General features: G+C 45.0%; 1 protein-coding gene across 2 annotated transcripts; it reads right to left on the bottom strand.

Annotated features, from left to right (window-relative positions):
- Window positions 1–212133: 212133 nt before the first annotated feature.
- LOC147689418 (vomeronasal type-2 receptor 26-like) lies at window positions 212134–763329 on the bottom strand. 2 transcript variants are annotated; one of them, XM_086940097.1, is made up of 4 exons: window positions 763054–763329; window positions 345539–345766; window positions 260655–260778; window positions 212134–213041 (listed from the first exon to the last, which is right to left on the bottom strand). In XM_086940097.1, exons 1-4 carry the CDS (start codon window positions 763201–763203, stop codon window positions 212134–212136), a joined length of 1410 nt encoding a protein of 469 aa, XP_086796223.1. In that variant the 5' UTR covers window positions 763204–763329. The 2 variants fall into 2 exon arrangements, with proteins under 2 accessions (XP_086796223.1, XP_086796222.1); XM_086940096.1 differs by lacking the exon at window positions 763054–763329 and having other exon boundaries at window positions 345527–345754.
- Window positions 763330–1153433: the final 390104 nt, after the last annotated feature.

Here is a 1153433-nt window from a genome sequence, read left to right as displayed (position 1 = left end):
TCAACGACACAGTCGGTCTGGAAATAACAGATGTCAACTCTCTCTTGATGTAACGCATCTTTTGCTTGGGCAAGAGGAGTTGACAGGCCACCGAATCGATCTGGAAACCCAGGAAGTCTATAGACTGGGCTGGAACCAAGACCGACTTCTGAACATTGATCAGAAAACCTAGAGACTGTAATAGATCGATGGACCAATCCAGATGACATAGAAGTTGAAGAGGACAATTCACCATAAGGAGGATATCGTCCAGATAAATAATCAACCGCACACCCCGAGATCGAAGATGTTCCACAACTGGTCTCAACAGTTTCGTGAAGCACCATGGTGCCGACGACAGACCGAACGGGAGAACCTGATACTCGTACCAAACTTCCTGCCAGAGAAACTGGAGAAAACGGCGATGAGGTTTGTAAATTGGAATCAAAATGGTATGCATCTTTGAGATCCAAACGGACCATCCAGTCCCCCTCTCGCAAGAGATCCCTCAAAAGATGGATGCCCTCCATCTTGAAATGCCGGTAGACTACCCCCCCGTTGAAGTCTTTCAGGTTGAGAACTAGGCGGGAGCCGCCCCCTTTCTTCTCGACCAGAAAGACTGAACTGGCAAACCCCATGGGATGACGGGTCGTGGGAACAATCGCCCCTTTCATGAGGAGGGTGTCTATTTCCCCGTAGAGACAAACCTGGTCCTTTAGAGGAAAATGTAAACAAGGGGGAGGAAGGGTCTGATGCACTGGGTGATAAAATTCTATTCTGAACACTTGAACAGTTTGTCGCACCCATGCATCGCTGGAGATCATGCGCCAATTTTGCAGGAAAAATTGAATGCGACCCCCCAACATCACATCGCATGCATGAATCAGGCTCACCTGTAGAGGAGGCATCATGGTATTGTCCTTGCTGACCGCCAGAACGGCCCTTGCCGTATTGGCCTTTTCCTTTCCTTGAGGGGTAAAAGTTGGCTCGGGTGGAATAGCCAGTGTCATAGGAACCTCTCTGCTGAGAGGAATTGCCCCTCTGGGACTGGGTAGCGGATCCTCGGCCGAACGAGCGTCCCCTACCTCGTCCGGCCTTTGCAAATACCGGGCGCATTGCCCGTCTCAAGGATGCCTGCGCCTTATCTATCCCGCTGAAAGTGGAGACAAAACGAGTGAGTTCCTTAAGGAACGGCTGACCAAACAACAGTCCCTGAGCCTCAGGACCAGACTCAGAAGTGGCTAATTCCGAAAGTTTCGGATCCAGTTTTAAAAGGATGGACCTGCGACGTTCTGCAGACATCGCGCAGTTGGCATTGCCCAGATAACAAATCGCCCGTTGGGCCCATTGGATCAATTCCTTCGGGTTCACCAAAGCAGAAGCCTCCTCAGCCTTGTAGCCGAGATCCAAGATCTTGGTGAGCGGAGCCAGCAAGTCGAGCATCTTGTCCTGACAGGAACGCCAAGATCTATCCAGGCCCTTCTTAGGATCTTTCGCATATTTCTTTAGGTACGTCACCATCATGGGGTCAACCTCAGGAGTGTCGGCCAAATGGTCTGCCAACTCTGGCCTCGGACACTCTGAGTGCAACCGCGCTCTAACCGAGGCCTCAAAGGGCTGACGAATGTGAGTCTCTATATAGGAAGCCACAGCAGGAGAAGGCATCCAGGTGGAAGAATTCGGATGGACAATATCCGCTGGCTCGAAATTAAGCACTGGAGGACGCTCAGGGGCGTCCACAAAATGTTCCTTACAGACCCTCTTCCGGGGTGGCGGCGAAGCATGATCCGAAGATGCGGAAGAATGGGCATTATCCGATTCGGACTCAGGCAGTGCAGAAGAAGCTGAAGGAGCCGCTGCTAAAGTCTTTGCTAGACGTTGAAAGTCCGCCTTATGAGGATTAATCGGCGACTTAGCCGATTTCTTGGCAGCAGGCAGCCAACCCTGCTGTTGAGCGTAAAGATTCAGGTGACGCTTCAAGGGGTTGATAGCACGCACCAGTGACTTGTTAACAGATTGTTGGACCCCTCTATCCAACTGCTCCACCAAATTCTGTTCCAAGGAGCCCTCCTCCTCAACATCATAGCAGTAGTCGTCGTCAGCGTCATAATATTCAGCCATTCTACCAGGTAGAAAAGTAAATGCCCACAAGACGACTTAATCCGGAGTGTCAAAACACCAGTGAAGGGGGAGTGTGAAGACCCCAAAGCAGGCTTCGAACGAAGTAGGACTGGGTCCAACTTCAAGAAAAAGATTCAAGCGTGGAGGGAGCCAAAGCCTGCACAGAACCAAACACTCTAGGCAGAGCCTATGCCACAATGTTGCAACCCAAGCCTTCAGGAGACCTCGGTGTCTGACGGGGTTAAAGTGAGGAGACAGGCTGTGGGCAGGACGCCAAGAACGTCGTCACTCAACCAGTTCTGAGGAGAAACCCCGAAACCAGAAATAGGACAGTGCGCATGCGCGACTGTCGCCTGTCCCCAAACACCTTCTCGAGAGCGCTCGCGCTCCCCTAAGGGAAACGGAAACCCCTGCTCCCGCTCCACCAAAGTACACGAGCGCGAGACAGCGCTCGGAACCAACGGAGGTGAACCACACGCTCCAAACGGAAGGAGAAATACTCGTATGAAGAACGGAGACAAAGCCCCAAACACGAGAACCAAAATGCGCAAAGCACAATAGGTAAGCCAAGCAACAAAGTCAAACCAAGTAACAATATGCTTAGAAGAGAAAATAATGCACTTAACTGGCTGCGGAGCAGCAAAGAAAGAGGAAGACAGACTAATGTCGGGACCTTTTATACGCTACTCTCTGTGGTTATTCCCTGGTGTTCATGGGAAATGTAATTTTTTGGTTGTTTTTTATTGGCTGCTGAGCATTTCATTAAAGAAATGAGAAAGCATAATCGGAGCCTCCTGTCCTGACATAGAATTATTTTCCTCCAGTTGGATTTTTGCAATATTAACAAAGCCCCAATCCTCTGCCCCATAAATCACTTTAGAGCAGCATATGGAGCTATACAGGTTCATTACCTGCTCGGGGCTCCATCTACCTAAGCTCCTACCATAGCTTGCTATTGCCCCATTAGTGGTGATCATTTTACTGCAGCGCTCCTCGACCAGGGAGTTAAATTGTAAACCACCGTCAAAGGTTACACCTAGATAGGGAAATGTTTTTACCTCTTCTATTATGTAGTTTCCTATTGTGTACGTAAATTTAGTACAGGGTTTATTATCAGCCAGGAGCACATATGATTTGCCCAAGTTAACAAAAAGATCTAGGGAGCCCATGAATTTGACAAATCCGTCAATCAGAGTCTGTAAGCTCCTAGGTGTGCGTGCGAGCAGGATCGTGTCATCTGCGTAAAGCAGAACGGGGATATGACGCGACCCCACCTTTGGGCAATCTGTATTTAAATTTAGCAAAAACTGCTCCAAATTATTTATATAAAGGGAGAACGAAAAAGGGGCAAGAATACAGCCTTGCCGAACTCCACTCTTACAGGAAAAAGAGTCGGTCAGCCCCCCCTCCCTGTTAAAACGAACCTTAGCCGAAGTGTCACTATGGAGTTCCCTGAGGATGTTAATCAGGCCGCCCTCTATCCCCATGAGAGACATCATGACCCAGAGTTTCTCCCTATTAACATGATCGAATGCCGCTGCCAAGTCCATGAACCCCATGTAGATGGATGCATCGCTGGCCAAGGTGTATTTGGCTGTCAGCATATAGAGGTTCAGGCATTGATCACTGGTGGTTCTCCCCGTCCTGAATCCGTATTGAGTGTCCGAGAAGGTGTTATTTTCTTCGGTCCACTCGGTCAGTCTATTGAGGATCGCCCGTCCCAGGAGTTTGGCAGATACATCGATCAGGGAAATAGGACGATAACACTTAGGGTCGTCCCTGTTGCCCTTCTTGAAATTAGGGACGATTATGGCCTTGGACCAGGACGGTGGCAGGCCGCAGGAGATGGCAGTATTTATGACCCTGGTCATTATGGGAGCCCAAAGTTCTACGCAGCTCAGGAACAGATCAGGGGGGATTCCATCAGGGCCGGGCGCATTGTTTTTGGTCAATCCCTCTATTCCAGCCGTGATCTCTTTGATGGAAAATGCTACTGTAGAGACCTGATGTGAGATCTCAGGGTGCACTTCAGTAGTTCCGGGCTCATAATTATACAGGCCCCTATAATGAGAGACCCACTGTTCTGGGAGGATGTTGGACCCTATCTCCGGGGTGTTGCTTTCCTGGAAAGTAGGTTGATTAATGATTCTCCAGAACCCGGACATATCCCTTTTTTCCCCTGCTTCTCTTAAGTCTGCCCACGCTTCACCCTGTAGAGCAAATTTCCTCCTCTTGATCTCCCTCTTGTAATTCTTCCTACACATTGTAATTTGTAGGTTGTCCCTGTGTTTATTTTTAAGGCTGCTTTTGAGCTCCCGCAAAGCCTTTGAACAGTCTCTATCAAACCATCGTGGGTTAGAGTGGTTCCTTATGGGCGCACTAATTTTTAATGGGCCATCTATGAGGTCAGCAATCTGACCGAATGCTTCAAGTAACCTCGGGCCTTGAACATCCATATCTAAGCAGTCATTAATGGCGGGTTTGCCAGAGTCCATCAGAGACTTATAAAAAATATGCCAGTTTATTTTGGACCACTTTAATCTCCTACCCTGGTCTGTTACCTTCTCCGTGATTATACCTTGGTGTGTGCTTTTGAGCCCACCCGATAAATCAACCCCAGAACAAGGGGGTTGTGATCGCTAAAACTGCTCCATTCAATCCCTACACTAATGATTCTATTTAATAGGAATCTAGAGACCAAGATATAATCAATAATAGATGAGCATCCTCTGCCCTTGAATGTGGGTTGGAGGGTGCCATCCCCCTGCACACCCATCATATTGATGGTGTGCTCTAGGTCGTAATTATGCCGAAGCTTACTAAAAGCTAACCCTTCCGGCGTGTGGGAGAAATGCGGCCCGTTCTCTGCAGGACAGTGAGACCATTCTGCATCTATTGGGGCCAATGCCGGGCATAGATGGCAGTTAAAGTCTCCCATGACCAGCAGAGCGTGTACCTGCCCCTTTTTGTGAGCTGTAATTTCCTGTCCCAATCTGTCTTCCAACTCTCCTACAAATGAGGTATGGTCTCCCCCAGCCCCATTGTTGTAAATATTGAAAACAGTGAGTCTTAGCCCTTTCCCAATAAGCCGTGCTGCTTGTATGGCATGGGAGTCTCAGTCTGGGGTAGACCAGCTGCCCGGGAGATCTAAATCTACATAAATGGATAGTCCTCCCATGGCTCTCCCTGATCTAGTTTTTTGCGCCGGGACAAAAAAACATTTATACCCCTGCATATGGAAGTTACTGTTGTCAAGGGCCCATGTCTCCTGAAGACTGATTACATGGAATTTGCTAATATAATCACGCCACTCTTTGTTATTAAATTTGGCTGCCAAACCTGCTATATTCCAGGAGATAATTCTCAGTGCCTCATTGACCTGCTCTATTCCCCCTTGGTGCTCAGTATGCGCCACAGTCTCCACCTGTCCCGTTTCCAGCCCGTTTCTTCCCCCTGTGAGTTCAATGTCTGTAATCATAGGCTCGTCTGCCACGGACCTCCTAACCCTGCTGGGTGAGATTTGTTGCACATAGGGGCTTTGCTGCTCCACCTCCCGTGTTGAGTCTCCAGTTTTTCCATCTCCTAGAGATACTGTTCCCATTGTGTTAGTAAATCTGCCCGTGTGTCAATCAACTCCCTCAAGTCCGTTCAGGCAGCTAAATCGGTTAAAGTTGTGAAAGGGTAACTCCGGGCGATGAAATAGTGGCCGAGTGTTAAAATCGTGATGTCTTCCCCTTCGTCCAACCCTCGTCCAGTTGTCATAGGTTTGAGTAGGGTGCATTGGGATAGGGGGGAAAAAGAAAGACACATGGAGGGTTTGAATTGTTGATTCTAACGATCTATTCTTCCCTCGACATATATGCATAACAGTCCCAGCATCTCTAAAACTCACCAGTATGCAATCCCCTATGATAGATTTGTTTGTTTTGCCCACCCAGGGTACCCTTCTCACCATTATGATTTCGTTATTGAGGTGTACCGGGAGGGGTCTGTTCATATTCAACCACTTGATTACCTTACTTTTCAATGAACAAAAGTTCTCAACTTCTCCATCTTCAAGTGGAGGGACGCCAGCCATGACTACCATATAATCGTTTGCCTCTGGGGAAGATTGGGCCTCCGTGGCCTAGGGGGGGGGCTTCATTAGAGGTGGGGGAGCAGTGCTATCACTGGTTTGTGTGGAGGGAACTGGACCTACAGTTGAAGGTAACCTATTAGAATTAGATGGGTGGGCCGGGACAGAGTTAGTTTTGGGGGGTTGGGGAGGGGCAGCAACAATGGCGTCCTGGGGGGGGGGGCTAAACTAACTACCCTGTTGGGGGGCTTCTGAGGGGCCGAGGAAGTAGGAATAGTCTCTGAGGTTCTACCCTGGAGGCCAGCCGAGGTTTTCAAGCTATTTAGTGTGGCTTCCAGAATGGTGAGTCTGATCTCCACCTTTTTGATATTTTCGCTAATTGGCAATAGTAGGGACCTCAGCAAAAATTCCAAATTTCCGAGCGGGACAACAGAGAGGGGGACGTTGGTAACATTATTTTCCATGTCATTTGTCAAGACGGTGGCTGTGGCAGCCTGTTCAGTGGGTGTTAAGTGTATCCCTTCCACTAACCTATGAGTGGGTGGAGGGGGTTTTGTTATCCTACCAAACTCAGAGTGGCGGATTTTTGCTTTGCTTTTGCCCTGACCACCCCTCGACTTCCTCCTACGTTTATTTGGTGGAGGCCCGTATACCCCTTGCACAGTGGTCAGCTTGGGTTTGTATTCCTGGCTTTAGTAGCCGGCGGGGGCTGGGAGATTAGGTCAATGGTCACACTGCTTGGGCTGCTAGCGGGGATTAAACTAGTAGGTGGGTCCGATGGGTTATTGATACAGTCCCTCAGCAGAAGAGGAACGTCATCCATTGAGGTTGGCTCCTCACTAAGTGAGGTCGAATTTCCACCAAGGGGCCTATGTTTCAAATTTTCTATTGAGCGTCTGCGCTCCGCCCTGAGCTTCATGAGGGTGCTTTCCTTATCCCCTTCTCCCGCAGCCCGGGGGAAGTAATTATCTAAGGTCCTGTTTTTTGCCCCCCCCCCAGCTTCATAGGAGTACCCTCCCTGGCCAGAGAAGGCATAACTAAACGTGGTAGGTGCAGTACTAGGAAGCAATTTAACAGAAAATGACACCAAAGGGTGATAAACGAACTAAAGAGGGTAGGCCCAGCCCAGCCTAATCCGGCCTCTGACGGCCTTAGACGGTTTCGCCCTTGTCCCGGGCTTCTCTCGGCGCGCTCCCGCGAAGCGGTGGCACTGGTCACCTTTAAACACTGAAACAACGGGCTCATAGGCTGATAGGCGGGTGGGCGTGGCCAGCGGGGAGAGCAGCCCAGGTGTCTGCAATCGGGTGCGCAGGGACTCCTGGACACTGGAGTCCCGGCCTTTAAGTCACCTGCCCCGCGCTCCTCTACACTGGTTCCAAGCCACTCAGCAGTTCCACAGGCAAGACGCTGCGGGACCCGCGAAGCGGGTCCGGCGAGGCGCTGTGAAGGTCCCCTGATACAGAACTCGCAGGGTCACAGGAGAGCGATCCTAGTCCAGGTAGGGCGTGCACACAGCTTCCAGCTTCCACGAGGGTCCCAAAGAACAGGAGGCAAGGTCTGGTTTTTACTCCGTTGGCGGGGGGGGCATGGCCAGCGGGGAGAGCAGCCCAGGTGTCTGCAATCGGGCGCGCAGGGACTCCTGGACACTGGCGTCCCGGCCTTTAAGCTAGCAGCCCCGCTGACGCTGTCACCTGCCCCGCGCTCCTCTACACTGGTTCCAAGCCAGTCAGCAGTTCCACAGGCAAGACGCTGCGGGACCCACGAAGCGGGTCCGGCGAGGAGCTGTGAAGGTCCCCTGATACAGAACTCGCAGGGTCACAGGAGAGCGATCCTAGTCCAGGTAGGGCGTGCACCCAGCTTCCAGCTTCCATGAGGGTCAACCAAATCAAACATTTCAAAAGAACAATAACAAAATATTTTGGCGAAATAGCAAATAGACAACTATTCCACGGGATATATTGACAGATCCGTTATTAGTATTGCTTGATTTGCGGACCGTCGACTTGGAAAGTTCTTATGTAACTCACTAAACAAACTACTAAAAAGGTTCGCCTAGGACTGGCAGACAGCAGGCTGCAGCACGCGAAGTGACAGACAGAGTCCATTGTGATTGTAGATCAGCGACAACACTAAAAAGTTTCCTACTACATTAACCAGTCATTAAAATACTCAAACTATCAATCCACCACCACTATTTCTTCTTATTGCCAGGTGTACAAAGGAAGGACTGGACTTGAGTCTGTAGGGACAGATTTACAAGCACCTTGTGGCTCTTTTGCTCCATTGTTGCGTGACTTTTGGGATGCAGCGGCAGAACAAAAGAGACGCCATGGTGCAGCGCATATTAACAACGTGACGCATATGGGAGATGCATCACGTTGTAAAGCCCTGCGCCAGCAGGGGGCGGTCCGGCGCAAGGGAGGGCGTTCCTGCGCAGGAACGCATCCTAAAAGTGGCTGAGGGAAATGTACAAGATTTCAATCAGTCACTTTTAGGACAATGATGCGTGACTCAAACCCTGCGCCTGCTTGAAGCAGACGTATGGCTTGGCACAGCATTGGGGAGATAGGGCACCCCAAAGAATTGCTGGAGCTGCGCCATCGTTGCGACGCAACTCCAGCAATGCGTCGCCTTTACGGCACAGATGCGTAACGCTTCGGTGACGTTTTGGGCCCATGGTGCGCCGCATTGTAATTACGGCGCACCATGGGTGGTGGTGGCGTGGCGCACAATTACTAGCACATTCCTACTAAAAATCTGACCCTTATTGTCTAGCATTACGCAGTTCTTTAAACTACATTCATACATAATTTCTCAGGCCAATGAAATGAACACAAAATCAAAAACAAATAAGCATAGTAGCAATGCTACTGAGAAGGAGAGCAGTGCACCTGAAATGCACAGAAGATTTTGAAATATAATTTACCTACAATGTAATCAGCAGCATTATTGCTCTTGGTAAAAAACAAAAAATTGCAATATAATAACACACAGAGCAGGAGAAAACAGAGTAGTGAAGAAATAGCTACTACTACTCACCAAGCCCGGGGATCTCAAGGCCGAGCAGGTCGATCAAGTCGCGTTCCCGGTCCAGGAGATCCGTCCAACGGTGGGTGGCCTGGTTTTAGGTGCGCCGGACCCGAGAGTGTTGGTACATGGCCCGGCACACCTTCTCCCACCGCTTCCGGCGCTCCCGGATCCCGTACCCGCTAGCGATCTTGCCGCCTGCCATGATGGTCCTTGGGAGGTGGCGCTGAACATAAAAAACTAGTGCGGCCACCTCCTCTGCGCTGAAGATCTCCCGGGCTGTGACCTGCTCCCCCTTCAAACGCCCGCACGGGAGCCGGGCACGGGGTGCGGGACTCTTCCCCTACTCAGGATGCTTCCCGGCTCCCTTTACCCTGGTCTGGGCAGAAAGGAAGGTAAATAATGAAGAAGAAATAGAATAGGGAAGAAGAAAAGAGAAGAGTTTAAAAAAGTAGTTTAAAATTAACCAAAAGTAGCAGAAAACACAAAAATATAGAGCTAGAAAAATAGAAGGATAGATAATAAGTAAAATAGATAAAAAAAACTTCAAACAAGCAAAGGATGGCAGAGATTCAGAGAGGATACAGTAAGCATGCCCAACACCATAGCAATGAATGAGTAACAAGATGGCCGCGCCCGTTCACAACAGCATGGGTAGGTTCACGCAAGATTTTCCCCGCGATCACACGCGAACTTGTACTAGCGAGCCACACACTTTGCGAGATTACACATCGTGCCCGGAAACGGAAATACGTCATGCAAACAAGATGGCCGCGCCCGTGAACGACCGTGAGGGTAACTTTGCGCTGTTAAGCTGCAAGCGGCTCGCTAAAACGCACAAAACATTGCGAACTAACACGCCGCAAAAAAACAAATCGCATATTCGCACAAATTTGCGGCTTCCGAATTCGATCTCAAGCAAATTCGCGCCCCACGAATCCCGCGAAATTGCAGAAAAACGAGTTTTGCAAAACTGAAAGCACTCAGCAGGTGCAAAAGTTCAAACTCATCATTAGTAACCATTCACTGTAGTGTTCCTGAGGGGCCCCTCCAGAGTTCAATTGCCTACTTGCAACTATTCTATGTCCCTGCTCTGACCCTCATAGCAGGCTCATAGAATAGCTACAAGTAGGCCACAAAGGTCCTGTGAAAAAAATTTGCACTGCAACAGAAAGCAAATTACAGATAAGGAAGCAGGTGCCAGACTGGAAGATTAAATTCAGTGACGCATTAATCAACCCCAAATTAATTCATGTCAGTTGAAGCAGGGCAGGTGTGCTTGCTTTTGACTTCCATAATCTACAGTGATGAACCAGAGGGTGGCAGTGATGTACCAAAGGGTGGCATGGGTGAACCAGAGGGTGGCAGTGGTGAAACAGAGGGTGCTGTGAACCTGTGATGATGAACCAGACGTAGAAACAACATAGTCGTGGCCGTTGTGAGCCGACAAGTAAGTTCGCAATTGCGAACTGGTACAAAACCCTTGCGAACTGACAGAAACCCTTGCGAACACAAAAAAAATAAAAAATCCGCAAATTCGCGAGAGTTTGCGGATTTTGCGGATTGCGACTTCGTAAATACGCAAATTCGCGAACCGTGAATTCGCAAAATTCGCCCATGCTTAAGGCATGGGCAGGTAGTAGCCAATGGGCTATTTACCTTTTAGGGTGACTACACCCTTTATATGACCCCTCCCTTTGGGGAGGGGGGCAAAATAACCTGATTGGCTAAAAGCTTTCAATTCAAAGATTGAGGATTTTCTAAGGAGGAGGTCACCTCGGTCCGGGCACCTTAGGTGTTCCTGGCTGAGGGGACACACATCTCTACTGACTACTATATTTCCCTCTGACCTTGCTACAAATAGGCGGTTGTGTAGATCCTATATCCCTATATAGGTTCTGTGCATTTGGATCTCATAGGTTATAGCATATGGCGGAAGACTAAGTCTGTCGGCTACTATCGCAAATGTGAACCTTGTTGTAGCGTTTATTTACCTTGCTAGCTCAGAGGCTACTCTAAAAGCATCTCTCGGTAATGAGAAGGGAATAGTTTCTTGGCAACCATTCAACATGAAAAACCATGATTCCTCAGACTCGTGGAAAAACAGTAGATAACCAAACTTAATCATGCATACATTATCTTTCTCCATAGTACACACAAATAACAGACGGGTGTTTCAATAAAAAGGATTCATTGAACAGTCTTGAATTTTGTGTAAAGATATGAGCTATTACAATCGTGAGACAATATGAGATATACAAAATGCATACGAGGTTGAGCAAGTGCAAATAATATTGCTCTGACAAAGAGGCCTATTAGGATGGCGGACGGACCTGCGTCTATCTGACACCCCCGAGGTGGAGGGACCGTCCGCAGGGGCAGCGGCGGTCCCTTCGTTGGAATTATGATGTGACCGCCACCCTGGCGGTCACATCCCATATATATAACATTGCGGCGGGTGCTGCTTTAAGCAGCACCCGCCGCAAAGTCAAATATGCATGTTGTGCATTTGCATGCACAAAGGGGCAGCCACCACGCAGTGCTTGCCGCATTGTGCATGCAAATGCAGGGGGGTACCATAGGTACCCCCCATGTGCACCCCCCATCCCCCAACACCCTGGGGGCTCGCAATGGGCCCCAGAAAAACAAAAGACTACATGCTTTTCCACGGCGGAAAAGCCGCTGTGGAAAAGCATGTTTCCGTCTGCATCGTAATATGGCTTGCAGTGTCTTGCAGACACCGCCACCATATTTGCATACACCCATCGCGGATCAGCAGAGGATGGACTTGCCGTCCGCCGCTGATCCCAACGCCATCGTAATGTGGTGGTTGGTGTTTTCCCTCACCAAGGCGGTGAATCCACATCCTCCAGCCCGGCGGTAGCTTCCGCCGGCCCGGAGGATGAGGATTCACCGCAATCCTAATCTGCCCCATAGTTCAAGGTTCAATAGTACATTGCTATTGATAACAAACATTTTGGTTAAAAGTACAGATAGCAAAGCAAGTGGAACGTTCAGTTTTAAAAAACACAGTTTAAAGTTCAGCACTTTTGGAAGTCTGTCTTGTTCCCGAATGCCTTCCTACCCACCCCCACCTTTGAATCCAAACCAGGACATCGATAACGATGGCGGACGGAAACTGGTCCGACCGTCATGGTCGCGGCAAATATACTCCCGACCGCACCGCGGATAAACCGCGGGTGCGATTAGGATATTTCTGTCATCACAAACCGACCGCGCCTGAAAGATCACATGAAAGACCGCCGCACGTGGACGGAACCACAGAAACACCGTCTGCCGCGGACGCAATGACCGCGGAAACAGGCCCAACCGCCGCCAGACCTGTGGAGGGTCCGGGCGCACGATTAGGATAACCCCGCCATCTCAACGGAACTCACCACCGCGGAAAAAAGCATTGACAAACGGAGCATGACTGCGGAAGGACCAAACGAATATCACCCCTGCAGTCAAACCGAAACAAAAATGGCGGACGGAAGGAAATAGAAAACACAAAAAACAGGACACACACCCACCCCCAACAACTACATGCCCCAATGACACCCCCCAGCACAAACAAGAGCACCCAAGTCTCCACATCCACAGAACATCTGACTGCAAAAAACCATTGTGACACAACCACCACACAGAGTATAAAGGGAATCCCTCCCATTCCCACAATCCTTTGCATCACAGCACAGCTGGAAGAAAGAGGCAGAACATCACACACAAGAGACACACACAAACACACATACAACCTGCACACCAACACACCCACCACACAAAACCCCACAACACCACCCCTACATACCACACACCTGCACACCCCACACCACCAACACCTTGCACATCACACACCATGGCCCCCAAGAAAAAACCCAAGTTCACACAGAGTGAGTTGAAGGTCATGGTGGATGAAATCATCCGTGTTGAACCACATCTGTTCGGTACCCTAGTGCAGCAGACCACCTTAGCAACTAAAACCAACTATGTGGGGCAGGAAAGTGACCGAGTCATTGCTTCAGGGACTGTGCCACGCACCAAACACGACATCCAGAGGCGGTGGCACGACCTCAAGGCAAGGGTGAAAGGCATCAGGTCCAAGAACCACCTGCGGGCACACGACACTGGCGGTGGCGGTCCCGCTGAGCAAATACCTTACGCCGAATGGGAGGAGAAGGTGCTAGGCATACTGTACCCTGAAAGTCTAGAAGGAATGGAAGAGGGAGTTGAGGCTGGTAAGTACAAACCAATGACCACTATCACACTGTCATGTTCTTCCTTGCACAACTGCTAAGACACATCTCCCAGGCTCCAATCCATGCATGTGGACCACTCAGTCACCCAAATGTGAAGCCCAGGGCTCAAATGCACCCACCATGATCAACCACAAATCTAGCCTCCTACGTTCCCAGGCTTGCATGTGGTCAAGCAGCTAACACCACAACTACCAACAGGGCCCCATGTCTACAGGGAGGGTGGGTGTGGGTCCAGCACAAGAACTCCCAATAGGCCCCCATGTCTACAGGGAGGGTGGGTGTGGGTCCAGCACTACAACTCCCAAGTGGCCCCCATGTCTACAGGGAGGGTGGGTGTGGGTCCAGCACTACAGCTCACAACAGGCCCCCATGTCTACAGGGAGGGTGGGTGTGGGTGTGGGTCCAGCACTACAACTCCCAACAGGCCCACATGTCTACAGGGAGGCTGGGGGTGGGTCCAGCACTACAACCCCCAACAGGCCCCCTTGTCCCATCCCAGAGCAAGATGGAGTCTGCCCACCATGTGCTGACCACTGCATCGCCCTCTTCAAACTTACATGTAGGTAGCCATCTTCACAGGGGCACCATCCAATAGCAGGACAGGACCACACATACCCAAGTGTTGTCTCCCCACCTCCACACCACCATAATTCCCTGTACTGTGTGCCACACCAATTTGATGACACCAACAACCATGTCCTGATTCCATAGAAAATTGAAATTTAACAGCAACAAACCTGTTATGTCCACAGCATTGATTCTTAATTTCTTGTCCCTCAGGTGACTGAGACTTGACAGGAGAAACCAGCAATGGCCAGCACCACAGCCTGGACTCTCCGGTGATGATCCCCTAGACACCTCTGGTGCGGAGGACGATGCCGGTCCAACCACACTCCCAGGCCATCAGGCTCCCAGGATATCTCTGCCTCCACCACCTTGGACAGTGGAACAACAGCAACTACTGCCATTGTGACCTGTGCAGCTACCACCACCACCACCACCACCACCACCACCACTACTGCCAGTGCCATCCTGCCAGACTCATCGGACGATGATGGACCATCTACATCACACGCTAGCAGGGAGAGTGGATGGGAGGACACAGGTGAGGCAACAGCTCACGAACACGAGGGCAGGTGCAAGGCGAGGTCGGGGACGAGACCCACACAATCATGGGACCGAGACCCTGGATCCCATTGCAAGAGTGCAAGCGTCGTACGAGCGGTCGCAGGCACAGGCGGATCGGGCACGCCAAGACTCCCTTGACACCTGCCAGCTGTTGCGGTCCATGGACCGTATGGGCCAAATGGTGGACCTCATGGGGCAGCAAATACCTGTTTGGAGGGAGTGGCTATCCCGCGCTACACCACCTCCCCCTCCCCCAAGTGGCCAGCGGGACAGGACACCACCACCACCGCCAACATCACCTGAGGCCACTGACAGGGAGGTGTCCCCCGAACATCCTGCCCCCACAGCTGGGTCCACTCAGGCTCAAAGATGGAGGGGCCGTCCGAGGCTGGATCTAGGACAGAGCAGTGGCAAAGCACCACCAACCCGCACGAAGAGGGGCCAGCACTGACTACACCCTTCCTTGAGCCTGGCATTGACTCTGTGAACTATCTTGCCCCACATTGCCAAGCATTGGCACACATCTGTTGGACTAGGTGTACATCGCACAATGTGGTGTCCCCACGGTGGTGTCATCTGACATGACCTTCAACTCACACTTCCCCTCCACCACCTATTTGTAAATATGTACTAACACTAATCCACACCCTGTAAATAAAACTCACGGAAACACTCAAGGCTGTGTGATCTCCATGTATAATCACAGGTTTTTCTCAGTTGTTGTCATCAGCAGGTGCAGGGATCAATGTTGTTTGGAATCATGGCTCTGTGTGAGTGACCTAGGGACAATCAGAGAACAACAAGCACAGGCCATGAAACTGAATCACACCCATCACAACAATGTACTGCAACATCCCACAAATCACAATCATCACAAAGTAAGCGGATCACAGGACACACATCAGGGAGCATTGCTCATACACCATGTCCCACACCCATGTGCAAACAGAACATAACAGAACAGGCAGCATACACACACCACATCTACCCATCACCAGCAGACATGCATCACACATTGAACAGCAGCACAAGAGGTAGTAACTCACAATCAAGGAAAGTACCGATCAATGAGCTGACGCCTCTGGTCCACACCTTCTTCCTCCCTACTATCCTCATCACTGAACATGGGTGGGATGGGAGGCGGAGCAACCTGTTGGTCAGCAGGGTCCATGATCAGCTCTACATCCTTGCGCAAGGCCAGGTTGTGGAGCATGCAGCAGGCAACTACGATGTTGCATACTTTGCCGGGTGAGTATGGCAGGGCCCCTCCGGTTTTATCCAGGCAGCGAAACCTAGACTTCAGCAGTCCAAATGTACGTTCCACCACCCTACGTGTCTTCCTATGGGCCTCATTATGGCGCATTTCACCTGGGGTAGTAGGACTCCGTAGGGGGCTTAGCAGCCACAGGCGGTTTGGGTACGCAGAGTCACCTAGGTGGGATATGACAGACACATACATCATTACCAGGACTAGTGTGAAAAGCATGGCACACATACAACACAGTAGTCATCACAGCACACTCACCTACAAGCCACGCACGTTTTTGACGCAGATTGGCCATCAGTTGGGGACAATGCTGCTCCACAGGATGTGTGAGTCATGTGCGGAACCGGGAAATCTGGCACACACATGTGAGATGATGTTGTCAGCCAGGCACACCACTTGCACATTGATTAAATGGTAGTGCTTCCGATTGCGATAGATGGGTTCACGTGCATGGGGTGGAACCAGACCAATATGTGTGCCATTGATGAAACCCACTACGTGTGGATTCGGGCCCAGGGCATAGAAGTCCCCTGTCACTGCAGCCAGCTCTGCCGGACTTGGGAAATGGATGTAATCATCCTTGTAACGCATCATGGGTTCCAGCATATCCCGCAGTACCATGCTGAACATGGATTGGGACATCCCTACGGCATGACCAACTGTGTACTGGAATGTGCCTGTCACGAAGAAGTGAAGTGCCGCCATCACCTTTGCTGTGGCTGTAATTGCTCCAGGATATGGCCTGCATGGCTGCAGATGAGGTGCCAATTGTGCTACAAGGTCCTGCAATGTCGGTCAGTCAAGCCGTAATTTGCGGATCACCTCCTCTTCAACCATGTTCTCCAGCACAGTGTATGGTCGATGTACATTTGGAGCCCTCCTGTGTGGGAGTTGATGGTAACAGATGTCAATTGTCCAAAACCGCACAGCTGTGCCACACTATCACATCTTGACCAACACAATGCAAATAATACATGTTGCAGACACGGATTGTATGTGTGACGTGACAGAAATATAAGGCACTACAGATAACTACACACACACTATTCACCCACAAACAACATCCAGTGTGCAAACATGTCCAATGGTACGTGCACACATGTTGAAAGAACAGCCAACATCACATGACTGAGGGCCCATGTGTGGACAAGCATCCCCACAGGCACACATCGATGTGCACTCACAACACGAACATGGAACACACCCTCCTTGTCTTCATGCACCCTTGACCCCACCATCAATGCTGTGCATCCTCTCATGACAGGCATGGACATACAACGGACGAAACACAGACGCATACACAGAAAGCCTGTATACCCCCATCATTGCTACTTGCACACACAAAACACACACTAACGACTGCTTCAAAATATTGGTACACAGCCTTAATGGTCTGTGTAGATGTGTACAATTACAAACGTGTGACCTCAAAACCATTATGTCACCACATTGCCATGCACATCTGACGCAACTTGGGATCACATCACTGCCAAGGTCATTAGTATGATCACACATGCAACAAATGGACATTAATGTGACACGTGGATAGGGGCCATTTACATGACATAACACGTATTGTCGTATTCGGGACATGGCCTGACACACATGTACACCTACAATCATTACATGTGTGCGGAGAAATGCAGTGTGTATACACACGGCATCCGGGTACGCCTTCCGCCATCACAGAACATTATACTTGATACTGCAATTCTGCGTACCATTGGCTGCATGGTCAAGGCCCATCACGGTCACAAACCGCCAACCACATGTGTGCGCTACCTCGTTGGTGCATCATTTGAAATTCATCACTCACTGGCATCCCAATGACGGAGCATGCATTCTGCTGGGGCGGGGTAGGCTAACACATACATTTGAATTTGAAAGTGGAAATGGCAGTTGGTACCCCCCCTTTCAGTCACATTGCAGCACCCACCGCAAACCGCCTGGTGCGGTCAGTCACCCACCGGTGCAATCTTGGCGGTGTGCTGTGGGACCTTCACATATGTTGTACTGTGCATGGCTGCTGAAAGATACCTGTACCTCCTATCTGTGTGAATGGCCAACTGTTCACTGACTTGCCCCCTCTTGTCTCCCATCATGGTAGGTCAAGCTGCACCTTGGCAAGGCCGTGTGGAGGACCATAGCACGTGATGTACGGGCAGTGGGAGCATGCAATAGGCGACACACACACTGCCACAAGCGGTGGGATGACATCTCCAGGCTCAGCAAGAATGTGGCAGAGATGACACTGGGGCTGATTCCAAGATCAGGCCGGCTTGCACGACGTACCATGACCCCTCTAATGCTCTGTATCATAGCTGTGACACATCCTGACCTGTCTGCCCGGTTGAGAGGGGAGCAGCAGCAAACTAGCGGTAAGCACTCTGAATGGGTTTGTGACTTGTGAGTGCTTGCATGTATTGCTGCTCGGACACAGTAGTGACATCCGTGGTGTATATGTTGTGCTGCAATTGCATGTTGGTTCCATTAGCGGAGTGAGCGTTGGCACCCATGTTAGCCAGGTGGACATACCAGTTGCATTGGAGTGCAGGGTCCACGGACATGCCATTGAGGTCTGTGGCTCCATGGCATCACATGTGTGGTGGTCTGCATGCACTTGCCCTGTTTGTTTGATGTACATGTTTCACCAGCACCCCCGGTTCTTTGACATGAGGATGTCTGGTAGGGGTGATTCGTGCGCAGGATGGGTGCTACATGTTGGTCAGCAGTCAAGGAGGTTTTGATTTTGTAATTTTCAGTACGTGAGTGTGGCACTCAGGTATACCTCTTTTCCCTTTTTTTCAGCTTTGGACAAGGGCACTGACCCACAAACGACGGAGTTTGGTGGTGGCAATGCATCAGGATCACAGATCACACTCACGCAGACTGAGACTGAAGAGAGCAGCCCCGGAGAGGGCGACAGAACTGTCTCTGAGGACTCACATGTGGAGAACCCATCGTCCTCATCTTCAGACATTGGTGGTGAGTCTGCACTGTTTGTAGAGACAGGGAGTGTACAATCTACACCTTCAGTCGGTACACAGCACACTGGGCCCACACTGCCACCAACTGCAACAAGTACTGCCCGTGCTCTCCAGAGTAGGGGGAGCAGAGTGGCCTTCGGTGCAGGCACCGCTGCTCCTGCCCCTGCCCTTAGTGCTGAGGCGGTTCATCTGCTGCGACAGCTGTGTGTAGGGCAGACACACATGATTAATGCATTCCTGGACCACGATAGGAAGTTGGGGCAGGTGGTAGCATTCAAGGAGGGGATGCATGGCGATGTTGCTGGTCTGCACAGAACAGTACAGCCCTTATCCAAAACAGTGTCTCCAGCCATTTAACAGTCACATGGACAAGTTCCAACTTTAGTTCCCCCATCCACACCACTTACTGTCTTAGGGGAGAGTGACATTTCAGAACAGGCCTAATTTTCTGGATATTGCACTAGCAACAGGCACAGGCAGCAAGGCAGGGCACGGAGGCCACAGACACCATCCCCTCGGACAGGGAAATCTTTCACAGAACACGACACCAGCTACCCTGGAGTTGACACACAGGATCCTCAAGGGGTGTTGGCGGACAGGGATTCACATGGCACACAGGCATCCACCTCAAAAAGTACTCCCAAGGCAAGGGCACCTCCCAAGGACAAGGCACCTCCCAAGGACAGGGACACTACAAAGGACAGGGCACCTCCCAAGGACAGGGCACCTCCCAAGGACAGGGACACTTCCAAGGACAGGGCACCTCCCAAGGACAGGGACACTACAAAGGACAGGGACACTACAAAGGACAGGGCACCTCCCAAGGACAGGGACACTACAAAGGACAGGGTACCTCCCCAGAATAAGGCACCTCCCAAGGACACGGACACTCCCAAGGACAGGGCACCTCCCAAGGACCGGGACACTACAAAGGACAGGAACACTACAAAGGACAGGGCACCTCCCAAGGACAGGGCACCTCCCAAGGACAGGGACACTACAAAGGAATGGACACCTCCCAAGGACAGGGCACCTCCCAAGGACAGGGACACTACGAAGGACAAGCCAACTCCCAGGGACAGAGCACCACCCATGGATAAGGCACATTCCAAAGACAGGACAACTCCTAAGGCCAAGGCATCTCCAATGGCCAAAGCACCTCCCAGGGAGCATGCACCTCCCAGGGCCAAGGGTTCTCCCATGGACAGGACATCCACCAAGCTCAGGCATACATCACCCCTGCATCCCCTGAAGCTGGTGTTGGTGAAGGAACGTAAACCACATGTGTCAGAGGTGGAGTCCCCCCATACCTCTACTCCCATCCACACCCCGGTGAAGCAGAGGAAGGAGTACACTGTTGTTGCATCCCCCATTACACATGAGGCAGAGGGCAGAAGGCAGGGCCAGAGCAAACGTCACGCAGGGTCCAGCACGTCCCCAGAGAGCAGACCCCCACCAGCACATGACCCACCATTGATGGGTGATGTTTCTGATGAGCCCACATCACTTAACAGTCCAGTCATGTCCAGGGTGTCCTTAAATATCCCAAAAAAACGGAAACACACACCGGTGACACCTGACCACCCCAATCTTGCTTCAGTTCAGCTGTCTCCAGCTCCCAGAGCCACCTTGCCTCCTGGCCCATACAGCCCTGTGGCTCATCATTTCAGTGGTCCTAGTGTGTCATCTGCAGTTCACTCTCATGTGTCAGATAGTGGCACTGTGTTAGTTGTGCCCTCTCCTGTTTCAGGTACTGCCACTGTGTGTGTTGGCATGGTATTTGTTGGTCACTGTACAGGGACATGTCCTGGCAGTGTGTCTGGCTCTATGGCTCATGTGTCAGTCACTAGATCTGTGGCTGTGTCTCACACTCCTGTTTCCGGTCCTGGCAGTGTGTATGGGTCTATGGCTCATTAGTCAGTCACTACAGCTGTGGCTGTGTCTCACACTCCTGTATCTGGTGCTGCCAGTGTGTCTGGGTTTATGGCTCATGTGTCAGTCACGAGATCTATGGCTGTGTCTCACACTCCTGTATCTGGTGCTGCCAGTATGTCTGGATCTATGGCCCATGTGTCATTCACTAGATCTGTGGTTGTGTCTCACTCTCCTGTATCTGGTGCTGCCAGTGTGTCTGGATCTATGGCTCATGTGTCAGTCACTAGATCTGTGGCTGTGTCTCACACTCCTGTTTCTGGGCCTGGCAGTGTGTCTGGGTCTATGGCTCATGTGTCAGTCACTAGTACTGGGCCTGTATCTCCCATTCCTGTATCAGATCCTGCGACTGTGTCCGAATCTACAAGCTCACACAGTCCACCTGATTCTGTGCTGTGAGGTGCAGTTCCCATCACTGAAATGTGATTGTAACTGATGTCAGGAATGTCCATTGTAACCAGCCTTGCATTATTATTGTCCATAGGACGGTGTGCATGACACACGTCCTTGTGCTGCCTCAGATGTACCTGCTCTGTTCTGTGCCATGGGCTGTTGATGCACTTAGCCCCTCTCATGTGCTGCATCCGATGTACCTGTTCTGTGCCATGGACTGTTGATGCACTTAGCCCCTCTCATGTGCTGCATGAGATGTACCTGTTCTGTGCCATGGACTGCTGATGCTCGTTGCCCCTCTCATGTGCTGCCTCAGATGTACCTGCTCTGTGCCATTGACTGCTGATGCACTTAGCCACTCTCATGTGCTACATCAGATTTACCTGTTCTGTGCCATGGACTGTTGATGCTTGTTGCCCCTCATCTGTACTGCCTCAGATGTACCTGCTCTGTTCTATCCAGTGGCCATGCTCCTGGCTACTCTAGGAGTCGACCTCTATTATGTGCAATAAAGCAAGTTACTCCAGTGTAGTAATTTCTCTGTGTCATTCCTGGTTGTCTCCTTGCATTGTTGATATATTGGTGCTATCGTAAATGCTGTGTCTGCCACTTTCACATTAAAGTTGCCTAGTACTGTTTCCTTCCGTTTGGCTGGGGGGATAGTCATTACGATGTGGCTGTGGACTGTGTAAGGGTGGAGGAGGCACTCTGAGGCTTATTTTGGGACAACAGTGGCTTCCCATGCAATCCAGGTTATGTGGATGTTTTTCATTTGATGGATGTGTCAGACTCATGATTTGTGGGTACACAGTAGGTTGTTCAGTGTTGACTTTGTTAGTGTACATGTCAGGGCTCATTGTGTGTGTGTTGGTTGTTTATGTGTGGGCAGCAGTGCTGTTTTTAGTGGTGTTTGGTGTATGGGCCCCTGTCTGTTAGTGGGGTAGGTGTGGGCTTGGCCTGAGGGTGGGTCAGCATGTCTCCTTATGTGTGGTATGCCTTGTGTGTTGGTGTGTGTATGTGGGCCTGTGAGCTGTGTGGCCTAGCCATTCCTGCCTGCCTGCCTAGTTGATTGTGGGCATGGTTTCCGTTGTCTGCTCTGCTCAGTTGCGTTGTCCGTGGTGTGGCTGTTTGTTGGTGGTGCGTGTGTGTTCTGGGTGGGTGGGGTCAGATTTGTTCGATTTATTTATATGTTGAATTACCTGCATACATCCGTTTACCATACATTGTTGACCCCCAACATGCCCCTCCCCCTCCCCACGTCACAGCCCTGGCAGGTGCTCCCCTTCCGACAGCGGTTGTTGTGTTTGCGTACCTGTGCCGTCGTCGGCGACAGTCCATTACTTGCTGGTGGTGGAGCACGAATAGTAGCGGAAATGCGTGTAGAGCTGGGTCCATGACGGCGGTCTGCCTGTGGTGGGTATCTCTGCAATGTTTTGCTTCTCCAATGTTGTGAATCCGCCGTGTTCAAGCTGGTAGTTTCTCCACAGCGATTTGCTGTGTCATTTCCGCCATCGTGATTTCGAGGATGGTCGGATACGTCATTCCGTACAGCGGTGTCTCTGGATTGGTTACGTGCGCCGTGGGGTCGGTTGTATTTATGCGGCGGTGCATGTTCTTCCACGGCGTACGGAAATTTGACAGTGCTTCCCATCCTAATATGGCGGAAGGACTAGCCCCGGCTGGCGGACTGTAAATGGCAATTTCCGCATACTCCAGGCCGGTGGTCGTCCTTCCGTCCGCCATCATAATCGACCCCCTAGTTATAGATGTAGGTGCAAGGGGAGTTGTCGGCACTGAAGGCTATAGGATTGTTTCTTATAGTCAGGAGGGAAGAGCTATTTTAGTTCTGAAATAGGTCTTGTTTACAGAAGTGTTATGTGCTAAGAGTTCTGAGTTAAAGAAGATTTTAAAAAAAAAGTCTTGCGTAAAGCTCTGAGTTTAAGTGAAAGTAGTCCCTAGCCTTACGTCTAGAGCAGGGTTCTCCAAAGTAGGTCCTGGAGGGCCGGATCCATGTCAGATTTTGAGGTAACTACATTTATCTGAATGGGGATATACTAAAAATCTGGCATGGATCCGGCCCTCCAGGATTGACTTTGGAGAACCCCGGTCTAGAGTCTATCCTATCAGTCTTATGCTTAAGCTAATTTATGATAGTTTAAATAAGTTTAGTTTTAGCCAAGCTTTCTCTAAGAGTCAGAATCAAGTCCATACCTAAGAGTGTAGAGAGTCGGGTTGCAGGTCGGTTCTCAAATCCTAAGTTCCCGCAAGGGAAAGTAGGACACTGCACGTCATCCTCGTGGAGTGCTGGCAGACAGAGTCTCGTCTTCAGTTCATCTGTAGGTGCGTCAGGCCGGGAATGACAGGCACCTCAGAATGTGAGGTCTCCTCTGCCTTGCTGTCGCAAAGGTGGGTTATGTATGCTAATTTATGGGCAGGTTTGACATGGTATCGTGCTGAGAAATACGTCAGTAAAATACCTACAGTGGAGGAAGATGGCTGAAATTCCTAGAAGTCTACAAGAACTGGCAATGTTATGACAGGTAAGGTGTACAGATGTAGGTAGGTAGATGTACTAACCCGGTACTGTATGTCAGTAATAAGTTCCTGTCTGAAGGAAGTGTATTTGATGTCAAAGTGCATGCCCTGATGACCTGGTAGTACACATTGTCTATGTCTATAGTCAATTTGTAGGTTGGTAACGGAAGTAATGACCATATAAGGATAATGTAAACCCCTATCAATATAAGCTAGTTGTACAGTACTTGCGAAAGCTACATTCATACAGTAGTAACCTTAATAAGTTATATAACAAGTGGGGCTTAGTCATGGGGGGGCGGCGATCTTCACTAACTGAAGTGGCCATGGCTAGCATAACAAAGAGCGGAGGCCTTTGAGGCTCACCACCCTGAATGATGTTCCTTTTTTGGGGTAGGTGTGAAGCACCTCCACCACAAGGTCTCCCACCTCAAGGAGTCAGAAACATGTCTGAGTGTGGCTGGCTGGTGTAGACCAATCAGCTGCACACTAGAGTATTGATCATTTTTCAGGATGGCTCTGAGTGCATTTGGTAATAAATCCAGCACTGACATCAGTGTGGGTTTATTATGCTGAGCAGTTTTGTACCAAACTTCTTAGTATTCAGTAAAGCCATCATGGAGATGTAGAGTTCATAATGACAAACTCCCAGCCCATGTACTCAACATTGCTTCACTGCCCTTGCAATGTCTGAGAATGGACACAGACACTGCAGGGGTATATTGCTCATGCAGCTACGCCCTCACCTCTGGTGTAGTGCACCCTGCCTTAGGGCTGTAATGCCTGCTAGTGACTTACCTGTGCCAGAGGCAGTTGTTTGTTGGCATGTCACACAGGGATGTGTTTATCAAAAAAGATTATTGTCACACACATTAATACAATACTTATTCTGATCACCTTCAATAATCATGTCTAGCTGTTATATTTGATTTGACATTGAATCATATTGTAAAGATAACTATGCACTATTGTTTAAGAACCCCATTCATATTCTGTGTTTGTTTAACAATATCTGATCATAATCGAATATTGGCCTATTTAACAAAAATAAATGGCATATTCAGTCTTATGTTTGATTTCCGATGCATTTTGGGAACACTCCCTTCTTCACGGGCCTCTGTTGAAAACTTAAACAGGATGAGGGGAAAAAATTACTAATTCATGTTCAGAAATACAACGCCATATCTTTTAGGTTATTTAACTAGTGAGTTGAGTTTATGAGAAAAATGTGGTGCCTTGAGTGAAAGAAATTAGCACTCTTGTGATTTGAATCATACAATTAGTGCTTGAACTAAGAACCAAGCGTGAAACAGCATGCATTTCATGTAGAAAGTGAACCGTGAGAGTAGGAAAATGCCCTATTGCCAACCATGCCTGTCCAATATTTCCCGTACTCAACCATAAAGTGACCAAAATATGGTTCCAAAACTTCACTTTAATTAAACACTAGAATCAAGAATTTGTAATCACAACAGTAATATGGATTCGATTTACAAGTTTTCATCTCCGACGTCAAACGAAATAAAAATTCCCTCCAAGTTACAAGCATCAAGAGACACTTGCCATATAGTTCAGTTTCACACATGTTGGGCAGTGACATGTTCCTGATCTGCATGCTAAATATTTGAATCAACCATGTATAGTAATAATTGAAGGCTTTCTAGCAAGGGCACATACATAGGTGTGCACAACACATAAATTACATTACACTGGGATGTGTGCCATGTTGACACTTTAGTTTTAGCTGCACCAGAACACACAGTCTGCAATGACAGTGTGTATGTGTTTGGTGAGGCATCTCTGAGGGTGGTATAATACATGCTGTAGCCCTAAGAGACCCTCTCTGGTCAAAAGGGCCCTTAGACAACTTGCATATCAAAATGGATACTGTTGTGATATATAGAGACTATTCTATGGTCACTAAGAAATGTAGAAACTGTTTTTGGACATATACAAGACGGTTTACACATTAGAGAGTGTGCGCTAATAGATTTGAATAATAGATATAGGTCACTCTGAGAAAATTTGTTTGTATAAGGACTGAGTTCCTTGCTAAACTGTTTAACGCTCAGGTATCACTCTGTTCAGAGGTGTTTTTCAAGAGTGCATACTGACATTAAACTGAAGCATTAATGCTATATGAAAGTGCTTAAGATACACTCAAAGGCTTTATGAAAATGCACCTTATCTATTCTCCAACCTGCAAAAATGAACTGTGTTCAGTGTTCTAATTACAGAGGGGTCTGTTGATTATAGTAATGATACCTGCTGTTCATTCACAGAAAAGGGCTTTTTTACAGAGGGATGGGTTTCTAACAAAAGCCTTTTACACCCAGCATTTAACATGTGGAAACATCTCAGCATAGAGGCTGTGCTGTTAGTAAAGCTTTTCATAGCTACTGTTTAGCTTGTGGAGGAGTGTCCGGAGAGATGGTGTGCTCTTATGAAACTGAAGCATTCACTCTCTATGGACTTGTATAGGAAGCAGTTACTCCTTCATAAAAAACTACCAGAACCAAACTGTACCGTGTTTAAATATGGTAGGAGAAGGCCTAATGTTTGTCTAAAACCTTGTATAATAATCATTTACTCTCTTTAGAGGTATCAGTGGAGAACTTGCTATCTGTAAAGTCATTCATTCACCATGTTCTCTCAGAGAAGACACCTTTGTACAGGGCTGAAATACTCACTAAAGCCTTTTGCACCCAACATTTAACCTCTTTTGACCTATTAGTAGAGAGAGAATGCTCTGATAAAAGTGAGCCATTCACTCTGTATAGAATTGTATTACAAACTTCAACTTTTACATGGAACCTTACTATCCCCATCTCCCCTCAGATAAGATGTAGTAGCACAGGGGTAGTGTTTGTTTAAGGCTTTCCATAAACACTGTTTTCTCGGTTCAGAGATATATTAGTAGAGAGCATGCTCTTTATAAAGCCATGTAACACAGGAGGTACTAGTTCTCTGATGTCTTCTCCACAAAGTATTAGCTCCCTGTTGAGCTCTCACTTAGAGGCACTGTTGGTACAGGATAGTATGAGATAGGATCACTGTTTGATTAAACTCTACCATACACAATTTGATACAGCCTAGTTTGTCTCTTATTCCTTCTTCATAGACTGTCTGTTCTGTTCAGAGAAATCACTAGAGAGAGTGGTCTTACTGTAGTTATCTAAACACCCTATTCACTCAGAGAAAACATCTTTAGAGGGGGATAGCTTTTTCAGTGAAGCCTTTCACACCATGTTGCACTGTTAAGAGATATCTTAACAGAAAGGCTAGTTTTTACATAAAAAATAAGCATGTACCCTGCATACACTTATAAGAAAAGTAGCCCCTCTCTCATTATACTTCACCATACAGAATCTGGGCCATGTTAAACTGTGATAATACATGTCCTAGTGTTTTCATGGATCCTTCTATGCACATTCTTTATCCTATTTGGAATTGTCAGTAGGCAAATCAATCAATCAATCAATCAAGGCATTTATATAGCGCGCTACTCACCCGGGAGGGTCTCAAGGCGCTGGGGGAGGGGGGGTATGTCACTGCTCGAATAGCCAGGTCTTGAGCTGCTTTCTAAAGGAGAGATGGTCCTGGGTTCGCCGAAGGTGGGTGGGGAGGGAGTTCCAATTCTTGGCTGCCAGGTAGGAGAAGGATCTTCCTCCGGCGGTGGCTCTGCAGATTCGTGGTACGGTGGCGAGGGCTTGGCTGGTCGATCGTAGCTGGCGGGTGGGCGTGTAGAAGGTCATGCGGTCGTTGAGGTACTTGGGGCCCAGGTCGTGGAGAGCCTTGTGTGCGTGGGTGAGGAGTCTGAACGTGATTCTCTTGTTGACGGGGAGCCAGTGCAGGTCTCTCAGGTGTCCGGTGATGTGGCTGTGTCGGCGGATGTTCAGGATGAGTCGTGCGGAGGCGTTCTGAATGCGCTGGAGTCTTTTTTGGAGTTTGGCTGTGGTTCCGCCGTAGAGAGTGTTCCCGTAGTCCAGTCAGCTGGTGACGAGTGCCTGGGTAACGGACTTCCTGGTTTCTCTGGGGATCCATCTGAAGATCTTGCAGAGCATGCGCAGGGTGTTGAAGCACGAAGATGAGACGGCATTGACTTGTCTGGTCATTGATAGGGAGGCGTCCAGGATGAAACCCAGGTTGCGTGCGTGGTCCGTTGGCTTGGGAGCGGTGCCCAGGGCCGGGGGCCACCAGGAGTCGTCCCAGGCGGAGGGTGATGATCCCAGGATGAGGACTTCCATCTTGTCTGAGTTCAGTTTAAGGCAGCTGCTCCTCATCCAGTTGGCGACGTATTTCATCCCTTCGTGCAGATTGGCTCTGGTGGAGGTGGGGTCGTTGGTGAGGGAGAGGATCAGCTGGGTGTCGTCGGCGTAGGAGATGATGTTGAGGTTGTGTTGGCGTGCAATGGCTGCGAGGGGGCTCATGTAGACGTTGAAGAGGGTTGGGCTCAGTGAAGATCCTTGTGGTACGCCGCAGATGACTTCGGTGGCCTTGGATATGAACGGGGGGAGACAGACTCTCTGAGTTCTTCCGGTGAGGAACGAGATGATCCACTCCAGAGCTTTCTCTCGGATTCCGATGTTGCTGAGGTGCTTCACTAGGGTGCGGAGGCAGACGGTGTTGAACGCCACGGAGAGGTCCAAGAGGATGAGGGACGCTGTTTCACCGTTGTCGATCAGGGTTCTGATGTCGTTGGTGGCAGCGATTAGGGCGGTCTTGGTGCTGTGGTTGGCCCGAAACCCGGACTGCGAGGGGTTGAGGGATCCGTTGGTCTCGAGGAAAGGCGGCAAGCTGTCTGTTGACGGTCTTCTCGATGACTTTGGAAGGAAAAGGGAGGAGCGAGATGGGACGGTAGTTCTTGAGGTCGGTGGGGTCCGCCGTTGGTTTCTTCAGGAGGGCGGTAAGCTCAGCGTGCTTCCAGCTCTCCGGGAAGGTGGCGGTGTGGAAGGAGGAGTTGATGATGTCCCGGAGATGGGGTGCGATGATGGCGTCGGCTTTGTTGAAAACGTGGTGTGGGCAGGGGTCGGTTGGTGATCCGGAGTGGATGGAGTTCATCGTGCGGGCGGTGTCTTCGGTGCTGATCGGGGTCCAGTTGCAGAGGGTGGTGGTGGCGGGCGTTGGTTCGATGATGGGGTGCGTGTACCAAATAGCTGTTTGTAAACTGAATAATCGCCCTCTTCACCCTGTTAACACTCTAACTCTATTAGAAATGTTAATTATTATTATATGTATTTTTTTTTGCTCTATAGGAATTGAAGTTGATTAAAAAACTCAATGAAGGAGCAGAGAAACAAGCAGAGAAAACAGAGCTACTACAAATAAGACTCCAAACGTGGAACATATGCATAGCAAGGAAACAAGGGTAATAAAAGATTGAAGTCAAATAAGCGCTTCCGGTCTTTTATGAAAAGATTAATTGCAACATATAAACTTTCTTCTGCTGGTGTAACTAGTATTAAAGCTATGTCACCATGTAACAACAACTCATATTCTTAAACAAAAAAAAACATAATGTCAGACAAAGAAAAGACCTAATGGATAGGTCTAAGAAGAAGCAATTTAAAGACCTTCACCAAAAAGTGTAGTCTCAAATATAATGGGAAGCATAATGACAGTGAAAAGCAGAAGAGCATTGCAAAAGCAGAAAGAGACTATTGAGTGCCTAGTAGGTCTTTATGTTAAAGCGCGGGGAGGGAAGGGCAGGAATATGGCATCAGAGGCTTTTCTATTCTCTGAATGGTGATGTTTATTAATTTTACAGGTGACAAACAAAGCATGAATACGAATCTTGTCAATGTCAGACTCAATGTTCATATATCGAGTATTCTGCATCCAGATTTTTAAATGATGAAAAGCGGTGTGGAATGCTGTGATCTGGATTTGATCATCTCCTTTTTCTGTTCCTTGAATCTTGGGAGGGTCTTGAAAAACTTGAAAAGCCACAGGTATGGATGAGTAAAGTTATACCAATAGGGTAGGGAACCTGTCACCAGTCACCCATGGTAGAACTGAGGTTGTGTGTTCCCTCCATAGAGGGAGATTCAGTTTGGCTCAGACTTTTGTAGAAAAAAAGTCTTCCCCTTTAAATTTCAACAAGCTTGTGGAAATGGAGTTGTCAACCTTGCATTGTTCCTAGATATACTTTAGCTATAATCATAACACAATATCAGCCCCCTTGTGATGCCAATGTACTTAGTAAGGCAAAGAAAAATAAAATGCCACAATTTTGCTCTAAAATAATACATCGCTGGGACACAAAGATGAGAACTCAAAATTAATTAGGGTTCTGGGTATAAAGATTCCTTTAAGAGGCTTCACTCGAGTCACTCACCGAAGTAGCCATTACTCTCCTGAGTTGTGGCGGCTAGTAGAAAAAGGATGGTAACATCCATCAGTCCTCACTCCACTCCTACATGTCCTTCCTGGTCTCCTCAATGTTCAATCACGGGTTCTCCAGGGCTTGCGGATGTTCAGTCTGGTGCGGTCCTCTCCAAGACTGTTGTGTCGGTTTCCTTTCTTCAGCGCTCCACGATGCTGTCAGCGACTTCCTGGTAGAAAGGGAATACCCTTCCAAGTCTATATTTACTTTTATCGGCACCCTCTCCTCTGTCTGTCCCTAAAAATAGCCTGTTTTACTGTCACTGGTGGGAGGGATGAGGTTAGTACCACCTCCCTGTTGACACCTTGCTCTTTTCTTTTTTTCGGTGGCATTGGTGCGGATCAGTGGTATTGAACGGCTCCAGTAAACAGGTAAGTATTGAAAGCCGATAGACCCCTTCTGCAAAGAAAAAGCCATTTATTCTCATTTTGAAGAGAATGAGATGTTTAGATGAACTAGATAATTCCCTTTAAAAAGTTGTTCACAGAAGGTTTGAGTTAGTAAAACAAACTTTTGCAGTGTTTTCCAGAAATGGGGGAAGCACACTTCCATTATTGAACCATTTTTAATGAGGAAATTCACTAGTAGGAAAAGGACTTGGGGCCTAATCTAGACTTTGGTGGATGAGTTACTCCATCACAACTGTGATGGATATCCCGTTTGCCGAAATATAAATCCCAAAGAATATAATGGGATTTATATTTTGATGGACGGGATATCCGTCACCTCTGTGATGGAGTAACCTATCCGTCGCGATCTAAATCAGGCCCTTAGTAATTGCAATTGACAAAGATGGTCATGCATGAAATCATGATCATGGTGAAATCAATGAAGGTACACCAATAGAAAAATAGTGCCCAGAAATTTAGAAGAAGTAACTAATGAAGTATTATGTCAATGTCCTTGATCACCAGTTTTTCAGTGGGAATATAGAAACATATATTCAACATAAGACAACAGCCCTTTATGAAATTGCACCTCATCTTAAACAAACACAGCAATAAACCTACTCCAAAGCCTTGTTCTCTGTCGAGTTAGGACTTACAAACCTTCAAGGGCATTCATTAGTTAGCTTATCACAGCAGATTTGTGACACTAAAAAGTGTAATCTTATAAAGAGTTTGTATTTTGTCAAAAGTATAGCTCTTCAGCTTTACAAACAAAATATGCTATTTAGACATAGTCCTTCTAAATTCAGTTCTGTTATAGATTAAATTCAGATGCAATACTTTGGGCCTCAAGAGTGTTCGATGTTTGTGGAGAACGAATTTCTAATACGAGCACAGTGTTTGAGAATTTTGAAAAGGAAACTGATGAATTTGCAACACCAAATAAAGAAATTGTAGACAAGGTGTGCGTTTTTTGCAGGCAAACACACTACAAGTCACAAGTAGATATTTGTAAAAAAACATGAAGAGACTGCTCTAGAACAGTGGCTTAAACTTGCTTTTTATTTGACCACTGAAGAACAGTTTGACTTGCACATAAACCAGATTGTCTCTGCGAGATGTTCTCAACATGGGTATTCACAACAGTTCGGGATAGTTTGTGGATAGAAAGCTGCTCCTCGAGTAGAAAATCTACTGTAGCGTCAGCAAAGAAGCAACACCTTCTAGCAAGAGCAGCGTTGCATGGTGATTTCTGCCTTTTCTCAGAAGTCTGCGAAATCTTGCAGAGTTTTCATGTAACTCTGCGGAACTGAAACTTTGTGAGTTCTGCCTGCCCCTGGTATAAATAGATATTAATTACATTTGATCACATTGAGGAGGAAAATAAATTGGAAGGTGCACTGGCAGATTTCTCCTGGTCAAATAGCTGTATGTGAAAAATTAACAGTTTTCTCTGAGTTTGACCAATGTTGTCACCATTCCCAAATCTCAAGGATCAAGTTTGACTGCAGCAATTATAAATGTTGGTCACATAGTCTTTCAAGAAAGAATGTCTTGGGGCGGAGCTTAGCCATATAGCAAGGTAGAGGGGCTTTGCCGGCTGAAATCATATTTTTGCATGATCCTTTCCCCTTCGGCAGTCTAACTAGCGACATCCTACAACCTAACAACCTCTAACACTCTCTCAGTGGTGTCGATCCCACCTTGGTGCGTGGCAGACGTCTGGGGTGTTTCTGGAGCCTGCTGCTATGGGCGGATGTCGGACCTGGTCGGGCCCAGGCTAGAGTGACGACCCGGGCCGTGTCGCTTGTGGCCAAACCAAAAACCACTGAAGAGGGAAGCGGTCCGGATGCGGTTGTGCCCAAGGGCAGACCAGATATGTGCCTGGATGCCGCCCAGTTCCCTCCTCCCGGTAGACCCATGAGTGCTGACTGGTGCGTCAGGCCGTGCCAGAGCTGAGGTGGGATGCCACATGTGCTTGATACTGGTAAGAGAGGAACGTGTATCAGTATCTTGATATCTATCAGGTTTTCTCAAATTATGCCTATTCCTGAGGTTATACCTCCTTTCAGAGGGCTCCTTTCGAGGAGACCTACCTCTGGATTGAGAACGCTTATCTTTAGAAGTTTGTTTGGTATTCTCCCACTTCTTTTTAGGAGGAGTAGGAGTGTTTTTAAGAAAAACCTTTAACTATGTAATTCTATTACATTTTGTTTATTACTAAGTAATATTTCATCCTACATTTCTTCAATGTCAGGGTCAGGTCTGTAGTTGGCTAAAGCTAGCCATGTTGCTCCTGGTCTACCTAGTGGACCGAGCCTGATCATGTGATTTATATGTTTTAGGGCGCCTTTAAACCACAGCTCATGCTCTTGGTATGTTAGTGGAATTTCAATATCCTCGAAAGGAATGTATTCCATTGGAGGTTCATCTTCTTGTGTTACAGTATTTGTTTCAGGGAAGACTATCCATGAATAGAACACCTTTCAGAGGACTTCTTTTGAGGAGACCTACCTCAGGATTGAGAACGCTTCTCTTTAGAAGTTTGTTTACTGTTTTCCCACTTCTTTTTAGAAGGAGGAGTGTTTTTAATAAAGACCTTTAACTATGTAATTCAATTCAATTTTATATATTACTAAGTAATTGTTCATCCTACATTGCTTCAATGTCAGGGTCAGGTCTGTAGTTGGCTAAAGCTAGCCATGTTGCTCCTGGTCTACCTAGTGGACCAAGCCTGGTAATGTGATTTATATGTTTTAGGGCGCCTTTAAACCAGAGCTCATGCTCTCCGTATGTTAGTGGAATTTCAATATCCTCGAAAGGAATGTATTCCGTTGGAGGTTCATCTTCTTTGTAGAAGTGAAACACTTTTGTTACCATATTTGCTTCTGGGAAGACTATCCATGAATAGAATACCTCTGTCTGATGATATTCGTGTGCCCCTATCACAAAAACTATCCTACCACCATTTCTTATAAGTTTTATAGTGATGGCTTTCCTTAAAATTTCTGGAACGCTTATAGCATCCTCGTCGGCTTCATTAAAGGCTGTTGTGTCAAACCCTGCCGTGGCTTGTACAGCCGCGGTTCCACTGGCCCCGGGATTATCTTCGTCGGCCGTTTTGTTGACTGAAAGTTTGCAAAGCACGTTTAAAGGAAACAAAGATAAGGTGCACAATATTTTGGAACACTGTATCCTGCAACGTTGAATAAACCAAAAAACGAATACATAGGATTTTTCGTCCTACTCAGTTATGGTGGATATTTTATCCTTTTACCCACTCCAGACGTCTATTGGAGTATTACGGAAAAAGGGGTCGCTGAGAAAAGCACGACTGAGTGTCTTTAGTATCTAGCGTTAAATTAGTGCCTTACCAAAGGTTGGGTGCCATGTAGTGTAGTTCCTATATTCCCAATAGGCTCTGCGCATTGGAATAATATATCCTATAGATTTGACGTAGGACTAAGGTCGACTAGGTCTCTATCAAATATACTAAATTTAATAGTGAGTGCCAGCTAGCTCAGAGGTCACTAGAAACTTTCTCGAATTCACAAGAAGGGATTAGTTCCTGACAACTGCATAAACATGACAACTTTGTTTCCCAAGAATAAGAATATATCTCTCAGAGTCGCAGAAACAATAGATAAGTATTTCACTCAGTCAATCGTGCATGCTTCGTTTCTACAGAGTTGCAGAGAAATAGAGACGGGCGTTTTCAATAAAAAGGTTTATTGAACAGTCTTCTTTCTCATGCAAGAGAAGTGAACTGCTACATTTGTCAGACAGACTGTAAGTATAATGTGTACAGTGTAAACAGAAATATGAAATAATACTGTAAGAGCATTGTATGGTTTCTAAGCCATATAAAACTACATACATAAATACACAGGCTAAAATACCCAACTGGTGCTTCTAAAATACGCCCACCCCAATGAACCTAACCTAAGTCTAGTACGCGGGAAGAAGTAAGTATTGTGTAGCATAGGTTTTAGTTTTTTGCCAAGAATCTACCAAAGGTTTCTCTAAGTTCTAATCAGCTCCATACCTTGGTTTAGAATGAAGGAGGTCTGGTATCTCTGTCTCGGGACTTGATTTCCCAACACCCTGCAAGGGGAGCCAGAAACACTGAGCTGGATTTCTCAGCAGATCAGGGCAGCTTCCTGATCAGTGCGTCAGCTGGAGAGTCGGGTTCCTTCGGCACCTGCTGTAGCGAGCTGCGTCGGGCAAGTAGATAGACAAACTGGTCCGAACCACCGTAGTTTGCTATAGCACGTGAAGGTGTTAGTTTGACGTAAAGTTGGGCATATGAATGTCATGAATAAACCCCTGGGGAATAGTTGTTCATTGTAAAGTAACTGAGTTCTTGGAGAAATCAATATTCAAGCAAGGGGAAGTCTCTAACAGCTAAAGCTGGTTGTCCAAGAAATCGTTGTGACATTTGATACGGGTGGAAGGAGCCATGCCTGTATTTGGGTAGCATGGGCTATGCCTAAATAAGGGTTTGATTTCTATGACTATATAATGGCAATGTGGATTGTACCTATATAAGGGCATGAATCTGGAAAATTCACTCAGTGCCTAAAACGCCACACAAATGAACAAAGGCATTCCCTTCCTCAAGTCTTCCCTTACACTTAACAATGAAGGGACAGGAATTAAGTTCCTGCCGCCTCACTATCTGTCCTTCCTGGGATGGGATGAGTCAAGTTTCTCACCCCAGGTCATCCTGTCAACAAGGTCTAAGCCTTTGTTCTTACTCTGTGAGTAGTTGTCACACCAAAAAGGGGAGGCACTGGCAGGCCATCTGTTGGTAGGTTAATGCTAATTACCCTTCTGAAGTCTCAGGTAGTTAAACGATAACCTTTTAGAAGATAATTTTTCTAAATATTTACAAAAAACCTAACTTTACTAATGAATTGGATTTTATTAAATACTAGCCTACCCGTCGCGCGTTGCAGCGATCTCAAGTAAACTCATTATGATAACATTCAATTTACATTGTGTCATTTTTATTGAAATGTATTCATTTTAATAAGGAAAACATTTCAAAGTGTCATTTTAATTCTATTTATTTATTCGAGTGTTTGTGGATACACGATCTTTTTGTTTTTCCGTCTGGTGCGTACTCAAATAAATCAGAAGGTTTTCCGACGCGTGAGCTGGCCACATACAGTTGCCCATGTGAGAAACACGGATTCTCCAAATCTAGTCCACACACTTGCAGCGATTGTCCTTGTGCTTTGTTGATGGTCATTGCAAAAGCGAGTCGCACCGGAAACTGTAAATGTTTGAATTCGAATGGCATATCTGTTGGGATCATTGGAATAAGTGGCAACAGTACATCTTCCCCCTTGCATTTCCGATTCAAAATTGTAGCTTTGATGACATTGTTCATCATCTTTTTCACCAAAAGCCTTTTACCGTTGCAAAGTTGTGGTTGCAAATTCAGTATTCGAAAGATTATGTGGGCCCTGGGGGGCGATCTTTAAAAAAATGTTATGCCAAAAACCTTCGCAGGAGTGTACTCAACAACTTTCCAAAGTTTCATGGCAATCGGATGAATGGTGTAGTAATGCATAAAGGACAAACAGACAGACAGACATACATTCGTTTTTATACATATAGATTACAAATAGTGGGTTAATTTGCTTTGTAGCTTGTGGCAAACAAAGAACAGCAAATCAGATTTTATCTGAACTTTCGTACTTTTGTATATGACAGCTGCAGCCCTAATAGTAACAATAGATCTTTGGGGGCAAGTCAGTGTAGTAGCATACAAATAATAAATCCTTAAATGTTTCGCTTTTAAATAGCAGGTACCCTCCTGTGTTGCTACAAGGACTAATTAGGGGTGATGTATTTAATATTTAAAAAGGGTTATTTTGGCCTTGACTGCTGCATGTTTAATGGCTGCAGGAGTCTGGCTACAGTGGTAAGCCTAAAGCCATGTTTTCTTTTTCAGTCCGGTGTATTGGACACCCTGTGCTGCAGTCCACATATGGCTTTTAACTCTCTATGCTCTTAGTGGAGTTCCTGCTCCATATACTTTGGTCTTCCTGAGGAGTTAAATTGTCTGATTAGGAGTTAGCCAATGAATCATTTTTTAGGGTTCAGAGTAAATATACTGGAGAAGTGGTCCAGTGTGCAGAGTTGAAAAAACAAACACAGCATCAGTTTTCAATAAAATCGGGGTGGCACACACCAAAAGGCAACTTTCTTACAGTATGTGAATGCTTTAGAAGGGGGAGGGGAAGTTGCGAAACTATGAATGCCAACATGGGTTCAGATCATGCAGCAACATGGACATTACTGACTTACTTAGCATAGGTGATGCCCTCAAGACTCCAGCTGAGGATGACCCTGCCTCCTGATATTATCAGACTGCACAGCTGCCTTGGAAGTATTCTATCATTCTACAGCCTTCAGTGGTTCTCCTCCTACCTTCCCAACTGGCTCAATTTTGTTCCCATGGGCATGTCCAGATCCCAAAAGATCCCAATACCTGGTGAGTACCTAGTGTTTGATATAGTCCAATGCCATCTTCAGAAACTACATGAAACTACTTAGTACTCTACTCATAGACCACAGCATCAGGATTTACCAATATGCCGATGAAACACAACTCCACTTCAAAGCATCCTTTGTTTCAGACATCCAATGCCTCAAACACTGCCTGCACATCATCCATACCTGAAGTTCAATTCAGCCGAGACATGGTTCTTTTTATTTGCCAAGAACAGCCAGAAATAACCAGTGCAAACCTGCCTCACTGACATGAGCATTGAGATTGTTTTAAGACCCAAAATTCACCAAATGGCAAGTTGCTTGTATTCACTCTGAACACAAGCCAAACACTCAGCTCTCTCCACTAACAAAAAAGTGAAACTCTTTCTTCCAGAAACAGCTTCAGAACTGCTGTCCAAGCCTCATACTCTCACATTAGGATGAGGCGACCCCCTGCTCAATGACCTCTCAGATGCCCCACTGGCACCACTTTAGAGCATCCTACATGCTGCAGCATGTTGCATTCAGGGCCTGATGAAATATGATCACATCGTCCCTATCCTGGTGTAACTCCATTAGTTCCCCTTGATGGCTTGAACAATTCTCATATATTTATTCTCTATATGTGGAACAACATTCATATATCCATCAGGAATGCCCAGGTTGCTCCAATTTAGGAAAGAGTTGAAAACTGAAAACATATCTTTAATTAACATCACATCATAATGCAAAAACAGCCTACAAGCCAGCTGCCTCTCCTATAGCTCATGGATTTCATGATGGTCTATGACCTTGTACAGAGCTTTACTGATTGTTGGTTATGTTTAGAAAATAGAACTACCACATGCATGCAAACATACATACATAGATACATACATGAGTGCCTGTCAAAAGGAGTATTTTGGATACAAATGTAGCTCTGGATGACTGTATATGAGAAGTATTGCTTGGCTAGCTTGTACAGAGCTTCCACATACGTTAACATTGCCAAGCTACAATCTTTGTATTTTCTTCGTGAAAGGAATGTCATAACTGCTGAAGAGTTTTACAAGTCACTACTCCCCAATGAGCTGTTTCTATCAATAACATCATATTGAAAGAACCTTTTAGGCTATTGATAATAGGCCATGTAGGAATAAACAGAAACATATGACAAGTTTCTAAAACTATGTTACATATTATGCAGAGACCATATATAAAAACATGTATGTACCTTTACTATGAATACGATTGTATGTCACATTGTTTCTTTATGGATGTATTATTTATGAAAATATCCTTTTTTCTATCTTATCTTTAAATATTTATAACTTGATTAAAATAAAAATATAATTTTTAAAATATTCTCTTATGGTCTTATTTATTTCTAGGTCCACTAGATATCCATTTCCTAAATATTCTATTTCACATCTTCTTACACTAGGGAGTTACAGTCTCAATAGGTCCACATCAGAAATCCTCAGTGACATTAACCCACTTCCTCTTGTCTATGGGCTAGTCTGTAAAGTTTCTCTGAAGACTGTATTGACCTCACCATGAATTAATTCTCCCAGCCAGAACATTGAGAGTTTTGGCAGTCATTGTGTCCACGTGGTCTTAGTGTGAGCAGGGCTTCACTGAAGACACTGGAAGCATGCTTTTTACTTAACCTCTTGGCTGCTAGGCGTTTTCCCCCTCCTGTGCTGGGAATTACCATTTTGCTGTTTTCATGACGAGCTCAGCTCGTCATCAGCACATGACACCCGTGGGTGATGACGAGCTGAGCTCGTCATCAGCATTGAAAGGGTTAAACACATTGACTATGCAGGATTGTGAGATCCCTTCATGGCCCTGGATAGAAGTGAACTCTTTGTAGCCTCATCACTGGACCCTGTCCTTTCTCCAAAACTGAGATTGTTTGATCCCACTGAAGGGCTCATGTCTAGACATCTTGAGGGTAATAAATCAAGTGTGAAAGTGAGTGAGTGGAAAGTGAGTGAGTGAGATGAAAATGAGTCAGTGAATGAGTGTCCAAATCAATGAGCATATACGAGGATTAGCAAAGCAGTAAGGGAGGGTGGAAGATAGTATTGGAGATGCCAGGTAAGTGAGTTAACAAGCTGATAAGTATATCTGTGACTAGGGGGTAATTTAGGGCTTGGCAAAGTAGCTGGAATGCCATAAATTGGCAATTCACCCATCACTGTTCTGCCACCATATATAGAGGTGAGTGAACCTCTGCATTTCCATTAGTGGAGTTTCAGCTGGTTTCTATATCCCTAGATTAGGGTGAGGCAACAATCATTAGATTTCCCTTCCTCTGACCTCCATGGGAAGCATGATGGATCTGGTATGGAAAGCCATCAATGCCCCGAAGATGCTGGGATAAATCTCATTATGCATCAGGGCTGTTGATTGTTTCACACAAACACCAACTTTGGGATTTTGTTTATCTAAAGCAGCCAAAAATGCTGAGCGCGGTCAGAAACAAGATGGTGCCTGATCAACATTTCACTGAGCTTATAGAGGAGCTGCTGATGGGGCCGTAGCTTGAAGGTAGGGCTCTCCAAATGAGGCAGATGCTACTCTGCCAGGAATGTGGAGGCCAAATCCCACTAACCTGGTGACCCACAGGGTCTCAAGCTCACATATAGATGTGCCCTGCAGTGATGAGATGTGGACATTCCACATGTGACTCCATAGAAGGAAAGGAGCCAAGGAATGACTTTCAAAGCAACAGAGACGAACTGGAAACCCAAAGCAGCCCTGTCAATTTTGCCCAAAGAGGGAGCGGGAAAGTGTGAAGCATTGCTGCTTTTGTTACTGGGAGCCAATATTGCAGCACTGCTGCAAAACCGGCCCCCAGTTACAAAACCGGCCCCCAACAGAGCAAAATTGCCGCCCACTTTTCCAGCCTCCCGGTCAAACACCCGATGCCCGCTACAGCCAGTCCGGCCCCGGACAACATGCAAAGACCCATTGCTTTAGAAAAACTTTGCATTCCTGAGTCTATTTATTAAGCTCATTGACCAAGTTCAGAAATGTATAAATCAAGCTCCTAGAGTGCCTGAACCTTCAGGACCTAGCTGGCAATAAAAAAGCATTAAAAGACCATCACTGGCAGAATCAAATATCTATTTTTTAATACAGTGCATTATAGGCTAGATTGACTGTAACAAAGGCCTGGAATACCTGTTAAGGTCAGCATCTTATTCTTTCTTGCAACAGAGTACAACTTCAGATCCCATCCAGCTACCCCCTGCAAACGGCTGAAGCAAGCAACAGTATATTGCGAGTCAAGAACCTCTATGCCCTTTTCCTGCAGTGCATTATTAAATGCGCCAAAAGTCAGAGTTGGCCACAGCTGCCTATGTGTTATGTCTAAGACGTGCGCTGATCAGACCGAACAACAACCGCTGTGTTGAAATAACCTTGAAGGCCTCACACTCACTGTTCAGACATAGCTTAACAAGCAAAGCAGATGCTATATGAAAATATATTATGTGTAGAGATGACTCATATGGAATTGTAAATGTGTTGCTTAGCAGCTTAGAATGTTATGTTTTGAGTAGATGGTATTGAGCTGTGAAGCAAGCTGTGGATGAGCTGGAGGTTCCTGTACCTACTCTCCAATAAAGGTTTTAATCTACTTTATCTGCCTGGACTCATCTTTACATTGGCGACGAGGATGTACCTCCACCCTTGGACTTTAAAACATTTCATATTTCAACATCCACTAATTCTGTGAGTAAACTGATTACATTCTGTACTCATTCTTAAAGACTTTTCTCTGAGCAACTTTAACTTTTATAGAATTCAGAGCTTTAAATATTTGGAAAAAGAAGAAACCTAACATTGAATTTGGAAAAAGAAGAAACTTAACATTGAATTTAACATTTGAAGTAAAGCCTGGATTTTATCTGGATGTAACTCAACAACAAAATAACAAGAACTTTTACTAACGTTGGATTTGAGGTTACAAGCAAGACCTGGATTTTATTTGAACTATACCCAATATTTTTGAAACGCTATCCTTGCTTTTATTTATTGCCATTTACAAGCACTGTTTGTCTCTCAAAAGGATTACTTCGCTGCAGATAATTCATGCGTTTATTTCATATGACTTGTATGGAAGCTTATGAGGATAACTTAAAACACGATCACTCTTTGGTCATTTTATCGTTTGCCTTATCTCAAACGTAAATAGACGTCTCACCGGTCATTTCATCCTTGCGTTGCCTGGAAACATCTCCGTGCGCTGTTTCCTCGCGCGCATTGCTGGTCTTCTCTGCGACTCTGAACGTCATGTGTAATGACCCACAACGTGACCTCGACGTCTGTCGGCCATTTTAGCTTCTTGGGATAATCCTCATTCACTTCTGCTCTATACGCGCTGAACTTGGGTAATCCTTATCAAACTACTGAATAAAGATACGCTGAACTACAAAATAAAGACACGCTGAACGACAGAATATAGACTTTTCAGACATCGGGATAAAGAGTCTTCAACATCGATCTTCCTAAGATATTGATTGACTATTTTTGCAAGGTTTTTGTTTTAATTTATTGTGTTAGTTTCATTATTTTGAATTAATGAATTTTATTTACAGGTGCAGTTTTTAATATGACAATCATCAATTGACTAGAGCATGTTTTAATTTTGTTTATTTAACATGTCTGATCAAGCTCTATCGACTACTCCTGCCTTCCTACCAACTCCGGGTTAACCAGTTATTCCCTGGAAGGAGTGGAAAAAGTTGTTTCTAACCTACATTCTTGCTACAGGTGCTGATAAGTTTGGTCCTGTGCGTAGGCAAGCTATTTTACTACACAACTTAGGTGTAGAGGGTCGTAGGTTATATGAAAATCTCCCAGAAGTCCCCCTTGGTAGTGGTGATGGGCAAGCTTCAAATGTTTATGAGATGAGCTTGCAGATGCTTGAAATAAGATTTACCACAAAAGTAAATTTAGTTCTTGAAAGACATAAATTCTTCTGTAGAATACAAAAAATGGATGAAGATATTGCGTCGTATGTTGCTGCTTTAAGAGGATTGTCATTAACTTGTAAATTTGGATCTTTAACAGATTCACTTATTCGTGATCAGATTGTCAGATGTACAAATAATAAAAGAGTACGTGAAAAGTTGCTTATAAGAGATTCAGAATTGGAAGAGGCCATACAAATAGCAAAGGGTTTAGAGCATACAGATATTTGGATCAAAGAAATGGATAAGTGTAGTAATGCTATTGTGAATAAAGATGTTGCCGGGAAAGTTATAAATTCTAAAGATTCGGAGATTCATGCTATAATTGATGAAACTAAAGTAAGTAAGTCATCCAATAAGGTGCTAGGAAAACCTTTTACTAAATCTTTTGAAAAAAGTAGGGAATCTCTTCAAAATAATAGCTTTATGAATTCACGACCTGTTAAATGTTTCCATTGTGGTGCCCCCGGCCATATTGCTTCCAGTATGAAGTGTGTTGCCAGAAATGCTATTTGTAGGACATGTGGTATGAGAGGTCATCTTGCTAAAGTCTGTAGGACTAAAATGCCTTCTGTTCATGAAATTGATGATTCATGTGAGGATGTTCAAGAGTTTATTCCTTCAATTGATAATATCACAGCTTATCAAATTGATGTAGATAAAGCTGTAATTGCAAATATTGATGTATCTGCTATTCCCAGGGACAGTACTGATAAACTTGATAAGCCTCATTATGTTATCAAGCTTGATACTGTAGGCATAAAAATGTTGATTGATTCTGGAAGTCTTCATACTTTAATATCAAAAGATATGTACATCAGATGTTGGGGTGCATCCGCCAATGTAAATGATTGGAATCCTTCAGATATTAGAGCTGTAGGTTATGGGGGAAAAACATTGACATTTTGGGTTTGAAATGGATGGTAATTGAATTTGAAAACAAGAAAGTCTATGGCCGAGTGTATTTGACTGAGCAGGGCTCAGATTTGTTAGGCTGGCGTCACCAGAGGGATTTAGGTATAGTTCTGAATCCCAATGCTACTATGCCAGTGCAATCCATATGTTTAGTGAATGGTGACGGTTATGATTCATTAATTATGGCAAAGTACTCTGATGTCTTTTGTGATGAGTTGGGGAAACTAAAATTTTTTTATCACAAGATTATTCTCAAAAGTAATGCCATTCCCGTAGTTCATAAAGTTAGATCTGTTCCTCATCTTATGAAAGGTGTTTTTCAAGAGGAACTCGATAAGTTATTAAAATTGGGCATAATTGAGCCTATTGAAGCTTCTGAGTGGCTTGCGCCCATTGTCGTCACACCTAAAGATGAGGGAAAGAAGATTCGTTCATGTATTGACCTTCGAGATCCAAACAAAAACATATGGGTCGATCGTCAACCCTTACCGAATATTTCAGAAATGTTGACGGGAATGGGTGGGGGAAGTGTTTTTTGTGTTATTGATATGTCGTCAGCATATCACCAAATTGACCTCAGTGAGGAATCAAGACATTTAACGTCATTTGTAACACCGATGGGTGATTTTCGTTACCGGAGAATGCCTTTTGGTTTGGCTTCTGCTTCAGCAGTGTTCCAAAGAATTATGGTAAAAGTTATTTATGGCATTAGTGACGTACTTTGTTTCCAAGATGATGTGTTAATTGTAGGAAGAGATCATGACCATCACGATCAAGTGATGGAAAATGTGTTGTGTCGTATGCGTGAACATGGCTTAACAATAAAAAAAGAGAAATGTCAGTTGAGAAAGGACGTAGTTAGTTACCTTGGTCATGAGATTTCCAAGGAGGGTATCAGACCGAAGAAAAGTATTGTCTCTGCCATTAAAGATGCTCCTGTTTCTTCTTGTAAGGATCAACTTAGAAGTTTTCTTGGTTTAGCGGAGTATTGCTCCAAGTTTGTGAAGGATTTTACTAATATTGTGGAACCTTTGCGGGTCTTGATGAAAAATGGAATAGAGTTCCTATGGTGCAATGCATGTGAAAAGGCATTTCAGAAGGTTAAGGATGGAATATCGTCAGCACCTAGTCTTGGACATTTTGATGTGAGAGCAAAAACTTTTATTACTACTGATGTGACCGCTATTGGTATTGGGGCTGTTTTAACTCAAGTGTCTAGTGGAGAAGAAAGAATTATTGTGTTTGCGTCTATAAGGTTGCAGGGTGCTGAGAGATCGTATTCTTTAATAGAAAAGGAAGCCCTAGCGTGTTGTTGGGGTATTAGACACTTCAAATACTTTGTGTGGGGTTTACCATTTAAACTTCGCACTGATCACAAGCCCTTAGTCCATTTGTTTAAGGGTGGTAAAGGATTGGAAGGGAGTGTTACGCCGAGGATATCAAGGTGGATTTTATCCGTGTTGGAATATAATTTTGAGGTGGAGTACATGAAGGGTTTGAAGAATATAATTGTGGACTGTTTATCAAGAATACCTGTTTTGGTCAGTGAAGTGGAGTTGGATGTTGATGTTGAGGTAGTAAGTTATACTGAAGGGTTGGAGGAATGGAATGCTGCAATGTTGGAAGATGGTGTGTTGAAAAAGGTAATGCATTTTGTTTCTAATGGTTGGGATACGCAATCAAGCAATGATGTGCAGCTCAAAGGTTTCATCAATGTTGCTGAGGAGTTAAGTGTAAGAGAAGGAAAATTGTGTAGGAGAGATACGTTGGTACCATCGGAGACTCTTAAATCTAAGATTGTCATTATGGCCCACGAAGGTCATTTGAGAAGAAACATGACTAAGCGACGTGTGCGTCAGTCGTTCTGGTGGCCTGGTTTAGATAATGATGTTGAAGCTGTTGTCAAAGACTGTTATGCTTGTGCTGCTAGTGATAAGACAAAAGTTTTACGTCAACCTCCTCTTGCTCCTGTGAAGTTTCCAGAGCGTCCTTGGGAAAGGTTAGCTATTGATTTCATTGGTCCTGTTTCCAGATTAGGGTCAAGCTGCAAGTTTTTAATGGTCTTGGTAGATTATCACTCCAAGTGGTTTGTGGTTGAGACATCTAAGTGCATCACAACTGAGAAGGTAATTACATTTCTTGAGAAAGTTTTTCTGAATGAAGGTATTCCCAAAGTTTTGGTGTCAGATAATGGTCCTCAGTTCATTTCTAGAAAAATTGAGGATTTCCTTTGTGGAACGGGGATTAAACATGAAAAAGTTGCTTTATTCGGACCACAAGCCAATGGCTTAGTTGAAAGAATTAACCATTTAATTTTGGACAAAATGCAACTTTCGTTGTGCAATGGTTTGTCCTGGTATGAAGAGTTGAAAAAACTAATGTGGTCTTATAGAGTGACACCGCCCCCCATGACAGGAATATCACCTTTTATTCCTCTCAAAGGAAGGGAACCAGGTTTGAAGGAGATACCAGGGTGGTTGAAAAATAGGAAGTGTGTATGGGTGAATTGTGATGTTATTTTGGAAACATGTTGTCAACAAACAAGATCTTGCTGCCAAACATTATGATCAATCTAAAGGGTTTCGTTTCCTAACATTAAATCAGGAGATTGGGTGGTAGTAAAACGTGGAGGTTTTGTTGTTAAAGGTGATAGCAAATTTTCTAAACCTATTCAAGTGAAAGAAGTAAAAAGGAGTGTTGTGATTTTGTGTGATGGGTCAACTTGGAGTTTAGGAAATGTTACTAAATGTTTTTCTCCTCGTATCTAGGTCTGTTTATTTTTTCTTTTTCTGTATTATGATTTCTTTCTGTTTTTAGTTGCGGGAAATGTAAGGGGGGAGGTGTGTAGAGATGACTCATATGGAATTGTAAATGTGTTGCTTAGCAGCTTAGAATGTTATGTTTTGAGTAGATTGTATTGAGCTGTGAAGCAAGCTGTGGATGAGCTGGAGGTTCCTGTACCTACTCTCCAATAAAGGTTTTAATCTACTTTATCTGCTGGACTCATCTTTACAATATTCTCATGTGAAGCAAAATAGTCTACTATTCTCAAAGCATTAATAACAATATGTGCCGTGCGCAAAAGCAGCAGAGAGGTAAAATGGCGTTTAAACTCCTAACAAGCTCATGCTAACTTAACACAGTGTAAAGGCAAAGCCGTTCTACATGACACCCTCCCTTGATCCGAGCATGGATAAGATAAGATAAGATAAGATAAGATAAGATAAGATAAGGGGCAAATTTTAGGAACGCAGAGTTCAAGAACAATAGTCCGAACACAAGTCTCCAATTTGTTCTTAGAACAAAAAAGAAAAAATCTTTGAAGAAAAAACTTTATAGTTTGGGAAATGTAAAAAAAATGTAGGCTTTGGACACAGTATAAACAATAGGTCTGGGCAAAATTTAATGAAAAAGTAAAAAAAAAAAATTTGGGATGTCCAATAAGTGGCGTCGGTCATAGAGGAGAGAGAGAAGACATAACTCATCCCAATAATGAATATGCAAAACATGCAGCAACAGCCTCCAACAGGAAGTCACTGTTCTCATCCGAAAATAACTCGGCCATCCAATTTATCAAAGGGAAAGAACATTCATGTTCCTCAATTACCAGAGCCTCTAGCACCATCAGAGGACAACTCGGTGGGTTTTCAACGAAGCTGCGTGCCAAGAAATCTTGCGCCGCTGCGAAAACATTCCAACAACCCAGTACTCCATACATCGCTGCAAAAGCCATAATCCCATCATCAGAACAAAGCAATTCATGAGCAACTAAGGGGCTCATAAGTTGATTATAATCCTCACCGGGAGACACCGTATTGCAGAGACACAAATCCAGGGCCCATTCGAAGTTGCAACTCAGGCAATGAAAGACAGGCTGGACGCATGTAAAGTAGGAATATCAAAACGATAATCCATAAGCTGCACTCAAAGTAGCAAGAGGCAGCGCTCCATAGTACTCAAGCATTCGGGCGCCAAGCAGCCCCAGCCGAGACAGCTCTCCTTGTAACACAGGATGTGCATCCATTTTGAAACAAGCAAAACAGTAAAAGCACTCCAGCAGCCAGAGTCAGCAGTAAGGGAAATCCACCAAACAGCCTGGAAAAAATAGAATGAAAAAATGCTGGAAAGACACCAAATATAGTTTGAAAAGAAGTGACCAGGCCACTGCTTACAACTTTAAAAAAATGAGCCAGCCTAGTTGTGGGGGATGCATTGAAGATAGTGTGAATTAAGTCACCGAAATGCAAGGGCAAATCAGTATTCAATAAAGCATGCACCTCTGTGCGGCTGTTAGCCACGTGAAGGACAAATGTTTCATGAGCAGAAGTAAGGGCGACTTCCTTCTGGGACAATAGTGCTCTTATGCGACTCATCTTGTTGAAATCTGCTTTCAAGTTCAGAATCTTAGGTCAGATGGAAACATCAAGCTTCCCATGCGGGGGAGGATACATTACATTTTTACAGCAAACCACCCGCCCACTGATGGTAACAACATAAGCAATTCCCTTTATTAACGCACAACAATCTTCGTTGTTTAAAAGCAAATAACTCCCATTTGCCAGTAATGTGAATGTGGGAACGATAGCAGGCACAGGTGTACCTTTCAAAATAAAGGCTAAATTAGGCTGATTCTGATTCTGGTATGTCTACAAATCAATGAGGTGTTTCAGTGCATTCTTCACCATTCAAATAAACCTCTTCACCCTCTCTAAGGTATCTATAGGTAAACAGAAGCGACCAAGCTTCATGGAGATAAGAACTTCCAAGAGGCTTGTATCTACCAATTGCAAAGTACTTCATACATCCCTCGAACTTGAAAAGAGGGAACGGGAGTGTCATTAAACCGTGGATAAGCCACGTTGCAGTATTGGCTTCTGCCACAGAAAAAGGTAAAGGCTCCAACCCTTCAATGTGTAACATAGAAAAAGATGCATCCTTCTTCGACAGTAAATGCTGCTTGTCAGTCAAATTTAAAGGGGCAAACAATGATGACGTATTCATGTAATGCCATGGCACCTTGCCAGCCTTAAGGGTCTGCAAGGTCCATGCAAACTGCATAATGGAACGCAATTGATTTTGAACATGATGCAGAACAGACACTTCATCTTGCACAATGTCAACAACAGACGATACAATATTGTCTAATGTGTAAATGCGGGAAGAGAGCGTGTTTGTGCTATTATCAACGACTGCCAGCCCTTTTTCTAAATTGGCTTGATATATGGCTCTAAGGCGGGTGGCCGCCTCAATCTGGGCTGTTTTCCAGAATTCGTTATAAACAGCATATATCCATATTTTTGATCTGCCATTAGCCGGGCCCTTTATAAAATCATTCAGATCAACATCGTCAGTCAGTTTAGAAAAATGTAGCTTATCCGATGCCAGGGTAGAATATCTGAGCCAATTCTGACATAATTTACCTACAGAATAGGTAGTCACAGAATGGCCACTTTCAAAACTGGGATCTACTCTGACATTTGTAAATCCTTCTGCCAAACCCAGAAAACGATGCTGGCAAGAGTCAGCACTTCTGTGCCAGAGCAACCAGCCTTTGCGATCCAAACTGGATATGTTAAAGGAAGAATTTAACAACAGAGTTTGTAAATCTATTACTGAAAATGTAGTTGTCTGTGAAACTGTAGAATTCAAAAACAACATATGGGTCGGGATGAGGCATGCACGGTGCAAACCCTCAGTGCCTTGCACTTGCCAGCTTTTAGAACTCCTAACTAATTTGATGTCAATGGTATCCTTCCACAACTCGAAGCCTCCAACAGCCAACTGGTCTAGAAAGGACTTTGAATACAATAACTTAGTATCAGTAAGTCTAACTTTGGATGTAGACTTTTCAGTCATTTTGAAATAAAATGCATTGGGATTCGACTGATTAAAATTGGTAAAGTACCCCTGGGACGGAGATTCCCCAGTCCTTGCCGCTGGAGGACCGTATCCTTGACGGCCATGTGCCGGATAGTACCATATCATTGATTTACAAAAAGCTTATCAATAATAGGGATGATTTGCTTGAGCACCTCAGGGCTTCGTGGATCGCGGACGGTCTGGAACTAGATGACGAGGATTGGCAAACGGCCGTCTCCTCCCCTAAGGAAGTGGACATACCCGCCCGCCTCCGTTTCGTACAGTTGAAGATCCTCCATCGTGTATATGTAACTGGTACGCGTCTGCTGCGAATGGGTTACTCTCTTGATGGGCTATGTAAGCACGGCTGTGGTATGAGTGGTACCTTCCTGCATATCATTTGGGAGTGTCCTGAGGTGGCTGCTCTCTGGTCTAGGGTGCATGCGATTATGGAAAGAGTCACCGGGGTCTCTCTATTGCCTGAGGCCAGACGATGCCTTCTTAATGTTTGGGAACCTACGGACTACAACACGGCCAAGACTTTTTGGGCGACTCTTGGTAACATGGTGGTCAAAAGGGATACTGCGCAACTCTGGGGTTCCCACAGACCACCTACCATAGTGGCTTGGAAGGAGAACATGGACTGGTGTATGTTCAGAGAAAAGACGGTCTATGTGGCCCGGGGCCGACCTAAGAAATGGGGTAGAATTTGGTCCCAATGGAATGCTTACCGTGGGAATGTCTGCACTCCCCCACAAGATTACACCATCAATATCTCGCTGTCCCCTTAGTTGGCGTTCCAGGCTTAAATTTGTAATAGTATGTACTGACCGGTCTCCTCGCTGCCCTTCATCTCGAAACATATGCTCCATCATAGTATGCTATTCGGATTCTTCCGCTCTCTCCCTCTGATTCCCTGTGATTGTTTATTGCCATGTGTCAGTGTTTTATGTTGTTAGTTCAGTTCATCAAAATTTCAAAACTAAACCTTCAATACTTGTCATTTGATTCTACGTCATGCACAGGACTGTATGGCGGGTTGCTTAATCCCCAAACAAGATTTCGAGGGGCCTAATTGTGAGACGTTATAATGTTTAAATGTCATAGCGGCCGGCCCGCTGGGTTGTAGGCAGACAGCTGTGTATTGTGCATAACTAAAATAAAGGTTTAAAAAAAAAAAAAAAAATTGGTAAAGTAAGTGAACCTTTTCAAAAAGGAAGCAGAACTGCCTTCTATAGTAGCAATGTTCCCATTGCGTATAATTAACAGTGTTCCTCCTGGTGTTAGTTTTTGCAGGTAGTGATTGCCAAAATGTTGGTAACAATATAAATCACCATAATTAGCAGACTCCAAATACAAATCTTCAGCATCAAAGGCAGCATAATATTTCAAATCAGAAAACAATGATTCTACGGCCTGAACATCCCAATCATCAGAACGTATATTTTGTTTAACTATATCCCCCATAGAAACTCTAAGCACATTAGGGATATTTACAACCTCAGTGGGCCCATGGATTTGAAATCGAACAGCATCCCATAAATCCCATCTATGACAGGCCAAGCAGTGATGTTAACAAAAGCCAAGTCTCTCTTCAATCTATGTGATGAGGAATGGGGAGCCAGTGTTCCATTGATATGTCGAATGCATGCTCTCTCCTCGACATAGTGTCCATCGACGAGACGGAAAAAATAAAACACAAAACAATTTGACATAAAAAGGTAAATCGAAAAAAGCACCAGCCAAATGTAAGTCCAAGGGGGAATCAAAAAATGTTTCTTAAACAAAGTTATATAAACTGAAATTCTTGAAGGCTTCCCAGATGTGTGAGAATCAGTGTCAAATGAAAATCTGGATTCTGTAGCCAAGCAAGTTTGCAAATCAGGCATCGATAAGTCAGTTGAGTAAGAGTAGTCAGTTTCATCAAGTTGAACACCAGGCAGTGTACTCAATAAAGGACTCGAAATTGCAGGCATCTCAAGGGCAACATCAGGCAATGGATTAAAAACCAGGGCCAAAACAGAATTTCTCAAAATCGAAGGACATGAGACTCTGTGTATCTTGACATTGTCAATGGAGATATACCTTTTCTCCTTACGACCTGGAAGTGGTGGCAAAATGACTGTTCTAGTGCCATTCACACCAAGCACTGGGACCGGAGCTCGATAAGAGGGCCCAAATTCTTTATTGTTTTCGATCTGCTCTCGAACCAGTTCTCGAACTTGGGGTAGCCAGCCAACTACAGGGATCTGCAACGCATCATCCGAGGTGGAGGGCAAATGTTCCTTTGCAAGACTGTCTCTGGTTTCTTGTAGATTCTGTAAAACATTGCAATGTTCATCTACGTCAAAGGAGGCAGCAACAGCTCCCTGGTCTAGACCGTCAAGGTCCGGTACAAACATCTTGATACTTAAGAGCATTTCGTACGGGGTCCGCCCTTCCAGAGACCTTCTAGGGAGATTATTAAGAGCACGCTGCACGGTATTGAGGTGGGCCAGCCAGTTCCTGCCAGTGCCTATAACTCTAGCTGTCAAATACTGCTTTAAATCTTGGTTAATTTGTTCCACAACACTAGTACCCTCAGGTCTGTATGGAGAGGAAAACTTGACTTGTACCCCCAACAAAGTCATGGCATCCTTATACGCCTTAGAGGCGAAAGCCGGACCCTGAATGGAAGGTACCACAGGCAAAAATCTCTACAAAGACACGCAAGTCTCTTATGACAGTTCGTGAAACAGCGCTGTGGTGTGGCCACACCCACACAAAGCGTGTGCATGAGTCAACTGCTACTAAGATTTACTTATACGCAGTATCAGAAGAAAAAGAACCACAGTGATCTAAATAAACACATCCAAGTGGTTTATTAGAAATTAACAACTGTGTCTGGGGCGGATGCGTAGCAGTAGAAGGCTTAATTTGCTGGCCAATGTCACATTGAAGGACATAATCATGCGTCTGTTTGTACAGTCCCCGCCACCAGAAACGTTGTTGCAACTGAGCTACAGTAGCCGAAACGCCCGCATGCGCAGACGCAACACCTTCATGGGCTGCTGTAATCACTGTGGCCCTGCGGGCTGCGTTGGGAATCAACCTCTCATCAACGTCAGGTATTTTCACATAAGGAACTTTATCAGGACTTAAGTGGTATAAATACTTCGAAGGGAACCCCATAGGATATTTACTTCCCTTCTCAGTTGCAGCAACAGCTGCTAAGATATCGTCATTGATCTTTTTTTTGGAACGTGTAACTGCTGCAACCAAATATGTCGATACTGCTGATTTCGCGGCCTCATCAGCCAACGAATTGCCAACAGCGTGGACCCCTACAGGATGATGACCGAGAGTGTGAATTACAAAGATGAGTGGCAACTGCTCTTTAAGTTCAACTACTCAGACCCAGATCATTTTATGTTTTATTGTGCTAACCCTGGAATCACGAAAATCATTCTGAATCCAAAATAACAGGTTTTCATTGTAAGACTGGACACAGTAGTAAGAATCACTCACAATAAGAGTTGTCACACTAGGATCAGCGTACTACAATGCAAGCATCAGAGCACGGAGCTCTGCCAATTGTGCGGTGCAGTCCCCAAAAGTCTGCGTGTGCACGACTCTGATCTTGAACTCATCATTCACCATGGCACCTACCACAATGGCGCAAGCGGAAATGTATGCATGCTTAGACCCTTGCGCAACTTGCGCTGAACCATCAGTGTATATGATGCAATTGAAATCCTCCAAAGGCCGCATAGCTATAGGCGCAGGATGAACAAATTCATACTGCAAAAACTCCTGCGACTGTAGGAAGGCATCAAAAATAAACGTGACATCCGGAGATGTCAATGATGCTGCCCATTGTATCCACCGGGGGTGCAAAGCTTTAGAACTAGGTACACTGGCCTTCATCACTGCCTCTAGCAGGATACGGGGTAACAACTAACATGTGTTTTCCCTGCGACAGTGCATGTTCCTTAAGAATCGCCATTTGCACTGCTGTCAACACTTTTTCCACTGAGGAAAACCGCATTTCAGCCGAAGTGTACAAGTGTGACTTGTAAGCAATAGGTTCTGTGTCTCCCTCATTGTGAAACCCACCGCCCCAGGGATTATTCTTATCACCAGGTTGGTGTGGTTATCATGAGCCAGTAAGAATTTAGATTCTAAAAGATCAGCCTGCAAAGATTGCAAAATAGCTGAATGTTCTGGCAGCCAGCAAGATTTGGTAAATGTAGGTTATATCAACGCATACAAAGGCTTGATATGCTGGGCATATTTGGGAATATAAGTACGCCCAAAATTAAAAAATCCCAGCAAGGACTGTAATTTTTTCAGAGATGTAGGAGCGCGCAACTGTGCACATTTCTCCAAAAAGTGAGGAGCCAATCCTCGACCTTCATTGTTGAGCTCATAGCCCAGGAATAACACGGCGTATTCTGCAAGGTGAGACTTCACAAAGTTGAACTTGTAACCAAAGTCCGCAAAGTTACAAATTATGCGATCAACGCAACACAGATGTGCCCAAAGCTCGTCGTCTGTGAGATATATGTCATCCACATACGAACATGCAACTGTGTCCACCCTCTCTAAGAGAGAGACTATACGGGCAGCAAACACGCCTGGACTATTTTATAGCCCATAGGCAAACGTTTATACTGGCCATGTTTGCCGCCACAGGGAAAACTGGTCCACTGGGAACTCAGTCCATCCAAATTGTGGGCAAACAAAACAATTCGAAATGTCAAGCGTGGTTTTAAACTGCTTTCGCACAAGACCATCCGCAAGAGCAGAGCCGTGGGTATTCTGTACTGCACAGGTACAGCAATGCAAGTTAAAATGCCAATAATCCAATACCAAACGGTACGAGCCGTCTGGCTTGGTCACAGTAAAAAGAGGGTTATTCATCAGTGACACACAAGTTTCAATTACACCTTGATATTCCTATTGTTCAAGGATTTCCGCGACGGAAACCTTAGCTTCACGTCGGATGCGATATTGAGGTTGAGGCTGTGGCATAGACCACAGAGAAATCTCATGGTGTGGGGAAAACGTATCTGACCCACAGTGTGTACGGTACAAAGCTGGCGCAAGAGCCTTAGCCCACTCTTCTGTAAAATTCAGCGCATGCTCTTTCGAGACTGTGTATGCAAAACTAGGGAGGATTACCTCCTCCCCTCTCGGAGCCACGAGCACAAAAGTTGGGGGCCAGTCAGCCTCCGCTAACAAAATGTCAGAGGTAGTCGTAAGATTTTGCCAAAATACCCCTTTGATGGTACCTTCAATTAAAAGGATTTCATGGCCATATGCAAATCAGTCTGACCCTGTGCCTCATGGGAACAGTCCAGCCGGAACTGCCAAGCCATGTCTTCCCTGGACCGGAAACAAGCATCCTGGGACCGGTTTCGGATTCATAATCCTCATCAGCCAGGCCATGTCTGAACTGGGGTGGCTGAGTGAGCTAAAGAATGGTGATGGATTAAACCCAGATCAGTTGACTGGGGGTGAGTGTTTGATTTGCTCAAACGCTCCGTCCATCATCCCCTTTTGTATTGCTTTATTGTCTTTCGGGGGGGCTGGTCGCATCCCTGCTGGCCACCCCGACCTCTGCCGCCTCCTCCACCACCGGTTGATGAGGCCGATGAGTCCTGAAAAGAACAAGGAGAGCGTTGTTCAGAAACCTGAAAACGATCAGGTGATTTTATCGTAGCGCGGTTGCACAAGTCATAAACATGTTCTGTAGGTGCAGGCACTGGAGATGCAGGACGTGACTCCTGTTTCAGCGGTTGTTGTTTACCCTGCTTCTGTTTTTTCGATCAATTTTGCTTTTTAGCCTTGGGCTGATCGTCCGTTTCAGACTTCTGCCCTTGTGATTGTTTTTTCTCTTTTGTAGAGAAAGGTTTGACACCTAAACTATTGCGGCCCACGGTTTTATAAGCAGCCACAATAATTCTTGGTAACTGTCGGGGTTTATCGGCATCGAGAACCGCCAGCAAAGCATTAGACACCTGAAAGCTTACCGCATCTCCCTTGACATTAGCAAATACGAGATCTGAAACTACGTCAAAACTGCCGCATAGGCGCATACCCAATTCAACCGCTGCCTCAGGTCCGTGCTCATCTTGAACACGCTTACTGACCGTTGGAAGGACAGTCATTGACGGAGTGCCGAAGCACCTCGTATACACTGCCGGAAAGATCTTATCCCAACACTCACAGTCATTAGCTTCTGAGATCAAGTCTTTAGGCATACTAATTGTCAGGATCCTGTGTTTTTCACAAGGAGTCTTGTTAGGAAATACTGCTCCTAGCTGGTCAAACTTCTTGGCAAGCCAGAAGGGAAAGTCATCCTTATTCTGGGGGCGCTTGCCCATCACTGCGTTTACCATTACAGGGCTAAGCCTCATCCGCCCTGTCCAGCTGGAAGCGCCGCAACACCTGGGGCCCCTCCCGGGAGATTGCGGGTAATGTATTGCGTTAAAAAGACCTAAAAATGCTAATAGCGACTGTATTTAGTCATCTTATATCTGCAAGGGAGCACACTTCTGCTTGAGGATGCGGTGTAAATCCAGCCAAAACAGGCCAAGTAGCGCCCGGAATAGACAAAGGACCAAATCTCAGAGTTAACAAAGAGTGAGGTAGGGCGCCTTAAAACCAAACTCGGTGCTGCCTAGCATTAATAGGAACTTCCTGTGTCCTATACAGAACATAGTCCTGTGGCATTGCAGTGGGAGTGTACATGTCGAACACAATAGAATTTGCGTTCACAGCTGGGAAGGTCACCCACGAGTAAAAAATCTCAAAAGGGTAAGCTACTTCTGCACTCACTACCATAATAACCGCCCTCCCATCCACGGGGTCGGTATAAGTCTGCAAATAATTGCGCACTGCAACGTGACTATGCAGCGGTATGTCAACGCCAGCCATAACGACACAGAAAGAAAGCGGTACAATAAGAACCCACGTAGCAGAACTGAGTAGTAATTCAAAAGGAAATTGTTTGAATAGACTCAATCTTGAAAAGACCTATGTAATTATAGGTAGGTTTGTCCAACACCACTCTCTTCCGGAAACAATAGCGAAGGGGGTTAAGGACTGACAGAACCACTAATCAATTGTCATGCAATAAGACCACCAACGATTGGGCGCCATGTCGCAGGGATTGTGCTCCTACACAGAACTGTGCATAGAGACTTGGAACCTCAGTGAATTAGGGTGTGCCAAAACTCACCTTAGTATCCAAAATCCCCAACCAGACTAGCAATCAGTGTCTCATTGGTTCTTACACCCCCCTAAAATTAGACAACCCAGAACATGAACTTAGAACACCTCCGGTCACGTGGAACACATGAACACTCTTTCGTTATACAAACATATCAGTCCAGAACGAGGAGTAAATGAGGACACGTGCAGATTTGAAATATTTATTTCTAATGCCCTGTTCTCAGGTGCAGTATCTTGGCTAATACAAGCAAACATAGTATAAGCAACAAGGTTATCAGCATAGTTACTAGTCTATAAAATACAAAGGGTGAAAGAATGTTAAAATGCTAAAGGGAAAAGGTCTAAATAGAAGGTCTCTTTGGGTTTTAGAAGGGCGGCCCCATACCTCTGGTCTAAGTACAAAGGGATCACATCATCTTCTACACCAACTCTCTGCATGCGGATATTCATCAAGTGTGTGCATGCTCTGTGCAGTGCATTATTAAACGCGCCAAAAGCCAGAGTTGGCCACAGCTGCCTATGTGTTATGTCTAAGACGTGCGCTGATCAGACCGAACAACAACCGCTGTGTTGAAATAACCTTGAAGGCCTCAGCACTCACTGTTCAGACATAGCTTACCAAGCAAAGCTGATACTATAGGAAAACATATTATTCTTGTGTGAACCAAAATAGTCTACTAGGCTCAAAGCATTTATAACAATACGTACCGGGCGCAACAGCAGCAGAGAGGTAAAATGGCATTTAAACTCCTAATAAGCTCATGCTAACTTTACACAGGGTAAAGGCAAAGCCGTTCTACATGACAGGGTAATGCAAAGTAGCGCAAATCAAGGATTTGCCTTACTCTGCCCAGGGAAGCTTTCCATAGGGATTGCATGGGTTATCTCACACAACTCCCATGTTTTTGACACATTTCCAGATTTACTGTAACTGGAAACCCTGGGAATGCGGCCAAAAAATACCCCTCCCCAGGAGAGGCATAACAAGGAGAAATATCTTTATTTCTCCTCATTACTTCCTCTTTCTGCAGTCTGCAGCACACCTAGATAGAGGAAGATAGAGGAAGATAGAAGAATGTCTGTCTCAGAAGGTGTTCCTTCCTGTGCAAAATCAATCATACATACAACAGAGGCACCCATGCACCAAGGTGCAAGAGTGGCTGAATTTGCGGCACTAGCATAGAGGAAAAGGCAGTAATGTGCCGTACTATCTTAAATTCGGCAAATGTCTGCCATTTCCCTGTCAGGCAGCGCAGCAAGGTGACTTGCTTTGCTGCGCTGCGCGACATTTTCATAAATTGTCCCCTAAATTACCAACATTTAAAAAAGCACATTTCTAAATATAAATGTTCGCAAAAAAATGTCAGGAATAGAATGTCATAGGAGTAGAGACAAGCAACTTTCTGGACCTGAAGGAGTAGATTAACTATGTTTTCATGCATCCAGTCCAGCATCCAAATTTGCTGTATTTCATTGTGTTGAAGATAGGGGGCAGAACTGCCCCAAATGTACTAAGGCGTGGTGCTGCTCCTCTCTGTGGTACTTTAATTTAGGAAGCCTTGTGCCAATTTGCACACTCTTGCACTCTTGAGGGTGTGTCCACACTCTCACTCTTGATGGTGTGTGCACACTCGCACACTCTTGAGGGTGTGTGCTTAATGTCAAGCATAGTTTTTACTGGCAGGAGACTCTTCCTGTACAAAATACTGTGCTTTTGCCAAGTTTCACACTTCTTGTAATTTGTATGCATGTTGTACACTTCAGCATACATGCAAAGTTGAACAAGGTTTGAGAAATGAAACCTTTTCTTAAACTGTATGCCTGCCTATAGGAGGCTTACATTTTTGGAGCAAAGTTATGTTTGTGTCCAAATCCATGGGTTGTTTTATGGGAATGCCCATATACCACCTTGCAATGCCACCTTCATGCAAATTGCTACTCTCACTTGCTTTAAGACAACTTTCCAACTCATATCCAGGTTTGCACTAGACAGTAATCCCTTCTCAAGACTCTGCTCCAGTTTGCATCACTTGTTGTGGCACATCACTGTCGCAAAGGCTTCATGTACTTTCTTTGAATCATGAACCTGTGAATACTAGGTAGGATGGGGGCTCATATGTCAAATACTCAATCAGTCAGCATTTGTATAGTGGAGCATTACCCTCCAGAGGGATATCTGGGCGCTGTGGATGCAAGGTCTCTGAGCAGAAAGACAGAAAATAAAGGTCAAACATGAGCAGAAAGAGACACTAAAAAGGTCAGAAATGAGCATGAGACAGAATAAAGGTCAGAAACAAGCAGAAAGAGGGAAAATCACAGGCAGAACGAGCACACAGAGGTAAAAATAGAGGACAGAAAAAGGCAGAGGAGGCACAAACCTAAGGCAGCAGAGGATAACAGACTATGGGCTAACTGGACAGGAGAACCATTGCAGGGGGAGATGGCACGAGGACCTGAAGAAGTGACTTCAACGTGACAGGCAGCAGTGTACCAAATGCTGCTTACTTCAATTAGTTCATCTTTCGGGGAATTACATCAAATGTGCACTATGTGAGTCTAACTATATGCGGTTTATATATATTTAGAAATGAAAAAGTGCCTACCCTACCTGCCAAGTCAAGGAGATTTATTACTGATACTGGCCCTTTTAGGAAAGAAAAGAACTCACGACCGAGCCTTCTCTGGAGCAGCAACAAGAATTAGGAACACACTCCCCCGGAAAATAAGAAAAATATCGTCCATTTCTGCTTTAAAAAATGAAGCCAAATCATTTTTTATGAGCAAATTCCTCTCATAATTTCAGCCGACCTTTTATTATCAGAGGATCTTTTTGCTCACACATATGCTTACTCGCAGTGTCCCCAAACCGTTATCTTTGGACTTGTATATATGAGTGAAAAAGCACAAATGTTTTTCTTACAAAGCAATGTATAGATACTCAGGACCTGGTAGCACAACTGTTTCTAGCAACTCGCTGTGCACTGATTATTTTTACTAAATTCACATGTCGTGAGTGTTGTTCTAAGTTTAAAGATATGTAAATGTAAAGTTCTCCCATACCCTTTTATAGGGTCATGTTCAAGCTATATACAACACCAAATAAATAAATACATGAGGAAGGAGGCTCAGTGTTACCTTCGTCACCAACAACTGGACCTGCTCGGGTGGGTAGGGTTGGTGGGAGGGGCGTGTGGATCCATACCATCGAGCAGCTGGTGCTGGCGAGGAACCCCCAAACCTCTCACAGGTTACCAGGGATGAATGGGCAAGGTAATAGGGTCCTCCGGAACATCGAGCAGCTGCAGGCAGGCCAAAACCAATGGCTGGACACTTTCAACCAAACACTAGACAACATTACTAGGGTGCTGCAGGATATTACTACCAGCCTCCACTAGATTGCAGCTCACTTGGCCACACCTCACTGTGTGCCCACAACATCTGGTGCATCAACATCTACACAGAACACAGGAGCCTGCAGCTGTGGGTCCCCCACCCAAATGTGGGAAGGGGGATCTGAGGAAAAATCATTAAGAGTCAGATGGCAAAGCACCCTCACAATGTGCCCTTGATATCATCAAATGTGTGCCAAGAGTTCACTTGTTGACTGTCATCAACAACTGTTCCACATTGGATAGAGGTTCAAAATTGGTCTTTGGACTCAAATAACTGTGGCTTTACCTTGAATAATTTCATCTACAAACTATCAACTCCTATCTGCACAATATTTTTTTCTGAGTGCACACCAACATTGTGTGGCTTTATTTGATCAATTTAGGTGCAAAAATAAAACATTTTACACCATAGTATTTACTCATGTTGTGACTTTGAATTCCAAATGTACATATTGTATTCACCCTCTAATTACATTAAAGAAAATGTCAACATCATTGGTAACAAATTACTTCCAAGTAGTAAACTAATGGCTTGTGAGTAAATGAACCTTGCACAATATGATAGATGTACACAACCAGGTTATCACACAACTCATAGTACATGGTACATATTCACAGGAAGTCAATTGTCTACACAACTATCACTATTTGCCAGCAGAATCAACAATCAAAGTTTGCAAACCAGTTCGTCATAGTCAAACTATGGTTAGAAATCTCTTTGGATGTGTGATATTTAGACAAGGCGCAAGTCAATGGCGGAATGACTGCGCAAAGCCGGAACCGGCTGCAATACCCCGGTGTCAGCAATCCATCATGCACAGCCTGTCGAGGTCTGGGCGCACCCCTTCCTAGTGCTTTGTTTTCCATAGCGTGAAGCAGGTGTGCGCGGTGCTGGAAGTAGAAACCTTGCCTGTTTTGTCTTGTGGCTACTACGTGGGAACTGCTTGCATCTTCCAAGGACCGGCGGACTTTTGACCATCTCTCCAGCCTTGCACTCTGCCACTACTTGCCCCCATGTTGGATGTGGACCGCCGGCTGCCGTACTACATCTCCCGTATGGCTGCGCATCACCGCGGCACGGGAAGCCCTCTACCTGTTTTGTCTTGTGGCCACTACGCGGGAATTGCTTGCATCTTCCAAGGACCGGCGGACTTTTGACCATCTCTCCAGCCTTGCACTCTGCCACTACTTGCCTCCGTGTTCGACGCGGACCGCTGGCTGCCGTACTACATCTCCCATAAGGCAGCGCAGCGAGGTCTGGCGTGAGGAGGGGGGCCAGGCAGATAAATTCACCGGCGGGCTCCCGCGGTGCAGGATGTGGGCGGCCTCGCCCGGGCCAAGGGCGGGCCCATCCTTGCCCGTCTGTGGCCGACTGAGGCCGGGCCGGGCTAAACCTCTTGGTTTTCCACAGTTACCACGAACAATCTTTTAGTAAGCCCGCCATTATTATTGTTGAACATTTCCCACCAAATTTATAAGACCTTACCCCCTGTAAAGTGTACGTAAGAGCTGTGCTTTTCACTATAATCTAGGGGGTGAAAGGAAATCTGTACTAACATAAAATACCTATCAGAGCAGGACTACATTGATAGAGGTAAAAATGGGCAAAAGGAAGCTCGCTAGCCCTAAATCCAACGCCGGACGGAGGGTCATTACAGATTTGCAACAAACGTTGCTGAGTTACTTAACGGGCGCGATGGGAGCTTTAGACAATCAGATAAGCTCAGCAGAGGAACTAATTAAGGCCAACTCCTCACGCTCCATTCCGGAGCTAAATCACTCAGCACTCCCACCGAGCCCTAGACAAATTTTACCCAAAGCAAGCACTGTAAATGGCTGTGTTCAGCATATTTCTGATAGAATTACCTTAAGTGACTCAGAAACTCCCCAACAACCGCCCCAAAAAAAACATAAAATCCCGACCCCTGCTGGAAATAAGGTCCCAAAGAATAGCCCATTTCACGCTCCTACAAATAGTAATTCAAACAACGAGGAGGACGTGGTAACCCAAAAAAAGGAAATATACTAAACAAGGCAAGAGAATAGTGGGAGCAAGAAATACCTCCACAAAGGTTCAAGCTGTTGATGGCAGGATCTCGGAGACCAACAACAACAATATTAAGTCCCTTATCACAGTGGTGGAAAGGCTAGACATGTACTTAAGGTTAAGGATGGATCAAATGGAAACTAGACTGACCCAAATAGAACAATCCATAACTATGAATACAGGGCGATCTAGAGAGGACATACATTTTTCCTCCAACAAACAAGAATTACAAATGGGGGGTATAATCGGACCGATGGGCATCTTAAAATATACCAGAAAAATATCAAGAGGTCTGACATTGCGACACTCAATCCTGTTTTAACTACAGATCCAGGAGAAGGAAATAATCCCATAAAGACAACGCTAGATATTGCAGAAACAGATACCTTTTCCCATCCCCCTCAGGTATATCCATACCCTCTCCATAACCCCGCTACTCAGCCCGGGACTAGATTGAGACCAGGCGAATACCTTCACCTGCCACCTGCGGCTACCCCTCACATCATCGTGTTGGCAAACGTTCCACGAAATTCTCCACTAGAATCAGAGGGGTGGGAAACACTCAGAAATAAGTTGCTACATTGGCTAGGGCTTAAAACTGGTTTAGATGACTGCCTATTTAAAGAATTTTAAATGGCCAGAAGGGTCCAGTGGGTGGGAACTGGCGGAAAATTATTTCAAGGAGATTGCATTGTACTTACTTTAGATCATCATTGCTAGTTAAAAAAATCCTCTATGACATGGGTAGTAAGTACATTGCTAGGGGTGAGATAAATATACTCCCATTAGGTTTTTCTACCCCCCCCCCTGAATTTCACACAACAGACTCCCAACTTTGATTCTACAAAGAGTCAAGAAGACCCATATCACGCGATTCCCACAGCAAATAGATTCGACATGCTTTCGAACTGAAAGACCAAGGCTGACTGCCTAAGACAAGATCCTATGTTCCGGCCCCACAGGGACGAGATATAGAGCCAGCCTAAGATATGGTTATAGAAATTTCAACCTTACATCCCTTTGACTTAATCATTGGGCCCATCTCTCAAGGCTCGCGAAAAATGGACCACCCAGACAAACCCACACTTAGTTTACTTTTCTGGAATGTTGCAGGCTTAAGTGCCAAATTAAACAACAAAATCTGGACCAATTTTATTCATAAATTCAACATCTTATGTCTATAGGAGACCTGGTCCACATCTCCTATTCACATAGAGGGCTATAAAAGCTATTACTCCATGGCACTCCCCTCGACTTCCGGAAGAGCTAAGGTTGGCTTGGCAATTCTAGTTTCTAACATCATTAAACTAGAGAAAATTGTCCAAATCAAAATAGAGGTAAATTATCAAATTATAACCTTGAGGGCGGATAAAAGTAATCTCTTCGCGCTGGTAAATTTTTATAATAATCTTAAACAGGATGAAACTATTAGTGTGATAAGCGAGATTTACTCCTCCTTGCAGGAATTAAAGAGAAAAACAAGATAGGGTCTGGTCATAATATGGGGGAGGATTTCAATCAACACATCTGTGGGCACAGCTCTAGTTCAACCTGTGGCCTTGAGGACAAAAATCAAATCCCGCTTACCCACTTCCTCCACACCCCAACAGAGAATCTTCTAAACAAGACATTATTTGGCCTGGAGATGGGTATGGCAAATGAGCTTGTGAATTCCCCAATTGCCCTTACAAGTACATTTAATGGGAGAGGTCTATCTAGTATCATCGAATTCATCTTAATTACTAGTGTCTCTTTGTCCCGATTACACAATTTCTCAACACACAATATCGCATTAAGCGATCATTATCCCAATAGTGGTACGCTCTTTTTGACATACAAAGTAGACAAAGGGAATTCTCTAAACATTCTGGGGCAGGCAGCTCTGTCCCTTGATAGAGCAAATGGATTGGCACTGAAATGGGAAAAAATAGACCCAGTGAAAATTACAACGAAGATAGTAAAGAATTCTTTAAGGGCTATTGATAAATGTCTTGATCTCTTTAGCGAGTATAAGGAGGTCTTGAAAAACTTTCAGATAATAACCCAATCAGTGAAAGAAGCTCTTAGTGCTAATATTAGAACCAAAACTGCGAAAACAAAAGGATGGTTCAATAAAACCTGCACTAAAGCTTATTCAAAACCAAAAATAGCCCTCCACAGAGCTAACAGGGATAAAAATGAAATTATAAAACTTAAAAGAGAATACAACAACGCACTAAAATCAAGGAAAAAGGAATTGAAAGATGAATTATGGGCCCAACTTCATAAAAGTTGCACCGCTAAGGATAACATCACCTTTTGGGCTACAATCAAATCTCCCTTCCTAGTGAATAATCTCAACAACCCGAAAATAGATGTAGCCATCGATGAGCAAACATGGGTAAATCACTCTCCTCCGATTTTTTGCCTACCTTCTGAAGATTGTCCTGTGTTGGAGGAAAATGGGGGAACCATCGTGGAAACTAGCATATCCTCCTTCCCTATTCATCTCGGCATAACACCAGTGGAAGTAGAGCTAGCGCTACTAGCCAGTAAGAGCACCAGGCTCCAGGCCCCGGCGGGGTCCCAGTCGACTTCTATAAGCAAAATTTGGAATAGTGGTCCCCTATTTTAACCCGAGTCCTGGAAGTGTCCTGTATGGTGGGATTATTAAACTCATGGTCCGATAGCATCTTGGTCCCAATTTTTAAAAAGGGAGATAGGCAATCTCCCTCTTGCTACCGGCCGATATCACTGCTGGACTCCTTGGGCAAGGTGGCCGGCCGCATCATCTTAGAGCGCCTCCAGCTTTGGGCTGCTGAGAGCAAGATTCTATTGGACCTCTAATTTAGGTTTCACGAGTGGCTAGGTACCACACAACAGGTATTAAACCTAACTCTTCTGGGAGGCAAATACGTATCGGCCAAGGGTGGGTCATTGCACTTGGCATATGTCGACTTATCAGCAGCTTTTGACTGTGTTAGTCATAGCAAGGTATGGTCCATTTTGAAGGAAATGGAGGTAGAATTACCCCTATTAAACTTCATACGGGAACTATATTCCGGTGCAACTACACAAGTGAGGTACGCACGGGAGGACAACTAACGGCTCCATTCGCTGTACAGCGGGGAGTAAGGCAGGGCTGTGTCCTGGCACCTTTTCTTTTTACACTCTACACCAATGGTCTTGAGCGTGCCATGGTGAAAGGGTACCGGGACCTACCCCAAATCAAGAAACGCCCTATACCTGCCCTGCTCTACGCGGATGACGCAGTGATATTAGCCCGTACCCCACTGCAACTGCAGCATGCTTTAGCAAGATACCATTCATACATGGCTGACTTAGATTTGAAAATCAATATTAAAAAAACCTATGTCATGATGCTAGGCACTAACCCACAGAGATCCAAGGCAATCTTTATTGATAACACCAAGCTTGATAGCGCAAATACCTACCCCTATTTAGGAATTATGATAGACAACAAGCAATCATGGAAACAAGCAAACTGCTGTTTACCAGGGCAACAGCGGCACCAACTATTTCTTCACGCAGACTAGGGAAACGGCCTCCAACGGAATTAATATACACCTATAAGGCAAAATGCATAGCCACTGCAAGATACGGGGCCAGGGTATGGAGTTACAGGAATGTGGATTCTATCAAAACTGTGGAAAATTCTTTTCTAAGATACCTTCTTGCATTACCGCAGGGCTCTGCAACCTATTCCTGTCATATAGAGCTTGGCTTGCCATTCCTTACGGACATAGTAAGAATCCAGCCACTCTTGCTGTGGCATCGAATATGGACATCCACTCAAACAACATTCTGTCAAAATCTCATTCAGGATTGTCTTTCATTGGAAAATGCACACAAGATAGGCTGGATTAGTTACATTAAGAACTTCCTATACAATCTGGGAAAGGCAAACTATTTCCACACACCTATAGCAATTGCAGAGATGTCAAGAAAAGCTCTTAAAACAACCTGTATGACACACTTAGAGCAGCTCCAACTGAGCAATGAGGTGACAAAAGAAAGCGTAAAACATTCGCTAATGGTACAAACAACCTTGTCCATCCAGCCATATCTTACTTTTAATCTAACCACCTACAAAAGGCTAATTTTAACAAGGTTCAGGATGAATACCTTCCATTGTTTTGTCACCTTCCCCCAAACCGATGATTGGGAAACAAGCTTATCCCTCTGCCCCTGTGATGAACTTTCGGCCCAAACAACTATCCATGTTATCTTGTTTTGTAAGTTTTATACAGTTCAAAGAAAGCGTTGGATAATCCCCATTCTAAAAACAATGAGTCTACGATGATGCCGCCCAGCATTTCTCCGATTACAATTTTTAGGGCAAGAGTATACCGTGAATCAGGTAGCCAGATTCTTGAAATCAAAGCTAAGATGTAGAGCAAACTTAGACCACACTATGAATTTGATACCCTGATCATGCATCTCTACTTGTTTAATTTATGCTCCATATTCTTATTTTTAAATCAGCAGACAGCTTGCCGTATTTTAACATTTGTAAAGATTGTACTTATTTAACGTTGTATATAGAATTATTTTAAATATTTTTATGAAAAAATTACTGTTTTTTATATGTACTTTTATGTTTTTTCTAGCACATGAAAACCGAATAAAGTAATTGAATTGAATTTAATTGATTAGAAATCTCTTTGGATGTGTGATATCAGACAAGGCGCAAGTCGATGTGGAGCACATGTTTATTCTCCGGCTACAAACTGGTGCCTGAACACAAAGTCAATTCATATCACACAGAACTGAAAGGCACTATAAACAAAATCACCAGACTATCAGGTCTGAAGGAAGTGGGTGCCAGGGAGTCCAGCGACTTTTCCATGTTGGTGTCTATCACAGCAACATGTGTCTGGTGAGGTCACAACTTTCAATTCCACTCTGTAGATGCCATGTCAAGGTACCCTGGTAAGAATAAACATAGAACACAGTCAGGAAATCAGGAATAACATAGCACATGCAAAGTACGTCATCTAAAGCATAAAAATGTCAGTGTGAACACAAGATAGGCTTCACAGTAAGACTATACATATTAACCTGCTCATTTCAATGACCCATCTTAGAAAAATCCTCAGGACAATTATAATACTCTCACGAGCATATATTTATATTGTCCACCAGCAACACAACAACAAACAAAGGTAGTCAGTCACCTCTTTTCATTGAATACTTACACTCATGTGAAAAAGTTGTGGATAAGCTGTTGTCTCAAATCCATGCCATCATTATTACCACTGTCATCATGGGCCAAGTCCTGGATCCTCCCTCTGTGGCACCTGCTGGTCTCTATTGTCCACTATCAGAGGTATGCCCTAAAGTGTTGCCACATTGTGTAGCAAGCAGAAAGCCGGAATTATCTGGCACACCTTCCCTGGGGCATATTGGAGGGCTCCTCCAATATCCAGGTGGCAGAATCTTGACTTCAGGAGGCCAAAGGTTCGCTCCACTACTTGCCTGTTCCAGTCATGGGCCTCATTAAAGCGCACTTCTGCTGGGGTGACTGAGTTGCACAGTGGTATCAGAAGTCATGACTGGTTCGGGTATCTGGAGTCTCCTACAGTGAACACAGACAATACTTCAGTTGTCAAACAACATATCACTATCTGACATGCAATCCAACACACTCTACAACATTCACATACAACATCACATGCCAACAAGCCAGGCCCAGGTTGCATTTCAGTCATCAAATGGGGGATGACACTGTTCCTCATGATATATGCGTCATGTGCATAGCCAGGGAAATGGGCACAGATGCATGAGATGCAAATGTCAGCCAAACACACCACCTGGACATGGATGTAGTTATAATGCTTGCAGTTGCAATACACCTGTTCATCGGCCTGTGGTTGTATTGATGCAACATGGGTGGCACCAATAGATCCAATTACATGGGGTATCTGTCCCATGGCATAGAAGTCAACCTTGATGTCAGACAACTCTCCTGGCTTAAGAAACTTGATGTAGTGGTCCAGGTAACGGATCAATGCCTGCAACACATCCCGAAGGACATTGCTGAACATTGAAAGGACATTCCACCCGATGTTGCCACTGTCTACTGGAATGTTCCTGTGGCCAAGAAATGCAATGCTGTCATCACCTTCACATTGGGTGGTAGTGCCGTTGGATTAGTGTGACCCGGCTGCAAATGAGGTGACAACTGCTGCCACAATACCTCAATTGTTGCCCGTGTGAAACGGTACTTCTAGATGATGTCTCGTTCTTTCAATGTTTGTAAGTCTGGAAAGGGCCTGTACACAGGAGGCTGTCTTCCTCCTCCTCTGCGGTGCATATGTGTAGAGTGCATACACAGTTAGTTCACAATGTACCAAGCTACATGCACCTAGACCAACAGCCCAGGATAGAAAAACACACCTAAAATGAAATTTCTAATGTACATAAACTTTTTTTTAACACCAATGTTGATCATATATATATTTATATATATATACATATATATATTTGATGATGAATTCCACAAGTAGGAGCAATAAATACCATACAGTATTACATATTGATGATAAAAAACACATTTTCAAAGCAGCATTTTGTTCCCAATTAAACCATTAAGCCATATTATCAATTGATTGCACACTAAATATTTGGCTGCAGTCTGTTGCACCTTTCTTCCTTCCACCTAGAGAGCGGTGCCCAGATGTGCTTGCCTAGTTTTCTCACTCTCCATCCCTTTTTCTCATACACCCCTTTTCTAGATTAAAGATGGCCAGAAGCCTCCCTAACCATTGCTGAAATGTAGAGGCCAGTGGATCCAGCCATGCAGAGGTTATGCAGATTCTGGCAACTGCCATGGCCACAAATAAAAAGTATTGATATACCTCGGGTATTTCATTGTTACCGACACCTAATATCATTCATTCTTATGGTACAATTAATTTTATATTCAGTGAATGATCTAAACAGATTCCTATTTAATTTTTTTAAGTATATGAACGGGGGCATGTTGTAGACATGTGTAGCTGGTTCACTTCTGTGCTGCAAACAGAGAGGACAGCTAATCCCTTCTTGCCCCCCCTTGTGCTATTTTAGCCGGTGTATGATACAGAGAAAAAATAGTTATATAGTGCTGTGTTTGTAATCAATCTGAGCTCAGTATAGTCATCCCTAGTTCAAAGGAGTTTAAAAAACTAACACAGCTTATGTTCCCATTTTGCCCCTTGTCTTTAAAGATCATCCGGTTTTAGCTGGGACAGCTCTGCATGTACGTGCCTGATGACGCAGCCTTCGTTATCCCTGACCAGCTCCATAATACGATTCTTGCTAAAACACGTTGAGCCCTCTTTTTTTTGCAAATAAACTCTGAATTTGTAAATACTAAAAAAATTCCCTCCTATCAATTCCAAAGTTGTCTTGAACATCATTAAATTATTGAATTCCATGTGTGTCCATAAGATCCCCAATCATTCGGAATCCCGAACCTTCCCATCTTGCCATGATGTTATCTTGAAAAATTCCTGGGAGCATCAGATTTCCGTACAGTTGAGTATAAAAATTCATTCTGCCCAACCCCATTTTCCTTTAAAAAGCTGCCCAGATCCGGTATGCCGCTGATAGAGTTTTAAATGTAACTCTTTTAAAGTAGCTGGGTTCGCAGTATTTCAGCAAGAAATTCTAGGACGTATCACCAAGTAGTAATTCGAAAACATCAGGTGACCCTAGTTTACTCCAGCGGTCTGCTGCATTCCCTCCAATTAAACCCTGCATATATTGCAGGGCTGCTGCCCAATGATACAATTTCAGGTCGGGCACTGCCAACCTTCCTCTCTCTTGTGAGTGTCATGTATCTCAGTGCTCTCCTGGTCTTCCCACGGGCCCAAATAAACCTAATAAACATATTTTCCAGACCCGTAAACTATTGTTTTTCAAATTCAAGGGGTATAGCCCTGAAAAGATAAAGTTCTTTGGGCAGAAAAATCATCTTAATTATACTGCACTGGCTAACAATAGAAATATGGAGATTATGCATCATGTCAAAGTTCCTTTTTCATTTCTTAATAACTGGAGCCATATTCAACTCGACCAGTTGCCCCAACTCTGAAGTAATATTTATCTAGAGGGAGGTGGCTGTTTGTGTCACTCAGGGATCCTCTATGTCAGTAGCTCAATTTATGACCATCTCTGTTTTCTGCTGATTAAGTAAATACCCCGATATCCTACTGAATGCCAGGGTTTCCACCTCTATTACCTTGAGTACTGATTGGGGATTAGATGTTACTATTGCCAAGTCATCGGCATAAGCCAGAATTTTTGTTTCCCGTCCTTCAAATCTCATTGGTCCGATGTTTCTATTTTTATCAATCTTTCTGATCAAGGAATCTATATATAATGCAAAAAGAAGGGGGGCACACGGGCACCCATGCTTTGTCCCCAGTGTGGACAATGAAGTGTGGCTCAACGGTTAGAGGCGGCAGACCCGGAGGCAGAGGTCGGCCCGGGACCAGGGTTCGATTCCCGACGAGGCCGGGTGCAGGACCAATGTCAGCGGGCCCGATAAATCTCGCCTCTGTGCCACTCTAACCATGGGGTCCCACGCTGCAACTCTGGGCAATAGCTTGCTTAATCTCCCCTCCGGCCCCATCACCACCGGGGATGCCTGGCTGCACCTTGGGGATGCCCAGTAAAGTGACCATCTGGCAGGAAAAGCCAGGACGGGTTCCCCAGTGGTACAGCGCTGGGACTCCTCCGGGTAGCCACGCGCTCTATAAATCCAACATTCATTCATTCATTCATTCATTCATTCATTTGTATTGGATCCGTATACCCCCATTCAATCTTAATCTAACAACTGGAGTCCTATGTAGTCCCTGTATAACATTAATAAAACATTTTCCTATACAGAAACGCTTGAGGACAACCCACAAATACTCCCAGGAGACCCTATTGAATGCCTTCTTAGCATGCAGTAAGATCAGTGGCATAGGGTCCCCAGAGACAGCTGCCACATCAACAAAGTTTTACTACCCTGTGGATGTGATCAGTGGTGCCTCTACCAGGCATAAAACCGTGCTGGCAGGGGAGAATCACCCTCCCAATAATGCAGCTTAATCATGATGCCAATGCTTTTGAAAATATTTTGGCGTTGCTGTTCATGAGGGCGATAGGTCTGTAGGAGCCTGCTTCCTTGGGGGGGCTTCTCCTTTTTCAGAAAGATTATAAATGAGGCCCCAGCCCATGAGTCTGGTACAGAATTTCCCTTCTGCACCTGACAGTGTTTCTAACAGATCCAGCCCTAGGGTGTCAAGGAGGGTTTTGTAAAACTCGAGGGGTATGTGGTCAGGTCCAACTGCCTTACCGGAGGGAAGACAGCTAAGAGCTCTCTATAATTCTTCATTAATGTATCCAGTCTCCAGTAATTCTGAATCTTCGGGGATGAATTGTTCTAATTGAGTACCATTGAGATACTCCCTGATAAAATTCTCTACTGGGTTCTGCTCTTCAAATTATAATATACATTAATATTTGTGGAATTCCTTCCGTATACCCAAAGAACCTATTACTGAGTTCCCCCTTCATCTTAAATCTCCAGTATCTCTCCCATCTCATTCTTTTGTCTTGTGTATACTGCCAATAGGTTCCCTACCCATTCATTAAACTTATGGCCGTCATGCAATACATTTCTCTGCAGCCTTTGCTGCCGATATTTCTCCGACTTCAGCTATTGCAGGGGAAAGTTTGTGCAGTATCTGCTCTATAGGTATCCCTGAAGTTCTAGTGCTAGGAAGCTCCTCTACAGCATCTACTAATGCTTTGTATAATATTTTGGAGCGCTGAGCTTCTTTCTTTTGTTGGTGCAGGCTATAGCTAAATGTTTCCCCAATACCCTTGCCTTAAATGCATCCCAGACCACCCCGCTACTTGTACTATTCTTGTTTATTTACATGAATTCCTTAATTCATTCATAAGTGTAATGTATCTCTTGTCTTTCAATAAGCCTCTTTCAAAAGTCCAGGTTGACTCTGTTCTTACTACCCCCACTAAATGTAACTGCTAAAACTAGGGGGTTATGATCTGACATAACATGTGGGTGTTTTTCTATGCTGCTCCTCGGGAGGAGTTGATTTGAAACAACAAAATAATCTAACGATGCTACTGACTTGTGTAGGGCAGAGAAATAAGTGCTTCGGAGGGCTTCAGGTGTGACCATGTATCTACTAACTTATTATCTTGAGTAAGAAATGTGAGAGCTCTATAAACCCTATTCGTTTGGCCTGTGTATTTACCTGAGCTGCCCCCCAAAGCCCACCTAAATCAATAACATTCAAGTCCCCACAAAGAATGACAGAGATTGGCTGCAGCGCTAGCTCGGCATTAAGAAATTCCAATACTTCTGGACTATCCCCGGTAGACCATCATACTGAGCATATCGGAAAGACATGATTGTGATTACAACATTTTGCTAGCACCCAGCGTCCCAGGTTATCTCACTGGCACCTATTGAATGTTATATCTCTCTTCCGAGATAGGATAGCGACCCCTCTCGTTGTTGTTCCCTGTGTGATATTAACAATAACATTATACCCGAGCAATTCGATTAGCTTCACTCTTGTGCCCTCCATGTGTGTCTCCTGTATGCATACAATATCGTCAGGGAGCATTTTGAAATCAATTGCTGCTTTCTGTCTCTTAATTGGATCACTTAGGCCGCATATATTTATTGTTGCAATGTGGATAATCATAATCTATTATAAAAAATTGTTCTTTATAAATATAAATAAATCTTATAAGTTTGTACATTAGTATATTTTCTGATTACATCAGCCATATTGGTAATATTCCTCATGTACTGTGTTTCCCCCTCTACCCTTCTTGCCCTGGGAACCCCCCTGTCCAACCCCTCCTTCTCCCCTCTCGACCCCATCTTTCCCACCCTCCCCACCCTCCCTCCTCCCTACCCACAAATAAGCAGGCCAGAATGACCTCTATGATTCAGCCGCTAACACCAGCCATGAGGTGCCCTAGTGCCCCAGCGCCCTAGCCCTCATTTCAAATAAAGAGAAGATTAAAGGTAGATGACCAACAGAAAGTCTAAGCCTCATGAGACACAGTGAACCTTAATCTTGTAACCCCAACCACACCATTGCCCTACTACAGTGAGGGCCTCACTGACCTATTGTCATAATCCACTGTCCCCTTTTGGTCCTTTAAGTTCTGTCAAAAATTCTTGAGCCTTGATTTCTGATGTAAACATCTGCAGCTTTCGTTTGCAATAACCTTAAGTCGGGCTGGGTTAAGAAGATACTCCTCGCTGCAGGCTGCCTGAAACGGTGTATTCATCATCATCATCAAAATGCTTTATTCGATTTTGTTTTAAAATCATAAAAGCGTACATATAAAGACAGTGTTAAAATGAATACATATATACAATGACAGTGTGGCTACAAATTAAAAGGACATATGCCCATCCTCCGCGTTGCAAAATAAGACATGTTAATGGTACAGTTTATCATTATTGGCTGTGGTAATGCATAGTGCATTCAAAAGTTGCGACAATTGTGTAATGGTTCGAATCTGTTGGGAGCAGAGAAACTAATGCCACGGGATACACAGACCCCCCTTCCCAGCGGATGGAAATGCTCTTATGTTGGTCTAAGCAAAGGGATGTTTGGCTTACAAGGGTAAAAGTCAAGTATGTCTCAGGTGCATATAGGGCCATCTCCTTCTTGGGGCGGGCAAGATCTTAATGGGACGATGTTCCTGTTTCTGAATTTGACCAGTACCAAGTCCCCGGGAATGTTTTTAGGTAGTGTGCCTAGCCAGTTCACCCTTCTAACGCTCAGGATTCCGCCATCTTGGTCCGGTGATAGGGGTCTATTTTTCCCTAACCAGAATATGACCTTATTTAGTAGCTCTTGATGACTTTCGGCTTGTTGTTCCATGGGTCTGGAGGTACAGTCCGCCTTCGAACTCAAAGAAGTTTTCAATTAGGGCTATCTCTGCCAGGTGTAAAATGAAGGCCTGAGGTGTTACGTAAGGCCAATCGCCTTCAAACAATACATTTTCTAGGACCCTGAGAGTTTCCAGCTGCGGAATGTTCGTATATAGGGCCTCTATGCCGAGCCCTATCAGAAACTCTTCTTCCGAGTTGAAAGGCATGTCCTTTATCAAGTTCAAAACATCCAGGGTGTCTCTCAAATAAGTGGGTAATTTCTGAACCATAGGCTTCAGATAGAAGTCGCAAAACTTCGAGAGGGGTTCCAGCAGGGACCCCATCCCAGAGACAATAGGTCTACCGGGAGGGGGTTGCACTGCTTTGTGGATCTTTGGTAGGGCATAGAAATACGGAGTCCTTGGTTGGTTGTTAACAAGGAACTCCGCTTCCTGTTGCGTGATCCAATCGTTGGTCCGTGCCTATTCCACCATAGTAGTGATTTCTTAGGTGATCTGCTCCGTCGGGTCTTCCCTCAATCTCAGGTAGGTTCTGTAGTCGGCTAGTAGGCGGAGACATTCCCCACGATTGGTCTCAACGTCCATAATAACTGTCGCCCGCCCTTGTCCACGGGCTTCAGGGTGATTGCTGGATTAGACCCCAGTTCCTTCAGGGCTTCTTTCTCCCGATTGGAGAGATTGGAAAAGTGTCCTGATTTGATTGAATTCAACGTCTCCAAATCATGGATCACGGCCTCCTCGAATTCCGTGATCTGGAGGGGAAGGACAGCCAACTGAGGTGTAAAAGTCGACATTGGGCGAAATGGCGTGTCGCCTTTACTTCCTTCCTGAGTGTCCCGGTTCTCAAAAAACACCCTCAGTCTCAGATTGTGAAAAAAGACAGCTAGATCCTGCCATGATTTGAACAGGTCTGGGTGATTGGTTGGAACGAGTCCCAGGCCCTTGTTGAGAACTTGTTCCTGCAGATCAGATAGGGAATAGGAGGACAAATTGACTACTATTGATTGTCTCGGCTCGTGCTCGGCGTAGTTCCTGCGCCATGCTCCTGGTTATCCGCTGGGTGATGTCCTGATCTTGATCTGACCAGTTGACTCTCGTTGGTGTTTTCTCGTTGCCGCGTCCCCTTCCCCGGCCTGCCGCTAAAAAAGGACCCTGATAATTTTGGAATTGAGCATTCTGGTATTCAGGATTCTGAAATCTTTGGTTCCCAAAAGTTTGATTCTGGTAAGGTGGTATGGGAGGAAAACCCATCATCGGCCAATTGTACCCTTGGTTAGGGTAATGTTGAAAGGGTTGTTGAGCAAATTGTGGTCTCGGGCCCCGCCAGTTGCCGCGCCCTCGTCCTCTCCTTCTCGGTGGGAGCTCATTGTCACTGCCCTCACTCGAACTACTGGTGGTGTATTGGCGAGGACGGCCTTGCTGGTTGCTCTTATTTCCCTCTGCCATTTTTTGTTGTGCATATTCTGTTGAGGTGTATGGATATGCCTTCTCCCTCGTGAAATTCTTCAGGTCTTTTTAGCAGCACCAACTAGAAAAAGTGTTTGACAGAACAGGCAGAGAAATTTAGTTTCTAACGATTGCTTCTGTAGTGGGTTCTAGTTACGGATCTACCAGAGGACCTGTCGCTCCTGCAGAACTGGGGATGCAGATGTTCATCTCTGTCGCTTGCACCCGATTCTCTGTTTGGGGATGGTCCATTCCGTGTATTCCAGCTCCAAGGCTGTGCAACAGCTCTGCATCCTCGAGCAGAGCGATTGAATTAGCTCCACCTGCTTTTCCCCACTGCTCTGCGGCTGTAGAGGCACTCTCAGCCATAGCTTTGCTCCCAGGGTTCACCACAGTGGTCGAGACAAAGCCTCTGTAATTGTTGGCTGCTTCAGACTGCCCAGGTCAGCGGCCGCTCCATACCGGCAGCGAACCTCTGAACTGTCTTCCTTAGACATGTGCAAACCAGACACCTCCATATTTTTTGTGGTGGCACAGCAGAACGCTCGGTCCTCCCCCCACCACCGCCGTGGGTGCGGCAGCCTCTTTCATCACCTTGCTCACCTTGGGGGCCATTGCAGAGTGCAGTCTCTCCCACAGGATAACGAGGATAACTCTGGCCTCTCGGGAAGCAGTCTTTGCCAGAACGCACCACTCCTGTCACCTAACGCCTCTCTCGACCAAGGGTTCAGCTGACGCAAAAGGTAAGATTCAATTAACATATTATTTTGTCAGCTTCTTCTTTTGTTGAGGGGCCGGGCCCGGAAGCTCCTCTCAGTGCAGTCAGTCGGCCGCCATCTTGTTCTCGGTCCCATACATACACATTTCAGTGAAATCAGGTTGACCTCAGATCCATTCATAGCATTGAGAACATTGCTAGACCTGTGTCAGAGGTTTGGTGACACAGCAATTTGAGTGCAGTTGTGTAGACTTCACCAGTGTCTGTGATTGTTCCTGTAAAACAAGTAGTACATACTCCCCAACTCACTACCAAAAAAATCATAGAATTCAGTTTGAGAGAACTATAGGAACATGTAGTACATGTTTTGTGGGACACCACTTACACACAGCATATTACAATGTAAAGTATGCACACTGCTTTCACCGGGTGGACACTGGCATGTCGTAATGTCTGTATTGCACAAACAATTTCATACAGAAACGATTTACCTTGTAGAAGTTCCATCAAATGCAGTCGTCCACTTAAGTTTAGATCAGAAAGATACCCTGAATTAGAACATATCTGAACTAAGCGTATGTATCTGCCTAACGTCACAGTGTAGTCATTCATTGGAAAATGCAGATACCAGGACTTGGAACACACACCACCTTTCAAGCCCACATCACAAAGATTGAACATTGGGTCACACTGTCATGTAATGTTGTGACTAGGCCAAGAGTGTCCTTGAAATGACCCAAAATCATATTCTGACTGTGATCAAGTCTAAGAGACAAAATGGAATAGTTTCCTTCCTGTTGGAATTAGCCTCCAAATCAGTGTGTCATGTACCCCTCAAGGTTAGGTCATCATGGGAGTGTGAGCGTTTCAGTTAGATGTCCCTTTCACCAGCAAAATGTTGCATCCAGCAATGGTTTATCAAAAACTCACAACATTTACAAAAGTGTTTGTACAGTCTGACGATTTTTCAAAGGACACGGTAGGGGCATCATAACCTATTTGGACACGGCCATTGGCTGTTTGTTGTTATGGTGACAGACGTGGGTTTCAGATGTTTTCCACATTGCCTGCAAACTGACTCTGTAACCTCCAATTGGTAAAGCATCAAAGTCACTCGAGGTCCGATAATATTTTTTGAACGGCGCGGTAGGCTATGGAATGCATTGTATAGATTAGTAAAAATCCGACAGACGCAGACCTATTTGTTTGGCTGCATGGACTGAAGACCGCCTCTACGGTTCAGATATAATTCTGTTGGTCCCCCAGATACTACACTTGCCTGCACTGCCTGTTTCCTGGATGTCCCTATCTCTCTGCTGTTGTCCACATCCTCTAGGAGCAACAATGGCATCCTGTACAGAGCGCAGTGCCCCAGGATTCACCCATGAAGAAAAAGAGATGCTGCTGGACACACTCCTGCCTATGTACAGGCAGCTCTATGGCAAACCAGAGGAGCAGGTGAGTATTAAACAGACTGCATTGTAAGTTGACCTGTGCACTAGGCAGGCAATACTGGAATTAGGCATCTTGTACACAAGCAGGTAAACTGTTGTTTGCAAAGTTTCAAAGTGTGTATATGACTGTTCTTGGCAAGTACACTACTATAGAAGAGTATGTTCTGGTGTAAACATTAGGGGTGGGCGTATTTTGCATAGTCGCGTTACGCAAAATTCTGCAAAACCACAGAAAATCTCCGCAGTTTCTGCGGAAATCCGCAAGCGTGCGGAATTTCTTTTTGCTCCCATTCGTGATGTTTTTTCGAGATTGGGAACGCTGTTTACATGATCGCGGGGAAATATGTTGCGAACTTGCCCATGTGGTCGTCAATGGGAGTGGCCATCTTGTTTTTCACTTGTCCCGCCTGTTCGGATGCTATTTCCTGTTCCGGGTCACGTACAGCGTGCTCCCTCCCATTTGCGATGAGTATTTCATGTTCAGGAATGCGTATTACATGTTTGCAACACTTTTTGCATGTTTGGGGGTAAAATCTCCTGTGAATATGCCCATTATGTCGGAATGAGCGTGGCCGTCTTGTTTCCCACTTTATTCCTCTGGTTCTGGGGCTAGTTTTCTATCCTCCCTTAATCTTTGTAATCCTTTGTTTTTGTACACTTTTTTCTATCCTTTTTATTAATTATCTATCTCTCGATTTTCCTTACTCTATATTTTGAGTTTTTTTTACTTTTTCTGACTTTTTGGACTACTTTTTTACTCTTTTTCTAAAACGTACTTTTTCCATTTCTTTTCCTTTTCTAATTCCTCCCTTTTTTTTCCGCACCCCGAGTCCCAGAACCATGCCCAAGGGAGTGGGAAAGAGAAAGGGGAAGGCTGCCTGTAGCCGCAGCCGCAACCGCCTTCCCTGCGGAAGGTGGAGCCCACATGGGGTGCAGGCTAGGGAATTGTTTGTGGAGGTGGAGTTGGCTGCACTGTTTTTTTTGTGCAGTGCCACCTCAAATTAACCCTAGCAGCAGGCGACAAGCCTGCGTCTGTTACAGGCTCCTGGAGCGTCACAAGAGGTGGGGAAAAGTGCGCCAGGCAGTGTTTCAACACTCCGGTGTCCAGCGCACTGATAACCAGCTGACACACCGGTGGCCTGTTAATTTATTTATTTATTTATTTGTGGGTTTTATAAAGCGCAACAGCTACCTGCAAGGGTTTACCGGCGCTAGAGAGGCAAAAAGCATCTAAACACAGGTAAAGATAGTTCATTGGTTAAAGAGCCAGGTTTTGACGGCTCGACGGACACAAGCATGAATTTCTCTACACGGATGTCCAAAGGGAGCGAGTTCCAGAGTCTAGGCCCTAAATTGGCAAAAGAGCTCCCACCAACTCTGGTAAGTCTGTACTTAGGAACAGAAAATACATTTTGCGTGGAAGAGCGGAGAGAGCGCAAAGGAGTATAGGTCTTAACAAGAACCTGTAAGTATGAAGAGGCAACCCCAGCCTTGATCTTGTGCATGTAGCTCAATACCTTGAACTTCATGTGGCTCTCGACTCTGAGCCAGTGGAGCTCGCGAAGGCGTTCAGAGATACTGTTGGTTTTCCGGCAACCGCAAAGAAGACGTGCGGTGGCATTTTAGACCAATTGAAGATGTCGTGTTACTGCCTTGGTAGACCCCAGGTACAGTATGTTACCGTAATCCAACCTGGAGCTCCCCACAAGACAGAGTAGTGTACTGCGCTGCTAGGAAGGAGTTCCAAAAAATCTTGCACCAACATAAAACTAACTACTTTTCTCAGAAAATTTTAACCTCATCCAATAAAACGAAATATATATTTAACATAGTTAAGGGGCTTTGTGACGATGATAGGACAGCCCCTTCAATAGTTCCCACTCAGAAGTTGTGTGACTCTCTGAATGAATATTTCAGAGAGAAAATTGTCATGATAAAACGCAACATTGCGAGCTCCCCTACATCATCTCCTTTGGATGATATTTTTAACAACCCTGTCACGTTAGATGCCTTCCCGGCTATAGACTCTAAAACCTTTTCCGCACTCCTGGCATGTGTCAAGTCTGGTTCACCCGACGACATTTGTCCACCCCATATCTTTACAGAAATAGGGCAAACTATACCTCAAGGGATCCTTCCACTGCTAAATGATTCACTGGATCAGGGAAAGGTACCTGTAGGTTTTAAACATGTCCTACTTATTCCCTTGATCAAAAAACCTGGCCTGGACCCCCAAGATCCATCAAATTATCGTCCAATATCCTTGTTACAATTTCTTTCAAAAATTCTGGAGGCACATGCTTCTAGCTGTCTCTCTAGCTTTGTTGAATCCACAGGATATTTGGAACCTAATCAAGCCGGGTTTCGACCGGGCCACTCTACCGAGATGGTGACACTGGCGGTCCAGGATGTACTTAGATGCAATGCGGACAAGGATATTCATCAAGCACTAGTACAGCAGGCGGGCCTCAGAGGCTCGGCCTTGGGATGGCTGAAATCATTTATTTCAGACCGCACCCAGGCAGTGAGACTGGGAACCTTTACAGCCCCTAAAATTAAAAATGAATGCGGAGTCCCTCAGGGATCGTCCTTGTCCCCCACTTTTATTTAATTTGTATCTACGGCCCCTGTTGTATTCGGTGAGAAAGTTTAAAGTTTTAATTTTTAACTACGCTGATGACCTGCAATTGATTTTCCGCCTGGACTCCCCTGGCGCTGCCACTGAATTTCGGGAGGCCATGGTTCACATCCAGAGATGGATGAGTCTTAATCATCTAAAACTAAACCCAGGCAAAACTGAATTGATTTTGCCTGGGAAGAGTGAACTTCACTGGGAGCCACATTTTTGGCCTCCAGAAATGGGAAATCCCCCGGCCAAGTCTCATACAGTGAAAAGCCTAGGGGTTACTTTTAATGAAGATCTCTCTCTTAAAAGTCAGGTAGGGACGGTGGTATCCTCAAGCTTTTTCCAACTCCGTAAGATCAGGAAAATTGCCCACCTGTTAACTTACTCGGCTCTGATCCAAGTTGTGATCGCTCTCGTGCTGTCCCGACTGGACTACTCCAATAGCTTGTATTTGGGTCTCCCAGTCGGGCAGCTCAAGAGACTACAGCTGGTTCAGAACCAAGCGGCTAGGCTGATTTGCAAGCTACCCAAGTGGCAGTCTATCAGGCCGGGTCTTGCTAGTCTCCACTGGTTGCCATTAGCGCAGAGAGCAACCTTTAAAGCTGGATGCATTATCTTTAGGGCTCTACAAGGTAAGGGCCCCGGATTTATTAGCAGCCTGCTTGTTAGGTATACCCCCTCACGTGCTCTTCGCTCGGGTCATAACAGCTTGTTAGTTGTGCCTCGCATTAGGAAACAACGTCAGGGAGGCAGCTCTTTTCACTTTCTAGCTGCCTCCCTGTGGAACTCTCTGCCACTGACACTGAGACTCCATGAAGACATCCTGGCTTTTAGACAAGCCTTTAAAACTTGGCTTTTTAGGCAAGCTTATCCATAGTTAATTCTGTCTTTTCTTTTGTTGTGTTATGTCTCTGCAAATCTTCCAATAGCGCCATGAAGCCTACGGGCGTACGTGCGCTCAATAAATTTTATTTAACATAACATAACATAACCAAGGCGTTCACAACGGATTTCCGGGTATCTAGTGGCAGCATCCAAAAGATTTTTCTCAGCCAACGCAGGATGGTAAAACAGGTAGCTGCTACCTTATTAGCTTGACTTTTCATGGATAAGCCATTATCGATGATCACACCTAAATTGCGCACATGCTCTGACGGCGAAGGAAGTGATCCCATCCCAGCTGGCCGATGCCTGGAGCTCCAGAGATCAGGTTTGTTCCCAAGGACCAAAACCTCGGTCTTGCCACCATTGAGCTTAAGTATATTGAGGTTCATCCATTCAGATATTTCACTGAGGCCGGCCTGCAAAGGGGAGATCAAAGCTAGGTCCACTTGGGAAAGGGAGAAGACGATTTGAGAATCATCAGCATAGGTGTACAGTGTCAGTCAGGAAAGTTGCTCAATAAATGCCAGAGGGGTGACATAAAGATTAAAAAGAAGGGGACTAAGGATCAAACCCTGGGGCACACCATAAGGTGAAGAATACGTTTTAGATGTGGAAGAGAGTGAGAAAATTTGAACAGTCCGGTTCGTCAGGAAAGATGTAAGCCAATCCAGGGCCTTTCCACCGATACCAATGGTCGCAAGAGATCTAAGAAGTATATCATGGGACACAGTGTCGAATGCTACACTGAGATCGAGTAATATCAGTGCAACTGAGTCACCACGATCCAACAGAAAGCAAAGGTTTTCTGTGACCCCAAGGAAAGTTGTCATGGTGGAAAATCCAGGTCGAAAACCGGACTGCGAGGAGTGTAACAAATTATTAGAAGCCACAAACTGGGAAAAAGTGCTGGTGAATGTGCGTTCTAAAATTTTGGAGAAAGCTGGCAACAGAGAAATAGTGCGGAAATTGGAAAGAACCTTAGGATCTGCAGTAGGCTTTTTCAGCAGAGGGGTAACCATGGCATGCTTCCAACAGCCAGGGACCACAGCAGTGCTGAGTGACTGGTTAAGTATAGTGCAAATCATAGAGACCTGCGGAGTATATAATAAGCGCAGAATAGGGACAGGCAGAGGATCACTAGGAGAGCCCGATTTGACTTTACACAAAATTGCACGAAGAGTAGATGGGTGAAGATCAGTCCAGGACATAAGTGAGGCAGAAGAGGATGTCAAAGAAAGGGTAGAATCCTCAAGGGTGCGGGATGCGGTGACAATGACTCTCTCTTTGCCAGCGCCAAGACGCCGTGGCATTCGTGCACTTGACAAATATTTCAGTCAGTCAGTCAGTCAGTCAGTAATATCCTGATATATGTTATCAATTTTAGAGATGAAAAACTGAGCAAGTTCATCACACTTGCTATTCGACAAAGGGGGAAGCTTGGCTGTGGTCTCAGAGCCAGCAAGATTTTTAACCGCGTTAAAAAGTACTTTAGATTTGTTAACTGCTTCAGATATTACTTGAGACGCAAAGTTAGCTCTAGTCAAGGCGCAGGCTTTGTGATAGCGTTTCAGCTCATTTTTGTACATTAGTCCTGCCGAAATGGAGTAATCCCTTCTCCAGATGCGTTCCAGTTTTTTACATCGAGATTTATCTCTTTTTAAGATCTCATTATACCAGGGGGCAGGTGTTTTGTGAAGTTTCACCTTCTTAGAGACAGAGGGCAGGCAAGTATCAATAGCTTCAAGGAGCCAGGAATTAACAGTACAGGCTGCTATATCCATGTCAACTGGATTAAGCAAACTGGTGGGTAGATGGGTGGTCAGGGCTTTATTAAAAGAGACAGTATCAAGCTTTTTCCAGTCTCTTGTGTTAATACTTACTGAGGCTCTACATTGAAGCATTGCTTCGGTGGCAGAAAAGGAGAATTTAATTAAATAATGGTCAGACCAGTGAAAGGACAAAGCCGTCGAGCTATGTAAGTTAGAAATGTTAGAAAAAATGGGGTCAAGGTAGTGACCACCGCAATGGGTGGGGCCTTGATTATGCAAAGTAATGTTCATGGATGCTAGGTCAGCAATAAGATTGCTGCTGACACTATTCTTGAGGTCCTCCAGATGAACATTAAAATCCCCAACAATCAGATAATTGCTAGAGGCAGTAAGAACTGAAGCAATGTAGTCGGAAAGATGTGTTGACCAAGCATTCACAGGGCCAGGAGGGGGGTATATCAATAGGCCCGTAAGGGTGATCTTGGGATGAAGAGCTAGCTTAAAACATGCTGCCTCAGAGTTGCCTATTATTAGTTGCTCTGTCCTGACCAGACGGTGGGGGTAGGTGTTAGCTGCGCTGACCGCACGCTTTCCGGGTTCCTGACCTTTACATGCAGGTCCCACTGGAGCAGACTGCGGGGCACCTTAGGATCTCCCCTAGGGTCACCCCAACTCGGCAGGACTTCTTTGCCTGCCCTTTTACGACCTCAAGGCATAAGGTTGTATGAACACCCTATTTTTCACTGTGTAGTACGTCCCACTAAGGTCCTGACGAATTGCCATTCTTGCATGAAACATGTTGACCTGATCAGGGGGTTGTAGGTATATTGCTCAATACTACCCGAAGCATTTATCTCCCCTCCCACCATTTTAACCAAGGGCGCCAGCCACGCTAATAAAATTCATTATGGACTGACCCACCTTTTTTAATTTCACCACTCTTCTCATGACTACACCCTTTTCCTCCCCGCACACCCGCATGCACCATTTGGCTGGGACAAAAGATCTCTGATAAAGAGCCCCTTTACGGGTGCCCGTCAGACATTGCAGCGCCAGTCTGATGAGGAGCAAAACCCATATGATGAAGCATGACATCTAGCTTGCTAGGTGTGTGAGGGTTTTAGTCCCAACAAGTGTATTCACCTTCTTTGGCTTTTCTCTCCCTCTCTTTTCACGCTCCACTTGACATACTCTAGCTCTCCACCACCCCATCTGGGGAACTTTGTACATTGTTTTGTGACTAGCCTATTATTAGTTGCCTGTTATCCTGGACTGTGATCATGACCTTCTGGACCTGCTAGGACTGGAGTTCCCGGATCTTGGTGAGTAGCTATTTAACATTACTACTAAGGGGCCGATTCTGATCTCAGTCAGAAAGGCACCGAATCGGGTTTGGCATTAGGGGATCGGATTCGGAGGCTGACTTTCCATCCGGTTTGTACAAGGGTCCGGACATCGAAGTATGATGCGAACAAGCGCAAAATCCCTGTCCAAATCATTTCCGGGTCCGACCCGTTCAGTACGTCTCGGCCGTAACCTAAACGTGCCGCGCAATGGAGGCGAATTCCGACCAAGCCAGCACGATGCTCGATTCGGACATCCGGATCGAGTAGGAGCTTCTGGCTCGCAATAGCTTATCGGACCCTCTGTTACCTGCAGCCTTACGACTCAGACACAGGGGGATTCCCATGGGTCTCCCCAACACAGGCAGGTACGGTACTGATGGCACCAACGCGTACCCACTGTAGGGGGTGCACTTGTCCGCAACATACCCATTTAGTCAATGGGAGCCCAAGTATGCATCGTACGAACGGCTGCCTTTGACTTCTTTGGGAGTCCGACCGAACCGAGTCCGACAGCATACAGCTGCATCGTACTCGCTCGGGCAGACTGCCGGAGTCCGGATTTGTTGGAAAACACCCCAGATCTGGCCTGGTCGGAGTGCTTTCCAACCGAGATCGGAATCGGCCCCTTTGTGTTGTTCTGCTCTGTTATATATTGTGAATATATATTTTTTCCTAACAGCAAGAATGATGCTTCTTACATTGTAGGTAAATTACATTAAACAATCTTCTTTGATTGTATGACACATGTGCTGCTCGACGCTACTAATCTTACTTGTTTTGAACTTTGCGCTTGCTTTGTCTGATTATGTAAGAGTTTACTTTACAGAACATATGTTAGGTAATGCTAGAGAGACACTACTCCTTCCTTGGTCCTTGTGGTGTGCCTGATGCATCCTCTGTCACGTCACGAGCTGCAGAGTGCCGCGTACCCCAGTCCTTCGTAGAATCTTTTGTAGTTTGTTTAGTGAGTGGTGGTAATAATATGCTTATTAGCACTAGCAGAACATCTGCAGCAACCAACCAACAATTTGGTGTATGCAAAAATGTACGCATGAGTCCTCCATCTAAACCTTTTTGAGGACTAAAATGAATGGAAATGCAGACTTAGTAAACAATCGGCTCTTCTGTAATAGATGGGCTAGGTCAGGTGTTACTTAGACTTAGTTAGTATTCTGGAATCAGAATGGAACACTGGATTAGTGTTCATAAATAATAAGTAGACGGTCCGTGAATACCGCAATACTACAATCTATCATATTAGAGAGGTCAATTTTATTGCAATTTTTGTTTCCTCAAATGTTTTTAGAGCATTTTTTTAAATATTTTATTTGTTTCAGACCAATCATTATTGTTTGTCATTATACATGATCAGCACCCAGGGGCAACAAGACAGGGTCACAGTCGGTGAGCCAAGAAGAACACCAACACCTAGGGATCTGCTTCTGACCCCAGTAAGTCCTCCATGGGTTAATATTAATAATTATATTTCCCTAACTTTTAATCAGCTTTAATTTTCCTGAAATATTATTTTCGATTCCTAAATCATTTATTTACAATACCTTCATTGATCTCCACTATCTGTTTTTAAATTCTTGTTATCCCTGCCTCTAACTGCCTCTGCTCTGACTCTCTGTACTACTACTAATATTCTGTCAGTAGCTAAGCTTGCCCAGTTGGCCACTCTTTATTTAAAAGGTTTTAAATAAAACTGAGATTCGCCATCGGTTGTAGCCACTGACTCCACTCCTTTGGGTTGTCCTATTCTAGTCTTCCTAATCTTGAGGCTTTTCGACATTTCCCACCAACAAAATGGTCAACCCGATATTTTACTATTTTGAGAGAATAAGGATAGTACATACTACTACTATTGTAGAGATTGTAAACCCACAGAACAATGCACAAGACTGGACGTCATTTGTGATGGGAGGTTTGACCTTCCTCACCCTCTCAGTCAGAACACAGAACCCACAATCCCCTGACCGAGTAGCTCTAGTGTCTCATTAGCTCCCTGAACACCCCGTAAGATACTCGATTAGACAACACAGAACATAACACTTCCTACCTCTTGTAGTCGCGGAATCAATGCTGCACACCCTTTCGCTCACTTACTCGTGTAAGTCGACACTAAATTGTCCGATCAGGTAATGGGGTTGGATCGCTTTTTGGGGGGATTCTAGGCTCTACACCCATACACACTCTAGGTATACTCAGAGTAGGGTCCGCAGAATAGGAGTATGATATATTACCAAATTGCATATATGCCTGCATATATTCATTGCTTCGGCACCATGGTAGAACTGTATCTACTGTTTACCCTTTTGGTGCGTGACATCTCTTTTATTTGCTTCTGTCTCCTAACCATTGCAGCACACATATTTTATAGAAGAATAATGTTGGGTCAATAAATATTATTGAAAACCTCTCACTGTGTATTCTCTTTATATTTCTCTGAGAATAAATGAGCTCGAGTGACTGGGTGAAAAGTTCTGTACTGTTTCGACGATCCCTCAGTGATCAGGGTTGTCATGTTCAGTGGTTGTCAAAAACTGTTCTCTCCCTTGTAGGTTAGGGGGGCTTACAGTGGCACTGTGAGCTAGCTGATCTATATGCCAACATACCCAGCAGGGGTGTTCGTAATCAGTCTTGACACCAAGCACTTAGTTTGTGTTGTCCAAACAATGAGCAGATAGTATGGATTAGTATGAACTACAAAACACCTCACTGCATGCATGTCCCATCACTGAGCTCACATGTTCTGTTACTCGGTACAAACATTCCCCCCATTATTTAGTGCCCCCTCTTGAAATTGCATACACAGCTCAAAATACGATTGTGTCTACAAGCACAGCCATCATGTCAAGTGTGTTTACTACACAAAGACCAGTAGGCCTGACCCCTTGACCCAGAGCTGAGGTCATGACGACGTACCAGCTTGATAAACCCATTGTACACAGCCAGGCTTTGAATATTTTAAGATACACTTTAATTCCAGCTTTTGACACATCTTACCAGGCCCTGCCTCCAGGGATCACACACTGAGGACCACTGAACAGGTGACAGTGTTGTTATTCAAGACACCTGTTTGCACTGTGCTCCCGAGGTGCAGCAGGGGTTATTCCTGGAGGCAGCAGCTGCCAAGAGCAGGGATTCGTAGAAGGTACCAGTGGGAATGAGTGTCGTGAGGGGGAGAGCAGAGCGGAGAGCAGTGGAAACCTTCCAAAGACAACAGATTGTTCTGTATGTCCTGCACCTCTCATTTCCCTGTTGTGCTGTGAGCTTTCGACCACCCCTCCCACCAAATTGAGGCCTGTCTGTCCGAGTGCACCATCACCAATATTACCCTGTACCCACAAACTTCACTTTACAGCTCATCATACATCCACCATCACCCCACTCATTACGCATCATTCATCCCTCCACTGAGCACCATCATACCACTTACAACATATTACTCTTGCCTCCACTGAATGCCATATCCCCTGCTCACAGCACATGATACATCAGTTTATACTGTATCAGCACAAGCCACAGCATTTCACCATCACTCCTCAGGGCCCCATCACCACCACTCACAATACTTCATTCATCCCCTCCACAGCAAATCAGCCACGCTTTCACATTGCACTATATCCCCCACTCACAACATTTTAGACATCACCACTAGAATGCACTATCATCATCCAGAAGCACCACATTTATCACTCCATATTGCAGCATCAGTCCCCAGCACTTCATTCATCCCTCAGCAGTGCACCATCAACCACACAGCACCTCGGCCATCCTACCACAGTGTACCATCACCAGCCACAGCACCTCAGCCATCCTTCCGCAGTGCACCATTAACCCCACAGCACCTCAGTCACCCCTCTGTAGTGCAAAATTATAAGAATTTGAGAGTGTTAATTAAGTGGTGTAACAATCCACCTCAAGCAATAATCATAATGCTTGCCACGGTTAACTACTAAAGCTACTGAATAAACCTGAGATCAACCCCCTGGTAGCTATGGCATAAAGCATATAGGCTTAGTTTAGAGGCAAAGTGTAAAATATTTATGCAGTACCAAAATAGTAATAAAGTCAAAACACAACACAACATGATCACAAACAATGTAGAGCAAAGTTAATAAATATAGAGACAAAGAAACAACAAATATCGAATAAGGTGGAACCAGAGACATGAATTAATGGAGACCAGGTTGGGTAGAGAAACCAGGTTTGTCCCAGTCAGAGGTTTAACCATAGGACTAAGGGCTTCATTTATATATTGGTGGATGGCTTGTGTTTCGCCAAGGTGACAGAGGAAATTACCTTGTCTGCCTGGTAGGGTGACTGCATGCCCGATTTATAAACTTATCGCCAAGCAGGCGATCATTCATAAAGCATTGAAAAGAGCCACTGTCACAGTGGTTCCTTTCAATGCATTTTTCTTTTTGCTACAGGGCTTTTTTTTCAACAAGAAAATCCTGAAACTGGATTTCCTGTTTTGGAAAAGAAATTTCAATACCTCCTCAACATGGAATTCCCCTCTCATGGCGAAGGGATTTTTTATCAGTTTTCACTGCTCCTTACTGCCAGGGTTTTCTTGGCAGTGACGAGCAGTGAAAAATGGCCAGTCATTTCACCCTTTTAAATTACGTGAATAAAATTACAGGTCAGCCTCTGACTCTCATACTTTCCAGTGCCATGAGTGGGAAATAATTATGGCAGAGACTGAGCAGTCTATGTTGTGATTAACCCTAAGGTCCGACCACATTTAAATTAGTGCACCAACTGCATTTTAGGCCTTATGGATACTCCATAATGACTGAAGCATGTCTGGCTGTAGGAACAAAGTAGGGAGCTGTCCGGGAGTCAGTTAACATTGCTTTTTCAATTATTCAAGTTCCTAGGACGAGCACACTGCAGTGTTCCCACCTCATTAGGGATCAAACACTCACAGGGCTACTGCTAGAGTTTATTATAAAGTAGTCTCCAAAGACTTTAGGCCGAATCTTACCTTTCTAGAGTACCTTTTATCAATAGCCATTAAAAATTCAAAGTTACCATCACATTGGATTTTTAATATTTATTAAAAACAGTCTTTTAATTATTTGTCTTGCTGTTTCCTATCCAAGGATAGCATTATTAAATGTAACAATGTATCCCTGTGTTTTCAATAAAACAGGCAGCCTTACTACAGTGTAAAAATCTTTTGGGGGCTAGTCATTGTAAGGACATTCTTAACATTTCATTTCTATATCTCTTGCTTTTAAATACCATTCCCACTATCTTATAAACTACTAAGTCCTACACATGGGTGACTTATAAATAGTTTTAAAAGGAACGTTTTGACCTTCAAAGGTCAAATTACAGTGTTTAAACTGCCCCAGTCATGCTTCAATGGTATGCTGAATCCATGTTTACACTAGCACTGTAGTGATTGACAATAGATGCTGTAATCCACTACTGAAATTTACCTTACAGGCTCTGGATACACTTTGACCCATATCATAGGGACTTAAAAGTAAGTTAAAAATGCCAATTAGACAACAGAGGATAGGGAGGAGGTGGATAGGGCAGCAAGCTAACTTTTCAGAGAAGGCGGGAATGCCAGGGCTGTAATAAGAGAGCAGGGACATGGACTTGGGTAATGGATGTCTAGGAGGAGGGAAGGCAGGAGCAGCAAGCTTGGGTGGGGGCAGCACAATGCCAGGCCATGCTTCCAACCCCCCACCATCCATTGTGATATGCATCTTACTTAGCGTTAAAAAAAACCTAGAAATGTTCTGAAAAAAACAAAGATTACAGGGACGCTATACTTAGACTCAGATTTCATTGATACACAACCAGTGAAATTTAGCAGTTATAGTTACCTGAGCTAACTATAACTTACGCCCCCACAATGTACTGCTAATGACCTTAGACATTACATAATTCATGACATGGTCAGTTACATCACTAATGACATCACTCATGACATATCAAATGAGCTGTGATAGGAATGGAACTATAATCGCTAGAACTTTATTTAGGGATAGTGTGTGTATATTACCACCCCTTTTTTTCTTTTCTTTCGTGTAGGAACCATTATAATACGCAATGTGCCCAGATTAATATGGCCGATAGCCTTTCACTTTAAAGTAATGAGTAGTCCATTGTTTATGTTGATGTTTGCAATCCTAAATATGTTTCTCATGAATAAGTCAAGTTGATAAACAGACAGGTATGGGGGTCACGGGCCAAGATATGCTGAAATGACATTGTGCAAAAACAACAGTTGATGGACAGAATGCGAAACAATGTCATACATTCACCCCAGTACAGAGATCTGGGCCTAAATCCATTGTTTTTTTTGCTCACCATGCCATTCCAGTATGAACCCAGCCATATGCAAATCAGTCTTGACCCTGTGCCCCATGGGAACAGTCCAGCCCGAACTGCCAAGCCAGGTCTTCCAGAGACTGGAAACAAGCATCCTAGGACCAGTTTTGGGCTTTCAGCCCTCATCAACAAGGATAGCTTGATTCTAGTGGCATGGAGAGCACTGGACTCACGTCTGAGCATAGCCGTCCCACTCGGGGTGACAAATGCAAAAACAAGAGTTGATGGACAGATGCAGAACAATGTCATACATTTACCCCAGTACAGAGATCTGGGCCTAAATCCATCGTTTATTTGCTCACCATGCCAATCCAGTTTCAACCCAGCCATATGCAAATCAGTCTTGACCCTGTGCCCCATGGGAACAGTCCAGTCCAAACTGCCAAGCCAGGTCCTCCCTGGACTGGAAACAAGCATCCTAGGACCGGTTTCGAGTTTTCAGCCCTCATCAGCCAGGATAGCTTGATTCTAGTGGCATGGAGAGCAGAGGACTCACGTCTGAGCATACTCGTCCCACTCGGGGTGACAAATGCAAAAACAACAGTTGATGGACAGAATGCAGAACAATGTCATACATTCGCCCCAGTACAGAGATCTGGGCCTAAATCTATTGTTTATTTGCTCACCATGCAATTCCATTTTGAACTCAGCCATATGCAAATCAATCTGGACCCTGTGCCCAATGGGAACAGCCCAGCCCAAACTTTTAAGCCAGGTCCTCCCTGGACTGGAAACAAGCATCCTAGGACCGTTTTCGGGCTTTCATCCCTCATTAGCCAGGATAGCTTGAGTCCCGTGGCATGGAGAGCACAGGGCTCACGTCTGAGAATACCCGTCCCACTCAGGGTGACAAATGCAAAAACAACAATGGATGGCCAGATTGCAATACAATGTCATACATTCACCCCAGTACAGAGATCTGGACCTAAATCCATCTTTCTTTGCTCGCCATTCCAGTTTGAACCCAGCCATATGCAAATCAGTCTTGACCCTGTGCCCCATGGGAACAGTCCAACCCGATCTGCCAAGCCAGGTCCTTCCTGGACTGGAAACAAGCTTCCTAGGACCGGTTTCGGGCTTTCAGCCGTCATTAGCCAGGATAGCTTGATTCCAGTGACATGTGGAGGACAGGACTCATATCTGAGCATACCCGTCCCACTAGGGGTGGTGAAAAATGCAAAAACAACAGTTGATGGACAGAATGCAGAACAATGTCATACATTCACCCCAGTACAGAGATCTGGGCCTCAATCCATCGTTTTTTTTGCTCACCATGCCATTCCAGTTTGAATCCAGCCATATGCATTATGTTTATATTAACACTTGTTTTCTTTTCTTTATTGTATCAATTCCTGAATTTTCACATCGTGACCAGGCCAATATGGCCACCAACTTTTTGGATTAAAGTAATATGTAGTCCTTTGTTAATGTTGGCAGCTGGAGCCATTTGTACATTTAAATAAGGATGCTACAGTGACATTTTTTATCGGTATCAAAGTTCGGACGTGCCGAAACTCGTTGCTCACGTCCTTTGCAGATTAAATACTTCCAAACTACAGCCTGAGTGCTGATTCCTTCCTTGTAAGAGTGTGAGGAGATTAAAGTCATATAAGACAACTCGGAAGACCAGGAGTAAATCACTAACTGTTAGTCCAAACGAAAGGCCACAAGAGGCAGACCAAAGAGGGACGATCACAAACTTTTTTAAGAAAAGGGATCCCCCCAACAGCAATCACGGCTCCGGCCCCAACCTAACAACTTCCCCTGGTGCTCCAGACCCTGCTCAAGAACCTGTTCAAGGCAACAGCACACCTACTCACAGTGGATGACTGTTGAACTTGGATTGCACTCCTAAAGTAGTGTTGCCCTTTTGTGAGGAACACAGTGCCGCCCAGGATCAGGCCAGTAGACAGGTCATTACAGTTCATGGTCAATCACACCCAAAGCCATCCACAGGACCACTCTGTGTCAGCTCTTCTCCCCGGTCCTAAACCGAGAAACAGGTCATTACAATTGACAAGATCACAGCCACAGCCCAGACCGGAAGCGGCTCCTCCGCAACAACAATAGCGCAAATCCATCAGCCAAAAACATTGGGCTTATCTCCTCAGAATCCAGGTTCTAGTATCTCACAGCACGACCATGAACACGTGTACAAGAATCTTAATCTAACGTTCCCTCAATCGGATTCCCCTGTTCCATTGCTGTCACCCGCCGAGGAGTTCTCAGGCTCCTTTCTTCACAATCTTGAGCAAAAGATTGAAAGAACCTTCGAACTAACCCCCATTCCATCTTGGCCCCAAGAATCCCTTTGGGCCACCAAAAAGAAAACGCAGAATCCAGACTGCGACATCGGCATAGATATGACCTCGGATAATCCATCCCAGTTGAAGTCAAACAGTGCCACCAACAAAGCCCTCCTGTGGCAATCCACTAAGATGGAACTACAGATTGACCTTCTGCAGGCAATAGCTGGGCGATTAGCCGACATAGGCTTCAAGGTGGAGGCCCTGGCTAATAGGATCTCCCAGCATGAGCGCTCCAACTGGGGGGCCGGCGCCTGCTGTTGCTCAGACATCATCGAGAAGTGGGCCTCTCTGCCTGAGGTACTAGCCGAAATAATGGAAATAGCGAAAGGAAGAACTGTGGCACCTACATTGAACGATAAAGAGAAGGGGGCAAAGCACAACAGCCACACCCCGAAGGTGAGACAAACACCATGGGCAAAAGTAACCCAGCTGTATCCAATATTTACAGACAAAAAATGGGGCATAAGGATCCTTCAGGCCACCCCACCAAAGGGAGAGCATTACAATCAACCCACATCAGCAAGTCCCCCCAGCTTAAAGGGAGAAAAGCCACCAGAAATGCAAACTACCTCCACAGCAAATCAGCCTATGGCCGGAAAAAACCTACCAGCCCCAAAATGGCCTCTACAGCCAACTCCGTCAACATTCGAGCCTCAAGGTGCCACTTTGCATCAACCCCAAACAAGTCCCCAGCTCTCAACCAGAATAAATGACTACCAAAACAAGAGGTCGCAAGGAGGTACGCCCTCAACCCTCCAAGGCAGTCACAGGTCAGTGCCCCCTCTTGTCGAACCAACCATAAAAAAGGGCGGTGGGGCTCGAAACTTGAATGCACTCACAGTAGTCTACGAGGTGGTTTTTACTCCAAGATTCTCCAGAGCAGGACACCATGACATCCTGAACTGGAGTAACCTCCTACGTCTTTTCAAACATCTGGACACCCTGGATAAGACACAATCAGGGGACATAGATTGGGTGAAATTCGTGAGTTTGAAAGGGGACTCACATGGTGATTCTACTGTGGTGGGACTGAAGAACAAAGAAACACAGCAAGCCATCAAACAAAACTCCGCCCTACTCGCGGAGTGGGGCATTGAAGTTCAGGTATTATCACTTCCAAAATATCCACTCGTCCTGGTCCCAGACAGCGGGAGAAAGCCCACCCGATCAGTCCTAAAATGGACAACCAGCTTGGGGTCCCCAAACAGCAGCCAGACGGGCCCAAGAGTACACACAGGAATCAGAATGCTCTATGAAAGCAATCAACAAATCATACATAACATCTCCCCCTCCAGGAAGGAAGATGACACAGCACTCCTAGCCGCCACAATAGTCTGCAATCCAGCAGGGACGCCAGGTTCAGCACCACTGCAAAACCAAAATTAACTGTAATCTCCGGGACGTTAGCAGGGGTTAGTAAAATCTGCAACAATGAGGATTTGAAGCAGTTCCTGGAATGCGGGGACCTAATCTGTCTCCAAGAAACCTGGGCCTTGACCTCCACCCCCCTGGTAGGGTATTACGAGTTCCAAGCACCAGCAACGAAAAGGAACCTTTTCGGCCGTCCAGCTGGCGGACTATCAATATTCATAAAACACGAGTGCGCACTTGATGTCTCAACCATCAACGTGAACATGGTCGGTCTACAAGCGCTACAGATAAGGGGTCCGAGCCTCACTAGTCACCCAATTCATCTGCTTGTATTAAACTGCTACATTAACCACGCACAGACCCTTATGAAAGACCACCTGGAGGCACTGGCATCAAATTTAGAGGACTTGTTAAACAAATACAATACACATCAGGTTGTCTTAGCAGGGGACTTCAACTTAAAAGACCTAGATAATCTGGAAACCCTTCCCCGAGGCTCAGGAAGGGCGGCTCCCCTGCGCGACCTCTTCCTCAGCTACAAACTGACATCAACTCATGCACAGAAAACATTATGTTCAAGCACCTGGCAGGCACAACCCACTTTTCGGAACCTGTCCAGAATTGACTACATCTTGATAAGTGGAATACTGGAGGATAGAATGATTGACTTTGAAGTCGTGAACCGACAAGACAGCGACCACAGGCCATTAAAAGCATCATTCCAGCTGGTCATACCGGCCGCCACCTTCTACCATACCATTGGGGAGTCAAGCGGGGGGGAGACACACACTGCCCTGCGGTGAATCAAGTGGACAGACAAGACAGAGGGAAAACTTCAATCATGGCTGTGTCAGATACAGCAAGGGAGTCTGCTCGCACTTGGTCCCCCCACAACAGGATGGGCGCAAATCATTGAGGACCTACAAAATAAACCAGGATATTCGGGAACTCAAACGACTTCTGCGCAAGGCCCGCACAGCAAAGAAAAGAGGTGGCCGCCAAGCAGAAGGGCCCTCAATATCGGAACTGAGGACCTCCTTAAGGAAGAAGTTATGGGAACTAAAAAAAATGGATACTGAAAGTAAATGGCAAAAGTCTTCCTTATTCTCAAACAAAAGAACCCTGCTCGACTCTGGTGTTTCATCAATCAGCTTAGTATAATAGGGCCAACGAGAGAAAACAGGGTAGCTGAAAAAGTCTGGATCCAATATGTGAAACAGCTATACGAAACAGCCCCCAGTCACGAACCCCAGACAACGGACAAGGTGGATAACCGAGAAAGTCAAACAGCCTTGCCTCCAGCTAGAAACAGCCACCTCCACCCCAAGAAACAACATAAGGGGTAGTAGCTCCCCAGTCGCCGCCTTCACTACCACACCAACTTGGACAAACACCAGACAGGTCATCAATACCAGCAAGCGGATGAGGGATGACGGTGCGCCGGGGCCCAATGGGATTCCAGCGCCGGTCTTTAAACAGGCATCAAAGTTCTGGGCAACACTTTTAACTCCACTCTTTAATTACACCTACCAGACCACAATAATCCCTGACTCTTGGAGGGGCTCCATAGTTTCCCATCTTCAAAAAGGTGACTGCTCCGAGCCTTTGAATTACAGGCTCATCGCCCTGCTCGACTTGGAGGCCAAGGCACATGCACACCTATTACTCAGTGATCTGGAAAAATGGGCCCAAGAGGAAAAAATAATACCAGCATGTCAGACTGGTTTCAGGGCCAAGGCCAAGGCCTCTACAATGGACAATGTCCTGGCGCTAGCACATCTTTCAGCCAAGGCAACCCAGAAGAACCATCCCCCACTATTCTGCTGCTTTGTGGACAACAGTACAGCATTTGACAAAGTGGACAGAAAACGCCTTTGGTGGAAATTAGAAAAATGGGGGATAACACCGAAACTTTTGAAAGCTATAATGGCACTTTACGAGGCCACCTGGGTGCGGGTTAAAACAAGCACACACACTGTCACTCGCAAAATATCTACAGCAAATGGGCTGAAGCAAGGGTGCATGCTGGCCCTCTCCTATTTAATCTATATACTGCGGATTTGGGAGAGGCCCTAAAAGGTTCCAATTTAGTAGCACCCAGACTAGGAAGCATAAGGCTACCACTTTTACAGTATGCCGACGACACAGCCATAATGGATCATACGAAGATAGGCCTACAAAGAGCTCTAACAGCCCTAAACAGTTTTAACATTGCCAATAGCCTGACGGTCAACAAAGGGAAAACCAACGTCATCATCTTCGGATCGTTCTGTCAGAAACGGCACGCACAGTGGCAGTTGGGGAACGCTCAAATACACTCTGTGGCCTCTTACAACTACCAAGGGGTTTGGTTCTTGGAACAGGCCAAAGCAAATGTCCACCTCAATCATCTGGCTTCAAAAGCCAACAAGGTAATACACCTGCTAAGACAACTAAACCGGAACATGATCAGCCCCTCCGCTAGCCCAATTTTGATAGCTTTAAGAGCAAAACCTCTGCCCGCAATTTCTTATGGGCACTTGGCATTTCCAGGGAAGTTGAACGCACCTCTCACCTCTGCCCAAGTTAAGGCGTATAAGTCGGTGTTAAATATGCCAAGGTCTGCAAGGAGAAGCAGGCTGAGACTGGAGCTTGGCCTAGCAAGGCCAGACATGATCGGCCAGGGGGAGCTCATCAAACTGTACCTAAGGACATTAAAGGCCCGGCTAACTCCCTAAATTACCATCTGAGTCCCATCTTTGAAGACCCAGCATTGACATGGCACATTAGGCTGGGAAATGCAACTAAAGCTCTTAAGTTAGTAGAAGAAAATCTATTGCAGCAGGACATCCCGCTGAATGTTTGAAAGAGAGAGATCAACAAACAAGTGAATGAAATCTCCTTTGAACTTGATTAAAGATCGCTTCGTCGAAGGTCTAATTTGGAACCCCTAAACAACTCCTATACGGTGGGCAAAGCACAACCATATCTAAGCGAGGCCATCACAACACATGCCCGAAGTATAATTCTATCCATGAGGCTGATCACGCTCGGGATAGCTGAGTTCAACCCCGCTTGGGCCCAAAAAGGGGTCTCCATATCTTGTAGGCTTTGCACGTACAAAAGGGAATCCTGGCTGCACCTTCTTTGCTGCAGTCCTCATTTCGAGAGTGCACGTCGGTGACTGCTGCTCCCGATCTGCCTCAATCAGAGCATAACAACATGCTCAGAAGCATCAGCCCTGTGCTTGTCAACCACTAACACCATGTTCCTAGCGGGATCAGCGAAATTCGTTAACCAAATTAGTTTAGCACTAAAAACTCATAATGAGAGTATCTCTTCATCCAGGATACTCACCACAACAAGAACCGACATGAGCTGAACTGAACCAGACACGTTGTTTCACTGAAAAAGCCACTGTCTCGCCCTTGTAACCAAGAAAGTAAAGACTTATCCGAACCAATACAAATGCTGGGAAAGCCTAATCAATGGGACTAAGGCTATGGGAGTTGTATTCTTCTCTCCCCATATTGTTTTCTCCTTATATACCATTATCCTAACCAGCATAGGTACACACCTCTATTTATTTATTTTTAAACATGAAAGAAAGTTTTTTAGCATTATCGATCTTTGTATTTTCTCTTTTACTGTAAAGATTTTAATTGATTGTATAGTTAATAAAAAAACATATATAGTCATGTACCTAAGTAATGGCCTAGCTAGAAAAACTAGTACAGCTACAATATTCTGTGCACTATGCATGCCGACCTCTAACCAGCTACATAGCATTGATACAGTCTTTTAAATACTCAGTTAGTACCTATACAGTCTAAGAATCCTTCTGCCCTGTCCCATGCAGTTCTCCATTCATCCATCCAGTCCTATCTACGTATCCTGTCAATTCACTAATACCTAAGCACTTATAAATTGAGCATGCACTCTCTTTGCAGCAGAGAAATTACTCCAGGTATTAGTCATATACTTAAAGAATGGCCTAGTCACTAATACAAGTGCAGGTACAATATTTTGTACACTATGGGGTTGATTCCGATTCAGGATACAAATCCGTATGACGATTCGTATTTGTAGCTGTTTCCGTCCGAATCGTACAAATCCGTCCGAATCGCGTACTACGATCCTTAGGAAAAGAATACGTACGAATGTTTGCGAACCGTTCGAAAAGCAAGGGAAAAAAAGAAAATCCATACGATACAGGACCCTCACGGTGAACCGTACGACTCGTAAACATGCTGTACGACCATACAAGTACGATCCGGACCGGGGAACGAGAACGCGATTCGTACGGCAAATGCCGAATCAGCAATTCGTACAGAGAACCACACATACACATACGCACTGTACCCCTGCAATCATGCGGGTACGCACCGCACCCCTATGCTCTGTACCCCTACGTACCGTACACCTATGCACCTTATACCTACACACCGAACACCTACACACTGTACACCCATGCACCGTACCCCGATGCACCATTCCCTATGTACCGTACCCCTGCGCACCGTACCCCTGCAATAATGGGGTGTACTCGCATACCCAGGGGGGTCCGTTCCGCACGCGGTTTGAGTCAAAATATCCTTTTACGGCTCCCATAGAAAAAGGGTCGTACGGAGGGTTGTCGTAACGGATCGTACTTGCTGGTTCGTAAAAAGCTGCTTTGATCCACACGGACGTCGCGTCCTGCATGTACCGAATGCGATTCGTACGTATTTTTAAGACGTATGGTCTTCCGTACGATTCGTACGGAGATCTGCTTTGGGTTCGGATCGTACTGCATCGTATGCACAGGGGCGTTAAAGGTGTACGATTCGTACAGGAAAAATGCTCCGTACTGCGATTTGGGGGATTTTACCGAATCAGAATCGACCCCTATGTTTGCAGACCTTTAACCAGCTACATACTATTGATACGCTCTTCTAAATATCCAATTAGTACCTATGCAGTGTAAGAATTCTCCTGTCTGTCCCATGCATTTCTCCAATCACCGATCCAGCACTAGCTACTTATCCTATGACTACACCAATACCTACTCCACACCACTGGAGTCAAGCTAGCCGGGCTGATGAGAGGTGTTACCTCGAAACCGGTCCGGTCCTCGGATGCTTGATTCCGTTCTGGGAAGGACATGGCTTTTGTAGTTCGGACTGGACTGTTCCCATGGGGCACAGGGTCAGAGCTGATTTGCATATCGCCATTGTCTAACCCAGGGTGGTGTGGAGTGCAAAAAAACGATGGATTAGGACCCAGATCTTTTGACTGGGTTGAATGTGTGACATTGATCCTCATTCGGTCCATCACCTGTTGTTTTTGCAAACTCGCTATAAGTGTACTGGGGATGCCCAGACGTGGGTCCCAGGCACTCCACACCACTGGAGTCAAGCTAGCCGGGCTGATGAGAGGTGTTACCTCGAAACCGGTCCGGTCCTCGGATGCTTGATTCCGTTCTGGGAAGGACATGGCTTTTGTAGTTCGGACTGGACTGTTCCCATGGGGCACAGGGTCAGAGCTGATTTGCATATCGCCATTGTCTAACCCAGGGTGGTGTGGAGTGCAAAAAAACGATGGATTAGGACCCAGATCTTTTGACTGGGTTGAATGTGTGACATTGATCCTCATTCGGTCCATCACCTGTTGTTTTTGCAAACTCGCTATAAGTGTACTGGGGATGCCCAGACGTGGGTCCCAGGCACTCCACACCACTGGAGTCAAGCTAGCCGGGCTGATGAGAGGTGTTACCTCGAAACCGGTCCGGTCCTCGGATGCTTGATTCCGTTCTGGGAAGGACATGGCTTTTGTAGTTCGGACTGGACTGTTCCCATGGGGCACAGGGTCAGAGCTGATTTGCATATCGCCATTGTCTAACCCAGGGTGGTGTGGAGTGCAAAAAAACGATGGATTAGGACCCAGATCTTTTGACTGGGTTGAATGTGTGACATTGATCCTCATTCGGTCCATCACCTGTTGTTTTTGCAAACTCGCTATAAGTGTACTGGGGATGCCCAGACGTGGGTCCCAGGCACTCCACACCACTGGAGTCAAGCTAGCCGGGCTGATGAGAGGTGTTACCTCGAAACCGGTCCGGTCCTCGGATGCTTGATTCCGTTCTGGGAAGGACATGGCTTTTGTAGTTCGGACTGGACTGTTCCCATGGGGCACAGGGTCAGAGCTGATTTGCATATCGCCATTGTCTAACCCAGGGTGGTGTGGAGTGCAAAAAAACGATGGATTAGGACCCAGATCTTTTGACTGGGTTGAATGTGTGACATTGATCCTCATTCGGTCCATCACCTGTTGTTTTTGCAAACTCGCTATAAGTGTACTGGGGATGCCCAGACGTGGGTCCCAGGCACTCCACACCACTGGAGTCAAGCTAGCCGGGCTGATGAGAGGTGTTACCTCGAAACCGGTCCGGTCCTCGGATGCTTGATTCCGTTCTGGGAAGGACATGGCTTTTGTAGTTCGGACTGGACTGTTCCCATGGGGCACAGGGTCAGAGCTGATTTGCATATCGCCATTGTCTAACCCAGGGTGGTGTGGAGTGCAAAAAAACGATGGATTAGGACCCAGATCTTTTGACTGGGTTGAATGTGTGACATTGATCCTCATTCGGTCCATCACCTGTTGTTTTTGCAAACTCGCTATAAGTGTACTGGGGATGCCCAGACGTGGGTCCCAGGCACTCCACACCACTGGAGTCAAGCTAGCCGGGCTGATGAGAGGTGTTACCTCGAAACCGGTCCGGTCCTCGGATGCTTGATTCCGTTCTGGGAAGGACATGGCTTTTGTAGTTCGGACTGGACTGTTCCCATGGGGCACAGGGTCAGAGCTGATTTGCATATCGCCATTGTCTAACCCAGGGTGGTGTGGAGTGCAAAAAAACGATGGATTAGGACCCAGATCTTTTGACTGGGTTGAATGTGTGACATTGATCCTCATTCGGTCCATCACCTGTTGTTTTTGCATACACCAATACCTAAGCACATATAATAACTGAAAAAAATGTTTAGCATTTTTTGATATGTACTACTGTCAAGGTAAGATTAAGTAATCCAAACACTATTATTGCACAACTATATTCAGCTGTGCACTATATATATATATATACCTCTAACCAGCTACTTAGTAAAGTACTACCCATGAAACCTAGGAATCCTACTGTCTGTCCCATGCACTTCTCCAATCACCCATCCAGCACCATCTACGTATCCTATCACTCCGCAATACCTAAGCACTTATACATTTTTGCAGCACTGAAATGATTCTAGTTAGTAGTCATATACTTAAGGAATGGCCTAGCCACTAACACAAGTGCAGGTACAATATTGTGTACACTATGCATGCAGACTTCTAACCAGCTATATACTATTGCTATGCTCTTCTAAATACCCAGTTAGTACCTATGCAGTCTAGGAATCCTTCTGTTTGTCACATGCACTTCTCCATTCACCATCCAGCACTATCTACATAGCCTATCACTCCACCAATAAGCACTTATAAATTCAACATGCACTTTCTTTGCCCAACTGAAATTACTCCAGTTATTAGTTGTATACTTAAGAAATGGCATAGTCACTAACACAAGTGAAGGTACAATATTTTGTACACTATGCATGCACACCTCTAACCAGCTACAAACTATTTATATGCTCTTCTAATACTCAGTTAGTACCTATGGAGTGTAGGAATCCTCCTGTCTGTCCCATGTATTTCTCCAATCACCCATCCAGCACTATCTACTTATCATTTTACTCTACCATACCTAAGCAATTATAAATTCCCTATACACTCTGTTTGAAGTCCAGGATGAAGCCAAGGTTGCGTGCGTGGTCAGTGGGTGTCGGTGCGGTGCCCAGCATCGTGGGCCACCAGGAGTCATCCCAGGTGGATGGGGATTGTCCGAGGATGAGGACCTCCGTCTTGTCCGAGTTGAGCTTCAGACAGCTGTGCTTCATCCATTCTGCGACATCTTTCATTCCGTCCTGGAAGTTGGCTTTGGCGGTGAGAGGGTCTTTGGTGAGGGAGAGTATCAGTTGGGTGTCGTCGGCGTAGGAGATGATGTTGATGTTGTCAGACTCCACGCTGCCGACTCCGTTTGATGCACATATGACTCCACCTCCCGATCCCACCAACACGCCAGTAATAATAACACAGCGTGTTCGAGCGATAGGGCGAGGGAAAAAACAGGAAACAGAACAAGGAAGGGACGGAAGGGGACTGCAGGGAAGGGACAGCTGGAAGACAAGAAAACAGTCACACAGGTTATTCAGATTCACCTTGAAACCCTATACTCAGTATAGTCTTTACTAAATACGAGCAAAGTTTCACCTTATATAAAGAAGACTGCTCCTCCTCCTCCCTGTGTAGTTTTTCTAGTCTGAATGTTGATGCACTTCTCCCTAGTCCCTGGGGAACACAAACACAGTTAATGACAAGCTCTATTTCTAGAACTATTTCTATATGATACTGTAATCCTAGTAGACCTACCCTGCCTTGTAGTGAAAAGAATTTAAATCATAATCCAATACGTGACCCCACAACACCTCAGTGTATTCCGCACAATACTCTTCTCAGAAAGGTCTATTCACAACTATATACAGTTCCAACAAAGATCCAGGAAGGACACGGCGAGACGTAGCCTCCAACTACTGTCTCCCGCTCTCTAGTCACACTCAGTGTATTTTACTAGTCCCACTCCAAACACGGTAAGGTGTAGGATCTCCCCCCACTACCTTCCGCTTTGGCACTTGCAGCGGTAACCACTAGTGATTATTTTCGTAACGGCAGTACGCTGATTTGAATAATCCGCTGTACTCCGTTCTCACCAAACAAAGGTTCAATGTCCTTCCCTCTCCACAAATAACAAACCAGGCTTCTTGATTCTTTTAGCCTGTATCCAGACAGCTTGAGCGCAAATTAATTCTCAGCACACGCGTTAAACCTCACGCGTTATTCGGGGAGAATTACTCACGACTCTGGAGCTGCGTAACTCTTCAGCGCTTCCTCGTTGTCCCGGCTTCTCGCTCTCTAGCAACCTCGGCACTCCGGCGAGGGATATGAAAGTTCAGGCGGCGCTGACCTCGCGCTGCCGTGGGGAAATTGTCATGAAGCGCCGTCCTCGCGCTCGAAGGATGTTTAAAGTTGACAGTTCACCAGCGCTTAGCTAATCCTAGCTAACGCGCACAAAACGAGTCCAGAACCAAATTCTTCCTTTCAAGGAAGCCAAGCTCGCGCTCCTCACAGTCTCTCCCAACACTGTTGAAAGACAAAATCACGAACACCTTGCAGAGGGGCCGCCCTGCTTATATAAGGCCCCGCCTCCACACTAGAATTCTGGGATATGTAGTTCCCAATTTGGGTGGCGCAGCTTGACTATCCTGACAGAATGCCCCCCTTTCTAGCGCCTTCTAGGGCCAGGCTTATTCGGAAACCTCCTGTGGAACGAACGCACCGCAGCAGGAGCGTGCACATCCGAGCTCAGTTCCCAGGAATCATCCTCAGCACTATATCCCTTCCAGGACACCAGATATTTCAGCCCTCTTCCACACCACTTGGCATCTTTGATACTCCTCACTTCATATTCCAAACCACCATCACATGCCACCGGAGGAGGGGCTACTCTGCGGGAAGTAAGGGCAGGTTTCAACAGTTGCACATGGAACACTGGGTGTATGCGCATGGACCCCGGCAACTTCAACTTATAGGTCACGGGGTTCACCTGTCGCACAATGGTGTACGGGCCAATGTATCGAGGATGGAACACACTGCGCAACTTAAACCTGATGTTCCTCGTAGACAGCCACACCTTATCCCCCACCACATACTGGCGGCTCTCTATCCTGTGACGGTCTTCCCACTTCTTATACATCGCCTTCGCTTTGGTCAAATGCACCTGTACCCCCTTATGGACCCTTCTCAGCATCCTTATCCTGTCTTTCACCGCTGGCTGATCACTAAGATCTGCGGGGATGTCCACGGGCAAGGTATTAGCATCAAATCCGTAATTGGCCTTGAAAGGGGACATTCCCGTTGAGCTATGCCAAGCGTTATTATTGGCCAGCTCCGCCATCCAAAGCAGGTCCACCCAAGACTCATGAGCTTTTTTGGAATAACATCTGAGATATTTCTTTAATGTTTGATTCAAACGTTCTGTTTGCCCATCAGTTTGGGGGTGGAAACTGGTAGATAAATGGGACTCTATTTTCAGGGCCTTACACCACATGCGCCAAAAACGTGCAATGAACTGTGGCCCTCTATCGGACACGATCACTCTAGGTATTCCGTGTAACCTGACCACATGACTAGCTAGCAACTGGGCCGTTTGACTGGCATTAGGGAGGGTCTTACAAGGGATAAAGTGACCCATCTTGGTGAGGCTATCTATCACTACCAACACGGCTGATGAGCCCTTATCTATTGGTAACCCTGACACAAAATCCAGACTGATATGCTGCCATGGTTGACGGGGGGTAGGCATGGGCATCAGTTTCCCTACTCTTTTGGTCGTCGTACCCTTGGCTCTAGCACACACCTCACAACGGGCCACCCACTCCGTAACATCCTTGCTCAGGTTTGCCCACCAGAAGTGCCTTTTGACTGTATCGAGAGTTTTCCTTATACCAGGGTGTCCTAACAGTTCCCCTTCATGACACCACCCTATGGCTCTCTGTTGCAATGGGATAGTGGGTAAATACAGCTTGCCCTGAAAGAACGGCAACCCATCTCTCAATTTGCAATCCAGTCTGTCATGGGCCCAAGACCCCCATCCCCCCGGATACTGATGTTTCCTCACCTCGTCCAGAAAGGATTCTGCCCTCACCACACACAACACCTTGCATGATGGAATGATTGCCTGCTTCTCGTCCACACACACCCCAGGCATTGTCTGTCTAGATAGGGCATCTGCCTTCCTATTCTCGGACCCTGGGCGGAAAGTGACCACGAAATTAAACTCAGCAAAAAATAGCGTCCATCTCATCTGTCTTGCTGTCAGATGTCTAGCCGATGACATAAACTGTAAATTTCTGTGGTCTGTGTACACCGTAATGGTGTGCAGGGCCCCCCATAGATAGTGCCTCCATTCCTGAAAAGCTCTCTTAATAGAAAGCAATTCCTTTTCAGCTATGGTGTAATTGAGTTCAGCCGAACTCAATTTCTTTGACAGGAAGGCCACCGGGTGCAACTGACCTGTTTGACTGTCCCTCTGAGATAATACCGCCCCTATTGCTTCATCTGACGCGTCCGCCTCGACCACAAAAGGATGTTCTAAGTTGGGATGTGACAGCACCGGGGCAGTAATAAAGGAAGTTTTCAGTGTTTGGAATGACTCCCCTGCAGCTGTTGTCCACTCGAAAGGAACTCCTTTCTTCAACAGGTTTGTAATGGGCACGGCCAGCAAGGAAAAATGTAAAATGAAGCGCCGATAATAATTAGCGAAGCCCAGGAAACTCTGGACTTCCTTCACATTTTTTGGTACCGGCCAATCTCTCACTGCTTCCACCTTACGCTCAGACATTTGCAACCCTGAGGGGCTGATCATCACCCCCAGAAACTCCACACTGTACACCCCAAACTCACATTTACTGAGTTTAACGAAGAGACAATGTTCTCTCAGTTTCCTCAGTACCTTACAGACATGTTCTACATGGTCACCCTCATCCATGGAGTACACCAATATATCGTCGATGTAAACCACAACGAACATGTCAATAAATTCCTTCAATACATCGTTGATCAGAAATTGAAAAGCCGCGGGGGCATTACACAGCCCAAAGGGCATGACCAGATATTCGTAAAGGCCATACCGCGTCTTGAAAGCCGTTTTCCACTCATCCCCCTCACGCACCCGGACCAAGTGGTAGGCTCCTCGCAGATCCAAGCGAGTATAGATCACTGCCTCCCTCACTTGGTCAATCAGTACCGTAATGAGGGGGAGAGGGTAACGGTTCCGTATGGTATTTTTATTCAAGACGCGGTAGTCCACACATGCCCTCAGATCCCCATTCGCTTTAGCAATAAAGAAAAGTGGAGAAGCCGCAGGGGAACGGGACGGTCTTATGAAACCTATGCTTTCGTAATGATCGATATATTCCTTTAAGTGCACCGTTTCCGGAACAGATAAGGCATAAACCCGGCACGTAGGAATCACTGCCCCATCTATCAGATCTATCCGGCAATCATAAGGTCTATGCGGCGGCAGCTCCTCCGCTCGCCTTTCACTGAACACGTCCTGGAAATCTTCGTATTGTTTTGGAAGGGTCACCTCCTTCTCAGCGGCTGTAGCCACCATAAACTTCAAAGCCAATGCCTCAACCGGGGAAGATACGTAAGGTACCAGATGCTCTTTACAATACCCCGAAGTAAAATGCACCGTGCGAGATTTCCAGTCAATGGTAGGGTTGTGGAATGTAAACCATGGCATCCCTAGAATTATTTCATATTGAGGAGCCTCGATGATGTTCAGCTCCACTTTTTCCACATGCCTCCCCTCAGACACCTCAATAGACAACTCTACCTCAGCCGTTTTTTCCGTGATCAACCCTGATTTAATTGGTTGACCATCCACAGCTAAGACCTCCTCTGGGTTTCCTCTTGGTACTCTAGGAATCATTAAACGAGACACCAACCCATTGTCAACAAAATTTCCGGTAGCCCCGGAGTCCAGCATGACCATGACTTGATGTGCTTTGTTTTCACACTCCAAAGTCATAACCAATACTAGATGGGATTCAGTTTCCCCTATGCCCGAAGAGGACAAAGACGTAAGTTTCCAATCAGGGTTCTCCTCTGTGGTTGACAAAGGCACCAAACTTTCCTCGCCCTCCCTGGCAGTATTGGATACGGCTACTCTCTGATTCTTACTCCAAGTATTCGAAGCTTTTGGTTTGGAAGGGCACTCTCTTACGTAGTGACCCTTCTTCCCACAATACATGCAGAGGCCTTTTACCCTCCTACTCTCTCTTTCTGTTTTGGACAGGGGAGGTCGAATAGCTCCTATCTCCATCGGCTCTATTCCTGCTTCTGCTGACCCCAAAGCTCTAGTAGGGAAACTCGCATTCCGGTTATATCCCCTGTCCCATTTCCTTCTATCCCCGCTTCTCTCAGTCAACCTACCATCCAACCTCATGACCAGATTCACCATATCTATACATGTCGTGGGCTGAGGATCTACATGGGCCACTGCGTCTTTCAATTCCTCCCTCAACCCCTGGTAAAACAGAGTCATTCTTTTGCCCTCCGGCCATTCAGTCTCGGCAATCAAACGATTAAACGTAGTTAAGTAAGTTATCAAATCACTCCTTCCCTGCCGCAGGGACAATAACTCCTTATCCGCACTGAAATTGGTGGCCCTCCTGTCAAAAACCTTCTCAAACTCTTCTCTGAAAGCTGTCCAATTGGACAGCATAGCATCATCACGTTTTATTAGAGGTACAGCCCAATTTGCCGCATCTCCCACTAAGTATGATATGGCAAACGCCACTCTGGAATGGTTATTGGGAAACGATGCAGGTTTACAAGAAAAATGGAGCATTATTTGCGTCATAAAGGCCTGCGTTTTGCTGGGATCCCCCCCATATCTCTCAGGGGTGGCTAACGGGATAGGCGGGGGAACCGTAACCTGTATCTGCGCAGGACCCGTAGAAAAAGGGTTCTTGGACAATTGCTCTACCCTGTCCTTAAGCAGAACAGCCTCTGCCTTTGAAGCCGCCAATTCTTGCTGAACCACCACCAAGGCCCTCAACACATCATCCAAGGTGGCCATATGTACTCCAAACAGACCCGGCAGAATGCAATTCGTGGGTTCGTGATTCTGTCAGACTCCACGCTGCCGACTCCGTTTGATGCACATATGACTCCACCTCCCGATCCCACCAACACGCCAGTAATAATAACACAGCGTGTTCGAGCGATAGGGCGAGGGAAAAAACAGGAAACAGAACAAGGAAGGGACGGAAGGGGACTGCAGGGAAGGGACAGCTGGAAGACAAGAAAACAGTCACACAGGTTATTCAGATTCACCTTGAAACCCTATACTCAGTATAGTCTTTACTAAATACGAGCAAAGTTTCACCTTATATAAAGAAGACTGCTCCTCCTCCTCCCTGTGTAGTTTTTCTAGTCTGAATGTTGATGCACTTCTCCCTAGTCCCTGGGGAACACAAACACAGTTAATGACAAGCTCTATTTCTAGAACTATTTCTATATGATACTGTAATCCTAGTAGACCTACCCTGCCTTGTAGTGAAAAGAATTTAAATCATAATCCAATACGTGACCCCACAACACCTCAGTGTATTCCGCACAATACTCTTCTCAGAAAGGTCTATTCACAACTATATACAGTTCCAACAAAGATCCAGGAAGGACACGGCGAGACGTAGCCTCCAACTACTGTCTCCCGCTCTCTAGTCACACTCAGTGTATTTTACTAGTCCCACTCCAAACACGGTAAGGTGTAGGATCTCCCCCCACTACCTTCCGCTTTGGCACTTGCAGCGGTAACCACTAGTGATTATTTTCGTAACGGCAGTACGCTGATTTGAATAATCCGCTGTACTCCGTTCTCACCAAACAAAGGTTCAATGTCCTTCCCTCTCCACAAATAACAAACCAGGCTTCTTGATTCTTTTAGCCTGTATCCAGACAGCTTGAGCGCAAATTAATTCTCAGCACACGCGTTAAACCTCACGCGTTATTCGGGGAGAATTACTCACGACTCTGGAGCTGCGTAACTCTTCAGCGCTTCCTCGTTGTCCCGGCTTCTCGCTCTCTAGCAACCTCGGCACTCCGGCGAGGGATATGAAAGTTCAGGCGGCGCTGACCTCGCGCTGCCGTGGGGAAATTGTCATGAAGCGCCGTCCTCGCGCTCGAAGGATGTTTAAAGTTGACAGTTCACCAGCGCTTAGCTAATCCTAGCTAACGCGCACAAAACGAGTCCAGAACCAAATTCTTCCTTTCAAGGAAGCCAAGCTCGCGCTCCTCACAGTCTCTCCCAACACTGTTGAAAGACAAAATCACGAACACCTTGCAGAGGGGCCGCCCTGCTTATATAAGGCCCCGCCTCCACACTAGAATTCTGGGATATGTAGTTCCCAATTTGGGTGGCGCAGCTTGACTATCCTGACAGATGTTGTGTTTGCGTGCGATGGTGGCGAGGGGGCTCATGTAGATATTGAAGAGGGTTGGGCTGAGTGAGGAGCCCTGGGGTACGCCGCAGATGATCTTGGTGGTTCGGGAGCAGAAGGGAGGGAGGATTCTCTGGGTTCTGTTGTAGAGGAACAATGTGATCCAGTCCAGGGCCTTTCCTTAGATCCCAGTGTTGTAGAGGCGGGTTATTAGGGTGCGGTGGCAGACGGTATCAAAGTCTGCTGAGAGGTTCAGGAGGATGAGAGCGGCTGTCTCTTCGTTGTCCATCAGGGTCCTGATGTCATCGGTGGCTGCAATGAGGGCGGTCTCGGTGCTGTCATTGGCTCGAAAATCAGATTGGGATGGGTTGAGCAAGATGTTTTCTTCGAGGAATGCGGTCAGCTGTTTATTGAGGGTCTTCTCAATGACTTTAGCCGGGAAGGGGAGGAGAGAGATGGGGCGGAAGTTCTTGAGGTCTTTGGGGTCCGCTGTTTTTTTCTTTAGAAGGGCTTTGATTTCTGCGTAATTCCAGCTTCTGGGGAAGGTGGCTGACGTGAAGGAGCTGTTAATGACTTTCCGGAGGTGGGGTGCGATGATGGTGTCAACTTTGTTGAAGATATGATGAGGGCATGGGTCAGAGTGGATGGTGTTCATGACGCGGTGGTGTCTTCAGTGCTGATGGGCTGAGGCTGGTGGTGGGGGTATTTGGTTTGGTGGCTGGAGGCGGAGTCTTGGGTCCGAAGCTGTCGTGTATATATGCGATCTTGCGGTAGAAGAATGTGGTGAGGGAGTTGCAGAGGTCTTGTGACGGTGTGATGTCGTTGTTGCTGGCGCTGGTGTTGGAGAGCTCTTTGATGATGCTGAAGATATCCTTGCTGTTGTGGGTGTTGTTGTCCAGCCGCTCTTTCAACAATGTCCTTTTGGTGGTGCGGATCATCTGGTGGTATTTTCGCGGGTGGCGTTCTTGAGGGCTGTCATGTTTTCTGATGTCTGTGTGTGGCGCCAGGCTTTTTCGAGGTTTCGGCATGATTTCTTTGCGATTTTGAGGGTGTCTGTGAACCATGAGGTTTTTCTGTTGCTAGTCTTGCCTGGGGGTTTCTTCAGTGGCGCGAGGTCGTCGGCGCAGTTCGTGATCCACTGTGCGAGATTGTGTGCTGTGTCGGTGGTGTCTGGGGTGTCGACAGGTGGGTTCTGGCTCAGCGATGTTTTCAGCTGGTCTGTGGTGACTTTGCTCCAGCATCTGCAGGGGATCTGAGGCGTGTGGTGGTGGGATGTGGTCTTCTTGAAGGTGAAGTGGATGCAGCTGTGGTCGGTGCAGTGTAGTCTAGTGGAATGGCTGAAGGAGACGTGGTTGCTGGCGGAGAAGATGGGGTCAAGCGTGTGGCCAGCGAGGTGAGTGGGCATGTCCACCAGTTGCTTGAGTCCGAGGTTGCCGAGGTTGTCGAGCAGGGTGGTGGTGTTGTTGTCGTTGTTTTTTTCCAGGTGGAAGTTAAGGTCCCCTTGGAGGATGTACTCTGGTGAGGCTAGGGCGTGCGGGCTGATGAAGTCGGCGATGGTTTAGCTGAATTGTATCCTTGGTCTCGGGGGTCTGTAGATGAGCGTTCCTCTGAGGGTGGTCTGGGGATCGGTGTGCATCTGGAAATGTAGGTGTTCAGCGACGGTGAGTGTGTCTTCGGTAAGCATGGGCTGAAAATTCGTTCAGCTCGCGGAATTTGCAGATTTTCCGCGATTTCGTGAACCGCGAATCTCGCAAAATCGCGGTAAAATCCGCGAATCAGCGGGGACGAATTTTCAGCCAAGCACTTACAGGGTTACAGCAGCAGGTGCAAAAGTTGAAGCAAATTTTTTGTAACCTTTTACAAAAGGGTTACAAAGAAATTAAATCCAACTTGGGCACCTGCTGCTGTAAGCCTGTAAGTGCTTCCTGGCGTCTCGTTGCATACTTGCAACATTTCTCTGACCCTGCTCTGACCCTTGAAGCAGGGTCAGAGAATAGTTACAAGTAGGCAATGAGGCGCCTGTCATGAAAATTTAACCTCAACAGGAAGCACTGACAGATATAAAAATAAGCATTTGCAATACAATAGGTCTCGCATTAGGAAAGTTTGAGCTATTGGTCTTGTAAATGACAATTTTTTTTTATTTATGTGTTGGTTTTGAAAATAGCTAAATTAATAGCTTTGTCATTTACAATGCCAATAGTTATAATTTTTGCAAATGTGACACCTATAGCATTTGTGATGCAACATGTGTTGCATTTACGTGACTTAGCTGTATTGATATTACAAATTACAATGGCTTTTATTTTTTTTTAAATAATTAATACTTAAATTAAAGTGATTTTAATTTATAATGGCAACAGCTTAAACTTTTGTAAATAACTTTTGTGAAGATTATGTGCAGTGCAGGGGGGACAACAGCACAGTTAGCAGGGGCGAACCGGCGGAGCAGTGGGGCAGCGACTCGGGCAGATCAGGGGAGCCATGCGGCATCGGGAGCGGCCTGGGGTCAGGTCACTCCGTTTGCAGCACTGTCATCATTCCAGTTACTTGTGGTATTCTTATAAAATGTAGTAGGCACCAACACAAGTACACATCAAATATTCTGTGCATAATTCCTACAAATCACTAAGCAGAAACATACTATTGGTCCACTCCATTAAATACTGAAGTAGTAGCCATGTAGCGTAGGATACCTTCTGTCAGTCTCATGCAATTTTTCAATCACCCATCCAGCACTATGTTCTTATTGTATTAATCTACCAATACCTAAGCACTTATGGGTTAGATTTACAAGCACCCTGCGCCACCAGTACATAACTTTTTGTAACGTAGTGACGGCGCCAGGCACTCCTTCATATTTACAAGGAGAGGAAAAGCCCCCCAGCATGGTTTTTCCTCTCCTTGTAAATGCGACCCCTTCATACACATAACTTTGCATTGAAGGGGCGTTCCATAGGTGTTACTGTAGGTGTTGCCACACAACACCTATTGAACAAGACACATCTCCAGATTTTAGGAGAAATTGTAAATCTGGAGATGTGTGTGAATGCTGTGCCATCCTAGATTTGGTGTAGCAAGGAGCAACAAGGATAATTCTTTTCATTTCTCCTCATTTTTTCCCTTTTTGATGCATGCTGCATTCCACAGCATACATTGAAAGAAGAAATGCCTTTACTGATTGTTTTTGGGTGGAAGGTGTCCCTTCCTGCACAAAAACAATCTACGCATGACACAGACATCCTTGCACCAAGGGGCAAGGGTGCCTGTATCACCACATGGCTGCAGTTTATGCAGGTGGGCAGAGGAAAGCAAAGAGTTGCAACATATTCATGTACATATGTCACATCCCTGTGCTTCGCAAATGCCACAGTGCCGTGCAGCTAAAGAGCTTGTAGTGTCACGCTGCAGTACTTCCTCATAAATCTTCACCTATAAATCATCATACACTACTAATGCATTCTTTCAGTCAATCATGCTGTATGCATATATTCAGCCAAACTTTCACACATTACCTTGCAATTATAGTTCTTTCTTTAACCAGATAAGGTAGTTCTGATAAAAACCTTTTTTTCTTCTTCTTTTTTCTTTTGTATTTTTTTATCTTTTTGAACAATTTTGTCTTTTTTTTGGTGTTTTTTCAAAAAATTAACAAAAAAAAGAACAAATAAAACAGGAAACTTTTGGAATTACTTATCATTCCAAAAACAAAAACAAAAAAAATTAACAATGATGGTTGTGTTGATCAGCACAAACTACATCCACTGACTTCTCACCGAAGCATTTACTTTTCTTACACATCACGCAGTGTTGCTTGAGAAAGGTGAATTCTGATCTAATGTCCATTGCAGGTGTTTCTGAGGATGCTCCAGATGTACTTGCCACAGCAGGTGAGGGGTTCAAAGCATCTCGCCTCATTTCCCCCCGAGCAAAGTTGGGAGGATGTGTTCTCCGGAGATCCTTGTACATAGAAGCAGTGCCACAAGAGTATTTTTTTTTGCTGCCTCTTGACAGGACTCGGCCACAAATTTTGAACGTCACCTTTCTCGCATTTACTTTTTTCTCTCCAGGTAAAAATTAAAAAATTTCTACACGACAGATTCTGGCCTCTGTGGACGTGGTGCCTCCTGCAAGAATTCTTCTTCAGAAGATACTTCCTCCTGCTGCTGTTGCTGTCCAGATGCCAGTTTGTTTTATATTTTTTGTAAAACAAAAAAAACCAAGCAAAAAGGGTTCTTGTAGGATAAGAGATGTCTCTCTAAAGATGCTCCAACAAGAATGATTAAAATGGGTGGGGTCCTTCAATAGTTATAGTGGGAAATGTTATGAACCAATGAAAACTTTTTTTTTTTTTTTAGGTCACATGGGATCCGCGCACTCTGCGCTCACAAAGCACGCACCCGACACGACTTCCCGAAAATATATTTATAAATAACATATGTTTATTATAAGTACAAATATATTAATTTTATGAATATCTTAGATAATCTCTTGCCCTAATATGTATATTAAATCCACATACATATAATTTTAGAACATAAAAAACATTTGCAGAGTTGCACATCCAGCTCTCCCCAGCACGTATATGACGTCATGCGGGATCCACTGCAGCGCAAGCGTTGCGTACCCTAATGCGCATGTGTTGCGAATGCACGGGAGCAGGAGTTGCGGACTGGTTGCATACCAATTGCACACATCATGTAATATTAAATGTATATGATGTAACTGAAAAACATGCAGCCGTCACACACCGTATGTGGATCCTTCACAACTTTTCTAAAATGGTGGCTAGACTCCGCGCACCCACCGTTATGTGTACGCTTTGGGGGTGCAACTCCAATTTTTTTTTTTTTTTAAAGAAAATAATATAAATATATTAAAAGAAAAAAATAAAACAAAAAAGTTAAACAATATTTCAGTTTGATTTTTGAAATTTGTTTTTTTTGCAATTTTCATAAAATATATAATGTTATTTAATGAATAAAATATAAGTAAACAGTTAAAAAACTGTAAAGAATCAGTACAAAAAAATAGGTATAGCTAGTATTACACTTAAAAATTAGCATTTAAAACACCTTTGAAAAAAACTATAGGTTTCAGAGACGTTACAGTTAGAAATTAGCATTTAAAAAATCTTTGAAAGTAACTGAAAAAACCATAGGTTTCAGAGACGTTATAGTTAGAAATTAGCATTTAAAAAAACCTTAGAAATTCACAGGAAAAAAAATAAGTTTCAGTGGTGTTATAGTTAGCTGGACATTTCACTCGTACAAAACCATAGAGATTCCTCCATTATAGTTCTGCTAACCATAACTCGAGTGCACGCAATGCACTGCTGTTGATTTTTGATGTCACATATAACATCATTCATGACATGGACAGTGACATCACTGATGACATCTCAAATGACATCACTGATGACATCATCCACGTGACAATCTGATACACCTCATCATACACTAGTATAACATTTCATTACTCGCTGTAAAATACAGAGTATCATATTTTAAACCATTGACACTCCAATACAAGTTACTACATACCCACTCACTGAGTCCTAAGTCTACACACACAACTACTCATTCAACAAAAGAATCACTTATAGATGCAGTCACTAATTAATAGAACACTACAAATGCACTTATACTCATATATAGACATTGACACATCAGCAGTCATCTTTAAGTATTGGCGAAATTTGCAAATTCGTGTTCCGTGAATTCGCGCAAAATCGAATGCACAATCCGCAAAATCCGTGAATTTGTGCGAATTTGTGGATTTTGTTTTTTTTACGTGTTCGCAGGGTTTTTTGCGTGTTCGCGGGGCTTTTTGCGTGTTCGCGAGCTGCTTGCATGACGAAGTTACCCATGCGGTTGTGTATGGGCACAGCACCCTCTGGTTCACCATTTCCACCCTCTGGTTCATCACTGCCACCCTCTGGTTCACCACTGCCACCCTCTGGTTCAATCCTGCCACACTCTGGTTCACCCCTGCCACCCTCTGGTTCACCACTGCCACCCTCTGTTTCAGCACTACGACTCTCTGGTTAACCCCTGCAACCGTCTGGTTCAGCACTGTCACCCTTTGGTTCACCACAGCCACCCTCTGTTTCACGACTGCCACCCTCTGGTTCATCACAGCACCTCTGGTAATAAAGTTTGAAACATTGAGAGAACATATTTGAACCAGTTGTTGTTGAATGGTTGCGCAGATTGATGCTGGAGTGGCACTCAGTTGTGCGGTGGTGGTGCTGAGTGGTGCTGTGGTGATGCTGAGTGGTGCTGTGGTTGTGCTGAGTGACACAGGGATGGTGCTGAGTGATGCTGGGGTGGTGCCGTGTGGTGCTGTAGTGGTGCTGAGTGATGCTGTGGTGGTGCTTAATGATGCTGTGGTGGTGCTGAGTGATGCTGTGGTGGTGCTGAGTGATGCTGTAGTGGCGCTGAGTGGTGCTGTGATGGTGCTGATTGGTGCTGTGGTGGTGCTGAGTGATGCAGTGGTGGTGCTGAGTGATGCTGTGGTGGTGCTGAGTGGTGCGGTGCTGGTGCTGAGTGATAATGTGGTGGCACTGAGTGATGCTTTGGTGGCGCTGAGTGAGGCTGTGGTGGTGCTGAGTGTTGCTGTGGTTGTGCTGAGTGATAATGTGGTGGTGCTGAGTGATAATGTGGTGGTGCTGAGTGATGCTGGAGTAGCGCTGACTGATGATGTGGTGATGCAGAGGGCAGAAAGGCTCAAAAAGCAGACTAACAAAGGGCAGAAGGGCAGAAAAACAAGGGAAAAACGAGTCTAACAGAGGGCCGAGAGGGCACAAAAAAAGCAGTCCAATAGAGGACAAAAGGGCACAAAAAACAAGTCTAAGAGGGGCAGAAGGGCAGAAAAACAAGGGAAAAAAAGAGTCAAACAGAGGGCAGAAGGGCAGAAAAACAAGGGAAAAACGAGTCTAACAGAGGGCAGAAGGGCACAAAAAAACAGTCTAACAGAGGACAGAAGGGCAGAAAAACAAGGGAAAAATGAGTCAAACATAGGGCAGAAGGGCACAAAAAACTAGTCTAACGGGCAGAAAGGCACAAAAACGAATCTAACAGAGGGCAGAAGGGCACCAAAAAATGAGTGGCACAAAAAACGAGTCTAACAGAGGGCAGAAGGGCAGAAAAACAAGGGAAAAATTATTCTAACAGAGGGCAGAAGGGCACAAAAAATGAGTCTCACAGGGGGCAAAAGGGCAGAAAAACAAGGGAAAAACGAGTCTAACAGAGGGCAAAAACAAGCAAAAACGAGTCTAACAGGGGGCAGAATGAATCCCGCCTTGCTTGTTTGTCCACAAAGATGCCACCTTTTTGTGCAATACCTCTATTCAACTGGAGTACTTTCTACTGTCTAATCAGTAAGTGCTCCCTCGTTGGCTAAATGTATTGGGGCAGATTTACAATAACTGGCGCATTCCCTGGAATACGCCAGTTATTGTGCGCCGTAGCTCCGCCTCCCATGGTGCGCCACATTTACAATGCGGCGCACCATGTGGCAAAAACGAAAAGCAGCGCATTGCTGGAGCTGGGTCGAGCTTGCGATGCAGCTCCAGCAATGCCCTGGGGGGCCCGATCTCCCCAATGCTCCATCAAGCCTTGCGCCTGCTTCAAGCAGGCACAGGGTTTTGAGGCAGCATTGGCCTAAAAGTGACTGAGTAAATTCTTGTAGATTTGACTCAGCCACTTTTAGGAGGCGTTCCTTCGCAGGAACGCCCTCCCCTGTGCCAGAACGCATCCTGATGTTACAGGGCTTTACAACTTGACGCATCTCTCAGATGCGTCATGTTGTTAATACCCAGATCCATGCCGCATCTTTTGTGCTGCCGCTGTATCACAAAAGGTCTCCGTAGAGGGTGGGAGTCGTGAACCAGAGGGTGGCAGTGGTGAACCAGAGGGTGAAAGTGCTGTACCTGGGGGTGGCAGGGGTGAATACAAATACAAATGATGAAAAAGCAATTTACAATGACGAAAATACAATTACAAACACCAGGGAGAAAAAGGATGGCAGTGCAGGGGGGACAGGAACACAGTTACCAGGGGCGAACCGGCAGAGCAGTGGGGCAGCGACTCGGGCAGATCAAGGGAGCCGTGCAACCTGGGGAGCGGCCTGGGGTCAGGTCACACTCACCTTCGCTGCAGTACTTCCTCATAAAACTTCACCTTAAATCACCATACACTACTAATGCAGTCTTTCAGTCAATCATGCTGTATGCATATATTCAGCCAAACTTTCACACATTACCTTGCAATTATAGTTCTTTCTTTAACCAGATAAGGTAGTTCTGATAAAAACTTTTTTCTTCTTCTTTTTTCTTTTGTATTTCTTTTTATCTTTTTGAACAATTTTGTCTTTTTTTTGGTGTTTTTTAAAAAAATGAACAAAAAAAAGAACAAATAAAACAGGAAACTTTTAGAATTACTTATCATTCCAAAAACAAAAACAAAAAAATTAACAATGATGGTTGCGTTGATTAGCACAAACTGCATCCACTGACTGCTCACCAAAGCATTTACTTTTCTTACACTTCACGCAGTGTTGCTTGAGAAAGGTGAATTCTGACCTAATGTCCATTGCAGGTGTTTCTGAGGATGCTCCAGATGTACTTGCCACAGCAGGTGAGGGGTTCAAAGCATCTCGCCTCATTTCCCCCCGAGCAAGGTTGAGAGGATGTATTCTCCCGAGATCCTTGTACATAGAAGCAGTGCCAAAAGAGTATTTTTTTTGCTGCCTCTTGACAGGACTCGGCCACAAATTTTGCACGTCACCTTTCTCGCATTTACTTTTTTCTCTCCAGGTAGAAATTAAAAAAATTCTACAAGACAGATTCTGGCCTCTGTGGACGTGGTGCCTCCTGCAAGAATTCTTCTTCAGAAAATACTTCCTCCTGCTGCTCCTGCTGTCCAGATGCCAGTTTGTTTTTATATTTTTTGTAAAACACCAAAAAAAACAAGCAAAAAGGGTTCTTGTAGGATAAGAGATGTTTCTCTAAAGATGCTCCAACAAGAATGATTAAAATGGGTGGGGTCCTTCAATAGTTATAATTAACCCTGGGCGAAGAACTACGCTCCGTTCGCGGAGTTTGAGGAGTTTCGTCAACTCCGCGTTCCGCGGAGTACGCGTAGCTGTCGATTACTCCGCGATCCAGTGCGTAGCGTAGTTGTCGCGCGCTGAATAACATTATCGCGTGCGCGGCAATGGCTTACCTTGGTTCTGCGTTCGCTTTTTCCCGGTCGCGTGTGCCACCATGTTTGTAAACCCTCCTGTGCGACTGTGCGAACGCGATAACGTCATTTGGATGCGCGATAGCGCCATAAGGACGCGCGAGGATGCTTGTTGGTAAGATCGAGTTGCCGAACACGCAGAACCTGCAATCTTGCACAGAATAACTCGCGAGCATGTTAAAAGGTAAACCATAATAATAAATTACCATTTTGGTTAGCAAAAAAGTGAGAAACCCCTTAAAGTTGTACCTTTGGCTGTATTTTTGGGGGGAAGGAGTCCTCTTTCTGTTTCTACTCTATTTTTGAAGATTAAGGAGGAAGGGCTCTTGAGTTTACAACTTCCTGTTCCTGTCCACCAGGCTCCTCCCAGTGCTTTGTCCATGAGGTGCTCACTTTCATTTGGATTTTGAGCTGGCAGGATCACTTTCTGTGTGTGTTGGCTGCATTACTGATTTTTTTTGGATTTTATTGAGGACTTTTGGATTTTGAATTCTCTTTTTCAAGTAAGTTTCAGTAATGTATGAGCGAGTATGATGTTGTAGACTTGTGTTTGTTTGATTTTAGGTTTTTTTAACTACAGTATTCATTCCTGGATTTAAATTATTGATGGGTGCCTGTACTTTTATGAGGTCCCAACTTGTATTTCTTTTTAAATTTCATCCAGGCTACATAGAGAGGTACCCATGGGTAAAATCATAATTCTGTGGTCTGTGTTTAAATTTTTATTCAAGTTTGTAAACAAACATCGTGGCTGGCATTGGATTATGGTCATCATTATGCAATAACAATGTCTGTTGTGGAATTTCTGTTTGTGTAATTTAAATGTTTTTTATTTTTTTTAAGCCAATAGCTGACCCTAGTACTCCATGTAGTTAGTGTGTAGGCATGCTTGAGTTCATTGTATTAACTTTCTGTGGTTGGCCCGGCCATGTATTGGCGACCATTTTATGTTTCCCGGCCACTTTGCTCTTGCCATAGGCCTCCAAACTTGTGGCCTACTCTGCCAGTAGGCCAGAGGTACTAGTCATAGGGTCATGAAAGTTAATCAACTGTTTTTGAGGTGTACCCTTAATTAGAAAATCATGGATGGCTTGGTTTGATTTAGAAAATCTTATTTTTATGTGTGGGGTATGTCAGGTTTTGGGTGTGTTTAAGTAATCTGTCAATTTCTGCCATTAGGTAACCCTAGGAATACAGCTTGGGTAGTTTTGGTAACTTCGCACAGTGTGAGAACGTGACCTTACATTTTTTGTCTTGTTCGCGCGCTCAATGTACTGGCTCGGGAACGCGATAACGACGTTTCATTCGATTCGTGCTGCCGAACACGCCGATTTTGCAATCTCGCGAACAATATGTCCCGAGTTGCATAAAAGTTCCTCGAAAATGTTTAATGTGTTTCTTGTGCTACAAAAAGTCCTCATTTATGTGTCATTTGGTTGTAGTTTTGTCTTATTGGAGCATGGACCACTTCCAGTTTCTTTCTGTCCTCTATGTAATGATTTCTTGTTTATGGTTGGGGTGACCAATTTGGGCGGTGGTGTGTCCATTTTGTGAAGCTAAGCATTGTCCCTTTGCCATAGGCATTTATTGTCTGTCTTCTCTTTCTTTTCATGTTGTTGTGGGTGGCCAGGCCATGTGGTGGGGGCCATTTTGTGTGTACTTCCTTTGTGATGATTCTGCCATGTTGTTGTTGGTGGACAGACCATGTGGTGGCGGCCATTTTATGTAGCTTCCTTTGTGACTGATTTTGCCATGTTGTTGGTGGCCATGCCATGGGGTGGAGGCCATTTTGGGTACATCCTTTTTCCATGTTGTTGTTGGAGGCCAGGCCCTATGGTGGCGGCCATTTTGTGTGTCCTTCCTTTGTGCTTTTGCCATAGGCATCCAAGGTTTTAGACTATTCTGACAGTTGGGCAGAGGTACTACTACTCACAGCCATAGGTGCATTCAAGTTAATCAACTCTTTTTGTGGTGTATCTTTAATTACATCGTGTATGGCTTTGGATTGCTTCACATTTTTTTTATGTTGGTACTTTCAGCTTTTAGTTGCTTGTGTGTAACTAATATGGCACTCCCTGCCAGTAGGTAACCTTAGGAATACTGCTCGTGTACTTTTGGTAACGTCGCACAGTATGGACACGCGACATTACATTTTTTGTCTTGTTCGCGCGCTCAATGTACTGGCTCGGGAACGCGATAACGACGTTTCATTCGATTCGCGCTGCCGAACACGCCGATTTTGCAATCTCGCAAACAATATGTCCCGAGTTGCATAAAAGTTCCTCGAAAATGTTTAATGTGTTTCTTGTGCTACAATAAGTCCTCATTTATGTGTCATTTGGTTGTAGTTTTCTCTTAATTGAGCATGGACCACTTTTTCTTTCTGTCCTCTATGTAATGATTTCTTGTTTATGGTTGGGCTGACCAATTTGGGCAGTGGTGTGTCCATTTTGTGAAGCTAAGCATTGTCCCTTTGCCATAGGCATTTATTGTCCGTCTTCTCTTTCTTTTCATGTTGTTGTGGGTGGCCAGGCCATGTGGTGGGGGCCATTTTGTGTGTACTTCCTTTGTGATGATTTTGCCATGTTGTTGTTGGTAGACAGGCCATGTGGTGGCGGCCATTTTGTAGGTACTTCCTTTGTGCATTTATCATTGGCCTCCCTGCTTTTGGTCTGATCTGACAGTAGGCCAGAGTCCCAGAGGTAGTTCGTAGTTAGCAGGGCTGCTTTATGTAGCTGTTTCTATTCGGTCTATTCAATTACCATCATTAGGGCATGTGTGTATGCCATTGCATTCCCAAATTTGTTGTCTGGGCAGGGGTGTAGGTAACTTTTTGTGTGTGTAATAATTTTATGCCTTGTATGTGTTTTTGCGGTGTAGGTTTCCAACCTCTTAGCCATGGGGTATTTTCCTTGCATTAACCTGTCATGTGTAGCAGGCATCCTCCCTTTTCTGTCCATATTGGTATATAGGCCTGCTTGACTTTATTATTGGCTCTTTCTGGACTTCATGTGGCTGGGAGCTGTGGTGCTGGTAGTATTAGTCTTCTGTTTTGTGTTTATACATTGGCCTGTGTGTCTTTCAATTGTTCATGTTGGCTTACTGCATGTTTGACTGATGTTGTTCTGTCTTCTTTGCTTGTAGGTGCACAAAAAAAGACTGAGGAGGTGTTGGTTGTTTTCATCCATCGCCCGTTCTACTGCCAGACGGACGTCCTTCAGTTGTACGCCACGTGTGGTGTGTGACTCATCTGACCACACATCTCTGCAATTTGTGCTACTGAGTGCTACTGTGTGCTGACATCAGAAGAAGATGGGCTCTAAGAAAGCAGGTACCAGGTCCTCCACCACCAAGAAAGTTGCTGAGAAGAAGGTACAGAAGAAGGAAGTGTCACTTAAGTCTGGTATGGACCCCAAAACCTTTTTTGGGCCCCCAAAAGGTACACCTGCAGCAGCGGTGTCCGGGGTGCAAGCTGGGGCCAGCACATCCGCATTAGCGGGGGCAAGCCACCAACCCAGGGCCAAGCACACGAGGGTCGAAGAGGTAGCCAGCCTAGTGTTACAAAGCAGTGATACTGAGCCTGAACTAAACTTATCGCTGTCTCAAAGTAGTACACAATCCACGCAAGATGAAAGTGCTCAACAACCACCGCCAGCAGTAGATGTTCAACAACCACAACCACTTCCCGCAATAGTTGTTGAACAACCACAACCACCGCCCGCAATAGTTGTTCAACAACAACAACCAAATCCCACAATAGTAGTTGTTGAAGAACCACAGCCCGCTATAGTACTTCCTCAAGAACAACAACCACCATCTCCGCACGCAATAGTAGTAGTTGTTCCTCCCGATGTCGGGGCAGTTCAGGAAGTAGAGCCTCATTCCGAGCAATAAGAAGAGGAAGCCACTTCTGGAGGTGATCTATTGTCTTTCAATTTACCAAGGGAAAGGAGGGTTAGTGGCAGTGCATCGAGTTTTCGCCAAGCATCCCTTCAGATGACCTTGATAAGGAATGGCATCCACCACGACTATCTGAGCATTCAAAGGAGAGACATCCCAAGACCAGGCTAGGAAAAAGGAAGGATCCTTCAAGGCTTGAACTTATGGAGGTCGATGTAGGTGAGCAGGATACTGCTGGTGATAAAGACGGGTCTGACACTGTCATCATCACCAGCGTTATTCCTGGTGCAGAGGATGTAGAGACCAACATTTTCACCCTATCCAGAAGGGCTGCGATTAGTGATGAGCAGGTAGCACGTATAACTCCTATACACTCAGCACCCAAAGTAACACCAGCTCCCATTTTTTCATCAGCGAAGGCCCGGCAGCGTGCGACATCCAGCACAAGCGCCACCTCAACAGAAGGAGGTAGTGGCAGAACTAGTACTGAGCTGTCACATAGGGAAATTCAACAAAAATCCTCCAGTTCATCCGGCATTGGAAGTGGGTCCTCTTCCTATGGCAGGAGACAAAAGTTTAGCTCCCCAGTGTGGGATTTTTTTACGGTTCACCCACATCAGGAGAACATTGCTATATGCACCATTTGTCATACAAATGTTAGTCGTGGTAAGATTGGTACAAACTATGGAACTGGAGGCCAAACGACCCATTTGAAAAAAACACACTTAATTCAGTGGGAGAACCACCTTGCAAGCTTAAAAAATGTAAGCACTGGTGTTGGTGGGGATACAGTACTACAAGGTCCACTCATGGAAGAAGAGGGAGACGATGACCTTCTATCTGGGAGTGGTATACAAATGAGCCCTGTCGCCAGCACTGGAGTGGTGCAGTCCAAATCCTCCGCATCAGCAACTTCTCAGTGGCACCAAAGTCAGCCAGAGACACCAAGGAGTGCAAAGTCTGCATTGAAAGGTGGTCCGTCTAGCAGAACAGAAAGAATTACCAAGCAGCTTACCATTACTGGCATGTTTAGGCAGGAGGGAAAGTACGAGCGGAACCACCCAATAGCACGTTTGTACAATGCGAAACTTGCAAAAATGTTGGCACTCGACCTTCTCCCATTTTCATTTGTTGAGGCAGTGGGATTTCGGGAATTAGTGGCAACACTCTCCCCAAAATGGGACGTTCCCAGTCGCTACTATTTTGCAAGAGTTGCTATTCCAGCACTATACCACGACATGCTGGAATTGATTGGGAAAGCCTTACAACAGAGTGTTGTCCATTGTATCCACCTGACAACAGACATGTGGAGCAGTCGCGAAGCCACAGCAGATTACATGTGCATCACTGCACACTGAATCTCTTTTGCAGGTGTTAAATACAAGTTAACTTCAGGCCTTCTTGACGTTGCTGGGATTTTTAATGATACTCGCAGACATGCAACTGTAGCCATGTTTGGTATGGAGAAAAATCATACTGCTGAAAACATTTTGTCTGAGTTTAACAGCAAGGTCTTTGAATGGCTGAAGCCAAGAGGCCTTAAGATTGGTTTTGTTGCCACCAACAATGGCAGTAATGTAGTGAAGGCAATGAGAGAAGGACAGTATTTCAGGAAACCCTGTTTGGCACACTGCATTAACTTAGTCGTGCAAGACTTTCTGAAAACTGAAGCCAAAGTCAGCAACATACTGACCATCTGCAGAAGAATATGCACGCATTTTAACCATTCTTTTAAAGCACGGAAGCTGCTATGCGTCATTCAGTGGGAGCATAAATTGCCAGTCAAAGCACTGATCCAGGAGGTGCCAACACGTTGGAACTCTACTTATTTCAAGCCTGAGCGTCTCTTTGAGCAGTACATACCACTGAATGCTATGTAATGTTAGTGGATCCTACTGTTAAGCTTAAAACCCTGACCGTTGAGATGTGGCAGTGGGACATCATTAAATGCTTGACAGAGATGCTACAACCTTTTGAGGTCTTCACACGTGCAGTTAGCAGGGAGGACTGTACTATGGGCCAAGCCATCCCATTGTTGTACATGCTCGAGCAACAGCTGAAGGAGGTCTGTAAAACATACGAAGGTGATGAAGAAAAAGTTGATGCATATACCTTGGCCAAGGCCTTAGCCAACCGCTTATCTGTAAATGCAAGGCTTCAAATGATTGTGTCAGATCAACATTACATAACTGCAACAATGTTGGATCCACGGTACAAATTGTTTGTCAGCAGTAGCGCAGTAATTCCTTTTTCAGATGGGGATGTTGCCAATTACAAAACTTCCATAGCTGTGGAAGCTAATGATTTAGAAACTGAACGGCTGTTACTTAAAGGCCTGCCAGTGCCATCCCAGGACAGTCAAAGTACTCCAGGCCATCCTCCTGAGGCAAGTTCATCAGAGCATGAGAGCAGTGCGTCCGCTTCCCAGCAGGCACCAACAGTACCAAAAGCAGCACCTACACGATCTGATTCAGCAGACACAACCAAAATCATAACTGCTTTTTTTCTACAAAAGGGATGGGTAAGTCCGTTGCTGTTGCAAAGGGGAAAGAGGACCAGCAAAGCCGAGCACCAATGAACACTGAGCGGATGGTTCAGGCCTATCTGGATGACACAACAGAGGTGTTCATGGAGCAAAGCCCATTGGTCTATTGGTATGAAAGAAGGAGACAGTGGCCAGTGCTGAGCAGGCTGGCGATAAAGTATCTGGCTTGTCCTGTAGCCAGTGTCCCCTCTGAGTGGGTTTTCAGTGCTGCTGGTGCCATTGTGACATCGAAAAGGACCAGTCTCTCCCCCAAAAGCGTGAAGAGGCTGACAATGATAAAAATGAATCAACACTTCATACCACCAGACTATACTGTACGTGAATCAGAGCAGGATGAAGAAAGCGAGCCCGAAGATATCATCACTACTGTGTTACATGACCTACTTCTGTCCGAACCCCCAGAGTTTGAGGACGAGCTCCTCTTCCCTGACCAATAGGCTTTTAAATTGTTACTTTCTCCCTTCTTTTATTTGTGTTATTTATTTTCTTATTAAAAATGGCTTTCTGGTGCAAAACTGCTAATATTAAAAACCACAACCAAATCCATCCCCACCACTCATTCTTTTTATGTACCTACTGGAGTTGCACGCCTGTGCATTTATTTTCACTGTATTTTTTTATTTACCTCCTGGAGTTGCACACCTGTGCATTTATGTTCCATGTTGACTGCTCTCCTCAGAGTCTTGCTCCATCTTCTTGACTCCCACTCAAGTCAATACAATTCCATCTTGCCAGCCATACATTGGATGTTGTAGATAGAGTATAGTACAATAACAATAATGTAGCCTCTAACAGTCCCTCCATAACAAGTGAACCGTACATGACTACAGCCATCCTCTATTTCATTTGAAATCTGCAACTCATCACTGCCTTACTGAGTCTTAAGGCTACCACCTCTGTCTGCAGGCATTCATAGACGAATGTGTCAAAAGAAACTTGAGCAGGCATCCACAACTGAAGTCAACTTGTTGTGACTCGCATTACAAAGGCTCGGCAGCATCTGTGATCAATCATCTGACAGTGAAAGAGAAGAGCAAGACAGGTATATTAAATGAATGATGCCATGCATTGCATTGGATGTATTGTTTTGCTGACTCTGAGCAAATGTGCATGGAGTTGAAGTATACTAGTAACTTCAGACTCACGTGATAGCCAATTTTTCCATGTTATTTAATAATATAAATTATTTACGCACTTGTGTTCCTACTACTACAGATGCAGTCAGGACTTAATTTATCGTAGTCACTCACTACAGACTGAGTTGCTGTTGCTCATAATGATGGTGACCACCATATCTTTGCTGTCAGGCAGTTGGATCTGAGCTGATTGATGTACGATGTTTCTTGGAGTGGAATACAAGGTAATAAATACAAATAAGAGGCACAGCACAGTAGACCCAGGCTACTACATGTGTGTGCACTGTGCAGTGGTAGAGTACAATAGTGGTATGATTGATGACTGAGAATGACGCATTGATTTTGTTGATTAATTTTGTAAATGCTAGGTTGCTTTTTCATTCACCTTTCTGTGGCTCTGTGAAATTTTTAGGGAAATGCAGTTTCTATTACGGGCAACCCTGTGTCGTCGTGGGCCTGTTCTGTGCTGGCTCCTGTCTTTTTTTGTACTTCTAGATTAATAATGATGTGCAACTAGTAGACTTATACATATTGTATCCAAGCCGCCTCAGTCTGAAAGTCCTCTCATACGACTACTCCTCTTGTAATATTTTTTTTATCTTCACTGTATTACAATTTGTTTAGGTCATTCACATTCTTTTGTATTTGCCGTTTCTTTTTCAGGCTGGACGTTTTTCACCCACTGCTATTATACTATGAGCATCAACTCACCCTTACCACTAATCCTCATCATCAAGCAATTGGATGGCGGGAAACCAAGAATGATATTCAGCGTGTCCTTTTCTTACATTTATGCCTTACATTCATTGGCTAGTGGATCAACATCATAAATCATCGTCTTCATTGTTTTGCTTTTGTTGTCTCCAATCTCCATGCGTACTGTTTTTCTTTCTCAAACCTTTCCCAAAACCCCCGTACCCATCCATTCAACAAACCCTAACCCTCTTCCCCCGGGCTGCATGGTTTCATTGAGGTGTGATGTTTCTTACATTAAATATACACCAACAATTTGATCACGCGCTTGCTGGGGCAGATGTGGTGAAAGCAACAATAGTGAAATGTCAACAAGGCATGGCCAGGATCTTCTTCGGCTTCCCAACTCAAGCTTTGTGTATAATGCCAAATAATTTACCATTACCATCAAACAACGAATACATCTAATGAATTGGCGTAATTGTTTGGGTTTAAGTTTAAAGCATTATGATTTAGAAAAGTTTGACGTTGCCGTGAGTACTACAACTACGGTATGTTATTGTTACATCGCAACTTTTACATCGGAATGCTGTTACAACGCAACTTTTACAACGCTGGTTCCATTACATCGTATGCCATTACAACGCAGTACATTACATAGCAGATGCTATTACAACGCATGCCATTACATCGTAAGTATTGGTAAGTATATAATTTGTATTTTATTTTATTTAATATTATTTAATTTATTAAATTAATTTTAATTATAAATAAATATATTTATTTATGTTTTTTAATATTATAAATTAAATATATTAATTTAAGTAATTTTTAAAATAAGTATGAGTATAGGAGTATATGTTTTGGGGTACTGAGGTATATGTTTTGGGGTGTTTGGGTATATTTAGGTTTTAGGGATGGGTTTGGGTTTTGGGGAACAAGGGTATTTTTAGGTTTTAGGGTTGGGTTTGGGTTTTGGGGTACAGGGGTATTTTAGGTTTTAGGGCTGGGTTTGGGTTTTGAGGTACAGGGGTATTTTTAGGTTTTAGGGCTGGGTTTGAGTTTTGGGGTACAGGGGTATTTTTAGGTTTCAGGGCAGGGTTTGGGTTTTGGGGTACAGGGGTGTTTTTAGGTTTCAGGGCAGGGTTTGGGTTTTGGGGTACAGGGGTGTTTTCAGGTTTCAGGGCAGGGTTTGGGTTTAGGGGTACAGGGGTGTTTTTAGGTTTCAGGGCAGGGTTTGGGTTTTGGGGTACAGGGGTGTTTTTAGGTTTCAGGGCAGGGTTTGGGTTTTGGGGTACAGGGGTGTTTTTAGGTTTCAGGGCAGGGTTTGGGTTTTGGTGTACAGGGGTGTTTTTAGGTTTTAGGGCAGGGTTTGGGTTTTGGGGTACAGGGGTGTTTTTAGGTTTCAGGGCAGGGTTTGGGTTTTGGGGTACAGGGGTGTTTTTAGGTTTTAGGGCTGGGTTTGGGTTTTGGGGTAAAGGGGTATTTTAGGGTTCAGGGCAGGGTTTGGGTTTAGGGCTAATTAAATTATATTTACCATTTATAAATTAATTAAAATATATTTATTAAATTAAATTAATTATATTATATTAATTTCCATTTTTAATTAAATTAATTAAATTAAATAAATTATTTTAATTAATTTAATTTAATTACAATTTTAAAAATATTTAAATTAAATTAATTTCATTATATTGATTAAATAAAATTAATTACAATTTTTATTAAAATTAAAATAAATAAATAGATTTTGATTTATTAAATTAAATTAATTACTATTTTAAAATGTATTTTAATTAAATTAATTAAATTAAATTAATTAAATTAACTTAATTACATTTTTTTTTAAAAAGGTATACTTACCTATACTTACGATGTAATGCCATGCGTTGTAATAGCATCTGCTATGTAATGCCATGCGTTGTAATGGCATCCGATGTAATGGATCCTGCGTCGTAAAAATTCCGATGTAACGGAATGCGTTGTAAAAAACCGCGTTGTAGTGACACCAATCCACAACTACAGTTGAACTTCTTATCTTCTCTTGCACTTAGTTTCCAGTCCCCAAAACCATTGTTTTGTTTCAGTTTAGCAGTTGCAATATTGGGTCAGCCGTGTAATGTACTGTACTTACTTATACTACCCCCACATTGTCTGTCACGCAAATGACTGCCTCTTTCTTTTTGTCTCAAAATGCTACTGGCAGGGTCTGTCTACTACTACTATCACAGAAGTTCAGAACCACAGATTCTTCTCCATTGTCTTGGGAAACAAATGCAGCCCGTGCAGTGCCACACTTCATCATAAATCATCATCAGCAATCACAGGTAAGATAAGTTTGCAGTGAGGTATAACGCAAGACAGACTGGTAGTTCTTCTAATACTACAAATATAACTCGGTGAGGGTTTACCGCATCTATCTGTCTGCATGTTAAAGATGTGGGCAATATATTTGTTTATTAGAAAGCACTGTCCGCCGACCTGCATGGCCAATTAAACCTTGCGATGTTGCACAACGTAAATTATTTGGTGAAACAGTCCCCCCTCCAACCCCCCAAGAAACGCAAATGAACTTCAAATGTTTTCTTTTGAACATAACTTTGTGTCTCGTTTATTTTTAACATAATATAAATAAAGATGATACAAAAATAAAATATATATAAATCTTACCCCATAGCTGTCCCTACCCGCCTCCCCTAACCCCAACCAAATTCCCACGTTCAATGTAATGTAAAAAACCCCAACACCCAATTCCCACCCACCAACAAAAGGATTGAAAAAGGGGCAAACAACAAACAGGGTCCATCTCAAAGCCGGCGGGCTTTTAAGTGTTTATCAACCATGATCTTCACACGCTCCTCTATTTGAGTATTTGTCTGACTCTGAGCCTCCAGCCTGGCTACCTGGAGGAGAATCTTTCTTTGGAACTGGCGGCACCTACATTGGCATGCATGTTGTTGTGGGGGGGTGGCCGATGCTGGAAAAATCTGGCGGCGGGCGGCTGCCTGACCACGCCGACGTACTCCTGCAGGCTTGGGGGCCAGGGCATATCAAGAGGCAGCAGCTGCTGCCGCCGCCTCCTCCTCCTCGGCCTGAGCCACCAGCCGGCGGTAGGCCTCAACGATGGCCTGCAGTTTCCGCTGCCGGGCCCGGACTGCCAACTCCTTTCTCGTTGGTTTTGAAGGAGTAACTATAAAGAAAGAGACAGAATTGTTGTAATCCAAAATCCCAGCAAATCAAGAACACAAAATGTATTCAACACATAGTGGCACAGTACAGTAGCACTAGCAAGCAAGCTGAGTACAAAAAATGGTGTTTTATCTATCTTGAACATTCTACGGCTTATATACTTAATTTGTTTGACTTTTTGGCACGGCATTATGCCTGCCCTAGTAGCATAGCATGGGTGTACTTCAACGGTCACACACATACGAACACCTGTCTTTTTCATATCTCGTTTTTTTATATCATATACTCTGTGCTTCCGGGAACAGTGACAGTCTCAAACTAACATTAATTAACAGGGCCAGCTAGTACTAGTAAATGTCTAGTAGAGACTATCATTCTTTATATCGCGCAACAAACCTTAGGTGGTTTGTGTTTCGCCAGCAACGACCTGGAATGCATCCAGTCGTCCCCTCCTTCCCTTGCCTTTGGGTTTAACCAAAACACCGCTGCTGACACTAGTATCCACTACCCACCGATATTGGATGTGTCTCCCACCCACGCAGGCAGCTGTGTTTTCCCCTTTCTATGCTTCCACACCAACCCATGCATCCGACTGCTATCAGCCACCTGCATTGCTGATTCCAAAGTATCCTTCTATATTAGATGATTGGTGCTTTTTCCTTGCTCCTTTCATCATACTTAAAATCAATCTCCTTAGTGTTAATCCATCGCTGTCATGTAATGTTGTGGATAAGACTTTTTTAGTCTGCCACCAACCTTTCACAGCTGAGTTGTAGTCACATAGAAGAGGCCTGTTATTTTATCAATTCTCGCCGGTGGTAATGCTATTGCTAAGCTTGGTAATGACAAAGGTGGCATCATATATTGTCCAGTAGAACTTCAAGTTCATTATAAATATCAGAGTACAGTGAGGAAGTTTTCCCCACCCACCAAGTAATGCGGATCACTATTGAATGTAACTTACCATCGCCCACCGTTGTTGGCTCCTCCCCCACTGCTGCCGGTGCTGCTGTAGGTGCCTCTGGTCCTCCATTCCCCTCCGGGATCGCCTCTGCTGACGCCGTCGCAGCGCCGCTGTCCCCGTTGACACTGGTGGATGGTACCGGTTCTGCACAAATAAAAATAAGTACACCTTTTTAGATGGATGCACAGCCCCCATTTTACTTGTTCACCAAGAACGGAGTTCTGCAAAACAGTTAAGTACAACGTAATCAGTAGTAGTCCACATTGCCTAGTACAGCAGAGTAACTAACTCACTACACATATTAGCATTCATTTGTTATGGTATGGTACCCAAGCTCATCTCATCTCTACTGCTACTCTAGTCCTTGGATAGTTAGACTGAACCATGTAACCTAACCAGTTTGTACATCAATGTCTACAGTTTTGCGCATGCTACCTCGCAGCTTGTTGTGCAGTACGAGAAGACGCCTTTGAGGCTACATGATTGTTCAAAGCATACACCTGAAGAGTTTGGAAAATAAAAAGGCCCGTATTTTCTTTTTGAATGTGGATTGTGGAATCGAGTTTGCTTACAGCCTCACGTTACACCTTTTTTTTAGCATGACAGCTAAAAACTTGCATAAATGTATTTAATTTTTTCATACTGTCTAACGTGCACCACTTTTGTCATTATTTTTCGGCAGATGAGAAGATTTCCTTCTACGAAGCAAAGATTTCCAGAGCTTACAAAAAAGAGGCATATGTAACCAGTATACGTTCAATGGTGAGGGGTCTCCGACATTTCCCACATTTCCCTATCGTGCACTGGTAGCTGTACAAATGTAGATTACTTTATTCAGCCTTTTTTAACTCTGGATTTTTTCTGGTGGCCCTTGACGTATTTTACGGAACAACTTAAAAACATTGATGTTACTTACTTAGTTACTTCTAACAAAATAAAGGTTTTGAAGTACCACATTGACTCGGAAGTATATTTTCTGTGTCTGTTGTCTTGTAGACTTACACGAGAGAGTGCGCAAAAGGGGGTTACTTAGGTTATGGATTGTGTAATAAAAGCATTTGACATCTTGGTATTGGGGTTCAGGAAAGGGGTAATTGAATAATTGACCAATGACTGAGCCCATATAGGTTGTCGTTCATTGAATTGTGGGTTCCTCAGAGTTCTGTGACTGAGGTGTAAGACTGTAAGTAAGTAAGGTCCAACCTGCCTATCACCAACATCCAATTTTGTGGTGCATACATACTTATGTATGTGACTGCATAGAAGAATACCCACAAGAGTAGTAGTGGTATACTAACGCTTACAAAATACTAGACCAACATCTGGATGCATACTTGGTTGGTGTCAATTGGCAAATAAGAGACATTACAGAGGAAAAAGCATAAGACAGGAGTGGACCCTGTGCCTTCCGCTATTCTATCACAGATTTTTTGAAAAGATTAATACCTTAACTAAAGAGTGGGCAACAGGGCAAACTTACCTACAGACAGTCTAGTAGTAGCACAGAGAGTCATAGCAGAGGCTCTTTGAAGGAACAGAAAGGCAGGGACAGATAGTAATACCCATAATTTTGAAAACATAATCAAAATCAAAAAAGCATTTGTCAAAATTTAGTTAGGTGAAATGTCATTAATCGGTTGGAAAAAAAAGCTCAGTTAGAAAGTTAGGGAAATATCATTGTTCCAAAAGAAAGCACTGTTGGACTTACTGGGGACAGCAGCAGGATCCTCAGTAGAGGAGCTCTGTGCCTGTGGTTCACGTTCACCCGCCGACTCGGTCCCAGCCTTCTGCTTGCCCCTGGGTTCTGTGGTTCATGTAAGAAATAATAAAGAAAGAGAAAAACATTGAGTGCTGTGAAACATAGACAGCATTTCAAAAACCACTGCTACAACATTAAAAGAAACAAACATTGATCTACCAAATGACTACTGCCTTGCATGATTCAATGACGAGTGTATATATACTTGGAGAAAACAAATCAGATGTTCCATAAACATTCTGATTGCAGATTACTAAGTAACACAGAGGCAGTAACACCTGAACAACACCACCGATTCAAGAATGGGGTAATCAATTATCTGTAAGTAGGCATTTCTTTTTAATTTTTTGCCAGCAAAATGCATAGATCACAAGGAGGAGACATGCTTAACTTTGTGCATACTAACACGAAATTGTACGTTCATTGCATCATATTTTGTTCTGCTACTGATTGAATGCTACTGCTGCCCTACCCACTCACTAAACAAACTACATCAGTTCTATGGAGGGCTGAGGCAGGGGCGGCTCTAGGCTCATGGTGGTCCTGGACTCCTGGCCAGAGAGCGTAGGTAGGGGGCCCGGAAGAGGAGGTGGGGGCAAAGCACGGAGGCCAGTGAAGAGGGGAGAGTCAGGGTGTTTGGAAGTGGAACAGAGCCGGAGGCACCAAATCCCTGCCAGGGGCCACCACGCAAATATGTATCCATCCGCTGAGGATTATTAAATTAAGGATATATATTGGTGGGGTGGCCCCTGGCGTTTGGTGGCCCTGTGCAGTTGCACAGCTTGCACATGCCTAAAGCCGGCCCTGGCTGAGGTAAGAAGAACAAAGTAAATTTAGCATTCATTGCCAGAGGAGGATTCATGCAGAAGAGAAGGCCGTGAAAAAAAATTATACAATATGCAAACACGTACAATTATCCATCAACGGCTATTTCACTGATGGACAAAGGAAGGACAAGACTCTATTAACAGCATTAACTAACTTCAGTTCTCTACAATAAAGAAAATCTCACATCAATAAACAGCAAAAGCTAGCGCCAAATTGAACACGCAAGAGTCAGTGAAGATGAAGAAGCGCAGCACAGACCAGTGTCATACAATTACAGTAGATATAATAACGGAATACATCGGAAATGTAACTAGGAGCACCAGTCATCGCGTTACTTATTCAGCCAAGATTTACAAAGATACAATAACAATACTTATACTACTATAGAGATATATATTATACACACACTTTTTTTTTTTTAGGGTAGCCACTCACCAAGACCCATGACCTCGACGCCAAGCAGGTCCAACAGGTCCTGCTCCCGGTCCAAAATGTCTGCCCAACGGTGGGTCAGCTGATGGTGGGTACGCCGGATACCGGAGCAGCGGAAGACTGCCCGGCGCACCTTCACCCACCGCCGGAGACGCTCTTCAATATGATGGTAGCCGGAGCCGGGCCTGCCGCCTGCTGCCAACATCAAGGGGAGGTGGCGCTGGATAAAAAACACCAGGGCAGCCACCTCCTCCTCCCCAAAAAGTTGGCGGGGCCTCACCCCTAGGGAGCGCATTCTGCCGCAAGGCAGCCTGGTTTTTTGGGGCACAGGCGCCTTGCCCTTTGAGCCGCCACTACTGCTGGCGCCCTTGACCATGGTTCTGGGTGGAGGGGAGAAGAAAAGTTCAAGACAAAAAGGTAGGGGAAAGAAGAAGCAAGGTAAAAGAAGGAAGTAAAATAAAACAATAAAAAAGTTGTAAAAGTAGAAATAAAATGAAAAATATAAACCTAGGCACAGAGAGAGATAGGTAATAACTAAAGAAAGTTTGAAAAAGTGGGTAAAAAGACCAGGATTGAAGAGATTTCAGCAAGATGCAAAAGTAGGCCCAAAACCATAGCCAGAGTGTGTGATCCAAGATGGCTGCGCCCATCGCGACCGCGTGGGTAGGTTCGCGCGATATTTAGCGCGATCACGCACTTTTGTAGTGCGAACGAGAAGATGAGTTCCCGAACATGTCTTGCACAACGCGACCACGTTACTTGTGACCCGGAACAGGAAATAAGGGAACGCAAGCGGGCGGGACAAACCTCTTGGGTAATTTAGCACGCTAGCCATCCCGAGCATGCAGGCAACGCCCCGAACACGCGCACCGCGCTCCCGAAGATGAAAAACGGCGCGCGAACGGGCCTAGCAAGCAACTACGCATTTCTGCGGAGCTACGCGTAGTTCGCGGAGTGCAACTGTGTCTTCGCGTAGCACCGCGGAGTCCGACTCCGCGAACTACACCCAGGGTTAGTTATAATGGGAAATGTTATGAACCAATGAAATCTTTTTTTTTAGGTCACATGGGATCCGAGCACTCTGCGCTCAGAAAGCACGCACCGACACGACTTCCCGAAAATATATTTATAAATAACATATGTTTATTATAAGTACAAATATAATATTTGTATGAATCTCTTAGATAATCTCTTGCCCTAATATGTATATTAAATCCACATACATATAATTTTAGAACATAAAAAACATTTGCAGAGTTGCGCATCCAGCGCTCCCCAGCACGTATATGATGTCATGCGGGATCCACCACAGCGCAAGCGTCGCGTACCGTAATGCGCATGTGTTGCGAATGCGCGGGAGTAGGAGTCGCGGACTGGTTGCATACCAATTGCACACATCATGTAATATTAAATGTATATGATGTAACTGAAAAACACGCAGCCATCACACACTGTATGTGGATCCTTCACGACTTTTCTAAAATGGTGGCTAGAATCCGCGCACCCACCATTATGTGTACGCTTTGGGTGTGCAACTCCGAATTTTTTTTTTTAAGGAAAATAATATAAATATATCAAAAGAAAAAAATAAAACAAAAAAGTTAAACAATATTTCAGTTTGATTTATGAAATTTCTTTTTTTGCAATTATCATAAAAATATATAATGTTATTTAATGAATAAAATATAAGTAAACAGTTAAAAAATGTAAAGAATCAGTACAAAAAAATAGGTATAGCTAATATTACACTCAAAAATTTGCATTTAAAAAACTTTGAAATTCACTGAAAAAAAACGATAGGTTTCAGAGACGTTACAGTTAGAAATTAGCATTTAAAAATCTTTGAAATTCACTGAAAAAACCATAGGTTTCAGAGACGTTATAGTTAGAAATTAACATTTAAAAAAGCCTTAGAAATTCACAGGGAAAAACATAAGTTTCAGGGGTGTTATAGTTAGCTGGACATTTCACTTGTACAAAACCATAGAAATTCCTCCATTATAGTTAGTTCTGCTAACCATAACTTGCGCGCCCGCAATGCACTGCTGTTGATTGTTGATGTCACATATTACATCATTCATGACATGGTCAGGGACATCACTGATGACATCACTGATGACATCTCAAATGACATCACTGATGACATCACTGATGACATCATCCACGTGACAATCTGATACACCTCATCTTACACTAGTATAACATTTCATTACTCACTGTAAAATACAGAGTATCATATTTGAAACCATTGACACACCAATACAAGTTACTACATTCCCACTCACTGATTCCTAAGTCTACACACACACAACTACCCATTCAACAACAGAATCACTTATAGATGCAGTCACTAATTATTAGAACACTATCAAATGCACTTATACTCATATATAGACATTGACACATCAGCAGTCATCTTTAAGTATAGGTGAAATTTCCAAATTCGCGTTACGCGAATTCGTGCGAAATCGAATTCGCATTCTGCAAATTCCGCAAATTTGTGCGAATTTGCGGATTTTGTTTTTTTTGCGTGTTCGCAGGGTTTTTTGCTTGTTCGCGGGGCTTTTTGCGTGTTCGCGGCCGCTTGCATGACGAAGTTACCCATGCGGTTGTGTATGGGCACAGCACCCTCTGGTTCACCACTTCCACCCTCTGGTTCATCACTGCCATCCTCTGGTTCACCACTGCCACCCTCTGGTTCACCACTGCCACCCTCTGGTTCACCCCTGCCACCCTCTGGTTCACCACTGCCACCCTCTGGTTCAGAACTGCCACTCTCTGGTTCACCCCTGCCACCTTCTCGTTCAGCACTGTCACCCTCTGGTTCACCACTGCCACCCTCCGGTTCAGGACTGCCACCCTCTGGTTCATAACAGCACCTCTGGTTCACCACTGCCACCCTCTGGTTAACCACTGTCACCCTCTGGTTCAGCACTGCCACCCTCTGGTTCACCACTGCCACCCTCTGGTTCACCCCTGCCACCCTCTGGTTCCCCACTGCAACCCTCTGGTTCATCACAGCACCCTCTGGTTCACCCCTGCCACCCTCTGGTACTGCACTGTCACCCTCTGGTTCATCAGTGCCACCCTGTGGTTCACGACTGCCACCCTCTGGTTCATCACAGCACCTCTGGTTCACCCCTGCCACCTTCTGGTACAGCACCGTCACCCTCTGGTTCACCACTGCCACCCTCTTGTTCATGACTGCAACCCTCTGGTTCATCACAGCACCTCTGGTTCACCACTTTCACCCTCTGGTTAACCACTGTCACCCTCTGGTTAAGCACTGCCACCCTCTGGTTCACCACTGCAGCTCTCTGGTTCACCACTGCCACCCTCTGGTTCCCCCATTCCACCCTCTTGTTCACCACTGCCACCCTCTGGTTCACCCCTGCCACCATCTGGTTCATCACTGCCACCCTCTTGTTCACCCCTGCCACCCTCTGGTTCAGCACTGCCACCCTCTGGTTCAGCACTGTCACATCTGGTTCACCCCTGCCAACCTCTGGTACAATACTGTCACCCTCTGGTTCACCACTGCCACCCTCTGGTTCACGACTGCCACCCTCTGGTTCATCACAGCACCTCTGGTTCATCACTGCCACCCTCAGTTTAACCACTGTCACCCTCTGGTTAAGCACTGCCACCCTCTGGTTCACCACTGCGACTCTCTGGTTCACCACTGCCACCCTCTGGTTCCCCCATGCCACCCTCTGGTTCACCACTGCCACCCTCTGGTTAACCCCTGCCACCATCTGGTTCATCACAGCCACCCTCTGGTTCACCCCTGCCACCCTCTGTTTCAGCACTGCCACCCTCTGGTTCAGCACTGTCACCCTCTGGTTCACCTCTGCCACCCTCTGGTCATCACTGTCACCCTCTGCTTCATCACTGCCAACCTCTGGTTCACCACTCCCACCCTCTACCGAGACTTTTTGTGACGCAGTGGCAGCACAAAAGATTTGCCATGGTGCTGGGTATTAACAACGTGACGCATCTGAGAGATGAGTCACGTTGTAAAGCCCTGCGCCATCAGGAGGCGTTCCGGCGCAGGGGAGGGTGTTCCTGCGCAGGAACGCCTCCTAAAAGTGGGTGAGTGAAATCTACAATAATTCACTCAGTCACTTTTAGGCCAATGCTGCGTCAAAACCCTGCGCCTGCTTGAAGCAGGCGCAAGGCTTGATGCAGCATTGGGTAGATAGGGCCCCCCAGAGCATTTCTGGAGCTGCGTCGCAAGCTCGACGCATCTCCAGCAATGCGCTGCTTTTACGGCATAGATGCCTGACGCATCTGAGCCGTTTTTGCCACATGGTGCGCCGCATACTAAATGCGGCGCACCATGGAAGGCGGAGCTGCGGCACACAATAACTGACGCATCCCTGGGGATGCGCCAGTTATTGTAAATCTGCCCTATACATTTAGCCAACAAGGGAGCACTTACTGATTAGACAGTAGAAAGAACTCCAGTTGAGTAGAGGTATTGCACAAAAAAGTGGCATCTTCGTGGACAAACACGCAGGGCGGGATTCATTATGCCCCCTGTTAGACTCGTTTATGTGCTCTTCTGCCCTCTGTTAGACTTGTTTTTCCCTTGTTTTTCTGCCCTTCTGCCCTCTGTTAGACTCTATTTTTCCCTTGTTTTTCTGCCCTTGTGCCCCCTGTTAGACTCATTTTTTGTGCCCTTCTGCCCTCTGTTAGATTCGTTTTTTGTGCCATTCTGCCCTCTGTCAGACTCGTTTTTGTGCCTTTCTGCCCCGTTAGACTAGTTTTTTGTGCCCTTCTGCCCTCTGTTAGACTCCTTTTTCCCTTGTTTTTCTGCCCTTCTGTCCTCTGTTGGACTGGTTTTTTGTGCCCTTCTGCCCTCTGTTAGACTCGTTTTTCCCCCCTTCTGCCCTTTGTTAGACTGCTTTTTGTGCCTTTCTGCCCTCTGCATCACCACATCATCACTCAGCGCTACCCCAGCATCACTCAGCACCACCACACTATCACTCAGCACCACCACATTATCACTCAACACCACCACAGAACCACTCAGCGCCACCACAGCATCACTCAGCGCAACCACAGCATCTCTCAGTGCCACCACATTAACACTCAGCACCTTCACAGCACCACTCAGCACCACCACAGCATCACTCAGCACCACCATAGCATCAATCAGCACCATCACAGCACCACTCAGCACCACCACAGCATCACTTAGCACCACCACAGCATCACTCAGCACCACCACATTATCTCTCAGCACCACCACAGCAACACTCAGCACCACCACAGCATCACTCAGCACCAACATAGCATCACTCAGCATCCCCACAGCACCACTCAGCACCACCCCAGCATCACTCAGCACCATCCCAGTATCACTCAGCACCACTACAGCACCACTCAGCATCACCACAGCACCACTCAGCACCACCACAGCACCACCCAGCGCCACCCCAGCATCAATCTGCGCAACCATTCAACAACAACTGGTTCAAATATGTTCTCTCAATGTTTCAAACTTTATTACAAATGTCACAAAAAGATGTTAATATTTCACTTCTGTTCTTGGATTTTCGTCACAATAAAATACACTGAACATAACCTTCACAAAAGTTATTTACAAAAGTTTAAGATATTGCCATTATAAATTAAAATCACTTTTATTTAAGTATTAATTATTTAAAAAAATTAAAAGCAATTGTAATTTGTAATATCAATACAGCTAAGTCACGTAAATACCAAACATGTTGCATTACAAATGCTATAGGTGTCACATTTGCGAAATTTATAACTATTGGTATTGTAAATGAAAAAGCTATTAATTTAGCTATTTTCAAAACCAACACATAAATAAAAAAAATTGTCATTTACAAGACCAATAGCTCAAACTTTCCTAATGCGAGACCTATTGCATTGCAAATGCTTGTTTTTATATCTGTCAGTGCTTCCTGTTGAGGTTTAATTCTCGTGACAGGCACCTCATTGCCTACTTGTAACTATTCTCTGACTCTGCTTCAAGGGTCAGAGCAGGGTCAGATAATAGTTGCAAGTAGGCAACGAGGCGCCAGGAAGCACTGACAGGCTTACAGCAGCAGGTGCCCAAGTTGAAGTTAATTTCTTTGTAACTCTTTTGTAAAAGGTTACAAAAAAATAGCTTCAACTTTTGCACCTGCTGCTGTAACCCTGTAAATGCCTGGCTGAAAATTCGTCTCCGCTGATTCGCGGATTTTACCGCGATTTCGCAAGATTCGCGGATCACAAAATCATGGAAAATCCACAAATTCCGCGAGCTGAACGAATTTTCAGCCCAATCTTAGTCATCTAAGTCGGTTATGCAGTCATCCCATTCACTCATGAAAAAAATTAATCACACTTACATTTACTCACTTAGACAATTATACATACAACACCTCATTTATTCAAACACATAGTAACTCATAGATAATATGTTAAAAAATCACCATTACAATTATACACTTATTCACATAGTTACTCTCACAATCACTGACTCTTACATATACTTATTTATATACACCAACTCTCACATACAATGCCTTTTATTTTTTAACTTTGTTGAAGATGTACAACTAAAACATATATTCACTCACCAACACACAAATATATACACTCAGTCACCCAAACAACTGTTTCCACATGCACTCTTAAACCTATACACCTAGTCAATCAACCGTTCACACATCTATGCATAAAGTTACACACACCCCATCCAAACACACACATACTCAGTGTCCCATACAAATACTCACCCAACTAATCAATAACTAATATACACACTCATGTAGTTAGTGACCAATTGATGCAGCAGGTTATATAACAACAGAGACAGTGATCCACATATTCACATAGTTTAGTTACTAATCCATGTATTAAGTGAGACACTTTTAATTACTCACTTAAATAGACAGTTAGACAGCTAATACATCCTCCATCCAGACAGTTATATATCCACTCAATCTTAAATACAGATTGATATATATATATAATACATATTTACATTTCAAACTAAACCACATTCACTGGATGATGTCATCAGTTATGTCATCAGTGATGTCATTTGAAATGTCATCAGAGATGTCATCCGTGATGTCACTGACCATGTCATGAATGATGTAATATGTCACATCATCAGCAGTGCATTGCGGGAGCGTGAGTTATAGTTAGCAGAACTAACTATAACGGAGGAATTTCTATGGTTTTGTACGAGTGAAATGTCCAGCTAACTATAACACCCCAGAAACCTATGGTGTTTTCTATGAATTTCTAAGGTTTTTTAAATGCTAATTTCTAACTATAACGTCTCTGAAACCTATTTTTTTTTCAGTGAATATATATATATATATATATATATATATATATATATATATAGTGAGTATATTAAGTTATTAAGTACACAGTGGCTGTGTAGTTATTGTTGACACCGGGTTTCCACAAGAAACAGATTTTTTTGGTTTGCTAAAACTTTTTGTGCCATTTGAAGAATCGTCTTCACAAATCTTTCCACAAAAAAGGTTGAACATTTTCAGAGTGGTCAATCAAGAGAGACACAAGAAAAAGAGGGGGTCCCAAAACATGTTTTCCCCATGCAATTTGCCATAGGGAAACTGCACAGAGCAACAGGCAAAATAACTGAAAGAATTTGCACAGAAATTCACAGAAAGCTAGATCTTTACACAGAAAACATGCCTTTTGTGAATTGGTGTAATTCTGTTTAGTAGTTTTTCAATAAGAAGATTCAAGATTTATGTATATATAGAGATGCGGTACCACTGCGGAGTGCTGCGGTGCTACAAACTCGAAACACACAATCTGACTCCCTGACCACAACATGAAGAAAAATGTACAGCTTCTATTTCATGACTCTGGGACTTGGTCTCGGTGTCACAGAAAACTAATAAGAATAAGGAATAAAGGGAAAGAATAGGGGTATCCAGACCGTGGGGGTCTCAGAAGGACATCCACTGAGGTCAAACTGAAAAAAACAGGTGACTATAATTTGTATTCTCACCATGCACAATGATGTCATGAATAATATTTTAGTAGTCATCAGTAAGGTTGTCAAGGATGGCACAGTGTTGCTATATGAGAGGTCATAAGCAATGATTGGTGAGGAAGCAAGTTATAGTGTCTTCAGTTAACTATAACTCATGAATTTCAGTTTTTTTTGTTAAAAGTCTTATGTTTTAACTGACATATTCATCTAACTATATTATCACATTAACGTTTAATTTTTTTCATTGGATTTCTATTTTTTTAACTTAAAGTATGAATGTATTACTATACATAACAATGCCAAATCAACTGCCACGTATAGCATTCTGTCGTCCAAGATGAAGGGTTGGCCATTCTGTGTCCAAGGCAGCTAAACGTTATTGTGCACAGCCGGTCGGTTTGAAACGTAGAGCCTGGCCATTACAACGTGAGGGGGTTTCATTTTAACCTAATCGGGCCTACTGGTATTGTCAAAGGTTCAAAACATCAGTATATCAAAAACAGGCCTATTGGCTTTGTCAGGGGATCCCCTCTTTAATAAATTAGTCACATGTCTTAATTTAGCATTAACCAATAGAATAAATAGCCATAATCCAATATATTTGTAATTAAAATGCACATTGTAATGTTCATTAAAAGTTATCGTCAATAAGATACTATATATAAAGCACGCTTAAGGAATACAACAATAAACTTGTATTGGAGAGTTTTTTGATACTCTCCAGGCCACAGAATGCAACCATCGGACCAACCACCACCACACCATCTGAACATGCAGCTTCAGCTCGGACAGCTTGGAAAAGAATGGAAGGCTCTCCTGGGGCCGAGCATTCAGTGTCCAAGGAAACTTGAGATTTTTCCCCAAAAATTTCTGAGGAGGCTGCTATGCTCCCTGCAGCCCCCACAACAATAAATTAATAATTGGTGGTGCCCCTGTACATCCTTGGAGTACCACAAGAACTCAAATATTTAAAAATGAAACCCACGCAGGGCATTATGGGGTGCTCCAGACATGTGAAGTGAATATTGCATGAATGGCCTCACAGCTTTCAATCCTGGAGCGACTAGGAGGTTGCAACTATTTTTCTTGGCTTTTTTAAATTGTGGGTGTACCTACAGCTGGCTTTTTTGTTTGTTATGACAGCACATGGGTCATACTCCCTCACTGCCTAGTCAATTGTCTGCCTTAACCCATTTCCTTTTGTGTGCCTGGTTGTATCCCAGGCACACACAGCCTTCCGTTTTTCTTTAATGGCAGCATAGGAGCCAACTCCTGTGCTGCATAGTAAGCTCCTCGCCTGCCAGAGAACTGTAATTGTCTGGCATAGAAGCGTCATTTTTCTTGCCCACTCAAAGCAAGGAGGGTGTGTAACTTCAGTGTGCTCCCCAGTCACCGGTCACGGGGAGCAGGGGCAGCACACCAATATATGGAAGTGTGTAGCGGTGTCCCTGTTATTTTTGTTTTGGGGTCCCTATCAACATGTGCCATCCCCTGGGGAGATGATAGCCCCCAAGGGCATGAATCACTTCGAGGAAAGAGCCCACACATGCCCCCCCGAAATGTATTGAACGAAATACAAAAAGGTTCCAATCAATGGGGCCCAGTCCTCCCCATCTATTTTTCCGCAAAACCAAGAAATAAAATGTTATCCTCTCTGAGACATGTCCCACAAGGACCCAGGAATCATGGTATTCCTATCTTGTCCCATTACATGTTTTTATGTTTTTGTTTTGACAACACACAACCAAGTCCTAGATCCTAAAAAGGTTGCCCAATATATTTTAATGATGCTGAGGGCAGCCAATCAGATCTTATCTTTTGATCTGTCTGTCCGACTTGAGTCCCACAGAACTATATCTCTGTACATTTTGAATAGTTATATATCTAAAGCTGCTGAACTAATTTACACCAAGGAATAAAAAGCATGCTTCCTGGGTCAAGATATAGCTGTCTGCCAAATTTGGAGTAATTTCATTCAGCCGATTTGTAGCATTTCCTAAACTTCTTATGGGAAATTGCATGGGGGAAAGTCTTTTTGGGCCCCCCTTTTTCTCAGCTCCCACTTCCCGTCAAAACAGTCCAAGAAGGAGCTGATGGTTTTGTGTTTTAGAAAATCTTATAAATATTCATTAAAATGCACAAAACACATTATTTTTAACAAAGTCTGACCTAACTATTACTACGCTATAACCACACAGTATGCATATATGTATATATGTTTGCACAATATTGACCTCACGTACAGTGCGCTGTTTCTGCTGGTGCTAGCTTGGGGATCAGACAGTAATAAATCAATGGACGCCGTTAAGTCATAAAGAGCATAAAATGAGTGCCAAGAAGTATAGAAAACTGGAACAAAGCAGAATAAAGGAGGCTATATGTTTATCCACAACAATAAGCATATTATATGGACTAGACAATTACCTTATAATTAGGTCTGCTATTCTATAGAAAGAGCATTTTGTTTGGTTTGCTCATAACTTTGGCTCTGTTTGACCAATCTTCACAAAACGTTACACAAAAAAATATTCACCCACCACAGCTCCTTTCTGGAAAGTTGCAGGGAGATTTGTCAAGCAGGGTGCGAGACAAAAGGGGGTACCAAATCAAAAAGTCCCATTGCATTTTCTATAGACTTCTTTAGACAAGCCTACAGCAAAAATTGCTGAATGGAATTACACAAAATCTGATGGGAATTGTAGGAAACTGGTTCTCTGTATGCTATCCCAAAAGGAGGTATGCGCAGAGAGTCTAATGCTCTCTTTTGTTGAGTTGTGGTCGAGCAGTTCGGCTTATCAGAGGGCAGTGTTAAGCATTTGATGTACACACCGTGGCAATACAGGAAACACACACTCAATGAATAAATCTGAGACCAATTTCTAAAAATAATACTTGGTTTTATTTATTTCATAGAGCCACAGGACTTCATCTTAGAAATATACGATTTGCAATAGAAATACTTTTCAATCTCAGAAGTGAAATTTTTAAACTTTACAATGCTAACCTATAGGAGGAAATAACATTCATCATACTTAGAGGTAACATCGACTTACAAGGCAAGTCTTCTGGAGTTACGGTTAGTATTGGGCAAAGTTCAGTTACGCTCCAACAGTGCACCACCAACAGCACAGGGTGCCCGGGTGCAGGATGCAAATACAGTGTTGGGCACCCAATACAACTCAATGAAGAATGGGGCAATCGAACGGAGGCTGCTTACAGGTGAGTAGCATTAGCTTCAGGAGCTAATCTCTAGGAGTTGAAGCAAGCACTGGGCAAGGCCAAAGCAGCTCCAACACTACAGCACCAGCAGCACAGGGGCAGTCATGTACCAACACAGTATCGGGTGCCCAATGTAAAGCAATGAAGAATGGCAAACTCGAAAGAGGGCTGCAGGCTCAGGCCATCCGGCCAGTCGAAGGAAACCAACAGCTGGAGAGGTAAGTGTGATGCCCGGGGACATAGGGACACCTTTGGTCCACTTCACCAAAGCCCAGGGCCGGCAGGGGTGTCTTCTCAAGTCAGAAATGGCTTATCATAGCAGGACAAGGTTGGCAGAGTCACTGTGCAGAGGCTGCAGGTGACGTTTAGGAGTCAAGGGGGAGCCAGCCCATGAAGGATTCAGGCTCTGGAGCACTGAGGAACCTCACTGGGACCAGTTGGCCACTTGCACTTGGGATGGAGGTGTGGTGTGCAGAGGTTGAAAGGGGAGCTGAGTTATATGGTTCTTCAGGTCATAGAGGCCTTACTTGAATAATGTTGCTGAGGACCAAATGCAATGTTCTGGGAGATATTGATCATTGTCGAAGACAGGCAGTCCTCCCAAGGCTTTGGAGGTTGGTGAGGTGCAGGACAAGTCGTGTTTTGGCACTGGATCATTGAGAGCTGCAGACAAGGCAGTAGGGTTGGGTACAAGTCAGTAGTTCTCTGTAGTCTTCTCTGTAAGTGCAATTCTCTGGTATCCAGCTCTTCTTGAAGTTCTGGGTCGGGGGATGCCACCTCAATTCTAGATTTAGGGGCATTGTAATGGAGTGACAGATAGTGGCCAATGGGCCCCTTACGAGGACTACAACCTCTATTATGAACACTTCCGGTGGGAGGGGGGTATAGTCCTAGCCCTGATTGGATAAGACCCACCATCTTCAAGATGGTAGCACTTGAATATGTTATTCACCTAGCCTCTAGCGGGGCAGGGTTGGCAAAGGGGCGCACACCTCCTATTCTTTCTGAGTTTGCCCACCTGCCTCCTGCTAAAAAGGAGGTGAAAAAGGGCATGGGTCTGTTCACTCGAGCAGGAGAAGCTGGGCTTGCATTACAAAGGCACAAAGGCCTTTAAAGCTCCCCACCACAGATGGCTCTTACTGACCAGGGAGAGGGGTGAAAACCTCCACCTAGGAAAGGCATTGTTCCCGGCCTCTGAGCATGCAGACACTCACCCCATGAGGTCAGAACCACCACTCTCCTCGAGAACCTTGCCAACCTAGGACTGAAGCAGCTTGTCAGCACACCTACTCACAGAGCAGGTCCCACCCTCGACCCCATCTTCGCGGGAGGATCCAAAATCCATTTCAACCACGCCACCCAGCCCATCTGGATGGACCACCACTCGGTACACTTCACCTTCAACACCACCAACTCACCTAAGCACGCCCCGTGCCTGCCGTGATGGAACTGGGGCAAGGTCACTGAGGAACTCCTCAACACCGCCCTCCTCCAAGACCCCCCAGCGCCATGACCAACACAAACTCTGCAGCCAGTGAATTTCACCGCTGGGTCTCCTGCTGCGCTGACAAACTGGCTCCTCTCCTTGACCTCTGGGTCCAAGGTTGCACTCTCCCTAGCAGCTCAGCCTAACAGCCGACTGCCCGAGTCAGAGCTCTCTCCTAGTAGAGTTCAAGCCAGCACCGTTACGTTCTGTGGTATTTTTTCCTCTGTTGATCCTTAATTGATCCTGACTGTTGCTAATTGTTTTTTATTGTTTTCCTCACTGTTACTGCATATTCTGTGCTCTATTCAACCGCATCACTTGTGCATACTTTTCCCGCTGCTGCTGCCCCTGCATCCCGCCTCCTGATTCAGCCCCACTCTCGCCTCCCCACATCTGCTCCCGCCCCCTCCCCTACTAAATTGCAACCGCTGCACGGTCATACACAGCTGGCGTGCCTAAGGCAGGCCCATCTGCACCCGTCTATGACCCGACCAGCGCCAGGAACCCTGGTTCTCCTGGACCCCACCACTATGACACAGCCACCCTCCATGCTCTCAACCCCGGAGGCCAAGCCGACTGCTTAAGATCCTCTCCAACCACGACCCATGGGCACTTCTCGTTCAGACACTGTTGAAGATCCTCTCTGTCGAATATGCTCTCGCAGCCAATGAATGGCTGCCTGCTGCACGCACCACTGAAACCCTGATGTGCATCTTTTTCAACGTTCTCTCCCTGCACTGACACGCCATTGAAATCTGGGACCTAATCGACACCCTCTCACCAATTACGCCTTCTTCATGTAAACTTGGACCAACACCACCTGCGGACCCTACATCGTCACGGCCATCTCGGAACGCTACAAGATCCAGAGAAAGGACTGCCCTCACTGCCCGGGAGGAGGACTCGCCATTGCACAAAAGACTCCCCTCAGACTCTCAACATCCAGCACGAGTGACCCCCACTTCAACACAGAACACTCCACTTCCAGATCCAGACCACCCCACGACCACTCTATGTGACGCCCTCATATACAGACCGCCAGGACCTCACACCCAGGCCACAACCACCATTGCCGAGCTCTTGACAACATCAGCGACCCTGACTCCACCACTCTCCTCGAGAACCTCGCCAACCTAGGACTGAGGCAGCTCATCAGCACACACACCCACAGAGTGGGTCACAACCTCAACCTCATCTTTGTGGGAGGATCCAACATCAGCCACGCCACTCAGCCCATCTGGACAGACCACCACTACGCACACTTAACCTTCAATACCACCACGCACCCATGCCCGCCCCACACCCGCCACAACAGACCTGGGGCAAGGTCACTGAGGAACTCCTCAACACCGCCCTCCTCCAAGACCCCCCCCCCAGTACCACACTGACCCCAACTCCCCAGCCAGGGAATTTCACCAATGGGTCTCCTGCTATGCCGGCAAGCTGGCTCCTCTCTGCCATCCTGCCAAACAATGCCCTCCGAAGGCCGCCTGTCTCAGCACAGGACTCCAAGAAGCCAGATGCTCCTGCCGATGCCTAGAGAAAACCTGGCAGAACCGGAAAACCATGGAAGCACGGAACTACCACAAGAGCGCCCTCAAGGAATACCACCAGAGTATTAGAGATACAAACGGACCTTCATAAGAGACAAAGTCAAGACCAACCCGACCAACGTCAAGCAATTGTTCAACGTCATTCAGCAGTTCACAAAACCCACCTGCAAAACTATGGATGTCACATCCTCCCAGGACCTCTACAACAAGCTCAGTTCCTACTTCCACCTGAAGATCAAGGCCCTCTACAACAACTTCAGTAAGCCAGTTTCCAGATAACACCCCCTCTACCCACCACCACCGAGAAGATGGCTATTACGTCCTGGGCCCCCCTGACTGTCGAGCGGATCACCGCACCCATGAAGGAAACTCACCTAGGTGCCCCGACAGACCCCTGCCCCCCACACATCTTTCACAGGTCCGCCGCGGTCATGGCACCCAAACTAGGACGGGCGATCAACACCTCCCTCAGATCCGGCCTCTGCCCAGATGACTGGAAACGTGTGGAGGTGAAACCCCTTCTCAAGAAACCAACGGCCGACCCAACAGACCTGAAAAACTACAGGCCCATCACTCTTCTCCCCTTTGCAGCCAAAGTCACTTAGAGAATTGTGAACTCCAAGCTGACCACCTTCATCGAAGAGAACCTCATCCTGGATGCCTCCCAGTCTGTTTTCCACAGCAATCACAGCACCAAGACTGCCCTCCTCACCGCCACTAGACCAGAGACATATGGCAGCCCTCATCCTTCTAGACCTCTCCACAGCCTTAGACACCGTCTCATATTGCATGCCAGCAGACTCAAGGACGCAGGGATACAAGGAGCCTCCCTCGACTGAAAGCAATCCTTCCTCTCAGACAGAACCAAGAGGATCAGACTTCCCCCCTTCCTCTCCGAACCCACTGACATCAACTGCGGAGTACCCCAAGGATCATCACTCAGCCCGACGCTCTTCAACATTTACATACCCCCCATCGCCGCCATCATCAGACAGCATGGGCTCAGCATCGGATCCTATGCCAACGACATGCAGCTCATCCTCTCACTCACGAAGAATCCCGAAGACACCAGACTCTGTTTCCAGTAAGAAATGAAGGACGTGGCAGCCTGGATGAACGACAGCTGCCTGAAACTCAACTCAGAGAAGACCAAGGTCCTCATCCTTTGACAATGCACTTCTACCTGGGACAACACCTGGTGGCCCTCCACCCTAGGGACCCCACATACCCCGACAGACCACGCCCAGAACCTCAGCATCAACCTTGACTCCTCCCTCCATGAACCGAATGATCAATACAGTCGTGTCCACCAGCTTTAAGTGCCTCTGCATCCTCCGCAAGACATTAAAATGGATCACCCCTGACTGCAGAAAGACTATCACCCACACACTCATAAGCAGCAGACTTGACTACGGCAACGCCTTTTACACCGTACTCAACAGAACCCTTCTACACAAACTCTAAACCATCCAGAACGCCGCAGCCAGACTCGTCCTCGGGACACCGCGTCACAAGCACATGACCCAACACCTACAAGGACTCCACTGCCTCCCCCTCAAGAACAGGATAACCTACAAGCACACGTTCAGGAAGGAGCTCAAGACCTGGCTCTTCGAATGATCCTGAACTGCTCCCCGCCACCTGACCCCCAGCGCCTTGAGACCCTCACGAGTGAGTAAACATAAGGTTACTGTTTTTATGGGAGAGAGTTTTCATTGAACACTGGTGAAAAGCGCAGAATACTACTTTGATCACCTTTAGACAGTGTGGGCAAGCTGATCATGACCTATGTGTACCAGTATCTGTCTATGTACATGTTGCATGTGAACTCAGAGCCTGTCATGATGTCATCTCACATCAGAAGGGCAAGCTGTGGAGGACCATTGCCTGGAAGGTGCGCTCCGTGGGTGTCGCCTCTCGGCGTAGTCACCATTGCAGGACACGGTGGCAGGATTTTAGAGGCTGGCCAAAGATCACATAAGTCCTGCTGGACCTGTCACCTCCAGGCAAGAAGGGTGCGTGCCGCACCTTGACCCAAACATGCTCGGCATCCTTACGGTGGTCTTCCCTGACCTGGATGGGATGTTGACAGCCAGACAGCAGCAAGGAGAGTGTGAGTATTTGCCATTATGCCCAAGATTTTAGCCCATGCATTTTTGAGTGTCTAAGCCTGCTGGCCAATTTTCAGGTTGTGAGACACACAAAATAACTGTTCAGAGTTAATAAATGCATATGCACAAGGATATGTAGAATGCATGGTATTCCCCCTTCTCCTGTGTCATGTGAGGATATCATATCTAGGGTATTGACAGTAGTGCCATGCTCATGTGACCCGAAAGCATTACAACAACATGTGCATGGAGATAACCTGAAGACATATTGTGATAGCTCAAAATCTGTCTGCACAATCTCTAATGTTTGACCTGTTCTCTGAATGGTCACACATATGAAGTATGGTGTTGTTGGAGCACTTAGGTGCAAAAGCTAATGGTATACATCCAGGTAGCAGGTGATATCTATGTTGAGGCCTAGATGAGTATTGATTGGTCAGTGTGCCAACGTTAGGTCCCAGAACTGGTGACCAGTGTATACCAAACTGATGGCCAATTTGCAGGTTTGCTAACTCATATCACCTGTCACACTGGCCTTTTCAAACGATTGGGTGTAAAATTCCATCCTATCTATTCCAAAGAGTGAGCCCAAGTGTCTGATACTGTAACAGTGACAACACATGCCATTCTGTGGCCAACAAACTTGCTCACTGGTGGAAACAGGGATTGGATTGTAAGGTCCCATGTGTGTAAATGCTTTACACTGGTTATACTTGATTACTTTTTAAACCATGCGCACGATGCATCGCTGTGAGATTCAGAGATGTCACATGAGCATAATTTGGAAATAAGTTTACAAAATGAGATTGTAAGCAAAAACATTTTAGCTATACAAATTGTGCACAATGGCAAAAAGGAGCGGCATTCAGACTTGGTCTTTACACATGTGTACTTCTAAAGTCTTGACAAAATGCTACAAAGTGTTGACTATGAATTTTAAACCAAGATGCTCAGGAATAATGGTCTGTACAGATGATGCATCCAGACAGCCCAGTGGCCTTGGGATCCACAGGAAGCATTGTGAAGATGCAGTCATTGGACTTAGCAGTGTGCTGAGCATTGTTCACATGTGAAACTGGTGAACTGTTTCCAATTTGATCAACATGTGTATTCATCTTCCTAACACTGTGCATAAATGACTTAAAACTGTGGCCACAAACCTCCCACTCTAGCTATGCCTACTACCTTGGTGTCTCCTCGCTAACAGTTAAATGTGTGACCTGACCGACAACAACTTAAGCTACGGGACAGATAAGCATGATAAATGTAATTTGGTTGACATGGCCTATGAAATGACTACAACAGCTAGATGTGTGACAAGAAACATATATGACCTGTACCAGTAGGCCCAAGGGTCCCCAAATGGATGGATGAGGATAGTAGAATGTATATCATGTCTGCATTTAAATCTGTGACTCATCTCCCCGTTTAGAGTTCTAGACTCCCTTCCATCATTCCAGACAGGTATGTCATGACACAAGGTCATCAGTACTGAAAGACAATAGATAAGCTGGTACATAGTGAAGTAGTTGACATTTTGGTTGTGTAAAGGGCTTTTGCTAACCACAATGTTGCTGATATCACAAGGTGTGACGGTACATAGGTTCACTTGCGTACTTACATGTGGTATTTGCAGAACAGTTAAAAAAGTTTATCACACAAGTCAGATTTATGTAGTCAGTTCATCTTGGAAGAGTTGTTATAAAACCTATGTGTCAAGTACATATGGACGACTCATGTGATTAATTGAACTCCTTGTTCACAGCATCAGCACTGGCCAGTGGAGGAGGCAGCACCATGGAACCTGGGAAATCAGCTCCCCAGACTGGTTCTAGTGCTAGGTTTGAGCAAGAGGGAACCAGTGGCATGGAGGGTGAGAGGGGCCTCACTGAGGGCACGCCGGACTTATTATCAGTGACATCGAGATCAAGCTTGAACTCCAGTGAGGACTGCCATGTGGTGGTGGATGACCCAGGGACTGATTCCTCAAAATCAGAGTCCACCACCACCCCGACCATCTCCACCCTCCTAGCTGCTTTCCAGCCCATGGTCCTTGGCCACTCACCATCCACATGCACCGCACAAACACATAGACAGAAGGACAAACACACACACACGCACACTAACAAGTCAGAAAATCACACTCACCACCACAGACATGCCAACAGAAACCACACCAGCATCAACAGACATACCCACTCATCACAACCCTCTGACTTCATAACCCCTAGCCTTGCTCATAAACTCTACCTCTTTGCCCTTGACCTCTTCCCTACCCAAGCCTAGCAACACCTCAGTCCAACAAATCATGACCCCCTCCAGAAACCCATACATCACCATCCCAGCTCAGCACCTCCACACCCAAGAATTCACCTACCCTCCCTATTCCCTTGCTAACCCTTACCCATTACCGGATGCTCAAACTTGTGAAGCCCAGCCCATCCCGCAGTCCATCTGACCCATCCACTGCAGTTGATGTACCCCCTTCCATCTGACCTTCCCACTGCTGTTGAACGAACCCCCTCCATCTGACACTACCACTGCAGTTGTACCAACCCTTTCCTGAATAAATCCCTCACAAAACCCAACTCAGTCCTCCTTAGCCTTGTCCCCTTGGTGCCTGGCCTGCCCCTTAGATGTCCCTCATGTGGGAGATGTCCCTTTGCAGGTGAAGTGCAGTCAAGCAATGATGGCCAAGAACTTTGCGGGCCTTGTGCAATATTCATTTGGGCTGGCCATTGGCCTTTTTGCTTCAGTCACAAAAAGACTTGTTTGCTGAATAAAGCTTTTTTTATTTTTCAATTTCATATTTCTGTGTCATCAAAATGGATTTGTGATTAACTGTCATTGTTGTGTCATTTGTGATACAAGGCTACAATGATGTTAGTATGGCATGGATTGAAAATGATCCATGGAGTACAAATACTTAGTTAGTATGTATCCTAGCTTTGTTGTACCCCTTTGGCTAGATGTCAATGTCACCATTGGCTTTGTCTGTGAGTGTGACATGAAGTTACAAACCTTTGTTTAGGGAAATACACTTCCCCATGGTTCATGCTCTCATATGTCAATGTAGTGAAAGTGTCGCAAATTGCAACAGTTTAGGAGACAATGCTGTATATGAATGTAATATGCAGAAAGACAACTGTCTCATCAATGCACCTGGATGCGTTTGGACTTTGACTACTTGGTAGTCACTTAGGACACACCAATGTACACAAGTTAATGGTACAATTGTTATATTTCACTTGTTAGTGGTGGACCTATGTCTGTGTCTTTAATAGATCTCGTAGACTAGTGGCAATGACACTTTTGTCACTGGTGGCATACCACTGTAGTTCAATACCCTTCAAGGCTGTGTACCCATCTGATACATTTCCGGTGCCCACGGTGACTGTGAGGTAGGCATTATTCTGACAGTGTCCTGACCCTGTTGCCTCCCAGGACTCTACTTTCTGCAGATAATTCTGTTCTTCAAGCTGTCTTTGGTCAGTATTGTCTGGTCCTGTAAAATGAGATGGCAGTCATTCCATCCTGACTTTGTTTGGGGACATCACGTGGATGCTGTGTGTCTAGCACATGTCTCAGTAAGCTACTGTGTTTTTCTGTTCTTACAAAGACACCATTGTGGTAGGTAGTAGTTGCATGTGTACACAGCGTATGGTGCAGGAATGTTTGTCACATAATTTGAATGCAAGTGATTTCATGCAGAGATTGTAGATTTGTACAGTCCCTAGCATTGAAATGTGTATCTCATTGTGGCCTTATTCAACAGGTAGAGTGCAAGAGTTCTGCCATCTCAAAATTCTTGCAAATGTACTTTGGCCACAACATGCTCATGTGCAGTTCCTTTGGATTTTGTTTTGGTGGAGAAGTGTGGCTCACTGGTATGGAGAAGTGTGGCTCACTGGTTAGAGGAGGCATACCCTGAAGCTGAGGTCAGACCCGGGACCAGGGTTCTATTCCCGACGCGGCAGGGTCCTGAACCCAATTGTCCACGGACTCGATAATTCTCGCTTCGGTGCCCACTCTAAGCATGAGTTCACACTATGCAGCTCTGGGCAACAAGCTTGCTTAATCTCCACAACGGCCCCCGCGGCGGAATGCCTGGCTTTCACCTTGGGGATGAGACTATGTTTTACTTTCCACATGTTGTTCATCCTTCTTAAAGTGGAGAGGACCAGTTCTTGTCAGTGAAATCTGCTCACTCTATTCCGAAGTCATAACAGACGCCTGGTCAGCCGAAGCTGTGGCCTTGGTACGGAGTGGTACAGAATCTAATGGGAAAAAGAGGCAAAGCTTGCTAGAAGCTTCGACTGACGTTTCCACTTGTACTAAAGTAGGTGTCTGAGTTCTGAGCAGAGTTAGATCGATCTCTGGTAGTCCATCATGGGTGGTGATGCATCACATTGCAGATGTGCAGCTGTGACCGTGGAGCAGGAGATCCTGATTAGGCTGGAGAGACGGGCCCGGTGAAGTGGAAGCGAGATGTTTAGAAACTTAGGGCCAGATGTAGGTAGTCCCAAGTTACCTATTCTTACATACCAAATTTTAACGATTCGGTATTTAGGAATAGGTAAATGGAATGTAGATACATTTTTGGTAAAAATTACCGAATCAGTAAGATTCGGTAAATACTGATTCAGTATTTACTGAATCGGTATTCCCCATTCATTCCTATGGGTCTGGAGGCCCATAGGAATGAATGAGAATTACTGATTCAGTAAATACCGTATCTGTAATAGGGGGTAGACCTACAAGAGTGGCAGGGTGTCACATTGACACCCTGTTACACCCCTGTATAGGGCATGGGTGCACGTGTGGCAGACATACATGCCATAAGGGCATGTATGTTTGCCACATGGCACTGAATAAAAAGCACTAATTAGTTTTTTAAAAGGTATTCAGAATTTACCACCAACTAATAGTTGGTGGTAAATAACGAATCCTTAAATGTAAAAAGCACTCACTTGAGTGCTCTCTACATTAAGGATTCAGTAATTTACTGAATCGGTATGTTAAGATTTCGGTACGATTCTTTATGTTACCCAATCGGTAAATTACCGAATCCTACAATTTGGCCACCTACATCTGAAAAGCCTAATTATGGTCGGTAACGGCCAAAATTTAGTAATTTTGGCCATTACTGACTGGAATTTGGCTTCCTACATCTGGCCTTTTGTGAGGTGTTCCACTAATTCTTATATTCTTACTATCTTTATCTAACTATACCTTTCCGTTTTCAGATTCCATACGTTTATATACATGTACGTTTTATATGTTTTACTGATTGAGTTTACCAATTGCTTAGGTGCTTTTGTGAAGAAGGCCTATCGTGATATATTAGTTATTTCTTTCTTTTGCCATTCTATCATTGTGTAATAAAGAAACCCCAGAGCATATAATTATTTGTCTGTGTTCCTTGGGATGGGAGGTCAGGACCTTTCTGATCCAAGTAGGGTCGCTTCGGAAGGATGGTAAGTATACCTTCCTGCAGGTAATTGCAGAAGGAGAGTTGTTCCTCTCTCATCCAGGGAAGTATAAATTCAAAGTATTCTACCCCAGGCATTGTTAGAAGGAGTGTGCATTGCTGCTATTCTGAATCCTCTCAGATGTGGGGAGGTGTGCGTTGTTGTAGTTTTCGAATCCTCTCAGATGTGGGGAGGTGTGCGTTGTTGTAATTTCCGAATCCTCTCGGATTTGGGGAGGTCTGCGTTGTTGTAATTTCCGAATCATCTCGGATGTGGGGAGGTGTGCGTTGTTGTAATTTTCGAATCCTCTCGGATGTGGGGAGGTGTGCGTTGTTGTAATTTCCGAATCCTCTCGGCTGGGGGGAAATGTGCATTGTTGTAATTTCCGAATCCTCTCGGATGTGGGAAGTTGTGTGTTGTGATTTTATTTGCAAGCTCCTCTGCAATGGCTATATATATTTAGTTTGTTGTTCGTGTTTATTCCTTTCTTAGGTAAGTATTGTGAAGTGTGGTGTCTTTCTGGGTCTTGGGAAAGGATGTGGTAAGTAATGCCATGGTGATTGGCAGAAATTACCGAATTATCAGGTCATTACATCTTGGCGTTGTGACAAAGGTTGACTCTAAATTGTCAATGGAAATTCCCGGATGGCAATCAACTCCGTATGGAGTGCTTGCTCATGAATGGCTAATGCTGCTGGTTTGAGTAAAAACTGGAATGCGTGTTTGTTAAAAGCCGAACCGGCTCAGGTGGTTTCATGTTTGCAAAAAGTGCCATTAATAAGAGGAGAAGAGTTTCCTATATTAGGACGAAGAGGATTGAATGTGTTAAATGCTTACAGAATAATACATGAGAAATATGTGAAAATACAGCGTGAGTGTAAGGAGTTGGAAGAGCAGCATGTTGAAGTAAAGAATGCCACTACGCTGTTAAGATGTCAAAATAAATTACTTCTGGACAAGATAGAGACTTATCAGACTGTAGCGGAAAGGTCTGCAGTGCGCATTGAGAAGTACAAATACAGACGAGGGAGAATTATTAAAAGGAAGGTACATGTAGTCATTGCAAAGGCAGGACTTGACTGGGACCCCGAGAAGTGGGATAGAAATATTTGGGATTCTTCAGAGTTTTCAGGTTCGGGTGAGGAGGATGACAGGAAAGCAGAGCCTGTTAAGACTGAGAACGAAAATAAATCAGAAGAGCGTAGAGAGGTGCATGCGCAGCTGATACATTGGAGAAAGTTGCAGGGTGGTCTACAGCATCGCTCAACAATGTGGGTTGCTGAACTGTTCCTTAGATAGGACAGTGTGTGTATCTGGCGTGACCGGAGGTGTAGTTGTAACACCCTTGGGCATCCATTATGTTGGAAGTATTTGCCTCACACACCCATACAGGTGTCATGCTTCATCATAGGCGTTTGCTCCTCGTCGGGGAGGCGGTGCAATCCCCGACGGGCTCACCTCAAAGAGGGGCTCTTTGGCGGAGATCTTTTGAATCCAACTGCCTTTTGGTGAAGTGCTGGTGTGCGGGGGGTGCAGTATGTAGCCTAGGTGGTGATTTAAAATGAAGTAGAGGGTACCGGAAACAATTTTATTCTGGGGGTCCCCTACTAAGTCAAAGTCAAAGTCAAAGAATTTATATAGCGCACTACATACCCAGAGGGTCTCAAGGCACTTAGGGAGGGGAGGAAGATTACTTACTGCAACTTAAAAACGTGAGACTAAGTGCCAGCAGGTTAGGTATAGTGGCCCTAGATTAGATTTGTCATGAAAGGAAAGAGCAGTCAATTCGCATAACTTTATGCTGTTTATCAGGCTTTGAAACAGGAATTACCGGGAGTTTGTCATATTTATACCGATTCCTGGTCGACTATTAATGGATGGGCTTCATGGCTTCCCACACGGCACGCACATAATTGGTTAATTAACAAAAAGAAATTATTGGGAAAAGAATTGTTGAAAGAGGTGTGGGACATGTTCTCCCAAAGTGTTGTGTCTGTATTTCATGTTGATTCTCACTCTTCAATTTATTCACTCGATAGGTGGTTTAACCTCATTACAGATGACCATGCTAAGATCTCTGAGGCAGAGGTGGAGACGCAGAATACTGATGTGGTTGGATTGACGAGGTGGGAGCACCATAAGTGTGGGCTTTTTGGACAGAAGATTGCTAGCAGGTGGGGAGTGGATAGAGGGATATACCTTCCCTATGATATAATTAAAAAAGTAATTTGACATTGCCCCATTTGTCAGCATTCCCGACAAGGAGAGGTACTGCAGATAGTAAGAGGTCAGTTGCATCGAGGTAAGTCACCAGCACAAATTTGGCAGATAGATTACATAGGTCCCATACCAATGTGCAAAGGTTGCAAATATGTATACACAGTCGTAGACACCTTTTCTGGGTATTTGATTGCATCCACTTGTAGACATGGTACTCAGATGAATACACTTAAAACCCTAGATTTGCTTACGCTTTACTATGACAGCCCATTACAAATTCAATCGGACAATGGCTCACATTTTAAAGGGAGAATGGTACAAGAATATTGCGTTCGACACAATATTGAGTGGATTTTTCAGACTCCTTATTACCCACAGGCTGTAAGTTTAATTGAGCGAATGAATGCCCTTTTTAAGATCAGTTAAGAAAATTGTCAGATGGTTCATTACGCAATTGGGAAGATCATTTGGTTGATGCCTTAAAAAATTTTGAATAATCATCCTTTGAATAATTCCGAAACACCTATTATGCGAATGCTGTCCTCTTCTGTAAGTGTGCAACCGCATACGGCAGTGGCTACCATTGTCTATTGGGAAATAACTTCCGGAGCCTTGGCTCCACAAAGAGCAACCCCTGAAGCTGCCGGTTTGGATTTACATACCTTGAAACAGAATGTGTTAAAACAAAGAGATATTGTCCTAATTGAAACTGGAATTTGTGTCGAAATACCAGCTGTACAATTTGGTCTCATTGCCCCATGCTCTGGACTAGTGCTAAAAGGCATACATGTGCTGGGTGGCGTAATTGATTCTGATTATCAAGGAGAAATCAAAATTATTCTGTTGAACAGTGGTGATCTGGATTTAATAGTCCAGCCTGGAGATCGAGTTGCCCAGTTGGTTATAATGCCAGTCTTTGGAGGTGTGGTGAGAAAGGGGACTGCCCCAACCCTCCTCACTGTATGTGGAGAAGGAGGTTTTGGCTCAACTGATAAAAATCCACAAGCCTAGGTGTGGGTTCAGTCACCCAATCAACCCCCTGAACCGGCTGCAACAATAGCTACGGGCAATGACAATACAATCTTGATCATGAAACCTGGACAGGAAAAGTGGGAGTGTGTCCCGGCTGATAAATGTTATCTTGGAGAATGAGTAATACCTGTTTTTGACTGCTTTTCTTTAGGTCATTGTATGGATTGTCGCTGCGGGATGTCTCGTCGCTGGACTCCCTTCGGCATGGTGCGCATGGGGCCAGGATGCTCCTGGGAGATTCCGGAACGAGGCGATTACCCAAGAACGCAGAACGAACTCGATCCTGATGGATAAACCAAAAGTCTTGGTGAATCTCGCAAGCAAAGTGGTGAACCTTTCATATTTTTGTATGTCAAACATGAGGAGTGTTCCGACATTCTGTCGTGTTTGGTTTCAATTCCAACCCCAACTGCAGTTCTGATTAATGCATTCAATGTTACAGGTTTCGACAAAAGTATCAATGTTGGGACTGTGCAGAATGGATTATCGGTGTATGACTTTTGTGCATCGTTCACAGTGTTAACTTATTTAAACACGCCTCAGACTTTCTTTATCACTACTTATAACATCACGGAAGGCGACATTTGTTATAATTTTACATGTGACCCATGATTAATTGGCAAATGTATACAAGTGAAACTGGAAAACGTTTCTGCACTTCCCCTGCATGTACAGATGCTATCCCATAATCGTACCCCCAAACATGTGCTCTTCAGTTCGTAACTCTATGACTTGTAGACAGGTTACCCTTTCCGTTAGCCATTATAATATTGTTTTGTTGCCGACTGGATGGCTCTTTTCAAGTGGTAATATTTCCTGGTCCTTTATTCCAGCCAACATTTCTGATGGACCGTGCGCTATGACAAGACTTAGCCTAATGATGTTTTCTTTGTTTCCCTCTACGCATATTCGAACTGTGCGTGAAGCACCCTCATTGAATGAACATTGTAAATCTAATTTGCATTTACTTTCCAAGATAGAATATGTCAGTCTTGCTGCTTTAATTGTAGGTATTCCTGGATTATCTATTTACAATTCCGGAGCCCTTAGGAAACTAGATTGTCTTATGGTCAAATCTATCAATCATTCTTCAACTGGTTTATCAGAATTTTTGTTGAATGCACAAGGTGAACGCCGAGCTATTTTACAGAATAGAGCTGCTATTGACTATTTGCTGCTGAAACATGATCATGGATGTTCAGACTTTGAGGGTCTCTGTTGTTTTAACCTATCTGGCCACTCTAAATCTATTCAATCTCATATTACTGCCTTCCAAAATCTGTCTTTAGAAATCTGGCAAAATTTGGATCAAGGTTGGTTTAATTGGCTTTTCGGGTGGTTGCCTGATTTACATTTGCTTCGTTCTATTTTGGGTGGTGCATTCTTAGTCATTTGTTTTTTGATCACCATTTGCTGTTGTATTCAATGTATTCCCAATCTTTTGAATATGTTTCGACCAAATACTATGACCAGATCTGTTAGTTATGTTTCCTATTATTCTGCTAATGATTTACGTTCTGTTTGAAGCTTATATACGTTCGATAGTGTTGGACAATGGTCATGGGTGGAATGTAGTGACCGATATATTTTTATCAGTGATCGGTTCGATTATGCCCACTACCATCTCAGTATATTTTGCTATAATATAGTGCTGTGTAGGCCCATATAACATAAATTAGTTATAAAGTAGGGCTTGCTTATGTTCTTTCTGTTTCCAACTTCATCTTGCTTAATGGCAGGGCTTGCAAATTGGCTTTGGCATGATCTTATACCTTCTTGCATACTAATTTAGCTCTTTTGTGGGAACTGAGGCCTATGCTCGAGTAACTCAATTTTCTGAGCTGTCACCATCTTCTGAGCATCTTTAGGTGACAGCCTATGTTTTACTTTCCACTTGTTGTTCACCCTTCTTAAACTGGAGAGGACTGGTTCTTGTCAGAGGAATGTGCTTACTCTATCCCAAAATCATAACAGATGCCTGGCCAGCCGAAGCTGTGGCCTTGGCATGGAGTGGTACAGAATCTGATGGGAAAAGGAGTCGAGGCTTGCTAGAAGCTTCAACCAAAGTTTCCACTTGTACTAAAGGAGGTGTTTATATGTTTTACAGATTGCGGTTATCAATTGCTTAGGTGCTGTTATGAAGAAGGCCTATTGTGACATATTAGTAATTTCGTTCTTTTGGTAGGAACAAGGCTGGGAAACTTCTTGCTAACTATTTGAAGATTAAGCATAATAAGCTAAACACTGAAGCCATTTATGACAATAACTCTGATCTCAAGCACACTGATACTGACATCTTAACTGAGTACTCCCTCTTCTACAAGACTTTATACTCCTCTGAAACCCAACCCACTCCCCACTTGCTCACACATTTCTTCTCTAACATTCACATCTCGATCTATCCACTTTGGAATCTGACATCTCCCAATGGGAACTAATGGACGCACTTCAGCACCTTAAATTAAACAAAGCCCCTGGACCTGATGGTTTTACTGTTGAGTTTTACCTCCACTTCTCAAAGCTGCTCATTCCGAAAAGTCACTCTCTCCTAAGTTCGGTGATCGCCTTGGGAGGTTCCTCAGGGACCTTTTCTGATGCCCACATCTGTCTGATACCCAAGGAGGGGAAAGATACCAAGTACTGTAAGAATTATCGGCCTATTTCCCTAGTAAATATTGATTACAAAATTTTTGCTAAATCACTGCGGCACAGTTAGATCTACTGCTTCCCGACCTTTTGGGTGAGAAACAGTCTGGCTTTGTGAAGGGCTGATTGAATGGTTGAATGGTCCTACGTTTTTCACACCCCCAATTAGTTTGGCTTTGGCCCCAATTTTATTTCCTTGGTTTCCCTATTGTACTCACACCCACGTGCAGCAGTCTGTGTGAATGGCCAGTTTTCTCCCTTTTTTGATCTTGGCAGAGGCGTTCGTCTAGGTTGTCCCCTCTCCCCCTTTCTCTTCAACTTGGCCTTAGAGCCCTTTCTGTCTAAACTCCGTCAGAACCCTAATATCCACGGTTTTCAGACCGCTGATTCTCACATTAAACTTGCTGCTTACACAGATGACATCCTGCTTTTCATTTCTAACCCTGAAGACTCCATTCCTGGGTTTCTGGGGGAAGTGGGGGATTACTCCTTGATCTCGGGTTATAAACTCAACAATGATAAATGCAAAATATTACCCTTGACGAAGTTTACTTTCAAGCCAGACTTTGATGCTTCTAACTTCACTTGGAGCTCATCGCACATCAAATACTTAGGCTTAAATATTACTCCCTCCGTCCCTGATACCGTTTCCCTCTGCTTGAAGAAATGTATCCAGAAAATTTCGGATCTTACCACTAGGTGGCATCCCCTCTACTTATCTTGGTGGGGGCGCCTCGACACTATTAAGATGATGTTGACCCCCATTATCCTCTACAAAATCTCCAATATCCCTGTGCCCATTCCCGTCAAATTCTTTAAGAAAATTAACTCGATTTTGTCTGCCTTCCTTAGGAACAACAAGAAACCTAGGATGTCCATTGCTAGACTGATTCGTCCAGCATCAGATGGGGGGGTCAACTTCCCAGATTTTCCAGCCTATCAGAAGGCTTTCTTGCTGCGGCAGGCATCCTTCTGGTTGCAGGATCCAATTTCTCCATGTCCTTTGTGGGCCAAGGTTGAGCGCCTTTTCCTTTCCCCCTTTTCTTTTGCTGAGTATATCTCTTTTTCCCGCAAGCCCTCTTCCGTTTCCACGCCCATTCACAGATTTACCACCAAACTTCTCTTGTCTTCCTCGCCTGCTCCCCCCACTACTATTGCGGACTTCCTCTCTTCCACCATTTGGCACAATGCTTATCTTTTAATCCACAACAAGCCCTTTTACTGGAAATCTTGGAGGCAGAGGGGATTGATCTGGATATCGCAGCTATTTTCACACTCTACTTTCTTGCCCTTCTTTCATCTCCGATTGATCTATGCTCTGCCTCCGTCCTTTGCTTCCAAATACTCTCTGCTCAAGACAACGGTGATGGCTACATACACTTGACTAATACAGACACAGACAAATTACATCTCCCTTACTCCTGCTGCACGATTGCATTCCCTTCTCTGTACTACCTCTAAGGCTTCTATCTTCTACAAACACCTTCATGCCAATGAGTCTCTTAGGCCTAAATCTAAGGTGGAGTAGCAATGGGAACATGACTTTGCCACAACATGGCCTTTATCCTTGTGGGACAAGCTATGGATTAAGGTTCATAAGTCATCTAGAGCAGCGACTCTGACGCAATCCAGGTTCTTTATTTACAATAGGCTGCTCCACACACCTTCGACTCTCCATAAGAGATTTCCTGCTATTCCAGACATTTGTTGGTGTTGTTCCTCCCCAAATGCTACGTTATTTCATATGCTGTTTTGCTGCCAGTCTGTTCACGACTTTTGGTTACAGGTGTGGGCTCAAGTTAATGTAATTTTCCTGACTTGCATTCCTTTTTCTCATGTTAATGTATTTTTGGGAAGCCTTTTGCCTTGCTGGAAGGATTCTCATCTTGATGTACGTGTTGTTGACCTACTGTTAGCTGTTGCTTTTCAGCAGATCACCATTAATTGGAAGACTTCCTCCAAAATCTCCTTTAAAGCATGGTTTTATAATGTTTGTCACAACCATAGACTGGATACTACTTTTGTCTTCCCTGTCCAGCTGGCCCTGAAAAGAGCAGAGTTATGGCTTCCTATTGTATTATATCTGGATAGATGTGCTACTCGTTCATTCTGTCCACGGCCTATCCAACAAGAGGTTCCCAAACCCCCTTGAGTACCCTTTTATTCCTTTTTCTTTGTTGTTACTTGACATGCATGTACTTTATCTTGCTCATATGTATAATCAGTATATTACCCATGCTCTGCTTTTTTACTCATAATGTACTTATGTAATTGATACCATTGCTTTATTTTTATGATTGCTTTAGTTTCTTTTTTCCCTTCCATTTTTCGTTTATTACCCTTTGATACATGTTTTTTTTTTTTGCTCAATAATCTTTTCTTCTCAACTTAAAAAGTAATTTCTTTCTTTTGCCACTCTATCATTGTGTAATAAAGAAACCCCAGAGCATAAAATGATTTGTCTGTGTTCCTTGGGATGGGAGGTTAGGACCTTTCTGATCCAAGTGCTGTCGCATTGGAAGGATGGTAAGTTTCCCTTCTTGCAGATATTTGTAGAAGGAGAGTTGTTCCGCTTTCATCCAGGGAAGTATAAATTCTACGTATTCTACCCCAGGCATTGTTAGCAGAAGTGTGCATATCTGCTATTCCGAATCCTCTCTGATGTGGGGAGGTGTGTGTTGTAGTAGTTTCCGAATCAAAATATCTTAAGTTTGTTGTTAGTGTTTATTTCTTTCTTAGGTAAGTATTGTGAAGTGTGGTGTCTTTCCGGGTCCTGAGAAAGGATGTGGTAAGTAATGCCCGGGTGATTGGCAGAAATAACCGAATTATCAAGTCATTACACCTCCTCATGTGACGCTGCCACAGGTGTAGCTTTTCAGCAGTACCAGGCAATGCAGCAATCTCCTTCTCTATTTGCTTAATGCAAGCAGTCTGAACCCTAGTTATTGGTGACTGGAGTGGTGTGGAGTGGATTTATTTCAGGAAGGATGCAATGTGCCAGTCTTGTTCTGACCCTGCTCATGGTCTGCTACCCAGGTGCGAATGTCTGCAGAGAGCACTGCATTTAGTGTCCTGTCTCCGTTACTTGATACAGTATGGACAGACCCCTCCCTTGTGTTTGCATCCATAGTGCATCAGGATGACACACAATCAACATACAACACCCCTCACATTGGACTCTTAGGAATGGCTGAGATGACAATGTGTTTTGCACAGACGGCATTTATGTTTACAGACTGGAATGAGAATGTTTATTTTCATGCCACACTTGACTTGCTCTCACCCCTCACTAAGCATACACAATGCTTCATCATAATTACGGCATTTGGTCACATCACTTGAAGGTGCTATGGATGTGACCGCATCTGTCCCTGCCTAGATGAACCTCAGAGAATCCTATGAAACTGCCCACAACTGAAGTCTGACAGCCATAATGGCATTATAGCACAATGGACAACGCTCAACACGGATGAGGGCCGAGTGAGAAGAGTAGAGAATGGATGAGATTTTAGAAGTTTGCACACTTACCACTCATGATTGTTTTGTCTGTACAAGCTAGGACTATCCAATTTTACCCACACATCATTTTTAGTTGAGCATTTGATATGTGTGTCTGTTGTCATTTCTATATAGATGACAATGGAGTACTTTTGAGCTAAGCTTGATGCTGGCCAAGATCACACAGAAAGATGAACTTGGAGTGCTGTTATGGCTAGTGGATGGCCCTGTGCAAAAAGTGGTAGCCTAGGCTGAATGGGCTGCGAGTGCACCGAAGTGTTGTGGGTCCATCTGCTCAGGCAGGTGCTACATGAGGCTGTGTTACATCCATGCACTAAATTAACAGACAGCAGGGAAAGAGATGTATATTGGAATATGAAGCATGGCTTTAGATGTCTTGGGTAGAGATGAGAAATACTAGTGTTTCCATGTTGTGAATGGAATGGAGACTCAGACCTCAAGGGGGACAGAACAAGTTAGGAATTTTATGAGAGTGGAGGGATGAGTTAATGTCAAAGGCAGTTCTTTGATAGAAAAAATTAAGTATTATCAATGTTACAATGTGAATTATTTACAATGCTGGGGTGTAGGAATCAGAGTGTGGGCCTTGTGAGTCTGGTTAAAGCCTGGGTAAAGTATGCTAGAAAGGTAGATGTGATTGAAATAGAACTGGCTAGACATGGTTTGAGGCTGGCAGGAGATGAGAGCTGTGGTCTGTGGAACTACATTGAGGGATGACTGTGACAGGGCAGTGACATTGATGAAGGTAGTTTACAATGTGGATACGTCAATGGAGCAATGGAGCACGGAATAGAGATGTAGATGTAACAGGACCACAGTGAGACAATGTTAAACTTGTTATATGTAAAAAATTGGATAAATGTATGTCAAGGATATATATAAGTTGTTTAAATTAGGGTGCTGGATGGTAAGGTGCAGGTGTTGTCCAGTTGATATATTTTGTTTGAATTTGTGGATGCACTAGTTTGTCAAATGACGTTTAACTGCTGCTGAGAAGGTGATTTGTACAGTACATTGTGTACATAGCATGAATGGGAGAGGTATTATTTACAAAGTCATGATGAGTGGTGCTGTGAATGTAGGTGTGGATGTTGAGAGGGGCAGCACCAGGATGAGCTTGAGAGAGTTGCGATGGAAGAGTTGGGGTACAAGGTTGGAGCTAGGAAGGCAGAAATAATTTAAGTATGCCTGCTCCAGAGGGTGATTTTGAAGAGCTTGTGTTTGATAGATAGATCGAGAGATGAGCATGTACTCTGAGGTTGATGTGAGAAGGGTCAGACCAGCACAAGTAGAGATTATGCATGCCATGAGGTAATGTAGAAATGTACACACGCAGGGATTAGATCAAGTCAAGTCCTGTTAGTATATTTTGCGTGAACAACATTTGATTGTGCTTAGTCATCCAATACACTTTCTAGACCCCTGTAGTGACCGATATATTTTTATAAGTGATCGGGCCGATTAAGGCCGTTGCCCACTACCATCTGAGTATATTTTGCTATAATATAGTGCTGTGTAGGCCCATATACCATGAATTTGTTATAAAGTAGGGCTTGATTATGTTCTTTATGTTTCCGACTTTATCTTGCGTAATGGCAGGGATTGCCTATCGGCTTTGGCATGATCTTATGCCTTCTTGCATACTAATTTTGCTCTTTTGTGGGAACTGAGGCCTATGCTCGAGTAACTCCATTTTTGGAGTTGTCGCCATCTTCTGAGCCTCTTTAGGTGAGAGACTATGTTTTACTTTCCACCTATTGTTCATCCTTCTTAAAGTGGAGGGGACCGGTTCTTGTCAGAGGAATCTGCTCACTCTATTCCGAAGTCATAACAGATGCCTGGTCAGCCGAAGCTGTAGCCTTGGTACGGAGTGGTACAAAATCTAATGGGAAAAGGAGGCGAGGCTTGCTAGAAGCTTCGACCGACGTTTCCACTTGTACTAAAAGAGGTGTCTGAGCTCTGAGCAGATGTGAGAAAAATTACCCAGGCAAATTTCCTAAACCAACTAACACATGAAGAAATAAATCAGTACATATTTAAAGAAAGATACTACACCATTGCATGTACATATAAAGATACAAATTTAATAACATGATATTTGATCAAATTGATGCATAATTATACAAAAAAAGATAAAAGGATTAGTGGCATATAACAATATGCATATCTTCAATCAAATGACTAGTTCATTGGATATAAAAGACAGATGGTTTCCTGTTTTTCGTCGACGCGTTTCGACACTTGTGTGCCTTCCTCAGGACTGTACAATCACACTGTAAAAAGATTTTAAAATTGATTTTACAATATTGTATCACTATGTACATAACAATTAGTGCCAAGATTTTTCTAACATGTGCTTATAGTTGGTTATTTTCATCGTTGATAATACCGACTTTTAACATATCCTAAACAATTTGATACATCTGCCCAAAAGCTGAGTACAGTACATCATAAGAGACTCATTTTAAAGAATGTTATCTTACTAAAGACAATATACTGTTCATTTCTATCTATTCACAGTATCGTACATATAACTAATGTCTCACTCCAAACAATAAGAACAGATAAAGAAAGAAAAAAGAAAAAGATGCACAGATAGCAGAGATATATGGCTTAATAAAGTAGAGAGAACATGGAAGGTCTGGATATATGACCCCTTCCAGATATGAGAATAGGGATCTAACTTTAGATGTTGCACACTATTCTATGTAGAGAATGTTGTTTCTGACAGGTTAATATGTGGCATAGCAATATAAGGCATCGCTATGAGGGTGAGGTTACACTGTGTTTCAACTATTTTTCTATTGCTATTCTACTTTGGCCATAGTTGTAACATTTATAGTTTAGGAGAAAAGCTTACCTATTATAAGCAAACGAACATATTTGATGCGAAGAAGATAATAATCAATTTGCCATCTAGGTCAGTTTGCGGATTGATAGAGAACCTGCATAGTGAAAACATTATTTCTTTAATATGCGTTTTTACTTAAGCCAATTAAGGTAGGGTACCTTCTAGTTGTGAGAGCATTTACCTGATTATTGACCGGTGCTCAGAATTGATAGAATATTCAGATAAATAGCTCGGATAATTTCATTCATATACTGGGCTGCTTCTTATCGCCTAAGATAAGAAGCAGCCCAGTATATGAATGAAATACTGAAAACAGGAAACCATCTGTCTTTTATATCCAATGAACTATTCATTTGATTGAAGATATGCATATTGTTATATGCCACTAATCCTGACCTAGATGGCAAATTGATTATTATCTTCTTCGCATCAAATATGTTCGTTTGCTTATAATAGGTAAGCTTTTCTCCTAAACTATAAATGTTACAACTATGGCCAAAGTAGAATACCAATAGAAAAATAGGTGAAACACAGTGTAACCTCACCCTCATAGCGATGCCTTATATTGCTATGCCACATATTAACCTGTCATAAACAACATTCTGTACATAGAATAGTGTGCAACATCTAAAGTTAGATCCCTATTCTCATATCTGGAAGGGGTCATATATCCAGACCTTCCATGTTCTCTCTACTTTAGTAAGCCATATATCTATGCTATCTGTGCATCTTTTTCTTTTTTCTTTCTTTATCTGTTCTTATTGTTTGGAGTGAGACATTAGTTATATGTACGATACTGTGAATAGATAGAAATGAACAGTATATTGTCTTTAGTAAGATAACATTCTTTAAAATGAGTCTCTTATGATGTACTGTACTCAGCTTTTGGGCAGATGTATCAAATTGTTTAGGATATGTTAAAAGTCGGTATTATCAACGATGAAAATAACCAACTATGAGCACATGTTAGAAAAATCTTGGCACTAATTGTTATGTACATAGTAATACAATATTGTAAAATTAATTTTAAAATCTTTTTACAGTGTGATGGTACAGTCCTGAGGAAGGCAAAAAGTGTAGAAACGCGTCAACAAAAAACAGGAAACCATCTGTCTTTTATATCCAATGAACTATTCATTTGATTGAAGATATGCATATTGTTTTATGCCACTAATCCTTTTATCTTTTTTTGTATAATTATGCATCAATTTTATCAAATATCATGTTATTAAATTTGTATCTTTATATGTACATGCAATGGTGTAGTATCTTTCTTTAAATATGTACTGATTTATTTCTTCATGTGTTAGTTGGTTTAGGAAATTTGCCTGGGTAATTTTTCTCACATTTGTTCTATGCCCTGACCCAGGAATTCAATCTGTATCAGGGGGTCCTTTGTTACTTCACACTACTGAGCTCTGAGCAGAGTTAGATTGATCTCTGGTAGTCCATCACGGGTGGTGAGCCATCATGTTGCAGATGTGCAGCTGTGACCGTGGAGCAGGAGATCCTGATTATGCTGGAGAGACGGCCCCCTCCGGTGAAGTGGAAGCGAGATGTTTAGAAACTTAGGGCCAGATGCAGGTAATCCCAATTTACCTATTCTTAAATACCAAATTTTAACGATTCGGTATTAAGGAATAGGTAAATGGAATGTAGATACATTTTTGGTAAAAATTACCGAATCAGTAAGATTCGGTAAATACCGATTTAGTATTTACTGAATCGGTATTCCCCATTCATTCCTATGGGCCTGGAGGCCCATAGGAATGAATGAGAATTACCGATTCGGTAAATACCGTATCTGTAATAGGGGGTAGACCTACAAGGGTGGCAGGGTGTCACATCGACACCCTGTTGCACCCCTGTATAGTGCATGGGTGCACATGTGACAGACATACATGCCCTAAGGGCATGTATGTTTGCCACATGGCACTGAATAAAAAACACAAATTTATTTTTTAAAAGGTATTCGGAATTTACCACCAACTAATAGTTGGTGGTAAATAACGAATCCTTAAATGTAAAGAGCACTCACTTGAGTGCTCTCTACATTAAGGATTCTGTAATTTACCGAATCGGTATGTTAAGATTTCGGTACGATTCTTTAAGTTACCGATTCGGTAAATTACCGAATTATACAATTTGGGCACCTCCATCTGAAAAGCCTAATTCCGGTCGGTAACGGCCGAAATTCAGTAATTTCAGCCGTTACTGACTGGAATTTGGGTTCCTACATCTGGCCCTTGGTGAGGTGTTCCACTAATTCTTATATTCTAACTATCTTTACCTAACTATATCTTTCTGTTTTCAGATTCCATACGTTTATATACATATAAGTTTTATATGTTTTACTGATTGCGTTTAGCACTTGCTTGCTTTTGTGAAGAAGGCCTATCGTGATATATTAGTTATTTCTTTCTTTTGCCTTTCTATCTTTGTGTAATAAAGAAACCCCAGAGCATATAATTATTTGTCTGTGTTTCTTAGGATGGGAGGTCAGGACCTTTCTGATCCAAGTGAGGTCGCTATAGAAGGATGGTAAGTTTCCCTTCCTGCAGGTAATTGTAGAAGGAGAGTTGTTCCGCTCTCATCCAGGGAAGTATAAATTCAAAGTATTCTACCCCAGGCATTGTTAGAAGGAGTGTGCATTGCTCCTATTCCAAATCCTCTCAGATGTGTGAAGGTGTGCGTTGTTGTAGTTTTCGAATCCTCTCGGATGTGGGGAGATGTGCGTTGTTGTAATTTTCTAATCCTCTCGGATGTGGGGAGGCGTGCGTTGTTGTAATTTCCGAACTATACCTTTCTGTTTTCAGATTCCATACGTTTAAATACATAAGTTTTATATGTTTTACTGATTGACATATTAGTAATTTCTTTCTTTTGGTAGGAACAAGGCTGGGAAATTTCTTGCTAACTATTTGAAGATTAAGCATAATAAGCTAAACATTGAAGCCATTTATGACAATAACTCTGATCTCAAGCACACTGACACTGACATCTTAACTGAGTACTCCCTCTTCTACAAGACTTTATACTCCTCTGAAACTCAACCCACTCCCCACTTGCTCACACTTTTCTTCTCTAACATTCAGAAACCTGCACATTTTCCTCTCGATCTATCCACTTTGGAATCTGATACCTCCCAAAGGGAACTAATGGACGCGCTTCAGCACCTTAAATTAAACAAAGCCCCTGGACCTGATGGTTTTACCGTTGAGTTTTACCTCCACTTCTCAAAGCTGCTCATTCCAAAAATTCACTCTCTCCTAAGTTCGTTTATCGCCTTCGGAGGTTTCTCAGGGACCTTTTCTGATGCCCACATCTGTCTGATACCCAAGGAGGGGAAAGATACCAAGTATTGTAATAATTATCAGCCTATTTCCATAGTAAATATCGATTACAAAATGTTTGCTAAATCACTGGAGGCACGGTTAGATCTACTGCTTCCTGACCTTTTGGGTGAGGAACAGTCTGGCTTTGTGAAGGGCCGATTTATTACTGATAATACTAGATTATTGTTTAATATTTTGACAAAACCCTGCGTTTGCCACATTCTCTCATTGCGATCGCCTTAGATGCCGAGAAGGCGTTCGACACGGTTGAATGGTCCTACCTTTTTCACACCCTCAATTGGTTTGGCTTTGGCCCCAATTTTATTTCCTTGGTTTCCATATTGTACTCACACCTGCGTGCAGCAGTCTGTGCGAATGGCCAGGTTTCTCACTTTTTTGATCTTGGCAGAGGTGTTTGTCAAAGTTGTCCCCTCTCCCCCTTTCTCTTCAACTTGGCCTTCGAGCCCTTTCTGTCTAAACTCCGTCAGAACCCTAATATCCATGGTTTACAGACCGCTGATTCTCAAATTAAACGTGCTGCGTATGCGGTTGAAATCCTGCTTTTCATTTCTAACCCTGAAGACTTCATTCCTGCATTTCTGGGGGAAGTGCGGGATTACTCCTTGATCTCGGGTTATAAACTCAACAATGATAAATGCGAAATATTACCCTTGACGAAGTTTACTTTCAAGCCAGACTTTGATGCTTCTAACTTCACTTGGAGCTCATCGCACATCAAATACTTAGGCTTAAATATTACTCCCTCCGTCCCCGATACCGTTTCCCTCTGCTTGAAGAAATGTATCCAGAAAATTTTGGATCTTACCACTAGGTGGCATCCCCTCTACTTATCTTGGTGGGGGCGCCTCGACACTATTAAGATGATGTTGACCCCCATTATCCTCTACACAATCTCCAATATCCCTGTGCCCATTCCCGTCAAATTCTATTAGAAAATTAACTCGATTTTGTCTGCCATCCTTTGGAACAACAAGAAACCTAGGATGTCCATTGCTAGACTGATTTGTCCAGCATCAGAGAGTGGGGTCAACTTCCCAGATTTTCCAGCCTATCAGAAGTCTTTCTTGCTGCGGCAGGCATCCTTCCAGTTGCAGGATCCCATTTCTCCATGTCCTTTGTGGGCAAAGGTTGAGCGCCTTTTCCTTTCCCCCTTTTCTTTTGCTGAGTATATCTCTTTTTCCCACAAGCCCTCTTCCATTTCCACGCCCATTCACAGATTTACCACCAAACTTCTCTTGTCCTCCTCTCCTGCTCCCACCACTACTATTACGGACTTCCTCTCTTCCACCATCTGGCACAATGCTTATCTTTTAATCCACAACAAGCCCTTTTACTGGAAATTTTGGAGGCAGAGGGGATTGATCTGGATATCGCAGCTATTTTCACACTCTACTTTCTTGTCCTTCTTGCATCTCCGATTGATGTATGCTCTGCCTCCGTCCTTTGCTTACAAATACTCTCTGCTCAAGACAACGGTGATGGCTATATACACTTGACTTATACAGACACAGACAAATTCCATCTCCCTTACTCCTGCTGCACGATTTCATTCCCTTCTCTGTACTTCCTCTAAGGCTTCTATCATCTACCAACACCTTCATGCCAATGAGTCTTTTAGGCCTAAATCTAAGGTGGAGGAGCAATGGGAACATGACTTCGCCATAACATGGCCTTTATCTTTGTGGGACAAGCTATGGATTAAGGTTCGTAAGTCATCTAGAGCGGCGTCTCTGACGCAATCCAAGTTCTTTATTTACAATAGGCTGCTCCACACACCTTCGACTCTCCATAAGAGATTTCCTGCTATTCCAGACATTTGTTGGTCTTGTTCCCCCCCAAACGCTTTGCTATTTCATATGCTGTTTTGCTGCCAGTCTGTTCACGACTTTTGGTTACAGGTGTGGGCTCATGTTAATGTAATTTTCCAGACTTGCATTCCTTTTTCTCATGTTAATGTATTTTTGGGAAGACTTTCGCCTTGCTGGAAGGATTCTCATCTTGATGTACGTGTTGTTGACCTTCTGTTAGCTGTTGCTTTTCAGCAGATCATCATTAATTGGAAGACTTCTTCCAACATCCCTTTTAAAGCATGGTGGTATAATGTTTGTCAAAACCATAGACTGGATACTACTTTTGTCTTCCCTGTCCAGCTGGCCCTGAAAAGAGCAGAGTTATGGCTTCCTATTGTATTATATCTGGATAGATGTGCTACTCGTTCATTCTGTCCATGGCCTATCCAACAAGAGGTTCCCAAACCCCCTTGAGTACCCTTTTATTCCTTTTTCTTTGTTGTTACTTGACATGCATGTACTTTATCTTGCTCATATGTATAATCAGTATATTACCCATGCTCTGCTTTTTTACTCATAATGTACTTATGTAATTGATACCATTGCTTTATTTTTATGATTGCTTTAGTTTCTTTTTCCCATTCTTCTGTTACCCTTCCATTTTTCGTTTATTACCCTTTGATACCTGTTTTTTTTTTTTTGCTCAATAAACTTTTCTTCTGAACTTAAAAAGTTATTTCTTTCTTTTGCCATTCTATCATTGTGTAATAAAGAAGCCCCAGAGCATAAAATTATTTGTCTGTGTTCCTTTGGATGGGAGGTCAGGACCTTTCTGATCCAAGTGCTGTTGCATTGGAAGGTTGGTAAGTTTCCCTTCTTGCAGGTATTTGTAGAAGGAGAGTTGTTCCGCTCTCATCCAGGGAAGTATAAATTCTAAGTATTCTACTCCAGGCATTGTTAGGAGAAGTGTGTGTTGCTCACAATTCGGAATCCTCTCTGATGTGGGGAGGTGTGTGTTGTAGTAGTTTCCGAATCCTCTCGGATGTGGGGGGGTGTGCGTTGTTGTAATTTCCAAATCCTCTCGGATGTGGGGCGGTGAGCGTTGTTGTAATTTCCGAAGTCTCTCGAATGAGGGGAGGTGTGCGTTGTTGTAATTTCTAAATCCACTCAGATGTGGGGAGTTGTGCATTGTGACTTTATTTGCGAGCTCCTCTGCAATGGTCATATATCTTAGGTTTGTTGTTAGTGTTTATTCCTTTCTTATGTAAGTATTGTGAAGTGTGGTGTCTTTCCGGATCCTGAGAAAGGATGTGGTAAGTGATGCCCTGGTGATTGGCAGAAATAACCAAATTATCAAGTCAATACACCCCCTCATGTGACGCAGCCACAGGTGTAGCTTTTCAGCAGTACCAGGCAACGCAGCAATCTCCTTCTTTATTTAGTTAATGCAAGCAGTCTGAACAGTTGCGCAGGTTTCCAAGAGACAGCGAAGAAGGGGACGCCGCAGCCAAGGTAAGTGGTTTTAATTTATTTTAAAGTATTTGTATTCAATTTTTAAACAATTGTTAATAGGGTTGGGGGAGGCAGGGGCTGGTAAACTCCGCTCCGTCATGGATTGTGCAGAGATTTGCCTACTCCGCATTCTCCATGGAACGCTTAGTAGTCAAATCGCTGCACACTCCACAGGCGGAGCAGAGTTCTCCACCCACGGTTAATTGTGAGGATCCCTCTGGATGTGCAGGGAAAATACAGTGCACTGTTGCAAGAGATACATGTGACACCGGAACATTATAATGAACAGTTAAATGAGTACTGAATATAGTTTTCAGACATCTACTTGTGTTGAAAGAGACAAACCTACAATGGCAAAAAAGGAACAAAGGGGAAAAACACAAAAGAAACAATACTTCCTGCAAAATACTGAGAACATAAAAATGTAGATGAAGGAATTGTGGAGAAAAAAGAATGCTGTTGAGAGAACTAATGAGTTTCTTAAAACAATATTTGGAAAAATGAAAAATGTGGAAAATGATGTCAATAGGAAGGCTTTAACAACTGAGAAACAAAAATGAGTAAGTCAAGTTTAAAGTGGAAAACTTCTTGCAAGCATCTCATCTGACAGCAAGGCAGAAAAAAAATCCAAAAAAATAAGAAGAAGAATGTGCAGAAGTAGGGTAATGCATAACTTGTTAAGAAATATTAAGCAGTGTAAGAGAAGAGGGGCAGCATTAAACCAAATTTAGTATGTTTTTATGGTTCACATGTATTTTATTTGTTTTAAGAACACAATCGTACACATAACAGAGGGGCTTGCTTAGCTCTCCTCTGTCATGCAGTAGTAACGAATAACAATAAACACAAACAAACATACCCCACTTTCCTCCCTTGCCTCCGTTTGTTGTCACTCCATTATATTGTAACTCCCCTGCGTGTTATATCTGTTTCTTCTTTCTGGGTGTCCCTCTCTGCTGTCGGGATGTGTCAACCTGTTTAGGCAAGTGCAGTATACATAGGTATCTTGGACACGTTAAGTTATATATTTAGTTAAAAAGCAGTTTAATATACAGCTTCCAGAGATCCCGATAGGTGTCTGAGTGGCAGGTTAGTGCTAGGGTCCATGTAATGTATGACTCTGGTAGACTTGAGTAGTATCCAAGTAGATTTATTGGCAACTCTGCATAGCACACATCATCATGCACAACTTAACATGGCAACATTCAAAAGCAACTGTCTACTCCAAGAACTCCCGCTACCCTTTAGTCCACTACTCTATGCCTAATATGCCTCACATCCAATGTAAGAGGAAGCTTGCAGGTGCACTCATTTTTTGATCGCATATAAATGTAATGTTTATTAAGTGTGTGTATAAGGGTGCTGCAGTACTGTATCCACTGCCAAAACCGGATAACAGAAGGATAAAGAATAAAGGCAATAGCAGGAGAACCCTCCTAAGTACAGCGCACTATTCACAGGTTGAGTATCCAGCAAACCACTAGTAATGAATCAATAAATCATCACGGTTCACCATATACTTTCGCTGTCAGTATATTTTGAGATAGATATATAAAGTTCACATATACATAAATCAAAGCAAACATAAAGTTCAAATAGTAAACAATGCAAAATGTATAGACATTTTTCAGATCAGATCAGATCAGATCAAGAAGGCTTTATTTCGATAAAAATTATCATAAAAGCTTTTAAAATACACAATTTCATGTTTAAAATGGCAAAATAATCAAAACACAAGAATTATAATATACAGTTAATTTGAGAATTTCCGGAGTTCATTAGGAAAGAGAGATATTTCATAAAATAATTAAAAAAAACAGATTAAACAATTGATTTGAGCCTCTTGGATCTGATGGACCAAGCCCTTGATAAAAAATGTGCAAGAATGCAAGCATATAAGGTACGACAGTCAGACCTAAGAATGTGTATTGCCTCCGCATGACGCCTAGTGCTTAGCTGGCGACATAGATGTTTGAGCCATTTCTTCCGTGGCAAGGTATACTCTCCGCATTCAAACAAGAAATGCGCCACTGTCTCTGGTCTGCCTATGCACATTGGGCAGTACTCTGTGGTTTGCACAGGTGGTTTCCAACGTGATGAAAAGGCATACAAAGGAAGAGTACCTGCTCTGAATCTAAAATAGAGAGCCCTGTCAAAAGGTTTCTCGATTATGTCTAAGTACAGTTCTCGCGCTGGCAAGTCCTTAAAATTCAGGAAATCTTCTGTTAATCTGCCCAAGCAGTCATTAGTGTCCCTTTTTGACGCAATCCAGTTCCAGTACAGAATTTTTAAAGTTTCTTTAGGTGGAGAGGATCTTTTTAGCCATGCTTCTTTTAGTCCCACATTGGATAACAAGATTTTCATATCTCTCAACCATTTGACTTTCTGCCATCCTGGAAGTGACATAATTTCTGAAAGGCCTTGTGCATATTTGGCAAGTTCCTGTACACGCCATAGGCGGGCCCATAGCAGCAATGGCCGAAGTTTTGCTTTGTCGTCAATTGGGCGACAACCTAAATCCAACATTAGTGGGACCATAGGCGTACTTTGCGGGAGGGACATAATTGCTCTGCAAAATTTCCTCTCAGATCTTGGCAGTTTGTTTGTAATAGATGAACCCCATAACTCAGCCCCATAAAGAGCAGAGCTAACCCATTTGGCTGTATAAATTTCAAGAACAGTAGATATAGGTCTAAAAACACAAGAACGTTGTTCTTTCAATAGGGCTCCGGTTATACGTTTGTGGGTTAACAACATTTTATCCAAATGAGGGGCCCATTGCATTTTATGGGACCACAGTATGCCCAGATAATCAAAAACTTCTACTTTCCCCAAAGCTTCTCAAATCAAATTTATTTATTTATGATAACGGAACTCAATTGAGGTCCACATAAAAATTCAAGAAAACAGACAACAATTTTTATAAGAATAGAAAAGGAAATTTACATAATATCAAGTAATCAATATAATGTTAAAAAACATTTAAAGAAGTAAAACTATTTAAAACAAAACATTTCGTCTGGAGGAGTAAGCATTGCTTCAATAAAATCAAAAGCAGTAAAAATACCCAGTTGAAGGCACATAGGTCTTAACCATTTGCGTCTAAAATGCCATGAGGGCCGGACAAACAAAAACAACATGGTACATATCCTGGGAATTAAGATTACAAAAATTACAGATATCTGAACCACCATACCATTTGGACAAAAGGCAGTTCAGCGGAAGTAATTTGTACCTTAACAAAAGCATAAATCGCCTAACTCCATGCGGGAGATTCCAGTATATGTAAGGTTGAAATTTACCAATGGGGAACATTCCGCTCACAGCTTTACTTGTCCCACTATCAACTCTAAAACTCAGCTCCCAAGAGGCAGATTTTAAGGATAACTTTAATTGGGCAGCAGATAGTGAAAAAAGGCTTTGTTCGTCTAGCTGTAGTAGAGTAACAGCCTGTCGGAAATTCCTTACAATAGAGGAATAAGCATTAAAGGAACCCAACAGCTCACTTTTTATTAGATATCTCAATGTGCCAGGCCTTCCTCTTGCAATGTTAAAAACCCAACGCACCACACTCGCAGCTGCCTGAGCCCGAGAGCTACGCAGGCCGAATTCTCGTCTTAACGAAGACGTAGAATTTGCAGTATTGACAGAAGCTAAATTATGTAATATTTCTCCTTCGGTAGAATCCAAAAAATTCCAACATTCCATATCTACTATTTCTAATCCGTAGATTAGGGATGCAGGGATTTTTGCTCGGAAAACCTCGAGCAATATGGAAAAATGCCTTCTGCCTGTCGCTTTATAAAGGGAAATAAGACTCTTCCCTTGAGCAAGGGCTTTTCTGCTATTGTTCTCAGTGTGGGTTTTTTCACTTGAATTGCTCATGACAATCTTTCCCAGGAAGGGATAAGATTTCACTACTTCTAGTCTTTCACCCCCAATGGACCAGTAATAATTTTCATATTTGGATTTTCTTCTTCTCTGGAAGCACATTATTTTACTCTTTGAGATATTCATTTTTAAAAAGTGAGCCTCAGCATAGGAGGACAAAGCTTGTAAGCGGTCATTCAGACCTTTTGGGGTGAGGTCCAAAATTAAAATATCATCTGCGTACATTAAGCACGCTATTGGAGCTCTCCCCAAAAGTGGTGCAATACCATTACTAGATGATAATATAGCCTTAGGGAGGTCGGCGATATATAGGGAGAACAACAGGGGAGCCAGTAGACAGCCCTGTTTAAGTCCATTATTTGTGGGTATAACCCTGGATAGTCCTCGCTCACCACCCATTAAAACTCTGCACCAAGTGTCTGTATGTAGTGCGATAACTAGTTTTAGTAAACTAGGGGGCATCTCTAGTTTAATTAACTTACTCCACAGCAAGGATCTGTCCACCTTATCAAAAGCCGTAGAGAAGTCAATGAAGGCCCCATATACACCCCCTCTACGAACTGTAACATATTTTTCCACCAGGATTTGAAGAGCAGTAAGGTTGTCCAAAGTACCATGTTGTTTCCTAAAGCCAGTCTGTTCTAGCGGAAGTATTGCAGACACTGTTACCCAGTCATTTAAACAGTTCAATAAACATTTAGCAAAAACCTTGCCGATGGCATCTAAGAGGGCTATTTGTCTATAATTTTGAGGTAAATCTCTAGCCCCCTTTTTGTAGAGAGGGATTAGTAAACTCCCCTTCCAGGAATGTGGGACGGTGCCATTAATAAAGCAAGTTTTAAAGACTGGGTATAAAATTTTCCCCCATAACATGCTATATGATTTTAACACTGAAATCGGAATTTCGTCTGGGCCTAATGCACCAGAAGAGCGTAAAACTTTAATTGCCACAACTATTTCCAATTCAGAGGGAGGATCGTATGGGAATGAATCCTCCTGCAGCTTATCAGAACAAAACTTCTCACCATTACTGTTATATAGTTGCTGAATAAAATCAACCCATGTCTGCTCACTAATAGATATCGGAGAGGGTCTAGATCTCACCCCACATCCTTCTCCAATTAATGACCAAAAGGTCTTTACCTGCCCACTCTTAGATGCCTCGCGAAGTTTAATCCAAAGGGCATCTTCTTTCTCCCGTTTTAATCTAGCCTTTATCCTTTTTCTCCTTCTTCTCAAAAGAGATATTCTTTGTCTACGTTCAGGAATAAAGGAAAGGTACTGGGCCCTGACTAATTTATTTATATCTGTGTTTAGTTGACGCAGATCAGAAGGGATTTTAGGTAATATCTTTCTTGATGGTGGCTTTTGAACTTTAGATTTTAAAGTTTGTAAAAAGGACACAAAACAGAGTAGCTCTCTACCTTCCCATAGAATTAAGTTCTCAGCTGTGTGTTCTAATATATTAGACAAACTTCTAATGGTCCTTGAATTCCAATAACATTTCCCTTTTTTATTATTAAGGTTCAGTAAATCATCTCCAATTTTCCATAGGTCTCTTTGAGGTGATGTTGTATTTAATTTTACAAGTAAAACATTATGATCACTAAGATCAGTAACAAGTACAGAGAAATCCTTTAAAGAACCAAAGAAGGTACTATCAACTATCATATAGTCTAGGATCGAACCACCATTCCCTAACTTATGTGTAAAATGAGCGGGACTATCCAAAGGGAACCTTCCATTAATTATAATGCAATCTACATTGGCTAAACTCTCTAAGATTAGTTTCCCTCTTTTATTTGTTTTAATGTTCTCCGGAAATATAGCTTTAGGTATCATAAATGTTTCCTCTTTTATCTTATTCCTGAACAACTCCAGGGCACTATTAGATATTTTACCATTTAGATCACCTAATGATAAAATATAAGGGGGGAAAGTGGATTCCTGAAGATTTAATATAAAAGAACAAATCATCTTAATACTGGAGTTATAGTTTATATCTGGAGGCAAGTAAGCGTTTATTATTACGAGTGATTTCTGAGAGGCATCCTTGGCAAAATGTATTATGGTTATTGCCTGAAATAATCTATTCGAATCTAAATAAAGGGTATAATTCCACTTAACCTTATTTGACAAAAGACAGGCTAGCCCTCCCATCGCTCGGCCTCTCGTAGAGGGAGTAGCATTACTCTCCAATACGTAATAATCTTTTACAGCCGGAAAATTCCTTACCAACCACGTTTCCTGCAAACAGATAATATCTGCTTTTAGAGAATGCAAAAATGACAGCTTTTCTGAGCTCTGGATTAATCCGGCAGTGTTCCATGATATTATTTTTAAATTATCGTTAAAACTCTGAATTCATTCTAGATGCAAAACCAGATTTATCTGATAAAACAGCGGGCAACCAACTCCACTCCTGGTCGGCATCCTTTACCCTAGTTTGTTTAATGGGTAGCGGATTATTTACTATCACCTGTCGCTCATTTTTTGATATCCGTATTTTTAACTCTTCAGTCACTGTAGACAGGCCATCTGAAGGACCGGATTTTATGCCCTGATAGGTTAACATTTTTTGGTATTTATGACTTTCTATTTTAACCGGTATAAAAGGATCAACATCGATTCCTCTTATTTGAAATTCTTCTGCCCATTGTAAGACATGATTTGTTACCAATTTCGAATAAACTTTTACCCGTGTTATCTTTCCGTTCTCTGAATTTATTAATGTTATTATATCTAGATCTACAGATTGGATCAATTTTAAGATTTCTATTTCGTGAAAGCATTTAACTAAAGCAGATCTATTTAAAACAAGATCTGGGTCAAAAATAGGTATAAAATCAAGAAAGAGGGTATCCACATTTTTTCTAATCTTAGGCACTATCTTAGATATATGTTCAGTTGCAACAACATCTGAAAAAGTTATAGCCAAAGGGTTAAGAATTGATTTTGGTTTAGGATCTATAATTGGAATTGAGTTTTGGTCCTTCACCAATTTGACCTGCTCATCAGGGTGTTGTTGGTTTATGTGAGGTAAGAAATCTTGTTGTGTCTCTGTGGGGATCAACTTTACAGTTCCTGATGGATCATGTAACGGGTTAGAGTCAAAATCCACAGGATTAGAAATATCCAACGAAGGCTCTTGTTCACAATCAAAAATTATTTTCCTTTGCCTTTTTTTATAAAATCTGCGATTTGGTTTTCTTTTTTTGCATCGTTGTTTTTTAGATACTGTTATTTCCGTTTTTTTCTCCTTTAATGGAGAAATTTTATCCGAAGGAATAGGAGGGATTGGAGTTTCTTTATTTGATTGCGGAATAAAAATAGGGAAGATAGGGGGTAAAACATTAGTCAGATTATCCTCCGTAGGTGGTAAGGTCTCGATCTCCTGGCTAATGAAAGCTACGCAATTACCATTAGTTGGATTCTCATTCCTGTATACAGAAGGTTCAGAAGTAACTGCAGTATAAGTGTTAGCTTTAACCAGGGGATCTAACGGTAAGGGTACCTCAAGGGTTGTTTTTGTATTTTTTTCCTCCCCATTTGCTTCCATACTTAAGGTATTTGATGAAGTAATTATTTTTTGATGGATGACACCTTCCAATCCTGTGTTATTACTCAACAGTGCCTTTAAAATCAGAGTTACTGTATCTAATACGTTATCTGATCCATTAACTAATTTTTCCAATAACTGTAAGATAGATGAGATAAGCCACTCTAAAGAAGATAAAGAATTAGAAATTACATTATCTTCTCTTATATAAGAATTTTGGGGATCTTTGTTTTGAATATGAGTGGGACTGAGAAATAAGTTCATTTCAGGGGTGGAGAACTCAGAGTTTTTTGACGGGGTACTGCTATACAGATGTAACCTAGGAGTAGTTACAATATCCTGTGGATAAGTGGAGTTCTGCGCTTTAATTGATCCTTTCTGGGACTCTAAATTTATATCAGGGAGAGTAAAATCCTCTGGGAGAATATGTAGGGGGGAGGAAATACCAGGAGGGATTTTTTGATCTACTTTAGAAGGAGAGGGAAAGTTATGTACTAAAGCCACCACAGGAAAAACAGAAGTGCTACCTAAATCAGTAACATCTACTGCTTTTTCTTGGGTTTCAAAGAGATAGGCAGAGTCTCCCTCTTGGTTTTTATTAGATATATCGTCTAGAGAGGGCAGAACAATGATACCTGATAAGGTACTATCATTTTTGGTAATAGGGGGGTCTCGTACATATTCTTTACAAATGATGTTAATAGTATCAGTGTCAGTGAGGGCCCCCTCCCGGTCTACTTTCTCCTTACCTTTATCCCATAATGAATATAGTTGACATTCACTTTTTAATTGTAAAGCTGAACCATCTTTGTTTTGCAAAGGCTTAGATTTGGTTTTGGAACAAGCTCTACCAACTAAGACTCTTCCTGATCTCAATTTCTTAGTAGTCATGCTATCTAGGGAAACAATATACGATATCACTCTATTGGTTCGAAGAATAAACAAACTAAAGGGGGGTGGCCCAGCCCGGCCTCAATCGGTCTCTGTCGGTCGCAGTCGGTCCCACCCTTGTCCCGGGCTTCTCCCCGCGCGCTCCCGCGTTGCAGAGAAACACTCGGTATTTTATGGCTGAGAGGTAAGAAGGGGGCGTGGCCAACAGGGAGAGCGTCACCAGGTGGTTCCAGTTAGGTGAGTAGCAGGGACTCTTGGGAAGTGGAGTCCTGCTATAGGCACGCTCGCAGCCCTGTTTTTAAAGTGCCCTCCAAGTGTTTTGTCCAGTTCTGCACAACTTTTTTCCAGCAGCACTACACCGCGCAGCGGGACCCGCGAAGCGGGTCCGGCAAGGGGCAGCAGCTTAAAGTGCAGGCAGCGGCAAGACAGTACAGGAGACGCCAACCAAGTCCACCAGCGTCAGAGTTCCAAGGTCAGCAGCAGCAAAAGAGAATCAATCCAACGATGGTTTGAATCCAGAGGCTTTGAACGGGAGATAGGAGGTGTGGCCAACAGGGAGAGCGTCACCAGGTGGTTCCAGTTAGGTGAGTAGCAGGGACTCTTGGAAAGTGGAGTCCTGCTATAGGCGCGCTCGCAGCCCTGTTTTTAAAGTGCCCTCCAAGTGTTTTGTCCAGTTCTGCACAACTTTTTTCCAGCAGCACTACACCGCGCAGCGGGACCCGCGAAGCGGGTCCGGCAAGGGGCAGCGGCTTAAAGTGCAGGCAGCGGCAAGACAGTACAGGAGACGCCAACCAAGTCCACCAGCGTCAGAGTTCCAAGGTCAGCAGCAGCAAAAGAGAAGCAATCCCAAAGCTTCTCCATTCAGGGTAGGAGGGCAGATTGTTTCAGCACAAGATACTTCGTCTTTTCGGTATTGATGATCAAACCCCGTTCAGAGCAAATGGACTGAAAATTGTTCAAAAGTCTTTGGAGGCCAATCGGGGTTTTCGATATCAAAAGCGTATCATCCGTGAAGAGAAGGGTGGGTATATGCTCTCCAGCCAGGATGGTTCGTCTGAAGGATGTCTCCGGAGGTGCTCATGCTACTAGTTTTTTCACCCTCTGGGCCCCACCTTATCTGGGCAAAACTATTTTCATGAAGCCTAATAAGCAATGAAAGGATATAGTGCGGCAACCCCATGTCTGCCAGAACACCCCAAAGGGTCGCCCTCGGTACAAGGTCAAAGGCAGTCTTTAAATCGATAAAAGCGAGATAAAGACTGCCCTTGCCTATAACCACTACCTTCCAATATATCATCATTAGCCTAAAGGCTTGCTCGATTGTACCCGTGCCCACTCGGAACCCTGCCTGATAGTCGGAGAGAATGTTATTTTGATCTATCCAATCCAATATTCTGACCAAAAGGACCTTGCCAACTACTTTTTGGCTAATATCCAACAGACTAATTGGCCTATAATTGGATGGATCATCTCTGGCGCCTTTTTATAAATAGGGACAACCTCAGCTCCTTTCCATGATGTGGGAAGCGGTGCACCCCTACAGATGGCAACAAGAAGGCAGTAGATACATTTCCCCCACTTCTGGATATCTGATCTCAACAAGTCCCCCGGTATGCCATCCGGTCCAGCAGCTTTTTGTGGCCTGATGGAGCTTATGGCATACTCCACTTCTTTTATTGTAAAGTCAGAGCTTTCCTGAAGGGTAGCCCAATCTAAATCAATCTCAGGTAAATTCCCTGCCCTTACTTCAGCAGCAGTGTATAACTTTGAAAAATGGTTGACCCACGCCTGACTGGGGATATTGCATGTCATCAGATCGGAGTCGGGTCTATTTCTGGCTCTTATTGTGTCCCAGAAGCATTTTGAGTCCCTCTTAGAGCTAGCCTCTTTAAGAGTACCCCAGTACTCCTCTTCCCACTCTCTTTTTGCATGTACCAGTGCGAACCTATACTCTTTCCTGGCTATCTGTATCAAGGGATGGGATTTCCCTTTAACAGCCTCTATTAAAAGTGACTTTGCCCGCCTGCATGCTGGGGTGTACCAGTCGTGCTTCCCCTTGGGTTTACAATGAGATGGATTCCCCCCTACGAACCCCTTACTCTGGAATACATCCCCTATGGACTTAACAGCTGTCTCAAAAATAGACATCACCATTCTAGCTGAGTGGGCCAGATTGGTAGCATCTAATTCTGAGAAGCCTGGAGTAATTCCTTAATGATAGAAAGTTTGGCAGCGTCAGTGGCGATTTTATTCCACTTAAGACGTCGTCCAAAGGATGCTACAGTGATTTTATGAGTACGTTTGGGGGGGGGGGGGGTGCGATTACTTTACTAGGCCAGGGATTGTATAAAGATAAGGAAAGGGAGTTCTGATCGCTCTCCACGGTGGGTTGGACAACCATATCCTTAACCAGACCCCAAAGCTTTAAATCCAACAGGATATAGTCAATCCTCGAGGTTTGATCAACACTGTTGAAGGTGGGAGCACCTAGGCGATCAGAAATTGTATGGCCGTTCGCGGCTCTTAAGCCGAACTCCAGTGTTAGAGCATTTAGTTGAACTGCAGTTCGTGACCATCTTTTTATCGGGCAATAGATAGCACTGGAATACCCCATCTGCTATCGTCCTCGCTTAGGTCTGAGCTATCCTCCATAGGGAGTGGTTCATATGTACAATTGAAATCGCCCGCTATTAGGGTATAATCACCTTCTGCGTGGTCTCTTAATTCTGTTTTAAGGGTGGATATTACTAGGGACGTCAACCCATTTTTAGTTCCTCTGGCATAAACATTGTACAAGGCAAGGGATAAGCCCCTGCAGTGATTTCTCAGTACAATTGCTAGTATATCTGGGCTGTTGACATGCTTAGAAGTAATAAGGCAGTTAAGAGAAGTGCTTACCCAGATAAGAAGCCCCCCAGAGGGACGGCCCTTTCCTTGTGCAGCTTTCACAGCGGGCACAAAGTACATTACAAAACCAACTTGATGGAGTGGTTCAACACTCCAAGTCTCTTGGAACAGGCAGATTTTATGCGCCTCAATCAAGTTGTTCCATTCTGGCGAGCCCAGTTTCCTATGGATACCTGCAAGGTTCCAGCTAAGTATTTTTATTAAACCCTTATCAGGATTACTATCACTCCCACTGTTGTTGTGCAGTCCCAGACACTCTATCGGTTGAGAAGATGGAACTAGTTGGATTTTAGTTGGAACTATCTGGGATGGAAGCTTAGGGCTCTTAATGTGCCAACCAGTCAGTGTATGCTCCTCCTCCCCTCATTTCAAATGTAAAGATGGGGTACTGATTGGCTCAGAGATGAGTCAATCTACCTCATCGAGAGCACAAAACCGGTTCCAATGAGTAAATTGAGAAAGAAAAGGATCAGCTACAGGTGGGCCAGGCCAAGGGGATTGCCACTGATGAAAGGGATGTTGGGGAACTTGAGGATAGGCCCTGTTTAAAGTAAAGTTAGTTTTCGGAATATATTGTCTATGTGCCATCAGGTAGAAGTAAGAGAGAGGTAGTGGATGAATTTGAGTATTTACTCCGCTAGAGGGTGCGCTGCATATGTGGTTCACTACCGCTGTATTTCTAAAATTAACGGTTATGACATCCCCTGCTATAGTTTTAGTGTTCCTACCCACCCACTCTCCTCTTCTAACCGCAAGTATTTCCCCAGACATGTGTGGGGGTAGGGGTCTGTTGATCTGTAACCATTGGGCACATTTATTTCTTAGTTCAACATTTGTCTCCCTTCTACCTTCCTTCAGTGGTGGCACACCCGTTAGTACGACTACAAAAGGAGCAGCTTCCACTGGCAAGTTGATTGTCCTAAAACGAGCTGGTCTTGGCTTTGACTCTTGGGTTTTAGTAGGAGAGGAAGTTATTGATATTGATAATGGTTGGATTTCAGATCAAATCAGATCTTATTTGAAAACTACCAATCAGAGAAGACCAAGACTGTATATGCTCTCCAAAATACACAAAGATCTTGTAGACCCACCATTTCGTCTGATTGTTTCAGGATATGGTTCGATTTTTGGCCCAATGGGGAAGTTTCTTGATCACTACATGCAACTGTTTGTGCAACGCTGGTGCTCATACATAAAAGATACTACACATTTTCTCCATAAATTGGAATCTTTTGATGGTACAGATATTTCAGATATCATATTATGTACCATAGACGTCACTGCATTATACAAGTCAATTCCTCACCAAGCTGGTCTCTAAGCCGTTGAGTGGGCCCTACTACGCACAGAAGATATCAAGATGGAAAAATAGTTTATCCTGAAATTGCTGAGTTTTTGTCTCAACCACAGCTACTTCGAGTGGCAGGGATGTTTTTATGCCCAATTAACTGGAACATCTATGGGCTTTTCTGGAGCCCCAGCATACGCCAACACATTTATGGCTCTGTTCGAACTGGAAAACATCATGAATAACCAGAACGGGTGGCAGAATATCAAAATGTACTGCAGGTACATAGACAATATCTTTATCCTATGGACAGGGACCAGGACTGATATAAGATCCATGATTGATGAGCTGAACACCGTTGATCCTACAATACAATTTACATGCAACATTCAATAACAAAGTATTCAATTTCTTGACATTTTGATTTCTAAATCATCTGACCAACAGATATTCGAAACTGCAGTCTACCAAAAACCCACTGATCGGAATAGCACTCTTGCCTACTCCAGTTTTCACCCAAAAAGTTTATTGAATTGAATTGCCATACTCTCAATTGATTAGTGTGCGCTGTATTTGTTCCATCCCAATACCAAGAACAAGAATAAATAGAACATTTTAAAGCACGTGGTTACCCTGAATACGTGCTTGATGAATGCCTAAAAAGAGCACAAAAAATCAATCGTCGAAATCTTCTTTAACCAACAATCAAACCACGTCAAGACAGAATGGTGTTCATTTCTAAATACACTACAGTATCCACAACAGTTAGAAAAATCATTAACTCAAGATGGGAGATGCTTATACTTGAACCAGATTTCAATGGTATATTTGAGAAAAAGCCCATTTTTGCATATACACATGGCAACAATCTACGATCACTATTGGCTGCCCCGGTAAGAACCTCACCAGAAACAGAATACAAAGGGACCATGAAATACAATAATTGCATCCACTGCAATAATGTGATAACTGGCAACATGCTGACTCATCCACTCGCTGGCAAAAGGATCAGTTTAAGACACACGAGCGACTGCAATTCTAGAAACGTGATACATTGCATCAAATGCCCATGCGGTAAGGCCTACATAGGGAATACTGAGAGAAAAATAAAGATCAGATTCATGGAACACAAGAGCAAAATTAGAAGCCACAGTTCCACGTCCCCCCTAGCTATACATTGGGATGAATCTAGACATACTATGTCTCAGCAGAGATTCCAAATTATTAAATCAGTTACACCACACCCAGATATTGACCATGCAAGAAAACTTCTTCAAAGAGAAGTGTTCTGGATTCAATATTTGAATTCCATGATGCCCTTTGGGCTCAATATTCATTTAGACATGCATTGTTTCTTATGTACAATTGAGTACTCTCTATGTATAAATATAGTTGCCTTATGCTTGATGTTTTAACTGTGATTACGACATATATCTTATCAATGTTGATTGTTGTACACATGTGATTGAACAGGTTCTTTTTCACTATGGGCCCGATTCACAGAACTAACTTAAGATAAAAACCTAAACTTACTACTTTTGGTATTCACAGGAGTTAGGATTTTGTCTTAAATTTGTCTTAAGACAAACTTAAGACAGACTTAAGAAAGACTTAAGACAAAATCCTAACTTGAGTCTGTCTTAAGTCTGTCTTAAGACAAATTTAAGACAAAATCCTAACTTCTGTGAATACCAAAAGTAGTAAGTTTAGGACTTTGTCTTAAGTTAGTTCTGTGAATCGGGCCCTAAGACACCAATGGTGAGGGTGGCTGTTTCTTTTGTATGCAGTTTTTTTGATTACCCATATTGTCTCTCTCCTTGTCAGGTTTCTGATCCTGCGGTTGTACATCATGTCACTGATCTTCGTTTTAGGATATTTGATATTCATTAGCTCGCGAGCATCACACGTTTGCAGTCTAGTAGTTTTCTGCGATTACAGTGAACTACAAATAGCGTTTTTTCTAAAGTAGAGTTACGTCTATATTAGTAATACGGTACATTATGGCTTCGTTTTTTATCTCTGCAGAAGTCCGAGATTTACACTAATCAGACGAAGTTTTTCAAGCCTTTTTCCTGCAACGATCTTCATTTCTTAGTTAGGTGAATTAACAGGATTCCTGGATATGAGCAGTTGGATATAGCATTTATGTTGAGGCTTTCTTCGTTATCTTAGAATTTAGTTTAATTGTTTTTTGTTTTGTTTTTCTTTAGCGTGCTTTGTTAAACTTCGTTTCACCATATTGATGATTCTCGCTTTATGTTTCATGGTGAGTTTCACACCTAATATTACAGGCTTATGGTGGTTGTTGAAGATTTCCTTGGTTTACATACCCCATTTTGAATATACTGACTTAGGGATTCTTGTACCATTACCCCCCTACACTCCAAGGGTGGTCTATTTTCCTCTCACATTATTCACATGAGCATCATGTATGTGTCATTCACTATGTCTAAACATTGGTATGCAATCACCTATCAGGCGTTGTGCTAATATGTTTCTTCGTAATTTCCTGAAATTATGTTGCCTTCATTCTGAATGATTTAAATGTTTTCATTTTAGGACCCCTGATGAAGGGACCATATAGTCCGGAAACGCATGGGGCCACACACAAAAAACAGATGAAGATTTGAATTATATGTTTACTTATTATTCCATTGTGCTAATGACATACTGTTTAAACTAAAAATGTCTATATGTTTTGTATTGTTTACTATTTGAACTTTATTTATGCTTTGATTCATGTATATGTGAATTTTATGTATCTATCTCAAAATATACTGACAGCGAAAGTATATGGTGAATCGTGATGATTTATTGATTAATTGATACTAGTGGTTTGCTGGATACGCAACCTGTGAACAGTGCACATTTCTCCTGCTATTGCCTTTATTATTCACATCCAATGTAGCCAAGCTGTGTGTATAGAAAGCTTTTCTTTACCCCCCTGGCATAGAATGGCCCAAACAGATGCCCCAGCACAAGCCCAATATGTCACCCCTTTAAGTTGGAATGTCAGCGGGCTAGGGAGACCCAGGTTATGGAAGTCAGTCATCTGTGTATCAAGGTGTTTATCTTTGTCATCTAAAACTGCACCCAGCAGTGCTTGAGCTTAAGACATTCCCATAGAATTGAATTACTTTATTGTACAGTTAGGTAAAACTCACAGTATAAAAATCATTATAAACTTAAATACACATATGTTGTTAAAAGGAAAAAGGTATTTAAAACGATATCAAGTCATCATTCTCGATTGCAATGTCTGTAATCCACCTATAGAGTTAAAAGTGTGACTCAATGTGCTGGTGCGTGCATTGACTTGGCGGGACCTTGGCAGACTGTTTCTTGGTTAGCATATTGTTGCATGCTGTTAGTCGCTGTGCCATGTGGTTGGTTCATAAGTCTTGTGGACACAATGTCAAAGAATTTCGTCAGTCTACAATTTAGCTGGACCCCTTCAGGTTTAAAGCATAGCATCACAGCTTGCCTGCAGCTTGTTATCCCTTTTTGATTCCAAAGTGATCTAAATAGGGCGCGCCTAATGTCTATCAGGTTAGGGCAGATGCAGATTATATGTATTAAATCCTCATTCTCTGATCTGCAAAGACGGCAAAGATAATCTTCTGGCCTCCTTTTCCATGGTGCCAATTGAGGTAGAATTGGTAGAATTCCGAAAAGCAGGTTTAGAAATATATCTTTTGTCTTCCGCGTGAGACCCATTTTCAGGTATTCCTGCAGTTTCAGGGCATTGTAATGTTTCAGCACGGCCCATCATGCACCCTCTTGGCCAAGGTTTCTTTATCTTTAATAGATGATATCAGTTTAGTAACTTCTGTTACCACCTTTTTAAAACTATTATTGTCAGTTGATGACTCTCAAAGGCTAGTTACTAGCCTTTGGGCTAAACAATGAGTTTAGAAGGTATTTCTTAGCGGGTGAGTTTGATCGTATTGACAGTTCAGTCCATAGATGAGCGTTTAGGGTTCCTTGCTCCGCGCCTTTTATTTTGCACCAGCATTTTATGTAGGCACCTCTCCTCTCCATCATTTCTTTTTGGATGCCTAATTAGAAGCGGATTTGAGCAGGAGACACATAGTTTGGCAGACAGAAAATTGCCCTGTATGCTCTTCTGATAATTTTGTCTAGAGCATTAGCGTCTTTCCCTTGCGTGGGTTCACTTCCGTATGTAAGCATAGGCTGTGGGAGTGCTCTAATCACCTCTAGGAGGGGGTCAAATGATCGATCGGGGAGATCTTTCTTTTATGGCTTCATTGAGAAATGGAATGCAGTACCCTTCCGTGTTATAGCCACTAGCTGGGCTTTGAAGGAGCCTCTGCTGTCTAATATTACGCCAAGGTATTTGTAGTTGGTGACTCAGTCCAACCTCTGTCCGTCCAGAGACCTTGCCAGTTTCTTTGATTTGTTGTAATTCACTGACATAACTTTGGTTTTATTTAGGTTAAATCTTCAAAGCGTTGTTTATTGAAAATGTGTTAGTAGTGTCCAAGAGATGTTGCAGTCCAATTGGGGACCGACTTATAAAGACCAAGTCATCAGCGTAAATGAGGTTTGATAACGAGATGTCTCGAGAGTTGGTTTTGTCCAATTCTCCGGGCAAGTCTGCGAGGAAAAGGGTAAACAACATGGGGGCATGGACGCACCCTTATTTTAGACCTTTGGTGGTGTTAACTTGCCTGGAAAGGTGCTTCCCGCCACCAAGTTTGATCTTGACCCAGGTGTTGATTTGGAGTAGTATCAACTGCTTCAGGAGTGGCCCCGGTATCCCCCACTTGTCCAGTTTCTGCCATAGTTTGCTTTGGTCAACATGATCGAACGCTGCACTGTTATCTATAAAGCATAGAAATAGTGAGCTCTTAGTTATCTTGGCAGCGTCTGTCAGTAGGGTAACGCCATGATGTTTGTAATTGTGCCCTGTTCTCTGCAGAATCCGGTTTGGTTTATGGGGATGATATGTTTTAGGGTTGCCCAAGATGTTACTTCCTCCAGAAGGAGACCCACATAGTACTTTGCCTCTGTTTCAATTAGGGCGATGAGGCAATATTTACTTGGGTTGCTCCTATCGCCCTGTTTGTGGATCGGACTAAGTATTGATCCTCTCCAGGTTAAAGGGCATGTCGCCATTTCCCTGACTTCCAGAAAGAGTGGCACCAGTAACTTGCTCCAGTTAGTTGGCTTCATGCTTGTACATTATTGGCGGGACTCCATTGAGTCCAGGAGCTCCTTCCAGTTTCCCTTTGGATATTTGTTGCTTAATACTGGCTGCTGTTACTGTATGTTTTTTATCCTCACTGCCTGAAGGTGGTCTAAAGCTTGCTGTTCCATCTTTCTCCAGCGTTGTGGGGTTTCACGAGGTCTCCAACAGAAAAGTGTATTTTTTTACGTTTGCATTTGCTCCATGATTGATTGTCATTTTCCTATTACTCTTTGTGTCCTCGTAGATTGGTATTTCCTCTAAGTAAGCCACCCTCGGAATTTTTGTCATTGAAGTGTGTCGATAAATAGTGAGCCCATTCGGGTTCAGCTATATGAGAGTTTATTTCAATGTGGTTTGGACGTTGGAGACTTTGAATAGTTTTCCAGAACCTGGCGCTGTTCTTCTGTTTTGAATCGTATACGATTTTCGCCTAGAGGTCCTCATTGATTTGCCTTTTGTTTTCCCAGATCGACTTGTTATGCCGAGTCTTTAGGGATCGCAGCTCCTCGTGCAAGGCATTGTTGTTTGGTTGTTTGCGGAGCTTCCTAAGGGTCTGGTTTATTTCCCGTTTTGGGTTTTTATATCTCCAATGAGGTTACTTTCGCTGTTGTGTAGGATGGTGAGCTCTTAGTATTGATTTTTTGCTCTGTGGCGAATTTTGTTTCAAGTTCTGTTACAAATTCTACCCAAGCCACTAATGGGTTCATTGACGAGCTTATGATCCGGTGCAGAATCGTTTTTGCGTTGATTGTTAACTCTTCTACTTTGTTAGTCTTGCACCTTATCCGTCTGAAATTGGTGGTGTGCTCTGTGCCGGCAGTTTTTCTTACTTCCAGGTCCATAGAAGGTAAAGCAGCCTCCCAGAGGGCCTGCATCACCTCTAACACTTTGCACTATGAATGTTATTGCCCCCAGCAGGCGGCCCGGGGCTAGATACCAATAGGTCACGCTCTTGAAAGCAGTCTCTACGCCTGCAGTGTTGCAAGCTCTGTCCCCCTCCCTATAATATATCTCTTCACACTCCTTGTGTTAGTAAAATGACATATATAAATATTTAATAAAATATTCATCAATATACAAAAATTTGTCATATCAAACAAATGATAACAAACATATGAACAGAATTACAAGAAGACGTGTATGCACATACAAAACTCATAACGTCAGTGAGACAATATTTGTTGTTTTAGGCACACAATAAAAAACATAGAAACAGAAGAAACAAGATACAACACTTGACATGATCATATTCCATGCCAACAGTTGGCAAGTTCATTTATATATAATTGGCAGACATTAAACATATGACCGAGAACACAAAGCAACACGCCACAACAGTGCAACGGTAGGGTAATCTGACACATTAAAAATTCAGAAAAGGAAGGCAGGGAAGAAAAACATCCCAATAGTGTGCTGCGCTAAATCCATTACCTATAGTTGTCATTATAAGCAGAGGGAGAACTAGTACTACCAGAACCAATAAAATCCTGACAGGAGAAAATATAAGTAAGTAAAAAATGAAAAGAAGGCATTGAAGAAAAAAACGACCAGAAGTATATGAATTATCAGAATTGTCTGTTTGTTAAACTAAATCCATGACTTGTAGTCCTTTTTATAGGCAGAGAGACAATTAGTGCCACCAGAGAGAAAGAAATTGAAATAAATCCCGATAGGAAAAATATAAGTTAAGTGACAAAATTAAAGGAGGAAAAAATGAAAAAATGAAAAGAAAATGAAAAAAGTGTGACCTATAGTCCAATGTGATGGAACGCCCGAGAGACACCCCTAAGGCAAAAACAAAATCATGTAAGTTTTATACCCACCAAACTAGAGTATAAGGTGTTTCATAATGGTCCAAAAAAAACCGCCAATCCAATATCAACTCCAATCCAAAAACGAGCACTATGCGCTATCTCAATGCTTGATGGCAACCATGTTTCTAATGCCATACACAGTCAAGGTGCATCAAGTAGATCATGATTAAGTAACTAGAAAAATATATATGAGAGATTAAATAAATCAAGACCTACAAATAAAAATGCATGTTGGTCATAGGACCATGAGTAGGACACTTACATTCCGAGTGGACCCATAGTATAAAGTATAGACAAGACTGGGTATTTCAGGATAAGTCCACGTCTAGGTCCTATAGACGAGGTGAGCGCAGGGTAAATAAACCCAATTCACTGGCACCTAACACAAAAACACACAAGAATTGTGTTATAGTTATGAATTAGCAGGTATATCTAGATGACCAGTAACAAAGACCGATCGGGCTGGTCTCAAGTAGCCAAATTCAAGTAACCATTGGCCTTCCATCACTAAACCGCTTGCATAAGACAAGCGAAAAAATAATAACCCAAATGGGAACACTTATTAATAAGATGAAGGTACAACTGTCAAGGTAAAATGTGTCTGCCTCAATGTTTTGGCCTTGGCAGGTGTATACTGTAAGAAATAGTATATTTCGGTGATGAGGCATTGGTCCTTGTCTTTAGCAAGCAGCCTCCTTTCAGAGGGAGTGAGCGTGTGCTAAAGGCTGTGTTGCATGTCTGGGTGTGCAACCCAGTGCCTGATTTGCATATATCACAGCCATTCTGTTCCTTCTAACCCATAATCTGTCCTGAGCTGCTCAAAAGAGAGGGGCCCATCCGCCTCAAACATGTGCCCCACTGACCAGAAGATGGGCACCTGCCAAGCTGGAAACTTAGATCGGTGGAGCCACTGGGTAAAGTCTGAGTTGCCAGCATGGTCATTTTGAGTATGATGTAGAACTGTTCATCCATCAAAATGGGAACCTGGTAGTTAGTTGGGTCAGCACCTCAGTCTGAATTAAAAGATTCATGCATAAGCCCTAGGCTTTCTCCAAACGTCCCCAGTTCTTCTAGGAAGGCCGGTAGTGCTTTTAGCATGTCTTCCAATGACACTATCACATTATCAGTGTAAAGGCTGATGATATGCTCCTCATTCCTGAAACACATCCAAGTGATGTGTAATAATTGTGTACTCTCTGCGCAAGCGGCTCCATTTACAACACAAACAACAGGGGCGACAGTGGACACCCCGGTCTCATCCACTTGTTGACAAAAAAGGAAGTGGAGGCTATGTGTTGTACCCTGCGCATTGAGACACTGGTAGCCTTGTAGAGTAGTTTCAAATCTTCTTTATTAGTTCCACGTCAGGGTGTTAACAATCATAGTCCAGCCATGCACCAGCTCCTACATCTCCTATACCAGCCGCACTCGGAGCAGCCTGCCTACCTGCTCAGCCCGTCTCCAACTGTCCCCACTCATCCACACAGGCACCCAGGAATTCCATTCATCACAGTCACACCAACATTCAATTACCATCTCTCACTCTGGATCAGCAGCTAGGAGGACCTAGGCTATTTACAATTAAATGTAATACCCAGGATAGAACATTATCCCTTTCCTTTTAAAATGAAAACAAAGTTTACAATACTAAAGCAGATAACTGTACACAAGAGCAGCAGTAATGTTCGCAACTCAGGGATGCAACTAAAGGCAAAACATCACAAAATAGAGAACAATGCAAATCAAGAAAAGATGGGCAAAATCCGACATTTAGAAACATGCATCAAAATCCCCCATCCTCCCTCATGAGGATTAAATCATATGAAAGCATGAAATAAATGATCAAATCACAAACGATGTTAAGACGCAGAGAAGAAGACTAAAACTGCGTACTTTAGGGAAGGAATAAAAATTGTCAAGCAATTTAAATTCAAACTAGCAAAAACTCCATCCTTCCCCATGAACATTTGAAAATAATGTAGTGAAGGGTGAACACACCCCACGACAAACACCCAAGGCCAGAAACAGACAACAAGGATGAACCAACACTACAAATACACGTGTACCACAATATGGACCACATAGAGGGTACACACAGTGAGGCGGAGGGTGACTTGCACACAACAACATCTGAAGCACGGGGCGACTTACACAGGACAACATGTGACGCACGGGGCGATTACACACAATAACATCTGAAGAGCAGGGCGACTTACACAGGACAACACATGAGACGCAGGGCGACTTACACACAACAGCATCTGAAGCACAGGGTGACTTACACAGGACAACATGTGACGCACGGGGCGATTACACACAACAACATCTGAAGAGCAGGGCGACTTACACAGGACAACACATGAGACGCAGGGCGACTTACACACAACAGCATCTGAAGCACAGGGTGACTTACACAGGACAACATGTGAGGCGCAGGGCGACTTGCACACATAAAAACAGACAAGACATGCAGAGCAAGGCGACTTACCAACACAACACAGAGAAGTGGAAAACCACCCACCAAGACCAGAACCACCATCATGTAAGACAGAAATTGTGTCATACCAACACAATGTACCATTGTGCATATATTGAGGATGACACCCACAGGAATAAAGGAGCTAGCCTATACACCTGTCCCCTTGTAGGGGTCTCTAACTGGGACTAATACCCAACCTCACCCCTCACCAAAGGGATGAACTGTGATGTCCACCCACAAGGAGACTAAGACGTCCCATACGTAAATAATCCTAGACTGTGGCATCACTTCATACAAATATACTGTAACAGTAAAATCTCCAAATTGAGCTCTAAACCATGCAAACTACATTGAAATTACTGTGAGAAATAGGCTCTGCCAAAAGGCAGTACATTTTGAATAGTACAGAGTATACAGAGTAGAAATTAGAGAAACCTGAAAAATCACGGCGGTGAGCGATCTCTCACCTAAGTTGTGCTAGGTAAGAACTTCCCTGCGTAAGGGAACCAAGAAAAAGAAACACAACAACACCTCCCAAATTGTTTGACCTCACACAAAATATTTGGAGACAACAATCATTTGAAAAGCATAAAATGACCAATAGAGTTGTCGTACTACCCATGATAAACAAAACACAAAATAAATTGGTCACTCCCAATACACAAGTCAGAGAAGACATCAGCAAGAAGGTCTAAAAGTAGATCTGCACTAAATATGAGCGCTTAAATAAGCTCCTCATGCAGCATGAGCCCCTACAGGACACTCTGCACACTGGATTCTGGCATTCAGAGAAGAGAAAATCTATAAAACCACATTGTGAAATACTTCGGAAATCCACCAGATGGCACTCATGTAAAATAATCAAAAGCCTTCACTTTGACTCGTTTGTGCTTGTTTCTTCTTCCGCGTCTGGATTCCATACGTTTTGACAAGTCCTGGGCTCAAGCGTAGCTCTGGTGAATTGGTGAAAAAAAAATTCTGGCAACACGAGTAAGACCTTTGCGATGTGTGCATCTTAGTTACTGCAGTTAAGCAGGACAATGTTGCTTGACAAACTTCGATGATAAACAATATCATCGAAGAGATAGTAGTTTGAAGCAACTTAAACGTAGGACGCAAATAATAATGTGGTTGACAATGGACAAATAGTATCCAACAAAATAAGAATGAGCCGCCAGCCACATGTTGGCGGCCTGCAACGTGAGTCGCGCCGGTGGCTTCAAGCATGTTGGAGCTCCACAGCGTCCCAAAGCAGCAAGAGCTCCATGGAGATCCTCGTGAAAGGTAAGAGCGCTCGAGCAGCTCATGACTCGTGCCTCGGTTTTAAAAACAAAAACGCTGGTTAAACAGTCCTAGTTGGAAGGAGGCTGTGGTATCTGCTCCAGCTTGCTGCTCAGCCTGGGGATATGTGTGTGTAGCATTCTCTTTCAAGAATTCAACCAGAAGAAGAGTTAAGTTGTAGCTTTAATCCATGAAGAAAAGCACATCCAAGTACTTCAGTGACAGATGGTAGAATGACCAGTGGTACATCACAGAATTCTAACAGTGCTCAGTAGAACACAGAACACCAGCATTCAAAAGGATACACAAGAGATGTAAGCATGACATTTAAAGGGAAACACAGGATACTGCATATCCTCCCTTTTTCTAAAATAACAAATACCTACTATCCTCCTTTTTCTAAAACAATAAAAGCAATAAAAAATAGTATAACTAGTATAAATACATATAAATAACAAATTCCTAAATTATGTTCCATAAAAACATAACAATTTTTTTATATCCCCACAGTACAGATGGATGTATCATTCAATAAGCCCATAACAATTTCGTCATTCACTTTCCCACGAAAATTTGATATTATTTTATCAGCTTGAACAATTTATGGAACATTGCAAACTCTATAAAATCTGAGGCTCACACATCTTTGACTCACTTTTGTATCTTCACCCACACAAGTAAAAAAACTAGTTCAAGAGAAAAAGAATTTCACTATCTATGACAATGCACCGTATTTCACAGTAGCTTTTAACACTCTCGTCAGTAGATATCACCATATTGCATTGAAACTTTTCAGATGTAGAAGGTGAAGGAGAATCGATGTCAGAATTATAATCAGAAGAATCAGTATCATTAACATGGAAAACTTTAGATGGCTGTGAAGAACTTCTATTGCAGACTTTAGCATAATGCCCTACAACCCCACAATTAGAACATTTAACGGATCTAGCGGGACATTTCTCAAAACCTGCATTGTGGTTCTTATCTCCACAATGATAACAAGCAAAGGAAAAAGAAGCATTGTTATTATACGTTTTCCTGGTGAAAGATTTTGAGTTAGAAGACTTTCTCTGAGAATTCCTATCGGATTGAAACTTCTTATCACCCTTCTTGTCCGACAACTCCTCATTAGTTTTTACCGAAATTTTGTTAACCGTAGAAGTAGTAGCTCCATACTGATCAGCTAAAGCTTTAGAGCTCCTATCAGATTATTCAGCTTTATTCAATAAAGTTATCACATCCTTCAGACTAGACTCTCCCTCAATCCATAGTCTATCTTGAATACTCTTATTCCGAGAACATACAACAACTTGATCACAAATAAATTTGTTGTGCAGTACTCCAAATTTGCAATGCATGGCTAGCAATTTTAATTGTGAAACATACTCCTCAACTGACTCATTTTCCAGTTGTTTTCTTTTAAAGAATGCTCGTCTGGTAACACCAATACAAACAGTAGGTGAGTAATGTTAAGTCAAGTCAGAGATTGCATTTTTGAAGATGTCAGTATCGCCAGCTCTTTCCGGTTTCTGCATCTGATTATAAACTCTCAAGCCTTCGGGGTCCAAGCTATGTAAAAGCATATGCATTTTGCATTCAGGAGATAAGAATCCAACATTATCCTCCAAAGTAGCAATGTAATTGAGAAAGTATTCTTTTCACTCAGACCATTTTATAATTGGTTCACCAAGTGATGTCAAAAAGTCTCTAGGTGTGCTAATGTTAATATTGATACATGAAGCAGATGTAGGCGTAGAACTGTTAGAAGCATTACTAGTAGAAGCAGGAGTAGTGTTGCTCATAATGCCAGTGAAGAAAATAAATAATTGAATGAACAAAAAAAAAAACAGAGCAATATAAATAAAATAGAATAACTTACAAAGTTGCTTCACTTTCTTAAGAACGCTTCAAAAACAATGACGATGAAGAAGGAAACTTGAAGAAGAACGAAGTACTGATGTGCTCGTATGAAGGTACGTGGGGTCCCGCAGCGTGACCTTTCCATAATTATCCTTCAATGTGTCTGCATCGCGCATTGAGACGCTGATGCTCGCATTAAACATGCGAAATAGCCCGGAGAAGAAATGAAGCCAGAAGCGCTTGGTTGAAGAAATTCAATATGGCGGCACATACACGTTGCGTAGGGTCACGTTGATTGACCTCTGACGTGACAAATGCGCGTGGAGAACGTACTCCTGAAGCGTTGCTATGCACTAGCGCAATGGAGCGCCAAAGCACGAGGCAGCATGCACAGACAGCAACGAAGGAAACGTTTGAAGGTAAACAGCGTAACGCACAAAGTGCGAGAAAAAATCCAGTAAATGAATAATTACTACAGTTCTCGAGAAATCTTGCATAGTTACGTACAGTTCATGAGAAGTTTTGCACAGATCCGCCACTTTTTTTTCTTTCCTTTTTTTTTTAATATTCGTCGTATATACCAGAAATACCTCGATGGTTTGCTGAAGTAGAAGTACAACGATGAAAAAAAAAATGTTTGCAGCAATGTAGTTTAACCCAAAGATATTTTCATGAAGAAGAAAACGGGTATTATAAATGAAGAGTTGGTATGAATCCAAAATTATAAGTTTCAAGGGTTGGTTCTTTTTATCCCGATCGTCGCCAATTTATTGTAGCATTCTCTTTCAAGAATTCAACTAGAAGAAGAGTTACGTTGTAGCTTTAATCCATGAAGAAAAGCACATCCAAGTACTTCAGTGACAGATGGTAGAATGACCAGTGGTACATCACAGAATTCTTACAGTGCTCAGTAGAACACAGAACACCAACATTCAAAAGGATGCACAAGAGATGTAAGCATGACATTTAAAGGGAAACAAAGGATACTACAGTGTGGAATGCTGTTATGGGTGTATGATGTCATAGAGTGTTGTATGCGTGGGTGAATGTCAGTTGAGAGTAGGGCTGAGCAACAAGGAGGCTGCCCCTGTTGGGGTTCGTTTTTTGTACCTTACCTTACTTCTTACCAAATAAACTACATTAAGATACCACATGGATCCAGTCTTTCTTCCGTTACAACACTGTCGACGATCTGAAGAAACTACATCGGTATTCTCAGGACTTCTGAACTTTGAAAAACTAAGCAAATACAAGGTATGATCTTGTAACTAATAATGAACTTTTACAGCATTCTGTCACTGTTCAGACATGGCTATATCCCTTGCTCACTTTGCCACTGGATTCAGGCAAGCCAGGCTGAAGACGGCTGGAATGCAAGAAACCGGTCCTCGGAAGATTGTTTCCGATCCAGGGAAGACATGGCTTGGCAGTTCGGGCTGGACTGTTCCCATGAGGCACAGGGTCAGACTGATTTGCATATAGCCATGTCTGAACTGGGGTGGCAGAGTGGGCTAAAGAACGGTGATGGATTCAACCCAGATCTTTTGACTGGGTGTGAGTGTTTGATTGATTCAGATGCTCCGTCCATCACCACCCCCTTTTGTACCGCTTTTGGCCGCCATAAGTGTGGCAGGGTATGCTCAGACGTGAGTCCCTTGCTCACTTTGCCACTGGATTCAGGCAAGCCGGGCTGAAGACGGCTGGAATGCCAGAGACGGGTCCTTGGAAGCTTGTTTCCGGTCCAGGGAAGACATGGCTTGGCAGTTCGGGCTGGACTGTTCCCATGAGGCACAGGGTCAGACTGATTTGCATATAGCCATGTATGAACTGGGGTGGCAGAGTGGGCTAAAGAATGGTGATGGATTAAACCCAGATCCTTTGACTCCGTCCATCACCACCCCCTTTTGTACTGCATCATTATATCTAGAGACAGACATTGGTTTGCTATTCACTAACAACATATGTGCCCTACTGTCATGCGACAGCTCCGCATTAAAATTGCTTCACCAATTCCTCCTGTTCCCCCTAAACAATGCAAGAAAGCCTCTCAAAGTAGAGTGGCCAGCTGGTGAGATAAGAAGATGGAGACTTTGGCAGGTGAACCTACCTTTTCATGGCCAGTCTTTCGAAGAAAAAAGTGCTTCATACAATTTTGGTGGAGATCCGGGGCTAAAGGTCCAGCAAGCTCTGGATACTGAGTTAATAAATCACAGGCTTACTAAAATGGAGGAGACCTGATCGGCACAGCCACAACAGTTACAGGCAGCAGAGCAAAGAATCTCAGACATTGAGGACAAACTGGCACTCCTGCAATCCCATCCGGCACCTGAATCTGTAAAATGTGCAGAGTTGGAGCTGAAATTAGAGTCAATGGTGAATCATGCAAGACGCTCCAATCTTTGATTTATGGGAAGTCCAGAAGGCAGTGAATCCCAGGGTCAAATACAATCAGTTCTGCAGCTTATTAATATGCTGATTAAAGTCACATCTTACCATCTGCTCCCGAAGATTTGACAATTATGCGTGCTCATAGAGTTCCTTTTCATCAGCCACTTGGGGCCAAATACCCACAAACTATTTTGGTGAACTTTTTCAACTTCCAGATTAAGGAACAGGTCCTTACAAGAGCGATCCAGCAGTAAACATTTACAGTCTTGCAAAATGCCTCTTTGAAGAATTTTTCCTATCTTGCTGTGAATTCGGCTATGCGGAGAAAAGCTTTTCAACAGCTTGTCTTTGACTTTAGATCAATTAGGGCACAAGCCTCCCAGGTCGAATCTACAAAACTTAAGGTTCTTTGGAAAGGACAATTCCATATCTTTAATCTTCTTTCAGAAGCACAGGACTTTTTTTTAAATAAATTAGAAACTAAAGATGTATGTAGGGTGGCATTACCCCTTTTTGTTTTTTCTTTCTTATCTTCTCATTTTGTTTTTTTTCTCTTTTCTTTGGTGGGGGGCAGCCTGGAGGTGGTGGTTGGGGACCCAATTCAGACAGGTCAGGATGAAATTTTATGGTATACTTCTGATAGGGACTATGCATGGTGCGTTGCTAGGGGGACTTTCGCCATGTGGGTGGGTAGAATGGGGAGGGTGGAGAGGGTGGGAAGGGTGGGGGTTGGGTTGGGATAGCAGGAAGAAAAATGAGTGGATCAAAGTTTTTTATTGTATACGCAAGTGTGTTTCTTTATATCTCTTTAGATATTTAGGGGCAGACTTACGAGCCCCGTGCAACACATTTGCACAGCCACTGAGTCACTTTTGTGACACAGCGGCATCGTAAAGCAAGCGCCACGCTGTGAAGGATTTACAACAAGACGCATCTAGGGAGATGTGTTACGCTGTAAACCCTTACGCCACATTATACCTGCATCAGGTAATTTATTAAATTGATCAACATGATGAAGCAAGATTTTGCTCTGCTGGATCCCTGGCGTCAAAGTCATTCAGGGCAGTTAGATTATACATGCTATTCCTCAACTCAACTCAGCCTAAGCTAAAACATATAAATCAGAGCTCCTCATCCCTAGGTCGGTGAGGAATTTAAGGCTAAGACTGGAGCTAGGTTTGGCAAGGCTTGATTTTACATGCCAGGGCTTTGGTTTGGAGTGAAGTGAAAAATGAGAAAAAAATAAAACAAGAAACACATAAAAGGCTGTCTTAAGAGGACCTCAGACCCCACTTTTAACATACACACATCTGGGAGAAATTAAGTGCACAGAAGAAGCAACACATGAGGTAAACAGCAACAGACACGTTTCTTCCTAAGCATCTCACTATTTCCCCCACACCCCTACTAAAAAGATATTATAATTAGATTTATATAGCGCTTACTAACCCTGACAAGGTGTTGAAGCAATGTATGGCAAGTAGTAGCAATGTATGGCAAGTAGTATGTGACTCCGGAACCCAAATAAGATTCTACCTGCTTTTAACAGGCCCTCGTGTTCACATATAACTATAGAAGTACACATTTAGTGCATTGCATTTGTGCCTTTGGTGCAGCAAAGTGCGTTGTGTCTATTAATAACATTCTCAGGCCATGGTTCCATGTATTTAGCAGAATGTTGGTCTGGGAAGAATAAAAATTGGGGCGTTAAATTCGCATAGGACGTTTGAAGAGTTTATACGAACCCAAATGATCAGTGTTCGGAGCACCCACTGGGGAGATCTGTCTGGTAATGATCAGTGCTGTAAACACACTTACTTTTGGGATTTTCATTTAGTACATGAAATCACTAGTACCAACAAAAGATGAAGTTGTGCAGTCCCAGACAGTAAAGGTGATCTCCTAACTAAAACCTCCAAGTTTTGCCCACCACACAAAACTGTTCTAATGCCCGCTTCTGGTTATGTAATGTTAGAGGACGTTGCAACACTGTCCCTCTCAGACACCCCCCACCCCCAAATTAAAGAGGAGCTCGATACTCCAGAAACTCACAGATATTGCTAGTCCTGCTTACCTTATCAGGTAGTTTTTAGGGACTTAGAAACAGGTGGGCACCAGTAAATCGATAGGTGAAACTAGGAAGTGACATTTCAGGTCAAAAAACAATGATTTGACAATGTGGTACATTAGTCATAAAAATTACATGTACAATGTGTAAAGCATCCTATGCAGGTGGGAAGTTGGCAGGGTCTGCCTGCGTTTAGAACAGGATATTTTGATCAAAGTGTGCAGACCAGGGCAATTATGTAGAAAATGAAACACGTTTTATAATGTGGTGCTTCATGAAACGCTTTCAGTTAAGTGGTAACATCCCTCATGTGTTTATAATTTAGGCTCTCTGTTTTTGGTTTTTACTGATTTTTAGAGGTGAATACAGAGAAAAAAAACAATTCATTTCATGTCTGGATTTATTTTTAAATGTGGACAAAAATAGAAATTATGTTCTTTTTTAAGTTCTTTTAAATACTGCCAGTCATGACTGTCAGGCCAATAGATGTGTGGATTGACAGGTATAGGCAGTTCAAAAAAGTAAGACATTTTAGTAATGAGTCTTAAACATTAGTAGATATGCATTAAGTTAATATTGAAAACTTTAATATTTTCGTATCTGTATATTGCTTTACCATCTGTGGGTCTATATATCATTGAAATCTGTCAGACATTCAAATAAGAGCATACATTTATTGGTTAAATAAATGCAAAAATATACTTGTTTCAGCAAAATGATGGCCGATTGTGGCAGAATGATTTATGATACCCCAATGATTTATGTCCCAGGGGTTATGATGTCCCAATGAGAACGGTGTGATACCCTATGTGCAATAGTGTATGAGGATGATTTATGACCCCGCCCACAAGAAGGTGTCCAGGGGAGTTGCACAAGGATGACGTATTTAACAAGTAATAAAACTGCAGCCAACAGTGACCCCCAAATACAATGACTGTTGGCTTTGTTTAGTAATACAAATACAGAAGTAGGGTCCCTTCCTGGAATGGGCACAGTGCAGACATTCGCTCTTCAGTTTGACATTAAGGATTTCCCAAGGATTAAACTCCCAGAGTTGCAGCAACTAATTGGGGGGCTCCAGGCTAACAAACATTTATTAATTCATAACTGCATGTCAATTGGGGTGTTCAACACTTGCTTACAATAAGTAGTCCGATTTGACATCAGTCAAATGCAGACTACCATCCCCATAGAAGCGACAGAGAGGCAACAGTAACAACTTGGTCCTTTCCAGATTTAGTTAACCAAATGTTGGCAAATCAAGTCATCCTCAATTTATGGGGGATAGAGCGACAAAAGTTCAAATCCCACCCCCGCTACCCAGGACCACTGCTCCTAATAAAGCAAGAGGGAGTTCAGTCCTAAGGGGAGTGGCAGGGAAGGAATGAATCTGAGAACTTTAGAAATCCTAACAATTGTGAAGGTTTCAAGCAATGACCACCAGGGCCAGGTCCAGCAGGTGTATTATGACTCCGCAGCCCTTAAAACCCAGGCCCTGGCTTCACAACAGTCAAGTCCTCACCCAGTCCTGACAAGAAGAACAAAAGCTCTGAAACTTAGTCAGATAGCATAAACAACTGCTCGTGGAGTACACACGGACTGAAGAATCTGTTACAAGGAGAGGACGCAAGGTAATTTCTCCAGAACACTTACATTATCCTGATTCTGCGAACGCTGTGTTCAGAACCAACATAAATAGTAAGCTATGTGGAGTATCATGTACCGATGACAACATTTTCAAAATTTCAAGGGGAGCCTCCCGCGTTCTGTGCCACAAAATTCAACTGGGTCATAGAACAAATGGATATTGGGGTAACCAGGATATCAGCAATCAAGCTGTAACCCAAGAAGGCATGTCTCATGCCTATGGCAGTGCTCTTTATAAATGTATACATTCACCCCAGCAAAGCAAAAAAAACAGAAAAACATGCAAGTTTTGCTCAAAATATTAAAAACTAGGCTAAGTATGAAATATTAGGCTTATGTGTTTTCCTGGGTATGGTTGGGTATTTCTTCTTTTCTTTTTCTTCCTTTTTTCTTACGTATTCATGGGTGGAATGCTTCACTATATATGTAAGCATTCGTATATCGTAGAACTTGGCTTCACAGAGGTGCTCACAGGGAAAATCCGTCCCTTGTTACAAAATTGTACCGATTCTATAGATAACCTCCGCATGAATTTTGCTCCCCTGAAAAATGAGTGAACGTACTATGGTCTTTGCAAAATGTTTGTAACCTGTGAATACATTTCAATAAAGAGATTTTGACAAAACAATAAATATATTAAAATCATTACAGATAAAATACAAGCAAGCAATCTTCATTATCTCCGGTGATTTCAATACAGACCTAAGTAATCTAACTACGAAAAGGGGCACTCTCCAAGGTATAAGCAAATTCAGAAGGCAGCTGGAAAAACTAGGGGTATATTATTAAGGGACGGCGATAAATAACGCAAAGCTTCCTTAGAGCTTGTTTATTTATTGCCGTCTATCTCTGGAATTTATCGCCCCGGTAGCGCGGTATTAACAACGCATTTCTCCAGGGTGATAAACATTCTAAAGATAGCGGGGAAATCGCAGTTTTGCAGGAACATCGCTGGTATTCCAGTGATGTTTCCTGCTAAACGGCGATAACCTTGCCGATACGACCCTGTGGTCGTATCAGCATAATCCCCCCCCCCCATGTTAGGGATAGGTAAGTCTGCATTTTAGCGGACGTTAGTTTTTGGCGAAAATAGCGGTTTTCTCACAAAACTAAGCTCTGCTTAAATGCTGGGGCAGCCTTGTAAATTTTGCGATGTGCATATCAGCGAAATGTGCAAGGTTGTACTGCCCAGTGACGCCCACTTTGCATCTCATTAAAGATACAAAGCAAGGCGTTAATAACAAGGCTGCTAACATGCGCTAATGCATGTTAGCACTGCCTTGTTAATAGGGTGAAAACTTTAGCTCCGCTTTTTTGATTTTTAAAGCCACAAAAGCTTAGATTATGGCCTTGATAATATGCCCCCAGGTCTAAGGCTTCAGAGTGGAAATACAAAAGAGGATTCACCAGCATCAATCACCTTCTTAAGTGGTAGGAAAAAGCTCAACAATTGATCATATGTCGATAAGGGAAACCCCCTTGCCACAGGTGTGTCAGTTTCAAATTCTCCCTCACACAGAAAGAGACCAAATTCCCCAATCTATCCAAAAAGTGTGTGAGATCAAACAGCTGTGTCCAAGACAAGTTTTAATCACCTCCCCCCTAAACGTATAATATAAAAAGTTTAAAATGCTTGGCCCGGCCTCTTGAGAAGCAGATGGCAGAGGTTTATCACTGTGCCTGAACTCTCGAGGTCATAAAAAGAGGATCTAAAAGTCAGGAAAAAGCAAAAACAGAAGGAGGTGAGCGAGAAAAGGCCTTGGCAATTCTAAGTGATACACTATTGACAAAATTTGCAGCCAAAAAACAACCCCATAAAAGCAGAAAAAAAGCCAACAAAAAAGGAGGTCCAGGAAGACAAGTCTGGTATATCAGGGAGCTATATAATCAAAAATCGCAAATTATAAGAGAAACAAATGAAGTGACAAAGTATTTAAACCAAGGGAAGAGATGAGACAAAAGCACAGTATGAAATTTGGGAATGCAATTTACTCTTGGCGAGAAACAATAAGATAATATGAGGATCAGTGGAACAAGCTTCTCCTGTCCATTAAACAGCCCAGCGGTAAAACATTCAGGTGGCAGGGCTGGCTTTAGCGCTTGTGGCGCCCGGTGCGACTATCATTTTTGGCGCCAGCACACACCATGACGACCGCCTCGGGTCATCTCATTACCACCAGGCAAAAGTGCCCCTCATCTCCCAAATCATAAGTTATTGCTAAGCACAGTGTCCCCACCCCTGAATTCAGCGCTCCCTCCACATGTCAGCGCCCAGTGCGGCTGCTCCAGTCGCAATGTCCTAAAGCCGGCTCTGAGATGAATGGGTCGTCAACTGGAAAGGCCAGACAGCACAATGTAGGGATTGATACAGTCTCATGGGAAGCCCATGTGTGCGCCATGTATGCAGCATTCAGAGATAAACAGCGTAGGGGAGAGTCTGCACGCAAAACCAAAAGAAAGTTATGTCCAGTCACCGCAAGATACGTCGGCCTAGTGAGTGATGACAAGCAGAAGGGTTACACAGATTACCATCACGAAACCGAGAATTCAGTAGTGGATACAAAAAGACTGATGGAAATTCGAAAGAAATTAAAACCAGAAGATAGCAGGCCCAAACAGAATCCCTAATGCACTATACAATGGTGACTTAACTTCTAGGGACTATTATTTTGCACAGTTGTTATTAAGCTGCATTGTACCAGCTGAAATCTAGATTCTTGGAAACGCAACAACTTCAAATCTTTCTACAAGAGTAGAAACCCAACCTTACAAATAATCCATATTGTATCTAACACAAATTACAGGTTTATTGCCTTAATCTGTGTTTCTTTTTAGTTCCTCAAGGACGCTTATGGTCAAAATTGAAAGAAGAGGGCATTCTGAGAAGCCTAAAGTGGACAATCATAGAACTACATACAGGAACATGGGCGTAAGACAAAATTGGAAACTGCAGCTGAGTTACAAACACATGGGGCATATTATCAAGAAACGGCGTTAACATTAGCTAAAGCGTCAATACGGGGCTTAATATTATGCCCTTGTAAATTCCCATGGAAGACCATGTTCTGGTGTTAACATGGGCTTCCATTGAAATTTTCTATGGCATATTATCGAGCCCATTATCGCCATTTTAGCTGCAGTTTCCTGCCACTAAATCGGCGATAATTTTAACGCCGATCCTTGATAATATGCCCCAAAATTGATAAGAAGAACGTCCTTAAGCAGGGATGCTTCTTGGCTCCAAGTCTGTTTCACCTATATCTTCCAGGTCTTATAGGCACCTTTCCACAGGACAACATCCACCCGCCAATTTTGGCTCAAGAGAAACTAGAATGTCTCCAATATGCGGACGATATTGTCCTATTGAGTCAAACTCCAATAGGTCTGCAACACAGTATGAATGCCCTAAACAGGTAAACGGATGAGCAAGGGCTTGAGCTTAACTTGAATAAAACTAAAGTGGTTTGTCTGGTTCATTCCAAATTTAATTCATACTCTTGGTTTTTGGAGGGGAAAAAGGTCGAGGTAGCGACCACATATAAATACTCAAATTACTTTTAAACATCATCCAGCTGCTATTCAGGCCAAAGCACAGTCGTGAATGTGCGGGTTAAAATTATTAAAGAAGAAACTGAGCTATCCGTTATTCAGGCATTTGCTCACAGTAATGCTCTCTCAGTTAACGCCAACGGTGACCTGTGGCACGGAATCAATGAGATCTAAACAAAAGTATAGAAAACCTTGTTTCACATCCCAAAATCAGCATCACCTTGCCAGGTACGCCTAGAGTTTGGCTTGAAAAACCAAGCATTTCATTGAAGGAGAATTTATATCAATCGATGCTTATGGCTGCAGGTCTCAGAGAGCGGCTCCACCAACAACTTATGCTGGCTAGAAATTGAGGAGCAACAGCACAGCAACTGAAAAGGCTCCTGGGGATACCACCTAAACCAGGTCATTAAGGCTTTATATATGCAAGAAGCTTAGTACCCATGGGAACATTGCATTTTATTGAGCAATAAATGCTTCAACTCGAATCTTGTCTCATTTAACAGATAAAAATGCTCTTGCGCAAAGATGGCACGCCTGGGCGGTGATCCACTCACACAACAGCTTGCGGCCTAAGAAGTACCTCTCAGAGCACTTTGCTCATGCCCTAAAGCATCAGTTCATGTTATTTCATTTTGGCTTCATAGAGAAAAAATATCCCATCTCCGCTTGGAAAGATCAGTCGCAAAATTGAAAATATCAACTCTGCGTATACAAGCAAGAGTCGCTGGTACATATCTTTTGTGTGTGCCCGGTGCCCCTGGCTCAAAGGAAAAAACACCTGAAACTAATATTCATCAACTTGAAAATTCGTTCTTGCTAGCAAGCGGTAATCACTTGGTTAAGTGGCACTTCAATTCCCCCAGCCTGCAAAAGGGGAAACATTCTGAAGCCAATCTTCAGAGAAGTGGACCAAGTGAACAAGCAATCTGCTGATAGGGGGCGAATAAGACAGTAAGGTTGGTTCACTTTTAAGACCATTGAACTCTAGAAGACACTTGCACTTTATTTGAGATTTGATCAGCTCACTTACTCAATATTGGATTGCTAGACTCTAGGGGGCAGATTTACAAGCCCCTTGCGCCACGTTTGCATCATTTTTAGCATGGGAAAAGTGACGCAAAAGTGGCGCAAGGGACTTGTAAATCTGCCCTTAGGTTTGCGCAAGGCATCTGCACTTTAACTCATGAAGAGAGCAAGGACAGGCACAAAATATCTGCTGCTGAGGGGGGGGGATTAGCAAGGTAAGACGACTGGTTAGTCCGCTGGTTCACTTAATGCCACTGCTTTACAGGTGCAATACCAATGGACCCGCACCTACATTCACATGTCTTTATTCACAACTGTATTTTACTTGCAGGATAAATGGCATATCACTGTGTTTCACTGTATATAGCAGAAATGCTTAGTAGAGGTCTGAGTAAAAGGTTTTTAGAGTAGTTATTTTTGTATTTTAAACAAATGTATTAGACATGGTTTTTATTGATATGCAATGTTTTTAACTAACTATGCAAACAAACTTCACTTTGACATACATCATGGCTGCTTTAGAATTCAAGATAGTGTTTATGTCTAATTTGCACCTAGTTTTGACAAGCTCAGGAAAATACAGTTTTGCAAACTGCAGTGTTTTTGTTTTAGCACACAAATATAACGGTAGGCACAGACTTAAATAATTTGAAATCATCTCTCCCAGCAGTAAAGCTTTGATTGCTAGGATACTAGGCTGATAAGGTATTCCCTAAGGGATCACATATTTAAGTCAGTAATAGTTGATGTTTACAATATAAAACTGTGTGTAAATGATGAACTGTGAACATATCCCAGTACAACATGACCTCTACTTGCTTGTTCTTCGTTGGGCTCTTGTGCACTTTTTAGCACATGGTTGAGTGCAGAACATTGGCTGCAAAAATATCAAGTCAGGATGGGGTCTGAAGCTGTAATGTCAAGGCAGGTACATTGGTAGATTTAGGATCATATTTACTAAGATCTCACACAGCTCAGCGCGTCACCTTTCTGTGCTGCACTGCGTAATATGGAAAGGGCAAAAATGGACCGCACTTAACACTATACGGCGTTGTGTCACTTCCCAGTGCTGGTGCACGATGTGCTGCCTGGCGCCAAAGCAGGCCCCCTTGCACCATGGTGCAAGGGTGCCTGTGTTGTAAGCAGGATTATATTTGTGCAGGAAGGGACACCTTCCTACACAAAAACAATCCCCAAGATAATTTCCCCTTTCTATGTGTGCTGCAGAATGGAACACAGATATAAAGAGGAAGTAAAAGTAGAAATACAGACATTTCGCCTCAATATGCCTCCTATGGGAGAGCGTAGCCTTCTGACGCATTCCAGGTATACCAGTATTGGTAAATTTGGGAATACTTCAGAATCAATAGGTGGATGCGTGGGAACACCCACGCTCCACCCATGGAATGCCTTCCCAGGGCAGACTAACACAAAGTAGCAATTTGCACACCGTTGTGTTTTTCTAGATTTATCAAGCCACCCAAGGCTGCGCAAGGTGGTCTTGCGTGACTTGATTAATCAGAGGTTTTACATCGCTGTTGAGCCCCCTTGCATGGTGCAAGAGCAATGCACAACCTACTTGAATAGGCCCCTTTATAGTTTTTTGCCTCCATACCGATGTGCCTTGATGGTATGCATGTTGTCAAGGAATGTATCTATTTACAATGAATGCACATCAACGCATTCCATTACAACACGGTTGTAACAACGACTGTGTTGTTACAATGCAAACCATTACATCAATTGTTGTTACAGCGACTTGCTGTAGGGGGCGCACTGCACTTAGGTATAGTATAATTTACTATTCCTACTCCAGTTTGTGCAACAGCAGGGAAGGTGTTGGATTGTGAATCCAACATCAGCGCGCCACCTACAGCAAGTCATTGAAACAACTTGTGATGCAATGGTTTGCATTGTAATGGAATGCGTTGTAGCACATTTGATGTAAACAATGTTTTCCATTGTCAAGATACATAGATGTGAAGTTAAAAAAAGTAAGTGTAAACACACAGTTACATATACCTACCTTGAAGATACAGTGCTATCCCATTTTCTGTACTTGGTAATGTTGCAGGTCAATAATTTGCCACTCATTATTGTGCTATAAATCTCAGGTGTTTACTAGTTTACCCATTAGATTGTCCTTGGTGTTCAGCTCAGGCCTACGGAGGATGATGTAGACTTTAGGGATGAAGATACAGCCTAACAGTCCAGAGCTTGAAGTAAGGATGGCGAAGATCTCCACGGCCACCATGTACCTGCCCTTGGTGCTCAGGTACGCTGGGATGAAGGAGACCCAGACGCTGCAGAACACCAGCATGCTGAAGGTGATAAACTGGGCCTCGTTGAAAGTAGCCGGTAACTTTCTAGCTATTGAAGCAACAACAAAGCTAAGAAGAGCCAAGAATCCCACATAACCAACCACAGCAAAGAACGCAGCGACAGAACCTTCGTTACACTGTAGGATCATCTTCCCGGTTTCTGCTTTGGTGTCAATGTCTGGAAATGGAGCAGAGAGAAGGAGCCACACAGTGCATATCACAACCTCGCCAAGTGAGCATCCAAGAATCAAAAAGATGGACAATCGAGGGCCCACCCACTTTCTGAGCTTGCTGCCCGGCTTTGTGGCATTGAAGGCAATGATAACTGTGAGAGTTTTTGCTAAAACTGTAGTAACAGCAATAGTGAAAATTATCCCAAAGGCAGTTTGACGGAGGAGACAGGAAGTCTTGGACGGGCGTCCGATAAACAAAAAACAGCAGAGGAAGCACAGCATGAGGGAGAGGAGGAGGATGTAGCTGAGATCTCGGTTATTGGCTCTAACCAGAGGTGTGTTGCTGTATTTAATAAAGATTCCTAGCACTCCAGCAGTGAGGAGGGAGAACAAACTTGTAATTAAGGTTAAGGCAGATCCCAGCAGATCCTCATGGGACAGGAACTCTACCACCCGTGGAATGCAGGAATCTCTCTTCTGATTGGACCACTGGTCTTCAGGGCATCTTAGGCAGTTTGGCATATCTGCAATGAAAGAACATTGTTCAGTATTACAGAAGATGCTTTCAAGTAGGGAAAGATGAGACAGATAAATGGAATGTGACACAGTGAATTTATTATGACCTATGTGGCTAATAATACACCTGTATGCGGGTGTACTGTCTGCGGAATATACACACTGGGCATTGCAACTCATTAACAAAAACACATTGACCAAGAATCTCCATAGAGGCTGCCAGGAGGATAGACAGAGGAACATCTAGCAGCTGTCGTCACTCTCCAACCCTTGAGCGTGTTATAAAACCCTTCACAAACCTAGGAGTAGTACCAGAATATTTTTGAAGTTACTGGCTGTAGGATGTGCGTACACTATTCCTGACTACATAAAAGTATTCATGAATGTAGAATGGTCTGTAATGGGGGCATGCACACAGGCAACAAGAAGGTTCTCCTTTTCACGGAGGAATGTCTTCAAGCAATAAAAGAATACCCAGATTTGAATGTTTATAATAGGAGTTTACATCTGTCATTAGAGGAGGGATCATGTAGCTGCACCTGTAATGTCAATCCTGCCCCTGCTTGGGTATAGTCTCCATATTTTATTTTCACTGGTGCTACTGGTTTGGAAATTCTGCCCCTTCTACTACATTATGTGACTATCACAATTCAATCTAATCTTCTGATCTTACATAAGCCTCATAACCATTAAGGCCCCTCCTCTACAGCATACAGACAATCTTGAACAGACTCCTCTCCCTGTTCTTCAACCCCAATACCTCAATGCACAGCTCTCTTTATTTCTCTAAATAACGTTTCCGCTATAAACAGTCATACCCTTAAATAGATAAATATCTTCTTATAAACCATAAAAGTCTAATATGTTTGGACACTGCAGAAATGAGCACAGGCAAACTTTGTATTTATGCCAATGTGTTACATTTTCTCAAACACAAGTAAACTTTATAAACCTTAGCAGCAGTGTCATTTCATTAGGCCTCTATTGATAAGTAGTAGGCCCAACACACATAACTGGGCACACATTGGATTTCATATTCACAAACCCTCCTAACCTATAGGTCGAATCCCCCATGCCTAAGTTCTGGACAGAACATTTCTCTATCAATTTTCATCTCCATGTTGGAAAATCCCTGGACCTCACCACTCTGTCACCTAGAAAGGTCGGACCCTGGAGAGAGGTGTCTCTTCAGTCCTTTACTTCACATTTTACTCCTTCCCTCCCTACCACTCATGGAGATATTAATCATGCTTTGAAGGATTTTGAGGAAGCGTTTACCCAGGCATAAGATATCATCACACCTCGAAAATCAGAAATCCATCTCTCCCTGGTTCCCATAGTCTCTAAAGGCAGAAAAAGCAGTCTGGATCTAAACATATTAATGAATAATACTACGTGGTACTCCCCTAGTAGAGTGCTTCACTCTAGTATCGCTAGAAATCTGATAGGTCCCTTCCACAAGCTTGTTTCTTGTGATGCGGAAGCTTCATTGGTGGCACAACCTTACATTGGAACACTCTTCCCTTTAATATCAAATCCGCATTGACTCATGAATTTCAGGAAATCCTTAAAGACATGGCTTTACAGCAACTAATCAGGGCCCCTCAGTGTTAGAAGCTAGCACCAAAAATCCTCCGATATACATGAGCGCTTTATAAAACTTCAATTCTAGCACTGCACCACACATGTTTTCCCCCATTTTGCATGCGATAAGTATCACAGCTGTTGAATGTCATTCCCAGTGGTATTAGATTTTTGCACCACCAGCATCAACTACTGATCCAAAGTGCTGTCTTGGATGACACATGGGCTCTCATCATGAGTGGTATGGTAATTACTTTATGGCTAATCTCTGCTACCGTTTTATTGCAATAATTCTCACTGTAGGAAAGTGAGGACTTATGTAGTGAGGCGGGTTAAGCTGGACTATGTAACACCTTCACGTTGCCCCAAATAGATTCTTTGGATTCACACTAATAAATCCCTATCTCAGTCCTGGTAGTGTGGCACAGAGCAGTCAGGCTTTAGCAGAGAAACATGTGTTAATCAATTCATAGTACCAATCTGGACGATAAGTAACTGACTTGACTCAAAAGAAGACTGACAACAATTTTTAAAAATAGAACATATTTTATATGTTTGTAGACACCAAAATGAAGACAGTCAGATGAGTATAAACAGAGTTATAAATTTTTAAAAGAGAAATCAATCAGTGCATTTAACTGCAGAAAAACAATAATGTTGCAGTCTATGGGGAAACACACTAGTGACACTCGGTCACTTGCAGGTCGAGTCCAGCTGTGACGACTGGGGAGCAGGGTGATGGGGGTCCCAGGACCAGGCTTGGATAGTCAGACTGTTGTGATAAACAAAATGCTCCATGCCCAGTCTCCATTTTAGTTTTACTGTTTCTCCAGTTCTTCTTGAGACGTCTGCAGGTGTGTCTGGATTCTTGGAATTTAGTGGTGAACCAGCGGGCTTCCTTGGTTGCTGTCTGTCGTGATTGTGGAGGGGGCCAGCATGTCGGCGCAGTTAGTGATCCATCTGTGAAGTTCTTTGGCTGAGGAGTTGTTGTCGGTCGAGGTCGGGGGGCATTGCAGTTGAGCGTGGAGTTGAGGTGCTCCTCGATGACGTTGCTCCAGTTCCTTTGTGGTGGCGGGTGGTGCTTTGGGTGTGGTGGGATTTTCAACGTGGAAGTGAAAGCAGTATTGGTCTGTCCAGATGGGTTGTGTGGTGTAGCTGAATTGGACATTGTTACCTCCTGCGAAGACGAGGTTGAGGTTGTGTCCTGCCTTGAGGGTAGGGGCGGTGAAAGCAAAGTTGCTGCACTGCATTGCTGAACTGCACCATATTTTCGAAGACATATTTTATTAACATTTTATTATATGGAGTGCAATCACATTCAAGGGCAATATCTTGCAACACATGCTCTTATTTCAATAAGACCAGCCGAGATCACTGATAGCAATATGGTGTACATAAAGGAGTGACTTAAGATAGGATAAAAGGTCGGCTCACATTCAGGAAAATTTAATCATAGTGCTAACCCACACAGGCAAGCTACGAATATGAGTCCTCGAGTATAACAAGCACTAACCTGGGGGAAGCAGGGGGGAATTAAGAACAAATAAACCTAAAAGAAATTGGGAAATATTCAGAACCATGGGGTTTATTTACAAACCCCCTGTGCCGGCGGAGTGTAACTTTTGGTGATGCTCCAGTGGCGTAGATGACAAGCTCATATCTATGAGGCCATGCAAAGCCACTATGTGTGACTTTGAATGACCTCATAAATATGTAGCAAGGCAAGATAACACAAATTGCTGCGTTTATTTACTCTGCGCTCGGGAGACGTTCCATTGGCTTTATGGTTTGTTTTCCTACGCAACAGCGATGGATTTTGATGCTTCCCTAGATCTAAAAAAACATGAAACCTGAGAAAAAGCCAAATCCTTACGCCTTCCTAGGTGATGCATAACGAGGAGAAATGTTTTTATTTCTACAAGTTATTTCCACATTCTGCAGCACACATAGAAAGAGGAAAATGCCTCTTAGGTTGTTTCTGTACCCTTTCCTGCACAAAAAGAATACTGCTGACAACACTGGCACCCTTGCACCATGGAGCAAGGGCGACTGCATGCGCCATACTGAATAAATATGGTGTAATCCTGCCTTTTCACTTTAACATGAGGCAGCGCAGCAAGGTGACTTGCTTCAGTCCTCTACACCAAATCCCCTTAAATGAGGGCCCAATTGTCCACTGGGGGGTTCATACTACACTAATATATATGATGGATCATTGCAGTATGGGGGGGGGTAGAGTGCAGAGGGTGGCAGGCGTTAAGTGCGGCGAGTTTTCTTCATGGTCATCAAAAGTGGCACAAGTGGCTAAAGACCCAATTGGCAGAGATTGGTGCCTCAACTCCCATAAGAGGATTCTTCTACTGGAGCAGAGAGTAGGTGGCCATCATTAGCTACAAAAGGGTAGTCATTCTGTATCATATCCCAAGCCCGTGTGTGGTCTGTATTACACCAAACGTTCTGTACTTCCAGCTTCATTAAAATTCTCTCACATTCAGACCATTTGGGCAATTCTTGTCTCCACTCCTGTTCAGAGGGACTGTTAGGGGATTCACAGAACATCGATATGCGTCAGCGAGAAGGACGTGAAATAAGATTGCAAATTTAAGGTGATGATTTGGAATGGGGTGTGGGGAGCAATCTCAGTAAAGAGACAGTCTTAGTCCTATTGAGATTCTGGCTTGTGGCAACATTGATGAGGCATATCACTGCTTCCCAATAAGGTGTGAGGGTCGAGCAGTGCCGCACATACAATAAAAGTCTTCACCACCTTGCTGGCATCTAAGGCTAACCGCTTGGGCCCCTGGGAAAATCCCGTTGATGCACGTTGGGGTTAAGTACACCCTATGGAGATAGCAACATTGAATCAGTTTAAAGTATGCATTGCAGGGCGTGTAATGAGTGTTACCCAGAACATTAGACCAGTCCTTGTCTGCCCATGTCCATGGCTCATTGGTCTTGAAGGTGAACATGGTCACTCTTAGTTTGGGAGAGTCATGACCAATAAAGGAGCATAATAGCTCATACCCATCCAGATATGGTGAAAATAGTTTTGGGTCAATTGGGGGGGTTCAAGTCTATCCCCAACCCCATGGCCAACAAATAGTGGCCACCACTGCACATAGAGAAAAAAAAGTAATGTCAGGCAAAGGAAAACATGTCCATGTCTGCAATTGCTTGTTCGAAAACCAGTGCTCCATAATCATCATGCCCCTCTGCAACTAATCATCTAGTCTAGTCCAGCCTCCTGTATGAGGGAGATGAAGTAGGGCTGTTAGTGGAAAGTAGAGGATCTTTGTCCCAGTGCATTGTAGAGCCCAGATCCATGCAAACTAGAGAGTATATATTAAGAGACCCTCTGACCCCATGCTGTGCTTGCAGTGTGAGTAACAGGGCCACAATGGTGTATCGAGTGTGTACAAATGGCGATCCTCCGCTGTTTCATCACAACATCCATACCGCCAGTGAGCCGCCCATTTGAGTTGCCCTGCAGAGTTATAGAGCTCCATATCCCGTACTGCGAGTCCTCCTTCATCTGTGGAGAAAATCAGTTTGTTCAGGACTGTATGATGGTACTCTGTTCCTCAAATGAGTAGGACTGGCAGACTATCCATCTCATTAAAGAGGGGCATTGGAAGGCAAATCGGAAGGGCAGCAAAGTAATAAAGGAAAAATGTAACCTTTTAGTTAAACAAGCATGACAAGAAAAAATTTCCAAATCACTGCAGACCGACTTAGAGCCCCTCCGGACCCAACTACCACGCCAATAATTACTTTATTTGAGGGAGTGTCATAACCCAATCACCCTCCCTTCCCCCGAAGCTATGCACCTGCAAATTGGTTATCTGTGCTCTGAGCATGCATGGTTCTGTACTGTGCCGCAGAAATGGAGATTTGTGCTCTGAATATGCAAGGTGCTGTCCTGTGCTGCAGAAACTGAAATCTGAGTGTGCACAATACTCTACAGTGGCAGGAAAATGGGGATTATGTACAGGTAAACAGGAGTAGTTTAGGGAGGGACAATGAGGGATTTAGGTACAGGTAAGGAAGTGTTTATGAAGGGACTATCTAATATATTCATGGTCCGGTCAGGTGAGCCCTTCCCCGATGAATGTGTACACTTTTTCCATGGAAACCTCCGGGGTTCCTTATCAATATTTGTGATGCCAAATTTTCAATAAACAAAATTGCAAGCCATTTCTTTTCAATGCGACATCTTTATTTTGAGAAATAAAAGATTTTCACTTCAATTTGTTCAATCTAACGGACATTATTTGAACTTCCAGTTATATGTAATCCATAGATTTTACAACCGAATGCATTTCAGGTCACTCCATGGACCCTTCTTCAGGGGTCAAAAAATAAAATAATGCAAGATGCTAATCAGTCTATCTTTCTTAATAAACAAAAGTTATACATGTATTCAATGTAATACTGACAAACGATAATGGATATTATAATTACTAGCATAAAACTAAGTGTGGGCGAATTTTGCGGATCGTTGCGCAAAATCTGCAAATAAATCAGCGAGTTTGCGAAAACATTTACGAACTTGCAGATTTGCCCAAAAAAGACTGTTTCCTGGTGTGCGGGGCCAAACGGGCGAGGCTTCTATGCATGTTTACATGCCTCTTGTGTATAAAGGGTCAGAGAGCGAGCAGGGCATCATATGAGGAGAAAGCAGCCTCCTGGTCACAGGAATTACACAGGGATCGCTCTCGAGAAACTCATGGATGCAAAGACCTCCCTGAAGTATTACAGCTAATTTTCGAAGGCAGGGATGGGGATAAAGCACACTTGCCCAGCCTCGACCGTGCTCACTAATGTTTTGGGCTGATTAAAACGTTACAGAATTTGGCTTCAACTCGGGCACCTGCTTATCTGTAAGTGCTTCCTGTTGAGGTTTAATTGTTGTGACAGGAGCCTCGTGCCAGAATGAATCCTGCCCTGCATATTTATCCACGAAGATGCCACCGTTTTGTGCAATACCTCTACTCAACTGGAGTACTTCTAGTGGCTAATCAGTAAGTGCTACCTTGTTGGGTAAATGTATAGTGCTTTTCCTACACTGCAGCTGCGTAAAGGGCCAGAAGGTTTGCCTCCAGTGACCGTGTGTGCCTGTAACTTTGGTCCCTTGAGTTAGCTGGCCCGAAAAAAAATAACAATCCTCCTGCGAGCGAACGTGCACATTTTTCAGCAATTTTGCAAGATTCGCGGATCGCAAAATTGCAGAAAATCCGTGAATTTCGCGAGCGGAACCGATTTTTGGCCCATACTTACATATAACATGTAATAGTACAAAAAGGTACTCAATGTACATAAAGTGACAATAGAGAAATGAATGTGCGGTGCTGCATCTCATGTATTTCAGGATGTAAAACTTGATCACATACTTAATGCCCACGTTCTTGGAAAGTGCTCATGTCCCAAAATTATTAAAAACCAATACCTTATGCTATGTTTGACTGATAAACCCTATAACTCGCATTTCAACCAAAGTTACACGTCAACGCAGTCCTATCTAATCTAAAAAAGTGCCCCAAAAGCATTCATGGTTCCAAACAACGCTCATTTAGTTTAAAAGCTTTGATGGATACCCGTCTTTTAAGAATAGCAAAAAGATGCATATAGCCATGTTCATTTACGTGAACCGGTTCCAACCGGATATGCACTCGCGTTCAACTCGAGGTTAAGAGTGAACACAGTCAGACAGAATCGCCAAACGTCCAAATGTTCGCTTACGCGCAAACTTACTTTCTGCATCAGAGTGCTTAACCCAGGGTCTGGTACGGAATCAAACCGCTAGAGAGTTCTCCATGACTAAACTACGCACTACGTGATATGCGGAAGTCACGTGTTAGTTTACTGTGATTTATTTAAAGGGACTACTCACTTTGTTGAATGCTTAACACAATAAAGAAATAGAAAAACAAAAAGAGAACAATAATCCCCTTCATACAGAGTTCTGAGGCATGACATATGATCACATACATAGAGCTTCATTTGTTATGTGAGCCAGAAACGATAACATGATATATAACGGACATCTCACCACCATTGATTCTGTAATACTACAGTCTTTCAGTTCTGTGTATACATGATTAAATGTTCATCGATGAATGCTCATACCACAATTTAAAACCTGATGGAAGGAAAACACAATATTAAAGAAAACATGCTAATTCAATACGGTTGTTTAACCCAAATGGATGTGTAGAATTAAGTCTCTTGATCCAATAAAATTCAGATCTTAACAGCTGTTTGTGTGGATCAATATATGGACACTTTTTTAAGGATTCTAATATGGTGAATCTCAACTGCGACACATTGTGTCCTCTTTCCAGCCAGTACATGGCTACTGATGATTTTTCATTTTTCACCCGGTGGAGGTGGGAGGGAGGAGCAGCTGGGAGGCGGGTGCAGCGAGTGGGCAGGCGGGCGGGGAAACAGTGGGACAGAAGCAGAACGGGGCACGAAGAGGGGGAAAACAGTGGCATAGAGGTCAAAACGGGGCACAACAGAGGGGAAAAAACGAGTGGCACAGAAGCAAAAATAGGGCACACAGAGGGGGAACAACAGTGGCACAGAAAGTGAAAAAGGGGCACACAGAGGGGGGAGACAGTGGCACAGAAAGTGAAAAAGGGGCACACAGAGGGGCAAAACAGTGGCACAGAGGTCAAAAACGGGGCACAACAGAAGGGAAAAACAAGTGGCACAAAAGCAAAAGCAGGGCACACAGAGGGGGGAAAACAGTGGCACAGAGGTCAAAAACGGAGCACAACAGAGGGGAAAAACAAGTGGCACAGAAGCAAAAGTGGGGCACACAGAGGGGGGAAAAACAGTGGCACAGAGGGCACAAACGGGGCACAGAAACAGGGGTAGAACACACTTACCAGCGGGTACTCGGCAGCGGCAGCAGGGGCACACAGGTGGAGCTGCGTGGAAGGGGTGCAACCTACCAGGAGGGTCAGGGGTCGCTCCCCTTTATTGTATAAATCGTAGGGATACTATTGATTATAAACTCAAAGAAGTTTATACATGGGCGTAGGTTTACGGCCAAATGAAGTGGCAACAAAAAACATAAATGAGTTAATCTCAAGAAAGTATGGCTTCAGATTCACATGTTGCACAAAACAGGCCACCAATGAATTGGGGAGCAAGTACATTCACACAAGTCTCAAATATTCAAGCATCTAAAGGGACCAAGGTGTCTTTTTTATCCACAAGTCCAGCAGCCAACAATGCTCCAAATATAGAAGAACCTGCAGGGGCATAAGAGACAGACCCCGACACAATCAAGAGATCCCTAAGGAGCACTACAAAAATTACTTAGTAATCAACATATCAAATGTTAATCTGACAAAAGATCAAATACAAGTACTAAATAAAGGGACATTGTGTGTTCCCACATATACGAGCAACATAGCTGAGACAGAAGTTTCCATCTTCAAATTTTTACGCACCTTGAAGTTAAAATATTTTTTTTGTATTTTGCCTGCTTCAACTGACCATCATACAACACAAGAGTACATTGAGTTTAAAAAAAAGAGTTCATTGTGTGCACCGACTTCAAACAAAACTATTGATATCTTTGAACGTCTTGTGAAAATTAATTGCAACAAGATTAAATTTGGCAAACCTAAAATGACAAATTTCACAAAAAAGCAATGGAATATTCTTCAGGACCTGGCAGAAAACACTTAACTGACATTCCAGAAGGCAGAAAAAGGTGGTGCTTTGGTCGTTATGAATATAGAATTTTACCAGAGCAATGTGGCTACTCATGTACAAGACAAAGGAGTATACATGCAATTAGAGAAAGACCCAACTATGGTATTAGCCAAAATTTTGGGACAAATTCTAGATAAAGCCCACGAGATGGGCTGGATAAGTGAAAAGACATATAAGTTTCTTGATAGTGAATTTCCATGAAGTCCTCAATTCTATATGCTACCAAAATTCACAAAAGTCTATTGAAACCTCCTTTCAGATCCATAGTATCAGCCTGTGGATCTATCTCGGAACCGATTGTCAATATCAGGATCAATTTTTTCAGCCAGTGGTACAGAACTGGATAACTTACATTAAGGACACTACCGTTTTTTATACCTACTGGAGTCATTACATGTCTAATTGGTGGTTATGTACAGTGGATGTAACCTCTTTAAACACCTCGATTCCACATGAGGGGCTTGAAGCTATTGAATGGTTTTTACTGAACAATGAATGTGAAGGAGCCAATAAAAGTTTTCGTTTGGAATTAAAGCATTTTGCATTGTATCACAGCTACTTCCAATGGAAAAAAATGTTTTGCTCAATGTAATGGCACTTCAATGGGCTTTGCTGAGGTGCTGGCCTATGCAAATATGTTCATGCCCAAATTTGAGTATGACCATATCTTACAGGAAACAACATGGAGTAACAACTTTGTGATGTTCAAAAGATATATTGACGATATTTTCATAATTTGGAAAGGTGAGGAGAATGCATTAGATGACAATATCCAACGTTTAAATGAATGTCATCAACATATCAAATTTACCTACACTATCGATAAAAGAAGCATTTCGTTTTTAGATGTCCTAGTACAAATTGGAAGTAGCGACATCAAAATCAACGTGTATATGAAACCTACTGATCATTAATTGTCTCCACTTTAAAAGTTTTCATCAGCAGGCATTGAAGAAACATTTGCCGTTCTCACAGTTCTTATGACTTAAAAGGATCACAAGCCCACAAGAAGAAGCCATGAAAGCAATAAAAACCCACTCTGACAGATTCATGGATAGAGGATATCCAGAAGCTCTGATCAGTGAATTAATTAATAAAGTAAGACGTTTAGAAAGATCAACTTTAATTGAACATGAAATCAAGATCTAATAAAAATCTAATATATGCATCTTGAAACATTCCACTGAAGACAGCCAAATTAAGAACATCATCAAAAAGCATTGGCATTTGATAGAGTCTGAACCTGATTTAAGTTGTATATCTAAGAACAAAATGATATTTGCCTTTCAACATTCACAGAATGTAAAGGCATTACTATCTAAAACAAACGCTAAATGTGGAACAACTAAATTTAAAGGCATGCAAACTTGTGGTAATTGTTCGCATTGCAACAATGTCATTAAATGCAATGAATGTACTCACCCTTCAAAGGGCTATAAGATTAGTTTGAAACATATGAGTACATGCAATACTACAAATGTTGTATATGCTATAGACTGCCCGTGCGGAAAAATCTATGTAGGAATCACAGAAAGAAAGATGGGAACATAAAAGCAGCATAAGATTGAAAAATGAAAAATGATCAATATCCATGCACTGGCTGGGAATGTGTCGCAGTTGAGATTCACCATATTAAAATCCTTAAAAATGTGTCCAGATGTTGATCCACACAAACAGCTGTTAAGATCTGAATTTTATTGGATCAAGAGACTTAATTCTACACATCCGTTTGGGTTAAACGACCGTATTGAATTAGCATGTTATCTTTAATATTGTGTTTTCCTTTAATCAGGTTTTAAATTGTGGTTTGCGCATTCATCGATGAACATTTAATCATGTATTCACAGAACTGAAAGACTGTAGTATGACAGAATCAATGGTGGTGAGATATCTGTTTTATATCATGTTATCGTTTCTGGCTCACATAACAAATGAGGGTCTCTGTATGTGATCATATGTCATGCCGCAGAACTCTGTACGAAGGGGATTAGTTGTTCTCTTTTTTGTTTTTGTTTTTCTTTATTGCATTAAGCATTCAACAAAGTGAGTAGTCCCTTTAAATACATCACACTAAACTAACACGTGACTCCTGTCACGCTGCATATCATATAGCGCATAGTGCAGTCATGGAGAACTCTCGAGCGGTTTGATTCCGTATCAGACCCTGGGTTAAGCACTCCGATGCAGGAAGTAGGTTTGCGAGTGGTGAGATATCTGTTTTATATCATGTTATTGTTTCTGGCTCACATAACAAATGAGGGTCTCTGTATGTGATCATATGTCATGCCGGAGAACTCTGTACGAAGGGGATTAGTTGTTCTCTTTTTGTTTTTGTTTTTCTTTATTGCATTAAGCATTCAACAAAGTGAGTAGTCCCTTTAAATACATCACAGTAAACTAACACGTGACTCATGTCACACTGCATATCATATAGCGCATAGTTCAGTCATGGAGAACTCTCGAGCGGTTTGGTTCCGTATCAGACCCTGGGTTAAGCACTCTGATGCAGGAAGTAAGCTTGCGAGTAAGCAAAAATTTTGAAAGTTCGGCGATTCTGTCTGAGTGTGTTCACTCTTAACATCGAGTTGAACGCAAATGCATATCCGGTTGGTAAATGAACATGGCTATGTGTATCTTTTCGCTATTCTTAGAAGACAGGTATCCATCAAAGCTGATGAACCAAATGAGAGTTGTTTGGAACCATGAATACTGTTGGGGCACTTTTTTGGGTCTTGCCGACCCAGCACATGCGTTGGATAGGCAAAAATACCTTTTTTTATCGGTACGGCTTTTCGGCCAAAAACGTGTATGCGTTCTATTGCCTTCAATGGCAACGCATACACGTGTTGCTATTCACTTGCAGGAGCGAGCACCGCCATATGGCAGCAATTATTGCTCCCGCAATGGAATCACGGAGCCACCCTCCTCCCCCCTGCTGCCGCCTACGCACCTCCCCCTGCTGCCGCGCGAGCTTGTTTTTTTTAGCCACACTGCTGTATAATGCATGCACTATGCCTTCAAGCCTAGAATGGCTCACACAGTTGGTTATCAGAGCATACAGTCAGCAAATTTGTTTCGTTTTTTTGTTTGTACTGTATAATTACTATTAACATATTGTCCATTACATTGATTTATGAATGTTTACCAATCATTGTTCCTGCACGGTTCTGAACAATCGCAGCAGCCCGAATTCTCAGCTCACAGCGTGCCCAGACGTTGGCTTTACTCCAGGGTGCGCTTCTCTTCAAAGGCCGGGGCACGCTTCGGGCTATTTTTACATAAATATCCTGGAATACCCAGGGTGCCTCGATGTTGCACAGCTGCAAGGAGACGGAAGGCTGCGGAGAATGTGCATATGTACTAGAGCAGAGTAAATGGGGGGATGCACTGCCTTATGATCACTTTAATCCTTCTAGTATTGTACTCAATATTTCTGACAAAGGGTGCGTACCCACTGCCTGTTAGGGCCCCGCAGGCTGTAGTCAATTAGTGTTTGTACAGGAATGAAATCCCTGAGTGGGTAGCACTGTTCCTGTGGGAATAAAGCCCAAAAATATTCAAACAGTTGTACTATTGTGTAAAAAACAGTTTTTAAATAAAAAATGACCAACACTCATTATTTGCTGTTATGTGTATTTACCTCACAGCTTTTAGAAAGAACGATTGTACATGAACTTATGATTACATAAACAAACATTTAAGTGGATCTAAGCTCCACCTAGTTTTTCAAAATGTTTAAAATTTCCATAAAAATTATACAACATCAGTTGTGTATTTGCAGATTATAGCAGACATGTAGAAAGTCAGCCCAATGCATTTCGGGACATGGGGGTCCCTTCATCAGCGGCGCATCTGTAAATGAGCAAATGAATTCAATGCATTACAAGGTATAAATGGAGGAAACTGCCTCAACAACAACATAATTAAGAAATAAGGACTGGTGATACCACATGATTCCGGTGATATGATCATGTAGTGTGTTCATGCAAGGTTAAAAATCATGAATTAAATCCTCAATCCCATCAAAGAAAACCATGTGCACGGGACACATATATAGCCGTGATTCAGTGCTCAATAATTGACAAGTGTGAGGTAATGTGCGTGAAGAGGGCAACAACAATACTAAACAAGCGGTGTGGTGGTTCACCTGCTGTAGAATACAACAAAACTCTCCGTCTTAGTCAGGTCCACAGCACACTTTCGAATAAAAAATATCTGTGATTCCCAAAAATATTGGATGTTATTGGATATCTCTGCGCATGCCTAAAAATTACCCATAGTGTAAGGCGGAACAATTCTTACCGAAGAAGTGTATCTCTCCTAATCAACGACCGTACTCAGATGTGAGCTCCTGAAAGAGGAACAGAGAATCCTCATGTAACATATATTACGTGCTGCTAGAAAAAGAGCAGCCTTTCAGTGGCCAAACCGACACTTACCTAATATGTTAATCTATGAAGGTAACAAAAGAAAGTTCTGGATCAGCAAACTGTAAAAACAGTAATACACAGAAATATGTATTCAATCCCCGCATGCTGTAAGCATGGTGTGTTATCCGTGGTAAAGGTTAAACGCTTACCGATAATGCTGCGACGATGTTAGTTCACACGACACGAAACACTTCAATCTGGAAGAACGCGCATGACCCAAATGCGTGAGTGAAATAGGACTAGTAATGTTAGATATCAAAAAAGGACTGAATGGAACCGACGCTCAAAAGTGGATGTGCAAAACAATAGAAGTGAAAACCGGACTATTCTTATGTTTACGAATGCAACAAAAGTGATCCCAGTAATCAGTGTGCCCAGTGTACTTTAGAATCCTGAACGCGTATATCTACAGGATGTTGAAAATATAGTGATGAAAATCGTGTAGTGATGATACAGATCATTGAATTATGAACCGAAATAATAGTGTGTGGGGAACATGAAAGTTACTATTCCCTCGTAAGACACAGTATGTAAAACTTATTCCATGGACCAGTGACAATGTATGTTAGAAGTAGACAACGGCTCATGAATCCGTTACTGAAATTTCAGTTCCTAAAGTTTTACATTGATGACTGCCTTACATGTATATTAATTTTAAACCATCTGAGAAACAAATGACAATAACTATGACATTGCACTTGCCATGAACGACAATGTATGTTACAACACATTCCTCTGACCCGAGACAATGCATGATAGAGGTGGACAATGAACCATACAACCGTTACAGGTATCTCTGTTCCTGGAAATGTAAATTGATGACGACCTTGCCTGTACAAACATATTACAACCTCTGTGAAACACAGTTAAAGACATCTTAGTTGCTAGAAATCAGCATTGATGGCAATCTTAAGCTACATCTGTAAAACACATGTCAATAACTGTGACATTGCACTTAATGCATATCAAAACATTATGAAACCCACGTAATGTAAATGTAATGTTCAAAATGATCCAGAAAAGTGGTATCTGCACCCCTTACAGGAAACAACTATAATCAACTCGATCATTTAACCCTTTAGGGAATGTGGTACCCAGAGATTCTATCCAGTAAACTTCCCTCTGTAGTAATCTCCTGTGATTGTCAACTCCATCTAGAGGTTTTACTATCTCAATTATCTGGCCACGTATTTAGGAAATACTGTGCTTAGCCTCTTGCCAGTGTGTGTCTACACTAGAAGTTGATTTAATTCCTGTCCAAATACTTATGTACTAGAGCAGCCCACAGACCCTGAAGACACTAATAGTGAGTCTATGCGCTTATTACGTATAGTGCCAACAGCCTGACATACTTCACTCTGGCTGCAGATAAGCGCTTCAAACGGTTCCGAAATCAGAATGCCTCTTGTAAAAGTCACCCACAGCTTTTACGTTACATAGGCATGCCTTCTGCCGATCAAATCCGGAGTTGGCACTCAGCTAAAGAGCTTCTGCTTTACCTGCCTAGTGCCCCAGCCCAGGGCTTCATTGCGCTAGGCACTCTAGCACAGAGCTCTTATTTGGTATTACCGGTAGACCCCTGGCCGGCCTTGACCTCCTTTCCGCGCTGTTTCATTCCTTTTTTTTTTTAAGTAGTTTTTATTTGCATCAAATGGGCACACAAGAAAAATCAAACATAAAACATTTCGATTTACAAGAGATATAAAACAATTTTCAATACCTACAGTAAGCAATTATAAAACATTGCATAGGCCATAGCAAATAAAAAGATAATACAAACATAAGTTTTAAGAAGAAAATTATTAAGACATAAATAAACCCCAAATTCTATCAATTTTTCGTTTGGCCTGTAGACCCCTTGAATTCGCAATAGCAGTCTTCATATTATATGTTTCCTTAACTAGGCTCCACCATTCCAGAACTATTGGTGGGTTTTTTTTAATCCAGGCTCTAGCAATAGTTTTTTTTTTTTTAAATATATTTTTATTGCAGAGTTATAAACCACAGGATACAATGAATCAGCCAGTTCACTCGTGACATCCCCCCCGTTCAATAAGAAGTCCAGATCGTACACAGCCATTCAGCCCGCATCCCGGAGGCCGGGCGGCATATTACTTCATTCAATAGGAAAACATCACGGTGCACGTCCCATAGGGACCATGGTTGAAATGTCGTTTTGCGTATCTGCTTTTACCCCCCCACCCACAACATCACTCCCGTCAGCCATCCCAGTTATAATCAGTGGTACCGCCCTTTTCGGGACCTGCCCTAGGCGCTATGGGACTGTCACGCCCGGCCGCTCCCCCCAGCCATTCCACACTCCACACAGTACCCACCATCCTAGTAGATCCAAGGTGCCCTAGCGGGCCCCCATCTAATGGCTTCCGGCCCACCCCAAACTCCCATTAACCAGACCCCCCAAATCCCCCCCTCCCCTGGCAACTGCTAAGGTGTATGCCTCGTCCTGTCGAGCTAAATGGGTCCACTACAGTGCGGGGTACAATACTCTTGTGTGCGCCCCGCGGTGTCCACCGGCTTAGTTCTCACCATCCTCATCCTCTACCAATGAGTCACGCAAAGCCTGTATCACTAACTCCCATGCACGCGCCGCATCCAATGCCTTCTCATTCCCCATCTTGACAGCCTGCTTCATCCGGAGCACACTCTCGCAGTCAGACCACCGCAGCAATTCATTCTTCCATCTACGCAGTGAGGGTCCCCCCCTGGACTTCCAATGCCACATTATTTCCCTCTGCGCCAATATCAGACCCAGGTTGATGAATTTGCTCGTCACCTTGGTGTGTTTGGTATGCGGGAACCAGAGCAGCAGGCATGCCGCCATATCGAATTCCACCTCTCTGTCAGTCACTTCGTTCAGGAGTTCCCCTACCTCCGCCCAATAGGTCCCCAAGTGTGAGCACCCCCAAAACAAATGGTCCATGTCCGCTCCCAGAGACGAACACCGTGGGCATCGGGCATCCGGTACCTGGAAGTACCGCTGTAATTTCTCAGGAGTTAAATAAGCCCTATGAAGCACATAGAAATGTACTTGCTGAAAGCGCGCATTTCTCGTGCCCTTCCACGTGCGCCGCAGGATGTGGCCCCATGCCGTATCTGGTATAGGCCGGCCCACGCTCTCCTCCCATTTAGCCTTGAGCCCTCGGAGCGGTTCCAGTCCCTCGTTCAGCATCCTATTATGGAGGCACGTCACAGCTTTGAACGTACCTGCTGCCATCACCACATATTGGCACGCCATAGTCGTTGTTGGTTCTATGAGCCCCCCTTTCCAGTGCTTCTGCATGGCATCCACCACTGCCGCGTGTAGGAGGAACCCCCCATCGGGCAGCCCGAACTGGTCCCGGAGCACTTCGAACGGCGCCAAAGCCCCGTCTATATATAAGTCGCCTACTACCTGCAGTCCCGCCTCTTCCCAATCCAGCAACGGGGACCAATCACCCCCATGCGGCAAGGCCGTCAGCATTCCAAACGGGATCTCCGGTGCATAAGGCCGCGACGCCTTCGCTCTCCGAAGGCTCCTCTGCCAGCACAGCCGGAGCGTCCGCTCCTCCATGGTGAGGGCCCGCAACTCGAGCCACTGTTGCATGATGATATAGGACAGCACGTGGCGTTGAATCCCACGGTCCCGATCCTCCTCTGGACCCCGAAACACCCTAGCTACGTTCTGTGTAAGGACCTGCAACTGCGCCGCTAGATAATACAGCTCGAAGTCGGGCACAGCCATGCCCCCTTCTAGCTTGGGGCAAAGTAGCGTACTCAGGGCCACTCTACGGCGGCCATGCCCCCATAGGAAGCCAATAATCATGGACCTCAGGTCTCTAAAGATCCCCTGGGGAATCCAGACAGGCAGCGTTCGGAAATAATAGAGGAAGCGGGGGAGCGCCACCATTTTCAAAAGTGCAATCCTACCCAGAACCGTCAGCGGGAGGGTCGACCAGAAAGACAAGCTGCCCCTCAGTGCCCGGACACAGCGACCGATGTTGCCCTCCAATAAGTCCGCAGTCGCGTGGTAGATGCGAACACCCAGACAGGTTAAGCAAGAGGGCTCCCACACCACGCCCAAGTCGCCGCCAGGGTCCGGCGATCCCGCTCGCAGCGGGAACACACAAGTCTTCGCCCAATTGACCTTAAGGCCCGACAGCCGGCCGAATTCATACAGTAGATCCATCGCTCCGACCAATGCCCGCGAGGTGTCAGCGAGGTACAGGAGCAAGTCGTCCGCATATAGCGATATGTAATGCCACTGCCCGCCGCTGGCTATCCCCGCGTACCTGTCACCTGACCTCGCATGGACCGCCAAGGGTTCCATCGCCAGAGCAAACAATAAGGGGGACAGAGAACAACCCTGTTGTGTGCCCCTGCCCACCGGGTACGCCGCAGACACCAGGCCGCCCAAACACACTCTCGCCGTCGCCGAGGTATACAATACCCTCAACCACCTACGGAACCCCTCGCCCATGCCAAACCTCTCTAACACTCCATCCAGGAAAGACCATTCCAAACTATCGAAGGCCTTCTCGATGTCTACGGACAGGACCGCCGGAGCTCCCTCCCCGTCCAAGATGGCGTCCATTATTCCCACTAGGCGGCGGATATTCAGCGCCGTGCTCCTCGTGGGTATAAACCCGGCCTGGTCCCTATGTACCAGGCTCGTCATATGTGGGGCCAGCCTGGTGGCTAGGATTCGGCTCAGAATCTTATAATCTACCGTCAGCATGGATAGCGGGCGATAAGACCTCACATCCGCGGCATCCCTGCCAGGTTTTAGGAGCGGTACAATCAAGGCCTCCCGCATAGACCCAGCCAGTACCCCAGCCTCGAAAGCTTCCGTATACACCACCAGCAGCCTGGGAGCCAAGCTATCCACATACTGTTGATAAAATTCAATCGGCAGTCCGTCCACCCCGGGCGTTTTGTTGCGGGCCATATGTTTGATGGCCACTCGTATTTCTGTGAGCGTGATCGGGCTACCCAGCTCCTTCGCGTCCTCCTCGTCCAGGACCGGAAGCTGCCTCTCCCCCAAGTATTCCGCAATGTCCTGAACCTCCACTCCCAACTGACTCTGGTACAATTCCTCATAATACCCCCTAAAACATTCCAATACCGCTGCCTGGGAGTACACCATGTCTCCCTGCGCACTACTAATGCTGAGAATCGGGCAGCCCCTAAGTTCCGGGTTAGCTAGTCTGGCCAAGAGGGTACCCACCTTGTCCCTTTCTGCATGTGCCCTGATGATATACTGCCTGTAGTCATAGCACCTCAAACGTTCCGTCACGGTGGCAACCACTTCCTTCGCTTCCAATAACTGGGTCTGTAAATCTGGCCTAGCCGGCCTGCAGCGCTCCAAGTCCCTCAAAGTTTCTTCCGCTTTCGTGAGTTCGTTCAACACAGTCGTGCGAGCATTCGAGAACCTACCCAAACACACCCCTCTCACCACCACTTTCATCGCATCCCATTCAGTGGACCTACTCGTGGCCGTGCCCTCATTCACTCCGAAATAGCTATCAATGCCTTGCCGAACCGCGTCACTGAACACAGAATCCTCAAGCGTCTCCGGCCGAAGCCGCCATGTTGGTATCACTGAGCGCTCTCTCTGCCACTGAATGTGTACCAATAGGGGGTTATGATCAGAAATAGTCCTAGCCAGGTACTCCGCATGGGAAATCAATGGGGCTAGGGATCCACCGCAGAGCACCGAATCAATCCTGACATGCAGATCATGGAGAGCAGAATAAAAGGAATAATCCCTGGCTCCCCTGTGGTGCTCCCTCCAGACATCTAGCAACCCCCATCTATCCTGCCAGTCCTTCCTGTGCGCAGCCAACCTGCGCACCGGGGAGTCCACCAGGGGGGGATGGGACCTATCCAGAGCCACATCCGTGATCGAATTGAAGTCCCCCCCTAACACTATCGGGCCCGCCAGGAAAGAGGCCAAGGACCCCGAGAGGCAATCAAAGTATCGAGCTTGATCAGTATTCGGTGCATATACACAGCAGAAAACCACAACCCGTCCATACAACCTCCCCTCCACCGCCACAAACCGGCCATCCGGATCCACTACTTGATTCAGCACTTGAAAGGGTATCCCCGCCCTCACCCAGATCAACACCCCCCTGGCATACGCTGAGTAAGTGGTGCCGAACACCTGGCCCCGCCATCTTTTCTGCAGGGCAGCGCACTCTTTTTTAGTGAGATGAGTCTCCTGGAGCATAGCAATCTGAACCCCCCTGCGTACTAGATAGGCATGGACTTTGTGACGTTTCACCATAGTTCGCAGTCCCTGGACATTCCACGTCAGGCATTTCAAATTAGGTAATGTCCCCATTCCAGCTTCGTACAGTCCGATTCAAATGACGATGGTTCATTCATAGCCCCCCCAATGCAGTTGCCCCCCGAACATACCCAAAACAGAAAAACTTCCCAAACCCCTCTCCCCAGGACAGAGCACACGAACCCAATGTCCGCCCCCATCCAAACCTTGAACCAACGCCTCGCACACTTACCCTGTGGTCTCCACCACAGTCGGCCTTAAGGGCCCAAGGGGGGTGAGTCACCGCCGACCCCAGCAAGCGGAGCCCGCGCCCCGCGCCTTCATCCCCTCCGAAGCTCCCCCACCCGGCATCCCGCCCTCCATCAACAGGATACCACCCTACCATGAAGTCTCGATCTAGTCCCAATTCAATCACAGCCGCAGAAGATACTATCCGATGTCTGTGGGGTCACTATCAGCCCCTTCGAACTTTCCACCTCTGAGAGTTCCTCTCCTGTCCTGCTTCCTTCCCCTCCCGAGTCCGTTTCTGCCCGTTCACTGTTCTGTTGCGACCCTGTAATGGCCGCCGTTGCTGCGAGCGCATCCCTCTTCTCCGCCGCCATTTGAGCCTCCCGTTTCTCCCGCTGGCGCCTGTTGCGGGATCTTATGCGTTGTGATTGCCTCACCCGGGGCTGCTTGGGTTGGTCTCGCCTACTTTTATGCGATCTGTCCGTCCCCGCTCTATACGACTCCAGCCATTGCCAAACTTCATCCGGAGTCTGAAAAAAGTGCGTAGAGCCATCCATAATGATCCGAAGCTTAGCCGGGTAGAGCAAGGAGTACTGGATGCCTTCCTCCCTGAGCTCCTTCTTCACCGCTAGGAACGATGCCCTGTTCTTCTGGACCGCTTGAGTATAGTCCGGGAAGATTGTAACCTTACTGTTCTCCACCTCATACGGGCCCGACATCCTGGCCCGCTGGATGAGGAGATCCCGGTCCTTGTAATGGAGGAGCCTCACCACCATCGGTCGGGGGGGGCGGCCAAGCCCCAGCGGGCGAGCAGGTACCCGGTGAGCTCGCTCCAGAGTGAAAAAAGGAGTAAGCCCCTCCGGCGCTACCACAGTGCGGAACCAGTTCTCCATATAGGCCACCGCATCCTCCCCCTCAATCCGTTCCAGCAGGCCTACGACCCGCACGTTGTTCCGTCTATTGCGGCTTTCGGCATCCTCCGCCCTCGCTCCAGCGAGTCCAGCCGGGCCAATATGTCCGTGATCCTATGCTCTGCCGTCACCACCGAGGGCTTCAGGTCCAGCAACAGTTGGTCATGGTCCTTGACCCTGTCCGCTAGCTTCGCATGATCCGCACGTAGCAGCCCCAGGCCCGTGGCCACTTGGGCAATGTCTTGATGCAACGCTTCCTTAGTTGAGGTGATCGCATCAAGTATGGCATCCAAACGCCGGTTCAGCCGCTGTTCTTGGTCGAGCTCCGGGGAGGGACTCTCGCCCAGCCGAGTTGATATCGCCGAGTCCCCCTCAGCTCGTCTCTCGGCCACCGGCCTTCCGATCGCCGCCATCCTAGGGTGCTGCGTCACAGCTCCAGGAGCCCGTTTTGCGCTGGCGCCCGTAGTTCCGTGCCAGTCTCCAGGCACCGGGCCGTGCGATGTCCCCACCGACGCTCTCAGGAGCAATGACCAGTTAGACGAGCTCCGTTCCGCCGCCCCCCTCGGAAGCCTGAGGGGGGAAGGATGAGTCTTAGGGCGGTGGCCAACGAGGGTCCCCAAGCTCCGGGCGAATCAAGTCAGCGTCCCCTGGTCCCAGGACACAGCACCGCCGATACTAGTGCCTCAATCAGCCGATTCGGGGCCGTCCGACCTCCTCGCCGCCATTTTCTTCGCACCCTCGGCAACACCTCGGCCGCCTCCTCAACACGATCTTCTCGGGGCCAGCAGTCCCCCAGCGACTCTCCGATTGTACCCAGCTGTCCCCTTACACTTCAGAGGACAGGAGCGTCGTCTCCGGGTCGCCTAGGGTTCCGAAAACAGGAGAATTAGCGGGATTCCGCGCGGAGCTGCGAGCTCACGCCGCCATCCCGATCGGCGTCCAAGCCACGCCCCCGCTCTAGCAATAGTTAATCTTGCACATGTAATTAGAATATTCAACAGATCTCTGAACGCACTATTACCCCCATCGCTTTGGAATAAAACCGTGTTGTTGGGGAGAAACAAGTTGGGACATGAATGGCGCTAACCTAGTAGCCAATATTTTGGCAAAGATTTCTGCATCACTATTGATAAGTGAGATTGGCCTGTATGATCCTCTCTCTTGGGGTACCTTACCTTTTTTTTTAAAAGAAAATAATTTGTGTTAAATTCCAAGATCTGGGTGCTTGTTGCCTTTTACCTATAGCACAAATCACATCAGTAAATAATGGTATCAGTTCCTCAATACAGTGTTTATAAAGTTCCAAAGGAATAAGATCTTCCCCTACAGCTTTGCCCATCGCTAAAGATTTGATAGCATCCCTAATTTCAATTGCTGTAATGTCGGCCGCTAATTGAGCAGATTGTTCTGGCTTTAAGTTTTTGACTTTGTTTAGGTTTATATAATTGTTAATGCTATCATCTGAGATAGCAGCTTCTGGTGTATATAAAACTTGATAGAAGGAAGCAAATTGTTGTAATATCGATTTTGAGTCACAAAATAAGTGATTATTATCCCCTTTAATTTCTTTAACCATATTTTGAGATCGATCTTCAGCCACTTTGTAAGCCAGTAGTTTACCACTCTTATCACCATTTTCATACTGATCTAGTTGATATTTTTTTAATTTGTTAATACTTTTACCCCTAAGAAGGTCTTTTAATGCAGCTTTAAGCTCAATTAGTTTGAAATTTAGTTCATCTAAGTTTAAAGCGCCATTACAGATAGCGTCAGATATTTGAAGTTCAATATCACGGATTTCAGTAAGCCTTCCCTCATTTAAATTTCGAAGTTCTTTATTTTGTCGCCAGATGTATTGTTGGGTGAATCCACGTATGCTTGCTTTGCAAGAATCCCATACTATCCAGGGTAAGCTGGATTGTATGTTTATATCAATGAACTCTTTTATATGCTCTTTAAGTTGAGTTACAAACACCATGTCAGAAAACAAATATCGAGGAAATGAGAAGAAACGAGGGGCAAACTCTTCAGTTGCTAGTGCAAATGTTAAAGAAATCGGGTTATGGTCCGAGGTTACCCTTGGGTGTATAGCCATTGAACAATTACCAAGAATCAAGTCTGAAGCCCATATCATATCTATGCGTGAGCATACCTTATGCGCGGCAGAGTAAAATGTGTAGCCAGCTATTTCAGGATTTAGACATCTCCATACATCTTTTAGGAGGTGTATAGCTGCTAAATCCAAAATTGCAGCTCTGGTTTTCTCATTCTCTGAAAAGAGTTTTTCCTAGTAATGTCCAAGTTGTAGTTCATTATACAATTAAAATCACCCAACACAATATATTCCCCCTCCCAACCAAGTAATTCCATATTGATCTGATCAAAAGTTATAGGCTCATCTTGATTTGATGCATAAACTCCGCATATTGTATATTTACATTTTTCTAGCTTTATCTGTGCTATCGCCCATCTGCCAGCTTTATCAGTTAATGTCTTGATTATCTCACATTTTAAGATCCAAGATGGCGGATTGACACCGCCGGAGTGGAGAACGCTGAACGGGTCCAGGCATATGCTAGGCTAATGGACTGACACAGCTACACAATACAGGAGCTGTATTGCTGTGAGGCCACATTGCTTTCAGAATCATTTGCTCTGTAAGGGGAAAAAAAAGAAAACGGAACGGAAGAGCTCAGAGACCTACTTGACCGCAAGGATCGAATCCTGAATGTGGCAGCTACGGCTGATTGGGAGCCGTATCCGGAGCCTGCTATGCTCTGCTAGCACAGAGAAACTTGCGAACACATCGCGTCTTACTCAGGAACCCTCGAAAGGCTGGCCAAGCTGGGCGAGTTTGACGAACTGGGCGAGATCGAGACCGACGGCAGTCAACTGGTTTGGTCTGCGTTCCCCCGCGGCACCGGCAGCAGCACAGCCAGAGAAAGCGAGCGATAGCGGGATGGCGCCGAAACCTCCTACACGGACAACCCGCACAACAGCAGCTAGCGGGAGAGCGACGGCCACACCGGTATCCTTGTCAGTGGCTGTTGCAAACGAACTAACAGCAAGTAAAAAGTCTTTACCCTTCAACAACGCTATGGAGGCAGCTTTGGATGTGGAACAACTGCACTCTGGTAAACTCGGAGAAAAAAACCCAGCTCGTGCGAAAGGTAATGCAGCAGGTAACACAATAGATAACACAGCAAAAAACCTTTTTTTAACCGAAGGGGTTCAAATAAGAACAAAAGAACCTGAGAATATATGTCAAAGTGGCACTGCAGTAACACAGAACGATGCTACTTTAAACAGTGTAAATATCTTATCTGCGTTAGACACTACGGAGATGGTTGGTGCAGAGGAAGGGGTAACAGATCTAACTAATGTGTCTACTACTCTTGCTAAAGGAGATACCGAACCCTTAGAGCCCTTAGAGCCTCAGACTCTGACTCTGAAAAAGGTGATCAATACCGATACTAACGTGAAAGCCCCTCACATTGAATTGACTAGCTCGACTAGCATGCCTTCAGACAAGGGGAATGCTGAGGGCGTGGAAGAAGGTGAGGGAGGTGAAAATACTGACAACACAGACATTGCTGAGACAGACGAAGAATATGTGGATCTTAATGATCAAGGGAGTAATACGCCTTTAAAAGCGATCAAAGACAAAAATAAAGCTTTCAACACCAAAAAATCGAAGGGTAAAAATAAGAACAAGGTTGCTAAAATCACAAGCAAATCTAAAACAAGTGTTTTGAAGGTGATTGCTGAGAACAGTCCAATCAGACAATGGTTACAGGCTAAGGGTGGCGTAAAATCAATGGCGCTGAGACTGTCTGGTAATAGCCCCAATGATCAAAACATTATTTCCAAAGACTTAAAACAGATCAATGTACCACTCAGCCCCACTCAGTCTACTATTTCTAATATGACAAAGGCAAAGGCGAAGACCGATAGTCTTGATAAATCTGGCCTGATTAAGGAACCTACAAAGTCTTTTGGGGAAAGTTTATTGGGCCATCCACACCCTTCTGTACCTACTCCGATACTTATGGTAGATAACTCCGCTTCTTTGTCAATTAGCTGCTGCAGTAGCAGTAGCAGTAATAACAGCAGTGGCAGTATAACCCAGGATTTGCCTAATACTCCAATGGCGTCTATAGGCGATGTAGCAACGACTCCGATAGAAGAGACTATACAAGAAATACATCCGGAAAATATTGTTTCTTCTTTATCTAACGGGCCAACAGAATGGATTCCGCAAGGGGAGGTGTCTGCTTCTTTTCAGACAATTTTAGATCTCCTAAATGAACAGAAACAAGAAGCTAAAAATCATTACCAGCAAATGAGGGAAGACAATAATAGAACTCAAACCTCTTTGCAAGAGATGGCGTGCAAACTGGGGGCGGTGTCTCAAGACATAGAGGAACTGCAGCAAAGAGTGGTGGTAACAGAGGAGAAATCACAACGCTCTGAAATAGCAGTGAATAAACATGCCTCTCAACTACTTCAGATGCAAGCTAAGCTGGAATATTTAGAAAATAGACAAAGGAGACAGAATCTCTGCGTTTTTGGTATTGCTGAAGGAGCGGAGGGGGCAGACCCGAGAGCATATATCACTCAATTATTCCAAAAGGCCTTTCCCGACCTCTCAGATTGGGATTGGGACTCTCAGATTCAGCGAGCTCATCGATTACCCCTAGTCCAAAAGGATAAGAGTGGTAAATTCCCACGACCAATTTTGATTTACATAGGTAACTACTTGCTCTGACAAGCTATCTCTTTAAAAGCACGGCCTAACACTCCAGTCACCATTGATTCTATTACTTTTTTTGTGAGATCGGATCTAAGCAAACTCTCGCTAGAAAGACGATGGAGATTGAAGCAATTCATAGATCCGATTAAAGAACTTGGATATCAAGTTTATTTGCAGGAACCTGCAAAACTGAAAGTGATTAAAAACGGCCGATCCTATTTCTTTTTGGAAGTAAATGAGGTTGAAAATGCTATTGCCTCCTGGCGACTGGGGAAATGATTAAGTTAATGACTAATGCTCAGCATATATGGCTTTGTGGTTTCTTCTGGTTTTTCTGGTTATACTCTTGTTAGCTTTAAATTTTGTGCGGTATTTAGGTGATTGCTCCTATCGCTAGGTTATAGTCGAGATAAAGAGCATTGTGTAGCACGGGTTTTCTCTTTTTATTGTGTTGCAATGATTAGTATTGAATACCTGGACCCTACTAGCGCTCTTTCCGCTCACCGACTGCCAGGGGAACGGCAGTCAACAGAACGGGGGGACCTGCAGGTAATTCTGGGGTGGGGGGAGGGTGGAGCAGAGTGTGGGGTGGGCAAGGGGGAGAAATGGTTTGGGGTAAAAAATGCATCAAAGGACACAACAATGATAAAAAAACTAAGAGGAAGTATAAGGCTGCTATGATTTATTATAGAGGTCATATAGATAGCGATATACATAATTTGAAATGCATCTAATAAAATGCTTAACCTGGAACGTGTCAGGTTTAAATAATAAAATAAAGTGGCGTCTTGTATATGAGGAGCTTAGGATGTATAACCCTCAAATAGTGGTTCTTACTGAAACTCATATTGCTTATAAAGATAAACACTTGCTTAAACAGCTAGGATATGATACTTTAGTTTGCACTGAATTTAATGCTTCAATTCGGGGGGTAGCAATTTTAAAACATAAAGGGCTGTTTTATTCCTGAACCTCCACCTCAGCACTTCCATCAGTCTCGGCTCTTATCTGTTCCAGTCCTAAGGATTATCTGAACCACAGTCCTGAAAAGTGTTTTTTTATTGAATACACATTAGTATTAACACAATAAATAGCATGAAGTTGAGACTAATGTGAAAACTGCGCTTGTTCTAACATTGGTGAAGGTAGGTCTCGATATCATGGCTGCCTCCACATCTTCTGAGCAAGTAAGCCTCTGCCTCACCTGTGCGTAGAAGATTCATGCACAAGCAACTTTGTAAACACTATTTGAATGGTAATACTCCTCACATCTACAGAACGATGTTTCTGTTTTTTAAAGCTCCCAAACACAATGTTCCACTGACAGTGAAGCTTCTCGAGGCCTCACCTCTTGGCACTACAGCGCTATTCTGCGTGAGATCTTGTCAGTGTATACTAAGTGACAACATTTGTACCAACCATCGCAGTGGCTGACAGACTCCAGGGATGGGAACCGCTTCATGTGAATCTCTGGGACAATATTGACAACGTGATCTCAGAAGCATATCACTCGCCCTCTAATGTGATTGGCTCAAACCGTGCAACTCTTGCACAACTGTAACAGCTGTATAACTTCCATTGTGGAAGGCGTTATAAACATAGCCCCTTCTTGGGGTGTTGGGGTCGTTCTTTCCCCTGACTTTCGGGTGCGCCACCACCCTGATCGAACCTCTGCTTTATGACTGATTTATTCACTAATCCTGAACAATATCTGGTTCTGTTTGATTATTTCCTGAATTTTATTCCCAGCTTCATACCATTTTTTTATATAGATCACTAATTGATGGACTTATAACCGCTCGCTTTGCAGTCTGTGATGGCCGTAGCCCTAATAAACCTTCACAGTTTTAGAACTCTATTTGTCACATTTTTATTCAAAAGCCCAATGTGCTTTACAGCTCATATTATAATTTTGGTGACTAGATCTTCGTGATGAGCAACAAAATTATTTGGGTATTAACACTGCTCCCAGTCCGTCAAAAGCGCTTTAAATTCACATAATAAAACAAGCATTGGCAAATCCAATAGGTCTCGCCTTTGGGACCTTATAAGTGTTTAGCCATGCAACAGTTGATGCTGTTGCACCAAGGATATTGTGCTGGATAACTAAATACTTATAAGGTCCTAAAGGTAAGACCTATTGGCTATGCCAATGCTTGTTTAGCTGAGATAGGACCGTGTTCCCTGGTAACTTTGGTTGAAATGCGAGTTATATCGTTTATCAGTCAAACATGGCATGAGGTATTGGTTTTGAATCATTTTGGGACGTGAGCACTTTCCATGAATGCGTGCATTAAGCATGTGATCAAGTTTTACATCATGAAATACATGAGATGCAGCATCTCGCATTGATTTCTCTATTGTCACTTTATTTACATTGGGCACCTTTTTTTGTACTATTATATGTTGTATGCTAGTAATTATAATCTCCATTATCGTTTGTCAGTATTACATTGAATATATGATATCTTTTGTTTATTACGAAAGATGGACTAATTAGCATCTTGCGTTATTTATTTTTTTAGACCCCTGAAGAAGGGTCAATGGAGTGACCCGAAATGTATTGGGCTGTAAAATCTATGGATAAGATAGAACTGGAAGTTCAAATAATGTCCGTTGGATTGAACAAATTGAAGTAAAAATCGATTTCTTTCTGAAAATAAGGAAGTGATGAAGCATTGAAAAGTAATGGCTTGCAATTTTGTTTATTGAAAATTTATCATCACAAATATTGATAAGGAACCCTGGAGGTTTCCATGGAAAAAGTGCACACATTCATCAGGGAAGGGCTCACCTGACCGGACAATGATTGTAATACTTTTGGCACCTTGACATAGTGTAACAAATGGAGCAGCACCATATGAACATGGTATAGAAAATGATTTTTTTTATTACTTTAATGTGCACAGAGAACCATTAACACTATAATAAAAAATACATCCACAAAAGAATAAGACCATTTTTATTCACAAATGGCATTTCTAAAGTTGACATGGCATTAAGGGTGACAAATATTCACCAGCCAAGCCTTGGAGGAAGTTTAGCATCACACAGGGCCATTTTCAGGTTCTGAAACACACTCCCATAGAAAATAGTGGGTGTAGGAATTTAATTTAATACCCCATAGGAAACTATGTTAAAATAATTACATTATTTTGACTTTTAAACTATTATAATTAAAAATTGGGAAGAGGAGTTGACCTTGTGGAGAGGAGTTGGCCTAACATCTAGGGCAGTTGATCTCAAATCTGGGGTTTGAGTCTTGGCAAGGACGCACAACATCCTGTGATTCTGGGCAAATCACTTAATCTCCCTGTGCCTAACAAAAATGAATGTGTCCTCATGTTATGCAATTTGTGCTTGTGTAAAGCGCATTGATACGCGATACCTTTGGGTCAAGTTCATGCTATATGAAACGCTGTAAAAAAATGCATTTATATGGCGCTCATCAACCCTGCCAAGACATTAAAGCACTTTACGCTAGGGAGCATTCTGTTCTGGTGCCCAAAGTTAGTAGTTAGTCCAGTGATATCACTTGCTGTCAGTTAATTATGTGCATATGTGTATGTGTTTGTGTGTCTTAAAAAGTGCACACAATCATTTCTACATATATTATTAGTTTAGCTAATAATATTAACTATAGTAAAAAATATATTTAAAATTAAAATGTAATTTACAATAATTAAACTCAAGTTTAATTGAATGTGGTTAGTACTAATTGGAAATAAAATTGCTAGGTTGTGTTTTTTTATTTCATTTTATTTTAAAAAATCTATATTTATTACACTTGAAAATTGTGAATACCCAAAAGTATGAAATTCACACAAAAGTATAAGAGTGAATTTATGCTCACTATTTACAAGACAAATATACAAATCTACATATTTAAATTTAGACTTGTAATGTGCGGTAAATTTACTAGCTTTGGCTATTCACCATTTCTGAGTGTAAATATACTACATAGGGGCCGATTACGATGTAGGTCGTAAAGCTTCCAAACCTAGGTCATCGTCGGTTTCAATTCCGGCTGGCTGATTACTATACAGCCAGTCAGAATTGAAACCGGACGGTCATTCCAGCTGGCTTCCGAGAGGAGCCCGCCAGCCAGTCGGAACTGGCCCGTAAACAATAAGGATGGCGGTTTGCGCCGCCCGGATTACGATAATAATAATAAATAATAATAATAAGGTAGTTTGTAAACCGCTTGGTTACGCCATCCCGGCATGTCCCCGCACTGTGGAGAACAGAACAAAACCCACCAGAAGCTTTAGCAAACCACCCATCCGCACCTACGCTCCTATATAATATACAGGTGAGTTTTAAGAAGACTCCTGAACTTGGCCTCCTCCAACCTTTCCAGTCTGAGACCCACCAGGAGTTTATTCCAACTTTGAGACACTATGACTCTGAAAGAGCGTCCTCCCATTCTGGCTTTCTTGATAAGGGGGAAAGCAAGCCGCCCGGTCCCACCTGAGCGTAAGGCTCTACTTGGCTCATACCTGGAGACCAAGTCTCCCAGATATGGTGGAGCCTTATGCCAGAGAATGCGATGGCATATAAGGAGGGATTTGAACAGGACTCTCTTTTTGACCGGTAGCCAATGTAGTGCTACAAGTGCCGGCCTAGAAGCTGATCTTCTTGGAAGTATTAATACCAGCCGAGCGGCCACATTTTGTAGGACTTGCAGGCGCCCCAAACTTTTTTCCGTTTTAGAAAAGGGGGTGGTGATGAACAGAGTGTCTGAGTTAAACAGACCACTCTTACCCAGTCCAAAGATCAGGGCTTGATCCTTCACCGTTATTTATCTCACTGCCCCATCCCAGCTCAGAACCTGGCTATATGCAAATCAGTCTGTCCCTGGCCCAGTGCATCATGGGAACAGGGCAGACTAAACTACCAAGCCAATTCTTCACCAGAAAGGAGACAAGCTACCGGGGACTGGTTTCTGGCATTTCAGCCTTCTTCGGCCCGGCTTGCTCGAATCCTGATGGAGCAGTGAGAAAGGGACTCATGTCTGAGTATACCCTGCCACACCTATAGTGGCCAAAAACGATTTAGAAAAGGGGGTGGTGATGAACAGAGTGTCTGAGTTAAACAGACCACTCTTACCCAGTCCAAAGATCAGGGCTTGATCCATCACTGTTATTTATCTCACTGCCCCATCCCAGATCAGAACCTGGCTATATGCAAATCAGTCTGTCCTTGGCCCAGTGCATCATGGGAACAGGGCAGACTAAACTACCAAGCCAATTCTTCACCAGAAAGGAGACAAGCTACCGGGGACCGGTTTCTGGCATTTCAGCCTTCTTCGGCCCGGCTTGCTCGAATCCTGATGGAGCAGTGAGAAAGGGACTCATGTCTGAGTATACCCTGCCACACCTATAGTGGCCAAAAACGATTTAGAAAAGGGGGTGGTGATGAACAGAGTGTCTGAGTTAAACAGACCACTCTTACCCAGTCCAAAGATCAGGGCTTGATCCATCATCGTTATTTATCTCACTGCCCCATCCCAGCTCAGAACCTGGCTATATGCAAATCAGTCTGTCCCTGGCCCAGTGCATCATGGGAACAGGGCAGACTAAACTACCAAGCCAAATCTTCACCAGAAAGGAGACAAGCTACCGGGGACCGGTTTCTGGCATTTCAGCCTTCTTCGGCCCGGCTTGCTCGAATCCTGATGGAGCAGTGAGAAAGGGACTCATGTCTGAGTATACCCTGCCACACCTATAGTGGCCAAAACCGATTTAGAAAAGGGGGTGGTAATGAACAGAGTGTCTGAGTTAAACAGACCACTCTTACCCAGTCCAAAGATCAGGGCTTGATCCATCACCATTATTTATCTCACTGCCCCATCCCAGCTCAGAACCTGGCTATATGCAAATCAGTCTGTCCCTGGCCCAGTGCATCATGGGAACAGGGCAGACTAAACTACCAAGCCAATTCTTCACCAGAAAGGAGACAAGCTACCGGGGACCGGTTTCTGGCATTTCAGCCTTCTTCGGCCCGGCTTGCTCGAATCCTGATGGAGCAGTGAGAAAGGGACTCATGTCTGAGTATACCCTGCCACACCTATAGTGGCCAAAAACGATTTAGAAAAGGGGGTGGTGATGAACAGAGTGTCTGAGTTAAACAGACCACTCTTACCCAGTCCAAAGATCAGGGCTTGATCCATCACCGTTATTTATCTCACTGCCCCATCCCAGCTCAGAACCTGGCTATATGCAAATCAGTCTGTCCCTGGCCCAGTGCATCATGGGAACAGGGCAGACTAAACTACCAAGCCAATTCTTCACCAGAAAGGAGACAAGCTACCGGGGACCGGTTTCTGGCATTTCAGCCTTCTTCGGCCCGGCTTGCTCGAATCCTGATGGAGCAGTGAGAAAGGGACTCATGTCTGAGTATACCCTGCCACACCTATAGTGGCCAAAAACGATTTAGAAAAGGGGGTGGTGATGAACAGAGTGTCTGAGTTAAACAGACCACTCTTACCCAGTCCAAAGATCAGGGCTTGATCCTTCACCGTTATTTATCTCACTGCCCCATCCCAGCTCAGAACCTGGCTATATGCAAATCAGTCTGTCCCTGGCCCAGTGCATCATGGGAACAGGGCAGACTAAACTACCAAGCCAATTCTTCACCAGAAAGGAGACAAGCTACCGGGGACTGGTTTCTGGCATTTCAGCCTTCTTCGGCCCGGCTTGCTCGAATCCTGATGGAGCAGTGAGAAAGGGACTCATGTCTGAGTATACCCTGCCGCACCTATAGTGGCCAAAAACGATTTAGAAAAGGGGGTGGTGATGAACAGAGTGTCTGAGTTAAACAGACCACTCTTACCCAGTCCAAAGATCAGGGCTTGATCCATCACTGTTATTTATCTCACTGCCCCATCCCAGATCAGAACCTGGCTATATGCAAATCAGTCTGTCCTTGGCCCAGTGCATCATGGGAACAGGGCAGACTAAACTACCAAGCCAATTCTTCACCAGAAAGGAGACAAGCTACCGGGGACCGGTTTCTGGCATTTCAGCCTTCTTCGGCCCGGCTTGCTCGAATCCTGATGGAGCAGTGAGAAAGGGACTCATGTCTGAGTATACCCTGCCACACCTATAGTGGCCAAAAACGATTTAGAAAAGGGGGTGGTGATGAACAGAGTGTCTGAGTTAAACAGACCACTCTTACCCAGTCCAAAGATCAGGGCTTGATCCATCATCGTTATTTATCTCACTGCCCCATCCCAGCTCAGAACCTGGCTATATGCAAATCAGTCTGTCCCTGGCCCAGTGCATCATGGGAACAGGGCAGACTAAACTACCAAGCCAAATCTTCACCAGAAAGGAGACAAGCTACCGGGGACCGGTTTCTGGCATTTCAGCCTTCTTCGGCCCGGCTTGCTCGAATCCTGATGGAGCAGTGAGAAAGGGACTCATGTCTGAGTATACCCTGCCACACCTATAGTGGCCAAAACCGATTTAGAAAAGGGGGTGGTAATGAACAGAGTGTCTGAGTTAAACAGACCACTCTTACCCAGTCCAAAGATCAGGGCTTGATCCATCACCATTATTTATCTCACTGCCCCATCCCAGCTCAGAACCTGGCTATATGCAAATCAGTCTGTCCCTGGCCCAGTGCATCATGGGAACAGGGCAGACTAAACTACCAAGCCAATTCTTCACCAGAAAGGAGACAAGCTACCGGGGACCGGTTTCTGGCATTTCAGCCTTCTTCGGCCCGGCTTGCTCGAATCCTGATGGAGCAGTGAGAAAGGGACTCATGTCTGAGTATACCCTGCCACACCTATAGTGGCCAAAAACGATTTAGAAAAGGGGGTGGTGATGAACAGAGTGTCTGAGTTAAACAGACCACTCTTACCCAGTCCAAAGATCAGGGCTTGATCCATCACCGTTATTTATCTCACTGCCCCATCCCAGCTCAGAACCTGGCTATATGCAAATCAGTCTGTCCCTGGCCCAGTGCATCATGGGAACAGGGCAGACTAAACTACCAAGCCAATTCTTCACCAGAAAGGAGACAAGCTACCGGGGACCGGTTTCTGGCATTTCAGCCTTCTTCGGCCCGGCTTGCTCGAATCCTGATGGAGCAGTGAGAAAGGGACTCATGTCTGAGTATACCCTGCCACACCTATAGTGGCCAAAAACGATTTAGAAAAGGGGGTGGTGATGAACAGAGTGTCTGAGTTAAACAGACCACTCTTACCCAGTCCAAAGATCAGGGCTTGATCCATCACCGTTATTTACCTCACTGCCCCATCCCAGCTCAGAACCTGGCTATATGCAAATCAGTCTGTCCCTGGCCCAGTGCATCATGGGAACAGGGCAGACTAAACTACCAAGCCAATTCTTCACCAGAAAGGAGACAAGCTACCGGGGACCGGTTTCTGGCATTTCAGCCTTCTTCGGCCCGGCTTGCTCGAATCCTGATGGAGCAGTGAGAAAGGGACTCATGTCTGAGTATACCCTGCCACACCTATAGTGGCCAAAAACGATTTAGAAAAGGGGGTGGTGATGAACAGAGTGTCTGAGTTAAACAGACCACTCTTACCCAGTCCAAAGATCAGGGCTTGATCCATCACCGTTATTTATCTCACTGCCCCATCCCAGCTCAGAACCTGGCTATATGCAAATCAGTCTGTCCCTGGCCCAGTGCATCATGGGAACAGGGCAGACTAAACTACCAAGCCAATTCTTCACCAGAAAGGAGACAAGCTACCGGGGACCGGTTTCTGGCATTTCAGCCTTCTTCGGCCCGGCTTGCTCGAATCCTGATGGAGCAGTGAGAAAGGGACTCATGTCTGAGTATACCCTGCCACACCTATAGTGGCCAAAAACGATTTAGAAAAGGGGGTGGTGATGAACAGAGTGTCTGAGTTAAACAGACCACTCTTACCCAGTCCAAAGATCAGGGCTTGATCCATCACCGTTATTTATCTCACTGCCCCATCCCAGCTCAGAACCTGGCTATATGCAAATCAGTCTGTCCCTGGCCCAGTGCATCATGGGAACAGGGCAGACTAAACTACCAAGCCAATTCTTCACCAGAAAGGAGACAAGCTACCGGGGACCGGTTTCTGGCATTTCAGCCTTCTTCGGCCCGGCTTGCTCGAATCCTGATGGAGCAGTGAGAAAGGGACTCATGTCTGAGTATACCCTGCCACACGTATAGCGGCCAAAAACGATTTAGAAAAGGGGGTGGTGATGAACAGAGTGTCTGAGTTAAACAGACCACTCTTGCCCAGTCCAAAGATCAGGGCTTGATCCATCATCGTTATTTATCTCACTGCCCCATCCAAGCTCAGAACCTGGCTATATGCAAATCAGTCTGTCCCTGGCCCAGTGCATCATGGGAACAGGGCAGACTAAACTACCAAGCCAAATCTTCACCAGAAAGGAGACAAGCTACCGGGGACCGGTTTCTGGCATTTCAGCCTTCTTCGGCCCGGCTTGCTCGAATCCTGATGGAGCAGTGAGAAAGGGACTCATGTCTGAGTATACCCTGCCACACCTATAGTGGCCAAAACCGATTTAGAAAAGGGGGTGGTAATGAACAGAGTGTCTGAGTTAAACAGACCACTCTTACCCAGTCCAAAGATCAGGGCTTGATCCATCACCATTATTTATCTCACTGCCCCATCCCAGCTCAGAACCTGGCTATATGCAAATCAGTCTGTCCCTGGCCCAGTGCATCATGGAAACAGGGCAGACTAAACTACCAAGCCAATTCTTCACCAGAAAGGAGACAAGCTACCGGGGACCGGTTTCTGGCATTTCAGCCTTCTTCGGCCCGGCTTGCTCGAATCCTGATGGAGCAGTGAGAAAGGGACTCATGTCTGAGTATACCCTGCCACACCTATAGTGGCCAAAAACGATTTAGAAAAGGGGGTGGTGATGAACAGAGTGTCTGAGTTAAACAGACCACTCTTACCCAGTCCAAAGATCAGGGCTTGATCCATCACCGTTATTTATCTCACTGCCCCATCCCAGCTCAGAACCTGGCTATATGCAAATCAGTCTGTCCCTGGCCCAGTGCATCATGGGAACAGGGCAGACTAAACTACCAAGCCAATTCTTCACCAGAAAGGAGACAAGCTACCGGGGACCGGTTTCTGGCATTTCAGCCTTCTTCGGCCCGGCTTGCTCGAATCCTGATGGAGCAGTGAGAAAGGGACTCATGTCTGAGTATACCCTGCCACACCTATAGTGGCCAAAAACGATTTTGAAAAGGGGGTGGTGATGAACAGAGTGTCTGAGTTAAACAGACCACTCTTACCCAGTCCAAAGATCAGGGCTTGATCCATCACCGTTATTTATCTCACTGCCCCATCCCAGCTCAGAACCTGGCTATATGCAAATCAGTCTGTCCCTGGCCCAGTGCATCATGGGAACAGGGCAGACTAAACTACCAAGCCAATTCTTCACCAGAAAGGAGACAAGCTACCGGGGACCGGTTTCTGGCATTTCAGCCTTCTTCGGCCCGGCTTGCTCGAATCCTGATGGAGCAGTGAGAAAGGGACTCATGTCTGAGTATACCCTGCCACACCTATAGTGGCCAAAAACGATTTAGAAAAGAGGGTGATGATGAACAGAGTGTCTGAGTTAAACAGACCACTCTTACCTAGTCCAAAGATCAGGGCTTGATCCATCACCGTTATTTATCTCACTGCCCCATCCCAGCTCAGAACCTGGCTATATGCAAATCAGTCTGTCCCTGGCCCAGTGCATCATGGGAACAGGGCAGACTAAACTACCAAGCCAATTCTTCACCAGAAAGGAGACAAGCTACCGGGGACCGGTTTCTGGCATTTCAGCCTTCTTCGGCCCGGCTTGCTCGAATCCTGATGGAGCAGTGAGAAAGGGACTCATGTCTGAGTATACCCTGCCACACCTATAGTGGCCAAAAACGATTTAGAAAAGGGGGTGGAGATGAACAGAGTGTCTGAGTTAAACAGACCACTCTTACCCAGTCCAAAGATCAGGGCTTGATCCATCACCGTTATTTATCTCACTGCCCCATCCCAGCTCAGAACCTGGCTATATGCAAATCAGTCTGTCCCTGGCCCAGTGCATCATGGGAACAGGGCAGACTAAACTACCAAGCCAATTCTTCACCAGAAAGGAGACAAGCTACCGGGGACCGGTTTCTGGCATTTCAGCCTTCTTCGGCCCGGCTTGCTCGAATCCTGATGGAGCAGTGAGAAAGGGACTCATGTCTGAGTATACCCTGCCACACCTATAGTGGCCAAAAACGATTTAGAAAAGGGGGTGGTGATGAACAGAGTGTCTGAGTTAAACAGACCACTCTTACCCAGTCCAAAGATCAGGGCTTGATCCTTCACCGTTATTTATCTCACTGCCCCATCCCAGCTCAGAACCTGGCTATATGCAAATCAGTCTGTCCCTGGCCCAGTGCATCATGGGAACAGGGCAGACTAAACTACCAAGCCAATTCTTCACCAGAAAGGAGACAAGCTACCGGGGACTGGTTTCTGGCATTTCAGCCTTCTTCGGCCCGGCTTGCTCGAATCCTGATGGAGCAGTGAGAAAGGGACTCATGTCTGAGTATACCCTGCCACACCTATAGTGGCCAAAAACGATTTAGAAAAGGGGGTGGTGATGAACAGAGTGTCTGAGTTAAACAGACCACTCTTACCCAGTCCAAAGATCAGGGCTTGATCCATCACTGTTATTTATCTCACTGCCCCATCCCAGATCAGAACCTGGCTATATGCAAATCAGTCTGTCCTTGGCCCAGTGCATCATGGGAACAGGGCAGACTAAACTACCAAGCCAATTCTTCACCAGAAAGGAGACAAGCTACCGGGGACCGGTTTCTGGCATTTCAGCCTTCTTCGGCCCGGCTTGCTCGAATCCTGATGGAGCAGTGAGAAAGGGACTCATGTCTGAGTATACCCTGCCACACCTATAGTGGCCAAAAACGATTTAGAAAAGGGGGTGGTGATGAACAGAGTGTCTGAGTTAAACAGACCACTCTTACCCAGTCCAAAGATCAGGGCTTGATCCATCATCGTTATTTATCTCACTGCCCCATCCCAGCTCAGAACCTGGCTATATGCAAATCAGTCTGTCCCTGGCCCAGTGCATCATGGGAACAGGGCAGACTAAACTACCAAGCCAAATCTTCACCAGAAAGGAGACAAGCTACCGGGGACCGGTTTCTGGCATTTCAGCCTTCTTCGGCCCGGCTTGCTCGAATCCTGATGGAGCAGTGAGAAAGGGACTCATGTCTGAGTATACCCTGCCACACCTATAGTGGCCAAAACCGATTTAGAAAAGGGGGTGGTAATGAACAGAGTGTCTGAGTTACGCAGACCACTCTTACCCAGTCCAAAGATCAGGGCTTGATCCATCACCATTATTTATCTCACTGCCCCATCCCAGCTCAGAACCTGGCTATATGCAAATCAGTCTGTCCCTGGCCCAGTGCATCATGGGAACAGGGCAGACTAAACTACCAAGCCAATTCTTCACCAGAAAGGAGACAAGCTACCGGGGACCGGTTTCTGGCATTTCAGCCTTCTTCGGCCCGGCTTGCTCGAATCCTGATGGAGCAGTGAGAAAGGGACTCATGTCTGAGTATACCCTGCCACACCTATAGTGGCCAAAAACGATTTAGAAAAGGGGGTGGTGATGAACAGAGTGTCTGAGTTAAACAGACCACTCTTACCCAGTCCAAAGATCAGGGCTTGATCCATCACCGTTATTTATCTCACTGCCCCATCCCAGCTCAGAACCTGGCTATATGCAAATCAGTCTGTCCTTGGCCCAGTGCATCATGGGAACAGGGCAGACTAAACTACCAAGCCAATTCTTCACCAGAAAGGAGACAAGCTACCGGGGACCGGTTTCTGGCATTTCAGCCTTCTTCGGCCCGGCTTGCTCGAATCCTGATGGAGCAGTGAGAAAGAGACTCATGTCTGAGTATACCCTGCCACACCTATAGTGGCCAAAAACGATTTAGAAAAGGGGGTGGTGATGAACAGAGTGTCTGAGTTAAACAGACCACTCTTACCCAGTCCAAAGATCAGGGCTTGATCCATCACCGTTATTTATCTCACTGCCCCATCCCAGCTCAGAACCTGGCTATATGCAAATCAGTCTGTCCCTGGCCCAGTGCATCATGGGAACAGGGCAGACTAAACTACCAAGCCAATTCTTCACCAGAAAGGAGACAAGCTACCGGGGACCGGTTTCTGGCATTTCAGCCTTCTTCGGCCCGGCTTGCTCGAATCCTGATGGAGCAGTGAGAAAGGGACTCATGTCTGAGTATACCCTGCCACACCTATAGTGGCCAAAAACGATTTAGAAAAGGGGGTGGTGATGAACAGAGTGTCTGAGTTAAACAGACCACTCTTACCCAGTCCAAAGATCAGGGCTTGATCCATCACCGTTATTTATCTCACTGCCCCATCCCAGCTCAGAACCTGGCTATATGCAAATCAGTCTGTCCCTGGCCCAGTGCATCATGGGAACAGGGCAGACTAAACTACCAAGCCAATTCTTCACCAGAAAGGAGACAAGCTACCGGGGACCGGTTTCTGGCATTTCAGCCGTCTTCGGCCCGGCTTGCTCGAATCCTGATGGAGCAGTGAGAAAGGGACTCATGTCTGAGTATACCCTGCCACACCTATAGTGGCCAAAAACGATTTAGAAAAGGGGGTGGTGATGAACAGAGTGTCTGAGTTAAACAGACCACTCTTACCCAGTCCAAAGATCAGGGCTTGATCCATCACCGTTATTTATCTCACTGCCCCATCCCAGCTCAGAACCTGGCTATATGCAAATCAGTCTGTCCCTGGCCCAGTGCATCATGGGAACAGGGCAGACTAAACTACCAAGCCAATTCTTCACCAGAAAGGAGACAAGCTACCGGGGACCGGTTTCTGGCATTTCAGCCTTCTTCGGCCCGGCTTGCTCGAATCCTGATGGAGCAGTGAGAAAGGGACTCATGTCTGAGTATACCCTGCCACACCTATAGCGGCCAAAAACGATTTAGAAAAGGGGGTGGTGATGAACAGAGTGTCTGAGTTAAACAGACCACTCTTACCCAGTCCAAAGATCAGGGCTTGATCCATCATCGTTATTTATCTCACTGCCCCATCCCAGCTCAGAACCTGGCTATATGCAAATCCGTCTGTCCCTGGCCCAGTGCATCATGGGAACAGGGCAGACTAAACTACCAAGCCAATTCTTCACCAGAAAGGAGACAAGCTACCGGGGACCGGTTTCTGGCATTTCAGCCTTCTTCGGCCCGGCTTGCTCGAATCCTGATGGAGCAGTGAGAAAGGGACTCATGTCTGAGTATACCCTGCCACACCTATAGTGGCCAAAAACGATTTTGAAAAGGGGGTGGTGATGAACAGAGTGTCTGAGTTAAACAGACCACTCTTACCCAGTCCAAAGATCAGGGCTTGATCCATCACCGTTATTTATCTCACTGCCCCATCCCAGCTCAGAACCTGGCTATATGCAAATCAGTCTGTCCCTGGCCCAGTGCATCATGGGAACAGGGCAGACTAAACTACCAAGCCAATTCTTCACCAGAAAGGAGACAAGCTACCGGGGACCGGTTTCTGGCATTTCAGCCTTCTTCGGCCCGGCTTGCTCGAATCCTGATGGAGCAGTGAGAAAGGGACTCATGTCTGAGTATACCCTGCCACACCTATAGTGGCCAAAAACGATTTAGAAAAGAGGGTGATGATGAACAGAGTGTCTGAGTTAAACAGACCACTCTTACCTAGTCCAAAGATCAGGGCTTGATCCATCACCGTTATTTATCTCACTGCCCCATCCCAGCTCAGAACCTGGCTATATGCAAATCAGTCTGTCCCTGGCCCAGTGCATCATGGGAACAGGGCAGACTAAACTACCAAGCCAATTCTTCACCAGAAAGGAGACAAGCTACCGGGGACCGGTTTCTGGCATTTCAGCCTTCTTCGGCCCGGCTTGCTCGAATCCTGATGGAGCAGTGAGAAAGGGACTCATGTCTGAGTATACCCTGCCACACCTATAGTGGCCAAAAACGATTTAGAAAAGGGGGTGGTGATGAACAGAGTGTCTGAGTTAAACAGACCACTCTTACCCAGTCCAAAGATCAGGGCTTGATCCATCTCCGTTATTAATCTCACTGCCCCATCCCAGCTCAGAACCTGGCTATATGCAAATCAGTCTGTCCCTGGCCCAGTGCATCATGGGAACAGGGCAGACTAAACTACCAAGCCAATTCTTCACCAGAAAGGAGACAAGCTACCGGGGACCGGTTTCTGGCATTTCAGCCTTCTTCGGCCCGGCTTGCTCGAATCCTGATGGAGCAGTGTGAAAGGGACTCATGTCTGAGTATACCCTGCCACACCTATAGTGGCCAAAAACGATTTAGAAAAGGGGGTGGTGATGAACAGAGTGTCTGAGTTAAACAGACCACTGTTACCCAGTCCAAAGATCAGGGCTTGATCCATCACCGTTATTTATCTCACTGCCCCATCCCAGCTCAGTACCTGGCTATATGCAAATCAGTCTGTCCCTGGCCCAGTGCATCATGGGAACAGGGCAGACTAAACTACCAAGCCAATTCTTCACCAGAAAGGAGACAAGCTACCGGGGACCGGTTTCTTGCATTTCAGCCTTCTTCGGCCCGGCTTGCTCGAATCCTGATGGAGCAGTGAGAAAGGGACTCATGTCTGAGTATACCCTGCCACACCTATAGTGGCCAAAAACGATTTAGAAAAGGGGGTGGTGATGAACAGAGTGTCTGAGTTAAACAGACCACTCTTACCCAGTCCAAAGATCAGGGCTTGATCCATCACCGTTATTTATCTCACTGCCCCATCCCAGCTCAGAACCTGGCTATATGCAAATCAGTCTGTCCCTGGCCCAGTGCATCATGGGAACAGGGCAGACTAAACTACCAAGCCAATTCTTCACCAGAAAGGAGACAAGCTACCGGGGACCGGTTTCTGGCATTTCAGCCTTCTTCGGCCCGGCTTGCTCGAATCCTGATGGAGCAGTGAGAAAGGGACTCATGTCTGAGTATACCCTGCCACACCTATAGTGGCCAAAAACGATTTAGAAAAGGGGGTGGTGATGAACAGAGTGCCTGAGTTAAACAGACCACTCTTACCCAGTCCAAAGATCAGGGCTTGATCCATCACCGTTATTTATCTCACTGCCCCATCCCAGCTCAGAACCTGGCTATATGCAAATCAGTCTGTCCCTGGCCCAGTGCATCATGGGAACAGGGCAGACTAAACTACCAAGCCAATTCTTCACCAGAAAGGAGACAAGCTACCGGGGACCGGTTTCTGGCATTTCAGCCTTCTTCGGCCCGGCTTGCTCGATCCTGGGTAGCTGCTAGAAATAGGACATTCCCGTAATCCATGTGGGACGTCACGAGGGCCTGCGTCAAAGTGCGTCTGGCTTCAAGAGGGAGCAGATCCAAAGATTTGTTTAGTGTTTTTAGCACACCGAAACACTTTCCCACTAGACGGCGAATGTGCCCCTTGTAGGATAGGGGAGGGTCCACCCATATCCCCAGATTCTTAGCCTCCTTACAGGGGGTGGGAGAAGGGCCCAATCATTGTGGCCACCAATCCACTGTCCAGCTAAGATTATCTCCACCGACCACCAACACCTCGGTCTTGGCTCCATTTAGCTTCAAGCAGTGCGTGTTCATCCAAGAGGCCAGAGCCTGCATACAGGCCTTAAAATTGGATGCCGCGACCGAGGGTGTTTGGGAGAGGGAGATCAGCAGTTGGGTGTCATCAGCGTAGGAGACTAACTCTACTCCAAACGCTTGCACCACCTCAGCCAGGGGGGCCATATATAAATTAAATAAAGTCAGACTCATGGCCGAGCTCTGAGGCACCCCCTGTTCCAGCGCCACCTCCGTGGATTGAAAAGAGCCCCGTTGAACCTGAAAGCTGCGGCCCGTAAGGAAGGATTTCAGCCACCCTAGTGCGGATCCTGTGACACCACCTCTGATCAGACACTGCAGCAAGATGAAATGAGCTACAGTGTCAAACGTTGCACTGAGGTCTAATATCACCAATGCCATGGTGTGTCCAGCATCCGCAACTTGTCTTATGATCTCCGTAGCTCTCAGTAGGGCGGTTTTTTTGTCGAATACCCTGACTGGAAAACCGATTGGGAGGGATGTAGGAGATTGGCATTCTCTAAATGTGCCATCAGCTGAGTATTTGCCACCTTCTCGGCCACCTTAGCTATGTAAGGTAGCAGAGAAATTGGCCTAAGGTTCTCCAGGACTTCATGACTCACATTGGATTTCTTCCTAATGGGTAGAACTACTGCCTTCTTCCAATCTACCGGATGTGTCTGGAAGGCAAAGGAGATCTGCAGCACATGTCTGATGTAAGGCTCCAGGACCAGCAGGCTGTCTACCAACACCTTGGGGGGTGCTGGGTCCCGAGGGGAGCCGGACTTAACACTCAGACAAATACTCCGTAGAACATCCGGGAGCCTTTCCACATTACACTTCCTCAAAGGTCAGCCCGCTATCGGGATTAATAGAAAAGGAGGCATATATGTCCCTGACCTTACTGGCAAAATACTCTGCTACTCGGTTACACTCGGTCACTGAGTCATTGTCTGGGGCATTCGAACTGGCCACTAATGAGATCTCTTTAAAGATCTTAAAGAGTTCTTTTGAGGAGTTCTCTGCATCTCCAATTCTAATATTGTAATGGGTGGCCTTTTCTCTTCGTAACATAACTTGATATTTTCTCTGCGCCACCATATCATTTCTTTTCTTCTGCGAGCAAAAATCTGTGTGCCAGCTTCTCTCTATTCTCTTGCAGTCAGATCTAGCCATCTGCAGAGCTGGCGTATACCAAGGAGCGGATTTTCTGGCTCTGCTACCCGATTTAGTCAGACATAGCGGAGCCACTATATAAAGGGCACTAAGAAGGCGTTCGTCTAACTTTTTATTAGTGCTGTCGCTGTCTCCGCCCCCCGGCGGAACCCCTTCCTGCAACAGTTTACTAAAGGTGTCCTGAGAGAAGTGTTTCCATTTGCGATGGGGATAGTTTTGGTTTCCTCCCCTTTGTGTGTCTTCCGCTAAGATGTTTATACTGAAGGGAACCAAGAAGTGATCCGACCAGGGGACTGGTAAAGGAGTGTCCGTCTCCACCCCGTCCCAGCTGGCAAACACCGGATCTAATAAATGGCCATGCTTATGGGTAGGGCTAGTGTTTTTCAGCTCCAGTTGCATAGCCTGCAGCTCATGCCTTAAATCTACTGCCTCTTTTAGCAGGCCATCCTCGAGGTGTATGTTGAGGTCCCCTAGCACAAGAAGCCTGCTCTTCCTAATAGCCTAATGAACAATACCCTCCATCAGACTTGTCCTGAACTCACCGAGCCCTCCTGGGGGACGATAGAGAAGGATCCTCGCAATAGAATATTGAGGGCCTAATTTTAGGCTGAAATATCCTGCCTCACAGCTATCCATTTTTAGGGGCTCTAAGGTGCATTCATACGGTGCTTTGATGACCATTGCAATCCCCCAACCCCTTCCCGTATCTCTATCAATTCTGGCTATAGTATAGCCTGGGGGGAGAGCTTCTATAATATCAGGATCAGAGTTGTCCCCCAACCAAGTCTCCGTTAGGAAGAGAACATCCAGTTTCTCATCCAAAAGGAGGCCCCAAATCTGATTACTGTGCTTTCTCAAAGATCTGCAGTTCAGCAGGCCTCCCTGGAGTTTCCTGGTAGCTGTCCCGCTAGCCGGCTCTCTCCTGCCCTTAAATGAGCAATGCATGCAGTCCCTGAGTAATGCCTCCATGGAGTGCCAGCATAGCTCCGTAATGGGTGGACATAGATGTAACAGTTCCTCTTTCCCATAATGTATGGGATGCCATTTCAATTGGACAGGGGTCGTGGCTCCTGCCCCTAGTCGGCAGCGGACGGGCGCAGACGGGATTGCCTTTGGCGCGCCCGCTGCGCACTTCCTCACCCTCCGCATCAATCGCCCACAATGGGCACGGCGGACCAGGGCGGGAGTGCAGCAGGTGAGTGACCCCCCCGGGCTTTTAATCAGCCCCAAATAGAGTGCATGTTATTTTTAAAAATGTCAGCTCAATACAGTGCAAATCATTAAAACCTGCTAGCAGTACTCGCTAACACTATGTAAAAAACAGCAATACTATTGCTTTTACATCAAAATGCTCTAAATCAGCGCCCAGAGTAAAATGCTTGCAGTGCACAAGCGGATAGAGCCTGCCTCTGCCACCGGCTTGCTCGTCTCCACAGCGTGGCCGCGTTCCTCCCCACTCTTTATAGAGGTCGTGTACAGCGCAACTAGAGTGCTAACCTGTCTGCAATGTGCCCGGAAGTGCTGGGCTCCTCCTCACCCTCCGCATCAATCGCCCTCAATGGGCGCGGCGGACCGGGGCGGGAGTGCAGCAGGTGAGTGACCCCACTGGACTCTTAATCAGCCCCAAATAGAGTGCACGTTATTTTAAAAAATGTCAGCTCAATACAGTGCAAATCATTAAAACCTGCTAGCAGTACTCGCTAACACTATGTAAAAAACAGCAATACTATCGCTTTTACATCAAAACGCTCTAAATCAGCACCCACAGTAAAATGCTTGCAGCGCACAAGCGGATAGAGCCTGCCTCTGCCACCGGCTTGCTCGTCTCCACGATGCACGGGTTTATGGCAGGGTTTTCATGTAGGCCTTTCTGGCATGGAAAACCTGTCGAAAATCGTGTTTGGGGACTCCTAGCAGGGCTCCCTTTCCTTTGCTGCCTCTGTGCCCCCCTGTTAATCCCTGCACCATGTGGCAGGCGCATTGATTTGTCTGCCACGAGGTGCAGGGATTAACACAACCTCACATTTCCCTATGGGAGCATGTACTAAGGCCAGTTTACCGCTGTGATACATGCTCCCATCGGGAAATGAGGGTATGCAACTTCACCATGCACGGTCCCATCATAATTAGGCGTTCAGGATCGCTGACCAGAGGTCAGTCGGTCCAGTTTCCGCCACTGTGTCATTCAGAGGAAACTCCGACCGACATCATAATAGGCCCCTTAGTGTGGACTTGCCCCATCTCAAAGAAATCAGGAAGTAGAGCCTAAGAGTGTAATGATACTACTAGTAACTTTTGACACAAAGTCATAGCCACTGGGTGGAGATCTCCTAATTGTAAAGTATTAGACAATTTTCTTAAGTTTATTACATTTTAAAATAAATTATACAAATATTTCTGTTACATATTAATGAAAATTAATTTTATATATGTACTTTAACAGTAGAAAAAAAATAAAAACCTATTACAGCACAACAAACTTAGTTTTGAATTAAAAATAGTTGACGATTTGAATATATTAAATTTAAATTACATTTATTTTTTTAATTAATTTTAGAAAAATCCTACCTAAATAACATGTCCATATTTATTAATTATATAGCAATGTTACCAATAATATTCTATAGAAATATTTTAAATTAAATTATCTTTAAATAAATATAGTTACGTTTATTCTTAAGCTTAAAGGTGTGTTAAACTATTTAATAATAAAGAAATGTTTATTTTAAAATAATACATTATTTCTTTAACATTAAATTACAGTTATACATATGTTTTAAAATTCTAAATACATTCTTTTATTTTACATTACTTGTTATCTGGTGTTATTATAAGAGCCTGTCTGTGTTACTATGGATAGTGGTTTTTTGAAGTACCAGTGCTTGGCCATATGTGGTGCTGGGCTTACTCCAGGTCGAGCTGGAAAGCATTTGCACCTGCTTTGCTGAAATATTTGGATATGCTAACTACAGAAGTGCAGTTTGTGAATACCAATGGGCTCACTCTTTTGAGGGTGAAAGTTTGATCCTTCATAAACCTCTCCTTAATCAATTTGCTAAAAACCTTTTTTTTACGATGAGCAGCAACCAAAGTTATCTATTAAGATATGGTGATGTTTCTCTGTCCTCTAGTGCGGCCGTACCTTAGGCTGCTTTGTGCCAATTACACCCTTACACCACAGGGTGAGGGTGATTGAGTTATGTCAAGTTAAAGATTTATACTGAAAGTGTACTCTTCCAGAACAGAATTCAATGTTTCATAAAATTACCACTTTGTATGTGTAACGTATGGTGCAGCACACATGCACATTTGGAAATACTTTCTCCAACTTCACACCTGCCTTGAGGATGCAAAATTGTTTCATGCCAATCCTTTCCTATTAAAGTTAGTAGATAGGGATTAGTGTCAACATCCATGGGTGAGTACGTGCGAACATCCATGTACCACGCATGTTACGCCTCCATGGCGTAAACTAGCTCATAGTGCTACGTTGTATTAATTAGGGCTACTGTCCAACTCAATTAAGAATCTGCACTGGAAACTAAGTCTCAAAACAATACTTTGCACCAGGTTTGCACCACTTTTCCGATGCAAACCAGGAACAAACTCCTTAGAATGACAAAAGATTGAGGGGAATAAACAATAAGGTTCTGAGTCTATGCCTTTCTATTTGCATGGAGCATTTTGATGCCACTTCATTGCATAATTTTCTATATTAGAAGAAATGTTACTTATGAACTCCAGATAAGAACTTACACTTGAGAGTAATTTACATGTGCAAGTCTTCTCCTTTGGGTCTTTGGAAAGGATCATTGGTTGGCATGCAGTGTTTTATCACCTACCAATCTTGTTGGTAATCTCTCCTTCTGAGCAGGGGGCACAGGCATAGCAGCAGATGGGTTTCCCCTCCAGAGGGACCTTCCTGTACCCAGGAAGACAGCTCTCACTGCACATAGAGCGAGGGACCTGGAGAGTAGGCGAAGAAGAACATGTGTGAGAAATAAACAGGGGAAGAGGCAAACGTCAGATGTGACATTATCACACAACCAGCAGATTGAGAGACAAATTGTATCTATGATATAAAAGAGGAGGATGAGATAAACGGCAGATGTCAGCATCAGTGGGAGCGATACTTGAAGGAAGAGATGTGGGGCACATGTGATTGCTTCAGTGTGAGGGATCCAGGGAGTTAGAGATGCGTGGGCAAATGTGAATGCATCAGTGCGAGTGATACTTGTAATGATGCTTGGAGGAAGAGATACAGGGCACATGTGATTGCATCAATGTGAGGGACGCAAAAAATGAGAGATGTGGGGCACATGTGATAGCAGCAGTGCGATGATCCAGGGAGTGAGAGATGCGGGCATATGTGATAGCATCATTGTGAGGGATCCAGGGAGTAAAAGATGAGGAGCACATGTGAGTGCATCAATGTAAGCGATACTTGGAGGAAGAGATGCAGGGCACATGTGATAGCATCAGAGCGAGAGATCCAGGGAGTGAGAGATGTGGGGCACATGTGATAGCATCAGAGCGAGAGATCCAGGAAGTGAGAGATGTGGGGCACGTCAGAGCATCAGTGCGAGGGATACATGGAGTGAGAGATGTGGGGCACATTTAATGGCATCAGTGCGATGGATCCAGACAGAGATGCAGGCACATGTGAGTGCATCAGTGTGAAGGATACTTGGAGGAGGAGATGCGGGCACATGTGATTGTTTCAGTGTGATGGGTCCAAGAAGAAAAGATCAAGGGCACATGTCATAGCAACAGTGCGAGGAATACATGGAGGAAGAGTGCAGGGCGCATGTAATTGCATCAGTGCGAGGGATCCAGGGAGTGAGAGATGCGGGCACATGTCAAAGCATTAGTACGAGGGATCCTTGTATGAAGGGGTGCAAGTAACATGTCATAGTATCAGTGTGAGGAATCCTGTGAGTGAGAGAATTGGGGCACATGTTATAGCACCAGTGTGAGGGACCCAGGGAGTGAAAGATGAAGAGCACATCATAGCATCAGTGCAAGGGATCCAGCGAGTGAGAGATGCAGGTGATTTTGGAGTGCATCAGTGTGAGGGATACTTAAAAGAAGCGATGCTGTGCTCATGTGATTGCATCAGTGCGAGGGATATAGGAAGTGAGAGATGCGGAGCACAAGTCATGGTATCAATGCGAGGCATCCAGGGAGTTAGAGATGCAGAGCACTTGCTATAGCATCAGTGTGTGGGATTCATGGTGGAAGAGATGCGGGGCACATGTCATAGCATCAGTGAGAGTGATCCAGGAATGAGATGCGGGCAGATGTGATTGAATCAGTGTGAGGGTTCCATGATGAAGACATGTGGTGTAGTTGTGATCGCATCAGTTCTAGGGATCCAGGAAGGAACAGATGCGGGCAGATGCATTGCATCAGTCTAATGGGTCCAGGGAGTGAATGATGCTGGGCACATGTGATTGCATCAGTGCAAGGGATCCATGGAGGAACAGATGCGGGCTAATTTGTGACAACATCAGTTCACAGGATCTATGGTTGACGATATGTGAGGCAAAAGTGATAACATCAGTATGAAAGATCCAGGGAGGAAATACCAAAGGGCACATGATATTACAGAGCGAGGGGCTTATGGAGGAGGAGACACAAGGTACAAGCCCTATTAATACAGAGCCAGGAGTTCTGAGGACACTGAGCTAAAGAGACTGGGTGCACTTAGCAGGCTACACAGGGTGTCCAATCCACAGACCAATTTGACCACTTTAAAAATAAGATTTTCTTCAGAGTAAACAAACTTGTTTGTGGACATTGACAAGAGTTTGCTGACTGATTCCCACCTATTAAATAGTGGAGATTTACATCAGTCATGAGCAGGAGTTAATCCATGTCCAGAATGCAAGTGTGGAGTAAACATCTCCAGTATTGGTGAAAATGCTGAGGAAAGGGTTCTCAGCAGTAGTGCACCATTCGCTTTCTAGGAGTACTTCTGAAAATGTTTACGAATTTGTTGAATTATATTTATATTTTATTTTGTGTATGTGACAGTCAAAGAACAAGTCCTTGCAGGGAGACGCGACAAAGATGATCTGCCAAAATATTAATGATAGGTATTTTTAATTCAATTCAATTCTTATTTGTTGAACTATGGAACTCAACAGAGATCCACATAAAGAATACAGCAATTCATCCTCATCTTCAATGCAAGAAAATTAAAGCAAAAAACAAACACATACCAATACAGTTGAAAGATAAAGTGTTTGTCTGTACAAAGTTAACACACAGGGATCCATAGTGTATCCCTCAGATGACACAAAACTTTAATTGATGAATCTAATACAAAACCTCATTGGCTGAGAATATATACAACCTTATTGGGGCATATTACCAAGAGCTTCATCTCCACTTTTTTTGGCTTTAAAAGCCAAAAAAGCAGAGATAAAATTATTGCCCTACTAACAAGAGGGTGCTAACATGCATAATCGCATGTTAGCACCCTTTTACCCGACGCCTCCCTTTGCATCTCAAATGAGATGCAAAGTGGGCGTCACTGGGCAGTACAACCTTGGAAATATATATTTACAAGGCTGTCCTAGCATTTTAGCAGATGTTAGTTTTTGGAGAAAACCGCTGTTAAAATGCAGACTTAGCTATCCCTAACATTGGGGTGGATTGTGCTGATATGACCACAGGGTCGTATCAGCAAGGTTATCGCCGTTTTGCAGGGAACAGCGATGTTCCCTGCAAAACGCCGATTCCCCGTCGCTCTCTAGAATTTGTATCGCCCTGGAGAAGCGAGTTGTTAATAACGCGCTACCAGGGCGATAAATTCCAGAGATAGTAGGCGATAAATAAACAAGCGCTAAGCGCGCTGGGCATTTATTTATCGCCGTCCTTGCAAATATGCCCCAAAAAGTGCAAATTCAAAATAACAGTACTGAATATAATGCTCTACTGTAAAGTGCCAACATCTGTCATAGTGCAAATACTCAACTAAATCAATGTAGGCAAAATAATACAACGCTCTCTGCAGTAAAGAATGCGGTACGCTTTCATAAAAGGCATGGAGTAAAAAGTGCAAATGAGCAAATAAAGTGCTAGAGGGGCAAAGGATTGGCAGAAAATAGAGTGCCTAAGCCTCATTACATCTGTCGAGCATCCAGCTTAACACAGCTTGTAAAGTTATAATTAAGTTTATGATGAGCATAATACCATTTACTGTCCTTAGCAATTCAAAGAAAAGGCAGAGAGTAAGACAAAATGTAAAACACACCATTTCAGGAGGGGGAGGGTGTGCCAATAGACACTGGTGAGCCTCAACTGACGTAGTTATGTTATGCTGCCATAAAATGTATCTATATATATTTTTTTTACAGATGCTCCTCTCTATTATAATTTCATTCCTTACATGCTGTTAACAGAACATAATATCCCTTTTTCGACTCCCTGCATAGAACGATTTTTTAACCACATTGTTTAATAAAAGATTTTGGAAGAGGACAACCCCATCTGGCTAATCTCAAACATTTACAGAGATGTTATATAATTAGAATACACTGTACTTCTTCCTTTCAAGCTATGAAAGATTTCAAGCTTTAGTGCAGCTTGGATAGAACCCATTTCACTGCCCAGTAGACTCTTCCCCCGTCTCAGGACGGCTGCCATAGCAAGCAGGATTGTAGAAGACAGTCTAAATTCGAGCCCTGGGCAGATGGAGACTTGTAATAATTCAGGTGACCTGTGCGCCCTTCTACCTACTCAAAGAAGCATCAGTGCCGCGCGCCCATCACTGCACAGGGATAACTCAGGGATGGCGGTATTTTTGTCTCATAAACTGAGAGGACTTGTGTGAAGTGCCTTTGCCCACAGCACTTGTACAATTTGTGCATAGCAGAAGCCTGGACAATGCCTTATTTTTGCAGTGTCTTATATGATCTTTCTTTAACCATTTACTTGAGAAAATGTTGCTAATGTCAGGGTAAAACTGCACAACTCCCAACTTGGCATTCCCCAGGGACCAATTGAAGTTTTTACTGATTCTGCACCCCTTAGTTCTAAAAATCATGACTTTGCTCTTAGATATATTTATTTTTAGACAGTGTTCTTGTAGATATTTCTCCAACACAGAGAGGCGTTTATGCAGGCCTATTGGGGTTAAGTCCAGCAAAATAACATTGTCAGCATAAAGAAGACGATCAACAGTCATTAACCATGATTTAGATGGATCCCCCTTTGGCCAACTCCACATGTCAAATCATGAGTGTAGAGTGAGGAAAGAAGAAGCACAAGCAGGCACCTCTGCTTTAAACCATTATGCATCCCCACTTCACGGGACAAACCCTGGTTCCCTCCCATCAGGACCTGGGTCCAAGTAGAAGAGTTCAAGGCAATTATTAACCATCCGAAGATGATCAGGAATCCCAAGCGCAGACAGGGCCGGACTGACTACCGGGCAGTTTGGAATGCTGCCGAGCTGCAGGCTGATTTCATCGTTGTGGGGGCCGATTTAGTTAATGGAGACCTGCGTGTGCTTCGAAATAATGAAAGCAAAACGAATTTCGTTCAGTACACGCAGGTCCCCATCAACGAAATCAGCCCCCAGCTCAGCAGCATTCCAAACTGCCCGGTATCCAGTCCGTCCCTGAGTGCAGACAGTTGTGTCCACAGCATCCCTCGGTCAACCCTGTTGAACGCTGTGGAGAAATCAATAAAGACAGCCCCAGCCAAGGGATACTTTTTGACCAGGGTTTGGAGGACCGTGATATTATCAAGGGTAACACAATTCTTACCAAAGCCAGCCTGCTCAGCCGGTATGCGCTTATTGCAGAATGCCAATTGGTGAAGGCGACATACTTTACTTTTGACACATAACTTGCCAGTCTCATCCAGAAGGGCGATTTGTCTTTAGCTGACAGGAGAGGCTTTTGAATCCCTTCTATATAAGAGTACCACAATACTTCCTTTGCAATGAGATGCAATATCACCAGATCAATAGCAGTTCTGGAACAGAGGAAATAAAAAGATAGCCCATTGGGAGGCATCCAGTTTAATGATTGCTACCGGGAGTTCACCAGGGCCCACAGCACCTGAAGTTTTTGCACCCTTAACGAATCCTTCAATCTCCTCACAGGAAGGCGGGCCGTATAGTTCCAGTGAACCTGCTTCAACACTAAGCACAAACTGGCCACTGTGGCCTAAATATTTACGAGAATTAAATGAAGTAGAAGCTTCCTTCCTTCGTTCAGACACCTTCAGTCTAGTTCTTATACGCTTAAGGCACTTGGTTTCCCTCTGCTTCGGAATTAGGGAACATTCAAATTGTTTCCTTACTAGGGAGTTTATTTCACAATTCACCTTTATTAAAGCTGAAGGGATCTTAATAGGTGACTTGACACTTTTATCTCTATCTTTACTCCCAAATGTTTAATGAAAGGTCAGCTGCTTTTCGAACCAGGAGATAGGGTCATCTAAGGAAAAGCCAGAGGGAACCAGGCTTTCTGTGTAAATAATATGGCCCAGGTTCCTTATGGTGTCCCAAGACCAGAAAGTGCACCCATTAGATCTGTTGTAGGCTACACTGTCTTTCACAGAGTTACAGGAATCCAAATCAATAGACACTGAAAGAATGCTATGGCCACCTAAATCAGTCCCCAAAACCTCCAACTGTGTACACACTCCAAACATTTGATGGGATACCACCATATAATTGATTCGGGATTGCCCTCATGGGGGGTGAAAAGTGTTTGAAGAGTCTTCAGGAAATCTGCCATTTAAACAAATTAATTTGTGTAATTCAGGCTTTCCAGGAAATGTAAATTCTGCCTGTCTGATCTAACCTTTTCAGGTAAAACACCGTCAGAATGCACCACTCCTCATCAATTTGGTGGTACTAAAGGTCATGCTGGCAGAATTTAAAAGTTTAGCATTGAAGTTCCCTACAATAATAACCAAAGAGCATGGCTCCAGAACACTAATGCTATGAATGAATGAAAGCATGGAATCGACGAAAATATCATGGTATTTTCCTGGGGGATAAATATATTTACAACCAAACGAGATGATGACAGCCCTCCATTCTCGTTAGACAAAGCCAACTTTAAGCACAGGCAAAGATTAGTGGGGTGAGCAAATACCTTTGGATTCTAATTTGTATCATTGCTAATAGGTATAAAGCAGCATTTATTTATTTTATTTATCTATTTATTTAGTTTTTTCTATAGCTCGAGCATGACCCAAAGTAGGGTATCAGAGCGCTTTACATAAGCGTTTCAACAAACCGAGACATTAAACAAAAAACGGTCATTACTGTTTTACGACATTACACTTCATGATAGCATATAAACAAATATACAGTCAAAAGTTAAATTACCATAACGCAGCTTAAGAACAAGGATAACCTTATGTACAATCCCCAAGGTTTGCGGTACCTTGAACACAAATGAACAGTTTATAGACACAAGTTCTGCTATTTGGCCTTATGGGAGAAATGTACTCATAATACGATTTTGCTTCCTTTTTGAATGTTGCAATGGATGTAATTCTTCTAATGTTTGGGGGGAGTGTGTTCCAAATTCTCGGTGCTGCCCCTGAGAATGGTCAATCATAAGTCTTTTTCTTGCAGAAGCGAGCCGGTTTCAGTAGTAAGTCTGTTTTGCTCCTGGAGGATCGGTTACCTCCCGAAAGCGTGAGTTTCTGTGCAAGGTAAACTGGAGTTTAGTGTTGTATTGCTTTATGAGTGATGCATGCCAACTTGAATTGAATTCTTGCTTCGAAAGGCAGCCAGTTCAGTATTTTCAGGCAAGGGGAGATATGGCAGAATTTCTGGATCCCGCTATGAGTCTTGTGACTGCATTAAGACAGGCTTTCAATGGGGCTGTTGAGATCTTGGGAAGCCCAGCCAAGGTAGTGCACCCATATTCGATCCTTGAGATGACCAGGGCCTGAACTGCTGTTTTAAGATCTGGTTTATTTAGGAATGTAATAAAACGAGGAAAACACGTTAAATCCTTTAAGTCGAGTTTATTCTGACACCCACCGTTAACTTGCGGCTGAAACTGCAGCAACTGACACTCTGTGTGACTCAGCTCGAGCAACACGCTCTCACTGACGTCACATCATTCTAAAAGTGGAACATCAACATTAAAGAGAAATTACAACACATCTCCCTTTATAATAATAATAATTAAAATAAATAAAAATAAAAAATAAAAAGGAACAGCAACACAGAATTATACACAAAGCAATAAAAGTAATTATTTAAGGCAATAATCCTGAAGGTACAAATGTGACTTCTTGACTCTGGTACTATGAGAAGAAAGACCAGAACCATCTTTATGATTACCACTCTGCGGCACTTCAACATGTGGCAGACATCTCTGAGATTTTAGTTTATCACAAATCTGATCCCTTTAAAAATTGTCTTGACAATGACCATCGTTGGACGGGAAAAAACAAGATTTAGACTTGACATATTCATCCCCCTTTGTACACTTTGCCAAACGAGACATGCTCCAAACATCCCCCCCAGCAAGCATGAAAACATTCTTCATAACTATAACAATACGCTTTGGCCCAAACTATTTAGACTCACCTTTAGGTGACCAGACTGCTTTCTTCACATAAACAAAATCACCCACTTTCCTCAAAAATTTCTTAACCCCCATCTTAACATCAAATCTTTGCTTATACTTGTTTTGATAACTTCTAATTCTCCAGTTATCTACAACACAACTCCTGTCTTTTATACTCAACCATAAGGGATTAAGCTTAGAACCAGCAGTTCTACCTTTGAGTTTCTTAAAAGGCGAATAACCAGTCACACTGTTTGGAGTATTTCTATGTGTCCACATTTTCTCTCTAAGTATTGGTCTAAGCGGAACTCTCATCTCCAAAGCAGACTGGGCGAAAGCTCTGATTAACCTGTTCATGCTCTCGACCAAACCATTGGCCTGAGTGGCATAGAGAGCAGTCTTATGATGTTTTATGGACAGATCTTTAAGAAAATCAGACATTTCTTGAGAGATAAACTTAACCCTGTTGTCAGAAACAAGGATATCAGGAACACCCTCACATGTAAAAGAATCTTTCAAAAATTCTATGATGTTTTTTGTCACAACTGAACTCATACAAGCAACAGACATCCACTTTGACGTATAATCTGCTAAGACCACAACAAATCTTTCAGAAGGAGCTAAATTCTCAAATGGACCAACAATATCCACCGCAAGTTTGGACCAAGGACATTCAGGTATAGCAACAGGAGACAGAGGAGTAGACCTTACTTTCCTGGATTTATCATTCCCGGCACAGATAGTGCAATCCTTAACCACTTCATCAACATGACGGTCAACCTCAGGCCACCAATAAGACTCCCTGATCCTAGCCTTGGTAAGACTACGGGCAAGATGCCCTTCATGTGCAAGATTGATAACCTTCTCACACATCTGAAATGGTGGTATCAACCTATCACCCCACAAAAGCTCACCTTGCACAATATTCAACTCTTCACGAACATTCCAATAACCTTTGACACTTTCAGTAACCTCTTTCAAACAAGGCCAACCACTGAAAGTAAAATCCATAGCTATTTTTCTTGCCTCATCACTAACTGAACCATTCTGCCATTCTTCCTGGTTAATGGCTGATTCCTTTACCCAAGAAACCTTTACACAGTCAGCACTGGATACTGAGTATTTTTCCAAAGTTGTGTTAGCTTGTTATTTTTCCTTCTTTATGTTGAATTGTCATTTTAGATAATTTTTTAGTCTATTTTATTAGCTTGTTAAGTTAATTTGCCTTACAGGACGACTATGGCTACTGGAATGAGCCAACCTCCTCAATTTTTGAGCGAGCAAGGTGAACATATCCTTCTGTGAAAGAAGTGGAAACCAATTTTTGATTCCTATTTAATTGCCATTGGTGGGGTAAAAATTTTCTGCGGCTAGGAAGCAAGGTTTATTGTTGCACAATCTTGGCACTGAGGGGAGAAATATATATGACAGTCTCGATCCGATACCTATTGGCAGAGGGGCTGGTGAGCCTACTGATGTTGAAATGAGTATTCTTTTACTTGAAAAACATTTTGGAGCACGTTTGAATGTGGTTATGGAAAGACATATATTTTTTATGCGTGTTCAAGGTAAAGGAGAAAGAGTTGGTAATTACGTTGCAGTTCTCAAGTCATTAGCACAAACATGTGAGTTTCAACAATTGACAGACTCTCTTATTCAGGATCAACTTGTTCGCTGCACTAATGATCCAAAGATTCAGGAAAAGTTGCTATCCAAAAATCCTAACTTGAAAGAGGCCATAACCATTTTTGAAAGTGTTGAACACACTGCTCATTGGGTGAAAGAAATACGTAAGAGTCCGGGGCATGTGTGGTAAATTTAAATTACCTATACTTAATTTATGCGGTAAAGTTCAATAAGAATAACTCAGTCAAAAATAAGAGGCAGAGTCCGTGGCATCTGGGTTTTGGAAGGGTTTTATTCCTTAAAAAGGAATTGGTTCGAACCAGGTATCATGTTCCATCACCACAAGGGTTCAGGAAGGGAATCATGGACATGTACAATGCTTTATTAACAGAACATCATATATATAGTCAATGCATTACAGTAGTGATAGATGCAGAAGGCGTAACAGCTGAGAGAAACGAGATAAGAACACATGTACGTAACAGAAGGCGTACATGAGGGCGTACACAGAGGCGTGTGCTAGACAACGTCACTTGAAACGTATCACAGGTGGGTGGATCCATAGAAGAATCCTGCAGAGTCAGCAGAAATATGTGGCAGAGATGCGCGCGCAGCAGCATGACGTGTGAGTGACGTGGAACTGGAGGGTGAAGGGGACTTGACATTTAGCCCTACATGGGGAGACAGAAGTCTGGGGTGTCAGAACAACCTAATCCCAAATCATATCCAATATCTTGTGTTTGAGGAACTGTATTATCTAGAAGGAAAGGTCTCTCGGGCAGAGGCTATTCTATACTGACTGCTAGTGCGTGCATATGTGACTACGTGTCTACGTGTAAAGCAAGGGGGCCATGGGCCTACCATGGTAACAGGAGCAGGGAATTACTTGCACGGAGACAGAGAGGCCGGGCCCTTTGCTCTGCAGCTGGGAAGGATGTTTTCCTAAACTACTAGACAGGAATGTATTTTCGAGGAGCGGAGCAGATAACTTGAAGGTTGAATACAGTCTTGGCAGGCAAGCAGGCCGAGCCGGGCACCGCTCGCCGCGCAGGGAGTAAGTCAAGGGTCAGGAAGCAGCAGACTGCAGCTTTCAGAGACAGGAGGCAGAAAGGGCTCGATGGCAGGAATCAGGGCCTAACTCGCCAGAGCCAGGGAGACGTGAAAAGTGCACCATGTAAAGACGGTGGCAAGGCATACTTAGGAACGGAATATTCGACCCATTCATGGTGGATCTGAAAGAGGACATGTTAACGTTGGACGCAAATGTATTTGCGTCTTCATAGCTGGAAGTGGAGGGAACATACATGTACTTGAAGCACGTACATGGAGCCGTTGGGGTCTACGATAGGGGACACAATTGACCATAAAAATTCATATTACCTCATTCCCTCCTTGTCCCCTACGGACCCTTCATGAGATATCAATTCTCATTAATCTATCAATTTGTTCATGTAACATCATTTGCTCTTCTTTCTTCTTACGGTGTTTTGAATGTATACTTGAATGAGGAATACATGATGTGGCGCACAAGCCGCAAATCGCTGGCCCACATTATAGACATAGACAGCAACTGAATACTATGAGAAGGGCAATACCTAGGAAGGATAGGACCTTCCATCCCCAGGCTGACAACACGCTCCAGAACCAACCGGACCAAGTCCAGGTGCCTGGATTCTGGTGTATCTGACTTGCAATTTTGTGAAGACGGGTTATGGCTCTGTATACTGATGGCACGTTTTCTGGAATGAAAACACAGCAGCTCGATCCGATGACCCTACAGGCTCCGCCCCTATCGGCCAGGATGACGTCAAGGACAAGACGATTTTGAAGAACAACAATCCGCATAGCAGACTGCTCCTCTGTTAAGTTACCTAGGGCGGAAGTAGTTTCATTCACTACTGCTTCGAGGGTTCTGGTTAATTTTCGTATCAGTTTACTATTAAAGACAGCACCTAAGTAGGGAAAGAAACCTTTATTGAAGTCTGTATATTGTTCCCATGCCGTTTCAGTGTAGTCGACAATCGGGAGCTCTCTTTTGGGTCTGACGTGTACTAGATGGGAGTCCCTATGATAATCAGGAGGGGCTAGGAAAACAGGTGGCAGAAGGAATGCAATGTAACAGGTGCCATCCCAATCTAAAGGTAAGCGTATATATGCGGTATGACCACAAATGAAGTAGGAATGACGGGAAGCTTTGAATGTAGACTTGCCTTTATCACTGAATTCGATCACAGTAGCACATTTACTATGACCCAGGTGTACTAAACCATTCTTTCTGACACATAATCCACCTTTGACTGGTAGTACGGACATAGCGGGCAAGACTGGTTCGGTTTCGGATTCAACATTCAGAATCATGAGGTTAAGTGTAAAGTTACCTAATCCATATACTTCATTTTCTAGATCAGTCCCTGTCCTTTTTGGAAGACCCTCCTTGTCAGGGAAACATACTCTATGCAAAACGGTGTTCAGATTTCCCCATACCCAGTTGCCCTGGTAAACTATGGAATCAGAATCTAAGGAATTAATCAAACTAAAACATGCACCACAGGAACCATTGTGTGTGAACGGGTACGGAAAGAGGGGCAGAACTCCCTTGTATTTCTGATAGGGAGGGAGTCGGCCACATAACCAACAATTGGTAGCATTGCTGGTCTGATGGGAATGATGTAACATACTAATGAATGTGTTGTTGCGCCGCGCAAGTCGGTAAGATAACTCATGCGGGGGCAGTTCACTGAAAGAGTGCTCGGCAGTGACATTGAAGGAAGAATGTGCACGCTTGAAAATAGGATAATATACATGTAACAGTATACTTGCAGCAATAATCAAAAGACTCAGAAAAAACATAATCAATAGTGTCACGATACAGTGACTATGAAGTGATTTACAATAGTCACGTTTCTTGAGCTGTTTCTGTCTATCTCTCTCTGTTGGGGTCTAGGGGATACATGTCAGAAACACGTCTAACCGATTCACCTAGGGGAGGACTTAAACAATTAAACTGTCTGACTTGCTAGACCTCAATTTTAATTTATATTCTTGAGAAGAAGTTTTCTCGACCAGGGGGAGTTTTGAGTCAGTCTGTGGAGGAGGGCAAGGCTGGGAGTCTAGATCTGGCGGCAGTCCATGGTATTTTTTTATATGACTCGAGTGAAGCCAGCCCTTGCGGCCCTCTACTTTTATCGCGGTCCTTGTGGTCAAAAGTACTAGCTTCGGCGCTTGCCAACGGGGCTCCAGCGGACTTCTCCTGTCGAAGTTCCTCACGAAGACGAGATCCCCCGGAACAACTTCATGTGGCTTCACCTCGGTGTTATCGGGAAAGGCTGCAGCAACCTGTGAACGACATGATTGTAGTGCAGACATCAAGGAAGCAAGGTAATCTGTCAGCATGTTACAATCAACATCGGTAATTTTGCGAGGCAGAGGCGTCCCCCACATATTCGGTGGCCTACCAAAAACCACCTCGTACGGGGATAGCCCTGTTCGTGAGTGTGCGACCATTCTCATAAAAAAGAGTGCAACTGGCAAAGCTACTATCCAGTCGACACCTTTCTCTCTACAGATCTTGGCAAGACGAATTTTCAGAGTCTGATTATGACGTTCCACGAGACCTGCTGCCTCGGGATGTCGGACACAGTGGAATTTCCATTGATAGCCGAGCAGGAGAGATACCTGCTTCATAAGCTCGGACGAAAATGGCTGACCGTTATCTGAGTATACGATGCGGGGCAAACCATATCTGGGGAAGAATTCACGTACCAACTGCTTGGCAGTGGTCGGAGCAGTGTAATCTGGGACTGGATATGCTTCTGTCCAACGGGAGAGTGCACATACAACTACGAGGACATATTTGAATCCTCGACAGCGTTCCATCTGGATATAATCCATCTGGAGGACTTCAAAAGGGTGATCGGGAGGATGAAATCCACCTTGCTCTACGGGAATGCTTTTACCTGGGTTGAACTGACAACAAATCATGCAAGTACGCACTTTCTGTTTAGCTGCTGCTCGTAAATGTTTATTAAACCAAAGGTTTTGAATACTGTCTAACATGGCTTTCTCTCCTAAATGTGCAGGACTGTGTACTGTGTTAATGATAACTTGGACCATAGAGTCAGGGAGAAACCATGTAGATTTTCCCTTCGTCATCCATCCCTGTTCTGTCTGGATCCCTCCTAGTTCAATCCATTTCTTGATTTCGTCTGGTGTAGCATGTGTCTGTATGTCAATTACATCTAGGGCGGGATCCTTAACTGTCATGCAATGTGTCGATGTCGGGACTATTGACTTTGTCAGATCAGTTGCGTGAGTCCGAGTCTGAGCTGTATGCTTGGCTGTTCGGTCCGCCAGGTCGTTACCCTGGGAAATTATATCTGTGACTTTCGTATGTGCCTTGCACTTCATGATGGATATCGCTGTAGGCAGATGTATTGCATCTAACAGAGCTTGAATGAGGGGACCGTGCTGAATTTTGGCACCGTGAGAAGTCAAAAAACCTCTCTCTCTCCAAAGCACACCGAATTCGCGTACAACTCCGAATGCATAACGTGAATCTGTGTATATATTAACTCTCTTGTTCTTTGCTTGAATACAGGCTTGAGTCAGAGCGATGAGCTCTGCTGCTTGGGCTGACAGGGTGTCAATACAATTCGTTTCTATGACTTCAGATTCTGTCGTGACTGCATAGGCGGCCACTAATTCTCCTGTACTTGTTCTCATGCATGAACCATCCACATAAAGTGTCAGGTCTGGATCTGGTAATGCGGTGTCTGTCAAGTCTTGTCTGGGTTTCGTCGTGATGGTAATGACTTCAATACAATCATGTGCCAATGGGTCTGTCTCACTTAATGGCAAAAGTGTAGCAGGGTTCAATGTGTTGCAACGTCTGATTTCTATGTGTGGCTGAAACAAGGTCAATTCATAACCTGTCAGTCGTGCTATCGTCAAGTGCTGGGTCTGTGTTCGGTTTAAAAGAACTTCCACGGAGTGTGGAACTCGTACTGTCAATTGATGTCCTAACACTATGGAATCGCTTTGTCTGATTGCTAGGGCTGTTGCTGCTACTGATTTCAAGCACGCAGGCAGAGCCTGGGCAACTGGATCCAATGTACTAGAAAACTAAGCGCACGGTTTGTGTGAACCTGCTTGATCCTGAGTGAGTACTGACAATGCAGTACCTTCACGTTCTGTGACAAAAAGTGTAAAAGGCTTGCTGTAACATGGTGTCGCTAAAACTGGTGCTTGACATAAGGCTTTCTTTAAGTCGTCAAAAGCTTGTGTGTGTTCCTGAGTCCATGGGAGGACAGTCGAAGTCGCTGCCTCCTGGGTTGTCAACTGTATGAGTGGTTTCGCTAGAAATGCATACTGAGGGATCCATTGTCTACAGTAAGAAGTGAGGCCTATAAAAGCTCGTACCTCCTTTTGTGTCTTGGGTTGTGACATGTTTACAATTAACTGGATGCGGTCAGGTGTTAGCTGTCTCCCCCCTTTGGACAGCAAGTGCCCAAGGTAAACCACTTGCTGAACACAGAATTGAAGCTTCGAAGGGGACACCTTGTGTCCCTTGTCGGCCAGGAAATGCAAAACCGTTAGTGATGCTTGTTCACATTTGGGTTCACTTCGGGCGGTGATCAATAGATCATCGACATACTGAAGTAGGGCAGTGTTATCAGGCATGTGAATACTGTCAAGTTGTCTTTTCAGTGCTTGGCTATAGATGCTGGGGCTTTCTGTGAATCCTTGAGGTGCGCGTGCAAATTTGAAGCTTCGACCATTTAAACAGAATCCGAAAAGGTATTGGCTTTCCGGATCAATTGGGACGCTAAATAAGGCGTTCTTCAGATCAATTACAGTAAAGAACGTTGCTTCGGAATCAATGGCAGTCAATAGAGATGAAATATCTGGAACCACAGGATATTGTGGTACAATGCATTTATTCAATTCGCGCAAATCGATAACTAATCGATAAACTGGGGGTGCATTTGGATCAGTACGTTTAAGAATTGGAATGACAGGGGAATTACATAGATTCGAGTCGGTTTCTACAACCACTCCTTGTGCAATGAGCTCGTCAATGATTTTCAGTAAAGCCGCTACAGCATCTGGAGGTAACTTGTATTGTCGGATTCGTGGTAATACTACTCCTGGCCTGAGTGTGACTCGATATGGTGTAATGTGCATACAACCTACATCAGTGGGGCCTTGTGCCCATAAATGTGCAGGAACATTCTGTAATCTGGGATCAATATCTCTCAACACATAGTGACCCTTAAAGTCACGTAAGAACAATCTTACTCCTTTCGGAGAACAGCAAATAACAGCTCCTAGAGCTTTCAGTGTCTTGATACCTAACAAGTTTTCTGGACATGATTTTGTTAATAACAAATCTGTAATGCGAGACTACGGACCAACTAAAAGAGGTACTGGTTTCGATACTTCATTAACAATAGGCTTTCCTGAAATTCCAAGGGAAACATTCTGTGAGCCTGAGAGGGGTGCCCCTGGAACCTCGTCATGACTTATCGTTGTTCTGCTTGCCCCTGTATCAATCAAAAACTTTCTATCTTTTCCTAATACTTGGCTATGTACGTAAGGACCCTCTTGATCTACAGGAACCTCAATAAGAGGCAAGCCAACTTCCCTCTCTAGGCTGTTTCATGTGTATCGCTGATAATCGGGATAATCTGTTTGTGCATAATGGTACATCTGTTGCGTTGCATGTTGTGTTGCGGCAATGGGCTGTGGCTGTGGTACCGCTACGGTCTGTACTGTCTGTTGTGAAGCTTGCATAGGCTGGATATTCTGTGATACTTGTTGTTGGGCCTGGTCCTGTCTAAGAGGATGCGGTCTTTCTTTAGTTTTACCTGTAGCTATATTATGTTTCAAAACTGCACAATCGATTATATAGTGACCTGGCTGTTTACAATAGTTGCATGTCCCTTTAACAGGAGCTGCTGAATTGTTGGACTGTGTCATGCCCTTTTTCTGACCGTCAGCTGGAACTGACTGAGCAACTAACATTTTCATTTTAGTGTCTTTCATACGTCTTTGTTCGTGATCATGTTCTTCTCTAATTCTGTTCTGGTGGTACTGTAACATCTGTAACATTTGTGAAGGGGTATTAGCTTGCCATGTGCTCTCGACTTTCAGTACTCGGTTCTTAACCTGGGGCAGGGAATTTTCGACCAATTGGGATACAAAAAGATGTGGATATGACTCACTATTTGCTTTCAGGCCACTATTAATAATAAAACATTTCTCAAATCGGGAATAAAAATCACTAGTGTCTTCATCGGGTTTCTGTTTGCAGGCTGAGATTGCATCCCAGTCCTCCTTTTTCGTTGCTAACAAACGTGGCAAAACCTGTACTAACAATCCTGGTAATGCTTTAGTTTTGTCCCAAGCCCTAGGCCTGGGGTTCAAGTATTTTCTTCGTTCTTTAAGGCAGCCCAATCAATCTTTTGCTCTCCCACCTCCCATTCTTTTTCTTTCAGTTTCTCGTAAATACCAGCAGGCAATAATACTTTTAATATTTTCATGATGTCGGGATAGGTATAATCGACCATGAGTAACATGTCTTTTATTTCACGGTGAAAACCTGCTGGGTCTTTGTCATGGCTAGGCACTAGTTTCTTCATTTCTAACAGTTCCATTTTTGTTATGGGCGTGTACACAAACACACGTCTAAAGGTATTATCATCATTCCTAACTGGATGCACTTCTCGCAAGGGATTCTGTCTGTCTATGTAATACATTTTTCTTTGTACGGGTGGAGCTGGAACAAACTGTGTATTCAGAAAAGCACTATACCTGTGTCGATGTTCTAGAATTACTTTAATTAAGTCGGTACCTAGAACTCTCCATCTATTCGAGAGTAGCTCTATCAAAATATCAGGTAGGGGACCTGGATCAGAATGTTGGCCTTTGAACAACGTAATGAGATGCTGAATCATGTATATTCCAGCTAATTACTGTTCATCAGGGAAAAGGTTCAAAAAGGTCTGCGCTAAAGCGTCATCACTATATTTATCAGAATTGTCAGCCCATTGTACTGCTGACCTGGCCAATTCTTGTTCATCCATGGAATCGAGTACATGGTACCCCATTCGTTCTTGAAGTATTTTATCGGTAGCCTGAAACATATGTTCAGGAGATTTCGGATTCGATATAGCAGAGAAAAAAAGTCTTTTGCTTTCTGGACGTATTCTTTTCTTAAGGTATTTTCCCTTACCTACATATGCTATTGTCCCTTTGTCTGACTGTTGCGAAGTTTCTGCTAGATCCTCTGTTTCCTCCTCCTCTTGTGAGGAAGTTGGATCGTCTAATTCAAGATCTTCGTCAGGTGCTCGCTGGGCATGTATTTCTATTATTTCTTTACGGAGCTTTCTAACCATATGATGTACTTGGCTTTCCTTATCATGTTTACCCTCCGACATATTCTGGCTCCATCTAATCAGTCTATCCATCTCACTTTGCGGAAAACCTGCCTGATCGTGTTCTCCTATTAAGCAATTAACCAAAAATCGCATTATCAAGCCTTTAGTCTCAACTTTCTGACATGACATGACTTCAGCAACAGACTCCGGCCCTTCTCCTGTTCTAATAAAATCGTACAATTTGTCTAGATGTTCTGGCATTCCTGGTAGTAACATTAAATAGTCTGTAACGCGTCTCAAACGTAGGGACGCTAGTAACATGGGGCCTGACGTACCAGGCACTGGGTCATATCTGCAGTCTGTAAGCTCTCTTCTAAGTAGTTCGGCCGGAACGCCTTTCGGTGTCCGTGCCTTTGCTAAATCTCTCATCGTAATTCGGTGTATCTGTGGGGGTGTTTGATAACCTCCCGTAGCACCTCCTGAACCGGAGGCTTGAGCATAACCTGACTGTACTTGCTGTAGCTGGGTTGGGTCCTGGGCCACGCCAGTCCCAAAAGGATTTGATGGATGCAGTTGTTGAATACCGGGGGGAATAACGGGAGCAGGTGCGGGCAGCGGACCTGGAGGAATCTGCAGTTGCGGACCTGGGAGCTGATGCTGTAGGGGTAGGGAGATGTCAGCAGGAGCAGGTGGTACGGGTACATGAGCAGGTGCAGAAGTATATGAGCGAGCTACATCGTCTAGATAGGAAGAAAGGAAAATATCTGCTGAGGTCTTGTGACGTAATTTAGTCGGAACCATTGGAGGGGGCAGATCCTTCGGTATTTCCGGAGTGGCCTTAGGTAAACCCTCGGCCAGAAGAGGATACATACCATTCACAAGAGTGTTTCGTTGTCGGTCTACTTGTTCTGCTTTAACTCGTATCCCCTCTTCAACCAATACGTTTTCTCGGGCTCTGTCTGAATCTTCTCTATGTTTTTCTGCTTTTCTGAATTCTTTCTCTGTACGTCTGTGTGATTCTTTACGCCATAATTCAATGGCATCTTTCTGTGACTGTCTGGCTTTCTTTTTCCATAATGCTTCTTCTACTCTTATGATGCACTCGGCATCCCATGTCCCAGTAGCAGGCCATCTCTGATTCTCTGCTAGATCTTTGGTATAATCCACCCATAAGTCGAGATATAATACAGCATCTAAGCCGTGTTTGTGGTACATAAAATACCCTGGAGTGTCCCTGGGTGGAATGGGAACAGCTTCCTCTAGTATCCCTTTTCTAGTTCCTATCTGTTTCAGTTTGGAAAACAGCGGCATGGTTCAGCCGTGCTACTTGGTACTTGATACTTACTCGGACTTGGACACAGTTAATACAATAAACACAGTAATGAAGATCAAACAATCACTCATACCACGATATTAAAACACATTTAAACATTTTGAAAACGAACAACAATAACTAGAATAAAACTAGCTACCTGCATACTGGATATACTGCTAAACAGTACAGATACACCGCTAAACAGTGCAGACCGGGTCTGTGTACCCAAACCCGTCTTGACCGGGCACAAATTAATGCACCCGTCTAGATGCGTCCCCAGCAACGGTACTCACCGGGAAGCACGGAAACGGAAGGCCTCGGAAACTCGACACTGGACTGGACCTCGACTGGACTTGACTAGACTCGTGACGTAGGTACTTCGGAACTTCGGAACTGGTGGGCCTCTGGATACCTCGGACCTTGTTCTCTCAGCTAGGCTCTGGTCGGGATCCTCCGCACTCCTCACCGCCTCGTCTGGGTGTCGATCGCAGCCTCAGTCACCTCCGTTGGCCTGAGGGAGATACAGGAAATCCTGCGGGTACGCGTAGTTGTCCGTCCGGCTGTGGCAGGGGACCGGGCCTGCAACGCACCGCCGGCGCGTAAGGTGGGGGAGGGGTCCCTATTCGGGCGCCAATTATGTGGTAAATTTAAATTACCTATACTTAATTTATGCGGTAAAGTTCAATAAGAATAACTCAGTCAAAAATAAGAGGCAGAGTCCGTGGCATCTGAGTTTTGGAAGGGTTTTATTCCTTAAAAAGGAATTGGTTCGAACCAGGTATCATGTTCCATCACCACAAGGCTTCAGGAAGGGAATCATGGACATGTACAATGCTTTATTAACAGAACATCATATATATAGTCAATGCATTACAGTAGTGATAGATGCAGAAGGCGTAACAGCTGAGAGAAACGAGATAAGAACACATGTACGTAACAGAAGGCGTACATGAGGGCGTACACAGAGGCGTGTGCTAGACAACGTCACTTGAAACGTATCACAGGTGGGTGGATCCATAGAAGAATCCTGCAGAGTCAGCAGAAATATGTGGCAGAGATGCGCGCGCAGCAGCATGACGTGTGAGTGACGTGGAACTGGAGGGTGAAGGGGACTTGACATTTAGCCCTACATGGGGAGACAGAAGTCTGGGGTGTCAGAACAACCTAATCCCAAATCATATCCAATATCTTGTGTTTGAGGAACTGTATTATCTAGAAGGAAATGTCTCTCGGGCAGAGGCTATTCTATACTGAATGCTAGTGCGTGCATATGTGACTACGTGTCTACGTGTAAAGCAAGGGGGCCATGGGCCTACCATGGTAACAGGAGCAGGGAATTACTTGCACGGAGACAGAGAGGCCGGGCCCTTTGCTCTGCAGCTGGGAATGATGTTTTCCTAAACTACTAGACAGGAATGTATTTTCGAGGAGCGGAGCAGATAACTTGAAGGTTGAATACAGTCTTGGCAGGCAAGCAGGCCGAGCCAGGCACCGCTCGCCGCGCAGGGAGTAAGTCAAGGGTCAGGAAGCAGCAGACTGCAGCTTTCAGAGACAGGAGGCAAAAAGGGCTCGATGGCAGGAATCAGGGCCTAACTCGCCAGAGCCAGGGAGACGTGAAAAGTGCACCATGTAAAGACGGTGGCAAGGCATACTTAGGAACGGAATATTCGACCCATTCATGGTGGATCTGAAAGAGGACATGTTAACGTTGGACGCAAATGTATTTGCGTCTTCATAGCTGGAAGTGGAGGGAACATACATGTACTTGAAGCACGTACATGGAGCCGTTGGGGTCTACGATAGGGGACACAATTGACCATAAAAATTCATATTACCTTACATGTTGAACCTTTTACCAATTTGAGGAAAGACAACCAAGACAGTGTATCCTCTGAAAATCATGTTGCAGCTATCAATAAAGCAACCAGTAAGCAAGAGAAAAGTTTGATTAAAACTGACAGAAGTTCAATTTCGATTTGAACAAAGATGGGAAGTTCAAATGCCCAAGGTGTGGAACCCAGAATCATGGGCCGAATTGCCCAAATTATTATGCCAGGAGTACTAATTGCAGAAATTGTGGCAAAAAAGGTCACTATGTTCGTATGTGTAGAAACACAAGAGTAAATTTGATTGAAGACGATGAGGAATTCACGCAACAGGGTATTCATTATATTACTAATTGTACATCTGAGGACTCTGACACTGTGACTATGCCAGAATGTGATGTGTGCATTGGGGATGAAATTGTTCCAGTCTTAGCGGATTCTGGTTCCCCATATACTTTGATAAGTGATACATTTTGGTTTCGCACTTTTGGGAACAAGAAATTTGAACTTTTGGCACCTGATATTAATCCTGTGAGTTATGGAGGACAAAAATGCGATTTAATTGGTTATTCCATCCAAACTATTGTGTTCAAAGATAGAGAAACAGTAGGTAAGGTTTATGTTGCAAAGTGTGGGGATAATCTCTTAGGTTGGCATCACCAAAGAGATATTGGCATTATTTTGAACCCAAATGCACCAGAACAAGTTATGTTAATTTCTTTGCAGAATGGTGTCCAAGACATCATTAAGAGGTTTCCTGGAGTTTTCAGTGGAAAACTTTGTCTTTTGAAGGGTTTCAAACACAAAATTATATTAAAGGAGAGTGCAAAACCATCTGTGCATAAAGTAAGGAAAGTGCCTAATCTTATGATGGAATCACTTCGAGAGGAGATTGAGAAACTGCTCAACTTAGGTGTTATTGAAGAAATTGAGTTCTCAGAATGGCTTGCCCCAATTGTTTTGGCCTCTAAGGATAAAGGAACTAAGATTAGAATGTGTGTGGACTTAAGAAGCCTTAATAACTCAATTTGGGTTGACAGACAACCTATTCCCAACATTAATGAGACATTGTCAAAACTTGGGGGTGCTACTGTGTTTAGTGTTATGGATTTATCATCATCTTACATTCAGATTTTACTTCATGAGGATTCGAGACCTTTAACATTTTTGTACCTCCTCTAGGTGCTTACAGATTCATAAGGATGCCTTTTGGTCTGGCAAGTGCGGCAGCTTGTTTCCAAAGGATGATGAAAAATGTTTTGTCTGGAATTGATTCTGTCATTATTTTTCAAGATGACATTCTTGTCCATGGGCAAGATACAGCTAAGCATGATGAAATCCTTTTTAAAGTTTTGTCCAGGTTGGAAGAATATGGTCTCACTTTCAAAAGTGAGAAGTGTAAATTCAGGGTCAACTCAGTGTTTTATCTTGGGCACTCTATATCGGGTGAGGGCATCAGTCCTAAAGTTGATCTTGTGGAGGCTATACTACAGGCACCACCTCCTACCAACAAGGAGCAGTTTAAGTCTTTTCTTGGTTTAGCCTAGTATTACTCAAAGCTTGTATGTAATTTTGCAAGTGTAATGCAACCTATTAGGACCCTTCTAAAAAAGGGTACTGTTTTCTGTTGGAATGACAATTGTGTAAATGCTTTTGACAAAGTAAAAAGTGAAATTGGGAGGATGCCAACCCTGGGTCATTTTGATGTACACAAAAAGACTATTTTGACCACTGATGCAAGTGTGCATGGATTAGGGGCTGTCTTATTCCAGGTTATTGATGGAAAAGAAAAAGTCATTGGTTTTGCTTCACGGGCACTTAAAGGAGCAGAGGAGCCTTATTCAGTGATAGAATGTGAGGCTCTTGCTTGCTCATGGGCCATTAATCATTTCAGGTTCTATTTGTGGGGTATACCATTTTTGGTTAGATCAGACCACAAGCCATTGGTACACATGTTTTCCTGCAGGAATGTGGAGAGCACCACCCCAAGAATTAAAAGGTGGATTGATGGGCTTTGGGAATTTAATTTCCGTGTGGAATATTTGCCTGGACTTAAAAATTTTCCGGCAGATTTTTTGTCAAGAATGATCCATTGGCAATTTGATCAGTAACACCTTTCAAAAAGATGATAAATTATTTTCTTGCACTTGTCATGTTTCTCAAATAATTGTTCTTATATTTAAAAATAAATAAGATAATAAATAACAAAATAAAATAAGTATATAATATTCTTCTTTCCTTTTGAGTAGTTGTCTTCTAAACCATTTCGCGCATGCTCACCTCTTTTTTAACTGAGCATAACCTGGAAATACTTTTTTGCTGTGAGATCATACTGTTTATGCTTAACAAACATAAACCATTTCGCGCATTCTCATAACTAAGTCTTTGCGCATGACGTCAGCTTGTGTGTGCCCTTTGTCTCATCTCGCGTTCACTTCAAAGAACGCCACTCACAGGGAACACAATTCCAGGCTCTCATAGAAGTGCGGTAAGAATCTCGAATAATTAATTCACGCGCATGCTTCAAAAGATGCTGCTTTCACGCGCATGCTGCCAACTGTAAATCGTAAACCACATGCTAGCGCTTTAATTTATAGCTACCTTTTCAGCCACAAGCAAATGCAGTTAACGCTTGGCTAACTCAGTCTATCCCACAGGTCTTCTGTTAAATAAACAATCAACACGACTTGAAATGTGAAACTCTCACTGACTTTAATCCTTTTCACATAAACCTTCCCTTCTTGTCACGATGAGTTCTTTGGTGGGCGTCTAAATCCCGTCGCCAGTAATAAAACGAGGAAAACACGTTAAATCCTTCAAGGGGAGCTTAATCTGACACCCACCGATAACTTGCGGCTGAAACTGCAGCAACTGACACTGTGTGACTCAGCTCGAGCAACACGCTATCACTGATGTCACATCATTCTAAAAGTGGAACATCAACATTAAAGAGAAATGACAACAGAATGGTTTTAGTTTTTGCAAGTAGCTTAAGTGGAACCGGGCGTTTTTTGCCATTGTATTGATATGTGCCAACATGTTCAGGTTTTTATCTAGAGTAATTCCCAGTGATTTGGTGGAGTCGACAATCTTTGGAGTACATTTTAGAGCAGTGATAAGGTTGTCCCATTCAGCTGTCTTTAGTTTGCTTTTCTGGGGTGTAATAAATAGGAATTCGGTTTTCTGAGGGTTTATCTTCAAGTGATTCTTGGTTAGCCATTGGAGGGTTCTCGATAGTGCATGGTTCATGGTCTTTATCTCTTCTGCTGATGCAACCTTGATGTACAGCTGAGTGTCATCCGCATACATATGGAAAGTGCCGTTTGCTTTTTGTAAACCTTTTTTGAGTTCCCTCTCCAAAGAGTTAACTTTTTCTGGAAAGGAGACCGAGAAATCTTAACCATTTAGGCTATTTTTGGTGATGACTGGTGCTAATTTAGCTGATTTATTAGACTGTTCTTTAAGTAGATCCAATAGTTTCCTGGGTCTTTTTACTGCATTATCCGATTCTTTCCGGAATAAGTCTTTTTTTAGATGTAATAATGCTTTTATTGTAAGCTTTCCTAGATTGTCTCAATAGGATTAGTTGGGGCGAGGAAGAATGTGGTGGCCATTTGTGTTCTTATAGTCTCATAGATCTCCTTTCTTCATTGAGGGCATCATTGAACCACAGGTTTTTGACTTTGTCAGAGAACCTTTTCAGTTTTAAAGGCACTATGTCCTCGATAATGCTTGACATTGTCTTGTTATAGTACAACGTGAGGTCATTGACGTCAACCATGCTCTTGGGTGGTTGCAAATCTAATTCACAGCGTGCGGCTTTGCTTTCCATATTGATTCATTGAGTGTCCCGGGTCCATTCTTTGGGTTTAATAGTTTGTGCAGACGATTTGTTTTTTTTTAAGGGAATTTCGAATGTGAAAATGTGGTGATTGGACCAGTCACAGGGTGTGATTACAATATTCTCTATCGCTTTCTCTTTAGCTATGATCCAATCTAAGGTGGAGCCTTTGGAGTGGGTGGGGAGATGACATCCTTGGACTAATGCTTGCTCTGCCAGGACAGTTTTAAGGATGGTGATTTAACTGTCAACCTGATCCTCCCAATGAATATTAAAATCTCCTTAGAAGATATTGTTGGACTGCGGGTTAGAGTTGGTGGTAATGATTTCTATCATCTGTTCTATGAACTTGGTCTTTGTACCGGGGGGGGGGTGGTAGAGTGCATGGAGTTTACAGTTTTGGTTATCTGCTGAACTTAAGGACATGCCCATATATTCACAAGACTCTACTGGGTCAGCATGTATTTTTGTGATGAAAATGTATGATCTGTGAATACAGGTGATGACTCCATCCAGTCGGTCATTTCTGTCCTGTCTCATGATCTGGTAGTTTGGGGGGACTAACAGGTATAAGCATGGTGAAGACGAGTCAGAAAGCCATGTTTCAGTTAAGATGGTAAGTCTATTTCATGGCTTAGTATGAGGTTGGCTATGTCAGCCGAGTGTTTATTTTCTGAACAACAGTTCAGTAGTATACACTGCATGTGTTCCTGATCATTATTCCTAGGCTGAACAGACTCTTCAGGCACTAATGGCACATTCTTTAGGTTGTTGGCATTAAGCCTTCTATCTTTGGACTAAGAAGTTCGGTCCACATTCGTTATGATAGTTTGGATGTGATTTTCTCCTGTCTTGTTATGAGAATTAGGAGTAGGTTCATATGAAGACAGAATGGATAACGGCTCACTATTTGTCAGATAGTTGAGTTAAGAATGTGGACGGTAAATTCTGTTTGAAGCCGCCATAGGGGTGGACCAGTGTTTAACTTGTGTTTCCAGTGAGGTAAACTGAAGGACCTCCATTTTAGCACGCCATTTCTCTGATAGGCACAGCAGGTTTTTCATATCTCTAATAGCGGATCGCATAGCTTTGTAAGTGTTGCTAGATTGTGAACTGAGATTTATAAAATCCCCATTTGTATGTGGGGTTCTGTTTTTTCCCGCGTCAGATCTGTGAAGTATACTAGTGGGTTGTTGTGTAGGTGCTCCTATTGGATGGCAAGTTTTGACTATCTCTGCAGTATCTGTGCGTGTTCTTTTATGCCTAGAACCGGATCCGCAGCTCCCTGTGGTGTAACCATGCGTGTCCCTCCCGCTATCATGTTCAACTAGTGATTTTTCCTACCTACTGACTACTCTCATTAGAGGGTCAAGATCAGAGTTAGGTGTAGGATGAGAGCTAGAGGTGAAGGGTGAATCGGAGGGTGAGGGGACTACTGAGCAATTTTTGTTGATGCCCCTAACTTTAGACTTGCTAGCTTCCTGATATAATTGTTGGGATTCATCGTTGGATGAAGTGCCTTTTAATGACAAGGCAGGATCCGACTGTTGTGGTTCTAAAGTCCTGGTGGTTCCAGTTTTGCTATCACTCGAAAAATTGACTTCCTGGGGTACTATTTGAGGCTCGACACTGGGGTTTATGCTAGCTAGCTTACATGCGCTATCAATTGCAATAGTCTGCGAAATATTGATTTCCTGGTACAATGGTTGGGTTTCTTCCTTGGTGTTAGTGTAACCAAATGATACACCTTGAATAGACTGTTGTAAGACACTCTCCCTGCCTATTTCAACCATAGCTGGTAGGTTCCCATGTGGGACTATGGCTTGAGGGTTCATATGTGGATTACGTCGTCTTGAGGTGGAACTGCTGATGACCTCTTTTTTTAATATTGAGAAGAATTCTTTAAGCGTTCCAGATCTTTGTTGGCAGCTTGAATGAGACATGTGCCATTTTTATAAAACGTAATATTTAATGTTGCTTGCAGATTTCTAGACGGAGTAATGAGCAACCTAGTTCCATAGGGAATATTTTTTGATTCCTGAATTTTCAGTGAGTTACTTAATGTGTTTCTCCATCTGGCCATTCTAGTAGTAAAGAAAATACAGTCATTAATAATCGCACCTTTTTTTAAGTTGACAGATGGATCCAGAATTAATGTTTCTGGGTTAGCTCTGAGAATGTTTTGTTTAAATGATTTGGAAGAATTTTTTGTCATAATGGTAGGGTAAATTATTGAGTATGAGTTCAAGCCTTCTGGTTTTAGATGGTGCCCTGACATGTTTTAGATTAGAGAGTTTGGGCCTTATTTTTACTGATATGCTTCAGAAGGTAAAAAACACATTCCCTAGATTCTTTGGCGGAAATCCGGGCCAGTGAAAAAAAAAAAGAACAGTTTTCAGTTATAAACAGAGCTCTCTCTCAACCAAAATGGCTGCCAAGGTAGCATCAGGCTGGAGTGGAGTGAAGTCCTATGTCTCTGTTAGTGGATTATCTCCCCTGAGAACAGTAGTCCTTTGTTAATATCTACTCTACTAAAATAGCAGTCCTTTGTTTATTTCTACTCATTCCTCTCTGAGCTGTAGTCCTCTGTTAACTTCTATTCAAAAGACCCACTTGCTGCAGTCCTCAGGTGCTTACTTAGCTCATAAGTCCTATCTCAGTTTTCTTTCTACGCCATTTTGCACAGAGCCTGACTACTTTCCATCAGTTCGAACAGAAAGCTCCTCAAAATGGTGGCTGCACCACTTATATTCTAGATACACCACATTCTTGATGTCTTAGTATTTGTCTGCTGCATATTCAGCATTAAATGCTTCTAACTCAAAAGGACAATTCTGCGGATCAATGTGGATTCTGACAGTATTTAAATGCCAGCCTCCTTGGCACCCTGGATGTTATTGTAGTCTGATGTTCAAGAAGTTGGAGTCCTCTCTGTAGATGCTGTCATAAACCTCATGTAGCTGCTGTGGTGAAAGTGACTGCACTATGGCCCAGATTTACTATAACGTTGTGTTGTGGTTGCACAACTTTTTTGATGGAGCTGCGACACAAAATGTTAGTTGGTATTTCCTAAGCCACTCAATGGCTGATCTCCTTGCAAGGCTTGGTAAACAAAATGTAAAACAATAACGCCCTTGTGCTGCGTTGCATTACACTGCACCTGGGTGGCATTCCATAGGTGGAGTATAGGTGTTCCCAAGCACCCACCTATGGATTTTGGCGCATTCCCAGATTTACTCCAGTTAAAAATACTACACCTTCTTCAGTGAGGCGTAATAACTGGAAATATGCTCATTTCTCCTTTTTACTTTCTCTTTCTATGCCTGATGCAGTCTCCATCACAAATAGGAAGTTGAAATTGCATTACAAGATTGTATTGTGCAGGAACGTATACCTTTCTGCACAAAAAACAACTTTGCCCTTAACGCAGGCTTTCTTACAGCATGGTACAAGGATGCCTGAGTTGGTGCTTTGAAGCACTTTGAGGGAGCTGAAGAGCACCATATATTAGTAGATATGGCGATATATGGAGGCATATAGATTTGTCTGCACTGGCACAAGTGGACTGATGGTTTCTTCATTTTACAGCTGTCTAATGTCAGCTTGGCTCTGGTGTAGTATGTGTGTACAAGCAATAGCAGTTTAGGAAATAGCAAAGTGCCCTCCGCACAAAAAAGAGAGCGTCATGTTGATGGGAGTAAACCCACTCATGGTCTTAATGTTCTTTTATCTTTTAACCATTATGTGATTAATTAATCGTGAGAGTGTATGTCCTATCTGGGATGTTGATATAGCACTATATTGAAAATGTGCACATCTCGCAACATGGGGGGGGGAGTAACCTATAGACACAAGTCAGCCCATGTTCTAGATTGCCATATGGCAGTTTCAGGATTGTCAATTTTGGCACTTGTGATCCTAAATTTTAACCCGATGTTGTGTAACCCTCTGTAGAACGCTGCTCAGCACCAATACCCTCAACCAATTATTTTGAATATTCCTTTATATTATAGTGTATTTAATGAGCAGTTGCACTCTCTGTGGTCCAAAATTTATCTTGAAACTTGTATCAAGCACGCAGTCAACATGTTTATAATCTCATAGTGTTATGTATATTTAGATTTTAGCTTCTATGATAATGAGCTTTTTATCAATGTATTAACGTTTCTGATTTCTGATGATATTCATTATGATTTTGTTTTTATTTTTTTTTTATGTATGTTGTACTGTTATGATCCTGGAGATTGAAATAAAGTTATGATGAGGATGATGATGATGGTGGTGATTTTTTCTTGAGAAACAAAAAGTCAATGGTCCTGGAATTTAAAGATTTTTTCTGTTGGACATGGCCCTTCTTAGGGGATATTAACCCAAAGCTTTTTGCTTTTTCCTGCTAGCTTTTGTTGTATCTTTCTGCCAGACCTTAGGACTCTGGGCACCTTCCCGCTGTACTGCAGAGGGAAGGTGTGCGCGCATGCAATAAGGATGGTTTGTGTATGGCATGGTGCTGTACCTACACATACCCCATAAACAGGTACTTCACATACCCACAGCAGGTATGACACTGGCTAGTATTGGGACTTAGTACTGAGTGTGCCACCCACTGGATAGCCTGTCAACCATGTATTGGACCTGCCATCACAGGCCTGTGGGCACCATTGCACTCCTGCTTAGATTGGATGATTCATGCCTCAGACAATTCTGAGTGGACCACGAGGACACCCACCAGGGAATCCCTGAGGAATGAGAGGGTGGTCGGCTGAAGGCAGGGTGGGAACAGATGGCTGTCCTCTATCCAGGTAGTGAGGAGCACCCGTGTGGGTTTTCCTCTGTCTTGGAGTTTGAATCCACACGGGGTACTCCTGAGGCAAATGCTCTTTTGTGGCCATAGGGCCAGAGGCAATTTCTCACCATACAGACCATGTGAAAGTGTGAGCGCCTTCCTACATATGGAAGGAAGTGACGCTGACACAATGTTCTGAGACTTGGGCCAGTCTGCCATACCAGACCTGTGTGTGTATGCTTGCCATTGTGGGCGGGGGGGGTGCGCACTGGCCCTTGTGCTGGTTTTAATACATGTCAAGACAAGACAAGACTGCAGGCTTATGGGTGCACACTTACATAGGTATCTGTCCTGCTATCGCAGGCCGATGTGTGCATACCAATGACGATGATGTTTCAAGAACCGGGTCAGGACTGCAGTTGCCAGCCTAAGTGTGTGTGCTTGCACTCATATTGTTAGTGGCTACGTATCCGGCCGGCCATCACAGGCCTTTGTTAGCACACTTGCCCCGTAGTGGGTACACAGCGGTCTGGCCTGCCATTGCATACTTGTGCATGTGCACCTGCACCTACGGTATTAAGGGCTATGTGTCCCAAATGCCCTTACAGGCTTGGGTGTCGGACTCGCACCGGTGGCACTAGGGACAACATGTCCCGCCTGCTTGGTGGCATGTGTATGTGCACTTGCAATGATGGTGCAAGGGACTACATGTGCTGTCTGTCTTGCAGACTTATGTGTGCACGCTTGCACCTATGGTGCTCATGACTATTTGTCCAGACAGCTCTCGCAGGCTTGTGCATGCGCAGTTGCACCCATGGTGTCCTTGTCTACATGTCCAGCCTAGCATTGCAGGCCTATGGCTGAGCACTTGCATCCAGAATGGCTAAACCCATATCCAGTCTGCCATTGTAGGCTTCTGTGAGCGCACTGGCACCTATGTGTCCATCCTGCTATTGCATGTCTGTTTCCTATCAATGGATTCTCCATGCCAAAGCTGGTTTAGGCATAGCTTGCTTAAAAATCCCACTTATAGAATATGAGCATTTCTATGTTCTAAAAATCTTTGTTTGCCTTGGGGCAAGGTTCCAATCATTACCGGAGGACAGGGGAGCACTTCTTCACATTCCCCAAAGGCAGCTATAAACCATGGACATGCCCTGGAATAACAGACCTCTGCCATTTCAGGGCGAAGTGGAATAGATTGGTATGGTAAGTTGTGACACTTAGCCTCTAGGGGCCATGTTTGACTTGGCACCATTGGCGTGGGTCTCCCTTCCATTGTTTGCTTCCATCTCCTCTGTTCTTGCTGGTATTAGAAGTTCTGGGCGCTGAGCCACTGCCATTCAGTGCCACAGGGCAAATGCTCCTTATTATCAACTGACCGTATGAATTGGTATTCCCCTAATTGGTTCATAGGAGTTGCCTGTCAGTCCCTAGTACAGTGCACCATGCGAGCTAGGGCTGGTAACCCAAGTGCTGCTGGTGGGCCTGCAGCGCTGATTGCGCCACCCTTCGAAGCAGCTTGCCAAATACGCCTCAGACCTGGCATCTCATAGTCTGTGCGCAGTGCAGAACTGCCCTGCTGTCTGGGAAGGGCACCCTCTCCCCAGTCGCTAAACCTTCCCTTGGTATCATGTCAGTCACCCCTATGGCAGGGTACATTGTGTGCGCAAGGTAGGACATGCTTTGGTCCATGTAGCAGGTCCTGATAGTGAAATACACTCTATTTCGTTTTCACTATGGCAAGGCTATCTGTTCCCTTAGGCCAGAAAGGGCGGTACTATTATTACATCCTATAACCCGAAACCGACTCCAGGAACACAATAGGAAAACCACATTTAGTATGCCTTAGCACAGGATATTAAAATACACCTTTTAGTAAAGAGTATTTTCTTATCTCGTGTTTGAAAATATCACTTTTAGAAAGTGGGTATTTTCTTGCCTAAGCCTTCCAGTGTTCTCTGCCGTTATGTGTTTTGGCTGCCTGGTTTTGGAGGGACAGGGCAGGCTGATCCAGACCTGGGGTTGAATAGAGAGATCTGCATTTGGTAGTATGGGGAGGGGTGACCCCTTGACCTGAAGCGGGCCTGGCCTGGCAATGTACTGCCGGCTCAACCTCCCACTGTGCGTCTGATGGTAGACCACCTCATTCCAAAGGGCAGGATGCAGCCTTGTAAAACACAGTTCTCCGTGACCACACAGAACTGGTTCTGGCTTGGTTCAGTGACCTGTGACACTTGAGAACAAAGACTTTTAGGGTATAAATGTGCGCGCTGAAAGACTGCCAATTTGTATTACTTTTGGATGTCAAGACGAACCTCTGTCCGTCGAGGTAAAGAACTGTCTGCACTTTCCTCCATCCTGCTAAGCAATCACCCAAGAGCTTGAACCGAGCTTGACTCCTGTCGAAGTCTCAGGGACATAAGACTTCACCCGGCCAGCCGTCCGAATTCCTGGAACAGGGATTCTTCCTGCAGGTGAAGCCCCTGTCGAGAACTCCAAGGCCTCTGTGTTATTGCGGAGGCGCGAGCTAGGAATAATCGTGACACCTACATGTGGGCCGCTGCAGCCGAGAGCTGTTGCCGCTGAGTGCCCGCACCTTGCATCGCATCACGAAGATAAGTGTCCTCCTTAATTGTGGGCCGCTGAAGCTGAGAGCTGTTGCCGCTGAGTGCCCGCACTTTGCATTGCATCACAAGAATATTTGTCACCGCTATTTGTGGGCCGCTGCAGCTGAGAACTGTCGCCGCTGAGTGCTCGCACTTTGGCTTTGCATCAGGAGAATAATCGCCAGCTTTCTTTGTGGGCTGCTACAGTCGAGAGCTGTTGCTGCTGAGGACCCGCACTTTGCATCGCAACTGGGGAATTGTCATTGTTACTACTTGTGGGCCGCTGCAGCCGAGAGCTGTTGCCACGGAAGTGACCGCACTTTTACCGCACTGAGGAAATAATCACCATTACCATCTGTGGGCTGCTGCAGCCGCAGAGCTGTGGCGGCTGAGTGCCCGCACTGTCCTTGTCTCGAGGGAAGCATTTCCATCGTCATCTGGGGGCCGCTGCAGCTGGGAGTCACGTTCCAATGCCCTGAGCTGCGGCCGCTGAAGGATCCGGATTCCACCCTCTCAACTCCACCACGGAGTGGCATTGCTGGGCCTCCTCCCCTTAAGTTACTTGGCATGTCCACAGGCTGCATAGGCCTCTGCCTTGAATCAAACTTGAGTGACCAGCTGCTCAGTCATTTCCCAGCACACTGAGAGAATTCCCCTCTGCATGTATTGTCGAGTGTAAGTCATTTTGAGTCTTGTGATAAGCCTATAAAAAGATGCTTATGTTTTTATAACTACCTGTGAGGTGTCCCTTTTGTAGTGTCTTGACTGCGTTATTGTGCATTGTCGTAAATTCTTCACAAACTGCCTCTGAGATAGGCCTGTAGGCCGCGCTATGTTACCACACGGTTGAGCAGGGGTTGTCCAGGAGTGCCGCCACCTTGCCCTGCCTTAGGAAGAAGGATCCTTATTTTGACATTGGCGCCAGGCAGTGCCAACTCGAAATCCCCATTTCTAACATTGATGGTCAGCGGTGAGGATCAGGACATAAAATAACTGGTGCACACAACTAGTGAGTGTAGACCTGAACGCAACTGCATACATATTTTGATTTTGTTCGATTTTTGATCGTAATTTTCAGTATTGTTACAATGGGTAAGCCAACATCCAATGCTTCGGAGGATCTCACCTTTGAGGAAGAGAACATAGAAACTTACACTGCTAAACAGCTAAAGTCGTTTTGCAAGCAATTCACAGTCCTGACCGCAGTTCTCTCTAGGAAGGAGGAATTTCAGAAGGAGCTAACAGCCTGGCTAAAGGGGAAAAAATGCCCCAGGAATGAGGGAGAGACTGTGGAGGGGGAGGAGAATGATGGAGGCCAGCAGGGTGACGAAGGGGACTTGGAGGGACGTAAAGCCCTCTCCAATTGCTGTACTAGAGTTTCTTCAAAAGGCCTGTTTGCTAGAAGAGATGGAGGACAGAAAGAGAGGCATCATATAGAGATGGGTAAAATAGAAGGTTAATGGGACCTAGGCAGTAAGAAGTTAGAATTTGAGGTGATGAAAATGAAATTGGAGCATGAGAGAGCATTGAGGGAGTTGAAGATCAGGGCTAAGAGTTTAGAGGACTCCCCCTCTGGTGGCAGCATACCTGTAGTACCTACTGAGGGTCGAGTTTACATACCCAAGGATGTCATCAAGGATTTCCATAAGAGTGAAGATATTGGGCAATGGTTTGCCGCCTATGAGATAGCCATAGTCCCCGAGCAGGATTGGGGAGCGGGGTTGTGGGGATGCTTTGTGAGTGATGGGAGAGATACCCTGTTAGATCTGCCTGAAGAGAGCAAGATGGTGTATGCCCACATGAGAGAGGCCTTGATGAAAAGATATGGGTTAACCCCTGAAATGTATAGGCATAGATTTAGAACCTGCAAGAAGTTAGAGGGTACCACTTGGGTTAAAAATGTGTCTTTTTTTTGAAGAGCAATGGAACGCTGGTTAAAGGGTAGCAAAGTGGCAACTTTTGAGCAGATTTATGATTTGTTCCCATGGGAGCATTTATCTAGAAATTGTTTTCCACATATACGCCAGCTCCTTATTGATAGCAAGTTGACTAACCCTAGGAAACTTGCTAAGGAGGCGGACCGCTAGGTGTGCACCCGGGTTCGCAAGGGTCCTATGAGAGACGTAGCCAAAGGTGGGCTGGGTCCCCAGCAGAGGAGTGGGGGTACCGGGGTAAACCGGTGGATTTCCAAAGAGGGCCCCAAAGTAATTCCCAAGGGAACCAGGAGTGGGTTCCGAGGCTCCCCAGAAAAGAAATCAGGGCCCCCGACAGGTAGGCCTGTTCAGAGGCGGCCCCCTACTTGTGTTAAGTGTGGTCAAGTGGGCCACTGTTATTATGATCCCCAGTGTCCACAATAGGATCCCAATTCCCCTTGTGCACCACCCATCAGATTGCCAGTGCATCCTTGGAAGGGGAGGCGATGGGGGCCCAAGATGGATGGGAGCCCGTAGAATTGACCCTTGTCTCATTAGGAGACTTTGAGATGGTCCCTAATCCCACATTGCCTGCTAACACTAAAAAATACTGGCAGTGTGAGGAAATATAAATTTTATGGTCAGGAAATGTTCCCTAACGTGTACCCCACCGTCTCCATGTACGAGCTTAAAGTGCATGTAACTTCCCTCCTGTGCCAGCTATGAAGACGCAAATACATTTGCGTCCAACGTTAACATGTCCTCTTTCAGATCCGCCATGAACGGGTTGAATATTCCGTTTCTAAATATGCCATGCCAACGTCTTTTTGTGGTGTACTTTACACTTTTTTTCAGCTCTGGCGAAGTAGGCCTCTGAATTCTGCCATCGAGCCTTTTCCTGCCTTCTGACTCTGAACGCCTCAGCTCGGGCTGCCTCTGTACCCGTGACCTCTGCCTTACTCCCTACGCGGCTAACGGCGCTTAGCTCAGCCTGCTGCCTGCCAAGACTGTATTCAACCTTCGAATTATCTGCTCCGCTCCTCAAACATACATTCCTGCCTACTAGTCCAAGTAAACATCCTTCCAGCTGCAGAGCAAAGGGCCCGGCCTCACTGTCTCCGTGCAAGTAATTCATAGTTTCTGTTACCATGGTAGGCCCATGCCCCCTTGCATCTCATGCAGACACGTAGACGCTTATACACGCACTCACAGTCAGTATAGAATAGCCTCTGCCCAAGAGACCTTTCCCTCTAGATAATATGGTTCCTAAACATCAGATATCAGATATGATAGAGGTATGAGTTGATCTGACATGCCAGACTTCTGTCTCTTTCCGCTAGAGTAAATGTCAAGTCCCCTGCACCCTCCAGCTCCACGTCATGCAGCTGCGTGCGCATCCAGGCCTCAGATTTTTGCTGACATTGCAAGATTCTGCTTTGTACCCACCTACTTGTGACACTTACATGTGACGTTTCTAGCACACACCTCTATGTTCACGCCTAGTTCACGCCTTTTGATTACGTATTGCTAACACGTGTGTGTTTTTATCTTGTTTCTCTCAGCTGTTACGCCTACTGTATTGGTATTCATTATATGGTTTAAGTATAAAAGTTATGTCTTGTCAATAAAGTATGCTCTATCCCTTCCTGCACCCCAGTGGTGTCAGGAACCCGATATCCGGTACCAGAACCATTCCTTTTTAAGGAATAAAACCCCTAAGAACTCTAACACCACGGACTCTGCGTCTTTCTTTCCGATTGAGTTATTTTTGTTTAAGTACTTACCTGCATAGAAATTAGGACGGTAAATCAAATATTTACCACATTATTTTGGCGCCCGAACAGGGACCCCTCCCCCACCTTACGCGCCGGTTGGTGCGTTGCAACCTTTGCCCCCTGCCATAAGTCAAGACGGACAACTACGCGTACCCGCAGGATTTCCTGTATCTCCCTCTGGCCCACGGAGGTGACGGAGACTGCGATCAGCACCCAGACGAGGCAGTGAGGAGTGCGGAGGATCCCGACCAGAGCCTAGCCGAAAGAAGCAAGGTCCGAGGTGTCAAGAGGCCCACCAGTTTCCGAAGTATCCACGTGTCGAGTCGAGTCCAGTCCGGTCCAGTCCAGTCGAGTTTTCCGAGGCCTTCCGTTCCGTGCTTCCCGGTGAGTACCATTGCTGGGACGTATCTAGACGGGTGCATTATTATGTATCCGGTAAAGACGGGTTTGGGTACACAAACGCGGTCTGCACTGTTTTAGACAGTGTATCTGTACTGTTTAGCAGTATATCAGTTATTCAAGTTCTTGCACTGTTCTCGACAGTGTATCTGTGATGTTTAGCAGTACATCTAGTATCAAGGGTAGTGATATATGTTCAAAATGTTTTCATGTGATTAATGTCGTGGTATGAGTGACTGTTTGATGTACATTATTGTGTTTTTGTGTAACTAGCTGTGTTCAGAGTAAAAAAAACAAGTATCGAGTAATCCAGTACTAAGTAACGAGATGCCGTTTTTCAATAAACTAAGACAGATAAGAACTAGGAAAGGGATGCTAGAGGAAGAAATTCCTATCCCCTCTAGGGACACTCCTGGAAATTGTATGTACCATAAGCATGGCTTGGATGCCATACTGTATCTAGATTTATGGGCCGATTATACTAAGCACCTAGACGAGAGACACAGATGGCCCGTTACAGGAACATGGGATGCCGAGTGCATCATGAAGGTAGAAGAAGCGCTATGGAAAAAGAAAGCCAGACAATCTCAGAAAGACGCCATAGAATTTTGGCGTAAAGAATCACATAAACGTGCTGAAAGAGCACTCTGTAGAGAAGACAGACTTAGAGAAGCGCCGGATAAAGTCCGAGAAAACGAATTAGTTAATGAAGGGATCCGAGTAAAATCAGAACAAGTAGACCGCGCGCGAAACAATCTTGTAAATGGCATGTACCTAGTGGCCGAGGGTTCGCCTGAAGCCACTTCAGAAATACCGAAAAATCTGCCGCCACCATTGGTTCCGACTAAAGTAAATCACAGGACCACCAAAGACATATTCCTTGCCCCCTATCTAGATGATGTAGCACCCGCTTACACCAATCCACGTGCTCGCGTCCCGCCTACTGACGGTGACGGAGGTGGCATTCCGCCTCAAGACAATATTCCGCCATTGCCGCAACAAGGTTCCCCCGTCCGACAGCCTGCTCCACTTGTTCCTCCTCCTCCACCACTTCCCCCACCTAAGATTAACATACTGAATCCGACTGCGCCTGATCCCAGTAAGAGACAAGTTCAGATACACATACAGACTCCACAGAGAAATAATGCTCAAGCCTCTGCCTCAGGAGGTGCGACAGGAGGTCTCCAGACCCCGCCAGCAACACACAGATTCAACCTAAGGGACCTGCTGAAGCAACATACACCCCAATCACCCCGTCTCGACATACTCAAAGAACCCCTTCCAATTTGCAGATACGATCCAGTACCCGGTAAAGACGATAGGATGTTGATAGCATCACTACGCTTGCGACAAGCTACAGATTACCTAGTATTATTCTCAGGGATGGCTGATCACCTAGATAGAATATATCATTTTGTCCAGACTGGGGAAAACCCCGAAAGTATTAAGGAGGCCCTGGCACACCAGAAAGTTGACACTCAAGCATATGTATTACGTTTTTTCATAAATTGCTTAATAAGAGACCGAGATAGGCCTGGGGTAGACCAGGAAGAGATGGAAGCACTAAACAAGTGGGGTCAAAATATAGCCGACGGCAAGCACGATAGACAGAATTGCATAGCAAGTATGTACAAGAAAATCAGAAAAGCAGTAATAGAAATACACGAAAAAGAAAAAGAAAATGACATCTCCTCCGAGGAGGACGAACTTGAAGAACCAGAAACGACTAAAGAAATGATAGCGTATGTAGGTAAGGGAAATTACCTTAGGAAAGGCATTCGTCCGGAAAGCAAGAGAGTTTTTCTCTCTGGCATATCAAAGCCAAGTTCCCCTGAACTTCTGTTTCAAGTTACCGATAAAATGCTTCAAGAACAAATGGGGTACCATATACTCAATTCTATGGATGAACAAGAACTAGCCCGGTCAGCAGTACTATGGGCTGACAATACTAACACGTACAATGATGACACAGTAGCACAGACATTTCTGAACCTTTCCCCAGACGAGCAGAAATTAGCTGGTATATACATGATTCAGCATCTCATCACGTTATACAGACAACAACATTCTGATCCAGGTCCCTTACCGGATACATTAGAAGCACTACTTATGAATAGATGGAGAGGCCTAAGTACCAGATTAATTCAAATAATTCTAGAACAACGACATAAATATAACGCTTTCTTAGGCCCACAATATGTTTCAGCTCAGCCACCAGAAAGAAAAATGTGCCATTTTGAGCATTTTGACAGACAGAATCCCTTACGAGAAGTACACCCAGTTATGGGTACTAATAACACCTTGGAACGTGTGTTTGTGTACACACCTTTAACAAAGTTAGAATTGTTAGAAATGAAGAAACTAGTACCCTGTCATGATAAAGACCCTGCAGGTTTTCACCGAGAACTTAAAGACATGTTACTCATGGGAGATTACACATATACAGACATTATGAAATTGTTAAAGGTACTGCTGCCCACCGGCATCTACGAGAAACTAAAGGAAAAGGAATGGGAGGTGGGAGATAAAAAGATTATATGGACTGAAATAGAAGACGAGGAAAAAGGTCGTACCCCAGGGGTAGGCCTTGGGGACAAAGCAAAAGCATTACCAGGTTTAATAGTACAGGTCTTGCCAAGATTATTGACAACTAAAAAGGAAGACTGGGACGCAATCTCAGCCTGTAAACAGAAACACAATGAAGATACCAGTGACTTCTATTCTAGATTCGAGAAATGTTTCATTATTAATAGTGGCCTAAAACCAGGTAGCGAGTCATACCCGCATCTTTTTGTAACAAAGTTAGTCGAGAATTCCCTGACATCAGTTAAGAACTGTGTATATAAAGTTGAAAGTACATGGCAAGCAAATACGCCATCCCAGATGTTACAAATGTTACAATACCACCAGAATAGAATTAGAGAAGAACAGGAACACGAACAGAGACGTATGAAAGACACGAAAATGAAAATGTTAGTGGCCCAGTCGGTTCCAGCTGACGGCCAGAGAAAGGGTACGACCCAGACAGGTAATGCAGCCGCTCCCGTTAAAGGGACATGCAACTATTGCAAACAGCCAGGTCACTACGTACATGAATGTCCAGTCTTAAAACACAATATATCGACAGGTAAAACTAAAGAAATACCGCGTCAGCCTAGACAAGACCAGGTTCAGCCACAGACTTCACAGAATCCACAGCCTAAGCATGCTCCACCACATACAGCACAGACCGCAGCCGTATCACAGCCACAGCCACAGCCCATTGCCGCGACGCAGCAAGTTTCACGACAGATGAACCAGTATGCCCAACCTGATTATCCCGATTATCAGCGATACACATGAAACAGCCTAGAGAGGGAGGTTGGCTTGCCTCTTTTTGAGATTCCTGTAGATCAAGAGGGTCCTTATGTACACAGTCAAGTATTGGGAAAAGACAGAAAGTTTTTAATTGACACAGGGGCAAGCCGCACAACAATCAGCCATAATGAAGTCCCAGGGGCACCCCTCTCAGGCTCACAGAATGTTTCCCTTGGTTTTTCAGGACAGCCTATTGTAAATGAAGTATCGAAGCCAGTCCCCCTAGCTGTAGGTCCATTATCACGTGTTACAGACTTGTTACTCACGAAATCGTGTCCAGAAAACTTGTTAGGTATCAAAACATTGAAGGCTCTAGGAGCTGTGATATGTTGTTCTCCGGAAGGAGTTAGACTTTTCCTGCGTGACTTTAAGGGTCACTATGTATTACGAGAGTTTGATGTCAGATTGAAAAATGTACCGAAACACCTGTGGGCACAAGGCCCAACCGATGTAGGTTGCATGCACATTACACCATACCGTGTTACACTCAAACCAGGAGTTGTTTTGCCGCGAATCAGACAATACAAGTTACCACCCGATGCTGTAGTGGCTTTACTGGAAATCATTGAAGAGCTCATTGCCCAAGGAGTGGTCGTAGAAACCGACTCCAATATCTGTAATTCCCCTATCATTCCGATTCTTAAACGTACTGATCCCAATGCACCGCCAGTATATCGGCTGGTGATTGATTTACGAGAACTGAATAAATGTATCGTTCCACAGTACCCTGTAGTTCCCGACATCTCATCCCTATTGACTGCTATTGATTCAGAAGCGACGTTCTTTACTGTAATTGACCTCAAGAACGCCTTCTTCAGTGTGCCCATTGATCCAGAGAGCCAATACCTCTTCGGATTCAGTTTAAATGGACAAAGTTTCAAATTTTCACGCGCACCTCAAGGATTCACAGAAAGCCCCAGCATCTATAGTCAAGCCCTGAAAAGACAACTTGATTGTATCCAAATGCCAGTTAACACCGCCTTACTGCAATACGTCGATGATCTGCTGATCACCGCACGAAGTGAACCCGAATGTGAACAAGCATCACTGACAGTTTTGCATTTTCTGGCCGACAAGGGACACAAGGTGTCTCCTTCGAAGCTACAATTATGTGTTCAGCAAGTTGTGTACTTGGGTCACTTGCTGTCCAAAGTGGGGAGACAGCTCACTCCTGACCGCATCCAGCTAATTGTAAATATGCCACAACCCCAGACACAAAAGGAAGTGCGGGCCTTCATAGGCCTCACCTCGTACTGCAGACAATGGATTCCTCAGTATGCATTTCTAGCTAAACCACTCATTCAGTTGACAACACAGGAGGCAGCGACTTCGACTGCCCTTCCTTGGACTCAGGAACATACACAGGCCTTTGAGGAATTAAAGAAAGCTTTATGTCAAGCACCAGTTTTAGCGACACCATGTTACAGTAAACCTTTTACACTTTTTGTTACAGAACGTGATGGTACAGCGTTGTCTGTCCTCACTCAAGATCAAGCAGGTTCACATAAGCCTTGTGCTTATTTTTCAAGTACATTGGATTCAGTAGCCCAGGCACTCCCTGCGTGCTTAAAGTCAGTTGCAGCGACAGCCCTAGCAATCAGACAGAGCGACTCAATTGTCTTAGGACATCCATTAACAGTACAAGTTCCACATTCTGTAGAGGTTCTTCTAAACCGAACCCAGACTCAACACTTGACTATAGCACGACTGACAGGTTATGAATTGACGCTATTCCAGCCACACATAGAAATCAGACGCTGCAGCATTCTAAATCCTGCAACATTGTTACCTTCGAGTATGACAAATTCAGCCCCGCATGATTGTATAGAGATCATTAATGCAGTAACAAAGCCCCGACGAGACTTAACAGATGTTCCACTGACAAATCCAGACCTGACACTTTACGTGGATGGTTCATGTATGAGAACAAACACAGGAGAATTAGTGGCCGCGTATGCAGTGACCACTGAAACTGAAGTTAAAGAAACACATCGTATAGACACACTGTCCGCTCAAGCAGCAGAGCTTATTGCTCTGACCCGAGCCTGTATACTAGCAAAGAACAGAAATGTTAACATATACACTGATTCACGTTATGCTTTCGGAGTCGTACACGACTTCGGAGTGTTATGGCAAGAACGAGGTTTCTTGACCTCTCACGGTGCCAAGATCCAACACGGTCCCCTCATTCAAGCACTATTAGAAGCAATACATCTGCCTTCAGGCATATCCATCATGAAGTGTAAAGCACATACTAAAGTTACAGATTCCATTTCCCAGGGTAACGACCTGGCAGACCAAACAGCAAAACATACAGCATTGACTCACACCCAGACAACTGATGTAACAGAGATCATAGTGCCGACACATTGTATGACAGTTAGGGATCCCACACTAGATGTAATCGATATTCAGACACATGCTACTCCAGATGAAATCAAGAAATGGACTGAACTAGGAGGGATCCAGGCAGATCAGGGATGGATGACGAAGGGAAAATCTACATGGTTTCTCCCCGACTCTATGGTTCAAGTCATAATAAATACAGCACATAGTCCAGCACACCTAGGAGAAAAAGCTATGTTAGACAGTTTACAGAATCTCTGGTACAACAAACATTTACGAGCAGCAGCAAAACAGAAAGTGCGTACCTGCATGATCTGTTGTCAGTTCAATCCAGGTAAAAGCGTCCCTGTAGAGCAAGGTGGATTTCATCCTCCCGATCACCCTTTTGAAGTCCTCCAGATGGATTATATCCAGATGGACCGTTGTCGAGGATTCAAGTATGTCCTCGTAGTTGTTTGTGCACTTTCCCGTTGGACCGAAGCATATCCAGTCCCAGATTACACTGCCCCGACCACTGCCAAGCAGCTGGTTCGTGAATTCTTCCCACGGTACGGCTTGCCTCGTATTGTGTACTCAGATAACGGACAGCCATTCTCATCCGAGCTCATGAAGCAGGTTTCACTCCTGCTAGGATATCAGTGGAAATTCCATTGCGTCCGACATCCCGAGGCAGCTGGCCTTGTAGAAAGACACAACCAGACACTGAAAACACGTCTCGCTAAAATATGTAAAGAGAAAGGGGTCGACTGGATAGTCGCCCTGCCAGTTGCACTATTCTACATGAGAATGGTTCCGCATTCGAGATCAGGACTATCCCCGTATGAGGTGGTCTTTGGCCGACCACCAAATATGTGGGGGACGCCCATGCCTAAGAAAATAACCGATGTTGATTGTAATATGCTGACAGATTACCTTGCCTCTTTGATGTCTGCACTCCAATCATGTCGTTCACAGGTTGCCGCAGCCTTTCCTGACAACACTGATGTAAAGCCACACGATGTCCGTCCAGGAGACACTGTGTTGATTCGCAACTTCGATAGGAAAAGCCCGCTGGAGCCCCGCTGGAAGGAGCCGAAGATCGTCCTTCTGACCACGAGGACCGCAATTAAAGTGGAAGGCCGAAAAGGATGGATCCATACAAGTCACATTAAGAAGTTTAATGAACTGTTGCCAAAGACTTACTCTTCCACCCCCTCAAAGGACTGCCCCGATTCTAGAGACTTTAAAATTCCCATGATAGAGAAAACTCCGCAAGAGGAGTATAAACTGAAGCTACGGTCTAGCAAGTCAGACAGTTTAATTGTTTAAGTCCTCCCCTAGGTGAATCGGTTAAATAGTTTCTGACATGTATCCCCTAGACCGAGATAGAGAGAGAGAGAGACAACTCAAGAAACGTGCATATTGTAAATCACTCCGTAGTCACTGTATAGTGACATTATTGGTTATGTTTTTTCTAAGTCTTTTGATTATTGTTACCAGTATATTGCTGCCTATATATTACCCTATCTTCAAGTGTGAACAATCTGCTTACAATGTCACTGCCGAACATTCCTTTAGCGAATTACCGCCTCATGAATTATCTTACAGACTTGCGCTGCGCAACAACACATTCATTAGTATGTTACATCACTCCCATCAGACTAATAATGCTACAAACTGTTGGATATGTGGCCGACTCCCTCCCTATCAGAAATACAAGGGAGTTCTGCCCCTTTTTCCATACCCGTTCACTCACAATGGCTCATGTGGAGCATGGTTTAGAATAATTAATTCCTTAGATCCTGATATTGCTGTTTTCGAAGGAAATTGGGTTTGGGGAAACCTGAACTTAGTTCTGCTTAACGCCTGTTATCCCGACAAAAAGGGACTTCCCACTAGAATAGGAACTGATCTAGAAAATGAAGTATATGGATTAGGTAATTATACAATTAACCTCATGATTCTTACTGTTGAATCCGAAGCTGCACCAGTTCTCCCTGCTATGTCAGTATTACCAGTCACAGGTGACTTATGTGTCAGAAAGAAGGGTTCAGTACACTTAGGTCATAGTAAATGTACTACTGTGGTCGAATTCAGTGACCAAGGCAAGTCTTCCTTTAGAGCAACTCGTCATTCCTACTTTGTTTGTGGCCATACCGCATACATTCGTTTACCTCCAGATTGGGATGGTACTTGTTACATTGCATTCCTTCTACCACCTGTTTTTCTAGCCCCTCCTGATTATCACAGAAATACAAATCTAGTAAAGAATAGACTCCGAAGAGATCTCCCGATTGTCGACTATACTGAAACGGCATGGGAGCAATACACAGACTTCAATAAAGGTTTCTTCCCCTACTTACCTAAATCAATGATGAGAGTTTGACCGTCTAGTGCCGTTTTTAATAGTAAACTGATACGAAGATTAACTAGAACCCTCGAAGCAGTAGTGAATGAAACTACCTCAGCTCTAGGCAACTTAACAGAGGAGCAATCTGCCATGCGGGTTGTTGTTCTCCAAAACCGTCTTGTTATTGACGTCATCCTAGCAGATAGGGGCGGAGCTTGTAAGGTCATCGGGTCAAGTTGCTGTGTTTTCATTCCAGAAAACGCGCCAACGGTATATAAAGCTATCACACGTCTTCATAAAATTGCAAGTTTGATACATCAGAATCCAGGCACCTGGACTTGGTCCGGTTGGTTCTGGACAACGTTGACCGCTTGGGGATGGAAGATCCTATCCTTCCTAGGCATCGCCCTTGTTATAGTATTCAGTTGCTGCCTGTGCCTCCAGTGTGGGCCAGCGATTTGTGGTCTGTGCGCCACATCTTGTATTCCACATTCCAGTTTTCACTCAAAACGCGAAAAGAAGAAAGAAGAGCAAATGATGTTACAAGAACAGACTGATCGGTTCATGAGGATCGATATATCATGAAGGGTCCGTAGGGAACAAGGAGGGAATGAGGAATATAAATTTTATGGTCAGGAAATGTTCCCTAACGTGTACCCCACCGTCTCCATGTACGAGCTTAAAGTGCATGTAACTTCCCTCCTGTGCCAGCTATGAAGACGCAAATACATTTGCCTCCAACGTTAACATGTCCTCTTTCAGATCCGCCATGAACGGGTTGAATATTCCGTTTCTAAATATGCCATGCCAACGTCTTTTTGTGGTGTACTTTACACGTTTTTTCAGCTCTGGCGAAGTAGGCCTCTGAATTCTGCCATCAAGCCTTTTCCTGCCTTCTGACTCTGAACGCCTCAGCTCGGGCTGCCTCTGTACCCGTGACCTCTGCCTTACTCCCTACGGGGCTAACGGCGCTTAGCTCAGCCTGCTGCCTGCCAAGACTGTATTCAACCTTCGAATTATCTGCTCCGCTCCTCAAACATACATTCCTGCCTACTAGTCCAAGTAAACATCCTTCCAGCTGCAGAGCAAAGGGCCCGGCCTCACTGTCTCCGTGCAAGTAATTCATAGTTTCTGTTACCATGGTAGGCCCATGCCCCCTCGCATCTCATGCAGACACGTAGACGCTTATACACGCACTCACAGTCAGTATAGAATAGCCTCTGCCCAAGAGACCTTTCCCTCTAGATAATATGGTTCCTAAACATCAGATATCAGATATGATAGAGGTACGAGTTGATCTGACATGCCAGACTTCTGTCTCTTTCCGCTAGAGTAAATGTCAAGTCCCCTGCACCCTCCAGCTCCACGTCATGCAGCTGCGTGCGCATCCAGGCCTCAGATTTCTGCTGACATTGCAAGATTCTGCTTTGTACCCACCTACTTGTGACACTTACATGTGACGTTTCTAGCACACACCTCTATGTTCACGCCTAGTTCACGCCTTTTGATTACGTATTGCTAACACGTGTGTGTTTTTATCTTGTTTCTCTCAGCTGTTACGCCTACTGTATTGGTATTCATTATATGGTTTAAGTATAAAAGTTATGTCTTGTCAATAAAGTATGCTCTATCCCTTCCTGCACCCCAGTGGTGTCAGGAACCCGATATCCGGTACCAGAACCATTCCTTTTTAAGGAATAAAACCCCTAAGAACTCTAACACCACGGACTCTGCGGCTTTCTTTCCGATTGAGTTATTTTTGTTTAAGTACTTACCTGCATAGAAATTAGGACGGTAAATCAAATATTTACCACAAGTGGGTGACCATCAATGGCCAGAGGGTGGAGGCTCTTAGGGACACAGGAGTTAGTGTGACTGCTGTCAGCTCCCGGTTTGTGTCTAAAGAGCAGTTTTTCCCTCATGCCTTTTGCCCAGTAGTGTCAGCAGACAACTCTGAGAGCCAGCCTTTGACTGGGGGGGCGTCTCAGGAACTCTTCAAGTAGCTGTGAGGCCCACCACGCCTGTGGACTGTCTGTTAGGCAATGATTTAGAGAACTCTCCGTGGGTTACAGTGGGGAGGATGTCTCACTTGGAAATGTTGGGGCTGCCTGAGCGGGCGTGTGCCATGACTCGGTCCATGACAGCAGGTTAGAGTGATCAGAAGGACCTGGAGTGTGAGAGTATGGCCCAGGCCCCTGCCTTAGAGAGAGGGGAATGGGGGTGCGGGAAACCGGCCCCTGTGGTTCCCATGATCCAGGAGGGAGCAGACCTTGAGAGGGATGCCCTGGAGCCTACAGGGGAACAGGTAGCTGAACTGGAGGACGTCCCTGAGCTGACCCATTGGCAGCAGGAGGGAGGGCCCACAATGGAGGAATTTTGTGAGCAACATAGAAAATGCCCTTCACTTGAGGGCCCGCGGCAACAGGCTGTAGCCCAGCCACCCTGTGAAAAGACGGGGTCCCATTTGATGTATTGGTAGAATGACCTCCTCTACAGTGAGCCTAAGGTGGCGGAGCCTGGGTCAGCCCATGTGCTGGTGGTGCCCCAGCACTTCAGAGCCTTCCTACTGGGGTTGGCTCATGACCTTCCATTGGTAGGACATCTGGGGCAGACTAAGACCTTGTACAGGTGGGTGACCCATTTATATTGGCCCCAGATGCACAGGAGCTTAGATGCTCACTGCAGGACATGTAAAACTTGCCAGGCAAGTGGGAAAAGTGAGGCGAAGATCAAGGCCCCACTCCAGCCCTTCCCAGTTGTCAGTACCCCCTTCGAGCGAGTGGGCATTAACATTGTGGGGCCTCTGGAACCCAAGACAGCCATGAGCAACAGGTTTATCCTGGTCTTGGTGGACCATGCTACCCGGTACCCGGAAGCCACCCCGCTCAGGACAGTGATGGCCCCCGTGGTGGGACGTGCGCTGATGGGGATTTTCTACAGCATGGGGTTCCAAGGAGAGGTAGTTTCCGACCGGGGCACTAACTTCATTTCCAAGTATATGAAGTATCTGTTGGAGGAGTGTGGAGTAACTTATAAATTTACCACTCCTTACCACCCCCAAGGCAATGGGCTGGTTGAGAGGTTCAACTGGACCCTTAAAGGTATGATTATGGGCCTAGAAGAGCCCATGAGGCATAAGTGGGACGTTCTCTTGCCCTGCCTGTTTGTTGCATGCCTTGAGGTGCCACAGAAGGCCCTAGGGTTAAGTCCCTTCGAACTGCTCTATGGTCACCCGGTCAGAGGACCTCTGAGTCTGGTCAAGGAAGGCTGGCATAAAACTCCCCAGAAACCTCCACAGGATGTGTTTAGTTACATGCTGGTCATCAGGAACCAGACTCTGCGTCTCAGGAAGCTTGCTGAAGCAAATATGGAAGCCAGCTAGGAAGAGATGAAGTGCTGGCACAATCAGAATGCCACTCTGAGTTTCAGGCTGGTCAAAAGGTTTGGGTCATATCCCCAGTGGAGTCCCGTGCTCTCCAGGATAAGTAGACTGGGCCATTTGAGGTGGGGGAGCGCAAGAGTTCTGTTACCTACTTGGTGGACTTGCAGTCTCCCAGGAACCTCGTACGGTTCCTGCATATCCAACCGCCTAAATCCCCACTTTGAGAAGTCCGATGCGTGTATGCTCCTGGCCACAGATGCTGGGATGGAGTAGGAGAGCGAGCCTCTTCCGGAACTCCTGTGTGTTAAGGAGCAAGATGGGTCAGTAGAGGGTGTTGTCCTCTCCACCATCCTGACCCTTGAGCAACAGAATTATTGTCGCCAGCTGTTTGGGCAATTTTCAGATTTATTTCCTCTGGTACCTAGTGCCAATGATTGGTGTGTCCATGAAGTAGACACTGCGGACAGTCCTCCTGTCGAGCACAAGGCTTACCGAGTGAATGTCTGGGTCAGAGCCTGCATTGAGGAGGTCTCCAAAATGTTTGCCGTAGGGGTGAATGAGTCCTCTAGTATCCCTTGGTCCAGCCCAGTGGTTTTGGTACCAAAAGCTGCAGCCCCAGGTGCCACCCCAGAACTTCGGTTCTGCGTGGATTACCAAGGTCTCAATTTGGTCACTAGGACTGACGCGCACCCATACCCAGAGTGGGTGAGCTCATAAATTGGTTAGGGGCTGCCCGGTGCCTCAGCACGTTTGATTTGACGTCTGGGTACTGACAGATCACCTTGACTGATTGGGCCAAGGATAGGTCAGCATTCTCCACCCCAGAGATGCTCTACCAACTCCAGGTGATGCCCGTTGGGATGAAGAATGCCCCTACCACCTTTCAGAGGTTGGTCAACAGGGTGTTGGTTGGGCTGGAAGACTTCAGGGCCGCCTACCTGGATGACATAGCAGTGTTTAGTTCCTCTTGGGAGGACCACTCGCGCCACCTCTGGGAAGTGTTGTTGGCGCTGCGCAGGGAAGGCATCACAATCAAAGCCAGTAAGTGCCAGATTGGGCAGGGTTTGGTGGTGTTCTTGGGACAACAGGTGGGGAGCGGCCAGGTGCCACCCCTACAGCCCCAGATTGAAATCATCTGTGCCTGGGAGCCCCCCCCCCCCGGGCCCCAGACCCAGGTGAGAACCTTTATTGGACTCAGGGGTTATTAGAAGAGATTTGTCAAGGGGTATGGCAACATTGTTGCCCCCTTGACTGAACTGACTTCTAAAAAGAAGCCAAAGATGGTGAACTGGACTGACACCTGTCAGGAAGCGTTTGACGACCTGAAGACGGCCATGTTTACCGCACCTGTACTTCAGGTGCCCAACTTCTCCAAAGAATTTGTTGTCCAGACAGATGCTTCAGAGCATGGTGTGGGGGCTGTTCTGTCACAGATCAATGAAGAGGGCTTAGACTATCAAAACACGAAGAAGTGGCCTTGTCAGGAAACTGTAAGTGTGCCGCAACTGAACTATATCCCCAAGGCCATTAGTAACACTAGAAGTGATGACCCAGGTCTGATAAAGAAATTCCCATCAGCCCACCCATTTGGTGGAATGTCGTCATGTGGGAGATGTCACCAATCCAGATCTCAGACAGTGCACCTAGTCATGGTGCAGAGATGGATTATCATGGTGTGAATACAGACCACTGGGCTTCACTGGTGATGCTAATGGGGTGCAGTGCAAGTGAAAAAAATTAAAGTGAAAAACGTGAAGATAAAATTGACTCCAAGGACCAAAATTAATTTTAATCAGTATGGCGCTCGGGTCAAGATTAAAAATTGCCAAAGTAGTTTGAAATAATAACTATATATGGGCATCGTGAGTGAAGGTCGACATGTTTCAGCTGTATTGACTGTTGGTCTTAGCTTTCTTCAGGACCATTGGGAAACTGCGACTGCAAATCAAAATAATTATTCACGCTATATACATTGGATAAGTCCTACCAGTTCCTCTGAGCCCAGATGAATACTGTAGGAAGTCCAGAACTTTATGTATCTCCCAGCATTATGTGGGAGTACGCCTCACCTCAACCGGTACCCACTCGGGAAAAAGGGAGGCCCCGCTCTGTCCGTCGGTACCTCGACACCAGCGTCCGAGCAGTTTCCCAATGGTCCTGAAGAAAGCTAAGACCAACAGTCAATACAGCTGAAACATGTCGACCTTCACTCACGTTGCCCATATATAGTTATTATTTCAAACTACTTTGGCAATTTTTAATCTTGACCCGAGCGCCATACTGATTAAAATTAATTTTGGTCCTTGGAGTCAATTTTATCTTCACGTTTTTCACTTTAATTTTTTTCACTTGCACTGCACCCCATTAGCATCACCAGTGCAGCCCAGTGGTCTGTATTCACACCATGATAATCCATCTCTGCACCATGACTAGGTGCACTGTCTGAGATCTGGATTGGTGACATCTCCCACATGACGACATTCCACCAAATGGGTGGGCTGATGGGAATTTCTTTATCAGACCTGGGTCATCACTTCTAGTGTTACTAATGGCCTTGGGGATATAGTTCAGTTGCGGCACACTTACAGTTTCCTGACCAGGCCACTTCTTCGTGTTTTGATAGTTATTATTAGGGCGTGAGTGGTCTTGGTCGTTAAATATAGCCCTTTTTGACCCTCTCCACATTTATCTTTTGAGGGCTTAGACTAACCTGTAGCCTTCATTTGTAGGAGGTTACTCATCGAGAACAGAGGTGGAGCACCACTGAGCGTGAGGCCTTTGCTGTGGTGTGGGCACTGAAGAAGCTCAGACCATACCTGTTTGGGACTCACTTCCGGGTTCAGACAGACCACAGACCCCTCATATGGTTGATGCAGATGAGAGGTGAGAATCCTAGGTTATTGAGGTGGTCTATGTCCCTACAGGGCAAGCATGGACTTTATGGTGGGACCGAACACACCAATGCTGATGGTCTGTTTAGATTTTTCCACCCTAGTGACAAGAACCCCCAAGAGGGTGGGTAGTTCTCCCCACATCTCAGCTGGAAGGGACGCGTGTTTGACCTGGCACCATTGGTGTGGGTCTCGCTTCCAGTTTTTGCTTCCATCTCCTCTGTTCTTGCTGGTATTAGATGTTATGGGCACTGAGCCACTGCTATTGAGGGCCACAGCGCAAATGCAGCTTATTATCAGCTGAGCGTATGAATTGGTATTCCCCAAATTAGGTCATTTGAGTTGCCTGTCAGTCCCAAGTATAGTGCACCATGCGTGCCAGCCTGCCAGGGCTGGTAACACAAATACTGCCACTGGACCTGCAGCCCTGATTGGGCCACCCACCAAAGCAGCTTGCCAAATACGCCTCGGACCTGCCATCGCAGAGTCTGTGCACAGTTCCGAACTGCCCTGCTGACTGGGAAGGGCACCCCCTCCCCAGTCCCTAAACCTTCCCTTGGCATCATGTCAGTCACCCCTATGGCAGGGTGCATTGTGTGCGCAAGGTAGGACATGCTTTGGTCAATGTAGCATGTCCTGATAGTGAATTATACTCTATTTCGTTTTCACTATGGCAAGGCTATCTGTTCCCTTAGGCCAGAATGGGTGGTTTGATTATTACATCCTATAATCCGAAAACTACCCCAGGAACACAATAGGAAAAACTAATTTAGTATGCCTGAGCTGAGGATATTAAAATACACATTTTAGTAAAGAGTATTTTCTTATCACGTGTTTGCAAATACCACTTTTAGAAAGTGGGTATTTTCTTGCCTAAGCCTTCCAATGTGTTCTGCCGTTATGTGTATTGTCTGCTGCTTTTGGAGGGACATGGCAGGCTAATCCAGACCTGGGGTTGAATAGAGAGATCTGCATTTGGTAGTAATGGTAACCCCTTGACCTGAAGCGAGCTGGGCCTGGCAAGGTACATGCCTGCTCCGGATCACTGACATAATATCTACTGACAGAATATCGACTAGCAAAAATATCGAGGAAAAAATATCTACAGACAAAATATCAAGTTTGTATCTACAAACAGGTAAGTACAAAAATATTGAGTACAAAATATCGTTTACAAAAATATAGTTTTAAAAAATATCGACTTTATTAAAAACAGTGTTAAATTAAATAAAAATTAATAATAATTACTAAAATACACTTTAAAACACTTAAATTAACTTATAATAATTAAATAATTAATGAAAGTTATAAAAAAAGGTTTACAATCATATTTATAAAAACATATATATATATTAACATAATATAATTAAATAATATCCAATATTATTACCGTACGATAGCAGAAGTGTAAAAAAAAACTATTCCCACTCCACAGAGTGCAACTGTAGGGAAAGCGTTGGATAGCGTAGGGGTTAAAATTACTATTCCCACTCCAGTGAGTGCAACAGTAGGGAAAGCGTTGGATAGCGTAGTGGTTTAAATTACTATTCCCACTCCAAAGTGTGCAACAGTAGGGAAAGCGTTGAATAGCGTAGGGGTTTAAATTACTATTCCCACTCCAAATAATTCAACAATAGGGAAAGCGTTGGATAGCGTAGGGGTTTACATTACTATTCCCACTCCAAAGAGTGCAACAGTAGGGAAAGCGTTGGATAGCGTAGGGGTTTAAATTACTATTCCCACTCCAAAGAGTACAACACTAGGGAAAGCGTTGGATAGCGTAGGGTTTAAAATTACTATTCCCACTCCAGTGAGTGCAACAGTAGGGAGAGTGTTGGATAGCGTAGGGGTAAAAATTACTATTCCCACTCCAGTGGGTGCAACAGTAGAGAAAGCGTTGGATAGCGTAGGGGTAAAAATTACTATTCCCACTCCAGTGGGTGCAACAGTAGGGAAAGCGTTGGATAGCGTAGGGGTTTAAATTACTATTCCCACTCCAAAGAGTGCAACAGTAGAGAAAGCGTTGGATAGCGTAGGGGTAAAAATTACTATTCCCACTCCAGTGGGTGCAACAGTAGGGAAAGCGTTGGATAGCGTAGGGGTTTAAATTACTATTCCCACTCCAAAGAGTGCAACAGTAGGGAAAGTGTTGGATAGCGTAGGGGTTAAAATTACTATTCCCACTCCAAATAGTGCAACAGTAGAGAAAGTGTTGGATAGCGTAGGGGTTAAAATTACTATTCCCACTCCAAAGAGTGCAACAGTACTGTCGTCCAAAGACACACTTCAAGGTAGTACAAAAACTTTCGGGCGCACTATGTCAGCCCAAAGCTCCCTGTCTTAACACGGCACAATGCAATTCATTGGCCGAATTCTTCATCGCCAAAATTGACACCACCTACTCCAATTTTGGGAACTCATCTCCCCTCCCCTCTCTGTCCAACCTACCCGCCCTAATCTCATCGTTCGATCAAAGAACACCAGAGGATAACAGCCCTACCCACTCTCTGTTCACCCCCTCCTCTCCACCCACGTCTTCCAGTGATCATAGGCTCACACCTGACATCTGTCCACCTATCGCTCAATGGATCGACACACGGGACCCACTCAATATTGAAACCCTCTCTGACATCATAAGTAAAATCAAATCCGGCTCCCCAAGGGATCCCATTCCCCCCCAAATTCTAAAAAAGCTGGACAACTCCTCCCTAGAACTCATCAAGGATCTTCTAAATTCCTCTCTAAGAGAAGCTACAGTACCTTCCGCATGGAAACATGCAATGATAATGCCTTTATTAAAAAAGGCCAATGCCGATCCCAGCACTCTAGCCAATTTCCATCCTATCTCGCTCATCCCGATATTTTCTAAAATCCTAGAAAAACACATTAACTCTCAACTCTCTACCCATGTGGAGCAAAGAGGAATTTTACATCCGTCACAATCCGGCTTTAGATCCGGTTTTTCAATGGAATCTACCTTGCTGGGAGTCTCTGAAAACATCCTCTTCCGAGTTTACAGGGGGGAACCCGTGGCACTCATTTTGCTTGATCTGAGTGCCGCATTTGATACGGTTTCCCACCCCATTCTTGTCAATGCCATCCGATCATCTGGTATTATCGGCTCAGCCCTCAATTGGCTTATCAGCTTCTTATCCGATCGTACCTTCCAAGTCTTCTCTTCCTCCTCTGCTTCCCAAACTTTTACATCTGCGTATGGAGTTCCACAGGGTTCCATCCTGAGCCCCTTGCTCTTCAATTTATACGTCAGACCTCTGGCGTCTATTGCGGAGCAAGCTGGGCTCACCATTTACTCCTACGCAGATGATACCCAGATCATTTACTCTCTTTCCTCAGACTCTCATGCCCCCTCATCGCCCTCCGTTCAGTATTGAGTAACATCGCAGCTTGGATGTTGGACAACAAACTGCAACTGAACGGTGGGAAAACTGAACTTCTATTGTTCGGTCATAATACCACTTTATGGGGACCCCGACACTGGCCCGTTCAAATGGGCACTCCACCCACCCCTTCTAAATCAGCACGCAACTTAGGCGTGACCTTCGACAAACAGCTAACTATGAAAAGTCATGTGGTCAAAACTTCCTCTACCTGCATCACTATCATCAAGTGGTTGCGCAAGATCATCTGGATGCTGCCAGTTGATACCCAGAAAACTGTGGTCCAGGCTCTAATCACTTCCAGACTGGACTACAGTAACATTCTTCTCCTGGGTGCCAGCAAAGAGGTGACTCGCAAACTTCAAATAGTCCAGAATATGGCAGCACGATTGCTTTGCAAACTACCCAATACTTCCCCTATCTCTAACTCCCTCCGCTCACTACACTGGCTTTGCATTGAAAATCACACGAAATTTAAAGCCCTCTGTATAATGCAAAAAATAAACACTGGTCTGCCTCCACCATATCTTACATCCCTGGTTCACCATCATTGCCCCCCCCCTGAACTCTGCGTTCATCTAACCAACACCTTTTCTCAGTGCCTAGAATTAGAAAAGCCAGAATGGGAGGACGTTCTTTTGCCTGGCTAGCCCCTTCACTTTGGAACTCTCTTCCCCTTCAGTTACGAAAAGAACCCAACTATCTCACATTTCGTAAACAGGTAAAAAATTGGCTATTTAAAATTTAGCTTCCTCCCCTCTGACCTGCCTCTCCTTTGTTGGTTTTTAGCGCCGGGAAACCTACGGGTAGCTGAGCGCTTTATACATTTAAATATTAAATAATAATAATAACAGTAGGGAAAGCGTTGGATAGCGTAGGGGTAAAAATTACTATTCCCACTCCAGAGAGTGCAACAGTAAGGGAATTAAATACTTCATATATTATTTCAATAAATATAAATTAATATGTATCAAAAATTAATTAAAAGTAATTACGAATTTAATATAATATAATAAATAATCATTTAAATTACAAATTTAATTTAAATATTACAATTATTTAACTATTAATAATAATTAATTACAAATTAACAATTAATACTTTTACATTTAAAAATTAATTTACAATACATTCTAATTAAATACAATTAAATAAATTGATGTATTTAATTAATTATAAATTAATCACTTGCCATCCTATTACCCTATAAACCCACAACACACTACAAAAAATAAATTATTAAATTAACATAATTTTCAATTAATCAATTAAATAAAATTAATTAGCAATTCTAATTTAATTAATTACCCATAAAAAATTAATTAACAATTAATTCTAAAACAATACCAATAAATATGTTAGCATATTTAATTAATTATTAATAAATTATTTCCCACCCAATTCCCCTATAAACCCACAACCTGCTACAGAAAATAAATTAGTAAAATTTACATAATTAGCAAATAATTAATTTAAATTAATTGCCAATTAAAAGTTGATTAATTACCAATTATAAATTAATTGAAAAATAATTAAAAATGAATAACAATAAATAAATGTACATATTTATTAATTATAATTAAATTACTTCCCACCGTATTCCCCTATAAACCCACAACCCGCTACAGAATTAAATTACGCAAAAATTAAAAAATAAACATTTCATTATTTAAAATTATTTATAACATAAATACACACTTTTCACACATATAATAACAAATAAAACACTATAAATAATTCAATATTATTAAAAATTCGATAATTTTAATAACCTATATTATATACTTCGATATTTTAACTGTCTATATTTTTAACATTCAATATTACATTACTTACCTTAAAAACGATATTTTTTATGTCTATATTCTGTCCAGTTGATATTTTGTCCATTCGATATTCAAAACTCGATATTATGTCCAGTAGATATTTTGTAGTCGATATTTTGACTGTTTCCGCCTGCTACACCTCCCACTTTGCATCTGATGGCAGACCCCCTCGTTCCAAGGGCCGGATACAGCCTTGTAAAACGCAGTGCTCCGTGACCACACTGAACTGCTTCTGGCTGGGTCAGTGACCTGTGACACTTGAGTACAAAGACTTTTAGGGTATAAATGTGCGCGTTGAAAGCCTGTTAATTTATATTACTTTTGGATGTCAAGGCGAACCTCTGTCCGTCGAGGTAAACAACTGTCTGCACTTTCCTCCATCCTGCTAAGCAATCACCAAAGGGCTTGAACCGAGCTTTCCTCCTGCCGAAGGCTCAAGGACAAAAGACTTCACCCCGCCAGCCATCCGAATTCCTGCGACAGTGATTCTACCTGCAGGTAAGGCTCCTGTCGAGAACTCCAGGGCCTCTCTGTTACTGCGGGGGCGCCGGCTGGGAATAATCGTCACTCCTATGTGTGGGCCACTGCAGCCAAGAGCTGTTGCCGCTGAGTGCCCGCACCTTGCATCGCATAACGAAGATAAGTTTCATTCCTATGAGCTATTCCTATTCCGTTCATTCCTATGGGCCTCCAGGCCCATAGGAATGAACGGGGAATACCGATTCGGTAAATACCGAATCGGTATTTACTGAATTTTGCAGATTCTGTAAAATTTACCGAATCATTACCTACATATCGTTTACAGAGTCTAAAATACCGAATTGGTAAAATTCGGTATTTTAGAATCGGTAAATGATATTTACCTACATCAGGCCCTAAGTGTCATCACCACCTGTGGGCCGCTGCAGCCGAGAGCTGTGGCCGCAGAGTGCCCGCACTTTGGCTTCGTATACAAAGAAAAATTGTCAGCTTTCTTTGTGGGCCGCTACAGTGGAGAGCTGTTACCGCTGACGGCCCACACTTTGCATCGCAACCGGGCAATCGTCATTGTTACTACTTGTGGGCCACTGCAGCTGAGAGCTGTTGCCACGGAATTGCCCGCACTTTTACTGCACCGAGGGAATAATTGCCAGTATCATCTGTTGGCCGCTGCAGCCACGGAGCTGTGGACGCTGAGTGCCCGCATTGTCCTCGTCTCGAGGGAAGCATCGCCATTGCCATCTGAGGCCACTGCAGCCGAGAGTCACGTTCCAACGCCCCGAGCTGCGGCCGCTGAAGGGTCCGTATTCCACCCCCGCAACTACCTTGCGGAGTTGCGTTGCTGGGTCTCCTCCCAGCCAGGCAATTTGGTATGTCGACAGGACGCATAGGCCTCTGCCTTGAATCGAACTTGAGTGACCAGCTGCACAGTCATTGCCCAGCACACTAAGAAAATTCCCCTCTACATATATTGTCGAGTGTAAATCGTTTTGAGTCTTGTGACAAGCCTATATAAAGATGCTTATGTTTTTATAACTACCTGTGTGGTTTCCCTTTTTTAGTGTCTTCACTGCGTTATTGCGCATTGTCGTAAATGCTTCACACACTGCCTCTGAGATAGACCTGTCTGCTTGAGCTACGTTACCACACGGTTGAGCAGGGGTTGACCAGGAGTTCCGCCACCTTGCCCTGACTTAGGAAAGATCCTTATTTGGACATTGGCGCCAGCCAGTGCCAACTAGAGATCCCCATTTCTAACAGCTGGTCAGGGGTGAGGATGAGGACTTGCATTTGCAATCCACATACAATAACTGGTGCACACTACTAGTGAGTGCAGACCTAAACGCAACCGCATAAATATTTTGATTTTGTTCGATTTTTTATCGTAATTTTCAGTATTGTAACTATGGGTAAGCCAACATCCAATGCTTCAGAGGATCACACCTTTGTGGAAAAGAACATAGAAACGTATACTGCAAAACAGCTAAAGACGTTTTGCAGGCAATTCACAGTCCCTACCGCAGGTCTCTCTAGGAAGGAGGAATATCAGAAGGAGCTAACGACCTGGCTACAGGCGATAAAGTCCCCCAGGAATGAGGGAGAGACTGTGGAGGGGGAGGAGAATGATGGATGCCAGCAGGATGAAGATGGGGACTTGGAGGGACGTAAAGCCCTCTCCAATCCCTGTACTAGTGTTTCTTCAAAGGGTCTGTTTGCTAGAAGAGATGGAGGACAGAAAGAGAGATAGGAGGCATCATATGGAGATGGGTAAAATAGAAGGTCAAAGGGACCTAGGCAGTAAGAAGTTAGAATTTGAGGTGATAAAAATGAAATTGGAGCATGAGAGAGCATTGAGGGAGTTGAAGATCAGGGCTAAGAGTTTAGAGGACTCCCCCTCTGTTGGCAGCATACCTGTAGTACCTACTAAGGGTTGAATTTACATACCCAAGGATGTCATCAAGGATTTCCATAAGAGTGAGGATATTGGGCAATGGTTTGCCGCCTACGTGATAGCCATAGTCCCTGAGCAGGATTGGGAAGCGGGGTTGTGGGGACGCTTTGTGAGTGATGGGAGAGTTACCTTGTTAGATCTGCCTGAAGAGAGCAGGATGGTGTATGCCCACATGAAAGAGGCCTTGATGAAAAGATATGGGTTAACCCCTGAAATCTATAGGCAGAGATTTAGAACCTGCAAGAAGTTAGCGGGTACCACTTGGGTTGAAAATGTGTCTTTTTTTTGCAGAACAATGAAACGCTGGGTAAAGGGTAGTAAAGTGGCAACTTTTGAGCAGCTTTACGGTTTGTTCGCATGGGAGCATTTATCTAGAAATTGTTTCCCAGATCTACGCCAGCACCCTATAGATAGCAAGTTGACTAACCGTAGGAAACTTGCTAAGGAGGCGGACCGCTGGTTGAGCACCCGGGTTCGCAAGGGTCCTATGGGAGACTTCACCAAAGGTGGGCTGGGTCCCCAGCAGAGGAGTGGGGGGACCAGGGTAAACTAAGGGAGTTCCAAAGAGGGCCCCAAAGTAATTCCCAAGGGAACCAAGGAGTGGGTTCTCAGCCTTCCCTAGAAAAGAAATCAAGGCCCCCGAGAGGTAGGCCTGTTCAGAGGGGGCCCCCTACTTGTGTTAAGTGTGGTCAAGTGGGCCACTGTTATTATGATCCCCAGTGTCCCCAAAATGATCCCAATTCCCCCCCCCCCCCGTGCACCACCCCGCCAAATTGCCAGTGCAGCCCTGGAAGGGGAGGCGATGGGGGCCCAAGATGGGTGGGAGACCGTAGAGTTGACCCTTGTCTCATTAGGAGACTTTGAGATGGTCCCTAATCCCACATTGCCTGCTAACACTAAAAAATACAGGCAGTGGGTGACCATCAATGGCCAGAGGGTGGAGGCGCTTAGGGACACAGGAGTTAGTGTGACTGCTGTCAGCTCCCGGTTGGTGTCTGAAGAGCAGTTTGTCCCTCATGCCTTTTGCCCAGTAGTGTCAGCAGACAACTCTGAGAGCCAGCCTTTGACTGGGGGGGTCTCAGGAACTCTTCAAGTAGCTGTGAGGCCCGCCACGCCTGTGGACTGTCTGTTAGGCAATGATTTAGAGAACTCCCCGTGGGTTACAGTGGAGAGGATGTCTCACTTGGAAATGTTGGGGCTGCCTGAGCGGGCGTGTGCCATGACTCGGTCCATGACAGCAGGTTAGAGTGATCAGAAGGACCTGGAGTCTGAGAGTATGGCCCAGGCCCCTGCCTTAGAGAGAGGGGAATGGGGGTGCTGGAAACCGGCCCCTGTGGTTCCCATGATCCAGGAGGGAGCAGACCTTGAGAGGGATGCCCTGGAGCCTACAGGGGAACAGGAAGCCAAACTGGAGGACCTCCCTGAGCTGACCCTTTGGCAGCAGGAGGGAGGGCCCACCATGGAGGAGTTTTATGAGCAACAAAGAACGTGCCCTTCTCTTGAGGGCCCGCGGCAACAGGCCGCAGCAAAGCCAGCCTGTGAAAAGACGGGGTCCTATTTGATGTATTGGGAGTATTACCTCCTCTACAGTGAGCCTAAGGTGGCCGAGCCTGGGTCAGCCCGTGTGCTGGTGGTACCCCAGCACTTCAGAGCCTTCCTACTGTGGTTAGCTCATGACGTGGCATTGGCAGGACATCTGTGGCAGACCAAGACCTTGGACAGGCTGTTGACCCATTTTTAGTGGCCCCAGATGCGCAGGAGCTCAGATGCTCACTGCAGGACATGTAAAACTTGCCAGGCAAGCGGAAATAGTGGGGCGAAGATCAAGGCCCCACTCCAGCCTTTCCCAGTTGTAAGTACCCCCTTCGAGCGAGTGGGTATTAACATTTTGGGGCCTCTGGAACCCAAGACAGCCATGGGCAACAGGTGTATACTGGTCTTGGTGGACCATGCTACCCGGTACGTGGAAGCCACCCCGCTCAGGATAGTAACGGCCCCGTGGTGGGACGTGCGCTGATGGGGATTTTCTCCCGCATGGGGTTCCAAGGAGAGGTAGTTACCGACTGGGGCACTAGCTTCATTTCCAAGTATATGAAGTATCTGTGGGAGGAGTGCGGAGTAACTTATAAGTTTACCACTCCTTATCACCCCCAAGGCAATAGGCTGGTTGAGAGGTTCAACTGGACCTTAAAGGCATGATTATGGGCCTAGAAGAGCCTATTAGGCATAAGTGGGACGTCCTCTTGCTCTGCCTTGAGGTGCCACAGAAGGCCCTAGGGTTCAGTCCCTTCGAACTGCTCAATGGTCACCCGGTCAGAGGACCTCTGAGTCTGGTCAAGGAAGGCTAGCAGAAATCTCCCCGGAAACCTCAGCAGGATGTGTTTAGTTACATGTTGGTCTTCAGGAACCAGACTCGGCGTTTCAGGAAGGTTGCTGAAGCAAATCTGGAAGCCAGCCAGGAAGAGATGAAGTGCTGGCACAATCAGAATGCCACTCTGAGTTTCAGCCTGGTCAAAAGTTTTGGGTCATGTTCCCAGTGGAGTACCGTGCTCTCCAGAATAAGTGGACCGGGGCATTTGGAATGGCGGAGCGCAACAGTTCTGTTACCTACTTGGTGGACTTGCAGTCTCCCAGGAACCCCTTACGGGTCCTGCATGCCAACCGCCTAAAGCTTCACTTTGAGAAGTTCGAAGTGTGTATGCTCCTGGCCACAGATGCTGGGATGGAGGAGGAGAGCGAGCCTCTTCCGGGACTCCTGTGTGCAAAGGAGCAAGATGGGTCAGTAGAGGGTGTGGTCCTCTCCATCACTCTGACCCCGGCTCAACAGAATGATTGTTGCCAGCTGTTTGGACAATTTTCAGATTTGTTTTCCCTGGTGCCTAGTGTCAAGGATTGGTGTGTCCATGAAGTAGACACTGCGGACAGTCCTCCTGTCGAGCACAAGGCTGACCGAGTGACTGACCGGGTCAGGGTCTGCATTGAAGAGGTCTCCAAAATGTTTGCCTTCGGTGTGATTGAGTTCTCTAGCAGCTCTTGGTCTAGAACAGTGGTTTTGGTACCAAAAGCTGCAGCCCCTGGTGCCACCCCAGAACTTCAGTTCCGCGTGGCCTCAAGGCCCAAGGTCTCAATTCGGTCACTAGGACTGACGTGCACCCATCCCCAGAGCAGGTGAGCTCATAGATCGGTTAGGGGCTGCACGGTACCTCAGCACGTTTGATTTGACGTTTGGGTAATGGCAGATCGCCTTGACTGATTGGGCCAAGGATAGGTCAGCATTTTCCGCCCCAGAGATGCTCTACCAATTCCAGGTGATGCCTTTTGTGGTGAAGAATGCCGCTACCACCTTTCAGAGGTTGGTCAACAGGGTGTTGTTTGGGCTGGAAGACTTCAGTGTCGCCTACCTGGATGACATGGCAGTGTTTAGTTCCTCTTGGGAGGACCACTTGCGCCACCTCTGGGAAGTGTTGTTGGCGCTGCGGTTGGCAGGCATCACAATCAAAGCCAGTAAGTGCCAGATTGGGCAGGGTCCGGTGGTGTTCTTGGGAAAACAGGTGGGGAGCGGCCAGGTGCCACCCCTACAGCCCCAGATTGAAACCATCCGTGCTTGGAAGCCCCCAAGGACCCCGACCCAGGTGAGAGCATTTATAGGACTCAGGGGTTATTACAGGAGGTTTGTCAAGGGGTATGGCAACATTGTTGCCCCCTTGACTGAACTGACTTCTAAAGAGAAGTCATAGATGGTGAACTGTACTGACACCTGTCAGGAAGGGTTTGACGCCCTGAAGACGGCCCTGTGTACCGCACCTGTACTTCAGGTGCCAAACTTCTCCAAAGAATTTGTTGTCCAGACAGAAGCTTCAGAACATGGTGTGGGCGCTGTTCTGTCACAGATCAATGAATAGGGCCTAGACCAACCTGTAGCCTTCATTTGTAGGAGGTTACTCCCCGGGAACAGAGGTGGAGCACCATTGAGCATGAGGACTTTGCTGTGGCCTGGGCACTGAAGAAGCTGAGACCATACCTGTTTGGGGCTCACTTCCGGGTTCAGACAGACCACAGACCCCTCAGATGGTTGATGCAGATAGGAGGTGAGAATCCCAGGTTGTTGAGGTGGACTATGTTCCTACAGGGCATGGACTTTATGGTGGAACACCGCCCTGGGACAGAACACGCCAATGCTGATGGTCTGTTCAGATTTTTCTGCCTTAGTGATGAGAACCCCAAAGAGGGTGAGTAGTTCTCCCCACATTTCAGCTAGAGGGGATGTGTGTAAGACCTGGCACCATTGGCATGGGTCTCCCTTCCATTTTTCGCTTCCATCTGTTCTGTTCTTGCTGGTATTAGATGTTGTGGGCACTGCGCCACTGCTATTGAGGGCCACAGCGCAAATGCTCCTTATTATCAACTGAGCGTATGAATTGGTATTTCCCTAATTGGTTCATTTGAGTTGCCTGTCAGTCCCAAATATAGTGCACCATGAGTGCCAGGGCTGGTAACACAAATGCTGCTGGTTGACCTGCAGCCCTGATTGGGCCACCCACCGAAGCAGCTTGCCAAATACACCTTGGACCTGCCATCGCAGAGTCTATGCACAGTCCCGAACTGCCCTGCTGACTCTAAAGGGCAACCCCTCCCCAGTCCCTAAACCTTCCCTTGGCATCATGTCAGTCACCCCTATGGCAGGGTGCATTGTGTGTCCAAGGTAGGACATGCTTTGGTCCATGTAGCTTGTCCTGATAGTGTCAAAGTCAAAAAGTAACTTTATTTCGATTGAATTTACAATCATAAAAAGTACATTTAAAAACGTATATTTACAACAATATAAAAATTCCATTTGCTCATTGATTACTAAAGAAGGCGGGGCATTATTGCTTCAAAACAGTAAGAAATCATTCAAGTTCAAGTAAACACTGACACTCTATGCACAAGTATAATAACACAGTGGACAATTGCGCAAAAATAAAATCTTAGGGGGCGGTGGCCAATAATTGGGAATGAATTTTCAAGCAGGCTTTGAGGTAGCAGGCTACAGTTTTGCCAACATACTGGGTGTCTAAGTATTGGAGTGCCAAAAGAGCCGGTCTGCATCTTCTCAGTCCTAGGTACCGGAGAAGTGGGACCAGCCAGTGTTTTCGCGGGGTCTCGTAAAGACTGCAGAAGAAAGTTACATGCAGGGTTGACTGGCGGGTATGGCCATCACATGGGCAGTTTGTTATTACACGTGACCAATCTGAGGGCACAGGCAGTGAGACAAGGCGATAAAATGCATCAAACCGAAATCTGGTTAAAACATATCTCTCATAATTAGACAGAAAAAAAGACAGATAAGGTTGGATGCCATAGGAGAATTGAATCATCGTTAAATGTACATTTGACTTTTTACCGAGTTCAGAGCACAAACGTAAATCGCTTAAGTGGGCGGTACATAGCTTTTTCAAAGTTTTTCTAGATATATCCAGTAGAGATTCGGGGTCAGTGAAATATGCAGGGCAATTCAAATCGGTCAAAAATCTAGAAACATATAACAGCCAAGGAATCTTTTTCCAATGGGTCAAGGTGAGACAATCAGATATTAATGACCTAGTAAGATGACATTGCTCCTGGGTCCATATACGATGCCAGAGTAGAATCGGCTGGTATCTAATGATGTCAGTTAGATACTCCCAACCGAGCTCCATATGGGTGCCGTAAGTAGGAGCACTACGGGGGAGGGCTAATATATATTTCAAAAAATCATTCTCTATAACTTGAAGCTCATCTGCAGACGCATAACCCCAAACGCCAGCCCCGTATGTAGCCACGCTCGTACATTTAGCTTGGTAGATCTTCAAAATCACAGTAGGGGCGGGCTTGCCCAATTTCCTTGAGAATGAAGTCAACGCTGATGTTGTGCGTTGAAACTGCAATTTCTTGCTGGAAATGGCAGGTTTCCAGGACAGATGTTTATCAATAAGAATACCTAGATAAGGGTAGGTGTTGGCAGTTTCTAACCTGGTCTTCTCAATAAAAAGAGATTTACATTTTTGGGCTTTCTTGCTAATATTCATAACAAAAGTCTTGGACTTATTAACTTTAAGTCCAAGAGAAAGCATGAATTGGCAGTATTTATCTAGTTGAGTCTGGAGTTGGTTAGGTGTCCTTGCTAGGATGACAGAATCGTCTGCATATAATAATGCAGGGATTGGGCGGGAGTTTATGCAGGGGAGATCTTTACTACCAACTAGCATCGCTTGCTTCAGTCCATTGGTATAGATGTTGAATAGGAATGGAGTAAGGACGCATCCCTGCCTTACGCCTTTTGCAATGTTAAAGGATTCAGTAAGCTCCCCTTTGATGCCGTATCTCACACAAGCTTTTGCGTCTGAGTATAGCTCTCGGAGGAAATTCAGCAGTGCAAGATCTATGCCCAGATTACTCAAGATCGCCCATAACTTGGAATGAATTACGCAATCAAATGCGGAACTCAAGTCCACATAGACTAGGTAAAGATTACCGCCTTTGGCCCCGACGTATTTGCCCATGAGCAGAGTCAGGTTTAGGGCCTGTTCCACAGTGCCCAGACCCACCTGGAACCCAAACTGTAAGTCGGTTAAGATCTTATTCTCTGTGGCCCAGTCCCGTAGTCGCTCCAGAATTAGTATGCCGGCGACCTTGCCCAGAGAATCCAAGAGGGAGATGGGCCTGTAGCAGGCTGGGTTGTCCCGTTCTCCCTTTTTAAATATGGGTAGGAGCACAGAGGTGGACCAAGAATGAATAAGGCCGATCTGAGTCACTGCAGACATGACCTGCGTAACAATTGGGGACCATAGGTCTATGTTGCTCACAAATATGTCTAAGGGGACCCCATCAGGACCGGGCGCTTTACCGGTCTTTGAGGAGGTCAGCGCTGCGGTCACCTCCACTAGATCGAAGTGGAGGTGGATAGGGTAGATATTGTTACTAGTGGCAGCTGCCGCCTCTAGTCTAGGAGCCTCAGTCATCAAGGTGTGGTCCCCGAAGATCTGCGAGTAGTGTGCTACCAATTTATCAGCGGGTACTGCCACGTCAAGATGCTGTATAGCAGTTGCATCAGCTAGGAAAGGGGCCTTAACTGTTCTCCAAAACAGGGTGCAGTCCTTGCTTAGTGTGCTCTGGTGTAGTTGGGCCCAGAGGTTATTTTTTATTTCCCGTTTACGGGATTGTTGTGCCATCTTATAGTTTTTTCTTAAGGAGGCGACTAGGGGGTGGTCCCTGGCCTGATTGTGTAGAGCGTTTTTTAGTGCACGCTGAGCTTTACGGCAACGGGAATCAAACCACCCTCTGGAGTCCTTATCGTTATTATGAGTCTTATGTTGGCGAGTAAGCTCTTGTCTAATGACTTCTAAGATTTTAACAAAGCTGGAGAGGATCAACTGAGGGGATGATGACGTCTCCAAACAGTGATGGATTAAGGGAAGGGTTTTTTGGATGATCTTACTGGTGGTCTCTAAGGGATTGATCATCGACCATTTAACAGTATAGCCATTAATTTTACTCATCTCCAGGGAGTGCTGCGCTAAAAGACTTGTTTTTGAGGAGGCTGAGGATGGGGTATTTAGTACTATAGTGATGCTATTGGAATAGTGATCGCTTGAGGGATCGGTACCAGTTATAAAGTGCTTCAGTCGGTTGGGAACATAAGATAAAATCAATAATTGTGGTAAATCCTCCACCGTGAAAAGTCGTCTTGAACTCTACAGCAGGACTCACTAAAATGTTCGCAAATTCGAGTTCTAGAGCAAAAATACAATTGTTTAATGCGTGACCAACAGTACTATGGGCAAAGTGGGCCAGAGGGGCATCGTGCTCGTCTGGAAGCCCACAAATACCTTTGTTATAATTGTTACACAAATAAACATTGAAATCCCCACCCCACACAACATGGCATTGTAACTGTTGGTTCATGGCTTTTTGATCTTGTAAATATAAAGTGATTTCCGACAGAGATTTTAAACAGTCGCCGGGCGAAGAATTATTGTACATATTGATGAAATAGTAACAAGAGCTATTATATGTTATGTTAACACATGATTTGTATAGCGCGCGGTTACTCAGACAGAGTGTCCCGGCGCTGTGTAGATCTGCAGAGAGACATTGAGCGGAGAACAGGCACACTAGATGCTGAAAAGCCAGGTCTTTAGGCCTTTCCTGAAAGACAGGAGGTTGTCAGCTTTCCTCAGCGAGAGGGGGAGCTTGTTCCAAAGCTGCGGGGCACAAGCTCTGTAAGAGAGGCCTCCAATGCGTGAATGCTTTACAGGTGGAATGACAGCAAGGGCTTGAGTGGCTGACCGGAGCGATCTTGTGGGATGGTAGAACTGAACATGTTTCCTGAGGTAAACTGCACCAGTACCATGTAAGGACTTGAAAGTCAAGGTCAGAGTCTTGAAGATGATACGTTTCCTTACCGGAAGCCAGTGGAGTGCCTCAAGGAGGGACGAGGTATGAGATCTGCGGGTTAAACCGAAGATGGCCCTTGCAGCGGAGTTTTGGACGGACTGTAAGCGAGATAAGAGGTATTCTGGAAGCCCTAAGTAGAGCACATTGGCATAGTCAAGCCTGGATCCAATCATTGCTTGAACCGTGATTCTCCTGTGAGCCAGAGACAATAGAGGAAGAAATTTCCTAAGTATTCGTAGCTGGCCAAAACATTGGCCGACTAAAGCAAGGATCTGTGGTTTGAAGGTAAGACCATTGTCAAATTTGACACCCAGGTTCTTAGCGACCGCAGTAGGAGAGGAAGGAGGATGCATATCTGCCGGCCACCAAGATTTCCATTGAGTGTCAGGAGAGCAGCCGAAAAATATAATTTCAGACTTGTCTGAATTACATTTAAGCTGGTTCAACTGAAACCAGGAAAAAACTGCCTCTAAGCAACTTTTAATAGAGTCACCCGCGAAATCAGTGTTCTTGTCACAGGTAAATAGCAGCTGCGTGTCGTCCGCATAGGACACGATACGCGCGCCAAAGGTCTCTGCTAGTTCGGCCAAAGGGGAGAGATAAATGTTAAATAAAGTGGGGCTAAGGACAGATCCCTGTGGCACTCCCACATCAAGAGATGGAACTGTTGCTGAGAAAGGGGGTGACCAGATCAATTGTTGACGTTCGGCGAGAAAAGACTTAAACCAATTGAACACCGTCCCTCTAATCCCGATCTCCTGAAGTCTAGAAAGGAGCCGGTTGTGAGGGACGGTGTCAAAGGCCGCTGAGAGGTCTAATAGTACCAGCATAGCCTTCCCACCGCGGTCAGTCACTCCCTTTATGGTCTCCGTTACCTCAAGTAGAGCTGTTTCTGTACTGAGGTTAGAGCGGAAACCTGACTGCGTCTGATGGAGAATGTCTGGAACTATTTTGAGAATTTGGAAGATTGACGAAACTAACGGAACTTCCATGGTCGTAAAAGGAATTAAGTTGGAAACATAGAAGGCTAAGCCGCCCTTGGGTCTTCCATGAGCGGACGATATGGCCGGAAGATGGAATGTTTTGAAGCCCTGGATGTGAATAGGGTCAATTGCCCAAGTTTCTTGAAGGCAAATTAGCTTATATTTATTGGTCACTTCTAGCCAGGACTAGAGGGGAATTTTAGATCTTAGGCCAGCTATGTTCCAGTATATGATTGGAAGGTCCTGGGTTGATGAAAAAATAAGGTTTGGAGGCTGAGGTTCAACAGAGGAGTATGGGGGTTGGGGCAAGGATTGGGTGGTTGAGGCAGAAAAAGAGAGGGTAAGTTTTGGATCACTGAGTTGGGGAATAGTAGGTTGTTGGCTCAAAGATGTGAGGAAATATAAATTTTTGGTCATGTTATGTTCCCTATCGTGTACCCCACCGACTCCATGTATCAAGCTTAAAGTACATGTAACTTCCCTCCTGTGCCAGCTATGAAGACGCAAATACATTTGCGTCCAACGTTAATATGTCCTCTTTCAGACCCACCCTGAATGGGTTGAATAGTCCGTTCCTAAGTATGCCATGCCAACGTCTTTTTGTGGTGTACTTCTACGTTTTTCTGCTCTAGCTGAGTAGGCCCTGAATTTCTGCCACCGAGCCTCTTTTCTGGTTTCTGACTCCGAGGGCCTCAGCCCAGGCTGCCTCTGTACCCGTGAACTCTGACTTACTTCCAGCGCGGCCCCTCGCGCTCAGCTCAGCCTGTTTTCTGCCAAGACTGATTTCAACCTTCGAATTATCTGATCTGCTCCTCGAAAATGCATTCCTGCCTACTAGTTTAAGTAAACATCCTCCCAGCTGCAGAGCCAAAGGGCCGGCCTGTCTCTGTGCAATTAATTCAAGTAATTCATAGCCTCTGTTACCATGCTCCCATGGAAGGCCCATGCCCCCACGCTTCTCCTACAGACACTCAGGCGCTTATGCACGCACTCTCAGTCAGTATAGAATAACTTCTGCCCCAGAAACCTTTCCGCCCAGATAGCTTAGTTCCTGCAACATCAGATATCAGATATGATAAAAGTACAAGTTGATCTGACATGCCAGACTTCTGTCTCTTTCCGTCAGTTTGAATGTCAAATCCCCTGCACCCTCCAGCTTCACGTCATTCACACGTCATGCAGCTGCGCGCGCATCCAAGTTTCCAATTTCTGCTGACATTGCAACATTTCTGTTAGTGCCACCCCTTTGTGACACCTACCTGTGACGTTTCTAGCACACACCTCCAGTTCACGCCTCTTGATTACGCACTTGTACCACGTGTATACTGTTATCTTGTCTTCTCTCAGCTGTTACGCCTCCTGCATTGTTGCTTATGACATGAATTAAGTATATAAGCTATGTACTGTTAATAAAATGTAGCGCTCTATCCCTTCTGACACCCCTGTGGTGGTCAGAATCCGATATCCTGGTCATGACCATTCCTTTTTAAGGAATAAAACCCCTAAGAACTCTAACACCACGGACTCTGTCTTTTTTCTTCCGATCTGAGTTATTATTGATTAAGTACTTACCTGCATAGAAATTAAGAGAGTAAATTAATTATTTACGTCAGATGGGTCAACAGGAGTAGCTGACAAAGTGTGACACGAATCCTGATGGGTAGAAAGTGACGGCTGTTGGGTCAAGGGTTGCTGGGGAGGACTAGACTCGGGCTGAGTACCATACAGGGATGGCGAAATAGAGCCAACCGTCCGGGTGCTCTTACAGGAGTGTTTGGGGTTGGGCGGAACACTGTTGGGGCTACTGTAAATGTAAATGTAGTTGAGCTTATATAGCGCACAGCTACCCGCAGTGGGTGTCCCGGCCCTTGCTTAGGGAACCCGTCCTGATATTCCCCTGTGTGATAGCCCCAGCGGGTATCCACAAGGTGAAAGTCAGGCATCCCGCCGCGAAGGGCTGTTGTGGAGATTAAGCAAGCTATTGCCCAGAGTCACAGAGTGTGAACCCGTGAGTCGAGAAGGCACCGGAGCGAGAATTATCGAGTCCGTGGAATTTTTAGCCCAAGACCCGCCGAGGCGGGGAATTGAACCCTGGTCCAGGACCGATCTCAGCTTCCGGGTCTGCCGCCTCTAACCCCTGAGCCACACTTCTCCACCAATTACTGTCTCTAATGGGTAGAGTTGGTGGTCAGTCCACCATATCCAGACAGTCATATCTATTGGATAATGGTGGGCCTCTCCAGTTGTTAAAGTGGCCTGGTGGTGGATTGCTAAAACCGTACCCGGACCACTGGTCTCGATCTCTGATCCCACCATAATTGCCTACCCTCGTCCAGGACCACGGAGGACCAGCGTTACGTCGTGTATTCGGGGGATAGAAATATGACAGATTGTGAGTGGCTATCCCTTCAGTAGAGGTATGATCACCCCAGGAGCAGATGTGCTCGACTGTGTTGGGATCTTCAAAGTTTACTATAACGCAGTTGCCCTGGATGTTTTTTGGTTCGTTGCCTAGCCAAGGCACTCTGCGCACTGTAGTAACTCTGTTGTCCATAAAGATTGGAAGCGGTCTGTTGTTGGACAACCAGTATATTACTTTATTTTTTAAGGACCAAACCGGTTAGTCTTGGTTTGGGGAGAGTTCCGGGACCCCAGTCATTATTACTACATATGGAGAGGCCTCGGGTGGGAGGTGGATAGGAGGAGTCCTTCTCTTACGGTTTTTCGGAATGGTATTGAATCCAGTAGAGTTTTTGGGTTGGGTGGGGGCGGGAGTGGGGACTACGGAGGTAGGAAGGGAAGAAGGAGGGTTTGGTTGGGTGGGTACTGTTGGATTGAGATTGGTTGCAGTATGGGACGGTAAGGGATTAGAGGATTTAGGAGGTGGTTGCGGCTTGTTTGTAGGTGCTGAGGAATGTTTTTGTATAGGCTTCTCAGGGACTTTTTGTTTGTTGGAGTTGGGGTTCTGCGCAGAGGTTACAGGCTTTGGCGTTTTTGCATTTGAAGTAGTGGGCCTGCCTTGTGCCAAGTTGGAATCCTTCTTGGTACCTTTACTTTGATTTAGTTCTAGAGACAGTTGAGTTACTTGGGACTGAACCAAGTGTAGAGCCTTTTCTATGGGTTTCAAGTGGGATTTAAATAAGTCTCCAATTCTGGTAAGCAGTAGGCTATCGTTACTATATGTATTAGTTGTAAGGTTACCATTTTCCATGTCTCCTCCACTGTCATAGCTACTAGAGCTAGTACAGCTGATATTCGGGTTAGCAGGGATAGAATCCACTGTTAGTACATTTGACAGTGAAGGCGAATGGTGGAGGGTTGAAGGGTTAGGGATTTGCGGGGGAGGATTAGGGGCAGGAGGAGTTGCAAGGATAGTTGTAAAAGAAGGAATGGTGGAATGGTGGGACTTAGTAATTGTCTTCTTCTTCAGTTTTTTGGGGATTGCTCCTTCTCGTATACCCCTAGCCATTGAGGAAGAAGGGGTGTTATCTGGTTGAGTAACAAAAATAACTGGAGATTTTTCAAGACAGAGAGATGGGATTCAGAAAGATCTAAAGATGCAGAAAGGTCCACTGTGCAGGGAACGGTGTGCGTTTCTGCATGTACTGTCACTGGAGGGGGTAGATCAACAGGACGTAGGGGGGTTTTTGCAGTGGCCAGTAAGCCCATTGAGGAGCGTCTGGCAATCATCAGGTCCTGTGAGATCCTCCGGTCTAGTAGGATGATACCCTGCTCAATGGCATCATTAGCTTTGGTTATGAATTGGTCAATTGGCCCAATGACCTCACCTGCAGATTGAGCCTGCTTCTTAACAGTATTCCTGGTGGTTCTCGGGGACATTGTACCAAATGAATTGTAGCAATAGTAAAGTACTATGAGTGTACTAAGTCTGATAGCAAAGTCTAGCGGGACCTAAATAGATGTAATGTCCGTGACAGAATGTCAAAACAAGCTGATAATAGGGTGGCCCAGTCCAGTCCTGCCCGGTCTTGAACGGGCTTAAACGGGCCCGCCCTTGGCCCGGGCTTCGCCCGCGCTTCACCCCGCGCGCGTCCTGCGTTGCGTTTGGGAGTGTTAAATTTATGGTGAGCCGGTTGGGGGGCGTGGCCTCCGGGGGAAGAGGCACCAGCTGTTAGGTGTGGAGGCTGCTGGTCCTCGCAGTCCCCCGGTGGAGCCAACAGGTAGCCTTAAGGTCTAGTGCACGCTGGGAGCGTGCAGGCTGTCCGCCGATTGCGGAGAAGCTCCCATCAGCGGCGCGACCTTTCCTGTGCAGAGTGGATGATCAAAGCGCCCTCCGGGAACAGCGTTCAGGTATCCTTCCTTATCGGCAAATGGAGTTTTTGCAAGTGAGCGGCACCCGCGAAGCGGGTGTCGCGAAAGGTAAGTAGGCAGCTGGGGGGGGCGTGGCCTCCGGGAGAAGAGGCACCAGCTGTTAGGTGTGGAGGCTGCTGGTCCTCGCAGTCCCCCGGTGGAGCCAACAGGTAGCCTTAAGGTCTAGTGCACGCTGGGAGCGTGCAGGCTGTCCGCCGATTGCGGAGAAGCTCCCACCAGCGGCGCGACCTTTCCTGTGCAGAGTGGATGATTAAAGCGCCCTCCGGGAACAGCGTTCAGGTATCCTTTCTTATCGGCAAATGGAGTTTTTGCAAGTGAGCGGCACCTGATAGTGAATTATACTCTATTTCCTTTTCACTATGGCAAGGCTATCAGTTCGCTTAGGCCAGAATGGGCGGTTTGATTATTACATCCTATAATCCAAAGCCGACTCCAGGAAAACGATAGGAAAAATGAATTTAGTATGCCTGAGCTCAGAAAACCAAAATACACCTTTTAGTAAAGAGTATTTTCTTATCCTGTGTTTGAAAATACCACTTTTAGAAAGTGGGTATTTTCTTGCCTAAGCCTTCCAATGTGCTCTGCCCTTATGTGTATTGTCTGCTGCTTTTGGAGGGACATGGCAGGCTAATCCAGGCCTGGGGTTGAATAGAGAGATCTGCATTTGGTAATAAGGGTGACCCCTTGACCTGAAGTGAGCTGGGCCTGGCAAGGTACGTGCTGGCTCCACCTCCCATTCTGCGTCTGATGGCAGACCCCCTCGTTCCAAAGGGCCGGATGCAGCCTTGCAAAACGCAGCGCTCCGTGACCACACTGAACTGCTTCTGGCTGGGTCAGTGACCTGTGAAACTAGAGAACAAAGACCTGTTAATTTGTATTACTTTTGGATGTGAAGACGAACCTCTGTACGTCGAGGTAAATGACTGTCCACCAAAGGGCTTGAACCCAGCTTGCCTCCTGCCTAAGTCTCAGGGACATGAGACTTCACCCCACCAGCCATCGGAATTCCTGCAACAGGGATTCTACTTGCAGGAGAGGATCCTGTCAAGAACTCCAGGGCCTCTGTGTTACTGCGGGGGCGCCGGCTGGGAATATTCATCACCCCTACGTGTGGGCCGCTGCAGCCAAGAGCTGTTGCCGCTGAGTGCCCGCACCTTGCATCGCATATCGAAGATAAGTTTCATCCCTACTTGTGGGCCGCTGCAGCCAAGAGCTGTTGCCGCTGAGTGCCCGCACCTTGCATCGCATAACGAAGATAAGTTTAGTCCCTACTTGTGGGCAGCTGCAGCCAAGAGCTGTTGCCGCTGAGTGCCCGCACCTTGCATCGCATCACGAAGATAAGTGTCCTCCTTACTTGTGGGTCGCTGCAGATGAGAGCTGTTGCCGCTGAGTGTCTGCACATTTACATCGCTTCAAGAAACACAGGGCCAGATGTAGGTCGCCCAATACCGGTCGGTAACGGCCAAAATTACCGAATTGTTACTACTTGTGGGCCGCTGCAGTCGAGAGCTGTTGCCACGGAAGTGCCCGCACTTTTACCACACCGAGGGAATAATCGCCATTACCATCTGTGGCCGCTGAGTGCCCGCACTGTCCTCGTCTCGAGGGAAGCATCGCCATCACCATCTGAGGCTACTGAAGCCAGGAGTCACGTTCCAACTCCCGGAGTTGCGGCCGCTGAAGGGTCCGGATTCCACCGCCACAACTCCCCCGCTGAGTCGCGTTGCTGAGCCTCCTCCCCACCAGGCACTTTGGTATGTCGACAGGACACATAGGCCTCTGCCTTAAATTGAACTTGAGTGACCAGCTGCTCAGTCATTGCTCAGCACACTAAAAGAATTCCGCTCTACATATATTATTGAGTATAAGTCGTTTTGAGTCTTGTGACAAGCCTATATAAAGATGCTTATGTTTTTATAACTACCTGTGTGGTGTGCCTTTTGTAGTGCTGTCGCTGCGTTATTGTGCATGGTCATAAATGCTTCACACACTGCCTCCGAGATAGGTCTGTCTGCTCGTGCTACGTTACCACAGGTTTGAGTAGGGGTTATCCAGGAGTGCCGCCCCCTTGCTCTGACTTAGGAAGAAGGATCCCTATTTGGACATTGGCGACAGCCAGTGCCAACTAGCGATCCCCATTTCTAACAGGCCAGATCAAGGCCCCACTGAAGATTAGAACATCTGCATTCCACTGCCCCATTACAGACAGGCCTAAAATCTAGGGAGACATCTGTGGTTCAAAGGGAAACCCCATGAACCACCCCCAACTGCAAAGGCCACTTCAATATAGCTACTGGTGCCATGCTTCAGCAAAGCAGAGATACACTTGTTGGGACGTAGGACTGAAGAACCCAGACTGTGTGGTGCACACTGTCAGAGGAATCTGTTGTGCGCATGGAGGATAACTGTCTGAATAGTGGCCGGCCTTTGCTGAAGACCTGTTGAAGTGTAGCACCCTGAAGTGTGCTCTCCAAGGGTCTGTTGGTTGGCCTCCTGTTCTTCTGTAGATATCAAAGATCTCCTACCAGGGCCTACACCATCTACCTGTGACATCTGAAATTAAATAAATGAAAGTAGGATTTCTAAAGCACACTACTACCCGTAGGTGTCTAGGCACTGAAAAACACCTGCAAAGCGTTGCCCTTGCAAATGCTTACTTCGTCTGCTGAATCCCAAAAGGCAGCGAGGCACGGGTGCCGTACTAAGAAGTATGACTGGAGACCACATTGCTTAGGGTGGAGCCCCAGAAACTTTGTCAGCATCTAAGGTGTGTGATTCCTGTACTGCAGGGACCTCAACATTCCTAAGCGTCTGGTTGGTGGTGAGGGGATCCACCGGCTGCAGAACTGTATGTGGCCCAATTTATTTCGTGCGGCCCTATCTCTCTCATGCGTCACTGCGACTGCATGCTCATTGCGGCCGGTGTCCTGATGGAGCAAGGTACCAAGTGAAACTTGCTTGAAAGCAACTCTCCTGATAGATAGAAATATTAACTGAAATTGTGGTGTGAAGACTAATATGTATTTTTATAAATATTACATGGGGAAAAGACGCTTGCAAATGATTAACTGCATCTAATAGACGATTAATACGAACACTGTCGCTTTAAACTGGAAATTCTGCCTGTGCATGCGTCAGTCTGACTGACGTGTGTCTGACGTAGTATAGATGATGGGAAAACTCGTGCATGAGCAGTGATGCTTAAAATGTCGTCTTGCCGACTCGCATGCATGGCACCTGCTTTGCTATATTTTCAAGCCTTGTTTGCTACATGAAATGCCTCTCTTTAACAAATTAATTATGATTAATATGAGGTAGAGGCGGGTGGTCAACATTGATACACTAAGTTTTAAATTCTAACGTTTTTCTTTTCTGCTGTTTATTATTAGTATTCATTCGGGCCTCTCAAGCCAAATAACGTGAGCTTGAGCGCCATCTTGCGCACATGCACAGAAGGAGAACAAACCGACCCGGTGAATTCATTGCGGAGCTCCTGCCAGGAAGTCAAGAACAAGGTAGCCTGGGAAAGGTGCTCTATGAACTCTATTTTGGAATGACACCTTTATATGAATTGAATAAAATGCATTATAAGGATATTGAATAATAAATTAAGGGGCAGATTCAAGTAACAATAAAGTCTTATAAATTTACCAATTCAGCAGTGGAGTGAGCCTGACACCCCATAATTGGTCCAATCAGAGCCCAAATTTAGAAGTAAAAGTTACTTTAGAGGGTGGGACATGAATAAAGTAAGGTATAACTAGAGTAATTAGCCAATTACTTAGAACCAGATGCCGAGATCGAGAGACTCCAGAATCAAGATTCCAGAGACGCAGATGCAGACACTGACGCTCCAGAGAGGTGCAACACAGACTCTTGTGAAAAATGACTGCAGATCCAAAGCTGATTGCTGATTGGGAGATTTGCGGAAGAACACTCGAGGAGGGAGAGAGCTAGAGAAAGGGTGTGGCGCAGCGAGTCGGAAGCACAGAAGAGGTCCAAATGTTCTATCCTGTCCTGATCCTGTCCTGAGTCCTTTGCCCCCTGAAGTCTCATGTTGGGAGGCCCCGCCGGTCCCTAGACCTGGGGATTGGTTTTCCAGCATCTCATTTGGGTAATATATATTTTCAGAGATTAAGTTAATGAGCTTATCTATATGTATTTTTGTCCTCTTCTCTATCCACTCCATATTTTTCAGGTGGCAGTAGTGACGGATTTTTTTTTAAATTCTGCTAACAAATATTTTCTCCTTCAAGTATTTCACTGTATTATTAAGTGTTTACATTTCATTACAAAATTTTAGAAAAGATTTAAACGACAACCAGAGTCCGTGGTTATTGGCGTCTGTAGTTATTGTGCATAAGAGAGTGAAAATTGTTACAATAGCCATGGTCATCAGGCCAACTAATTAGGATTCATCGAGTGAAAGGATTGGTCTATTTATGTAGGGATCAGGTAAGTAAAGTAACAGATCCTGAATCGGTAAAAGAAAAATAGATCAATCCAAGCAGGAAGTCAGGGATGAAGGGTGTAAGTCGGGAAAACATCAGAGGTAAAACTTATGGTTTCAGGTGCAGAGTGAGAAGTACAAGAGGAAAGGGCCCAGGTGAGTACCTGCTAAGGCATGGGTACTCACAAACTTTCTTTCGGGGACCAAATTTACAGTGTGGTTTGTGTCCGAGGGCCACACCGCACCGGTGGTGATGGGGTCAATGGGGGAGGGGGTGGCCTTGAGCAACAAAAAAACTGTTTCCATGAGGTTAAACACAGCGGACGCCTTCGTCCACTGAGCTACCACACCCGGCATACACAAAAATCTCTCTCTCTTTCTCTTTCTCTCTCTCTCTCCCTCCCTCCATCCCCTCTCTCTCTCTCTCTCTCTCTCTCTCTCTCTGTCTCCCTCTATCTGTCTCCCTCCCTCCGTCCCTCTCTCTTCCTCCCTGTCTCCCTCTGTCTCACTCACTCTGACTGACTCACTCCCTCTCCCTCTCTGTCCCTCACTCTGACTGTCTCACTCCCTCTCTCTCTGTCTCCCTCTCTCTCCTTCCCTCTCCCTCTGCCTCTCTCCTTCCCTCTCTCCTTCCCTCTCCATCCCTCTCCTTTCCTCTCCCTCCCTCTCCCTTCTCTCCCTCACCCTCCTTCTTGCCTTCCCCCTCCCTCACTCCCCTTCCCTCTCCCTCACTCCCCTTCCCTCACCCACTACCCTTCCCTTCCCTTTATTTACTCCCCTTCCTTCACCCTCTTTACCCCTCTCTCCCCTTCCCTCTCTCCCTCCCTCACTCCCCTTCCCTCTCTCCCTCACTCCCTCCCTCACTCCCCTTACCTCACTCCCTCCCCTTCCCTCACTCCTTCACTCCCCTTACCGAACTCCCCTTCCCTCACGCCTTCCCTCACTCCCCTTTCCTCACTCCCCTTCCCTCACTCCCCTTCCCTCACTCCCCTTCCCTCACTCCCTCCCTTTCCCTCACTCCCCTTCCCTCACTCCCTCCCTCACTCCCCTTCCCTCACTCCCCTTCCCTCACTCCCCTTCCCTCACTCCCCTTCCCTCACCCCTTCCCTCACTCCCCTCACTCCCCTTCCCTCACTTGGCTTCCCTCACTCCCTCCCTCACTCCCCTTCCCTCCCTCCCCTTCCCTCCCTCCCTCACTCCCCTTCCCTCACTCCCTCCCTTACTCCTTCCCTCACTCCCTCCTCTTCCCTCACTCTCCTCATTTCACTCCCTCCCTCACTCCCCTTCCCTCACTCCCTCCCCTTCCCTCGCTCCCTCCCTCACTCCCTTTCCCTCACTTCCCTTCCCTCACTCCCTCCCTCACTTCCCTTCCCTCACTCCCTCCCTCACTCCCCTTCCCTCACTCCCTCCCCTCCCCTTCCCTCGCTCCCTCCCTCCCTTTCCCTCGCTCCCCTTCCCTCCCTCCCTCCCTTTCTCCCTCCCTCCCCTTCCCTCACTCCCCTTCCCTCAATCCCCCTCCCTCCCTCACTCCCTCCTTCACTCTCCTTCCCTCACTCCCTCCCTCCCCTTCCCTCACTCCCTCCCTCCCTCACTCTCCTCCCTCCCTCACTCTCCTTCCCTCACCCCCCCTCCCTCTCTCCCTCTCTCACTCCCTTCCCTCACTCCGTCTCCCTTACTCCATCTCCCTCACTCCGAATCCTTCCCTCTGTCTCCCTCTGTCACCCTCCTCCCTTTGTCGCCTTCCTCCCTCTGTCACCCTCCTCACTCTGTTGCCCTCCTTCCTCTGTCTATCTCCCTCCCTCTATCTGTCTTCCTCCCGCTGTCTGTCTCCCTTTCTCTGTCTCCATTTCTCTGTCTCCCTTTCCCTCCGTCTCCCTCTGTTTTTCTCACCTTCTCTCCCTCTTCCTCTGTATCCCTCCCTTTCCCTCCCTCCCACCCTCCCTCCCTCCCACCCTCCCTCTCCCTCTGTTTTGCCTCCTTTCCCTCCCTCCCTCTCCCTCTGTCACCCTCGTCATCTCACCCTGCCTGTGTGTCAGCTTCCCGCGCACACACTCCGCCGCACCCGAGCACTTCACAGGTCTTTAAAAGACCATTTGAATGTTAATGGGGCTGTGTTGTATTTCACACCTCTTAGCGCCCCTGCAGCTCCACTCTGACTATCGCTGGAATTAATCGCCCAGCCCCCACAGAGCAGCAGTGTCTCTCAGAGTGTCGCTGCTGCAATCAGCAGTGTTTGCAGACACTCTTTAAAAATGTTTTTTTAAAACATGGGCACGATGTCTGCAAGGTCCGCGAACTGCCAAGGGAGGCTTGCTGGGCCGATGGCGGCCCGCGGGCCGTACTATGAGTACCTGTGTGCTAAGGTAACTATTTGCCTTTGGTGATGAAGAGATAGGTCTTTCCCAGTTACTGCCCAATACACCTGATTTCTGCTCCATCATTCCAATTCATAGGTGCGACCCTCGGAGATCGGGGTGTACCCATAGTAGTGCCTCATTATACTTCATGCTGCTCTGCTGAACTTGCTCCTCTGTGTTTGACCAGGCTGGTCTGGCGTAACCCAAATCAATGTGCACCGGAACGTTATGCCTCATTTGCAGGAAAGTACAGAATTTGCGACTCTTCGTTTTGTGTGATCCGAATTTCCTAGTGCAACCCATATCAACGTGAACCGGCCATTGTGCCTCATTTCAAGGGACATACGGAATATACAACTCTTTGTTTGTGTGACCTGAAGTGGTTGGTATGACTCATCCCAATGTGCACCAGACCTTGTGCCCGGACTGCTTGGGTATGACACAGATCCACATGTGGCTGAGGGGGTGCCTTCTGCATTTGAGAGGCTCCCCTGCATTATTCCCCATTCATTTTTGCTTTCTTCCAGACCCTCATCTCGGCAGACCAACTGACCTCTTCTCACCTGGCCTCTTCCAAAGACATCATGGCACCAGATAGTAGCAAACGAATTAACTGGGCTGGAGCAATGCTTTTGAGTCAGTTTATGTTATGTTATGTTATGTTATTTTATTTTTGTATAGTGCACGGATGCCGCAGCCAAGAGACGTCCCGGCGCTTTTGGACAATTGGATAACACAACACATCAGAGAAGGCAGGAGAGACAAAATCTAAACTGTAGAGAAGAGGAAGGTCTTCAATGCCTTCCTAAAAGGAAGCAAGTCAGGGATTGAACGGAGAGGAGCCGGCAGAGAGTTCCAGAGGGCAGCCGCCAGCACTGAGAACGAGCGTCCACCCATTCTAGCTCTTTTAAAACGCAGCACAATGGCGAGATTCAATCCAGCAGAGCGGAGAGTTCTAGCAGGGACATAGTGCAGGATAGTCTGTGAAAGAATAGGAGGGGAGGCTAATTTAAGAATTTTAAAAGTTAAGCAAAGGGCTTTAAACTTTATTCTTTGCTCTATCGGTAGCCAATGGAGATCCTGGATGGTTCGACGAACTGAGACAAACTTCGGGAGGCCGACAAGCATCCTGGCCGCCGCATTTTGGACCCTCTGAAGGCGGGAGAGTTGGCGTAGTCCAATCTGGTAAGAACCAGAGCTTGGACTATAATCTGTCTGGTCTCCGCGTCAAAAAACTTAAAAATAGGTCGCAGACACTGCAGAGTACCTAGACATGCGCCAGCCACACGCTTAGTATGGGAGGTGAAAGAAAGCTTATCATCAAACCACACCCCGAGGTTTCTGACTTCAATCACGGGGGTGGGAACAGGGCCTAGATCGGAAGGCCACCATTGATCTCCCCATAACCCACTTTCCCTACCAAAAATAATGACCTCGGTCTTAGAGGCATTAAGTTGAAGTCGATTGTTCGCCATCCAGCCAGCAACTGCTTTTAACGCTGACTGGAAGGTGGGGGCGTCCATGTTGGAGTCACCATTAAGTGCCACCGCCAGCTGCGTGTCATCGGCGTATGACACTAAGGAGAGACCGAAACTATGGGCTACCTCCGCCAAAGGCTGAACATATAAATTAAATAAGGTAGGGCTAAGAGCCGAACCTTGGGGAACACCCTGAAGTATAGGGCGAGAAGCAGAGACAAAAGGAGGTGTAGACACTTTGAAGCCTCGATCCTTAAGAAAGGAACGAAACCACTCAAGTGCCACCTCTCCAACTCCTGCCTCCATCAGACGATGTAAGAGAATCTGATGGGACACCGTATCGAAGGCGGCACTGAGATCCAAAAGGATCAGTGCCACCATCTGACCCTGATCCAACAGCTTCCTGATGTGCTCAACCACAGCCAGAAGAGCAGTTTCGGTGCTATGACCCGCGCGGAATCCGTTCTGGGAATTATCCAGTATATTCACTTCTTGCAGGTGAGATGATAGAATACGATTAGCATGCGCTTCTGCTAGTTTGGCTGGCCAAGGAAGAAGGGAAATGGGTCGATAGTGTTCTTGTTTAGTCGGGTCAAGGGCGGGTTTTTTAAGGATAGGAATGACCGTCGCCTGTTTCCAAGCCTTGGGAACACTGCCCGTACTAAAGGACAGATTGATAAGACCTTGCAAGGCAGGATAACAGCATTCAGCAGATTCCCGAAATTGAGCGGGTCTCATGGGGTCATCCGGAGAGCCGGATTTGACTTTAGTCGTCAAGGCTAAAAACTCATCCAGAGTCGGACTAGGAATGATCAACAGTGGTTTGAAAACCAATGATGTAGACATATTCTCCCTGATGGGAAGCTGAGAAAATGATCTGTAAATGGCCTCCACCTTTTCTACAAAAAACGAGGCTAAATCCTCGCAGTGTGCCATGGAGGGTTCAATAGTAGCAATGTCAGTCCTCTTGCTTGTAAGGTCCTTACACACCCTGAAGATGACCTTAGTGGGGTTTGTACTGTTCTTAATCTCCTGAGAGTAAAAAGCAGCCCTAGTTGCGCATATGGCCCGATGATACACTCTAGTGCAGGCCCTATAGGCCGCCTTGAGGTCAGTATCATAAGTTTTACGCCACGCGCGTTCTGCTTTTTTACAGGAGACTTTAAGTATTTTAAGAGATTCATCATACCAAGGGCTAGAAGGACTAGATCTAGTCTTACTCCACTTGGCCGGAATGAGCATATCTAGTGAGTGATTTAGCCATTTGCAGAAACTATCATAGCCACGGGAGACTTCAGTAGGGGGTAGAGGATGGTATTTCATCAAAAGCTGGTGAAAATGCTCTAAATTCAAGTTTCTCCAGGGGCGTCTGAAACTGGCTGGGGTGTTATTTCTCGGGGAAGGAATAGTAGTGGTGATACGAATTTCAATTAAATGGTGATCAGTCCAGGCCATAGGTCTGGGATGCAGCACTGAGATATTAGTCGCAAGATTCGTCAGAACGGGATCTAGTAAGTGGCCACCTGTATGGGTCGGTAATTGTACCATTTGAATCAATTGAAGCGCTTCAAGATCTGCTAACAAGCTATGGACTGAGTTCGAAAGTGGAGCATCCATATGCAAGTTAAGGTCGCCAATAATCGTAAAATTAGCTGTTTTTAACACTAGGGAGGAAATCACCTCCGGGAGGCTTTGGCGAAAAGCGCCACCAGGACCGGGGGGCCTATAAATTAATAGTCCCGTGAAAGTAAAGTGGGGGTTCACTGAGATGTTAAAGAGGGCACTCTCACATCCTGCTATGGTGATAGATTTCCAGATGCAGGGGTAGCATGATTTTACCGCAACTGCTATACCTCCACCTCTAGCATTGCGAGGGAGGGAGTGCATGGTGTATCCCACGGGGAGGGCTAGATTCATGACCGCCATAAACTGATCATGCAGCCAGGTTTCCGTGAAAAAAAAGATATCCGGATCATCATCAGTTATCAAAGAAAAAACTTCTTGGGAGTGACAGGACAATGATCTGACATTCAGATGTAAAACTTTAAGGGTAGATTGAGTGGGTAAGCCTGCAACAGTGTCTTGTTTGCTGTCGACTTGGGGCCTAGACTGAAAACCCTTAATAGGCAGAGGCAAAGGTAGTTTAAAGGAACAGGTGGGGCACTGAAACGGCCCACTAAGGGGATCCAAAGAGCCATGATAACAATCTCGTACCTGGTGTCGCAGTAAACACAGGTGCTCAGCAGATATCATCCTGAGTGAGCCAGAGTCCCCTGCCCTAGTTTAGAAGCGGGTCAAGAGACTGCGTGACTCCTTTCTGTTTTGAGACCTGTGGGTGACATCCTGAGTGGCGGCCAAACCCCTGAAATGTATGTCTAACTCTTAATTAAACTTGTTACTTTCTTCACCTGTTCCCGAGACCCCATTCTAACCGCTATCTGGGGATCTTCCATCCGGGGTTGTGGAACAGTCAGGGTGAACTGGAGGGTGGAGGAAGGGTTGGGCCACGGGGTTTGCAGAGTGTTATTAGTTGACCTGCTGAGTATCAGTGCACTGCATTTGGGTGCCAAGTGTGAATGAGTGTAAGAACATTCCATACAGACTGGCTGGTACCAGTGACACCGCGTAGCGGTGTGGAGTGAATCTGTGTGGAAGTGACAGTGTTCGTACAGCCAGTGTTTCACAACATTGGCCTGCAGTGCAGTTTTATGTGTTCATTTCATACCAAAAGCATGTTTACATGTAACACTGGTTGTACCTGCATGGCCCTGGCCCGAGGTGCTGCTGAAAAGTGGTCTAATTTCCTAAATGTACATTTTTCTGATTTTGCTGTGACCTAGGGTGCCCCCTATAACTGTGTGGGATTAAATTATGAGGATTGTTGGGATGGTTCTAGGGTGTATAGCGTTTTGCACAGCTTAAACGTGCTGTGTACTGTGTGGGTGCTGGGGGGTTAGATTAGGAATTGTCGCCAGTGTGCATATTCGTGATATTTTTACAACACAAGTGAGCCTAGGATGCCTAGTAATAATTCCAAGTGTGATTTATGCCCAAAAGTACATGACGTTGATTTTGCATTGATTATATACATGTGCTGAATGCAAACAATTTTTACATATGTCTTGTGTGAAATCTCTTTTGTTCCACGTGGGGTATTTATCATTAGTGAGTGCTCTACCAATCCTTTACACATTGCCTCTGTGATAAGCCTGACTGCTCAGTGCCAAGCTACCCCAGGGTGAGCACAGGTTATACAGTAAGTGTAATTACCGGCCCTTTGACAGGGGTGGTGGATTCTGGCTGGCTGGATCTTTGACTCAGCCAACCAGAAAACACTGCTTCCAACATTTTCCTTGAGTGTCGGAGTCCTTAAATAATTCCCCTGCCATGGGTCGCCAAGTCTGACATTGTAGCCAGAAATATGTGTTGACCTTCATTCTGCCTAGTACAACACTTGCATCTGTTACTATACGCTGGTGGTCAAGTGGAAGACAAGCCGTCAGGTAAAGGTTTCTGGTATCTGAGCTAATTTAGGCTCTGTGATGGAACCCCACATTATTCCACCTCTAAATTGGCCTGGGACACTTTTTTTTGGCGCACCAGCTATGCAGAGTGCTGACCCATATCTACGAGGCCACGCAAAGCCACTTTACGTGGCTTTTCATGTCCTTGTAGATATGAGTTAGGCAAAGCAGCACAGGTCTCTGTGTTGCCTTACTCTGTGTCAAAGAGGCATTCCTGGGGTGGCTCGGTGAGTTTAATCCTGGGAATGCACGAGGAGAAATAACTTTATTTCGGCTTGTTTTTTTCCTCTTTCTTTGGGTGCTACATTCTGCAGCACATATAGGAGAAAAGTTCCTCCAATTATTATTTTTTGTGTCGGAAGGTGTCCCTTCCTGCACAAAAACAATAGTTACTACAATTCAGGCACCCGCCCTGGGAAACATTGTTGACAACGCGGGGATGACATCGCAATGCTATTACATCGCGGTTTTCACAACGCAAGTCGTTACAACGACTTGCGCTGGATGGTGCTCTAGGACAAGGAATAGTATAATTTACTATCCAACACCTTCCCTACTGTATGTAGGCTGGAGTTGGAATAGTAAATTATACTTCTCCTAAGTCCAGGGCCCTCCAACGCAAGTCGTTGTAATGACTTGCGTTGTAAAAATCTTAATGTAATGTACTGCGATGCAAATGTATGCGTTGTAACGTCATGCATTCCCTTGCACCATGGTGCAAGGGTGCCTGCATTGACTCTAGTCAGCCAATTATGCGCCAGCGCAGTGAGAAAGCACAGTAATGCACCATGTCTCAGCGATATGACCCATTCCTGCTGTTTTCTTTTGATGCAGAGTAGCGCTGCAAAGTGACTTGTTGCTTTGCCATGCTTTAACCCCTTCTGTGCTGCGCGAATTTTGCTGCGGTGCTGAACGTTCCATTGGGCCTATGGAACCATGACGGAACGGTTCCGTCATAAGCACAGGCCAACCGACGCTCATGACCGAACCGTTCCGTCATGAGCATGGAAGGGGTTAAAAACTAGTACATAAGCCCCTTAGAGTTTAGAAGGGCAGCCGAACTTCGATTTATTGTGTTTACCCTCTGATACAGACTGTGAATGAGGCAACAATTACTTTTCCATTTGATTATTATTGTCCTTTCACATTAACATGTTTCTCACCTTTTTCCACGTTTGTTCCCAAATCAGACAGGAGCCATTACCTCTTTAAAGTCAGGGTGCCAACGAATGGCTCGGTCATCAATGATGAACTGTTCTTCCCCGGAAGGGTTTGTTTGGAAGCTTCCCACTTTGATCCTTGTGGCATTATTTTTGTTATAGTAAATCCAACTGGAAATGTCAAAGCGCGTGGGAGGATCCCCTCGATCATCAAAGTAGATTTCATCACCAGAGGAAGTTTTAAAATGAAGATTCTGCATGTAATGATGTAACTGGAAGAAGACAGAGAGATTGAAAGAGGACACAGCAAATAACCATTAGCCCCAATAATACCTACAGCAGTGGGCTGCTACTTATCGACATACTATTTTTGCAGAAGAAGCTTTGAATAAAGCACATTTGGTGGGTCAGAGGTCAAAAAGGGTCTACCTCAATGCAGCTCAGGACAACTGCAGTTGTCCAGGTGTATTTCTGCAGCAGACGATGCAGTGCAGAGCTGCAGCCATGCCAGACTGAGGCAGTGAATGTGCTCTAGTAATAACAAGATGGCTGCAGTGGTGGAGACCACACTGCGCCTGTTGAAGGGGCGTTGGATGCGGGTACTCAGCAGACGCGTGCAATTGAAGTGAGAGTTGTTGCAGGAGTTGGTCATGCCATCATGGCAATAACTGAAGTCATTCAGTGGACAGTGCCAGGATAGTGGTGGCAGGACTTGGTACAAAGGGGCAGATTTAAATTGGGTTTACGTTCTCCTTGTGTCATGCAGGGTGACGCAAGGCAAGGCAAGACCTGGAATGGCATTTACTAAGTCACGCAAAGCCACCTTGCATGGTTTTGCGTGGCTTAGTAAATCCAGAGTAACAAACATCATCCCAAATCACTGCCTTGCAGTACCCTGCGTTGTGAAAATATTTCAGAGGTGGAGCATGGGTTTTCCAAAGCCTCCACACATGGATAATGATGCAAACCCCCATGTAAAGCTCTCTGATACCCGATGTCTCAGGTCTAGTTCATGCTACATAAAACTCACAAAACAACAAACAAACAGAGTTAAAAAAAATAGTGAACTGGGGTTGCATCAAAAGGACACACCTTTCCAAGTAAGTGAGATGTAATGAGGCAAAATAACTTTATTTCTCATCCTTATTTCCTTGTTCAATGTGTACTGCATTCTGTGGCACACATAGAAAGAGGAAAATTCCTTATAAGATTGAATTAATCCTCTTAACACAGGCCCCCTTGCAGTATGGTGCGAGGGAGCCTAGTTTGGTGCTAGGCAGCACAGAGTGCAGCAGCGCAGGGGGTGAGCAGAAATGCAGCATATCTTAATAGATATGGCTCAGTCCCTGACATGCATCGCATCACAGCAAGTTGTCCTGCTGCGTTGCGTTGCATGACTTCTTAGTAAATCGGCCCCAAAGTGCCTATGTCTGTGGTTGTGTACTATTCATTGATGAGGAAGGTGAAGCGTGGGTGGGTAGAATCTGTTGTGTTCATGCAGAGGTCATCACAGAGATACTCATGGCCACGCTAGATCACGGAGTGAAGTCTGAAAAATTACCTGGGCAGATCTGTCTCTAACCGCCCGGCTATTTCGATATTGGCTTCTTTATTCATATATTTTTTGTATTTATTTAGAGGTTTGTGAGGAAATACTAAGTCCCATTTGTATACAGTTAAAGCACTGACATAAAGGAGAAAAAATACAATTTAAGGAGGAAAGTGGAAGTTAGAGTCTACTCAGCAGGATAAGCCCAAAAGCAGTCTTCATAAAATGTGGAGCTGGTTTAGCATGTTCAGTCTTTTAGAGGACCTATACATGTATAATGCATTGTATCGAATATTGACTGAATCTGACATTCAGAGCAGGTTTACTTACAATTCACGCCGTGTGGCAACTTCCTGTGCATTGCTCTGTGAATGGGGAGGAGTTGAAAACCACCATAACTATATGAAGCTCTTGAGCTTTCTCCCAACAGTGGCGCACTTGTGGCTTTCTAGCTCAAATGCATTCATCCTGAAATCTAGAAGCATTTGCACCAGCAATTGCAATGCTGCGGCAGAGTTCGGGGAAGCTGAAGAAGAAGAAACAGTGGGACCGTAATTAAGTAGGTGGAGCGGAGAGCGGAAAATGTCTCTATGTGAATCTCTGAGCTCAAGCGGTGGTGGAGGCGCAGTAGCACCACAGCTTGAGGGAGCAGCGTGTGCCAGGCTGGGCATGAAGTGGTGGCGCATAGAGGGCAGACCAGAACTGTCCAGTGCTGGAGGAAACCAAAGGTGGTAGGCAAGGCTCACAGGTGGTGGGCTGGGGGGGCTTGTTGTGCAAAAAATAAACCTTACCTTGCCGCCGAGTCCCGCGTCTCTAGTCCTGATCTCCTCATTGAACTCGAGAAACATGAAGCACAGCCATGAGCCACTGACCAATCACATTTGGTCTGAGCGTCCTGGGTCGACGCTCATCCAGGGTATGGGGGCCTGGGCATGTTCTCCACGTAAACTGTAATGCAGCCTGCATGGAGAACAGGGAAAGTGTGCATGACTGTTATAGCTTGCCCAAGAGGGTTGGCCAAACAGTCATGTGCAATTAGAAGTGGGCAAACCACGCCTCCCCTGCCCTGCTCCGAGAGCTCCGAGAGCAGAGCAGCCCACCCACCCGCCCACCCATAGGGCAGCACAAAGCATAAAATGATAACTCACAGTTATTATAATTTTATGTTTCTACTTTGCACTGCTTAAAAGCAGTGGGGCAACGCTCCTCTGCCATAGGGGAGGAGCCGCCATTGGAGGAAACACATCGTAGAGCCCGCTGCTCACTGGTCTCAAGATGCTCTGCTGACAACAGGATCCGGATGTCAAACCATCTGTGGCAGCCTGTATAATTATCTGGCCCGCCAATATGCCCCTGACAAATTTGGTGAGTGGACCATGACAAGACTGACATGGCCCACTAGGAAATAAATGCCAGACGTGGAAGCTACACTCCCAGCCACACCAGAACTGGGCAATGTGAGCTAGGAGCCACAGGGTAGGCTGGAAGGCAGCGGGGGTGCAATATAAATACTGCCAGTGCTACTGGCAGGCAACAGTGAGTCCCACCCCTGAGCTTCTTAGGTGGGGGCATTCTGGGGTGTTGCAGAAGCACACAGGGGGTTGCAGAAGCAGACAGGACCTTATTAGAGAGTCCTCCCCAGGGACTACAATATCTGGCAGAAGGGGCGGAAAGGGGAACCAACAAAACAAAATGGATAAATATGTGTTGTCTAAGACATTCTCAGCACTGCCTTCACATCTGGGGGATCAAAGCAAAAACAACAGTTGATGGACAGAATGCAGAACAATGTCATACATTTACCCCAGTTCAGAGATCTGGGCCTAAATCCATCGTTTTTTTGCTCACCTAGTCATTCCAGTTTGAACTTAGCCATATGCAAATCAGTCTTGACCCTGTCCCCCTGGGATCAGTCCAGCCTGAACTGCCAAACCAGGTCCTCCCTTGACTGGAAACAAGCATTCTAGGATCGGTTTAGGGCGTTCAGCCCTCATCAGCCAGGATAGCTTGATTCCGGTGGCATGGAGAGCACAGGACTCACGTCTGAGCATAACCGTCCCACTCGGGGTGACAAATGCAAAAACAACAGTTGATGGACAGAATACAGAACAATGTCATACATTATCCCCAGTACAGAGATCTGGGCCTAAATCCATCGTTTTTTTGCTCACCATGCCATTCCAGTTTGAACTTAGCCATATGCAAATTAGTCTTGACCCTGTGCCCCATGGGATCAGTCCAGCCTGAACTGCCAAGCCAGGTCCTCCCTGGACTGGAAACAAGCATCCTAGGGCTGGTTTCGGGATTTCAGCCATTGAAAAGTAATGTCTGAACTGGGGTGGCAGAGTGAGCTAAAGAATGATGATGGATTAAACCCAGATCAGTTGACTGGGGGTGAGTGCTTGCATTTTTCAATACTCCGCCCATCATCCCCTTTGGTTTTGCTTCACATCTGGGGGAGCAGGCACCCCGTCTCTAAACAGCAGAACCATGGCAAGAAATAAAGCCCTCCTTAAAAGATACATTAGTGCTTATCCAAGGAGTGCAGGGGTTGCTGAATTCACAAATGGATTCCATGACATGGAGAAATGGACTCTCTGCTTCAGACTGACATCATGAGAAAGGGTGAAAGGGTCACAGAGCTCGAGACCTCACTGGCCACACTAAAGGATGTTGAAAAGGCCCTTTGGAGTCAAGGGGACCACTTAATGAAAGACAATGTGATGATAATGGCCAAGCTATTAGACTACGAGGGCTCCTCCAGAAGGAACAATATTTGAGTGGTGGGGTCCTTGAGTGGGCAAAAGGGCCAAGTGTTGAACACTTCCTGGAGGACTTTATAATGCACACTTTGAAGCCCAAAGCCCTCTCCAAGTTTTTGTCAGTGGAACATGACTATAAAGCCCCAACATTACCACCCAGCCCCGTAGCCCCACACCAAACCATTATTGCACATATTTTTATCAATGAGATAGGGATGCAATCCTAAGTCCCCAAGAAACTTACAATGTTAAAATGCCATCATACATTTTTTCGCAGACTTTAAGCTAAAAGTACATCACTTTTGATGGAGCTTCAATGTTATGTAAAAGGTGCTGAGAGTGAAAGACCCTTAATATATGATGTTTTTTCCCTGAAGATATGAGACCTGACACGTTGTGACTCCGGAGAAGAGAAAGCCCATGTGAAGCATTTGATGAAGTGATAGCAACACTGGGATTGGAGACTATGGACTTTTCTAGTACTGTTGATTTCAGTAAGACCTTGGAGACTACTGAACAGAGAGATGCCTTCCTACATCATAGTAGCCTTGGCATAGGTAGGCACATTGCCTGGATTCTTCTGCACCTCACTCCTTCTGTGGGAAGTCCCAGAAATGACTTGGAATCATAATGGTATTCTTGGGGGTGAGAAAGGATGAAAAATTATTAGGAACCTCACACAGCAACCTGTTCGCTCTACACTTTCTTTGGAGTAACAGGTGCTCTGAATTGTTGGGAAGGCAGGTAGTTTCAAGTCCGCCACACAGGGTTGCAAGGAGGGGGGAATTTACCAGAGGGAAAGTTTGATTATGTTTTAATCTTATTTTTCACATCCACTGAGAAGAAACCCTAAAGTAACTATAACTTGTGCTCCCACCATGCACAGTATTATCTACAATGATGTCATTTCAGATGTGATAAAGGGTAATATAAATGTAGTCAATGAATATGTCATGAGAGATTTAATATGCAAGGGTAAAAGCAGTGCATGGTGAGGGTGCAAATTATAGTTACTTTAGGGTAGGAGTTATAGTTACTTGAGATAACTATAACTGGTGAATTTCTGTGGTTGTCGTACTTTCAAATGGTATGTTTTACATGACATGTTCATCTAGCTATAGCATATCTTTAACCTTTGGTTTTTCAGCAAATTTCTAAGGTTTTTGTAATGTAAAGTTAATGATATTCTTATAACTTCTAACAATAATGTCACTTTAACCTTTTATTTTTTTTTCAGTGAATTGTTTGTTTAAAAAAAATTAAAATAAGATGTCCATCATTAAGCATGGCAGGGGGGTCTGGAATGGCATTGCCTGTTGTGCTGCCCCATCAATGTTTTCTGCCCCTGCCCCATTCATCCTTGCCCTCCATAGCCCAAGACCTCTTCCCACTCGTTTAGCTATGTGTGGCTGATGTTCTGCAATTGCCCTTCCCACCTGCCCTGCACAGTTAACTTTCTGCCAGTACCCACTTCCTCCCTGCCTCCTGTTGTCCCAGTCCATGCATCTGCCTCCTCCCTCCTGTCCTGCACAATCCGATGTGCTGCCACTGCCTTCTAGTCAGCTTGATATTCCTGCCCACTCCTCCTACCCTCCACTGCCTGAGGCTATGCTCTTATCATGACGTGAGGCTCCTTGGATGACTAGAGGTAAGGAGAGCCCTGACTGGATCCAATCGTTCCTCACCGGAAGACGCCAGAGAATCACACTACAACACTTCCTCTCCGATCCTACGAAAATCACCTGCGGAGTCCCACAGGGATCATCACTGAGCCCGACCCTCTTCAATATCTACATGGTCCCACTCACAGCCATCGTCCGAAAATATGGCCTCAGCATCGTATCCTACGCCGACGACACCCAGCTCATCCTCTCCCTCACCGAGACCACACCACTGTCAAACTCAACTTACAGAAAGGAATGCAATACGTCACATACTGGATGACCTACAGCTGTCTGAAACTCAACGTCGAGAAAACAGAAGTCCTTATCCTTGGAACCACCCCTTCAGCATGGGACAACATCTGGTGGCCGACAGCTCTCGGGAACCCACCCAGAAGTGACAGAATCAATTTCCACATACCTAAATAAAACCTCCAATCCTCCAACCTCGCACTGGCCAAACCCTGCACATCCACAGAGCCAGAGCAGGCGGAACATCCTTCTCTCACATTGTAGCCAAGACACGGAACGAGTTACCGGCAGACATCAGATGCACACCCTCCCTGAACACCTTCAGAAAGACTCTCAAGACCTGGATCTTCGGCTAAACAGACCAGCGGATATCCCAGCGCCTTGAGACCCACACGAGTGAGTAGCGCGCTTACGATTCCCCTGATTGATTGCTTGATGGATCATTGCACTCCTGCTTAGCCTCTGTGCCTTGCTTGCTGCCCCTACCTTCCTTCCCCCTGCCCTTCCCCCTGCCCTCTGAAGTCTATGTGCATGCCCCTGCTCCCGCCAATTTGCCCACTGAGATCTATGGATCTGCCACTGCAACTCCTGTCTACTCTGAGTGCTCTGTTCAGCTGCCACTGCCCCTCCTGTCTGCCGAGCATGGGCGGACGGCTGTCACCTATCCCTGACCCCTCCACCCTCCCTTCCATTGACCGAGTTGCATGACCCTATCCGCTCCCTTCTGTCTTCCATGGTCCATTTTGCTGCCACTCTGTTTTGCCCTCCATGGTCATTTGTGCTACAACTGCACCTCCTGCCTGCCCAGCTTGGTGTTTTGTAAAGCTCCTGCTCCATTCTCCTGCCCTCACTTGTCTGTTTCCAGCCCGTACCTCTCCCTTCTGCCCTCCATGCTCCTTTGTGCTTGTTCTTGCCCCCTCCCTCTTGCCCTCTGTGACCGTTGTGCTGCCATTAACTCTCCTGCTTGCAATGGATGGTTTTTTGTGCTGTTACTGCCCCTCCCACCTGCCTTGTGTGGCCATCTTGCTGTCCTTGACCCCTCCCACCTTCCTTATGTTGTCTGTGTGCATGCCATTAACCCCTTCGCTGCTAGGCCTCCCCCGCCCGTGCTAAGCCTTTTGGTGGCTAATTGGGGTAGTTTGCGCTTGGGCCCTTGTAACTTTTTGACCACATAAGGTATCATTACCAAATGTGCGTCCCTTTCTTCCAACATCATGCAGATTTTAAATGTCCCCATGTTTGTTGATTTCCCTGGAGTGGACCCAGAAAGTCGCCAAAATACAGCTAAATGTTTTTGATTTTTTTAGAAAAATGGGAAAACAGTGCTGCAGATGAAAGCGTCTGTCTTTTTTCCCTGCAAATTGTATCAACAAAGCATTTGTGGTGCTGAAATCACAATCTTACCAGGTTTAGGTGATTGACAGACTTTAGTCAGAAAACGCACATTTTCTACACAGTTTTGGCATTTTACTGGGACATAGCCTATTTTTGCTATTTTTTGTGCTTTCAACCACCTTCCAGTTAATGGTAGAAATGGGTATGAAGGCAATAATGGATCCTGGACAGCTACACATTTCTGGAAAGTAGGCTAAATTTTGAATGCAGTAAGGGGTCATTTGTGTGGATCCTTCAAGGTTTTCTTATAGAAACTAACAGTTAAAAATAGGATAAATTGAAAATAAATTGAAAAAAACAGCCATTTGTGCCAACGTTTTCACCTGTAACTTCTAAGTATGACAGATTTTTGAAAGCACCATAGCGTTACATCCACAGGACCCTTCTGGGTGTGGGAATATATATGACTTGTAGGTTCACCTAGAATCCGAGGAACAAAGAGCCAAAACTGAGCAGCATCTTGCAATGGTTTTTTATTGTGCACTGGGTATGTAGCAATTCATTGGGGAACATATAAATAGTGAAAAATCGGTATGAAAGACACCTATGTATTTCTGAAATGGAAAGAAAAAATAGAGTTTAGAAATAGTAGCTATTTGCACATCTCCAAAATTGTGGGTACCCAAACAAGAGTGTGAATTATAGGACATTTTTCAAAGTGACATCTTTTTTACTTGTTTGTTTGTATAAGCTTTATTCGAGACAATTCTCATAAAAGCACATAAAATCAGAGCAGTTTCACAAAATACATAATACAGAGTAAAAAATTCATTAAACACAGTGCAGCTCATACAACATTACTGATAAAACAATATATGCCAATACATAAAAATTTATTAATGTATAAAAGGAATCCCTGATTACCTACAACCCCCCAAGGACCGTCGTCTTATCGCCCAAGCCCAACCCATGTATTTGGCGACACCCATGACTATCGAATCCTGCTGTGTTGTACGTAGGATTCTTAGGGCCACTGAACTATCGCGTGTCCCCAAGTTTTTGCATACCGGCGAGAGCCATTTCCTCCTTGGATTCACATAGGCTTCACATGAAAAGAGAAAATGGCCTAGGCTCTCCTCGGCATTTTCACAGGCAGGACATAGGCTGTTAGTGGGTCTGTGCCAGCCAGATGTCAATTTCTTAAGAGGGATAGATCCTGACCTCAACTGGAAGACAAGTTTCCTGTCCATTTGTACCGTAACATTGTCCCAATAGTTTTCCAAGACAGGTAAAATTTTAGTCTCCAGGAAACGACCAGACATAGAATCTGCCCTGTTGTCGTTCAGCATCTTGCCGCCCACCCAATCCCAATATTGCTCTTTAAGAGCTTCTTTGCTTGGGAAGGTTTCTCCCTCGGGGTTGTTCCAAAGATTTGAAAACCCTAGATTTTCCAACATGGTCTTCAGATGTTTTAACCATTTTATCTTATGGAAGATATCTTCCTTGATAATCCACAGAAAGCCCTCAGCGTACTGTCTTATTTCCGGAGTCGTCCAAAGGCGTCTCCAGTAAAGAACTGGTCGCAATCGAGCTCTGTCGATGATCGTGCGTCTGCCAAGCTCCATGAACAATGGGATTAGGGGGGTGCTCTGTGGGAGTCCAGTAATCCCACGCATGAACTTGTTCTCGGAGGTCTGAAGAGCCATCAGACCATTCCAAGCCCATAGTTCAGCGCCGTATAAGGTAGCACCCAAAACCTTCGCATCATACACTGTCAGTGCGGGTTTTATAGGTTTTGTTTTTGATTTACGGTGTTCCCCCCTTAGGGCACCTGATAGCTGCTGGTGCTTTAGGACTACTTTGTTCACGTGATGCGTCCAGCCAGTCCCCCCCGCAATCTGCACTCCCAAGTATGTAAATTCATTGACTATATCAAGCCTGCTGTTATTTAGGGTAATTTTAGGATTGCTTCTGCGTCCAGCAGAGAAGGCCATTAGTTTAGTTTTTCCTACAATTACCTCTAGCCCATGCTCCAAGCAAAAAGCATCAAAAATGCTTAATGCACGTTGCAGCCCCATGGGAGTCTTAGACAAAACAAGAGTGTCGTCAGCGAACATCAGGATCGGAACCCTGGTGTCCGCTAACGATGGGGCGTCAACACTAGCCCTCAACATTCTCTCGACTATCCCGTTAATGAATAACGAGAAAAGTAGAGGGGCCATGGAACAACCTTGCCTAACGCCCCTTTCTACAGGAAAGTCCACTGTTGTCTCGCTACTTCCTCCCCATTGGACTCTGGCATAGTTGGATTCGTGCAGTCGCATGATTAAAGTTAGCAGTTCTGCAGGAATCCCCAACTTTTGGAGCACCGACCATAGCTTGTACCTGGGGACTAGATCGAACGCAGCCCGCAGATCGACAAACGCGACGTACAGGCTGCCCCTTCCCAGCTCAACGGTCTTCCACCGCAATATAGTGAAGCGAAAGACCTGGTCAATGGTACTAGTTGCACGCCTGAATCCCGCTTGGTATGGCGAGAGGGCGCTGTTATCTTCTACCCAGTCCATTAGCTGGTTGGTTACCATTCTCCCGACTATTTTCTGCACGGTGGCTATTAAGCTTATGGGCCTGTAATTAGCAGGCAATGAGCGATCGCCCTTCTTGTGGATGGGGATAATGGTTGCACCTTTCCAAATGTCTGGAACCACTGCCCCCATCTTTTTTACACATTGTCTTACATTCGGAAAGCAGAAATGCATCGAAAGTCGATAAATAGTAATAGTTGCTCTACAATTCTGTGTTCCCCTAAGTCTCCCGATGAAAATGTTACCTCACTTGTGTGGGTAGGCCTAGTGCCCGTGACAGGAAACGGCCCAAAACGCAACATGGACGCACCACATTTTTACAATGAAAACAGACCCTTTTTTCGCAAAGTGCCTAGCTGTAGATTTTGAACCCTAGCTCTGCGGGCACCTAGGGAAATCTAGCAAACCCATAAATTTTTTAAAACTAGACACCCAGGGAAATCCAGGATTGAGTGACTTGTCTGGCTCTCACCAGGTTCTTTTACCCAGAATCCCTGGCAAACCTGAAACTTTGTAAAAAAAAAAACATTTTGGTACCTCACTTGTGTGGGTAGGTCTAGTGCACAAAACACAACGTGGACACCACATTTTTAAAGTGAAAACTGACCTTTTTTTTGCAAACTGCCTAGCTGTAGATTTTGAACCCTAGCTCTGCCGACACCTAGGGAAACCTAGCAGCCCTATACTAGACACCCAGGGGAATCCAGGATGAGGTGATTTGTCTGGCTCTCACCAGGTTCTGTTCCCAGAATCCCTTGCAAACCTCAAACTTTGTAAAACAAACACATTTTCCTCACATTTCTATGATTTAAAGTTCTGGCATCTGCATGGATCCACAAAATTCCACCCACCTCACATTCCCAAAAGTCTTCTGATAAAAATGGTACCTCACTTGTGTGAGTAGGTCTAGTGCCCGCAACAGGAAATGGCCAAAACGCAACGTGGACACCACACATTTTTACAGTGAAAACTGACCCTTTCTTGGCAAAGGGCCTAGATGTAGATTTTGAACCCTTGCTCTGCCCTCACCTAGGGAAACCTAGCAAAACTATACATTTTTTAAAACTATACACCCAGGGGAATCCAGGATAGAGTGACTTGTCTGGCTCTCACCAGGTTTTTTTTACTCAGAATCCTTTGCAAACCTCAAACTTTGTAAAAAAAACAAAAACATTTTCCTCACATTTCTGTGATGGACTGTTCTTGAATCTGTGTGGATTCACAAACTTCCACCCACCCTGCATTTGCCAAAGTCTTCGGATAAAAATGATACCACCCTTGTGTGGGTAAGTCTAGTGCCCACAACAGGAAATGGCCCAAAACACAACGTGGACACACCACTTTTTTACAGTGAAAACTGACCTTTTTTTGCAAAGTGTCTAGCTGTAGATTTTGAACTTTAGGTCTGCCGGCACCTCGGGAAACCTAGAAAACCTATACATTTATTAAAACTAGACACCCAGAAGAATCCAGGATGGGGTGACTTGTCTGACTCTCACCAGCTTCTATTACCCAGAATCCCTTCCAAAGAGCAAACTTTGTAAAAAAAAACTAAAACAAATTTTCCTCAAATTTCTGTGATGGAAAGTTCTGAAATCTGCGTAGATCCACAAAATTCCATGCACCCCACATTCCCCAAGGTCTTCTGATAAAAATTGTACCTAAATTATATGGGTAGGCCTTGTGCCAGAGACAGGAAATGGCCAAAATCTCAACGTAGGCACACCACGTTTTTACAGTGAAAACTGACCGTTTTTTTATAAAGTGCCTAGCTGTAGGTTTTGAACCCTAGCTCTTCCGGCACCTAGGGAAACCTAGCAAACCTATAAGTTTTTTAGAACTAGACACGCAGGGGAAATCCAGTATGGGGTATCTTGTCTGGCCCTCACCAGGTTCTGTTACCCAGAATCCCTTGCAAACCTCAAACTTTGTGAAAAAAACACAGTCTCCTCACATTTCTGTGATGGAAAGTTCTCGAATCTGTGTGGATTCACAGAATTCCACCCACTCAGCATTCTCCAAAGTCTCCCGATAAAAATGGTATCTCACTCGTGTGGGTGGGCCAAGTGCCGGCGCCAGGGAAGGGCCAAAAACATATTGTGAAGACATCACAATTTCCTATCACAAAACAACCTGGTTTTGCAAGGGGGGTCACCTGGGTTTATGGCCCCGGTCTCAGCAGCCATCTAGGGGAACCTACTAAAGCCACACATTTCTGAAAACTAGACACCCGGGGGGAGTCCAGGGAGGTATGACTTGTGTGAACCGACTAACATTTTCCTACCCAGAAACCCCTGCAATCCTCAAATCTACCTGTGAAAAATCACTTATTTCTCATATTTCTGTGTGAGAAAGTTGTGGGATCACTGGGCTAACACAAATTTCCTACAACCCAGCATTCCCCCAGGCCTCCCAATAAAAATGGAACCTAACTTGTGTGGGTGACCCAAGTACCTGCGACAGGCAGGGGTCCAAAACATATTGAGGAGACATCAAAATGACCTATCACAAACCAACCTAGTTTTTTAATGGGGGTCACCTGAGTTTTTGACCCTGGGCTCGGCGGCCATCTAGGGAAATCTACTAAACCCACACATTTCTGAAAACTAGACACCTAGGGGGAATCCACAGAGGTATGGCTTGCGTGGATCCCCCAACGTTTTTCTCCCAGAATCCAGTTGCAAACCTCAAAGTTGCAAAATCAGGTCATTTTGTGATTGGTAATTTTGAAGTCTACTCAATAAGTTTTGGGCCCTTGCCTGTCGCGGGTACTTGGGCCACCCACACAAGTGAGGTACCATTTCTGTCGGGAGACCTAGGGGAACGCTGGGTGGTAGGAAATTTGTGTCAACCCAGTGATCCCATAACTTTCCCAAACAGAAATTTGAGAACAAAGTGATTTTTTCAGCTAAATTCAGGTTTGCAGGGGATTCTGGGTTGGGAAACATTTGGGGGTCCACACAAGCCATACCTCCCTTGACTCCGCCAGGTGTCTAGTTTTCAGAAATATGTGGGTTTGGTAGGGTTCCTTAGATGGCCACCGAGCCCAGGGCAAAAAACCCTGGTGACATCCCCTTGCAAAACAAGGTTGTTTTGTGATAGGTAATTTTGATGTCTCCTCAATACGTTATGGGCCCTTGCCTGTCATTGGTACTTGGGCCACCCACACGAGTGAGGTACTATTTCTTAAATATATAGTGCTTAGAGTTTTCGGTGGTATACCCCCACTCCCTATGTTTTTGGGCTTTCCCAGTCGCAGGCACTTGGCCCACCTACACAAGTGAGGTATTATTTTACTCGGTAGACTGAGGGGAACGCTGAGTGGTAGGACATTTTTGCCTGCACAGTGATTCCAGCCAGAAATGTGAGGAAAATGTGATTGTTTAGCTAGATTTATGGTTTGCGAGGGATTCTGGGTAGGAAAAAATGTGGGATCCACGCAAGCTTCCCCCGGGTGTCTAGTTTTCAGAAATATCTGGGTTTGGTAGGTTTCCCTCCATGGCCGCTGAGCACGGGACCAAAAACGCAGATGTCTCCCTTGCAAAACCAGGACGTTTTCTGATAGATAGGGATCATATGCATTTTCGGTCCCAGGGTGCCTGGTGAGATTTCTGCCCCCCCCCCCCCCCCTGGGGTGGCAGATAAGGAGCTATTGCCCCATCTGCCTACCAGGGGTGGGACATAAATACTGTAGCCTTTTTTTGGGGGGGTGGGGGCATTGACATGTCCATTCTGGGTAGCCCCCACCCCTACATATATATATATATAACAAATCCCTGGTGCTTGGTAAACTTTCTGCCCCCCCCGGGGGTCAGAAAGACAGTCTGTACCACAATTTTATGGGGAAAGCAAAGGCCCATGCCCAAGGTAATGCTCCCCTCTTCCTGGTGGCTAGTGGGTGGATCCCTGCTTGGGGATCGCCCACCTGGGGTGCTCCCCAAACAGGGATCCACTAGGGGGAATTCTCCAAAGAGTTTTGGTGCTCAGGGGACTGAGATAGCCCCATGAGCACCGAAACAACGAAACTGAAATAAGTTTCAGTTTCATTTTCAATGCAATGACGTCAGTGCGCCATGTGTGTGATTGTCATTGCAATGAAAATGCAATCACTCTGCAGTCTGCAGCATAGGGATTTAGTGCCCCTGTTCTTATGATAGAATGGTTCCATCATGAGCACAGGAGCATTGGTGCTCATGACGGAACCATTCCGTCATGAGCACTGATAGGGTTAAAGTCTACCTGTTGCTCACCATGGTGTGTTGTGATTTCAGTGCCTATCCTGCCTACCCTGCATTGTCAGGTTGGTTCACCTGCCCTGCCATCTTTCCCCCTGCCCTCCTTTTACCATGTGCTGGCCCCTTTCCCATCCATGGTTCATTGTACTGCACAACGAACTGTTGTACTGCACTGCCCTCCTGCTTGCTCTGTGTGGTGTATTGTGCTGCTGCAACCTCTGGTGGATGCCCTGTAATGTCAGTGTGGTGCCCCTGCCCACTTCCCTCCTGCCCTTTATTGTCTGAGTCCATGAACTTGGTAAGAGGAAAATTGTGAAACAAATAAATCTGGGAATTGATTTTCTCCTTTGACTTAGATTGAAAAAGAGGAGATTTTAGGCAGGATACAGCGAAAATAAAGTCTATTTGGGCTTAAAAACATTGTGAGTCTCCTACCCGAATCGGGTCCATTGGCATGTATGGTTGTACTGACACTGCCTCTCAATTCTACGCTCAATGCTATGCTGTAATACCGGAGCCTCTCTTATTTGCCCTACAAGGTTGATTTGTTGACCTTGTCCTCCATGGTCTATTGTGCTGCCACAGCCGCTCCTGCCCATCCCAGCGTGGTCAACTTGCTGCCTCCATCTCCTTCCTGCCCTCAATTGTCCGAGTGCATGCCCCTTACCTCTGCCTCCCTACCGTGTTCTAATGAACAACTAGATCACTAACATGCTATGTTTATTGATGGAATCAAAACTGTAATACCTAAAGCATTCCTTTACAAATTATAAGCATTAGGCGGTCTTTTCCCATAGAAATTATGGTTAGTCCTCTAAAGAACTAATATGAGCAAACATTTCTGAGTTCTTAAATAGCGGGAAAGCGCTTTTAAATTATTTGCTATATCAATGTTTTTGTATCCAGTTGATCACTTGATTACTTGTTGCACCTAGAATCAAGGTTATGGCATTACGGTCAGAGCTGCAGACTTTGCAACTGGGGAGCCAGGTTTGAGTTTTAACGTCGGCTCAACATCTGGTGATTTTGGGCAAAACACTTAATCTCCCCATGCCTTAAACCAAAATGAATGCTTCCTTGTGTAATGTAACCGATACTCATGTAAAGCAAGCCAATATCTGTGGGTCAAGTCTCTGCTATATAAAACTGCAAAAAAAAGTAAGCCTTTTTCACACTTCTGTCATTTGGTATACTTGGGCTACATTTAGATGATATTTGTGCTACATTTGGGCTCTTTTTCTCTGGGGCCCATCTTGGAAGACCTTTTGTTATGAATTTCCCTAATTTCCTCAATTACTGCAGTATCCTCAGTAGAAAATGCTTTCAGTTTTCCACTTTGAATCCATCAAGATAGTGGTCAGATTTGCCACACTCAGCTAAATTCAGAATGATTGTAATCTAGTTCCTCATTAGAACACTATGATGAAGCTGCTGATCACCATGGAGTTACCTGCCAGTCTGATGCTGGTGTTGAAAGTGCATGTTTCATTCTGTATGTTTTAATTAAATATAAGAGTAAGATATTTGAGAACTCATTTAAAATGTGTCTTAATTCTACTTTTTACAGCACAAACCATAGTTTCTATGACAAAATGAACTACCTTGTTGTGTTTCTTTCCAAATGAAATGTTTTAAGTTTTAACATTTTGATTAACCCAAGATAGCTTCAGGTGTGCCACACTTTTGTCATAAGTAAGACTGCTCTAGTTGCTCTTTTAACCATTCTGAAAGGCTGATATAGAACACCGGGTATCAACTGACAGGAGCTTCTGATGGAAAAACATATTGACTGAGAAGGTCCGACTTCATTTTCACATGGCCAAGAAATGAGGTTCCGTGACGGTTCCGTGACGACTTGAACCCGTGTTTTCAAGTTTGTCGGAAATACATAATATTGGTATCAGTGAACCGCAAATGATCCATTTAGTATATCCTAGTGTTTTCGCTACGCTACGAGCAAGAGCACTCCTTCCATTGACATATTTCTGATATACCCACGGCATCCATCTTAGACCATGTCCGCCATTTTGTGTTTCCTTGCCCTCACATATGCAATGGCCTCGGATCACTTCATTCACTCCACTTTGATTAAGGACACGTAGCCTTAGCCGGAGATTCACCTCTTACATGACACGTGCACCTTAAACCAGATCACGCTGTAGCTGCATGACTCGACAAAGGCTGCCTCCTCTGCCCGAGGCCAGCCCTGCCAAACTGGTCTTCGTGTCCATTGTACCTGATCATGATTAGGCGGCCAAAGCCGGTAGCCTTGCCCATTTACAACCCTCAAACATCCCTTATCCCACTTTTCTATCTTCCACACCTGGCTCTGTTTCTTTCTTTCTGAATCTTTATTAGGGGGAGGTAACAAACTTTACGATGAGGCGGTCCGGGTCCTGAATACAATATTGACAGGGAATTGTGACAAACTAGTGGGAACCCCTCTCTTCGCAATGTTTGGCCTCAGATATTATCGACGGTTCCTGTGTAACACCAAATATTTATTGTTTTAGACACAAAGGTTTTGGGAATGTATTACATGTAAAGAATTTGCCCCTAGCATAAAAAACCGTATATAAGGAGCAACCCACTTTGTACAAATCGAACAGGCTCCTAGTTTCTGCCCGTGTGTAGATTCTGTGACTTCTGTGTCCCTGCAGTAATAAACCTTTGGTCTTTGACGCCACCATCGAGAAGCCCGTGTTTCTGTTCATTTGTGCACCAAGGCAGGTGGAACTCCGGGGTCTTCGGGTGTTGTACCCTGACACCTCTGGACGGAACCAAAAAGTCCAGAACTCCAATTGGCGCCCAACGTGGGGCGACGTCATTCGGTACCGGTCCAAAAGCCTGAAGAGTTCGAGAAGCTTCGTGTGAAGATTCCTGAGGGAGGCGCCCCACTTCATCGATCCCGGCATATCGCAAAAGTGGCCCGAAGTTCTCTTCCACGAGGGTTTCCCGTTCAGGACGGCTGCAGTGGGCCGTTGCCTTGACCGTCGCCCTGTCTTGGACCCGAAGTGGTGCAGTCCTTAGTACGGCGAAACGTGACGGGTTTCTCCTTGGTGACGTCTTCAGTGACTCAGTTAAGTATTTAGTGATAGCTAGCTGGTTACTTTTTGTGAGGATTGTTAAAAAATCCTTGATCGGTTCTTGGTTTGGTTTGGTTTTGTCAGATTATCATTGGTTGTTCTAGTTACGATAATCTATTTGGTTTAGTTTTGAGTATCGATACATCAGTTCGTTTTGGTAGGCCTAAGTTCTTGGTTCGAGTGCACATATTTGTTCCGTGTTTGTTTGTTTTTGTGTTCCGGACTGAAAATGGTAAGTCGGAAAATGTTGTCTTGTTTTAGTTGCAACAGTGACTCACGATTGGAGGACTCTTGTCTGGTTCCTCCGATTGGGACTCCCCTATATGATTTATATTGTAAGTATGGCGTGGGTCCTATAGCTTATAATGAGATATGGGTCCGCTATTGTAAGAAGGATGGTGTCCTTAGTTGGCCACTGCATGGTAGTTTTGAGCAAGAGATTCTCGACAATTTGGAAGCGAAATTGTTCAAGAAGAAAGCCCGGCCGGCAATGTTTGATTCCTTCCGTTATTGGCGGAAAGAATCCAAACAGAGAGAAATGAGAAGGTTGAAGAAAGAGCAGAAAGAACAAGAAGAGTTAACTCTAGAGCAAGCGACTAAACAGTTGCAAGCTAACGAGTGTGAGAAGGTCATAGATGTAGCCATTAGAGAGCATAACTTAGCGATTGACAAGTGCTATCCTGCCTTGCCATCGAAAATGGCTAAGATACTGGAGGACTCCGAAAACGATCCTCTGCTATCTTATCTGTTACGGTCACCTCCACCGTATGCACAAGGTGCTACGACTCCACTCGTCCCGAATGTTCAATTGCCGGTTGCTGGACAACCTGGTGCTCCTGCTCCTATCCCTCAGAATCAAGTTCCTGTACTTCCTGTGATGAATGTGAATGTTCCTACAGCTCCTCCTCTTCCTACACTGCCAGCCACTATACCTACCTCTGTACCTACTGCTCCAGAAACTATTTTCCTCGATACTCCTACTGCTTCCTCATCTATTCCTACCTCCACTGCATTCTCTATGTCTGCGAGTGTACTAACTCCACTTTCTGTTCGTCGGAGAATCACTGATTCGGTTACTAATATGCTGTCTCCTATATATAAAACTTTGATTAAGACTCCTACTCCTGACTCTGTACAGAGACGGAGTCAGCTTCCGAGTACTGAGGAACGGGGAGTTTTAGACTCCACGGCTCTCAGATGGATTTCGAAGGGTAGAAGATATAGTACGAGAGATGTGCTAGACACATTTATGCAGTGGGGAGAACCAACGCAGCGATACGTCTTTGATGAGATGTGCTCGTTGTTACGTGAAGAGATAGAAGAAGACGATGTCGAATCAGATTTGGAAGATTTAATTAGGGTTCAAAAGGAGTTTGCTGCTGGAATGATAGTGGGTGAGAAGATAAAACAAGCGATGGAACTCATTTTAAGTTTTAGGAATGATCCATCTCTTCGTTCACCAAGAGATTTAGAGAAAGGTAAAATGAAGCTAAGTCGCCAATATCCTATGAGGGAAGTTCCTCCAATCTGGCGCGAAGCAGTGCCACGTGATGATAATGCTGGTATTGCAGGTGCTCCAGCGCAGTTCCAACGAGTGTGGATACACATTCCATGGAAGCGAGCAGAAGTATTAGCAGTGAAACAGGCCTTGCCAGATCCGCGTAAGAATCCAGCCGGATATTACAAGGAATTAACACAGACAGTTGAGGCTTGTATAATGAACTTAGCCGACATTGATATGTTATTTGGTAATGTAGTTCCGCAACCAGTGTGGGCTAAAATTCGTAGGGAAGATCATCAAGTTGCTTTAGGTGGTGATTGGGCAGCTATCACTGCAGCAGATAATCAACAAATAGGTGGTGCGAAACCTGAACCTTTGATCGCTAATCTGCCAGGTAGAATAATTGATCTAATGAAGACTCTGATGCCAGCATTGCGTGTTAATTGGGACAAGTTGTCAGCATGTAGGCAAAAGAAAGACGAAAGTGTCTCGGACTTCTTCACGAGGTTCGAAGAGACTTTTGTGGATCATAGTGGTCAGGACATGAGTACAGAAGGAGGACAAAGATTGTTTGTCGATAAATTTGTGCATAATTTGTTACCTGAATTATGCAATAAATTAAAAGACTCAGAAAGTGCGTGGGCTGTATCTACGACAGCGCAAATACTTGCGACTGCGCAGTACTACGAAAATAGAGATAAAGAGGAGAAGGAAAAATCAGAAAAGAAAACGAAAGATTTAAAAACTAAAGTTCTTCTGCAGCAGGCGTATCCGCCTCGCACGAATCAGACTAATACGCAGCAAAACTCATACCAAAGGGCAGATTATAGTACATCAAGACCTCAATATCAATGGAATCAATGCGCGTACTGCAAGAAAGAGGGTCACTATAAAAATGAATGTCCGATCTTAGCGCAAAATAATGCAGCAGCAGCTCAAAGAGGTCGTGGTGGTTTTGTGCAGAATTCTAGAGGACGAGGACGAGGTGCTATGCCTCCACAAACGAATGATCGTCCCTCCAATCACTTTGATCAACGAAATGGACAATCTGTTCAGCAAAATAGATCTCAGCAATATCTTGTTGAAGATTATTGTGAAGTAGAAGAGGGTTTTCAACAAAATGGGTACTAGGACAGCCATGGACAGAGAGAGGGAGTAGTATCAGTTCCAGTGGATCAGAGTGGGCCTTATGTCGCAGTAGCAACATCAGGTGTAGTCGAACCGTTTCTGTTGGATACTGGTGCCGCAAAAAGTTCTATCATGCATGCGAAACTCCCTGGCGCACCTTTGTCTGGCTCAACAAATGTTTCCGTAGGTTTTTCAGGCGCCCCTGTGTACAACCCGATATCTGGTCCTTTGTCTATTTCTGTTGGACCGTGCCAATTGAAAGCACCCCTGATTTTGACGACAGGTTGTAATGAAAATCTGCTTGGTCTAGATTTGTTAAAACGACTATATGCGACATTGTACTGTTCTCCGGAAGGGGTACAGCTTACACTGGGCAAAAATATCACCTCTCCGATGTACTTGTCAATGGACGCACTCCCGCGGGAGCTACGTTCACTCCCTGATTCTCTTTGGGCGACTGGTCCTAATGATGTAGGTCTCCTAGAAATTCCACCGTATGTAGTAACTTTGAAAGCAAATGTGAAATTTCCAAGAATTCCCCAGTATAAAATATCGAGTGAAGGTGAGCGTGCACTTTTATTGATTGTGCAAGACTTGATTAAGAAAGATGTAGTTGAAGAAACTAGAGGGAATGTCTGTAACAGTCCTGTATTACCGATTCTGAAGCGAACTGACCCTACAAAACCTCCAGTTTATAGGTTTGTCATAGACCTTAGAGAAGTTAATAAGATTGTAATTCCGCAGTTTCCTGTAGTGCCAGATATTACTGCCTTGTTAACATTGATACCTGCTACAGCTACATGGTTCTCAGTTATAGACCTAAAGAATGCTTTCTTTAGCATTCCGATAGCCGAAGAAAGTAGGGATATTTTCGGCTTCTGTCTAGGAGGTCGCAGTTTCAGATTTAAACGCGCTCCACAAGGTTATTGTGAAAGTCCATCCATTTATAGTCAAGCTTTAAAAAGTCAGCTAGATTCTTTTGTCCTTCCTCCAGGTTCGGCTCTAGTGCAGTATGTAGACGATCTTCTAGTGGCTGCCGATGACAAGGAAACTTGCAAAGCAGCTACGATTTCGTTATTGCATCATTTGTCTAATTTGAATCATAAGGTGTCTCCTTCCAAAATGCAATACTGCTGTCAAGAAGTGACCTACCTAGGTCATCTCTTGTCAAAGGAGGGAAGGAAGTTGACCCCAGAAAGAATAAAAGCAATTACGCAGATGAGTCGTGCCTTCCTAGGTATTACCTCTTACTGTAGGCAGTGGATCCCAAATTTTTCTCTTTTAGCAAAACCATTGGTAGCTTTGACTGGGAAAAATGTTCCGAGTCCGGTGCCATGGTCTGATGAATGTCAAGAGAGTTTTACTGAATTACGAAAAGCATTGTGTTCAGCTCCTGTATTGGGTACACCTGATTACAGCAAGCCATTCACGCTCTACGTTCACGAGAGAGAAGGTTGCGCGTTGAGTGTTCTGACACAGAAATTTGGTGACAAACAACGCCCTTGTGCGTATTTTTCATCAACATTAGATCCGGTAGCCAGAGCGTTACCTAGTTGTTTGAGGGCTACAGCGGCAGCTGCAGCTTCCATTCGACAATCTGCTGGTTTGGTGATGAACAATATGCTAGTGGTCATGGTTCCTCATGCAGTGGATACACTCATGAACCGAACGAAGACACAACACCTTACTAGTGCGAGATTATCTGGTTACGAGCTGACATTATTAGCGAGTCATATTCAGATCAAAAGATGCAATGTATTGAATCCAGCAACATTGTTGCCGACTGATCAAGAGTTGAGTGATTCTGAGCCACATGACTGTTATTTCCAAAACGGAGGAAGAGACAAAAGGACGTATCGATTTAAAAGATACTCCTCTATCCAACCCAGATGGCACGCTATATGTGGACGGGTCATGTTTTAAATTGGAGAATGGTGATGTGACTGCTGCTTATGCGGTAACGACTTTGAAGACGATTGTGGAGACTGCAAGAGTGAGTCAGAATTCTGCCCAAGCTGCAGAATTAATAGCTCTAACGAGAGCGTGTGTTTTAGCTAAGGGAAAGAGAGTGAATGTGTTTACAGACAGTCAGTACGCATTTGGCGTGGCCCATAGTTTTGGCCGGTTGTGGAGAGAAAGAGGTTTCATTACGTCCCATGGGACTAAGATCCAACATGGTCAGCTAGTTAACGACTTGTTGGAATCTCTAACCTTGCCGACTGAAGTTGCGATTGTGAAGTGCAGTGCTCATAAAGCAATCACGGATGATGTTGGTCGTGGGAATGCCTTTGCTGATGAAACTGCTAAGCAGACAGCTAGAGACACGATGAGTAGAATGTACGTTGCTACGTCTGCAAGATGGATTGCTGAGTCTGGAATGTGTGAGGACACTATGGAAAGTGTGAAAGAGATTCAGAAAGAAGCGACTGAGGAAGAGAAACGTGTATGGAGAGAAAGTACGGGCAAATTGGACTCGAATGGATGTTGGATTGATTTGACAGAACAACAGCGTTGGATGTTGCCTGATGCATATGTGCTTGCAGTAGTGACGATGGCACATGGAGTTGCGCATATAAGTTCTAAAGGGATATGTAAGATGTTAGCTCCGGTCTGGAAGAATGAGGGAATCAGTAAGTGTGCAGAGAGAGTGGTGAAAAACTGCATGGTGTGCTTGATGCATAATCCTGGCAAGGGAACTCCAACTCCAGCTGGTCATTTCGCTCCTCCTTCCTGCCCCTTTGAAGTGATTCAGTTAGACTTCATTCACATGGAACGCTGCAACAATTTAAAGTACGTCCTGGTGGTAGTTTGTGCTTTTTCCAGGTGGATAGAAGCATACCCACTAAAAGACAACACTGCCCTATCAACTGCCAAAATTCTTCTCAAGGAATTTTTCCCTAGGTTTGGAATGCCACGGATTGTATGGTCAGATAACGGAAGTGAGTTTATAGGGAAAGTTATGCAGAGTGTGTGTGCTGGTCTAGGAGTGAAACAAAAATTCCACAGTGCAAACCATCCCCAGTCTGCTGGTTTAGTCGAGGGTTATAATGGCACTCTGAAGCTTAAGATAGCCAAAATACAAGCATCCACAGGTTTAGCCTGGCCAGACGCACTTCCTTTGGCCTTGTTATCAACGAGAGCAACAGTGCATTCTAGAATAGGGCTTTCTCCATATGAGATTGTGTTTGGCCGCCCGGCAAATATCTGGGGTGTGCCAAGGCCTAAACAATTGTGCTCCATTGAATATCCTATGTTGATAGACTACCTTTACGACTTGACTGCTAAATTGAGTCTTATTCATCAACAGGTCTTCGATGCTTTGCCAAAACCTCCGGAGAGTCCAGGGCATCAGCTGAAACCCGGCGACCACGTGGTGGTCAGAAATTTTGCGAGGACAAAGAATCTTCAACCTCGCTACATCGGCCCCTTCCAGGTCCTACTGGCAACGAGGACAGCCGTACGTGTCGCTGGCCGTAAGCATTGGATTCACGCCTCTCACGTAAAGCGTGTTCCTTTGCCGCTGCCTTACGACGACTGGGTGAAGAAGGGAATTGGTGCCTCCGAATCTGATATCACTCCGAAATTTATCCCTTTCAGCGATGCCGATTTGATTACTGACACTTTGAAACTTGACTCTCCCCCTGAAAAGACTCCTTTGAACACTGAACATTTGACTCCGGCATCAGAAGAAACTTTGCTATCTGTGAACTTAAACTCTGCAACAGCTGCTAGTAACACACTATTTTCCGATCAGACAGTACCAGCGAAGAAGAGATACAACCTTAGAAGCCATAAAAAGGACAAATAAAGCAGGCAACTGCATACTGTGATTTTGATATATATATATATATATTGAACTTTTGCCTTCAGCCAGGAAGTTTGCTATTGTTTATTGTTTTTAAAATTGCCTTGCCGTCTGGGTAGCCGTAGGGTCGTGGCTGTGTGCCTAGTTTGAATTTGCAGGGGTCTGACACAAGGTCGATCTTTCTGTTAGTTCTGGGAACTCCCAGGGCTGATAGAGGCATTTTCATCTACGTACACATCATCAGTGGTCGCGAGCGGATTGTAGAAGATGGAGCTTCCTGCGCTGCAACGAAAGAATGTGATTTACGTTCGCAGAAACAGACTTAATAGAATTCTTCACAGCAAATGTTTCTTGATGCAATGTGCCGTTACATTTTTGATTGTTTTAGCAACATTGGTGGGTGGAATCGTCTTTAGCATAAATTTGATTTTTGTTCCAGTTTCTACAGTACCTCCCCTTGATCCTGCTATTTCTACTGTTTCCTCTATACACTCTTTTCACCCGTTTCCGGAACATGAGCAAGCCAGACGCTCAGAATTCACCAACAACACTTTTGTACAGCTCTTGCACCAACACCAACTGGTAGTTAACACGACAGACTGCTGGGTGTGTGGCTTGATACCTCACACTATGGATAAAGGTATTCCATATCTGGTTTTGCCTTACAGCTATAATGGATCATTTCAGGCCTTCCAAACCATCTTCGCTTATGCCCTTGAAACCTATCCTCCACGTCCACCACGTTCCACTAAATATAACTCTGCTAACAAAGCTTTAGTCCAGGGAATTATTGACATGGTCAAGGACGTCAATAATACTCCATCATACCCTAGAGACGAATTGCGAGTATATTTAAGCTGGAATACTTCAGAGTATCGCCTTAGTTTAGGAGAAAGCAAGCGTAAAAGCTCAACTCCAATCTGGGTCGTACCTCACCGAGGTCAGGTCTGTTTGCAAGGTAATGGGAGAAATCCGAGAGCTCAGCTAGGGAGGAGTGAGTGCGTAGAGACTTATGTGTTTCCGGCTAACTCTTCCCCTGCCTTTCTTACTGCTAGGGGTACCTATTTCATTTGTCGAGACAGAGCTTATACATGGTTGCCTGCCGACTTCTCAGGATCATGTTATATTGCTCGATTATTGCCTCCGACATACACTGCTTCACCCGATTACCACAGAACAAGAGTAGCGAGAGGTGTCTTCAGCAAGGAAGATACCGCTGGTCAGGAAGCCGGAGACTTCTTCAAAGGCTTCCTTCCGTTCTGGGGACCTATGGCCAATAGTAGAAACATACGTCAGCTAACACGGGTAGTTGAATCTACTATTACTGAAACTGCTGGTGCCCTTAGCAATCTGACAGCTGAGCTTCAGGCGGATAGGCTCATGACGTTGCAGAACCGTATGGTTCTAGACGTTATACTTGCAGATCGAGGTGGGGTATGCAGAATGATCCAATCGAGCTGCTGTGTCTTTATTCCTAATAATGCTCCAACAGTCTATGAGGCGATCTCTAAGTTGCACAAGATTTCAAACTCCATACATGTAGACAAGGGAAACTGGTCCTTCATGGAGTGGTTTTGGACTCTGATCTCAGCGTGGGGATGGAAGGTTCTAATGGTCATTGGTGTCATCCTAGTATTCCTATTCTCATGTTGTCTGATTATCCAGTGTGGACCTGCTCTGTGTAGTCTTTGTGCTGCGACTTGTCTCAGAAAACCACCTGCGTTTGGAGAAAAGACACGAGAAAGGATGATGATACAACAACATGTCACTGACCTGATGAGCATAGAACTAGATTCTGACATAGACTGAGTAATTGCCTATGTAAGGGCAAAAGGAGGGTCTGAGGTTCCGTGACGGTTCCGTGACGACTTGAACCCGTGTTTTCAAGTTTGTCGGAAATACATAATATTGGTATCAGTGAACCGCAAATGATCCATTTAGTATATCCTAGTGTTTTCGCTACGCTACGAGCAAGAGCACTCCTTCCATTGACATATTTCTGATATACCCACGGCATCCATCTTAGACCATGTCCGCCATTTTGTGTTTCCTTGCCCTCACATATGCAATGGCCTCGGATCACTTCATTCACTCCACTTTGATTAAGGACACGTAGCCTTAGCCGGAGATTCACCTCTTACATGACACGTGCACCTTAAACCAGATCACGCTGTAGCTGCATGACTCGACAAAGGCTGCCTCCTCTGCCCGAGGCCAGCCCTGCCAAACTGGTCTTCGTGTCCATTGTACCTGATCATGATTAGGCGGCCAAAGCCGGTAGCCTTGCCCATTTACAACCCTCAAACATCCCTTATCCCACTTTTCTATCTTCCACACCTGGCTCTGTTTCTTTCTTTCTGAATCTTTATTAGGGGGAGGTAACAAACTTTACGATGAGGCGGTCCGGGTCCTGAATACAATATTGACAGGGAATTGTGACAAACTAGTGGGAACCCCTCTCTTCGCAATGTTTGGCCTCAGATATTATCGACGGTTCCTGTGTAACACCAAATATTTATTGTTTTAGACACAAAGGTTTTGGGAATGTATTACATGTAAAGAATTTGCCCCTAGCATAAAAAACCGTATATAAGGAGCAACCCACTTTGTACAAATCGAACAGGCTCCTAGTTTCTGCCCGTGTGTAGATTCTGTGACTTCTGTGTCCCTGCAGTAATAAACCTTTGGTCTTTGACGCCACCATCGAGAAGCCCGTGTTTCTGTTCATTTGTGCACCAAGGCAGGTGGAACTCCGGGGTCTTCGGGTGTTGTACCCTGACACCTCTGGACGGAACCAAAAAGTCCAGAACTCCAGAAAGATACTGTTATTTTAGGCAAAATGTGATCTCATTTTAGCTTCTCGAGTACCTTCCATAACCTCTGATAGAGCAGATGGTTTCCTATCAGTAATTTATGACAATTAACACAAAAATGCTCATAAATCTACTTTACATGGAAAAAACTAAACATGTGTTAAGCTCCACATTTAAAGAAAATTACAAAACTTAATTTTGATTTAGATACTGCATTGTAAAGACATGCAGAATGTTAGAATGAGTTTATGATTATATTTATATTTAATAAGTAGATGTGAATTGTAAGACTTTAATGATGTGATTTTGTGATTTGATAATGAGATTATAATAGTAACTGAGAAAATCATGTGTGAGAATTTAACAGTTCACGTATTAGAGATAAATAGCTCATTAAAATTAAATACAGCTCATTGTGCTAAAATATAAATCTCGCATTGCATAGCATAATGAATTAACCTTTAAATGAAAAGTATTAATGTCACTTTAATAATATCACAATTAAATAATGTAAGTATAGGGTACACATAAAAACGTGAAAATGTTACTCACATATATTTTTATGTCTCTTTTGCACATCATACGTTATTAAAGCACGCATGCTTAATGGCACATCAAAGGAGCGATTTTACAAGATGCTAACCCTGTGTGGCACCTACTTTTCTTTTGTCATTTTCAGTGCATACGTTACTCATTTTAATGCACTATTTATCTCTAATACGTGAAACGTTAATTCTTACACATGATGTTCTCAGTTACTGTTATTATCTCATTATCAATTCACAAAATCACATTGTTAAAGTGTTAAAATTCACATCTATTTATTAAATATAAATGTCATTATAAACTCATTCTAACAAGACTGTTAGCGCTTTAGTTGTTCTTTAGAACACTCTGGGAGGCTGAAGTAGAACACTTAGTATCAACTGACAGGAGCTGCTGATGGAAATGAGAAATTTCCTAGCTATAGTGAAGGAAACATTTAATTATATTAAGGACGCAGAGGCGAGGATTATGCATAACTTTCTTCACTTTTTATTAATAGCAGAATTAAAGTTAAATGAAGGAAAAACACTGTCCACACTACAACTTCCATCAGACCTTGGGAAGAGTCTGTGGCAGCCACAAGCCAATAGCAGTGCAGTACGTCCCAACATATTAATTCTCGTGGTCTTCAGTCCTTCCTTTTTCTTGCTGAAAGGAAGTTAAGTCATGTGGCGTCACTCCATTTTGGAATCAGAGCCTACGAATACAATAACTCATTATGTTCATTCATTCAGAGGATCATTATTCACATATCCATGAATACCATCTACGCATGATAAGCAGATTAGAAGAAATTTTCCTCAAAAAGCTTGATAACAACAAACATTATCTGTCGTGAACGCCATGTAACACATCTTAAATATAGTGAAACCAGTACAAAACATACCAAGGAAACATCATCATCAGATTGATACTTACTGTTAGCCACCAGACTTGGAGTTTCATCAGTATTACCCAGGAAACAAAGAGATACCTATTGTAATACAGACCATCGGGTGGGCAGCATATCCTCAATATGTACCAGGTGGGATAATCCTCACCTCTGCATCCTTAATAGAATTAAAAGTTTTCTTTACTATAGCTAGGAACTGTCTTATTCTATGTCTGGACCGGAGGCGAGGATTCTGCATGTATAGAGCTTGCTTACCACCAAAGATGCGCCCTCATGGATTGGTTTGCAATAAAACCTCTTAAGGGTGGATTCTGAAGGCCGATATCCCACATTCAAAATGTCTTCCAACCTACCACCCAATTGAACAATTTGGAGGACATTGCCCCCTTAGCAGAGTGAGCCCTAAAGTGGTGAATGTCGATCCCGGCTTCTGCCACTATCCATCGTACCCACCTGGCCATGGAAGGAGAAGAGACTGCCCTGAATTGCTTCCCAAGAGCGATCAGTAATTGTTTCCCACCCGGAGTTCTAACCTCTACTGTCATATCATCGTAGGCCTTAAGACACTGTACTACACAAAGCTTAGGACCCACTTCAAAAGCAGGATAATTTACAGACCTGGTATTAGTCTTGATCCTCCTAGAGAATATGAATGTCACCCCTCTGGGGTAAATACTCATGCTGTGCTGTCTAGGGCTCTGACTTCAGATAGTCTCTTGCAAGAGATAAGACTGAGAAGCATGGCCAACTTTGCGGAAATCTCTAGATAGATATTGGTTGTCTTGCCAGCCCAACAAAAGGTACAACACCTGGTTCACTCCCCACAAGCCCCTGTATCTAGGCTCTGGGGAACGAGACATTCGGATATCTTTCAACAATTTGTCCACCCATGGGTGATCCCTGACTGGGGTGTTGTTAATGGGCAGGTGCCCTGTAGAAATGGCTGAGCGGAAGGAATTGACAGTTCAATAAGCTAGCCCGGAGCCAGCCAGTTTCGTGAGAAAATTCAGGACATCAGTAATTTACACGCCCCCACAGGATCCAGGTGTCTCTCCACACACCAACGAATCCATTGCCTCCAAGCCGGTCTGTATTGCTTGGTGGTCCCTGGGGCTTATGCCTGCTACATGAGTCTTTCAGCATCATCTGAAAGCCTGCCATCTTGCCAGCATAACCTGAAATCCTCCACACCATGAGCTGCTGGTGGCTCTGTCGTACCATAGGATGAGGACGGCCCTGGGGATCCTGCAGGATCTCGGGGAATGATGGAAGTTGAAACAGTTCCATCCATGAGAGTTCCAGAAGGCTGGGGACCATGCCTGAGATCTCCAGATCAGTGTCACCAGAATTAAAGACGCTTTCCGACGTCGGACTCGAGCCGCTACTCTGGGTATTAGGAGAAAAGGTGGGAATGCGATAGCCTGCCCAATCCACTAGTCCTACAGGAAAGCGTCCACTGCCTGAGCTCCTAGGTCCGGGTCCAACTGACATACTGAGGAATCTGTGTGTTCAGTCTGGATGCAAACAGGTCCATGGAGCAGGGACCCCACCGTCCCATCAGGGACCGAAAGATAGCTGGGTCCAGTTGCCTTTCGCTGGTATCCTTGAAATGTCTGGAGTTCCAGTCTGCCACTGTATTCAGGGACCAGGCAGGAATTCCCCCGTTACAGAGATCTGTTTTTCTTGGCAGTAGTGTCAGAAGTCCTTGGCCATCTCCTATAGTGTCCTCGATCTGGTACCCCCGAGTCGGTTGATATGCTGGACCATGTGTTGTATATCACCAATAGCACATAGCAGGATACTTTTTCCCTCATTAAAGAGTGAATCGCAAAGGAACCTGCTAGGAGTTCGTCCGTCCATTGTCTCCCGATGGAGACATCCCCACATGTGGCTCCCCAGGTCAGACGGGTGGCATTCGATTCTATCACCAAGTCTGGGAGGGAATCAAAGGTCACCCTCCCATTCAATGCTTCTATGTGGTCTGTCCACCATTGCAATTCTGTCCTGGCCTCGTTTGTCAGTGAGATCAACTCTGAGTCCAGAGATGAGCTGTCTTAAGCTGCTGTAATGCTTGGTAGTGTGGCGGGCCTGGGAAGATGGCTTGGATTGAAGACGATAATAAGTCAACAATCTTGGCTAACTCAGAGAGGCATCCTTGAGGTCCAGACAACCCATCCAGTCATTCTGTAATAACAGATCTAATAGGAGGTGGATACCCTCCATTTTGAAGTGGTGATATACCAGCAACTCGTTGAAGCTTCTTAGGTTTATCACCGGTCGAAAACCTTTGTCTTTCTTTACTACCAGAAAGAGATTGCACAGGAAACCCAGAGGCTGCAGGATCAACCTCCAAATTGCTCTCTTCGAAGGAAAATTCTGTACCTCAGAGTCGATCAGCGCCATTTCTGCCTCTGGATGACTATATCGGAGTTCTGTAGAACTCTATGATAGCCTCTTACTGTTTCCATGACCAAGTGGTCCAACTTGATCTCTTTCCACTTGTGAGCGAATAACTTTAGTCTCCCTCCTAACACTTGAGGGAATAAAAGGGTATTTCTTACCAGTAAAACATCCTGGGGCATTAGTCCACCTCTGGCTCGGTTGGCTCTGCCTCTTCCAGTTCGTCGGTTAGGGTAGAAGGTGCCCTGTCTGCCATCATTCCAACCGTTGTTTCGGCTAGTCTGGCCTCTTTAGGAGTCTGTCTGGGAACCTTAGCTGGTGGAGCGACCCCTGCCTCTTCTGACCCCGGTGAAAACCTTCCCCGGGACAAATGTTTGTGATGGAGAACTGTGCCTTATCAAGGGCTAAAAAGGTAGCTACAAATGTACCCAGCTCCTTCACGAACAAGTTACCCTTGGCTATGGCCCCCGCTTCAGATGAGGAGTGCTCTCCTAGCTTTGGGTCTATTTTTAAAAGAAGGGAATGTGTCCTCTCAGCCAACAAGGCACAGTTGCCATTGCCCAAAAGGCACATTGCCTGTTGTGCCCAACCAGCTATGATATCTGCAGAAAAGGGTTTTCCTGATTGCTTAGATTGTTCAGATAGTTCTATATTTTGGTATGGAGGCCCACCATGTCATGTAGTTTGTCTTGACACGCCCTCCAGGAGCGGTCAGTACCCTTCTTTGGGTCCTTCATGTACTTAGAAAAAAATGTACACAACTTGGGGTCAAGGTCGGAGGTGGCACCACCTTTCCTTCTAAGGATGATCTAGGGCAGTACCCCTGAAGGATGGACCAGACTTCTTTGTCCATAGGTTGGCATATTTTTCGGGCTACATATTCTGCCATTTTTTGGTCTTGGAGCCATTCGGAGGATCTCAGATGATATATCACCTCTGGCTCAAACATGTCGGACGAGGTGGTATACTCTCCAGAGGAATCTCCTTCATCCGAGGACCCCTCATCATCCACATCACCCTCCCCGGATCAGGGAGCCCCTCATCAGGGTCTGCAATAGGAGCAACAGCGTCGCCAGTATCTCTGGGGAAGTCTTCCTCCCAGTTGGGTGAATTCCGTAACATATGTGCACTCTTACGGAAGTCGAACCGTATTCGGTAGAGCCCTTCCAGGTGCCCTGTGCTACCTTTATGGGACTTTGAAGAGGGGAAAGTCGATACACTGCAAGGCCCTGCTTCTATATCCCCAAGGATCCCTGGACCCCCATAGACGTGGGATGAGAGCTTGTCCACACTTTCCTGCAGGGCTGCCCAAGCACTAGAAATTGCTCAAGGTAGAAGCTTGTCCACCCCTGCAGGGAGGTGACGCTGTGGGGGCCATTCCTCCATAATGCCAGATCTGGAGAGTAGTTGTGATCCCTGTATGGATCCATGTTAAGCATGGGCGAATTTTGCATATCTGGCGTTTGCGAATTTGTGTATTTGCGAGCTCGCAATCCGCAAAATCCACAAATTCTCGCGAATTTGCAGATTTTTTTGCTTTTATAGTGTTCGCAAGGGTTTCTGCCAGTTCGTGAGGATTTTGTACCAGTTCGCAATTGCAAACTTACTTGTCAGCACGCAACGGTCGCGACTATGTTGTTTCTACGTCTGGTTCATCATCACAGGTTCACAGCACCCTCTGTTTCAACACTGCCACCCTCTGTTTCACCCATGCCACCCTCTGGTACATCAATGCCACCCTCTGGTTCATCATCATCACTGTAGATTATGGGGGGAAAAAGCAAGCACACCTGCCCTGCTTCAACTGACATGAATTAATTTGGGAATGATTTATTAATGTGTCACTGTTTTAAAATTCCAGTCTGGAACCTGCTTCCTTATCTGTAATGTGCTTTCTGTTGCAGTGCAATTATTTTTTCCAGGACCTTTGTGGCCTACTTGTAGCTATTCTATGATCCGGCTGTGAGGGTCAGAGCAGGGTCATACAATTGTTGCAACTAGCAACTGAACTCTGGAGGGGCCCCAGTCAGGAAGCACTACAGGGAATGGTTACTAATGATGAATTTGAACTTTTGCACTTGCTGAGTGCTTTAAGTTTAGCAAAACTCGTTTTTCTGCAGAACAGCAAATGTAATGCCCCAAACAAACTTACTTGTGAAAGTTGATTTCTAATCCAAAAGTGATCCAAAGAAAGTCAAAAGGCCTCAAATCCAAAAAAGGGCAGGCAAATGTCAACCTGAGGAGTTATTCTGATAAAAATCATCATTTTCAGAAGGTCTATGCTGCTTGCTAGTGGATTTCTTGTGCAGAATTGCAAATCTTGTAATTTCGCGAGTGCGAGATTGTTGCTGTCCGCCGCACCTACATGTTCGCAATTGCGAACTTACGCCGCACGCCGCAAAATTGTATCACCAAGAAAAAAAAATCCGCTGCGTGCGAATTTGCGGATTTTCGGTAAATTCGCGAGCGTTCGCGGATCGCAAATTTACCGAAAATCCGCAAAATCCGCGAGCGGAACGGATTTTACGCCCATGCTTAATCCACGTGTACTGTGGGTGTGAGCACCAGGAAACTGCCAAAAAAAGCCCTATCAATGCAGAGGGAGCCCCCTCGCAGGTGCTCTAAAAAAAGATAAGGAATTCTAGTTCAGAATATGTAAAAATATATATATGGCCCAAGGTCTTAGTTCCTAACGCGAATGCGGTGTCATGTGAGGGTTGGTAGAGGGGAAGAGGTCTCTACGTAGTCTGCATTGTCCTTTATTGTGGGTAACTGCCTCAATACAACTTTCTAACGTGCTCACAAGCCTGAGGAGTGGATTCAAATTTCCTTGTGCACTACCTCACAGGCTGTGATGCGCTTGACAGGTGGCGGATGATGCCAAACAGTGTCCCGAGCGGGCCATCGCAGTAGCAAAATGTAATCACTTGGGCCTAAAACAGTACAATGTACCAAGTGCCTATCACTACCGGTAAAAGGTACAAGCAAAGCTTTTACCAGTCTGTAATCCCCCAAACACAAAGACAACCCAGAGAGGCATGATTGAAAAGAGGGTCTTAACTGGCACAGCAGTGAAGAAAGAGAAAGGACTGCTGACAACAAGGATTTATATGTTGGGGTAGACTTTACTGCTATTGGCTTGTGGTTGCCATGGACTCCTCCAAAAGACTCATGGGAGTTGTACTGTTGACTGTATCTTTTTTTTGTTTAACTTTGAATCTGCTGTTATTAAAAAGTGACTACAGTTATGCATAATCCTCGCCTCCGATCATGAGATGGAATACATATTTACTGAGAATGTCAGACTTTATTTTCACATGGCCAAGAAAGATAGTTTTAATGTACAGAAAATATGTTCTCATTTTAGCTTCATGAGCACCTTCCATAAGCTCTATGAGAAAACTATCTTCTCTCAAACAAGATTCATGAAATTCCAGTGCATGGTGAGCCTTTCTCACGGGGTAAAATCACTTTAGAGCACACCACAATTCCTAAAATTAGTATTGTACCACCAGCAAATGATTTATAATATGACTAAAATCTGTTATTAACTTTTATACGTGCTCCTTTTTGTGACCCTATAAACCTGCCCTTAACTGCAATGCATTTTAATAGGGGTCCACGTGCCATAGTCCTGTAATGGCAATCACAGCATGTTGCCCATTTTGTTTTCAGTCAATAGGTGGGGGGTCACATTGGGACCAACCTGAGTTTGGTATGGCTGCCAAAGCATATTGTTCAGGTTGAAACCAACTAATCAGGATTGACTAGTTATGTTTAAATTGGCCAATTAGAGCATATGTGGACAACTGTCCATATATATTTTTTTAACCTCAATTCCTCAAAAACTACTGAATGGATTTACACCAAATGACAAAAAGCAGTCTGTGGACAAAGATCTAGCTTCCTGCCAAATTTGGTGTAATTCTGTTCAGCACTTTTTGCTGTAGTCCTGTAAACTCTGGCAGAAGTTGTCCAGACTTAACATCCCAGAGTCCCTCCTAAGAGCCATACAACTCCTACACCAGGACACATGGGTTAGAATTAAGATCGGGGAGGGCTCAAGACTGTCTCGCCCGATTCCGTCGGAAAAAGGCCTCAAACAGGGTTGTGTCTTGGCCCCGACACTCTTTAACCTATTCTCAGCTGACCTCCATTAAGTTCTCAATAAGGTCAACTCCCACGCTCCCAAATCATCTAGCTTGCTGCTGACAAATCTATTATACGCTGATGACGTTGTACTGTTAAGTAAAACAAAGATCAGAATGCAAAGACTTCTGGACGCTACTTCCGATTATTCAAACGACAATGACAGCTACCCTCAATGGGTTTCCTGGCGCCAGGGATAGATAAACTAGCAAAGGCCCAAACCAGAACAAACAGTGCAGAGGGATCAATTAAACAGAAGAGTCTTCAGTTTTTTTCGAAAAGGAAGGAGATCAGTCTCGGCTTTCAGAGCCGGCGGAAGAGCATTCCACATCTTTGGGCCAAGATAGGAAAATGAGCGGCCGCCCATTTTGGCCAATTTAATTCTGGTGACCAGGAAATTGCCACCAGTGGAAGATCTTAGAGTGCGACCAGGCTTATAGACTTGAACCAGGTTCTGCAGATATTTAGGAGCAGAACCTTGCCGGATTTTGAAAAGAAGGCATAAGGTTTTAAATTTTATGCGGTTCGGGACCTTGAGCCAATGAAGGTCACGCAGAGCCTGAGCTGAAGAAGATCTCCGGGGTACATTACACAGTAAACAAGCTGACGAGTTTTGCACCACCTGAAGCTTATTTATTGTGGCCTTATCGGCCCCAAGATAAAGCACATTCCCATAGCCAATGCGGGAGATCACAAGATCCTGGACGACAGTTCTCCGAGTGGAGCAAGGGAGCATCCAAAGGATCTTCTGCAACCATCTTAAGGTGGAGAAACAGATTGCAGCGACCTTTGTTACCTGCTGTCTCATAGAGAGCCTATCGTCGATGAGGAAACCGAGGTTGGGGGCTACGGGGGCTGGATTCGGCAGAGGACCCATATCACAGGGCCAATGCCGAGGGCCCCACAGATCTTTATTCTTGCCCAAGATAACAACCTCGGTCTTGTCACCGTTGAGCTTGAGCAGATGGTCGTGCATCCAAGCAGCAACGCGTGACAGGCCAGATTTCAAGGCAGAGACCTCATGGCCATCACTGCTGGAGAGAGAGAACACAATCTGCGTGTCGTCGGCATACGAATAGATTGTCAAACCGGCGTCCTCCATGATGGCAGCAAGGGGTCTGATATAGATGTTTAATTGCGGGTTTATAAAATTTAATTGCGGGTTTATATAGCGCTAGGAATCAACTCCCGGAGGAGTATCTCCGCGCTTCGACCGCTGGGGAACCCGTCCCGGCTCACCCTGAGAGATGGTCCCTAATGGGTATCTCTAAGGTGCGACCAAGCATCCCCGGCGGTCTGGGGTGGCCGTTGTGAAGATGAGGCAAGCTAATGCCCAGAGTTGCCGAGTGTGGTCCCTGACTGGAGTAGGCACCGAGGCGAGAATTATTGAGCCCGCTGGCCATGGTCCACGACCCTGCCGCGTCGGGAATCGAACCCTGGTCCCGGGCCGTCCTCTGCTTACTGGTCTGCCGCCTCTAACCAGTGAGCCACACCACTCCACTTATTAAACAGCAAAGGGCTGAGAATCGACCCCTGGGGGACGCCATGTGCCGATGAATAGACAGCAGATTCAGCTTCTGTCGAAAACACCTGAAAGGTGCGCCCACCTAAAAAGGAGGCAATCCAGGCCTGAGCAGATCCAGCAACACCAAGGGAGCGGAGAGAGTCAAGAAGAATGGAATGAGACACGGTATCAAACGCTGCACTCAAATCCAAAAGGATGCAAATTCTGCTTAGTACGGTGCAAAAGGGTGGGGGAGACACCCTAAGACCCCCACATGTATGAAGGAAAATTCCTGCACATAAACTGTAAACCAAAGATCCTAATCACACGTTTGTGATCAGCCTATGAAAGTTTAAGTGTTTCCAATATGAGCATCAATAAAGTTCCATGAATATATTTATTTTCGTTCTGTTTATTCAAGAAAAACACCAAGAGCATCCAGCCAACACGTGTTTCGTCAACGGGAATGATCCCTCGACTTCTTCAGGGCTGTGAATCATACAATAATTCATGTATAAATGCATTGTATCACATAAAAGTGTAATAAAGTAGGAGGTGTACATGCCTTTCCAACATTTATTAAAGGTGAACAGAAAATCTTCACCTTTGTGTGGAAACCCTAAACATATTATGAAAAACGACTTGTGACTGATTACTTGCGCTTTTGAACATGTCTGAGTGAAACAGTATTATCACAATGTGTCAAAGTGATATCTTTTGTGCCAAATATCTATTGAGAGTTTAACCATATAATAATAATAATAATACAGATTTTTATATAGCGCGAAAAGCTACCTCCACAAGGAGGTGTCCCGGCGCTGTGAGAACAAAACGGGTCAGGAGCCCTAGTGAAGATGTCTAACGTTCCTGTAAGAAGAGCCAGGTTTTCAGCTGTTTTCTGAAATCAGCTTCCGAGGGGGCGCTCTGAAGGCCTGGTGGTAAAGTGTTCCAATGCGGCGCCGTATTTGCCGAAAAGGACCGCCCCCCCATGCGAGCCCTTCTCACTCGTGGCTCGAGCAGCAGGACCCGACTGTTCGAGCGGAGAGAGCGGGCTTGACAATACCTGGGCAGCCTGGATCTTAGGTAATATGGACAATATAGCCTGTAACAGCTGGATTTAAAAAATTCCAAAACACAAGGTGATGGGGAGATGTTCTTTCTATACATAGTATCAATACATAGACACATTCCATTAAAATATATGCAAGTGCTACCTGTCCTTCGTATGTGAGTTATTTCAGTAATCTAAAAGAAAGGTGTTGCTAAGGTCAGGAAAAACCAGGAATTAGAGAAACAGAAAGGATCTAAAATGCTTGAGGTAATGAGTATTGACAGAATTTATTGGTGTGCCCTCACCTTACCGCCGGTTATAAGTCCGGCCATGCTGGCCAATATTTAAGCGTCTTTTGTCCGTTCCAAAAGACTATGTATTGAATCTTCAAAACTCAACCTATTAAGTAATGATGTTGATTTTAGTGATCACCATAAAATTAAATGAAAGACAATGAGATGAAAACCATCTCCTTGCATTTGAAAATCATGGGCATGTGTTCCTTACATAAATTGTGGTGGACTGTACCAGACCCGTGCCGTATCGTGTGGGAAACTCTGTGCTACACAATGGGATCATCTACCTGTGAAAGCATCGGGCCTCATTAGAAAACAATGCGCAGGGATCCTGACATGACATAAATCTGCGCCATTCTAACTGATAATCAGAGTTTTCAGACAGCGCTGTGTCTTACTGTAAGCAAGTAAGCTGAAGTCGGTGTGGCATCGGGCGTGTACCTTGTTCCGTATACAGACAAGAACACGACCCGGAAGTGACTATTGATAGCGGAGTTGCCTAAGGGACAACTAAAGCGTTAACTCCCTAATGTGAAAAGTTTCAAAGGGTGGAAACTTGATTGAACATAGTTGATGTCTAACACGACAAATGTCCCTATTTTTTAAAATACTGTTTCTACAAAATAAAATTAAAGGTAGATGAAACGGAGCCGGGCGGAGGCTCGTGTCTGTTTTCAATATGTACCAGCAAATTTAAGAAAAACAGCGATTATATAATAGCTACTTCATCACTTTTCAGCCTGTGATTATATTGCGAGCATTATTGAGTGTGTGATTAGAACCAGAAATTCACTTGAGGTAAGAGACTAGAGTATGGCTGTGGGTTGGCATAAAACTACGGCAGTGTCAATTGTCCATAGCGTAAACAGATACATGACAATATACATACTTGGGGCGGAAAAGGGGTTTCCTCTTCAACCTACCTTTCTATTCTTCCATATCCTTACTCTTATTTATACATTTCAAAACACAGCCTGGAGACACCTTAGACGTATAGAGTGTGGCTGTCAGAGTACGACAATAAACAATATTAACTAGAATTCGGGCACATAATAGTACGTGTAGTCCGATGACGGAAAAGTGTTTTTTTTGCTAGACCCTTTCTTTCTTTGTCTTTACATCGTTACCCTGATATTCACATATACTCTGACCTGGAGACACAGGTCCCAGATCTTCCCCACGTATGACGATCTTGACGAGGACTTGCTAAAAAAATGAGAACACTCTGATGGAAATACTCATAGAAAATGCAGAACCCAAAGTGACTAAACTACAGATTGAAATTTCTGCATTTGAAAGAGAAATTAGGGATCTGGACATGAAGGAGGCAACTGAAAAGAATTATGTCATTCTAAATGATATTTTACAAAAAACATCAAAACGATATTAAACACCGGAAAGCAAGAAAGCTCAGAAGGGATGAGATTGATTATAAGGAGGGGAGAATCTAAACCAAAGAGGCCAACAGGGAGACAGAACTATGAGACTGGAAACTATTTCAATCTCCTCCAGGTTATCAATCTCTACCTCCCTCAATGCCCCCCTGACTAGTGACAGTGAGACTGACGACAACACAGGCTCCACAAATGATGTTAGACAGACCAACCTGTCTTTTTTGAGGGAGGTACAGAGAATACGGAGGGGGAACAGATCACAACCTAAAAGGGTTGATCAGGGCATAAGACCCGCAGAGGCAGAAGGGCAGGACAAAGAAGATCACAAGATGAAGCTGAGATCAGGGGACAGGAAGTACAAGTAGAACACACAAAGGGGGAGGTGGGGGTTATCAATCTCTCCTCCAAAACACTCACCAAGGACATGATTTCTCTACTCAGCAAGGGCTTAAGTTTCAATCCACGGGAATGAGATGCCATTTGTATACTCAAAGTTTACCTGTTCAAGTTTGTAACGGGTCTCAAACTTAAGAAATATTTTAGCTGTAACCCAACTACAAATAAAAGCATTAAAAACATTCTGAGTGTTAAATTCTCTGGTGTACTAAGTATGCAAGATGTATATGACACACAACTGCTCCTGTCATTAACTGACGTAATAGAATCACCACAAAGAATGGAAAGACTTCTAGAACAACTCAATGTAGATACAGATTATATCATAACAAGTGGCCTTAGAAACAAATCCAGGTGGACACCCACCCTCCCAGGTGGTAATTTCATAGACACATTTTATAGACTGATACTTGAGAACATTGACAAATATGACAGGAAGAGGGCCACCAAGAGGAACATACACAGGGACGATTTGGTCACAGGGGAATGCCTCGCATTAAAATCACTAAGCATGGATGAAGACATTCAAATCAGGGAGGTGGACAAAGCAGGAAATGTGATCATGAACCGAGATGACTATAACCTAGAAATGTTGGCACAGCTTAGTGATGAAGCATGTTATGAGAAACTTTCACACAACCTTATGGGACCATTCACCATCAAAATCAATAAACACTTGGATGAGTGGCATATGACGGGCTTGCTAGATAATGAGGAACATTTATACATGAAGGTTTTCAGACCTACCTTTCCATGTTTCTATACCTTACCCAAAGTACACAAATATCTGCAGTTCCCACCAGGGAGAACCATCGTATCAGGCATGGTGGGCCCTACTGAAAAACTTTCAGAGTATGTGGATTTATTTCCTGGACCCCTGGTACAGAACTTACCTTCTTTTATATGGGATACGAAACATATTCTCAGTATCCTGGCAGACGTACAATGGCAATCGGACATGATTCTAGCAACTCTTGATGTAGTGTCCTTGTACACCAGTATTAGTCCTGATCTAGGCCTTCGAGCAATACAACGAAATTTACACAATAGACCTGCAACACAATGGCAGCATACTAATATGCTGATCAACTTGATGGACCTGATATTACAAAATATTTTTTCATTTTTGAAAGACATTGGTACAGACAAAAGAGAGGTGTAGCAATGGGCTGGAAATTATCGCCCTCCTTTCCGAATTAATTTATGGGCAACCGGGAGGATGAGTGGACCTGGGGACAGAAAAGGGCACCATGGATTGATTCGATTATTTTTGGGTGTCGCTACATAGACAACTGCCTCCCACTCGGGTCAAGAACTGAAGAGAAACTAGAGCAGTTCTGTACTTATCTAAATACCAATAATTTTGAGATTAAATTTACAAAAGAATATTGGAGGTCCAGCATTACATTTTTGGACATTGAGCTTTATGTTAGAGATGACAAACTAAACAGCCGACTATACCCGAAAGAGTCTTCCTGCAACTCGACTCTACATGCAGGCAGTGCTCACACAGGACACCAAATACTGGCTATTCCTTATGGTGAGTTTATGAGGGCAAGGAGGAACTGCAGCGAAGACATACGGTTCAACAAATGTCTTTCTGACATGACATCTAAATTCACAAAGAGAGGTTACCCACCTCACACAATAAATAAGGCAGAGAACAGAATCAGAACAACACAACAGAATGACACACTGAGGGACAAGGTCCAGACTACACATCACAACCAACCAGTAAGACTGGTAACTGATTTCAACGATACCAGCGACACATTAAGGAAAAGCCTGACCAAACATTGGGGGATTTTGAGATCTGACCAATCCCTGGTAGAACACATTGGATCATTGCCTCAAATTACTTACAGAAGAGGCAGGACATGGAAAAACAGACTTAGCCCCATAGGTCCACGGGTTGGTGGAGACTCCATATGGCCACACCCAGTCTATTGGTTTTTACGAATGTGGCTCCTGCGGTACATGCAGATGGGCTAAACACAACACTAAGGAATGTATGGGACATGACAATAGGAAATATGAAATAAGGTCTAAAATTGCCACACAAAGTACGTAGTGTACGTTATTAAATGCGCATGCCGGAAACATATATAGGCAGCACAATTAGGCCCCTCAAGGAACAAAATGGGGAACATGTAAGGACCCTACACCAAGAGGATGTGAGATACCCTATGGCAGTACACACTGCCCATGTCCTTCTCAAGGACAACAAAAACGTTTTGCATATTTGGGAATTGATGTTGTGGGACTGAGTCCATGTGGTGGCAATAGACAACTCAGGCTCAGCCGCACAGAAGCAGCATGGATCATGCTTCTAAAACACTGCACAGACTTAATAGCGATCCCGAGATGTAATACTTCTTGGGGGAATAAAAAGAAATCTCTGGTTCTTCCAAAACATGCGATTTGCACTCAGATCACAGGTCTGACTGAGAAACATTTGTAGTAACATATGTGACTGAACTGTAATCAACACTTTAGAGATGTCTTTACTAAACTCATATTATAGCAGTGATACTGTAAATTGACTCAGGCTTCGTTTAATGGTGTCTCACTAGAAATTAATTTCGATGTTAGGATATTGTTTACTCATCCATTGTTATTAATTTGTATCCAGGTCCTTGTATATGTTTACATCTGAACAACGATATAAAGACAAATCAAGAAAGGGTTTTACTTACCATTTGCAAATAATGTGTATCCAGGTCCGAGTATATCTGAATATCAGAGTAACGATGTAAAGACAAAGAAAGAAAGGGTCGAGCAAAAAAACAAACACTTTTACGTCATCGGACTACACGTTCTATTATGTGCCCGAATTTTAGTTATTATTGTTTATTGTCATACTCTGTCTTAGGCGTCTGAAGGCTATATTTTGCAATCTATAAATAAGAGAAGGATATGGAAGAATATAAAGGTAAATTGAAGAGGGAACCCCTTTTCCGCCCCTTATATATATTGTCATGTATCAGATTTCGATATGGACAATTGACCCTGCCGTAGTTTTATGCCAACCAACAGCCATAATCTAGTCTCTTATCTCAAGTGAATTTCTGGTTCTAAACACACACTCAATAATGTTTGCATATAATCACAGGCTAAAAGTGATGAAGTAGCTATTAGCCAAGACAGTTTTATTTGATTTAGTTCTCCTCTGAGAATCACAAATATTCAGTACATAACATAACATTTTTAAACAGTTTTGTTAAAAAGGAAAGTTTTTCATTCTAATACAAAGTTAAAATAGGTTTTAAAAATGTGTATGGATGGTAGCAGACAAACTCATTTGGCGGAGCCTTACATAGTATGATCAATTCCTGTACAGGGTTAAGTCTGCATTTTGTATAAATTGGTTGTCAAAACCTTTTCCTTGCCTTTACCACTTTTGCATTTGGGCACGCGAACAACAAATGTTCCAAGTCCTGCTCCCCACCATTACACAAGTTATAGACAGTACTTGATTTTTTTTTGGTAGCCACCTATACGTATAAGATTTTAAAGGAAGTATTCCAAATCAAACCAGCACAATCGATCTCCTGAGCCCATGCTTTAAATTAAAGTTAATATACTGTTGTGTTTTCTTAAAAACTATAGTTTCTAAAAAATTTTTACATACAGACAATTTAACGCAGTGTTCAGAGTCAAGATCGAAGCTGAGTTTTGGGGTAAAATGTTTTAAAAAGAGCTTCAGCTGAGCAGGTGTCCACGATTGTAACAAATTAATATTGACATTAGATAACTTAAAAGCAGTTATAACATTCCTCGAGAATACAAGATTCGAAGATTCTTTTTCAAATGTTTCTGTTTTAAGAAGAGATCAAAGTGTTCCTTCTTCTGCATGGAGGAGATTATATGCCCATCTAATGATAATGGTAATTCCTCTGGCATAGAAGCTGGTTAATGAGAACTCGAGGCGGAGAGCATGTACCGGTACAGCTTGACACAGCTTTGCTAGCTTCCGTAAGATATTCCCTTCTTTTAGGTCTAGATAGTTCCACTGGCTTATTGGGATGTATTCAAGAGCATATGACAGCATTGGTGGAATCTTGGCGCTGTATACCTGAAGCAGAGAAGAAAAGTGTCTTTTTCCAGTTGAAGCGTATAAACGTGAAAGTGCCCCCACATGAACGTCAGATTTGTGAATCAGATTCTGAGTATGGGGCATGTTTTGTAGAGATTTTGTGAAGATTCGACCTAAGTAGGTATATTCATTTGCCACTTCCAATGATTTTCCCCCTAGAGTCCAGTTGAATTTGGCTCTACGTTTCTTTCCTGAAAACAGAACTATTTTTGTTTTTGCGATGTTCGGTAATAAATAGTTTTCCTCTGTGTAGTTGTAGAGTGCTTGGAGGCTTCTTTGCAGACCAAATGGTGTTAGATCTAAAATAATTACATCGTCTGCATACATCATGGTGTGAATTTAGTGGAGGGCAATTTTAGGTGGAAAATTGCATATCTGTTTAAAACATTCAGGCAGGTCGCTGAGATAAAGGGAGAACAATAGGGTAGCAAGAAGGCATCCTTGCCTAAGGCCGTTTGGAGTCGGGATAGGGCTTGTGAGACCCTTTTCCCTCCTCATTTGAACCTGATACCAAGTCCCGGAATGTAATGATGTTATTATATGGAGTAATTTATCCGGGATACCCATTTTGCTGAGTTTTCTCCAGAGTGCTCCTCTATCGACTCTATCAAATGCGGTGGTAAAGTCAATAAAAGCAGCATAGACGACCTGGGATTTTATTGCCACATATTTGTCTAAGATGGTTTGGAGCACTGCAATATCATCAATGACCGAGTGCATTGATCTCAATCCGGCTTGATATAGGGGGATTTGTCCTGATGAAAAAGCACAGTCCTTAAGATGGTCTAATACTGCTGCTGTGAAAACCTTTCCTGGTGCTTCTAGAAGGGCTATCTGCCTGTAGTTGCCAGGATGCAGCCTTGAACCCTTTTTGTGTATGGGTATTACAATGCTCCCCGTCCAAGATTTGGGGATTTCCCCGGTAGTAAAGATATTATTAAAAAGGGGATATAACATCTAGCTTCATGCTTTGGGATTGCATTGGAGGACCTTTATCGGGATTTGGTCAGGCCCTGTTGCTCCTGTCGTTCTTGCCTTTTTTATATATAGCTCAATTGAGAAGGGACTTGGTGCTCCGATATTTAAGGATTTCACTTCTGGATTTCTAGCCAAATTATTAGTTATTTCTGAATTAGTATTTAGTTTATATAGGTTGGCCAGGTATAATTCCCATTTCGTGCCTGATTCTTTAGCAATTATGGTCCAATAGACATGTTGGTTACTTTGTTTTGCTGCTATCTGCATATTAACCCAGATTTTATCCTGGGTTATTCTGTTGTTATTTGCCTTTTCTCTCCTACGCTGATTTTTCAATGTATTCACTTCAAGCTGTTTGGATACTGAGTATTCTAGAAACTGTGATCTTATCAGTTTGTTTAATTGTTTTATATTAGTAGCTAATTTTGGTTTTTCATATTGATTCTTCATTGTACCCCATTGCTTTAATTTTTCCTGTAATTTTTTAATAACTTTTTGATAGCCATTTCGAAATTTATTATCGGATTTATAGAATTAGTTATTTGCAATAGTTGTGTTGTATCGATTATGGTAATAATTTTATTGAGTGCTGCTGAATTCCATTGAATCCGTCTTTGGGCCTGATTTACCCGAACTGTGCTATGAATGTACATAATATGGCGTTACGGGGAAAGTTGTATATTCCACTCTGTGTCTGCTTGCAGGATGGCATGGTCACTGCCAAGAACCAAATTATTTTAAGTTGTGAAACTGTTCCAAACATGTCAGCGCTACAAATCATGTAGTCCAGGAGTGAGGGACTGCAGTTCCCTTGTCTTGTATTTAATGCAGGAATATCTCCTTCTACATTACCATTTAGTATTAATCCACTTAATAATGGGAGTGAAGCTACTAGAATTTTCCCTCTTTTATCTGCTTTATTTTGTTTAGGAAATAGTGGAATGGAGATTCCTAGAGCCTCTTCTTTGTGCCAGTTTGCCCATTTTTGAAGCACCTCATTTGAGAATTTCCCATTGAAGTCGCTCATATTGAAAAACGATGGATAACTTTGTCCTTCTACTGTTTTTTCGATATCCTCGAGGATTTCTATAGCAAGTACATCCATTTTTGCTCCAGAGGGGATATAAATATTACAAATTAGTAGATCTTTTAGGTCTTCTAGTATGTTTATCCCAAACTTAATCTTAAAACATTGAAAATTCTTTGTGTTAGTTGGGATAATTTATTGAGCCCACTTGTAATCTTCATTAAGTAAAATTGCTAACCCACCTTTCGCATGACACCGATCAACCTGCTCTGCTGGAATATCATATTCTTGATCGAAATTTGATGTAGACCAGGTTTCTTGTAGGGCCACTATTGCTGGAGAGTTTTTTTATTATTTCAGCCATCTTATCTTGAGTTCTCCCAGGAATGTTCCAAGATGAGATAGTCAAACCTATTTTAAACTGAAGTTTTATTATCCTTAAGTTGTTTGTTGCTGTTCAGGGTATACGAGATCCAGGCCCATGAGTAATCCCTCGTTGTTATTTCCCTCTTAGGGGAATTTTTACTCCAAATTCCTCTTTCACAATTCTTTATGGAGACAAATATATTTTCTGTTTAGGGGTCTGGGAGGTTGATCATAGGCATAAGGCTTTGATTCAGTTGCTGCAGTTTAAGAGATTCTTTTGGTATTTCTATCTTTTGGGCTTCTCGATATAATACTGGAGTCAAACAATAGCCATATTTGTGGAGGATCTCACTCTCCTTTATTATAATTCCTGGTATTACTGGAGACCAGAATTCTACAATCGCAATTGTTGTTTTAGTTTTTCCCTCGAACATAACTAGTTTAATTTCATTTCTCGCAAATGAGTGTGACAGCTGTATCTTTTGAAGCAGACTGATAATTCAGTTGCGGTTAAGAGGAGCATTACCTGAAGGTAATAGATCTTAAATTTCCAGATGGTTTGGCTAAATCTCATCTATTTGTGGGTTCTTTTTCTCTATGGTAAACGTTCTTTTTGGGATATCTCTTGATGCCAGGGTCATAGGACCGTGATCTACTAATGAGAAACCTGTTGCCTTTGGATTAAGTTTGTTAAGTTGGTTAGAATTTACTCTTTTTTTTCACTGGTGAATTCTGCTCTTTTACCTTCGGGTTGCAAGGCATTTCTTCCCTTTCCTCTGTATCTAGTGATCTGATTGGTGTAGGGGAAATGCTCTGGAACCTTGTTTTATGGGCTTTCTTTTTCTCGAACCTTCTTATCGCCTTTCTCCTTTTCGATTTGATTGTCTTTTGTTTTCTTTTGCTATTTGAAATTTCTGGGCCCTGTGTGGCATTGTTAGGAAGCTCAGTATCAGCCATTAATTTAGAATGTGGTATTGCCGGACTGCTCAAAGTCAGTTGTGGTTTAGTTTTTGTTTTTGTAAAAATTGGATAATATGGTATTTGCTGCTGGTGAGTCTCTGATTTGCTTTCCTCCTTGTAAAGTTTTCTGAGTGAATATATCTGGTTATGATCCTGTTTGTCCTTAGATTCCTTATGCAGTTTCCTTCCAGTTTGAGTTTCAATTTCTTTCTTCATTGGGGAAAGAGCTTTTATATTATCAGCTTTTGGCTTAGAGGTATTTTCCACATTGCCTTTACCACAATCTCCTGCTATTAATGTTGATTTTAATAGAACTTTCTTCCTTTTTTTCTCTAGTAGACATTTTAGCATTCCTAGTTGGGTATCGAGCATTTGATCCGAATTTCCCAATACGTTCCCTAATTGAATAAGATCTGATTCCAGGATGCTTTGCAAAGTGAACAGAGATTTGGATACTGGGGTATAGTTATTAGAGAGACCTGTGGTTTTAAAAAGATAAGGATCTGGTGATTTTTTCAAGGAATCACTCTTGTTTAGATGGTTTTTGTGGAGTGCTATTCTGAATGTTCTGTGTCTCCTTTTAGGATCCCATGTGCAATATTAGATCTTTGATATTAATATCTGGACAAGTGATGTCATACTCTTGAGATTGCTGTATTTGGAATTAACCCGGTATTATTGATTCCAATACAGTAAGGTTAGGGACTGACTCCTCCAAGTCTATTAGGGTACTTTTTGTGGAGACCTCTGGTGTTCTTTGATTTTGAATTTGGGATTGATTGTAGGTTGGTATTCCATTCTTTCCAGCCTCATTATTCCCTTTTTTATGATGGTCTATCTTATGAGTTTTTTTGTAATTGCTCCTGTTCATCTGAGCTTAGTTGTGCGAAGTATTTTTGAATTCCAGGGGTCGATACAGTCTTTCCGGCTCTTATCGTTTTCCCAGCGCTCTTTCTAGATTCCTCTTCTGTTCCCATCCTCTTCATAAAGATAGTTCTCAATCTTAAGTTTTTTATATGCCACTAGCTTACACGTCGCGCGTTGCTGCGATCTCAGAAGAAAGGAAATTTAAGGAAACTTGTTATGATAACATTCAATTTACATTGTGTCATTTTTATTGAAACTTAGTCATTTTAATATGGAAAACATTTTAAAGAGTTGTTTTAATTCTTTAAAGTGTGCTTGTGGATACACATTTATTTTTGTATTTCCGTCTGGTGCGTACACAAATAAATCAGAAGGTTTTCCGACGCGTGAGCTGGCCACATACAGTTGTCCATGTGAGAAGCACTGATTCTCCAAATCTAGTCCACACACTTGCAGCGATTGTCCTTGTGCTTTGTTGATGGTCATTGCAAAAGCGAGTCGCACCGTAAACTGTAAACGTTCAGTATTGGAAAGATTATGAGGCCCTGTATATTTAACCATTTTTTTTCTTTTTTTTTGGTCAGAAACCTTTGCGGGAGTGTAGTCAACAACTTTTAAGACAATTTTTTTTTTTGCCAGAAACCTTCGCGGGAGTGTACTCAACAACAAGCAAGTTTCATGGCGATCGGATGAATGGTGTATTAATTCATAAAGGACAAACAGACTTTCGTTTTTATATATAGATATAGATTAGAGTGCAGAAAATAACAGCATGATTTCAGTCGTGATTTCGGTCGTCCTGGTTATGCCAAGTGGGCACTATCTGGTGGATTGTGGTTAGCCGTGCAATTGATCCTACTGTTTCCTGCTGCCCCCTACTTTTTATTTTGATCCAGCGTGGTCGTAGCGCTAGACAGTAGTGCACTCCTTGCTGAACCAACAGAAACCAATGTTAAAAAAGCCCTTGGCCAATACCAGCCAACCCAGCCAGAGAGGTTAAGTTCCAAAGCACCAATATACCAGTGCACCGCTCATGCAACACCAAACCTAACACCAACCTTCCACTCCCTAACTCTCAGCTTCGTATGTGATTATACCGTTTTCACAGACATTAGTCATTAATCATTTGACATTAGTTTGTTGGGTACTGAACTGCTATTAACGATATCCGTTGGTTATTCCTGCTGCTCAATCAACCTGGTAATTAAAGCCTGTGTCCAGATTAGGCTTAAACCACAACCAGGGCCTTGAAAGGCACTATAATAAATACAGATGGCCAATTAGATGTAATAAGAGGCGGATGCCAGTGGTTGGCTGAATTTACCGCCACCCCTTTGTTCACCTAGACCACTGTCTCTTGTACTCACAATCTCTCCTCCCCTCCCTCACTTTGCGCAGCTACTCACAGTGTCTTCTCGGTGTCCTTGCTCTGCTCTGCTGCTCTGCTACTATCAAAATTAGTTAAATTGCAGCTCCTGCCAAATAAAGAGACAGCTCGTGGCTTTCTGCCAAACTTGGCAATATTTATGTGGCTACTGCCACGATGAAAAGGCCACACGGCCCACACTGTCTCTGCTGTGCCACGCAAGGAGTTCATGGCTAACAGGAAGGTAACATTCTGCTTCTGCCGCACTGTGAGGCACTCAACAATGCCCTGTGAGTCCTGCCAAGTGAGTGAGTGAGTGACAGCACGCAGCTCCCGTCCACGTTGAAGCAATTAGCGGCTCCCGCCGCACTGGGAGGCGACTCGCAGCACCTGCCACACCAGAAGGAGATATGCTGCTCCTGCCGCACGAGAAAGTAATTTGCGGCTCCTGCCGCTCCAGAAGGCGGCTCGCGGGTACTGCCGATCTGGGGCGAAATTTGCGGCAAAATCGTGGCACTCAGTAATGCCCGGGGGGTGTTGCCGTGCAGAAAAGTAATTTTTGGCTGAGCACTCCACCACCAACAGCAGCACCTCTAGCTAGAACACTAGCATCTGTCGTCCCTTCTGATCTCCAACTATACTCTCCCTATTATATAATCGCTGTTTTTCTTAAATTTGCTGTTACATAATGAAAACAGACATGAGCCTCCGCCCGGCTCAGTTTCATCTACCTTTAATTTTATTTTGTCCAAACAGTATTTTAAAAATAGGGAAATTTGTCGTGTTAGACATCAACTATGTTCAATAAAGTTTCCGCCCTTTGAAACTATTCACATTGGGGAGTTAACGCTTCAGTTGTCCCCTAGGGGACTCCGCTATAAATAGTCACTTCCGGGTCATGTTTTTGTCCGTATACAGAACAAGGTACACGTCCGATGCCACACCGACTTCAGCGTACTTGCTTACGGAAAGACACAGCACTGTCTGAAAACTCTGATTAGCAGTTAGAATGGCGCAGATTTATGTCATGTCAGGATCCCTGCGCATTGTAATCTAATTAGGCCCGATGCTTTCACAGGTAGATGATCCCATTGTGTAGCACAGAAAGAGTTTCCCACACGATACGTCACGGGTCTGGTACAGTCCACCACAATTTATGTAAGGAACACATGTCCATGATTTTCAAATGCAAGGTGACGGTTTTCATCTCATTGTGTTTCATTTAATTTTACAGTGATCACTAAAATCAACCTCATTACTTAATAGGTTGAGGTTTGAAGATTCAATACGTAGTCTTTTGGAACAGACAAAAGACGCTTAAATATTGGCCAGCCTGGCCAGAATTATAACCGGCGGTGTGGTGCGGGCACACCAATACATTCTGTCAATACTCATTACCTCAAGCATTTCAGATCCTTTCTGTTTCTCTAATTCCTGGTTTTTCCTGACCTTAGCAACACCTTTCTTTTATATTACTGAAAGAACACACACTCGAAGGACTGGAAGCACTTGCATATATTGTAATGGAACGTGTCTATGTATTGATACTATGTATAGAATGAACATCTCCCCATCACCTTGTGTTATGGAATTTTACAAATTCAGCTGTTACAGGCTATATGGTTAAACTCTCAATAGATATTAGGCACAAAATATATCACTTTGACACATTGTGATTTTACTGTTTCACTCACTCTTGTTCAAAAGCGCAAGCAATCAGTCACAAATTCATGATATTTTTAGGGTTTCCACGCCAAGTTGAAGATTTTCGGATCACCTTTAATAAATGGTGGAGATGCATGTACACCTCCTACTTTATTACACATCATGTGATACAATGTATTTATACATGAATTATTGTATTTTTTCCAGCCCTGAAGAAGTTGAGGGATAATTCCCATTAATGAAACACGTTTTGTCTGGATGCTCTTGGTGTTTTTCCTGAATAAACAGGTCGAAAACAAATATATTCATGGAACTTTATTGACACTCATATTGGAAACACTTGATGAATTTTCATAGACTGATCACAAATGTGTGCATAGGATCTTTGGTTTACCTTTGCTGTGAAGTCCCACTGACTCCCAAAGTTCTTGGAAGTCAAAAAGTACAGAATTTCTGGGGCATCTTCTCTTGGTAAATTATAAAGTCCTCAAGACCTCAGAGACACCACTTAGGCACATGACTCACTTCATCAGAGTCCAAGAGCAGGTTCCAGTCCAGTTCCAGTCACTATTAGTCAGCTGAGCACTTCAGGAAATGGGCCTCTTGCAGCTTCTTATATCCCTGTAGCCACACAGGGGATCAGCCAACTGAACATTGGAGTCCACTTCTTAGACCTGGGCAAAAGTGGGAGCAGGACCAGCACTTCATGTTACTAAACATTATGTGCTAAGGAGTGTGGACATTATCAAAATTACTTGCCGTTTGGGAGAGCTTTGTGGTCTGCTGCTAGCCGCACCCGCTTCGCGGGTCCGCGTCGCTGCTTGGACTGAGAGGAGATTCTTGTCTTGAGCTCGGTTGCTGCCTGCCAAATCTCGGGCGGAGTAGAAGCGGAGCGCGCTGTGGATGCTAGCAGGGACTCATTGTTCCAGAAGTCCCTGCGTTGATTGCTAACACCTGCTCCAGCGCTCTGCACCCAGCTCCGCCCACCGGCACCTACACGCATCAAAAGCTCAGCCATGTCCCTTTGCACTTGGGCGTTATGTGTTAAGGAGTATGGACATTATCGACATTACTTGCCGTTTGGGAGAGGTTTGTGGTCTGCTGCTAGCCGCACCCACTTCGCGGGTGCTGCGCCGCTTCTTGGGCTGAGAGGAAATTCTTGTCTTGGGCTCGGTTGCTGCCTGCCACCTTGGGCGGAGAGGAAGTGGAGCGCGCTGTGGATGCTAGCAGGGACTCGTTGTTCCAGGAGTCCCTGCGTTGATTTCTAACACCTGCTCCAGCGCTCTGCACCCAGCCCCGCCCACCGGCACCTACACGAGGTATATAGTAACCAGAACCAACCGCTGCGCGGGAGCGTCCCGGGAGAAGCCCGGGACAAAGGCGGGACCGTTGGTGGCCGTTAGTGGCCGGGTGAGGCCGGACTGGGCCACCCCTCTTGGTTCACCGGCTTCCTGCCACAGCACTTTTCCAGGTTGTCCTATGATTTTGTACATTGTCCTTTGAATAACTTTGAGTTGGTGTCAACCAAGTATTACTGATACGTGGAAACACTTGCTAGAGGAGCCCCATTTTACTGGGGCATTATTTCGTGCTGGACTTAGTGTGGTTTTTGTAAGAATTAGCAGTGTAATTAGTACCTGATTTTGTGTTATCAATCTTCCACTAAGAGTGTTTAAGAATGGTAAGGCGTAACCCCCCGAGATCTCCCCCTGCATCCAAGCAAAACGCAGCCGCAAATCTTCAGCTCCCTAGCCTTACAGCGAGAGATCGCATGCTGCAACAAACCATCGGGGTGGTGGCAAACGCCAAAGAAAGTACTGAACGCCGCCTCTCGCTTCCTGTGGGTTCATTCCTCCCTTTGCCCACCTCTAATATATCAATATTTACTACCAACTCTCAAGATTCAATCTTGGCACCTTCTTTTGTTTTTCTCCCTGGTCCTCGCCACGTCTCACCAACTCAGGCTGTAGCCCCCGAAAGGAGCAATATATCCCTTGAGATACTACCCCTATTGCTTCCTGATAGGCTATCCCAGGCCCCGACTACTCTCTCTTCTCAGGCATATGTTTCCAAAGATAACGAGAATTGTACAAGGCCACCAAGCTCGACTTTGATTTCTGATGCAGATCATAGTACATGTAGTGACAGTCCGCGTGTGATTACTAGAGGGCAGCTGGCTAGGCGCGGGTCGGAACTGGCTACCAGAGACGCCTTTACTGCCCAAAAAACTAAGGGGAAGGTAGGTGGCAATAGGAAAAAGTTAGTGGCTGCTAAATATAAAGTATCTCAGGAGAGGAATGAGAGCAGCTATGTATCTGATGTAGCAACCACCTTAGCTGAAAGCAGTGGTCCACCAACTAGTGAATGTTTCTGGCAAAGAATGGAGGCTTTGCTGGAGAAATCCTCTGCTCCAGCACACCATGGACTTACTGACATTAATAATATCGCCCCGCCACCTAGTGATAGCCTTAACTAGGTTAGTCCATTAAGTCCCCCAAAATATATCCCTCTTATCGTCCATATTGAGCAGATCGTGAAGTCCCTTATATTGCCGGTTCTCGAGAGGGTAAAAACCTTATCAAAGAGGCTCGATAGTTTTGAACAAGGGACTCTCGATAATTTTTTCTCCTTGAAGGCACTAATCAAGCTACACTCCAAAAATAGCCTCATCTCTGCTGAACAGCAGCTGACAGATTCTCTGCAGATAGGCAATATTGTACCCCCAAATCAAAAAGATGTTTGTGGACCAACAAATAGGAATAATTTCCCAGTAATAGCTCCTAAAAAGGCTAGTAAACTAAGTAAACACCAAGCGACCAAAGGGGACAGGGGACATGGTATTAGCGTATCAACACATAACCAGCTAGACAAAAATGTCCCCAGCAATGTTGCAATTGAAGGAGACAAGATAATTACTGCTAGCACACTCACGCAGACCCAGAAAGATAAAACTACTTACAGTAATGCAGCAAAACAGAGCAAAGATTTGGCCCAAAAATCTGATGCTACTAATAGCACATGTATTAACTCTCCCCACATTGACTTGCCTCCTGCAAGTATGCCTTATGTAGTTGTTTTAACGGGTGTTCCCAGGCTATTGCCGGGTAAAGTAGAATCCTACACTGAACTTAAAAATAAAACTACATTTTGGCTAAATAATAACAGACCTTTGCCGAGGCAACTCGATGGAAAGGTTCTGTTTGCTAGAATAGTTGGATGGGTGGATAGTAGGGCAAAGGATATCCCAGGCGACTGCATCCTAGATAATTTTCGGGATGCGCGCGCGGTAAGATCTATTTGTAACCATCAAAATGAGTATGGCAACAGTGGAATAAGAACTTTTCGCCTGGGGCATTTTTATCCACAGCAAGCACCCCAGACCCAATGGCAGACCTATGGAAATCAACCCTGGGGAGGGCCCCCTGATGATGATTATTGCATTTATGTTATGTTATGTTATGTTATATTATGTTATTTAATCTCTTCTATAGCGCACGGCTACTCCAAAAAGCATCCCGGTGCTTTAGCGAAGAGTGCTAAAGACAGAGTGAAAACACAACAGCTAAAAACAAAAGGAACCAGAAGAACTCTATTGAGTAAAGAGCCAGGTTTTTAGCTCTTTCCTAAAGACAAGCAGACTGTTGGCTTTTCTTAAGGAGAGAGTCAGCTCATCCCAACCCCGAGAAGCCAGGTATCGAAACGAACGGCCTCCTGTTCTAGTACGCTTGATAGAGGGGACAACAGCTTTGGCCAAGGAAGCTGACCGAAGAGTCCTGCTGGGTAGATAGAAAGACAGACGTTTCCCAATGTACTTAGGACCCACGCGATGAAGGGCTTTAAAAGCTAGGGTCAAAATTTTAAATAAAATCCTTTTGGAGATAGGCAGCCAATGCAGCATTTTGAGCAACTCTTCGGCTTTAGCCCTTCTCGGAAGCCCAAAAATAGCTCTAGCCGCAGAATTCTGCACAACTTGCAGACGGGCCAGAAGATATTTGGGCAGACCCAGATTGAGGGCGTTCGCGTAATCCAAATGCGAACCTATCAGGGCGTGCACAATAGTTTTTTTGTGATGAAGTGACAGCAAAGGAAGAAACTTCCTAAGCATCCTCAGGATGCCAAAACATTTCCCTGATAACCCTATAATCTGGGGTCTGAATGATAGATCACAATCAATCAAAACTCCAAGGTTTTTCGCCTTGAGAGAGACGTCGTCCGGGGGAAACATATCCTGCGGCCACCAAGCCTTCCAGCTGGGATCTGGCATACAACCAAAAAAAAGCAACTCCGATTTATCGGAGTTGCATTTTAGACCGTGCTGCTGAAACCATTCGAAGACTGCACCCAGGCAATCCCTGATCCGCATGCCGTCGAACGCCTCACCCCTGCCACAAGTGAACAGAAGCTGGGTATCGTCAGCATAGGATATGATCTGGGCACCAAAGGATTCCGCCACCGCCGCCAGAGGGGCCATATAGATGTTAAAAAGGGTGCGGCTAAGGATAGAACCCTGAGGAACCCCAACCTCTAGCGGCAACATTTTGACGGAATGTGGTGGTGCCCAGATCATTTACCGGCGGCCGGTAAGACAAGATTTAAACCAGTTCAACACCGTCCCACGAAAGCCGATCTCCCAGAGTCTTGAAAGGAGACCCTCATGGGGGACGGTGTCAAAAGCCGCCGAAAAATCCAACATAACCAACATGGCCTTACCTCCAGAGTCTAAAGCATCCCTGATGGCATCGGTGACCTCGAGAAGGGCTGTCTCAGTGCTAAAATTAGCACGGAAGCCTGATTGATACATGTGCAAAAGGTCGTGCTCCTCGATGAAATTGGAGATCGACAGATGCACATGCTTCTCCGTCACTTTTGCCAGCGCAGGGAGGAGAGAGATATCGGCCTATAGTTGGCATGGATAAGGGGATCCAGGGTGGGCTTTTTAATCAAAGGCAAAATCAAGGCACGTTTCCATGCCTGAGGAACCACACCGGTAGAAAGGGAGGAGTTAAGAAGTGGGTTCAGCAAGATGTTAAGAGCCGACGCCACTCTTCCCAGACATTTCGCCGGACAAGGATCCAGCGGTGAGCCAGACTTTAACCGGGAAAGGAGATCCAGAGAGATGGCAAGAGACATAGGGGGAAATTCAGAGAGAAAGGGGCCTACCCCCTCCAAGGAGGGGGACAAAAAGGGCACATGACCGTCTGCCGACAAGGGGCAGGTGGGAGGAAAAGAGCCCTGATTATTCTAACCTAGACCTTGGTAGTAGGTCAAAATGTTATCGTCCCGGCTTAGGGTATTGACATAGCGATTCTTTTTCCTTTGATTCATCATACAATCCCACAGGAACTTGCCTGACCATAGCAGAGCAATTAGTTGACCAGAGAGATGCCCCGGCTTTGTGTGTTCCATCTTTGCTGCCTCGGGTTACTGAGACGGCTGGAGCAGAGCCGAACCCACCCAGTACTGAACTGGGTTCCCTACAAAATCAAGTATTGGCCGATACCGAGCTAATCAAGATTATCAGCTGGAATATAGCAGGTGTCCATAGGAAACTAGGCTTACCCGATTGGAACACCTTGGTGGAGGCGTATACGATCTGTATCTTTCAGGAGACCTGGATCCTGGAACCCATTCACAGAGTTGGTTACACTACCTATTTTTTATCTGCAGTACCACCAGTTGCCGGGAGAGGTCGCCCTTCAGGATGGCTTCTTATTTGGGTAAGCCTTTCCCTAGGCTGTCACATCACGCAGAAGGAATGCAACTCGCCAGATGTTCTTAGAATCTCATTGAGAGGTCCTAACCGGGGGAGAACCCTTGAGTTATTTAATATATACGCTAGGGGCACTAAAAATGGCTCTTTATCTCCAACAGTAGCCCTTCTAGAAAGCGAGCTTAGAGATTGTAATGATGGTATGCAAGTCCTGGTCGCAGAGGATTTTAATTGTACATATGAGCCCCTCGCGACAGAGGATATTTTGGGCCAGGGTGAAGATGACGCTAGGAGGGGCATACCCATGTTGATGATCCAACCAATAAAAAGATGGTCACAAAGGGTGAAACAGCTGAATGCATTGACCATGGAGTTTGGGCTAAGGGCAGCCAATGGTAGAACTACCTCGGACCCCATGGGTGCTGATACATTTAATAGGGTGAACCATATGTCAAGGATTGATTACATCCTCCTGGATTTAGGCTCTGGAGGTCCGTCCTGGATATGGTTGTTATACCCACTGTAGATAGTGACCACAATCTGTTGTCCATAACCCTTAAACACTTATGGCACAGAAAAGACGATGTAGCAACACTAAGCAAATCGGAGCCAGCCCCTAAAGTTTTCCCATCTAACTGTGGGAGGCGCCTTAAGTGGTGCAAAGTTGCTTTAGATGAAGCTAAGGTAGAGGCTATAAACATAGCACTATAGAGCAGGCTTTTAGGCTAATGTTAATTTACTGCAAGGTGGTTGTTATAGGCAAAGGCAGTCTTTATCTTGCGTTCATGCCGCTCGTGTACTGTGAAAGACTTTGGGCCTTGCTTGTGGCCGTACCAGGGGCATTTTCTACAGCGGAGCCCTTTGTCAACCCTTCTTCGTGACCTGGGAGCATACCAGCTCGGTTACCTTGGCCGGGGGAGAGCTACAAACGCCACCTGCATAGGGAGCGGGACTGCGAGGTCCAGAAGTGCTTGCGCTGTCCACAGCGCGCACCTGGTTCCTCTTCCCGCCCCCTCCTCCCTCTGACCTTCCTGCAAGCTTTAAATACTCCTCGCGGCCCCCGCTGGCGCGGGGGCCGCTCGTGTACTGTGAAAGACTTTGGACCTTGCTTGTGGCTGTACCAGGGGCATTTTCGACAGCGGAGCCCTTTGTCAACCCTTCTTCGTGACCTGGGAGCATACCAGCTCGGTTACCTTGGCCGGGGGAGAGCTACAAACGCCACCTGCATAGGGAGCGGGACTGCGAGGTCCAGAAGTGCTTGCGCCATCCACCGCTCGCACCTGGTTCCTCTTCCCGCCCCCTCCTCCCTCTGACCTTCCTGCAAGCTTTAAATACTCCTCGCGGCCCCCGCTGGCACGGGTGCCGCTCGTGTACTGTGAAAGACTTTGGACCTTGCTTGTGGCTGTACCAGGGGCATTTTCTACAGCGGAGCCCTTTGTCAACCCTTCTTCGTGACCTGGGAGCATACCAGCTCGGTTACCTTGGCCGGGGGAGAGCTACAAACGCCACCTGCATAGGGAGCGGGACTGCGAGGTCCAGAAGTGCTTGCGCCGTCCACCGCGTGCACCTGGTTCCTCTTCCCGCCCCCTCCTCCCTCTGACCTTCCTGCAAGCTTTAAATACTCCTCGCGGCCCCCGCTGGCGCGGGGGCCGCTCGTGTACTGTGAAAGACTTTGGACCTTGCTTGTGGCCGTACCAGGGGCATTTTCTACAGCGGAGCCCTTTGTCAACACTACTTCTTCGTGACCTGGGAGCATACCAGCTCGGTTACCTTGGCCGGGGGAGAGCTACAAACGCCACCTGCATAGGGAGCCGGGCTTGCCAGGTCCAGAAGTGCTTGCGCCATCCACCGCGCGCACCTGGCTCCTCTTCCCGCCCCCTCCTCCCTCTGACCTTCCTGCAAGCTTTAAATACTCCTCGCGGCCCCCGCTGGCGCGGGAGCCGCTCGTGTAATGTGAAAGACTTTGGACCTTGCTTGTGGCCGTACCAGGGGCATTTTCTACAGCGGAGCCCTTTGTCAACCCTTCTTAGTGACCTGGGAGCATACCAGCTCGGTTACCTTGGCCGTGGGAGAGCTACAAACGCCACCTGCATAGGGAGCGGGACTGCGAGGTCCAGAAGTGCTTGCGCCGTCCACCGCGCGCACCTGGTTCCTCTTCCCGCCCCCTCCTCCTCCTCTACTTAACTCCGCCCTGAACGCGAACGCGGGACGCGCGCGGACGAAGAAGCGGGCGAAGACCGGGCAAAGAGCGGGCCGTTTGAGGCCGTTCGAGGTCTTAGAGGTCTGGTCTGGGCCATATCCCTTGGCTGAACTCTTTGTGTACATGTGAGTTAACTATTCTCTACCTGTGTCATAGCTCCCATTTGCTTATCATGTGTACATGAGCCACACGCAGCAAAACTGCCAAGGGTCTAAATAGACCTAGTGGGACCCTGGATGATTTCCTAACTAAGACAAATTTGGCCATCGATGCCGAAATTAACAAAATGCAGCATAGGGTTTCCCTTGAACTTGAAGCCGCTCATAAACTGTCTTTAAATATAGCTTCCTCCAAGAAATCATCATTAGGGAACCTTGCTTTAGCACTTACCCATGAGCGTACATTTGGCCCTCGATCTTTGCTTACAATGGCTGACATACACTACCGCCCATCCTTGTCTCCATCTGAGCAAGCCAAGGAACCCTTATTAAATCCTCCGGAGGAATCTACACCACCCACTCCTGTGGCTGGTGTAAGCTCCCAAGAAAAAAGTATACCGCCCAAGGCTGCTGCACATGCTAAAAAAATTGCCCTTCAGCAGAAGAAAAGTTTGGCTAGGTCCGCATTTGCCCGCAAAAAGGCCAAAATTGCGAGAGCTCAGTTTTTTAATTGTCGACGGCAATTAGGTACCTCTGGGCTTGGGGAAGTAAATGATAAAACCAACATAGTTTTGCCTGCTAGTGTCACTTCCTATGTCTCAGATGGTGTTGTGAATGTTTCCTTGGTGGAATCTCTTCCTGACATGAGTAAAGATGGGTCAAGGGAGGGTAGACTGAGTGGGGTAGAGGGGGACAAGAGGGGGGACGAGGAATTTGTACAAACTGTTTGGGACACACTTAAAAAGCTACTTACCCCCTTGGAACTTAGACTTTCCAGAATGGAAAACCATTTGCTAGAAATGGACAGGACAATAGTCACATTAGCTAGTCTCAGTCTTAAGCAAATGGAAGCTAGATTTCCACAGGGGGAGAGTCTAACTCCACAGCCATTAGAGGCAGATGCACTGGCTGCTCTTTCTCTAAGACCCAAACCTGTACCTAAACCTCGCACGAAAATTGGGAACAACGCTATTACCATTTCAAATCATAGCGTTTGTCTCCCGTCCGAGGACCCAGTACCACCTAAACCCAAACATAACGCCTGTCACGCTAAGGACATAGCACATCCTGCTGGGGCTCAATCACATCCCCAACAGAATGTGGTACGTTCAAAACCCAGGCCTCAAGCTGCCGTACAGCAGCCTAACCAGTCAACCCATGATACCCTGCCACCTCTTGAATCAAGCCGACTAACTTTCGTGGTGGTTATATTGACTTACCGCCGGAAGCCAGTCCATATGTTATTGTATTAGCTGGTGTACCCACTCTTGATCCACAAACAAAAGAGGACCATTGGTCTCTTAAAAATAAGGTAATATACTGGCTCAATACAAACAGACAGCTTCCTAGTCATCAAAGAAGCCGGGTACTAATGGTGCGAAGAGTACCATGGGTTGGACCCACCCATAAAACCATCATGGGTGACTGCATAGTGGTGACCTTTGCTGACTCCCATACTGCACAACATCTTTGTTCATGGGCCCCTTGTGAAGAAGACCACACAGTCGTTGTCAGACCCCTCACTTTTTTCTATCCGCCTAGAAACCAGCATAGAATGGGTGGGTCTTGGACGACAATTCAAAAGCCCAGGCATAGGGGTTTTGGGAATGGCGGACCAAACCAGAGTACCTGGTGGCAGGGGGCCCCTACATCAAATATGTTTGGCTGTCTAGAGGAGGTTGACTGACTCGGGGGGACGGATGCTACAAAATACCCAGCAGACCCTATTCCGTCCACCCCAACAGTTTCCAGTATGGCTTGTCCTATGTCGCCATCAGGCCAACGAGTAACACTTGTCAATGCCCATAATCTCATCCCGGCTGAGTTAGGAATTTTGGAACAGTCTGACACTCCTTGCCCTAGTATCCCAGCTAATGAAATTAAAATAGCCTCCTGGAATATAGCAGGTTTACGGGGTCGCCTGGATATTGATGATTGGGTAGTCTACATTACTACACATGATATCATCACTTTCCAGGAAACCTGGTCAGTTGCCCCTCTGTTTAGATTAGGCTTTCTAAACTTTTATAAACCAGCAATACAGGGTATGAAGGGTTGGGCTTCGGGTGGTCTCACCATATGGATAAAAAACACACTTCAGCGTTAAGGAAATTCTGGTGACAAACCCTGATCTCCTTTGTATATCCCTAAGCAAGGAGAATTGTAAGGATATCATCCTTATTAATATCTATGCCAGAGGATGTCAGGGTGGTAAGAAGCAACCAATCCTTAATGATTTGGAAGTTTTCCTAAATGAGTATAAAAGTGACCAGCTCATTATAGTGGCTGGTGACTTGAACTGCTCATTTGAACCCATCCAGAACCTTGCTGAAGATGTAGGTTTAGATGAAGATTCTGTCTGGAATATTCCCCCGCTATCAATTACCAAGGGTGTCAGGGGTACTGAGGCTGCCCTCCACTGGCTTGGGCTCTGCCTAGAATGGGGGCTCCGAGCGGTGAATGGCCGTAGTTTATCTGATAAGGAGGGAAAACCAACCTTTGATAATGGGTCTAGCGCAAGTCGCATTGACTACATATTAATTAACATTGAATCCTGGGCTTCTGTAACTGACATGTCAATAGAAACCAGGCCAGAGAGTGATCACAATCCTCTCTCACTTGTACTTAAGGTTCATGGACTAGGGCTTCCCCAGGCAGAATCAGCTTTTATTACATCTGACCTTGTCTTGTGTGATAACAGAAGACGGGTCAAATGGTCAAGGGTTATAGCCGACCAAGAGCTTGTCTGGCAAATAGAAGAATTGGTCCTAGATACCAGAGATGGGATGATTGCACCAACCCCAAACGACATGCCTAAGCCCAACATTGTTGATCTCCATGAGGCATGTTTCGCGGCTATTAAGGAACTTCTTACTAGGCCATGCCGTAAACAGAAAGCGAAGCAACCCAAAGGTTGGTATAATAAAAATTGCAGGGAAGCCCACAGCATTCTCATTGCTGCGGTTAAATCTAGAAATACCCCCGATATCAGGGCAGCGAGACAGGATTATAAACGCATTATCTGGGAAGCTAAAAGGGAATGGGACGATTCCTATTGGCTTGATCTTCTTCAAGCCTGTGAGTCGTCCAACCAAACCAAGTTTTGGGAGATAGTCAGATGGGGCAGGGGCTCAGACTCACTATCCCCTGAAAACCATGTTTCCGCTGCAGATTGGGTGAAATTTTTTTCCGCTCAATTCATAAACCCCAATGTCGCCCAGTTGGCTGATGAGCCCTTAGCAGGGACCACATTAGCTTCCCACGGGGATAGGCTTACTTTTAGTATCTCAGACACTGAACATGCACTAGGCTCTATTCAGTCCGGGAAAGCACCAGGCATTGATGCAGTACTAGCTGACCTTTTTAAATTGAATTTAGATCTGTGGGTCCCTTATATAACAACTTTAGCGAATTCCATCGCAGCAGGGGAAAGGATACCGCAATCCTGGAAAGGGGCTGAGATACTTCCAGTCTATAAGAAAGGGGATCGATCTTCACCGAAAAATTATCACCCCATTAGCCTGATCGATACTATTCAAAAAGTGGTATCACGAATGGCCCTAGCTAGAATACAGGGGTGGATTGAGCAAAATAACATACTCTCCCCCATGCAGGCAGGGTTCAGATCAGGCACCAGCACTCTAGACCAGGTGTTTCGTCTTACCATGCTGTACTGGAAGGTGGTTCTTTTGGGCGGTGGTGTCATCTACGCTGCCTTTGTCGATCTCAGGTCGGCATTGACCTGGTTCCCAGGGCAAAACTCTGGGAAGCCCTTAGACTCATGGGCCTTCCACCTGAACTACTAGAGCTGGTTAGGCGCCTAAGATGGGGTAAACAGGGTCAGGTGACCGCTAGCTTCCCTGTCGAACGTGGGGTCCGGCAGGGTTGCGTGCTGGCCCCTACCTTGTTTCTCCTGTTTATTAACCGGGTGGTTGCATTTTTTAATGAAGTACATACTGATGCTTTAACCCTGGGGGGATCAAAGTATCCCATGTTAATATTCGCCGATGACACCCTGCTCCTTTCCAGGACTAGGAGCGGCCTACAGGCTGCCCTAAACAGATTTGCTGAATTTTGCACAATTAATGACCTTCAGATTAATGCTGACAAAACTAAATTTATGATTTTTAATAAAAACAAACCTATTACAAGTTCATTTTTATTAGAGGGTGTCCCAATAGAACAGGTTACAGTCATGTCATACTTGGGCGTGACTCTTGACCATCAACTTACATGGAAACCCCAGTTGGAGGTGTTAACTCTTAAATTTGTTCGCCTTTGTTGAAGGAACAGAAAAAAACCTTGACCAAACGCATTACACCTGCGTTAAAAATTTATGAGGCCAAGGTGAATGCAGCTACCCTGTATGGTGCAGATATATGGGGTTATAAAGGCTTGTTGGCTCTAACCACTGCACAGAATAGGTTTCTTCGGAACCTAGTGGGACTTCCTCAATCTTCCCCCGTTAAACCATTGCTTCTAGACTTAGGTTGTAGACCGCTGAATGAGATGGCACAGTATCGTCTTGTAGCTCTTTGGCGTCGCCCCTGGATGACCCAAGAGCTTAGTCTATTTGCTCATGAATTGGGTGAGATTAGAGCATTGTGGGGTGCCCAGAAAATCCCATGGCTACGGGAGGTCAAACAAATACTGTATTCTATGGGCCTCCCCGAACTATGGTTACATCCCGAATGTTCTAGCTTCCCATCTAAAGTGGAATTCAAAGAGCTATTTTGGGCTGCAAAGAAATCTGTACTGGTCACCCTTTCTTCAGAAAATAGCCTAACGGGACAGTTTCTAACGCATAAGATAACTCCGTTCCTTGAACCCTATTTGGGACCTGATATGCAAAACACTTGACCGCAAGCTGTATCATCAGTTTCGGGTGGGAACCTTGCCGATCAAGTCCTTTACTGCGAAGTGGACAATGAATACAAGTAACAAATGCCCCTTCTGTCCTGACCAGGTGGAAAGTATAGGTCATATATTCTTTGCATGCCCTGCTTATCGATTGCCTAGAATAAAATGGTTGAAACCAATCTGCAAAACACTTAACTGTGGGGGTAGCCACGCAGCCTTGCTTAAATTGCGCGACTTACGCACTGCAAAATCAGTGATTTGTGTTGCCAAATTCTTGGGTTGGCTGTGGTTAATTCGCGTAAAGAAATTGCAAACCCTTTTTTAACAGTAATCAGTTTTTAATGTTTGTATACGGTTGTAGTTAATCTTTTTATGTACCTGGGGATCCATTGTATAATGCTGAAATGTTGATAATGTTTTTTTTTAAATTTGCTGTCTTTTATGAATTTTTTTATTTGAAATAAAGACTAAATGAACTGAACTGAACTGATCTTGCGTTTATCGACTTAAAGACTGCCTTTGACCTTGTGCCTAGGGGAGTGTTATCTGATATGGGGTTTCCTTGTAACATTTTGTCCATATTAGTGAGGCTCCACGAAGGGAACTTTGCACAAGTAAGATGGGGCACAGAGGGTCAGAATACCAACAGAATCCCAGTAGAGAGAGGGGTCCGCCAGGGATGTGTTCTTGCTCCTACACTTTTCTCACTATATGTGAATGGCGTGGTTGAGCATCTGCTAAAAGAACCTTCAGATGCACCATCCCTGGCGGGCGAGCGAATTCCAACCCTCTTATTTGCGCATGATACGCTCCTAATATCTAAGACCCAATGGGCCTCCAAAACCTCCTAGATAACTTCCAGATTTTCTGCTCACAGCGAGGTTTGGTAATAAATACTGATAAAACAAAGTATTTGGTGATGAACCCGCCGAAAAAACTTGGGCGCCCCCCAGCATTGAATCATGTCTTTTTGGAAAGGGTCACTGTGTTCGACTATTTAGGTATACGTATATCGGATACCATTTTGTAATTTGTAATTTTGTAATTTGTAGGGGTATTTATAGAGCGCAATGGTTGCTCCGGAAGGAGCATCTAGGCTCTGATTTCTTGGTAGGAGATCAAATGACTTCCTAGAGGCTAAGAATTACATGGCTGCCATGGTGTAGTCATCAGGAAGATTAAAGATCCAGGTCTTTAGTAATTTCCTGAAATGTTTTTCTTGGGTTTGGGACCTCAGGTTTTTGGGCATGAAGTTCCAGGCTTTGGTGGCCAGATAATTTAAGGTTTTGCCACCTTTGGTTTTCAGATTATACCTAGCTGGAAGGATTTGATTGTCATCGGAGGAGCGCAGGGTTCTGCTAGGGTTGTAGTGAGGGAAACGCCTGATGAGATATTTCGGGCCGGAGTTTTTAAATGCCCGGAATGCAACAATAAGAATATTGAAGAATATTCTTTTATGAAGTGGGAGCCAGTGTAAAGTTTTTAAAGCTGCGGATATTGAAGATTTTCTGGGTAGCTTCAAAACTAATCTGGCTGCAGAGTTTAGTACACTTTGGAGTTTTTTAAGTGTAGATTTCTTTGCGCCAGCCAGAGGACCGTTGCAGTAGTCTAGGCGTGCGAGAATTAGGGCCACTGCTACGGTTTTTCTAGAGTGTATCTGTAAGAAGTCAAAGAATTTTTTAAGAGACTTTATGATTCCGAAACAACGGCCAGCCACAGTCCTAACGTGTTGGTCGAAAGACAAATCGGTGTCAAACAGGACTCCAAGATTCCTTGCAGTTCTTACGGTCTGGGGGGGAGCAGCTGAATCTTCAGGCCACCATAGGCCTGGACAGAAGTTGGTATTTTTTCCCATTGGGAGAATCTCTGTCTTGCTGCAATTGCATTTTAGATGGTTTATATCCATCCAATGAAAAACAGCCTTCAGACAGCTTTTGAGGTTTTGTTCAGCCTTAGTGGAGTGTTCCTCTAGGGGCACGATGAGTTGTGTATCATCGGCATACGATGTTACAAGTATGCCGAATGACTCAATCAGAGATATGAGTGGAATTAGGTAAATATTGAAGAGTAGAGGGCTCAAAATGGAGCCCCTGAGGAACTCCTGATGGGACCCTCTTCTCTTTGGAGAGGAAAGGACCTAGGGCAATCGTTTGAGATCTGTTGGTTAAAAAGGACGTTATCCACGCTAGAACCACCTCTGAGATACCGATATCTTTCAGTCTGCTAAGCAGAATGGAATGCAAGATGGTATCAAACGCCGCTGTGAGGTCTAGAAGAACGAGGACGGCGTTCTTCTTCTGATCCTGTAGCAGCTTTATAGAGTCTGTTAATTCAATCAGTGCCGTTTCTGTAGAGTGATGTGGGCGAAAGCCTGATTGTTGGGGGTGGAGTACGTTGTGTACTTCAAGATGCCTTTTAAATTCTCTATAAACCATTTGTTCGGTAATCTTTCCTAGAGCAGGGAGGAGCGATATTGGGCGGAGATTAGTAAGCTCAGAAGGGGATTTATTGGATTTTTTCATCAGGGGTTTTACTATTCCCTGTTTCCATAGGCGAGGCACTGTTCCCGTGCTAAGGGAGGAGTTAACAATCTTGTTAATGATTGGGTTCACCACGTCAATGAGTTGATGGAGAATTCTGGGGGGGCAGGGGTCAGAGGGTGATCCAGATTTGCATGCCAGAATAACTTCTCTAGTTTGATCTAGATTGACCGGTGTGAAGTTTTTAAGACTTCTGGCTGGAATTACTTTCTGAGCAGTTATGCTTGAAATCTGGGTTGCTTGAGGTGGAGGGAATTTTTTTTGGATGGCGTCGATTTTCTCCTCAAAGAAGTCGTCAATTTGGTAACAAAACTCTTGAGATTGTAATTGTAATTGTAATTGTAAAAATATTTGTTAAGCGCGGTTGTTGCCCGTAGGCGTCCAAGCGCTGAGTTGAAGCAGAGAGGTGACGGGAAGAGGAGTTAGGGCACATAGGATTTGGCAAACAGCAGTGTCTTTAAGCTTTTCCGGAATGAGAGCAGGTTTGAGTTGGACCGGAGTGAGAGGGGGAGAGCATTCCAGAGCCTGGCGGTATTCAAAGAGAACAGCCTGCCCCCAGACCTGGCTCGCTTCACTCTGGGAACAACGGCAAGGAAGGCCTCCGTCGACCGAAGGTTCCTGTTAGGATGGTAGGGGATGACAAGGTCGTTGTTAATGGCTGGGCCCGTTTTCCAGAAGGCGCGGTGCGCCATGCACAGCGCCTTGAAAGCCACTCTCTGCCTCACTGGTAACCAGTGGAGACTTTTTAGAGCAGGTCTGGCTGACTGGGTGCGCGGGATTTGTAGCATGGTACGTGCTGCACAGTTTTGTACAACCTGCAGTTTCCGGAGGGTCATCTCAGGTGCCCCCACGTATAGGGCATTGTTCGAGTCCAGGCGAGACTGGATGAGACCTTGTACCGCCACCTTTTTGGCCTCTAGAGGAAGTAGCGGGAGAACCTTCCTCAGGATTCTAAGTAGGCCAAAGCATGTGGCGGACAGTTTAGTGGCCCGGATGGAGAAGGAGAGTTTGTTGTCCAGCCACACTCCCAGGCTCTTAACACTCTCCTTAGGGGTGGGGGGAGGGCCCAGTGCACAGGGCCACAAGGAGGTGAAAGGCACAGGAGAGGTTGGGCCTAGGAGCATGAGCTCCGTCTTTTCTCCGTTTAGTTTTAGGGAGGAGTTGGTCATCCATCCCTTGACGTCCTCTAGGCATTTTAGCAGATCAGCTGGGGATTGCCTGTTGTTGTCAGTGGCCAGCGAGACCACAAGCTGGGTGTCGTAGGCGTACGACATGATTTTAATGCCGTACGGTTCGACAACACCCGCCAGCAGCCTCATGTACACGTTGAACAATACAGGGCTCAGGGAGGAGCCCTGTGGTACTCCTCAGCTCAAAGGTTTGCTAGAGGACACTGTCTCTCCGTCGAAGATCTGAAAAGATTCCACAGACAGAAAGGAGTCAAACAACCTTAATGCGTCACCTGAAACTCCGATGTCGTAGAGACGGTCCAGCAAGGTGGTATAGCTGACCGTATCGAAGGCGGCACTTAGATCAAGGAGGAACACTGCCACTGATCCTCCCTGGTCCAGTACCCTTCGAGTTTCTTCGATGACCGCTAATAAGGCGGTTTCCGTGCCATGCTCCGGTCTGAAGCCTGTCTGGGATGTGTGTAATAGAGAGTGGTCCTTTAGGAACTGGACCAGCTGCGTGTTTATATACTTCTCTAACACCTTGCTAGCCCAGGGGAGAAGTGAGATGGGGTGGTAGCTGGAGTGGTCATCTGGGTCTAGGCTGGGTTTCTTCAACAGCGCCCGCACCATGGCTTGCTTCCAAGCTGTGGGAACAGAGCAAGCGGATATGGACGTGTTTAGAAGATCCAGGATTACAGACAGGGTGGCTTTGCTTGCCTGCATCAGGACTTCTGGAGGAGCAGGATCACAAGGAGAGCCCGACTTGACTTGTCGTGACACTTTGCCTAAGGTGTCGAGGTCCAGAGGGGGGAAGTGCTCGAGGGAAGGCTGGTCTGGGTGAAGAGGCGGTCTAGGGGGGAGTGGATTAATCGCATCCGGGATTGTGGCTGCTGTTGGGAAGGTAGAGTACATTTTTAAAACTTTGTTGTGAAAGAAATCCGCAAGCTCATTGCATTGGTCCTGGGTTTTGTTAGGAGGGGGTGCCGTGTTGGCACTGGTACATTGCTTTATTATATGGAAAATTTCCTTAGGCTTTGATTTAGCTTCCAGTATTTTCTCAGAGTAGTGGGTTGCCTGGGCCGTTCTGATCCCTTCTCTTTAGGCTTTGATCGCCTCTTTGTAGGAAGCCTTTTTATCTGAGAGAAAGTCTAAACGCCAGGCTCACTCTCGTTGCCTGCAAAGGCGTTTTAGCTCTCTTAGAGAGTCGGAGAACCAGGGGGCTGATTTCTGTAATCTCTCCGAGGAGGATCTGCGAAGCGGGCGGATCGAATCTAGCGAGTGAGTGATCCAACTTACATAATTGCCGTTTGTCACATTGGGGTCTAGTTAGGGTGGCCGGCGGGTGGAGTCCAGGTTATGCAGCCAGGGTTCCAATGGAAGCTTTGTCCAATTCCTCCTAGTGGTGACTTGGGGAGGTAACTGGGGGGTTTTGTGTGTAACCCAGGTGAGCGGGACCAAAAAATGGTCTGACCATGTGTAGGAAGGTGGATATCTGACTATGGTTACCCCCAAACTTTTTGCCTGGTGTTTAGCTGGTTTTTGACTTAGTTGGCCTGGGATCCTGCTATTCAGGGCCCCAGGCTGATTGCTCTCTCCTTAAAATGGACTCCATGTACCTTAGGTGCATAACACAATTGGAACTGGTTCACCTTATGAGCCCCTGTATAAGTGCACCCTAGGTGCCCAGGGCATAGGTGTATCCAAGGCCTACCAGGGGCTGCAGCATGTATTATGCCACCCCTGGCCTGGCCTCCATATTTGACACAACTGGCTGATCACTCAGCTGGGGTAAGTCGGTGTAACCACCTCTTACTTAGGTACAGTATGTCTGTGCCTAACCCTAAACTGGACACATATGTTCCTATCAGCCACTCCTATGGAAGGCCTCATCAATCCTGGAGGCAGAGTGCTTGGAAATATGTGAGATGGTGCTCTAGCATGAGCTGAGCCTGTCTGCAGCTGTCGGGAACAACTCCCTAAGCTGTTCCGGGATATTGCCATACCATATACTCTTAAGTGCATTATAATCCTCGCGGTTAAATGCTATCTTTGGTTTGGCTTTATCAAAACATGTCGAGTAAGGTGTCATACGAATTGGAATACTATCCCCTCGCCAATTCTGGCGACGGGGATAGCATTCCACCCTTCTAGAGGGACACGACATGTGTGTAGCCTTAACCCCGGTTAAAGTTAAACAGAGCCTCAGCTTCACAAAATGGACGCTGCCACCACAGACACAAGTCTGGCCTCCTGCTGCTGACCGAAACTCGGCAGATGGTGGCCTGGACAAAGGGTTTCCTGCCTTGGGAGGTGCGAGCACCACCCCAGACAGGATTTTGTGTATTAGGTAGGACAGGGCTGAATAGAATCAGACATGCCCGGGGCACACAAGGTGTCCCCGTGCATAGGCCAGTCCAAACCGGTCCTGGGGCCTTCCAGCCCCAGTCCTGGCGCGGAGCTGGACAAAGGAAAGGGGGTGTAACCGCCCCCCTTCCTGGTTCCTCCCAGAGGAGGGACCTAGTAGGTGATCCACCCCCTAGATTGGAATAAGAGGGGGAGCAGTGCCATTGCACAGCAGATCATCCCGAAATCAACTTAAACTAAGAAGAAGACTGGACTTCGACATTCTGCTGCACAGAAGACTGAAGAAGAATCTCCCTTGTGGCCAAGGAGTGACCACCCTGTGAACACAGGTACCAACCAGCAACTCGACGTCTGCTTTGCCGCCGCCTCCCGCCGGAGCCCGAGCCCAGAGCCCGACAAGAACCAGATTCCCAGACCTCTCAGAGCCCGATCCACAGTCCCTGCAAAGAAGGGACCCGTGGAGGCACCGAGTGACGTGGGACCGGACCTCTTGAAAGACACCCGAAAAGCTGACTGCGCAGCTTCTGAGGCATCCTCGACGTTGTGCTTTGGGGATTGAGAACCCCCACCACCGAGCAGCCCTTGCACCGAAGATCAGCCCTCCAGCATCTCCACGATCTGCGTGGGGCCCTTTTGCATTGTGCCACTCGACGCGCCATCCCGGCCACTAGCCACGCGGCCAGCGGCCATCTTGGCGACGAACCCGAAGATTTAAACAGCAGGTCTGGTTGCTCCAGACCTACCCAAGCTCCTGTGAAAAGGAGCACCCGCTCTGACCTTGCTGGTCCGAGTGAACAGCATCTTTCAACTTCTGCGTGGCTTGCATTTGCCAAGGCCTGTTTGCTCCGATCAGGTCGCCGACACCGCCAACAGCGAGAAGCCTACGTGGGACAGCTCGTGACCGACTCCTGGACGTCCTCGACCCCGGGTATCCACGTGGCTGCTGAAAGAAGCTACCCGACAACGCCTGTTTGCACCCGACATCACCTGGTTCCACTCTGGTTCCACGACAGTCACTGGCTAGTGACTTTGAACACTGTCCCCTCTGCTTTCAGGTCTTCACATCTACAGATCCACCCTTGGATCCACCGGAACTCTTCTCATCGAGCCGCCTGCAGCATCTCCTGCTCCAAGCACCATCGACCAGCGTGACGAAACCCGACACATCTTCGACCCTGTGCACCCGCTTCCTGTGGGTGAGGTAACTCAGCTCCGCCGGTGCTCCTGCACTGGTACACATCCCAAGGGCCTGTGTTTTAAGTTTCAGCTCCGTAGGTCACTCGGAAGGTTCCTAACTTTCTAACTTTGTGCTTTTTACGCACCATAGACTTTGTATTGAGAAGTGCGTGCACTTTGAACACTGCACCCGAGTCCCGTGGGCCTTTCCCGACTTAGCTAACTCCAGTCTCGAATAGCTCCAGCGATTCCCAAGGCCCTAGGCCTCTTCACTTTCCTCCTGGTATCCCTTATACCACTTATTTAGTATATGGTTTAGGTGGCCCCTAGGGCTCATCCATATTGTGCAACTTTTGTGTATTTTAAACTGTCTTGTGATTTAACGCTTGTGCTTCTGTGCTCATAAAGAGTCCAGGGGATTTTTATAGTTAATAAATCAATATATATTTTCAATATATATCTGTGTGGTGTCCCTTTCATTTGGTATTCAAGGGGGTTGTGTATGGTATAACAGCTGGCTTCACATGCCTTTCAGAGTTTAGCCTAAGACTGCTTTGTCCACGTTACCACTAGGATAACTGGTCTACAAGGTTGAATTACAACCATCATCATAAGGGTTGCTTGGCATGGTACAAAGTGATCACTAGAACTAGTGAGCATTATATACCAGGCCAACTTCTCACATTGGTGAGCAGCGGATTGGGATCTGAGCTTGCTGTTGTTTTACCATTACAATCTTTGAGATTATCATTTGAAAGATCATACAGGTACCTGCTAGGTACATATAAAACAAGACTAGTATACTTAAGTTCTACTGAACTTAGTTGTTGTAGAGCAAAGGGAGTAGCACACCCTAGCTACAACTACTAGATAGGTTTAGTAGGTAAACACCAGTGTAGGTAGATTGCAACACATCCACCCACACTAGAGCAATGTCTGGAACAGAGGGGTCCAGTGGACTTACTCCTGTTGAGAGTGACCCTCCAAGGGCACCATCCCAGTTTGCTATTTTTCCCTTTAAGGAATTAAGACAGCTTTGTGTCTTAAGGGGTCTGAAGACAGGGCCTACCCCTACTACAGACCACCTAAGAGAGCTCTTGGATCAGTCTGAGGCTCTAAAGACCTCTAAAGCAAACCCCACAGGGAATGCTGAAGGAGGCCATCCTTCAGAGGATGACACTGTAGACACCCCTACCCCTATCATCCTAGTAGATGAGGAAGCCTCCACCACTGGAGCTCCTCAGGTAGATGAAGAGGAAGAAGAAGAAGAGGAGGAGGAGGTGGAAAGCAGTGAGTCAGATGATGACAGAGATAGTCAGGTGCTGGTCAGTAGACTGAACCAGGCTAACCTAAGTCAACTTGGGAATGAATCAGGTAACAACCCATTCAGACCCCCAGGTGGACTTAACCAGGGCCATAGGAGGAGAAGGCATCACTCAGGTGAATCCAACACCTCCCATGTCTCTAGAGGCTCTCATGGTCACTCCAGAAAGGAGATGACTAGCCCTCAGAGAAGGGAGCATGAGGCCAAGATGAGAGAGGCTGAGCTTAGGATCCAGAGGCAAGAGTTAGAGGTTGCCCTGGCTAAGGAGAAACTTGCTAGAGCAAGACAGCCTAGAGAGAGTGGGGTAATAGAACCCACTGGTGGCAGCAATATCCACAAGGATAAAGACAGGTCTTTTGATAATAGAAACCTGAGTAAGATTGTGCCCCCCTACAAAGCTGGGGATGACATCCATAAATGGATTACTGCAATGGAGAGAGCCTGCAGAGTACAGCAGATCCCTCAGGAGCAGTGGGCAGCAATCTTGTGGCTCTCCTTTGAAGGTAGAGGCCGAGACAGACTCCTCACAGTTAGTGATGGGGATTCTAGAAACTACCTGGTCCTGAAGAGTGCTCTGATTGATGGGTTAGGCTTAACCACTGAACAGTACAGGTTAATGTTCAGAGATACCCAGAAGACACAGACTCAGGACTGGTCTGAATTTGTTGAATGTGCCACTAAGGCTCTGGAGGGCTGGTTGCTGGGAAGTAAGGTTACTGACTATACAGGATTGTATAATTTAATTATGAGAGAGCAAATCTTAAGTAATTGTCAAAATCAGCTTCTACATCAGCACCTGGTTGACTCTGATCTGACCTCCCCACAAGAATTGGGTAGGAGGGCAGACAAATGGGTCAGAACCAGGATCAGGCCTAAGAACCAGGGTGGTGACCAAAAGAAAGAGACTACCAAGCCTCAAGAGAAGGGTGGGGATAAAAGTAAGGAAAAGACTTCCCCAGGGCCCCAAAACTCCAAGAATGGGGGTGGGTCCCAAGACACTTCTACCTCCCAGAAAAAGCCTTATTGTCATACCTGTAAACAGGTGGGGCATTACAAAACAGATAGCTGTTGTCCCAAGAATGGCAATAAGGAGAATATACCTCCAGGTAAGGCTCCAACACCTCCTGTCACTGTTAGCAGTGGTCCCCCAGGTGGTGGGAGCACCCCCAAGAATTTGGGTGGGTTTACTTTTGGAGGACAGGTGGACTCTGGCCTATCCAGGTCCCCTAACTCAGATACTCTTGTCTATGAGACTGGCATGGGGTTTGCCAATTTCACTGCTTGCCCAAACACTTTGAGCAAGTATAGACAGGAGCCCCTCATCAATGGCTTGAAAGTTGAGGCCTTCAGAGACACAGGGGCTAGCATCACCATGGTGGCTGAATGTCTAGTCCCCTCAAGGCAACTTTTACCTGATGCCAAATATCAGGTGACAAACATTGATGGCATAGAATCCAATCATCCCATGGCAGTAGTCAATCTTAGCTGGGGAGGTGTCACTGGCCCAAAGAGAGTGGCAGTGTCAGCAAACTTGCCTGTAGATTGCCTACTGGGTAATGATTTGGAAATCTCAGCCTGGGCTGAGGTTGAACAGCAAACCCATTCTAGAATGGTAAATCTCCATGGAAAGGTTAGTGGGGCTGTAATAGCTACAGCCCCAATTCAAGATGTCCTTCCTGAAAAGGTTGGGAGGGCTGAGCAAACCTCAGCCCCATCTTTAGATAACTTCCCTCCTGAAAAGAGTAGCAGGGCTGTACTAGTAACAGCCCATACCCAAACTGAGTCTCCTCCTGAAAAGGTTGGTGGGGCTGTGATGGCCACAGCCCAAACTCAAACTGATACATGGGTAGTGAAGCCTGAAATGATGGATCACTCCACCCAAACAGAGAGCATTGAGGAGGAAGAGAAATCTCCCTCCCACCAGACTTTAGGAAAGGATCAGCCTCCTCAGGGAACTGACCTTACCCCTGATGAAGGAACTGTCCCAGAGGTTGTTAGGCCTGGCCTAACAGAGCCTCTGATGGCAGTGGACCCTTCTCAGGTGGGACCCAGTCTGGAGCAGGTAACCTGCCCCTCTCTACCTTGCCTTACTCAGCCCAGGGCTGCAGAGGACAAGAAGGACAGTGAGACCCAAAGGCCCCCCTGTCAAATAAAGCACCCCCATCCACAGATTAGGGGCACCGAAACTAGTAGCCCTAGTGAGGTGCAAGCTTTAAAAACTCCTGAGGGATCCCCCTTAAAAGTAGTTAGGGACCTCCCCCAGATGGATATTGTTGGGCACAGCCAAACCTGGGACCAAAAGGCCCCAAACCTGACCTGTCCCTCCAGTAAGCCAAACAGAGGGACCCAACCTCCAGCTTTAGGTAGCCAGAGGTTGACCCTGAGAGCACAGTGCAACTCAGTCAGAGAAAGAAAGGCACACATGGTGGAGAGTGATTGGAGGAAGCTGAGCCCTACAGAGGAAACTCACTTCAGTACTCCATCCCAACACCAGCCTTTGACTTTGCAAAGACACACCACAGGTAGAGATTCCCTATGGTGGAGACCCTCAGATGCCCTTAGGGTGAGGGATTGCTTAGTGGACCATGAGACAGGGGGTTACCAAGCCAGAGCTGGTACTTCCTTATATGGCCACTTAGGCAATATAGGCTTACCTGGTCAAGGATAGCCTTATCTCCTTTCGTTTGGGGGGGGGTTATGTAGGAAGGTGGATATCTGACTATGGTTACCCCCAAACTTTTTGCCTGGTGTTTAGCTGGTTTTTGACTTAGTTGGCCTGGGATCCTGCTATTCAGGGCCCCAGGCTGATTGCTCTCTCCTTAAAATGGACTCCATGTACCTTAGGTGCATAACACAATTGGAACTGGTTCACCTTATGAGCCCCTGTATAAGTGCACCCTAGGTGCCCAGGGCATAGGTGTATCCAAGGCCTACCAGGGGCTGCAGCATGTATTATGCCACCCCTGGCCTGGCCTCCATATTTGACACAACTGGCTGATCACTCAGCTGGGGTAAGTCGGTGTAACCACCTCTTACTTAGGTACAGTATGTCTGTGCCTAACCCTAAACTGGACACATATGTTCCTATCAGCCACTCCTATGGAAGGCCTCATCAATCCTGGAGGCAGAGTGCTTGGAAATATGTGAGATGGTGCTCTAGCATGAGCTGAGCCTGTCTGCAGCTGTCGGGAACAACTCCCTAAGCTGTTCCGGGATATTGCCATACCATATACTCTTAAGTGCATTATAATCCTCGCGGTTAAATGCTATCTTTGGTTTGGCTTTATCAAAACATGTCGAGTAAGGTGTCATACGAATTGGAATACTATCCCCTCGCCAATTCTGGCGACGGGGATAGCATTCCACCCTTCTAGAGGGACACGACATGTGTGTAGCCTTAACCCCGGTTAAAGTTAAACAGAGCCTCAGCTTCACAAAATGGACGCTGCCACCACAGACACAAGTCTGGCCTCCTGCTGCTGACCGAAACTCGGCAGATGGTGGCCTGGACAAAGGGTTTCCTGCCTTGGGAGGTGCGAGCACCACCCCAGACAGGATTTTGTGTATTAGGTAGGACAGGGCTGAATAGAATCAGACATGCCCGGGGCACACAAGGTGTCCCCGTGCATAGGCCAGTCCAAACCGGTCCTGGGGCCTTCCAGCCCCAGTCCTGGCGCGGAGCTGGACAAAGGAAAGGGGGTGTAACCGCCCCCCTTCCTGGTTCCTCCCAGAGGAGGGACCTAGTAGGTGATCCACCCCCTAGATTGGAATAAGAGGGGGAGCAGTGCCATTGCACAGCAGATCATCCCGAAATCAACTTAAACTAAGAAGAAGACTGGACTTCGACATTCTGCTGCACAGAAGACTGAAGAAGAATCTCCCTTGTGGCCAAGGAGTGACCACCCTGTGAACACAGGTACCAACCAGCAACTCGACGTCTGCTTTGCCGCCGCCTCCCGCCGGAGCCCGAGCCCAGAGCCCGACAAGAACCAGATTCCCAGACCTCTCAGAGCCCGATCCACAGTCCCTGCAAAGAAGGGACCCGTGGAGGCACCGAGTGACGTGGGACCGGACCTCTTGAAAGACACCCGAAAAGCTGACTGCGCAGCTTCTGAGGCATCCTCGACGTTGTGCTTTGGGGATTGAGAACCCCCACCACCGAGCAGCCCTTGCACCGAAGATCAGCCCTCCAGCATCTCCACGATCTGCGTGGGGCCCTTTTGCATTGTGCCACTCGACGCGCCATCCCGGCCACTAGCCACGCGGCCAGCGGCCATCTTGGCGACGAACCCGAAGATTTAAACAGCAGGTCTGGTTGCTCCAGACCTACCCAAGCTCCTGTGAAAAGGAGCACCCGCTCTGACCTTGCTGGTCCGAGTGAACAGCATCTTTCAACTTCTGCGTGGCTTGCATTTGCCAAGGCCTGTTTGCTCCGATCAGGTCGCCGACACCGCCAACAGCGAGAAGCCTACGTGGGACAGCTCGTGACCGACTCCTGGACGTCCTCGACCCCGGGTATCCACGTGGCTGCTGAAAGAAGCTACCCGACAACGCCTGTTTGCACCCGACATCACCTGGTTCCACTCTGGTTCCACGACAGTCACTGGCTAGTGACTTTGAACACTGTCCCCTCTGCTTTCAGGTCTTCACATCTACAGATCCACCCTTGGATCCACCGGAACTCTTCTCATCGAGCCGCCTGCAGCATCTCCTGCTCCAAGCACCATCGACCAGCGTGACGAAACCCGACACATCTTCGACCCTGTGCACCCGCTTCCTGTGGGTGAGGTAACTCAGCTCCGCCGGTGCTCCTGCACTGGTACACATCCCAAGGGCCTGTGTTTTAAGTTTCAGCTCCGTAGGTCACTCGGAAGGTTCCTAACTTTCTAACTTTGTGCTTTTTACGCACCATAGACTTTGTATTGAGAAGTGCGTGCACTTTGAACACTGCACCCGAGTCCCGTGGGCCTTTCCCGACTTAGCTAACTCCAGTCTCGAATAGCTCCAGCGATTCCCAAGGCCCTAGGCCTCTTCACTTTCCTCCTGGTATCCCTTATACCACTTATTTAGTATATGGTTTAGGTGGCCCCTAGGGCTCATCCATATTGTGCAACTTTTGTGTATTTTAAACTGTCTTGTGATTTAACGCTTGTGCTTCTGTGCTCATAAAGAGTCCAGGGGATTTTTATAGTTAATAAATCAATATATATTTTCAATATATATCTGTGTGGTGTCCCTTTCATTTGGTATTCAAGGGGGTTGTGTATGGTATAACAGCTGGCTTCACATGCCTTTCAGAGTTTAGCCTAAGACTGCTTTGTCCACGTTACCACTAGGATAACTGGTCTACAAGGTTGAATTACAACCATCATCATAAGGGTTGCTTGGCATGGTACAAAGTGATCACTAGAACTAGTGAGCATTATATACCAGGCCAACTTCTCACACCATGGAAGGGGGATGGGTTGATCAACAGTTAGATCCAGGCAGTTACTAAATATAGGGTCAAGTAAATTGCCTTTTTCATGGGTCGGGGCTGAGACCAGTTGGGACAGTTGAAGAGCTTCCAGATCATCTAGTAGTTCCTGAGCAATGTGGTCTGAGCGGGAATTAAAATGGAGATTAAGGTCCCTTAGGATCATGTGGTTGGCGGAAGATAGAATCCTTTCCGCTATGATTTCTGGAAGAGATCTATGGAACACTTTTACAGGCTCAGGGGGGCGGTAGATCAGGGTGCCGGAAAAAGAGCTATTTGCGTTGAACTCTATGCAGAATGCTACACTCTCGCACTCAGGGATAGTTTCTGCTGGTTGTAACGCTCTGGGCTGGGTGAACGTCTTCACTATCGAAAACAATGTTTTTTGTTTCTGTTTGGACTCCTTAATAGCGTTCGTATAAAAGACTTTTTTAGCTGTTTTAATGTTGGAATGATATATTTTCCTCAGCTGAATATATGAAAGTCTGTCTGCCATGTCGTACGTTCTACGCCACTTGCGTTCGGCTTTTCTGCAAGATAGATGGGCTTTTGCTAGATCTAAGGTGAACCAGGGGGCATTGGTCTTAAGTTTTTTATCTGTTCTTCGGGGACGATTGGGAGGTTCACGTGCACTGATCTCCTGAATAATCCAGCTGTGGAAGAGATTAGCATCATGTTCGGCGTCACCAGAGAGATTAGGGGTCTGAGATTGGGTAATAGGATTTAGCTCGAAATTTTCCTTATCTTTTTCCAGTTGACGAGGTTATCCAAGTGTGAGCTGGGTTTACTAGAGGTCTGCGGGCGTGAGGTTTTAATATGGAATGGGATCAGAATATGATCAGTCCAAATTTGTGGGACAGGAGGTAGGGTTGTTAGAAGGGGAAGGTTTGTGCATACCCCATCGAGTATATGCCCTAGTAGGTGAGTGGGCTGAGTAACTCTTTGTTGAAGGTTGAAAATTTCTAGGGTCTGTAGAAAGTTGTTGGCCTGTAAGTCAGTTTTGGACTCGAGGTGTAAATTAAAATCCCCAACAAGAGTGAAGTGTGGGTATCTAAGGAGAAGGTGTCCCAAAGAGTCACTAAGCGTGTCCAGGAATCTGGTGGCATTACCAGGGGGGCGGTATATCAATCCTCCTGGGAAGGACGAGGATTCGTTAAGTTTGATTGAGAAGCCAAGACCTTCAATGTCTTTTAGGGGGTCTAAGTTGAATGTGTGGCAGTTGAAGCTGTTTCTGAGTACTACGGTAACTCCTCCGCCTCTCCCCTTCAGTCTGTCTTGCCTAAAGATGGAAAAGCCCTGGGGGAGGGCTATGGCTAGATCAGCGTTGCTATCGTCTGTTAGCCAGGTTTCCGTTATAAGGAGGCAATCGAGGTCTAAGTTTAGGATAAGGTCTCTTATATCTTGGCTGTGCCGACACATGGAGCAAGCGTTGATCAGCCCTCCTTTAAATATATATCTTTAAGGTAAATAGATGCCTGTGTTTCATGAGTTATCTTGAGACAGTGTACAATGGACGTACTGATTTTGTTTTAATTAATTCTAGGCATCACCTATCATGTCCATATAACGAAATAACGACTCCATATGGACCCAGATATCGCTTCAAGGTAATTAGATGCTCTTGAATCACCAACCAGGTGAGGTGGGAATAATCACCACGGAGTTTGGGGTTAGACTCTACCCACTCTTTTTTGTTGTCTCTCCAGGATTCCTGTGTGAGACGCGGTGAATTCTTTTTGGATCACCAAAATCAACGGTTCCTCTACTACTAAGGGTAAGAGGGACTGTCATACCCCTCCCAATTTTGGGATAGGCTGTACCTCTACACCACGGTCAATAATTCGTAAATTCTCCCCCTTCTGTTTTAGGGTTATTCATTAATCCCTGGTTGCCTCGTATTTTGCCTCTTGTCCTGATGAAGACTCGCCATCCCCAGGTCCAAATCACCGTTTGGGAATAAGTCGAGTCGAGTCGAAACGTCGACATTTTCAACACACACACCCTAGACCAGTGTATTTCCAACATTGTAGACTGTGCAAAACTATGGACATTGATACATGAACACTACAGTGTTGTGTTTTATGACTTTATGAATTTATATCTGCTGGTTAGGTGCTCATTGCTGCAATTTTGTTGAATTATGTATATGCAGCATTGATTGTTTGAATTATATTCAATTTTCTTTCCTATTACTGTTCAATTTCCTTTCTGTTTTCACTTGCTCACCCCCTTGAATCACACTTTTATCACTGCACTTTCCTGTCGTGGGGCAACCCGTTTGTTTTTATTGAAAAATATGCCAAAAATTTGAATATATAAAAATAAAATAAGAATATATATTTCTCAAAAACCGTGGTGTTAGGTTTCTTCTCCCAAAGATTTAGTCTTTGCTGTATAGTTAGCAGACTTATCAAAGGTGCTACTGGTTTGGGAATAATAATTTAATTTCTGATCAGATCTGTATACCTCAATCTATAGGTTGCGGACCATTGTTTGTTCATATTGCTAAGTTACCCAGGTCCATACCTTTAGGGTTGTAATGGTCTCCTTTAAAGTGCGGTATGTTATCCAGGGGGTTGGTTACGGGAGTAAGTGACTTAGCTGGATCTCTGTAGGAAGACCAGCGGCAGAGTTTTCAGCTGAAAGGACCGTTTAGGTTCTTCATATCGAGCTTGCAATTGCAGTTGTTTATCCCGCGTAGACGGTGCAGGTCGTTTGGTTGGTACCTTACTAAGGGGGGGGGGTTAGGCCAGAGTTTCCTGCGCCTGTCGCGGACTTGGCGCGGATAGGCGTAGACGGGCTTGCCTTAGGCGCGCAAACGGCGCTCCCGCTGCGCTCGTCCGCTGCGCTTCCTGTGCATGCACATATCTACCTAAGGGGGGTGTGGCCTCAAGGGGGCGTGGTCAGCGAGCACGCCTGTGATGATGGCGGCCGCTCAAGTAAACAGTAAGCGCAACAGCGTTCAGATCGGCTGTGCGCTGATAGAAGCGTTGGGCTGCTGCCCCAAAAGAGCAATGAGGGCGATAAGCTTTTTTGTTTATGAGTCGATTTAAAAACACAGCAGTATAAGGGACACCAAACAATTTTAAAACAAATAGTAGGCAAAAGAAATCGTACCGCCAGCTCCCGGCTTCCGCCTTAGGAGTGGGTTTAGAAATCAAAGCGGACGCTAGTTATCAGCGTCTTTATAGGCTGGGCGGGGGCGTGGCCTCAAGGGGGCGTGGTCAGCGAGCACGCCTGTGATGATGGCGGCCGCTCAAGTAAACAGTAAGCGCAACAGCGTTCAGATCGGCTGTGCGCTGATAGTGCAGTGGACCCCGCATCTATGCAAAATGCTGTTAACACACAAGAGGGTTGCTGGGGTGCTGGTTAAGGAACAGCGCTCCTCTTCGGTAAGGCCGATTGCCCCTGGTATTGACATTTATAAAGCGTAGGGAGTTAGCTCTGCTCTGTACAGGGCAGAGCTATGGGGCACTGCCAATATAGATCATCTGACTAGGTCCGAAAACAAGTTCTATAGGGACCTTATGTCACTCCCACAGAGCACCCCAAAGATACCTTTATTGCTTGATTTAGGCTGTCGTTCTTTCAATGACTTGGCTAAACTCCGGCCGTTGCTCTTATGGGCCCAACTGTGGCGAGTGCCTGAACTGGCCAAATCTGCTAAAGGGTTATCAGAAGTAATGTCTTTGCCAGGATGGCATAAAGTAAAGTGGTTGAAAGATGTAAAAGCCTTACTTGGTGACTTGGGCCTTAGTGAAGCGTGGGCTAGCAGGTCCTCTCCCCCCAAGGCAACCTTAAATATCCTTTACTGGAACTGGGCTGCGTCCAGAAGGAGCACTGATCATACTCTGGGTAGACTTACGGATGAGTTCTTAAACTTTAAGGACTCTCCGTCTCAGGAACTTTATCTTGATATTGTCTGTAAGTCAGTTAATAGGGCTCTTTATTTTAGATTTAGGGTCGGGCCTCTTCCAGTGCGCGTCCTAACTGCCCGATGGAAACCCCCGGCTCAAACAACAGCATTTTGCCCTATCTGTTTAACTAGTATTGAAACTGTGGCGCATCTTTTGTTTGTATGACCGGCGTATGTGCAGCCAAGGAAAAGGTGGCTGAAACCACTATGTCGGTTGTTGGGCACAAGGTGTCATAACGAGGCACTGCGCATTTTGATGGCAGACTCGCGGCCATCGTATGCTTGGGGCCTCTCCAAATTTTTATCTTGGGCATGGTCTGTTAGAAATAAAAGGCTTAACAAAAAAATTTTAATCTGGACTTTTATAAACTTTTTATATATTGTTTCTTAAACTCTTAGTATTGGTTGTAAAAATTGGTGTAAATAGATTAATACTTGTTTTTAACTTCAAATGTGTTTTATAAAAATATGTGATGTTTTTATGATATGTTTTTTATCGAAATAAAGCCTTTCTGACTGACTGACTGTTTCAAGTCTCAAATAGTAGGTCCAGTCCACTCTAATGCTCTGTGGGTGAGATATAACTTTTGTAGATTGATTCGTTAGTGAGTGGGGGTGACTTCTAGACACTCTTCAGCCAATTAGAAAGAAGTCTCTAGGAACAACCCTTATCACTTTTGCAGCACATCCTGTTTGTCTTACTGTAAACTATTGCACGCTGCACATCTCTAAGAGAAATTCAAGATAGCACCGGCCTTCTGCACCTGAAGAGAGCCTGAGCAGTCCAACCCTCACCAGGTACCCCAATCTGGTCTGCCACAGCCCCTCTTCCACTAGGCTGGTGACCAACTGGCTATAGAAGGCATAAACAAAAAAGGCATTCCCTTCCTCAAGTCTTCCCTTAACAGTGAATGGACAGGCCTTATCCTAGTGTCTTTCAAAGTAATGAAGTTCCTGCTGCCTCCTCATCTGTCTTTCCTGTCATGAGATGAGTTCCTTTTCTCACCCCAGGTCATCCTGTCAACAAGTCTAAGCCTTTGATCTTACTCTCACACAAAAAAGGGGCACTGGCAGGCCATCTGTTATTAGGTTATTGATAATTAGCCAACTGAATCCTCTGTTGCCCCAATGAACTGCGTAGTTGAAGAGGGAGCCTGGGAAGATTATTTACAGGAACTATATTCCCCGGGGAGGGTAATTGAAGAGGAGAGATCAAGGGATTGGAGCGGCCTAGTAGAGAACTTAAAATGAGACTGCTCAGTAGTTAATGTGCTTAGTACAATAAGGACTTTGAACTTAACAAGAGCTGCAGGTCCAGACAACCTACGAGCCCTGATAATAAACTCAAACCGGACCAAGTTGGCAGAATTCTTTGCTAAGATGTTTTTAGCAATTTTAGAACTAGGGAAGATCCCTACAAATTGGAAGGGCGCAATAATTAGGGCGATTCACAAGAAAGGGGATGTACATGCCCCTAAGAATTACAGACTTATTAACCTGTTAGATATAGGAGAAAAGATCTTTGCAAAAATAATATTAAGTAAACTAAAAGATTGGGTAGAGCAGTGATCTATTGTGCCAGTTGAACAAGGGGGGTTTAAAGAAGGACACTCCGCTATAGATCACTGCTTTGCACTGTGGGCACAGGCCAGGAAGTCGATAGAGAAAAATGGTAAACTGTTCTGTTGCTTTGTCGACTTCCGGCCGGCTTTTGACTCTGTGGATCGTAATAGCCTCTGGGAAGTCCTGAGAAATTATGGAATACCTGAAGGCATTTTGAATATTATAATTGACTTACACAGTGACAACTGGCCTCAGGTCAGTAGAGACACAAAGGGGTCACTAACTCACAAAATATCTGTAAAGAATGGCCTTTAGACAGGGGTGCGTGTTGGCACCCCTGCTATTTTAACTTTTTTTTAGCAGATCTCCCCGTAGTGCTAGAAATAGAAAGAAGTGCAAGCCCGCGTATGAATAGAAACAAAGTGCCTTGTCTTTTATACGCTGACGACCTTGTGATTCTCGACCAAACTGAAATGGGACTCCAAAGGAAATTAAATGTGTTTAAGAATTTCTAACCGTTAATATGGAAAAAACAAAGGTCTTACGATTTGGGAAGAGAGTTAAAAATAAAAATTTTAATTGGTCTTTAGGACAAGATAAACTAGAAATTGTAAGTGAATATAAATAACTAGGCCTTTGGTTTGAGAGTGCATTGATGTGGGGCACTCATTTGGAGGAACAAGCTGCAAAGGCCTACTCGTCAGTCTGTGGCCTTAGAAAATTTAACAAAGAATACGGTGATATGTCACATAGACCCATGTTAAATGCATTTGAACCTATGATCCCCGCAAGTTCTGTACGGCACAGAAGTACCTCTATTTGAGTGGTAAAAGGGGGTGGGATCGAGAAGAAGGAAAGATGTTAAAAATGCTGCTGTCATTACCAAATAGGACCATGATTCAAGCAATCAGAATGGAGGTAGGGCTAATACCTTGGAATGTAAAGACCCAAATATCCTTATTAAGATTTTGGAAACGCCAGGAGCCAGGGGGCGTGAAAAAGGTCTCAACGTGGTGCAGAGAGGAAATTCAAATCAGTAGCCTTGGTTGGGCACGGGAGGTAAGAAAAACCCTGCAGACCGTAGCAGCGCACCTAAAATTGAGCCTTTCGCAGCCATCCCTGGACATAGTCTTTACCAAGAGATTGCTTAGGGACCAAGGGTTCCAGTACTCCAGATCCCAAGACCTAGATTATCTGAAGGTGAAAAAATCGGTTAACTGGGTAAGGAGCTCATGGGAAAGGAAGGATCGGTTTCCCTATTTAGATTTTTTGCCCAATAATTGGATAAGACACGAAATACTACGGGTCCGAGTGGGTATTAACCCTTGGAAGTCAGAAGAAAAAAAAAAGCAGCAATGATTCAAACGGATGGTATTTGTAAATGTGGCCTAGGAGTAAGAAGTGATATTTTGCATTCATTGCTTGATTGCACACTGATTTTAGCATTACGGAAAGTATTTTCATGCCCAATATTTTTAAAATACAAGGTGAATTCACGTGCTCAAGCAGCTTGTCTTCTTATGGATATGTCATCTTTAGACATTACAATTGCTCTGTTGAAGTTCTTGAAAGCGACACAGGGCTTTGCAAAGGAGAAATTAAAAGAGGGATGCTGATTTTAAAACTTTTTAGAATGTTCTCCCAATACAGAGAATGTTATTGATTTATGTTTTGTAAATTGTGGTAAATGAAATGTGTTGTAATTACGATATTACTATGAGGATCCAAAGTTTGTGTATCGTTTAGAGACTATGGTCTAAATAGACATTGTTTTATCTCTCTCTCAACTGAAGTCTTAATCAATTACATGATAACATTTTAAAAGTTAATTTTTCTAAATATTTAAAAAACATCAAACTCTACTAATGAATTGGATCTTATTAAAAATTAAAAATAGTGGTTTAATTAGCTCTGTAGCTTGTGGCAGACAAAAGATAGCAAATCGGTTTCTATCTGAACTATGGTAACCCCCTACTACACCCCCATCTACCTTGCTTTTATTTGCTTCTTATTTTGTATTTCACTGTACAGAATATTGTGATATATATATATAATTTGTGTATGTATTTTATTGATTAGGTGCCTCTTATGTTGTATTTACCCTGCAGTACGCTATTTATGCAGACCGCACCTTATTTTGTTTGATGTTTACTCTTTTTAGTCATCTCTCTCACTCCTAACCTTATTCACATCTTTCTCACGCTTAATCGTAATCTCTGAATGTTCCTTTTGATGTGTTTTATCTTTGTTGTGTAATTTGTCTGATGTTGTTGTCCCCCTTTATGATGTTCCTTTGTATGGTTTACCACCATTTCCTATTTTTGTTATTTGCTCTTGGCCAAACGTAACCTTAGTGCGATATCTATATAGCTTACACCTTATTTTGCTGGTGTTTACTCTCTATAGCTGATTCTCATCCTTCCCATTGTTAGTTTACTTCACATCTTTCTCATTCTTAATATTAATCCTTGATTGTACATTTTGACGTGTTCTATCATTGTTGTTTATTTTATATAACTATGCTGTCTATTATTGTTTATTTGATTTGATTATGTTGTCCCCCCATAGCATGTTCTTTTATTTTGTTCTCCCCCTTTTCTTTATTATAATTTTGCTTTGACTAAATGTATCTCTTCCATAGTTCTGCGTTTCTATACTCCTGTTCTGATTAAGCTTATGGTTTAATCAGCGTGCTTTTTCTCTCTCACCATTCTCTCCTAATCACGCCTCCCCTCTCTCTTTCCCCCTCTACCTCAGTATCACCTATCTCGAAACTTGGCCCCAACTCATGGTCTATCCTCTACCCCTCCCATCTCTCCAAGCATGGTAAGAAAAACTTCAAACACAAGCTCCTCATTCTCCACCCTGAAACCTTATTTGCCAATTACCATAATAGCCTTTAACTCCTCCTTAATCACCAACTACATCTTCTTTTCCAAACGCCCTTCAAAATGGAAAAGCCTATTTATTCAACACCTCCCTATCACTAACTCTCACAATATTCCACACGGTCTGAAACTCCCCACCACTCCCTCCTCTTCCTTTCCTGGTGAAATTGATATTTCCATCCTAAAATCTGAAAACATTCTCATCCAAGCGTCTCAAAATCACCTTTACATCTTTGAACTTCACTTTAGTTCCTTATCCCAATCCCTCCCTCAGTCCCTGAACCCCCCTCTCGCACCCCCTCATCTCCTAGTTCGATCACGTCCCCCCTCTTCTCCTACCCCCTAACTCTTCTCTCTGATCTACCTATATTCTCCCCCAACTTTGACATCTACACCCGACCTCCACTGACTACTCGAACTCTCAATACCGTTACTAGCACTGACACCCTACATCCCCCAGCCCCACTTTCCCTCCTCACTGATTCACCCACTCTTTCACTCAGCCCTGATGCACACACTCAACCGCAGCTGTCCTCCCTAGCGGACTGCTATATTACCAGTGCTGACTCCGTTCACCCACGTTCCCCCTTATCTCCTCTCACTGTCTCCCCCACCTCTTCTCCTAACCATCATGTTCTCTCTCAATCACTACAAACTACCCCTTCTCTTAACATTAGAACCTGTAACGACACCCTTATCTCCCAATCACCTAGTTTTTCTGCCTCTCTCCCATCCACCTCCACCAATGATTCTCACACCCCCTTCTTTCACTCCCAGCCCCACTGTCCCTTCCCCACCCTCTTCCATCCTTGCGTTCCACCCCTTTGTCCTCGATCCCTCACTCCTTTATCCCCCAACACCACCCTCTTTCCGCCTGTCCCCTCACCCTGTCTTCTTCTTCTTCCCCTGCCTCCCCTATAACCCAGCAGTCTCTAAGCTCTGCCGAACACGGGGAACATCGTTTACAATGGAACTTTTACCACGCACTACCATTACAACGCAGGAATTACAACGAAAATCGTTACAACGACTTTCGCTGGAGGACGTTGTTGGATAGGGAATAGTTTAATTTTCTATCCAACACCTTCCCTACTATCCACGGGGACTGGAGTTGGAATAGAAAATTAAACTATTCCACTACCCAGCGTCCCCCAACTCAAGTCGTTGTAACGACTTGCGTTGTAATACCTGCGTTGTAAAGGCATGCGTGGTAAAAGCATGCGTTGAAGCGTCATATAACCGCCGAACACTCCACTTCTTGTGATCTCCCCCTGAACAAACCCCCTCCATCCCCCACTTCTTACAACTCTTCCTCGTCTCCTCCAGCCTCTCTCAGGGACCCCCCTATACCCCTTCTTCTCAATAATACACTTTCGCCTATTCACCTCTCTCCTTCTGACTCCCGTATTACCCCACACTTTGATGCACTTTATCCTCTCCCCCCTCATTTAACCACCCCCAATACCCCCCCAAACACCTTCACATCTCCTCCGCTGACAATTCCCTCTCACACTCCCTTGATTGCTACTGCAACCCTCAATATACCTCCCACACCACCCTATACTGTCCCTCCTCCTCATTTACCAAACTATCTTCCTAAACCTAATGCCTCAACCACTCCTACCGCCTCTGTCCTCCCCTCCCCAATACAAAACCTCCCACCCATCATAACTCCCTTCTCCTCCCCCCCAGGTTACCCCCATTCCTCTCCCCAATCCCCCCTCTTCGATAACTCCTACTCTTCACACCTCCCAAAAACTTTTGATCCACTCCACTCCTCACTTCTTACACTATCACTCCTTAATGTTGAATTTCTCCTTTTGTCCCTTGTTTTAGAACTCTCCTCCCTCAGATCTGATGCCTCACTCCTTGCTAAGGCCCACTCTTCTGTTCACGCACACACATCGGTCCCTTCACTAAATAGATTATCATCGCACATCAGCACCCCTCTCACCTCCCCCATCAACAGCTCCCCTAGTACTGGTAAGTAAGTAAATTTATTTAGCATGGGTAATTAAAACCATTGTAATACAAAATCAGAATAATTTTTTTTTTTTTAAACTACATACTTGATAAAACCAGCAAAGTACAATCACAGTTTCTCGATTCATTTTAAACACAAAATTTCACCCTATTAAATTAATCTTTTAAAATTTGTTTCAGTTTTGTTTTGTAATGTATTGTAGAGTCAGATTCAAGTTGTAACTGTTTCTTTCCCAGTGCCTTCATTTTTCTCTTTAAGTCAGCCATGACGATGGATGCAGTTTTGTTTTATCAAACTGTATGGAGACCTTTAGGGATCAGTTTTTGGCATCTTCTTTTCCACTGCCTTCATAAATTTCACAAAACTGCAGTTCAACTGTGGGTCCTGAGATGCAAAACAGGCAAGAACTGCATTCCTTCGTGTGCGTATCCCTCGTCAATTAAAGTGGTGTTTCAGCAGGTATTTCCGTTCATCCAGCAGTTTCTCACAGGAGCATAGCAAGTGCAGCATGTCCTCTTGCACTAGGCCGCATAACCGACAGAGGGAGCCTGCTTTGTCTTTTAGCCAATGTGGGAAGTGTCGAATGCAGGGTAGAAGGCCCAACCTGTACTTTAAGAAACACATTTGAACGTTTTTGGCATAACCCAAACCAAAGTAGCTCTGTGGTGCTTTTGTTGAGTAAGAGTTCAGGATCATCCAGCCATGTGTTCTTTTTGAAAGGCCTGCTTTATCTTGAACCCACGATAGTTGTTTGATCGATTTCTTGACCAGATTTTTAAATGTTGTGTGATTTGTTGAGGTATCCCAAAGCTGCTTCAAGCCCGTATTGACCATGCTACTCGTAAGGTACTTGGCTGCTAGTGAGGAAGGGTGTTGCTCTAGCTCCGTCCATAGATGCTCGTTTAGAGTTCCTTCTTTGGATTTCCTCACTTTGTCCCAGGCAGAAATATAGGCCCCCTGTCTTGCCAGGAGCTGTTGTTGGATACCGAACTCTAGCCGATTTGTGCTGGTGAGGTTCGCTTGGGCAGGCGAAAAATGATTCTGTGTGCAGCTGTAATTGTATTGTCAAGGATCTTAGCGTCTCTGCCTCTATGTACCTCGCTCCCATAGGTAATTGTTGGCAGAAGTTTGGCACAAATTACTTGTACCAGAGGTAAAAGAGAGGGCCCAGAGAGTTTACTGTTTAATGTTTTTAAAGAGATTGCCAAAGCAAGGCCTTTTCCTCTGATGCTCGTTCTCAGACGCGTAAACTGCCCGCTGTTATCAATCTTTACTCCTAGGTATTTGTACATCGACGTATATTCAATTCGTGTGTTGTTCCAGAACCACGATATAGATTTTCTTTTGTTCTTGCTGATGGTCATCGACTGAGTTTTCTCCAAATGTATTGTCAGTTTGTTTGCATTTGAGTACCTGTATGTTATATTCACAAGATGTTGAAGCCCTACCTTTGTGTGACTTATTAAAACTATATTGTCTGCATATAGAAAACACGGTAGTAGGAGCCCTCCTAATTTGGGAGCGTGGGAATTGCAGCTGTTTAGGATCGGTACAAGGTCACCTAAACACAGGTTGAAGAGAGTGGGGGCCAAGACCCAGCCCTGTTTGAGGCCCTTATTGGTCTGTATGCGCCTTGACAGAAGTGAACCTTCCCCCACCTTTATCTGTACCCAGGTCTCTGTATGAATATTGATCAGCAGATCCAACAGAGGCCTCGGAGTCCCCCAGCCATTCAGTTTAGACCATAAAATATTCCGATTTATGTGATCAAAGGCAGCCTTATAGTCTATGAAACAAAAGTAGATGGGCATTTTGTTTGATTCTGCCTTATCTATGAGCATACCCATAGTTAAAATATTTGTCATTGTGCCTTCTGATTTGGCAAAGCCTGTCTGGTTGACCGGAATTAGGGATTTCTCTGTGGCCCATGCCAACAATTCCTCCAGGAGTATGCCTGCAAAATACTTTGCCTCATGATCAATTAGGGCGACCAGTCGATAGCCTGTTCCCCTGTCTTAAAAATTGGAGAGATGATAGAGCCCTTCCAAGAGCCTGGCAGGATGTTATAATGTCTTATCTCCAAAAAAAGGAGTTCAAGAGCTGCTGCCCAGCCCTAGTACTGGTAACATTGATTACTCTCCACATGGTGCACCCCTCCCTACAAACTTCCTGATCCCACCCAAACCCGTTGAACTTTCCAATGCCCCCCACTTACACGGCAACAACGATCTCCACTCCTCAACATGCTGCATGCCCAATATCCTTGGGGGTTAACTTATCTCCGAACTCCCCTGCCTTTCCCCCTCCCTCTCCGTCCTCCTGTCCTCCTTACCCGCAGTCTACTATCCCAGTTCTCTTGGGAATGAGCAGACTCCCCCTTTATCCGACATCACCTAGACCTCCTCAACAACTAACATCTATCCTCCCTGGTCCCTCCACCCAATCCCCTGATTCTTCACCCCTCTACTGCATGTTGATTAACTGCCAATCCGCATCTTGCCATGCAACTGATATTGCGGACACCATTCTCAATGAAACCGTCCACATTGCATTCCTAACTGAAACCTGGCTCAACCCGCACTCCACTCCTATCCTCGACTTGCTCAATCCTCCTGGATATTCCATCACTAGGAAAGATAGAATCAAACAAATAAGAGGTGGCCTTGCCCTAATCTTTAAAGATGAACTTAATCTTACGCTAGTCCATCTCCAGTACCCTTCCACCTTCGAATACCTTTGCGCTAATCTTACTATTCCTGGCTCCCCCACCATTCGTTTACATATCATCAACCCCCCCCCCCCCTTTGAGGGCATTGTTCACCAATGGTTCATCTCATATCTTCAAAATAGATCCCAACAAATTAAACTCAGTCACTGCCTCTCCAAACCCCAACCTGTCTCACTTGGTGTCCCACAAAGTTCTATCCTTTCCTCAACCCTATTCAATCTATTCATGGAACCACTGACCATCATTCTCAAACAAGCTAATTGAAAATTACACTAGGGTCCTAAAATGCTATACAACACCCATTCCATGTATTATGTCCGATATTACTAAATCTGTAAGCATCTAAAACATAACTAAAGCATGTGTTCATAATCCCACACAAAAATACATAAAATGCATTCGAAAATGGTTGTACACATCAATGAGCATTTGTACTGTACGCATTTTAAAAGCAAAAGCTGTAATTCAAAGCATATTTAACGACATTGGAAATGCTATCTGAATAAATCATGAAATAACATTTATGAAATTGCTCTAAGTTTACAGAAGAAAAAGGTTGAGACCATTCCATAGCAGAATATATAAACTGTTATCGTTTTAGAGGACAAGGCCAAATATTGTATCTAGGAAGTGTTTAAAAAAGAATTTTTTGTTCTCTAATAATAGTTCTACTTTAAGCAGATTACTTAGTGCCCCAAAAAAAAAAATCAATTTTGGAAAAAGTCAAATCAAAATAGTAGAAAAAATAGAGTTCCAAAGTTCGAAGTTTTGTTTTTAAAAGCGAAGGTCGAATTCAAAGTTCATGGAACGCTGTGTGCTAATTTCAAAAGTTATTCTCGGTGTCAGGAAAAAACATCAAATTGTCTAAGCTGGCAAAGAAATCGTCTACCACAGTAGGTGAGAGTTGAACCACTTCATTAAGTAGATCAATTGTACACAGATGAGAAGTATCACCGTCAGCGTCAACCGCATTAGCAACATTCTCAGTAGATGGTACCTGTGTGCCTGTTGGTCCATGAGTCTCACAAGCAGGAACTTGCGTCTGTGAGACTGCAACAAATGCCGTCATCAGGATTGGTAGCCGTTGGGGACAACAAAATGCATGAGCCGTTACCGGATCTAGCAAAATGTCATCATCCGTTGGCAGTGCTGATGGAAGTGTCAAACAAACGTCTAACATGCATTCCTCTCCACAAAGTAGGCATCGTAGAACAGGTAAGATGCAATTTTGTCAGATTGGTCTGAACAAAAGGAACCATGTGGTATTCAGATCTCTTAAACGAGCCAAGCCAAGAACCTGTGTTATTCGGTCACAGTACTGCATCGCCAAAAGAGCATTTTCCATGGTAATCTGACTGTCGCTGGTGACTGGTTTTGCCATATCGGATTAGAAGAAATAAAAACAGTATCCCTGCTACGAGTCCCAAAATTAGAGGCAGACCGCCGAACACAGAGTGCACGAAATTTGGAAAAATGCCTAGGACTGCTTCAAAGGGTGTTAACAGTCTCGAAAATATTGTCTTAAATACACGTGCCATACCACTGGTATCAGACATGTTTAAGATACAACCTAACATTTCTGTAAAATGTATTGGGCAGTTTGTTGATAATAGGGCATGTATCTCCGCAGAGGACCTTGTGACTTGTAGATCATACGTCTCTTTGGACTAGGTCAGTGGCACAGTTTTTTGTAAAAGAATGGCTTTCATTCTGCTTAAAGTATCAATTCGAATAGAAGAGATGTTCAGTGAAGGCCAGAGTGGGGACTCCCCTTCTGTCTTCGTTTTTGGAAACAATACTTGCATACAACAAGTGACCCTGGCTGACACACTACCTAAAAAGGCTATACCTGGCATCATTCCACAACAGCTGTGATCGTTCAACATTATGTAGTTACCATTGGATAGATGCTTAAAAACTGGATTTATCACTGCTGCCGGGGAACCGTGCATGTGGCAAGAAAGGGTATTTGAAGAACCCTCACAGGCTCCATGTAAATTAATACCCTGACACAAAAGTGTACCGCTTAGTGAATGTTTGCAATTGTTCCCACTAAGAAATATTTCCTTTCCCCCACTCAAACATGTGTGAGTGTATGGTAAACCCCAGGTTGACTTAATGTATTCTTTACCCAACCTTTCACCAAGGCCTGCTGGTGTGTGTTTCAAGCAAATCGTCACTGGCATCGTGATGGTGCCGTGGAGAAGTGTGGCTCAGGGGTTAGAGGCAGCAGACCTGGAAGCTGAGATCGGCCCCGGACCAGGGTTCAATTCCCCGCCCCGACGGTAGTTGGGCTCAATAATTCCACGGACTTGATAATTCTCGCTCCGGTGCCTACTCGACTCACGGGTTCACACTCTGCGACTCTGGGCATTAGCTTGCTTAATCTCCACAACGGCCCCTCGCGGCGGGATGCCTGGCTTTCACCTTGTGGATACCCTGATGGGGTATCTCACAGGGGAATACCAGGACGGGTTCCCTAAGCAAGCGCATAGATGCCTGCGATGTGGGCGATTTGCGCTATATAAATACATGTACATTTACATTTACATGTATTATCCATTCTATGGCTGGTTTCTCAGAAACTGTTTATGCTAATCTTTCCAGTTTTTCAATGCTCAGCACCGTATAGTCTGCTCCCCTCTGTGCCAAAGAGATTTGTTTATCTGTAAGGTTAAATGCAGAAAAAAATGACGTGGTGTTGATTAAACGCCATGGCACGTAGACTGAATGCCTAGCAGCATTATAGAACGTATTTGAGACTGACCGTGTTGTAACATTAGCAAGTCCTGTTCCATTATATCTATGGCAGAGGATACTATGCTGTCCAAAGAATACATTCTGGAGGACAGAGTTCTTAACCAATTGTCCACTACAGAGAGAGCTTTCTCTAAATTAATAAGATCAATTTCTCGTATTCTTTCTGCAGTTTCTATTTGCGAGATTTTCCAAGCTTCATTATAAGCAGCATATATACCGGCGTATATGAAACGTTTATGACGCTGTTTACAAGGTCCGAAAAGGAATTCTCTTAAATCAACGCCATCTTTAAGTGAAGATAAGTGTTGTTTAATTTCTGGAAGTGTGGATTTCTGTAGCCAGTTCCAGTTCAAAAACTTTATTGCGGCTAGGTATAGCCATAAAAGCACAATCTTTCTGTAGCAATTCTAGGCATAGTTTTCCTACACTGTATGTTGTTACTATCCGTGGATGTTGTCTCTGGATATATCTTGGGTCTGGCCTGGTTACTGTAAATCCTTGTGTTTTGTTCAGGAATCTATCTTGACATTTATTTGTGTCTGTTTGGCCAGATTAACCATTTTTTCCTATCAGGATATGTTCTGTTCTGTTGTAAAATGTAGTTTACGTCTACCTCCTTATCTGTAGTCCTATTACCATCAGTTGTGGGTTTTGGTATGGACGGTTTGTTTAAATCTTTTATCTTAGCTATACCAAGACAAGATGCCTGTTGAATAGTGTCATTTAAAAACATTATTTGTTCTGGGATGATGCAGGCTCTGAACAAGGCTTCTAAACCTTGCACCTGCCAGACTTTTTGTCTCAACGTTGACTTTCTAAAAGTCAAAGCTTAATGTAGACAGCTGAGCATAATAGGCAGCAGATTAAATTTGGTTAGTATTGGTCAACATACTTTTCGATCCTGTCCGATTAACATTTTGAAAATAAAAGGTTTCTGTTTTTGTGACATTGAAGCCTGAAAAGTATGGAAAGTTTGCATAAAATGTTTTTGAGCTTCCTTTTGGAGGCGTTGGACAATGTTCCCATTGATTAAAAGTAAAAACATTTCTAGGATTAGCAGATCTATGCAAATAATGATGATCATAATTACAATACATTTGTTCATAAATTGATGAACCTTCTAAGTATCCGTGTTTTGTGAATTTTGCTGACATTTCTAAACGTGCCATCATGTTATTAACAGTCTCAAAGTCCCAATCATCAGAAAAAGTGCTGGGTGAAACAAAGTCACTTAAAGAAACCTTAAATTGATGTGGAATCTTCAACAGCTCTACAGGGCCATAGATGTCATAATCAGTTCTGTCCCATGCTATACCACCTGGTATAGGAACGGCTGTGATGTTCACTGATGTCAAGTCTCTTCTTTCATGATGAGATGATTTGTGTGGCTTCAGGAGCAAGTTGATATTCTTACTGTGTCCATTGTATTGTATTTTCCATCAATCAAGTGTCCCAAACTTAAAACGAGAATGAGCCATAGTAGGAGAAAAAGTACACCTAACACAATCCAAAATTCAACCCTTGGTAAAACCAGGTATGTTTCGTCAAGTTGAAGAAAGAGTACTTTTATTTTTTCTTTGTAAGTTTTGCTTGCCGGCATTGTTTCCGGTTCACTGGGATCCTCAGAAAATGTATCAAAGTTAAGGAAATACCCAGAGGCATTTCTGTCAATTGTTGGGATTGCATCCAGATTTTTTGAAATGGCTGGGGCTGTTTCATCCTTTGTCATGTTAGTATAGTCTGAAGCTATATAATTGTAGATAGGTGTTTCTTGACAAACTGATATTTGGGTTTCAAGAGGCACCAGTTCCATGGCTTTGTTGCCTAGTCCTTCTTTTCTTACTACAGGTTTATCAAAGGTGATAAGTCTTTCAGTTTGAACCTCTTGGATTGTAGCCAGATTTGGTCTTCTGCTACATCTTGGGAGTCCACTGGGCCTACTACTTATTATCGGGCATATGATGTAGATTGACCAGGTCGATGGACATGACTCTGTTCTCCTTTCTTCCAGCAAGGGGTGGTAGTAACACTGATCCTGTTCTTTGGATTGCTAAGACAGGTACTGGTTTTCTGTAAGAAGGACCAAATGCCTTCTTCACCGTGATCTTTTCTCTTACTAGATCCCCAATCTTATGAATACAGACAGGTCTTGCTGGGATAGGTGGTTTTTCATTAGTGGTCGTTGGCTTTTGTGTTGTGTTGCTTAGACTTCTTCTTGTTTCATTTAAGTCCTGTAAAACAGCCAAACGGTCTTTGATATCAAAGGGTTTTTGTTCCACCACTGAAGTATGATGATCAAGATCCTGGATGATCATTCTAGTACCAAAAAGTATTTCATATGGAGTGATTCCACCCAGAGAATTTCTTGGCAGATTATTAAGACTACGTTGGACACTTATTAGATGTTTGACCCACTCATCATCCGAGCCTAATACCCTAGCTGTTATAGATTGCTTTATGTCACGTTTTTTTCTTTCCACTACTGCATTTCTCTCAGGATGGAATGGACTTGAGTACCGCAATGCAACGCCCAAACTAGTCATGGCCTTCTTGTAAGCTCGAGAGCTAAACGCAGGACCCTGGTCGGAATGTAGCATGTCGATTGCTTATGTGCCGATAAAGACTCACAAATCTTTTATAACATTTGGGGCATCAGCCGAGCGCTGAGGCCACATCCAAATTAATCTTGTCCTAATAGTTGTGGGAACGCATCTGTCCATAGGGACGTCTGCATGTAGATAGTCTAATGCTGTTTAACAATAGTGTCTGTACTGGGCTGGCTACACTTTAGTCAGATATCTGGTGGCTTTCTCTAATGCAATCTCAGTTGCAGTCAGGGCAATTAATTGCAAATGTGTGAATGTGGGCATTCATCACTGGCCACCAGTACTTCTCCATTAAATCAGTTATAGATTCAGAGATCCCTCAACGTATCAGACCCTCTCCCATATGTGCTTCTTGTATCAAAGCCCCTGTCAACCTCCTGCTTGGAATTACTCTTTCCCGCACTCCAGGGATTCGAGAAAAAGGAACAGAGTTTGCATCTATTATGTATCTGTGTTTGAGTGGATAATTTTGAGGTAACGCTGCACCGTTGTGTTTGCTTGTGACATTGACAACTAGCATTGTTTCCCCATCTATTTTCGTTTTTGAACAGGTGATTACAGCTATGGAAGCCGTTTGCACAGCTGCCTTTGCGGCTTCCTCAGCCAATGAATTCCCTGCAACGTGAACGCCATCACGCTGATGACTCAGTGTATGTATCACGTGAGTCTTTTGTAGTTCTTTCTGTAATAGAACTACTTGTCCCCAAAGCAATTTATGCTTGATTGTGCTGCCTTTTGTGTTTTTGAAACCATTTTGAATCCAGCTCTGCAAGTGTTCGTTGTAAGATTGAACGCAGAAATACGAATCGCACACTATGAGTGTGGGGAATTCGCGATCGGCATTTTCAAGCGCCATCTTGAAAGCCTGTAGTTCAGCTCGCTGAGCTGTACAGTCTCCTAGTGATTGAATTTTTGTGACCATTGGTCAAAATTTACAATTATACCAGCGACCTTTATCAATCGTGCACGCAGCACTATAAGCTTGCTTACCCCAATCGCGGGCTGTGCTGATCTGTCTGTATAAATTATACCGCCGTATTGTTCTAGAGGCAGAATTTCAATGGGTAGAGGACATTCTTGTTTGTATTGTAGAAATTCTTGTGTTTTCAAGTAGGGGTCAAAAACGTATTCAACAACTGTTGCAGCTAGAGAATTAACCCATTGTATCCATCTCTGATGTAAAGCTTTAGCATTTGGAATGCTCGCTTTTGTCACTGCCTCTAAGGCAGGTACAGGTATAACGACCATTATGCATTTTCCATGCGCCAGGACTCTTTCTTTTGCTATTTCAGTTTGAACCGCTGTCAGAATTTTTTCTTTTTAAGTGAATTTCATTTCAGCTTGTGTCTACAAGTGTGATTTGTAAGCTATTGGTACCTTTTCATCTTCATTAAAGGTTAGGTATGTAAACCCGCATCTTCCTGGGATGATTCGGATTAAAAGATTGCGTATGTTGTCCAGTGTTTGTAGTTGTGTTTTTGCTAACATGTCTGTTTGTATTGAACGCAAAATTTCTTTGTGTTTTTGATTCCAATCAGTTACTTTGAAATCAGGTTTGATTAGTTCGTAGAGAGGTTTAACCCTTTCTACGTAGTTTAGAATGTAAGTTCTTCCAAAATTCAGGAAACCTAGAATTGACTGTAAGTTTATCAGCGTCTTTGAAGGTTGGAGCAGCGCACATTTTTCTAAAAAAGTTTGCTGCCAGGCTTTTATCTTCACTTGAAAGTTCATATCCTTAGAATAGGACGTTGAGGTGGGGAATTTGTGATTTCTTAAAATTTAATTTGTACCCTTCAGTAGCGAACCCAAGTATTTTGGTGTTCGCTCTTTTCAAGTGTACTTCCACATCATCGTCTGTAAGATAGATATCATCGACATAGGATAATGCCTCATTATCATACGTTTGTAGTAACTCTGATACACTGGCTGAAAATAATCCCGGACTATTCTTGAATCCCTGGAGGAGACAGCAAAATTGTTGCTGTGCCCCGATTATTGAGAAAGCGGTCAAATACCTGCTTTCTGGTGCATTGTTTTGACAGAAGAAACAGTTTGAGATATCTAATGTAGTTTTATATTTTTTGCGAACGATGTTATTCATCAGTGCTGCACTGTGTGCATTTTGTACTGCAAAAGTTTTGCAACAGGAGTTTAAGTGTCTGTAGTCCGAAACTAGAGGATATGTATTGTCCGGTTTGGAGACAGGAAACAAAGCATTATTCATAGACGAGGTGAATTTTTCAATCACCCCTTGGTATTCAAGTTGATCTGAGATCTGCCTGACCTATTTTTTAGCTTCTTGCTTAACTGGATACTACCTTTGCATAGTTGGTTGAGTTTTCAACTGAATTTTATGGTGAGGAGAGTCCTCATCCCATCCTACATAATTTTTATATAATGCTGGAGCCAGTGCTGCAGCCCATTTTCTGGCATAGGTGTATTTTTTATGAATAGGAATATGATTAGAGAAGGCTGGCCTAATGATCTCTTCGCCATGTGGGCACTCCTTGACAAATTCAGGTGGCCAGTCTTTTTCAGCTAGTAGGATGTCATAATCTTTACATAGCTTCTCCCAAAAGAGTGCTTTTATTTTCCTAGGTATGTCCCCCTCCATCCGGAGCGTTACTTCATATAAGTTATGGGGTAGGCTAACCCTGGTGTTGGCAGTTTCAAATTGAATGCATTCATTCAAGTCCACTGTCTCCAGATGATCCTTCAGGATCTTGCGAGCTATGGTAACTTCTGCTGCGCTGTCCAGCATTGTCTGCGCCCACTCCCCGTTCTTGAGTTGTGTCCTCAAGATCCTCGGCATGTCTGATTTTTAGACTTGCTACCTTCTTTTTGGTGAATTGGCTTTCTTATTTTTCTGGACGTGCTGATCATCTTTGGACTTCACGAGTTCTTCCTTTTGTTCTGACCATCCTCTTCTTTCTGATTTCTGCGAGGAAGTCTGTGAAAGGTACGAGAGGAACGTGTATCAGTATCTTGCTATCTATCTGGTTTTCTCAAATTATCCCTATTCCTGAGGTTATACCTCTTTTCAGAGACCTACCTCTGGACTGAGAACGCTTCTCTTTAGGACGTGTCTGTTTAGTGTTTTCCCACTTCTTTTTAGGAGTAGTGAGATTATTTTTAATAAAAGTTTTATCAGGACTTTCTGTTAGTTGGGGTTTTACTGCTTTCCCACCCAAGGTATCTCTACCTTGTTCTTCATAGGATTTTACAATAATTCTCGCAAGTTCATATGGTCGCTCAATTACATCTACTTCTTTTAGCTTTTGGAGGATTGCCACAGATGCTGCCTCACCTTTAATGTTAGCTAATAGTATAGCTGAGACCTGTTTGAAGTCTTTCAGTAATTTCATACCCAGATTCAATGCAGGTTATGGTCCGTATTCATTTTGAATCTGTCTTAGGACGTCTGGTATCGCTGCCATAGACGGAACACCATGTGTTTTTGTATAGGATGAAGCAAAGACTGTACCCCAAGTGTTGCAGTTCTCCACAAGTGGTGCAATCCCCATTGGGAAACAGATTGTTAAAATCCTGTGTTTCTCATGAGGTGTACTCTCCGGAAATACTGCCTCTATTTGAGTAATTTTTTGAGCTAACCAGAACGGAATTTGTTCCTGTTTGAGGCCAATTTACCAATGACTGATTGTATAGTCTGTGGTGTAATTTTGTTTGTGTTCCCCTGGTGAGGGATGTGCTGTGGCATTCTAACAGCAGGTTGGACTGTTAAAGTCCACATGACATATTGAACCAACTGTCTATGTATTTTAAGTAACTGTTTCAGCTGAGCTAACAGTTCTGGACCTGTCATTCTTTCAATGCAAGGATGTGGTGTATAGCTGGCTAGTACCGGCCATGTTGCTCCTGGTCTACCTAGTGGATCGAGCCTGTTATTGTGATTTTGATGTTGTAGGGCGCCTTTAAACCAGAGCTGATGCTCTTGGAATGTTAATGGAATTTCAACATCCTCGAAAGGAATGTATTCCACTGGAGGTTCCTCCACTTTGTAGTAGTGGAACTCATGTGTTACTGGATTTGCTGTAGGAAACAGAATCCATGAATAGAATACCTCTGTCTGTCGATATTCAAGTGCCTCTATAACAAAGATTACTTTACCACCTCTCAATGATACTCCATTATTTATGAGTTTGTAAGTTATAATTTTTCTTACATTTGCCGGGATGTGTATAACATCCGGGTCATCTTCATAAAACCTGTATTATCTAGGTTTTGTGCAAGTGCTGCTGCCGCAGCTCTTCCTAATTCTTTGTCACTATCCATCATTTTTTATGAAGGTTTGCAGAGCAAGTTTCAAGGAAACAAAGATAAGTTGACCAATATTTTGGAACACTGTATCCTTCAACGTTGAACAAACCAAAAACGAATACATAGGATTTTTGTCCTACTCAGTTATGGCGTATATTATATCCTTTTTACCCACTCCAGTTTTTACTGAAAAAAGGGGTCTGTGTGAAAAGAACGACTGAGTCACTCTAGTATCTAGCGGTAAATTAGTGCCTTACCAAACTTTGGCCTCCATGTAGTGTAGTTCCTATATTCCCAATAGGCTCTGCGCATTGGAATAATATATCCTATAGATGTGACGTAGGACTTAGGTCTACTGGGTCTTTATCGAATATATTAGACTTAATTGTGAGTGCCAGCGAGCTCAGAGATCACTAGGAACTTTCTCGAATAAACAAGAAGGGATTAGTTTCTGACAACCACATAAACATGACAACTTTGTTTCCCAAGAATAAGAAATATATCTCTAGAGTCGTGGAAATAATAGATAGTTATTTAACTCAGTCAATCGTGCATGCTTCGTTTCACCAGAAGTGTAGAGAAATAGAAAGACTGGTGTTTTCAATAAAAGGTATTTATTGAAGAGTCTTCTTTCTCATACAGAAGAAATGAACTGCTACAATTGTAATACTGGTGGCAAAGTACAATGCGTACAGTATGAAGGGTATTATAAAATAATACTGTAAAAGCATGATATGATTTCTAAGCCATGCGATACATTAAATACATACATAAATAATAAATACTAAAAGTACTCAACTGGTGCTTCTAAAATACGCCTACCCCGGTGTACCTAACCTAGGTCTAGTAAGAGGGAAGAAGTAAGTGTGGTATAGTTTAAGGTTTAGTATTCTTATGCCAAGAATCTATCCAAGATTTCTCTTAGGGTCTAATCAGCTCCGTACCTTGGTTTAGAATGAAGGAGGTCTGGTATCGCTCTCTAAGGACTCGATTTCCCAACAACCCGCAAGTGTAGCTTGGAAAACCTGGAGCTGGATTTCGCGGCAGGAGAAAAGACAGCGTCTCTCTCAGTGCATCTGCTGGAGGGTCGGCTTCCTTCAGCACTTGCTGTAGCGAGTTGGGTCGGGCAAGTAGATAGTCGAACAGCTCCAAACCACTGTGTGTTTGCTTGGGCAGGTGTGGGCATATTTATACCTTGAAGGTGCCAAGTTTGACGTAAGGTTGGACATAAAACGTCATCAAAGAGTCTCAGTTCTTTGAAAACTCCATGAGTTATTGGATAAATCAATATTCAAACAGGGGGAATTCCCTGTCTGCTGAAGGCGGGTTTTTTCAAGAAACTGTTGTAGATTTTCAGAACTAGTGGTAGTAGCCATGCCGTATTAGGACTTCATGAGCTATGTCTTACCAGCACGCAGGCAGTCCAGCCAAGCCTGTCACACCAGCGGGACGCCACATCGCTCCTGGGGCCCTGACGCTGTGGTCTTGCCGCCCAAACTCCATCGCGGTGGCTGGAGACTACAGCTCCCAGAGGGCTGAGCGAAAACTTCCGCCCACTTCCTCCTGCAGCGCGCCCGGAGGCGCTATTAAAATGGGGCTCTTCCTCCGCGTCGCGGACGCGCGCGGACGGCGCCGGGCGGAGCCCGGGCAGAGGGCGGGCCGTCTGTGGCCGTCCGGGGACGCCGAGGGACGGGACGGGCCACCCCCCTTGGTCCGCACGTCTCCGACACCACACCTAGGAACTGCACCCTGGCCATAGGGACATTGCATAGGGCAGTGGAGCCCCTGAAACTTACACGCTAAACCCCTACGGCAGCACGCAAGAGGAATGGCTGAACCCAAAGCCGCACCTTGTTGTGACGATAAGGAAAGAGACCATAGGGGAACGATGTCCACTCACCCTAACACACGCTCGAATGGGACCAAGTCAACCAAGAGAAGAACCCCTAAGTTAACACGGGGGGAAATAAAGGAGGCTGCCCACGCAAAGGGGAACAAACCTACAGCAATTGACCTAATGCTAAAAAAAGTCACAGGGGAAATTGAACAAATGGAAAGGAGTTTATCCTCCTCGCCAAATCTCAATGCCATCACTCAAACACCCCCTAGAGACGCACTACTAATTGATAGTTTAAATACCCAGGGCAGTGTGTCACAAACAAACTATGACACAGTGGATGTCCCTTGTGCGCAAACCTCAGGGCTAGAATCCCCTGAACTTATTGACACGGCCCCTTGAAAAGTAAGGAAGCAAGTGGGGAGGAATAAGGGTCAGCAGAGGCAGAGGAAAGAACCCCCAAGAACCAACTCCCCAATAAGCCTTCAAGAATATATTTCACAAGAAAATAATCCCCGAGTAGACACTATTCCCCCAGGGTGGATCGAGATAGTAGTAACAGACATTAAAAAACAGCTAGAATCCTTCATTGCGGCACAATTAAAACCCATCATAAGCAAGGTGGATAAAATAATGTGTGAGTTCTCCAAACAATCTAAGGCATTAGAACACGCACTCGCAAAGTCTTCCGCTGACCAACCACAACCGACAGTGGAAACCATAAATGATAAGGTAAACACAAAGAGGGCCCAAAATAACAACTGTGTTAGCCATGTCCAACAGGCTATAGTTCAGATTCATGAAGCCCCCAACACTGTCCAAAACCCCAAAGGGGACATAAACGATAACTCTAGAGGGAGACATCAACAAGGTGCGAATAACACACAGAGGGAAAAACCTCCCATACAACCACTAATGCAATGGAGACAAGACGAGCGCCTGCAGAGAGAAAGGAATTACAATCACTGTTACACAGACCCCGATCCCTTTCATAACACCAATACTCAGGCACCACACTTAGATTTACCCCTCGAGGCGAATCCCTTTGTAATAATTTTTGCAGGGGTTCCAGAAAATAGGCCTAATGAGAGAGAAACACATCCACAATTCCTCTCAAAAATTTCCAGATGGTGGAACATCCACAGACCCTTAGATACTGGGGAAAGAGGAGAGATTCTAAGTGTAAGAAGGGTAAACTGGGTTGGGAGGAGAAAGAAAGATATCAGAGGAGACTGTATAGTCGCAAACTTCACGGACACAAGTCTGGTAGAGTACATCCTAAAGAACTCCAACAGGAACCAAACCAGCACGATTTGTGCTCTCCCACTTGGGTATTTCTACCCAAGGACACAAAACAACAATTGTGGGGAGGATGAGGGAGGATGGACGCTGGTTAGATCACAGCGTCCACACAGACCTAGACTAGCAAGCCACCTCGAACAGCCCTATCCCCAGTGTGACTACCCTCAATGGAGAAACAGATATGCCCCATTTCAATCTCTAGAGGACATAGATTGACTCAAATTCACTCCCCCCACTCAAAAGAACATTACAGGAAGCCCGGCCACGAGTAGCTATCTTGGCCCACAAGTAGGGAATACAGGGGGGAGCGTGGAGAGTATATTAACTAGGGGACTAGACTCACCCCGGCCCCAGAGGGAAAAGGAACAAACAACTAAACTAGATTTCCCATCAGATGGGATGGAGAGAGCAACTGAAACCCATATGGCAAGAGGCAAAGAAAAGCGGGAGGGCCTGACCATCCTATCTTGGAATGTCGCAGGGCTGGAAGCCAAATTAAAAAACAAGGAATGGCTAGAATTTATCAAATGTTTTCATTTGATAGCGCTCCAGGAAACATGGGCAAGAGACTCGGGCCCATGTCAATTGGAGGGCTACAAATGCTTCTTTACACCCGCACAGGGCACAAACTCGGGAAGAGCAAAGGGAGGCTTAGTTCTATATGCAGACTTAGATCTGAAAGGTTCCTGGTCATTTACCGATGGTCCCTCAGATACTATACAAGCAGTTAGACTTACTCATCAGGGGGAGTGTCTACTGTTTGTGAATTTCTACAATTCCGGACCGGTGGAAGGAAATTTCCCAATCTTAGAGCAGTTGGAGACCTGTTTAACCAAGGAATTAGATCAAAGGGCGACGGGGTTTGAACCAACTGTCCTGTTGATGGGGGATTTTAATTGCCATCTATGCCCCAAATTACTCCCCTTAACTCCCGATTGGTCAGCTTGTCATTTAGAAAAGGGCCCCCACTTTACACATACCAAAGAGGGTACATTACTGATGAAGTTATTAGACAGCTTTGCCCTTACAAAGGTCATGGATTTATCCGCTCATAAGGCAGGTGAATCCCCAATACCAACATTTAAGGGTAAAGGCGGGGGTTCTATAATAGATTACGTTATGATATCCGCCTGGGCTAGGGAAAGGATCATAAATACCAGGACAGAGTGGAGTCCCTTTAGCGACCACAACCCCATTATAACAGAAATTAAAGAGAATGATTTCATTAAAAAAATACCAGGGGTGATCCAACAAGCAGAAATCCAACCAACAGATCAAGGGAGACGCCTAAGGTGGTCACTGATTAACCCCCAAGATTTTTATGTTACATTAGTTAATGAAGGGAAATATTACATTGAGACCTGTCTAGATGCTACAATAGAGGGCAGAGGAGTAGTAGAGGCGTTTGAATCCTTAACTAAAATCGTAGAGAAACTCCTGACAACCAAGAAGCCCATAAACCTGCAATCCATGCCCAGATGGTTTGATGCTAACTGTTCTAAAGCGTTAAGAGATTTAAAACAGAGCCTGAAAATGATACCAAGGGACAAAAATGAAATCACTCGCTGTAGACAAAACTATAAAACCCAGATCAAGATCAGAAAAAGCACCCTTCAAAAAGAAATCTGGGCAGACTTAAGGGAGGCCGGCGAAAACAAGGACTACACCCAGTTCTGGAAAATTATAAACAAACCATGTTTTCACGATTCAAGCTCCCCAGTCATTAGCTCAAACATTCTGCCGGAACAATGGATTGCCCATTTTAAATCGCTTTACAATCAGCAGGATGTAGACATTGGTGACGGAATATAGAGGGGGCCAAGGGCGGAAAAACTCGAATTATCCTTGGATGAAGTTCTTAAGGCAATACTAGGGTTAACACGAAATAAAGCCCCGGGCCCAGATGGAACCCCCCCGGATCTATTCCTGAGTAACACTGTCCTTTGGGCCCCAATGGTAATGAGAGTATTGAATGCAGCCATCAAAACGGGCCTGCCGAGATCATGGTCCACTGCGGTGATTGTCCCGATTTACAAGAAAGGCTGTAGGGACAGCCCGCAGTGTTATAGACCAATCTCGCTCATCGACATCTCTGCCAAGGTACTGGGGAGGGCACTCCTTAACCGCCTACTGGATTGGACTGACACCCATAACATTCTGGTGGATACCCAGTAGGGGTTCAGAACGGGGAGATCAACCACCGATCAGTGCCTCAACCTGTACCTGCTCACTGCCAAGTACACTAAAGCGTCTGAAGGTACCATGTATATGGGGTTCATGGACTTAGCAGCGGCGTTTGACAATGTTAATAGAGCCAAACTATGGTCGATCATGTTCAACTTGGGACCCAAACAGAATTGAGAAGCTTTTGGCAGCACTCCTATAGGCCAGTAATTATAACAATTAGGGCATAAGTACACGGCCCCTAATGAATCAGACTCTAATAGTTATAGAGTTAGCAAAAAAACACTTGACAACGTAACATTCAATGGCAGTTATTCAGATATAGAGTTCCAAGATATAGTCCACTTGTTATTTGTTTTCTTCAATCTTTATTCTTATAATTCCAAAACACAGGTATTCCAAGCAAAATTAGACATCACCAACACGTGTTTCGTCCTGCACAAGGACTTTTTCAAGGCTGGAAAAGATTACAAACAATGTACAATATAATAACACATTTAAAATACTTATATATACAGTATAACGACAGCTTAAAAGAGACATGTATATATGGGTGTTATTTACAAGCTGATCTTACATCAGCTATAAGCGACTTAATACTACATGAGATGTAAACCTAAGTCTGATAAAACATGATCTCAAATAATGGTAGGTCACAAAGTGTCGACAACAATTACAAAAGTGACATAAAACATTCCCAGTACCACACACAGGATATCTTTTATGATGAAAGGAATCCCTATGGGGCTGAGCAAATAACATATATGATCCATTCTTTGAACTTTAAAATATATATAGATGCACCCACCATAAAGAAGGCAAACTGGAATGTATGGTGGGCATCAAATGTAGGCAAAGTAGACTGATATTGTAGAAAGGACTAATTTGTCTGAGGAGATAAAGCACAATAGAAAATCTAAATTAGGGAACTCAAATGACTGATGCATGTGTCCAAAACACATATCCTGTATAATGTATCCCACAATAGGGCAGTCACCAAAAAGTATAGGTTGGGAATAGCATGATAACTAGATAGGAAATGCAGATGTGGGATAAGTTTCTGAAAAACACAGTCGTATCAAGTCTGAAACAGAGTAGCTGGATTGTCCGGGGCTAACGCAAAAAACCGTAATGGAGGGTGTGCAATGGCACCATAACATAAACTGATATCAAAGAAACCTGTTATAGAAATGTGGAGCACCCATATATCAAAAGGTGGCACTATCAATTAACTCACCCGATTTGTGAGTAACACGGTGAGAAGTAAGGGTACTAATGTAACATGTGAGAATCTTCCGGTCCAAAGTATCAATCACAATGGTCAAATATGACCCAGCTCGTACGCTGTTGACAAAAAAAAAGAAGGATGAATATATAACACATTGTCCCGCAATCATTAAGGGCAACTAAGTGCTAGTACACGAACTGTGTGGATGAAGACCCAAGCTGTTAATGGAACTTTACAATAAATAGTAGCAAGCACAGGTATTCCTTAAGGAGACAATAATCAATACCACTCCGAGACAGGAAGGGGATGCAAAATTTCAAATATGACACACAGCATCAGATTAAGACCAGCCTCGGTAGATATAAGGTCAATAGAGACATATATACTCTAATTTTAAACGACACACAGATATAATGGTGACACAACCTTATAGAGAAAAAGAACTATAATCTTAATGTAAGCAAAACTCACCTAGCTACACAATTAAGTCATCATTGGCAGCATATTATGTGAATGTCAGGTTCTAGTAAACGAATACTCGAGGGCAGACCGGAATTGTAGCAAAAGTGAAATTAACAACCATGATAAGTTGAAATGCTACAAAAGATAAATAACAAAAATATATAATTAGGTAACCAGACTATCCAGTGTTCACCAACCGGTATTGCGTTAACTAACCACTCGTGTACACTTACCATAAGTAGGACTATCACATGTCCTCAACCGAACGGTCTCTGCAGCGCGAAACGCAAAGGCTCTGCAAGCCGCATTTTATGCAGTCGCCGCTAAAGTGAAACCGCCGCCGCACACGTGGACCAGAGTCAGAGGAATGAAAGAAGGACTGCTAAGTACTGGAGCCAACTGGCTGAGTAAAAGTGGCATCCATGTTGAAATATCTGCCCGGGGAGGAACATAAACAAAGTATTAACCAAAGATTGTAGGATTTAGTCATCAATAATTTACTTGGACACAGGCATCAGCCATGATAGGCTCCCAGAATGTCTATAAGGACGTAAAAAGACTGTATGATGTATAATAGAGTCAAATCATGATATATAGGTAAAATCAAATTCAGTGAGAGAAAGTATGAATAGGGCTCTTAGAGTAGTACTGCACATCGCCTGGAAAAGGAGACATAAAGATGTTTAAATCTCGAAGTATAACATCATATGTAATACAACAAGATGAATGTGAATACATAGTTATACAGAAGGAAGAGTATGTTCAGTCTATTCCTTGAGGAAAACGTGAAGCTCACGGTCAGTGTTAAGTCCCATGTCAACCGCTCGTAGTTTGATTAGCCATTGGGATTCACATTTCCTCAAGGTACTCGTTCTGTCCCCTCCTCTTGGATTGGCTTTTACCTCCGTAATGCCATGAAATTTGATCGCAATAATTTCAGAACCAGCATGGACTGTATTGTAATGAACTGCCAGGGGATAACTTCTGTTATGATTGCGAATGGCTCGTATGTGTTCTTGTATTCTTTCTTTAAGGGGTCTTGTGGAACTCCCAACATAGATTAAGCCACACTGGCACACTATGCAGTATACAGTGAATTTAGTATTACAATTTATGAAGTGATTGATCTGGTAAGTATGAGGGGAGTTATATTTAAAGCTTTTCTTTTTGTCCTCAGCAAATTGACACACACAGCATTGGGTGCATTTGTAAAAACCTTTAGGTTTAATAGGAAACCATATGTTGGTGTTGTCTGTTGATACAGGTTCTTTAATTATAGAAGGACTGAGTCGATTCCTAAGAGTTTGTCCTCGTTTGTACACAATTCTGGGTTTATTTGTCAGATAGAAATCCAAATCTGGATTCATTCTGAGAATGTTCCAATGTTTGTTAATTTTCTTGATGAAAGCTACCTTCTCTTTGTTTGTTTTTTTATTTTTGTTCCTTTTCTTGGGTTTTCGTTTCAAGGTCTCAGATCTAGCCACCTTGTTGATACGATCATGAGCCTTATCCAATATTGCCCTGTCATATCCTCTCACTGCAAAACGTTCTTTTAGGTTACTTATCTCATATTGAAAATCCGTTTCACAGCTGCAGTTACGACGCAATCTGGTCATTTCACCAAATGGAATTGCCATGATTTGCGACAATGGGTGAGCACTACTTGCATGCAACACAGCATTGCAAGCGGTACTTTTGCGAAACAATTTGCTTTCCAATTTATCATTATCATCATCAATATAACTCCCCTCATACTTACCAGATCAATCACTTCATAAATTGTAATACTAAATTTACTGTATACTGCATAGTGTGCCAGTGTGGCTTAATCTATGTTGGGAGTTCCACAAGACCCCTTAAAGAAAGAATACAAGAACACATACGAGCCATTCGCAATCATAACAGAAGTTATCCCCTGGCAGTTCATTACAATACAGTCCATGCTGGTTCTGAAATCATTGCGATCAAATTTCATGGCATTATGGAGGTAAAAGCCAATCCAAGAGGAGGGGACAGAACGAGTACCTTGAGGAAATGTGAATCCCAATTGCTAATCAAACTGCGAGCGGTTGACATGGGACTTAACACTGACCGTGAGCTTCACGTTTTCCTCAAGGAATAGACTGAACATACTCTTCCTTCTGTATAACTATGTATTCACATTCATCTTGTTGTATTACATATGATGTTAAACTTCGAGATTTAAACATCTTTATGTCTCCTTTTCCTGGCGATGTGCAGTACTACTCTAAGAGCCCTATTCATACTTTCTCTCACTGAATTTGATTTTACCTATATATCATGATTTGACTCTATTATACATCATACAGTCTTTTTACGTCCTTATAGACATTCTGGGAGCTTATCATGGCTGATGCCTGTGTACAAGTAAATTATTGATGACTAAATCCTACAATCTTTGGTTAATACTTTGTTTATGTTCCTCCCCGGGCAGATATTTCAACATGGATGCCACTTTTACTCAGCCAGTTGGCTCCAGTACTTAGCAGTCCTTCTTTCATTCCTCTGACTCTGGTCCACGTGTGCGGCGGCGGTTTCACTTTAGCGGCGACTGCATAAAATGCGGCTTGCAGAGCCTTTGCGTTTCGCGCTGCAGAGATCGTTCGGTTGAGGACATGTGATAGCCCTACTTATGGTAAGTGTACACGAGTGGTTAGTTAACGCAATACCGGTTGGTGAACACTGGATAGTCTGGTTACCTAATTATAAATTTTTGTTATTTATCTTTTGTAGCGTTTCAACTTATCATGGTTGTTAATTTCACTTTTGCTACAATTCCGGTCTGCCCTCGAGTGTTCGTTTACTAGAACCTGACATTCACATAATATGCTGCCAATGATGACTTAATTGTGTAGCTAGGTGAGTTTTGCTTACATTAAGAATATAGTTCTTTTTCTCTATAAGGTTGTGTCACCATTATATCTGTGTGTCGTTTACAATTAGAGTATATATGTCTATATTGACCTTTTATCTACCGAGGCTGGTCTTAATCTGATGCTGTGTGTCATATTTGAAATTTTGCATCCCCTTCCTGTCTCGGAGTGGTATTGATTATTGTCTCCTTAAGGAATACCTGTGCTTGCTACTATTTATTGTAAAGTTCCATTAACAGCTTGGGTCTTCATCCACACAGTTCGTGTACTAGCACTTAGTTGCCCTTAATGATTGCGGAACAATGTGTGATATATTCGTCCTTCTTTCTTTTTTGTCAACAGCGTACGAGCTGGGTCATATTTGACCATTGTGATTGATACTTTGGACCGGAAGATTCTCACATGTTACATTAGTACCCTTACTTCTCACCGTGTTACTCACAAATCGGGTGAGTTAATTGATAGTGCCACCTTTTGATATATGGGTGCTCCACATTTCTATAACAGGTTTCTTTGAAATCAGTTTATGTTATGGTGCCATTGCACACCCTCCATTACGGTTTTTTGCGTTAGCCCCGGACAATCCAGCTACTCTGTTTCAGACTTGATATGACTGTGTTTTTCAGAAACTTATCCCACATCTGCAGTTCCTATCTAGTTATCATGCTATTCCCAACCTATACTTTTTGGTGACTGCCCTATTGTGGGATATATTATACAGGATATGTGTTTTGGACACATGCATCAGTCATTTGAGTTCCCTAATTTAGATTTTCTATTGTGCTTTATCTCCTCAGACAAATTAGTCCTTTCTACAATATCGGTCTACTTTGCCTACATTTGATGCCCATCATACATTCCAGTTTGCCTTCTTTATGGTGGGTGCATCTATATATATTTTAAAGTTCAAAGAATGGATCATATATGTTATTTGCTCAGCCCCATAGGGATTCCTTTCATCATAAAAGATATCCTGTGTGTGGTACTGGGAATGTTTTATGTCACTTTTGTAATTGTTGTCTACACTTTATGACCTACCATTATTTGAGACCATGTTTTATCAGACTTAGGTTTACATCTCATATAGTATTAAGTCGCTTATAGCTGATGTAAGATCAGCTTGTAAATAACACCCATATATACATGTCTCTTTTAAGCTGTCGTTATATTGTATATATATGTATTTTAAATGTGTTATTATATTGTACATTGTTTGTAATCTTTTCCAGCCTTGAAAAAGTCCTTGTGCAGGACGAAACACGTGTTGGTGATGTCTAATTTTGCTGGGAATACCCGTGTTTTGGAATTATAAGAATAAAGATTGAAGAAAACAAATAACAAGTGGACTATATCTTGGAACTCTATATCTGAATAACTGCCATTGAATGTTACGTTGTCAAGTGTTTTTTTGCTTACTCTATAACTATTAGAGTCTGATTCATTAGGGGTCGTGTACTTATGCCCTAACTGTTATAATTACTGGCCTATAGGAGTGCTGCCAAAAGCTTCTCAATTCTTTTTGGATTCATGTGACACACTTTCAGTGTGTGCAAACGGCATCTTTAGGTGGTAGGTGCCTTGAGTTTCTATAGCACCCTATTGATTACTTTATTTTCCTTATGATGTGTACTTAACTTAGAAAAAATAATTGTGTTGCGTAGAGTGTGTGCGCACGTTTCCCTTTTGGAACACTACCACCCTTCTTCTTTTTATGTTCAACTTGGGAATCGATCCGGATCTTATCAACATCCTGAGGGAACTTCATTGGAACACCACTGCCAAGGTCCGCTACAGATCGGGGGGGTGAGTGCCGATCCCTTCCTGTGCTCGGGTGGGGTTAGGCAGGGGTGTATCCTGGCACCTTTTTTGTTTTCCCTCTATATAAACGGCCTGGAGAACGACCTAATAGCACTAGGAACTGATTGCCCAAAGGTGGGCTCACGCCACCTGCCAGTACTTTTGTATGCTGATGACGCCGTCCTCCTAGCCCGGACGGCGGTCGGACTGCAACTCCTAATCAAGGGTTTCGCAGATTTTATGCTGAAATTGGACCTATCTGTAAACATGACAAAATCCTTTATCATGATAGTGGGGAAGAAACCTCAGAAGAAATTTGTCTTTAAACTAGGGGATCATGTTTTGGACAGTGTTAAAACATTCCCATATCTGGGTCTCTTATTCGATGAGAAGCTGAAGTTCGCCCCGTTGGTAGAGGAGAGGGCGAGGAGACTTGTCTCAGCAAATGGAGCCATTTCAAATTTTGCTCGTCGAATGGGAAGGTGGTCCCCGGAGCAGGTGTTGACTTTGTATAGCTCAGTCAGCATCTCAAAAACCATTTACGGATCTGAAGTCTGGGGTTTCAGAGATGCTCAACTAATCCAAAGTGAGGAGGAGAATTTTTTTTAAAAACTGCTAAAACTTCCGCTGAGCACCTCCGCTGCAGTAACACACAATGAGCTGGGAATATCATATATAGCAGACTTGATTAGACTGAGACCCATACTGGCCTGGATCAAAATTTGGCTAAACCCCAATGCAGAACTATCCAGACAGATTATCCAGGATTGTTTGACGAAAGAAAAATGCCTCCAAATCCCCTGGCTGAAATATCTTAAAGATACCCTGGGGGAAATAGATGAACAAAGATTATTTTTGGACCCATCCTTGGTGGACATATATACCAGTCACTCGGTACAAGGGCAATTGCTGGATAAATTTGGTGGCAGGAGGAGGGAGCTTGACTCTATTAAATCCTCCGTAGTTGCTCACTCGCTAGTCTCGAATCAAATTGGCATGGAACCTTACCTCTTTTTATTGCATAGTCAGCATGAGAGGTTTTTAATGACTCGTTTTAGGCTCAATTTGTTGCACCATAATTTAGCTTATCCATCAGGGTTTACTCCAACAATTGAGCAGAAGGGTGCCTGCGGCTGCGACAATAGGTCTCCGCAGGACACCCTTCATTTTGTATTATTGTGTCCTTTTTTTAAAACACCTCGTCAAAGATTTTTAGTAGGGGTTTTAAAAGACTCAAAAATCATCCATGCCAAATCTGCTTTACTGTTTCTGCAAAGAGCCACTGAAATGCAAACCCTATGTGCTATTATAACCTTTCTTAAAATTGCTTTTAAACTGAGAAACACTATGGGCTGTTGAAATTGGTAGGTAAGGGAGATATCTATTATGTGATGCGGGGCTTTTGTATCTCATCTGCACTTTGGTCCTATTACTCACAAAAACCCTTCTTTTCAAAAGTGATGCCCCTTTTCCTTCCTTTTGTTAATGATATGTTGTTGAGAAAGTTTGTGATCATGTTTTTTACTGTGATGTATTTTCATGATGGTTTTTAACCTTCGAAATAAATAAACAAACTGAAACTGATGTCTTAATATGGTTATGATTTCTTTACCTATATAAGGATACGGTACTTTATACCTATATAAGGGCATGAATGGGGAAAATTACACTAGGGTCCTAAAATACTATACAACAATACGGGACCTGCGCGTTTGGATAACATAAATTGTGGGATTGGTGGCAGACTGGGTCTGTACGCCCCTACCGGGCATGTTAGCCTTTCTGTATTAGCTAGCTCACAGTGTCACTAGAAACTCTTCTTACCAAGGAGAGAATAGTTCTTGGCAACCTCAGAACATGACAACCCTGATCCCTCAGAATCGTGGAAACAATGTACTATCTTTCAATCAGTCACTCGTGCTTACTTAGTTTGTCTCAGAGTGATACACAGAATAAACAGTTGGGTGTGTTACAATAAGGATTTATTGCACATTTGTTATTCTAGTGTAGAATAGATGTGCTGCATCAACTGTTAGACAGTAGCAGAGATATTTGATCAGCAATACAATAAAAGTGAACTGATGGTATAGTTCTACCATCTTGCAGTAGTCATGAATACATGCAAGTATCTAAAATACATGACAGTAATAGGTGCGTACTCCTATGATGCATCCTAACTAGATGTTCCTATGTGTACCTAGAATGTGTGTAGGTGTTAAGCCAAGAATCCCTCTAGGATTTAGTCTAACCCCATTATCTGAAGTGAGAGACTGTGGGGTCCCGTCCTGGTCTCGAGTTGGACACTGCGCAAGGGATGTTATACCATTGCGGGTTGGAGTATCTGCATGCAGGAACTGTCTCTGGTCAGTGTGTCAGCCGGGAAGTCTCGGTCTTCTCTGTATTATGTATACCTTGCTGTGTTACTGTGTCGGCCTGCTGAAGGGTGACGTCGGACCTGAACTTTGTACAGAGATATTATACAGGAGATGGTAGTCCTGATGTGCTTCCATGAAACCTCATGCATAATGTATGAGATTGGAACATAAGGAAAACCTGCGTTCTGAATGCAGTGCCATATCTGGGTAAAAGGTCAGTCCCTGTAAACCCTTATGTGTGTAATGTAGGGAAGGATATAGGTAAAAGGTTGCAATGTTACCTGTGCCTATATTAGGATACCTATATGGAATATAACACCCACTCCTCTTAGTTGGATTATCAGCATACTACTAGGCCTACTATATAATGGTACGCACAAAGTTTGTATAAAAACATTTGTTTTAGCGAAAAACATTTCAAACTTCTAAAAATTTCTAAAAAGTCTTTTTAAAATGTTTTTTGAAAGAAAAAGTGTCTTTTAAGTCATAGCTCTAAAGTGTTTGTAGGTTTAGTTTGAACCACTATAAGCTTAGGAAAGCCATGTATGCCCCAAAAAATTTAAGGAATGTCAATTTTGTTTTGAGATTCAAATTCTTGCTTTTTAAAAAAAGGAGGATTTTCTTCCAGCACACGATGAGCTGAATGTTAATGTTTCCTGGCTGGTAGACGCAACATTTTTGTTGCTTGCTTTCTCAGTCAACGGTCCCTGTAGCACCTCGCAGATTATGTCAGTCGAGCACAGATGGTCTTCTGTACTGGCCACAGCTGTTGCTGGGATGGCCTGTGCGTCGTCCAAGGCCTGGGTGTCAGAGGAGGAGCTGGTGTCCATCCCAACAGGTGCTGTTACTACCTCAGGTGGCTCTAAGAAATCCGCCATCAACATAGGAATACGTTGAGGACACTGCAGAACATGGGCCGTTATAGGCTCCAGTGAAGCATCTACGTCCAATTGCGCGCATGATGGAAGTGTCAAACAGAGGTCTAACACACATTCTTCTCCGCAGAACAGGCATTGGAGGACAGGTAAGATACAGTCTATTCAGACTGGTTGAAATGACAAGATCCAAGACACACTTAGTTCTCTTAGGCGAGGAGTGCCAAGATGTTGTGCCATGCGGTCACTGTATTTTTGCTCCAGGAGTGCTTTTTCCATCTCCTTGGTGATGGCGCCATCCATTGCGTAGCAGGAAAATAGAAATCAGTATACCTGCTATTAGAAACAGGATCAGCGGAAGCCCGCCAAAGATGCTTTCGAACACGGAATGAATGAAGTTCGGTATAACTCCAAGTACAGTCTGAAAGGTGTTTAGAAGTCCGGAACCTATGTCTTAAATAGGTGGACAATGCCTGTAGTATCATACATGTTAAAGATACAATTAACCATTTCTGTAAAATGGAAGGACCAGTGCCTACGTATAAGCGCCTGTATTTCTGCCTAAGACCTTGCTATTTGCAGATCAAAAGTCTCTCGAGCAGAGGTTAAGAGCACAGACTTCTATAGAAGCATGGCTTTCATTCTGCTTAGAATATCAAACGATATTAAAGAAACATTCAGTGAAGGCCATAACGGCACCACCCTGACTGTAGTTGTCGGGGAAACAATACTTGCAAATAGCAAGTAACCCTGGAACTCATGGTTACTAGATATGCAATGCCCGGGAGCATACCACAGCAGCCTTGATCTTTCAGCATCAAGTAACTCCCATTTGAAACTAGTCTGAATACTGGAGTGATCACTGCAGCTGGGGTACCCCTCATGTGAGAGAACAAGTTTGCCACTGAACTGTCACAAGCTCTATGTGGCATTATATCCTGACACATGAGTAGGGGTGGGCGGAAAATCCGTTCCGCTCGCGGATTTTGCGGATTTTCGGGAAATCCGCAATCCGCGAGATTTGCGAATCTCCCGCAAAATCCGCAAATCCGCGAGCAGCGGATTTTGCTCGCACTGCTCGCACTGTTCGCGTGAGTTCGCGTGAGTTCGCGCCCCGCGAATAAGTGCAAAATTGCAGAAATACGATCTTAGCAAAACTGAAAGTAACTACTTACCAGGTTCAAAAGTTCAGGCTCATCATTAGTAGCCATTTCCTGTAGTGCTTCCTGAGGGGCGCCTCCAGAGTTCAGTTGCCAGTTGAAACTATTATGTGACCCTGCTCTGAACCTCAGAATAGTTACACATATGCCACAAAGGTCCTGAATTACAGCTAAGGGAGACAAGCAGGAGCCAGGCTGGAAGTTAAAATCCATTAATCAGCCCCTAATTCATTATTGTCAGTTGGGGCAGGGCAGGTGTTGTAACTAATTTTGCAACAATGAAAGCACTTAGCAAGTGCAAAAGATCACTAATCAGGGCGCACTAAGGAAGCAGGTGCCAGCTAAAAAAATATTCTGTGACACATTAATCAGCCCCAAATTAATTCAGGTCACTTGAGGCAGGGAAGGTGTGCTTTGCTTTGCCGAAAATAATGTACACTGGACAACCGGAGGGTGTGGTGATGAAACAGAGGGTGGCATGGGTGGGCCAGAGGGTGGCATGAGTAGTCAGAGAGTGGCAGTGGTGACAGAGAGTGGCAGTGATGAAGAAGAGTGTCCCAAACAGGCTGGACACGTAGAAACAACAAGTTCGCGAAACTTGCGACCCGACAGGTAAGTTCGCAATTTGCGAAAGTGTACAAAACCCTCGCAAACTGGCAGAAACACGGGCGAACACAAAAAAAAAAAAGCCGCAAATTCGCGGGAATTCGCAGATTTTGCGGATTGCGAATCCGCAAATCCGCAAAATTCGCGAACGCGAGATACGCAAAATTCGCTCATGCCTACACATGAGCGATCCACTCAAAGTGTTTTCACATTTTGTTTCAATTAGGAATACCTCATTATCCCCACTCCGGCATAGAAAGCTGTAGGGTGGTCCCTTGATGTACTCCCTACCCATTTCTTCATATCTGCCTGCCTGCTTTTGTTCAAGGCAATACTGAAACTGAAAAGTAGTGACCGGTAGAGTTATGTGGCCATGGATTAGCCATTCTATGGACGGTGATTCTGCCACTGTAAATGGTAATCTATCCAGTTTTTCAATACGCAACATGGTACATTTTGCTCCCCTTTGTGCCATCTCTATTTGTTTATCCATTAGATTATAGGCGGAAAACAGAGATGTACTGTTGATAAAACATCAAGGCATATAGCATGCACGCAAAGATTGCAGCGTCCAGCTTAATACCATAATAGAATGCAATTGCTATTGCCCTTGTTGTAATATGGACAGATCTTGTTCTAGTATGTCTGTCGCAGAAGATACAATTTTGCCTAAGGAATTTATCCTGCAGGTCAATGTAGTTAACCCATTGCCTACCACTGCTATAGACTTTGCTGGATTTATACAGTCTATTTCACGTAATCTCTCTGTGGCTTCTTGTTGGGATATTTTCCAGATTTCATTGTAGACAGCATAGTAGAAACATTTTTGAAGTGGCTTTCTGGGACCAATTTCCCAACACTATAGGATGTTACTTCCACTGGATGTTCTCTTTGTACATAACGTGGATCTGGCCTATGTGCATTAAACCCTTCAGGCTTTCTCAGGAATCTTTCCTGACATCTGTTTGTGTCTGTGGGCCAAATCAACTATTTCTGCCAATCGGGGTCTGATCTGTTGAAATGTGTAATGTCATCAACTGTAATATCTTCCTGTGATGATATATTACCCTCGAGATGTGATGATGTTGGTGTCCGAGGTGTGTTCATGTCTTTGCTTTTGGCTAGTCCAAAGCAGGATGTCTGTTGCACTGTCTCATTCAAAAACTTGATTTGCTGAGCAATGAGGCATGCTCTAAATAGTGCTTCTGTTCCCTGCATGTGCCATCCTCTAGTACCCCAGAATGATTTTAAATCTATAGTGTCTTTCCATAAGTCAAACCTTGTTCAGACAACTGGGCAATAAAAGAAGCAGAGTAAATCTGTTTGGTGTTAGTTAAAATATTTTTCTGTGCTGGTGTTGGTGCAACCTTATAATAGTATGAGGCTGGGTCAGATAAGTTAAACCGCGGAAAATATGGAAACTTCTGTGTAAATGTTTTTTAACTGCTTTTTGGTGGTGTTGGGAAATGTTCCCACTGGTGGAAAGTGAACACATTTCTAGGATTAGCAGATTTATGCAGGAAAGGATGACCGTAATGTTGATAACAATACTTAGGGTCAAAATCTGATATGTTTTCCAATGTTTCACTATTAGAAAATGCAGCAGATTTCTCCAAATCAGTTAGCATGTTATTTACAGTTTCAAAATCCCAATCATAAGAAAATGTACTTGAGGTAATGATATCACTCAATGATATTTTAAATAAATGAGGAAATTTCAAAAGTTCAGTTGCACCAAATATATCGAAATCAATCTTGTTCCAAACTATACCATCACAAACTGCTGTAATGTTCACTGATGACAAGTCTCCTTGTTCTCGATGAGATGACTGGTGTGGTTTTAAAACTAAATTCACTTATTGGGCAGCAGAGCTTTGCCGGAGGTATTTTCCATTAGCAAGCATAGTAAAAGTTATAACTAAGCCTAGCCAGAAAAGAAAGAAAAGTATTCCGGTAATTGCCCAGAGTTCTACCCAAGACGATACCAGGAAAGTCTTTTTGAGAAAGTTCAGAAAGTCTTTAACTTGCTGCTTGCATGATTGTAGGGCTGGCCTTGTTTCAGGTTCACTTGGATCCAAAGAAAACATAGCAAAGTCTATGAAGTAGCCAGATGCAGTTCGATCAATTTTTGGTATTTATGCAGGCTTTGTGGAAACCCTGGCTTACTCCTGTTGAGGCATGGTAATGTAGATATCAGTGCTTGGTCGAATTGAAACATGTCTTTCATTTTGATTTAGAATTATTATTTCTGGTTCAAGAGGAACTAGTACCATGACATTGTTGTTTAGTCCTTTATTCCTTGCAGAGAACTCTTCAAACGTGGAGTGTTTCTGTTTGAGCTTCTTGTATTGTTGCTCGAAGAGGGCATCTGCTCCAGCAGAGTCCACAAGGCCTACTATTCAGATCGATTGAGACAAATCTTTTCTCCCTTTTTCCGGCAGGAAGCGGCAGAAGTACAGTTCTTGCTCCTTGAATTGCTAGGACTGGTACAGGTTTTGTGCATGGTGGTCCAAATTATTTCTTGTCCGCTATTTTCTCTCTGACCAGATCCCCGACTTTTGGGATCCAGAAATGTCTTGCTGTGACTGACTTGACTTCCCCAGTGGCGGTTTTCTTCTCCTGCACGTTGCTTTGTAGCACCTGTGCTTCGTTCAGGTCCTGTAAGATAGCCAAATGATTATGAATGTCAAATGGTTTTTCATCTGCCACTGTGCCTTCAAAATCAAGATCAGGTACCCACATTCTTGTCCCAAATAGGACCTCATAAGGAGTGACACACCCTAGAGAACTTCTTAGCTGATTGTTTAAGGCCCTTTGTACCCCATATAGATGATTGATCCAACTGCCGCCCTTGCCTAATACTCTAGCTGATAAAGATTGCTTTATGTCCCGTTTTTTCCTTTCCACAACCGAATTACCACCAGGATGGTACAGAGAGGAGTACCGCAATGCTACGCCTAAAATTTCCATTGCCTCTTTGTAAGCCTGAGAGCTAAACGCCGGGCCACGGTCAGAATGCAAAGTGCCAATTGCGTATGTCCCTATAAAGACTTGCAAATCTTTTATAACAGTACGAGCATCAGCTGAGCACTGAGGCCATACCCAAAGGAGTCTTGAGCAGGAATCCACTGCAACCAAGAAATACTTGTAGGCCTTAGGGGGCTGCAGTGGTCCAAGTAAACACAAGCGAGAGGTTTGTCTGAAATTAATATTGGTGTCTGCGCAGTACGTGTTACAGTGGAGCCTTTCATCTGCTGGCAGATGTTGCATTTCAAAACATAGGGGCCAGATGTAGGTGGCCCAATACCGGTCGGTAATGGACGAAATTACCGATTTTCGGCCGTTACCGACTGGTGTTAGGCATTTGGGATGTAGGTGGCTACATTTCAGATTTGGTAATTTACTGAATCGGTAATTTAAGGAATCAGTAAATTACTGATTCCTTAAAATACTGAATCGGTAAATTGCAGAATCTGAAATGTAGAGAGCACTCAAATGAATGCATTGCACAGTTAAGGATTTGGTATTTACCACCAAATAAAGGTTGGTGGTAAATTTCGAAAACCTTAAAAAAAAAAATGTTGTGCTTTTTTTACTGTGCCATGTGGCAGACATTCATGCCCTTAGGGCATGTATGTGTGCCACATGTGCATGCATGCACTATTCAGGGGTGCAACAGGGTGTCAATGTGACACCCTGCCTTACTTGCATGAGTTCCCCCTATTACTGATTCGGTATTTACCGAATCGGTAATATTGAATGGCTTGGACTGTTTTAAAGCGGCAATAAGGGGAGAAACTATCTCATTTGTCGCCAATAAAAAGAAGCGGGAAGACAATATTAATACACAGCTCATGGAGGAACTTTCTGATCTTGAGACACTCCATGCCACTCAGATAGGCCAGGGGGTCCCAACATCTGAAACCTCTAAAAAAATATTGATATTAAAAAATGAAATTAATAACACCTTGATCCAAAAAGCAGCCGAAACCTATCAAGCTAACAAAAATAAGCTATATGAATCAGGGGAGAATGTAGGCAAACACCTAGCATTACGAACACGCCAAAAACAATCACAAGGCAATATAAAGATGATTGAATATGAAGCCAAGGAATATACATCCAAGCAGGATATCCTAAACATATTTCAAAAATATTATAAGAAATTGTATCATAGCGATCTGACAAATTCGGACTCGGACATCACGTCATTTTTGAACAACTGGCTCCCAGACCAAGACATAAATACTAGGATAGATGACAGGATTAAAATAATACTCGAGAGAGAAATTACCTATTCTGAGGTAGAGATTGCCTTATCCGAACTTTCCAATGGTAAGGCGGCAGGCCCCGACAAAATCCCCCTAGAATTGTATAAAATCCTAGGTAAACAAATAATTCCGTTATTGTTAGATCTCTTTCTCGGAGTGCAGTATCACTCCGCCCCACCAGACTCCTGGAAACTAACGAATATTATAATTTTTCACAAAAAAGGTAAACCATCTCAGCTTCCATCATCTTACAGACCGATATCCCTGATAAACTCTGACTCAAAGCTCTACTCAAAAATACTAGCCAACCGACTGAACGGGGTTATCAAACATCTCGTATCCCCCTGGCAGCACGGATTTATACCCGGAAAGGGCACTACAGATCATACCCGGAGAGCCACTACCCTTTTTGATATCATGGGAACCACGGGGGCGAGATGGCGATGATTTTCCTCGATGCCGAAAAGGCTTTTGATCGAGTAGCATGGCAGTTTCTCTGGAACATATTAGAACGAAAGAATTTTGGATACAAATTCATCAGAGCCATCAAAGCCTTATATATCGATCCTAGTGCAAAAATCTCTATATGTGGCAATGAGTCAGAGCTTATCAAGGTACATAGAGGTACAAGACAGGGATGCCCTATACATAGACCCCCTTATTCAGAAACTACTTTTGACCCCTTTTAATACAGCCTATTAAAATAGGGCCATATTCCACCAAAGTCATGGCATATGCGGATGACATTGCCGTTGTAACTAACAACCCCACGGTGGCAATCCTGGAAATCGAATCAATTACCCAGGCATTTGGCACATATTCAGGATATTCGTTAAATAGGGACAAAACCATGGTGTTAGCTACTGATAATATCCATTATGAAAGTGCTCTCAAAGTTGAAGAAGCTACATACTTAGGCATACGCCTTACTACTAAAGTGGAGAGAATTATCCATTTGAACTACACTCCCCTCACTGATAAAATTAAAATAGACCTCAAAAGAATAGACAACTTACATCTATCTATAATTGGGAGGGCTAACTATATTAAAATGAATATCTTCCCGAGGGTCCTCTACCTTTTTAGAGCGATCCCGTTGCTAGCTGGAGATAACTTCATTAAGACTATTGAGTCTGCTATATCTAAATTTATATGGAGCTACGGAAAGATAAGAAGATCCCTCCGCTTAATGTCGCTTCCACAGGATAGAGGGGGACTAGCTATCCCCAATCTAAAATTATACCTCTGGGCAACACTGATGCAATCTATGGATCCCCTGCTTACGGATAAAAAAACTAATACCTATACGCCCCCAGACCTATATATTCCATCGATCTATGAACTTAGTCTCGGTGATAAGTGCAAAGGGCTCTTTTTAAGACAGGTAGAGCCTTCATACTATAAAAAAATCAAATTGAAGACAGTCTTAGACGCATGGGTGGGTTGGAAAGCAATCTCTAAATACCTATCAATTCCCAATTTTACAAGATATACTCCTCTTTGGCATAGTAAGATCATCCCCCCATCCCTTAATGATGCTACCTCGCAGAGGTGGGAACATCTAGGTATCAATACAGTTGGCGACATATTAGGACATAATATCCCTATATCTTTTGAATATTTTCAAGAAAAATATCGTGTCCCTACGCAAGATTTTCTTAAATATTTTCAAATACTGTCATGTATCCGCAATGCTTTTCCAATAATAATACGAGACAGACTCCCACTTCGTGAAGCTATTGGTAAGAAAACGACAAGAATAGGGACTCTGTATCAGATTCTTATGGGTAATCTCCCTGATGATATCGAAAAAACAGAACAATCTTGGGCTGTAAAACTGGCAAATCCTAATGTTGATATCGATCTTTCACTAGCGCTATCTACAAAATACTTTATAGCCTCAAATTTAAGAGCACAATATTATAAAACAGTATACAACCTATACTATACACCCGCAAAATTATTTGGTTGGGGTCTTCGGGCCGACGACAACTGCCCAAGATGCAAACAGCCACTGGCCAATCTACTTCACATGTTCTCAGAATGTTCGGAGTTGAGGCGGTTAAAGACCATGATGTTGGAGTTCTGGGCTCAGGTCTTTGGACGTCAGATAAGGGACTCACTAACTCTCTGTATACTAGGCCACGATGACTCACTGGGTCATAATAAAGAGGAGCAAGCGGTAGTTTTTCTGGGGTATGCTGTACTTCGTATCATTTTGGCAGCTCGCTGGAAAGACGTAGACCCCCCTACTTTTCATATGTGGCTTAGTCGCTTTCTTGCAATCTATAAACAAGAAATCGCAATATATGCTACTAGGGGGAGAAAAATGAAAGCAATAGGAGCACAGATTTGGGACCCGATTACAAGATGGTACACAAATGAGGTTCGCCAATTAGGTTCTGCCGATGATTAATGGACATCTCTTTTGTTTCTCAGATTCCTGATCGTTTAATCTGCTTATATTTTTCTGTTGTCATTTTTTATTTTTATTTTTCATTTTTTTTTCTCTTTCCTCTCTGGTGTTATCATCCCACTATTAAGCCTTGCTTACGATCCATATTTGGTATTACTCTATCCCCCACTCCAGGAATCTGAGCACATGGAATGGTGTTTACATCTCTCTTGTAGGAGTACTTGAGTGGAAATTTCTTTGGTACTGCTGAGTTGCCTTTGCGTGAAGCAATGATAGCAATCAATAAATCAGAGTACTTGTAAAGCGTGCTACTTACCCGTGAGGGTCCCAAGGCGCTAAGGGGGGGGGGGGGCTGCTACTGCTCAAAGAGCCAGGTCTTGAGGAGTCTGCTGAAGGCGAGTAGGTCTTGGGTCTGCCGAATGTGGGTAGGGAGGGTGTGCCAGGTCTTGGCGGTGAGGTAGGAGAAGGATCTGCCGCCGGAGGTCGTTTGTTGGATGCGGGGGACAGCAGCAAGGGCGAGGCTGGCGGAGCGGAACTGGCGGGTGGGGGTGTGGAAACTGAGTTTGCTGTTCAGGGTGGCTGGTCTGGCGTTGTGAAGTGCTTTGTGTGCATGGGTGAGGAGCTTGAAGGTGATCTTCTTGTCTACGGGAAGCCAGTGTAGGTCTCTCAGGTGGGGGGTGATGCGGCTGCGGCAGGGGACGTTGACGATCAGTCAGGCGGAGGCGTTTTGGATGCATTGTAGTCATCGTAGGTGTTTGGCTGGGATTCCTGTGTAGAGTGCATTGCCATAGTCCAGTCTGATGCTGACAAGGGCCTGTGTCACCGTTCTTCTTGTTTCGGTCGGGATCCACTTGTAGATCCTGCGGAGCATGCGGAGGGTGTTGTAGCAGGAGGAGGAGACAGCATTGACCTGCTTATACATGGAGAGGTAGGAGTTGAGGACAAATCCTAGATTTTGTGCATGGTCGGTGGGTGTTGGTGCTGTTCCCAGTGTGGTCAGCCACCAGGAGTCGTCCTAGGCTGAGGGGGTGGGTCCGAGGATGAGGACCTCTGTCTTGTCCGAGTTCAGCTTCAGACGGCTGCTCCTCATCCAATCGCTGACGGCCTTCATTCCCTCGTGGAGGTTGGTTTTGGCGGTGTGTGGGTCCTTGGTGAGGGAGAGGATGAGCTGGGTGTCATCAGCTTAGGAGATGATGTTGAGGTCATGATGGCGGGCCACTTGTGCAAGGGGGGTCATGTAGATAATGAACAGCATTGGGATAAGGGATGAGCCCTAGGGGACGCCGCAGATGATGTTGGTGTCTTCGGATCGGAAGGGTGGGAGGCGGATGCTCTGGGTTCTGCCGGAGAGGAAGGAGGTGAGCCTTCTCTTGGATTCCGGCTTCTAGGAGGCGTGTCTTTAGAGTGCATTGGCAGACTGTGTTGAAGGAGGCTAACAGGTTCAGGAGGATGAGGGCTGATGTTTCGTTGTTGTCTAGTTGGCGTCTGATGTCGTCTGTGGCAGTGATGAGGGCTTTCTCGGTGCTGTGGTTTCGTCTGAATCTGGACTGGGACGGGTCCAAGATGTTGTCTTTGAGGTGGCAGGCCAGTTGCATGTTGATGATTTTCTCGATGACCTTTGCCGGGAACAGAAGCAGGGAGATGGCCCGGAAGTTCTTGAGGTCCTTGGGGTCCGCTTTGGGCTTCTTGAGGAGGGTGTTGATTTCGGCGTGCTTCCAGCTTTCCGGGAAGGAGATGTTGATTACCTTCCGTAGTTGGGGTGCGATGGCTGCGTCTGCTTTGTTGAATACGTGGTGTGGGCATTGGTCAGACGGAGATCCTGAGTGGATGGAGTTCATGATCTTGCATGTCTTGTCGTTATTGACGTTGGACCAGGAGGTCAGGCAGTTGATGCTGGTGATGTTCACAGGGGAGGTGGAGTCTGGCGTATTTCAGGCGGTCGTGGTGTTGAAGCTGTCATGGATGTCACTGATCTTGCGGTGGAAGAAGATGGCTAGTGAGTTGCACAGTTCTTGTGAGGGCGGGATGTCGTTGGCGTTGGCGCTGGGGTTGGAGAGTTCCTTTACGATGCTGAAGAGCTCTTTGCTGTCGTGTGCATTGTTATCCAAGCGGTCTTTGAAGGACGATCTCTTGGCTAATCTGATGAGGTGGTGGTGTTTGCGGGTGGCGTCTTTGTGGGCGGTGTCTTTGTGGGCGGTGTGGTTGTCTGGTGTGAGTTCATGGAGCCATGTCTTCTCCAGTTTCCGGCATACGCATTTAGAGGTCTGAAGCTTGTCGGTGAAGCAGGTGGCTCTCTTGTTGGCGTGGCTGTTGGAGGGTTTCTTGAGCGGGGCGAGGGTGTTGGCGCAGTCATCGATCCACTGTCTGAGGTTTCGGGCTGGGGTGTCTGGGTTGGTGGGGTCGGTGGGTGGGTTCTTAGAGAGGAGGTGATCAGCTGGTCTTCAGTGACTTTGCTTCAGCAGCGGCGAGGGAGTGGTGGTGCATGTTTGGTTTCTTGAAGGTGAAATGGATGCAGCGGTGGTCGGTCCAGTTCTGTGGTGTGGTGGAAGGTGACGTGGGAGCCTGTGGAGAAGACGGGATCCAGCGTGTGGCCAGTGGCATGGGTGGGTGCGGTGATGAGTTATCTGAGACCCAGGTTGGCAAGGTTGGCGATCAGGGTGGCAGAGTTGGCGTTGTTGTTGTTCTCGAGGTGGAAGTTCAGGTCCCCGAGGAGGATGTAGTCCGTGGAGGCGAGTGCGTGGGTGCTGGCAAGGTCGGCGATGGAGTCGCTGAACTGAGCCCGGGGTCCAGGGGGTCTGTAGATGAGTGTTCCTCTGAGGGTAGTGTTGGGGTCAGTGTGGATCCGGAAGTTCAGGTGTTTGGCGGTGTTGAGAGTGTCATCTGCGTGGGTGGCGACCTTGTGTGTGGACTTGTGGATGATGGCTATTCCTCCTCCGATTCCGTTGGCGCGATCCCTGCGGGTGATCTTGTAGCCATCCAGGATGGCTATGGCGATGTCGGGCACCGAGGAGCCGTTCCACCAGGTCTTGGTCAGGAAGGCCACGTCTGGGGCGGAGGTGTCAAGCAGATCCCCGAGCTCGATGGCATGTTTGTGTGCGGAGCGGGTTTTGAGGAGTATGCAGTGGAAGTGGTTGGGTCCAGTCCTTGGAGGTTTGGTGGTTCTGTCGCAGTTGAAGCAGCAGGTGTGGCAGGAAAAGGGTCCGTGGGTCTGTTTTGGGACAGCCTGGAAGCAGGTGTGACCTCACCCGGAAGGACTGCACCAACCAAACCGGAGGAGGAATAGCCATCATCTACAGGAACACCATCAGCGTCATGACCAACGCCGAAGACACACTCTCCTATGCCGAACACCTACACTTCCAGATCCAAACTGACCCCAAGACCACACTGAGAGGTACTCTCATCTACAGACCCCTGGGTCCGCGCACACAATTCAGAGAAACCATTGCCGACTTCATCAGCCCACACGCTCTAGCCTCACCCAAATACATCCTCCTAGGGGACCTGAACTTCCACCTCGAGAACAACAACAACAGCAACACCACCACCCTGCTCTACAACCTCACCAACCTCGGACTCAAGCAACTGGTAAACACCCCCAACCACTACGCCGGCCACACACTCGACCCCATCTTCTCCTCTAGCAACCACGTCTCCTTCAGCCACTCCACCGGACTACAATGTGTCATGAATCCACACTCACAGCCTCCTCAATTCTCATTGAAGTAAAAAACAGCTACACGCACATTTAAAAGTAGAACTTATTCTGTGTTTATGAAACCCACCCCTGTCCCGTGCATCCAGCACTCCTTGTGTTTATCAATATGTAAATACGCTTATTATGGTGTTAAACGTGATTTGGAAAGTGCATGCATTATTTTCTTGTTTTACACTTATTTTCTCTTGTGACTCTTGGCGGTGTAACTTGTTAATAATTTGTTGATTTGGAAGTGACTCTTGGCGGTGTGCTTCGTCATGTTTGAAATATGCAAAGTAATGCTTCGATTTTGAGACTCTGAGACTTGTGCTCCTGCTTCAGCTGAAAGTTGGAAAGACGCGTTTGTTTATCTTTCTCTCTACACGTAGAGAGAAACCAAGCGGCAGACTGCACGCATGCGTCTTGACGTTCGGGTGTGGTTCAGGTATAAAAACCACACCCGACCTTCTGGAAAGCGCTTAGCCTTCCAGCCTTCTTCGGGAAGACATCGCGCATCCTCTGAAGACTTTCAGGATCCCTTCAAAGGTCACAGCTTTGGTGAAACTCGCTTGAAAGAGCAATTCAGGACTATGCAGCATCGGAATAAAGAAAGCTAAGTACAAATTCTTTAATTCAAAGGCGCCCAACGCTAGCAACTCATTTTGGGACAAGAACAATTTTTGGAACATTCCTTCTGAATTTACAAGAGGGAAAATTAACGGAAAGAAAGACTTTTGGAATAATGTGTTTGTTGTGAAACAGTTTATAGTTGTTGCTATATGTTTATCTCCATATTTCTTGAAGCAGTAATTCAAAGAAAACTGAAAACCTGGAAGTGGTGGAACACATTACAGTTAGCAATAAGTAAGTGAAAGTAGAGAGGAAGTCGGTTTAAGATCTTCTTTGATAGAATTGTTTATAATTGTGCAATTGTATCTTTGTAGTGAAACGGAATGTTATGCTGAATTAACATCAAGGACGTCATCTTCCCATCATCTCTGCTAACCCGATCAGACTCCACACCACTTCCTGGACGCGAAGCCTCTCTTAGTAGATCGCAGGTAGGACACCTAAATCTAGAATAAAGTTTAAGAGTATCATAGAGTCAAAGTAGGAGAGTGTTAAGTCTGTTGTAGACAAGATTCTAAAGGAGAGCTTGTTGCTTTGCAGGTCGACTACAAGAACTCACATTAGCGTCAGATCCGGCCACTCTCCCTATTAGCTATCTAGCATCTTGGCGTAATACTGAAAACCACAAAAGGTAGGATAGGTTTCTGGGAGTTTGGCTCATAGCGTCTCTGCAAAACCCATAAAGCACCTTACAGGTAAGAGCACAGTGCCATACAGGTAAGAGTGACTTGATTCACCTGACAGAAGGCTAAGCCCACGGATACAGTTTTGCCCAGACGCTATGGACCAAACAGCACATGTGTCTCTACAAGATATAGCCGCTATGTTAGCTGAGTTAAGACACGAAAACGCAGAACTACGTAGGGATGTTTCAGAAATACAAAGTAACTTACAAACTACTAAAACTTCTTGGACTTCTCCTATTAAGCCAGCAACCTTTCAACCTGCGATGCAGACTTTGTATAGTGGTAACGCATCGAGTTCCCCTTCCACAAATACCCAAATCCAGGTGGTTACTCCTGTTCCTGTACCCCTTGCGCCTCCAGAAAGATTTTATGGCGACAGTAACAAGTTTGCTATATTCTTAAATCAATGCCACCTACATTTCGTAGCCAAACCCACAGCATTTCCAGATGATTCTGTAAAAGTAGCTTTTATTCTTTCATATTTGGGTGGTGAAGCAGCTCTTTGGTCTGTATCTTATGTAGAGAGAAATGATGCAATCCTCTATGATTTAGGGCGTTTTAAAAACACCATGAAAAAATTATTCGCCAAACATGTCTTTGTGCAGTCGGCTGATTACGAACTGCTAAGCTTGAAACAAGGGTCCTTAGATCTTTTACATTATATCTCTTCCTTTAACAGATTAGTTATTGAGGCAGAATGGCCAGAAGATAAACGAGTATCCTTGTTCTATAGAGGGTTGAGAGACGAATTGAAAGATATGGTAACACAAATTCTTGACCCGCCCACAGACTGTGAGGAATTTATCGATCTGGTAGTTAAACTCAATCATCGCATCATAGAAAGGAAGGGAGAAAAGGGAAAGACAGATTTCAAAATATTTCTATCAAAAGACAAGACAAATCTTAAACATGAATCCACAGCAAGATTAGATCCGGTTGAGCCAATGCAAATAGGGACAGTTAGAGGGCCTTTGTCTAAAGATGAAAGAGAGAAGAGAAGAAAATTGAATCAATGTATGTATTGTGGAAAAACTGGACACTTTGTTAAGGAGTGCCCAACTCGACCCTCAAGACCAAAATCAAAGTCAGCTGATGTCAACACAATATTACAGTCGGAAAACTAATAAACTCGGTAGATCAGGAGGTCAGTTTATCGGGTAAGCAACTTAGTTTGGCCTCTAATGCTCCAACCATCTCACATAGCCATCTCAGTATTAGAGTTCTACTTCAATCACAGTTGGACGAGAATCGCTCATGGTCTGTAGATGCCTTAATAGATTCAGGAGCCACAGGCAATTTTATTGACACACAATTGTTTGTGAAATTAGGGTTACAAAGAACTGAGAAAAAGTCTCCAGAAAAAGTCAGGGCCGTGGATGGAAAAGAATTGACTTCTGGTCCAATACAATACAACACTGAGATTTTGACTATGACATGTGCAACAAAACACAGTGAAGATATAACCTTTGATATTATTGATGCCCCTCAGTTTGGTCTAATCTTAGGTATTCCTTGGTTAGTACTCCACAACCCTTACATTGACTGGATGAATAGAACTATTCTATTTAAATCTGACTACTGTCATGCAAGGTGTTTTCGGCAATATCCGGGTACAGAACTCATAGTTCAGGGCTATAATTTCCCTAAAAAGATTCAGAGTGTATTAACGATTACAGGGGTTCCAGAAGAATATCATGATCTCTTGGATGTATTTGACAAAACAAAGGCCAATACCTTACCACCTCATAGAGACTATGATTGTCAAATTGATCCAATTCCTGGAGCTACATTACCATGTAGTAGAATTTATGCCCTTACAGAGAAAGAAAATGAACATTTACGTGCATTCTTAGATGAATATCTTGCAAACGGTTTTATCAGACATTCTAAGTCTCCGGTCTCTTCCCCTTTATTTTTCATACCGAAGAAAGGGGGAGAATTGCGCGCTTGCATCGATTATCACGCAATTAACAACATGACTGTCAAGAATAGGTATCCATTGCCCTTGATTCCCACTTTACTTGACCAAATCAAAGATGCAGCAGTTTACACAAAGTTAGATTTACGTGGAGTATATCATCTAGTAAGAGTCCGAGAGGGTGATGAATGGAAAACAGCTTTCCGTACACAATTTGGACTTTATGAGTATCAAGTCATGCCCTTCGGACTCTGTAATGCTCCAGCAGCATTTCAATTCTTCATAAATGAGGTTTTAAGGGAATTTCTTGACGTATGTTGCATCGTCTATATAGATGATATCCTCATTTATTCTAAAAATACATCTGAGCATGTGAAGCAAGTACGAGCCATCTTAAAACAACTTTTACAGAATTCTTTATTTGTTAAATTAGAGAAAAGCTTGTTTCATGTTACCACCGTGGATTTCTTGGAGTATATCCTCAGTCCTTCTGGCATAGAAATGGATCAAAAGAAAGTGCAAGCCATAATTGATTGGCCAATTCCAAATAGTGTTAAACAAGTCCAAAGCTTTTTGGGATTCGCTAATTTTTATAGGCGATTCATTAAGGATTTCTCAAAAATCATCACCCCAATTACTAAATTACTGAGAAAAAACACAAAATTTGAATGGGATGCAGAAGCTGAAACAGCTTTTCAGAAGTTAAAATCTCAATTTACAACCGCTCCTATTCTAAAACACCCAGATCCTACTCAACCGTTCATTGTTGAGGCTGACGCTTCTCAATTTGCTATAGGAGGTATTCTTTCCCAAAGAAGTACAAGTATCGGTCAAATGCATCCCATTGCATATTATTCTAGGAAATTAAATCCCACGGAACAAAATTATGCCATAGCAGATAGGGAATTATTAGCCATAAAAGCTGTTTTCAAAGAATGGCAACACTACTTGCTAGGGGCCCGACATCCTGTGACAATTTATACTGACCATAGAAACCTGCAGTCACTTAAGTCTATAAAGGCTTTATCAGCTCGACAGTTAAGATGGACTTTATTCTTTAATGATTTCGACTTTATCATCACCTTTCGTCCTGGAAAAGAAAATAATAAAGCGGACGCTTTATCAAGAATTGGAGTTAGTGATGATATGAATGTAAAACAAGAACCTGTAATTCGGATCATTCCTGCTGAACGTTTTCTTGTATTTACAACAAGGGGTGGTGAGGGACAGAGTCTCTGAATTAAGCAGAAAGCTCTCACCCAGTCAAGAGATCTGGGCTAGATCCAACACCGTTTTTTAGCTCACTGCACCATCCCAGTTTCAGAACCTGGCTGTATGCAAATTAGTCTGTTCCTGTCCCAGTGCATGATGGGAACAGGGCAAACCAAACTACAAAAGCCAATTCTTACACTGGGAAGGAAACAAGCTCCCGGGGACCGGTTTCTGGCATTACAGCCATCTTCGGCCCGGTTTGCTTGAATCCTGATGGTGCAATGAGCAAGGGTCTCACATCTGAGAATACCCTTCCACGCTTAGGGTGGGCAAAAATATTTACAACAAGGGGTGGTGAGGGACAGAGTCTCTGAATTAAGCAGAAAGCTCTCACCCAGTCAAGAGATCTGGGCTAGATCCAACACCGTTTTTTAGCTCACTGCACCATCCCAGTTTCAGAACCTGGCTGTATGCAAATTAGTCTGTTCCTGTCCCAGTGCATGATGGGAACAGGGCAAACCAAACTACAAAAGCCAATTCTTACACTGGGAAGGAAACAAGCTCCCGGGGACCGGTTTCTGGCATTACAGCCGTCTTCGGCCCGGTTTGCTTGAATCCTGATGGTGCAATGAGCAAGGGTCTCACATCTGAGAATACCCTTCCACGCTTAGGGTGGACAAAAATATTTACAACAAGGGGTGGTGAGGGACAGAGTCTCTGAATTAAGCAGAAAGCTCTCACCCAGTCAAGAGATCTGGGCTAGATCCAACACCGTTTTTTAGCTCACTGCACCATCCCAGTTTCAGAACCTGGCTGTATGCAAATTAGTCTGTTCCTGTCCCAGTGCATGATGGGAACAGGGCAAACCAAACTACAAAAGCCAATTCTTACACTGGGAAGGAAACAAGCTCCCGGGGACCGGTTTCTGGCATTACAGCCGTCTTCGGCCCGGTTTGCTTGAATCCTGATGGTGCAATGAGCAAGGGTCTCACATCTGAGAATACCCTTCCACGCTTAGGGTGGACAAAAATATTTACAACAAGGGGTGGTGAGGGACAGAGTCTCTGAATTAAGCAGAAAGCTCTCACCCAGTCAAGAGATCTGGGCTAGATCCAACACCGTTTTTTAGCTCACTGCACCATCCCAGTTTCAGAACCTGGCTGTATGCAAATTAGTCTGTTCCTGTCCCAGTGCATGATGGGAACAGGGCAAACCAAACTACAAAAGCCAATTCTTACACTGGGAAGGAAACAAGCTCCCGGGGACCGGTTTCTGGCATTACAGCCGTCTTCGGCCCGGTTTGCTTGAATCCTGATGGTGCAATGAGCAAGGGTCTCACATCTGAGAATACCCTTCCACGCTTAGGGTGGACAAAAATATTTACAACAAGGGGTGGTGAGGGACAGAGTCTCTGAATTAAGCAGAAAGCTCTCACCCAGTCAAGAGATCTGGGCTAGATCCAACACCGTTTTTTAGCTCACTGCACCATCCCAGTTTCAGAACCTGGCTGTATGCAAATTAGTCTGTTCCTGTCCCAGTGCATGATGGGAACAGGGCAAACCAAACTACAAAAGCCAATTCTTACACTGGGAAGGAAACAAGCTCCCGGGGACCGGTTTCTGGCATTACAGCCGTCTTCGGCCCGGTTTGCTTGAATCCTGATGGTGCAATGAGCAAGGGTCTCACATCTGAGAATACCCTTCCACGCTTAGGGTGGACAAAAATATTTACAACAAGGGGTGGTGAGGGACAGAGTCTCTGAATTAAGCAGAAAGCTCTCACCCAGTCAAGAGATCTGGGCTAGATCCAACACCGTTTTTTAGCTCACTGCACCATCCCAGTTTCAGAACCTGGCTGTATGCAAATTAGTCTGTTCCTGTCCCAGTGCATGATGGGAACAGGGCAAACCAAACTACAAAAGCCAATTCTTACACTGGGAAGGAAACAAGCTCCCGGGGACCGGTTTCTGGCATTACAGCCGTCTTCGGCCCGGTTTGCTTGAATCCTGATGGTGCAATGAGCAAGGGTCTCACATCTGAGAATACCCTTCCACGCTTAGGGTGGACAAAAATATTTACAACAGGGGGTGGTGAGGGACAGAGTCTCTGAATTAAGCAGAAAGCTCTCACCCAGTCAAGAGATCTGGGCTAGATCCAACACCGTTTTTTAGCTCACTGCACCATCCCAGTTTCAGAACCTGGCTGTATGCAAATTAGTCTGTTCCTGTCCCAGTGCATGATGGGAACAGGGCAAACCAAACTACAAAAGCCAATTCTTACACTGGGAAGGAAACAAGCTCCCGGGGACCGGTTTCTGGCATTACAGCCGTCTTCGGCCCGGTTTGCTTGAATCCTGATGGTGCAATGAGCAAGGGTCTCACATCTGAGAATACCCTTCCACGCTTAGGGTGGACAAAAATATTTACAACAGGGGGTGGTGAGGGACAGAGTCTCTGAATTAAGCAGAAAGCTCTCACCCAGTCAAGAGATCTGGGCTAGATCCAACACCGTTTTTTAGCTCACTGCACCATCCCAGTTTCAGAACCTGGCTGTATGCAAATTAGTCTGTTCCTGTCCCAGTGCATGATGGGAACAGGGCAAACCAAACTACAAAAGCCAATTCTTACACTGGGAAGGAAACAAGCTCCCGGGGACCGGTTTCTGGCATTACAGCCGTCTTCGGCCCGGTTTGCTTGAATCCTGATGGTGCAATGAGCAAGGGTCTCACATCTGAGAATACCCTTCCACGCTTAGGGTGGACAAAAATATTTACAACAAGGGGTGGTGAGGGACAGAGTCTCTGAATTAAGCAGAAAGCTCTCACCCAGTCAAGAGATCTGGGCTAGATCCAACACCGTTTTTTAGCTCACTGCACCATCCCAGTTTCAGAACCTGGCTGTATGCAAATTAGTCTGTTCCTGTCCCAGTGCATGATGGGAACAGGGCAAACCAAACTACAAAAGCCAATTCTTACACTGGGAAGGAAACAAGCTCCCGGGGACCGTTTTTTGGCATTACAGCCGTCTTCGGCCCGGTTTGCTTGAATCCTGATGGTGCAATGAGCAAGGGTCTCACATCTGAGAATACCCTTCCACGCTTAGGGTGGACAAAAATATTTACAACAAGGGGTGGTGAGGGACAGAGTCTCTGAATTAAGCAGAAAGCTCTCACCCAGTCAAGAGATCTGGGCTAGATCCAACACCGTTTTTTAGCTCACTGCACCATCCCAGTTTCAGAACCTGGCTGTATGCAAATTAGTCTGTTCCTGTCCCAGTGCATGATGGGAACAGGGCAAACCAAACTACAAAAGCCAATTCTTACACTGGGAAGGAAACAAGCTCCCGGGGACCGGTTTCTGGCATTACAGCCGTCTTCGGCCCGGTTTGCTTGAATCCTGATGGTGCAATGAGCAAGGGTCCCTTTCTCACTGCTCCATCAGGATTCAAGCAAGCCGGGCCGAAGAGGCTGAAATGCCAGAAACCGGTCCCCGGTAGCTTGTCTCCTTTCTGGTAAAGAATTGGCTTGGTAGTTTAGTCTGCCCTGTTCCCATGATGCACTGGGCCAGGGACAGACTGATTTGCATATAGCCAGGTTCTGAGCTGGGATGGGGCAGTGAGATAAATAACGGTGATGGATCAAGCCCTGATCTTTGGACTGGGTAAGAGTGGTCTGCTCAATTCAGACACTCTGTTCATCACCACCCCCTTTTGTAAATCGATTGTGGCCACTATAGGTGTGGCAGGGTATACTCAGACATGAGTCCCTTTCTCACTGCTCCATCAGGATTCAAGCAAGCCGGGCCGAAGAGGCTGAAATGCCAGAAACCGGTCCCCGGTAGCTTGTCTCCTTTCTGGTAAAGAATTGGCTTGGTAGTTTAGTCTGCCCTGTTCCCATGATGCACTGGGCCAGGGACAGACTGATTTGCATATAGCCAGGTTCTAAGCTGGGATGGGGCAGTGAGATAAATAACGGTGATGGATCAAGCCCTGATCTTTGGACTGGGTAAGAGTGGTCTGCTCAATTCAGACACTCTGTTCATCACCACCCCCTTTTGTAAATCGATTTTGGCCACTATAGGTGTGGCAGGGTATACTCAGACATGAGTCCCTTTCTCACTGCTCCATCAGGATTCAAGCAAGCCGGGCCGAAGAGGCTGAAATGCCAGAAACCGGTCCCCGGTAGCTTGTCTCCTTTCTGGTAAAGAATTGGCTTGGTAGTTTAGTCTGCCCTGTTCCCATGATGCACTGGGCCAGGGACAGACTGATTTGCATATAGCCAGGTTCTGAGCTGGGATGGGGCAGTGAGATAAATAACGGTGATGGATCAAGCCCTGATCTTTGGACTGGGTAAGAGTGGTCTGCTCAATTCAGACACTCTGTTCATCACCACCCCCTTTTGTAAATCGAACGTTTTCTTGTAGGCCTTGTAGACTCTGATGTAGTTTTTGATCTTAAGGAAGCTTTTCAGTCACAATCAAAAGAAGAATGGAACAAAGTCTATCCATTGTTACAGTGGAAAGAAAATTTGTTATACATGAATAATCAAGTTTTTGTACCTACTGAATCTCTTCAGAAACGTGTTTTACAATGGTATCATGATACTTCTCTGTCTATACATCCTGGAGTAACAAAAATGTATAGGTTGATCAAGAGAAAGTTTTGGTGGCCTTCAATGTACAAAGACATACAATATTACGTGGATACTTGTACTGTTTGTAGTCAGAACAATAAAGTTAAAGGAGGCCCCCTTAACTGTCAACTTTGGGACAGGGGAGAAAGATTAGGAAACCAAAAAACGTCCCACAGGTTTACCCCAAGTTGTGTAAGAAAATGGAGTAGTAATACGCTTTTGCAATGTTTAGCAATACCCGTGCTGTATTCCTACTAGTTATCAAAAGTCTGAAATGCACATCATGAACACCATGTTATACTCAAAGGACCACCAACAGTTATGGATATAGCACCAATAAAGCACACAGTACGTCAAATGTAAAAAACAATCAGAAAATAGTGTTTTAGGAAAATATATATATTTTTGTCTATTTATTCAAACAAACATTTAATCAACACAATTACAAATCATTAAAAAGCATACAATGGTATAGCATTTCATAAAAATTTTTTTAAAAAAACATCACATAAGCATCAGGTTAAAAAGTTCAAAGGAACAGGGGTCGACGCGGCGTTTCGGTTACAGGTAAATAGAAAACCTTCTTCAGGACCAAGTTCTAGAAAGAAACATATAATTACTTTTCTTTGCAAACCCGAATCTTCATACAAAGTTATTTTCCAAAACAACATTTTTATTTAAACTATGGCATTTGACAATCGGTGCAGTTTTTACACTTAGAGAGTTTAAAAAAGTGGTCAGTTGTTTAGGTATTGCTAAAGTGCGTCGCGCATTTCTACTGGAACCATTTTGTGGGTCACTATGTTAGCTGTCATAGTGATGAAGGAAATCACTTATGTGGGTAGGTTTTACTCATATTCACCACTATAAGGTTACCTGGCATAATTGAAATTACTGAGAGTGCCTCAATTTCTTATATATGGCACTTGTTCGTAAGGTGCAATTTATATATTTGCGAAAGTGGATAGCTTTTGTTACTGTTAGATCCACTTGAGGAATTACCTTATTAGTTTTAGTCTCCTCCAAATAAATCCAGGAGGGCACTGGGCCGGTTCTGTAATCCGGTAATGAACTAGGATAAGTTCTCGCTGTTATGATATAGTTCATCAAGGTATCTGTAAATGACAATTAGGATTATGTTCTATGTTTATGCTATAAACGTGAAATGGTGATGGGACAAAGTTATGAATTGAAAGATACTACCTTGAGATTAAAAAAGATAAAACTTGTTCTGGTAGTAGGAGCCACCGATATATATCTTCTGTGTTGCTGTAAATAAATGCCCCTATTAGTTTATTGCAAGTAAGGAGTAATATCCAATAGTCTACTGGTCTTTTTTGCATAAATTAGACATTTGTACTCACCCAGATTTAAATGACTGGCAGAAGTATATGATGCACGTGCATATTCAATATGCTTGTATATCAGCTTTTAGCGTCCGTTACGTGGTGGGGATTGTCCTGCCACTGGGTCTTTAGGGATTGAATGAGAGAAAAGTGTTTTGTTAGGATTCTAGTCTCACATCCTGTGTGTTGAATCTTTATCTCAAACTGCCTTATCCAATGGATCTTAATAGTTGGACAAGGGATATCAGGTTATACTAATGATGCATTTTCTATAGTGTAGTTTCACTGTTTTTCTTAGCCTTAGCCCTATGCATAATATATTATACACATGAACCATCTGGTGCAGGAGCACCTCTTTAGTGAGTATTGTCTCCTTATTTTTCTTGGCTATGGCATTATGCATATCTAGCACATGGAGCAGGCTGCCTAAGTTCCAGGCTACTTGAGTAATAATTAAACCTATGTTAGTCATTATTAGTATTTATCTGCTGATTAAAAAAGACTTTTCTCAAGTTCATCAATAAATGCGCATTTTAATAAGCGTGCGTTCAACCCACTCTCTCTAATTGTAGTTATTCCTGGTTAGACATATTGAACCTTGTACAAAATAAAGAAACCGGGATAAATTAGGATAATGGCTTCACTGGAATCTGGAATTGCCCAGCGTCTGGTTGGTAAATCTGCCACACCGAAAACCGGCATTTATCTATTAATTAAGCAAACGTTTGCCGAGTTTGCAAATAAATGGTGTATTTTAAAAAAAGCGTGCATTAGGGATCTAGGTATACCCAGCGTCTAATTAGCAGGTCCGCCAGATCGGAAACCGGTTCCGGCGGTTCTGGCTTCATCTCCTTACCTTTGGCTTATGATTCGGCCTCCCTGCTCCCACTACCGTCTCCGAGGTTCTTCTCTCATCGTCTGTGCGAAGGTATCGGCGGGGGCATAGGGGAATCCCTTTTTATGCTACGTGGACGCTGATTGGGCGGTAAGAGCCCCGCGTCCCGATTGGTTGGCGTAATGTCACGTGGTGTGACTACGTCATTTATTTACTTTTCTTCATTTTGGAGCGCGGTGCAAATGTCATTGTAAATGGACTATTATATTATGAGCGTCCCGACCGGGGAGGCTCAGATCTTTAGTATTATTTTATTAATGAGCATGTCAGATGTTAATCGCGCCGTGAATATTATAAAACAGATTGGGCTCAAATCGAATGGTATTGTTGCACAAATGTGTATCTGGAGCATTAACACTCTGGGCAAAAAAAGAAGCATATCAATGTTATTGTGGTATTTAAATGCCAACTCTATTTTGCTACATACGTTGTTTACCAATCTATAGAGGGCATGTTAAGGATAAGCATGCAGAGAGTAAGCATACAAGATTACACCTCTTAGGGTGTCCACTTGGGGTGGGGTATGATGGCCTCCTAAAGGCATTTAGAAAAGACGGATGTGAATAGGTCCAATATTCACTATGTGTCCGGGGCTTGAATAACAAATGAGGGAATCTCATGACATTAATTGTTATTATATTATTCTCTCCCAGTCTTCTCTGCTGTTGAGGCCAGCGCGGACACTGTTGCATCTTGACATAAAAAATTGCTCTCGTCTTTTCCTCTTTTGCGTTAGATTACCCCCTCTGGTACCCAGAGTGACATGTTCAAGGCAGCACCAGCGCAAATCTTTTATATCATGCTTCGCTGATTTCCAATGCTCTGTTAGAGGGGCACCTATCTTGTGTGTTCGTAGGGCAGATCTATGTTTGTTTAGCCTAGTTCGAACTTCTCTTGAGGTTTCGCCTATATAGATTAAATTGCAGGGGCAACTTATTAAGTAGATAACGCTAGTCGTTCTGCAGTTCATGAAACTCGTTGGTTTAAGTATAGTGTCATTAATTGTGATGATGTTACCACGAATAATATTTTTACAATTGATGCAGCCCGAACAAGGAAAAGTGCCTGTCGGCATCGGGGCATTATCAATACATGGTTGCTTGGTTATGTTAGGTTCCCTATAGGTGTGAACCAAGCTGTTTCTAATGGTTCTGTTCCTTCTATAGGAAAACATGGGTTTGGGCAATTTATTATTTTGTTTATCTCTCACTAGGTGCCAATTCCTATTAACAATATTTTTAAGTTTATTGCTAATGGGGTTGTAGTTTGTTACAAAAATAATAGGTTGGTTGGATTGCTCACTCTTTTCTTTTGGTTGAAAAAAGTTCTCCCTATTATAGTATTTGGCGCGTTTGTATGAGTGTCTAATTAAGCGTTTTGGGTAACCGCGTTCCAGAAACTTTGCTTTGAGGATACTGGCATGTTTCTCAAAATCTTGAGATGTTGTGCAGTTTCTCTTGAGTCTCAAGAATTGCCCAAACGGTATGTTATTTACCTGGCTGGGTGGGTGGTTACTTTTATGGTGGAGCATAGTATTTTTGTCGGTAGGTTTGGTGAAAAGTTCTACGCTTAATGATCCATTGGTATTCTTAATGATCAGGTCAAGAAATTCGCACCTGTCATTGTCTATATGGGAAGTTGAGCCCTACTTTGTTCAATGCATATATGACTCCACTTGAAAGAGTGGTAGCCCCTTCGGGACTGAAGATCATCAGCTATGCTGATGATACTCAGCTGGTGGTAGGCCTCACGCAGCTGGCGGAACAACCCAACTTGTTGCATGACTGCCTGGCTAATGTCTATCAATGGATGTCCAACTCAGCTCTAAAGCTCAATGGAGGAAAAACTGAGCTGATGCTTTTGGGCAACTCCAGTCCCTCCATCATTGCCAGCTGTTGGCCCCGGTCTCTTGGCGACCCTCCATCTCCCAAGAAGGAGATCAAGTCCTTGGGAGTATGGTTAGAGGAAGATCTGTCCTTTAGGACCCACGCCAGAAAGACCGCGGGGGTTTGCTTCGGTCTACTGAAGTCAGCCCGAAAGGTACTCCCACTGCTTCCGGACCCAGCTAAGAAGCTTTTGATGCGGGGTTTAATCCTTTCAAGGCTTGACTTTGGTAATGCCCTGTTTCTTGGTGCCCCTGAAGCCACTTTTAAAACCCTCCAACAGGTGCAAAATGCAGCTGCCAGAGTTTTGATGGAGATCCCTAGAAGGCAGTCTGCTGCCCCGGCCCTGAAAGCACTTCACTGGCTCCCTGTTAAGGAGCGGGTGAAATTCAAGGCGTTGTGCACGGCCCATAAAATTCTTCATGGCAAAGGCCCCCCCATCCTTTTTAATATGGCCCGTCCTTATAAACCTCCCCGCCTTTTGCGCTCAGACCAGCAACATCTTTTGCAATCTGCGAGAGTCAGGAGAGCTCGGACTGGGGGCAGGCGCTTCTCGGTACAGGTGGCATCTCTGTGGAATTCTCTGCCCCTTAAGATTCGCTCAGAGCACAAGATCCTAGTATTTAGGAAACTTCTGAAAACCTACTTGTTTCCACAGTAGTGAGCTATCGAGTTCCTCCCTCTTTGGTCTGTTGCGCCGGGATGCCCCCGGGTAAGCTAAGCGCATTACAAATTTCATATAATAATAATAATAATAATAATAATAAGTAAACCTCAAGTTGTTGTCTCCTAAGTTGAGCCATGTGATGAACTCTCTCAGTGTCTCAATGGGCCCCGTCCAGATGAAGAAGACATCATCTATGTAACGGGACCACATTGAGACATTTTCATAAAATGGGGATACCATATTAAAAATGTGATGTTCCTCAAAATTAGAAACATACAGACATGCCAGACTAGGGGCACATGTGGCCCCCATGCTCGTCCCCTTGGTCTGTCTGTATAGTTGTCGATTGAATAGAAAAAGGTTATTCTTTAGTACTATAGAGATACAGTCGATAATGAACTGTTCGTGGGTGTTGAGGTCCCTATCTTCTTGGTTGAGCATAGCGGTGATAACTTCTATTGTGGCATTTTGAGGGATGTTCGTGTATAGTGATTCAATATCTAGTGTAACTAGAAATTGAGAATGAGGGTCAAAATCAATGCCTTCTATTTTTTGAATGATATCTGTGGTATCCTTTGTGTACGCCTTTTGAGCTGTGACTAATGGTTGTAGGAAAACATCTGCGTACTTACTGAGAGGCTCAGTTAAGGACCCAATACTGGAGACGATCGGTCTCATGGGCGGATTCTGAATTTCCTTATGGACTTTCGGTAGTCCATAGAGGGCAGGGATGATAGGATCCTGATTGAGAAGGAAAGAATATTCCTCATCACAGATAACATTGTCATCCCTTGCGTGTTTAAGTAAATCCGAAATGGATAGCTTTAGGGATGTCCATTCATCCATATGCGCTAGTTTATAGTGTTCGTTATTGGCTAATAGGGTCAACATTTTGGTGTTATAATCGGGGGTGTCCATTATAACGATGCCACCCCCTTTGTCTGCCGGTTTGATGGTCAGATCAATGTTGTTCTGTAGTTCATATAGTGCTAGATTCTCATCCTTGCTAAGATTATGGGACATCCAATGTTTCTGTTTGAGTAGATCGTCAACGCTCTTATCTATACTACGCTCAAACGCTTCAATGTCTTTCGGAATCATGGTAATGTTAGGGGTCCATACAGATTTATTTTTAAGGCCTGATTTGTTGTTGCTGGGATATTTCTCTTTGCCTTCGAAGTACGTTGCTAGCCTAACTTTCCTGAAGAAGCTTTGCAGGTCTCTCTCTAGTGAATACCTATCGATGTTTGCAGAGGATGCGAAACCTAATCCCTTTTCTAGTAGGGTGATTTGGTGGGTGGTTAGTGTATATTTAGAAAGATTTATTATTGGTGCCTTATTAGGGGTAGTTAGTCCCAATCCTTCTGACTCCGCGTATTGGGACGTCGTTGGAACTGGGGTTTCGCACTGTAGTTCCCTAGCCCTCGGCCTCTCCCCTTCGGCTGACCGAAGTTCTGTTGGCGCTGATCCAAAAAAGGAAGGCTGCTAGTGCTAGTTGTATTAGGCGCTTCCCTCTCTTTGGTGTTACTATTGTCGTTTTGTTGTTCGCTTTCCGAGTCTGAGCTCGTATATGAGGTATCGAAAAACCTTACTCTCTTTTGGGAATTACGTGGTTGATTCTGCCACGGTCTCCGTTGTGGCTGATTTTCCCTACTTCTCTCGTAAAAATCTTTCTGTAAATACGGATAGACATGCTCTGGGTTATAGTTAGAGATGTCCTTCCGGAGTTTGTTACTCTTTTTATTAGATAGATAGTCACTATAGCTGGACACATCTTTTTCTATTTCATCTAATTTTTGTTTAGCTTCTTGTAGTGCTGTGGTGTTTAGTTTAGTTTCCATTTCCTCTATTTCTTTGCGTTCTACTATTAACACTTCCTGAGCCATCTCTATGATAAGGATGATCCAATCGCGGCTGCAACGATTCGCTATCAATGTCCAGTTCTCTATGAACTTTCTATTGTTAATAAAAATCCCTGGTTCGTTAACTACCTGTAGACCTTTTGGAATCACTCCTTTCTTACAATACTCAACTAAAAATTCTGCGTGTAATTCGGCCCTAACCACCTTCTTTTTTAGATTCCAAAGGGCACGCCACTGTTCTTCGTCTGATTTGTCCAGCCGGACAGTTGAGACATTTTTTATAGACGGACCATTAAGAATTTTATTAAAGTGATCCTCTGTATAGCTAAGTACTTTAATACCTTCCATAGATGTTTGTGTTAGAGGTGCGAAAGATACTAGAATGTATATATAGGTGTATGTATCCTGAGTGAGTACCTCCTCAGCTGACTAGCTGGGTAGAAATCAATAAAGTTAAAGGAGGCCCCCTTAACTGTCAACTTTGGGACAGGGGAGAAAGATTAGGAAACCAAAAAACGTCCCACAGGTTTACCCCAAGTTGGGTAAGAAAATGGAGTAGTAATACGCTTTTGCAATGTTTAGCAATACCCGTGCTGTATTCCTACTAGTTATCAAAAGTCTGAAATGCACATCATGAACACCATGTTATACTCAAAGGACCACCAACAGTTATGGATATAGCACCAATAAAGCACACAGTACGTCAAATGTAAAAAACAATCAGAAAATAGTGTTTTAGGAAAATATATATATTTTTGTCTATTTATTCAAACAAACATTTAATCAACACAATTACAAATCATTAAAAAGCATACAATGGTATAGCATTTCATAAATTTTTTTTTAAAAAAACATCACATAAGCATCCGGTTAAAAAGTTCAAAGGAACAGGGGTCGACGCGGCGTTTCGGTTACAGGTAAATAGAAAACCTTCTTCAGGACAAAGTTCTAGAAAGAAACATATAATTACTTTTCTTTGCAAACCGGAATCTTCATACAAAGTTATTTTCCAAAACAACATTTTTATTTAAACTATGGCATTTGACAATCGGTGCAGTTTTTACACTTAGAGAGTTTAAAAAAGTGGTCGGTTGTTTAGGTATTGCTAAAGTGCGTCGCGCATTTCTACTGGAACCATTTTGTGGGTCACTATGTTAGCTGTCATAGTGATGAAGGAAATCACTTATGTGGGTAGGTTTTACTCATATTCACCACTATAAGGTTACCTGGCATAATTGAAATTACTGAGAGTGCCTCAATTTCTTATATATGGCACTTGTTCGTAAGGCGCAATTTATATATTTGCGAAAGTGGATAGCTTTTGTTACTGTTAGATCCACTTGAGGAATTACCTTATTAGTTTTAGTCTCCTCCAAATAAATCCAGGAGGGCACTGGGCCGGTTCTGTAATCCGGTAATGAACTAGGATAAGTTCTCGCTGTTATGATATAGTTCATCAAGGTATCTGTAAATGACAATTAGGATTATGTTCTATGTTTATGCTATAAACGTGAAATGGGGATGGGACAAAGTTATGAATTGAAAGATACTACCTTGAGATTAAAAAAGATAAAACTTGTTCTGGTAGTAGGAGCCACCGATATATATCTTCTGTGTTGCTGTAAATAAATGCCCCTATTAGTTTATTGCAAGTAAGGAGTAATATCCAATAGTCTACTGGTCTTTTTTGCATAAATTAGACATTTGTACTCACCCAGATTTAAATGACTGGCAGAAGTATATGATGCACGTGCATATTCAATATGCTTGTATATCAGCTTTTAGCGTCCGTTACGTGGTGGGGATTGTCCTGCCACTGGGTCTTTAGGGATTGAATGAGAGAAAAGTGTTTTGTTAGGATTCTAGTCTCACATCCTGTGTGTTGAATCTTTATCTCAAACTGCCTTATCCAATGGATCTTAATAGTTGGACAAGGGATATCAGGTTATACTAATGATGCGTTTTCTATAGTGTAGTTTCACTGTTTTTCTTAGCCTTAGCCCTGTGCATAATATATTATACACATGAACCATCTGGTGCAGGAGCACCTCTTTAGTGAGTATTGTCTCCTTATTTTTCTTGGCTATGGCATTATGCATATCTAGCACATGGAGCAGGCTGCCTAAGTTCCAGGCTACTTGAGTAATAATTAAACCTATGTTAGTCATTATTAGTATTTATCTGCTGATTAAAAAAGACTTTTCTCAAGTTCATCAATAAATGCGCATTTTAATAAGCGTGCGTTCAACCCACTCTCTCTAATTGGAGTTATTCCTGGTTAGACATATTGAACCTTGTACAAAATAAAGAAACCGGGATAAATTAGGATAATGGCTTCACTGGAATCTGGAATTGCCCAGCGTCTGGTTGGTAAATCTGCCACACCGAAAACCGGCATTTATCTATTAATTAAGCACACGTTTGCCGAGTTTGCAAATAAATGGTGTATTTTAAAAAAAGCGTGCATTAGGGATCTAGGTATACCCAGCGTCTAATTAGCAGGTCCGCCAGATCGGAAACCGGTTCCGGCGGTTCTGGCTTCATCTCCTTACCTTTGGCTTATGATTCGGCCTCCCTGCTCCCACTACCGTCTCCGAGGTTCTTCTCTCATCGTCTGGGCGAAGGTATCGGCGGGGGCATAGGGGAATCCCTTTTTATGCTACGTGGACGCTGATTGGGCGGTAAGAGCCCCGCGTCCCGATTGGTTGGCGTAATGTCACGTGGTGTGACTACGTCATTTATTTACTTTTCTTCATTTTCGAGCGCGGTGCAAATGTCATTGTAAATGGACTATTATATTATGAGCGTCCCGACCGGGGAGGCTCAGATCTTTAGTATTATTTTATTAATGAGCATGTCAGATATTAATCGCGCCGTGAATATTATAAAACAGATTGGGCTCAAATCGAATGGTATTGTTGCACAAATGTGTATCTGGAGCATTAACACTCTGGGCAAAAAAAGAAGCATATCAATGTTATTGTGGTATTTAAATGCCAACTCTATTTTGCTACATACGTTGTTTACCAATCTATAGAGGGCATGTTAAGGATAAGCATGCAGAGAATAAGCATACAAGATTACACCTTTTAGGGTGTCCACTTGGGGTGGGGTATGATGGCCTCCTAAAGGCATTTAGAAAAGACGGATGTGAATAGGTCCAATATTCACTATGTGTCCGGGGCTTGAATAACAAATGAGGGAATCTCATGACATTAATTGTTATTATATTATTCTCTCCCAGTCTTCTCTGCTGTTGAGGCCAGCGCGGACACTGTTGCATCTTGACATAAAAAATTGCTCTCGTCTTTTCCTCTTTTGCGTTAGGTTACCCCCTCTGGTACCCAGAGTGACATGTTCAAGGCAGCACCAGCGCAAATCTTTTATATCATGCTTCGCTGATTTCCAATGCTCTGTTAGAGGGGCACCTATCTTGTGTGTTCGTAGGGCAGATCTATGTTCGTTTAGCCTAGTTCGAACTTCTCTTGAGGTTTCGCCTATATAGATTAAATTGCAGGGGCAACTTATTAAGTAGATAACGCTAGTCGTTCTGCAGTTCATGAAACTCGTTGGTTTAAGTATAGTGTCATTAATTGTGATGATGTTACCACGAATAATATTTTTACAATTGATGCAGCCCGAACAAGGAAAAGTGCCTGTCGGCATCGGGGCATTATCAATACATGGTTGCTTGGTTATGTTAGGTTCCCTATAGGTGTGAACCAAGCTGTTTCTAATGGTTCTGTTCCTTCTATAGGAAAACATGGGTTTGGGCAATTTATTATTTTGTTTATCTCTCACTAGGTGCCAATTCCTATTAACAATATTTTTAAGTTTATTGCTAATGGGGTTGTAGTTTGTTACAAAAATAATAGGTTGGTTGGATTGCTCACTCTTTTCTTTTGGTTGAAAAAAGTTCTCCCTATTATAGTATTTGGCGCGTTTGTATGAGTGTCTAATTAAGCGTTTTGGGTAACCGCGTTCCAGAAACTTTGCTTTGAGGATACTGGCATGTTTCTCAAAATCTTGAGATGTTGTGCAGTTTCTCTTGAGTCTCAAGAATTGCCCAAACGGTATGTTATTTACCTGGCTGGGTGGGTGGTTACTTTTATGGTGGAGCATGGTATTTTTGTCGGTAGGTTTGACAAATGGATGACAATGTTATCTGTGATGAGGAATATTCTTTCCTTCTCAATCAGGATCCTATCATCCCTGCCCTCTATGGACTACCGAAAGTCCATAAGGACATTCCGAATCCGCCCATGAGACCGATCGTCTCCAGTATTGGGTCCTTAACTGAGCCTCTCAGTAAGTACGCAGATGTTTTCCTACAACCATTAGTCACAGCTCAAAAGGCGAACACAAAGGATACCACAGATATCATTCAAAAAATAGAAGGCATTGATTTTGACCCTCATTCTCAATTTCTAGTTACACTAGATATTGAATCACTATACACGAACATCCCTCAAAATGCCACAATAGAAGTTATCACCGCTATGCTCAACCAAGAAGATATGGACCTCAACACCCACGAACAGTTCATTATCGACTGTATCTCTATAGTACTAAAGAATAACCTTTTTCTATTCAATCGACAACTATACAGACAGACCAAGGGGACGAGCATGGGGGCCACATGTGCCCCTAGTCTGGCATGTCTGTATGTTTCTAATTTTGAGGAACATCACATTTTTAATATGGTATCCCCATTTTATGAAAATGTCTCAATGTGGTCCCGTTACATAGATGATGTCTTCTTCATCTGGACGGGGCCCATTGAGACACTGAGAGAGTTCATCACATGGCTCAACTTAGGAGACAACAACTTGAGGTTTACTTCCCATATAGACAATGACAGGTGCGAATTTCTTGACCTGATCATTAAGAATACCAATGGATCATTAAGCGTAGAACTTTTCATCAAACCTACCGACAAAAATACTATGCTCCACCATAAAAGTAACCACCCACCCAGCCAGGTAAATAACATACCGTTTGGGCAATTCTTGAGACTCAAGAGAAACTGCACAACATCTCAAGATTTTGAGAAACATGCCAGTATCCTCAAAGCGAAGTTTCTGGAACGCGGTTACCCAAAATGCTTAATTAGACCCTCATACAAACGCGCCAAATACTATAATAGGGAGAACTTTTTTCAACCAAAAGAAAAGAGTGAGCAATCCAACCAACCTATTATTTTTGTAACAAACTACAACCCCATTAGCAATAAACTTAAAAATATTGTTAATAGGAATTGGCACCTAGTGAGAGATAAACAAAATAATAAATTGCCCAAACCCATGTTTTCCTATAGAAGGAACAGAACCATTAGAAACAGCTTGGTTCACACCTATAGGGAACCTAACATAACCAAGCAACCATGTATTGATAATGCCCCGATGCCGACAGGCACTTTTCCTTGTTCGGGCTGCATCAATTGTAAAAATATTATTCGTGGTAACATCATCACAATTAATGACACTATACTTAAACCAACGAGTTTCATGAACTGCAGAACGACTAGCGTTATCTACTTAATAAGTTGCCCCTGCAATTTAATCTATATAGGCGAAACCTCAAGAGAAGTTCGAACTAGGCTAAACGAACATAGATCTGCCCTACGAACACACAAGATAGGTGCCCCTCTAACAGAGCATTGGAAATCAGCGAAGCATGATATAAAAGATTTGCGCTGGTGCTGCCTTGAACATGTCACTCTGGGTACCAGAGGGGGTAATCTAACGCAAAAGAGGAAAAGACGAGAGCAATTTTTTATGTCAAGATGCAACAGTGTCCGCGCTGGCCTCAACAGCAGAGAAGACTGGGAGAGAATAATATAATAACAATTAATGTCATGAGATTCCCTCATTTGTTATTCAAGCCCCGGACACATAGTGAATATTGGACCTATTCACATCCGTCTTTTCTAAATGCCTTTAGGAGGCCATCATACCCCACCCCAAGTGGACACCCTAAGAGGTGTAATCTTGTATGCTTATTCTCTGCATGCTTATCCTTAACATGCCCTCTATAGATTGGTAAACAACGTATGTAGCAAAATAGAGTTGGCATTTAAATACCACAATAACATTGATATGCTTCTTTTTTTGCCCAGAGTGTTAATGCTCCAGATACACATTTGTGCAACAATACCATTCGATTTGAGCCCAATCTGTTTTATAATATTCACGGCGCGATTAATATCTGACATGCTCATTAATAAAATAATACTAAAGATCTGAGCCTCCCCGGTCGGGACGCTCATAATTTAATAGTCCATTTACAATGACATTTGCACCGCGCTCGAAAATGAAGAAAAGTAAATAAATGACGTAGTCACACCACGTGACATTACGCCAACCAATCGGGACGCGGGGCTCTTACTGCCCAATCAGCGTCCACGTAGCATAAAAAGGGATTCCCCTATGCCCCCGCCGATACCTTCGCCCAGACGATGAGAGAAGAACCTCGGAGACGGTAGTGGGAGCAGGGAGGCCGAATCATAAGCCAAAGGTAAGGAGATGAAGCCAGAACCGCCGGAACCGGTTTCCGATCTGGCGGACCTGCTAATTAGACGCTGGGTATACCTAGATCCCTAATGCACGCTTTTTTTAAAATACACCATTTATTTGCAAACTCGGCAAACGTTTGCTTAATTAATAGATAAATGCCGGTTTTCGGTGTGGCAGATTTACCAACCAGACGCTGGGCAATTCCAGATTCCAGTGAAGCCATTATCCTAATTTATCCCGGTTTCTTTATTTTGTACAAGGTTCAATATGTCTAACCAGGAATAACTCCAATTAGAGAGAGTGGGTTGAACGCATGCTTATTAAAATGCGCATTTATTGATGAACTTGAGAAAAGTCTTTTTTAATCAGCAGATAAATACTAATAATGACTAACATAGGTTTAATTATTACTCAAGTAGCCTGGAACTTAGGCAGCCTGCTCCATGTGCTAGATATGCATAATGCCATAGCCAAGAAAAATAAGGAGACAAAACTCACTAAAGAGGTGCTCCTGCACCAGATGGTTCATGTGTATAATATATTATGCATAGGGCTAAGGCTAAGAAAAACAGTGAAACTACACTATAGAAAACGCATCATTAGTATTACCTGATATCCCTTGTCCAACTATTAGGATCCATTGGATAAGGCAGTTTGAGATAAAGATTCAACACACAGGATGTGAGACTAGAATCCTAACAAAACACTTTTCTCTCATTCAATCCCTAAAGACCCAGTGGCAGGACAATCCCCACCACGTAACGGACGCTAAAAGCTGATATACAAGCATATTGAATATGCACGTGCATCATATACTTCTGCCAGTCATTTAAATCTGGGTGAGTACAAATGTCTAATTTATGCAAAAAAGACCAGTAGACTATTGGATATTACTCCTTACTTGCAATAAACTAATAGGGGCATTTATTTACAGCAACACAGAAGATATATATCGGTGGCTCCTACTACCAGAACAAGTTTTATCTTTTTTAATCTCAAGGTAGTATCTTTCAATTCATAACTTTGTCCCATCACCATTTCACGTTTATAGCATAAACATAGAACATAATCCTAATTGTCATTTACAGATACCTTGATGAACTATATCATAACAGCGAGAACTTATCCTAGTTCATTACCGGATTACAGAACCGGCCCAGTGCCCTCCTGGATTTATTTGGAGGAGACTAAAACTAATAAGGTAATTCCTCAAGTGGATCTAACAGTAACAAAAGCTATCCACTTTCGCAAATATATAAATTGCGCCTTACGAACAAGTGCCATATATAAGAAATTGAGGCACTCTCAGTAATTTCAATTATGCCAGGTAACCTTATAGTGGTGAATATGAGTAAAACCTACCCACATAAGTGATTTCCTTCATCACTATGACAGCTAACATAGTGACCCACAAAATGGTTCCAGTAGAAATGCGCGACGCACGTTAGCAATACCTAAACAACCGACCACTTTTTTAAACTCTCTAAGTGTAAAAACTGCACCGATTGTCAAATGCCATAGTTTAAATAAAAATTTTGTTTTGGAAAATAACTTTGTATGAAGATTCGGGTTTGCAAAGAAAAGTAATTATATGTTTCTTTCTAGAACTTGGTCCTGAAGAAGGTTTTCTATTTACCTGTAACCGAAACGCCGCGTCGACCCCTGTTCCTTTGAACTTTTTAACCTGATGCTTATGTGATGTTTTTTTTAAAAAAAAATTATGAAATGCTATACCATTGTATGCTTTTTAATGATTTGTAATTGTGTTGATTAAATGTTTGTTTGAATAAATAGACAAAAATATATATATTTTCCTAAAACACTATTTTCTGATTGTTTTTTACATTTGACGTACTGTGTGCTTTATTGGTGCTATATCCATAACTGTTGGTGGTCCTTTGAGTATAACATGGTGTTCATGATGTGCATTTCAGACTTTTGATAACTAGTAGGAATACAGCACGGGTATTGCTAAACATTGCAAAAGCGTATTACTACTCCATTTTCTTACCCAACTTGGGGTAAACCTGTGGGACGTTTTTTGGTTTCCTAATCTTTCTCCCCTGTCCCAAAGTTGACAGTTAAGGGGGCCTCCTTTAACTTTATTGATTTCTACCCAGCTAGTCAGCTGAGGAGGTACTCACTCAGGATACATACACCTATATATACATTCTAGTATCTTTCGCACCTCTAACACAAACATCTATGGAAGGTATTAAAGTACTTAGCTATACAGAGGATCAGTTTAATAAAATTCTTAATGGTCCGTCTATAAAAAATGTCTCAACTGTCCGGCTGGACAAATCAGACGAAGAACAGTGGCGTGCCCTTTGGAATCTAAAAAAGAAGGTGGTTAGGGCCGAATTACATGCAGAATTTTTAGTTGAGTATTGTAAGAAAGGAGTGATTCCAAAAGGTCTACAGGTAGTTAACGAACCTGGGATTTTTATAAACAATAGAAAGTTCATAGAGAACTGGACATTGATAGCGAATCGCTGCAGCCGCGATTGGATCATCCTTATCATAGAGACGGCTCAGGAAGTGTTAATAGTAGAACGCAAAGAAATAGAGGAAATGGAAACTAAACTAAACACCACAGCACTACAAGAAGCTAAACAAAAATTAGATGAAATAGAAAAAGATGTGTCCAGCTATAGTGACTATCTATCTAATAAAAAGAGTAACAAACTCCGGAAGGACATCTCTAACTATAACCCAGAGCATGTCTATCCGTATTTACAGAAAGATTTTTACGAGAGAAGTAGGGAAAATCAGCCACAACGGAGACCGTGGCAGAATCAACCACGTAATTCCCAAAAGAGAGTAAGGTTTTTCGATACCTCATATACGAGCTCAGACTCGGAAAGCGAACAACAAAACGACAATAGTAACACCAAAGAGAGGGAAGCGCCTAATACAACTAGCACTAGCAGCCTTCCTTTTTTGGATCAGCGCCTACAGAACTTCGGTCAGCCGAAGGGGAGAGGCCGAGGCCGAGGGAACTACAGTGCGAAACCCCAGTTCCAACGACGTCCCAATACGCGGAGTCAGAAGCATTGGGACTAACTACCCCTAATAAGGCACCAATAATAAATCTTTCTAAATATACACTAACCACCCACCAAATCACCCTACTAGAAAAGGGATTAGGTTTCGCATCCTCTGCAAACATCGGTAGGTTTTCACTAGAGAGAGACCTGCAAAGCTTCTTCAGGAAAGTTAGGCTAGCAACGTACTTCGAAGGCAAAGAGAAATATCCCAGCAACAACAAATCAGGCCTTAAAAATAAATCTGTATGGACCCCTAACATTACCATGATTCCGAAAGACATTGAAGCGTTTGAGCGTAGTATAGATAAGAGCATTGACGATCTACTCAAACAGAAACATTGGATGTCCCATAATCTTAGCAAGGATGAGAATCTAGCACTATATGAACTACAGAACAACATTGATCTGACCATCAAACCGGCAGACAAAGGGGGTGGCATCGTTATAATGGACACCCCCGATTATAACACCAAAATGTTGACCCTATTAGCCAATAACGAACACTATAAACTAGCGCATATGGATGAATGGACATCCCTAAAGCTATCCATTTCGGATTTACTTAAACACGCAAGGGATGACAATGTTATCTGTGATGAGGAATATTCTTTCCTTCTCAATCAGGATCCTATCATCCCTGCCCTCTATGGACTACCGAAAGTCCATAAGGACATTCAGAATCCGCCCATGAGACCGATCGTCTCCAGTATTGGGTCCTTAACTGAGCCTCTCAGTAAGTACGCAGATGTTTTCCTACAACCATTAGTCACAGCTCAAAAGGCGTACACAAAGGATACCACAGATATCATTCAAAAAATAGAAGGCATTGATTTTGACCCTCATTCTCAATTTCTAGTTACACTAGATATTGAATCACTATACACGAACATCCCTCAAAATGCCACAATAGAAGTTATCACCGCTATGCTCAACCAAGAAGATAGGGACCTCAACACCCACGAACAGTTCATTATCGACTGTATGTCTATAGTACTAAAGAATAACCTTTTTCTATTCAATCGACAACTATACAGACAGACCAAGGGGACGAGCATGGGGGCCACATGTGCCCCTAGTCTGGCATGTCTGTATGTTTCTAATTTTGAGGAACATCACATTTTTAATATGGTATCCCCATTTTATGAAAATGTCTCAATGTGGTCCCGTTACATAGATGATGTCTTCTTCATCTGGACGGGGCCCATTGAGACACTGAGAGAGTTCATCACATGGCTCAACTTAGGAGACAACAACTTGAGGTTTACTTCCCATATAGACAATGACAGGTGCAAATTTCTTGACCTGATCATTAAGAATACCAATGGATCATTAAGCGTAGAACTTTTCACCAAACCTACCGACAAAAATACTATGCTCCACCATAAAAGTAACCACCCACCCAGCCAGGTAAATAACATACCGTTTGGGCAATTCTTGAGACTCAAGAGAAACTGCACAACATCTCAAGATTTTGAGAAACATGCCAGTATCCTCAAAGCAAAGTTTCTGGAACGCGGTTACCCAAAACGCTTAATTAGACACTCATACAAACGCGCCAAATACTATAATAGGGAGAACTTTTTTCAACCAAAAGAAAAGAGTGAGCAATCCAACCAACCTATTATTTTTGTAACAAACTACAACCCCATTAGCAATAAACTTAAAAATATTGTTAATAGGAATTGGCACCTAGTGAGAGATAAACAAAATAATAAATTGCCCAAACCCATGTTTTCCTATAGAAGGAACAGAACCATTAGAAACAGCTTGGTTCACACCAATAGGGAACCTAACATAACCAAGCAACCATGTATTGATAATGCCCCGATGCCGACAGGCACTTTTCCTTGTTCGGGCTGCATCAATTGTAAAAATATTATTCGTGGTAACATCATCACAATTAATGACACTATACTTAAACCAACGAGTTTCATGAACTGCAGAACGACTAGCGTTATCTACTTAATAAGTTGCCCCTGCAATTTAATCTATATAGGCGAAACCTCAAGAGAAGTTCGAACTAGGCTAAACGAACATAGATCTGCCCTACGAACACACAAGATAGGTGCCCCTCTAACAGAGCATTGGAAATCAGCGAAGCATGATATAAAAGATTTGCGCTGGTGCTGCCTTGAACATGTCACTCTGGGTACCAGAGGGGGTAATCTAACGCAAAAGAGGAAAAGACGAGAGCAATTTTTTATGTCAAGATGCAACAGTGTCCGCGCTGGCCTCAACAGCAGAGAAGACTGGGAGAGAATAATATAATAACAATTAATGTCATGAGATTCCCTCATTTGTTATTCAAGCCCCGGACACATAGTGAATATTGGACCTATTCACATCCGTCTTTTCTAAATGCCTTTAGGAGGCCATCATACCCCACCCCAAGTGGACACCCTAAGAGGTGTAATCTTGTATGCTTATTCTCTGCATGCTTATCCTTAACATGCCCTCTATAGATTGGTAAACAACGTATGTAGCAAAATAGAGTTGGCATTTAAATACCACAATAACATTGATATGCTTCTTTTTTTGCCCAGAGTGTTAATGCTCCAGATACACATTTGTGCAACAATACCATTCGATTTGAGCCCAATCTGTTTTATAATATTCACGGCGCGATTAATATCTGACATGCTCAATAATAAAATAATACTAAAGATCTGAGCCTCCCCGGTCGGGACGCTCATAATATAATAGTCCATTTACAATGACATTTGCACCGCGCTCGAAAATGAAGAAAAGTAAATAAATGACGTAGTCACACCACGTGACATTACGCCAACCAATCGGGACGCGGGGCTCTTACTGCCCAATCAGCGTCCACGTAGCATAAAAAGGGATTCCCCTATGCCCCCGCCGATACCTTCGCCCAGACGATGAGAGAAGAACCTCGGAGACGGTAGTGGGAGCAGGGAGGCCGAATCATAAGCCAAAGGTAAGGAGATGAAGCCAGAACCGCCGGAACCGGTTTCCGATCTGGCGGACCTGCTAATTAGACGCTGGGTATACCTAGATCCCTAATGCACGCTTTTTTTAAAATACACCATTTATTTGCAAACTCGGCAAACGTTTGCTTAATTAATAGATAAATGCCGGTTTTCGGTGTGGCAGATTTACCAACCAGACGCTGGGCAATTCCAGATTCCAGTGAAGCCATTATCCTAATTTATCCCGGTTTCTTTATTTTGTACAAGGTTCAATATGTCTAACTAGGAATAACTCCAATTAGAGAGAGTGGGTTGAACGCACGCTTATTAAAATGCGCATTTATTGATGAACTTGAGAAAAGTCTTTTTTAATCAGCAGATAAATACTAATAATGACTAACATAGGTTTAATTATTACTCAAGTAGCCTGGAACTTAGGCAGCCTGCTCCATGTGCTAGATATGCATAATGCCATAGCCAAGAAAAATAAGGAGACAATACTCACTAAAGAGGTGCTCCTGCACCAGATGGTTCATGTGTATAATATATTATGCATAGGGCTAAGGCTAAGAAAAACAGTGAAACTACACTATAGAAAACGCATCATTAGTATAACCTGATATCCCTTGTCCAACTATTAAGATCCATTGGATAAGGCAGTTTGAGATAAAGATTCAACACACAGGATGTGAGACTAGAATCCTAACAAAACACTTTTCTCTCATTCAATCCCTAAAGACCCAGTGGCAGGACAATCCCCACCACGTAACGGACGCTAAAAGCTGATATACAAGCATATTGAATATGCACGTGCATCATATACTTCTGCCAGTCATTTAAATCTGGGTGAGTACAAATGTCTAATTTATGCAAAAAAGACCAGTAGACTATTGGATATTACTCCTTACTTGCAATAAACTAATAGGGGCATTTATTTACAGCAACACAGAAGATATATATCGGTGGCTCCTACTACCAGAACAAGTTTTATCTTTTTTAATCTCAAGGTAGTATCTTTCAATTCATAACTTTGTCCCATCACCATTTCACGTTTATAGCATAAACATAGAACATAATCCTAATTGTCATTTACAGATACCTTGATGAACTATATCATAACAGCGAGAACTTATCCTAGTTCATTACCGGATTACAGAACCGGCCCAGTGCCCTCCTGGATTTATTTGGAGGAGACTAAAACTAATAAGGTAATTCCTCAAGTGGATCTAACAGTAACAAAAGCTATCCACTTTCTCAAATATATAAATTGCGCCTTACGAACAAGTGCCATATATAAGAAATTGAGGCACTCTCAGTAATTTCAATTATGCCAGGTAACCTTATAGTGGTGAATATGAGTAAAACCTACCCACATAAGTGATTTCCTTCATCACTATGACAGCTAACATAGTGACCCACAAAATGGTTCCAGTAGAAATGCGCGACGCACTTTAGCAATACCTAAACAACCGACCACTTTTTTAAACTCTCTAAATGTAAAAACTGCACCGATTGTCAAATGCCATAGTTTAAATAAAAATGTTGTTTTGGAAAATAACTTTGTATGAAGATTCGGGTTTGCAAAGAAAAGTAATTATATGTTTCTTTCTAGAACTTGGTCCTGAAGAAGGTTTTCTATTTACCTGTAACCGAAACACCGCGTCGACCCCTGTTCCTTTGAACTTTTTAACCTGATGCTTATGTGATGTTTTTAAAAAAAAAAATTTATGAAATGCTATACCATTGTATGCTTTTTAATGATTTGTAATCGTGTTGATTAAATGTTTGTTTGAATAAATAGACAAAAATATATATATTTTCCTAAAACACTATTTTCTGATTGTTTTTTACATTTGACGTACTGTGTGCTTTATTGGTGCTATATCCATAACTGTTGGTGGTCCTTTGAGTATAACATGGTGTTCATGATGTGCATTTCAGACTTTTGATAACTAGTAGGAATACAGCACGGGTAATGCTAAACATTGCAAAAGCGTATTACTATTCCATTTTCTTACCCAACTTGGGGTAAACCTGTGGGACGTTTTTTGGTTTCCTAATGTAGTCAGAACAAGCCTGCACATCATGCTCCTAGTGGTTTCCTTTTAACTTTAACCTTGCCACCTCAACCCTGGCACACAGTGTCGTTAGATTTTATTGTTGAGTTACCTCGCTCTAAGTCAGGCTACACTACAATTCTCACAGTGGTAGATCATTTCACCTGCTATGCTCATTTTATACCTCTTACTAAGCTTCCTTCAGCTTCTGAATTAACCCAAGTATTCATGAAAGAGGTTGTAAAATTACATGGAATACCATCAGTTTTAATTTCCGATAGAGGTCCACAGTTTATTTCCCATTTTTGGCGTAATTTGGGGAAGGCTCTAAATATGGAAGTTCGTACCTCTACTAGCTATCATCCACAAACTGATGGATTAACAGAGCGCACAAATCAAACTGTCGAACAGCTGTTACGATGCATGTTAGTCACTCATGACCAGGATTGGTCAGAGATTCTCTGGGCCCCAGAATTCGCATACAATAATTCTGACCATTCTTCTATTGGTATGTCCCCATTCTTTTGCACATTTGGTTATCACCCTAAGGAAATACTAGGATCAGATTTGGGTTCAACTCTAGTTCCGGCAGTTTTTGCTTAAGTAAAAGATCTAGTTGGTATTCAACAAGAAGCACAACAACATCTGGCACAAGCAAAGGAAACCCAAAAATTGTATGCTGACAAACATCGTTCTAAGTCACCACAGTATTCAGTAAGAGACAAGGTTTGGTTGGCAACTAAAAACCTTAGGTTGAAATGTCACAAAACTTTTTGCCCTAGATTCATTGGCCCCTTTCCTATAGAAAGAATGGTCAACCCAGTTTGTGTAAAATTAAAATTACCTGCCAGGTTTCGCATTCATCCTGTATTTCACATCTCTTTGATTAAACCTTGTAATCCAGGAACCAGAAGTCTTAGTCATCCTCCAGCTATTGATATTGACGGAGTTCCAGAATTTGAAGTAAAAGCTGTCCTAGATTCTAAAAGGGTGAAAGGTAAATTACATTACCTAGTTGATTGGAAAGGTTACGGTCCCGAGGAAAGAACTTGGGAACCATTGGTAAATCTGCAAAATGCTCCTAAGATTCTGAAAGTATTCCATGCTAAATACCCTGACAAGCCCAAACCGGTTCCTACAGTGTTAGGAGGGATTCTACGAGGGGGGTACTGTCATGAATCCACACTCACAGCCTCCTCAATTCCCATTGAAGTAAAAAACAGCTACACGCACATTTAAAAGTAGAACTTATTCTGTGTTTATGAAACCCACCCCTGTCCCGTGCATCCAGCACTCCTTGTGTTTATCAATATGTAAATACGCTTATTATGGTGTTAAACGTGATTTGGAAAGTGCATGCATTATTTTCTTGTTTTACACTTATTTTCTCTTGTGACTCTTGGCGGTGTAACTTGTTAATAATTTGTTGATTTGAAAGTGACTCTTGGCGGTGTGCTTCGTCATGTTTGAAATATGCAAAGTAATGCTTCGATTTTGAGACTCTGAGACTTGTGCTCCCGCTTCAGCTGAAAGTTGGAAAGACGCGTTTGTTTATCTTTCTCTCTACGCGTAGAGAGAAACCAAGCGGCAGACTGCACGCATGCGTCTTGACGTTCGGGTGTGGTTCAGGTATAAAAACCACACCCAACCTTCTGGAAAGCGCTTAGCCTTCCAGCCTTCTTCGGGAAGACATCGCGCATCCTCTGAAGACTTTCAGGATCCCTTCAAAGGTCACAGCTTTGGTGAAACTCGCTTGAAAGAGCAATTCAGGACTATGCAGCAACGGAATAAAGAAAGCTAAGTACAAATTCTTTAATTCAAAGGCACCCAATGCTAGCAACTCGTTTTGGGACAAGAACAATTTTTGGAACACTCCTTCTGAATTTACAAGAGGGAAAATTAACGGAAAGAAAGACTTTTGGAATAATGTGTTTGTTGTGAAACAGTTTATAGTTGTTGCTATATGTTTATCTCCATATTTCTTGAAGCAGTAATTCAAAGAAAACTGAAAACGTGGAAGTGGTGGAATACATTACAGTTAGCAATAAGTAAGTGAAAGTAGAGAGGAAGTCGGTTTAAGATCTTCTTTGATAGAATTGTTTATAATTGTGCAATTGTATCTTTGTAGTGAAACGGAATGTTATGCTGAATTAACATCAAGGACGTCATCTTTCCATCATCTCTGCTAACCCGATCAGACTCCACACCACTTCCAGGACGCGAAGCCTCTCTTATTAGATCGCAGGTAGGACACCTAAATCTAGAATAAAGTTTAAGAGTATCATAGAGTCAAAGTAGGAGAGTGTTAAGTCTGTTGTAGACAAGATTCTAAAGGTGAGCTTGTTGCTTTGCAGGTCGACTACAAGAACTCACATTAGCGTCAGATCCGGCCACTCTCCCTATTAGCTATCTAGCATCTTGGCGTTATACTAAAAACCACAAGAGGTAGGATAGGTTTCCGGGAGTTTGGCTCATAGCGTCTCTGCAAAACCCATCAAGCACCTTACAGGTAAGAGCACAGTGCCATACAGGTAAGAGTGACTTGATTCACCTGACACAATGGACAGACCACAGCTGCATCCATTTCACCTGCAAGAAGACTTCATCCCATCCACCACACACAACATATCCCCCGCAGATGCTGGAGCAAAATTACCACCGACCAGCTAACCACATCACTGAGCCAGAAACCACCAGTCGACACCCCTGACACTAACAACGCAGCCCAGAACCTTGCACAGTGGATCACCAACTGCACCGATGACCTCGCTCCTCTCAAGAACCCCCCAGGCAAGACCAGCAACAGGAAAACCACATGGTTCAACAACGCCCTCAAAGACTCTAAGAAATTCTGCAGAACCCTCGAAGAAACCTGGTGCCACGAACGGACGACAGAAAACATGACAGCCCTCAAGAACGCCACTCAAAAACAACACCAGCTGATCCGCACCACCAAAAGGACATCATTCAAAGAGAGGCTTAACAACAACACCCACAACAGCAAGGAACTCTTCAACATCGTAAAAGAGCTCTCCAACCCCAGCGCCAGCAGCAACGACATTGCGCCGCCGCAAGATCTCTGCAAATCCCTCGCCACATTCTTCTACCGCAAGATCACAGACATAAACAACAGCTTCAGCACCCAGACCCCGCCTACAGCCACCGAATCAACAATCACACCCACCACCCTCATCGCCTGGACCCCCTTCAGCACTGAAGACACCACCCACGTCATGAACACCATCCACTCTGGCTCTCCCTCGGACCCATGCCCCCACTACATCTTCAACAAAGCCGTCGCCATCATCGCACCCCACCTCCGGAACATCATAAACAACTCCTTCACGTCAGCCACCTTCCCAGAAAGCTAGAAGCACGCAGAGATCAACGCCCTTCTGAAGAAACCCACACCAGACCCAAAAGACCTCAAGAACTTTCGCCCCATCTCTCTCCTTCCCTTCCCGGCTACAGTCATTGTGAAGACCGTCAACAAACAACTGGCTGTATTCCTCGAAGCAAACAACTCGCTCGACCCATCGCAGTCCGGATTTCGAGCTAACCACAGCACCGAGACCGTCCTCATCGCAGCCACCGACGACATCAGGACCCTGATGGACAACGGTGAAACAACCGCTCTCATCCTCCTGGACCTCTCGGCCGCCTTCGATACCATCTGCCACCGCACCCTAATAACCCGCCTCCACAACACTGGGATCCAAGGAAAAGCCCAGGACTGGATCACCTTGTTTCTCTCCAACAGAACCCAGAGAGTCTGCCTCCCTCCCTTCTGCTCCGCGGCCACCAGGATCATCTGCGGCGTACCCCAAGGCTCCTCACTCAGCCCAACCATCTTCAATATCTACATGAGCCCCTTCGCCATCATCGCACGCAAACACAACCTCAACATCATCTCCTACGCCGAGGACACCCAGCTGATACTCTACCTCACCAAAGACCCAGCTGTTAAAATCTAGTTTGCGACATCAACATTATCGGCGCCATCTTGTCCCTTTTCAGGCTCATATGTGCGCGTAAGTAGCAGCCATTTTGAATGTCATGGCCTCCCTGCCCACTGCCGATAGCCAGCGCGTCTTTCTCTCTCTCCCTCTGACCTCGCAAGCATCCCCCGCACACTGGCAGCCCCCGCTCTCACATGCTTGGGCCATAAACCTCCCCTTCAGCACGACCCTGCCTCAGAGCCACATCCCGTCCCCAGCTAACACCTCTCTCCATCCCTTTCATGATCACGCATCCTTTGATGAACCCCCTTCCTCTATGCCCGATTGTCCGGCCAAATCCCAGACCACCCCCTGGCCCTGCAGACGCAGTTTATTGCCTCCTACAGTAGGAAGCTGCCCTCTTCAAAGGATCTACAACTGATCAAAGCCCCCACCCCATGAGATCGAATCAGCCGCACACATTCCGGGAACCGGCAGAATGTTCAGCTGCGCGACAGTCATCACCTACTGAGATCGGGTGGGGACTTCTACTGTAAATGTGTGTGGGAACGGGCTTGAAGCGGGGATTCCGAGGATGTCTTTCCGTCCATCAAAGTGTTGGCAAAGATGTGTTTCATGTAATAAAGCCATAAACCTGTGTATAAGAGGCAAGGCCTCAGAGATGCGGTTAGAGCACCTCGAGAAGATACCCTGTTGTCTGATATGATGTGTTCTGCTCCGTCGGAATAAACTCCTGTTTCCTGCCTTCCAGTCTCCAGCACCTGCCTCTTTGTTTGGTAATTTCAAGTGATATGAAAGGTGACTAACGCCGGGCAATACTTCAAGGTTATCGGTCGAAATCGGTCCTACCTTTCACAATTGGCGTCCCAAACGTGGGGCCCATCAGCGACACGTGGATCCAGTGGGAGAGGTCCTGACGACAGAGTGAATGACTGCAACGATCGGGAGTGCACCTGCCCGATAGACCCTCGTCTGGCAGCCGATCATCCGAACTTCACCCGTTCCGAGCAGACCTCTCTCGAGTGATCTACGGTCCTGAGTTGGAATCATCAGGAGTGCTGCAGCAATTGCGGAGAATAGAGGATGATCGGGCGCTGGAAGCGGAAGACGAGAAACTGTCCATGCGGTCCGGGTAAGGTCGTGTAGCACGACAAATTGCGAAACGATTGTTTGATTGTTTGAAAAATACCAGTATTGCTCATTGATTGTTTTTGAGATATTCTCTGCCTGCAAACGGGGAAGAATAGAAATATTCTCTCTCCTTTGCAGATAGTGAAGGGTAGGTAACGCAAACTTTTGTCCCCCGTTGTAATCTGTTGTGCCTATTTGTCTCCCCACTGATTGATTGATAGTCCGAACATTGATTGTTCGAAGTTGGTTCTTTTAAGATATTCTCTGTTTGCAAATAACGTAGGATAGAAATATTCTGTCTGCAAGTAGTGAAGGATAGGTAGTATGGACCTTTGTCCCCCTTTGTAATCTGTCATGCCTATCTTCTCCCCACTGATTGGTAGTTGGTTCAGCCCGGACCGCTTATTAGAGATGAACCATCCAGCTCCACTGGAAGGCACCCCTAATAAGGATATGTTCACTAAATATGGATTAGTCGCTGTGGCTTACAGTAAGCTATGGCATGAATAAACCAGAAAGGATCAGGAAAGTCAGTGGCCACTGATAGGATCCTTTGATGACGATAAAATAAACGTGCTGGAAACAGCCCTTCGAAACAGTAAGACAACGCCCACTATGCTTGATAGTCTCGGCATGTGGCGTAAAGAAGCAGAACAACGGAAAAAGAGAAACAAAGTCAGATTAGAGAAAGAGCTACAAAAAGCAGCTCACCTAGCTGCCAAAAAGTTAGAGGAAGAGATAAAGGAGAGAGAGGAAGCCAAGCAGAAGCAAGAGCCCGAAACATCGGGCCAGTGTCCCGTTAGAAGACCCTCTACGCTCTACCCTGAGTTACCCTTGAAACAACGAGCGAACGATGATTTATTGCTAGGTCCCCCAATCATCTACATGCCCCCTCCATATGCCCCTTCCCAACCCTTAGTACAGCACCCGCAGCCCCCAAGCACAGGTGAGAATAGTGCCAGGGCCTCGGTCCTCACGGCCTCCGCACCGGCCGAGCCCCTTGTACTCAACGCAGCGCAGGCAGCAACATTAGATAACCCTGAGACCCGAAAGAAAGATTCCACTAGAATGAACCGGTTGAGCAAGGATGAGCAAGCAGGGATCGATAAGATAGTAAGGACACTGGTGGAACGGAAGGAGAGCGAGAAATACGTAAAGGATATGTACAATTCATAATGCCGATAGCCACAGACGACACTTTGTTGTGCGACTTTGTTATCACACCCTCAACGCCTATGAGGAACAATACCAAGACAAAGGTCCTGAGAGCCTAACGACCCTGTATAGGAAAGTTGACATTGGGGATGAAAGCGAGTGTGAAGTGACGGACCTCTTTAGCGTACGCTTGAAGTTTTCTGCCACCTCACTGAACAGAGGTTAGAAGCTAAAACTACAACTCCTGTAGCGACCGAACCTCGAACAGAAAAAACAAACACAATGATGCCTATAAAGGAGGCCGCTCCCTACTGGGTTCCCCCACGAGGACAGGGAACGCATGATGACATTAACCACCAAGATGCGAGAGGGAGGGTAGTTTATAACTGGGTCTACCAACCATGGGATCGACAAGATATCCTGACTTTCCGAAAATCCCTACCCAATTTACGAAAGAACCCCACTGCCTTTTATACTGAATTAGGTACAGCCTTGGGTTCGGCGATTATGACCCTAGCTGACATTGATTTGTTTTTCGGGTTATGTCTGCCAGCTGATGTGTGGAAGCAAATCGGGAAAGTCGTCCACCTTGAGCTGTTCGGACATACCTGGTCACATAGACAGACAAAGAGAGCCTGGACAGAAACCTTTGAAATCCATTTTAGAACTTCCAGACAAGATTGTCCAGAAATTGAAAACCCTGGTCCCAGAAAAGAAGGTGGACTGGTCGATAGTAACGGCCTGTCGCCAGAAACCCCAGGAAGACGTATCAGAATACTTCTCCCGGTTTGAGACAGTGTTTTCCGATTACAGCGGCCAGGACATGACCACTGCAACCGGACATCATCTGTTTGTCCAGAATTATGTCAAAGGTCTGTCGCAGGAAGTCTCACAGAAACTACAGACTAGTGAGAGTAGTTGGGCGGCCTCCAAACCTGCGGCTATCCTTCAGATGGCCCAGTATTATGAACATCAGAAGAACGAGAATGATAGGGCGACTGAGAAAAAGCAAAAGGACCTGAAGGAAAGGGTGATGATCGCACATTTGCAGGGGGCTAGGAAGAGAGCAGTACAAGGGAAATTACCAGTCGAATGCTCCTAGAAATCCACCCCCTAAAGACCGTACACCCGCATCCTACGCTGGACATAACCAGTGTGCATTTTGCAAAGGATTTGGTCATTGGAAGTCCCAGTGTCCGGTCCTGTTAGAAATGAACAAAAATAGGGACACAAGAGATGTAGCGGGTGGACCAAGAAATAGAGGACAGGGACAAGGGGCCACGAACGACACCAACAACGACAGGCCAGGCAGACCGAACACGTTTGACCGTCCCCGACAGAACCAGTACCAACAGTCTGTCTGTGACGACACCCACGAGTTCGCATAGGACTGCCAAGGGCAAGGGAGGAATCCAGTTGAGCTCTATGTTGACCAGCAAGGTCCTTATGTCACCACTAAGGTCCTGGGTACAAAGTCTCCATTTTTGGTAGACACTGGCGCAACACGTAGTGCGTTATCTAAACGACTGATTCCAAGGGCACCCTTGTCTGGCTCACATGTAACATCAATAGATTTTGATGGAACGCCCTCCACTAATCCCTTGTCCACACCGATCTCATTTGACTTGGAAAAAAACACCACTGACACAATGTTTTTGCTCTCATACAACACCCCGATGCCATTATGGGACTTGACTTACTGAAGCATTTCCGAGCTACTATTAGGTTTTTGCAAGACGGAGTTCTAGTCTTTTTGTACGACAACCCGACTCTGCTCAGACTTTGTCCCACCCGACGCATGCTTACCATCACTGATGCTGACTTGTCCCTGCTTGACACCCTACCTCTATATCAGTGGGCCAAAACTGACTCGGACGTAGGTCGCATGATGATCGACCCAGTGCACATAACTGTTCGACAGGACGCAATACTCCCAAAACTTCCACAATATCGGATATCGCTCGAGGGCGAGAAGGCATTGGTAAAGATTATCCAGTCCCTGATAGATGCAGGAGTGGTAGAGGAAGTAGTTAGCAATGTTTGCAACAGCCCTATCCTACCGATTGTAAAGAAGCAGGGTGAGGGAGATGAGAAAGCCTACCCCTTCATCATCGACCTACGAGAGGTCAACAAAGCAGTTGTACCTCAGTACCCCGTAGTCTCAGACATCACCACCATTCTGACTCTGATTCCTTCCACTGCAACCACCTTCACTGTATTCAACCTCAAGAACGCATTCTTCTCTATCCCCATCCACCCAGACAGCCGATACCTCTTCGGCTTCACCTTGAAAGCCCGCTCATATAGATTCTGTTGAGCACCCCAAGGCTATACTGAAAGTCCCAGCATCTATAGCCAGGCCCTCAAGAGACAGCTGAATGCCGTCCAGTTACCGGATGGAGTGGTGTTGATACAATACGTCGATGATATCCTTTTGGTGGCCGACACCACTCCACTTGCAGTCACAGCCACCACCCAACTCCTGCACTTCCTCGCGGAAAATGGCCACAAGGTCTCCAAGAAGAGGTTGCAATTCTGCCTACCCCAGGTCACTTACCTAGGCCACCTCTTGTCCAAAGACGGGAGAAAGCTTACACGCGATCGAATTCAGACCATTCTAGAAACCCCTGTCCCTAAGACCCAGAAACAAGTCCGCTCCCTGGTAGGCCTCACCTCCTTCTGTCGACAGTGGTTGCCAAATTTTAGCCTCATAGTAAAACCACTACTTTCCCTGCTGGCTAAAGATGTCCCCTTCCCGCTCCCTTGGACCCCTGAATGCCAATCCTCCTTCAAAGAACTACGAGATGCCCTCTGTTCAGCCCCCGTCCTAGGAATGCCCGATTACACAAAACCCTTCTCCCTCTACACTCACGAAAGGGAGGGGTGCGCTTTGTCTGTCCTGACTCAGTCCATTGGCCCCAAACAACGCCCATGTGCCTACTTCTCTGCCACTCTTGACGCCGTACTCTCGAACTCCCTCGCGGTGTTAGTGCCCCATGCGGTTGACACCCTCCTGAACCAGACTAAGATGCAACATCTGACTAGTGCACGACTGACTGGGTACGAACTGACTCTACTTGCACCCCACATCACACTGAAAAGATGCACCAAGCTGAATCCAGCTACTCTGTTGCCCCTACCTGAGAACGACCCCAATGTGTCCCCTATACATGACTGTGTGACCCTCACGGACGAACAGACTAGGAGTAGGGTTGACCTCCGAGACACTGCCTTCCCAGATCCTGACGGAGAGCTATGGGTGGATGGCTCTTGCATCAAACTCCCCGACGGCACCACCTCAGCTGCTTATGCAGTTACCACAGCCCGAACTGAAGTAGAGACCGCCCGCATCATACAACAATCTGCACAGGCAGCAGAACTGATTGCCCTCACACGAGCGCGTATCCTAGCAGCAGGAACAACAGCAAACATTTACACCGACAGCCAGTACGCCTTCGGGGTGGTTCATCATGTTGGGCTCCTGTGGAAGGAGAGGGGATTCCTGACTTCACATGGCACACCCATCCTGCACGGAGATCTTATCTCCGCTCTGACTGAAGTGATCCTCCTTCCCAAACAACTTGCAGTAATCAAATGCCAGGCACACAAAAAGGTGACAGACATCATTGGGCAGGGGAATGCACTGGCCGACATCACTGCCAGGACCACAGCCGAGAATAGCACAACAACACGCATGTATGTGACCAGGTCACAAGCAGAAAATTGGATGGACGCTAGGGAAACTATTAGGGACATCCAGATGGCCAGCTCACCACACGAATTGACTGAATGGGCACAGGTGGGATTGAAAGACGATAAAGGCTGCTGGCAGACAAAAGACACTAACAAATGGTTGCTACCCGATTCGTGCCTGATTCCCATACTGACCATGGCACACTCCCCTGCATACATAGGATCTGCCCCTATGGCCGAACTTGTCTCCAAAGTTTGGCACAATGACAAGATTACAGACTCAGCTAAACGTCTGGTCTAACAATGTCTGACATGCCTGCAACACAACCCTGGGAAAGGAACTGTAGTGCCCCGGGGAGGGTTTGGGGTCCCCAATCATCCATTTGAAGTCCTACAGATGGACTACATCCAACTAGAAAGATGCCAAGGCCTAAAGTATGTACTTGTTGTCGAGTGCGCATTTAGCAAGTTGGTAGAAGCCTATCCAACCTGCGACAACACTGCCATAGCCACTGCAAAGGTATTACTGAAAGAATTCTTCCCTCGCTACGGCCTTTGTCAAATTTTGTGGAGTGACAATGGCCCTCACTTCGTAGCTGAGGTTATCCAACTCATCTTGAAGCGGTTGGGTGTAAAACAGAAATTTCATGCAGTCTTCCACCCCCAATCTGCTGGACTAGTTGAGCGACATAATGCCACGCTGAAGCTCAAACTAGCTAAGATAGTGGCTACCACAGGACTGAAATGGCCAGACGCTCTCCCATTGGCATTGCTATCAATGCGTTCCACCCCCACCAAACACCATTTGACCCCTTACGAGGTCATTTTCGGCCGACCTATGGGCATTTGGTCCGCACCAAACCGACATCCATTCACGACGTCCCGGACGTCCTAATGTCTGACTATTTGTACAATCTGACTAAGACACTGGCTGTTATCCATAAACAGGTGCTGCAGGCCATCCCTGATGCTTCCAGGGGTCCCGGACACGACATCCAACCCGGGGACTATATACTGATCCGGAACTTTCAGCGTGCGAAGAGTCTGGAACCCCGGTGGACGGGCCCCTGGCAAGTCTTGATCACCACCCGAACAACTCTTCGAGTGGAAGGGAAGAAATATTGGCTGCATGCACACCACTGCTAGAAGATCTCCTCAACCCTGGCGAAGACCGAAGACGTGGCCACCCAAGAAGAGCTCCTGAACAAAGATCGACCATCCCTGAGCTGTTACCCTGATAAAGAGACACTTGAACTGGCAGAATTCCCCGATCCCACTGTGCCATCCAGAGAAGGGTATAACCTGCGATGAAAGGAGGGAGCTTCGGCTAAGCAGACCACTGACTACGTTACATTTCTCAGAGCGGTGGCCTAACACTACTAAGGCTGCCAGGAGGGAAACCAAACAAAGTTTGTGGTTCTGCCCGCTACCGAGCCCCTTGAAGATGATGGAAGCGCCCGATATGAAGATGATGGAAGCACCCGACATGAAGATGATGGAAGCAAGCGGACATCCAAAGATCCAATACAGAAACCCAAAGACTGACAGAATTCACAGCTCAAAGACTATTGCCCTCTTTATCGCCCTTCTCTTTTGCCTCCTCCTCATGACCACCCTCTGGATCGTGGAAGAGAGCGCACCAGCTCATAAGACATTTCTAACTACTGCACAGCCTACTACCATGAAAGAACACTACCTGGTCTCTCTTTCACCTCAACTCCGAGAAAGACGTAAGGAGTTCTGGAACAACTCCTTCGTGCAGTTGCTGCACCAACACAACCTTGCCCCCAATGCCACAAATTGCTGGATCTGTGGGTTGTTACCCCATGCCACTGGACATTCCATCCCCTTCATCCCTTCACCTTTCTCCGTTCATGGTTCCTGCCTTGCTTGGCTGATCCTCCTGCAAGAGAGTTACAGGGATAATGCCACTTCCAGCAGAATTATGGCACACTTTTATCATGGGGTCTGGCAGAACAAAATAGGAAGAACTGCTGCCCCCTTTTGCCCACTGACATCCAACGCCTCTATTCATATGGACATCCCTGCCAAAGAACGGATTGAAATGCAGGTGTTCAACAACCCAGCCAGACCCACCTTCTCCTACCTCCGGAAACGAACAGCTGCCACCCTGACTGTGGCCCTATCTGTCGTCAATGTCTCGGGCCTTGTATGCATCGAAGGCCTTGGGATACAGCTGGTAGGCCACAGCGCTTGCCGCATCACCAGAACTTTGGACTCAACTGATCCACCCTCTTTTGTCACCTCTCCGAACATGTACTTTATTTGTGGTACAAAAGCCTACACCTGGCTCCCCAAAGGCTGGGGAGGTTACTGTTACATTGCCTTCATCCTTCCTCCGACCTATGTGGCTCCAGCAAACCATCACCGACAAAAGCAAGCAAAAGACATTGAGCAAGCCGACTCCACCGGAGCACAGTTCCTGGACGCATTGAAGGGGCTTATTCCACTCTGGGGCCCGATGGCGAACAGCCGTGCCATCCGACATTTGACCCAGGCAGTTGAAACGACAATGAACATTACAGCTGGCACCCTCACAAACAATACAGCCGAGCTTCAGGCGGTCCGCCTGGTGGCTCTTCAGAACCGACTTGTTCTAGAAGTTGTTCTAGCGGATCGTGGAGGAGCATGCCGTATCATTGGGTCCAGCTGTTGCACCTACATACCGGACAATTCACCCTCAGTTTATAACGCCATTGAACACCTCCACAGACTTTTCTCAGAAGTTCATCAGGAACAAGAAGAATGGTCGCTTGGGAGTTGGTTCTGGAGTACTGTAAAGAACTGGGGGTGGAGGTTGTTTATGATCATATTGATACTGATAGTCGTAATATGTGGATTCTGCCTGGGTGTTCAAGGCTTGCCACCCCTGTGCTCACTCTTTGCAAACTGTATCTGCCCTAAGACTCTGGACTTTGAAGCTGAACGCATGAAAGCTCTGTATGAAGTGGAAATTCGAAATATAATGGGGATAGATATAGATTGACAAGCTGGCTAGATATGTTGAAAAGGGAGGACTGTTAAAATCTAGTTTATCCCCACCGAAAGCAGAAAAACGGTCACCCAGGCCCTCTTCACCAACCGACTGGACTACGGGAACGCCCTATATGCAGGAATGATGGCCAAACTTCAGAAACGACTTCACGGCATACAGAACGCCTCCACACGACTCATCTTTGACATCCCTCGCCACATACACATAACTCCCCACCTGAGAAACCTGCGCTGACTCCCCATCAGCAAGAGGATAACGTTCAGGCTCCTCACCCACGCACACAAAGCTCTCCAAGACCTCAACAACCGCCTTTCATTCTACACTCCCACCCGCCAGCTCTGCTCCGCCAGCCTCGCCCTCGCCATCGTCCAACGGATCGGCAGATCCACAACCGGAGGGAGATCGTTCTCCTACCTGGCCACCAAGACATGGAACTCCCTACCCGCACATCTATGACTGACCATGGACCCTCTCACCTTCAGGAAGAACCTCAAGACCTGGCTATTCGAGCAGTAACAACACCCCCCTCCCGTCATTGCCTTGAGACCCTCATGGGTGAGTAATGCGCTCTATAAATGTTCTGATTGATTGATTTTTTTTTTGTTTACTTTATTCGCAACTTCACCATATTATTTCCATTACATCCTATGTACTTATTATGCCGTACAGTTCTTTTCTCATTTTCTCCCCATCCAAACATGTTGTTCCGTTGCACTTACATCATGCTGTGTATAACATTTAAATCATGAGTATTTGAAGCCATACTTTCCCAACATGCTATTCTGTATGGGCATTTGTCTGTACATCAATACGTTGTGTATCATATTATTCTCAAGCCTAGCAACCAACCACATAAAGTATCACAACTCCCGATCCTCCCTCCCTTGCTTCAACTCCCACCCTAACCCCGCACGTCTCCTACTCACAATAAGTCCTAAACTAGACACTCTGTCCCAGTGCTATCAAATTATCTCAGTGTAGAATAAATCTACAGCAGCCACACCTGTAGATCTGCGAGCTTCAGTACTCTTGTGCCACACCTACCTACATGCTGCAAATTTTTCTTCCACTTACACCCCATCTGCCTGTGATATTGTCATCTCCTTCCCCTCCAATTCTAACAGCATTATCTCCCAGTCTTGCGCTATGTGATACTTTCTTTGTCCCCTCTCCTCCTCCCGTCTCAACGCTATACCCTCCGTTCTGCCCCACTTCACCATCTTGGACTGCCACGTCGATATCCTGGGTGCTCTGGGTGACTTCCACCGCACCGTTATAGCCCTAGTTGCTAAAAACAGGGCCAGGTCTAGGAACTTCAGTTTAGCTTTCTGTTTCCTAGATCGTTTACGGGACCCTACCAGACAATATAGAGCATCTACCGGCACCGGCAATGAGGTCACTGTACGTAGCGTCTAGCAAACTTCTCCCCAGTAACTACGTAGCTGCGGACATGTCCACACCATATGAATAAAGCCCGCTTTGTCCACTTTGCAGCGAGGACAACAGTGGGGAGAGTCGGGGAACATTCTATTCAATCTCTGTGGGGTAAGGTACGCCCTATGGAGCACCATGACCTGGATAAATTAAAATTGTGTGTTCCTCGATACTCTCTTGGGATGTTCAAGTACCAGCTGCCAAGCCTTATCCGATAGTACCTCTCCCGTGTCCTGTAAGCATGTGTCTTTGAGTGTGGTGATAGGAATCGCTGTGTGTTCCCTAATCCCTGTGTATAGCCAGCGCACTAAGTGACCACCCGTTCCCATATAATAAAGCATGTGAACCAGTTCATGTTTTGTAGGTTTAAGTCGCTGAGGAGCCCATTTGTTTTTAATGTAGTGGGACACCACAGCGTGTAATAGATAGAGTCTCTGTGGAGCCCCCGTAACCTGCAGGAATATGTCATGATCCAGTAGAAGAAGGCGCCCACTTCTTCCAACCCCGCCTCTGCCCAAGGTCACAATCTGCCCTGTGTAAGCCTGCCCTGGGGTGTTGGAATACCTAACAGGGGGACGTTCTCCGCAAAGGGTATTGTGTCAGATGTATACGCCAATGCCTTCCTCCAACAGATCAGAGCCGTATTCAAAAGAGGGTGGCAACCCTGGGGGATCCTACTCCCGGGCAACATCTAGGAGTGCAATTCACCTTGTGCTAGTCGGTCTGCTGTAAAGTCGATTTCATGCAAATTCCTGCCTGCCACCCATCTTGCCAACCACTGAAGTTGACTGGCGTAGTAATACCCTCTAAGGTCAAGTACCCCCAGACCACCCAGCTTAGGCCTTAATTGGAGCTTTCGGAGACTGATACGTCTGCGTCCTGGATCTCAGACAAGATTTATCAGGATCGTGTTTAATGTATTGAATATTGGTTATGGAAGCATAATCGGCATATTAACAAAATAATATAGCATACGCGGAAGCAGGACCATCTTGGAAATGGCAATTCTGCCCATGACTGATAGGGGCAGGGACGTCCAAAATCCCACACAACTACGTAGACCGGTGATTGCTCTTTTGATATTACCCTCAATCTGGTCCTCTGGTCGGCTACATACTTGTATGCCTAGATATCGGAAAGTTGTTTGGAACACCAGGGTCTCATATCTCCCGAATCGGAGAAAGGGAGGATGTGGTAGGTCTCTGAAATAGAATCCAATGGACTTTTCTGGTTTAATTGCTAAGCCGGACACCTCCTCAAATTGGCTAAAAATTCCATCTATATTCGAAAGGTTGGCCTCCAGGTCCTGAAAGTATATTAAAATGTCATCTGAGTATATGGAAATCAGATGATGCACGCCCCCTATCGAGATACCCATCCGTTCTGTTCGGGCCCGAAGGATCAAGGCCAGAGACTCCATAGTCAGCACAAACAAGATCGGAGATAGAGGGCAACCCTGCCGGGTGTCTCTGTATATTGGGTAGCTATCTGAGGTGTACCGATCTGTACATGCACGGGCTGATGGGTCCGTATATAGTAATCTCACCGATTTCAGCAAGGAGTCCGGGAAGCCAAAACGTCGCAAGGTCTCAAACATATACATCCAAGACAGGGAGTCGAACGCCTGTTTCATGTCTAGAGTGACGCAACCTGCCAGGGGGCTGTCCTGCGGAGTGGCAGCCATTAGGGCATGAAGTCGCCGCATATTCTGGGATGTACTTCTTCCCGGGAGAAACCCACACTGGTCTGGGTGGACCAAAGCAGAGAGGTGGGGCTATATTCACAGGGCAATGGCCTTACTCAGAATCTTGTACTCCGTAGAGAGCATTGATAGGGGCATGTAGTTGGACAACTCCAGTGTATCCCTCCCCGGTTTGGGTATGGATATGACCAGGGCCTGCATCGTTGATGTAGGCAGTCGTCCTTCCTCATACGCCTCCTTGTATACCTTCTCCAGATCAGGGACTAGGGTTTCAGAATAGGTCTGATAAAATTCGACCGGTAGCCCATCCATCCCCGGTGTCTTATTTCGGTTGAGGAACCAAATGGCAACCCGGATTTCCGGTTGTGTTATAGGGCTGTCAACTTCTCTCTGGGCTCCCGCGGACAGATCCGGAAATGTTAGATCACGGAGGAAGTCCTCTGTTCGATCCGGGTCTTCCAAGGGGAAAGGGGCATACAAGTCCTGTAAATGGGCACAGAATGATCTATTAATCTGGGACTGTGTATGGACTATCCCCCCGATCTGCTACGTATCTAAGTAATTACCGGGGGTCCAGACGGTCTCGTATCAATCGGGCCAGTAAGGCACCCTACCTGTCAGCCTCAGCATGGTGCCGGTGTTGATATTCTTTATAATCAATGACCCTCAGGGTTTCCAGTACTTCTGCATGGGCTATGTTCTCTGCCTGTAGATCGCCCTGTTTCTGTGGGACTAAACTTGCCTCCCTCTCCAATATTTTTAATCAGTTTGCCACATCACAGAGTCGCTTGTGTATTTCTTGACGGGCTCCCACTAGCTGCCCAATGGCCGCGCCCCTTACCACCACCTTCATGGCGTCCCACTCCACCAGGTTGGACATTGCGGAGTCCCAGTTTTCAAGGAAGTAATTTGTCAGAGCATCAGACAGGGATGCACGAAAGGGGCCATCTTCCAGGAGTAGTGGGTTAAGTCTCCAGGTGGGCCCATAGGAGGTCAAGTTTCAGTGGTCTATGGTCAGAGAAAGTTTTGGCTAAATATTCCATACTGCCATTCTTCGTCTTTAAGGAACTGAAGCACAGAAACCTATCTATCCGTGTATGCAAGTTATGTACAGGGGAATAATAAGAGTACTCCTTATGAGTCGGGTGTAACTCACGCCATGCATCCACTAGTCCCCAGCCCGCAGCCCAGGTCCTAAACGCCTCAGTCAATTTTGTGACCCCAGTCGATTGTAGGAGGGGTGCGACCTATCCAGGTCTATGTCTAAGATCATGTTCCAGTCCCCCCCTAGTATCCAGGGATAACACTCTACTCACCTTACCCAGATATACCTATTGGTCGAAGTTCGGGGCGTATATACTGCCTATAACTAACAACGTGCCATCTAGCGTACCTTTCACCATAATGTATCTCCCTTGGTCATCCACTCTCCTCTCAATCTCAACAAAGGGCGTCCCATGTCGGACCCAGATGGTCACCCCCCTGGAAAAGGCAGAATAGGTTGTGGAATATATATTACCCCTCCATCGTTTCCTTAGTGTCTGCGCCTCTGCTGTCGTTAGGTGTGATTCCTGCAGAAATGTGATGTGTGCGTGTTGTCTCAGTAAAAATGCATGGATCCGGTGCCTTTTCTGAATCGCACCAAGCCCACGCACATTCCAGGTGGCAAATCTATAGGACCCTGATCTTTCATCCATTATCCCCTTCTATCTGATCACGGAGTGTCAGTAGGACTTTCCTATCACATACCGTAAGTGTCAACCTGGAGAAACTAACTTGGCGCAGCATTGTAACAGTGCTGAGCCGACTGAGAGAATTAAACACGTAACGAACAAAACGCAATTGCATTCGCCAGTGGGGGGGGTGGCCTAGCGCTGCTCTATTCATCTTAACTGCCCAATTGGGTGCCGCGGGCTCTAAAGTGAACCAGCGCAGGGGCAGTCATTCCAGGAGTCTGTTCTTCATTACCATCTGGAGGTCCTTGTAGAGGGGGTATATGAGCCTATTGTGGTGTAACTAACCAGGAAGGCCCCGCCTTCGGCCCCCACGCCACTAAGAGGGGAGTCCTCCCCGCAGTCCCACCCCCCAGATACAGATAAATACAGTTCCCCAGCCCCCCTGGATTCCCTCTGCATATTAAGGTTACAAGTAGAAATTATTTATCATCAAAAGGATACCAAATGTCATCAAGCGATTCACCCGGTACAGACCGGTCTCCGCATTTCTTTAATTGTCCAACAAGTCATCCGCCACCCTTGGTGTGACTGTGGGGAACAGGACCATGCTATGCTCCGAGTCAGAGTAAATCGTGCTGTTCTCCGTGTCTGTGCTGATTTTCTCCTGCTCCTCATGAAAGCTGCCCACCAGTTCAACCAAGTCCAGCTGTTCTTCCCGCTGTTTCTCCTTCGACGGGCCGCGATTCCCGGGTCTCCTTCCCAGGGCATGGGTGCCCCCCCAGTCGGACCCAAAACACTTCCCGAGCTGTCGGTGATTGTATCCCGGGTGGCCTCTTGGCCGCCATCAATATCCATTACGTCCAGCCACTGCTCTACGTCTGCGGGGCTCTCAAATAAATGCGTCTTTTTGTCATATTCAATCTTCAACCGGGCTGGGAACAATAGCACATATGTCAGCTTGGCTTTTTTAAGTCTCTTTTTCACCTCCTGGTATGAAGAACGTTGCTTTTGTACTAGGTTGGTGTAATCTGGATAAAGAGACACGCTGCAGTTCTCTTATTGCATTAGAGATTTCTCTCTCGCTTTTTTGAGGAGGGCATCCCTGTCCCGGTAGTTTAGTAGTCCTACTATCAGGGGGCGAGGTGGGCGTCCAGGTTTAGGCCTCCCAGTGGGGATGCGGTGTGGTCTTTCCACACAGAAATGTGATGATAGACCCTCCGCAGCAATATGGTCCGAGAACCATTGCTCCATGAAGTCCGCTGCATGGATCCCCTCACAGCGCTCCGGAAGGCCAATGACGCAAATGTTGTTGCGTCGGTTGCGGCCTTACGCGTCCTCCGCGCGGTCCAGTAGTGATGTTACTTGCTGCTGCAGCCGCTGAATAGATGTTGTGTGGTTCGTCACCGTCGGAGTGAGGTCAGCGAGCGCAAGTCCATGATCTTTGACCTTGTCAGCCAGTTTACTATGGTCAGCCCTCAACAGTGACAGGTTGGTAGTGAGAGTCCCAAGTTGCCACTCCATTGCTGTCCTAGAATCTCTGATCTCTTTCAATATCAGGTCCAGTTTGTCCGATTGTTGGCCCTCAGCAGTGTTCGACCCACCAATTTCAGATGAGGCCCGCCACTCCCTGTGGCCGGGGCATGTTGTACCCCAGTCAGCTCATCCCGGCTGTCCTGTGCCTTCACCCCTTTGCGGACCATGGCAAGGGTGGCCAGCTGCTGGCCAACCTCCTTGAGTCTCAGATAGCGTTTCACTATAGAGGTCCCTACGCCTCCCCTCAGGCGATCCCAGTTCTCTTGAGCCCTGCAGACGCAGTTCTCTGTCCTGGACTCACCCACCGGTGCTCTCGTTATCTGCCGTTATCCGATCAGGGGAAGGCCTCCTCTCAGGGCGTGATCCGTGCCGACCACAGCACCAGACTCTCTGCCCCGATGTCCCCTGGGATTTCACCACACATCTTCCTTTCCGGCATCCAGGGCCATCCAGGGGCAAAGGGAGAAGGAAATCAGGTGAGATGCGGGCAAGCGGGGGGAGGTGGATTAGGCATCCCCCTCATTCAGTGGATTCGGCCTCCACACCGTCTATCTTCAAGTGCAGGGACCGCGTTCAGCAAGGCGCCAGCTGTAATAGCCTCGCACTCCCCAGGACGCTCTCGAATCTCTCAGAAACACTGTCGGTCCCGATCTCCAGCCGGCCCGTTACAGTCAGCAGTTCGAGGCCTCTCTCAGTCATCCAGGGCTAACCATAGAGTATCGGTTCTCTCCTACGTCCCCACCACCACTACCAGTGTCCCGAATCGCCGCCTCTTGCGACAGCAGTTGTCCGGCAGTCAGGGCTCGCTCCGGCGTCCGCAAGGCCCGAGACTGGGCGCCTTGATTTTCCTTTGCCTGACCAATCCGGATTCTGCCTGCACTGTAGTCCCCCGCTTCAATTGTGGAGAAGGGCTACAGCAGGCCCGGGCGTCCGCGGGGAGCTCCGCCGTCCGCGATTTCTTCCGGCGTCACACAGAGGTCTCCGGGGGGGTCTCTGCTGTACCCAGAGCAGGTAGTGCTGTCCCTCCAGATGGTGGAAATCAGGAGATTACCCCCGGGCAGCACCGGAGCTCAGGCTTCAATCAAACACCATCTTGGCTGACTAGCCACGCCCCCCCCCTGATTGATTGATTGATTGATTGGTTTCAGCCGGCGTTATGTGCATGGAGGGTGCTGGCGTCATAGTGGATTCTGGTGTCATGGCGTTCGCGGGGTCCATGGGTTCTGGCGCTGGGTGCTGTCCAGGCACCGATGGGCACGGCGCGCCAGCGGGCTGCCCGCTGCATACGTCTGCTGCATGGCTGCTTCTTGGCCTGCAAATCAGGTGGCTTGGGAGGGAGGAGCAGCTGGGAGGCGGGATATGGGGAGGTGAAAGGGTGTGGAGGGTGGGCAGGGCTGCAGGGAGGGAGCAGCGGGAAAGGGTCGGATCGGGAGCGGCGGGGGGCGGGGGAACTGATGCACAGGGCAGAAGGGAGGGAAAAACCCAGGAAACAAGGAGGCAGCAAGGAGGCAGGAACCAGGCAGTCAGGTGACGAGCAGCAGCGTGGGGCGACCTGCCTGCAAGCAGGTTCAAAGGTCATAAAAAAAGACAGAAAGCTCACAAAAAACGCGGGGAAACGAGTGGCCCAGAGGCAAAAAGGTCACAAGAAAGGGCAGAAAAGGTCACACAAAACGGGGGAAAACGAGTGGCACCGAGACCGAAAGGTCACAAGAAAGGGCAGAAAAGGTCACAGAAAACGTGGGAAACGAGTGGCACAGAGGCATAAAGGGCAGAAAGGTCACAAAAAACGGGGGTAATGAGTGGCACAGAGGCAGAAAGGTCACAAGAAGGGGCAGAAAAGGTCACAAAAAACGGGGGAAAACGAGTGACACAGAGGCACAAAGGTCCCAAGAAAGGGCAGAAAGGTGACAAAAAACGTGGGTAAACTAGTGGCACAGAGGCAGAAAGGGGAGTATAGGCAGGAAAAATGAGTACAATCAGGGGAGCAGAACGCAAGAAAAACAAGTGCAATCAGGGGAGCAGAAGGCACGAAAAATGGGTACAATCAGGGGAGCAGAGGCAAGAAAAACAAGTGCAATCAGGGGAGCAGAAGGCAAGAAAAATGAGTGCAATCATGGTAGCCTGCGGGTGGAGGGGGGCCTCAACTTCTACAGCAGCGGCAGCTGAGACAGGGTCAGGACACACAGGCGGAGCTGTGTGGTGGGGGAGCAACCTACCAGCAAGGTCAAGGGTAGCAACCATAATCTCACCGTCTATTTGCATTTTTGAACGTCTGATTGCAGCTACGGAAGCCGTGCGTATAGCCCTCTTTGCTGGTTTGTCAATCAATTAATTCCCTTTAATGTGAACACCATCACGCTAATGACTCAATGTATGCATCACGTGAGCCCGCTGTAGTTCGTTTCTCAACCCAAATACCTGTTCCCATAGCATTTTGTGCTTAATCGTGCCACCTTTCGCATCTTTGAACCCATTTTGTTCCCAGTTATGTAAATATTCATTATGACTGCACACAGTAAAAGGAATCGCACACAATTGGTGTGGGGAATTCGTGATCCGTATTCAATAGTGCCTGTATTAGTGCTTTTAATTTTGCCAGCTGCACCATGCAATCTCCTAGAGACTGAGTTTTTGTACAACTTGGATGGAACTTTCCATCCTGCATGAGACCTTTAACACATGCAGCACTGTATTGCTGCTTACTCCCTATGGCCGACTTAGCAGATCCGTCAGTGTAAATTGGGAAACATCCTTTAAAACGCAACTTTTACCACGCAGTGCTTTTACATCGCAACTTTTACAATGCAAACCATTACAATGCATTGCGCTGGGGGGCACTCTAGGATAGGGAATAGATTTAATTTATATAAATCCCATAATTATGTTGCTCACCTTGGTCAAGTGCCTTTTTAGCTCATTGTCCATCAGATAAATATCATCAACATAGGACAATGCTTCTTCATCAACATTTTAGAGTAACTCTGGTACTCTTGCTGAAAATAACCCGAGGCTGTTCTTCTACCCCTGGCGGAGAAAACAAAATTGCTGCTGGGACCCCAACGCTGAGAATGCTGTTAAATACCTGCTTTCAGGTGCTATATTTTGGCAGAAAAATCCATTTGAGATATCTAGTGTTGTTTTGTATTTTTCTGCACAATGTTAATCATTAATGTTGCACTGTGTGCATTTTGAACTGCAAATGTCTTTGTGCAAGTGTTTAAATGTCTGTAATCTAAAACTAGGTGATCTGAGTTGTCCAGTAATGTTACGGGAACAAAGGATTGTTCATTGGTGAGGGCATGTTTCAATGACCCCTTAGTATTCAAGTTGATCTAAGATCTCCCTGACCTGTTTTTAAGCTTCTTGCTTTATTGGATATTGCCTCTGTGCATTTGGATAAACTTTTAACGGAATCACCTGGTGGGTTGAATCCTTATCCAATCCAGCATGATTTTTGTATAATGCCGGAGCTAGGACTACTGCCCACTCCTGTGCATATGTGTGTTTAAAATTAATAGGAACGAGGCCAGAGAAGGCTGGTAAAATTACAGTTTCACCCCAAGGTGGCCAATTTTGTTCAGCTAATAGGATGTCATAACCAAACGTCAGGTTCTCCGAAAAGAGACCTCTAACTTTCCTCCTAAATCTGGAGTGTTATTTTATACACTCACCATAGTATCAGGTGTTTCCACCATGATATAATCACTCAAGTCCGCTGTCACCAGAAATTTCATCAGGTTCTGGTGAGCTATTGTTACTTCTGCCGCACTGTCTATCATCGTCAGAGCCCATTCCCCTTTCAGAAGTTGTGTCCTCAGAATTCTGGGTATGTCTGATTTTTAGACCTGCAACCTTCTTCTTTTTGAACTGTGGCTTTGATTTTGGCTTTTCTTCTTTTTTGGAAGTATAGTCTTGAGCGTGCTGCTTGTCTCTGGACTTTGTACGCTCTTCTTGTCTGTCTGACCGGCCTTCCTTCTCTGAGTTTTTCGATGAACTCTGAAATGAATGAGTGGAATGCAAATCAGTATCCTGATACCTATCAGATGTCCATATTTCTAAGGTTGTACCTCCTTTCGGATGGTATAGCATGAGTTCTGGTGTAGATTGCAGCGAAGACCGTGACCCAAGTGGTACAATCCTCTATTTGTGGTGTAATCCCCATGGGTAAGCAGATTGTCAGCACTCTGTGTTTTTTATAAGGGCTGGTATTTGGAAATACTGCTTCTAACTGTGTTATTTTTAGAGCTACCTAGAATGGCATTTGTTCACATTTCGTGGCATTTTTCACATTACTGCGTGTAATGTTTGAGGTGTAATTTTAGTTGCTGTACTCTGGGTAGGAGCTGTATATGTTGTAACCTTTGCTGGTTGGACTGTTAGTGTCCTCATGAAGAATTGCATCATGTTTCTGTAAAGTTTTATCAACTCATTGTGTTGTATGAGTAATTCATCTTGTGGCATTGTGACAATGTGTGTAGGACATGTTGCTCCTTCTCGTCCGAGTGGACCGAGCCTTACTCTACTTCTTGTATGGAGGAGGGCGCCATTAAACCAGTATAGGTGTTCCTGGTACGTGGGCGGAACTTCAATGTCCTCATACGGACCATATTCCTGTGGTATTCCTCCTTCTAGGTAATAATGAGAATGTTTTGTTCTTGCATTTGCTGATGAGAATGTAACCCTCAAATAGAATACCTCTGTTTGAAATGCTTTGTGAACCTCAATCACGAAAACTACTACACCACCCCTACCTGCTAAACCATGCACAAATAGTTTTAGGGTGACTGCATGTCTGATATCTGGTGCAAATTGTATTGCATTTTCATCTTCCTCTTCTTCTGAGAGGTTCCGTAAATTGACTACTGGATCAATATTTTCTTCCTGTTAATTTTTTTTTGTAGAAAGGAAGACTTTCTCAAGGGAACTAAGATAAGGTGTTTTGCACAATTTTAGGAACAAAGAGCCAGATGTAGGTAGCCCAATACCGGTCGGTAACGGCTGAAAATACCGAATTTCGGCCGTTACCGACCGGTATTGGGCAATTGCAATGTAGGATACCAAAAAAGACCGAATCAGTAAATACAAATCGGTAATTTACCGATTCGGTATTTACCGATTCGGAATTTACCGAATTGGAATTTACCAAATCGGTATTTACCAAATCAGAATTTACTAATTCAGTAAATAGGAAATGGCAAAAAATGACAATCGAGATGTAGGTAACTTCTAAAATACCGAATTTCATGAAATTCGGTATTTAAGAGTCGGTATTTACCATGAATTGAAAGCAGGTGGTAACCAGGTGCAGGCTTTAAAAAAGGCCCCAAAATGCAACAGTCTGACCAGAATGGCGGCATTCTACGTGATAGCAAGCCAGCTACGGCTACAGGCAGCAGGAGAGAGGGTCTGGAGACGGGAGGAGCAAGTCTACAGGCAGCGGATAATGCTCTTCCAACTCACTGAGGCAGAGATCTTGCAAAGGTACAGGCTACACCCCCAAACCATCCTGGACTTGATTAGGGGCTTGCACCCATTCCTGGAGCACCCAACACCAAGGGCCCACACCATCCCACCCCAGGTACAGGTGCTCTGTAGCCTAGACCTGCTTGCATCTGGGAATTACCAGGGGGTGATTGCTTTGGTAGGTGGGGTGTCCCAGAGCTGTCTATCCCGTTTCTTCCGGAAGTTCCTAGAGGCCATGATGCAGAGAATGCATCATTACATCAGCTTCCCTGACACACATGCAGAACTGCTAAAGACCAAGACTGACTTCTATCAACTGGCACAGTTCCCACACGTCATCGGCTATATTGATGGCACCCACATCCCAGTCGCCCAACCTGCTACCACAGAGTACATTTACAGAAACAGGAAGTCAACCCACTCTATCAATGTGCAGGTAATCTGTGATGCCAACAACATCATCACAGACATTGTGGCCAAATTCCCAGGAAGCACCCACGACTCCTACATCTTTCAGAACAGTGGGATCTACACACGCCTGACAGCTGGGGAATTCGGAGAAGGATACCTGCTAGGTAAAACACTGTGACACAACCTGATAGATATTGTAGATGTATGTGTTGTTGTGCATTTGATGAATGGCTCTATCATTTTTAAACAGGTGAAAGCGCATATGCCGTCTGCTCGTTCATTCTGACACCCTACCAGAACCCATTAACGCCAAGCCAGAGACAATACAACGTGGCACACAAATCCACTAGGAACGTTGTGGAGCGCACCTTTGGGCTGTTAAAAAGCAGGTTCCGCTGCCTCTATAAAAGCGGAGGCGCACAGCAGTACTCACCACTCATCTGCTGTAAGATCATTGCAACATGCACAATGTTGCACAACCTTGCTACAAAGAAGGACACAGAGGTGGAATTGTGCGATTATTAGGACCATGATGATGAACATGAACTGCCTGACCCCAACACAGCAGGAGTTGCGCCAGCAGCAGATGGCAGACAGAGACGGGCAGAGATCACACGCAACTATTTTTGAGTAAGTAAAGTAAAGAGACACAGACAGGTGGAGTATGTACCCAACGTAGTTTGATTATTGGCACTACACAGGTACTCAACGGCACAAATGTGCAACACAAATGGTATCCATTAATAATGGAAGTCCTGGCGCACTTCCCCATTAAAGGTCATGTAGTGTGGGCAGCATTAGTCATTTTTGGCCACGCCTACCGGTGCCAGATGAAATTGGCTGGCTGTCCTCACTAGGTGTGTGGGCAGTTGGAGCACCATGGAGCCTGCTGCTCCTCCATGTCTCAGCAAAAGGGGGGCTTGTCATGCTGCTCCTACTGGTGCTTTCCTCACTCTCAGGTACATCCAGAGCAGCAGTATGTGCTGACTGAGCATTAAGCATCACCTCTACAGCACTCGTCACCCTTGCAAGGCCCCTGGACACCTCATTGCTGCTGTGTGCTAGTCCTTCTTGCATGTTGATGCATCGCCTGTAAAGAAGGAAAGTTGCTGTGGCCAGGCGGTTAACAGCCTTGGTGTGTCGCTTTGCTTCCTGCCTGTCCTTCCTCCTTGTTGTTCTGTCCTGATCCAGTTTTGTGCACAAGAGAAGCACGGATTGAGACATGTCTCGCATCCCTGCAGCCATCTCCCTCATACCTGATGTCATCTCTTTGTTCTCATCCACCAGTGCATTGATGCCCTTCCCTATGTTTTCCATGTTTGCATTCAGGTGCCTCATCTGGCATTGTACCGACTGGATGGCCTTCCCCTGCACACATTGTATCTTCACCATGCTACCCTCCAGCCCACGGAAGACACTGGGGCCCTCTGCATGTTGTGCAGCACTGCTGTCTTGGTCCCTGCAGGGTCTGGTACCTGTTGGGCACCCTCAGAGCTGGACTGCTGTATGGCAGTGCTTTCTTCCCCAGCCAAGGTTGGTGTCTCATGCCCCTCCATGTCACCTGCTGATGTCTCCCTTTGGACTAGTGGGGCAACTACATGCCTCTTGCTCTTTTGAGCTGCAGGTCTTGCTAGAGGCAGTGACACATGCAGTTCAGGTGAGGACAGTAGCAGAGGGGAGCCAGAACGCTCTGGGGAGGCCTGCAGCTGTGGAGACATTTCAAGGTCTTGGGAGGCTGGCTGTGTTGTTGGTGCACCAGTGTCCTCTGTGTCATTCCCTGCACTTGTGCCTGCTCCTGGGTGTCATCCCTCTGTGGTGCACTGCCTTTCTTCTACCTAGTACGCCTGCGAGATGTCTCGCCTGTGGACATAAAAGCGTACAATAGCTCTGTGCTCCTGCAGCACTGCTTATACAATTAAATTCTTATCACTGAAACACTGTAGCTATTGCCTCAGCTTGCTTACAAAGGGAAAACCCCAGGTTCTGAATGCAGTGTCGTAATTGGGTAAAAGGTCAGTCCCTGTAAACCTGTAAAATTGTTGGATTTTCTTGGTGAAAGCAATGTCATAGCTGCTGCCCTGTTTTGTATAATGTTGCCTGTACTTTAATCAGAGGATGGTGTGTGAGAGGCTGGCCTGGTATATGATGTCCACTAATGTAAGTGTGCACCTTGCACCAGTTCAGACAACCCTTATGGTGATTTAGGATGTCTCAGACAACCTTACAAAGCTATCCAAGTGGTAGCTGTGGAGAGCAGCCTTCAGGCCTAGTCTTGAGGGAGTGTAAAGCAGCGTGTTTCACCAGAATGCAATCTTATAGTATAGATTAAATGAAAAGAACCACACCAAGTATTTATAAAAATATGTATTCATTATATAATACTCTCTAGTGTGTTCCAATATCTCCAATGCAGAGATAAACACAATGCACATAATACTTTAGCAAAGTAACACAGTAAATAGCATGAAATAGACAGTGGGCCCCAGGGGGGAACTAAACCATATACTAAGAAAGTGGTATAAGAACCACAACTCTATTCAGGACAATGTCGAAAGGACGTAGAATTACTGTGGACCCACAGAACCACCCAAGGTAAGTAGATAGTGACCCCATGGAGAGAGTGTGCAGTGTGTGAACATAACCTCATGCTCCGTACAAGTCTAAGTGCCAGTTACTGTTGGATTTTTAAAGATTAGGGAACCTTCCCCGTGAACCCGGAAGAACCCAGTGGACGACAGAAGGTTGGAGAGCCAGCCCAACCGTGGATACTGTGGTACCCAAGTTACCTATCCCAGGGAAGCTGGATGCATAGGTGTAAATTGGATCTCAAAAGAAACAAGTGTGATTGTCAAGTGGACCCACAGGCCTGAGGCACTGGTGTCGCGACAGGACCTCAAGCAGCTCACCAAAAGATGCAGGCCACGATGCACACAATTGGTGCGGCTGAAGAGTCTGGTCACTGGAGGTGCTCGAAGTTGGGGCTACTTGGAGCCCGAAGTTCTTTTTGCAAAGATGACAACAAGCCTTTGCAACTGCAAAATTGACGGGGTGCTCAGGAGTTTGGTTATTGCAACCACTACAAGGACTACTGCCCTTAAACTTGGTCAGAGGATAGAGCAGACGTTGGGAGCTGTGGAAAACCACCACCTGTCTTGCAGAGCCCCCAGAGTCTGGAGGAGCTCAGGATCTGCAGACCAGTCAACTTAGTTGCTGTGCCTGCGAATGCAGGATAGTGAAACTTTCACTCCAAGGGAAATTACTTTGGTTGTCCTAATGATTCAGGGTGATTCAGGGGCCTTTGAAGGTTCCTGTATGATGCACAGGCACAGGCACTGCAGGAGACTGAAAGGGAGGCAAAGTCAGGCCCAAACGAAGTCCAGCAAAGTCCAGAGTGCCCAGAGAGTTGCAATGGTGTCTGATCTGAGTCTTATCCCACGGTTAATCTAAAGACCTACAACCAGGTAAGCCCTTAAGTACCCTGGGGAAAGGGTTGGGAAGATCCAGGGGACCGTCCCAGGGGGATTCTGGACAGAGGGGATGTTACTCCCATGTCCTTTGTCCAGTTTCGCACCAGAGCAGGAGACAACGGCTCTCAACTCTGGTTTGAACTGTACTATACACAGGGACACAAAATGTGCTCCTCATGCACAGTTTCTGGTGCTGGCAAGCCCTAATACAGCCCTAATACACTAATTCCTGTCTGGGAGGTGGTCACACCTCCGTGTGACAGGATGCCTGTTGTTCCTCCTTCCTTTGCTTGGTCTTGATTCAGCAGCAGGAGTGGTAAAATGTGTCTGTGGTCGGCAGCAAGCATTTTGTGCTATCTGGGTCAAGAAGGCTGGTACAGGGAATACTGAGAGCCTAACAGAGGGCTTTTCCAGTGCTTGGAATCATACCCCCCACACCGTTTACGGTGTGGGGGGTATGATTCTAACATGTTTGATACGAAATGGTCATTGCGGGATTACACAGTGCCTCTCTATATAGTATATGGCTGCTTCACTGACAACCCGGGAGAATGGACTCCGTAGGCTGCAAGGGTGTTATGCTCATGCAGGGGCACTGTAGGACTTTTTTGCTAAAGTTCCCTAAACGTTTCACTTTTCCCCTAGACCGTTTTCCTGACCTAGATATGCCAATTTGAATGCTTAGGGTACTTTGCCACTGCTGATCAGTGTCAAAGTACAGGAGTTCCCTATATAAAATGTAATGATGATTGGTTGGCCATGATTGGTATGTTGCCTTACTAGTAAAGGTCCCTAGTGTTGTGCACTGTGTGTGCAAGGGCTAGTAATGCAAGGGCACACAGAGAAGGGAATTCAGACCTTCAGTGTAGGGCCTGCTCGCAGAATGCTAAATTAGCATGTAGTCCTGACAAGTGCAACCACTTGTCAGGCTTGACTTTTCCTTTTACATACACATGGGGCACCCCTGTGGTAGGTACCAGGTAACCCCTGGGCAGGGTGCAGTGTAGGTAAAAGGCAGAACATAAGCTGACGTGTGTGTTATGTTCTGACACTGAAAAACTCTCTTTTCACTGCTAAAAGGCCATTCTGCCCATAGGACAGAATGGGGGAGGCTGGGTGTGTGTTTGTTAGCCTAGTTTCCTGTCAGTTTATAATGGAGAGGTGAGGTGTAGTATGTATGGATTCACAGTGTCATAATGCATCTTTCTGTGAAGGTGGTTGTGTCACTGTGTGTTTATAAACCACTCTTTTAGTGGCTGAGTTCTGTGCTCTGAGCATGTCTGTGTGTCTCTGGAATGTGGATTGTCTATCTAGAACTGAAAGGTGAGAGGAGCTGGGAGAGGTATTAACCCAGGGAGGGATTGAGATGGGACCAGCCTGCCCTTCATCTGGAGATTAGGGGGAGGAGAAGCCCGGGAGGTGAAAAGGCCTGGGCTGTTGCTATGAGCCAATTGACCCATCTCCTGCTGAGTGATTAAGGATCCAGACCCCCAGTATCAAAGGGAGAGAGGTGACACTGGAAGGGAGACACCCATGACTGAAGTAGGGAGGGGTCATGGACCCCTGAGCATATACAAACTTCAAAGACAAAAAGGGGTATAACTATGAGAGCTGAAACCCCTGGACATTGGAATGAAACAGATATAGATTGAGACTAAAAATGCTTGGACCAATTCTGTGGTCAAGAGGAACCTCTGCTAAAGGAGAAACTGAAGAGGCTGCTGTGGGTAGACCAATCTTTGCTTCGTGATCTGGGGCTGGTCTGCACTTTGCTGTTCTAACTAATGAAGAGGCTGTCGGGACTGTGCTTGGAAGTGCTGGGTCCCCCTGCTTGAAGAAGGCTGTGCTTTGTGCTGTGTCTTGTAACCCCAAGGGGCTGAGGTGAGCTGGTTCCCTCTTTTGAAAACACATGAATATAAAAGTTTCCAGAGAAGACTCTCAGATACGCCGTGGGTGCTTGTGCTCTGTCTAGCCTGAGACCATCGCTTGTTGTGCCCTGTGATCTTGGGCACCTGGAGCTTCAAGTGAAACTCAGACGCACTGGGAACGTGTTGTGGTGCAGCCCGGGTGTTGGTGAAGAGCGCCTGGGCCTTGTGTGCACCAAAGGAAGAAGAGAGACTCCGCCACGCAAGTGTGCATGTCGTGGTGCAGCCTGGGCATTGGTGAGGAGTGCCTGGACATCTTGTGCACCAACGGAGGAAGTGAGTCTCGATGCACTGGGTGTAGGGGGTGGTGCAGCCCTTGTGTTGGTGAAGAGCGCAGGGGCCTCGTAAGCACCAAAAGAAGAAGTGAGTCTCCAACATGCAAGAGGGCGTGTCGCGGTGCAGCCAGGGCATTAGGGAAGAGCGCCTGGACGTCGTGTGCACCGGGAGAAGAGTTTAGACTCGGATGTGCAAGAGTGCGTGTCGTGGTGCAGCCAGGGCGTTGGTGAAGAGCGCCTGGACATCGTGTGCACCGGGAGAAGAGGAGAGGCTTGAACGCGCAGGATGAGTGTTGAGGTGCAAGTGGATGATTGGTGAAAAGCCCCGGAGCATCGTGAGCACCAGAGAAGAGGCGAGTCTAGGACACCCGGTGTATGTGTCGAAGTACATCCTGAGGTGCTGGTGAGGAATGCCGGGTTAGGGTGTGCACCCAATTGAAGTCGTCTCCACAGTGCTGAGGGCGGGTCTTGGTGTGGACTGAGACCACGTTAGTGAGGGCCAAGTCGTTGGGGGCCTCGGAGTGAGTCGGGCTGCACTGTTCCCATGAGGCACAGGTTCAGACTGATTTGTATATAGCCATGTCTGAACTGGGGTGGCAGAGTGGGCTAAAGAACGGTGATGGATTAAACCCAGATCTTTTGACTGGGTGTGAGTGTTTGATTGATTCAGGTGCTCCGTCCATCACCACCCCCTTTTGTACCGCTTTTGGCCGCCATAAGTGTGGCAGGGTATGCTCAGACGTGAGTCCCTTGCTCACTTTGCCACTGGATTCAAGCAAGCCGGGCTGAAGACGGCTGGAATGCCAGAAACCGGTCCTCGGAAGCTTGTTTCCGGTCCAGGGAAGACATGGCTTGGCAGTTCGGGCTGCACTGTTCCCATGAGGCACAGGTTCAGACTGATTTGCATATAGCCATGTCTGAACTGGGGTGGCAGAGTGGGCTAAAGAACAGTGATGGATTAAACCCAGATCCTTTGACTGGGTGTGAGTGTTTGATTGATTCAGACGCTCTGTCCATCACCACCTTCTTTTGTACCGCTTTTGGCCGCCATAAGTGTGGCAGGGTATGCTCAGACGTGAGTCCCTTGCTCACTTTGCCACTGGATTCAAGCAAGCCGGGCTGAAGACGGCTGGAATGCCGGAAACCCGTCCTCGGAAGCTTGTTTCCGGTCCAGGGAAGACATGGCTTTGCAGTTCGGGCTGCACTGTTCCCATGAGGCACAGGTTCAGACTGATTTGCATATAGCCATGTCTGAAGTGGGGTGGCAGAGTGGGCCCAAGAACAGTGATGCATTAAACCCAGATCTTTTGACTGGGTGTGAGTGTTTGATTGATTCAGGCGCTCCGTCCATCACCACCCACTTTTGTACCGCTTTTGGCCGCCATAAGTGTGGCAGGGTATGCTCAGACGTGAGTCCCTTGCTCACTTTGCCACTGGATTCAAGCAAGCTGGGCTGAAGACGGCTGGAATGCCAGAAACCGGTCCTCGGAAGCTTGTTTCCGGTCCAGGGAAGACATGGCTTGGCAGTTCGGGCTCCACTGTTCCCATGAGGCACAGGTTCAGACTGATTTGAATATAGCCATGCCTGAACTGGGGTGGCAGAGTGGGATAAAGAACGGTGATGGATTAAACCCAGATCTTTTGACTGGGTGTGAGTGTTTAATTGATTCAGATGCTCTGTCCATCACCACTGTGGCGATTTTGAAATCCCGAGGGCGGAATTCCAGGTATGCAGAGAAAACAGGAAGAGTTATGTTGACTACAAGTCCCAGACTGCCCTGGGATTTCCTAGTGGGATATAAGCACTTCCTTTCTAAGGGGAAAGTGCTTGTCAATTAACCTGTTGAATTCTAGGAGGGGCGGATGGTGTTCCCCGCCGGATCCCAGCGTGAAGAAAAGCCTTTTAAAGAAGCCTGCTTGTCGTGGGTTACGAGTGTTTGCAGACCGGCTGGTATTGTAAACCCATTCTGTTTGTTTCTGTCGGGAAAGCGCGGGCGCGCCTTTCCCTTCCCAGCATTGTGAACCGCGGACCTTGGATACATTGTATCCTCTCTTTAGATATTGTAGCCGCGGTGGTAGAGTGAGGCGCGAGACGCTTCTATTCTACCCGCGAGACAAAATAAAGCGTGTTTATTTTCATAACGCGACCGGATTTCGGACGCGTTCATGAATAAACGCTTTCCCTGATTAGAGAGGTTCTTTTTGTGGACAGGAGCCAGTATTTGATCTAGAAAGGATACCGCCAGTTCTTTGGATTCCGAGACATTTTGCTTTTTCTCTGTAACCCTTCATTTACTCTTTGTGCCAGAGACATTGAATCTGGTTGTGGATTAATCAGTTCCAGTGTTGTGGGAATAACAACACTAGGAAGCAAGAAGTGCCTTTTGTGAAAGAGACTATTTCTGTGGAGAGACTCGTGTTTTGGATATTAGTCTCCGGTACCTGCATGTTTTTGGAGTATATGACTTTGGCTTCGCAGAAAAGAAGACTGGGTTTATTCAGATGTTCTAAAGGAAGGGAATAGAGGAATTCTGGTGAGTGAAGGAAAGGCACGGTCATATATAAGAAAGGAGGGGTCATTGAGTATATTAGTAATTGTGTGTTTTGTCATCCCACCTACAGCCTTGAAGGTATACTAGACCCAGCCCAGAGAGTAAAGCAAGTCCCTGCGAGAAAAGGAGGGAACACACCTTCATCCTCTTTCCCTTTTTTCCTCTGTGGCGCGGAGTCTGACAGAGTAGTTTATATTCTCTGTTGGGTTTTTGTGTTGTGAGGAAATAAGGGGCTTAGCGTCAGATATCGTCTCTGCTTGGCCACAGGATAAGGTTAGTGGTGTTCTTGGTTCTTACACTACTGCTAATCACGACAGATTGACAAGCCCAAGTGTATGAGCCCGGCCTAGACGATGAATATAGAAAGTGTGTTGAAGTCTGTGGTAGAGAGCCTTGCTGCTCTGCAACAGGAGGTCACTACTTCTAGAACGGAGAATCAGGTGTTATATAAGGAAGTGGGGGTGCTTCGGACAGAAGTGGCAGGGTTAGCACGTAAACACACAGGAGGGGCGTCTTACATCAAGCCAGCCACATTACAACCCCCTGCATCTACAGTCTCTCAGGGAGCTGAAGGGGGGGGGGTTTCTCTGTCCTCCTCAGACACTTCCTCAACTCCTGACACTGTACCCACCTTGCGCCCCCTGAAAGGTTCTATGGGGATCCCCGTAAGTTTGAGACCTTCCTGAACCAGTGTAGGTTACACTTTTTGTGTAAACCAGGGGTGTTCCAGGAAGATGGTGCAAAAACGGCGTTCATGATGTCGTATATGGGAGGCAATACATCTAGTTGGTCGATTCCCTTGGTGGAGAGAAATGATCCTGTGCTGCACAATTTCGAGGGCTTTTGTTTAGAACTACGAAGACTTTTTGATAGGAAGCTACACATGTTGTCCTTGGATAGAGAGCTATTAACATTGCGCCAAGGGTCTCAAGACTTGCTTTCTTACATCACTTTGTTTAATCGACTAGTGGTTGAAACAGAGTGGCCCACGGCGAAAAGAATATCTATCTTCTATCAAGGACTAAGAGGGGAGCTTAAAGACGTGTTGGCACAAGTAATGCAGCTCCCTTCTACCTGTGAAGAGCTGATTGACCTGACAGTCCAATTGGACCACCGACTTCTGGAAAGAAGGGGTGATAGGAACAGAGGAGAAGGACGTTTCTTCTATCCCCGGTTCAAGAATACCACAGAGGAGCATCCGAAATCGCCTGATGGGGTAGAGCCTATGCAGATCGTAGGTATAAGGGGACCCCTCTCAAAGGAAGAGAAGGAGAAGAGAAGAAGACTGAAGCAATGCCTGTATTGTGGCAAGGGAGGCCATTTCATTAAGGATTGTAGGGCGAGAAATGCCTTGCCGGGAAGATTCCAAGGGCCAAATACCCAAGCGATGATTCAATCAGGACGACCAGCGGAAAACTAGAACGCCCAAATCAGGAAGAGGTCTCTGCCTTGGGTTGTAAATTACAAACGATCTCACCAATACTTGCGAACACCTTGCATCCCGCAGTAGCTCATATGAACCTGAAGGTCACCCTGTGGGTAAATTCTCGTGAAGCTATGGAAATCGATGCATTATTGGATTCAGGTGCTACAGGCAACTACATCGATCAAGAATATGCGATGAAGATAGGAATCGTCTGTGAGAAGAAGGACAAACCGGAGTTAGTGAAAGCAGTCGATGGGACTGTCTTGTCCACGGGCCCTGTGTCCTATCATACACGTGCGTTATTGATGCAGACGAACCAGAATCACCAGGAACATATACAATTCGATTTGATCGATGCACCGCAGTTCCGGCTTATCCTTGGAATGCCGTGGTTGACCCTTCACGATCCCAAGGTTAGTTGGGCGGCGCGTACCATCACTCTGTCATCGGAATATTGTAAAGTGAATTGTAGGCAAGCTTTGCCTGACCTGGAAAAGAATAATATCACGCCTTCTGTGTGTATGGCAACAGAGTGTACCCGAGGACATTTTTGTTGCGCCACGGTTCTTCCTGAAGAATACAAGTCTTATCGATCATTGTTTGACAAACAGAAGGCAACGGAATTACCTCCACACCGAGTGTATGATTGCCGTATTGAACTTATTCCGGGAGCAGACATACCGTGTAGTCGAGTATATGCCTTGACTGAAAAGGAGACACTGTATCTGAGGAACTACCTCGATGAGAATTTGGCTACAGGTTTTATTCGGCATTCAACATCTCCTGCCTCATCCCCCATGTTTTTCATCCCGAAGAAGGACTGCGATGAGTTACGGCCATGCATCGATTACAGATCCATCAATAGAATGACCATTAAGAATCGATATCCGCTCCCTCTTATTCCGGTGCTTTTGGATCAATTGAAGGGTGCCCGTTTCTTTACCAAGCTCGATCTAAGAGGGGCGTATCACCTGGTCAGAGTCAAGAAGGGAGACTAGTGGAAGACGGCGTTTCGAACAAAGTTTGGGTTGTTCGAATATAGAGTGATGCCCTTCGGGCTCTGTAACGCCCCTGCCGCCTTCCAATATTTCATGGATGAAGTGTTAAGAGGCTGTCTGGAAACCTTTTGTATCGTGTATATCGATGACATTTTAATCTATTCATCGACACTTCATGAACATGTGGAGCATGTGAAGATCGTTCTCAGGAAATTGCAACAGCATTCCTTGTATGCCAAACTTGAAAAATGCCTGTTTCATGTCACGGAGGTTGCCTTCCTTGGATATGTCATCAATGCCAATGGATTTCAAATGGATACAAGTAAGATCGAGGCAATCATCGGATGGAGTACACCTACAAAAGTTAAGTCCGTTCAGAGTTTCCTTGGCTTTGCCAATTACTATAGACGGTTCATCAAGGATTTTTGTGTCATCATTTGATCCATAACAGGGGCACTGTTAGCAGAGCACGTACAACTGTCGTATTACATTTTGCATCATTGCCGCTAATGAACGATCGAACTGTCGTATGACGCCTTACCTCATTTGTGCCTGACAAAATTTATGTTTGATGTGTTACGCACTGCGTTATTTCTCCCTTGCCTATTACCTGATTGTAACGTGGCGCATTACATTATTTCTTCAGTGCACAGTATCTGAGTACAGGTCCGTAGGACAGTGTCCACTTGCTGTAATGCCCTGAGGGTTTTAAGGAAGATCTCTCACTACCTTTCCCCTGAGGCACGCAAACAGGTAGCAATAGCGGTCATTGCCTCGAGACTGGATTATTGCAATGCCCTATACTTTGGCATCAGCAGTGGTCTCATTCAGCGCCTCCAGACCGTACAGAATGCGGCTGCCCGGTTTGCTGTAGGTGCTCCTAAACGTTCCTCGGGCACTACCATCAGAAAAGACCTGCATTGGCTCCCCATGCAGGCAAGGATCAACTTTAAGGCTCTATGCCTTACTCATCGTGCCCTTAATAAATCTGGACCGGAGGCTATTCGTGCCCTGGTGGCCCACTATGTCCCTGGGAGAGCACTTCGCTCTTCCAATAAAAACCTGCTTGTGGTTCCTCGTATATCCAAGGTCCGGTGGGGAGGAAGGTCTTTTCGCTTCCTTGCGCCTAGACTTTGGAATACGCTCCCTAGTGATCTCAAGCTGATCTCCTCTCACCTTCAGTTCCGCAGGGCACTTAAGACTTGGCTATTTCTAGCAGCTTACTTCTAAGTTCCCCCCCTGGTTGATATCTGAGCTCTCTGGTTACCATCTTCAGCGCCTTGATGCCTATGGGTTTAGTTGCGCTTTCTGTATACAAAGTGCCATTAATAATAATAATAATAATATTAACTACTCACCCGTAAGGGTCTCAAGGAGCTAGGGGTGGGGGGGGGGGTTGCAGGTTCCATTCCATCAAAGAGGGGGTCTGTCGAAGAGCCAGGTTTTGAGGTTTCTTGCGAAGATGGGGAGCGATGTTGTCTGTCTGAGGTGGAGCGGAAGGGCGTTCCATGCTTTGGCCGCGAGGAAGGAGAAGGAGCGGCCTCCCGATCTGGTCTTTCTGGTGCGGGGGACCTCGGCCTAGGAGAGCTGGGCTGATCGTAGGGTCCTTTGGGCTGCGTGGAATTTGAGCCGGCTGTTCAGGTATGCTGGTCCGGTGCCGTGGAGGGCCTTGTGTGCGTGGGTGAGCATCTTAAAGGTCATTCTCGCCTCCATGGGGAGCAAGTGGAGTGTGCGCAGGTGCTGGGAGATGTGGCAGTGTTTTGGCAGGTTAAGGACCAGTCTTGCGGCGGCGTTGTGGATGTTCTGTAGCTTGCGGATGAGGTTTTTGGTTTTTCCGGCGTAGAGTGCGTTGCCGTAGTCGAGTCTGCTGGTGACCGGGGCGTGAGTGACCGTCTTTCGGTGTTCGAGGGGGATCCATTTGAAGGTCTTATGAAGGAAACAGAGGGTGTGGAAGCAGGAAGATGAGACAGAGTTGATCTGGCGGTCCATTTTGAGCTCGGAGTCCAGGATGATTCCCAGGTTGCGTGCAAGGTCTGTGGGGGTTGGCGGGTTTCCGAGGGCGGTGGGCCACCAGGTGTCCCTCCAGGCGTCGGGGTTTGGGCCCATGATGAGCACTTCTGTTTTGTTGGTGTTTAGTTGTAGGCAGCTGTTTTTCATCCATTTGGCGACGGCTTCCATGCCTTCTCGAAAGTTGCGTCTGGCGGTGTTGGGCTCGTTGGATAGGGAGAGGATGAGCTGGGTGTCGTCTGCGTATGACACGATGTTGAGTCCGTAGGTTCTGACGATGGAGGCAAGTGGAGCCATGCAGACGAGGAAGAGCGTCGGGCTGAGGGAGGAGCCCTGGGGGACTCCGCAGGTGGTAGGTGTGGGGTCTGAGAGGAAAGGGGGCAGTCTGACCCATTGCGTCCTGCCGGAGAGGAAGGAGCAGATCCAGTCGAGGGCCTTGTCCTGGATTCCTGCATCGTAGAGTCTGCGTATTGTTGGCTGGTGGGTTGGGCGAACTCCTTGATGATGCTGAAGAGTTCCTTGCTGTTGTGTGCGTGGGTGGAGATTCTGTCTTCAATCGCTTTTTTCCTCGTATCTCTGATGAGTTGATGGTGAGCGTTGGTGGCGGCTCTGAAGTGGTTGTGGGCTTCTGTGGACTTGGTGTTTCTCCAGGCCTTTTCGAGGCGGTGGCATGTGCGCTTGGACTCTCGAAGTTCGGTGGTAAACTATCTGGCTTTCTTGGCACGGGTATTGTTGTTTTTCTTGAGGGGGGCTATGGTGTTGGTGCTGTCCGAGATCCATCTATGCAGGGTTCGGGCTGCGGTGTTGGGGTCGTCGTTTTCCGCGATGATTGGGGTGGAGTTGTTGAGTGAGGAGATGAGCGGGTCATTGGTGATTTTGGTCCAGTTTCTTTGTGGAAGCAGGTGCTGGTGTCTGTGGATGGTGGGTGTTCTGAAGGTGAAGTGGATGCAACGATGGTCGGTCCATGGGAGTTCGGTGGTGTGGCTGAAGGTGATGGAGTTTCCTGTAGTGAAGAGGGGGTCGAGGGTGTGTCCTGCTGAAGGGTGAAAGATAGAAAGGGTAGAAAAATGAGTGAAGGAGCAGAGTGAGAGAAAGGAGACAGAGGTCCACTGGACCACCAGGGATGAGGCGCAGGGAAACCTGCGGGTGGAGGAGGGCCTCGATCACTAACAATCAAGAGTGCAGGGGAAGGGGCACCTCACTTAATGGTGGAGCTGCGAGGGTGGGAGAGCAATTTCACTGACAATGAGTCAGTGGTCTTGCTCCATACAGGATTGTAGCATGACGCATTGCTTTGTTTGTTTCTGGTACAGGGCATGCTGGTGGTGATACACATTGCATTATTACTTCAATTGCAGGTACATGACTGTGGCACTACGTATGGCATTGTTTCTCTGTTGCACAGTATAAAAGAATTTCGTTACGCATTGCAGTATTTGTTTCCTTTTGCAATGTGTGTTTTTCTAGCAATACGACTGGCCTAACTTTTTGGAAATGGTTAGAAGTGAGCATAACTGTTGGTTATTAGCAGTGGTTGGGATTAGAACCTACCAACCCACCAGAAAGAATACTACCCATTCTTATATGTTGATTTTGTATTGTGTGATCAGATCCCACAATTGCTTATATAAAAATTGTACTCATTTTATCAATACTTGTGTGGAGTCTATTTGTGATGACATCATGGGGTTACTGTGAGAGTGGTTGCACATACTGAACACTTGTGCCTTGGAGACTAGCCTGTCTGCTCGTGCCAAGTTACTAAGGGGTTGAGCAGGGCTATCTCAGACGGTGTCCTTACTTAGCCTAACGTTGAAGCAAGGAGTCGGGGACGCACACCTCCAGCATTTGGTGGTGGTGGTAAGCAACAGGGACCTCCACCTCCAACAGGCACCCTCTCACTTAGAATTACACACCCTACCTTCAGGATTGCTTAGGCCTGCTACAGGGGTGACTTATAGGTTTTAAGTGCAGTTACCCTTAGATATAGTATACCTATATCTTTAGTAAGTGGTGCATGCACCAACTTACACAGACTGCAAGGGCCAGCCTGTAGTTCATTTTGCATGGTCTCCCATGAGTGGCATAATGCATGCTTCAGAACATGGGAGACCTCTGGTGTACCTATGCCCTGGGTATCTTAGTACCATATACTACGGACTGATAAGGGTACAGTAACCAATGTGGATTTTACCTAAGTACTCACCACAACAATATATGGAGAAAGCAGAGAGTCTTGGGTCCTGATTAGCAGGATCCCAGTCAGATATGTCAAAATACAGCTTAGCCAGAGGCAAAAAGTGGGGACCACCATGGAAGTAGATCCTACTTTCCTATAGTATGAAAGAATTACAACTTCAACTGAATCAAACATTACCTTTCTCTTTCCCTTTCTCTTGCTCTCTCTGTTTTAGACTAAGCCAGACATCTTGATGCTGGTCTTACACAAGGGAGTTACAGTCTAAGTGGGGTCCACATCAGGAATCTGCATTGACGTTAACCTGTTTCCTCTCTTCTCTGGGCTAGTCTGTAAAGGTTCTATGAAGACAGTGTTGATCTCAGCATGGATTAATTCTCCTAGCCAGAACATTGACAGTTTTTCCAGGCATTGTATCCACATTGTCTTAGTGTGAGCAGGACTCACTGAAGGGACTGGGAACATGCCTCTTACTTGAATGCACTGCCCATGCAGGTTTGTGAGATCCCTTCATGGCTCGGATAGAAGTGAACTACTTTGAGCCACGATTTTAGGAAAGTGACCTTTTTTGCATGGTTAACCCCCAGGTTTTGCCTGACATCTGTTGCAACTTGACTTGATGTGCCCTGGGTCTCTGCCAAACAGGTTCCCAGGGCCTGTGGTCTTTCCTCAAACTGTACCTGTGTACCCACAATTGGCACATCCCTGGCCATAGATAAGCCCCTTGTAAAAGGAGCCATGGGTACCAAGAGTGCTGTAAACAGGGAAGGCCTCTAAGAGCTGCAGTACCTATTGTGCCACCCTCAGAGGCCCTGCACCTTAACACAGACACACTGCCATTGCAGGCTGCGTGTTTTGGTGCAGAAACAATTGAAGAGTCGACATGGAACACATCCCTGTCTGCCATGCCTACAACCTACTGCCTGATGCCTAGGTAAGTCACCCCTCTAGCATGGTGCACTAGCCCTCAGGTGAGGGTACAGAGGTATTAGCTCTGTACCCCTACAATGTCTAAGTCCATTATTAGACTTTGTAAGTGTAGTAAAGCCATAATGATTATTTGGTCTGGGAGTTGGTCATTACAAACTCCACAGCTCCATAATGGCGTTACTAAAACCTTGAAAGTTTGGTAGCAAAAGACTCAGCACATTAAATCCACACTGATGCCAGTGTGGGAGTTAATATAACATGCACTCAGAAGGCATCTTAAAAATGACCCCTGAAAAATGACCAGCACTGGTTTGGTTCCTGAATTGCTGCCCGCCATTTTCCACCACCAGACAGGTTTCTGGGCCCCTGGGTAGAGAGCCTCCGCTCTCTGGATCCAGAAACAAAGCCCATCTGCAGCACAGGTGTCATGCCTCCTTCCCCAGTCTTGCATGGCTTGAATCTTTTCTCAGTAATAGATTCTTCAAAGTCTTCTCAGATACCAACTGCTCCCTCCCAATACCATTACAGTGTGGGGTGCCACAGGGTTCTTCCCTTAGCCCCACACTGTTTAATGTGTATATGGCCCCCTTGGCAGAGGTAGTAGCCCCCTTCGGAATCCAATTGGTGAGCTACGCTGACGACACCCAGCTAGTAGTCTCCCTCACCCAGACAGACTCCCCTCAGAACAATCTCTGTAGCTGCCTGGGTGAAGTCGCAGGATGGATGGATGCCTCCCATCTAAAACTGAATGGAGGAAAAACCGAGCTGATGTTGCTCGGAAGAAAGGCCTCCTTTAACACCCCCTCCATGTGGCCTTCCTGCATGGGACCCGGGCCCACCCCCAAAACGGAGATAAAAAGCCTAGGGTTCTGGCTAGACACGGAGCTCTCTTTTAAAACCCAGGCAAAAAAGACAGTGGCTACGTGCTTCGGTTTAATAAAAACCATCTGGAAAATTCTTCCCCAGCTGCCGGAAACTGCGAAGAAAACCATAGTCCAGTCCCTCATTCTATCCAGGCTGGACTATGGGAATGCTCTCTATTTAGGAGCCCCCACCTCAGTCATCCGTCAACTGCAGATAGCTCAAAACTCTGCTGCAAGGCTACTTACCGGAACCAGCCGTCGTACCACCGCAGCCCCTGCATTAAGGGCCTTACACTGGCTCCCAATAAAGGAGCGAATCCATTTTAAGATTCTTTGTCTGGTCCATAAAACTCTCCATGGGAACGGCCCCCCCATTCTGAAGGATATGATCAGACCATACATTCCATCTAGGCACCTTCGCTCTAACCATCAAAACCTCCTTATAACGCCCAGGACCAACAAAGTCCGGTCTGGGGACCGCCTCTTCTCCCGAAATGCAGCAAAACTGTGGAACGCCCTACCACTATCACTTCGTTTAGAACCCAGCCTTCTGGTGTTCCGAAAACAACTAAAATCAGCATTGTTTCCTAGGCCATAAACCAGTCTTCTCTATTTTCTAGTCTCTGCATCAACTTCTATCTATCTTCAAGCGCTGGGATGCTTCCGAGTAGCCATGCGCTATATAAGATCCTTCCAATTCCAATTCCAATTCCAATTCCCAGGATGATTAAACAACAAAGGGTGGTGATGGACAGAGTTTCTGAATTAAGCAGAATACTCTCACCCAGTCAAGAGATCAGGGCTAGATCCAACACCGTTTTTTTAGCTCACTGCACCATCCCAGCTCAGAACCTGGCTATATGCAAATTAGTCTGTTCCTGTCCCAGTGCATGATGGGAACAGGGCAAACCAAACTACAAAGCCAATTCTTTCAATGGGAAGGAAACAAGCTTCCGGGGACCGGTTTCTGGCATTACAGCCGTCTTCGGCCCGGCTTGCTTGAATCCTGATGGTGCAATGAGAAAGGGATGGGCTGGGTCAGTTAAAGGGAAGCTTCTGAGGCCTACCACATTTGTAAGCTGTCCCTGCCTTTTTCTGCCCCCAGCAACTGACTCCCACTGGTTCTGCCTGCGACTTTGGGTAGGAGAATCAGCAGGGAAACCAAGCTAGAAGAGGCGTGCCCACCTTTGCCAACCCCACCCCTCAGGTGGGGGAGGCAAGGTGAAACACACATCTCAGTCCCCTCCATCTTGAAGATGAAGGGACCCATCCAATTAGGAAGAGGCTCATGCCCCTCTCCCATTGGGGGGTGGCATAATAGGGGGTGTACCCACCCCAAGGAAGAGACCCATTGGTCTCAACCAGCAAATCCCTTGAACACCCCTCAATTTAGTATTGAGGGGCGACCCTGAACCTTGCCTCCTCAGATTTGAGGAAGAAAGAGGAAGGATTGAAGAGCCATTCTGACCCTCACTTCTCCGACTTCCCTCAAGCTTCAATCCGATGCTTACAGCCTGAACCTGAGGGGTTCCTCCCGACCGCAATTAGAGCTGGTAAAAAGAACCTGATGCCAAAATACACCCCTGCACCCAAGGCCCCTCGGCCTTGTGTGGCCAACCAATGGTGTCCAGGCATCCCCCTGAGGTAATATGAATTTTTATGGTCAATTGTGTCCCCTATCGTAGACCCCAACGGCTCCATGTACATGCTTCTAGTACATGTAAGTTCCCTCCACAACCAGCTATGAAGACGCAAATACATTTGCGTCCAACGTTAACATGTCCTCTTTCAGATCCACCATGAATGGGTCCGATATTCAGTTCCTAAGTGTGCCTTGCCAACGTCTTTACATGGTGCACTTTCACGTTTCTCTGGCCCTGGCGAGTTGGGCCTTGTTTTCTGCCATTCAAGCTTTCTTTTTCCCTCTGCCTCTGGAAGCTGCAGCCTGGACCTGCATCTGTATCCATGACCTTTCACTCACTCCCTGCGTGGCTAGCGGTGCCTGGCTCAGCCTGCCGGCCTGCCAAGACTGTATTCAGCCTTCAAGTTATCTGCTCCGCTCCTCGAAAAATACATTCCTGTCTAGTAGTTGAGGTAAACATCCTTCCCAGCTGCAGAGCAAAGGGCCCGGCCTCACTGTCTCCATGCAAGGAATTCATAGCTTCCGTTACCATGGTAGGCCCATGGCCCCTCACATCTCATGTAGACACGTAGTCGCATATGCACGCATTAGCAGTCAGTATAGAATAGCCTCTGCCCGAGAGACCTTTCCTTCTAGATAATTCAGTTCCTCAAACACAAGATATTAGATATGATTTGGGATTAGGTTGTTCTGACACTCCAGACTTCTGTCTCCACGTTTAGGGCTCAATGTCAAGTCCCCTTCACCCTCCAGTTACACGTCAATCATACGTCATGCTGCTGCGCGTGCGCATCTCTGCCACATGTTCTTGCTGACTCTGCAGGATCCTTCTAGGGATCCACCCACTTATGACACCTTTATGTGACGTTTCTTGCACACACCTCCGTGTACGCCCTAGTGCACGCCTTCTGTTACGTATTACTGTTCTTATCTCGTTTCACTCAGCTGTTACGCCTTCTGCATTCAATGTTACTGTATGAAATGACTATATATATGATTTCCTGTTAATAAATCATTGTACATGTCCATTGCAATTCCCACTCTGAACCCTCGTGGCGATGAGTCATGCTACCTGGTTCGAACCAATTCCTTTTTAAGGAATAAAACCCCTTTTAAACCTCAGATACCACGGATTCTGCCTCTTCATTTTGACTGAGTTATTCTTATTGAACTTTACCGCATAAATTCCGTATAGGTAATTAAAATTTACCACATAATTTGGCGCCCGAACAGGGACCCCTCCCCCACCCCACGCGCCGGCGGTGCGTTGCAGGCCCGGTCCCCTGCCACAGCGCTGACGGACAACTACGCGTACCCGCAGGATTTCCTGTATCTCCCTCAGGCCAACGGAGGTGACTGAGGCTGCGATCGACACCCAGACGAGGCGGTGAGGAGTGCGGAGGATCCCGACCAGAGCCTAGCTGAGAGAGCAAAGTCCGAGGTATCCGGAGGTCCACCAGTTCCGAAGTTCCGAAGTGCTTACGTCACGAGTCGAGTCCAGTCGAGTCCAGTCCAGTGTCGAGTTTCCGAGGCCTTCTGTTCCGTGCTTCCCGGTGAGTACCGTTGCTGGGGACGCATCTAGACGAGCGCATTAATTTGTGCCGGTCAAGACGGGTTTGGGTACGCAGACCCGGTCTGCACTGTTTAGCGGTGTATCTGTACTGTTTAGCAGTATATCCAGTATGGAATTAACTAGTTTCATTCTAATCATTAATGTTTTAGTATGTTTTAATGCCGTGGTATGAGTGATTGTTCGATCTGCATTATTGTGTTTACTGTATTAGTTGTGTCCAAGTTCGAGTAAGTATCAAGCCCAGAGTAACACGACTGAAACATGCCGCTGTTCTCCAAACTAAGACAGATAGGAACCAGAAAAGGGATTCTAGAAGAAGCAGTGCCTGTTCCACCTAGGGACACTCCAGGGCACTTTATGTACCACAAACACGGCCTAGATGCTGTATTATATCTCGATTTATGGGTAGACTATACTAAAGATTTAGCAGAGAATCAAAGATGGCCCGCCACAGGGACATGGGATGCCGAGTGCATCATGAGAGTAGAGGAAGCGTTATGGAAAAAGAAAGCCAGACAGTCACAGAAAGACGCCATTGAACTATGGCGTAAAGAATCGCACAGACGCACAGAGAAAGCACTCAGAAAAGCAGAGAAACATAAAGAGGATTCAGACAAAGCCCAAGAAAACGTATTAGTTGAGGAGGGGATACGAGTAAAAGCAGAACAAGTAGACCGACAACGGAACACTCTTATGAATGGTATGTATCCTTTGCTGGCCGAGGGTTTACCTAAGGCCACTCCGGAAATACCGAAGGATCTGCCCCCTCCCTTGCTCCCGACTAAGGTGCATCACAAGACCACAAAAGACATTTTCCTTTCTTCCTATCTAGACGACGTAGCTCCTGCATATACGAATCCACATGCTCAACCACTACCCGCTGATGGTACTCCACCCCAAAATCATCTACTCCCACCTCCGCAACGAACTCCTTCTCCCGTTCCACACCCTGCACCTATTCCCCCAACCCTTCCTGCACCTATTCTTCCGATCATTCACCTATCAAATCCTTTTGGTCCTGGCACCTCGGGAGGTGCAACAGTTTTTCAAACACCGCCACCAGCACACCGATTGACTTATAGGGATTTAGCGCAACAACGTACACCTCAAGCAGCCGATTATGACATATTTAAAGAACGTCTCTCAGACTGTAGATATGATCCAGTACCCGGTAAGGACGACAGAATGATGCTCGCATCAGTACGATTACGACGAGTTACAAACTTTTTATTGTTACTACCAGGAATGGTTGATCATCTAGACAGAATATATCATTTTGTTCAAACGGGGGAAGGCCCTGAAAGTATCGGCGAGGCGATGGCTTACCAGAAAGTTGACACTCAAGGCAAGATATTACGGTTTTTCATAAACTGCCTAATAAGAGAACAAGATAGGCCTGGTTTAGACCAGGAAGAAATGAAAGCACTCAATAAATGGGGTCAGAATATAGCCGATGGAAAACATGATAAACAGAGTAGCATAGAAAATATGTATCGAAGGATTCGGAAGACAGTAGAACAGATACACGAAAAAAGACAGTCAGCACCAGAAATAGATTCAGATAAGAATGAATTTTCAGAGGAGGAGGAACAGCCAGAAACGGCAACAGGACAATCACAATTACCAGTTAGAGAAATGATAGCATATGTAGGTAAGGGAAGACCTTATAATAATTCAATGCGTCCGGTACGTCCGGAAAGTAAAAGAATTTTTCAAGCTGCCATGTCAAATCCAAAGACCCCTGAACATCTATTCCAGGCTACCGATAGGATATTTCAAGAACGCATGGGGTACCATGTACTCAATTCCATGGATGAACAAGAATTGGCCAGGTCAGCCGTACAATGGACTGACGATCCTGACAAATATAGTGATGATGGTTTAGTGCAGACCTTTTTAAACCTTTCCCCTGATGAACAGAAATTAGCTGGTATATATATGGTTCAGCATCTCATTACATTATTCAAAGGCCATCATTCTGATCCAGGTCCCTTACCTGATATTTTAATAGAACTACTCTCGCCACAATGGAGAGGTCTAGGTACCGACTTGATTAAAGTAATTCTAGAACATCGACACAGGTATAATACTTTTCTGAATACACGGTTTGTTCCAGCTCCATCTGTAGAAAGAAAAATGTATTACATAGACAGACAGAACCCCTTGCGAGAAGTGCATCCAGTCCAGAATGCTGATAATACCCTTAGACGCGTGTTTGTGTACACGCCCATAACGAAAATGGAACTGTTAGAAATGAAGAAAATAGTGCCCAGTCACGATAAAGACCCAGTAGGTTTCCACCGCGAAATCAAAGACATGTTACTCATGGGGGATTATACCTACCCCGACATTATGAAAATATTAAAAGTGTTAATGCCTGCCGGTATTTACGAGAAACTCAAAGAAAAAGATTGGGAGGTAGGAGACCAAAAGATTGATTGGGCTGCATTAGAAGACGAAGAAAAGACTCGTACCCCAGGAACAGGGCTTGGGGACAAATCTAAAGCATTACCAGGATTGTTAGTGCAAGTATTGCCACGTTTATTAGCAACTAAAAAGGAGGACTGGGATGCAATCTCAGCCTGTAAACAGAAACCCGATGAAGACACTAGCGATATTTATTCCCGATTTGAGAAATGTTTTGGTATTAATAGTGGCCTGAAAGCAAGTAGCGAGTCATATCCACATCTTTTCGTAACAAAGCTAGTCGAAAATTCCCTGCCCCAAGTTAAGAATCGTGTACAGAAAGTCGAGAGCACATGGCAAGCAAATACGCCTTCACAAATGTTACAAATATACCACCAGAATAGAATTAGAGAGGAACACGAACACGAACAGAGACGCATGAAAGACACGAAAATGAAAATGTTAGTTGCTCAGTCGGTTTCAGCTGACGGTCAGAAAAAGGGCACGACGCAGTCAAATAATGCAACAGCTCCTGTTAAGGGGACGTGCAACTATTGTAAACAGCCAGGTCACTATATAAACGATTGTGCAGTTTTGAAACATAACATACTCACTGGAAAAACTAAAGAGAGACCGCGTCCTCCTAGACAGGACCAGGTCCAACAGCAAGTGCCACAGAATATCCAGCCTATGCAAGCCTCACAACAGACAGTACAGACAGTGGCGGTGCCACAACCCCAACCGATTGCTGCAACTCAACATGCATCACAGCAGATGTACCAGTATGCCCAGACTGATTATCCCGATTATTAGCGATACACATGAAGCAGCCTAGAGAGGGAAGTTGGCTTGCCTCTTATTGAGGTTCCTGTAGATCAAGAGGGCCCTTATGTACACAGTCAAGTATTAGGGAAAGATAGAAAATTTTTGATTGACACAGGGGCAAGCCGAACAACGATAAGTCATGACGAGGTCCCAGGGGCACCCCTCTCAGGCTCACAGAATGTTTCCCTTGGTTTTTCAGGCAAGCCTATTATTAATGAAGTATCGCAACCACTTCCCCTTGCGGTTGGTCCCTTAACACGTACTACAGATTTACTGCTCACAAAGTCATGTCCAGAAAACTTGTTAGGTATCAAGACTCTGAAAGCTCTAGGAGCTGTTATTTGCTGTTCTCCGGAAGGAGTACGGTTGTTTCTACGTGACTTTAAAGGTCACTATGTGTTGAGAGATATTGATCCCCGATTACAGAATGTACCTGCACATTTATGGGCGCAAGGCCCCACTGATGTAGGTTGTATGCACATTACACCGTATCGAGTCACACTCAAGCCAGGTGTTGTTTTACCACGAATTCGACAATACAAATTACCCCCCGATGCTGTAGTGGCTTTACTGAAAATCATTGAAGAGCTCATTGCACAAGGAGTGGTTGTAGAAACCAACTCGAATTTATGTAATTCTCCTATCATTCCAATTCTTAAACGTACAGATCCCAATGCACCACCAGTTTACCGATTGGTTATTGATTTGCGCGAATTGAATAAATGCATTGTACCGCAGTACCCTGTGGTCCCAGATATCTCATCTCTATTGACAGCTATTGATTCTGAAGCAACGTTCTTTACTGTTATTGATCTTAAGAACGCCTTCTTTAGTGTCCCTATTGATCCGGAAAGCCAATACCTTTTCGGATTCTGTTTAAATGGACGAAGCTTCAAATTTGCACGCGCACCTCAAGGATTCACAGAAAGCCCCAGCATCTATAGCCAAGCACTGAAAAGACAACTCGACAGTATACACATGCCTGAAAACACTGCCCTACTCCAGTATGTCGATGATCTACTGATCACCGCCCGAAGTGAACCTGAATGTGAACTAGCGTCACTGACGGTTTTACATTTCCTGGCTGACAAGGGGCACAAGGTATCCCCTTCGAAGCTGCAATTCTGTGTTCAGCAAGTTGTTTACTTAGGCCACTTGCTGTCCAAATGGGGGAGACAGCTAACGCCCGATCGCATCCAGTTAATTGCAGGTATGTTACCACCCAGGACACAAAAGGAGGTGCGGGCTTTTATAGGCCTCACTTCTTACTGCAGACAATGGATCCCTCGGTATGCATTTCTAGCGAAACCACTCATTCAGTTAACAACTCAGGAGGCAGCGTCTTCGACTGTCCTCCCTTGGACTCAGGAACACACACAAGCTTTTGACGACTTAAAGAAAGCCTTATGTCAAGCACCAGTTTTAGCGAAACCATGCTACAGTAAGCCTTTTACGCTTTTTGTCACAGAACGTGAAGGTACTGCATTGTCGGTACTCACGCAGGATCAAGCACGTTCACACAAACCGTGTGCTTACTTCTCTAGTACATTGGATCCAGTAGCCCAGGCTCTGCCTGCGTGCTTGAAATCAGTTGCAGCAACAGCTCTAGCAATCAGACAAAGTGATTCAATAGTGTTAGGACATCCATTGACAGTACAAGTTCCACACTCCGTGGAGGTTCTTTTAAATCGAACACAGACTCAACACTTGACTATAGCAAGATTAACAGGTTATGAATTGACATTATTTCAGCCACACATAGAAATTAGACGTTGTAATACATTGAATCCTGCTACACTTTTGCCATTAACTGAAACAGATCCATTGGCACATGATTGATATCACGACGAAACCCAGACAAGACTTGACAGACACCCCATTACCAGATCCAGAACTGACACTTTACGTGGATGGTTCATGCATGAGAACAAGTACAGGAGAATTAGTGGCCGCCTACGCAGTCACAACAGAAACTGAAGTCATAGAAACAAATTGTATTGACATCCTGTCAGCACAAGCAGTAGAGCTCATCGCTCTGACACAAGCCTGTATTCAAGCCAAGAACAAGAGAGTTAACATATACACAGATTCCCGTTATGCATTCGGAGTTGTTCACGACTTCGGCGTCCTCTGGCGAGAGAGAGTTTTTTTGACTTCTCACGGTGCCAAAATTCAACACGGTCCCCTCATTCAAACTCTATTAGATGCAATACAACTACCTACAGCAATATCTATCATGAAGTGTAAGGCACATACAAAAGTTACAGATACTATTTCCCAGGGTAATGACCTGGCAGACCGAACCGCAAAACATACAGCTCAGAATCAGATTCACGCCACTGACCCGACAAAGACAATAGTCGCGACACCGACACATTGCATGACAGTTAAGGATCCCGCCCTAGACGTAATTGACATACAGACACATGCTACGCCAGATGAAATCAAGAAATGGATTGAACTAGGAGGGACCCAGACAGATCAAGGATGGATGACGAAGGGAAAATCCACATGGTTTCTCCCCGACTCTATGGTTCAAGTTATCATTAATACCGTACACAGTCCAGCACATTTAGGAGAAAAAGCTATGTTAGACAGTATTCAACATCTCTGGTTCAATAAACACTTACGAGCAGAAGCCAAACAGAAAGTGCGTACTTGCATGATTTGTTGTCAGTTCAACCCAGGTAAAGGTGTTCCCGTAGAACAAGGTGGTTTTCATCCTCCCGATCACCCTTTTGAAGTCCTCCAGATGGATTATATTCAGATGGAACGTTGTCGAGGTTTCAAATATGTCCTCGTAGTTGTTTGTGCACTTTCCCGTTGGACAGAAGCATATCCAGTCCCAGATTACACTGCTCCGACCACTGCCAAGCAGCTGGTTCGTGAATTCTTCCCTCGATATGGTTTGCCCCGTGTCGTATACTCAGACAACGGTCAGCCATTCTCGTCCGAGCTTATGAAGCAGGTATCACTCCTGCTAGGCTACCAATGGAAGTTCCACTGTGTCCGACATCCTGAAGCAGCAGGTCTCGTAGAGAGACACAATCAGACCCTGAAAACTCGTCTTGCAAAAATCTGTAAGGAGAAGGGTGTCGACTGGATCGTAGCTTTACCGGTCGCCCTTTTTTACATGAGAATGGTCGCCCACTCCAGAACAGGGCTGTCCCCGTATGAGGTGGTCTTTGGAAGACCGCCGAATATGTGGGGGACGCCCTTGCCTAGAAAAATTACTGATGTCGATTGTAATATGTTGACAGATTACCTTGCCTCCTTGATGTCTGCACTACAATCATGTCGTTCACAGGTCGCGGCAGCCTTTCCCGACAACACCGAGGTGAAACCACATGACGTTGTTCCAGGAGATATTGTGCTTGTGAGAAATTTCGACAGAAAAAGTCAGCTGGAGCCCAGGTGGCAGGCGCCGAAGTTGGTTCTTCTCACGACGAGGACTGCAATCAAGGTCGAGGGCCGCAAAGGGTGGCTCCACTCGAGTCATGTGAAAAAATTTCGTGCATTGCCAGAGACTGACTCATCCTCCCCCTCTAAGGACTGTCCAGATTCTAGTGACTCTAAACTTCCCCTGATAGAGAAAACTCCACAGCAGGAGTATAAAGAAAAATTGAGGTCTAGCAAGTCAGACAGTTTAATTGTTTAAGTCCTCCCCTAGGTGAATCGGTTAGACGTGTTTTCTGACATGTATCCCCTAGACCCCAACAGAGAGAGAGATAGACAGAAACAGCTCAAGAAACGTGAATATTGCAAATCTCTTCGCAGCCACTGCATTGTGACTTTATTGATTATGTTTTTTCTGAGCCTTATGATTATTGCTGCAAGTGTGCTTCTACACATATACTATCCTATATTCAAGCGTGCAAATTCTCCCTTCAACGTCACTGCCGAGCATTCTTTTAGTGAACTGCCCCCGCATGAACTATCTTACAGACTTGCGCTGCGCAACAATACATTCATTAGTATGTTACATCATTCCCATCAGACCAGCAATGCTACTAATTGTTGGATATGTGGCCGACTCCCTCCCTATCAGAAATATAAAGGAGTTCTGCCTCTTTTTCCGTACCCGTTCACACATAATGGGTCCTGTGGTGCATGGTTTATTTTGATTAATTCCTTGAATTCAGACTCCATAGTTTACCAGGGTAACTGGGTATGGGGAAACCTGAACATCGTTTTGCATAAAGTCTGTTTCCCTGACAAGGAGGGTCTCCCCAAAAGGACAGGAACTGATCTAGAAAATGAAGTATATGGATTAGGTAACTTTACACTTAACCTCATGATTCTCAGTGTTGAATCCGAAACAGAACCAGTCTTGCCCGCCATGTCCGTACTTCCAGTCAAGGGTGAATTATGTGTCAGAAAGAATGGTTCAGTACACCTGGGTCATAGTAGATGTACTACTGTGATCGAATTCAGTGATAAGGGCAAGTCTACCTTCAAAGCTTCACGTCATTCCTACTTCATTTGTGGTCATACCGCCTATATACGCTTACCTCTAGATTGGGATGGCACCTGTTACATTGCATTCCTTCTGCCACCTGTTTTCCTAGCCCCTCCTGATTATCATAGAAACACCCATCTAGTACACAATAGGCCCCAGAGAGATCTCCCGATTGTCGACTATACTGAAACGGCATGGGAACAATATACAGACTTCAATAAAGGTTTTTTCCCCTACTTAGGTGCTGTCTTTAATAGTAAACTGATACGAAAATTAACTAGAACCCTTGAAGCCGTAGTGAATGAAACTACTTCCGCTTTAGGTAACTTAACAGAGGAGCAGTCTGCGATGCGGATTGTTGTTCTTCAAAATCGTCTCGTCCTTGACGTCATCCTGGCCGATAGGGGCGGAGCCTGTAAGGTCATCGGGTCGAGTTGCTGTGTTTTCATTCCAGAAAACGCGCCATCAGTATATAGAGCCATAACTCGCCTTCATAAGATTGCAAGTCTGATACACCAGAATCCAGGCACCTGGACTTGGTCCGGTTGGTTCTGGACCACGTTGTCAGCCTGGGGATGGAAAGTCCTATCCTTCCTGGGTATTGGCCTTCTCATAGTATTCAGTTGTTGCCTATGTCTGCAATGTGGGCCAGCGATTTGCGGCTTGTGTGCCACATCAAGTATTCCTCATTCAAGTCCTCATTCAAAACGCCATAAGAAGAAAGAAGAGCAAATGATGTTACATGAACAGATTGATAGATTAATGAGGATTGATATATCATGAAGGGTCCGTAGGGGACAAGGAGGGAATGAGGTAATATGAATTTTTATGGTCAATTGTGTCCCCTATCGTAGACCCCAACGGCTCCATGTACATGCTTCTAGTACATGTAAGTTCCCTCCACAACCAGCTATGAAGACGCAAATACATTTGCGTCCAACGTTAACATGTCCTCTTTCAGATCCACCATGAATGGGTCCGATATTCAGTTCCTAAGTGTGCCTTGCCAACGTCTTTACATGGTGCACTTTCACGTTTGAATGAAACACAAAAGAGAAGACCAGGTCATTGTGGTGTTTAAGCTAGACTAGTGTCTACGAGATAAGGAGGGCATGCGTGAAGATTTGAGTCACAAATGGCTTAAGAAGAATCCCATCAGACCGCCCTTGCGGCGGAGTATCGTCATGTGGGAGTTGGTCAAATGATCCAAACACCGCCTGGACCATCTGGTAATGGTGCGGATAAACATCCTGAAGCCCAATTGTGCTAAAAAAAATGGTGCTTGTATAGTGCAGTGCTCAAATTACAGTGAAGGATAAAACTAACTACTTAGGCAGACCATGATCTACTTGAGATCTGTCTAAGTGTCAGGGTTAAAACTACGCCTAGTAGCTGAAGACTTTGGCTACACTATGGCGCTGTGCAGATCGGTCGACATGTTTCAGCTTATAAGAGATTGTCTCTGGCTTTCTTCAGGACCTTTGAAAAAATTTATTTTAGCTACTGCAACTGAAAAAATATAAGTGCAAACATTGCGAAAATTATATATATGGTGTGATACATATAACTACCAGTAACTTGGAACACCAATGTACACTGGAGAAAGAGAAAGATATCTTCTTCCTGGAGAAACACAATAAACAACAAACATTTGTTTAACACGCATGCTAGCCCCACCTACATATAAACTGCATAGACAAAAACACCTGCAAGAAACGTTTGCGTTCTGCATTTATAATGAGCATACTAGCTCTGTCACGTAGAGGCATTTCCTCACAGTGATACTCACCCATCATTGTGTGGGTGATGACCTCACCTCGCCCGGCGACCGCTCGGGAGAATGAGGCCCCGCTCCATAGTGTAGAAATAAAAGGACACATTAAGTACACAGATCTTCTGTGCCCAGCCAAGGAAATGCCTCTACGTGACAGAGCTAGTATGCTCATTATAAATGCAGAACGCAAACGTTTCTTGCAGGTGTTTTTGTCTATGCAGTTTATATGTAGGTGGGGCTAGCATGCGTGTTAAACAAATGTTTGTTGTTTATTGTGTTTCTCCAGGAAGAAGATATCTTTCTCTTTCTCCAGTGTACATTGGTGTTCCAAGTTACTGGTAGTTATATGTATCACACCATATATATAATTTTCGCAATGTTTGCACTTATAATTTTTCAGTTGCAGTAGCTAAAATAAATTTTTTCAAAGGTCCTGAAGAAAGCCAGAGACAATCTCTTATAAGCTGAAACATGTCGACCGATCTGCACAGCGCCATAGTGTAGCCAAAGTCTTCAGCTACTAGGCGTAGTTTTCACCCTGACACTTAGACAGATCTCAAGTAGATCATGGTCTGCCTAAGTAGTTAGTTTTATCCTTCACTGTAATTTGAGCACTGCACTATACAAGCACCATTTTTTTGAGCACAATTGGGCTTCAGGATGTTTATCCGCACCATTACCAGATGGTCCAGGCGGTGTTTGGATCATTCGACCAACTCCCACATGACGATACTCCGCCGCAAGGGCGGTCTGATGGGATTCTTCTTAAGGCATTTGTGACTCAAATCTTCACGCATGCCCTCCTTATCTCGTAGACACTAGTCTAGCTTAAACACCACAATGACCTGGTCTTCTCTTTTGTGTTTCATTATTGCCATTAAGGGAGTGAGCAGACAGGTCGGTAAATATTTCCCTTTGACCCTCCCACACAATTGTTTATGAGCACTTTCACGTTTCCCTGGCCCTGGCGAGTTGGGCCTTGTTTTCTGCCATTCAAGCTTTCTTTTTCCCTCTGCCTCTGGAAGCTGCAGCCTGGACCTGCATCTGTATCCATGACCTTTCACTCACTCCCTGCGTGGCTAGCGGTGCCTGGCTCAGCCTGCCGGCCTGCCAAGACTGTATTCAGCCTTTAAGTTATCTGCTCCTCTCCTCGAAAAATACATTCCTGTCTAGTAGTTGAGGTAAACATCCTTCCCAGCTGCAGAGCAAAGGGCCCGGCCTCACTGTCTCCATGCAAGGAATTCATAGCTTCCGTTACCATGGTAGGCCCATGGCCCCTCACATCTCATGTAGACACGTAGTCGCATATGCACGCATTAGCAGTCAGTATAGAATAGCCTCTGCCCGAGAGACCTTTCCTTCTAGATAATACAGTTCCTCAAACACAAGATATTAGATATGATTTGGGATTAGGTTGTTCTGACACTCCAGACTTCTGTCTCCACATGTAGGGCTCAATGTCAAGTCCCCTTCACCCTCCAGTTACACGTCAATCATACGTCATGCTGCTGCGCGTGCGCATCTCTGCCACATGTTCTTGCTGACTCTGCAGGATCCTTCTAGGGATCCACCCACTTATGACACCTTTATGTGACGTTTCTTGCACACACCTCCGTGTACACCCTAGTGCACGCCTTCTGTTACGTATTACTGTTCTTATCTCGTTTCACTCAGCTGTTACGCCTTCTGCATTCAATGTTACTGTATGAAATGACTATATATATGATTTCCTGTTAATAAATCATTGTACATGTCCATTGCAATTCCCACTCTGAACCCTCGTGGCGATGAGTCATGCTACCTGGTTCGAACCAATTCCTTTTTAAGGAATAAAACCCCTTTTAAACCTCAGATACCACGGATTCTGCCTCTTCATTTTGACTGAGTTATTCTTATTGAACTTTACCGCATAAATTCCGTATAGGTAATTAAAATTTACCACACCCCAAGATCCCAACTTATCTCTCCAGCCAGTGGTTGCCTTCAGGAAGTTTCCCTGCCCAAGCCTGCAGCAGCTCTGCTGTAACGAAGGTCTCCCTTGGAATCTGCAGGGTCCTCAACGTCTCCTTGGCACACTGCATATGGCCGCCCCTGTGCTGCAGCTCCTGTGCTGATTGTTGTCTCCTATAGTGCTGACATTAACATGAGGAGCTTTGCTCACACACTTGAGTGGCCTGCTCGCAAGCAGTCCCTGACCGAAGGCCTCCTTAGCCCAATTATCTAACTTTGGGCCCCTGCACTCTGCATCCGGATGCCCGAGTGCCACCGGTGATGCAATTTAAGTGCCTACCTAGACCTTGGGTAATTTTGGTCCTAACCACTAAAACGCCCACTAGTAGGCCGTTTACTTACCTGAGAACCGTTAATCCTTTTTCTCCCATAGGAACCAATGTTACGAGTTTTGTTCCTAAAAATATTTTGTGTTGAGTTGAACTTTGGATGAAAGAAAGTAACTAGATTGCAAATCTTAAAAAGTCTTACTTACCTTGTATTGTGAGATCCCGGGTGTGGTATCTAGGCATTCCACAGAGTAGGCAATGTAATCCAAAAGTAATCTAAAAGTATTTCAAAAGAAATTACTGTATAATGTAACCTGTTTTTGAAACCCAATACAAACCTGTAACAATTACAATTTCATCTACAACTGCATTTCCTTTTAACGTTTTGCATTTGAAAGTATATTTTAGTTACCTGTGCCAATCCCCGCTTTGTTCTAGAAATAAAACAGAAGTATATCTATTTTAGAATTACCTAATTGATTTGGATTCTTTCTCTGAGTGTGCGTAATCACTCCTTGATTGTGTGAATACAATAAATGCTTTACACACCCTCTGGATAAGCCTAACTGCTCACTTGCACTACCACACAGAGAGCTGTTAGTTCCTGTCTAATTTAGCCTCTGCTATACCTCTAGGGACACCCTGGACACTGTGCATACTATACCTCACTTTGGTATAGTGTATACAAAGCCAGCTTCCTACACTCATCACTTGTATAAGCCCTTTCTTCAAAACTGAGTTGGTTTGAGCCCACTGAAGGGATCTTGTCTAGACAAATTGGGGGTAAAAATCAAGTGTGAAAGTGAGTGAGTGTAAAGTAAGTGAGTGGGTGAGTGAGTGAGTTGAAAGTGAGTTAGCGAGTGGAAAGTGAGTCAGTGAACATATCATTGAGCATGTAAGAGGGTTATCAAAACAGTAAGGGAGGTTAGAAGATAGTACTAGAGAGGCCAAGTAAGTGATTTAACACTTTGATAACTATTTCAGTGACTAGGGGGTCATTTAGAGTTTGGGGAAGTAAGTGGAGTGCCATAAATTGGCAATTCACCCCTCTGCCAAACTAATTGTTCTGCCACCATGTTAAGAGGCTAGTGAACCTCTGCGGTTCCATCGGTGGAGTTTCAGCTGGTTCCTCTATCAGAAAGATTTGGCCTATCACTTGCTCTATTGGTGCTTGAATCCCTTGATTATGATGAGGCAACAGTCATTAGATTTCCCTTCATCTGACCTCCATGGGAAGCATGATGGTCGCAGGTATGGAAATCCATCAATTACCCATAAGATGCAGGAAAAATATTTATTTATCTAGAACAGACAGAAATGCCTAGCTAGGTTCGAAACAACATGGTGCATACTCAATATTTCACTGAGCTTAAAGAGGAGCTGCTGAGGGGACCGTGGCTAAAAGATAGGGCTCTCCAACTGGGGCAGACACTTCTCTGCCAGGAAAGTGGAGGCAACATCCCACTAACCTGGTGAACCACAGGGTCTCAAGCTTACCTATAGATGTGCCCTGCAATGAAGAGATATGGACACTCCGCCTGTGACCCCTTGGATGGAAAGGAGCCTAGGTAACACTTTTAAAGCTAATCACTGCTTTGTAGCTCATGCTATCCTCCCACCAATATTGTACTCACAGGTGTCAACATGCAAGGACCCATGCTTTGGAAAGATTTTGCATCTCTGTCTCTTATTAAAAAGTTAATTGACCAACTTCAGAAATGTATAAATCAAGCTCTTAGAGAGCCTGAACCTTCAGGTCCAAGCTGCCAATAAAAAAGCTCTGAAAGCCCGTCACTGGCAGAATCAATTATCGATTTTACAGTACAGTGCATTTTAGTCTAGATTGACTGGAACAAAGGCCTGGGATACCTGCTAAGGTCAGCATCTTACTCCTTCTTGAAACAGCACAATGCCACATCCCATCCAGCAACCCCCCTGCAAACGGCTGGAGCAAGCAAAAGGATATTGGTAGTCGAGAGCCTCAATGCCCTTTTCCTGTATGTAAGACTCAAGTAAGGGGCCTATTTACTAGCTGGTTTGCATCGCTCTTGCAACACAGACCGTGGTGCAAGAGCGGCACAAACCTTCAGTTAGATTTATGAAGCCAAACAAGACACTTTGCATGGACCTGAGTGGCTCCATAAATGTGGACTAATGTAACGCATTGCAAATCGCTGCCTTGCCTTACTCTGCCCTGGGAAGGCGTTCCATAGGCTTTGCTTGGGTTATCCCACACAACTCCAACGGTTTTTGACACATTGCCATATTTAGTAGAACTGGTAAACCTGGGAATGCGCCAAAAGCATACGCCATCCCAGGAGAGGCGCAACGAGGATAAATATCTTTATTACTCCTCATTACTCACTCTTTCCATGTTTGCTGCATTTGCAAACATAGATAGAGGAGGATGGAGGAATGTGCCTCTAAGGATTGTTTGTGTGCAGGAAGGTGTTCTTTCTTGCGCAAAGACAATCCTACATGCAATGCAGGCACCCATGCACCAAGGTGCAAGAGGGCCATCATTTGCGCTAGGCTGACAAAATGGCACCAGAGGTAAAGGCAGGAATGTGCCGTATTGTCTTCAATATGGCACATTCCTGCCCTTTCCCTGTCATGCTACCCAGCAAGGTGATTTGCTGCGTTGCGTGACATTTTCATAAATTGGCCCCTAAATTACCAACATTTAAAAAAATACATTTCAAAATTTTATTATTCCATACAATATTCGGGAATAGAAGACCATAGGAGTATATCTACCCACTGACTGGACTGGAAGGAGTAGATTCGCTATGTTTTCATGCATCCAGTCCGGCAACCAAATTTGCTGCGTTTCATTGCGTGAAGATACGGAGCCGAACTGCACCAAATGTACTAAGGCGTGGTGCTGTTCCTCTCTCCATGTGGTACTTTAATTTAGGAAGCCTTGTGCCAATGTGCACACTCGCACTCTCTTGAGGGTGTGTGCCTAATGTCAAGCACAGTTTCTACTGGAAGGAGACTCTTCCTGTACAAAATACTGTCCTTTGCCAAGTTGAACACTCTTTCTTTTGAAGTTTCTGTGTGTGTTGTACAGTGCAGCACACATGCAAAGCTGAGCAAAGTTTGAGACATGAAAGCTTTTCTTAAACTGTATGCCTGCCTCGAGAAGAACGAGGAAAAATAAAAGTCAAAAATGAGCAGAAGAAAAATAAAGGTCAAAAACGAGCAAAAAGGAAAAATAAAGGTCAGAAACAAGCAGAATGAGGCCAAATAAAAGTCAGAAACAAGAACAACAAGACAAAATAAAGGTCAGAAAAAACCACAAAGAGGCAAAATCAGAGGCAGAACGTGCAGAGAGAGGTAACGTAGAAGGCAGAAAAAGGAGCAGAAAGTGACCAGAAAAGAAGGCAGAAAGCGAGCAGCAAATGAGCAGAGGAGGCACAAACCTAAGGCAGCAGAGAATAACGGACTGGGTGGGAAGCTGGACAGGAGAACGGTTGCAGGGGTCGATGGCACGAGGACCTCAAGAAGTGAATTCAACATGACAGGCAGCACTGTAACAAATGTCAATTACATGAAATCTCTTGGGGAATTGCATCAAATGTGCACTATTTGAGTCTAACTATATTTGGTTGCTATATATTTAGAAATAGAAAAGCGCCTCTCCTACCTGCCATGGTTGGAAGTCCTTGCTCAGACTTTCATTAACTGAGGAATGTCCTGAGTTGGCTTTGGCTGAGATCATGTTGTGTAAAGCGTGAGCAGCTGCATAGACCGCAGTGTAAACACTATACGTATTGTAGAAATTGTAAGCATCATATTCAGAGAGGGGCAGCTTTCGCATCGTCTCATTCCCTGTACACCGAGGAAAGAAGGATTCGTAGGCAAAAGTCCCATCTGGCAAAGCAGGAGCACACAGGAATTTTAGAACCCACAAGTCCACAAACATGGAATTGTTTGAGAAATTTAAAGGTTTCACACTGTACAAGAAATCTGTCAGTCCAGGAATCTGTCCCTTAGGAATGGAAAATTCCAGTGAGCCATTGAAAGCATTCCCTCCGCTGTGATACCTAAAATCTTTCAAATGTGAAGTGATTGCAGAAGCGATCCAAACTTTGGCAGGCAGTTTTACCAAGTACCAAACGAAGAGTGGAACCATGTAAGCTCTCGAACAGTGAACTATCACCACATTGACAGAATAACCACGGATTGTTTCAACAATTTTCATCATCTCTTCCCACCTATTGTGAGGGGGCTTGTGGAGTCTTTGTAAGAAGGCCACACAACCCCCACTGTTGGTGATGTCTCTCTCCAGCTCCTCACCAGCCCTCCTGCCACTTTCATCGTCTGATGTCAGGATCCCAACCCAGGTCCAGCCAAAGTGCTTGAGCAGCCGGGTGATGGCGCGCGTCTCGTAGATCTCATTGGGGACAGTGCGGTAAAAGGATAGGAACCGATGCCTGTCATTGAAGATCGGATCCATGGCACCATAGCTGATCTGAGAAAGACACATACATGCACTATTAGACATACTGCACCACCCTCCACTAACACCAATCACAGCCTATGGTGTGTGGTTCATGGATCTCATTGGAGACAGTGCGGTACAAGGATATAAACCAAAGCCTTTCATTGAAGATTGGATCAATGCACCATAGCTGACCTGAGGAAGACATAGACATGAGCTATTAGACATATAGAACCACACTCCACTAACATGCATCACTGGCCGATGGTGCGTGGCTTGTGGATCTCATTGAGGACAGTGTGATAAAAAGATGAGAACCAATGCCTGACATTGAAGATTGGATCCATGGCGCTATAGCTGACCTAAGGAAGGCATAGACATGAGCAATTAGACATATTGCACCACCATCTCCTAACACGCATCACTGGCCGATGGCGAGTGATTTGTGGATCTCATTGTGGACAGTGTGCTAAAAAGATGGGATCTGATGCCCATCATTACAGGTTGGATCCATAGCACCATAGCTGACCTAAGTATGACAGAGACATGAGCTAATACATGTAGAGCTGGATGTTTCGGGTCAAAGTGTTTGCTGTAGTTTGTGATTATGCAACAAATCCCTTTAGGTCCAACATGCTTACTCACTCCAGGAACAGAAGTCTACTACCACTTCACAGTGACATAGATCAAACATGTTCAGACAATTTGCATTACTTGATACCCAGACAATATATGAGCATTTATCTATCCCAATCACATCTGTGAATTAGTTTCTTTTTGAAACGGCATATCTGCTCCATAGTTTAACACATCACATGCCATTAGATTTAGCATTTTCCTCCAGATCTGCCCAATGTTGTGATGTAGTGTTGTTTCTCTAACTAGAAACTCTTCCCTCTTCCCTGCGGCATTCTCATGCTCTGCCGTCTCGGGGGTGGGGGGAGAGGGTATATTTAATAAGATGTTGTGCCGTGTGTGCATTCACAAAAGCGACGCAAATCAATGCAAAACCTTTTTTCAATAATTTACTCTCCAGCGAAAAGCTTGTTTTGCACTGGAAAATCACTGAAAAGTAGCGCAAAGCAGCACGTAGAGCTGCTTTGCATTACTTAGTGCCACATGGCCATTCCATGGGGGATGCTTGGGCATTCCCTTGTTACCACCGATGGTTTTTTATGCCAAACCATATTTACTAAAAAAGTAGACAGGATTTGCATAAAAAATTAGAGCTCACTTCAACCAGGCGCTATCACTGAGAAATGCTTTAATTTCTCTCTTCTTTTCCAACTTTGCATATGTGCTGCACCGTACTGCGGGAAACATCCATTATAATTCAACTTTTACGACGCACTACCATTACAACGCAACTTTTACAATGAAACATCCATTACAACGCATGCTTTTACTACGCATGTCATTACAACGCAGATGTCATTACAACGTATGGTATTACTACGCATTTATTGGTATTTTTTTATTTTTATTTATTTTAATATTTACTGTTGTTATAAAATTAAATGTTATTATATTTATTTATATTTTTAAATAATTTTAAAATGTAAAATACTCGAGTATTTTTAAAACTGGAGTAAATCAAATTTAAATTTATTTTTGTTTTTAAAGTAAATGTAATTAAATTACTTTATAGCTTTTTTTTAATACTCAAGTATTTTTTTATTTAATCTTTGATTATTTTTAAATAAAATTTAAATTTGGCGTTCAGGGCTATGTTTGGGTTTTGGGGTACAGGGGTATTTTTAAGGTTCAGGGATAGGTTTGGGTTTTGGGGTACAGGGGTATTTTGGGGTTCAGGGGTAGGTTTGGGTTTTGGGGTACAGGGTTATTTTTAGGGTCCAGGGCTAGGTTTCGGTTTTGGGGTACAGGGGTATTTTTAGGGTTCAAGGGTAGGTTAGGGTTTTGGGGTACAGGGGTATTTTAAGGGTTCAGGGATAGGTTTGGGTTTTGGGGTACAGGGGTATTTTTAGGGTTCAAGGGTAGGTTAGGGTTTTGGGGTACAGGGGTATTTTAAGGGTTCAGGGATAGGTTTTGGTTTTGGGGTACAGGGGTATTTTTAGGGTTCAAGGGTAGGTTAGGGTTTTGGGGTACAGGGGTATTTTAAGGGTTCAGGGATAGGTTTGGGTTTTGGGGTACAGTGGTATTTTAGGGTTCAGGGGTAGGTTTGGGTTTTGGGGTACAGTGGTATTTTTAGGGTTCAGGGCTATGTTTGGGTTATGGGGTACAGGGGTATTTTAGCGTTCAGGGGTAGGTTTGGGTTTTGGGGTACAGGGTTATTTTTAGGGTCCAGGGCTAGGTTTGAGTTTTGGGGTACAGGGGTATTTTTAGGGTTCAGGGGTAGGTTTGGGTTTTTGGGTACAGGCATTTTTTGAGGGTTCAGGGCTAGGTTTGGGTTTTGGGGTACAGTGGTATTTTAGGGTTCACTGGAAGGTTTGGGGTTTTGGGGTACAGGGTTATTTTAGGGTTCAGGGGTAGGTTTGGGTTTTGGGGTACAGTGGTATTTTAGTGTTCAGGGGTAGGTTTGGGTTTTGGGGAACAGGGTTATTTTAGGGTTCAGGGGTAGGTTAGGATTTTGGGGTACAATGGTATTTTAGGGTTCAGGGGTAGGTTTGGGTTTTGGGGTACAGTGGTATTTTTAGGGTTCAGGGGTAGGTTTGGGTTTTGGGGTACAGGGGTATTTTAAGAGTTCAGGGCTAGGTTTGGGTTTTGGGGTACAGTGGTATTTTAGGGTTCAGGGGTAGGTTTGGGTTTTGGGGTACAGTGGTATTTTTTGGGTTCAGGGGTAGGTTTGGGTTTTGGGGTACAGGGGTATTTTAAGGGTTCAGGGGTAGGTTTGGGTTTTGGGGAACAGGGTTATTTTAGGGTTCATGGGTAGGTTAGGATTTTGGGGTACAGTGGTATTTTAGGGTTCAGGGGTAGGTTTGGGTTTTGGGGTGCAGTGGTATTTTTAGTGTTCAGGGGTAGGTTTGGGTTTTGGGGTACAGGGGTATTTTAAGGGTTCAGGGCTAGGTTTGGGTTTTGGGGTACAGTGGTATTTTAGGGTTCAGGGGTAGGTTTGGGTTTTGGGGTACAGGGTTATTTTAGGGTTCATGGGTAGGTTTGGGTGTTGGGGTACAGTGGTATTTTAGGGTTCAGGGGTAGGTTTGGATTTTGGGGTAAAGTGGTATTTTTATGGTTCAGGGGTAGGTTTGGGTTTTGGGTTTTATAAATTATGTTTGCCTTTATCATAATAGTTATGTTTAGTTACCTGTTATGTTTTAATACACTTTCTCACCCAACATCCTTAATATTAATATTAATATTTAAAAAATACTCGATTTTCGTAAATCTTTTGTACAGTTTATTACTACATTTTATTACACTTCCCCACCCAAAACCCCTATTTTCCCTGCATGCCGTGCCAGATTTTATTTTACAATTAAAAAAAATATATTAATTTTTTAACAAATATGCGTAGTAATGGTATGCGTTTTAATTGTTTTCGTTGTAATGGTACTTTTATATTACTTTTACTATTTCGCGTTGTAATGGTATGCGTTGTAAAAACATGCGTTGTAAAATTTGCGTTGTAAAAGAATGCGTTGTAATAGTATGCGTTGTAACGCCATACATCCCTGTACAGCACGCATATAAGGTGGAAAAAGTTTTAAATTTAGTCTAAGCTTTGTGGGGCATATTTATAAGGCCCTTGCGCTGCCGTAGCATCACTTTTTGTGGATGCCTACCAGGTCGAGCAGGTCTTGTTCCCTGTCAGGATGTCCCCCCAGTTGTGTGTCAGCTGCTGCTAGGTGCGCATGAGGCCGGTGGTGCTGTGCATACAGTGCCGCACTGACCCTCAGAGAACCTGATAATCCTGCATGGCTCAATCCTTCTTGGGCCTGCTGCCTACATTAAGAGAAGGTGGTACTGCACCCAACAGATGAGCACAGCCAACACTGCCTCACCCAAAAATATGAGCAGGTCAGAGCCAGGAGAAAATAGCAGGAATAGGCTGGATAAAATAAAATGACAATGAGCTTGAATTCCACGTTGTGTTGTTTGTTCTGATTTTCAGTGAGGGACAAGCTACCAGCAGTAAAGCTCTGTACAACATGCATTTTCTTTTAGAATCCCAAAGAATCTCACAAGTTTTATGGAACTTCATGGAATGCCGGTAAGTGAAATGCAGTGAGTTCCTCTCAGGTCCAAACTAAATATGGAGGTTGAGCGTGATCTGGAAAGTGACCACAATTCATTTTTTCTCTCCCTTGAGCAATTAAGTAGCCTAAAAGCCCTACAATTAAATTTTTCACATAGTCATTTCCTGGTTGCGAACAGCCATGTAAACTCAAGTCGGAGAATGTTGAATGTGGTCCCACTATTTCGCTGATCAAAAATTGCATATAAACTATTACTCTCAGCAAAAATTATCTGTATAGATACAACGCACACTGATGTGACTGAAGCTCTTGTGAAGCACAAAGCCCTGCTCATATCAAAGCCAGCTCCGGCAAATAAATTACATCATTGTGTAAGACACCATTGCTTCAACAGTAGGTAAAGGCTTGCAAACTCACATTTTATTTGGAGCAATTAAAGGTACTACTTGAGATGAAATTAAAACTGCAAAGCACAGATTTAAAAGTATAGTGAGTACATCAAGAGATGGGTGGGAATATGCTGAAGAGCTGGTATTACTTGCAACAACTACAGAAAGGGACCAGCATGTCTTCTACTACATTTTTGCCTCAAGGAAGAACTGTAGCTATATAAGATCTGAATTTTTTTATCACAGGGCTGTATGGTACTCCCACATTTCATTATTATATTCCGCTCCGGAGGTGGCTTCCAGCTGTTTAATTCACACAATCAAGACCGAGCATCTTGAGCCCCATACATTGAAGGAGTTGTTACATTAATTTCTTGAGCAATGCAAACCTGAGTGGAGCACCAGAGCCTGCATCATGGTTAGAAGATGAAATTATTCCTCTTTTCTAGAAAAATACCAGACGTAATCTGGCAAATTGTCAACCGATTAGCCTTTCATGACAACATATGAAAAATGTTTGCATGTGCACTATTGTCAAGACTCGAGAAACGGTGGACAGCAAACAGATCTTTTCCTATCGCCAAGGTGGCTTTCAAAAAAAATTGCCCCATAGGTTAGTCTTTTTGATTTGTACATCTATTAGTAAAATATGTAGTGTTAAGAACATTTATTTATTTTAGAGGTTTTATATAGCGCTGGCCAGACCCAAAGGTATTGGAGCGCTTTACAGCAGAGATGATAGGATCAAAACAAGGAGATAAAAATAAACAAATGTTCATCAGAGTTCAAAAGTTCCATTGGGCTGTGCGTCTGAGGGGCGTCAATGAGGTAGCAAGGTCCACAGTCTTAGGCTAAATCTTCCTCCGAGCGGTGATGGACAAGGAGGGGGTTAGTGGGATGGTGTGAGGTAGGGAGTGGAGGAACGTTTTTGGTAGCCTTAAGGGAGGAGGCTGGTGAGTTACGGATTTCAGTGCGGGAAGGCACAGTTGAGGTAGAGTTCTTTTAGGAGTGATTTGAATTTTGGGAAGGAGGGGGTAGTTCTGATAACAACAGGGATAGAGTTCCAGATTTTGGGTGCATTTCCTGCGAAGGAACGTGCTGCAGTCTTTTGTTTGCGAGTTTTCAAGGGGATGAGTAAGAGGGAGTTGGAGCTCCTGAGGTTTCTCGACTGGCCGTCTTTTTTAAGTTTTGATGCCAGGTATTCTGGTTTCCCTGTGTGCAGGGCTTTATGCGTGAAGCAGGCAGTTCTGAAGTTAGCACGTATTTCCACTGGAAGCCATTTTAGTTCTCTGAGAGCTGGAGATATGTGGTCATATTTTTTAAGTCCGGTGACCATTCTGGCAGCAGCATTGAGAGTTGTTTTGAGTGGTGCAAGGTGGGAGATAGCTGTACCAGAGAGACCTGTGTTCCCATAATGCAGTCTCAACAACACCAGTGATTGGGTGGCTTGTTTTAGGTCAATGGGCGGTATGTAGGGGTTTATTTTATTGAGAAGCTTCAGATTGAGGAAGGCACTGTTTGCGGAGTACTTGATGTGGTTGTTCATGGTTAGTTTTTGGTCATGGGTGATTCCAAGTGATTTTACTGAGTTTGCCAGGGTGAGATTACCGTTGAGAGCGTTGATTGCTTTCAGCCACTCTACGATGTGTGGGTTTTCTTTTTTATTGGAGTTTGGGTGTATTTTGGTTTTATCCTGGTTGAGTTTAAGGTGGTTAGTTGATAACCAATGTTGAATTTCACTGAGAGTATTGTTGAGTCTTAGGATGTCATTAATGGAGGAGGTTTCCAAGTAGATCTGTGTGTCATCAGCATATAGGTGGAAGGGGATGTTGGCTTGTTTTAGAATGGTGGTGAGGGGTTCCATTTATACATTGAAGAGTTGGGGGGAGAGTACTGATCCTTGTGGGACACCTCTGTTGACGGGGAGAAGGTCCGAGGTAAAAGATTTGATTTTTATCCTTTGGGAGCGATTGTGAAAGAAGGAGGATAACCATTGAAGGACCACCTTGTCTGCACCTACTCGGTCTTTGAGAGCCTTGATGAGAAGATTGTGATCCAAAGTGTCAAAGGCTGCCGACAGGTCTAGAAGGATGAGTTGGCAGCAATGGTCCTTGTCAAGGGACTTGAGGATGTTGTCCACGATGTTAAGGTTTGTGGTTTCAGTGCTACAACCCTTTCTGAAGCCTGATTGGTGTTGGTCTAGCAGATTGCTATTGTCAATGTGTTGGTTTAGTTGACGAAGAATGCATTTCTCGAGGATTTTGGCTAGGAAGGGTAGATTGGAAGCGGGTCTGACATTGTTCAGATCGCTGGTGTCTAGGTCTGGCTTCTTCAGAAGTGGAGTGACTTGGCCGACTTTGAGGCAGTCTGGAATGATACAGGTTTTTAGGAGCTGTTTATGATTTCACACCAAAGTAGTGCCAGGAAGAGTTCCAGTTTTTTGGCCATTTGGGAGGGTATAGGATCAAGGATGTGGGATGAGGGCTTGGTAGAGGAGATTAATTTGAGAATTTCCGCTTCAGGGATGGGGTCGAAGGAACTCCATGTTTTTGAGGGGCGTAAATTAGTGGTAGTTTCCATTGCTGGGGCAAAGTTGATTCCGGCAGGGTGGAGATTGATATCAAGTGATAGTTCAATCTTGATGATTTTGTCATTAAAGAAATTGGCAAAGTTGTCACATAAGTCTTTGGAAGCCTGGATTTGAGTAGAGGAGGACTTTGACGTTTTTTGTTTGAGGATGTTAAAGAGTTCTTTTGGTCTGTTTTTGGCATTGTCAAGCACCTGCAGAAAAAGTTGTTTTTTTCGTTATTGATATGACTTTTGTATTTCCTTCTTGCTATTTTGAGTAATTCACAGAGGTTAGATGTGAGATTCTTTCTCCAGAGACGTTCTGTGGCTCTAAGTTATCTCCTTTCATCCTTGATGTCTTTGTTGAACCAGGATCTGGAGCGTATGCTCCTGCATTTTTTCAGTTTCAGTGAAGCTAGTTGGTCTAAGATGGAGGACATGGTAGTGTTGTAGTGAGATGTGAGTTCTGTGGTTGAGAGGCTGTCAGGGGATATGGGCAGAAGGGAGCTTATTTTTTCTTCTAAGTCAACTGTGTTCATTTGAGTTAGGTTTCTTGACCATGTAGGGAGGTCTAGGATGGAAGGATGGCACATGAGTGGTTGGGAGATGTGGAATAGGATTAAGTGGTGGTCAGACCAGTTGACGGGGAGGATGTGGTCAACTGTGATTGCGTCGTGTTGAGCGATGATGGCATCCAGGGTTGCCCCATTGCTATGAGTTTCCTTTAAGCAGTGCTGAATAAGGTTGTTGGAATGCAAAGCTCGTTCAGGTTTTGTATTGGAGCACTGTTTTCATCGTTCCAGGTCGCCCAGATTTAGGTTGTTGGTATCATGGAAAGAGCAGTGCGTGATCAGGTCTGATATGTGTTCCGTGAATGTGACGGAGTTGCCTGGGGGATGTTATAAGAGATGGCAGTTTAGAAGCTTGTTGTTACTGTTTTTAACGTTGGCACTTAGGAATTCGCAGGAGTTGTAGTTGAAGGTGTCTATTTTGGTCACTGGCAAGTTGTTGTTGTGAATGATTGCTAGCCCTCCGCCTTTTTGGTCTTTTCTATCTTTGTTGATGATAGAGAAACCCTGGGGTACGAACATATCCATGACTGGAGCGCTTATGGATCTTCACTGCATCTTTGCTGACATTATAGTGAGGTGAAGTTGGTGACGTAAGGTAACTTTAACCCTCACCATGCACAGCTAATTACTCCAAATATTACATCACTCATGACATGTTCTATATCATCATTGATTGTATCAATGCAACTTTTTAAATCACATCTTTGATGACAGGACTGAGCATGGCGGGGGTGCGAGGTATAGTTACGTTAGGGTGTGAGTTGTAGCTACTAAAGATAACTATAAGCCTGGACTGGACACGGAGGTGCTGGCGAACTACAGGCCTATTTCGCTTTTACCCGCTTTTGCCAAGATTCTTGAAAAACATGTGCATAAGGTGCTTGCCGATTATCTGGAGTCTCATGATCTACTGCACCCCACTCAATCCGGATTCTGCACCAATCTTAGCACCGAAACAGCACTTTTGGAAGTTTCGGAGGCGGTTAAGGAGGTGCTGGATTCAGGTGGCAAGGTGATGCTGGTGATGTTAGATCTGTCGGCGGCCTTTGACACCGTCCCCCACGAGGGTCTCCTCGCAAGACTTTCTGAGATCGGTATAAGGGGGACGGTGCTTACCTGGTTTCATTCGTTCTTGGCGGGCCGTCGACAAACGGTCTGGGCCTCTGCCTGCTCCACCGAGATGTCGCCATTGGGTGTTGGAGTCCCCCAGGGCTCAGTGCTGAGCTCGACTCTATTCAACATCTTTATGACCCCTCTGGCGGCTCTGGCGGAGTCTTTCGGGGCTCATATCGTTTCCTACGCCGATGACACCCAGCTCCTTTTTACCTGTGAGAGTGGTGAGGATTTCGACGGAGAGAGTATCCAGGGTTGCCTTGGGGCTGTTTTTAATTGGTTCCAACATAACAGCCTCAAGTGCAACTCGGATAAATCCGAGGTCCTCTTCTTTGGGTGCAGTTCAGATCCGGATTGGAAGGTGTGGTGGCCAGAGAACATGTTTCCATATAGGGGTAAAGTCAGAACAAAAGTGCACCGGGTTATGTGCCTGATAGAAAAAGGGGAGGAAAACTAAATAACTAATGACTAGAAACACTCTAGTGTTGATTTCTTATGATATTTTATTTTTATACCATCTTTTTTTCTTAGCAATTGTTTTTCTTAATTCATTATACGTGCAAATTGTTATAGGTAAAAAGGACAAAACATGTGCAAATGGTATAAGACTAGACAATTTGATTGATTATTAAAAAATACAGAAGTGCATTCCTTTTCAACGCGTTTCTGCGTGAGCCTTCTTTAGGAAGTCTGTATTCATGCACCAATATCTTAAACTGAGAAATAAAGATTACATGTCATTAGTCTAATATATCGTTTTCATACCTCACATGATTTATAAATACATTTCAATTGATGATTTGTTCGCTTTGAATGGATCTCTCTAGTAACACCCTATGGTGACGGCTGAGCCAAACCTCGAATTCCCTGTATATACACGCGTGTTCAAAATACATGTTTCCACCAGCAGCTGCGTCCCAGGTGGCTAAAAACCTAGGGATTAAGATCGATAATGGCTTAACTCTGCGCTCTCAGATAATCGGTCTCACTGGCACCTGTTTCGGCCTGCTCCGGATGTTGCGCAAGTTTCTCCCCTTACAATCGGAGGAGCATAGGAAGATAACAGTGCAGGCTATAATTGGCTCGAGCATTGATTATTCGAACATTCTTTATCTCTGCCTGCCAGAATATCTGCTTCAACGGCTGCAGGTGGTCCAGAATTCGGCAGCACGGGCAATCTTTGGACTATCTCGCCGTGCCAGAGCCTCGGGCCTCCTGCAGTCACTGCACTGGCTGCCCGTCCGGAAGCGGATAATTTTCAAGGCCTTGACTTTGGCGCATAAAGCTCTTCATGCCTCGGGGGCAAAATACCTTCAAAAAAGCCTTGCCTTTTACCACCCGGCTAGGCCCTTGAGGTCCGGATCTCTGTTTCTCGCCACGGTCCCTCGTGTAAAAAAGGCACACATTGGAGGCCGTTCTTTTAGACTGCTGGCCCCCCAGCTATGGAATACGCTTCCAGTGACATTGCGCAGTACATCTAATTTACTGGCATTTAGAAAAGGTCTTAAAACTTGGCTCTTTACTTCTTAGTTGTCCACCTGGGGTTTTTTCTGGATCTTTTTTTCTTTTTCTGCCTTTTATTTGTTATGTTATGAGATAGGTGTACAAACCAAAGCGCCGGGACACTCTTCGAGTAGCCGTGCGCTATACAAAACCAAGAATAACATAACATAACATAACATAACATAACTGGTGAATTTCAGTATTTTGTTTTAAATTTAAAACGTTATTGGTGTCACTGAGATATTCACCTAACTGAAACGTCAGTTTTTGTTTTTAATGGAAAATAAATTATAATTATCATACCTAACTATAATGTCATTTTAACCATAGTTTTTTTCAGTGCATACACACGCGAACATACACATAAATACACACATGTATATATATATATATAATGAATTATTTGTTTTATACCCAACCATAGCATCACATATGCATATACATATATAACCACACATATAAATGTCTTTTTCCTATATAAATCAAACAAGCTGGAGGTGTGCTACTTATAATACTTTGAAGGTGGTGGATACATTGTAAATGAAACTTATAACTACAACTTTAGCATTTCTAAAGTTTGTGCAGTTTTTTTTCTGTTTCTTAGCATTTTCAATAATTACATCTTGATGGAACAACACAACTTGCCAGTTTACATGTCCATTATTCAATAATCATGGTGCACGCATGTATAATATTACGTCTCAGGTTATACAAATGTTGGCCATGGCATTACTATAAATAGATGGTGTACATATCTTTGGCTTTAGTACAAGTTTGGGGGGGACCTTAAGGATATATAACAAGAATCACGGTAGCAAACACAATCAATCATGTATACTGTAGTTATCAATAAGGTACCACATGGAACTCCCAATTCCCATCTATCCCAGTCCCCCATCGAGGCCCGCCATTCAAAACTCTATCTCCCATCACTGTGCATGAGACCGCATCCTCCCCCCCGGTCATTCAACGGCCAGCTCAACCCCAGATCTAGCGTCTTCAGCATCAGTCGACCGCTCAGTGACCCATTGTATATATGGTTCCCAGATGTCCAAGGTCGGGATGCAGGCGGCATCAGCTCCCAGAATATTCCCAATTGTGTGTGTCTATATGCTATATCTGCCAGCCAGCCTTTAATCATGGGCACCCGTTTCCTAACCCAGTGGACCACCACTCTCCTGTTAGCGAAAAGGAGAAGCAGTGCATGCAATTTACGTGTTTTGGGTGAGGTGTTTCTAAGATATCCCAGTAGGCCTAGTTCCGGAGAAGGGGCATCTGATCGTCCTACAATTTGGTTCATCGAGGCAAAGACCTCAGACCAGTACTGTGCAATCACTGGGCAGGACCAGGCTATGTGTAAAAAGGAGGCGGGAGAACTCTCATCTCCAACAATCCTCTAGTTCTCTGAGGCCCATCCTGCGCAACCCTATGGGGGTCCTATAGAATCTATGCAGGAATTTAAAGTGTATCAAGCGCAGCCTGTAATTGGGCGAAAGCTTTGTGAGCTGACCACAGCAGAATGACTATTGTTCTTCGGTTAGAGGCACCTGGAGATGATCGTTCCAGCCCTGCAGGGACTTTGGTTCGACCACCGGGGCCTCAGCTTGCATCTGTCTATATCACCTGCTGACCAACCTACGGGGGGACGGAGATCCCGCCAAACTCTCTAAGGCAGGGAAGACCGGGGGGCCGCTGGAAAGTCATCACTTATGACTTGGCACGCTGCACGTAGCCTATGGTATAAAAACATCTCCGAAAACAGCGCGGTCTCACCCTCCTCTCCTTCCCGTGGGGGGATGAACTCGCCATCAGGGAATAGGTCAGCAAAGGTATGGAGATGCAGCTTCTGTACTAGGGATCTACCAATTCCCCCTTCAATACAAGGCAGCAACGGATTCCACAGCAGCAAGAGCGAGGGGGTGTACAGTAATGAGATCCTCGCCCTCTTCCGCAGTTCTTCCCACACCCATCTCAGCATGCCTGCGGTATCTATATCTCCTCAGGGATGACTCGCTTTCCCACAGATCGCCACCTTCAGCGGGACTGGCACAACCATATCTTGCTCTACCGCTACGTGAGGGTGGAAAGGGGTCGGGTGAACCCAAAAATGCAGATATTGGACTTGCACACAGAGCGCATAGAGGACCATGTCCAGGACGCCCAGTCCTCCCTGGCTCAGTGGCAATGTCAAAATGTCCCACGAGACTCTGGCCTGGCCACCAGCCCAGGCCAGGGTTACAAGATAAGATCGGAGGGTTCTAAAAAAGTGTGATGTGAGCGGAACCAGAATGTTCGCGAACAAGTAAAGAAATTTGGGCAGGATAACCATCTTAGCCAGCGCTAGCCTCCCCGTAAGTGACAGAGGTAACTTCATCCATATTTTAACCTTCTCCTCCAGCCATGCAACAGCCCTCCCATTGTTCAAATTCCAAATTTCTAGGACATCCTGGCTTATGCAAATGCCCAAATATTTGACTGCTTCTCCCTCCCATTTCAGGGGGTATTCGGAGGCAACTCGGGGGGTACTGTCAGTTAAAGGGAAGATGTCCGACTTCAACCAGTTCCCAGAAACCCCATAGTCCGCCAAAGCGGACGAATTTCCGCAAGATTGGGTCCAGGTTGTCCTCCGGGTTCATGAGATACTACAGCAGATCTAGATAAAAGGCTCACAGAAGTCCAAAGTGACCCTCCAAAGCTAGCACACCGCCAAGTCAGAAGTTTGCAGTACGCAGATGACAGTGTCCTATCTAGCCAGACCCCTGTAGGTCTACAGTCCCTGATTACGAAGCTGTTGGAATATACAGAGGAGTTCGGCCTATCTCTAAATTACAAGAAAACCAAGGTCATCTGTTGCTCTACCAACACCGGGCCCATTGGAAAAAAACATAAGTGGTATGCAGCAGGGAACAGCATAGGGCAGGAAGGCGCTTACATATATTTGGGAGTAGTGGTAGATTCCAGACTTCCACTTAAAGAACATCTCATTAAAAGAAGAGCAAAGGCGAATAAATTACGCTTTGCACTAAACACTCTAAGACAGAAATTAATGTGTCCATCAAACTTACATTTACTGAAAGTTATTGCTGCTAAGTTTCTTCCATCTCTCATTTACGGCTCCGAATCTTTTAGGGGCTAAGATGCTAATTTTTTGAATATCCAACCAATTTTTCGGATTCCGCAATTTACATCGCAGGCACAAGTTCACTTGGAATTCGGGCTACACAATCAATTCCTGGAAAGGCAAGCAGCAATCCTAAAATTGTGCTGGAAACTGAGAGCAGCTCAAGAAGAATCCTTGTCGGGGCTTTGCTGGATGGAACAGAAGAGCCAGCCAAAAGGAAAGAAAGACTGGCCAGCCACACTTGACCAAGCGTTACTCACTCTCAACTTACCCGAAGCCTGGGACACAAAGTATAGCTTCCCTGCATTTAAAAAAAAAAATAGCAAACAATGCTGCGAAACAAAAAGCCTATCTACTGGACAAAACTGCCCAGGCAAAGAAAAAACACGGCTGAATGGTTTTCTCTTCATATGAGATCCGGTCACCACAGCCGTATCTGGTCCAACACATGACCCCAACCGTACAGCATTTTCTACTCTTGAGTCACTGGGAGATTTTTGCTCAAAAGATCAGGTCCCAAAATAGAAATGAACATGGCCGACCACTCAGTGTAGACTCTGTGAACAGGCGGAAGAGACACTCTTATACCTTTTGTGTATCTGCCCAGCTGTGAACAACTGGAGACGGCATTTTCCCTTTCCGCTTTCCGTTCTCTCTGGGTTAGATCATGCCGACCGGCCGTAATGGCATTACTAAACAGCCCGTCATTATATATTTCATGCAGAACAGCTACATTCTTGCACCAAGTCAGCAAATTACTACAAATATCAAACAAATACTGTTTAACATGGTGCAATTCATTTTACGACTGCTACATTAAATGTGCATATTTTGCACACAACCCTCAATAATGTGGGTGCTAAAAAGGGCACAGTGTAGATGTACAGCTGTCATCTGGCATCAACTTGTACATGGCACACTTTTTTCATGTTTTGACGCATTTTGTGCCATTAAGATTGCGCCATCTTCTAAGTGCTTGCTACGTTGATTTGCACGCTAGCATCTGGCATCAACTTGTACATGGCACACTTTTCTCATGTTTTGACGCACTGTGTGCCAAGCTGTTTAAGATTTCGCCACCTTCTAAATGCTCGCTACATTGATTTGCACATTCGCATATTTGCACACAAACTCCAACTACGTGGCAGCAGAAAAAGGGCACTGGGACGATTTAAATGACATCGTAATTCAGGACGATGGCTATCAGGTATTGCACATAGTTCACTTTCCTTTCCGGTTTTACATGTATATCGCCAATTTCTCAGACCGGCGCTAAGAACTGAATTCAATTATTACTATGGACTTACAGCCTTATTCATGAAGGCTAAATCGGCTCGCAAAGGGCCGGATTCTGAGAATCCGGCCCTTTGCGAGTGCGATTTTTGCTTTTGGGATTCAGCATCCCAAAAGCAAAAATCGCTAATTGCGATGTCGCAAATGTGCGAGGAAATGACATTTAAGGAATCTCTATTTGAGATTCCTTAAATGCTATTCAACATCCTAATACAATTTGCGATTTCACAATTTCTAGGCGCAATTTACCGCGAGGTCAGACCTCGCGGTAAATTGCGAAAACTCAGAAAAATGCATTTAAATGCATTTTTCTGAGTTGCATGTTACACACACACATGTCCTTTGGACATGTGTGTGTGCAACACCTATGTGTAATGTGTAATGTCATTTGAGGGGTGCTACAGGGTGTCCTGTGGACACCCCTGGCACCCTTCAAATCGCTAATCGCAATAAGGAATGCTCCCCATTCATTCCTATGGGCCTTTTGGCCCATAGGAATGAATGGTGAGTTATTCCTTATTTGCGATTAGCAATTTGCTAATCGCAAATAAGGAATCAGTAGGAATCGCATTTTATTATGCGATTCCTACATGATTACCGTTTTGCGAGTCCTTAATAGCGATTCGCTATGATTCGCTATTAGGGGCTCGCAAAACGGCCCGTTCATGAATCAGGCTGTTAGAGCTTCCACACAATCACTGAAGCAGTCAGTGGACATTTGTACAGTCTGGACTTGAAGGTGCTGACTTGGCATTAGATACACTATGTTCAATATTTCATTAAAGAAAATTAAATGATTCTTTTAATTTAACACAAATTCAAAAGCAAAATAGGCACGTTGTCACACTTGATGATTTGATGCTAAATTGTAATGGTTTTAACTAACTACACAATAAAGTCTTATTACAATAGTCACAAATGAGCATGTAGCACATACACCTGTATCTTACCATAATCCTATGAGAACCTTAGCTGAGACAGCGATCCAAGGAAAAGTTAATCCAATTGTGCCCTCTATGGTTTCACAGAAATTCACAGCAGTGAAAGACCCCCGTGGTTGCCACACATTTTGAATGAATTGCCAAAAGTCCTACCACTATTATCAGGTAAACTTAAGGCAGCCGATTTTTTTTTTTACATCAATGTTAAATGTGGTATACTTGTAAAGCGCACAGCTGCCCCAGCAAACGAGCGTCCCGGCGCCGTATACCGCTGGGGAACCCATCCTGGCTTTTCCTGTGAGATGGTCCCTCCTGGGCATCTCCAAGGTGAAGACAAGATTCCTGGCACTGATGGGGCCGTTAGTAGAGATTAAGCAAGCTATTGCCCAGAGTTGCTGAGTGGGACCCATGGTTGGAGTGGCACCAAAGCGAGAATTATCGAGTCCGCTGACCATGGTCCAAGACACTGCCGCGTCGGGAATCGAACCCTGGTCCCAGGCCGACCATTGCTTCCGGGTCTGCCGCCTCTAACCAGTGAGCCACACCACTCCAATGCACTGCCCTTGGATTTTTGCTCGACTGCAACAATATTATCAGCATTACAAAGTGTGTCAAAAATGAAATCCCCAACACCCAAGCAAAATACCTTTATAAAATATAAGAAATCTTCCCTTTCAAAGAGTGGGAATGAATTTGATAGGGAGATTCCCTTATCATGAGACAACCAACACATACTAGTAATTGTGATTTATGCCACCTGATCCTCTCAGACAAGTAGTTACCGCACAGATGGCAAACACGTCTGAGGTTTTTACATGTTCGGGGATTCCAACAGAGATTACAACCAATCATCAGTTGAGAGGACAGTCTTGAAGTGCTTATAAATTTTGCACGTTTCAGCAAATCCTCCTTTTCTGCATGGCCATTTTAGATTACTCACCTTTTTCTGCCTATTTGTGCCCGCTTTAGGACTTTGAGCACTTTACCCCTGCCAAACAGTAGTAAAGTGCCTGTGATTCCCCTCGAAAGCATGTGCTGCAGATTGGAAATCCCTATTTAGCCTATTTAGCTTACCTGTAAGAGGGACCAATGAAACTATGCAGCAGGGAAACACCAAATATTTTGTGGCAAGTAAAGGAGAATTATGTGGCACATTTTTTATAGCCTTACATAATTAATTTGTAATGATTACACATGGTAATACTGTCTGGGCAACAATTTCTCACCTCACTAGTACCTCTTTAACAACCAAATACATAAAATAAGCACCTGAAAGAAGACCACTTAACCTTCGGGAAGGGCCTTTCACTGTGCGTGAACACATGTTGCAATGTTTTAGTAACTTTTGATCCATTTGACCAAAAATCTACTTTAAATAAAATTTGCAGAATATGCAGAAGATGATGAATTATGTGGCACATGCGGCAAATTCATACATTTGTGAAACAGCAACAGGTGTAGAATAGCAGAATTCCAGTATCCCTGCCCATAAGCCTATTGTGAAGGGTGCATAAATGGTACCTATGTCATGGAAAGTTAAATGTCAAATGTGGGCTGCTGTGTATGTTTTTTTAAACTTTTTTTTAAAAACGTTATTTTTCCAGTTATAGAATAGTAGTCACATTGCATTGCAAACAGTAATCCAACATATTAATCAAATTGACCCTGACAGTAGCGAACCCATTAGCGATCACATAATGTAACCCCTGATGGAGCAGTCCAGTATCAAAACAATCCAGCCAACCATCCACCCTCTACCTGCAGTCCCCAACCCAACTGACCAGAACCCTATCGACAATATTATCTGACGGTAGCAATGCCACACGGCCTCAGGGGACCTACAGGTCTGAAAGGGAAATCATAGCTAAAAAAGTAAACAACTTTCCCATTAGCCCACCCCCTCAGGCACCAACACATCATCCACCTGTGATGCAGAAGTTTGCTTGGTGGTCTCAAAGCAGGATCTCAGTGGCCCCCTTATATCCCACGGCCGTGAAGCAGTCGACAGGCTGCTGTGTATGTTAACAGCATCCACAGATGCAACAAAAATATAACTCTGCCAGGGGCATCATTGTGCTTTGGCTAGGCTGAAGTTTAACACCTTGCGTGCGGCGCCGATTCTCCCCCAGTGCTGAACATTCCAATTGCGGGTGTGGTCATGACGGAACGGTTCCGTCATGAGCACAGCGCGACCGATGCTCATGACGGAACCGTTCGGTCATGAGCATCGAAGGGGTTAAATGCAATGCAGTGACACATGGCAGAGAAAAAATGCAGGGTACAGCTTTAGCATTACTTGCTGAATTTGCATGAAATGCAGCTGGGTGTTAGCCAATTAACCCAGTGCCGGTATTACAGGTTTCGTGCAGATTCAATGGGAGTGCAAAGTTAGACGGTGGTAAACATGTTTTATTTTATAATAACTTGGACACTGTATGATGGACCTGCACAAATATTTGCAAAGTCTTAGCACATTTAGCCCACTCCAGGTATTTTCTCAATTTGAACAGGGGTCAGTTAAAAAGGAGGGAGTCAAAATGTCCTCATTTGGTGATAATATTGAGTCTTTGTGACAAATCTGGACAAAATTTGGCAGAAACTGGGAAGCTTTGGTTTTCCATAGCTTTAGCAAGTTTTGTGCCAACTCATCAAGAAAGGGCAAAAATGGGGGGAGGGGGTTACTATTTATTTTACTTATACCTTCATCACTGTTTGAGGAATCTGCAACAAATCTGTCAGGCCATTAGCCAACTGCACCTAGTGCAAGTATTTCATGTTTCAAGCAAAGTTAAGAGGGGGCAAAATTAAAGAGAATAGACAAAACATTGTTAATATCACCTTAGTTTATTATGCTAAGCAAGTGTCAGAGCTTGTGCAGAACAAATGGCGCAAACGTTGTTGGCAAATTAAAAAGTCCCTTTTAATGGAAATTGTAGCTGAACCATCACTACGCAGTGGTGACTAACACATACAGCAGATACATGATAGTTAACTGTGTTTTATGGATCAATATTGCTATAGAAAAGTTCTGGTGACATCATAAATCACAAGTCCGAAGTCATGGTAGAATAATAGTATGTAATGATACTGGAATGCAAGTATGTTATGTTAGAATGTAGGGCTGTCATGAGGGGAATCTTGGGAAGTTTGTACACGGTGCTGGAGGAGATGGTTGCATTGCTGTCTGGTCCTGTTGGTGGCTGTTTAAGCTGTCTTGTTTTCCTGCAATGAATCTACTTATTGGATCCACTGCTGTCTGCCTCTTCACAACATAAATTTGTGGATGAGCGGGAGAAGGTAAAAAGAAGGCAGCACTCACCAATATTTCGAGGTTGCTTGCGTTGTGCTGAAGACCTGTTTTCTTCGTGAAGCTGTTTTTACTCATCCCAGGGTCCTCGGCTCATTGAACTATGTCATCCGACCTCTGGTAGGATTTATATTTTTAGATTTTGGGCTTCCTCTGCCTCTTCAGTACACTCTGGTCACTGTACTACATATGTGCAAGTAGTGATTGTATGCGTTTATACTAATTCTGTAGTTATGCAGTAACCAATGCATCATGATTCATGACCCTTGGGAGCGCCACGTCACAGGCGCAGCTCATATATTGTCCTGTGGTGTGCATCCGCGGGACATTTATGTTTGCTATTAAGGGCGGGAGCATGGCTTCCACCCTGTGATAGCAAATCCTTGTTTGGTTCGTTGAAGCGAGAGGAGGAAATCCTCGTATCGCTTCAATAAAGCGGATCCGGGTGGTAATAATGGAGAAAAGAAGGTGGGTCTCACCCGTTCATTTAAATGAGCCCCCTGGTGGGTAATGTTCCGGGGCCAATCCAATTATTATATTGCGGGGTCTGTGCAGGACTGGGGACCTTAATCTCACATGTAAATTAGGCGCGAGAAGGCACAGAGACGTTTCGCAGCATAGGGGATCGTCACCTCCCCGGGTATTGTTTAATAATTGTTTGGGGGGCTCCGAGGTCAACTGAAGCCCGGGGATCCCCACCCTCCGGGGCGTTACTTAAATATGCTGGGTGTGCCATGCCAGTCCTTGAAGCCTCTGTGGTCCTAGGCAGTGCCTTATTGCTTTAAAAAAAAATATTCGTATTTTCAGAATTACTTCAAGATCAGATTAAACAGACAAAAATTCCAGATTAACTCTCACTCCCTTCCCCCACCCTCACCACCCCCGCCCACGGCAAAATACATAAGGTATATATGTCAGATATTTACATCAGTTTATACAAGAAAGAAATAGGAAAAGAAAAAAAAGACAAAATAAGAAACAGAAAGGAAAACAGAAAAATACAGATACATAGCAAAATAGTATACAAACTGAAATGTCATTGTAATTCATTCAAAGAAGTCCAATTCATCAAGGGAGCCCAAATGGCTAGTCCTTTCGTTCTCAATCTCCAACCTTTTCTGGCATATACAGCGTTTCAAATTTATAAATTGATAAGAGCCTTCCTAGCAACTGTTGACCCGTTGGAGGGATAGGATTGAGCCAGTGAGTGGCTAAACACAGCCTAAAAACTGTGAAGGCAACAAATAAAAAAGTGTGACTTAAATTCTGAGAAAGAGGGTCTCCTATCCTTAATATAATCAATTGAGGGCTAAGATCAATTTCAATACCATGTAGGAGCGCTGGGTGAGGCAAGATGGCGGCTGTGTGAAAGCTGCTGGCACCGCTCGCCCAGCGTTCTATCATGATTTAAAATCCTCCAACGAACCCTCCAACGAATAAACCTCCACTCTCGATGGATAGCGGCTACAGGATCCTTCTGCTAGCGGTGCGGAGACGAAATTTGCATGGAATATTGAAAAAACAAACTCTCCCCTGTCTCACCTGTACGTTAGCCAGTGGGCTTCTGAAGGCGGCTCCGAGGGTGCTTGCGGTGGCTGTGGCGCTGGCTCAAATGGGATCAGCTGACAAGGGAAGCACTATGCCGCCCAAGCAGCTCAAGCTGGACAAACTGGAGAAGGTCGCTGCGATCGGCGGTACAGCAGAGACGGCAGCTGGGCGGGCTGCTTTACGGAAAACACTGAACTGAGCCAAAACCGGGGATGCCACTCCCGTGGCTGGACCAAACTAGGGGGAAACTTTGTAAACCAAGATGCGGGAGGGGGAAATACCCAGTGTAAGTGCTGGTGCTACTAAACAATGGATAATTCCTAGGATTTTTGCAGGACTGGGGAAACCCTCCACCAACTTGAAGAATGCCGGGAAAGAGACACCCCCAGCACCGGGTGAAAAACAACCTGGAGATGCTGTGATGCCTGGAATAAATATGACTACAGAGAGAGAGGATAGTGTGAGTATTAACACTGCTAACATTGTTAATCTCTCTAATGGGGTAGAGCTAATTGACCCTGCACCAACGCAGGTAGATTGGGGAAACGCTGAAGCCCTAGCTAATATAGGGGTGAGTGACGTTGCTGATATCGATAAGGATGTGAATAAGCTTGGAACTTTGGCTAGTGCGATGCACATGACAGATAGCATAGCCACATCCTCCAAGTTATTGCCAACTGCCACTACTGCTGTAATTGAGAAAGGCTTACGTACACCAGAATATGTAGAAAAGTTATTTTCTCTTAATGAGGATTCAGAATTATCTAGTATGAGTGACATTTCGGAACCTGAGAACTCTGGGACTGATTCTGATAGTCCTCCTTCTAATCCTAGCACACATAAACGAGTCCCCTGCCTAACTAAACGAAGGAAAAAGTTTAAAAATAGCAGAACAATTAAGGGGTCTGGTCAATCGGGATCCGACCATAGCCAACTTAAATGGGATTATTCAACTACGGAGCTAATGGGCGAAAAAGGTGGTCCTAACAAATATGACAATGATACTGGGAGTATTAAAACAATCGAAAAGCCTGACAATGCAAATGAGACTCCCCCTTCAATGACATTGATTTAAGCTACCCTAAAACAAATACAAGGTGATAAGTGTGTGGTGGCTTTAGAAACTGGCACAGAGATATCAACTCAGCAAACCCTCTAAAACGAATCACAAATGACCAACGTTGTGTGGAAACTCGAAGATTTTGAGAATCATCAGCGTCGCAACAATTTAAGACTTCTTGGTATTCCTGAATATGCTGAGGGGAATGACATCAGAGGTGTTGTCTTACGTCTGATAAAAGAGGGTTTCCCGGAACTTGGTCAGTGGGATTGGGAGAAGGAAATCCAGCGAGTCCATCGCTTCCCTCTTATGCTTAAAAAGAAATACGACTCCAACAACTCAAATGACAAACCCAGAGCCATCTTAATCTTTTTTGGCAATTTCTTACTGCGCCAGGCAGTATCTGATAAAGCTAAGCCTGAATCACGATGCTCGGCAGAAGACTTTTCCTTTTTTGGAAGACCAGACTTCTGCCACAGTACTGAAGAGAGAATGTGGAAGCTCCGCCAGCTAATCTCTCCTTTCCAAAAAATGGGGGCAGATGCGTTCCTTCTCAGTCCTGCAAGGCACAAAATAATCTATAAAGGCACCACAAGAATATTCACTTCAGAAGTCCAAGCTCAAGATTATTTAAATGACATTTCACGGACAAAAGTCTCTACAGGTCCTGAGGGGTAGTGGAGTAAGGGACGATTAATGGATGACTCTGATTTTCTCGATCAGATAGCAATTTCTTCTCTCTTCTTTTATTCTTATGAAATGAGTTTCTTTATGGGATTGAACAGGATCCAGTAACATGGTTTATGGGGCTTAGCGCTGTTGAGGGGATTTATGGAGGAAGGGGTAGGGGTAACTTTTCTTTTGTATGTTTATTCTTTGTCCCTCTTGATAGGACCAACTGAATGGGCGGCCGGGGGAAGCAACTTCATGCAGAAGGCATCACGAGGGTCATTGGATCTTTTTTGCCTTGGGGTAGTAGGGTTGGGGTGCACGAGGGGGGGGGGATTTTTTTGTAAGTACAATACCTGAAAGCAGATATAATTTGTCTTCAAGATACCCACATTGAGGCTAGTAGAGCTAAGATTAACGAACTTGAAGGATATCATTTCGTTTCGGCTACCACTCAAGGGTCTCGCACTAGAGGGGTAGCAATTATGTCAAAGAAAAATCTAGGCCTAAGGTTTTTACGCTCTAAATCCGATCCATATGGCAGATGGGTTACTACGCAATGTTGCATGGAGGGGTATTTTTTAACATTATGCTCTATATATGGACCGGTATTAGACGATCCAACTCTATTTGATTGGTTGAACATTGAGTTAGTAGGTTGGTCTCTTCCCGTTATCATTTGTGGGGATGCTAATATAAACTTGAGTGATCGAATTGGGGTAATTGGTGGAAGCTCGTACATGGGATGTAAACCTAAAGTTTTAAAGCAATCTCGAATCTATGTAAAATCCACCACCTTTCAGACACATGGTCTAAACTGAATATCAGGACGTGGGATATACTTTTTTCTCTGCCCCACATCAGACTCATGCCAGACTCGATTACTTCTTTGTATCCCAAGAACTATTAATACAATCAAATATCCAGGAATACCCATGGGTAATGTCTGACCACAACCGACTAGTTCTAGAGATTTCGGTACAGACAAAAAGACCCCCCCATTTCTCGTTGGACGTTTAATAGAGCATTGGTATATGAAGATGATTACCGGCAACATATGAGTGAGTGGATTCCGTGATTTTTAGAAGAGAATAGAGAAAGCGCGTTGGTCGAGATAATCTGGGATACACTGAAAGTAGGGATTAGTGGGGAAACAACCAGCTTTGGGTGGACTGAACAATTAAAAGAGAAACAACTTTTACAAGATCAATATCAGAAATTAAGTATAGCCGAAACCCAATTGATTCAAGCTATCTCTAGTAATCCAGGCATAGAACAGGCTCAAAATAGAGTTGCTACCTCTAAATCTGCTATCACAGAAACATCAGCAATTAAAGCAGCAGGGAAATATACTGCTTGGCGTTCAAATCTATATGAATGTGGGGAAAAACTGGGCCATCTACTGGCAATGTGCGTGCGACAACGCACTACACAGGTAAACATCTTATTAATAGAAAATCCAGGGAAAGGGCCGGTCACTGAATCCGTGAAATTCGTGCCGCCTTTCACGGATATTATCAGAAACTTTACCATGAAGACAATGTTAACTGTGAGGATGCAATTATTAAATACTTGGATGGGATGGCAAGGGAGAACCTCACCCAAGAGGAGCGAATAGCCCTAGAATCTCCTACAACAACTGAAGAAATTCAGGATGCCATTAGCTCACTGGCCAGTGGTTAGGCAGCTGGGCCGGATGCTATACCTGGAGAGTTCTATAAAATATTTACTCCATCGTTATTAGAAATGATGAAGCAAGTGTTCTTGAATGCCCAGAATGGTCTGGGGGTTCCGAACTCCTGGGAAACTGCCAATATAGTTAAATTCCCCAAAAAGAGAAAACCTCCTAAGGAAATGGGGTCATACCGGCCTATTACTTTGATAAATAGTGATATCAAAATATATTTGGCAGCTATAATTAAGCGACCAGTGTCACCTACACAACATGGGTTTGTACCAGGACGAAGTACAATAGAACATATCCAGTGGGTGGTATACAGCGGTTAGCACGCATTTTTCACAATGCGGTACTGTTACCACGCTACTTTTACCACGCAAGTCGTTACAACGAATTGCTCTGAGGGGCGCTCCAGGATAGTAAATAGATTAATTTACTATCCAACTCCTTTCCCTAGAGTCCACGGGGACTGGAGTTGGAATAGTAAATTAAAAAATTTACCATCCAGCGCCCCTCCACGCAAGTCGTTGTAACGACTTGCGTGGTAAAAGTAGCGTTGTAACGGTACGCGTTGTAAAAGTACGCGTGGTACCGTCATATATCCCCAGTGGGTCATTACCTTATTAGATGCTGCTGGAATTGCTGGAGACCCTATCAGACTTATTCTGCTTGCTGTGGAAAAAGTGTTCGATAAGGTCTCTTGGCCTTTTTTATGGGCAACGTTAAAGGATAGAGGAATAGGGGAGAAATATATGACAGCTTTAAGATCGATGTATCATAGTCCCACAGCCCATATTTCTATCATGGGGGAGATGAGGGAACCAATTCTTATTAGCAGAGGGACCCGCCAGGGTTGCCCCTGCAAACCCTTATTGTTCGCGGTCTATATAGACCCTTTTATCAGGAGGATAGAAGCCAATATTCTGATTGTGGGAATGCAGAGTACCGGGGGAAACACCAAAAATTTGGCTTACGCTGACGACCTTGCCATAGTCACTCCAATCCTGAGATAGCTGTAAAGGAAATCAAAAAAGAAGCCGATCTGTTTGGGATTAAATCAAAATAAAACACAGATCTTGATTGGTAATGGTCTTCAGTTAAACAATATGCACATGGTTCAAAAAGCGATCTATTTGGGGATAGAAATTATGGCAGATGTTTCCAAAATTATAGATAATAACCTAAACCCCTTAACTGTTAAATTTAAAACGGAATTTGCTTGCCTAGAGAATTTGAAACTCAAACTGGTGGGTAGATGTAATATTATCAAACTGATTTTCTTTCCAAAGATCTTATATTTATATTTTTTAAGGGCCATACCTTTGTCTATCAATAATACCTGGTTTAACTCAATGAATCAACTTTTTTCCAGATTTATCTGGGCAAACTGCCACCCCTGAAGAGCTTTTAGAATATTGACTCTACCTAGGGATAGAAGTGGGTGGGCAGTACCTAACCTCCAATTATATCACTGGGCTGCGATGCTACAAAATATGGAGATACTGCCTAATGAAAAAAATGATTTAACAAGGGATAGCTCCTCAGTTTCTATTTTTTAAATGATTCTGGGAGCTGAAGCTAAGGGGTGTCTTTTACAGCACATGGATTTTAATTACTACAAACAGGTGAGGTTTAAAACTCTAATCTGTGCATTTAAGGTCTGGACCTCAGTTCGCAAGAGGCTAGGGCAGTTCAATGCATACACACCTTTATACAGGAATATTCTCCTGCCCTATGTTTTTATTGATGGGTATATGAAGCAATGCTATGATAAAGGAATACAAACAATTGGAGATCTTACAAATGGGTCTGATTTACTATCGTTTGATACCATAAGGGATACATTTGGGCTGGATAATCGACAATTTTTTTAAATATCTCTAATTAGGAGATTCTCTAACTAAAAAACTTGGAGGAACCTCCGGTTTCCTCAAAGAACAGGCAATGGAGTTCAAATCAAATCAAAACGAGCTTTATTCGATTTTGAACATTAAAATCATAAAAGCAAACATAAAAAGAGAAAATATATCATCATATATTATATTTAAAAATTCATTTGTACACCCCTATCGTGGGTAAGGTCCTATAACTTCATAATTTACATGTAAACATTTTATAGTTCCCTGTGAGGAAAAGTGTTCTTCTGATTGGCATCATTTGTACCGGGACTCCATTGCTTTTTCATGGCCATCTCGTGTCAAACACTTCTACACGACCCACCTGGTCATTTCTGTTGATACCTGAGGAATTTCTAACTGACACGACAAAAACCATCTTGCAGCCAACGCACCTACCGTGCACGATGCCATCCAACATCTGTATCACCTTTCTTCCGAAATTCATCTGGATGAAGGCAGCTGGTCCCTCACAGGCTGGATCTGGGGCCTCCTTTCCCAGTGGGCTGGAAGATTTTCATCTTCCTTGCCTTGGAAGGAACTGTCCTGGTCTCCTGCTGTTTGTGCTTTCAGTGTCCGCCAGTGCTCTGTACAATGTGTGTCCAGACCATCAAGCCTCCACCCTCTAACATTCACAACACCAATATGATGATGCTCCAACAAGAAACGGATGGCCTTATGAAAATTGACATTTCTTAAAGTACTTGCCACTCAATGGCAAAAGGAGGGTCTGAGGAAAAGTGTTCTTCTGATCGGCATCTTTTGTACCGGGACTCCATTGCTTTTTTTCATTGCCATCTCGTGTCAAACACTTCCACACGACCCACCTGGTCATTTCTGCTGATGCCTGAGGAAATTCTAAATGACACGGGAAAAACTATCTTGCAGCCTGCTTTTCTGCCCAGGAACTGTCGCACACCCAACCCCCCCTGTTCTTTGCAGTTCAACTGAAAGCCACGAGACACTCAAACCCAGAGTAAATGATTTATTTTCCATCTCCTGCTCCCAGCCTGGTAAACATCCTTGACACCGTGATCAGGTTATCTGGACAATGGTCTGACAGCTGGCCCTTGATCAGGGTGATTAAACAATGACTTGAAAGACCAGGCTTTGATCAAGGCAATTGAACAATGACCTGAAAGACTGAGCCTTGATCAAAGCAGAGTGAACAATGATTTGTGTATCAAGCCTTGACCAGGTCAGGTCACCATCTAGAAACACAGTCTGGATCTGGCTATCAACTGCAAACACTGCCCTGATTAAACAATTAACTAACAGCCAAAAGACTGGAGTAAAAATGTATAAAAGGCTTGTAAGCTACAGAGTGAAGTAGCAGCCTCCTCTGTCTTGTCTCTGACTAGCTTGGGACCCTGTTCCATAGTCCGGGCTATTGAATACATTTGGGTTCCTCCTGCAGACGAAGGCTCCCGTGTCTCCTTTCACTAAGTATGGAAGGTATGGAAGACTTGGGCGGTTCCCCCACCGCTGAGATCCAGTGAGTGGGTTATTCTGGTTCTTCAAATGGCACCTGAACAGGGACTCCACGAGTACGGAGGTCAGGCCCGGTGGATGTGAGGAGGTGCACGGAGAGACTCCGACCGAGGCACCCTACCCAAGGGATTCTTGTATTCCGGTAGACCGAACGACTCGCCCGCTGTCCCTCCCCACACGGTCTGGGCCACATGACCGCATCCTCGCTGGAGTCCCCTAGCAAATAATTTCTGGAGTAGGACACAGCCCTACGTCTGCAGAAGAGAACTACTCCTGTAAGGTAAGGGTGGACTGATCATCCACCAATTCTGTATGATTCTTTTATTGACTTTCACAAAAGCCAAGTTGTTATTGACGTTTGCCAAAGCCAAGCAAGTGAGGTGAAGTTTTACAAAACCCGCTGGTGTCTGTTCTGTATGATTCTGCTTTCCTCATTCTGGGTAAAATATACAAAACAAAGTAACGCGGAATTACAGTGGCCCCTTTATGGCTCCTTTAATTCCCAAGTTCTCGCCAACTTAGAGGAACTATTAATGAAATGAAAAACGCGCCCGTCTATGTTTGAATCTGTCTGATTTTGGAGGAAAGAGATAGAGCAGAGAGCTAGAAAGCAGAAGGCCCAAGAAAGGAAACAGGAACGTATGTCAATGGCCGACCACGCTAGAGAAAATATACAAAATCAAATTACAAAATCGGTAGAAATAGCTGATAGGGACCATGGGGCTCGGGTGCAAACATGTTATCCAGCTCGTGAGGGGAAAGGGCCATATGGAAGGGGGAAAAAGAAGGTGATTCCTTGCTTGATACCATGCTAGAAAACCCTTCTGCATATGCCCCAATGTACCCTGCCCTGACACCTCACATCCTGCATGTCCCCCCACCACAGCCCACTCCTGCACTCACTGCCCCTCTTACTGTTCCCCCGTCACACCTTCCCTCCTGACTATTCCTATGACACAGACCACGTCGCTAACCCTGTTCTTTCTGCGGGAATGAAAAAAAGTCTACATCCACCCAACCTCTGCGGCTTTACCCCTATATGCCCTTTTCCTACTTCCCTGTGATCTACAGTTAAGCAGGATTTATATAAATTGTTGAATTCCCCCCGACTGGCCCCTTTGTGCTCTGCAGTCAGCATTTCGTCCCTTCTAGAAAATGACCTACAGAGGCAACAGTGTGAATGTTAGATGAATAACAGAGATATTTATGCCTGTAAAGAAATATGGTCCACCTTTTCTCAGTGGACGATTATGGAACAGACCACCTGGGCTGAATACATGTGTACCCTGGTCATGCAAAGATTTGAGAATACGCTTATACAAATACCCACCGGATTAATGAACCTTACGTCTCAAATAAAAAGAGGCGATGTTCAGGGAGAGGGGATGTTTGGTGCTATGTCTGCTTTAATGGCTTACCGTGATATGACCGCTTTTCCCAACACCCCTTTAGAAACAGCTATGCCAATGAGAGAGGCGGCCCCTGTCTTTGTTAATGCACTTACCGACGCCCATAATAATGGCAGAGGGGCTGTTGAGGCACACTGGCGCAGGCTTTGGGTTCATGTTCCTTGGACAAGGTCAGAAGTAATGCAGTTAAAAGGACAATAGCCAGATCCCCAGAAGAATCCGGCTGCCTTTTACAGAGAATAAGGTCAGATTATATATGCAGGTACTCTGGCTCTTGAGGATATAGATCTACTTTTTGGTACGGTTGTCCCCACTGAAATTTGGGACAAGATTCGACATACTGACCATGAAGTGGCATTGGGAGGTAAATTGGCTGACCTAGAGGCTATGGAAGAAGCAAGGGTAGGAGGGACTAAACCAGAAGCTGCCATCCTCACTTTGCCCAGTAAAATAATGACATTTATGAAAACACTTTTGCTGGAAACTGTCATTACCTGGGATAAAATAAACGCCTGTAGGCAGCGAAAAGATGAGAATGTGGCTGACTTATTTACCTGTTTTGAGACAGAATACAAGGGACATAGTGGTTTGGATCCCTGGACCCCAGGTTCTGGCCTTTGTCGATAAGTTTGTCAGCAACTTTCTTCCTGAGATCTCCGCCAGGCTTAAGAAAGTTGAAAGTACGTGGTCTGCCCAAACTATGACTGATATCTTGGCTATGGCACAATATCACGAGAATAGGGAGAATGAATATAGAGACAAGGAAAGTAAGAAGGTTAGAGATCTTAAGACTAGGCACTTCTGCAGCAGGCTTACCACCCCCAAGGTCCCGATGCCCGTGGGAATTTTAGACCACAGCCCCAACCCCCTCCGAGGGCACGCCAGTCTATCCCCTCCAGCCCTCAATGTACGGGAGCCCTCCAAACAGATCAGTGCGCCTATTGTAAACCGGAACGGCCATTGGATAGATGAGTGTCCCTTATTAGCTGAAAACATCCGAACGGGGAAGACTCGGCCTCGCGCTCCTAGGGAAGCGAGGCCGACTAGGGACCATGGCCCGCCCCATCCGCAGGATAAAGAACGTAGGCCCAGGGATGACGCTCCCGTCCGGCAACGCACGGCTAATAGGTTTGATGGATACGAAGCAGCACATACTTATTACAATGATGATTATGATGAAGTTGATGAGACAGGGTCCTACCAAGCATAGGACAGCCAGGAAAGGGGTATTACCAGAGTGCAAATTCCAGTGGATCAAAGGGGCCCGTATGTTAAAATGTCAGTTGTGGGGAACGATCAGAATTTTCTTTTGGATACTGCGGCCACCAGGTCTTCTATTGCACGTCTGTCAGTCCCGGAGGCACTCATTTCTGGCAATATGAATGTCTCAGTGGGATTTGCAGGAACACCCGTGACCAGCCCTGTCTCTGAACCCCTCCTTCTCAATATTGGCCCTGCACATGTTGATGCTCCCTTGGTCCTTAATACAGGTTGCAGTGAAAACTTGTTAGGCATGGATTTACTGAAAGCTCTGTATGCGACAAAATCATGTAGTCTCCAAGGTGTATCCCTAACAATTTCTCCCACCGCAGCTTCCTACATGTATCTGTCCGGTCCCCTCCCACCAGAGTTGCAGTCTTTACCTTCCTCCCTCTGGGCATTATCAGACACTGATGTAGGGTGTCTCAACATACCCCCTGATGTGGTACGCAACCAGCCAGGTGCACTTCTCCCCCGCCTCCGGCAGTATCGACTACCGGCGGAAGGAGAAATGGCCCTTTTGACAATAATATCGGAATTGATGGACAAGGGCGTAGTGGAGGAGACACATGGCAATATCTGTAACAGTCCCATTATTCCTATTCTTAAAAAGACCAATGGAAATGCTCTCTCCCCTAAAATATAACGATTTGTGATCGACCTGGGAGCCCTTAACAAAATAACAATCTCCCCTTTCTGACCCCAAACACTTCTCTGTCATAGACCTGAAGAATGTTTTTTTCAGCATTCCTATACATCCTAACAGCAGACATTTTTTTGTTTTCTCCCTTGGTAGGCGGAGCTTTAGATTCTGCTCCGCCCCTCAAGGTTTCACCGAGAGCCCCAGTATCTATAGTCAAGCCCTAAAAAGTCAACTAGATTCCTTGGAACTTCCTGATAATTCCACACTATTACAATATGTAGATGACCTCCTCATTGCTGCAAATTCTGCCCCAACATGTAAAGAAGCTACTCTCTGTCTGTTACGACACCTTGCTCTCCATAACCACAAAGTCTCTTTGAAAAAGCTTCAGTTTTGTCAAGAGAGGGTGATCTACTTAGGTCATATCCTCTCGAAGGAGGGAAGGCAGCTCACCGCTGATCGTGTAGCCATTATCAATGCTATGACGGTCCCACGAACACAAAAGCAGGTGCTAGCCTTCATAGAACTAACATCATATTGTAGACAGTGGATTTCCAATTTTTCGGCCATGTTCAAACTTTTTCTTGCCCTCACCACTAAAGACATATCAGACAGTTCCTTTCCATGGACTAGAGTGCATGCGCACGCCTTCCAAGATTTGAAGAGGGCCCTGTGTGCTGCTCCAGTCCTCGGTACTCCTGACTATAGCAAACAATTTTTTCTTTGTGTACATGAGACAGACGGCTGTGCATGCGCTGTCCTGACCCAGATGTTTGGAGGTCACCAATGGCCATGTGCCTATTTTTCAGCCACCTTAGATCCTATTGCAAGTGCTCTCCCAGGATGCCTACGGGCAACAGCTGCGGCCGCCCTCATGGTCCGTCAGAGTACGGGAATCCTCATGAACTTCCCCTGACTCTGATGGTCCCCCATTCTGTAGATACCCTCCTTAATAACACCACGACACAGAACCTCACTAACGCACAACTTACAGGATATGAACTGACACTCTTTGCCAGCCACATTAACATCAAAAGATGCACTTCACTAAACCCCGCCACATTACTCCCACTGGATGCCCGCTTAGACCCACATGACTGTATTTTGAGGACAGAGGAGGAGACGAAGGGACGGGTTGACTGACAGGATACCCCGATAGCAGAACCAGAAGGTACACTGTATGTGGACGGATCATCGCTGGAGCTGGAGCAAGATCACCGCCAAGCAGCTCACCACCTCCCTCAGCCAAAACCCTACCGCCAGCACAACGGACCCCAACAAAGCAGCCAGCAACCTCACACAATGACTGACCGCCTGCGCCGATGACCTCGCACGACTAAAGAACCCTCCCAGCAGGCCCGGCAGCAAGAAACCCCCCTGGTTCACCGTCGAACTCAAGGACTCCAAGAAGAACTGCCGCAACCTCGAGAAAGCCTGGCGCCACGACCAAACCACAGACAACATGACCGCCCTCAAACACGCCACCCGCAAGCACCACCAGCTAATCTGCACCACCAAGAAGACAGCATTCAAAGAACGACTGGACAACAACGCCCATGACAGCAAGGAACTCTTCCGCATCGTCAAAGAGTTATCCAACCCCAGCGCCGGAAACAACGACATCACTCCTTCGCAAGACCTCTGCAACTCACTCGCCTCGTTCTTCCACCGCAAGATCGCCGACATACACAACAGCAACGGTGCACCAACCACACACCCAACCGCCGAACCATCGCCCCCCACCACCACCCTCTGCAACTGGACCCCGGTCAGCACCAAAGACACCACCCGCACAATGAACACCATCCACTCCGGATCACTAACCGACCCCTGCCCCATCACGTCTTCAACAAGGCCGACTCCATCATCGTACCCCAACTCCGAGACATTATCAACACTTCCTTCCACACCGCCACCTTCCCGGAGAGCTGGAAGCACGCCAAGCTCAGCGCCCTCCTGAGGAAACCAACAGCGGACCCCACCGACCTCAGAAACTTCCGCCCTATCTCGCTCCTCCCCTTCCCTGCCAAAGTCATCGAGAAGACCGTCAACAGACAGCTCACCGTCTTCCTCGAGACCAACGGATCACTCGACCCCTCGCAGTCCGGTTTCCGAGCCAACCACAGCACAGAGACCGCCCTGATCGCAGCCACCGATGACATCAGATCCTGGCTCGATAACGGAGAAACAGCGGCCCTCATCCTCCTGGACTTCTCCGCAGCTTTTGACACTGTCTGCCACCGCACCCTAATACAGCGCCTCAACAACATCGGAATCCAAGAGAAGGCACTGAAGTGGATAATCTCATTCCTCGCCGGTAGAACCAGAGAGTCCGCCTCCCCTCGTTCAGATCCAAGGCCACCAAAGTCATCTGCGGCGTACCACAAGGATCATCACTCAGCCCAACCCTCTTCAACGTCTACATGAGCCCCCTCGCAGCCATCGCACGCCAACACAACCTCAACATCATCTCCTATGCCGACGATACCCAGCTGATCCTCTCACTCACCAACGACCCCGCCACCACCAGAACCAGCCTACACCAAGGGATGAAAGACGTCGCAAAGTGGATGAGTGAAAAAACAACATAGCCTTCAATGATTTCGTTGCAGCCAGGAAGCCCTCATGTGTTTTTATCACTGAAACATGGGCCGCCGCCTCTTCCGGTCCTGAATTGACTAACGCTGTCCCTGAAGGCTATGCTCTAGCCAGAATGGATAGAGTTGGGCGTAGAGGTGGAGGCTTGGGTATTTTGTATAAAATCTCGGTCTCCTGCCATATTGAAACCCTCTCTTCCCCCTCAGATCCTTTCCAGGCTCTGTTCTATTCCCTTAACTCCTTTTCAGGCTTCCTGATTTACAGGCCCCTGGGCCCTAGATCGGGTTTTTGTCTTAAGTTACTTAGTATTTTAGAGCCTTATTTTGGTAAGTCTAACCTGACGATTCTAGGTGATTTTAATTTCCATCTGGAGGACTTAGATCTTGGCGACACCGGATGCCTGGTGGACTCTCTAACTGCATATGTTTTTTTGCAATTAGTGGACGGCCCCACTCATCAAGCAGGGCATACTCTGGATGGGGTTTTTCTAATGACCCTCGACTAAAAACGGGGTCCCCCATCCCTCTGGTATGGTCAGATCACCTGGCTGTTCCTATTGAATTAATATCTTCCTCTGCTTTCACGAGGTTATGTCCTCCCACGAGAAGGGAACCCAAACGGAACTTCAGGAACATCTCTAATGACACCTTGGCCCCCCTCATGTCTAACATCAGGGTTACTCCTCTTGCGGAGGCCCATGATGCTGCATTAGATCTCTAATGATTTAGCTAGAGCGGTAGATCTCCTAGACCCTGTTTCCTATGGCTATTCCGCTAGGAAACGACCTTCAGCCCCGTGGTTTTCTGAGACCCTTAGGCTTCTCAGACAGGACTGCAGGAAGCAGGAGAGGCTCTGGCGAACTGGTTGGGATTCCAGAGAAAGAGAAAGGCACAAAATCTTGTTGAGAAAGTATAAGAGGAAGATAATTGAGGAAAAGCAGGCCTACTTTTCCAACCTTACGGCCTCCCTCACTTCACCAAGGGAACTGTTTAAAATCGTGGATTCCCTGTGTACCCTACAGACCCCTGACCCTGTTATTGGGTCCCAAGAATTGTGCGATAAGATCTTGCTGTTTTTTCACACTAAAATAGCGGATATCTATACCTCTCTGGAATCCCAAAGGGACCTACTGGATCCCTTTTTCCTACCGAAACCTTCTCCTAGGGATTGCTGGATTATGGATCCTCCTAGCACTCTGTCCAATTTCCCTCCCCTTACTCTCCAGCAACTGGACTTGCTCTTGAATAGGACCAATTCTGGCTCTCCACTGGACCCCTGTCCCCTTAGGATTCTGAAGGATTGTAGGGAGGTTCTTTTGCCTCTACATCTTGAAGTGATGAACCTTGCCATAAAGGAGGGCACTTTTCCAGTGACCTGGAAAAAGGCAGTGGTTAAGCCTCTATTGAAAAAGCCATCATTGGACCCTCAGATTCTAAAGAATTTTCGTCCAATATCCTCGCTGCCGGCTCCAGCAAAAATGCTGGAAACTCATCTTAACTTACATCTAACTGCCTTTCTTGATTCCACCGCCCGCCTGGATTCATCACAGCATGGGTTTCGGAAACACCATAGTACTGAGTCGGCCCTCACTGTGGTCGTTAACAAAATTCGTACAAAGGTTGATCAAGGGCAGACGACTTTATTGGTCCTGCTAGATCTGACAGCAGCTTTCGATACCCTATCTCCCTTAATTTTAACATTGCGTCTTAGGGAGATAGGGGTAGAGGGATCTGCACTCAGCGAGAGCAGAGGGTCAAGCTAGGTCAGTTTGTGTCCCCGTCTAAACCTGTGTGTTGTGGGGTACCTCAGGGGTCGGCCTTAAGCCCGACCCTTTTTAACATTTATGTGACCCCACTCACCAGGCTGGTACGATAAGTTGGGATGGAGTTGGTGTCATACGCCGATGACACCCAAATCCTGGTCTCTCTCTCCCACTTGGTGAGTACCTCCGTTCTCAGCTTCAGGAACTGCATGGAGGCAGTTGCACGGTGGATGATCTGCAACTCGCTGAAGCTGAACGGGGAGAAAACCGAGGTTTTGATCTTCGGGGGAGACCAGGATGCCTGGTCAAGTGACTGGTGGCCCCCATCCCTCGGAGAATGCCCAAGGCCCACCAAATCCGCCCGGAATTTGGGCGTAATGATTGATTCCTCTCTTGCCATGGACCAGCAGGTAAATAGAACGATTTCTACCTGCTGGGGTATCATTAGGACCCTTAAGAAAATCACTCATTACCTCTCCCTGAAAGCCCGTAAACAGACTGTAGTGGCCTTGTTTACCTCCCGGCTGACTACTGTAATGCACTCTACTCGGGTATTAACCTAGGCCTGCTACAACGTCTTCAGACTGTTCAAAACGCGGCAGCTAGATTTATTCTGGATGTCCCCAGCCGCTCATCTGCTACTCTAGCCAGGAAGAGTCTACATTGGCTCCCGATTCAGGCCAGGATTTCTTTTAAGATCCTATGTCTGGTCCATGGGGCCCTATTTGGAGACGGCTCTGAAGATATTCGATCTCTCTTAGCCTCCTATACTCCCTGTAGAAACCTTCGCTCCGCCAGTAAGAACCTTTTGCTTGTCCCTCGGGTTCAGAAAGTCAGGTGGGGAGGAAGGGCCTTTTCGGTTGTGGCCCCCAGGCTGTGGAACACTCTTCTCCTGGAATTAAAAATTCAACCTGCCATCGGTCCCTTTAGGAGGGCATTAAAAACATGGCTTTTTTCAGAGGCATACCCATAAGCTGGCTCCTGGTACATACATTTTCAGAACTTTTTCTGTTAGGCGCCTTGATGCCCACGGGCTAAGTCTGCGCGTTACAAGACTACTTTCATTCATTCATTCATTCATGAAGAACAGCCGCCTGAAACTGAACTCAGACAAGACGGAAGTCCTCATCCTGGCGTCATCGCCCTCCGCCTGGGACGACTCCTGGTGGTCCCCTGCCCTGGGCACCACTCCCAAGCCAACGGACCACGCACGCAACCTGGGCTTCATCCTGGACTCCTCCCTCTCGATGACCAGACAGGTCAACGCTGTCTCCTCATCGTGCTTCAACACCCTGCGCATGCTCCGTAAGATCTTCCGATGGATTCCCACCGAGACCAGGAAGACCGTCACCCAGGCACTCGTCACCAGCCGACTGGACTAGGGGAACACCCTCTACGCCGGAACCACAGCCAAACTTCAGAAAAGACTCCAACACATCCAAAACGCCTCCGCACGATCCGTCCTGGACATCCTACGACACAGCCACATCTCTGGCCACCTGAGAGACCTGCACTGGCTCCCCGTCAGCAAGAGGGTCACGTTCAGGCTCCTCACCCATGCACACAAGGCTCTGCACGACCTGGGCCCCAAGTACCTCAACAACCGCCTGACCTTCTACACGCCCACCCGCCAGCTATGATCGACCAGCCTCGCCCTCGCTGCCGTACCACGCATCCGCAGAGCCACCGCCGGAGGAAGATCCTTCTCCTACCTGGCAGCCAAGACTTGGAACTCCCTCCCCATCCACCTACGGCTGACCCAGGACCACCTCTCCTTTAGGAAGGAGCTCAAGACCTGGCTGTTCGAGCACTAGCGGACCCCCCTCCCCAAGCGCCTTGAGACCCTTCCGGGTGAGTAGCGCGCTATACAAATGCTATGATTGATTGATTGATTGATCGTGTCTCAGAGGGCCAGATGGTAACACCTCAGCCGCCTACACCCTCACAACATTGTGGCAAGTAGTAGAAACAGCTCAGATTCTGCAGTGCTCTGCTCAGGCAGCAGAATAAGTTGCCCTCACTAGAGCCTGTGAGTTAAACAAGGGAATAACAGTAAATATCTATACACACAGTCAGTTTGCCTTCGGGGTGGCCCACAATTTCGGGAGGTTGTGGAAAGAAAGGAATTTCCTTACTTCCCATGGGACCAAGATTCAACATGGCCCCCTAATTTACCGACCCCAGAAAGGTGGCCATTATAAAATGTAAGGCCCATAACAAAGTGACAGATGATGTTGGGAAAGGCAATGCTCTGGCTGACCAGACGGCCAGACAAACAGCTCTTAGGAAAAGGGAAGGAATGTATGTAGGAGGTCACGCTAGGTGGGTGGCAGACGATGGCATGGTTGAAAACACAGTACAGAGTGTGATTGATATTCAGTCCCATACTACTCCTGAGGAACTAAGGGTGTGGAAGGAGCAATTAGCAAAGGAGGGTATTGATGGTTGCTGGGTCCGAATGACTATGGAAAGACAATGGATGTTACCTGATAGTCATGTGCTAGCAGTAGTTACGATGGCCCATGGTCCTGCCAACATTAGTGCAAAAGGGATATGTAAACTGTTGGAACCTAAATGGTACAACTCTAAGATACCAGCATATGCTGAAAAGCTGGTTAAAACATGCATGATTTGCCTAATGTATAACCCAGGAAAAGGCACGGTTACTCCTAAGGGAGGATTCTCTCCTCCTACCTACCCTTTTGAAGTCCTTCAAAAGGATTACATTCAGATGGACTGATGTAACAATTCGAAACATGTCCTAGATGTGGTCTGTACCTTCAGCCGATGGGTGGAGGCCTACCCCGTCAAAGACTTCACCGCTATCACTACCTCTAAAATGCTACTAAAAGAGAACCTCCCACGATTCGGTTTGCCCCGCTTGGTCTGGAGTGACAATGGGACACACTTTACGGCCCAAAGTATGGAATATGTCTGTACAGCATTGGGTATAAAACAAAAATGTCATGCAGCTAACCACCCCAAGTCAGCAGGTCTAGTGGAGATGTACAATGGCATCTTAAAAACTAAAATGGCCAAAGTAGTAGCCGAGACAGGTGTCACTTGGGTTGATGCTCTGCCCTTAGCCCTACTGTCCACAAGAACAACAGGCCACACCAGAATAGGGCTGTCCCCACATGAAATTGTTTTTGGGAGGCCTGCCAATGTATGGGGTGTCCCGCGTCCTAAGACACTGTCTGACGTTGAATACCATGTATTAACTGATTATCTGTACAGTCTAACTAATACCTTTCGTACTCTTTATCACCAGGTGCATGAAGCCATACCTGACAAAAGCAAGGGCCCAGGACTCGTCATTCAACCTCGTGACTGGGTCCTGATCCGGAATTTTCAACAGACTAAGAGCCTCGAGCCCGCTGGACACAACCCGTCAGGTGTTACTAGCCACCCGCACCACTGTGAAAGTAGAAGGTCGGAAGAATTGGGTGCATTCATCGCACTGCAGGCATGTGCCTCTGCCCCTCCCCTATGATCAGTGGGTGAGGGAAGGACTAGGAGACTCAGAAACAGAAACAGTGCCGACGTTTGTCCCATTCAGCGATGCCAGACTGCATTCTCCATCTACAGAAGCAGAGAGTGACAAAATACTGAAAGGAAGAGTGGAACCCTCCCTTAACTCTGCTCAACACCGTGAACAATTGTTTCCTGACCATACTGTCCCTACTTCCGACCAATACAAATTGCGCTCCCGAAGGAAGGCTTGCCCTTGACTCCGCCAAGTACCTCTAGGCTGTAAGGCTGTGATCTTCCCCGGCTGAGAGTAGTGCTGGTGTGTCAGACTAAGGTACACCATAGGGCTCCTTGGTACCTGCGTCCAGTGAAGCAATCACCAATCACAGACAGCCAATAGAGGTCCCTGGCTTAGCACAATGGCCGCCGTCCAAAACACCCAAATCCAGAAACAAGATGTCAGCCTCCGGCATAGTAAATGCTTCATGGTCTACGTGGTGACGCTGTTTGTCTCCCTCATCCTGTCTATCCTTGGTTGGCTGCTACTAATCTACCATCCTGTTACCTCACCAACTCCTACCACGACACCTGCAGAACACCAGTATTACACATTACCAGCCCACGAGTTACCCCGCTGTGCAGAATTCTTCAACACACCTTCATCCAAATGTTGCATCATCACCAGCTGATCATGAACCCTTTCAACTGCTGGGTGTGTGGACTGATGCCGCATTTCATGATACACCCTGTCCCATTCTTTCTCTACCCCTTTCCATCTCCGGGTCTTGTCTTACATAGTAGATGTTGATGCAGGAGGCCTACACTGTCAATGGTACTGCCAATTCTGCCCTTGGAACATTTCGGGATGACTTCTGGCGGAACAGATCCGGCCATGCCAATGCTCCTTTTTGCCCGACCAACTCATCCACAACGCTACTATCACCAGATGAACTCGGTGAGATGGTAGTATTCAACTCAACAAATCGACAAACATTTTCCAGATTCTGCACACGAAGGATACTGTCTGATGAACGAGACACTGTGAATGTCTTAAATGTGCAAGGCTGTGTCTGCATTCATGGCCTAGGGACTAAGAAAGTTGGTACCAGTACGTGTGATATCCGAAGCTGGCGGCATCCCCCAACACCTAATTCATCTGTGGCACTGCCGCCTACACTTGGCTCCCCTGTAACTGGTCTGGTACCTGCTATCTGGCCTTCCTTCTTCCACCAACGTATTCCACCCATGGAGGTTACCACCTGACAGTGTCAATGAAGGGCGCCCTGCGGACCAGGAAGCCGGGGACTTCTTAAAAGGTTTCCTTCCATTCTGGGGCCCCATGGCAAACAGTCGAGTTGTACGAGGACTGACCAAGGTCCTTGAGGCCACCATCACAGTAATGGATTTGTTGAAAGCGCTGGAGCTGCTTGATCCCTCGTCATATTGTTATAGTCTGGTGCTATATCGTGGTAGACAGAATTGTTTTGACAAACTGTTATTTAGGTTTTAAGAGGCACAAGTTCCATGGCTTTATTGCGTAGATTTATCAAAGGTGATTAGTCTCTCAGTTTGAACCTCTTGGATTGTAGCAAGATTTGGGTATCTGCTAAATCTTTGGAGCTTACTGGGCCTACTACTTATTATCGGCCACATGATGTGGTTTTACCAGGTCGATGGATACTTACCGGTTCTCCTTTCTTCCAGCAAGGGGCGGCAGTAGCACTGTTCTTGATCCGTGGATTGCTAGAACAGGTATGTTTTTCCTGTAAGAAGGCCCAAATTCCTTCTTATCCGCAAATTTTTCTCTGACTAGATCCCCAATATTTGGAATCCAGACAGGCCTTGCTGTGACAGGTGGTTGATCTTCAGAGGTCGTTGGCTTCTGTAGTGTGTTGCTCAGAATTTTTCTTGTTTCGTTTAAGTTCTGCAAAACCGCCAAACGGTCTTTGATATCAAAGGGTTTTTGTTCTACCACTGAAGTGTGACGATGAAGGTCTTGGACAAGCATTCTTGTACCAAAAAGGATTTCATATGGAGTGATTTCACCCAGAGAATTTCTTGGCAGATTGTTAAGACTACTTTGGACCCTTATTAGATGTTTGACCCACCCATCACCCGAGCCTAATACCCTAGCTATTATAGATTGCTTTATGTCAAAGTTTTTTCTTTCCACTAGCGCATTTCCCTCAGGATTGAATGGACTTGAGTACAGAAATGCAATGCCCAAGCAGGCTATGGCCTCCTTGTAAGCTTGAGAGCTAAACACAATACCCTGGTCAGAATGTAGCATGCCGATTGCCTATGTGCCGATAGAGACTCGCATATCTTTAATAACAGTTCGGGCATCAGCCAAGCGCTGAGGCCATATCCAAATGAATCTTGAGCAGGAATGCACTGCGACCATGATATAGTTATAGTTGCCATCCCTCTGTAAGGGACCACAGTGGTCCAGGTAAACACATGCTAATGGTTTATATGAAATTAAAATGGGTGTCTAGGCAGGACGTTTCACTGTTGAAACCTTCATTTTCTGGCAGATTTCACATTCTAGAACATAGTTTCTAGTTTGTTTACTCATGCGCGGCTACCAGTATCTCTGTTTTAATAACACCACTGTGGCGGAAACACCTGCATGTGTAGAGGTGAGCCCCTCATGTGCTGTTAAAATTAGTCCTAATCTGTGTTCCATGTTTGGAATTACTCTATCCCCCACTCCGGGAATTCAAGCAAACTGAACATTATTTGCATCAGTTATATATGAGTACTTGACTGAAAAGCCTATTGGGAGTGTTTTATCGCTGTCTTTTACTGAAGCAGTGACAGCTTGCATTATTTTGCTCTCTATTTTTGTTTTTGAGCGAGTGATTGCAGCTACGGAAGCCAATTGTACAGCTGCCTTCGCGGCTCCATCAGCCAATGAATTCCCTGCAACGTGAACACCATCACACTGATGATTCAGTGTATGGATCACGTGAGTCTTTTGTAGTTCTTTCTGTAATAGAACTACTTGTTCCCAAAGCAACTTGTGCTTGATTGTACCACCTTTTGTGTCTTTGAAACCGTTCTGAACCCAGTTCTGCAAATATTCATTGTAAGATTGGACGCAATAATACGAATCGCATACTATGAGTGTGGGGAACTCGCGATAGGTATTTTCAAGCGCCATCTTGAAAGCCTGTAGTTCAGCTCGCTGAGCTGTACAGTCTCCGAGGGATTGAGTTTTTGTGACCATAGGTCAAAATTTTTCATCGCGCAATAGACCTTTAACAATCGCGCATGCAGCACTATAAGCTTGTTTACCCCCAATTGCAGGCTGTGCTGATCCATCTGTATAGATTATACATGCGTAATGTTGTAGGGGCAGAATCTCAATAGGCAGCGGACATTCTGGTTCGTATTGTAGAAATTCTTGAGTTTTCAAGTATGGGTCAAAAACGTATTCAACGTCTGTTGCAGCAAGAGAGTTAACCTATTGTATCCATCTTGGATGTAAAGCCTGTGCATTTGCAATGCTCGCTTTTGTCAATGCCTCTAAGGCAGATACAGGTGTTACAACCATAATGCTTTTTCCCTGTGCGAGGGCTCTCTCTTTTGCTACTGCAGTTGGAACCACTGTCAGAATTTTTTCTGTTGAAGTGAATTTCATTTCAACTTGTGTGTACAAGTGTGATTTATAAGCTATTGGTACCTTTTCACCTTCATTAAAGGTTAGGTATGTGAATCCGCATCTCCCTGGGATAATTCGGATTACAAGATTGCGTACGTTGTCATTTGTCTGTAAATGTGTTTTTTGCTAACATTTCTGTTTGCACTGAACGTAAAATTTCTGTTTTTGAGTCCAACTAGTTGGTTTAAAATCAGGTTTGATTAGTTTGTAGAGAGGTTTAACCCTTTCTGTGTAGTTTAAAATGTAAGTTCTTCAGAAATGCAGGAAACCTAGAATTGACTGTAAGTTTTTTAATGTTTTTAAAGGTTGGAGTCGGGCGTTTGCCTTCACTTGAAAGTTCGTATCCTAAGAATAGGACATTAAGGTGGGCAATTCTTGATTTCTTAAAATGTAATTTCTACCCTTCAGAGTCAAAGCCAAGTATTATGGTGTTAACTCTGTTCAAGTGCCTATCCAAATCATCGTCTGTAAGATAGATGTCATCAACATAAGACAATGCCTCATCATCATACATTTGAAGTAACTCTGTTACTCTGGCTGAAAATAACCCTGGACTATTCTTGAATCCCTGGGGGAGACGGCAAAATTGACCCTGTGTCCCCATTATTGAGAAAGCGGTCAAGTACCTGCTTTCAGGTGCAATGTTTTGACAGAAGAAACCATTAGAAATATCTAATGTGTTTTTTTATTTTTTGCGCACAATGTTATTCGTCAGTGCTGCACTGTGTGTATTTTTTACTGCAAAAGTTTTGCAACAAGAGTTTAAGTGCCTGTAGTCCAAAACTAGACAATATGTATTGTCTGGTTTTGAGACAGGAATCAAAGGATTGTTCATAGATGAGGTGCATGTTTCAATCACCCCTTGGTATTCAAGTTGATTTAAAATCTCCCTGACCTGTTCTTTAGCTTCCTGTTTAAAAGGATATTGCCTTTTCATTGTTGGTTGAGTTTTCAATTGGATTTTATGGAGAAGAGAGTCCTCATCCCATCCTATGTGATTTTTATATATTGCTGTAGCCTGGGCTACAGCCCATTTTCTGGCATAGGTGTATTTTTCATGAATTGGAATATGATTTGAGAAGGCTGGCATAATGATCTCTTCTCCATGTGGGCACTCCCATACAAATTCAGGTGGCCAGTCTTTTTCAGCTAAAAGAATGTCATAACCCTCAAATAGCTTCTACCAAAAGAGTGCTTTTATTTTCCTAGTTATGCCCCCCTCCATCCGGTGTGTTACTTCATATAACTTAAAGGGTACACTAACCCTGGTGTCTGCAGTTTCAACTTGGATGCATTCATTCAAGTCCACTGTCTCCAGATGATCCTTCAGGATCTTGCGAGCTATGGTGACTTCTGCTACGCTGTCTAGCATTGTCTGGGCCCACTCCCCGTTCTTGAGGTGCGTCCTCAAGATCCTCAGCATGTCTGATTTTTACACTTGCTACCTTCTTTTTGGTGAATTGAGTTTTCTTTAAGCCTGGGCGGAGAACTATGCTCCGTTCGCGGAGTTTGCGAATTTTCGGCAACTTCGCACTTCGCGGAGAGTGCGAAGCTGTCGACTACTTCGCAATCTACAGAGTAGCGTAGTAGTTTTTCTTCCTCGCGCGCTCAATAGCATTCTCGCGTGCGCGGTAATGACTTACCGTGGTTCTGCGTTCGCTTTCTCGCTTTTCTCTCCCGGTCGCGTTCGCTACGATGTTTGGAATCCGGCCGCACAATCCAACCCGACTGTGAGAACGTGTTAACGTCATTCGGACGTGTGAACACGTCATTAGGACGCGCGATCTTCCTTATAGCGCTATGTAGGTAAGATCGTGTTTCCAAACACGCAGAAACTGCAATCTGGCACAGAATATCTCTCGAGCATGTAAAATGTTCTCAAAAATGTTCATTTAACCCCTCAGATTGTGATTTGGCTGTATTTTTTTGGGCTAGGAGTCCTCTTTTTGTTTCTACTCTTTTTTTCAAGAGAAAGGAAGTGCCCCTGAGTCTCCAACTTCCTGTTCCTGTCCACCAGGCTCCTCCCAGTGCTTTGTCCATGTGGTGTTCACTTTCATTTGGAATTGGAGCTGGAAGGATCACTCTTTGTGTTTGTCTGCTGCATCATAGCATTTAATTGCATTTATTGAGGAATTTTGGATTTGAACTTTTCTTTCACAAGTAAGTTTGAGAGTTGAGAATTGGTGTACTGTAAATATTATTATTATTTTTTTTTTTAACTACGTTTTATGTACTTCTCAATCTTTCTTAAAAATTATTATTGGGTGAGGCCTGTACTGTTTTGGTAAGTTTGCACAGTGCTGCAATGCGACCTTACAGTTTTTGTCTTCTTCGTGCGCTCAATGTGCGTGCTCGGGCGCGCGATCACGACGTTTTGTACAGTTCGCACCGCCGAACACGCCGAATTTGCATTCTCGCGAGCAATATCTCTCGAGTTGCATAAAACGTTCCCAAAAATGTAGATGCTTTTCATTTTGCTTAAAGAAACTCCTCAGGTTGTCATTTGCTTGTAGTTTTTGGAGCATGGACCACTTACTGTTTCTGTCCTCTATGTACCTTGTTGTTTGAGGGTGGCCTGACCATGTGGGCGGCTTGGAGGCCATTTTGTCAAGCCGAGCATTGTCCTTTTGCCATAGGAATGTATTGTCTGTCTTCTCTTTCTTTTCATGTTTTTGGGGGTGCCCAGGCCATGTGGGGGCGGCCATTTTCCATGTGGGGGGCGGCCATTTTAATTCCTAGTACTACTAGCAGCCTCTGTGTTTTTGCCATAGGCCTCCAAGCTTGTGGCCTACTGTGCCAGTAGGTAGGCCCAAGGGTACTACTAGAGTCCCCCTCATCATGGGTGCATGAAAGTTGTTCAACTGTTATAGGGGTGTTTAAGATGTAAGTGTAACATCATGAAGGTCATGGATGGCTTTGGATTAATTAGCAAAATGTGTCTTTGATGTTGAATTGCAGGTTTTGGTTGTGTGTCACTGTTGAATAATATATGGCTTTTTCCTGCGCACTAGGTAACCCTAGAATTCAGCTCGCGTAGTTTTGGTAACTTTGCACACTGCTACAACGCGACCTTACAGTTTTTGTCTTCTTCGCGCGCTCAATGTGCGTGCTCGGGCGCGTGATCACGACGTTTTGTACAGTTTGCACCGCCGAACACGCCGAATTTGCATTCTCGCAAGCAATATCTCTCGAGTTGCCTAAAACATTCCCGAAAATGTAGATGCTGTTCATTTTGCTTAAAGAAATTCCTCAGGTTGTCATTTGCTTGTAGTTTTTGGAGCATGGACCACGTACTGTTTCTGTCCTCTATGTACCTTGTTGTTTGAGGGTGGCCTGACCATGTGGGCGGCTTGGAGGCCATTTTGTCAAGCCAAGCAGTGTCCCTTTGCCATAGGAATGTATTGTCTGTCTTCTCTTTCTTTTCATGTTTTTGAGGGTGGCCAGGCCATGTGGGGGCGGCCATTTTCCTTGTGGGGGGCGGCCATTTTAATTCCTAGTACTAGTAGCAGCCTCTGTGTTTTTGCCACAGGCCTCCAAGCTTGTGGCCTACTGTGCCAGTAGGTAGGCCCAAGGGTACTACTAGAGTCCTTCTCATCATGGGTTCATGAAAGTTGTTCAACTGTTATAGGGGTGTTTAAGTTGTAAGTGTAACATCATGTAGGTCATGGATGGCTTTGGATTAATTAGCAAAATGTGTTTTTGGTTTTGAACTGCAGGTTTTGGGTGTGTTTGTTGAATAATAATATAATATGGCTTTTTCATGCGCACTAGGTAACCCTAGAATGCAGCTGGCGTAGTTTTGGTAACTTTGCACAGTGCTACAACGCAACCTTACTGTTTTTGTCTTCCTCGCGCGCTCAATGTGCGTGCTTGGGCGCGCGATCACGACGTTTTGTACAGTTTGCACTGCCGAACACGCCGAATTTACATTCTTGCGCGCAATATCTCTTGAGTTGCCTAAATCGTTCCCGAAAATGTAGATGCTGTTCATTTTGCTAAAAGAAACTCCTCAGGTTGTAATTTGCTAGTACTTTTTGGAGCATGGACCATTTTCTGTTTCTGTCCTCTATGCACTTTGTTGTTTGGGGCTGGCCTGACCATATGGGCGGCTTGGCGGCCATTTTGTCAAGCCAAGCATTGTCCTTTTGCCATAGGAATGTATTGACTGTCTTCTCTGTCTTTTCTGTTTTTGGGGGTGGCACTGGCCAGGCCATTTGGGGGCGGCCATTTTGTGTGACCTTCCATCCTGGTTTAGTTTTTTTGCCGCAGGCCTACAAAGTTGTGTGATTTTTTTTCTGCCAGTAGGCCTAGAGTCCCAGAGATAGTCAGCTTGATATAGCGGTTTCCATTTTGTCTGTTGAATTTAACATCATTTAGGGCATGGGTGGCAATGCATTGAATTTTCAAATGTGGTGTTTGGGGTGTAGTTAACTGTTTGGGGCAAAACTCCAAATGCCTTTGTTGTTTGTATTGTTGTGTAACTTTCAAACCTTGTAGCCATGGGGATTTTCTTTTTTGCATTAAGCTGTGATGTAGGCATCCTCCTTTTTCTGGCCATATAGGGAGGGATATAGGCCTGCTTGAGTTTATTTTTTTCTGGCCTTTACCCGTGTACCTGTGATGAGAGTGCCCATGTGGAGCTGTGGTGGTAGTAGTAGTGTGCTGTTTTGTTTTTGACAAATTGGCCTGTGTCTTGTCATTGTTCCTGTTGGCTTACTACTGTTCACATCCCCATTGCTATCTGCTGCAGGTCACTGATGCTGCATCCATCTAAAATGATGCACAAATTAAGGATAAACAAGTTCCACTTCCACTACATTTGCATTTTAATTCTTTGCTATTGTTACTCTTACTGGATGTACTAATACTTCTAGTAGTAATTAAAGCTAAAAAAATCCATATTCGACTGATTTTGTTCTGCCTTCTTTGCTTGTAGGTGCACAAAAGACTGAAGAGGAGGTGTCTGTCATCATTCATCGCCTGTTCTACTGCCAGACGGACGTCCTTCTCTACTACGTCACGTGTGGTGTGAGTGACTAACCTGACCAGACATCATTCTCAGCAACTTGTGCAACTGAGTGCTGCTGCTGACATCTGAAGAAGATGGGCCCAAAGAAAGCAGGTACCAGGTCCTCCAAGACCAAGAAAGTTGCTGAGAAGAAGGAAGAACAGAAGAAGGAAGTGACACTTAATCCTGGTGTTGACCCGGGAAACTTTTTTGGGGAAAAAAAAGTACGCATGCAGCAGCAGTGACCGCGGTCCAAGCTGGGGCCAGCACCTCCGCATCAGTGGGCCCAAGCCACCACCCCAGGCCCAAGCAGATGAGTGGGCAAGAGGTAGCCAGCCTAATGGTGGAAAGCAGTGATACTGAGCCTGACCTAAACATATCTCAATCTCAAAGTAGTACCCATTCCACGCAAGAGGGAACACGGCAGAAAAGTGGTGAACAACAACCAGCGCCCGCAATAGTAGATGTTCAACAACCACCGCCCGCAATAGTAGATGCTCAACGAAAAGAACAACCACAACCACCGCCTGTAATAGTAGTTGTTCCACAACCACCGCCCACAATAGTAGATGTTCTACGAAAACAACTACTACAACCACCGCCTGCAATAGTTGTTCAAGAACCACCACCGGCAATAGTAGTTGTTGTTCCTCCCGAAGTCGGGGCAGTTCAGGAAATTGAGCCTGATGCAGAGCAAGAAGAGGCAGCACCTCATGCAGGAGATCTATTGTTTTCCAAATCCCCACCAAGGAAAAGGAGGGTTAGTCCATCGAGTTCTTCACCAAGCATTCCTTCTGATGATCTTGACCTCAATTGGGAGCCAGAACAATCTGAGCATGAGAGGGAGAGACATCCTAAGAAGACCATGCTAGGGAAAAGGAAGGTTCCAGGAAGCCTACCACTTATGGAGTGCGATGTTCAGCAGCCGGATAATGATGATGGTGATGATGAGTCAGACCCAGTCATCACAAGCATTACTCCTGGGCCTGAGGACATGGAGACCAACATTTTAACCCTATCAAGAATGGCTGCGACTAGGGATGTAGTAGCACGCATACCACCAACACAGGCCACACCAAAACTACCTCCAGCTTCCAATTTTTACATTTGCACAAAGTCGGCAGCGTCCTACATCCAGCACAAGTTCCACCTCAGCAGAAGTAGGTAGTGGTACTACTGCGCAGCCACATAGTGAAGTTCACCACACATCCTCCAGTTCATCCGGCATTGGAAGTGGCACCTCTAGCAGGAGACAAAAGTTTAGCTCCCCAGTGTGGGACTTCTTTACAGTTAGCGCAAATGAGGAGAACATTGCTATATGCTCCATTTGTCATTCCTCTGTTAGTCGTGGTAAGCTTGGTACAAACTATGGTACCGGAGGCCAAATGACCCATATGAAAAAACACCACACAATCAAGTGGGAGGACCACCTACCTATCATAAAAGCAGGAACCATTAATGTTGGTGGGGAAGCAGTAGAAGGTCCACGGAACACACAGGAAGAAGAGGGAGACATTCTATCTGGTAGTGGTACACCAAGTACCCCTGTCCCACTCCCCAGCACTGCAGTGGTGGAACCCACATCCTCCGCATCAGCAACATCTGTGTGGCACCAGAGTAAGAGTAGTAGTAACCCGGAGACACCAAGGAGAACAGGTGCGAAGTCTGCGACACAAAGTACTGCATCTGGCATATCTGAAAGAAATACCAAGCAGCATACCATTGTTAGCATGTTTAGGCAGGAGGGAAAGTACGAGCGCAACCACCCAATAGCACGTTTGTACAATGCTAAGCTAGCTAAAATGTTAGCTCTGGACCTTCTCCCTTTTTCTTTTGTTGAAGGGATGGGTTTCCTGGAATTTGTGACAACCCTCTGCCCAAAATGGAATTTTAACCCATTACAAATGAGCTACCATCTGCAAGCAAGAAATCAGGTCTAAAATGTCTGAATGTAAAAAGTGTATATATAATTTCAATGTAAGCTGTGCAAAAGGTACATAAAATGTTGTATAATATGTATATAAATGTACAGTTCTTGTAAATAGATATAGAAGAGAATAAATACAGTAACGCCTAACCATGCAGGGCCGACCCATGGTACAGGGGAAACCAGGAAATAAGAGTGATACATGATACAGATAAGAAAAAAGGAAGTAAATGTCTAGACGTTGAAAAAGATTAATCTGTTGAAACAAAGTGAAATACTAAAATATTGTTTTTTTTATCATAGCTACTATTGATTTAAAAAAAGAAAAATGCAGAATTCCTGAGGAAGGCGAACGGCCGAAACGCGTTGAAAGGAATACTCTCTGCGTATTGTTGAATGTTTTAAAGATTTTCTAATGTGCAGTAATTATAATGTATTATATGTAAAAAGTGTGTGCATAAAAAAAGCAAAAAAGTGTGAATATATGTATAATCAATAGAATTGAAATATGAGAAAAAAGGAGAAAAGAACAAAAAGATGAAATATAAATAAATATACTGAACAGAGATGATTTGGTAGTATTTTTGATTTAAATATAAAACAGCGTCTAGTTTACTCATAAAGTATAAATGTAAATAACCTGACTAATTTCTTCCTAAAAAAAGTTCTTTACCTTGCTAGGGTTCATCTCTTTAGGCAGGGGCCCCAATCTTCCAAAATAATTATACTCGCGGCAGGTCCGTGAGGGGTGCTATAACTATATCAAAAGTACAGACCTATGTCTAATCAAATTAACTCTTTTGTGTGGTTTTCCCTATCCGTAGGCTGGCACTCTGGCAGGGTAGTTACACGTATCCTCTCACTTAATAAAATAAAGGCGATTCAACAGCATACATTATAGACATGTCCAAATTACCGGCATTCGGATTTACCGATGACCAATATGCTAGTATGGTAGGGAGCTCGGTCTCTTTTGGAGAAAATCCCACGACTGGCCAAGACAAAAATAAGGAGGTGAACACGCTATTAGGTTTAGGAAAAAAATTGAAAAGAATAGAACAACATGGGCATTTTATGCTCCAATACCTAAAAGCTGGAGTTATACCACAGGGACTCAGAGTACGCAATATCCCTGGGCTATTCACACACATCAAAGAGTTCTTGGAGCGCTGGTCGATGATTTCGAACCGATGTTCTAGGGACTATATGATGTTGATAGTTGAAACATCAAAAGGCATGCTACAAGAATTGGCAAAAGAAATAGCTGAATTAGAAGATAAGATCAAAAAATCTGGAATAGTAGAAGATGTAAAAAAGACACTTGATGATATAGAAAAAGATCTGAATTCCTATGCTGACTATCTGATAAAAAGAAAAACAGAAAAGCTACAAAAAGATATCAAATTGTTTAACAAAGAACTGGTATATCCATACTTATCAGACAACTATTATACCAACAATGGTGACAGAGCAGATAATTGGGGCTATAGGCAGAATAGGTATGGGAAAAAAACATACAACTTCTCAGAGTCTTCAGGCTCAGACAGTGATGGAGCCTCATATGATGGAGGCTATCAACGAGGCAGACCAAACTCAAGATATCAAGGCAGACGTCCTTTTTTAGGTCAACGCCCACCGAGACGCACGAATTGGAGGCCACAGTACCACCAAAGGTTTCAGAATGCCCCACAACAAGAGTACCAATACCCAGTACATCAAGAGATGGGCTACGATCAATACCTAGAGACCAGGAACAACCGGTACTGGAGGAATTAGAACAGCTACCCATATTCAATCTAACCTCCCATACGTTATCAACAGATACCATCACTGTTTTATCTAAGGGTCTCTCTTTTGCTCCGCACTCAGGGTTAAATAAGTTTGACCTGTTTAGAGATTTACAGGCTTTTCTTAGAAAAATAAGACTGAAATTCTTTTTCCAAAATAAAGATCAAGATATGGAATCAGCAAACCTATCAGGCCTAAAACCTAAGTCAGTGTTCACTCCTACTCTCGAACAAGTACCACCGCAAGTAGCAATTTTTGAACAGATCATGATGGAAAAATTCACTAACATCTCTAACTATGTCCCAAAACCACAGTTTAATCTTACAGCTAACCAATATACAGCCATGAATAAGATCAAGTCTAACGAAAATATCACCATAAAGGCATGTGACAAGGGAGGAGGTATTGTGGTCTATGAAACGACACAATATATATCTAAAATGGAAGAAATGTTAAGTGACTCACGTTTCTATACCCCAATAACCAAGGATCCCACCATTCAAACTGCAAACAAGATTAAAAAACTCACTACCCAGGCACTTAGAAAGGGTGAGATATGCAGTAAAGAATGTGAGTATCGAGGAGGAGCCACGGCGGCGACTAAGATGGCCGCCTAAGCGCTCGGCTCCGCCGCTCGCCATCGCCTTCCCTATTATCCTGATGCCCATCCTGCGTTTCAACCGCATCCCCGTGCAGCTGAGATGGTGCGGTGCCTGGCCATGTAACTCCGGGCTAGCGGCCGCCCCGGACGGCCGAGAAACGTCGTCGTGCAGATCGCGGCCTGAACCGGTCATAAGCCGGGACCCCGAGTGCTGGTGCAGCCGGTGCGGAGGTGATCAACAGCGGCCCTGGCCGGACAACAGGGGCCGGTGATCCTGGACGGAAATTGCAGCTTCCCGATTTGAAGGGCTGACATAGGCTGTGCGCAGTGCAACAACCCGGATCCTTGCCTCATTCATTTGGCTGACCCCTCAGTGGTGACTGTCCAGGAGATCGGAGATCGGAGGTAAGCCCTCCGCCTGTAACGGACATTCTTTGCCGGTTGTCCGGGGGTGGCCTGGGCATCGGAGTGATCGCCCGTCAGTTATATCAGGCGTTCTGATGTCTTCCTTCTCCTTGATGGGTGGGCGCTAACGCACGATTGGAAGCTATTTTCGGTGTACTCCGCAGTAACCCACTCGTGCGCCACAAACATACAAATTTCTCTCGTCTGCCTAATCCGACTTCCTCGCTGTCTGAGGGGTCCGCAGAGACAACGGGCTCAGCATATACCGGCAGCGCAGCAATGGAGCCCACGCTGGGAGATGTCCTTTTGGCTATCCAGGACTTTCGCTTCTCCCTGACCCATCGAGGACTGACTGTCCACGACTCAATGGCGGCCATCGCTCCTGGAATAAGACCTGGAGGAGCAGATGAAGATACTCTCGACCTGGCACATGACTATTCCCACTCCTTTGATACCGGAGACTTTCAGAGACACACAGTTTTGTATGAGGTGCCTACTGAATTTATCGGCCTGATCAGTGCGATTGCTGCTCTTTATATTTGCACGTCTAGTGTGCCACTCATCGCACTACAACGCCATGTGTTTTCTATGCTGGAAAGCGTACCCTGGAATGGAGGTGACGATACTGTGTTGCTACCTTTGCTTAGCGCCTGGATGGCTCTCACAAGGCAGAACTGCTCGCTAGGCTCATCTGCTTCTGGAACTATTGGGTCAGGGAGTTTGTTTATTTCTGTTCGAACTGGCCAGGGATGAGCGCTGACTGTTTCCTGTACTGTGTGAAGGGTCTCGGCGGCGATGCAAGACTCGGCCACTGTGACTTTGGGGGGGTTGAAATGGATGTACTATGATGCCTGCTTCCCATCCTGATGGGCTTACACTTACTTCTATGGCGCGATGGGGCAGGTGGGATTTGGGGCCGGCGCGAGGGCCCTCCTCCTTTTCCCATCTTCGGGGTCTTTGCTGGGGCGACAGGCATGCCTATGGGGGGGGGGGGGTAGGCCGTAGCCTTTCGCTGGTATGCAGGGTGGGGGGTTGGGGCTTGATTTTCGTTTCTTTTTGTTTCTATGGCCTTTTTTCTTGTTCTTTCTCTTGTTTCTCTTCTTCTTTCTTATGTATCTTGGGTCAGACGGGGGGTCAGGGTTTGGTTCTTTCTGGGACGATTTTTGCGCATTGTGTTCATGTCTTTTTCGCATTGTTTATTGATCCTATGACTAAGATATCGATTTTAATGCATAGTCACTGAATGATTACATATCCTGCTTTTCCTTCCCACCTGTACTTTTGTTTGAGGGCGCATATCCTGTCTACGAATTGTTCCACGTGCATTTTTGTATGTCGTCGGATCCTTTCATTAATGCTATAGAATGAACCCTCTTGCATCCTGTTATACCATAGACAAGCTAGATTGCAACTCCTGCGGTGATATACTGATTGGGCGGGCGCTCACTGGGGAGAAATGCACTTCCGCGCTCGTGTATCCTGCTTGTAATGACTTACGCCAGTATTTTGATAACGCTGTTCCACTTGTGGATATCCTGCTATGTGGCTCGCTCTCTCAGCTACCCGGTCTGACTTTAGGACGATTCGCCAAAATTACAAAATGAAACCCTCTTTATCCTTTTCCTGCAGTTCCTTGCCAGTACACCGTAGTGTTATTATTTCTGTCATCTATTGCAGAGCAAGGTAGCTTGGAATGTTTTACAGTGTCATAGCGGCCGGCCCGCAGTGGTTGTAGGCAGACGCTGTGTACTATGTTTATGATAAATAAAGGTTTTCAAAAAAAAAAAAAAAAAAGAATGTGAGTATCTCAATGTTGAGAATCCAAGACTAGCAAGCATGTATGGTATCCCCAAGATACACAAAGACACACAAGACCCACCCATGAGACCGATCGTAACAACTATAGGCTCAATAACAGAACCTTTGGCCAAATATATAGATACAATTCTTTGCCCACATGTGGCCTACATCCCAGGACATGTTCAAGACACCAGGCAGATTATTAACCTTGTAGAAAATGTACCTTACTGTAACACAGCTCATATCTTAGTCACAATGGATATTGTGGCGCTGTACAGTAATATTCCAATCTTAGGAGCATTACATGCTACACATTGGTTCATACAAAAATATAACATCCAGTGCCCAAGTTTATGTGTGTTTTACCTCTGTGGGAGTTGTCCTATGCCTATCTGTCAATAACTAACAGCCACCAGAGGGGTCGGCGGGATAAGGGTAGGTCATGCAGCCAAGGCACAAGAGATTAGAGTTTTAACCTATGGACTCATCCTTGATGCCTTATCCCGCCCGCACAGAGGTAAAACACACACAAACTCACACATGACACCAGCATGTTGTAAATCACCTTGTTATAGGTCCTGATGAATCGCGGGTAACTATTGCCCACAGCGAGAAACATGTCGACCGTCTTCACCACTAGCCCCATCTAGGTTCACCTGACTTTACTCGTTGACTCCTAGTGAGCTAGCCCCCTGGTTTTAATTGCAGCTAGGGACCCCCAGAATAAAGTTGATTCCGGTACCCTTAGCTACATTTTAAATATCCCTTTTCACTATCACATACCTCCCTGCCCACACACCCACACCTCACCATAAGGCTGTTGGAAAAAGATCTCCGGCAAAGAGCCCCTCTTTGAGGTGAGCCCGTCGGGGATTGCACCGCCTCCCCGACGAGGAGCAACCGCCGATGATGAAGCATGACATCCTTCGGGGTGTGTGAGGCAAATCCATCCAACAAAATGGATGCCCTTGGGTGTTACACTTACACCTTTGGTCACGCCAGTTAGCTTTTCCCTTAGTCACGCCTAGGAACAGTCCAGCAACCCCTCCTTGTTGTAACAAGCAATCCTTTAGTCATAAGTAACGGAGAATATAAACTAAAACATAGGTTGTCATTCAAGGGGAATTAAGGGAAGGGAAGAAATAAGTCAAAAACAAGCATATAATTGATGCAATGCAGAGTACATGTTTTTTCTGACTATTGCCTGCAGATGGCAGCATACCCTTTAGTTCATTACATAGAATCTTCGCGAGACTCTATGATCATAATTACACAAAATATTCCGTTCGTAATAATCCCAAAACTAAACTATACATACACCAGTGGACGCTGTTGTCCGTCTTTTCCAAGCATTTATTAACCCATTATTATAATCTAGTACATCCCCTTACCTCCAAGTCAATATCGAATCCGAAGCTGAAATCTAGCCTACATACTGAAATGACTTCAAGTAGAGTAGATTTGAAGATAAAATAAGTAGTTTATTTATAGTAACAACCCCAGGGAGATCCAAGACCAACACATCCAGTAACTGCTCATCTGTGTACTGCCCCCTGGATTCCACACTCTGGAATCCAGTGAGCACAGAGACCATGGAACATTGCATCATTACAAGGATATAACATATCTCCCTTTCTATAAAAACAATAAAATAAAACTTAAAAGAAAAACAAGAAACCATACTGCAACCCAATATCATGTGTCAGAATGTTACCAAATCATGAACAAACATAATCCTTCATCCACACAGGTTTACCTTTAGGCCTAGTAGATAAAGACACTGAGGTGGGAACTGGGGTGGAAACAGGATTACATTTAGGCACAGTGGATAAAGAAGTGGAAACAGAAACAGGAACATCATCTCTCTTCTCAACAGATGTTTTTTGAGAACGTACAGCCTGACCAAAAATGTGTTTACATTCAAGATCATTACATCTTGTAATGCTTCTTATATTCCATTGTTTACCGTCATCTAGTTTCACGACGTTACCAGTAACTGAGACAATTTGCTTGGGTTTAGACCATTTAGAAGAACCAGGTTTCCGATTCCCCATTAATTGTGAACGTACCCAATCACCAACCTTAAATGTTCTACCACTACAGTTGATTTTTGAATTGTGACAATTAACATATTTGTTTTGATATCGTTGAACTTTACTTGTTAAATTCTTGCTGTCAATTACACTTGGACAGTTTCTGGACATCCAAGCGGGCTTGACTTTAGATCCAGCCGCACGCCCTTTTAATAAAGAAAATGGAGATACTCCAGTAGCTGTGTGGGGAGTATTCCTGTAACACCACAACATTTCTTTGACAGCATTTTTGCAATCATCATCATTATTGCTGGCCAGTTGAATGCATTCTTTCAACACTCGGTTGAATCTTTCTACTAAACCATTTTCTCTTGGATTATATACAGACGTTGTCATGTGTTTTATACCAACTTTGTTAAGGTAAACTGAAAATTCCTCTGCTATACATTGAGGACCATTATCAGATAAGATAATACTTGGATAGCCCTCTCTACGAAAGATTCCTTCACAAAATTCAATAATATTGGAGGCCTTAATATCCTTGACAAAAGCCACTTCCGGCCACTTTGAATGAAAGTCCATCAAGACAATTGCAAACTTGTTTTCAATACCCTTAACATGAAATGGACCACAAATGTCGATAGCCACTTTGTCCCAAGGTTTGTCAGGAAAAGGAGTAGCAGAGATGGTAGTTTCTTGGGACCTATGAGACTTGTCGCTAGACATACATGCCAGACAATTTCTAACACACCTGTCTATGTCCTTGTCCATTCCAACCCACCAAAAATCATTTCTAGCCCTTCTTTTCATGCTAGTCATTCCACTGTGTCCTTCATGTAACAAATTCAATAATTTGTCACGCAAAACTGCAGGTACAACTAATCTGTCACCTCTCCTAAGAATTCCATCATAAAATGATAATTCCGGCCAGACCATCTTATAGTCTGCCAAAATGGACTTGTCTAGAGAAGACAGATCTACACCAACGTGTAGATTGTTGATAATTTGTTGTAACAAAGTGTCATCAGACACAGCTTGAACCCATTCCTGCTTGCTGAATGCATTGTTGCAAGACTCTTCAATGCTGGCAATTAACCACTCATCATTATCCCCTGTTGTATCATTTTTGACACAAGGCAAAGGAAGGCGAGATAAACAATCTGCACTTATATTCTTATGACCAGGAACGTAGTTTATTTGAAAATTATATCCTTGTAATCTATATAACCACTTTGCTATTCTAGGTGTAGCTCTTGCAGCACCTTTAGTGGTAAAAATGTCAATAAGAGGTCGATGATCAGTTCTTAATTCAAATGAAGTTCCCCAAATAAAAGTCTTAAAATGGTCTACACCCCACCAACATGCTAACGCTTCCTTTTCAATTACTGAATATGAAGGTTCAGCACCCTTAAGTGTGCGAGACGCAAAGGCTATGATTCGTTCAATTCCATCATGCTTTTGCATAAGAACAGCACCTAAACCATAAGCGCTGGAATCCGCCACAATAATAGAAAGGTGTTTAGGATCATACGGTTTAAGAGCTACAGCTTTTGTGATATCATTTTTGATGTTCTCAAAGGCTTGTTGACACAAAGTTGACCATACAAAAGAGGTACCTTTTTTCATTAGTAGTCTTAAACTATGTACTTTATCAGCGAAGTTTGGGACAAATTTAGAATAGTACTCTGCAAGTCCCAAAAATGATCGTAATTGATCCTTATTAATGGGGTGAGGTGCTTTCTCAATAGCATCTAATAATTTCATTTTAGGTTTAACACCCTCATTGGAGATGGTATGACCAAGATAATCAATTTCTTTCACTCCAAACTTGCATTTTTCGCCACACACAGTTAAACCAGCATCTTGTAACTTTTGCAACACATTGTGAACTGCATGGTCATGACAAGTTAAATCCTTCCCCCAAATAAGAACATCGTCTTGAAAAATTCTAACATTCAGTTCATCCTTCAAAATGCTACACATGACTCTCTGAAAAACTGAGGACGCAGATGCCAATCCGAATGGCATCCTGAGATATTGAAAAGCACCCTCCGGTGTAATAAAGGATGTTAGATGTCTAGAATCAGCGTGTAATTTGATTTGGTGATATGCATTTGACAAATCAATTGAAGAAAAGTACATGGCATCTTTAATACTAGAAATCATTTCATTGATATGTGGTAGGGGATATCTATCCACCCAAATATTTTTATTTAGATCCCTCAGGTCTACACACATCCTAATTTTTCCATTGGGTTTGCGAGCCAAAACGATGGGACTAAGCCATTCTGAAGCTTCAATAGGTTCTATTACCTTAGCATCACATAACCTATTTAATTCTTCCTTTAAAGGATTCCGTAGAGCAAAAGGTACATTCCTTACTTTGTGGACAGATGGAGTGTTGTCAACTTTTAATATGATTTTATGTTCGAATTTGATCAGACATCCTAAATTTTTGCTAAACAATTTTGGAAAGATAGTTTCCCATCTTGAAGATGAATCCTCATTGGTTAATAAAACTTGGTCAAGATAATCATAAGCTAAAACAACTTGATCAGGATGATTTGGGTTCAGTAGTAACCCCATCTTTTTAAGATCTTTCCAACTTAATAGTGCACGTCCTCGCTCAACAACATATACTTTTGTTGAACAAGACCTCCCTTTGAAAGTCACTTTAGCATCAAAATAACCCACAACTGGTAATTTAATGCCACAATACCCTTTAGGTTGTGCATCAGGAGTTATTAAGGAGTATTTGTTCCCATTTTCCCACATATCTTTATCAATAATGGTATACGGTGAACATGAATCTGCCCATAACATCATGTATACTTCATTTATTAACACTTCACATTTAGGTGGGCAATAATCATCAGATATATCATTGACAAAGTCATCTTGCAGCATCATCACCTCAATATCATTGTCATTGCTGTCAATTTCTTCATCATCACTCTCAACATTTGATTCAACAAGATTAACCGAACGTTTCCAATTACTATTATCACCAGTCCTACACCACTTAGCAAAGTGGCCAATTTTTTTACATTTAATGCAGGTAACTTTACTAGCAGGACATTTATTGAAGTCAGCAGTGTGTTTTTGACTACCACATCTGAAGCATACTCTTTTTGTGAAAACTGACTTATTTCTGAAATTGGGTTTAAATTCCTTATTATCACTTTTAGAATCTGACTTTTTGTAGCTTGAAGTTAAGGCATTAACATTACTTGACTCATCTTTAGAACCTAACTCCTTAACGTAATGGGAAGTATTCTCCATTTTTCTAGCAGTGTCAAGTGTTTTCTGTAAAGATGGATTCTTGAGTTCAAGTAAACGTTCTTGAATTTTAATGTTTTTAACTCTGTTTATAAATTGATCTCTAATTATCTCCTCGTGTAAATCTTTAAATTTACATGTAATGGCTAAAGTTCTTAAGCATGCCACATATTGTTGCACATTTTCGCCGGGTAGCTGTGCTCTAGAGAAAAATTTATGCCTTTCAACTACAATACTGGTTTTCTTTCCATAGTTTTCTTCTAATGCTTTTAATGCGTCTGAATATACATCTATGGATGTATCATTTGCGCTTGTTTCGCTGGTTTCACTACCTTCATCATTGTCAACAACAGTTGAAATGACACGAATGATGGTAGGTAAAGTTTTTAAGACTTTTCTGCCCTCAACTCCCAAGTTATGTTTTAATAAAGCTAGTTTCCTGGATGGCAAAAATACATCACCACCTATTGCCTCCAAATAAGTCTCAAAGGATTCAGACCAATCTTCCCAATTCATAGGTGGAGGACCAGGAGATTGTAAAAATTTTGGGGGAGCAATCACAGAAGATGAAACATCCATACTAATCACAGAAGTAATAACAAGCACACAATAACAGTAAGAGGAAATGGAGAAAAACAAATAACTAAAATAATAAAAGTAGTCACCGTTGTCACTTTTTAGCATAAAATAATGAATTAAAATAAATAATGTAGTCACCGTTGTCAGTTGAATTAAAATAAATAATGTAGTCACCGTTGTCAGGTTAAATGTAGCTGTAGACTGTAGCAGTAGTAGATTATTGTTAAGCAGTTCCAGTTTATAGAGATGCTTGAGGTTAAAAGAAAACGTTACTAAAATGAACAAGTTTGGCAGCGTTTTCTAAGCTGTAACGAAGGAAATTGCACGTAGCGTGTAAAAACGCGTGTAAACAAAGAAGTTGCAGCCGAGTTGTGACGTGAAGATCAATGGCATCAAGTTGCCATGGTAACTCAAAATGGCCGCCACGTATGCGTAGTAGCGTGATAATACGCAGTGACGTAGGAGCGTTGACGTATCCTGGCGTAGATGCTTTGTTTGTTGCAGACGCTTGAGGAGATACGAACACAATGGAAGGATCGAGTGCACGCGAAGGAATCAAGTTGAAAGTATACAGCGTTTTTCAAGTAAGAAACGTTGGCAGTCTATGGAGATCTTTAAAGTTGGGATTGCGTTTTGTTAAAAAATGTCGAAATTGTGCTACGCTTTGGCAAACGCTTAGGCAAAGGTATTAAAGTTGCGCAAAATGGTAAAATAAAAGTGACAAGTTTTTACCACAAAGAGTTTATCAATTAGTTCGGATTTTAAACGCAAAATGATAAGTTTTAAAGGTGAAACATTAACACGATGTAGGTAAAAAAAATTGAATACATACATCAGATGCCTTGGAAATCCACAGAAATATTCAATTTTAATCTGGGGTTGTTGTATTCATCAGTTGAAAGAAAATCTTCAGTTCATCAATTGATTTTCTTCATGAAGTCTTCATTAATTCAGTTGAAATTCTTCAAAACAATCCCATCCTCGTGGCCACTGAAATGACTTCAAGTAGAGTAGATTTGAAGATAAAATAGGTAGTTTATTTATAGTAACAACCCCAGGGAGATCCAAGACCAACACATCCAGTAACTGCTCATCTGTGTACTGCCCCCTGGATTCCACACTCTGGAATCCAGTGAGCACAGAGACCATGGAACATTGCATCATTACAAGGATATAACACATACACCATTACAATATGGTGGATACATTAACTCCTCAACATAGGATTACAAGCCACCCTACCATAATCGCGCTAGATCGTGTGAACCCCGACTAATAGGCACGGCACTGATGCAAAAAATGGGGGTTTAAATAAAGCGAAGGCGCAAGCATTTTAGACATCCACAGCATCCAGACGAGGAACACGACGTATTGCTCAATATTAAAATATATGCACACCCTTGGTCTCTATCATCCGTGTGTCCAAGATAATTCTAGTCTAGAAGATCCTTTTCCCTTCAATTAAACATGAAATCCGCAGCGGTAATCCAGCCCAAACACACCATTAAAAGATGGCGGATTAGTTAACTCCCATACATAGGAACACGAGCCACTCATCCTAAATCACGCGAGATCTCGCTAGTATCGAACCATCGGTACGATACTGGCGCCAAAACATAGGGATTTAAATAGAGCGTAGGCGAAAGCCCTTTAGATCACCACCGCATCCAGAGGAGGTATACGACGTTATGCCAAACCGTAAGGTACGTGAAAAATTAGATAAGATCTAGGCGCCGTAATTTCAAGGACGCTCTAGTTTAAATTATATAAAACAGCTCATGTGCCTTTTGTTTTACTTTTACAATTATAGACAAAAGAACAAAAGCTTTAGAGGCACAAAACAAGTCGATACCCAGCACTAATAGCAGCGACTGAGATATAAATAACTTGAAGAGAAGATCCATATCCGGAGCTGTGTTCTATATGCAGGTAGATCGTTTCTCGGTCTTATATTCAGTAGAGAACAGGAAAATGTCTAGAAAGTTAAACAGGAGAAGGTTAAACAGGAGAACGTTAAACAGTTTAAATTAACTAAAAGAGCTCATGTGCCTTTTATTTTATTTTATTTTGCAATTATAGCCAAAAGAATAAAATCATTAGAGGCCCAAAACAAGTCGATACCGAGCCCTATTAACAGCGACTGAGATATCAATAACTTGAAGAGAAGATCCATATCCGGAGCTGCTCTCCATATACAGGTAGATCGCTCCCCGGTCTTATATTTAATAGAGACCAGGAAAATGTCTTGAAAGTCAAACAGGTGAAGGTCTTGACAGTTAAAATAGTATATATATATATCTATTTCTTACAGAAGTACTATCTAGAAGACGTCTAAAAGTTATCTCTCCTAATGCTATCGGACTTTGAACTGTAGCAGAAATTACCTTGGACAGCCACCTTAACAATCAGGTACCACAATCTCGCTAAATCCTCACCCTCATCATATTCATGTGGCCAGGGCCATCTAATACAACGTTATATATTGAGTATATTTCTTATTTATAGGGAGTTATATTTTGGCTTTGAATCACGCTCACGGGACAGACTACTGGTCCAGTCTACACAGAACCAATTCTGGAAAGTTAAGGTATGAAATAATATAGACCTTGTAATACATAGAGTAAGATAAGAAGATGTGATCTTAATTGGATCCAATCTATAGAGACCTATACAAGCACATAATATCTACCCAGGCAAGTAGTAACTGTCCGAGAACTTTTGTTCCCCTAGACCATTTCTTTCCCTGACCTTACAAATGAGCTACCATCTGCAAGCAAGAAATCAGGTCTAAAATGTCTGAATGTAAAAAGTGTATATATAATTTCAATGTAAGCTGTGCAAAAGGTACATAAAATGTTGTATAATATGTATATAAATGTACAGTTCTTGTAAATAGATATAGAAGAGAATAAATACAGTAACGCCTAACCATGCAGGGCCGACCCATGGTACAGGGGAAACCAGGAAATAAGAGTGATACATGATACAGATAAGAAAAAAGGAAGTAAATGTCTAGACGTTGAAAAAGATTATTCTGTTGAAACAAAGTGAAATACTAAAATATTGTCTTTTTTATCATAGCTACTATTGATTTAAAAAAAGAAAATGCAGAATTCCTGAGGAAGGCGAACGGCCGAAACGCGTTGAAAGGAATACTCTCCGCGTATTGTTGAATGTTTTAAAGATTTTCTAATGTGCAGTAATTATAATGTATTATATGTAAAAAGTGTGTGCATAAAAAAAACAAAAAAGTGTGAATATATGTATAATCAATAGAAATGAAATAAGAGAAAAAAGGAGAAAAGAACAAAAAGATGAAATATAAATAAATATACTGAACAGAGATGATTTGGTAGTATTTTTGATTTAAATATAAAACAGCGTCTAGTTTACTCATAGAGTATAAATGTAAATAACCTGACTAATTTCTTCCTAAAAAAAACAAAATGGAATGTTCCCAGCCGCTACTATTTTGCCAGAGTTGCTGTTCCAGCACTACACCACGACGTGCTGGAATTGCTTGGAAAAGCCTTGCAGCAGAGTGCTGTGCATAGTATTCACCTGACAACAGACATGTGGAGCAGTTGCCATGCCACAGATTACATGTGCATCACTGCACACTGGATCTCTTTTTCAGGTGTTAGAGACAAGATATCTACAGGCATTGACACTACTGAGATTTTTAATGGTACTCGCAAACATGCTACTGTAGCCATGTTTGCTATGGAGAAATTGCATACTGTTGCAAACATTTTGGATGAGTTCAACAGCAAGGTCTTTGAATGGCTGCGACCAAGAGGCCTCAATATTGGTTTTGTTGCCACCGACAATGGCCGTAATGTAGTTAAGGCCATGGAAGATGGTTGCTATTTCAGGGTCCTGTGTTTGGCACACTGCATTAACATTGTGGTTCAAGACTTTCTGAAAAATGAAAGCAAAGTCAGCAACTTACTGACCATTTGCAGAAGAATCTGCACGCATTTCAATCATTCTTTTAAAGCCCGGAAGCAGCTACGGGTCATTCAACGTGAGTGTAACATGCCAGTCAAAGCACTCATCCAGGAGGTACCAACACGTTGGAACTCTACGTATTACATGCTCGAACGGCTGTTTGAGCAGTACATACCACTTAATGCTTATGTCATGACAAGAAGATCAAGGGATCCTACTAAGACCTACGAGACTCCTGTGGCCGAAGCCGGGAGAGATTGAGACAAACCTTCTTTTAAAACGCTTGTGTGTGATACTCTGTACTTATTTTAAAAAACAATCACCTCATTGCACTTAGCAATTCACGAACAGCGAGCTCATCGCTGCAACGCTTGTCACTCCCATCGCCATTCTCGAGGGCGAGGCGCGACTAGAGACACGCCCACCTCAGGCGGCCACGCCCCCTTGACTACACTATAAATAGTGCGCGCAGCTGGAAAGCGCGACACTAAGACCTACGAGACTCCTGAGGTGGAAGCCGGGAGAGATTGAGACAAACCTTCTTTTAAAACGCTTGTGTGTGATACTCTGTACTTATTTTAAAAAACAATCACCTCATTGCACTTAGCAATTCACGAACAGCGAGCTCATCGCTGCAACGCTTGTCACTCCCACCGCCATTCTCGAGGGCGAGGCGCGACTATAGACACGCCCACCTCAGGCGGCCACGCCCCCTTGACTACACTATAAATAGTGCGCGCAGCTGGAAAGCGCGACACTAAGACCTACGAGACTCCTGAGGCGGAAGCCGGGAGAGATTGAGACAAACCTTCTTTTAAAACGCTTGTGTGTGATACTCTGTACTTATTTTAAAAAACAATCACCTCATTGCACTTAGCAATTCACGAACAGCGAGCTCATCGCTGCAACGCTTGTCACTCCCACCGCCATTCTCGAGGGCGAGGCGCGACTAGAGACACGCCCACCTCAGGCGGCCACGCCCCCTTGACTACACTATAAATAGTGCGCGCAGCTGGAAAGCGCGACACTAAGACCTACGAGACTCCTGAGGCGGAAGCCGGGAGAGATTGAGACAAACCTTCTTTTAAAATGCTTGTGTGTGATACTCTGTACTTATTTTAAAAAACAATCACCTCATTGCACTTAGCAATTCACGAACAGCGAGCTCATCGCTGCAACGCTTGTCACTCCCACCGCCATTCTCGAGGACGAGGCGCGACTAGAGACACGCCCACCTCAGGCGGCCACGCCCCCTTGACTACACTATAAATAGTGCGCGCAGCTGGAAAGCGCGACACTAAGACCTACGAGACTCCTGAGGCGGAAGCCGGGAGAGATTGTAAATGTATAGGCATTTATATAGCGCACTACTTACCCGTAGGGTCCCAAGGCGCTTCGACCGCTGCGAAACCCTTCCTGGCTTCCCTGAGAGATGGTCCCTTAATGGGTATCTCCAGGGTGAGACCAGGCATCCCCGGCGGTCTGGTGGGGCCGTTAGTGAAGATGAGGCAAGCTAATGCCCAGAGTTGCCGAGTGTGATCGCTGATCAGAGTGGGCACCGAGGCGAGAGAATTATCGAGTCCGCTGACCCTGGTCCAGAAACCTGCCGCGCCGGGAATCGAACCCTGGTCCCGGGCTGTCCTCTGCTCTCGGGTCTGCCGCCTCTAACCAGTGAGCCACAGACAAACCTTCTTTTAAAATGCTTGTGTGTGATACTCTGTACTTATTTTAAAAAAGAATCACCTCATTGCACTTAGCAATTCACGAACAGCGAGCTCATCGCTGCAACGCTTGTCACTCCCACCGCCATTCTCGAGGGCAAGGCGCGACTAGAGACACGCCCACCTCAGGCGGTCACGCCCCCTTGACTACTCCTATCCTGACTATAAACCATGTGCCTCGCCAGGAAGCGCAGCGGACGAGCGCAGCGGGCGCGACGATTGCGCGCCGAAGGCGCGCCTAGGGTAAGCCCGCCTGCGCCCGTCCGCGCCAGACCGAGCCCAGAGCCCATACCCCAGGCTAGTCACAACTGCCCTCGATTGAAATATTCACTCGATACCCTGTACCAGCTCAGGGAACCAGTGAACATTAGATGTAAGGAAACTATTATGCCAGAAACCAATCCTATCGGCTGCCCTAACTGCGACTACAGGTTATCCCCATCCCCCCTACCCGAACCGGCTCATCTTGAAATGGCCCTGCTGAATTGTAGGTCACTCCCAAAGCATCAGACAGAAATCCACTTACTACTAGCAGAGCTGGGCTTAGATGCTCTGTTCCTAACAGAAACGTGGCTTTCCCCTAGCACAGATCCAGACATCAATCAAGCACTTCCTCCCGGATACCTCATTAAATCTCTAAATAGACCGAAGGGTATTGGTGGGGGGATTGCGATCATCTACCGTGATAATCTTTCATGCCAACTTAAAGATAGCCCCATTCTGGATAGTGAAAACGTTCTGTTCTCCCTTCACCTGCCACCATCTACGACACTTTCTGGGGCCCTAATCTACCGCCCTCCGGGACAGGTAGGGGGTTTCATAGACTCACTCACGGACGCCATCTCTTCTCGGGCTTGTGTGACCCCTAATTTCACAATCCTTGGAGACTTAAATCTCCACTTCAACGATCAAAGCAACAAACTTGCAACTGACCTAAAAGCCGATCTGGCTTCCCTTAATCTTCATCTCCTTAACAAAGAACCCACCCATACGAAAGGTCGGCTTCTGGACCCCATCTTTTCCAACCTCTCCACCCTCACTGTACAAACTCCTCTGCCCCTTCCTTGGTCAGACCACTTCCTGGTCCCTTTTAAACTTCAACTTCCAGGCAAATCGTCTGACATCCCCCTCCCCCGAGTCCCTTCTCGTCCTTGGAAAAAACTGGACACTACCTTATGGGATCAGGCACTGACGTCCACGGTACCCCTAGTAGACCCTAACCCCTCGTCAGCTGAAATCCAACTTCATAACTGGATAAAAGATTCCCTCGACTCAGTTTTACCTCTTAAAACTCTCCCATCCAGTAGGAAATCGTCCACATTACCATGGTTCACGGAAGAACTTCGCGAATTAAGAAGAAAGGGCAAAAAGCTTGAACGCCGTTGGAGGAAGAACTGGAATACAAATGACAAAAGCGACTATAGAACCCATATTAGACTGTATAAAAACGCATTAAAAACTGCACAGGCCAATTTCTTTGAGGAGCAAATAGCCTCAGCCGCTAACTCCGTGAGAGAGACCTATCGAATAGTGAAACTCCTCACCAAAATACAAGACCCTCCATCTTCCCCAGACGTGGAAGGCACAAAATGCAACCAAATGGCAGAGTTCTTCTCGGCAAAAATTGCTAAAATCCTAACTTCCCTTCCAACCCCATCTACCATTCAAGCACTCCCTGGCTCCTCCCCTCTCCAAGACACCCCGAGATTAACCTCTTTCTCCCAAATCTCCATTGAAACGTTTCTCAACGTTTTACAGAAAGTCAAAAGTGGCTCCCCATCAGACCCAGCCCCCATTAGTAAATTGAAACTAGTTGCTCCCACTATTGCTCCCCTATTTACTAAACTGATCAACGCCTCCTTTGAAAACGGTATAGTCCCGGCGAACTGGAAAAAAGCCACAGTTAAGGCTCTCATAAAAAAAACACACTTAGATCCCACAGACCCTTCCAATTTCAGACCAATCTCACTGCTACCAGCTATGAGTAAAATAGCCGAACGAGTAGCAAATCAGCAACTTTCGGATTTTTTAGAGACCAACCATCTTCTCCGCATGTCCCAGACAGGCTTTAGACCAGGACAGGGGACTGACACCGCTTTGTTAGCCGTTGTCGAGGAAGCCAGGGGCATATTGGACGCAGGAGGATCAGTGGCAGTGATCCTCCTCGACCTGAGTGCCGCCTTCGACACGGTGGACCATGCAACCCTTGTCCAGCGCCTTGGCCTAATGGGAGTGGCCGACTCCGCCCTGGCCTGGCTATCATCCTTTCTCAAAGACAGGTCCTTCCAAGTGGCTGACGGGTACTCCGTCTCCACTGCTCAGTCTCTTAGGTGTGGTGTGCCTCAGGGATCTTCCCTGAGCCCAACACTTTTTAATGCTTACATGGCTCCCCTTGAGGATGTTGTAAAGCCATTTGGCATTAAATCAATAATGTATGCTGATGACACCCAGCTGATCGTCTCCCTTAACCAGGCCGACAACGCCCTGACCAACCTGACCAGCTGTCTAGAGGAGGTGCATCAATGGATGTGCGAATCAAGGCTAAAACTAAACGGGGAGAAATCGGAAATACTTCTCTTAGGAACCTCCAACAAAATTCCCACTTCCCTGCCTTGGCCACCGTGCATGGGAACACCACCCATTCCCAAGTCCGAAGTAAAGAGCTTAGGGATATGGCTTGACCAGGATCTAAGTTTCAAAACTCAGGCGAGAAAAACAGCGGGAACCTGCTTCGGCCTGATAAAAATGGCTCGAAAGATTTTACATCTACTTCCGCCCCAGTCCAGGAAACTTTTGCTGCAGGGGCTTGTGAACTCCAGACTGGACTACGGAAATGTCCTGTACCTGGGAGCCCCAGCCTCAGTGACCCATATTTTTTTTTTTTTTTTTTTTTTATGGAGTTTGTAGAGCGCGCAGCTACCCCCGAAGGGGTGTCCCGGCGCTAAAATCCAGGGGTTACCAAGTGAAAGGGGAAGTGAAAAAGAAGGAGATGAAGGGGAGACTAGAGTCCGGAGAAGAGCCATGTTTTCAGTTTGGCTCGGAAGATGGTTTCAGAGGGGCAGAACCTCAGCTCAAGTGGAAGAGAGTTCCAAAGTCTGGCAGCAATGACACTGAAGCCTCTGCCACCTGTTCTGGACAGTCTGAAGCGGGGCGAGATCAGGAGGCGGAGATCATTGGATCTCAAGGATCTGGTGGAGCGGGATATCGAGACCCGATTTTTCAGGTAAGTAGACTTCAATGCGCACAGAACGCGGCGGCGAGAATTCTCACAGGAACTTCAACGAGGAATTCAGCTAAACCAGCTCTCAGAAGTCTGCACTGGCTGCCAGTAAAGGAGAGGGTCAATTTTAAGACCCTGTGCATTACTCACAGAATTTTGCACAATGAAGGCCCTCCCATTCTCAGGACACTGGTGACTCAACAACAGTCAAGTCGCCAACTAAGATCCAACTCTCTTTCCCTCGCCAATGTCCCCAGAATTAGGAAGGCCAGAACAGGCGGCCGCATGTTCTCCTATAATGCTCCCAGACTGTGGAACGCCCTTCCCCTTTCCCTGAGGCAAGAACACAACCACCTCAGGTTTAGGAAGCGCCTAAAAACCTTACTTTTCCCCTGAGCTCACCCCCTGACCTTTCCTTCCCTCAGTACCGTGGTCTTTTTTTAGCGCCGGGATGCCTTAGGGTAGCTGCGCGCTCTAGAAAACATAAAATCAAATCAATCAATCAAATCTACTGTTAAAGCCATGACCGTTGAGATGTGGCAATGGGACCTCATTAAATGCCTGACTGAGATGCTATTCCTTTTGAGGTCCTCACACGTGCAGTCAGCAGGGATGACTGTACTATGAGCCAAGCAATCCCATTGTTGTACATGCTTGAGCAAGAGCTGAAGGAGGTGCCTGAAACATACGAAGGTGTGGAAGGAAAACGTGAAGCATTTAATTTTGTGAAGTCCTTAGCCGGCTGCTTATCTGAGAATACAAGGATTCAAAATAAGATTTTGTCACATCAATATTACATTACTGCCACAATTTTGGATCCACAGTACAAATTATTTGTGAACAGTAATGCAGTAATTCCTTTTTCAGAAGGGGATGTTTCCAAGTACAAAACTGTAATAGCCAAGGAAGCCACTGATTTAGAAAACGAACGGCTCTCAATTAGAGGCCTGCCAGTGCCAGCCCAGGACAGTGCAAGTACTACTGAGCATCCTACAGAGTCAAGTTCTTCTTCACAGCATGCGAGCAGTGCGTTTGCTTCCCAGCAGTCACCAACACAAACAATAACAACAACCGCACCAACAGGATCTGATTCATCAGACACAAGCAAAAAAATAGCTGCTTGGTTTCTACAGAAAGGGATGGGGAAGTCCGTTGCTGTCGCAAAGCAAAAAGAGGACGAGCAAACCAGAGCACCAATGAACATTGAGCGGATGGTCTGCGCGGACGAGCTCGCCCCGCTGAGGACCCCGCCCAGCAGACCCGGCAGCAAGAAAGCCCCGTGGTTCACCGACGAACTCAAGAGCTCCAAGAAGAACTGCCGAGCCCTCGAGAAAGTCTGGAGAAGGGAACCTACACCGGACAACAGGACCACCCTCAAGCGGGCCACTCGGAAGCACCACCAGCTGATCCACGCCGCCAAGAAAACTGCATTCAAGGACCGGCTGGACAACAACGCACACAACAGCAAGGAACTCTTCAACATCGTGAAAGAGCTATCCAACCCCAGCGCAGGAAACAACGACATCACCCCATCGCAAGACCTCTGCAACTCCCTCGCCTCATACTTCCACAACAAGATCGCGGACATACACAACAGCTTCAACAACCAACCAACGCACACCATGACCGAACAACCACCCCCCACCACCACCCTCCACGCCTGGACCCCGATCAGCACCGAAGACACCATCCGCACGATGAACTCCATCCACTCCCGATCACCAACCGACCCCTGCCCTCACCACGTCTTCAACAAGGCCGACGCTGTCATCGCACCCCACCTGCAAGACATCATCAACACATCCTTCGACACCGCCACCTTCCCTGAGAGCTGGAAGCACGCCGAACTCAGCGCTCTACTCAAAAAACCGACAGCAGACCCCACCGAAATCAAGAACTACCGCCCCATCTCGCTCCTCCCGTTTCCAGCCAAAGTCATCGAGAAGACCGTCAACAAGCAGATGGCCGCCTTCCTCGAGACGAATGGATCCCTCGACCCCTCACAGTCCGGCTTCCGAGCCAATCACAGCACCGAGACCGCCCTCATCGCCGCCACCGATGACATCCGAGCCCTGATGGACAACGGAGAAACAGCGGCCCTCATCCTCCTAGACCTCTCCGCGGCATTCGACACTGTCTGCCACCGCACCCTAGTACAGCGCCTCAGCAACGTCGGAATCCAGGACAAGGTGCTGGATTGGATCATCTCCTTCCTCGACAGAAGAACTCAGAGAGTCCACCTACCACTGTACAAGTCAGGGGCCTCCGAAGTCATCTGCGGCGTCCCTCAAGGATCCTCTCTGAGCCCCACCCTCTTCAACGTCTACATGAGCCCCCTCGCGGCCATCGCACGCCAACACAACCTCAGCATAATCTCCTACGCCGACGACACCCAGCTGATCCTCTCCCTGACCAACGACCCCGCCACCGCCAGAGCCAACCTACACGAAGGGATGAAAGAGGTAGCCGAGTGGATGACGACCAGCCGCCTGAAACTGAACTCTGACAAGACGGAGGTCCTCATCCTGGGCTCTTCACCCTCCGCCTGGGACGACTCATGGTGGCCTCCCGCCCTGGGCACCGCACCCAAACCGACAGACCATGCACGCAACCTGGGCTTCATCCTGGACTCCTCCCTCTCCATGAACAGGCAAGTCAACAACGTCTCCTCGGCGTGCTTCAACATCCTACGCATGCTACGGAAGATCTTCTGGTGGATCCCCACCGAGACCAGGAAGACCGTCACCCAGGCCCTCGTCACCAGCCGACTGGACTACAGCAATGCCCTCTACGCCGGTACCACCGCCAAGCTCCAGAAGAGACTCCAGCGGATCCAGAACGCCTCAGCCAGACTCATCCTCGACATCCCACGAACCAGCCACATCTCCGGACATCTGAGAGACCTTCACTGGCTCCCCGTCAACAAAAGAATCACCTTCCCCCTCCTCACCCACGCACACAAAGCCCTACACGACCAAGGCCCGAGCTACCTCAACAGCCGGATCAACTTCTACGCTCCCAAACGCCACCTCCGATCAGCCAAACACGCCCTCGCCGCCGTCCCCCGCATCCGAAGAGCGACTACAGGAGGAAGGTCCTTCTCCTACCTGGCCGCCAAGACCTGGAACTCCCTCCCGGCCGACCTGCGCCTGACCCAAGACCACCTCTCCTTCAGGAAGAAGCTGAAGACCTGGCTGTTCGAGCAGTAGCGGCACCCCCCCTCCCCCAGCGCTTTGAGACCCTACGGGTATGTAGCGCGCTTTATAAGTGTCACTGATTGATTGATTGATTGATTGATTGATTGATTGATTGATTGATGGTCCAGGCCTATCTGGATAACACAACAGAGGTGTTCATGGAGCAAAGCCCATTGATGTATTGGTATAGGACAAGAAGCCAATGGCCAGTGCTCAGCAGGCTGGCGATAAAGTATCTAGCTTGCCCTGTTGCAAGTGTCTCTTCTGAGCGTGTGTTCAGTGCTGCTGGTGCCATTGTGACTGCGAGAAGGACCAGTCTCTCGCCCAAAAGCGTGGAGAGGTTAACCATGATAAAAATTAACCAGCACTTGATACCACCAGACTACAAAGTCCGTGAATCAGAGCTGGAAGAGGAGAGCGAGTCGGAAGAAATAAGCAGTGGGTTACAGGACCTACTTCTGTCAGAAGAACCACCAGGGTTTGAGGACGAGCTCCTCTTCCCTGACAACTAGGCTTGGAAATTGTTACATTCTCCCTTCCTTTATTTCTCCCTTCCTTAGTTATTTGTGTGTATCTGACTTTCTGACTCAAACTTGAAAACTAACACCATCTTCCTTTCTCTTTTAATTACCTATTGGAGTTGCACATCTGAGCATTTACTGTGCACTCCACTCATCAGAGTCCTGCTCCATCTTCCTGACTCACCCTAAATACATTTCCATCTTGCCATACTTTGGATGGAGATGGACAATAGTGCAATAATGTAGCCTCTAACAGTCCCTCCATAACAAGTGAAACGTACGTGACTACAGCCATCTTCTGTTTTATTTCCAATCTGAAATGCATCACTGTCTTAAGGCTACACCTCTGTCTGCAGGCATACACGACTCTTCAATGTCAGAACTTGAGCAGGGCTCCAAAATTAAAGTAAACTCGTCATCACTTTCAGAAGGCTCTGCTGCATCTGAGATCTGACAGTCACAAAGAAGAGAAAGAGAGGTATATGAAATAAATGATGCCATACATTGCATTGGCTGCTTGCTGACTCAGAGCAAATGTGCATGAAGTAGAAGTATACTAGTAGTTTCAAAGTGCTTGTGTCTCAAGTGATGGTCAATGTTTCCATGTTGTTTAATAATATGTATCCAATTGTACTCCTACTACTGCAGGTGCAGTCTGGACTTAATCGTAGTCACTCAGTACATACTTTGTTGCTGTTTTGGTCAGTTGGAGAACACGTACACGTGTCACACCGGATGATGATGATGATGATGATGACCACCATACCATCTTTGCACGCTGTCAGTCAGTTTGATCAGAGATGATTGATGGATTATGTTCAGGAAGTGGAATACAAGGTAAACACACAACCAATCAAGAAGAAGCACAGGAGACCTAGGCTACATGTGTGTGCAGTGGTGGAATGGAATAGTGGTATGATTGACAATGGCGCATTGATTTACATTAATCACTTGTTTTGGAAATACTAGGTTGATGTATATGCCTTTTGTCTGAAACTCTGAAAAATGTAGGTAAATGGAGTTTGGGCCACAGGCTCATGTCCCGTTGTTGTGGTGTGGCCCTGTAACTGTTCTGTGCTGGCTCCTATCTTGTTGTTCTTTCTGATGACTGCTGTGCAACTAGAAGAGTAGAGTTAATCAATGTATCCAAGCAGCCTCAGTCTGAAAATCTTCTCGCTCACGAGTCTTGTCTTTTTCGCACTACAACTTAATTGATTTTTATGTTTTCATTCTGTTAACTTATTTTGTAATACCCCATTTCTTCTTTCATCAACACTTACAGGCCGGCCTTTCACCCAGCGCTACTATTATACGTGGAGCAACAACTCACACTTACCTTACCAATCATCCTCATCATCATCATTCTGCCAGAGGTGCCCAAGAATGATATAATCAATTAATCAGTCACAACAGTGTCCATGGAAGGGAGGAAAAAATGAATGATGAGATACAACTACACATTTGGCCCTGGATAATACATTAACTTTAGTATCATTTTCATATTTTTCTTTGATTTCTTTTTCCTCTTCATTTATTTTACGCTTGTGTTTGGTAATTGATTGTTCACTTAAAGTATCTCAATTTTGTTTGCTAGCTTTCAGCCCGCTACAACAGGTATTACGGTTTCTCAGAGGGCATACAGCCCAGGCAAAAGTCATATCATATCATAAGAATTACTTCCTTTGAATTGTGTAGTAGTAGTTAAGTAATTACCACTTCTTATTAACCATCCAGTTAATAATAAACCTTCATCGTGCATCCATTTAGTTGTTCTTAATTGACTTTACATTTATTGGGGAATTGTGGATCAGCAATCATCGTCTTCATTGTTTTGCTTTTGTTGTCTCCATGCGTACTGTTTTTCTTTGTCAAACCTTTCCCCAAACCCCCGTTCCCATCCATTCATCAAACCCTAACCCTCTTCCCCCAGGCTGTGTGGTTTTATATTGAGGTGTGATGTTACTACATTAAATATACACCAACAATTGATCACACGCTTGCTGGGGCAGATGTGGTGAAACCAACACTAATGAAATCAAATGTCAACGAGGCAGGGCAAGGATCTTCTTCTGCTTGCCCACCCAAGCTCACTTTATGTAATAGTGCACAAGGCAATTAATTTCCCAAAGTGACCCAACGAATAAATGTAAATCATTGCTGGCATTGTTTGAATTTAATTTTAGAGCATGTACGTTTACGATTTGTATTGTGTTTTAATGACTCCAACGCAACTACAGTTATCTTCTTCTACTTTTTCAGTCCCTGACACCATTGATTTCTTTGAGTTCGTTTAGCAGTTGCAATATTGTTTGTATTTTTGGTCCGTATTAGGTACTGTAATTTTCTACTTCTCTCACATTCTTTCTCAGGCAAATGACTGTCTCTTTGTTTTTGTTTTCCAATGCTAGTGCCAGTGTCTATAGTCTACTCTACTACTATCACACAACCACGGCATATTCTCCGTTGTCTTGGGAGACCATGCAGCCCTTGCGGTGCCAAACGTAATCATCATCAATCACAGGTAAGAAGAGAAGTTTGCTGGGAGGTATAATGGAGGAGAGGCTGGTAGTACTAATAGGACAAATATAACTGAGTGAGGGGTACAGCATCTATCTGTTTGCATGTTACACATGTGGTCAGTTAATAAAGTATTTCAATCAAACACTGGCCGCTGCCCTGCATCTAGAGTAAACCTTGTGACGTACAACAGTAACCCCACCACAAAACAACATCATGTCATATCTGTGTAAGTTGAAAATAAATAACATTTATTCATGTATAAAAATATCCTCCTATCCCATCCCTATCCCCACCCTAACCCCAACCAATGTCCAAGTCCAAAGAATGTCCCACAAAAATAACCCGAACACCCAATTCCCACCCACAAACAAAAGTATTAAAAAAGGGGCAACTCAACAGGGTCCGGGTCCATTACAGTTGGCGGGCTTTAAGGTGTTTGTCCACAATGATCTTTACCCGCTCCTCTAATTGGTCCTCCAGCTTGGCCATCCGGAGGAGAAGTTTTTGCCGAAATGCACGGCACCTACATTTGCATCCATTGTGTGTGGGGGTGGCAGATGTTAAATGCCAGCGGTGAGCGGCTGCCTGGCCGCGGCGCTGTACTCCTGCAGGTGGAGCCTTGCTGGGGCCAGACGCATTGGAAGAGGCAGCAGCTGCTGCCGCTGCCTCTTCCTGCTCCTCCTCAGCCTCAGCCACCAGCTTGCGGTACTCCTCCACAATGGTCTGCAGTTTCTTTTGCCGGGCCCTGGCTGCCAACTCCTTCCGCAATGGTTTTGAGGAAGGAGTATGAGTATCTATAAAAAAAGAAACAGAATTGTAACAAACTCTTCAGAATAAATTCAACAGTACATTGTGGCATAGTAGCACTACCAAGCGCAGTGCATACAATTGGTGTCAACTTTTAGTATCTATCTAATCTGTCCTCCTGCTTCCCCTGCCTGTAGCATTTGTTGAAGTTTTTTCCGGCATTATACTTGCCCTAGTACTGGGTAGCCTTGAGTACACATAAGAACAAGTCTTTTTTGTATCTCCTTTTATTTTTTCAAAGTAAGACTCTGCTTCCAGTGACAGGCTTCACCTATGATGAATACAAATACATTTAGGGGGCATCCACCCATTAAAAGTAAATGTCTATCATTCTTTATTATCGGCTTAGCTGGTTTCACTTTCACCAGCAACCACACATGCGTCCACTCCTTCCTTGCCTTGGGTTTCATTGACACAAACTCCGCTCATGATTCTTGCTATCCACTGTATCCATGCACCCATATTATTTTGCCCAACCAGGCCTGCATTTTCTTTGACCTTACAGTTCTACCCATCCTTTAACAACCCATGCATCCGATTCATATCAGCCATGTGAATGAACCTTCCAAAGTATCCTTCTATGGTAGTTAGTCTTATTATTACATCTCTAAGTCCTCCCTTCCTCCTTCCACCCTAGTTCACTTCTTTCCCTTTTTGTTCAACACATCCCTCAAGGTCATCTGATCTGACTTTTAGTCTTCTCCATAAGTTTCACAGCTGAGTTGGAGTCTGATGAAAGAGGCCTTGTTTACTCAACTCAAACTGGTAATGCTACAAAGGGTGTCTTCTTCAACCATTGTATATTGTCCAGTACAACTTCAAATTCATACTTTCTTAATAAGTCTCATAGCACAGTGAGGAAAAAAATGTCCCCCTTCCACCTAGTAATGCAAATAAGTAATGAATATAACTTACCACCGCCCACCGCTGAAGTTTCCTCCCCCACTGATGCTCCTGCAGGTGCCGCAGCCTCTGTCCCCTCCTGGATGGCAATCTCATCGCCGCTGGCCCCGTCGGCACTGGTGGCTGGTAGTGATTGTGCACCTATAAAAGCAAGTACACCTTTTTAGATGCCTGCACACCTCCCCCTATTTTACTAGTTGTACTTTTTTAACCAGGAAGGAAGATTGAAAAAACAGTTACGTACAACATGAATCGTTGTGACAGTGTAACTAGTCCAAATTGCGTCCTAATGTACAGCAGTCACATTAGACAGAGTTTAGTTTTCATTTATTAGATGGTCCCTAGGGTCATCTAATCTACTCCTACTCTAGTCTTTGGAAAGTTAGCCTGAGCCATATAACCATTTTTAGATCCGTGTCTACTGCTTTACCCATGTTACCTCGCAGCTTGCTGCACAGTAAGAAAGACACCATTGAGGCCACATGAGTGTCGCATACAATTGACAAACCAGTATTGTTAGTCCCTTTTGCTTATCCATAATGTTGCACTTTTTGCCATGACTGCTAAAAACTGGCATAGTTGTATTCACTGTCTAACGTGCAACATTTTTCTCATAGGCAGATGAGAAGAGAAGATTGCCTTCTATGAAACAAAGGATTTGCATAGCTTTCGAAAGATGCATGTGTAACTACTAACAGTATACGTTCAACGGTGAGAGGTCTCCCACAATTCACACATTTCTATATCGTGCACTAGATGTACAAAATGTACAGTATTTAATCTTCTTCATTTTGCATGGTGGAGCAGGATGTTTTTCATGGAAATACTTACAAGTTACAACAATACAAAGCTTGTTATTAAAAAAATAAAGTTTTTGAACCTGCACGTAGACTCTGTGGTATATTTTCAGTGTCTGGGGTGTTGTGGACTGAAACGAGTGAGTGAGCGAAAGGGTCTTCTTCTTCTTCTGTTCTGGCCTGGGTTGTGTAATAAAATCATTGGGTATATCTAACTATCTTCGTGTGGGGGTCGGGAGTGGGACAAATGACTATGACCGAGACACTTAGGTAGGTAGACTAGACAGTCATTGGATTATGGGTTCTTCTGACTGAGTTCTGTGACCAGGGTGTAAGGTCCAACCTCCCTATCACCAACATCAACAACATCCTATTTTCTTGTGCATAGTTCTGTATGTGTATGTGCAGAGAATAACCACAACAGTATTAGAAGTATACTAACTGAACAAAAATTAGTAGGCAAACATCTGGTTGTGCATTTTTTGTTGGTGGGAATTGACAAAAACTGGAGATTACAGAGGACAACGCAAAAGACAGGAGTGGACCCAGTGCCTACAGCTATTCTATAACAGCTTCATTCAAAAGAATACCTTAACTAAAGAGTGGCCAACAGGGCAAGCTTAGCTACACACAGTCTAATAGTAGTAGCACAGAGAGTCTTGGGGCAGAGGCAGTTTGAAGGAACTGAAAGTCAGGGATGGCATTGGATAGTTACCCAAAATTTGGAAAACAAATTTAAGACCAAAGAAGGTTTTGCTAACATTGAATTAGGAAGGAGGATTAATAGGTTGGAAAAAATAAGGTGCGTTAAAAAGTTAGGGAAATATAATTGTTAATAATATAAGCATTGTAGGACTTACTGGGGCCAGCAGCAGGATCCGCGGTAGAGGAGCGCTTCTCTTGTGGTTGTCCCGCCAATTCGGACCCCGTCTTCTTGCCCTTGGGTGGTGCTGATCATGTAAGAAATAATAAAGAAAGAGAAACATTAAGTGCTGTGAAACAAAGACCTCATTCAAAAATCCTCTCAAACATTTTAGGGAACAACAATTCCAATAAAATTGACTTCAAAGTATAAATGACTACTGGCTTGCAAGATCCACAGACCGTCTACTTATAGAACACTAATCAAATGTACCATAAACATTCTGATTGCAGAATATACTAAGGAAGCCAGTATCACCATCTGCCCTACACCACCTATTCAAGAATCGAGACGAGCCAATTGTTCAGTAAGTCGGCATTTCAATTTTATTTTTGCCCGCAAGCATGCATAGATGATGAGATGGAGGACACATGCATAAATTTGTACATACATGTAATTATTGGTTGCTTGCATCAGAACTACTACTGACTCACCTGACCATGCTATTGCTGTGCTAAGCCTACCACTCAGTAAACAAACTCAAACCGGTTCTATGGAGGGGTGGGGTAGATAAGAACTAACTAAGCATTCAGTGACAGAGGAGGCGTCATGCAGACCGTTAAAAAAATATGAACTAATACTATCCATCCACCACTATTTCACTAAAGGACAATGTAAGGACTAGACTCTAGCAATAGCATCAACTAACTTCAGTTCTCTAAAAACTCTAACATCAATAATCAGCAGCCCAAGCTAGCGCTAAGTTACAAAACAGTAAGAGAAGTGGCGAGCAGCACCTGTGTCATGCAATAACAGAAGAATTTGAGACGGAATTCATCTGCAATGTAACTAAGCGCACCAGTAACCGTGTTACTTATTCGTCCAAGAATTATACACAATACTTATACTACTATAATATATATTAAATTATTAATATTACTAGCTACTCACCAAGCCCCACGACTTCAACACCTAGCAGGTCCAACAGGTCCTGCTCCCTGTCCAGAATGTCTGCCCACCGGTGGGCCAGCTGCTGGTGGGTGCGCCGGATTTGCGAGCGACGGTACACTGCCCGGCGCACCTTCGCCCACCGGTGGTGACGCTCCTCTGGGAGTTAACCGGACCCTGGCCTGCCGCCTGCTGCCAAGGTCAAGGGGAGGTAGCACTGCATGAAAAAAACCAGGGCGGCCACCTCCGCCTCCCCGAAAAGATTCCAGGCCTGCATCCCTGCAGGTCGCATTCTGCCGCAAGGCAGCCGGCTCTTGGGCGCAGGCGCCTTGCCCTTCGAGCCGGTTCTGCTGCTCCCCTTTGCCATGGTTCTGGGGTGGAGGTGGAGGTGGAAAAGAAAAGTTAGAACAAAAGGAAAAAAAGTTAGGGGGAAGAAGTAGGAGCTTAAATAAAGAAGTAAAATAAAACAGTAGAAAAGCTAAAAAAAGGTGGAAAAATAGAAATAAAATGCAAAATATAAACTTAGGGACAGAGAGAGATAGATGAGAAGTAAAACAAGTAAGAAAAACTGTGAAAATAGATAAAGATTGAACTGATATAAGGTGGATAGAAAACTAGGCCCAGAACCATAGCATACAGTGTGAAAAACAAGATGGCCACGCCCATCGCGACCACGTGGGTAAGTTCTTACGAGATTTCACGCGAACACACACTTTCTCAGTGTGAACAAGTAGTTGTGTTCCCAAACAAGACATGCACCGCGCGACCCAGAAGAGGAAATAGGGGGCGCGGGCGGGCGGGACAATTGAAAAAACAAGATGGCCGCGCCATAGCCCACCACATGGGTAAGGTCACACGCTACAATCCCCCGAACACGCAGACAGCGCCCTGACCACGCACTACGCGCTCCCGAGCAAGAAAAACGGCTCGCGAACGGGACCAGCAAGCTACTACGCAAGCTCGCGAAGCTCACGTAGTGCGAGAACGGCTTTGCGTAGCTTCGCGGAGTGCGGCTACGCGAACTACGCCCACCCTTAGTTTTCTTATTTTTTGGAACATGTTGATCGTCTTTGAACTTCATGCGTTCTTCCTTATGTTCTGATTGTCCTCTTCTTTCGGATTTCTGCGAGGAAGTCTGAAAGGTACGAGAGGAACGTGTATCATTATCTTGATATCTATCAGGTTTTCTCAAATTATCCCTATTCATGAGGATATACCTCTTTTCAGAGGGCTCCTGTTGAGGAGACCTTCCTCTGGACTGAGAATGCTTCTCTTTAGGAAGTGTTTGATTACTGTTTTCCCACTTCTTTTTAGGAGTAGTTAGATTATTTTTAATAAAGACCTTTTCAGGATTTTCTGTTAGTTGGGGTTTTACTGGTTTCCCACCCAAACTATCTCTACCTAGTTCTTCATAGGATTTTTCAATAATTCGATCAAGTTCATATGGTTGCTCAGTAATATCAAGTTCTTTTAGTTTTTGGCGTATTGCCACGGATGCTGCATCACCTTTAATGTTAGCTAATAATATAGCCGAGACCTGTTTGAAATATTTTAGTAATTTCATACCAAGATTCAAGGCAGGCTCTGGTCCATATTCATTTTGAATCTGTTTCAGGACATCTGGTATTACCGCCATAGACGGCACGCCATGAGTTTTTGTGTTAATTGCAGCAAAGTCTGTACCCCAAGTGTCACAGTCCTCCAGGTGTGGAGCGATCCCCATTGGTAAACAGATTGTTAGAATCCTGTGTTTCTCATGAGGTGTACTATCTGGAAATACTGTCTCTATTTGAGTCATTTTTTGAGCTAACCAGAACGGAATTTGTTCCCATTTTGCGGGCATTTTACCAATAACTGATTATATAGTCTGTGGTGTAATTTTGTTTGTGTTCCCCTGGTGAGGGGTGTGCTGTGGATTCCTTATAGCAGGTTGGACTGTTAGAGTCCGCATGACATATTGAGCAATTGTTTATGTATTTTAATTAACTGTTTTAGCTGAGCTAACAATTCTGGACCTCTCATTCTCTCAATGTCAGGATGTGGTGTACAGCTGGCTAGTACCGGCCATGTTGCTCCTGGTCTACCTAGTGGACCGAGCCTGGTAATGTGATTTTGATGTTGTAGGGCGCCTTTAAAGCAGAGCTGATGCTCTTGGTAAGTTAGTAGAATTTCAATGTCCTCGAATGGAGTGTATTCCACTGGAGGTTCTTCTATCTTGTAGAAGTGGAACTCATGTGTTACAGGATTTGCTTGTGAGAAGACAATCCATGAATAGAATACCTCTGTCTGCCGATATTCATGTGCCTCTATCACAAATATTACCTTATGACCTCTCGATGATACACCATTTGTCATAAGCTTTATAGTGATTATTTTCTACATGTTTACCAGGATGATTATAGCATCCGGGTCCTCTTTGGTAAACCATGTAACGTCTAAAACCGCTTGGGCTGCTGCTGCAGCTCCACCGGTTCCGTTGTCGTCACCATTAAGCTACATTGTTTAATGAAAGTTTGCAGAGCAAGTTTCAAGGAAACTAAGATAAGGTGCACAATATTTTGGAACACTTTATCCTTCAACGATGAACAAAACCAAAACTAATAGATAGGATTTTTCTCCTACTAAGTTTCGGCAGATATTTTATCCTTTTACCCACTCCAGACGTCTATTGGAGTATTTTACGGGAAAAAGGGGTCTCTGTGAAAAGCACGACTGAGTTACTCTACTATCTAGCGTTAAATTAGAACCTTAACAAACGTTGGGCGCCATGTAGTGTAGTTCCTATATTACCAATAGGCTCTGCGCATTGGAATAATATATACTATAGAATTGACGTAGGACTTAGGTCGCCTAGGTCTCTATCGAATATATTAGACTTAATTGTAAGTATGGGCTGAAAATCCGTTCCACTCGTGGAATTTGCGAATTTTTGAGAATTTTGCGGACCACGAATCGTGCAAAATTGTCAAAAAATCCGCAATTTGCAAGGTAGCGGATTTATTTGATTGGTCGCGCTTCAAAAATACAATCTCGCGCGTGCGGCGTTGACTTACCGTTGTTTTTCCTCCCGGCTTGAGTTCGACTTTTCAACCGCGAGTACGTCATAGCGGCCCGCCATCTTGCACTGCAAGAGTTTAAGAACGCGACTACATCATAAAGGCCCGCGATCGCGCATCGCGGGAGTAAACAATTGCAAACACGTAGACGCGACGTGCAGCTGATATCCGGCGGGAGATTTGAACAGCTCGCTTTCCCGAACATTCAAAAATTGCAATTCTGCAGAAGAAATGTACTGCAGGCAGCATAAACCTTCTGAAAATGATGATTTGGATCAGAATAAGTCCTCAGATTGACATTTGGCTGCACCTTTTTGTGCAAGGAGTCCATTTTTGGGGGGGTGGGAGAGAAAGGAAGTGCCCCAGAGTCTCCAACTTCCTCTTCCTGTCCAGCAGGCTCCTCCCAGTTCTTTTTCCATGTCCTGGTCACTTTTCATTTGGATCTGGAGCTGGAAGGATTACTTTTTGTGGCTGCAGCTGGATATTTGGATTTGAGGACTTTTTGTTTGGATCACTTTTAGATTACTTTTGGATTTGAGATTTTAAATGTAAGTTGGTGTTGTTTGTTTAGGGCATTGCAGTTGCTGCAAATACAATTTTTAAACTTTTTCACAACTTTAAAAACAATATATTCTGGGTTGGAACAGTATCCAGTAGGCCCAGGGTTATTCATGGGTGCATGATAGGACTGTTTGTGTGTGTTTTGTAGAATTTAAATATCATTTATGTCATAGAATTGATTACTAGCTCACTGTTATATGTGGATTTTTTTTTTTACATTTTGGGGTGTGTGTAAAGCCCAGTAGGCTCACGGGTAGTCAATGGTGCATGGACCAAGTCTTACTGTGGGGTGTCTTGAATTTAAACATAATTTAGGGAATGGATTGCATTGGATTGGGGTGATTTATTGTGTGTGTTTTTTGCTTTTTTGGGGTCTTGTTGGGGCCTGGCCATGTGGGTGGGGGCCATTTTGAGGCCTAGTCCAGGCAGGGCCATTTTGAAGCCAGGCAGTGTGCTTTTTGCCATAGACCTGCTGCACCCAGTATGCCTTGCTTTCATCCATTATGCCCAGGGGGAGTCAGTGGTGCACATGGACCAAGTCTTTCTGTGGGGTGTCTAGAATTTATACATCATTTATGGCCTGGATGGCATTGGATTGTGGTGATATTTGTCTAATTTTCACTTTTTGGGGGTATTGTTGGGGCCTGGCCATGTGGGTGGGGGCCATTTTGAGGCCTGGTCCAGGCAGGGCCTGGTCATGTGGGTGGGGGTCAAGGGGCCATTTTGAAGCCAGGCAGTGTGCTTTGTGCCATAGGCCTGCGCCCAGTATGCCTTGCTTTCAACCAGTATGCCCAGGGGTACTCAGTGGTGCATGAAACAACTCTCTCTGTGTGGTCTCTCTCTCTTCTATTAATGTAAACACCCATTTTTTATTAAATAAATTTGCAATTTTAATTTTTGGTCCTTCCGTTTTTGGGTGTGTTGTAATAATAATAAATGCCTAGTTGCAAACTATTATTTGAAGCACAACATATGCAACATTTGTATTTAACTGATGTTCCTCTGGCTTCATTTGCTTTTAGGTGCACAAAGAGAACCACGAATCAGCCTCATTCAGTGCCAGGAAGGAGTCCTGCTGTGGTGTGTGCAGCACAACGTCACATGACATCATGTGTGGCCACAGACAACTTTGCAACTTGTGCAACTGCGGCCTGCTGTTCTGACATCTGAAGAAGATGGGCCCAAAAAAAGGTGGCCGTAGCTCCTCTACCAAGAAAGTTGCTAGTGCCACTGCCAGTAAGAAGGAGCAGAAGAAGCAAGTGGCGCCACTTACCAAGGAGACTGGTGTGCCGACCGGCACTTTTTTGGGAAAAAAAACTACGCCTGCAGCAACGGGGTCCACCGGGGACCAAGCTGGGAGCAGCACCTCCGCTTCATTGGGCTCAGTGGCACCACGCCAAGTTAGGTCCAAGGTCATAAATGCTGCAGAGGCAGCCACTTTAATTGCTCAATCACCATCGACCAGTGATGTTGGCGTTGACTCATCGCAAGAAAATAGCATCCAATCAACGCAGGGTGTAACTCATCTGACGAGTGTTCAACAACCACAGCCGCAACGACAACCACAGGTGTAACTAGTACAAGCGCAAGTACATGCACAAGGAGAGGCGCAAGTAGAGGTGCAAGTAGAGGCGCAATTAGAGGCGCAAGGAGTGGCGCATGGAGAGGCGCAAGTAGAGGTGCATGGAGAGGCACAACTGCCCACAATGCTTGTTCTCCAAAAGTAGGGGCACATAAGGAAATTGAGATTCCAGCGGAGGCATCATCCGAGGAAGCCACTCCTCCTGATGATCCATTGTCTTCCAGATCCCCAACAAGAAAAAGGTCAAGGAGGGCTGCTACAAGTTCTTCTTCAAGCCCCCTTCCTTCTGATGATCTTGATGTTGATTGGAACCCACCACCAATGCAGTCAGAGTCTGAGAGTGAGGCACGCCATGAGCCGACAAAGGTAGCTAAGCCTAAAAGGAAGGTTCCCGTAAGGCTTTCATTTATGGGTGATGACGACGAACAAGAAGTGGTGTATTCTGCTGCTGATGAACAGTCTGACGACGACCCAGTCATCACAGTCATCACTCCAGCAAGCATGCAGCAGACAGACATTTTTACCTTATCCCGAATTGCTGCTGAACCAGATTTGGGCGGCGTGGCACTGGTACCACCACCAACACAGGTATCTACTACACCAACACGGCCTACTACAGCTGCCATATTTTCTCGTCCAAAGGGCCGTCAGGGACCTCCATCCAGCTCGACCTCCATTACCTCAAGTAGTGGTGCTGTAACTGTAAGGGCACACCAGAGTCTAATTCGGCCGCGCCCATCCTCCACTTCATCTCGCATTGAAAGTAGCACCTCCACCGCCACCACCAGAAATCTCAACTCCCCAGTTTGGGACTTCTTTAGTATTGGACAAAAGGCGGAAAACCTAGTTATTTGTTCGATTTGTAAAGCAGTAGTTAGTCGGGGTAAGCTTGGTACCAACTATGGTACCGGAGGCCAGAGAGGTTATCTCCAAAAACACCACATCATCCAGTGGGAGGCGCACCTAAGTGACATCCGGAAAGCCAAAAGTACAAATCCAAATGTATCAATTGATATTGCATCTGATTCTGATGATGATGAGCTGATCGTGCAGGAGGGAGGTGAAAATTCAGAAGCGAGCGACATTTTTTCTGGTACACACAGTACCCCTGGCAGCATCACTGCAGTGGTAGCGCCCACACCCTCTACCCCAGCAACATCTATGAGGCACACTAAGAGTCTGGGAGAGACACCAATGCGAAAAAGTAGTACATCAATGAGCCTAACTGGGTTGAAGAAGTATGCATCATCATCATCAGGTAAAACGGTCCAGACCACCATTAAAATCATGTTTTGGTTGGAGGCGCCATTTGAACGCAACCACCCAACGGCACGCCTTTATAATGCAATGCTTGCTAAAATGTTAGCGCTGAACCTTCTCCCTTTTTCTTTCATGGAAGGGGTGGGTTTTCGAGAATTTGTGGCAACAGTCTGCCCTAAATGGAAGGTTCCTAGCCGGTCCTATTGTGCCAGAGTTGCGGTTCCAGCACTACATCAAGATGTGCTGGAGGTGATTAGGGCAGCTTTGCAGAAGAGTTCTGTTCACATTATCCACTTGACAACAGACATGTTGACCAGTTGCCAAGCCCTTGATTACATGTGCATCACTGCACACTGGGTATCTTTTGCATTGGTTAGAGACAAGATGTATGCAGGTGTTGTTGACACTGACACAATTTTTCAAGCTAGTCGGAAACATGCAACAGTAGTCATGTTTGCCATGGAGAAATCTCATACTGCAGAAAACATTTTGAAGGAGTTTAACAGTAAGGTCTTTCAATGGCTGCATCCAAGAAAGCGCATGATTGGTTATGTTTCCACGGATAATGGCAGTAATATAGTTAAGGCCATGCATGATGGTAACTAATTCAGAGTGCCGTGTTTGGCGCACAGTATTAACATCGTGGTGCAAGATTTCTTAAAAAAAGAAAACAAAATCAGCAAGTTACTGACCACCTGCCGAAGAATCTGCACACATTTCAGCCCTTCTTTTAAGTCCCTTAAGCAGCTGAGGATCATGCAACGTGCCCATAGAGTGCCAGTCAAAGCCTCCTCCAGGAGGTGGCAACACGTTGGAACTCAACCTTCTACATGCTTGAGCGTCTGTATGAGCAGTGCTTGGTAATCAATGAGTATGTCTTTGGACTTGGTTCTTCTATGAAAGACTAGAGGCTAGATTTGGAGGAATGGAACATAGTTAAAAGCCTGACAGACATGCTTTGTCCTTTTGAGGTCTTCACGCGTGAAGTCAGCAGGGAGGACTGTACTTTGGGCAAAGCTATTCCATTGATAGTGCAGAATAGAGCGACAGCACGGGTTTGAGGTCGTCTCTTACGCAGACAACACTCAACTGATTTTCCCGATTGGGAAAAATCTGGTAGAGGAAAGAGCCCGATTCGCACAAGGAATGCTGGCCATCGCAAGTTGGATGGCTGAGTCCTGTCTTCAATTAAACCCAGGCAAGACAGAGTTGATGTTTCTTGGGAAAAAAAAAAGGAACTCGTGCTGGGCGACTGGTGGCCGGTAGAACGGCTTGTTTTACCAAACTGCGTATGATCAGGAAGATTTTCCCCTATCTCCCTCAATCATCCTGCAAAACGGTTGTCCAGGCACTTATCACGACCCATCTAGACTATGCCAATAGTCTTTATGCAGGTGCCCCTCAATATTTGATTGACCGTCTGCAAATTGTGCAGAACGCCGCTGCTCGGCTCATTGGTAATATCCCTGCCCGTACCTCGGTCAGAGCTTACCGGGATGAGCTTCACTGGCTCCCCGTAGCCCGGCGTATCAACTTTAAAATCCTGATTCTGGCATTCCGTGCAATTCATGGAACTGTCCCGTCCTATCTGAGCAAACGACTTAAAATTTCATCTTCAGTAAGACATCTGAGATCCAACAGCCTTCGTCTTCTGATCGTCCCAAGATTTAGGCTTTCTCGAAGTGGCGGCAGAACTTTCACCGTCACAGCTGCCAAGCTCTGGAACAGCCTACCTCTTGACCTCAGGTTCATTGAATCTGAGCCAGTCTTTCGACGCAAACTTAAAACTTGGTTGTTCACTAAACGTTAAAGTTCTTCAGCATTTCCTATTCTTCTCTGTTTAGATTTGAACCAGGTAACTCTCTCTGGGGGCACTCAGGTAATCTTAGCGCCGGTACACCTCCGCCGGAGGTAGCCGCGCGCTTTACAAGCTTCTAAAATAAATAAATAAATAAACTGGGGGCTGCCCCTGTCCCCTCGGACTCAGTGAAAAGTCTGGGTATCCAGCTCGATGACAACTTGTTCATGAAAAACAATGTTAGTAACATCATGAGCTCGTGCTATTACAGCTTACGTATGCTGAGGAAAATTATCCCCTATCTCCCTCTGAGCCATCGCAGAACGGTAGTCCAAGCCCTAGTAATTAGTAGGATGGATTATGGGAATGCTTTGCTGGCCGAAGTAGGAACCACGCAGCTAACAAAGCTCCAAGTGATTCAAAATACGGCAGCCCAGATGGTCCTAAATCGTCCTCCTGGTACCCCATCCCTCCCTCTATTGAAGGAATTGCATTGGTTGCCGGTAAGGAAGAGAACTTTTTTTAAGACTTGCTGTCTGGTCTTTAAAGTCATGAGGGAAACAAGCCCAAAATACCTACAAGCTAAAATATGCAAATTGACATCAGCATGTAATCTTAGATCGAATGGTAAAGCCCTCTTAGCAATTCCACGCATTTACCGGAATCGTCTGGGTGGCAAAGCCTTTTCATATGTAGGCCCCAAATATTGGAATTCCCTCATGGTGGGGGCTGTTAAAGTCCCCCTCATATTTGATTTTCAGGAAACATCTGAACGCCTTTTTATACTGATGATCCACTCTGGGTTTCTGTCACTGCTCTTGTAAATTTGGATTAGGTAGCGCGGAGATGCCCCTGGGTGATTCATGCGCTTTAGAAAACATCATTAACATAATATAACATAACATAACATTGATGCGCATGCTAGAGCACCAACTGAAGGTGGTGTCTTCAACGGTCAAAGATGAAAGTGACAAGCAAGACTCATATCATTTGGAGGAGAGCTTATTAACCCGCCTACTTGACAATGAAAGGCTTAAAAAATACATACAGAACAACATTACATTTGTGCCACTATTCTGGATCAACGGTACAAAAAGGCATTGTCCAGCAATGCATTCATTCCTTTTAATGAAGAAGATGTTTCAAAGTACAAACATTGGCTAGCTCGGTCAGCCACTCGGTTTGAAAAAGAGCGGCAGGAAACTGAAGGAACCGGCAGAAGTACTACTGAATCAGCAGGCCATCCGGCGTCAAGGTCCACTTCTGTGGCCGAAGGCAGTCACTTTCCCTCACAGCCGTTACCGACACTAGCAACCGTATCATCATCATCCTCACCTGCAACAGGCCCAGCCATAATATTGTGGGAAGCGGATTGGATAACTCATCAAGGGTTTGCTCGTTCCAGTGTTGACGCAAATGCCTCAGATGGTACGCAAAGTTCAGCACCCCAGGATAACCTTGAGTGGATGGTGCAGGCCTATCTGGATGACCCAACAGAGGTCTACATTGATAAGAACCCATTGATGTATTGGTATGGGAAAAGGAGTCAATGGCCACTGATCACCAAGCAGGCTCTAAATTATTTGTCTTGCCCACTCGCAAGCATGTCTTCTGAATGTGTTTTCAGTGCTGCTGGTGCCATTGTAACTTCAAAAAGGACCCGCCTCTCGCCCAAAAATGTGGAGAGGTTAACAATGATCAAGATGAATCAGTACTTCATACCACCAGATTACAAAATACCTGAATGCATGCAGGAAGAAGAGGACACCGACTTAGGTGACGGAAGTTCTTCTCTGTTAACTGATCTTCTCCGGTCTCAATTCACAGAGTTTGAGGACGAGCTCTACTTCCCTGACACCGAGGCCTGAAAATGACTTCCTTTTTTTTTTGTCCTTATTCACTTTTATTCCTGTGTGTCTTTCTTTGTTTTGCAACTTTTACCACAACAAAACTCTAATCCCCTAATCACAAGAAATCCATCAGCAGCACTGTCTTTATCTTATTTCCTTATTCATTTGATGGTGCCGCTGTCTGCATTCCTGAGGTTCACAAGTTCACAACTCAGTCATGCTCCTCTATCCTCCTCCTCCAGACTCCCCCTATCCATTTCCCTCAAGGCAGATGGCTGGATTACGCAGAATCAAGAAACTTTGGCTTCGTAGACAAGTCCCCTCAAGTGGGACTGGAATTACTGACTACATGCTGATTGCTGACAGTTACTTCTGAAATTGACAGGCTGCCATGTGGCCCTTCACTTTAAGAACAAGCTGCAGACAAAAAGTGGAACAGGTAATGAATTATAAGAAGATGGCATGCAGTGGACAGCAATGGCTGTCTGGCTCTGATGAAAGCAATTGCTGTTTGTTTGTTGTGCATGAAATGAATCATATGTCTTCTGTTAATATTTGATCTTTTACACACTAAATGTAACTCAAGTCTAATCTGGTTTTTTTACCTAGTTTAATTCAAATTGTACTTGAACTGCAGGGGCCACTACGTTGCATTTTCCAATATGCAAAATGTCCTTGGACTCACTGTTTGCCAATATACCATGATGATGATGACGAGTGTTGATGATCAAAGTTAAATAATATATATTTTTTCTGTACAGTCACTCACTGGGATGGATGGATCATCATCGTCGGTTTACGGAAGAACTTTGGCCAATTTGTGAGTGGCAAACAGGTAAACCAGTCAAAAACAACTACTACAGCAGAACTACATGTCTGTCTAGTCGTGGTATGGAGTGGTCGAGCCAGAGTCCAGACAGCAGTTCATGTAAAATTGCAGGTATGTGGCTTGCTGCATGCAATTAGATATGCTTTGTCTGTCTGTGTCAAAGAGGTATGCTACATCAGGTTGCTTCACTCAGTGGTTCCTGCCTGGACCGTCTGCATGGCTCTGGCCTGCTGTGTGGTAATTAGTTACTATCCTTGAAAAGGAAAGTCAGAGTGCGCACTTTAGAAATGATGCTTGTATGTAATACTGTAGCCTCTGAAAGTGTTATTTTTGCACTACACACCATACCTTATATTTTTTTCTCTGTGGTGTTTTAATATCACTTACTGTTTTTCCATCAACAATTACAGGCCGGCTTTTTCCCTGTGCAATGGGAAAAACGATTAACTCAGGCTTACCATTAGCGATCCGCAATTCCGCATCCGCCAGGCAGGCAGTGGACAGTGTGTCTGGTCACCAAGATTGATCGACGGAGCGTCCGATGGAATGGAGGAGTACCGTGAATAACAGGAATGGCTGGATGCATGCAACTTCACAAATTCAACAGGACAACTACCACATACAGTTACAGTATCCTCTTCACTTCTCCTTATCTTTTAAATAATGTTATTGTTGTGAACTTCTATGAGTGTGACCCTCTGCATTTGTTTGCTCTCTGCTTCAAATTCATCCCTGCAGCCATTGTATACGTTTTTCTTTGCTTTTTTTAAAACTAATTTAATGTACTAAGTGTTTATTCTCTCTGATGGCAGATAGGCAAGTGAAATTGCGTAATTACTGCAGCCCTGTACTGTCACATTATTTCTTTATAGTTAGTAAGTTGTAGAAAGTACTACTTAGTTTTCAGTAACCTAACCATTCATATAGCAAACAACTTCATGCATGCAGTAGTGCATGCACTTCCTTTATGTCCCTTAAAGGATTTATGGATATCTTCGTATCCAAAGATTTGTTTATCTTCATTTGTTGTTTGTCCATGCAGTGCTTTTTTCCTCTCTCCATAAAACTTTCCCAAACACTCCCATTCCCATCCAAATTTCAAACCCTAACCCTCTTCCCCCGGGCTGTGTGATTTTCATTGAGGTGTGACTAAATGACAAAAATAATTCCACACACTTGCTGGGGAGGATAAGGTAAAAGCAACAGAAAAATCATTCACATCAGAATTTCATGTGCGTCATCATGGATTGATCATCAACAACATCCTCCTCCTACACGTGACGAATCGAATGCTTACGCTGCTATGTCCTTCACCTTCAATACTATTTCTTATAGTAGCCATACTCCACACAACTAGTACTTATATTTTGAATACTTTAGCACTGCTTAGGCTACAATTTATGGCACTGTTCTCTACCGTACTGTCTACCGTACTGTTCTAATGCTACGCTCAGGCCACTAAATGTTTCATTTCCTTTTTTTTCATATGCTGCTACTGCCAGTGTGTACCACTACTACTACTAGCACAACAATGACATTTCATCCGTCCAGGATTCCATACCCAACCTTAATCGCCATTTGCCATGCAGCTAGCCCTGTGCTTGGCCCTATTCTTAAACATGAATCACAGGTAAGATAAGCATTTTGGGGAGGTAGAATAATGGGCTAGGACTCGGAGGAGAGGAGAGACTGACAGTAGTACTAGTAAAGAACTAGTAGGGCAATTGAATTCACTAACTCTGTTAGTGGCACTTTTGTACATTTTTGGATGTTTAGATAATTCATACTGGTAAGTTTGAGGAAACCAAATGTACAGTAACCCCCACCCACCACCACACAAAATAATATGAACGCGTATACTATGTTTAAGTATGTAAAGTAAATAAATATATTTTCCCTAACAAAAATAAACTATTCAAAAGACCCAACTCACCCCCCTCCCTAACCCCAACCAATGTCCAAATGTCCCTCAAAAACTCCCTTTAAATCCCCAACGCCCAATTCCCACCCCTCCAACAGTCTTTAAAAAAGGGGCAACGGACAGTCACTTCTTCCGGCGGTGTACTGTGGACAGGTGGTCCCCCATCTCTTTGCGTAGGTCCCGGAGCTGGAGCTTCTCAACCACGCACTCCAGGTAGTCCACTCTCTGGCGCAGGCGGCGCTGACGTGCCATCCAGGCTCTGAGGGGGGGCAGCTGCTGGTGTCTTAGCTGCTCCGCGGCGGCGGCGGGAGGCTGGTGGGCCACGGCACCATACCACTTGCGGCTTCTGGCTGATGGACCTAGGGGCACTGGATGAGGATGCAGCTGTTGCCGTCTCCTCCTCCTCCTGCTCCTGAGCCACAAGCTGCCGATATTCGGCACAAATGGCCTCCAGCTTCAGGGCCCTGACCCGGACAGCCATCTTATTCCGGGTCAGTCTTTTTAATGGAGCGTCTATGAAGAAAGAAAGAAAAATAGAGTCTGTAACCAATACTCTTTAACACTAACACAAAATAATTCAACAGAAAGTTGTCTCATACTAACACTAGCAACTTGCAAGCACAGTATAACATTTTGGCATGTATCTTTCCGCCATCTTTGTAGGCCTGTAACATTAGTGGGAGTTTCAGGAATTCTACTAGCAGTTCAACAGGACCAACTTTACTTTTTCTCTACAACGAACTAACACCCTTTTTATTTTATTTGGTAAACCACCGTCTTGACTTGCATTTGAGTTTCACCCAAATGATATATTGCAATGTACACCACACGTGCCTTTTTCTCATTCAACCACACAGGTAGTCATCTTTTCTTTCTCCTCCAACCATCCTTGCTTCAAGAAGCCATGCATCTGATTCCTTCCTGTCAGCCACCTCTGCCTGCATTCAAAAACACGTATCATTCTTTACAGTCGAAAATGTTACGATTCGCTTGTCCTTCCTTTCACCCTTCTTTACCTTTTCGTTCATCACATCCCTCAAGTTCATCTGATATGACTTGGCTTCACGATAAAAGTTTCACAGCTGAGTTGAAGTCAAATAGAGGGGGCCATTGCTTACTCGAAAACTACCCCCGCTAATGTTATTGCTAAGTCAAGGGTGACTGTCTTCTCCGTGATTGGCAAAAATTTAGTTCTAAATTAGTAACTGTTTTTAACAGCAGCTCCTCCTGGTGGCACTTGTGGCGCCGCCGCATCACCCCCTGGAGTGGACATCTCCGCGCTGCTGGCCCTGGCACTGGGGGTGGTGGTAGTAGGAGCCACATCCGATGTTGTGACGCCTAGAAAAAACATGTCATATTTTTAGATGCCATACATCACCCCCTATTTCATCTCGTAATGGAAGAAAATGTTAATACATAACCAATTTTTAATTATTGGGAATGAAAAAAAGTGACGGTTTTGGGGAGGGTGTTAACCTTTTATATGCTTAGCCATTACATGCTACACTTTTTGGCACAACTGATGAATGCTTGCTTTTTAACGTGCACCATTTTTCTTATTACAGACAGAAGAAGATTCCATTGCCTTTGTGTCAACAAGAGCTTTTCAATTTTCACCACCTACTCCTCATTACCACCAGTACTTGAAGTTCAAAGAAGGTGAGGGCTCCCGCACAGTTCTTATAATAATTAGATGTGTTAAGTTGAAGTATATTGATTCTAGGGAAGGGTGTTTAAACTTTAACGTCATCTATCACCACTGCTCGCTGGGAATACTGCGCTATTAAAAATAAAGAAATTGTTTTTTCATTTCTTATTTGAAAATAAAACTTTAAAACTAAAAAACACTGTGTGGTTTTTTGTTCACGAGTGAGTGGGCAGAAGGGTTTGCACTACTGCACTTTGCAGGCATACTTCCGTGACTCTGATAAGTCGGGACTCGGCAGTAGTCTTCTTCTTCTGTTCTTCTGGGTCGTATAATAATTAGTCAGACACACTAGATAGTCGGTCAGGGGATTGGGGTTTCAACTTCTGTTCGGACTGAGGTATGTGGAAAGTCCAACTGCACCTATCATCAAGAATGTCCTATTTTTCTTGTCCATACTTCTGTATGTGCAGAATAGTCCCTGAAACACTAGCGGTATGGTATGTGCTTCTATCAAATCAAAAAAGCCAACTACTAGCTTATTCTTGGTGGACACATTGACATTTTGTTGTTGGAAATTGTCAAAGCACTTACATTAGGAAGACTGGAATAGATAGCAAGGGCAACCCCGAGGACTGCATTCAGTGCCTAGAGCTATTGCTGGATCAGAGTTTTGTTTAACACCGTTTGCCGACTGGACAAGCTTAGCTACCTACACAGATCGAATCATAATAATAGTAGCATGGAGAGTGATAGTAGAGGCAGGATAACCATTTAGAAACAGTCTACAAGAAGATCAAAGACTATTTGGTAAAAATCGAATTAGGAAACAATTTGTGTATTAAATATTTTATTGAGCAGAAGCAAAAAAATGCACCCCATCCAATTCTGCAATGGCCGCGACCAGTCCAGGGAGGCCGAAATCAGTGGCCACGCGGACACCCCGCCTAGGGCCAACGGAGAAGTCCTCTCATTAACACAGCAAGCCGCCTACAACCCAAAAAGGGCCGGCCGCGTCTTAAGAGGTGCTACAACGGTGCAGGCTAAGCAGTGCTAGTACATTGCAAGGCAATGAGAATCAAAGAACTGTAAACAACCCCACAGGCCACCCCCCCCCCGCCCCACCCCTCTCCTTGTCCATGTCCGGGCTCTAGCGATAGCTCGGGAACCCCTCTCAACAGTCAGTGGATGCCACGCGCGCGGGGCCTGTGCGCTTGCGAGCTTGTGGTTTGGGGTCCGGGAGGGGCGTGTCCGCCAAGCGAAGCAGTCGCAGGTAGCGTGGACAGCTCACCTCCCGGAACTCACCAGTAAGCAAGGTGAGGAATGGCTGCCAAAGTTCCGCAAAGTCCGCCCCCCTCCCTGCTGCCGCCAGCGACAGTTTCTCCATTCCCAGGATTGCCCACAGACGATGAAGCCACCCCAACTGTTGCGGAGCCTGGGTCGCCCTCCAGTGTGCCACAATATTCTGGACTGCAGCCCCAAGTGCAAGCGTGATCAGGCGCCCGCGCCAGGATTTCAGAGGATACATGAGGGCGTTCGGGAGGCCCAGCAGGATGTACGCAGGGAAGCGCGGCAGTTGTGTGTCTAGGTGTGCATCTATAAGATCCAGGATAGGGTCCCAGTAGGGGCGCAGCGCCTTACAGCTCCAAAGCAGATGCTCCAGTGTCCCCAGTTCCCCACAACCCCTCCAGCATCTGTCACTGATCCGGGCATCCCATTGGTGAAGTCTCTCAGGGGTGTGGTACCAGTATGTCGCCACCTTCGTCAAGGTCTCGGTAAGACCAGTGTGGTGTGCCGAGTGCCTGGCTCTATGGTATATCCCTTCCCATTCCTTCCTAGTGAGCTGCCTCCCCAAGTCCCTTTCCCATCGGACCTGGCCTGCATTGTATGTGTGTGCCTGCGTGAGCAGCAGCTGCTGGTAGAGATCCGATATCAGCTTCTTGTCGGAGGTGCGCGTCAGCAGCCACCGCTCATAAGGAGTGAGGTGTCGTTGGGCTCCGGGCTGGATCGAGGGGTGGAGCACCCAGTGTCGCACCTGCAGGTACTGCAAGCGCTCTGATTCGGCCACGCCGTAGTCCGCCTTGACCTGCTGGAACGACAGTACGCCCCTAAGGTCGAACATGTGTCCCGCCGCGCGACAGGGCGTCGTCCGCCACATCGTGAACGCGCCGGCGTCCAGGCCCGGGGTGAAGTCGGGGTTCTCAAAGATGGGGGTCATGGGTGAGGGGAAGGTGGTCAGTCCCCTGGACACGGCCACTCTGTCCCACACTCGTAGAGCTGTGCTGGTGATTGCAGAGGCATACAAGTTGCGAGGGCGGTGTCGGCGCGGAAGGAAGGGCACCCCCTGGAGGGTACGGCCGGCTACGGCCTGGTCGAGGAAGAGCCAGTGCTTACCGGACTCCAGCTGGAACCATTCCACAAAGGTGCGCAACTGGGCTGCCTGGAAATACAGTGCGAGGTCTGGCACCCCGACTCCCCCGTTCGCGGGGGGTAGAGTGGCGAGGGTGTGCTTGAACCTGGGCCGTCGGCCGTTCCAGATGAACCGTGACAGGTCCGATTGCGTTTGCTGGAGCCAACCCGTCGGGGGGTCCAGGGGGAGCGTCTGGAACAGGTACAGAATCTGCGGGAGCAGTGTCATTTTGACTGCGGCGATTCTTCCCAACCACGACAGCGCGAGCGGCTTCCAGCGCCGTAGCTGCTCCCGGAGCTTGTGAGTGAGGGCCTCGTAGTTGGTCCGCGCGGTGTCTCGGACCGTAGGAGCCAGGTGAACGCCCAAGTATGGGACGGTCGTACCCGACCATTGGATCTGGAATTCCGATTTAATCTCGGCCACCACATCCGTGCTCAGTGAAACATTCAAGGCCTCAGATTTGGCTTCGTTGATCTTAAAGCCCGAGGCCAGAGCGAAGGTGTGCAGCTCCACGAAGAGAGCGCGCAGCGATCTCATCGGATCGGTGAGGGACAACAAGACGTCGTCAGCGTATAGGCTGATCTTATGCGTGTCGGCCCCGAATTTGATACCCGAGATGTGAGCATGCTGTCGCACCCTCTGGGCCATCGGCTCCATGTAGAGTGCGAATAGGAGCGGTGACAGCGGGCATCCCTGGCGCGTGCCCCTGCCGATGTCGAATCTCGGGGAGGTGTGCCCGTTCACCCGTACCGCGGCGTTAGGCCGGCGGTAGCAATTGAAGATGCGATGGCGGAGTTTCTCTCCGAATCCGAAGTGGCGGAGGGCCTGGTCGAGGTATGGCCAGTGCACTCTGTCGAAGGCCTTCTCCGCATCGATGGTGAGCAGCATGCAGCCGGGTTTAGTGCGCGATCCGGCTTCGATGAGGTGCAGTACCCGCTTGGTGTTGTCGCTGGTCTGCCGTTGGGGGATAAAGCCCGCTTGGTCGGGATCTATCAGTTGCTGCATATATGGGGCGATGCGGCTCGCTAGTATGCCAGTGTAGAGCTTCAAGTCTACATTCAGTAGCGATATGGGTCTGTAGGAGCCGCAGGTTGCCGGGTCCCGTCCGGGCTTGGGAATAACAGAAATCGACGCCTCCAGCAGGTCCGGGTGTATGGCGCCAGGCGAGTCAAACGTGTTGAACAGGTCACGCAAGAGAGGGGCAAGCTGGTGGCAAAAGGTCTTGTAAAACGTCGCGGTATAGCCGTCGGGTCCCGGGGATTTCCCGACCTTGAGGCGGGCTATGGCCGAAATGACCTCTTCCAGGGCTATGGGCCTCTCTAGGAAGTCCGCTTGGGCCTGGGTGAGGGTAGGGAGGTTCGCACCCCGCACGTAGGCCAGACCGGCATCCGGATCTAGGTGATCCGCATCATATAGCGCCGCATAGAAGTTGCCAAAGGCCGACGCGATCGCTGCGTCTTCGGTGACCAGGTCACCACTGGGCAACCGGAGCGAGCGCACCTGTTGTCTCTGGGTCTGCGCCCGAAGCCTACTCGCCAGCAGTTTCCCACAGCGGTCGCCGCCGGTGTAGTAGACCTGCTTAAGGCGCATCGCGGCGTATTCCGCTACGTCTTGGTCCAAGGCAGCTAGCATTTTCCGCTCGGCGCATAGTTGGCGCCACGCCCTGGCCGCCCCGGTGCGTTGGTGCATTTGTTCCAATTCCGCTACGCGCTGCGAGAGTTCGGCGCGCTTCAGCTCCCTCTCTTTGTTGTTGGCCGTGGCGACGGCGATGATTTCCCCGCGTAGGACCGCCTTGAGGGCTGCCCACTGGGTCGCTTTGGTAGTGTCCTCGTTGGCGTTGTGCTCCAGAAAATGGGTAATCGCCGCTGAGAGCCGCGTTCGGGTGTCAGCCGAGTGTAGGAGACCGTCCCGCAGCCTCCAGTGTCGCTGTGGAGTCGGCATCGATCCTACCCGAAGCTTCGTTACTACCGGGGAGTGGTCTGAGAGCGAGGCTGGCAGAATCTCCACGCTCTCCACTTGTGGCGCCAGCTGTGAGGAACCCAGAAAGTAGTCCAGCCTCGCGTATGTTTTGTGCGCCGCCGAGTAGTACGTGTAGGCGGTAGTTTGGGGGTGTGCGTGCCGCCAGAGGTCGGTGAGTCCCAGGTCCGACAGCTGCGCGTGGCCCGCCGCTGAGAGCGCCCCCACCTGACCGGATCTCTGACCCGAGCGATCCGCTGTGTTATGAAAGACAATGTTGAGGTCCCCCCCAGTAGCAGATGAGTGTGTGTGGTGGCTGTAGCGGTCTCCAGAACTGTGTGCAGGAATTTCTCCTGGCCCTCGTTCGGGCCATAAACAGAACCCACTAGCAATGTGTGACCCGCTATTAGGAAGCTATAGAGTAGGAGCCGCCCTCTAATTTCGGCCTCTTTCTGGTGGACCTTCCCCTCAAAGGATTTAGCCACAAGGATCGCCACCCCAGCGGTTTTCTTCGGGGAAGAGGAAAAGAACTGCCATGGGAACGCGCGGGATTTGAGTCTATGCTGGTCGCTGCGCACAAGGTGTGTTTCTTGAAGCAGGCAGATATCCGCCTTGGAGCGCTCTAGGTAGGACAGGATCGCCCTGCGTTTGTTCGGGCTGTTGAGACCCCGCACATTAAGCGTGAGCACTATAAGTTGTCGTGGCATGGCAGAGGTCGTGTCAGGGAAGCCAAGCTAGCCCCGCGGCCGGGATCGTAGGCCCGCGGGTCGCTACACCACACTGCGCTAGGGGTCGCGGCAGAGCGCCATTCGACTGCGAAAGGCCCTGGACAAGGAGAACCCCCCCGCCCCTCCCCCTTCACCCCCCAAAAACCCTCAACTTCAACCTGCCCCCCCAATCGGGACACGTATCTCGCCTGAACCCCCCCCATCTGTAGTGCAAACTCCCCCCGCACAACTCCCCCCACCCGTAACCCCCCCCACCCCCTCTCCCCAACAAGCAAAGAAACAAGGTCTATCATTGTCCCAGGTCCAGCCCCATGGCCGCTGGACCCGTGGTGAAGTACGTCTGTAGAATGGGAGCAGTGGCGACGTCGCAGGCAGGTCCGTGCACTCGGAGCGCACCAGTGCTGGTAGAGCGTCAATGTCATCAGTAGGAAAGGACAGGGGGTGCGTTGCACGGGCCCCCGCCGCCGGGCTAGCAGAGCCCGGCATTACCAACTCCAGAACCACCAATGCGTTGCCCTCCCTTCGGTCAGCCGTTGCTTGTAGGCGCCAGGCCCTGTGCCACAGTCTCCACTGCAGACCTCCGCCCCTCCTCAATCTCCGTGTCCGCCGGGCGTCGCGGCCTGCGTCTGCGCCGCTGCTGCTGCCAGCGGCCCGGCCCCGCTTCGGTAGAGGAACGGGCTCCGGATGGCTCGTCCTCAGCTCTCGGCTCCTCCAGCCCTAGCGCCTGGCAAGCCTCCCTAAAAGTGCGTGGCTGGTGTAGGACATTGCCCAGCCGAAACATCAGTCGGAAGGGGTGCCCCCAGCTGTAGGAAATGTTGCGCTGTCTCAGTTCCGCCGTTACCGGGCGGAAGGTGCGTCTCTTCTCCAATGTCAGTGCAGCCAGGTCCTGGTAGAGCACCGGGGAGTGCCCGCCGAAGGAGATCTTCTCCATGTGGCGAGCCTTGTGCAGGATTTCCTCCTTCGTCTTGTAGTCTTGCACGCACACTAGGATGTCTGGCGGGTTTGTTGCATTGGCCCTCGGCGGGCCCGTCCGGTGAGCTCTGTCCAGGTGGAGGGGGGCATCCCCTTGACGGCCCAAGATGTGATTGAAGAGGCCCTGGGTGAACTGGAAGAGGTCCTCTGTGTCTGGGGACAGTTTCACACCTCTGATGCGGATATTATGCCGCCGGGAGCGGTTTTCTAAGTCCTCGGCGTGTGTCTGGAGGTCCACTTGCTGGTCGTGAATGCGGGCCAGTTCCTGGCGCAGGGCCTCTATTTCGGCGTCACGCGTATCACTCTTGGTCTCCAGATCTGCCACTCTCTCCCCTATGGCGTCGGTGTCACGGCGTACCTCCCTGATCTCATCCTGTAGCTCCTTTTTCAGGGCATGGATGTCCTCCCGCAGGCTAGAGAACAGGGACTCCAAGAAGGACCGCGTGACTGGAGCTTCGGGGTCGGCCTCCTCGTGGGGTGGGGAGGCCCCCCCCTTCTTGTCCGTGCCCGTTCGGGGTGTAGCGCCTGTGGGGCCGCTCTGCTTCCCTGTGGTAGGGGGGGCGAAGAGGTCCTTGATGGAGCGGTCCTTCCTGGGCCTTCCGCCGGACATCGCGCCGTAGGGCTTTCAAGGTCGCCCCTCCGTCGGCCGCGAGGCAAATCCCAGGTCCTCTGGGCGCAAAGTCGGGTCTGCAGGGCTAAAGGTGCGGAGGCGATATCCCGCGGTCCCCGAAATCCAGGCGGGCAGGGCGCGCCACAGGGCGTGGCAGGAGCACAGGGAAGGCCCCAACAGTCGGGGCGGGAAAAGTCAGCTATGGAGCCGTCAAGATGGCGTCTGCCTCGTGTCGTCCTGCCTCCTCCAGAGCTAAGAGCGCGGCAAATCAGCTGGGCCTCCCTACGCCTCGCAGGCCCCTTCACCTCTGCAAGGGCTGCCGTGTGAGAGCGTGGCCGCCGGTGTAGGTGCTCTGGGGTTCACCCCGCCACAGCAGGCCGGGGGACGAGGCACGTGGGCGTAGTCCAGTAGGATGTAGTCCCGCAGGGCAGGCCTGCTGGAGGGGGGGGGGGGGGGGGGGAAAGGCCTGACCTCCCCACTCCGCACACCCCCGCTCCGTGGATCGTCTCCCCCTGGTCCCCTGGGCTCTTCGGGCCGATTCCGGGCCAAGCACCGTGGCGTCCTGGCGCCCTACGGATCCCCTGTGGCGCGGTGCGTGGCGCTCGGCTGTGGCGGCTGCAGTGCGCCGAGGGTCACCCCCGCCGGGAAGGCGGGAAGCGGGAGCTCTGCAGGGAGAAGGGGGGGGGGCCCGTTACCACTGTCCTACCCCCCCCCGTACCTCCGCTCCGCTGCTGCAAGTCCTCCGTGCGCTGGGGACACTCGACTTCTCGGGGCCTCACCCCTGCAGGACAGGCGCCGCTGCCGGGTCTTCAGGCGCGGGCCGGTGGCGAGCCGGTCGGGGGGTCGCTCCGTCGTCCCAGGTGTGCTGCAGGTCCGCAGAAGCCCCCACAGAACGCTGTGGGAGGCCTCGCGCAGCTCCGCGCGGGCCGGACCTGCTACCGCCGATCTCAGGGGACTCCGGGCGGCTCCGAGGCTCCACCCACCTCGGCCTCGCTCTCGCCCCCAGCCAAGGCTTCGGGAGCGCGCTGGGCCGCCGGCGGCGCCGCACTCGCGGCGGGAATCAGGCTGGTTCCGGGCTCTCGGCCGGCTCAAAGGTCGTCGCTGCCCCTCCGCAGGCGCTGGGTGGTCCTCGAGGGCCAGTTGCAGCCGGGCACAAGCTAGAAATGTGCTAAAATCAGCGGCCGGCGGCGGGAGCTCGGCGAGGCACGTCTGCTCACGCCGCCATCTTGGCCACCTAGGAAACAATTTGGAATGAATAGGTGCTGTAAAAGGTAGGGAAGTATAATTATTAATATTAACAACAGAACAACTTACTGGGGACAGCAGAAGAGACATCGGATCCTGCCCACTTTGTTCCGGCGGCGTCGCTGTTGTCCTCTTGCCCCTGGGAGTTGCTGATGATCATGAAATAAACACAAACATGGATGATTGTTTTTTTGAAATATTTGATTTCTTTGACCACAATCTAAAATTATATCGGGGAAACAAATTACCAACAATTACACTACATGTATTGACCTATCTGATCTGGTCAACTAGGAGCATAGTACAGTATTGCTGAATTTGCAGACCGTCTACTTGGAAAGTTATGTAAGTCACTAACTAAACCAACTACAAAAAGGTTCTACTACGACTGCCAGAACTCAGCAGCACGCGACGTGACAGACACAGTCTGTCATCATGATTGCATACCACTAAAAAATAGCAAGTAATAATATACTCAACCTATCAATCCACCACTATCTCTTCTTAGTGGCAGCAGGAGTACAAAGGAAGGACTAGACTTGAGTCTCTAGTCTCTCTAGCATTACGCAGTTCTGAAAAGTACTACACTCATACATAATCAGGCCAAATGAGCACAAAGTTGCAAACAAGTAAGCATAGTAGCAACGCCACTGAGCAGGCAAGCACCTGCAATCACAGAAGCTTTTTAAACATTAATTTACCTGCAGTGTAATCGAATTGGCAGCATTCTTGCTCTTCGGGAAAAACATATATTAGCAATATAACACAGAGCAGAAGAAAACAAAGTAGTTATTAAATAGCTACTCACCAAGCAGAGGGATCTCCACACCTAGCAGGTCGAGCAGGTCCTGCTCATGGTCAAGGAGGTCCACCCAAAGCTGCGTTGCCTGCCGGTAGGTGCGCTGGACCCCCGACTCCCTAAACATGGCCCAGCACACCTTAGCCCAGAGCTGGCGACACTCCCGGAGGCCATACCCTGCACCGGGCCTGCCGCCTGCTGCAACGGTATTCGATAGGCGGCGCTGCACATAAAAGATAAGTGCGGCCACCTCCACCGTGCTGAAAATCTCCCAGGCCAAGACATCCTCCCCCTTTATCGCCCACAAGGGAGATGGGTACGGGGTGCGGGACCCTTCCCCTTGTTCATCCTGGCTCCCTTTGCCATTGGTCCTGGACAGGAATGGAAATAAATAGGAAAGAGAATTGGGAAAAAGTAAATAAAAGAAAAGAGTTAAAAAAAGTAGTTTTAAAGTAAACAACAGTAGAAAAAAAACACAAAATATAGATGTAGAACAATAAAGAGATAGATAATTATTAAAAACAAATAAAAGAAATTTCAAACAAAGAAAGGTTTACAAAGATTAAAGCAGGATAGAAAAAGCATGCCCAGAACCATAGCAATGAATGAAAAACAAGATGGCCGTGCCCATTGGGACCGCGTGGATAAGTACGCGCAATATATCCCCCGCGAGCACGCAAAAACGGACGCAAACAGGTCATTGCAGCCCGCACGTAGGAAATGCACAACAAGAGCATGCAATTGGCGCCCGGAAACGGAAATACGCAACACGAACACTGAACACAAGATGGCCGCGCCCATGTACGACCGCGTGGGTAACTTCGCGGTCGATGCGCTGAAAAAAACCTTGCGAACACGCAAAGCGCTCCGCGAACACACAAAAAAATCCACAAATTTGCGGAATTTGCGTACCGCAAATTCGCTTTTGCGTGAATTTGAGTACCACGAATTAGCAAATTTCGCAAATACTTACTTAACTGTGAGTGCCAGCTAGCTCAGAGGTCACTAAAAACTTTCCCGAACAAATAAGAAGGGATTAGTGTCTGACAACAGCATAAACATGACAACTTTGTTTCCCAAGATAAAACGTATCTCTAGAGTCGTGGAAACAATAGATAGATATTTCACTCAGTCAATCGTGCATGCTTCGTTTCACCAGAGGTGCAGAGAAATAGAGAGACTGGCGTTTTCAATCAAAGTATTTATTGAACAGTCTTCTTTCTCAAGCAGAAGAAATGAACTGCTACAATCGTAATACTGGCTGTAAAGTATAATGCGTACAGCAAGAAGAGTATTATAAAATAATACTGTAAAAGCATGGTATGGTTTCTAAGCCATATAAAATAACATACATAAATAACTAAGACTAAAAGTACTTAACTGGTGCTTCTAAATTACGCCTACCCCAATGTACCTAACCTAGGTCTAGTACGAGGGAAGAAGTAAGTGTGGTGTAGCATAGGTTTAGTATTCTTTCGCCAAGAATCTATCCAAGATTTCTCTTAGGGTGTAATCAGCTCCATACCTTGGTTTAGAATGAAGGAGGTCTGGTATCTCTCTGTCTCAGGACTCGATTTCCCAACAGCCCGCAAGGGGAGCTTGGAAACACTGGAGCTGGATTTCTCGACCAGAGAAAAGACAGCGTCACTCTCAGTGCGTCTGCTGGAGGGTCGGCTTCCTTCGGCACTTGCTGCAGCGAGCTGTGTCGGGTAGGTAGAAAGTCGAACTGCTCCAAACCACTGTGTGTTTGATAAGGCAAGTGTGGGCATATTCATACCTTGAAGGTGCCGAGTTTGACGTAAGGTTAGACATAATAATGTCATCAAAGACTCGAGTTCTTTGAAACCTCCATGAGTTCTTGGATAAATCAATACCTAAGCAGGGGGAGGTTCCTGACTGCTGAAGGCGGGTTTTTCCAGGAAATCGTTGTGGATTTTTGGAACTGGTGGAAGTAGTCATGCCTGTGTCTAAATATGGTTATGAGTTCTATGCCTATGAGTTATACCTATATATGGGCCTGAATCTGGAAAATTACACTAGGGTCCTAAAATCCCACACAACACTAGCAAGTACAAATTTGCATTGGTTGTGGCATATTATTTTAGCAAGTGGTGGGAAGTTCATTTTATGACGAATCCTAATTCACAAGAGGTAATTCAATTTTTACAAGGTTTATTTGGAAGGGAAGGCTTTCCCAAAGAAATTGTGTCCGACAATGGTGTGCAATTTACATCAAAAGAAATGTCTGATTTTTTGAGTCAATCTGGGATCTTACACCGGCGTGTGGCATTATATCACCCACAGTCCAATGGTTTTATAGAACGCAATAGCCGTATTTTAGTTGAGTGTGTTCAGTGGGCTGTATCAGCCAATATTGTCATCAAAGAAGATGTGCAGAGTATGTTGTGGGCACATCGCACAACCCCGAATACTGTCACAGGTTCTAGTCCTTTCACACTACTTAGAGTAAGGCAGGCATCTTTTCACATGTGTCCAGCTGGGATGAAATAATGGGGTATGTTATCTAAAAATGTAAAGAACATGCAACACCGTCCAGGTCTAGATAAGGGTAGTGAGTCTTCTCAACTTATGACCAATGATTCAGAGTGTTTAAATTCAAAAATTAAAGTAGGGGATCTGGTCAGGATTAAGTCTCCCCACAATGTCTCTAAAGGTTTGTCGAAATTTGGTCCACCTGCTAGGGTGGATGCTTCTTGACGTTTTGCCATAAGAATCAATGGGAAGAATTGGTGTAATCTTTCTAGAGTTTATAAAATTCCCTTAAAAGTTGTGTTGCAGTTGGGTCTTGCTTCAGAAAAAAATGTTCAGTCTCAACGTGGTTTGTAAAACAAAGAGAAGGAGTGGAGTTATTCTAGGTTTGAACATTCCCAAAATTCAATGAAATATGTTCCTCCACGTAGAACGAGCAGGACCAGTGTCCCACCAGATCATCTAAATTTGTAATTGTCCTCTATGTAGAATTAGCAGTACCTTTGTCCTGTCAGATCGTGTAAATTTGTAAATTGCTTCTGTGTTATATTATTTGTTATTATGTACTTTTCTCTCATATTTGTTCTTGATTTCTTTATTCTTTCTCTCTCTTCTTAAGCATTATATTATTTTATTGAGAGATAGGAGATGTTGTCGTAGTCTCTTCTTTATTTCTATGGTTATGTTTGTGGCCACTGCTACTTATGATGTCATTGTCATAGCTATAGAACTTGATACTTTGATTCCCAGGGGCATTTGTCAGTTCCTGGAAGCTGTGGAGACATACAACCAATAAAGTCTGTGTTCCTGTACTCTCCTGTGTAGAGTAATTACTTCAAATACCTATACATTTTTAAAAACTAGACACCCAGGGGAATCCAGGATGGGGTGAGTTGACTGGCTCTCACCGGGTTCTGTTACCCAGAATCCTTTGCAAACCTAAACATTTGTAAAATAAAACACATTTTCCTCACATTTCTGTGGTGGAAAGTTCTGGAATCTGCGTGGATCTACAATATTCCCGCCACGCCCCTCATTCCAAAGTCTTCAGAGAAAAGTGGTACCTCACTTGCGTGGGTAGGCCTAGTGCCCGTGACAGGAAACAGCCCAAAACGCAACGTGGACATACCACATTTTCACAGTGAAAACTGACCCTTTGTTTGCAAAGTGCCTAGCTGTAGATTTTGAACCCTAGATCTGCCGGCACCTAGGGAAACCTAGCAACCCTATATGTTTTTTAAACTTAGACACCCAGGGGAATACAAGATGGGGTGACTTGACTGGCTCTCACCAGGTTCTGTTACACAGAATACCTTGCAAACGTACAAATTTGTCAAAAAAACACATTTTCCTCACATTTCTGTGGTGGAAAGTTATGGAATTTGCATGGATCCACAAATTTCACCCACTTGGTATTCCCCAATGTCTTCCGAGAAAAATGGTACCTCACTTGCATGGGTAGGCCTAGTGCCCGCAACAGGAAAGTGTCCAAAACACAAAGTGGACACACCACATTTTCACAGTGAAAACTGACCCTTTTTTTGCAAAGTGCCTAGCTATAGATTTTGAACCCTAGCTCTGCCGGCACCCAGGGAAACCTAGCAAACCTATACAGTTTTTAAAACAAGAAACCCAGGGGAATACAGTATGGGGAGACTTGACCGGCTCTCACCAGGTTCTGTTACCCAGAATCTCTTGCAAACCTAAAATATGTGTATAAAGAAACACATTTTCCTCACATATCTGTGGAGGAAAGTTCTGAAATCGGCGTGGATCCACAAAATTCTATGCACCCCGCATTCCCCAAAGTCTTTCGAGAAAAAATATACCTCACTTGCATGGGTAGGCCTAATGCCTGTGACAGGAAATGACCCACAACACAACCTGGACACACCACATTTTCACAGTGAAAATTGACCCTTTTTTTGCAAAGTGCCTAGCTATAGATTTTGAACCCTAGCTCTGCCGGCACCCAGGGAAACCTAGCAAACCTCTACATTTTTGAAAACTAGACACCCAGGGGAATACAGGATGGGGTGACTTGACTGGCTCTCACCAGGTTCTGTTACCCAGAATTCCTTGCAAACCTAAAACTTTGTCCCAAAACCACATTTTCCCCACATTTCTGTGGTGGAAATTTTGGAATCTACGTGAATCCAGAAAATTCCACCCACCCCGCATTTCACAAAGCATTCTGAGAAAATTGGTAGCTCAATTGCGTGGGTAGACCTAGTGCCCGCCACAGGAAATGGCCCAAAACGCAACATGGACACACCGCATTTTCACTGTGAAAAATGACCCTTTTTTTGCAAAGTGCCTAGCTGTACATTTTGAACCCTAGCTCTGCCTGCACCTTCAGCAGAGATATGGTATATCAGATGGATCATTATTTTAATATAGGAAGTTTACGAGTTATCTGAACAAAATGAAGGAGGAGGGATTCTCTCTGCAAAGGAATTCCTTAATAGAAACTATCTCTCAGTCTGTCTCAGACTAGAATCAAGGATATATATACAATTCTAATGGGTACACTTTTAGAAAATTTGGAGGTAGTAGAAGCTAAATGGGCTAAGAAAACTGGGGACCGCCATATTGATGTATGTTGCTCTCTCACCCTATCTAATGAGATATTTCTTGCAGCAAATTTAAAAGCCCAGCACTACTGTACAATATATGAACTTTATTTTACCCCTGAGAAAGTACATCGCTGGGGGAAAAGAGAGGACGATAAATGTCCTAGATGTGATCAAGGACCAGCAGACACAATTCATATGTTCCATAGCTGTGAGAAATTATATCCATTAATAAAACAAATAAAAAACATTTTGACAGCAGCTGTAGAGAACTCTATTAAAATATCTGTAACCTTAATGTTACAAGGGTACGATCAGAAGATAAAATGCCATTACTTTAGGAGCACATTTGTTTTCATTTCTGAAAACTAGACACCCGGGGGAGTCCAGCCAGGTGTAGCTTGCGTGGGTACTCCAACGCTTTCCTGCCAGGAATCCCCTGCAAACCTCAAATTTAGCCGAAAAAATCACTTTTTTCTCAAATTTCTGTGTGGGAAAGTTCTGGAATCTCCGTGGATCCACAAATGTCCTCCCACGCAGCATTACCCCAGGCCTCCCAATAAAAATGGTACCTCACTTATGTGGGTAGGCAAAGTGGCTGAAACAGGAAATGGCCTAAATCGTATTGTGGAGACTTCAAAATTACCTATAACAAAACTATTTGGTTTTAGGGGGGGCACCTGGTTTTTTGGCCCCGGGCTCACCGTCATCTAGGGAAAACTACCAAATCCACACATTTCTGAAAACTAGACACCCTGGGGAGTCCAATGAGGTATGGCTTTCGTGGATCCCCCAACGTTTCCCTACCCAGAATCCCCTGCAAGCATCAAATGTAGCTGAAAAAAACACATTTGCACATATTTATGCATGAAATCACCATGCTGGCACAAATGTCCTACCACCCAGCGTTCCCCTTGTTCTCCCGAGTAATATGATACCTCACTTGTGTGGGTGTCCAAAGCAGAATTGGCTAAAACCGTATTTAAAATAAAAGAAATTAAATGTAGCGCTTAGAATTCTCAGTGCTATACTCCAAATCCCTATGTTTTGAGCTCTTCCTACTCACAGGCCTTTGGCCCATCCACACAAGTCAGGTATCATTTTACTCAGTAGAACAAGGGGAACGCTGGGTGGTAGGATACTTGTGCTGGCACAGTGATCCCACGCAAAAATGTATGGACAAAGTGATTTTTTTCAGCTACATTTGAGGTTTGCAGGTGATTCTGGGTAGGAAAACCTTGAGGGACCCACGCAAGCCATACCTCGCTGGACTCCCCCGGGTGTCTAGTTTTCAGAAATGTTTTTATTTGGTAGTTTCCCAAGATGACTGCCGAACCCAGGGACGAAAACCCAGGTGACCCCCCTTGCAAAACCAGGTTGTTTTCTGATAGTTAATTTTGATGTCGCCCTTGCCTGTTGCGGGCAGCAGGCCTACCCACACAAGTGAGGTACCATTTTTCTCGGAAGACTTTGGGGAACACGGGGTGAGTGGAATTTTGTGGACCCACACAGATTTCAGAACTTTCCACCACTAAAATGTGAGGAAAATGAGTTTTTTTAATACATTTTTAGGTTCTCAAGGAATTCTAGGTAACAGAACCTGGTGAGAACCATTCAAGTCACCCCACCCTCGATTCCCCTGGGTGTCTAGTTTTAAAAAATGTACAGGTTTTCTAGTTGTCGGCTGCGCTAGGATCCAAGTAGGCACATTGCTAAAAACAAGTCCGTGAATAGTCAGCTTTCTGCCATCCTGGGGGGGTTATCGTGGTGTGAGGCGGCCCAGATATGCCCCCAAGGGGGGCAGAAACACTGTAGATATTTTTTGGGGGGCATTGGTATGCCCATTCTGGGCAGCCCACACCCCCACGCATAAAAAAGCCAGCATAATCGTGTGTGTTTACTGGGCTTTTTGCCCCCCCCCGGGAACAGATTGGGGGCTACTACCCCATCTTCCCCCAAGGGGGGGCAGTAAGGCTGTACTTTTTGCAGGTGTGGGTGGGGACATTGGTATGCCTGTTATGGCCAGCCCCGCCCCAATTAACATTTGCCAAAAAAAATCCCTGGCATCTAGTGGGAATTTTGCCCCCCCCGGGGGCAGATTGGGGCCTACTACCCAATCTGCACCCCAGGGAGGGCAGGAAGGCTTTCCGGTGCTGTGTGCCATGACGGCCGGGACCCTTTGTGCGCATACGAGCACGGTTGTGCACAACGGCTCCCGGCCATCTTGCGCATGGAAGGGGTTAAGAAATGTGTTGGTTTGGTAGGTTTCCATAGATGGTTGCCTAGCCCGGGGCCAAAAACTCACGGGACCCCCCTTTCAAAACCAGGTTGTTTTGTGATAGGTAATTTTGATGTTGGCTCAATAGATTTTGGGAACTTGCCTGTTGCGGGTTCATGACCCACCCACGCAGTGAGGTATCATTTTTATCAGGAGACCTGGGGGAACGCTGGGTGGGAGGAAATTCGTGGATCCAGGTAGATTCCAGAAATTTCCCACACAGAAATTTGAGAAAAGGTGATTTTTTCTGATAAATTTGAGTTTTGTAGGGGATTATGGGTAGGAAAACATTGGGGGACCGACGCAAGCCATACCTCACTGAACTCTCCCGGGTGTCTACTTTTTAAAAATGAGTGGTTTTGTGGTTCCCTCGATGGCCGCCGATCCCGGGGCCAAAAACTCATGGGACCCCCCTTGCAAAACCAGGTTGTTCTGTGATGGTAATCTTGATGTTGCCTCAATAGGTTTTGGGCCCTTGCATGTTGCAGGCAGTAGGCCTACCCACACAAGTGAGGTACAATTTTTCTCGGAAGACTTTGGGGAACGCTGGTTTTGTGGAATTTTGTAGATCCACGCAGATTCCAGAACTTTCCACCACAGAAATGTGAGGAAATTGTGTTTTGTTTGACAAATGTGTAGGTTTGCAAGGGATTCTGGATAACAGAACCTCGTGAGAGCCAAAGTCACCCCTTCCTGGATTTCCCTGGGTGTCTAGTTTTCAAAAATGTACAAGTTTGCTAGGTTTCCCCATGTGCTGGCTGCGCTAGGGCCCAAAATCAACAGGTAGGCACATTGCTAAAAACAAGTCTGTGCCTAGTTGGCTTTATGCTGCCCTGGGGGGATATCTGGGGTGGGGTTGCCCTGAAATTGCCCACAAACAGTGCAAAAACACTGTGGTTATTTTTTGGTGGGGATAGGGGCATTGGTATGCCCATTTTGGGCAGCCCCCATGCATAAAAAAGCCAGCATAATCGTTGGCGTCTTGTGGGCTTTTTCCCCCCCCCCAGGGGGGATATTGGAGGATACTGCCCTATCTTCCCCCCAGAGGGGGAAGAAAGGCTGTCATTTTTGTGGGTGTGGGTAGGGGCATTGGCATGCCCATTTTGGGCAGCACCCAGTCTAATTAAAATATGCCCAAAAACATCCCTAGCATCTAGTGGAATTTTTGACCTCCGGGGGGGCAGATTGGGGGATACTGCCCCATATCCCCCCGGGGGGGCAGGAAGGCTGTAATCATAGGCATCTAGGGGGATTTTTGCCCCCGGGGGGGCACATTGGGGGATACTGCCCCATTTTCCCCCCAAGGGGTCAGAAAGGCTGTAATTGTTGTGGGTAGGGGATGGTGGCTTTGGCATACCCGTTTTGGGCAGCCCCCACCCTAATTAAAATTTGCCCCAGAAAAATCCCTGGCGTCAAGTTGACTTTTTACCCCACGGGGGGCAGATTGGGGGCTACTGTCCCATCTTCCACCCAGTGGGGGCAGGAAGGCTTTAATTTTTGCTGGGGAGAGGTGGAGACATTGGCATGCCCATTTTGGGCAGCCCCCACGCGAATTCAAATTTGCCCCAAAAAATCCCTGGAGTCTAGTGGGATTTTCTGCCCCCCCTGGGGGGGCAGATTGGGGGCTACTGCCCCATCTGTGCCCCGGAGTTGCAGGAAGGCTGTAAATGCTGCGGGGGAGGGGGTGGGGCCTCAATAGGTTTTGGGCCCTTGCATGCCACGGGCAGTTGGCCTAACCATACAAGTGAGGTACCATTTTTCTCTGAAGACTTTGGGGAATGCAGGGTGTGTGAAATGTTGTGGATCCACGCAGATTACAGAACATTCCACCACGGAAATATGAGGAAAAAGTGTTTTTTGACAAATTTGTAGGTTTGCAAGGGATTCTGGGTAACAGAACCTAGTGAGAGCCAGTCAATTCACCTCATCCTGGATTTCCCTGGGTGTCTAGTTTTCAAAAATGTACAGGTGTGCTAGGTTTCCCTATGTGCCGGCTGCGCTGGGTCCAAAATCCACAGTTAGGCATGTTGCTAAAAACAAGTCTGTGCCTAGTCGGCTTTCTGACGCCCTGGGGGGGATATCAGGGGTGGGGATGCCCCAATATGCCCCCAAAGGTGGCAGGAACACTGTGGCTATTTTTTGGGTGGTGGGGGCATTGATATGCCCATTATGGGCAGCCCCCACGCATAAAAAAAGCCAGCATAATCGATGGTGTCTTGTGGGCTTTTTGCCCCCCCCGGGGGGATATTGGGGGATACTGCCCCATCTTCCCCCCAGAGGGGGAAGAAAGGCTGCCATTTTTGTGAGTAGGGGGTAGGGGCAATGGCATGCCCATTTTGGGCAGCCCCCAGTCTAATTAAAATATGCCCCAAAACATCCCTGGCATCTAGTGGACTTTTTGCCCTCCGGGGGGGCAGATTGGGGGCTACTGCCCCATCTTCCCCCCGGGGGGGCAGGAAGGCTGAAATTTTTGTGGGGGAGAGGTGAGGGCATTGGCATGCCCATTTTGGGCAGCCCCCACCCTGATTCAAATTTGCCCATGAAAATTCCCCGGTGTCTAATGGGCTTTCTGCCACCCGGGGGCCAGATTGGGGGCTACCGCCCCCATTAAACACCCGGGATGCAGAAAGACTAATCATGCCCAAATGTTTATGAGGGAGCAAAGGCCCTTGCCCAGGAGGCCGCTTCCCCCTCCTGGTGCCTAGTGGGTGGATTCCTGCTTGCGAATCGCCCTCCCGGGCCAAGCTGGGATCCACTAGGGGTACCATTGGAAAGGGGAGATTCTCCCCTTTCAAACGATACCTCTCCTGAGTTTCTACATGCTCCGGGGGCTGAGATAGCCCCCTGAGCACATAGAAACTGAAACTGAAATGAGCCTCTTGGCTCATTTCAGTTTGAGTTTCACTGAAATGACATCAGCGCAACATGCGCGCCGATCGTCATTTCAGAGTAACCAGGGGGGGGGGGGGGGGGCTCGGGAGCTGGGGAAGCTCTTCCCCAGGTCCCGAGGCTTTAGGGGTAAAAAAGAAATCCCTCTGGTGCCCACACCAGAGTGATTTCCAGAGCTGTGTTCCATGACGTCCGGGAGCCGTCGGTCGCACATGAGCACTGTTGTGCACGACGGCTCACGGCCATTGTGTGCATGGAAGGGGTTAAACCCAATGGTGTCACCGACGAAACATGCCTGACATCTGTTAGTATCTAACAGCCACATAACCATCCTTCTAGAGTGGTACGTTATAAAATGTATGTGCTCTTGCAAAACATGGTATTTAATGTTTCCTCTGTTTAATTTGTGAGCTGTCGCCAGTTTGCAAATTGTGCAAATGCAGGAATGTGTGGAGCATTTAAATCGTTTATCTTGGCTAGGCCAAGACATAATGTTTGCTGCACAGTTTTGTTCAGAAAAATCATTTGGTATGGTATAAGGCATGCTCTCTATAAAGCCTTGTTACCCTGAACCTGCCAATCCTTGGATCCCCATATAGATTTCAAATTAACTGTGTATTTCCAAAAGTCAAACATGTGTACAGACAGCTGAGAAATAATAAATGAAGAATAAATCAGCTTGGTGTCAGTGAGCATTGTTTTATAAGCCCTAGAAGGTGTTAGTTTATAATAAAAGGACTACAGGTCAGCTGGATTGTGACCAGAAAAATATGCAAACTTCTGTGCAAATGCTTTTGATCTACGGTGTAGGGCAGTGTTCCCATTGTGTGTAATTGAATAGTGGGCTTGGAGTGCTTGCTTTGTTCAGGAAATGGTGACCATAATGTTGAAAATAGCACAATTCATCATAATTTGTTGTGCCATCATATATTTAATTTGAATTACAAACAGTTGAATGCTACAGATCATCTAGCATTTCATGGACTGTATCACAGTCCTAATTATCGGAGAATGTACGACGGTGGAGATCTGGGCCTTATGGGCCGGGCGGCGCAGGGTACGCCTTAATCCCCGGGCTCACCTGCCTTGCTACTAACAGAGACACGAGACACTCCGTTGAGCGTGGAAGCCAGATTTATTAGCTGCAGCTAAGCATAGTTATCCTAGAAGTACATGTACAGTGTATATTCTAAGGAGACTGCCACTTCAATCCGTGGCGCACAATCTCTTATACTAAACACATTTACGATAGCCCACTCCCCGCACACACAAAACAAACCAATAGGAAAAGTTGGAAAACAAGTTATCAGGTATCCTAGTATACGCCTCTTCCTCGAACCCCGTGTGTCACCCCTCCCAACAAATTATTCAGTGATGGTGTTCACAATCCCCTCTTGCAGGTGGCAGGACATACTAGTGTGTTTCAATAGATGGTTGTAATAGGAGCATACAAGGAGAGAATAGCGAAGGCCAGTTGGATAAGATAGTATAAGGGAAGAGGGTAAATAGTCGGCTGAGACAGGGATCAGTCGAGCCAGACATGGATTAACGAACTTGATCAGACCCTGGCATCGGGCTTCATGAACAAGGACAATGGAGTTACTTTTTAACTGAAAGACACGTAGCAGCTGGAAAAGCAAAAGCATCGCGTTCGCCGTGCCCCCTGAGTGAGGGCAACACAAAATGGCAACAGGACACATAATGGCAGCTAGATACGGGACGAAATCTGAAAATTGCAGAACCTCAGACCCTCCTTTTGCCATTACTCAGGCAATTAACCAAGGATTCAAGTCAATCTGAATCGATATCAATAGACATGAGGTCCTCGAGCTGTTGTTGTAACATCATTCTTATATTCTCCGTTTTGCGTGGTGTGGGCTTCGAAACACACATAGTGGCACACAGGCCACACAGTACAGGTCCACACTGCACACAAAGGCAACAAGAGAAGATGATAGCCAAAATCATTCCCAGGAAGGTTAATATGTTCCATCCCCATGTGGACAGAAGTCCCCAAAACCATCCCATCACAGACCAATCTCCCGTGTCCCGATGTATAGACTCGGAGAAGGTATGTAGCTTAGAGATAGCTTGGTATACCGTAGGGGCATTGTCCGGAATATAAACACAGCAACTAGACCCGATCAATTTACAGACTCCATCCCTATCTGCAAGGATAATATCTAAAACTATCCGATTTTGTAAAGTCATAAGACGATCCGCCTGAAGCTCGGCTGTCACATTACTCAAGGCTCCAGAAGTTTCATTTATGGTAGCCTCAACAACACGAGCTAAGTGTCTGATGTCTCTGCTATTGGCCATTGGGCCCCAGAAAGGAAGCAACCCTTTGATAAAATCTGCTGCCTCCTGTCCTGCTGTGTCCTTTTGATCAAAGACTCCTCTACCAAGCCTCTTTTTTTGATGATTTGAAGGAGCAGTATAGGTTGGAGGAAGAAGAAAAGCCACATAACACGTTCCCGAAAAATAAGTGGGAAGCCATGTATAGGCTCTATCATGACAGATGAAATATGTGCCTTGTGATGGCACTAACGGTGAGGGAATCTGAGGTGTATAGACATAGGTATAAGAACAGATACTCCTTTCTGGCTGGTTCTTGACGTTCTGACCATTGATTTGTAATCAGAAATTACCTCGATGAGGCACAGTCCAAATTGGTGGAGAGCTCCTCAATTTAGCTTTTTCAGTAAGGGTAGTAACATACCGTGTTATGTTCCATCCATCGTATGCTCTCTTTTCATCAACAGGAATCTTGCTAATCTGAGCAATCTTAGCCATAGTCAAAATTCCCTTAATCAAAGTGCTATGACTAAAGTCTGCTCCACCACCATATGGACTGCCAGGAGGGTATCGTAACTGATTCTGGTAAAGATTAGAAAACATTGCCAGATATGCCCATGCGGAACCTTCATAGGAGAATGGAAATACCAAGTATAGCATACCTCTTTCTGTATTATGAGGCATGAGCCCACATACCCAACAATCAGTAGTATTCATTACTAACTGGTGTTGATGTAATAACTGAATAAATGAGTTGTTGAAGTATTCTGTCCTCCTAATCTGTTTGTGTGCTGAGAGCGTATAAAACCAGTGTGGGGAGGCAGTAACAGAAGAAGATATGGGGACAAAAGTAGGAACAGGTAACAGCTGCAAAACATAAACAACCAGCTTCCACATGCTAATAGAGTACATAAGCATATTAAAATACATAAGGTTATCCCACATGGACTAACCATAAGTCTCTTAAATCGATGTTTCATTTTTACAGTCTGATCATTAACTTCCATTTCAACACCCATTACTCTAAAGGCGTTGCTCACGGTAATCTTCCTGGATCACTTAGCTGTGGTTATTAGCCGTCCTATGACACTGCAAGTCCTGTGGAACCTAGGTCACTACTCAGGTCACAGCTTAAGACTCATACCGGGACCCTGCAACTTGATGGATGATGGAAGAAAAATACGTACACAAAATGTATTTGTTTTAAAAACAAAAAGGTATGACCAGAAAAATTATAAAAAATGCAATTATTCTCAACCCTTCTTGGTCGTAAATTATATTGAGTCTTGTTGGGGATTGTCTGGTCCTTAAACAATGTTTCTGGATTCACAGTGTTCAAACACAGGTGTGTTGGGACAGCCTCTTGTAACACATCATCATCTTCTTTCTCACAGGTCGTATGGTCCAGGCGTGCACTACTGAATGGTACAAATCTGGGCACTGTCTCACTTACGTTGTCTGCTATACCCTCTCGAACCCATTGGTCAAAAGGCAAAGGCAGGGGTATCTTTTTGCAGTGCACGCCGTGGACCCAATTCTTCTTCCCAGAAACCTTCACAGCCGTCCTCGTAGTCAACAGTACTTGATGTGGTGGGCGCCAACGAGGTTCTAGTTTCCGATTTCGCTGGAAGTTCTTGATGCAGACCCAGTTGCCAGGTTGGATGGAATGACCTGGGTCTGCGGAAGCCTCTGGCAAAGCGTTTTGAACCTGTTGGTGAAGAACACGCAATTTAGTGGTGAGGTCATGCAAGTAATCAATCAACAGTGGGTATGGAATATCGGAGTATTTTGTGGAGCGGGGCACTCCCCAGACATTTCTGGTCGCCCAAAAATGACCTCGTACGGACTTAAGCCTAGGCGAGAATGAGCAGTAGTTCTTGTAGACAAAAGTGCTAATGGTAAGGCATCAGGCCAGGCGAGACCTGTGCTCGCCTGAATCTTTGCCAATTTGAGCTTGAGAGAACCATTATAACACTCTACCAATCCCGCTGACTGAGGGTGGTTTGCTGCATGAAATTTTTGTTTGATACCAAAACCTGCACATACTTTCTGCATGATCTCACCCACAAATTCACTTCCATTGTCAGACCAGACAATGCGCGGCAAACCAAACCTTGGGAAAAACTCTTTCAAAAGAACTTTAGCAGTAGATAGAGCAGTATTGTCCTTTAGAAGGTAGGCCTCTATCCATCTGGAAAAGGCACAGACCACCACCAGAACATATTTGAGGTTATTGCAACGATCCATGTGAATGAAATCAATTTGCAATACATCAAAAGGATACGTAGGGGGAGCAAAATGACCTGCTGGATTCGGGGGTTCCCTTTCCTGGATTATGCATTAAACAAACAATGCAATGCTTCACTACGTTTTCTGCACATTTCGGAATTCCCTCATTCTGCCATACTGGGGCCAAAACTTTACAAATACCTTTTGCACTAATATGTGCTGGACCATGCGCCATAGTAACCACAGGTTGTACATAGGCGTCTAGTAACAGCCATCGTTGATGCTCTGACAACTCCGTCCAACACCCAGTCGCGTCCAACATTCCCGTGCTTTCTTTCCACTTACTCAACTCTTTCTCAGTGGCCTATGCTTGAATCATTCTTACACTTTCTATTGTGTCCTCACACATTCCTCCTTCTCTGATCCATCTCACAGGGCCCGCAACATACATTCGACTCGTAACATCTCTCGCTGTCTCTTTTGCTATCTCGTCTGCAAAAGCATTCCCACGACCCACATCATCAACAATCTTTTTGTGAGCGCTAAATTTGATGATTGCTATTTGTTTAGGCAAACCAAGTGAGTCAAGAAGATCAGTCACCAACTGACCATGCTGTATTTTAGTCCCATGTGAAGTAAAGAATCCTCTTTCCTTCCACAAACGACCAAAACTATGAACTACACCAAAAGCATATTGGCTATCGGTGTAGACATTTACTCTCCTTCCCTTCGCCAAAACACATGCTCTCGTTAATTCAATTAACTCAGCTGCCTGGGCTGAATTCTGTGCAATACGTGCTGTCTCCACTACAGTATGCAAAGTAGTGACAGCATAAGCAGCATTTTTCTCTCCATTCGGAAGCTTAAAACAAGATCCATCCACCCATAGGATCCCATCCGGATCCACGAGTGGTGTATCCTTTAGATCTATTCTGCCTTTCGTCTCCTCCTCTGTTCGGAGAAAACAATCATGCTGTTCCTGAATGTCTTTCTCATCTGGAATGGGCAACAATGTCGCTGGGTTCAGTGTATTGCACTGCTTGATATGTATATGGCTAGCCAAAAGTGTTAGCTCATATCCGGACAAGCAAGCACTCGTCAAGTGTTGTGTCTTAGTTCTATTCAAAAGAGTATCTACTGTATGTGGTACCATAACAACAAGGGTGTTGTCCAATACCAATCCAGCAGACTGTCGAATAGAAATTGCTGCCGCTGCTGTGGCTCTGAGACAACTAGGCAATGCCTTGGCTACTGGATCCAACATAGCCGAAAAATAGGCACATGGCCGTTGTTTGTCTCCAAATTGTTGTGTTAAAACTGACAATGCACAACCTTCTCTTTCGTGAACGTAGAGTGTAAAAGGCTTATTGTAATCCGGAGTACCTAATACAGGTGCGGAACACAAAGCATCAAGTAAATCAGAAAAACTCTTTTGGCATTCATCAGACCAAGGGAGAGGTTGTGGCGTATCCTTCAGCGTAAGCGCCAGCAAGGGTTTAGCTAACAAAGAAAAATTCGGAATCCATTGCCTACAATATGAGGTAATACCCAGAAAAGCAAGTACCTCCCTTTGTGTGGTTGGCTCAGACATTTGTGCAATCGCTTGAATTCGTTCTGGGGTCAATCGTCTTCCCTCCTTCGACAAGAGATGACCTAAGTAGATAACCTCTTGGCAACAATATTGCAATTTAGAAGGAGACACTTTATGATGTAAATCAGACAAATGACGCAACAAAGAAACCGTCACATCCTTACAAATATTTTCCGAATCCGCAGCAATCAGCAAGTCATCAACATATTGTATCAAAGTAGCACCTGAAGGCAAAGTAAACGCATCAAGCTGATATTTCAAAGCTTGTCTGTAGATACAGGGACTCTCACAATAACCTTGAGGAGCACGCTTGAACCGGAAGCTTCGGCCTCCAAGAGAGAAGCCAAAAATATCTCTGCTTTCCTCAGCAATGGGAATACTAAAGAAAGCATTCTTCAGATCGATGACAGAAAACCATGCCGCTGGGGCGGGTATCATAGTAAGCAAAGCAGTAATATCTGGAACAACAGGAAACTGGGGGACAACAATCTTGTTGACCTCCCGTTGATCAATCACAAAACGATACACAGGTGGTTGAGAAGGATCGCTACGTTTAAGAACAGGGAGAACAGGACTGTTGCAAACATTACTTCTTGTTTCCTCAACCACAACCTTCTGAACCAGATCATAAATAATAGCCATCAAAGCTCGCTCACCATCGTTAGAGATCTTGTATTGTGGAATACGTGGCAATTTAGCATTAGACTTAATAGTAACCACATAAGGAGGAATCTGTAATAAACCAACATCATTCGGACCTGTAGCCCAAAGTGTGGAAGGAAGAGACTGCAACTCGGGTGGAAAACTATCCTTCGATAGATATATGGGATTAAACCAATTTCTTACCCAAAGTAAGACACACACCAGAGGGAGAACAGTACAACTTTGCATGAAGACGTTTCAACAAATTCAAACCCAACAAATTCTCTCCGCAACCAGTCGTCAAAATAAGTGGAGCTTCCAGATCGTAAGGACCAATCGAAAGAGGCAAAGGACAAGAAACGGGGTTGGCAACTGGGGCGCCGGAGAATCCTACAGAAACGTTAGTTAAGCCAGATAAAGGTGCCCCAGGGAGTCTTGAATGAATCATAGAACTTCTCATTGCACCAGTATCCAAAAGAAATGGCTCTGCAACACCCAAAGCAACTACCTCCACATAAGGCCCATTTTGATCCACTGGAACTGATACGACTCCCTTTCTTTGTCCATGGCTGTCCTAACTAGAATGAAAATCCTGAACCTCACCTTCCATACAATATTCATCATTATAATACTGCGCAGACTGACTATACTGCTGATCAAAATAATTTGAAGAGTTCTGAGGGGAAAAGGAACACTGCCCCTGAGGCAACACCCCTCGCCCTCTACCTCTAGGTGCTGATTCAAAACCACCACGGTCTCGCGGCCCTTAAAAACCACCATTACGCTGCAATAGAACCGGACAACTATTCTTAAAAGGACCTTCCTCCTTACAATAGGTGCACTGATTAGGACTCATGAAAGGTCGCGGAACAACAGGCTCAGGTTTCTGCAGCAACCTTTGAGACTGAATAGGTTGCTGAAACTGACGCTGACCGGAACGAGGAGGATAAGCCTGCTGAAGAAGAACCTTCATTTTTAAATCCTTAGTCTTCTTCTCAGCTTTATTTTTTTCCTCCTTGACCCTATTCTCATAATATTGAGCAGTAGCCAATATCTGAGCAGATGAGGAAACAGCCCAAGAGCTTTCCAAATCTTTTAATTTATGCGATAATTCAGGAAGCAAATTGAAAACAAATTTATCCACAAATAATCGCTGTCCCCCTTCAGTACTCAATTCCTGACCACTATGGTCAATATATGTCTCCTCGAACCGAGTAAAGAAATCGGAAACACTTTCATCCTTTTTCTGCTTGCACGCTGCCAGCTTATCCCAATTGACGCGTAAAGCAGGCATCATTGTCTTCATTAAAGTTATGATTCTACCAGGCAACTGTGTAATTAAATCATCTGGCTTAGCACCACCCACTTGTGCTGCATCCGCTGCAACTATAGCATTTCAAGTACCACCTAAAGCTTGATCGTGATCCTCTCTACGAATCCGAGTCCATAATGCTTGCAGAACCACATTCCCCATCAGCATGTCAATATCAGCCAAATTCATAAGACATGCATCAACAGTCTGGGACAACTCTTTATAATAGCCAGCAGGGTTTTTACGAGGGTCCGGCAAAGACTGCTTGAGGGCTAAAACGTCAGCTCTCTTCCAAGGAACATGTACCCATACACGCTGAAAATGAGCAGGGACAGCTGGATTAGCACCTGCTTGCGGAATTGCTTATCTCCATACCGGGGGAACTTCTCTCATAGGATAATTCTTCGTTTTCTGTCTAACTGCAGGATCAGGTTCAGGAATAGTACGAGAAGAATACAAAGTCCTGAAGGTAACAAGTGTCTGTATGGCATCCTGAACATCAGGACCACTATAAGTCCCTTATCAAACTTATCCTGTATCTCCAACAAACCCTGAGGAGTTAGGTCCAACTCAATATCCTCCCAACCTTTAATGAGCGCATCACACATAGCATAAAAAAACGTATCTCTGCGTAGGTGCATTCCATTGAAGAAATGTACTCAATATATCAGGTACACTATATAATGAACCATTCATCATGCATTTATGAGCAAGGGAGTCAAACACAACCCATTCCTCAGAATCTGGGAGTTGGCTATGAGATTGTCTTCGAGAAAAAGCAGGAGACCTATTAAACGAACCAAAGATAGGAGAGAAAAAACCAGAAACAGTATTAACTAGCCAATCCGCATCGGAGAAGAAGTGGGGAGTAAAACTGGAGATGAAGTATTAAACAAAGGCAGAGAAGGGCTGTCTGTTCCAAAAGATACAAAAGGCAAAGGAGACTGAGGTACAGAAAATTGTGGCAGAGGAGGTGCTGGTGGTATCACTGGAAGAGCCAAAAGTGCAGGAGCCGGAGCTCCGAGCTGAACAACAGGTTGCTGTGCAGGCGGCAATAATACGGTGCATTAGCGCTGGCGCATAAGGCGGAGGCAATTTCAATAAATGAGACATTAAAGGATCTTCCTCAAGAACTTTTCGTTGAAGGGGTAACACAGGATAGCACCTATCAATTGCCATCCGATGCTGCCTATCTAAGACTTCAATCACTTGATCTGTCTCATCGTCTTTAAATTGCTGGGCAGCCTGTATAACCGTCATATCTTTCATTTTCCTATCCCGTTTTTCTTGCTTAATTTCTTTCTGTTTGGCTTCCTTACGCCAAAGGCGGAAAGAGTCAAACATTGCCGGCCGGGCATTTCTTTTAAACAGAATTAATTCCAAATTATCTAATATGTCAGGCTCAAAGCTACCATTTTGTGGCCATCGTAAGACACCATCTTTCTTCGTGTATCGAATCCATGCATCGTTAAAAGCAATAGGACCAACACCATGCTTAGAATAGAGCTCATAAGTGGGAGATCCAACTGGAGGAATCGGACATGATTCCTCAAGCCGAGAATTCCTAGAACAACAAAAACAACAGAGTTTCCTAAGTCCGCTCAGACCAGGCATTTCAAGCACTCTGATCCGTTCACTAACTTCGAGGAGTGAAAGCAAAGAACACAGTACAAAAGTACTCACCCCTCGGCTTCGACTATTGCAACAGGCGAATAACAAAATTCAAAAACAAAACAAAGAAGTGGGCGCTACCCACGAATACTTAACTAGATGGTCTTCTCACGCCAACGGAGGTCCGTCTAACGTCTTGCGATACCAATCATCACCAGAGGGTCCAAGGCAGGGGGGTAGTTAGGGCAGCAGTCATCAGCAGCCGTCAAGAAGGAGCAGCCTCGCTGCAAAAGACTTTCGGTCCACTTCGACATACAGGGGTTTTGGCACTTTGACTGATGAAGAATGTGGTGTTAAAACCAAGTTCACCTGCTCAGGGTGTTCTTCGGAGATGGTGTCCATTTAAAAGCAAGAACAAGACTTTTACCAATCCAAAGGAAGAGGAAAAGTAATGCAATTGCAACCAAAATGTTTATCCATGGAGGGATAAAGTATGTATTTTTCATCCAAATGTAAAATACATGCAAACAACCTCAAGGTAGTAGTGGTGGCGTGTCAGATGCATCCAAAGAGAAGTCATCATAGGAGATGAAGTAGCCGGATGCATTTGTAAGCCACATCAGATTTTAAAGGGACTCAGTGGTCCAGATAAACACAAGCGAGAAGCATGTCTGAGAACAGCAGAGGTGGCTTTGGTGGGTGTGCAATGGTGGAACCCTTCATCTGTTGGCAGATGTTGCATTTAAGTCCTTAGTCTGTTAGTGTAGACCTCGCCATCAATAGCATTGCAATAGTGAAATTGTTGCCTCCACCCCCACATGCGCTGATGCTAGGCCCTCATGTGCAGTTAGGATTAAGTGTAACCTGCAGTCCGAATTAGGTTTTACTTGATCCCCCAATCCTGGAATCTGAGCAAATTAATTTTTTACACTTAACTGGTAGGAGTACTTTGTTGGTAGTATTTCTACAAGTGGGTGCCATTGCACGCAGGGTTGATAGCCATCATAATGTATCCATCTATTCTTGTACTTGAATGAGTAATTGCAGCAACTGCATCAGTTTGCACTGCTGCTGCTTCATCAGACATGGGATTCCCCGCAACGTGTATCCCTACACACTGATGACTCAATGTGTGTATTACATGAGCCCGTGGCAAACACACTTTGAGTTTTGCCACTGGTCACCAAAGCATTGTTTGCTTTATCGTAGACCCTTTGGAATCTCTGAATTCATTCTGTCTCCAATGGTGTAAGTATTCATTGTAAGACTGAACACAATCATATCAATCACACATTATAAGTGTGGGAAATCAGGAATCCATATTTAGATTCAATCCAGAATTAGAGCTTTCAGTTCGGCCAACTGCATTGTGCAGTCACCATGTGACTATATGTAGGTCTTGTGAGGCTGGAATTCACCATCCTCATTTGTACCCTTCAGAGTGGCACATGCTGAAGAGTATTGGTGCATTGTTCCTTCTGTAGGCTTTGCAGAACCATCAGTTTAGATGATGTAATCATACTGATGTAGAGGCACAACTTGATGAGGCAGAGGATATTCATGTTATTTTTTCAGGTATGCTTGCGTCTGTAGTGCAGAGTCAAGAGAGTTGGCCCATTGTATCCACCATGGATGTAGGGCTTTTCCATTTGTATAGCTGGCTTTTGAAAAAGACTCTAGGGCTGGAACCAGAGTCACCACAATGATGTGTTTCCCCTGAGCCAATGATCTTTCTCTCACTAAGGCAATGTGTTTACATATCTCAGTTTAAGGAATTTATAAATTATTCTGAATTGGTCTTTTATTAAATAGCCCATGTGCCCATTATAAGCTGGCCGCCGAGCTCATTAATCAGTTTCTTCTGTGACTGCATTGCGATCATGTGACAGGATATACATGTTTATATGGATCTCAACTTCATTGGAGTTTGAATGCACTACGGTATCAGCATGTTGGACCCGTTAAATCAGTGATTCACGTGAGTAAGCCTCATTCTGTAGGCAGCTTCTCAAATGTATTTTTGTTAAGTGTCTAGGACGTTTTTCTGATATACCATTGTTGCATTCTTTAGATAATAGTTCCCAGATCGTGTAAAATCAACTGTGGGTAAGATATTTTGTGCTTTCACCTCCCGGTGTGATTCTTGGGTGTGTATAGATGGAGCATTGTCCCTAACTGGAATATTTTTCATTTTTTAGTAGTCATGTTGTAATTTATAAAGAATCTATGTAGCCCTTGATTTAGACGTGGACCTAACTGGGTAGCAAGGAATTTTGTGTTACTATGTACAAATATACATAGCAGTGTTAGTCATTGCATGTTTGTGTACCTCCTTCACTATATAGTTTTACCTGGTCACTTTCACGTGTTTCTATATTGTGAAGGTTATACACAAGGGGTTGGGTGTTGCACTACACTTGGTGCTAGGTGGAAACATGTTTTATCCCACAAGCTCAATGGTATTGGGCTTGAGATTTTGTTTTCTATTTTTATTCTGGTATGGGAGTGTGGGTAAGCGATGCTCACCATGGGGTAGTTTATTGAATTCTTTATGTATTTCTCTTTCTTTGTTTTTTGTGTGGCAGTACTATTACGATTTATTCCGATGCAACACTGCCTCCTGAAGATGGTCTCGTGGAGCTGAAATGCCATATGAGACCGAAACGTCAACATTTTGGCCTCTCTACCAACATTAAATCACACCTGATGGTATTTGGAGTCCTTTATCCATAATTATATTGTGACGAAGTAGATTTAATGGACTTAAGTGTCTTTTACCTATATAGTTAGGAGGATATTTGCCCTCCTTTATAACCTGCTAATGGAGTGATTGTATAGTTGAGGATCATAGGGGGGCATCAATGTGCTTATTCTTTTCCTTTGTACTGCTGAATCAAATACAATGTTATTTGGATTTTGATGATGTAAAATAGATATGATGTATTATTGATTGAAGTTTCATAAAAATATACATTGTGTAAACATCATTACATCATTGCTTCTGATACGTGAAAGTTCCGTGGATCATTGGACCTACATAAATATGAATATTTTGAAATATAGCCTCCAGGAACATATTTGCTTTGTATCTTTTTCTCATTACAGCAACCTGTACGACCATCAGAATCTTCTCTGTTGGTGCAAAACACCTCTCAGCATTGGTATAAAAAATGCAATTTATATGCCATTAGTACAGTGTTTCGTTCATTGAATGTGACATGTGTACCCAGATACACCCGCAAATATACAAATCACCATGTGTGTGTAAGTCTTTTGACACTAGCATTTCAGCTTGTACTGAACATGGAATCTGTGTGTGTTCATTTGTCCAATGTGTACTTGAAAAGTCTAGATGTATTAAGTCGTAGAATGTGTTTACCCGATCTGTATAATCTGGAATGTATTTTCTACCAAAATGTTAGAAACCCAATATTAATCAGAGTTTCTTTGATATATTTGGTGGTATTAGAAACCCACAATTCTCTGGGAATTGTGTCACAAGGCTTCTACTTTCACTTGACAATTCCTATTCTAAAACAGGACACTGAAATGGGCAATTTTAGATTTTTTCCAGTTGAAATTGTAGCCTATGTGAGCAAATCCCAAAACTATTAAATCTACTCTTGCCAAGTGTGCTAAAAGGTCATCATCCAGTATGTATATGTCATTGACATAGGACAATGCCTGGTCATCAAATTGTTATAAAAGTGTTGTACCCAGGCTGAATACAAACCTGGGCTGTTCGTATACCCTTGGGGTAATCAATAGAACTGTTTTGGAGAACCTAGCATGCTAAATGTGGTCAAACACTTGCTTTCAGGTGCTATATTTTGTCAGAAAAAAACCATTCGAAATATCCAACTTAGTTTTATATTTTTTACGCACTATATTGTTCATTAGTGCCACGCTGTCCACGTTTTGTACAGCGAATGTACATGTAGCTGTGTTTAGGTATCTGTAATCAAAGACTAGACAATACAAATGGTTTGGTTCCATTACTGGAAACAAGGAATTATTCACAGGAAGGTGAAACCTTCTATTACACATTGGTATTCAAGTTGTGTGAAGATCTCTCTAAATTGTGTTTTAGCCTCATTCTTAATGGGATATTGTCTCTGAAGTTGTGGGGTTGACCTCATAGGTATTTGGTGATACAGGAAACAGTCATCTCAGCCCACATGGTTGCAGTATAATGTCAGAGATTGTGCTAAGGCCCACTCCTTGGTGTATGAATATTTCACTGCATCTGGTACTAGCTCCGAGAAAGCTGGTAAAATTACTGTTTGTGCCTTGGGGTAGTCCGTGACAAACTCTGGTGGCCATTCCTTATTGGCCAGAGAATGTCATAGCCGAATGATAAATCCCCCCAAAAGAGAACATATATTTGGATGTTGTATACCCTCTCCATCTAGAGTTGCATTTCATATAATCTATGCAGGACACTAACTTTTGTATCTGGTGTTTCGATCTGGATATAGTCACTCAATGCTACTGCCTCTAGACAATCCATCAGGTTCTGACAAACTACCGTGGCTTCTGCCGCACTGCCCATGGTCAGCAGCACACTCAGAAACAGTATCCTCATTATCTGTGGCAGGCTTTACTTTAATGCCAGGCATCTTCTTCTTTTTGTATTGAGGTTTGGACTGTTTTAGTTTATCTTCTTGTTTTGTAAATTCAGATGGGCGTTTTGAGTCCTTCTTTGGTCTCACGTACTACTCTGATCTGCGCTCCGACTGTCCCCTTCTCTCCGAGTGTTTTCTGGATGATTCTGGGAAAGAACGAGAGGAAGGTGTAGCAGTTTCCTGATATCTGTCAGAAATTTTAATATTGTTGTGGTTACGCAAATTATAGCATTTTTTGTGACCTCATTTTGAGGAGATCCACCCATTGTTTTAGGTTTTTCTTTATTTTTCTTATTATCCCACTTCTTCTTTGAAGAGTCGTGTGCTTGCTTCGAGTTATCCTTTTCAGAATTACCCTTCTCTTGTGGTTTACTAGGTCTGGCAAGCACCTCTGGCAATACAGCTAATCAGGATGTACAGTAAGTTCTGGTATATACTGCAGCACAGACTGTAGCTCAAGTTTGACAGTCTTCCACTGGGAGTGCCATCCCCATTGGCAAATATATTGTAAGAATTCTGTATTTTTTCTTTGGTCCCATATGGGGAAACACTGCTACAAGCTGATTCGTTTTTGTGCAATCTAGAATGGACTCTCCTTCCGTCTAACGGGAATTTTACCCATGATTGCATTGACAGTTTGTGGATGAATTCCAAGTGTAGCCAATTTTGGTTACGCAGCTTGAGCAGCCCTTGCAGGATTTATAGCTATTGTTCTCATGACAAATTGTGTCAAACATCTGTATGTTTTGGCTAGATCTGTGTAACATATACATAGATCTGGTGCTGTCAGATAAGCGATGCCTGGGTACGGTATGTAACTTGCTAAGACTGGCCATGTTGCTCCCTCATTGCTAAGGGGACCTAGTATAACATTATTGTTTGTGTGTGGTAGGGTGCCTATAAACAAGTTGTGATGTTCTTGGTATGTTTATGTTATTTCTAATGCTTTGTAAGCTGTGTAGTTATTAGAAACTTCATCTGCAGTGTATGTGTGAAAAAGTCTTGAACAAGCATCTGCTACTGGGAATGTATCCCATGAATAGAATACCTCCATCCTGAATGCTTTGCGGGCCTCAACCACAAAGGTAATGTCTCCACCCATTTCGGGTAGTTCGCCTTGTTGGAGCATTTGAATAGCTGCATGTCTGCAGTTAGCTGGTATATTTATTACCCCTTCGTTTGACATATGAATATGTGGAATTCAGAGAGGGTAGTACTAGGGTCACCGTTTGAATGGTTCAAGCTTGAACAACCAACAGTTAATATATAGGTGTTACCTACTTAGCTGAGGAGAATTTTTCCCTAACACCTCAGACGCTCCCAGTTAAAAGGTGAGTAGGGGTCTTTGAATAAACAAAAGAAAACCATTCACGTGATCCAGTAAATAAGAACCCAAGCTAGCACGTTGGCGGTGCATGTTGTACTGCTTATATTTTCCCAAGTAAAACAGTGCATTTTTTGGACAACATAAACATTGGTTCTGTGCGACACTGATATTTTGTGCACACCCTCAGGATATGTTGGCCTTAGTCCTATTAACTCACAGTGCACCATCTGTACCACTAACCTGAGAAGGTAACACATGTATGTGCAACCTCAGAAAATGACAAACCTCACTCCCCAAGGAAATTATGGGACCAGATCTAGAACTGCAGTTTCAATATTTATTGAAGGATTGTGATTCCTGAGTAAAATACATGTGATGCAATAATCAATGGAAGGAAACAGAATAGCATAATTGTCATTAAAACAATGGTGAAGAAGATTAACAATTCAACCAGTGTGCTATAACAGTGAATATATGCTGGCCCAAATGCTACTGTATTATGTTGTACTTCTACTTAGTGCTGCCTAAATTAGTTTTGTCTAGGGTAGATGAATCTGCCAAACCCTGTATAATGGTCCAACTCCCATTACCTGCGGGTAAGTGTCCTCAGGGTGCAGGTCTGAGTGTGGAACGGGGCCACATCCCTCGCTTGAGGTACACAGGAGTCAGCTGACTTGTAATGCCGGCATTCAGCATCCTCACAGTATAAGCAAAATGCTCCTCTGACTAAACAGTTTGGTGATGCTAAACATCCCCCATGCTGTGATGTCGAAGCCTCAGTCAGGCTGCTATTATTTATTCTATTGTGATAGCTCTGTTGCCTAACGGTCAATAACAAAACAACAACATTTGAGCAGTGAACTTTATCCCTTGTACTGAATATTGAAGGTATTGTGATAGTGTGCCTATGAAGTGGAAATGTAAGCAATACAGATTCAGAGAATATTATCTGCACAAACACGCAAGCAAATGTACGTCAAATGTCATTGTGTTAAAGAAAAGAAGGCAACTTTAGAAATGCGAGCATGTAAAATGGTGTTGTTTCTACATGGACCTATTCTAACCATGTGACAACACTGGTGAAGGGGGTCTAGGGAATGGTGGAGAGTTGAGGTATTCACTATCCTCCCCGTCATTATCACTTTGAGCTAGGGTATCATTCTCACCCTCATCAGGGTCTTCTTCTGAGGAATGGACTTTCCTATCTTACTTTGCTTGCTCAAAAGAGCTGACGGCTTTTTTAAGTTCCACCTTTTTGGCTTTTTTACTATCGGAAATAGCTCTAAGTTTGCACAAAAATCTTAGATCATTGCTTTTCAGAGTTGAGATGACTTCCAAGTCGAGAATTTGTGCAGCCTCTATTCTGCCTAGCTTTTTCATCAGTAATTTAGTACCTTTTTAAAATTTAACTAAAATATTTAAACCTTTTCCTAACTTACCTAGACTTTTTTTAAATGTACTATTGGAATGGAGGTCTGCACAGTGCCATAACAATGTAATGAATTTTTTTTAAACATTTCAGAAACATGATTTCCTGTGCTTAAATCACTTATGACCAGTACTACAAAACACAATATTAGGGGTTCACCTCAGTAACACCAATGTAGGAAGGTGGAGTACTATGTGGTGTGGAGGTTTGTACTCACCATGTAATACTATCATGATACCCCAAAAATGGTCCTTGGATTTACACTAATAAATTCTTAGCTCAGTTGTGGTAGAGTGGTAAAGAGAAGTCAGGCTTTACTAGAGGAACATGTGTTAAGCATTTCAGAGCACAAACATAGATGATACGTAATTGACAGGGCTCAATAGAAATCTAACACCAATTTATAAAAATAAATTATGTTTTATCTTTATTTACCAAAATAAACGAGACTGCATACATATAACCAGCGTTATGGATTTTACAAAGAAACATAAATCACAGCAATACAAAACTGCAGACCTTTTGCATTGCGGTCAATGGGAAAAAAATGGTGGTGACAATCAGTCACTTGCAGGTTATGTTATCTGGAGCCCACATGGGGTAAAGGTCATGTGGGTCCCTGGGCCAGGCCTCAACAGTAAGGGGCATATTATCAAGAAACGGCGTTATAATTATTGCCACTTTAGCGGCAGGAAACTGCTGCTAAAGCGGCGATAATGGGTTTGATAATATGCCCTTGAGAATTCCAATAGAAGCCCATGTTCTGGTGTCAACATGGGCTTCTATTGGAATTCTCTATAGCATATTATGAAGCCCATTATCGCAGCTTTAGCGTCAGTTTTCTGCCGCTAAAGCGGCGATAATTACAACGCTGTGCTTGATAATATGCCCCTCAGTTCCCTTTTACCTGGCCCATTAGCATATGGGTGCAGAGTGGACTTGGCTGTCTTGGTGCTCAATAGGAGACGTTGGGGGAGCTGATTTCACTGTTTACACAGTGCTGTGGGGAACCAAGATACAAAAGCACAACAATTGGATCACTGCTGACATTGTTTGATGGTTGTATGGTGTTCCCTGTTCAAGCAGGGTTGTGTGTGTACGGGTTGGTTGCCGTACTGGCTATCAATAAACCTTGGCAACGGTAAGCACAGCAAAAGGTGATTTAGGTGTCTGGTGGTTCCGGGGAACTTCAGTTCTCACAATGCACTATCTCATCAGGATTTGGGTTATTCCTCAGACGGCCTGTGATTCTTCGGATCTGGATCGTTGTTTTACCTGCAGTTTACAGGGTACTAGTGCCACTAGTGCAGGGGAGTCAGAGGGTGCTTCAGGCTCTTTTGGTCTCCCTCTGTCTGGGGGAATCAAGCTTTCAGCCAGGACCAGTTTCAATCCCACAGTTCCAAGGTCATTGCCACAGGGACAGAGTATTCCTCGTTTGCTTTGTTGTGGGCAAAATCTTGTTGCCGCTAACACGGGTTACTTCTGTGTAGGATGTTTCAAAACTGAGGTTCAGGTGTCAGGGGTGTCCCATAAATCCTAGATTTAGGGGAGTTATGGGTTTGGGAGCAAGTAGCCAAGGTCTACAAGTACCTAATGCTAGTCTGCCCTTGAAATGCCCACATTCGGGGTGTGGGTCACCTTTCCTACCCAGAACCCTCTTTTCTGCCACTTACAAAAATGGCAGACCCCTTCTTCCAGTGTACAGACCGGGTTGCACACCCTGGAGGTGTGGATAGCCTTCTGGGGTGTACACCTCTCTGACTATCTAAATTCCTGCCTTTCAGGCTGCAAGGGCAGGGAAGGGCTGTTTCATCTCCTGGCAGTCAGCCCTGATGCACATAAGAGGTGGTGAAGCCTTTGAAGCTCAAACCTTAATGTGTCACTTCACTAGACTGCTGCCTGGGAGGGAAGAGGTGTAACCACCTTCCTGCCTAGGCCTTTGTTCCTGACTCCTGGGAGTGATCCTGTCTTGGCAACAGCAAGTGTAGGAAACATGGCTTGCTTGCTAGAGCACAGAGAAGCTGGGACAACTAGGTGAGCAAACTCTAATGTAGCTACCTGGTTGCATGCCACATCACCCTCGACACAAAATGCATGTTAAGGGTGAGAATGCACATTGTTTGATACCAAACTGTACATATTTAGACAGTACCATAATGGAGATAGCGACCTCGGGTGTGTCCAGGTGCAAGCTATGTTATGCTATGATCCGCTTATCACTTATATTGTACTTTACTGGTAAAGGACACTATAGAATGACATAAGCTTGTATTCACATGTCCTCACTCTTATTTAAGGCACCCTGACTCCTGGGCTCAGCAGACCCTCTCTAAGGGTGACTGACATATATCAACAGCAGTGCATTGACTTTGCCGCAAACAGTGATGGCAACGTCGAAACAGAACAGATGGCACTGTTCATGCAGTCTGCAATGGCAGACCTGCTGTCACTAGTTTTTTTGGGTCACTCGAGCTGGCATAAACTGTGCTGCAAGCCCTGGGGACCCCTTTACCACCAATGTCCTGGGTACTACAGGTACCATATACTAGGAACTTGTAAGGGGGGTTGGGGTTATCAATTTAAACATAACAGTTTTGGGAGAGAGCACAGGCTCTGGGGTTTGCGCAGCAGACTTCAGTGCACTGTCAGAGTCATAACCATCAGCATTTGGAGCAAGCGGGGGTGGGAAGGAACATACAAAAGTACACTTTCCTTCAGAGGAGAAAGACAGAAAGTTTGGGGTGCCCATGCAGAGAGGCCATTTTCAAACACCCCTCCAGCTTAAAGTCAGGGTAGTCTAATCAATACCTTGATGGACTTCCTTGTTAGGGAGACAGAATGTGGACAATGGCTCACTACGGCAGGGACAGTTGCCTGTTCTATGCCTCTCTGAACACAGTTGGATCCCTATGTCTATACTCTCAGCGGCCACTGAGCTGACAGGCACTGTGAGAAACATGAACTGCCCTCAGTGTCAACTCCGGGGCTTTCAATTGCGGAGCATTATAAACCCTGCTTAAAATGTGCCATGATTGAGACCTTTGGCGTTAAGCATGAGGGCACTGCTGGTTTCCAACAGAACCTGTTCCCAAATAACTATACCTTCTACAATGTAATCATCACAAGCTGACCTAGTATAGGATGCCCTTGACTTTCTTAACCCAACCTTCTATATGACCCCCTATACATTCTTACCCTACCCTTCTATATGACACCTTAACATTCTTTACCTACTCTTCTATATGATTCCTTAACATTCTTAACCTAACCTTCTATATGCCCCGTTAACATTCTTAACCTATTCTTCTATATGACCCCCTCTATATTCTTAACCAAACCTTCTAAATGGCCCCTTACCATTCTTAACCTAACCTTCTATATGTTCCTTTAACATTCCTAACATAACCTTCTATATGATCATTAACATTCTTAATCTAACCTTTTATATGACCCCCTATACATTCTTAACCTAACTTTTTTGTATTGTATTGTATTGTAATTGCATTTATATAGCGCTTACTACCCCTGACGAGGTGTCGAAGCGCTTTTTCGGCGGGTAGCACGCTACTCCGGGACCCACAGATGATTAGTGTTGAATTAGTATAGTGAAACATGCAAGTACATTTTAAGTGGTGGATAGGTTAGTCAGTTATTTGTATTTGGAATGATAGCAGAAGTATAGAGTAGGACAAAGGTTTGTATTTATTTATCGCTCGCTTGTTGACGCATGCTATTCAGGGAGCCTATAAAGGATTAGTGGTGAATTAATATGGTGAAATATGAGGTAATTTCAGTGGTGGATATTAGTCTGTTAGTTGGAGTGAGAAGGATAGCGGATGGATAAAAGGGGAAGAAAGATTTGCATTCATATAGCACTTGTGTTGAAGCGCTTTTCTGGCGAGTAGCACGCCACTCCGGAACCCATAAAGGATTAGTGTTGAAAATTAGTATAGTATAAATATGAAGTAATTTGAGTAGTAGAGATGTTATTCAGTTATTTGGGCAGTATATTAGTATAGTTGAATATGGAATATGGAATTTGAGAAGTGAAACATGTTAGTCTGTTAATTTTGATTGAAAAAGGATAGCGGAGGGATAAAAGAGTGAAGGATTTTTTTTTAAGTCTTAGCAGTAGGAAGAGGTTTTTGTATGATCCCCTTAACCTTCTTAACCTAACCTTCCATATGACCCCAAAAAGAGGGAGGGAGCACAGTGCCTGACACCCAGCACACAGTTTGCTCATATGCATCATGGTAAATGCAGTGATTGATAACACTTACAGTGGCACAGAAAACTGTAGAAGTCTTTGGGCTTCATTTCCAGCAACCCCTAAAGAATGTGTTGTTCTCTACTAAAGAAGGACAACTGTCCTCAACACATGCCTGGAGATACAATTTGTCTCACTCTAGATCTTTAGGCTGGGTCTACGCTTATCCTCGCCTACATCATGTTCTGCTGAGAAATTATCTATACCATTATCACCTCTTATAGTCTATGCTAATTGATTTACACCTTTAGCTTCTCCATCCATCGATCTGGAACCTTCTAAGATATAATTAAACTGTGTGGGGTTAATAGTACTGCCCTCTCTTTAAACCCTTTTTACAGACTCAATGAGTTGTGATTCAAATAAGCATTTGGGTATAGAAGGCAGCAAACCACTCGAAATGGTTCGCAGCTTCTTGACTGAGGTCTCCGACCTGAAGTCCCAACTAGTGATACTAACCCTATAACTCGAAGAGTTCAGATTGGCAGCGGGATTACCATTCTCCAAAACCTCCCAACATGCCTCAGGTTCTACTTATATAACACTTATTAATGAAAAAAACAGCGTAAGAAACCAAATGGTCCTAAAACGCCACACACCTGCTGCCAGCTGTGCCATCGGCAGATAGTGGGACCAACAACCAGGTTCAAACTCAACCATCCTGTGGACTTTTGAGAGAAAGGACTCAGTCCAGGCAGGATGAGAACCTGGTAACATCAATGATAGACTGACTACCGAACCACCTATAACTACTGGAGACAGTAGTAGAGACCACTTCTTTTGTTGTGTTCGATTTTAGGTTCCGATTGCATTTCCTGATTCATACCCTTATATATGTACAATTTGCCTTGCCCTTATATAGGCAGAGAAATCCAGTACTTATTTAGGCATAGCCCATGCTGCCCAAATACAGGCATGGCTACTTCCATCCGTTCATCTACATCACAACGATTTCTCGCAAACCAGACTCTTAAGCCGCAAGGGATGCCCACAACAGCAAGGAACTATTTAACATCGTCAAAGAATTCACCAACCCCTCAGCCAACTCCAACGACATCACCCCCTCTTAAGCCCTCTGCGACTCCCTAGCCTCATTCTTCCACAACAAAATTGCAGACATCCACAACAGCTTCGACATCCAACCCGGAAACCATCCCACCTAAACTTCTGCCGCACCTGCACCCCCCTCGAACATCCTTAACAACTGGAACCCAATCTCCACCGAGGACACCATTCGCCTGATGAACTCCATCCACTCAGGATCCCCCACAGACCCATGTCCTCACCACATCTTCAACAAAGCAGACTCCATCATTGCACCTCACCTCCGAGACGTCATCAACTGCTCCCTCAACTCCGCCACCTTCCCAGAAAGTTGGAAACACGCCGAACTCAGCGCCCTTCTGAAAAAACCCACCGCGGATCCCACCGAACTCAAAAACTACCGCCCCATCTCGCTCCTACCATTCCCGGCCAAAGTCATCGAGAAAGCCGTCAACACCCAGCTTGCCGCCTTCCTCGAAAGCAACCAATCCCTCGACTCTTCACAGTCCGGCTTCCGAGCCAAACACAGCACAGAGACCGCACTCATCGCAGCAACAGACGACATTCGAACTCTACTGGACAATGGAGACACAGTCGCCCTCATCCTCCTCGACCTCTCCGCAGCCTTCAACACAGTCTGCCATAGCACTCTCCTACAGCGACTCAATAACATCAGGATCCAAGGAAAAGCACTGGAATGGATTACCTCATTCCTCACCGGAAGAACCCAGAGAGTCCGCCTCCCACCATTCAAGTCCGAGGCCACTGAAGTCATCTGCGGCGTACCCCAAGGTTCCTCTCTCAGCCCCACCCTCTTCAACATATACATGAGCCCCCTCGCGACCATCGCTCGCCAACACAACCTCAACATCATCTCATATGCAGACGACACCCAACTGATCCTATCACTCACCAAAGACCCCAACACCGGCAAAACCAACCTACATGAAGGCATGAAAGAAGTAGCAGAGTGGATGAAGCACAGCCGTCTGAAACTGAACTCAGACAAAACAGAAGTCCTTATCTTAGGCACCTCCCCCTCCGCTTGGGACGACTCTTGGTGGCCAGAGGCCCTTGGAAAAGCACCCTTCCCGACGGACCACGCACGAAACCTGGGCGTCATCCTGGACTCCTCCCTCTCGATGAACAGACAAGTCAACGCAGTCTCATCTTCATGCTTCAACATCCTCCGCATGCTCAAAAAAACATTTAGCTGGATCCCCACCGAAACCAGAAAGACAGTCACCCATGCACTGGTTACAAGTCGCCTGGACTACGGAAACACCCTATACGCCGGTATCACCGCAAAACTCCAGAAAAAACTCCAACGCATCCAGAACGCATCAGCCAGACTCATACTAGACATCCCACGCAAAGACCATATCTCCAGCCACCTGAAAAACCTCCACTGGCTCCCCATCAATAAGAGGATTACTTTCCGACTCCTAACCCACGCTCACAAAGCACTCTACGAACTTGGACCCGAATGCCTCAACACACGACTTTCCTTCTACACCCCCCCTCGCCAGCTACGATCTTCCAACCAAGCCCTTGCTACCATTCCTCGCATCAACAAATCCACCATGGGAGGGAGATCCTTCTCCTACCTCGCAGCTAAAACCTGGAACTCACTCCCCACCCACCTACGTCTCACACAGAACCACCTAGCATTCAGAAAGCAACTTAAAACCTGGATATTCGACAAGTAACTCCCTTCCCCTCCTGAAGCGCCTTGAGACCCTCTGGGTATGTAGCGCGCTATATAAATCTCTGACTTGACTTGACTTGACTTCCCCTTGCTTGAATATTGATTTCTCCAAGAACTCAGTTATTATGCATGAACATCTATTCCTTAGGGGTTCATTCATGACATTCATATGCCCGACTTTACGTCAAAGCTGGCATTCCTAAACACCTTCAAGGTAGAAAATATACCTTCACTTGCTATGGCAAAGCACGGTGTGGTTGGGTGCAGTTCGACTTCCTACTTGTACGACGCAGCTCGCTACAGCAAGTGCTGAAGGAAGCAAACGCTCCAGCTGACACACTGACCAGAAGCTGCCATCCTCCTGCCGAGAATCCAGCTCCAATGTTTCTGACTCCCCTTGCTGGGTGTTGGGAAATCGAGTCCCTCATTCTAAGTTATGGAGCTGATTAGAACCTAGAGAAACCTTTGGCAATTCTTGGCAAAACTAAACCTATGCTAAAGACAGCACCTACTTCTTCCCTCGTACTAGACCTAGGTTAGGTACATTGGGGAAGGCTTATTTTAGAAGCACCAGTTGAGTATTTCTTTTTTTTAGCCTGTGTTATTTCTGTATGTATTTTTATATGTCAAAGCACCAGACAATGCTATTACAGTATTATTTTATATTACTGTTTATGCAGTACGCATTATACTTTGCATTCTGTCTAACGATTGTAGCAGTTCACCTCTCTTGCATGAGAAAGAAGACTGTTAAATAAAACCTTTTATTGAAATGCCCGTCTCTCTATTTCTGTGCAACTCTGTAGAAACGAAGCATGCACAAGTGAAATAGTTTTCTATTGTTTCCACGACTCTGAAGATACGTTTTATTCTTGGGGAAACAAAGTTGCCATTTTTATGCGGTTGTCACAAACGAATCCCTTCTTGTTTATTCGAGAAAGTTTCTAGTGACCTCTGAGTTAGCGGGCACACACAATTAAGTTTAGTATACTTGATAGTGACATACTGACCTAAGTACTATGTCAAAACTATAGTGTATATTACTCCAATGCACAGAGCCTATTGGGAATATAGGAACTACGCTACATGGCGCCCAATGGTTTGGTAAGGCACTAATTTAACGCTAGATACTGGAGTAACTCAGTCATGCTTTTCTCAGAGACCCCTTTTCCATAATACTCCAATAGACGTCTGGAGTGGGTAAAAGTATAATATCTGCCATAGCTGAGTAGGACGAAAAATCCTATGTATTATGTTTTTGGTTTGTTCAATGTTGAAGGATACAGTGTTCCAAAATATTGTGCACCTTATCTTTGTTTCCTTGAAACTTGCTCTGCAGCATTCATTAAACAATGTTGAATAACGGCAACAACACTGAAACCAGTGTAGCTGCGGCTGATCTACCCGTTGCAGCTTTTAACTTAACAGGTTTTCAAGAAACCGACGAGGTTGCTATAGCCATACCTCTAAACTTAAGAAAAGCCTTCACTATAAAACTTATAAAACATGGCCTAACATCAGGAGGTGGTAGGGCAGATTTTGTGATAGAGGCACACGAATATCACCAGACAGAGGTATTCCATTCATGGATAGTCTTCCCTGAAGCAAATCCAATAACACATGTGTTTGACTTCTACAAAGAAGATGAACCACCGGAGGAATACATTCCTTTCGAGGATATTTAAATTCCACTCACATACCAGGAACATGAGCTGTGGTTTAAAGGCGCCCGTAAAACATTTAAATCACATTACCAGGCTCGGTCCACTAGGTTGACCATGAGCAACATGGCCGGTCTTAGCCAGCTATACACCACATCCTTACATAAATGACATGTTAGATGTAAACTTACTAGCTCAACTCAATGAGTTAATAAAAAATAATAAACAATTGGTCCAATATGTCATGCGTACTCTCACAGGCCAACCTGCAATAGTGATTTCACAACATACTACTCATCAGGGAAATACACTAAAAATCACAGCGCAGACTTTACACTCAGTGATAGGTAAATTACCTGCAAAACGTGAACAACTTACATTCTGGATAGCTCAAAAAGTTACTCAAATCAAAGCAGTTTCTCCTAAAACTAGCCCTCATGAGAAACACAGAATTTTGACAATCTGTTTACCAATGGGGATCACACCACATCTGGAGGACTCCAACACTTGGGGTACAGTCCTATGAAGTATTAGAAAGAGACAGTCTGAGTGGAAAACCAGTAAAACCCCAACTAGCTGAAAGTACTGAAAAGGTATTTTCTAAAAACACTCCTACTCCTTCTAAAAAGAAGTGGAAAAACACTAACCAAACTTCTAGAGAGAAGGGTTCTCATTCCAGAGGTAGGTCTCCTCAAAAGGAGCCCTCTGAAAGGAGGTATAACCTCAGGAATTGGGATAATTTGAGGAAACCTGATAGATATCACGATACTGATACACGTTCCTCTCGTACCTCAATCAATCAATCAATCATTTGTAAAGCGCACTACATACCCACGAGAGTCTCAAGGTGCTGGGGGGGCCTTTCAGACTTCGTCACAGAAATCTGGAAGGAGAGGACAGTCAGAACACATGGAAGAACGCGTAAAGTTCAAAGACGATCAACACGTTCAGAAAAACAAGAAATCTAAATTTACCATAAAGAAGGTAGCAGGTCTAAAAATCAAACATGCCAAGGATCTTGAGGACACAACTCAAGAACGTAGAATGGGCTCAGACAATGTTGGACAGCGCAGCATAAGTCATAATAGCTTGCCAGAACCTGAAGTCTTCTGGGGACAGTGGACTTGAATGAATACATTCAAGTTGAAACTGCAGATACCAGGGTTAGTTCTCCACATAGGTTATATGAAATAACACTCCGGATGGAGGGAGACATACCAAGAAAAGTGAAAGCACTCTTTTGGTAGCGACTTTCTATGGGTTATGACATTATTTATTTATTATTTATTTATTAATAACATTTATAAAGCGCTAACAAAGGCCCGAGGGCGTCTCAGCGCTAAAGTATCTGCAGTAATTAACCCAAGAGGGAAGAGCAGTGTTTACTGATTTAAAGGCTGTATTTACTGATTAAAAAGCCAGGTCTTAAGTTGTTTACGGAAGGACCATAGCGAAGGGCTTGTTTTAATCGAGTGAGGCAGAGAGTTCCAGAGCTTGGGGGCTGACTCCAGGAATCTTCTGTCACCCCATGAGACAGATTTGGTCCGAGGAATCAAAAGGTCATTTAGGCTGGAGGAGCGTAGGGTTCTGGATGGACAGTAGGGGGTGAGATTTTGGGCAAGGAAAGCTGATCCCAGTTTATTCAAGGCCTTGTAGACTATACAGAGGGATTTAAATTGTATCCTATTTCTGATAGGTAGCCAATGTAAGTCTCTGATGGTATTCGAGGCAGATTGATATTTGGGAAGTCTTCCCAGTAGACTAGCAGCAGAGTTTTGAACAATTTGCATTTTGTTCAGAACTCCTTCTTGAGCATTTAGGAACAGGGCGTTACAGTAATCAAGGGCGGATAATACCAAAGAGGAAACCAAGGTTTTGCCAGCTGTATCGGGAAGGAAGGGAAGGATTTTCTTGATAAGTCTTAGTTTAAAAAAGGCAGAGGAGGTGATCTGGTTGGCATGTGAAAGAAAAGTGAGGCGATCATCAAAAATGACTCCCAAATTCTTGACCCTGCCAACCGGCTCGGGAGGGGGGCCAAATGACGAAGGCCACCAACGCGGAGACCATTCCGGGATCAGATGTCCAAAAATTACTACTTCCGTCTTTTCGGAATTCAATTTTAGGCAATGGGAAGCCATCCAGGTCCCAATTGCCCGCATGCCTAAGTTAAGGTCATCTGCTCTTTTGTGGCCGTCATTCTTGATGGCAAGGACTAACTGGGTGTCATCTGCAAAGGACGTAAGGCTCATCCCATGGGCATGAATGATGTTGGCAAGGTCCGACACATAAATGTTGAAAAGTGTCGGACTTAGGGATGAGCCTTGCGGTACTCCACATGGCAGAGACAAGGTAGGCGAATGGAAAGATCCCAGTGTAACCACCTGAGTCCTATCAGCCAAAAAAGAGGCCAGAAGTTTCTTTGCATTATGAAGAACACCCATGTTCTCGACACGGTCGATCAGGGTAGCATGATCGACCGTGTCGAAAGCTGCCGATAAATCAAGCAGTATTAAGACTGCTGTCCCCCCGGCATCACGGATGGTTCTGATATCATCCGCTGCTTTTATCAAAGCCGTCTCTGTCCCATGACATTGGCGAAAGCCAAACTGGGATTCGTCCAAAAGATGATGTTCCTCTAAGAAAGCCGTGAGTTGTTGGTTCAGTGCTTTTTCGGCTATTTTTGCCAGAACTGGAAGGCTGGCAATAGGACGGTAATTCTTTAACTCTTCCATATCAAGATGTGGTTTCTTTAGCAATGGTTTGATGAGGGTTTTTTTTAAAGGGGCTGGATAAATGCCAGTACTGAACATGGAATTACAAATCAGAGTGATGGCAGGAAGAACAGCTTTAATAACAGGTAGTAAAACTTTAATCGGACCTGGGTCCAGAGCGGAACCCGATCTGATGGTGGATAGGATATCCGCAGTCTGGGTACTGGAGATATCTGCGAACTGAGAAAGAGTTGGACCGGTACGGGATGTAGTGAATGGCTTAGAGGGAGTGTTGATATTGTTGGCGAAGACCGAGTAAATGGTCTTCTAGCTGAACAAGACTGGCCACCAGAATTTGTCAGGGAGTACCCACATGGTGAAGACATCATTATGCCAGCCTTCTCCAACCATATTCCAATTCATTTAAAATATACTTATGCCAGGAAATGGGCAGTCGCCCAAGCTTCTGCATTATACACAAATCATGTAGGATGGGATGAGGATTCTCCTCACCATAAAATCCAGTTGAAAAGTCAACCAACTGTACAAAGGCAGTACACAGTTAAGCAAGAAGCTAAAAAACAGGTCAGGGAGATCTTAGATCAACGTGAACATCAGGGGGTGATTGAAACATGCACCACAACAATGAACAATCGTTTGTTTCCTGTCTCAAAACCAGACAATAAATATCGTCTAGCTTTGGATTACAGACATCTAAACTCTTGTTGCAAAACTTTTGCAGTGTAAAATGCACACAATACAGCATTAATGAATAACATGGTGCGTAAAAAGTACAAAACAACATTAGATATTTCTAACAGTTTCTTCTGTCAAAACATTGCACCAGAAAGTAGGTATATGACAACTTTCTCAATTATGGGGACACAGCGTCACTTCTGTTGTCTCCTTCAAGGATTCAAGAATTGTCCTGGGTTATTCTCAGCAAGGGTTACAGAGTTACTACAAACATATGATGACGAGGCATTGTCATATGTCGATGACATCTATCTGACAGACGATGACCTGCACAGGCACTTGAACAGGGTGAACACCATTGTATTGGGCTTCGCCTCTGAAGGGTACAAATTCAATTTTAACCCCTTGCATGCTCATAACGAGATCAGCTCGTCATGAGCTACAGTGCTCCGGTGCTCATGACGAGCTGAGCACAAAATTGGACACAAAAACACAAAGAAATTTTGTGTTCATTGCAAACAGACATGTTAGCAACAAAACATTTGCAAACACGCGGAAACGTATGCAACTTAGTGTTCCGAATCATTACAGGACAATGTGGATTCACTTACTTAACTTTTAACAAAGGTGAAAAAATACCAATAGCTTACAAATCACATTTGCGCACACAAGCAGAAATGAAATTAACTTCTACAGAAAAAAATTCGGACAGCTGTTCAAACTGCTTTAGCAAAAGAGAGAGCCCTCACACAGGGAAAGCGCATTATGGTCGTTACCCCTGTACCCGCCTTAGAGGCAGTGACGAAAGCAAGCATTCAAAATGCTAAAGCTTTACATCCAAGATGGATACAATGGGTTAATTCTCTTGCTGCAACAAATGTTTAATACGTTTTTGATCCTTACTTGAAAACACAAGCATTTCTACAATATCAACATGAATGTCATGTGCCTACTGAAATTCTGCCTCTAGAGCAGTATGAATATATTATTTATACTGACGGATCAGCTCAACCCACTACAGGGGGGTAAACAAGCCTATAGTGCTGCGTGCGCGATCGTCAAAGGTCGTAGGCGCGATGGCAAATTCCGACCAATGATCACTAAAAGGCAATCTCTAGATTGTACAGCTCAGCAAGATGAACTACAAGCATTTAATATGGCACTTGAAAATACGGACCTCAAATTCCCCACACTCATAGTGTGCGATTCGTATTATTGTGTTCAATCATACAATGAATACTTGCAAAACTGGCTTCAAAAAGGTTTCAAAGATGCAAAAGGTGGCACAATCAAGCATATAATGCTTTGGGAACAAGTAGTTAAGTTATGACAAGGACTACAAAACACTCATGTGATATATACGCTGAGTCATCAACGTGATGGCGTTCACGTTGAAGGGAATTCATTGGCTGATGAAGCCGTGAAGGCAGCTGTGCAAACGGCTTCGGTAGCTGCAATCACTTGTTCAAAAACGAAAATAGACGGCAAAATAATGCTAGCTGTCAATGCGACAAGCAAAGACAGTGGTAAAACATTACCTAAAGGACTAATCTTAGCAGCACATGAAGGGCTCGCTTCTGCCAATGCAGGTGTTTCCGCCACGGTATCATTATTAAAACAGAGATACTGGTGGCCGTGCACGAGGAAACAAACCAGAAACTACGTTTTGGAATGTAAAATATGCCAGAAGATGAAAGTCTCTACTGTGAAACTTCCTGCGCAGACACCCCTGTTAATATCAGATAAACCATTAGCTTGCGTTTACCTGGACCACTGCAGTCTCTTACAGAGAGATGGTAACTATAAATATATCATGGTGGCAGTGGATTCGTGTTCAAGCTTCATTTGGATGTGGCCTCAGCGCTTGGCTGACGCTCAAACTGTTATAAAACATTTGCGAGTCTTTATCGGCACATACGCAGTCGGCTCGCTACTTTCTGACCCGTGTCCTGCGTTTAGCTCTCGAGCTTACAAGGAGGCCATGGCCAATCTGGGCTTGAATTTCGGTACTCTTTCCATTCCATCCTGAGGGAAATTCGGTTGTGGAGAGAAAAAACCTAGACATAAAGCAATCTATTACAGATAGGGTATTACGTTCGGGTGACGGGTGGGTCAAACATCCAATAAGTGTCCAACGTAGTCCTAATAACTTGCCAAGAAGTTCTCTAGGGGGTATCACTCCATATGAAGTCCTTTTTGGAACTACAACGTTGGTTGCGGACCTTGATTGTCAGACATCAGTGGTGAATAAACCTGGGCGTAGTTTGCTTAGCAGCACTACACGTAGCTTCACGTAGTATACTTTGAACTACACGTAGTACTGCGTAGCATAGCTGATGGCACTGTGTACTTATCTGCACTGTGAAAAACATGCAAATGGCATCCTGTACAGTGCCATTTATGATAAAATTGGTATATCCATCTCTTTATATGCTAAAGAGCATATATTACTTTCACAAAAGTGAAACTGAAAAATTTGCAAGCAGAGAGAAAGGTGATGATTTTGGGATCCTCCCTAACCTTGGGAGACTACCAAGCAGATGCCTTGAAAACAAAAAACACATCTTATTGAACATTTTGGTGGTGGCCCCATCCTGTTAGGACCACCCCAAGCACAGTTATTGGCAAAAAAACAATCCGAACCAAAGGCCCTGCAAAGCATTATGGGATGAGATTAGCAGTAGGTAGTATCCAATATCAAATTAATTCTACAAAGAGCTGCAGTTAAACTGGTGGTTACTAGATGTCCCTCATGAGTCAAATGCAAATGCTTGATGAAAGGGTTTCAATGGTTTTGCATTTGACTCGTGAGTGACATCTAGTAACGACTAGTGGAACTGCAGCTTGATGTGAGAATAATTTCAATGCTTTGCACTTGACTCGTGAGGGATATCTAGTAACCACTAGTTGAACTGCAACTCTTTGTAGAAATATTTTGATATTGGATACTATATAATATTCACTGCCCACTGCTAATCTCATCCCATAATGCTTTGCAGGGCCTTTGGTTGTGAATCGTTCAATAAGATGTGCTTTTTGTTTTCAAAAGCGGTACAAAAGGGGGTGGTGATGGACGGAGCATCTGAATCAATCAAACACTCACACCGAGTCAAAAGATCTGGGTTTAATCCATCACCGTTCTTTAGCCCACTCTGCCACCCCAGTTCAGACATAGCTATATGCAAATCAGTCTGACCCTGTGCCTCATGGGAACAGTCCAGCCCGAACTGCCAAGCCATGTCTTCCCTGGACCGGAAACAAGCTTCCGAGGACCGGTTTCTGGCATTCCAGCCGTCTTCAGCCGGCTTGTGGCGCACCGTGCGTAAAGTCGATGACGGCACTGCATATGGGGCGTTATGGAAAGTGATGGAAAGAGAAGATGCGGATAGGGAACCAGCACAAAAACCATGTCAATTGATTTTAGATCTTCCCGGTGCAATATTAGCTAAATTAAAAACAATTATTCCCCCGAAAAAGATTGATTGGACTATTTTAGCATCCTGCAAACAAAAGACAGATGAATCGGTTTCTGATTTTTTCACACGTTTTGAGGAGGCTTTTCATGATTTTAGTGGCCAGTCGCTAACGGGCGATACGGGCCGATACTTATTTGTAGACAAGTACAAACTTATTACCAGGAGTGGCTAACCGCTTGAAAGCTAGCGAAAGCTCTTGGACCACCATCCGTCCTGACAATGGCTCAATATTTGAAGCGAAAGGCTAAATAGGAAAAGAAATCTAAAGAATTAAGAACAAAAGTCATGTTATCTCAGGTCTATGGTCCACCTTTTCGAGGTAATGATAGAGGCAGGCGAGGATTTTCTAACTCCTCCTCTACTCGTTACTCTTTGGCTATTGATCAATGCATGTTTTGTAAGAGATTTGGACACTGGGCAGAGTAGTGCCCATTGTTGCGCACACAGCGCTATGTTCGTGGCCGAGGATCCATGAGGAATCGCTCAGGGAATTCAGGTTTTCGAGGCGCAATAAATGATCGTGCTAGGTTTGATTCTAAAGTGCGGGTACAAAATTGGTCTAATGCTTTTGATAGGCGTAACCAATATCAAATGTCTGATTATGCGCAGCCTGGATCACATGATTCTGCTTTTGCTTGGGATTGCGTAGGTTGGGGTAAGGAATCAGTTGAAGTTCCAGTAGATCAGAGGGGTCCTTATGTTACAGCACATGTCTTCTGTTCTACTGATCAGTTTCTGGTTGATACAGGAGCTACTCATAGCACTTTGTCTAAACAATTGGTTCCAAGGGCTCCCCTGTCTGGCTTAACGATTACATCGATAGGGTTCGATGGAACTCCCTCCCTTAGCCCATTGTCACAACCACTTGCGTTTCATGTTGATAAGTTTACTGCCCCATGCCCGTTTTTGCTTTCTCCGAATACACCAGATAATATTGTGGGTCTTGATATGCTCAAGTATTTTAGAGCCACAATAATATGTTCCCCTGAAGGAGTGCGTGTGATTTTGAATGACAATCCCCCAATACCGGCAGAGTTTGCATTGTTCAAGAAGATATTGCATTAGCTTCCCTACCTAATACCCTGTGGGCCATTTCAGATACAGCTGTGGGTCAGATAGTTATTCCACCAGTGCATATTAGTGCAAAGGAGGGAGCTGTGTTGCCACGTCTGCCTCAATATCGAATTTCACAGGAGGGCGAGGAAGCACTTACACGAATTGTACAAGATCTTATTCAAGTTGGGGTTGTAGAGGAAGTGACAATTAACATTTGTAACAGCCCGATTCTCCCAATTTTGAAAAAAGGCACTGATACCAGGATCTATCGATTAATTATTGATTTACGGGAGGTAAATAAGATAGTGGTACCACAATATCCCGTGGTTTCTGATATTACGACACTTCTTACTTTAGTTCCTCCTACTGCAACCACGTTCTCTGTTATAGACTTGAAGATTGCTTTCTTTTCAATCCCTATTCATCCTGATAGCCGACATTTGTTCGATTTCACTTTGAATAATCGATCGTATCGATTTTGTAGAGTTCCTCAAGGCTATACTGAGAGTCCCAGTATTTACAGCCAAGCTTTGAAAAGACAACTTGATTCTTTTGTTTTACCCGAGGGTGTGGCGCTCATTCAGTACGTTGATGATATTCTGTTAGCAGCTGATACCCCTGAACAATGTGAGACATGCACGCTGTCTTTGCTTTCTTTCCTTGCTTTGCACCACCATAAAGTCTCCAGAAAGAAACTGCAATATTGTAGACCAAAGGTAACCTACTTAGGTCACCTTTTGTCTAAGGAGGGGCGTGCACTCACATCAGATCGCATTCAGGCAATACTAGACACACCAGTACCTACTACACAGAAAGGGGTTCGAGCATTTTTGGGTTTTACTTCTTTTTGTAGGCAATGGATATTAGGATTTTCAAACATCGCTAAACATTTGTTAGCACTATTGACGAAAGTTACTCCAGTACCCCTCCCCTGGACAGATGAATGTGAGAATGCTTTCTGACAATTACGACAAGCCCTTTGTTCAGCACCAGTGTTAGGTACTCCAGATTACACAAAGCCTTTTAAATTGTATGTACATGAGAGGGATGGATGTGCATTGTCAGTTTTAGTACAGACACACGGCGATAAGCAACGTCCTTGTGCATATTTTTTAGCAGTACTTGACCCTGTTGCTCGAGCGCTGCCTGGATGTTTTCGCTCAGTGGCAGCAACAGCTGTGTCAATACGCCAGAGTGAAGGGATAATTTTATCACATTAACTTTTGGTGTTGCTACCCTATGCTGTTGATGCCCTTCTGAATCAGACAAAAACGCAGCATTTAACTAGTGCTCGTTTGACAGGATATGAGCTGATGCTGTTAGCTCCTCACATTACACTAAGGAAATGTGCAACACTAAACCCAGCCACGTTGTTGCCATTTCCGGCGACTCAGCTTGAGGCGCAAGAAACACATGATTGTATTTTTCTGACTGAGGAACAGACAAAGGGTCGTATTGATTTGCAGGATACGCCACTTCCAGATGTGGATGGAGAATTGTGGGTGGATGGATCTTGTCTGAAGTTACCGGATGGTACAACTTCAGCTGCATATGCAATCACTACGCTTCACACGATAGTGGAGACAGCCTGTATACCACAGAAGTCAGCTCAAGCAGCAGAACTGATAGCTTTGACACAAGCGTGTGAGCTTAGTAAAGGATTGTGTGTGAATATTTATACAGATAGTCGTTATGCTTTTGGAGTGGCACATGATTTTGGCCTGCTCTTGAAGGAAAGAGGCTTTCTGACAAGGGATGCAGATAATGCACGGTGAACTAGTGCATAATCTTTTGACCGCATTAACATACCCAAAGAAGATAGCTATAGTGAAGTGTAGTGCGCATAAGAAAGTGACTGACAAGGTGGGACAAGGAAATGCTTTTGTAGATCGAGTGGCACGTGAAACTGTGATGCAGCCTGGCACTACTTCCATGTATATAGTGAAGTCACAAGCTGAGCGGTGGCATGATGCTAGGAAAGAAGTATTTGAGATACAGAGGACCGCTTCCGACTTAGAACGAGAGCAATGGTCAATAGATGGAGAGTTGGATGATGAAGGTTGTTGGAGAAACAAGCAGATGGACAGATGGAAGTTGCCTATAGCTTTTGTGCAACCTATGGATCAGATGGCACATGGGCTAACACATGTTGGAGCTTCAGCAATAGTGAAATTGCTTACACAAGTTTGGGAGCATCCAGAGATTTCTAGCACAGCTAAGAGAGTAGTACAGTCCTGTATGATTTGCTTACGGTTTAATCCTGGAAAAGGGACACAAACTCCAGCAGGAGGGTTTGTTACACCAACTGCACCGTTTGAAGTTTTGCAGATGGATTATATTCAGCTTGAACGCTGCAATAATTTGAAGTATGTCTTGGTGGTGGTATGTGCCTTCAGTAAATGGATTGAGGCGTACCCCACAAAAGACAACACTGCAATTACTACAGCGAAGTTGCTTTTGAAGGAATTTTTCCCTTGGTACGGAGTTTGTAGATTTTTGTGGAGCGATAACGGACCTCATTTTGTAGGGGACGTTATAAAGTACGTCCTGAAAGGATTGGGGATTAAACAAAAGTTTCATGCAGTATTCCACCCACAATCAGCAGGTCTAGTGGAAAGATACAATGCAACACTGAAGCTGAAATTAGCTAAAATACAGACTTCTACTTCTCTGATTTGGCCAGATGCATTACCACTGGCATTGTTGTCAATTAGATTGGTACCTCATTCTCAGACGGGCCTTACACCCTATGAGATTCTTTTTGGCCGTCCTATGAATATCTGGGGAATCCCTAAACCAAGTTCTGCGTATGATGTACCTTGTCTCTTAATGAATGACTATTTGGCACAATTTACCGATAACTTGGTTTTTATTCATCAACAGGTTCGAGAAGCACTTCCTGACAGATCCACAGGAGAAGGTCACAACCTCCGACCTGGGGATTTCGTCCTTCTTAAATCCTTTGAGAGGTCGAGCAGTTTGGAACCGAGGTGGCGTGGACCGGAGCAGGTGTTACTTGCCACAAGAACTGCTGTTCGGGTCACCAACCGGAAGAACTGGATACACGGGTCACACTGTCGCCGAGTACTTCCGGCTTTGGTGGATCCTGCTGTATTGACCGACCACCGAGAGGTTCTGGCTGCGGAAAGAGGTCGTGCTGTGACGCCTGACGGATCTGAGGAGTTCTTCCCGGAACAGGCAGTCCCTGGAGCAACCAGATATAATTTGAGGCCGAGAGAGAAATTTGCAGCATTGTGAAAGTTGTCAGAGCATTCCCTGGGTCAGTGAAACGGAGAGCCAATGTGGCAAGGGGGAGGGATCAGCCCTGCATTAGAGTAGTGACACCCGTCTTGGTCCGTGGTGAAGAAATCAACGGCTACCCAAGGGGTAAGAGCTCTGACAACTACTTTAGTTTCAGGAAGATTTTTTCTGTACCGAGACTGAGAATGGAGAAGAAGAAGAATATTTTTTGTGTTGTAGGGTTTGTTGTTGCCTTGATGATTGTGGCAGCAATAACATGGTCTGTTGAGGAAACGACTCCTGCTCGTGAGTTGTTTGTTGTTACTACACCTACACCAGAAGAGCATTATTTCTTTACGCTCCCATATCAGGAACTGAAACATCGACAATCTTATTTGAATAATACATTTGTTCAAATGTTGCATCACACCCACATCGCTACTAATGCGACAAATTGTTGGATTTGTGGGATGAGACCTGCCCATCAAAAGAAAGGTGGTACACCGTTTATACCCCTCCCTTTTTGGCATAATGGCTCTTGTCGAGCCTGGTATACTTTGCTCTTTGCGACTAGGAAGCCTACAGTGGGCAGACTACTTTTCCGGTTGAATAAAGAGTGCCATCAGGACAAAGATGGGTATCCTCAAGCGAATGGAACTATATGGGAGTGGGAAGAATATCGACCGGACAATGTCTCGACACCATATATCTTCACCAATACAAGAGACTCATTTGAGGCTGAACGTTTTGTCATTTCTGTTACCCAAACGCAAGCAGAACTTTGTGTGCAGAGTATTGGACATATCCCTGTGGGGATCAGCAAATGTATTACTGTATTAAATATAGACGGCTTGAACAATAGTTTTTTCCTGGCTTCGCATAATACGTATTTTGTGTGCGGAAATAGAGGATATTATCGATTGCCAGCTGGTTGAACTGGAATTTGCTATGTCTCTGTTACCCCCTGTGTTCTTAGCTCCTCCAATGTACCACCGAAATCTTAAATTGTTCAATAATATTACTGTAAGCAGATTTAAAAGGACATTGACTACCGATGATGTTGATCAAACTGAAACTAGTCTACAGCAGTATGTAGATTTCAATTTAGGATTGTTCTTTTTCGTAGGTGCTGCATTAAATAGCAGGAAAATACGACGATTGACTAGAGTGGTGGAGGCTGTTACTGTTCAAACAGCTGCCGCCCTAGGAAACATTACTGAGGAACTACAAGTTGCTAGAATTGTAGCTTTGCAGAACCGGATGGTTCTGGATGTCATGTTAGCAGATAGAGGTGGTGCATGCCGTGTCATTGGTAGTAGTTGCTGTATGTTTATTCCTGATCACACCCCATCAGTGTATAAAGCGATTAATAAACTTCATAAAATCGCTGCAGACATTCACACAGAAAATGGTACATGGACCTTTACAGGATAGCTTTGGACTTTGATCTCTACTTCGGGCTGGAAAGTATTAACAGTCCTATGTATAATTATTGTGATAATTTTTTCTTGTTGTGTCTGTATCCAATGTAGCCCAATGATTTGTTCTATGTGTGTCAATGCTTGTATACCAACGAAAAGTAATATTACGGAAGTCAAAATGCAGAATGATCTGAAGAAGGAAATAGCTAGTATGATGGCCATTGATATAAGAGATGAATATCTGGCCTTTCCTAGGAAATCGAATGTCTTCGGCTAATGCTGAAAGGGGCGTCTGTTGTAAATCAACAGCGATTAGGTTAAGCATTAGCAGAAGACATGTTTCGTTTGACTATTATCGTAACAAATGTGTCGACTCCATCTTGAATTTGTAGCAGCCATTTTGCGTGCCATACATTACCATGTGCTCGCCATGCATTTGGTCCTGCCTCCTTGTTCATTGCGCCTGGAGTCTGCCCGGCAACAGGCTATTTTTAGCAGTCTCTGCTTCCAACATGTCCAGACATGCATAGTAGGATCAGTGACCGTTACTTAATTGGTTCCAGACAGGAATGTGATCGGAGACTGTTAGCTCCGCCCATATATCGATTGTGCCTTCTAAACTGTCCTTGTATGGTCATAAATCTGCTCTTGTCTTTTGTACCGCCTTTTCTTGAGCCCCCTCATTGTGTATAAAAGGGGCCATGTGCTTCAGTTCTTTGTACTACTCAATACAATACTGAAGAGTGTTGTGTGGACTGTAGTACCACCTTTAAAGGTATAATAAACTTTGTTTTTGTATTTCCAGTTTCATTGCCAACTTCTTCCTAAGGTCCGAGGACTCTGTGCGGAGAAGGGCGAACCCTTGCACTAAGTAGGCCTAGCTGAGGTTTACTTCTACAAATTGGCTCCCGACACGTGCGGCTCATCGGCGACTCGGATGCCCGAAGGAGCGGTCGTGACGAAGGATTGGAATCTCGCTGCGGAAGCGTACGCATGCCAGAGGAGACCCGAGTCTTGGCATCCAAGGCGTTTTTCCTTTCTTTCGGATCTGACCATCCAGGTGGTGCCGGTCCTCAACTGAGATCTCTTCTGTTGGCTTGCCGCGCAGTGGCCGTTTGGTCGAATTTAGAACTTGGCAGTTGGAGACTGGACCCTGTGAGTGGTAAGAACCGTTATACGGTACTTGCTGTGGGTTTTGGAAGCCTGTGAGTGGCAAGGCAGTTTTAGGATACGCTTGCTGTGGCAATTTTGGAATGACTAGTCAATGTGTATGTGTATGTGTAATATATGTATTGCAATATATATAGGCAGGTAATGCCAGAAACCGGTCCTCGGAAGCTTGTTTCCGGTGGCAGAGTGGGCTAAAGAACGGTGATGGATTAAAACCAGCTCTTTTGACTGGGTGTGAGTGTTTGATTGGTTCAGATGCTCCGTCCATTACCACCCCCTTTTGTACCGCTTTTGGCCGCCATAAGTGTGGCAGGGTATGCTCAGACGTGAGTCCCTTGCTCACTTTGCCACTGGATTCCATCAAGCCGGGCTGAAGACGGCTGGAATGCCAGAAACCGGTCCTCGGAAGCTTGATTCCGGTCCAGGGAAGGCATGGCTTGGCAGTTCGGGCTGGACTGTTCCCATGAGGCACAGGGTCAGACTGATTTGCATATAGCCATGTCTGAACTGGGGTGGCAGAGTGGGCTAAAGAACGGTGATGGATTAAACCCAGATCTTTTGACTGGGTGTGAGTGTTTGATTGGTTCAGATGCTCCGTCCATTACCACCCCCTTTTGTACCGCTTTTGGCCGCCATAAGTGTGGCAGGGTATGCTCAGACATGAGTGCCTTGCTCACTTGGCGACTGGATTCAAGCAAGCCGGGCTGAAGACGGCTGGAATGCCAGAAACCGGTCCTCGGAAGCTTGTTTCCGGTCCAGGGAAGGCGTGGCTTGGCAGTTCAGGCTGGACTGTTCCCATGAGGCACAGGGTCAGACTGATTTGCATATAGCCATGTCTGAACTGGGGTGGCAGAATGAGCTAAAGAACGGTGATGGATTAAACCCAGATCTTTTGACTGGGTGTGAGTGTTTGATTGGTTCAGATGCTCCGTCCATTACCACCCCCTTTTGTACCGCTTTTGTTTTCAAGGCATCTGCTTGGTACTCTCCCTAGGTTAGGGGGGACCCCAAAATCATCCCCTCTCATGCTTCACATCTATGTGCGGTTAATCTTCTAAACGAGGTAATCCAACTTTCACCTACAATGGTAGATGATTTTTTGTCAACAGTCATAGAAGATTTCATGTTTTCTTCGAGCCCTAACACTGACTTTTGAAATTTGGGCACACAGTGTTCTGAGAGACTTTCAATTTGACCTTCATTTTTTCAAAACAAAGTTCTAACTTTGGAACTCTTTTTCCTATGATTACATTTTTTTTTTCTCCAAATTCGTATTTTTCGTTTTTGGCACAAGTAATCAGTTTAAAGTAGAACGATTCATAGAGAACAAGAATTCTTTGGAAAATTCCAGAGACAATATTTGTCCACATACAGTTTTATGTAATTTGACATGAGATAGTTCCGGCACCTTTTTCTTCTGTATTCATGATCCATTTCTTAAATGTATATTTTCATGATTCATTCAGATGGAATTTTTCGAAAGTCAACTATATGCTTAGAATTAAATATTGCTTGAATGCGTACAGGACCAATGCTCTTTTGTGTACAACCAGTACCAATGCATTTGTATGTATTTTGAGTGGGTATTTAAAACACTTGTTGATGATCCTGGGATCTGGGTCATCTGTACGCCGGATCGATGCAACAGCTTACGTCATGTCACGCGGCCGGCCCCGGTGGGGTTGTATGCAAGACGCTGTGTTAAAATGTGCCCTTTTTGTGCAGGCCCTAAGGCCCTAACGCTGTTTTCTTTCACGGACAGGCCTGTTTAGGGCTGTAAGCTCAACGCTGTGTTTAATTGACGCTGTTATGAGTGTTAACACCTGAAAATAAAACTGACTTGAACATAAAAAACTTGTTGTGTAGATATGTTTCATCATGTTTAGTAAAAGTCGTACATAAGAAAGTGGAGTGGGTGTTGTGTTCGATTTTAGATTCCGATTGAATTTCCCGATTCATGCCCTTATATAGATACAATTTGCATTCCCCTTATACAGGCATAGAAATCCAGTCTTTATTTAGGCATAGCCACTGCTGCCCAAATACAGGCATGGCTATTTGCATCAGTTCATTTACGTCACAACGATTTCTTAGAAAACCAGACTCTCAAGCCATTTGGGACTTCCCCTTGCTTGAATATTGATTCCTCCAAGAACTCAGTTATTATGCATGAACATCTATTCCTTAGGGGTTCATTCATGACGTTCATATGCACGACTTTACTTCAAAGATGGCCTTCCTAAATACTTTCAAGGTATAAATATACCTTCACTTGCAATGGCAGAGCACAGTGTGATTCGGTGCAGGTCGATTACCTACTTGCATGACGCAGCTCACTACAGCAAGTGCCGAAGGAAGCCAACTCTCCAGCTGGCGCATTGACCAGAAGCTGTCATCCTCCTGCTGAGAATCCAGCTCCAGTGTTTCTGACTCCCCTTGCGGGATGTTGGGAAATCGAGTCCTGTGAAAGAGATACCAACCTCTCTTATTCTAAGGTATGGAGCTGAGTAGAACCTAGAGAAACCTTTGGCAATTCTTGGCAAAACTAAACCTATGCTAAAGACAGCACCTACTAGACCTAGGTTAGGTACATTGGGGTAGGCGTATTTTAGAAGCACCAGTTAAGTATTTTTAGCCTTTGTTATTTATGTATGTATTTTTATATGTCATAGCCCCATACAATGCTATTACAGTATCATTTTATATTACTGTTTACACTGTACACATTATACTTTGCATTCTGTCTAACGATTGTAGCAGTTCACCTCTCTTGCATGAGAAAGAAGACTGTTCAATAAAACCTTTAATTGAAACGCCCATCTCTCTATTTCTGTGCAATTCTGTAGAAATGAAGCATGCATGACTGACTGAGTGAAATAGCTATCTATTGTTTCCACGACTCTGAAGATACGTTTTATTCTTGGGGAAATAAAGTTGTCATGTTTATGCGGTTGTCAGAAACTAATCCCTTCTTGTTTATTCGAGAAAGTTTCTAGTGACCACTGAGTTAGCTGGCACACACAATTAAGTTTAGTATACTCGATAGTGACATACTGACCGAAGTCCTATGTCAAAACTATAGTGTTTATTATTCCAATGCGCAGAGCCTACTGGGAACATAGGAACTACACTACACTTTGAGGAGGAAACATTGTCCTTAGATTACATCCCCTGTATTTATCCTTTTTTAAATATGTTTTCTTGGAATATTGCGGGAATCAAGGGTAAGCTGGGTTACCCGTCTTGGGAAAACTTTATTGATCAAATTAATCTATGTTTCTTCCAAGAAGCTATGTCTATTGATCCACCTCATAGATCAGGTTACACAACCTACCAAATTCCATCACGTAGCAATAGTAAGGTCTGCCCATCTGGAGGTGGTCTTATTTGGGCCAAGTTAACTATAATACTAAAATAGGCCCCTTCCTTTAACATCTTTTGATATTATAGGTATATCTCTAACTTGTTCTGAAGCTTAGACCTCTCACCTGTATAATGTATAGAATAGGATGGCTGGGGGTGGGGGAGAGACTGAGGTGATGCGGGACCTTGCACTTCACAGGGCCTCCTTCGATTCTCATGACACTGCTATTTTTGCGGGTAACTTTAACACCACATAGGAGCCTTGGGACTTGGCCATCAACCCCCTATAAGCGAAGAGGATGAAGAGTGGGGGATTCCTGCTCTTAATATTGCTCCTGTGAAACATTGGACTGAAGCTGCATAGCGGCTCCTGTCCTTCACTCTAGCATGTGGTCTGAGGGCATATAATAGTTGCTCACTCTCAGATCCCAATGATGAGCATACCTTCAATCATCCAAGAAAATTAAGCAGAATCGACTTTGTTTTAATTTCTGTCCAGCTTTGGAGAAATCTGATTCGTTTCAAGATATTAAATAGGGATGACAGAGACCACAATGCACATTAGTGCTCACTAAATGAACTTTTCTTTCAGTTAACCGACTCCCCTATATCACTCAGATCTAATTTAATGCCATCTAAATAGAGGAAAGGATTAGATGGGACAAATAGCTCAAGACTCATGCACAAGAGATCGCATGAAAAGGCACGCATGAGTGAGGCACGCTAAATCTATCTCAGACCAGGGACCTATTTTGGTTCAATAAAATAACCGAAATTAATGAGGATTTGTTTGATACCTTAGGAAAATGCTTTAAAGGTAAATCTAGGCCAAATGGGGTTAACCCCAAACCAAAATGCTTAAGGTATAATAAAGCCTGTAGTGGGAAACAAATTAACTCCGACAGGCCTTATCCACGGGTGATACATCATTGATGAAACTCATCAAGAAAAGAGTATCAGTTGATTCCAGCAAAAGCAGTCAGATATTGGGAATCCAAATTATGGGAAGATATTCATGAGCTAATAGAAATGAGGGCCCCTTAGGGCTTATGGCAGACACAATCTCCCCAGAGGTATGGCATGCCCATTTCACAGAGATCTACAGATCACAACAGGGACTTCCTGCTGCTGAAGCCCATAACCATGGCTCAACCCCCCACATCAAGGACACTCTAGTGATAGAGTTGAGGGATTCTGTTGAGGCAATCAAGTCAAGTCATAACCTTTTATTTGATTTGAGAAATACAAATCATACAAGCAAAACAGCTAAAAACAATTCGTAGCATGTATAATAATTCTGAATAAAATGACTCAAAATATACTCAGGAGTAATACATCAAAAAGAGAAGGGAACATATGCTGACGTACACTGGACAACAATATATAATTATTGAAGATATAAAACGTAGCTAAAAGCTACATAAAAAAGGTTGTGTAAGTACAGACAGGAATAAGTGCTTTTCCTGGCAGCTGTACATTTTAAAACAAAAGATCAAATATGGCTCGGGCAAACACGGGAAAATTTATTTGATATGTGAAAAATGGACCATACGGTTACATACTGTGGGTTACATACTGTGGGCATAATACAAGGTTAAAATTCTATATACAACTTAAAAGACATTTATGTACAGACAGGAATATATAAAGGTATAGCAGCACTATGCTCTTCCTGGCAGCTGTACATTTCAGAATAAAAGTAGCAACAAAGAAACAAATATCCACATTGTCTAAGGAGGATAATAGCATCAGAGCGCTCCTTGAAGATCGGGTATTATATTTTAAAAAGAGGGGTTTTAAATATTTTACCCTTAAAAAATGATAAAATTTGCAAAAAAGTAGAAAATGATAGCAGCTCTGTCATGAAATGTTGTCACACGGACAGGGAGTCTCAGATCTTACTTTCTGGTTTGGGAATGCAACAAGATGGTGTACGATTCCCAATCTGACTCGGGTTAACACGAATTGATGGGAGGGACGAGACACATTCGCAAGATAGGTTTGAAGCCCGGGGGTTAAGTTCAGGTCCTTGTAAAATTTCACGGTGGCTAACTTGCCATGGACCTTATCTCGCTTGTTCTTTTTAAAGTTTAAAAATGTTTGTTTAATTTCTTTTTTGGGGATTGCAACTGCCAGTTCGGGATCAAGAAAAACATCAATTTCAAATAAGGATTTATACCAGAAATGAATGTATTTCAACCACTGTATGCGTAATGTGTAATCCAATCCTATACAGTCAAGTATAATCTATTGAGTGAATCGAGTCTCTGGCTTAGCCCAAATAGAACGCCACAATAAGAGTGGCCGAACGGCTGCTAAGTCAGAGATAAACTCGATCCCTACCTCATCGTGAATTAGTTGTACTGAGGCAGAAGAAGGGACACATAACAGTCTCTTTAAAAACTTGTTTTTGTCTATTTGGAGCGAAGGGCCTTCGATATGACCCCACACGCACGCCCCATACAATGCAGAAGAAACACAACGGATGTTATATATATTAATCATGTCAGGGATACTTCTCAATCAAAGCTTGGATGCAAATCGGAATATGCTACTGGTAGTCCGCAACATTTTCAGTCTGATGTTGTCAAACTCGGATGACCATGACCCGTCGTTGGTATAAGTGATTCCCAAATAACAAAATGATTTAACGTGTGTCATCTTATCTTTATCCAAGAAAAAGCTATGCTTCAGTTTGTTTGCAGCCTGCCCGCACAACATTACATAAGTCTTGGATTTGTTCACACGGAGCATCCTGTTTTGAATAAACAGCATAAAACTATCAATTAGTCGCTGTAACCCAATCTGGGTGCGGGATAAAAGAACAGTGTCATCCGCATATAAAAAGATTGGGACAGGTTTACCTCCAATCAGGGGGGCATCTGCTGGGATATCGGCCAGGTTACGATCAATACAGTTAATAAAAAGGGAAAATAAAAGAGGGGCCAGCACACATCCCTGGCGAATTCCCCTTGAAACTTTAAAGAACGGCGTACATTCGCCTAGGGTACCATAACGAACTTTACAGGATAGTTTCTCGTAAAGTCTGGCCAAAAAATGGACAATTTCCTTCGGTGCCCCTGACTCTATCAAAACCTCCCATAGAATAGCGTGATCAACTAAATCAAACGCGCTGCTAAGGTCAGCAAAACATAAAAAAAGATTGCCCTTTTTAGCTACAGTGTATTTATTAAAAATGAGGTTCAGATTTACACATTGCTCCAGAGTGCCCATGCCTTTCCTGAAGCCATATTGCACTTTTGTTAAAATATTCGAGTCTGTTGCCCAGGATTCTAACCTTTTGAGCAGAATTCTGCTCGTGACCTTCACTGAGGCGTCCAGCAAAGAAATAGAACGATAATTGGAAGCCTCAGATTTGCTACCTTTTTTGAATAGGGGAATAATAACTGATTGGCCCCAGGAGGGAGGGATGTTACCTTCTGCCGCACAGTTAAAAGTCCTCACCAAAATAGGAGCCCACAAGTTCGGTTCTGCTTTTAATAGATCAATGGGGACCCCATCTGGGCCCGGGGCCTTCCCCCCCTTGCTTTTAGAGAGCTCTTCATGACCCTCCTCCAAGGTTATTCCCAGGGGTAGAGGTATCCAATATGAGGCCTCGGTTGCTGATACTGCTAGAGGTGTCCCTTCTGGGTTAAAAATGTTAGTAAAATGGATGATCCATTCATTGCATGCAACGTAGGAAGTTATTTCCGGGATACCATCAGTGTTTAGAAAGGGGCTGTTAATTGTTTCCCAATAAAGTTTACTATTTTTGGTCTCAGCTGCTTCCTTTAGCTTGTCCCAAGCTTCATTTTTTAAGACCTTTTTCCTGTTCAGGATTGCCGTTTTATAGTTGACCCTTGATTGTTTTATCCCATTACTGTCTCGGGGTTTGATACCTAGTACCTTCTTCAATTCCCGTAGGGTGATTGTACAGGATTTATCAAACCATCCCCGCTTTATAGCTCTGTTGGGTGGGGATGTCTTGGTAAAAATACCTTCAATTATAGTATTAATAAAGATAAATTGTGACAATAAAAAGTCGGGGTTAATAACATTTTTTAAACAGTAACTGATTTCCGTTTTACAACTAGTTATGACCTCCCTCTGTTTGGCCATAGAGTTTATTCCGGACCATCTGATCCTCAGACCATTTGGTCTGATGGGTACTAAATCAGTGGAACAAGTTTCTCCAGTCACTAGTGTTGCACCTGGTCCCGGAAGGGTGACGCAGATGCTGTTATGGTCACTTAGACTTTCCTCTCTGACACACAGATTTAAAAAGTCTCCTGTACTGGAGAACAGAATATGGTCTATAAATGTCCCTGCATCCCTCCCTGTAAAAGTAGGACAAGTAACGTTCAAACTGTTTTTATTACAGCTTAACAGGTGTAGGTCAAGTTTAATTAGCAGTTTGTTTAGGATTGAGCCAAAATGGCAATGTGGGAAGTGAAGAAAATCCTCACTCTCATCCACACTTCCCCAGTGATTAGCCATCTCCGTTCCAAGGCCGCAGGGATTCCCTTTTGAAAGATGGCATGGCTGCAGATTAAAGTCTCCTGCCCATAGAACATCTGCCCTTCTGTTAGAGATGCCCAAAACCCTTACAATTTCCTTTTCCAGGGGGAAAAGAATGTTCCCTCTGGAAGCATCAAAGATGTTATTGTAAAAGTTTACAAGGACTAGGTCATTTCCCTTGCTACATTCAACCCTCACTACCTGGCTGTGGGTTCCCACAATCGAGCTACTTCTGACTACACAGTTACTCAGCTTATTGGACAGAAGTAACAAAAGGCCCCCCTTGGCCCTGCCTGAACTAGATTTAGTGGCGTTAAGACAGTGGGATGAGTAACCTTCTATATTTATTTGCTCTTGGCACCAGGTTTCTTGGAGGAGGATTATATCAAATCCTTCCCCTATGAACTTTGACCAGAAGGGGGTATCTAGTTTCCCTGCAATACCGGCAATGTTCCAAGAGATAAAGGTAAGGCCTGTAGACTCGGTTGAACCATAGGCAGCTTGCTCCAACTGGGAGGCGCAGGGTTTAGTCGGGTTGACCTCCTTAGTAATCTCACCTAAGACAATTCTAGGGGCATCAAGGGACACACACGCTTCAATACTAGTACGTGAAGCGCCTTTCCGTGGATACCCAACTGCAGGCCCACAGATGGGAAGTTGGGTATTACTTGGGTTAGTTTTAGGAGGGAGAAATTCTGTAAGGCTGCCTTCCTGTACAAAATCCTCCCGTATGACCACTTGTCTGCTGTGGGGTGCATAATCCAAAGAGGGGACTGCTAGAACACTATCGTGGACAAATTGCACGCGTACATCAGGCCCTAACTGGCTAATAGCGGACTGGCTTGAGGATGGTGAGGCATAAAGTCAATCAACCATCTCGAGACAGTCGAATCTGTTGTTAGTAGTAATACCTTGCCACCCATTGCCCATAAAATGGCCTTTGTTGGGATACCAGGGACGTGGTACCCATTCCCTGCTCCTGCTCTTTTGGGTCAGCCAAGGACCTCCAAAGTTCCATACTTGTTCTCGGGGTAAAACCCAATTAGGTGGTAGTATTTGGGGGTGATGGTTATATATGGGGGGGTAGAAAAAAGAGAGTCGATGGGTATCGATTCCCCCTTTCTTCTCCAGGTCTGGCCACAAGCAAATATGATTCACGGTAGATGCGTCTTCACAAGTAACAATGACGCAATCCCCCTGAATACTCTTGGGGCTCGACCCCACCCAAGGTACTCTACGAACAGATGATATTCTACTGGTATTTGAGGGCTGTAATGGCCTATTGATACTAAACCATTGAAGAATTTTATTCAGGAGGGACCAGGATGGTTCATCTGTTCCTGCTGCTAGTTCGGGTACTCCCGTTAGAATTACCGTAAATGGGGAGACCTCAGGTGATAGATGGACTGGGCGTTTAGATCTAGGACCCCTCTTGCCCTCTGAAGGATTTGGTTTTTGGGGCACCTGGGGTTTGAATTGCGATGGCTGCGAAGACACATTGGCTGCGGTGAGGTTGGCAGCTGTAGGTGGAACTACAAGGGGAGGAAGAGAAGGGTTTTGCTGACTAAATGAGGGTGACTGGGATGTGGATTTAGCTTTTGACTTAGAGTTTGCACAATTATTTGAAGCTAGTAATAGGGGGGTTAAAGGTTCTTTTGTTTTTGCCTGTGCTTTGGACATAACGGGCGGTCTGACTGGATTGGCTGGTATAATCCCAGGATTGTCCGCTACCAAGGCCCCCCCGGGTTTAACAGTTCCCACCCTGGTCTGGTTGGGTAATTTGGTAAGGAGTGTGGCAAGTTGCTTTTCAATTGCCATGATACTCCGTTCCAGGGGTTGGAGATGGTGTTTTAATAAGTCCCTGAATCTAGCGAAAAGTTGTGAAGTATCGCAATCAATCAGACTGAGACCACCATCTTGAGCGTTGTCCAATGTAGGACATTGCAAATTAGGTAAAACAGGTGGTGCAGAATTGTTACTAGAGGGGGCTTTATTGGATGGTAATACGGTAGTCCCTTTCTTTTTATTGGTGTTACGGTGGTGTTTGGTGTTGTTCCCCTTTTTGTGAGCTTCTGGCTGTTTTGGAACAGCACCTTCTCTAACCCCCCTATGCTGCGTTACTTGTACAGGATCTTGTACAGGATCTTGTACAGGAACTTCAGACAAAATCTGCTCAAGGTCTAGAGTAATCTCAAGTAACCCTGGGCGTAGTTCGCGGAGAAGGACTCCGCGGAGCTCCGCGAAGACGTAGTTGCACTCCGCGAACTACGCGTAGCTCCGCAGTCATGCGGAGTTGCTTGCTGGGCCCGTTCGCGCGCCGTTTTTCGTCTTCGGGAGCGCGGTGCGCGTGTTCGGGGCGTTGCCTGCATGCTCGGGATGGCTAGCGCGCTAAATTACCCCAGAAGTTTGTACCGCTTGCTTGCGTTCCCTTATTTCCTGTTCCGGGTCACAATTAACGTGGTCGCGTTGTGCAAGACATGTTCGGGAACTCATCTTCTCGTTCGCACTACAAAAGTGCGTGATCGCGCTAAATATCGCGCGAACCTACCCATGCGGTCGCGATGGGCGCAGCCATCTTGGATCACACACTCTGGCTATGGTTTTGGGCCTACTTTTGCATCTTGTTGAAATCTCTTTAATCCTTGTCTTTTTACCCACTTTTTCAAACTTTCTTTAGTTATTACCTATTTCTCTCTGTGCCTAGGTTTATATTTTTCATTTTATTTCTACTTTTACAACTTTTCTATTGCTTTATTTTACTTCCTTCTTTTACCTTGCTTCTTCTTTCCCCTACCTTTTTGTCTTGAACTTTTCTTCTCCCCTCCACCCAGAACCATGGTCAAGGGCGCCAGCAGCAGCGGCGGCTCAAAGGGCAAGGCGCCAGTGCCCCAAAAAACCCGGCTGCCTTGCGGCAGAATGCGCCCCTAGGGGTGAGGCCCCGACAACTTTTTGGGGAGGAGGAGGTGGCTGCCCTGGTGTTTTTTATCCAGCGCTACCTCCCCTTGATGTTGGCAGCAGGTGGCAGGCCCGGCTCCGGCTACCACCATATTGAGGAGCGTCTCCGGCGGTGGGTGAAGGTGCGCCGGGCAGTCTTCCGCTGCTCCGGTATCCGGCGTACCCACCATCAGCTGACCCACCGTTGGGCAGACATTTTGGACCGGGAGCAGGACCTGTTGGACCTGCTTGGCGTCGAGATCGTGGGTCTTGGTGAGTGGCTACCCAAAAAAAAAAAGTGTGTGTATAATATATATCTCTATAGTAGTATAAGTATTGTTATTGTATCTTTGTAAATCTTGGCTGAATAAGTAACGCGATGAATGGTGCTCCTAGTTACATTTCCAATGTATTCCGTTATTATATCTACTGTAATTGTATGACACTGGTCTGTGCTGTGCTTCTTCATCTTCACTGACTCTTGCGTGTTCAATTTGGCGCTAGCTTTTGCTGTTTATTGGTGTGAGATTTTCTTTATTGTAGAGAACTGAAGTTAGTTAATGCTATTAATATAGTCTTGTCCTTCCTTTGTCCGTCAGTGAAATAGCCGTTGATGGATAATTGTACGTGTTTGCAATGCATATTGTATCATTTTTTTTTCACGGCCTTCTCTTCTGCATGAATCCTCCTCTGGCAATGAATGCAAAAGTTACTTTGTTCTTCTTACCTCAGCCAGGGCCGGATTTAGGCATGTTCAAGCTGTGCAACTGCACAGGGCCACCAAACGCCAGGGGCCACCCCACCAATATATATCCTTAATTTAATAATCCTCAGAGGATGGATACATATTTGCGTGGCGGCCCCTGGCAGGGATTTGTTGCCTCCGGCTCTGTTCCACTTCCAAACACCCTGACTCCCCCCTCTTCACTGGCCTCCGTGCTCCGCCCCGACCTCCTCTTCCGGGCCCCCCACCTACGCTCCCTGGCCAGGAGTCCAGGACCACCATGAGCCTAGAGCCGCCCCTGCCTCAGCCCTCCATAGAACTGATGTAGTTTGTTTATTGAGTGGGTAGGGCAGCAGTAGCATTCAGTCAGTAGCAAAACAAAATATGATGCCATGAACGTACAATTTCGTGTTAGTAAGTATGCACAAAGTTAAGCATGTCTCCTCCTTGTGATCTATGCATTTTGCTGGCAAAAAATGAAAAAGAAATGGCTACTTACAGATAATTGATTGATTACCCCATTCTTGAATCGGTGGTGTTGTTCAGGTCTTACTGCCTCTGTGTTACTTAGTAATCTGCAATCAGAATGTTTATGGAACATTTGATTTGTTTTCTCCAAGTATATATACACTAGTCAGTGAATCATGCAAGGCAGTAGTCATTTGGTAGACCAATGTTTGTTTCTTTTAATGTTGTAGCAGTGGTTTTTGAAATGCTGTCTATGTTTCACAGCACTCAATGTTTTCCTCTTTCTTTATTATTATTTCTTGCATGAACCACAGAACCCAGGGGCAAGCAGAAGACTGGGACCGAGTCGGCGGGTGAACGCGAAGAACCACAGGCACAGAGCTCCTCTACTGAGGATCCTGCTGCTGTCCCCAGTAAGTCCAACAGTGTTTTCTTTTGGAACAATGATATTTCCCTAACTTTCTAACGGAGCTTTTTTTCCAACCGATTAATGACATTTCACCTAACTAAATTTTGACAAATGCTTGTTTGGTTTTATGTTTTCAAAATTGTGGGTATTACTATCTGTCCCTGCCTTTCTGTTCCTTGAAAGAGCCTCTCCTATGACTCTCTGTGCTACTACTAGACTGTCTGTAGGTAAGCTTGCCCTGTTTCCCACTCTTTAGTTAAGGTATTAATCTTTTCAAAAAATCTGTGATAGAATAGCGGAAGGCACAGGGTCCACTCCTGTCTTATGCTTTTTCCTCTGTAATGTCTCTTCTTTGCCAATTGACACCAACCAAGTATGCATCCAGAGGTTGGTCTACTATTTTGTAAGCGTTAGTAATGAATACCACTACTACTCTTGCGGGTATTCTTCTATGCAGTCACATACATAACTATGTATGCACCACAAAATTGGATGTTGTTGGTGATAGGCAGGTTGGACCTTACTTACTTACAGTCTTACACCTCAGTCACAGAACTCAGAGGAACCCACAATTCAATGAACGACAACTTATATGGGCTCAGTCATTGGTCAATTATTCAATTACCCCTTTCCAGAACCCCAGTATGAAGATGCCAAATGCTTTTATTACACAATCCATAACCTAAGTAACCCCCTTTTGCTCACTCTCTCGTGTAAGTCTACAAGACAACAGACACTGAAAATATACTTCCGAGTCAATGTGGTACTTCAAAACCTTTATTTTGTTAGAAGTAACTAAGTAAGTAACATCAATGTTTTTAAGTTGTTCCGTGAAATACGTCAAGGCCAGGGCCACCAGAAAAAATCCAGAGTTAAAAAAGGCTGAATAAAAAGTAATCTGCATTTGTACAGCTACCAGTGCACGATAGGGAAATGTGGGAAATGTCGGAGACCCCTCACCATTGAACGTATACTGGTTGCATATGCCTTTTTTTGGTAAGCTCTGGAAACCTTTGCTTCGTAGAAGGAAATCTTCTCATCTGCCGAAAGATAATGACAAAAGTGGTGCACGTTAGACAGTATGAAAACATTACATACATTTATTCAACTTTTTAGCTGTCATGCTAAAAAAAAAGGTGTAACCTGAGGCTGTAAGCAAACTCGATTCCACAATCCACATTCAAAAAGTAAATACGGGCCTTTCTATTTTCCAAACTCTTCAGGTGTATGCTTTGAACTATCATGTGGCCTCAAAGGCGTCTTCTCGTACTGCGCAACAAGCTGTGAGGTAGCATGCGCAAAACTGTAGACATGTCATTGATGTACAAACTGGTTAGGTTACATGGTTCAGTCTAACTTTCCAAGGACTAGAGTAGCAGTATAGATGAGATGAGCTTGGGTACCATACCATACCAAATAAATGCTAATATGTGTAGTGTGTTCCTTACTCTGCTGTACTAGGCAATGTGGACTACTACTGATTACGTTGTACTTAACTGTTTTGCAGAACTCCATTCTTGGTGAACAAGTACAATGGGGGCTGTGCATCCATCTAAAAAGGTGTACTTAATTACTTATTTTTATTTGTGCAGAACCGGTACCATCCACCAGTGCCGACGGGGGCAGCGGCGCTGCAACGGCGTCAGCAGAGGCGATCCCGGAGGGGAATGGAGGACCAGAGGCACCTACAGCAGCACCGGCAGCACCGGGGGAGGAGCCAACAACGGTGGGCGATGGTAAGTTACATTCAATAGTGATCCGCATTACTTGGTGGGTGGGGAAAACTTCCTCACTGTACTCTGATATTTATAATGAACTTGAAGTTCTACTGGACAATATATGACGCCACCTTTGTCATTACCAAGCTTAGCAAAAGCATTACCACCGTCGAGAATTGATAAAATAAGTGATACAGGCCTCTTCTATGTGACTACAACTCAGCTGTGAAAGGTTGGTGGCAGACTAAAAAAGTCTTATCCACAACATTACATGACCGCGATGGATTAACAGGAGATTGATTTTAAGTATGATGAAAGGAGCAAGGAAAAAGCACCAATCATATAATAAAGAAGGATACTTTGGAATCAGCAATGCAGGTGTTTGAGAGCAGTTGGATGCGTGGGTTGTTGTGGAAGCATAGAAAGGGGAAAACACAGCTGCCTGCGTGGGTGGGAGACACATCCAATATCGGTGGTTAGTGGATAGTGGATACTAGTGTCGGCAGCGGTGTTTTGGTTAAACCCAAAGGCAAGGGAAGGAGGGGACGACTGGATGCATTCCGGGTCGTTGCTGGCGAAACACAAACCACCTAACGTTTGTTGCGCGATATAAAGAATGATAGTCTCTAGAGTAGACATTTACTAGTACTAGCTGGCCACTGTTAATTAATGTTAGTTTGAGACTGTCACTTTTCCCGGAAGCACAGAGTATATGATATAAAAAAACGAGATATGAAAAAGACAGGTGTTCGTATGTGACCGTTGAAGTACACCCATGCTATGTTACTAGGGCACAGAAAAAAGAGGGGAAGGCTGGGTCCTGTCTCTGACCGGCTTGGACCACTCTTATGCAACAAACAAACCAAAGTGCCCGACAGTATGGATTAATAGAAACAAATGCACACCTAGTATAATTAATTGCTAGGCTGACAAACCATTTGTGATTATTCACTTGTATTTTATGAAAAAAGGTTCTTGAACCAATAATTCGGCATCAAGAGGTACACACCACATTTACAGAAGTTCACAAGTGCATTGAAAAAACCATATACAATACATTGAATCAAAACATACACATATAACAATTGTGATAACAATAGATATAAACAACTGTGCAATGCCTCAAAATATAATCTTTTGTTGAGGCACCAATCCTGGATGAAAGTGAACAAGTGGACAAGCAAGGTGACAAACTAGCCTACTTGTTTCCACCACCACTTGATACGCGTTTTTAATTTATCATATGGTGCAAAAAATAGGAAGACACAAAACTATGCAGCAGTGTAGAATTTGTGTGAGTTGTATTCCTATTATGCCCTGGTTGTTCAGTATCTGGGTGGAGCAGGACGCCGACGCGTTTCGAACCCGTGTAATAGATTAAGGGTTCTCCTCAGGACAAGGATTGGGGGGTCGTTGTCGCTTATGCTTGAAATATCAGGATACTCCCTTGGTGTTTAAAACACTAACGAGTGTATAGGGTGCTGATGCGCATAAAATCAATTGCTGTTATGATGTGCCTTAGTTAGCAGATATTTTGAATCTATGCACGAACCCAAGCGGCGGCCGCCGCGGCAGTTCGGCAAGTTTTAGACGAGTCAATCTAGCTATGCATCAGGCACCCGGGCGGCAAGAAACTGGCAACGCTAGTCATGTTACTAGGGCAGGCATAATGCCGTGCCAAAAAGTCAGACAAATGAAGTATATAAGGCGTAGAATGTTCAAGATAGATAAAACAACATTTTAGGTACTCAGCTTGCTTGCTATTGCTACTGTACTGTGCCGCCCACTATGTGTTGGATACATTTTGTGTTCTTGATTTGCTGGGATTTTTGATTACAACAATTCTGTCTCTTTCTTTATAGTTACTCCTTCTAAACCAACCAGGAAGGAGCTGGCAGTCCGGGCCCATCAGCGGAAACTGCAGGCCATCGTTGAGGCCTACCGCCGGGTGGTGGCTCAGGCCGAGGAGGAGGAGGAGGAGGCGGCTGCAGCAGCTGCTGCCTCTTCCAATGCCCCGGCCCCCAAGCCTGCAGGAGTACGTCGGCGTGGTCAGGCAGCCGCCCGCCGCCAGATTTTCCCCGCATCGTCCACCCCCCCACAACAACATGGCTGCCAATGTAGGTGCCGCCAGTTCCAGAGAAAAATTCTCCTCCGGGTAGCCAGGCTGGAGGCTCAAAGTAGTCAGACAAAAAGACAAATAGAGGAGCGTGTAAAGATCCTGGTGGATCAACACTTAAAAGCCAGCCGGCTATGAGATGGACCCTGTTTGCCCCTTTTTCAATCCTTTTGTTGGTGGGTGGGAATTGGGTGTTGGGTTTTTACTTTTTTTTTACATTACATTGAGCGTGGGAATTTGGTTGGGGTTAGGGGAGGCGGGTAGGGACAGCTGTGGTGTAAGATTTATATATATTTTATTTTTGTATCATCTTTAGTTATATATTATAATATGTTAAAAATAAACGAGACACAAAGTTATGTTCAAAAGAAAACATTTGAAGTTCATTTGCATTTCTTGGGGGGTTGGAGGGGGGTGTGTTTCACCAAATAATGTACGTTTTGCAACCTCGCAAGGTTTAATTTGGCCATGCAGGTCGGCGGACAGTGCTTTTTAATAAAAAAATATATTGCCCACATCTTTAACATGCAAACAGATAGATGCGGTAAACCCTCACCGAGTTATATTTGTAGTATTAGAAGAACGACCAGTCTGTCTTGCGTTATACCTCACTGCAAACTTATCTTACCTGTGATTGCTGATGAGATGATGATGATTTATGATGAAGTGTGGCACTGCAAGGGCTGCATTTGATTTCCAAGACAATGGCGAAGAATCTGTGGTTCAGAATCAGAACTTCTGTGATAGTAGTAGGAGACAGACCCTGCCAGTAGCATTTAGAGACAAAAAGAAAGAGGCAGTCATTTGCGTGACAGACAATGTGGGGGTAGTATAAGTAAGTACAGTACATTGCAAGGGTGACCCAATATTGCAACTGCTAAACTGAAACAAAACAATGGTTTTGGGGACTGGAAACTAAGTGCAAGAGAAGATAAGAAGTTCAACTGTACTTGTAGTACTCACGGCAACGTCAAACTTTTCTAAATCATAATGCTTTAAACTTTAAACCCAAAAAATTACGCCAATTCATTAGATGCATTCGTTGTTTGATGTTAATGGTAAATTATTTGGCGTTATACACAGAGCTTGAGTTGGGAAGCCGCAGAAGATCCTGGCCATGCCTTGTTGACATTTCACTATTGTTGCTTTCACCACATCTGCCCCAGCAAGCGCGTGATCAAATTGTTGGTGTATATTTAATGTAAGAAACATCACACCTCAATGTAACCACGCAGCCCGGGGGAAGAGGGTTACGGTTTGTTTAATGGATGGGTACGGGGGTTTTGGGAAAGGTTTGAGAAAGAAAAACAGTACGCATGGAGATTGGAGACAACAAAAGCAAAACAATGAAGACGATGATTTATGATGTTGATCCGCTAGCCAATGAATGTAAGCAATGAATGTAAGAAAGGACACGCTGAATATCATTCTTGGTTTCCCGCAATCCAATTGCTTGATGATGAGGATTTGTGGTAAGGGTGAGAGTTGATGCTCATACTATAAAGCAGTGGGTGAAAGACGTCCAGCCTGAAAAAGAAAAGTCAAATACAAAAGATTGTGAATGACCTAAAAAATTGTAATACAGTGAAGATAAAAAAAATAATACAAGAGGAGTAGTAGTATGAGAGGACTTTCAGACTGAGGCGGCTTGGATACAATTTGTATAAGTCTACTAGTTGCATATCATTTTTAATCTAGAAGTACAAAAAAAGACAGGAGCCAGCACACAACAACAGGCCCACAACGACACAGGTTTGCCCAATATACAAACTGCATTTCCCTAAAAATTTCACAGAGCCACAGAAAGGTGAATGAAATTGAAAAAGCAACCTAGCATTTACAAAATTAATCAACAAAATCAATGCGTCATTCTCAGTCATCAATCATACCACTATTGTACTCTACCACAGCACAGTGCACAAACATGTAGTAGCCTGGGTCTACTGTGCTGTGCCTCTTATTTGTATTTATTTATTACCTTGAATTCCACTCCAAGAAACATCGTGCATCAATCAGCTCAGATCCAACTGCCTGACAGCAAAGATATGGTGGTCACCATCATTATCATCAGCAACTCAGTCTGTAGTGAGTGACTACGATAAATTAAGTCCTGACTGCATCTGTAGTAGTAGGAACACAAGTGCGTAAATAATTTCTATTATTAGTAAATAACATGGAAAAATTGGCTATCACGTGAGTCTGAACTGAAGTTACTAGTATACTTCAACTCCATGCACATTTGCTCAGTCAGCAAAAAAATACATCCAATGCAATGCATGGCATCATTCATTTTTTAATATACCTGTTTTGCTCTTCTCTTTCACTGTCAGATGATTGATCACAGATGCTGCCGAGCCTTTGTAATGCGAGTCACAACAAGTTGACTTCAGTTGTGGATGCCTGCTCAAGTTTCTTTTGACACAGAAGAGTCGTCTCTGAATGCCTGCAGACAGAGGTGGTAGCCTTAAGAGTAAGACTCAGCAAGGCAGTTATTATGAGTTGCAGATTTCAAATGAAATAGAGGATGGCTGTAGTCATGTACGGTTCACTTGTTATGGAGGGACTGTTAGAGGCTACATTATTGTTATTGTACTATACTCCATCTACAACATCAAATGTATGGCTGCCAAGATGGAATTGTATTGACTTGAGTGGGAGTCAAGAAGATGGAGCAAGATTCTGAGGAGTGCAGTCAACATGGAACATAAATGCACAGGCGTGCAACTCCAGGAGGTAAATAAAAAAGATACAGCGAAAATAAATGCACAGGTGTGCAACTCCAGTAGGTACATTAAAAGAATGAATGGTGGGGATGGATTTGGTTGAGCTTTTTATTTTAAGATTAGCAGTTTTGCACCAGAAAGTTATGTTTAATAAGAAAATAAATAACACAAATAAAAGAAGGGAAAAAGTAACAATTTAAAAGCCTATTGGTCAGGGAAGAGGTGCTCGTCCTCAAACTCTGTGGGTCCGTACAGCAGTAGGTCATGTAACCCAGCAGTGATGAATTCTTCGGGCTCGCTTTCTTCATCCTGCTCTGATTCACGTACAGTATAGTCTGGTGGTATGAAGTGTTGATTCATTTTTATCATTGTCAGCCTCTCGACGCTTTTGGGGGAGAGACTGGTCCTTTTCGATGTCACAATGGCACCAGCAGCACTGAAAACCCGCTCAGAGGCGACACTGGCTACAGGACAAGCCAAATACTTTATCGCCAGCCTGCTCAGCACTGGCCACTGTCTCCTTCTTTCATACCAATAGACCAATGGGCTTTGCTCCATGAACACCTCTGTTGTGTCATCCAGATAGGCCTGAACCATCCGCTCAGTGTTCATTGGTGCTCGGCTTTGCTGCTCCTCTTTCCCCTTTGCAACAGCAACGGACTTACCCATCCCCTTCTGTAGAAAAAAAGCAGTTATGCTTTTGGTTGTGTCTGCTGAATCAGATCGTGTAGGTGCTGCTTTTGGTACTGTTGGTGCCTGCTGGGAAGCGGACGTACTGCTCTCATGCTCTGAACTTGCCTCAGGAGGATGGCCTGGAGTACTTTGACTTTCCTGGGCTGGCACTGGCAGGCCTTTAAGTAACAGCCGTTCAGTTTCTAAATCATTAGCTTCCACAGCTATGGAAATTTGTAATTGGCAACATCCCCATCTGAAAAAGGAATGACTGCGCTACTGCTGACAAACAATTTGTACCGTGGATCCAAGATTGTTGCAGTTATGTAATTTGGATCTGACACAATCATTTTAAGCCTTGCATTTCCAGATAAGCGGTTGGCTAAGGCCTTGGCCAAGGTACATGCATCAACTTTTTCTTCGTCACCTTCGTATGTTTCACAGACCTCCTTCAGCTGTTGCTCGAGCATGTACAACAATGGGATGGCTTGGCCCATAGTACAGTCCTCCCTGCTAACTGCACGTGTGAACACCTCAAAAGGTTGTAGCATCTCTGTCAAGCATTTAATGATGTCCCACTGCCACATCTCAACGGTCAGGGTTTTAAGATTAACAGTAGGATCCACTAATCTTCTTGACATTACATAAGCATTCAGTGGTATGTACTGCTCAAAGAGACGCTCAAGCATGAAATAAGTAGAGTTCCAACGTGTTGGGACCTCCTGGATCAGTGCTTTGACTGGCAAATTATGCTCCCGCTGAATGACGCGTAGCAGCTTCCGCGCTTTAAAAGAATGGTTAAAATGCGTGCATATTCTTCTGCAGATGGTCAGTATGTTGCTGACTTGGTCTTCATTTTTCAGAAAGTCTTGCACGACTAAGTTAATGCAGTGTGCCAAACAGGGTACCCTGAAATACTGTCCATCTTTCATTGCCTTCACTATATTACTGCCATTGTCGGTGGCAACAAAACCAATCTTAAGGCCTCTTGGTTTCAGCCATTCAAAGACCTTGCTGTTAAAGTCAGACAAAATGTTGTCAGCAGTATGATTTTTCTCCATACCAAACATGGCTACAGTTGCATGTTTGCGAGTATCATTGAAAATCCCAGCAACGTCAAGAAGGCCTGAAGTTAACTTGTCTTTCACACCTGCAAAAGAGATCCAGTGTGCGGTGATGCACATGTAATCTGCTGTGGCTTCGCGACTGCTCCACATGTCGGTTGTCAGGTGGATACAATGGACAACACTCTGTTGTAAGGCTTTCCCAATCAATCCCAGCACGTCGTGGTGTAGTGCTGGAATAGCAACTCTGGCAAAATAGTAGCGACTGGGAACGTCCCATTTTGGGGTGAGTGTTGCCACTAATTGCCGAAATCCCACTGCCTCAACAAATGAAAATGGGAGAAGGTCGAGTGCCAACATTTTTGCAAGTTTTGCATTGTACAAACGTGCTGTTGGGTGGTTCGGCTCGTACTTTCCCTCCTGCCTAAACATGCCAGTAATGGTAAGCTGCTTGGTAATTCTTTCTGTTCTGCTAGATGGACCACCTTTCAACGCAGACTTTTCACTCCTTGTCCTTGGTGTCTCCGGCTGACTCTGGTGCCACTGAGAAGTTGCTGATGCTGAGGATTTGGACTGCACCACTCCAGTGCTGGCGACAGGGCTCATTTGTGTACCACTCCCAGATAGAAGGTCATCCTCTCCCTCTTCTTCCATGAGTGGACCTTGTAGTACTGTATCCTCCCCACCAACACCAGTGCTTACATTTTTTAAGCTTGCAAGGTGGTTCTCCCATTGAATTGCGTGTGTTTTTTTCATATGGGTCGTTGGGCCTCCAGTACCATAGTTTGTACCAATCTTACCACGACTAACATTGGTATGACAAATGGTGCATATAGCAATGTTCTCCTGATGTGGGTGAACCGTAAAAAAATCCCAGACTGGGGAGCTAAACTTTTGTCTCCTGCCATAGGATGAACTGGAGGCTTTTTGTTGAATTTCCCTATGTGACAGTTCAGTACTAGTACTGCCACTACCTCCTTCTGTTGAGGTGGCGCTTGCGCTGGATGTCGCACGCTGCTGGGCCTTCGCTGATGCAAAAATGGGAGCTGGTGTTACTTTGGGTGCTGAGTGTGTAGGAGTTACACGTGCTACCTGCTCATCACTAATCGCAGCCCTTCTGGATAGGGTGAAAATGCTGGTCTCTACATCCTCTGCACCAGGAATAACGCTTGTGATGATGACATTGTCAGTGTCAGACCCGTCTTTATCACCATCAGTATCCTGCTCACCTACATCGAACTCCAGAAGTTCAAGCCGTGACGGATCCTTCCTTTTTCCCAGCCTGGTCTTAGGATGTCTCTCCTTTGAATGCTCAGTTACTCGTGGTGGATGCCATTCCTTATCAAGGTCATCTGAAGGGATGCTATGCGAAGAACTCGATGCACTGCCACTAACCCTCCTTTCCTTTCGTAAATTTAAAGACAGTAGATCACCTCCAGAAGTAGCTTCCTCTTCTTCTTGCTCGGAATGAGGCTCTACTTCCTGAACTGCCCCGACATCGGGAGGAACAACTTCTACTATTGCGTGCGGAGACGGTGGTTGTTGTTCTTGAGGAAGTACTATAGCGTGCTGTGGTTCTTCAACAACTACTATTGTGGGATTTGGTTGTTGTTGTTGAACAACTATTGCGGGCGGTGGTTGTGGTTTTTCAACAACTATTGCGGGAAGTGGTTGTGGTTGTTGAACATCTACTGCTGGCGGCGGTTGTTGAGCACTTTCATCTTGCGTGGATTGTGTGCTACTTTGAGACAGCGATAAGTTAAGTTCAGGCTCAGTATCACTGCTTTGTAACACTAGGCTGGCTACCTCTTCGACCCTCATGTGCTTGGCCCTGGGTTGGTGGCTTGCCCCCGCTAATGCGGATGTGCTGGCCCCAGCTTGCACCACGGACACCGCTGCTGCAGGCGTACGTTTTGGGGGCCCAAAAAAGGTTTGGGGGTCCATACCAGCCTTAAGTGACACTTCCTTCTTCTGTACCTTCTTCTCAGCAACTTTCTTTGTGGTGGAGGACCTGGTACCTGCTCTCTTAGGGCCCATCTTCTTCTGATGTCAGCACACAGCAGCACTCAGTAGCACAAATTGCAGAGATGTGTGGTCAGATGAGTCACACACCACACGTGGCGTACAATTGAAGGACGTCCGTCTGGCAGTTGAACGGGCGATGGATGAAAACAACCAGCACCTCCTCAGTCTTTTTCTGTGCACCTACAAGCAAAGAAGACAGAACACGTCAGTCAAACAAGCAGTAAGCCAACACATGAACAATTGAAAGACACACAGGCCAATGTATAAAACACAAAAAAGAAGACTAATACTACCAGCACCACAGCTCCCAGCCACATGAAGTCCAGAAAGAACCAATAATAAAGTCAAGCAGGCCTATCATATACCAATATGGACAGAAAAAGGAGGATGCCTGCTACACATGAGTCATGACAGGTTAATGCAAGGAAAATCAAAATACCCCATGGCTAAGAGTTTGGAAAACTTCACTGCAAAAACACATACAAGCCATAACATTATTACACACACAAAAAAGTTACCTACCCCCCTGCCCAGACAACAAACTTGGAAATGCAATGGCATACACACATGCCCTAATGATGGTAATTAAATAGACCAAATAGAAACAGCTACATAAAGCAGCCCCGCTAACTAGTAACTACCACCTCTGGGACCCTGGCCTACTATCAGATCAGACCAAAAGCAGGGAGGCCAATGATAAATGCACAAAGGAAGTACCTACAAAATGGCCGCCACCACATGGCCTGTCCAGGAAGACAAAACTACAACCAAATAACACATAAATGAGGACTTTTTGTAGCACAGGGGACACATTAAACATTTTCGAGGAACTTTTATGCAACTCGGGACATATTGTTCGCGAGATTGCAAAATCGGCGTGTTCGGCAACGCGAATCGAATGAAAAGTCGTTATCGCGTTCCCGAGCCAGTACATTGAGCGCGCGAACAAGACAAAAAAGGTAAGGTCGCGTTCTCACACAGTGCGACGTTACCAAAAGTACGCGAGCAGTATTCCTAGGGTTACCTACTGGCAGGGAGTGCCATATTAGTTACACACAAGCAACCAAAAGCTGAAAGTACCACCATTACAAAAAATGTGAAGCAATCCAAAGCCATACACGGTGTAATTAAAGGTACACCACAAAAATAGTTGATTAACTTGAATGCACCTATGGCTGTGAGGAGTAGTACCTACAAAAGCCTTGGATGGCTATGGCAAAAGAAGAGAAGCAGGGAAGGACACAGAAAATGGCCGCCTCCATAGGGCCAGGAGGACAGGGACACCCAAAAACAACATGGAAAAAGGATGCACCCAAAATGGCCTCCACCACATGGCATGGCCAGCAACAACATGGCAAAATAAGTCACAAAGGAAGCATACACAAAATGGCCGCCACCACATGGCCTGTCCACCAACAACAACATAGCAGAATCATCACAAAGGAAGTAAGTACACACAAAATGGCCCTCACCACTACATGAAAAGAAAGAGAAGACAGGCAATAAATGCCTATGCCAAAGGGACAATGCTTAGCTTCACAAAATGGACACACCACCGCCCAAATTGGTCACCCCAACCATAAACAAGAAATCATTACATAGAGGACAGAAAGGAACTGGGAGTGGTCCATGCTCCAGGAAGACAAAACTACAACCAAATAACACATAAATGAGGACTTTTTGTAGCACAGGGGACACATTAAACATTTTCGAGGAACTTTTATGCAACTCAGGACATATTGTTCGCGAGATTGCAAAATCGGCGTGTTCGGCAACGCGAATCGAATGAAAAGTCGTTATCGCGTTCCCGAGCCAGTACATTGAGCGCGCGAACAAGACAAAAAAGGTAAGGTCGCGTTCTCACACAGTGCGACGTTACCAAAAGTACGCGAGCAGTATTCCTAGGGTTACCTACTGGCAGGGAGTGCCATATTAGTTACACACAAGCAACCAAAAGCTGAAAGTACCACCATTACAAAAAATGTGAAGCAATCCAAAGCCATACACGGTGTAATTAAAGGTACACCACAAAAATAGTTGATTAACTTGAATGCGCCTATGGCTGTGAGTAGTAGTACCTATAAAAGCCTTGGATGGCTATGGCAAAAGAAGAGAACCAGGGAAGGACACAGAAAATGGCCGCCTCCATAGGGCCAGGAGGACAGGGACACCCAAAAACAACATGGAAAAAGGATGCACCCAAAATGGCCTCCACCACATGGCATGGCCACCAACAACATGGCAAAATCAGTCACAAAGGAAGCATACACAAAATGGCCGCCACCACATGGCCTGTCCACCAACAACAACATAGCAGAATCATCACAAAGGAAGTAAGTACACACAAAATGGCCCTCACCACTACATGAAAAGAAAGAGAAGACAGACAATAAATGCCTATGCCAAAGGGACAATGCTTAGCTTCACAAAATGGACACACCACCGCCCAAATTGGTCACCCCAACCATAAACAAGAAATCATTACATAGAGGACAGAAAGGAACTGGGAGTGGTCCATGCTCAAGGAAGACAAAACTACAACCAAAAAACACATAAATGAGGACTTTTTGTAGCACAGGGGACACATTAAACATTTTCGAGGAACTTTTATGCAACTCGGGACATATTGTTCGCGAGATTGCAAAATCGGCGTGTTCGGCAACGCGAATCGAATGAAAAGTCGTTATCGCGTTCCCGAGCCAGTACATTGAGCGCGCGAACAAGACAAAAAAGGTAAGGTCGCGTTCTCACACAGTGCGACGTTACCAAAAGTACGCGAGCAGTATTCCTAGGGTTACCTACTGGCAGGGAGTGCCATATTAGTTACACACAAGCAACCAAAAGCTGAAAGTACCACCATTACAAAAAATGTGAAGCAATCCAAAGCCATACACGGTGTAATTAAAGGTACACCACAAAAATAGTTGATTAACTTGAATGCACCTATGGCTGTGAGTAGTAGTACCTACAAACGCCTTGGATGGCTATGGCAAAAGAAGAGAAGCAGGGAAGGACACAGAAAATGGCCGCCTCCATAGGGCCAGGAGGACAGGGACACCCAAAAACAACATGGAAAAAGGATGCACCCAAAATGGCCTCCACCACATGGCATGGCCACCAACAACATGGCAAAATCAGTCACAAAGGAAGCATACACAAAATGGCCGCCACCACATGGCCTGTCCACCAACAAAAACATAGCAGAATCATCACAAAGGAAGTAAGTACACACAAAATGGCCCTCACCACTACATGAAAAGAAAGAGAAGACAGACAATAAATGCCTATGACAAAGGGACAATGCTTAGCTTCACAAAATGGACACACCACCGCCCAAATTGGTCACCCCAACCATAAACAAGAAATCATTACATAGAGGACAGAAAGGAACTGGGAGTGATCCATGCTCCAGGAAGACAAAACTACAACCAAATAACACATAAATGAGGACTTTTTGTAGCACAGGGGACACATTAAACATTTTCGAGGAACTTTTATGCAACTCGGGACATATTGTTCGCGAGATTGCAAAATCGGCATGTTCGGCAACGCGAATCGAATGAAAAGTCGTTATTGCGTTCCCGAGCCAGTACATTGAGCGCGTGAACAAGACAAAAAAGGTAAGGTCGCGTTCTCACACAGTGCGACGTTACCAAAAGTACGCGAGCAGTATTCCTAGGGTTACCTACTGGCAGGGAGTGCCATATTAGTTACACACAAGCAACCAAAAGCTGAAAGTACCACCATTACAAAAAATGTGAAGCAATCCAAAGCCATACACGGTGTAATTAAAGGTACACCACAAAAATAGTTGATTAACTTGAATGCACCTATGGCTGTGAGTAGTAGTACCTACAAAAGCCTTGGATGGCTATGGCAAAAGAAGAGAAGCAGGGAAGGACACAGAAAATGGCCGCCTCCATAGGGCCAGGAGGACAGGGACACCCAAAAACAACATGGAAAAAGGATGCACCCAAAATGGCCTCCACCACATGGCATGGCCACCAACAACATGGCAAAATCAGTCACAAAGGAAGCATACACAAAATGGCCGCCACCACATGGCCTGTCCACCAACAACAACATAGCAGAATCATCACAAAGGAAGTAAGTACACACAAAATGGCCCTCACCACTACATGAAAAGAAAGAGAAGACAGACAATAAATGCCTATGCCAAAGGGACAATGCTTAGCTTCACAAAATGGACACACCACCGCCCAAATTGGTCACCCCAACCATAAACAAGAAATCATTACATAGATGACAGAAAGGAACTGGGAGTGGTCCATGCTCCAGGAAGATAAAACTACAACCAAATAACACATAAATGAGGACTTTTTGTAGCACAGGGGACACATTAAACATTTTCGAGGAACTTTTATGCAACTCGGGACATATTGTTCGCGAGATTGCAAAATCGGCGTGTTCGGCAACGCGAATCGAATGAAAAGTCGTTATCGCGTTCCCGAGCCAGTACATTGAGCGCGCGAACAAGACAAAAAAGGTAAGGTCGCGTTCTCACACAGTGCGACGTTACCAAAAGTACGCGAGCAGTATTCCTAGGGTTACCTACTGGCAGGGAGTGCCATATTAGTTACACACAAGCAACCAAAAGCTGAAAGTACCACCATTACAAAAAATGTGAAGCAATCCAAAGCCATACACGGTGTAATTAAAGGTACACCACAAAAATAGTTGATTAACTTGAATGCACCTATGGCTGTGAGTAGTAGTACCTACAAAAGCCTTAGATGGCTATGGCAAAAGAAGAGAACCAGGGAAGGACACAGAAAATGGCCGCCTCCATAGGGCCAGGAGGACAGGGACACCCAAAAACAACATGGAAAAAGGATGCACCCAAAATGGCCTCCACCACATGGCATGGCCAGCAACAACATGGCAAAATCAGTCACAAAGGAAGCATACACAAAATGGCCGCCACCACATGGCCTGTCCACCAACAACAACATAGCAGAATCATCACAAAGGAAGTAAGTACACACAAAATGGCCCTCACCACTACATGAAAAGAAAGAGAAGACAGACAATAAATGCCTATGCCAAAGGGACAATGCTTAGCTTCACAAAATGGACACACCACCGCCCAAATTGGTCACCCCAACCATAAACAAGAAATCATTACATAGAGGACAGAAAGGAACTGGGAGTGGTCCATGCTCCAGGAAGACAAAACTACAACCAAATAACACATAAATGAGGACTTTTTGTAGCACAGGGGACACATTAAACATTTTGGAGGAACTTTTATGCAACTCGGGACATATTGTTCGCGAGATTGCAAAATCGGCGTGTTCGGCAACGCGAATCGAATGAAAAGTCGTTATCGCATTCCCGAGCGAGTACATTGAGCGCGTGAACAAGACAAAAAAGGTAAGGTCGCGTTCTCACACAGTGCGACGTTACCAAAAGTACGCGAGCAGTATTCCTAGGGTTACCTACTGGCAGGGAGTGCCATATTAGTTACACACAAGCAACCAAAGGCTGAAAGTACCACCATTACAAAAAATGTGAAGCAATCCAAAGCCATACACGGTGTAATTAAAGGTACACCACAAAAATAGTTGATTAACTTGAATGCACCTATGGCTGTGAGTAGTAGTACCTACAAAAGCCTTGGATGGCTATGGCAAAAGAAGAGAAGCAGGGAAGGACACAGAAAATGGCCGCCTCCATAGGGCCAGGAGGACAGGGACACCCAAAAACAACATGGAAAAAGGATGCACCCAAAATGGCCATCACCACATGGCATGGCCAGCAACAACATGGCAAAATAAGTCACAAAGGAAGCATACACAAAATGGCCGCCACCACATGGCCTGTCCACCAACAACAACATAGCAGAATCATCACAAAGGAAGTAAGTACACACAAAATGGCCCTCACCACTTCATGAAAAGAAAGAGAAGACAGACAATAAATGCCTATGCCAAAGGGACAATGCTTAGCTTCACAAAATGGGCACACCACCGCCCAAATTGGTCACCCCAACCATAAACAAGAAATCATTACATAGAGGACAGAAAGGAACTGGGAGTGGTCCATGCTCCAGGAAGACAAAACTACAACCAAATAACACATAAATGAGGACTTTTTGTAGCACAGGGGACACATTAAACATTTTCGAGGAACTTTTATGCAACTCGGGACATATTGTTCGCGAGATTGCAAAATCGGCGTGTTCGGCAACGCGAATCGAATGAAAAGTCGTTATCGCGTTCCCGAGCCAGTACATTGAGCGCGCGAACAAGACAAAAAAGGTAAGGTCGCGTTCTCACACGGTGCGAAATTGACAGACACCCAAAACCTGACATACCCCACACATAAACATAAGATTTTCTAAATCAAACCAGTCCATCCATGATTTTCTAATTAGAGGTACACCAGAAAAACAGTTGATTAACTTTCATGACCCTATGACTAGTACCTCTGGCCTACTGGCAGAGTAGGCCACAAGTTTGGAGGCCTATGGCAAGAGCAAAGTGGCTGGGAAACATAAAATGGCCGCCAACAACACATGGCCAGGCCAACCACAGAAAGTTATTACAATGAACTCAAACATGCCTACACACTAACTACATGGAGTAGTAGGGTCAGCTATTGGCTTAAAAAAATAAAAAACTTTTAAATTACACAAACAGAAATTCCACAGCAGACATTGCTATTGCATAATGATGACCATAATCCAATGCCAGCCATGATGTTTGTTTACAAACTTGAATAAAAATTTAAACACAGAATTATGATTTTACCCATGGGTACCTCTCTATGTAGCCTGGATGAAATTTAAAAAGAAATACAAGTTGGGACCTCATAAAAGTATAGGCACCCATCAATAATTTAAATCAAGGAATGAATACTGTAGTTAAAAAATTTAAAATCAAACAAACACAAGTCTACAACATCATACTCACTGATACATTACTGAAACTTACTTGAAAAAGAGAATTCAAAATCCAAAAGTCCTCAGTAAAATCCAAAAAAAAGCAGTAATGCAGCCAACACACACAGAAAGTGATCCTGCCAGCTCAAAATCCAAATGAAAGTGACCACCTCATGGACAAAGCACTGGGAGGAGCCTGGTGGACAGGAACAGGAAGTTGTAAACTCCAGAGCCCTTCCTCCTTAATATTCAAAAATAGAGTAGAAACAGAAAGAGGACTCCTTCCCCCAAAAAAATACAGCCAAAGGTATAACTTTGAGGGGTTTTTCACTTTTTTGCTAACCAAAATGGTAATTTATTATTATGGTTTAACTTTTAACATGCTCGCGAGTTATTCTGTGCAAGATTGCAGGTTCTGCGTGTTCGGCAACTCGATCTTACCAACAAACATCCTCGCGCGTCCTTATGGCTTTATCGCGAATCCAGTGACGTTATCGCGTTCGCACAGTCGCACGGGAGGGTTTACAAACATGGTGGCAGACGCGACCGGGAAAAAGCGAACGCAGAACCAAGGTAAGCCATTGCCGCGCACGTGATAATGTTATTCAGCGCGCGACAACTACGCTACGCACCGGATAGTGCAGTAATCGACAGCTACGCGTACTCCGCGGAACGCGGAGTTGCCAAAACTCTGCAAACTCCGCGAACGGAGCGTAGTTCTTCGCCCAGGGTTAATCTCAAGACTCCCAGTCGATTCCAATTCCAATGACAGATTGGTAGCTGATAAGTCAACAGCACTTGGGATGGAATGAACTTGGGCTGTTGTACCAGACTGTATTAGAATTGGGATAGGAGAATCTGATGGGAGTGGGGTTAAGGCCGCTGCTATGAGGCCCATTGAGGATCTCCGGGCGATTGCAAGGTCCTGGGACACCCTACGTTCTAACAAAGAAATGTTTTGGTTAATAGCCTCAGTAGTTTTTTAAATGAACAGGTCAATAGGACCTGTAAACGAAGCAGTTTTGAGAGCAGTCTTACTTCTGGAACCCCTGGTCATAATTGTACAGGTTGAGAGTCTGGTTCCCAAGTACTGAAATGTCAAAAGTCAATGGTCAAAAGTCAAAAGTCAGTACCTTTATGATATGAAGACAGCATCTGGTACATAGGAACCAAGGGGGTGGCCCAGCCCAGCCTGGTACAGTCTGGAACGGGCTGAAACGGGCCCGCCCTTGGCCCGGGCTTCACCCGGCGTCCCGCGAGGGAGGCTGTGCGCAACTTTTATGCGCCTCCTGGCGCTTCTTGATGGTGCTGTCGCAGGGCCTGTTGGGGGATGTAGTTCCCCAGCCCCCGCTCTCCGCTAGTCTCCCAGAACCAGCGGGAGTCGTGCGGCGGGAGGCGGGGCTGCTCCTGTGGCGGTTCGGCAATACAGAGAATGGCGGTGAGAAGTTTGGTCAGCCAGGCACTTAAGCAAACAAAGGTTTCCCCCGCTCTGCAGGCTGTGCTCGACTTTTATGCGCCTCCTGGCGCTTCTTGATGGTGCTGTCGCAGGGCCTGTTGGGGGATGTAGTTCCCTAGCCCCCGCTCTCCGCTCTGCGGCAGTCTCCCAGAACCAGCGGGAGTCGTGCGGCGGGAGGCGGGGCTGCTCCTGTGGCGGTTCGGCAATACAGAGGATGGCGGTGAGAAGTTTGGTCAGCCAGGCACTTAAGCAAACAAAGGTTTGAGGCAATCAATGTTGTTACCCCTGAAAAAGCAGCTGGGCCTGATGGCACCCAGATGATCGTTATTTGGCTGACATCTGTGCCTCTGGTCTTTATTTTAAAAAACTATTGAATTATATCTTTGAGGGGGCAATTACTCCTGCCAGCTGGAAGGCCACCCAGATTGTGCCATCTACAAGAAGGGCCAACAGGATTCCACTCTAAACTATAGGTCCATCAGCATTTAAGAGGTAAGGTAAGGTAAGGTAAGGTAAAGGTTTATTGCACAGTTAATAAAAACTCACAATTACTAAAACAAGCAAATTTATAAGACAATCTCTAACTAAAGTGTTTGTAATTAAAATAACAGGTGAGTTCTCCTTGATAGTTAATAAAACACATTTTGGCATGTTGCTATCCATTGGGGCGACTGGATGCTAACAGTTTTTTGTTTTAAGCAGTGCTTCCAGTTGGCCCGGCAGCTGATTCTTTTAGTCTATTAGCCACAATGTCAAAGAATTTTGTTGTTCCACAGTTTAACTGGGTTTCACCAGGGTTAAAGCAGAGCATCACAGCCTGCCTGCAGCTAGTTATTTCCTTCTGAATCCATAGGGGCCATAGCAGGTAGCGTCTTATGTCCAGAAGTTTCGTGCAGATGCAGATTATGTGCGTCAAGTCCTCTTTTCCAGTAGAGCAGAGTTTGCAGCAGTTTGCTGCGTTTTCTCTTTTCCAGGGTGCTAAGTGAGGCATTATCGGTATATTGCCAAGACGCATATTGAGGAACTTATTTTTTGTTGCCTGTGTAAGACCCGTTGTTAAATACGGTTGTGGCTTGAGAGCTGTGTAGCCTTCCAGTACCACCCATCCATGTGCTCTCTTAGCAAGAGTTGCTTTGTCCTCGATAGATGAGACCATCTTGGTGACCTTCGATACCGTTTTTTTAAAAGTCTTGGGATCAGTTGCTGACTCCCATAAGTTTGTTAGTCCTAGGGTCTCCAATGATTCCATTAGATATTTTCTTGCTGGTGAATTTTCTCTAATGGATAGTTCAGTCCACAGGTGGGTGTTTAGGGATCCATACTCTGCGTCTCTGATTTTCCGCCAGCTTTTAATGTGTGCGCCTCTTCTCTCCACCGTTTGTTTCTGCAGCCCAAATTCGAGGCGGATTTGGGCTGGCGAGGTGTAAGTGGGCAGATGGAGTATTGCCCTGTATGCTCGACTGATGGTGTTGTCTAATGTCGTTGCGTCTTTACCACGCATGGGTTCGCTGCCGTAGGTGAGCATTGGCTGTAGGCGAGCTCTTATTACCTGTAGGAGGGGACCCAGTGTCCGGTCAGGAAGAGCCTTCTGCAACGGCTTTATCGACAGATGGAATGTCGTGCCCTTACGCCGGATAGCCTCTAGTTGTTGTTTAAATGAGCCATTGCTATCTAGTATGACGCCTAAGTATTTGTAGGAGGTTACCTGCTCTAACTTCTGTCCATTCAATAGCCATGTAAAGTTCCGTTTTCTGTGGTGGTTAATTATCATGATTTTTGTTTTGTTTAAGTTAATTGTCAGTGAGTTATTTTTGGAAAACGTATTAGTTTTGTCCAGCAGGTGTTGAAGGCCTATAGGGGACCGGCTAATGAGAACTAAATCGTCTGCATAAAGAAGATTGGACAATGTGGTGTTGCCCAGCCTTGGACCGTGAGATTTAACTGCATCTAGCTCTCCGGGGAGATCTGCAAGGAAGAGGTTGAACAACATTGGGGCTAGAACGCAGCCTTGTTTCAGTCCTTTGCTGGTCCCAATTTCTCTTGAAAGGTGCGTCCCAGGTCCCAGTTTTATCCTGACCCAGGTGTTACTATATAGCAGTATTAACTGCTGTAGGAGTGGGCCTGGGATACCCCAAACGCTCAGTTTCTGCCAGAGTTTGTGACGGTTTACGTGATCGAATGCAGCGCTATAATCGATGAAACACAGACACAGAGAAGTCTTGCTGGCTTTTGCCACGTCTGCCAGGAAGGTTAGCGCCATGATGTTCGTCGTAGTGCCCTGGCCACTGCGAAATCCAGTTTGGGTTGCTGGGATGATGTTCTTTGCGGTTGCCCAAGCTGTCAGATCTTCTAGGATGAGGCCCGCGTAGTACTTTGCCTCTGTATCCATCAGAGCTATGAGGCGATAGCTGCTTGGGTCGTTCCTGGGGCCCTTTTTGTAAATCGGACTTATTATCGAGCCGCTCCAGGATGTTGGTGTTGTTATTATTTCCCTTATTTTGAGAAAGACCGATGCCAAGGTGCTGCTCCAGTAGCCAGTGTCATTTTTGTACAGTATTGGCGGGATCCCACTTGGGCCAGGGGCCCCCTCGAGTTTGCCTTTTATGATTTTTTTCTTGATCCTATCTGCTATTTCTAGGTGTGGGTTAATCTCTGTGTCTGCCATTAAGTTGGTGGTTGATATTAAGTCTGTGCATGCGTTTGAGTTGTGGGGCGGAGAAGATTTCCTTTTGTAGGCTGAGGTCTCGTCCTTTCCGGGTGTACTGAGATGTTTGAGGTTCTGGTCAGCGTCGTCTGACCAGTCTCCCCCTCTGGGGCTGTTTGTTTTTGAGTCAGCTGTGTTAAAGTGTGCAAATAGGTAATTGGCCCAGTCAGATTCAGATATGTTAGAGTCAATGCCCTTATGGCCTGGCTGTTGAAGGGAGTGGATTATTTTCCAGAAGCTGGAGCTAGTCTTCTGTTTTGAGCTATGGACGATTTTTATCCATTGATCTTCACGTTGTTGTCTTTTTAATTCCCAGATCATCTTTTTTTAGTTGTCTTTTTAGAGTCCGAAGCTCCTTTTGAGTACCTTAGTTGTTTGGCTCAATTCGGAGCTGTTTCAATGTCTATTTTATTTCGCGTTTTATGCTTTTTATCTCTGATGTTGTACTTTTTCCATGTGAAGACCAAATGGTGGTCCCTTTGTGGGTTTTCAGCTCGGTAGCATGTTTGGCTCCCAGTTCTGTTGTAAAGCCTTCCCAGGCGTCTAGCGGATTTCTGTTTGAGCAGGATGCCCGTTGCATGATTGTTTTTGCACTAGTTGATAGTTCCTCGATCTCTGTGGTCTTACACCTTATTCGTTTGTAATTGGCAGTGTATTCTGTAATAATGTTACAATTGACCATGATTTTATTCTCGCTAGACACGCCTAGTGTGGCTTCTAAAGGCTGGTGATCGCTTGAAGCACTTTCCCCGATCTTGAACGAACTGATTTTTCCATACAGCGGGAGTGTCAGCAGCATGTAATCAAGGTGAGAAGTCGTACTTGTGGAGAAGTGTGTTGGTGCTGGTGGGATGTTGTCTTTAAATCGTCCATTAAGGACTCTAAGGTTTAGCTGCTCAAGGTCTTTCAGTAGTTCGATTGAGGTTTTTATGTGTTTGTTGGGAAACGGAGTTGTTTGGCTTGGGATGGCCCAAACGGTGTCCATTTCCTTGATCATTTCGTCTACTGGTTTGATTTCAAACAGGTGAAGGTTAAAATCTCCTGCCACTAGTGTGTTCTCCATTTCCCTGTCCACCATGAGTCTTGTCAGTTCTTTGGTAAGTTCTCTGGAGCCCAAATGTCTATGCTTTGGGTGTATGTATACATTGATAATGAACAGCTGTTCGGTTGCCTGGTTGTTTGTGATTGTTACTGATAGCGCCTGTATCATGTTTGGAGGAGTGAGGCTTACTTTTATCGTTTCCGTTGCCCCGATTGTTGATGTTGAGGCAAAGATTGCCAAGCCTCCTGAACTGTGACCATATTGAGAGCTTCTGATTGCCGGGTGCGTTTGAGTTGTGAAGCCTTGTAGTGGGATGTCATTTGTTTCCCATGTTTCCTGAAGGAGGATCAGATCGAAGGATCTTAAATAATTTAAGATCTCGGGGTCCTCCAGTTTGTCTAGAAGGCCATTGATGTTCCAGTTACATATTTTTATTTTGGGAGTGGCTGTAGGGTTGACGGTTGAGACTGATGTTCTTCGTCAATTAGTGTCTGCACCCAGTATGGTACCTGTTAATATTTGTGCTCTATGTGGTTCTAGCTGGGAGAAGCTTGGGTGTTGGAGGGGTGGCTGATGTGTACCCGGCCCCGGTGAGTGGCTCCGTGCACCTTTCAGGATTGATTTGGTCATTTTAGGGCGTTCTTGTTTAATTTCTTCAAGAAGCAGAGTCGGGTAAGCGGGCCTGATTTCCACTTCTAACTTAATTCCCCACTGGGAGAATCTAAGTGTTTCCTCCATAATTGAATTTGCAACGTCTTGTGTTGCCCATCTGGTCTTTGTTGTTTCATTACCACATGTGTGAGAAGCTGGAAGAAATTCAAGTTCAAGCAGGTCTGTGGTCTGTATATTTTTTAGGTTGTCGATTGAGTTGATCAGCTTCAGTATGTTACCCCTGTTTAAAGTGTCCACTCTTCCTCTGGATTTAAGTTCGGGAATAAAGAGAATTATGTCAGGTTCCTCTATGGGCTGTAGTGTATGCTGTGACTGTCTCGCCAGTTCGCTTGGCCCTTTTGAATGTTGACTAGTGGGTATTGTAAGGTTTTGATTGAAATTTACCCACCAGAGTTGGTCTTTAGGCTGGCCGCTTTCTGTTTTAGTGATGTTTGATGTCGTAGGGTCCCCCTTTGTCTCACTGCTGATGGTCTTAATGTTTTTGTGAGTGGTGGTGGTTAGGAGGTCGGTGGTTGTGCCTTTTGTTGTAGCTTTAACAGGGTCATCATGGGCCTGTTTTCCGACCGCCCAGGTCCATTGCTTTGTTGCTGTTTGGCTATCGCTATGGCCTTTGTGTGTCGGTTCTGATGAGTTGTTAGTTGTTGAGTTTTTTGTTTGGCCAGAGGGGAGTTCCTCTGTCTGTTTGTGAGTTTTCTCTTTTGGGAAGGATGGGGATCGCATGCCCTCTCCGGCTTGCGTCTGTGCGTCAGTGGATTTTTTAAGTTGAGGTGAAGCGCTGGAGTGGCGCTTGTTTGCTTCTAGCGGTACACTCCCCCCCAGCGTGCTTGGCTGGCGGTTCACTTCTGTACTGTGATGCTTATTTGATATTGGCGAATCAGGGCCCTCCAATGTAATTAGCTGACGATTCTCTTCTGTACAGACTACATCAACTTGCTTCCTGTTCCTGCCCTTTCTTTTTAGTTTGCGTCGAGTGCGCCCATTCATTGAGCTGCCCGCTTGCTCGACGTGTTTTCTTGTTGAGATATTATGGGGGGACTCTTCTATTGAAGTGTTGGATTTTGGTTGTTGACACCATTGCGTTCTGGCTTTGTTTGGGTTGTTGTCGGTCCCTTGTGGGCTTTTGTTATGAAGTGGTGTGGCAGGCCTTTCCTTTGTTGTGAGGAACTTTGTGGTGTTTAATTTTATGTCCTCCAGAAGATTACCCAACATAGTGGGTAATGATGATAATTTGTCAATGATAGGAGAGCAGACACAGTCCGTTCTTCCGATCTGGGATAGTTTTACTGACTCTTGTCCTCTTTTTATAAGGCCATTGAGATCTGCGAGTTTTCTATCGATCCCCATTGTGGCCTCTGCCAGCCTTTGCAGTACAATTAATTGTAGATCTAATTTATCAGATTGATACTGGAGTGCTGTTGAGGACAGTTGGATAGTATTGAGTAAGGTTACCCAAAAGGTGTCAGTAGTATCCCTTGCCCCCACATTGGGATAAGTTAGACTCTCTTTGCTGATGTTGTTTGCGGGGTCCTTTGTGTTGTATGCTGCCTCAAGTTCGATCCATTCTTGATGTTCCAAGAAGGTCATGTCCCTATCTAGGGAGGGTGAAATCTCGTCCGCCTTTATTGGAGAGGAGTTTGCAGGTTCTATTTTCACTCCCTGGGTTCCATGGGCATTGATTTTATCTTGAGGTTTTGGTTCGGCTTGATGGCTGCCTTCGTTACCTCGAGCCAATGCTGTTTCTTGGTCATGTTTTACTTCTTCCCCTAGCGGCCGGATGAGTGAAAGAGAGATTGTTGAAGGTGACATACCGTTTTATTCGTGGTTACTAGGGTGACCCTGTGACTCTACCAGCTCTAGGACACAAGTGCCCAGTTTTTCTTTCTTCAGCGGAGGACTGGATTGGCTTATTGCCTGGTTTTCTTCCTCTATTTTTGAGGTGTAACTGGCTGCGCTTTCTTGTGTCGTAAGGTGGATGTAATCTTGTCTCCATTGTTCTCCTGCCCCCGCTATGCTTTTGATGTTTGCCGTGGACTCTTTTGGGTTTGATGGCGTGTGTATTAAAGCTACAGTGAGATTTGAGATTGTAGGCGAGGGTTGTTTGTATCAACTGGTGGCAAGGGGGTTTGAAGGCCTGTAACCGAGTCATTTGACGAGAAGATCACGTTTCCTGGATTTTTTAGAAAGGCAAATTTTGTGTAAATTTTCGGTTGATAATTGTACTGCGTTTTCGCTGGCTGATCTGCTAGGTTGATTAAGTCTTTAGAGTGTTTCCTTTTGTTATTTTTATTACTTGTGGATTGATCTAGAGGTGAAGTTGATGTTGAAGTTGAAGTTGAGGTTGGAGTGGGAGTGTGGGCTGAGTTCGTTAGTAGCCCCTCTTCTGTGCCAGGATTGCTGGCTTTTTGGTTGTCATCCAGTGAATTGGGGGTGCTCGAGGGGTTGCTAGAGTCCTTGTGGCTGCTGACTGGTCGCTTGTTCTCTCCCGCTGTCTCTAAGCTCATTGATGCGTTGTTCCTTTTCCGTTTTGTCCGTTGCCTTGTTGGAGGTCTTCTTTCTTTCCCTGACCTCATAGTGGTCCCCCTATGCCCCTATCAGCGTCTCCCCCGCGTTTGTTATTCGTACGCCTCTTCTATCCACCTCTTCTATCTCTTCTCTCTTCTCTCTCCCTTCCAACTATGGGGACATTTCAAATACAAACTACAAGTCCCAGACTGCACAGGGGCGGTAATCAGGAGAAGACCAGGAGAGTGCTAGGAGGAGAGCTGGAGCTGAAGTGTCTGCAAGGGCCACAGATTACAGGTCTCACACCGCTCGCACAACACTCCACACGATGCCTCCTTAAATGTCAAGGCGGGGCCGCAGCGTGACGGTGGAGCTGTGTGGCAGGTGAGCCACGGACTAGCTAAAACCTCGGGCTCCCTGGGCTCCTCACCGGGCTCCTCACCGCTATTGCTGCCCACCTCTGCTCCCTTGCTACTTGCTGCTCCTCACCTCGCTCAAGCTCACGCTCGGGAGCTCACGCTCGGGTGCCCCAGGCTCAGGCTCAGGCTCGGGGCTCCTATGCAGGCTCAGGGTTCAGGTTCAGGTTCCCTCGGCTCCACTCGCTGCTCGCTGCTCACTGCCTGCTCCTCTGCTCCTCTGCTGCTTCTGCCTCTGCAGCTTGCACAGCTAAACAGCGCCACCTGCTGCCAAACTGAATGGGTAAACCAAAACGTATCGTCATACACTCGTATATAAACTATTTGCCAGATAACTACTCACAAAGCTGGACTTCTAGATTGAAGATCACCAGGTTCTCTCCCCACTGCAGGCAAGATTCAGACAAGGGATTAGTAATATTGACCAGGTCATTCTACCTTTACTAATCTACTGGAAAATTGTTGTCATACAAAAGGCGCATCTTTATCTTGTCTTCTTAGACCTAAAGTCGGGGTTAAACCTAGTCCCTAGAGCCACCTTATGGGCTGTCTTAAAGAGAAGTGGGGTCCCACCTGATATTCTGGATATACTGGTCCCGTCTTCACCAGGACAATTATGCTTACGGGAGATGGGGCTGGGTAAGGAAGTTGACTAATCAAATTGACATCCTGAAAGGATTACGGCAAGGCTGTATCCTTTCTCCATCCTGTTTTCCACTGTATCTTAAGTATGTGACACATCATGTAGAGGACGCCTTGAATGATGCTCCTAGCCTGGGTGGCCATACAGTTCCTCTCCTATCATTTGCCGATGATACTCTCCTGATATGAACGACTCCCAGTGGCTTTTCGCTTCTGTTGAATACATTTGAAGACTTTTGTACTGAACAAGGGCTTGTAATAAATCACTCTAGGACAAAGGTCATGCCCCTTAGCCACCACAAAACATTTAGGGGTGATTAATTATACTGGGGGGTTTTCCCTTGGACAGGGTATGCAAGTTAAATTATCTGAGAATTAAGCAATCTAGATCTATGTCATGGGCAACCCAGGCAGGGAAGAGCAGCTGAAATCTCACTCAGCATTCTGCCACAAATCTAGGACACTACAAAAAATCTTGAACCAGGTGTATTTCTCCTGCACTTAAGGTGTACAGAGCCAAAGCTGAAGCTAGTGCCCTGTGCGGGCAGATGTATGATTCATTTCAAGGCTGAACAAGTATGGGTTGGCTGAGAATACAATATTGAGAGCAATAACTAAAAAGTCCCAAAAAACACTCCGCTATTACCGCATAGACGTGATATGGGTCTTAACTCATTGATACATGAGACACAAGTGAGGCCTCTACTTTATTGGAGAAGGGTAAAATACTCCCTAGAACTGGATGATTATCATGGAGCATTGGACGATGTTGTATCTTTGGATAGCTCAGGAACAATCAAGTGGTTATCCTATGTCTGGGAACTACTGGTACAACTTGGTGACCACTGGTCTCTTCCAGGATTCACAATTTGTTCATCCAAGGCAACACTTAGGAACACATTTTGAAACTATATCCACCTTACTGAGTTCCAGTATGTGCCCGAGGGGTCGCTTATTTCCTTCTTCTTTGATTTTAAACCTGAGTTTCAATTTGAGTCTTTTTTGGATTTTATCAATCCTTCAGCTACCTTAAATTTCGCTATGGCACTTTACCAACATTGTCTTCATTAGCAAAATGGAATCAACCAACTCCTACAACCATTGTATGTCCGGTCTGTCAAATGACAGATGAAACACTACCATGCTTTAGTTTATTTGGCCCTGTCTACACTCGCCCTAGGAAAGCATGGATAATTCCATTGTGAAAGCAACTTGGCTGTCGTCATTTAGAGGCTGCTACACAGCTTCTTCGTTCAGAATCTTCACAACTAGTTGTCTGTGCTGTATCCAAGTATCTTCAGTGGAGACAGTCAATTAGGTGCAGGCCATTGGAGGTACAGATAGAATAGGTTAACCCATCATGCTCTCTTCTTGTAGGTACCTGCTCTATATACATAATTAATGACATAACTCATTACATTTAAAGTACTAGACTGTTCATATTATTAATTAATGCCACTGTGCCCAAGGTAATATATGAGGTCATAAGCAGTGCATGATGAGAGTGTCAGTTTTTCTACCAACTAACCCTGGGCGTAGTTCGCGAAGTAGCGCTACGCATATCTACGCGAAGTGCACATCGCACTACGCAAGCTACGTATAGCACTATGCGAACTGCGTAGTAGCCTCTTCGCACTGTGCAAGAAGCTGTTTTCAATGATTGCACAGTGCGAACAAGCATCTGGCACTGTGCAATCATTGAAAACAGCATCTTGCACAATGCGAGCTGTAGTTTTCTGCCGCTCGAGTAGATATTTACTCGAGCGGCAGCTTTCTCAACGTGAACTTGTAGTTACTCCTCGCGAGCGGTCGCGATCATACGCGACCACTCACAATGAGAAACCTGACCTTCCCACGTTGAGAAGCTTGCCGGGAGGTTTATTTTCCACGATCGCGATCGGCAACTCGATGTTGCTGATCGCGAACGAGGAAAAAGACTCGCCGGGATGTCATTTTGCTTGCTCGCGGTCGCCAACTTGACGTTGAGAACCGCGAGCAAACAAAAAATAACTGCTGAACTACGCCACGCTATGCGTGTTTGCACTGTGCTACGTGCAATTCGCATAGTGCGAAGTAGCGGAAACTTCGCACACTGCTCGGGCGTAGTGTAGTGCTTTGCCCTGGGTTAGTGCCAACCCACGGAAGCACAGGTATGCAGAAATTTAGGAGCAGGTTTATCATTGTTTGATGCAGCAAAACAACTTGCTTTGCTGTGACACATGAAGAGGGCAGTATTGCACCATATCTAGCTTTTTACATATGCCTCATCCTTGCTCTCTCTCTGCGCTGCACTATTGCAGGCACCCTTGCGCCCAGATGTAAGGGCACCTGTGTTGCAGGCAGCATTGTTTTTGGGCAGGAAGAGGCACCTTCCTTCGTAAGAACTATCCTTTAAGGCATTTTTCTCTTTCTAAGAGTAGTGCAGAAAGCAGCACACTTATAAAGATGAAACAAGAAGGAGAAATATAGATAGTTTTCCTTGTTGTAGCTCTGCCGGGAAGGCATACAATCGTGATGCATCTGATGGTTACCAATCGTGGTAAATCCTGGAATGCTCCAAAACACATTGGTGGATGCTTGGAAACACAAATTTCGCTCCCTTGTATTACTGCTAACTTACCAAGCCACGGTGGCCTTGCGTGGCTTTGTAATTATGACTTAAGGATTTTGTTGCCCTTTCAACACCTTGTGTGTGATGCAAGGACATTGCAATCCAGTGATAAATCCGGTCCTATGCTTTCATGTGATAGAACCTTGTTGCCAGCCCCAGTGACTTACCAGTGCTCATTATTATGTGCTGTTTCTGGCCCCCAATAAAATTAGCCAAGCTATATTAATTGAGAGCTGCCCCCCTAGTGTCCAAGGCCATATGTACTAAGGACTTGTATTGCCCTTAGGCGTTGCATGGGCAAGAGTCAGTTAAGTTAGATTTACTATGCGTGGTCTTACATGGCTCTGTGTGGCATAGTAAATCTGGGGTAAGGCATGGGAACACAGGCTGCTGCCTTGCGATAATTTGCACTGAGAAGGCATGGTTGTTCCCATGCATCCACTCATGGCTTTTATCTCATTCCTAAACTTACTAACTATAGTGTGAGAAATCTGTGCCTTTCCAGGGGAGGCGTAACAATGAGAAATATCTTTATTTCTGCTCATTTATTCCTAATTGTACCTGTGCTGCATTTTGCAGCACAGTTAGAAAGATGAGAAATCCTCAGAGGATTCTTTTATGCAGAAAGGTGTCCCTTCATGCACAAAAACAAACCTGTCTGCAACCCAGACACCCTTGCACCACTGTGCATGGATGCCTGTGTTCGTGCTAGGCGGTCACTAGTTGCGCCAGCAGAGATAGAGAGCAGGAGTGAACCATATCTTAGTAGACACGGTGCATTGCTGCCCTTTCTATTTGATGCCAATCAGCGCAGCAAGTTTTTTTGCTGCTTTGTGCTGCGTCAAATGTTAGTAAATCTGTCCCCAAGACTCTAATTTTCTTCACTTGCAGCTCATCTATCTTCACTGCGAGCACCAGGTATATTTAGCTTCCCCTTGTGTTAAGTGTTTAGCCACTATTCACTGCTCAGATATTGGCTGCCACCCCTGAAGAATAGGGTATTCGACCCCCCAAGTTGGGGGTATGATGGTTCAGAGTTAACTTTATGAGGACCAGTTCACTGTTTGTTGGCCATGTGACTACCGCAGGCTTAGTGAGGGAAGGGATAATGTTGACATTCCAGTCCTGCAGACTGTGCATGATTTATATGCACAGTGCCCTCCCTCTTCCATATTTCCCTTTCCAGACAACATCTTGTCACTAAGAATGTTGTTCTTTCTTTGGATTCTCCAGTTTCCCAGTTCCATGCATGATGCATTCATCCGGTCCAGGCTTTTCTTATCATTCTGGGTCTTGTAGTTCTGCTTACCAATTTATAAATCAGGACTACAAATCCCACAGTGCAAAGCCATGACCTTGCCTATATGAGGCATTCAGAGAGTTACATGGGAAACATGAGTGGCTTCTCTCTGGTTCTAGAAAACCACAGTTTCAATTTAGTGAACAGCCTGTGCTTAACCCTTTACAGCTGTGTAACTGCTGCAGCCATCTTTAAATTCATTGCTTACCATACATCCAAGTCCTGCTTAGCTGTCATGTGTCAAGTTGTAAGAAGTGCCTGATCAGCGTACTGTGTCTATTTGAAAGTAGTGTGAGTACCTTCGCAAGAAGTCAGTAACTTGCACCTGTGGATCACTTTTGTTTCTGGATCATCACATTATCTTCATTAGGCAGCTTTATTGAAAAGCCAAAAATTAGTTAATAAACATTTACAGACTTCAGATTGTTTCCTGACAGGCATGAGATAAAGAGCCTTGGAGAGGCAGGTTAGATGCATTAGTAAAAGGTGTTAACCACCACTTGTCCCAGCTAGTAACACAGTTATTGTTCTTCCAGCAACTCTGTTAAGAGCTGAAACACGTGGTGGTAAAGCAAAGGTCATTATGTTCCTCCTAATGTTTGCTGTGCAAGATGTGCTCCCCTGCCATTGCTTTACTGTACCTTTGAGAGCATGTATTCCCCTTTAACAATGGCCTAGATCCAATCATGTTACACCACAGAAATGGATGCTGGAAGGGCTGGAAATAATGCTTGGGGAAACTGGCTCTCCGGCCTTCTCCCCTCCTAGAAAGCCTCACAAAGATGCTACGATCATAATGTGAAAACTAGCCTCATGGCTGAGTTATAGAGTGATGATATATGGAACCCAGTATTACACTTTGTGGAGCCCGTGTCAGCTGCTACACATCACTTTAAGGCCCAAAGGTTTCATTATTGCTTTGTAAGTTTTATTTTCCTGGTTGTTGCTAGAAGCAAAGTGAGATTGATCGGCTCTACCAATGCTTGTTATGAGGGTAAAGCCCTTTTCATTGAAGTAAATCTACTACCATGTGTGTGAAAGTTAGATTAGAATTTTATAAATAAAACCTGACCAAAACAGCAAAAATCCAATAAGTACAAGTCGAGATATACATTTTTAAAGATGACATGCAAAAATAGCGCTTGTAAGCAAATAGCGGCTTTAGAGTTAATAGGTTGCGCCGGACCAGGACAAAGCCAAGAATCAGGCTGACTGCAAAGGAGCGCAGGCCAGCTACAAGACCCATGTGGGGCCCGCTGAGCAAAAGAACCTCAATCCTTGGATGCGGGATGCAGTAAAGGAATGAGTCAGTGTCAGTCCCACAGTCAAGGAGATGCTTTGATTTACTCCACACGTTGAAGGCGATGCACTGGTTTCCAAAGATGAGCGTTGGTTCCACGATGCATAGATTCTGATGCCCATAGTTCCTCAAAGCTTGTCTAAGGGTTGCGTCAATTGTCCTTCCGTGGTGGTGGTGATGCAGTGGTCTCTGCGCTGCAGTGGGGTTCTCCAGACGAAGAGATGCATCAATCCTTCAGTGGTGGCGGTTCTGGTGACGCTGCTCAGGCCCTCACTGCAATTCACCGATTCTGTTCCCGATCAGCAATAATGCATCAGTTCTTCTCATTGCAACAGAAGGATGCACTGGTTTCACTGGAGCAAGCACCTGTCGTCACTGCCAATGAACCAGATACAAGAGCATGGTTAAAGACTTTGGTCTCCCTGAGTCTTTGAAAAACAGGAGGTTATTCAGCTAGCCTTTGAAGACACTCTTGGACAGTCTAAGGGAGCAAGCAGGCAACATAGAACACAGCAGGGCAGCAGTCTGCCAGAGCAGCAGTGCAGCAAGCAGAAATCCTCAGCACAACAGTCCTTCTTCTTATTAAGTGGTTTCAGTTCTAGGAGTGTACTGGGTTGGTAGGGTCAGAGGTCCAGTACTTATACCCAGTTGTGTCTTTGAAGTGGGGGTATTTGAAATACACAGAGGTCCCTTCATCCTGCAGTGGCTCCAGACTCACTTCAGGGGATTATGCCGATCTTTGTGGTGGTCAGAGCACAGACTATTCAGGTGCAATTGTGAGGCTGTGTCCAGCTCCTCACTGTCTCCCTTCCTTCCAGGAAGATGCATGAAGTCACACCCAACCTTTCTTTGTGTGGGACAGTCTAGAGGGAATACACAAAGTGAAATGTCCAATGTTCTAAAAGTAGCATTTGCAGAAGGGTAACTACAAATCCACTTTCAACATTAAAGAGAATTTGTCATTACCATTCCAGAGGTACTACAAATTATATCTCTACCTTCTCTTAGTTAGGAATTACAGCTTATTAAGTGTAATAAGGAATTCCCAAAGTTAACTAATGAGAGGGGTAGGCCTCTCAGTAGTATAACATGAGTATGGGCGTTTTTCACTACCAGGACATGCATTGCTTAAAAGCACATGTCCTTCCTTTTAGTTTACATAGCACCCTGCCGTATGGTCTACCTAGGTCCTACCGTAGGGTGTGACCTATATGTAATAAAAGGGGAGTTTAAGACTTGGCAAGTGGTTTTAAATACCAAGTTGAAGTGGCAGTCTAAACTGCACACACAGGCTGTGCAGTGACAGGCCTGAGACATGCTCAATGTGCTACTTGTGTGGGTGGCACAATCAGTGCTGCAGGCCAATAAGTGCATTTAATTTACAGGGCTTGGGCACATGTAGTGCACTGTATTAGGGGAAATTACAGGTAAATTAAGTGTGCCAGGATTAGCGAGAAAGCTAAAATTAATTTTTACCTGTAACACCCACAACCACTGCACCCTTATGCCTAGTTAAAATGACCTCAGTAAATGTAAGGAAGACAGTGGGATATTCCTGGACAGGGTGCTGGAGCTCACGAGCACTGCATCTCCTCATGAAACTGCAAGATTCACCCACTGACCAATGTGAGTATCTATAAACCTACCCACTCTAGAGGCTTCCTTCCCCTTTCCTCTCTTATAATTACGGCTGATTTTTACAGATAAATACAGACAGAAAACAATTTTTAAAAGTGGAAAATACAGAACATAGTGCTTCTTTTGAGCGTCTCTCCATGGTGTCCTTCATTAATTCCAGGCCAACAGCTGAGCAGATAGACAGCATGGGAAATGAAAATACCAGATGAAATGTCCTTACATACAGGCATATCTTAATATATATATTTGCATGTAATGTTAATATTTACATGCGGGTTTAGTGTTTTGTTATATTTGGCTGCTTTACGTACTACAACGCGGCGCGCATTGATGTATGAGTGCATGTTTCTCAATTAAATAACTCCATTTATCCTCAAAACACAAAATAAGTATGGATACATATCAATGGAATGGCCAAAAAATAAATATGGATATATACAAACAGAAATATTAAGAAAATAAATACCATAAAACTGGTAACCCAACATATAATCCTTGCTGTTCCTACAAGAATCATCTCCTGGGCACTCATGAGATCTACTGAGGAAGTGAATGAACAGAGCACCCTCTATCCCGAGGCATGCATTTCCAAACACACTGAAAGCCTTTTCAAGAATTTGAACCTGATACATGTTGCCTAAAAGGAAACATACATGTGCTGTGCATTCGTTATCAGCATAAAGAATGTTAAAGCATGTCATATAAGTAATCTTCTCTCTACCTGCAGGTACCTGTAGAGCCCAGTGATGGTTGCTATAGCAACAGATGTGGGTGGTAACATGTCACCAATGACAGCAGCCAGGACCCCTCTGGACCGACAGCTGTAGTTAGGGGCTGGGGCCGGATCCTCTCTCCCTGATAATAAGACCATGGTGCTCAGCGTCGCTTTGGCCTCGTTGACATATGAATCAAATACCTCAAAGCCCAGGGTGATGTTGGGTAAAAGGTCAGGATTCTTGTTAATCTCCTCAATGGCGTAAACAAAGGCGATGTAATGTCGAAATAAACGGTAGGAAATCCTGCAAGAAAAATATATTTGTTTGAGTTACTTATTACGCAGCTGTCTTTTGAAGACAATGTTTCCAATTTTACAGAGTTGCCTTTTTTGATATTTTCACCACAGGAGAGACAATAACAAGCATCCTCACTCCCCGTTATCTCTTCCCCTCATGAGGTAGGTGACAGGAGCAAGGGTGAGAAACATAGGATTCACCCATCAAATGCTGTAAAACGGAAAACATATCCCTCAAAAATTCAACAGCTTTCTTGGAAGATGGGTCTGATGCAAAATATACTTCAGGCCATCTACTGTAAAAACCTACTGATGGTGCAGTGGCAAAAAATTAAAAGGTCCTTCCGTATCTATGCCAATCTTCTTCCAAGGACCACCAGGTAGTGCAATAGGAACCAAAGGGTGAGAACATGTTTTTTTTTTCTCTGAATTATGCAGATCACACATCTTTGACCTCTCACTCAATACCATCATCCATTGAAGGCCATTAATACACTGATCTAACCCTTCTCTTGTTGATAGGAGTGCCCAAATTACCATTAGGAAAAGTCTTTACCAGATTCATGTGAATGTTGGCAAGAGGTATCAACTTATCTACTCTTAACACAGTATTGTCTCCTATGGTGAACTCATCAGCAATTTTAGAAAATGGTTGTAACCCACAGAGATATGTCTCTCCAGTGGCCAACCTTTGCTCACAAGATTTCAAGCAGCATTTACTCCTCCTCACATGCTTTCTTCCATCCCTCTTCAGGGTACACACAAGTATTAGGAATGGCCACTGCCACAGTAGAGCACATTTCCACAACCTCCTCCCGATGCAGGGGTTCTTGGTCATTAATGGTCAGCCTGGAAAGAAAATTAAGTAAGGGTTGAAAATTTGTTCCGCTCGCAGAATTTGCGGATTTTTGGCAATTTTGCGGTCCGCGAATCGTGCGAAATTGTCCAAAAATTCGCAATTCGCAAGCTGGCAGATTTTTTGGCTTGGTCGCGCTTCAGAAATACAATCTCGCGCGCTCGGCAATGACTTACTGTGATTCTGAGTTTGCCGAGTTGTTTTTCCTCCCTGTTTGCGTGTGCTGCGCCATTTTGGATCTGGCTGCATGATCGCGCAAGACTTTTCGACCGCGAGTACGTCATAGCGGCCCGTCATCTTGCACTGCGAGAGTTTGAGAACGCGACTACGTCATAAGGGCCTGCGATCACGCATCGCGGGAGTAAACTATTGCAAACACGTAGATGCACCGCGCAGCTGACATCCTCGCTTTCCCGAACTTGCAAAAATTGCAATTCTGCACAAGAAATCTACCGCAGGCAGGATAAACCTTCTGAAAATGAGGATTTGGATCAGAATAACTCCTCAGATTGACATTTGGCTGCACTTTTTTTGTGCAAGGAGTCCATTTTTTGGGGGGGTGGGAGGAAGGAAGTGCCCCAGAGTTTCCAACTTCCTGTTCCTGTCCAGCAGGCTCCTCCCAGTGCTTTGTCCATGTCCTGGTCCTTTTTTATTTGGATCTGGAGCTGGAAGGGTTACTTTTTGTGGCTGCTGCTGGATATTTGTATTTGAGTACTTTTTGTTTGGATCACTTTTGGATTACTTTTGGATTAGAGATTTTACAAGTTAGTTGGTGTTGTTTGTTTGGGGCATTTCAGTTGCTGCAACTACAATTGTTGAACTTTTTCCCAACTTTCAAAAAAATATTTTGTGGATAGGCATAGTATCCAGTAGGCCCAGGGTTAGTCATGGGTGCATGATACAACTGTTTTTGTGAGTTTTGTTGAACTTAAATTTTGTTTATGTCATGGATTCGAATAGCTCACCGTTATATGCGGATTTTTTTTAATTTTGGGGTGCGTGTAAAGCCACACTAGCCAGTAGGCCCAGGGGGTAGTCAGTGGTGCATGGACCAAGGCTTTCTATGTGGTCCCTTGCATTTAAACATCATTTAGGGCATGGATGGCATTGGACTGGGGGGGATTTTTGTGTGTTTTTCAATTTTTTGGGGTGTTGTTGGGGCCTGGCCATGTGGGTGGGGGCTATTTTGAGAACTGGTCCAGGCAGGGCCTGGCCATGTGGGTGGGGGTCAAGGGGCTATTTTGAAGCCAGGCAGTGTTCTTTGTGCTATATGTCTGCACCCAGTCTACCTTGCTTTCATCCATTAGGCCCAGGGGTACTCAGTGTTGCATGGAACAAGGCTTTCTGTGGGGTCTCTTGAATTTAAACATCATTAAGGGCATGGATGGTATTGGATTGGGGTGATTTTTGTGTGTTTTTCGATTCTTTGGGGTGTTGTTGGGGCCTGGCCATGTGGGTGTGGGCCATTTTGAGGGCTGGTCCAGGCATGGCCTGGCCATGTGGGTGGAGGTCAAGGGGCCATTTTAAAGCCATGCAGTGTTCTTTGTGCCATAGGCCTGCACCCAGTCTACCTTGCTTTTATCCATTAGGCCCAGGGGTACTCAGTGGTGCATGGACCAAGGCTTTCTGTGGGGTCTCTTGAATTTGAACATCATTTAAGGCATGGATGCCATTGGATTGGGGTGATTTTTGTGTGTTTTTCGATTTTTTTGGGCTGTTGTTGGGGCTTGGCCATGTGGGCGGGGGCCATTTTGAGGCCTGGTCCAGGCAGGGCCTTGCCATGTGGGTGGGGGTCAACGGGCCAGGAAGCGTGCTTTGTGCCATGACCTGCACCCAGTCTGCCTTGCTTTCACCCATTAGGGCCAGGGGTACTCAGTGGTGCATGGACCAACTCTCTCTGTGTGGTCTCTCTTCTATTAATGTAAACATCCATTTTTGATTGGAAATTAATGCAATTTCTATTTGTGGTCTTTCCGTTTTTGGGTGTGTTGTAATAATAATACATGCCTAATTGCAAATATTAATTGAAGACCGACATATGCAACATTTATTTAACTGATGTTCCTCTGGCTTCCTTGCTTTTAGGTGCACAAAGAGAACCACGAATCGTCCTCATCATCATCAGTGCTAGGAAGAAGTCCTGCTGCGGTGTGTGCAGCACAATGTCACATGACGTCACGTGTGGCCACAGACAACTCTGCAACTCGTGCAACTGTGGCCTTCTGTTCTGACATCTGAAGAAGATGGGCCCAAAGAAAGGTGGCCGTAACTCCTCTACCAAGAAAGTTGCCAGTGCCACTGCCAGTAAGAAGGAGCAGAAGAAGCAAGTGGCACAACTTACCAAGGAGACTTGTGTGCCCACAGACACTTTTTTTGGGAAAAAAACTTACGCCTGCAGCAGCGGTGTCCGCCGGGGATCAAGCTGGGAGCAGCACCTCAGCTTCTTTGTTCTCAGTGCCACCACACCAAGTTAGGCCCAAGACCATGAGTGCCACAGAGGCAGCCACTTTAATTGCTCAATCATCATCGACCAGTGATGTAGATGTTGACTCATCGCAAGAAAGTAGCATCCAATCAACGCACAGTGTAACTCATCTGACGAGTGTCCAACCACAGCCCCAACAACAATCACAGGTGCAACAAGGAGAGGCGCAAGGAGAGCCGCAACGAGAGGCACAAGGAGAGGCACAAGGAGAGGCGCAAGGAGAGGCGCAAGGAGTGGGGCAAGTAGAGGCGCAAGGAGTGGCACAAGTAGAGGCGCAAATAGAGGTGCATGGACAGGCGCAAGTAGAGGCGCATGGAGAGGCGCATGGAGACACTCAATTGCCCACAATGCTTTTTCCTCCAGAAGTAGAGGGAACATCAGGAAATTGAGATTCAAGCGGAGGTATCATCCGAGCAAGCCACTCCTCCTGATGATCCATTGTCTTCCAGATCCCCAGCAAGAAAAAGGTCAAGGAGGGCTAGTACAAGTTCTTCTTCAAGCCCCCTTCCTTCTGATTATCTAGATCTTGATTGGACCCCACCAATGCAGTCTGAGAGGGAGGCACGCCATGAGCCGACAAAGGTAGCTAAGCCTAAAAGGAAGGTTCCTGCAAGGCTTTCACTTATGGGTGATGTCGAAGAAGCAGTAGAAGTGGTGTATTCTGCTGCTGATGAACAGTCTGACGATGACAACCCAGTCATCACAGTCGTCACTCCAGCCCCAGCGGGCATACAGCAGACAGACATTTTTACCCTATCCTGAATTGCTGCTGAGCGGGATGTGGGCGGTGTGGCACTAGTACCACCACCAACACAGGTAACTACTACACCAACACGACCTACAGCTGCCATATTTTCTCTTCAGAAGGGCCGGCAGGTACCTTCATCCAGCTCGACCTCCATTACCTTAAGTAGTAGTGCTGTAACTGTAAGTGCACAACAGAGTCAAATTCGGCCACACCCATCCTCCACTTCATCTGGCATTGAAAGTAGCACCCCCGCCACCACCACCAGAAATCTCAACTCCCCAGTTTGGGACTTCTTTAGTATTAGCAAGAATACGGAAAACCTAGTTATTTGTTCGATTTGTAAAACTGTATTTAGTCGGGATAAGCTTGGTACCAACTATGGTACCGGAGGCCAGAGAGGTAATCTCCAAAAACACCACACTATCCAGTGGGAGGCGCTCCTAAGTAAGATCCGGGAAGCCAAAAGTACAACAAATCCAAATGTATCCATTGATATTGCATCTGATGATGATGACGAGGGGCTGATGACCGTGCAGGGGGTAGGTGAAGAAGCCAGAGACATTTTTTCTGGTACACACAGTAGCCCTGGCAGCAGCACTGCAGTGGTAGCGCCCACACCCTCTACCCCAACAACATCTATGAGGCACACTAAGAGTCTGGGAGAGACACCAATGCGAAAAAGTACATCAATGAGCCTAACTGGGTTGAATAAGTCTGGATAATCATCATCACGTATGAAAACGGTCCAGACCACCATTAAAAGTATGTTTTGGTCGGAGGCGCCATTTGAACGCAACCACCCAACGGCACGTCTTTATAATGCTGGCTAAAATGTTAGTGCTGGACCTTCTCCTTTTTTCTTTCGTGGAAGTGGTGGGTTTTCTGGAATTTGTATCAACAGTCTGCCCTAAATGGAAGGTTCCTAGCCGGTCCTATTTTGCCAGAGTTGCGGTTCCAGCACTACATCAAGATGTGCTGGAGGTGATTGGGGCAGCTTTGCAGAACAGTGCTGTTCACACTATCCACCTGACAACAGACATGTGGACCAGTTGCCAAGCCCTTGATTACATGTGCATCACTGCACACTGGGTCTCTTTTGCAGTGGTTAGAGACAAGTTATCTGCAGGTGTTGACAGTGCCACAATTTTTCAAGCTAGTCGGAAACATGCATCAGTAGCCATGTTTGCCATGGAGAAATCTCGTACTGCAGTAAACATTTTGGAGGAGTTTAACAGTGAGGTCTTTGAATGGCTACATCCATGAAAGCATGTGATTGGGTATGTTTCCACGGATAATGGCAGTAATATAGTTATGTATATGAGGCTAGAGGTTGAGGAATGGGACCTAGTTAAAAGCCTGACAGACATGCTTTGTCCTTTTGAGGTCTTCACGCTTGAAGTTAGCAGGGAGGACTGTACTTTGAGCAAAGCTATCCCAACGTTCAAAGATGAAAGTGAAAAGCAAGACGCATATCTGTTGGCTTAAAAAAATACATACAGAACAACATTACATTTGTGCCACTATTCTGGATCCACGGTACAAAAAGGCACTGGACAGCAATGCATGCATTCCTTTTACTGATGCAGATGTTTCAAAGTATAAACATCGGCTAGCTCTGTCAGCCACTCGTTACGAAGAAGAGCGGCAGGAAATTGAAGGAACCAGCAGAAGTACTACTGAATCAGCAGGCCATCTGGCGGCAAGGTCCACTTCTTTGGCTGAAGGCAGTCACTTTCCCTCACAGCCGTTACCGACACCAGCAACCATATAATCCTCACCTGCACCAGGCCCAGCCATAATATTGTCGGAAGCAGATTGGATAACTCATCAAGGGTTTGCTCGTTCCAGTGTTGATGCAAAGACCTCAGATGGTACGCAAAGTTCAGCACCCCTGGATGACCTTGAGTGGATGGTGCAGGCCTATCTGGATGACCCAACAGAGGTCTTCATTGATCACGACCCATTGCTGTATTGGTATGGGAAAAGGGGTCAATGGCCACTGATCACCAAGCTGGCTCTAAATTATTTTTCTTGCCCACTCACAAGTGTGTCTTCTGAACGTGTTTTCAGTGCTGCTGGTGCCATTGTAACTTCAAAAAGGACCCGCCTCTCCCCAAAAAATGTGGAGAGGTTAACAATGATCAAGATGAATCAGCACTTCATACCACCAGATTACAAAATACGTGAATCCACGCAGGAAGAAGAGGACATCAACTTAGGTGACAGAAGTTCTTCTCTGTTAGCTGACCTACTCCGTGTCTCAATTCACAGAGTTTGAGGGTGAGCTCTACTTCCCTGACACCTAGGCCTGAAACTGACTTCATTTTTTTTCGTACTGACTCCTTATTCACTTTTACTCCTGTGTGTCTTTCTTTGTTTTGCAACTTTTACCACAACAAAACTCTAATCACAACAAATCCATCAGCAGCACAGTTTTCGTATTAATTCCTTATTGAAGGTGCCGATGTCTTCAATCCTGAAGTTCACAAGTTCACAACTCAGTCATGCTCCTCTATTCTCCTCCTCCAGACTCCCCCTATCCATTTCCCTCAAGGCAGATGGCTGGATTATGCAGAATGAAGAAACTGTCGCTTCGTAGATGAGTCCCCTCAAAAGAAGTGGCACCGGAATTACTGACTACATGCTGACTGCTGACAATTACTTCTGAAATTGACACGAGAGGCTGCCCTGAGGGCCTTCACTTTAAGAACAAGATGTGGACAAAAACTGGAACAGGTAATGAGTAATGAGATGGCATGCAGTGGACAGCACTGGCTGTCTGGCTCTGATGAAAGCAATTGCTGTTTGTTTGTTGTGCATGAAATGACTCATATGTCTTCTGTTATTATTTAATCTTTTACACACTAAAAGTAACTCAAGTCCACTCTGTTTTTTTAACCCCAGCGCTGGAAACAACGACATCACTCCCTTTGCAAGACCTCTGCGACTCACTCGCCTCGTTCTCCCACCGCAAGATCGCCGATATACACAACAGCTTCGGCGCACGAACCACGCACCCAACCACCGAACCAATGCCCCCCACTACCACCATCTGCGCCTGGACCCCGGTCAGCACCGAAGACACCACCCGCACGATGAACACCATCCACTCCGGATCACCAACCGACCCCTGCCCCCACCACGTCTTCAACAAGGCCGACTCCATCATCGCACCCCAACTCCGGGACATCATCAACACCTCCTTCAACACTGCCACCTTCCCGGAGATCTGGAAGCACGCCGAGCTCAGCCCCCTCCTGAAGAAACCAACCGCGGACCCCACCGACCTCAAGAACTACAGCCCCATCTCGCTCCTCCCTTTTCCTGCCAAAGTCATCGAGAAGACCGTCAACAGACAGCTTGCCGCCTTCCTCGAGATGAACGGATCCCTCGACCCCCCGCCCCCTCGCAGTCCGGTTTCTGAGCCAACCACAGCACCGAGACCGCCCTCATCGCAGCCACTGATGGCATCAGATTCCTGCTCGACAACCGGGAAACAGCGGCCCTCATTCTCCTGGACCTCTCTGCAGCTTTCGACACTGTCTGCCACTGCATCCTAGTACAGCGCCTCAACAACATCGGAATCCAAGAGAAGGCACTGGAGTGGATCATCTCGTTCATCGCCGGAAGAACCCAGAGAGTCCGCCTCTCCCCGTTCAGATCCGAGACTACCAAAGTCATCTGCGGCGTACCACAAGGATCATCACTCAGCCCAACCCTCTTCAACGTCTACATGAGCCCTCTCGCAGCCATCGCATGCAAACACAACCTCAACATCATCTCCTACGCTGACGACCCCCAGCTGATCCTCTCCCTCACCAACGACCCCGCCACCGCCAGAAACAGCCTACACGAAGGGATGAAAGACATCGCCGAATGGATGAAGAACAGCCGCCTGAAACTGAACTCAGAACAAGACGGAAATCCTCATCCTGGGATCATCGCCCTCCGTCTGGGATGACTCCTGGTGGCCCCCTGCCCTGGGCACCACTCCCAAACTAACGGACCACGCACGCAACCTGGGCTTCATCCTGGACTCCTCCCTCTCGATGACCAGACAAGTCAACGCCGTCTCATCATCATGCTTAAACACCCCGCGCATGCTCCGCAAGATCTTGCATTGGATCCCCACCGAAACCAGGAAGACGATCACCCAGGCACTCGTCAGCAGCCGGCTGGACTACGGAAACTCCCTCTACGCTGGAACCACAGCCAAACTTCAGAAAAGACTCCAGCGTCCTGGACATCCCCCGACACAGCCACATCTCCGGCCACCTGAGAGACCTGCACTGGCTCCCCGTCAGCAAGAGGATCACGTTCAGACTCCTCACCCACGCACACAAGGCCCTCCACGACCTTGGCCCCAAGTACCTCAACAACCGCCTGACCTTCTACGTACCCACCCGCCAGCTACGATCGTCCAGCCTCGCCATTGCCGCCGTACCACGCATCCGCAAAGCCACCGCCGGGGAAGATCCTTCTCCTACCTGGCAGCCAAGACATGGAACTCCCTCCCGAACCACCTCCGGCTGACCCAGGATCATCTCTCCTTCAGGAAGCTTCTCAAGACTTGGCTCTTCAAGCAGTAACGGACCCCTCCCCCCAGCGCCTTGATACCCTCCCAGGTGAGTAGCGCGCTATACATATGCCCATGATTGATTGATTGATTGATTGACCTTGTTTAATTCAAATTGTACTTCTACTGCAGGGGCCACTACGTTGCATGTTTTAATATGCAAAATGTCCATGGACTCACTGTGTGTGTAGACTGCATGAACAACATTGAGTTTGCCAATATACCATGATGATGATGAGTCTTGATGATCAAAGTTACATAATATCTTTTTTCTTTACAGTCACTCACTGGGATGGATGGAAAATCATCGTTGGTTTACGGAAGAACTATGGCCATCTGTGAGTGGCAAACAGGTAAACCAGTCAACAACAACTACAGCAGAACTACATGTCTGTCATGTCGTGGTATGGAGTGGTCGAGCCAGTGTAGTATTGTTATGTCAGAGTCCAAACAGCAGTTCATGTAAAATTGCGGCTATGTGGCTTGCTGCATACAATTAGATATGATTTTTCTGTCTGTGTTAAAGAGGTATGCTACATCAGGTTGCTTCACTCAGTGGTGCCTGCCTTGACCGTCTGCATGGCCCTGGCCTGCTGTGTGCTATTTACTATCCTTGAAAAGGAGACTCAGAGTACGCAATTTAGAAATGATGCTTGTATGTAATACTGTCGCCTCTGAAACTGAAAATGTTATTTTTGCACTACACAGCGTACCTTATATGTTTTTCTCCCTGGTGTTTTAATATCACCTCCTGTTTTTCCATCAACAATTACAGGCCGGCTTTTACCCTGTGCGATGGGAAAAACGATTAACTCAGGCTTTCCATTATCGATCCGCAATTCCACATCCACCAGGCAGGCAGTGGACTGTGTGTCTGGTCGCCAAGATTGAGCCACGGAGCGTCAGATGGAATGGAGGAGTACCGCGAATAAGAGGAATGGCTGGATGCATGCAACTTCCCAAATTGAACAGGACAACTACAACATACAGTTACCGTATCCTCTTCACTTCTCCTTATCTTTTAAATAATGTTATTGTTGTGAACTTCCATGAGTGTGACTCTGTGCGTTTGTTTGCTCTCTACTTCAAATTCATCCCTCCAGCTATTTGATAAGTTTCTTTGCTATTTTTAAAACTAATTTAATGTACTAATAAGTAAAATTGTGTAATTACTGCAGCCTGTACTGTCAAAGTGTTTCTTCATAGTTAGTGAGTTGTACTAAGTACTACTTTTCAGTAACCTAACCATCCATTTAGCAAACAACTTCATGCATGCAGTAGTGCACTTCCTTTATGTCCCTTAAAAGATTTATGGATATCTTCATATCCAAAGATTTTCTTCATTTGTTGTTTGTCCATGCTGTGTTTGTTTTCCTCTCTCCACAAAACTTCCCCCGGGCTGTGTGGTTTTCATTGAGGTGTGACTAAATGACAACAATAATTCCAAACACTTGCTGGGGAGGATAAGGTCAAAGCAACAGAAAATCAATTTCAAGGCTGGTGAAGGAATCCGAGGATATATTCTTATTCTTATTCTGCTTGACACACACCCATAGTATTTGCAAATCAAATCAGAATTTCATGTGCGCCATCAAGTGGATTGATCATCAACAACATCCTCCTCCTACATGTGACGAATCGAAAGCTTACGCTGCTGTGTCCTTCACCTTCAGTACTATTTCTTGTAGTAGCCATACTCCACGCAACTAGTACTTATATTTTGAGTACTTTAGCATTGCTTAGGCTACAATTTATGGCACTGTTCTTGTGTACTGTACTATCTATCATACTGTTCTAATGCTACGCTCAGGCCACTCAATGTTTCATTTCCTTTTTTTTCATATGCTGCTACTGCCAGTGTGTACCACTACCACTACCAGTACCACCACAACAATGAAATTTCATCCGTCCAGGATTCCATAGCCAACCTTCATCACCATTTGCCATGCAGCCAGCCCTGTGCCTAGCCCTATTCTCAAACATGAATCACAGGTAAGATAACCATTTTGGGGAGGAAGAATAATGGAGTAGGATGAGAGGAGAGACTGACGGTAGTACTAGTGAAGTAGTAGGACAATTGAATTCACTAGCTCTGTCAGTGGCACTTTTGTACAAATTTGGGCGATTAGACAATTTGAATCAACCAGCCAGTTAAGTTTCAGGAAAACGAATGTACAGTGAGTTAACCCACCCCTGACTCCCCCACAAAGCAGTAAAAAAACGTGGATGATATGTTTATGTTGAAATAAATAATTATTTGAACCCTTCAAAAATAAACTATCCCACAAGATGACCCGACCCACCACCCTCCCTAACCCCAACCAATGTCCATGAAATGAGTCCCACAAAAGTGCAAAACCCCCAACGCCCAATTCCCACCCCCCAAAAGTCTTTAAAAAAGGGGCAAGGGACAGTCTCTCCTCTAATTCAGCCATCAGTATCCTTTGGCCAGGTGGTCATGCTGCTCTCTCCGGAGGTCCTTGAACAGGGCTTTCAGTCTCGCTACCTCCTGCTCAAGGTTGGACACTCTGAGGGTCAAGCGGTGCACAAGAGCCATGCACTTGAAGGTACTGTGGTCGGCAGCTGATGTTTTTGTTGCTCGGCGGCAGCGGGTGGCTGCCAGACCACGGCTCCGTACCACTGAAGGCTTGCGCTGACTGTATGAGCCAGGGTCAGTGGAGGAGGATGCAGCTGTCGTGGATGTTGTCGACTGCAACTGCATGTCCTCCTCCTCCTGGGCCACAGGCCGCCGATATTTTGGCGACAATTGCCTCCAACTTCCGTTGCCGGGCCCATCTAGCCAACTCCTTCCTTGTTAGTTTTTTAGGAGGAGTATCTATATGAGGAAAGAAAAACATACTGTAACCAATGCTCTTTAAGATTAACACAGAATAATTCAGCAGAAAGTTGTGTCACAGTAGCACTAGCAACTTGCAAGCACAGTACATAACATTTGTGGCAAGTATCTATCTAACCTCCCACTTCGTCGCCCTTTGCTCTAACATTACATTAGTGGGAATTTCAGGAATTCTACTAGCACTTTATGGACTCACTACTACATTAGACTCAGACAGTACACCAGTCTTCTTCTTCTCTCTTGTTTAGCAAAATTGGTACGTAAACTTGTGGAACCCGGCATAATGCCAGCGCAGTCAACTTGCACCCGAAAAAAACAGACGCAAGCCATGATGAGTGATGACACAGACTTGCGTTACTGTTTCCAGTCCAGTACATGCAGGTGGTGAAGCTCTTACTTTTCTATTACGGTTGGCACTGGCCATATTCTGTTACAAGGGCTACTGCTTAATTAATTTAACTTTCACCCTGCCCTGCCCCTGACTACTACAAAAGGAAAATGAAGAAGATAAATAATATGATCTATCCCTTCACAGGATGTTTGCTTACATATGGGATGACATTTAGGTGCTTTGTTTTTGATTGAATGAACACCGATGGGCCACACATGAATGACAGAGTTGTAAAAAAATTATTAACAGAGGTAGTGAGTGAGTGGTCACTGTGCGGTTTTACGTGCTCTTCAAAGTAACACTCTTCATCCAGTGACCGTATACTCTGTCTACATACACCTATGCTAAATATGAGGCAGATACCATCCAGGCAGGCAGGCATCCATCCATTCAAAGTAAATGTCAATCATTCTTCTTAATGTCTGACTCTCAACTGGACAAACCTTACTTTTTCTCACCAAAAAAACACCTTTTTATTTTATTTTGTAAAACTCCAGCCATGCATCCCTTGCATGACTTGCATTTGAATTTGAACCAAAGGATATATTGCACACACATACAGTTTCTGTTTCACCTACCCAGGCAGTCCTATTTTCTTTCTCCTTCCACCCATCCTTGCTTCAGCCTTCAACCGGCCATGCATCAGATTCCCAGCCACCTCGGGCAGCATTCAAAAACAAGTATCATTCTTTGCCTGTCATTAATTTTCACTGGCTCATCCTTCCTTACACCCTTCTCTCCCTTTTCGTTCATCCCATCCATCAAGTTTATCTCTGATCTGACTTGGCTTCTCGATAAAACTTTCACAGCTGAGTTGAAGTCAAATTTAGAGGAGGCCATTGGTTACTCGTCAACTCCCGCCGCTATTGCTAATGAGAAGTCAAGGGTGACTGTCTTCTACCTGGTTGACAAAAACTTAGTTCTAAATTTGTAAGTCTTCTGAACAGAAAAGTTTAGTTGTACTGTACAACATATACACCTCTGCAGAGAGCCCACTCTGCAATCTCAATAAGTAAGGAATATAATAGCTTACCTCTGCCCGCCACTACCGTGGCATCCCCCACAGCAGTTCCTGCTGGCTGTGGCAGCGCATCTGACCCTGGAATGCCCACCTCCACACTGGCCCCGGCTCTGGTGGTTGGCTGTGCCGATGGTGTTATGCCTAGAAAAAACATTTAATATTTTTAGATCCCTATTTTGTCTAGGAATGAAAAAAAGTTACTAGTACTACATAAACAAATTTAATAATTTGTGACACTCTAGTCTAAACTAAAAATCTCCCTTTCTTCAGGGAAGGGTGTTTTTTATTTATGCTTAGCCATAACATGTGATGCTACACTTTTGACACAACTGATGAATGCTTGCTTTTTAACACGCACCATTTTTCTTATAACAGACAAAAGCTTCCCATCTACGAACAAGAGATAAATAGGTGCTGTAAAAGATAGGGAAGTATAATTAATAATATTAACAGGAAAACTTACTAGGGTCAGCAGAGGAGCCCTCGGCAGACATATCCAGGCCTTCCTGTTGTTCCTGCTCTGATGTACATGAAAGAAAGACACAAACATGGATGATTGTTGTCAACCAAATCAAACATATAAAAAAACAATAACAAATTATTTCGGGGAAATAGACAACAATTGCACTAAATTTATTGACCTATCTGCTGTGGTCTACTAGGATATTAGTATTGCTGGATTCATGGACCATCTACTTGGAAAGTTATGTAACTCTCCCTAAACAAACTACAAAAAGGTTCTACTAGGACTGGCAGGCAGCACTCCGTAGCACGCGAAGTGACAGACACAGTCCGCCATGATTGCAGACCACTTAAAAGTTTCCTACTAAATAACCAGTCATAATATACTCCAAATATCAATCCACCACCACTATCTCTTCTTAGTGGCAGAAGTACAAGGAAGGACTGGACTTGAGTCTCTAGTGTCTAGCATTATGCAGTTCTGTAAATTACACTCATACATAATCACTCAGGCCAAATGAGCACAATATTGAAAACAAGTAAGCATAGCAGCACTGCCAGTGAGCAGGCGAGCACCTGCAGTGCAATCACAGAAGCTTTTGAAACATAATTTACCTGCAATGTAATCTCTAGTGTCTAGCATTACGCAGTCCTGTAAAGTACACTCATATTTTACACTCAGGCCAAATGAGCACAAAATTGAAAACAAGTAAGCATAGTAGCACCGTCAGTGAGCAGGCGAGCACCTGCATTCACAGAACCTTTTGAAACATAATTTACCTGCAATGTATCTGCAGCATGCTTGCTCTTCAGAAAAAACTAATATTTGCAATATTATAACACAGCAGGAGAAAACAAGGTAGTGATTAAATACTAGCTACTAGTACTCACCAAGGCCGGGATCTCGACTCCAAGCAGGTCGAGCAGGTCGAGCAGGTCTTCCTCCAGGTCCAGGATGTCGGACCACCGGTGTGTCGCCTGGTGGTAGGTGCGCCGGACCCCAGACTCCCGATACATGGCCCGGCACACCTTCCCCCATAGCTGGCGACACTCCCGGAGCCCATACCCAGTAGCGGGCCTGCCGTAACGGTCTTGGGCGCTGGACAAAGAAAACCAGTGCGGCCACCTCCACCGTGCTGAAGATCTCCCAGGCGAGTACTTCCTCCCCCATTAAGCGCCCGCAAGGGAGGCGGGTACGGGGTTCGGGACCCTTCCCCTTCATGTTCTTTCCGGCTCCCTTTGCCATGGTCCTGGACAGGAAAGGAAAATAAAATAGGAAAGAAAGAATAGGGAAAAAGTAAATAAAAGAAAAGAGTTAAAAAATGTAGTTTTAAAGTAACCAAAAGAAGAAAAAAAACACAAAATATCGATGTAGAAAAATAAAGAGATAGACAATGAGTCAAAAAAATTCAAACAAAGTTCAAAGAAACAAAGGGTTGCAAAGATTAAGGGAGGATTGAAAAAGCATGCCCAGAACCATAGCAATGAATGAAAAACAAGATGGCCGCGCCCATTGCGAGCACGCGGGTAAGTTTGTGCGATATTTCCCCCTTGAACACTGGAAAACGGACACAAACACGTAATTGCGGCCCGCACGTAGGAAATGCACAACGCGAGCATGCAACTAGCGCCCGGAAACGGAAATACGCAATGCGAACACTGAAAACAAGATGGCTGCGCCCATGTACGACTGCATGGGTAACTTCGCGGATGTCGCGCTGGAAAATACCCCGCGAACACGCAAAGTGCCCTGCGAACACGCAAAAATAAAACAATCCTCATATTCGCACAAATTCGCTGATTTTGCGGACCGGGAATTCGCAAATTTCACCCATACTTAAAGAAAATCACCCCTACCATTACCCCTTCCTGGTGTGTGTTTAACATCAAAACTGTATGCAACAATGTTGTGGTGAATCTAGCAATGTGTGCTGTCAAATTCTTTACATTCTACCCATTAAGAATTGTGTGGCAACAATGTGTTTTATATGGTGTGATTGTGCGACATCACCATGTAATACACTTACCAACCCCTTTAAGAACCTTAGGTTTCTTTTGTCAAACCGTCAGCTCAACCCTGGGGGAGATGTGGATCTCAGCAGCAAAGCTTTGCACCAAGTAACAAGCGTAAAACATTTAAACAGCACCAGAAAAATGGAAGGAATCAACAACACAAAAATCTGACACCAGTTTATAAACAAAGGCAGTATTTTGTCTATTTTTAGACACCACAAGGAAAAATATGTACTGGAGGGTTCCCAGTATATGGATTTTAAAAGGTATATTAGTTTTGTAAATAGGAGCGTTTCACTTAATCACAAACAAACATTGGCAAATTCAACAAATTTGACTATAAGAAACTTTTTCAGTACTTGTAGTAATGGAGTCACTTAGAGCCACTTTAAATGACCAATACCAATGGTGATCCAGTAAAAGGGACAAACACAGTCCCCAGAAACAGTTACCTCAGCAGGTGGATCAGTCTTTAGTCAGTTCCAGACACTTTTATATTTTGCAGGGATTTCCTATGGAAGTGGTTCTGATATGAAGGATGCTGAAGATGCTCCAAGGAGTCTGTGGGTGTGATGTGGTCAGTGAGGGTCTTGCTGTGACTATCCCTCAGTCTACATAGGGAGTGAGATGGTCCTGGTCACAGGGTTGACGTCCCTCGAAATTCTCTTGCTGCTGGAAGAAGTTCAGTCACCACTGGACTACTGGTTCCCAGTATCACGGTCACAGGTCAATCCTTCCCGGGTTCATAAATCATGTTCTGGCGGTCCGAGCTACACTCTGATGATACCCCTGGGCTCAGCAAGTTCAAGTGCAACTTTGTGCATTGGGTCCTTGTCCCTGGTGCTGCACAGGGGTGGTTGGCGGCGGGTTGAAGACTTTGGGCTATCAACTTGTCCCAGACATCTTCTGCTGTTGTTTCCCTGTGCTGTGAACAGGAGGCCAGTCATCTGGCCCTTATAGTCTCTTGGCTTTGACTGGGCTCTAGAAACAACTTCTTCTTCAGCAGGACATGCAGGCACAGTCTCTGTCCCTTGCTAACCACCACGTGCAGCAGGGGCCGTGCAAGATGGCGCAGCCTTTTTTTTGCTGGTTCCATAGTGCAGAAGTCTAGACTGATGCTGGACACCCCCGCAGTATATGGTTTCTGGCAACCACTGAACATGACAACCCTGACCACTCAGGGATCGTGGAAACAGTACAGAACCTTTCGGTCAGTCACTCGCGGTCTTCTATTCTCAGAGAAATATATAATTGAGCGTTTTCAATAGTATTTATTGAACAGTTATTCGTGCATAAAATACATGTGCTGCAATGATTAGAAGGCAGAAGCAGATAAATGTGATTACATGCACCAAAAGCGTAAATAGTAGACATAGGTCTACCATAGTGCTAAAACAATGTAGATATGCAGGCATATAACACAAGGCAGTAATCAAGCATTCTCCTACGAAGCAAACCCTACTCTAAGTGTACCTAGAGTGTTTGTAGATGTAAAGCCAAGAATCCCACCAAGAGAAAAACCAACCCTATTACCTGTTAAGATAGAATGAAAGACCCCATCTCGATCATGAACCGGACACCCTCATGAGATGTCAAACTGCTGCATGGTGATTTCTTTGCATGCAAGGACGTCGGTGTCTGGGTAAGTGCCTCCTCTGCTAATCTATATGGATGCTCATCTTTTATAATAGAAAGCAGCCTTGCGATGTGCGTATAGATGAGCGATGCTATGGACATGTAGCTAGCCCTGTCGTCCTGTGGATAAAGATAGTGATCGCATTTGTACATAGTGTGAAAAAAGACCTTGTCTGTGATGTTCAGGGAGTTGTGATAATGTTGTGGAATCAAAGTGGACACTTGAGATGTGAGCTGTACGAGCTGTGCGAGCTCCATCCTGAGAACCACGTCGGAGTCCAGAGTGGCCGCACCCGGGCCGGAGCCCCCGAGATCAGACCAGATCCCCAGATTTTATTTCTGATTTTATTTGTTTATCCCGGCTCGAGAGTGAAGGCTTACTGCGAGTCACGCTGAGAGCCGCATTTGAGTCCGGAGTAGAATCTTTACTCACAGCAGTCCTGGATCATCTTGGGCCATTTTGTCAGACGAGTCCAGCTGCCGTAGTTGGTGGCTGCGGAGAAGTTGCCCCAGGGGGTCCATGGAAGCCACCCAGCTAGGACCAGTTGCTGCTTGCAGCACCCCTGGGGAGCCCCACTTGCCTGGTCAATGAGTATTCCAGAGGAATCAACATGCAGCAGGACTAGTGGCCCAGTGACCCAGGTCCAGTACTGAAAAATAGGTGAGTAGTTTTCGGCGCAGGGTAGAGAACAGCGCCTCTCACTTTAGTTCTCAAATCAAATCAAATTAAATCCAGCTTTATTCGGTTAAAAATAGTACAACCATAAAAGCATCCTAAAATTTATAATAAACATCTTCACATTTCATCACGATCGGTACATTTAGACACACAAAGAGTTAAAAATGATTCTATACATGAATAAACGCAATAGGCGTGATACAATAAAAGTGAATGCAAGAGATAATTTGTACATAAAGTGCCACATGCATAATATATGATACACAGCATCAAACTACAACCTTGGACATCATTAGTCGATATGTGTCCTGTCTCCTTGATAAAATAGGGCCTCGAGATGTGAGTTATATTTTCTCATTCTAATTGCCATCTGAATGTAAACCGCCACCACATTACAAACTCTATCGGTTTCTAAATTACAGATAAAATCAAAAGCAGTATTATGTGTGAACAATCTTTCCTTTAAAAATAATGGACGTAAAATGTTCTTCCTAATATCTCTATAAAAATCACGAAATAAGATAAAATGCTAAATTGTCTGGTCATATCTTCAATCACAGGGGCACTTTGGGGGATTTTAACCTTGTAAGATCAAATCTATGTTTTATGTTCAAGACCTGGAGCAGATATCATTGTGTCCCTGGCCCAATGGGCCTATCGCAGTATGCCCCCTAGTCAGCTGCTTTGAGTTTGCCTTAACTTCCCTTGATTCTATGAGCCCGGTTTTTAGTTCCTTTTTACTATAATTATGAATTTGTGAAGGATTATTAAAATCGATGTTCTCTGCGCATTCTTTTAAAAGATTACTAATATACATCAACCAGGGAAATATTTTACCATGTTCAAGGGTGAGGCAAATCTTAATGATTTCCTGGGTAAATTTGGTTCCCTCCTTACTCCATATCCCATACCAGACAGTGAGTCCTGCTACACTGATAAAATCATTGATATAAGGGGTAGCAAGCTCTTTGTGCACGCTATATATAGGGGTCGAGTTGGGAACGGCAAACAATCTTTTTAAGCAGATGTTCTCTTGTGTCTGGAGGGTAGCATGGTTAGCCGCTCCCCAGAGCGCAGCACCATAACAAGTTCCAGTAAGACACTTGCTCCTATAAAGGGTCAAAATTTCCCTAATTGGCTTATTCCCCATTTTTTTTTTAAATCAAAAAATTGCCTCTATAGTCCGTGTAAATTTTAATTTACAGTAATCAATATGGGGTCCCCAATGACCGTTCGCTGTGAATAACAGTCCTAAATATGAAAATGAATGCGTTTCTGCGATAGGGACCCTGTTTACATGTTGGGCCTCCGTCTTTGGCTTCCCTTTTCCACACATCATTGTAAATGTTTTTTGCAAATTAAGTACCAAATCTTTTTCCTGCATATATTCTGCAAACTTCTCAATTAGGCACTAGAGCCGATTAGCGGTTGTGGATAAAAGGGCTGCATCGTCCGCATAAAGCAAGGTGGGTACGGCACGCCTACCAACTCTAGGGACATCAGCATTTAACTTTTGCAAACCTTCGTCTACTCCATTTATATATAAAGAAAGCAGGAGTGGTGCAAGAACATTTCCCTGCCGTATTCCTCGTGTTACTCTGAAACTGGTGGTACACTCTCCTTCTGTCCCCTATCGAACTCTTGTGTTTAATCATTTATATATTTGTGACAGGTATGCAACAATATCACTTGGAGCATAATTTCAAATGATTCACTAGGTCGAAAGCACTCATGAGGTCGACAAAACACAGATGTAGATGGCCCTTTTTTACAACTTTATAGTCACTGATTATGAAGTGGAGGTTAATGCACTGCCCAACAGTCCCTATCTCCCTTCTGAATTCATACTGTGTTTCTGTAAGGATTGAGTTTTCAGTTGCCCAGATTTCCAATCTCTCCTGAAGGATTCTACCGATCAATTTGGATGTTGTGATGAGAAGGGAAATGGGGTGATAGCATTTGGGGTCACTTCTATCGCCCTTCTTAATAAATCGGGACTAAGATACTTTCTGTCCAAGTTCTCGGCACCAGACCACCTGCTACAACATTACACACTCTTTGTAAAATTGGGGCCCATAAACCCATATCCATCTTCAAAATGTCTACTGGGACCCCCATTGGGTCCGGGTGCCTTCCCATTTACACATCTGTCTAGGGCCACTGTGACCCCATCCAGAGTAATAGGTGCACAATTAGGGGATTAAAGGTAATAAAATCTTTATTATCTGATGGTACTGAGATTTCATTAAAATCTCTATTATCTGACGGTACAAAAATTTCATTATCTGGGTTAAAAACCTGTCCACAATACTTTATCCGTTCCTGGGGCAGGATCAAGCTCTCAATTTTTACTGCAGAATAGTCTTTAAAAAAGGGGTGATAGATTGTTTTCAAGAATAGGGGAGCATCCCTTGTACTAGCTGTTTGGGTTAATTTTTCCCATGCCTGATCTTCTATCTCCCTTTTCCTTCTAATGAACGTCTGTTTATATATCATCCTTTGTGTTTTTATAAGTTCACTATCTCTCGGCCTAACCATTAGGCCATTTAAAGTGCTTGATTGGCCTTAGTGCATTGGCAATCAAACCAACTGGCATTTTTAGAAACTATCTTTTTATTCTTAATTTTTAAGATTGCAGAGGTAATATTACAGAAAGCCGCAATGATGTGACAGTCAGCAGAAGAATCCTCCTTTTTTACAAATCTTAATATCATGTTGACATTCGTACATTAATCTATCTAAAAATTCAATTGAGGGCATGGCCAAGATGGCGGCTTGATAGGACGTGCTGCTCTATCACTCCTGCCCGAGGCCTAGCAGAGCACCAGCATTTTGCCGCTTGCAGCAGTTGGATCCTCGTTAATGATTTCCTAACTGTTGCGGTCAATGCAGAGGCTGTCACGGTGGTGAGCAGTCGCCGAAGTTCCAGCCCACGGCATTACAAACAGCTGTGATGCCGGGAATGACCCTGCGGGGGTGCAACCTATCTTGAGGGCGGCCTCGCACTGGTGCGGCAGCGGCTGGGAAAGCGAGGCCCGAGAGCGGTCCGGCTCTCCTGGCGAGACCGAAGCAGAGGGAGCAGCAGACCGGGCTACCGACACGACGGTGCCCGGAGAGCAACGAGTGACCTGAATGCCCCTCACGCTGTGAGGAGGGCTAGCAGGCTCCCGTTGAGGTAAAGCCAGCAGTTGAGCAGTGGAATGCCCGTCATTTTGCGACAAGGTCCAGTGACAGTTTGGCGGTCCTGAAGCCAACCAGCGGGACAGCGGGCCTCCGGAGCTTCATCCACCCCACCACGAATCAGGCAAGTGACCGGCCCAGGGGGAAAGTCGCAGTGTGAAATCCACACGGGGTGTGAGAGGAGAGGGGCGGCGGATGACACCTTGAGGCCCGGGATGCAGCTGAATTGTGCTTGACGTCTGAATGCAACTGAGTTAAGGCCTGGGGATTGCAACAGCCCTGCCTGGGGGAGACCCTGGAGCAGACCGGCCACGGCGAACCAAATGGGGCCTGGCACATAGAAGCAATTTGGGGGTACAGCGGAGGGTGCCAGGCCCACAAGGAGTGTGACTGCAAGCTACGTCGGGCGCAGGGAGGTGATTTGAGTGCTGCTGCTCACGGGAACTGCCAAACCCACTGGGGTTGTCCAGAGGATTGACGCAGAAGACCTGGTTGGCCCCGGGACGCACCAGTCGAGGCCTACACATGCTGCCTGAGACACTGTGCCCCCCCTAGAGCCTTCCGCGTGTCGTGGGCCCAATGCTGGAGGGGGGATTAGACACCAGGCAAGCCGAAGGGGAAAGTGACACGTCAGCTGGGGAGTGACGCAAGCAGGATTATACCCAGGTATGAGAAGGGACCTCCCAGAGTCTCGCTTTAGCTGACCAGACAGATCACATCGACGGCCAGCAGACGTAGGGTCTGCCTAGGGACCACGAGACGCAGCCGGGGCTGGGTGAAGCCAGATCAACACGCAGTGCCCCCGAGAGGGGTTCGTGAGAAGACATCAGGGAGCAGTGCAACTGCATTACACCCCACATAGACTCATACAGGGCCCACCAGAGCCAGCTCCAGTCACCTATTGGGACACAGCATGCCCTCCTCCCGAGGGCGGAGAGAAAAAATCCTAAAGGACTTATTCACAAAGGCCCAAGGTGGAAACCAAATGGGCGATACACATGCAAACAACAAATTACCAGCACAAATGAGTGGTGAAGGTGGGGAGCCAATAACGAAGGCCTTCCTGGAGTCCCTGTTCATGTCACTACGAGAGGACCTGCAAACACTCAAACGGGACCTCATGCCCGAAATCAAAAATGCCCGAAGAGACATGGACAGCATAGGCCAAAGGGTCGCTGATCTGGAGGACAAAAGTGATGGGAGAGATGCGGAGTTGTTGACTCTTCAACAGGAAGTCATTTGAATTCATGATCAGCAGGTGGACTTACAGTCACACCGCGAAGATTTGGAGAATCGCTCCTGCTGCCACAATATCATGATCCGAGGGGTGCAGACTAATGAGGAAGCGGGCGACATTTTCAAGTATACCAGGGAACCATATCTTGGGTAACCCTGGGCAAAGCAGTACGCTATGCTTGCGTATTTTGCGAAGTTTGCGCAACTTCGCACTATGTGAACTGCGTGTAGCACAGTGCAAACATGCATAGCGTAGTGCAGCGGTCATTTTTTACTTGCTCGCGGTCCTCAATGTTAAGTTGGCAACCGCGAGCAAGCAAAATGACATCCTGGCGAGGCTTTTTCCTCGTTCGCGATCAGCAACATCAAGTTGCCGATCGCAAGTGTGGAAAATAAACCTCCCAGCAAGATTCTCAATGTGTGGAGGTCAGGTTTCTCATTGCGAGTGGTCGTGTATGCTCGGGACCGCTTGCGATGAGAAACTACCAGTTCGCGTTGAGAAAGCTGCTGCTCGAGTAAAAATCGACTCGAGAGGCATAAAACTACATTTCGCACTGTGCAAGATGCCGTGGTCAATGATTGCACATTGCAGGATGCTTGTCTGCACTGTGCAATCATTGAAAACGGCATCTTGCACAGTGCGAACAGGGTACTACGCAGTTCGCGTAGTGCTACACGTAGATACGCGTAGTGCTACTTTGCGAACTACGCCCGGGGTTAATCTTGAGTAACCCGCAAGAAGCTGATCTTAAGTTAGACAGGGTGCACAGAGTGGGACCACCACGCCCTGACACAGCCCCGCCATCCGACATTTTGGTCTGCGTTCAAGACTTTTGAACCAAGGAAGAAATCTTACAGAAAGTCCGACAGATACACCCCCTAACATTCCGTGGACAGAACTCTGTCCTGTACCAAGGCTTGGCAGCACTCACTTTACAAAAAAGGAGAACCTTCAGACCCATCACCTCGCACCTTCACCAACACAACATTATCTACAGCTGGGGCCACCCGTTTCGTCTGATATTCCAGAGGGATGGCAAATTCTTCCAGCTACGCTCCCTCTCGGAGGCCTGCCGCCTGCTGGGAATCGATCCCCCAGCTGAGGAGGATGGAGTTGATGGCCCTACCCCCAGAGCAGATGGTACAAGACCCCAATGGAGGCAGCAGAGACTACAGCGTCAGTCTAAGCTACCAGACCCCGCAGAAATTTCAAGGGGACAGAAAGCAGCACTCAAGACTCTGCCTGAAGAATTGTCAAAGACACAACCTGGTTGACATTCGTCTGACCCATCAACCTCTTTGATGTATCCCTCTTGTGAGTGGGCAGCAGGCGGGAGGGTGGAGGGATGTCCTTGGCCACAATATGTCCCCCATGGAAACTCTAACCCGATCATCCGAGGATGATGGACTACGTTACGATTCTCATAATTTCCCTTTCTTATTTCTACTCTTTTTGGATGGTTTTCCACTGGATACTTGTTTGGAGTTATTGTTTAGGGGTTTTGGAGTCCCTTGTCCACCCTTTTAAATCAATGCTCCAAACCATCCACATCTGGGCAAATGGCCCCCAACATGCATAGGATACTCACCCTGAATGTGAGGAGACTTAACAATCCTGTTAAGCGTAAAGCAGTCTTGTCATGTCTGGAAAGTACCAATGTGGACATAAGCCTCCTGCAGGAGATGCATCTATCACCAAAAGATTGCCACCGCCTCAACTCCCGCAGGTTCCCGACTCAGCTGTTTTCCTCTGGCTTCACCAAATCTGCTGGCAAGGCCGTACTGGTTGCCCACGGGTTTCAAGGGGAGGTCATTCAAAAGAAAGCTGAAATTAAGGGGCGGCTCCTAACCTAGCTCTTCACTCTAGGAGGTCAAACATTCACCATAGGCTCAGTGTACGCCCCTAATGAGGGACAAGAAAAGTTTCTACACACAGCGCTCACCCAAGTGACAGCTATGACAAAACGAAGGATCCTATTGGGGGCGACCTGAAATTGGTATTTGATAATGACGCAGATAGATCATGTCAACGCACAAGTCAGACAGGTGCACTATCGATGGCAGGTTTAATACGACTGCACGACTTAGGCCTCAAAGACATATGGCGCTGCTTTCAGCCCCATAGTCATGAATATTCTCACTACTCTAATACGCACAAAACATTTGCTAGACTCGACTATCTGTTGACCTCGGCACCTTTGCATGCGTTAGCGACAGACGTGGAGATAGGAGTAGCTTCTCTATATGACCATGCACCGGTAATCGCTACCTTCACTCTCCCTCCCATGCTGCGACCCTCTCGACAGTGGCGCCTTTGCAATACTCTTTTAGATCACACAGCAGTAGTAGAACAGATACAGCACTCCATAAAAGAATACCTCTCCCATAACACTAATAATGACACTTCCCTATCTACACAGTGGGCAGCGTTTAAGGCTGTCATACGCGGGGAACTGGTGGCCATCTCAGTGGCAGAAAATGCAGAGCGTAAGCCCAAGATGGATGATCTTACCCTAAAAACAAAAGAGCTAGAACAGACGCATCAACGGACAGGGGTGCCATGGGTGTGGCATTAATTGAAAGCCACGCAACAACAGCTCGGGGTACTGGACCAAGACAGGGCGGAGTATGCGGCTCTCCGGCTGCGACAAGCCTATTACACTGGGGAAATAGAGGTGGTCTCCTACTTGCCCATGAATTGTGGGAGACCCGACAGCGACAGGGGGTCCAGGAGATTCAACGTGGGGACGGTCGGCGAGTTCCAGAGGATTCTGTGATGCAGAGGCATTCCGAGATTTCTACGCCTGTCTGTAAGCCAGCTCACCACTGACTAATGCGGAAGGAGCTGCTTATCTCGCAACAACTGACCTTCCCACTTTGACTAAAGCCCAGGCTGATCACTTGGACAGAGACATAAGAATCGAAGAGGTTATTGCTGTCAGGTTCCTGCATCACCGCGCCTACCTAAACATTAGAAAACTATATCTCCCATGATCCTTGTAGGGGGAAGTATAAGGGTGGTGTTTGCAGGAAACGAGTTGCACGTAATTTTGAGTCCTTTGTTTGTGTTCCGTGTTGCTGGGAGAAGACCGGCATTCATCGAGCTGCTGCCGCGTTGAGAAGTGAGAGCGCTGATCAAGCTCCTTTCAGCGTTAAGGTACTGTTGTTATGGATTCCGCTGGGAGCCTTGGTCTCGGGCGCCTGCCGGCATTATAGAATTTGAAACCTTTGTTTTCGTTTCAAAGTAACGCACCACCTGGTGCGTGTCAATTTCAAACCCGGCTCCTCTGGGTTTTCAGTTTCACGGAGCTTCGCGGCGGCTGCTGCAAGTTACCGCGGAAAGCCTTATTTGAATTGAATATCCTTGTCTTGCATTGTCCGGAGTAGAGTGGTGAGTCATACTACCTACTGCCGGCTAGAGTATACTTCGTGTCCTGCATTGTCCGGAGTAGAGTGGTGAGCAAAACTACCTACTGCCGGCTAGAGTGTTTGTTTATCTGATCTTATTCAAATAGCGGAACGTGGTGGCGGTCGCAACCACACGTTGCCGTTATATTGTTTAAAGACTTTTGTTTTGCAGAAGTGTACACCAACGTATTACCTCTCATTGGCTAAAGGATATTCTAAGTGCTTTTAAGGGACAGAGCATTGCTTGATAGAGTGACAACGTGTGGTATTATACTACAAACTCTTTTAAGATTTGTCCGGACTATAGACTTGTGAATAACTCAAAGAATAATTTAGAGGAACAAGTTTCTATACCAGGGGGGGATCATTTACTAAAGTTCATTCTCCACATAATATGGTGTGTATTCACAAAGGGTTTATAGTTTCTAGATCATACACCTGTGTAGTAAATGTTGTGATAACTATTGTGTTTCCTTTCAGGAAGCTGGACCGATAATCATTTAAACTTGCTGGAGGAATGTGTACAGCCCCTCAAGGTATTCAGTGGTCTATAGAGTATTATTGAGAGTAGCCTTATAATTGGTTGGTGTTATAAACTTCTATTCTGTCGTTTCAGATCCCTTGTCCCTGCTGACCCCTACCCGTCCCCGGTCTCTTTTCATTATTTATCCCTCGCCTGATGGTTCGAACCCCCTGTGTACACATTCAGGGTGTTGGTAACATCAGGAGGTGGACCCCTTTGTTCATCGATCGGATCCTGTGGAGCAGGCCCTGACAGAATTACGTGCCCACGATATATGCTCCACCTGATACGGTTGTTGAACAAACATGGCTACCCTAGAGGAAGTGCTACAAGCGTTAGTGTTAGTTCAACAGGAGTTGGTAGCCTCTAGAGCAGAGGCTACCGCCTCTAGAGCAGAGGCTACAGCCTTAAGGGAAAGAGTGGATAGGTTGGCTGGCAACCCCTTTGATGCTGCTACGCTTAATCCTCGTATACAAGTAACGGTACCTCCTCCTATACCGTTGGCAAGCCCTGAGAGATACTCGGGAGATTCATCTAAGACGCAGATATTTCTTACACAGATCATGATGCATTTTTCTTGCAAACCTGCGTCTTTTCCCAACCACCATTCAAGAGTAGCGTTCGCCATCTCTTACATGATAGGAGATGCAGCAAGTTGGGCTGTCCCACTGGTAAGGAGAGATGATGCTATTCTTTCAGACTGGGGGGCCTTCAGAACCGAGTTTGAGAGGGTGTTTGATAGACGGGCCACTACATTCAGGTCTGACAAGGAATTGATGGAGTTAAGACAGGGACGTAACGAATTGATTACATATCTAACGTCCTTTAACAGATTGGTGGCCGAGTCCTCCTGGCCTGAAGAGAAACAGATGTCCATCTATTATCAAGGGTTGCGGGATGGGATGAAAGATGTTATAGCGCAAATAGATCCCCAACCTACTACATGTGCTGGAATGATTAATATTTCCTTAAGACTCGATGGCAGGATGTCTGAGAGATCGGGGGACAGGAGAAAATGGGACAGAGGATCCCCTAGTCGGAGTACTTCAGTAAGAAGGGGCCATCATCAATAGGTGAAAGCCATGAACCTATGGAGATAGGAGCAGTGAGGGCACCCTTAACCAGAGAAGAAAAGGAAACCCGTAAAACCCAGGGGCTGTGCATGTATTGTGGGAGGAAAGGTCATTACGTGAGAGAATGTCCCTCCAAGCCAAAAAATACAGGGAGTTGGGTTAAGAAAAGGTTAGCCGTATCCAGCACCGAGTCATACGACAAAGATAATGAAGGAAGGGATGATCAGACGCCCTTAAAGCTTCCTTCTTTGGTTTGTGAGGTTCTTCAGGATTCAGTATCCCACATCGTGTTGTCCATGTGTTTGGAGAGTCAGCTAGTGGGCCATCAAGTATTGGTGATGATTGACTCTGGGGCCACGGGCAATTTCATAGACAGCGGACTGGTAACATCTCTAAACTTGAAACGCATACCCAGGATGCACCCAGAAGAAGTGTGGGCGGTAGATGGGAAACCTTTAAAATCTGGGATGATCACTGAACAGACAGAAGAAGTGTTGTTGGTGGTAGAATTGCCAGAAGGGGAACATCGGGACAAGTTAACCCTCAACATAATCGAGGCTCCACAATATGAGGTGATTTTGGGAATGCCCTGGCTCTCATATCATAACCCTGATATTGATTGGAAAGAGAAAAAATTGAGGTTCCCTTCACCTGAGTGTCAGGAACACATGTCAGCACCTCCTATTACTCAGGCTAGAGAGCTGTCTACTCCTTTTCAGGTGGCTACTGCGGCCGAAAAGGAGGTATCATTACCATGTGCATACCAGTCGTTTGCGGATGAATTCAGCGAACAGCTGGCTAATGAACTACCACCTCATCGTTCATACGACTGTTGCATTGATATGGTTGAAGGAGCCCTGATGCCCACCTGTCGTGTGTATGCGTTATCTGTGCCTGAAACCAAGCACCTCAAGGAGTATCTAACTCATTATCAAGCTATAGGCTTTATCCGCCCTTCCAAGTCCCCTGCAGCCTCTCCTTTATTTTTCATAGCGAAAGCTAATGGTGAATTGAGGGCGTGTGTTGATTACAGAATGCTGAATAAAAACACTGTCCGTAACAGGTACCCTCTCCCCCTTATTCCGGTGCTACTTGATCAAGTAAGGAAGGCCTGCATTTATACAAAGTTAGACCTTCGGGGGGCATATCACCATGTGAGAATGAGGGAGGGTGATGAATGGAAGACGGCCTTCAAAACATGCTATGGTTTGTTTGAATATACTGTCATGCCGTTTGGACTGTGTAACGCCCCGGCCGCCTTCCAATACTTCCTGAATGATGTCTTGAGAGATCTGGTAGACATCAGTGTAGTTGTTTACATTGATGATATCCTGATTTATTCTTGTAATGTAGGGATTCACCAAGACCATGTGACACAGGTTTTACAGAGATTGAGAGAGAACAATCTGTTTTGTAAACTTAGTAAATGCGAGTTTGGAGTAACCACTGTGGAGTTCCTGGGGGTCATGCTATGTCCAGATGGGTTGCAAATGGCAGAAAGAAAGGTGCAAGCAGTACAGTCCTGGCCCACACCTAAAACAGTGAAAGAAGTCCAATGTTTCCTGGGTTTTGCGAACTATTACAGGAGGTTTATTGATGGCTTTTCGCGCCTTGCTGCACCTCTTTCTCGGCTACTCAGAAAAGGGGTGGTGTATGGTTGGTCGCAGGAAGCGGAGAATGCTTTTAATCATCTCAAGAGGGCGTTTGTTACCGCACCCATATTAGCACATCCGCAACCTGAGTTGCCGTATGTTGTAGAGGCAGATGCCTCGGATGAGGCAGTAGGGGCTATATTGTCTCAGAGGCATGTACAAACAGGTCAACTCCACCCGGTAGCGTATCTCTCCAAAAAACTGAGCCAAGCAGAGAAAAACTACACTATAGCAGAAAAAGAACTACTTGCTATTAAAAAGGCCTTCCAGGAATGGCGACAGTACCTATGGGGGGCCATACATCCAGTGACTGTGTTCTCAGACCACCGTAATCTGCAATACATGCGAACGGCTAGACATCTGTCACAGAGACAGATGCGGTGGATGCTGTTTTTTGCGGAGTACAATTTTCTGATAACTTTCCGTCCAGGCGCTGAAAACAAGAAGGCGGATACGTTGTCACGCTTGGGTGATACCTTGGAGGTGAAGGCCGATCCTCCAATGGATGCCATCATTGCACCTAGCAAAGTAATCTGTGTGCTTAATGCGGATGTCTTCCTAGAGACAATCAAGGGACAAAAGACCGAGGCTGCCTGGAGGTTGTGGAGTAGTAAAGACACCAGACGATCCCTCATCCGTGGTTTGCCTTTTGTAGAAAACAAACTATTCTTGCCTACTATGGAAAGTAGGAAAAAGGCTTTTGAGTGGTGTCACTCTTTGCCAATGTCAGGTCATCAAGGCATAAAGAAATCAGTGCTTTTGGTCCAAAGGCAGTTCTGTTGGGATACCTTGTCCCGAGACGTAACATTTTGGGTGGGTCAGTGTGAGGAGTGTGCACGTGCAAAGACGATGCAGAGTCAGAGCAAGGGGAAACTTATGCCTCTACCCACTCCAAAGAAACCATGGCAGAGTATTAGTATGGACTTCATCACTGGGTTGCCTTCTGATCATGGACATACAGCTGTCCTGGTGGTAGTGGACAGCCTTACAAAGATGGGACATTTTATACCGTGCAGGAACCTCCCCACGGCAGGTCAAAAAGCGCAGCTGCTGTTGTCCAATGTTTTTCGCTTTCATAGGATCCCTGAAATCATCGTTTCAGACAGGGGTCCCCAGTTCATTGCGAGCTTTTGGAAATCATGGTGTTTGGCGTTGAAGATCAAAGCCTCTTTGTCAACCAGTTTCCACCCACAGACGGATGGTCAGACCGAACGGCTCAATCAGACTTTGAAAAAGTATCTACGTTGCTATGCGGCTGAGGCTCATGATTCCTGGGTGTCCCTGTTGTGGCTAGCTGAATTTGCCTATAATAATGCGTGGCATAGTTCATTGGGGGTGTCTCCCTTCTATGCCAACTATGGATTTGATGCCCGGGCATTGCCGATTACCATTCCTGGTGAAGTGGGTAATCAACCTTCGGTATTGGGTTTGGTTCGACGTCTGCACGCAATCCAAAAGAAAGTGACCAGACATTATTATTATTATTATTGGACATTTATTAAGCGCCTGGTTACGCCACTGGCGTGTCCCCGCGCTTGTTCAAGCCAAGCAGGAGTACAAGAAATGGGCCGATAAGCATCGAGGTGTGGGACCTGTTTATCAGGTTGGGGACAAGGTGTGGTTGTCCACCAAAAATATCAGGTTTAAACTCCGTTCGGTGTTCCATCCTAAATACATTGGCCCGTATGTGGTTTTGAAACAGGTTAACCCTGTGGCTTATAAACTGAAGCTTCCGGCCTCTCTTCGTATCCACCCGGTATTTCACTGCAGTTTGTTGAAACCGGCTTTGGCTGCCCGACGGAGAGCTACCCCTCCTGTGTTGTGTGACGATGGGCTGGAGTATGTGGTACGCTGCATAAAAGACTCTAAACGTCGCAGAGGCGCTTTGTGGTACCTGGTGTCCTGGAAGGGCTACTCGGCTGAGGACGACTCCTGGGAGCCATCTGTGAACGTACATGCTCCCGTTGCTGTCAGATCATTTCATCGGAGGTTTCCTGCCAAGCCGGGGCCTAGGAGGCGCTAGGAGAGAGGGCATACTGTCAGGTTCCTGCATCACCGCGCCTACCTAAACATTAGAAAACTACATCTCCCATGATCCTTGTAGGGGGAAGTATAAGGGTGGTGTTTGCAGGAAACGAGTTGCACGTAATTTTGAGTCCTTTGTTTGTGTTCCGTGTTGCTGGGAGAAGACCGGCATTCATCGAGCTGCTGCCGCGTTGAGAAGTGAGAGCGCTGATCAAGCTCCTTTCAGCGTTAAGGTACTGTTGTTATGGATTCCGCTGGGAGCCTTGGTCTCGGGCGCCTGCCGGCATTATAGAATTTGAAACCTTTGTTTTCGTTTCAAAGTAACGCACCACCTGGTGCGTGTCAATTTCAAACCCGGCTCCTCTGGGTTTTCAGTTTCACGGAGCTTCGCGGCGGCTGCTGCAAGTTACCGCGGAAAGCCTTATTTGAATTGAATATCCTTGTCTTGCATTGTCCGGAGTAGAGTGGTGAGTCATACTACCTACTGCCGGCTAGAGTATACTTCGTGTCCTGCATTGTCCGGAGTAGAGTGGTGAGCAAAACTACCTACTGCCGGCTAGAGTGTTTGTTTATCTGATCTTATTCAAATAGCGGAACGTGGTGGCGGTCGCAACCACACGTTGCCGTTATATTGTTTAAAGACTTTTGTTTTGCAGAAGTGTACACCAACGTATTACCTCTCATTGGCTAAAGGATATTCTAAGTGCTTTTAAGGGACAGAGCATTGCTTGATAGAGTGACAACGTGTGGTATTATACTACAAACTCTTTTAAGATTTGTCCGGACTATAGACTTGTGAATAACTCAAAGAATAATTTAGAGGAACAAGTTTATATACCAGGGGGGGATCATTTACTAAAGTTCATTCTCCACATAATATGGTGTGTATTCACAAAGGGTTTATAGTTTCTAGATCATACACCTGTGTAGTAAATGTTGTGATAACTATTGTGTTTCCTTTCAGGAAGCTGGACTGATAATCATTTAAACTTGCTGGAGGAATGTGTACAGCCCCTCAAGGTATTCAGTGGTCTATAGAGTATTATTGAGGGTAGCCTTATAATTGGTTGGTGTTATAAACTTCTATTCTGTCGTTTCAGATCCCTTGTCCCTGCTGACCCCTACCCGTCCCCGGTCTCTTTTCATTATTTATCCCTCGCCTGATGGTTCGAACCCCCTGTGTACACATTCAGGGTGTTGGTAACATCAGGAGGTGGACCCCTTTGTTCATCGATCGGATCCTGTGGAGCAGGCCCTGACAATTGCAGCAATTTCACGCCTTAAGCCTGCAAAGGCCCCGAGCCCAATGGCTTCTCTGGAACATTTTACAAAACATTTTGTACATTGGGGCCCCCTGTCCTAACTAAGCTTTTTAATTCATTCGCCGAACCTGGAACGATACCGGGAGACGTGCTTGAAGCTTCCATCGTGGTTATCCTGAAACCAGGAAAGGACAAGACTACATGCCGAGCTTATTGCCCCATATCTCTTCTCAATATTGATATTAAGCTTTATACTGGGATATGCTGCTCACCATCAATGCTGAAAAGGCCTTTGACAGGGTCCGCTGGCCAGACCTAGAACAGGTTCTCGAACAGGTGGGGATGGGGGAGAAGCTTCAAACACACATCTTAAACTGCTAGTGGTTCCCAACAGCCACGGTTCGAGTAAATGGCTACAAGTCATCCTAGTACCCCATGGAGAGAGGCATGAGGCAAGGGTGCCCCTTGTTGCCCCTTCTCTTTGTGTTTTATATGGAGCCTTTAGCCAACCAATTTCAACACACCCCAGTGATAACAGGGATTAAATTTGCGGGTGATATCCACACAATTAGTTTATATGCAGATGACGTCCTGATCTCATTTTCTAATCTAACTCTCGCACTGCCAGCGTGCCTCACAGAATAAGAGACCTTTGCGCAATCCTCGGGGTTTAAGGTGAATATGGATAAATCGGTAGCGCTCGATCTCTCCATAGCGTCCAACGGGCAACAAACACAGTTCCCTATCTAGGGATCCAGTTAGCTCCCTCCCTACCGGTCATAGTGCCCACTAGATCCAAACAGTTGCAGTTGAAAATCCGAAAGGAGCTAAGCCAATGGAAACACTACCCACTTTCCTGGCTCTGTAAAATAGCAGCAGTTCAAATGACTATATTATCTCAGATCTTATATCTGTTTCAAATCTTGCATCTCCGGTCCCCAAACTGGTGGATACAACAAACTCAGTCCCAACTTGCACAATTTATATGGAATGGTCACAAGCCAAGGATGAAGCAGGCCTTGGCAGTGCTTCCACAGGAGGAGGGGGGCACTCAGTATCCTCTATCTCCAACTCTACTCCCAGGCAACGCAATTGTGCCATTTAGTTGAATGGAGCCGGTTGGAGACAGAAAAGCACCGGTTGATCCAGGACCAGGTGGCGGCCGCCATATCCCTACAGGGAATCCCCTTCCTTTGGAGGGTGCACATACCACTCAACCTCTACCCGTCCTATATCATCAAGGTTACCCTTGAAATGTGGGACCACACCAACCTCAAGCACAATCTAACTACCTTCCCTTTGCCACTTACTCTGTTGTTTGATAACCCCGAAATTCCAACCAATCAATCAATCAATAAAGATATTTGTAAATCGCACTACATACCCGTAAGGGTCTCAATGTGCTGGGGGGGTGCTGCTACTGATTGAAGAGCCAGGTCTTGAGGAGTCTTCTGAGGGCCTGTAGGTCTTGGGTCTGCCGTAGGTTGGTGAGGAGGGTGTTCCAAGTCTTGGCACCGAGGTGGGAGAAGGATCTGCCCCCGGCGGTCATTCTTCGGATGCGGGGGACAGTGGGGAGGTCGGCGGAGCAGAGCTTGCAGTTGGGGGTGTAGAAGCTGAGTCGTCTGTTGAGGTATGCTGGTATGGCGTTGTGGAAGGCTTTGTGTGCATGGATGAGGAGCTTGAAGTTTATCCTCTTGTTAACAGGGAGCCCGTGTAGGTCTCTTAGGTGGGGTGTGATGTGGCTGCGGCGGGAGATGTTGAGGATCAGATGTGCAGAGGCGTTCTGGATGTGTTGCAGCCGTCTCAGGAGCTTGGCTGACGTTCCTGCGTAGAGGGCATTTCCGTAGTCCAATCTGCTGGTGACGAGGGCCTGGGAGACGGTTCTTTTTGTTTCGGTGGAGATCCACTTGAAGATCCTGCAGAGCTTTCGGCTGGTGTTGAAGCAGGATGAGGAGACGGCATTGACCTGCTTAGTCATGGTGAGGGTGGAGTCGAGGATGACCCCTAGGTTGCGTGCATGGTCGGTGGGTGCTGGAGCTGGAGCTGGAGCTGTTCCCAGTGCGGTCGGCCACCAGGAGTCATCACAGGCCGAAGGGGTGGATCCGAGGATAAGGACCTCCATCTTTTCCGAGTTCAGCTTCAGTCGGCTGTTCCTCAACCATTCGGCGACGGCCTTCATTCCTTCCAGGCATGGATGTAGCAGCTTTTACACGGTGGACGTCCTCAGAGTGCTGCTCCCTGGGCCATCTCTTTGATGTAGACGGGATCGTACCATTTCAGCCGATCAGGATGGATTATGGGTTACCTGAAACTGAACGGCTCCGGTACCTCCAGATTAGGCACTGAGCCTTGAATACCCAGTTTAAGCGGACTGCCTGTGGACACCTCTCCACTTATGAGAAATGGCTTCTCACCCGCACATCAGACAAAAACCTCATCTCGGATCTGTATTAGATGCTACTCGCCAGAAATACACACATGTACAATGCCAGCTGCACGAAATGGGAAAGGGAATTGGGCAGAACACTCAGCCACAAGGAATGGCAAGGGGTGTTCTATAGAGCTCGCCACTCAGCATACCATATGGGACTGACCGAAACCCTTACCAAGCTGGCTAATTATTGGTATTACACTACTGAGCACCTTCACTTAATGGATCCCACCTGAGGTGCGGACTGCTGGCAGGGATGCGAGAGCGTGGGTACCCTAATGCACCTACTGTGGGACTGCAAACATCTCCAGACATAATGGACTCAAGCACTTGATGAAGTGGACAAAAACCTAGACACACAAATACCACAATTTCCCGAACACGTCCTCCTTGGCCTTCCGAACCCTTTGACCTACCCGCTCAGATCCTGTAGAGGTCGCTTGATTGCAATAGCGCTGGGTTCCGCAGTGCAAAACATACTAACACATTGGTGTACCTCTCAAGTCCCTACCCTCACACGTTGGCTATACCGCTTTTGGGATGTCCTGGGGATGGAGAAGTTGACTTTGACAATTGCGGGGAAGGGATCCATGTTCAAAGAATTATGGCAACCATTTTTGTGCGATCTCTCCTCAAAATTCAGGGAAATCACCTGCCCCAGGTATCTCCGCCTCCTACGGCTTTCTGATTCGCAGCTGGCAGGGACATGATGCCCAAGTTTAAATAATTGGAAACCAGGCAACGCTTATATTTGTTTTATTTGGTGGACAAGGGACGGGCGTTGGGGAAAGGGAGGGGTTAGAATAAGTTTCCTTTTTATGTCATGTTATGTTTTACCTTCATCTCAATGTGTTCTTTACATGCTCTGACCTCTTCGCTATGACATATGTCAGCCGGGTAACTATAGCTATGATACAGTCCTTGAAATGTTGAATATATTGAATGTTGATAAATTTCAATAAAAAGGTTTAAACCATAAAAATTCAATTGGGTTAACACGAGACCCGTTGACAGTGATGCCATTCTCTCCTTGGGTTGGTATGGTAGGGGTTAAACAAGGCCCTCCTGGGGAGTCTGTCTCATTGAGCCTAAGAGTTAGGAATAGCGGATGATGACCACTAAAGCAACTTTCTATCACCTTCAGTTTCACTATCTGTCCTCGTCCAAATTCTGAGATCAATATGTGATCACTGATTGAGGATTTTCTATGGCCTTTGTAAGTTGGTAATTGGGATTGTTCTTCTGCAGTCAAATGATCCAATAATTCTAGAATATATTTATGCATTGCCCAGTTAATAGTATTTCCATATAAACTGTGTGGGAAGTGGGAATAATTTTCACCATATTCGTTCCCATACCCACAGTATTTCCCTTACAGAATATCACATTTCTTACTGTTAAAATCCCCAGCACAGATAAAAAAGCAGTCACTTCTAATGTGTTTTATAAATCAGTCTAACTCCTTCTCGAGTGACATTATGACCTGATTTCTAGTATTATCAAAAACATTGTTGTAAAAGTTAGTTATTACAAAACACTGATTACCAAAAGTTAAAAACCACAGGAATTGAAAATATTGTGAGTCAGTATAAACTTTCTTACGAATTAAAGGGCATGTAATAGAAACTAAAACAACTAGTCCTCCTTTAGTCCTTCCATTCCGCGAAGGAGTCGCTGAGGTGTCAACCATAGAAAAAACATCAATATGAAAAGGTTCTGTGTGCCAGGTTTCTTGGAAACAAATTATGTGACCATTTCTGATTGATTTCAACCATGCTTCATCATTCAGCTTATGGTTTAGACCCGCAATATTCCAAGTTGCTAACATCAAATTTTTGAGTGGTAATACTTCGATCGAGTATGGTTCTGATTAGTTAAATCAATAATATTTTTTGAAATAGTAGTAGAACAGGGATTGTATTCTATAACCTGGTGTAGTCAGTAAGCATGGGCGTATTTTGCGGATTCGCAATCCGTGAGTTTGCGGATTTGCGTATTTGCGGATTGCGACAATACGCAAAATCCGAAAATCCCGCGGATTTGCGGATTTTTGGGGGGGCGTGTGTTCGCACGGGTTTCTGCAAGTTCGCGAGGGTTTTGTACAATTTCGCAAATTGCGAACTTACTTGTCGGGTCGCCAGTTTTGCGAACTTGTTGTTTCTACGTGCCCAGCCTGTTTGCAAGGCTTTCTTCATCACTGCCACCCTCTGTCACCACTGGCACTCTCTTTGGTCACCCATGCCACCCTCTGGCTCACCCATGTCACCCTCTGTGTCATCACAGCACCCTCTGGTTCACCAGTGTACATTATTGGGGCAAAGCAAAGCACTGCCATCCTCTGTCAACACTGGCACTCTGGTTCACCCATGCCACCCTCTGGCTGGCACACCCATGCCACCCTCGGTGTCATCACAACACCCTCTGATTGACAAGTGAGTGTACATTATTGTGGCAAAGCAAAGCACACCTGCTAAGTTATGCAAACCGCAACACCTGCCCTGCCTCAACTGACATTAATGAAGGCTGGCACCTGCTTGTCTGCTCCCTTTCCTTTTTGTTGCATTGTAAAAAAATTTTAACAGGATGCAATGGCATACTTGTAACTATTCTGTGACTGTCAGAGCAGGGTCACACAATAGTTGCAAGTAGGCAACCGGATTCTGGAGGGCCCCTTCAGGAAGCACTACAGGTAAATGGTTACAAATGATGAGCTCGAACTTTTGCACCTGCTCGTTGGTTTTGCATTTGCAAAACTCGTTTTTCGGTAATTTCGCCCTATTCGCGAGGCGCGGCGTCGTGCGAAATCGATCGTGTAAGCCGCGAACTCGTGCGAGTTACCCCAAGGTTGAGTACGGGCGCCGCCATTTTGTTTGCGTGACGTATTTCCGTTTCCGCCCGCTATGTGTAATCTCGCGCGATGAGCGCCTTGCGAATACAAGTTCGCACGAGTTCACGAGAGAAATCGCGTGCAAACTTACTTACACGCACGTGTTCGGGCCGCCATCTTGTTTTTCATTCATTCCTATGTGTCTGGGCATGGTGTTTCTATCCTCTGTATATCTCTGCCATCCTTTGCTTGTTTTTTTTTTTTTTTTTGATCTATTAAACTTTTTTTCTATCCCTCTTGTTTTCTAGGTCTATATTTTTGTGTTTTAGGCTACTTTCGTTTACTTTTCAACTACTTTTTTAAACTTTTATTTCCTTCTTCTCTACTCTTATTCTTTTTCATGCTATCTCCTTACATGCCCAGAACATGGTGAAGACAGCTGTCAAGCTGCCCAAGACGGGCACCGCAGCCCGTGCCCGGCTCCCGTGTGGCCGTTTTAGGGCGGAAACGGTGGTGCCCAGGGACATCTTCAGCCCTGAGGAGGTGGGCTCACTGGTTTATTATGTGCAGCGCCGTCTCCCCAGGACCATCGCGGCAGGCGGCAGGATCGCTGCCGGTTATACCAACAGCCAGGAGCGACAGAAGCGGTGGGGGCAGGTGTGCCGGGCCCTTTTTAACATCACAGGGGTCCAGCGCACCTATAATCAGGTGACCCACCGCTGGACCGATATTCTGGACCGGGAGCACGACCTGCTCGACCTGCTGGGAGTGGAGGTCCCCGGGCTTGGTGAGTAGTAGTAGCAATTTTTTCATCACTCACTACTCTGTTTTTTCTCCTGCTCTGTGTGTTATATAATATTGCAAATGTTTGCTTTAACTTTTTTACAAAGAGCAATAATGCTGCTGATTACATTGATAGGAGAGGTAAATTAATATTTCAAAATCTTCTGTGCATTTCAGGTGCACTGCTCTCCTTCTCTGTGGCGGTGCCACTGCTTATTTGTTTTCTATTTTGTGTTCATGTAATTGGGCTGAGTAATGTATGAGTGTACTTTACAGAACTGCGTAATGCTAGACACAAAGGGGCAGATTTACAAGCCCCTTGCGCCACGTTTACGCTGCCTTACCTGACGCACAGCGACGTATACGTGGCGCATCCCTGCGAGTCATGTACAACGTGATGCTTCTAAGGAGATGTGCCACGTTAAGACCTGGGCCTGCGCCACAATGGGTGCGTTCCCACGCAGGGGGTGGGGGGGGTGGGGGGGGGGGGCGGTCAGGCAGATGTGCGCCTCGCAAAAGTGCCTGCGTGAAATCTACAAGATTTAACGCAGGCACTTCCGCGACACTGCTACTTCAATTCTTTATGCCTGCTTGCTTGAAGCAGGCGTAAGGACTGATGCGGTATGTTGAGTATTGGGCATCCCTGAGCATTGCTATAGTTGCATAGCGCCTGCGACGCGACTCTAGAGATGCGCCCCTCTTTCGTCACGAGATGCGTCACGCATCTGCCTACCCTTGCGCCAGGGTTTGCCGCATTGTAATTGCGGCGCATCTGCCGTGACACAAGGTTAGTTTTGCGTTACGCATTTGTTCTGGTGCACATCTGGAGGTGTCCAGCTCAGAACTCGTAAGTATGCCCCTAAGTGTCAGATTAGCAATTACCTGCGCATCCCTGCAAAGTGTGAGGCACGCCAGCACCACCCATGGTGTGCCGTATTTTCAATGCGGCAGGCCATGGTGCCAAAACGTCACCGAAGCGTTACGCATCGGTGCCGTAAAGGCGGCTCATTGATGGAGTTGCGTTGCAACGATGGCGCAGCTCCAGCAATGCTGCGTCAAGCCGTAAGTCTGCTTCATGCAGGCGCAGGGTTTCAGTGACGCATCATTGTCCTAAATGACTGATTGAAATTTTATCTATTCCCCATAGCCACTTTTAGCATGCGTTCCTGCGCAGGAACGCCCTCCCTTGCACTGGAACGCTCCCTCATGGCGCAGGGCTTTAGAATGGGATGCATCTCCCATATGCGTCACGTTGTTAATATACGCCACACCATGGCACCTCTCTTGTTGTGGCGCTGCGTCACAAAAGTGACGCAAGAACGGAGCAAAAGAGCTGCAAGGGGCTTGTAAATCTGCCCCTAGAGTAGAGGCTCAGGTGCAGTCCTTCCTTTGTAGCCCTCTTTTTGGCTGAAATAGTTGGTTCTTGTTCTTTCTAAATGTTTTATTTGGTTGACAAGGACATCGACAAGCAGCAATCATCAATTTTTTCTGTTCTTTCTTTCATGTTGTACGTCAGGTCCGCCCAGGGGCAAGCGGACAGAAACAGCGGATGCAGTGGCTCCAAAGGAGGAGGATGCAGGCCAGGGCAGCGAGTGCTCCTTTGCTGGCCCCAGTAAGTTTTCATTGTAATATAGAGGACCTATTGTTGTCCAAGCGTTCCTAATTTAATTTTTTCGAAACAGTGTTTAGATAGGAGCAAAATCAATAATACTACTGTTGCAGGGACAATTCTCCACAAACCGAACTATGGACACCAAAGACCAGAGTAATAATATTTCAGAGTGGCGTGTTTGGCACACTGTATAAACCTGGTAGTGTCAGCGGCACGGACTCCTCCTTGCAAAAATTACAAAACCTTTTGCTCAGTCACTCTAGTCTGGAGGACCAAAAACCACAGAGTCTATTCAAGTTTAAAAGCTTTATTAAAAGTAAAAGTAAACACATATATTAAAATAAAGTTAGCTGGAAAAGGAAAAGTGCTTGGTGCTGAGTTGATGAGTAATGGAACACATTTCTTGTGGTCGAGCCGAGCTTTCACCTGGTTTAGTTGATGTTGCTCTTGTCCGTAGAAGTCCAGCGTCTGTCTGTTCAGAGAAAAATGATGTGTGTTAAAATTAAGCAAGCATTCATCAATTGTGACAAAAAAGTGCAGCAAGACAACAGCCTTCCCTGGAAGGAGGGACATTTTTACTTTAGACTAGAGTAGACAGTCAATTATTTTTTCTGTTGTTTTCAAATTTCTTCATTCCTAGACCAAATACTAGTGAGTGGTGTAATCTAACAGTCTTAAATATATTTTTTAGTTGGAACATCTGGTGGCGGGGCCAGCTCGGACGTGATCGTGATCGACTCCGAGTCTGAGGACTACTCTGGGGAGGATGCGGTGCAAGAGGACAATCAGACTGTGAGGAAGCAGGCAGTGGTGGTGGCGAGTACAGGTAAGCTGGATCATGGTACTATCTGACTCTTAGATAGCATATGATGTGTATCCAGTGCTGGCCCAGTGACAAATTACAATATGGTAATTACAGCAGGCTGGGACCGACAGACAGATAGAGGCAGAGAGAGAGGAAGACAGAAGGAGAGAGAGAGAGAGGGAGGGAGCCAGAGGGAGGGTGAGGGAGGGAGACAGAGAGAGAGAGACAGCGAGGTAGAGGGAGACACAGGGAGACAGAAAGAGGGAGACAGAGAGAGAGAGAGAGAGAGGGAAACAGACATATCACCTGGGCCTGGTGCAGATGATACGGTTGCTGGTCTGGTTAACGGCTCAGAGGAAAAGTCACTCACTTCTGCCAGATCTCTTTCATATGAAAGAGCACCAAACCAAGGATACAAGTGAGTTGTGGGAAGGGAAATGGTGATTCAAGCGCCCCCCCCTTGCCCCTCCATGCGGACGCCCATGATACTGGCCTGAATAGTTTTGTACTGCGCTGGCTAGTTGCTAGTTGTACTGTGACACAACTTCCTGCTGAATCATTTTGTGTTAATCATATTCTTAAAGAGCATTCGTTACAGATTATGTCTTTCTTTCTTCATATAGTTGGTAATACTAAAACTGCAAAACCGAGCAGGAGTATGCTGGCTGTACATGCCCGGCAACAGAGGCTGGATGCCACTGTTGCGCAATATCGCCGGCTGGTGGAAATGGAGGGGGATGACACGAACTCCCGTGCATCAAATGTAACATCTTCTGCATCCTCCTACGTGACCCCACGTTCTGCCGGTAAGCGCAGGGCTCCAGCCAACCGGAGCCGTGCTGGAAGACGCCACCGCCGAGCAGCAAAGGCTGCACCTTCTCACAGTACTGTAAAGGCTCGCTTGCGCCGTGCACTCCGCAGAGTGTCCAACCTAGAGGCGGAGGTCCAGAGATGGAAGGAGTATCAGACTGTGGTGGAGGGCCTCCGTTTAGATCAAGCCATCCTCCAGGAGAAGTATGATGCCCTGGCCCTAAGGCATGATGCCCTGGAGGCCAAAGTGAACAACCTGCATCCGTAGAGTGTCCCTTGCCCCTTTTTTAGAGACTTTGGGGGGTGGGAATTGGGAGTTGGGGTTTTTGGGGACTTTTGATGGACCATTTATTTGTTGGGGTTAGGGAGGGTCTTGCGGGAGTTTATTTTGTTAGGGATATAAAAATATACTTTTTCAAACTTTATCTGAGCATACCTGTTTTTTACTACTTTTGAGCCTGGTGGGTGGTGGTTTTGCAGTAAGTTTGTTTTACGGAACACTGTCATCGTGTTGGTTCACGTGTAATTGGCCAAATGTTTTCCAAAGTAAATGCCTGTCACAGAGTTTGTTAATTGAGGAGTCCTAGGACTTTACTGCTAGTACCGCTGTCACTCTCTCGCCTCTCCTAATACTCCATTATACTACCTCCCAACCAAATGCTTATCTTACCTGTAATTTGTGTTTGAGGGCTGGCTCCACCTGGAATTCACAGTGTCCTAAGGCGTTCTGCAGCAGGGCCCCAACTGGAGTTTCCCGGCGGGGATTTTCTGCAAAACAAAAGCAATCAACATTAGAAATGTGGCAGCGGTGCACTGCTCACAGACCCCAAAATCCTAGAAGCCCCACAGACAGCACCCCTAAGACAGGCAAGCAAGCAATAATAACGCCTAAACGTTCACGTGTAATTGGCCAAATGTTTTCCAAAGTAAATGCCTGTCACAGAGTTTGTTAATTCAAGAGCCCTAGGACTTTACTGCTAGTACCACTGTCACTCTCTCGCCTCTCCTAATACTCCATTATACTACCTCCCAACCAAACGCTTATCTTACCTGTAATTTGTGTTTGAGGGCTGGCTCCACCTGGAATTCACAGTGTCCTAAGGCGTTCTGCAGCAGGGCCCCAACTGGAGTTTCCCGGCGTGGATTTTCTGCAAAACAAAAGCAATCAACATTAGAAATGTGGCAGCGGTGCTCACAGACCCCAAAATCCTAGAAGCCCCACAGACAGCACCCCTAAGACAGGCAAGCGAGCAATAATAACGCCTAAACGTTCACGTGTAATTGGCCAAATGTTTTCCAAAGTAAATGCCTGTCACAGAGTTTGTTAATTCAAGAGCCCTAGGACTTTACTGCCAGTACCACTGTCACTCTCTTGCCTCTCCTAATACTCCATTATACTACCTCCCAACCAAACGCTTATCTTACCTGTAATTTGTGTTTGAGGGCTGGCTCCACCTGGAATTCACAGTGTCCTAAGGCGTTCTGCAGCAGGGCCCCAACTGGAGTTTCCCGGCGTGGATTTTCTGCAAAACAAAAGCAATCAACATTAGAAATGTGTCAGCGGTGCTCACAGACCCCAAAATCCTAGAAGCCCCACAGACAGCACCCCTAAGACAGGCAAGCGAGCAATAATAACGCCTAAACGTTCATGTGTAATAGGCCAAATGTTTTCCAAAGTAAATGCCTGTCACAGAGTTTGTTAATTCAAGAGCCCTAGGACTTTACTGCTAGTACCACTGTCACTCTCTCGCCTCTCCGAATACTCCATTATACTACCTCCCATCCAAACGCTTATCTTACCTGTAATTTGTGTTTGAGGGCTGGCTCCACCTGGAATTCACAGAGTCCTAAGGCGTTCTGCAGCAGGGCCCCAACTGGAGTTTCCCGGCGTGGATTTTCTGCAAAACAAAAGCAATCAACATTAGAAATGTGGCAGCGGTGCACTGCTCACAGACCCCAAAATCCTAGAAGCCCCACAGACAGCACCCCTAAGACAGGCAAGCAAGCAATAATAACGCCTAAACGTTCACGTGTAATTGGCCAAATGTTTTCCAAAGTAAATGCCTGTCACAGAGTTTGTTAATTCAAGAGCCCTAGGACTTTACTGCTAGTACCACTGTCACTCTCTCGCCTCTCCTAATACTCCATTATACTACCTCCCAACCAAACGCTTATCTTACCTGTAATTTGTGTTTGAGGGCTGGCTCCACCTGGAATTCACAGTGTCCTAAGGCGTTCTGCAGCAGGGCCCCAACTGGAGTTTCCCGGCGTGGATTTTCTGCAAAACAAAAGCAATCAACATTAGAAATGTGGCAGCGGTGCTCACAGACCCCAAAATCCTAGAAGCCCCACAGACAGCACCCCTAAGACAGGCAAGCGAGCAATAATAATGCCTAAACGTTCACGTGTAATAGGCCAAATGTTTTCCAAAGTAAATGCCTGTCACAGAGTTTGTTAATTCAAGAGCCCTAGGACTTTACTACTAGTACCACTGTCACTCTCTCGCCTCTCCTAATACTCCATTATACTACCTCCCAACCAAACGCTTATCTTACCTGTAATTTGTGTTTGAGGGCTGGCTCCACCTTGAATTCACAGTGTCCTAAGGCGTTCTGCAGCAGGGCCCCAACTGGAGTTTCCCGGCGTGGATTTTCTGCAAAACAAAAGCAATCAACATTAGAAATGTGGCAGCGGTGCACTGCTCACAGACCCCAAAATCCTAGAAGCCCCACAGACAGCACCCCTAAGACAGGCATGCGAGCAATAATAACGCCTAAACGTTCACGTGTAATTGGCCAAATGTTTTCCAAAGTAAATGCCTGTCACAGAGTTTTTTAATTCAAGAGCCCTAGGACTTTACTGCTAGTACCACTGTCACTCTCTCGCCTCTCCTAATACTCCATTATACTACCTCCCAACCAAATGCTTATCTTACCTGTAATTTGTGTTTGAGGGCTGGCTCCACCTGGAATTCACAGTGTCCTAAGGCGTTCTGCAGCAGGGCCACAACTGGAGTTTCCCGGCGTGGATTTTCTGCAAAACAAAAGCAATCAACATTAGAAATGTGGCAGCGGTGCTCACAGACCCCAAAATCCTAGAAGCCCCACGGACAGCACCCCTAAGACAGGCAAGCGAGCAATAATAACGCCTAAACGTTCACGTGTAATAGGCCAAATGTTTTCCAAAGTAAATGCCTTTCACAGAGTTTGTTAATTCAAGAGCCCTAGGACTTTACTGCTAGTACCACTGTCACTCTCTCGCCTCTCCGAATACTCCATTATACTACCTCCCATCCAAACGCTTATCTTACCTGTAATTTGTGTTTGAGGGCTGGCTCCACCTGGAATTCACAGAGTCCTAAAGCGTTAGGGGACTCGTCAACGTAAGTTTCTTCATTGTGCAGAATCCAGGCATCAGCATTATGGGTAATGGATAGGGTGAGTCTGGAGGAGGAGGACTCAGGATAGACGACCAGGACTGAGTTCTTGTCAACTAACTGTTGTGAACATGAGGAATGCTGTGGCATCAAAATCAAGACAGTTCTGTTGATGGGCTTGTTGTTTTATTGGTTGATTACAGTTTTGTTGTGAATGTGATGAAGCACTTGCTAAACAAAGAAAGACAGACACACAGGAATAAAAGTGAATAAGGAGGACTAAAATTAAAGGTAATGAGTCATTGACTCATTTTCAGAACTCACTGTCAGGGAAGCAGAGCTCGTCCTCATACTCTGCAAATTCAGTCGGTAGTACTTCTGGTAACTGAGGAGAACTTTCCTCAGGTAGGTCGGTGTCCTTGTCTTCTTCCTGCGTGCATTCTCGTACTTTGTAATCTGGTGGTATGAAGTGCTGGTTCATCTTTATCATGGTGAGCCGCTCCACATTTGCGGGCAAGAGGCGGGACCTTTTGCAAGTCACAATGCCACCAGCAGAACTAAAAACACGTTCTGAGGACACGCTTGCGAGTGGGCAAGACAAGTAATTGATAGCCAGGTTGGTGAGCTCTCGCCATATTTTTCTTTTCCCATGCCAATACGCCAATGGGTCCTCAGTAATATTGACCGCTGTTGAGTCATCCAGATAGGCCTGCACCATTGAAAGAATGTCCTCCCGGATTCCTGTACTTTGCACTTCTGTGTCCTTTCTGGGACAAGGAAACCCTAGCTCACTTAGCCAATCCGCTTCAGACATATCGCCTGGGCCTGGTGCAGATGATACGGTTGCTGGTGTGGTTAACGGCTCAGAGGAAAAGTCACTCACTTCTGCCACAGGCACAGATGCAGAAGTGCTTTTTTGGGACGCCTGATGGCCTGCTGATTCACTAGTAGTACTAGTGTCTTCTCCTTCAGTTTCCTTCCGCTCTCTTTCAAAACGAATGGCTGACTGAGCTAGCCAACCTTTGTACTCTGTAACATCTGATGTTTCAAAAGGAATTAATACTTTGCCAAACAATGGCTTTTTGTAACGTGGATCCAGAATAGTAGCACAAATGTAGTGCTGTTGTTTCTTGATATTTACAAGCCGTTTATTGCTAACTAGGCGTTGTAATAATCTCTGCGCCAACTCATATGCTTCATTCTTTCCAGCATCTTTTAATTCTGAAGACACCACCTTGACTTGGTGCTCGAGCTTCAGCAACAATGGGATAGCTTTGCTCAAAGAACAGTCCTCCCTGCTGACGTCACGCGTGAAGACCTCAAAAGGACGAAGCATGTCTGTCAGGCTTTTACCTAGCTGCCATTGCTCCACCGCTAGCATCATTTCTGTCGTATCACCACCCAGGTTGTAGAAATACTCATTGACTACTGGAAACAGCTCATGCAGACGCTCAAGCATGTAGAAGGTTGAGTTCCAACGTGTTGCCACCTCCTGGATAAGTGCTTTCACTGGCATTCTACGTACATTTTGCTGGCGCCTCAGCTCCTTCCGGGCCTTAAAAGAATGGTTGAAATGTGTGCATATTCTTCTGCAGATGGTCAGTATTTTGTCGACTGCAAGTTCTTTTTTCAAGAACTTTTGCACGACAAGGTTCATACAGTGCGCCAAACACGGCACTCTGAAATAGTAACCGTTCTCCATGGCCTTAACTACATTGCTGCCATTATCAGTAGAAACATAACCAACCTTGCAATTTCTTGGGGGCAGCCATTGCGAGACCTTTTTGTTAAAGTCATCCAAAATGTTGGCTGCAGTATGACTTTTCTCCATGCCAAACATGGCTAATGTTGCATGTTTACGAGCACCCTTAAAAATCTCGGCCAAGTCACCACCTGCATTTATCTGTTTTGCAACCCCTGAAAAAGAGACCCAGTGTGCAGTGATGCACATGTAATCAAGGGCTTGGCAACTGGTCCACATGTCTGTTGTCAGGTGTATAGTGTGAACAGCACTCTTCTGCAAAGCTGCCCCAACCAACTCAAGCACCTCTTTATGTAGTGCTGGAACAGCAACCCTGGCAAAATAGAACCGGCTAGGAACCTTCCATTTAGGGGCCAGTGTTGCCACGAGTTCAAGAAAACCCACACCTTCGACAAACGAAAAAGGGAGAAGGTCCACCGCTAGCATTTTAGCCAGCTTAGTGTTATACAGGCGTACAATTGGGTGGTTGCGTTGAAATTGCGCATCTGAGGAGAACATGGCTGAAATGGTGCGCTGGACAAATTTACTGGATGATGCTGATGCCTTCTTCGTCCCACTTGTGCTCAGTGTTGACATTTTCCGCATTGGTGTGTCTCCCAGACTCTCAGTGTGCCTCCTATGTGTTCCGGAGGGTGTGGTGCTGCCAGGGGTACTGGGTGCAACCGGACAAATGTCTGACGCTTCTTCTACCTCCCCGTCATCTTCAGATGAAACACCTAGTATGGGTATATTTTGGCCACTTGCCCTTTGGGATTGCTTTCCCTTGATGTTTGCTAGGTGCGCAAACCATTCGACAGCGTGCCTTCTTTTAAGATGACCTATCTGGCCTCCGGTTCCATAGTTGGTACCAGTCTTACCACGGCTAACTCTAGTCTTACAAATGCAACAAACAGCTATGTTATCATACTTTGCATGGACACTAAAAAAGTTCCAAACTGGGGACTGGAAACTTCTGTTTTTTCCGCACGAGATGGTACTGCCAATGCCAGATGAAGCAGGGCTGGATGAGCCTTGCAGACATCTACTGGGTTGTGCAATTATTGCAGCAACCCTACTTGAGGGAGTCGAGCTCGATGGAGTCCCCCTCTGGGGAGAAAATATGGGAGCTGTAGGTTTTTTTGAACTTGTTGTACTACTTGATTGCGTTGCTGGGGCTACCAGTGCCACGTCGCCAGGGTCACGCTCAGCATGACGTCGGGATAGGGTATAAATGTCTGTCTGCTGCATGGCCGGTGTGGCTGGAATGACGTGTGTGATGACTAGGTCATTGCTGTCATCCTGTTCATCAACATCAGAATGAACCACTTCATCAAGTCCGGCGTTCGGATCCATAAGTATGAGCTTTCCGGGGCCCTTCCTTTTAACATTTGATACCTTTCTCAGCTCATGGTGTGCCTCCCTCTCAGACGTCGGAGATGGTTGCCAATCTTGATCCAGATCATCTGATGGAGCGGGGCTTGAAGAGGTACTTCTACACACCCTCCTTGATCTTTTCCTTGCTGGGGAGCTGGGAGAAAATGAATCATCAGGAGGAGTGGCTTCGTCTTCCTGACATGATACCCCGGCTCCAAAGTCAATTTCCACCTGTGCCCCTACTTCTGGAAGAACACCCATTGTGGCCACTTGCACCGCTCCATGCGCCGCTACATGTGCCTCTTCACTGACCTCTACTTGCAACTCTCCATGGACCTCTCCTTCTCGGCCTTCTCCTTCTCGGACAGCTCCTTCTCGGACAGATCCTTCTCTGCCTTCTCCTTCTCGGCCTTCTCCTTCTCGGCCTTCTCCTTCTCGGACAGCTCCTTCTCAGCCAGCTCCTTCTCGGCCAGCTCCTTCTCGGCCTTCTCCTTCTCGGCCAGCTCCTTCTCGGCCTTCTCCTTCTCGGCCAGCTCCTTCTCGGCCTTCTCCTTCTCGGCCAGCTCCTTCTCGGCCAGCTCCTTGCGCATGTACTTGTGCTTCTACTAGTAGCCCATGCAGTTGTTGTTGCGGCTTTGGTTGTTCATTAGTACTTGTGAGATGAGTTACAACCTGTGTTGATTGTGTGCTGCTACTTTCTTGCGATGAGCCAACATCACTGGTCGTTGGTGATTCAACCACTAAACAGGCTACCTGTGCAGCACTCATGGTGGACTTTTTATTTTTCCACAAAAATTTAGTGGTCGAGGCACCAGTCTCCTTGGTAAGTGGTGCCACTAGCTTCTTCTTCTCCTTAGTAGAGACATCTTTCTTGCAAGAGGAGCTACGGACACCTCTTTTTAGACCCATCTTCTTCAGATGTCGGAACAGCAGGCCGCAGCAGGACTTCTTCCTGGCACTGATGCTCAACGATGATGCGGAGTTCTTGACTTTTTGCACCTAAAAGCAAACGAAGACAGAGGAACATCACTTAAATATATATTGCATAATATGTAGCGCTTCAATTAATAGTTTGCAAGTAGGCATTTATGAATACACACGTGCACACCACAATATGGAAATATCAAAAATAAGAATTGCTAAATTTTTGGGAAACAGGAATTTAACATTGATCCAAGAGAGCCCACAGAGAGGGTTGTAGTTTCATGTACCACTGACTCAACCCGGGCACAATGGGTGAAAGCAAGGCAAAATGGGTGCAGGCCTATGGCACAAAGCTCACTGCCTGCCTTCAAAATGGCCGCTTGACCCCCGTCCACATGGCCAGGACCATGCCTCAAAATGGCCCACACCAACATAGCCAGCCCCCAAACCCTACTCCAAAAAGTCCAAAAACACAACACAAATCACCACAATCCAATGCCATCCATCAAGTTTCAGAAGGTTTATGCTGCCTGCTGGTGGTTTTCTGGTGCAGAATTACAATTTTTGCAATTTTGCGAGTGCGAGATTGTTGCTTCACGACGCGAACGTGGCGAAAAACCCGCAAAATCCGCGAACAGACCGATTCTGGGACCCCTGGGCATAATGAATGAAATCAGAGCACACTGGGTGCAGGCCTATGGCACCCCATTTTGTGGGGGTGGGCACCCACCCCCACAAAATGGACTCCTTATGGTGCCTGCTGATGGTTTTCAATTCATGTGCAGAATTGTAATTTGTGCAATTTCGCGAGTGCGAGATTGTTGCTGCGCGGGACGCGAGCAGTGCGAACACGAACAAAAAAAACCGCAGCTCGCGAACTTGCAGATTTTGCATAGCCAGCCCCCAACACCACCCCAAAAGTCGAAAAACACACACAAAAATCACCACAAACAACATCAACTTATCAACTTACTTGTGAAATCAAATTTCGAATCCAAAAGTAATCCAAAAGGCCTCAAATCCAAATATCCAGCAGCATCCACAAAAAGTAATCCTTCCCAGTCAAGATCGAATCCAAAGTGGCCAGGAAACAGGAACAGGAAGTTGGAGACTGGGGCACTTCCTTCCTTCACCCCTCCCCAATTGTAATTTTTGTAATTTCGCAAGTGCGAGATTGTTGCTGCCCGCGCCGCGGGCCTCGAGCAGTGCGAACACAAGCAAAAAATCCGCAGCGCGCGGATTTGCGGATTGTGCGGGAAATTCGCAAATCTCGCGGGTTGCGAATTTACCGAAAATCCGTAAAAAAAACGCGAGCGTAGCGGATTTTCCGCCCATGCTTAGTAGTCAGTCTAGATCACTGAATCTTCGGAGAGGTGAAAATCTATTAGCCAAAGTAAATGGTATGTGCCAGTCCAATGGTGCTAATCTGTTAACTGGATGCCTAGAATGCTCCCTGGCTGGTTTATAGAAGAACCCCAAGGGTGCTGCAATAGTAGCATCATCTTGAGGCCTTGTTGGCATTGCCTCTCTACCACATAGCTCCTCAATCAATGTTCTAACCATTTCAGGGAAGCAAAAAGTTACAACAAAGCAGTCCCCTTCACAGAGTTTTGGAGATTTCCCCATCAGTTTACTCAATTCAATAATCTTTATTTCATTGCAATTGCACCATAAAAGATATACAAAATGCATAATATACATAACCACATTATTATTGACAAATGTATAAAAATATACAATCAGAAAAAGTGCTGGTGCATGACCAAATACTAACCATAACCCTTCATAGCTAGATCATGAGGATGGGCCTGAAACACACATCAATAAATATAGTTAAAAAAATTGTTTAAAATATTTACAAGGTTAAAAAAAGCATTAAATTGAGTTATAACAGCCAGACTCTTAAAATGGCAGAGACAGTTTTTGTCTAATGAATTTTACTGCCAAGAGAAATCTACTAATGCTAAACACTATGACTTGACTAGTGTCCGTAATTAATATTCTTCCAGCTTCCTTATGCGAAGTTGTTCCGATATTACGGCACAATGGCACTATCCATTTCCTTCTTGTTTCTACATAACTTGAACAGAAAAACAGAATGTGAAAAATGTCTTCTCTTACACTGTTTGTGCATAAGGTACATTTGTCATTACTAATTTTCCCCCATTTTGACTCGGTTTCCCGGGTTCTTAGTATACCGTACCTATACTTTAAATACAGGGTTTTCGCCAATGGTGGCTGAATCTCATCAAGAAACATTTCAAACTGGGCTACATTTTTTACCATTAAAAATTGTTCAGTTATAGGGCCATGTGCTCCAACATATACAGCATCATGGCTCACAAGGGCCCAAAAGGAAAGTTTGACTATTTTCTTTGAGGACACATTCAAGGATTCTGGCTGGCTCCAAAAATGGGATAAACCCAATTTTGTTAACCAGATTTTAACATGTTTAAACCAAGAAATCTTGCTACTAGTGTCTAGTTTCATAACTTCAACCAGTCCATTTTTGTATTCAGTTAACTCAGGGGTAAGCCACAACCTGACCCATAACAGTAGCGGTCTTAATATTGCATGTAGATCGGTGCGTCGTATGTTCATATCGAGGAGTAGGGGTAATAATGGAGTGTTGTTAGGAACCTTTAATAATCCCCTTATAAACTTATTCTCCAAGATTTCAAAGGTCTTTCTACACATAGGTCCCCAAAGTTCTGCCCCATACAAAACTGCTGACTGGACCTTGCATTTAAAGAGTTCTAACGCTGGGGTAACTGCCTTGTTTGCACATTTATTATGTCTTTTCAGTATCGGAAGACAATTTTGTTTGAACACAATTTTGGATTTTTCTAATTGGGGTCTCCAGTTTAAAGATGAGTCTAATAGTACCCCCAAATAAGTAAAACTTAGTTCATAATCAAATTTTTCTCCATTCAGTGTTAAGTTTTTCCTGAAACTTTTATGAGGATTAAGAGCCATATATTTAGTCTTTTTTACATTAACCCTTTTGTGATACAATACTGCTGGAACCTATCTAATAGAATCTGTAGGCCCCGAGGAGTTTGAGAAATGAGAATCGTGTCATCCGCGAAGAGGAGGGACGGTACTCGTTCCCCCCCCAGGTGAGGAGAATCATTATCACAATTCTCCATGTAAACTGCAATATCATTGACATAAAGGGAGAAAAGTGTAGGTGCCAACACGCACCCTTGCCGTACTCCTCTCTTGATAGGGATTGCATCTGTGAGTTCACCATTTGGGCCCCATCTTACCCTAGCGTAGTTATTCTGGTGTAACCCAGTCACTAATTTCAATAGTTCACCGGGGAACCCCTGCTTTTTCAGCGATTTCCACAATAAGTCACGAGGGATAAGGTCAAATGCTGCTCGTAAATCTACAAAGGTAACGTATAAATTACCTCTGCGGATGATGACATATTTCCAGTATAAGCAGCATAGCCTTAATACCTGGTCGATGGTCCCGGTCTTTTCCCTAAACCCTGCCTGATACTTGGATAAAACCAAGTTTTCCTCCAACCACGTGTTTACGCGGTTTAGAATGTGTCTGGCATAAATTTTCTGTGTTATATCTAAAAGACTAATGAGGCGATAGTTCGCTGGGTCGCCTCTATCCCCCTTTTTAAAAATAGTTATAATTTCAGCCCCATCCCATGTATCAGGGATTTGGTCACCAGCTGCAATGACGTTAAACAAATGATTTAAATAGGGTGCCCAGATCTCCATATTGTGCTTATAAAGATCACCAGGGATCTTATCCAGACCAGGGGCCTTTCCTTGCTTCACAGAAGCAATTGCTGTTTCAGTCTCTTGTATGTCCAAGATTACCAATGGGTTTTCATCATTCTCTATCTGGGTTACTATTTGGTTTGGGTTTTCCGGGAGCTTTTCCTCTGTAATTTGGGCTGCATATAATGATGTAAAATGATCAACCCATGTAGCTTCATTTAGGAAAACCTCCCTTGAGCCTTTATCTGGCTTATTCCCTTTAGCTGCTAACTCCCAGAACTGCCTGTGATCTTTAGTTTTTGCAGCTAATAACATACTAGACCATAGGTTCTCATCCCAGGATGATTTGGCAGCAGCTATTGTTTTGTTGTAGATTTTCCTTTTTACTTTAAGTTCTACAGAGCCTTTGCTTTTTACCGCATTAATCAGGTCGGTCTTGGCGACTCGGCATTCCTTATTAAACCAGGGTTTGCCTACTAATTTTGCGTTTGCCAACCCGTTCCCTTTCCTAGGTTTTTTAGTAATAAGATCAATCAGTTTTTTGCAAAAGGATTTATGTAGTCCAATGAATTCACCAGATTTGCATTCATCCATATTATAGAATTCAAATGAGTTCACAAATGTGGAATAAATGTTCGCCAACAAATCTTTTCTTTCAAGAATGTATGCCCATTTAACAGCCCTTCGATTATTACTTAGTACGACATTGTCGCAAGTTAATGGGACTTCTAGGCTATGAATATGAATACCCTCAGTAACACCAGGTTCCTTCAGCATACTAGACAAAAAACTCATTTCCAACGGGAAGTGATCGCTCTCAAAACGTTCTCTAACCTTTAAATCATTTGTATATGGCCACAGGTTAAAAGAAACAGAAACATAATCTATCTTGCTCCTACAATTCCCCCTACTAAAGGTAAATGCTCTCGGGGAGTCTGATGGCATGCGCCCATTACAAGCCCTTAAACCATGGCCTGTGAGCAGCCCTGTAATCTGGAGGGCTAATGTGGTCCCAGGAACAGTTCCATTATTCAGTGCTGGTATCCCATTAGCAACGTCCTCATCCTCATACAATTTAACCATCCCCACAATCGGCTCAAAATTGCAATTCAGATCACCACATAAAAAGATACTTTCATCTTGGTCTAAGGTGTCCATAAACATTTCCAATTTCTCAATACATGGAGATTCCCTATTAGCGGGACTTGGTCTATTATACACATTTATAAGGTTTATTAGCCTCTTATCACTTGTGATTAGTTTCAGTCCAAGTATGTCTAAGGAATCGGTATTTAACATTTTTATCCCCACATCGATAGTTGTGCTGATCCATATTACCAACCCTCCCGAGGCTCGCCCTCTTACTGAAGGGACGGCCGCCACTTGGTAGGTTCTATATCCTATTCTATGGATCTGGTCCGTGGCCCAGGTTTCCTGTAGCACACAGATATCAAATGAGTTAATATAACTATTCCAGTCAGGATCACACATTTTTATACCAACTCCAGCGATATTCCACGAAACTAAAGTTATCAATGAGGGTCTCTCTTTTGAACAATGGGTACTAGAATTAACAGTGGGAAGTAGATTTTCATCAACAGTAGTACAGATGTTTACGTGCCTATCCACAAATAACTCACTGTTATCACTATCTCCTTCCTTAGAATCACGAAATCTCGTGTTTACTTCATGGCTATTCCCTGCCATCTTGTTACTGTTGCAAACTTTTTCACAGCCAATCTCCTAGTGATTAAATGGTATATTCACCTCCCCACTCTCCTTAGAAGGTATAACATTAGGTTTGGGGGTTACATAATTTAATAGAGGTTCCTCAGGTCTAGTGGTCAGTGGTAATACCTGTAGTCAATCAACTGACTCAAGGCAATCAAATTGGTTATAGGAGAAGAAGTTGTGAGGATGATGGATTTGACCTGACCAACCTCCTCCTTGGTGTCTCCTACCACGATGTCTTACCATAGTCCACCCATCAGTTCTAGAATGAAAATGGCCGGGTGGGTAGAAATGTGTTAGTTTAAATGGATGTATGGTGGTGGCTGGGTCTGGATTAGGGTACTTCCAATTACAGATATAGTTAACTATTCTTGGATTATCAAAATTGATAATTATGCTATCCCCTTCTATGTCTTTCGTCAGGTAGCCCACCCAGGGTACTCGCCTGATGCTCAGGATATTGCCCCTCAGGCCAGGGGGTAGCGGCCTATTGGTATTTAGCCATTGAGTCACCCTTTTCCAGAGGTAAGATGAGCTTTCCAACTCCTGTTCGCCTAGCTCTGGAACTCCAGTCGGGATTGCCACAAAAGGACAGACCTCCGGGGGGAGATTGAGTACATCCTTTACCTGATCTTTACTTGGTCTATTTCCTTTTATCACCCCCTTACTGCCTATTATGGTACTTGGTGTACTTTGCTTTTGTGGTTGGTTGTTGGGTACTGTAGGAGAGTAGGGTCTGCAATCCTATGATCACCCAGATTTTTTGCTTTTGTTTCACTGGTTTACGACTTTCTCTGGCTGTGGGCCTGCCAATCAGACCCACAGCCTGGCTGTTCTCTTTCTAAATTACGATATGTACCCTAGGTGCATCTACCAATTGGTACTGGGCCACCTTATCAGACCCCGTAACGCAGGGCATAGGTGTACCCAGGGCCGCCAGGGGCTGCAGCATGTATTATGCCACCCCTGGCTGGCCTCCTAAATTTAACACAACTGGCTGCATGACAGCTGGGGCAAAGTCGTGTAATCACCCTTTGCTTTAGGTATAGTAGCTCTATATCTAACCATACAATGGACACCCGAGTTCCTATCAGTCACTCCTATGGCAGGCCTTGACAATCCTGAAGGCAGAGTGCGTGGGCTCGTGTGAACTAGGTTCTGGCCCGAGCCGAGCCCGGTTGCAGCTTGCGGAATCAAGACCCAATGGCTGTTCCATGATAACGCGTACCACATCGGTAACTTCGGTGTCGCGTTATCAAGGCATGTCGAGTAAGGTGTCATATGAATCGGGATGCTGCCCCCTCACCAATTCTGGCGACGAGGTTAGCATTCCGCCCTTCTAGAGGGACACGACATGTACGTAACTGTGAACCCCGGTTAAAGTTAACTAAAGCCTCAGCTCCACAAAATGGATGCTGCCACCACAGACACGAGTCTGACCTCCTGCTGCTGGGAGTCCTTCCAGCGAGGAGAGCTTGGACAAAGGGTTTCCTGTCGAGGGCGGTGTTCGCACCGTCCCAGACAGGGTTTGTGTATTCTGGGTAGGTAGGGCTTTTGCGAGAAGGTGACTGCGGAGTGGCACCCCGGTGCTCACTACGCATCTGCCGGTCAGAACCAGTTCCAGGGGCGCCAGCCCTGGCCTGGGGAAAGTCTGGCAGGGGAGAGGGGTGTAACTACCCCCCTTCCTGGTCCCACCCTTAGGGCAGGACCTAGTCATGTACCCACCCCTTTCTTTAGAATAAAGGCCGGAGCGGGGACCCTTCCAAATTAGATCATCTTTGAATCAAGAACTACTTTCTACGAAAGGACACTCAAGACTCTTCTCAAGATTTCTCCCTTGTGACTAAGGAGTAGTCACCCTGCATCAGCGGGCACCATCTAAGAACTCTGCGGTTTGCTGTAAGTCCTTCCTCAAGGAATCCGACGGCCCAGCTCGACAAGAACCGGCTTCCCTGGCACCTCTGACCTCTACCCACGTCATCAGCTCAGCTGTGATCTGTGGGTGCGACGAGACCTCGAGGGACCGGCCATCATTAGAACCTGCACGCTCTTAACCAGCACGACCATCGAAGTAATTCTCTGGTGAGTGCTCTGGGGTCCGAGAAGCCCCGACCCTGAGCCGCTCCAGCACCGAAGTGCAGTCTCCCAGCATCTCCACGATCTGCGTGGGGCCCTTCTGCTCGCTGCTCAGCACGTTGTCTGGTCACTAGCCGCTGGCTTGTGCCCTTCTGTGACGACATCCGACAATCAACACTGCTAGTCTGGTTGCTCCAGACTGGCCCTTGCTTCCATCTTTGCGAGAAGCACCCCGGGCCCTCCTGGTCCACTCACGACGCCATCTTAGGCCCACCACGTGGCCCTGAGATCTGCCAAGGCTTGTTGCCCCATCCTGGGCCCAGCGACGCCGACAGCATCATCCTTCGTGGGACAGCTCGCACCTCCACCGTGGTCGCCGACAACGCCTCCTGGTCCGTGAGACTGCAGAGCCTAGCGTCGCCCACTCACCTGGTCGAGGTGACGGCCAACTGGTGCCTTCCTGGTACCCTCTGACTACTGGCTAGTAGTACGAACTTGGTCCCCTCTGCTTTCAGGTATCATCAATCTCTGATCCAGGCTTGGATCTCTACGAACTATTCATCACTGGTCGCCGGCCAGCAACTCCTTTTCTTCCGGCTCCTGGCTCGTCAGCGAAGACCCCGACGCCTGTAAGACTTGTGCAGCCGCAGCCCTCGTGGCTAGGTAACTCGGCATTTCGGTGCCTGCATAGCCTCTTTACTCTAGGGTCCCGAGTCCCTCGCTTCCGACTTGCCTTATCGGGTCCGCCCGAGACCATAAACTTTCCGTGTCCTCGGACACTTGTTTTAATTGTGCACTTGAAGTATTTTCCTAAGAGATTTGGTTTGTGCTTAGTACCCTGTCCTCATAAAGAGTACAGGGCTGTTGTGATTCTTAATAAATATACTGTTTATTTTCATAACACTTGTGTGGTGTCCTTTCATTGGGTATTCAAGGGGTACAGGTGTGGTAAACAGCTGGCTTAACGCGCCCTCTCGAGTCTTTAGCCTTAGACTGCTCGTATCCACGCTACTAGGATAGCTGGTCTATAGGTTGACTTACAACCAAACACCATAAGGGTCGTTGGAACGATACATAGCGGTCGCTAGAATAGCGAACGTTGCATATCGGGCCAACTTCTCACATTGGTGGCAGCGGTGGGATTTGAGCTTGCTGTTGTTTTACCACACGTATCCTAAGAATATCTTGTTGAAAGATCACATAAGTACTGTTAGTATATATAACTAAAGCTTAGAATACTCTGAGTTCTACTGAACCAGCTGTTGTAGCTCCTCAAGGCTTAGCACACCTTGGCTGCAACTCTTAGCAAGGGATCAGTAGGTAAACACATAGTGTAGGTAGGTGCATCACTTACACCACACTAGAAACAGTATGTCGGACAAAGGAGGAAACTCTGAGTCTCCCCTTGTGTCAGTTGACCCTCCACAGGTCATCCCTTCAAGATATACTGTGCTGAGCTTCAAGGAGTTAAGACAGGTGTGTCACTCCCGGAAGATCAAGCAGGGGTCTAACCCCACCACGTCCTTTCTGATTGGTCTCTTGGAGACTTATGATGCCAGAAAAGCTGAGACCCGTCTTAGCTCTTCTCATCCAGAAGGAGACATGCCTCCCCTTGAGGGAACCAGAGACGATCCTGACCTCATCCACCTCGCAACTGAGAACGAAGATGTGGAGGATGATGAGGATGAGGATCCCTCTGGGGATGAGGCAGATAAGGGACAGGTAGAAGTCATCAGACTAAGCAGGTCCAACTTAAGCAAACATGATAGTGGTACTGGGGGACCCCCAGCGCTACTGTCAGGTCCGCTTAACATTGGGAATGGACGAGCCCGATCTCTGTCGAGAGACTCTGGCAGATCCCTTCAAACCAATGGCTCTCACAACTCTTCTCAAAGAGGGATGACGTCCCTTCAGAGGAGAGTGTACGAAGCTAAAGAAAGGGCAGCTAATCTGAGGATTGAAAGGGAAGAACTTGCCCTGGCCAAAGAGAGGCTTGCCTTTGCTAGAGAGCAACAGTTAAATGGGGCAGTCCCCACTGGTGGCAGCAATGTACCTAGCAATAGGGAAAAGAGTTTCGATACGAAACACCTTGGTAAGATAGTGCCCCCCTTTAAACAAGGGGACGACATCCACAAATGGATAACTGCTTTGGAGAGGGCCTGCACGGTGCAGGGTGTTCCCCAGAGTCAGTGGGCAGCTATCTTGTGGCTCTCCTTTGAAGGAAAAGGAAGAGACAGGCTCCTCACCACAAGGGTGGAGGACGCTAACGATTACCAAGTCTTGAAAAATACACTCGTTGAAGGGTTCGGCCTAACCACTGAGCAGTACAGGGTGCTGTTCAGGGATACCCAGAAAACGCAGTCTCAAGATTGGTCTGACTTTGTCGATTGTGCCACTAAGGCTTTTGAGGGCTGGTTGCTGGGCAGTAAGGTTACTGATTACAAAGGATTGTATAATTTGATGATGAGAGAACAAATTTTAAACAATTGTCAGAACCAGTTGTTGCATCAGCATCTTGTCGACTCGGATCTGACCTCTCCCCGAGAATTGGGAAAGAAGGCAGACAGATGGGTTCGTACAAGAGTTAAACAGAACCAGGGCCAGAATCAAGGTGGTCAGAAGAAAGCAGACCAGAAGGGTAAAGATTCTAAGGGGGAACAAAATGACCAGAAGTCTTCGACAGGTCCCCAACAACCCAAAGAGGGTGGGGTCAGGCTCCCCAAAAGAAGAAAGAAGGCCAATCCAAAAGATGGTGCCAGTACTGCAAAAGTAAATCTCACTGGTTTAGTGAGTGCACCAAGAAAGGAGGAGGGCAGGCTCCTGCCACTGCAGCCCCTAAGGCACCTGTGCCCCCTAGTACAGCCAGCAGTGGTAGTGCACCTCCCAAGGGTTTAGTAGGGTTAACCCTGGGTTCTGAGGGGCGTGACAACTTAGTTGGCACACTCACTCAGGCTGTCCTTGTCAGTACAGGGGACGTGGACGTGTCCCCTGACGTAAGCCCCAATACTTTGGGCAAATACCGACAGACGCCTTTCATAAATGGAAAGATGGCTCAGGCCTATAGGGACACTTGTGCCAGCGTCACCATGGTGACGCCTAACTTTGTGGACCCTGGACAGATCATGCCAGGTACGGAATTCCTGGTGACCAATGCAAGCAATGTCACTACCAATCACAGTATGGCAATTGTAGCTTTCTCCTGGGGAGGTGTAACTGGCCAAAAGAAGGTTGTAGTTAGTCCAGACCTCCCAGTGGATTGTTTGTTGGGCAATGATTTGGAGTCATCACAATGGTCAGAAGTGGAGCACCGGACTCACATGGAAATGTTAGGCTTGCCAGCACATGTGTTCGCTGTGACCAGGTCACAGGTCAGGAAATGCCCCACTGAACAGGTGCTGGATCCTGGAACAACGGACCAGACACCTCCCAATAAAAAGAGCGGTAGGGTTAAGGCTGCGCCTTCCCCCTTGCCCCAGGTCGTGGATCAAGTCTCGGAGGAGGCTGACCTACAGGAATTGCGGGAAACTGAGCCTAGGGAGTTCGAACTTGATCAAGTTGAATTCTTGGGTTCAGGGGGACCCTCAAGGGAAGACCTGGGGAAGGACCAGTTAGACTGCCCTTCTCTTGAACCCCTCAGACAGCAGGCTGCTGCTGAGGCTGCTGGGAACGCCACAGGTACCCACAAGGTATACTGGGAAGATGGACTCCTATACACTGAGTCAAGAGACCCCAAGCCTGGCATGACCAGGAGGCTGGTTGTACCCTTGTCTCAGCGTGGTTTCCTACTTACCTTGGCCCACGAGATTCCCTTAGCAGGTCACTTAGGCCAGACGAAAACGTGGGACAGGCTTGTCTCACACTTTCACTGGCCTCATATGAACGAAGATACCAAGGAGTTTTGCCGCTCCTGTGTCACTTGCCAAGCCAGTGGTAAGTCAGGTGGCACGACAAAGGCCCCCCTTATACCAATGCCTGTGGTGGGGGTGCCCTTTGAACGGGTGGGGATCGACATCGTCGGTCCCATGGAACCACCAACAGCATCAGGGCACAAGTTTATACTGGTGGTAGTGGATCATGCCACCAGGTATCCTGAAGCTATTCCCCTTAGGACCACTACAGCACCTGTTGTGGCAAGAGCCCTAGTTGGAGTATTCTCCAGAGTGGGCTTCCCTAAGGAGGTCGTCTCCGACAGAGGTGCAAACTTTATGTCGAGCTACTTAACTGCTATGTGGAAGGAATGTGATGTCAACTACAAGTTCACTACACCCTATCATCCACAATGCAATGGGCTTGTTGAGAGATTCAACAGGACCCTGAAAGGGATGATTCATGGACTACCAGAAAAGCTTCGGCGTAGATGGGACGTCCTAATCCCCTGCCTTTTATTCGCTTACAGAGAAGTCCCACAGAAGGGGGTTGGCTACAGCCCTTTTGAACTTTTGTACGGGCATCCTGTGAGAGGACCCCTATGTTTGGTGAAGGAAGGATGGGAGAGACCTCTCAAAAAGCCTGCAGCCAACATAGTGGACTATGTGCTTGGCCTCCGCTCGCGGATGGCTGAATACATGGAGAAGGCATCTGAAAACCTTAAGGCCAGCCAAGAACTCCAAAAAGCTTGGCATGACCAAAAGGCTGTCTTGACTGTTTACCAGCCCGGACAGAAGGTGTGGGTGTTGGAGCCAGTGGCCCCAGCAGCACTCAAGGACAAATGGTCCGGGCCCTACACCATCCTGGAGAAAAAGGGAGAGGTCACCTACCTGGTCAACCTGGGAACTCCCCGGAGCCCCCACAGGGTGCTTCATGTCAACAGGCTCAAGGCATATGTCGACAGGAAGGACATGAGTTTGCTCATGGCCCTAGATGAGGGACAGGAGGAGGAGAGTGACCCTCTCCCCGACCTGCTCACTCAGAATCCTGACGATGGATCGGTAGATGGTGTTGTCTTTTGTGGCAGCCTCTCCGAACATCAACAGAGAGACTGTAAACAGGTTCTTCAGTCTTTCAGACATATGTTTTCTCTAACACCCAGTCAGACCGATTGGTGCACCCATGAGGTTGACACTGGTGACAGCTTGCCCGTTAAGAGTAAAATCTACCGGCAGCCTGATCACGTTAGAGACTGCATCAAGAGTGAAGTGCAGAAAATGTTGGAGCTGGGAGTCATTGAACCCTCGGATAGCCCTTGGGCTAGTCCCGTAGTTCTAGTGCCGAAACCTCACACCCAGGGCGGTAAGAAAGAGATGAGGTTCTGCGTAGACTACAGGGGTCTCAATGCAGTCACTAAGACTGACGCCCACCCAATACCAAGGGCAGACGAGCTTATCGATAGATTGGCTTCGGCCAACTACTTAAGTACGTTTGACCTGACAGCTGGGTATTGGCAAATCAGGTTAGCTGAGGACGCCAAGCCTAAAACCGCATTTTCAACCCCTGGTGGGCATTATCAGTTCGTGGTGATGCCCTTTGGTCTGAAAAATGCACCTGCCACCTTCCAAAGGTTGGTGAATCAAGTCCTTACTGGGCTGGATGACTTCTGTGCGGCGTATCTTGACGATATTGCTGTCTTTAGCTCCACCTGGGAGGATCACCTGGTCCACCTGCGGAAAGCGTTAGAGGCTCTGCAAGCAGCAGGCCTCACTATCAAGGCCACCAAGTGCCAGATAGGGCAGACACAGGTTGTATACCTGGGCCACCTTGTAGGTGGAGGCCAGGTTCAGCCACTGGAGAGCAAGATACAGTCAATCAGGGACTGGGCTCCTCCAACCACCCAGACTCAGGTTCGAGCTTTCTTGGGCCTGACTGGTTACTATAGGAAGTTTGTCAGGAACTATGGTTCCATCGTGACACCATTAAATGAACTGACAAGTAAGAAAATGCCAAAAAAGGTTCAGTGGACAGCGAGCTGTCAAAAAGCATTCGATGACCTAAAGCAGGCCATGTGCACGGCGCCTATCCTCAAAAGTCCGGACTACTCCAAACCATTCATTGTCCAAACAGATGCTTCTGAGTTGGGTGTGGGAGCTGTTCTTTCTCAACTGAATTTTGATGGTCAAGACCAGCCCATTGCTTTTATAAGCAGAAGGCTGACCCCTAGAGAGAAGAATTGGTCAGCTATTGAGAGGGAGGCCTTTGCTGTGGTTTGGGCCCTGAAGAAGCTGAGGCCATACTTGTTTGGCACTCACTTCAAGATTCAGACCGACCATAAGCCCCTCTTATGGCTAAATCAGATCAAGGGAGAAAACCCCAAACTGCTTAGGTGGTCCATTTCCCTACAGGGGATGGACTTTACAGTGGAACATAGACCTGGTACTGATCATGGCAATGCCGATGGGCTCTCCAGATATTTCCACTTAGAACAAGAAGACTCACCTGGTCAAGGTTAGCTTAGTGTTCCGACGTTTGGGGGGGGGTCATGTAGGAGAGTAGGGTCTGCAATCCTATGATCACCCAGATTTTTTGCTTTTGTTTCACTGGTTTACGACTTTCTCTGGCTGTGGGCCTGCCAATCAGACCCACAGCCTGGCTGTTCTCTTTCTAAATTACGATATGTACCCTAGGTGCATCTACCAATTGGTACTGGGCCACCTTATCAGACCCCGTAACGCAGGGCATAGGTGTACCCAGGGCCGCCAGGGGCTGCAGCATGTATTATGCCACCCCTGGCTGGCCTCCTAAATTTGACACAACTGGCTGCATGACAGCTGGGGCAAAGTCGTGTAATCACCCTTTGCTTTAGGTATAGTAGCTCTATATCTAACCATACAATGGACACCCGAGTTCCTATCAGTCACTCCTATGGCAGGCCTTGACAATCCTGAAGGCAGAGTGCGTGGGCTCGTGTGAACTAGGTTCTGGCCCGAGCCGAGCCCGGTTGCAGCTTGCGGAATCAAGACCCAATGGCTGTTCCATGATAACGCGTACCACATCGGTAACTTCGGTGTCGCGTTATCAAGGCATGTCGAGTAAGGTGTCATACGAATCGGGATGCTGCCCCCTCACCAATTCTGGTGACGAGGTTAGCATTCCGCCCTTCTAGAGGGACACGACATGTACGTAACTGTGAACCCCGGTTAAAGTTAACTAAAGCCTCAGCTCCACAAAATGGATGCTGCCACCACAGACACGAGTCTGACCTCCTGCTGCTGGGAGTCCTTCCAGCGAGGAGAGCTTGGACAAAGGGTTTCCTGTCGAGGGCGGTGTTCGCACCGTCCCAGACAGGGTTTGTGTATTCTGGGTAGGTAGGGCTTTTGCGAGAAGGTGACTGCGGAGTGGCACCCCGGTGCTCACTACGCATCTGCCGGTCAGAACCAGTTCCAGGGGCGCCAGCCCTGGCCTGGGGAAAGTCCGGCAGGGGAGAGGGGTGTAACTACCCCCCTTCCTGGTCCCACCCTTAGGGCAGGACCTAGTCATGTACCCACCCCTTTCTTTAGAATAAAGGCCGGAGCGGGGACCCTTCCAAATTAGATCATCTTTGAATCAAGAACTACTTTCTACGAAAGGACACTCAAGACTCTTCTCAAGATTTCTCCCTTGTGACTAAGGAGTAGTCACCCTGCATCAGCGGGCACCATCTAAGAACTCTGCGGTTTGCTGTAAGTCCTTCCTCAAGGAATCTGACGGCCCAGCTCGACGAGAACCGGCTTCCCTGGCACCTCTGACCTCTACCCACGTCATCAGCTCAGCTGTGATCTGTGGGTGCGACGAGACCTCGAGGGACCGGCCATCATCAGAACCTGCACGCTCTTAACCAGCACGACCATCGAAGTAATTCTCTGGTGAGTGCTCTGGGGTCCGAGAAGCCCCGACCCTGAGCCGCTCCAGCACCGAAGTGCAGTCTCCCAGCATCTCCACGATCTGCGTGGGGCCCTTCTGCTCGCTGCTCAGCACGTTGTCTGGTCACTAGCTGCTGGCTTGTGCCCTTCTGTGACGACATCCGACAATCAACACTGCTAGTCTGGTTGCTCCAGACTGGCCCTTGCTTCCATCTTTGCGAGAAGCACCCCGGGCCCTCCTGGTCCACTCACGACGCCATCTTAGGCCCACCACGTGGCCCTGAGATCTGCCAAGGCTTGTTGCCCCATCCTGGGCCCAGCGACGCCGACAGCATCATCCTTCGTGGGACAGCTCGCACCTCCACCGTGGTCGCCGACAACGCCTCCTGGTCCGTGAGACTGCAGAGCCTAGCGTCGCCCACTCACCTGGTCGAGGTGACGGCCAACCGGTGCCTTCCTGGTACCCTCTGACTACTGGCTAGTAGTACGAACTTGGTCCCCTCTGCTTTCAGGTATCATCAATCTCTGATCCAGGCTTGGATCTCTACGAACTATTCATCACTGGTCGCCGGCCAGCAACTCCTTTTCTTCTGGCTCCTGGCTCGTCAGCGAAGACCCCGACGCCTGTAAGACTTGTGCAGCCGCAGCCCTCGTGGCTAGGTAACTCGGCATTTCGGTGCCTGCATAGCCTCTTTACTCTAGGGTCCCGAGTCCCTCGCTTCCGACTTGCCTTATCGGGTCCGCCCGAGACCTTAAACTTTCCGTGTCCTCGGACACTTGTTTTAATTGTGCACTTGAAGTATTTTCCTAAGAGATTTGGTTTGTGCTTAGTACCCTGTCCTCATAAAGAGTACATGGCTGTTGTGATTCTTAATAAATATACTGTTTATTTTCATAACACTTGTGTGGTGTCCTTTCACTGGGTATTCAAGGGGTACAGGTGTGGTAAACAGCTGGCTTAACGCGCCCTCTCGAGTCTATAGCCTTAGACTGCTCGTATCCACGCTACTAGGATAGCTGGTCTATAGGTTGACTTACAACCAAACACCATAAGGGTCGTTGGAACGATACATAGCGGTCGCTAGAATAGCGAACGTTGCATATCGGGCCAACTTCTCACAGGTACATCTCTAGGTGTCATAGGGTCCCCCATATTTGGTTTAGGTGCTACTTTTTCCTTTGGCACTAGTATAACATCTGGGGTTTTTACAGGAATAGCTGTTGACAATGTTAATTGCGGATTAATAATAGACTTACTCTGTTGGTTATCTATTCTCTCCTTTATGTCCCTTTCTATACGTTTTAAAAATACCTCTATTTTACTCAGTCTCTCCTCTAATGGGTGTAGCATATGTCGTAGTGCTTCGAGTATAACAATGGAAGCAGAATCCCCCCCTTCGACACCAATCCCTGCTATATCCTTGTTTGTACCAGCAGCCCCTTCCAGACTAATAGTAGGTGACACAGGATGCTTGGGACCCTTCTTTCTCTTACCACTAATAATGGTTATAGGCCCTTGTTTATTCTTAGGAATAGCCCCTGCGTTCACCCCTTTCTGCTGTCTGGTGTTATATATGTTAGCTTGCTCAACAGGTACCGGTGCAGCACGAACATTAGGTAAGTTATTAGGTGATTGTAAAATGGATTCTGAGACAATTAGAGAACTACCCTCTGATGCATTCAATATATCGTCATTAGTAATTATATCCACAATGATTTCATTACTTTTGGAACCAATAGTCTTTCCTACTGTTTCAGTTCTGTCTTTAGCAATAGGTGTTTGAACATATGCCATTGGCCCAAGAGAAGATCTTCTCGCAATGTCCAATTCCTGCGAAACCCTCCTTTCCATAATATGTATACTTTCATCCACCACACAGTTCATTCTTTTGATAAATTGGTCCATAGCTCCTGTAAAAGCAACAGTATCACTCTTCCCTTTACTTTCCTTTGGAGGCATTATGCCAATGGTAGTGGGGTTTATATGAGCAAAGAAGCAAGTTAAAAACAAATTAAATTTAGACAGTACTCACGAAATAAAGAGTAGCAAAAACAAGGGGGGTGGCCCGACCGACCACTGCAGACCACTGAGGGCCACAGAGGGCCCGCCCTTTGCCCGGGCTTAGCCCAGCGCCGCCCGCGCGCGTCCCGCGGGGCGGGAGGTGTTCTGAAGACTTATGGCGCCTCCGGGCGCGTTGGAATCGTCACTGGGCTGCGTCCTCCCCGGGTCTGCTGGGTAGTGTAGTCCGTGGGTTTCGTGACTATAGCCGTTTCCCTCACGGCGCTGGGTGCCTGGACAGGTAATGAGGAGCTGGGCCGTTTCCCTCACGGCACGCTGTAAGCTCCGGTAAGTATCCCCCAGGAGCGCTCGGCGCTCTGAAGACTTATGGCGCCTCCGGGCGCGTTGGAATCGTCACTGGGCTGCGTCCTCCCCGGGTCTGCTGGGTAGTGTAGTCCGTGGGTTTCGTGACTACAGCCGTTTCCCTCACGGCGCTGGGTGCCTGGACAGGTAATGAGGAGCTGGGCCATTTCCCTCACGGCACGCTGTAAGCTCCGGTAAGTATCCCCCAGGAGCGCTCGGCGCTCTGAAGACTTATGGCGCCTCCGGGCGCGTTGGAATCGTCACTGGGCTGCTTCCTCCCCGGGTCTGCTGGGTAGTGTAGTCCGTGGGTTTCGTGACTACAGCCGTTTCCCTCACGGCGCTGGGTGCCTGGACAGGTAATGAGGAGCTGGGCCGTTTCCCTCATGGCACGCTGTAAGCTCTGGTAAGTTTACTCTTCTTACCATAATAATATTTTGGGCAAAGGAATTTGAATTGTAATAACTGTGTCTAGTGAACCAATGCACAACCTTGTTCTTCAAGTCCCCCCAGTTCTCTTTAGTCCCATCTATTAGCCCTGGCACATTTTTCAAAATGATTGTATATGGTGTTGCCCCAGGTGGTAAATGCAGGGATCTCTGATGGTTTCTTGATGGTTAAGGAGTGGAAGGAAATTTCTCCATTTTTTTTGGTTACTATTGATTTTGTCCCACTAGAATTCGGCAACACAGAAGGCCTATTGCACTTAATCATAGTGTTTTCTGCTCGGCATGGTACTGATGAGCCTGGTGAGATATCATTAGCCTTAGCCTGTTGGTTATGTTCCACAACTGTACTACCAATTGTGGGCTTCGAATTGTTTACACCAGAGGTTGTCTTGGGTAATAATGAGTCTGTATATAATTTTGCAATCTGTGATACATCGCTCTTAATCTTTGTAATTTCAGACAATAGTTTCTTTTCAATTGTGTCAATTTTTCCTTGTAATTTCTTAAATAAGGTTTCCAGATTTTGAGAATGGTCGGGACTTGGTAACCCACTGGGCACTTACACAGTTTCTTGGGCTGCAGCTGTTTAAGAGGCTCATTTATTGTAGTTTTCAACGGTTGTTTACTTTTTTTGCAGGGGAATTATCAGGTCTGTATTATCTGTTAGGACTGATATCTCCAGTGGTGTGGTCTATACACAAGGTGCTTTACTAGTGTTTTGCCTTAACAATGTTGTGCCCTTTGCCGGAAAGTTTATATTTAATTCTGACTCCAAAGCCACTACTTAAGATCTAGTTTCTTCCGTAACTGCGGTTAGGGCTGTCTTTGTAGCGGCTAGGCACTCCTCTACATTAACAATCTCATTGTTGATTAGTCCCATTGCAGCGGTTAATTAGTTGGTTAATGGGACGCCTAGTTTGCATTTTTTTTTTTGCTGCATCACGAAGCGGCTGCAAGTTTATGTTTTTCCATGATTAAAAGAAAAATAGAAACCACTTAAAAACTACTAAAATGGCTGTACTAATATGCGATAAATACATTTCCTCTTACCGTGGCTCAGGAATTCATGTTTAGAAGCCTAGAGGGTGGCCCAGCCCAGGGTCGGCCGGCCGCAGACAGATGCAGACGGGCCTGCTCTTTGCCTGGGCCCACGCCCGGGCACGCCCCTTGTGTGTCCTGCGCTGCGGGGGCCCAGCCGAAGATCAAATGCGCCTCTGGGCACAGGCTACAGGCATATGGTGGCGGCGACGGCCGCAAAGAATGTTGGGGATCTTGTGGTCCTGCCCCCTCCTGCACAGAAACGGGCTCCCGAGCTGCAGGGGCCCAGCCAAAGATTATATGTGCCTCCAGGCGCAGGTTGCAGGCATGTGGTGGTGGCGACGGCTGCAAAGAATTCTGGGACTTGTGGTCCTGCCCCTCCTGCACACAAACAGGCTCCCCATTGTAGTTCTTATATAGTAGCCTGTGGAGCTGGTGGAGATCAGCGTGGAGCAGAGTGGTTTGGAGATTACCTGAGCTGAGGCTGAACCCAGTCACATCCAGCACCTGGAGGTAACACTCGTGGATTACTGGAGGAAGAGTGGTCTAATGGCTAACCGTGGGCAATGAACTCTGCTCCGCTAGCGGAGATTGCGGAGAATTGCTAACTCCACATTAAATTGAGAACATGGAATTCATGCAAAAACCTGACACATAGCAGAGTTAGCTTCTGCACCCACAGCCCTTTGATAAACCAACTTTACATTTACATGCTATAAAGCATATAACCAATTCACAAAAGTGAGCTTTGAAATATATCAGGCAATGAGAGAGGTGATGATTTTGGGGTCACCCCCAACCTAGGAGGAGGTCCAAGTAGATGCCTTGAACACAAAGAGCAGATCATGCTGCACAATTCGGTGGTGGTCTCATCCTCCTAGGACCACCCCAGGCAAAGAAATGGGCAAAAATAAAATGCCAACCAAAGGCTCTGCAAATCATTATGGGGCAAGATTCTACAGTGCAGTGAATATTATAGTATTACCTCTCAGCTGTGCCCGGAGAGCTGCTGCCCCTTGAGAAATGCTTTGATATTGGATACTATGATATTCACTGCACTCTATAATCTCGTCCCATAATGCTTTGCAGGACCTTTGGTTGGGATTGTATTTTTGCCCATAACTGTGCTTGGGGTGGTCTTAGGAGGATGGGACCACCACCGAATTATTCAGCATGATGTGCTCTTTGTGTTCACGGCATCTGCTTGGTTCTCTCCCTTGGTTAGGGAGGACCCCAAAATCATCACCTCTCTCACTGCTTGCTATATTTTCATTTTCACTTTAGTGAGATGACTACATGCATTTTAGCATGTAAAGATAGAGTTACTTGTTGTTCTACCATAGGTATGTGAGGTTTCTGTTTTATTAATTGAAGTGAGAAGGAACCGAGTAGCGGAGCAACTTCGCGGAATTCCGCGTAGTGGTACTTCCTCAACTTCGCCCACCTTTACTAATGGCTACAGTTTGACCTTTGGTCATTGAATTTCCTACTTGAATGAATTCACATCAGGTCAAGAGTGAGTTACCCCCAGAATTAGAGAATTACTGACTGCAGCTAGTGGGCTCCAAGGATTAATCAGACAGCTCTAAAGTCAGCTAAGCCAGCCAAGTCAGCTAAACTAAGCTGGCATTTACTCTTGTACAAGTGTACATTCTGTCAGTTTAGGAAGTTGGGTTCTTGCTTGAATCACTTCCATCGCGAAATCCCTGCGAAACCTCCACAATTTCTCCAGCAAAATCCTTGGTGGTGCTGACGCTGCTCACTCTATTGAAATCACTGGCACTGCTGTTCCGGCTTACTTTGCTCTTTTGTTCTCGCTCAAGATATTCTAGGATAACTATGCCTTTAAGCCGTTAAGGCAGCCTATACAAGTGCCTGCAGGTCTCTAATCTCCAAAATCCAAACTCACTGTCTATCTTTGCTACAAGCTGCAGCCTTCCAATTTTCAACTCCAAACTCCAAACTCCCAGTCTTTTTCTTTTTTTGCTGTCAGCTGGCAAAACTTAGTACGCCAGCAGAAGTGACTCAGCAACAGCTGAGTGCAGCTTGAGGGCTTAGCCTGGAGTGCCAGGTCTAAGCTTTGCAGCTCAGTAATCCTACGGCTAGGAGCAAGGCGGCTGGACCTGGTTTTGCATCTTAACAATCGGTACAGAAGTTACCTCAGGCTTTCCCGCACCCCTGTTATAACTAGACTGAGACCCAGCCGGAGTTATGACTGAAAAATAACTGCATTCAGGAATGTTGGTTTATTTAAGAGCTTGTAAAAAAAACAAAGCTAATCCTTTAAGGAACAAATTCATACAGGTAAACACTCTAAAAGGATTTAACACCATTTCCACCTTCTTCTCCAAAAAAGATGTCAAAATAAGGCGGCGACTATGGAATTTAAGCCTAAACTTCATCCTGGAAAGGCCGAAGTGCAAACAGAAAAGTTACTTTTGGCAAATCCTACCAATTCTTCACGCAGAATCAGAGTGACTTGGTCTGGGATTGAAGTAAGCCTTAAAATTTGAGTGGAAGGTTCCCCGCTGGCAAATCATACAGTCTACACAACCATAAACAGAGTGACTCAGTCTGTTGTTGAAATATGTTCTGAACCTAGAGTGGAAGGCTCTCCAATAGAAGATTTTACTGTCCCAGACATTAACATCAATCTGAATCCTATTCCGAGGGTCTTCAGTCTCCTACGCCTCACACTTCGAATATTTCACTTTTCTCAAACTCACAGGTCTACCCCCTTGGCCCTTCTATTAAGATGCAGCTCTTTAGTAGTACGCCTAGTGGAACATCTTTACTAAACTCAAGGGCATCCGTCACCCCTGACTTGTCCTTGGGACCTCATCTCTAAACAATGATGCAGAGAAAGAAATATTGATGTCTGAATCCTTGCCTTGTCTGGAAACAGTCGTGTCATCCATTTTAGTCCTCATGGAGAAATCCGTAAGCAACTCAGATTATATTTTTGATTGACTTCTGTCACTGACCAAATCTATAATTTCTGATTGAAGATCCCCAAATGATAAAGCTTCCCTCCCTCCCTCCCTCTCATTAGTCCAATCCCTGTATCCAGATCGCTCCTCTGCATCCTCTGCCTCCTAACCATATTCAAACCAAATCTACTCAAACGTGCTCTATTTTATACTCTAATTGTCGAGACTTTTGTACTCAGGCTCGTACACCTTCTAATACTAGAAAACATAAGTGCAAATACATTTTTTGATGGAATTCAGCCCCTCTCGCTACAGAAGTTCTTTGAACCTGAGGCCCATGTTCCTTCACCTGCATATTTGTCCTCTCAGTGCTCAGAAATGGAAAAAACAAATACAGAAGGAAAAGTTTTCCCGAGCAGTCGCAAGGAGGACTGAGAGGCAAGATGGCCGCGGGTGGGGTGCTGTAAGCAGTCGCACCAAAACCTCTCTCCTGTCTGATGGTTACACTATGACAGAGCTGGATTGATAGCGATGGTGTCAGGTCCTGCGGATGGCTACCGACTTTGAACTGGATACAACTGGGAAAAGCACAATTTACAGTGCCATACAGCCAGCCATTTATTTTCTCGCCGATTTCAGAAGATTTTTTATTAGTTTGGGAAAGCTTACAACCAGACTGCTGTTGCAAGTAAAAAGCCGTCCTCTATTCAGAGCCCAAGAGGTGAGCTGCATGCAGAGATTAACAATGCCCCCAAGATCTGCTAAGGCTGACAAATTAAAGGTCAAGGAGGGGAGTGAGAACAATAAATCAGCTCCCACGGAATCTGAGGCACCCGCAGTACCGAGGACGCAGATGGCAGCGAAGAACCCAGGCGCCATAAGGAAAGTGGCGATCCCTCAGGTGAAGAAGAAACTGGAAACTAAAGGGAAACCAAGCGGAGAAGAGAGCGCTACGGTGAAAAATCGCGCTAATCCACTCGAAAAGCAACCGAGCGGGAAGAACAAAGGAACCCCCCTCAGACAGCCCACCTTACCAGAAACTTTTACTCGGCCAGTCAGCCTAGGGACAGCGGGCCTGGCAGTCACAACAGGAGACATTGCAGAAGCGGAGGCTGTCAGCCATCGGAACGTCCTCGAGGACGCAGCGGTAGCTGCGAAGACTGGAGCTGGAAGCGAGGCAGACGCTCTGACGGTAGTTGCTAGGCAACCCCTCGCGGCAAACTGCTTTCCCGAGCAGAACGCTGGAAATGGCTTGGTGGAGAATGCAGCGGAGAATGTGGGACAGAGGGCTGTACAAAAGCACGAAAAGCACGAAAAGAAACAAGAAACAAGAGAAGGGGGCACTGCAATGACGGTGATGGCAGAAGGAGACATCGTGAATGGAGAAACAGAAACTGGTAAGAGGGAGTCAAGGGGGCATGTAAAGGAAAACGGAAAAGGAAAAGAAAATGAAAATGGAAATGAGAATTCAGATATGTTACAGGCAATCATGCAGGTGGAGGCTGAAATGCAGGCTAAACCCCCTAACTCTTCATGGGGAAGTTCGGTTAACCTGGTGGCTGAGAAAAATGATGCTGTCTACCCCAGGGAAAAGGAAGATGTATGTTCATTGGAGGGGGAACATTTTTACTCAGTTAATGAAGACTCTGACCCTGGGCGACAAGAAGGGGAGATTACAGAAGATGAGGGAGAGAAGGAGGAGGATGAAGACGATGATGAGGAAGTCGAGGAGGAGGAAGAGGATTCATGGTCTGCCTCTACTTCCTCAGGAACAGACATAGGTAAAGAGTCTACGCAAAAAAAGAGGCAGCTGAGACATTATAGGCATGAAAGAACGCCCACAAAAGGTGCGGACAGAAAATTAGATTGGGATTATTCGGCGACCTCACAGACATATCAGGAAGAGCAAGAGACAGGCTCAAGGCGAGATGAGGCACTAGGAATGGTCTTTGATATGTTGAAACAATTACAGACTGAAGCAAGATCAACAAGTCGTAAAACAAGACAAGATTTTAAGAAGATTCAAAATACGCTCCGGAAAACAAACAAACTGTATGAAGGATTGGCAGGGAGGGTAGCTGAAGTAGAAGAAAGAACAGGCAAGATGGAGGATGACTTCCGTAGCTTCAGTGACTTTAAAGCACAGCAGGAAAAGAAGGCGGATGATTTCCTTTGGAAAATGGAGGATTTTGAAAATCGTCAAAGACGCAATAACATTCGCATTTTGGGGTGGCAGAAGGGCTTGAAGGTCAGGACCCTAGGGGGTTTGTGATCAAACTATTAAAAGGTGCATTTCCTGAATCCCAGTGGCAGTGGGAGGCAGAGATCCAGAGGGCACACAGGTTCCCCTTTGTCCAGCGTAAAACATATGGAGCTGAAGGAGGCTCTAAAGCACCACTCCCCAGAGCATTATTGGTCTATGTTGGGAACTTTTTGCTCCGGGAAGAAATTATCCAGAAAGCCAGACCGGATAGTAAAAGAACTGTAGAGGGTGTCACCTTCTTCACAAGACCAGACTTTTGTCATGTGACGGTTGAGAGGAGGTGGAGGCTTAGGAAAATGATTCCACAGTTTCAGGCCTTGGGGTCTGAGGCATATTTACTGTTCCCAGCTAGATTGAAAGCGATCACTAGGGGCAGAGTCAGGACGTTCATGTCGGAAATTAAGGCTCAAGAGTTTATTCAGGAGTTGGGAAAGGAGAAGAAAAAGCAGGGTCCTGTCTAAAAAACGTTTAAATAGCAATATAAGAGAGACATGGAAAAAGTTGGGAGAGGGGTGCGACTAACACACCCAGGAAGTGACCACACATAGTTCATTGCTGACCTATTTGCCTGTAGGGTGGGGGGTAGGGAGGGGAAAGGAAGGGAGGGGGAGGGGAGGGGAGGGGGGGCAAAAAATCAACTGAGATGTCTAGTTTGGACTTGTTCTTTAGCACACATTTATTGCATTTATAGTTTGTTCTATGTATTTTTTACAAGAAGAGAAGGGAGGAGAATGGTGGGAATGGAGGGGGAAGCGACCAAAGATATAGCTGGGATACGAAGAAGGGCTTTCACTACAAAAGTGCAATGTCATGTAAAGTAGTCTCTATAAATGTTTGTGGATTAAATGATCCAAGGAAAAGGGCAAATGTAGCAGCATATATCAGAACCTTACAAGTAGACCTGATATGCCTACAAGAAACGCATATTGAGGAAAAACAGATATATTTGATGAACCAATTGGGCCTTGATGTTCTTGCAGCTAGCAGGCAAGGGACTAGGACAAGAGGAGTTGCAATTCTTGGGAAAAGAAGGGAGGTGATAGTCAAAAGAAAGAAAGAGGACCAATGGGGGAGATGGGTCATAGCTGAATTATGTTTTAAAAGTTACAGGCTAACATTAGTGACTGTATATGGCTCCACTGAGGATGATCCGGAGATATGGCAATTTATAGATACGGAATTAGCACAATGGCCCGAACCTGTCGTTTGCTGTGGTGATTTTAATTTACATGACCCTACAAGCTCATTTATGAGTACAGGAGGGATATATAGTGGTAGGAAGAAGAAGGTAAATAGGGCCATCACGAATATGGTGTATAATAATCTTTTGGCAGATCCATGGCTGATGCAACATCCAATGACAGATAGTAGTACTTTTTATTCAGCACCCCATCAGGTCTTGGTAAGATTAGATTATTTTTTAGTCTCAAAATCTTTGGTTAGGGAGACACTGATTGAAAAACAACCAAGGATTATCTCTGATCATAGCCCACTCATATTAACAATTAAGGTTCCGCAAGTGACGCCAAAAAGATCAACATGGACTTTTGAGAGGAGCCTCCTCCAGGATGCGGAATATAGGAAGCATATGGAGGGATGGATCAGGGTTTTTTGGGAGATTAATCATGGCACTGCTTCTATAGGACAGACCTGGGATTGCTTCAAAGCAGGTGTGAGAGGAGAAACCTTGTCCTATGTAGTGACAAGACGGAAGAATGAGAGACTGAAGAACGAGGTTATCCGGCAGAAGTTGTATACAGAGGAAGGGAAGTTGGTAGCTGCCATTGAATCTAAAGGTAGCTTGGAGCATATATTATTAAACCTGGTTGTATTGAAAGCAGAAGCTGTAGAGAGTATGTCCAGAAAGCTGGCTGAAAAATATATGGCTAAAAAAGAGGAGGCATATGAGTGTAGTGAAAAAGTAGGGCATATACTAGCAGTCAAGGTTAGACAACAGAGGGCAGCTGCAGAGATAAAGGAAATATTGGACCCATTGGATAACATTGTTACAGAACCGGATAAGATAAGAGATGTTTTCAGAATATTTTATGAAAAACTCTATACACGGGAAGGCACAGGGGGAGCAGTGGAAATTAATAATTACCTTAAAGATCTAGTCCCATCACTTCTTACAGGAGAAGAAAGGGATATCTTAGAATCTACCTTGGGTCTAGAGGAATTCAATGATGCATTAAGTAGTTTGCCGTCAGGAAAGGCATCCGGTCCGGATCAAATCCCGATTGAGTTTTACAAGGTATTTAGGGAGTGTTTATTGATCTATATGTTTGAAGTTATGTTATATGTACAACAAGGGGGGCAGGCACCGGATTCATGGGGAGGGGCAGATATAATTGTTATTGCTAAAAAAGGGAAGCCCTTAACCCTCCCTGGATCCTACAGGCCAATTACTCTGATGAACTCAGACGTTAAGGTATACTCAAAGATGCTGGCAAAAAGACTTGCAGGCTGTATAGAACATCTGGTGAGCCCATCACAGCATGGTTTCATACCCGGGAGGGGTACTACACAGCATATTAGGACAGTTATCACTATGTTTGATGCGGCAGAGGTGGCAGGCGATCCTATTTTGGCTCTCTTCTTAGACGCCAAGAAGGCATTTGATAGGGTCGCCTGGGACTATCTATGGGAGGTCATGAAGTGGTGTGGTATCGGGCCAGGCTACATACAAGCTATACAAGCTTTACATAGAAACCCGGTCGCAAAAATAAGAGTAAATGGAGAGCATTCAGATCCAGTACATATACAAAGAGGGACCAGACAGGGTTGCCCGTCTTCTCCATTACTTTTTGCCTTATACATAGAGCCACTACTTTGCAAATTAGAGGGAAACCCTGAGATTCAGACTGTGACAATAAATGGCAGTACCGTGAAAACCCTCGCTTTTGCGGATGATGTTGCTATACTGACTCCCAACCCATATAGGGCTATGATAGGTATAGAAGCAGAGGCACAGGAATTTGGACTGGTATCGGGTTATAGTCTAAACAAAACAAAGACCCAAATAATCTTGAATCGGTTTGCAATTAGTCAGGATACTAGGGTGGTTAGCAGTGCAATATACGTAGGGATTGATATTTCCGCAAATTTGGAGGAGGTAGTCGAGTGTAACATCAAGCCATTGATTGTGAAGGTAAAAAGTGATTTGGAAAAGATAAATAACTTGCACCTTTCACTGGTCGGCTGCACGAATGTGTTAAAAATGATGGTCTTACCCAAATTTTTGTATTTATTTAGGTCAATACCTTTAATTTTCGAGAATAAATGGTTTACTATGTTGGAGAAAGTAGTTAATAGATTTATATGGGCCCAAGGAAAAACTCGTAGGGCTTATAAATTTATTACGTTGCCAAGGGATAGAGGGGGCTGGGGCGCACCAGACTTTAGGATGTACTATTTGGCTGCAGCTCTCCAGTATATCCAGGGACTGATAGGGGGAGGAGGAGGGTCATCAAAGTCTATTAATATGTCAGTGGAAGCCTACACAGCGGTACTAGGAGAGAATGCGGAGAATTGCTTTCTCTATTTTACTGACTTGGGTCAGCTTAGAAGACAGGCGTATAAGACACTTAGGGCGGCACTGAAAATATGGAGGTCTTTTTTGAAGAAAACAGGTATGGGCAGGTTTAATAGATACACCAAAGTTTATAAAAATAAATCCTTCCCTGAAGAAATTTTTTCTGACCATGTAATGGTTGGTTGGGAAGATAAAGGGATACATCAAATTGGGGATTTAATGAACTCTGAGATTATGGTACAATTCGAGGATTTGGTGAATATATACAACATAAATAGAAGAGATTTTTTTAAATATCTTCAGATAAGGAGTTTTTTAAGAAACAAGCAAGGGGGCCCATTGGGTTTTCAACCTTATGAGCTAATGGAAGGGATAATTGCGGGAGAGGAATACTCCATTAGGTTAATATATGCTGCCTTGGCAAAAAATAGACCAGATGACCTAGATAAGCATAGGGCTAAATGGGAGGAGAGGATAGAGGCTACCCCGGAAGTTTTTAACGAATCCCTAGAACTAGGTTGGACCATGCTTTGTTCTGCCCCCTTGCAAGCCCAGCATTATAAAACCTTGTTTTCATTGTATTATACTCCAGCTAGGATTGCGAAGTGGGGGGGTTCAGAGGGTACTACATGTCCTAGATGTAACTCCACCGAGGCTGATATTGTCCACATGTTTGCTACATGTCCGCAGCTACATACATTAATTAAGGACATTGAACATTTTTTAGTTAATACATTAAGGATACAGATAACCTTTTCAGTAAGCTTAATTATGTTGGGGGTTGATGAGGGAAATCCACAATCGGACTCGGGCGACGTAATGTTTTTGTTCATGGCAGCTGCTGTGTTTAGATTAATGTTAGCCAGAGTATGGCTAGATAAGAGTCCTCCATCTATACAAATATGGTTAGCAAATCTTATTGCTATATATAATCTTGAGAAACATATTTATGCTAGAAAAGGCAGGGTCGGGAGAACTCGGGGCCTCAAGATTTGGGGACCACTGGATAAATGGAGGGCAGGAATAGGTTGATAGGGTGTAAACTACTGAAATGTCAAAATATGATATGTCCATGTAATGGCTCCCTTCAATGAAATGTATATGGTTTCTTTTTTTTTTTTTCCCTTTTTCTTTTTTTTTGTTGTTGTTTGTTTCTATCGATTAAGGAATTTTTTTTTCTCTTTTTTTGATATTGTGAGGTGAACAAATGTAAGATGGGAAAAGCTTGTTTATTTTTTGTTACTTTAATGTGTGCTTTTTTCTTTGAAAGGAAAAATAAAAATATTTAAAATAAAAAAAGGAAAAGTTTTCCCTTTTTCCTAATAAGAGGGGCTATAAAAACTTTAAAATCTGAACGTTCTACAGCAGAGGAGTTAAAAGTTGACCGCTCTACATCAGAGGAAAAGAAATTAAATTAAAAGTAAACCCCAATATAAATTTAAATTTGTCTCTGTACCCTGAATTGAATTATCTAAAGAGGGAAGAAGGACACGTTGAAGATATCCCTAGGGGCCCCGATCAACACTAATGAACCCCAATGCTTCAATCCTGATCTCAAAAGAAGTTAACACCTCAGATTCAAGTCCTACATTGGTGGCATAGCATAATTTAAATCCCAATACGGTACCATTTGCCTCCTCTTTACGCAATAATGACATTTATAATCCTATTGCAATGCGTCTGAGGGAGTCTATCTCCTATACATCTTTCGCTAGATTTTTCTTTCTTTTTTGATCATGAGTTGTACATGAATAGGTATTTTCTATTGAGCTGCTTCTCTGAAATTCCCAACCTCCAAATGATCCAGATTAGTGATCTTGCCCTAATACAAGTAACAACATATGGCAATTACGAGGGAGCCAGAGTAATGTTTTGGTTCTAAGGTGATCGCCCACCTAATAATGTTAAATAGTGATAAATTACGATGCTGTGGTATTGACATTCTTGACCCCAAAAAGGAGATAGCTCCTAAAAAAATGACTTATAATGGGCAGCCCTCCTCCCTCTCAAATGTCTCTCCACAATTAGAGAGAGAATGTACATTGCAGGTCTCCCTTCGCAAAGGCGGAAGGAGAATCTCCCTTCTTGTGGAGAAAAAGAGCAATCAAGCCCTGATCGTAAAGGCGGAAAATGAGAAATAGTCTGGTAGCAGGGGCTCTTAACACAAATAGATCTTCAGGTCTAAGATACAGGACCTCTTCCTAGCAAGAGTCTTAAATTGATCTCTTGAAACGCAGCCGGCTTATGCACGAATAAAGACAAATTGTTATTCTTGAAAAATCAGAATGCTGACATAATATGCAAACAGGCTGAATGTTGGTGTCCCGCAGGGCTTGGCCCTAAGCCCTACCTTGTTTAATGTCTACCTTGCACCTATAGCCACAATGGTAGAAGCCTTGGGAGCAAAGATTGTGTCCTACGCTGATGACACCCAGCTGCTGTTCACGTGGAAGAACAGCGAGCCCTGCCCCGGCAAGTTGATTAGTACCTGCCTTTCAGCGGTATTTAGGGTGATGGCTGAGAATCAATTGAAATGCAATGCGGGTAAAACTGAGCTATTTTTCTTTGGCATGGATGTAGATCTGCCGCTGCAATCCTTCTGGCCACCAGATGCCCCCACCCCTGTCATAAAAAAATCAGGCTGTGAAAAATGTGGGTTTCAAATTTGACAACCTATTGTTGTTTCATACCCAGGTAAATTCAGTTAGGCACCTGTTTTGCCTTCCTGCGTCTTTTGAGAACGTTTTTGTTCTTTCTGTCTCTGGCTGCAAGACAGCAGGTAATTGAGGCCCTGATCGTATCTCGCCTCGATTATGGAAATGGTCTCTACTTGGGCATGCCCGGGTATCTGTTGGACAGACTTCAGCTAGTCCAAAATGCAGCGGCTCGAGCTATCTTTGAACTCCTTTGCAAGGCTCATGTGTCCAGCCTTCTGAGGAGTCTTCATTGACTCCCAGTAAGGAAAATAATTTTATTTAAGACTCTACCTGTAACTATAGCCCTATATGGAATGGGCCCTGTCTATCTTAAATGCAGAATCACATTCTATGTCCCACCTAGAAATATTCGTTCTTCTAACCTCCTCTTGGCCAACAATACCAGTATTAAAAAAGCCAGGTCTGAGGGCAATGTTCTTTCCTTCCTTGGTCCATCCCTCTGGTATAAACTGCACCTGTCCCTCAGAAACATCAAGTCTCTGGCCCTGTTCCGGAAAATGTTAAAAACTTGGCTTTTTTCCAGCCTATAGTCTCCTCCTCTCTTCGGTCCCTTGCTACCTTTTGCCATCCAGTGCCAGGACACTCCATGGAGTAGCAGCTGCGCTTTACAAATAACCCACATAGACATAGACAGGAGTCTTGGATTGTAAAGAACTGGTCCATTGAAGATTATATTGTGCTAAGCCATCCTGCATCTCCAGTGACAGAGGACACGCAAAAGGATGTATTGCCATACTGCTAAAACCAAGTTTTAGATGGAGATATAAAGCAATCCCTCATGCCTCTAACTTAATTCAGCTGATTAAGCATAATAGTTTAGATACTCTGCTTATTGTAAATGCATGCATACCTCCTGATGCATTTCACACACATTTAATAAAAGGCTTCTTTGTCTGTGTCTCTTCTATTATAGAAAGAGAAGATTGTAGGCACTTAATGCTGGTCAGCGACTTGAACACCAAAGTCTCTACCAAGAGTATAAGGTTATTTGCTAATGCCTCAGAAGACGAAGCTCTAAACATCCCCCTGCTCAGTTTCCGAAAAATAGTCAGACTGATAAAAGAGGTGTGATTTTAAGTGAAGGCTTCAGAAACTTAGACCTACTAATTGCAAACGGGAGATTAGAAAAGGATATTCCAGCTAAAATTACACATAAGGAGCCTACTGGATGCTCAATTATCAATTACCTAAATGTTTCAGCAGATTTTTTCACTAAGCGCTCCAGTATGGAAATTCTTGAAAATGCGCTTACACACATGGTGATCTGCTCAAAAAAAGAGATGACTTGTTCTAAGGTGATAACACAATAGAAAAATGTTCCTGAAGGAGTAATTCCATATTTTTTCTACAATTTGTCAAATATTGTCACAGCAGTGAACATGAATTCCAAAGCACTCGAGAGAGATACATACAGTTCATTAGCTATTTTATTGCATTATGTCAAATTGTATTTCATTTGCATACGTATAAATCATATGTCATTCCATATACGGCAACACAAAAGATGTACTGTTACTCAGTTTTTTGACATGTACAGTACTTACTGTCACTTTTTGTACACAATATGGATAGTATTTACATATCTACCATATATACATTGTTCGACAACTATATACACATTTAAATCCAGGGAGTGTTCTAAGGTGGGCTCTTGGAATTGTAAGGATAAAGCTGTATGTTTTAATAAAGCAAATGGCAGAATCTACTGGAATACTTTAGCCGCCACAAAACGTAAAGAGACCTTAACAGTTTTAGTGGGAGATCAGCAGCATACAATAGTGGGAGACCTACATCCTCCCCAAACTGATCTGTTGGAAGCCTTTGTCCGCAATATAAATACCATGGTCATGTCATGTAAATCTATCCATTTACCAATTAAACGGAGACCGCCTCGCAATCCTCTGCTTCATATAAATAGGGAAACTAATAAATTAGTGTGGGCCCAGTTCCTGAATTTTTCCCTTGAACGAAGTAGTCTAATACATCTATTAAAGAGGAAAAGACAGAGGAAAAAGCACTCTCTAAGTCAAAAAAAGGAAGATTATGAATGAGTCCAGTTAAAAGAGGCAGCTTCAAAAAACAATCCTAAAAGGTATTGGGAAATAATCGCTGATTGTTGTGGCACTAGAGTAAAATCGCTCCCAATTCCAATAAAAGAAGAAAAATGGAAATCACATCTTTTAGAACTTTTTCTCTGTGAACCCTAATTTTTCCTGCCCTGCCTCTAATTTAACAAATCCCCCCCAAATCCCTGAATCCAGTTTTGCTCCCACAAAGGGGGAAGTTGTTGGAAAAAAATTAGAGCTTCAGGAGCAATGGTCCTGATGAAATTTCTATGACAATAATTGAAAAAGGGCATCTGCTATAGGCTCCGTATCTTACTCCTCTGTTGAAAATTGTTACCTGCATGGGCTGACTCCCCGTCATGTTCCTGTAGTATCCTAATTTCTTTATATAAAAAAGGTTCATAGACACCACCCTTGTAACTACCGGCAAATAGCCTTAATAGATGCAGTGGAGAAAATATTTGCTTGCAGTATTCTTGTCCATCTCACTGACTGGGTGGTGGGAGAGAAAATTCTCCCTATAGAATAAGCAGATTTCAAGAAAAATCACTCCACCCTGGATAACATCAGCGTATTGAAATTAATAGAGGAGAAGTACACCCTATTTAGCAGGTCAAATGTATATGTGGCATTTATAGACTTTTCAACAGCCTTTGATAAGGTAGACCAGCCTCTACTGTGGAATAAAATACATCAAATGGGGCTGCCTACCCCCCTGGTATCATTAATTATCACCCTGCACTTGCAAACTTGGTGTCAGGTGCTAATTGGGGGGAAATCAGGGCCTATCAACAGTAATACCCACAGAAAATGGCCTAAAGCAAGACTGTCTACTAGAATAACTAGACATAATATCAAATCCAAAATATAGAATGGACAGAATATTGAATGGACATAATATAGTTGTTAATATTATCGACATCCAGGTAAGTAATGTCAACAATCAAAATATCGAAGTAAATAATATAGGTTTTAAAATATATAGAATTTTGAATAATATCAAACTTTTTACGTGATTTGTATGATAGTATATGTGTTAAAAGTGTATATTACTTTTGTAATGTATGTTTAATTATTTTTTTAAGTTAAGAAATGTATGTAAAATATTTGTTGCGTATTTTACTTCTGTACTGGGTTTTGGGTTTATCGGGGATTAGGGTGGCAAGTAAATTAATTATAGTAAATTGAGTATTAATTTTGAGGAATTATTAATTATTTTTAATTTAATTTTGAGTTTTATTTCTATAGTGGGTTGTGGGTTTTTAAGGGAATCGGTTGGGAAGTAATTTAATTGTAATTAAGTAAATACATTTTTTTATTTATTGGTTTTGATAAATAATGTATTGCTAATTAATTATTAATTGATAATTCATTTTTAATAAATGGTAATTAATTGTTATTAATTAATGAATTAATTGTTCAATATGTTAATTGCATTAATTTATTTTTCCGTGCACCTTGTGGTTTTATAGGGGAATAGGGTGGGGAGTAATTTAATTGTAATTAAGTAAATATTTTTTTTATTTATTGGTATTGATAATTACTTTATTGTTAATTATTAATTGGTAAATAATTTTTATTAATTGGTAATTAAGTTTTATTAATTGATTAATTGATAATTATATTAATGTATTATTTGGAGTGGGTTCTGTTATGTTATGTTATGTTAGTCGAAATTTATAGAGCCACGGGCACCCAAGGGTTTGATGGCGCTGTGGGTTTATAGGGGAATAGGCTGGGAAGTAATTTTATTGTAATTCATGTTTGTGTATTGATGATTAATTTATTGTTAAATGATTATTAGTTGTTAATTTTTGTATTACTTATCACAGTTTTGGTATTGAAAATTAATTTGTTGTTAATGAATTATTAATAGGTAATTCTTTTTCAATAAGTAATATTTTTGGGTGCTTATAATTAATTAACTAATAAATAATTTGTAATTGGTAATTAATTGAAAATATTTTCTTATTGGTATTGATAGTTACTTTATTTTTATTTAAATATTAAATTATTACTTTCCCTAATATTGCACTCACTGGAGTCCAACGCTCTGCCCTACTGTTCCACTCTCTGGAGTGGGAATAGGATTTTTTTCCCCTATGCCATCCTGTGCTATTCAACACTTTCCCTACTGTTGCACTCACTGGAGTGAAAATAGTAATTTTCACCCTCCCGATAGCCAACGCTTTCACTACTTTTGTACTCTCCGGAGTGGGAATAGTCATTTTTACCCTCCCGCTATCCAATGCTTTCCCTACTGTTGCTCTCATTGGAGTGGTAATAGTGCATTTTACCCTCCCACTATCCTACGCTAAAAATATTGAATATTTTTTTATTAATATTACGTTAATATGTATATGTATAAAAAAAGTATGTTTTTTTTTTACTTACATTAATTAATTATTAATTTTAAGGTTATTTAAGTATTTTTAAGTATGTTTTAGTTAATTATATTTAATATTTCATTAATTTTACATTACTTTTAAGACATTTCAAAATTCGATATTTTGACTAACTATATTTTTTACAACTATATTTTTGTACTTACCTGTTTGTAGATAGGAATTCGATATTTTGTCATTCTATATTTTTTCCTCGATAGTTTGTCAGGTCGATATTTTCCTCCTCAAAATTCTGTCAGTGATCCGTCTACTAGCATTGCTACTCTTCTCTCTGTACGTAAGAGATTTACCTGATTGCTTTTCTCCTTTAGAAGGAGACGCACCAAAGATAGGCGGCCGCCCTTTTGCATGCCTCATGTACACAGATGATATTGCAATTATGGACCTAACCCCCAAGGGGCTGAATAAAAAGTTGTCATTACTGCAGAAATATACAATGGCATAAGTCCTGAAGATAAATGTTCTACAAGTAAAGTTCTGATCATGAATTGTAGCAAAAGCAGAAAATTGTGTAATTTTAATTGGAGAGTCAGTTCCGAAAAGCTTGAGATTGCAGATTCCTATCTCTACCTGGGGAAAGCAATAGCAGGTAATACAAAGAATAAGCCGCATATTGAACATAGTTCCTGCAAAGCGGAATCACATTCAAATGGCTTACGCATATTCTATAGCGCAATGTTTTGAAGACATTTTTTACATTTGCTCAAAGTTTTTAAAGCAAAAATCCCCTCCACTTTGTTATATGCTACAGAATCTATTCCAGTAAGAGACTTGAGTTTCCTTGATAAGATTGAAGGCCAGATTTTACGCTAAATATATAATTTTAATACTCCGTTTTTTTTTTATATCTGCTACTAGCTTACCTGTCACGCGTTGCTGCGATCTCAGAAGAAAGGAAATTTAAGGAAACTTGTTATGATAACATTCAATTTACATTGTGTCATTTTTATTGAAACCTATTCATTTTAATATGGAAAACATTTTAAAGTGTTTTAATTCTGTTTATTCATTTGAGTGCTTGTGGATCCACGTTTTTTTTGCTTTTCCGTCTGGTGCGTACACAAATAAATCAGAAGGTTTTCCAATGCGTGAGGTGGCCACATACAGTTGTCCATGTGAAGCACGGATTCTCCAAATCTAGTCCACACACTTGCAGCGATTATCCTTGTGCTTTGTTGATGGTCATTGCAAAAGCGAGTCGCACCGTAAACTGTAAACGTTTAGTATTGGAAAGATTATGAGGGCCCTGGGGGCCGGGGGGCCGATATTTAACCAATTTTTTTATATTTTTTTGGCCCAGAAACCTTCACAGGAGTGTACTCAACAACTTTTAAGATTTTTTTTGTTATTGTATTTATTTTTATGACAGAAACCTTTGCAGGAGCGTACTCAACAACTTCCCAAAGTTTCATGGCGATCGGATGAATGGTGTAGTAATGCATAAAGGACAAACAGACATACTTTTGTTTTTATATATATAGATAGATTACATTGGAATTTGGCTTGATCAGTTCATTTATACAAGGTTTACCTAGGGTATTACAATGGGGCTACCAGCTAAAGAATAGTGAGCTTTACACATTAAGGGATTTTATGGGGCACATTAGTATGGCAGGTGGACTTTGTCCGCCCGCCATACCAGTGTAAAATGGGACCGCCCGTTATGGGTGCAGCAGTCCCGCACACCCCATTACGATGTGCCTGCCACACTGGCGGGCGCATCCCGTATTTTTAACATTGCGGCGGCGGTGCAGAGAGCACTGCCCACCTCAATGATAAAAATGCACTTTGTGCTTTTCAATGCACAACGTGACAGGCACCGCTCAGTGCCTGCCACGTTGTTCTTTGAAAGGCCATGTGCACCCCCACCCACCCAGAATCCATGGGGGCCTGCAATGGGCCCCCCAAGCAGACTCCGCTTGCCTTTCCGTGGTGGCAATGCCACCACGGAAAGGCATGTACAAGGCCACATTGTAATATGTCTGGCGGTGTCAGAAAGACACCAGCGGCGAACGGTCTTTCTGTCCACCGCAGACCCCCCAGCCATTGTAATATGGCGGGGGGTCTTTTCTACGAGGATGGCGGGCGGATGGCCCCTGCCGGGCTGGCAGTGAAAAGCAACAAATATTCTCTTTCCTGTGATTTCACCTTGGCACTGAATTTTTTCAGCGCACAAGAGAAGTCAGTGAAGTCACTCACACATTTAGAATGTAAATCCATTTTAAAAATTTAGTCACCAAAGAGATGTCAAATTTTGCAGATCAAAGGATAGACTAAAGACAATAGCCATACCAAGTACCCCGAGCGTTCCTCAGAAATACCTATCCTGGAATCTAGACAATGGAATTTGCCGTTGGCTTACTCTATGTCGTATGCATCTTTTGCCATTAAATGATCTAATGGTAAATTGGCCCGGTTATGAAAATTGGAAAAAACTGTAATATATGTAACCTGGGCATCCAGACTCTTGCTAAGCAAACAACAAGCGCCCAAGGGTCAAAGACAAACCAAACTTTGTATGAAAAATTAGACGGAAAACTAGGAAAGAGAGAGAGGGTTTTAGGGAAAAGAATGCTACCTCTAGACCCTAGTAGGTATTAAAGGATACCCATCAGAAGCTGTCCTGTACCGCCCTATTCATCATTTGGGCCTCCTCATGTTATCTATCATAAGTGTTCACCCACAAGGACCAGATGTATATGTCCCATAAGTAGGTGTGAACACGATAGAAAGAGAACAGGGTATAAGTATTGTGGCTACTGATTTGCAGTGCAAGGAGAGGACCTATAGAAAGGTGTTTAAAGCAACTGCAAAGTTAAGTGAGTGAATCAAAAAATGTAATAAAAATCATATCACCTGAATCTCTAGGTGCGATTCCTTTCCACCTCCTGGCATAGAATTTTTTGGAGAGGAATATCCGTCATAGATTAAGAACAAAGGGAAAGAAAGATACACAAAAACATATCATAGGTAACATATCAATCAATAGTATCCCTCACGTTACCAGTGTAGTGTATCCAACAACATTGTTCCCTGAGAGTGGTTCACAGGGTACCTCATACCTCATACCTAATCTGCAGGAAGGATTTGCCTCGCCTCACCTGGCTGCGGCTCAGGTAAATGGAGCACCGCTCTGAAATGGCAGAAATGGTGTATAGACTTAACAAATGTCCTTACATTCCATTCTGTACCTCGTATGTGCATGTTTAAAAAGGAAGTAACCACTCCTTAGGACTTGATTGGTTGGGCTGACAAATCATAACATTACCATTGACTATCACTCATGTGTCCATTCATCCTGCGTGGCTGAGAGCCGCGTCTTAAGTACTGATATTGAGTGCGACACGCACTTATGGGTGGCTGACAATCTTGATAGTGATATAGAAAATAGAGGTTAGCAATTTTGGCGTATAAAATCAGTATCAGAGTAGTAAGTGTCGAAACTATCGACCGATAATGCCATTCTGTGTAAAATGTTGTTTAAATTTACACCCTTTAATAAACAATATGACATCCTTGACTTTAAAAAGGCTTGGTCGCCCGTCACGTCATTCGTGAAAAAAGGGAAACAGACTTCTCGTCACATAAAGCATGGGCCGCCTATTAATACAGAGACGTTGAACAACCATTTGTTCCAGAACATACAGCTGACGTCAGCAAATACCTACTAATTAAAGAACAAAAGTGGGTGTATAAGCTTGGCACTGACAAGAATGGCCTTAATGAAGACATACCTTGGATGTTCCTCTAATTGGCCTTCTGAGACGTGACCACCCTTTGGTAACTTCTGGATATCGCCATGAATTAATTTGCCAGCATACAGTCTTGACATCTTTAGCTGTGCACTTTACAGTTAGAATGCAGCACATCCCAGGCTGTTAAGAGGTAATTTCCCTTTCTAACACTGCCTTTCTACCAACTGGGCCCTGTTCTATAGACCTCGCACACTTTATTGTTTTTTTTTCATAATCAAATTTTATAGAAATTTCAAAAACACGAAAATTCATTGGTAGCATATCACATAATAACATCAAGAACCTTTCCCCCCTTTGGCGGCGGCACAAGCACAGTGTGATCTCCCTGAGTGGGTACATTAGCAACCAAAAAACAGACAGCAGAATGAGGCAGAGTCTCTCAAGAGGGTAGCAGGCCAAACCATTTGTCCCACACTTTGGTGAACATTTTGGGACAACTTCTGGCTTCAAAAAGGGATTCTTCCCGGACCCCGCACCAGTCCACACCCCTCCTCCATTTCCTCAGCATCAGAGCCACAGCTTGGGACCAGCCTGCCGCTATGTCTCACTTCGCCACCGCCAGAGCGGTCCCCAGGAAACGCTTGTCGGTCCTGGAACCATCTAGGCCACCAAACACCCCTAAAAGGAGACGCTTTGGGTCATGGGGAACCTCCCACCCCAGGGTCTGTGTTAGCTCATTCTCCACCCCCTTCCACAAGGGCTCCAGGGCCGGGCACAGCCACACAACATGGTAGAAATCTGCCAGGGCAGAATCGCAGCGCGAACATGCCGGGGAGGCCTTCAAGCTGGCCCTGAAGAGACGCTCTGGGGTAAGGTACTTTGCGTGGAGGTAGTATAGATGGGTCAGGCGCAACTTGGAATAGGTTGTCAGGGTTTTGGGTGCCATAAGGGCATCCCGCCAGTCCGCATCATCTAGAGGACCAACCCACCCCTTCCAGCGCACCTTAAGCTGGTCCACGGAAGTGGGACTATTGTTTACCAGGGCTCGATATATACGGGACACCCCTCCCAGACCCAGGTCGCCCATCATTACCAGAGCTAAATGCGGTCGGTGTTGGGAGATGCGTGTGGATGGCATGACTGAGTTGTAGGTATTTGTAGAACTGGGAATGGGAGAGGGCATGTGTGCGTTGCAGGTCCGAAAAGGAGCGCATATGGTCACCCACCCACACATCCCAGAGGAGCGAGATCCCCACCAGGTCCCAGCGATGGAAACTTCCCAGGGACGAAACCTCCCGCAGCCAGGCACCCTGCCATAACGGTGTCTGTCTAGTCAGTCTCCGGTCCCATCTCACATGTCTAAGGGCTGCACGCCAGGCTGTAATCATGGTCCTGGTAACAGGGGGCAAGGCCTGAGGCACCGGGAAGCCATAGAGGAAGCCCTGGAGCTCTGCAAAGTCCAGGATACTGAGTTCCACCCGGTAGGCTGGGTCGGACCAGGCTCCCGCGAACCAGTCGTGGATCACAATAAGCCTCGTGGACAGATAGTAAAGGTGGAGGTTGGTAACACCCATGCCCCCATCAAAGGGGGGAACCCGACAATGAGACAGGGACAAACGCGGCCATCTACTGCCCCACAGGAATCGGATAAGTGAGCTGTCCAGTTCCCGAAACCAACTCCCTGAGAGATGTACCGTGGTATTCTGTAGAATGTAGAGAAACCAGGGGAGAACCATAATTTTAAAAAGGGCGCTCCTGCCCAGCGGGTTGAGGGGATGGGATTGCCAGCTCCTGAGGTCAGTTTTCATCCGGGGAACCAGGGGGTCATATTGAGGGCCCATTCCATCCCTGGGAGGAGGGTCACCCAAACGCCCAGGTATTTGAATGATTGCCTGCTGAGGAGGATCACCTCCTGCTAGTCAAAACCCTCCCGGGAGGGATGCAGGGGGACCAGGGTGGATTTTGTCGGGTTAAGAAGACGAAGCCCAGAGACCTGTTCGAATGCCGCAAGGGCCGCTAAAGCCTTAGGGCCGGAGTGTTCCGGGTCTTCCAAGTAAAGCAGGACGTCGTCGGCGTACAGGGCAATTTTATCCACCTCGCTCCGGTTCCAAGCCCATCCCTTGATAAGGGGGCTCTGTCGGATGAGCGCCGCAAGGGGTTCCATCACTAGAGCGAATAAAAGTGGTGAGAGTGGACAACCCTGACGGGTGCCTCTCCGAATCGGGAACGGTTCCGACAACTCACCATTGACAAGAACTCGGGCTCGGGGGCTACAATAAAGAGCTCCGATCAGGCGGCGAAAGGTGAGGCTGAAACCATTTTCTCCAGGACGTCGCCCAGATACCCCCAGTCTACCGTATCAAAGGCTTTCTCAAAATCTACGAGAAGTAGCGCAAGGTAAAGGGACGGCCGATGACGGTGGGCCAATGCCAGATGAAGGTGACAAATACAGTGGCAGGGGCCCCTGGCGGGCATGAAGCCACACTGATCAGGGTGGACCAGATCGTGCAATAATGGTCGAAGTCGCTGGGCTATCGCGGTGGCAAAGATTTTAATTTCGGTATTAATCAGTGAGATCGGGCGGTAATCCGAGCATTTTAGGGTGGGAGGCCGTGTCTTGGGGATGACCACAATGGTGGCCATGTCCGATTCAGCTGGAAAGGAACCCACTTCGGCCACATGGTGGAAACGCTCCGTCAAATAGGGAACAAGGTTGTCCCGGAAGATAGCATAGTACTCCTGATGGAATCCGTCAGGTCCAGGCATCTTGCTGGGATGCAGCAGGGAGATAGCCCCATGAATTTCTTCTGGGGAGATAGGGCCATCCAGAGCCTTTGCGGCTTCTTGGGAGAGGCAAGGCAGGAGGATTCCAGATTCCTCCAGTAGACCAGCTAAGGAGGAACTGGGGCCGACGGCCGCCCCTCCTTCGGGATCCGGTTCTACGCCGTTGAGAATTCGGCGCAGGCTGGCTCTGTCGCCCCCGGGGTCCCCGGGAGGGGGAATGGGACCCCTAGACATGAGGGGACGCTCCTCCGTGAGCCAGGTCCATGCCGCCCGAGGCGAGTCGAAGAAGAAGGACTTGTCTTGAAAGATGACTTTGAGGCGGGCCGGAAAGTGGAGTCCATATTGAAGGCCCATCGCTCTGAGTTTCAGTTTGACTTCATCGTAGGAGCGATGCTGCGTCTGAACCTCCCTGGATGAGTCTGGAAACACCAGTATTTTAGAGTCCCGGTGATGCTGAGGCCCCGGCTCCCGGGACGCCCCCAGTATGGCATCCCTGTCGCGAGTTAAGGATCCGAAGGATGATGGGGCACACGGGGGGCACCAGGCGGTGGCTTAGAGGCGAGGGAACAGTGGGCCCACTCGACCACGAACCAGGGAGAGAGTTTCTCCTTAGGCATCCAGGGGCCAATCCAGGACTCCATAAAGGTGGCAACATGGACCGACTCAACCCTTTCAGGAAAACCCAGGAAGCGAAGATTGTTGCGGCGCACACTGGTTTCAGCATCCTCGGCTCTTCGGTGTAACTCCGAGGTTTGTGACTGGAGGCGGGCCACATGGGACTTGAGGGTGTTCACGACGTCCTTCAGAGTACGGGACTTCACCTCAGTGATACGTTCTGTGACCTTGCGAAGGTCCTGTCAGATTAAAGCCATGTCTACACGCACTTCGTGACGTGGCAATCGCCTGAAAGATGGTCGAGATGTCACCCCCGGCTAGGCCAGGGCCCATTGAGGGTCCGCTGCCGGAACCCCGGTCAGACTTCGCAAATTGTTCCATCGTCATTTGATTCAGGGGAACGGGGGCCGGGAGGGCACGGGGCTTCCCCATGATCACCAGAGAGGGAGGCCCATCCCCGTCTGGGTAGGAGCAGAAGGGCTGTCTGATCCACACTCCCGCCATCCGACACGGCGGCCGACTCTCGCCCCCACACCAGGCCCATCATATCCCCGGGCTCCCAACCTAGTAGATCAGGGAGGGAGAGAGACGAGGGGGGGAATGCCACCCGACATGATAGCTGACCTATCCCTGCCCAGGCCTCCAGGCCATGATTCTCACAGGCGAAAGGAGGACGGTCGGGCCCGCGACTCCGACACCAGGCCCCACTTCACCAGTCCAGCGGGGAAGGCATGACCTCACTTCCCCGGGAAGAAGGAGGATCTCAGGGTTCCGTCTCTGCAGGGCAGGGGAGCCTCCCCAGGGGCTCAGCATCACCAAGCCGGGCAGGCCCAGGCCACAGGATTGCTCTCCCAGGCCTCAGCCGTCTCTCCCCCTCCAGGCGCTCCTCACCGTTGGGTGTTTCCCGTTGCTCACCACTCCTGCAATGGCACCGGACAAGGCACTCGCTGGCAGCTCTCACAGCCCCTCCAGTCTCATCACCTCGGGCGGCAGCTCCGTCTCGCCAGCAGCCACTCCGCCCCCGGCCCCGGGGCCGCGCGTCAGCTCAGCCTCCTATCTCACACGGCGGGGATCTTGGGCATCCTCTCCGCCCACGGCTTCCGGCTCCCGTGGCAAGGGTCACCCCGCTGGTCCTCCGACTCTCCTCTCCAGGCAGAGGCAGGCACACAAGCCCACAGAGGCGCGAACAACCAAGCCTCTGTCCTCGCTACCTGGGGGCCGCCCTGTTGGCGGCCGCGGGCAGTGAAGGGCTCCACGAGCTGGTAGGAGAGCCGCCACATCCCTCCAAGCACATCAGGGGACAGCGGGCAATCTCGGGAACAATGCCCAGTAAGTGGATGGGTCAATCGTAAGCTGGTAGTGGCGGATGGAAGGCGGATGACGGAGGGGGTCCGGAGCACTGTCAGAGTGCGTCCGCCATCTTGACGCCTCAGGCCACGCCACACACTTTATTGTTAATAACATTATGACATCTTTTGAACTCATTAGTCCCATATAATAATTCCTAAAATTCTTTGTATTGTACAGCTGGTTTGTTCGTACCTCAGACAGAATAATACCCTGCTGGCTAGGTCACTGGAACACCGATCATTATTGCGGACTACATGTCCCATGATTACTTGGTACAGTTTCACCAGCAAGTGTACCATATATCAGCTGTATGATCAGCGTTGCTGAGCCATGAAACCCTATCTTTCACACTCTTTCACACCGCAACATGGTTTTCTAAACATCTAATTGGCAGGATAATTTTTCGTACAAAGTTTGGTTTGTCTTTGACCCTTGGGCGCTTGTTGTTTGCTTAGTATCTTGTTGTGGGGGACGCTGCCCAAGAGGTCATTAAATATGCCCTTGGACACTCAATAAATAATTGTTTGTGACATCCAGACTCTTGACCATATCCTGATTGTGTGCCCAGTTCTGTCACTATTTCTCCATTGATGGCTACGACCAATGATCCTACAAAACAGTATAAAAATTTTAACATCAGCCCGCTAATTCCTCCTCTATCCAAATAATGAAACAGTGTGTACAACATTATAAACATTTTTAAGGAGTTTATGAATATATTTTAGTCTTTTCTATATTCTTCTTAAGTAGGTCTCTCCCTTAGTTGTGCATACCTTATTTTACTTTATGTATAAAGAGGAGGATTAATGACAAGACCTGTGATTATATGGCCTGATACCCGTTACCTCGAGGGCTTCTTGGTACCTTTATAATTTAGCTTTTTGCTCATGAGATTCTTGGCCCCCTTCAATTTTGCCCTTAAGTTGCGGGCCTTGGTATTTCTTAAGGCTAACAGAGTTTATTTCTCTTTGGTCTAAATTTTGCTTTGTTACTGCTGCTACTTGACTGCTTTTTGCACAAAAATTGGGATATACTTGATTTTTACCTATCGCTGCTAAAGGAAAATTAATTGTTAGTTATACATGTGTTAAGTTTCCAAAGAATTTCTTTTGTTCTGTAGCCTTCTGCTGCCACATGATGCACTTTATTTGAAATAGTATCCAATATGAAGCTGCTATTTTATGGTATTTTTTCCAAATTGCATATGTATTTAACTATATTTACTTGTTGCGGTAAAGGATTTCATGACGTTATTGTAATTCTTCATTTTGTTATAATGATGAATATTTTTACCTACAATTTGCTCATTCTGTGCCATTGCTTGCATTCTTCTACCTGTGGACATTCTTCTTTGCTATCTAAATGAAATCTTGGAACAGGTTTTGAAGGATTTTAATACCTCTAGAATGGACCAACTCATACATAAACTGCTGTTTCAATATAGTTACAGCTGCTTTTTTACAATGATTTTTTTCTCTGTTTAACTACTTGAAGTGATTTTATTGTATATTTATCATATTGTCTGCTTTTGTATTTTATCCTATCTACTGTGGAAATGAACTGTGCTTTTATTTTAATATGCTTATCATGCAATAATTGTGTGTATTCTTTATGTGGACCTCAATGGAGATCCAAATTATTGATAAATGTATTGAATTGAATTGATAATGTTGTGCAAAACTAGATGTGAAAATACGTTTAGTTTCAGAGAAACTATTCCAACATTGTCGTGCTTGCAAATATGTGCAAAAGGTCCCAGCTGAAAATGTTATTTGTGAGGACAATGTAAGAAATACGCTGCTTCCCTACATGGGCCTAACTTGGGAATATAACAAAGTGTGGCATGTCGCATTACACTGTGCTAGAGCAGCCTAATGGGAAAAAAAAACAATGGCCACTATCCAGTCAACAAAGGATCTGAATTCAAATCACATCCAGAAAGGGGATGCCATCATTAGACCTAAAAAAAAGACTTTGGCTCTGAATCATCTTTCTTCTTGTTGCCGCGAGGAGTACCCAAAACTACCCACCCCATAATTCCAGGATCCCTATCCTGTCAGTTGCAAGTTAACTATGATACAGTTTTCTTTCACTTCTAACTGTTTCCGGTAGAAGATTGTCTTTCTTGTTCCACTTCCGGGCTGCAGCATTGTGTTTTTGAGGTATGCGCAGTGCTCCTGTAATGATGGGAGAAGTGGAAAAGATTATCCCAGATGGTTCGCTGTTGTCACTGGGTCCTGGGCTTCAAAAGGAGTTCCAGCTGTGCATGCGAGTTGTGAAGCAGCGGGGAGAGGTGAGAACAGGAAAGGTTTATTACTGCAGAGCCGCACATATGCGATCAGCATTGCGCCGACTAGCTGCTCATCATTTCCCTAGTCTAGCAGCTTGCGGCCGATTGCAGTTATCTTTTTATACTTTTTAATGGAAAACTACTGCTCTTGCAACCTGCATCGAGTGTACAAAACAATGTTAACATTAGTTGAGCTTCATTTTAGTGTAATTATCTTCTGCAAGTGTACTGTGATTACTATACAACAGGCACTTTGTATGCATGGTATGATTTAAGAGTATAGAGCAGGATCAGGGCTCAGGATAAGCACGGTCTCAAAGCAAGTGTGAGCATGACGAGATGCATGTCCACAAAATGCTCAGGGTGTTGACGACTCACAGTGGGTATTTGCGTGTACGTGACCTAAGCCGGACGTATATGTTGGATTGTTGATAGACTTTGGAATGGAGATCCAGTTTAGTCCACTTTCAACAGGCTGGTATTAAGGCCGTCTCAACATGGCACCCCTGTGCAAAGCCACTGACAGATTTATAGTGGTTTGGACAAGGAGCACCCTCTTGTTCAGTGAGTTTGATATTATAGTGCCGATTCATTCCACAGAGTGAAACTCCACGAGCTAAATCCACCCTCAAAATTGGTTTGGAAACTGATTTCCTTCTCTTGTCCCTAAAGCTAGCCGGTCTGCCTGAACAATTCCAACCATCAATTGGGCGTATTTTGCTTTCTTGCCCTAAGTGCGCCTCGTATGCCCAGACGTGGGTCCCGGGCTCACTGTGCCACGGGAATCAAGCTATCCTGGCTGATGAGGGGTGAAACCACCAAACCGGTCCTAGGATGCTTGTTTCTGGTCCAGGGAGGACCTGGCATGGCAGTTTGGGCTTGACTGATCCCAAGAGGCACAGGATCAAGACTGATTTGCATTTGGCCAGGTCTAAACTGGGGTGGCACGGTGAGCAAAATAATGATGGATTTAACCCAGATCTCTTGACTGGGGGTGAATGTTTTGATTTGTTCTGCATTCCGTCCATCAATTGTGTGTCTTTTTCTTTCTCACCCTAAGTGCGCCAGGTATGCCCAGACGTGGGTCCCGGGCTCACTGTGCCACTGGAATCAAGCTATTGTGGCTGATGAGAGGTGAAACCCCAAAACTGGTCCTAGGATGCTTGTTTCCCGTCCAGGGAGGACCTGGCTTGGCAGTTCGGGCTGGACTGTTCCCATGAGGCACCGGGTCAAGACTGATTTGCATATGGCAAGGTCTAAACTGGGGTGGCATGGTGAGCAAAACAATGATGGATTTAACCCAGGTCTCTTGACTGGGGGTGAATGTTTTGATTTGTTCTGCATTCCGTCCATCAATTGTGTGTCTTTTTCTTTCTCACCCTAAGTGCGCCAGGTATGCCCAGACGTGGGTCCCGGGCTCACTGTGCCACTGGAATCAAGCTATCCTGGCTAATGAGGGGTGAAACCCCGAAACCGGTCCTAGGATGCTTGTTTCCCATCCAGAGAGAACCTGGCTTGGCAGTTCAGGCTGGACCGTTCCCTTGAGGCACAAAGTCAAGACTGATTTGCATATGGCAGGTCTAAACTGGGGTGGCATGGTGAGTAAAAGAATGATGGATTTAACCAAGATCTCTTGACTGGAGGTGAATGTTTTTTGATTTTTTCTGCATTCTGTCCATCAAGATTGTGTCTTTTGCTTTATCGCCCTAAGTGTGCCGGGTGTGCCCACATGTGGGTCCCAGGCTCACTGTGCCACTGGAATCAAGCTATCCTGGCTGAGGAGGGGTGTAACCCCGAAACCAGTCCTAGGATGCTTGTTTCTGGTCCAGGGAGGACCTAGCTTGGTGGTTCGGGCTGGACTGATCCCATGAGGCACAGGGTCAAGACTGATTTGCATATGGCCAGGTCTAAATTGGGGTGGCACGGTGAGCAAAAGAAAGACCGATTTAACCCAGATCTCTTGACTGGGGGTGAATGCTTTGATGTGTTCTGCATTTCGTCCATCAATTTTGTGTCTTTTGCTATCTCGCCCTAAGTGCGCCGGGTATGCCCAGACATGAGTCCTGGGCTCACTGTGCCACTGGAATCAAGCTATCCTGGCTGATGAGGGTTGAAACCCCGAAACCGGTCCTAGTATGCTTGTTTCTGGTCCAGGGAGGACCTGGCTTGGCTGTTCGGGCTGGCTTGTTGCCAAGAGGCACAGGGTCACGACGGATTTGCATATGGCCAGGTCTAAACTGGAGTGGCATGGTGAGCAAAAGAATGATGTATTTAACCCAGATGTCTTGCCTGGGGGTGAATGTTTTGATTTGTTCTGCATTCTGCCCATCAATTGTGCGTCTTTTGCTTTCTCGCCCTAAGTGCGCCGGGTATGCCCAGACGTAGGTCCCGGGCTCACTGTGCCACTGGAATCAAGCTATCCTGGCTGATGAGGGGTGAAACCCCAAAACTGGTCCTAAGAGGCTTGTTTCCGGTACAGGGAGGACCTGACTTGACAGTCCGGGCTGGACTGTTCCCATGAGGCACAGGGTCAAGACTGATTCGCATATGGCCAGGTCTAAACTGGGGTGGCATGGTGAGCAAAATAATGATGGATTTAATCCAGATCTCTTGACTGGGGTTGAATGTTTTAATTTGTTCTGCTTTCCGTCCATCAATTGTGTGTATTTTGCTTTCTCGCCCTAAGTGCGCCGGGTATGCCGGCAGCCATTATAATTTATTTGGGGACACTCATTGACACTACTGTCAGTCACAGTAGTGTCAGTGTCCCCAAATAAATTATAAAGGCCACCACAACTGGCCAACAGTGTTGCGCGCGCGGCCAAGTTTGAAAGTGCAAGCGGCCAAGCATACCTGACCTGCTTGTTGTGCACCTGCAGTGCTGCCAATTGCTGTGGCAACGTCCTGCGTTTGTGCTTGCTTGTTGTTGGTCCGTCCCAGGGCTGTCAATCTTGTAGCACGCAAGTGCTACTAATGACGACCCTGGCCATCATGTTGGTCAGCTCTTGCGATGAGAACGTGGCAGTGACGCATCACATGCTTCACCACTACGGATTCTCGTGAGGAGTTGATTCTGGGTCTGCAGTGGCAGTGCTGGGCGATTACCTGGCTGCTGCAGCAGAAGTGAACCAACCCTGTTCCCCTGCCATAGAGACCCCGGCTCTGGCTGCCAGCAATGTGGAGTGCTGCTGGAGGCTGAGTGAGGAGGTAGGTGCTAAACATTTTCAGAGGGGATATTTAGTGAGTGGCAGCATAGCTGAAAAGGTGTCAGATGTGTGACATTTTCTCATAACTTCAGTGTAATTATGATTTACATTTCAACGACTATGAGCATAGCTGCCAAGTTTTCAAATTGCTATGTGTGACATTTTCATAATTAAATTGTAATTATGAGTGACATTTCAACGACTATGAGTGACACATTTTTGCGAGCAATGAGAAACTCTAATAAGACTTTAAAACTGGTGCAAATGTTTGCACCGGTGGACTCATAATTACAATGAAAATATCACACCTAGCAATCCGAAAGCTTGGCAGCTATGCACTTTGAGGCTGCTCTTTACCAAATGATGTTGGAACCACTCAAAACAACAATGTTCAGTAGACCGCTTCTTACTGTGTATCATCTGTCACTTGTCTATGCACATCAAGGGTTGAATCTCTCTGGCAGTACCCCCATATAAGTCATGTAGATTGCACAATTTTCTTCTCTAATGTATAATTCAGATGTAGCTTACTCAAATTATTTTAACTTATGTTGGTAATATATTTTAATAGGCACATCTAACAGGTGGTCACAGTAGTGTAGCACAATATAGCCCATCCCATAATCTCCATGATTATCTCATGTACATCCACGGTTCGATTCCCTGGCTTTACATCCCATCATTTTCAGTTTGATTGTTATTGTCTTCTTTAATTTAGTCATAATGTGTGGTATTATTTTGGCAAATGTATTTAAATAGACACACCCAACAGCACCTCATGTAAGTTTAGCATAATGCAGCTACCTGGTTTGCTCAAGAGCTCAAGAGCCGCGTCTTGAGTATTGATATGAAGTGGGACACGCACTTATGGGGGGCTGACCATCTTGATAGTGATATAGAAAATAGAGGCTAGCAATTTTGGCGTATAAAATCAGTATCAGAGTAGTAAGTGTCAAAACTATCGAACGATAATGCCATTCTCTTTAAATGTTGTATAAAATTACACCTGTTAATATACAATATGACATCCTCGACTTTAAAAAGGCTTGGTCACCCGTCTCGTCATTCTTAAAAAAAGGGAAAGAGTCTACTCGTCACATGAAGCATGGGCCGCCTATTAATACAGAGAAGGAAAAATCCCTCGAGACGGTGCCAAAAGTTTGTCCGCTAAATTTATCTTAAAGGCTGCTGTGACAACAGTTCTCAAAAAGTACTCTCTCCCCCCTCAAAAAAGACACACATACCGGCCTACCTCTCCGTCGGTACTCCCGGCATACATCCAAGTCGACTCGGAGAGGTGGTCGGTGGGAGCTGCGTGCCATTTTGGAACTCTGTTTAGGCTTCCGGACACGTGACACGCGATAACGCGGTCACGTGGAATTGCATTAGGTGGGATCATGGGAAAGTAAGTCCCCTTTGGAAGCGTAATCAACGATCGATATAGTCACCCACAAACATTTTGAATGCGAACTAAAGCAGCATATAATTTATCCTGTCAATTAGATGTTTAGAAAACGATGTTGCAGTGTGAAAGAGTGTGAAAGATAGGGTTTCATGGCTCAGCAACGCTGTTCATACAGCTGATATATTGTACACTTGCTGGTGAAACTGTACCAAGTAATCATAAGATACTGTGATATGGGACTAATGAGTTCAAAAGATGTCATAATGTTATTAACAATAAAGTGTGCGAGGTCTATAGAACAGGGCCCAGTTGTTAGAACGGCAGTGTTAGAAAGGGAAATTACCTCTTAACAGCCTGGGATGTGCTGCATTCTAATGGTAAAGTGCACAGCTAAAGATGTCAAGACTGTATGCTGGCAAATTATGAATAATTCATGGCGATATCCAGAAGTTACCATAGGGTGGTCACGTCTCAGAAGTTCAATCAGAGGGACATCCAAGGTATGTCTTCATTAAGACCATTCTTGTCAGTGTCAAGCTTATACATCCACTTTTGTTCTTTAATTAGTAGGTATTTGCTGACGTCAACAGTGTGTTCTGGAATAAATGGTTGTTCAACTTCTCTGTATTAATAGGCAGCCCATACTTTATGTGACGAGTAGTCTGTTTCCCTTTTTTCACGAATGACGAGATGGGCGACCAAGCCTTTTTAAAGTCGAGGATGTCATATTGTATATTAACGGGTGTAAATTTAAACAACATTTACACAGAATGGCATTATCGGTCGAGAGTTTCGACACTTACTACTCTGATACTGATTTTATATGCCAAAATTGCTAACCTCTATTTTCTATATCACTATCAAGATTGTCAGCCCCCCATAAGTGTGTGTCCAACTTAATATCAATACTCAAGACGCGGCTCTCAGCTACGCAGGATGAATGGACACATGAGAGATAGTCAATGGTAATGTTATGATTTGTCAGCCCAACCAATCAAGTCCTAAGGAGCGGTTACTTCCTTTTTAAACATGCACATACGAGGTACAGAATGGAATGTAAGGACATTTGTTAAGTCTATACACCATTTCTGCCTTTTCAGAGCGGTGCTCCATTTACCTGAGACGCATCCAGGTGAGGTGAGGCAAATCCCTCCTGCACATTAGGTAAGAGGTATGAGGTACCCTGTGAACCACTCTCAGGGAACAATGTTGTTGGATACACTACACTGATAACGTGAAGGATACTATTGCTTGATATGTTACCTATGATATGTTTTTGTGTATCTTTCTTTCCCTTTGTTGTTAATCTATGACGGATATCCCTCTCCAAAAAATTCTACTCCAGGAGGAGGAAAGGAATCGCACTTAGAGATTCAGGTGATATGGTTTTTATTTAATTTTTTGATTCACTCACTTAGCTTTGCAGTTGCTTTAAACACCTTTCGATAGGGCCTGATGAAGGCAGAGGACACTTGTGTCCATTAGTCTGCTGAAACATGTTGACCACACATTAGATATAGCAGATATTTGTTCATACTGCTATTTTGCACTGTTTTTAACATTTGGACGAATGAGAGATACTATTAAAAAAAAATCCTCCAATTTTCTCCAATTTTAATCACACACTAGATATAAAAAATAAAAATTAATTTTTTTCATAATTCTCATTGCATTGCAAATCAGTAGCCACAATACTTATACCCTGTTCTCTTTCTATCGTGTTCACACCTACTTACGGGACATATACATCTGGTACTTGTGGGTGAACACTTATGATAGGTAACATGAGGAAGCCCAAATGATGAATAGGGTGGCACAGGACAGCTACTGATGGGTATCCTTTAATACCTACTAGGGTCTAGAGGTATTCTTTTCCCTAAAACCCTCTCTCTCTTTCCTAGTTTTCCATCTTATTTTTCGTACAAAGTTTGGTTTGTCTTTGACCCTTGCGAGCTTGTTGTTTGCTTAGTATCTTGTTGTGGGGGACGCTGCCCAAGAGGTCGTTAAATATGCCGTTGGACCCTCAATAAATAATTACTTGTGACATCCAGACTCTTGACCATATCATGTTTTTGTGCCCAGTTATGTCACTATTTCGCCATTGATGGCTACGACCAATGATCCTACAAAACAGTATAAAAAATTTAACATCAGCCCGCTAATTCCTCCTCTATCCAAATAATGAAACAGTGTGTACAAAATTATAAACATTTTTAAGGAGTTTATGAATATATTTTAGTCTTTACTATATTCTTCTTAAGTAGGTCCCTCTCTTAGTTGTGCATACCTTATTTTACTTTATGTATAAAGAGGAGGATTAATGACAAGACCTGTGATTATATGACCTGATACCCGTTACCTCGAGGGCTTCTTGGTACCTTTATAATTTAGCTTGTTGCTCATGGTAGCCTTCAATTTTGCCCTTAAGTTCTGGGCCTTGATATTTCTTAAGGCTAACAGAGTTTATTACTCTTTGGTCTAAATTTTGCCTTGTTACTGCTGCTACTTGACTGCTTTTTGCACAAAAATTGGGTTAGACTTGATTTTTACCCATCACTGATAAAGGAAAATTAATTGTTAGTTATACATGTGTTAAGTTTCCAAAGAATTTCTTTTGTTCTATAGCCTTCTGCTGCCACATGATGCACTTTATTTGAAATAGTATCCAATATGAAGCTGCTATTTTATGGTATTTTTTCCAAATTGCATATGTATTTAACTATATTTACTTGTTGCGGTAAAGGATTGCATGACGTTATTGTAATTCTTCATTTTGTTATAATGATGAATATTTTTACCTACAATTTGCTCATTCTGTGCCATTGCTTGCATTCTTCTACCTGTGGACATTCTTCTTGGAACAGGTTTTGAAGGATTTTGATACCTCTAGAATGGACCAACTCGTACATAAACTGCTGTTGCGATATAGTTACAGCTGCTTTTTTACAATGATGTTTTTCTCTTTTTAACTAATTGAAGTGATTTTATTGTATATTTATCATATTGTCTGCTTTTGTATTTTATCCTATCTACTGTGGAAATGAACTGTGCTTTTATTTTAATATTCTTATCAGGCAATAATTGTGTGTATTCTTTATGTGGACCTCAATGGAGATCCAAAATATTGATACATTTATTGAATTGAATTGATAATGTTGTGCAAAACTAGATGTGAAAATAAGTTACGTTTCAGAGAAACTATTCCAACATTGTCGTGCTTGCAAATATGTGCAAAAGGTCCCAGCTGAAAATGTTATTTGTGAAGACAATGTAAGAAATACACTCCTAACTTGGGAATATAACAAAGTGTGGCATGTCGCATTACACTGTGCTAGAGCAGCCTAATGGAAAAAAAAACAATGGCCACTATCTATTCAACAAAGGATCTGAATTCAAATCACATCCAGAAAGGGGATGCCATCATTAGACCTAAAAAAAAGACTTTGGCTCTGAATCATCTTTCTGCTTGTTGCCGCGAGGAGTACCCGAAACTACCCACCCCATAATTCCAGCAGCCCTATCCTGTCAGTTGCAAGTTAACTATGATTCAGTTTTCTTTCACTTCTAACTGTTTCCGGTAAAAGATTGTCTTTCTTGTTCCACTTCCGGGCTGCAGCATTGTGTGTTTGAGGTATGCGCAGGGCTCCTGTAATGATGGGAGAAGTGGAAAAGATTATCCCAGATGGTTCGCTGTTGTCACTGGGTCCTGGGCTTCAAAAGGAGTTCCAGCATTGCATGCGAGTTGTGAAGCAGCAGGGAGAGGTGAGAACAGGAAAGGTTTATTACTGCAGAGCCGCACATATGCGATCAGCATTGCGCCGACTAGCTGCACATCATTTCAATAGTCTAGCAGCTTGCGGCCGATTGCAGTTACCTTTTTATACTTTTTAATAGAAAACTACTGCTCTTGCAACCTGCATCGAGTGGGCAAAACAATGTTAACATTAGTTGAGCTTCATTTTAGTGTAATTATCTTCTGCAAGTGTACTGTGATTACTATACAAAAGGCACTTTGTATGCATGGTATGATTTAAGAGTATAGAGCAGGATCAGGGCTCAAGATAAGCACGGTCTCACTGCAAGTGTGAGCATGACGAGATGCATGTCCACAAAATGCTCAGGGTGTTGACGACTCGCAGTGGGTATTTCCGTGTACGTGACCGAAGCCAGACGTATATGTTGGATTGTTGATAGACTTTGGAATGGAGATCCAGTTTAGTCCACATTCAACAGGCTGGTATTAAGGCCGTCTCAACATGGCACACCTGTGCAATGCCACTGACAGATTTATAGTGGTTTGGACAAGGAGCACTCTCTTGTTCAGTGAGTTTGATATAATAGTGCCGATTCATTCCACAGAGAGAAACTCCACGAGCTCCATCCACCCTCAAAACTGGTTTGGAAACTGATTTCCTTCTCTTGCCCCTAGAGCTAGCTTGTCTGCCTGAACAATTCCAACCAAAAATTGGGCGTATTTTGCTTTCTTGCCCTAAGTGCACCTCGTATGCCCAGACGTGGGTCCCGGGCTCACTGTGCCACTGGAATCAAGCTATCGTGGCTGATGAGGGGTGAAACCCCGAAACTGGTCCTAGGATGCTTGTTTCCCGTCCAGGGAGGACCTGGCTTGGCAGTTCGGGCTGGACTGTTCCCATGAGGCACAGGGTCAAGACTGATTTGCATATGGCCAGGTTTAAACTGGGGTGGCATGGTGAGCAAAACAATGATGGATTCCACCCAGATCTCTTGACTGGGGGTGAATGTTTTGATTTGTTCTGCATTCCGTCCATCAATTGTGTGTCTTTTGCTTTCTCACCCTATGTGCGCCGGGTATGCCCAGAAGTGGGTCCCGGGTTCACTGTGCAACTGGAATCTAGCTATCTTGGCTAATGAGGGGTGAAACCCCAAAACCGGTCCTAGGATGCTTGTTTCCCATCCAGGGAGAACCTGGCTTGGCAGTTAGTGCTGGACCGTTCCCTTGAGGCACAGAGTCAAGACTGATTTGCATATGGCAGGTCTAAACTGGGGTGGCATGGTGAGTAAAAGGATGATGGATTTAACCAAGATCTCTTGACTGGAGGTGAATGTTTTTTGATTTGTTCTGCATTCTGTCCATCAATTGTGTGTCTTTTGCTTTATCGCCCTAAGTGTGTCGGGCGTGCCCACATGTGGGACCCTGGCTCACTGTGCCACTGGAATCAAGCTATCCTGGCTGAGGAGGGGTGTAACCCCGAAACCAGTCCTAGGATGCTTGTTTCTGGTTCAGGGAGGACCTAGCTTGGTGGTTCAGGCAGGACCGATCCCATGAGGCACAGGGTCAAGACTGATTTGCATATGGCCAGATCTAAATTGGGGTGGCACGGTGAGCAAAAGAAAGACGGATTTAACCCAGATCTCGTGACTGGGGGTGAATGCTTTGATTTATTCTGCATTTCGTCCATCAATTGTGTGTCTTTTGCTATCTCGCCCTACGTGCGCCGGGTATGCCCAGACATGAGTCCTGGGCTCACTGTGCCACTGGAATCAAGCTATCCTGGTTGATGAGGGTTGAAACCCCGAAACCAGTCCTAGGATGCTTGTTTCCGGTCCAGGGAGGACCTGGCTTCGCTGTTCGGGCTGGCTTGTTGCCAAGAGGCACAGGGTCAAGACTGATTTGCATATGGCCAGGTCTAAACTGGAGTGGCATGGTGAGCAAAAGAATGATGGATTTAACCCAGATGTCTTGCCTGGGGGTGAATGTTTTGATTTGTTCTGCATTCTGCCCATCATTTGTGCGTCTTTTGCTTTCTCGCCCTAAGTGCGCCGGGTATGCCCAGACGTGGGTCCCGGGCTCACTGTGCCACTGGAATCAAGCTGTCCTGGCTGATGAGGGGTGAAACCCCAAAACCGATCCTAAGATGCTTGTTTCCGGTCCAGGGAGGACCTGGCATGGCAGTTTGGGCTGGACTGTTCCCAAGAGGCACAGGGTCAAGACTGATTTGCATATGGCCAGGTCTAAACTGGGGTGGCACGGTGAGCAAAATAATGATGGATTTAACCCAGATCTCTTGACTGGGGGTGAATGTTTTGATTTGTTCTGCATTCCGTCCATCAATTGTGTGTCTTTTTCTTTCTCTCCCTAAGTGTGCCGGGTATGCCCATACGTGGGTCCCCGGCTCACTGTGCCACTGGAATCAACCTATCGTGGCTGATGAGGGGTGAAACCCTGAAACTGGTCCTAGGATGCTTGTTTCCTGTCCAGGGAGGACCTGGCTTGGCAGTTCGGGCTGGACTGTTCCCATGAGGCACAGGGTCAAGACTGATTTGCATATGGCCAGGTCTAAACTGGGGTGGCATGGTGAGCAAAACAATGATGGATTTAACCCAGATCTCTTGACTGGGGGTGAATGTTTTGATTTGTTCTGCATTCTGTCCATCAATTGTGTCTTTTGATTTCTCACCCTAAGTGCGCCGGGTATGCCCAGACATGGGTCCCGGGCTCACTGTGCAACTGGAATCAAGCTGTCCTGGCTAATGAGGGGTGAAACGCCAAAACCGGCCCTAGGATGCTTGTTTCCCATCCAGGGAGAACCTGGCTTGGAAGTTCTTGCTGGACAGTTCCCTTGAGGCACAGGGTCAAGACTGATTTGCATATGGAAGGTCTAAACTGGGGTGGCATGGTGAGTAAAAGGATGATGGATTTAACCAAGATCTCTTGACTGGAGGTGAATGTTTTTTGATTTGTTCTGCATTCTGTCCATCAATTGTGTGTCTTTTGCTTTATCACCCTAAGTGTGCCGGGTGTGCCCATATGTGGGACCAGGCTCACTGTGCCACTGGAATCAAGCTATCCTGGCTGAGGAGGGGTGTAACCCTGAAACCAGTCCTAGGAGGCTTGTTTCTGGTCTAGGGAGGACCTGGCTTGGCGGTTCGGGCTGGACTGATCCCATGAGGCACAGGGTCAGGACTAATTTGCATATGGCAAGGTCTAAACTGGGGTGGCATGGTGAGCAAAAGAAAGACGGATTTAACCCAGATCTCTTGACTGGGGGTGAATGCTTTGATTTGTTCTGCATTTCGTCCATCAATTGTGTGTCTTTTGCTATCTCGCCCTTAGTGCGACGGGTATGCCCAGACATGAGTCCTGGGCTCACTGTGCCACTGGAATCAAGCTATCCTGGCTGAGGAGGGTTGTAACCCTGAAACCAGTCCTAGGAGGCTTGTTTCTGGTCTAGGGAGGACCTGGCTTGGCGGTTCGGGCTGGACTGATCCCATGAGGCACAGGGTCAAGACTGATTTGCATATGGCCAGGTCAAAACTGGAGTGGCATGTTGAGCAAAAGAATGATGGATTTAACCCAAATGTCTTGCCTGGGGGTGAATCTTTTGATTTGTTCTGCATTCTGCCCATCAATTGTGCGTCTTTTACTTTCTCGCCCTAAGTGCGCCGGGTATGCCTAGACGTGGGTCCCGGGCTCACTGTGCCACTGGAATCAAGCTATCCTGGCTGATGAGGGGTAAAACCCCGACACCGGTCCTAAGATGCTTGTTTCCGGTACAGGCAGGACCTGGCTTGACAGTTCGGGCTGGGCTTTTCCCATGAGGCACAGGGTCAAGACTGATTTGCATATGGCCAGGTCTAAACTGGGGTGGCATGGTAGGCAAAATAATGATGGATTTTATCCAGATCTCTTGACTGGGGGTGAATGTTTTAATTTGTTCTGCCTTCCGTCCATCAATTGTGTGTCTTTTTCTTTCTCACCCTAAGTGCGCCGGGTATGCCGGCAGCCTTTATAATTTATTTGGGGACACTCACTGACACTACTGTCAGTCATAGTAGTGTCAGTGTCCCCAAATAAATTATAAAAGCCGCCGCAACTGGCCACCAGTGTTGCGCGCGCGTCCAAGTTTGAAGGTGCAAGCGGCCAAGCATAACTGACCTGCTTGTTGTGCCCATGCAGTGCTGCCAATTGCCGCGTCAACGTCCTGTGTTTGTGCTTGCTTGTTTTTGGTCCGTCCCAGGGCCGCCAATCTTGTAGCACGCATGCTTCACCACTACGCACTCTCGTGAGGAGTTGATTCTGGGCCTGCAGTGGCAGTGCTGGCGATTACCTGGCTGCTGCAGCAGAAGTGAACCAACCCTGTTCCCCTGCCATAGAGACCCCGGCTCTGGCTGCCAGCTCTGTGGAGTGTTGCTGGAGGCTGAGTGAGGAGGTAGGAGCTAAACATTTTCAGAGGGGATATTTAGTGAGTGGCAGCATAGCTGAAAAGGTGTCAGATGTGTGACATTTTCTCATAACTTCAGTGTAATTATGATTTACATTTCAACAACTATGAGCATAGCTGGCAAGTTTTCAAATTGCTATGTGTGACATTTTCATAATTAAATTGTAATTATGAGTGACATTTCAACGACTATGAGTGACACATTTTTGCGAGCAATGAGAAACTCTAAGAAGACTTTAAAACTGGTGCAAATGTTTGCACCGGTGGACTCATAATTACAATGAAAATATCACACATAGCAATCCGAAAGCTTGGCAGCTATGCACTTTGAGGCTGCTCTTTACCAACTGACGTTGGAACCACTCAAAACACCAATGTTCAGTAGAACACTTCTTACTATGTATCATCTGTGACTTGTCTATGCACATCAAGGGTTGAATCTCTCTGGCAGTACCCCCATATAAGTCATGTAGATTGCACAATTTTCTTCTCTAATGTATAATTCAGATGTAGCTTACTCAAATTATTTTAACTTATGTTGATAATATATTTTAATGGGCACATCTAACAAGGGGTCACGTACGCAACCTGGGCTTCATCCTGGACTCCTCCCTCACGATGACCAAGCAAGTCAACGCCGTCTCATCATCCTGTTTCAACACCCTGCGCATGCTCCGTAAAATCTTCCGATGGATCCCCACCGCAACCAGGAAGACGGTCACCCAGGCCCTCATCACCAGCTGCCTGGATTACGGAAACACCCTGTACGCCGGGACCACAGCCAAGCTCCAGAAAAGACTACAGCGAATACAGAACGCCTCGGCAAGACTCATCCTGAACATTCCCCGCCACAGCCACTTCTCTGCCCATCTGAAGAATCTGCACTGGCTCCCAGTCAGCAAGAGAATCACATTCCAACTCCTCACCCACGCACACAAGGCTCTCCATGACGCGGGCCCCATGTACCTCAACAACCGCTTCGCGTTCTACACACCAACCCGCCAGCTCTGCTCCGCCAGCCTCGCCCTTGCCACCGTCCCACGTATTTGCAGAGCCACCGCCGGAGGAAGGTCTTTCTCCTATCTGGCAGCCAAGATATGAAACTCCCTCCCCACCCACCTCCGACTGACACAGGACCATCTCGCCTTCAGGAAACAACTCAAGACCTGGCTGTTCGAGCAGTAGCGACCCCCCCCCCAGCGCCTTGAGACCCTAACGGGTGAGTAGCGCACTTTACAAATCCCCTGATTGATTGATTGATCGATTTATAGTATAGCACAATACAGCCCATCCCATAATCTCCATGATTATCTCATGTACATCCAGGGTTCGATTCCCTGGCTTTAAATCCCTTCATTTTCAGTTTGATTGTTATTGTCTTCTTTACTTTAGTCATAATGTGTGGTATTATTTTGGCAATGTATTTAAATAGACGCACCCAACAGCACCTCATGTAATTTTAGCATAATGCAGCTTACCTGGTTTGCTCAAGACTCACCTATGTACATCTACTACTTCCTTTAATCTAGGTGTATTTCTCTTGTATTTTAGCAGCTGACAATCACACTTAACGTGCTTCATGTCGTCTTTGTCTTGTTTCTATTTATTTTCCCTGCACATTTCTTTATTTCAAAACATTGACCATTCTTGGCCCACATCACTGTGGTACAACATGCTTCACCACCTATCAACCATTAATCCCCAAGGCTTGATTCTCAGGTAGCATCTTTGAACATTCCATTGCATTGTTTGCTTTCTTTTATTGTAATTCAGTTTTTTAATTACATTTGTGACGGTTAACCCTTAACGTTGCCCCAAATCTCTGTATTTCCACCAGATGACTTTACATTACACACACATTATGCAGCAACAGTGTTTTGTGCAAGTGTGTTAATTAATGCGTCTCACATGAGTGTTGCAAACAATCATGCCACTGGCCTCCTCCAGGCGACAAACTAGCTTATCTTATGCTGCGTGCAGTTTATTTTATACTGTGTGTAATACAATATTTAAATTAATTGCATACATACTCTGCTTTCTGACACAGGCTGTGCCCTCATAGCACCGTAAATACAAGTCACTATTCTGTGCGCCAACAAGAATTCAAATCAGTGACCCTCCGGCTACAGACTTAAACATCTGAAGTGAATAAATCAACCAACTGAATTTTCTGGCAGCGCAAATTATTTCCCTTTGAGCTAAGGCTTGGAAGCCTTTTAGACATTTGAATGTCCTTATTTTCATTTCTTTAAAGTCTCCTGCTGAACTTCCATCTATCGTACCTTAACCCAATCCTCTTTCACTTCTATACAGTTTCTCCTCTCAACAATTCATGGTCTTTCTTTGACCTGCACCTCTTACCTAGTGTTCCATTTTCCTTTTCACATAATTCAAAGCTTCTTTTGACTATGTTTTTATCTTAAATTCACAATTCTTTCCATCAAATCTATATTTTTGAATTTCCTTTCACCTTCAAATCTTCCCCTTTGCACCAGTTTCCCATTCCAGTGTGTCCTATACCTCACTCTTTCATTCTCTCTGAGAATTTTACTCAGTTATAGCTCAGGTGCTCGCCTACCTATCTTCTTCCGTCACCTTCATGCTTCACAGTACTCTACTCCATTCAACATTAAGTCCAACTCTTAATCTCTTCTTGCCTATATCTCAAATGCATCTTTACGAGTCTAATTTTCTCATTTCTATTTCTTCCAATTTCTTCATGCTATGCAACTTTTATCCTCTTTCTCTCACTTTCTTTCACTTCCATCTCCTTTGGTTTTACGTCTTGCGTGCAACTAGAACTTGCATTCTATCACATTCCAGTTTTGCTCTTGCTTCCACCTTTTATTTTCTCACATTCCTTGTTTTCTAGATACCCTCTCGTTCCTAGTACCCCTTCACTCCTCTAATTGCTTTCTCTTTGTTCTCTTCTCATCTCCAGTTGTCTCTCGTATCATATTATAGGACAATGTGTTTCTTGTGTGAGTAAGAATGCGTACAATACCAGGCAGGCTCGACCCCTGGTTGTTGCCTTTGGGCCACCAGAGCGGGCTTCGTATCTGGTCTGTGTTGGCAAGGTGGAGCTGACTGACCCCTTTGTGCTGTGTTTAGTTCTAAGGGCACACAGTGAGTCATTCCCTGTGAATAATTAATTTGCTATTTTTGAAAGATAAAGAATCACAGGCTTCAACACTGTTAAGTTTGTTTTGGGTCCTCAGAGCACATCACATTTGTACAGGTCCCCACTGCTTTAATGAGGGGACCGTGATGTATGGTCATTTAATGTCAGCTGTAGATTATGGATCCCTAAACAGTGTCATGTATGTGCATGTTTGCATTGTGCTGAGTGGATTACTAGGTAATTGTTCACGCAGCTCTCTGATGGATGTCACATGCGGTTTTTCTGAGTCCCCAGATAGATCATGCAGTCTGTGATTCTCTTTTGTACGGCCAGTCACCGGTGTATTCAACTGTGTAGCCTAGAACCATGTCATGTATGTGCATTTAACTTGCAAGATCGAGGTAACTATTAGCGGCAATACTACGTGTCTCTCTGACCTCTTTCAAGTGCTTGCCATCCTTTTTCCCCAGCACCCCCCCCCAGGGGCGGCAATCTGAGGGATAGCCCTGGGTGCCATAAGCTATAGCTACGCCTCTGTCCAGGAGGGAGGTGACACCTTCATACAGAGCAAGCCTCTTTTCTAATTCCTTTTTTAAAATTTTTTTTTATTGAGAATTCATTGATACAAAACGGGTAGATCATATAGAATTTTTACAAAAAGCAGAACCCTTAGAAAAAAAATACATTGTATAGTAGTATACCTTTGAGGAGCAGAGAAGCAGCATACATAAATCCATACAATAAATATACATATAAATACATATTTGCACATACATATAAATATACATTTAAAGATAGGAGGATCCAACCCCAGTTAGTTATTATAGCAGCCCCTCCCTCCATTTTTTCAGGGGATCCCTTATCCTATTGCCAAAATCGCGCATTTTCTTACCCTTGCGGAGATATAGAGTAGATTAAATGTTATGGATACCAAGCAGCCTAGTCAGCCACATTTGAAAGGTTGGGGCATTTGAATCCTTCCAAGTGGCTGAAAGTAAGATACTCAAAACAGCGACAGCCAGAAAAACAAAAGCCTCTATTTCCTTGTTAATGAGCGCCGTTTTGCTATCACTCCCAAGAATCATTACCGTCGGGGATAGGCAGATCTTTAAGCCTAGCAACCCCTCCAAAAACTTCTCAATCTCGGTTATTATCAGACTGAGCTTCTAACAATAAAAAAAACATGTGCAAGAGATCTCCTGGGCCTTTCTGACACCTAGGGCAGTTACTATCAATCCTCATACCCCAATCATGTAGCTTGGATGGTGTATAGGACAAATTAAAGAGTGTTTTAAAATGCTGAACCTTCAAGTTTGAGGACCGTAGTACCTGCTAGCCCAAGCACAGAACCTTATCGATATCAGTATCCGGATCTTGAAGTCTAGCTGCCCAGGCAGCCTCATGCTTCTCGAGATCGTCAGGCAGTTTTTCTATCAGATCTTGGTATATGCTCCTAATCCGATCGCCTCCTCTTAACAAATATTCCAACACAGGGCAACAGACACCACGGGCAATATCCGAGATAGCAGTTCTGAGTGTTTGTGATACCTGTAAGTATTTAAAGGTTTGGCCACTGGGCAAACCATATTTCTCCGGTAGCTGACTAAAGCTCGTAATGCTGCCATTCAGCATCACATCGCCTACCGTCATGATACCCAGCTGTTCCCAGCATTTCCAGGCCCCATCCATACTCAAGTTTGGTAGATAACCTGAGTTCCACAGCGGGGTGTGCATATTAATCTTAGGGATATAGGGGGCATGGCTTGGGCGCCGATGGCGATGGTCGCCTGAGAGCTCGGCTCCGGGACTGAGCCCGGATTTATCCTGTAAATCGGTGGCTGCGGGGCACCCCAGACCCCGCACTCGGCTGAGCGGACCGACGGAGACCTGCCGGGGCCCTTGGTGGAGCTCAGACGAGGGTTGTTCCGGAGCGCAACCGAAGTTTGCGGAGTCGCGGAGTGCGTCCCAACATGGCGCCCGGACTTCTTTGTCCCCCTGGCCGGACCCACTGACTTGGAGGAGCGTAGCGAGCGGCGATTTGCGCCCGACTACGCCATCCCCAACTGCTCTGTGCACTGGCTGTCTATTGGATCGGATCTCTCACGACGACTTTGCACTCGGCTGGGTGGCCGGGCGGGTGCCCACATTGTAGGGGACCCCGGGAGCGGACGCCCTGTGCTCTGGGCGGTGGCCCGTCTCGCGACTCCGCACCTAGCTACATCTTCCCGGCCAGCCCATTTCCATGGGAGGCGCGACACCTTGGCGCTACACATCGTCCAGTGGAGTTGGGGACCCTCACCCTGGATCCCTAGTGGGTGAGCGGGCTTGCCTGGCACGACGACGGCTGTCTCCGCCCCCTCATTGGTGCCCTCGGACGCCGTGGCGGTGGCGTGAGTCGAAGCGGAGAAGTCTCCACAGGCCCTGGAGACGGAGATCTCCTGTATTCGATCTGAGGACCAGGAGCCGGGAGGGTCGTGGTCGACACCTGCGCCCGGAGACGCCTACTCCGGGACTTTCACGGAGTGCCCCCGGCGACATGGGGAAACCTAGGGGAGCCAAGGGGCCCGGCCCGACCGCCTCGGACTTGGAAGCCCAGGACAAAGAAGAGCTTGGGGACCTAAAGAGTTCTGATGGCGCGCCGATGCAACGGCAGTTTGACCGCGTCCTAGAGGCGATAACGACTACGAGATCGGCCCTCCAACAAGACATTGCCCAGGTGGCGACGAGCCTTGGTCTCCTCAGAGCGGACCATGGCAAACTTTCGGACCGGGTCAAAGAAGTGGAGGGCTCGGTGAAGACCTTGGAGCCGGCGCAGCGAACCTTGGCTGCGACGATGAAGGATGCCCTGTCCCGAATTGCGTCCCTGGAGCAGAGGGCGGAGGATGCGGAAGGCCGCAACAGGCGGAACAACATTCGTGTCGTGGGCCTCCCGGAAAAAATCGAAGATGGCGATATGGTGACATATTTGGAGGCCTGGCTCCGCGACACGGTGGCTCCGGAGGGGCTATCCTCCTTCTACACTCTGGAGCGTGCCCACAGGGTCCCGGCGCGGCCGCCGCAACAGGGACGCCCCCCGAGGCCGGTGGTGGCGCGTTTATTACATTTTCGGGACAGGGATTTAATCCTCAACGCCGCCGGGCGTGATGGTCCATTCAAAGTAGCGAACAGTCAGGTGAACATCTTTCCGGATTACACCTACGAGACTCAACGCAAGCGTTTCTTCTTCCTGGCGGTCAAGCGCGAGCTCAGGAGCGAGGGCATCCAGTACTCACTTCTCTACCCTGCGAGGCTCCGCATCATAATAGACGACAAAACTCAGTTCTTCGACACCCCGGAGGATGTCTGTGCCTGGCTCGAGCTATATAGGGCGGGGAAAGATGGTTTCGGCTCCTCGTCCCAACAGGCAGATGAGCCGGAACAGAGGCGGCGATCCAGGAGGATCAGGAATCGCCGTGGCCGCACGGGTGGGCCCTCCGCTGCAGAGACATCATCGGAGCGGAGGGGAGTGCTGGAAGTGTTGTCGGAGTTATCGGGTGCCCGGGACAAAGCCATCGAGGAGGAGGAACACCCGGGTGAAGAGGTGGCACCATCGGACTCGGAGGACTCAGTAACTGATAGTGCCCATACTCCGGTGATCACACCGAAATCGGTGGAGGACCTTTTGGATGGACAAGGGTAACGGGGTTTGCTGCCTTCTTTTGGGTGGGGGCCCGGCAGGGGGGAGGCGGTTGCCGTCTATAAGTTGCTGACAACGAGGGGGGGGGCCCTGCTTCTGCCCCGCGAGAGGTTGTCGACACTGTTTAGGGCTTGCAGTGGTCCTGGTGGCCTAAGCGTCGAGGGCCCACTGCCTCCGCCCAGCCCGCACCTGGCCCTTAAGGCCTTCCCACGGTGGCGACCGTAGGATTAGTTGGGGTTATTGGGTTGCTGGAAGGCGAGGTTTGGATGGGATCTGGATGGCATAGTTTGGGTCTTGTTCTGGGGCGGGTGGGTGAGGGTTTGGTTCGTTCTTGGGTGGTTTGGTTTTGGTTGGGGGAAATGGCCGCCATCAGCGCTGGGAAGAATGATGTTTTTCTATTGTGGGGACCCGGATGGGGAGACTGTGCGAGAACATTATGGGACAATGGCTGATGTTGCTAATTTGAAATGTGTCACTTGGAACGTAAGGGGGCTTCATACTATGTCCAGGCGCCACAAGGTCCACGCTTACTTAGTGCGTAGGGGAGTGCAAATGGCGCTGCTGCAGGAAACTCATCTGAACAAGGCGGAAGGGGCGGCGCTACAGCGTAGATGGCGGGGGCAGGTCTTCTCCACCTCGTACTCCGCTTATGCCAGAGGGGCGCTAATATGGATCAGGGCGGGGGTCCCCTTCCAGGTCACGAAAACAGTGGTAGATCCAGAGGGGCGTTACGTGGCCATCTCGGGAACACTGGGAGGGAGGGACTTGAACGTTTGCTGTGTGTATGCTCCTAACGTGGACCAGACTGCCTTCCTTTCCAGGTTATCGGGCTCATTGGCCCACTTCTTCTCCGGGCCCCTTCTGCTTGGCGGAGACTTCAATTCCGTAGTGGACGTAGACATTGATCGCTCGCATCCACCGCTTCCCGATTCTCCGGTTCGTCGCACAGCTAAGGGTGGCCAGGATTGGCAGACTCGCTGGGGTTTGACGGACATCTGGAGAGCGCATCACCCCGCAGCTCGGGATTATTCATATTTTTCGAGCCTTCATGAGCTACATGTCAGACTCGATGGCTTTCTGGGGTCGCCCGAACTGGTCTCGGCGGCGCTCCGATCCGAGTACTTATCCAGGACCATCTCGGACCATAACCCCCTCCTGCTGGACCTTTGCTGGTTCCCCGGGAGGCCGGCGGTGCCCACCTGGAAGCTGCAACCCGAGACCCTTGAGGACAGTGTTTTCAGGGCGGACCTGGGGGACAAGGTGGTGGAATTTTTTGCGTCCAACGGCGGCACCGCGAGTACCAGAGCGTTAGAGTGGGATGCTTTTAAAGTAGTGGTGAGGGGTTACTGTATCTCTAAAAAGGTGGGCATGAGGCGGGTTATCCTGGCTGACTTAGATGCAGCGGATCGGAAACTCCGCGAGCTTGAACTTCGGCGCCCCGGGCACCCGGAATTGCAAGTACCAACGGCGGAGGCGAGGGAAAAGGTGGCGGCAGAGGTCGAACGGCTCCGCTGTTTTGACTATAAGGCCTACACGGTCCGATCCATTGCAGAGGGGGACAGATCGAGCGCGTTGTTGGCGTGGTTGGCAAACCCTACGCGCCAATCCCAATCGACGACGAGTATGCGACAGGCGGACGGCGCCGAGGTGCACACCCAACCCGAGATTCTTAGCTGCTTCCGGCATTATTACGAATGTCTATACCGTAGTCGCTCCACTCGAGACCCTGACCGACTTGAGGATTATTTACGTCCACTGGAGCTCTGCACGGTGGAGCAGGAGGTGGCGAAAGCCCTGGGATCCGACATTGAGTTGGGAGAGATCCGTGGGGCCATCAAACGGATGGCGAGAAACAAGACCCCGGGCCTAGATGGCCTGCCGGTAGAGTTTTATGCAGCTTACGCTGACCTCCTAGCCCCTCGGCTATTGGTGGTCTACAGGGAGGCGAAGAGGCTGGGGCGACTCCCGAGCTCGATGTGTGAGGCGTTGGTGGTTCCTCTCCTGAAGCCAGGCCGCGACTCATCCGACCCGGGGTCTTACCGTCCTCTATCGATGCTGACGGTGGACTATAAAATATTGAGCAGCATCCTGGCCTTGAGGCTGCTGGGACACATGAGTTCCCTAGTACATGTGGACCAAGCTGGTTTCATCCCACGACGGAACACGACTATGAATATCCGCAGGTTGTTCCGTTTGCTAGGGGAACCTTTTGTGGATGCCCCATCCCCGGTTGTCCTGTCGGTGGATTTAGAGAAGGCTTTTGATAGCCTGGAGTGGGACTACCTCTGCGCGGTACTGCGGAGATTCGGCCTCGGAGAGGGCTTTATCAGGTGGACCACGGTTCTATATGCCTCCGCGTCGGCCAGGGTCCGGGCGGGACCGCTGATCTCCTCGCAGTATCCGGTAGAACGAGGCACGCGGCAGGGGTGTTCGCTGTCCCCACTTCTCTTTGCGCTGGCGGTGGAGCCACTCGCGCTGCATCTCCGATCGGGAGCCCATTATACGGGCTTGTGGACACCTGCGGGCCCGCATTATGTTTCACTGTATGCGGATGACCTGTTGCTCTTCCTGGAGGACCCGATCGACGCTTTACGTGGAGCGGCGGAGGCGCTTACGGAGTTCGGGGAGGTCTCGGGGCTCCGTGTGAATTGGCCCAAGACCTGTCTTTTTCCGGTGCGCAGGGGCACTCCTGCCCCTGCTCTAAGTAGGGAGATTAGGTGGGAACCCGACTGCTTTAAGTACCTTGGGGTGTTTGTATATCACGACCAACCTGACCTCCTAGATGGGAACATTGCCCGCAGCATTCGGGTACTCCGAGGCTGCATGGCCTTTTGGGCCACGCTGCCGCTTTCGGTGGCGGGACGGATCGCCCTGCTTAAAATGGTGGCGCTTCCTCGGCTATTGTACTATTTCCGGACTCTACCGATCTGGGTCCCACCGGCCACGTTTCAACTGCTACGCTCCATGGTGGTCGGATTCCTCTGGGGATCGGGCCGCCGGCGGGTGGCCCTCAAGACCCTGATGAGACCGGAAGACGAGGGGGGGCTCGCGGTGCCGGACTTCGAAAAGTACTATCTGGCGGCACAGCTCCAGACCTTCACCCAGGAGGTCGCCAGGGAATTCCGGGGCCCGGAGGATGGGAGGGGAACGGGCATGGCCAGGCATGTTCTATCCTTTATAGCGCTGCGACAGCGACTGGCCCTTCGGGACTTGTCGATGGAGGAGCGGACTATCCGCCTGTGTTGGAACCGGGCCCACGCCCGGGGCCAATTGAAGATCCCGTACGCGCCTGAAATACCGCTGGGGATGTTGACGGCCCTCCCCCACGGCGGGGATTGGTCGCGCTTGGCGGACTGGGAGGATGCCGGCTTACAGCTGGTTGGGGATTTATACGAGGACGGAGCGCTCTTATCCTTTCAAGATCTTATTGACCGCTTCGAGATCCCCCGTGGTGACTTTCTGCTACACTTGGCCATTACGAGAGCGATCCAGGCCCACTGGAAGAACGGGCAGGAGGAACCCCCCTTATCTCAGGTGTGTCAGTATGTGATGATGTCGGCGGGCACGGTGAAGGCGGTCACTTGCCTCTACGGCAGGTTGATCAACGAAGGGTTAGCCCCTCTCACCACTCTCAGACATCGCTGGGAGGAGGACATTGGTAGGGAGATCCCAGAGACGACTTGGTCCCAGTTGGTGAGACGAGCCTGGAAGGGCACTCGCAACGCCCGTTTCCAGCTGGTGCACTATTACGTTCTCCATTGAGCGTACCTAACTCCGGTGAAAATCCGGCGATATTTTGCCACGAATTCGGCGGCATGCCCTAGGTGTCCGGCGCCGGAAGCGGACCTCCTACATATGTTATGGGCCTGTCCAGGTCTGTCATCTTACTGGCGGGAAGTGGAGACGACCCTGGAGGAGGTGACGGGGAGAGCCTTGTCATTCGATGCGGCGGTGGGGCTCCTGCACTGGTTCCCCCATACCCCCAGAAATAAAATTTCTAGTAAATTTATCGACCTAGGGCTCCTCCTGGCTAAGCGAGAGGTGACCAGGAACTGGAAGGCACGGGTTGGTCCGACAGGCAGCAGATGGCACAGTGAGCTTTTGAAATGGGCGGCGGGGGAGAGCGCGCTGAGGTATCAACTAGCTTGGAGGCAGCGTAATGAGAAGGCGCAGGAGGCCGCGTTGGAATGGGAAATGTTGGTTCAGGCCCTCAGGGATTATTGTGCCCCCAGCGACTCGGAAAGTGAAGAAGCGACTCGCCCCGAATCCCAGTAAACGATTGTACTGATGGTCCTATTGCTTTCCCCGTGGGTCCCAAGGCAGATCCTATACAGGTGGCTCCCTAGCGCTGGTGGTGGGGTGGGGTGGGGTTTCTTTGCTTAGAATTTTGTGGGTGGGGGTTTTCTTTCCTTTCTTTTGGGTTTATAGGCTTGTTTAGAAAAGCAGATGACGGACAGTGTATCATCCGGACCAGCTCAAGCATCCTACGGACCCCCCTCTGTTTTTTCGCCGCCCGACCCCAGGGTTGTGGGCCGGATGGCTGTGTTTGGGATTGAAGGTGGGGGGCCAAGGGGTTTTCTACTGTTGATACTGCCTATGATACAAAGCTGGTCGATACTGTAACGATTTACTAATTTCTGCAATAAAAATATATTAAAAAAAAAAAAAAAATTAATCTTAGGGATATGGAGCACTTTCAGTAAATTTTTCCACAGATCCCTAGCACTAAGCGATACCTTATACCGGGATTTTAAAAAAAAACTACGTCTGGTTTTTCTCAGCAGTGCCCCCACGGCCTCCTTTCCCATCAATAGTTCATAAATTGATGGTGGAACATATAGATCAGAGGTCGGGTCATGTGTATGTCTCCCACTGTGTACCGGTTCAAATAATATAGCCATCTGCGACAACAAGCAGGCCCAGTGATAGAATCTTATATTAGGGACTGCTAGACCTCCGCATTCCTGTGGAAGAATCATATATCTTGCTGCCCGCCTGATTTTACCATATTTCCAGAGAAAACTGTTAAAAATAGACTCAATCTTTTTTAGCATCCGTTCCTCAATTAAATAAGGTATACATCTAAACAGGTAAAGGAGTTTAGGTAACATAGTCATCTTTAACACCTTGGTCCTCCCTATAAGAGATAGATGCAATGAGTCCACCCGCTTCAGATCTAGCTCAATTTTTTTGAGAAGTGGGGCAAAATTATCCTGAATTATAGAACCTGTTTCTGCGTTAATAACTACCCCGAGATATGTCGCAGAGTCAACGTATCTTTGATCGACTTTGACCACATCCTTTGAACAAATTACCTGAGTCTTTAACTCATTCAGGCGGTACCCAGAGTGCATACCAAACTCCCTAGCGACTTCCACCAAGAACCGCATTGCCTCATTGGGCTCTGCAGTAATCACTGCCAGATCATCGGCGTATGCCAAGATTTTACTTTCAAAACCATTGCTTATTACTGGTTGAACTCCCTCGTTCCCCAGAATTTGCCTCACCAGCGGGTCGATATACAATGCAAACAGGATGGGTGAGCAGGGGCATCCCTGATGGGTGCCTCTGCTTATCCCAATCCTATCTGAGCTCTGACCCATCATCTGTATTCGGGCCAATGGGTCACAGTACATGGCCCTTATGGCCATCCTGTTTTTAGGGCCAAAACCTCTCTCCGCCAGAACGTCCCACATGTACAGCCACCTGACGCGATCGAACGCCTTTTCCGCATTGAGGAGGATCATGGCGACCCTCCTCCCCATAGCAGCATAGACCTCAAATAGCGAAATTGCTCTCCTGACATGGTCCGTTGTTCCTCGACCAGGGATGAACCCATGCTGCCAGGGGGAAACGAGCCCACCAATAACCCTCCCCAACCGCGTAGCCAGGATCTTTGCGTACAGCTTATTATCCGAAATAATCAACGAAATAGGTCTGTATGACCCAGGGTTTTCCCTTGGCTTTCCCTTTTTATGAAAGACAATGATGTTTGTGTCCTTCCATGTTTCCGGGATCACACCCATACATATGATGCCATTAAATAGGTCCCACATTATTAGGGTCAACTCAGCCGCGAGACACTTATACAGCTCGAGTGGAATACCGTCTGATCCAGGAGCCTTCCCGGCGGCTAGGTCAGACAGCGCCTCCCGGATCTCAACCAGCGTTATATCCTGCTCCAATTTTTCAATATCAACTGATCTCAATCTAGGCCCATTATCTGGATATCTGCCATACGGACGCGCCCCACCCGTTTCTTCCTTATACAGGGTTTGATAGTAATTTGCAAAGACTGAAAGGATGCCCTGAGGTTCCACTGCATCACATCCGTTCTCGTGGATGCTTGTTATTATATTTTTAGTATAGCCTTCCCTAACCCTTAACACTAGCTCCTTCCCAGCCTGCTCCCCAGTCTCATATACTCTCCTCCTATATGTCCAATATTCTGCTGCTGCTTTTTCTGCCAATTGTTTTTGTAGTTCCGCTTTAATCAAGCAAATGCTGGTTTGACTCTCTTTCCCTTCCCTTCCTTGCGTTAGATCTTGGCAATGCTGTTCTTCTGCCTTAGTTAAGTCTGCCAAAAGCTTATTCCTATTAGTCTGTGCTTTTTTCCTAGCCTGGACTGTATAGCTAATGACCTCCCCCCTCAATGCTGCTTTAAAAGAGTCCCACACGCAGTTTCTTGATGCGCTATAGCGATTAGCATAAAAAAATGGCCCATTGTTGCATATGTTCCACAAACTGTGCATCAGTCAAAAGTTTCCAATTAAAGGTCCAAGCCCTGCAGTTTCTAACTAATCCTATACCGGTGTATGTAATAGCCAAAGGGTTATGGTCCGAAAGGACCTTGGGAAGTTTCCTGATGCTGATTTTACTAATTTCCGTAGATGAGATAAGGAAATAATCCAGTTTACTGTACTTTTGGTGGGGGCAAGAAAAGTATGTGTAGCCTGGATCCCTAGGCTCTTTAACCCCCCAGATATCCGTCAAACCATGCGACATCACCATATAACGGAGAGCCCTAGATACCCTAGGTTTCCTGCCGGCGTGCGGGCTTCCAACCGAAAGGTCTATAGAAATGTTAAAGTCCCCGCACACCAGAATGGGGACTGGCCATGTTGACAATTGCACTTCTAAAATTTCGAAAACCTCCGGGTCATCCTGATTTCAACCATAGATGCCAGAGATTGTTAGGCCACACTCCAGCTCCGCCAGGGCCCATCTACCACGTGCATAAGACTTAGCCCTTTTCGCCTCCCCCAATATAGCTTTCCCCAGAATAGCTACCCCCCTTACTGTTGAGGTTTGGGAGGAACATTCCAGAATATTAAATCCTCCAACCCTAAGGAGCTGCTTTTTAGCCCACGGTAGGTGGGTTTCCTGAAGGCACAGGATATCGATTGGTTCGGATTTGACAAACTGTGCCAATCTAGCTCTCTTCCTCCAATCGTTCAGCCCCCCTATATTTATTGAGTATACGCTAAGGCTCGCCATATCTGTTATTTAAAAAACACCTTACTTTTGTCTGCAAAGGATGAAAAAGGACATTTTCTATAGCATAAATACCATTTCCTAAAAGCACATAACCTGAAAGAAAAGCTGTACCAAAGATTCTCATTTTTTTATGCTTTCCCCCCTCTCACCCCCCAACCCATGACCCCTCCCCTCAAGATCACCCCCCCACCCTGACCTCTACCTGCCTCCCCTCCCACTGGAAGCGCTCAGACCTCGGTCTGGGCTTATCATGAGTGTGTGCAGCAGCGTGGAGCGTGGGCGCAGCTGTGGTTAGAACATAACAATCGTGAAAACCGTGTCTTACCCCCCTCCAAACCCCCCCAAAACCACCAAAATAGCTAAACCAAAAAAAAAGGCCCAGAGAAGCAAATCTAACCTGAGCTGAGTAAAAAATCCAGGACAGAGCTAAATCCATATGCCTAAACCAAATACCAGGAAAGAAGGAACCATACTTCTAAGCCGGACAGTTCGGGTATTTAGAACAGCAAACAGATTGTAGATTTTAAACCCCCTCTCGCCAACCAGACACTTAACTAGACAGAAATATGTAATTCACATAGAGTCCAGAAACTCCTTTGCCTTAACTTCTGACGAGAAATATAGGGTCCTCCCATTTTTGACTATCTTAAGCTGTGCCGGATTCACAAGGTAAACCTGGATATTTGTATCCTGGAGGGGCTTGATCAGTTGACGAAGTCTCCACCGCCTCTCGACCGTTGCGTGGCAAAGGTCCGGTCTCACGAAAAAAGTCACTCCCTCGCTAGATCTTTTTGCGTCAGGACAGGCCTTTTCAGATATAATCTGCCGAAGAACAAAGTTCCCAAAAAATATCAGAACTGCCCTTGGCTTATCGCCACTTCCAGCCCCCGGGCGGACTCTAAACGGAGTGCGATGTACTTTCTGCATTTCCGCTGCCCAGTTCCACTCCGATAGTTCAGGGAATGCTGACTTGAAAAGGTTGATCATAAAAGCCCTGATGTCTGAGCCCTCTGCCCCTTCCGGAACACCCAGGACTCGCAGATTATTGCGCCTTAAGCGATTTTCCATGTCCTCCAGTTTCCACTGGATGTCGATGACCTGGGCGCTCTGGGAATCTACCTTGGATGACGCTATAGCAGCTTCTGCTTCAGTTGCCACAACCCGTTCCTCCAAATTGGTGACTCTGTCCCCCACATTAGTGTATGCCTTAGATAATTTTCTGACGACACCCTGCATCTTGCGCATTGCCGTCTGTGCCTTTCTGGTGTCCTGTCTAGCTTCCTCCCTATGTGTGAGGATGGTCTGGTATATGACATCTAATAGTGGAGGATAGGAAGCTGGGGCCTCGGCATTAGGGCTTCCCTGAAGGGGTGTAGCTGAAGAGTGGTCCCAGGCCAGATCCCGCATGGGTTGTATAAGACACTCCCCTGGGCGGCAGGTCTTTTAGCCGTGCTGGGGGGGTTCTGTTCTAAATCGCTGTCTGAATCAAAATTACTCTCTTCCTGCGAGGAGGTCCTCCCCTCATCCGACCAATCTGCTCTTTCTGACAGCGAGAAGAAACACTCACTACTATCCTTTTCCTTCTCCTGTTCCTTATTCCTGTCATCCATTAAAGTCAGCTGAGCCAGGGGAGGGCGCAGTAGTATAATCTCTTTCTCCTTCACTCTACCCGAATCCCCTTCAACTGCCACAGCTACCCCTGAAACCGCCTCCGGCTGATTACTTGGCAATACAGGCACATGTGTAGGTTGTACAGGGTGAGAGATGGTTTCAATAGTCCCCTCATTGACAACTGTAGCCCCATCAGGTTGTTGTTCATGGGTCCCGGTAGCCTCCAGAAATCTCTCAGCAACTGTTTGCTCTCCTTGCTCTCCTTGCTCTCCTGCCCCAACCAAACCTTCTACCAGTACAACAGTCGGCGTTGGTGCATCCTCCAGCCCATCTATCTCTATCTCATGATCGTCTGGAAGAGGGGTATATACAGGATTGGTACCTGACATTTTAACCTCCTTGGCCTCCTGTTCGACTGTCTCCTGTGCTGGGGGATGAGGCGCCTTCGCAACCACGCTTTTCTGGCCCTTTCCACCACGTACCAGCAGCTCTGAAATAGAGGGGGACTGTCGTGGGCGCTGTATCACCTGTTTGCCTCTCTTGGGCAGCTCCGGCGTTTCTCCTGAGTCACCTATATTCGGGCCCCCTGTAGCCCGGGATGCCTCTGCTGGCTCATGCTGTGCCTGCTCTGGAATTGGTGCCGGGGCTGGGGCCGCCTGTACTGCCTGCGCTGTTTGCGCAGCTTGTGCCTTCTTCTTTGCTGCTGCTGCAGCCTTTGCTGATACACCTGCTGCCGTTTTGGGGGCCATTCTCGGTGTGGCAGCTGCTGACTGCAGGCTCTGCTGAATGAAACTGATCAGTGCGGCCGCTCCTCCCGGAGCTCTCTCCTCGGCTCGCCTAGCCTGCTTGGACCCGCTGCAGACATGCCCCCAACGCCGCAGACGCCGAGCCCAGAGAGCCAGAGCAGCCAGCAGCCTCAGGATCACGCCCGCAACCGTGAGCTGCCTCCCTCCGTAGCTCACCGCCCCGGTCCGCCGAGAGTCACACCGCATCAGTTCGCACTCGGCCGATCACGACGTCCAGGTAAGCCGTGGGAGAATGGGGGTTACTGCGCCTTGCCCACGCTGCTGCTCCGCGGCTTCCTCACACAGCCGCCATCTTGCTTCGCCTCTTTTCTAATTCCTACCATCAATCATTAGCACAGCTCCCAAGCAGGCAGAAAGCTGTCTCAGCACCAGGACCCTGTGTTGCACCAATTTGGGTACAGGAGACTAAAGGCAACAAAGTGCACACTGTAACTTGTTACATTAATTTCGTCCTGAGAGGCAAGTTGAGTTTATTGTAACAAATTGTTTGATCCCTTGGATGACCCACTTTGGTCACACCATTCCAGAGTTAGCACAGTTGAGGGGTCAGCGTGTACCCCCGTAGTCTCCAATCAGGCAACAATTATTTTTCAGTATAAACATCAGTTTTTACTATCAGAACATGTTAAATACATATTCTACCCATGAGATTTGCTACACCCTGCTTTATGGCTTGATAGCTCTGACATTGGGGTGACTTAAAATTCTACAAGGGGGAAGTCTGCCTTTGCCTTTTCTTTAAATGGCAAAGCAGGGCTATCGGTCCAAACTATTCTTCCAGCCTACAAACAGTGGGTTGGGACTCTCATCTTACTTGTATCTTACTCAGGGAGGAACAACCAGGGCTGTAATCCCTGGTCTGACCCTCTATCTTACATGCCCTAGGTTCCATTTGCTAGGGACTTACAGCTAAGTTAGTTTGGCCAATTGGGTATGAGCCAAATCAATAGATTCATTTTAAGGGTAATCACAGGAAATGAGGTCTGGTTAGCAGACCTCAGTGCACTTTCAGAGTTGAAAAAACAACAGCATTAGTCCAAAAACCTGGGTGTGAGCACACAAAAAGAAGCATTTACTTACAGGAATAAAGGCAAGAGGATTGCGATCTGTTTGTAGGGTCAACCTCCTGCCCCACACATAGCATCGAACTTTTTCTATTGCCTAGTAACAGGACACAATTTCCTTTTCAATGACTGAATACTGAAACTCTCATTCTCTTAGGAATATAGATGCATTTATTTATTTTATTTTATTTTATTTAGACAGTTTTGTATAGCGCGAACGTGACCCTTGGGTATCGGAGCGCTTCACAGATACAAAAACATTTGGTAGGTTAGAGATACATCTTGCATAGCATAACCATTCAACGAATGAGGTAAGTAAGTATAACGTTATGTAGTAAGCCGTATCACAATGATATGAGGTAGTTTCGGTATACGATTATAAAGCAGTATAGCATAAAAATGTACAATGGTGAGGTATATTAGGCTAGTACTTTATATCGGCATGTGCATATTCCAATTCAGTCTATGTCTGTCTTCAAGGTAATCATACATATTATTCTATTTGCCTACTTTACTATAACTTGTAATACCATAACAATAAATCTAAATTGTCTTTATCTGTGTGTTTATTCTTCTTATTCTGGGTAAGTATAGCGCCTCTAGGTTATGCCCCGTCTAAATAGTAACTTTTCTATTTTCTTCCATTTGTTGTTCTGCTTTGGCACCACTATGTCGCAGTGCCGGTGATGTCCTTAATGCTTAAGTGAGGAACTTACTCATCAGAAAAATCTTAGCTTCCCTCTTGAATGTTGCTGTGTTTGTAATTTTCCTGATATTTGGAGGGAGTGCGTTCCAGATTCTGGGGGCTGCCTCTGAGAAAACTCTGTTGTATGTTTTCTTCTTCGGAAGGTGGGTGGTCTCAGCAGCAACTGCTTGGCACTCCTGCTGGTCTGTCTCCCGCAGAAAGCTCTATTTTCTGAGCCAGGTATCTTGGTGTTTTGTAGAGGAGCGCTTTGTGGGTAATACATGCCATTTTAAGTTGGATTCTAGCTTTGTATGGTAGCCAGTTTAACGATTTCAGGTGTGGCGTGATATGTCCGAATTTCCTCGATCGGTGATGAGTCTTGCAGCTGCATTAAGACATGCTTTTAGTGGTGCCGTGTACATTTTTGGCAGCCCTGCTAAAGTTGTACATCCATATTCAATCCTTGAGATAACTAAGGATTGTACTGCCATTTTGAGATCTGCCGTGAAGATGAATAGTTTCATTTTCCTGATGTAGTTCAAGTGAAAGCGTGCATTTTTTGCCATTGATTTGATATGGGCTTTCATGTCTAAGTTCTTATCTAATGTGATTCCTAACGATTTTGCTGAGTCCACTAGAGTAGGAGTGCAGTTTAGTGCTGTGATCAATTTGGTCCATTCTTTCACTTCCGTGTGGTTCTTTGGTGGAGAGATTAATAGGAACTCCGTTTTTTGTGCATTTAGCTGCAGATGATTGCTGGTCAACCAGTTTAATGACATTTTTAAGGCCTCATTCATTAGCCTGATATATTCAAGAGATGCGATCTTGATGTATATCTGCGTGTTGTCTGCGTACATATGATACGATATATTTGCGTCTCTGAGAATTTCCATCAGAGGTTCGACATATAGATTGAAAAGTGAAGGAGATAGTGTAGATCCTTGAGGGACTCCGATCAAATTAGGACATGATGTGGATAGTGTCTGGCTGACCAAAAACCTTTGCATTCTGTTCTGAAGGAAGGATTCAAACCATTTCAGCACGATTCTCGACATTCCCATCCTGTTATGCAGCCTGCTTAGTAATTTTTCATGATTTACAAGGTCGAATGCAGCGGACAGGTCAAAGAGGACTAATAGACATGTACTATTTTAATCTAGAGCCTGTAACGCATCATCGAAAATATGTAGGATTGCTGTTTCTGTGCTGTGGCCTGTTCTAAACCCAGATTAGCAGTCGTCTAATAGTTTGAAATTAGTGATGTGGTGGCTCAGTTGGTTTTGTACACATTTCTCAATTAATTTGGCAGGTACTGGAATGTTGGTAACTGGGCGAAAGTTATTACGATCTGCTGGGTCCGCTGTTGGTTTTTTGATGATGGGGACAACTTGGCCTGTTTTTAAGCATTCTGGGAGGATCCCTTGTGAAAGCGAGGAATTTATTATTTTGGTCCATACTGGGATGACGATGTGGTTGATTTTTTTTTACACATTTGGCCGGAAGAGGGTCATTATAGTGGTTATTTGGTTTGATATCCGATAATGTTTTGGCAATAGTATTCTGATCATATAGCTCGAAGGTATCCCAATGCGCTTTGTTTTTTGCTTCATCGTGGTTGATTGTCACAGTGGAGTTGTTCAGTCCGAGAGGTTTGTTGGGCAGGTTGTCCGCTGCCATCTTGAGCACTATTTCCAAAGTGTTGGCCTTGTCGGTGAAGAAGGTTGAAAATTCTTCACAGTTCAGCTGAGTTTTAGTGTTTCTTGGGCCGACTTGGCCAATTTGTTGGATTGCTGCTTTAAAATATTGAATAGTTTCCTTGGCCTATTTTTGGCGTTATCTAGCTCTGATCTAATATATTCTTTTTTGGAATTGAGGATCTTTTTGTTGTACTCATTTCAAATTTTTCTGAGTGATTTCAGCTCGGGTGTTGCGGGGTGTTGTCTCCACTTTCTTTCAGCACGTCTTAGTTTCCGCCTATCCTCATTCAGTGCCCCATTAAACCAAGGGTTTTTGTCCTTTTCTGTGACCTTTTTCAGTTTTCGTGGCATGGTAGTGTAGACTATGTCTGTTATTGTCGTAGTGTAGTGATCTGTTAGATCATTCACATTCCGCACGTTGTTAGGCGGATTCAGACCTTTCTCACAGCATTCTACTAGCCGTTTCTTATTTCTCATCCTTATTGTCCCGTGTCCACTTTTTGAGTTTAATAAGCTGCGTGGTCTTATTCCTTCTCAAGGTGGGTATTAGGAAGGTTATGGCATGATGATCGGACCAGTCACACAGCACAAATGAGTGGATCACTATGTTCTTGTTTTTTTATATTATCCAGTCCAGTGTTGCTCCTTTTGCGTGAGTTGGCTGTGTGCAGGCTTGGGTAAGATTTAGCTCAATCAAAAAGTCTTTAAGAACACTGATCTGTTTGTCCTTCATGTCGTCCCAGTGTAAGTTAAAATCGCCCAGGAATACGTCCTTAGAGTGAGTGTTAGAGTTTTCCGTGATGATCTCCATTAACTGGTCTATAAAAGTAGCATTATTTCCAGGAGGATGGTATAAGGTGTGTAGGTTGCACCTTTGATAATCTGCTGATCGTATATTTAGACCTAGGTATTCGCAGGCTTCGAGAGAGTCGGATTGAATTTGGTTGATTTCTATGTCCGATCGGTGTATGCAGGCTATACCACCTCCCATCTTTTTTGGTCTGTCTAGTCTCACTATGTTATATTGAGGGGGCACTAACAGATCCATGACTGGGGACGATAATTCTGACAGCCATGTTTCTGTTAGGATTGCAAGGTCAATTTCCTGGCTAATAATAAGGGCCGCGATGTCTGACGCATGTTTTACTGCGGACCTGCAGTTGAGCAGCAGGCATTTCAGAGGTTTTTTTGTGTCTCTATAGTCCCGCTCTGACAATTTGGTGGATAATTGGACTTGTTGTAAGTTGTTAAGGTTGGGTTTCCTTTCTTTATGTCTGGATGTTCTATTAGCATCAATCGGAACTGTTCTTATTTCCTCCCCTTTACTAAGTTCTGGAGTCTCATATGCCCGAATGAGGGACAGGGTTTCATCTTCCGTTAAATAAGTCCTATCCGGTCGATTGTGCCTATTTAAAGATGGCAAGGTTATCGCCCTCCTCTTTTCTTGAGAGTTATGCATTACTTCTTGCACGTGTTTGATTTTGGAGTGCGTGCTAACAGTAATTTCCAGAATCTTTGTGCTTAGGATGTCCTGTGACATAATGTCAATTTGTGCCTGTAGCCCTTTGATGTCTCTCCGGGTCTGAGGCGATGTATTAGAGGTGTTCATCTTCTCATTTCTGTATTCACTGTTTGTGATCCAGTGTTTAGGGTCTGCTCTTTTTCCCGAGTTCCTTTTCTTTGTGTCCTTAGTTCTGTTGATGGTGCCTTCATTATGTGTGACGTGTGATGCGCTATCTGTGTCGTGTGACCTTTCCGCCACTTTTGGGTGACTGGTGTTTCGTGAGGTCCTATCTGATATTTGAGTTGTACAATGGGATGTAGATGAAGGAGTGACATCTTCCATATCTTGGGAGGTCAAATGAGGGGTGGCATCTTCTACGTCACTTATTCCTAGATTCTTACTGGGTGGACTACTAGTAGGAGAAGTCACCTCACATGAGAGCAGCGTTGATTCTTCCCTCTGTGCTTGCTCCGGGGCTGTATTAATGAACAATATGGGGGTTTCTGTTTTCTCTGTAACCTCTTCATCCACATTGTCCTCACTCTCCGTTATGTCTTCTAGTGTCGTTGATTGTTGTGGATCGGCCTCCTGGTCTAGCAACAATGATTCTTCCCTCTGTATTTGTGCTGGGGCGTTACCATCACATATTATCGATGTTTCTATGCTCTCTGTATCCTCTCCATCCCGGTTGTCTTCAGTCTGCGTTATGTCTCCTAGTAGCGTTGATTGTTGAGGATGCAGAGGTTCTCTTGGTAGTACGATGTCTGTGTCTCCTAGTGTTTTTTTGTGCTGTTGATCCTGCGGTTCTCTCGGTGATATGATGCCGGTGGTGGTAGAGTAGGTGCTGTCTAGGATGTTCATTTGTGCATTCCGGTGTAATTGATCCTCTGGGTTCTCTACACATTCTTTTAAGGTTAAAAATATGTTGTCAAATGTTTCCAAATCGTTATTGGCTGCCTGTATAAGCACTATTCCATTCTTGTACAAAGTTATGCAAAGGTCTGCTCTGAGTCTTGGTGATGAATGGTCAACAATTTTGTGCCATGTGGGATATTGCTAACATCTTTTATGTTGAGCATCTCTGTAATGACGTTGCGCCATTTAGCCGTTCTTCCGGTGAAAAATATCAGTTCGTTTATGATCATGCCGTTTCCTGGGTTGAAGGAGGGGTCAGAGATCAATGTGTTCGGGTTTTTCCCCTTTAGGTTGTGTTTGTATTTTTTAATTGCAGTCTTGGATAGGTAGGTTGGATATTTTATGATATGTGCATTTCTGCCTACCAATTCTAAGTTGCTATCGGCCATCTTTGTTAGTTGATGTCACTTACAATGGTGTTAAGATCTCTCATATGTGGAGTGCGCTCTCGTAGATGATGTTCCGCTGTTGATTTTCTGTTTTTCTTGTTGTCTTTTTGAGTTCAAGTGGGGTGGGACCCTTTTTTTTCCCCACTTGTTATGCTTAATTGTATTTATTTCCCAGACAGGACGACTACAGTGGCCGCCATTTTAGGGTCCATTGGGGTGGGTCCTGTTATCAACTTGCTTTGTTCAAGTCAGTTGGAGATCCCTTGCAGGGGAGGGGAGAGGTCAACACCGACCTCAATTAGAAACTTGTTATTATTTCATCATCCTTTATTCGGGGTAGCGGCCATTTTAGAGTCAGGCGGAGTGGGTCCTTCCTTCCCAGTTTGTTACTTTCATCAGTTCAGTTGTAGACCCCCTTTTTTTTCAGTTAACAAATATGCCCTGTCCCTATGTACTTAGTTCCTCATCATCATGGGAGGGGAGACGGTCAGCGACAGACCCTTGAATATAAAATAGCTAATATTTCAGCCACATTTGTCTGCGGCGGCCGCCATTTTATAGTCAGTCAGGGCGGGTCATGCCTTCCCAGTTTGCTTCTTTATTAAATTATTAAATTAAATTATCCCCACAGAGTCATTGCCAATCTGTCTTCTTATCGGACTCTTTACTCACCAGCAGGGGGGTGAACTAGCCGGTCGAGTCGACGAGTGGCCAGTTAAATTCCCGCTGGACCTCCGTTCAAGATCCCTGTTCCCCGGTGATTCTGCTGTGTCTTGCCCAGGTCTAGCAGCGTCTATCTGCTCATGTTCCCATAAGCTCCGGACGCTTCCAGCAGCAGCGGTCCGAGGCGGCACAGTTCAGGCATGCAGCGGTCCACTTGCAGGCTATGTGCAGTGAACTTCCTTACCTCCCAGCGGCAATGGTGTTCGGCGAGGATGAATCGTTGCGCCGAGTCATTGCACCGGGTGTGTATCCTCTCAGACTCCCAGCAACAGCGGCAGACCGAGGCAACACAGTTCTGGAGGGCATCGGTCCTCTTGCTGGCGATGTGCAGAAATCCTCTTTGCCCCCCTGTGTTAGTGGAGTCCGGCGAGGATGGGATGCTGCGTTGAGCCAGTGTGGATCCTCTCACATGTAAGCTGCTTTTATTCCCTGAATTCTCTTCGTTGTTTCATTCGTGGTTGGGTGGCCAGAGGGTCGATGATGGGGTTAATTCCCAGGATTTACACCAGTTTCGTTAATCCCTACCCTAGGAGCTCTTACATAGAGCTCCTATTCCTCTTACATGGAGCTTCTATTCCTGTTTTCTGTGTAACAATAGCACCTAGCCTATATTTGCTATCTTCGACATTAATGATACATTGGAAGCTAGGATCATAGGGTTTTAGGGCCAGATAAACAAAGTAATTTTTCAGTCTCAAATTGGCCAATTCTTTACAAATGAAAAAACACACTTTTTCATGTACCAAGCCCTATTTGTGATTCTGTAACTCACTACTGAATCGCAAATAGAGTTTGCTAATAGGTATTGGGAAGGGGCGTGTTTAGGGCATCCCTTCCTCTTACTGACTCGCAGTGGTATGTGTGAATGTTTTGTGACAGAAATACGGTTGCAAAAGATTCACATTGACAAATTGGAAGCAGTCCTCCAGAGACCCCTCCCACTTTGTGAATGTGGTGAAAATATTTTTTAAGAGAAGGCAGTGGTCCGTGGACCACTGCCTACTCTTGAAAAATGAAAAGAAAAGGTTTTCTTTTATTCTTTTTGAAACACATCCCATTTTCCTTTTCAAAAAAGGAATTACTTTATTGAAAAGCAATCACAGACATGGTGGTCGGCTGACTACTATTCAAGAGGTAGGTCTATTTGTGAACCACTGGAAATCGCAAAATGTGTCAAAGACACATTAGTGCATGGGTGTTTGCATTTACCAAATAGTGAATCGCCAAACCTATGTACATCTGGCCCTTAGTGCTTTAACATTTGTCATTTCGCTCTGTACACTATCAAAGGTACATTGACTATTTCCATCCCATTTAAAAGGAACCACTTTCTACAGAAAATTGGTCAAAGCCTTCATTTTAGTGGCTTATTCTGAAACACATTTTGAGTAAAATTCAAAGAGCCCTACAAATGAACGTAGTTCACCTTTGTCTTTTGGAACAGGACACTCTAAAAATGATTTTATTAAACCTGGCATGGGTACAATACATTCCCTAGAAATAACATTACCTAAAAACTCAACACTTTTATTTCAAAATTCACATTTCTGCCTTTCACAACAATAACTCTTTCCAAAAATACTTTGAGAGCCTTGAGCAAGTTCTTGTCATGTTGTAAAAGAGTCTTAGCATAAATAAGAACATCATCTTGAAAAACAACAACTCCTATTATAGTGGCTAAAAGGTAATTATTCTCTGAAAAACCAAAGCCACCAAAGCCAAAACAAAAGGTATGCAACAGAGCTGAATTCTGCCAATAGAGGAATTAAAAGCTGTTAAATGTCTAGATGATTCATCTAATTCCACCTGGTGATGATAAGCGGATGCTATATCAATCTCCAAAAACCATTCCACATTCCCTACCTTTTCTAACAATTTGTTTTGGGAGAGGATGTGAATATACCCAAATTTCCTTATTAAGGCTGTGAAAATCTACACAAATCCTTACGTCTCCATTCCTTTTATGAGCTACCACCAAAGGAGCTAGCCACAATGTAGAATCTACTGGCTCAATTACACCTTAAAACCTTTTTCTAATGACAACTTTAACTCCTTCTCCAAAATTCTCTCTTAGACTGAAAAGCACCATACTGACTTTGTGTTTTACAGGTAAAGCACCATCTTTGATTTTAATTTTATGTCTAAACGCTCACATTTTGCCTAAATTGTATGAAAAACACCTGGATAAACCCTGAGCTAGTTTGTCAACAGCAGTTTGATCAACAACCATGACCTGTTTACTAGTACCAGGTCTCAAAACCATGCTACATAAGCCTTGATAAAACCATCCAAGAGTATGAAGACACATGACAGCCATATATATTTTGCCATGAACTCTACATTGTTATACTCCATATAGGTATCCCAACATAGGCCCAAGTATCATTGTAACCCTTCACCTATATTCTTCCCTACATTAGACTTATAACAATTTTCAGGGATTGACCTTTTGCCTAGATATGACACTGCATTTAGAACACAGGTTTTCCCTAGTTCGAATCTCATACATTAAGCATGAGGCTTCTTGGAAGCACAGCAGGACTACCATCTCCTGTATAATATCTATGTATAAAGTTCATGCCCGACTTCATCATTAGGCCAACACAGTAACATAGCAAGGTAGGACCCCTGGTGGGACCTATGGGTATATACAGCACATCTTGCTAAGATAGCTAAAGGAGACCAGGACTTCCCCGGCTGACACACTGACCAGAGACGCTGAGGTTCCTGCATGCAGACACTCCAGCTCGCAGTGGTCTGAACATCCCTCACTGGGTGTCCAACTCGAGACCAAGACAGGGTCCCATAGTCATTCAATCCAGGTAATGTTGTTGACTATATCCTAGAGGGATTGTTGGCTTAACACCTACACACATGCTAGGTACACTTAGGTACATCTAGATAGGCATCGTAGGAGTACGCATCTTTTATTATCATGTTTTTATAACCATGTATGTAATTCATGACTACTGCATGATGGTAAAAGTCTAGGATACTTTTACTTTCCTAGTACTGCAGATCATATATGTCTGCTACTGTCTAGCGGTTATTGCAGCACGCCTATGTTATACTAGAATAACGACTGTTCAATAAATACTTATTGAAAAACGTCATAACTGTTTATTCTGTGTATCTCACTGAGACAAAGTGAGCACGAGTGACTGAGTGAAAAGTAATACACTGTTTCCACGGTCCTGAGGGTTCAGGGTTGTCTTGTTTGATGGTTGCCAGGAACTATTTTCTCCTTGGTAAAAGGAGGTCATAGTGGCACTATGAGCTAGCTGATACAGAAAGGATAACAGACTCTGTGGGGGTGCTCAGAATCAGTCTGCTACCAATCCCACAGTATATGTTATACAAAAGGCACAGATCCTATATATGTTTTCTAGGAAAAGCACAACATAGCGCCGCCAACATTGGTTGGGTACATATTTAACGGTAGAATCTGAATAGTTTAGTCGTACTATTCTCAGAGACCAAGACTCACAATTCCCCTGACACGTCTGGAGTGGGTGGGCACAAACTCCACTGCAGCTGAGTAAGCAAAAAATCCTTTTTATTGGCTGTTGGTTAATCAAGCTTGAAGGACACTTTGTTCCTAAAATTGTGCAAAACACCATATCTTGGTTCCCTAGAAAAAATTATTTTGTGTTCTAAACATAATGACCGAACAGGACATAGACCTGCTGGAGCAACCACTGCCCCTCTCAGAAGATAAAGAGGATGAAAACGCAAATGTTAGAAAAGCAGACACCCTGAAACTGCAAGCTCATGGTCTAACACCTAGGAGTGGCATAATAACCTTCGTGATTGAGGCACACAAATCATATAGAACAGAGGTATTTCATTCCCAGCAGCAAATGTAAGAACAACAACTTTTCATTACTACATAGAAGATGAAACACTGAAGGAATATTGTCCGTATGAGGACATTGAAGTTCCGCTCACTTACCAGGAGCACTTATACTGGTTTAAAGGTACCTTCCCCATACACGAAACAGAGTAAGACTCGGTCGGCTCAGAAGAGACGGAGCAACATGGCCAATATTAGCAGCCTATACACCACATCCTGACATTGAAACAATGCCAGGAGGAGACTTACTTATACAACACAAAGAGTTGATAAAACTTTACAGAAACTTGACACAATTTGTCATGAGAACACTCACAGTCCAGCCAGCAATGGTTGTTACAAGAAATACAACTCCAGTTCAAAGTACAGCAACTAAAATCACACCACAAACTCGACACGCAGTAATGGGTAACATACTCACAAAACGTTAACACATGCCAGCTAGACACAATATTTCTGAATACTAGCCTTTATGAAAAACACTGAATGCTGACAATCTGCTTACCCATGGGGATAACACCTCAAATAGAGAATTGTACCTCTTGGGGTACAGTTTTCGCTGCAATATATACCAGAACACATGGTATCCCGTCCTTTGCAGTAATACCAGATGCATTAAGACAAATACAGAACTAGTACGGAGCAGAACCTGCTCTGAACTTAGGGATGAAATTACTTGGTAATTTTGCCCAGGTATCAGCTATACTATTAGATACTATGAAAGGGGAGCCCACATCAGTGGCAATCAGGCAATGCCTAAGGTAGTTCAGTCCTATACAACAGGAACATGAATTGAAAAAGATCATTGAAACAGCTTGTGCAGAGTTCGGCAGAGACAGTTTAGGTGGAAAAGCAGTGAAATCACAGCTGATGGGTAGTCCTGAGAAGGACACCTTCAAGCAAGTACCTGCTTCTTGAAAGAAGAAGTGGGACAATAACAAAAAACAACAGAATATGGACAACAGGTCTCAATCCAGAGGTAGATCTCCTCAACAGGATCCCTCCGAAAGGAGGTATAACCTTAGGAATAGGGACAACATTAGAAAACCTGACAGGTATCAGGATACTGATACACATTCCTCTGGTTCCTTTCAGGGTTCATAGAAAAACTCCGAGAGGACGGTCAGAGAACAAAAAGAAGAGCGTACAAAGTCCAGAGACAAGAAGCACGCTCAGGACTATACTTCCAAAAAAGAAGAAAAGCCAAAACCAAAACCTTAATTCAAACAGGAGAAAGTAGCAGGTCTAAAGATCAGGTATGCCCAGAATTCTGAGGACAGAACTTCAGAACGGGGAATGGGCTCTGACAATGCTAGACAGTGTGGCAGAAGTAACAATAGCTCGCCAGAACCCCTTGGAATTTCTGGTGACAGCGGATTTGAATGATTACATCACGGTGGAAACACCTGATACAAGGGTAAGTGTCCCACAATGAATAATCCTTTGTTTCCCGTAATGAAACCTGACAACTCATACCATCTAGTTTTAGATTACAGACATTTAAACACGTGCACGAAAACATTTGCAGTACAAAATGCACACAGTGCCGCATTAATGAATAACATTGTGAGGAAAAATACAAAACAATACTAGATATCTCATATGGATTCTTCTGCCAAAATACAGCACCTGAAAGCAGGTAGTAAACCACATTTTTCCGCGTTAGACTCACAGGGTCAATTCTGTCGACTTATGAGAACAGCCCGGAGGTTTTTTCAGCTAGAGTAACCGAGTAACTCAAAAATCTGGATGAATAGGCACTGTCCTATGTGGATGATATTTATCTAACGGATTATGACCTAGAGGAACACTTGAACAGAGTAAATACCATAATTTTGGGAGTTGCCTCTGAGTCTTACAAATGTATCTTTAAAAAAATAAAAAATTGCTCATCTCAATGTCCTCTTTTTGGGATATGAGCTTTCAAGGGAGGGTAAAAGCCTGGCATCTAACGTTTTAGAAAAGTGTGTGCTGCTCCAACCTCCAAAATCTTTAAGAAACTTACAATCAATCCTGGGATTCCTGAATTTTGGCCGAACATTCATTTTGGATTACGCAGAAAGAGTAAAACCTTTGTACGATTTAATAAAACCTGAATTTTCAAGTCAAGTCAAGTCAAATAAAGCTTTATTCGATTTTTACAGAGAAAACCATAAAAGCACATATAATACAATATAAAATGACTATGAAATGCAATCAAACGACATGCTACGTGTTAAAAACAAGTTAAAAAATTAAGTTTACATAGATTTATGTAAAGTTTTAGCTGGTGGGGAGCAGAAGACAGTTAATTCATTGATGCTCTGCACCTTACTGCAAATTTCAAAAAGCTACTAGCTGCATTGATTGTAAGTTCATCTCCAAGCATATATAGCTTAAGTAATGCTGGCCGGCACTGTCTTAAGCCCCACGATTTGAGGAGCGGGAAAAGATGTTTCCTTCTACCCCAGTCATAAAATTTACAAAATAAAATAACGTGAATGTTGGATTGTTTGGAAACATTGTCACAAGGACAGACCGCCGGAGTAACCGACCAATCGTTTACAGTAGGAAATGTTAGTAGGCGGAAGAAGCAATCCGTCCTCATCCTTGTCAGCAACATTCTCGTGTAGGGGGTGGTGAAGGGAGAAAGGTAGGATGGGATGCCGTCATCATGAAGTAAGAGGTTGTGATTAGCAATCGATTGTTTATAACCTTCAAGATAAGAACGTCTGTCTGTAAGTAAGCCTAAACAGCGGGCCTTGAGGTCCTTTTTGGAGATCGTTTGGCACATTGTGGGGTTAATATACATATCAGCTAGATCCAGGGAGGTTAAAAATTTCTGTACATAGGCGAGCCAGGGTATTTTTCTTGAATTGGTTAAGGCCATACAGTCCTTAATTATATCCTGGTTTAACACCGTTTTTTCCGAGGACCAGACTTTATGCCATAGCAGGATTGGAGCGGTTTTAATTATGTCTGAGATGTATACTCGTGCTAACTCATTGTGGCAGACTGTGGTTGGAATGGATCGGGGAACAGCCAACAGAAATCTTAAAAACGCGTTCTCACTGATTTGGATCACTCCACAATCCGTCATGCCCCAGATACCTGCTCCGTATGTTGCGGTAGAGACGCATTTGGCAGCAAATATGTCCAGCAGAATTCTAACTGGTTTCCCACCTAGTTTGGTCGCAAATTTCTTTAAGGCTCCAATTTGTCTGATAAAAGCCAGGTTTCGGGTGTGTACGGCATTCTTCCAAGTGCCTGTACTGCTGAAAAGTATACCTAAATAGGTGAAGGTTTTTGTGAGACTGATCTTATTGGCATCAATGTACGTATTGCAAGAGATATTCTTTTTGTTGCTGCAACACATTGTAAAGGTTTTGCTTACATTGATCATTAGACCTCTCGTGTCCATAAAGGTAGAAAAGGCGGTCAGCGCTTTTTGAAGCCCTAATTGGGTCCTGGACATAATCACGGCGTCGTCCGCGTATAAAAGAATTGGAACCGCATGGCCATTTATTTTTGGGTAATCCACATCTAATTTGGCCAGGCAGTCGGCGACGCTGTTGATGTACAGATTAAAAAGAAAGGGGGCAAGGATGCAGCCCTGCCTGACCCCCTTTCTAATAGGGAACTTGTTGGTACAGGCTCCGTCCTTCCCATATCGGACCTTGGCCCCAGCTCCACGATAGAGTTCTTTTATGAATGATAAGATGTTGGGGTCAACGCCCATGTTGTTGAGGGTAGACCAGAGTAGGCTATGGTTGAGGCAATCAAAAGCAGAGCTTAAGTCCACAAAAGTCATATATATATTGCCTCTTTTTGCCCGCACATGTTTGTCAATAATCAGAGCTAGATTTAGACATTGTTCCACTGTCCAGAGACCAGAAACGAACCCATATTGAAATTTAGATAAAATCTTATTCTCCTGTGCCCATGTTTGTAGTTGATTCAGAAGGACTCTCCCGGCCACCTTCATCATGGAGTCCAATAAGGAAATAGGTCTATAACATTTTGGGTCCGTTCTTTCTCCTTTTTTGAAGATGGGTATTATGATCGCTGCTTGCCATGTTGTGGGGAATCCTTTACGGGCATAAGATTTAAGGACGTTGGTAAGAATAGGTGCCCATAATTGGATGTTGTCTTTGAATAAGTCTATGGGGATTCCATCTGGGCCGGGCGCTTTGGCATTTGAACTTTCAAGAATAGCCAGTTCCACTTCCGAGTAATTGAAGTAGATGGAAAGTGGAAACGGCTCTGGGTTATTGATTAGCGATTCATTGTTCTCCGTTGGTTCAATTCGGTCATCTAGTTTATACAGATCGGTGAAGTGGTTTATCCAGACATCTTCGGTGATGGCAATTTCTATACAATCGGTTGTCCTGTCACTAAAGAAAGGGGCGTTCACCTCCCTCCAGAAGGCCGTGTTGTCTCTTAAAGTACTGGCTTTCAACAGAGCTTCGCAGGCCGCGTTTTTCAGTTTCTTTTTTCTGTTCTTGATTGCCTGTTTGTAAGCGGCACGGGCAGATCTGATTTCCAACTGGTTTTTTGGAGTTTTGTTGAGGCTGGCCTTCAAGATGTCGCGAGTTTTTGAGCACTCGTGATCAAACCAACCATGGCTCTTAGGAGCATTGGTTTTGTTGTTATTTCTGCTCAAGTTTTTTCTGATTTGTGAGGCGATTTGATCGAAGGCAGAGATAATTTCCAATGGATTGGGTGGGAGTTCTAAACAGGTCCAGAAGAGGTCAGGAGCCGTTTTGATCAAGTTTTCAAGAAATTTCGAGGTGTCAATTTTAGCCCATTTTATGGTGTATCCGTTTCTTGACGAAAGTGAGATGGTATGTGAAAAAAGATTTTCCAAGTTGCTCCTAGACTTAGTACCACTGGAGGGGGAATATATTTTAATGCTGATGGGGTAGTGATCGCTCAGAACCAACTCCTCTCTGTTAAATTCTAAAGCGTCTCCATGATGACTGTGAGACAAGAGGAAAAAGTCTATTATCGTGAGCGATCCCCTTCCATGGAATGTGGGTAAAAAATCAGTCGGGGGCACAGTTAAATCATTGAAAAAACCCAGATCCCACTCATGTAGTAAGTTGTTCAGTTGGGTTCCCGTAGTAGAATGTTCAAAATGGGTAGTATGTTCTCCATTTGGGGCTCTTTGATCACAAACCCTAGTTCCACTATATGGGCATAAGTGACAGTTGAAATCACCTAGAATGATCAGGCGCCGGTCTGAAGAGGACCCTCCCATACCCTTCTTTATTAATTTAGAAAGAAACTCCATGAATTTTGTCTGATCATCTCTCTGTGCGCCATTATATAAATTAATTATGAGAGAGTTGACAACCTCTTTCCCAGATATTTTAAAGGCCTGGAGTAGGCGGCCAAATGACTTTGGGCTATGATCAGTTTGCGGGAGGTCAACGCGTTCTAATGATGCATTTAATCTATTTGAGACGTACAAGCAAAGACCTCCCGAGGGTCTACCTCTATGGGACTGAATGGAAGGAGTGAAATGTGTACTAAAACCATCCAGATTTACGGGTGTCAGATCCCAACATTCCTGGAACGCTAAGATGTCAAAAGTGTGTATATAGTTCAGGAAGGTTGGGTCATTTATTTTATTTGAAAGCCCGGCTATATTCCAAGATAAGATAGAGAGATATTTGTCCTCAGTAGAATGCGTTGAGGTGCAGTTTGGGTTATTCAGGTCAGAAGTTGGGGGTAAGAGAAAAATCTGGGAATCATTGGTTTGTAAACTTTCCGGCCCAGAAAGGGCGTGTGACAGAGCCAGGTTAAGGAAGTCCTCAGTAGGTTGGGGAGGGACAAGGTTTCCATGTTTGCTTGGGGTCATCCCTGGGCTAGCAGGAGACCGGGGGGTCATGGGCTTGTTATTAAACGGTAAGTGATTTTTTAGTGGTCAGTCAACCATTTCTAAGGTTGAAAAATAGTTACTAGTTGGAGCCCCTCTCCACCCCTCTTCGTATGGATGATCTCTTCTTGGGTTCCAGGGCAGATGATCCCAGTCCCTCCACCTGTTACGAGTTTCGACTTGGGACCAACTCCAGCCTGGGGATTGGTCCCAATTCTGGGGGAAATCTTGTTCGCGTGGAAACCTCGGTGGGTAAAAGAAGGACAGACGATTAGTGTCTATGCTTCCCTTTCTCTCCAGGGTTGACCAGGAACATGTGTAGCTCACTGTCTCTGGGTTATCGAAATTAATGATGATACAATCCCCTTTTATTCTTTTCCTTGTGTCCCCTATCCACGGGACTCTTCGTACCATGGACAGTCTACTTTTGCAGTGTGAGGGAAGGGGTCTGTTAATCTGGAGCCACTGCATGACTTTGTTTTTTAATGACCAGGTGGATTCACTCATATTTTCCTCCAGTTCTGGTACCCCTGTAAGGATCACGGTGTAGGGGCTTGCTTCTGGAGGAAGATGAACTGGTCTCTTTGGGCCAACTGGTTTACTGGGTGCTTCAGCAGCCTGTTGGGTGGTCGAGGGTTTGGGTGATGGGGGCTTAGAGTTCTTTCTAGTGGGGTCAGCACTTGTTGCTGGTTTACCCTGTACTTGTTTGGTGGAACCCTTAGTGTCTGTAGAAGTTGTTTGGTTAATGGTTGGAGTTTTTTTTTTTTTTTCTATAGGTGGGGGAGCTTTATGCGTTGTAGGTTGGGGCACTGGTTTCTGTATAGTGACAGCCTGTACATGTTTGGTGGTCGTAGAGGCTAGTGGCTCTACGGTGATAGCAGAAGGTTTGAGATGGCTGTCATGATTTGTTAGTCTAGCGAGCTGCTTCTCAATATTATTTAGCGTTCGCTCAATTGGGAGTAGTTGCAATTTTATAAAATCCTTAATTGAGTCGAAAACTTGTGCAGTGAGTTCTGAATGATTAGTATTAACAGTGTCAAGACCCCTGTGAGTCTCCTCCATCGAGGCAGCCAAAAGAGAAGAATCATCCACGTTGTCAGGCAATGACTGTCTAGTGATCTTTGGGGGGTTAATACGTGGAGGTTTTTTAGACCTAGTACGCTTCGGTAGGCAGTGCGGCTTAGTCTTGGGTATTGACCTTACACTGACTTCTTTGGGAATGGCTCCCTCCTTGGACACCTTCTCGGGTTTAGGAGATGAGGCTACAGCTAGGGGTGAAGGCTGAGGTTGTGACTCTATCAAAGTTGACGGCACGGTTTGAGTAGGGCTGATCACCAAGGTAGGAGTTTTCTCCAAGTCATCCATAGAGGCTTCCCCTAGTGAGAGATGAGTGACTGATAAGTCGAAGCTCATTGGGATGGTGTGAAGTTCAACACGAATTTCTTCTAATAAAGGAATATTGGTTTCCTGATGGATAGGTGTTTTGGCTAGGGCGAGAAGGCCCAGAGAAGACCTCCGTGCTGCAGCAAGGTCCTGGGAGACACGTCTTTCAAGCAGTACAATTCCCTGATTGATAGCATCGTTAGCTTTGGTAATGAATTGGTCAATTGGGCCAATTACTTCACCCACTCCATGAGCCGTTTTGTTCCTCATGGCCCTGGTAGTCATGTTAGCAGAGAAGCACCCTTAGGGTGGATAGCTAACACAGTAGTGGTGAATGGCTCCCAATGTGGGTAGTAATGTACAGGGCGGAGGGGAAAGGATGAAAGGGGGTTGGCCCAGACCAGACTTGCCCTGGCTTGAACGGGCTTAAACGGGCCCGCCCTTGGCCCGGGCTTCGCCCGGGCGTCGACCCGCGCGCGTCCCGCGATGCGCGTAGTTATCCCTGTTTATATATTTGTAGTGAGATGTAGGGAAGGGGCGGTGCACTGGGAGGGGGCGCGGCTCACGCGGGAAGAGGAAACAGCTGGTGTTGGTAACGCTGTGCCTCGCAGTCCCGGGGCCGCGCCTCTCACCTCCTCTGCGGCCTCACGTCTCCACCCTCAGGGACACAGAGTTCTTGTCAGATGGCAGCTACTCCTGTAGCGAAGTCAGGTAGGGCTGGGATCACGCTGGAAATGCTGGGAAGAACACAACCTCTAGGCGAGCGGCTCCCGCGAAGCGGGGGCCGCGAGAGGTTAAGTACGCCTTGCAGGGGGCGGGGCTCTGGGAGGGGGCGCGGCTCACGCGGGAAGAGGAAACAGCTGGTGTTGGTAACGCTGTGCCTCGCAGTCCCGGGGCCGCGCCTCTCACCTCCTCTGCGGCCTCACGTCTCCACCCTCAGGGACACAGAGTTCTTGTCAGATGGCAGCTACTCCTGTAGCGAAGTCAGGTAGGGCTGGGATCACGCTGGAAATGCTGGGAAGAACACAACCTCTAGGCGAGCGGCACCCGCGAAGTGGGGGCCGCGAGAGGTTAAGTACGCCTTGCAGGGGGCGGGGCTCTGGGAGGGGGCGCGGCTCACGCGGGAAGAGGAAACAGCTGGTGTTGGTAATGCTGTGCCTCGCAGTCCCGGGGCCGCGCCTCTCACCTCCTCTGCGGCCTCACGTCTCCACCCTCAGGGACACAGAGTTCTTGTCAGATGGCAGCTACTCCTGTAGCGAAGTCAGGTAGGGCTGGGATCACGCTGGAAATGCTGGGAAGAACACAACCTCTAGGCGAGCGGCTCCCGCGAAGCGGGGGCCGCGAGAGGTTAAGTACGCCTTGCAGGGGGCGGGGCTCTGGGAGGGGGCGCGGCTCACGCGGGAAGAGGAAACAGCTGGTGTTGGTAACGCTGTGCCTCGCAGTCCCGGGGCCGCGCCTCTCACCTCCTCTGCGGCCTCACGTCTCCACCCTCAGGGACACAGAGTTCTTGTCAGATGGCAGCTACTCCTGTAGCGAAGTCAGGTAGGGCTGGGATCACGCTGGAAATGCTGGGAAGAACACAACCTCTAGGCGAGCGGCTCCCGCGAAGCGGGGGCCGTGAGAGGTTAAGTACGCCTTGCAGGGGGCGGGGCTCTGGGAGGGGGCGCGGCTCACGCGGGAAGAGGAAACATCTGGTGTTGGTAACGCTGTGCCTCGCAGTCCCGGGGCCGCGCCACTCACCTCCTCTGCGGCCTCACGTCTCCACCCTCAGGGACACAGAGTTCTTGTCAGATGGCAGCTACTCCTGTAGCGAAGTCAGGTAGGGCTGGGATCACGCTGGAAATGCTGGGAAGAACACAACCTCTAGGCGAGCGGCAACCGCGAAGCGGGGACCGCGAGAGGTTAAGTACGCCTTGCAGGGGGCGGGGCTCTGGGAGGGGGCGCGGCTCACGCGGGAAGAGGAAACAGCTGGTGTTGGTACCGCTGTGCCTCGCAGTCCCGGGGCCGCGCCTCTCACCTCCTCTGCGGCCTCACGTCTCCACCCTCAGGGACACAGAGTTCTTGTCAGATGGCAGCTACTCCTGTAGCGAAGTCAGGTAGGGCTGGGATCACGCTGGAAATGCTGGGAAGAACACAACCTCTAGGCGAGCGGCACCCCACCTGAATTTTCAGTTAGACAAAGGACACAGGAACACACAGATACTCTTCATTCCTTGCAAGCTGATATGATAGCTTCCAAACACTTGAAAACATGTGTGAACGTACACAATCTGGTGATCCATATTACAGCGGGTCAATCCGTGTACACTTCCCTAACCTTCAATGAAGGAGAAACAATACCCATTGCATACAAATCACATTTGTACTCGAATGCAGAGATGCGATTTGCATCTACAGAAAAAATCCTAACAGAGGTACAGACTTCTGTAGTTAGAGAAAAACCACTGGCTTAAGGGAATTGAATAATAGTCGTTACCCCACTTCCAGCCTTAGAGGCTGCAACAAAGACAAGTGTTCCTAACGCTAAAGTGACCAAACAGAGAAAGCCCCAATAGGGCTAATTACTCTATTTGAAAAAACTGCCCTCACTCACATACCGAAGTATGTGACATGCTTTATCATCGGGCCTGCTTGCAAAACACCCTGGTGTAGCCACACACAGAGCGGAGCATAAGGGAGGGGGAAGAAAATAATAAACTTCTCTTAACAAGACATACAGTCAAGACAAGTGGACATAAACGACATATAACATAAATCTTGGTGAAAGTCATGCAAGCTCCAAGTGATCACCACTAAAAAAGTGCGACGAAAGGTGCAGTTAGGAAAGGTGATTTAAAACTGATTAAGGGTGTCAACCAGAACACAACCTTTATTAAGCTTTTCTTGACTTCACCATCCTGAATTCACCATCTGCGCGGTGTCACGGTCTGCAGGTGACAATACCGGGACTCGCCTGCGGAACGATTGTGTTCCTTGGCGTCCCCCTCACCGGACACCATTTCGAGTTTGTAATTATTATAAACTCGTATATGTTTTCCCGCACTTGAGGGAACTATCTCCACACTCACTACGGGAGGTGTACGGATCCAGTGGACCTACCTCACCGCAAGGGTATTATCATCCGAAGTACTGAAAAACCCAGACTGACACTGAGTGCGGCTGTCCTGAAGAAGACTGGAGTGACCCCTTGGGCACATACAGAGCGGTCGAAACATGTTGACTCTGGCAGTGGTAGGAAGGAAGCCTCGAGATTCCTAATTATCTCGTAGTGGCTTTTTCCCATCCTCTTTTTTCTTTTTAATCCTGATAGGGGTGTCAAGAAAAGCTTAATAAAGGTTGTGTTCTGGTTGACACCCTTAATCAGTTTGAAATCACCTTTCCTAACTGCACCTTTCGTCACACTTTTTCAGTGGTGATCACTTGGAGCTTGCACGACTTTCACCAAGATTTATGTTATATGTCGTTTATGTCTACTTGTCTTGACTGTATGTCTATTTAAGAGAAGTTTATTATTTTCTTCCCCCTCCCTTATGCTCCGCTCTGTGTGTGGCTACACCAGGGCGTTTTGCAAGCAGGCCCGATGATGAAGCATGTCACATACTTCGGTATGTGAGTGAGGGCATTTTTTTCAAATAGAGTAATTTGCCCTATTGGGGCTTTCTCTGTTTGGTCACTTTGTTGATATAACTCACTCTATACACCTCTTTTGTGCATACATTAGAGTTTCCTGGGGGTCCGGGGTGGTAGAGTATAAATGGTCTTGACCCTCACCCCTCCTGTTTATATTCCTAACGCTAAAGCCTTACATCTAAGATGGACACAATGGGCTAATTCTTTCACTGCAACAGATGTAGAATACAGGTACCACCCAAGTCTAATTTCTGCAATACGAACATGAATATCCTCTACCAAATGAAATAATGCCTCTGGATCAGTATGGATATATAATTTACACTGACGTATCTGCTCAGCCGGCCATTGGAAGTAAACAACAATACAGCGCCGCATGTGCGATTGTAAAAGGTCGTATGCAGGATGGAAAATTCCATCTAAGCTGTACTATAACGCAGTCTGTAGGAGATTGCACGGCTCAGCTAACAGAATTAAAATCCCTGTTACTGGCAGTGGTAAATACGGATCAAGAATTCCCCACAATAATCGTGTGTGATTCCTTTTACTGTGTACAGTTATATAATGAGTATTTACACCATTGGGAACAGAAAGGGTTCAAAGATGCAAAAGGTGGCACAGTTAAGCACAAAATGCTATGGGAACAGGTAGTGGAGTTGAAAAACAAACTTCCAAGGGCTCACGTGATATACACACTGAGTCATCAACGTAATGACGCCCACATTGAAGGGAATTCATTGGCTGACGAGGCCGCAAAGGGAGCTGTACACGCGGCTTCCGCAGCTGGAGTCACTCGCTCAAAAAAGAGAATAGACAGAGACATTATAGTTGCTGTCATTCCTTCACACAAGAACCGCTCAGAGGTACCAAAGAAATTTTCACTCAAGTACTCCTACAAGTTAGATGTAAACAACGTTCCATACGCTCAGATTCCTAGAGAGGGGGATAGAGTAATATCAAACATGGATCGCAGGTTAGGTTTAATATTGGCAGCACACCAGTGTCTGGGTTAAGCGAATACAGAAGTTACAGCAACTATTTCTTTATTGAAACAGCGATATTGGTAGCCAAGATTAACAAAGCAGACTAAAGATTATGTCTTGAAATGCGACATCTGTCAACGGATGAAGGGCTCCACCATTAGACGACCAGCGCAGACACCATTATTAATATCAGACAAACCACTTGTGTGTGTTTATTTGGACCACTGTGGCCCCTTACAATCTGACATGGATTACAAATATATTATGGTTGCAGTAAATTCATGGTCAATATTCGAATGGGTATGGCCTCATCACTCGACTGACGCTCTAACTGTTACCAAAGATTTGCGAGTCTTCATAGGGCCATACGCAATTGGCACATCACATCCTGACCGTACCCCCACATTTAGCTTTCTGGCTTACAAGGTGGCCATGGGAGGTTTGGGTGTAGCATTGCAGTACTCCTCTCCATACCATCCTGAGGGAAAATCAGTTGTGGAGAGGAAAAACCAAGACTTAAACAATTTTTAACAGCTAGAGTATTAGGCAAGGGCGGAAATCACTTATATGGGGTTCAATGTGCATTTAACAATATGCCAAGAAGATCTCTAGGGGGTGTCACTCCTTATGAGGTCCTTTTTGGGACAAGAATGTGGGTACCTGATCTTGATAGTGAAGGCACAGTGGCAGATAAAAAACCTTTCGACATCCAGAAATGTTTGACTGTTTTACAGGACCTGAATGAATCCAGAGCATTACTAAGTAACATCCAGATGAAAAAAAACGTCCACTGGGGAAGTTAAATCAGTCATGGCAAGGCCTGTCTGGATCCCTAAAGTCGGGGATCTGGTCAGAGAAAAAATTGCAAACAAAAAAGAATTTAGACCATCATACAGAAAGCCTGTACCTGTCCTGGCAGTTGAAGGAACAAGAACCGTGCTCCTGCCTCCTCTTACCAGGAAAAAGGAGAGAAGATACATCTCCATTGATCTGATGAAACCACACTATCTGGCCAATACTGAATAGTAAGTATGGGCGGAATTTGCGAATTCGCGGTACGCAGTACGCAAATTCAGCGAATTTGTGCGAATTTGCAGATTTTTTCATATTTGCGTGTTCATGGGGCGCTTTGCGTGTTCGCACAGGTTTTTTAAGCGCATCGAGCGCGAGGTTACCCATGCGGTCGTACTTGGGTGCGGCCATCTTATTTTCAGTGTTCGCATTTCGAATTTCAGTTTATGGGCGCCAGTTGCATGCTCACGTTGTGCAGGCCACAATTACGTATTCGCGTTCGTTTTTGCGTGCTCGCGGGGAAATATCGTGCAAACTTACCCACGTGGTCCCAATGGGCGCGGCCATCTTGTTTTTCATTCATTGCTATGGTTCTGGGCATGCTTTTTCTATCCAACTTTATTCTTTGTAATACTTTGTATTTTTGAACTTTTTTTTCATCTTTTTTACTCATTATCTATCTCTTTATTTTGTGTTTTTTTCTACTTTTGGTTACTGTAAAACTACTTTTTTTAACTCTTTTCTTATCTTTACTTTTTCCCTATTTTCTTTTCTATTTATTATTTCCATTCCTGTCCAGACCATGGCAAAGGGAGCCGGGAAGGACAAGGGGAAGGGTCCCGCACCCCGTACCCGGCTCCCTTGCGGGCTATTTAGGGGGGAGGATGTAGTGGCACTGGAGATTTTCAGCACAGTGGAGTTGGCCGCACTTATCTTTTATGTTCAGCGCCACCTTCCGAAGACCGTCGCAGCAGGCGGCAGGCCCGTGTAGGGTGTGGCCTCCGGGAGCGTCGCCAGCTCTGGGGCAAGGTGTCCCGGGCCATGTTTAGGGAGTCGGGGTCCGGCGCACCTACCAGCAGGTGACGCACTGGTGGGCCGACCTCCTTTACCGGGAGCAGGACCTGCTCGACCTGCTCGGCATGGAGATCCCCGGGCTTGGTGAATAGCTATTTAATAACTACTTCGTTTTCTTCTGCTCTGTTTTATTATATTGCTAATATATGTTTTTTCCGAAGAGCAAGAATGCTGCGGATTCGATTACATTGCAGTTAATTAATGTTTAAATAGCTTCTGTGATTGCAGGTGCTCGCCTGCTCAGTGGCGTTGCTACTATGCTTACTTGTTTGCAACTTTATGCTCATTTGGCCTGATTAAATATGAGTGTAGTACTTTACATTACTGCGTAATGCTAGAGAGACTAGAGACTCAAGTCTAGTTCTTCCTTTGTATTCCTGCTGCCACTAAGAAGAGATAGTTGTGGATTGATAGGTTGAGTATATTATGACTTGCTATTTAGAAGTAGGACATTTTTAGTTGTCTGCAATCATGATGCCGGACTGTGTCTGTCACGTTGCGTGCTGCTGAGTGCTAGCAGTCGTAGTAGAACCTTTTTGTTGTTGGTTTAGTTAGTGATTTACAAAACTTTCCAGGTAGACGGTCTGCGAATCCAGCAATACTGTACTATCCTCCTAGTTGGCCAGATCAGATAGGTCAATACATCTAGTGCAATTGTTTGTAATTTGTTTCGCCGAGATAATTTTAGATTGTGGTCGACGAAATCAAATATTTCAAAAAAACAATCATCCATGTTTGTGTTTATTTCATGATCATCAGCAACTCCCAGGGGCAAGAGGACGACAGCGACGCCGGCGGAACAAGGTGGGCAGGAGCGGTCCTCTGAGGTCTCTTCTGCTGACCCAGTAAGTTGTTCTGTTGTTAATATTAATAATTATACTTTCCTAACTTTTACAGCACCTATTCATTCCAAACAGTTTCCTAAATCTATTTGTTACAAAATAGTCTTTGATCTTCTTGTAGACTGTTTCTACATTCTTATCCTGCCTCTACTACTATCACTCTCTGTGCTACTACTATTTACCATTATTATGATTTGGTCTGTGTAGGTAGCTAAGCTTGCCCAGTCGGCAAACAGTGTTAAACAAAATTCTGACCCACCAATATCTCTAGGCACTGAGTGCAGTCCTCTGGGTTGCCCTTGCTGTCTATTCCTGTCTTCTTAATGTAAGTGCTTTGACAATTTCCAGCAAGAAAATGTCAATGTGTCCACCAAGAATAAGCTAGTAGTTGGCTTTTTTGATTTCATCGGAGCACATACCATACCGTTACTGTTTCAGGGACTATTCTGCACATACAGAAGTATGGACAAGAGAAATAGGACATTGTTGATGATAGGTGCAGTTTGATTTTCCACAGACCTCAGTCCGAACAGAAGTTGAACCCCCAATCCCCTGACTGACTATCTAGTGTGTCTGACCAATGATTATACGACCCAGAAGAAGAAACCACAGAGTCCCAAACTATCAGAGTCACGGAACCATGCCTGCAAAGTGCAGTAGAGCAAACCCTTCCGCTCACTCACTCGTGAACAAAAACCACACAGTGTTTTAGTTTTAAAGTTTTATTTTCAAATAAGGAATAAAAAAACAATTTCTTTATTTTTAATAGAGCAGTATTGCCAGCGAGCAGTGGTGATAGATGACGTTAAAGTTTAAACACCCTTCCCTAGAATCAATATACTTCAACTTAACAGTACACATCTAATTATTAGAATAACTGTGCGGGAACCCTCAAATAGTTTGAACTTCAAGTACTGGTGGTGATGAGGAGTAAGTGTTGAAAATTGAAAAGCTCTTTTTGACAGAAGGGCAATGGAATCTTCTGTCTGTAATTAGAAAAATGGTGCACATTAAAAAGCAAGCATTCATCAGATGTGCCAAAAAGTGTAGCATGTAATGTCTAAGCCTATAAAAGGTTAACACCCTTCCCAAAACCGTCACTTTTTTTCATTCCCAATAATTAAAAATTGCTTCTATATTAAAACATTTTCTTCCATTATGAGACGAAATAGGGGGTGGTTTATGGCATCTAAAAATATATATGACTTGTTTTTTTTCTAGGCGTCACAACATCGGATGCGGCACAAACTACCACCACCACCAGCAGCACAGAGGCGTCCACTCAAGGGGGTGATGCGGTGGCGCCACAAGGGCCACCAGGAGGAGCTGCTGGGGGGATGGCTCAGCAGCGGCGGAGGGTGGTAAGTTATTATACTACTTACTTATTGACATTTTAGTGTATGATGTACTGTACAGTAGACAGTACACTAGTACAAGTACACTGTACTGTTAAGAACAGTTACTAATTAGAACTACATTTTTGCCAATCACAGAGAAGACAGTCACCCTTTACTTAGCAATAGCATTAGCGGCGGTAGTTCTCAAGTAAGCAATGGCCCCGTCTATTTGATTTCAACTCAGCTGGGAAACTTTTATCGTGAAGCCAAGTCATATCAGATGAACTTGAGGGACGTGATGAACGAAAATGGAAAGAAGGGTGAAAGGAAGGACGAGCGAGTCGTAACATTTATGACTGTAAAGAATGATACATGTTTTTGAATGCAGGCAGAGGTGGCTGATAGGAAGGAATCAGATGCATGGCTGCTTGAAGCAAGGATGGTTGGAGGAGAAAGAAAAGATGACTGCCTGTGTGGGTGAATGAGAAAATGCATGTGTGGTGTGCATTGCAATATATCATTTGGGTGAATCTCAAATGCAAGTCAAGACAGTGGTTTACCAAATAAAATAAAAAGGGTGTTAGTTCGTTGTTGAGAAAAAGTAAAGTTGGTCCAGTTGAGTTGCTAGTAGAATTCCTGAAACTCCCACTAATGTTACAGGCCTACAAAGAAGGCGGAAAGATACATGCCAAAATATTATACTGTGCTTGCAAGTTGCTAGTGTTACTGTGAGACAACTTTCTGTTGAATTATTTTGTGTTAATGTTAAGGAGTATTGGTTACAGACTATTTTTCTTTCTTTCTTCATAGATGCTCCCAAAAAACTAACCCGAAAGGAGATGGCTGTCCGGGCCAGGGCCTGGAAGCTGGATGCCATTTGTGCCGAATATCGGCGGCTGGTGGCTCGGGGGCAGGAGGAGGAGACGGCAACTGCTGCATTCTCCTCCAGTGCCCCCGGGTCCACCAGCCAGCAGCCTCCAGCGGTACGGCACCGTGGCCGGACAGCCTCCCGCCACCGTCGCATTGCAGCTCGGAAGACACCACAGCTGCCCCCCAGAGCCTGGATGGCACGTCACCACCGCCTGCGCCGTAGAGTGGACTCCATGGAGCGTCTGGTAAACAAGCTCCAGCCCCAGCTCCGGGACCTCCGCAGAGAGATGCGGGACCACCTGTCCACAGGACACTGCCGGAAGTAGTGACTGTCCCTTGCCCCTTTTTTAAAGACTGTTGGGGGGTGGGAATTGGGCGTTGGGGATTCGAAGGGAGTTTTGAAGCCAGACATTTGGACATTGGTTGGGGTTAGAGAGGGGGGGTGAGTTGGGTCGTTTTTTAATAGTTTTTTTTTGTTAGGGGAAATATATTTATTTATTTTACTTACTTAAACATGGTGTACGCGTTCATTCATATTATTTTGTCTGGTCGTGGGCAGGGGTTACTGTACGTTTGGTTTCCTCAAACTTACCAGCATGAATTATCTAAACGTCCACAAATTTACAAAAGTGCCACTAACAGAGTTAGTGAATTCAATTGCCCTACTACTAGTACTTTACTAGTACTACTGTCAGTCTCTCCTCTTCTCCAAGTCCTAGCCCATTATTCTACCTCCCCAACATGCTTATTTTACCTGTGATTCGTGTTTGAGAATAGGGCTGGGCACAGGGCTGGCTGCATGGCAAATGGCGATTAAGGTTGGGTATGGAATCCTGGATGGCTGAAATGTCATTGTTGTGCTGGTAGTAATAGTGGTACACACTGGCAGCAGCAGCATATGAAAAAAAAGGAAATGAGACATTGAGTGGCCTGAGCATAGCATTAGAACAGTACGATGGATAGCACAGTAGAGAACAGTGCCACAAATTGTAGCCTAAGCAGTGCCAAAGTATTCAAAATATAAGTATTAGTTGCGTGGAGTATGGCTACTATAAGAAATAGTCAAGTCAAGTCATAAAATTTGTATAGCGCACTACATACCCAGAGGGTTTCAAGGCGCTTAGGAAGGGGAGGAGGATTATTTGTCAAATATCCACGTTTTAAGCTGTTTTCTGAAACCTAGGTGGTTCTGGGTGAGGCGAAGGTAAGCGGGGAGTGAGTTCCATGTTTTAGCAGCCAGGTATGAAAAGGATCTGCCTCCCATGGTGGTCTTGTTGATGCGAGGTACAGTGGCGAGGGCTTGGTTGGAAGAACGTAGTTGGCGGGAGGGGGTGTAGAAGGACAGTCGAGAGTTGAGGCAATCTGGTCCGATGTCGTAGAGTGATTTGTGTGCGTGGGTGAGCAGTCGGAAAGTGATCCTCTTATTGACGGGTAGCCAGTGGAGGTCTTTAAGGTGACCAGAGATGTGTTCGTTGCGTGGGATGTCTAATATGAGCCTGGCTGAGGCGTTTTGGATTCGTTGGAGTTTCTTCTGGAGTTTAGCGGTGGTACCTGCGTAAAGGGTGTTTCCGTAGTCCAGTCGGCTCGTGACCAGAGCGTGGGTGACTGTTTTCCTTGTTTCGGAGGGGATCCAGCGAAATGTTTTTCTGAGCATGCGAAGAATGTTGAAGCAGGAAGAGGATACAGCGCTGACTTGTTTGTTCATTGAGAGTGAAGAATCCAGGATGACGCCAAGGTTCCGTGCGTGGTCTGTCGGGATGGGTGCTTTTCCGAGGGCTTCCGGCCACCAGGAGTCGTCCCAAGCGGAGGGGGATGTGCCTAGGATGAGGACTTCTGTTTTGTCTGAGTTCAGTTTCAGACGGCTTTGTTTCATCCATTCGGCAACTTCTTTCATTCCTTCGTGCAGGTTAGTTTTGGCGGTGCTGGGGACATTGGTGAGAGAAAGGATCAGTTGAGTGTCGTCCGCGTAAGAGATGATGTTGAGGTTGTGTTGGCGTGCGATGGCCGCGAGGGGGCTCATGTATACGTTGAAGAGGGTGGGACTGAGTGAGGATCCTTGAGGTACGCCGCAGATGACTTCAGAGGCCTCGGACTTGAATGGAGGAAGGCGGACTCTCTGGGTTCTTCCGGTGAGGAACAAGGTGATCCATTCAAGTGCTTTTCCTTGGATTCCGATGTTACTGAGGCGTTGTAGAAGGGTGCTGTGGCAGGCTGTATCGAATGCTGCAGAGAGGTCGAGGAGGATGAGGGCGACTGTGTCTCCATTGTCCAGTAGAGTTCGAATGTCGTCTGTTGCTGCGATGAGGGCGGTCTCAGTGCTGTGTTTTGCTCGGAAGCCAGATTGTGAGGGGTCGAGGGATTTGTTGGCTTCGAGGAAGGCGGCGAGCTGGTTGTTGACAGCTTTCTCGATGACTTTGGCCGGGAATGGAAGAAGCGAGATGGGGAGGTAATTTTTGAGTTCGGTGGGGTCCGCTGTTGGTTTTTTCAGAAGGCCGGTGAGTTCAGCGTGTTTCCAGTCTTCTGGGAAGGTAGCGGAGTTGAAGGAGCAGTTTATGACGTCTCGGAGGTGCGGTGCTATGACGGAGTCTGCTTTGTTGAAGATGTGGTGAGGGCATGGGTCTGTGGGGGATCCTGAGTGGATGGAATTCATCAGGCGGATGGTGTCCTCAGTGGAGATTGGGTTCCAGGCGTTAAGGGTGTTCACGGGGGGAAGATGGTCAGCAGATGGTAGGGTGGGTTGGTTTCCGGGTTGGTTGTCAAAGCTGTTGTGGATGTCTGCAATCTTGTTGTGGAAAAAAGAGGCTAGGGAGTCGCAGAGGGTTTGAGAGGGGGTGATGTCGTTGGAGTTGGCCGAGGGATTGGAAAATTCCTTGACGATGTTGAAAAGTTCCTTGCTGTTGTGGGCGTTGTTGTCAAGTCGATCCTTGAATGCTGTTTTCTTGGCTTTTCGGATCAGTTGGTGGTGAGTTCGGGTGGCGCTTTTGAAGGCGTCCTTGGTGCTGGTGGTTGGGTCTTTTTTCCAGGCCTTTTCAAGGGAGCGGCAAAGTTTCTCGGACTTCTTGAGATCATCGTTGAACCATGAGGCTTTCTTGCTGCCAGGTTTGCTTTGACGTTTTTTCAGTGGAGCTAAGGTGTCGGCGGTGTTGGATAACCATAGGGTGAGGTTGGCGGCGGCTTCGTTGGCGTTAGAAGAGAGGGCTGGGGAGTTTCGAAGGAGCGATGCAGAGATTTGGTCCGTGGTGATTTTGTTCCAGTTTCTTTGCAGGGTAGGTTGGGAGTGGTTGATGGGTTTCGGCTTGTTGTAGGTGAAGTGAACGCAGCTGTGGTCGGTCCATAGGAGATCCGTAGTGTGGCTGAAGGAGACATGAGACATTGAAGGTGAAGGACACAGCAGCGTAAGCCTTAAGCATTCGATTCGTCACATGTAGGAGGAGGCTTTTACCCTGTGCGATGGGAAAAATGATAAACTCAGGCTTACCATTAGCGATGGGGGATTGGGGTTTCAACTTCTGTTCGGACTGAAGTATGTGGACAGTCGAACTGCACCTATCATCAACAATGTCCTATTTCTCTTGACCATACTTTTCTATGTGCAGAACAGTCCCTGAAACAGTAGTGGTATGGTATGTGTTCCTATGAAATCAAAAAAGCCAACTACTAGCTTATTCTTGGTGGACATTTACATTTTGTTGTTGGAAATTGTCAAAGCACTTACATTAAGAAGACTGGAATAGACAGCAAGGGCAACCCAGAGGACTGCACTCAGTTCCTGCCCTAGAGCTCTTGCTGGATCAGAGTTTTGTTTAACACTGTTTGCTGACGCCACTGACCAGGCGAGCACCTCCAATCACAGAAGCTATTTAAACATTAATTTACCTGCAATGTAATCGAATCGGCAGCATTCTTTCTCTTCTGGAAAAATATATATTAGCAATATAATAACACAGAGCAGAAGAAAACAAAGTATTTATTAAATAGCTACTCACCAAGCCCGGGGATCTCCACGCCGAGCAGGTCGAGCAGGTCCTGCTCCCGGTCAAGGATGTCGGCCCACTGGTGTGTCGCCTGATGGTAGGTGCGCCGGACCCCCGACTCCCTAAACATGGCCCGGCACACCTTGCCCCAGAGCTGGCGACGCTCCTGGAGGCCACACCCTACACCGGGCCTGCCGCCTGCTGCAATGGTCTTCGGGAGGTGGCGTTGAACGTAAAAGATAAGTGCGGCCACCTCCACCGCCTTGAATATCTCCCGAGCCACTACATCCTCCCCCCTTAATCGCCCGCAAGGGAGCCGGGTACGGGGTGCGGGACACTTTCCCTTGTCCTTCCCGGCTCCCTTTGCCATGGTCTGGACAGGAATCGAAATAATAAATAAGATAGAGAATAGGGAAAAAGTAAAGAAAAGAAGAGAGTTAAAAAAAACTAGTTTTAAAGAAAACAAAAGTAGAAAAAAAACTAAAATATAGATGTAGACAAATAAAGGGATAGATAATGAGTAAAAAAGATGGAAAAAAAGTTCAAAAATACAAAGGATTACAAAGAAATAAAGTTGGATAGAAAAAGCATGCCCAGAACCATAGCAATGAATGAAAAACAAGATGGCCGCGCCCATTGGAACCGCGTGGGTAAGTTTGCGCGATATTTCCCCTGCGAGCACCCAAAACCAGACGCGAACACGTAATTCCAGCCCGCACGTAGGAAATGCACAACGCGAGCATGCAACTGGCCCCCGGAAACGGAAATACGCAACGCGAACAAGATGGCCGTGCCCATGTAGGACCGCATGGGTAACCTCGCACTCGATGCGCTTAAACAACCCACGCGAACACGCAAAAGCGCCCGCGAACACGCAAAAATAAAAAAATCCACAAATTCGCACAAATTCACGGAATTTGCGGACCATACTTAAATATTTGGTGAATTAATTCCTCAAAAGGTAGTCGGAGGTTAGTATTTAAAAGGGACTGTATCTCGCTCGAGGTCTGAGCCACCTGCAGCTGGAATGTTTTGCACGCAGAAGTCAGGGCCACCTCCTGTTGGAATAATAGAGCCTTTAGTCTGCTTAACTTGTTGAACTCTGTTTTCAAAGTAGAAATTGAAGGCCAAAGCGAAGAATCTCGAGAGTTACGTGGGGGTGGGAAAAGAACATTGCTGCGGGAAGTAACGCGCTGGGAAACAGTCACTAAGCATGGAATGCCGGCTTTTAAACAAGAGAAGTTTTGACTGTTTAAAATAAGGTAACTGCCATTCATAAGCAGAGTAAACATGGGAATAATGGCAGGCACTGGAATCCCCATAAGGTAGTAAGCAAGATTGGTCGCTGACGCCTTGCAAGAACCCTGCAACAAGATGTGTTTGCACACGAGGGAGTTACTTAAAGTGGAATCACAGTCTTCCCCAGTAAGAAAAGCCTCTTTACCCTTGTGTAAGGAATGAAAAGCAAAAAACAAAGACCATATTTCATACAGAAAAGCACTGCCCAAGCATTCATAGCGGCCAACTGGAAAGTTTTGCATGAACGATTTAAATTGAAAAAGGGAGAAAGGTAAAGATATTACTCCATGAATTAATCAAACTGCAGAATCTGTTTCCGCCACAGAGAACGGCAATGGTTCTAACTGTTCAATATGTAATAGTGTATACACAGCATCTTTCATGGACATAAACTTTTGTTTATCAGTTAAGTTGAAAGGTAAAAATAAAGCAGTGGCAAGTCCCAAGGCACTTTTCTAATTTTCAAAGTTTTGAAGATTCCATGCAAATTGCATGACAGATCGTAACTGATGCTGACCATGATACAAAACAGAAACATCACTTTGAACAATATCAATGACAGAAGAAACAATGGGGCACATGCATCAATATTGCAATTTGCGATTCCTTAATTGCGAAAAATAAGGAATCGCAATTAAGGAATTGCAAACTGCAATGCATCAAGAAATCGCTATAAAAATAGCGATTTCTTAAAATTCCTTAATTGCGATTCTCTAATTGAGAATCGCAATTAAGGAATACCTCCCCATTCAGTCCTATGGGCCTAGAGGCCCATAGGAATGAATGGAAAGACATTCTTAATTTGCAATTCACCATTAGAAAATCGCAAATTAACAATGCAATTTCAAGGGTGCAGGGGTGTCCAAAGGACACCGTGTTGCACCCCTGAAATCTGCTTAGAAGTACATTTTGCACACTCACGTGTGTAAAATGGAACTTTGAAAAATGCACTTTAGTGCATTTTTCAAAGTTTTCGCAAATTACCATGAAGGTCAACTTCATGGTAATTTGCTCCCCTTATTTGCTAATTCACAACTTTTTTAAGTTTGATGCATTGCATTTAAGGAATCTCAATTTGAGATTCCTTAAATGCAATCGCAATTTAAGAAATCGCATTTTTGCGATTTCTTAAATTGCGAATAATTCAAAAATGTTACTGCATCCCAAAAATGGAAATTGCATTCGCAAACGGTCGAATTTTGCGATTCGCACCGTTTGCGGATGCAATTTCCTTTGATGCATGTGCCCAAATATTATCTAATGTGTAATTACAGGAAGAAAGTGTATTGATACTATTGTCTACCACAGAAAGGCCTTTTTCCAAATTAGCTTGATCAATTTGGCACAGCCTAAAGGCTGCTTCCATCTGTGAAAGCTTCCAAATTTCATTGTAAGTAGCATAAATAAATCTCTTGGATTATGGGGACCCAAGATAAAATCAGCCAAATCGATGTTATCAGACAAAAGGGAAAGATGTTGTTTCACAGGAGATAATGTGGAATGCTGTAACCTTTGTTGGCACAACTTACCCACAGAATATGTTGTAACAGAATTGTGAAGTGGATATCTAGGGACAGTTCATGACAAAATGAACCCAGGCGTCATATAATAAAAACGCAATTGGCAAGCATTGGTATTAACAGGCCAAATTAACCACCCCAATGGATCATTTCAAGAGATAATAAAAGACTTGTGGGCAAGCGAAGCTTGCAGTTCAACTATTGTGAAGTTAGTACGAGCTTGCCAAGTGGCATATTCCGCCGAGGACGGAATAGAGGAAGTATTTAAATTTTTAACAGAAGCCAGGCCGAAACATGTTGTTTGGGAAATAGAAACATTCAAAAATAGAAGTTGATTTGGTATCAGGCAAGCACAATGTAATCCTTCAGTGCCCTGACCCTGCCAAGACCTAGTTTTTCCAAGTACTCCAAATTGATTTGAAATCAATGGAGTCCTTCCAGTGATCATAACCCTTTTTTTTTTTTTTTTTATTTCAAAATATTCTTAATTGAAAGTAAATTTTTCCATATACAAAAGCAAAAGCAAAACATACGTAATACTTGTACTGTTCTTGCAAAGTTGCGGCCTGGTGGGGCCTCGTGAGAAAGAGAAAAGGAAGAGAGAAAGAAAAGAAGGGGGGGGGTCACTGTTCCAGATATGCGTCGAGAGCTTCCCACATGTTATCTTTGGCGGTGTGATTCGCCATCTTGTGCTTGGCAGTGATATTGTCTGCCCCCCGGAGGAAGGTTACCCAATTGAACCAGCGTTTGAAGGTGGCTTTGCTAGTGTCCTTCCAGTTACCCAAGATCGTTTTCACCGCAGCCGTCAGAAGTACATCGACCAGGTCTCGTACCTCTTTGGACTGAAGTTCTGTTGATAGGAAGGCAGTGGCTATCCCCGCTAGTCCTCTTTGTGTCTTACTTCCCGTGACTGTGTCTATGACGTTATAGACCTTGCTCCAGAAAGTTTTGATTTTGGGGCATTCGTTTAGCATGTGGGATATGTCTCCTGTTGCCCTCTGGCAATTCCAGCAAATGCTGCTCTCGCTAGCTCCAACTTTCCCTAGTTTCGCTGGTGTCCAATGCAGCCCGTGGAGTAACCAGTATTTGGTTTGTGCTAGTTGTGGCGTGATTTCGTTTTTGGACGCTGCCGTCCATAGTCTGGCTCTTTCTTCCTCGTTTAGAGGTCTTTGTATGGTCTCCTCCCAGAAGGCCAGTGTCTTATTGTTTAGAGTTGTGGTGCGTGGTGTGATTAGCTTGTAAATTTGCGCTGTTTGGTGGCCTGTCTTGTTTAAGTTTTGTGCGTATTGTAAGATGGTGGGTATTTGTTTCGAGAGGCTTGCTTTGGTGACAGCTGCTTTGATATTAAGGAATTCGTAGAACTCCTTGTTTGGTAGGGAGGTTGTCTGCTGTAGTGCCTTGTAGGTGAGTGGGTTATTCCCTGCTTCTAGTTGTGACGGCGTTGTGATGCCTCTGCTGTACCATTCCTTGCTGTCTAGTGTTTTCCCCTTGTAAGTGATTTTGGTGTTATGCCACAGTGATTCCCATTTGGTGCCCTTGATACTTACTGCCATTTCCCTGTCTACTTTCAGCAGCGCTGTCTTTGTGTTGTGGATTATTGCGTTTTTGGCCTCTGGGTGCTTGTGCGCCGGGAGGGCCATAATTGGGTCTGCGCCACCTAGAATTCTCCTTTCCAGGTACAGCCATACCGGCATGTATTCTGGTGTGGGGGCTATCCAATGTATTCCCTGTTTGGCAAGGCATGCCATCTGGAAGGCCTTGTAGTTTGTGAGATTCAGTCCGCCCTGTTCTTTTTTAAGTCTGAGTTTCGCTAAGCTGATTCTTGTTTTTTTTCCTCCCCAGAGGAACATGTTGATGCTTTTGTCTATGCGTTTGTGGAAATCGGTTGTGAGTGTGAGAGGCAGCATGGAGAGCATGTAGTTTAGCATGGGAGTGACCATCATCTTTATTGTCTCAATTCTTCCCCACCAGCTTATGAATTTGGGGCCCCATGTGTCTAGCCTGGACTTAATTTTTTTTAACATCGCCTCCTCATTGTGATCTAGTGTTGATCTTAGGTCCCTTCCGAAGAGGAGGCCTAGGTATTTCAGGGGTTTCGTCTGCCATGCCAGGCCGGACGAGCCCAGGACAGTCTTGGTGGTGTGGCAGTTCATAGGTTTGCATTCGGATTTCTCCCTATTGTGCTTGTAGCCTGAGACATGCGCGTATTCTTCTATTGTTTGCACGAGTGTCTCAATTGACTCTTGTGGGTTGTTTGTGGTGATCAGAATGTCATCCGCGTATGCAGCTAGCTTGAAGGCTTGACCCTCTATCTGCACCCCCGTGATCCGGGGGTTTGATCTGATCATGTGGAGGAGTAGTTCTAGGGCCAGCAGGAATAGCTCCGGTGAGAGGGGGCAGCCCTGCCTTGTCCCTCTGCCTAGTGTGAGTGTGTCCGATGTAGCTGCGTTCACCACCACTCGAGCCCGGGGTTTTTTGTAGAGGGCCATGATCATGCCCCTGTACTTCTCGCCAAGTCCAAACTTGAGCATGCATTGATTCAGGAAAGGCCATGAGACTCTATCGAAGGCTTTTTCTGCATCTAATGCGATCATGACAGCCTTTTCCGCACTGTTGGCCGTGCGATTGATTAAATGGCATAGCAGTCTGGTGTTGTCCTGTGAGAGTCTGTTTTTCAGGTAGCCCACCTGCGTTTTGTGTATGAGAGAGGGGAGATGTGCGTTTAATCTCGCTGCTATGATTTTAGCGTAGATTTTGCAGTCCACGTTAATTAGGGAAATTGGCCTGTAGTTGTGTGGGAACTGGGGGTATTTCCCTTCCTTGGGGATAACAATAATGTTTGCCTCTGCCATTGAGTCAGTCATATTGCCTTTTTCCGTGCATGCTTGGAATATTCTGACTAGCGTGTCTTTGAGTAATGGTTGGAATGTTTATAGAAGGCAGCTGTGAACCCGTCCGGACCTGGAGCCTTGTTAGGTTTTAGTGAGTCTATGGCCCTCCCTACTTCCGCTTTGGTTATGTTTTGATCTAAGGCCTCTCTCTGTTCGTCGCTTATTCTGGGTAGGTCAAGCTTCTCTAGCAGGCTTGCCCCGCCGTCTGCCTCCAGCGAGGCGTCGGCAGTGTATAGGTCTTTGTAGAACTTCCTGAAAGTTTCGAGGATTTGTTTGTTCGTTGTGTGTGTCTTGTTATCAGCGTCTGTGATTGCCGCGACTGCGTGCTGCCTTTGCTTGGCTTTCAGGTACCCAGCCAGGGCTTTCCCTGCTTTGTTGGCCGAGCATAAGTTTATGGATTTATATTTGTTGATCCACGTGGAAGCTCTCTCGCTTAGGATTCTGTTTAGCTCATATTTTTTTTTTGTTAGTGTTGTGAGTGTGTTCCTGTCCATTAAGTTGGCCGTGTGATTCCTCTCTAACTCCTTAATCTGCTCCTCCAGTTCTTTAATTTTTTTGTTCCTGCCCCTGTTCATGCGTGCTTTAATATTCATGAGTTTCCCCCTTATTGTTGCTTTAAGCGCGTCCCATAGTGTTGCTGCCTCTATGTCTGCTGTGTCGTTATACTGGAGATATTCTTTGATCGCTACCTCTATTTCGGTAATGTTGGCGGGGTTCTCGAGTATATCACTGTTAAGGCGCCACCTCCTGCTTGGTGTTTCGTTATGTTTGCCACTTAATGAGAGGGATATGTGTGCGTGGTCCGAGACTGTTACGGGCCCTATTTCAGTAGTGTCTGTCAGGTGTGTATGTGTGTCGGACATGAGTATGTAATCTATCCTGCTGTACGAGTTGTGGGGGTGCGAGTAGAAGGTGTATTCTCTGGCACTAGGGTTTTATAGCCTCCACGGGTCCGCTAGTGCGAGTTTGGTGCATAGGTTTTTGAGTGTGTTCTGTTCTTGTGATGTGTGGCTGGGTCTGTGTGGATGTCTGTCTGTGGCATTGTCCATCGCCTGGTTCATGTCTCCTGCCTTGATTAGTAGTTCGCCTAGTGGGATCGTACTTAGTTCGTTCTCTAGGTCCTCCCAGAATTTTTTGTCCACCGCGTTTGGCCCGTATATGTTTGCTATGTGTATTGTTTCGTCACCTCTTTTAATAGATGTGATCAGCCTCCTCCCTTTGGTGTCTGCGACATTGTTGTGAACCTGGAACTTCCCTTTCTTACTGATTATGGTGATGACTCCTCCCTTTTTGTTGACTGCCGGTGAGCGTAGCACCTCGCTTATCCAGTTGGCTTTGAGCCTGTTAGCGTCCTCTACGGACACTCTAGTTTCTTGGAGGACATATATATCAGCCTTCAGTCTCTTTAGGTAGTCTAGTTTTTTCCGTCGCTTGACGGGGTGGTTGAGGCCCTTGACGTTAAGTGACACTATTTTTATGTCCGAGGCTATCTGTGCATGGCCACTAGTGTCAGGTGTCGTCATGGTGTGTTCGTTCTGTCGCTGTACCTTAGAGAGGGGTCTCTGTTGCTTCTCTTTGTTCTTTGCTTGCTTGATAACTGCCACCAGACATTGGCGCCCCCCTGGGGTGTGGGATGGGATGAGGGCTTGTGTGTGGATATAGGAAAGAAGAGAAAGAAAAAAGAGTGCTTCCACCAGGCTAAGATTGTCCGTGCTACATGGCCTCCCCCCCAGCCCTCTCCCCCCCTCCGCCCCCGCCCCCCTCCCCCCTGTCAACGTACTGTAAACGTGCGACAGCAATGGTTCCCGCCCTCCGCTCCCCCGGGTCTGTAAGAGGCAAGAGAAGACCCTCTTAGCCGCCCTCCCGTGCTGCGCATATTAGGCAAAGGATATAGGTTCTCAATTGTTCAAGGTCCTGTGTTCCTTATGTGAGGTAGTCCTTGTTCGATGAGATCGGTGTTGCCCTGCAGGGTAAGAAAGTTCTGTGTTCTTAGGTTGTCCACGGATCTTATTCCCATTGTTGAGGTAGTTTTTTCTTCTGGTGAGGTAGGTCTCTTTTCCATTGAGTTAACTATTGTTCTTCCGAGGTAGGGTATTATCTGCCACCTGCTGCCCCTTTATCTTCCGTCTCTGAGCTATCTGATGAGGCTCCTCTTTTTGCCGTTCCGGGACTTGTTTGTTCCATCTCCTCTTGCTCTGGCTTCCTGAGGTACCTGCGTAGTTCTGCTGGGTCATCGAACATACGTGTGTCCTGCCCGTCTGTTATCCTCATTCTTGCTGGACCTACAAAGCTGAAAGTTATCCTTGCTCTCTTCATAGTGTCTCTTAGCGCGAGGAAACCTTTCCTTGCTTCCACCGTGCCCCTTGAAAGGTCTTGGGTGAAGATTATCTTCTTGCCTTTCCAGATGGGGGTTTGGCCTTTGCGTGCGAAGGCGAAGATGGCATCGGTGTGGCTGGATCTTAGGGGTTTGCAGATGATCGTTCTTGGACCCTTCATGTGTACTTGTTTTGTGGCGGGGATTCTGTAAGCTTTGTCGATCTCCAAAGCTCTTTCAAATTTTATGCCAGTCAGCTTGGGTATCAGTGTCTCAAGTAGTGCCGCGCATGAGCCTGCCTCCTCCTCCTCGTCTTCTGGTATGCCTAGGATCCTGATGTTCCCCTTCCGGTTTTTGTCCTCTTGTTCTGCGAGCCTTCTCTGCATGTTGCTGGAGACCTTGGAGATGTAGCATATGTCTTTGTCCATGATACTTGATTTGTATTCTATGTTGCTGATCCTTCTCTCTGTCTCCGCTACTCTACTGGCTATTTTGTTCTGATCTGCCCGTATGGCTGTGAGTTCTAGCTGGACGTTGTCCATGGAGATCTTTGTGGCCTTGGCCAGGTCATTGGCTTCGGTTATTTTTTTGACGAGCAGGTTCATCGCAGTCTCTGTGTTTTGCAGCTTTTTCATTTTGATCGGTGATTCCAGGTCTTTCCTAATTTTTTTTGTATCACCGTTCATCATCTCTAGACCTCTTCTTTCTTGATATATGGACAGTCTCTCTTTCTTTTGCAGGTTGGACTGTGCTACCTTTGGTGTAGTGTTTTTGGTGTTCGTGGCTGTGTCAGCCTTTACAGTGCTGCCAAAGGTGAACCTGCTCGGCCACTTTATCGACCTGGTTCTAGTTTTCCCGGACGCCAGGGCTACCGTCCAGAGCCAGGTGCTGATCCCTGGTTTGGCCTCAGTGCTCTTTACCTTCTGTTGCTGCACGCTTCGCTATTTCTCGCATGGGCAGTGGCAGGGTGTTACCAGACCAGAACGTTGCCGGGGCGTTTCCGCCCTATATGACTAGGAGGCTACAGAGGCGCTTACAGGTGCTTGGTTGCGCTCCAGCTGGCCCTTGCACCGAGGCCGAAAGTTCCGCTGTCCCTGCTTGCCTGCCTCACTTCATCCACCCCTTTCCTGCGCCTTGAGTCGCGCTTCCGTTTTCGTTTTCTTCGCGTGTGTGTCACGTGTGCTTATTCGTGCTCAAAGCTTGGTGCGTATCCGGCTAGCGCTGCCTTTATTGCGGTGTGCTTGCATTGGTTTGCTTGCACGTCCGCGTCTGCGTCCCAGCCCACTGTGGTCTGATCTGATCTGGATTGCCCCTCCTAAGATGGCCGCCGCCTTTGCTCACCTCTTTTCTGGATGAGCACTCCTGATCGCCGGCCGCTACTTGGTGCACTCCTGTCTCGGTGGACTGCGTTCACAAGAGGGCCAACCGGCTAGCGCTACCTTTGTTGCGATGTACTTGCGTTGGTTTGCTCGCACCTCCGCGCTCTTGTCCGCTGTGGTGTGGACTGATGTAGTCTGCCCCTTCCAAGATGGCCGCCGCCTTTTGTTTGCCTCTCTTTTTCTCTTTTCTTTTTTTGGATGGGCCCTTCTGTTAGCCGGCCGTTCCTTGGTGCGCTCCGGTTATGGTGGCTTGTGCTCGCAAGAAGGCCAGCAGTGTTCCGTTCTCCCCTGCCTACCTTGCGTCGGCTTGGCTCGGGCACGCTTCTGCAGCAGTATGCCTTGCCCTTTCCAAGATGGCCGCCGCCGTTCGTTTCCCCCGTTCCAGATGGTCACCGCCTCAGTGTTGCCGACCGCTTCACTGGCGCCTCGCCGCGTGGAACGGGACCGGCTTCGTTTGTGCCGCTTGGGGGCTGCTCTCCTGCTCTCCCGCTACCGTTGCAAGGGTGTGCCTCACTGCGCTGCTTGTGCCCAGCTCCGCCTCACACCCGCTCTGCCGCCCACCTCTTCCGCCTCCGTGTGTGGCCGCTTGCTCCGCTCTTACGCTTCCTCACGGTGGTGGGCCTCCGGTGGTGAGCTTGGCTGGGCTTGCTACCGTTGTAGCACCTCCTTGTTGCGCTTCAGGTCGCGATCAAAATGGCCGCCTTTGTTTGTCTTCGGGTTGCGCTTGTATCTTTTGTGCGCGCATCCGTCCGGTTCTCTGTACAGCCTCTGCCGCCTCTGCTGTGGAGTGTCCTTCCCCCGTATCCACCGCGTTGAGCCTGGTTCTGGATACTCCTTATGGTTCCCAGTCGTTGTGGCTACCCCTTTACTGCTCCGCCATCTTGGGCACCGCTTCGCTTTCCCGAAAGCGGGGCTTTTGTTAATTTTGCCGATTTGTCGCTCACTCAGGCTCTTCCCTTCCGCTGCTCTGAGTATTCCCCCACAGTTTCCTCCGTTTCGTGTGGGAGACCGAGGGCTATCGCTGGTTATCTCGCCGTTCTTCTCCCCGGGGTCGCGGAGCTCTCGAACTTAGGCGACCGCCTTCGTTGCCATCCAAGCCACGCCCCGATCATAACCCTTTTCAGCCAACTCAGTTCTAAAGAAGTTGGCATAAATTAATTTTGTGTGAGTCAACATAAATTTAGAATGTTTGAACTGCTGAAGTTTGAAGAAATATGAAACCGGATTTGCAGGATCATAATTTGTGAAATAAGTGAACTTTTCCCTTAGCGTTTTAGATCTCCCTTCTAATGGAGAAGGACCGTGTTCCCATTGGGTATAAATAAACACAGGTCTAATTGAGTTTGTTTTATGTCAGAATCGATGGCCATAATGCTGATAGCAAAATAGGTCACCATAGCTGGCCGAATTCAAGTACAATTCCTCAGTATTAAAAGCTGCATAGTACTTTAAATCAGAAAACAACGCATGTGCAGTTTTACCATCCCAATCATCAGAATGTATTGCAGGAGTAACCACATCTCCAAATGAGCTGCAAAACAAATATGGAACTCTAATTTATTCAGTAGGGCCATGAACTTAGTAAGCTACTTTATCCCAGACTATGCCATCTGCAACAGGAAAAGCCGAAATGTTCACATAGGCATTGTCACGTTTCATCACATTGGACGATGTATGAGGGGTCAATCCTCTTTTGATCTGTTGAACCGCAGACCGTTCAGGGAGGAAATGACCATTGATGAGTAAAAAGAACACTGTCGCGAATCAAATTGACATGAAAAGAAAAATCAGAATGTGCACCAGCCAAATGTAGGTCCATGGGGGAACAAGGTAAGTCTTTTTGAACCAGGAGTACAGGATACTGAAATTGGATGGGGCAGGAGCCAAACTGGGTGTCGAGGAAGAGGGGCCAGAAAAATATGTAGTTTGGACATTGTCGTAGGCACCTAGGGGACGACCAAGCAAAGGTGAAGACGCCGGATCTGCCAGATGTACTTGCGGTTTGGATGTTCGGCCACTCATAAACTCGGCCTCTGATACAACACAACGGACATCCAAAGTAGAAACTGTAGGTGGAACATCAATCACAGTGTCCATCATAGGTCTATACAGACGTGGGTTATCAGAGGACAAAAATGTTGGTGATGGCAATGAAATGGCGTTGCTCCTTGCTGCAGGAGGAACACTATTCAGAATCGGCCAGATGGTGTGACTTGACATTGTCTACTGAAATGTATTTGTTGTCTTTGCGACCAGGCAATGGAGGTAAAATGACTGTACAAGTACCTTGCAGGCCAAGCACTGAAACAGGAGCACGATAAAAGGGACCAAATTCAATCTTGTTGTCAATCTTCTCACGCAAAGGATCACCAATTTTAGGAAGCCAGCCTGTAACTGGAATCAGTGCAGCTGGTACAGCAGAGGGCAAATGGTCAGAAGCAAGAGAATCACAAGTCTTTTGTAGTTCCTGTAACAGAGCAGAATGGTTATCTACATCAAATGTTGTGGTAGCCACCGCAATGTCCAGACCATCAAGGTTAGGTACATACATACAAATGCCAAAGAGCATTTCGTAAGGGGACTGCCCATGCAGAGATCTTCTAGGGAGATTATTAAGCACCAGGGGGCTCCATACAAATGAGCTAGCCAGTTCCTGCCAGTGCCTAAGACTCTAGCTGTCAAGGATTTCTTTAAGTCACAGTTAATTTGCTCCATAATTGAATTGCCCTCAGGCCAGTATGGAGATGAAAAATGCACCCATACCCCCAAAGACTTCATCACATTCTTGTAAGCCTTAGAGGAGAATGCTGGACCTTGGTCTGAATGAAAGGTACCACTGTTGTATGGCATTGTAGGATCCGATTGAAATTTCCCGATTTATGCCCTCATATAAGTACAATTCTCATTGCCCTAATATAGGCATAGAAATCATACCCATATTTAGACTTAGCCCATGCAGTACAAATACAGGCATGACTACTTGCACCCGTTCCAAAAAATCACAATGATTTCTTGGAAAATTGGCTTAAGCTTCTAGGGAACCTCCCCTTGCTTGAATATTGATTTGTCCAAGAACTCATGGAGTTTTCAAAGAAATACCATTCCCTTGGGGTTCTTTGATGACGTTATTATGCCCGACTTTACGTCAAAATAGGCACCTTCAAGGTATAAATATGCCTTCACTTGCTCTAGCAAGACACGGTGGTTCGGAGCAGTTCGACTATCTACTTGCCGGGCGCAGCTCACTACAGCAAGTGCCGAAGGAAGTCGACCCTCCAGCTGACGCACTGATCGAGAGGCTGCCTTTCTCTCAGCGAGAATCCATCTCCAGTGTTTCCAAGCTCCCCTTTTGGGGTGTTGGGAAATCGAGTCCCAAGATAGAGTTACCAGACCTCCTTTATTCTAAACCAAGGTACAGAGCTGATTAGACCCTAAGACAACTCTTGGATAGATTCTTGGCAAAGAAAACTAAAACCTATGCTACACCACACTTACTTCTTCCCTCGTATTAGACTTAGGGTAGGTACATTGGAGTAGGTGCACTTTAGTAGCACCAGTTGAGTACTTTTAGCTTTTGTTGATTATGTATGTATTTATTAATGGTTTAGGAACTATACAATGCTCTTACAGTATTATTTTATAATATTGTTCTCGTTGTACGCATTATACTCTGGAACATGCATTACGATTGTAGCAGTTCATTTCTTCTGTGTGAGAAAGAAGACTGTTCAATAAATCCTTTTATTGAAAACGCCCGTCTCTCTATTTCTCTACAAACTCTGTAGGAACGAAGCATGCATGATTGACTGAGTAAAATACCTATCTATTGTTTCCACGACTCTAGAGATATATTTCTTACCGTTGGGAAACAAAGTTGTAATGTTTATGCGGTTGTCAGAAACTAATCCCTTCTTGTGAATTCGAGAAAGTTTCTAGTGACGTCTGAGCTAGCTGGCACTCACTATTAAGTTTAATATATTCAATAGAGACCTAGTAAACCTAAGTCCTACGTCTAATCTATAGGATATATTATTCCAATGCGCAGAGCCTATTGGGAACATAGGAACTACGCTACATGGCGCCCAATGTTTGGTAAGGCACTAATTTGACGCTAGATACTAAAGTAACTCAGTCGTGCTTTTCTAAGAGACCCCTATTTCCGTAAATTCTCCAATAGACGTCTGGAGTGGTTAAAAGGATAAAAATATCTGCCATAACTGAGTAGGACGAAAATACTATGTATTCGTTTTTGGTTTGTTCAACTTTGAAGCATACAGTGTTCCAAAAATATTGTGCACCTTATCTTTGTTTCCGTGAAACTTGCTCTGCAAACTTTCACTCAACAAAATGACGGATAGCGACAGCGAGAACGGTGAACCTGCAGGCAATATGGCCGCACCAGGTTTAGACATTACAGGCTCTAATGAAGCCGATGTGGTTGTTATATTCATCCCAGAAAATTTAAGGAAAACCATAACTATAGAGCTTATGACAGATCACACTGGCCAATGATTCCAGTCCGGGTCCTGCATCTTTGAGTGCAAGAGCAGTAGCAGCGGCGGCAAGCGGGGACTGCAGCGGAGAAGTAGTAGCAGGAGACCGGGAACAAAGGAGAACCAGCCCGGGGTCCGCTGGGAGGTCCGCTGGGAGGCCCGCCTGAAGAGCTGCAAGCCAAGACCGCCTTGAGGGAGCCGTGAACCGTGCGAGCCACTCAGAGCCACTGCAGGATTACGAAGGATCACAGGGTTAGCAGGAGCAGGAGCGGCGTGGGAGTAGAGATGCCGCCTGCCTGGCTGCCTGCCGGCTGCCTTCCCTAGTGACGTAGAGTTGCTGGAGAGCTGGGTGGCGGACCCTGTGAGTCCCGTGAGCTGGCTTGTGCCGGATCAACTTCCCAGAGCGAAGGGAGCAGAGGGAGAAAGCGTGCGGTGCCGTGTTGCTGTGCTTCTGGTTCGGCTTCTGGCTCAGTGTTGTCGGTGCTATCAGGGTTATTGGCTCCCTCCTACCACCGTATCGCCTTGACTTGCCGTCCAACCGGGGGGTTCGCTGGTGACCTTTGCCGCCTTATCAGCCTCCTCAGGGTTCGGCGTTTGGCAAGTCCATCAAGTCCAGCACCTGAGGGGGTTGGAGCAGCTGCAGAAAGGCGGAAGGAAAACAAAAAACAGAGCCCAGCACAGAGGTACTGTGTGGAGGCCATCGGTCTGCAGGCGTTGATGTACTGCACCCAGAGTGAGAGGGCCGAAGGTTGCCAAGTGGTGCTGAGGGGTGCAGTGGGTGCGTGAGTGCATCTGTGTGTGGCTGTCACTGGGAGCAGTAGCAGTAGCGGAGTTGAGCCACAGGAAATCCAGGCTCTAGGCTACAGGCTACTGGCCACAGCGCTGACTTTCTCCCCTTTCCTCTGTGCAGACCGCACTGCTCCCTTGCATCTTCAGTCACCATACATCCACAAGCCCTCAAGTCTTCAAGTCCCTTCAAGTCCCTAAGCCTTTAGCTGTGGTTCTGTCTGGTTCTCTGTGCTTCCCGATGAGACTCCCAAACATCTGAATCCCCACAAGGGCCCCACAAAGTTAGGCTCGTGGGCAGGGGAGTGTGATCCAGAGGCAGACACTCTTAGAGCACCCGGGCGTCTCTCGGAGCACACACAGCTATGAGGTCGGCAAGAAAAAGGGGCCAGCTGGTGTCCAAGTCCAAGGTCAAACAAAACAGAAACACCAAACCAGCCTGTGTGAGTTTGGATACATCTCCAGGTGAAGCTAGGACTTGCTGTGATCCAGCCCTTCAGGTTGGAGTCCACCTTCCTTATCTTTGTCATCCAAAAATCATTCCAAAATTTCAACTCCTAAAGGACCCACCTTCATCCATTTTTTCATTTAGTGGTAAAATTACGGGCCTTCAGGATCCTCTACTTCCACTATCTCCGCAGAAACCGCTAGCATCACTATCTTCGGGTCAGGTCATCGATACCTCCAATATGCCATTACCCATGGCCTGTTCCCCCGCACATGGGAAAAAAGGCAAAATGGAATCTGACAACAGGGGTATCAGCAGCTCAGTCGCCCAGCAAAAAGAAGGCGAGGGGGAGCAGCCCCCCTCCAGCTCATCGTCTCCCCTCAAGTCCACTACTGCCTCAATCACCCCATATAATTGGAAGGAAAGACAACCTTCGCTCAGTTTCACGACAAGCAGTGGCAAGGATCTCAATCAAGGACAAGAGGTTCTTAACGGATCAAAGTCAAATAACATTTCAAAGAACATCAATGTCTCCCCCCATCACCTGGATGCCTTCAAGACCAGCCAATTGCCAACTGAAGTAACTGTAGATGGAAAGGGCTTCTCAGAGTATCAGATGGAGGCCACAGAAATCGTACAGGATTCAGGGTGCGATGGCCCCGTCAACCTTACCTACTTGGGATCACAGGAATGGGCAGACTTAATTGCCTCTTACACCCTGGTCACCCCTGCTAAACAACCTCAGTCCATAGTTAAAACTAACAAAAATCAGTGTGCTAATCAGGTTTATGATCAGGAGACAATTCTTTCTAACTCAACAACTCGACAAAGTCTTTCCGCTTTTTCCACTCTTTCTGTATCCCCAGGTCCCTCAAGTCAAATTGGGACCCAATTCGGGACTCAAGCATCGAACGCTTCAAACACCTGGGACATTCTCTTAAACACAATGCAACAAACTGTTGATGCCCTTCATTACCGGTCTGACAAAATGGACCTACAGCTGACCTTACTTGATACCTTGGCCCTTTTTGTGGGGCAGATTGACGAGAAATTTGGCCAACTAAATCTTCTAATTGGCAGAGCTAAGCAGGAAGCAAAGCTGATCTGCAGTTGCGGCCCAATCATTGACAAACTATCGTCACTCTCAGAAATAGTATCCACTTTGATAGAAGGCCTGCCAAAGGGGCCTCATAAAGGTGACTCCGACACCAATCCTTGCTCAACAGCAACTTTCAACCTTGCAAAAGGCGATCACACTACAGTAAACATCGCAGACAAAATCGTATCGGCCTTTCCAGTGGGCCACTTGCCTAAATGCGCCCCCTCCACTTTCCGAGGATCAAAATCCAACTCAGAAAGCTAAGCGTCACTGTCAACAAAGAAGGAAAGGTCGAAATAAAAAATCAACCTCAAACCCTCCTGAGGTGTATCCCCTGTTCAGGATTGAAACTAGACAGCAGTCTCCTGAACCTGAATCCATCATATCATCCCACACAGGTATAGAACAAACTTTCACTAAGCCAAGTGAACCCACACATGGGGGGGAACCAGGTAACAACTAAAGAGGTTCTAACATTGGTGGCTGGCAGGGCACAGTCCAACAGCCAAACTGGCACCCAAAGAATTATGGACCCTAGCAAAACAAGCAAGGGGAAGGATGCCAGTCCCCTCAGACAACCACAGTCAAACGAGCAAAAGGAGCTAAAGGAGGTACCACCAACGCATGGCCCCAACCTGGCATTGAAATCTACGACCACACTCCACCTGCCTCAACTATTGGGCGAGGAATACACGATAACTGGACTCCGGGGCTTTCTGGTCCAACCACATACCCATCCAGACGGTGACTTCAATGCTCTCATAGTCTTCAAGCCTCTCCAACTTCCCATCCCTGACGTCTCTACTTGATCCTCACAACAGTCCCTCACAAATAACAGAGGAACCCAACTGGGGGCAAGAATCCAACAGTTTGGCCGGTAGATCAAACTAGGAATTCCACCCCAGGATATGAATCAAAGGGTCCATTCAACATCTTGAACAGAGGGAACTTGCTTCGACTCCTCTGCACCATACCAACCTTAAACGATCTATGCTCAGCCGATCTCCTTTCAGTTGAATTCATAAAAGTCGATAAAACACAGTACTTGGAAGCTACAAAAGCAACCTGGAGGTCGTCTGAAATTGTAAACACAATTTTGGAGGAGCAGACAACCCTGAAAGCATGGGGGATCCAATCTGTCCTACACCACAACACAGGATATCCATTCCTCCTGCTTGAGAGACCACAGGAGGGACAAATCCTGAAAAGCTCCAAGACCACATCAGTGCTTAGGGGCGCCCAGGGACGACTACCACCAAAAAGTCAGGCATTGAACACACAAAAGAGCACAACGGTTTCTTATTCAGATTACCCAGATTACTTCCGGAATTTCAGAACAATCAATATCTCGAGTTACCCACAATGGCAGGGCAACCCAACGAGGGCGGGCTTGTACTTGGACATTCCGCTACTGAAACTATGCTCATGGAACGAAAATGGGCAAAATAATAACACTGTAGACTCCGAATTCCTTCAATACGCAAAATCCTTTGACATCATCTTACTACAGGAAACATGGTTAGAGGAGCCTGCGCAAATAGAAGGCTACACCTGTTTTCACTCTCCAGCTATAAGGAAGAGCAAATACGGTCGGCTAGCGGGTGGTCTAGGTACCTACATCAAAATCACAAACATCCACAGTGCTCAGGAATTAACTTCTCACTCTTCAGCTATAAAAACTGTTGAGATCAAACTAAACCTTAGTGGGAAAAAAGAAGAGGTACTGCTGATTAACATTTACATTGATCCGAAAAAGAATAAACAGGAGTCAAGATTTTTAATGGACTATCTGCATCAATTAATGACTACGCATATCCCCTCCAATTTCATTTTGTCTGGAGACTTTAACCAACACATCCTAGGCTCTTCTTCAAACAAGGATATTCAAGTTCAGTTTTTCTATTGGAAAATCCCACCCCAATCCCTTAGTGCCCAGGGAGAAACTCCAAAGTGGGGGCATGAACTGTTAGAAGATCTGGAGCACATTGGGCTGAGAGCTCTAAACGGAAGATTTGCTGACGATTCACCACCTGCCGCTTTATTTCACTCAGGCAACGCAACCTACACAATAGACTACACGCTAGTGTCTCTCCCGTTCTTTCATCATATACTAGACTTCAGCCTAGGAGACAAAGGGGACAGTGACCATCGGCTCCAGGAGGTTTCCATTCTTGCCTTTCCAGACTTAACTCCTCAATCCAACAGGATCACATGCATGCCATACTATAAATCTCAAAAGAATTAAGTCTTCTGTCGCAAACACAAAGGAGCTACATTTAAACAGCCTGAATTATCCCATGGGTAACCCAACTATTTTATGGGAAACTTTACGGCCGCATTTGCAAATTCATAATCAACTACAGAACAGCATCTCCAGTCTCATGGCCTGACGGTCACAGGGAAGATTTCAAGCGTCCAGAAATTGGCCCTGAAACATCATAAAAAAGCCATAAATAAATTATTAAGGCTGCTGAGATCATGCTCAGGGGGAATTGGTTCCTTCCAACAGCTTGGTAAGCACAAGGCCGATCTCAAAAAAATTGAGTGGGAGATCAAAATATCCAATGAAGACGACTTTTGGGCTAAACTTTATCACGATACCAAAGGAAACAACAGTGCCCGATTCTTGTCCACAATGAACACATTTTTAAACCCTAAACATGGTGGACTAACATCACACGTAACAGATAATTCCTGGGAATCCTTCCTAGATATTCACTTCAACCAACAGGTTGTCACAACAAATACGCTCCAGGACGTCCAGGTGGCCTATCCATTGCAAATAGTAAAACCATACATCAATGCTGCCACAATTAGGGACCTAATATCTAAAGGGAGGAAAGATGGAGCACCAGGGCCAAATGGAATCCCACCAGCCCTCTTTAAATATGATCCAGAATATTGGTCAGAATCTCTGACCCCCCTCTTCACCTCGGTCAGTCAGTCCGGGTGCCTTCCAGCCTCATGGAAGGGTTCTCTCATTTCACCAATATACAAAGCAGGGGATAGAACCCTGCCAAAAAATTACCGCCTGATTGTCTTATTGGACATTGAGGCAAAATACTTTGCGGGACTTCAACTGATACAGCTACCCGAATGGGCTACTAAGTATAAACTAATTCCGCCCAGCCAAACAGGATTTTGCAGAGACACCGGAACTACAACAAACCTCCTTGCAATATCATTACTTATTGACAAAGCAAAGAGAGTTGCCGGTGAGAAGAAGGAACAGAAAAAGGAAGTGGCACTAACCACGACTGGTGTGCCGGCCAATGTTTTTTTAGGACTAAAAAAATTATGCCTGCAGCAGCGTTGTCCAGGAACCAAGCTGGGAGCAGCACCTCCGCACCAGCGGTCCAACCCCACCAACCTAGGCCCAAGCCCTTGAGTGTCGCAGAGGTAGCCAGTCTACTAACAAGCAGCAAATTTGAAATGTCATTATCGCAAAGTAGTACACAATCAATGCAGGAGGAAACTCAGCAGATAGGTGTGCAGCAGTAGCCACAACAACAACAGCAGCAGCCGCAAGAATAGCAGCAGCCGCAAGAACAGCAGCAGCCGCAAGAACAGCCCACGATAGTAGTTGTTGCTCCTGAAGTAGGGGCATTTCAGGAAATCCAGATTCCTGCATACAAAGTGGAGCAAACCACTGTTTCGGAAGATATATTGTCTTCTAGACCACCAGCAAGGAAAAGGAGGCTTAGTCCATCATCATCTTCTTCTTCAAGCCCCGCTTCTCATGATCGTGATGCCACTTGGCAGCCACCAGCTCAGTCTGAGAGTGATGCACGCCACAAGACAATGCTTCTGAAAAGGAAGGTTCCAGAAAAACTTAGTGGCATATTACCAACCAGTAGCGATATTTATCGCTAACTAGGCTTAGTAACGATTTTTTTTATCGCTAAGCATCGCCGGAAATTATCGCTGAGATAACGTGCTATTAGCAACATTTATCTCCAAAGCGATAATTTTTCAGGCGATAGCGTAAATATCGCTGAGAATATAGCGATATTCACGCATTAGCGACGAAATGCTCTTAGCCATGTTATCCACCTCCCATTGGATAACATGGCTAAGAACTGGTCTGAGCAGGCGTTAGTTTTTGGCGATAGCGGGAATATTTCCACCGCTACGCCCGCCTTGCTAATAGGCGATAGCTTTCAGTCGCTAACAGGTTGGGTACGCCCACTTTGCATGTCATTAGCGATAAATATCGCTGACATGCAAAGCGGGCCCCAAACCGCTCGCTATCGCCTAAAAGCTGTCGCTAACATCAGTTAGCGACAGCTTGCTAATATAGCGATAGAATTATCGCCGCTTAGCAGCCGAAAACGGCCGCTAAACTGGCGATAATTGCCTATCACCCCCCTTGGTAATACACCCCTTAGAGGTATGGAAGTAGATGTACAAGAGGGGGATGATGTGGCATAGTGTGGCTCAATGGTTAGAACGGCAGACCCTGATGCAGATGTCTGTCCCGGGACCAGGGCTCAATTCCCGCCTCGACGGGTCTTGGGCTCAATTTCCTCGGACCTGATAATTCTCGCCTTGGTGCCTATTCTTCTAATCATGGGTCCCACTCTGCAACTCTGGGCAATAGCTTGCTTAATCTCCACAATGGCCCCAACAGCGCTGGGATGCCTGTCTTCACCTTGGGGGTGCCCAGGAGTGGACATTTCAGAGGGAAAAGCCAGGAAGGGTTCCACAGCAGTATGAGTACAGCGCCAGGACGCCCCGTTGCTGGGGCAGCAGTGCGCTTTACAAGTACAATTTCATTTCATTTCATGTTAAGGAAGACAAGGCAGTCATCACGCACATCACTCCTGCCCCAAAGAGGATGGAAACCAACATTATTACCCTATCCGGCAGGGACCTACATCCAGCTCAACCATGTCAGTAGGTAGTGGTAGTAGAAGTCACAGTGTATCTGTACAGAGTCACATTCCAAGCACACCCTCCAGTTCATCTGGTATTGAAAGTGGCACATCCAGCAGCGCCAGAAAGTTCTCCTCCCCAGTTTGGGACTTCTTTTCGGTTAGCACTAAGGAGGAAAACGTTGCTATATGCTCAATTTGTCGACAAGGTGTTCGGTGGGGTAAGCCTGGTACAAACTATGGTAACGGACGCCAAACAAGTAATCTCAAAATGCACCACACTATCGTGTGGGAAAATCACCTACTTCACTTACAACAAAGTAAAAAAACTCAACCCATTGATCTTGGGCATGAAGAATCAGGGGGCGATATGATTGCGGTGGAAGGCGAAGAAGAGGGAGGCATTTCTAGCCCTGTCTCCAGTAGTGTAGTGGTACCGCCCACATCCTCATCAGCAACATCTCAGTGGCACCGCAGTAAGAGCCATACTCTGAGTAATACAGAGACACCAAGGCTACCGAGTACTGCAATGAAACAAAGTGCATCGTTGAGCCTAAGTGGGATCATGAAAACAACAGCACCACAAAGGAAAGTAATCCAGCCTACCATTGAGAGCATGATTAGGTTGGAGGGGCAGTTCCAACCCAACAACCCAACGGCACGTTGGGACAATGCAAAGCTTGCTAAAATGCTAGCGCTGGACCGTATCCCCTTTTCATTTGTGGAAGGGGTGGGTTTCCTTGAATTTGTGTCAGCCATCTGCCCTAAATGGAAGGTTCCCAGCCAGTCCTTTTGCGCAAGAATTGCTTTTCCAGCACTACATCATGATGCGCTGGAATGGGTTAGACGAGCTTTGCAGCAGAGTGCTGTTCACAACATCCACCTGACAATAGACATGTGGACCAGTTGCCAAGCCACAGATTACATATGCATCACTGCACACTGGGTCTCTTTTGTGGGGGTTTGAGATAAGCTCTTGACACAGTTGAGATTTTTAAAGCTACTCGGAAACATGCAACTGTAGTCATGTTCACCATAGAGAAATCTCATACTGCTGTAAACATTTTGGAGGAGTTTTGCAGCAAGTTTTTGAATGGCTGCGCCCAGGAGGGATTAGTATTGGTTTTGTTGCCACAGATAATGGCAGTTATGTACTTAAGGCCATGGATCTTAGTTCCTATGTCAGGGTTCTGTGTTTGGCGCACTGCATGAACATTATAGTTCAAGAATTTCTGAAAAAAAAGAACCCAGAGTCAGCAACCTACTGACCACCTGCCAAAGAATATGCGCTCATTTCAGCCATTCTTTTAAAGCTCGGAAGCAGCTGAGGATCATTCAACGTGACTATAACATTCCAGTCAAAGCACTCATCCAGGAGGTGGCAACACGTTGGAACTCAATGTATTACATGCTTGATCGTCTGAGCAGTACAGGCCACTCAATGAATATGTCATGCGAAGAGGGGATGCTACTGTGAAAGGCATGACCCTTACGATGGACCAATGGTGCCTAGTCAAATGCCTGACTGACATGCTTCATCCTTTTGAGGTCTTCACACGTGAAGTCAGCAAGGAGGACTGTATATGGGCCAAGCTATCCCATTATTGCAAATGCTAGAGCATGAGCTGAAGAAGGTGTCTGAATCATACAAAGGTGTAAAGGAAAAAAAAGAAAGCCTATGACTTGGTGGAGAGCTTAGCCCGTCGCTTAGCTGACAATGCAAGGGTGCAAAATAAGATTTTGTCACAAGAACATTACATTTCTGCCACAATTCTGGATCCATGGGCAAAATTGGCACTGAAGACATTAATTCCTTTTTCTGAGATGGATGTTGCCCGCTACAAAACTTGGATAGCTGAGGCAGTGAGTAAGTTGGAAAATGAACAGCTGCTAATTAAAAGCCCGCTAGATCAACCCACAACAAGTACTGCAGCAGGGTATCCGGCATCAAGTGCAACTTTGGAGGCTGAGAGCAGTGCGTTTGGCTCAGAACACTCACCATCACTATCGACAACAGCAACAATAACTGAATCATTAGGCCCAGTAGAATTGTTACATGATTGGTATTTACAGTTAGGCATTGGTAAGCACAGTGCTGATGCACATAGAAAAGAGCCCGAAAAAAGGTTAACAGCAGCACCCCTGAACATTGAGCGGATGGTCCAGGCCTATCTGGACGACCCAACAGAGGTCTACATTGATAAAAACCCATTGCGGTATTGGCATAGGAAAAGGGCCGAATGGCCACTGCTCAGCAGGCTGGCGAAAAGCTATCTGGCTTGCCCTGTTGCAAGGGTCTCTTCCAAACGTGTTTTCAGTGCTGCTGGTTCCATTGTAATAGTGAGAAGGACTAGTCTCTCGCCCAAAAACGTGGAGAGGTTAACAATGATCAAAATGAATCAGTACTTCATACCACCGAATTACACAATACATGAATTAAGGGAGGAAGATGAGGACAGCGGCTCAGGTGACGGAAGTAGTGTGTTACATGATGATTACCTACTACTGGTTGAACCCCCAGAGTATGAGGACGAGCTATACTTCCCTGACAATTAGTCTTGCACTTACTGTCTTCCTCCATTATTTTCCTTTATTTGGGTGTCTGTCTTTCCGTTTACAAACTTTGAATCACAACAAATCCATCACCACCGACTTCTACTCTTTTTATTTCAATATACGAGTTTCAGCAGTCTGCATTTCACAGTACAGTCCACCGAATCCAGCTCCTTGACTCCATCCTCCTAAATCTCCCTAAATCCATTGCCCTCAAGGCATATGATGATTTGATGATGCAAAATAGAAGAAAAAATAAAATCTTTCCTAGTCCCTCCAAAAAAAGTGGAACATGATGACTACAAAAGCTATCCTCCTTTCTGAGCCGAGAGAGACTGCCCATTAACTGAAAATGAGATGGAACAGGTAATAAATGATTCCATGCATTGGACGCAGACTGAGCGATTTTGTTGTTGTTTGTTGTGCATAAAGTTATTTCATTGTGCACTAATCATCATTCTAGAATGCACACACTAAAAGTAACTGAAGGCAATTTTTCCCCTCTTGCAACTATTTTTAATAGGAACTTTGTACTTCTACTGCAGCTTGATACATTGCTTTTGATTGAATACAGGAAGGGGACTCAATCTGTACACTTCACACAGAGTATGACAACAGCACCATCCATGATGATGATGGCGAAAAACACGGCCCGTTAACTTAAGATGAGAAGGAACAGGTAATGAAAATGAATGGCATTCATTGGACACCTGACTGAGTGATTGGTGTTTGTGTTTTTGTTGTTTGTTCTGCAGGAAGTGAAGTCAAAGTGTACTAGTAGTCTTACTGTACACACTAAAGAGTGACTAAAGTCAATAATATTTCTACTCTTGTTGTGTAATAACACAATTGTACTTCTACTGCAGGCCAATCTTCGCAGTCAGTCAGTAGAAGTATCGGAGATGATTGATGGAATAATAACAAGTCAGGAGGACGTTTCATGAGTGGCATAAAAGGTAAAGAAGTCAACAGCAACCACAGCAGACCTAAGTGTCTGTGTAGAAGTGGAGTCGAGTGTAGCGGTGGGATGACTGCAGTGAATTGATTTTGTCACTTAAATTGTAAAATGCTATGTTGCTGGATATGTGCTTGTCCAACTCTTTAAAAAAAGGTACTCTAAACGGAGGATGTGCTAAGCGGTGTGCCGTCACTCTGGGCCTGCTCTGTCCTGTTGTTGTTGTAGCTCAATGCTGGAAACAGACTAGAGTAGAGATGATGCATACTTGCCGCCTCGGAAAGTGTTCTTGTTGCACTACACCATATCTTGTGCATATTTCTCAACTTTGTTTCTCAATATCCCTTTTGTTTTTCCATCTACAATTACAGGCCAGGCCTTGTGCTATACTTAGCAAAACAATGCACACTTAACTTACCAATCTACATTTTCCAGGCAGGCAGTGGCGACTGGCGACACCCAAGATTGATGGACGAGAGGACCAAGAGGAATGCCAAGATGCAAATCCACATTTTTGACCAGGATAATACAGTATCAACTTTCATCACCTTTTAAATAATTTGATTTTTGTTGTCTACAATCTTTACAACAGTGTGTGCTTCTTGTTGTTATTATTATCATTAGGTTTGCTCTCTGTTTATGATTCATCGCTACCAATATCTAAAAAATGTATTTGCTATCTGTAAAAGTAAGCCCAGAACAACTGAACAAGAACTGTATGTAATCCGGGTATCCTTATCAATCATCATCGTGCATGCATTTCCTTTTTCTCCTTTAAAATATTGATATGGATATGGTAGTCTACAGAATTTGTCGTTTGTTGTTTGTCCATGCGTACTGTCTGTTTTTCATTTACAAACCTTTCCCCAAACCCCCCTTCCCATCCATTCAACAAACCCTAACCCTCTTCCCCCGGGCTGTGTGACTTATTGAGGTGTGACTAAATTAAATTTACACCAATAATTTATCACACGCTTGCTGGGGCGGATGTGGTGAAAGCAACAGTACTTCAATTTCAAGGCAGAGCGATGATCTTCTTGTGCTTGCCTACCCATGAGCAGTATATTTTAGAGGTGATTTTTATTTACTAAAGGAACATATTTTCTATGCGGAATTTGTTAAGCGCACGGACACCAAGGGGTTTCATGGCGCTAGAGAAACAGAGAAGAGGGTTCGGTGGGTGTAAAGTTCTAGCAGTACGCTTGTTGAAATAGCCAGGTCTTTAATGCGCGTCTGAACTCAATCAGCTTGGAGCAGCTCCTGATGGACAAGGGCAGGGAGTTCCAAGTCTTTGGGGCGAGGTGTGCGAAGCTGGATCCGCCGAGTCTTTTCTTTTTAAAGGACGGCGCCTTGAGAAGGGATAGGTAGGCGGACCGAAGCTCACGGGTCGGGATATGTTTGATAATCAGTTGGTTGATGAATCTAGGGCTTTTTCCGTGAAGAGCCTTGAAAATTATGCAGCCTGTCTTAAAGATGATCCGATGGGAGATGGGGAGCCAGTGGAGAGCGGCTAACAGAGGTTTGGCTGACTGCCTGCGGTTGCTCCTGAAGATTAACCTAGCCGCTTGATTTTGCACAATCTGCAGGCGTTTAGAGATGGTGAGGGGGAGGCCGAGGTAGGTCGAGTTAGAGAAGTCTAATCGCGAGAGGACAAGCGCGAGTACTGCCTGGATGAGAGCGGAATGAGGCAACAGATGAGCGATTTTTTTTATTTTTCACAGTTGAAAGAAGCAGGAGGAGATCACTGTACCGATCTGGGTTTTCAGAGAGAGATCGGCGCTAAGAGTGACCCCAAGGCTTTTCGCTGTCTGGGATGGAGAGGGGGGAGTGCCCATAGAGGGTGGCCAGAAGTGGGGGCCCCAGCTGAGTGTACTATCACAGGGGAGTATTAACTCAGTCTTTCCTGGATTGAGCTTAAGATGGTTCCGATCCATCCAGCTCTGGATATGCAGCATGGTCTTTTGGAATTCCTCGACGGAATCCGGGGAGTTGAGGGGGAATATCAGCTGCAAATCGTCGGCGTAGTTAAAGATGATTACTTTTCTATTTTTCAAGGAGTGCAGGAGGGGTTTAAGATAAAGATTAAAAAGTAGGGGGGACAGTGAGGAGCCCTGTGGGACACCGCAAGTGGTTGGAAGGGTGGGGGCTGTGAAGTTCTCCAGCTTTACTGCCTGATGTCTGTCCGTCAGAAAGGATTTAACCCAGGAGAGGGCCGTGCCACTGAGGCCGGCTTGTTTGACACGGTGTAATAGAATGGTGTGGTCCACCGTGTCGAACGCGGCCGATAGGTCGAGTAGTACGAGGGCCTGGTGAATTCCGTTATCGGCATTGGTCCTTAGGGTGTTCTGAACATATACCTCTGCATTCATTGCCGGCATTGATTGGATTTGTTGCCATCCTCATACACAGCACTAACTGTTACGCTGTAGGCCTAGTCAAGTGACTCAACACAACTTGTTTGTAACTCTGTCTAGTAGGCTATCCTCACCACCATTATGTTTTGTTGTAAAATATTTTTGCATATTATTGTTGCTCGGTAAGTTCTGTACTGTACTTCATTCTACTACTCCTCGAACAGTCTCTCAAAGGCGACTGACTGTCTCATTTTCTTTTTTTGCAAATGCTGCTGCCCTGCCAGTGCCATCTACTACTACTACTACCAACACCACCACAATCATGGCATGTTAGGAAAGGAAACCATCATCACCGTTCAGCCATCCCTGTGCCTAAGTTAAACATCAAGCAAAGGTAAGAGAATTTTGGGGGAGGCATAATTAATAATGGACATGTTTTCAATCAATTCACATGCCCCTTTGAGTCAGTTAAGGAATGCATAGACTAGAAGAGAGAGACTGGCAGTACTAGTAGGACAACTCAATCAGTGAGGGGTGCCGCATTTATCTGTTTGTGTCTTACACAGTCAGCCAATTATTTAAATCAAACACTGGCTATGGGCGGACCTGCACCAGCAAGGAAACAGTTTGATGTAAAACAGTAACCCACCCATAAAACATTAACAACATTGTATGTAAAGTAAAAATATAGATTTATTATAACCCTAACAAAAATAAACTATGTAAAAAAAAAAAACCTGTCCCACTGCTCTCCTTAACCCCAAACAATGTCCGTAACGAAAAAGTCCAACCAAATGTCCAATTGTCCAAAACCCAAACGCCCAATTCCCACCCACCAAAACAAGAAATAAAAAAGGGGCAATAAACAGGGTCTCCTATGTCCGGCGGGATTGTCTTTGGAGGACACGCACTGCCTCCTCAAGTAGGGCGACGCAGCGCCTTAGAGCACGGCAGTTGCAGCCACAGTGGGGTGGCACCAGTGATGGAAAGGCGGCGGTGGGTGGCCACCAGACGGTGGCTCCGTACCACTGGAGGGTGGTGGCTAGGGCCCGGGGCACTGGAGGAGGTGTCAGCTGCTGCCGCCTCCTCCTCCTCCTATTCCAGGACCACCAGCCATCGATATTCCAGTTGTATTGCCTTCAGCTTCCGGCGCCGTGCCTTGGCGCCCAACTCCTTCCGATCTGGTTTGGAAGGATTAGCTGTATATAAAAAAGAAAACACAAGACTACTATACACATAGTGGCATATTAGCACTATAAAGCACAGTACATAACATGTGTGGTATGTATCTATCCTCCCACTTGCTTGGGCTTTAACATTTGAGCGATTTTTTCAGGCATTCTACCAACGATGCATCAGATTCCTATCAGCCACCTTTGCAATTTGCATGCTTGCATCACACGTATCCTTCTCTCTGTCAGTCATAAATATTAAATCTCGCCCGTCCTTTTTCCTTCCACCCGTCTTTCCCTTTTTAGTTCAACACCAGGTGATCTGATCTGACTTTTAGTCTTCTCCATAAAACTTTCAAAGCGGAGTTGAAATCAGATAGATGAGGCCATTGGTTACTCTACACTCCCGCCCCTAATGCCTTTACTAATGCCAATTAAAGGGTGTCTTCACTCTTCAAACGTTCACAACAACTCTTACTTACTTAGGGCATCATTAGAAAAGTCATCCTCACGCTAAAAGGGACGCCCGCCATAAGGGTGGGGGTCCCGTGGGGGCAATTAGGATGCACCCACCACAGTGGCTGGCACATTCCATATTTTTAGCATTGCTAAAAATACATGTTGTGCTTTTACAAGCACAATGTGACAGGTACCACGCGGTGCCTGCCACGTTGTGCTTTGAAAGGGAGGGGGGTACCATAGGTACCTTCCATGGGGCCAGCAACTGGCCCCCCAAGCATACTCTGCATGCCTTTCTGCCGCCACGGAAAGGCATTCCAAAATGCACATTTTGGCTGGCGGTGTCTTTCAGACACCGCCACCAAATTGAACCCTTTTCCGCCTGGGCGAAAAGACGGTAGACGTTCTTTCCATCCGCCGCAGACCCCCCAGCCAAGCATACTCCGCATGCCTTTCTGCCGCCACGGAAAGGCATTCCAAAATGCATATTATATGGCTGGCGGTGTCTTTCAGACACCGCCACCATATTGAACCCTTTTCCGCCTGGGCGAAAAGACGGCGGACGTTCTTTCCATCTGCCGCAGACCCCCCAGCCATTGTAATATGGCGGGGGGTCTTTTCTACAGGGATGGCTGGCGGTCTTATTGAAAGTAGTTACAGAGATTTTCCATAATGAATATTTTTGGGAAATACTAGCATGGATTAACACGTTATTAAATGATGCTGCAAAAAAATGGTAACAGAAATATTATAGTAGTTTAGCAAAATGTTTCTGTCCTGCTTTCTCTTTTTTATGAACATTTTATTTTGAAAGCAAAGTATTATCAAACTTGCTTTTAAGCTTCTGCAATTATTTGCATCAAATCGCAGAGCATTCTTGGAGCAGTATACATAGCCTCATAGTGCTAAACTTTGGAAATGTGTGTACACTTTTTTTACTACAGAAACTGTCAGTAGTGCAGTCTGAGCTTACAACATTTACTTGGAACAGTCACTCTTACTAATAATAATGACTGCATCAATGTTAGAAAGTCATTAACATATGGACACAAATATAACCTCAGCAGCAGACACTTCCCATTCCTGCTTCATAACGTTTTACTGTAAATTGGCAGCTGAAGGATTTGTGTTGCAGGGCCTGGGACTACTTGTTCCAAGAACAAAATAAATTTGAAATTTTGATGGCACTGGCCCCAGTAAAAATATGATGGTGTAAGAGTTTCTGATAAGCATACGTGGGTCAGGCGTGTTTAAGAGCTGCACGCTTTTGTAAACTGGAGCCACTGACAGTTGTGCACTCAGAGGTTACAAAATTTACTTAGAGTGCACGCCTGAGTAATAAATGCATTCAAGTAATGAACCATAAATACAGGTTTGAACAGCATCAACATATGGGCAAACATATTACGTTAACTGCAGACAGTGCCCTTCTCTGACCCATTATGTGATACTGCTGATTGGCAGCCATAGGGTTTGTGCTGCTGGGAGTTGGGCCTACTTGTGCCAAAGACACAATACACATGAAAACTTGTTGCCCTTGACCTCAAACAATATGTGCTGTGCATCGGGCTATGGGAATTACACATCCCTGACGGTGCACAGTCAGCTTTCCAATATAGTGGTCACAACTCAGAAAAGATTCTTACCATAAAGTTTTCTGTATAAGTGACTGAAACATTTTGGTTGCAGACACCACAATATTTTTCAATAGACTGTAAATGTAAAAAAGATGTATATTAGGGCATCATAATAGCAATGCTAACCATTGGAAAGGTAGTTTGCAAATTATTGTACATGTTGCAAGTGTTTTAAAATGAAAGTAATGGGGCTGTCACAACTATTCAAAAGAATAGTAATTGTTCGTATTAGGATTGGGGTTAGAAACAATCATAGGTTTCAGTGCAACCGTGTTAGAACCATAGTAGTGTTGAGACAAAATGATATGCAAATAGCAATATCGTTCCGACGAGCACTACAGATTCCTTTAATAGATATTCATAAATGTTATCCTTGAAAACCCTCTTTGGTATTTACGAGTATTTTAAAGACATTTCATCAAGCAAAAAAAAAAGTCGCAAGCGCGCAGATTCTCAGAATCTTTCAATTTGTGACCGGTATTTTTGCATTTGGGATGTATCATCCCAAATGCAAAAATCGCAATTAAGGAATCTCTAAATTGAGAATCCTTAAATTGCGATTGCATTTAAGCAGCCACAGCTCGTGCAGGGCGTTACGCTGGGCGGTGACGTCAGGCAGAGGAGGGGCAGGGTGGGGGGTTGTAAAATGCGGGATATGGACGACATCAGGTAAGTACCGAAAAAAGGAAAAAAACGAATTTCGTTTCCCGCGCTGCATCGCCAAATGTGATGCAGCGCGGGCAACAAAATTCTTTTTTTTTTTTTCGGTACTTACCTGACATTGTCCATATCCCGCATTTTACAACCCCCCACCCTGCCCCTCCTCTGCCTGATGTCACCGCCTGGCGTAAAGCCCTGCACGAGCCATGGCTGCTGACGTCACCGCCCGGCGTAACGTCCTGCACGAGCCGTGGCTGCCAATTACATTCGTTTAGACTTACAAGTATTTGAAAACGAATACAGGAGTGTCACGTGACGCTGTAATAAATATGAAAACTAATGGGAGAATTAGGAGGGAGCAAATACGATGAACCAGAAAGCATATATTCCAGAAAAATAAAGCAAAGCAGAGCTGGGAGGGCCACGTGATGGATTAAAAAAAATAATAGTATTATGAAGGCACAATGTATAAGAATACAGGTTAAAGCATGTGACAGTTAAAAAATACGAAACCGAAATTTATGTACGCAGAATTTATAAAAATATAGGTCTGGAGGACTTTGTGACACAGAAGGAAACTTTTATACTATCTGCATACAAAATCATTGAGGGGTAGGAGGGGCACATGATGCAGAAAACAATACCATCATGATCATACAATGAAAAGAACACATTGTAAAGCACGTGACACACTTCAAAAATAGGATACAGAAATTCATGGAAGCTCAATTTATAAAAAAAGCAGTGGGAGTGCTCCGTAAGACAGAAGGAAATATTAGGATCAACAAAGGAAGATCAATAAGAATGGAGGCTTGGGACCAGGGCCGGACTGGGAACCAAAACCAGGGAGGGGGGGGGGGGTTGGGAGTGCGACCGAGCTCTTTTCCTGAAGTTTTGGATATAAAACTTCAGGAAACACAAGCTTTGAGGAGAGACCCCAGGAGCAAAATCAAAGTTCATTTATTACACCTCGGCACCTTTCCAGCAGTCTCTTGCTTCGAATACAGGCATTAAAAAATGTCCAGCCAAACGCGTTTCAGGAGTCTCAGCTCCTTTCGTCAGTGGCAAATGCAGGAAATGAAACTTGCTTTAGAAAACGGACCGCTTTTAATCACACACACCTGCCCTGGTGGGCGCGGCCCTCCCACTGCCTTCTGGTGCGTGTAGTCCGTTTCACTCCTACCCCAGTGGGTGCGTTGTTTCTTTCCAAAATGTTGCAATATTAAACCCAAGAGGGTGCATGCTCAATTTTCGTTGCCGTGGCTGTCCCGCTTTGTTGGCACAGAGGTAAACTTGGTACAAGTTGCAGTCCTGACCTGCAGCTTGTGCTGCGCTCCTTCCGACGTACCCGGCTCTGTAGTAAGATCCAGGTCGGACCCGCCACTGGCGATGGGCTCTCCTCGACGACCGTGCCCGGCCGTCAAAACATTTTGGAAAGAAACAACACACCCACTGGGGTAGGAGTGAAACGGACTACACGCACCAGAAGGCAGCGGGAGGGCCACTCCCACCAGGACAGGTGTGTGTGATTAAAAGCGGTCTGTTTTCTAAAGCAAGTTTCATTTCCTGCATTTGCCACTGACAAAAGGAGCTGAGACTCCTGAAACGCGTTTGGCTGGACATTTTTTTTTTTTGGGAACATTTATTAGTATTTCAAGCAGTTACAAGTATGGGCCTACAACCAGCCCGGCCGGCCGCTAGTCAGAGCAGAAGTACAGCAAGGCAATGTGGAAATTATAGCAGTTCGAAAGCCGGGGTCTTAGAAATGCCAGGACATATCTTGTAGTCAGACGCACAGGTTGGAAGTCAGGATTATAAAGGTTCATTTTTAAATAAGGAACTGAAAAAGAGTGCCATACAGTCATACATGGTCCTACAATACTGAGCATAATCAGGATATCCACAAAGAGTACAAATACATTTGAAGTATTGGGGGTAAGGTACGCAAATCAGGATAAATGCAGGCACAAACCTGGTACGTAGCAAATCTGAACCCCACCCCTCAAAACGAAACATACTGTAGGAAGCATGAACAACGACGACACTGAAAGGGAAAAAGACTAAAGGACCATAGAAACAAGTAATGGACAAACCCCATCCCCCTACCCCCCACCCTGCACTCCCGCAGAAGGCCATGGCCTACCCCCCCCAGCAGCATGCCTGTCGCCCTAATGGAAACCCGAAATATAGAAAAGGAAGAAAAGGAAGAGAAGAAATAAGTGGAGGAGGGCCCACGATCTTGCCGCTCGGCCCCGCCCTTCACCTTTGCACCCAGGAGACAACCCAAAAGCAAAGCAGACTATCCATGGAGAACGTCAAACACCGACCATAGCAGCAATACAAGCTCGGTTAAATGTATCCAAAGCACCATCAGCCAACAATAGTTCCACTAGATTCTGGACTGTATCATCCCTGGCCCTGTCTTTCAATGGAACCGACAGACGTGCACTCGTCAATCGATATACAGAACGGCTTGGAGGGTCCAAACGGTCCGGGCAGACCAGGCCGGAGAGCCGCTGCAGAAGAACTCAGCAACCCAAACCCATCCGAGTATACACAATGGAAATCCGGCAGTGTTGATGGTGACCCCGGGAGCATTCCAAAGTCCGAACACAGTCTTACCATCCAAAAAAGGAGAGGCACACAGTCCGACAAGCGCCAAGACATCGCCGGGGCAGCCCAAGAAGTAGAACGACGTTGTTTCCCCAACCGCCAATTGAACATGTGCCCCAAAAAGACACTCACATGTACAAATCTACTGTCCAGAGCGGTCACAGGAGCCGGGTCCTGCGGTGGCTCCCGGAGACTAGGCGGAGCTGGAGCTCTCCTAACGGATATATTTACGGGCATGTAGGCACTCCATTGGGATCGAACTGTGCCCGTTAGGGACAGTGAGACAGCAATGGTGGCCATCCTTCTGTTCAAGTCCCGAGCATTACAGATCCGGGTCTCGTGCAAGTTCGTTAGGGCAGTCAATACGTCCTTAGACGTGGGCTCCTGTGTACGCCGCCAGCATCCCGATCTCATCCGCACAGCAGCCGTCCGATCCGGACATGGACAGCAGAGGAGGGAGCCGGCCGCCATCTTAGTCAGGTTGGCCCCGTTCTTCTTCATCTAGCCTCAGAGACCAGGCCCCCAAACAGGGCGCTACGGGATTCACAACCGGGACTCAAAACTGTAAGGCAGGCTCCCCGGGGAAGAGTCACCAAAGGGCTAAACAAAATCCCTGCCGCTCCCCGGGAGCCGCCCGCCAATTCCGGGGGCAATCCTTGGTTATGCCCGGGCACAGAAACTGGGGAGGGGGCCAGGTGTCGTACTCCCCCCTTGACCTGCTTTGCCACGCAGCCCCTCAAGGCACTCCGCCGAGTGGACCGGGCCGTTGCTGTCACCGTCGGCCGAGCAAGTCAACGGCACCCCCCGACCGACTCCTCACCGCCACCAGTGGCCGCTGTTGTTTCAGTCGCGGCCGGCTACTCGTCTCAGTCGACACCCCGGTCTCATCACCACGAGGGCCTCAGAGCAGTCGGGGGCAGTTCTCCGGGTCTGCCGCATGTAGAAGCCTCAGGAGCAGAGGGTAAGTGATCGTTCACCCTCTCCTATTTAAATATGCTGTCGCGGCTCAGGATAAGTGCCAGGATGTGTGTGCGGGGCAAAAGGGCTCACGGAGCCGAGCGTCTATGCGGCCATCTCGGTTGCCGGCTTGGCTCCTCCCGGCTGGAAATTTTTTAATGCTTGTATTCGAATGAAGGGACTGCTGGCAAGGTGCCGAGGTGTAATAAATGAACTTTGATTTTGCTCCTGGGGTCTCTCCTCAAAGCTTGTGTTTCCTGAAGTTTTGGATGTTTTGACGGCCGGGCACGGTCGTCGAGGAGAGCCCATCACCAGTGGCGGGTCCGACCTGGATCTTACTACAGAGCCGGGTACGTCGGAAGGAGCGCAGCACAAGCTGCAGGTCAGGACTGCAACTTGTACCAAGTTTACCTCTGTGCCAACAAAGCGGGGCAGCCACCACAACGAACATTGAGCATGCACCCACTTGGGTTTAATATTGCAACATTTTGGAAAGAAACAATGCACCCACTGGGGTAGGAGTAAAACGGACTACACGCACCAGAAGGCAGTGGGAGGGCCGCGCCCACCAGGGCAGGTGTGTGTGATTAAAAGCGGTCCGTTTTCTAAAGCAAGTTTCATTTCCTGCATTTGCCACTGACGAAAGGAGCTGAGACTCCTGAAACGCGTTTGGCTGGACATTTTTTAATGCCTGTATTCGAAGCAAGAGACTGCTGGCAAGGTGGCGCGGTGTAATAAATGAACTTTGATTTTGCTCCTGGGGTCTCTCCTCAAAGCTTGTGTTTCCTGAAGTTTTGGATGTTTTGACGGCCGGGCACGGTCGTCGAGGAGAGCCCATCGCCAGTGGCGGGTCCGACCTGGATCTTACTACAGAGCCGGGGACGTCGGAAGGAGCGTAGCACAAGCTGCAGGTCTGGACTGCAACTTGTACCAAGTTTACCTCTGTGCCAACAAAGCAGGGCAGCCACAGCAGCGAACATTGAGCATGCACCCACTTGGGTTTAATATTGCAACATTTTGGAAAGAAACAACGCACCCACTGGGGTAGGAGTGAAACAGACTACACCCACCAGAAGGCAGTGGGAAGGCCGCGCCCACCAGGGCAGGTGTGTGTGATTAAAAGCAGTCCATTTTCTAAAGCAAGTATCATTTCCTGCATTTGCCACTGACGAAAGGAGCTGAGACTCCTGAAACACGTTTGGCTGGACATTTTTTAATGCCTGTATTCGAAGCAAGAGACTGCTGGCAAGGTGCCGAGGTGTAATAAATGAACTTTGATTTTATTCCTGGGGTCTCTCCTCAAAGCTTGTGTTTCCTGAAGTTTTGGAAATATATATATATCTGCACACAATTCTCCCTGAACAGAAAGATAAACGGGACGAACTAAATAAAAATAGCAAAATATCTTTAAATACGCGAGTTCGTCCCGTTTATCTTCCTGTTCAGGGAGAATTGTGTGCAGATTGGAAGCGGCGTGGTTCAGCCACAGGGATTACGAACCGAGCGTTGAGCGCTGCAGTTCCCGGACAAAGAGAACCAAAGGAAGGATTGATATATATATATATATATTTCGACTAAAAAGAACAGAGGCCACAAGGGGAGAACAGGGTGGACACAGCTTTATTTCACAAGGTTCCAGCTCTGGTGGATGCATTTCGGCAAAGTAGCCTTCTTCAGCGCCTTCAGCTGCAAAGAACACGTCCCTAATATTCTCCTCCTGTTTGAAATATCCGCCGGCACCTAATCCCCTCCTCCTTACGCTGTCTGCTCACCAATCAGAGTTCGTGTGTGGTGAAGCGAACTCCAAGTCCCAGCATGCCTCGTGTTAGCATCCCGAGATGGTGGTGTGGGGGAGTGAGTATTTGATGATTGCGGTGCGGGCTTCAGGTGAGTCGGGCGGGGATCATGGAGCAAATAAAACCGGATGAGTCCTTTCTGTGTCCCCTTGCATACTGCAGCTTCCAGTTGGGCCTAGTTGGCAAATGAGTGGGCGCAGTCAAATGCGAGACAGCGCGCCCCATTGAAGTAAAATACCTCGATCAACTCACTCCTTCCAGTCGGTCGTGGCGGACTTCGAAGATACCAGTTCCCTGGTTGCAAAGATGCTGCGAGCAGCGTTGTGCCAGTTTTTCTTCGGGTCGCTTAGTGCTGCATGGCCTTCTGGTCTGAGCTGCTGGCTCGCTCAGTATATATGAAGAAATTCCCTTTCGACGAAAAAGAACAGAGGTCACAACGGGAGAACAGGGTGGACACAGCTTTATTTCACAAGTTCCCAGCTCTGGCGGATGCATTTCGGCAAAGTAGCCTTCTTCAGCACCTTCAGCTGCAAAGAACACGTCCCTAATAATCTCCTCCTGTTTGAAATATCCGCCGGCACCTAATCCCCTCCTCCTTACACTGTCTGCGCACCAATCAGAGTTTGTGTGTGGTGAAACGAACTCCAAGTCCCAGCATGCCTCGTGTTAGCATCCCGAGATGGTGGTGTGGGGGAGTGAGTATTTGATGATTGCGGTGCGGGCTTCAGGTGAGTCGGGCGGGTCATGGAGCAAATAAAACCGGATGAGTCCTTTCTGTGTCCCCTTGCATACTGCAGCTTCCAGTTGCGTCTAGTTGGCAAATGAGTGGGGGCAGTCAAAAGCGAGACAGCGCGCCCCATTGAAGTAAAATACCTTGATCCACTCACTCATTCCAGTCGGTCGTGGCGGACTTCGAAGATACCAGTTCCCTGGTTGCAAAGATGCTGCGAGCAGCGTTGTGCCAGTTTTTCTTCGGGTCGCTTAGTGCTCCATGGCCTTCTGGTCTGAGCTGCTGGCTCGCTCAGTATATATGAAGAAATTCCCTTTCGACGAAAAAGAACAGAGGTCACAACGGGAGAACAGGGTGGACACAGCTTTATTTCACAAGTTCCCAGCTCTGGCGGATGCATTTCGGCAAAGTAGCCTTCTTCAGCGCCTTCAGCTGCAAAGAACACGTCCCTAATAATCTCCTCCTGTTTGAAATATCCGCCGACACCTAATCCCCTCCTCCTTACGCTGTCTGCGCACCAATCAGAGTTCGTGTGTGGTGAAACGAACTCCAAGTCCCAGCATGCCTCGTGTTAGCATCCCGAGATGGTGGTGTGGGGGAGTGAGTATTTGATGATTGCTGTGCGGGCTTCAGGTGAGTCGGGCGGGTCATGGAGCAAAGGAAACAGGATGAGTCCTTTCTGTGTCCCCTTGCATACTGCAGCTTCCAGTTGCGCTTAGTTGGCAAATGAGTGGGGGAAGTCAAATGCGAGACAGCGCGCCCCATTGAAGTAAAATACATCGATCCACTCACTCCTTCCAGTCGGTCATGGCGGACTTCGAAGATACCAGTTCCCTAGTAGCAAAGATGCTGCGAGCAGCGTTGTGCCAGTTTTTCTTCGGGTCGCTTAGTGCTGCATGGCCTTCTGGTCTGAGCTGCTGGCTAGCTCAGTATATATGAAGAAATTCCCTTTCGACGAAAAAGAACAGAGGCCACTAGGGGAGAACAGGGTGGACACAGCTTTATTTCACAAGGTCCCAGCTCTGGCGGATGCATTTCGGCAAAGTAGCCTTCTTCAGCGCCTTCAGCTGCAAATAACACGTATATATATATATATTACCTACTGGCGGTCGCCAGTAGGTATATGTAGTTAGGATTTTTTCTCTATGGGACTTTTGAAAATTCTATGTCTAATAACTTTGGCGTTTGTGGACGGAATTGGCTGAAATTTTCAGGAAAATGGAACATTTTGTTTTTGAGCAGCCCCTGGAAATTTGGGGGGGGTTCGTCAAGGGGGGGCCGAGAAAAAAAGGGGGGTCCCAAAACGCGTTTTTAACATTGAGTTTTCCATAGGGCGGTTGGCCTCACTTTTAGCTCGAACGGCTGAATGGATTTGCACGAAACTTGGCAAAATTGTAGGGACTGTTAGCCCGATGTGCCTTTGCTAGGTCTCAATATATGTGCTCCAGTGGATTTTGAGAAATTAACGTTTTAAAAAACAGATATATCTGTGACAGCGTCCTGGGTAGCGCTCCGGTTCGCGTACTTCACGCGTAACGGAACTTCGCAAAGCGAAGCTGATTGGCTCTCCGGTGTCTGTCAACATTCTAAACAGTCCGGAGCGGCCGCCATCTTGTCTCTCGGTAGGATCGAGAGACAAGAGGAGGAGAAAAACGAAGGGGGAATTTAATGAAAGGGGGCAAGGTAGACCCCTCTTGACCCCCTAGGAATGATGTTGGGGTTATTAACGGGTCCCGTGGGGCAAATAAAAAAAAATTGATTTTTCGCGGTAGAAGCGCTTCCCGGTTCGCGAACCGGGTCGCGAACCGGTAGCGAAACGGGAATTCGCCATTTTTTGTTTCGTTTTAATTAAATTACAAGATGGAGGAAAAACAATGTGGGAAATGGGTATAAGGGGGTACGGGAGACGTATCCTGACCCCCTATGTTTTCTGAGGGTGGCTGAGGATGCTCATATATGTTGATACATGTCTTCCAGCGGCTGCGCGTGAGCTTTTCTTTTTTTTTGCTGCGTGATGTCTGTTAACGTTCGATTCGAAGGAAATCAGGAAGTGTTGACCGCCATTTTGTCACTGCGAGTAAATATATTGTTCATTTCAAAGCGTCGGAACATGGAAAAGGGAGAAGGTAGAGATTGTCTTGCTGAGTAGTTTTTCTCAGGGTGTGCAGTAAGGCCCCGGTTGTGCTTATACTCACGGTGGGGTCTTTGAACACTTTAGCAAATGATGATCCAAGCTGAGGCAAAGGAGGGTGTCAGTCGGGGGGGAGCAATGGTGCAGTTTTAACTTTCATGTCTAAGTGTTAAAATCTGGTTTGCGATGTCAACATAATCGGCGCCACCTTGTCCCCACTCAGGCTCGTACGCTCTAGCAAGCAGCAGCTATTTTGAAAGCGCTATGGCCCCTCTGCCCCTCGCCAGTCCCCAGCACGTCTCCCTGGCGCTACGAACACCCCCCCTCTCTGACCTCCCCCGTTCTCTCTGTGGAAAATTAATCCGTATTGATAAACATTGTCTGCGCCATCTTGCCTTTTTTCCAATGCCACACTTTTGTCGTGCATGGCAGCCATTTTAGATGCCTTGACCAGACCCACTCTCTGCACGCCGCCGATCCTCAGCACGGCTCCCCACCCTCGCAAGCATCTCCCCCACGCACTGGTCACCCCCGCTCTCTCTCTCATGCATGGGCCATAAACCTCCCCCCATCTGCGTTGCTCTTCTCTGAGAATCACACCCTGTGCCCGCCCGACACCTCCCTTTCACCCTATTCACTACCGCACCCTCTGACACTCCTCTTCATCTGTGTCCGATTGTCCAGGCCGGTCCCAGGCTATCACCTAGCCCTGCGGATGTAGTTTATGGCCCCAACTGTAAAGAATCACTCTTCTTCAAAGGAGTTACAGTAGATCAAGGCCCCTACCCCATGAGATCCGTCACAACACACGCGTTCCTACTATCTGATAACGATCCTGTATTGTGATTGGGGAGGGGATTCTCACTGTAAGGTTGTGTGGGACCGAGCCTGAAGCGGAAGATTCCAGGGATGCCTTTTTGTACATCAAAGTCTTCACAATAATGTGTCACATAAAAAATATATAGCACTCCAACAAAGTAGTAGGATTATAACACTTTAATAACTTATAAATATATACAACGCTCCAACAAAGTAAACACGTTTAAAAAAACATTTTAAACAACTATTTACATGGCAGCCTGCTGCAACATCCATCTCAAAGCATTCACCGTCCGCTTGACACTGTCCTTGCCCCTCCTTCCTCGGAGTAGCAACAATGGGCTGCTTTGGCCTGTCTTTTAGTCGGCTTTGGGTTATAAAAAGCCTACAAAATTTGTCGGCCTGTGAGGTGGCGTCAGTAGCGGACCGTTGTGCGAATAGGCCAAAGGCAGCATAACGCGTAGAGATCCGGACGGCACCCAGGTGGTGTCCAGCAAGTTGCCGCTCTGGTCTGGCCATCCTACAATGCTGCACCGAAAAACGGCGTGGGGCGCCCCGGGGAGGGGGAGGCGGCGCGAACGGGCCTCCCCCGCCTCCCCAGGTGGAGGCTCCTTAGCTGCAGTGGGGCGCCCCTTTGCGTTTCTGTCGCCATCCAGCTGAATTGCGCCCGCTCTTGCGGCACAGTGCCTCATCCGCCATTCAGCTGAGTTGCGCCCGCTCTTGCGGCTACAGCGTCTCGCCCACCATCCAGTTGAATTGCGCCCACTCTTGCGGTGCAGCGATAGGCGGCTGCCACAGGACTCTCAAAATGGCGGCCGGCTCTTCGGATTTGGGCCTGGTCCACTAAAATGGCCCTGGGACACATTTGAACTCGGACGTTTGCCTGCTAGGGCATGGGCACCATTCCCGAAAGCGTCCCCTCAGCCTTGAAGATTCTACAAAAGTCATCGGGCCCCCGACTCCCGCAGGCTTCCGGTGGGGAGCGGCTGCCATGATTGCTTGCGGAATGGCCACGACGGAGCCACGAGATGGTGATGCTCTCATGCTGACGCCAGCTTCAGTCTGAAACATCCAGAAACACTGTAGACTACCAATTCGATGAATTCCGGTGGAGCCTCAACGTGACCCGGTAGGGAAGAACTTGCCCTCCCCTCTTTTGACTGATGGTTCTTGTTGCCTGTCCCCTCTGTTGTCATCTAACGGAACCTTTTTGGACTGCGGAGTGAGGAAAAAAAAGGTGGGGCTTTCATCATTTGGGAAAAAAAAATGATCTAAACCAATGAAAAGTTTTATTTTTAGGTCATATGACCAAGCCTTCCATCATTAGGAAACCAAAAGTAAAATGAACCAATGAAAAGTTTTATAAACAAGTCACATGACCTGTTATGCGGCTTTGGGCTATAAAAAGCCTACAAAATCCGTTGGCCTGTGAGGCGGCGTCAGTAGCGGACCGATGTGCGAATAGGCCGAAGGCAGCACAACGCGCCGAGATCCGGATGGCACCGAGGTGGTGTCCAGCAAGTTGCCGCACTGGTGTGGCCATCCTACAATGCTGCACCGAAAGACGGCGTGGGGTGCCCGGGGGGGAGGGGAGGAGGCAGCGCGAACGGGCCTCTCCCGCCTCCCCAGGTGGAGGCTCCTCAGCTGCAGTGGGGCGCCCCTTGGTGTTTCACTCGCTATCCAGCTGAGTTGCGTCCGCACTTGCGGCTACAGTAGGCCGAAGGCAGCACAACGCGCTGAGATCCGGATGGCACAGAGGTGGTGTCCAGCAAGTTGCCGCACTGGTGTAGCCATCCTACAATGCTGTGCTGAAAGACGGCGTGGGGTGCCCCAGGGGGGGGGAGGCGGTGCGAACGGGCCTCTCCCGCCTCGCCAGGTGGAGGCTCCTCAGCTGCAGTGGGGCGCCCCTTGGCGTTTCACTCGCTATCCAGCTGAGTTGCGCCCGCACTTGCGGCTACAGTGCCTCACCCGCCATCCAGCTGAGTTCTGCCCGCTCTTGCGGCACAGTGCCTCACCCGCCATCCAGCTGAGTTCCGCCCGCTCTTGCGGCACAGTGCCTCACCCTCCATCCAGCTGAGTTCCGCCCGCTCTTGCGGCACAGTGCCTCACCCACCATCCAGCTGAATTGCGCCCGCTCTTGCGGCACAGTGCCTCACCCGCCATCCAGCTGAGTTGGGCCCGCTCTTGCGGCTACAGCGTCTCGCCCACCATCCAGCTGAATTGCGCCCACTCTTGCGGTGCAGCGATAGGCGGCTGCAACAGGACTCTCAAAATGGCGGCCGGCTCTTTGGATTTGGGCCTGGTCCACTAAAATGGCCCTGGGACACCTTGGAACTCGGACGCTTGCCTGCTAGGGCATGGGCCCCATTCCCGAAAGCGTCCCCTCTTTTGACTGATGGTTCTTGTTGCCTATCTCTTCTGTTGTCATTTAACGGAACCTTTTCTGACTGCCGAAAGGTGTTCTGGTCCGACCGCTGGTTGGTGGAGACATTTTGACTATATCCTGGACCTGCCCGGCCTCGCCCAAAATGGCGCCGGTATAAATGGGACTCGCAACTCCTTGTTGTGTACTGGTTGCCCAGCCTTGATATCACGAGATACGTATGCAGTTTTGAAGCACATGGCGGGCGGGGACGAGTACTGATTGAACATTTGGACATCCCTATTGATATTAAGTTCTGATGTGTTATTGATTACTGTACTATTGAAATTTTGAATTAACGTCACCCATGGTACTTGCCCGCAAATGTATATCTAGATAATATTATTGTAACTGGCCCTGTCGTACTTTAATTATAAAATGTACGTCCACCGATTCCGCAACTGTTAGACACCTTAGTTCTTGCAACCTAATGGCCCGCCCGTTACGTTCTTCTACAGTGTAAATGTCCCCTTATCATATACGATTACAGTTTGCTCCGTGGCCGGCCCACGTGGTTATAGGCCCGTATTTGTATACTGACATTTTCACAATAAAGGTTTTTAAAACAAAACATGGTAGTAGTACTTAGATTGGTAAAGTTTTGAATAATAGCCACTGTTTTCGAATCAGTAAAAGGCAAGTGAAATAAAGCAGCCCGATTACATGACAGTTAAAAGGTATAATACGCAGGAAAGCAGTAAAGATAAATGGTCAAGGGCTGTTGTGTTTTCCACTCCTGCAACATAAAGTGATCGATAAGAATCCAATATTCATGCCTATCAGCGACTAAGACAGCAGGTCGAGCCTCTTTTGTTCAACTGCTCCATCATGGGACGAAGAAACGCCCTTTTTCTCGAAATAGGAATATTTTACTTGCAGGACAGTTGTAAATTTCCCGGGAAAATACATTAGCCTGGAACATTGTTAGTGATAAACTGTAAATGCATCTGGGTCCTTTGCTTTACAAGTCAGAGTGAGAAAAAAAAAGATGGGGCTTTCATCATTTGGGGAAAAAAAATGTTCTAAACCAATGAAAAGTGTTATTTTTAGATCATATGACCAAGCCTTCCATCATTAGAAAAACAAAAGTAAAATGAACCAATGAAAAGTTTTATTAATAAGTCACATGACCTGTTATGCTTACGTTATGCGCTGCGCGCCGCGCCCCGGATCGCTTCCGGGAAGCTGCGCCTCGCGCACCGGAGCACTTCCGGGTGCACTAACGCGGCACGTCATATGACGCATTACGCGACAACGCAGGTCCAGAATATAGTCAAAATGTCTCCACCAACCAGCGGTCGGAACAGAACCCCTTTCAGCAGTCAAAAAAGTTCTGTTAAATGACAACAGAAGGGACAGGCAATAAGAACCTTCAGTCAAAGAGGGGAGGGCAAGTTCTTCTCTACCGGGTCACATTGGGGCTCCATCGGAACTGATTGAATTGGTAGTCTACAGTGTTTCTGGATGTTTCAGATTGAAGCTGGCGTCAGCATGAGAGCACCCCGTGGCTACGTCGTGGCCATTCCGCGAGCAATCATGGCAGTCGCTCCCCACCGGAAGTCTGCGGGAGTCGGAGGTCCCGGTGACTGTTGTAGAATTTTCAAGGCTGAGGGGACGTTTTTGGGAATGGGGCCCATGCCCTAGCAGTCAAGCGTCCGAGTTCCACGGTTGCCCAGAGCCATCCTTGCAGGCCAGGCCCAAGTCTGTGGAGCCAATCGCCATTTCGTGTGTTCCGTGGTAGCCGCCTGTCGTTGTACCGCAAGATTGGGTGCAATTCCGTTGGATGGCGGGTAAGACGTTGTAATAGCAAGAGCAGGCGCAATTCAGCTGGCCGAGCGAGGCACTGTGTCGCAAGAGCGGGCGCAAGTCAGCTGGTCGAGTGAAGCGGTGGGGTGTAGCTGAGAAACCTCCACCTGGGGAGGTGGGGGAGGCTCATTCGCGCCGCCTCTCCCTTCTAGTGCACCCCACGCCGTCTCCTGGCGCAGGTATATGTGATGGTCGGACCAGGGCACCGCAGGACGTGTCTTCAGGTCAAACGGATTGTGGGACAAGGTGTGGAGCAGGCGCAATTCAGCTGGCCGAGGGAGGCACTGTTCCGGAAGAGCGGGCGCAAGTCAGCTGGTTGCGTGAAGCGCTGGGGTGTAGCTGAGAAACCTCCACCTGGGGAGGTGTGGGAGGCTCGTTTGCGCCGCCTCTCCCTTCTAGTGCACCCCACGCCGTCTCCTGGTGCAGGAATATGTGATGGTCGGACTAGGGCACCGCAGGACGTGTCTTCAGGTCAAAGGGATTGTGGGACAAGGTCCACAATGGAAGAGTCACTAAAAGGCAAAAAGTTCCGTCTGACCCCGGGAGCCAGCCGCCTATGCCGGGGGCGATCTTAGGCCACATCAGGGCAACAAGACTTGAGGAGGGGGCAGGAGAAATCCCGGGAATGGATTTGATTTTGAGCCCCAAATACAAGGCTTCTTTGGATCGATGTTGCAGAAGGCTGCCATGTAAATAGTTATTTAATAAAACGTTTTACCCTGTTACTTGTTGATTTTGAGCCCCAAATATAAAGGCTTGTTTGGATCGATGTTGCAGCAGGCTGCCATGTAAATAGTTATTTAATAAAACGTTTTACCCTGTTACTTTGCTGGTGTGTTGTATATATTTATAATATTTGCATAGGGTTTGTCGTTATTTTGGGCGGGGTGGGCGGCGGAGCCGAGCTGTCTTGCAGCCATCATGGTGTCGAGCTCAGTTCATCTCACTAGTTTCGTATTTCTCATGAGGGGTTATTCCTAATGTTTCTATTTTAGCGAGGTCAAAAAGAGATCCCATTAGTGGCCTACTGATTTTGTTTGATTCCTTTTGTTTTTTTAACGATTTTTCACTATCTGCAAAGACTAAACAGAGTATTGCGACTCTGTGCTTGTTTGTAAATAGAGAATGAACCAAAGAGAACCAATTCTAAAACAGTAAATGCTTGGATAACAATCAATCAAATGGAGAGAGAAGCAGGCACGACGGATTACATCGGGGGCAAAGGCCTGCGTTACCTACCCTTCACTATCTGCAAAGAGAGAATACTCCTAAAAGAAAAGAGGGGGGGGGCAGGGTTCAAAGCACATCAGCGTGCATAAACACGAAAATGTTTTTACCTATCACGTACTTGACATTTTAAAGCTTTTAATATTTGCTATTAAAAAACCATTGAAATTCACTGAAAAAACCATAGGTTATAGACCATATATAGTTAGGAATTAGCATTTACAAAACCTTGAAAATTCACTGAAAAAACCATAGGTTAGAGACCATATATAGTTAGCTGGAAATTTTATTGACATAAAACCAATGAAATTCCATATATAGTTAGTTGCAGTAACTATATATTGCGCACCCGCAATCCACTGCTGATGATGTCACATATTACATCATTCATGACATGGTCAGTGACATCACTGTGCATAAGAGCCAGTGAATGTGTGAGTGGCTGTATGGATCATTGTGAACTTGTATCAGGGATTGTATAAGAGAGTAAATATGCGTTAGTATATGTTTGAATAAGTAAGGTGTGTATAACTGTATAGTTGAGGAAATGGAGGTGTGATTGATTCTTTGCATGACTGACTAGGTGTGTGAGTAACTCCATGCATGACTGACTGTATGAGTGAGTGATTAAATGTGTCTCACTGAGTGCATGGGTTAGTGACTTAATGTGTGCATCATTATGTCTGTTGTTCTGTAAACTGCTGCATGTGTTGATCAGTAGCTATATGAGTAACTATATGGGTTATTGATTGGTTGTCCAAGTATTTGTATGGGAGACTGAGTGTGTGTGTGGGTGGCTGGGAGGTGTATGACTCTGTGCATAGATGTGTGAGCAGTTGATTCACTAGATGTATGGGTTCAAAAGTGCATGTGGAAACAGTTGTATGGGCGGTTGACTGTGTGCATGAGTATATTGGTGAGTGAATGGATATCTCAGTGCTACATGTCAAAGTAAGTACATATGTAAAACACAGTACATGTGAGAGTTGACATATATAAATAACTGTGCATAAGAGCCAGTGAATGTGTGAGTGGCTGTATGGATCATTGTGAACTTGTATCAGGGATTGTATAAGAGAGTAAATATGTGTTAGTATATGTTTGAATAAGTAAGGTGTGTATAACTGTATAGTTGAGGAAATGGAGGTGTGATTGATTCTTAGCATGACTGACTAGGTGTGTGAGTAACTCCATGGATGAGTGACAGTCTGTGAGTGTCTGTTTTCACTGAGTGTATCTAAGGTTATATTAGAGTCTGAAGAAGTTCATCGTATTATCACATGAATGATGTCATCAGTGATGTGATCAGTAATGTCAAATGAGATGTCATCAGTGATGTCATCAGTGATGTCATTTGAGATGTCATCAGTGATGTCATTTGAGATGTCATCAGTGATGTCATCAGTGATGTCACTGACCATGTCATGAATGATGTAATATGTGACATGATCAGCAGTGGATTGTGGGTGCGCGATATATAGTTAGTGCAACTAACTATATATGCGAATTTCAATGGTTTTGTGTGAGTAAAATAAGGTTTTGTAAATGCTAATCCCTAACTATATATGGTCTATAACCTATGGTTTTTTCAGTGAATTTCAATGGTTTTTTATTAGCAAATATCATAAGCTGTAAAATGTATTCTTCTTTTTAATGAAAAATATATTTTATATTATTTTAATAAAACATTTTTATGCATCTGCCAAATGCTGACCTCTTAATATTGCACTGTGGTGGAAATGATTTTGACACTATGACTGGGGTTGGTCTGGAAATGCTTTTAATGGACACCTTTCATCAATTGATAACACTTTTTCCCCAAACTGCCTTGGTATATTGCAATATATGCCAAAGACAAAAATGGAACTGTTCCAACCAATTTTGTCCACAATTTGAGAAAGCACGGAAACATGTGAATAAATCTGTTTCTGCTTACATGAGAGACTTTAGAATGCGTTCAATATACAACAATAACTTGCGCTAAAACATGCAAGACATCTACAGAGGAGATGGTGTGCACTTCTCAGATGAGGGGAATAGAATATTCCTCCTGAATTTAAGACTGTGCATTTGAACCTACTTGTAGGTACCTAAATCAGCCACAGAACCCAATAGCTCTTTTCTGTGCTACCCTACCTCTGATCATTCAAAACGTTTTTCTTTTTCTTACTTTTTTCACTATTTTTCACCAAAGTACGCTCCCCGGTACGCTTACCGGTGCGCGTACCGGGCGCTCCCCACGCGTATTTTTTTTTTTTTGCCTATATGAGCGTCCTAAGCCCCCCTCAAAAAACCTAGAGAGTCAGGAAGTGTCTACCGTGCCCCCTTCTACTCATTCCGAACATTGTTTGCCCTCCTTCTTGTGTCTCAATTCTACCGAACACAAAATGGAGGACTCCCGGAATGCTGCCGGTACGCGTAACGGGGCGCGCACCGGGAATCGCTCGCTTAAAAAAGGTGGGAAAGTAATTTACAGAAAAACCACTGGAGACACTTTCATCACATATATAATAAGCCCTACTACATAGCAGTCCCTACCATTTACCCAAATTTGATGGAATTCCATTGAGACATTTATGCTGTAGGCCTGACTAAATATCCTGAGGTAAATTACATGACAAAAACACATATGAAGTGTTAGAATTGACAACCAATTAAAATGTTACTTTCATTTTCTACTTTTATTTCATGACATTTGATTGGTTATGTACCTGAATATATATAAAGAAAGAGAGAGAAACACAGCCATTTTGACTACTACTTCCTGAAGTACATTTCAAGAGCATTTTCACTCACTACTTAAACTTCTTTTTGAAAGGTAAGATGCTATTTTAAAAATTTGAAAGGAGAACTATGTTATGCACTTTAAATTAATTTGGGAAAACGTTTTCAGATAGTTATATACTGTCCCTCTGTAAGAGTTAGACATTGGGAAAGGCTTGTTTATTATAATTATGGATTGAGTTAGGCTTCTGTGGTATAATTATGAATTTACTTAGGCTTCTTCACAGGCACTTTTTAATAGTTCTACTTCCTGCCTGAAACCATACAGTGCCCAAAGATAACTTCTCTGTTATGAACTCAAAAGTACCTGTCTGAACGTAAACCCAACAGTGCCCTATCTCTACTGATATATTTATTTTTTATGCAATTTACAGCAAGAAAATAGAAGCACAACAGAATGAAAATAAAATGTCATTTCAAATTAAGATTGAAAACAATCCTAACAAAGAAAAAGAAGAAATAGACTTTTTGGTTGACACATTAGACGAAGAATTAATTAAATGTGTTGATGAATGTGAATCATGGAATGAAACGGAGGACATACCAGATGAAATAATGTTGCAAATACTTTTAGATTTTGAAAAATTGGAGCAATACATTTAAATTTAATAAGTTAAAATTGTTTGAGACATTATTCTTTTTTATATGAAAATTATGAAATAGTACCCAAAAAGATATAATATAAAGTGAGACTTAAAATATACTGTGCAACTTTTTTGTGTTACATAGTAAGTTTGCTCATAGTTACTTCCTTTCTCCTACTATATTATCTCCAATGTGTACTTAACATCTCTTTTTCATCTCCTGCCTCCATATTGTTTCTGCTTTCCTGACAGACTATGGTATGAATTCCATATTCCACAATAACTTCTGAAACAACATGCAAGATATCTACAAAGGAGACGGTTTATATTGAATTTTAGACTCTGCATTGGTACCTACATGTTGCTCCTTAAATAAAAAAAACACAAAAAAAAAACAAAAAGAACAATCAATAAACATACAATATTTGAAAATTCTATCATTCTTTTTTCCCCATAGTACGCTCCCCGGTCCGCTTCCCGGTGCGCGTACCGGGCGCTCCCTACGTAAAAAAAACGGAAAAAAAACATATTTTTTTGGGGCCCGCGGGGCCCTTTTAAAGCCCCCACATCAAACCTAGGGGGTCAGGGAGAATCTACTCTGCCCCCTTATAGTCATTTCCCCCTTTGTTTTGGCCACCTCTTGTGTCTCGATCCTACTGAGATACAAGATGGCGGCCGCTCCGGACTGTTTAGAATGTTTACAGACACCCGAGAGCCAATCAGCTTTCCGTGCGCAAGTCACGTGGCGCGCCAGGTGCGCTCCCCGGTGCGCGTACCAGGGCGTGCTTAAAGATATATATATTTTTTTGAACGTTAATTTCTGAAAATCCACTGGAGCACATATCTTGAGACCTAGCAAAGGCACATCGGGCTACCAGTCCCTACAATTTTGCCAAGTTTCATAGAAATCCATTCAGCCGTTCGAGCTAAAAGTGAGTCCAACCGCCCTATGGAAATTTACAAAGGGAAAACACGTTTTGGGACCCCCCTTTTTTCTCGGCCCCCACTTCACGAAACCCCCCCAAACTTTCAGGGGACGCTCAGAAGCAAAATGTGCCATTTTCCTGAAAATTTCAGCCAATTCCGTCCTTCAACGCCAAAGGTATTCAACATAGAATTTTCAGAAATCCCTATTCAAAAAAATCCTAACTATATATACCTACTGGCGACCGCCAGTAGGTAATAAATATATATATATATATATATATATATATATATATATATATATATATATGTAATATATATATATATATATATATATATATATATATATATATATATGTATATGTATTACCTACTGGCTATCGCCAGTAGGTATATATAGTTAGAATTTTTTCCCTATGGGACTTTTGAAAATTCTATGTCTAATAACTTTGGCGTTTGTGGACGGAATCGGCTGAAATTTTCAGGAAAATGGCACATTTTGTTTCTGAGCAGCCCCTGAAAATTTGGTGGGGTTTCGTCAAGGGGGGTTCCGAGAAAAAAGGGGGGTCCCAAAACGCGTTTTTCCCATTTATTTTTCCATAGGGCGGTTGGACTCACTTTTAGCTCGAACGGCTGAATGGATTTGCACGAAACTTGGCAAAATTGTAGGGACTGTTAGCCCGATGTGCCTTAGCTAGGTCTCAATATATGTGCTCCAGTAGTTTTTGAGAAATTAACGTTCAAACCAAGATATATATCTGTAACAGCGCTCTGGGCAGCGATCCGGTCCGCTTACTTTTCGCTTATCGGAACTTTGCGCGCAGAAAGCTGATTGGTTCTCCGGTGTCTGTCAACATTCTAAACAGTCCGGAGCGGACGCCATCTTGTCTCTCGGTAGGATCGAGAGAGAAGAAGAGGTGGAAAACGAAGGGGGAATTTAATGAAAGGGGGCAAGGTATCCCCCTCTTGACCCCCTAGGAATGTTGTTGGGGTTATTAAAGGGTCCCGTGGGGAAAATAAAAAAAAAATGATTTTTCACGGTAGAAGCGCGGCCGCGAACTGGTAGCGAAACGGGAATTCGCCATTTTGTGCTTCGTAAATTAAATTACTAGTTATAAGTGGGTGCGGGAGACGTATCCTAATCCCCTATGTTTCCTGAGGGTGGGTGAGGAGGCTGATATATGTTGATACATCTCTTCCAGCGGCTGTGCGTGAGCTTTTTTTTTTTTTTTGCTGCGTGACAGTCCAGGGCGGCCGCCATCTTGTCTCTCGGTAGGATCGAGAGAGAAGAAAAGGTGAAAAACTAAGGGGGAATTTAATGAAAGGGGGCAAGGTATCCCCCTCTTGACCCCCTAGGAATGTTGTTGGGGTTATTAAAGGGTCCCGTGGGGAAAATAAAAAAAAATGATTTTTCACGGTAGAAGCGCTTCACGGGCCGCGAACTGGGCCGCAAACTGGTAGCGAAACGGGAATTCGCCATTTTGTGCTTCGTTAATTAAAGTACTAGGTATAAGGGGGTGCGGGAGACATATCCTAATCCCCTATGTTTCCTGAGGGTGGCTGAGGAGGCTGATATATGTTGATACATCTCTTCCAGCGGCTGCGCCATCTTGCCTTTTTTCGAATGCCACAATTTTGTCGTGCACGGCAGCCATTTTAGATGCCAGGCTGGTTCCAGGCTATCACCTAACCCTGCGGATGTAGTTTATGGCCCCAGCTGTAGAGAATTCAGACATGCCAATCCTCCTGATTCAGGCGTGTGAGTACTGATTTCAGTGCTAGTCTCCCGCCTCCCGATTTCTGCAAGCAAAAACCCGGGGGCATATTACCAACAACTAGCGATAATTTTTGTCTCTAACTTGTTTAGAGACAAAAATTATCGCCGCACATCGGCGATTTTTATCGCAGATAAACCTTGCTATTATCGCAGAAAAGTCAGCGATATTCATGTATTATCGACCTAATGCTCTTAGCCATGTTATCCACCTCCCATTGGATAACATGGCTAAGAACTGCTCAGGGCAGGTGTTAGATTTTGGAGATATTCGCGCTTAGCGCGAATATCTCCAAAAGTTGGTAATAGAAGGTAGCGATGTTAGGGACTGTTTCCAGTCGCTAACATCTTGGCACGCCACTTTGCATGTCATTAGTGATAAGTATCACTGACATGCAAAGCGGGGCCCAAGATGGTCGCTATCTCCTTTTAGCTGTCACTAACTGGTGTTAGCGACAGCTTGATAATAGGGAAATAATTTTATCTCCGCTTTCATGGTTTTTAAAGCCAAAAAAGCGGAGATAAACCCCCTTGATAATATGCCCCACGATTCCTTGGGGGTTTCAGCTGACAGGGCTTGGTATTGTGTTACATGGTAATTTTTCCATGAAACGTCAGAGGGTCGATGCAGGGGTTCTAGAAGAGGTGATAAACCATTTAAGCCTCATGAACAAGCGCATGGTCTTTTAAAGATTTGTGAAGTACTCGGGGCGGCGGTGTGTGTGTGCCCTCTTTCAGGAGCGGGCGGGGGGGCACTGCCAGCAACTTGCCAGGTCAGGTAGTGTTCAACACGTGCATCACCCTTTCTCTGCCTGCTATTGCGCTCCATGCTTCGGAAAGGTAAGAAAAAGAACGTGCATTTGAGTTTGAAATGTCCGATCCTGCAGCAGCACACTTCCAAAGCCCACACATGACAATAACCCGATTCAAGGCCCCATTCACCCGTTTTTAAAAAAATAGATAACACTCCAACAAAGTAAGGTTATAAAACTTTATTAACTACTAACTTTAACAAACGGAACAAAAACTAAAAACATTTAAACATTTCTCAACACAAAAAGCAACAATGGTTAGAAGCTGTCTTTTGTGCGAATAGTCCCAAGGCAGCACAACGTGCAGAGTTCTGGACGGCACCCAGGTGATGTCGCCTGGGTGCCGCACTGGTTTAGGGATCCTACAATGCTGCTCCGAAAATTGGCGTGGGGCGTCCCAGGTGGGGCGGGGGGAGGCCTCGTCAGTAGTGGTCTGTTGTGCGAATAGTCCCAAGGCAGCACAACGTGCAGAGTTCTGGACGGCACCCAGGTGATGTCGCCTGGGTGCCGCACTGGTTTAGGGATCCTACAATGCAGCACAGAAAAACAGCGTGGGGCGTCCCGGGTGGTGCGGGGGGAGGCCTCGTCAGTAGCGGTCTGTGTCCAGTGTCACATGGCTGACACAACATGTACGACAGGCACCCAGGTGATGTCCAGTAAACTGCCGCACTGGTTTTGGTATCCTACAATGCTGCTCCGAAAATTTGCGTGCGGCGGCCCGGGGAGGGGTGGCGTGGGGGAGGCGGCGTGAACGGGCCTCCCCAGGTGGCAGCCATCCAGCTGAGTTGCGCCCGCTCTTGCGGCCACAGCGTCTCTAACCATGTTGTTGAGTTGCTCCCACTCTTGCAGTGCAGCGATAGGCGGCTGCCACATGGCTCTTAAAATGGCGGACAGCTCCTCGGTTTTAGGCCTGGTCCACTGAAATGGCCCTGGGACACTTTGGAACTCGGACGCTTGCCTGCTAGGGCTTGGGCTCCATCCTCGAAAGCGTCCCCTCAGCCGTGAAGATTCTACAAAAGTCTTGGGGGCCCTCGACTCCTGCAGGCTTCCGGTTGGGAGCGGCTGCCATGATTGCTCGCGGAATGACCACGACGGAGCCACGAGATGGTGGTGCTCTCATGCTGACGCCAGCTTCAGTCTGAATGATCCAGAAACAAGGTGGGGCTTTCATCGTTTGGGAAAAAAAAATGTTCTAAACCAATGAAAAGTGTTATTTTTAGGTCATATGACCATGCCTTCCATCTTTAGGAAACCAAAAGTAAAATGAACCAATGAAAAGTTTTATAAACAAGTCACATGACCTGTTATGCGACATAGGGCTACAAAAAGCGTAGAAAATCCGTTGGCACGTGAGGCGGCGTCAGTAGCGGACCGATGTGCGAATAGGCCGAAGGCAGCACAACGGGCCGAGATCCGGATGGTACCGAGGTGGTGTCCAGCAAATTGCCGCACTGGTGTGGCCATCCTACAATGCTGCGCCGAAAGACGGCGTGTCCAGCTGAATTGCGGTCACTGTTGCGGTACAGTGACTCGAACGCGCCGAGATCCGGATGGCACCAAGGTGGTGTCCAGCAAATTGCCGCACTGGTGTGGCCATCCTACAATGCTGCGCCGAAAGACGGCATGTCCAGCTGAATTGCGGTCACTGTTGCGGTACAGTGACTCGAACGCGCCGAGATCCGGATGGCGCCGAGGTGGTGTCCAGCAAATTGCCGTACTGGTGTGGCCATCCTACAATGCTGCGCCGAAAGACGGCGTGTTCAGCTGAGTTCCGGTCACTCTTCCGGCACAGTGACTCGAACGCGCTGAGATCCGGATGGCACCGAGGTGGTGTCCAGCAAGTGGCTGCACTGGTGTGGCCATCCTACAATGCTGCGCCGAAAGTCGGCGTGGGGTGCCCCGTTGGCTTATGAGGTGATGTCAGTAGTGGACTGATGTGTGAATAGGTCTGAACCAGCACAAGGCGCCAAGATCCGAATGGCAAGTCCTGGATGTTGAGTGCCTCAGTTGAGATTTCTGAGCAGTGCTTGTAGGACTGTCTGAAGCTTATTTGCACCTGCTGCAGCTTCACTAGGTCCGGCGGAACTTTTTGCCTTTTCCTTTCTGCTTCTTTTCCTACAATGCGTTTCATCTGAAGACACGACCAGGTCCCTGAATGTGTGCAGGGGGACGCTATTGATTGAATGAACGCGCCGAGATCTGGATGGCACCGAGGTGGTGTCCAGCAAATTGCCGCACTGGTGTGGCCATCCTACAATGCTGTGCCGAAAGTCGGCGTGGGGTGCCCCGTTGGTTTATGAGGTGATGTCAGTAGTGGACCGATGTGTGAATAGGTCGGAACCAGCACAAGGCGCCCTGCACTGTTGAGCCTTTTTCAATGCCTGTTTTTTGTTGTTTCCCCTCCATCAAAAACAAAACAAAAATACAAGGCGCCAAGATCCGAATGGCAAGTCCTGGATGTTGAGTGCCTCAGTTGAGAGTTCTGAGCAGTGCTTGTAAGACTGTCTGAAGCTTATTTGCACCTGCTGCAGCTTCACTAGGTCCGGCGGAACTTTTTTCCTTTTCCTTTCTGCTTCTTTTCCTACAATGCGTTTCATCTGAAGACACGACCAGGTCCCTGAATGTGTGCAGGGGGACGCTATTGATTGAATGAAAATGGCGGCTTGACACAAAGCTGACTCAAGCGTTACTGTTGGTGCTATACAGACAAAAATTGGTTTTCAGTTTGTACATTCTTCAGGTTTTTTTTTTCCATCCAAGTCTGATTGAGAGTTTGTAGAAAAATGGCTTCAGATTTTCCACATACTACTCTTCAACATTCTTCCTAAATGTAACAATGTGAAACTCACTAGGAGAACGGCTGTTTCTGTTTCCTTTCAAAATGCTGCCACCAATATTTTCTGAATGGAAGACACCATCTTGTAGCATAAAGGGCCGAAAGGGGTTCTGGTCTGGCCGATGGTTGGTGGAGACATTTTGACTATATCTTGGACCTGCCCGGCCTCGCCCAAAATGGCGCCGGTATAAATGGGACTCGTAACTCTTTGCCCGCAAATGTATATCTAGAAAATGTTATTGTAAGTGGCCCTGTCGTATTTTAATTACAAAATGTACGTCCACCGATTCCGCAACTGTTAGACACCTTTGTTCTTGTCACCTAATGGCCCGCTCGTTACGTTCTTCTACAGTGTAAATGTCTCCTCATCATATACGATTTCAGTTTGCTCCGTGGCCGGCCCACGTGGTTATAGGCCCGTATTTGTATACTGACATTTTCACAATAAAGGTTTTTAAAACAAAACACGGTAGTAGTATTTTCATTTGTAAAGTTTTTACTTTTAGTGACTGTTTTCGAATCAGTAAAAGGCAAGTGAAATAAAGCAGTCCAATTACATGACGGATAAAAGGTATAATATGTAGGAACGCAGTAAAGATAAATGGTCAAGGGCAGTTGTGTTTTTCATGTCTGCAACATAAAGTGATCGATAAGAATCTGATAATCAGGCGTATCGGCGACTAAGACAGCAGGCCGAATCTCTTTTACTCAACGGCTCCGTCATGGAAGGAAGAAACGCCCTTTTTCTCGAAAAAGGAATATATTTTACTTGCAAGACAGTTGTAAATTTTCCGGGAAAGTACATTAGCCTGGAATATTATAACATATGTTTGAAAAAAAAAATATTGTTCGAAAATAATAAAAAGCGTAATTTTTAGGTCATATGACCAAGCTTTTCATCATTAAATTAACAAAAGTAAAATGAACCAATGAAAAGTTTTATTAACAAGTCACATGACCTGTTATGCTTACGTTACGCGCTGCGCGCCGCGCCGCGGATCACTTCCGGGTGCGGTAACGCGGCGTGTCATATAACGCATTACGCGACAACGTAGGTCAAGAATATAGTCAAAATGTCTCCACCAACCAGCGTTCGGAACACAACTCCTTTCAGCAGTCCAAAAAGTTCTGTTAAAGGACAACAGAGGGGACAGGCAACAAGAACCATCAGTCAAAGAGGGGAGGGCAAGTTCTTCTCTTCCGGGTCATGTTGGGGCGCTACCGGAACTGATCGAATTGGTAGTCTACAGTGTTTCTGGATGTTTCAGACTAAAGCTGGCGTCAGCATGAGACCACTACCATCTCGTACCTCCGTCGTGGCCATTCCACGAGCAATCATGGCAGCCGCTCCCCACCAGAAGCGTGCGGGAGTCGGAGGCCCCCAAGACTTTTGTAGAATCTTCACGGCTGAGGAGACGCTTTTCGAGAATGGGACCCAAGCCCTATCAGGGAAGCGTCCGAGTTCAAAGGTGTCCCAGGGCCATTTTAGTGGACCAGGCCCAAAACCGAAGAGCCGGCCGCCATTTTGAGAGTCCTGTGGCAGTCGCCTATCGCTGCACCGCAAGAGTGGGCGCAATTCAGCTGGATGGTGGGCAAGACGCTGTAGCCGCAAGAGTGGGCGCAACTCAGCTGGATGGGACAAGGTTCAGAATTGAAGAGTCATCAAAAGGCAAAAAGTTCCGCCGGACCCCGGGAGCCGGCCGCCTATGTCGGGGGCGATCTCAGGCTACACCAGTGCTATAAGACTTGGGGAGGGTGTCGGAGCCAAGCGTCTTCTCCGAGCCCATGGCCATCACACCGCCCCTCAGGGGCCTCCGTCAAGCTGTTTAGGAAGGTAACATATCACATTGTTTTCTAATGCAGTCAGGTCCACAAACGACACTCACTTACTTTGAGAATAGTGAAGCTGCAGTAGGTGGAAATAAGCTTCAGACAGTGTTACAAGCACTGCTCAGAACTCTTAACTATGGCACCCAACATCCAGAACTTATGCTATTTGAGAATGGTAGTGACATCGAAGCATCTCAGGGACCAAAACCATTAACGTACTTTCACGTATGAAAATCTTACTTGGGGAGGGGGCAGGAGCGAAGCGCCCCCTCCCAGTCAGCGCCACCACACCGTATGTTGAAAATCTGAAGCCATCGTTCTACAAAGTCAACCAAACTTGGATTGAAAAATCTAGAAAAATGTACAAACTGAAAACCAGTTTTGGTCTGCATAGCATCAGTAACAACGCTTGAGTCAGCTTTGTGTCAAGCCGCCATTTTGATTCAACAAAGCACAGGCATTGAAAAAGGCTGAAATTCAGAACTCTAAACTATGGCACCCAACATCCAGGAGCTTGCTATCCGGATCTTGGAGCCTTGTGCTGTTTTCGATCTATTCACACATCGGTCCACTACTGACATCATCTTATAAACCAACGTTATGTAAATAGTTTTTTAATAAAATGTTTTACCCTGTTTCTTTGCTGGTGTGTTGTCTATATTTTTAATATTTGCATAGGGTTTGTCGTTATTTTGTGCGGGATGGGTGATGGAGCCGAGCTGTCTTGCAGCCCTCATGGTGTGGAGCTCAGTTCATCTCACTATTTTCGTATTTCTCAAGAAGGGTTGTTCCTAATATTTCTATTTTAGCGAGGTCAAAAAGAGATCCAATTAGTGGCCTACTGATTTTGCTCGATTACTTTTATTTTTTTACACGATTTTTCACTATCTGCAAAGACTAAACAGAGTATTGCGACTTTGTGCTTGTTTGTAAATAGAGAATGATCCAAAGAGAACCAATTCTAAAACAGTAAATGCTTGGACAACAATCAATCAAATGGAGAGACAAGGAGGCACGACGGATTACAACGGGGGTAAAGGCCTGCGTTAACTACCCTTCAGTATCTGCAAAGAGAGAGTACTACTAAGGCAAAAGAGGGGGGGGGGGCAGCGTTCAAAGCACATCAGCGTGCATAAATACGAAAATGTTTTTATCTATCACGTACTTGACATTTTAAAGCTTTTCATATTTGCTATTAAAAAACCAATGAAATTCACAGAAAAAACCATAGGTTATAGTGGATATATAGTTAGGAATTTGCATTTACAAAACCTTGAAAATTCAATGAAAAAACCATAGGTTATAGGCCATATATAGTTAGGAATTAGCATTTACAAAACCTTATTTTACTCGCATAAAACCATTGAAATTCCATATATAGTTAGCTAACTATAAGCGCTAACTATATATCGCGCACCCGCAATCCACTGCTGATGATGTCACATAATACATCATTCATGACATGGTCAGTGACATCACTGATGACATCACTGATGACATCTCAAATGACATCACTGATGACAACTCAAATGATATCAATGATGACATCTCAAATGACATCACTGATGACATCACTGATGACAACTCAAATGACATCACTGATGACATCTCATTTGTCATCACTGATCACATCACTCATGTGATAATACAATGAACCTCTTCAGACTCTAATATAACCTTACATACACTCAGTATAAACAGACACTCACAGACTGTCACTCATCCATGGAGTTACTCACACACCTAGTCAGTCATGCAAAGAATCAATCACACCTCCATTTCCTCAACTATACAGTTATACACATCTTACTTATTCAAACATATAATAACACATATTTACTCTCTTATATAATCCCTGATACAAGCTCACAGTGATCGATACAGCCACTCACACATTCACTGGCTCTTATGTTCAGTTATTTATATATCTCAACTCTCACATGTATTGTGTTTTACATACGTACTTACTTGCACATGTAGCAATGAGAAATCCATTCACTCACCAACACACCCATGCACAGTCAACCGCCCATATAGCTGTTTCCACATGCACTCTTGAACTCATACTCCTAGTGAATCAACTGCTTACACATCTATGCACAGAGTCACGCACCTCCCAGCCACCCACACACACACTCAGCCTCCCATTCAAATACTTGGGCAACCAATCAATAACCCATATGGCCACTCTTATAGCTACTGATCAACACATGCAGCAGCTTACACAACAACAAACATACTGATGCACGAATTAAGACAGTTTAGTCACTAACCCATGTACTCAGTGAGACACATTTAATCACTCACTCATACAGTCAGTCATGCACCTACTAAATTCTTCATCCAGACACTTATACATCCACTCATTCTTCAATATGTGAAACATATTTAAACTTTACAGACACATACAATCACTGGATGTTGTGATCAGTGATGTCATCAGTGATGTCATTTGAGATGTCATCAGTGATGTCATCAGTGATGTCACTGACCATGTCATGAATGATGTAATATGTGACATCATCAGCAGTGGATTGCGGGTGCGCGATATATAGTTAGCGCTTATAGTTAGCTAACTATATATGGAATTTCAATGGTTTTATGCGAGTAAAATAAGGTTTTGTAAATGCTAATTCCTAACTATATATGGCCTATAACCTATGGTTTTTTCATTGAATATATATATATATATATATGTATATGTATATATATATATATATATATATATATATATATATATATATATATATATATATATATATATATATATATATATATATATATATATATATATATATATATTCACTGAAAAAACCATTGGTTATAGACCATATATAGTTAGGGATTTGCATTTACAAAACCTTATTTTACTCACACAAAACCATTGAAATTCCATATATAGTTAGTTGCACTAACTATATATCGCGCACCCGCAATCCACTGCTGATGATGTCACATATTACATCATTCATGACATGGTCAGTGACATCACTGATGACATCACTGATGACATCTCAAATGACATCACTGATGACATCACTGATGACATCATCCAGTGACTGTATGTTTCTGTAAAGTTAAAATATCTCTTACATATTGAAGAATGAGTGGATATATAAGTGTCTGGATGAAGGATTTAGTAGGTGCATGACTGACTGTATGAGTGAGTGATTAAATGTGTCTCACTGAGTGCATGGGTTAGTGACTAAACTGTCTTAATTTGTGCATCATTATGTCTGTTGTTCTGTAAACTGTTGCATGTGTTGATAAGTAGCTATATGAGTAACTATATGGGTTATTGATTGGTTGCCCAAGTATTTGTATGGGAGACTGAGTGTGTGTGTGGGTGGCTGGGAGGTGTATGACTCTGTGCATAGATCTGTGAGCAGTTGATTCACTAGATGTATGGTTTCAAAAGTGCACGTGGAAACAGCTGTATGGGCGGTTGACTGTGTGCATGAGTGTATTGGTGAGTGAATGGATATCTCAGTGCTACATGTCAAAGTAAGTACATATGTAAAACACAGTACATGTGAGAGTTGACATATATAAATAACTGTGCATAAGAGCCAGTGAATGTGTGAGTGGCTGTATGGATCATTGTGAACTTGTATCAGGGATTGTATAAGAGAGTAAATATGTGTTAGTATATGTTTGAATAAGTAAAGTTTGTATAACTGTATAGTTGAGGAAATGGAGGTGTGATTGATTCTTTGCATGACTGACTATGTGTGTGAGTAACTCCATGGATAAGTGACAGTCTGTGAGTGTCTGTTTACACTGATTGTATCTTAGGTTATATTAGAGTCTGAAGAGGTTCATTGTATTATCACATGAATGATATCATCAGTATTGTGATCAGTAATGTCAAATGAGATGTCATCAGTGATGTCATCAGTGATGTCATTTGAGATGTCACCAGTGATGTCATTTGAGATGTCATCAGTGATGTCATCAGTGATGTCACTGACCATGTCATGAATGATGTAATATGTGACATCATCAGCAGTGGATTGCGAGTGCTCAATATATAGTTAGTGCAACTAACTATATATGGAATTTCAATGGTTTTGTGTGAGTAAAATAAGGTTTTGTAAATGCGAATTCCTAACTATATATGGTCTATAACCTATGGTTTTTTCAGTGAATTTTCAAGGTTTTGTAAATGCTAATTCCTAACTATATATGGTCTATAGCCTATGGTTTTTTCAGTGAATATATATATATACATACATATATAAACATATATCATCTGTATATCTATATAAATACAAACATAAATGCATGCATACATATACTTATATGCATACAGATGCATGTTATTTACATGAAAGTTGAAAAAACACTAATAAAAGCAAAGCTAAAAAGCCACCTCATTACAAACAGAATGGCTTTAACTTAAACGAGGGCGAGATTTATTGCATTTTGAATGCTTGTTTACTTTGGTTCCATCAAGAAGGCATTACTCTATTTGCACATTAGATCACTGTAGTAAAGCTACTGCTCACCAGGGACGTCTGCTGCTGGTATTCAAAGTGCATGTTTCAGTCTGCATGTCAGAATTTTTTTAATGAAATAGAAGAGGATTTGAGAAGTCACTCAAAATGATCCCTAATTTTTCTTTCTGAAGCACTAATCATACTTTCTATGGCAAAATTAACCCCCTCATGCTGTCCCTTTTGAAATTGAGTGTTTTCAGACTTACCACTTCATTCCAATCAAGATGGCTTCTGGTGTGCCATACTTTTGTCATAAGTAAGACTGTTAGCGCTCTAGTTGTTCTTTAGAACACTCTGGGACATTCTGTCATTGGGCTATACTTGGGGTACATCTGGGTGATATTTGGGCTACATTTAGGCTCTTTTGTCTCTGGTGGCCATCTTGGGAGACTGTATGTCAGAATATTTTAATGAAATTGAAGAGGGTTTGAGAAGTCACTCAAAATGTGCCCTAATTTTTCTTTCTGCAGCACTAATCATAATTCATATGGCAAAATATACCCCCTCATTTTGTTCCTTTTTAAATTAAATGTTTTAAGAGTTACCACTTTATTCCAATCAAGATGGCTTCAGGTGTGCCATACCTTTGTAATAAGTAGGAGTGTTAGCGCTCTAGTTGTTCTTTAGAACACTCTGGGACATTCTGTCATTGGGCTATACTTGGGCTACATCTGGGTGATATTTGGGCTACATTTGGGCTCTTTTGTCTCTGGTGGCCATTTTGGGAGACTGCATGTCAGAATTTTTTAATGAAATAGAAGAGGATTTGAAAAGTCACTCAAAATGTGCCCTAACTTTTCTTTCTGCAGCACTAATAATACCTTCTATTGCATAATATACCCCCTCATTTTGTTCCTTTTTAAATTAAATGTTTTAAGAGTTACCACTTTATTCCCATCACGATGGCTCCAGGTGTGCTATACCTTTGTAATAAGTAGGACTGTTAGCGCTCTAGTTGTTCTTTAGAACACTCTGGGACATTCTGTCATTGAGCTATACTTGGGCTACATCTGGGTGATATTTGGGCTACATTTGGGCTCTTTTGTCTCTGGTGGCCATTTTGGGAGACTGCATGTCAGAATGTTTTAATTAAATAGAAAAGGATTTGAGAAGTCACTCAAAATGTGCCCTAATTTTTCATTCTGCAGCACTAATCATACTTTCTATGGCAAAATATACCCCCTCATGTTGTTTCTTTTTAAATTAAATGTTTTAAGAGTTACCACTTTATTCCAATCAAGATTGCTTCATGTGTGCCATACCTTTGTAATAAGTAGGACTGTTAGCGCTCTAGTTGTTCTTTAGAACACTCCGGGACATTCTGTCATTGGGCTATACTTGGGCTACATCTGGGTGATATTTGGGCTACATTTGGGCTCTTTTGTCTCTGGTGGCCATTTTGGGAGACTGCATGTCAGAATGTTTTAATGAAATAGAAAAGGATTTGAGAAGTCACTCAAAATGTGCCCTAATTTTTCATTCTGCAGCACTAATCATACTTTCAATGGCAAAATATACCCCCTCATGTTGTTTCTTTTTAAATTAAATGTTTTAAGAGTTACCACTTTATTCCAATCAAGATGGCTTCAGGTGTGCCATACCTTTGTAATAAGTAGGACTGTTAGCGCTCTAGTTGTTCTTTAGAACACTCTAGGAGGCTGCAGTAGAACACAAAGGAATCAACTGACAGTCTCTGTCCTTGTTGGATGTACATGTTTTACTGAGAAAGTCAGACTTCATTTTCACATGACTGAGAAAGATAATGTGAATTAACAGAAAATATGCTTTCAGTTTAGCTTATAGATCCCCTTCCAAACCACTATGGGAAAATCATGAGATATTAGTTTTCTTTCAAACAATATTCATGATATCACAGCAGAAGGTTTATTCACATGGTAAAATCACCTTAGAACCCACCACAATTCCTAAAACGAGTATGGTACCATCAACAAATGATTTATAATGTAACTAAAGTCCTAAAACCCTCTATTAACTATAATGCTTTTTAATGAGGTGCTATCATGTATATTGGTCCCAAGATGGCTGCCAACACTTCTTGGATGAAGTGCTGACAGCCAATCAGATCAGATGTGTGGTTAGGCTCCGCCCAGATATATATCTTTTTTTGAACCTAAATTAATCAAAATCCACTGGAGCACATATATTAAGACCTAGCAAAGGCACATCGGGCTAACAGTCCCTACAATTTTGCCAAGTTTCGTGCAAATCCATTCAGCCGTTCGAGCTAAAAGTGAGGCCAACCGCCCTATGGAAATTAACATGGGAAAAACACGTTTTGGGACCCCCCTTTTTTCTCGTCCCCCCCTTGATGAAACCCCCCCAAATTGTCAGGGGCTGCTCAGAAACAAAATGTTCCATTTTCCTGAAAATTTCAGCCAATTCCGTCCACAAACGCCAAAGTTATTAGACATAGAATTTTCAAAAATCCCATAGAGAAAAAATCCTAACTATATATACCTACTGGCGACCGCCAGTAGGTAATATATATATATATCTATAATATATATATTACCTACTGGCGGTCGCCAGTAGGTATATATAGTTAGGATTTTTTCTCTATGGGATTTTTGATATATATATCTATAATATATATATTACCTACTGGCGGTCGCCAGTAGGTATATATAGTTAGGATTTTTTCTCTATGGGATTTTTGAAAATTCTATGTCTAATAACTTTGGCGTTTGTGGACGGAATTGGCTGAAATTTTCAGGAAAATGGAACATTTTGTTTCTGAGCAGCCCCTGACAATTTGGGGGGGTTTCATCAAGGGGGGGCCGAGAAAAAAGGGGGGTCCCAAAACGTGTTTTTCCCATGTTAATTTCCATAGGGCGGTTGGCCTCACTTTTAGCTCGAACGGCTGAATGGATTTGCACGAAACTTGGCAAAATTGTAGGGACTGTTAGCCCGATGTGCCTTTGTTAGGTCTCAATATATGTGCTCCAGTGGATTTTGAGTAATTTAGGTTCAAAAAAAGATATATATCTGGGCGGAGCCTAACCACACATCTGATCTGATTGGCTGTCAGCACTTCATCCAAGAAGTGTTGGCAGCCATCTTGGGACCAATATACATGATAGCACCTCATTAAAAAGCATTGTAGTTAATAGAGGGTTTTAGGACTTTAGTTACATTATAAATCATTTGTTGATGGTACCATACTCGTTTTAGGAATTGTGGTGGGTTCTAAGGTGATTTTACCATGTGAAAAAACCTTCTGCTGTGATATCATGAATATTGTTTGAAAGAAAACTAATATCTCATGATTTTCCCACAGTGGTTTGGAAGGGGATCTATAAGCTAAACTGAAAGCATATTTTCTGTTAATTCACATTATCTTTCTCAGTCATGTGAAAATGAAGTCTGACATTCTCAGTAAAACATGTACATCCAACAATGACAGAGACTGTCAGTTGATTCCTTTGTGTTCTACTGCAGCCTCCTAGAGTGTTCTAAAGAACAACTAGAGCGCTAACAGTCCTACTTATTACAAAGGTATGGCACACCTGAAGCCATCTTGATTGGAATAAAGTGGTAACTCTTAAAACATTTAATTTAAAAAGAAACAACATGAGGGGGTATATTTTGCCATAGAAAGTATGATTAGTGCTGCAGAATGAAAAATTAGGGCATATTTTGAGTGACTTCTCAAATCCTTTTCCATTTCATTAAAACATTCTGACATGCAGTCTCCCAAAATGGCCACCAGAGACAAAAGAGCCCAAATGTAGCCCAAATATCACCCAGATGTAGCCCAAGTATAGCCCAATGACAGAATGTCCCAGAGTGTTCTAAAGAACAACTAGAGCGCTAACAGTCCTACTTATTACAAAGGTATGGCACACCTGAAGCCATCTTGATTGGAATAAAGTGGTAACTCTTAAAACATTTAATTTAAAAAGGAACAAAATGAGGGGGTATATTTTGCCATATGAATTATGATTAGTGCTGCAGAAAGAAAAATTAGGGCACATTTTGAGTGACTTCTCAAACCCTCTTCAATTTCATTAAAAAAGTCTGACATACAGTCTCCCAAGATGGACACCAGAGACAAAAGAGCCTAAATGTAGCCCAAATATCACCCAGATGTACCCCAAGTATAGCCCAATGACAGAATGTCCCAGAGTGTTCTAAAGAACAACTAGAGCGCTAACAGTCTTACTTATGACAAAAGTATGGCACACCAGAAGCCATCTTGATTGGAATGAAGTGGTAAGTCTGAAAACACTCAATTTAAAAAGGAACAACATGAGGGGGTTAATTTTGCCATAGAAAGTATGATTAGTGCTTCAGAAAGAAAAATTAGGGATCATTTTGAGTGACTTCTCAAATCCTCTTCTATTTCATTAAAAAAATTCTGACATGCAGACTGAAACATGCACTTTGAATACCAGCAGCAGACGTCCCTGGTGAGCAGTAGCTTTACTACAGTGATCTAATGTGCAACTAGAGTGCTAACATTCAGAATTTATGGCAAATGTGTGACACATCTGAATGCCTTCTTGATGGAACCAAAGTAAACAAGCATTGAAAATGCAATAGATCTCGCCCTCGTTTAAGTTAAAGCCATTCTGTTTGTAATGAGGTGGCTTTTTAGCTTTGCTTTTATTAGTGTTTTTTCAACTTTCATGTAAATAACATGCATCTGTATGCATATAAGTATATGTATGCATGCATTTATGTTTGTATTTATATAGATATACAGATGATATATGTTTATATATGTATGTATATCTATATATTCACTGAAAAAACCATAGGCTATAGACCATATATAGTTAGGAATTAGCATTTACAAAACCTTGAAAATTCACTGAAAAAACCATAGGTTATAGACCATATATAGTTAGGAATTAGCATTTACAAAACCTTGAAAATTGACTGAAAAAACCATAGGTTATAGACCATATATAGTTAGGAATTCGCATTTACAAAACCTTATTTTACTCACACAAAACCATTGAAATTCCATATATAGTTAGTTGCACTAACTATATATCGCGCACCCGCAATCCACTGCTGATGATGTCACATATTACATCATTCATGACATGGTCAGTGACATCACTGATGACATCACTGATGACATCTCAAATGACATCACTGATGACATCTCAAATGACATCACTGATGACATCACTGATGACATCTCATTTGACATTACTGATCACATCACTGATGATATCATTCATGTGATAATACGATGAACCTCTTCAGACTCTAATATAACCTTAGATACAATCAGTGTAAACAGACACTCACAGACTGTCACTCATCCATGGAGTTACTCACACACCTAGTCAGTCATGCAAAGAATCAATCACACCTCCATTTCCTCAAATATACAGTTATACAAACTTTACTTATTCAAACATATACTAACACATATTTACTCTCTTATACAATCCCTGATACAAGTTCACAATGATCCATACAGCCACTCACACATTCACTGGCTCTTATGCACAGTTATTTATATATGTCAACTCTCACATGTACTGTGTTTTACATATGTACTTACTTTGACATGTAGCACTGAGATATCCATTCACTCACCAATACACTCATGCACACAGTCAACCGCCCATACAGCTGTTTCCACATGCACTTTTGAAACCATACATCTAGTGAATCAACTGCTCACACATCTATGCACAGAGTCATACACCTCCCAGCCACCCACACACACACTCAGTCTCCCATACAAATACTTGGGCAACCAATTAATAACCCATATAGTTACTCATATAGCTACTTATCAACACATGCAACAGTTTACAGAACAACAGACATAATGATGCACAAATTAAGACAGTTTAGTCACTAACCCATGCACTCAGTGAGACACATTTAATCACTCACTCATACAGTCAGTCATGCACCTACTAAATCCTTCATCCAGACACTTATACATCCACTCATTCTTCAATATGTAAGACATATTTTAACTTTACAGAAACATACAGTCACTGGATGTTGTCATCAGTGATGTCATCAGTGATGTCATTTGAGATGTCATCAGTGATGTCATCAGTGATGTGACTGACCATGTCATGAATGATGTAATATGTGACATCATCAGCAGTGGATTGCGGGTGCGCGATATATAGTTAGTGCAATGCACTGCTGATGACATCACATATTACATCACTCATGACATGGTCAGTGACATCACTCATGACATCACTGATGACACCATCCAGTGAATGTGTGGCTTTCTGAAAAATAAATATATTTTATATATGTATATGTTAAGGTCGATGGAAGAATAAATGTTTAAATAAGTGTCTAAATGGATGTTTTTTTAAAAAAAATTGATTGGTTAACTGGCTTATTAAGTGTATCTTAGTGAATACATATATTAGCGAGTAATGTTTTAATATTTAAATATATGTATCAGTGTTTTACCTTGTGTATAAGTGGCTGCATGGGTTGGTGAGTAGCTACATGTGTGTGTATATGGGTTATTAGATGTTTTTTTAGTATCAGTATGAGTGTCTGTATGGTTTGGTGGGGCTGTTACTTAGCACATAGATGCATCAATGACTGACTCACTGTTTGTATGTGTTTTGAAGACAGCATATGTGCAGGACTGTATGGGTGGATGAGTGTGTATATGTGTGTGTTAGTGAGTGAATGCCTCTCTCACTAGTGTCTTTATGAGTAACTACATATGTTTTAATCTTGTATATATGAGCATTGATGTATATAAGTAAGTATATGTGAGAGTGAGAGATTGAAAGAGTTCCTGTTTAAATAAGTATGTGTTTCTATAAGTGATTGTTTAAGAGAGTAAGTATGTGTAAGTTTCCTTAGAAGTAATGTGCTAATGTGTGTATAGTTGTATATGCAAATAAATTGATGTTTATTAGTTTATTTGCATGTGTGAGTATATGTATGAGTAAGTTTTTGATGACTGTCGGTGTGTAACAGAATGAATAGGGGTATCACTACATATCACTACATATGATGAGTGAGTATATGTATGAGTGAATACATAAAACTGTTGGTGAATGTGTGAATTTGTATATAGATGGTGAAATTACTGAATTGGTTGTTGTAACTGGTATGGGTATATGCACTTTTTTGAAAATGTTAGTTTCTATTTTTCAATATGTGTTTGAAAGGTTACTTTACAGTGAGAGGAGGTCTGTCACTGTGTCACAAGGATGGTGTCATCAGTGATGTCATGAGTGATGTCACTGACCATGTCATGAGTGATGTAATATGTGATGTCATCAGCAGTGCATTGCACGCGCAAGTTATAGTGAGTCCGACTAACTATAAGGTGGGAATTTCAATAGTTTTATATCAGTAAAATTTCCAGCTAACTATAACTGGTGTGAAACCTATGGTTTTTTCAGTGAATTTCAAAGGTTTTTTAATGCTAATTTTTAACTTTTTGTAGGGCTTCATACCTATGTACTTTTTAGTGAATTTCTAAGCTTATTTTTTCACAATTGTCTTTAGCTGAGAAGGGTATGTTTTTCTAAAAATGCACACTATAATGTATATTAAGATAATATTTTTATTTTAAAATAGTATTTTTCTTTTTTTTTATATTTGACTCTGGAGCGCTCCCGGTGCGCGTACCGATGAACGCCCCGGTGCGCGCACCGTCAGCGCACCAACAAAAAAAGAAAAAAAAATAATGAAGGAGTGACCATAAGGAATGGGGACAGAGAGAGTGGTGTTAAGAGAAAGAGAGCTAAAGGGAGGAACACAGAGGGACTGTGAAATAGATAGTAAGACAGAGAAAAAGTGTAAGAGGAAGTAACTGAGAAAAGAAAAATTAATAAGGGAGGAAAAGAAGAGAAGAAATAGGAAGAAGACTAAAGCAGAGGTTCTGGGGGAATGTAAATGGATGATGAAAGTAAAAGGAAGGACAGTGAGGTATGGGAATGACAGGTAGTGACGGAATCAGAGGAAAGGAATAGTAGTGACGGAGGGAAAGTAAATAGCAGTGAATATAAGTAAAGAGGGGTGAAAGAGGGTACATGTAAGTGAATAAGGGTAAGACATGGGGAATAATAGAGAGAAAGAAGAGAGAGAGAAAAAGAAGGAGTGTCACAAAGGGACTAAGTGAACCAGTTAAAAAGGTAAGTTAAGGAATGTGCATAGGCAGAGGTACTGAAAGAAGTTGAATGTGGTAGGAAGTAAACATGGAAGAAAAGAATAAGTGAGGGAAGCAAAGTAAGGAAACAGGGGTGAGGTAGGGTGAGAGAAAAATAGTGAAAATAAAACCAAAGGTGATAACAAAAAACATTTTGTAAACACACTTACCATATAATCAATGCAAACTTGTATCTGTGAAAGATAAAAGAAAAAACACGTTATAATTACTTAAAAATATATAATAAAATAGAAGAAACAGTTCATGAGGTTTAAAAATCTACAAAAGTTTACTAAGAAATGAAGCAATAGTGAAGGATACAAAAACAGAAAGAAAGTCATGTAGAAAAAGAAAAAAAAAGGAAAAAGAAATAGAAAGAGAACAAATTCCTAAAGGAAAATAAGATACTAAAAGAATGTAAGATATCAAAACAAAAACAGTAAAGATAAGAAAGTAAAAGAAAAATGAGTGAAAAGGAGAGAAGTCTGATTGAGAAACTATAAATAAAAAAGAGGAATAGAAGATGATTGAGAGTGAGTGAAGTAAAGTCACAGAGTGAAGGGATGAAAGGAATGAAGTTATTATAGAACGATGGATAAAACAGGAGTGAGAGAGTAAGTACACAGAAAGACAAAAGGAAGAACTAAGTGAATTACAGTACAATGAGTGCGAAAGAAAAAAAATGGAGAAAAAGAAAGAGAGGGTTAGGAAACTAAAGCAGTGGTACTGAGAGAATATGAAAAAGATAAAAAGTGGTGGAAGGAACAGAGGAAATGCAGACAGTTCCTATTAGATTGAGAAGTTGTGAATGAAGTGCAGTAAAGAAACAGCGATGAAAAAAGAGTGTAAATTAGTAAAGAGAGGTAAATAAGGGTGAAAAAGAAAATGAGTGTAAGACAATGTGAACACAATATAAATTACATAATGCAAACTACACAATAACTTCTACAATATGTTACATTATTTATTTTTGCTGTTCTCAGAATATATTGAATTTCACTTAAATTAGTGAGTTCAAAGTCTTCATCATATAACAGCGGGAAAAAAAAACACAATCTAAAAGATTGTGTTTAAAAAAAACCATTCAAACATACATCTCATATATGTACACTAATCTTTGATTCACTTACTTTTCCGTGAGGCCAAATAGAAGATAGTGAAGGTCCTTTTGGTGGAAAAAAAGTCTGCTGTGCTCTATAACTTCCATTTCATCGACTTCCTATGAAAAAAGATCTAAGAACATCATACCTTACACTTTCCTCACGGCCAATTTGTGTCTGATATATCAATATTTTTTACTTTGAGATCCACTTAAAGTATCTACATGAGATAAATAATTTAAAATATTAGATTAACTAACTAACTAACTAACTTTTATTATCTATTCCTGTCTTCAAAGGCCAATTCCCTTTACTAAAACTTTGGTTTTAAAAACACTAGATAAGAATTTGTAGAGTCATAAGGCAAACGTTGTTTATAAGTTAAATGAGAATCATTGCAGTAACTCCATCCATTTTCAGATTTTAAGTAGCATGTATAATGTCCTGAGGTTGTCGAAGAACCATCATGATAAATAATAGCTTCAGTTGTAAAGGTTCTTCCTGAAATTGATAACTGAGAAGCTACAAAATTTTTGATAGAAGTTGTCAATTTAGTTCCATCAGGTCTACATCGTTGGAAAACTAAAATGATATACTGCCCATAACTTTGTATAAATAATGTGGACAGCATTGTACAGTTACATTGGGTACACACCATATTATTATCTGCTGCTTTAACTAGATTTTTAAAAGACACTGATTTACAGTCAGGTAAAGTCAAATATATAAATTTTTCAGTATCTATTCTAGTAGTACTTGATAAACTACAATTGTGGCAGTCATGCTGCCATTGATAAGAAAGGCTGAAAAGATTATCTACATCTACACCTTCATCTTCCAAAACACCAAACATATACATTAAAAATTCCTGACAATCCTGCTGAATGTTCTGTGAAAATTTATCTTGACCAGAACACATATCTAAAATATTTCGAATTTCTGTTACACTTTCTATTTGTGCTGTAACACTGCTACATTTCTCAAACACAGAATTCAATAAACCACACAATCTTCGATCCCGATTTTCAATAATCTGTTCTTGTAAACTTTTAAGAAAAAAAACAACATTAATCACTACATTAGCATAGCAGTTGACACCAGAACTATTTTCAAACTGAAATCCAACAACATTTTCTCCACAATTCTTTTTCTTCCTGTTTTCAATTACAGTTTTCTCTACTTTTTGTTTTTTTGCTACTACCTCACTGCAATTATTCTCATTTCTTCTTTTTCGGCCTACCACACGTTTTTCAAACAGAGGATATTGAGGCAAATGTGGAGCATACTCTCTTCTTAACCTATTGTATTCTTTAACACAATCTAGAACTGCAGAAATCTTTGTCTCATCACACGCAATCAAGTACAATCCTGATAAAGTTCTGACTCGTGATAATGCCACATATGCCATAGCCTCTTTAAACGCAGATCTTCCAATGTTCACCAAAGCACCATCTACACTTAAACCTTGAGATTTATGAATTGTTACCGCATACTCCAAACAAACAGGAAACTGTTTTCGGCGAACATATACGTCTTTTACAAGTAAAAATCTAGCAGAACAACGACTTATTTGTTGTACTTGTTCAATGCCATCAAATTTTATTTTTAAAAATTCAATTCCATCTCTATTTCTGTAATTCACAAAATCAACAACATAACCCATTGCTCCATTTACCAGACCTCTTTCAATATTTAAATTCCTTCTCAAAATGATACGACAATTTAAACACACATTCAGTCTTTTCAAAACCAGCTGTTTTTGAAATACTTTTCTCCAATGAATCCAATTTAGTTTTCAAATTTCAGACAAAACAATTGTTGCACCCATATGCTCTATTTTATCTATTGCTTCCAGTTTCACAATCTCTTCATTTTCTAACTCTAACATTTTGTTGTTGAAGATGGAACATTCTTGCAGAGTTGGCATCAAACATATCCCAGATTTCTTCTCAGTCATTTTTTTAAAAATATTCTCTGGAAGAATGTTTTCATTTGGATACAAATTTGAAATTAATCGACTATCCAAAGCTTTTTTCCCAAGCTCAGTCACTTTTCCAATTCTTACATCTTGTAGAATATTTTTATAATCTTCATCCTTGGCCTGTCGCATATTTTGAAGCAGTTCAGCATATTTAAAATGTAGCCATATATTAACGTTTCCAATGCTTCCAAGGGACTTCCTGGTATCTTCATGTGTGAGCATTTTAAACACTGGTTGTCCTTTTACTGGAGTCAACTGCAATAGATCTCCAAAAACAATAATGTGTTTTCCTCCAAATAACACATCATACTCTGTTTTAAGAATTTCTTGCATTCTCAAATGCACAAAAGCAAGCATTAGATTTGAGACCATGCTTACTTCATCAATGATAAGAAGTTTCATTTTCTTCAAGACTCTTGAAACTTTAGAACACGCATCTCCAGATAACTTGTTGTAATGCAATTTATTATCATGTTCAACTGGCAGCATCAGTAAACGATGTAGAGTAATCCCTTTAATGTTATGTGCTGCCAGACCAGTTGGAGCAGTTACAACACAAGAGAGTGGTGAATCAGTCCTTTTCTGCAGATAACTTGCAATGGCTTTAATTAGAAAACTTTTTCCTGTCCCCGCTTCTCCACTTACGTATAGTCGGACAGAGTCAAATGATATACATGAGCACTCTTTTTTCTCATGTCTGAATCCATGTTCAATCTGCTCTGTGACTTCATCATATATCTTTTTCTGCTCAATGTTTAGTTGCTTTACCAAATCTTCTAAGTTAACTCCATCCTCTTGAGCTTGTTCCATAGCTCTTTCCACCTCATCCATGGCAGTGGCAGCTTCATTTTGGATAATTGGTCCTCCTAGTGGATCCTGGCTTAATGAAGTAGAACTCTGACTATCTTGAGAACTGTCTCTAGCTATCTCTTCAGCAATTGTGGTTTCTTGCTCCATTTCTTCATTCAACATTTGCAGATAATTTTGAAAAATAGGACATTCTATGGTATCCTTAGTTGCATTAAAAGAGTCTTCATAACAGAGAAAATCTCCAAGTAGTTCCTCTTCTGTACGCCATGGCTTAAAGAGTTGCAAAAGAGCTAAATAGTAAAATTCTCTTTTGTCTGGGACTTCACAACTCAATTTTCGATGATTAATCAAATGGTCTTTTTTCTGCTTCACTAGACATCCTTCATAGCCAATGAGTGCATATTTTCCATTATTGATATCTTCTGTGATGTTCCTCTTATAACTGTAGTTTTGAAGAACTTCATACAAACAAGTGTTCTCAAGGTGAGTACTTCTATTTGGATAGTATGTATCCAACATATTTGTCTTCAAAATATCTGTACTATTTGGTTCTTTCTCCACCAAATATTCAATTTCTTGTACAGATTTCAAAACTAGGTTTCGTGTTGCAGCAAGACCTAGACTCACCCAAATTATTGTTCTTGATTTGGCATAGAGACTTGCTGATGATAACTGATCAGAACAATCATATGCTCCAATTTCTCGATGCGACAACATCTTCAGACTGAAACTGTATAATGTCTTGCTTAGACTCTTTTCATGTGAAATGTCCTCCCACATTTCCTTCAGTTCTGTCTTTTCTTTTTTTGTGATGTAAGATGTCACATATCGAGCCACAGCAATAGAGTTGTCAGCAACGAACTGAATATCCATGTTAGCATTCCACATGGACAAAATCACTGGGTTGTAATCGTTGATGTACTTAGATTCTTCATTTCTTTTCAAATTGTATGTATTTTGGGAGATTTCCTCGTCACAGTATGTCGTAGAGATGACATCAAATTATTTACTCTTCCCTTAGAAATCACTGGTCGAGGAAACGCAAAACGACATTTTGTGTAGTACTTTTCCTTGTTTTTAAATTTTCGACGACAGTACTTTCCACAACGATGAGATTGAAAACGTAAAACTTGTTGCCTTAAATTGTTTTCTTCAGTAGATTTTGGAACAGCACATGTTGAATACTCTTCAATGAAACTCATCACTGTTTCATCTGAATCTGATCCAAATTTGGGTGCATCTTTAATCCACAACAACATATGTATATGAGGAGCACCTCTCGCTTGATATTCCTTCCTCCAAAAGAAATCCAAAACCTCTCCAAGGGGAGGATTTTTTTTGTTGGTAATAAAAGACATCATAGCTTCAAATCTATGATTAAAATATCTGCAAACATTCACTGGATCTAAAGAACACAGTTCTCCTGGTGTTTTCAATTCTATATTTGGTATGTTTTCATTTGCCTCTCGTAGAAATTGAAGTAAATCGTCCCATGCATACTCAGCACAGCTAAGAGTGAGGAACCATGTAGGAGTTCCTAAGTTTCTTAGCATACATTTCAATTCTCCATGATGACGAAACCAATACTCGTTGGTTCCACGTTGACATGCCATGAGATTTATTAGCTGAGATTCCAAAATACTGTCTTGCAGATTAACTTTCTCCATAAAGTCTCTTGCACAAACATTTTGCAAATGAGCTCCACTTTTTAATATATGATTAACTGCATAAGAAAGCCCAGACAAATCACTTTCAAACAGTAGATGAAACAAATATGGAATGCATTGACGGAACCTTGGATCTTCAGCATATAATCTTAGAGTCCGGTATTCAGCTGCAGGAATTTGAACTGGTCGATCATCATATCGTCCACCACAACCTGTTGGAAATAATTGTGGAAAACAACGAGCTTCCAAACTTTCTTCCCATACACTAATGGGACTTCCTTTTGCTGCTTTCATTTGAAACAAGTCAATTGCATTTCCCATTACTTCTTTGGAATGCAAAGGATGAACAGTATAATGTTCATATATTTCTTCACTTCTAGACACATCAACTTTTTCAATTTGACCAACTGAAGAATCACTATCTTCTTCTATAGCTGTTTCCTCTGCTCCAACACTTACATCTTTGTAGTACTCATTGTTTTTGACCAAATACAACGTTGCCTTTTTGACTTTTTTAACATCCACTAAATCTTGCCAGATTTTCTTACTCTTTGTTGGAACCCCAATAACTAGAATAACTAAAGGATCTTCTTCTACTCTTTCTACACCAATTGTATCAATATTTTTCTTTACATCTAGAGGCAAATAAACAACTCTTCCCTTTAATCCTCTCAGTAAATTTGATGCAGGCAATTTCCCTGTCTTAGGCTCCATGCGTACAATAGCCTGAAAAGGATGGACACATTGAATCAAAATAGATTCATACGTATTTAGATCCATCAATTCAGAAGGAAAATCTATCAACTGAAGATTATTATAAACTGCTCTAGCAGGCATTTTATTTTCATTTAATTTATTTAAACAACAATTACAAATACGCTGATCCAAACTCAAATCAAAAGAATTCTCCACAAACAAATAACTTACAAAATCCTTCCATTCACTATTATTTTCCAATTCACTTTTTGCATATAAATCAACTAACCTAGTCTGAATCTTATAATGAGTCCGCCGACAACACACACAAGTTAAATTAGGCCTTTCACTTGATTTCACCTTAAACTTAATAATTTCCTCATCAAACTTTTCTATACTTGAAATGTGTCCATTATCTTCTGCATTACCATCCATTACTATATCTATTTCTACACTGTCCTCTTTGTTCCCAAAATAACAAAACTCAATTTCTTCACAAATAGTCTTCACATCCACTTCAGATCCATGCAAAAGAGCACTGTTTAACTGTTTAAGCTTAAGTGCTGGACTTTTTGCATAATACAACTTTCTCACTAATTTCCTCACGTTATTATGATGCACTGCTAACATCCTAAAATGATGAAAAACACTCCGACAAACTTTTCTAGAAAGACAAGCTAGTGAATGCCCATGCAAACCTGTGCTTTCTCTCACTCTGCAAGGATCTAACTCTTGCAAGATCTTCATTTTTTGTTTGAGACTTTTCTTACTATATGTACGTAAGAAATTTCGAAGCAAATCGATTGATTCCTGTCGCACACTACAAATACTACTGCATTTCCATGTGTACACTGGACCCTTAGTACGTCTCCCTAAAACTTCATCAGCTAACACCTCTTCGGCATCTCTAGATACAAGTTTCTCTTTTTCCATCACACAACCATCTTTCACCTCATATGCTCGACCACTGGTGTCAACTGCATGCACCAAATAATTTTCCTGAAAGTAACTCTCCTCATTGAGAAAAGGCCCAGAACTTGAACTGTGCATCCATTCACCAGAAAATACTTCACAAAAATTACTCCGAATAATAATTCTTTTCCATCTCCTGTTCGATTTGAAAACATCAATTGCCTTATTAATTATCCTAATTCTATTGATTATTAAAATAAATAATTTTTTCTTAACTTCAAAAGCCTGATCAACAATCTTTTTGACACTTTTCTTTTTCTTGTAAAAAGCAGCTCTCAGTTTACTTTTCTTATCATTTTTTAGCAAATTTAAAACTACCCTATTGCGAAACATTCGCCTACGAATGTCCCTAAAAAGATTTACCCTTCTATTGCTATCCATTCTCTTCTCTCCTGCTCCAATCGAGACATTTTTTGTGCGCCTCTCCTTCCTTTTTAGATTTGTTGACTTTTTTTGAATATTCACATTAGCAATATCATTTTTTTTTCTACGACATATGTTGCGAAGAAAAGACTTAATTGGCTTACCAGAAGCTTTTCTGGTGTTTTTTGAAGTAGTTGTTGTAGAGGATTCCATAAACTCTGTTGTTGATGTTCTCCTTTTCCGTATGGTATTTTTGATGATTCTTTGCCTTGAAGGCATTTTTGCTTGCTTTTCAGAAGTTGATTTGAATCTGTTGTTCTGTTAAAAAAAAACACATGAAAGACCACTATTAGCAAACAACAAAGTAATGTTAAAAAGCAAACAATGTAAACAATAAATTGCAACATATTTAAGTTTATACAATAGCAACTCAGGGCTTTATTTATAAAGGCCTTGCGCCACCAGTGCGTCACTTATTACCCATGTTTAAAGTGATGCATCAGTTGCAAAAGGCAATCATAAAAAAGGGCCAAATGCAAATACCAATCAATTGCACCCAAAAATCGATTTTTGAATAACATGTAAGAAACACTGCGCAGAACCTATGTACCACCACTCAATATCAGCAAACAAAGTCAGGGCCTTATTTATGAAGGTCTTGCGCCACAAGAGTGTCACTTATTTCCCATGTATAAAGTGATGCACCAGTTGCATAAGGCAATCATAAATAAGGGCCAAATGAAAATACCATTCATTTGCACCCAAAATCGTTTTTTGAATAACATTTAAAAAACACTGCGCAGAACCTATGTACAAGCACAGAATATCACTTTTGAAACGTCACTGTTTCCCCAAATACAAATCCTTTATCTTTCAAATGTTGATATCAAGCATTATCAAAAATCCAAAAACAAATCAACAGCAAATAAAGTCAGAGCCTTATTTATGAAGGCCTTGCGCCACCAGTGCGTCACTTATTACCCATGTTTAAAGTGATGCATCAGCTGCACAAGGCAATCATAAAAAAGGGCCAAATGCAAATACCAATCAATTGCACCCAAAAATCGTTTTTTGAATAACATGTAAGAAACACTGCGCAGAACCTATGTACAACCACTCAATATCAGCAAACAAAGTCAGGGCCTTATTTATGAAGGTCTTGCGCCACAAGAGTATCACTTATTTCCCATGTATAAAGTGATGCACCAGTTGCATAAGGCAATCATAAAAAGGTCCAAATGCAAATACCATTCATTTGCACCCAAAATCGTTTTTTGAATAACATTTAAAAAATACTGCACACAACCTATGTACAAGCACAGAATATCACTTTTGAAACGTCACTGTTTCCCAAAATACAAATCGTCTATCTTTCAAATGTTGATATCAAGCATTATCAAAAATCCAAAATCAAATCAACAGCAAACAAAGTCAGAGCCTTATTTATGAAGGCCTTGCGCCACCAGTGCGTCACTTATTACCCATGTTTAAAGTGATGCATCAGCTGCACAAGCCAATCATAAAAAAGGGCCAAATGCAAATACCAATCAATTGCACCCAAAATCGTTTTTTGAATAACATGTAAGAAACACTGCGCAGAACCTATGTACAACCACTCAATATCAGCAAACAAAGTCAGGGCCTTATTTATGAAGGTCTTGCGCCACAAGAGTATCACTTATTTCCCATGTATAAAGTGATGCACCAGTTGCATAAGGCAATCATAAAAAGGTCCAAATGCAAATACCATTCATTTGCACCCAAAATCGTTTTTTGAATAACATTTAAAAAACACTGCGCAGAACCTATGTACAAGGACAGAATATCACTTTTGAAACGTCACTGTTTCCCCAAATACAAATCCTTTATCTTTCAAATGTTGATATCAAGCATTATCAAAAATCCAAAAACAAATCAACAGCAAACAAAGTCAGAGCCTTATTTATGAAGGCCTTGCGCCACCAGTGCGTCACTTATTACCCATGTTTAAAGTGATGCATCAGCTGCACAAGGCAATCATAAAAAAGGGCCAAATGCAAATACCAATCAATTGCACCCAAAAATCGTTTTTTGAATAACATGTAAGAAACACTGCGCAGAACCTATGTACAACCACTCAATATCAGCAAACAAAGTCAGGGCCTTATTTATGAAGGTCTTGCGCCACAAGAGTGTCACTTATTTCCCATGTATAAAGTGATGCACCAGTTGCATAAGGCAATCATAAAAAGGTCCAAATGCAAATACCATTAATTTGCACCCAAAATCGTTTTTTGAATAACATTTAAAAAATACTGCGCACAACCTATGTACAAGCACAGAATATCACTTTTGTAACGTCACTGTTTCCCCAAATACAAATCCTCTATCTTTCAAATGTTGATATCAAGCATTATCAAAAATCCAAAATCAAATCAACAGCAAACAAAGTCAGAGCCTTATTTATGAAGGCCTTGCGCCACCAGTGCGTCACTTATTACCCATGTTTAAAGTGATGCATCAGCTGCACAAGGCAATCATAAAAAAGGGCAAAATGCAAATACCAATCAATTACACCCAAAAATCGCTTTTTTAATAACATGTAAGAAACACTGCGCAGAACCTATGTACAACCACTCAATATCAGCAAACAAAGTAAGGGCCCTATTTATGAAGGTCTTGCGCCACAAGAGTATCACTTATTTCCCATGTATAAAGTGATGCACCAGTTGCATAAGGCAATCATAAAAAAGTCCAAATGCAAATACCATTCATTTGCACCCAAAATCGTTTTTTGAATAACATTTAAAAAATACTGCGCACAACCTATCTACAAGCACAGAATATCACTTTTAAAACGTCACTGTTTCCCCAAATACAAATCCTCTATCTTTCAAATGTTGATATCAAGCATTATCAAAAATCCAAAATCAAATCAACAGCAAACAAAGTCAGAGCCTTATTTATGAAGGCCTTGCGCCACCAGTGCGTCACTTATTACCCATGTTTAAAGTGATGCATCAGCTGCACAAGGCAATCATAAAAAAGGGCCAAATGCAAATACCAATCAATAGCACCCAAAAATAGTTTTTTGCATAACATGTAAAAAACACTGCACAGAACCTATGTACAACCACTCAATATCAGCAAACAAAGTCAGGGCCTTATTTATGAAGGTCTTGCGCCACAAGAGTGTCACTTATTTCCCATGTATAAAGTGATGCACCAGTTGCATAAGGCAATCATAAAAAGGTCCAAATGCAAATACCATTCATTTACACCCAAAATCGTTTTTAGAATAACATTTAAAAAACACTGCGCAGAACCTATGTACAAGGACAGAATATCACTTTTGAAACGTCACTGTTTCCCCAAATACAAATCCTCTATCTTTCAAATGTTGATATCAAGCATTATCAAAAATCCAAAATCAAATCAACAGCAAACAAAGTCAGAGCCTTATTTATGAAGGCCTTGCGCCACCAGTGCGTCACTTATTACCCATGTTTAAAGTGATGCATCAGCTGCACAAGGCAATCATAAAAAAGGGCCAAATGCAAATAACATTCATTTTCACCCAAAATCGTTTTTTCAATAACATATAAGAAACACAACACAGGACTTATATACTAGCATACCATTTGACTTCTAAAACATAACTATCTGCTTCTAAATATTCTCCATAGAGCAAACAAGTCTCTATCTAAATTAAATAAATCATTACTTACCTTTACAAATGCTTTGGGAGATTGAAAACAGTGTCAGACACACACACCAATTTCTCTTTAGCAGAGCAAAAAGTGTGCACTCAATACACTGAAACCAAGACTGGCATAGAAAATCTCTAACTTTGTACACATATGCCTTAATTCAACCAATCAAAAGTTTTCCCTCACTATTTTCAAAGCAACACCCTTCCCCCTCTCAGATCTTTCTATCTGTTACCATAGCAACTCCCTCCTAACTGAACTCTCAGGTTCAAAAGTTTATTGTACAATGTTGCAAATTAACTCAGCAAGGGTGTTTGACCTCTCAATACACCAGCCTATCCAGGGTATTTTAGCTTTTTGTGACTTTTTTTTAACCATTCAAATTGCTTCTTTAACACAAAACAACCATGCACCCTAACTTTAAGTTTTCAACTATCTGAATCCACCAATCATTGCTTGTGATTCAAAAGCAGTGAAACTCCACAATTATTTTTTTGTAAACTCCTACTGTTCCAACTGCCATTTCATTCCCACACATCATCTGACTGCATCAGAACCTTCACTCATCATGTTTTCTGTCTGGATCCTTGGACACAGCTACATCCACTGGGCTCAAAGGTATGCAGATAGCAGACATTTTCACAACCTTGATTTATCAAATGTGGAAATCAAGTGGATTGGCCAGAGAAGATTAAAATGTCACCAATTGATACCATTGGTGAAAACCTTTTTGCCTCTGCCAAACCCTAACCTCTTAATAGTGCACTGTGGTGGAAATGATTTAGGCACTATGACTGGGGTTGGTCTGGAAATGCTCTTAAAGGACACCTTTGATCAATTAATGACACTTTTTCCACAAACTGCCTTGGTATATTCCAATATATGCCAAAGACAGAAATGGAACTGGTCCAACCAATTTTGTCCACAATTTGAGAAAGCACAGAAACATGTGAATAAATCTGTTTCTGCTTACATGAGAGACTATGGAATGGGTTCAATATACAATAATAACTTGCGTTACAACATGCAAGACATCTACAGAGGAGATGGTGTGCACTTCTCAGATGAAGGGAATAGAATATTCCTCCTGAATTTAAGAATGTGCATTGGAACCTACTTGTAGGTACCTAAATCAACCACAGAACCCAAAAGCTCTTTTCAGAGCTACCCTACCTCTGATCATTCAAAACATTTATCTTTTTCTAACTTTTTTCACTATTTTTCACCAAAGTACGCTTTCCGGTACGCTTAACGGTGCGCGTACCGGTCATCCCGTGGAAAATTAAAGATTTTTTTTTTTTTTCACGTTTATGAGCCTCCAAAGCCCCCCCTCAGAAAACCTAGAGGGTCGAGAAGTCTCTACCGTGCCCCCTTCTACCCATACTGAACATTGTTTACCCTCCATCTTGTGTCTCGATTGTACCGAAACACAAAATGGAAGACTCCCGTAACGCTGCCGGTGGGCGCACCGGTAAGCGCTCGATTAAAAAAAGGTGGGAAAGTAATTGACGGAAAAACCACTGGTGACACTTTCATCAAATATAGAATAGGCCCTACTACATAGCAGTCCCTACCATTTGCCCAAATTTGGTGAAATTCCATTGAGACATTTAGGCTACAGGCCTGTCTAAATATCCTGAGGTAAATTACATGACAAAAACACATATGAAATGTTAGAATTTACAACCAATTAAAAAGTTTCTCTCATTTTCTAAGATTATTTCCTGACGTTTCATTGGTTAAGTACAAGAATATATATAAAAGAAGGGAGGGAAACACAGCCATTTTGACTACTGCTTCCAGAAGTACATTTGAAAACAAATTACACTGACAACTTCAACTGATTTCTCCAAGGTAAATTGTTATTATGGAAGTATATTGTACACTTTAAGTTAATTTCTGAAAAAATATTCTGTTAGTTATATACTATCCCTCTGTAATAGTTATAGATTGAGATAGACTTCTCTGTAATAGTTATGGATTGAGTTAGGCTTCTCTGGTATACAGTACCCTAACTCTACTAATATAGTTAATTTGTATGCAATTTTCAGAAAGAAAATGGAAGGAGAAAATCAAGCAAATGTTACTTCTATCGAAATAAAGGTGGAAACACCAGAAGAGCAACAAGATGAAATAGATTTTCATGGATGACTCTTTGGATCAACAGTTAATAGAATGTTTGGAACAAATGGAATCATGTACTTATAATTATGAGGAAATTCCGGACAATATTATGTTAGATATTTTATTAAATTATGAAAAAGAATCAGAGGAATAAATTTATATTTAATAATTTTAAATTGTTTGAGACAATATTCATTTTTATATGTAACTCATAAAGTATTACCAAAAATGTTTAAAATATAAAGTGAGACTTATAGTATACTGTTCAACTATTTTTCTGTTACATAGTAAGTTTACTCATAGTTACTACCTTTCTCCCACTATATTATCTCCTATGTATATTGTACACCTCTTTTTCATAAGGGAGCAGGATAGACTACTCATGATCCCCTAGAAATTCTCAGGGAGTGCTTAAAAGATCTGTTTCTGCTTTCCAGACAAACTATGTTATGAATTCCATATACCACAAAAAATACAATAACAACATGCAAGATGTCTACAGAGGAGATGGTGTACATTAAGTTTAAGTCTCTGCATTGGTACCTACATGTAGGTACTTACAAAAAATAAAAAAAAAATAAAAAAAACAATTAATAAACATACAATTTTTTTAAGTGATTATTTTTCCATAGTACCCTCCCCGGTGCGCTCCCCGGTGCGCGTACCAGGCGCTTCTTCCGCGAAAATCGAAAAAAAAAAAAAATGTTGAGACCCCGCCGGGCCCTTTAATGGCCCCCACATCAAACCTAGGGGTACAGGGGGTGTCTACTCTGCCCCCTTATGGTCATTTCCCCCTTTGTTTTGGCCACCTCTCATGTCTCGATCCTACCGAGACACAAGATGGCGGCCGCTCCGGACTGTTTAGAATGTTTACAGACAACTGAGAGCCAATCAGCTTTCTGCACGCAAGTCGCGTGGCGCGCCTGGAGCGCTCTCCGGTGCGCGCACCGGAGAGCGCCTATAGATATATATATTTTTTGAACCTAAATTACTCAAAATCCACTGGAGCACATATCTTGAGACATAGCAAAGGCACATCGGGCTACCAGTCCCTACAATTTTGCCAAGTTTGGTGTATATCCATTCAGCCGTTCGAGCTAAAAGTGAAATCGACCGCCCTATGGAAATTAACATGGGGAAAACGCGTTTTGGGACCCCCCTTTTATCTCGGCCCCCGCTTGACGTATCTCCCCCAAACTTTCAGGGAAGAACCGGAGCTCGACGAGGCCATTTTCAGGAAATTTTCAGGCAGATTCGTCAACCGGTGCCAAAGTTATTCCAAATAGAATTTTGAGATTTAACATTGAAAAAAATCCTAACTATAACTACCTACAGGCGACCGCCAGTAGGTAATATATATATATATATATATATATATATATATATATATATATATATATATATATATATATATATATATATATATATATATATATATATATATATATATATATTTTCACAGAAAAAAACATAGGTTATAGTGGATATATAGTTAGGAATTTGCATTTACAAAACCTTGAAAATTCAATGAAAAAACCATTGGTTTTAGGCCATATATAGTTAGGGATTTGCATTTACAAAACCTTATTTTACTCGCATAAAACCATTGAAATTCCATATATAGTTATAAGCGCTAACTATATATCGCGCACCCGCAATCCACTGCTGATGATGTCACATATTACATCATTCATGACATGGTTAGTGACATCACTGATGACATCACTGATGACATCTCAAATGACATCACTGATGACATCACTGATGACATCATCCAGTGACTGTATGTTTCTGTAAAGTTAAAATATCTCTTACATATTGAAGAATGAGTGGATATATAAGTGTCTGGATGAAGGATTTAGTAGGTGCTTGACTGACTGTATGAGTGAGTGATTAAATGTGTCTCACTGAGTGCATGGGTTAGTGACTAAACTGTCTTAATTTGTGCATCATTATGTCTGTTGTTCTGTAAACTGTTGCATGTGTTGATAAGTAGCTATATGAGTAACTATATGGGTTATTGATTGGTTGCCCAAGTATTTGTATGGGATACTGAGTGTGTGTGTGGGTGGCTGGGAGGTGTGTGACTCTGTGCATAGATGTGTGAGCAGTTGATTCACTAGATGTATGGTTTCAAAAGTGCATGTGGAAACAGCTGTATGGGCGGTTGACTGTGTGCATGAGAGTATTGGTGAGTGAATGGATATCTCAGTGCTACATGTCAAAGTAAGTACATATGTAAAACACAGTACATGTGAGAGTTGACATATATAAATAACTGTGCATAAGAGCCAGTGAATGTGTGAGTGGCTGTATGGATCATTGTGAACTTGTATCAGGGATTGTATAAGAGAGTAAATATGTGTTAGTATATGTTTGAATAAGTAAAGTTTGTATAACTGTATATTTGAGGAAATGGAGGTGTGATTGATTCTTTGCATGACTGACTAGGTGTGTGAGTAACTCCATGGATGAGTGACAGTCTGTGAGTGTCTGTTTACACTGATTGTATCTTAGGTTATATTAGAGTCTGAAGAGGTTCATCGTATTATCACATGAATGATATCATCAGTATTGTGATCAGTAATGTCAAATGAGATGTCATCAGTGATGTCATCAGTGATGTCATTTGAGATGTCATCAGTGATGTCATTTGAGATGTCATCAGTGATGTCATCAGTGATGTCACTGACCATGTCATGAATGATGTAATATGTGACATCATCAGCAGTGGATTGCGAGTGCTCAATATATAGTTAGTGCAACTAACTATATATGGAATTTCAATGGTTTTATGCGAGTAAAATAAGGTTTTGTAAATGCAAATCCCTAACTATATATGGCCTAAAACCAATGGTTTTTTCATTGAATTTCAAGGTTTTGTAAATGCAAATTCCTAACTATATATCCACTATAACCTATGGTTTTTTCTGTGAATTTCATTGGTTTTTTAATAGCAAATATGAAAAGCTTTAAAATGTCAAGTACGTGATAGATAAAAACATTTTCGTATTTATGCACGCTGATGTGCTTTGAACGCTGCACCCCCCCCTCCCCTCTTTTGTCTTAGTAGTACTCTCTCTTTGCAGATACTGAAGGGTAGTTAACGCAGGCCTTTACCCCCGTTGTAATCCGTCGTGCCTGCTTGTCTCTCCATTTGATTGATTGTTGTCCAAGCATTTACTGTTTTAGAATTGGTTCTCTTTGGATCATTCTCTATTTACAAACAAGCACAAAGTCGCAATACTCTGTTTAGTCTTTGCAGATAGTGAAAAATCGTGTAAAAAAATAAAAGTAATCGAGCAAAATCAGTAGGCCACTAATTGGATCTCTTTTTGACCTCGCTAAAATAGAAATATTAGGAACAACCCTTCATGAGAAATACGAAAATAGTGAGATGAACTGAGCTCCACACCATGAGGGCTGCAAGACAGCTCGGCTCCATCACCCATCCCGCACAAAATAACGACAAACCCTATGCAAATATTAAAAATATAGACAACACACCAGCAAAGAAACAGGGTAAAACATTTTATTAAAAAACTATTTACATAACGTTGGTTTATAAGATGATGTCAGTAGTGGACCGATGTGTGAATAGGTCGAAAGCAGCACAAGGCTCCAAGATCCGGATGGCAAGCTCCTGGATGTTGGGTGCCATAGTTCAGAGTTCTGAGTTTGAGCCTTTTTCAATGCCTGTGCTTTGTTGAATCAAAATGGCGGCTTGACACAAAGCTGACTCAAGCGTTGCTACTGATGCTATGCAGACCAAAACTGGTTTTCAGTTTGTACATTTTTCTAGATTTTTCAATCCAAGTTTGGTTGACTTTGTAGAACGATGGCTTCAAATTTTCAACATACGGTGTGGTGGCGCTGACTGGGAGGGGGCGCTTCGCTCCTGCCCCCTCCCCAAGTAAGATTTTCATACGTGAAAGTACGTTAATGGTTTTGGTCCCTGAGTTGCTTCGATGTCACTGCCATTCTCAAATGGCATAAGTTCTGGATGTTGGGTGCCATAGTTAAGAGTTCTGAGCAGCGCTTGTAACACTGTCTGAAGCTTATTTCCACCTACTGCAGCTTCACTATTCTCAAAGTAAGTGAGTGTCGTTTGTGGACCTGACTGCATTAGAAAACAATGTGATATGTTACCTTCCTAAACAGCTTGACGGAGGCCCCTGAGGGGCGGTGTGATGGCCATGGACTCGGAGAAGACGCTTGGCTCCGACACCCTCCCCAAGTCTTATAGCACTGGTGTAGCCTGAGATCGCCCCCGACATAGGCGGCCGGCTCCCGGGGTCCGGCGGAACTTTTTGCCTTTTGATGACTCTTCAATTCTGAACCTTGTCCCATCCATCTGAGTTGCGCCCACTCTTGCGGCTACAGCGTCTTGCCCACCATCCAGCTGAATTGCGCCCACTCTTGCGGTGCAGCGATAGGCGGCTGCCACAGGACTCTCAAAATGGCGGCCGGCTCTTCGGTTTTGGGCCTGGTCCACTAAAATGGCCCTGGGACACCTTTGAACTCGGACGCTTCCCTGATAGGGCTTGGGTCCCATTCTCGAAAAGCGTCCCCTCAGCCGTGAAGATTCTACAAAAGTCTTGGGGGCCTCCGACTCCCGCAGGCTTCTGGTGGGGAGCGGCTGCCATGATTGCTCGTGGAATGGCCACGACGGAGCTACGAGATGGTAGTGGTCTCATGCTGACGCCAGCTTTAGTCTGAAACATCCAGAAACACTGTAGACTACCAATTCGATCAGTTCCGGTAGCGCCCCAACATGACCCGGAAGAGAAGAACTTGCCCTCCCCTCTTTGACTGATGGTTCTTGTTGCCTGTCCCCTCTGTTGTCATTTAACAGAACTTTTTGGACTGCTGCCTTGGGACTATTCGCACAAAAGACAGCTTCTAACCATTGTTGCTTTTTGAGTTGAAAAATGTTTAAATGTTTTTAGTTTTTGTTCTGTTCATTATAGTTAAAAGTTAATAAAGTTTTATAATCTTACTTTGTTGGAGTGTTATCTATTTTTTTTAAAACGGGTGAATAGGGCCTTGAATCGGGTTATTGTCATGTGTGGGCTTTGGAAGTGTGCTGCTGCAGGATCGGACATTTCAAACTCAAATGCACGTTCTTTTTCTTACCTTTCCGAAGCATGGAGCGCAATAGCAGGCAGAGAAAGGGTGAAGCACGTGTTGAACACTACCTGACCTGGCAAGTTGCTGGCAGTGCCCCCCCGCCCGCTCCTGAAAGAGGGCACACACACACACCGCCGCCCCGAGTACTTCACAAATCTTTAAAAGACCATGCGCTTGTTCATGAGGCTTAAATGGTTTATCACCTCTTCTAGAACCCCTGCATCGACCCTCTGACGTTTCCTGGAAAAATTACCATGTAACACAATACCAAGCCCTGTCAGCTGAAACCCCCAAGGAATCGTGGGGCATATTATCAAGGGGGTTTATCTCCGCTTTTTTGGCTTTAAAAGCCATGAAAGCGGAGATAAAATTATCTCCCTATTACCAAGCTGTCGCTAACACCAGTTAGTGACAGCTAAAAGGAGATAGCGACCATCTTGGGCCCCGCTTTGCATGTCAGTGATACTTATCACTAATGACATGCAAAGTGGCGTGCCAAGATGTTAGCGACTGGAAACAGTCCCTAACATCGCTATCTCCTATTACCAACTTTTGGAGATATTCGCGCTAAGCGCAAATATCTCCAAAATCTAACACCTGCCCTGAGCAGTTCTTAGCCATGTTATCCAATGGGAGGTGGATAACATGGCTAAGAGCATTTGCTCGATAATACATGAATATCGCTGACTTTTCTGCGATAATAGCAAGGTTTATCTGCGATAAAAATCGCCGATGTGCGGCGATAATTTTTGTCTCTAAACAAGTTAGAGACAAAAATTATCGCTAGTTGTTCGTAATATGCCCCCGGGTTTTTGCTTGCAGAAATCGGGAGGCGGGAGACTAGCACTGAAATCAGTAGTCACACGCCTGAATCGGGAGGGTTGGCATGTCTGAATTCTCTACAGCTGGGGCCATAAACTACATCCGCAGGGGTAGGTGATAGCCTGGGACCAGCCTGGCATCTAAAATGGCTGCCGTGCACGACAAAATTGTGGCATTGGAAAAAAGGCAAGATGGCGCAGCCGCTGGAAGAGATGTATCAACATATATCAGCCTCCTCAGCCACCCTCAGGAAACATAGGGGATTAGGATACGTCTCCCGCACCCCCTTATACCTAGTAATTTAATTAACGAAGCACAAAATGGCGAATTCCCGTTTCGCTACCAGTTTGCGGCCCAGTTCGCGGCCCGTGAAGCGCTTCTACCGTGAAAAATCATTTTTTTTTTTATTTTCCCCACGGGACCCTTTAATAACCCCAACAACATTCCTAGGGGGTCAAGAGGGTGATACCTTGCCCCCTTTCATTAAATTCCCCCTTCGTTTTTCACCTCTTCTTCTCTCTCGATCCTACCGAGAGACAAGATGGCGGCCGCTCCGGACTGTCACGCAGCAAAAAAATAAAAAGCTCACGCACAGCCGCTGGAAGAGATGTATCAACATATATCAGCCTCCTCAGCCACCCTCAGGAAACATAGGGGATTAGGATATGTCTCCCGCACCCCCTTATACCTAGTAATTTAATTAACGAAGCACAAAATGGCGAATTCCCGTTTCGCTACCAGTTTGCGGCCCAGTTCGCGGCCCGTGAAGCGCTTCTACCGTGAAAAATCATTTTTTTTTTCTTTTCCCCACGGGACCCTTTAATAACCCCAACAACATTCCTAGGGGGTCAAGAGGGGGATACCTTGCCCCCTTTCATTAAATTCCCCCTTCGTTTTTCACCTCTTCTTCTCTCTCGATCCTACCGAGAGACAAGATGGCGGCCGCTCCGGACTGTTTAGAATGTTGACAGACACCGGAGAGCCAATCAGCTTTCTGCGCGCAAAGTTCCGAAACGCGAAAAGTAAGCGGACCGGATCGCTGCCCGGAGCGCTGTTACAGATATATATCTTGATTTAAACATTAATTTCTCAAAATCCACTGAAGCACATATATTGAGACCTAGCAAAGGCACATCGGGCTAACAGTCCCTACAATTTTGCCAAGTTTCGTGCAAATCCATTCAGCCGTTCGAGCTAAAAGTGAGTCCAACCGCCCTATGGAAAAATGAATGGGAAAAACGCGTTTTGGGACCCCCCTTTTTTCTCGGCCCCCCCTTGACGAAACCCCACTAAATTTTCAGGGGCTGCTCAGAAACAAAATGTGCCATTTCCCTGACAATTTCAGCCGATTCCGTCCACAAACGCCAAAGTTATTAGACATAGAATTTTCAAAAATCCCATAGGGAATTAATCCTAACTATATATACCTACTGGCGATAGCCAGTAGGTAATATATATATTCCCATCTCTCCTCTGGAGCCTTTCCCCAGTCATTTCTCTACTCCTTTCCCTCCTTCTCTGAGTCACTACCCTTAGGGGCCCTGTTTGGAAAAGGTTAACTACAATCAGAATTTCTCCCTTCTCAAGAATTCTGAAGTAGTCTTCTTAAAACTCTTCCTGTTGTGCAGATTGCATTCTGTGGGAGTTCTCCCAGGCGCTAAGGGTTAATGAGTACCCAAACCTGAATGTATAGATTAGTTAATGGATGTGTGAATAATGTTATGGGTGTGTGACAGAGTGTTGCAGTTACTGTCTGGCTATATGAGTGATGGGTACATAAGTGCTTTTGTGGGAGTGTAACTGGGTCTGTAAATGCCTGACTCACTGTGTGAAGTGTGCAAATTACACACTATTAAATTAAATACTATAAGCAAGCACCCATATCTAATGTTAACCGCATTCAGTCATACTGTGATAGTAACATTATTATTCATTCAGTATACCAATTCATCTTTCTCTTTTCCTGCTCACTATATTTTTAGTTAATATTCTCATCTAAGCACCCTTCTATTTTCCTTCTAGTATGGTGTCTAGAAGTTACACATTTTATTCCAGCTTACATACACTCACTATTGTTTATCTTCTAGATATGCTTCTGGATACTACAACCTAATCAACAAACCTGTAAAACATCTTTGCTGTTCTCTCAGTTTTATTTCTATGTTTGGTAACATCTGTTTTCATTTCAAATTTCTAGTCAGAACTCCTGCAAACCACCTCCTCTCTCAGTAGAAAAGCAGCTAAAATGACTACCCTTCACCATGTGCTCTTACTTATGCTGCTCTAGTTAACAGTTCACAGGCTTCAGTTCATCTCTCATTTCTGTAATACCACTTCTAATTCGTAAGTATTTATTTAACCCTTTCCATGTTTCCTGCGAAGAAGACCAATTTGGTTGTTTTTTAAACGGATCCTCGAAATCTTTACAAAACTCAGCGTAGCCCCCGTGAAACTTTGTGGTGGATTGGCTGGTCTGCACAGGATCTATAACTGTATGTGTGAGTGTCTGAGTGGGTCTGTGAGTGGGTATGTGAGTGTCTCTGTGGGACTTTGACTAGGTGTGTGAGTGTCTCTGTGGGTCTGTGACTGTGTATATGAGTGTCATTGTGGGTCTGTAATAGGGCCTATGAGTCCCTGTGTGGGACTGTGACTGTGTGTGTGAGTGTCTGTGTGGGTCTGTGAGTGGTGTGTGTGAGTATATATATATATATATATATATATATATATATATATATATATATATATGTATATATATATATATATATATATATATATATTTCTACATTTAATTGGAGTCCACAGATCCATGTCAGAATTAAATTGACAGCCGTGCCGAGCCCCGTGATGGGGACACAGATCTCGAACAATGGAAAAAAACATTTGTAATCAATTTTTTGCCCATCAAACCTACTTTTGAGACCCACATAACATAAACTTGGGGTCACAGAACCTTTACCCCAATGCCTTCAAATAAATTGCAGCCTACATTTCAGCCCTGGGGATTGTTTCCTGATACATTAAATAATGACCTCGCCCTTTCTCTCAGGTTAAAGTCACCCAACCAGGGCCTTACTAGTGGCGCAAGACTTGGAGTATTCCCTGGGGAGGATCTGCGGAGGGTCTGCGTCCCTAGAGGTACAATTTCTTTCCCCTTTAATTTCTCAAAAACTACAGATTTACACCAAATACCAAAAAATGGCTCTTTCTGGAACAAGAGCTTCCTTTCTAGCTTCCTTTCTGCCAAACTTGGTACTCTGTCCAGTGATTTGGGCTGTAGTCTTGTTCGAAAACTCCTATAGGAAATTGCATTAGAAATAATGTTTTGGGACCTCCCTTTTTCTCGGTCCCCATTTCATGAATCACGCTGAAACTTTCAAAACAACAGCTGGACTGAGCGTCGTACTAATTATTAAAATATTTTTAAGATTCTTCAAATGGAGGCAAAGTTATTGAAAAACAAAAAACAAAAATTCCTATGGAAACTATGTCCTAACTATAACTACCTACTGGTAATTTATGTCACCTGAGTGGCACTGTGACTGTCTGTATCAGTGTGGGAGTGGGAGTCCGACTGGCTGTATGGGTGAGTGAGAAGCTGCATGGGTGAGTGAGTAACTGTGTGAGTGGCTTTATGAGTGGGGTGAGTGAGTGTGAGTGGCTGTATTGGTGACTGTGGTGGCTGTGTGAGTGGTTCTATGTCTGGATGAGTGTGTGCGACTCAGTGGCTGTGTGAATGGCTCTATTTGTGAGTGACTGGGTATGTAAGTTGATGTATGAGTAAATGAATGGCTTTTTGACTCGCTGTATGGGTAAGTGAGTGGGCGTGTGAGTTGCTGTTTTGCAATGTAAGTATTTGTGTGAGTGGGTATATAGATGAGTGAGTGGGCCCATGAGTGATTGTATTGATGGGTGAATGGGTATGTAAGGGATTTTGTGGATGAGTGAATGGATGTGTGAGTGGATGTATGGGTGAGGGAGAAGCTCTGTTGGCTGTACGTTGAATGAGTGGTTGTATGGGTGAGTGAGTGGCTGTGTGAGTGGCTGTTTGGGTTTCTGAATGGGTATGTAAGTGGTTGTATAGGTATGTGAGTGAGTGTGTGTGCCTGTATGGTCTATGAGTGGGTTTGTGAATCTGTTTGTGGGTAGATGAGTAGTTGTATGGGTCTGTTTGTGGCTGTATGGTTGAGTTAGTGTTGTGTGAGTGGCTGTATGTGTGAGTGAGAGGGTTGTGTTACTAGTTGCATGGGTCTGTGAATGGGTGTATGAGAGGTTGTATGGGGATGTGAGTAGGTATGTAAGTGGATCTGCGGATGATGTCATCATCGGTCATCAGTGATGTCATTTGAGATGTCATCAATGATGTCATCAGTGATGTCACTGACCATGTCATGAGTGACATAATATGTGGGGGTCATAAGCAGTGCATTGTGGGGGCATAAGTTATAGATAGCTGTATGGGTGAGTGAGTAGCTCTGTTAGATGCTATAGGGTGAATGAGTAGCTGTATGGGTGAGTGAGTGGCTGTTTGGGTTTGTAAAATGTTTTTTAAGTGGTTGTATTGGTGTTTGACTTGGCCCTTTTTGCTGGGTCATCCTTGAACTTTTTGCCTTCCTCCTATATTTTTTTCTGACCTGTTGTTGGCTATTTTATGACTCTCAGCACTTTACCACTGCTGATCAGTGCTAAAGTGCATATGCTCTCCCTATTGTAAATTGATGTATGAATTAGTGACTCCATGATTGACTATTTGGTTTACTTGTCAGACCCTAGTACATTGCACTGAGTGTGCCCAGGGCGTGTAAATCCAAATGCTGCTAGTGGGCTTGCAGCACTGGTTATGCCACCCATAGAAGCGGCCTTGCAAAACACCTCTAAGGTCTGTCATTGCAGAACCTGCGTGCAGTCTGGATCTGTCATGCTGACTGGGCAAGTGCACTCACTTGCCAGTCCCTAACCCTTCCCTTTTCTTCATATTAGTCACCCCTATGGTAGGCCCAAGGGCAGGGTGCATTGTAAATATAAGGTAGGACAAGCCCTGATGTGTGTGGCATGTCCTAATAGTGAATTACAGCCATTTTCATGTTTTCACTATTGCAAGGTTACCTGTTCTCCATAGGCCAGAATGGGCAGTTAGAATTGTTACATTTTATAATCCTAACCGACTTAGAGAACATGGTAGAAATTCAAGTTTAGTATGCCTGGACTCAGAATATTGAAATACATCTTTCAGTAAAGTTTATTTTAGTATTCTGTGTTTGCAAATACCACTTTTAGAAAGTAGGTATTTGCTTGTCTAACAATCCAAAGCCTGCCTCTGCTAGGTTGTATATTCCTTTGTCTGATTTTGCAAGTGACAGGGCTGGGGGATTCCAAGAGACAGGATGGGTCAGCCCAGTGGTGAATTGAGAGATCTGCATCTAGATGGGAGGGAGGAGTTGCACCTGATCCTTAAAAAGGGCTGTGCCTGCCTTCCACAATGCTGGCTCCAATTCCTGTGGTGCGTCTGATGTCTCTGCCTTGCACACTGAAAGAATAGAAGGAAGACTGTCAACAAAGTGCTCCAGGACTGTACTTGCCTTCCACAATGCCGGCTTCACCTCCTGTGGGGCGTCTGCTGTTCCTGACCTGCACTGTGAAAGGATAGGAGAAGTCTGGTAAACAGAGGGCTTCAGAACTGGTTGGGACTTTGCACAGGCCCCTCTCCCCTCGGAGAACAATGGATTTTAGGGGACAAGTATTGGGACCCTGATCCCATGAAATTAGATCACTTCTGGACTCACAAGACGAAACCTCTGCTGAGGAGAGGAACCTGAAGAAACTGAGGAGACTATTCCCAAGATGAAGTGATGCTTGGGGGATTGCCTGCAGTGGTTGCCTGATTGCCAAAGAGAGGAGGAAGAACTTTGTGGACTTTACTTTCAACTTGTGCAAAGATCTCCAAGAACTTGGAAGAGAGCTTGCCCCCTGACCAAAGTCCCAGGAGCAGTGGACTTCACCAACCTTTGTGGAATGCTGCTGGAAATGCTGTTTTAGTGGCTACGGAGGCAGGGAGCTGTGACCGACTCTCACGACCGGCCTGGTGTCCTGTAAGCACTGCATCAAGAAACGTCCACCTCGAACAATGCAAGCTCTGAGCTCACCGACTCCGTCCTGACGCTGTCACCGAGCCGTTGCCTGCACCGCGACTGGCAGAACACTGCAACGTGCAACGCCTTGCTACACCAACTCGTACTGGTCTGACTGACGGGGTCACTGCTGCTGACTTTGAGTCCTGTGTTTGCACCGGAGTTAGGCACCACCTTACATGCTTCCCGACGCACCGCCCGACTCACACCGTTGTCCGGACTGATCGATGCCAGCTCCCAAACTCCAGCTCGGTCGCCGCTTCGCAAGCTTGAAGCACCACAACAAAGCACTGTCTCGCCCTGCAACACACTCCTTGGATCCACCGACTCTGTCAACGGGCCGCTGCCTGCACCGCATCGAGGGAAAACGCGTCCTGCAACGCTTTCTTTTCTGCACCACGATGAACACCCGAACCGGCTCGCACGTCCGTGCCGGCCGCATCAAGTAAAAGGTACTGTGACTGAGTCTGTCAACATTTGAGTGGGCCCGGACCACTGTGGTCCGCTGGATTTGTTAGACTCTGTGTTATTTCAGCAACACTGTAGCTGGACAAGGCTACCAATTCACACAGAACTGTGATTTCGTCCTTTTTAACCAGAACTCTTGAAATCGAATAGTACTGTGGATTGTTTTTGGCGTTTATTGGCCTTGTGGTAACTCTATATAAAATATACTTATTTTTGATATAAAACCTTGTGTGGTATCCATTTGTAGTGTTGTCACTGGGTTACAGTATGTGGTCACACATGCTTAACTTACAACATCTCTGAGATAAAGCCTTGCTGCTCGTGCCAAGCTACCAAGGGGATGAGCAGGGGTTATTTTATGAGTGCACCCCCTTACCCTGACTAGAGGAGAGGGTCCCTATTTGTCACAAGTACCTACCTGTGCCAACTAGAGACCCCTAATTCTAACATTGTTGGTCAGTGGATAGATTCTGGACTTGCATTTGTGACTCATGTACAGTGATTGGTGAACACTACTTAGTGAGTGCAGACCATAACACAACCACGTACTTCTGATACTTGTTTTTCTCCATTTTTGCAAAGTAATGCCTGGTTCAACCAGGATGGAAAAGGCGGCATCCATTGCATCTGTTGACTGTGATTGGTTGGAAGAAAAACTAGAAAGCTACACCTACAACCAGCTCAGGAGCTTCTGCAAAAAGTATAAAATTTCCATGACCGGACTCTCGAGAAGAGAGTAGTTCCAAAAGGCGCTGAGGGCCTGGGTCGAGGCAAGGAATGCCCCTGGAAATGAGAATGAGGATGAGGATGCAGAGCAGCAGCTTGAAGGACTTCTGGGTCCAGAAGGGAGGGGTGCAACCTCCCCAGTGGGTAGCAGTATTTCTGCAAGAGGACTGTCTCCAGAGGAGTTGGCAGTCAGGAGAGAAAACAGGATGCATGAAATGGAGATGGCCAAACTCCAGTTAAGTGTACAACTTGAGTTAGAGAATAGGAAATTGGCCCTAGAGGAAAAGAGTACACAAATGGAGCATGAGTTGATAATGAGGGAGCTTGATTTAGAGCTCGAGGGGTTGGAGGCCATGAGTGTCTCAGCCCAGCAACAAGAAATGTGTGTAGCTCAGAGATTGAGCCTTGCTGAGTTGGAGGTGGAGTCCAGCTCAGATGGAGGCAGCAAAGTTGAATTTCCTAGTGCTGAGGGAGTAGTACACACACCCAGGGATGCAGCACCTGACTTGGAGGGGGTTAGCATACACCTGGAGGTTCAAGGACATGAGGTAGCTCCAGTAGTGTGCAGTGTCCCTGAGGGGAATAGGGTAACTGGCGCAGGTGTTCACAGTCCTAGTGGTGGGAGGGACACTCTGCTGACTCTAGATGAGAGGTGCAGGGAGCGGGGTTCCCCCAAAGTTGAAGTCCTGGTATGTGAGTGTGAAGACCACCCAGAAGAGTGTGGATTGTGTGACAGAGACAGTAAGATACTTTCTTGCCAATCTCTGTAGAATCGTGTGGAGTACGTGTGAGGCGCTGGATGGTGAGGTGAAGTATAGTTTGGTTAACCCCTGTAGGGGGCTGTGTGATCCAATTGTGGGAGAGCATATTGTAAGTCCTTGTTTTCCAGAGCTATGCCAACACCTGTTGGAGAGTGAGTTCTCTGACCCCAGGGGGCTCACATGGGAGGCAGACCCTTTGGTGGATTTCAGAGGGTCTGAAGAAGCATTGGGGAATGATTCCAACAAGAGTGGCTCAGGTAACTTCCAGTCCTGTGTGATGGAAGAGGTTCAGTGTAGCCCAGCTAGGTCCCAGTGTAGTGGGAGGGTTGTAGAGGCTCACGTCCTGTCTCAGAGGAGGAGGAGTGAGTGTGGGTTCTGTCCCAAGGTACCCGAAACCCAGTTTCAGGGCCTGGATGGTTTCTTAAGGGAACATCAGGTCGGGCCTCGGCTGTACTTCCAGGCCATTTGAGGAGGATCGTCCTGTGTCTAGAGAACGTGGAGCCTCTGAAAGCAGAGTTCCAGTAGTTCTGGTGTCTGGCAGTGCCGCTCCAGTTGGGAGGGTGCAGAAGTCCAGATGGAGGGGTGAGAGGGGGAAAGCGTCCCCAGTGAAAGAACCAGTGGGTCAGGGGCCTGCCATAGAGGCTGCGTCACCAGTGAATGACCCTGGTGACACCACTTCTGTCCTGGGGGATCTTCGCACACTGTCAGATGGACAGGGGATGGGAGATCTGCCCAGACAGACTATCACACAACACATAAGTTATGTGTTACCCTCAGGGGGGGCATGCATGCTCCCAAAGAAGTCCTGGTGCGCCAGGCAAGTGTTCAACTGCAGGGTTTGGTCCCTGAGTTGGGAAGCCAAGTACAGGGGTTACCTGACCTGGAGGGAGGGACATCTGTAATCAGGGTCCCTACCAGTCTGTCTTCCTGGTGTACCACTCCAGGTGGGAGGGTACAGCCATCTGGAAGGGGGTGCAGAGGGAGGGAGTCCTGGCCTCTGACCCCGGTGCAGCCTGAGGGTTTAGACCCTAGTTTGGAGAGCCAGGTTCAGGTGTTTTCTGACCTGGAGGGAGGGACAACTGTACACAGTGTCCTGACCGGTTGGTCTTATAGGTGTACCACTCCAGCTGGGAGGGTGCTGTGCTCTGGAAGGGGGTGCAGAGGGAGGGAGTCCTCACCTGTGACCCTGGTGCAGCCCGAGGGTCTACACCTGTGGTAACGTATCTAGGGCTCTAGTGTAAATTTCCCGATTCATGCCCTTATATAGATATAACTTATCATATCCTTATATAGGCATAAGAATCATAACCATATTTAGACACAGCAAATGCAGTCCAAATACGGCATTGCTACTTCCACTAAGCTCCCAGAGTACACCGAGTTCTTGAAGACAACGAGCCTCCAGCAGTACGGGAATTCCCCCTGCTTCAGTATTGATTTGTCCTAGAACTCCTGGAGTGTGTAAAGAACTTTGAGTTCTTAGTGACGTTATTATGTCCATCCTTACGTCAAACTCGGCACCTTCCAGGCATAAATATGCCCACATCTGCCCTAACAAACACACAGTGGTTTTGGAGCAGATCGACTAACTACTTGTCCGACGCCCTGCTGTATGCGAGTGCCGAAGGAAGCCGACCCTCCCTGCTGACGCACTGAGAGAGACGCTGTCTTTTCTCCTGCCGAGAAATCCAGCTCCAGTGTTTCCCTGCTACCCTTGCGGGTTACTGGGAGATTGAGTCCTGAGGGAGAGATACAAGACCTCCTTCATTCTATGACCAAGGTACGGAGCTGATTAGACCCTTAGAGAATTCTTGGATAGATTCTTCGCAGAAACTATTTAACTCAAGCTACACCTCACTTACTTCTTCCCTTGTACTAGACTTAGGTTAGGTACACCGGGGTAGGCGTATTTTAAATGCACCAGTTGAGTACTTTTAGTCATTATTTATCATTGTATGTATTTTATCTATTTTATGTATCTTATGGCTTAGAAACCATATAAATGCTTTTACAGTATTATTTCATAATACTCCTTTTAATGTAACCACTTTACTTTATGACTACGCTAGATACTAGAGTAACTCAGTCGTGCTTTTCACAGAGACCCCTTTTTCCGTAAAAACTCCAATAGACGTCTGGAGTGGGTAAAAGGTTAGTATCCGCCAGAACTAAGTAGGACGAGAATCCTATGTATTAGTTTTTTGGTTTATTCAACGTTGAAGAATACAGTGTTCCAAAATATTGTGCACCTAATCTTTGTTTCCTTGAAACTTGCTCTGCAAACTTTCTTTAAACAATGTCAACTAACGGCGACAACGACGCAACCGGTGGAGCTGCAGTAGATGCGAATCAACCGGGTTTTAACATTACAGGGTTTAATGAAAATTACCTGGATGCAATAATCATCCCAATAAATGTAAGAAAGAGTGCAACTTACAAACTAATAAATAGTGGTGTATCATCGAGAGGTGGTACAGTCATATTTGTGGTAGAGGCACATGAATATCGGCAGACAGAGGTATTCTATTCATGAATAACTTTTCCAGCAGCAAATGCTGTGACACTCGAGTTTCACTACTACAAAGCAGGGGATACTCCAGCGGAATACGTTCCTTTCAAGGACGTTGAAATTCCACTAACTTACCAGGAGCATCAACTCTGGTTTAATGGCGCCCTAAAACATCAAAATCACATTACCAGGCTCAGTCCACTAGGTAGACCAGGAGCCCCATGGCCGGTTCTAGCCAGCTATACACCACATCCTGACATTAAAGAAATGTCAGACAGAGAACTATTAGTTTAATTAAAAACTATTAATTAAAATACATAGACAATTAGTCCAATATGTCATGCGGACTTTAACAGTCCAACCTGCTATAAAAATTCCACAGCACACCCCTCACCAGGCAAACACAAATAAAATTACACCACAGACTATACAATCAGTCATTGGTAAATTACCCGCAAAACGGGAACAAATTCCGTTCTGGTTGGCTCAAAAGATTACTCAAATAGAGGCAGTATTCCCTGATAGTACACCTCATGAAAAACACAGAATTCTGACAATCTGTTTACCAATGGGGATCGCACCACATGAAGAGGACTGTGACACTTGGGGAACAGTCTTTGCTTCAATCTACACAAAAACACATGGTGTTCCGTCTATGGCTGTTATACCAGACGTACTAAGACAGATTCAAAATGAATACGGTCCAGAGCCTGCTTTAAATCTAGGTATGAAATTGCTGAAAGACTTTAGCAAGTCTCGGCTATACTACTAGCCAACATAAAAGGAGAAGCAGCATCTGTGGCGATCCGCCAAAAATTTAAAGAAACAGAAATAGCAGACCAACCTTTTGAACTTTCCAGAATAATTGAAAAATCCTATGAAGAATTAGGTAGAGATAGTTTGGGTGGGAAACCACTAAAACTACAACTAACAGAAAATCCTGAAAAGACTTTCATTAAAAATAATTTGATTACTCCTAAAAAGAAATGGGAAACTTCCAGACAGACTCTTCCCAGAGAAAAACAGTTTCAGTCCAGAGGAAGGTCTCCCCAACGGAGAGATAGATGTCCAGACCGGGGGTAGGTCTCCACAACGGGAGCCCTCTGAGAAAAGATATAACCTCAGAAATAGGGATAATTTGAAAAAACCTGACAGATATCAAGTTATTGATACACGTCCCTCTCGATCTTTTCAGACTTCCTCGCAGAAATCAGAAAGAAGAGGACGGTCAGAACATAAAGAAGAGCGCGTCAAGTCCAAAGACAAGGAACCCGCTCACCAAAGTAAAAAATCTCAATTTCCCAAAAAGAAGGTAGCAAGCATAAAGATAAATCATGCCGAGGATCCTGAGGACACAACTCAAGAACGGAGAGTGGGACCAAACAGTGCTAGACAGCGCAGCAGAAGTAACCATAGCTCGCAAGATCCTGATGAATCTTCTGAAGACAGTGGACATGAATGAGTACATTCAGGCGGAAACTGCAGACACCAGAGTTAGTGTACCCCATAAATTATATGAAATAACATTGCGAATAGAAGGGGACATAACTAGGAAAATAAGAACTCTCTTTTGGGAGTAGCTATCTAAAGGCTATGATATTCTTCTAGCTGAGAAAGACTGGCCACCAGAATTTGTTAGGGATAGCCCACGCGGCGAAGAAATGATTATGCCTGCCTTCTCAAATCATATTCCAATTCATAAAAAATATACATATGCAAGAAAATGGGCAGTGGCCCAAGCCCCTGTATTATATAAAAATCATGTAGGATGGGATGAGGAATCCCCTCACCATAAAATCCAGTTAAAAAATCAACCTACTGCACAAAGGCAGTATCCTGTTAAGCAAGAAGCTAAAAAACAACTCAGGGAGATCTTAGATCAACTTGAGTACCAGGGGGTGATTGAAACATGCACCTCACAAATGAACAATCCTTTGTTTCCTGTCTCCAAACCAGACAATTCATATCGTCTAGTATTGGACTACAGACATTTAAACTCTTGTTGCAAAACATTTGCAGTACAAAACTCACATAGTGCAGCACTGATGAATAACATCGTACGCAAAAAATATAAAACGGCATTAGATATTTCAAATGGTTTCTTCTGTCAAAATATAGCACCAGAAAGCAGGTATTTGACAGTTTTCTCAAGTATGGGGGCCCAGAAGCAATATTGCCATCTCCCCCAGGGATTCAAGAATAGCCCAGGATTATTTTCAGCCAGAGTAACAGAGTTACTACAAATGTAAGATGATGAGGCATTATCTTATGTCGATGACATCTATCTAACAGACGATGATTTGGACAGGCACTTGAAAAGAGTGAACACCATAATACTTGGGTTCGCATCTGAAGGGTACAAATTCAACTTTAAAAACTCATGGATTGCCCACCTCACTGTCCTATTTCTAGGATATGAGTTATCAAGTGAAGGGAAAAGCCTAGCAGCCAATTTCTTAGAGAAATGTGCGCTGCTCCAAGCACCAAAAACGCTGAAAAACTTACAATCAATTCTAGGTTTCCTGAATTTTGGAAGAACTTACGTTCTAAATTACGCAGAGAGGGAGTAAACCTCTTTACGAATTAATAAAACCTGATTTCAAACAAAATAATTGGACTCATAAACACACAGAAATTTTACGTTCAATACAAACAGACATGTTAGCTAAAACAAAGCTGCAAACACGCGTAAACGAACGCAACCTTGTAATCTGAGTCATCCCAGAAAGATGCGGATTCACGTACCTGACCTATAACGAAGGTGAAAAGGTACCAATAGCTTACAAATCACACTTGTACACACAAACTGAAATAAAATTCACTTCAACTGAGAAAATTCTGACAGCGGTTCAAACTGCTATAGAAAAAGAAAGATCCCTGGCACAGGGAAAACGCATATCAGTCGTTACACCTGTACCTGCCTTAGAGGCAGTGACAAGAGCGAGCATTACAAATGCTAAAGCTTTACATCCAAGATGGATACAATGGGTTAATTCTCTTGCTGCAACAGACGTTGAGCATGCTTTTGATCTCAATACGAAAAAACTAGAATATCTAGAATATGAACACGAATTTCCTCTGCCAACCGAACTTCTGCCTCTCGAACAGTACGTCTGCATAATTTACACAGACGGATCTGCGTAACATTGGATTGTGGAAAAACAAGTATACAATGCGGCATGTGCGATTGTAAAAGGTCGCCCGCGTATAGGTAAATTCAGACCAATGGTCACTAAAACTCAATCACTCAGAAACTGTACAGCTCAGCGAGCTGAACTACAGGCATTAAAGATGGCACTTGAAAATGCTGATCGCGATTTCCCCACACTCACAGTGTGCGATTCGTATTACTGCGTTGAGTCTTACAATGAATACTTGCAGAGCTGGGTTCAAAACGGTTTCAAAGATGCAAAATGGGGCACAATCAAGCATAAAAAGCTTTGGGAACAAGTAGTTCTTTTACAGAAAGAACTACGAAAGACTCACGTGATCCATACACTGAGTCATCAACGTGATGGAGTTCACATTGCAGGGAATTCATTGGCTGATGAAGCCGAAAAGGCAGCTGTCCACACGGCTTCCGTAGCTACAATTAAGCGTTGTAAAAACAGAATAGACAGTGAAACGCTACTAGCAGTAAAAGCCTCAATAGAAGGCAATTATGCGGCGTTACCTCTAAATTATCCACTCGGAAATACATACATAATTGATGCAAACTCCGTTCCTTTTGCTCATATCCCTGGAGTTGGGACAGAGTAATTCCAAACAGGAAGCAGAGAGTTTTCTTGATTCAAGAAGCACACATGGGAGTGGGTCTGAGGCACCAAGGGATTTTAACTTCCCTAATAGAATTACAACTGAAGTACTGGTGGCTGGGAATGAGCGTGCAAATTTATAACTTTGCAATGGATTGTCAAAACTGCAACAGAGATCGCAGTCATAAACCGGACCAGGGGACTGACAATAGCACAGTCAGTCCAGCCCAGACCCTCTGTTAGATGGCATTAGACTGTCTACACGCCGACGTCCCTACGGACGGATGCGGACCCACAACTACTAGGACAAGATTCATTTGGATGTGGTCCCAGCGCTTGGCTGACGCCAGAACTGTTATAAAAGATTTGCGAGTCTTTATCGGCACATACGCAATCGGCACTCTACATTCTGACCAGGGTCCTGCGTTTAGCTTTCGGGCTACAAGGAGGCCATGGCCAGCTTGGGCGTTGCATTGCGGTACTCTAGTCCCTTCCATCCTGAGGGTAATGCGGTAGTGGAAAGAAAAAACCGTGACATAAAGCAATCTATAACAGCGAGGGTATTAGGTTCGGGTGATGGGTGGGTCAAACATCTAATAAGTGTCCAACGTAGTCTAAATAATCTGCCAAGAAATTCTCTGCGTGGAATCACTCCGTATGAACTTTTGTTTGATACTAGAATGATAATCGAAGACCTCGATAGTCAAACTTCAGTGGTGGAAGAAAAAACCTTTGATATCAAAGATCGTTTGGATGTTTTACAGGACTTAAATGAAACAAGAAGAAGTCTGAGTAACACAAAGCAAAAGCCAACGGTCACTGAGGAAAAACCACCTGTCCCAGCAAGACCTGTCTGGATTCCAAAGATTGGGGATCTGGTCAGAGAAAAGATCGCGGTGAAGAAGGAATTTGGGCCTTCTTACAGAAAAGCAGTACCTGTCATAGCAATCAATGGAACAAGATCAGTAGTACTACCGCCCCTTGCGTGTAAAAAGGAGAACAGAGTTGTATCAATCGACCTGGTAAAACCACAACCATGTGGCCAATAATAAGTAGTAGGCCCAGTGGACTTCCAAGATGTAGCAGAAGACCAAACCTTGCTACAATTCAAGAGGTTCAAACTGAGAGACTAATCACATTTGATAAACCTGCAGTGAATAAAAAAGGACTATGCAACAAAGCCATGGAACTCGTGCCTCTTGAATCCCAAATTGCAACAGTTCGTCAAGAAACACCTGTCTACAATGATGTAGCCTCTGACTATACTAATATGAAAAAGGAAGAAGCAACTACAAAGATTAATAACAATCCTGATGCGATTCCAACAATTGACAGAACTGCCTCTGGCTATTTCATCAATTTCGATGACTTTTCTGAAGATCCTAGTGAACATGAAGAAAAGCCAGCAAACAAGACACTCAAAGAAAAAATAACAGAACTCTTCCATCAGCTTGGAGAAATATATCTGATTTCACCATGGATTGAATTGTGGATTGTGTTAGGTGTACTTTTCCTCCTGCTCTGGCTCATTTTCATTTTAAGCTTGGGAAGAATGATTGATGGAAAATACAGTACAATGGACACAGCGAGTCAGAACATTAACTTGGTCCTAAAGCCACACAAGTCATCTCATGTTGAAAAAAGAGACCTGTCATCAGTAAACATCACAGCCATTCCTATACCTGGTGGTGTAGCATGGGACGATACTGATTACGACATCTATGGCCCGGTTGAACTCTTGGAGTATCCACATCAGTTCAAGGTTTCATTAAGTGACTTTGTCTCACCGAGCAGTTTCTCTGATGATTGGGACTTTGAGACTATTAATAATATGATGTCTGATTTAGAAATGTCAGCAACATTTACAAATCATGATTATTTAGAAGGTTCATCTGATTATGAAAAAATGTATTGCTTTAATCAAAGTTCAAAAGTTCAAAAAGTACTTTATTCGGTTAAAAGACAATAACCATAAAAGCAACAACATGAAATTACAATTTACACAGGGATAGTTAAAAGAAAACAATTATAATTCATCAAGACCAATTGTTTTCCGCAATTCAAAAACATGTTTAAAAAAGCCTAAAACTACTGCAACAGTTAAAACAGTGTCCATTCTCTGAAATTCTAAAAATGCTGGGTGACATCAATTTAAGTTCATTTCTTTGAGGATTGGGATAATAAATTTTCTACGTGGTAAAATATAAAATTTACAGAAAAATAAAACATGGATGTCAGATTGGAACGAAGATTCATCATACGGGCACAGAGGCAAATCACGCAACCATGAATTCATTTCTGGGATGGACAAAAGTCTAAAAACAATATTCAATCTATAACGGGTGAAGGGAAATCGATCATAATTGGACATCGACAGAGTTAAATATGGCTGTAATTTATCACCAGTTAATAACAAAAGATGCGAGGTAACTGACTTTTTCTTCACTTCCTCTCGCCTTCTTTTCTCTTCCAGGTATTCCATACACAATTTTTTCAACAATTTTCTGGATATATTAACCATTGTGAGTGGATCATCATAATAATGTTGGCAATTGATTTCTATAAGAAAACATTTAACATAATCTAGCCATTTAAATCCACTCACATTTTACAGTTTTAAGACATCCTGAAACATAGCCCGGTTCACGACACACTCATTTGTTGTCCATACCCTATGCCACAAGAGGATGGATTGTGTTCTGATTATATCTGATATATGGGGTTGTCCAAGTTCAGTGTGACAGATATAGGTCGCAACACTTTGTGGTACTGTCAGAATATGCCTCATGAACTTAGGTGTGGCGCCGCGGCCAGGGCGACTGACGCTGGAATCTGGGGATCACGGTTCGATCCCCGGCTCCGGCGGCAGATTAGCCCAGCACCATGTGACTCTGGGCAATAGCTTGCTTAATCTTCCCGACGGCCCCCAGCGCCTAGAGACCCTTACGGGTTATTGTGCGCTTTACAAATGTGGATTATTATTATTATTATTATTATTTTCAGCTATTTGAATTGAATTTATGTTGGAATACCCCCAAAGACCCGAGCCATACAAAGCTACTGATGTACACGTGGCATTATATATATAATTAGGAATTCTCTTATTGGTTTCTTGCCCAGCTTTTTAATAAAATTCTTTAAGGCCATTATTGTTTATGAGAACAAAAAAGTTCTGGCCTTTACAGCACTTGTCCAAGACCCAGATTCATGGAACAAAATACCAAGGCTGGGAAAAGTGGTGGTGTTTTCCAAGGGAACTTCATTTATGAACATTCTTCTCATTTGCTTCCCAATTCTTTTACCACAGTTCATGGAGAAGGTTTTACTACAGTTAATTTTTAAATCTAAACTCAACATGAACTTATAAAAAGATGTTATCAGATTCTGTAGGGCCAATGGAGTCCGGGCCATTAGGACTGCATCATCAGCATACAAGAGTGCAGGGATAGGTCTTTTGCCAACCCTGGGCATATCCCTGCACTCCTGCAACAGATGAAGCTCAAGTCCATTTAGATAGACCAGAAATAAAAATGGAGCCAGGACGCATCCCTGGCGTACTCCACGTCCAACACCAAATTTTCTGGTATATTCGCCCCCCTTTCCATAACAAACCGATGCTGTGGCCCCTGAATGTAATTCTCTCAAAAAGCAAATGATAGAATCTTCCACGCCCAGCCCTTTTAAGATTGCCCACAATTTAACATGTGACACACAATTGAATGCCGATGTGAGGTCGACAAACGTAAGGTACAGGCGTTCACCCTTTACCCTGGTATATTTTTGATGAACAATCAATAAATTTAAACCTTGTTCGATTGTTCCTATGCTCTTCTGAAATCCAAACTGCAGGTCACTTATTTTCCCATTTTCCTCTGCCCAATTTTGAAGTCTTGCCAGGATGACTCTGCCAAGGATTTTTATAGATGAGTCTAGAAGGGAGATTGGTCTATAACATGCACAATTTTGTCTATCTCCCTTCTTATATGTTGGTACAATAACCGAGGTAAACCAAGACGGATTTAATCCCCTTGCTAGTGCTGCATTGAAAAGCTGTACCAGCATGGGGCCCTAGATCTCGCTATTTGCTTTATACAAATCTGCTGGGATCCCATCAGGACCTACGGCCTTGCCACCCTTTGTTCCTTTCAAACTCATCATAACTTCCTCCAAAGTTACCACAAGCTTCTGGGCCCCTACCCCTATATCACCTTATGTACTAGGACCTATAATAGATCTTGCATCTTGGGACCTGTAAAGATTGGAAAAATGTTCGACCCAGTCGTCCTCAGGAATTGCGATCTCCATGCGCGCCTTCGTGTTATTGTAAAGAAGAGGGGCATTTACGGCCCTCCAGAATGCAGATGCATCCTTAGACTGTGACGCTGCACATAGCACTTCCAAAGCCTCCTTTTTTATGGCATTTTTCCTATTTTTTAATGCCTCATTGTATATTTTTCTTAAACCTCTTATTTGTAAGGGGTCTCGGGGTGTCCTATGAATAGCATGTTTCAAGTTGGTCAATGCCCTTGTACATGCATTATCAAACCAACTCTTATTACCCTTTGTCCGTTTATTTACCTCCACCCGCAGACTATTGCTAATTGAAGAAGCTATGATGTTAAAATGTTCTATTATCTGCTCACTGGCAGAGTGCTCGCCCAGGCAAATCTGTCAGAACAGTTTTTCAACAGTTTGCCTAGGAACTTTTCTGGGACCACCTTATCCCATTTAAGAGTATACCCATTTTGTCTCCCAAGAATCACATCAGGGACTGTACGCAAAAGGGTCCCATCATTATACTGCTCAGACAATGGGTTTTCAATCTCCATTATTTGAGGCCAATGGTCACTTAGTGGTAACTCTATGGTCTTAAACCTCTTAATCTTGTGGCCGTATCTATTTGAAGAAATAATGAAGTCAATGGTGGTCAATGCTCCTCTGCCAATGAATGTGGGGGCAAAGGGAGTTGGTTTTTGGGCAATTTCATTTACACATCCCAAGTCATACGTAAACAGTATTTCATTAAATAAGTCCCCAATTAAGGAGAGGTCAAAGTGTGTTAGGTTAATCTCCTGCTCTAGCATTAGACCACAGATGCCTTGTTTGCCCTTTTTACAGAGTGGACAAATAAAATCACCCCCCCAAAAAATTATTACTTCCCTTTCATTATTATCTATTTCATGTTGTATATCATCGCTCAGCATTTTTAGGATGCTCAGAGTTTCATTTTTCGGGATATTATTATAAAAGTTTATAACAACAAAGTTAATTCCCTTCTTGTTATCTATCGTTACTACTTGATAGTAGCTGCACTTTGGCGAGAAGTGGACCTGCTCATACTTAAGCTGATTTGAGAGGTACGTAATTAACCCACCCTTTGCTCTCCCATGTTGGCCCCCCACTGCCGGAGTGAAGAAACTTCTATAGCCACTTATATGCACTGGGTCAATAGACCAAGTTTCTTGCAAAGCCAAAATATCAAAACCATTTATGACGCTTTCCCAGGATGGATTTTTAATTTTCTGCCTCAATCCTGCCACATTCCAGAACAAAAGAGTACAGGATTTTCTATTATCATTTACTGCATATTCACACAAAAGGTCGTTACCCGAATCCTTTCCACATGACGGGGAACTAGCTCCTCCACATTTTTGGTCAAGGTTGCTATTAGTCTCATGACCTTCCTCATTATTATGGCCATTGGCCTCTACGGACGTAATTTCTACTCGGTTAATGTCATCATTACCCTCCCGCAGCTTATGATCTTCTATAATCCCCTTAATTGTATCAGGATTCTCCCTTATTCCTAATGGTTTAATGAGGGGAGTGTCCTTTTTGAGTCAATCCACAAAATCAAGGCCCAAATATTGCTTTAATAATTTTGGGCACCACTATTTGCATAAATCTGCAAAACCTAGAAATGTTTTAAATTATAATCAATGGGAACATTATCCAACACCGCCAAAAGGCAGCTCGAAAACATTTTATGAGAAATGTTCATACTTCTCAGGGTTTAATGTCACAGATCCAGAAACGTTTTATTTCAAAAATGTGAATAAGACAGGAATGAAAAATATGTTAACCAATACAAAACTGATTAATTCTGCTAAATTTTATGAAAAATTGTCTACATTTGGTTTTGAATTCAGGAAAGACAACATTGAAACAAAAACAATCTGGGGTTCAACAAATTGACAGGTACAGGGATTAGAATCATTATTCAGAGCCTGCATGATCCCAAAACAAATAATGTTCCTGAATGACACCATTCAACAAACAACCTGTCTTGGCCTAGCTAAGATAAAAGATTTAAACAACCCGTCTATACCAAAGCCTATGCCTGATAGAAATAGCACTACAGATGAGGGGTTAGACGTGTCCCATATTTTACACCAAAACAGAACTAATCCGGATTGGAAAAAATGGTTGATCTGGCCCACGGACACTAATAACTGTCAAGATAGATTCCTGGACAAAACACAGGGGTTCAAACAGAACAGGCCAGACCCAAGATATTCCCAGAGACAACATCCAGGGATAATAACAACATATAGTGTAGGAAAACTATGCCTCGAATGGCTACAGAAATCCACACTACCTGAAATTAAGCAACACTTGACTTTACTTAAAGAAGGTGCTGACTTGCGAGATTTCTTATTGGGACCTCGCAAACAGCGTCAAAAATGTTTCATTTATGCCGGTATATATCCTGCTTACAACGAAGCTTGAAAAATAACGCAAATTGAAACTGCTGAAAAAATACGAGAAATTGATCGTATTAATTAGTTACAAGGAAAAAGCAGTGGAAACGTTGGGGCTGGCAATTGAAAATTGGAAGGATGCACCAAAAAACTACCTGGCGATTAAAAATCCAATAAATAAACAATGTCTTCATTTGTCACACACAAATGACCTAGCAGAATTCGTAACAGGAATAGGACCACCCGGGTTGGAAACATCATATATAGGGCATAAAACACATCCTTACCTCAGCCAAGCACTAGGAAGGAAAGCACTCAAAAACATCATATGGGCCAGACTAGTGCCCCTCCAAATTAAAGAGCTAAACCCCAGGTGGAGGTCCCTGTAATACAAAATAAGATGCAGACTCTGCAACTACAAATACGAATCTCTGTTACACATGATTTGCTGTTGCCCTGAGATGCTCTTGCCCCGACAGATCTTTTTAAAACAAATCTGGCGATGACACGGGGTTCAAACAGTGAAAGAAGTTGTCCCGGTACTTTTCTCCTGCACTCTTCCATCAGACCTGGCCAGGTTTGGGAAATACATGGCCAAGCTTCGAAACATGCTTACGGAAAAATGAAGGGTCAGGCATGATGAAAGTCACCTCAGACCAATAAGCCAACTCGCCCCACTAACCAGTTGGATAAGACATCATTTTAATAACTATAACATTTTAAATTACACAAGGAACTCACTAATGTAGACACACTGTTATATATTCTTGCTGTTTTTTTTTTTTACGAATGTTCAGATACAAATATTAATACACATATTGTTTTTTATAGAATGTTTTTGAAAGTTTTGTATATAAATGTCTTTTTTAGGATTGCCTTTCTTTCTAAGATGTATTGTAAATGGTTTTAAGTAACTGTGCAATATAAATAAAAACATTCTACTACTGATCGTATTAATTTGGAAAAATCACTGTCTGTAGTGGACAAAATGGTTAAAGACTCTGTCCTCCAGAATGTATTCTTTGGACAGCATTGTATCATCTGCTATTGATATAATAGAACAGTATAAGCTAATGTTACAACATGGCCAGTCCCAATTACGTTCTATTGTACAGTTAGGCTGTTCGTTACAAAATCTGCATTTAGGCTACGTGCCTTAGCGTCTAATCAACACAACGTCATTATTTTCTATCTTTAACCTTACTGATAAACAAATCTCTTTGGCACAAAGAGGAGCAGACTATACGGAGCTGAGCATTGAAAATCTAGAAAGATTCCCATTAACTGTTTCCGAGAAACCTGTCATTGAATGGATAATACATGGTACCATAACAATACCAATAATGATATTCCAGTTTCAATACTGCCTATAGCATATACCAGCAGACCTGTATGAAAGGTTCGGTAAAGGGTACATCAAGTCGACCTGGAATTTACCTTACACACATAGATGTTGGAGTGGGGGTAACAAAGAGGTATTTCTTAGTGGAAAAAATTGTGAAAAATCAGTAAGTGGTACACTTCTGTGTCAAGAAATTAATTTACATGGAGCCTGTGAGGTTTCATCTCATGATCTTTCTTGCCACTTGCACGGCACTCCAGCAACACAAATAGAACCTGCTTTCAGGCAGCTTTCCAACGATAGCTACGTTATGTTAAGTGACCACAGCTGTTGTGGCATGTTGCCAGGAACGCCCTATCTCGTCAGTGTTACATCCAGGGTCACTTTTTGTATGCAAGTATTGTATCCAAACAGCAAGCCAGACAAGAAGGCAACAATTTGGCCTTCTTTGAACATCTCTTCTATTCGAATTGATACATTAAGCAGAATGAAAGCCATTCTTTTACAAAAAAATTTGCCTTTGACCTCGTCTAGAGAAACGTATGATCTGCAAATTGCAAGGACCTCAGCAGAGATACATACATTATTATCAACAAACTGCCCCGTACATTTTGTAGAAATGTTAGGTCAAATTTTAAACATGTCAGAAACTAGTGGCATCGCACATGTATTTAAGACAATTTTTTCGGGACTGTTAGCACCCTTTGAAGCAGTCCTGAGCATTTTCAAGAATTTCGTGCACTCTGTGTTCGGCGGTCTGCCTCTCATTTTGGGACTCGTAGCAGGAATTCTATTTTTGTTCCTTCTGCTCTGATATGGCAAGTCCAGTCACCAGCGATACCCAGGTTACCATGGAACAAGCGATCCAGGCACTGCGGTACCGAAATAGGATAACACAAGTTCTCGGCTTGGCTCGTCTAAGAGATCTGAATACCATATGGTTCTATCATTCAGACCAATCTGGTAAGATTGCATCTTACCTGTTCTACGATGCCTGCTCTGCGAAGAAGAATGCATGTTAGACATCTGTCTCTCACTCCCATCAGCAGTACCTATGGATGTCGATACTTTGCTTGGTTCGGTAACGGCTCATGCAACGTGTTGTCCCCAGCGGCTACCAATTCTGATGACGGCATTCGTTGAGACCTCACCATTACGACTAGGTGGCGGTGAGGTACGAGATGAAAGCGGCACCCAGGTACAACCTTCTGTGAACATTGCTGATCCAGATCACGCTGATGGTAATGCATCTCACATATGCACTATTTCTACTTTTTCGGAAATGGCCCAACTTTCACCTACTGTGGTAGACAAATTTTTTGCCAGCCTATCTGAGTTAATGTTTTCTCCTACCAATGAGAATAACTCTTGAGAAACGAGCACACAGCGTTCCCTGAACTTTGATTTCCGCCTTCAGTTTTGATAAACAGAACTTCTAAAAAATGTGGAACTATTTTTTACTACAAAGAAATTATTTTTTCTCAAATACTTAAATATTTTCCCCTTTTTTGGCACAGAGTAATCTGCTTAATGAAAAACTATTCTTAGAGAACAAGATTTCTATTTTTGATACCTAGAGACAATCAGGTACATGCATCAAAGGATTTTGCAATCGCAAACGGCGCGAATCGCAAAAATCGTCCGTTTGCGATCGCAAAATCTGCTTTGGGAATGCATGAAGGGTGAAGGCCCTCGCAATTTGAGAATTCGCAAATATTTGCAAATTCTCAAATTGCGATTGCATTTAAGGAATCGCATTTTGCGATTCCTTAAATGCAATGCATGAAACTTAAAAAAATTGCGATTTCGCAATTAGGGGGAGCAAATTTCATTTCAGGGGTGCAACAGGGTGTCCTTTGTACACCCCTGCACCCTTGAAATCGCATTCTCAATTTGCGATTCGCTAATTGCTAATTGCAAATTGAGAATGTCTTCCCATTCATTCCTATGGGCCTCTAGGCCCATAGGAATGAATGGGGAGGTATTCCTTAATTGCGACTCGCAATTTGCGAGTCGCAATTAAGGAATATTAAGAAATCGCAATTTTTTTGGCGATTTCTTGATGCATTGCATTTTGTGATTCCTTAATTGCGATTCCTTATTTTTCGCAATTAAGGAATCGCAAAAAGCAATATTGATGCATGTGCCTGAATATTTTGAAATTAGCCTCTAGCACATGTACAGTATTATATAAATCTGTGATGAAATGGTCTCGACCTTCTCTTCTGTATTAAGAGCCATTTCATAAATGTAATTTTCGTGAATCATTCAGCCAACATTTCGAATGTAAAACTACATGCATTATTTTGAATGATAACACTGCTTAGAAAACGTACAGTACAATAATCATTTTTCGTGTACAAACCATTTCAAATGCATTTTATGTTTTATTGGGGTGGGATTGTAAACACATGCTTAAAAATTTTATAACTGCTTAGTATTTAGTAAAGATGGACATTCTACGTGGAGTGGGTGTTGTAACGTATCTAGGGCTCTAGTGTAAATTTCTCGATTCATGCCCGTATATAGATATAACTTATCATATCCTTATATAGGCATAAGAATCATAACCATATTAAGACACAGCCATTGCAGTCCAAATACGGCATGGCTACTTCCACTAAGCTCCCAGAGTACAACGAGTTCTTGAAGACAACCAGCCTTCAGCAGTACGGGAATTCCCCCTGCTTCAGTATTGATTTGTCCCAGAACTCCTGGAGTGTGTATAGAACTTCGAGTTCTTAGTGACGTTATTATGTCCACCATTACATCAAACTCAGCACCTTCCAGGTATAAATATGCCCACATCTGCCCTAACAAACACACAGTGGATTTGGAGCAGATCGACTAACTATTTGCCCAATGCCCTGCTGTATGCGAGTGCCGAAGGAAGCCGACCCTCCCTGCTGACGCACTGAGAGAGACGCTGTCTTTTCTCCTGCCGAGAAATCCAGCTCCAGTGTTTCCCTGCTACCCTTGCGGGTTACTGGGAGATCGAGTCCTGAGAGAGAGAGATACAAGACCTCCTTCATTCTATGACCAAGGTACGGAGCTGATTAGACCCGTAGAGTGTTCTTGGATAGATTCTTGGCAGAAACTATTTAACTCAAGCTACACCTCACTTACTTCTTCCCTTGTACTAGACTTAGGTTAGGTACACCGGGGTAGGCGTATTTTAGATGCACCAGATGAGTACTTTTAGTCATTATTTATCATTGTATGTATTTTATCTATTTTATGTATCTTATGGCATAGAAACCATATAAATGCTTTTACAGTATTATTTCGAAATACTCCTTTTACTGTATGCACTTTACTTTATGACAAGTATTGCGATTATAGCAATTCACTTCTCTTGCATGAGAAAGAAGACTGCTCAATTAATAACCTTTTTATTGAAAACGCCCATCTCTCTATTTCTCTGTACTTCTGGTGAAACGAAGCATGCACGATTGACTGAGTGAAATAGCCATCTATTGTTTCCGCGACTCTGGAGATATATTCCAAATTCTTGGGGAACAAAGTTGTCATGTTATATGGTTGTCAAAAACTAATCCCTTCTTGTGTATTCGAGAAAGTTTCTAGTGACCTCTGAGCTAGCTGGCATACACAATTAAGTCTAACATATTCAATAGAGACCTAGTCGACTTCAGTCCTACGTCTAAACTATCGTTTATGTTATTCCAATGCGCAGAGCCTATTGGGAATATAGGAACTACACTACAGACCCTGGGTTGGAAGGCCATGTTCAGGGTGTACCCCCTGACCTGGTATCCCAGTTGCAGGATGGAACCCCTGAACTGGTGGGTGAATTTTGCAGGACACCTGCTACACGTACCCTGACAATTCTTGAAGGGGGTACCGCTCCAGGTGGGAGGGTACAGAGCCCCAAGGAGGAGGACGGAGTTAGGGTTTAGCCCACGCCAGTCTCTGGTCCAGCCACTGGGTTCAGGCCTGGGGTTTGTGGATCAGTGCCAGGATGTCATACCTGACCTGACAGGAAGGAGAGTGGACAAAGGGTGCCAAGCACCTGGGGCTACTGTCCCCCACTCTCTGATGGTACAGAGGTTTGAGAGCCCTGAAAGGCATAAGGCCTTGGTCTCATCCCTGACTATTGTCAGTGGCACTGTGACTTGCTGTCTGTCTGTTGGGACACAACTGTGAGCAAGTTAAGGTTAGATGCTGCACAGGTGGTGTCCACAGGTGAAGAGAAGGGTTCCCCATGGATTAGCTTGGTGGACCCTGAGAGTATGGACAGAGGAATTGAAATAGATTCAGATTGGAGTAGAACTGGAATATGTCCCTGCTGTTGTGGGCCAGGTCCAGGTTCTATCGCCCAAAGCAGGGAAGCCCATCAAGGTAGTGATTGGTCTATCCTGCGTTTTGGCTGGAAGGGGGTTGTGTTGGACTTGGCCCTTTTTCCAGGTCATCCCTGAACATTTTGCCTTCCTCCTTTATTTTTTCTGTCCTGTTTTTGGCTATTTTATGACTCTGGGCACGTTACCACTGCTGATCAGTGCTAAAGTGCATATACTCTCCCTATTGTAAATTGATGTATGAATTAGTGACTTCAAGATTGACTATTTGGTTTACTTGTCAGACCCTGTACAGTGCACTGAGTGTGCCCAGGGCGTGTAAATCCAAATGCTGCTAGTGGGCGTGCAGCACTGGTTGTGCCACCCACAGAAGCAGCCTTGCAAAACGTGTCTAAGGTCTGCCATTGCAGAACCTGCGTGCGGTCTAGAACTGTCATGCTGACTGGGCAAGTGCACCCACTTGCCAGTCCCTAAACCTTCCCTTTTCTTCATATTAGTCACCCCTATGGTAGGCCCAAGGGCAGGGTGCAGTGTAAATACAAGGTAGGACAAGCCCTGAAGTGTGTGGCATGTCCTAATAGTGAATTACAGCCATTTCCGTTGTTCACTATTGCAAGGCTACCTGTTCTCCATAGGCCAGAATGGGCAGTTAGAATTGTTACATTTTATAATCCTAACCGACTCAGAGAACATGGTAGAAATTCGAGTTTAGTATGCCTAGACTCAGAATAATAAAATACATCTTTTAGTAACGCATATTTTAGTATTCTGTGTTTGCAAATACCACTTTTAGAAAGTAGGAATTTGCTTTTCTAACTATCCAACGCCTGCCTCTGCTAGGTTGTGTATTCCTTTGTCTGATTTTGCGAGTGACAGGGCTGGGGGATTCCAAGAGACAGGATTGGTCAGCCCAGTAGTGCATAGAGAGATCTGCATCTAGATGGGAGGGAGGAGTTGCACCTGAACCTTGAATAGGGCTGTGCCTGCCTTCCACAATGCTGGCTCACCGACTCTGTCCTGACGCCGTCACCGAGCCGTTGCCTGCACTGCGACTGGAAGGACACCACAATGTGCAACGCCTCGCTACACCGACTTGTACTGATCTGACCGACGTGGTCAATGCTGCTGACTTAGAGTCCTGTGATCGCACCGGAGGTAGGCACCGCCTCGCATGCTTCGCAACGCACCGCCCGACTTGCACCGCGGTGAAGTGTGGCTCAATGGTTAGAGCAGCAGACCCTGATGCAGAGGTCTCGCCTGGGACCAGGGTTCAATTCCCCACCTCGGCGGGTCTTGGGCTCAAAAATTCCACGGACCTGATAATTCTCGTATCGGTGCCTATTCCAATCATGGAGTCCCACTCTGCAACTCTGGGCAATAGCTAGCTTAATCTCCACAACGGGCCCCACAACGCTAAGGATGCCTGGCCTGCACCTTGGGGGTGCCCAGGAGTGCACACCTCACAGGGAAAGCCAGGATGGGTTCCACAGCGGTATTCGTACAAGCGCCTTGAGACCCTTGCGGGTGAGTAGTGCGCTATACAAGTATCAATTTACATTTCTTTTTTTTTTTACACCGCTGTCCGGACTGATCGACGCCAGCTCCCGAACTCCGGCTTGGTCACCGCACCGCAAGCTGGAAGCACCGCAATGAAGCACCGTATCGCCCTGCAACGCACGCCTTGGATCCATCAACTCTGTCAATGGGCCGCTGCCTGCACTGCATTGAGGGACAACGCGTCCTACAACGCTTTCTTTTCTGCACCGTGACGAACACCGAAACCGGCTCGCACGTCCTTGCCGGCCACATCAAGTAAAAGGTACTGTGACTGTGTCTGTCGACATTTGAGTGGGCCCGGAGCACCACGGTCCACTGGATTTGTTAGACTCTGCGTTATGTCAGCAACACTGTAGCTGGACAAGGCTACTGACTCGCACAGAACTGGGATTTAAGCCTTTTTTAACCAGAACTCTTGAAATCTAATAGTACTGTGGATTCTTTTTTTTGTTTATTGGTCTTGTGGTAACTCTATATAAAATCTACTTATTTTTTATATAAAACCTTGTGTGGTGTCCATTTGTAGTGTTGTCATTGGGTTACTGTATGTGGTCACACATGCTTACCTTACAACGCCTCTGAGATAAAGCCTTGCTGCTCGTGTGAAGCTACCAAGGGTGTGAGCAGGGGTTATTTTAGAAGTGTACCCCCTTACCCTGACTAGAGGAGAGGGTCCCTATTTGTCACAAGTACCTACCTGTGCCAACTAGAGACTCCCAATTCTAACAATAGGTATGTAAGTGAGTGTGTGGATGGCTATATGGTCTTGAGTGAGTATGTGAATGGTTTTGTGGGTATGTGAGTAGTTGTATGGGTCTGGTTGTGGTTGTTTGAGTGGCTGTATGTATGAGTGAGTGTGTGAGTCACTAGTTGAATGGGACTGTGAATGGGTTTATGAGAGGTTGTATGGGGATATGAGTGGGTATGTAAGTGGGTCTGCAGATGATGTCATCAGCGGTCATCAGTGATGTCATTTGAGATGTTGTCAATAATGTCATCAGTGATGTCACTGACCATGTCATGAGTGATGTAATATGTGAGGTTAAAAGCAGTGCATTGTAGGGGTATAAGTTATAGTTAGCTCAGGTAACTATAACTGCAGAATTTCAATTGTTTCGTAAGAGTGAAATCTGAGCCTAATTATAACATCCCTGTAATCTTATTTTTTTTTACCGGATTTCAATGTTTTTGTAAAATTCTATTTTCTGCCTATAAAGACCCTGTAACCTTTGATGCTTTTAGTTAATTTTAATGGTTTCAATTTTTTTTATTTTTTAACTGTAACCTCTAACCTTTGAGAGTGTGTGTGTGAGTGGCTGTAAAGGTAGTGAGTGGGTGTATGAGTCTCCTAGTGGGTGAGTGAGAGTTTGAGTGTCTGAATGGGTCTGTGAGTGGTTGTGCGAGTCTCAGAATGGGTCTGTGAGTGGGTCCATGTCTGAGCGAGTCTTCGGAGTGGGTACATGAGTCTCTGAGTGGATCTGTGAGTGGCTGGATGAGTGCCTGAGTGGGTCTGTGAGAGTGTGCAAGAGTCGCTGGGAGTGTGTGTTCTTGTGTCTGAATGGAGCTGGGAGTGGGTATATAAGTATCTGAGTAAGTCTGTGAGTGGATGCATGAGTATGTGAGTTGATGTGAGTCTCTGAGTAGGTCTGTGAATACTCAGACAGCCTGTGAGTGGATGAATGAGTGCTTGAATAGATTTGTGAGTGGGTATATGACAGTCTGAATGTGTCTATCAGTGGGTGCATGAGTCTCTGAGTGGGTCTATGAGTGGGTGCTTGAGTGGATCAGTGAGTGTCTGAGTGATTATATGAGTGGGTTTGTCAGTACGTATGCTGTAAAATAAGTAGTCGGCCCTCTTGTTCAGCTTGCCTGCTGTCTGCTGCTCTCTGCAGCATTCAGTTTTGTGCCTCCTCTGCTCGTTTTCCTGCCTCTTCTCTGCTTGCTCCTGTCCTCTATGTTGCCTCTTTCTGCCCATTATTTTTCCTTTCTGCTCACTCCTGACATATATTCTGTCTTCGGCTGCTCATTTATGACCTCTATTTTGCATCTTGCTGCTCATTTCTCACCTCTATCTTTCTGCTCTTTCTGCTCTTTCTGCTGCCCATTATTTTGTCTCTTTATGCTCACTCCTGACCTTTATTTTGCTTCTTTTGGCTCCCTTCTGACCTTTATTTTGCCTTATTCTGCTCATTTCTCAGCTTTATTGTGCATCTTGCGGCTGGTTTCTGACCTCTATTTTCCTCTTTCTGCTATTTTCTGACCTTTATTCTACCTCTGTCTGCTCCCTTCTGACCTTTATTCTGCCTATTTCTACTAATTTCTTACCTTTATTCTCCTTTTTTTCTAGTTTCTGACCTCTATTTTGCCTCTTTCTGCCTGTTTCTGACCTCTATTCTGTCTGTTCCTGTTCGTTGCTGACCTTTATTCTGCCTCTTTCTGCTGATTTCTCACCTTTAAGCGGGCCCTGGGTGGTGGCTGTTCCCAAGGCCAATAATGGCTTAAGGAGGGAGGACCACACAACCCCCTCATTTACTTTTCAGGGCCAGCTCTGGGAAGGTGGTTGTCCCCATCTCATATGTGGCACAAGAGTGGGGCGGCCGCTCTCCCATTGATTTAAAAGTATTTGGTCACAGGGATCTGGTAGTCCCTGTAGGCCTCAGGGGTCTGCGAAGCCTCCTATTAACTGTTTTTTTGCCACAGGTAGATTGTGGTCCGTGGGACAAGGGGTGAATGCACGCCCCATTACTGTTTCCATATCGCGGGGGAGGTGGTGGTCCCTGGGGATTATTAACCTTCTGAATGGGGGGCCCTCTACACCCCCCTCCTTTTTCTAAATTATGCCCCCAGGACCTAGCCCACCCGGGGGCTACTTCCAAAACAAGCGCAGCATCGCAGATCGGCCGTTATTTTCAGCAAATAATTAAAACATGCTTTTTTGCTGACCCAAGAAATAGAGCTAAGAGGTCAGGGTTTTGCTACCCTACCCCCTTTTCTTTTTTTTAACCTTTTTTCAGGGACTCGGCTGAAGCCAAGGCCCAAGATGGCTCCCAACTTTTCCTGGTTGAAGTATTGGCAGGACAAACTTGTTCTCGTGCTGCCATTTTATCTTAATTTCCCCTTACAGGGCACTCCTCCTCCCCCAGTGCATTAACCATGCTTGAACTCCTGGCACAAGACTTCCATCTGCTCTTCAGTCAGAGTGAAAGGATTAAGACTATGTTGTTGTGTGTAGTGTTTAAACCAAAAGTTGTACTATATGGGCTGTCTCCTAACTGCTGTTCCTTTTACTCTTCGGTGTTGTCTTAACATTTGAGGCTGTTGGTGGTTTCTGATGGCTGAGCTTTGGGTGTGAGATGTGTGCAATTTGAAGTGAAGTGGTGTATGCGGTTCGGGTCATGTGTACAGTATTCACCTGTTCTCTACCAATCGAGGTCCCAACCAAGGTGGCTGAGGTCTCTGTCAAATAGGCTGTACATAAAAGAGGATCATGACATTTCTTTTCATTTCATTTCAGCGCAAAATACTATGTGGGTAGGCTCCACCAACTCATTCGCAGGGGTAGAGAATGAGGGTCTACACCTAAGTGAAAATCTGCACTTGAAAAGCTTGAATAGAAAATAAATAAGGGGATAGTTACACCTTGGTTCAGGAGTGAATAAGCACCGGAGTAATAATACACATGTATATTTACCTTTGAAAATCAGGTCCATTCTGTAATATTTACATGAAGCTTTGATTTGGGATCCTTCTGGTGCTCTCTCCACTAAACATATTGTATGAGTTAGTTACATTAACAACATGCACTAGAGAACATGCCATCGATGTTAAGCATCAGAAACATCTGCGCTGGTATGAACTGGAATGGCTTCTCACTGGAAGAGTTCTTCTCTCCTTTACATTGCTGCTTGACCCTGAATCCCAGTTGGTAGTTGCCAGAGCATCTCTTGCAAAAGATATTTTGATTTGGCTAATAGACATGTCTTTGCTGCACAACTTTATTAATGGAAGAAGGGACTGACTGAGTGACATTGTGTTTAAAAGGAGCAACACCTCTTCTTCTGACATAGGATGCTTTTGGTCACAATGTATTCTTTTAAATGTTATTTTCACACTCCCGGGAACCCACACTGCCTTCAAAGCCGCAGTCACCACACAACAACTCCTCATCAAAACCACTAAGTAGACGGCCCTCCAGGTCAGAATAAATACCAACACATACAAAAGTAAAGTACTCTTCACCATCATCAGGGAGTTCGCCAGGCTCAACCAACAGCAAGACCACAGACGTCCCACCCTCCTAAGACCTCTGCGACAAACTCAGCACATTCTTCCACAACAAGATAAGGCTTATGAACGACAGCTTCAAAACCCAAGACCCTCCCACCAAGCTCGACACCACCGCACCCAACCACGCCGCACCCCAACAGATCCTGCACAGCTGAACCCCTCTCCCCTCTGATTACTCTCTCAAGACCATGAAGAGCATCCACTCCGGACCCCCCTTGGACCCATGTCCGTACCACATCTTCCACTGACCAGCCACAGCCATCACCCCCAAGCTCTGCAACACCGTCACCAGATCCATCCAGACTATCATCTTTCCAGGTGATCAACCCTCTACTAAAGAAACCATCCGCCGACCCGACAAACCTCAAGATCTTCAGACCCATCTCCCTTCTTCCCTTCCCAGCCAAGGTCATCTAGAAGGACATGAACACCCAACTCTGAGTTCATTGAAGCAAACCACATCCTGGACATTTCCCAATCTGACTTCAAGAGCAACCACAGCACTGAGACTGCCACCGACAAAATCCACTCCCTCCTCGACCGAGGCAAAACTGCAGCCCTCATCCTCTTGGCCCTCTCAGCCATCTTCGACACCCCTTCTCACTGCACCCTAATCAAGAGTCTCCAAGATGCTGGCATCCGCATTAAGGCCCTGGACTGGATCCACTCCTTTCTCACCGGACAAACGCATTGAGTCAGACTACCTCATTCCTCTCCAAATCCATAGAGATCCACTGCGGAGTGTCTCAGTGTTCTTCCCGGAGCCCCACCATCTTCAACATCCACATGGCCCCCTCACAACCATCGTCAGGAACTAGAACTCAACATCCTCTCATACGCCGATGACACCCAACTGATCCTCTCCCTCATTAATGAACCAACAACCACCAAAAATAACTTCCACAGAGGAATGAAGGCCATCGCCACCTGGATGAAGAGCAGCTGCCTCAAACTGAAGTCGGACAAGAACGAAGTCCTCATCCTCGGACCCTCAGCTTGGAATGACTCCTGGTGGCCCTCCACTCTGGGAACCTCGTCCACCCCCACAGACCGTGCACAAAGCCTCAGCATCCTATTGGACTCCTTGCTCACAATGAACCATCAGATCAACGCCGTCACCTCCTCACGCTTCCATACGCTCTGCCTGCTTCGCAAGACATTCAGATGGATCCCAACTGAATTCAGGAAAACTGTCACCCTTGCACTCATCAGCAGCAGACTCAACTAAGACAATGCACTCTACGCTAGCATCACCCAGAAACTACTCAGAAAACTTCAGAAACTTTGAGATGCTGCAACCAGACTGATTCTCGACATCCCTCACCACAGCCACATCTATGAACACCTCTGAAAACTCCACTGGCTTCAAGTCAACAAAAGGATAACCTTTACGCTTCTCATGTATGCCTACAAATCCCTCCATAGCGCATGACTAGCATACCTGAACCACCGCCTTGCTTTCCACATCTCCACCAAACATCTCCGCTCAACCCAGAAGGCCTTGGACACCGGCCCCTGGATCCACAAGACAGAACCTACCTCGCCGCCAAGACCTCGAACACCCTGCCAACACACCTCAAACAATCTCCATCGCTGACCACATTCAGGAAGGACCTCAGGACTTGGCTCTTCGATGGAACAGCTTAGCGCAGATGGATCTGCCCCCCTCCCAGCACCTTGAAACCCTCACGGTTAGGAACCACGCTTTACAAACCTTGATTGATTGTTGATTGACTCCAAAAAGTGGGATGTGGTCTGCTCTCCTTCATCTGCTCGTAAACTCTGCCATACGGAATGCGCTGCAGGGCCCAAGAAACAAAACATGCTCTCTTCTTATTGTATTGGCTTCTAATGCATACTCTTCCTTTGGTCCTAATGCACATGTTGCAGGCTTTACTCTTGAGGGACAAAAAGCTTTTGTCTGGTTTATTTCTGTAGCTTGGAGAAGTGGTGAATCCTTCAACTGCATTAAGGAGGGAGTGATTAAGCAAGTTTGGGCTCAATGTTTTTTTTTGTCAAACGGGGAATCAATTCTTCAAAAACCATTAAAGGTTCTTGGTCCAGCTAAGCTAAAAACATCTACACTTGCACTTCTCCCGGCCCAGCCTGGCTCTGGAAACAGAAACTTGATGGGTGTCCCTGAGATCTCCATGCTAGCTTCCAGGTAGGAAATATTTGGAAAGCATCTCCATCTAATAAATATCACTACAGATTGGCAGTTCTCAAAGAAAATCCGCAGTTTTCTCTCTAAGCAAAAACGATATGAAAAATCAGAAGCATCACTTACTACTCTGCTCTCATTATCAGCTAAGGCTTTTTTAAACATATGTGGACTCTATACGTCGCCACTGCTAATCTTAAAATCTGTCAGGAGCTAAACTTAACCTGTGTGGGTGTTGCTGCATCCTCCCTCTCTGCAAACTATGAACTCTACCAAGTATGGAAATACAGAGGAAACAACAGTGACTGAATCGCACCTTCTCTGGTTGCACCTGAACAACTGCGCCACCCACTAAACCTGGTCACCATTCCAGAACATGATTGTGCTAACTTGGCTTTATTGCCCTGTTTCTCTGTGTCATTAGTGTTCACTATGGTTGTACTTTCTCACAGGCTATTGAAAAGTGCACTAATTCTTTATGGTACAGGAGCACTCTAAAGAACAGTTAAATGCAAAACAAAACAAATGCATACATGTCTTCAGAAATAGGTGAGATAAGGAGAAGAGAAGACAGGGAGTAATTAAGGGATATGAGAAGATAACAGGACTTTAAAGTTGAAGGAAGGAGAATGTTGATAAAGGGAGCAAAAGGATATTATGATCTAAATGGTGTAGAGAGGAGTGTGTGAGATAGAGGGAGGAGAGGATACCACGTGCTAAAAGATGTGGATAGTGAGTGATAGAAGGAGCTGGGGGTAGCGTGAGCTAAGAGTGTTTAGGGGAGAGCCAGTGATACAAAGAGGGGAGGCAAACACAGGCTAAAAGATGGTGGAGGAGAGCGTGATAGAGGGAGCAGAGGATAACACAAAATAAAAGGTGTAGAGAAGAGAGTGAGTGATAGAGGGAGGAAATGAAAACATGAGCTGAAAGATCTGTAGTGGCGAGCGAGTAATAGAGGGAGCAGAGGATAACACGAGTTAAAAGGTATAGAGAGGAGAGTGAGGGAGAGGGGATGGAAGGATAATATCAGCTAGGAGGTGTTAGAGAGGAGAGTGAGTGATAGAGATGGTGAGAGCCTAGCATGAACTAAAATGAGTGGAGAAGAGAGTGAGGGATAGCTGGGTGCGAGGATAGTATGTGGCAAAAGGATTAGAGCGGACAGTAAGAGCTTCAGTTGGTCAGACAATAACATGAACTAAAAAGTGTTGTGAGAAGAGTGAGTGATAGAGATGGTGAGAGGATAACAAGAGCTAAAAGGAGTAGAGATGTGAGTCAGTGATAGAGGGAGGAGAGGATAACAGGAATACAAAGTTGTAGAGAGGAAAGTATACAACAAGCTAAAAGGTTTAAAGAGGAGAGTGAGTGATAGAGGGGGTGAGTGGATAACATGAGCTAAAAGGTGTAGAGAGGAGAGTGAGAGAAAGAGATGTGAGAGAATAATATAAGCTAAGAGGTGTAATGAGGAGAGTGAATAATAAGGGGGTGAGAGGATAACAAAAGTTGAATGGTATAGACAAACCAGAATGAGTGATAGAGATGGTGAGAGTATAACAAGAGCTTAAAGGAATAGAGAGGAGAGTGAGTGATAGAGGAAGGAGAGGATAACATGAACCAAATCTTATAGAAAGGAGAGTGAGATAGAGAGGGAATAGAGGATAATTCAAGCTAAACGGCATAGAGGGGAATGTTTCTGATAGAGAGAGGAGAAATACAACAAGCTAAAAGGTGTGTAGAGGAGAGTGAGTGATAGAGATGGTGAGAGGATTACATGAACTAAAAGATGTGGAATAGAGAGTGAGTGATAAAGAAAAAGTTGTGGATAGTGAGTGATAGAGGGAGCAGAGGGCAGCATGAGCTAAGAGCGTATAGGGGAGAGCCAGTGATACAAAGAGGGGAGGCAAACACGAGCTAAAAGATGGTGGAGGAGAGAGTTATAGAGGGAGCAAGTATAACACAAACTAAAAGGTGTAGAGAAGAGAGTGAGTGATAGAGGGAGGAAATGATTAAATGAGCTAAAAGATCTGGAGTGGCGAGAGAGTGATAGAGGGAGCAGCAGATAACATGAATTTAAAGGTATAGAGAGGAGAGTGAGAGAGAGGGGGTGGAAGGATAACATCAGCTAGGAGGTGTTAGAGATGAGAGTGAGTGATAGAGATGGTGGGAGGATAACAAGATCTTAAAGGAGTAGAGAGGAGAATGAGTGTTAGAGGATGGAGAGGATAACAGGAACTAAATCCTGCAGAAAGGAGAGCGAGATATAGAGGAAAGAGAGGATAATTTAAGTTAAACAGCATAGAGAGGACAGTTTGTGATAGAAAGAGGAGAGATATACCAAGCTTAAAGGTGTGTAGAGGAGAGTGAGTGATAGAGATGGTGAGAGAATTACATGAACTAAAAGGTGTGGAAAGGAGAGTGAGTGATAAAGGGAGGAGAGGATAACATGAGCCAAAAGGTATATGGAGAGGGAGTGATAGAGGGATCAGAGGGTAACAAAAGCTAAAAGGGGTAGTGAGGAGAGTGAGTGGTAGATGGGGTGAGAGGATAACATTAGCTAGTTGATGTAGAGGGGATAGCGAATGATAGAGGGGGTGAGAGGATAACATAAATTAAAAGGTGTAGCGAAGAGTGAATGTTAATTTGAGCAAGAAAATAACATGAGCTATATGTGTAGTGGAGAGAGTGAGTTATAGAGGGGTGAGAAGATAACATGTGATGAAAGGTATAAAGGAGAGTGAGTGGATAACATAAACTAAAAGGTGTATAAAGGGGAGTGAGTGATAGAGGGGGTGAGTAGATAGTGTAAGCTAAAAGTTGTAAAGAGGGGAGTGAATGATATAGGGGGTAAGAGGATAGCATAAATTACAAGGTATAGTGAAGCGAGTGAGTGATAAAATGAGCAAGAAGATAACATGAACTAAAAGGTTTAGCAAGGAGGGTGAGTGATAGAGGTGTGGGAGGATAACATGAACTAAAAGATGAAGAGGATAGTGATAGATAGAGAGAGGAGAAGAAATTATAACATGAGCTAAAATATGTGGAGAGTGAGTGAGTGATGGAAGTAAGGGTAACTTGAGCTAAAAGGTTTAGAGGAGAGTGAGTGATACAAGGAGGAGAAGAAAGCATTAGCTAAAAGATGGTAGAAGATATTGAGTGATAGAGGAGGTGAGAGGATAACATGAGCTAAAAGGAGTTTAGAGAAGGTGAGTGAAAAAGATGGTGAGAGGATAGCATTAGCTAAATGGTGTAGCGAGGAGAGTGAGTGAGTGAGTGAAATAGATGGTGAGAGGATAACATAAACTAAAATGTGTAGGGACAAGAGTGAGTGATAAGGTGAGTGAGAAGAGAACATGAGCTAAAAGGTGTAGAGAGGAGAGTGAGTGACAGCGATGGTGAGAGGATAATATGAACTAAAATGTGTAGGGACAAAAGTGGGTGATAAGGTAAGTAAGAAGATAACATTAACATGAGCTAAAAGGGATAGAGAAGAGAGTGAGTAATAGAGGGGGTGAGAGTATAACATAAGCTAAAAGGTGTGGAGAGGAAAGTGAGTGACAGCGATGGTGAGAGTATAGTATGAACTAAAATGTGTAGGGACAAAAGTGGGTGATGAGGTAAATGAGAAGATAACATGAGCTAAAAGGGGTAGAGAATAGAGTGAGTGATTGAGGGGGTGAGAGGATAACATAAGCTAAAGGGTTTAGAGAGAAGAATGAGTGAAAGAGGGAAAAGGTGATAAAATGAAATAAAATATGTGGAGTGGAGAGTGCGGGACAGAGGAAGTAGGAAGTAATGTGCTAAAAGGTGTAGAGAGGAGAGTGAGTGACTAAGATGGTGAGAGGATAGCATGAACAAAAATGTATAGAGGAGAGTGAGAGATAGAGGGAGGAGAGGGTAATATGAACTAAAAGATGTAGAGAGGAAAGAGAGTGATGGAGGAGAGGATAACATGAGCTATAAGGTGTCCAGGAGAGTGAGTGATACAAGGAGGAAAAGAAACACGAGCAAAAAGATGGTGGAGGAGAGTGATTGAGTGATAGAGGGAGCAGAGGGTAACATGAGCTAAAAAGTGTAGGGAGGAGAGTGAGTGACAGGGATGGTGAGAGGACAGCATGAACTAAAATGAGTAGGGACGTGAGTGAGTGGTGAGGTGAGCGAGAAGATAACATAAGCTAAAAGGTTTAGAGAGGAGAGTGAGTGATAATGTGAGTGAGAAGATAACATGAGCTAAAAGGTGTAATGGGGAGAGTGAGTGATAGAGGTGTGAGAGGATAACAGTGGCAAGTAAAAACGGTCAGTTAAGAAAGTAGGTGCCAAGGGAGCATTTTCAAATCTATCATGAATTATTTTCAGAAGAAGAGTAAATACATCTTCGAGAAAAAAGTAACTCTGAAAATGCAAAACTGTGTTATAGTTATCTACGATCGAAGGAAGGAGGGTATCTATCTAGATTTTATCACTTTCAGGATTGTTCATGAAAACTTTGAATATATTGCCCCACTTCACTAATCCCTCAGAAAAATGTACTTTTTATTACTTAACTGTTCCCATTTTTCGTCTGGTATTCAAACACATGAAGCCTCTTTCAGATCGATGCTCTGGGCATAGAGACCCATTTGACCAACAAGCACACATCAGTCTGAGATACAATACGTACATGCTGTAGTTAATGAAAAGAGGTTTCTCTTTAAAATCAGGAATTGGACCTTCACCCTCCTCTCCAAACTGCATGACTGCACCCAGGATCAGGGTCCCATCTCTTCTTGATGTCCTTTCCTCTGTTGTTTCTAAGACACAGCTGTGGTTTAGTGTTTCATGCGCTTCACCTGCATCAATAAACGCGATCAGCAGCACTGGAGTCAGGAAAATCAAATATAGCTCACTGAGCACCAACAGGATCCGACCGGACATTGTTGTTCAACAGGTCTTCTAAAAAATAAACTGTAGCAACACACACTGACAAAGTTATAATAAATGTTTCAAAACTTGAAATTACTGTTTCACTCTGATTTGTTCCTTCTTGATTTGTCCTGTGGCCTTTGTCTGAAATTAATATTAGTATTTGCAAAGTGTGACTCTGGTGCGGTGCCTGTTTATAAAGGGTTTTAGTTCTGTCCTACCCCCAAATCCACACACTCTAAATACACATAAACTCATGGACTTTCATGTTGTGATTTCATAGGTACTTATTTGGTTGTTCAGTCTTTTAGCGGTTACAAATTACAGGAGAAGAATAACAAGATATTCAATGTTTATTAATAAATGGCGGGTCATCATTCCCTCATCCTCGTGATGTCCTGAAGGGCTCTTAAGGACGCAGGTGGAGCTCCAGTGGCTACAGGATGATCACTTCTAAATGTGGAGGTCTCAGGAGGATCTTGGCATGAACACAGATTCACAACCCCTGCAAGGGTTGTTGTTTGCAAGGCAGAGATACTGAACCAGGATAGAAAGTGCAAGATAACTAGATACATGTATGATCTCCTTTGATAGGTCAATAGCGTTGGGGTCCATGGGGAACTGACCACCCCGGGGTCAGATTCAAAGCTTCACTCACCATACAACAGCTGGACAATGTCAATGCAGGCAGGGGTCAGCAGGTGCAGAGATTGGCATCTTAGCAGAAATGGTCCTTTCACTGTTGTAGTCAAAGTAGCTCTTAGGGTTTCATTTATGGGTCAAGGATAATGGTCAGACAAAAAGCAGAATCCACAGAATTCATCACACATACCTTCATTACCAACTTGATCAGAAAGCACCAACATGAAGTTCTCTACGCATGTTTACAGTATTGTGTTATTGTGCTGCAGAAACCGTATGACAGACAACAAATGGCACAGCAACATTTTCCCTTGGCACATTTTCAAGGGACATTTGGAGCTGTTGGCTGTGCAAAAGAGGCATCAAATCTTTCTGGCAGACTGTACACCTGTATCACAATCACCACCGCTGGCACTCCATGAATGTGCCAGCTGTATGGACTGGCAGGGGGTATTCCAAAAATGTGTAAGCCTGGGCATAACAGCTAGAACAATTTCCTTGGGGCTGCCATCAATGTTACATCACTGAAGTCATAGGGATTTTGAAACATCAAATCGTCACACAAAAACCAAGTTAAGAACTTGAGCCACACCCATTAAGCAGGAGAAGTGGAAACACAACTCACATGATATGCAGTTTTACTGAGACAACTATACAGCACACCAACAATAATGTGTGGAAATCAGTTTTCAGCAAATGTTTATCATTTGCACATCACATTCACTATGTAAAGGCTCTTGATATGATTTGATCCTATCTTTGTTTCCATCAAACTGCAGAATTAGAAACAAATGACCTTCATTTGTGCTTCCCTGCTACTACTGAAACTGAACTTATTTGAATATCTAGGGTGAGTCAGGATATATACTAAGGTAAAGTCAAAATGAATCAATTTTTTGCGTGCAAACGCGTTAATGGGGGAGAGTGCCCACCTCTCTGTAAGGTAATAGTGTAATGTATAAAGAGTCTTTGTAACCCAAAGACTACGTGTTGCACAGCTATATGGCTAATAAACAGCCTAGTTCAATAGTCTGTTCTTCATAATAAATGAAAAAAAGTTAGATACACTTTATCTCAAAAGTATTTTTCATTTGTAAATGCTGAATGAACCAACACAATATTACAAAAACGTATAAGTATAATTCAATTCATTATACATTCTGTTTCCAACATTTTGGTTAACATAGACTAGAAGAACAAAATTTGTAGTATGACGTAAATAAAAGACAATAAGAGCATATAAACAAAATCAGGACCCAAAGCATTTCGGGTTCAATCCAGAACCCTTCATCAGGGGATTGGTAAAAAACGTAGAATACAATTCTTCACAAGTTTTCATAAGGAATCACGTCCAGATCTACAACCCAACATTTTATGTCAAGTTGGTATAACTCAATATCTTGTGTATTAACAATAATGATGTTAGGAGAGACTCAAGACTTGCACACTGTGAAAAAAAGACCCCAATTCCAAGTGGGCAGAAGAGAGGTTAAAATTAGTGAGAATAAAATTGTGCGCCACCTGTGCACTCTAGGTGTCTGGGACTCAAATAATCATGCGTGTGATTAACCATCTGTTTGTGCATAAAACAAACTGTTCCAAATGATCAACACAAATCATTGCTTACTCTGAAAGAGAGTGACTAGCGCCATATGTCCAAACCATAATGGCTTATAAACTACCAATTCTCCCCTGTGAAAATGGCATCATACCTGATCTTATTTTATGGATTCCGGGGTTGGGGTAGAAATAGATGCTGCAACGAGAGTCAAAAACCCTCTATGTTAAAAGTCCCATCAAACTCGCTAACATTAAATCCAAAATTGCAATACCTCGCGTACGGCCCTTACCTCATAGAGCGTTGGTTGTAAATAAAGACGACCAATGAATCACAAGAAAACGTGCCTCACAATAGTACCACGAGCTGAAAATAAAGTAAAAGAGTCCCCGCGTCAGTAGCGTTAAATCACAGTTTATCCACGGTATATAACCTGCTTGCATGAACCATATTCACCCAACCTGTAACTCACCGTACCAAAACGCTGGGAACATTCGACTGATGCAACCGTGCATCACGTGTGAAGGTCCCGCCTATCCCCGTCTATGGATATGCGAATTTAGTAGTAAACATAAAGAGCGGACTCAGAATACCCGAGAATATGTCTAAAGAGGCTGACAACCTGCAAATACAATCCCTCAGGTACGGTTCACTATCTTAGAACGCATTAACACCCACACAGGTATTGATTTAAACACTGCACTTGCACTGAGAGAAACACACTGGATCAAATTCCTTCGTACCTTAATCCCGGGGGGTCTTAACAATCATTACAAACTTTTATGTTTCTTGTAAGCCGCATGGTTGTAGAGAACGTTTATATTGTGAGGGACTTGCATACTCTTTATCTTACCTCTCTTTTTCATGAAATTGGAACACTGCACAGAGGCAGCTCATTCATTTTTTCATTCTTTTTCTTGACTATGTGATGCACACTACTTACTCTCTCTATAACATTTCCTATGCACCACTATGCGTGATTATCTTCAGTTTCATCCTTATACTTTAGCACACAGCACATCACTTTTATTGTTATGTTTTCAGGATATTACGTTGACGCCTACATGGTTTTGTACTGTGTGGCATTACGCTGGTGTGTTATTTTAAATAAAGTTTGGCATATTGTCACGAGCTTATCCGGAAACCTTTTGCAGGTTATCAGCCTCTTTAGACGTATTCTCGGGTATTCTGAGTCCGCTCTTTATGTTTACTACTAAATTTGCATATCCATAGACAGGGATAGGCGGGACCTTCACACGCAATGCACGGTTGCACCGGTCGAGTGTTCTTAGCGTTTTGGTACGGTAAGTTACAAGTTGGGTGAATATAGTTCATGCAAGCAGGTTACATACCGCGGACAAACAGTGATTCTATGTCAGGACGGAGGCTCCGATTATGCTTATCTCAATTTCTTTACTGAAACACAGCAGCCAATAGAATCACAGTAAAGAAACGAAAAAACTACGTTACCCATAAACCCTGGGTAACCATAGAGTACATAAACCATATATAAAGAGTCATAGAGGTCACCACTTCCTCTTTCTTTGCTGCTCCGCAGCCAGTTAAGTGCTTTTCCTTATTATTGCATTCCTGTGTGTTTCAACTTTGTAAAATTGAGCGCGTTTGTTGTTATTGCTAGCGCTTTTGTTTCTTTCAACTTGCACTATTGTTGTATGCTATTTGGAACGCTCCGGTTCCTTTGCTCGCGCTGCTGCTTACTGGCCGTTTTCTTCGTGCCGCTTGGTTGTCGGGGGCGTGTGTTCACCCCTCGTTGCAGGCTTGCTATTTGCGCCTGTAAAGTATATTTGGTGGAGCGGGAGCGGGGCTGAGAGACGCGCGTCCTTCACGCGCGTCTCCCATTGTCGGCAGGCGAGCTCCGCGCATGCGCTGTTTCTCTGCTTGTTTGCTTCAGCGGCCGGTGGGGGAACTGCGCATTAGTCATTGTTTTGCCTGCTGACAGGACTTTGCAAGACGCTTGGAGCAGTCTCCGTGTAGAAAGGAGATAAGTGAATTTGGCTGTCTGCCTTGCCCATTTTTGCCTGCCGATAGACCCCAGACGCCCTAGTTTAATATAAAACTGGGGTTGTAATAATTTTGCATAAGGCTTTGCCTAGAGTGTTTTTAGCAAGCCCTCCCTCCACACTTTAAATAATTTGACAGGTTTATTCCTGCTACTTTTGGCTTGCTTTGGGGTGTACACTCCCCCTGCATTGCCCTTTGGGTGTCAATACATTTCTCTCCTCATTGGGCATATTTTTCCTTTGAAAAAGGTCATAATGGGTGACTATTATGAGGACGAGGAGGAATACTATTACGCTGAGGAAGAGCTGGCTGGCTCTGAGGGTGCTACATATATGGACCAGGCCTTGTACCATGCTACCACCCCTCTGAAACGGCATTTATCAGAGTATGCCACTCAGCAAGGCTGGCTACCTAAGTCTAGTCGCTCAAAAAAGTCACCCAAGAATCCTCATATGGCGGATTTTGTTAAATTGACCAAGAATCTTTCTTCTTCAAAGGCTTCCAAGAAATCCTCCCCTTTTGTTGCAACGCATCATGTTTCTCCCAATACAGATGATTCTTCCTCTACTGATACTTCTTCAGACCCTGCAGTTCCACCTCCTAAGAAGAAGGCTCGCAAGGAGCATTTCGCAGATGCTTCTTCCGCTCCCCAGGTGCTGACATTTGATCCGGATGATATTATCCACCCCAATTCTTCTGCCTGGCTTCCCTCTCCTGAGGTGGCGGACTATGTTCAATCACACATTCGTAGACCTTTTGAAAAAGATGTTCGGGCACGCTTGCGCTCTGAGTGTCCCCTTCCAGATCTTGCGGATAAGTTGGCGGATACTCCGGAAGTTGATCCAACTATGGTAACATATATGCGCAAGTATTCTAAGGATCCCAAAAAAGGTCTGGACAGATCCTGGAGGTCCTGCCAAGACAAATTGTTGGATCTTTTGGGTCCCTTGACTAAGATTTTGGATTTGGCATATTGTGCAAAAAATTCAAATTCTATGATTGATCCTGAGGAATTAGTAGGATGGTCTCAGAGGGCCATCTGCATTCTAGGCAATGCGAATTGTGCCCTTTCCTGTGAACGTCGCCATTCCATTCTCATGAAGTTGGATCCTAAGTTGACGGCTCTCGCCCCTTCCGAGTCAGGTTCATTGGCGCAAGGCTATCTCTTTGGTCCTCCCTTTTTGAAAGAATTGACAAACTTTGTGGCAACGTTCAGTGGCCTCGACAAGGCGCAAGCCAATTTGCGCCGTGCCTTCCGTCCGGTTTTCGGATGGGCCGGACGAAGGGGACGTTCATCCGGCCGGGGAGGTAACCAGCCTAACCAGCGCGGCCGTCAGTCCCACAGAGGAAGCGGCCAGGACAACTATGGTTCTGGCAAATCCAGATTCTACCCTTCACGCAAGGGCAGAGGCAACTTCAACAGAGGCGGCTATGGAGGAGCCCAAGGAGGACGTCAGGATTCCTCCAACTCAGGTGAGCTTGATTCTAGCTTCCGAGGTTGTTTTGGGGGGCAGACTAAAATCTTTTCTACACAATTGGCGGCTAATCTCCAGCGATGCCTGGGTGTTGGAGACGGTGCAAGGTTTCAAACTAGAGTTTTACGAACGCCCTCTCCAACTCCGCCTTCCTTTTCCCCTTGTTTTTTCCCAACTTGATCCGGACTTCATCTCCGAAGAAGTCGACTCTCTTCTAACGAAAGGGGCCATCGTTCCTTCTTCCTGTCATCCCGACGGCTTTGTCAGCAACATTTTTCTAGTAGAGAAAAAGGGAGGTGGTTCACGTCTAGTCCTCAATCTCAGGGATTTCAATGGAGGAGTTGTATACCGTCATTTCAAGATGGAGGGTATCCATCTTATTCGAGATCTTCTTCAAAAAGGGGACTGGATGGTCCGTCTAGACCTGAAAGACGCCTATCTGTCTGTGCCGATCTATGCCCCTCATCGTCGCTTCCTTCAGTTTCAGTGGCTGGGCAACTGGTTCGAGTACACTGTCCTCCCTTTCGGTCTTTCTTCCGCTCCATGGTGCTTTACGAAGCTCATGCGCCCCGTTATGGAATCTTTGCGGGCCCGTGGAGTCCGTTTGATTGTCTACCTAGACGACATTCTTTTGATGGCTCATTGCCCTCTTCTTCTTCAACTTCATTTACGATGGTCCATAGATCTATTACAGTCTCTGGGTTTTCTTGTCAACCCTCTGAAGTCAGATTTTCAACCCTCACAGAAGATGGAATTTCTCGGGTTCAGCAGCTCCTTCTTCCCGGCCCGAAGATCAGAGCGATCAAACGAGAATTCCGGTTGGTCTTGTCCAAACAGGTGGTCTCTTTGCGATCAGTGGCTCGGATCGTGGGTCTGTTGTCCTCTTCCATCCAAGCCATTTTTCCGGGTCCCTTACATTATTGCGCTCTTCAGCGCCTCTAGATCAAACATCTTCAGCAGGGCCTTCGCTACTCAGATCTCGTCCCTCTTTCGGAAGAGGCTCGCTTGGAAATGTTGTGGTGGCTGGACCACATGGAATCCTGGAATGGTCGTGCTCTATTCGGAAAGACTCCAGATGTGATTATAGAGTCCGATGCGAGTCTTTGGGGTTGGGGAGCCCGGTGTGGTTCTCTGACGACCGGGGGTCGTTAGGTCACAGGAAGAGTTATCCCTCCATATCAACTGTCTAGAGCTTCTTGCGGGCTCTTTCGCGATTTGTTGTCTCTCCCCTCAGGCGACGAACTGTTGCATTCTCCTCCGCATGGACAACATTTCAGCGGTGAGGTATGTCAACAAGCTCGGGGGCACGAAGTCCAAACTCCTGTCGGAAATTGCGAAGGACTTCTGGCATCTGTGCCTCCAACGCCAGATCACGATTATTGCCGAATACCTTCCTGGTCACGACAATCGTATTGCGGATTGGAACTCTCGCCATCTGCGGGATTACAGCGACTTGCGTCTTCACCCTCGGGTGTTTCGGACATTGTCCCGGATTTGGGGACCATGCCACATGAATCTCTTTGCCTCACGCCTGAACAGTCATCTTCCCCTGTTTTACAGCTGGCGCCCGGATCTGGAGGCCCTAGCCATGGATGCTTTTCTCCAGTCTTGGCCGTCTCGCCTGTGCTATGCGTTTCCTCCCTTCATGATGATTCCCAGGGTTCTCTCCCGCACAAGGCGGTTTCTCTCGGAGATCATTCTCATCACTCCTCTTTGGAGAGCTCAGGCTTGGTTTCCAGTGCTTCTGGAGATGAGTTGATCTCCGCCGCTCCTTCTCCCCAACAGGTGGAACCTGTTGCTGGACCCTCTTCTGGAGCCTCACCCCCTCATACTTTCGGGTCATCTCCATCTTGTGGTGTGGCGAATTTCAGGGGACGCTGGCAAATCTCAGGCCTTTCTTCAGAGGCTGCCCGATTTATCGGTGAAGCTCGTTGCAGCATCTATGACTACCCCAATGCCGGAAGCCATAAAATAATATCAGGTATGATGCCATTTTCACACAGGAGTATTGGTAGTTTATAAGCCAGTATGGTTTGGCAATTTTTGGTGCTAGTCACTCTCTTTTTAATTTCAGGAGACACCTTTCGACATTAGCTTCTTGGTACAGAGACCTGAGTAAGTAATGATTTGTGTTGGTCATTTGGAACAGTTTGTTTTATGCACGAACAGAGGGTTAATCACACGCATGATTATTTGAGTCCCAGACACCTAGAGTGCACAGGTGGCGCACAATTTTATTCTCACTAATTTTAACCTCTCTTCTGCCCACTTGGAATTGGGGTCTTTTTTTCACAGTGTTCAAGTCTTGAGTATCTCCTAACATCATTATTGTTAATACATGAGATATTGAGTTATACCAACTTGATATAAAAGTTGTGTTGTAGATCTGGACTGGATTTCTTATGAAAACTTGGAAAGAATTGTATTCTACATTTTTTACCAATCCCCTGATGAAGGGTTCTGGATTGAACCTGAAATGCTTTGGGTCCTGATTTTATTTATATGCTCTTATTGTCTTTTATTTACGTCATACTACAAATTTTGTTCTTCTAGTCTATGTTAACCAAAATGTTGGAAACAGAATGTATAATGAATTGAATTATACTTATACGTTTTTGTAATATTGTGTTGGTTCATTCAGCATTTACAAATGAAAAATACTTTCGAGATAAAGTGTATCTAACTTTTTTTCATTTATTATAAAGAACAGACTATTGAATTAGGCTGTTTAACAGCCATATAGCTGGGCAACACGTAGTCTTTGGGTTACAAAAACTCTTTATACACTCCCTACTACTACTGGCATGTTTCATTTACAGGTATTTAAATGATGTTGTTGAAGGAAGGTATGATCTGACTGCATGGTTACCCCCACTTTCTTCCTGGAGTTTTGCTGGTTTTTGACTAGTCTTACTGGGATCCTGCTAATCAGGATTCCAGTCTATCTGCTTTCTCCTTTAAATTGCAATACATGTACTTTGGTACACTGTAGATTGGATACTGAGGTACCCTTATCAGTCTCTAGTATATGGAACACATGTACCCAGGGCATAGGTACCCCAAAGGCTTCCCATGGGACGAGGCATGTAATATGCTACCCATTAGAGGCCATTCAAATGACACAACAGGTCTGCTACTGCAGCTGGTGCTTGTACCACTTACTTAGATATAGGTTCACTATATCTATCTAAATCACTACACTTAAAACCTATCAGTCACCCCTATGGCTGGCCTTATCAATCCTGAAGGCAGGGTGCTGGGTTTTATGTGAGAGGGTGCCCTTGCCTGAGTAGGACCCCCCTGCCGCCTTTGAAGACCATTCTCCCGGGTTGTCTGTGATGCAGCCAGACATATAGGTTAAGGTGCATTATAACCTCGTGATAAATGCTATCTTTAAAACAGCTGCTTAGAAACAAGTCATGTTTGGTGCCAAACACCTTGGAATCATACCTCCACACTGGTACTGGTGTGGGAGGTATGAATCCACCCTTCAGAAGTAAGCTTCATGGTTCACCGGGCTACCCTTGTCAGGATTGTCAGACCATATCGGGTAAAACGGCTGTTGGTAAACACAATAGTCCTTAAGACTAGGTCTAAAAAGAAAATCAGGCAAAGGCTCAGCAGATTCACGGCACGTTCTACAAAAAAAATGGCCACGAGTGTCCAAATTCGGAACAACAGGTTAGTGCTCTAGATGTGGAATGCAATTACCTTGATTCAGGTGTTAGGCCCATTCTGTGGCACACTTCACCGAATTTCGCTGCATAGAAGCATCAAAAAGTCAGTTTAGGGAAAACACTTTGTCGCGCTTGAACTCTCAAAGAATTTCGGAAGAGGAGTACGGAGGAGCCAACAGTAAAGTAAGACTGTTCCAGAGATTATTTTTTCATTGAGCATGCGCAATTCTATGGACTGAAGGTAGCGTTTTCTAAGACATACGCAATTGTTCGCACTGGAATTATCTGAGCATGCTCCAGTGTATGAACTCTATTGAAACCAGAGAAACTTAGAGTCAGCACAATCACACAACTACCGGCAACCGAGTAGGAAATAACGAAGCTTGAAGGCTTTATAAATAGCGAGTTTCTGAGAGAAAGAAACATAACTAGTTGGAGTGAAGTAACTTCATCAGAATTTTTTGTTTAATTGACAGGATTATTCATATGGAGAATCTTATTCTTAGCTAAGAAAGCAAAGTTAAGCAATTGTAAATCTGAGTTTTACTTACCTCTGAGGAATTTTGTTGATATACCAGCTGTGCCTTTCAAATGTGAGAATCCTGCAAAACATAAGTATAGAGAGAATAATAAGGTAAAGCTGGGAGCACCTATTTATTGTCTTACATTTAGTCCACAGCATTTAGAATACAAAACTACACTAACAACATAAGAGAAGCATTGGCCACATATATACAGGGTAGATGAGCAGGATTTAATACAGTATATCAGATATGGCATAAGTATCTATACTAATGTGCACATTTTCTTTATAGTTTCATACTTACCTGTCAAGCTAGAAAAATAGCGGAAGAATAGCGAAGACTTCTGAAGAAGAGTGCAAAAAGATTTGCAGTGTGGCTGTCTCTTCTCTGTCCAATCGCCTTTCCCCTGTGGGGTTTCATTGGCTAAGCGCTACCAATTGTGTTTTGCAGTAAGATCTTGTTGGGGCATTGGGAACTTGCAGTGTTCTGCTCCTGTGCCTTTTGGGGAAGGGCTCGACTCTGACAACCCTGTACCAACTTTCTGGACCCAGGCAGCACAAAATGGATGCTGCCAGCCACAGACACATTTCTGCCCTTCTGTTTCTGAGCCACGCTCGAGCAGAGGAAGGCATGGCAAGAGGAATTCTGTCACAGGGAGATGTAACCACCTCCCAGACAGGGTTTAGTGTATTGTTGCTGGGTGGGTGCACTCTGAGAGTGCCAAAAAGTCTGCACTGTGGGCACATTTGGTGTCCCTGTGCATAGTCCAGTTTAAACCAGTTCTGGGAGCCAGTGACCCCCGCTCTGGTGGGAAACTGGACAAAGGACATGGGTGTAGCCACCCCTCTGTCCTGCCTCTCCCCTAGGAGGGACCCCTGAATCTGTCCTACCCTCTCGCGTGGGTATAAGAGGGCTTACCTGACTTAGGCTCCTTGGATTTTACCTGGAAAAGATTCTGCTACAGAAGATATATCAAGTACTTCAACTGTGTGCTGGACGACTGAAGAATCTCCCTTGGATTAAAGGAGTTACTCCCCTGCACTAGCAGGCACCTAAGCGCATCTGACCGGCTTGTTGCTCCCAAGCTCCTGAGGACTCTGAAGATTTCAGGAACACAGGAGGTGGGTTTCCGAAGGTCCCAGAGGTCGATCTGCGCTCTCAGCAATTCCGAGGCCAGTATCCCTCGTGGAACTGCGTGACCCGAACCCCTGTGCACCATGTACATTTGCAGTTGCACATGCTTGTTGGTGATCCCCGAGCTTGTGATTTGGACTCTGTGTAGTCCTGACCCCGAGCAGTATTTGCACCAAAGAACTCCGGCCTCCTCACACCTAGTGCTCCTTGGGCTGGTACTTTACAAACTTGCTTGAGGTCTCCTCACGACTCCTGGTCTGTTGGCCTGTGGGTCCTGGCGAGGGTCACCTTGTTTGTTGTTGGGCCTTTCTGGTTGCTCCAGATGTGGCCTGACTCTCCATTGCTTGGAGAGTCCCCTGGACCTTGCTGGTCTACACCGTAACCTGTTTGTCTTTCCTGCGTGGGTTGCACTTGCCAAGGCTTGTTGGTGCTCGAGCCGGACGCTGACCCCTCAGCACTCGACATCCTTCATGGGACAGCTCACCTCTGGCTTCTGGTAATCCTAGATGTCTCCGGGTCCTCGTGGCTGAAGAGTCAAGCATCCCCTCATTGCACATGAAGAGCCCGACATTGGTGGGCATTCGACTACTGAGCCCCTGGTCACCTGAAGTGACCCAGACTCTGTCCCCTCTGCTTTAAGGTTCCTCCATCCAGAACCCAGGCTTGGATTCCCACGGACACGTTTCACCTTCACGGCAACAGTACTTCTTCTCGGAACTCTATAGAAAACAACAGAGGGGTCCGACACCCTTTGCACCTGGCTCCTCTGGGATAGGTAACTCGGGTACCTTGGCATCCATGGGTGGGTTGGCCTTAGAACCTCTTATGTTCCAAAGGGTTTGTTGGAAGTCCTCCTAGAAGTGTCCTTAAACAGTAATTTTGTAACCACAACTTTCTCATAGAGTTGTACGGAGCCTGCGCTCGTGTTCACACACTGCGCCTGTCCTATGTGGGCTTCCTGTGTCACTACCTTGGATGGTTCCATGGGGTCCCAGTGGTTCTACGTGCTCTAGGCACTGTGTCTATTCAAGTCATGATTGTTATGCCATTTTTTTAGTATATGGTTCGGTCTCCCCCTGGAGCCCACTGTGTATTGTGCTACTTACAACTGTTCTATTGATATCGCTTTGTGTTCTATCCTCGTGTACGATTAAGCTTGAAGGCTGATTATCCACAGATACCACTAGGATAGCTTTCTAAAGGTTATCTTTGACCTCATACATCATAAGGGTTGTTTAGAATGCTGCACGGTGCCCAATTTAATTAGTGGACAGCATATACAAGGCCAACTTCTCACAATTGTGTGCTATGAAAACTGACATCCTACAGCCTGTCCTTCACACTCTCTGTATCCTAGCAACATTATCAGATGTTATTTTTATGACATTTTCTAACTTTTTAGTCAGAGAAAGAAAAGTGAATAGACTCCTGAATGTTGAAAGAATAAACAGCAATTTGTCAGAAGACAGAGCCTGACATTTGACCTATGCTTTTGAATGCTTAGAAAATGTAACACAATGGTAGAAACATTTAAAGGCATCTTTATTGATATTTCACCTTCAGAACTCCAGTATTCTTATTTTGAGGGTGAATCAACACCTCACCCCCACACCCTTACTTCCAGTGTCTATAAAATAGAGAAATAGACATGTGGATGCTTGGTCACAAGCTGACCTTCATAATGAGGATGTGTGGTTTAGGGCTAGGAGGAAGAAGGATCACCCGGATTGACAACTGGGAGTCTGAGGACTTTGTCATATTCCTAAAATGGGAATATGTCAGGTGTGGTTTGTTCTCTGGTGCTAACACACTAAAACAGAGCAGGTCACCTTCTTTGCATGGATACTATAAGCTGTAAATATAACTGACACTGCATTTTCCCATATGGAAGACTGTGTATGTTTACATTGCGCAAACTTGACCCAAAGGTATTGGAGCACTTTACAGGAACACCTGGTACAGATCACAAGGACATGTTAATTTTTTTCTAGACATATTCTATTTAGTGATATGTCCAGAATCACAAGTGTTTGTGCCAACGCAGAGACTCAAACTTGGTACCCTAGCTCAAAAGTCGGCCGTTCTGGTCACATCACCTCCTTTGTAGCAAGGCGAGAAAAGAAAGTGATTTGCAAATGTATGTTTCTCCTTCCTGAGAAGCCAGTGGTAGGAGAGGATGTGACGTAACAACCAGAGCTGCTGAGTTTGCTCCTACTGGGAATTGTTACTGTCCATGGCAAGTGGCCTTCAACCTGGTCCCAGGATAATTCTTTCCGGTCCTGGGAGGCACTGGCTTGGCAGTTTGGGCTGGGCTGTTCCCACGAGGAGCAGGGTTAAGACTGATTACCATATGGCTGGGTCCAAACTGGGATGGCATGGTAAGCAAAAGAATCATGGAATAAACCTACATCTGCTTTGTAAAGGCATGTTTGGTTCTGTCATACATCCCTATATCAATGCTGAATGTGAATATAAAATGCTAATTCAAGCTTGGCCTCCAGGATGCTCTTGAATGTGCCTCAGTTCATCCATTAAAAGACAATCTGGATTAATTCCTGGTAGAAACAATGTGATGAATATACAGAGGGCTAGAGACATACTGCACTGCTCCACAAATGCTCACTCCAGTGCCTTAATTCTCTCAATTGACAGCAAACAATTGTTTGATTTGCTTAACTTACACTATCGATACTCTGTGATGAAGCGGTGCCCCTGGGAGAGGGATTCCTTAAATGGAGACAATTGCTTTTATGGTAACCCTACTGCCTGACTGCATACTGGGATCCTTGAATCACATGTAAATGTGGTGCAGAGGGTACAAGACAAAGTGGTCCCATATCTCTGCTCTTGTTCATATAGCAGTGGAACTTCTGGCACTTATGTTACAATAGGGAATTGTGTAAGAGGGGACATTAATGACCTCATCAAACATACATTACACCTTCCTTTTCATGGACAACATGTGGATGTTCATTAACAACGTGATGATCTGCTGTTTACATGCTATGAAGGTTCTGGATAGATTTGGTCTGCTGTCCGGAATTTCAGTGAATTGGGGCAAATCTAGCTCCTCCCTGTGCATGCCAAGACCCCATTGTGGAGCCTATGCACATATAATGGTCTGTCTGAGCCCCCCATCCTCCGATACTTGGGGTTCCAATTGAATCAATCTGATGAGGACATCTTGGATGGAAAATTCTGTCTGGCGATAGCAGCATTTCACAGCAGTGTGCAGTTCTGGGGATCACTCCCCTTATCTGTCAATTGTAGCATAGCAGTTACTAAAATGATGAAGGAGGCATTAATTTGTTTCTGTTCTTCAAAGCAAATGGTGCCATTAGTACTGGGCGACTGTCCACTCATCTCCGGAGTACTCAGATCTTTGTGACGATTGATGTCACACACAAGGCCGCTCGACGGGAAACAGCGTTAACAACGCATGTGTTAAAATGCATGCCTTTACAAAGCGGACGTCACAACGACTGCGTTGCTACAACGTGAACCATTACATCGCAAGCTTTGATGCAGGGGTGGGCGCGCTAGTGTTGGATATACAATCCAACACCTTCCCTGCTGTTACACAAACTGGAGTAGGAATAGCAAATATTACTATTCATAAGTCCAGCGCGCCCATTACAGCAAGTTGATGTAATGACTTCCGATGTAATGGTTTGCGTGGTAACACCTCGGTCATTGTAACTACCACGTTGTAAAGGCATGCATTGCAACATCATACATTCCGCTCGAATCGCCTCAGCAGCATGCGGTACAGGTCACAGGTGTGCTTTGACTCCGTCTGGCTCTGGCTCACCGAGAGGGGGGAGAGGGAGAGACAGGCTGGCTGAGCAGCCCAGCAACGGCAGAAATAGCCAATCGCTGCATGGCTTGACAATAACCCATTAAAGGGATGGGTCATGCTACATAGGCAGAGCATCCTACCTCCGCGGTGTCATTAGCACAAACTATGCACCAGAGGCCTAGACTAGGTCCAGCAACTGCATCATTCAGCCAATACTGATGCTGCTCCCTTGCTGTTACACAGCATGACAGCAGTGAAAGGATTGGCTTGAGTGGGCAAATTGCTACTCATTACGAGACTGTGGGTCTGTGGCTTTAAGCAACCCCCATTCACTAATGAGCAGTAGAGAGAGGCCTCTATTGCGCATGTCAGGCTGGCCAGAAAAAGGCAGCTGTCCAATACGAAATGCACACTTTGTGGCCTAGTTTCCATGCACTGCTACGCATGTGTGACTGTCTATCAAATTGAAGCCCTGCTCCCATTCCCTTCAGAGCACCCATCATGTCCGCAGCTGTAAGACTGAATTGTGGCTGTGCTAATTGGAAAACTGCTGATTGCAGTTCTCTTATTAAGTGTTACTTACTATCAATATTCTGTAGAGTATATTCACATAATAGGGGGCTCAAAATATCAGTATATCAGTGGGTCAATGCCTCAGTGCCCTAAGACATCAACTGCCCCTAGTGGTTATGTTAGGTACTGATGCGAGGTTCAGTCAGGTTTGGATGAGGAAGAGGATGTCCAGTGGGTTGTTGTGTAGCAGGTCAGAGATCTCTGTAGAGTGTTTGGTGAGTGAGAGGGTGTTGAAGAGAAGGCATGTGAGTTCGGAGTGTTGTGTGGGTAGATGCAGGATTATACGCATATGAGAATGGGTTGTTGGGTACAATTGTTGCGGTGACTGTTGGGTGTGAATTAGTGCATGAAAACATGTAGGAAGAGCAGGAGAGTGCTACTTGGTGTTGTATGGTGTGGTGAAACAGCAGCGTGGTGATCCGTGGCCAGGGTTGATGGTGCTGAGGGTCACAGCAGGAAGGGGTGGGATAAGGTCCAGTGTTCCTGGTACAGTCCAGGTGCAGACAGGCACGGATTGTCTTACCTGTGACGTGCCTCCGGCGCACTGGTGGTGAGCCTGCTACACATCTATGCTGTGTCCGCCATCAAGCAGGTCCTGGGTGGTGGGAGAAGTGATGCCACTTCCTGTGCAGATGGAGATGGGAAATCTAGCAATGCCACTTCCTGTGCTGATGGATGATGGGAAACCTAGCATTGCTCAACTCCTGAGATGCTGTGCTTCGCTTTCAAGTCGGGAAGCGTGAAGAGTAGATGCAATGAGCTCTCCTTGGCCCTGGGATATCCTTATTCACCTATCCTCTCATGGCCAAAATCAGGGAGGCACAGGTGACTGTTCTGCTGGTCGTTCCAGCATGGACTCATCATCCCTGGTTTCTCTATTCAATCAGTTATCACCCCATCCTCCTTTGATTTTTTCCTCTGAGTCCTTCTCTCAAGTATCCAGATTTTCCAGAGAAATTCCTGCTTCACCTCTCTCTGGGGGTCTGGGGTTTGAGAGGCAGAGATTGGAGGCCTGTGCTATTTCCCCTGCCAGCCCTCTCAGAGGGATTTGTTAGGGGGAAGATATCAAAATTTCTAAGGAATGTTTTTTGCTGGGTCTGCAGCTTCCACTCTTCACAGCCAGTGGGCAGCCATAAAAGCAATCAGAGGTCCCAGTTTGATTCCTTAGCCTGACTACTCAAAAGTCTTTTCCTCAGAGGATCAGTGGTTCACTCCCTGTCCCTTCTTGGACACTCCCCATTGGTTCTGAAGATGCTACCAGCAACTCCATTTGAGGATTTTTCTACTATTCAATAAAGGTTTTTGATCAGTTTGATTCAGGAGTAGCCCGACTACCCAAAAGTCTTACTCAAAAGTCTTTTCCTAAGAAGGTCAGTGGTTCACTCCCCTATCTCTTCTTGGACACTCCCAGCTGGTTGTGAACATGCTACCAGTGACTCCATTTGAGGCTTTAACTACCATTCAATTCCATTGGCCCTTTATTCATTTCTTTTCTGACAAGGTAGTTTTATCTTAAAACCAGACCCTAAGTTCTTTCCTAAGATTTCAACCTTTGCATTTTCCCAAGATATTGTATTGCCCACCTTTTTTCCCCACTCCTTCTTCCAATCAGGAAATTCAGTTGCACTCCTTAGACCTCCATAGGGCCTTGTCCATATATCTAGAGAGAACTGTCACTTTTAGGCAAGCTGATGTTCTTTTTGTGACTTTGGGCATGTCAATAAAGGCCATCATCCCACGACTGTGCCCTTAAGTTGCTCGGTTTAAACTTTGATTTCTTTGGCCTACCATAAAGCAGGGGTGTCTCTGCCTCAGGAGATCCATAGTTATTCCACTAAAGGCATTGTGCTGATGCTGCATGGGCAATTCCCCTCACTTTCATTTTGCACTATTGATTAAGAATAGGGCTGTTTGTCCCTTTTTCCTTGGAACAGCGGGTCTATCTTGAGTATATTAAAATATGTGTTAATAATGTTCACTTCCCAAGTTTCACCACTCTACCCCTCTGCTGAAATCTCTACACTGGCTCCCCGTGCGAGCCAGAATTCAATTCAAGCTCGCATCCATCACTTTCCTGGCCCGCCTTGGCCTGGCACCAGCGTTCATCTCCTCCGAGATCGTCTCATATGTTCCCACCAGGGAACTTCGCTCGTCTTCCCAGTCCCTCCTCACCATCCCACGCTACCGGAGAAAGAAGTGGGGTGGCTCCAAATTTGCCACCCTTGCCCCTACCCTCTGGAACTCCCTTCCCCTTGAACTTCGTTCCATCACCCTCTACCCTCAATTCCGTAAGCATCTCAAGACCCACTTATTCACGAAGTCTTTCGAATAACACTCCCCCTGTCTTCCCAGCTTTTTAACCTCAGATCTCGTTAGTTATAGCGCCAAGAAACCGCTGGTATACGTGCGCTCTAAAAGTAATTTTAAATTCAAATTTTAAATTCAAATTCAAATTGCTGCTACACTTCTATGTTGTGTTTTAGTCTTTATTCGAAATGTTTTAGTTTCAAGGAGGACTTGAGTATACGATCTATGTGTAAGGACTGAGATGAGGAAGATGCAGGAGGTAGATAATGACTTAGGGCCAAAGATACGTAGGCTTCATTGTGTGATTTCCTAATAGCGAACTTTTGAGATTCACTTACATACACCTATGTACTAATGTGTCTTTGACACATTTAGCGATTCCTAATGGGGTCACAATTCACTTATCTCATTAATATCCATGAGGTAGGTTGCAATTTGATACCCATTAGGAATCGCTAAAAACACAGGGTTGGGAGCCTGCTGGGGACTGAAAGGATGTCTTCACATGGAAAGAGACAAATCTAAAGCACTCCTAACTGAACCAGTCGCTGCTTACAGAATTGTCAGCCCAATTTGTAATTTCCAAAATTAGTTTATTAAACTGATAGTCGAATCATAAAGTATCCATTCGGTTAATTCATCATGGTATTATTCATATCATCAGTACATCTTAGTGCTTCTTGAGGCATGTACATGACAAATGTTGCTTCACAGAAATTTCCCATACCCCCAATGCATTTCGGGCCCAGCCCTTCGTCAGGGGGTAATCCCTGTAAAGAAGACAAAAGGAGTATGAGTCCAAGAACTGTTTGAATGCGCAAGGAAATAGAAACGTGGGGAAAAGGACAGGGTCAGAAGTTTACAATGAAAGAAACGGATGAAAGAGGTGTTCCGAACACCACAGGGGGAAAGGTAACAGTCACTTAGTTACCCAAAGGCCGGAATTCTAAAGGTGCGGGATTAGCAAGGAACTGAAAAAAGAACGAAATCGAGATAGCGTGCTCAGTGACGTGTCCTCCGGATGCTACAGCATGCAATGCTCCGAAAAGAGCATGAAATGTCTAAGATGGGGGGAGACTAAAAAGTGCATTTGATATTAAGAACTAGTGTTGCTAAATGAAAAAAATGAAGATATCATTGCGAGAATCACATTCGCCGATAAAAATATCCCTACTACTTGAGAACTAAAAAGTGCTCACTGTCTCAAACTATGGGTCTGAATGTCACATACGTGTGAAGCTGGTAAGTAAAATTCCGTCATCGGATCTCTACGTCAATGCAGAGTGGATAGTAACCTAAAGTGCCCCAGAACTAAATACGCAGGTGCCCGGAAGTGAACCTTTGCTGATAATGAGCACTAATAAAAGACTAGAGACCTAGGCAACCTAGGATACGTACGGGAGAGTGTAAATCCGACACCGTGCTGGGGCTGGAACTCGAGTAAGGTAAGAGCTGTAAACTCAACGTAGTTCTGGCAGAAGCGAAAGGATAAAAAGAAACAATAAAAAGGTAAAAAACGTGCAGAAATGAAGCCACCAGGGAACTGTCTCTCAGAGTACATCGTGAACTGCAGTGACATCCGTATGCCTTGAAATATGGGGACAATCAGGAATAACACAAAAAGAGAGGTGTAAGCGAAGCAGTATATGAAATAAAAGAAAACAACTATAGAATACAGTAATAATGTTCTACGGTGCTGATAGTCAGTTACTAAGTCACAAAAAACAGCTAAATTCCAGTCTTTCATTTAGGCCCTTGGGGTTCAGTGAGTTCAGTCTATGTATATAATGTATTTCTCGCTGAAGCAAGAATTTCTTATTGTCTCTTCCTTCACGCTCAGTAATCTGTTCCAATACCGTATACCGTAGTTTGCTGATATTGTGGTTCATTTCGGAGAAGTGAGTAGCCACGGTCGATTTAAGGTTCTTTGTCCGTATATTGCTTTTATGCTCTGTCAGACGGATTTCGATTTTTCGTTCTGTTTTGCCCACATAGGCCAAACCACATGGGCATTTGAACAGATATACTACGTTGCTCGTGTCACATGTCGTGTTAACTTTCAATTTGACAGCTGTCCCTTGAGTTGGGTGAGTCAATGTGATACCTTTGATAACACTGTTGCAGTTGTCACAGTTGTGGCATGGAACTGTACCCTTGAATGTTTGGTTGGGTATATTAGAACTCTCATTAAGTAGTGGTTTCAAATGTTTTGTTCTTTGGTAGGCAAAAATCGGCTGAGGTTGGAATATTCCCTTAAAATCGCTTTCTACCTGAAGCAATGGCCAGTATTTGCGGATGATGTGTTTGATTTTTATACTCTTGGTTGAGAATTTAGACACAAGTACTAGTCGTTCCTTGTTGGTACTTATTGGGATTTTGGGTTTCAATAACTGTGCTCTTTCCTTCAACGCAACTCTGTTTTCTGCTTCCTGTACAACAAATGTGGGGTATGCTCTTTGTTTAAATGTAGCTTTGATCTTCTCACTGTTCTCCTTGTATAATGTATCTGATGACGAGATGTATTTTGCTCTGAGTAGTTGTTAGTAGGGAATATGATACATTATACAGGGAGAACAGTGAGAAGATCACTGGTCCCTCCAAAAACATAATTTAGAAACCTTTCCGCTCCTCCAAGAGGTAAAACCTGACATCCTTGCATTAACGGAAACATGGTTAGATGATGCTTCCGGCCCTGACATAGTCGCTGCTCTTCCCCAGGAGTATGACGTTTTGACTTATAACCAACAGGGGAATAAGAGAGGGGGTGGATTTGCAGTGTTTGTTGGACAGACATTGACCACTGAGAAGGTAGTGGAGGAGAGCCTTGATGGGGCAGAGGTTCTAGGGATCAATCTCGGGCTGAATTCATCTTGCCTGATAATAGTGGTGGTATACCGTCCTCCGCGGTCTACCCCGCAGTTCAAGGACTTGTTCCATGAAGTAGTCAGTGATATGTGTATGAAATACCAACAGATCCTTGTTTAAGGGCATTTCAATTATCATTGGAATTCAATACCAAGAGATCACGTGGCTATTGGGTTTGGGGACAATATGACCATTATAGGGCTGAAACAAATGTGGACGCCCCTACGCATGAGAAAGGCCATACTTTGGACCTTATTTGGACTACTTCCTCATCCACGATATCAACAGAGTCTAGACCTTGTAGCTGGTCATATCACCACTTGATCAGCTTCGAACTGCTGCCATGGTGTCGACCTGATCTTTCCTCTCCAGTGTGGCGGCTGGTATGGAATTGGCGTAAGATAGAGGATGATACTCTGAGGGTAGCACTAAACAAGACTGCTCACCGAGAGACACAGTTCGGTGATCCGGACCTAGTGTATGAAGAACTTATTCATCGGTTGAGGACAGCCATTAATGTGTTGGCCCCCACCCGACAGGAAAGGATAATGGATAGAACAAAGGGTGCCCCTTGGTATACTGCAGAACTTAGAAGTGAAAAACAGGCCCTTCACCAGTGCGAAAGGCATTGGCGGATATCATATGCGCCATTTGCTCGGGAAAACTATAAAACAAAATTAGCTCTCTACAAAGCCTCATTGATGGCCACAAAATCTGCATATTATGATTTGAACATTAGGAAAGCCACTGACACCCAAAAAGAGACATTTAATGTACTCAGGGAACTGAGTAAAAAGAAGGAATTGAGGTCGGTTGTTAATAAGGTGGACTGTGACAAGATACAGGACTTCTTTCTTACCAAGGTCAGAGATATCATTGGAGAAATAGGCAATACTCGCATAAGTCAGTATCCCTTCCCAGTGCTTGATCCACCGGACTATCAGGGATACTCACTCTCTGCCTTCCCTGCACTTGATTTTATTGGTCTGGCTTATATCATGGCCAAAGTAAAGTCTGGGTCACCGGAAGTCCCCTGCCCTCTTAGGGTGTTTAAAATGGGTCTCCCAGTGGTAGGGCGAGAGATACTATCCCTACTGAACTTGTCCCTAGCAACAGGGAAGGTCCCACACAAATTTAAGGAAGCCATGGTAATACCACTGCTAAAAAACGCAGGGGCGGAACCGAAAAATCTGAAATATTTTCAACCGATCTCCAGACATTCATACCTGGCCATGGTGCTTGAGCAACTTGTGCTTACAGTGCTTTCATCTTTTTTAGAAGAGCATCAGCTGCTACATGCTAAGCAAGCTGGATTTAGAGTTCCCAACAGCAATGAGTTGGTGATGCTCTCAGTACCGGATGAGCTAAGGCTAACAGCTGATAAGAAGTTCCCCTCAGTGTTGATCTTATTGGACCTCTCAGCCGCAATTGACATGGTGAACCATGTACAATTGGTGGACTATGTCTGTCATCTGGTAATTACTGGGACAGTCCTCCAATGGATTGTCTCCTTCCTGGAGGATCGGTCCCAAAAAGTCCAAATAGGGGAATGTACATCTAGGCATGGCGCCTTGCCATGTGGGGTTCTGCAGGGCTCTGCATTGTCCCCCTGCTTTTTAACATCTATCTCCAGCCTCTGATAGAAGCATTGGGCAAACTGGACTGTCAGGTGTACAATTATGCCGATGACACCCATCTAATAATTCGCATTGATAATTCCTCCCAGACATAGCTTAAGGTACAGAACATCCTTCGGTTTACCATAAACTGGATGGCTTTGAATTCACTCAAAGTAAACCCAGATAAGATGGAGGTCCTTGCTATCACAACAGAGGCTAACCCCTGGTCAACTTCTGCAGGGCCGGACTGGGATCCAAAACTGGCCCTGGCAAAGTGCTCGGTCACCCCCCCCCCCCCCGGGGGGGTTGGGGGTGACGCTGAGCACTTTGCCAGGGCCGGTTTTCGGCTGATTTTGTGACAAGGCCCTGTAACAAAAATGGCCCATAGGGGCCCAAAACTGCCCCCCCCACCCGTGTGGCGTACCGGGGGATTTCCCGGTGTACTCAACGGCCAGTCCGGCCCTGCTCTACTGGCCACAAGAGCTTGGTACCACTCCAATACCAGTGCCAGCTGTGAAGAGCCTGGGTATTAGGTTAGATTCCATGATAGTTATGGCTAAGCAGGAGCTGCGGTAGTGGTAAGTTGCATGGGAGTGATGAGGCAATTGCTGAAACCTGTACCCTTGCTGTCATTTGTGACTATGCATACTGTGGTGTCGGCTTTAATCCTGTCACACCTGGACCATGGCAATGCAGTATATATAGGAACCCGCAATAAACTTCTGGGGATACTCCAGGTGGTTCTACACGATGCAGCATGACTGATTCTCAAATTGCCAAGAAGAACACACATCACTCCCTTGTTAGATCAGCTACACTGGCTCTCTATTAAGTAGAAGATCAGATTCAAGGGCCTGTTCATTGCACATAAAGTTAAGTATGGAGCGGCGCCCAGCTACATCAAAGACCGTTTGATGTCTTATGTGCCTGATTGCTGTCTCCGTTCATCAGAAGCACACGTGTTGGCTTGTCCAGATTTTAACAGAATAACCTTAGAGGGATGTGCCTTCTCGGTTGTGATTCCCCAGCTTTCGTATAAGCTCCCAGAGAGTCTGCATGGTGAGGTGACTATCCTCCCATTCAGGAAGAAAAGTATGACTTTTTTTTTTACAGAGCCATTTGGATAAGCTCTCCCCAAGCTTTGTTCTGTTTGAAAGTATTATGTCACTCGTGGGTTTATGTTCTATATCGCAGAGAGACTGTTGGTGATTTGGCGCTTTACAAATATAAATTAACTTTAACATTAACATAGAGTGGTGTGCTGTAGAGTGCAGTGGCATAGAGTGGAGTGATGCAGAGTAAAATGGCATAGAGTACAGTGGCACAGAGCGTAGTGTTATAGATTGCAGTGGTGTAGAGGGGCATAGAGTGTAGTGGCATAGAGTGCAGTGGCGTAGAGTGTAGTGGCATGGAGTGGTGTTTGTTGAGTGCAGTGACATTACATAGAGTGGTGCAGAGTAGACTGCAGAAGATTAGAGCTCAGTGGCATAGAGTGCAGAGGCATAAAGTAGGGTGCTTCAGAGTAGAATGCAGTGGCGTGTTGTGGTGGAGAGTAAAGTAGACTGGTGTAGAAGACATCAGCGTAGAGTGTTGCAGAGTACAGTGACGTTGAATGTAGTGGCGTATAGTGCAGCAGCATAGAATTCAGCGGCATACAATGCATCCTTATATAATGCACTGGTGTAGATTAGAGTGGTACATAGTAAAGTGGATTAGTGCAGAGCGGAGTGGTACAGAGTAGAGTTTCATAGAGTGCAGTGGTATAGAGTGCACGATCTAGAGTTGAGTGGTGTAGAGTGGCATAGAGTGTAGTAGTGTAGAGTGGTGTGACACAGAGTGAAATGGTATAGACTGCAGTGATGCAGAGTAGAGTGGTGTAGAATGCATTGGCATAGAGTGCTGTGGCAGAGCGTGCAGTTTTGTAGAGTATAGTGTCATAGAGTGCAGTTGTGTGGAGTGGCATTTAGTGCCGTGGCATAAAATGCAATATATTAAAGTGCAGTGGCGTAGCATGCAGTGGCATAGAGTGCAGTGGCATAGCGTGCAGTGGCAGAGAGAGCAGTGTTGTAGAGAACAGTGGTGCAGAGTAGAGTTGAGTGGAATAGAATGCAGTTGTATAGAGTGCATTGGCTAGAGTGCACTGGTTTAAAATATAGTGCACTGGCATAAAATGGAGTGCGTAGAATGAAGTAGAGTGGTGCAGACTGCAGTGGCTTAGAGTAGATTGTTTCAGAGTAGAATGAAGTGGAACCAGTGTAATGGCGTAGAGTAAATAGAGTACATTGGCAAAGAGTACAGTGTTACAGAGTAGAGTAGAGAGGCAAAGAGTGAAGTGGCGTTAAGTGCAGGGATGCAGAGTAGAGTGGTTCAGACTGGAGTAGAGTGCATTGACACAGAGTGCAGTGGTGTGGTGTAAAGTGCCGTGATGTAGAATGAAGTGCAGAGGTATGGAGTGGTACAGAGAAAAGTGGAGTGGCGTGGAGTGGAGAATGCATGGTGTGGTAGCACACTGCCAGTACAGACAACATATTTTCAAATTTACATTTATGCAGATATAGAGTTTTTCTAATAAAACGATATGGTGCACAAGCGATAATGTGTGGAAATGGCATCACCTAGTGTAATGTTTTGTTTTGATCATAATAAAATATTGTTTCCAACACAGTCCAGAATTACCAAAAAAAGTGGTTCATTTGTGTTCCTAATTCTAATATGTTCTAAAAACGCTTGCGCAGTTCATTTAAATGTTGTTGTGTGCTAGACACAAAAAGCTTTCCTACCCCAGGATCCCAGAAGATTGTCACATAAATCCCCTCACTTTGAAGTCAGAGAAAGTAAAGTAAACACCAAGCTCCCCCACAAGAGAGAGCCTGACATTTGACTTCACTATTTGAATGAAAAGCAAATGAGACAAGATAAGAACAAGATTTACAGGCCTGTTTACAGAATGGAGCGACTGTCGAAGAATACAAGGGAAGTAGATGTAAAAAGGCTTTGCTACGTGAAGGGACAAACTCACTCTAGACAGCCTTAAACAAATAAAACCTGCAAACTTAGAGGGAGAAAATATGGATTTACAAATCACAAAGCCAATGGTATGCAACAGGTGGAATGGATTCCAATGGAAGCTTTCTGAATGTCCCCAAGATATCTTTAGCAAACCTGACATCTGCGCTGTCTAGTAGGCTTCTCAAAACCCCCCAAGCAGACCCCCAACAGAGACAAGTGCAACAATATTCAACACCAATAGAAACAGTTTAAAAAGGTTTAAAAACAGAGGTATAGCCGGTTAAAAAATCAGGTGCAAGCACAGACATTTCCTTCAGCTCTTTTGACATTTTCAGATCACTGACAGAATATCGATTACAACAATATCGTGATACAGATTTTTTGTGTCAAAAATATTGATTAAAAAAATATTGTTTCCCTATACCTATAATGGTAAGTACAAAAATAGTGACCAATATATATCATTTCACACTAATATCAATCAAAATAATTAAAAATATTGATTTTAAATAAAGTGGTAAATCTTAAATATTTTAACATATAACATTAATATAAATTAAATAATTTCAAAAAATATATAAATATATACTCATATAAAAACACACATACATGTGTGTGTGCGGCGGTCACCACAGGTAGTTACAGTTAGGACCTAGGTTCCATAGGAAACATTTTTTTTGCCTTGCTTATAACTTTGACACCGTTTGACGTATCTTTTACAAATTTTCAAAGAAAATGTGCCTCACTTTGTCTAGTTAGGGATAGAAAGTTTCGAGGTAATCCATCAAGCGCGGGCTGAGAAAGAGGGGGATATAAAAAAAGTGTGTTTCCAATGTTAATTTATTTTTTATTTTTTTGGATCCTTCTGATGTTAAATTTGGACATTATTACAGCCTGATTCGCTAAGCGGAATTGCACCAAATTTTGGCAGAAAGATAGATCTTGGTCCAAAAAGCATGCTTTTTGTGATGTGGAGTAAATCTATTGCATAGTTTTTTAGATATTAACAGACAAATATAAATATCTAGAGGTGCAAACCCATTGTGATGCTTTGTGAATCCATGCACCAACAGCAATGCCATGATTGGCTGGCCGCAACCTGAGAAGACATTTGTGTCACCATTTTAGATATTAGAGGGTTGGTCCCCAGTTGTATTGTAGTATAGGGGTCAAGGGTAGAGGTAACCTGACACAATGGGTGCAATAAAGGGGTCTGTGAGGGCCGCCTGATGGGTCAGAAACTACCCCAGAATTCTTTTTTGTCAACACCCAAGGGTTTACGAATCTGCCCCGATCCTCCATGTACCACTATGGCAAGTTTTCTAATTCTGTTGAATTTCTTTTTAAAATACACTCACACACACTCTCACACTCATACCTCATACACCCACTCAGATACTCACACACCCATTCAAACACTGTCATACCCACTCACAAACCCCCTCAGAAACTCGCACACCCAGTCACAGACCCATTCAGACACTTTTATACCCACTCACATACCCACTCACACTCATATACACCCACTCAGAGACCCAGTCAGACACGTGCACACTCACTCACCAACCCACTCAGACACTCACACACCCACACACAGACCCAATCAGACACTGTTCCAACCATTTACAACCCAGATACTTATACACCAAGTCAAGTCAAGTCAAAAAAGTTGTATAGCGCACTACTCACCCAGAGGGTCTCAAGGCGCTTGAGGGGGGGGGGGGTGTTCGTTACTTATCAAATAGCCAGGTTTTGAGTTGTTTTCTGAAGGAGAGGTGGTTCTGTGTAAGGCGGAGGTGGGTGGAGAGAGAGTTCCAGGTTTTGGCCGCTAAGTAGGAGAAAGATCTTCCTCCCATGGTGGCTCTTCGGATGCGTGGAATCGTGGCGAGGGCTTGATTGGACGATCGTAGTTGGCGGGTGGGGGTGTAAAAGGTCAGGCTCGTGTTGAGGTATTTGGGTCCCAGATCGTGGAGGGCTTTGTGTGCATGGGTGAGGAGACGGAATGTTATTCTCTTGTTGACTGGGAGCCAGTGAAGGTCTCTCAGGTGACCGGAGATGTGATTGTGGCGGGCCTATTTCTTTGCTGCCATACTGCGCTAAACTTTTGGAATCTCATGTATGTGATAACATCTCTACATTCCTTGAAAATTCGAATTATTTAGCACCTAATCAGGCCGGCTTCCGCCCTTGTCATTCTACTGAGGCGGTCATCCTCTCGGTGCAGAACACCCTGAGGCGGAATGCGGATGAGGGGATACACCAGGCTCTGGTGCTCCTAGATCTTTCTGCCGCCTTCGACACGGTCGACTATACCATCTTGGTCGACCGTGTCGAACAGGCAGGCCTTAGAGGCCCTGCACTTAGCTGGATTCGCTCATTTATTACCGACCGAACTCAATCGGTCAGATTGGGCCCCTTCACAGCCCCCACCATACCCACCATCTGCGGAGTACCCCAAGGCTCCTCGTTGTCCCCCCTGCTCTTTAATTTATATCTACGTCCCCTTCTGTACTCCCTCAGGCACGCTAAGGTCACCATTTTCAACTACGCCGATGATTTGCAGCTCATCTTTCCTTTGAACACCAAGGATTCTGTGGTAGAATTTCAAAACACCATGTCCCACATTTTTAATTGGATGAGCTGCAATCATTTGAAACTAAACCCAGGCAAGACCGAACTGGTCTTGCCTGGACAGAGCACCCTTAGCTGGAACCCCAGCTTCTGGCCCTCCTGTATGGGTGCCCCCCCATCCAAATCATCCTCGGTAAAGAGCCTTGGCATTTTTATCAGTGAGGATCTTTCCTTGAAAAAACAAGTCGGAGCTGTTGTCTCCTCCAGCTTCTTTCAGCTGAAGAAAATAAAAAAAATTGCTCGCTTCTTTTCCCAAGCTGCCCTCACTCAGATCGTCATCTCCCTGGTTTTGTCCAGACTGGACTTTTCCAACAGTCTTTACCTCGGGCTCCAAGCTGGAGAGCTTAAACGCCTCCAGCTGGTTCAAAACCAGGCAGCCAGGCTACTCTTGAACATCCCTAGAAGGCAATCAGTCAGATCAAGCTTGAAACAGCTGCATTGGCTCCCGATGGAGCAACGCGTGGCCTTTAAAGCTGGGTGTATCCTCTTCAAGTCTCTACACGACATTGGCCCCATTTTCATCAGAGACCTTTTTAAAAAATACACCCCTCCCCGCAACCTCCGGTCTGCTCATAAAGCCCTTCTGACTATACCCCCATACAAGAAGAAGCGCCTCGGAGGCAGCTGCTTCGACCATCTTGCAGCTGCCTTCTGGAATTCTCTCCCTCTTCATCTGAAACAAAGTAACAACATCCTCAGCTTCAGACACTCTCTAAAGACCTGGCTCTTCTCCCAGGCATACCATTAAGCTGCCTCTGTTCCTTCAACCGACGGCTACGCCTGTTCCTTCCTACAGCGCCATGAAGCCTCCGGGCGTACGAGCGCTCAACAAATATCATATAACATAACATAACATAACATAACGTATGTCTAGGATGAGTCGGGCGGAGGCGTTCTGAATGCGTTGGAGTTTATTCTGTAGTTTGGCTGTGGTTCCGGCGTAGAGGGTGTTTCTGTAGTCCAGTCGGCTTGTGACAAGTCCTTGGGGGACCGTCTTTCTTGTTTCGGTGGGGATCCAGCGGAAGATCTTTCTGAGCATACGTAAGATGTTAAAGCATGATGATGAGACGGCGTTGACTTGTCTGGTCATCGAGAGAGAGGAGTCTAGAATGAATCCCAGGTTGCGAGCACGGTCCTTTGGTTTGGGTGCGCTGCCCACGGCCGGTGGCCACCATGATTCGTCCCATGCGGATGGGGATGATCCTAGGATGAGGACTTCCGTCTTGTCAGAATTCAGTTTTAAGCGGCTGTTCTTCATCCACTCGGCAACGTCTTTCATTCCTTCATGAAGGTTAGTTTTAGCGGTGTTTGGGTCTTTGGTGAGGGATATGATTAGGTGGGTGTCGTCGGCGTAGGAGATGATGTTGAGGTTGTGCTGGCGTGCGATGGATGCGAGGGGGCTCATGTAGATGTTGAAGAGGGTGGGGCTGAGCGATGATCCTTGTGGTACGACGCAGATGACATCGGTGGCCTCTGACCTGAAAGGGGGGAGGCAGACTCTCTGGGTTCTTCCAGCGAGAAACGAGATGATCCAGTCCAGTGCTTTTCCTTGTATCCCGACGTTTCTGAGGCGTTGTACAAGGGTGCTATGACAGACCGTGTCAAATGCTGCGGAGAGGTCCAGAAGGATGAGGGCAGCTGTTTCCCTGTTGTCGAGTAGTGTTCGGATGTCGTCTGTGGCTGCGATGAGGGCGGTCTCGGTGCTGTGTTTGGCTCGGAAGCCGGACTGTGAGGGGTCGAGGGAGCCGTTAGATTTGAGGAAGGCTGCGAGCTGATTGTTGACGGTCTTCTCTATGACCTTGGCAGGGAAAGGGAGGAGCGAGATGGGGCGGTAGAACTTGAGTTCAGTCGGGTCTGCTGTGGGTTTCTTCAGTAGAGCACTGAGTTCGGCATGTTTCCAGCTTTCTGGGAAGATAGCGGTTTTGAGGGAGCAGTTGATGATATCCCGGAGATGGGGTGCGATGATGGAGTCATCCATCATGGAGGGGGCATGGGTCGGTTGGTGATCCGGAGTGAATGGAGTTCATTAAGCGGATGGTGTCTTTGGTGCTGATTGGGTCCCAGGCGCCAAGGGTGGCGGTGGGGGGCTTCAGTTCAGTGGTGGTGAGGGAGGTGGACTGGTCGTCATCGCTGTTATGTATGTCAGCGATTTTGCTGTGGAAGAATGAGGCTAGAGAGTTGCAGAGGTCTTGAGAGGGAGTGATGTCGTTAGAGCCGGCATTTGGATTGGTTATCTCTTTGACGATGCTGAAGAGCTCCTTGCTGTTGTGGGCGTTGTTGTCGAGTCGATCCTTGAACGATAATTTCTTGGTGGATCGGATCAGCTGGTGGTGTTTGCGGGTGGCGCCCTTGAGGGCGGTCATGTTGTCTGTGGTTGGGTTTTTTCGCCAGTCTTTCTCGAGGGTGCGGCAGTTCTTTTTGGAGTTCTTGAGGTCATCATTGAACCAGGAGGCTTTTTTGCTACCTGCTTTGTTGTGATGGTTTTTCAAGGGTGCTAATTCGTCGGTGCAGTGGGAGATCCATTGTGCGAGGTTGATGGCTGCTTGGTTTGGGTCCGATGGTTTGGTGGGAAGGTTTTGGTTTAGCGATGTGGTGAGCTGGTCGGTGGTAATTTTGTTCCAGTTTCTACGTGGGACTTGTTGTGGGTGGTGGTGGGATGTGGTCTTTCTGAAGTTGAAGTGGATGCAGCTGTGGTCCGTCCAGTGGAGTTCTGTGGCGTGAATGAAGGAGATGTGTTTGCTGGAGGAGAAGATTGGGTCGAGCGTGTGTCCGGCGTGGTGGGTGGGGGTGTTTACCAGTTGTATGAGTCCGAGATTGGCGAGGTTGTCCAGCAGGGTGGTGGTGTTGCAGTCGTTATTCTTTTCCAGGTGGAAGTTGAGGTCCCCTAGGAGAATGTAGTTCTCGGAGTGGAGGGCGTGTGGGCTGATAATGTCAGTGATCTCTTCGCTAAATTGTGTGCGGGGTCCTGGTGGTCTGTAGATGAGGGTGCCTCTTAGTGTGGTCTTGGGGTCGGTGTGTATCTGGAAGTGGAGGTGTTCGGCGGCGGTGAAGGTGTCGTTGAAGCTGGTTGTGAGGCGGATTTTGTTCTTGTGGACGATGGCGATGCCTCCTCCTGTTCGGTGGATGCGGTCCTTTCGGATGATCTTGTAGCCGCCCGGGATGGCTATGGCGATTTCGGGCGCTGATGCGGTATTCATCCAGGTTTCTGTGAGAAAGGTGACGTCCGGCGTTGTGGTGTCTATTAGGTTCCATAGTTCAATGGTGTGTCTGTGGACCGAGCGGGTATTGAGCAGGATGCATTTCAGGTGGTTATTGCCGGAGTTCTGTTTGGCATTAGTGGGCGTGGTGTAGGTCTTGATGCAGCAGAATTTGCAGGATTGACAGGTGAAGGGTCCATGGGTGCGTCCTGGGGCAGCTTGGTGGCAGTTGGGGAGTCGGCCGGCGTTGAGTGCCGAGAGGGTTGCGGCGTCATACTAAAGCACACTCCTATCCTCCATGAATGAGGCTTCCGTTACAGTTATAACAAAACCTGGGAAAGACAGGAAGGAGTAATGTTCTTATTTCCACAACCCGCTTATAATACTCTCACACCCCCTCACAGACCCATTCAGACACTCACAAACCCACTGGCATACCAACTCAGACACCCATGCAGTCACTCAAAGACCTACTCTGACACTCTCACACACACTCAGATGGCCTTGGCAGGTGTGTGCTGTAAGATAGGGTATAGTTCAAGGTCCATGTCTTTAGCGAGCCGCCACCTTTCAAAGGGAGTGAACGCTAGCTGAGCATCATGTCAGGGTGCGTGACCCAGTGCTTGATTTGTATATATTGCAGCGGTTCTGTTCCTACTAACCCATGATCTGTCCTGAGTTGCTTAACAGAGAGGGGCCTATCTGCATCAAACATGTGGCCTAATGCCCAACAACCGACCGCCTGCCAAGATTAAAATATAGAGCAGTGGAGTACCGAGGTAAACTCCGGGTTGCCAAGTTTGGGTATCAGCGGTGATGGGAAGGTCAGTCCGCTGCGGATAGAAACCTGGTCTCATACACCAAGTATGGATCTAGTATTTAAAAAAGAAATATAAACTCCAAGCCCTCTGGTGCCTATGCAAGAAGGAGATTTTTCAGAGTTGGTTGTCCATGACCACTCAATCTATAACGCACCAGTGCGTCTCCAGGTTAGGCCTGGTTATGACTCAGCCTCCTACCTTCCCAAACAAAGTGATTAGCTTCTCTCTGGAAGGCTCATAATATGCCTACTGTGGGTGCTAATGGTATGATTTGGAACAGATAAAGTGCTAGTGGAAGCATGGTCATTTTGAGTATGATATAAATATCTCCTTCCATCAAAATGGATACCTGGTAGTCAATTGGGTAAGCACGTAGGTCTGATTTCTGAAGAATAATGCATAAGCATTCTGCTTCTCCAAACTTCCCCAGTTCTTCTAGGAAGGTCAGTATTGCCTTCAAATGCCAATATCACATCATCAGCGTAGAGGCTTATGTTATGCTCCTTATTCCCGAACTGCATCCCACTGATGTGTAAATTATCTCGTACTCTCTGCACCAGCGGCTCCATATACAACACGAACAACAGGGGCTACAGTGGACACCCCTGTCTAGTCCCTTTTTTGACAGAAAAGGAAGCAGAGGCTATGCCATTAACTTTCACTGTCGCTCATGGAGTGTTCTTGGTGCTAAGGGTACAAGCCAGGAATCTATCTCCGATGCCAAAATGGGCCATCATCACTTTCAAGTAATGCCAATGCACCAAATCAAATGCTTTTCAGCATCGATATCTAGGAGCATTGACTCCTTGTAGGAGCGCGAAGCCTTATCCACTAAATGCTGGGCCCACTTGGTGTTGTCACCCTATTGGCGGTGCGGAATGAATCCCAATTGATCGAGATCCGCATGTCTCTGCATTTAAGGTGCAAACCTCATCACTAGGATACTTGTAAATAACTTTAAATCCACGTTTATAAGCGGGATGTGGAAATAAGAACTTCACTCCTTCCTGTCTTTCCCAGGTATGGTTATAACTGTAACTGAAGCCTCATTCATGGAGGGTAGGAGTGTGCCTATGTCTACGAAGGAGTTAAAGAGTCACGTACGAATAGGGGCAAGAATCTGGCAAAAATGCTTGTAGAAGAGGGTGGAGAATCCATCTGGGACAGGGGATTTCATCTATTCCTGGTGTGCTATGGCCATCATGACCTCTTAGATGCATATGGGGCTGTCAAGAATGTCAGCCTGTTGAGGTGTTATACAGGGAGTAAGCCTGCAACACCTCTGGTGAAAAATCTTGGGCCTCAAATAGATACCTTGCAGCTGAAGGCTAGAGCGGTTGACCTCAGAGCTGGGGAACTGGGTTCGAGTCTCGGGAACGATGCTCAACATCCTGTGATTATGGGTAAATCACTTAATCTCCCCCTGCCTAACAAAAATGAATGTGTCCATCTGTACTGAAACTGGTGCTCATGTAAAGCACCTGATCCCTGATATCTTCGGGTTTAGTTCACGCTATAGAAAACTCTTTAAAACATTTTTTTTAATCCTCTCTGCTTGTCTCTTAGCCTGCAACTTGTTAGCCAACAGCCCACCACATTTGTCTCCCCCAAAATAGAAAAAGTTCTGGAGGCGGAGCTCTGCATATTCTGCCTTATCTAAATATAGGCTGAAGAGTTGGTCATGGCTTTCTCTAATTGCTACCATATCCCTGGCGCCCCTGTTAGTTTGTAGATCATCTCCAATTTTCTCACTCTCTCCTTGAGCACCTGTTTTTTCTCTTTATGGGCCATTTTGTCTGCTGCAGAGATAGCGATGAGTTCTCCACGCACTACCACTTTCAAGGTACAACAAAGGTTGGCAATAGTTGTTTCCGGTCGATCAATGATCTCTAAAAAAGCTTTAAGTGCCTGCTGGATACGCCAAAGCACTTCTGGTCTATAGAGCAAATGCCATGGGTGGGGGGGCCATCCTAATAGTGCCACCCATGAAGTGAGTGTAACATGGGCAAGGTCTGACAAGCTACAAGGTTTTATCTCAGATGCAGTGACATGTGCCTGTACGCCCCCTTTGCCTAGAAAATAGTCAAGATGGGTGTAAGTCTCATATGCATGCAATTAAAATGTATAATCACTGGGGTGCGGGTAGAGGCACTGCCATAAGTCAACCAGGCCCATTTCTTGCAGGCAACTCAACCCCTCGATGGGAAACACCTCCGCCTGTTCATTGCACTGCCCAGACCTATCAGTGTCATTTCTCACCACCAGGTTCAAGTCTCTGCCCATTAAAATCATCTAGTTTAGGGAGGTCATCACCTCCAAAGTAGGTCACCTAAGGAACTGCTCAGGATTGTTGTTGGATGCGTAGCTGGAGGCCAGAGTGATGGTCTGATCACCTAAGTGGATTTGGTAGGCTAGCAGGTGTCCCCTCAGTTTAGCAATTTTACATCCCACTGTTCCCTGAAAGGAACACACAATCAGAATGACGCCGCCTACCCCTTTTAGTAGCAATAGAGGAGAGGACTTATCACAAAAACTAGCAGGACTTCCAATCATGCCAGTCTCCTGCTAGTAAATGTGTCTCCTGTAAGAGGCAAACATCACCCCTTTGCTTTCCAAATAAGACATGATGGCTTTGTGTTTAACCTGCCTTTTCAGATTCACTGTGATTATCTTCAAATAAGTGTGCAGTGGGAAGGGAGGTTTTCGATGTGCAGAGCTGCGGGCGAGGGGGTGCTATACCATGACTACCTGTCAGAGGTGCATCCCCCTCTGACCGTTAGAGTGGGCTGGGGTTCTATGTAACGTAGCCATGATCCAAGAAGTGAATGAGTGTCCCACCCCTAGAATTCTCAAAGAACACATCTGGGGGGCAAAAACAAAACATTAACAAAACAAGGTCTCTGTGTGCTAGGGCTAACTGGTAAAGTACCATTGGGGCACCTGGTTGTATGTACATATAGGTCGCCTCCCACTATTCAAAACTATGCTGCCTGCCACCCCAATCCAGATCTAGGTGATGGACACTATTTGTGCTAGAATATCCTATTTGATCTGACCCCGAAAAGACTTAGACCGGTTGTGCTGCTCCAATTTGCCAGCCAGTCTGTCAGGGACTGCCTAATGCTACATTGCCATGGTAGCAGAATCCAGTCCATGGTCGGCAAAGAAGTCTGTATCTTTCCTTACCGGTTGCAGTACAGTGTTGCTCCCTAAATCTGGCTGCTCTGCGCGTCAAGGTCTCTTCATCTTTCTCTGGGAAATTCAGGAGGCGGAATGCCTACACCAAGTTATTGAGTTGGTATAGCATGTCATTCCTGTAGAAGATAAGGCGGAATGGATGCCCCCATATGCTTAGGATGCATTTGTTCCAGAGGAAATAAGTAATAGGTCGAAAGTCCTATCATCTCTGGGGAGTGACCGCTGCCAGGTCTTGACGTAATGTTAGGGCATGGCCTCTGAACTACAAGTGTTGCACATCATATGCTTTCCACAGAATGGACTCCTTCAGCTGCAAAACGTGTACGCAGACAAAAATGTCCTGTGGGCACCTTGTCTAGTTTCACCTCTGTTCCTGCATGTGCACCCAGGATGGGTAAGAGTAAAGCCTTCACCTAGGCCTCAATGTCAGAGACTTCCACCTTGTTTGGAGCACCCTGGATTCGGACAATATTTCTGTGTGAGCAATTTTCAAGATCCTCAGTCTGCGCTTTCAGGCCCTCTTGTTCTCTTAGTTGGATCATTTCCTGCTGTAAAAGCTCAATCTCCTCATTGCAGCCAGACTTGTGATCCTCGAGAATGGACACCCCGTCTCCCGCATCCGTCAGATCCTGTTTGACTTCCTTCAGATCATGGCAGAGCTCCTTCATGACTGCTTGAATATCCTCCAAAAGAGATGCAAAGAGTGCTTCCATGAATGATCTCGTTAATGGGGCCTTCTCCAGCCCCCATCCATCTCTACAGCTGGTCTCTGAGCCAGTCTGTCCTCCCTAACCGCGGCCAGAGACAACCTCTGTTGCACCATCTTGGTCACGCCCTCTTGGTAAGTTTTTAAAGAAATGATCAATTTTAAGATGGTGCTTAGGTTCTTGTTTTGCGCATCAGTAAGTTTTTCAGCCTGTCAGCCCCTTCAGTCCAGGAAAGCAAAGAGTCTGGTTATGCCTTTTATGAAAGGCTGCTCTTAGTTTTCAAGCAGTACAGCGGGTACGAGACGCTGAGCGAAAAGGACATGAGTCATTTCATATACAGGTTTGTATATGGTTTACAACCTGAAATCAGTGAGAGGATCAAGAAACACCTGGTGGGGTGTCAGAGCACACCTATTGATGAAGTCCTGCGATAGGCTAAATATTGCATTGATGAATTCGATACCAGACAGCGACAGCTGAAGGAGAAAGCAACGTGGGCACAAGTAAAGGTCACAGAACAGCAAGAGGCACAAATAATAAACTAAGCTAGTGGAAGTGCTCAAATAAGAACAAAGCCTAATATTGGGAAAGGGAAAGGCCAGATAAGTATAGAAGAAGCAAAGAAGAAATGGCCCTGTCACAATTGTGGAAAATTAGGGCATTGGAAATCCGAGTGTAGGTTGCCTCCAAAGAGTGACGCTGTGAATCCATCTTTAAATCCACAGGTGCAGAATGAGGTGAGTTACCAACAGCCGCGACAGCAGCAGGTAGCTCCCTAACAGAATCAGGTACCGAAGCCACCTTTTCCTCAGAGTGTAAATCTACAGAGATACAGTGCAGAGACAGAATTCTGTGAGGAACAGGTAACCAAGCTCCCGGGCGCAGCTGCTGCCACTCCGTATTGGGTGAGGCAGAATGGGTATGAGTCGCATGAGAGTTTATGACGGTGCCTAGGGGAGGAGGGAGAGTGCGTACTTGGCGCATCTCTAGTGGTAGATCAGTCAGGTCCATTTGTGGATGGAAAGGTAAATGGTGTGAATCTTACCTTCCTTGTGGACACTGGTGCTACTTGCTCCACTGTTAGATCAGTGGAGTTCAGAACATTCCTCTCTCTGGAGAAGTAATCCAAGTAGGGGGTGTTTCAAACAATTTGATCAAAGCTCCTCTCACCAATCCGGTAGAGGTGGTGATTGGACAGTTTAAAGACATGCATCGATTTGTGGTGTATGATACCAGTCCTGTAAATTTCCTAGGACGATACTTGTTATGTAAGGTGAACTGTACCATTTTCTGTACTCCAGATGGTATCAGTTTTGAAACCTCGGACGAGGATGTGCTATACAGAGTAACAATGTCAGAAGTAAATGCAGAGAGAAGCAAGATGCTCCATCACTTCCACACACTTGGAATGCTCAATAGAATGTTCAGATAGAAACCAATTAACACCAGAAAGACCGTTACTCAGACCCTCGTCACCAGCCGCTTCGACTACGGCAACAGCCTCTACTTAGGCATTTCCACCCAGCTCTTCAGAAAACTCCAGACCCTACAAAATGCTTCAGCCAGACTCTTCCTGGGCATCCCCAAACTAAGTAGGAGGAACAAAAAAAAGTCCCACACGGAATCAACTCATAAGAACCCAAGTGTATTTTCACCCCCCAGTGAGTCCAAAATATTACGTAAATGAACTAAAAAAAGAATACATACTGAGGCCATCATATGATTCCTTACAGGTTGGATTAATGATCAACCACGATTGATAATAAACTGTCGCCGCGGGCAGAATTGAAAGCATCCAGTGGCGCTAATAAGGATAAGAAACCTGCTTGTCTTTAGGTGAGTGACACTTAAGAAATAACTGATGGCTTCTATCATGTGAAGTCCATTTTGATATGCTAATCGGAGTCCTAGAATTAAATAGTAGGATGTCTCATGTTTCGTAATATGCCCTCCACTTCTGCAAATTGAAGTACATAAGTTGGAGCCATTTCCTTGTGAAACTATGCTAAGGATACGCCAGTAAAATAGTTAAACAGTAGAAACAACAACTGATCTGATTCCTGAAAGATAAGACCACTTCTTTATTCCAACAGTGTTTTTATTTTCAATACGGTGGCCCCCCTCCGGTACCCTCATCAATACAGAGCTCCTGACATAACAAGGTAAAACTAGCATGCTTATTCAGGGCCAGTTGGCAAAAATAGAAAAGTATATAATTCATGACCAAAGACTACAAGAAAAGTAATCACAACCATCTTTTTACCAAGGGACTGCAAACTGGAAATTAAAGATTCCAGATGTCTACCAAGTCTGATTGAGTCCGACCATAAATACTCCTCCAAATTGAAAGAGTGAGGATATTGTTAAAATAACACACAGGTATGCTACAGGATTTTTATCTTTTATAGCTACCCACATGAGGACTTCATGCCCTCATGCCACAAGACCCAAGTGTATAGTCATATAGACCAAATGCCTTTTGAAATGTACCATATAGATTCCAACTGTGATTTCTTATTTAAGAAAACCCCTCAATGTGTGTGAAAACTGTGCCCAAAAATAACGGAAAATGTTTAGTAATAAAAAGGTAGAATATGACTATTTTCATAAACAATGGCATGTTTTTAACTGCAATGTTTTCTTATAGAATTGTTTGTCCTGAAGAAGGTGTTATCACCGATTCACCGAAATGCTGCGTCGACTACAAGAACAACTGTGACATTTATAATGAAATGTTTTTTAATTGTCATTTTTTAACTGTTTTTTTAAAAAAAGCCATTGTGCATTTGGGTACATTTATTGTATAAATTGTTTGATTTTACCTTTGAATGTTAATAAATTGTATACTTTTATAATACACACACTTTCTATGTTTCATACTTTGTTTAACATTTGTTAATATCAACATGGTACATACTTTAAGCTAGACCTGGTATTTTGAGGAATATGTGAAATACACTTGAGTTCTTATGAGTTGATTCCGTGTGGGACTTTTTTTTTGTTCCTCCTACTTAGACTCCTTGTCCCCTATTTGATTATAGAGGAGGCCTCCCTTTTTCTTTTCACTTAAGTGCATACGGTTCGTTAACCGGGGAGGTATCTTAAGGTACACTCTACCCTAAAATTAGCCATAATGGAAGGCATAAAGATCTTAAGTTATAATGAAGATCAATTTAACAAGATAATTCATGGCACCACAAAGAACATATCATCTGCTCAAATTAATAACACAGATGAGGAAGAGTGGCGCAAACTGTGGAATGCTAAGAAAAAAATTATACGCACAGAACTACACTCAGATTTTTTAATAGACTACTGCAAAAACGGGATTATCCCGAAAGGTTTACAGGTAACTAATGAACCTGGCATTTTTATAGGTAATTCAAAATTTATTGAAAAATGGACTCTTGTCGCGAATAGATGCAGCCGTGACTGGATGCTTTTAATTATTGAAACCGCCTCTGACATTTTAATAATAGAAAGACAGGAACTCAATGAAATGGAGAAAAAACTCAGTGAGAATCCGGCATTGGAAGATGCCATTAAAAAACTGGAGGACATCCAGAAAGATGTAGATGGTTACAGGGACTATCTCTTTAACAAAAAAAGCAACAAACTAAGAAATGATGTGGCCAAATATAATCCAGAGATTACATATCCATATTTACAAAAGGATTATTATGATAGACCACGAGAAATACCCCAATACCGGAAACCATGGCAACGTAACCAGGGTTATAACTTCCAGCCCAAAAAGAAGGTCAGATTTTTTGATACGTCCTACACCAGCTCAGACAGTGAAAATGAGGCGCAGAATGAAAATAGGCATGGCAACAAAGAACAGGAAACCGCCAAATACCCAAATAAATCATCACTTCCTTTTTTAGAACAACATCAGAACTTCACACAGCAGAGAGGGAGAGGGAGAGGAAGGGGCAAATATGTGCCTCAACATCAACAGAGACCCCAAACAAGGAGCCAGAAGACCTGGGACATCTGAATAAAGCACCTATAATTAACCTCTCAGATACAACACTCTCCCCTCATCAAATTCAGGTATTAGAAAAAGGCTTAGGATTTGCAATCACTTCCCCGGTAGACAAATTTAGTTTGGAAAGGGACCTTCAAAGTTTTTTTAGAAAAATAAGACTAATGACGTTTTTCGAGGGTAAGGAAAGAATCACCCATTCCAACAAATCAGGCCTTAAAGCCAAATCCACTTGGACCCCCCAATTAGGCCAAATTAACAAACAAATAGAAGCCTTTGAAATAGCGGTAACTAAGAGTGTCTCAGAGGTTGTAGAACAAAAGAATTGGATAAAATTCAATCTGGACAAAAAAGAGAAAGAAGCATTAATTGAATTAGAAAACAACCATATGCTCACCATTAAACCGGCCGATAAAGGCGGGAGCATTGTTGTGATGTCCACAACATATTACAATGAGAAAATGCATCTACTTCTGAATAACACTGACCACTACCGAAAGTCCAACAGAAGTGAGTGGTCTGAGCTTGAAATCAACATCAAACATCTTTTAGATTTTGCAAAGGAGGATGATATTATTTGTGAGGAAGAATATAAATTCCTTCTAAATACCAACCCCACAATACCTGCACTTTATGGACTTCCTAAAGTCCATAAAGATCCCACAGACCCCCCCATGAGACCCATTGTGTCTAGCATAGGTTCCCTCACTGAACCCCTCAGTAAATATGCCGACATTTTCCTGCAACCTTACGTTACTAAACAAAAAGCATACATAAAAGATACGGCGGCAATTATCCAAAAAATCGAGAACCTTCCCTTCAACCCCAACACACAATACCTGGTCACGCTAGACATAGAAGCACTATATACCAATATACCACAGGATAGTACTATAAAGACAATTAGCAAATTACTATGTGAAAACGATCAAGATCCAACTCCACATGCAACCTTTATTATAGATTGCGTGACCATAGTCCTCAAAAATAATATTTTTCTGTTTGAGAAAGATTTTTACAAGCAGACCAAGGGCACCAGCATGGGAGCCACCTGTGCTCCCAGTCTGGCCTGCCTATATGTGGCTCAATTTGAAGAAACACATATTTTTAATTCAGCTGCCCCTTTTTTCGAAAATATCTCCTTATGGTCTAGATACATAGACAATAATTTTTTTTATCTGGACAGGACCCATGGAATCCCTTGAGGAGTTCATAACTTGGCTTAACCTGGGGGATAAAAACCTCAGATTCACCAGCCATTACAACCGAGAAAGATGTGAATTTTTGGATATAGTCATTAAACATTCTGCGGGCACCTTAATAGTGGAGCTCTTTACAAAAAAAAACGATAGAAATACCATGCTGCATTACGAAAGTCACCATCCCCCATGTCAGAAAAATAACATCCCTTTCAGGCAATTCCTCAGATTGAAACGAAACTGTACAGACAACCAAGACTTCCTGAAACACGCAGGAATATTATCCAAAAAACTTACAGACAGAGGATACCCCAAAAAGATGGTCAACCAAGCCCTTAAAAGGGCCAAATACTTCAATAGGGATAATCTTTTTGAACAAAAAACTAAAAATATAGAAACAGAAAGTAGGTTAGTTTTCGTGACAAACTACAGTGGAGTGAGCAATAAAATTAAAAATATAATCAATCGGAACTGGAACCTAGTCACCACTAATAGTAGCAAACAACCGATCCCTAAACCAATTTTTGCTTTCAGAAGAAACAAAACAATTAAGAATAGCTTAGTACACACTTATAGAGAAACAACTCAAGCACAAAGAACTGTAGATAATAACCCACTCCCAGTCGGGACATTCCCGTGTAGCAAATGCTCAAATTGCAATAATGTTATCAAGGGCAATCATATAGAGCACAAGAAAATAAAACACCACATGAAATCATTTATAAATTGCAGATCCAAAAATTTAATATATTTAATCAAATGCCCCTGCGATTGTGTTTATATTGGTGAAACATCCCGTGAAGTCAGAGTCAGACTAAATGAACACAAATCTGCAATACGATGTAATAAACCTGGAGCCCCACTTGTAGACCACTGGAAAATAGCTGGCCACAAAATCGAACAATTAAAGTGGTGTGGTCTAGAGATAATCACTCAAAATATGAGAGGAGGTGACATCAACACGAAGCGGAAAAAACGGGAACAATTTTACATGTCCCGTTTCAATTCCGTAAATGAGGGTCTCAATACAAGGGAAGACTGGGAAAGAATCCTACAATAACCCTGCATCCACATAACTCTCATGTATCTATGAACAGCTAGTACTACCTAGGTATCTATGCCCATGTTTTGTGATGATAATAATAGTAAATCCCTCTGGTCTCGATAATAAGATAATATGAATTTACATGAGCACCAGTAGCATAGTACTTGACTTGTTTGATCCCTGTCAAACCCAAAAAATCTAATTCCGAGAATGAATTTTATAGTTCTGAGCCGAATAGATTGAAACGTGAGAACCACCCGCATAAGATATCATCCCTTCAATGTATTCGAACTGAAAAACATACAGAGTCTATTTACAAATAGCTCTATAAATCGGGAGGTTATATATAGCTATTTGTGTTTAAACATAGCGGAAACACAAAAGAGACATTGATAAGCCCCCGCAAGTAATTTGAACAGTTTACCACCTTAATAATAACAAACGCGCCGTAGTGTTGACATATGCACATTTGTCAACGTTATGCGCGATCGACACATAGAACTACACATGTAGTTCTTTGCATCAACCCATAATAATGAGAAAATGACGCGGACAAAAAACGTCACTTAATTGATTGTTTTCCCGCGGAAACGGGCTTTTAAAAGAGAAGCGGACGAACGCCAAGTCACACACTTGGCTGATCGTCTTGGCAACCAGACGCCGAAAGGACCGAGAGGGGAGCAGGGAGGCCGGCTTACAACACGAAGGTAAGAACAAACCCAAATTCGTGGTAGACCAACCCGATTCTGTTAAGGCCCCTTTTCTAATTAATATCTCCCTCTAGAAACTCAACTCGAACAGCACGAAATCCCGACCCGTCAGTTACTGAATTTCTGATAGCACCGATGTGACTGAAGTGCCTTTTGCACACACACCTCGCTACCGTGAATACGTTACTATCTGGATAACGAACCATGCAATCTCCCTAAGAAGCAAATTATATGCCATAAACCTTACAATTTCATAATATGGGTAATAATAAGTATAAGGTGAATATAAAACCCAATACAAATTTTAAATTAAGCTACCGAATGGAGCCCCCCAGTGAGTCCAAAATATTACGTAAATGAACTAAAAAAAGAATACATACTGAGGCCATCATATGATTCCTTACAGGTTGGAATCATGATCAACCACGATTGATAATAAACTGTCGCCGCGGGCAGAATTGAAAGCATCCAGTGGCGCTAATAAGGATAAGAAACCTGCTTGTCTTTAGGTGTGTGACACTTAAGAAATAACTGATGGCTTCTATCATGTGAAGTCCATTTTGATATGCTAATCGGAGTCCTAGAATTATATAGTAGGATGTCTCATGTTTCGTAATATGCCCTCCACTTCTGCAAATTGAAGTACATAAGTTGGAGCCATTTCCTTGTGAAACTATGCTAAGGATACGCCAGTAAAATAGTTAAACAGTAGAAACAACAACTGATCTGATTCCTGAAAGATAAGACCACTTCTTTATTCCAACAGTGTTTTTATTTTCAATACGGTGGCCCCCCTCCGGTACCCTCATCAATACAGAGCTCCTGACATAACAAGGTAAAACTAGCATGCTTATTCAGGGCCAGTTGGCAAAAATAGAAAAGTATATAATTCATGACCAAAGACTACAAGAAAAGTAATCACAACCATCTTTTAACCAAGGGACTGCAAACTGGAAATTAAAGATTCCAGATGTCTACCAAGTCTGATTGAGTCCGACCATAAATACTCCTCCAAATTGAAAGAGTGAGGATATTGTTAAAATAACACACAGGTATGCTACAGGATGTTTATCTTTTATAGCTACCCACATGAGGACTTCATGCCCTCATGCCACAAGACCCAAGTGTATAGTCATATAGACCAAATGCCTTTTGAAATGTTCCATATAGATTCCAACTGTGATTTCTTATTTAAGAAAACCCCTCAATGTGTGTGAAAACTGTGCCCAAAAATAACGGAAAATGTTTAGTAATAAAAAGGTAGAATATGCCTATTTTCATAAACAATGGCATGTTTTTAACTGCAATGTTTTCTTATAGAATTGTTTGTCCTGAAGAAGGTGTTATCACCGATTCACCGAAACGCTGCGTCGACTACAAGAACAACTGTGACATTTATAATGAAATGTTTTTAAATTGTGATTTCTTAACTGTTTTTTTTAAAAAAAGCCATTGTGCATTTGGGTACATTTATTGTATAAATTGTTTGATTTTACCTTTGAATGTTAATAAATTGTATACTTTTATAATACACACACTTTCTATGTTTCATACTTTGTTTAACATTTGTTAATGTCAACATGGTACATACTTTAAGCTAGACCTGGTATTTTGAGGAATATGTGAAATACACTTGGGTTCTTATGAGTTGATTCCGTGTGGGACTTTTTTTTGTTCCTCCTACTTAGACTCCTTGTCCCCTATTTGATTATATAGGAGGCCTCCCTTTTTCTTTTCACATCCCCAAACTAACCCACGTTGCCCCCCACCAGAGAGACCTCTACTCGCTCCCCATCCAGAAAAGATGCCAGTTTGAGTTCCTCACGTACCCCTTCAAAAGGACCTGCCTACCTTAAATATCGACTGAACTTCTATCAACCCTCTAGTCACCTGCGCTCTTCTTCACTCACCCTCGCACACACCCCCTGCATCCATCATAGCCGTGTTGGTGGCCACTCCTTCTCCTACATTGCTGCCAAGACCTGGAACGACCTTCTCCTCCAGCTCCATTCAGCCCCCTCACCAGCAGACTTTAGAAAGAGACTCAAGACAGGGCTTTTCGATGAAGACTCAGCACACTGATAGCCCTAGGAGTGACAGTGCTGCACACTATGAATGCTGTTTGATTGCTTAATTGATTGATTTGACCTGCAAGATCTACATATACAGGCACGGAGATTGGGATGGTTGGTCTTTCCGAACAGCAATATTTGCAGATCAAATTCACATACGAAAGATGGAAAACCAACATCAGAGTAAGAATGATAGATGTGTCTTTGCATTTAGAGCAGTAAATTTAATTGGCTAATTTGCTGCATTAAACCAGCATCATGTTTCCTTAGATTACTGTATGAGCATGTCAGTAGATTTGGACTACGAATATGGACTAGGAGTTTGTATATTGTTGGAAGTTTCTATACAGGGACTAAATTGGTAAACGTTATTGATTGGTGTGTTTCAGTATAAATATAGACATGATTAGGAATTATCTATCCTTATGCATTAAAGATATTAATTCAGAACCAGGAGATGCATTGAGAGTATTGGATGGTATTGGAGGCCTCTATGAAGTGCTTGCTAGAAAGTTTTAGTTTTCTGCAGCAGTACAAATACTTTGGTAAGTGAAGACACTAGAAATACTAAGGAGCTAATTCAAACAATTGATAGGATCCTTTATAGCAAAAGAGAGTACACTTGGAATAACATAAGAACAGAATTGGACTTCAAGTTGAAATTAGATGTACATATCGATAAATACATTATACCTAACACAGTATATCAGTGTTATAAATGACAAAATGTGATTTATATCGGACTATCATGGCATTTTCATGTTTAGGATTTATTATCCAGGAATGCTTTCCCCCTGAATACATGTTTAATCATGGTATGGATATTCTGGGCTCAGTAAGAAGGTGACGACTTGTTAAAAGAGGTATGATGGACAAATGCAAGATTGAATGTTTTAATGTATGTGTTTCTCACTGGGAGCACATGGGTGAGGGGCATGGTTTGTGATGATGGCATGCCTTTTACGGTACAGCATGTACCACTCGGATGTTTATGGTGATGGATTGGAAGTGGTTAAAGGAGTTGAAGAGGTAGTTTTTAGAGCAGATTGGGGTTTGTAGTATAGTATAGTAGTATAGTATATTGGATTTGTATAGCGGCATATCACCCAGGGGTCTCTAAGCGCTTTGCAGAGGATGAGCACAGTAATTAATGGGGATAGAGTTAGACATTACCCCATGCCTCCTGAAACAGCACCGTTTTTAGCTTTTTCCTGAAAGGTAGTAGGCTTGTTTCTTTGCGCAGGCTCTCTGGCAGTTTATTCCATGCACTGGGAATTGTATAAGAGAAGGTGCGCCCTCCTAAAGAGGATAGTTTGAATCGTGGGCAGACCAACAATGCAGCATCTGTAGATCGTAGATTCCTGCTGGGAGCGTATGGGACTAAACGTTCCTTAATATATTTTGGGGCGTGTCCATACAGGGCATTATGCGTAATGCATAAGCCCTTAAATTTGGCCCGCTGTTTCACCGGCAGCCAATGGAGTTTGTGAAGGAGAGGGGTGGCGTGGGTCCTTCTGGGTAGGTTGAAGATTAGCCTGGCGGGTCATTCATGACTATCTGAAGTCTACTCAGCAATTTTTGATGGATACCGACATACAGAACGTTGCCGTAGTCCAGACGTGCCAGGATGAGTGCTGATACTGCTCTCCTAATCGTGTCTGTCGACAGGATAGGTGAGAGTTTGGGCAGTTGTCTCATTAGGCCTACACAAGTGCCTACTACGGCTGAGACCTGGGCTGACATGGTGAGGTTGGCATCCACGATCAGACCTAGGCTTTTTACTGCTTCTGCTGGTACTGGGGAAGGCCCTAGTTCAGTGGGCCACGAGAGATCGTTCCAAGGGCTAGATGCCATTGTGATCGCCAGTACTTCGGTCTTGTCAGGATTTATTTTTAAGGAGTTGGCCGTCATCCAGTTCACGGTAAATTTTAAGAAGTTTTGCATTCTCTGGTATGCCATTGGACAGTTGTCAATTTGGATGATGATCTGCGTATTGTCGGCGTAGTTGTATATACTGCAGTCCATCTGATTTAGTATTGAGATAAGAGGTTGCAGGTAAGCATTAAATAATAGGGGTGATAATGCTGAGCCCTGGGGGACTCCGCATGTGATACCTGCTGCCTCCGATACCAGGTCAGCTAATTGCACTCTCTGAACGCGTTCGCCAAGGAAGGAGGTCAGCCAGGCATGCCCTGGATACCGAGATCCCACATCCGCGACAACAGTAGGTCATGCTTGACCTTATCAAATGCCACGGAGAGGTCTAACAGCACCAGGGCACACAGGTTTCTTTTGTCTGCTCTAAGTCTCAGGTCGTCCAGCACGGAAAGCATGACCAATTGCGTGCTATAATGGGCCCTGAAACCGGCCTGGTTGGGTTCCAACAGGAAGTTGTTTTCAAGGTGGTGAGAGAGGGTGGGCAAGACAAAATTTTAGCTAGGAACGGTAGTTGTGAAATGGGTCTGTAGTTTTTCAGGATCTTTATATCTGCCCCTGCGTTTTTCAGGAGGGGGATCAGCCGGGCTTCCTTGAAGTTGGAAGGAACCTGTCCAGTTGTGAGTGAGCTGTTCAGGAGTGATAGTATATCATCCTCCAGCCCTGACCAGGCTTGTTTGTAAATCCTCGGAGGACACGGGTCCGCCGGTGAACCTTACTTGACTCGGCCCATCACTGTTCTCATGGTTTCCTTGGTGAGTAAGGGTAATGAGATCAGGGGCTGGGTGACTGATGGGATGATTTTAGTGGTAGTATCCTCACAGTCCAGTCTGGGGGTGGTCTCGATTTCTGACAAGAGTTCGGCTATTTTGATGGTAAAGAAAGACTGACATTTTTGGCAGTCTTCTTGGGCGAAGGATGGGGACTGTTCCTTCTTTTTTCTTACTTCTAACAGGACCTTGAAGATTTCTTTCTGGAGATTCGATGATGTCGCAATTCTGTCTTCATAAAACTCAGCTTTCCTGGCCCTAATAGCTTGTTTATAGCTGGTTAACTCCTTGGCGTCAACAGCCTCAATGCTTCATTAAACTAGGGAGCACCTTTACCCTTATCTCTGATTTTGACCCTTCGAGCTGGTGCCACCGCCTCAATGGCACTTTCCAGTTTTTTTGACAGTTTGAGACTGGCTGTCTCGGTGTCATCCTCTGGTAGTCTATTAAAGTAAGGATTGAGCAGTGTTTTTACTGTATAATAAGTATATGAAAAATATTTATGATTTTTATAAATGTAATGAAATGTGTTTCTGATGAACTTTCCATTGAACATTTTGAAATAAGATACAAATAATGGAAAATTAAATGTATATAAAAATATAAGTGGGTCAGTAACTATTTTGTGATGAAATCCTGGCTAGAACAAATTAGGTTAAGTGAGAACTCTTGCTGATTATTTAAGTCCAGGGTAATCATACAGATATGTTCCTAAAGATCAAACAGCCATTAGCTTGCTGCTTTGCAACAATCTTGCATTTCTTTTTTTAGATTGTTTTTAAGTAATATCATATCTTGGATATGACAAAGCACCTTCCCCTTCATGAGAATTAACCTTTCCCCACGATTATGAGTTGGACTTCCTTCATTAGTTTTTTTTTCAGAAGCAAAGATGTCTGATAGCAAAATGGTTGTGTATGAGATTAGGATTGATGAGGGGGTTCCTGTAGGGACATCTTTAACAAAGGCAGGGAATGCCCTGCAGGGGAGGAGGCCTGCTTTTTCCATGTGGTTGTCTAACTTGCCACCTGAAAAGCTACCTTCTAGGAAAGGTGCTGCAATGATACCTTATGTATGAGCTCAAAGGAAAGAGTTGCTAATTTGGATGGAACCAGTTTCAACTTCGATGGCAGAGGAGGCTGCCTAATTGGTGAGAAAATCTACTTCCATCCTTCTAGAAAATCTGTTATCACAGGAATTGCAAAAAAAACATTTCTTGAGGAGGTCCTTCTTTGTACACTGTAATGGCAGCAATAAGGACTTTGATGGAACAGTACTGAAGTCCTGACAAGATAGGTAGAGAAGATAAGAAATGATCACAATCTTCTGACAGCTAATAGGGTCGTAGTTGTTGTTCAAGCACCAACATACACATTTCTCCTACTTAAATGCTTAAGGGCCTCTGGTAGATGGACACTTTGGCTCCTTAAGAATTTTCATTGAATCTCGTGGTAAGTTTAGATTTCCTTATTGCGTGATATAAGGAACGATCCTCCCAAATTCAATGATAATACATTCAGATGGACAATTTTTAATTTCATTCTCAATAGTAGGTCCTTTTGGCATGGTAGTTTCTTGCGGGGTGGTGAAGAAGCTCTGGTAACCACCACTGCCTTGGGTGCTCTGGAGCTATTAAAATCATCTTTGCATTGGATAGTTTGAGTTTGATCAACGCTGACAGAATCGTGACAACTGGTGGAAAGGTTTAGAGCAGCTTTTTGAACCAATTGTTTAAAGGGACATTTTCCAATGACTTTCATTCCCAAACTCTGGATGCGTATTTTCTGCATTTTATGTTTTGATTGATTGTGAATAAGTTGTATCAAGAAAGCCCCAGTCCTAAAAAATGTCTTGCTGAACTCCATCATTTAATTCCCATTTGTGCCTGTCTACTTACCACCTGCTTAGGAGACCTGCCTGACAATTTTGGAGACCTGGTCAGTGAAATGCCTCAATCGACAAGTTGTCTGCTAGTATCCAATGCAAAATGGCTTGAAATTCCATGACAGGATCCTTGACCTGGTGCCACTCTTCTTCTAACAGTGCATTGTAGTTGAATTGCCTGATTCAAGATGCTGTTTGACATTACAAATTGTACAAAAGCTTTCCTTGCCAGATAGACTGCTTTCAATTTGAAGGCATTTATGCAACCACGATCCTTGCACTGTGAGATCTTCTGGATGAGCCCTCTATCCTTCTATGGAAGCATCCATCATAACCATATGGGTTGGCAGCCTGCTTGGTGAAATGGAATTCACTTTAAAAGACTGTCTCTTGCACTACCAGTTGAAGGACTGTTTGACTTGCATCCTAAGATTCAGATTGTCTTCCCAATCGACTTTATATTGGGACAACTGGTCCCCCAGGTACTGTTGTAGCAGCCTCATGTGAAGGTGAGCTTTTGGGGCTAGGAACATACATGATGCGATGGAATCTGACATGGTGTGGTCTTTTCAGCAACTGGGAACAGTTCTGAAAAATGGTACAAAATCGATGCTTTGAAGGATATATGTCTTCCTTTTATGGTTTAATGTCACTTCTAGGTCGTTGAGAATCTACACCAGAGACAAAATGTAAACTTCTAGTGGTTGATGAACAAGTCGAGGTGACATAATAAGTTGGTGGTGGCATTGAAGTCCAACTGAGCCTGTTGTGCAGAGCATGCCTTTATCAACCTGTTGCCCCGGTAGGGACAGACGTAGAACTTTGCCCACCTAAGGTGAGCAGCCACTACAGCCATGCACTTTGAGAAGGTTCTTTCAGCAGAAGGGAAGGACTTTACATTATTAATGGGACTAGTTTCCATCAATCTTAGAATCTTTCATTCAGATGGTTCTGACAGGTTCACCATCTCTGGTGGTTTTCTACATACCCACAGCAAGAGGCCCATGAGACTGCAGACTAAGAAGTGCAAAGGCACCCAGGATCTGAGACAACATCACTGTATCCCTAAAGACCTCCTCAACAGTTCTCTGATTTTGGAAAGAGTTGAAGAACCCTACATCACAATGTATTAACTGTCTACAAACTAGGTACATTTAGTATCACTCATCAACTATATGCTTGTCCTTGACCCCATACAGTACCCGGCTGCCCTTTCGCTAAGCTCATGCTGTAGAAAATGTACATATACACATACATGCATTCTGTATTTTGCTGTCACTTGTATGTGAAAAAAGCATCCCATAGATGCAAAGAACACATCCAATCACACTTCCTATGCTGTGGATATTTTTGATGCAAAATTAGCATTCTGAATTTTTGTTTCCTGATCGGTTTGTTGGCTTGTCTCAGATCAAGGATCAGCCTGAACGCCTCTTTGGGTTTTTCTTGGGAGTCACAAATATCTGCCATAGATTCCTTTTCCTTTTTAAGATGAAGGAACTGGTTGTAATACATGTTTATGGAGCAGTGAATTTATCTCCTATCTTAAAAGTGACAATTGATGTCGTAGAGTTGGCTTTTAGAGGGATTGATGTAGGAGATTTGATCTTAAGTGTCGGCCATCCTGCATGATCGGTGGGACCCATCTTGCGGTGATATTTAGTCTCCTCTCTGGCGGGTGTTTTTTTACAATCCCTCCCAGTGAAGTGGCAAATAGAGTAGTAGGACTGAAGCTTTTATTGTTTAGATTGTGAGAAAGACTTCCCTAATGAGTAGCAATGCTGCTGCTGCCCTCTATCTCGACTGGTTCTGCAGTAGTAGTGGGCTTGATGCTTTTATTGCTGTCAATGAGCCTTGGGCTAAAAGTACCATTGAAGGGATTGAACCCTCTTTCTAGGCTGGTACCTATTATGTCTGTGTCTGAAATGAAAGCAATAAAATCTCTCCTTTACACCACTGCCATAGCATTTCCTTCTTTTTCTTCTAACACTCCATCTGCTTATCCGTATGGGGTACTAAAAGGACTTCCCTGGTAAAGGGGAGATTTTCTTGAGTCCTAAGTCTTGACTGGGGTGGTTAACTTCAGCAAGGACGATTAAGGGAGTGAGATGCTGTGACAAAACTCTGATAGTAAGGCCTGCAGAAGCAATCGTGGAACTTATTTGAAGACTATCTGACCTTCCTATACTTACTTCAAAAAATCCTGTATTCTAACTTTTGGCAAGTCGACTGCAAAGGTAGTAAGTGATTCTTAAAGAGCTCAGTCATATCGCCCCAACAAAGCTGATGCGCTAGCTGTTATAAAAGCTACAGCTACAGAAGCATTCACTTTGCTTCCTACAGCATCAACCCTCTGAATTTCTCCCTATGATGGATGTAATTTCAGGAGAAGAAGGGTCTCTCTTTCTTACAGTCAAGACTATCGCTAAGCCTACCTTAGGCTCTAGGTTCAAATAAATTGGTCCTGCTCTAAAGGTCTGTATTTATTGAGAAGCCTTGTAGTAGCAGACCTGATTGTAGCTGGAGTCAGGGACTTTTCTTTAAGTATGGGCCAAATTTGCGAATTCGCGATCCGCGAATTCGTGCGAAAGCTAACTCGCAATTCGCAAAATTCACGAATTTGTGCGAATTTGCGGTTTTTGCCAGTTCGCGAGGGTTTTGTACAAGTTTGGGAACGTGAACTTACTTGTGTGGTCGCAACGGTCGCAACCATGTTGTTTCTACGTGTCCAGCCTGTTTGCGATCCTGTGGTTCATCGCGACCACCCTCTGGTTCATCACTGCCACCCTCAGGCTCACCAATGCCACCCTCTGGTTTGCCACTGCCACCCTCTGGATCATCACTGCCACCCTCCGGTTCACCACTGCCACCCTCTGGTTCATCACTGCTATCCTCTGGTTCATCACCTTGTGGTTCATCACTGCCACCCTCTGGTTTGCCACTGCCACCCTCTGGATCATCACTGCCACCCTCTGGTTCACCACTGCCACCCTCTGGTTCATCACTGCTATCCTCTGGTTCATCACCTTGTGGTTCACCACTGCCACCCTCTGATTCATCACTGCCACCCTCTGGTTCATCGCTGCCACCCTCTGGTTTGCCACTGCCACCCTCTGGTTCATCCCTCCCACCCTCTGGTTCATCACTGCCACCCTCAGGTTCATCGCTGCCACCCTCTGGTTCATCACTGTCACCCTCTGGTTCATCACTGCCAACCTCTGGTTGATCCCTGCCACCCTCTAGTTCATCACAGCCACCCTCTGGTTTGCCACTGCCACCCTCTGGATCCTCACTGTCCCCCTCTGGTTTATCACAGCACCCTCTGGTTCACCACTACCACCCTCTTGTTCACCACTGTAGATTATGGGGGGGGGAGCAAAGCACACCTTCCAAGCCTCAACTGAGATGAATTGATTTGGGGCTGGTTAATGTGTCACTGAATTTGAGCTTCAAGTCTGGCACCTGCTTCCTTAGCTGTAAGTGCTTCCTGTTGCAGTTTAATGTTTTTTTTTACAGGAGCATTGTGCCATACTTGTAACTATTCTCTGACCCTGCTTTGAGGGTCAGAGCAGGGTCAGAGAATAGTTGCAAGTAGGCAACTGAACTTTGGAGGGGCCCCTCATGAAGCACTACAGGGAATGGTTACAAATTAGCTTGAACTTTTGCACCTGCTAAGTGCTTTCAGTTTTGCAAAATTTGTTTTTCTGCAATTTCGCGAGATTCGCGGGGCACAAATTCGCCCTAAATCAAACTCGCAATCCGGGAATTCGTGAAAAATAGCGGATTTTGCTTTTGCGTGTTCGCAGGGCTTCGCAAGCCGCTTGCAGCGCACCGACCACAAATTTACCTATGCGGTCGTACATGGGCACGGCCATCTTGTGCGCGTTGCGTATTTCCGGTTCCGGGCGCTATTGGCAATCTTGCGTTGTGTGCGGCGCGCTATTACGAGTTTGTCTGTGTTTTTGCGTGCTCGCGGGGAAAATATCGCGTGAACTTACCCATGCGGTCCTCTATGGGCGCGGCCATCTTGTTTTTCATTCATTGCTATGGTTTTTGGGCATGCTACCTTTCTATCCATCTTACATCTTTGTAATCCTCTGTTTTTCTGAACTTTTTTTTGGTTTTGTTTGCTTATTATCTATCTCTACAATTTCCTACATCTATATTTTGTGTTTTTTAAAACTTTTTGTTACTTTATTACCTACTTTATTTCTTTCGCTCTCTCTCTTATTTTTTTACACCTATTCTTCTTTCCTTTTTCTTGTGCCCAGCACCATGGCAAAGGGAGCCGACAAGGGCAAGGGGAAGGGCCCAGCGCCCCGTACCCGGTTCCCTTGCAGGCGTTTGAGGGGGGAGCTAGTCCAGGCCAGGGAGATCTTCTCTGCGGTGGAGGTGGCCACCTTGCTGGTTTTTGTCCAAGTCCACCTCCCTAAGACCGTGGCAGCAGGTGGGCGGATTGCTTCCGGTTACGGCCTCCGGGCGCGTCGCCAGCTGTGGGAGAGGGTGTGCCGGCGCATGCGGAAGGAGTCTGGGGTCCGGCGCACCTACCAGCAAGCGACGCACCGGTGGAGTGACATCCTGGACCGGGCGCATGACATGCTCGACCTGCTAGGATTGGAGATCCCTGGCCTTGGTAAGTAGCTATTTAATAACTACTTTTTTTTCTTTTTCTCTGTTATATTGCTAATCTATTTCTTTCCTGCTAATCTATTTCTTTCCTGAAGAGTACAAATGCTGCTGTTTCGATTACATTGCAGGTAAATTAATCTTTAAATAGCTTCTGTCATTGCAGGTGCTCGCCTGGTTATTGGCGTTGCTACTATGCTTACTTGTTTGCAACTTTTTACTCATTTGAGAGCATTAATGCGTAATGGTAGAGACAGTAGACTCAAGTCTCGTCCTTCTTTGTACTCCTGCTGCTGCCACTTTGAAGAGATAGTGGTGGATTGATACGTTGAGTATATTATTTATTACTTGTTATAGAACATTTGTTAGTGGTCTGCAATCATGATGACGGACTGTGTCTGTCACGCGACGTCCCGTGCTGCTGAGTGATGGCAGTCGTACTATAACCTTTTTGTTGTTGGTGTAGTTAGTAAATTATATAACTTTCCTATTAGACGGTCTGTAAATCCTGCAATACTGTACTACTATCCTCCTAGTTGACCAGATCAGATGCAATTGTTGTTAATTTGTTTCCCCAACATAATTTTAGATTGTGTTCAAAGAAATCAAATATTTCCCAAAAAACAATCATCCATGTTGTGTTTCTTTATTTCATGTTCACCAGAAGCTCCCAGGGGCAAGGCAGCGACTGCGACTGAGACTCCGGTGGAAGAAGGTGGACAGGATCAGTCCCTTGCAGGCTCTTCTGCGGGCCCCAGTAAGTTGTTCTATTGTTATATTAATACTTATACTTCCCTAACTTTTACAGCTCCTATTCATTACAAACTGTTTCCTAATAATTCTATGTTTTACAAAATAGTCTTTGATCTTCTTCTAATGTAGACTACTTTCTACATTCTTATCCTGCCTCTACCATCACTCTCTGTGCTACTACTATTTACGATTATGAGTCGGTCTATGTAGGTAGCTAAGCTTGCCCAGTCGGCAAACGGTGTGAAACGAAACTCTGATCCAGCAATAGCTCTAGGCACTGAGTGCAGTCCTCTGGGTTGCCCTTGCTGTCTATTCCAGTCTTCTTAATGTAAGTGCTTTGACAATTTCCAACAACAAAACGTCATTGTTTACACCAAGTAAAAGGTAGCAGTTGCCTTTTTGATTTGAGAGGAGCACATCCCATACCGCTAGTGTTTCAGGGACTATTCTGCACACAAAGAAGTATGGACAAGAGAAATAGGACATTGTTGATGATAGGTGCAGTTCGACTTTCGACATAGCTCAGTCCGAACAGAAGTTGAACCCCCAATCCCCTGACCGACTATCTAGTGTGTCTGACCAATGATTTTATGACCCAGAAGAACAGAAGAAGGCTCCCGCCGAGTCCCGGCCTATCTGAGTCACTGAAACATGACTGCAAAGTGCAGTAGTTCAAACCCTTCAGCTCATTCACTCGTGAACAAAAACCACACCGTGTTTGTTAGTTTTAAAGTTTTATTTTCAATTAAGAAATGAAAACATTATTTCTTTATTTTTAATAGCATAGTATTCGGAGCGAGCAATGGTGATGGATGAAGATGACGTTAAAGTTTAAACAACATTATCATTAATTAAATTACTATGACTCAAACTTAATAATAGTTAACAGACACATGAAATTATTAGAATAACTGTGCGGGAGCCCCCACCTTCTTTAAAGTACTTCTGGTGATGACTTACTAGTAGTTGGTGAATCGTCTGGCAGAAGGGCAATGGAATCTTCTTTCTGTATTGAGAAAAATGGTGCACGTTAAGCAAGCATTCATCAGTTGTCATAAGAAGAAGTGTAGCATTTAATGGAATAAGCATATAAAAGGTTAACACTTCCTCCCCAAAACCGTTACTTTTTTTCAATCCAGTAATGTGTTATGTAACATTTTCTTCCATTACGAGATAAAATAGGGGTTGTGTATGGCATCTGAAAATATGACATGTTTTTCCTAGACGTCACAACATCTGATGCGGCACAGATGACCACCGGGGCCAGCAGTGCGGAGGGGTCCACTCTGGATGCGGCGGTGCCAACAGGAGGAGCTGGGGGGGGGAAACTCAGCGGCGGCGGATGGTGGTAAGTTATTATACTCCTTACTCATTGAAATGTTTTTGAGTAGGCTCGCAAAGGAGTGTATGATGCACTGTACAGTAGTACACAGTACACTCGTTTAAGTAGACTGTACTGTTAAGAACAGTTACTAATTTAGAACTACTTTTTGGGCTACTATCACGGAGAAGACAGTCAACCTTGACTTGTAATAGCATTAGTTGCGGTACTTCTCGGGTAACCAATGGCCCCCTCTATTTCACTTCAACTCAGCTTGCAAATTTTGTATTGTGAAGCCAAGTCATATCAGATGTAGTTTGGGGATGTGAAGAACGAAAAGTTAAAGAAGGGTGAAATGAAGGACGAGTGAGTCTTATATTTATGACTGTAAAGAATGCTTTTGTTGAATGCAATTCAAGATAAGAAGACGGCGGTTTCCAAAATATAATGAAACAGGTGTTAGTTGGTTGTTGACAAAAATACATTTTGATACATTTGAGACATTAAGAAGAATCATAGACATACTTTGGAAGCCTGAATGTTTTCTTCTTTATCCTCACCGATAGCAGAGGTGTATGATAAAGTAGAGCAGACGCTGAGTGGATGAAGTATGGCCAGTGGCAGTGCCACCCCTATAGAAAAGTAAGACATTCATATCCCCACCTGCATGTACTGCTTAAAGTACTGCGAGTCTGCATCATCATAGCCTGTGTCTGTATTTCTTGGGTGAAAGCTGAGTGAGCTGCCATTATGGCGGCTTCCACAAGTTCACGTACCAGTAATTTCTTTTGCAATACAAGAGAAAAAAAGTAAAAAAGGCCTTTTTTTAGTACTCTCTGACTATGTATGTAGTAGTGAATCCACCCATAGTGCTGCTAGTGGAATTCCTGAAACTCCCAGTAATGTCACAGGCTTACAAAGACGGCAGAAAGATACATGCCAAAATGTTATACTGTTACAACAGGTATCTGTGCACACGTCGCCTTTTACAGAGTAAATGCTGTAGGTAATCAAACAACACAACCAATAGACAAACAATGTGGAAGTAGTCTTGATAGAAGTTTTTCGTCAATTCAGATTTTATTTTTATTCACCACGCCCAGCCAACACGCGTTTTGTCAGGGCTAGTAGCCCACGACTTCATCAGGGCTCCCGCAGGCAGCGGTTCCAAAGCTATTGCCACAATGGCTATGTGCTCTCAGCCGGTTCTAATTCTGACCCGGCTACCGGGTACTGTGGAGGTTCTCGCTGATTTGTCTCAGCCGTCTCAGCTTTCTAGCGTCTTCGCGTGTAAATGACTTCCGCATTTACATGCGGAGACGCTGGAAAGCAGTACGGCTTAACTTGCCGCGCACACGGATACTCCTATGGTGTGTCGCATCTTTGGTATTAACCATCACACGGACGGCTGAGACGAATCAGCGAGAACCTCCACAGTACCCGGTAGCCGGGTCGGAATTAGAACCGGCTGAGAGCACATAGCCATTGTGGCAATAGCTTTGGAACCGCTGCCCGCGGGAGCCCTGATGAAGTCGTGGGCTACTAGCCCTGACGAGCAGGCATGGTGAATAAAATCTGAATTGAAGAAAAACTTCCATCAAGACTACTTCCACATTGTTTGTCTATTGGTTGTGTTGTTTGATTACCTACAGCGGTCCTTGGCAAAAGGAGATAAACAATTGAATAATTATAGGCTGCAATCTGTGCTATAATAAACATGAAGTCCAGCCGGACATCGAATTTTATTTGATGCTCAAATAAGTAAAGGTAACCAAACAACAGTAAAGCAGTGGTACACAGTCCTGTATCCACAAGGCTAGACAAACAATTTACAATACAGTTAACTAGGAGTTTTCAGGCAATTGAAAGGTGAAGGAGCAAAAAATTAAGAATCAGTATGCTTCACATATGTAGAAAAAACATGATTTGTCACAAGGTTGTGAAATGGTGTTTAGACTACATAAACTGTCGACGGCGTTTCGATCCAGTTGCAATTATGGATCATCATCAGGACATTCAAATGCTTTGCCCGAATTTAAAAGCCTCCGGGGCGGTATAATTGGGCAACCGGGGTGTGTGAAGAATTAAGGATGGTAGGGCTACCGGAACCTGGAGCCTCAGGGTGAGTTGTAGATTCCCTGGATGCAAGAATCGTGGTTGGGATGTTAAGGACAGTAGCGCGGCCTCGAGGTAAATTGTGGTTCCCTTGGAAGCGCAAATCATGGTAGGGATGTTGATTTAAGATCCGCTGCTATGGAGGTGCATGAAGGATAGAGGTAACAAGGACCCGCTTACCGATGGTTGCAAGGGTCTCGGAGGGGAAGCCGGTTGGACGAATAATGACCAGATAAGGTGCAGGTCTCAATGGCGGCATCAAGAGGTGGAGACCTGTAATAAGGTACCTGAAGTTCACGGTCGAACTTCCACATACGTCTACGGAGCACAATCGCGCCAAAAAATAAATAAATAAATAAATAATAATAAAAAAAGGTCCTCTGGCGCGATTGTGCTCCGTAGACGTATGTGGAAGTTCGACCGTGAACCTGGAAGCCCCCAAACAGCACCCCAAAGACAGGCAAGTGAGCAAAAACGCAATTTTTTTTCACCATGGATTTGGTCCAAAGCACTTGATTCCGATATTAGACCTTCCGAGCTATGCCCCCAGACCCCTGCAGCCACCCGCAAAAAAGAAGAACACCCCTAAACAGGCAAAAAGCAAAAATGCAATAACTCATACTTAGAACGTTTTCTGCCAACCAGTCAACATCGGGCCTGCGCTCTGCAGCTAGGACCTAACTCCTCTTTCCCACCATGGATTTTCTTCAAATCACTTCCAATAAAAATTATGCTATCCCAGCAGTGCTCGCAGACCCCCAAACCCTCCCCCACAAATCTAGAACACCACCAAACAGCCCCCCAAATACAAGCAATACTGGTATATTCAAAACATGGCAAATTGCGCTATTCACAAAACATTGCTGTTTTCAGCACTTCCACTACTTTGATCCTCTTGAAACTCACCTTGACAATCATTTGTTCCAGTGATTCACAAGAATTTCAGCAAGGCATAACAAAATTGAACCACTGCACTGTTTGAAGAAGAAGAAGAAGGTCTACGACTAGTTTTCACTCAGTTTTCACCCAAACACACGCGCCCGCAAAACATCCGAAAAGGCAAAAATTCTGCCAATTCTGGACCAAAGAACATCAAACCCCCCTAAAACATTGCCAACATCATTATGAACGAGCCTGCATCGGGCCCAAGCCCTAGAATCAGCGTGAACCATACCAACTTAAACCCAAAAAGCCTAGTAAAACGCACTGAACCCTAAACCGTAGATATGCTTTGTCTGTCTGTGTCAAAGAGCCTAGGTATGCTACATCAGGAGGATGCTTCACTCAGTGGTGCCTGCCTTGACCGTCTGCATGGCCCTGCCGCAAGCATGGGACAAAAATCTGTTCCGCTCAAGAATTTGCGATTTTTCGGTACTTTCGCGAGATTTGCGAAATACCGAAAAACAGCAAATTTTGCAAACATAACGGATGTTTGGCCCAAGTTTGAGGCAGTGCCATGCAGAGGGTGAAGGCAGGCACCACTGAGTGAAGCAACCTGATGTAGCATACCTAGGCTCTTTGACAGACAGACAAATCATATCTAATTGTATTCAGCAAGCCACATAGCCCCAATTTTACATGAACTGCTGTCCGGAGTGGACTCTGCCTGGCATAACAACAACAGTACACTGCCTCGCCCAATACATACCACGAATAGACAGACATGTAGTCCTGCTGTAGTAGTTGTTGTAGACTGGTTTACCACTCACGAATTGGCCATAGTTCTTCCGTAAATCGACGCTGATGATCCATTCATCCCAGTGAGTGACTGTGAAGAAAGAAGATATATTATTTAATCAATCATCATGGTATATTGGCAAGTTAGTCCGCTCCAAGGACATTTTGCATATTTTGTAAAATGCAATATAGTGGCCCCTTGTGAGAAGTTGGCCTGGCATATGATGCTCACTAGTTCTAGTGATCACCTTGTACCATGCCAAGCAACCCTTATGATGATTGATTGTAAGTCAACCTTATAGACCAGCTATCCTAGTAGCGTGGACAAAGCAGTCTTAGGCTAAACTCTGTAAAGGCATGTGAAGCAAGCTGTTTTACCATACACAATCCCCTTGAATACCAAATGAAAGGACACCACACAGATATATATTGAAAATATATATATATATTTATTTACTACAAATATCCCCTATACTCTTTATGAGCACAGAAGCATAAGCGTTAAAACAAAACACAGTTTAAATATACAAAAGTTGCACAATATGGATGAGCCCTATGGGGCACCTAAACCATATACTAAAATAGTGGTATAAGGACCACCTAGCTGAAAGGAAGTAGGCCTAGGGCCTGGGGAATCACTGGAGCTGTTCAGGACTAACAGTGAAGAAGTCGGGAAAGGCCCGCGGGACTCGGGTGCAGTGCGGAAAGTGCACGCATATACCAATGTTAAGTCAATGGTGCGTAAAAGTTACAAAGTTACCCCAAACCCCTGAGGATATCGACGGACCTTCTGCCTGGAGAGAGAGGAGGGAGCTGAGGGTGCTTACTGCTGCCTGCGTCGCCTGTTGCCTGCTCCCGCCGCTGCCCCTCGCCGGACCCGCTCCGCGGGTCCCGCTTCGCGGCCAGGAGTGTGCTGAAGGCTGAAAGGGCTTGTTCACCGACCGGCAGGGCTGCGAGCTAGAGGCGGGGGACTCCAAGTTCCAGGAGCCCCCGTGCGCCCGTGGTCATCTGGGCTGCTCTCCCTGCCGGCTCCGCCCCCACCTGGACGGTTAAAGCGGCGTCCCTCTATACTTTCTGCGGATTCCCCAAACCCCTGAGGATATCGACGGACCTTCTGCCTGGAGAGAGAGGAGGGAGCTGAGGGTGCTTACTGCTGCCTGCGTCGCCTGTTGCCTGCTCCCGCCGCTGCCCCTCGCCGGACCCGCTCCGCGGGTCCCGCTTCGCGGCCAGGAGTGTGCTGAAGGCTGAAAGGGCTTGTTCACCGACCGGCAGGGCTGCGAGCTAGAGGCGGGGGACTCCAAGTTCCAGGAGCCCCCGCGCGCCCGTGGTCATCTGGGCTGCTCTCCCTGCCGGCTCCGCCCCCACCTGGACGGTTAAAGCGGCGTCCCTCTATACTTTCTGCGGATTCCCCAAACCCCTGAGGATATCGACGGACCTTCTGCCTGGAGAGAGAGGAGGGAGCTGAGGGTGCTTACTGCTGCCTGCGTCACCTGTTGCCTGCTCCCGCCGCTGCCCCTCGCCGGACCCGCTCCGCGGGTCCCGCTTCGCGGCCAGGAGTGTGCTGAAGGCTGAAAGGGCTTGTTCACCGACCGGCAGGGCTGCGAGCTCGAGGCGGGGGACTCCAAGTTCCAGGAGCCCCCGCGCGCCCGTGGTCATCTGGGCTGCTCTCCCTGCCGGCTCCGCCCCTAGAGACCAATCAGCCAGTAATAAAGGAGGAGTATCATCCCCGCTGCGCGGGAGCGCGCGGGAGGGCGCCGGGAGAAGCCCGGGACAAGGGCGGGACCGTCTGTGGCCGTCCGGGGCCGAAGGAGGCCGGGCTGGGCCATCCCCCTTGATCTTGTGATACGCCATCTATTCCAGTAAGTGATACAGATTCTCTTGTATTCATATGGCGACTGCTACTAACATTAGTCCTACAACCAGTCAATTGATGTCTCTTCCAACGGAGTCTGGCCCTTTGGCCATTGGTCCCTTAGATAAATTCTTTTTCAATCGCTCACTGGCAATAGATAAAGAACTAACTTTGGCAGAGAAGCGCGCCGAGCGTAGACTATCCATTGAAATACTTAAGAACTCTATGGACAAATCTTCAAATGTTGTCTACCCCACTTTGGTAACCCCTCTTTCATCAGTGAGCCTTCCAGTTACAAACGAAGGCTCTGAGGCCCTGGGCGACAACATAATCGAGACTCCCGCGACGGATTCAAACAATACTTGTAGTAGTACATCTCACCCATTATCGCTCTCAGATTTGGGCCTTCAAGTTATACCTGCCAATTCCAAAACTGGGGCTAAAAGGAAACGTCCAGTTGCTGTAAAAAACTGCAAAAAAATGGCCCGACCACCATCAAAAAGTAGGAAGTTACACACATCTTTGAACATTGGGAATACAGTCAATGAGCCAGTACAAAGAGTAAGATGTGTAATACCAACCACTCCTACTGTTCAGGATAATGAAGACAAAGCGGACGATTCTTGTTCGGTTCCAAAAGTACCAAGTAAAGACAATGATGTATTATTTGCAAATATGCTTCCAGAACTGGAAAAAATGTTTAGATTGGTACTCTCTCCCATAGAGGATAGAATTGCTAAACTCATTGATAGGTTAAACCACTTTGAGCAAAAAACTTTAGACAATTTCTATTCTACAAAATCCCTGATCAAAGCAAGCAGGGTGGAAACAAACTTAAATCCCCAGGTCGTGAATACCCCCCACACTCAGGACAAGGGTAGAAATCCTAGAAATGGCTCCCCCTTACCTGGCAAACAAAATAAACCCCCAGCAAAAGTCACTGCAAATCCCACAGCTAGGGCCAATAAAGCGACTTCGGGCTCTGAACCCTCACAGTCGAATTTGACACATCCCATACAGTCCTCATTACCCCAGCCACAAAAACAACTGGCCAACATAAACATTGTGGCTAACTTGTGCCAACAAGTGGGTAAAGCAACAACATCTGCAAGCGCCACAACAAGCACATGTATACCCCCAAACACCAAGGGGGTAGGAAATGGGGTTAATGTTTATCAGCCGGCTGTTAAAGCCCCAACAGCGCCCCTAGCTAATAGCAAACCGGTGCAGAAACCTGCCCTTCAACCTGTTCCCCAAGTTCCCAAATCAATCCCAACGCCCTTGCCAAAGCCACCTCATAGAAAACCCCCAATCAATCTAACTCCAGACTCCTTCCCCTATGTGGCAGTTCTCATCAATGTACCACCTTTACCCCCAGGACAGAGAGAAAACTTCCAGATGCTCAAAAACAAGACCATGCACTGGTTAAAAGAAAATCGCCCTCTGCCGGGTGGTGTAGATGGGCTAATAATAGGGGCTAGGAGAATTGACTGGATGGGCTACACTCCAAAAACCCTGGGGGGGGAATGTATAGTGGTTAATTTTCAAGATCCTAGGGTGGTGGGATGGATAACAAGGCAGGGATGGGGAACAAATAAGGGCGGAATTGGTATTGTGGACCTCACCTTCTTTTACCCCAGACCAACAAGCGTAGCCACAAGCCTACTAAACGAGCCCATAATCCCCCCCATCGCGCAATGGCCAGTTGCTTCATTACCTCCCTCCCATGCTAGTTTTAACTATACTTTACACACACACAATAATCCCCACGTAGGATGGCAGGACTTGGGTTGGGGATATTGACACACTGGTACTGACAGCACGGGCGGAATTTTAAAAGAAGTAGAGGCGTTGGGTGATGTCTGTGGTAATACCATTGCTACAAATGTAAAGGAGAACAACATCGAGGCTGGGTGTGTGGCCGAAGAAGGTGGCCTTAGAATAGGAACATCAAATTCAAATGCCTTATACCCTGTAATGGATGATTCAGTTGTGGGCTCAATGGATGACTCAGATAGGCTGGCTAGTTTAGTGGGAATTTCTATGTCATCTCACGAATCTTCGCTTGCCAAAGCTCGGGAGGGAACTAATGCAGATATTGGCACCCTTTTGTCTTGGAATATCGCAGGGTTGGCCAGTAAGCTGGACTCCCAGCTTTGGGTAGATTTTATAAGTGGCTTTGACATTTGTTGTTTCCAAGAAACCTGGGCTTGTGATCCACTCTTTTGCTTAGGTTACGTGAACTATTATATACCTGCCATCAAAGGGGCAAGAGGGCGGCCAAAGGGCGGCCTAACTGTGTGGGTCAGACTGGGTTTGCATATTGACATAAAAAGCCTTGACCTGGGAAAAAGTGATTTACAAGCCCTTAGAATCTCTGTCGCAAAAGGCCAACCAATAGACTTATATAATATCTATGTGAGAGGTGAAACAGTAACAAACCCATCCACCATCGAGTTGATGTCTGATGTTATGGAGGCCAATTCCCAGGGAAATGCAAAGATAATAGCAGGGGATTTAAATAGGACTTTTGAACCCTTGAACTGTACAAACGACCTCAATGAGTGTGAAGAGGACATTCTCTGGGGAGTACCATCTTTAAACTTACAACCTGTGAAGCGATGGACAAAAGAGATTTTACTGTTAAATGGAATATGTTTGGAATATGGTATAAGAGCCCTTAATGGCAGGACACCTGGTGATAGGGAGGGCAGTTTCACTTTCGATAATGGTATTAGCAGGAGCCGAATTGACTACATATTATGTAGTCTCCAGCTGTGGAATGGGGTTGTAGATATGGCAGTTAGACCCCGGGTTGAAAGTGACCACAACCCCCTATGTGTGTCACATAAGTGGTGGAATGCAGGTTTAGGAAACCCTACTGAGACACCCGAAGAAACCCCTCATTTAAGTAACGATGAGCGAAGGCTAAAATGGCCCAAGGTGTTAGCAAACGAAGTCACTATGACATATATCATTAACAAGGTTGATGGTGCAATTTCCGAGATTGAAGCTGCCGTCCCAGTGGCTCCCGGGGACAATGCTATCACTGAAATCCACAATAAGCTATTCTCCTCTTTAAGACCATGCTTTTTTATAAAGAAAAGGAAAGGGAAGATAACTAAAGAAGTGGGCAGGTGGTTTGATAATCACTGCAGAGCAGCACGTCTAGATTTGGGGCAGGCAATAAGGAACAGGGATCGTGCTGCTGTGATTAAGCATAGGAAATTGTACAAAGCAGCCATCTATCGTGCAAAAAAGAAATGGGATGAAGACCATTGGGCCCAATTAAAAGAAGCCTCCGATAGTAATGATTCAATGTTATTTTGGAAAATTATCAAGTGGGGTAGTGGTGCGGGCCCAGCAAAACCTGATAATAATGTACCAGTGGAATCCTGGGTCGATTATTTCGGGCCCCAGTACGCGGAAAGTAATATATCCGTGACAGCAGAAGATATAATCCCGGCCTATGCAATCGAAGATTTATTCTCCCTTAGTGAAGCAGAAATTGCCATCAGTTCTGCGAAATGTGGGAGGGCGCCTGGCCCAGATGGTATCCCCCCTGATATTTTTAAATATGATGTGGCTAGATGGGCGAGATATATCCTGCTTGTAGCAAATGCCCTAGCAAAGGGGGCAGTGGTTCCAGACATCTGGAAAGGCGCAACCATTATCCCCATCCACAAGAAGGGCGATCGCTCACTGCCTGCAAATTACAGGCCCATAAGCTTAATAGCCACTGTGCAGAAAATAGTCGGAAGAATGATAACAAACCAGCTAATGGACTGGGTAGAAGACAACAGCGCTCTCTCCCCATACCAAGCGGGATTTAGGCGAGCTACTAGTACCATTGACCAGGTCTTTCGCTTCACAATATTGAGGTGGAAAACCGTTGAGCTGGGAAGGGGCAGCCTGTACGTCGCGTTTGTCGATCTGCGGGCTGCGTTCGATCTAGTCCCCAGGTACAAGCTATGGTCGGTGCTCCAAAAGCTGGGGATTCCTGCAGAATTGCTAACACTAATTATGCGACTGCACGAATCCAACTTTGCCAGAGTCCAATGGGGAGGAAGTAGTGAGACAACAGTGGACTTCCCTGTGGAAAGGGGTGTTAGGCAAGGTTGTTCTATGGCCCCTCTACTATTCTCGTTATTTATTAACGGGATAGTTGAGAGAATGCTGAGGGCTAGTGTCGATGCCCCTTCGTTGGCGGACACCAGGGTTCCGATCCTGATGTTCGCGGACGACACTCTTATTCTGTCCAAGACTCCCATGGGGCTGCAGCGGGCATTAAGCATTTTTGACGCTTTTTGCACGGAGCACGGGCTAGAGGTTAACGTAGGGAAAACTAAACTAATGGTCTTCTCTGCTGGAAGTAGAAGCTATCCTAAGATAACCCTAAATAACAGCAGGCTCGACATAGTCAATGAATTTACATATTTGGGAGTGCAGATTGCGGGGGGGACTGGCTGGACGCATCATGTGAATAAAGTAGTCCTAAAGCACCAGCAGCTATCAGGCGCCTTAAGGGGGGAACACCGTAAATCAAAAACAAAACCTATAAAACCCGCTCTGGCAGTGTATGATGCGAAGGTTTTGGGTGCCACCTTATATGGCGCTGAACTATGGGCTTGGAACAGTCTGATGGCTCTTCAGACCTCCGAAAACAAGTTCATGCGCGGGATTACTGGACTTCCACAGAGCACCCCTCTGATCCCATTGTTTATGGAGCTTGGTAAACGCACGATCATCGACAGAGCTCGTTTGCGACCAGTTCTTTACTGGAGACGCCTCTGGACGACTCCAGAAATAAGACAGTACGCGGAGGGCTTTTCTTGGATAATCAAGGAAGATATCTTCCACAAGATAAAATGGTTAAAACATCTGAAGACCATGTTGGTAAATCTAGGGTTTTCAAATCTTTGGAACAACCCTGAGGGAGAAACCTTCCCAAGCAAAGAAGCCCTCAAAGAGCAATACTGGGATTGGGTGGGAGGCAAGATGCTGAATGATACCAGGGCAGATTCAATGTCTGGCCGTTTCTTGGAGACCAAAATTTCACCTGTCCTAGAAAATTACTGGGATAACATCACGGTACCAATGGACAGGAAACTTATTTTCCAGTTAAGGTCAGGATCTATCCCCCTTAAGAAATTGACATCTGGTTGGCACAGACCCACTAATAGCCTATGTCCTGCCTGTGAAAATGCCGAGGAGAGCCTAGGCCATTTTCTCTTTTCATGTGAAGCCTATGTGAATCCAAGGAGGAAATGGCTCTCGCCGGTATGCAAAAATTTGGGGACACGCGATAGCTCCGTGGCCCTAAGAATCCTATGTACAACACGCCAGGATTCGATAGTCATGGGTGTCGCCAAATACATGGGTTGGGCTTGGGCGATAAGACGACGGTCCTTAGGGGATTGCAGGTAATTTAGGGATTCCTTTTAATAAATTAATAAACTTTTATGTATTGGTATAAATTGTTTTATCTGTAATGTTGTATGAGCTGCACTGTGTTTAATGAATTTTTACTATGTATTATGTATTTTGTGTAACTGTTCTGATTTTATGTGCTTTTATGAGAATTGTCTCGAATAAAGCTTATACAAACAATAAAAAACAAAGTTAGTTATTAAGGACCCTTCTGAGTGACCTAGAAGAATGAAACTTTAGACACTGGCACTAGAGGTGTTTACCAGTGTAGGAACACTGGCATTGATGAGTTACCTCACCCACAGGAAGCGGGTGCACAGGTGCGAAGTAGTGTCGGGTTTTGTCACGCAGGTCGATGGTGCTTGGAGATGAAGATGCTGCAGGCGGCTCGATGTGATTAGTTCCGGTGGATCCAAGGGTGGATCTGAAGTGGTGAAGACCTGAAAGCAGAGGGGACAATGTTCAAAGTCACCAGCCAGTGACTATTGTGGAACCAGGATGGAACCAGGCGATGTCGGGTACAAACAGGCGATGAGGTGAAGATTGTCTCTGCAGCCACGTGGACACGAAGAGGTCAAGGACGTCCAAGCCTTGGTCACGAGCTGTCCCACAAAGGCTCTAGCTGATGGGGGTGTCGGCTTCTTGATCAGAGCAAACAGGCCTTGGCTAATGCAAGCCACGCAGGAATCGATGCAAGCTTCTTACTAGGACTAGCAAGGTCAGAGCGGGTGCTCCTTTTTACAGGAGCGAGGGCAAGTCTGGAGCAACCAGACCCGCATTGTAAATTGTAGATTTCGTTGCCAAGATGGCCGCTGACCACGTGGCAAGTGGCCGGGATGGCGCATCGAGTGGCACAATGCAAAAGGGCCCCACACAGATCGTGGAGATGCTGGGGGGCTGATCTTCGGTGCAAGGGCTGCTCGGTTGTGCGGCTTCTTAATCCTCAAAGCACAGCATCGAGGGTGCCTCGGGTGCTGCGCAGTCAGCTTCTCGGGGGTCTTTCAAGAGGTCCGGTCTCAAGACTCTCAGTGCCTCCACGGGTCTCTTCTTTTCAGGGACTGTGGATCGGGCTCTGAGATGTCTGGGAATTTAGGTCTTGTCAGGCTCCGGGCTCGGGCTCCGACGGGAGGCGGCGGCAAAGCAGACATCGAGTTGCTGGATGGTACCTGTGTTCACAAGGTGGCCACCCCTAGGCCACAAGGGAGATGCTCTTCAGTCTTCTGTGCAGCAGAATGTCGAAGTCCAGTCGTCTTCTTAGTTTCAAGTTGATTCAGGATGATCTGAAGTGCTATGGCACTGCTCCCACTCTTATTCCCAATCTGAGGGGTGGATCACCTGCTAGGACCCTCCTCTGGGTGGGACCAGGAAGGGGGGCGGTTACACCCCCTTTCCTTTGACCAGCTCCTCGTCAGGACTGGGGCTGGAAGGCCCCAGGACCGGTTTGGACTGGCTTATGCACGAGGACACCTTGTGTGCCCCGGGCATGTCTGATTCTATTCAGCCCTGTCCTACCCAATAGACAAAATCCTGTCTGGGGTGGTGCTCGCACCTCCCAAGGCAGGAAACCCTTTGTCCAGATATGCTGCGCAAAAGTCATCCAACCCAGTAAGGACTTGATTCACCAACCTTTGGAAGGTGGCATGTGCATTTTTCAAACCAAAGGGCATCACCACAAATTGATAATGCCCACCTGGGGTAGAAAATGCTGTCTTGGCTTTGGAGTCCTCAGATAACCTGATTTGCCAATAGCCAGCTGTTAAGTCAAATGTGCTCAAATATTTGGCAGAAGCCAACTTGTCAATGAGCTCATCTGCCCTTGGAATAGGGTGTGCATCTGTCCTGGTGACAGCATTGAGTCCTCTGTAATCCACACAGAACCTCATCTCTCTCTTGCCATCTTTGGTTTGGCTTGGCAGGTTACACAGGAGCGACAAAACTCCTTGGTGTCTTCAGACATGTGAGGCCAGTGAAAGTGAGGGACAAGCCTGTCCCAAGTCTTGTTCTGGCCTAGGTGTCCTGCTAAAGAAATATCACAGGCCAAGGTAAGAAGGAAGCCCCTAAATTGCAGAGGTATGACCAACCTCCTGGTTGTACCAGGCTTGGGGTCTCTAGCCTCTGAAAAAAGGAGCCCATCATCCGAATATACTTTATGGGCACCTTTAGCATTCCCAGCAGCTTCAGCAGCAGCCTGCTGTCTGAGGGGTTCAAGAGAAGGACAGGTTAACTGAGCCTGCCCCAAGTCTGCCCTAGAAGGTCCCCCTGTCCCCAGAAACTCAACCTGATCAGGTTCAAGTTCTTCAGGGACAGTTCCTTCAGGGGTCTCAAGATCATCTTCCAGTGAAGGCTGATCCTCACTTGTAGGCAGTTGGGAAGGCACAGCCTTTACCCTCCTGTTCTTCTTCTTGGAAGGTGCTTGGTCCATTGTTCCAGGATCCAAGACCTGAGGTTCAGAGAGGCACTTTTTGGCCTGTGACCTGGTCACAGCAAGGACATGTGATGATATCCCTAACATCTCTGCATGAGTCCTGTACTCAACTTCTGACCATAGAGAGCTCTCCAGGTCATTGCCCAACAAACATTCAACTGGGAGATCAGCACTAACCACAACTCTTTTTAGGCCAGTTACCCCTCCCCAGGAAAAGTTAACAACTGCCACACTATGTGTAGTAGTGACGTTGCTGGCATTGGTCACCAGGTAATTATCACCTGGTATGTATTTTCCAGGGTCCACAAAGCTAGGTGTCACCATAGTGACACTGGCACATGTGTCCCTGTATGCTTGAGCCACTTTTTCATTAATCAAAGGCGTCTGCCTGTACTTGCCCAGGTTACTGGGACTGACAGTAGGGGTCCAAGCTAGTTCCGCATCACAAATCAGAATAGCCTGTGTAGGGGTTCTGACTAGGCCAGAATCTCCCTCAGTTCCCAAGGTGATACCCACTACCCCCTTAGTTTGTGGACCAACACTGCTGACTGTACTCGTGGGTGCAGGTGCCTTAGGGGCTGCAGTGTTGGGGGCTCCACCCTTTTTACACTCACTTGTCCAGTGAGAGGTGTTTTTACATGTACTACACCAGGGTTTTCTTTGACCTTCTTTCTTCTTCTTCTTGGACGTTTGGGACCCACCCTCAGTATTAGTTTGGGGCCCTGTTGAAGACTTCTGGTCTTTAGCTTTCTGCTCCCCACCCTTCTGGTCTGTTTTCTTTTGGTCACCACCCTGGTTCTGGTTCTTTTCCTTAACTCTGTTTCTAACCCATTTGTCTGCCCTCTTTCCCAATTCTTGGGGAGAGGTCAGATCTGAGTCAACCAAATGTTGATGCAACTGCTGGTTCTGACAATTATTTAAAATGTGTTCTCTCATAAGCAAATTGTACAATCCTGTATAATCTGTAACCTTACTTCCCAGCAACCATCCCTCCAGAGCCTTAGTGGCACATTCAACAAATTCAGACCAGTACTGAGTCTGTGTCTTCTGGGTATCTCTGAACATTAACCTGTACTGTTCAGTGGTTAAGCCTAACCCATCAATCAGAGCACTCTTCAGGACCAGGTAGTTTCTAGAATCCCCATCACTAACTGTGAGGAGTCTGTCTCGGCCTCTACCTTCAAAGGAGAGCCACAAGATTGCTGCCCACTGCTCCTGAGGGATCTGCTGTACTTTGCAGTCTCTCTCAAGTGCAGTCATCCATTTGTGGATATCATCCCCAGCTTTGTAGGGGGGCACAATCTTACTCAGGTTTCTGTTATCAAAAGACCTGTCTTTATCATTAGGGATAATGCTGCCACCAGTGGGTACTAACCCACTCTCTCTAGGCTGTCTTGCTCTAGCAAGTTTCTCTTTGGCTAGGGCAACTTCTAATTCTTGCTTCTGGATCCTAAGCTCAGCCTCTCTCATTTTGGCCTCATGTTCCCTTCTCTGAGGGCTAGTCATCCCCCTTCTGGAGTGACCATGAGAGCCTCTAGAAGCATGGGAGTTGTTAGAGTCACCTGAGTGATTCCTTCTCCTCCTAGGCTCCTGGTCAAGTCCACCTGGGGGTCTGAATGGGTTGTTCCCAGTATCAGTCCCAAATAGGCTTAAGTTAGTCTGGTTCAGTCTACTGACCAGTACCTGACTATTTCTACCATCATCATCAGATTCACTGTTCTCCCCTCCTGTCTCCTCTTCTTCCTCCTCCTCCTCAGGCTGAGTATCTCCAGTGACTTGGTCATCCTCATCTATCTGGACTACAGGGACAGGGGTGTCAGTATTGTCATCTTCAGTGGGAGAGCCTCCATCAGCATTCCCTGTGGGGTCTGCCTTGGAGGTCTTTAGAGCCTCAGACTGGTCTAAGAGCTCTCTAAGGTGGTCTGTAGTAGGGGTTGGACCCGTCTTAAGACCTCTTGAGGCACAAAGCTGCCTCAACACCTTAAAATTAAGCATAGCAAATTTGGATGGTGCCCTTGGAGGGTCACTCTCAACAGGAGTAAGTCCACTGGACCCTTCTGCTCCAGACATTGCTCTAGTGTGGGTGGATATGTTGCAATCTACCTACACTGGTGTTTACCTACTAAACCTATCTAGTAGTTGTAGTCAGGGTGTGCTACTCCCTATCCTCTATAACAACTAAGTTCAGTAGAACTTGAGTATACTAGTCTTGTTTTAATATGTACCTAGCAGGTACCTGTATGATCTTTCAAATGATAATCTCAAAGATTGTAATGGTAAAACAACAGCAAGCTCAAATCCCAACCGCTGCTCACCAATGTGAGAAGTTGGCCTGGTATATGATGCTCACTAGTTCTAGTGATCACCTTGTACCATGCCAAGCAACCCTTATGATGATTGGTTGTAAGTCAACCTTATAGACCAGCTATCCTAGTAGCGTGGACAAAGCAGTCTTAGGCTAAACTCTGTAAAGGCATGTGAAGCAAGCTGTTTTACCATACACAACCCCCTTGAATACCAAATGAAAGGACACCACACAGATATATATTGAATATATATATATATATTTATTTACTACAAATATCCCCTATACTCTTTATGAGCACAGAAGCATAAGCGTTAAAACAAAACACAGTTTAAATATACAAAAGTTGCACAATATGGATGAGCCCTAGGGGCCACCTAAACCATATACTAAAATAGTGGTATAAGGACCACCTAGCTGAAAGGAAATAGGCCTAGGGCCTGGGGAATCGCTGGAGCTGTTCGGGACTAACAGTGAAGAAGTCGGGAAAGGCCAGCGGGACTCGCGTGCAGTGCGGAAAGTGCACGCATATACCAATGTTAAGTCAATGGTGCGTAAAAGTTACAAAGTTAGTTATTAAGGACCCTTCCGAGTGACCTAGAAGAATGAAACTTTAGACACAGGCACTAGAGGTGTGTACCAGTGTAGGAACACTGGCGTTGCTGAGTTACCTCACCCACAGGAAGCGGGTGCACAGGTGCAAAGTAGTGTCGGGTTTCGTCACGCAGGTCCATGGTGCTTGGAGCTGAAGATGCTGCAGGCGGCTCGATGTGAAGAGTTCCGGTGACTCCAAAGGTGGATCTGAAGTGGTGAAGACCTGAAAGCAGAGGGGAAAATGTTCAAAGTCACTTGCCAGTGACTACCGTGGAACCAGGATAGAACCAGGACATGTCGGGTGTAAACAGACGATGAGGTGAAGATTGTCTCTGCAGCCACGTGGACACGAAGAGGTCAAGGACATCCAGGCATTGGTCAAGAGCTGTCCCATGAAGGCTCTAGCTGATGGTGGTGTCAGCTTCTTGATCGGAGCAAACAGGCCTTGGCTAACGCAAGCCACGCAGGAATCGATGCAAGGTTCTTACTCGGACCAGCAAGGTCAGAGCGGGTGCTCCTTTTTACAGGAGCGAGGGCAAGTCTGGAGCAACCAGATCCGCTGTGTAAATTGTAGGTTTAGTTGCCAAGATGGCCGCTGACCACGTGGCAAGTGGCCGGGATGGCGCGTCGAGTGGCACAATGCAAAAGGGCCCCACGCAGATCGTGGAGATGCTGGGGGGCTGATCTTCGGTGCAAGGGCTGCTCATTTTTGGGGCTTCCCAATCCCCAAAGCACAGTGTCAAGGGTGCCTCGGGTACTGCGCAGTCAGCTTCTCGGGGGTCTTTCAAGAGGTCCGGTCTCAAGTCTCTTGGTGCCTCCACAGGTCTCTTCTTTTCAGGGACTGTGGATCGGGCTCTGAGATGTTTGGAAATCCAGGTCTTGTTGGGCTCTGGGCTCGGGCTCCGGCGGGAGGCGGCAGCAAAGCAGATGTAAAGTTGCTGGATTGTACCTGTGTTCACAGGGTGGCCGCTCCTAGGCCACAAGGGAGATGCTCTTCAGTCTTCTGTGCAGCAGAATGTCGAAATCCAGTCGTCTTCTTAGTTTCAAGTTGATTCAGGATGATCTGAAGTGCTATGGCACTGCTCCCACTCTTATTCCCAATCTGAGGGGTGGATCACCTGCTAGGTCCCTCCTCTGGGTGGGACCAGGAAGGGGGGTGGTTACACCCCCTTTCCTTTGTCCAGCTCCTCGTCAGGACTGGGGCTGGAAGGCCCCAGGACCTGTTTGGATTGGCTTATGCACGAGGACACCTTGTGTGCCCCGGGCATGTCTGATTCTATTCAACCCAGTCCTACCCAATTCACAAAATCCTGTCTGGGGTGGTGCTCGCACCTCCCAAGGCAGGAAACCCTTTGTCCAAGCCTCCCTCGCTGGAAGGACTCCCAGCAGCAGGAGGTCAAACTTGTGTCTGTGTGGCAGCATCCATTTTGTGATGCTGAGGCTCTGGTTAACTTTAACCGGGTTTCAGGTTAGGTACATGTCATGTCCCTCTAGAAGGGTGGAATGCTATCCCCGTCGACAGAACTGTCGAGGGGATAGTATTCCAATTCGTATGACACCTTACTCGACATGTTTTGATAAAGCCAAACCAAAGTTAGCATGTAACCGCGAGGATTATAATGCACTTTAGAGTATATGGTATGGCCATATCCCGGAACAGCTAAGGGAGTTGTTCCCGACAGCTGCAGACAGGCTCAGCTCATGCTAGAGCACCATCTCACATATTTCCAAGCACTCTGCCTCCAGGATTGATGAGGCCTTCCATAGGAGTGGCTGACAGGAACATATGTGTCCAGTTTAAGTTAGGTATAGACATACTACACCTAAGCAAGAGGTGATTACACCAACTTACCCCAGCTGAGTGATCAGCCAGTTGTGTCAAATATGGAGGCCAGGCCAGGGGTCGCACAATACATGCTGCAGCCCCTGGTAGGCCTTGGAAACACCTATGCCCTGGGTACCTAGCGTACACTGTTACAGGGGCCAAATAAGGTGAACCAGTTCCAATTCGTAATGCACCTAGAGTGCATTGGCATTAATTTAGAGAGAGAACAGCAGGCTGTGGGTCGGATTGGCAGGCCCACAGCCACATTAAGTCATAAACCAGTGAAGCAAAAAGCAAAAATGTGGGGTGACCATAGGATAGCAGACCCTACTCTCCTACACCCCTGAATTTGAAGTACAATTTTAATTAAACAAGGTAAAAAAAGGAGTTGTTGATTGACATGAGTTACAATTACTGTGTGAAAGATTAGATAATAACTAAGACAAGACATATGAATCATCATTTCATGCACAAAAAACAAACAGCAATTGGTTTCATCAGAGCCAGACAGCCATTGCTGTCCAGTGCATGCCATCTTCTCAATTATTCATTACCTGTTCTACTTTTTGTCCGCATCTTCTTCGGAAAGTGAGGGCCCACAAGGCAGCCTCTCCTGTCAATATCAAAAGTAACTCTGTTAGCAATCAGCAAGCCTGTAGTCGGTCAGTAATTTCAGTCCTACTTGAGGGGACTCATCATAATCCATCCATCTGCCTTGAGGGAAATGGATAGGGGGAGTCTGGAGGAGGAGTATAAAGGAGCATGGTTGAGTTGTGAAATTGTGAACCTCAGGAATGCAGACAGCGGCACCTTCAAATCAATAAGGAATATAAGATGAAGACAGTTCTGCTGATGGACTTGTTGTGATTATGTGATTAGAGTTTTGTTGTGGTAAAATTTGCAAAACAAAGAAAGACACACAGGAATAAAAGTGAATAAGGACGAAAAAAAGGAAGTCATTTCAGGGCTCGGTGTCAGGGAAGTAGAGCTCGTCCTCCAACTCCATGATTTGAGACGGGAGTAGGTCAGGTAACAGAGAAGAACTTCCGTCACCTAAGTCGGTGTCCTCTTCTTCCTGGGTGCATTCACGTACTTTGTAATCTGGTGGTATCAAGTGCTGATTCATCTTGATCAGTGTTAACCTCTCCACATTTTTGGCCAAGAGGCGGGACCTTTTTGAAGTTACAATGGCACCTGCAGCACTGAAAACATGTTCAGAAGACACGCTTGCGAGTGGGCAAGACAAATAATTTAGAGACAGGTTGGCGATCAGTGGCCATAGAGCCATTTTCCTGTACCAATACAGCAATGGGTTTGTATGAACAAAGACCTGTGTTGGCTCATCCAGATAGGCCTGCACCATCAACTCAAGGTTCTCCATGGTTGCTCCACTTTGCGTACCATCTGTGGCCTTCTCAGCACTGGAACGAACAAACCTTTGATGAGTTAGCCGATTCGCTTCCGACAATATTATGTCTAGGCCTGGTGCAGGTGAGGATGATGATAAGGTTGCTGCTGGTGTCGTTAACGGCTGTGAGGGAAAGTGACTCCCTTTGGCCACAGATTCAGAAATGGAACTTGACGCTGGATCGCCTGCTGATTCAGTTGGACTTCTGACGGCTCCTTGAATTTTCTGACGATCCTTTTCGAACAGTCTGGCTGACACAGCTATCCAATGTTTGTACTTTGAAACATCTGCCTCATCAAAAGGAATGAATGCTTTGCTGGCCACTGCCTTTTTGTACCGTGGATCCAGAATAGTGGCACAAATGTAATGTTGTTCTGTATGTATCTTTTGAAGCCTTTCATTGGCAACTAGGCGGCTTAATAAGTTCTCCGCCAACAGATATGCAGCTTGCTTTCCACCATCATCTCTCAACGTTGAAGACACCGCCTTCAGTTGGTGCTCTAGCATGCGCAACAATGGGATAGCTTTGCTCAAAGAACAGTCCTCCCTGCTGACTTCACTCGTGAAGACCTCAAAAGGACGAAGCATGTCTGTCAGGCTTTTAACTAGCTTTCATTCCTCCAACTCTAGCCTCATGTCAATAGAAACTACTGTAAAGATATAGTCATTGATTACCATGTACTGCTCAAACAGACGCTCAAGCATGTAAAAGGTTGAATTCCAACGTGTTGCCACCTCCTGGATGAGTCCTTTGACTGGCACTTTACGTACATGTTGATTGCTCCTCAGCTGCTTCCGGGCCTTAAAAGAATGGCTGAAATGTATGCAGATTCTTCGGCACATAGACAGTAACAACCAGGTTTATACAGTGTGCCAAACACGGCACACTGAAATAGTCACCGTCCTGCATGGCCCTAACTATATTACTGCCATTATCCGTGGAAACATAACCAACTATGCGATTTCTTGGTTGCAGCCATTCAGAGACCTTACTGTTAAACTCATCCAAAATGTTTTTTGCAGTATGACTTTTCTCCATGGCAAACATGGCTAATGTTGCATGTTCTCGAGAAGCTTGAAAAACTGTGTCTAGGTCAACAACTGCACTTGACTTGTCTCTAACCCCTGCAAAAGACCCTGCAAAAGAGACCCAGTGTGCAGTGATGCACATGTAATCAAGGGCTTGGCAACTGGTCCACATGTCTGTTGTCAAGTGGATAGTGTGAACAGCACTCTTCTGCAAAGCTGCCCCAATCACCTCCAGCACATCTTGATGTAGTGCTGGAACCGCAACTCTTGCAAAATAGGACCGGCTAGGAACCTTCCTTTTAGGGCAGACTGTTGCCACTCATTCTAGAAACACCACCCCTTCCACGAAAGAAAAAGGGAGAAGGTCCAGCGCTAGCATTTTAACCAGCTTTGCGTTATAAAGACGTACCATTGGGTGGTTGCGTTCAAATGCAGCCTCCGACCAGAACAATCCGCTAATGGTGGGCTGGATCATTTTACGTGATGATGATGACCTCTTCAAACCAGTTAGGCCCATTGATGTCGTTTTTCGCATTGGTGTCTCTCCAACACTCTTAGTGTGCCTCATAGATGATGCAGAGGTAGAGGGTGTGGGCGATACCACTGCAGTGCTGCTGCCATGGGTACTGGGTGTACCAGAAAAAATGTCTGTCGCTTCTTCACTTCCCCCCTGCACAATCAGATTCTCGTCATCATCAGATTCAATATCAATGGATACATTTGGATTTGTTTTTCTTTTGCCTTCCTCGATCTTCCTCATGTGTGTTTCCCAAATGATAGTGTGGTGTTGCTTGAGATGACCTCTCGGGCCTCCGGTACTATAGTTGGTACCAAGCTTACCCAGACTAACGGATGCTTTACAAATCGAACAACCAACCATGTTTTCCGCCTTTGCGCTAACAGTAAAGAAGTCCAAAACTGGGGACTGGTGATGTCTGCTGAAGGTGGAGGTGCTACTTTGACTTTCAATTCCAGATGAAGTGGAGGATGGGCGTGGCTGAATTTGTTTCTGTTGTTCACTTACAGCACCACTACTTGAGGTCGAGCTGGATGGAGGTCCATGCCGGCCCTTCTGACTAAAAAAGATGGAAGCTGAAGGTCGAGTTGGTGTTGTAGTTAACGCTGGTGGTACCAGTGCCACGCCGCCCATATCCCACTCAGCAGCCATTCGGGCTAGGATTAAAATGTCTGTCTGCTGCATGCCTGCTTGGGCTGGAGTGACGACTGATGACTGGGTCATCATCGTCAGACTGTTCATCAGCAGAAGACACCACTTCTTGTTCGTCCTCATCAGTCATAAGTTGAAGCCTTGCGGGAGCCTTCCTTTTAGGCTTAGCTACCTTTGTCGACTCATCATGGCGTGCCTCACTCTCAGACTGCATTTGTGGCTTCCAATCAGGATCAAGGTCATCAGAAGGAAGGGGGCTTGAAGAAGAACTTGTAGTAGTAGTAGCCCTCCTTGATCTTTTTCTTGCTGGGGATCTGGGAGACAATGAATCATCATCAGGAGGAGTGGCTTCCTTGGGTGATGCCTCCTCTTGAATAGCAATTTCCTGATGTGCCCCTACTTCTGGAGGAACAAGCGTTGTAGGCAGATGAGCTGCTCCATGAACCTCTAGTCGCACCTCTCTATGCACCGGTCCATGCGCCTCTCCTTGCGGCTCTCCTTGCGGCTGTACTTGCGCCTCTACTTGCGCATCTCCTTGCGGCTGTACTTGCGCCTCTCCTTGCCCATGTACTTGCGCTTGTAATACTTGCACCTGTGTTTGTGGCTGTGGTTGTTGAACACTCGTCAGCTGAGTTACACCCGGCGTTGATTGGATGGTACTTTCTTGTGATGAGCCAAGATCACTGGTCGATGGTGATTCAACAACCAAAGTGGCTGCCGCAGCAGCACTCATGGTGGTCTTGGACCTAACTTGGAGTGGTGACACTGAGCCCAATGAAGCGGAGGTGCTGCTTCCAGCTTGGTCCCCGGCGGACACCGCTGCTGCTGCAGGCGTGGTTTTTTTCTCTCCCAAAAATGGTGTCGGTGGGCACACCAGCCTCCTTGGTAGGTGGTGCCACTTCCTTCTTCTGCTCCTTCTTACTGGCGGTGGCACTGGTGACTTTTTTTGCTGAAGCGCTACGGCCAACTTTCTTTGGGGCCATCTTCTTGAGATGTCAGAACAGCAGGCCGCAGTTGCACAAGTTGCTGAGTTGTCTTGTCTGTGGCCACACGTGACGTCACGTGACGTTGTGCTACACACGCCTCTGCAGGACTTCCTCCTGGCACTGGTGGTTCTCTTGTGCACCTAAAAGCAATGGAAGCCAGAGGAACATCCGTTATACACCCCAAAAACTCGAAAAACACTCAAAAATCCCCACAATCCATGCCATCCATGCCCTCAATGATGTTTAAATTCAAGACACCCCAGAGAAAGACTAGGCCCATGCACCACTGAGTACCCCTGGGCATAATGGTTGAAAGCAAGGCAAACTGGGTGCAGGCCTGAGCACACTGCCTGGCTTAAAAATGGACCCTTGACCCCCACCACATGGTCAGGCCCTACCTGTCCCAGGCCTCAAAATGGCCTGGGACACATTAAGTTTCCTTTACATCGCTCATTTGGTGTCTCATAATCCCCCCACTTCATTGTGCTGATTATATGAAACATTCTATTTCACCCATGTTTATGTTTAAAACCCCCACCTATATCCTCCCACGCTGAAAATACCTTCCCTAGTCAGAACCAAATAACAACACCCCCAAACATTCCCATACTGAAACTTATACAGTGATTAGAACGAACCTGTCCCCCTTGCAAACATGCTACACCTCTACTGGTGATAGGATAGAGATGTAGCATGTTTGCAAGGGGGACAGGTTCGTTCTAATCACTGTATAAGTTTCAGTATGGGAATGTTTGGGGGTGTGTTATTTGGTTCTGACTAGGGAAGGTATTTTCAGCGTGGGAGGATATAGGTGGGGGTTTTAAACATAAACATGGGTGAAATAGAATGTTTCATATAATCAGCACAATGAAGTGGGGGGATTATGAGACACCAAATGAGCGATGTAAAGGAAACTTAATGTGTATATTTCTATACATTTTACAGACACTCCTGAAGAAGGTTTTTAAAGAACTGAAATGCATTGAGTTTGAAGAGCATGTTTTAAAGTGGAAACGATTCCAGTAAAATGTTCAAGTATAGGCCTGGATGGGCAATACATTGAATTACTGACATCCAAAAAAACTGTGATAAGAGTTCTGCTTTTGACGTAATTATAAAGAATGGAACAAAGGATAAGAAAAGTGAAAATAAGAGAAATAAATACGGATTAAAATGGATGAATTGGATTAAATTGCATCATTTTTTGGATACAATATGTGCACACGGCTGTGCAACCCACAGACCTGGGGATGAAGCGGGTCTCCTCTTTTGAAAGCTAAATTCAAGACACCCCAGAGAAAGACTAGGCCCAAGCACCACTGAGTACCCCTGGGCATAATGGTTGAAAGCAAGGCAAAGTGGGGGCAGGCCTGAGCAAACTGCCTGGCTTCAAAATGGCTTTTTGACCCCCACCACATGGCCAGGCCCTGCCTGTACCAGGCCTCAAAATGTCCCCCACCCACATGGCCAGGTCCCAACACCATCCCAACAAATCGAAAAACACTCAAAAATCACCACAATCCCATGCCATCCATGCCCTCAATGATGTTTAAATTCAAGACACCCCAGAGAAAGACTAGGCCCATGCACCACTGAGTACCCCTGGGCATAATGGTTGAAAGCAAGGCAAACTGGGTGCAGGCCTCAGCACACTGCCTGGCTTAAATATGGCCCTTTGACCCACACCACATGGCCAGGCACTGCCTGTCCCAGGCCTCAAAATGGCCCCCACCCACATGGCCAGGCTCCAACACCACCCCAAAAAGTCGAAAAACACTCAAAAATCACCACAATCCTATGCCATCCATGCCCTCAATGATGTTTAAATTCAAGACACCCCACAGAAAGACTAGGCCCATGCACCACTTAGTACCCCTGGGCATAATGGTTGAAAGCAAGGCAAAGTGGGTGCAGGCCTGAGCACACTGCCTGGCTTCAAAATGGCCCCTTGACCCCCAACACATGGCCAGGCCCTGCCTGTACCAGGCCTCAAAATGGCCCCACCCACATGGCCAGTCCCCAACAACACCCCAAAAAGTCGAAAAACACTCAGAAATCACCACAATCCCATGCCATCCATGCCCTCAATGATGTTTAAATTCAATACACCCCAGAGAAATACTAGGCCCATGCACCACTGAGTAACCCGGGGCATAATGGTTGAAAGCAAGGCAAAGTGGGTGCAGGCCTGAGCACACTGCCTGGATTCAAAATGGCCCCTTGACCTCCACCACATGGCCAGGCCCTGTCTGTCCCAGGCCTCAAAATGTCCCTCACCCACATGGCTAGGCCCCAACAACACCACAAAAAGTCGAAAACACTCAAAAATACCACAATCCCATGCCATCCATGCCCTCAATGATGTTTAAATTCAAGACACCCCAGAGAAAGGCTAGGCCCATGCACCACTCACTACACCTGGGCCTACTGGCTAGTAAGGGCTTTACAGGCACCCCAACATTTTTAAACATATAACAGTGAGCTAAAATTCCATGACTTAAATGAGAATTAAGTTAAAAAACAAATCACAGAAACAGTTGTATCATGCACCCATGACTAATCCTGGGTCTACTGGATACTGTGGCTACCCACCACAATATATATTTTGTTAAAGTTGTGAAAAAAGTTTTAGAACTGTAGTTGCCTCAACTGCAATGCCCCAAACAAACAACACCAACTTACTTGTGAGGTAATAGAAATTTTCAGGTAGCTAATGTGTCCCCCACTCGCACCCTATCCATGCACCCATGTTCCTTGTATGTCGTGTAACTTCTGTTCTGTACATGCTAGAAAGACGCAAATACATTTGCGTCCATCCTTAACATGTTAACTATCCAGTCATGCAAAGAAATCCTGTTAATTAGGCTTCTAGGCATATGGTGCCAACGTCTTTACATGGTGCACTTTTGAATTTTGTACACGTTTTCTCCATGTTTTCTGGCCCAGTCGAGCTAGGCCCTTAAACGAGGCCCCTTTGTCTCTTCTCTCCTGTCTCTGAAAGCTGTACGCATCCCTGACCCCTGCCTTACTTCCTGCCAGCGAAGCGGTGCCCAGCTCGGCCTGGACTGCCTGCCAAAATCATATTTTGCCTACAGTTATCTGCTCAGCCTCCTCGAAAACACATTCCAGTCTAGTGAAATAGGTAAACATATTCCCGACTGCAGAGCAAAGGGCCCGGCCTTCCTGTCCTCCTTGCAAGTGATTTACTGAACCCATTACCATGGTAGGCCCATGGCTCCACACGTTGCACCAAGACACGTATGCACGCACTAGCATTCAGTATTGAACGGCCTCGGCCCGAGAGACCTTTTACTTCAGACACTACATCCTCCAAACATGAGATACCAGATATGCTATAGGTAGAGGTTGCCCTGACATCCCAGACACCAGTCTCCTCCACTAGTGCTAAAGTCAAAGCCCCCAGTTCTCCCCAGTTCCACGTCATGCTAGTTGCGCGCGCATTCAGGTCAAGGGTTTCTGCTGATCCTGCAACTTTCTCTATGCATCCACCCACATGTGACGTTTCTTGTGACGTTTCTCTGACATGTACAGTGCACGCCCATGTGTACGCCTTTTTACACGCCTCCTGTTACGCACATGTGTTCTTATCTCTCTCTTTTCACCTGTTACGCCTACTGTATTGGTTTCAATTGTACCATTTTACTATATATAATGTGTAATGCTAATAAAACGTTGAATGTCCCTTCCTGAACCTTAGAGGTGATGGAACATGATATCCAATCCTCGAGGATTTTCCATTAAAGCCCGTATGACTCAGATCCCACGGACTCTGCCTCTCATTTGAATGAGCTGTCTTTTATTGATAATTATATGGAAAAATGATCCGGTAAAATTAATTTACCACATAATTTGGCGCCCGAACAGGGACCCCCCCTTCCCCACTCGCCGGTGAAGTCATGCAGGCTTTGACCCCTTCTACAGCCGCGACGGAAACCGTGCACATTTGCGGGTTTTCCTGCTATCTTCCCTCGGGCCCACGGGGGAGATGGAGACTGCAGTCCGACGTCCAGACGAGGCTGTGAGGAATGCGGAGGATCCCGACCAGAGCCCTAGTCGAGAGAGCAAGGTCCGAGGTGTCCGGAGGCCCACCTGTTCCGAAGCGCATGCGCGGTAGCGTGATGCGTGGCAGTCAGATGTCGTAGCAGTCCAGTCCAGTCCAGTCCAGTTTCCGAGGCCTTCAGTTTCTTGCTTCCCGGTGAGTACCGTTGTTGGGAACGCATCTAGACGGGTTCATTAATTTGTGCCCGGTCAAGACAGGTCTGGGTACACAGACCTGGTCCTGACGTGTTCACTTAGGTGAATACGGTCCGACGTGTCTCTTTATGGGACCGGTATTGTCTGTACTGTTTTAGCAGTGCATCTAGTTATTCAGTATTATCTCGAGATTTTCAGAATATGTGTTTTCTGTGTACTAGGTAATTCAGTCTGAAATGTTTTAATGTGTTTTTAATGTCGTGGGGTGAATGATTGTTTGCTGTTCATTACTGTGTTTATTGTGTTCACTTTTGAATCACTCCAATCATGCCACTGTTCTCGAAATTACGTCAGATAGGTACTAGGAAAGGGATACTCGAAGAAGCAGTTCCCGTCCCGCCTAGGGACACTCCGGGATATTTTATGTACCACAAGCATGGCTTAGATGCCGTGCTGTATTTAGATTTATGGGTGGACTACACCAAGGACCTGGAAGAGAAGTATAGATGGCCTGTCTCAGGGACATGGGATGCTGAATGCATCATGAGAGTAGAAGAAGCATTGTGGAAAAAGAAAGCCAGACAATCCCAGAAAGATGCCATAGAATTGTGGCGTAAAGAATCGCATAGAAGGACAGAAAAAGCAATTAGAAAAAGAGAAAAGTAGAGATGAATCCGAAAAAGCCAGAGAAAAAGAGTTACTAGAAGAAGGAGAACAGGTCAGATTATAACAACTAGACCGTCAAAGAAATGCACTCATTACAGGCATGTATCCAGTTCTTGCCGAGGGCCTGCCCAAGGCGACCCCGGAAGTACCCCGTAACTTGCCACCACCATTGGTTCCGACTAAACTCCGTCACAAACAGACCGCAGCAGACATTTTCCTTTCTTCCTATTTAGATGGCGTAGCTCCAGCATATACCAATGTACCCGTACCACCCGCTAATAATGTACAGCAGCCTGCTCAGTCTGTTCAAGCCACGACCCCTCCACGTCTCCAAGACTCGCTTCCCGCGCCTGTTGTCACTTCCCCTACTGCTGTTGCTGCCGCTACTGGCCCCCCTACTACTGTTCCCCCTACTATTGGTCCTCTCAATCCTTTTGCGACAGCTGCAACCCAGAGTCCACCCCCATTACATATACCTCTTATACCCGCCATGACCTCAACAGCTACAACACAGTCAGGCCATGCCCTCGCTTCTGCCTCAGGAGGTGCTGTAGGAGGCCACCTCCGCACCCCGCCACAAGTGAAACAAATGACAATCAGAGAATTAGCATTACAACGTACACCGAAAGCGGTTGCATACGAGAACCTTAGACAGTATATTACAGATTGTAGATATGATCCAGTACCTGGCAAAGAGGGAGACATGATGTTAGCCTCATTACGTCTACGACGTGTTACAGATTATTTAATGCTATTACCAGAAATGACAAATCATCTAGACAATATATATCATTTTATTAGAACGGGGGAGAGACCAGAATGTGTTCGTGAGGCCATGGCATATCAAAAGACTGAGACACAAAGTTTTATCTTACGATTCTTGATTAATTGTTTGATAAGGGAACAAGACCGGCCAGGTACTGTCAAAGAAGAGATGGATGCACTGATAAAATGGAGTCAGAATATTGCAGATTGTAAACATGATAAACAGAATTGTATAGATGCCATGTCGAGAAAGATCCGTAAAGAAATAGTAACAATGCATGACAGACAGAAGGCTGAAAAGGAAGCCGAGTCAGACAAGAATGAATCCTCAGAGGAGGAAGAAATAGAGAATCCAGTAGAGAATCAAGGTACAATGGCGTACGTAGGTAGAGTGAAGCTCCCTAAACAGTATTCTTTTGACAGACCTTTTGACAGACCCATTCGTCTAGAAAACAAGAAACGTTTCCTTTCCCCCATACCAGAGCAATACTGAAAGAAAGAATAGGTTATCATGAACTTAATACCATGCGTGATCAGGAACTAGCACGGTCAGCAGTCCAATGGGCTGGGAATGACAGTATATACAAAGATGATTCAGTAGCGCAAACATTTTTGAGCCTTACTCCAGAAGAACAGCGACTAGCTGGTATATACATGATCCAACATCTCATTACACTATATGAAAATCAACAATCCGATCCAGGTCCATTGTATAATATATTGCAAGACTTACTCCTGAGAAGATGGAGCGGCCTAGGTACCGATTTAATTAATACTATTCTAGAACAACGTCACAAATACAGAACTTTCCTGACTCCACATTTTGTTTCTGTTCCGCCCCCAGTAAGACAGCCATATCACCTAGACAGACAGAATCCCTTACGAGAAGTTCATCCCGTCCAGACTACAGGGGGTACGCTTCAACGCGTGTTCGTATACACTCCTTTGACCAAAATGGAATTATTGGAAATGAAGAAAATAGTACCTTGTCACGATAAAGATCCTGCAGGGTTCCACCGTGAATTAAAAGACATGTTACTGATGGGAGATTACACTTATTCCGACATTCTTAAAATGTTAAAAGTATTGTTGCCAGCAGGGATTTACGAAAAACTGAAAGAGAAAGAATGGGAGGTGGGAGATAAAAAGATTATCTGGACTGAATTAGAAGACGAGGAAAGTAGACGTACCCCAGGTTTAGGTCTTGGGGACAAAACTAAAGCATTACCAGGATTATTAGTACAGGTTTTGCCTAGATTATTGACAGTTAAAAAGGAAGACTGGGATGCAATCTCAGCCTGCAAACAGAAACAAGACGAAGACACTAGTGATTTCTATTCCAGATTCGAGAAATGTTTCATTATTAATAGTGGCCTGAAAAGAAGTAGCGAATCATATCCACATCTTTTTGTGACCAAATTAGTCGAGAATTCCTTACCACAGGTTAAAAACAGAGTATTGAAAGTCGAAAGCACATGGCAAGCAAATACGCCTTCCCAAATGTTACAGATGTTACAGTACCACCAGAACAGAATTAGAGAGGAACACGATCATGAACAGAGACGTATGAAAGACACGAAAATGAAAGTACTAGTTGCCCAGTCCATTCCAGCAGATGGTCAGAAGAGAGGTAACACGCAGAACACACAGACTAGTCATTCTGCAGCTCCTGTTAAAGGGAATTGCAATTATTGCAAACAGCCAGGTCACTTCATGAATGAATGTGCCGTTCTCAGACACAATATTGCTACAGGCAAAACGAAAGAAAGACCACGTCCGCCTAGACCAGAACACGTTCCACAGAATATTCCACAGATTACGCAACCTCCACAGAATGCACAGCAACAGACAGTAGCTGTACCCCAACCCCAACCCATTGCCGCAACACAACATGTCACACAGCAAATGTACCAGTATGCACAGTCCGATTACCCCGATTATCAGCAGTACACATGAAACAGCCTAGAGAGGGAGGTTGGCTTGCCCCTTATCGAGGTTCCTGTAGATCAAGATGGTCCCTATGTACATAGTCAGGTATTAGGGAAAGACAGAAAGTTTTTGATTGACACAGGGGCGAGCAGAACTACCATCAGTCATGACGAGGTTCCAGGGGCACCCCTCTCAGGCTCACAGAATGTTTCCCTTGGATTTTCAGGAAAGCCTATTGTTAACGAAGTATCAAAGCCAGTTCCCCTTGCAGTTGGTCCAATGTCCCGTACTTCAGATCTGTTACTCACGAAATCATGTCCCGAAAACTTGCTTGGTATTAAAACGCTGAAAGCTCTAGGAGCTGTTATATGTTGTTCTCCGGAAGGAGTGAGATTATTTTTACGTGACTTTAAGGGTCATTATGTGTTGAGAGATTTTGATGCAAGATTGAAAAATGTTCCACAGCATTTATGGGCGCAAGGTCCAACTGATGTAGGTTGTATGCACATTACTCCCTATCGTGTCTCACTCAAGCAAGGTGTTGTACTGCCCCGAATCCGACAATACAAATTGCCCCCCGAGGCTGTAGCAGCCTTACTGAAAATTATTGACAAACTCATTGCCCAAGGAGTAGTTGTAAAAACTGACTCCAACGTATGTAATTCTCCAATCATTCCGATTCTTAAACGAACTGACCCAAATGCACCTCCAGTCTATCGACTGGTGATCGATCTTCGAGAACTCAATAAATGCATAGTACCACAGTACCCAGTGGTCCCTGATATCTCATCACTATTGACTGCCATTGATTCCGAAGCTGCGTTCTTTACTGTAATCGATCTTAAGAACGCCTTCTTTAGTGTCCCCATTCATCCCGATAGCCAATACCTTTTCGGATTCTGTTTAAATGGCCGAAGCTTCAAATTTGCACGTGCACCTCAAGGGTTCACGGAAAGTCCTAGTATTTACAGCCAAGCACTGAAACGACAACTAGACAGTATTAACATGCCTACTGACACTGCTCTACTGCAATATGTTGATGATCTATTGATCACAGCACGGACCGAACGTGACTGCGAGCGCGCGTCACTGACAGTCTTGTATTTTCTGGCCGAAAAGGGGCACAAAGTATCCCCTTCAAAGCTCCAATTCTGTGCCCAGCAAGTGGTATACCTTGGACACTTGCTGTCCAAGAGGGGTAGACAGTTGACACCAGATCGTATCCAGTTAATTGCACATCTGCCACAACCCAAGACTCAAAAGGAAGTACGGGCCTTTATTGGCCTCACTTCGTACTGCAGACAATGGATTCCCCAGTATGCATTTCTAGCCAAGCCACTCATACAGTTGACAACACAGGAGGCAGCGACTTCGACTGTCCTCCCTTGGACTCAGGAACATACACAAGCTTTTAATGACTTGAAGAAAGCTTTATGTCAAGCACCAGTTCTAGCGACACCATGTTACAGTAAACATTTTACACTTTTTGTCACAGAACGCGATGGCACAGCATTATCTGTTCTCACACAAGATCAAGCAGGACACCATAAGCCTTGTGCTTATTTTTCTAGTACATTGGATCCAGTAGCCCAGGCTCTGCCTGCGTGCTTGAAATCAGTTGCAGCAACAGCTCTAGCTATCAGACAAAGCGATTCAATAGTGTTAGGACATCCCTTGACAGTACAGGTTCCACACTCCGTGGAAGTTCTTCTGAACCGTACCCAGACTCAACATTTGACCATAGCACGACTGACAGGTTATGAACTGACACTTTTCCAGCCACACATAGAAATCAGACGCTGCAACATACTCAACCCTGCCACATTGTTACCCTCGAGTACAATTGATCCAGCACCACATGACTGTGTAGAAGTCATTAATACAGTGACGAAGCCCCGACAAGACTTGACAGACATTGCATTGACCGACCCAGACCTGACACTTTACATGGATGGTTCATGTATGAGAACAAGCACAGGAGAGTTAGTGGCCGCATATGCAGTGACCACTGAAACTGAAGTCATAGAAACACACCGTATTGACACACTATCTGCTCAAGCTGCAGAGCTCATTGCTCTGACCCAAGCCTGTATACTAGCCAAGAACAAGAAAGTTAACATATACACAGATTCACAGTACGCATTTGGAGTCGTACACGAATTCGGAGTTCTTTGGGAAGAGAGAGGTTTTTTAACTTCTCACGGTACCAAGATCCAGCATGGTCCCCTCATTCAAGCCCTGTTAGTAGCAATACACTTGCCTACAGCCATAGCCATTATGAAGTGCAAAGCACATACTAAAGTCACCGACACTATTTCCCAGGGTAATGACCTGGCAGATCGAACAGCCACACTCACAGCTCAGACAGACATACCGACTGATATGACAAAGACTGATGTACCATCACTGACAAATTGCCTGACAGTTAAGGATCCCACTCTAGATGTACTCGACATACAGACACATGCAACCCCAGACGAAATCAAGAAATGGACTGAATAAGGAGGGATCCAGACAGAGCAGGGATGGATGACGAAGGGAAGAGCCACATGGTTCCTCCCCGACTCTATGGTTCAAATCATCATTAATACAGCACATAGTCCAGCACACTTAGGAGAGAAAGCCATGTTAGACAGTTTACAGAATCTCTGGTTCAACAAACATTTACGAGCAGCAGCGAAACAGAAAGTGCGTACTTGCATGATCTGTTGTCAGTTCAATCCAGGAAAAGGTGTCCCCGTGGAACAGGGTGGATTTCATCCTCCTGACCATCCTTTTGAAGTCCTCCAGATGGATTATATCCAGATGGACAGATGCCGAGGATTCAAGTATGTCCTCGTAGTTGTATGTGCTCTATCCCGATGGACAGAAGCATATCCAGTCCCCGATTACACTGCTGCAACCACTGCCAAACAGCTGGTACGTGAGTTTTTCCCACGATATGGTTTGCCCCGTGTCGTGTACTCTGATAATGGACAGCCATTCTCGTCCGAGCTTATGAAACAGGTATCACTCCTGTTAGGTTACCAGTGGAAGTTCCACTGCGTCCGACATCCCGAAGCCGCAGGTCTCGTAGAGAGACATAATCAGACCCTGAAAACACGCCTAGCAAAAGTTTGTGCAGAGAAAGGTGTAGATTGGATAGTTGCCTTGCCAGTTGCACTCTTTTACATGCGAATGGTAGCCCATTCTAGGACAGGATTGTCTCCGTATGAAGTTATTTTTGGTCGTCCCCCGAACATGTGGGGTACGCCTATGCCAAGACGCCTAACTGATGTTGATAGTACTATGCTAACAGATTACTTGGCTTCCTTGATGTCTGCACTACAATCTTGTCGTTCACAGGTCGCGGCTGCCTTTCCGGACAACACCCAAGTGAAACCGCATGAAGTCCTCCCTGGTGATCATGTCTTCGTGAGGAACTTTGATAGGAAAAGTCCGCTGGAACCCAGATGGAAGCAGCCAAAATTGGTGTTGATGTCCACGAGAACTGCAGTCAAGCTGGAAGGACGCAACACCTGCACTTCCAGATACACACCGACCCCAGGACCACCCTCGGAGGCACCCTCATCCACAGACTCCCGGGACCACGCACACAATTCAGCGAAGACATCGCCGATTTCATCAGCCCGCACGCCCTCCCCTCCGCTGACTACATCCTCCTCGGGGAGCTCAACTTCCACCTGGAGAACAACAACGACCGCAACACCACCACCCTGCTGGACAACCTCACCAACCTCGGACTCAAGCAACTGGTGACCACCCCCACCCACTACGCCGGCCACACGCTTGACCCCATCTTCTCCTCCAGCAAGGACATCGCCTTCAGCCACGCCACCAGACTCCACTGGACCAACCACAGCTGCGTCCACTTCAGCTTCAGAAGGACCACGATCCACCACCGCCCACAACAGGTCCCCCGCAGATGCTGGAACAAGATAACAGCCGACCAGCTCGCCACATCCCTAAGCGAGAACCCTCCCGCCAGCTCAACGAACCCCAACCAAGCCGCCAACAATCTCACGAGGTGGATCAGCAACAGCGCAGACGACCTCGCCCCACTGAAGTGAAGACCCCACCACGCCAGACTCAGCACCAAAAAAGCATCATGGTTTACCGACGAACTCAAGAGCTCTAAGAAGAACTGCCGAGCCCTCGAGAAAGCCTGGCGCAGAGACCCAACTACAGACAACATGACCACCCTCAAGCTCGCCACTCGAAAACACCACCAGCTGATCCACACCACCAAGAAAACCGCAGTCAAGGAACGACTTGACAACAACGCCCACAATAGCAAGGAACTCTTCAACATCGTCAAAGAGCTCTCGAACCCTAGCGCCGGAGACAACAACGTCACCCCATCGCAAGAACTCTGCAACTCGCTCGCCTCGTTCTTCCACAACAAGATCGCAGACATACACAACAGCTTCAGCACACAGCCGACGCACCCTACAACCGCACCAACGCCCCCCACCACCACCATCCGCACCTGGACCCCGGTCAACACCGAAGACACCATCCGCACGATGAACTCCATCCACTCCGGATCTCCAACCGACCCCTGCCCTCACCACATCTTCAACAAGGCCGACTCCGTCATCGCACCACACCTGCAGGACATCATCAACGCCTCCTTCGACACCGCCACCTTCCCAGAGAGCTGGAAGCACGCCAAACTCAGCGCCCTACTGAAGAAACCATCAGCGGACCCCACCGAACTCAAAAACTACCGACCCATCTCGCTCCTTCCTTTCCCTGCCAAAGTCATTGAGAAGACCGTCAACAGACAGCTGGCCACCTTCCTCGAAACGAATGGATCCCTCGACCACTCACAGTCTGGCTTCCGGGCCAACCACAGCACCGAGACCGCCCTCATCGCAGCCACCGACGACATCAGATCCCTGCTCGACAACTGAGAAACAGCGGCCCTCATCCTCCTAGACCTCTCCGCGGCGTTCGACACGGTCTGCCACCGCACCCTAGTACAACGCCTCAGCAACATCGGGATCCAAGAGAAGGCACTGGAGTGGATCATCTCCTTCCTCGCCGGAAGAACCCAGAGAGTCCGCCTCCCCCCGTTCAGATCCGAGGCCACCGAAGTCATCTGCGGCATACCCCAAGGATCATCACTCAGCCCCACGCTGTTCAACATCTACATGAGCCCCCTTGCGGCCATTGCACGCCAACACAACCTCAACATCATCTCCTACGCCGACGACACCCAGCTGATCCTCTCCCTCACCAACGACCCCGCCACCGTCAGAACCAACCTACACAAAGGGATGAAAGACATAGCCGAGTGGATGAGGAACAGCCGCCTGAAACTGAACTCAGATAAGACGGAAGTCCTCATCCTGGGATCTTCGCCCTCCGCCTGGGACGACTCCTGGTGGCCCCCTGCCCTGGGCAGCGCACCCGAACCGACAGACCATGCACGCAACCTGGGCTTCATCCTGGACTCCTCCCTCTCCATGACCAGACAAGTCAACGCCGTCTCCACGTCATGCTTTAATATCCTCCGTATGCTATGTAAGATCTTCCGGTGGATCCCCACCGAAACCAGGAAGACGGTCACCCAAGCCCTCGTCACCAGCCGTCTGGACTACGGCAACTCCCTCTATGCCGGAACCACAGCCAAACTTCAGAAGAGACTCCAACGCATCCAGAACGCCTCGGCACGCCTCATCCTGGACATCCCCCGACACAGCCACATCTCCGAACACCTGAGAAACCTGCACTGGCTCCCCGTCAGCAAGAGAATCACAGACCGACTCCTCACCCACGCACACAAAGCTCTCCACAACCAAGGCCCAAGATACCTCAACGACCGCCTGACCTTCTACACCCCTACCCACCAGCTACGATCGACCAGCCACGCCCTCGCCGCCGTACCCCGCATCCGAAGAGCCACAACGGGAGGAAGATCCTTCTCCTACCTGGCTGCCAAGACGTGGAACTCCCTCCCCGTCCACCTCCGCCTTACCCATGACCACCTCTCCTTCAGGAAGCAGCTCAAGACCTGGCTGTGCGAGCGGTAGCGGACACCCTTCCCCCAGCGCCTTGAGACCGTACGGGTGAGTAGCGCGCTATAGAAATGTTTTGATTGATTGATCGTGAAATCGTCAAAAATCCGCAAATTCGCCCGCGAAATGCATTTTACGCCCACGCTTACTTTTCTTAAGCTAACTCTGCAAAACCTGAAACCAATGGTAAGATGGGTCAAATGAAAGCTTGTGGCTGCAAAGTATCAACTAATATTGAGACAGCCTATCTGGGAGTCTCCATTTATATTTTCAGCTTTGTGGCCCCTCTTATCAGGACATTTCGAAAAGTCATGAAATCATCCACGGAAGACATTTTTATAGAAGACGCCGATAGAGATGTTTGTGTGTAGAAAGTATTGTTGTGTACAGCTCTCTGGCTCAGATCTACAAGGTTTGCTGTCACGCCTATGTGTGACCCGAGTGAGCTTAGTTCAATGCACCAACGCTTAAATGCCACAGTAACAACAGCATATAGGGTTATCTTTGGGCTGCCGAAATACACTTCAACTGCACAAATCATACTTGAATTTGGCGTTCTGAAACAATACTTGCTAGAAAAGGGGCCTTTATCATTACATGGGACAAAGTGCGAAAAGCCGAATCCCGAATGGGGTACGCTAAATGAACAGTTGAGGAAGGAGTTACAATCGCACCCTACATTACCAGCTGCAAAGTATCTACATAGCAGTCTACACAATTTGGGGCTAAACCAACTTTGGGAAACATAGACAACCACCCCGACTTTCAAAAAATTAGTGTGGAAGACAGTGAAACTCCTCTCATGGCTAGAGGACCTGGATGCACTGTCAAAGAGAGCCCACGGTTGGATGACCCTCAATACATATACGAAGCCTGGCACCCAAGCCTACTTCAACTTGGGATATGACAAAAACATAAAAATTGCTTTTATGAAATATAGATTTGGGCTGCTCCCCTGTGCCCAGCATCTCCCTCCGTGGCTTTGTGCCGTCTATGTGGATCTGCTCAGGAAAACATGCTGCATCTACTTTGCTCCTGTAGAGAACTTGCAACAGCACAAAAGAAATTTCTGAAACAACCTTTCAATCAACGAGGGATTCCTACCAGGAGGCAAGCTCTGATGGCATGTTTTGCACCTAGTGATCCACAATTGAACTGCAGAACAGTAAAATATCTGAGACTGTGCGGCAGCATAATGCCAGAAATTCCGACAATAGGAACCTAGCCAGAAAAAGCACATGCAAAAGTGCAAGGGGTCTGAGGACACTTCGCGCATATAATTGATAGCTGGGAAAACACGTTTTGTATACTATCATATCTGCACAAAATCAGCAAGTTTTTTTGTACGGATTTTAGATGCAAGAGTTTTATTTATGTACGTGATAGTTTTTAATTGAATATGTTTTTTCTATTGCAACGGTTTTAATTAACTATGCAAATAAAAATAAGCTTGAAACTTAAACGCTTAAATGTGAATGACAGGTTTTTGTGGTCCAGCAGTACCCCATCCAATACATATTTGAAGTGGCATCAATGCTTTTGTTTCCTAAGAGTCCCTAAACAGATCCAGGGACACTGCGGTGAAACAAGCCTGTTTCGTTCTTCTCAATACCACATACACAAACTGCACTAAGAAAAAGACAATTTACCTAAAAAGTGTTTATTTCAACAGGCCCGCCTTTGTTTTGGATTTGCTATATGCCAACACTGGCCAGGTATATAAAGGCCCCTCTGTACCAGAGGGAGTCCTTTAGGGTTTTATTTTTACATCAGGCTGCTCAGAAAAAGCTTCCTGAGCAGCCTAATTGTTTTTTTCTATAATGATGATCAGCACACAGGGCCATTAGAGGAAAATGAAAGTAAAACAAGCTGATGGGCTCATTTTACTTTCACTGAATCAGTGTTTGGGGGCATATCTCAGCCTTGCTAATTCTTTTGAGAGAGGTATAGTTGGGGAAAAGCTTCTGTTTCTACTGCTACCTCTGGCCAGTGGATCCCTGTTTGGGGGTCACCACAGTAGAGTGACCCACTTGTAGGGATCCACCCACTAGATACCTAGAATGGCGTAAGCAGTCCCATAGGCAAAAGCTTGTGCTCCTACCAGCACATTTGATGATTACAGCCTTTCTGCCCCATGGTGGGTGTATGCAATTAATTACCCCCGATCTGCCTCCTTAGGGTGGGGAGCAAAAAGCCCAAGAGACACCAAGGAAATATTTCATTTAAGTATAGGGGTGGGGGCTGCCCAACATGGGCAAGGCCTGCCTCCCACCCCAGAAAAATGGGGCATCAGTCTTTCTGAACCCTGGTGATTGCCCCCAATCCACCCATTTGGAAGAGGGTCAGAAAGCCCACTAGATTCCAGGGACAAATATATAGGAATGGGGACTGCCCATCATATACCCCCTTCCTTAAAAACAAAGTAGAAAGCCTTTCAGCCCTCTCTGGGGGTAAATGGGAGTAATCTCCCCAAATCTGCCACTCCGGAGCGGGGGTGTAGAAAGCCCACTAGATCCCAGGACATGTTTGCCTCTTATTTGAGGTCTCTGGTCTCAGGAAAGAGACCTACATCCCCTCAGTAGACTTTGTGGAATCCACTGGCTGCCCCTAAGCTCCTCTGATTGCAGCTGGAACAAAGTAACAGAGGCTTAATGGACAGCCACCCTCAACACCACCCAGCAAGTCACCACTAGCAACCAGGCATGCAAGCTGCTGCTGATGTAGACATGTCAGGGAGCATTTAGTTTGTGGTGAATAACCAAATTGGAGGTGCGAGGAGAGGGGTCGGTCATTCTTCTATTGTAGCAGAGCATATGCCATAGGGCAAGATAACAACGTATAACACAAGAGTAGGGCACTCTGTCTACACCTTACACAAACACTTCCTGGATGGACCTCCATCATAGCTACTGAGCTTTAGTTTAGTTTTGAGAAACTTGAACAGGTGTTGTCACACTGAAACACAATAATTCAGAAAACCTGGAGAATAGCTGTCACACTGTGGGGCGATGATGAGTTGACTTGTCACTGGCTTTGTTCTTCACCCCAGTCATCATGAAAGAGCAAAGTAAGCAGTGATTGCAATCCCCTTGTGGGTCTTCAGTGTCAACAAGCACTAACTATACTTCTGTAATGCTGGGCAACTCTTCACCAAAAACATGCTGCAGCACCACGATGGTACAAGCTTAGGGGGAAGGAGCTTTTATTCAGTTTCTTAAACACTGTGGCAGATGGTACATCCCCTTGGATAGACATTTCCAGCTTACCAGGACACAGCATCTCATTCTTTTGTAACATCATTGAATATTTCTAGAATTTCCACTTAAATCTACAAAACATCACCTTCCAATAATATGCAGTTAATGTAGTCACTAACAAACCTCCTATTTATTACATTGCTGACCCCATCTTATCAGATAATCTAAGAGAAAGCACCTGTGCAGGATCCAAGACGATATTAACCTCAAGAACATTTGAAGCAATGTATCCAGATAACACACAGCAAATACATCAGCCTAGTTGATTGAAAAAGCCTTAAGTCAAGAAGGGACTTGAGCCTTCTAGAAGGATTTGAACCCATGAAGGTTTATCTAATAATAAAGTGCAATACAGAAGCCAAAATAACAGTTAGTTAAAATCCACACTAAATCATTATAGGTATTTAGCATGAGACTCAGTCAAACGCAGCAAAGAAAATATACTGAGGTCAAATCTTGGAGTAACATATTCAAAGTCATAATCAGGTGACAGACTAACGTAAGTCCACTCTCTTAAGTCAGGAAACACCAGACCTAGCTAGCTTACAAAAACAACTCTTTGTCTAGCAAATTTAACAATGAAAATCATATTTTCAGCATATGGGATTTGTGACATTATGCATTATTGGCAAATAGAATACAAAACATAACGCAGTATGATTTAACACCATCTCAACACCAACCCCTAATTGAATATTCCCTAATGCAATCAGATGTCTCAGTACAAATCAAGTTACACTTAAACACCTACAATCTCAACAAAAGAAAGTTGACCACAGTAGTGCAGACAGGAGGAGCCTTGAAATGTAGTAACGTCTTCCTCTGGCATTCTTCAAGAACAGCATCACACTGTGTTACGTGCAATGAGAGAAGAAATGAAAACACACATCATGACCGCTTCAGAATTCAAAATGAAGTTTATGTCTAGTTTGCACCTAGTTTTGACAACCACAGGAAAATACAGTTCTGCAACGCGCAGTTTTTGTTTTAGGGCAAAAATATAACGTTACTTGCAGATTTAAATATTTCAAAATCATCTCTCAGCAGTAAAGCTTTGATTGCTAGAATAGTGAGCTGATAAAGTATTCCCTAAAGGATCACATATTTAAGTCAGTAAAGTTTGATGTGTACAATACAAAGCTATTTGTGTGTAAATGATGAACTGTGAAAATACCCCAGTACAACCGGACACCTATTAGCTCGTTCTTCGTTGGGCTCTAGTGAATTTTCTAGCACAAATTGAGTGCAGAATATTGGCTGCAAAAATACCAAGTCAGGCTGGGATCTACAGCAGTATTGTCAAGGTAAGTATATTGGTAAGTCTATATTTAGGATATTATTACTAAGATCTCATGCAGTGCAGCTCGTCACCTTTCTGTGCTGCACTGCGTGATAGGAAAAGGGCAGAAATGCACCGTACTTAACACTTTATTGCACATTCCTGTCATTTTCCAGCGCTGGCGCACAACGTGCCACCTAGCACCAACACAGGCACCCTTGAACCATGGTACGAGGGTGCCTGCGTTGTAAGCAGGATTGTGTTTGTGCAGAAAGAGACGCCTTTCTGCACAAAAACAATCCCCTGAGGTATTTAATTATTTCTATGTGTGCTGCAGAATGGAGCACAGATAGAAAGAGGAAGTATGCGCGTATCAAGAGAGAGAGAGAGAGAGGACTAGAAAGCTAGTCCGAGTCCCCGTAGTTTACATGTGTTATCAAAAAAGACTAGCTTAAATATGACCAATATTGTTAGGACTCTGATTAGATTTGTCATGGGCACCTCGTTGGTGAGTTCATGAAGCCCTCACCCACCAACCTGGTTGGTGGCATGCTTCATCATCGGGCCCACCCAGTGACACCTAATGTGTCCCGGGTGTGCTGCGACGCCTGATTACAGTGGAGCTGGTATTTTACTGAGAGTGCAGTGTGAGGTGTAAAATGAAGTGTGAGTTAAAATGGCTTGGTGAGGGTCCCAGTACCCAAGGGTAAATTACATTTTAATAACTGGGCCCCCGTCAGCGGTTAAAATAAGGCCTGGCGATGTTTAAGGGAGGCAAGTCACTACCTCCTACATCCATCAGTTGGGCGACATGTTTCAGCCAGTGCCTTGAACTAAATCTGGCTTTCCTCAGGACCTTTTTAAAATAGAGTGTAGTGCAGGTTAAAAAGGAGTGTAATCCAGGCTATGTGTTACACTCACTAAGGTGTTTCTCTAAGTGTGAGAGGGGGGATTCCCTTCTCATATATGCGCTTAGATTTTGCAGCCAATGCTTCCAGGAGTGAAGCGGTAAGGGGTTGACCAGCTTTTCTGGTCAGAGCCTGCCTTGTACCTGTTGCACTGTCCTTGTACTCCAGAGGTGCCCATGACAAATCTAATCAGAGTCCTAACAATATTGGTCATATTTAAGCTAGTCTTTTTTGATAACACACAGAAAGAGGAAGTAACCAGGTGAAATTCAGATATTATTCCCTGTTAAGCCTCATGTGGGAAGGCATTCTGACACATTCCCAGGTCTACCAGTATTGGTAAATCTATGAATGCTTAAGAATCCACGGATGGATGTGCAGGAATGGGTGGAATGCCTTCCCAGGACAGAGTAACATAACAGCGATTTTCACTGCGTTGCATTTCTCTGGATTTATCAAGCCCCTCAGGGCCACACAAGGTGGCCTTACGTGCATCACTCATGGGCCCCCTGCATTGCATAAGGGCGACGCAAAACCAACTTAAATAAGTCCCTTAATATTTTTACCTCCACACTGATGTGTGTTGATGAAATATATAGTGTCAAGATGGTATGCAACGTTTACAACAAACTTTTTACAATGCACTACCATTACAACGCAGGCATTACCACGCATACCATTACAACGCATTGCGCTGGGGGGTGCTCTAGGATAGGGAATACGTTTAATTTTCTATCCAACACCTTCCCTAGTGTCCACGGGGACTGGAGTTGGAATAGAAAATTATACTTACCACTATCCAGCACCTCTAAGCGCTATGCGTTGTAACGGTATTAGTTGTAAATACCGCGTTGTAAAGGTATGCGTGGTAAAAGTATGCGTTATAACGTCATACATCTGTGTCAAGATACATAGATGTGAAGTTAAGAATAGTAAATGTAAGCACACACTTATTTAACCGCTTCGATGCAGCTGGAATTCCCCCGCTGTGTGGGAGAATTCCACCCGTGCGGAAAACTAACTGCCCCCGGCCGTCCTCCACACACGCCCACCATGACATCAGACCGCCGGGGGCCGTACGACGCATGGAAGAGAAGATACCTACCTTGAAGAGACCATGCTATCCAATATTCTGCACTTGGTATTTTTACAGGTTGATATTTTGCCACTCAGTATTACTCTAGAAGTCTTAGGTGGTAGCTTGTTTTCCTATTAGATATTTCTTGGTGTTAATCTCTGGCCTAAGGGTAAACCTTGGGGATAAAGATGCAGCCCAGCAGTCCAGTGCTGGAGTCAGGATGGTAAAGACCTCCACAGCCACCATGTACCTGCCCTTGGTGCTCAGGTACGCTGGGATGAAGGCAACCCAGACACAGCAGAATACCAGCATGCTGAAGGTGATAAACTGGGCCTCGTTGAAAGTAGCTGGTAACTTTCTAGCTATGGAGGCGACAACAAAGCTCAGAAGAGCCAAGAATCCCATATAACCAACAACAAAGAATGCAGCGACAGAACCTTCATTACACTCTAAGATCATCTTCCCAGTTTCTGATTTGGTGTCAGTGTCAGGAAATGGAGCAGAGAGAATGAGCCACACAGTGCAGATCACCACCTCTCCCAGTGAGCAGCCAATCATCACAAAGATGGACAATCAAGGGCCCACCCACTTTCTGAGTTTACTGTCCGGCTTTGTGGCATTGAAGGCAATGATAACTGTGAGAGTTTTTGCTAAAACTGAAGAAACAGCAATAGTGAAAATGATCCCAAAGGTAGTTTGACGTAGAAGACAGAACCTCATGGAAGGGAATCCAAAAAACAAAAAACAGCAGAGGAAGCACAGCATGAGGGAGAGGAGGAGGATGTAGCTGAGATCCCGGTTGTTGGCTCTAACCAGAGGTGTTTCCCTGTGTTTCATAAAGATTCCCAGCAGTCCAGCAGTGAGGAGGGAGAACAAACTTGTAATGGAGGTTAAGGTAACTCCCAGCTGATACTCCTAGGACAGGAACTCCACCACTCTTGGGATGCAGGAATTTCTCTTCTGATTGGACCACTGGTCTTCAGGGCAAGTTATGCAGTTTAGCATATCTGCATGAAAAACATTGTTCATTATTACAGAAGATGCATTCAAGTAGGGAAAGATGAGAGAGATGAGTGGAATGTGAAACAATATAGTTATTCTGACTTTTTCTGTGGGTAGCTGTGTACCTCTATGCAGGTCCACAGTCTCAGCAAGAAGCACATTGGGCCTTTTAACTCATTAACAAAAACACATTAACCGAGCATATCCATAGAGGCTGCCAGGAGGACGGACAGAGGAATAAGTGGTAGCTTGCGGTGGTCATGCTCCAACCCTTCAGCGTGTTGTAAATTCCTTCACAAACCTAGCAGTAGTACCAGGATATTTTTTAAGTTACTGGCTGTAGGGTGTGCAGACACTCATCCTGTCTGCATAAGTGTATGTAGGAGTTTGTAATGGGGGCATGCACTTAGGCAGTTTCTCCTTTTCAGAGAGGTATGTCCTCAAACAATGAAAGAATACCCAGATTTGAATGTTTATAATGGGAATTTACATCTGTCTTTAGAGAAGCAATCACGTAGCTGCACCTGTAACATCAGTCTGGCCCCTGCTTGGAAAAAGTCTCCATATTGTATTTTCACAGGTACTGCTGGTTTGGAAATGCTGCCCCTTCCGCTACATTATGTGACTAATCGTAACAACAGAAGAGCGTGCCTTTAAATAATTAAGGTAGAGCACAACCAGAGAAACCAAATAGGTTTTTAATAAAGCCCTCACTCACCAACCTAGTTGGTGACATGCTTCATCATCGGGCCCCACCAGGAGAGGCTGAATGCCACCCTGGTGTGCATCGATGCCAGAATTACTGCGGAGCTGGTAGTTCGTGTTCAGTGAAATGGGGAAAAAAGTGAGTCTTAAAATGTCACGATTGTGTCAAAGAATAATTTTTATTAAAAGCCAATCAGACTCAATTAAAAACAAGGTGTGGGACATCAAGGCTGAATAAATTGTTCAGCAAAGTCCACTAGGAAGTGGTCAACATGTTTCTGCCTATGTGTTGTAATTTAAACAGACATTCATCAGGACCGTGAGGTGTAAACCCTGGCGGTATGGGTGCACTAAGGTGCACCCAAACCAAAGGTTATAAGTGTGAAAAAAAAAGAAATATATTAAAAAAATATATATATAATATTCTATCCCTCGTGTTGGGAGGAACTGAGTTTATTCTGGAAATGGAGGGCAAACACAGACAAAATATGAAAATAGAAGACAGACATAAATTAATTAGTTAGATAAGCTTGTCTAGAGTTGTCATAGTTGGACATACAAATGCTAGTGCTCTACGCAGTGCAGTTATGCGGTAAACATTGATCGTACATGCTGCTTAAAAAAGGGAGTGCATTCAAAATAAAACTGTATTGAGTGAAGGTATATGACAAATACAACATTCATATCGTATGCCCATCGTGGTTTGTACCTGTATACACGGAACTCAGTGTTGAACACTATGCGTAAAGCCTTTCTACATGGTGCAGTTGGGCATCAAGAAATCACAAAACCTCAACACAGGGGAAGAAGGGAATACCTCACATCATGTAATGTAGTCACTAACTACATCATGGGTCTCGGGAGGGGGGTGGTCGCAACAATGGCACACCCTGAAGAAAACGTGATGAAAAAGAAAAAAATAGTAGTCAATTGTATCCATAGGGTCGTAAGCCCACACTACTTATCTGGTTAAGCGTCTTAGAGAACTGACGCCTTCAGTGCAAAACACCTGCTTGGTGCCTGCAAAGCTCCCTCAGGACCGGACCCAACTGGTAGTAAGCTGGGGAAACCGGCTGGTATATAAGGCAGTAGAGTAATGACATTGTGGGAAAAATGAGGCGTTACTGTGGGTGTGGCTACGTAAACGCCGATAGCATCATCCACTGTGAGCCAATCTGAAAAGGTCTAACGTCGTCAGCCAATCTAGGTGGAAGACTCACAAGCCCGACGTTCACCCAAACTCGGACCGGGTACTGCCCCAATGATGGTTACCAGGGCAATGTTTAACACAACACTGGGCTAACGTATGTGCAGGGCAGATGTCGGGTATCACGTAAAGCGGAACGATGGAAAGAACGTGAAAACCACATAACATTAATTACAAGTGAGTCGCGAAGGCCGAATTACGGAGTAAGCAGAGCTCTTATAAAGATTGGATTTTTTTATTTTTATTAAATGCTGAGAAAAAAGGAGGTGGAAAACCAGTATTTTAGAAAGGTCAAATTGCTCGATATAAATGACTTGATAGGGATGAACAGCAGATATTTAATTAGTGGACCAAGAGGAACAGGGCATTGTCAGAAATTATGAAGATTCCAGATGGTGCCAAACAGGCGGTGTGAGGGTGGGAAATACACACAATCACGTGACAAAAGTTGTCATGTATGTATCAGTGGGCACAAAGGAATCCCTGTGTTTCAGAATAGCATTCACGTCTGTTCAAGCAGTATACAGAGAAACAGGATATTGGCAGAAATTATGAAAAAGATTCCAGATGGTGCCAAACAGGTGGTGTGAGGGAGGGAAATACACACAATCACATGCCAAAAGTTGTCATGTATGTATCAGTGGGCACAAAGGAATCCCTGTGTTTCAGAATAGCATTCACGTCTGTTCAAGCATTATACAGAGATATATCCATGTGGCTAGAGTTTTAGTACTGATTGTGAAGTAGAATGGTTAGTTTGTGTGCAGGAACACTCAGGAGGCGAACTGGTTGTAAGGAAAGATTTATTTCCATGAAGACAGCATATCCACAGGAGCACGTCTGCACTCAGCAACCTCCAACTGTATGAATGCCTAAAGCCACAGTTGGAAGCTACTGGATGAAGACGCCTCGAGAAATGCATCTCTTGAAGATAAACATTCTTCAAGAGATGCCCGAACACAAGAACTAACTGCACATGCAAGTAAACAGAACGCATAACACTAAGCACTCCACATCTCCTCCCTCCCCACAAAATAAAGAAATAAAGAAATTACAAGAAAACTTAACTTAAATAGAAATCTCTAAAGCGTGAAGGAAACGAACAATTTCTATGAGACCTAGATGGTAAATCAGAAGAGGAAGAGGGGAAGGAAGAACAAGAAGCTTCAGCATTTCCTAAAATATCTTGAGAAGGAAAAGAAACATCACTCAAGACATCTTGGGTAGGTAAAGAAACATCATCTAAGACTGGAGCTTCCAGCTGAGTTGTAAAATCATAAAAGAAACAGGAGGGGCTCTCATCACCATGCTTTGTTCTAAGAACCTTCCTAGCCTGTTCAGATGTTAACTTTACAACAGCACGTTTGTTACGCCACCCTCTTTTATCCAAAAACAGTGATCCTTTAGATACTTTGAGGACCTGAGTTGGAAGTAAAAACTTTGACAAACCCTTCTTCACTCTATCAACAGTCTTCACTATAACCCAATCACCTACTACAAATGACTCTGGAATTGAAATTACTTTAGAATCAAAGTTCCGCTTCTGCACTTCCTGTTGTCTTGCAACATTACTTTTAACAACTAATTTGTCTGAACAGGCTATACATTTAGTCTTTTCTGAAGCCAAATCCTTAATCCAGGAGGGACAGACAATACCATGCGGATTCCTCTTTTTTAACAGCCTGAAAGGGGATATGCCTGTAGTAGAATGAGGGGTAACTAAGTATGCCCAAACTTTTTCCCTTAAAAAATTCTCAACATCCATACCACATGAAGTTGCAGTCTGAATGCCCTCTTTCAAAAACCTGTTCAAACGCTCAATCAAAACATTTGACGAGGGAGAATGAAGAGCAACTCTTAAGTGTTTCACATCAAACCCCTTTAAAAACTCTTCCATGACACCAGAACAGAAGTGTGAACCATTGTCACTAACAATTTCTCTTGGAGGACCCTCTGACCTAAAAACTTGTTTCAAGAAACGTATTGCTGACACTGAATCTGGATTTGTACAAAAATCAAAATCAAACCACTTTGAATGATAATCCACAATTGAAACTATGTAACGCTGAGACTGCGAAAGAATCTCAAACGGACCAGAAAAATCAATAGCCAGCTTGGCCCAGGCCTCTTCAGGAACTGGAACATTGTGCAGTGGTAAATTCTGTAACTTCCAGTGTTTATCTGAGACCAAACAAGTACTACACGCGTCAATCCATTCATTTACATTTCTCTCCATGGCAGGCCACCAGAAATGTTCCTTCAACTTACGTGAAGTCCCACCAACACCTAAATGACCCTGGTGAGCTGCCAAAAATAACTTCTTACGCAAGGCTAAAGGAGGAACACAACGATCTCCCCTAAAAATAACTCCATTAATTATTGTTAAATCCCCAGATACCTGCGCAAAAGACTTCAAAGAGGCAGGAAGAGAACGTATTCTGGGCCAACCTGATACTATCAAATTCTTGACAGCCAAAAGAACATCATCATCCGAATAGCATTTAAACCAATCCTCCTCTGAAATAGACAGTGGAGAAAACACCAAGTCTTCTAAGGAGGCCACAACACACTCAACATCATCCTCCAGCACATTATCATCATTATCTAAAGGCAACCTCGAAAGAGCATCAGCTCTCATGTTCTTACCTCCAGCAATGTGGTGAATACTAAAGTTAAATTCCTGTAACTTGGAAAGAATTCTCACTAATCTCGAAGAGGCTTTTCCAGTGCCATTTCCGTTCAAAAGATGTAACAAGGAATGAATGAATGAAAATGCATTTATATACAGCGCGGTTGCTGCCCTGGGGCGTCCAAGCGCTAAAGGAACCAGAAAGGGGTGTAGTGAGGCTGGCAGAGACTGGGATGGATGAGGGGAAGAGGGCTGAATGATTACGGGGATTTGAACAGATGTGTTTTAAGTTGCTTGCGGAAGGAGGTAAGGTTAGGATTGGATCTCAGGTGAAGGGGAAGGGAGTTCCAGATGTTTGAGGCGTTGAAGGTGAACATTCTTCCGCCTGCTCTAGACCTTTTAATTCTAGGGACTGTTGCCATAAAAGCCTGACTAGAGCGCAGGTCTCTGCCTGGATGGTATTGGCTCACTAGACTACGCATGATTTTAGGGCCCGAGTCCCAAAAGGCCTGGTGGGCGATACACATAGCTTTGAAGGTGACTCTTTTACGTACTGGCAGCCAGTGAAGGCTGGTCAGTGCCTCTCTGACTGGGGTTCTGCGTGGAATTTGCAGTAGGGTACGGGCCGCACAGTTCTGTACCAGTTGTAATTTGTTCAATGTGTACTCTGGGGCTCCCAGATAAAGGACGTTATTTGAGTCCAGGCGTGATTGTATTATGCCCTGGATAGCTGTTTGTTTTGCCTCCATTGGGAGCAGGGGGAGGACCTTCTTCAGAGTCCGGAGAAGTCCAAAGCAGGTGGCGGAGAGCTTTGTGGCCTGAGTGTTAAGAGTCAGATTCCTGTCCAGCCATACCCCCAGGCTTTTGATGTTATCTTTCGGAACCGGGGGGGAGCCTAGACAGGTGGGCCATAATGACTTGAAGAGGGTCGGATCGGCCGGGCCTAACAGCATGAGCTCCGTTTTGTCCCCATTCAGTTTTAGTGAGGACAGGGTCATCCAGGACTTCACCTCCTCCAGGCATTTAGTTAGACCCCCCGATGGAGAGTGTTGGGCTTCCTGCGCTAAGGAGACCACCAGCTGCGTGTCGTCCGCATAGGATATGATCTTGACTCCATACGGACGAACTACCTCAGCCAGTGGCCTCATATAGATATTAAAAAGCGCAGGGCTGAGAGAGGAGCCCTGGGGGACTCCGCACTTCAGGGGAATGCTGGAGGAGACTGCTTGTCCGTCAAACACCTGGAATGACCTATTGCTTAGGAATGATTTTATCCAGAGCCAGGCCTTGTCCACAATGCCGACGCTTGATATACGGTTCAGTAAGGTGTTATGACTGACC

This window comes from Lissotriton vulgaris, chromosome 10 (assembly GCF_964263255.1).
Source record: "Lissotriton vulgaris chromosome 10, aLisVul1.2, whole genome shotgun sequence".
Lineage (NCBI taxonomy): Eukaryota > Metazoa > Chordata > Amphibia > Caudata > Salamandridae > Lissotriton > Lissotriton vulgaris.
Note: the sequence above shows the minus strand (reverse complement) of the source record. Positions and strands in the feature narration are given on the sequence as shown.

Coding starts and splice junctions, on each gene's coding strand:
- LOC147689418 (XM_086940097.1), bottom strand. CDS start 763,203: ATGGTCTTATTATCAGGGAGAGAGGATCCGGCCCCAGCCCCTAACTAC. Junction 260,779..345,538: donor GGCACCCTGACTTTAAAGAG/GTAATGGCTCCT, acceptor CCTACTCTCCAG/GTCCCTCGCTCTATGTGCAG. Junction 213,042..260,654: donor AGAGATTACCAACAAGATTG/GTAGGTGATAAA, acceptor CTTTCATTGCAG/ATATGCCAAACTGCCTAAGA.